Source organism: Peromyscus californicus, unplaced genomic scaffold (genome assembly GCF_007827085.1).
Source record: "Peromyscus californicus insignis strain IS unplaced genomic scaffold, ASM782708v3 Scaffold_5__1_contigs__length_169319896, whole genome shotgun sequence".
Classification (NCBI taxonomy): Eukaryota; Metazoa; Chordata; class Mammalia; order Rodentia; family Cricetidae; genus Peromyscus; species Peromyscus californicus.
Window position 1 is genome coordinate 103,873,121 of NW_026294573.1, and position 1,116,724 is coordinate 104,989,844.

Sequence of the window (1,116,724 nt, forward strand, 5' to 3'; positions counted from 1 at the left end):
CATTCTACACAATGGCACCCCCACCCCACCCTGACCCTGGCCATCATAACAATGTTTTAACCCAACAACACATCCTACAAGAAGTAATATTTGACTTTCTATTTCAGGCAAAGGTATATTTATAAGCTTTTTTTTTTTTTTTTTTTTTTTTTTGGCACTCCATATTCTAGATGGAGACTGTCCTGTGGAACAAATAGGAATTGCTTGTCATGAGGGATGAGTCCAAAACATATCGCCAAGCAAGACAGACAGATACACGGACTAGTAGTGTCTTCTGAAAACTTCCATGGGTTCTGCATGTGCATTCCTTTAAAAAAAAAAAAACATGTTTTGATACACTTGTATGTTTAGTTTTATATTTGTCCCTGAAAGTACTTCCTGTGGATCATTTTATTAGTGCAAGATCACCTTAATGGCCTAAAATGTGGAAAAACACCATAAAGAAGACTGCTTCTTAGGGGCTCATTGAGCGAACGTGATTGCCAACAACCCTGATAACGTGAGTGTGGTCCCTGGAATTCTGATGGTGGAAAGAGAACCAAACCCTGCAAGGTACCGTCCTCTGACTTTCACATGGGCATCTGACCCCCACACAATAAATAGACAATGAATATTTTTTAAAGAATATTTTAAATATTAATTATTTTTTTAAACGAATAGGTCCTTCAGGTTCCTTCTTCAGACCCCACCCACACAGAGTCCTTATTTCCTTGGTAAGTAGAATAAACTTGATTACATCATCTTTTACATACAAATTTGATTGGCTTTCTCATTGTTTCTTATACAGTTGTGTTCTCTTCTTTCAGTCACCATGGTTTTCTGCTTGTATCATTGAGATATCGTGGGTCAGAATAAAACATATAACTTTTCCCATTAAAATAAATGAGTTCGGGGCTGGTGACGCAGCTCAATTGGCAGAGTGGTTGCCTAGCATGCAGAAAACCATGAGTTCAGTTCCCCAACACTGCATAATAACCAAATGTGGTGGCATGTGCATGTAGCCTCAGCGCTAGAGGCATGAAGATCAGGAGTTCAAGGCTTCAACTACGGAGCAAGCTCTCACCCGGCCTGCATATAACATACTCTGGTTATTTCCCCAATACACACCCTCCCTTAAGTTCCCCCCACCTCTGCCAGCCCCTCTCCTTCCTTACAAACCTTTTCCTCTATTTACTAGTCTGTGTCTTGTTCGGTGTCTGCAGCATTTAACAAGGACTGCCTGTCTACAGGACGCCGCGTTTGAACTAGCCATCAGAACATGGTGGGCTCACAGTGGGTTTACAGCTGGATACTGTCTTCCCCTCTGTCCCACAGAACCTGGTAGCTGCCCACAGGTCAGTGCCAAGTAGCAGAATTGGTTGAGTCCCTTCCACCTCCGTAGCTGACTGGTAGGCGGCCCTGATGTGTGTGTTCCTGGTGCCCACAGGAACAGCTGCTGTGAGTTCATGACTGCCATGGCCTGTCATACTTACACACCTCTGAGCCAGGCAAGGTGGCACACACCTGCCTCTCAGTGCTGGGGAGGCTGAGGCAGGAGTCTCTAAAGCATGAGGCTAGCCTGGACTATACAATAAGATGCCTTTTCAAAAAGAGAAAAAGAGGATCTGGCGGGGTGAGGGGGAGTGTGTGGCTCCGTGGGAGAGGGTTGTTAGCATTCCCAAGGCTCTGGGGTCCATCCTCAGCACCACAAACTAAAATAAAAACCCTACTTACAGAAACTTCCTCAGCTACAATAGGAAAATAAGTCAATAAAGAAGATATTAAAGCTTTTATCTTCATATGCATTGATTTTCTCACAGTGTCCAGGACAATCTTACACAACTAACTCATGATAAAATGGCTGTCACAAGACTGAATTAACTATCCAGTTCAGACTCTCTGAATTATGAATTCCTTGACAAAGTGGGTGAGACATTCTTTGTTCTTAATTCTCATTCAGGTTCCGATAAAGTGGACATCATAATTATATTTTGGATGATGGGTACTAGTTGACTGTGTGCATCTAAAGGACACATTTGCATGTGGGATGGGCTTCATTGACTGTTTCCAGGTAACAAAACTGTCCTTCATCTTCTGAGACATGCTTCCAGAACGTGCAGAATAAAGCCTTCCCTTCAGCATCTCAGAGCAGAGACGCGCTTAGAAGTGATTTGATTCTCCTAGCAAACAGACTTCCTGAGAGCAAACTGCACCTCATACCTTCTTCGTCCCTTTTTGCAGGCTAGAGTCAAGAGCTCTAGTAGACACTGTCTTAGTCACTGTTCTACTGCTGTGAAGAGATTCCACAGCCAAGGCAATGCTTATAAAAGACAGCATTTAACTGGGGGCTTGCTTAGAGGTTCAGAGTCCATTGTCATTATGGAGGAGAGCATGGCAGCCTGCAGGCAGGCGTGGTGATGGAGAAGTAGTTGAAAGACATATCCTGATCTTCAGGCACAGAGAGAGAAAGAGAGAGAGAGAGAGAGAGAGATTGGGCCTGACTAAGCATTCAAATATACGAGCCTATGGAGACCATTCGGATTCAAACCACCACAGACATTTATGTTAGTGTTTCAGTTCAGGCCCAAAAGCTTCCCAGGAGCTCGTTCACTGGAGAAGGAAGATTGTCTTCAACAGTTCCTGGAGACAGACTCACCACAGACTGCCTGTGCTTGAGGCTTCTGCCCTGGACAGGGAGTGAGCCAACCTCCAGGACTCTACCCGAAGCTCCAGGGGAGTCGTTCCTGCCTCAGCCTCTGAGACTATGCACTTCTGCTGCAGACAAATATTGCCACAGTTTCTTCCAAGGCCTGCATTCCCATCAGCGACTGGCTGTTTTAGTTAGGGCTTCTATTGCTGCGAGGAAACACTATGAACAAAAAGCAAGTTGACAAGGAAAGGGTTTATTTGGCTCACACTTCCGGATCATAGTTCATCAATGGTGGAGGAAGTCAGAACAGGAACTCAAGCAGGGCTGGAACCTGAGGACAGGAGCTGATGCAGAGGCCATGGAGAGGTGCTGCTTACTGGCTTGCTTCCCCTGGTTGCTCAGCCTGATTTCTTTTTTTTTTTTTTGGTTTTTCGAGACAGGGTTTCTCTGTGTATCTTTGTGCCTCTCCTGGAACTCACTTGGTAGCCCAGGCTGGCCTCAAACTCACAGAGATCCGTCTGCCTCTGCCTCCCAAGTGCTGGGATTAAAGGCGTGCGCCACCACCGCCCGGCCTGATTTCTTATAGAACCCAAGATCTCCAGGTCAGAGAAGGCACTACCCACAATGGGCTGCCCTGCCTCCCTCCCCCATTGATCACTAATTGAGAAAAATGCCTTACAGCTTGATCTTATGGAGGCATTTCCTCAGCTGAGGCTCCTTCCTCTCTGATGACTCTAGCTTGTGTCGAGTTGACACTCAAAACCAGCCAGGACACCTGCAGACTTGATTCCGCAAAGGCTGCTCTCAGCTGGCACCCCAAAGCCCTTAAAGAACATTTGAGCTGTGGTACTCCTCAGAGCCGTGATGACTTCGGGCTTGCATCCTGCTGCTACTAAGTTCAAACCTGTTTCACTCAAATCTCAAGGGGCAGCCTGCTTTGAGTTGTTTTCATTTTTTTTATTTTAATTTTAAATACATTCTAGAAGGTTGTTTTTATTATGTGCATCTGAGTGTTTTATTCTACGCATATGTGACAGAACTGTGTGTTGCATGCGTCCCTGGTGCCCATGGAGGCCAGGGCCATCAGATCCCCCGAAGCTGGAGTCATGGATGCTGGGAGACACCTGATGTGAGCTCTCGGACCTTCCCAGAGTGTCTAAAAGCAGCAGGTGCCCAGGCTGCTGAGCCATCTCTTCAGCTTCCTGTTTGAAGTTTTGTTTTCTCCCCACTTAAGGTTGTACCCTCAAATACTGACATAACCAACCCATAAGCTTGAAAGTGTTCCTTTAACCTGTCTGAAAATTTGTCAGAAAATAACGTAACTTTCTCATTATGTATCTGGAACACTAGGAGTTGACCTTTTTTCATAAAAATAAATGCTGGGACTGTGGAGATGGCTCAGCAGCTGAAAGGATTGCCATTCTTCCATAGGAACTGGTTACTTTGGGAAGTAACTTTTTTTTAAAGATTTATTTATTATGTATACAGTCTGTATACAAGAAGAGGGTACCAGATCTCATTACAAATGGCTGTGAGGCACCATGTGGTTGCTGGGACTTGAACTCAGGACCTCTGGAAGAACAACTAGTGCTCTTAACCGCTGAGCCAACTCTCCAGCCTGGGAAGTAACTTTTGATAGACCAACTGTTGGAATTATTATACTTAGTTGTTCCTATCTCATGTGTCCGGGTGTTGTCTGTATGTCTGTGTATCACTTATGTGCCTGCCACTTGCTCTCAGAGGCAGACGAGGGTTTCAAGCTGGAGTAACTGATGGTTGTGAGCCTGCATGTGGGTGCTGGGAATCAAACCCCGGAAAGTCAGCCAGTGCTCATAACTGCTGAGCCGTCTTTCCAGTCCCTTGTTTTATTCACTGAAGTACTCAATTCTCTCATCCGTATCTCCTTGGACATTGTGTTCAGGGCCAATATTTACTCCATTTGAGTCTCAAACCATGCTCCACAGTGCCTCTAGGCATAACCAAAGAAGTCACTCTGACCCAAGTAAAACCCAGTCATTTGCCAATATTTTCACCAGTTAGGAATTAAAGGAATGTAGCCATAGGACTTGAAAATAAATTGAAGTCTCTTTTTAGCCATTTTTTGTTTTTAGTAGAGACCAAGATCCCATTCATTGCAAAGCGTTTTCCTAGGTATGAATGCCTGTGTTTGAGCCAGGAATCACAAATGATTGACTGTTACCCAGCAGTGGGTGGGTGGGGTGGGATTCCTGGCACTTTTTTTTTTTAAAAAGCAAAGGAAAAAACAACTGAGCAGAAGCTTGCACTTTCAATAGCTTTTTGTGGGAATGTAGATCAAAGAGGCCAGTTTTCAAAAATCCCCTTCTTGCAATGATTATAAATATGATTGTGCAAAGCCAAAAAAAAAAAAGTGTGTTCCAGGTCAATAGACAACTGACTTAGACTTTGCCTTTGGGGGCATTAACTAACAAGGCGGCTTTAGTTTAACTTTTTCATCTAATGGACTCTGGATCAAATGTTTACTTTTAAAATCTAAATATTTGCTTTTGCTAAAGCTAAACTGAAATGCTTGAGCGTGGAGCACAGGCCGTCAGTACTGAAAAGAAAAGTCTTGTTGGAGGTTGATGTGAAACCTACTGTGGGCCTTTAGGCAAATGTATTATAAATCATTACATTTTCCTGGATAATTTTACCATTATATAGAATACACTTTAAAATTTGAATTAAATAAAATATTTTTAAACTAATTTTAAGGTTATCTTATGAAGTACCGGGTTTCATTAGACATACAAATCAAGTGACCTACATAAATAAAAAGGCTTAACTATCTTCTGTGAGCAAAACTCCGGGGCCAGAAACCCTCAGTTTGACCTGTGGAATCCCGAGCATTGGATGTAGGGGTGCCAGCCGCATCAAATAAGAATAGATAATTAATCTGGTTTTGAGATAAAATACTGGGTATCCTATGGTTGTCTGGCACTCTGATTTAATAAAACAACAAGAGACAAAAGCTTTATCTTGGAGTGCCTCGAATCTTTTCTTTCATGTTGGTTTTCTAACCCTTTTCCCTTTATTTGAAAGATGTTTTTATTCCTGTGAGCTCACACATATGGGGTGGGGCAGGCAGAAGAGGAGCTGCCTCCCCTGGGGCTGGAGTTACAGGTGGTTGCGAGCTGCAGAACCCGAGGACTGGAAACTGAACTCGGCTCCTCTGGAAAAGCAGCATGCCCCCCTAAGCCTAAGCGCGGAGCCGTCTCTCCAGCCCCTGTCCACATCCCAGCCCCTGTCTTAGTGTCTGCCCTCCGGGATCTCTCATTCATTTAATTTTTCTTTCTGTTTTATTCATAAGCCGTTCCCTTTGCACTCCTGACTTTCTGATCCGTCTCAAAACTAAGCTACTACGTGTTCCTAGGGGAGGAAGAAGCGGAGCGGAGAACTGTGAGCACAAGCGAATCCTCGCACCGCCCGCCCGCAGCTGGGCTGCTCCGCAGTCATCTTCGCCAGCTCTGTTTTAATTCTCTCCGCAGCCTCCGGCAAGCAGGTAAACAAACAGCGTGGAACAGACTGCATGGCAAAGATTCTTTCACATCCAGGAAGTTTTTCTGATCCGCTCATCCCATGGCTTCTGGTTTAGAACCAGGTCCCTCCTACCACTACCAGATCTTTTGCGAGCTTAAAGTGGTCCGTTATAAATCTAAGAAAATACAATCGGACCAAACATGAAAAGTTATGTAGAAATTTGGGCACTGTTTTGAGAGTTGATTGTGCTAAGGAATCACAATTAAATGTTTTCGGGTGTGATAACGATATTTTAGTTATGTTTAAAATAATAATCTCGAAGCCAGGCGTGGTGGTGCCTTTAATCCCAGCTCTCGGGAGGCAGAGGCAGGCGGATCTCTGTGAGTTCGAGGCCAGCTTGGTCTACAGAGCAAGTTCCAGGACAGCCAGGGATACACAGGGAATCCCTGTCTCGAAAAAAGAAAAAAATAATAATAATAAATATATAATTTTTTAAATCCTTCTTTTAGATCTAATCAAACTGTTTGCAGGTCAATGGCATTTCTGGAATTAGCTTCATAATGTGTAGTGAGGCACATGGAAGAATCCATCAGATGACTGTGTTGGAAGTAGACAACGGGTTTACGTGAGTATATCATATTATTCTCTGTGGTTTTCAGAGTGGTTGAAATTTCCCCTATACGAATTTCAAGAGCCAGACTTAGAATCTCAGCAGCCAGGAAGCTGAGGCAGAAAGATCCCATGTTTGCAGCCAGCCTGGGTTAAAGCGTGAATTCTAGGCCAGCTTGGGCAACTTATCTAAACCCTATCTGAAAAAGCAGAAGAATTAAGTTAAATATTAAAAGTTACGTTGTGCCCACAAGCACACTGGACTGTAACCATTAAAAGAGAAAGTTCTCTGGTGCTTGCTACATCGTGGGTCAACCTTGAAGATGTCACATTAGGTGAAGGTAGAGGGTCACGGGAGGGCAGACACTGACCTGCTTACAGATGAAACCGAAGTATTTACATTCGTAGAGACAGGAAGGAGCATGGCTGTCTCAGCTGTAGGGAGAATTATTGCATAATCAGTGTAGCGTTTCTGTGGGAGGGACGGGCATAGTTATGGAGATGCTGGCGAGGGTTATGCAGCGTGGCAAATGCACTCAGTACCACCGAACTGCACACTTAAATGAGTGGAAATGTGAGACTGGGATGTAGCTCGCTGTAGAGCGCCGGGCCCTGCAGCTCCAAGGAGTGTTAGATTCCCCACTGTGGGGAGAGGGAGTTAAAATGATTAAGTGTTGTGTTGCACATGACTTACCACAATTTGTAAAAGACATAGGGACCAGAGAGATGGCTCGATGGTTAAGAAAATAAAAATAAAATAAATCTCAAAAAAAAAAAAAAGAAAAAATGTAGGGGGAACCGTACTTCTGGTTTCTCCAAACTGCACTGCTGTACACAATAGTGGCCTCTAGTGGCCACATCCATAAACTACAGCACTTAGAAGGCTGATAGATGGCCAGAGTGTGGTTTTGTCTCTGTTGTCAATGATTACCAGATTTCCAGATTCCGCAGCCAGAATTGGTGTTTTTTTTTTATATGACAATCTATATGATTTTTCCAAGATACCACCAACTACATAACAAAAAAAGACATTATATTATGCCCTCAGAGTAAAAGACATGCACTTTGCATTGGGAACATTTAGCATATCATATATAGTGTGTAAATACATACACACACACACACACACACACACACACACACACACACACACACACTTTGCTTTTACATCCCTTATTTGGAAACTAGACCTGGAACATCTTATGGACAGATATTACTCTGTAGACAGGCCTTTAGGTCTGCTGTCAGTTGAAGAACCCACTCTACACATGCTTTGCATAAATTCTCCCACAAGTACAGAGGCATTGTGAGGAAGTAGCTATAACTCCAGCTCTGTTACATGTAAGGCTCCTGCTGAATGTAGGATGACATTGGCAGTCTCACCCTTGGGCCCTGGTTTTTCCCCTGGGACCTTCCATGGAGTAATCTAAACTCTTCTGGAATTCCAATGTGTGAAGTCTCCTATCTCTCAGAATCCCATCTCTAGACTGACTCCTGACCACCTTTCTGCAGTCAGTACCTGTAGCACGAATTGTTAGAAGGTCTTATTAATAAAAACAAACCTGGAGCCAGGTGTTAGGGTGAACACTGGAAGATCAGAGAAGCAGAACAAGCCACAGCTATCTCACCTTGCCAATTCCTCAGCTGATCCTGTTTCCTCAGACTGGAGCTTCTGAGTCCTCATCCGAATGGATCTCAGCTGAACTGTGCTGCTAAAAGTTGAAAAGCTTAACCAGCTCTAAGTTCCTGGTCCTCACGCCTTATATACCTTTCTGCTTCCTGCCATCATTTCCTGAGATTAAAGGCGTGAGTCTCCATGCCTGGTTGTTTCCAGTGTGGCTTTGAACTCATAGAGATCCAGATAGATCTCTGCTTCTGGAATGCTAGGATTAAAGGCGTGTGCTACCACTGCCTAACCTCTATGTTTAATATTATGGCTGTTCTGTTCTCTGACCCCAGATAAATTTATTAGGGTGCATAATATTTTGGGGAACACAATATCACCACAGTACCAAGCCCTTAGCTGGTAGAATACAGTGTATTCTGTGCATTCCAGGGGTCTGCTTGCCATAAAGTGAAAGTCAAAAACATTTGTTGAAAGATTCTATGTAGAAAGCAAGTCTCAACAGATAAAAAAAAATTGAAATAACCCCCTGTATCTTATCAGACCACATGGATTAAAGCTGGATTTAAACAACAGCAAGCCTACAAACTCATGGAAACTAAACAGCTACCAGTGGGTCAAGGAAGAAATAGAGAAAGAAATCAAAGACTTCCTAGAATCCAATGAAAACAAATGCACAACATACCCAACTTATGGGACACAATGAGAGCGCTGCTAAGAGGAAAGTTCATAGCACCAAGTGCCTTCATAAAGAGTTTGGAGAAATCTCATACCAGCAACTTAACAACACACCTGAAAGCTCTAGAATAAAAAGAAATGAGCTCACCCAGGAGGAGTAGACAGGAAATAAACTAACTAGAAACAAAGAGAACAATACAAAGAATCCATGAAACAAAGAATTGGTTCTTTGAGAAAATCAACAAAATAAATAAACCCTTATCCAAAACAGCTAAAAGGCAGAGAGAGAATATCCAAATCAACAAACTTAGAAATGAAAAGGGGATGTAACAACAGACTCTGAAGAAATACAGAGAATCATTAGTCAAACTTCAAAAACCTGTACTCCACAAAATTGGAAAATCAAAAAGAAGTGGACAAATTTCTTGTTAGATACCACTTACCTAAGTTAAATCAAAATCAGATAAACAGTTTAAATAGACTGATAACCATAAGGAAATCCCAAGATGAAGGGATGGTTCAACATATGAAAATCTGTCAATGTAATCCACCACATCAACAAACTGAAAGAAAAAACCTTATGATCATCTATCTCATTAGATGCTGTAAAAGCCTTAGACAAAAATCCAACACCCCTTCATGATAAAAGTCTTGGAGAGATAATGGATACAAGGGACATAACGATAAATAGGTTGAGAAAGAAATCAGAGAATCAACACCCTTTACAATAGCCTCAAATAATAGAAAATATCTTGGTGTAACTCTAATCAAGCAAATGAAAGACCCATATGACAAGAACTTCAAGTCTTTGAATAAAGAAATTGAAGAAGATATCAGAAGATGGAAAGATCTCCCATGCTCATGGATCAGTAGGATTAATATAATAAAAATGGCAATCTTACCAAAAGCAATCTGCAGATTCAGTGCAATCCCCATCAAAATCCCAACACAATTCTTTACAGACCTTGAAAGAGCAACACTCAACTTCATATGGAAAAACAAAAAACTCAGAATAGCCAAAACAATCCTGTACAGTAAAGGAACTTCTGGAGGCATCACAGTCCCTCATTTCTAGCTCTACTGCAGAGCTGTCATAATAAAAACCAAATGGTATTGGCATAAAAACAGACATGTGGACCAATGGAATCAAATCAAAGACCCAGATATAAATACACACATCTATGGACACCTGATTTTCATCAAGGAAGCCAAAATTATACAATGGAAAAAAGAAAGCATCTTCAATAAATGGTATTGGTCTAACTGGATGTCAGCATGTAGAAGAATACAAATTGATCCATATTTATCACCCTGCATAAAACTCAAGTCCATGTGGGTCAAAGACCTCAACATAACTCCAGACACACTGAACCTGATAGAAGAGAAAGTAGGAAATAATCTTGAGCACATGGCATAGGAGACAACTTCCTAACAGAACATGGATAGCACAGGCACTGAGATCGACAAGTAACAAACGGGACCTCATGAAAGTGAGAAGCTTCTGTAGGGCAAAAGGCACCATCAATAGGACAAAATGGCAGCCTAGAGAATGAGAAAAATTCTTCACCAACCCCACATCTGACAGAGGGCTGATTTCCAAAATATATAAAGAACTCAAGAAACTAGATATCAACAAACCAAATAATCCAATTAAAAATGGGGTACAGATCCAAACAGGGAATTCTCAACAGAGGAATTTCAAGTGAATGAGAAACACTTAAAGAAATGTTCAACATCCTTAGCTATCAGGGAAATGCAAATCAAAATGACTCTAAGATTCCATCTTACACCTGTCAGAATGGTTAAGATCAAAAACACTGCTCAATTTTTAAAACATATCTAATATGACTACAACTTCTATTGTAATGTCTAACTACTAACTTTCATTTCTTTTTTTTTTTTTTTTATTAATTTATTTTGCAATACAATTCAGTTCTACATATCAGCCACGGATTCCCTTGTTCTCCCCCCTCCCGTCCCCCTCACCTTCCCCTCAACACCCCCCCCCCCATTCCCATCTCCTCCAGGGCAAAGCCTTCCCCACAGACTGAGGTCAACCTGGTAGACTCAGTCCAGGTAGGTCTAGTCCCCTCCTCCCAGGCCGAGCCAAACAATCCTGCATAGGCCCCAGGTTTCAAACAGCCAACTCATGCAATGAGCACAAGATCTGGTCCCACTGCCTGGGTGCCTCCCAAACAGATCAAGCCAATCAACTGTCTCATCCATTCAGAGGGCCTGATCCAGTGGGGACCCCTCAGCCATTGGTTCATAGTTCATGTGTTTCCATTCATTTGGCCATTTGTCCCTGTGCTTTATCCAACCTTGGTCTCAACAACTCTCGCTCATATAAACCCTCCTTATTCTCGCTAATTGGACTGAAGATGATGCCCCAACACTGTGGAGAAACCTCAGGTGACTGTCCAGGCAGCTGGCTGTTTCTGTCAACTCACAAATTTTTTGGAAGTTGCTTGCATGCACTTTCTGTTTTTATTTTTGTTAGCTAATATTATTTCCTTCTTGGGTCTCTGAGGGAGTTGAAGATTAGTTAGTTATAGTTGAAGGTTAGTTAGTTATAGTTGAAGATTAATTAGGATAGAAAGTGAATTAGATACATTTTGGACTTAACAAAATAGGATAGATAATGAAATTATTTTCTCTGAATTTGTCAAATACAAATGGACTAGACATTGTTTAGACATTTATTACTTGTATATATTGTATATAGTCATTGTACTTTTGTATATAGTTTTTCTTTTGTTAGTTATAACCTTTTTCTTTTTTTTCCTTTTTATTAAAATAGAAAAGGGGAAAAAAAAAAAAAAAAAAAAAAAAAAAAAAAAAAACACTGGAAGGCCGGGCGGTGGTGGCGCACGCCTTTAATCCCAGCACTCGGGAGGCAGAGCCAGGCGGATCTCTGTGAGTTCGAGGCCAGCCTGGTCTCCAAAGCGAGTTCCAGGAAAGGCGCAAAGCTACACAGAGAAACCCTGTCTTGAAAAACCAAAAAAAAAAAAAAAAAAAAAAAGGAAAAAAAAAAACACTGATGACAGCCTATGCTGGAGAGGATGTGGAGTAAGGGGAACACTCCTCCACTGCTGATGGGAATGCAAACTTGTGCAGCCACTTTGGACATCAGTGTAGCGGCTCCTCAGAATACTGAGAATCAATCATGACCCAGCGATACTGCTCCTGGGCATATACTCAAAGGATGCTCAATCATACCACAAGGACACTTGTGCAACTATGTTCACAGAAGCTTTATTTGTAATAGTCAGAACCTGGAAACAATCTAGATGTCCCTCAACCGAGGAATGAATGAAGAAAATGTGGTACATTTACACAATGTACTCAGGTAATTACTCAGCTGTTAAAAATAAGGACACCAGTAAATTTGCAAGCAAATGGATGGAACTAGAGAGAATCATCCTAAGTGAGGTAACCCAGACCGAGAAAGACAAACATGGTATGTACTCACTCATAAGTAGATATTAGCTACAAAATAAAGGGTAACTATGCTAACAATTGACAGACCTAGAGAGAATAGGTAACAAGGAGGGTTCACGGGGAGACACCCAGCTCTCCTTGGGAAGGGGAAATAGAAAAGATTTTGTGAGTGGACTGAGGGAGGGTGGAGATGTGAATATGAGCGATCAGGTTGGGGAGGGGGCATGAAGGGAAAGAATGCTGAGGGAGACTGCTGGGAGGTGGGGGGTACAATTTGGAGTAGGGTGGAAGCCTGCCACAGGGGAATCTCCCAAGAGTCAACAGAGAGGACCCCAACTTAGACCCCTAGAGATAGCCTATAAGTAGCCTGAACTGGCCATCTCCTGTGACCAGATTGGTGCCTGGCCCAATTGTCATGAGAGAGGCACCATCCAGCAATTGATGGAGGCAAAGGCAGAGACCCACAGCCAAACATTAGGCGGAGTTCAAGAATCCTGTGGAGGAGGAGGAGAAAGGAGTGTAGGAGCCCGAGGGGCCAAGGACACTTTGGGAAGACTCACACAATCAACCTGGACTCGTGGGAGCTTGTAGAGACTGAACTGACAACCAGGGAGCCTTGGTGGGACTGACTTAGACACTCGACAGATATGTTACAGTTGTGTAGCTTGGTCCTCCTGTGGGACTCCTAACAGGGGGAACAGGGGCTGTATCTGACTTTTTACTGGCTTTTGAGACCCTACTCATACTGGGTCACCTTGCCCAGCCTTAATACATGGGGAGGTGCTTAGTCTTACTCAACCTGATAGGCCATGTTTTATTGATACTCATGGGAGACCTGCTCTTTCCTGGATGGAGCAACAGGAAGAGGAGGTGGTTGAGAGGTGGGAATGGGGAGGAGGTACTGGGAGGGAAGGATGGGAGGAGGCTGCAGCCAGGATGTAAAAATAAATAGATGAATTAAAAAATAAAATAAAATAAAAAGATTCTAAGTAGAGGGCTGGAGAGATGGCTTGGTGGTTAACAGCACTGACTGATCTTCCAAAGGACCCAGGTTCAATCCCCAGCACCTACATGGCAGCTCACACCTGTGTGCAATTCTAGTTCCAGGAGATCCCATGCCCTCCTCTTACCTCTGAGGACAAACATGCAGGCAAAATACCCATACACAAAAATTTAAAATAAATTGATTTTTTAAAAGATTCTTGCCGAAGACACAGTTGCCATCCTTACTCCCCCGCTCCTCCCACATTCCTGCATCTAGACCTTACTAAGGTCCTTTACTGGTCACACGTCATCACTAAGCTCTTGAATACACCCTGTTGAGGCCATTTTTAAAACCAAGAACTAGCAAAAGACAATACTACAACAGGCTCTCTCTCTATCTCTGTCTCTCTCTCTCTCTGTCTCTCTCTCTGTCTCTGTCTCTCTCTCTGTCTCTCTCTGTCTCTCTCTCTCTCTGTCTCTGTCTCTCTCTCTCTCTCTCTCTCTCTGTCTCTCAATAGTGGGACCTGAACCCGGGACCTCTGCGCACCGGGGCGCTCTCTAGCATCAAGCTTTTAGCTCCAGCCATCTTTGTTTTTTATTTTGAGAAAAAAATTCACGAAACTGCTCATGCTGACTCTGACTCTGACTGTAGCCCAGGCAATCCTCCTGCCTCTGCCTCCTGAGTAGTTGGGATTACAGGCCAGAGTCGTGAGGGCCAGCTTCTAATTGACCTTTGTAATGCCAGGATCCAGAAACAATTCATTCTACACACTGGAGTAAGTGTTCCAGGGCTGAGCAGAGGAGATTGGCGTTGTAGATGGGGTTAAAGAAAACAGGTACAGGGGCTGGAGAGATGGCTCAGTGGTTAAGAGCCCTGGCTGTTCTTCCAGAGGTCCTGAGTTCAATTCCCAGCACCCACATGGTGGCTCACAACCATCTGCAATGAGATCTTCTACCCTCTTCTGACATAAATGCACACATGCAGGCAGAACACTGTATACATAATAAATAAATCCTTTTTTAAAGAAAGGCAGATACAGGAGTAAAGGTCAGAACCCCAGGCTTCCAGGCCTGTTCTTGTAGCCTGGTAGCTTTTAACTATGTCATTCCTAAGAATAAAGTTAATTTAGTAAGTTAACACACATAAGACACACACAGGCCCTTTGAAGGCTCTCAGAAAAATGAGCAAAATTTTGGAAGCTAAAAAAAAAAAAATTTACATCAGCCATTTCGACCATCAACAAGTGGTTGTGTTAAGCTTGTTGGTGAATTTGAACATTGACACTGTGTGGGGACTCCCCAACCATGATCACTGGCATTCCCCAGAGTCTGGATATGCACTATAGGCTGCAGATCTTTGAAAAGTTACAGATGAGACACACACAGGCTGTGACTGGTTTTAGAATACTCCCCCATGGGCCAGAACTTGCTCTAAAATCAGCACGAGTAAGAGTCATACTGATTTCAGAAGCAAAATCAAGACCAGGGTAAGCAGACAAAAATATTTTGATCATTTAAAAAGAAAACAAGGGCCAGTGAGATGATTCAGAAGGTTAGAGCATTTGCCGTCAATCCCGGCAACCTGTGTTCAAACCCGGGCGCCCACAGTAGAAGAGATCCAACTCCTGAAAGTTGTTCTCTGACCTCCACACATGTTCTGTGACACACATGTACACACACATACACACACCACACACAAGCACACACACCACACACAAGCACACACAAACACCACACAAGTACATGCACAAATGAACACATGACCACCCAGGAACACAGCACATACACATGTACTCATGTGTACACACATACATGCATGCTTGCACTCAAATACACACGCATACACTCACACACATACATACACCACACACAAGCACACACACACATATGCACATGCACCAATGAGCAAATGCCCACCCAGGAACACGACACACACACATATACACACATGCACACACACACATATACACAGTTAGTTTAAAGGAAACAAAAGCCAGGCATGATGGTGCAGGCATATAATCCTAGCACTCAGGAAGTCAAGACAAATAAGTCAGGAGGACCAGGAATTCCAGGCCAACCTGGGCTACATAGTGAAGTCCAGGCTAGCCCCAACTTCAGGGTGAGCCCCTATATCAAAGAAAACAAAACAATAACAACAACAAAAAAGCCAAGAAAACAACAACAGGAAATGAGCGTCTATAAAGCAGCGTGTGCCTGATATGATGCCTAATGTGAAGTCCGAGGCAACTCTCAAAAATGTAATGAACCTCAGAGAAAAGAGATTTCTACCTCAGTAATATTTGTCACAATTCACATACCAAGACCACCAGACAGGGCAATCGAAGTGCTGTGTGTTGAGGTTTACTTTTATTTTTAAAATGTTACCTTTTAAATGTTAAATGTTGTGAGATCCGTTGTGTATGTGTGTGTGTGTTGTTGTTGCTGTTGCTATTGTTGTTTTGAGACAGGGTCTCATTACACAGCCATGGCTGGCCTGGAACTCATAGAGATCCTCCTGCCTCTGCCTTCTGAGTACTGAGATTAAAGTTGTGCATCCACCACACTTGGCCGGTTTTGGTTTTTGAGACAGGGTCTCGCTTAACTCGGTCTGATCTTGAACTCCTGCCCTGCTGCCTTGGTCCCAAGTGTTGGGATTGCTGACTCGCCCCGCCACACCCAGCTCAGACTCTGGAAACATTCTCCTGACCACAGGTTTTCAAACTTCTACTTAAGTGACAGATCCGTCTCCAAAACAAAGGCCCCACCTTGGAAATCCGGTAGAAACAAGGGAAGCTGGAGTTTGGTTTTCTTAGGTTCCAATGCTGCTTTGAGACCCTGTATTTTCTGAGACCTTTCTTTAAGAGGCGAGGGTGACAGAAATGAGCCTCCATCTGAAAGACATAGAAAATGAAGAGATGTAATTCTGACCTCATTATGGGCACATCACTTCCTGTACTGTAGCCAGGATCTGACATGCGCTCCAAAGGCTCATGTGTTACAGGCTTGCTTACCAGCCCACGGTGCCAGAGGAAGGTAGGGACCTGAGGTGGGGGGGGGGGGGGGGGCTTCACCGCAGGGAGTGAGGTCATCGGGGTGTGTCTTTGAAGGCATGTCAGGACCTTGGCCCTTTTCCCCATGTTTTGTTTCCTGGCTTCCATGGAGAGAGCTATGTCTTCAGCCACGTTCTCTGGCGATGATACAATGTGAGTTCAAGGCCAGTCTGGTCTACATAGTGCATTCCAGGACTGCCAGGGACATGTAGGGAAACCCTCTCTTAAAATTAATTACTAGTTAATTAATTAAAAAATGGAGGCATATGATTAAAAAGTCACACATGCTCTTTCAAATCAGGTCAGACATTCAGAAGGACAACAGTGAAAGTAAGTTTCCTCATCCAAACCTGTCCCCTGAGGTCACCACACCCTTCTGAGCTTGTATTCCACAGCACACAAGCTCGTAGGTAATGTGTGAATTAGGAAGTTTCTAAAAATATTTACCTTGTGTGGAAAGTGTGTGTGCCTGAGTGTATGTGTATGCATCATGTATGTGCAGGGGCTGGAGGCGGTCAGAAGATTGCATGCATCCTGGAGTTACAGACATGGTGAGCTGACATTCGGGTGCTGGGAACCGAACTAGGGTCCTCTCAAGAGCTCAAGAGCAGTAAGTAAGCACTCTTAAACGCTGACCTATATTACCCTAGTCCTAAATTAGAAGGTTTTGTTTTTTACTTTTTATGGAGGAGGATTTTGTTTTGAAATCTCTTTTAATGGAGGAGGACTTTTGTTTTGAAATCTCTTTTTATGAAGGAGGACTTTTGTTTTGAAATTTCTTTTGTTGCTGTTGTTTGGCTTCTTGATTTGTTTTTGAGACTGGCCTCAAATTCACTGAAGCAGCCTGGCAATCTTGAATTCCTAATCTTCCTGCCTCAAGAGCTGGGATGACAGGCAGTGCTCCCACACCTGCCTGGTGTTCCCTCACCTGGTTGATGCTCCCACACCTGCCTGGTGCTCCCACACCTGCCTGATGCTCCCACACCTGCCTGATGCTCCCACACCTGCCTGGTGCTCCCACACCTGCCTGATGCTCCCACACCTGCCTGGCGCTCCCTCACCTGCCTGGTGCTCCCTCACCTGCCTGGTGTTCTTTTTGTCTTTTCTGAAGTCATTCTGTAACTTGCTATATTCCTCTTATTTATTGTGGCCAGCGGCTCATGTTTTTATTATTCCACTTTGTGGATATACCATAATTTGCTCATGTATTTCCCTACTGACAGACACTTGGATCTTTACAATATTTTGCAATTAAAATAATACTCCAAGAACACCTTGGATTGACATGTTTCCACTCGTGTACCCTGTTTCCATGGATACTGTTGGGGTGGTAAGTGTGCACACTACCCAGTGCCCAGGGCCCAACCCCCCTGCCGTTACTGCTCTTATCCTGCTTAGTGGGAGTGCATTCCTCTCTTCCTAGCTACCATCTACAACAGTGTAAAGTCCCTGTCCCCAAGCTCACAGCCCTCTTTAGTGCTCAGAACTATGTCCATCAAAAGCCACACCACCTGTTTCTTGGCGGCCAAGAAGAAGACTAACTTCAGGAGCTGATTCAAGGATGTCTTGATTTGTGCTGCTGATTGAGCACAGGATTCCGCCAATAGACACACATATGAATACATCCTGGCAATACATAAGGCGGGATAATAAGTGGTACTTTTCAACATCTTAAGCTTTGCTTAGACGGTACATGCCTATAATCTCAGCACCAGGAGGCTAAGACAGGAGGATTGTAGTGAGATCAAAGCCAGCCTGGGCTACATAGCAAGACTCTATCCCAAATTAATAAATATAAAATTAGTTCTAAAACAAATGTCATTTTTATTAAAACCTATCTTTCATGAGAAGAAAGGTCTATATTTGAAGCCATACAAACTACCAAATATTTTTTTTAGCGTTCCTACCACTTGAGTTATACCAAATGAGAGGAACACATTTGTACATGGCATTCCCTATTTTATCTATCTACAGCTTCTAGAAACTACCACACATTAACTGGCATCTGCTCACACCCTTCTCATGTCTCCGTGCTCTGACCCATCTCTTCCGCCTCCCTCTTCCATACTGGAGAATATATTTTTGTAGCAAGAATCTTAAAAGGTCTTATTTTTAAAAAAACAAACAAACAAACAAACAAAAAAACTCAGGGCCAGGTATTGGGGTGAACGCTGGAAGATCAGAGAAACAGAACAAGCCACAGCCACCTCACCTTGCCAGTTCCTCAGCTGATCCTGTTTCCTCAGACTGGAAACCTCTGTGTCCTCATCCAGAATGAATCTCAGCTGAACTGCTGCTCAAAAGCCTAAAAGCTTAACCAGCCTATTTCCTGGTCCTCACTGCTTTCTGCCATCACTTCCTGGGATTAAAGGCATGAGTCACCATGCCTGGCTGTTTCCAGTGTGGCCTTGAACTCACAGAGATCCGGATGGATTTCTGCCTCTGGAATGCTAGGATTAAAGGTGTAAGTGCCACCATTTTCTGGCCTCGATATCTAGTGGCTGTTCTGTTCTCTGACCCCAGATAAGTTTATTAGGGTGCACAATATTTTGGGGAACACAATATCACCACATATTTTTATTGTATTGGATCCTCCTCCCATACGGCCAAGATAACCTTGTTAAGGTCAGCTGATGGCCATCTGTCATCTGTGATCTGAATCCTCTTTGTGAATAAGTCACACCCATAGGTTCTAGGGAGTAAGCCCCTGTGGCCATCTCAGGAGACCGTTATTTACCAACTACAGACACCAGGAGTTAGAAGGTGGGGACAGAGGCCTCTACGAAGCTTCTGAGGAGTCCAAGTCTATATGAGGAACGTCCTTTGGCCCTGAGGCGTGGAAGGGAAGGAGGGCTGGCCAGCTCTTTGCAAGGACAATGATTGACAGGTGGGATAAGTTGACAGATGCTGAAATAGCTGGCCTTTATCTGCCAAGGTGCCTGGATCTCAGAAGGACAGGGGACCTCTGAAACACCACAGCCCTAGCTTCCTAGGTGGGGTCTACGGGCAGCTGGAAAGGCCTTGTGTGGACTCTGTTATGTCCTCCACAACCAGGGTACACAAGGAGCTACTCTGGCAGGTTCATCAGCCTTACATACACAACTGGAGACCTGAAATTGGGATTAATGCCCTGTCTCAGAAGGCCCGGGGCCCAGACAGGCACAGTCAAGGCCCTCCCACAGGCTAGTGAGGTCCGGTACTTGTACTCTCTGCAAGCTTCCCAAACTCCTCAGAGCTGGGTGTGTCATATGCCTGTAATCCTCAGGACTCGGGGGGCTGGGGCAAAGAATCAAGAGTTAAAGGTCCAGCCTGGGCCACAGAGTGAGTCCCAGTCTCCAAAAGAAGGCTCACAGGTTTGAAGAGTCTGGGCCTCTGAGAGTTGTCAACACGGTGGCCCTCAGGCCTCTGTGGTGTTGAGGCCTCATGTCACAGTGGAACAAAACTAGTCATCTCACTGTTGGGAGGTATAAGTGATGACGAAGAAAATCCCAGATCCCACTATGCCTTACAAAAACAGGTCCCCAGTGACCCAAGAGCCTCTTAGAGGCTTTGCCATCTCCCAATAGTACTGCCCTGAGGAGCAAGCTTTTACCACCTGGGCCTTTGAAGGCTGCTTAAGATGAAGCACAGTCTCACTCGCCCAGACAGTAGTTCACCAGGGCCTAGAGTTCTCCACATCTTCTATGAAAAGAAGTGTATTTCTACCAAAAGTCAAGTTTTATCACACAGCTGTACGGCCCTCCAAATCACTCTACCTCTCACTTGCTAGTACGTGATGAATGATCTCTTGTACAGAGTTTAAATTTACCTCATTGTTTTGAAGCCTGCCTAGTGTGGATCGTTATGGCCATGCCAGGATGTGCCAGTCAGCTTCTCCTGTTGGCATTTAAGGCACTTCTAACTGCAGATGTGCTGGATGGGGGCATCTGGGTGGGAGTGTGGAGAGGCGGCAGGCCTCTATGTCTCCAACTGTGCCTGCCTTTTCAAGTGTCATGACCTCAGGAATGGGGACCTGGCAAGACACAATGACCCTTTTCTATTCCTTGGAACAAGTGGTTTCCTCTAAGGAAGGTACTTTTCCGGAAAACATGTTATTTCAAGGCCTCTTGATTCCAGAATGCAGCAAGTCCCACAGAGAAACCCTGCCAGGTTTCAGAGCCAGGGACTGTGGAGAGAGGGCAATGGGCGTGTCCTTCCCCTGCCTCTTACAGCTGGGGGCTCAAACAAGCTAGGTGGGCCTCTCATCTCTGCACCCCAGCATACTGAGGCAGAGGCCCAGGATAGCACGCACTGGCTGGAGCCAGAATTCACACAGCTCATTCACCCTGCCCTTCACCTAGGGCTGGAGCTGACAAAGAAGCCCCGTGGCAGGAGGGCAAGTTAGACCTGTAGAGCAATCTGAGCAGGAGCTTCAACGCCCTCGTGGACTGCAGTCTGCTCTTCCAGGGTCCCAGCCCTTAGCGCAGGAGGAGGGAGGGGTGGGCGCCTCAGCTCAGGAGCTACCAGGAGAGATTGCAGGTGGTCCTGCAAAGGTCCCATCTCCAAAGCCGATGTGCAGCTAGGGATGGGTGTCAGTAAGTTTGGCTTAGGTAAGCCTGAGGAGCCAGGTCCCCCAGCGTCCATACCTCCTGAAGATGTGCATTGGAGCCTGCTGAGGTGACACAGACATGATGAGCACCCCAACCTTGCTCCTGCAGAGTTGCTATTGCCCCCAAAGCACTCACGAAGCAGCGGCAGCTCGGCGCCCCCATCTGAGCAATGGAGATCATGGGGCTGCTGTGGGCAGACAAGGTGATATACGGTGAGAACATAGTACCTTCTGCATTATAAGAATCTGTGAAAACTGCCAGCAGCGATGGAGCAAGTGGAAAAGGAGCTAGGTTTGGAACTGGGAGGGCTGGGTGCCAGAGTTCTGCCCCAGATCCTTAGGCTGGCCTGGAGCAACTGCTTCCCCCACCACCACCAGCTAAACATTGCCTGCTTTGCTGGTGTTCCGGTGCCATTCTGTCTTGTCCTGGTGTTCCGGTGCCATTCTGTCTTGTCCTTAAGCAGCTACCTTTCCCTCTGGCAACGGTGGGTGGAAGGGCAGCCTTTGGCAGTAAGGGGGCTCCCTGCTGGCTGCTGCTGGGCCTCTCCTTCTTCTGACACACCAGGCTGCAAAAGTGAGCACGGCACACCACATCCCTCATGTACCATACACGCACCACACACACCAGACACCCACGACACAGCACACAAACATACCACACCACCCACAGTCAAACCACACACACAGCACACACACGCCTACCACACACTCCACGTGCACACATCGCATACACCCTGCAAACATATACCACCCCTCAACACACACCTAACATGCCACACATCACACATCATGCACATACTACATGTGCAAGCCAATTTGATGTCAACTTGACACAAGCTAGAGTCATCTGAGAGGAGGGAACCTCAAGTGAGAAAATGCCTCCATAAGGCTGGGCTGTAGGCAAGCCTGTCGAGCATTTTTTAAATTAGTGATTGATGGAGGAGGGCCCAGCCCATTGTGGATGGAGCCATCCCTGGGCTGGTGGTCCTGGGTTCTATAAGAAAGCAGGCTGAGCAAGCCATGAGGAGCAAGCCAGTAAGCAGCACCCCTCCATGGCCTCTACAGCAGCCCCTGTCCTGACTTTCTTCGATGATGAGCTGTGATGTGGAATCACAGGCCAAATACACCCTTTCCCCCAAGTTGCTTTGGTCGTGGTGTTTTATCACAGCAATAGGAACCCTAACAAAGACACCACATACACTACACAGGCACTGTACACGTTGCCCATACCACATATCATGAACCATATCCAAACCACACATCAGATACATACAACACACCATATATACACATGCACATCCACAATCCATGTGCACATCACAGCCTAAAAAGTGGCTGTTCACTCTGCTCACCAATCCCATTGTCGACCCTTACGTTGCTCTCCTCTGTGCTCTCTTCTGACAGCCCCTGCCATCTTCAGCCGGTTCCTCAGCCTCTCAGACTCATCCTGTCCCCATAGAGTTACCAGATAAAATGCAGGATGCCCCGTAACACTTGGTCGGTCTTACAATGGACGTTTTGGTGTGCGTTCTAAACATTTCATGAAACACATTTTTACTAGAAATTACTTGACATCTACATGAATTCCCAGCTTATCTGGCAGTATTGTGTTTTTATTTGTTAAATATGGCAACCCCACTGCCTAGATGCTCTGTTCTGTGTTCTCCCCCACTTTCCTGCCCCGGCTCTAGCTGGACCTCTCAGCCCTGTCCTTTGTCAGCTTGCCCCGCCCAGGGAGGACAACCATAGCATCTCCCCGCCCTCACACCCACCTCCACAGTCCTCTGAGAGCCTGGGGTCCATGTCCTGCCTCAAGAGTCACCTCCCCACTGCAGCAGCAGGTGGCCCTGCCTTCATTTGTGCCTGGACCCTGCACCTGCCTAGTCCGGAAAAAACAAGGTGGCCTCGGTGGTCTGCTTAGCATGGACTGCCTGGAATCAGGCTTCCCTTAGGAGGTGACTGGTGTCCATACTCTTCTTCAGGCCAGGCCAAGCTGCTGCCTCTCTGCCCCACAGGTTCTCTACGCCAGCACCTTCCTGGATCTGCTCACTAGTTTCTTCTCCCCTCCAGTCCAGCTCAGGGGCCTCCTCCTCCCAAACTTCCCTGGGCTCCCCACCCCCGCCCCCCAGCACCCGAAGCATGTTGCTCCTGCTCTGTCAGTGCGGGGAGCACGTCTGCCTGACTCCCACCTTCTCTGAGCACACAGAGCTCTGTCCGCGCTCGCTGAATGGCGGACAGGTGAATGAGTAATGGAATGAATGGGTAAAACGCACGGGTACGTGAAGAAATAGGACCCAGTACGTGATTGGGTGAGTAGATGGATGTCGTAGTTAGGGTATCTATTGCTGTGATAAAATACCATGACCAAGGGCCACTTGGGAAGGGGACGCACACACACACACACACACACACACACACACACACACACACACACACTGTGGTCCTGGGCTCAAGTGCTTCATTGTATTTGGGGCTCACCCACCTCCAAGCAGTCTGGGTATCCCTGGGACTCTGCAGAGTTCCTGTGGACCTCCAAAGAAGGTCTTCAGAGCCTGCCTCGGGGCAGAGCTCCACCTAGGGTGAAGCCAGGCCCCTGGCCAGCAATCACTCAGAGGGAGCTAAGGTGAGAGTTGACTCAGTTTGACTTCTTCCTCTGCCCTGCTTCCACCTTTCCACCTCACAGGTGCTCCCCTCACAGCAGACGTCTCTCAGCCCGCAGCAAGGTCCTCCACTTAGTCCCCAGGAACCCCTGCCCTCCCTTCTGGCATCTCTATGCAAGTCCTAGTCGGGCACTTGGTGTCCGGGTGATGAGGACATGTTTCCAGGAGCTTCTATCATCTCCCCAGATTCGCTCTACCCCTACCCCATCTAGCAGCCGGACTCTCTTCCAGTACCTCTTCCCCGCCATCTCTACCTCCACATCTCTCCAAACCCAAGCCCATCTCTCTGGGTCCTTCCTATGGCAGCCACGTGTCTGACACCCTCACATCCCAGAGCCCCCTCGTTCAGTCTTGTCTCCTTCAACAGGCCAGTCCTGAGACAGTCACCTATCCAGGGCTAGATGCAGATATACGATCCCGGAGGCCCATGGTTCTCCACTCTTCAGATCACAGTCTTTAAATATGAGATGGCATCTATTCTGTGATCATAGAGAGGGCAGATTTTCTATTAATAAGAAACAAATGTCCCTTTATTTGTGGTAAAAACAACAACTTCTTCACATGCACTGAAATGTAACAACATTTAACTTTTTTGGAATTATCTCTCAGCTCACAATGTCTGTATCATTCCTAAGTGACGCAAATCCCTCACATCTGCTAAGAATAGACGCGGTCTGTCAGACTGTAGCAATAAAGCAAGTCTTGTTCAAAACGTGCTTAAAAGTCTTCTCGGTGGCCTTCCTGCTAATGAAACACCTTGTGCTTTCTGTGGCTCTTTTACTATCCTGCTTCCTTTTGTGGTTTTCCCAAGCAGATCTGGAAAGACCCATAAAAGGATATACGTTCGCAATTATAAAATAAGTCACTTGTTCCCAGAAAACAGCTTTTTGAAAGGTTTCAGAGTTTCAGGGCTGATTAAGGAGCAAGTCTCAGGGTTGGGCGAGGCATCCAAAAACACAAACAAATAAGAAGTAGTTCCTCAAAACGTCCACTTGAGGGCGCGGGCTCCTTGGGTGGCGCATCCACCTTTATCACAGGCATCCTGCTGACAGGGTGCTAACTTCTGGGGAGGTTCCACAGCTGGCTGGAGCTACCCCACCATAGAATGCCACACAGTGTCTGTCCACACCTCCTCAGCCCCGCTGTGAGTAGGGCCCAGCTGATTTCTCAGCTAAGAGGAAACTCACACATGATCCTAATACCTCAGGTCCCCCAGGATAGGGGGCAGAGCAAGGAGATAGGGGAGAAAAGGCAAGAAGTTTATGGAACATTTAAAGGCAGAGACAGAGGCCTGGGAAGAGCGAGATGCCAGACCATGGCTATTGAAGGGGTAGGCAGGCCTGACCCACTAGCAGAGCAAAGCTGAGGGACTGCCAGCCTCACACAACAGTCCAGAAGTTCTGGGCACTCGGCAGTGGCCGGGATTGGAGACCAGGCCCTGTGAAGAGCGATGCTTCCTGGTGAAATGTGGCCACGGTGAAGCTGTTCCTGGGGTCCCTGTCTGGGTCTCCGGTCTTCAAGTCATAGCTGAAGTAGCAGAGGATGCAGGTGATGGCCATGGTGACAATAAACAGCACTGCCACCATCCCGATCACCATGGTCTCCATGGCTTCTGATGGCACTTGTCACAGGAAGGGGGTCTCTGAGCCTTAGCGTCCCATCAGAAACGGCCTCTGTGCTGGATGGCCGTCTCTCCTCAGTCTTTTAAGACGCTGGTCTGCGGTCTTGGATTGTGGCATCCCGGGCCAGTAACCCTTCTGCGGGAATCAGATGATCCCTGGTCTAGTTTTTAACCTCAGGTCAGATGTCAAGAGATGTGGTCAACTGCACTAGCATCTTCTCGAAGCCCCATCAGGAAAGATGTAAGCACATGATTCCCTGGACATGGAGGAGGCAGGTGAAAGAGAAGCAGAAGATGTTGCTGAGAGAGATGCCAGGCTGGCCCATTAGCAACGCCTCAGGACTTCAAGGGTGACTGATGAAAAAAAAAAAAAAGCAACTATACACTCAGGAAGACAAAAGCCTCCCCGTTGGTGGACCCAGGAGGAGCCTGGCTCCTCTGGGGGAGGGACTCAGGGCCAGCCTTCCAATTGGCCTCTCTGCTGCCCTCCCAGCCCCTGGACCTGGGCTGGGAGGCAGGTGTGGAGAAAGACACATGCCAGCTCTGAGCATGGTGGGAGCGAACCGAGGCAGCACACACAGGTCGTTATGGATGCCGGGGGTCTCCAGGTGGAGGGGGGAGAGGGGAGAGAGGGTAGGTTGTACTTGGCCTCACCAAGTTCTGGGCAGGGTTGGAAAGTGTGGTTTAGACAGGGAAGGACCTCGTCCAGCCCCTTCAGTGATGCATCATAGGGCCCTTTCACTTCCCTACACACCCACATAGGGCCCCCCTTTTTGCTGCCCCCCGGGGCCCACTACTCACACTGGGTGCTATGAAGACTTACCCCCGGACCTCAAGCGTGCCAGCTCTGACTGTACCTGATGCCATACGCTCCTTGGCTGGTGACCACCCCAGGTGGCCACGACTCCCTTCCCTGAAGCCTGCTGTGAGTTTTGTTGGTGCTGCCTGGAACTTGGCTCGGAGATGTCTGAGCAGCTGTGAGTACTTCCTGAATCCCTTCCTCCAATTGTGATTGAAGGCCTGTGACCCACAGCCACCACCTCCTCAGCTCCAGCACTTAGCCCGCCCCGCACACTTGCAGGATCATTCCTTAACTGCCCCTTGAGAGGTATCAGGGGAGGGAGCTCCGTCCAAGCCCACTCATACCAGGCGCCTCCCGAGACTATACCACATTCAGAAAGAAATCTGTGTTATCAGCCTGCCCTTTACCATATTATGAAAAATGGAGTCTTCCGGGTACTGGACGTAGCCAGGCTCTGGTCCCACAGCCCTGGGCAATGACAGCGCCTCCATTTCACAGGTACAGTCACAGAGCAGATACGCCTGGCCAGGACTGTTGCCAGTTAGTCATGACAAGGACAACACCAAATGGCAGAGCAGGGATTCCCTTCCCTCTACTCCAATGCCCTCTTCACAGGAACCACACAGAGTGATCACCTGACTCTGCTGTTTGCCTGATCAGGATCCCAGGGCCCCCCAGGAGAGAGAGAGCTGGGCCCAAGGTCATGCAGCTGGGAACTTTTCCAGTCTCTCCAAGGCCCAAGAGAACTTCGGGAACAGTATGAGTAAACACTCCGGAGAAAGCGCAAACAATACGCTGGTCTATTCTAGCACATCCCCTTTTCGAAGACGTTCCCACAATCTGGGCTCGTCCTCCTCGTGGGTACAGGGAGTCAAGCACTTGGCAATATCTGTCTTAACTGGGGCAACCAGAAGTAGACAGATGCAAACAGGAAGCACACATCGGAGGTATCTGAATCCCCAGCATCGCCTGGTGGGGCTGGGAGATGAGCCTAGCATTTTCATCAGGAATACAGAACACTTGTCCAGCCCCGTTACCTTCTACCTCATGCAGTTTTCTACCTAAACTTTTCCCTCTCTCCCACCCTTGACTTATCTGTAAAGTCCCTGTGAAGCTACAGAAGTGGGCGGGTCTGCAGCAGGCCGAATTCGGGAGCTGTGAAGGGGCAGGGGCTGAGGGCTGAGGGCTGGGCTGAGCATGGAGATGAGGAAGGAGAGATGGGTGTGGCGGACACTCCAGAGAGAAATCAATCCACCAGACCTCTCGTCCATTTTCCCATCACAGAAACCCAATGTGGGTGTCATCGTCAGCGACCTCTCCCTTCCTCCCTGGCCACTCCTCCCCTGGGAAAGGGAAGGAAAAGGGACATTCTATTCCAGTGAGTCACCCTGACTGTCTGGCCAGTTCCCTCCCCCACTGAGCCTTGTCCTGATTCTCCCTTGTTCCCAGGCATAGCTGGGACAAGATTTCCTTTCCCCTTCGTGGATTAGACCATTTATGCATGACGTATTTGGGACCCTGCATGCCTGTTGACTTTGGTAGAAGTCTCTACTATCCATGTTATTCTTAAGGAAGGGGAAACTGAGGTCCAGGCCAGGCAAGCATCTCTAATGGCCACTCAGCACTCCAAGCAATTTAAATGACTCTGTTCCCTCCCTCTGATTTAATCTGCCCCTACAGTGAATCTGCAAACAGGCTGGCTGAGTGAGACTCAAGGTCTGGATGAGTATCCCTCCCAGTCCCCAAAGAAACACTGGACCAGTACAGCCAGAGGGTGGAGCCTGCCCTGGACCAGGTTCAGAGGAGCGCTGGAGGCAGAGTGCTCAGGAACCCAGTCTAGGTGATCTGGATGTCCAAAGCCCTGGATGTCCACGCTGAATGTTTCCTTGTAGCTTAGGCAGGGACCACCTGCTTCTCTTCATTCTACAGGGAGATCCAAAGGTCCAGCTTCTTCTCATCCCAGAAGAGTTCCCAGGGCTCTGTGACACAGCGCTGGTGGCACCCTCCTCCCATTTCACACACAAAAAATAAACACTTTCTGATGGCTTTTATTTCTTATAACCAAGCAACAATGAATGGTCGGGGCTGCCCCATACACATCATCACAGGGCCTCCCAGTCAGATGAGCACTTCATATCCACCGGGCACTGGGTCCATCGAACACTCTTGTAACTTCCGTGGTCACCAGGAATTGCAGTCACAAGGTAGGGTGTCCAGCCAGCCCTGCTCCAAGCCCAAGCCCTGCAGTGTTCCTGCAGTGTATAGGGCTACCCACGTGGTTCTCGCGTCTCGGTTGCACAGTGGGAGAAGGGCTCATAGACAAATGAAACTGAAGCAGGACTCAGGTCCCAAAACCCCCATCCACCCCAGAGACAAGTCCTTTTCTATGGGCACATCAGGGTCCACTCATTTGGTGCTGGATGGAGGGCAGGGCCAGGTAGATACCATCCATTGGCCTCAGCGGCGGGCTCCATGAGCATGGTGGTGGTGGTGGTGGTGGTGGTGGTGATGGTGGTGAGGAGAATGGTGATGGTGCTGGTGGTGGTGATGAAAACCTGCACTGGTTACCCCAGTCATGTGGCCACGATGATGGTGGTGATGGTGAAAGCCTCCCAGGAAACCCCGGCGCCGGCGCCGGCGTTGGAAGAGTCGAGGCCTGATTTGCAGGACTCCGTTTCTCTCCACGTCATGCTCCTCTGATCTGTGGAAAAGACAGATGGCCAGCAGCAGCAGCAACATCAGCATAGCCAGCACAATGCCTGTGATCCAGCTCACAAGGGTTGTATTCCCCAGAAGGCTTAACATCTGGAAGCCAGAGGGTCCCCCTTCACTCGGTGGTGGCTCCATGTAGCAGCCTCTGCTCGGCCCTCACAGTCCCTGAAGTTAAGGTTGTCTCGGCTCCTGCAGGCTGGAGAGCAGCCAGGGAATGTGGGAGAGGCCTGTTTGGACTAGCTTCTGAACCAAGAGCAAGGCCAGCAGACTGTGTGAGAGGAGGCCACGCAGGAAGAGTGGGTGGAGACAGCGGAACTGTGGGACTAACTTGCTTGAGGGGAGGGCCCTGAATATAGGGATAAGAGGTCAACATCCCATCTCTTCCTGCTTCCTGGCAGAGGGAGGGCCCTCCTCTGGGCTTCAGTTTCCAAGAAACCACTGTACAGAGATTAAAGGTGTACGGTTTGGACCCACACAACTCCCAAGCTCTGTGACTGCAACCTGCAATGTCCACAGCTCATGGTAAGAGTCTGTCCAATGAGTCAGCCCAAGTCCTGGGAACATCAGTGAGGAATGGCTGGAGCCTGATGAGGACCACAAGCAGTTCTCCATCCAAGAAGGCCCTTGCTTCTCCTGCCGGGTCTAGGAAGCCAGAGGACTAGGTGTCAGTCTCGGGTCAATGGGAAGCAGAAGAAAGCCACTTGAGGTCACACAGGCCAGCCCCTGGACTCCCAGATCAATGGTCTCAATGGCTGGCAGCCTCCTTGTTCTCTCATCCTCCCTGTCCCAAAGTTCAGGTCATTCCTACCTGCCTGGGGACTCGGACAGCGACCAGAATGTGCACAGTCTTCAACTCACTCATTACTGGTTCTGAATCTGCTACTCCTGGTCATTACAGATGAGGCTCATGGTCTCCCAAAGCATCCCTGTTGTCTGCAAGCTGACTGGAATCTTATATGCAGGGAGGGGGTGTTCCCCAAAGCCCCAGCTCTGTGTCCCGGACCCTCAGGGGTCCTTCAGCCCCTTCCTCCAAGCTCCTTCTGGTGAGTGCTCAGCTCACCGCCAACAGGAGTGTTTACCTAAGCCCCAGACTGGTTCCCAAGCTCTGCAGTAATTGTACCCTGTGAAGTTGGGCAAGGCTCTTCCCATTGTTTCTTCTGGGTGTGACCTCTAGAGAAACTTCTCTTACTCTAATCCCAGTCGGGGCTGCTTTCTCTGATGTCTCTAGTGAAGACCTGCAGCAGCTCAAAGGACTAGACTTCACCTTTGGCCAAGCAGGTCTCAGGAGTGGTAGGTCTCATGACTCCAGAGGCCTCTCTAGCCCTCTGGAGGAGTCACTTGAACTTTTAATGAGGCTTGAGTAAAGAACTCCTCCTGCAGACTTCTGGGACTCTGGACCCAGCTGTCTTCCCTAGAGGCACGTCGAAGAGGAAGCCTGCTGGGAGCTGGGCAAGTGGGGAGGAGGGAGAAGAAGAAGGGCTGAGGAAGAGAAGGTTAGACAGAGAACTTCTCCCCAGGGCTTCTCCAGGGAGACGCGCACTCCACACAAGCCAGGGACTGCTCTGCAATGTGCAGACCTAAAGACCCTCAGTCATTCCTAAGGGGTCCTGGGAATCATCCCAGTCCAGTTCACCTCAGGGAAACTGAGGCCAGAGAAGGGAAGAAACTTGCCCGTGTCTCACCTTTGTGGATTAGTGTCTACCACAAGCTATTAATAGTGCTTTAGGGGTGGTGGGAAAAGCTGTCCAGGGTTGAGGACACTCCCTGAGGCTGGGACCTCCAGAAACAACGGGAAATGGTGTGCAGTAATGGTGAGAGCCTGAGGGGCCAGGGATGGAGAGGCACCCAGATACACACAATACATATTTATTTTATGAGGTGCACAGTTTCTCTCCACTTAGATAAAAAGCTAGGACCTTGAAGTGGCCATCTTATTAGCTGCTTTGGGTATGTAGAGGCAGCAGGCTGCAGTCTCCAGGGCTTCAGAAGTGACTCCTCATGTCCACAGTGGGACAGTGTCCCACCTTTAATTCTGTGACTGCTTCACTGACAGTTTTGAACGGCCTGACCGGACACAGGGTTTGCTAGACGGATGACCTTAGAGGAACTGGCTATGATGATGCAGTCCCAGCCCGAGAAAGGCTGTCCCGTGCGCCTGTCATTACATTTCCCCCTGCAGCCGAGTCTTTCTTTTGACAGGGCACTCCACAGGCAGCTCTCTGAGGCAGGGCTTTCAGAGTACCGGCCGATGGACAAGCTTTGGAAGTTCTTGCTATCTCACTTAATCCCGTGCTTTCCAGAGTGCCTCAACTCAACAAATGTCTTCGTAGGCACAAATACACTTTAGAGCCAGGGTCAGCCTGTGGGGACTCACGAGCCCTTTCCTTGTATGTGCACGCATTCTTGCATGCATGCACTTCTTCATCCATGTTCCACATAAGGCTGTGGGTGGGTCTTCCTTGGCCAGCAACACCAACCACATTGTTTTCACTAATTGGTGGCACCACCTAGTGGTGACAGTGAATATAAATCACTTTTGTATTCTGACCCATCAAAAATTTCTATTATTCTGGGTTTTGTTTGTAGATCATAATTAACAGCGATGCATTGAACTAACTCACCATTCTGAATTGTCAATAACACGGCCAAAGAATTAAACATGGGAAAATGCTCTTCCACAGTAGAGGTCAGCAATCACATCCTTGGCCCTGGACCTTTATGGTAAATTTCTAGGACATTCCTGGGAAGAAGTTGAAGGTATGTCCAAAAGCTATGCAAGAGACATCCAGGGCGGAGAACAGCCCAGAGGTGGGCTGCGGCAGCAAACAGATAGTAACCTTGACAGTAGAGAGTGTCTGTCCCAGAGGATCCAGACAGGGCTCCACCCATCCTTTGGTTCGACAGACATGCAGGGACAGAGGCCAGCAGGTGCCTCACCTGGGCACTCAGGTCAGTTGGAGAAAGGACACACACTGCCAGCGCACTTAGGGCTGCCGGGGTGCACCTGGAAAACAAAACCACAGGTGAGCAGAGGGGAGGAGTCTCCAATGCCCCAAAACAATATGCCTGGAAATGTTCCTTATAAAAGTTTATAGATTCTAATCCCTAGCAAACCAAGACCAAAGTCCCTCCATTCCGTAAACAAATAAAGAAGAATCAATAGATAAGTTATTGTAGCCTCACCACTAGACTCCAAGAGGAAAGACAGTAAAAACTCCCTCATCTACCCTATACAACAACTGGATTTTTAAAATTTTTACATATTTGTTGTTGCTGCTGGGGTGTGTGTGTGTGTGTGTATGATGTGTGTGTGTGAATGTGTGTGTGTGTGTGTGTATGAATGTGTGTATGTGTGTATGAATGTGTGTGTGTGTGTGTGTGTGTGTGTGTGTGTGTGTGTGTGTGTGTTACAGGATAATTTGAAGGCATCAGTTTTCTCCTTCTACCATGTAGGTCCTGGCCCACATCAGACCTTCAGGCTTGGGAGTAAGCAACATTACCCAACTGAGTCATCTCGCCAGCCCAGGCTGTTTATTTTTAATTAGGAACTCAACCCAGAACATTCTTTATAACTCAAAAAAGGATGGCACCAAAAGACAACGAGAGAAAGGGAAGAAAGGTCTGGAAATCAAACATGCTTTTTTTCTTTGTGGTTATTTGAGACTTCCTTTTTCCATGAACCCCAGGCTGGCCTCGAACACACAACCTGGCCTAAGCTGGCTTCAGACGGCAATCCTCCTGCACCAGCCTTCCAAGTCCTGGATGACACACACCACCACGCCCAGAACTCAAATATATGTCTATAACAAATAGTGTAGAGAACAGAGCCTATGGAGAAATAAACATTAAAGAAACAGAAAACAGGGCCAGTGACACACCTTGGCGAATAAAGACATTTGCCACCAGATCTGGTGACCTGAGTTCAATTCCCAGAACTCACATGGTAGAGGAAGAGAGTTGATCTCTGGAAGTTACCTTCTCTGCTCCACACACATGTGCCACAGATGTAATAATATTATTAATATATATAATATGAAAATAAATAAAATGTAATAAAAAAAACTTAAAGAAAACCTCCTAACCTGAGGAAGAGAGTCTGCTAATCAAAAGATATGCCGAGTACTAGACCGGCTGTTTAAAGAGGCCAAGCCACATAGGAAGGACCAATGAGACCTTAATGTCACCAGAATAATAATAATAGTTTTCAAAGAACAAGGTATGACCACCAGAGGAAAACGTTGACGGTTTTATTTAAAACTAGACACAATCTACCAAACTATCCCACAATTTACTCAAATGAGTTGAGAATATGTCTGCCCCAATCCTGCATCGTATATCCTAGCAGCCTTCTTCATAACTGCCAAAAACCCAGAAGCGGTCAAGACACCCTTCAGTGGGTGAGCACACAAGCTCTGGGGCAGTGAGACAGTGCAGTGCTGTTCACTGTGGAAAAGAGATGAGCTGTCGACTCACAGGCCGACGTTCATGAAGTGCACGACTTTCGCTAAGTAAAAGAAGCCAATGTGAAAAGACTACATACCATGTGGACCCAACTCTCTGACCATGTCAAACTCCAGAGAGAACAAAACAAAGGATGAGTGTGGTCAGGAGGCAAGGGGACAGAAGGAAAGTGGGGCCCAGAGACACTTAAGGTAGGTGACGCTATAATGGTGACTACATGGCATCATATAGTTCTTAAAATCTGAAGCATATGCCACCAAGAGTGAGCCCTAATGTAGCCAGGACTTGGAGTGACAGCATATTGATGCAGGCTCATCCGTTAACAAACGTACCGCCATAGTGTGGGCTGTTGATGGCGGGGAAGGCTGAGCATATGAGGAGGGTAAGGGGACTCTCTGCTTCTTCCACTTCATTTTTCTGTAATCCACACACCACTTCAGTAAGGAAACACTGGCCTTAGTGGGAGAGGGATGAAGAATGCCACACAAGCAACAGGAAGCGCTAAATGGTTTAAACACAGAGAAAGAGGTATTCATGATTCATGGGTCTCTTGTTTTTCTATAGTCTTGGCTAGCCTCAAATTTGTGGCAATCCTCCTGCTTCAGGTTTCCAGGTGCTGGGGGTACAAGCCCGGAGCCACCATCCCATTTTTTTTAAACATATATTATTTACTTTCTGAATCCACCAAGCCCTGACCCGAGAGCTGACAGTACCACCACAAAGCACTGTAGACAAACCACACGGCCCTAACTATCAAATGTATTTTTATCCCTAGCAGAATACTGCCAGATGAATATCCACTAACAAGTAACGGGTATTCTAGGAAGGCGAGGGTGGTTTGATATATTTTTTTAAATCTACTGATATAATTAATTCTGTAAGTGGGATAAAAAAGTGAGACCACATCATCATTTCAACAGATGGCCCCAAAAAAGCATTTGGTAAAATTAGCTCTGCATTCCTGATAAGTATTACAAATGAACAAGCAAAGGAAGGCTACATTCTTAACACAATTAAAAGAAAAAATCTTAAGTCAAATAGCTCACATCATTATTCATAGTTTAAAAACATAAACATTCCTTTAAAAGCAATAACAAATTAATTGTTTACCCCACCATTTTTACTCATCTCAGAACTACTAAATTGAGAATATTAGAAAAGGCAGGGCTGTACCCGCACAGCTAAGAAACTTAGAAGACTTTTCTGAAAAGCTATTAATTTTAATACGAACTAAGGCTTCGCTCATTTATTTATTTATTTAGGGTCAGCATCTCTGTGTCCCATGCTGGCCTTGAACTCAATGTGTAGCTGAAGATGGCTTAGAAATTCTAACCCTCCTGTCTCCACTTCCTGAGTACTGGAATTACAGGCATGTGCCATCAATCATGGCTTATGTGCGGCTAGGGATCAAGCCCAGGGCCTCCTGCAAGGTGTGCAGACACTCTACCAATCAGGTTACTATAGCCCCAGCTCAGGATTAGATCATTTAAAATTAAACAATGTCAACATCAGTTATTTTCTTGCATAGCAGTAATAACTAATCCAAAAATATAGTAAAATGAAGACATCACTAACATTAGTGACCCAAAAAGGTAAAATTACTAATAAACTTAACAAGAAATGTGAAATGAGGCCAGTATGGAAGCAGACACCTGCAATTCCAGCGACCAGGAGGCAGAATTAGGGCATCCAGGAATTCAGGGTCAGTCTCAAGTTTACAGTGAATATGAGACCAGCCTGGGCTGCAAGAGACCTGGTGTCAATAAAACAAATAAGTAAATATGAAATTTAAAACCACAAAAGAGTGTGGCTGGGATCCAATACTTTGTCAAGAGCCGTGGAGGAAATGCTGGCAGCTGAAATGACCCAACTTGAGTTTCAATGGAAGAGCTCACGGCCTAAACCCAGGGTTCACTTCAGCACACACTGATCCTGTGAGACCAGCTGACAGCTGCAGGAACTGCTGCATGGACAGAGGCAATGGTTTGGACTTTTTGTTTTGTGTCTCTAGATACATGAGATTTCTCCCAGGTAGCCCAGGGCAGCCATCCTGAGAGAGATCTGAATTGTGCAGAATGTAGGAATTGGCCTTGACCTTCCAAACCTGCCTTCTAAGTCAAGTCACTGTCCCAAGGAGCGTCTACATTCTTGTGTCTCTCCGTTTCAGCACTTGGAATTAAGGAACCAAGCTGAGGCCCCACAACATGCCCCCATGATGTTGAAAGCCATCCCAAGGTAGATAGATGGAAGCTGTGATCTATTTCTAGCCCCGAGGGATGATGGGAAGAGAGAGAAGAAGGAAACAGAAAGTGTGTGCAGCATCTGCTCTGAACTCTAAAGACAAACAGGGAGCTGCGGGCAGATGGCATGGAGAGAATCAGTGGAGCACAGATGTACTTGGAGAGGGGATTTGGTTTACAAAATACACAAAACCTGGAAATCATGAAACTGTGACCTCATTTTTACATAAATGCTGCTCATTAGCTGGGAATGTTCAAGTTACAAATATAAACAGGCAGAGATAAACATTTAGAAAGCTACTCAAGCAATGTTAACAGTGATTTGTATATGCATGTTTGTGTGTGTGCCAGTGTGCGTGTGTGTGGATGCACAGTGTGCATGTGTGTGTGTGTGTACATGTGTGTATATGTGTGTGTGTATGTGTGTGTACACATGTATGCATGTGCATGTGAAAGACAGAGGACAACCTCTGATGTCACCCACCTTTTTTTTTTTTTTTTGAGATAGGGTCTCTGATTGCCCTGGAACTTGCCAAGTAGACTAGGCTGGCTGGCCAGCAAGCTCCAGGGTGGGTCCCCATGCCCCAGTCCCATGTTGGGGTAACAAGTCCTTGCCATCATGTCTTTTTTCTTTTCAGCATGGATTCTGGATTCTGGGGCTCACACTGAGGTCCTTAAGCTCACATGTAAAGCTCAGCTCTCTTCTCAGGCCTCCTCAGCTCAGGAGGTTTCTGTTGTTGTCACTGTTTGGCTTGGGTTTGGTTTTTTGAGACATTTCCATGTAGCCTAGAGCCTGGCCTCCGAAGTGCTGTGTAGCATGGGGGCCATGGAGCAAAGGCTGATATGGAGGGTCTTCCTCAATTGCTCTTCACTATTATTTATTTATCTTGGACTTCACGGAGTCTCCTACTCTGGCTGGTCAACAAGCCCCAGGAATCCTCTTGTCTCCAAGCTGGGATTGCAGGCACAGGCTCCCACAACCTGACTCTTGGTGTGGGTGCTGGGAATCCAAAGTCATGTCCCCATGCCTGCACACAGCATTTACCATCTCCCCAGGCCCCTCAGAAGTCTCCAAAAAAAAACAAAAAAACAAAAAAAAATATTGTGAACGGATGGATGTTGGATAAGCAGATTGATATGTGGTGAAACAGACTATTAAATGGCTAACAACTGTGAAATCTAGGTGTGGAGTGGATGGCCATTGAACATGAAATGTTCCCACAGGCTCGTGTGCCTGCTTCCCCAGATGGCGGTACCATGAGGGGGGTGTGTGGTGTCTTTACAGCCTAGTTGGAGGAAGTAGATCACTGGAGATGTGTCTTGGGAATTAGCCTTTCCTGTATTCCTTCCCTCTGCTTTCTGGCCACTATGTCGTAAAGAAGTTCCTCAGCCACTTGACCCAGCTGCTGTTGTGATTTTCTGCCCAAGGGCACAGGACTAAGCAAGTGTGGACAGATGTTCCCAGAAGGAAGCCATACCTGCACTGGGCCTCCCGCAAGGCTGATTAATGGACTCGACCTTCAGTGATGGTGGAGAGGTTGGGATGATGCAGGTCCAGAGCCTAATTACAGTTTACCTTGGACTACCTGTAGCCCCTTAATAGCCATTTGTCTTAGTGTTCTGTCTTGTGAAGAGACACCAGGACCATGGCAACTCTTATAAAAGAAAACATTTAATTGTGGCTCACTTACAGTTTCAGAGGTTCAGTCCATTATCATCATGGCAGGGAGCATGGTGGCATGCAGGCAGACATGGTGCTGGAGAAGGAGCTGAGAGTTCTATATCCAGATCTGCAGGCAGCAGGAAGAGAGAGAGAGAGAGAGAGAGAGAGAGAGAGAGAGAGAGAGAGAGAGAGAGAGAGAGAGAGAGAGACTGGGTCTGGCTTGGACTCTTAAACCTCAAGGCCCACCCCCAGTGACACACAAGGCCACGCCCCCTCCAACAAGGCCACACCTCCTAATCCCCCCTAGCAGTGTTATTCTCTGATGACCAAGTATTCTAATATATGAGCCTATGGAGAAATTCTCACTCAAACCACCACACCATTCTTTGCCCACCTTTGTGTCTGACTTCACACCCTTGTAATAACAGATAAAACCTTTTGGAATGTACTCGCTAACAAACCCTCATTTTCACCAACTCAAAGACCTACAGCAGAGGCCTCCACGCTTCGCTCTAACCCACATACCCAAAGTTTCACCAAAGTATTTTTAAATGCCTTGATGTATGTTCTTCTTTATTCTGTTTCCATAAAAACTTCATCAAACTGTTGACTTGCTGGAACACGGAATTCGGGGAAACCTGTACCTGGGCCACTGGTCATTGGTATTAGTCTCTAGAATAAACCATCTCTTGTCCTCTTCGTGGTGAGAGTTGTGTTTCTGCATTGACACGACTCTTGACTGGGCCCTCTGAAACTCTGCTCTCTTCTGTCCTTGAGTCGGTCTCGTAGGTATCTTTATCACAGATACTGGAAACTAACCAGTACAGCGATTTAGTGTAGGTTTATTTCAAGTTTTTTTATAGTTGAAATTATTCATACCTACACACGAAAGAGAGAGAGAGAGAGAGAGAGAGAGAGAGAGAGAGAGAGAGAGAGAGAGAGACGGAGGGAGGGAGGAAGGGAGGAAGAGAGGAAGGAAGGAAGGAAGGAAGGAAGGAAGGAAGGAAGGAAGGAAGGAAGGAAGGAAGGAAGGAAGGAAGAGTAGGCAAAAACTGAAAGAAACTGGGCAACTGTTGTGGGTTGGGTAGGTAAGCAGAACCTTCTGGTGTTACCCAGTATGGCAGCCACTAACTACCTGGTCAGTGAGGAGACAGGACTAGACTGAACTAAGATGCTGTGTGAGTCCTGTACACCCTCTGTACTCCAAAACTTAGTACACAAAGGAATGTAAATACATCGCCAATAACTATTCTGACATGTTCTCACACTTAAGTTTAGATAGATAGATAGATAGATAGATAGATTTTTTTTTCCTTCTCTCTGCCTCTCTGGTATGGCTGCCAAACAGCTTGAAATGGACATTTATTGCGCATCTACGTGACCCAGTTTGCCTTCTCTTGTTGATAAAACACCGTGTCCGGAACAGTTTGGGGAGGAAGGGGTTTATTTGGCCTGCATTTCCCTGTCACGACCCATCATTGAGGAAGTCAGGGAAGGAACTGAAGCAGAGACCATGGAGGAGTGCTGCTTGCTGACTTGTTCCTCATGGCTTGCTCTGCCTGCCCGGGTTGGGGGGTGGGGTGGGGCCACTGTCATAACCCACAGTGGCCTGGGTGCTCCCACATAAATCACTAACCAATAAAATGTCCTCTATAGGCCAAATCTGACAGAGGCATGTTCTCTTTTGAGATTCACTCTTCCCAGATGACCCTATCTTACATCACACAGACAAAAAGTTAAATGGCACACTACTGGAGCAGAACTACACCTCCCACAGCTGTGTCCTGTTCTGAGGGAAGCAAAGATGAATCCACACTGTCACTGAAGTCAGAGAGCTGAAAATCCAGGACCAAGTCAAGGTGAACCTGAGAACAGCAGGTGACTTTTGCTGCTGGGAATCTCGGTGACTGGCTTGCTGAGGACATCCTCTTGATGTCCCTCAGATCAGGCCTGGGCATAGCCACTTTCCTAGACAGCACTTGGAAACATAAAGTACATTTGAACTTGTCGGGATGATGGAATCCACACTTAGCATGCAAGAGCCAGAGATAGCTAAGTGTCCTCCAATGATGTGACCATACATACAGCAGAAGGTAGACCGGCCCTCTCCACAGTACCACTGCTGCACCTGCTGAGCAGCCCGAAGGGAGAGGAAAGCCAACACACTTTTTCCTCCTCCCGCTTAAGGGCTCTGAAGCCTGTTCTCCAAGCTGTACCGAGCAACCAGTTTTCATTATTTATGGTAAGAACAGGGAACACCCTGGGATCGAGCCACATAATTCTTTCTCCCTGAGGGTATAAGAAACACCCAGGGTGGTCAGAACACTGGAGAGCTTGGTTCCCAGCAGGACATCTGTGTGATTATGGAGATCACCAAAAGCAATGTTCAATTAGCCCTGTCTAATTGACCCTTTGGGAAGTTGTCCCTGGAGCTCAGCATGAAATGCCACAGACACTTCCAGGGACAGCACCCAGGGGAAATGACATGTCCTTCTGGATGAATCTCAGGGGCTGGAGCTGTGGAAGCTAGGGAGTATGAACAGATGACCCTTAGAACTCAGGTTTATGTACTTGGAGGTCCCCAAACTCATGAGGTCTTAGAAAGCCTTGGCTGAAGCACAGGTGAGGTCGTGAGCACTGAGGGATGCATGATGGATGCCAGCCTGCAGAAGGATCCGGAGTGTCTTCCCAGAACACAGGAAGAAGGACCTGGGAACTCACATCAAGGCACTCACAGGAAGAAGATGGAGGGATCTAAAGTCTATAGTGACATGGAATTAGCTGAATCATTTGATTTGGAAAACTGAGGAGGAGCCAACTGTAATGCCTGTATGTCTGTATGGACCTGCCATGGATTGTTCTACAACCACAAGGAAGAAGATTGGAGTAGAAACTAACGATAAAAAATAGAAAAATAATGGAGAAAAGCAACAAAGCCACAATATAATTCTCTTGAAATGAGTAAAGTAACCAAATTGCAATGTTTTAGGGGGAACAAAAAAGGACTCAAGTTGCTAGAATCAGAAGTGTTGAAGCCCACTAGGTTTCCTAGTGGCTGTACCCAACAGGACTGCACGGGAGGTTGATTGGACCACAGGCCTGGTACCAGGTAACTGTAACTAGCCGGGGGGGGAGGGGGTCTTTTGCTCCACCCCTTGGCATTGCTATAAACAGATCTTTGGAATAAAGTTCGGGGCTCGTTTGGATAAGGACCCAGGCCCACCCGAGTCTATCCTGTGTTTTCTCTCTGTTTTCTCTCCCCTCTTTATTTCTAACTAAGTCTCTTATCCCTCATACCTCAAGAGCTCCTGGGGTAAATAAATGTGGGGGCTGGTCCCCTACAGAAAAGAAAGGGGGAGAGATCACTACCAACTTTACAGATAATAAGGCTTATAAAGGAATACTGTAACAACTGTAGGCTTATAAAGGATGAAAGCCTGCAACTGGCAACAGTGTATTTGAGCCTAAAGATACCACGTTAAGTGAAATATGCCAGGCATGAAGAGACAAAGCTCACGTGAGTTCACTTATATGTTGTGTCTAAAGAGTTCCCCTAGAATTAGGGAGTATAATGGTTACCAGAAGCTTGGGAAAGGTTATTGGGAAGGTAGAGAGAAGGTGGCTAGAAGGAATACATTTTAAAAGAGCAAGATGACTAGAATTAATGTATCATGGGGAAATGTGGGGCTGGAGAGATGACTCCATGGTTCAGAGAACCGGCTGCTCTAGCAGGAGACCCAGGTTCAATTCCCAACACCCACACGGAAGCCCATCACTGTCTGTAATTCTGGTCTCAGGGAATCCAACACTCTCTTCTGGCCTCTAAAGGTACCAGGCACACACATGGTGCCCAGAAATATTTTTAGGCAAAACACCCATACACATAAAATAAATTAGTTAAAAAAGAAAAATGTAAAAAGAGTGACTATAATGAAGTATTACCCCAAATATGTGAAATAAGATGTTTGTTAATTAGCTTAATTTAACATCTTACAATATATATTTGTACATTGTATATATTTCATGCCATCACATCATGTAAGATTAAAACATGTTGCTATCTGTCAATTAAATAAGTTGTTTAAGTTGTATGCCAAAAAAGTTAGACAGCTTAGACAAACTGGACAGCTTTCTAAAAACAACAACAAAAATTCTCAAAGCTGGGCCTCATAGCACAAGCGTGTGATATAAGGGCTTTGGGAGGCAGGAGGATTCTAAGTTAAAGCCTGTCTGGGCTGCAGAGTGAGTTTAAGGCCAACTTGAGCAAACCAGTTAAAGCCTGTCTCAAAACCAGAAGTGTGAAGGGGGGCTGGCGTGTACATCAGTAGGCGAGCACTTGTCTCGTGAGGATGAGCCCTGGGCTTCAGTCCTCGCTCCAGGAAAGAAAAGGAGAAGGTCTGGGGGAGCTCGATGGGTAAAAAGCACTGCCAAGTAAACTGAGGTCTCTAAGTTGGAGTTCCCAAAATCCACAAACAAATGGGGGGCCTGAGTGCAGTTCTAATATCAGCAATGCCAGCATCCCTACCACAGGGAGACGGGGTGGACACAGGAGGATCCTGGGATCTGGTCAGCCCGCTGGCCTGGCCCATGAAGAAGAGCAACCAAGAAGACAGTCTCAAACAAGGTGGAAGGTAGAAACCAACATCCAGGTTGTCCTGACCTCCACATGTGTGATGATGCACACACATCAGCATTCAGCATTCACACATACACACACATACACTCACACATACACACACTCACACATACACACACTCACACATACACTCACACATACACACACATACACTCACACATACACACACTCACACATACACACACTCACACATACACTCACACATACACACACACATACACACACATACACTCACACATACACACACATACACACACTCACACATACACACACATACACTCACACATACACACATACACTCACACATACACACACATACACTCACACATACACACACACATACACTCACACATACACACACATACACACTCACACATGCACACACACACAGAGCACGCTCATGCACGTGCATGCATGTTGCACACACCCAAACTCACCCAAAAAGAAACAGAAATTCTGAGTAGACTTTTGTCTGTCAACTTGACACAAGCCAGAGTCGTCTGGGAGGAGGAACCTCGGTTGAGAAACGCCTCGGTCAGATTGACTGTCGACAAGTCTGTAGGGCATTTTCTTGACTGATGGTTGCTATATAGGAGGGCTGAGCCCGTGGTGGGTGGTCCCATCCCTGGTCCCTGGGTTCTGTAAGAAAGCAGGCTGCAGAAGCCCTGAGGAGCAAGCCAGTAAGCAGCACCCTCCATGGCCTCTGGCAGCTTTTGGTCATGGTGTTCCTCACAGCAGTGGAAAGCAGACCAGGCTAACTTATACTCAGTGAAGAGCTTGAACTGGTAATAAGAGAAAGCTGAAGCCCAGGGGCTCTTCTGGTCAGTTTACCAAACATTTAAAGAAACAATACCAATTCCTCATAAATTGGTCAAAATGTTAGGGAAAAGGGCGCTGAGGGACAGAGACACATTTTAAAGTGAAAAGACAACTCAAGGGTAGAGGAAGGTGTCTGCAAAGAACCCATCTGACACGGGACTCACACTTAGGACACGCAAAGAACTCACAGAGAGATAGGTCACACAACCTTAAAACAAAGTTTGAAGAACAGTTTCCTCAAAGGCAAAACTCATCCATAAGCACACGGAAAGATGTCCAGTGTCCTTACTTGGGGGGCGGAAATCAAATGCAGGAGATACCATTTCTTCCTCCACTTCATCCTCTATTTTAGCACAGCCACAGTAAACAACAACAACAACAACAACAACAACAATAACAACAAGGTCCGATAGTCCCGAGAAGAATTCCAGGGAACCGAAGCCTCATGCACAGCTGCTAAGGTGCAAAATTAGGCAGCTGCTTTGGAAAAGGGCCCAGTAGTTCCTCAACTCATGAACCAGAGTTACTATGTGATTCTGCAGGTCTCCTTCTAGACAGAAGCCCAAGAAACGAAGCCGTGTTTCCACACATTGAGCACAACGTTGATTGCAATGTTATTTATAAAGGCCTGAAGACAGGCACAGTACAAACTAATGAATAGTCAAACAGCAAACCCTGACATTCTTTCCTGGGATTTAGCCAAGCATAACATAGCAACACAGGTGTGGAGGTCAGAGTACAATCTCTGGGAGTCCGCTCTCTTTGTCCACCACGTGGGTCCCGGCAATGGAAATCAGCAAGTGCCTTACCAGCTGAGCAATCGCCTCTCTCTGTCTCTCCCCTCCTTCCTCCATCCCTCCATCACTCCATCACTCCACCTTTCTCATTGTTTTATGTGGCTAAGGTTCACCTCCCAAGTGCTGAGATTCCAGGCCTGGTCATTTGGGAGTATTCCTCAACTGCGCCTTCTGACTTGATTTTGGTTGTTTGTTTTGTCTTTATTTTAACAACCAACAAAATTGTTTTCTTCTTTTTTTTTTTTTTTTTTTTCGAGACTGGGTCTCTCTATGTAGACCTGGCTGTCCTAGAACTTGCTGTGTAGACCAGGCTGACCTCAAACTCAGAGATCCACCTGCCTGTACCTCCTAAAGGCGTGTGTGTGCCCACACCCTGGCTCAGATTCTTTCCCTGGCTTTTCTTTCATGCTGATTTATTAGTGTTCTGTGGATAAAAAAAAAAAATCTATTCTTATCCCTGCGATGTGTCAATCACACACGCTTCAAAGTCTTCGGTTTGTTTTGTCTCTCCTCAGATGCTAATTCTCTCTTGGGTCTGGTTTTCCTCCTCTGTGGTGCTGACTGTCCTGGGTGTGTCCTGAGTGTGTCCTGAGTGTGTTCCGCTTCTTGCTGGTAGGGTATCTTCCTGTGTCCTTGACTGTGATTTGCAATGTGTTGTCTCCAGAAATCATGTGGAGGGAGGGCTATCATCTGCTCTCTCCATTCCTCCAGAGATTCTCAAAAGCACTGGCCAGTTAGTTACCTGCTGCAGCTGAGGCCCTTCCTGTCCCTGCTGTCGGGGCTGAGAAGGCCCAGAACCACCCTCCTTGCCGCTGTGGCTTCGCCCAACATTCCCAGCTCATCTGGTTGCCATTTCCCAGGAATCCCTCAGTATTTCTAGCTGGCTGGTGACGCTTTCTCTTGTTTTTCAGTCTCGTTAGGAATCTCTCTTTGTTTAAGCATGTCCAAGATCTACCTTTTATAGCTTTTCAGGGAGGTTTCCAAACAGCCTGGGGCCAGCAGACCAGTGCTGGCAACACAGAACTTATTTTCTGAACCCAAAGTTGGGACATAGTTTTCTAATTTGTGAGTTTACTACTAGGAAAAGCCATCCTGGTTCATAAAAGTGAAATTATATCTGAGGGTTTATCTTATTGAAAATGACGTCGGTCACAGCTGGCTGTTTAACTCAGCGGTGGAGCACTTGCCTTGCATGCATGATGGCCTGAGTTCAAGCATCAGCTAAGGAAAAAGAGAAGGGTGTGAAATCCTAAAGCTTAGAGAGTGAATGGGCTGCTTGGCTTCGGGAAATCTGGACATTTTTGCCTTTCACTTGGTCTATGACAATTTCATACATGTTACAATGTATCTTGATCACACCCCCCTTCTCACCCTTTATGCCTGCTCTTTCTCTCTCCCTCCCTCCCTCCCTCCCCCCTCCCTTCTTCCCTCCCCACCACCCCCTCTGCTGAAATGCTGACTGATCTGGTTGGCTTGATCTTGCTCAGGTCTTGAGCAGGGAACAACCCAGAGAGTCCACGAGTGCAACAGCCTTGGCACTTCTAGAAGACAGCATTTTACATCCTCTAGCTCTTCCTGGAAGACTGGGTTCTTATTGCAGATGTCCTTCTTCAGGGTTTCCTAGTATTGAGAAACTAGAAGAGTCCCAGAGACAAAATAGACAGTCATCCAACAGGAATACCTAAATTTTATGTCTATCATATTCCTAGATCCATGATTCCTGCTGCCATAGTAATCTGTCTGGGACTGAGGGCCTGGAGTCCGGGATTTTTACAGGAATTCCAACCCCCATCGTCAAAGGTCTTGAGCGTTGGCTAGGTGGCCACCAGGGGGAGCCTGGGAGCTGGTCAGCTCGCCTCCCCTCCCTTCAAACTAACCCAGCACTCAGGACAAGAATGAACTACAACAGAAGGAAATAGAAAGAATTCAACATCACAGACATATATATTGATGTAAATCACTTTGTTGACCTATCAGAAGAAGAGTTATGTGATCAGAACAAAGCCAAAGGCAACGTTCTTGCTTGAGGGACCTTGATTTTGTAAAGATATCAAGGCCTGCCCCAAATCAGCCAATCAGCCACAGGCAAGGTCCCAGCAGACACTTCATGAAATATGACAAGCTGATTGCAAAATTTGTGTGGAAAAGAAATCTGCAAGAATAGCCAAAGAATTGTTGAAAAGGGCTGACGGGGCTTTGGTCTGATTCACTGCAGCTTAAAGCCGTTCGTTCACCTAAGGTGACCGACCACAGCAATTAAAACAGTATGACATGGGGACAGTAACAGGCATTTCCTTAGGACAGACCAGCAAGTCCAAAAAGATAAGGAAGCACCTATGAAACTAGTACATGGCAAAGGTATCTTTGCAAAAAAGCAAAACAAAACAAAAAGACACGCTCTTGCCTTATAGCTCAGAAGCAGCATTTAAAGGTCTGTGATACCACAGTCTTTACAATAAAATCGCTTCTGGGAAGTAAACGAGCTTACCTACTTTACTCAGTGCAGAGAAGATACATTCTAAATAAGAGTCAAAGGTAAAAACTAGTTGAAAAGCTGAGGAATGAAAAAGGCCATGAGTTTCAGGCTAGCCTGGGCTACAAAGTGAGACTTTGTTTCAAAAGAGCAACAAAAAAAATTTTTAAGTTATCAGGAAAAATACTTTTAAAACTTGGGAACATGATGAAACAAAAAATATAAAGAGGGAGGGAGAGAAAGAGAGAGAGAGAGAGAGAGAGAGAGAGAGAGAGAGAGAGAGAGAGAGAGAGAACTGTGTGCTCCAAATAATTGAGCATCCACATAATAAAATATAGCAGTAAAAAGTTGTTTTTTTTTTTTAAAAAAAAAATTGGACTGGAGAGACGGCTCAGTGATTAAGAGCATTGGCTGCTCTTCCATAGGACCCAGGTTAGATTCCCAGAACCCACACGATGGCTTTCACTGTCTAGTTCCAGGGGAATGGATGACTTCTTCTGGCCAATTTGAGCACCAGGCAGCACATTACACTCACATGCATGCAGGCAAACACCCACATACAACTGAAAAGAAAACGTTAAAAAGGTAGGTGACGTAAAATGTCTGTTCCAAAAGCCAGACATTGTGGTGCACGTCTGTAGTCTCAGCGTGTAGGAATTGGGGCAGGAATATCAGGAATTGACATTCAGTCTCAGCTTCATGGCAAGTTCGAGGCCAGGTGAGTTACAAAAGACCCTGTTCCAAAATGCAAAATTCGCCACAATGTAATAGATGAAAGAATACTTTAAAGAAGGAATAACAGACTGCTGTGGGATGGTCTGTATGTCAAATGTGTTGCTGATTGGTCAATGAATAAATCACTGATTGGCAGTGGCCAGGCAGGAAGTATAGGCGGGACTAACAGAGAGGAAAATTGAGAGAACAGGAAGCTGGAGAGGGAGACACTGCCAGCCGCCATCAGGACAAGGAAGATGTAAAGTACCGGTAAGCCACAAGCCACGTGGCAAGGTATAGATTAATAGAAATGGATTAATTTAAGCTGTAAGAACAGTTAGCAAGAAGCCTGCCACGGCCATACAGTTTGAAACCAATATAAGTGTCTGTGTTTGCTTGGTCGGGTCTGAGCGGCTTGGGACTGGCGGGTGAGAGAGATTTGTCCTGACTGTGGGCCAGGCAGGAAAACTCAAGCTACAACAGACAGGGGCTGGAGGGTAAGTATAACTTTCACACTATAGAATTGTATATTTTTTAAAATTTTTATTGGGTTTATTCACTCATTATTTACTTATTTTGCATTGCTAGAGATTGAACCTGGAGCCTCGGGCACAGTAGGCAAGAGTTCCACCATTGAGTTAAAACCCACCTTTTTCCCTTGATTATTTTGAGACAATATCTCATTAAATCACCCAGGCTGGCCTTTGATCTTCCTGAATAGCTGGGATTACTGCCCATGTCACCAGAGTCCTTAAAAATTTTACAAGAATGCTTTCTATGTTACTTTATACGTAAACTAGCAAAATTACTACTTTTTTTTTCTTTTTGAGACAAGGTCTCATGTAACCCAGGCTTACTTTAAACTCATTATGGAGCAGAGGATGGCCTTGGACTTCTGATCCCCCTGCCACTACCTCCAAAGTGCCAGGGGTGTGTGCCACCCTGCCCAATGTATATAGTGCTGGGGATGGAACCCAGGGCTTATGCATGGCTAGGCAAGCACTGCACTGAATGAGCAACGTGCCTAGCTCTTGCAGTTTTAAAATGCTTAAATAAAAATCCAACAACAAAAACACAAAACCTGGTTCCAAAATAAAATATACTATGACTTCTTTCTTTCTTTTTTTCTTTCTTTCTTTCTTTCTTTCTTTCTTTCTTTCTTTCTTTCTTTCTTTCTTTCTTTCTTTCCTTTCTTTCTTTCTTTCTTTCTTTTCTTCTTTCTTTCTTTCTTTTTTCTTTTTTTCTGAGGCTGGGAATCAAGCCCCAGACCCTGTGTAAACGAGAGGAGTGCTATACCTTGAACTACATCCTCCACCTTATGACGCTCTTCAAAGAGACCCTTAAGTCGTCAGGGGTATGGATTCTGGAAGGGACTTCAGTGAAGAAGCACCTCTTGCATGCTGTGAGTACAGGGAAGAGGGGCCAGGTGGAGGCAGAGAGGAGAGGGGTCATGAGCTACCTGGGCAGACCACGCAGTGACCGAGGAGACTTGAGTAGCCCGGGGGACCATGGCCAAGCTTCTGCCCCTCTGATGACACTGAGCTGACTCTGGACCTCTCACAGCATCTCTTGTCCACACAGTGGATCTTGGTCAAGACGGTCTTTAAGCACTGGCTTGTCAGATAACTTAGAATTCTTGTCTCTTTATCTGGTCCCTCTCCTGTTACACTCCAGATTTTGTAACTCTGTAAACTCCTGATGAGAACTGAGCCAAGACCCCTCACACTCCACCTGGAAGGCAGCAAGACCTCTGGCTTGTTTACTTGTCCTTTGTTTATTTGTAAACTGATTAAAAGTGCTGGTGTATTCATCCCATTAATTAAGCATCCATTCCTTCATTGATTTATTCATAAATGTTCCTGGACCGACTCTGGCTGGGGACGGAGCTGCGAGCATGGATCCCTGAGCCCTGAGTCACTTTCTCCAACTTTTCGACGCTAATTAAGCTCTCTAACTAAACTGTGTAATTGGGTCTTTGGGACATCCTCCCTGAAGCATCCCAAAGCGTGTAAGCTAGGTACATTTCCTTTCCCCACTCTAAGTTGCCTGGGGATTTGCAATCCCTTGGTATACGGGGCACTTTGAATGGTGCCGCCTCCATTTGGACCACCTGCTCCCTAGAAGGCTGTTGGTCAGGATGGCACTGAGATCTGCCCAGAATGAGGAGCCACTCCTGCCCACAGAAAACCACCGAGGATCCATTCAGTCTTGAGCCACCAAAATGTTCTAGTTCCGCCTACATCAGAGAATCCTGCTGAGTTCTGAGCCCTTAAGATAATTCTGCCAAATTCTAAATGTTCCACTTGATTTTATCAAGTTGAAAACTCTCCATGAATTCCACAAAAACCTAGGCATGTTTCCACGGTTTAGAGAGTCAAGCTGGAGTGAAGCTTCTGCCAGCGAGCCAGAGCACAAATCAGGAGACTGAAGGTAGGTGAGATGTGGAGTGTGTAGACAGAAGGAAGGGTGGGGAGCCCTGAGGAGTCACTGGGCTGTGGCTTCCCATTCTGATTCACTGTGCTGCTTCCCATCTCTGGGCCTCAGTTTCCCCAAGTGTAAGGATCCAGCCGATGTGTAAGCCCCTTCCAAGTTCTGCAAGAGTGTCTGCAAGCAGTCCAGAACTGGCCAGTTGCCCACTCCATTTTCCTTAGTCCTAGGGAGTTGCAGGAAGACAGCAAGAAGTTACTTAGAGCCGCACCTTGGCCTTAGAACCTAAGAGAGGAGAGGAAGGAGATGACATCGCCGTGGGCTGGCAGGGATGGCAGCTGGCAAGAAGTGAAGACATGGCTGTCACCCTGAGCTACAGCACAAGGGAACACATGGGACATGGAGGGGAAAACTCAGTCGGCTCCGGAGGTAAAGGGAGGCTGACTGTGAACCGGAATTTAGGGAGCAGCGGTCAGGAGGAAGTGGGAGACAGAAAGGACCCTGTGGTCTCTACAGACAAAGGCCCTGCCTGGGTCCCCTCCTGTATTCCTCAGCTGTAGGAGAAAAGTCAGAGCCAGAGAGACTCATCTTTGACACACAGGCTAGGAAGCAGACAGGACACACAGTCAGTTTTGTCAACTTGTCCCAGGCTCCTTTGTAAGCCCCACTCTCAGGGCTGCTCCGTCCTTATGACTCCCCTCAACCCTACCAAGCTGTAGTCTCCTGCCTAGCTCAGTAAAGCACTTTGGCCATAGGTCCAAGAGTCTTTCAGTCCTGATGTGCATGTGTGTATGTGTGCATGTGTGTGTGCGCGCGCGTGTGTGTGTGTGTGTGTGTGTGTGTGTGTGTGTGTGTGTGTGTGAGAGAGAGAGAGAGAGAGAGAGACATCTATGCAATACACTCAGGTGAATATGTGAATGGCCACATGTGCACAAATGAGCCTCACAGATGTATATGTACCAGTGTGTAAGACAGATATTTGTGTGCCCACCTGAATGTGTACACAGGAGGTGACCCCATGTGGGTATATGTGTATTCCTGCCCGGAGCCCATGGCCTCAGGTGCCCATGTTTCCTAGTGACTGAAGTGGTGAAGTGCTGTGTGTGCAACCATGCAAAAAGGAGGCCATGGCTTACTCCGGTCACCAGAGCTTCAAGGGAAAGACAGGACCACCTCCATGCCTTGTCCCAGTGCTTGTCTCCAATGATGTTCTGCTAGAAGAGATGGCCCCACCAAGCATCCCGCTTCAGAGAATCCCTACCGAGCTTTGGTGGGGAGCTCACTGCTCATACCCCTCCTGATACCATGGTGATGTGGACACAGTCAGGATGAGACCAGAGCTCGACCCGAGACCCTAGGACTAGATCAGAGGAGGTCTCCTTGCTGCAGAGTGGCCCTTGATTCCCAGAGGTGGGGTCAGTGTAGGACTAAGCACTGAGTTCTATGTTAGTACTGAATGGGAAGAAGGAATAGTCACTGGGGCCACCTAGCCTTGGCCGGAGGTGTGGCAGAGGCCCAGAGAGACCCTTCAAGTGCCCCATTATTACAAAGAAGTTTGTATGCCTCTTAGGGCATGCAGAGAGAGGAGGGGGAACCAGCATTGGAGCGTGGAGAACTCTGCCCGGGAGGGGTTTGGAGTCGGTGCCCAGCCTACGTCCTCACTTGTTCCCCTCATGCGCAGCACAGTGTTTGGTGTGGAGCGGGTCCCATGTCACTTCTTGATTTGGGAAAGAATAAATAAGGAGCCAGTGAAAGGAGGGGACAGTCGCCAGGAGGAGCGTCAGAGAGGAGGCGGATTTGGGCACCGTGTTATGGTGGCATCATTCCAGGTACTCTGAGACACCATGGAGGGCTGAAAATCTGCTTTTTTGCTAGGAAGAGGATTATGGGGAGGAAGCAGGAAGATGTCCAGCCAGGACAGCAGGTGTTTGGGGAGTGTTGGAGGCAAATGTCTGCTCCATATGGGGAGGTGTTTCAGAGCTAGGAAGACTCTCCTGGAGACTCACCTCCCTGGCGGCCATCGTGTGGGCTCGGTTTCCCCACCTGCTGTAAGAGAGCTCCCCGGTGAACTTGTCAGGGCACTTCCTGTGCTAGTAACCTTGGTGGTTATGAAGCCAAAACATCCTTTGTTCGGGCTGGGAGAAAATAAGGCTGGGAACTGGCTTTCAGTGTCCCTTGGCTTTTCTCCAGAGAGCTCACAAAGAGGCAACTTCTAAAGCTTCAGCCTATACCAAGCTGCTGACAGAGCGTCTCTGTGGGGGAGGGGCACTCATGGCTTAGAGGCCAGCAGCAGTCCGTGTCCCCCCCACCCCACCCCCCGTCCCCCAACATCCACCCAAGACACAGAGCATAGAGTGCATGGAGACCAGAGCTGGTCTGAGGAGACAAATCAGACTACCACAGCTGAAGGATAAATGAGGACATTCCAGATAGTAGGAAGAGTGTAAGCCATGCGTCAGAGGCTGCCGCAAAGCCAGGAGGACCTTCAGAGACATCCGTGCCTGGGCCAGCAGAGCAGCAGTGGCAGCACACAGATCCCCTAAGCCAGAAACTCTGGGAGGCAAACGAGCTGTGTCTTGACAGCCTTCTAAGAAAGTCCAGTGTGTGTTCAAGTTTGAGGACCTCTGACCTAGCCCATCAGCTCCCGAACTCAGTTCGTAGATCACTTGTCTGTGATAGGTTAAGGGGTGAAAGAGGATCTAGGGTCAGGTAAGTTTGGGAGCACATAATCTACATTGCTTTTGGAGAGCCACCAATAAACATCGGCCGTTTAAAGGCTTTGGCGAGTCCTATAGTAAAGGCTTTGATTTCTCACTCAGCATTGGCTCACAGTGATTCTTCAGACTGCCCCTTCACACCTCCATGAACACCCTCTTAGGGAAACGCTGTTCTAAGTCATCCTCACTTCTCACATGGATGCACTGAAGCCCGCAGAGGGTGAGGAGACGGCCCCAGAGTCCCAGAAAGTGTGTCCCAGCTGGAAAAGACCTTAGCAGCCTCTGTGGTCCCACTACCCTGCACGCTCTGTCCTTCCGCCCCACTGTGTGGAAGCCAGAACCCTGCAGTATGGAGACCAGCAACAGGACAACAGTCTCTGAGTTCATCTTGAAGGGGTTTTCTGGCTACCCCGCCCTGGAGCACCTACTCTTTCCTCTGTGCTCAGCCATGTACCTGGTGACCCTGCTGGGGAACACTGCCATTGTGGCCGTGAGCATCTTGGATGCCCGCCTACACACGCCCATGTACTTTTTTCTGGGCAACCTTTCCATTTTGGACATCTGCTACACATCTACTTTTGTGCCCCTGATGCTGGTCCACCTCCTATCATCCCGGAAGACCATCTCCTTTACTGGCTGTGCCATCCAGATGTGTTTGAGCCTTTCCACGGGCTCCACAGAGTGCCTGCTGCTTGCCATCATGGCCTATGACCGCTACCTGGCCATTTGCCAACCACTCAGGTACCCTGTGCTCATGAGCCACAAGCTCTGCTTGGTGCTGGCAGGGGCCTCCTGGGTACTCTGCCTCTTTAAGTCGGTGACGGAAACGGTCATTGCCATGAGGCTGCCTTTCTGTGGCCACCATGTGATCAGACACTTCACCTGCGAGATCCTGGCCGTGCTGAAGCTGGCCTGTGGGGACACCGCTGTCAGCGATGCCTTCCTGCTGGTGGGTGCCATCCTCCTCCTGCCTGTACCCCTGACCCTCATCTGCCTGTCCTACATGCTAATCCTGGCCACCATCCTGAGGGTGCCCTCAGCCACCGGACGCCGCAAAGCCTTCTCCACCTGCTCCGCACACCTGGCCGTGGTCCTGCTCTTCTATAGCACCATCATCTTCATGTACATGAAACCCAAGAGCAAGGAGGCCCGGATCTCTGACCAGGTCTTCACAGTCCTCTACGCTGTGGTCACACCCATGTTGAACCCCGTCATCTACAGCCTGAGGAACAAGGAGGTGAAGGAGGCTGCCAGGAAAGTGTGGGGCAGTAGATGGGCCTGTAGGTGAGGGAGGGCAGGGCTTGTCACCGGTAGGGGCTTGGCTTGTGTGGGTCCTCATATGCCAATACCAAGAGCGTAGAACTATGAGGCCCTCCACTCCAAAGACAGCACCAAGTCCCACTAATCCTGACACAGAACTACTCACCTTCTGCTCCTGCCCTGTCCTAGTACCCAGCGTCCGCCTCTGGACCTCCACAGTAGCCTCTGGGATGATCTCAAGACTTCAGCCTTGGCTAGGTGCCATGGCTCACACCTATAATACCAGCATTTGTGAGGCTGAGGCAGGAGGGTGGTAAATTTGATGTCAGCCTGTGCTACATAGTAAGACCCAGTCTCAAATAAATAAATAAATGGATATTAGTCATTAGACTTGACCTCTTGAGTCTCTCTTCAGTGAGGCATCGGGAGGGCCATTTTAAGAACCACTTAAGATTTCATCACTCTCCTGACTGACATCCATAAATGGCTCCTCACTGCTCCCAAGATGAAGCAGATGCTCTTCAGCCGGTTCTCACAGCTGCCTACCTGACTGCCTAGCTGCCAGCCCTCTCCTCACACTCTCCTGCCTCATAGCCCCCCACACCAGCCTCACCCTTCCCCACACTGCCACCCCCCACGCTCTTCTTGTGTTCTTCCTGTGAGGCAGCTCTTCCGGCACACACCCCATGTGTCCCTTGAGGCCCACACACATTTGCTCCTTCCTTTGTGTCCCTCCTGCGTCCTTGGTTTCCAATATTCTACCAAGAGCAGGGAACATCACATCTTACTTTGCCCCAACATCCACCCTGGCTCAGCTCCAGGCCCTGAACACCTTTCTGAAGTGCATACATGAACATGAAAATGTGGAGACACTCATGGTAGTATAGGGTCCTTCCCAAATCTGAACAGAGCTGCGATGAAGTCCACAGAGGTTAGGCAAGGCCTGGTCCTCTGGGAGACGACAGGAGAGGCAGAAGTTAGATCCAAAAGTACAAGATCCCAGATCTGTCTGGGCAGAGGACACCAACCACCTAGAGCAACCTTAAGCTGAGGTTCCTCTTCAACCCCACCCAACAGCAGCTGCAGCTTCCGGTATTCCTGCCTCATCTGGGGTACCCTCATCACCCCATCCCTGAGCCCTCCATCCCTGTCCCTGCTGGCTGCTCAGCCTCCCCAGTTTCCCTTTCTGAGAGCTTATGAGCACACGAAGGAGTCACACATCCACTCCCCCACTCACCCTGGCCTCAGTGACAGGCATCATCTAGACCATAGTGAGCTAGGCCTGACCTCCAAGCAGCGGTCAGGCCCTCCTGCTAGCTGGCTGCAGGCCACCACAGCCCCACACAAGCCCTCTATTCCTCTATTGGGCCTGCTTCCTTCCCCTGGGACTCTCAGTGAGCCAGGCTAGAAAGAGAAAGGAAATTAAGGAGCAGGGCAAGGGACAGAAGCCGCGCCCCTTGGGATCTAGTTTGCATGTCTGCCTGGCCAAGAGTCAAGAAACTTCAACATAACTGATAAAACCCAGCCTGCCTGCAGAGGCGGTACTCGTTTTCCTAAAGACGTCTCAAACAGGATGTTCAAAACGATCAAGAACTCAAGCTGGGCAGTGGTGGCGCACACCTTTAATTCCGGCACTTGGGAGGCAGAGCCAGGAGGCTCTCTGTGAGTTCAAGGCCAGCCTGGTCTACAAAGCAAGTTCCAGGATAGTCAAGAGAGAGAGGTTACACAGAGAAACCCTGTCTCAAAAAAAAAAAAAAAAAAAAAGAATAAGCTAACCACGGAACGATCAAGAACTCTACTTACTTAGGGCCAAAATGTCTGTGCCTTGAGTTTAACTATGTTAGCATTCCCATCTCATCCCTACTTCTAAATAGTAGACCTTACAATTCATTTACAAAGGAAATACTTGAGGATGAGAAATAAGAACTGGAAGGATGGCTCAGCAGTTAAGAGCATTTATTGTTCTTGCAGAGGACGCACAACCACATTGCGACTCACAACCATCTGTAACACCAGGTCCAGGGGATGCGATGCCCTCTTCTGGCCTCCATGGGTACTGTACACACATGGTGCACATACAGACAAGCAGGCAAACATTCATACACATAAAACAAAAATAAATTTTTTTTTAAATCATATACTTTTACTTTCAAATTTTGCTTAATCCTTAAGTTTTATAAATTACATTATTTGTTTTTATTCTTTTTTTTTTTTTTTTTTTAGACAAGGTCTCTTGGCCTGGAACTCACTATATAGATCAGACTGGCCTCAAATTCATAGTGATCTGCCTACTTCTGCCTCCTGGGTGCTGGGATTAAAGGCCCACAGCACTATGCCCAGCTGTAAATTACATCCTCTAAGCAATGTGACAAAAATTTATGTATCCATTGTAAAGACACCTAAGTACAGCTTCCCTCTCCAGTTAGCACCCCCTTCGTTGTACATCCTTTCCCCTCCATGTCTCTGACTTTTGCTGAATTTTTTTTCTGTGGTGTAGCCAACGATTCCATTTTACCCAAGTGGAGGTTCCTAAGCAGGGATCTCCTCAAACTACTGGTTGCAATGCTGGGCTTCATCTCCCCACCACATCTGATATGAGCAGAGGCCCAAGGGGAAGGTACCACTGCTCTTGGATACCTTCTGAGCATGCATGAGTGGGGCTGGCAGCAATCAGGCCAGGCTGCTTTCCGTCACTGCCAGGGTACCATCTTCCCTTTCACACCTAGTGAATCGGCTTCTCCTCATCTTGTGCCTACTGTTAAATAAGGAGCGGTAATAAGTCGGTATGAACTTCTTGTACAGTAAGTGGAAAGATGAACCAGGGACCTTAAAAACTTCCAGATCTTTTAACACTGTCATTTCTAGAAATCTACTTTAAGGGAATAAATGAAGAACAAATGCAGGGCATGGTGGTGCATGCCTGTGATCTTAGCACTTAGGAGACAGAGACAGAAAGATCAGAGGTTAAAGGCACTCCTCAACCGTATAGCAAGTTTGAGATCAGCCTGGGCTACGTGAGATGCCCTCACACACACACAGACACACACACACACACACACACACACACACACACACACACGCACGCACCCACACACACACAATAGGACACAGTTAAATATTTATATACAAGAATTCTAATTACAGCACAAAACACATTAATACATAGTACAAAAAATACTGCAATCTTGATGTCCAATTGGAAAAGAATGTTTAAATTAATCCGGGTGGAGTCCAATGGTGGGATGCAACACAGACACAGGAAACATTTTTGAGAAATACTGGATGACAGGAAATTATCACAATGTAATTAACAGGAGCGGGGGAAGGCAGACCAGGAAACATCGCGTTCAGTGCCTCCCTAATCTTACTGTTTAATTCTTTGTCTCATGGGTAATGACTAAGTCTGTAGAAAATTCCGGAAAACTGCAATGAGATGTTCATAACAGTTGCTTCCTCTCTAGGCAGTGGGGTTACAGGTAACTACTGTTCTCTTGGCTTTTTCAACATTGTTCAATATTTCTAAATAAATAGGACCTTGGACCTGAGAAATGACGGTATTCTTTTTAGGAAGTGGGAGGTCATCTTGCTCCAGAGTCGATGGGCTCCGGTGGGGCAGAAGGGAGGAGGCTGGTGATGCAGCCTCAGCCATGTGAGCCGAGAGAGGAGGGTGGAACAGAAACGCTGTTACCGACAGGCATGAGCAAGATGTCCGGGAGGAGGAGACGTGCGGGATAATAGATGTGATTTACCTGTACTCTTCGGCATCGCAGAAGTGGGTGAGGAAGAGGGAAGACCGTGGGCTTCAGGGGATTTCTCGGATGGGTAGAGACGCTACCACCGTCTGCTGTGGTACAGAAGACAAGAGCAGCAGGCAGGGCTGAGGAGACACCAATCCTGGTCTCAGACCTGTTGGGTTCAAGTGTCTCCCAGGCAGCAAACAGGCCTGCACCATTCCAGGGGCAGATAGAAAATCAGAACTAATCATTGCTTTGACTTGTATTCCTGATAAAAATCCCAGAAGATACATCATGGCATAGTATGAGAAATTATAAATTCTACTGTCTTTTTATAGCTGTATTTTAGTATCTAAATTGTAAATAGTATCTTTGTTGTAAAAGGCTGTGAAGGGAAGGGGAAAATCTATAAAAATTCACATGCCTGAGGTGAGCATTTAAAACACCCCTTACATGCATTTGGGGGTCTCATACCTCCCCCAGTAAATAGCCTTCCTCAAAGCTGGGTGGGTGGATGGATGGATGGATGGATGGATCTAAGAGCACACAGCAATCACGGAAGGAGATAAATCATTTTCCAATGCAGGTGCCCAGGCCTAGTAAAGGACTGCCCCACCCTAGAGCCTGTGGCATGCAAGAGGTAAGACTACAGAGAAGGTCCGACCTTCTCTGTCCACCTCACATCAGCAGGGACCTCTTGGAACAGGGCAAGGAACCTGGAGTCCCAGGAGCCCGAGTCCCTCAGCAGGCAAGGCTGAAAGTTTGTGAGCTTGTAGAGTTGAACTTTAAATTGGGCAGGGACCATGTGGTCCCTGGAAAGGGAGCAGGCGGGCTGTGTGGCAGGGGATCAGGACGCTGATCCTTGGGGCCCCTCAGCCTGACCCACCTTCGCACATTGCACCTGCTAGTTATGAACTCAGGACTACCCAACCAGTTCCCGCAAGCTTCAGGTCAGCCAGCATGACTCCAGACCCCCGCCTGTTCTTACGCCACTGCATCAGTCCGTCCATGGTAAGGAATTCATCTGCATGCTATTTACAGTAACCCTTCTTCAAGACCTTTAAAAGCTAAAGTACCTATTACATGACAATGATAATATCCACACTCACTGAATATTTACCACGAGCCAGGCTCGGAACTAACAGCTGTACTGCACCCCATGCACTCCGAAACTATCACCATTTGCAAGGAGGCACTACTGTCCCTCTGACAGGTAAGGAAACTGAGGCTCAAAAAACGGTTAGCAGACAGAACACGGTGGTGCACATTTGCAATCCCAGATTGGGAGACGGAGGCAGGAGGATGATTATGAACTTAAGGCTAACCTGGTCAATACAGCAAGTTCCAGGCCAGTTAATAGCCCTATCTCAAACAAATGAACACACACACACACACACACACACACACACACACACACACACACACACCAAAAAAACAATCAACCACCACAACAAAAACCTGTGGGGGCAGGAGGGGACATGCTCGCAATTGGCAAAGCTGGGTGTGGGGGGCCCAGGACAGCCTGATTCCAAGGCCCCTCTCACTACCCTCTCACATGGCGGCAGTGGAAATGGCGAAGCAGAAATCCCAAATCCAGACATTTTAAAGAACAGGCCTTTCTATTTATTGTGTCCCTTTATTCCTATGAAAATAATCTTTGAAGCCTGCATTTTTAAGAATGAAGTGGTTACCATTAGGTTCACCAGCACTGAAACTTATGGGATATTTGCCTTGCAAAGTAACACTGGCCTGCAGGCCACGGGGTTAGAAGTTTCTGGAACAATGTGAGGGACTGTTTGGGAGGTTACAGAGTACCAGAGATCACCTAGCTGAATGGCTCCATTTCTGAGTTGGAGGAACTTGGTTAAGGTCCCACAGCAGAATGGGAACAAAAGCCAGAAATCGAACCCAGGTCTCTTCCCTTCCATTCCAGGACCCAGCCAGGCTTTTTCTGCCTCCACACGTTGTTAGACAGTAGACTGGAAATAGACGCATGGTTCTCGGAGACACTCAGTGTCACATAGCTCTTTGAATATGGTGTTTTTCTGGGACATAATAGTGTGTGACATCTAGACAGATGATAGAATCATTCAAAAAAAAATCTGAGCTGGGTGGTGATGGCACTCGCCTTTAATCCCAGCACTCGGGAGGCAGAGCCAGGGGGATCTCTGTGAGTTCAAGGCCAGTCTGGTCTACAGAGCGAGATCCAGAACAGGCACCAAAGCTACACAGAGAAACCCTGTCTCTGAAAAAAACAAAAACAAAAACAATCTGGCCTGGTATTCTCCATGGAGCTCAAGCTGGCTTCAAACCTACAATTCTCATGCCTTGGTGTCCTTTGTGGTATTATAGGCATGTGCCACCATGCCCTATTTAGAATGGATTTGAATGTGCCATGAGATGCCAAGGTGCCCAGATGTAGTGCTGATGTGCAGTAACCTCTCTGGTTCTCTCCCTTCTGAGCACGTGTTGGGACTACACAGACCCAGTGGTTTGTGGGTAGATGTACATACAGTGTGTCATACTTCTTGGTCTGAGCATTTAACTGCTGGTGGAGATGTTCCAGTGTGTCCTACCCCAGCCGTTTATAACTGGTGATGTCCCGAGTGGCAGAGGTCCCCATGAGCCAGCCTCTGAAGAGAGTCCTCTGAAATCCACGTTGTATATGTATTAAGAAGACATGCCTGTCATGTTAAGCTAGCTAAAGTTATGAGGTTGTGTGTTACTGCAGCATAATCTGGCACCTCCTGACTGATGCTCCTGGTGTCCTATCATGTGCCCAGTTCTAGGTCAAAGCCACTGGTGGCCTGGCACCATGGTATTTTCTCCACTTAGATTGGGTTAGTTCTCATAGCCCTGATATGTCATGAGCAGACCCTAACGCTGTGATGAAGCCCACTATGCTCCTGATGTGGCCCCCCAAGAAAAAGTAGCTGTTCCCTAGGTAGGAGACTGCCACTCCCCAATGACTCCATCTTTGTGGTGGAGGCGGGGGGAGTGTTCATATCAGAAAACAGTATATAGGGCACAGTGACAGCAGCCATCTCAACACATAGCTCAGTTGGAATGGCAATCACTGGTCGTCTTGGGAACAGAACACTGGAGGGTGACAGTGACAAATTGGATATATCCCTTTCACTTCAATAGCTCACTATTCAATAGTCTAGTCAGAGGGGGAGAGTAAGGGAGGGGCACAATAACACAATTCATCTGAAATACATCTACTAACAGGCAGGTGAGCATCCTGTTATCGGGTGGCCAGAGTCATGTGAGGCAGCCACGCAGAGGTGTGCAAACTGAGGCTAGAAGAGTGGGTGAGAAATGCCGGTGCAGCCCAAGGACCTCTCACAGGAAGAGGGATGAGACTGGGTGGTGGAGACGTCATCTAATGATGGAAACACTCTAACCAGATGGAAGCATGCGGTTCGCATGAGGCAGGCGAGCAGAGCAGAGTGTGCTCACAAGAGCCTCAAATGCCTCTGCCACGGGAGTTGAGCTAAACAAGATCTTGTAACCACACATCCAGGACGACTAGGCTAGCAAGTCTCTTCAGAGTTCAGATTGATCTCTTTCTGTCTTAGACTCGGAGAAACTCTCAAGGCTCTTAAGCCCCAAGAGAGGAAGGGCTGTGTCCAAGGTCACTGAGAGCCAGAGGGCAAGTGGTTTTAAACTTCAGGGGAGCAGGAGCCACAGCAGCCTGCCGCTTCCGCAGCACTTAGCACAGGCGCACAGGCGCACAGACGCACAGGCTTGCAGAACCAGGTTAAACCCCGGGACCAGCAGCAGCTCTACTGAGGTGTGCATGCTCTTGCATTTCCCTTTGAAAATCAAGAGACTGTCCTGCAACTCCCTAGAGAGAGGTGACCAGCAACCAGACTTACACATCCTGGGAAGCCAAATATTCCATGCTAGGTGACAGCACCCGTCAAACACCTACCTTCCAGAGCTCATCTTGTCTCAGTCAAGGGAGCTGGGCAGTAACTATGACAGCTGTAAATTTTTTCCCTGATTCTTTTTCTTTCTGTTGTGAAACATGAAAGAAACAATACCTAGCACAGAGTAGGCACACAAAATAATACCCAGAGAGTGAATGCAGCGGAGATGCTCTGGGCATGATTGTTATAGGAAGTAATCTAAAACAGAGCTTCCTTTGAATGTTCAAGGACACTTGACAAGCTGGGTGTGGTGGCACTTGCCTGTGATACTAGCCCTCAGGAGGATGGAGGGTTGGAGGCCAGCCTGGGTACATAGGGAGACCCTATCTCAAAAAAAAAAAATCACTTTAGATTCCAAAAGAAGACATCAAACGTGAGTCTTCTGTCTCCTCTGAGCACCGTTTGTGGAGGACAGAGAGGAGTTTAGGGGACCAGAGTGTGTAGCGTGTGACTGAGAAGACCAGCTGCAGATCTAAAGTCCGACTCTCTCATTCTACAGATGATGCAGCTAAACCCCGGAGGGAGGCTGACCTGCTGCTGGTCCCATCTTGCTCATTTCCCAGCTAGCCAGAGCTGTGTGGTCCAGGCAGCAAAAAGAGGAACGAGATGGCTTGGGCAAACCACACAGCTGTGACAGGGTATGTCCTGCTGGGACTCCAGGAGCACCACAGCCTAGAGATAGTCCTGTTTGTGCTTTGTCTGGGCGTCTACTGCACCACTCTACTGGGAAACTCCCTGCTGGTGGAGCTGATTGTGCTGGACCCCCACCTGCACAACCCCATGTACTTCTTTCTCAGCAACCTCTCTCTCATAGATATCTGTGGTACCTCTTCCTTCATACCTCTGATGCTACTCAACTTCCTGGATGTCCAAAGGACCATCTCCTTCCCCAGCTGTGCCATGCATATGTACATGACCCTGGCACTAGGTGCTACAGAATGCCTGCTTCTGGCTGTGATGGCGTACGACCGGTATGTGACTATCTGTCAGCCACTTCGGTACTCAGAGCTCATGAGTGGGCAGCTATGCGTGCAGATGGCAGGAATAAGCTGGGGAACAGGCTTTGCCAACTCGCTGCTGCATTCCATCCTTGTCTGGCGCCTCCCCTTCTGTGGCCACAATGTCATCAACCATTTCTTCTGTGAGATCTTGGCAGTGCTGAAGCTGGCCTGCGGGGACATCTCCCTCAACGCACTGATATTAATGATGGCCACAGCTGTCCTGACGATGACTCCACTCCTGCTCATATGCCTCTCTTACGTTTTCATCCTGGCTGCCATCTTTAGGATCCCCTCTACTGCAGGCCGGGCCAAAGCCTTCTCCACCTGCTCTGCCCACCTCACAGTGGTGGTGATTTTCTATGGGACCATATCCTTCATGTACCTCAAGCCCAAAGCCAAAGACCCCAGTGTGGATAAGATCATCACACTGTTCTATGGGATTGTGGCACCCTCACTAAATCCCTTTATCTACAGTCTGAGGAACATGGAAGTGAAAGCCGCCGTCACAGCCCTGCTGTGAGGAGGTCTGCTCACCAGGAAAATGTCCCACTTTTAACTCATTCTCTATCTTTCTCAGGCAGCAGAGACTAAGTTCTATTGGGGAGATGGCTTCACGTTCTCAGCGGCTTTCAAATCACTAAGGTCTGTTTCTCACTCATGTCTCAGGTCTATTAGACCAGACCTATGCTTGGCTGGGGTTCTGCTCCGCATCACCCTTGTGGGACTCAGGGTCACAAAGCCGTTACAACCCATGCTCATGACCATGACCAAGGGAAGAGAGACGCAAACCAGCCTGCATGCGCTCTCACAGCGTCCACTCAGACGGGGCACAGGCCGACACATGGCCACATCTAATGTACAGGGGAGAAACCCAGCCTGGCACATGCTTGGAAGGAAAAAGAGGACTCAGAGATTTTTGAAAACCTAATGGCCAGCACCCAAAACTGAAGAGTCAGCCCAAGAGGAAGTAAGACTTGGTTTCCTCTGCCCTGGTCTCTCCTTCACAGACCCATACTGGGTTCATCACCCCAAAAAAAGTTCCAGTTAGCTTACTCACAGCAGCTTTATATCAGCACAGCCAAAGTAGGCTAGCAACATGCTTTCCGGAACGTTCTTTTTTCCATATGGGCTTGGTTAGAGTTGTCCATGGGACATATGTGTACAGAAACTCGGAAGCCAAAGTGAGCAACATCCATTCCTGCAGGAACACTCACATCACTAATATGCTGAATCCCATTGTTAATGGCCCATCTGGTTCTAGCCAGATCCCCTCCGAGCTGTTCTCAGACTGGGCCAAGTGCAGCTATGTGCCAAAAGGTGCCCGCTTCTCCTGCGGGCCATGTGATCATTAAGCTTGACGACAGTGAGAGCTGGACACAGTTCTCGTTTGTCTTCCCAGCTCTAATCCACCCTTACTTTCCTTCCCTCATGCCCCTGTCTTGACTGACCACCAGTCCAACAGCCTGTAAAAGCTTCAGGCCCAATGCCAAATGCAGAGATCCAGCTTGATGGGTCTCCTTAACTACTGCCATGATTGTGGAAGTCTGACCTTGTACTGATTTTATGAAAATATCTCGCGTCCCAAAGACTGAGCTTTTGGCAGGCCTCTAGTAAAGAAAGTAATACCCCTTGAGATTATTTAAGACTGTGTACTTAACCTGCTGTCCTACTGTGTACTCAGCTTGTTGAAGTTTAACCTGCCTTTAAGAGAACAATGTAAACCAGTCTTACTAGACCTTGGATTCCTCATGCACTCCACTTCTCAACCTAAGCTAATGCATAGCTTTACTCTTGTTATGTACTGGTCCATGCCCTTAACCCAGAATAATGTGTACGTTGTGGTAATCATTTTCTGCAAACAGCTAACAGGTTGGGAGCAACTTTAAAACAAATGCCCACCATAAATGTTGAAAGCAACATGTGGGTGTCAGTTGTTAACGTTTGTGTGGTTTTGTTTACTATCCTGGGTCAGCTGGGAACAGTAAAGTTACTTCCTTTTTAAAACTCTGTTCAAGATTTTGGTAAGAATTCCTCATTTTTGCCCTATGCCGTATTGTCTGTGCTGTTCTATAAAATATAGTTCAAAGCCAGTTTTTAGAGATAGACATAAGACAGGAACAGATCAGACAGACACAGAGACAGGCACACAATCAGACACAGGACAGATAGGAGACAAGGACATCACACACACACACACACACACACACACACACACACACACACACACACACACACACACAATACACAGACTAGATAGACCAGTAACTACAAACTATAGACGGAAGACAAGAGAAGATTTCAAAGATTGGCTCATTGTTGGTCAAATTAACCCAAGAGAGTAGAGTGTGGTGGTATATTCCTTTAATACCAGCACTGGGGAGGAAGAGGCAGGCAGATCTCCATGAGTTTGAGATCATCCTGGTCTACATAGTGAGTTCCAGGCCAGCCAGGGCACCACAGTGAGACCCTGTCTCAAAAAATATGAAAAAAATTTAAACCAAGAGAAAATGCTTGGTTTCCATTCCTTACTGCAACATTGATACATTTTAGCATTCTCTGGGGTTATGTTTAATGTATTAACGACCCATGATCCCAACAATAAACTCCTTGCATCCTTCCATGGCCTCCCACTATCACGGCATTAAGTCTAAAGTTCTTAGTCCTCCAGGCCCTTAGGAGTCCCGCCCACTCAGCAGGACTTGTTCTCCCCACATGGTCAGCCTCTCATTACATCATCTGGACTGGCCCCACCCTCAGGCTATTCATGAATCACACCAAGGCCAAGTTTTCAAGCCATTTTAGACACTATCTCCTTCACACGTTCTTTCTTGATGCATCTGGAGGTTGTCTTCTTCATATCCTACGACACTTTATTGGGACCCTTCATTGGGATCGATCCCATCCTTATCAACATGAGAGCTCCTTTGGGGCAAGGTGCCACCAACTCTGACTCATCCCCATGGCTCTAATGGGACCTTCCCTACAGGACTGTGGAACTGAACTGTCACCACCAGGCAACACTGAGCCCATGTTACTAGGCATGCTCCAAGCCGTGGTAGGCGGACAGGAAACTTGGTGTGGTTGCATTTACAGATACATGCAAGAAAACAGTAATAACTGCTGACCACAGCTGTGTGTCCGAGGCGGTCCAGGCTTGCTGGACCTTAGATTCTCCCGATGACCCAGGTCAGCCGACAGCTCAGGGTTCCAGGCCTGGCAGAGCTGCTCTGTGAGCTGCTCTGTAGTCCTGTCTTATTGTTGGCTCCTCCAGGACTCCAACAAACACCTCAAATCCAAAACGTCCCAAACTGTACTCATCATCCCCAATCACAACTGTGTCATCTTATCAGGGGATGGCACCATCAACCAAGTCAGAAAGACAGAGGTCATCCGGGCTTTCATAACCCACCACACCACACGCCACCAGGCCCTACACGCTCTGAAGCCTGCCTCTGGAGCTCCGAAAGCAGCCTCCTCCTTCCACTGGTACCATGGAAAGAAGCCGTCACCGTTTCCCTTTCAGTTAGTGTGGTAGTTCGGTCACTGCATCCTCCCCCCACACCCTTCACACCAGCCCTCAAAACTGTTTGTTCAGGCTACTCTCCTGCTCAGATGTTTCCAGGAGCTCCTCATTCCCATTTTCCTAGGGTAAAGACCACACTGTCTATCTGTCCTTTAAAGCATCATTAGCTGCTTTCCTTCATCACCCACACCCACACCCAGACACACACCCAGACACACACACACACACACACACACCTCACTCCAGGTCCACTTCACTCTTCACAGCTTCCTATGTCATTCCCCATCACTGTGACCCTTTCCAAACATGCTGTGACCTTTGTCTATCTTATGCAACAGGCTGGGCACTATATTAAGTGTCCTATGTGCTGTGGAATGTCGTTCTGTATGCTGTGAATGTGTGCTGCTCTGATTGGTTGATAAATAAAATGCTGACTGGCCAGTAGCCAGGTAGGAGTATAGGCGGGATAAGCAGACAAGGAGAATTCTGGGAAGAGGAAGGCTGAGTCAGGAGTCTCCAGCCAGGCGGGATAAGCAGACAAGGAGAATTCTGGGAAGAGGAAGGCTGAGTCAGGAGTCTCCAGCCAGACACAGAGGAAACAAGATGTGAAAGCAGAACTGAGAAAAGGTACCAAGCCATGTGGCTAAACATAGATAAGAATTATGGGTAATTTAAGTGTAAGAACTAGTCAGTAATGAGCCTGAGCTAATGGCGGAACAGTTACAATTAATATAAGCTTCTGAGTGATTATTCTATAAGTGGGCCACGGGACTGTGGCGGCTTGGTGGGACCTGAGAAACCTTCCGACTACACCTAAGTACTTTAGTGACTTGGGACCAGGTAGAATGAGTCTCGGGAAAGGAATAAAAGATGGGCACTCATAACCACAGAGAAGCTTTCCCAACATCTTGGCATTATGGCAACCCCATTCCCTGCCCTCTTCACTGCCTTTCATACTCTTGTGGAGCCAGTCGTGAGCTCTGGTTATTTGGGTCAACTGTCCTCATGGCCTGATTCTACCTATCCCAGGGTGAGAATGGCTTATCTCCCATCCAAGCACTAACCAGCCCAGCCCTGCTTAGCTTCTTTGATCATCCAAATTCAGGTGTGTTCAGGTACAGTCATAGATAAGGTAAGAAATAGTATCTCTTTCTTTTTTAAAAAATTTATTATTTTTAATCGAGTGTATGTGTTTTTGTATGTAGGAATGTGTACCACTTGTGTGGAGAGGTACCCATGAAATCCAGAGGTGGTGTAGTCCCTGGAGCTGTAGTTACAGGCATCTTATCCTCTAACTGAGTACAGGGAATTGAACTCCGGTCCTCGGAAGAGCAATGCATACTCTTAAGCACTGAGCCATTTCTCCAACCATTTATTTTAAGAGAGGGTCTGTGTAAACTTGGCTGGCTTGACCTTATGTCAATTCACGGGCTCCTACTCCTAGAATGCTGGGGTAGATTAAAGGCGTGCACCACCAACCCTGGTCCAAGAACAGCACTTCTGATACAGGAATGGACATCCAGCCCATACACCTTCCCTCCTTGCCACTCAGTCAGCCACTTTATTCTCTACTCAGTGCCTCGGGGAAGAGATCTGATAGCAGAGAGTAAAGTGGTGTTTTCTAGGCTTTGAGCCTCAAAGGCCTGGGCTGTGAAGAGAAGAGAAAGGACTTAAGGCACAGAGAAAAGATTTGGTAGAAAGGTGAGGTCATCTCCGTCTCCAGATTGACAGATGGGAGGGGTGAAGGAGGGAAGAAGTGTGAGCCTATCCAGATTCCCTTGAGAAGCCTCGGCTGAGCCCCTGGCTTCCTCTACAGGGTTTAAAAGCGAAGACAACTTATCTTTGCCCCATCAAGTAAAACCCAGCACAGTACCCCGGAAGAGCGCTGGCTTCGTGTTGTGTCTGGATAGCTCAGTACCTCAATACCTCAGGTGACACCGAACTCGGGGGCAGAAACTCGGGGCTACACAGACACAACAGAAAAGGGCTCAGCGTTTAGCAGCCGGTCTGACTGCTGACTGAGAACCAGCTGGGATGACAAAGCTCCCAGAAGACGGGTGACGTATGGACACCGGGGACTAGAGAGAATTCTTCTAGTATCTCAGCATAAGACAAGATCCTCAAAACTCAGCTATGAACCCAAAGGGAAAAAAGGAGTCCAGGTGCCAGGCAGGATGTCCATGTCTGTAATTCCAGGACCCAGAGGATCATGATCTCCAGGACAGACCAAACTATATACACAGTGAGACACACACACACACACACACACACACACACACACACACACACACAAGAAATCTCAATTCATACAAGATTATTTCTGGCATGCAAGAAAAAAATGGAAGCTTAAAATAGTAGTTCCTTTCTTACGATGCCTTGTGCATCTGAAATTTGTACCTGTTACTCCCGTTTCCTGGCACCTTAGCTTCCTTCTCAGTGGGTGTGGGCGTCATGGGGAAGCCTATCTTACTAACTCATCTCTGTATACACACATCAGGCACACGCACACACGCATGCACACACCCCTCTTCACTACCACAGACTAGGATCAATAGCAGTTGGGAAATGGACAGATGGTAGCTTCCAGCATCTTCTTCAGGAAGATCCTGTCACCTCACACTCTCCCCCGTGTCCCTGCCTCCATTTCCCCGCACCCTGGCCCCAGGAGGAAATGAAAGGCAGCACACAGTCGGTACATACTTCATTGGAGACAACCCAGACTCCACCTGCATCACATCGGGAGGGGCCCCAGCTGCCGAGCCCAGTCCCAGCTGTCTCTCTCTCTCCCAGCCCTCTGCCCAGCACAGCACAGCCCAGACGAGGCCAGTGCTGCTGAGCCTCTGAGAAAATCTGATGACGTGTTTCTCCAAGACAGACTCCTTTTCCCTCTGCACTGACGATTCATTCCTGATGAAAATCTGTCTCCTTAGGAAGTATCTCTTGTCTGTAGGAGGTCCCTATCCCTGGGAAGGGCTCCACACCCCAGGTACTCCTTGGTCCTGAGAGGCTCTGTGTCCTGCATAGCTCATCCTTAGAAAGGACTCCACAAGTACAGGAGGGCTCTAGGCTCTCAGGAAATTCTCCATGTCTTGGGAAAGCTTCCTGGTCCCTGAAAACAGTCATCCTTGAGAAAGATTGTGTGTCTTTAAGAAACACAACGGGTCCTTGTTTCTAGAAGGGCTCCGCAGCCCCAGGAGGAACCCCAGGCAGGGTTCAAACCCCTAGGAGCCTGGCCCGAAGCCCCTCTCAGCTGGCACAGATGCTGCTGACAGTAGGCCCTCCTGGGCCCACAAGGCCCAGCTCTTCCTGTTCATTGATGCACAGCTGGTAACCGCAGCCCCGGGCCCGAGCTCCAGGTGGGACCCGGCGGTCAGTCTTGGCACGAGGAGGCAGCAAGAAGCCCACGCTGCCAGCAATGAGCATATGCCAAATGCTGTGAATGTAGAAGTAGTTGTCCCGGGTCTCCACGAAAGCATACAGAAGGACGGCACTGCCCGCGATAAGGCTGCCCGGGCACAGGTAGAAGAGCCAACGGCGCCACGTGGGAGGGTAACAGTGCCGGCGCCGGACGCTGCGAACTGTCTGGGGGAAGCAGAGAGGTGGGGTTCAGCAATATGAGGCCCTAGAATCCAAGCCGGAGACAGTTCAGACTTCCCCTCAGCCCTAGGTGTGACCTAAAAGGCACCTGCCAAGACCTGAGTGGCCACTGTGAACAGCAGGTGAGGAGAACAGAATACAAGGCTACCTTAAATCGGGGACCAGGTAGCCAGCGCCCTGTGTCCACTCCGGCCCCCTCCTTTGCCCTTCACAGGCCTCTCCACTCTTACCCAGGCTGTGGCCAAGATCCCAAGCGCGAAGAGACTGGGTCCAAGCAGGTTCCAGAGTCCATGGCGGTCAAGCTGCAGAGCCATGGACAGCAGCATAGCCCCCAGCAAATACAACACCTACAGAGACAGGACTCCAGGGTTGGGCCAGGATGTGGGGGCGATGGGAAGAGCCCCAAGCATGAGTGGATTTTAAATAGAGGTTAGCTATGGCTGTCTCCCGGGACCCACTCCAGACTGACCTGCTTGATCACAGGCTGCAAACGAGCCATAGCAATGACGGTGACCCAAACCGACATTAGGGAACCCAGGAAGTCACAGAACTGAAGCACATCGTAGTCCATGATGCAGAAGACCACAATGCCAGGCTGGTCACAGGCATGATAGAACTGCAAAACCAACAGGTGTTAAAAGGCTCTGAGGCCACAAGTCCAGGGCTATGAAACCAAAGAAAGACCCTATGGGGGTTACTCCTCTGTCAGAGAAGCAGAGGTCAGAGGTCAGAGGTGAGCAATGCTAGGAAATGCCTGACTCCTTCATTCTTTCTTTTTTTTAAGATTTATTTTATGTGTATGGGTGTTTTGTCTTCATGTCTATCTGTGCTCCACATGCACACAGTGCCCATAAAGGCACAAGAAGAGGGCATAGAATCCACTGGAACTGGAGTTACAAACAGTTGTGAGCCACTATGTGGGTGCTGGGAATTGAACCTGGGTCCTCTATAAGAGCAGCCAGTATCTTAACCACTGAGCCGTCTCTCCAGCCCTGATTCACTCATTCTTGAGAAAAATATGGCAGCGAGGTCTAGTCTGCTTTACAGTCGGATGTATCCGGCAGCTCAGACACTGATCCTCACCATCCTCTCCCTGCTTCTGGGACATGCTATGAAGAGGACCCAGCCAGGGGCTCAGATATCTCAAGCTGAAGCCAGTCCCTACCCTGACCCTCTCATGCTTACTCAGTCTCCTCAGCAATCCCCACATCAAAGCCTGCATGGTATCTGGCTCTGCTCTCTCAGGCATCCTAGACCCCAAACCTACCCAAGCATCCCCGTTTCCTCAGCAGCTCAGGCTCTGAACTAGCTTCACTCTGCTAACTTACCTCAACTGACCCACTTTAACTGCCCCGTGCCAAGAGGGCAGGAAGCTCAGGAAGGAAAAACGCAGTACCTGTGGCCATGGAAAGCAGCATCGTATGGCCATGAAGAGCGCCATGGTATGGCCATGGAAAGCAGTATGGTATGGCCATGGAAAGCAATATGGTATGGCCATGGAAAGCAGCATGGTATGGAAAGCAGTATGGTATGGTCATGGAAAGCCGCATGGTATGGTCATGAAGAATGTCATGGTATGGCCATGAAGAGTGTCATGGTATGGTCATGGAAAGCAGCATGGTATGGTCATAAAGAGTGTCATGGTATGGCCATGAAGAGTGTCATGGTATGGTCATGGAAAGCAGCATGGTATGGCCATGAAGAGTGACACTATGGCCATGGAGAACAGCATGGCACTCACACTCGGATACCATATGGCAAAGGAACACGGCCCTCCTCTCCTAAACCATGAAGAATGAACATTCGAATATGGGTTCATTGGACACTGTTTCCTCCTACACCATGAAGAATTAACATTCGAATATGGGTTCATTGGACACTGTTTCCTCCTACACCATGAAGAATTAACATTCGAATATGGGTTCATTGGACACTGTTTCCTCCTAAACCATGAAGAATTAACATTCGAATATGGATTCATTGGACACTGTTTCCTCCTACACCATGAAGAATTAACATTCGAATATGGGTTCATTGGACACTGTTTCCTCCTACACCATGAAGAATTAACATTCGAATATGGGTTCATTGGACACTGTTTCCTCCTAAACCATGAAGAATTAACATTTGAATATGGGTTCATTGGACACTGTTTCCTCCTACACCATGAAGAATTAACATTCGAATATGGGTTCATTGGACACTGTTTCCTCCTAAACCATGAAGAATTAACATTCGAATATGGATTCATTGGACACTGTTTCCTCCTACACCATGAAGAATTAACATTCGAATATGGGTTCATTGGACACTGTTTCCTCCTAAACCATGAAGAATGAACATTCGAATATGGATTCATTGGACACTGTTTCCTCCTACACCATGAAGAATTAACATTCGAATATGGATTCATTGGACACTGTTTCCTCCTACACCATGAGAATTAACATTCGAATATGGGTTCATTGGACACTGTTTCCTCCTAAACCATGAAGAATGAACATTCGAATATGGATTCATTGGACACTGTTTCCTCCTAAACCATGAAGAATTAACATTCGAATATGGATTCATTGGACACTGTTTCCTCCTATACCATGAAGAACTAACATTCGAATATGGGTTCATTGGACACTGTTTCCTCCTAAACCATGAAGAATTAACATTCGAATATGGGTTCATTGGACACTGTTTCCTCCTAAACCATGAAGAATTAACATTCGAATATGGATTCATTGGACACTGTTTCCTCCTACACCATGAAGAATTAACATTCGAATATGGGTTCATTGGACACTGTTTCCTCCTAAACCATGAAGAATTAACATTTGAATATGGGTTCATTGGACACTTTCCCACATATCTCTTCCCAGACCCATCCTGGACAGGGTCTGACTGTTGCTCAGGCTGGCCTAGAACCTACATGCAGCCCAGGCTGACCTCATCCTGAGTGCTGGGATTACTGTGGCTATCTGGCTGTCCTCCTCTTTCAAAGTCAGATGCAAAAATACCAGCCACTAATAATCTAGCAGACATCCATTTCTGACCTGGGTTTACTTCTCAAGATTAATGTTATATTCCAGACTTAGTCAACATCTTGCACCTGCCTCTGAGTACACAAAAAGGAGGAGGGGCCTGTGATGAATCCTTCACCTCACACAAGGGAGACACAGATCAGCAGGACCAAAGCAGAGCTGGGTCACAAGATACTGAAGACATGTCTAAGGGGAGATACTGGTCTTTCTCCTAACAGCTTCTCTGCATGGGGGGTGGGGGGGATTAAAAGCACAACCTTGCTCTGCTAATATTCTAATCTGTACTTGTGGGAAACCAGCTCCCACTTTTTCCCCAGGGTACTCCTGAGGAGAGAGGGATAAGAGATTTAAATAGAAATATAGAGCGGGGAGTGACAGAAACACAAGATAGCCTCAGGAGGGCCTGGATCCTTATCTACCAGCCCTTTGTCTCTTCTAAAGGGCTTTTTATAGGAATGCCAAGGGGTGGAGCAAAGACCTCCCCCAGCACAGTCAAGTGCAAACCCTTCCAATCACCTGGTAACCATGCACATAGTCAAGCAATCCTCTAATGCAACCCTGCTGGGTAAAGCAAGTTCAGCTCTTACTAGGAAACCTTTGTGGGCTTCCACATGACCACTTCCTTACTTTGGATGCTATGCATAAGGTAATCTGGAAAAATTAACTAAATTGTAGAATTTTACCGTTTTACACTATAACTGTATAGTTTATCCAGTGCTTCAAAATAGGGTATTCAGGTATCCATCTAGAAATGCAAACATCTTTAATGCATGCAGACCAGGGTATATTGTACTCAGGATGTGATGAGATTTAGTGTTGCTCACCTACTTTTCTGTTTCCTAAATCAATTTTGTCCTAAGAACAGTCATGGGATTTTACCAAGAGCCGCTGAGAATCACTCATGATGGTCTGAGAAACGGGAGAGGTAACAAGAAAGTGACTTGAAGCCAGGGTGGCAGCAGTTACCAAGGAAGGCTGGACACAGCTCCAAGATGTGGGCTCTACCTGGGCTTCTGGGGATCTGACCACAGGACTTGAGGGGTGAAGGGTATGTGGCTTGGACTGCCCAGCTCAAGTACTGAAATGTTTGTTTGTTTATTAAATTGGTTAGACTGGCTTTTATCTCTTACGAGTTTCGAGAGGTTCAAGCTATGGCTCAGTGGTAGAGTGCAGATTCACTCTCGGAGGAAGAAAAGAAAGAGAGGTAAGAAGGAGGGAAGGAGGAAATAATAGGGACTGTTGGAAGAACCTGGCCAGAAGTGCTGCACCTAAGTCCTGTATTTCTCTACACTCTCCAGGAGTTCTGAGAAACTCAACTCAGGAGAAGTATATGAACACATGGTCAGTGCTGCGACATGGGAAGGGATGTAGGCAAGTGGGGCCAGGCTGAGTGAGAATCGAGGTTCTACCATGCACTTTCCCCTTGGGGCAATGCATTCAGCTTCATCTACAGAACACACAAATTAAACTGTCCACCTATTATTTTAGTGCAAGCACGAGAATTAATGAGCAATGTTACACAGCACATATGCCATGGCTGTCAGTCTCTGGTCTCATTCCCTGGAATGCTTGGCTACATATGGAATCAAGTGCCAGGTTTTAGGCCTGTTTTTCACGAACATATTTTATACCTATAAACTCCTGGATTATAGGCTTGCTGACTGCTCCTATACCCCAGATAAGCACCACCACGCCACTTCCAGGGGTGAACTGTCCTAGATGTTAAGACAAGGAAGAGGGCACTCGTCTACTACCCTTGTCCTTCAGCTACAAACTACTCAACAAGTCCTTAAACAGGTGTGTCTGTGAAATGAAATAAGTCTAAACTAAGAATGAGAAAGAACAGACAATAGGGACCCCCGGGCCCAGGACACTGGATGACACTAGTTCTGTGTTTTGACCACGTGGAAAAGAACAGAGTCAGAGCAGGACTTTCAGTCACAGCCCCAAAGCCAGCAGCTCGCTCTTGGTCCCACACTCACAGCCTTTTTTTTGGACAAGAGGGGGTTGGGGCTGGACAAAGAGTTTGGCAGTTAAGAGCACAGGCTGCTCTTGCAAAAGACCCCAGTTCAGTTCCCAGTAGCCACACTGTGGCTCAAAGCCTCCTGTAACTCCAGTTCTAGAAGATCCAATGCCCTCTCCTGGCCTCCGTGGGCACTGCATACATGGGGTGCACAAAATTCATGCGCATCAAGTAAAAAGAATAAACCTTTTAAAAGAAAGTGGGGGTTCTTCGTGGAGTGTGAGGGAGTGAGGCTCCTCCAGTTCCTACCTGGAGAAAGGTCTCTTTTCTCATTGACATACCACTGTAGCTAGATACTGAAGAGGCATCTGGCCTAGACTATTCCAGGACAAGATGCTTGTGTAAAGTGCAAGGAATGAATATGTTCTCTTACAGCTCCCGCTATATGAAGGGGTTCTTACTAATTCTGAGTCACTTTAGATCTCCATGAGGCCAAGAGTGGGCTGGAAGAACAGCTGCTGGGGAAGGGACTCTGTGAGCAGCAGTAGACAGGACACCTGGTGATAAGAAGGGACAGGATCTGATGTCAACATAGAAAGAGACTCCATCAGGCCAGGCCTGAAAGGCAGCCAGCTAAACTGGGGTGCACTGGTCCCATCTGGTAGCATGGCTACAGCCTCCTCTGTAACTGAGTACCCAGGAGGTCCCTACAACCCTCACTTGGACATATATACCCCCCACTTTCTCCTAGGCTACTAATATGATTTCTGTGATGTGGACCCAGGGAAGTCCATACTGACTTTTGTGATATTCAGCTTTTTAATTACATTTTATAGTGTGTGTGTGTGTGTGTGTGTGTGTGTGTGTGTGTGTGTGTGTGTTTGCACTTCCGTCACACATGTGCAGGTCAAAGGACAAGCTGAGGCATTCTCTCCTTCCTCTATGTAGGTAACGGGTTAGCTCGGACTGTCAGCCTTAGTGGATTGTCAGCCTTAGTGGCAAGTGCTTTCGCTTGCTGAGTTGTCCCACGGATGTGGTCTTGTGTGATATTCTTCTTGCCAGAACACATGGAGAATCAAAACCCATCTGAGACTTCTGCGGTGCTCACAGGTAGGCACTGCGTGTCACGGTCTGCCAAGAGCCTGCACATGAGCTGACAAATAGACAGACACCAGATCTCGGCAGGGAGCAAACCTACTTGGGAGCCTAGTCACGTGAGGAGATGCACTTTGACCTTTCCTGTCAGAGCCTGGCTTGTAATATGAACCTTCCTGGCTATAGAGAAGTTGGAAATCTTGAAGGACTGTGAAGACTTCATAATAGGAACAGGGAGACTTAAAAATTACAAATCTAGCTGGGTGTGGTGGTGTACACCTTTAATCTCAGCTCTTGGAGGCACAGGCAGGTGGATCTCTGTGAGTTTGAGGCCAGCCTGGTCTACACAGGAAGTTACAGGCTAGCCAGAGCTACATAGTGAGACCTTATTTCAAAACAAACAAAAGGCCTATACATCTACATCAGAATTCATTCCTTTGAGCTGGGATCTTATATCACATTGCCATTTCCTATGATGCCACAGGACAAAGTTTCTCAGGACTCCAAAACAGATTTTTGATAAGCTGCCCAATATAGATTCCCCTGCCTTCCAAAAGCTCTCATGGAAATTAAGACGGCCATGGTGATGGAATGGGGGGACATATTTTTATGTCATAAAAATGAACATGCTACAGACAGAAATCACGGAACATGTCTGTAATCCTAGCTCAGAAGGCTTTAGGCAGGAGTACAAAGAGTTCAATGCCAGCCTGGGCTACATGGAAAGTTTTAGGCCAACCTTGTCTATAGATTAGAACTCTATTTCAAAACAGGTGAGAGAGAGTGAGGCAGGTGGGAAGAGAACAGTGGAGACCACTGAGCAGAGGGGCCTCCCACAGTCAAAGTGAAGACTCCATGCACACACACACACACACACACACACACACACACACACACACACACACAACCATGGTGGTTTAGACTTTGTGCTGACTTACAGAGAAGAGGCAAGGGTGAAAACCCAATCTGCCCACATTTCACTCAGTGTGTTCCGTCAGTATCTCTTTTCCCTCCGTGTGGGCAGTGTGGGGATGTGAAGCCCCACACTGGTTAACTCGGAAGCAGACAAGCTGCCTGACGAAACAGTCCGTTATTAGCAGGGGACATTGCTCTAGAGGACACCGTGAAGGTGCAATCATCCTTCAATTGGGGGGTTGTGGCAGAAATGCAGACCCTCTCCCCACCCTGTGGTAAAATACATGGTGAAGCAGAGGTATCACTGCATACCGTGGAGAAGAACATGGTGAAGGTGTAGACTGCAGCTTCCAGCACATATCGGCTCCGAATGGCCAAGACCACCGGCGGCAAAAACATGAGGTTGCTCAGGCAGAGGAGGAGTGTGGACAGCAGCTGGAACCCATAGGTGAGGGCATCGGCGCTGTCTGTGCAGCCCCAGCCCCGCCACCCTGCGGGTGGGGAAGGTACAGGGTGCAGGAGGAGAGCAGAAGGCACCCGTGGGTCAACAGACAATTGTGCTCACCCCGGTCCCTGTACCCGGTTCCTGGGGCACCCCTGCTGGCCATCCCCACTGCCCAAGAAGCCGAGTTTGGCCTGCTCCCCACCCCAGCCCGCTCACCAGCCTTGCACTCGCAGGCCGCGTACAGGTAGTTGTGGGTGCGTAGCAGCTTGCACTGGCCGTAGGGCCCACAGTCATCCACACACGGGGACAGGAAGGTGCGCAGCCGCACTTCAGCCGTTGCATTGCGGCACCGCACAAACCTGTGGACCCACACTCCTGGTTATTTGAGGCCAGGGCCACCCCAACCCAGCTCCAACTATGCCCCATTTGTTCTTGCTCACCGAGGCCCCACCCCGCAAAGAGAGCGGAGGGTCAGAAACCAGGTCCCCGTCTGTGGGAACGGAATTCGAAGCCTGGCCACTCTGGACGTGACACTGACCGAGATGAGGAAACCTGCCAGGGACTCTAAAGGGGAAAGGAAGGGCCCAAGAGAGAAGTGGTCATCATGGAGTCAGAACCCACTTCTGGGAAGCCCTAGGGCTGACCCCCTGTCGTGAGGGCACCCAGTCTCCCTAGCCCCCCCTGTATTCCCCACTCCTCTCCCCACCTTTGGAACAGGTCACGGCAGCATCCCCCAGGCTCAAGGGCACCTCGTGAGTCAGGCATCCGAACACTGTTACATTTTCTTGGCGCAGAGAGCTCTGAGTAGGGGGAATATGCAAGTGAGGCTGTGAGACCCTTGGGGTGGACCGCCCCAGACCTGCCACTCCTCCCATTCCCTATGGCCCGACAGCCCCATTCTCTTCCAGGTCAGCCCACTCCTCCAGGGATCAATCCATCAAAGCTGTGCTCTTACTTAGTAGGAGTCTGAGATCCATCAGATCCTACAGCCAGACTCCCAGAGCCTAACGACAGAGCAAGCCCTGGCTCTGAATCTTCCCTTTGGAAGAGGAGGCACCTTGGTTCTTCCTATCTGGTGAATGGGAGGAACTGGGCACCCAATGCCAGATGGAGAAGCCAGCCATGGATAAAGGTAATTTAAGGTTCTCAGTCACCGAGCCCTGGGCCTGAAGAGGCTTGTTAAGAAAACACACTCCTCAGGTGAAATGACCCCAGGTACAAATGGAGGTACCTGAGGCCAGAGATTAAATGCACCAATCTGATTGGGGTTAAAAGAACGCAGAGACCCCAGGTCAGGACAAAGGGGCTGTCTGCGGAGGGAGAGACATGATGCCATAAACTCATCTCATCAAGATTGAGGCAGCTTGATACATTGAATCAGGATAAAAATAAATGCTTATGAGACCATTTTAAATTAGGATAGAGGAGTAAGTCTGTCCCTCGACTTGACCAAGGTGAAGAAGGGACCGTGGTGAGTTTCCTCATTTGTGACCACATCTCAGTTCACTAGAGCCTCCAGGGCAGCAGCATCCAGGGGGTGGACTTCAGCTGAATTCTTACTATTATTTTTGGTATTTCTGAGATAGCATTTCATGTAACCCAGGCTGGCCTGGCCTGAAATTCACTATGTAACCAAGGATGACCTTAAGGCTCTCTGATCCTGCCTCCTTGTGCTGGGATTATGTGTGTATACCATCATACACACCCTTCTTCAGCTGGATTCTCACCAAACAATGTTGTGTACGTGCACCCTGCCCTCAGCCACATGAGTGAGTCTCATATAGCTGGTTTATCACTTCCTCCAGTGGAAGGCCAGGAAGGGCAATATGCAGAAGTATTACTCAGTAAAAGTTATTGGAATAGCCAAAGACAGTCTCCAGGTAGACAGTCCTTGATCCAGGGGGACAAACAAAATATTTGGAAGAAAAGAAAAGGACCCAGGGTTCTTAGTCCACCACAATGGCCAGGTGAGCTCAGTGTCAGGCAACAACCTAAAGACGAACTTGTTCTCAAGATGGGTAACTCCAGGCATGGCTGGGTGTGGATGCACACCTTTAACCCGATGCTCAGGAGGCAGAAGCAGGCAGAGGCCAGCCAGCCTGCTCTACATAGCAAGTTCCAGGCCGCCAGGGCTACTTAGTGAGACTCTGCCTGAAAACTAAATAAATAAATGGATAAACAGCTTGCCTGCCACACTGGTCACACAGCTCAGATCAGCAATTTCAGAGACACGATGGCCAATCAAAGTAATCAAAATATAACCACAGGAATGAGTGTCAGGTGGAGGAAGTCTAAACACCAGGGCCCCCAGACACTGACGTGGTCTCAGCTGTTGGGAGAGCAATGGGAACTATTTGAAGGGCTGTTAAAATAGTATAGCGCCAGGCGGTGGTGGCTCACGCCTTTAATCCCAGCACTCGGGAGGCAGAGCCAGGCGGATCTCTGTGAGTTCGAGGCCAGCCTGGGCTACCAAGTGAGTTCCAGGAAAAGGCACAAAGCTACACAGAGAAACCCTGTCTCGAAAAACCAAAAAAAAAAAAAAAAAAAAAAAAAAAAAAATAGTATAACATTGTAACCAACGCACAGCATCAAGGTAATATGTAGCAATGAGGAGTGTCTGTACTGTGTGCGTGTGCATGTGTGTGGGTACATGTATGTGTATGGAGGCCAGAGGTCAATGTTACGTGTCATTCTTCAAATGCTATCCACCTTGTCTTTGAAACATGGCCTCTCATTTGGCCTGGAACCCACTAATTAGGCCAGGCTGGCCCAGGGACTACCCTGTCTCCATCTCCTCAGTGCTGAAATTACAAATGTGTGCCAAAGCCAGGTCCTTGTGCTTGGAGGGAAAACACTTTATCCACTGATCTAGCTTCCCAGACCCAAGCAGTTACCTACTGATCATTTTCTTCTATAAATCCTGAACTGCTCTAAAAGACTCTATTAAAAACAAGGAGACACATGGATTTGCTAGTTACAGCTTCTAGACAAAACAAAGATCAGTGGGGGGTGAAGTTCACGAAAGCGGCCCTGGTGGATGGACCACCAGGAACGCCACTAGCTAGAGGAGCTGTCTAAACACAGGCCTCTCACTACAGACACGAACTACCATTGCAATCAGCCCTCCAACAGGAGGCCAGCTGTAAACTAGAAACGCTGGGCCGCTCTGAGTCCTGGCTGACGCGGCCGGCTCTCACAGTGCAGTGAGTACCCAGAACAAGCCTGTGCTGAGAACTGGAGCAATGCATAACAGAACCTGGAAAGACTTCCTGAAGGGGACAAGGGCCCCTACACTCCCACAACTTTCCCCTTGAGACTCCCCAACAGGGAACCCCCCACCCCCATTCCCAGGAAGTACCACATTGAGCTGGAGCTCCAGACTAAGGACACCTCCACTGTCCAGCACTGGCAGCAGCCTCAGGGCAAACACAGCTGGGCGCTCAGGTGGAAGGACCACGCTGGGGCCAAAGAAGATGTAGAAGTGGACAGAGAAAGTATCTAGCTCATTGCGCAGAGTCGGACGCACTGGCCAGCAGTGCTCAGGTGGCAATATGGCTCCAGACCCTTCTCCGGGAGTCCCCAGGGATGGTGGCTCTGGGGGCAGTGGCTGGTTGCCCAGTGACTGGGGCATATTCATGGCAGCCCCAGGGACCAAGGCACGGGACAGGCTGGGTTGTGGACACTCTGTGAAACAGAAGAAAGTAAACATGAAACGTGGTCCGTACAGCCCCGCAGCCCCACCACAAACCAGAACGGAGCCCGATGGGAGTCAGCAAAGGGGAGGGAGGAATGTAAACTAAAACAGCATTGGCCAGGAGAAAGGAGGCATCTGAGATCAGAGCACAGGGGCCAGATGGTTCCCAATTGTCACAGCTATTCAACTGCCACGCTGTGGAGTATAAAGGTCATCTGTCCCTCCTCGGGGTCACAGTAGAAGGAAATGAGATCATATGTCCCTCCTCAAAATAGTAAAAACACTGTGCATATACTAATGTGACACATTGTCCTAATGACTTTCGAGTGTTGTGGCAAGGGCAGTTCCTGAAGTCCTTGCTGTCCCTGTCCACCCCAGGAACTGAAAATGAGATTAAGTCAGAGAGAGAGAGAGAGAGAGAGAGAGAGAGAGAGAGAGAGAGAGCGCCTTTAGTTGTCCCAAGTCAGGTACAAAGACACACTATGAAGGCAGCCCAATCCTGAAGGTCCAGGGAGATGGGCCCTCCGGAGTGTGAAGAAACCTGGGTGGGGTAGGGGAAACTGTAGGGATGTGGCTGAGGGTCTCAGAACACAGCCGTCCAGATTACCCCCAGCCACGGATTCCTGCAGAGATCGGGGAGTCGAGGCAGATGAAGGGGTTCTGACCTTGTAACCGTACACACAGCTGGAAGCGGATGATCCTGCCAGGGCCACGGGATGATGTCTCCACACGCACATAGACCCAGTGCCCCCAGGGGGGCAGGGCCAACTCCAGCTGGCATACTGGGGCACCTCCACAGACCACAGAGCTCGAGTTGTGTAGAGGCGGGGCCTTGGGACGCAGGCGGAGTGTCAGGGGGCAGACAGATGCCCCCCGGCCCCCTACACACACCAGCTGTGCGGAAACCCTGTAAGTAAAGCTGGGCACAAAGACCCTGGACAGAGCACAGGTGGAGGGCAAGAAAAAACAGAGAAGTAAGAGACACATGAGGAGGAAACGAGAGGAAGGAAGGAATGCATGGGGCAAGACACGGGAACGGGCGGCCTGGTCAGGTCTTCCTCTGTGCGAGGGGAGAGGAGACTGGGCACTCAGGGTTACTTCAGCAAGAGAGAAAGCAAGACCTCCCCTGTGTAAGACCAGAGCAGGAGGGGGCAGGGGCCAGGTTTGGAGTGTTTACTTACTTATACAAGGCTGAACGATTGTGGGGGGAGAGGGTTTGCTCTGAGGGACGGCCAGGAACCAGTACAGCCACGTCCAGCAAACGTCGGACGATCAGCTGCGGCTGAAGGAGGTACTGACACTCATCCTGGAGACCCTGAAACAAAAGGGGTAGCAGGAGAGACAGTGGGGATGCTACCAAGCCAAGGCTAACATAACCTGCTGGAGGGGTCTTGAAGAAACCCCTTTATCCTCTGGCTCCCAGGATTCCCACTCCGGTCTCTAAGCGCTGAACTTTTCCTACCTGAGTAATCATTTTATTAAGGACTGTGTTGTATTAAAACTATTTTAGAATAGGCTTAACTACAAGGGCTGCGGGGGGTGGGGGGGGGGGTGGGGGAGGGATGAAGGAAGACACACCCAAGTATGGACAGAGGCTCTTTAAGGGAGAATTGCCTTTTTATTTGTGTGTGTTCATGTGTCTGAGTGCTGCCACGTGCCAGAGGGGAACCTCGGGTGCCAGGCTCCGCCTTCCACTTTGCCTGAGGCAGGTCTCTTCTGGTTAGCGGCTGTCGGAGCCAGGCTAGCTGCCCACTAGCTTGGCCCAGGAGCTTCTGGAGAGTCTCCCGTCCCCACCACCATCTTGCCATAGAAGCACTGGGATTCCAGATGTGTGCTACTTGTCCAACTTTACGTGGGTTCTGGGGACCTGAACCCATGTCCTCGTGCTCGTAAAACAAGTGCTTCCCCCACTGAGCCATTCCCTCAGCTCTTGGGGCAGTCATTTCTGAACACCTTTGTCTTGTCTGGGTCTTCTGGGTCTCAACACGAAGCTCAGGGACTCCAGTTCAGACCCAACTGGTGATGTGGCTCTCTGTCTGTACCTTACCCCAACCCAACCCTCTGCTTGGGACATTCCTAGACAGGACATTCCCTCACACCACTGTAAAAGCAATCCATCCCATCCCACAACTGAGCACTGGCTCTGCTAGGGGGCTCGGGAAGCTCCTTCTAGGCCCCTAGCCCAGCCCTTCCATTACCACTGGTAGTCTGAACCTTCAAGTCTTCCTGTTCCCCATGGTGCCCTTCTGATGTGTGCCTGTCTGACCTCTGCTCCATCATGCCAGTGAAGACTACTTACTGACTCCCAAGCAACCTCCAGACTATTTGGAACTTGAGAAGAGGACTTGGCCCTCCCGACACAGGCCTAATGTGGTGTGTACAACTTGCCATGAATGTTTGCCAAACACATGAATCAGCCCAGCTGCAGACAGCACTGACCTTTATGAAGCCAAAACCTGTCCCCTCACAACTACTCTGACCTGACCTGTCTGTGCCTCAGACTGTTTCTTTGGACACTGAAGGTCAGCCACCATACTTCCCAAGGCTTCCTTGCACTGGACAAACTCCCAAGCCCCTCTCTCCTACTCTACTGACAGTCTACCACTGTCCCAACAACCCCACCACTTCACAGCTCTCTTTCCACAGCAGCTACATCTTCTACGCCCCACAAACCCATGCGTTAAGGGACGTGAGGGTCTCTGAATGAGGCTTCTCTAGCCTTCTAGATAAAGTCTTTTGTTGGCCTGATAAACTAGAGGCTATGGCTCGTGTTGGTGGTTACCCTGATAAGATGTGCCCCCAAAGCCTTGTTCCTGAGAAAGTTCCAGGCCCTGACATTCCACCATGTTTGATGCCACAGAACGAGTCGGCCAAGTCTGACTTTGGGCTAAGTCCACAGTGCTGTGGGGAGGCTGGACCTGCGTCAGGTCGGAGCAGCAGGTGCCCTGTGCTAGTGCCGTCTGTACCCCCTCACTGCTGTATCTCAGTGCTCAGCAGACCACCGGGCTCATCGGAGGTGCTGGAAACCAAACAGCAGTCAAGTTGAAGGATGGGTGTCAAAAGATAGTCCCTAAGTGACATAACAGTCCAGAATTTTCCATCTCTGACACCCAAAGCTGATGCCCCTCACTTCTGATGTAAAACCCTATGGATCAGAAATACTCTGGCAATACATTTCAGAGCCTGCCCCCCAGCAGAGGAATCCACGGCAATCTCATGCTCAGGATGCACCCCATTTCCCTGCCTCACAGTCTAGGGGAACAAACACTGCTCCCATTTTTGCTGTTGGTTTCGGGGAGGATCAGGACACATGGGTGCTCTGGCTGTGTTCCTTCAACATCCAGTCTCTTCCTCAACCTGAAGCAGAGACCAGGAAAGGCAGAGGCCTGGCAGAAAGACTGGACCATGGAAAACTCCTCCCATTTTGTGGAGCACAGGCAATGTCTTTGCTTTTATGTTCTTTAGAGAGGGTAGAGAAGGTATTCTCTCTATTATTCTGTCTATAGCCTAGGTTAGCCTCGAACTCACCTTGTAGTCCAGGCTGGCTACAACTCATGCCAATCCCCCTACCTCAGCCTCTCAGGTACAGAATTACAGATGTGAGTCACCATGCCCAATTGATAAAATGCCCCCACCCGACTGGCCTGTAGGCAAGTCTGTGGCACATTTTCCTGATTGATGATTAATGTGAGAGGGCCTAGTTCACTATGGGTGGGGCCACCCCTGGGCTGGAGATCTTGGGTTCTATAAGAAGGCAGGCTGAGCAAGCCAGGGGAAGCAAGCCAGTAAGCAGTGTTCCTCCATGGCCTCTGCAGCCGCTCCTGCACCTCCAGATTCCTTCCCTATTTGAGCTCCTGCCCTGGCTTCCCTCAGCAATGGAGTATGATCTGAGAGTTGTAGATGAAAGAAACCCTTCTCTCCCCACATGCTTTTGGTCACGGTGTTCTCTCACAGCAACAGAGATCCTAACCAAGACAGGCTTGCAAACTGAAGACACTCAAGGACACGTGGCTTCCCCTGTTCCCAGCACAGCTTTCTTGTCCTCGGTCAGTCAACACCAACCCATGTGGAAGTGAATGAGGGCAGGACAGACTGCAGGGGGCGGAAGAGGAGGCAGATCGACATTTAGGAGGTTGCTGTGGTGGCAGAGGTGAAGACTAGAGAAGATGTGCGGAGGGGACAGGCTTCTGTGGAGTGCATTAAAAGCTGAGGAACAAGACTTTATGAACTGGTCATGGGAAGTAAGAGAAAAGTAAGACTTGAGAGTGACCATACATTCGAGGTTTGAACGACTGGTGGGTAGCAGTACTGCTTACTGGGAAGAAGCTTAGCCTAGAAATGAGGTAGGAATAGAGTTTGGGACTTTGCTTTGTACACATTAAGCTTGAGAGTGTTCTTAGAAGCAGTTGAAGGTGTCAAGAAAGCTGGTCGATAGAAAGTGTGAGAGTCACGGAATACAGGACTGGCTACCCACTCTTAGGAGCACCAACTCACAGATGGTATTTAAAACAACTGTGCCAGAGACCCCCAAACAAGAGACTGAAAAAACAGAAAGACGTTCTCCTGGGACTAAGTCTCAGGTCACAACAGCACACACAGATCAAGCAGAAACGTCAGAAAAAAAAGTCTTGTGGAGTATTATTTTAATGAGGCAAAGATGTGTTACATTTGTTTATACTGCATTTGTTTAACGATGTAAGGATGAGTGTTTAATTATGTGAAGATGTGTTGCACTTGTTTCACCTTGCCTGACTAAGGCACCTGATTGGTCTAATAAAGAGTTGAACTGCCAATAGCTAGGCAGGAGAGGGATAGGCGGGGCTGGTGGGCAGAGAGAATCAATATGAGGACGAATCTAGAGAGAAAAAAGACAAGAGAAGAAGGAGGAGAGAAGAAGGGAGACACCCAAGGTGAGAAGCCAGGCAGCTGCCAGACAGACAGACATTGAGAAGCAGTAAAAGTAAAATATACAGAAGTAAGAGAGGTAATAAGCCCCGAGGCAAAAGTTAGAAAGGAGAAACAGGTTAACTTAAAAGAGCTAGCCAGAAACAAGCCTAAGCTAGGCCGAGCATTCAAAACTAATAAATCTCTGTGTCATGATTTGGGAGCTGGTTGGTGGCCCAAAAGAAAAAGGCTGGTACAAAACAGCAGGTGGACAGTGTCAGGAAAAGCAGGAGGATGGCAGAAGTCATAACTGCCAAGACGACAATGATCAAGAAGGAAATAATAGATGAAAGTAGTTGGAATCTGGATACTAGTTACCGACAGGGAGAGGAACTCAAAACTAACCGAAGGGAAGAAAGACTTACTTCTCACTGTGGGCATTTCGTGTCTTTCAAAGGCTGTACCAGGTCATATGTCACCTATTTGAAATATAAATAAATAACTTAGAGGGGAGAGAGCAGAGGAGGCTGATAACAGATCCCACCTCCTGTGGCTGAGACGTGGAGATGCTCGGTCCTCATGGGCGGACTGCCTTCTATCTGCTGCTGTGCCTCCCATCTAGTTTTCATTATTTGACCTGATTTTATTTACACACAAATCCTAGACTGGAAAGAGAAAGTCTTCAAGACCTATACCTCGCTACTTGGGAGAACTTTTGCGTTATGAGCTATTAGGTGCTATGGGTATCCACAACCCCAAAGCCATCCCAGACAGGCTGGTAAATGGGAGCCTTAAGATGAGCAGTTGTTAAGACATGGAAAACAAGATGAGCAGCTTGGACAAGGCAGACGAGGAGGCTGGCAGGAAGAAGCGGACACAGAGGAGTCATGAGATCAGCTTAGGACAGCAGGAGTTTGAGAAAGCGAAAGAAAGCATCAAAAGCTTGCCAGGCCCCACCACATGCCAGGTCAGTGCTGGAACACATGGTTCAGGAGGGTCTGGACTAGAGAAGGGCAGTCTTTCCAGGCTCCCTGTCACCCTCAGGGAACAGTTCAAACCTCTAGGCCCTCTTTGGTCTTCTGCCTACCCTTCTTCCACCTCCTTCAGTCCTCCCCGAGCTCTGGTGCCTGCTCCTCCCTCCAGCTGACATACTTCCCTGTCTCCTCCCACTGAGGCCTCACTGCCCAGTCTCTGAATACCACCTCCACCATATTACCAAACTGAGTGAGCCATCTCCTCTTTGTCTTTTTTAAGCATTTTCACATCTCACCAACACAAGTTATCTTTACCTCAGTGTCCCCAGCTCCCAACCCACGGCCTGGGGCAAGGCAGCTGAAGGACAAAGGGTCACAGAAAGATCTAAGCTCATCCCCCGAAGTCCAGGAGGACCCTAGAAACAGTACCACCTTATCTCCCTGGGATCCTTCCTGCCCCCACCAGGGTTCTCACTAAGCCATACCACATCCTGTGCTTGCCACACCTTACAGAAGAACCACGGTACAGGAGGATACAAGTTAGAAATGCAGAAAGTTCTAGACAGAAAGTCCATAGGTTTAAGTCTGGGAAACCAGCCAGGATCAGGGAGCTTAAGAATCCTTAGAGGCCCTTGTAAGATTCCAGAAGGTAATCAACACTGCAGAAGAACCATACCCAAGATCCTTGTCCATCCAACCTCTAGAACAGGCAAGTCCGAAGAGCTGCACTTCATAGTACTCAGACCTGCAGCCTCCAGTGGTTGAACGACGCCCTTTCTCCCTGGTCTCACCACACTGCTGGGAGCATGGCTGTCTAGGCCTCTGGTTATAGTACCAAGTCTCCCTGGGACTGAAACCTCTCTCTAGACAGAAACATGTATGCCAGGCTGGTTGTTTTCTCACTCACCAGCAGTCTACACTTTGAATTATGCATTAGGTTCTGAGGAGCCTTGCTCTGTACTGCTATCCCCAAGCACTCCTGGCCACTCCTGGCCAGATCTCAGCTCCATAGACCTATTAGGTCTAAGCTCCCCATGCTTCCTGCTTACTTAGAAAGGGAGATAACTAGAACAGGGCTAGACTCTAGCCCAAGAAGAAGCCTCTGCCCAGTGGTTCTCACCTGTGAGTTTTGACCCCCACAGGGGTCACATAACAAATATCCTGCATCTCAGATATTTATAACAGTAGCAGAATTATATTTATGAAGTAGCAATGAAATAATTTTATGGTTGGGGGTCACTACAACATGAGGAATCATGTTAAAGGGTCTCAGCAGTAGGAAGGTTGAGAACCACTGGGCTAGAGGATTCTTCCATCAGTTCTTACAAAGTGAGGCAAGATCATGGCTGGGTTAAGAGGCAGGCTCTTTAAGATTTGGCCAAAGATCAATGAAAACATTTTTCCTAGTAGAAAAATCCTTAGTTCAATATGAATCAAGAGCCCAGAGACTTTCCAGGTGAGCTCCCGCATCTAGAGGGCTCCCAGGCCGTCTTGGACTTCACAAAACTCAGCCTAGACACTTTGCCAGTTGAGAGGCAATTTTCACCTGGTTGGGAATTTCTGTCCCTCTTAATTCTCAATGGCCAAACACCACCAGCTTTCTTACTCTTACTCCATAATTCTCTATAAACCCTGGTCTGTTCATGCTCTGTCCTTCACTCTTACCAAAGCCCCACACACATGGCTACCAGACTGACAGAGGTCAGCTCATCCCAGCTTCCCTCTCTTGCAATGGGCAGAGTAGGAACCTATGTACTTCCTCACTCCCAGGAAGAATCCCAACTTGTCTAACATACCAGAGGGGCAGGAAAACACTGTGGTATTTTCTTTCACTCCAAACTAAAGAAGCATCCTGACCTTTGAACCTGCCCTTCAGACTGACAATCTCTGCTGTGTTAGAGTCAGTCCTGACACCAGAAGAAAGGAAGGTAGTAACAGTCAGGAAGGGTGTCAGCTATCCAAAAGCCTCTTTTATTAGGAAAACCTTCTCTTATGGCTTCTCAGAGGGCCAAGGAGAGACCTGGGATGCACTGCGATAGAGACAAGAATGTGGCCTGAGAGAAATTTCAAGGCTATTATCAACCAAAATAAAGAAAGAAAACCAGTGCTGGGCTTGTACAGCAGATTCCACTGGCCCAGACAGCTTGTGACTACTTTCACTAACCTTAGCGCCCTCTGATAGGAAAGGATACACTGCCCAGCTCCAGGGCTTTAATCCAGTCTCCGTAGTTTCTCTCCAACCTACCTGGAATCAGTTTCCTACATCAGGCCATCCCACAAGTTAACCTGCTGGCCTGTAACAGGGCCCCACCCCAGGCATTCTGGTGCTGCTGCTCTTTCTGCTAACAAGGCTATGATGCCAGTGAGCACCCAGCAGGGATGGAAGGGAAAGTATGACCCCTCCTGTCCCAGGCAGCGTCAACCCACCTTGACAGAGATGTGGCCATGGGCTTGGGGAAGGTGGGCAGCCAAGAACCAGTCCCCAGGTAAGGGGCTGCTGACGTTAAAGATGCCTGAGGTTCTGTTGGGCAGCGTCCAGCTGAGGGTGAGTGAGAAAACCCCAGGCACAGCTGTGTCTGATGGAAAGTGTGTATGCAGGGGATTGATGACAGGAGGTGCTCCAGAGCGGAAGTACCTGGGGGATGAGAATTAGGAAGAGAGAAAAGCAGGCAGTGGGGTAGCAATTAGGAAATGGGGGTTAAAAAAAGAACTGCTATTCATCACTAGTAAACAAATGGATTCCCTATACTGACATATACCACAAAATGGTTCCAGGTCAAGGGTCAAGTTCATAATGGGCAATAGGTCAGCTCAGGCACTCATAGTAGTTACAAGTGACCAGGTGACAGAGGTCATGGCTCCCAGTCACACTTCAACCTGGATAAGTGTCAGGGTCAGGTCAGGAGGCATGTTTAGACCTCAAAAAGTCATACTACAGTTTGGAAAGTAAGTAGGGCTGGAAATTGGGGTTACAGAAGGGTAGGTCAAACACTCACACAGTTACACTTTGATCTGGGCAGTGGTCCCCAAAAGTTCCTCCCTGCTCCTTGAAGATAATGAGGTTCCAAACAGCCAGGAACGTGTCCTCAGGAACATGGAAGTGGAAGAGCTCCGTGCTGGCAAAGGAGCGGAATGGGCTGAGCTTTCGGGGTGAGCAGGTGGAGTAATCCGTCAGGAAAAGGCCTCCTGGGAAGCAGAAGGAAGTCAGCAGAAGGCGGGGACAGAGGCATCTCCAGGAGGTAGCAGGCAAGCCCATTTTTCTCACTGACTGCATACCAAGTCAACAAGCGCTCCCCAGCAGCCAGGAGCTGGGGCTTGTGCTACCCTAGCCAGTATCCGGTTTATCCCCACAAAACCTTGTTCTTAAAAAAATTCCTATGGCAAAAACCGGAAAACTGAGAACTTAAACCCAGGACCCTTCATACAACTTCATGCTCACTCACTTAGGGGGTATTATTCTCCTCTCACCAAGCCTAACAAAACAGTGTGCGAGAGTGTGCGTGTGCGTGTGCGTGTGCGTGTGTGTGTGTGTGTGTGTGTGTGTGTGTGTGTGTTGGCATAGGCTCTTAAGCCACTGGGCAAGCTAGAACTCCACCTGTGAGGCTTGGGAGTCAGCACAGAACTGTGTAACGTGTTTGTTTTCTGCCCTTCTCTAGTCCCCAGCGGTTAGGAGCAGTAAAAATTCTCAGAAGCTTCACAAGAGCTGTCTGTACACTAGCTCAGGGCAGAGGAGGGGAGGGGAAGGTGTGGTGAGGCTGCCAGGGAGCTGCTTGGGTGGCAGAGTCAAGAACAGGAGCTGGCAGGCCACCACGACAGTGCCCAAGAGAGGAGAGCGATCAGAACCTCGAGGGCCAAAATTAGCAGCCAGGGTGTTCTCCCAGGAGGAGGTCCTGGAAGGCAGTCACTCGGTGACTCAGTGGCACCCTAAATCACTTGGGAATATTTGGACTAGACCAGGTTGTGGGGGGGGGGGGGGGGGACTCTAGCTGAAATGCTCAGATCCCTGATCACAGCTGTCAGGAGCAGAGCCAGGGTGAGCAGAAGTCACAGGCCCTAGCCAGACAAGCACAAAGGGTCAGGAGTGTCAGAGCAGTGAAGGTAATTAGGAGAAGGTGGCTCTAAAATGCAGGCCGTGTCCCCATATAAAGCTCTCATGGCCTGTTATCCCTCCCTCCTCCCTGCCTCTCTCTGGATTTCAAAACAGTTCCAAAGAAGCCCAGGAATACGTCCCTGGACAGGTGGAAAGCTGGGGAAACTCAAGCGTCTTCAAGACACAGTAGAGGTTGGAGGGAGGGTTCTGGAAACTTCAGCTACACAGGAAATACCCATAGGGCTTACCTAATCTGATGATCTCTGCCTCTGGAGATGGGAGTCATGACCCCCAAAAATGAGGTATTTAAAGTAGCAGAGACATGGGGCATCAGGAAAAAGGTGACTGCCCAAGGAGGGTAGGCTGGCCACACTAAAATGGGCACACTCAAGAGGTACCTTACACAAGTGGAAGCCACTGGCCAGAACGGCTCAAAGGCCATGACAGCTCCAAAGGATTAGACTCTGCTGTGCCAACCAGATGATCAATTTCAGTAAGGAAAACTGCCTACTTGCAAGCTGAGCACTGCCCGGCATCCTAGAGAGGCTCGGGACTGCACTCAGACAGTAGCGGGGGCGGGGGTGGGGGGTGGGGGTGGGTCTCCACGGCAGATGAAGTGCACTGGGACTAACCAATGGAGAAGACAGCTTCCTAGGAGCTCTGCCTCCAGGAGGCCCCAAACTCAACAGCCTTGAATCCTATTGTTACCGGAAAGAAGAGCTCTGGAGTGCCCTCTGCTGGGGTTAGGGAAGGGCCGCTCCTTCTAAAGCTAAGCACCAGGGGAGCACAAAGAGCTTGTTTGGCCTGGAGAATCATGCAACTGCCGAAGCCGACCCCAAGAAACAGTGGCTATGGGGGTGGTGGGGTGCCACAGGATGTGCCTGTAAGAAAAGGAGTAGTAGCAGCTTGGAGCTTTGGGAGGAACTCAGAAGGAGTTTGGAGGTGAGGTGGATCCTTGGGAAACAGCCCTATTCACCTCACTCTTTGATTTGGGATTTGAACAGGGCCTACCATGTCCCAGAGGAGGCATGAGCAAGGCCCCATCCAAGTCTAAACGAACTTGCCCTGACGCCCCTTCTGTGATAACATGTAGGAGCTTTTCCACCACCTAAATCATGAGTGTGTGCAAACTCCCCTCATCAAACCCAAAACCTGACTGCCAGCAGCTTCTGCAAGTGCCCAGCCTGAACTGCCGTCAACAGTGAAAGTCTATTCCCCCACCCACCCCACCCCACCCTTCCTCATTCCAGCCATTAAGAAGCTGGGCCACTCCTCCCAACCAAGTGACTTACTTCCTAGGCTACATGATGGATATGGGTTGACACCTCACAAGTGAGAAAGAGTTTATGAATCAAGCCTCCTTGCAGACAGGCTAGGGAGGAAAGAGACTATGCTTTGGGCCAATGGAGGAGTCCTTCAACCTGGAATGTAGTCAGAGGGAGGGAGGGGAGGGAGGGAGCTGACCAGATGTCACAGGAGTTAGGAAACCCTTCTCTAGCCCCACTACTGCTATTTATACACACTACAACTTTGAACAAATTACTCGCTCACTGAGCCTCAGTTTCCCCATCTGTGGAGTGCTGCTGAGGTTCAGCCATGCTCTAAAAGTATCAAGAATTATCTGTAGTCCAGTGACATTCACTTGGGGAAAGACCCAGCACAAGAAAGCTCATTATAACGGCAGCTAACCCACATCCATCTATGCGATGCAACATACTGTCTTCAACGCTGTTTTTAAAACCCTTTTTGAATGTGTGTTTGGTATCTCAAAAGTTTAGGCCACGGTCTGGGGGCTAGAATCGAAGCTTCTATTCTACAGGACTATGTCATCTCCACAAAACTTTGCAGAAGGGGGTAAAGCCCCCGAGACTTCCCATGGAAAGCCAGACCCAAGGGGACACCAAGAACTGAGATCTCCCAGAGCTTTTTGGGGACTGTTAGCCACCTGCTGAAATAGCTGAGCAACACCACTCTTGAAATCTGCCAATCCATCTCCGGTGTAAGCCCTTCTCTCTCCTATCCCCTCCACCCCCGCCCCCACTTCTTCCCCAGTGACCTAGCTCCCCAAGTCCCACCTCTCCTGACTCTTTCCCAGCCACCCCTCCCTGGAACCCCATCCCTGTCTTAATCTTTCCTGTTTCTGCACTCACCAGCCCCTGGACCAAGGACAGAAAACAGCAACAGCAGCAACAGGGCTGGCGGCAGCTGGAGCCCAGACCTGAGTCGAGGCTGGGAGAGGGGCAGAGTATGAGAGAGGCGGGGAGCCAGTGGAAGAGACTTGGGTAAACACAGAGATGGGGGCGGAGGCTGAGATACCGGGCTGCGCTGGACTGAGCACTGGGGCTCAAACAAGGGCAGAAGATGTGGTGGGAAGAGTGGGTGTGATGGGGACGGCAGCAAGGGCTGGGGCTGGGCCAGGGGCTTAAGCAAACGCTGGGGATGGGACAGGGTCAGATGCTGGGCTGGGAACTGTGACAAGGGGTGGAACGAGGGCCGAGGCGGGGATAGCGGCCAAGCCAGAGGCAGGGACTGGGGTTGGAGCGGGGACCTGGACCTGGGCATCCGCTGGGACATCGGCCGAGGCCGGGGCAGGTTTGGGAAGTGGGGCGAGGGCGTGGCCGGAGGCCAAGGCTGAGATTGGGATAGGATGAGGGGCCGGGACAAGGGCTGGGCCATGGCCCGGGGCGGGGGCGGGGCCGGCCAGGCCAGCACGGGACGCTCGCAGAGCTGACCCGCGGCTCCGCTCCCCACCCCCGGGGGGTGGCCTCCGGCGTCCTCGCGGGCCCGGGGTCGGGACCGGGACCTGGGGAGGACTTCAGGCCTGGGCGACTCCGGGCTGCGCTGAACCGGCGATAAGCAGGCCCCGCGGCGTCCTCGGCGTGACGCTAGCCTGGCGCTCCGCCCCGCGCCCCATTCCATTGGTCGCTCTCAGCAAAGCCCTCCCCTACCCAATTCTATTGGCCTCTAACTTCAGCCTGCTGGGCTACCTACCTGAGAGCCCGGGTCTCACCCTAACCCCTGAGCCCGGGTGACCTCTCAAGTCCTCGCAGCTTCCGAGGAGCGCCGGAATGGTACAGGAACCTTCCAGAAACTCACAAAACCAGGCTCCTCTCAGACCAGGTTCCTCCCACGCCTGTGTTTGCACAGCCTACACAGAGACTCGCACAGCTCCGGGTCCCAACCAGATCCAAAGCTGCCCCCTCAGGAAACCTCACCCACGCAGATGACCAGACTACTGTTGCCATGGAGACTCCTGGGCGTTCGGGTTGCCCCGGAGCTCGATGCCCGCTCCCCTCCCGGCCTGGGTTCCAGAGGCTTCAGTCAAGTACATCCTTCATCGGCCCTGGACCTCTCTTGTCCCTTCCCTTTACTACTCTTCCTCAAATCGGGCCAGGGTCCCTTTGCGAAGGTCTGCAGATGCCCAAGTCTCCCCAACACACAACGAGACCTCTCACTTAGCAACTACAACCTGGCTCATCTAAAGCAAAGCCATTCATTCCCTCGGTCAGGATCAATACTTCCCCCTCCAACCCAGGTAAAGATCCTGACCTAAGGACTTGTAACTACCAAGCCTAAGCCCAGAGGTATGTAGTTTCTCCACCGCCCTCCACGCCAACCCTTTACTCCATATTTTCCTCCTAATACCCACTCATTCTCTACTTTTCAGCATTATCCCACCTCTGCCTCTTCCCTTTAGAAAGACTGCAGTGAGCTTAATTACTTTGTTTTTTACCTTTAGTTTTGTTTTATGTATGTGGGTGTGTTGGCTTGCATGTATGTCTGTACACTACTGTGTACAGTGCCTGTGGAGGACAGGAGAGAGGGTCAGATCCCATGGGACTGGAATTACAGACAGTTGTGAGCTGCCATATGGGTGCTGGGAATTGAACCCAGGTCCTCTGCTGAGCCATCTCACTAATGAGCTGAAGGTGTAACATCTTAAGCTAGTTACTGTCTGACCCATGGGAAATCTAGGAAGCAGCGAGACACAAGAACCCTCAGGTAACACTTGCCGATGACGGCGGACTTACCGATGATGACAGAGTCTGTTTTGGGAGGTCAAGTGGTGGCACTGGCCTGTAATCCCAGTACTTGGGAAGCAGAGGCAGGAGAATTGCTGCCAGTTCAAAGCCAACTTGGTCTACACAGGAAATTCTAGGCCATCCAGGGCTATATAGTGAGACCCTGTCTGAAAAAACCAAGGGTTGAGGGTGTAGCTCAGTGATAGAGCACCTGCTAACATACAAAGGTCATCATTCAGTCCTCAGCACCCAAAGGAGGTCAGGCGTGATGGTAACAGACCTTGAATGTCAGGACCAAGAAACTTGAATGCAATCCTTTAGGCTCAGTCAGAATGTTTTGTGTGTTCAAAAGATCTTGCTGAAAGGGGAAAGAGAGCTTCCCTCTTGGATCTTTCTAGGGTAAATTAGGCATCCTCCCTTTTCACAGCATCCTGGAGATAGGCCATTCATATTGTCACTGTGTGTTACGTTGTCTCTGTCCCAAGCTCACCTGGTTTCAATGCTGAGCACAGTGCCTGAGTAAAGTGTGGGTTTTGGTTGTTTGTAAAATGTAAGTTTCATAAACGAAAGACTTGAGTGGAAAATACACCGGGGATGGTAGTGGAGAGGCAATGTTATTATACAATAGGAAGAAGATCATGAGAGCATGGACAAACTGGAGGGAATAGAGAGGAAGGATACTCTTGGGGAGCATTTGGAAGATTGAAAGTAGTTCTAGTTGCAGATGGGTGCTAGGGAAGAAGACTGGGGCGTTTTGTGTATTTCCAGAGTCAGTTCTGAAGCCTGTGGAACATCTGGGCGGAAATACCTTGCATGAAGCATCTGAAGCACAGGGCATGAAGAAATCTGAGTTAGAGATGTGGAGTTAGAAGTCAAAGGTAGCCAGGCATGGAGAGGCACCTTTATAATAGCATCCTCAAGAGTCTGAGGCAGGAGACCTGTGAGGAGTTCAGACCAACCTGGGCTACATAGAAAACTAGCCTGGCCTATATAGTAAGACTTTGTCTTGAGAGGGAAAAAAAGAGAAAGGAGAGAGAGAAGAGAGAGAGAGAGAGAGAGAGAGAGAGAGAGAGAGAGAGAGAGAGAGAGAGAGAGAGAGAGAGAGAGCATGTAGCTGGAAGTAGTTGAAGCCTTGAACATGAATGAGCCCAAGGAAGGAGGTGTGTGGTCCCTGGACAAAAGCAGAGGACAGACAGAGTCCTGCTATGCATGCTGCGACATTCTCCTGCACTCTTGGAGGCCAACCCCAACTCGGGCTTCATCTTCAGACTCTGGCGCTCCATGGCTATAATTCCAGGGTCCTAAGACATGCTCCAGACTCTACCCTTGAATTGGCCAAGTAGCTTGTTGGGGCTCCTCCTGGGGCATGATCCTCTGCTCTCAGCTACTGATGGGATTCTGACTGATCTGTCTTTCCTCCTCCTCCTCCTCCTCCTCCTTCTCCTCCTCCTTCTTTTCTTTTGTTTGTTTTTTGGTTTTGTTTTTTGTTTGAGACAGGGTTTTTCTGTGTTGTTTTGGTGCATGTCCTGGATCTTGCTCTGTAGACCAGACTGGCCTTGAATTCACGGAGATCCACCTGGCTCTGCCTCCCAAGTGCTGGGATTAAAGGCGTGCGCCACCACCGCCCGGCTCTGTCTTTCCATCTTTAAATTCCAGCTCCCTACCAACCTACAGTAGTGTGCTGTGGGAGGCACATGGGTGAGCCTCCTGGCACAGCACCCTGAAACCCAGAATTATTCTTTCTTCCCTCTGATGTCTTAGGTGCACTAATAATTTTGTCCTCATCCAGTGACGTCTGTGAACCCTGGGGCTCTGCCCTGACTTGCAGACCCTCCAACTTCAACCTAATGAAGCCTGTACCTTATTCTGCCACTAGATGGAAGCAAATGAGACCACAGAAGATCCTCAGGACACCACGGATGCAAAGGAACGCTCTTCTTTAAAGAACCCCTCTGCTGAAGATTTACGGGAGCCCACTAGCCTTAACAGTCCCTTGGAGCTTTCCAGCTCACAGACATCTTCACAGCCTCCTGCCGCCGACGTCCTTTTTCTGACATCTATTTCACCGAACCCCGAGACTGAGGCCTCTGAGGACCTCCAGGAGCCTTCTGTCTCTGGAAGTACTTTAAAGTCCCACAGCACCAGGCTTCCTTCCGAATCGCCCCAGGGTTCCTCTGAAAGCCTTTTAAATTCTCCCCAGTCTGTGACCTCTCTAGAAAAAGCCATCACCGAGATCCCGTTGGAGGACGCTACAGATGAGATTCATATCTCTAAGGTCCGAAACAACGCTCTTCAGCTCTCACAAAAGAAGGATGTCCCAGCGTCTTCCCGTAGGCTTTATTCTGATGCAGGTCCTCGGACCCAGGTCCCTGAATCTGAGCACTCTCCAAAGTACTCCTTTGCAGGACCTTCCACCCAGGACAACGTGGACACATCTGCAAAGTGGGAGGAAACAGAGAAAGATGAGCTGATAGTGGGTACTAGTGATGACACTGCTCATGCAGCCAAGCCTGAGCCTCATGCGAGCAAGAAGGAGAAAAGAATTGGTGGTAATTGTTCCTGCCTCCCCCCTGTCCCTGTGACTCTAGCACTGTCTGTGACTTATGGGGGGTGGGCTGGGTTACTCTTACCTATGGCTCCTCTTAGTCTTAAGGTCCTTTCTCTGGCCCCTGGTTACTCAGCCCCTGTCTTCCCAGGTTATACAAGCCGCCCAGCGATCCCTGCTAAGCGGGCAGAGCTGATGAATGTGGCTAAGCCAGTGAACAGAGAACAATTTGGTGCTCGGGTGAAAAATCTTTTCCAATGGGAAAAGGATTCAGCCCTGAAGGCCATCCAGACAGGTGAGCCCTGGTGGCCTTCCAGAGCCCTCTAACAGGCCCATGGACAGCTTCCGATCCAACAGATTTGGGAACCTGCCCCTTTAATGTGGAAATGGCCATGTCTCCTGTCTGGAATCTGGAAGGGGAGCAGGTGGGCTGGCCTGAAAAAAGTGGAGATTTCATATGAAGTCCAAGCAGCAATAGATAGATGTATTAAAGTAACTGACATTGTTATCAACAGAAGAATTGAGGGCCAGCCCCAGATCTAGCACCCGAACAGTCTATACCAGAACAATCCTAGAATCTTGGGCAGTCTCTAGCAGCCTTGTTCTATATGGATATGGCAAAAGATTTTGGTCCCTCGACTCCATTAAAGACTGTCACTTCTAAATGACCATCTGAGTATCCCAAACCCTTGAGGGTCCCCGCCAAAGAAGAAAGATAATCCTAAAACCCTGTTGAGTTCAAGTCACAGCTCATAATTAGTATCCCTCTTTTGAGACAAGGTCTCATGTAGCCTAGGCCATGAGCCTAGCCTCAAACTTCCGATATAGTTTATGATGGCCTTTAAGAATAACCTTGAGGCCGGGCGGTGGTGGCGCACGCCTTTAATCCCAGCACTCGGGAGGCAGAGCCAGGCGGACCTCTGTGAGTTCGAGGCCAGCCTGGTCTCCAAAGCAAGTTCCAGGAAAGGCGCAAAGCTACACAGAGAAACCCTGTCTCGAAAAAAAAAAAAAAAAAAAGAATAACCTTGAACTTCTGAACCTCCTGCTTCTACTTCCTGAGTACTAGAGTTACATGTGTGTGCCACCACAGCTGGTTTTACATGGTGCTGGGGTTTTGTGTAAGCTAGACAAGCACACTACCCACTGAGCTATACTCCTGGAATCATACTTCCTGTGAGTGGAAGCTGCACCTCTGTAATGGGTGTGCAGATGAGCTGTGTAAACACATGGCACACTGCACATAAGCATGTCTACCTGTGTTATTGGGTTTCACCATCTGTAAGCATTATTAATCTCAGTAGGAAGGCCACTCTGATCCTCTATGATTCTGAACTGTCTATTGAATTAAACAGAAAGTATTACATTTGCTCAAGCCTTTTGTACTTCTGTTCTGCTTATGATGGAACTACATCAATAGGACTAAGATATAAAGCCAATAGAAAATCCTATATTCTTCTCCTTTGTGTAATTTACTTACTCCACCTCCATGTAGGGAACCTCTCCCCTTCATCTCTATTTTTTTTAAGTCTTATTTGTTTCTAAGTTTCCACTGATAGTGAAATCTCTGTTTAGTTATGGTTTGGGTTTTGGTTTTGGATTTTTCAAGACAGGGTTTCTCTGTGTAACATTCCTGGCTGACCTGGAACATGCTTTGTAGACCAGGCTGGCCTTGAACTCACAAAGATTCACCTGCCTCTGCCTCCCAAGTGCTGGGACTAAAGGCGTGCACCACCACCACCCGGCTCTAGTTAACATCTAGTAACATCTAGTTAACATTTAGTAATAAATGTTAACATCTATTACTGTTGTTTTTTTCTTGCAAATGCAGGTTCTGTCCAGTCTCCTCTTTACTCTTTTAGATCCTCCTGCCCACTCCTTACTCTTCAAGACTTCTGTATTTCTTCTTGTTTTAAATGTCTGCATTTTCCTGCTTAAACAAGTGGTTTGTGTACTCAATCCTACACAAAAATATTTGGGGTCTGTCCCTTCCGATGTTGAAGATCTTGAGTCAAGACTCCCTAAGAATATATGTGATGTGCAGAGAAATTTGAAATGTGACATTTTCCTAAAATTCTTTTAACAAACAGTTATTATGCACCAACTATATGCCAAGCATTTTTTTAGTTGTGTAAGCAGTGGGGCAAGGAAGGTCTCAAGGATAAAGCTTGTCCTTCAGTTGCACAGGGAGACCGGCCTCAAAAAATAAATAACAAAGATCCCTCAGACAACATGCTCTCTGATAAGCAATGCCATTAAGTAAAATGGCCATTATAATTTAGGCAACAAATTGCTATGCCCAGAGTCGTGCAGAGACAGAGGAAAGAGGCACCCACTTGGGGGCACTAGACTAATAGTAAGCATTGGAAGGGAAGATTGCTGAAGCTACTTATCTGTAAGAGGGTGCGAAGAGATAGTCAAGCTGGGTGTGGAGCTGCACGCCCATGAGCCCAGCACTTGGAAGGCTGAGGTGGGAGGATCACAAGTTTGAGGCTATCACAGTCTGCATGGTGAGTTCCAGGCCAGCCTGGACTGCATAACAAAAAGAGCCCATCAAAATAAAATTCTAAGTAAAATAAAAGAGATATGACAAGACAAGGAATCTTAGGAAACTGTAGTGTTTTTTCTTGTGCGAGAATGTAAGTAGTATTTTTCTTGTGCAAGAATGTGCGCAGGTATTTTTGTGCCAATGTGGAGTCATAGTTCTATCCCAAGGGCACCTGAGAATCACCAAGATGATTTAAAATAGGACAGCAACCAACAGATTTGTGCTTTTACATGATCACTCTGGCAGTAGAGTAGAGGGAGAAGGCAAGATTGGACACAGGAAGACGCCACTGAAACACTGGTAATAATCAAGGAAGAAGTTGCTGGGTGATGGAGAGACAGATGGAGAGGTTCAGGAAACACTGACAAGGCAAAACTGACTATTGGATCACCGGGTGTGTAGGATAAGTTAAGAAGTGTTCAATACCTGGAGTGACACCTAGGTTCTTGGCTTGTCTGAATGAAGTGAGAGCAGGGTGTGGGGACATACAAACCTGGTAAACCGAGGACAGAGGTTGAGAGGTTTTGAGGTGAAAACTCTGTGAGTGTTTAATGGAACATGCTGGTGAGAATGTAATCGAAAGATGGCCCTGTGACTCTGAAGCCCAGGAGAGGTCTGAGATGGAGAGGCATCCTTCATGTAAAGACAGCTGTATGCAGTATGGAAACCTTCTAGAAATCAAGAGTTGATATGCAAGCATGGCTGTGCAGCTGTACCGAGTCAGAATGGCACCCAAGATAATGTCTTCCCTGCCTGCCTAGTCCACTTCTAACTGGAAGAGAGTTTGGAATCAGAAAGTGGAATCCAGAGCCAGATGCCAGTTTCACAACTTTAAGGGTACAGAATAGGCTATGCTAGGCTGGCTAGGCTAGAATAGAATAGAATAGAATAGAATAGAATAGAATAGAATAGAATAGAATAGAATAGAATAGAATAATAGAATCTGAGGTATTCTTTCCAGGCTCTATTCAAACCCTTCATCTGAATGCTACACACTGATTCCCAAGTCCATGCTCAGACTGGCCAAGCTTTGATCTCCAGGCAGACTCGGGTTCATATCTGCACATCACCTGCTCAGCCACTGTGTTCCGCTTTTGGAGAGTTCAGAATTCCTCTAGTGGAGCCCTGGCTCCCACACACCCATTGTGACTGTGCTTCTCCCTGTGCTCTCAACCAAACATTCCGGGTACAGCAGGGTCCTGGCACTGGAGGCATCCAAGCCAAAAGGCACACCTGTCAAGTTTTAGAACCTTAGGAACTATGGGTAAGATAAGGACACCTGGCCTGAGACACACAGTTGTGGATTATGCCACTAAAGGAACATGTTTGGTTTCAGTCAGGCAGTCTATCTTCTCTGGCATCTCTTTTATGGCAGGATTAGCGATATGGATGAGATTATAGACCCCTCTCTTGTGGGAGGCCAGGGACAACTTTTAGAATGGGGTGACATTTCTGTTGAGACCTCTAACAGGCATAAGAGTCCTACAGCTGCAGTCCCCTTGAACTCACAGATATCCATCTGCCTCTACCTCCCTAATGCTGCAATTAAAGGTGTATGCCACCACTGCCTGGCCTCTTTGGCTACCTAGTGACTGGCTTTGCCCTCTGATCTTCAGGCAAGCTTTATCTGTTAGACCATACACAAAATATTACTACAGTGCTGTCCAGTTCGCCTGTCACTTCTGCCTAGCCCTGCCCTTGACTTGTGATGGGACCGGCCATGAAACTGGATCCTTTCCGACCCCACCGCTAAAGCCAGGATCTTGTAGCCAGCTGCTAGTGCCTGCGTTTAACACTAGCCTCACCTTCCTTTCCATATTCCCTTTCCATTCCTTGACACATAGATTCCTTTGCTCTTCCAGCTATGACTTCTGGCCTGGCCCTCTCTCCTGATCTCTGGGGAGCCGTCAGCCATCAGCCACCCTTGTCAGGATCACAGAGGGTGTTAGTTACCCAACAGTAGGACACAGAAGGGTTGGCAGAGGTGTCAACCTGGAGAGTAAGGGGGCAAGCATCCTCCCAGCTCCTGGCACCAAGTCGGCCCAACTTCCACCTTTCCTCCAGGGTCCTTCACTAGTAATTCCCAACGGGAGCCAATTCCCATCACCTACTGTCCACCTGGTCACTTAGCTTCTCTTTTGCTTGCCATAAACACTTGAGAAAGGTTGGACTCTAGCATGGAGCTGGGAGGAGGTAAGACACTGCGACAGTCCCCAGAGCCTCGTGCTCATCCTCAGTGTCCTCTAGAGTCTCCCTGCTCTGAAACTGGAGACCACCTTCGGTTGTCTCAGTTAGGCTGACAGACATGGGGTGAATCCTGGGATAGGAAGGGAACTGACGACACTTTGGGATAACAAAACTTGAATGAAAAAAGTCTCAGGGCCAGAAGTGAGGGCTCCCTAGTAGAGACAGGTACAGCAGGCTATGGTGGTGAGTTCTCCACCCCCACTCCAGGGGATCCCTCAGAACACTTGTAGGGGGCTTAGAGGTTTTATTTTTCCTTTTCACTTTCCCCATTAATCCCTCCATATGTAGGTCTCTATATTGGCTGGCGCTGCCCCCATTACTTATGGGACTGTTTCCGGATTGGAGATGAGTCCAAATGCTTTTGTGGACATTTGTTGAAAGAACACCAGATCATCTCAGGTAGGAAAGAAGTTGCCATACTTGTCAGGTACGAAGGGGCTACTGTACTCTTTCCTGTCTTGGAGGGGGAGACAGAGATGAACACGGATGGGAGGCCAGGTCCTTCCAGGGGCTGGTCTAACCCTCCACCATCCCCACCCTCCCAGATCTGTCGGTGCCCTGCAGTGTGAGTCAATGTAGGTGCCTCATGTTTTGTTTCATCCCGTCACGCCCAGAGGAGGTAGGTGAGTTCTGGCTTAAGAGACGGGCCACCTTCGATCCCAAAGCCTGGAGAGCCCAATGTCGCTGTAAACATACTCACGAAGAACACGCAGCCACCGGAGCTCACCCCTGCAGGCACCGTGGTAACTTCTCGTGCAAAGGCGTGTTTGGGTGGGGAGAAGTGAATATAGGATGAAGACCAGGTGAGAGCGTGTCAGCTCACCGGGGGTGCCGTTAGTTCCTTATAGTCTCCTGGGTGCGCTTTTGCCCTAGGCTGTTGCTGCAGCTGTTTTGAGTCGAATTTCCTCTGTGCGGCCTGTGACCGGCGCTGGGAGGAACACGAGACTTTCTTTGAGAATGAAGAGACCAGGCGAAGAGGAGGGAGACCTTATGGTGAGAGGAGAACACGGGACGGGGGGCCGTGCTGGCGTCTGTAATCAGAAGGCCAGGCAGAAAGGCACTCCCACCCTTCGCCCCATCCTCTCCAGGTCCCCCGCCCTCAGCCCGCCCCACAGCCCACGCCTGTACTGCTTCCCACCCCCAGGAGCAGACTATGTGCCTTTTGCAGAGATGCCTGCCCTCCGAGATGCCATCCTCACCAACTCTGACCTTGAGGCCCTCCAGATGCAGGGTGTCTCTGGCCACCCCAGCTCTCACCCTAGATCCCTTGCACCCCCTGGTCCAAGTCACCTCCAGCCTGGCCCTAAATCTAACCCCCATCCCTGACCCTTTCACCTCTGCTCTTCCCTCCTCCAGGGACAAACACTGTCAACAACTGGCGCAGGCCTTTTTGAGCCTGGCCAAGATCAACAATAAAGTGGAAGCCAATAGAATCGGGCCTGGCTCTCTATGGGACAGGTAGCGTCCAGACTCAATTTAGAGTCAGCTCTAACTATAGGCAAGAGACAGCACCAAGCAGAGGGAAGGCTGGCTCCAACCATCTTCCTCTGTCATGGCCACATCCAAGCTGCCGGCCCTGACACTAGGAGAGTAGCTTCTAGAGAGCCAAGGAAGGAGAGTTTTCAAGAATAGAATAGGCAGGGATTTCAGATGTAGCTGGGGTTCCATAAGGCTATGTTCCATAACACTGCCATTAGTAAGTCATTGGAGGCTTTGGACGGCGTGGTTGCACATGGGCATGGTGGAGGTAAACACCAAATAGCCATGAATTTGAAGGAGTCTCTTCAAGGAGCTTGGGTAAGAAGTGGGAGAAAGAAATCAGACAGTACCCAGGCTGTAGATCAAGGAAGCAACTTTTTAAGAAGGCAAGGAGGAAGAGGCCCATATACAAAAAGATCCTGAAGGATGCAGAAGGGAGGAGAGATACTTGATGGGACAAGATCCCAGACATGGAGGAAGGAGGGAATGAGGTCAAGGCCGAGGTGAAGGTATTTGCTCTGATGAAGAGAAACTTCATTTCGTAAGACATTTCAAAGAAGGGAGTGTGAGCTGCAGGGAGTAGACCTCCCAGAAGTTCCCCTCTGGTGACATCTATATCCTCTGTGAAGCAAGAAAGGGATTAGTGGGGAGTAAGAGACTGGAAGAGACAGGTGAGTGTTGGGGAAGGCTTGTGGGGAATCAGAGAAAATCATGCGAGAGCAAAGTTTAGGACTTAGTGTGGTTGAAAGTGAGAATCCGCTTAGAGAAGCGAAGCGAGGCAAAACTATTTAGACTAATGGGATGGTGTCAGGATAGTGAGGAAAAGAAGGCAAAAGAAACAACCGGAAGAAGTGATGCCAGGGAACGAGTGCTATCAGAGGAATAAGAAATCTCTAGTGGGGCTCGGGAGCAGCTGTGCTGGCATGGACTGCAACTCAGGAGGCAGTGGTTGGGGTCTGCAAAGCATGCAGCGTTCAGGGAGTAGCTGCAGGTGAGGCAAGTGTTTGGAAGAAAGCGGCTGTAGTCAGAGTGAAACTGTGAATGCCAGGGGGTGACCAAACTCCCTCGGTGATTTTATGGCCATGGGACGGCCTGACACTGGCGGGCTTGTGATGCTGGGTTCCCTCTGGGGGCCTCAGTTGCTAGAGCTCTAAGATAGGAATAACCTGTGTTGCCTGCACTCTATGAAAACCCAAAGAAATGTCCAGCTTCAAAGCTTAGTGCTTCCTAGATTTCTACCCTCTTCTCATCCCAGCTCCGCTGATCTCTTGCCCTTCTCTGGAGCGTCTCACATCTGGGGCTCAGGGGCAAGGTGACCCCACATTTCCTGATATTTGGAAAGGCCATCTGCCTTCGCAAAGGGACCCCAGGGCAAAATCGTATGATCACATATCCACCCTGGGAAGAACTGAAAGGGCTTTCTAACAATATGTCTGTGTGAAAGAGAGTGTGCTAATTCCAGGAGTTCCTCAACATTGATTGTATGTGCTGTGATAATCATATAAAAACAGTTCAATTAATAGAAGAGTTACTGTGATCAGGTTCACTGGGGACACAGTATGTAGTCATTGCACAGTATGTAAACTATACTAATTTGAAAAATATAAGAGAATAATAAACATGCCACTTATTACAATATATAAGAAAGTGGGACAGTGAAACACCAAACGTTCAGCAGTTCTTGGGCATTTATATACCAGGCCTCGTGCAAAACCAAACCAGGCTCTAAAGATGTAAGGGGAACTTACACTGTTGTGCCAGGCTATAACTCACCAGGTGATGAGTATTGGGGGGATACTGATGTATTTTGAGACTGAGCCTTGCTATGTAGACCAGGCTGGCCTGGAACTCATGAGTGATTCTTCTGCCTCTGCCTCTCAAGTGGAATACCCTGTTTCTTATTTCACACTATAAAGAAATGAAGAGATGATTTAGTGCTTAAGAGTGTTTGCTGCTGTTATAGAGTACTGAAATTTGGTTCCCATCTGGTGGCTCACAAACACCTGTATGTAACTCCAGCTCTAAGGAATCTCTGACACCCTCTTGCACCCATGCAGGCTTGCACATACCCACACATGAACATAAATCTTTAGGTGCTGAAGAGATGGCTAAGCAGTTAAGGGCACATACTGCTCTTGGAGAGCACTGGGACTCAGCTACCAGCACCCACATCAGGTGGTTCCCAACAGCCTATCACTCCAGCTCCAGGTCATCCTATGCCTTCTTAGCACTCGTGCACACTTGCACTCACATGCACATAATCCACAGGCAGAAACACATATACAATAAAAAAAATTGTATGTATGCAAAGCAAACCTGCCTCACTGCCTCACAGAGCTAATGGCACTACACACTACTTATGAAGTGAAAAGGAAAGTAAAACTGTAATACATAGTATAGTATACACAGGATGCTCCTGTCCTCACCCGATTAAGGGAAAAAATGCCCTGAAAACTGATTGCATAATATTGATGTAAGTGGGAGCAAGAACATAAAACAAATTGACTGAAACTTTAAAAAATAACTTTCATACAATATGTTTTAAATCTTTAAAGTGGTCAAAGAGCTGAAATTGATAAGAAATAGTTAGGTTGGAGGGAGGAGAGGGGGAATCTGTGGTTGGTATGTAAAATAAATAGAAAAATATCTTAATAATAATAATAAAATAATAATAATAATAAATAATAATAATAAAAATAGGTACCTATCCTATAGATTAAAAAGCCCTGGTTCCAGTTCACTTTTAGCCCCGCCCATGTGGTTTCTGGAGCCAATAAGCGCCGAATGTCCTCAGAGCCCCGCCCTCCTGGCCAATGCGGAGCAGAGTCTGCGCTACATTTAGCCTTTTGTGCAGCACGTGGCGAGGCCCCGCCCTCTTCCCCCCACCAGTGCCAGAGCTAAAAGGGACAGGCCGAGAACGAGCAAGTCCCACCCACTCAGGAACCTCCACCAGAGCTCGGTCAAGGTGGTGAACCTGAGCCCATTAGGAAAAAAATCCCACCCCGGGATTTAGTTCTTCCAATGGAGTGGGAATGTATCTCAGAGCAAAACTAAGTAGGGATCCAATGGAAAAAGAATTTTCACGCTACTAGACAAAAACTGGCCCTGCTTTGGCAGAGGCAGCCAATGGGCTGCGCGGCGGGACCCGCCCCCAGCCGGACGCGGCCAATGGGGCTGCGCCTGCAAGGCGGCCGGCTCCGGGAAGATGGCTGCCGCCGTGCTGCTGGCCGTGGGTTTGCGCACCGCGCGCAGAACCCTGGCGGCCGTGGGGCCCCGGGGGGCGCAGGTGAGAAGCAGCCAGAGGGACGAGGGGGCTTGCAGGCACTGGCGCGTTCCGGGACCGGCACGCGCGTCGCGCATCCTTGCGGAGCCACTGCCTCTCCCGAGGGTCAGTTTCCGCGAGAGAAGCGATCTAGCGGCGACCGCTTCCCGGAACAGCCGGGGCATCCCGGTTGGGACCGAGCTGGTGGTGTCCCGGTTGGGACCGAGCTGGTGGTGCTGGCCGGGAGCGTGCTCCAGCCTGCCTCTGCCGTGCCCCCTCCAGGAAGTGAGCTCTCCCTCTGGGAGCTAGCTGGCTGTTCTCAGAGCTCTAGCCGCGAAATGCGCGCCAGCATTGCTCTTTCGTCTTCCACATTTTCCAACAGTGAATTAATGTATCCCACAGTTTCGCTTCAGTGTAAAGCACTGACTCTGGCCTTCTCTGGACCGGTGGGAAACTGGGGTAGTCCTACCTCCTCCCTGTCCCCTCCGGTAGAGCCGAGTTCACTTAGCTGAACTCTTACATAACTCCGCTGATTCAAGTTACTGGAATTAAAATCCAATGTAAGAAGCCGAGCATGGTGGCACATGCCTATAATCCCGGCTTTTGGGAGACTGAGGCAGCAGAATTACCAGGGCTTCAGCAGCCTGGCCTGCATAGCAACAACAGGAAAGCTGCACGATAAGAAATCAAATGTGACACCCAAACAAAAGAGCAGCCAATGTCAGATAGGACAAATGTATTAAAAACATAAATCAAGTAGCAAGGTTAAAAGAGCAGAAAACGCACAGTAGAAACAAATGGAAACACAGTAAAAAGCTTCAAGCTTTCAGGACAGGATTCAAACCATTCTTTGAAGCTCTCAGGGATGTATCTGATGTATTCAATGGTAGCATAAGAACTGAGACCTCAATGTTGTTTTGTTGGCTTTTGGGGATAGTGTCTTATGTCTCCCACACTAGCCTAGAGTTCCCTATGTGGCTAAGAATGACGAGTTATTGATCCTCCTGCCTCCCCATCCCAGCTGCTGGAGTTACAGATTTCTGGGTCCCTTTACCTGTACCATGCTAGATTTCTTTAATCACATTTGCAGGAATCAATTGCACTCCTAAATCCTACATAGTAATTACTGCGTTTTCTATAACCGGGCCCACCATCATCCGGCCCACCCTTTGCTGCTCGGGCTCTGAAATTCAGGGACTTGCCCTAGCGTGGAACCACTGATAGGTTCTTAGAAGAATGGAGTTGGAGACACTCTTGGAGCCCAGCTTCTGCCAGCCCCAGCTAAGTGCATGGGAAAATGACAGCCAGCTCTCTCCCTTGGGTTCACCCGACCCCACTTCAGGTCCGGGGCAATGCAGGTATGACTGACGGAAGTGAAGTGGCCAGGGCTCAGAAAGCTGCTCCTGGAGGGGCCGCGCCAACCATCTTCTCCCGGATTTTGGATCGCAGCCTCCCAGCTGACATTCTGTATGAGGATCAGCAGGTGAACATCCCCATGGGGCCCAAGCCTCTTGAGCATTTCATGGGTGCCGTTGGGTCTGATGAAGTAACAGTGTCTCTCACCTGTCACTGCTTCCAGTGTCTAGTGTTCCGTGATGTGGCCCCTCAGGCTCCTGTGCATTTTCTGGTCATTCCTAAGAAGCCCATTCCTCGAATTAGCCAGGCTGAAGAAGAAGACCAGCAGGTGGGGAGAAGAGGGCCGGGGGCCTGTCTGGGAGGGGCCTGGATTAAGCTGGAGGTTTGACTCCTATGAAGGGAGCTAGCTCTGTCCCTCTCCTCTCCCTGTAGCTTCTAGGACACTTACTCCTTGTGGCCAAGAAGACAGCAAAGGCTGAGGGTCTGAAAGATGGGTATCGACTTGGTGAGTGAATTTTGTCTTTTGGTCTCCTCACCTATGAATCCCCATTTCTCAATGTGCTCTTTAGCCCTTGACCTCTCCAGTGACCCCGACCCCTAACCTCAAGCTCATTTCAGTGGTCAATGATGGGAAGATGGGCGCACAGTCCGTGTATCACCTGCACATTCACGTACTTGGAGGCCGACAGCTGCAGTGGCCACCTGGCTAAACCTGCCAGCTGACCCAGGACCACAGACTTGGATGCGTGGGTGAAGAGAGAGAAAAGAAATCCTGTGGCATGAATAAACTTATTCTCCCTCAATTTTGCATTCCTGTCTTAAATATGTAACGGACTTACACCACAAAGGTGAAAGGAAATTGATTCGGGGCTATAAGCCCTCTTGACCACGGTCAGAATAAAAGATCCTACGACCCAGTCTGGTGGTTAAAGGGGTGCGTAGTGTAGATCTGCTGGTTTCTAATGGTCCAGTCTAGGTCAAGCCTCTAGAAAAAAGAAAGAAATTTGCAGTAGAAATTTGCTTGGATGACTATCTATTGTACCATATTCCCTTCCATTTTGCTGTTATCTCTATTTATGTGTGCTGAGGATGGAACCCAGGACCTTGGGCATACTGAACAAGGACTCCTACCACTGAGCTGCATTCTCTGGCCCTACTTCATATATTTTCATCCTTAAACTGTTAAAAAAAAAAACAAAAAAAAAAAACCGTTGCTCTCCCAACTTAGGGAATGAACCAAGCAAACAAGAGTTCGTATTGATGCCCATCTGTACTTGTCTCCGTGCATCCCCATAAGACACCTTAGTCACAACGAATCAACTTGGCCATGGAGGCAAGGGTTCAGCTAGTGAGACCTTAAAAGCCCAGGTGAGGCAGAATGGAGCTGAGGCTATTGGAGAGCACCTTGTCTAAGACTTCCGCCCCCTGGAGAGCGTTTGTTTATCTTCTGTCCTACCCGCCACTGCGGGTCCGCCCAGCTCTAGCTCTGCGCAGTCTCCTGGAGTTGTTGGCCGTCTCTATGGCAACCCGGTAGCTGGAGTTTGAAAAATGGAGACGACCGAGTCTACGGAGGAATCTCGGTCGCGGTAAGAGCCATGGATTTGAGAACAAGGAAGGTCAACGGACTAATTTCGCAGCGATTTTGACCATCTTGATGTATTTGTTTCTTTCAGATCTTTAGAAGTACACCCCAGCTCCGAAGGACTAGAGACCACTTCAGAACCTATTCCTTCTTCAGGGGCCAGTCCTTGGTCTGCCCTAGAGGCCAAAACTGTTCCAGCTGTATTGTGTAAAGAGGCTCATGGGCCGTATTCTGTGCTCACAGAGCCCTCTTCTGACAGTCTTCCGGAAGCTTCCTGCCCTAGATCCCATCAGATAGGCCATGGGAGTTTTGGCTATCAGCCCCTCTATATTTCTTATATACCTCGCAATCCCTGTGCCACAGACCCCAGCTCAAGCCCTGTTGCTGCCTCTTCTTATCTTGGCCATAGCTCTGGTCACAGCTCTTGTCCTGGCTCGGGCTCGGGCTCTGGTGTTGGCCAGAGCTCTGATACTGGCCAGGGCTCCAGAAGTCCTACCTCTGGACCTGGTCCTGCCACTGGACCTGCTCTTGCCCATGGGCCTGGTCTTGCCTCTGGACCTGGTCCTGCTGACTCTGGATCTGGTCATAAGTTCAACTCCAGTGTTCCTCAAGGGTTCAGAAACCCGCCACCAGACCCGATCCCTTATTCTAGCACATGGCAACAGTACTACTGCTGTGTGCCATGTCACCAAGGCTGGGAACCTCTGCAAGTCTCAGAACCCGGAGTCCGAGGGACATGGAAACCCCCAGAGGTTGAGAGGAAATCTGAGTTTCTCTGTAAAACACGGCCGCGTGGCCAGTGTCTCCTTTACAACTGGGATGAAGAGGTATAAAGGTTTGGCCTGCTCCCCTTTCCTGAAGGCCTTTCCTAGGGGAGCCAATAGTTTGTGATGAGGGTCAGTATGAGAAGGGAGCCCATAGTCACTTAACGTGGGGTCCACAGAGAGCCACCAACCACTTGGATCAAATCCCGAGATCGCAAGATGGCTCTGAGAGTTACTTCTTCCGACACGGACACCAGGGACTGCTCAGCGTGCAACCTCGGTCACCCATGCCTTCTAGCACCACCCAGACAGACTCGTACCAGCCCCCAAGAAACGTCTGTCAGCCACTTCGAGGTGTGAAGCATGAGAGACCAGTAGGCAGACAAAAAGAGACAGGACCTTCTGGTGGGATTGTGGATTGTTTGGTGGCCCCAAGGGCAAACCCCAAGATTCCCCTTCCTCTCAGCTCTGTTCCTGAAGCTGCTTCCTGACCAGACTCCTCCTCTGCCCTCCCACAGGGAAGCGTGAAGCTATGCTGGAGATGTTCCTGCACCACCAGATCTGGTGAGAGCCTGGGAATGGGGGAGGGGGAAGGAGGGGAAAACGTGGACTGGCCTTGACCTCTCCCAGGGCTCCATAGTGAAGAGGTACGGGCCGAACAAGAACCCCCAAGGAAGCTCTTTGAGGCTGAGTCAGTAACACACCATGACTACAGAGCGAAGCTGGTCCAAACAGGACCTCCCGCTCCTACAAAGGTGAGAACCCAGCCCACCTTACTTGAACAGCTGGGCTCTGCCCGGCAGTGGGAAAGCAGCAAACCCAGAAGCTGAGAGAGAGCGCCAAAGGCCAGGAGTTATTCAGTGCCTCTTCCCTCACAGCCTCATGATTACCGCCAAGAACAGCCGGAAACGTTCTGGATACAGAGAGCACCACTGCTGCCGGTGTGTGGGGGTGACTAGGCGTTGGGCGGGGGAGACAGGCTCTTCTGCTCTGGCTTGGGAAAGGGTGGCATCAGTCCTTGTCCTGACACTCCTCCAGGGTGTCAGTAGCATCAGGACACTGGACACACCATTCCGGAAGAACTGCAGCTTCTCAACACCAGTGCCCTTGTCTCTAGGGCAGCCTTTGCCTTACGAACTTGAGAGTTTCCCCCACCAAATGGGGGTGATGTCTTCCCTTTCCTGTCAGGGAGGGGGGCAGGGCTGTGGAGGGCCAAGGACAACTCCAGCCTAAAGGTTGAGGAGGAAAGTGGACCTGGAATTCGGAATTTATTTCCGTCTGTACTACAGAGGTAGGTGTGGGTGGAGTTAATTCTCTGTACTTGATGAGGGGGTTTCACATAAAGCACTCTCCTCCGGAAACTGCTATCTCCTTGAATCTGTGAGTAACCGTGTCCACACCCCGTATACTTCCCTTGAGATGGCCTGGACCCCAGACAATGACACCATGATTTGTTGTTATTGTTTTATACTTGGACAAAATATTCTGGTCTAGATACAGATATTTACAAGAAGCCAGGGAGGGCAGGTGTATGTACAAGGCGAGGCTACAGAGGACTGACTCCCATCTAAGGCAGGGTTGGTTTGGGTGCGTGTGTGTGCGTGTGTGTGTGTGTGTGTGTGTGTGCGTGTGTGTGTGTGTGTGTGTGTGTGTGTGTGTGCATGTTTTCCATCTCATATGTCACTGTCTGGCTTTTGTTGTGTGGAGAGACGGTGGTCATTGCCCATCAAAGTACCAGCAGCAGGAGATTGTCTGGCTTGGGGTTTACAGGAGTCCTGGAGGTCCTTTCCGCTCTCCTAAGAGCCAATAAGTTCGCATTTTTCCTTTTCCCTGGAGGCAGGGGAGCAAGCATAGTTCAGATTCTTCTGTATTAGTGCCTTCATCTCCCTCTCTTCCCCCACTTTTATCCTCCCGTGATCCACTCCCCCGGGGCCTGCCGTCACCTTCATCTCCACATCCCCACGGAGCTCTAGCTGGAAGCATCCTAGCTCATCCAGGGCATCCTTGGTGGTCGAGGAGACATGGATCTTTAGAGCTGGGGTAGTGTAGACCAGGAGCAGAGGGAGGAAGACAAGTCAAGGAAAAGGCAAGAGGACAAAATGACGCTGCCGGAGAGTGCTTTACCCCAGCAGCCACCCCTCAGGAAGCCCCCAACCCTCTCGATGCACATTTCTAAGAATCAATCTATGCCCAAGGACAGGGCACTTAAGAACTACCCAACTCAGAGACATGGAGGAACTCCAGAAAGAAGAAAAGAGCAAGACAGATCCAGGTCAAGGTTGGAGTTAAAGGCTGATGGCCTCACCTTGACCGTTAGACTCCATTCGAGAAGCAGTGTTTACTGTGTCTCCAAAAAGGCAGTATCGGGGCATCTTCAGACCAACAACGCCAGCACAGACTGGCCCTAGAAAACCAAGCTGGTTGGGAGAGACCCGGACAAGCAGACCCTAGGGCTGGGTGAGAATAGCCTTACCAGTATGGACGCCTATCCGTAACCTCAGCTGGTCATGGGGTCGATGGCGGATGCGGAAGGAAGAAACTGCATCTAATAACGCGAGGGCCATGCGAGCAATTTCCGGTGCATGGCGTTGACCATTTCGGCCTGGAAGGCCAGAGACCACCATGTAGGCATCCCCAATGGTTTCCACCTGATTGAAAGGGAAGATTAAGAGATCATCTGTGGGTTCAGGTAGTTAGGACACTGGCTGCTCTTCCAGAGGACCCGAGTTCAGTTCCCAGCACCCACATGGCAGCTCAAATCCCCGTAACTCCACTTGGCACTCTCTTCTGGCCTCCATGGGCAACTGCATGCATGTGGCATACATTCACAAAGATACATGAACATAAATAAAATAATAAAACTAGGGGTTGGGGATTTAGCTCAGTGGTAGAGCACTTGCCTAGCAAGCGCAAGGTCCTGGGTTCAGTCCTCAGCTCCCCCCCCAAAAAAAATAATAATAAAACTACTTTGAAGAGGTCATTTCTAGCTATATCAGTGGGAGTGAGAAAGGGAGACAAGATAGGCACTTCCAGGAGTCATCCTGACAGCCTGGGAGGCCATGATTGGCCAGATTGACTAGGAACTACATGCTATGGTCCTGAGCATTCGGATATGAGGAGGTCAGACAGGGAAGTGGTTAACTCCTCCTCCCTACCCCAGCATCTGGTGAACACTCCGTGGACAGGAGTGGGATCCTAATCAAAGAACCGAAAGGCTCAAAGAAGGTCAAGCAGGCTCACTAACATGGACCAGACAGCCTGGCTGTCAGAGCGAAGAAGCAACCTCTTGACTTTGATGATCGTACCAAACTATGATGCACAATGAAATGTGTAGGGGAGCGCACACTAAGTATTTAGGGATAAGGGGGGGGGGGGGGCTGTGTCTAAAACTTCCTCTCAGATGGTCCCAAAAATAATTACGTGAGCTTTTAGAAATAAAATAGAACCGGGATGTTGTCAGACAGCAGAACAGGTTAGCATGGGGAAAGCGTGCGCACACACACACACACACACACACACACACACACACACACACACAGTCAGAGGACAGCCTGTGGGAGTCGGCTCTCAGATAGATTCCAGGGATCGAACCCGAGTCATCAGGCTTGGTGCCTTTACCTGGTGAGCCATCTCACCAGCCCATAGGTTGTCGTATACCTACTCTATTACTGCAACAACTGAGGCTCAGAGAAACCCTGTTCCTTGTCTAAGGCCACACAATTATCTATAAAATCAGTATTTTTACTTCCAAGGACAATTAAGCCAACTCAACGACTTTAACAAAGAGCTTTATAACATGTAATCGCGTCTTGCCCCTCACCCCACAGTCAGTCTGTGCCCACATCCTCTGTGAGTCCTCTGGAAGGTGTCTATGTTAATACCCCAGAGAGAGAGGAGCTAAAGCCTGCAATGGCCCTGATTAGGGAGCCCTACGAATCACAGGTGTTGGACCAGAGTGTCCACGTTTGCTGGAATCACATCCAATAAAGAGCACTGGGATGCTGGAGAAACTTGGGGAGCACTGACTATGGAGTGGGTATGGTATGTGGGGGTTCAGAAAACCATGTTTCAAATGGGTCTAAGAAGGAGGGCGGCTCCAGCTCTCACCTTGTAGACATCAAAGTTGTCGATTATGGCATCAAAGCAGGTATAAAGGTCATTAAGAAGTGTCACCACCTAACAGGATGGGAAAGCAGAGGCTCTGAAATTCGTGCCCACGTTCCTAAAAATTCTCAAACCAAAAGGCAGAACTCTAGAGCGAACTAGTCCACTGAGGCTCCCAGGACCCAGTGCCAGCTGCACCTGCTCACACCTCTCACCTGCATGGGGGTGCTCTCCGCTGACAGCGCTGTGAAGCCCACGATGTCACTGAAGTAGATGGTGACACTGTCAAAGGCCTCTGCCTGGACAGTCTCTCCCCGTTTTAACTGCTCTGCCACAGAACTAGGAAGCAAGGGGACACCATCAGCCCAACTCCAGGGAAGGGGGTGGGGGCGGGCGTGAGGAGGACAGGGCGTGTGGCTGCAGCACAGCCAAGCTGTAACATGAAAGCTGGCTTTGGTGGAAGAAAAGGACAGTGGATGACAAGATGTCACCTAGTGCTCAGTGGGGTGCCCAAGTGGTGGGGAGCGGTGAGGGGGACCCATGTGGGGCTAAGCGGTTCCAGTTGGAATTGTTCTGCATACACTTGCCAGACAAAGGTGAGGAAGAACAGTGCCCTGAGAAGGAGGGCTGGGAAGCTGAAAGAAGGCTGCGCAGCTCACTTGAAGACACAGTGAGAGCATTTAGCCAGGAGGGCTCACTGTGGCAAGAAGTAGCACTGTAGGGTTCCCAGGGTTGCAAAAGAGTTCTCAGATGTTGGATGAGGCAGAACCCAAGGAAATTTTGGAAAAAGATGGACAGAGGTCTTACTGGGGTAGAATTTGGTAGAGCAGCGCCTCAGCTTTGCGTTTCTCCTCTAGGTAGGCCTGTGTGCGCTCCTCCACCAGCTTTTCCAGGTTATTGGCATACTGTTCCATGCGCAGCAAGAGGTTGTCCAATATGCTCGTACCACCCTCCCTGCAGGGAGGCCAGGATATGACACCTGCTCCAAGGTCCTCAAGACTAACAGGACTTCCTGTCCAACCCACCCTTGGGGTCCACCAGCCTCATCCACTAAGAATGATGAAGTTCTGTCCCTGGGAGCCTCGGGGCCTCAGTGCCTTCTCACTTGTTAAACCGGCGAATGAAGCCCTTGATTTGTCCAAAGTCTGGACGTTCTGCTGGGTCCTGGGCCCAACATCTCTCCATCAGCAAAACCAGCTCTTCATTCAGTTGTGTCCGGTCAATGCTCGGCCGGAAATATGGCCGCTGACCATTCCGAACCTTCTGGACAATCTCTGAGGGTGACAGAAAATTTGGATGAAGAACAAGGTTCCCCTAGCAGAAGAGGCTGTGAATAGCAACTGACTCTCACCTTTGGGACTGAGATCCAGGCCTTCCAAGTAGAAAGGGCCACTTCGGAGTGCTATTTCCTGTAGGATGATGGCAAAGCTGTAGACATCTGCCTTCTGCATGCCTGTGGTTGGCAAGGAGTTCCCACTAAGCAGTTCTGGGGCAGTCCACAGCTTCTCTGCAAAGAGTGAACAGGCTGGCTAGGTTGCCTAAACAGGGCATCCTGGGTTCCACCTGGGCTCATCCCATGTCACTGCTACTGGTCTAGCTCTTACAGCCTCCCTTGGGGGCCCCCAAGTCACTGCTACTGGTCTACCTCTCATATCCTCTCCGGGAGGGAATGATCAAGGCCCGAAGAGCAGTACAAAAGGTAGGTGGCAGGGGGAGGGAGGTTGGGGGAGTGACACAGGAAGTAGTCTCACTGGCATAGAGCGCATGGCTGTCATCGGGTTCCGCAGTTGATCGGAAGCTAGCCAGACCATAATCTGTTATTTTGAGCACAAAACGACTATCCACCACACAGTTGGAGGACTTGAGACTTCCGTGAGATGAAATAATGCTGTTGTGGAGAAAGGCCATACCCTGCAGGATACAGAGGAAGTGTCTGGATCATACGTGGCTTAGGCCACCCCAGACCACTCACCAAAAATCATTAGAAACTGAAGGATCTTGAGAGGGTAAAAACAAGCTGAGCTGAGATGGTGTCCCTGGTGGAGCTTCTACTCAAGGAAGCAGGCAGAATGGGAGAGCCACCCTTTCCTAGTACAGTGAATAGCATCTAGGTACCCAGGCACAGGGGATGGGGCAAACACTTATAAACGGGGGTAAGGAGAACTACCAATAATTGCCCTGGAAACGGCAGGCTTCTGAATAGCGAAGGGGACAGCCAAAACTAACATGGCTCCTGAAGTGGCTTCACATTCCTAGCAACAAATTAGGAAGACCTGGCTCAAGACTCTGGCCTGCCCTCCAGAAGCACCACAGTTGTGAAGTCTAGCGTGTAGGACTGTGTAGGAAGCAGGTTGTGGTGGGGGTGAATGTGGTCTATTAGAGGAATGCCAGACCAGACAGGAGTGAAGAATACGGTAAATTGGCAAAATGTGAAAAACAGAGGAGAGAAATAACCACCAAGTCAGCACAGAAACATGGCTTCCTGGAGGAGGCAGAGAAGGCAGAACTTTGCCTCCCAGGAATTTAAAGGCCGGTCCTGGGAGGACGAGGCTGTGCTTCCCCAAACAGAAACTCTGGAAGTCCACCCTAGTCAGAGCAGACAATTCAGAAAAAGGATAGAGGACTCTGCATGGTAAGTAACCAGAATCCACGGTGTAAACGGTATGCTCTGGCCTTGACCCACTCACGGTATCGAGAAACCTTCAGGAATGCCTAAGTTGATGAACTTACTGCTATGGAAACTGAAAACTCATATGTTTATCATCACATCTCCTGATGAGAAGTACATTGCCTTTACCTAGTATTTTTCTCTCTCACTTGATGGCAAAATTATATGCGTAAATTATTTTTAAAAACTTTCTAGAATTTAGCAGAAAATCAGAGCCAGAGTCAGGTACAGTTAGGTGATCTCATTAGTGGGCTTATTGGCTCTGAGACCTGCTTCTGGACACCTGTCTAACCATGCTTGATTCACCTGTATGTCCCCATCATTCGTGGGCCTCTGGGTCATTTGAAAATAACTGACCATGGGAATGGAAACAAAGAATTAGTACAATTTTCCTTCCATCTCTCTTAGTTTACACACACACACACACACACACACACACACACACACACACGTTTGGTTCTTTTTAATTTCAGTCTCTAACCAGGTGTGGTGGTACACACCTATAATTTAGCATTTGGGAGATGGAGACAGTAGAGTCAGGAGTTCAAAGCAATTTCTAGCTATATAGTAAGTTTACGGCCAGTCTGGATAACATGAAACCCTGTCTCAAAAAGAAGTCAAAAGCCAGGAGTGTCACACGCTATTAATCCCAGCACACAGGAGTCAGAGGCAGGCAGGTCTCTGGGTTCAAGGTCAGCCTGGTCTACAGATCGAGTTCCAGGTCAGCCAGAATTACAGAGTGACACCTAGTCTCCAAAAATCAGTTAAATTTCGATGTATTAGTTAAAGACTAGCATGTCTTCAGCAGCTCGTGAAAGAACAGACATGCCAAATACTGCTCAAAGTATCAAGTAAGAGGAAGTAAGTGTTTGGAGACCTCAATTGTCTTTTTGCTGCTCAAGGGATTTGGTTCTGTTTGTTTTGTTTTAAGACAGATTTGTACTATGATGCTCAGGCTGCTCCCAATCCTCCTGTCTCAGTAAGTGCTGGGATTAAGGTGTATGCTGCCAGCACCCAGCTAAGGCATGTCTTTTCATTGTTTTTGTTTGCTTAATATTCTTTTTCTGGATAGGATCTTATTCTGCGGTCCAAACTGGCCTGAAACTCACTATGGAGTGTTGGCTGGGCTCAAAATCATAGCATACCTCCTGCCTCAGTTTCCCATATGATGGCATGTCCAACTATAGCTAAGAGATTTTAATATCCTCCCCTCACCTCCCCTGCTTTGAGGTGAAAGAGACACTAGAGAAACATTTAAGATATCTGGGACAGGAAGACAAGAACCCTCTCTCTGAGTACAGGGCTGCTATGGTAGATCAAAGCTCCCCCAATGATAACCCAGAACCCCTGTTTACCCATTACCACCCAAGCACTGGAGCAGGGGCATAGAGAAAGCATGACTGGTTGAGGTCTAGGAGAGAAACTGTAGCAAAGACTGAACACCGGAGGCATTTTTAGTGGACGAAGCCAGGAGGGTTGGAGAAGACTCACCTTCACAAGATCATTAATGAGTGAATAGCGAAACATCCAGTCCAAATTGATGCTGTCATTTTCTAGAATGTCCTGGCAAGGGACGTGGAAGAGATCAGTATCCATCCTAAGTCTCATTGGCTATCACTTGGCACAGTATGGCTTTAGGACCTCCCCTGCCCCACCACACTCTCCTACACCTGTCCCTCACCTGTAAGCTCCCACGAGGACAATACTCAGTGACGATGCAGATGTTGGGAGGGTCTATGCAGGCTCCGATGAAGCGAGTCAGATGGTTGAACTGAACATCTCTCATCTAGCAGAAAAACAAGAGAACATGAGAATTGGCAGCGCTGAATTTTAGATACAGAAACACATCACTGTGAAAAATGACCCTTCTCCTACTTATGCCTGTGATGGGGGATCGGTGATAAATAAATAAGGCCCTTACCCTCTTAGCCAGTCGGCCATTCCATGGTCTCCTCATTTCTTCTTCCCTATCTACCCTCACCTCCCACTCACACCCACGTACGTACGTACGTGTTTGAGTTCAAACAGAACTTGCCGGGTCAGCTCAATGCGCTTCTTATTCACGTGTTTGATGGCGACGACATTTCCCTAAGGTGCAGGTGGAAAGAGAAAAAGAAATGGAGCATCAGAAGGCGCGTCGGAGAAATCCTGGAGAGCCGAGAGCATCCAGGAGCCTAGCTGGGTGCAGAGAGGGGACCATGAGGGGCAAGAGGTTCAGGGGCGGAGGTGGCAGATGGGCATGAGACACAATGAAATGGTTGGGAACCAGAACAAGCAGACGACTCTTCACCTTGAAGTGACCGGTGTTGGCAAAGATCTGGTATTTCCCATGGGCTGTCATGAGCGAGCCGTAACTGGATCCCCGCTGGGGCCAAGGGCAACATGGAGGCGGAAGGATGAGAGGAACATTAGATGGTAGTGGTAGTGCAAGGGGCGATCATTCCACGCCAGTGTGCTGGGAAAGGGCCAGGATGAGGAAGGACAGGGGACAGGAACTCGGGGGAAAGGGAGGACCCAGGACTCACCAGTGACAGTGTCAGGCGACTGCCCGCACCTTTGTGATAGCGATCCGAGCTGCCAAACTGCAGCTCCTCCCAGCGAATGCGCCACAGCATGCTAGCCAGCTCCTTCTCCAGCATCAGTTTTCTGTAAGGACCGCACAGCTCAGCAACTTGCCAACCCTTGTCCTGCCACACCCACTAAGCTGCCGGGGAGCTACAACCGTTGTTGTTACCGCAGAGTCAGGACTGGGACAGAAGGAAACATGGGCCACACTCTGGTGAGAGCCTGTGTGCACTCAGTGTTAGAGGCAAGGTGGTTTGGTTGAATTTTGAGAAAGGGTCCAGGTAGACCTCAAACTCGTGAAGATCGTCCTGCTTCAGCCTTCCAAATGCTGGGATTATAGATGTGTACCACCACACACACCTGTAGTTCTCTCTCTCTCTCTCTCTCTCTCTCTCTCTCTCTCTCTCTCTCTCTCTCTCTCTGTTCTCACCTCTCCTCTCCCATTTTGTCCCTTACCTCTCCTCTCTCTTCAGGAGAAAAATTTCCTTCCTCCAGGCTAGGAGTCAAACTATGGCTTTGAACATGCTAGGCAAGAGTTCTACCATTGAGCAGCTCCATCCCCAATCTATAGATAAACCGGGGCATCCTGTCTTCCACCATGTGAAGACACAATGAACACTACTTTCTGCACATCAGAAAGTGCACCCTCACTACACATAAAATTTATTGATGACTTGATCTTGGATTTCCCAAATATCCAGAACTGTGAAATTTTTTGTTGCATATTAGCGGGAGTGGGGTGGGAGAGGGGAGCCGGGGACAACCAGTGCATAGAAATTTACCTTTGACCCTAACTCTACTCAAAATCAGTACTCAAGGCATGGAGAGATGGCTCAGTGGTTAGGAGCACCTACTACTCTTCCAGACGACCCAAGTTCAATTCCAAGCACCCATCCTGAGTAGCTCATAACCACCTGTAACTCAGAGTCCTGGACTTCTGATGGCCTCTCTGGCCTCTACAGGCATCTACACCTGCATGTGGTATACATTCACATAGACACACAGGAGATACATAAATAAAAATAATTTTTAAAAATCAGTATTCAAAATCAGTAGTTGGGCGTGGTGGAGGATGTCTTTAATCCCAGCACTTGAAAGGCAAAAGTAGGCAAATCTCAGAGGATTTCAGGGCCAGCCTGGTCTACATAGCTAGTTCCAGACCAGTCAGAGCTCTACAATAAGACCCTATCTCAAACAAACAAACAAACAAACAAAAATCAGTAGTCAAACAAGGCACTGTGGCACACATCTGTAATCCCAGCACTCAGGAGGCTAAGGGCGAAGGATCTTATGTTCAAGGCCAGCCTGGGCTACAGAGAAAGACTTGGTCTCAAAACAAAAACAAAAACAAAATCACAAGTCTACCCAGGTTACAGACAAAAGCAAAATGAACATCTAGGATGCAGGGCAACCAAATTAAAAGGCTGGAAGGAAGGTGCTAGTCCGAGAGACTCACACCAGGTACACTTGTCACCCCCACCCCACGTAACAGGGACCCCTGGCCTCAGCCAGGGGCCACATGGCAAGAGGGAGGCAAGGAACAGGAACACTTAGGACTCACCGGAAAATTAGGAAACTGGAAACACCGAACATGATGAAGGTGATTCCTGTGCCCAGGGCCACAATCGCCAGAGTGGAAAGTGGGGCTGGAGAAGGAAAGAGAGAGACCCTGAGAAGGACTGGAGAGGGCTGAGGGGGGAGCAGACACAGGTGCCAGGGGTGTGCAGCTTTCTTGAGGGAGAGAAGTGAGGAGGAGAGAGCTGCAGACAAAGATGGAGGAAAGCTCGGAGCGGGAGCGGGTGTCAGAGGCAGAGCGCAGGGGCCGGGTGAAAGGGGGGGACTGCTCCCAGTCCCTGCACACACCCACTTTTATCACAGGATGGGTCGTCCAAGTCAAAGGCACAGGGGGGATTGTCCAAAGGTGGGACCCCCTTCACCCAGGGAATAGGCCGGCCTGTCCACCAGATCTGCTTCTCGGCTCCTGAGTAGTGGGCTGCGGGCTGTGAGGAAGCAGAGCACTGGGCCCACAGGCCTGCCCCCCAGCCTCCTCCCTGAGACTCCCACCATGACACAGGTCCAGCACCGGGAGCAAGCTCCTGTCCCAGGACCACTGATTCTGTCCCCACTGGACTCTAGGGCCACTCTCTCTTCCCTGTCCTCTCCCCGTCACCTGGAAATCCCCAGAATCCAAGTCTCCCATGGCCCACAGGACAAAATCAGTCTCGCGGTCATTGTTCTTGTCCATAACAACTAGTCCAGTTACACCTAAGAGTAAAAAAAAAAAGTGTCCCTCACTTTGAGAGCTTCCTTGGCCCCCCCCCCCCCTGTTGCCCTAATCTGGCTGAGTCTGTCCCCACTCTGCCTGTTCCTGACCCCCCCACCAACCGACTCTCCCTGCGGTCCTTGGAGTATCTCTTCTGCCCACTCCGCTCCCGAGCCTGCTGTCAGCCCTCAGGCCTCCATTCATCCCTCTCATTACCGTGGTATCTTCGCCCCTGCATCTTCTCCACGATTCGAAGTCCGTCTTCCCGGGTGCCTCCTTCCTGTATGGTCTCATTCAGGACTTGGGCGTAGAGCAGGATGCCATCATAGAAACAGCCAGCGATGAGGTTCATCTGGGGACAGCAACTTCAGCAGCACTCCCCAAATGTCCTGTGAGGCCCCTTCCCACCCCCACGGTATCCTTCTGCCTCTCCGCTTTCCCAGCTTCCTTCTCTCCTTCTCTTATCCCTATGATGCCACCTTCATTCACCTGGTCCCAGGGGTGAAAACATCCTGGATGGAAGTGACGCCCAAAGCGTGGCTTGCTCACAGCCTATTCTGGCTTTCTGAGATCTACTCACCAGGGATGGGGCCAGCTCCACACCAAAGTCTTCCCGGGCTCTGACCAGCAGGCGATTCTGGAATTCCTGATACTCAGGGTTTGGGGGTTCTCGGTAGGTGATCACCAGTACAGTCTGCATCATGGTACATGGGGAAGAGTGAACAGGATTCTAATTGAGCATGAGAGAAAGAAACCACTGTAGGAAAACTTGGTAAAACACACACAGTATAAAACATGCACGGGGGGAGGGGGGCTGGAGAGATGGCTCAGAGGTTAAGAGCACTGCTTGTTCTTCTAAAGGTCCTGAGTTCAATTCCCAGCAACCACATGGTGGCTCACAACCATCTGTAATGAGATCTGGTGCCCTCTTCTGGCCTGCAGGGATATCTGCAGGCAGAACACTGTATGCATAATTAATAAATAAATAAATAAATCTTTTAAAAAAAAAGCCTTTTTTAAAAAAAAAAAAAAAAACACGCACAGGGGAGTCTGACGGCTGAAATGTACTAAATCCCGAGGAGGAGAGCACGGGGTATTGAAGGGTGGTGGTGTCCCTGTATGAAAGACTGACAGGGCTGGAAAAGGACAGCAGGGAGAGATCAGCTCCATCTACGGACTCAACCCATCACCTTCCTTGCCTCCCGCCAGCCTACCACATTCATGGCAACTCCTCTGTCCCTACTTCCTGAGTACCCCTTCGATGCCAGTACTCAGGAGGCAGAGGTGGGCAGATTTCTGTAAGTTCCAGGCCAATCAGGGCTACAGTTCTGCCCATCTGTGTTAAATGCTAATAATGTTATCCACTGAACGTTGACTTTTTCACAGTGGGTCACTGGTACACAGTGACTTCTCTCAGTGAATTAGATTTCAATTCCTGTGAGAAATACTTTGAGACAGTGATTCCATCTGTGAAAACCATGATTTAATTTACTGTGCCTGTAGGAAACACCTACCATAAGCAGCATGCTCATTAAGAATCAGATGTGTGTCATTGAAGTCACATGCCCACACACATTGCACAGATAAGCAAATGATGCATGTGGCCTCAGCCAGGTGCACATTTTACTAACATGAATCAACACATCTCTGTCCCTCACCAAACTGATGCCTAGCTTTTCTGAGCCTTATATATCCCCCTTCTCTAGCTGCAGGACTGCTCAGCCTTGGACCACACAACTAAATGAGACTGCTCAGACAGGAAATTGGTCTCACAACAGAGAAAGATGTCGGTTCAGTATATTTTGTGAAATATGACCATGTGAAGTGATAGATTAAAATCTAGCCGTTTGAAGCTAGGTATGGTGGCTCACATCCGTAATCCCAGCACTCAAGAGGCTGAGGCAGGAAGAAAGCCGTAAGATCAAGGCCAGCCTTGTCTACATAGTGAGTTCCAGGCCAAGTGGGGCTACACAGTGAGACCCCATTTCATAAAACAACAACAAAATCAGAACAAAACTCTGGCCGTTTTCTACCAGTTTTGTTTATTCTCATCGCAGAAAGTACATGTGGACCCCACAGACATGCTGGATATGTCACATGTGATCTACAGTTACCAATTTGTTCCAGGTGGGAAATAATGAAGTCAGTTTCTAATACGCAGTCGTTATATTTAGACTAGCGTTTTCTTGCTGGGACTTTATATGCTGATTGTATAGTTTTAACATATTCCCTCTCAGGCAGGAGAGAGAGAAGGAAAGGATGAGGGAGAAAGAGGAGAAGGGAGGCTCCGGAGGGAAGGGGAGGACAGGAAGTGCTCCTCAGGGACAGGCTAGAGGGTTCCCTCACTGACACCTGTTCCAAAAATAGGGAGGTATGGAGCGCTAACAAATGACAATCAGAAAAAGAGTTGGAAAACATCGGAGTGGCACAATTTAGGCTTCAACAGAGGCTGGCGATAGGTTTCCAACACTTTCTGGACACTAACTCTCCAGGCTGAGATTGTCCCCTAAGCTGGCAGTAATCAAATTTTTTGCCATGGGTGGTAACACACCCCGATAATTCCAGCACTCTGGAGGTCAAGGCAGAAGAATGCAAAGTTTAAAGTCAATTTGGGTTACACAGCAGACCCTATCTTAAACAAAAACAAGAACTTTTTTAAATCTCTGAGTCCCTTTTCGTGTGTGTGTGTGTGTGTGTGTGTGTGTGTGTGTGTGTGTGTGTATGCACCCTCAGGGCATTGAATACTCCAGGAGCTGGAGTGGCAGGAGCTTATGAGCCACCGGACGTGGGAACTGAACCCCGGTCCTCCGGAGGAGCAGTGGATGCTCCTACCCGCTGAGCCACCTCTCCAGTCCTGGTCTTGTTCTCTTTGGCTCCTGTTTTGTTGTTGCCCTCAAACTCCGGATCCTCCCTCCTCAGGCCCAGAGCTGGGATTACAAGCCTGCTGCTGCTGCTAGTCCGTTCTCTTCTTAGAACTAATTGAGGACCCCAAAGGAACTTTATATCTATCAATAGTTACCAAATTAGAAGTTAAAACTAAAACTGAGCCTGACAATCGTGGAAACACAAGAACGCACGAGCGTGCCCTCCATGACTGTCAGAGAGGTGACGTCATCCCACATTGTGACACCTCCAGAAAATCCCACTGCGAAATCACAGGGAACAGTAACAACGGCGGATAACATCTTGACAGTATTTTTAAAAAAAATTTTTTCACTTCCCAGTCCCCCTAAAAGGATTTCTGGGGGCCCCAGGATCCCAAGGCCACACTTAGAAAATGGCTATTCAAGAATGTTTTGCTGTGGTCACTAACTAGCTACTAAAAAAAAAAAGAAAACAAACCCCAAACAAAAACAACTCCCAACACTTTCTGTGCTTACTCAGAGACTGAAGAGAAGGCAAGGGTAGCTAATTGAGTCCCACTAACTCATAGTGGCCCCCAAGTGGAAAACCTAACAAGCACCACTGCCAAAAATAAGGAGTTCAATGGGGGGCGAGCCAAGAGGGCACCACCCACCTTGAGTCCTGCTCTGGGCCCAGCAGAGCGCGATGCCAGCCATGGCTGAAGGAACCAGGAATAGTCTCCAGGAAGGGGGACTGCCTTCCCTGGCCTTGGCCTGCGTGCTTTCTCCCATTCTGGAAGTTGTTTTGTTGCTGTTTGTTTTGAGATAGGATCTCACCAGGTAGCCCAGGCTGGCCTCAAAAGCTCAGCAACCTCCCTGCCTTAATGTCAAGTGCTGAGATTGCCCATAAGGGCTGCCACACACAGCCCCTTTCCTCCACGGTGGGTCTGTATGGGTTAGGATTTCTAACCCTGTATCCTCAGTCTCTCGGTGCAAACCTGAATCCTCCCAGTCTGACCGCTGGCTTAGTAAGTTCTACTCTGTTGACTTTTCTTACCTGTCCCGGCTAATTATCTTGGTTTATGGTGCCTGGAAGGTCTACTTCTCTCTAAAATAACCCCCCTGACACACACACACACACACACACACACACACACACACACACACACACACACACACACACACATTAATCTAATCTATGTTTTAAATATCTACTACATGCTAGGCACAGGGAATGTAAAGATGAACACAACCCCTGCCCTGGGACTGCAATGACTGAATGGAAAAGAAGAATCCTATCAATATTCTTAAGCTCAGCTCTTTCCCTCCTCTCGGTGGCTGACACCCAGACTGCGCCGGGTGTTCCAGCAGCTTAGAAAGGCTCTGGACATCTACAGCCAAGGGCTCCTGCCTTATCAACCACCTTTTCAGGGTTGGCCTGGTCTGAGACCCAAGCGGACCAGCATCTCTGGAGGAAGGGCTCAGTGCTGTTTGTTCTTGGCCAGAGCTGACCACTGCCCTCCAGGCTGCCCTCCCCTCTGTCAGTCCTGGTAACGAAGCTTTTCCTGGAAACGCCTCACTCCCACCCACGTCCAGCCTTGATCTCCCCGCAGCTCATTCTTCACTGCCTGCTTTCTTTATCTTAGGTCAGAACAAAAATCATCCCTTTTCCCCCTCTGAACGAGGCCTACAGGGAGGGCAGGAAGCAAGAATGGGCTCCCTGATAGAGTGTTGGCTGACCCGACCTCTCCTCCCCCTACTCTAAGGACTGGGGTCTCTTGACTGTTGGTACTTCTCATACAAGGAAGAGGTTTTTCTTTCACACAAAGACTACAACCCAGGGACGAGGGTGTGGAGGGTGTTGGGCACTTTTCTAACACACACAAGGCCCTCGGTTGAACCCTGGAACCTAAAGAAAAAAACAAAACAAAAATTCCTACCCAGAGGACTGTAGAGTCCTATGGTCCAGGAAAGGTGTTGACCTGCCTTGTCTGAACTAGCCAAGGTCCAGTCCCCTTTCTTCTCACGCCACTCAATTGTTTTTCTTCTCCTTCTGGTAACCCTTATCACCAAAGAATAAGCTTGTTTCTTGTCTGTCTCGACTACTAACTGTAAACTCCAAAAAGACAGAGTGTTTCTAGTATGTTCTGTATTACATACCAGTACCGAGTAAGGTGACATTCCGTGAATACTAACAATGAGTTGGTCTCTACGGGACTCAAACATGAACTAAATAATGTGCTCTATAGTTGGCAGAGTAAGAGACTCAGCTCAACCTGGGCTTTAGGAATTGTTCCTTAGAAGGCAAAGTACTGCTGAGTCTGACAGAGCATGGAATCGTTACATAGACACAGGTGAGACGGTTGTTTTTGGGAAAAGTTACAGCATGAACAAAACCTGTCCTATCACTGCCCATGTTCACGGATGACAGTCACCGACTCATAGGCAAGCATGCAAACAGATATGTCATTCACAGCCAGACACGCTCACCAGTCACAACCAAATATATAATCACAGCCATGTAAGACCTTACTCACTGGAGAAGAATGGCCACCCAGGCCCAGCCCTTGTACACTCTCCTTAGAACCAAAGAATCTCAGAGTGGAAAGGATCCTAAGGTCATTCCATAAGCCACCTCAAATACCCTTTGAGGGCTATGGATAAATAAATAGGAAACTCTTATATACACAGATCAGTAAGAACTTGGGAGAAAATAGAGACTCATGGGTATGATCTCAGGAGGGAGTTTAGAACCGGGGGGGGGGGGGATGAAAAGTAACATGCAAACAAAAGGAGCCGAGTGCTCGGAGGCAGGCGGTCCGGGGGCCTGGGCTGGCAAGAGCTCAGTCAGCCGGACTTCTCGGCATGAGGGCGTCAAAATATGACTGGAACTGCAGGCAGAGAGCTAACTGCCTAGTCTTGACTGCCATGGGAAGGAGTTGGGATTTTATTCTGTAGGGAGCGGGCTGTGGAGGGTTTGGGGCAGAGGTGAGAAATGTACAGTAACACCGACTTTCTCTGCAAATTCTTTGGTAAATGTCTTTCTTTCTATTCTTCCCCGCATAGCCTTTGTCCAAGCCGTATTGCCGCATTCCTTGACAACCTACAGTCCGTCCCCTCTTCTAACGCAGCCTGAATTATGTTATACTGTACCGTCATACAGAAGCTCAAATCCCAGTCCTTAGCATTCCAAGTCCTTTTAATCTACGTCTTCGTCACTTGATTTCCTGGAGGTGCTTCAAGGGAATGCTGTTTAAAGCTCGTGCCTGTGATCCCAGTACTTGGAAGGCTCGGGCTACCAGTTCAAGGCATGAGTGGGACCCTGTCTCAAAAACCCTCTCTCTCTATTTTTAAAGTGAACCCTCCTTTCTTACCAGGCCAAACAAACCCTCCTATCTTTCCCTTGCAGGGGCTTCTGAATCCCTGCCCCGCCACTCTGTGAATGTGGCATCTGCATTGAAAATTACAACAGTCTGATTGCCTTTCCTCACCCCAGCCCATATCCACCCTTTGTCCCTTAAACACTGACTCTTGAGACCTGCTTCATGCGCAGATTCGTCTCCTCCCGTCACTTACTGTGTTATAATTTCACCTCGCCTCCCCCATAAGGATGGCAACCCTTTCTGGGGCAAGGCTCAGATCCTTTTCTTCCTGCCTTCTAGCTCACTGCTGGCACTCCAAAAAGCCCCCTAAGATCTGGCGGTGGCCAAAGTTGGGCTTGGCAAGCACACTAAGTAACAGTCACAAATCTGGGGAGGAAAAGTGACTCTCCGATCACTTCCATTCCGTCACTCACAAGTCCTGCCCTCTTCCTGGGCCTTCTGTGGGGTCTTGTGAGAAACAGACCCTCCAACCAGTGCCTCTCTTCGCATCTCTAGTTTGGTTCCAAAGATACCTGAAAGGCCTCTCTGAGGGCCTGGGCCTGCTCCTGGGTTCGATTGTCCTGCCATGGCCGGCCTGTTGCACGTGTCGGGCCTGCTCGGAGACTCTCCCCAAAGACATCAAGGTAAAAGAAGACATAGTCCCCATTGGTCAGGTTCTCTCTCTGGGCCTGAAGCAGGATCTCATGCAGCATCTCCAGAGGCCCGCAGATATACACAACTGGGAGTGCACACAACAGAAGGGCGCCCTGAGACAGCATCCAGGCCCCCAGCGGCCCCCTCTCTGAATCATCCCATCCCAATGAGTGCCCTACCTATCGACCACCCAACAGATGTTCCCATCCCCCACCTTGGAGCTCATGTCGTAAGTGCCCTTGGGCCACATGGACCATCTGGCAAAAGTCAGAGCCAGACTCCAGACCCCAGGGAAAGGAGTGATGGCTCCTTCCCCCAGAGCTGTGTTTGCTACACCTCCCAGCTCCCCTGTTCCTCTCCTACCTGCTCTCCCTAGGCTCACAGGCACTTATGCTCACAGTTTCTGTGCGAGCTTTACCTGCTTTCCCAACCACGTCTGCTGAGTCCCAAGCCCATAGACTCATCTCTGTGCTATGAGGAGACCCTGGTGATCCAGTCTAGGGAGTCTGTGCTCACAGGCAGGGGCACATTTCACAGTAGACATCACCCATACCCACTACTCAAGGCACCCACATTGCTCCCCCAAACTCTTCACTCCCGAGTCCCAGCCTTGCCCACCTGTGCCTATGGTACTAAGGCTCTGTCCTAACCTAGGTGCTCTGTTCTCATCAGCCCCTCCGTCCCAACCACTACACGTGACTTCTCCATGCCTGTCTCTCTCTACTTCTCCGTGCTGTGCTCCAGGGACACAGTGGCCCTCCTCCCCTGTTCCTAAGACAGCCCAGGGCCACACTTACTGCGCCCGTTGGCTCTGATGAAGTGGGTGGCTTGCTCAGGGCCACCTGGCTCTCGGGCATACACCTGGTGCTGGACACTGAGGTTGCTGCCCTGCAGGGCCTCAAAGACGCCCTCGATGGTGAAGTAGTGGGGCCGGTCATCTGTGCGAGCATCCAGATACAGCAAGGCAGCCCGAGCAGTCCAATTGAAGTGCCCGTGTAATGTCACTACGAACTCACCCCAGCTTGGGAGCAGAGGGGCCAGTACGAACCAGGGTACGATAATGCTCATTCTTAGCTGCAAAACCAGAGGCCACTGCACCCGCAGTCAGGAGGGGAAGGTGCCAGTGTGAGGCAAAGCGAGCCACAGAGGCAGCAGGGTACACACAACCGGGGCCCAAGAGAAGGTCGGGGTCATGGTACAGCTTGAGGTCCACAGCGCGCAGTGGTGCCAGGTACTCAGAGCAGGCGCCGTCTAGTTCGGAGCTGACAAACCGCAGGTCCACGGGCAGTGCCCGGCCCAGGGCCTCCACAGCCAGTGCCACAGCAGGACCCACCCGTGGCCAGGCCCAGGCATAGCTCAGGTTGTGTTCTGGCAACACCACCGCCAGCGTCAGGTTCCGCGCCCCCGGAGGACGCACCCCACCTGCCAGGGCTGCCACCAGCAGCAGCAGAGATGGCAGGGCCATGGGGATAGCGCAGCTGACCCACGGCCCCCCGAAGCAGGGGCCGCTCTGGCCTACTGGGCAGGCACAAGCACCACCCAGCCTGGAGCCTGGGGAAGAGGGCCAGGAAGAGAAGTGGGGGCAAGCTTAGTCGGCCCGGATACAGAAAGTACCGGGGACCACGCAAGAAGGGGATGGGGGGAAGCCTGGGTCGGGAAGGAGTGAGCTACCAGCCTACAGCAAGGACCAAGGACTGAGGATAGGGTGGCAGGAGGGAGGAAGGGACCAAGGGGGCCTGCGACCGGGATGAGGACAGTGAGGCGTGAAGTGGCCTGACAATCCCAAGCCGAGAAGGGGGGGATCTAAGCCTGGGATGGGGTGGGGACTTGGGGGAGGCTGGTACAAAGACACGGCCTGGGGGCACCTCACAGCTGACCGGGCCGGGAGGGCAAAGAGCTGCGAGAAGCCGGAGCCCCGGGCCGAGGTGGGAGGGCGCCCGCCGCGGAAGGACTGGGACATGGGCAGGCAGGGAGCGAAGCGAGGCCTGGGCCGGAGGGGAGGGCAAGGCAGGGGTGACTCTCCCAGGGACGGCTTCTCCCGAAGCTCCTGCCTGGACTACCGGGCCCGGGCGCTGGTCCCATCCGGAGCTGCGGCGGCCCCGCCCGTGTCCCCTGCTCCTCTCGGCTCCGCTTCTCCCGGGCCCGGCGGCCCGCGCTGCCCGCCGCTGCCTCCCGCCCCCCGCCTGGGCCCCCCGCGCGCGCCGCTCGTCCAGGTCAGGTCGCCTCGGCCCGGCGCGTCTCCGCTCGCTGCGCCCGCGCCGGTGGCCGAGTGTGACTTCCCCGGCAGGCCGCCCGACCCCGCCCCTCCCCCTCCCCTCCCCTCCCCTCCCCGCCCGGCCCCACCCTCCGGCTGCTGCTGCCTCCCCCCCCCACCCCTGCCCGGCGCCCAGGGACCTCCCAGTCCCCAAACCACCCGGCGAGCGCCCCCGGGGGGGGCTTCGCACCCGGGCCTCTAGGCCACCGAGGTTCCCGGGAGTCCCCACACTTCCAAGGGCCTTTCTCTGCTTCCCCCAAGTCCCTTGTCCACAGGGCTGTTTCCATCTCCCTCATGCCAGGGACCCCTGGGCCTGTCTTCTCCCTGCCCGGCTGGACACCCCGCTTTTCTTAGGGTCCATTTGCTCAATCCAATTTCCCCAGACGCTCCAGTCTCCAGGAAGCTGTCAGGAATCCCCAAACATTGGGCATCTATTTATCTATTCCTAGGTAGGGAAAATTCTACCCATCTCCTAAATGCTGGGGACCTCTTCCTGGAAGACAGGCCCTCGTGGTACCAAAGGACTCCATTCTTCTGGAGTCTTTATGAAGTCCACAGTCTCCCTCTTCCTAAGGACTCAACTCTCTGCTCCTTTTCTGTCTCCATGGCCGTTCTTATGCCTGTCGGATCCACGAGGCATCTGTTCCGGGGCCTTGCCCCTTTGTCTCCCCGAGCCACACTTGACGGGAGCGTATAGACTGACTAAACACAACAGGCCCCAACAATGAAAGTTCAGTGTACCCCACCTTGATTTCAACCCCATTCCTAAGATTCCTGACCAAACAGTTCATCCAGGTACCCCACATCTGGAGTGCTGACCTCATCTGGAGGACCAGCTGGTGAGGGATGACATCATTGCTGAGGGGACTGCTATGGGACCTTGGGGAGTTCTCAAATTGTCATAAAGGACATGCACATAAACACATTCTTCTCCGTGCTGACAGCCAGCTTCTCTCCCCCCTGAAGCTGCTTCTCCAGAATTCACAGTGCCAAGAAGCTAAAAGCTCCCCAGCAGAGAGGGAGTGAATGCAGACTGGGGATCGAGGGTCTTTCTCTGAGATGAAGGCGACACCTAGTGGCTTGGGTAGAAATTAAGGACAGGGTCATTTTATTCAAAGGCACGAGCTCTGAGGGATTTAGGTATCAACACGAAGGAAGCTAACTGTTTCATCCCTTGCCTCTGAGGGGCATACAACTGAAAACTCTGGTCCACAGAGTGAACACAGAGGCGATAGGCCAGCCCCAGTGACGAGTTCCCCTGCCTGGAGGTCAATACACAGAGAAGCCTACGGCAGCCCCTCCTTTAACATGGACCGGAGGGAACTCTCGGTCCAGGCTGCCAACGCTGTTGGTGAGAAGCAATTATGCTCTATCTGGGCAAGAAACAGAACAGCAGTCACAGGTGATGTGACAACAGGAAAAAGACATGGCTCTCGGGCCTGTCATCTCGGGACTGGGAGGACTGAGGCACAATGATCATGTAGCCTGGGCTACATACTGAGTTCAAGACAGCCTGAGCTAAAGAACAAGAGCATGACTCAAAGAAAATGGCTCTTAACTTTCTCTCTCTCTCTCTCTCTCTCTCTCTCTCTCTCTCTCTCTCTCTCTCTCTCTCTCTCTCTTTTGAGACAGGGTTTCTCTGTGTAGTTTGCGCCTTTCCTGGATCTCTCTCTGTAGACCAGGCTGACCTCGAACTCACAGAGATCCTCCTGCCTCTGCCTCCCGAGTGCTGGGATTAAAGGCATGCGCCACCACCGCCCAATAACTCTCTTATTTGTTTGTTTATTTGTTTGTGTGTTTGTTTGTTTTTATTTATAAACAGGGTCTCAATGCATAACTCAGGCTGCTCTCCAACTCATAATGCTCTTGCCTCAGTCTCCTAAATGCTGGAGTGGCATGTGTGTACCACAATGCCTACATTCTTTTAACTCCAGACCAGCCAACCAAATCGTTGTGCTCACGAGAGAAGGTTTAAAAATGACTTTGACAACTCCCAGAACGCCAGGGGTAGAACGGTTCCAATCTTCCTAGTTAGAAATAATCAAAAACAGTCTCCAAGAGACATGTCACAGAGCCGCCCTCCCCTCCCCTCTAATCCCAAATGGCCTCTCAGTAGTGGAACAGAAGCTAGAACCCTGCTTCCCTGCTCCCCAAGGTGAAGCTCTTTGCAGAAATTCTGCTGATTCATGGACTCACAGTGTCACGGCCACCAAGTCCCAGATAGTCTTTCTGCAAATCCTAGTGAGGAACAGCCACCACGGTTACCCAGAAAGTACAAGCATGGATGTGTCATTATTCCCAGGACTTAGGACAAGACAGCATCTTAAGGGTTAAACATTCAAGCATCATCTAGTCCCTCTTTCTTCCTTCCAATTAGTTGTGTATACTAGACAGTTAAAGGGGCCAGACACGAAAGTTAAATGATTCAATGGGATTTTAATTTTATTCATTTATTGTGTACACAATTGATGTGTTTTCACAGGTGTGTGCATGTATGTGTGCATACAAAAAAAAAAAAACACACAGAGGTCCATACCAGGTGTCCTCCTCTGTTGCTCTCCACTGAATATGGTGCTCATAAACTTGGCCAAACTAGCCGCCTAGCAACTGAAGCACTCCTGTTCCCCTCCTCAGAGCTAGGATGTCAGGCACACACTACTACACGCAGCAGCTTTTACCGGGGTGCTGGGATCCAAACTCGGGTCCTTCGGTTTGTACAGCAAGTTCTTCTCAACAGAGTTGTCTCCCAGCCCCGGCTTAAGGAGGTTTTTAACATTCGGTGAAAGGTTTTGTTTTGTTCTTTAATTTTGAAAGGAAGGTTAAAAGTATCATAAATGAGAATTTGCTTGTCTCTGTATTCCAATTTCCCAAGCTTCTGCTGTTCCTGTTGATGTAGACAGGAAGATCTGGGCTGTGTTGGGTGACTCTGCTGCATGCATGCAAAGGCCAGGAAACCCCAGAGTCTGCTGACCTAAGTGCTCCCCTCTGATGTTGTCATGGTTCCCCACTATTCCAGGGATAGTCTGTCCTATCGGGTTTGGGTCAGAACTAAGCCACAGACCATCAATCTGGCTAGCTGCTACAAGCTGAAATGGGTTCCAAGAAGCCATGTTCCCTAGCAAAAAGAAATCCCAGCTCCAGCCACACTCAGTCAAAGGAGCCTCGAGTCCCTAACAGATCACTGTGAGATTCACACTCACACTGATCTCCACTGTAGGTCCCGAAGAAGCTCCATGCTCCACCTGGAGGGTTAATCTACATTGTCAACTTGACTGGACTTAGAGTCACCTAGGAAGTGTGTGTGAGGGCTTCGCAGAGAGGAAGGAAGACCCATCGGAATGGATAGCCCATTTCTTAAGTGGGATCCTGAATCAAAGAAGCAAGCGTACTGAGCGGCCGCCTCATGCTCCTGTGCCACACCTTCCCCCACCATCATGGAGTCACCCTCAAACTGTGAGTCAAAATTAAACCCACACTCCCTTAAAGGGGGTTTTGTTGTTGTTTGTTGAGACCGGGCCTCTCCATGTAGCTTTGACTCTCCATGTAGCACTTTCTATGTAGACCATCCTGGTCTTGAACTCACGGAGATCCACCAGTCTCTGCCTCCCAAGCGCTGAGATTAAAGGCGTGTGCCACTATACTCAACTCCTTCAATTTCTTTTGTCAGACTGATCTTCAGGCAACAAGAAAGGTAAGTAAGACATTCACCTTCTCAATATACAAAGATTTAAAGGCGTGTGCCACTATACTCAACTCCTTCAATTTCTTTTGTCAGACTGATCTTCAGGCAACAAGAAAGGTAAGTAAGACATTCACCTTCTCAATATACAAAGATTTTGTTGTTTAGTTTTTCTAGACAGGGTTTCTCTGTGTAGCCCTGGATATCCTGGATCTCACTCTGTAGAGCAGGCTGGCCTCGAACTCACAGAGATCTGCCTGCCTCTGCCTCCCAAGTGCTGGGATTAAAGGCGTGTTCCACCACTGTCCAGTTACATTTATATTTGAACTCCAGGTGACCCATATTTCTCTGGACAAAGCATCCTTGTGATTGTCCAGGAATTTCCCAGTGGCCTCCATCGCTCCCCACACTTGGCTTATCTTCTCTCAGGTCCACGTACTGCCTACCTGGGTGATGCTCACCCTTGGGGAGCAGTTGACGGCAGCAAGTCTCACACAAAATGTTCTATTATAGTCTCTATTCCACACCATGGAAAAGTCCACTTTCTTCGGAAGAGCCTTTCCCTGAGAAGAAGTGGTAAGTGCCAAAAGGAAGGGTGTTTCCTCACATGGAACCCTGCTAGGTTTACAAACAGCACATAGAAAAAGAAGCAAAGGAAACAGTAGCTCCCAGAGAATAGAAACGTATTCGTTGTTGTTTTAACCTTCTGTTCTACTTAGAATTTTCTAGGGAAGTCAAAGGCTCAGGATAGGAAGAGAAATTGGAGAAGAATTAGACAAAACTACTCTCTTGCCCGTGCTGCGGTATTTCATGAAAAACCAGAGTCGCTAAGGGCGGCAATGGAGGATTGGTGGACGACAGAGCAAAGCAGGAAGGCCAGTTAAGAGATTCCAGGAAAGAACGACTAAGTGCCTGGTGTAGGATGAGGGTGGTACATGACACACGGAAGCCAGAGGGGCCCTTCAAGGGTCAGGCCAGCCTGGTCTGCACAGTGAGTCCCAGAGCAGCTACGGTAACATAGCAAGACCCGGTCACAGACAAACAAAACCAAAACTGATGTAGACAACAAGCTAGGAACAGCCAGAAACAAACTTAAAGAGAGAAACTACAGGTTTGGCAGCAGATTAAATTTGTAAGATGGAGAGATGGCTCAGAGGTTAAGAGCACTGGTTGCTCTTCCAGAGGTCCTGAGTTCAATTCCCAGCAACCACATGATGGCTCACAGCCATCTCTAATGAGATCTGGTGCCCTCTTCTGGCGCCCTCTTCTGGCGTACAGGCATACATGCAAGCATAACAGATAAATTTTTTTTTAAGACTTGTAAGATGAAAAGAAAGGAAACAAATGTAGCCCGGTAAACCTTTCCCTCCCACTGGTACCCGAATAAGCAGGCAGAGGCTTACTATTAATTACAAACTGTTTGGTCTGTGGCAAAGTATCATTAACTAGCTCTTTCATCTTATATTAACTCATTTCTATTAATCTATGTGTTGCCACGTGACCGTGGCATTACCAGTCTGCTGGCATGTTGCTCCTTGGGCGGTGGGCTGGCATCTGCCCTGACTCCACCTTTCTTCTCCCTGTATCTCTGCTTGGATTTCCTGCCTGGCTACACCCTGTCTTGCCATAGGCCAGAGCAGCTTCTTTATTAACCAGCGGTGGCAGCACATATTCACAGCGTACAGAAAGACCATCCCACGGCACTATAGGCTGTTCCAAAGCAAAGGCCCGTGGGTGGAGGGGAGTGGCCACAGGATTGCAATCCAAGAAGCTTTGCTCCATCCCAGTGCCTGCCACCACCGTTTCTGACAGGGTCTCCAGTTGTGACTTCCCTCCTGTGTAGCCTCCACAGTGTGGCCAAATGCCACAGCAATCTCCTATAACAAGGTCTCATGATGCAGCAGCCCTGGCTGGCCATGACTTACTAATGACCTTCTGCCTCTGCCTCCTGACTAGCCAGGATTACAGGCCAGCACTAGCACCCTGACCTCGAGGGGGTCTCTGAAATAAATGTGGCAAAAGAGAATATACCAGTGACACATTCTCTCCTAAGTCTAGAGCAGGGCAGGGCCACAGCTCAGGGGTACAGCACCTGGCTAGCATGCACAAAGCCCTGGGTTTGACCCGTGACCAAAAAGAAAAAGACAAAACAACAAAAACTAAAGCAGCTTTTGAGCCCTGGCATTTGCCTGAGGCTCAAAATAACACTTAGAGAACGATCCGAATATTCTGCCTGAGGCCAACCCAGGGCCCAGCTGCCAATCCTGCGAAACCCAACAACTTGGCAGTGTTGGTGAGATTGCCCTACTAAACAACTTGCTCAGCTGAGAGCCATTCAGGAGAGAATTCAGAATCCTACAGTCTGCAGTCTGAGGAAACAAGATCAGCTGAGGAGTTGACGAATGAGCAAAACGTGACCTGAGGACACAAAAGAAGGCGCCGCCCAGCCACCGAACCAGATCACCAGAATCATGAGCCTACCCTACACCGACTGGGAACAGGTAAGCCCCAATCTCTGGACCAGCAGATCAGGTCTCTAGCCCCTAGGCCCTACCGATCAGAGTCCCAGGGACCAGACAGCTAACTTTCCCTGCTCCTCCACCAAAACAACAAACAAACAAAAACAACAACAACCCCTATGAACCTAACAACCACTGGAACCATAAGCACACCCTGCACCAACTGGGAACAACTGCTCCCTGAGACAGAACCAACTAACACTGATAGGACTAAGCTGCTCCCGAAGAAACAGAGCCCAACAGCTCCGATTTGACCAAGAACTTCTAGTGGACCAAGACTAACAATTAGAACAAGAGAGGCACTTCAGACACAGACACCACCTACACCAAGTAGAGGAGGAGATGAGTAGACACCAGTGCAAAAATACAGGCAACAACATAAAGACCTATATGACAACATCAGAACCTAGCGATTCTACACCTGCAAGACCTGAACATACCAAGGCAGAAGAAGCAGAAGAAATCAATCCTAAAAATGACTTTAAGAAGATGATAGAGGCCCTTAAAGAGGAAATGAAAAACTCCCTTAAAGAGGAAATAAAAAATTCCCTTAAAGAAATGGAAGAAAAAAACAAACAAAAGATTGGAAGAAATCAAAGAAAACCAAGAAAAAGTAATTAAACAGATGAAGGAAACAGTTCAAGAATTGAAAATTGAAATTGAGACAATAAAGAAAACACAAACTGAGGGAATTGCTGGAAATAGAAATTCTGACTAAACAAACAGGAACTACAGGAGCAAACATAACCAACCAAATGCAAGAGATGGAACAGAGAATCTCTGACGTTGAAGACACAATAGAGAAAACAGATTTGTCAGTCAAAAGAAAACACTAAAGACAAAAAAGTCGTAACACAAAACCTCCAAGAAATTTAGGACACCATGGAAAGACCAAACCTAAGAATAATAGGGATAGAAGAAGGAGAAGAATACCAACTCAAAGGCACAGAAAATATATTCATATATTCATAAAATCATAGAAGAAAACTTTCCTAACCTAAAGAAAGAAATACCTATAAAGATACAAGAAGCTTACAGAACACCAAATAGGCAGGAGCAAAAAAAAAAAAAAAAAAGAAGTCCCCTCGCCATATAATAATCAAAACACTAAACACACAGAACAAAGAGAAAATATTAAGAGCCGCAAAGGAAAAAGGCCAAGTAACATATAAAGGCAGACCCATCAGAATAACACCAGACTTCTCAATAGAGACTATGAAAGCCAGAAGGTCCTGGACAAATGTTATGCAGACACTAAGAGACCACGGATGCCAACCCAGACTATTATACCCAGCAAAACCCTCAATCACCATAGACGGAGTAAACAAAATATTCCATGATAAAGCCAGATTTAAACAATACCTGTCCACAAATCCAGCCCTACAGAAAGCACTAGAAGGAAAAATCCAACCTAAAGAAGCTGAACACACCCATGAAAACTCAAGCAATAGACAATCCCACAACAACAAATACCAAAGAAGGAAAACGCAAGACTATCACAAAAAAATAACAGGAATTAACAATCACTGGTCATTAATATCCATCAATATCAATGGTCTCAACTCACCTATAAAAAGACACAGACTAACAGAATGGGTAAGAAAACAGGATCCATCCTTCTGCTGTATATAAGAAACACACCTTAACTTCAAAGACAAACACTACCTCAGAGTAAAGGGCTGGGAAAAGGCTTTCCAATCAAATGGACCTAAAAAAAAGCTGGTGTAGCTATCCTAATATCTAATAAAATAAACTTCAAACTAAAATCAGTTGAAAGAGATCAGGATGGACATTACATATTTATCACAGGAAAAATCCACCAAGGTGAAGACTCAATTCTGAACATTTATGCCCCAAATACAAAGGCACCCACATTCATAAAAGAAACATTCCTAAAGCTTAAAACGCACATCAAACCCCACACATTAGTAGTGGGAGATTTCAACACACCACTCTCACCAATGGACAGATCTATCAGACTGAAACTTAACAAAGAAATAAAGGACTTAACAGATGTTATGACTCAAATGGACTTAATAGATATCTACAGAACATTCCATCCTAACACAAAAGAATATACCTTCTTCTCAGCACCCCATGGAACCTTCTCAAAAATTGACCACATGCTTGGTCATAAAGCAAATCTCAACAGATATAAAAACATTGGAATAACCTCTTGTATCTTATCGGACCACCATGCCTTAACAGATACAAAAACGTTGGAATAACCTCTTGTATCTTTTCGGACCACCATGCCTTAAAATTAGATTTCAACAACAACAACAATTACAGAAAGCCTACAATCTCATGGAAACTGAATAATGCCCACCTGAAACACCAATGGGTCAAGGAAGAAATAAAGAAAGAAATTAAAGATTTCCTAGAATTCAATGAAAATGAAAGTACAACATACCCAAACTTACAGGACACTATGAAAGCAGTGCTAAGAGGAAAATTCATAGCTCTAAATGCACACATAAAGAAGATGGAGAAATCTCATACCAATGACTTAACAGCACAACTGAAAGCTCTAGAACAAAAAGAAACAAACTAACCTAGGAGAAATAGATGCCAGGAAATAATCAAATTGAGGACTGAAATCAATGAAATAGAAACCAAGAGAACAATACAAAGAATCAATGAAACAAAGAGTTGGTTCTTTGAAAAAATCAACAAGATAGACAAACCCCTAGCCAAATGAACCAAAAGGGAAAGAGAGAGCACCCAAATCTGTGGTGGTATTGTGTTCCCCAAAATATTGTGCACTCTAATAAACTTATCTGGGGTCAGAGACAGAACAGCCACTAGATACAAAGGCTAGAAAATGGTGGCACACATGCCTTTAATCCTAGCATTCCAGAGGTAGAAATCCCTCTGGATCTCTGTGAGTTCAAGGCCACATTGGAAACAGTCAGGCATGGTGACATACGCCTTTAATCCCAAGAAGTGAGCCTTTAATCCCAGGGAGTGATGGCAAAAACAGAAAGATATATAAGGCATGAAGACCAGAAACTAAGAAGCATTTGGCTGGTTAAGCTTTTAGGCTTTGGAGCAGCACAGTTCAGCTGAGAGGCATCCAGTCTGACGAAATAGGATCAGCTGAGAAACTAGTAAGGTGAGGAAGCTGTGGCTTGTTCTGCTTCTCTGATCCTCCAGCATTCACCCCAATAACTGGCCTCAGGTTTGATTTTATTAATAAGTACCTTGTAAGATTCCTGCTACATAAATCAACAAAATCAGAAATGAAAAGGGAGATATAACAACAGACAATGAGGAAATCCAGAGAATCATCAGGTCATACTTCAAAAGCCTGTACTCCACAAAATTGAAAAATCTGGAAGAAATGGACAATTTTCTGGATAGATACCAGATACCAAAGTTAAATCAAGACCAGATAAACTATATAAATAGACCAATAACCCCTAAAGAAATAGAAACAGTCATCAGAAGTCTCCCAACCAAAAAAAAAAAAAAAAAAAAAAGCCCAGGACCAGATGGTTTCAGTGCAGAATTCTACCAGATTTTCAAAGAAGAGCTAATACCAATACTCTTCAAATTGTTCCACACAATAGAAACAGAAGGAACACTACCAAACTCTTTTTATGAGGCTACAATTACCCTGATACCCAAACCACACAAAGATGCAACAAAGAAAGAGAATTACAGACCAATCTTCCTCATGAACATTGATGCAAAAAATACTCAACAAAATATTGGCAAACCGAATCCAAGAACACATCAACAAAATTATCTGCCAGGCGGTGGTGGCGTACGCCTTTAATCCTAGCACTCAGGAGGCAGAGCCAGGCAGATCTCTGTGAGTTCGAGGCCAGCCTGGGCTACCAAGTGAGTTCCAGGAAAGGCGCAAAGCTACACAGAGAAATCCTGTCTCGAAACACACACACACACACACACACACACACACACACACACACACACACACACAAAATTATCCACCATGACCAAGTAGGTTTCATCCCAGGGATGCAAGGATGTTCAACATACGAAAATCTGTCAATGTAATACACCATATAAACAAACGGAAAGAAAAAAAAAAAAAACATGATCATCTCATTAGATGCTGAAAAAGCCTTTGACAAAATCCAACACCCCTTCATGATAAAGATCTTAGAGAGATCAGGAATAAAAGGAACATGCTTAAACATGATAAAAGCAATTTACAGCAAGCCAACAGCCACCATCAAATTAAACAGAGAGAAACTCAAAGCAATTCCACTAAAATCAGGAACAAGACAAGGCTGTCCACTCTCTCCATATTTATTCAATATAGTACTAGAAGTTCTAGCTAGAGAAATAAGACAACAAAAGGAGATCAAAGGGATACAAACTGGAAAAGAAGAAGTCAAACTTTCACTATTTGCAGATGATATGATAGTATACATAAGTGACCCCAAAAACTCTACCAGGGAACTCCTATAGCTGATAAATTCCTTCAGTAAAGTGGCAGGATACAAGATCAACTCAAAAAAATCAGTAGCCCTCCTATACACAAACGATAAAAGGGATGAGAAAGAAATCAGAGAAACATCACCCTTTACAATAGCCACAAATAATATAAAATACCTTGGGGTAACACTAACTAAACAAGTGAAGGACCTGTTTGATAAGAACTTTAAATCTCTAAAGAAAGAAATTGAAGAAGATATCAGAAAATGGAAGGATCTCCCATGCTCATGGATAGGTAGGATTAACATAGTAAAATGGCAATCTTACCAAAAGCAATCTACAGATTCAATGCAATTCCCATCAAAATCCCAACACAATTCTTCACAGACTTGGAAAGAAAAATACTCAACTTCATATGGAAAAACAAAAGACCCAGGATAGCTAAAAGAATCCTGAATAATAAAGTAACCTCTGGAGGCATCACCATCCCTGACCTCAAGCTCTACTATAGAGCTATAGTAATAAAAACAGCTTGATACTGGCATAAAAACCGACATACAGACCAATGGAATCGAATTGAAGACCCTAACATTAATCACATATGAACACCTGATTTTTTACAAAGAAGCTAAAACTATACAATGGAAAAAAGAAAGTATCTTCAACAAATGGTGCTAGCATAACTGGATGTCAATATGTAAAAGATTACAAATAGATTCATATCTGTCACCATGCACAAAACTCAAGTCCAAGTAGATCAAAGACCTCAACATAAATCCAATAATAAATTAAATTACACTAAACTTAATAGAAAAGAAAGTAGGAAGTACTCTTGAACGCAGGAGTTCAAGTACTTTTGGCACAGGAGATCACTTCCTAAATATAACACCAGTAGCACAGACACTGAGAACAACAATTAATAAATGGGACCACTTGAAACTGAGAAGCTTTTGTAGGACAAAAGACACAGTCGATAAGACAAAAAAAAAAAAAAAAACAGCCTATAGAATGGGAAAAGACCTTCACCAACCCCATATCTGACAGAGGACTGATCTCCAAAGTATATAAAGAACTCAAGAAGCTAGACATCAAAATACTGAACAATCCAATTAAAAAATGGGCTAAAGAGCTAAACAGAGAATTCTCAAAAGAAGAATCTCAAATGGCTCAAAGACATTTAAAGAAATGCTCAATATCCTTAATCATCAGAGAAATGCAAATCAAAATGACTGTGAGATACCACCTTACACCTGTCAGAATGGCTAAGATCAAAAACACTGAAGACAACTTATGTTGGAGAGGATGTGGAGCAAGGGGAACACTCCTCCACTGCTGGTGGGAATGCAAACTTGCACAACCAGTGTGGAAATCAGTATGGTGGTTTCTCAGAAAATTGGGAATCGATCTACCTCAAGACCCAGTCATACCACTCTTGGGCATCTACCCAAGGAATTCTCAATCATACTACAAAGATACATGCTCAACTATGTTCATAGCAGCACTATTTGTAATAGCCAGAACATGGAAACAACCTAGATGCCCGTCAACTGAAGAATGGATTAAGAAAATGTGGTACATATATACAATGGAGTACTACTCAGCAGAGAAAAACAATGACAGCATGAAATTTGCAGACAAATGGATGAAACTAGAAAATATTATCCTGAGTGAGGTAACCCAAACCCTGAAGGACAAACATGGTATATACTCATTCATAAGTGGATACTGGATATAAAGCAAAGGACAATCAGACTGCAACCCACAGAACCAGGGAGGCTATATAGCAGGGGAAACCCTAGGATGACTGTGGCTTATAATAAGTTTTGGTTTTACTCAATAACTGGGCAAGCCTCAATGAAACATTTCACTATTAGGATAAGAATTTATACTGTATCAAGCTGATAATAGAAAAATAAATAAATAAATAAAAATGAAACAAAAACAAAAACAAAAAATAACACTTAAAAATCAGTGGTGAGCTGGGCGGTGGTGGTGGTGGTGGTGGTGGTGGTGGTGGTGGTGGTGCACACCTTTAATCCCAGCACTCAGGAGGCAGAGACAGGTGGATCTCTGTGAGTTTGAGGCCAGCCTGGTCTACAGAGCAAGATCCAGGACAGGCACGAAAACTACACAGAGAAACCCTGTCTCAAAAAACCAAAAAAAAAAAAAAAAATGGGGGAGAGTAATTTAAGTTGTAAGAACTAGTAAATCATAAGCTTGACCAAACAGTTTGTAATTATATTAAGCCTCTGAGTGATTATTTTAAAAGTGACTGCAGGATGGAGGAGGACAGAAAAGCCTCCATCTACATGTGGCACCCCACATGGGGCACCAGATAAAGTGAGACCCCACAGAAGTTGGTCAATAATTTGTAAAGGAATAAAATGGGAATTACACATTCACAAATACAGAATGAAATGGTGCCGCTGCCTCCTCGGCCACCAGGGAAGGATGGGGAAAGCTCCGTACCAGCTCACTGAACCGTGGCATCAGGAAACCTTCCATGTCCTACAGAGAGAGTGTAACCCTCCTCTTCAGTTCTTATCTGGTCACCTACATACGCAGACAAGACCACGCCCTAGGGCTAATCATCCCAATACCATTGGCTGAATGGGTCAAATCTCCACAACATGTAGTTGGAGAAGACTATTGTGGAAGACTTAAGGAAGAAGCATCAGATGGATGCTTCTAGGTGCTTCCACCTCAAGGAATGGATAAGATAGAATTTAAGAGAAATAACATCAAAAGCCATTCCCTAACAATTGACACTAGTGTTAGGATAATAGAAGGGACTTATTTCTAGATAAAGCCCTACATAACAGTTTGGTGGAGCATGCCAAGATTTTGCAAAACTCAGGACACCTAAATTGTGCAGAATTCAGAATTTTTTTAACATCTAAAATGTATCATAAGATCAACAAAATAAAATTTCTTCCTATGACACATTCATTTAAAAAAAAGATTTATTTATTTGTGTGCATGCACATGTGTCCCCTCAGAGGCAAGAAGAGGGCATCAGATTCCCTGGAAATGGACATTTCCTTGGACCAGCATTAGTACTGGGAACATAACATGGGTCCTCTGGAAAAGCAGAAAGTGCTCTTAACCCTTGAGCCATCTCTCCAGCCCCATGTGACACACTCTTACTTGGATTCTCCTTCAGAGTCTAGACACTCTGGTTCCCAGCTACCAAAATGCCTGTGGCACCCACTTACATTACAACAGCATCAGACAGAGTGGCTCAGGCCTGTCCTCCCAGCACCTGGGAGGCTAAGGCAAATGGGTACTTCTGCATCCCCTATCAAGTGCACATCAGTGGCCAGAAGAATCTGATTATGTTTATTTCATCTCTGTGGCTCAGCACTGGCAACACATTTTTAGATGTCAGATTACTGTTTCTTCATTGGATAAACAAGCGTGCAGATAAAGGGATTCACATTAAAGGGAAAAGAAATACCTCCCCTCAGACAGCAGGGCAATGTTAGCAGGGCAATATGGGACAATGGATTCAGGAATGGGTTAGTGATAAGTGAATTTATGTAGTGAGCATTAAACCCAGTCTTGTATAAATATAATCTCCCATACCATCACAGACTTCATCTACACCACAACAAAAGTCTGTAAATCACCTCCTCAAAGCCTTATGAACAGGTGCCATCACACACTGTGTCCTTTTGTGTCTACAAACTCAGCCCAATCAGAAGAGAAGCTCTATTCTCTGTTCAATGCAGAATTCACCTCCCAGGTTTTCGCACCAAGATAAGAGGCTTTCTGTACCCCAGTAAGCCAGAACAAACCGAATTAAAAACATAAAAGACTAAGCTGGTTTTGAGTAAAGCAACTCCTGGCTGAGTCCTCCAGCCCCCAGATATGGAGGTGGGAGAAGGGACAGAAGAAAGTCACATGGCCAAACTAAAGGAGGGAGCTTAAACACCTGTAGGCGAAGGGTGATGATGTGTCTTCCATAAGCTGGGTTTGTGACCAATTACAACGCTTTCAGAGGGAATTGGGGCACTGGCAACTTCAGGGGAAGAGCTGCCACAGCTGCTGCAGCCACCAAGAATGCCTGATGCAGGGAAGAGAGCACAGTCTCTCCCATCACTTCTCATCCTAGTCCTCTAGAAGATTCTATAGAAGATTCCAACTTTTAAGCAGTTGTAAATGTTAGGGTCCGCGAGAAGTCCCATAAAAGACCACCAATCATGTATGCAATCAACAAGAACTTTTGTTTTGTTTTGTTTGTTTGTTTGTTTGTTTGTTTTTGGTTTTTCGAGACAGGGTTTCTCTGTGTAGCTTTGCGCCTTTCCTGGATCTCACTCTGTAGACCAGGCTGGCCTCAAACTCACAGAGATCCGCCTGGCTCTGCCTCCCCGAGTCCTGGGATTAAAGGTGTGTGCCATCACCACTGCCCAAGCAAGAACTTTTAATAAAAAAATTCCAGCATGCTGGGGTCAAACCATCTGACAAAGTTTTCAGGCTCCTTTTTTTAAGCAGGATTAGGGGAATACCAACTGTTGTTAAGTTCAAATCACTTTGAAGTGATTTGGGTATAGGCTCTTACTGGTACAGAAATCATTTTATGATTGGCTCATGACATCTAGTCAGCAACTGTGGTTGTGTGTCAGGGGTCTGTTGGTTGTGCCAGGGGTCTGTTTGACTGAAAATAGCAAGAACAGTTCCTGCTTGTGGCTGGGTAAGAACCTGATTGGCTATCAGACTGGATGTACTTCCTGAGGATCTGGTTGAAGCCAGACGTGAGTCAACATAGGATGGTGGGGTAATATGGGGCAGAGGTCTCAGCCACTGGCCCCCAGAAACAAACAAACAAACAAACAAACAAACAAATAAAACCATGCCCTGTTAGGTTTAGTCCTGTTATATGAGAGGATGTCCTCTTCAGTAAACATCAAGGAGATGAAGTTGGGGGCAGTCACCTCCTCATGTAACTGAGGCCATGGCAAATCACAGCTTGCTGGGCATGATAGGCCACCCAGCTTGTCTGGCAGATGTCAAAACACTGGCTCTTTTAAGAGGCAATTGCAGCTTCTCCACTGGGTTGGTCCTAATATAAACAACTTTGATCCAGTTCTGTGTGTGTGTATGCAAGAGTGCAAGGGACTGAACCCAGGGCCTGCTGCACGCTAGGCAAGTACTCCTCTGCTGAACTACAGCCTACTCTACCCTACCCTTTTGTTTAGTTTTGTTTTTGAGACAGTCTCTCTATATAGCCTAAACTGGACTCCAACTAACTATGTAGTGCAGCTGACCTCAAACTCAGGGTAGTCTATGTAGCTCAACCTCCCAAATGCTGAGATTACAGACATAGTCACTTTTTTTTTTTTTGAGCCAGGATCTCAATTTAGCCCATGCTGGCTTAGACTCATCATGATCTTGTGCCTTTTGGTGATTTTTGTTTGTTTGTTTGTTTTTTGAGACAGGGTTTCTCTGTGTAGTTTTGGTGGCTGTCCTGGATCTCGCTCTGTAGACCAGGCTGATTTTGAATTCATAGAGATTCTGCCTAGCTCTGCCGCCCGGCTGATTGTTTTTTTAATTACCATTTTCAGCTGAGAGCTGTGGCATGGACCTTCAATTCCAGTGTTTATGAGGTAGAAGCAAGAGGATCTGGAGTTCAAGGCCAGCCTGGGCTACATGAAAACCCATCTACAGAGAGAGAGAGCAAAACAGAAAGTACATGCTGTGTATTTGGGAGAGCATGACATTGGAATCTGATCCTCAGAACACACATCAGGAGCTCGGGCATGGTAGCGCACCTCTGTAACCCCAGTTCTGGGAAGGGGAAAGGAAAATCTCCAGGGCTTGATAGGCAACCAGAATAACCTATGTGGGCAGCCCTAGGACAGTGAGAGACCCTACATAAAAAACAAACAACAACAACAACAAAAAACCTACAGCTTCCATGACAAGATTTTTCCTTTTTTTCTCTTAAATTTTATTTTATTTTATTTTGAGGGTGAGGTTGCAAGGCCAGAGGGTGGATACAAAGGGACAGGAAATGAATAGGCTCGAGATGCATGATGTAAAAGACACAAAGAGCTAGGCATGATGCACGCCTTTAATCCCAGCACTGGGGAGGCAGAGGGAGGCAGATCTCTGTGAGTTCGAGGCCAGCCTGGTCTATAGAGCAAGTTCCCTGGACTACACAGAGAAGCCCTACCTCAAACAACAACAACAACAACAAAGACACAAAGAATAAATTAAAAAAAAAAAAACAGCACCTGAGAAACTGCATGAGAAGTTGACCTCTGGTCTGCACACACACTTGGGCATATACATGTGCTTGTGCATGCATGTGTGCACCAAGTGATATGAACACACACACACACACACACACACATACACACACACACACACACACACATACACACACACACACACACACAAATCCAGGCCTGGTAGCACATATTTGAAATCCCAACACTTGGCAGCTTGAGGCAGAAGGAGAACCCTGAGTTCCAGGCCAGCCAGCCTGGACTAAAGAAATCATTAATTTTAATGTGGCACAGTAGTGTGTGCCTACAATCCCAGGCAGTAAGTCCAGGGCCCTGGGCTACAGAACAAGTTCCAGCCAGGCTTCTTTTCTTTTTCTTTTTTTACTTTTTATTTTTTCCTGTCTCAAACAAATAAAAATTAAAAAAAAAATTTTAAAAACCACTAATTTTAGAGATCACATAGTTTAACAATAACACCTCTGAAATGTGGATTTTGTTTTGGAGACACAGTCTTACCTCACACCTCAAGCTAGCCTCAAACTCACTGTGTAGCCCAGGCTACACCTGAACTCTGGATACTCTTGCTCCCATCTCCCAAGCACTGGGATCACAGGCAGAATTACCTTCCCTGGCTCCATATGTGGTCATGGTAACAGTCACTTGGGCTACTTTTGAGGGATCTGAAGGTCATTTGTGAGTGTGTGTGTGTGTGTGTGTGTGTATAAGCCACCACATTTAGGTAAACTCAGTGTTTAATGAAACCTTGGATATCAGAAGATCATAAACTCTATTTTTGTTTTATTTTAATTTTTTTTCTTGGTTTTTCGAGACAGAGTTTCTCTGTGAAACAGTCCTGGCTGTCCTGGAACTCACTTTGTAGACCAGGCTGGCCTCGAACTCACAGAGCCTGCCTCTGCCTCCAGAGTGCTGGGATTAAGGGCATGTCCCACCGCCGCCTGACTTATAAACTCTATTCTTTTTTTTTTTTTTTTTTTGGTTTTTCGAGACAGGGTTTCTCTGTGTAGCTTTGCGCCTTTCCTGGAACTCGCTTTGGAGACCAGGCTGGCCTCGAACTCACAGAGATCCGCCTGGCTCTGCCTCCCAAGTGCTGGGATTAAAGGCGTGCGCCACCACCGCCCGGCATAAACTCTATTCTTAAAGCATACTAAAAGCTTTATTTTCTGGACATGCATCTCGTGAAGAGCGTGGAAACTGCCTATGCGTGTATTTACCATTGTGATGTAACCTCCGGCACCTTTCTCCACGTTTGTGAACACTCGGCTTCTCTGTCCCACCGAGATCCAAACCTGTGGTCAGGGAGGTGGATCTGACACTCGTACGTCTGGCTCTTTGAGAACAACCCCTCATCTTTCGGTGTCTGGCATACTGTGTGGCACTCTGTGGTGGGCGAGATGGGCCTGGTTCAGAAGCAAAGCAGGACCAAGGAGATTAAACCCATCATAGGTTTGGAACGGTGATATCAAAACTAAAGGCCCTTTTCTGAAGACTGGTCGTTGGAGGCAAAAGATACTAATGAAACATTACAGAGAGTGTAATCTACGATCAGTAGATGGAAAGAATTGGGACTGAAATACTCTATATGAAATAGGTATCCCCAGAAGTCACCAAACATAGCTCACACAGTTTCATATGTAATGTCATAAAAACAAAACTACAGCCAGGTGTTGTGGTGCACGCCTTTAATTCCAGCACTTGAGAGGCAGAAGCAGATCTATCTCTGTGAGTTCGAGGCCAGCCTGCTCTACAGAGTGAGCTCCAGGACAGGCACCAAAACTACACAGAGAAACCCTGTCTCAAAATAAACCAAAAAAAAAAAAAAAAAAGAAAGAAAGAAATAAAAGAAAAACCAAAGTAATAATAAATAACTTAAAAAAAACTATCATAGATTTAGCCTGGAATACACTTACCACAATACTTTTTAAAATAATGAAAAACAGGAATAGAAGGGATAGCTTAGTGGTAGTGTTTGATTAGCTTGTACAAGGCCCCAGACACTCGAAAATAGTATATGGTGGCTAGGGGTAGAGTACTTCACTGGCATTCCAAAGCCCTGGCTGGGTTTGATCTCCAGCACCACATAAACTGGGTGTGAGGGCACATGTCTTCACTCCCAGAAGACAGAAGATAGAGGCAGGAAGATCATCAATATCAAACTGAAAATGTATAGACCAAGTCCATTCCCCTTATGAACATACACACTTGGGAGGCAGAGGCAGGTCAATCTCTGAGTTAGAGACCAGCCTGGTCTACAGAGTGAGTTCCAAGACAGCCAGGAAACCCTGTCTCAAAAAAAAAAAAAAAAACAAAAAAAAAAAACAAAAAAAATGAAAGAGAGAGAGAGAGAGAGAGAGAGAGAGAGAGAGAGAGAGAGAGAGGAGGAAGGGAGGGAGGGAGGGAGGAAGAGAGAGGTTGAAAATGTATAGACTAAGTCCATTCTCCTTATGAACATACACATATCCACAATAGAAACCCAAACAGCATAAACTAAATGTTGTTAGTATTGTAACAGAACCCCAAACTGACTCCATGATGGAAGTGTGATTCAAACTGTAAAACTCAGCACACAGACAGCACCACCTGCCAAAACTAAAACAAAGACCTGATCCATCAAAGTCCAAAGTTCTGGGAAAGTCTCCAAATGTACTAACCTTGTTTTTGGCTTCTGTAGTTCTGCTTCTGGCTAACTGTTCTTGTTAACTGAAGTATGTCAACCTAGAATATGGTTGTTGTGCTTAAAAGTTCCTCCTGAGAAAGGCTTGGGGCTACACTGGGACCTGGAGCACCCAGTGTAGCCACTGGCCAGCTAATAAAGACTTCCTACTGGTTTAAACCCATGCCCAAGCAGTTTTCTCTGGTGAACCCCTCACAACAGTATTAGGTATGATAACATGGGTGAGAGAGAGAGAGAGAGAGAGAGAGAGAGAGAGAGAGAGAGAGAGAGAGAGAGAGAGAGAGTGCTTCTGTAATGAGAAATTTTTGGAAAAAAAAGAAAGAAAAATTTGAGAACCAGGTGTCGAAATGCACACATTAAATCCCAACATTTGGAGGCAGAAACAGACAGAGCTCTGTGAGTTCGAATTCAGCCTGTCTACATAGCAAGTTCCAGTCTAGTCAGGGCTACATAAATACCACAGGGATAAAAGAGCACTTTTTTTTAAATCTCAGTACTGGAGAAGTAGCTTAGGCAGTAAGAGTACTGCTCTTTCTAAGAGAGTCCAGTCAGAGAGAGGGAAGAGGGATTCTATGAGCAAGGGGCGTCAAGACCATGATGGGGAAACCTACAGAGACAACCAAACCAAACTAGTGGGAACTTAAGAACTTTAAACCAACACCTGTGGAGCCTCCATGGGACCGGACTAGGCCCTCTGCATATGGAAGACAGTTGTGTAGCTTGATCTGCTTAAGGGGTCCCTTGGCAGTAGGATCAGGATCCATCCCTGGTGCATGAGCTGGCTTTTTGGAGCCCATTACCTATGATGGGACGCTTTGCACAGCCTTGATGCAGGGGGAGGGGCTTGGACCTGCTTCAGCTGAATGTACCCAGGCTCTGCTGACTCCCCATGGGAGGACTTATCTATTCGGAGGAGGGAATGGGGAGTCAGTTGGGAGGGAAGGATGGGGGGGTGGGGGAGAGAAGGGCATCTGTGGTTGGTATATAAAATGAATAAAAATATTCTTAATTTAAAAAAAAAAGTACTGCTCTTGGGCCTGGCAGTGGTGGCGTATGCCTTTAGTCCTAGCACTCGGGCGGCAGAGCCAGGTGAATCTCTGTGAGGTCGAGGCCAGCCTGGTCTACTGTGTGAGTTCAAGGACAGGCACCAAAGCTACACAGAGAAACCTTGTCTCAAAAAACCAAAAGAAAAACAAAAATAGAAACAAGAGAGTACTGTTCTTGGCCCTGCACCTGGCCTGGGTAGAACAATAGAGGCAATCCTATGGGCGGAGGTGTGGGTGAGCCAGCCCCAAAGTTGTGAGCATTGGAGAGCTGTCCCCATTACTCATCTATTATGAGGCAGCATGGACAGGGGAGAGATGGCCCCCATCCCCCGCCGCTGCTGCTGCCCATCAATACCTGAGGCAGGTGGGAGAGCTGGCCCTGAGGTTAGAGGGGCAGCATAGCTGCCCCTGCCTGCCACCAGCTGCAACACTCGGGAGAGCAGGCCCTGCACCTCCAGTGGGCAGCACAACAGAGCCAACCCCATTGGCAGAGGTATGGGTGAGCCAGCCCTGATATTGTGAGCATGGAAGAGCTGTCCCCACTACTGGTCTGTCATGTGGTGGCGTGGGCGGGAGACAACCCCACCACTGTTTGTATTCATCTCAATAGATACTTGCTGAGGGTGGGTGCAATGGTGCATGTCTATAATCCCAGCTACTCAGGTAGTTGAGGCAGGAGATCCTTAAGTTCAAAGTCAGTTCGGACTACAGGGAAAGTTTAGGGATAGCCTGAGCAACATAAAGTGATTCTGTCTCAAGATTTAAAAAAAAAAAATGTTTTGAAGGACCAGGCAAGGTGGCTCATACTTATAATTTCAGCACTTGGAAGCCTGAGGCAGGAAGATTACCCACAAGTTCAAGGCCAGCCTGAGCTACAGAGTAAGACCTTGTCTCATAAAATAAAAAGTAGATAAACAATTAAATACGTAACTAGGATTTGTTTGTCTAATGTAAATTTTTTACAAACGATCTAGAGCAGTGATTCTCAACCTTCCTAACGCTGCGACTCTTTAACACAGTTCCTCATGGTGTGGTGACCCCAAACATTAAATCATTTTTGTTGCTACTTCATAACTGTAATGTTGCTACTGTTATAAATCATAATGTAAATATCTCTGTTTTCATAGCTCTCTGAACAGATGAAGATAGGTTTCTTCTGTATCCCAGAATCTAATCAATATTTATATGTATAATTCAGCTATCATTTGGCTTAAAAGGGCTTATTGGGAAATGTTATCATTTGTACTATTTTCTACAGAGAAAATATTTTACTGTTTAAAATAACCCTGGACTTTTAAATTATAATTATGTTCAGGCTATCGGAGTATTATTTCTCTTGCAGTTGTACATAAAATGTTTTTACATTCAAAAAAGGGACAAGTACTATAGAATTGTATTACATGAAATATATAGAATATACAAATTCATAGAGACAGAAAGATTAGATGTTATCTCAAGACAGAGAAGAAAGGAATATAGAGCAATGATTTCCTAAGTACAGAATCTCTGTTTTGTGTGATGGAAAAACCCCATAAATGGACAGTACTATCAGCACATAATATCATGAATATAATAAATCAATACAATTAATGTAATTAATGAATGTCATAAATATAATTGTTGAATGAATACTGTGAATATAATCAATGAATACCACAAATGTAATTAATATCATGAGTGTAATTAATGAATATCATGAGTGTAATTAAAAAATAGAAATTTTTTTTTAAAAATCTGTTTTCTGATGGTCTTAGGCGACCCCTGTGAAAGGGTCAGTCATCCCCAAAGGGTTCGAGACCTACAGGATGAGAACCACTGACCTAGATGAAGTCTTCTATGCGTTGGGAGATGACCGTATGTCTAAGACACTGAAATCACATTTGATAGTGCTGGTAGTCACTTCTTTCCCGGGACTCTTATCATGACTTTTCCAATAGCTCATACCCCTAGTCACCTCTCCACCCAAAGTCCAAGTGACTTCTCACTGCAGAATTCCTCTTCCTCCCCCGAAGTGTGTGGGCTTTTCCCACAAGGCTTTTTTTGTCCTTGGATTTCTACATGCTTTTGGCAGGGCTTGCTTCCCAGGTGAGTTCACCCATGGTCATGGCATCACCTGTCACCTCACACATACCTTCTGCAATGACTTGCTTGTTGGGTGTGAACAGGGTGCTACACAGATAAGGTATTTGGGGATTGCTAAATACCAATGGCGTGATGTAGCTAGTTCCTCCTGGAGGGAAGAGGAAGCCTCCTAAGACTCAGAAAATCCAGGGAACTTCCAAGGCTTACAAAATGCCTACACTTCCAAGAGTCACCAGGTCCTTCCCTGAGCTCATCGTAACAATCACTGGGAGAGGGGACTCTCAGAATGGATGAGTTGCCAGCAAGTTGTGCCAGGAGCTAAAGAGATGCAGTTTTCATAAGTCATCAAGGTAGACTTTTTGGTGATGTGGCCGCCTTCAAGTCACCTGCATGCCTGCAACTAACCCCTCACCTAGATTCCTGTAAGTGACCCCAGGAAACTCAACTCACTGGCTTACGAAACTGCTCCTGTAGGGAATCCTTCTGTCTTCGGTACCGTATCTGGAGTGCAGAAATGTTTGCTCACATAGCCCTGAAAAAGCCACACGACAATGTGATTCCCCAAAGAAAAGACCGCCTGGAGGATGTGTGGAGAAAGTGACATCAGCAGCAATAAATTTATTTCCTCCCTCTCCATAAAGCAAACCTAGTAAAAATAATATGTAAATAAGAAAGGCAGCAGAGTGTGGTTTTAAAATTCTTGGGTTAAAAGGGCTGAGGATGTGTCATACTTTTGTTTGTGGAAGAAAAAAATAAATTCAATAATTAGCCGAAGGAAGCAATAAATTAGACTTCAGAATTTTAAAACTTTGGCTCTTCAAAAGATACCATTAAAAAATAAATAAATAATTTTTTGAAAGCTGAGCAAGGTGGCTTACACCTGTAATCCCAAAACGCAGAAGGCTGAAGCAGGAGGATGGTGAGTTCTGAAGCCAGCCTCATGGGAGACTGCCTCAAAAACCAAATGGGCAGAAGAAAAGGAAGAAGGTGAGCACCAGCTGGGGGGAAGTTTTTGTTTGTTTTGTTTTTGTTGTTTCCAGACAGGATTTCTGTCTGTAACCTGGTTGCCCTGGAACTCACTCTGTAGACCAGGCTGGCCTTGAACTCAGAGATCCGCCTGCCTCTGCCTCCTGAGTGCTGGGATCAAAGGCGTGCGCCACCATAACAAGTGACCTGACTTACATTTTTATAGAGTCGTTGACCTGCATGTAAATGGAGTCACAGAGATCTAACCAGGCAGAGGCAGGCGGATCTCTGTGAGATCGAGGCCAGCCTGGTCTACAAAGCCAGTTCCAGGACAGCCAGGGCTGTCACACGAAGAAACCCTATCTTGAAAAACAAACAAACAAAAAAAGTTGGTGTGAGTAGACGTCTGGGGAGGGGTGGAAAAGGATGGCTTTGAAGGATAGTACAGAGCTGGGCACCGTGGTACCCACCTGTAGTCCCAGATATGAGAAAGGTTGAGGCAGGAGGTTGCTTGAGTTTGGGCAACATATCAAGATTCTATCACACACAAAAAAGGGGAGGCTGACATGCATGTGAGCAGAACACCAATGCATATAAAATAAAAGTAAATAAATCATTTAAAAAAAACAAAAAAAAAGAAAAGAAAAAGGAGGGGGAGGCTGGTTAAGAACGTGTATTGTTCTTACAGGGTACCCAAGTTCAGTTCCAAACACCCATATTGGGCACCTTACACTGCCTGAACTGCAGCCCTAGAGAATCTAACACCTTCCTCAGGCCTCCACAACTATCTGCACTCACATGCTCATACCCCTCACAGGTGCACACATACTAAAAAAACGAATTTTTTCAAAAGAGAGAGAGGAGGAACAGAGACGTTCTGTGTCCTTACCGGGCACTAGATGATTACAGAGGCACAGAGGCATGTTCCTCTGTCAGCTTACCACATCATACGTTAAAGTGGGTGTACTACTGGGCATGGTGGCCCGTGCCTGTAATCCCAGCACAGGAGAGGCTAAGACAGGAGGATCGCTGAGTTTTAGACTAGCCTGAGATATACAGTGAGTTCTAGTCCAGCCTGGGTGACAGGGTGAGGTTTTCTCTCAAGCCTCCCACAATCTGCTGAGTGTAAATTGTATATTGATTGGTACAGTTTTTAAAAAACAATTATTCTGAAGCAGTTAAGGAGTTATCACTTTTAGTAGGCCCGAAGAAACCAAGGCAAATGTTTGTTAGGTATTTAGAATAGGGTTAGCCTTGTTCCTTTGGCTTTCTGAAAGAGAGGTTCTCTGTTCAGGGGAGACAATAGGTTAGATGAGTTGTATTCCCTCTCATGACTTAACCTTACTTACTTATGTATTATGTATAGGGTTTCACTCTGTAGTTCAGGCTTTCCTGGAACTTACTACATAGCCCAGGCTTGCTCTGAACTCAGATCCTCATGGTTCAGCTTCCAGAGTCTGGGACCACATACTTAAGCTGTCAAATCTGTTTTTTAAAGACCAGCCCCAAGCTCTGATAAGAGTTTCAGTAAGACCTCATTCAGAAGATTAATGCTCCCAAAGTAAACACTCTCCATTATGGCAAAGCAGGACACGTTGACTGCATAACGGACTGGCTCCTGAACCTTCCCAGGGAATCATCTGGTAGATGTTACGGCGGGAGATGGACAGACACGACTCTGTCACAATCGATACAACACACGGAAGAGTGGTTTCCAGCTGGACACGCAGGTTGTTAGGACAACTGGATGGATGTGGGTTTTCTTAACCAACTAGACTGTCAGTCTCCATGACACAGGGAAGGAGAGACAAAGGTTAAACCCACTGACTACCCTACCTCCTCCCTCTCACATGTCCCTTACCTCGCTGCTCTCAACCCTCAGCACGTGTTAAAACCACACCAGAGGGGCTTTGGCTCGACAAAAATGTAAAGCAGAAAAAGACTAGGATTGCCGGGCAGTGGTGGCGCACGCCTTTAATCCCAGCACTCGGGAGGCAGAAGCAGGCGGATCTCTGTGAGTTCAAGGCCAGCCTGGGCTACAGAGCAAGATCTAGGACAGGTGCCAAAGCTACACAGAGAAACCCTGTCTCAAAAAGCCAAAAAAAAAAAAAAAAAAAAAAAAAAGACAAGGATCAAGTTGTATAGATAAGAAAGGAGGGCTGATGGGATTCTTTCTGAGTCCTCTGATGTCCTTTCTCCCCCCTCTATGTATTGACCTTGTTGGAAGAATAAAATTCTTCACTCTCTCCCTCAACTGGAACATGAGGACTCCCTAGAGTTCTTCCTTCAGTCTTTGCTTTTTTCCTTCTTTTAAAAACATCCATTATTTTTTATGTGTGTGTGGGGTGGGGGCGGGGGTTGTGTATGTAGATGCCCTTGGGTGTCGGAAGAGGGTGTTGGATCCCTTAGAAGTGGAGGTCCAGACAAATGTGGGCTGCTGGTCAGAGCTGCCAGACGTGGGTGCTGGGAATTCGGTAACAGCACACATGCTCTTCACTACCAGAGAAGGATGGCACCTAACCAAATCATGCTGGCATCTCAGCTTGCTCGTTGCTAGAAGAATCAAGGCAAACGTCCACACTGGCAAGAGCCTGGAAGGCTGCTGAGTACTCCCTGCTGACAAGCCCTCTTTTGTTGGTTCAAAGCCTGGCTCCTTAGGTCCCCCTCCCTCCGTGACAAGTTTTAGAGTAGTGACATGAATACTTTAGTGTTGGGGACATGGCTTGATGGTGGAGTGCTTGCTTGTCATGAGCAAGGCACTGGGTTCAACTTGTAGTGCTGGAAAACAAGGGCCTGAGGGCCCTGAGAGATGCTCGGCAGGTAAAGACACTTGCCACCATGCAAGCCTGGCCAAGCTCCATCCCTGGAACCCACAGAAGGGTGGAAAGAGAGAACCAACTCCACAGGCACACTGTGGCATAAATGGCACACGCCACCTCACACACAGTAACAACAATGAAAGAAACACTTCAAATTCTCCCTTCTCCTTTCCTTGTCTCTGTGTCCCCCCCACCCCCGGCCCCGCCATCTTCCCTCTCGTCAGAACTAATGTCTGTGTCCAGTTTGATGATCTCGTCCAGAGAATTTTATGTCTCATTCTTGGTTTTTTAAAAATGTACCGTGTTTGATACAAGTAGGATTATATTCTCCATGCTGCTATCCAGCTTTTTATGAGCCGTGGCATTTATTTGTTTGGGTGGAGGTTGAGACAGGGTCTTGCTGTGCAGCTCTAGCTGGCCTCTGTACTTAGATCATGCTGTCCCTGCCTGCTGAGTTCTGGGATTATAGGCGTGTGCCGGCAGACCCGGCATATTTTCTCTCGTCTTACCACCTTTGAAGAAAAACTACACATTGAGTATATGGGGCTGGGGGTGGAGGTCAGAGGTCAAGCATCATCTGACATGCATGAGGTCTGAAATTCAACCCCTAGTTAATCTCACTACTATATAGCCCATTAATGAGTCACAGTAGGATGGGTTGGGTCACTCACACTCGGCAGACGAGGAGCACGCTCACGAGTATTATTTCTCTGTTGGCAGCCTAACAGTAAACGCTAATTGTGCTAGAATTCTTTTCAGCTAATGAGAGGCTTGAATGAGACCCCAGAGGGTCTCATTTCCCTTTTCATGTTCCGATAATTTCCCTTTCCGTCCTCACTATAGACGGATGGCTCTTTTTGTTAACCTCTGTTATTATTCCTATTATTATTCATTGTATGTGTGCGTGACAGGGACCCAGTGCATGGTGCGCATGTGGAGGAGGTTGTTAAGCAGAGGAATCTCAGGTGTGGCAATGTTTCAAGAGCTGCAAAAACAGTGGGGAATAAGGACCTGAAATCCAAGCACTGAGGGGCAGAGGCAGCAGGGTGGGGGGCAGAGGCAGCAGGGTGGGGGGCAGAGGCAGCAGGGTGGGGGGCAGAGGCAGCAGGGTGGGGGGCAGAGGCAGCAGGGTGAGGGGCAGAGGCAGCAGGGTGGGGGGCAGAGGCAGCAGGGTGGGGGGCAGAGGCAGCAGGGTGGGGGGCAGAGGCAGCAGGGTGGGGGGCAGAGGCAGCAGGGTGGGGGGCAGAGGCAGCAGGGTGGGGGGCAGAGACGGCAGCAGGGTGGGGAGGCCAACCACCCTAAGAAGCTACATAGTAAAGCTGCTTCAAAACACCCCAACTCCATATGCAAACAAAGACAGCAATGGTATAAGTAATAGAGAGTAAGAGGGAGATTGGACGGCAAGGAGACAGGGTAATAGTTAATACATAGTGAGACCCTGTTTCAATAAATAAACGACAGATCAGAAGCAATGCTGTTCTAGATTACAGTGGTGGCCAGCAATCTGGGCAGAAGGTCTTGGTGAATCATAAAGTAAATTAGTAAAATGAAAGAGGAAATCTCTAATTAGAAGAGTTGAAGACTCAAGGGATACAGTTTCATGGCAGAGTACCTGACTAGCTACCATACACACAGCCCCTACAATCCTCAGCACTACCAGGGAAAAAATAATGGTGAGATTTGAAGGCCACTTGTAAAATTTATTGGCTGTATGGCCTTTGGGATAGAGTTTCCCTGTTCCAGATCTCAGTTTCTTTGTCAATAAAATTATATTACAATATCAGAGGCTTTGACTTATATTTTAACAGTTCCCCTTTTTTCTGGAAAAAAAAAAAGTCTTGAAGGAAATCTAATTTGCAAAACAAATAAGATCAGTGAGACACTAGCTTGGTTACCCAGGTTTAATCCCCAGAACGCGAAGGCAGACGCAGAGAACCGACTATATAAAGTTGTTCTTTGACCTCCACATGTACACTGTGGCTCCCACACCCACACAGGAGGCATATCAACACACAATAAAAAATAAAATAAAAGCAAGATTGTTCTGGTTGGAGCAAGGGTAAAGGCCCCAGAGTTTTGTCTCACTCCTCTCTGCCACTTCCAGGGCACTCTTGAACCTCCAGGAGGCCGGAGGAAAAGCTTCAGGAACCTCTGAAGACCTTACCAGCTCTATTATTCCATGGCTCAAGGTGTAAAGTTGGCAGAGATACCTAGAAAGAAATTATTGAGTGCTGCTTGCACTTAAATGCTTGAAAATGCTGAACTGAAGCTGGGCATGGTGATGATGCCTTTAATCCTGGCAGAGGCAGAGGCAGGCACATCTCTGAGTTTGAGGCCAGGCTGGTCTACAGAGTGGATTCCAGATGAGCCGGGGCTACATGATAAGACCCTGTGCTGTGGGATGGTCTGTATGTCAAATGTGTTGCTGATTGGTCAATAAATAAATCACTGATTGGCAGTGGCCAGGCAGGAAGTATAGGCGGGACTAACAGAGAGGAGAATTGAGAGAACAGGAAGCTGAGTGAGAGAGACACTGCCAGCCGCCATCAGGACAAAAAAGATGTAAAGTACCGGTAAGCCACAAGCCACGTGACAAGGTATAGATTAATAGAAATGGATTAATTTAAGCTGTAAGAACAGTTAGCAAGAAGCCTGCCACGGCCATACAGTTTGTAATCAATATAAGTCTCTGTGTTTACTTGGTTGGATCTGACGGCTGTGGGACTGGCAGGTGAGAGAGATTTGTCTTGACTGTGGGCCAGGCAGGAAAACTCAAGCTACAACCCTGTCTTAGCAAATAAAAATAAATTTGAATAGTTGTCATGAAGTTGTCATATAATAGAAAAAATGAATTGAGTTTTGTTAAATTTGCCTGACTCTCCTTATAACAATTTAACACCCCAAACATCTGAACCTGTGCAAATGGTAACTTCTATATAAGCCATGATCTAACCTATATACACGGCCCAGATAATACATTCCCTAATCATTTTTACTTACTCTAACCTAGCATCCTTTTTATGTATTTATGTATTTATTTATTTGTTTGTTTGTTTGTTTGTTTTTCAAGGCAGAGTTTTGCTGTGGAATGGATGGTCTGTATGTCAAATGTGTTGTTCTGATTGGTCAATAAATAAAACACTGATTGGCCAGTAGCCAGGCAGGAAGTATAGGCGGGACTAACAGAGAGGAGAACTGAGGGAACAGGAAGGCAAAGGCAGACACTGCCAGCCGCCGTCATGACAAGCAGCATGTGAAGATGCCGGTAAGCCACGAGTCATGACATGGCAAGGTGTATATTTATAGAAATGGGTTAATTTAAGATGTAAGAACTAGATAGCTGGAAGCCTGAGCCATTAGGCCAAACAGTTTAAATAATATAGTCTGTGTGTTTATTTTGTAAGTGGGCTGTCGGACTGCCGAGGCTTGGCAGGATCCGGAGAGAAAACTCTCCAGCTACAGGGTTTCTCTGTGTAGCCCTGGCTGTCCTGGATCTCACTCTGTAGACCAGGCTGGTCTTGAACTCGCAGAGATCTTCCTGCCTCTGCCTCCTGAATGCTGGGTTTAAAGGAGTGCGCCACCGCCGACCGGCTAACCTAGCATCCTTATTCAGAAGGTCTTCCTTGTCAAGCCAAAATTCCTCTCCATCGCAGTCATTAAAAAAAAAAATGCTCTTGTTCTACCTTCTGGAGCTAAAGCAAGGGAATCCAATTCATCACAGGAAGAGAGCTCTCAAGTCTGCCTTACTACCTCTTCTCCCTTGCTCCTTTTTGCCACGAATAGTCCATGAAGATGACCTTCTGTTTCATTTCAGATCTTCCAACACACACACACACACACACACACACACCACACATACCACACACACACACATACACACACACACCCCACACACATACACATACACACACACACACATACACATACCATACATACACCACACCCCCACACCCCCACACCACACACCACACACACATACCACACACACACACACACATACCATACACACACCACACACACCACACACACACCCTACACCCCCCACACACATCACACACACACACACACACACACACACACACACACACACACACACGCATACACCAGGGTCTTATTCTAGTTCAGGCTGTACTGGAACTTGCTATCTAGCCCAGGCTGGTTTTGAATGCATAGTGATCCTTCTGCTCCAACCTCCTGAGTGCTGGGATCACATTCATGAGCTACCAAACCCGGCTTCAATTCAATATTTTCAAGTATTTAAGTGCAAGTAGATTTTCACTTACTCGTGCCTTTACAAGAGCGTATGCTAGATGTGTGCTCTTGCACAAACGGCTAGCTCCGATAATGACACGTACACAGAACCCACATTTTATTATTTGACAACTATTCTTTCCAGGCTAAACAGTAGCTGCTGCTCTCGGTGTATCAAAAGTAGATAGCTAAAACTTTTGGTCCCAAGGAAATTATGAAGACATCTAGTTGTGGGGAGGGATGAAAAAAACATTCAAGACTCGAGGCTCAATGAAATAGGAATCGGTAATGTAAATAGATAGAAGCATCCTGCCGTCCAAGCTTGTGATCTAACCAGACTTCAGGGAAATACGATTCTCACCACTACGCAATCTGATTGCTATCGAGGCAATATGAAATAGCAGTGTTGGAACAAAAGCTTCATTCACTGTCCCTCACCAGACCCAATAAATCCCACGACCTCAGGAAGTCAGGGTGTGGTGTGGGCTGGGGTACCTTCTAGCTTTGGGACTATGGGACAAAGCGTGTAAGAAGCATGACTTAGTCCCTAAGAAAAAAAGCAAGCAGCACAGCCATTGGCCATGATGCCTGTGGGGGTGCTGGACCTTTATGGTTTCCTGTGCTTTGGTTGCCCTGGTAACCTGAGGCCTCCCTATTTGCGTTGGCATCAGAGGCCGAGAGCGGAAGCAGAGCTGGAGCACCAGGAAGACGTGCGGGGGGAAAAATGTGGGCAAGGTAACAGTTATGGCACAGGAGGGTCAGGCCTAGGACAGAAGAGTTACTTGATTGCCGGTGGAAGGGAGTGTCATATAAAATTCAGATCTCTGGATTTCACATCTAGCATTTCCGACTTAGCAGATCATTGAAGAGTTCAGGAGCCTACAAGTTCATCAGGCTGTCTCCTACCAAGGATGTCAAAGACACTAGGTTTTGTTTTGTCTTGTTTTAGGCAGTGTCTTACTGTGTAACCCTGACTGACCCCATACTTATGTAGCCCAGGCTGGCCTTAAACTTGAGGCAAACCTCCTGCCTCAGCCTTCCAAGCGCTGGGGTTATAGACGTGCTACCACCACTGGCCTGGAGACTATTTGAGCATTCCTCTGAAGAAATCTCTAACGTTTTCCTCTTCACTCCAGATCCTAAAGCTGAGACACACCCCAAAGCTACTCTGGTAGACTCTAAAGACAGTTCCTTGGTCTGCTTTTTAAGTTTTGCATTTTTCTTAAAAAAAAAAAAAAGATTTCTTTTTATTTCATGTGTGTGTTTGCCTGCGTGTATGTTTGTTTGTTTTTTTTTTGGTTTTTCGAGACAGGGTTTCTCTGTGTAGCTTTGCGCCTTTTCCTGGAACTCACTTGGTAGCCCAGGCTGGCCTCGAACTCACAGAGATCCGCCTGGCTCTGCCTCCCGAGTGCTGGGATTAAAGGCGTGCGCCACCACCGCCCGGCCCTTTTTTTTGTTTGTTTGTTTTTTTTTTTTGGTTGCCTGCGTGTATGTATGTGCATCATCTATGTACAGTGCTCACGGATCTGGAGTCACAGATGGCTATGAGCTGCCACATGGGTGCTGAGAACCATGTCTGGGTCCTTTGCAAGAGCAGCCAGTGTTCTTGATTGCCGAGCCATTTCTCTGGCCCCTTATTTTGCATCCAATTCTGCTATCCAGAGGCTTATCATCCCTTTGCCAGGCTTCTAAGCATAAATATGCTCCGTCCACGAGGACGCAGCAGCCGTGTCCCTACGCGGTCACCTCATGCCCCTATGCTGTCGTCACCTGGTGTCCCATCCTCCTTTCGTTCTCTTTAGTTGCTGTCCTACTCACGTCCCTTTATTGTCTCTTGTCCCCATCTCCGTTCCTATCTCTTTAATGAAATTCACAAGCAGTAGTTTCTGGGGAGTTGGAAAGATGGCTTAGTGGCTAAGAGCACTGGCTGCTCGGCTGGAGGACCCAGGTTTGATTCCCAGCACTTACCTGGCAGCTCACTACCATCTCTGACCCCAGTCCCAGGGTATCCATGCCCTCTTCTGGCCTCTGTGGGCACCAGGCACAAATGTGGTGCACAGTCATAGGCAAACCACCTATACACATACAATAAAATTTAAAACCTAATTTTAAAAAGTAGTTCTGGACTGAGAAGACAGCTGGGTGAGTAAGGTGCTTGCCACACAAGCGTGGGGACCCACATTTAGCTCTCCGGCACCCTTGTAGAAGCCAGGTGTGATGGTGTACCCCTATAGTCCCAGAACTAAGGCGACAGGGACAGGTGAATACAGCCAGTCTAGCAGAGCAAATGGTTTAGTGAGACACTCTGTCTCAAAAAGTAAGATAACTTCCTGGCATTGTGGGAAAGCAGATACAGGTAGATCTCTGTGAGTTCAAGGCCAGTCTGGTCTACAGAGAAAGTTCCGGGTTAGCCAGAACTACATTGTGAGACTGTCCCAAAACAAAACAAAACACCACAAAAACAAAACACAAAGCAAAAACAATTACAGAAACCAAGTCATGTTGTAAAAATAATTGTCATGATCACTTCGGCAGCGCATATACTGAAATTGGAATGATACAGAAATTAGCATTGCCCCAAGCAAGGATAACATATAAATTCATGAACATTAAGCTGAGCAGTGGTGACACATGCCTTTAATCCCAGCACTTGGGAGCAGAGGCAGGCCAGCCTGGTCTACATAGTGAGTTCCAGGACAGCCAGAGCTACACAGAGAAAACAAAATAAATAAATAAATAGTCTCAAAAACAAAACAAATAGATAAAAAATAATAATAATTCTCCCAAATTATTTCCAAGAGAAGAACTAAGAGAAAAATGCAGAGATGAGCAAAAAAACAGACAAGTATCACAATTCTATAGTGACAAAATCTATGTAACAGTCCAGCCGGCAGCCTCTGCCTCAGCCTCTGCCTCAGCCGGCAGCAACCTGCTCCATTCAGTAGACAACCAGGCAAACTGTTGTCAGCAGTGAGTAGAAGTATCAATCAAACAAAAGACTGGAAGCCTTCTTAGTAATCTAGTTTTAAGTCTATTTTCAGAAATAGGGGGCCAGGCAGTGGTGGTGCACACCTTTAATCCCAGCACTCAGGAGGCAGAGGCAGCCTGGTCTACAGAGTGAGTTCCAGGACAGCCAGGGATATACAGAGAAACCCTGTCTCAAAAAAACAAAACAAAACACACACACACACACACACACACACACACACACACACACACAAATAGGGGTAGGGTAGACCTGGGAGGAGTTAGGAGAGGCAGGGTGGGGGTGGGGTGATCAAAATACATTGTATGTATGTGTGAAATACTCAAAGAACTAATAAAAGTATAAGTAATTTACAAATGTAAGACAGGCAAGAGCTACAAATGGAATTTTAAGTGACCATTATTACAATCAGGTAATGCAGCAAGGTAGAAAGAGAAAGCCCATAGATGAATAGGGATGTCAGCGAGGACTAACGGCGGTTAGCCGGAGATTATTGGTGGGAGGAACTACCACGAATGTAATAACTTACAAACAAAAAATAATGTAAACTATGAAAAGAATGGCCCCAATGGTTCAGCGACAGGGTGGGGAATTTCAACGTGAACTTTCATTTTGAGACAGGAGCTCACTCTATAGCTCAGGCTGGCCTCAGACTTACGGCAATCCTCCTGCCTTAGCCTACACCATACTCAGCCTCAGTGAGTTTGAACAGACAGATCGTAGTTGCAGTCAGGGCTACAGAAGGATCTTTCATAGTCTGTCAGAATATTGGGCTGTTTGGACACAGCAATCAGACACTCTTAGAAGTGTACACCCTCATCCATGTTCCTGCCATTCACCACAGCCTTACATCCTAATTCCTGAAACTCAGCCTCCTCAGCGAAGTTTCTTCAAGTGCATATGACTCCCCTCTCATCCTTCTCCAGGCTGAATATAGAATGCCAAAAGAGGTTGTCTGTTAAACTTGTAACTATAAATTCAGCCAACGTCATCTTCCATCCCAAAAATGTGTTTTGTTTGACTGTAAGGTGATATACTAAATATATATTTACATATATTTGCTTTGGGCTGTTATTTGTGTATATGCATATTATATTATTCATTCACTTAGATACATGATGCATCTTTGTTTGGGAAGCACTTAGGATCCAGTACCAGAATTATGGAACTCTTCACACAACACTGACCATCAAGGCCAATTTAAAGTACCTGTTTTACTATAATTCTGGACACATCATGTTGAGAGGAGAATTTACAGGAAATGTGAATCTGAAAATGCTTTTTTTTTCTTTCGAGACAAGCTCTTACTAGTCTAAGCTGGCCTTGAGCTACGTAGCTGAGGCTGAACTTGAACATCTGACCACTCGGCTTACACCTCCTGAGTGTTGGATTACAGGCATGCACCAAGCCCAGATGGTGCTGGAGGAGATTGAACCAGGGCTTATGCACGCTAATCAAGCTACATCTCTAGCCACTGAGAACTTTAATAAAATAGTAATAATAATAATAACAGAAACACAAACATCATTTACTGTATCTGGAGGAAGGATTTGCAAGGAAAAGGTAACAGCTGTGGTAAAAGTAGTTTAGAAATGATCTAGAATAAAAAAGAAAACCAGGAGATAGCAGAGGAAGGAAGGCAGAAATGGAGCATGCAGAGCAAACAACCAGAGCAGAGCTTTTTAGAGGCCCAAGGACACATCAAAGAAAAACAGAGCATTTCAACAAGGGTGTTAAACATGGGAAAGAGCCAAAGAGGGCCATGGGCTTTTAAAAAAGGGGGCACGAAGAAGTAGCGGTGTATGTTGGCAGAAAGAAATGAAGAGATGAGAGGAAGGAGAAAATTTATAGCAGAGGAAGTTGGTGTGGAGTTTTCCTCTCAAGATGTCCAGCAGAGCAAGAAGAAATAAAAGCCCGGACCACTGGGAAGGAGGCACGGCCGGGGCTGGAACACCATGAGACAGAGGAGCAGGGTCCAAAGCAGGACATTTTCTTCTTTTCATTAACTGACCCAGATTTTCTTGTTTAGGACCAAACACAACTGCAGAGTTTAATGCTCTTTAAATTACAAAGACCCTAACCCTTGCGATTGCCTTTGGGGCAAGATAGCACACATTATAACGATCAAGATAGACTGTGTCTGTTTCCGAGACAGCACAAACAAATCCATTTTAGAAGTCACCGTAAGTGGCTGTGCTGTAGACCCACGACTGTGAGTTAGACAGCTGTCTTCCTCTTGTGGGCCACACAGCAAACACAGCAACTTAGGGCTGCCTACCAGTCCACACTAGACAGTCAGTAACCCAGCACACGCGGCGGGACTGTGACCCGCTTTTCTTTGCCTACTGGAATCCGATGCCCATCCCAAGGAATCTTTTACTTAGGTCAGAATGCACAGGACAGGCTAAAGGGCTGTGGAGGAAAAGTTAAGGTTATAAATAAAGACAATTAACTAAAGGAAAGGGAAGCAGAAGTGTGTTGCTGATAAGAACCAAGACGGATATGCAGAATTCAGCGCAGTCCAAAAGCCCCGAGGAGCTCCAGATCAGAAAGAAAAACACTCAACATCATACAGCCCATCTCTCTCTCCCTCTCCCTCTCTCTCCCTCTCCCTCTCCCTCTCTCTCCCTCTCCCTCTCTCTCTGTTCTGGAATTTACCAGCTCAAGATGATCTTCCCACCCCAGCCTTCCCATCCCAAGAGCACAGGCAGGAGCTACCAGGTTCGGCCATATGATCAACTAATCTTTTAAAATGTTTTAAGGCTTACTCGTGTGTGTGTTTTCCATCCATGGGCATGCTGGGTGCCCAAAATCAGAAAAGGCTGTCAGATGCCCTGGTACTGGGATTATGAATGGTTGTGAACAACCATGTGAGTGCTGGGAATCAAACCCAGGTCTTCAAGTATAAATGCTCTTAAACCCCAAACCATCTCTCCAGCCCCCATAAAACTAATCTTAATGACTTAAGTTTTGGTATTAAGTCAAACACATAACATTGGTTTTCAACTTTTATCCAAGATTTTATTTTAAAATTCAGTAAGAGTAAATTGTTTTTTAAGGTAGGGTCTCACTCTGTAGCCCAAGTTGGCCTCGTGCTAGTGGCAACCCAGTTTTCTCGGCACAGGGCTGGTTATATGGAAACAACCCTAACGGTCTTGCTTTGGGGGCCTGGGATGGGTTACTGAACGGCAAGCTGGTTACTACAGTAGACAGATTACTTCGTTTTCACACCATCCACACCTTTGCTGTGCCGGCCTACATGGTGTTCCAGGGTACCTGAGAAATCCAAACATAATTTCTCCACCACGGAAAGCCTTTTCAGAGCCAGGAACTACTGCAAAGATCCAGATACTCGAACTCTCCATCTCCCTGAAGGCTCTCCTTCACACAGGCCTCTGGACACACACCTCTGGCCCATCACACCTTACCTGCTGGGATGGTGGATGCTTTGCTCTCAGAAGCCTAACCCAGCCTGAGCCTCACCATCTGCCTCCTGGTTTTTCTGGATCCTCCTCTCTCTAGGAAGACCTTTCCTCCGTCCCTCCCCCCAAGTTTCCCAGGGCCTCTACCTTGCCTGGCTGCCTCTATGCAGAAACAAACTGAATTTAGGGGCTTTGCATTTTGCACTGTGGTGCCAGCTGTGCAGAAAGCCCCTTCCGTGATTTCTTTGGGCTCCTTTAAGACCCTCCCTCCCCCGGGCTCCAGACCTCCAATCTCCCAGAGGCATCATCTTCAAAGGCCATGCTCTGTCCCATCTGGGCAAGGCGGGCAGCAGCGTGGGGTGACTCAGCCCCGGAATGTGCTCACTTCCCCACTCTGCACACCTGCCTGCACGGCTGGAACACAGCCCGGCCCCCTCCAGCCGATGTTTTCCTTTCCCTGCACAGGTGGCCGGTGCCAACCCCTATCCCGACTCCCGCCCTGCCCCTTGCCCCAAAAGCTGCTCTCCCGAGACTCAGTGGGCTGCGCTTTAACCACCGATACCCCTACATAGCCACAGCAGTGCCCAGGCCACCCCCTACACATCCACAGCAGTGCCCAGGCCACCCCCTACACATCCACAGCAGTGCCCAGGCCACCCCCTACACATCCACAGCAGTGCCCAGGCCACCCCCCTACACATCCACAGCAGTACCCAGGCCATCAACCAGTTCTACATTGCCCTGCAACGTCAGAAAGTAATCCTGCTCAGCCCCAGGCTCCTTCCAGAAGTTCCCAAGGCTACATGCCTGCTTCATCTGCATTCCAGGAGGCTAATTCTCACTTCAAAGTTTGCTGTGGGTCATACACCAGTGCCCACCAGGTCCCACTTCTGGACCCCCACCGCCTCCAGGATCTCTAGCTTCCCACTCCCTTCCGCTTCTAGACAGTAGTTACTGAGAAAACAGTCTGCATTAGCCTTCAGGTGGGTGCCCCACGAAGCAGTGGTAGAGCTACCTGATGACCAGACTTCTAAGCCCTATGTTTCATGCCTTTTAATCCCTTCTCCAACCAAGACAGCAGGGAGTCAAGGCCATGCCCCCTACACAGGAGCTAACCTGGCTACATCCTGCTAAGTTTTCCTTTGCTTTTGTCTTGACACCCCTCTGAAAGGGAATCTTGTTCTTTCACTCAATTTGGGGGGGTGGGGGTGCTTGGGGTGGAACCCAGGACATTGAGACGGTACAAGCACTCTATCAATGCACCACATCCCCAGCCAAAGCAAAGGGTATCTTGGAGGAAGACGGCTAAGGAATCAGAGGTGACAGTGACTGCTGAATAAGAAATGGCAGGCAGGGTGGCTTCTGAAAAAGCCCACCAGAAGTAAGTCCTATGTGCTGTATTAGGTGATGGAGTAAAGCTTGGAGTGAATGAGACTACAGACTTGAATGAAAACCAGAGCAAACGTCTGTGAGCAGGAGCAGGAGAGTTGGAACAACACTGGGCCTTTGAAATGTGGGAAAGTGAAGTAAAAGAAGTCCAGTTGGAGCAGGGCCTTAGTAACAAACTATTATCACAAGTGCTCCCAAAGGAGATTTGCGATCCACATGACGGGGGGAAAAAAGGGTCAGGATCAAATAAGAAAAAACAGAGTCCTAAAGCTAGTGGAAGGGAGGGAGGGTAAGACGAACCCTCTTCCCAAGGTACTGAGGTGGGGAAGGCAGCTTAATCAGCAGCATGACCTTTCATGTCCCTTCATCTGAGGGACGTCAGATGTCATGACTGAAACCATGTGGCTCCCAGGGCCACATTTGCTTTGGAAGGAGGCAGTAGGGTACCTGGGAGCTTAAATGTGGAAGGCAGACGTTGGCCTGGAGAGTGCAGTCCACAGTAGAGCTGCTTACTGGCTCACAGAGGAAAGAACACCAGCATTTTGCCTGAGCTTTAGCCTCAGTAAGTGGCTATTTTCTGAGGGCCATGGGCCAAAGACGGTGCTAAGGACATCGCACATGCCATCTCATGATGAGCCCACGAGCTGGCGTTTCCACTCTCAATGTACAGGTGAAGAAACGGGAGTACAGAGGTGAAGTGACTTGTGTGAGGCAGACGGCCAGTAAGAGTCGCCACCTGAATCCCACCAGTCCACCTACAGCCTTCCAGAGCCCGCAAAACTCAAAGAATGCCAAAGACTGAAGTCCACGAGGCCTTGTTCTGCCACCAGGAAAGAGGGGACACCTCTGTGGAAATGGGACGATTCCTATTACAGTACTCAGAAGAGATGCTGCTCTTTGAGGTAGGGCATTGCTAGGCATGGGGCAATCTGGCATCTGCTGCCCATTTGGGGTAAAAAACAATGGAAAGTTTATCTTTGGGGTGCCCACGGATGAACCCCTCTCCCACAATGCTGAGGGTGGCCATTTCTCAGATGCATCAGGGATACCCTGCCCCGGAACTGAAGGAAACATGCTCTCCACACAGATGCCCGCTGGCTCTCCTGGAGTCTCTGGCAGTTGCACCCTGCCGCAGCGCCTTGGTTTGGCTGGAGCACAGGATTAGCCATCCCCAGGAAATGCCTCCCTCCGGTCCAGGCAGGGATCCCAGCACACACACCCCTGGTGGTGGAGGGAGGGTTGATGGAATGCTTCCTCTCGGCAGGTCAAGATCTGGGGACCACCTGGGGCCTTCAACCCTCCCCCTCCTGGCTGGGGTAGTGCCCAGTCCAGTGCCCCTTCCATGGCCACCTCCCTCCTCCTAGCTGTGTGGGGGCATGAATCAGCTCTCACAGCTTGTTAAAAGCTGGACCTCTTGTTTTCATGCCCTCACCTCAGGAAACGGAGTTACAGCCTGTCCAGTTCTACTCAGCAGGGGGCCAGGGTCCTCACTTTATAAACATCACCAGCCTGTAAGAGCAGAGGGCACTGCCATGGTATGAGACAGGAGCCCAAGGAGAGAGAAACCCTAGAGTCAAGGAGCAAGGCAAGGAAAGCAAGGGGATCCGGCCAGAGGAATCTGAACACAAGCCAAGAAGGGTCTGAGAGCTGAGCTGCAGGAACGGCACTAAGGATGCTCTGGGCTGGACAGGGCAAGGGGATCCTGGGAGGCTGGAGGATCATCGGCTTGGTGGTGTCTCTGCTCCTGCAGCACCCGGGAGTTAACAGCAAGTGTTACTTCCAAGCTCAAGGTAAGGTGGACTGATGCTTAGGGGGAAGACGGGGGTGGTGAGCGCGGCTCAGAGGTGACCCTGTGTTCGAATATTCAGTCCTTCGATCTGTGAAACAGGAAGGGCTACAGAGAGGGCTAGTATGCATGGCTTCTCTCCTACCCCAGACCAGAAGGGACTGCGGCCAACACTCCCAGTTTTCACCTACTAACAGAACAATTCATTCTTCCCTAGCCCCCTGCCACTATGATGGGAAATATTTCACTCTGGGTGAATCCTGGCTCCGCAAGGACTGCTTCCATTGTACCTGTCTGCATCCTGTTGGTGTGGGCTGCTGTGACACGTAAGTGACCAAGAGTGGCCAGAGGGAATGCCACTGATGTGACTGAGGGATGGCCAGGGAGTAACTAGATTTCTGTGAGGCAAGAACAAACAGAAGAGCAGCATGCAACCGCAGATGTGAAGGCACTGACGAGAAAGGGAGTCGAGGTAGATCTGGAGGGACACACTCCTGCTTGGAAAACTACGAAGTCCTTCTATGGGACTAGAGAGCTAAGCGAGGGAGTCTGGGGGACACTAAAGGGGACTCTCAGAGGGTGGCTGAGAGGGAAGGGCATGCCATGAAGGTGGCTTTTCACTGTACTGACTCTCCTACTCTTTGGTTCCCTAGGTCTCAGCATCCCATTGACTTCCCCGCTGAGTGTGAAGTACGCCAGGAGGCAGGAACCTGTCAGTTCTCTCTGGTGCAAAAATCTGACCCTCGGCTGCCCTGCAAAGGGGGGGGACCCGACCTAGAATGGGGCTCAGCTAACACCCCTGTTCCTGGGGCTCCTGCTCCCCACTCCAGCTAAAGGATCACCCATCTGCTGACTGCTCACTGCTGCTGCCACTTCCAGGGAAACCACTAGCAGCTGCCAATTTACTCTGAATAAATAAATCAATGCCACAGCTGAAAGCCTGGTTCTCATCGCCTGTGCTGCGGGGCCCCGTGTGGGAAAAGCGGGCCCCACCCGAGTCCAGGTGTTGAGTTTCAGTATCGAGACGAAACTAGTGCCACGGTGGGCATGTGGGCCAGTTTCAGATAGTTATACTGCTGGTGCTGGGGCCTGGGGCAGCATATGAGACCAGGGTGGGGCTTGTAGGGAGCACTTTGATGGGAAGGTCCCAGCTGAAGGTGTCTACAGGCACCTGCTCAGGTCCTGTCCAGGTTGCAGGTTCAGGCTGCTCCAATGGGGGCAGAAGGACCAATCCTGGTTCTCGGGAAGTTACAAACTCGAAATGCAATCGCCACTTCAAAGACACTGTGAAAGGAAAAGACAGAGGGAGATACTCTAAAACCTCTGTTCTCAATCTATGGGTCTCAATCCCCTTATGGGTCAAAGGACCCTTTCACAGGGGTCGCCTAAGACCATCAGAAAAGAGAGATATTTATGCTATGATTCATAACAGTAGCAAAATCACAGTTATGAAGTAGCAATGAAAATAATTTTATGGTTGGGGGTCACCCCAACACGAGGAACTGTATGAAAGGGGTCACAGTGTTAGGAAGGTTGAGAAGCACTGGTCTAAAAGCAAGTAGGTCAGGTGTGGTGGCACACGCCTGTAATCCCAGTATTAGGTGAAGTCAATGGAACCACAAGTTCAAGCTCAGTTTGATGCCAGCTGGGGGGACTACATGAGACCCTAAATCAAAAAAGAAAAAAAAAGCAAGCAAGTGGTGGGTAGTAAAAGCCGATGCCAGGATGTGGTTAGTAAATGAAACAACAAACTCAGAACCACCAGGATGGCTCAGCAGGTTAAGGGGACTGGCCACCAAGCCTGGGAACCTGAATTTGATTCCCAGGACTCATATGGCAGAAAGAACCAGCTCCAGAAAGCTGTCCTCTGACCTGCACGCACATGCTGCGGGGCACCTGCCCAGATCCACACACAAAATACAATAAATAAATGCATTTAACATTCCCTGACTGGGTGTGATGGTCTCATCGCTCAGGAAGAGGAAGCAAGTGGATCTCTGTTTGAGGCCAACCTGGTTTACACAGTGAACTCCAGGCCAGCCACAACTACGGTGAAAACCCGTCTTTAAAAAAAAAAAAGCCATGCAGTGGTGGCAAAGCCTTTAATCCCAGCAGAGGCAGGTGGATCTCTGTGAGTTCGAGGCCAGCCTGGTCTACAGAGTGAGTTCTAGGACAGCCAGGACTACACAGAGAAACCCTGTCTCAAACGAACAAAACAAGGAAACACAGGGCAGGAGCCTCGATCAAACATTTCTTTTTAAGAAGTCTGGTGTGTTAACATGTTCACCAGAGATACCGTTAAGGATTGCAGCATCAACTCCTAGAAACACAAGGTCACCATAGTCAAAACTAGGTAGCTTGAAGTAAATGTGCTGAGTAGCCAGAGCTCAGCATCACGGGGCCAGGAACGGTACTTTAAAGCCAGTAAGAGTTCAGGGGTCAGCACATCTGACAGACGGGGAAAGAGGAAAGATGTGAGAAAATGCCAAGGCTTGGGTATGTATGTCTGGAGTTTTGGGACCAGGACCCATTACACCGGACCTAAGCGCGGCATTTACTTCCCCTACGCCCTTCTCCGAAACGGTGGGGTGCTCACCAATGGCAGTGCAGAAGCCAGGGGTAGAGCAGAGAGGGATGGGCAGAGAGAAGCTGGTTCTAGTTGTATGTAGGCAGGACTCCTGGTGCCGGGCATGAGTCACATGGGACACTGATGGGGCAACTCCTGTCCCACGGCGTCGCTGGTATTCAGGCTGTACGCGCTCTTCAGTCTGCAGGCTTACTGAAAACTGGGAGCAGAAAGAGAGACACATAGCAGCAGACATTCGGAAATATGGACTGTAGGTGAGTGGTGGCTCTGAGGAACCCCGACTTCCACTTCTACAAACCACCCCTCTTTATGCAGGCCCCTCTTCTGCCCTAGCCCTCCAGGCCGAGCACAATAAAAGCTGGTCCCTTCTCACCTGCAAACAAGCCACAGTTCCTTCCCCTAAGTTTAAGGTCCCCACCACGTCCTCGCCGAGTCTGTAGACAGATTTGAAGACACCAAAGGTCCCGACTTTCCCTCGGCCATCGCTGATATTGTATAGATCTGGGGAGGATAGATATCGTTTACACTGGGGAAAATCTAGACGGAGTCTCAGAGGCCAAAACATGAGACTTTATAATGGGGGCAAGGTATTAGGGACCATGAAGGGATGTGGTAGACAGGAGACTTTTTCAGACAAGAATACACTAAGGGAAGGGCTGGATCAGGGCAGTTATGAAAGGATTCTCACGGAGACTGCGGCAGGAGGTGGCAGCCATGAGGCGCTCCCCAGCCAGCTCAGCCAGCCATGAATCCTTCTTTCCACTCTCATCCTCCTCTAAGAACGGACTGGACGGAGCCACAGCCTCATCTTGGGGAAAGTGGACATCCTGAAGACCTAGAGAGAACGAGCAGAGGGAATGCTGGGAGGAATCAGAGATGTGACAGACAGTTGGTTTCAGAGTCCAGCCTGAGGAGGCTGAAGGGGAGCCATGCTTTAAGGTCTACGTCTCAGCTCGCTCCCCACCTCATCCCCAGCACTGTCCCTAAGGCCAGGAGTCCCCACAGGTCCCCTTGGCAAGCCTCTGCCCCAAGCCTTCCCTCTAGGAACCTGACTCACCAGTCAGCACAAGAACTCTCAAAGGGACTCTGAGTAAAGTGATGGGCGAGTTGACGCGCTGGCAGCCGATGGTCAGTTTGTAGACGTACTTGACCGACTGACCCCGAAAGGAAGGTGGACCCTCCGTGGGCAGCACTTCGCTGTAGGAGTCTGGTTGGGAAAATAGTAGTCAGGGCAGCTGGAGGCAGCAGGGTCCTCCCTCCAGGACACTTAGAAGGCAATGCCAGGCTGGGGGACAATCACTCACATGATTTGGACTCTCCAGGGTCAAGCCTCAAGTCACAAAACAGGATTTTTGGTGGAGTAGAAAGGATGCACTGACCCCTCTCACCTATGACAAATAAGAAAGACTGCAGCTAAATGACTCCACTGTCCATTACTGACCAGAGTCACACAGCAAGTGGAGGCAGGGGAAACCGCCAACTCTTTCTGTTGTAATATGGGAGCAGTCTTAGGGCCCCAAATCAACAGTTACCTCCCCCTACACCTGTGGTGTGTTGGCGACTACATCACGTAAGAACTTAACTTTACCCCTGGGTGACAATGACTTCCCCTCCCTCCAAGACAAATACTCTATCTCTAACCTCGGTGTGGCAGAAAGACAGTCTGGCTGTCAGGCTGGACATCTGGCTGGCTGGAGTCAGGGGGTGGCAGGGCTACTCGACTCTCGCTGGCATGGAACTGGCAGTGGATCTGGGCACTGGCCCAGGCCAGAGCCTCACTGTGGAAGAGGAAAAAGAAGGAATGAGCAGATAGTTCCTGACTTCACAAATGCTTTCCCTCCGATACTGTCTGACCAGACCACCAAGGTGAGATGACTGTCTAGTGACCAGGGAATCCAGAACCCCCAAAGTGAAACCATTACGCAATGCAAAGCGCATCAAGTTCAAAGAGGGAGGAGGAGGAGGAGAGGCGGGTAGGGGGCCATGGCATCCACATCTTTGTCGAAAAGCCCTTCCCTACAATGAGCAAGGAGGAGGAGACGGCAGTGCAGTTACAGGACAAGCAAAGCTCTGATTTAGAAGGAGTGAGCGATACCGGGCTTCCTCCCGGAAGGGTACCTTCAGTACCAGCATCCCCACCTGGATGCAGAAGTGGCGGTCGGGGGCAGGGGATTAGTGACAGTCACTAAACATTCCAGAGCCTCCCCCGCCAGAAACACAGGACCTCGACTCAGCTCAGCCACCACTTCAATCATGGCAGCTCCAGAACCAAATCTAGAAGGAAACACACACAGTGCCAGAAGTCAGTACCGGGGAAAGAAGGAAGAAGTGCTTGGGACCTAGGGTTATGTCTCGATCTGGGTCCCAAGTAGGGTTTTTCAAGTTTCGGTGCGGGTGGGAAGCGCTGGGACTTGGGGAGCTGGCAGGCGGATTGGATGGGCGACAGATACTGACTCTCTACTGCCTGCGTGAGGGCATCGCTCTTGCCCCAGACCTCTCTGAGTCCAGAGTCGGACTAGGCCCCCTGCGCCGCCACCCACAGGCTCCCAGGCCTGCCTCTGTCCCCGCTTCCCTCGAGGCTCCACATCCTAGGCCAAGACACCGCTGCGCGTCACGACTCTGGATACAAACGCGGACTCTTACGGATGGAGGTCCTCACCTGTCCGCCCCTCCGAGACCGGCTCGGAGATCGGTGGCGTCCGCGGTGCCAGCGGCGCGGCAGAGGCGGGACTTCCTATGTCACACTGCCGCGTTGAGGCACCCCTTCCGGTCCGACCTGTGGGGTGCTTCCGGCCGGAAGGGGCTCGGGTGGTCCCTGGGCTGCGGGTCACCCTCCCAGCGGTGGCACCTGAGCGCGGGCGCTGGGGATCCCGGCCGGAGGGATCCGGTACCCAGCCCTGGAGACCCTGGAGCGGCGGCCCGGGGCGGGGCCGAGGGTCGCCGGGAGCTCCGGGGCGGGTCCCAGGGGCGGTGCTTTGCGGGCAGGTACCGCGGCTCCGCCCCCGTCCGCCGAGCCGGTCGGCCTTGGGCCGGGCGAGCTAATCGCCGCGGCCCAATGACAACAAGGCCCAGCCCTTCCAGCCTAGGATCTAGAGACGCGACCCAAGAGAGCCCGCGGCTACTTTATTGCTGTGGCCACTGCCACCGCAGCCAGAGCTCTCAGACTTTACCCGGACACCAGCTTCCTACGGCTTCCCCCAGCGTCGGGCCCTCCGGGACCGTACCTAACCACAACTGGTGCCCGCGTTTCAAGACGTCAGAAACGTGTCAGCGGGACCCGAGGCCACCGGGGTCGTGAGGACCCAGGGATCCAGTGAACATGGTAACCTGCGTACCGGCCTCAGAGCAAATCAGCTGTGCCGATGGAGAGCCACAAGTTTATTGTCCTGAAGATACTGGGGACACCGAGGCTGTGCGGGTTACTGACTGCCGGAGCCCTGAGGACAGTGGACGCCAGAATGAGCCAGGCTCCTGCAATTCAGAGGACTCTGGGCAGCTGATGGCCTCCTACGAGGGTAAAGCTAGGGGCTACCAGGTGCCTCCTTTTGGCTGGCGGATCTGCTTGGCTCATGAGTTTGCAGAGAAGAGGAAACCCTTTCAGGCTAACAACGTCTCTCTAAGCAACTTGGTAAAGCATTTCGGTATGGGCTTGAGGTGAGTAGATCCCTTTGTTCCCATTCAAGACTCCTTGCATAAGTGGAAAAGGGTAATCAAGCCGCTGGGCCCCTGGTGCCAGTCAAGTGTGCCATATATCCCCTGCATTCTTTAACCCTGCAGTTTTTGAGGGTGAGACTGAAGAGGTTTTGCAACCCTTCTTTCCTAGCATCTTCCCCGGCTGCAAAGAGAAGGAGCATTTTGTCCGGCAGTCAATCTTTCCTATTTAGGCTGGCTCCTGAGCACTTCCTCTTTCCCAGACTTAACTTCAGGATTAGTTATACTCTGTGGCAAAGCAGAAGACCAGCCTCTGTTGTGTTGATACAGTGTTTTATTTGCAAGGAGGATGTTCTCCAGTCTATGTTACCTTGAGCAGCTGAAGCAGTCTGTGTACCTTATTTAAGCTTGTGCCGCTTCAGCCCCAGCATTCATCCGTTCCTTTCCTCAAGCTCGGACTCCTGGAATAGTTGAGTCTGGCTGTCGTCAACCCTAAAGAGAGGGTGAGAAGTTCACTCTATTCTGTGACAGAGGGCTTCTGATACACAAAAAGCAAAGACGGAATTGGGCAAAGTAGTGCACACATATAGTGCCACCTACTTGAGAGGCTGAGGCAGGGGATTGGTTTGAACCTAAGAGCTCAGAGCAAACCTAAACACCACAGTGAAAGCATCCCCAAGTAACAAATGGGGGAGAGCTGGGGAGAAAGCTCAGTAGTAGAGAGCATGCATGCCACCACTGGACAACTTCCCCAGACCCCTAAGGATGACTTCTAGCCAGATGTGCTTCAGCGTCCCCAGTGCTAGTAGCTAAGTCTTCCAGAGCCAGCCTTAGCTCTTCCTCCCATCCCAGAGGTTACAGACACTCCAGAGCAGGTACTATAGAACCCTTCTGAGTTCAAAGACTGATGATGAGCAGGCATGCCTATTAACAGGAGCAGAGGGATAGAAAGGCAGAGAGCATCATTCTGAGGTCATTCTGAGTCAGTGTACATATAAGCACAGTACTGCGGAGGGATGCATAAAAGTTGGGAAACTCAACCCCAGCAGCTTCTAAACTAGGGAGCCCTTCCTGCCCCAGTCAGTGCCGTGGGACTGGCAGGAAGTCCACTTACCTAACTAACCCCGGCTCCAGGCAATGAGAAGGGCCTTGTGCTGCCTGGATACTTGGCTCCCATGGGTGGCCTATCTCAGAGAACCATTCCTCTAGACCCTTTAGGAAACTGACTGTATTAGTTACTTTTCTTAGTGCTATGATCAAAACCGGACAAAAGTAACTTAAGGGTTTGTTTTGGCTTACAGTTTGGGGGTACATTCTGTCAGGCAGAGAAGTAATGGTGGCAGGAATGAAGGCAGCTGGTCACACGGTGTCACAGCCAGAAGCAGGGAACAGTGAAGGCTAGACCCCCACTTCCTTTCTCCTTTTTATTCAGTCCGGGACTCCAGCCCATGGGATGGTCACCCACAGTTAAGAAGTATCCTCCCACTTCAGTCAACCTAATATAGACAATCCTTCCTTCTAGGCATACCCACAGGCTTGTCTCTCCACCATCATACTGTTCCAGTCCGACTCTGGCCCAAAGCCTTTGTGTCCAAATGGGACCTAGGGTACTGAGACAGGCACAGAGGATTGCATGTGATCAGGATAAGGTCAAGAACAGGTGTACATTCATCCTGGCCTCTTAGCCACTCAGTGTGAGCTGAGTCACAGAGGCCTCAGGCTCTTGCTCAGCCCCTTGGACCTTGGCTTCCCATACTAGGATAGGGCGGGTATCATCGACACACAGCTTTTGGAATGGGACGGGTTGAGGATAAAGCAGAGGTGAGAATTCAGAATGATCATTTTTGAACTGGGATTGGTATTATAGGGAAAACTGAGTATGTCAGGAATGGCCAACTGCCAAACTAGATCAGGGAACCCCCTGGAGTGAGCTGAACTGAGGGGCACCCTGAACAGGAGTGCTGGCAGGCTAGTTATGGGAGTCTCAACTTAGAGTTCAGTTTTGACTGCTGTTCCCTTAGCCAGTGTTTACTACCCGACAGTCCTTTGCTCTGCCTGTCTTAGTATCTTCTAATTCTCCAATCCTCTGGCCTCTCACCGTGGTCCTCTCCTCTAAACTGGCCACCACCTATCCTTTGTCTTCCACGCCTTTTACCCTGTCTCTGGAGTACACCCTTCCATTATTCTTAATACATTCTTCCCCTCCCAACTCTCGCCCCAATCTGCCTTCCATTGCTCTTTCTATGTCAACTGTCTGTACATCCATTCACTTATGAATTCATCAAATATTTACGGGCTGCAGGCCCTGTGCCTTGTCCCGTGCTTCGAGCTGTGGCAGACATTCATCTAGTCTTGGTCATTGTTCCCGAACCCAAGGAACTTAAAAATGTCATGCTCACGTGAGGAACACAATGAAATAACAAGGCGGTGTCTAATTAGGAACTGAGATAGTGTGTGGCAATAATCATACCTGTCACCAATATTCTGCTTTATGACTTTCTTATCTGTTAGGCTATTTGATCTTTCGGTGATTACATGAGGTAGCTAGGGCAGAGTTATTCCCATTTTGTAGATGCAGAAACAAAAACTTGAGGGTTCACATATCTAATTACTTGTTTAGATGTGACTGAATGTTAGGTGTGAAGTGATTGGTCAAGAAGGAAAGTGGACATGGGAAAGACTGGCAGGGCAGGGCTTGTGACCTGAGGCTTAGTGACCCTCCTGAACGAGAATGTATAAGGAATAAGACTAGAAACAGGCGAGGCAGATGTCCTAGCCTTCAAAATAGAGCTGTCTACTTGTATGTGACAGTGTTGATGGTTTCCTGTTAGATACAAAACGAGGAGCAAGAACAGCGAAACACTGTGATTTTTGTTGTTGTTGTTGTTTTGTTTTGTTTTTCAAGACAGGGTTTCTCTGTGTAGCCCTGGCTGTCCTAGAACTTACTCTATAGACCAGGTTGTCCTCAAACTCACAGAGATCCGCCTGCCTCCTGAGTGCTGGGATTAAAGGTATGGGCCACCACCACCCAGCTAACGCTGTGATGTTTTAGAAAGCTTTACTATAGTGGGTATTTTGATTTTGTTTTATTTTGTTGAGACAGGTTCTCACTGATGCACAGGTTGTCCTGGGAATCATTATGTAGCCCAGGCTAACCTCAATTCCAAGTGCTGGTTTTACAGGCGTGAGCCATCATGCCCAGTTAATTTACTGGGTGTTTTTAAAGAGCAGAATCTGAAAACTTACAGTAAAACTGGAGGGGGATGGGGCTTATGGGGAAATGGTCCAGGACATAGAAACACCAGCTATCTGTAGCCTAGGTACTCAGTCTCCCTTTATAGTCTTTAATTGCCACCGTTCATAATCATAAATAAAGTCATTTTTAAAAGAGGAAGTCCTTTTGGCAGCTTCTGCTTGTTTGGAAATTAGGGGGATGTGTAGAGGATGTAGCTAGGGAAGGGCAGCTAGTCCTTTGAACACAGACTAAAGCTCCTGAGATTTAAGCGCACACAGTGGTGGTGGAGTCAGAACAATCAGAATAGAGAAACAAGGGTGTCCTGCATGAGGACTGGGGCAACTGGGAAGATAAGGGACCCTGAACTGGAGTAATCCAGAGGAAGACAGTTTGGAAGATATAGTGATGGGTCCTAGGTTATCGTTTGAGACAGAGTCTCACCATGTAGTCTGTGCTGGCCTCAAACTTGTGACCCTTCTGCCTCAGCCTTCAGAATGCTATGATTACAGGACTGTTTGTGGAGCGTGACATTCTTGGGACATTTAGGGGGAGATCACAGCGGAATATCAAGACAAATGCAGATAAGAAACAGCCCACTCACCCTCCTACTCACATTGACATTTGCTCCTCAGGTACTTGAAGTGGTGGTACCGGAAGACCCAGGTGGAAAAGAAGACCCCTTTCATTGACATGTTCAATTCTGTACCCCTGAGACAGATCTATGGTGAGTCTCAGCTCAGCTGCCCTTTTTAGAGATCTGATTTCTATGCTTCTGCGGAGGCAGGCAAAGAGGTTTCTAGTTCATGCATACTTCATAGCTTCATTCCTGGGTTTTTAGAGCCCAGACAGGAGATGTGGGCTTGCTTTCCTCTTCCAGTCCTCCACTGACCATCCTGATTTTTCTTTCCAGGTTGTCCCTTGGGTGGCATTGGAGGAGGCACTATCACCCGGGGCTGGAGAGGCCAGTTCTGTCGTTGGCAGCTTAATCCTGGGATGTACCAGCACCAGACAGTCATTGCAGACCAAGTAAGAATCAGGAAATGGGGGGCAGACAAAGCCGTGGCTCTTGACTAGCATAGAATGTGGCCGTTAGACATCCACATGGTCCAGTCCAATAAATGTTTTCCGGATGCTGTGGGCTCAGCCCAGTGCTGGGATGGACAGTATGTTAAGATGAACACAGAACCCATGTTCCTTGAAAGAGTAAACATGCCTGATAATTCTCATGTCCATGTCTCCTGCCTAGCTCACAGTTTTCTGGGCACTAGCTCAGCCAGTACCTTCCAAAGAGCAGAAAATTCCTGGATCATTTAAACTGGCTAAAAGAACAAGAATGGGATGGCATATCCCTATCCTAGTACTTGGGAGGTGGCTACAAAAAGATCAGGAGTTCAAGACTAGCCTCAGTTGCATAGTGAGGCTGAGACTAGCCTGGGCTACCTAAGACCCTCTCTCAAAATAGAGGAGGAGGGGGCGTGCAGGGAGATGACTCAATATGTAAAGCCGCCGGGTCTGACGGTCTGCATTCCACCCCAAACCCCGGCTCTTAGGCCGGGTGACAAGTGCCTTCACTGCTTGAGCCATCTGGGCTGGCCCCCCATTTTTTTTTTTAAAGGACATTTGAAAAGATCGGAAGGGGTAAAATAAAACCTAAAAAGTCATGGTGAAAACAGATGCACAGCAAGATCTCTCCTTACCTAGATTGTCAACCTTTAGGCAAAGGTCGGCTCCCCTGCTGCAAATCATCTCAGGGGTCTGCCCAGGACTCCCCAAACCCCCTCTCTTGAGCTGTCTTCATTTTTCTAAAGCTTCAGACTTCACTTCTGTTTCTAGATCCTCTCTGGGCCTTATCTTACAGTATATGACCTTCTTTTCATCATAGCTCTCAAACGGCCTCCCCTTCTGAGTTAGCAAGGTCCCTTTTCCTGGGGGAGCCTCCAGCTCTCAGCTTATCTTCAAAGGAGAGGTGACGGCAGATCTTAAACCTGCTGGTGACAGTGTCCTTCTCGATTCAAGTTTAGTGGCTGTGCTCAATAGCCATGCTCCACCCCCTGTCCATGCCTCATCTCTTCCATATTCCAAGGGGAATGCCTTTGGAAGCATGAGTCTGCAGTAATTATGGCCTGTATGCTGTGTCAATACACTGTGGTAGGCGTTGGGGATATTTATATTAACAATCCTACAAAGTACCATTATCATGATTATTTTACAGATGAGGAAACAGGATCCAGAGGGCATTAGTAACATGCTCAGGGCTGCATGGTAGGGAATCAGAACCAGTCTTCTCTCTGACAAAGAGCTGGTGGTCTCAACCATTTGTACTTTACTAGCAACATGAAAAAGTGTTTTATGGCTAGACCCATCTCTGTAATCCCAGCACCGAGGCAGGAGGATCACCAGTTCAAGGCCAGCCTAGGCTACATAGCAAAACCCTATCTCAAAAGAGGGAAGGGAAAGAAAAACTTTATATACAATAAAAATACCAAGCATAGTTTGGACCAAGAAAGAGATATTAAACCTCCAGCGTTCCTTCTCTCTGGAGCCTGAAGTTTTACTGGAGAAATAAGACTTGGAGCAAACAGACAGCCACCATGAGGGGCTGTGCAGTAGACACCTCTGCAGAGACTTTGCTTGTTCTCTGCTCACACACCAGCTCTGAGAGGTTCGCTTCAGTAAGCTAGAAATGGCCCCTGCCTTCAGAGTAAGCCGTGGGACAACTGGGGACACAGAATAGCAAATAAAAACATTGTGACATAATTCACCGAATACCAGGATAAAGAGGACTAGGACAGAGCAGAGTAGCCCCTGCTGGAAGGGGGAAGAGCTGTGACTTAGTCCTTGAAGGATGAGGGTCTCTAACTAGATGGAGATGAACATGGGCAGAGGCCTGAAGAGGAGTGGGAGAGTGCTCATAGACTGGAGAGTATTTGTGTGACCAGATTGCCAGGTTAGAGTTTAGCAATCAGCCGGAGTGCCCTAGGAGTCACTGAGTCATCCTAAGCAGGGATGGGCACATCTTGATTTCTGCTACCACTAGAGGCAGAGATAGTATAGGCCTGCTGCTTAAGGTTCTGAGATCAGGAAGGGAGGAGTGGTCCATGGTGGTGGCTCACTGAGCTGGGAGACGGCCTAAGGTGGTGGTGAGAGTCTGAAAAGGGAGGAAATGCTTTGGGGGAGGAGACCAGTGTGTGTGGCTGTGGGTTACTTATTCCAGCCTGTCTGCTCTCTTGATCCAGTTTACAGTATGCTTGCGTCGGGCTGGGCGGACTGTGTATCAGCAAGTTCTGTCCCTGGAGCGTCCAAGTGTCCTGCGCAGCTGGAACTGGGGCCTGTGTGGTCACTTTGCTTTCTACCATGCCCTTTACCCCCGAGCCTGGACAGTCTACCAGCTTCCTGGCCAGGGCGTCACTCTTACCTGCCGCCAGGTCACACCTATCTTGCCCCATGACTACCAGGTGAGGCTTTCTCCTGCTTCCTCCACCACCTCCCCTCCCCAGATCCAGCTCTGGAGAAGTTTGATGACCGACGAAAGGGAGAGGTTGGAGCTGTGAACATTACACTGGCTTCCCAGGCCCATTAATTCTAGCCTTCGAGAGCTTCTGGTAGGCCATTTTCCCGGGAAGATGGGAGGATAGCGAGGAATACTTGAAAAGGTTCTCTATGCCCATGACTGATTCTGAGGAGCGAAGCCAAGGATGGATACACCGAGACTGAGCCCAGCCTTTTATCCCCAGGACAGCTGCCTCCCTGTAGGAGTCTTTGTGTGGGATGTAGAAAACGAAGGAGATGAAGCTCTGGACGTGTCCATCATGTTCTCTATGCGGAATGGACTAGGGGGTGAAGAAGATGCGCCAGGAGGGTTGTGGAATGAGCCCTTCTGTCTGGACCGGGATGGGAAGACTGTGCGGGGGCTACTCCTGCATCACCCCAGCCCCCCGAACCCCTACACCATGGCTGTGGCTGCACGCTGCACGGTAATGGGAGAGGCTGCCCTGTACCTCTATACCTGCGCCCCTGCCCTCACAGCCCGACCCTGAACCTACTTCACCTCTCACTCTTTCATGTCGTCAACTCCCAAGTCCCATCCTCATCACAGCCCTCAGCCTCCGAACTTGGAGGTGGCAGTGTGTAAGAGGAGCAGAAGAGCTAGGCAGAAGAGCTGTGTACTTGCCTTCACAGAGTCTTTGACCCCTTAACAGGCAGACACCACGGTAACCCACATCACAGCCTTTGACCCTGACAGCACTGGGCAGCAGGTGTGGCAGGACCTACTTCAGGATGGACAGCTGGACTCCCCTGCTGGTGATGGGGGTTTGACTGGGAGGTGTTGGGAAGAAAGGCTGTGTCCTGTCTTAGGACCAGAGTGGAAGAACTAATAATGAACAGGTCTTGTCCCTAGTTGTGGGGCTCAAGGGAGTGCCTGTGCTGAATTCTTCTGTGCTTCTTAGGCCAAAGCACCCCCTCGCAGAAAGGAGAGGGTATTGCTGGGGCTGTCTGTATCTCCAGCAAGCTGCCACCACGGGGCCGGTGCTGCCTGGAGTTTTCACTGGCTTGGGACATGCCTAGGATCATGTTTGGAGCTCAGGGCCAAGTCCACTACAGGTAAACGTAGGGATCCTAAGGCACCGGGGCTCTGACCCAGCATCCGTTCTTATGCCTTTCTTTCCACCTCAGGCGCTACACACGGTTCTTTGGTTCAGATGGTGATGCGGCACCTGCCCTTAGCCACTACGCACTGTGCCAATATGCAGACTGGGAGAAGAGAATCTCAGCATGGCAGAGCCCAGTATTGGATGACAGGTGCCCATAGAGCCCTCCTCCTGTACTTTTTCCCAGGCACTTACTCCAAATAGGACTTGATCTGTTCCTACCCTCCAGTCAGCAGGGCTGTGTTGGGATTCACTTAGTGCCCCACTCCTCTGAACTCTAGAGTCCTCTCTATCCTGGGAGGCTCATAAAGATCCATTCCCTCCTCTTGGCTTCCCAGATCCCTGCCTGCCTGGTACAAATCTGCACTGTTCAATGAACTATACTTCCTGGCTGATGGAGGCACAGTATGGCTGGAAGTTCCTGAAGACTCTCTCCCAGAGGAGCTGGGAGGCAGCATGCATCAGCTCCGCCCCATCCTGCAGGACTATGGGCGATTTGGTTATCTTGAGGGTATGGGCGGCTGGTGGGTTGGGGTGTGTTGGGCTAGCTAGTGTCCTGCATAAAGCAAAATGATAGATTTTTGCCTGTCCCAAGATATTGATGGGGTAAGGGTATAAATGGTGACTATGGACAGATGCTTGTGCCCTCCTTCCAACTTTGAAGAGTGGAAGCTGGGATTCTTGCAACAGTGTCTCTCTCTGTCATCCCTCCAGGCCAGGAGTATCGCATGTACAACACATATGATGTCCACTTTTATGCTTCTTTTGCCCTTGTCATGTTGTGGCCCAAACTTGAGCTCAGTCTACAGTACGATATGGGTGAGGGTAACTTCTCTTAGCTTACTTTACCCTTGAACCTCTGTAGTCTCAAATGATGTGTCCTTCCCCTTGCCACGAGCATACCTACCTACCTCTTGCCTATCGGTTTTCCTCCGGGGTCACACACACAGCTCTATGACCACCCCAAGCCTGCCCAGTCCTTGCTTTCCCTCACCTACTTGCGGGTCTGCTCCCCCAGCTCTGGCCACTTTCAAGGAGGACCTGACACGGCGACGGTACCTGATGAGTGGAGTAGTGGCGCCTGTGAAAAGGAGGAACGTTATCCCTCATGATATCGGGGACCCAGGTAAGGGTCCGCCATCCCAAGGTCACCTTTCCTCTGCTTTTATACCCTCTGTCCTGTCCACTGATACAGATAAAGCACGTCCCCTCCCCTCCAACAGATGATGAGCCATGGCTCCGGGTCAATGCATATTTGATTCATGACACCGCTGACTGGAAGGACCTGAACCTCAAGTTTGTGTTGCAAGTTTACCGGGACTACTACCTGACTGGTGACCAAGGCTTCCTGAAGGACATGTGGCCTGTGTGTCTGGTAAGGCATGTGTATATAGTATCCAATACACCAGGGACATGAATGATGTCTCAGGAGAACCCAGATGGCTAGTACCTTTCTTTGAACCTCTGGCCTCAGTGTCTTGATCCCTCTCTAGGCTGTGATGGAGTCTGAAATGCAGTTTGATAAGGACCAGGATGGACTCATTGAGAATGGAGGCTATGCAGACCAGACCTATGACGGATGGGTTACCACAGGCCCCAGGTTGGGGGGGTAGGGATTTCCAGGTCTGAGGTGGGGAACTGGGCACGTAAGGATGGTAGCCCTCACGCATGGGAGGGGCTGAAACTGCCAATCTCACCCAGCCCCTGTCCCTGATCAGTGCTTACTGTGGAGGGCTGTGGCTGGCCGCCGTGGCTGTGATGGTTCAGATGGCTGTTCTGTGTGGGGCCCAGGATGTCCAGGATAAGTTTTCTTCCATTCTCTGCCGAGGCCGAGAAGCTTATGAGAGACTGCTCTGGAATGGTGAGTTAAAGCAACCTGGGGCATCTTAAAGCCTCCTCCATGGACACAAGCAGCTTTCCTTTGCCCTTCCTCTACTCCAGGCCGCTATTACAACTATGACAGCAGCTCCCAGCCTCAGTCCCGTAGTGTCATGTCTGACCAGTGTGCTGGGCAGTGGTTCCTGAGGGCCTGTGGCCTGGGAGAAGGGGACACTGAGGTGAGAGACGAGAGAAGCCAGCAGGATGGGTTTCCCTGCGTGGGAAGCAAGTCTAAGAGACTCTCTCTCCTCTACTCTCCCCGCTCTAGGTATTTCCTACCCTGCATGTGGTCCGTGCTCTCCAAACCATCTTTGAGCTCAATGTCCAGGCCTTTGCAGGGGGAGCCATGGGGGCTGTGAATGGGATGCAGCCTCATGGTGTTCCCGATAGATCCAGTGTGCAGTCGGATGAAGTGTGGGTGGGTGTGGTCTACGGGCTGGCAGCCACCATGATTCAAGAGGTAATGTCTTCCCTTTCCCATCCCTTCACCGTTTGTACTGTGGTCCACAAAACTTCCTCAACCACTAAATTTATTCCAGGAACACCCTAATGTCACCTTATCCGTCCAGAGCCCCTTTTCCCTAGCATGTGTTCCACCTCTTGCCTTTAGGTTCTAACCTGAGGGCAAAAGGCATACTATCTTCTCTGCTCAGCTAAGGTAACTGTGCCACGAGGCCAGTTATTATGTATGACTTCTCCCCGCAGGGTCTGACTTGGGAAGGTTTCCGGACAGCTGAAGGCTGTTACCGCACTGTATGGGAACGACTGGGACTGGCTTTCCAGACCCCAGAGGCATACTGCCAGCAGCGAGTGTTCCGCTCACTGGCCTACATGCGGCCGCTGAGCATCTGGGCCATGCAGCTGGCCCTGCAGCAGCAGCAGCAGCAGCAGCAGCATAAAAAGGGCGGCGGCCAGTCATCGTCATCGTCGTCGTCGTCGTCACACAGGGCACAGGACTAAGCACAGAACCTGAATGTGGACCAAAGCTAAGTCCGGAGCGATCCCTCTGCACTGTGGAAGCCCAGCCTCCACACTGGTCTTTCCTCCTTCCCATACTCCTGCAGCCCTGAGCCACCAGGACAATCGCGCCCCTTCCCTTCTTCCTCCCCAGCTGGGCCAGTAAAAAGGGGCTGAAGAACCACTTATTTATTTCTCCCCTACCCGTTCCTTCCATGGATGAAGTAGTCAAGGCCAGTAAACTTCTGTTCATGGAACAACAGATACACATGGGTATAAATAAAAGATCCCTTAAACTAGTGAGTGTGCTGTGTTTGAGCTCCCAGGCATCCTAATAGGGCACAAGAGCAAAGGCCAGCTTTTCTTTCCCCCTATTCCTTTTTATTTGAATACAGACACGAATCCTCAGGCTGAGGATATTCTCCCCTCTAGCCTGAATACCTGCCCTGCAAGACGACAGAAGGAGGGCTGTGGGGAGGCAGCCACCCCTGTTTCTTTGAAAGATTTGCCTGCAGGGGAGGGTTGGGGCCTGAGAAGGGGGTCTCTGAGGAACGATCAAGGAGTGGCCAGTGCTGGGGTGGCTCTTCCTGAGGCACGTGGTAGAGCAGGCAGGAAAAGTTGCCGGAGGCCTGGAGCCTATGTTCGGAGCTACCCAGCAGCTGGGTTGTGCTGTCCTTCGGAAACTTTGACTGCTGGGCAGGCAGCTTCGTCTGAGGGCGGTCATAGTCACTGGGGAGGGCACGAAGCTGACGGTGTAACACTGAAGAGACAAAGACCTGTCTGTCAGGAGACAGCACCGAAGAAGCCCTTTACCAGAGCCCAGGCATGCCTTAAAGGTGTCCTGAAGCCTCTTACCGACATACTCAGCGGGCACACTCCCCATTGTGTCCGAGGAGTACATGGCAGGAACAAGAAGAAGACAGAAAGAAAAGAGAAGGACCTGGAAAACAAGGAGAGAGGAGATGAAGGAAGGGCTCTGGCCACACACCCTGTCTCTGCCAGGAAAAGGATCTCCTGCCCCACCCTCTCACCAGAACACAAGTGCTGCCGCTGCTGGTTTTATTGGCTATCTCAATAACCAAGGCCTGAAGTCTCCTCAGTTGCTCTAGAAGGGACCTAAGGGAAGAGAGGAAACAGTGGTGAGCATGCCCTGGCCTAGCACCGAGTCACAACAAAACCCTCCGGTTTAGCCGTCCTCTCCACTGGTGCAGTGGATCCAATCTCTTAACTGCCTTGCCTTTTTTTCCCAAATGACTCCCAAATGTCCTCTTTGTGGACAAATGCCTGTAGTTCCTTACTGAAACAAAAAAATAAAAACTTCTCTGCCTTGACCTAAACTCCTTTGCAAATACCTTCCAAAATTCTCTTAACACCTGGTCAGCTATGCATGGAATCCTCACCAGGGACTGTGTTCTCTACTTTCTAGGTCAACACCCCAGTACTAGAGTTCCAGCCAAACACAAATATATTGTCTTCTCTCCGCCTAGAATGTTTTCCCACCCAGTCCCATCCCCATAATTGCAACTGCGCTGATGTTGACCACCTCCAGTCTTCTCCTATCTCCCCTTTCTCTGTCTTGGTACTTAATTTCCCCTTAACTACCTGTGAATTTATTTACCATTACTCTGAGCTTGAGACCTGATGATAAAGGCCAACCACCAGATGTTTGCATCTGGGAGCTATCCAGTTAGAAGTCAAATGTGGAATAGTGGAAAGAGTGAGGAAGCATTAAGAAATTAATGACGGGGCTGGAAAGATGGATCAGTGGTTAAGGCACTGACTGCTCTTCCAGAGGACCCAGGTTCAATTCCCAGCACCCACATGGCAGCTCACAACTGTAACTCCGGTTCTAGAGGACCTGACACCCTCATACAGACATATATGCGGGCAAAACACCAATGCACATAAAGTAAAAAGTCATTAGAAAAAGGAGTTTAAAAGATTAATGACTGTGAGTGGTTGCTTACAGATTCTGTTCCTCTAGAAGCTGTACTTTGTTCTGCAGCTCCTGATTCTGGGCTGTGTATTTCAAGACCCTGGAAGATAACATGGACATCAAAATATTGCCTGTGTCTTCCCTTCAAAAACGTACGGCTTCCAGCGTTTTCCCCACGTTCTTTCTTTCCTACCTGCTCTCCAAGCCTCCTACATACACCTTCTTCTTCTTGCGGCTTTCCTGAGCGGCTCTCTTGTTTCGAATCTTTCTCCGCACTCGTTTGAGAACCTGTTCCTCCATCTAAGAGAAGACGGGAAAAAGGTCACCCTAGGTGTGTTATTATAGACCTATATCGTATTATACAGGTGTGCTGGACAGCAGCTGAGGTCAACCCTCTTCCCAGTGAAAGACTCCCACGGCTTCTATGACCAGTAGGCATTCACCTTCTGTGTGAATGTCTCCAAGGACCAGGTGTTTAACGCACAAAAGCCAGACTATTTTTTGATATTTTTATGTGTATGGGTGTTTTGCCTGTGTGTATGTCTGTGTATAATGTGTCTGCCTGGTGCGCATATAGGCCAAAAGAGAGTTTCAGATCTCCTGGGACTAGAGTTACAGTTGTAAGTTGTTGTGTGGGTGCCGGGGCTCGAACCTGGAGCCCATGGAAGAGCAGAAAGTACTCTAAACCACTGAGCCATCCTTCCAGCCTTTAATTTAATTAATAAAAAAACAATTCCTCAGCTAGATGTGGTAGCACAGGCTTGTAATCTCAGCACTTGGGAGGGAGAAGGAGCAGATCAGGACTTCAAGACCATCCTTGGCTAGAGTAGTTTGATGCCAGACTGAGCTACATAAGACCATGCCTCAAAACTAACAACAATAACAAAAAAAAAAATCCATCCTTAACCTAAACCAATATCAATCTTCTTATAATTCCTATTCATTGTATTTACCTAGAATCTCCAAGACTATGTAGAATATATCCTTTTTTTAAGGCACTTAAACTTTTTTCAGAAATTAAAACTGAATAAAGTTGTTAACTCTTATAGTCTCTGATATAGCCTGTCAAACCTGGACACTAGCCAAGAGTGATGTCATTCACCTGTAATCTAGTCCCCAGGAGTCAGAAGCAGGAAGATCAGGAGTTCAAAGGCATTTCTTATGCACTACATAGTCTGAGGTCAGCCCGGCCAGGACTTACAAGACCCTGTCTCAACAAACAGGGCTGAAGGATGTAGCTCAGTGGAAGAGCACTTGACAAGCATGCATGAGGTGCCATATTCAAATCTCAGTGGATGGGGGATTAAGGTACGGTCTGGTCAGTGTAAAGGAGGACAAGACAGATATTGTCCTAGGGACAGAACCACTATTGATAATTTCCAAATTCTATTTTCTTTCCTATTAACTAATACAGTGCTCACTCATCTTGTAATGGTGGTGGAGGGATAGGAGACAGAGGTTCATGGAGCCCAGGCTTGCCTGAACTCAACATGAAGCTAAGTCTGGCCTTTAACGCTTGATTCTCCTGCCCTAAATAATTTAACGTCTATATAACAAAAGATACCATGAAAACATTAAAAAGGAAAATGACATAAAAGGGTTTGCCACAAAAGCTAGATGTAGTAGTGTATGCCTGTAATCCCAGCACTTGGGAAGTGGCTTTGATCTTAGGAGGGCCTTCTTGCCTCTGCTTCCAGAGTGCTGGGACTATAGAGGTGTGAGCCATCATGCCCAGCTTTGATAATTGTTTTTGTTAGACTGGTTCAGCCTCCCAAACATTTCTACCATTGAGTACCATGATCACAATGAAATCTATATTGGCCTGTTGTAGAATATTATTTTAAGGTATGCTTTTTTTATGTTGCATTTGTTTAACTCCTGTGAAGCTGTGTTACTGTGCCTGTCTAAAACACCTGATAGTCTAATAAAGAGCTGAACAGCCAATAGCAAGGCAGGAGAAAGGATAGGTGGGGCTGGCAGGCAGAAAGAATATACAGAAGGAGAAATCTGGGAAGAAAGGGTTGAAGGAGCCAGTGAAGGAGGAAGGCATCAGGGTCCAGCTACCCAGCTCAAGCCACGGAGTAAGAATAATATTTACAGAAGTAAGAGAATGGGAAAAGCCCAGAGGCAATAGGTAGACAGGATAAATTAAGGAAAGATGGCAAGTAACAAGCCAAGCTAAGGTCAGGCATTTATAAGTAAGAATAAGCCTCCGTGTGTGATTTATTTGGTAGCTGAGTGGTGGGCCCCCCAAAGAGTAAAAATAACCACCAACAAAGGCCCTTCATTTACAGTCCTTTTCAAGGCTCTATACTGTTAGTTGGCATTTAAAAAATTATTTTTTGTATGTGGGTGTGGGCTTATTTGGAGATCAGAAAACTTGTAGGAGTCAGTTCTCTCCTTCCATCATGTGGGTCCTGGGGATAGATATCAGGTCAGGCCTGGCAGCAAGGGCCTTTTCCTGCTAAGCCATACACTGGTAATTTTGAAAGGAACACCAAAATTTATATAAACCCTACAAGACCAGGAACTGCCCTTGCATCCTGCCCCTTATCTACCCACCTGCCCCAGCTTCCCACTAGCAGCAAGTTTGCTAAGATTCTGACCTCAGTCCTTTTTCAAGTTACTGATATGAAATAAACTTAAGTTGCCTTCTTGAGTCATACAATCCCCCTCCAGCTTTTGCTCCCCGAACAGAGAAACCTTACCTTAGTGAGGGGAAGAGCTGAGGGCAGGGTAAGCCCCTCCTTCTCCAAGAGCCTCTTCTCTTCCTCAGTCAGCATCAGCCTAGAAATCTCCTTAGGGTTGGAGGAAATAGTGGAGAGCAGAGTTGCATGGGGATGTCAGAGCAGAATAGGGGAATCTTGGCCCCAGTCCTGCAAGATGAGATAATCCTGAAAAATCAAGTCCAGTACCTGCTCTGCTGTTGTTTCCTCCACACGAAGTGGAGTCACGCGGTACCCCTCCTTTTCGAAGCTCCCAATATCTGCGAAAGCGAAAGTAGGGCTAGCTAGGCCAGTGAGCTCTTCCCTCCCCCATAACTTAACATCTCACACTCACCTAGATCTATGGAGACATGTTCCTGCGGGAGGGAATAGTTGTGATCATGGCGAATAGAAGAGCTGGAGGAGCTGAGACCATCCAGCGATGCCGAGGGACTGAGCAGAGAGCTCAGTAAGTCCTCTACCTCCCAGTCGCTCAGTTCTTGCACGGAGTTCTATCAAATTCACAGGCCTTGATTTAATCTCTGTACCCTTGGGTCTCACGGACGTCGCTTATCTTCCCCACTCAGAACCCCCACCCACCTCGGAAGGCGACAGCTCCAAGTCCAGCGGAGCCTCCACGTCCTGCTCGGTCGCAGCCCACAAATCTCCGCTTTGCTCTAGCAGGAAGCCCAGCAGGTCCTGATCACCAGGATCCAAAGCTAGCAGGTCCTGACCACCAGGATCCATTTGGGATACCTATGGATAGAAATTCCTGCACGCAGATCCAGTCGCCGAACCTTAGGTACGACCCCTCGGTCTAACTGTCAAATCGGCTTGACTTACCTTAGTCACTCTACTCCAGGATGCAGGGCCGAGGACCCAGCGGTCACTCTAAACAGCCACCTCCCAGTTTCTAGTCTCCTCAGCTTCCAACACAACGGAAGTGATGCACCGAGAGCCTCATGGCATCCTGGGACTTGGAGTTCCCCCCAACTCGGAAGTGGCTCTTGTGCGCCACGTCCCGGGGGCTATGCAAATTTAGGGACGTCCCTACAGCTTCCCACACCCCAGGGCGGGGATTTTGGAGATCCGGGTCCGCCTTCGCCGCGAGCTAGAAAAAAGAAGACTGAGTCTAAAAGGGAACTCCAGCCTAGTTTGGGCGTTCTCTCCAGCGCGCCGCACCCTCGCTTCCTGGCGGGGAGGGGTGGCCAGGCTTCGCGAGTGCCCGAGCATCGAGAGCTGCGGCTAGAGCAGCTTCCTGAAGTCTCCGCGACCATAGAGCGCGGGCCCAGGGCGCCGCCGGCGGGTGGGGGACGTTTCCAGGACGGAAGTGGACCAGAGTGTCGAAGGGAGGGCGAGGCCGGAGCCCCAGAGCAACCCAGAGAACGAGCGGGTAGCGGGCCGGCGGGCGGGGCGCAGAGCCGGGCAGCGCAGGTAGGCCAGGCGGGCCGCGCCGGAGCGTCTAGGTGGGGCTGCGGGGACAGGCCAGCCCGGGAAGCGGCGGGCGGGGCCCCGATCCTCCTGCATATCCTGTGTCCGGTCCTGTTGGGGAGGTCAGCGTCCAATGCGTTTCGTTTCGGGTTTGGAATTAAGCTAGCCGTGTTGCGAGAGGCAGGCCCCTTTCGTGGGAGCGGGCAGTTCTCTTGTCTCTGCTAGGTTTGGGGGAGGGTGAGGAATGGGGTGGCAGTGAGGCGCTGGGCGGGGATGGCCTTTGGTGTTAGCAGATAGTGAGTATGTGGTTAGGAAAGCTTTGGGTGAGTTTGGGATTAGGTCGGGTTTAGGAAGCAAGGTAGAAGTTATGAAGCTGGATTAAATTTTAAACATTAGCTGCATAAGTCAAGTCTGTTTGGTGTAGGTGACATTAAATTGAGGTCATTATTTTGTACTCTGGAATGACCAGCATAAATCAGAGTACAGAATCAGGTTAAGGATCAACAACAGGAATTGGCTTAGAAGCCCGTTTTAGGGATTAAAGGCCATTGTCATGGTTAATATTAAGTGAAAAGGTGAATTAGGAAGCAATTTAGAAATGAGCTTTAGGATTAGGGGTTAAAGTGGAGGGATGTAGGCTTAAAAATAAAAGCTAGATTAGTACGAGTGTCTGCTATGAAAGGGATGAGAGTGTCAAAGTATGGGGAATTAGGAAACTAATTAAAGTCAGGGTTAATGTTAGGAATTGGTGACAGCGTTAGGGGTCAAGGTTGCAGCTACCGTTGAACAGGTAAAAGCGTGAGAGGTTGGCGGCAAGCAGCTGCCTTTGTTTTGTGGTGAGGCCCCTTATTCCTGTGTAACCATAGAGGCTTCTTTTACCCAGAGCTGACAGGCTAACTTCAGGCCACAGTCCTGGGCTTCAGTTAGAACTACTGACGCCTGGGACTCCGCTTTCTTTATTCTGCTACCTAACCCCCAAGACTTCCTGAAGCCACCATCGCTGGAGGCAGGGATTTCTGGACTGTGCTGTTCACTAGGTGGGAGGTGGGAAGTGGAGAGAGACCCAGGAGTTGGACAAGGTCTAGTCCAAAGTGGGGAAGACTAGGAAAGAGGAGGCGGGTGGCTGAGGGGGAAACTGACCAAGGAAACACTGTTTCAACTGAGTTGTGACAGTTTAGCCATACAGCTTCATTCCCCTCTGTCAGTCTCTGGTCCCTGGCCCTACACTGCACACCCCCTATACTTCCTTATAGATCCTTTCCTGGCCTTGAGCTTTTCCTTGTTGTCCATCTTAGCTGTTCATTCCCATCCTCTTTCCCCATCTCTTCATCCACACATCCTGCTTTAGTTCCCATCACTCAAATCTGAGCTTTTCCATCATCATAAAGCACTTTCTCCTACCTGCACACCCCCTGGTCAGCCGCTGACACCCTCCCCCCAGATTTTGCTGTGTGTCCCCCTAGTTCCTGAGTCTCCTTTAACTTCTAGGTCCAGCTGTAGGTCCCCTTCCCCCACTCCCCAACGGAAAAGAGGAAGTGATACCCAAAGAGGAAACTGGGTCTTACTGATCCCACGCCCAGCCAGGCCACTGACCACACTCCCATGTCACTGCCAGCTTGACCCTGCCACTGACCACAGTGCTATCCCCTACCCAACCTGATTCAGCCACTGGCTCTACCCCATGCTGCCCTCCTCCCAACTCCAGCATTGCTTAGACACTGTCAGTGTCCCTTCACTACCCCAGCCCCAGCCTAATTTAGCCACTTACCACATCCCTAGCTCTTCTGAAACGCCTGACCTGGCCTCTGACCTCACTCTGTCATTCCCCAGCTTAGTCACCATCCATGGAATCATTCTCGTCCTTCCCCATCTGGTTCAGTCGCTCAGCACATGTCTCTTTCCTACCATCACCTCCCCCTGTCATCCCCAGTGGCAGTCTGATGTAGTCAGTAGCTCCACCCATCTGCCTCTACCTACACGTCCTATCACATCCCATCCCTCTTCCCCCCAGCTCATCCCACCTTCCCATCCTAATCGAATTCCATCCCTTCCCTAGTTGCATTACTTAATGAAGCTGTCTCGTTAACAAATGGCTACTGGTCATAGGAGGCTGACTTTGGGCTCAGGTTTCTGGGAGTTGAGGCTCATTGGTTCTACTGTCTGTCCTACTTTTCCCCTGAATGGCAGCTTCCTCTCCACACAGCTTTAACTCTGGCTTCATTAGCTCTTTTACTAATAACAGTCTCCTAACCTGGCCCCAAAGTTGCCCTAAAATCCAGTTCTGGGGATGTCCCCGCTCGGAGTTCCGTGACCTCCTGTTCCCCTCCGGGCAGTTCAGTTCCTCCTGCTCTTGGCTCAGCGTTTGCCTTCCCATCCTAACCCTGACTTCCCCACCCCTTGCAGGTACCCTGCGCTTCAGCCAGCTTGCCTACTCACTTTCCTGAATGTTCCTCCACGATTTCCTGCCTCTCCACCTTTGCTAATGCTATTCTCTCTGCCTGGATGCTACCTTTGCCTCATCTTCGACTGACCTAAAGGACAGAGCTTGGGCTTTGGAGTCAGAGAGACCTGGGTTCGAATCTTGGCTTCACAACTTACTATTTGGACAAGTACTTTGGGAAAGTATTTAACATTCTTGAGCCTCGGTTTCCTCATCTGTAAAAATGGAAGTGATGACACCTACCTTGCAGGGTTGTTGTAAGGACTGACTGAAATTATGTATGCAATGCAATTAACATATAGTCAATAAATGGCACATCGCTATTGCTTTTCATTATCTTCATGTTTTTAAAATCCTGACTGCAAATGATATCTTTCATGAATGCTTTTTGGTCCCACTTCCCTAACCTAAAGGGATCCCTTTTCTGAGCATACACATTCTGGCTCTATTTACATCCTGCCCTCTGTTGTAACTCTGTATTTAGCTTATCCACCCACCTGGAAGGCTGGTAACCTACGGAAAGCAAAGTCTAGGTCTTACTCATCTTGGTTCCCAGCCACTGAAAGTTTGGCCCCGGGCCTTCCCGCAACGGGCCCTCCACAGAATGCATAGCGGGGGAAATGTGTGCATATGGGAGGAGAGCTGCTGGGAACCTGGGCATGGGGGCCTGGTGCATGGGTGAAGAAGCTGTGTGGGTGGGTGGGTGGTACCTACAAGAAGATAGATCTTTTGTAGGGCTGTGAGGCTGAGATAAGGTCTGTGTACAGACAGCGTAAGTAGTTTTGTGGGAAAGAGTTGTGTGTGTAGGCTAAGGTCCCTTGCTGGAGAATGAGTATGCATGTATGGATAGGAAGACCCTATGTTGGAGGAAGTCAGGTCCAGCCCATCAGCTGCCCAGTCCAGCCTTAAATGAGCCTCCAGCAGCCTGAGGCCGGATATGTCAGTCTCACCCACAAACCCCTCCCCCTCCCAGCGGTTGAGGACTCAGAGGCCAAATTTGGTAACAGACTGAGTGTTATTCCCCCAACCCTCTTACATTCTGACTCTGTCTTCAGCTCTCTCTCTCCTTTTGTCCCCTTTTGTACCTCCCTATCTTTCTCTATTTGCCTCCTGTAGGTACCTACACTGATGATATTCTCCATGTACCCCCAAATTCCTTAGCCCTAGTATACTTGCATTCCATTCCTTGCTGGGTTTTGACCTCCTGTCCTCCACTCCCCCCTCCAATTGCCCAACGCCTCTGGAATGCATCTCAGGAATGTATTGAGGGAGGAGGAGTCTCTGGGAGGGGGACATGGAGGGGGTGTTGTCGCTGTTCATTAAACATGGTAAAAGGGGGCCAGGGTTCTCAGATCAGGACAGGAAGCAGATAGCTTCTACTCATACTTCCAGGGATCTTGTCTGCCACTAGTCCAAACTCAGTGTCCAGTTCCTTGACTTCCCTTCACTCTCAATTAATTGTGTGGATAACTACTTAGAACGGTCTGGAAGTTAGGGCAGGCATGACTCAACTCTCTTATCAGGGTCTTACCAGAGGAAGGAGTGGGTATCCATATGTCCGGAGGAAATGAGGCGGAGGGGCATGCATGCAGCTTCAGCTTAGGCTGAAGGGTCCTTTCAGTCCTGCTCCGGTTCCTCGGACTCCTGCTTCTCTGGCAGCCAGGTCTGTCCCACTCCTGGGAAAGGTTCCCTGGGAATAAGGAGAGGGCAGAGAGCTGGGACCGAGGGGCTGGGAGGGTCCTCTCATTTGGGTAAAGATGGAGAGCAAGCTATACCACTTTTCTTCTGCAATCCTGGACTGTGTGTGTAGTCAGAAACTTTCTCCTAGTCATTGTTCCAGGTATTTCCTACAGCTGTATCTGGTTTCTATCAAGTCTCCACTCTCCTGCTCCGTCTTTCCCAAACTCTTTATCCTCTACCCTTTCCTAACTTACCTGGTTCTCCAATGCCTTCTGTATCGTGATACCCACCTGTTTCCCGGTCTTTCCCTACTCCTGTTTACCCCCTTGGGCTAGCAGTTTGCCAGGTGGGGAATGGGTGGCTGCCTTCTGTCCCTTCCCTCTTAGTTAAGAGGCACTCAGTCACATACCACATTGGTTCACATCATCAGCTGCTGGGCAGGCCTGTCCTCCTTGGGCCTGTATGCAATCTGCTGCTCATAGTGGCTTCTTTAGCCCACTGACAAGTGGTGGCTGGAAGGTAGAGGAAAGGAGTTGGCTTTGCAAATGCTGGGCTGCACTGGAAGCGTTGTCTGGGTACCTGGGAAAGGTGGGGACAGTCTGAGAAGGATTGATGAAGGAGAGTGTAAGAGAGCTGCGGTAAGGCTGGAGTGTCAGCGTGGTCACTTAGAAGGGTCAACAACTGATTAATGGTCTGGGCACTTGGTCTGGCTTGCCTTGAAACTTTCTCCTCTTCAGGAAGTGTTGGCTGGGTCACTTCTGAGGTCGGTAGACAGAATCATAGTTCTACCTTGACTGCACAACTCATTGGGAGGCCCTGCATAGACCATTCGGGTTGGAAGAGAGCAGGGACAGAAGTAGGTCTCCCCAACAACGCTAGCTACAGACTGTTTGCAGGATTCGGGAGCCCCTGGGATTCTGCATTTTGCCAAGAAGAGGGCAAAAGCTGAGAGGGAAGGTCACATGATGGGTAGCGCTCTGAACATCCCAGGACAGAATGGGAGACAAAGAAAAGGAAAAGCTGACCCAGGAAGAGTTGAAAACAAGCAGAGGCAGCGTTGGGAAGAGAGGAGAGCCTGAGGCCCTGGGAGCCAGAGGCGCAAATCCCAGCGGTGCAGGCAGGACGGTGTCCTCAGGTGACACTGCAATTCAGGGAGCCATTGTACTCAGAGACCAGCCTCTCTGGGATGTCTCAAATGGTCAAGGCTGGGCCATCTGATAGCAGCGTCTTTCACCTTTGAAATTATTCAATAGAACAAACAATGTTATTATTTTCTCTTGTGGAGAGTCCCCTGAAAGTCCTCTCCCTGGGACTGTCTGGGGGACTCCAGTGAGAGTATACTCTAATGCTGTGACGCCACGGGCCAGGTACAGCCAGGCTGAAGAGCAGAAGCGTCACCATGGTTGCCCTTTCGCTGAAGATCAGCATTGGGAATGTGGTGAAGACGATGCAGTTTGAGCCGTCTACCATGGTGTATGATGCCTGCCGCATGATTCGTGAGCGGATCCCGGAGGCCGTGGCTGGCCCTCGTGAGTCTGACTACCCAAGTGGTGGGGGGCAGGAATCTTCCATCCTTTATTCTCGGCTCTTGGCCCCATTGTGTTCTAAGACTCCTCACCTCTCAGGCCTATGCTCCTGTGTTTCTTTTCCTGTTTAAGTCTAAGGTCATGGGAGAAAATAATATACAGAGACAATGGTATAACTGTTTGGCCACAGTGGTGTTTTTATAAGTCTAAGGTGATCTACCATCTCTTTTAGCCAGCGACTTTGGGCTATTTCTGTCAGATGATGACCCCAAAAAAGGTATATGGCTGGAGGCTGGGAAAGCTCTGGACTACTACATGCTCCGAAATGGGGTGAGTGTCTTCATCAGTGACCACTTGCGTCCTCTACCCCCTGTCTCACTAGTTTCCACACTATAATGGTCTCTGCCCCTCCTCTCTCTTCCTCCCTCATTACCAGTTTCTTCCCCAACCCCGGGCTTTGCACGCACCAGGCCAGCATACCCCCAGCGTGCCCATGTGGCTTTCAAATACAGGCAGTCAAACTCCTTTTGGATGAGCCCCATAGTCTTCCTTTCAGTAATCCACTTCCCTTCTCCTTGACTGTGTGAAGGGAACTAGTTTAAACAGGCCCTGACTACAATTCCCGGCTCCTATAGGACACCATGGAGTACAGGAAGAAACAGAGACCCCTGAAGATCCGGATGTTAGATGGAACTGTGAAGACGATCATGGTGGATGACTCCAAGACTGTCACTGACATGCTCATGACCATCTGTGCCCGAATTGGTAAGGGTCGTTGGGAGGGCAAAGGCCTGGGCCAGGAGGTTCCAACTCGGTCAAAAGGCTTTTCTGCTTGAGGAGTTAGCAAGCCATCCCCTTTCCCTAGGCATCACCAACCATGATGAATATTCACTGGTTCGAGAGCTGATGGAAGAGAAAAAGGACGAGGGGACCGGGACCCTAAGAAAAGACAAGACCCTGTTGCGAGATGAGAAGAAGATGGAGAAACTTAAGCAGAAATTGCACACAGATGATGAGTGTAAGCAGAACTAGAAGGGTCTTTGAGAAGGGAGGGGAAGGGAGGGTAGCCATTTATCCTGTGCTTGCCCTGAGTCATGGAACTTACATGTTGATGAGGGAAGCAGGCGTGAAGAAGTGAAAACCCAGGCACTAGGCGGCACGAGGACTGCGGGGTTGGTGCTGAGGGCGCTGTCTGTGTTCCAGTGAACTGGCTGGACCATGGGCGGACCCTGAGGGAACAGGGAGTAGAGGAGCACGAGACACTGTTGCTGCGGAGAAAGTTCTTCTACTCAGACCAGAATGTGGATTCCCGGGACCCTGTACAGCTGAACCTTCTCTATGTGCAGGTATGGAGTAGACCTGCATGGGGTGAGATGTGGGCAGGGCAGACATTAACAGAGCTGTCCCTGCACCCATACAACATTGGTTCCTTCTGTGTTCTCCAGGCACGAGATGACATCCTGAATGGCTCCCACCCCGTCTCCTTTGACAAGGCCTGTGAATTTGCAGGCTTCCAATGCCAGATACAGTTTGGACCTCACAATGAGCAGAAGCACAAAGCTGGTTTCCTTGAGTAAGTGACCCACGTCCCATACCCTGTCATGGTTTGGAACCCCCTGCCATTGTGACCCAGTGGACCGGTCTACATCCCAAGCCTTCCTCCCCTATTTCCTCTTCCAAGGTATGAGGATTTGACATCCACAGGTCATCATGCTTCAGCCACAATCATCCACTGTCTCCTCACTGGCCCCATCAGAGTGTGAATGCTGTTCAGTATCTCTGCCCTGTCCCCTGTAACTTGTTTTTGTTTGTTTTAGATTCTCTGAAGAGTTTGCTATATTAGCCAAAGTAAAATAGGACATTTCCTTGTGGGGAACATTAGATTAAAAGGTTCCCCAAATTTCATTCACTGTTATTTCTCAAGATGCAAAGACCTTAGTAAGGCCTTCTGAGTTTCCTAAGTGCATGGCCATCCTTCTAAGGAGTCTCCTCTCTCCTTGGCTCCCTCTTTCTTAGAAAACAAGGCCGCCCCTGCCCCTCCCCACCCCCCCAAGAAGGCACAGGTCACTCAGGAGCTCATGCTGAGTTCCCACTAACTAGTTCAGAAGCCAGTGCAGACCAGTTTCCTCAGTCTCTCAGAGATGGTACTGTCCTAGACATTTCCTCAAACCTCTAGGCCCACAGTTCATGGCCCCATGTCCCTGATGCTACCCACCACATGCTGACCCCCCCTTTTCTGGTGTAGCCTGAAGGACTTCCTACCCAAGGAGTATGTGAAGCAGAAGGGAGAGCGGAAGATCTTTCAGGTGAATGGGGTAGGGGAAAGTGTCTGGGTGGCCTGGGAGCTTGGCTGCGTGATTCTCCTGGCTGAGTGGCCCCCACCTCCTCTCCGTCTCTGCTCACCTTGCTTCTGCTCTCCAAGCTGTTCCTCCCCCCCCCCCCCATCTTATGCCAAGAAAGCAGAAGATTCGGATTTTAGTCCCAGTTCGTCCCCAGTTTTGCTATGGAATTTCCATTTTGGTTTTGCTTTTTGTTTGAGACAGGGTCTCACTTTGTAGCCCAGGCTGGCCTCAAACGCACAGTAGTCCTCTTATCTCAGCCTCCTGAGTATTGGGATTATGGGTTACCATGCCTGGCGCAATTCAGTATTGTCCTTGTGTTGTCTGTCTGGGATAATGGTGCCTGCATGGTGGAAGCCAGATAGGAGCATCCCTGGGCTATTGCACCTGAATGACTGTGTGATCTTTTTTCCCATTCTGAATACTTAGCCCCAAAGACCTTCTCTTTGTGAACTCTGACTGTCCTGGGTCCTCCTGCTTCTTTTTTTTTTTTTTTTTTTTTTTTTTTTTTGGTTTTTCGAGACAGGGTTTCTCTGTAGCTTTGCGCCTTTCCTGGAACTCACTTGGTAGTCCAGGCTGACCTCGAACTCACAGAGATCCGCCTGGCTCTGCCTCCCGAGTGCTGGGATTAAAGGCGTGCGCCACCACCGCCCGGCATCCTCCTGCTTCTTAACTCCCCAGCCCATCTCTAGAATGTCTGCAAGTTCCTTAGCTTTATTCCGTATGCTGCTCCTGCTCCTTAGCCAGCGCACTGCATCCCCTCGCCTCTTGCATTCCTGAATCTTTCTGTGTGCCCATAATACTCTGTCATTACAGCTAACGTCCTAGCTTGACTCCTCTGTTGCAATACTACTGTCCCCAGATTGCTAACTTTTCCCCGTTTCCTACTTGAAGGCACACAAGAACTGTGGGCAGATGAGTGAAATTGAGGCCAAGGTACGCTATGTGAAGCTGGCCCGTTCCCTCAAGACTTACGGCGTCTCCTTCTTCCTAGTCAAGGTGGGTTCTGGCCCCTTCTTAGGGTCTTCCTTCTTTCTAACTCTTACCCTTTCCTGTCTCTCCAGACTCCTCTGACTCTGTCCTCAGTCTTTCCTACCAGTTCCCAGGAATCTAATTCTTAATTGTGCTTTGACCATGTAAAACCCTGCCTCTTCTCAGTCCTCCATCACCTCCTCCTCCTCCTCCTCCTCCTCCTCCTCCTCCTCCTCCTCCTCTCCCCAGCAGATTCCTCTGTAGTAGAGCTTTGTCCTGGGCCTGCTCATGAGCACAGTAGTTTAGCCCTCCTGGCTCCTCAGCATCCCTTGTGGTCCAGAGCTGATCCGAGCATTTGCCTCCCATTTGACCTCTAACCTATGACACCAACTGCAACCTCTGTCTCACAGGAAAAGATGAAGGGGAAGAATAAACTAGTGCCCAGGCTGCTGGGCATCACTAAGGAGTGTGTGATGCGTGTGGATGAGAAGACGAAGGAGGTGATCCAGGAATGGAGCCTCACCAACATCAAACGCTGGGCTGCCTCTCCCAAGAGCTTTACTTTGGTGGGTGTTGGGATTCCAATGAGGAAGGGCTTTGGGATCATCCAAGAAGAGCTAGTACAAAGGTCTTTCCTCCCTCCTTTAGGACTCCAGAAAAAAAGAACTGTTGTGGGAAGTGGAGGTTAGAACAGATAGAGAAACTCAGGCAGTGGATGATGCATAATTGGAACAGGTGATGGATACACTCCTTAAATTCAGCAGAGGCTCGGAGAGTGTTCTTTACCTTCCTATTGTTGGGCTGAAATGCATTACAAAGGCAGCTTACAGAAGGAAGGTTTTATTTGGGCTTATGGTTCCAGCGGGGTAGGAGCCCACCATCATCGCTAGGAAATGCATAGAAGCAGTCACGGTGCCTGCTGCAGCAGTGAGCTGAGAGACCACATCTTAAACCACAAGCAGGAAGCAGGCCGCAAACCAGCAGTGGCTGAAGTCTTGAATTCTCCAAGCCTGCCCCCAGTGACATACTTTCTTTAGAAAGCCACACCTCCTAAGCCTCTCTAAACGGCGCAGCCAAGTGTTCAAATGCCTGAAACTGTGGGAGAGGGGCATCTCATTCAAACTACTACAGTGGGGCTGTAAGCTCAGTGATAAATGCTTGCCTAGCATTTGTCAAGACAGGAGTTCATGCCCAGTACCACACACACACACACACACACACACACACACACACACAGTTGGGCATGGTTATGTGTATAATCCCAGCACTTAGCACTCTGAGGCAAGGGGATTGCTATGAGTTTGAGGCTAGCCTGGACTAATTAGTGACTAGCAGACCATCCAGGGCTATATAGTATCAAAAAGAGAAGAGTAAAGTTGACAGAACATATACAGCCCAGCCAGCTGAGGATATGTGAATGTGAGGAAATGCTAATAGAAAGGCATGCCTCCCTTCTTTGAGCACCAGCTATTTATGGTAATTCTTTCCCTCTGGCTTTATAATTTTGAGGTTATGAATTGAATACTGATACTAACTTGATAGAGTGCCAGATAATGGGAATAGAAATGATAGATGCTATTTTTCCACTTTGGATCTTTTTGCCAACCTTCAAGTATGGTCATTTAATAAACATGCTGATGTCCTCCCAATTGTGTCCTCTGGGGAAGGGTAAAAGAGAATTTTTAAATGACTTGTATTTGAAACTGTGTAGCAGAAAGACCGCTGCTCAGAAGAAAGTCCCCTCGAGGGAGGGAGGTAAAGAAATCAGTGGTTGAAGAAAAGTGGGCTGGCTTCCTGGAGGGCTGTTTGCATGGGCATTCGCTTCATCAGGTGGACTTGGAGCCTTTCCTCCTCCATTTCCCCCGGGTAGGGTCTTGTCTCTTGCTCAGCCCGCTCCCCCGCCCCCCCACCTTGTCACCGTAGGACTTTGGAGACTATCAGGATGGTTACTACTCAGTACAGACGACTGAAGGAGAGCAGATCGCACAGCTCATTGCCGGCTACATCGATATCATCCTTAAGAAGGTGAGTGCTGCCACCCAGCCTGTGCACTCCTCGGCTCTGCTCCCCAGCTCCCCCCACCCCCCAGCCAGCCCTCTAGAAACAGGCCCAAGGTCTAGGCCTCATACTTAACTGCCTCAACTCTTCTTCCCTCTTCTTCTTACAGAAAAAAAGCAAGGACCACTTTGGGCTGGAAGGAGATGAAGAGTCTACTATGTTGGAGGACTCGGTGTCTCCCAAAAAGTAGGACGGGAGTTGGGCTGATACCATTCCATGAGTAGGGAGAGGAAGGCTTGAGTACAAGGAATCCCTGGGTGCTGGACATCCTTAGAATGGTCCTTTTCTCTTTCTTCTTTTTAAAAAAGATTTTTAATTGTGTGGGTGGGTTCAGGTACTCTCAGGCCAGAGCAGGGTGTTGGGTCCCCTGGAAGAGTGGTTGTGAGCTGTCTGACTTGGGTGCTGGGAACTGAACTCTGGTCCTTGCAAGAGCAGCAAGTGCTCTTAACTGCTAAGCCTTTTGTCCATCCCATAATTCTTTCACTAGGCTCAGGCTAGACCAGGGGTTCTCAACCTGTGGGTCACAGCTCCTTTGGGGTCTCATATCAGATATCCTGCATATCGGATATTTACATTACGATTCATAACAGTAGCAAAATTACAGTTATGACCAGGCAATCGTGGCGCACGCCTTTAATCCCAGCACTCAGGAGGCAGAGGCAGGTGGATCTCTGTGAATTTGAGGCTAGCCTGGGCTACAGTTCAAGTTCCAGGAGAGCCAGGGCTACACAGAGAAACCTTGTCTCAAAAAACAAAACAGAAAATTGCAGTTACAAAGTAGCAATGAAATAACTTTATGGTTGGGGGGTCACCACAGCATGAGAAACTGTGTTACAGGGTCTCAGCCTTAGGAAGGTTGAGAACCACTGATTTAGAACCTAGGGTTGCAGAGGTATTGTAATTGTTCATTCTCTCTCCAGGTCGACAGTCCTTCAGCAGCAGTATAACCGGGTAGGGAAAGTGGAGCATGGCTCTGTGGCTCTGCCAGCCATCATGCGCTCTGGAGCCTCTGGTCCTGAGAATTTCCAAGTGGGTAGCATGCCACCTGCCCAGCAGCAGATTACCAGTGGCCAGATGCACCGAGGACACATGCCGCCTTTGGTAAGAGTGCTCCTACCTCTGCTGTGGTGCCTGGGTCCCTCTCCCAAGTGTCATGCATGAGCAGTGTTTTATACTCCTCTCCCTAGCCTCTGACTTTCTCTTTTCCGTCTTCCAAACGTCCTGTTCCAGTCGCTGTTACTCTCTTCTTGTCTCTAGACGTCAGCCCAGCAGGCGCTCACTGGCACCATTAACTCCAGCATGCAGGCTGTACATGCTGCCCAGGCTGCTCTGGATGACTTCGACACACTGCCTCCTCTCGGCCAGGACGCTGTGAGTATGGGGCAGAGGAGAGGCTATGACTTGAAGCTGAGCTCTAAGGAAGAAGACGGGATGATTAAACCAGAGTAGACCCTAAGGTCTTTCCTTCCTCTCTCAGGCCTCCAAAGCTTGGCGTAAGAACAAGATGGACGAATCAAAGCATGAGATCCATTCCCAGGTAGATGCCATCACGGCTGGTACTGCCTCCGTGGTGAACCTGACAGCAGGTAGGTGGATGTCAGCCTGTGTGTGTGTGACGGGGATGGGGAGCCAGTGTGCACAAGCATTGTATGTGATCTCCGTGTGTGACTGTGCCTTGACTCACAGTGGTGAACCTGACGGCGGGTAGGTGGGTGTCAACCTGTGTGTGTGTGTGTGTGTCTGTGTGTGTGGTATGTGTGTGTATGTGTGTGTGTGTCTGTGTGTGTGTGTGGTGGGGATGGGGAGCCAGTGTGCACTTGCTTGTGACTCTGCCTTGACTCAGTGGAAGGTTGTGTGCGTACATCTCTCTCAGGACACATGCGACTAACTGGCGATGCTCCTTCCCCGGCCCGCCTCAGCTTCTTCCTCCCTTCTGTCTTCAGGAGACCCCGCAGAGACAGACTATACCGCGGTGGGCTGTGCAGTCACCACCATCTCCTCCAACCTGACGGAGATGTCCCGCGGGGTGAAGTTGTTGGCCGCCCTCTTGGAGGACGAAGGCGGCAATGGCCGGCCCCTTCTCCAAGCAGCCAAGGGCCTTGCAGGGGCAGTGTCAGAACTGCTCCGCAGTGCTCAGCCAGCCAGCGCTGAGGTTAGGGGCCACGGGGCTGGGGTGAGGGTGGACACAGGGCTCCACCCCAAAGAGGAAGGGCAGTCCAAGTTGGGGGTTGAAAATGTGACCCAGGAGCCTGTGAGCCCTGTGGGCACACGGCCAGGGACCAAGCGGCTTCTGACGGTGTTCATTCTCCACAGCCCCGTCAGAACCTGCTGCAAGCAGCTGGGAACGTGGGCCAGGCCAGTGGGGAGCTGTTGCAGCAAATTGGGGAAAGTGACACTGACCCCCACTTCCAGGTTGGTGATGTACCCAGCTCCTAGAACCCCAACTACCAGGAGGTAATCTCTGATCCAAAATTCAGATCTCAGTCCCTAGTTCTGTAAATTGGCCCATCCAGACCAGCCTGGTCCTCTGTTTCCAGGGATGAGACTGAGAACTTCTCGTCTCTTGGGGTGAGAATTGAGACCCCCTAAATACAAATATAATCTAGTTCTCTTTGGGCCTCGTTGGTGATGTTCTTAGCCCTGACTTCCTGTGCATAGCCATGGCCCCAGCTCTCAGCTTTCTCAGACACCCCGGCCACACTGAGGATGAGGCTGCCCCTCCCCTACCCTAGGCAAGTTGCCTCAGCTGACTTTTCATCCTGGATTTCCCATGCAGATGTGTGTACCCAGAGGGGCTGGGGCTCGATCTCCCCCCGATTCCCCTACGGTAACGGCCTCTGGCCTGGGCCTTCCCAGCTTGGTCCTCTCTGAGCCGCATACACTCGCTTCCACACCTCTTCCTCAGTCTCCTAGGGGAACAGACTTGATGGGAGATGGGGAGGCCTAGACTGGCAGGGTTGGAGAAGAGAGATCAGATAGAGCAGGACGGGCTCTTGCTCTTTCCACACTGAGATTGAGAGGCATGGAGACATGAAGCGCCCACCCCATTGTACTACCCAGCCCTCCCCCATCACTGTCCGAGTGTATCCGCCTCAAGCATCTCTCCCTTTGGTGTAGACTCTCTTTCTGTTGGTGAGGGTTTGTTCTCGGTGAGGGTCTGTCCTTCTGGGTGCTCAAGGTAGAGGGGCTTGGGATAGGTTCTGAAGGCTTCTGCATATGCTGTCCTCTGATTGGAATCGGTGGGGATAATGAAGCTGCTTAAGCCTGTGAGAGGTATCCGTGGCTCCTAAGCACAGGCTCAGATCTTCTGGCTGCTTTTCCCTCACAGGACGTCCTAATGCAACTAGCAAAGGCAGTGGCAAGTGCTGCAGCTGCCCTGGTCCTCAAGGCCAAGAGCGTGGCCCAGCGCACAGAGGACTCAGGGCTTCAGACCCAAGTCATTGCTGCAGCTACACAGTGTGCCCTGTCTACCTCCCAACTGGTGGCCTGTACGAAGGTGAGCCCAGGTTTGCTGTGTCCTGTGCCTGTGGCTAGTGTGAACACACACTCACACAAACCTCTTTTTATCTCTGACTCTTGAGGCCTCATCAGTCATCCCAGGGACTGCTGTGAAAAACCACAAACACCCCATCTCGTAGCCTCTTTCCCTGGCCTGCATGTCTGAAGCTCCATTTTCCCATAGGTGGTAGCCCCTACGATCAGCTCACCTGTCTGCCAAGAACAGCTGGTCGAGGCTGGACGACTGGTAGCCAAAGCTGTGGAGGGCTGTGTGTCTGCCTCCCAGGCAGCCACAGAAGATGGACAGCTGTTGCGAGGGGTAGGAGCCGCAGCCACAGCTGTCACCCAGGCCCTCAATGAGCTGCTGCAGCACGTGAAGGCCCATGCCACAGGAGCTGGGCCTGCTGGCCGATACGACCAGGCCACTGACACCATCCTCACCGTCACTGAAAACATCTTCAGCTCCATGGGTGATGCTGGTAAGAGTACTCACCCCCAGGAAGACAAAAGCCCCTGTGTGGACATTTCTCTTACAGACCCAGCTCTGCCACCTCTGAGGATCGGCACAGTGGCCTTCCTAACTGTGTAACTATAGGCTCATTCTTGAGTCTGGAGCCTCCACTTCCCCATCGGTAAAGCAGAAGGATAGGCCTTGTTCTGTTTCGTGGAGCATTTACAGAAGATAGCAAATTATCTTAATAGGTGGCCAACTGCATGGTCAAGAGCTAGCCCTGAAAATGAGAAGAGGGGGGATGTAGCCTCCTCCACTTTACCTTTTTACCCCAAATCATTCAGAGAGACTGTCTCTCTTCTCAAAAGACATTTTCTAGTAATACTAGCTGGAAACTGTCCTCCCATGGGAGCTCACTAGGAGGTCTGTTCTCCAAGATCTTAACCCAGAAAACTGGAACTCAGAGGAAATCACTCGAGAACTTTGCCAGTCTCATCTCTGTCCCTGAAAGCCCTTGTCTACGCTGTCTGGCCCACTCACCCTCCTCCCTCACCCTCTTTCAGTGTCTCTAGCTTTCTTACTTGATGATGCCCTGTGTTCTAGGGGAGATGGTACGACAGGCCCGCATCCTGGCCCAAGCCACCTCGGACCTGGTCAATGCCATCAAGGCCGATGCTGAGGGGGAGAGTGATCTGGAGAACTCTCGGAAGCTCCTGAGTGCTGCCAAGATCCTTGCTGATGCCACTGCCAAGATGGTGGAGGCTGCCAAGGTACAAAGTAGTTTTCTGTAGACCCGGAACTGGGCCCTTCCGAAGGGAAGGAGAGAGGTCCAGGTGGGGACCTTGTCTGATGGGAAGACCCAAGAAAAGCAGGAAGTAGAACAGATAAGGAAACCCCCAGGAAACTCCCAGTTCCCAGCCTGCAGTGGGCCACCAGCCAGGCTTCCAGAGACTGTGACTCCAGTGACTCTGGCTGGAAGCGTCCGCATCCTTTTCTTCTTTCCCGTTGAAAGTCTGCAGCTCCCACTTTCCTTCTGATGCCACCACGTCCCCTGAGCTTTGCAGCTGCTACAAATTGCTGTGACCCTTTCTCCAGAGAGCCTTCCTCTTCCCAGGCCACCCTACACTAATGTAGAATTCTGAGTATTCTGTAAAGAACAGCAAGAAAAAGACTCCTCTCCGCAAGGAGAGGAAGCAGGCACAATTCCACGAAGGGATTCACATCCCAGAGGAAATTAAGTACCTAGGACCCCCCCCCCCCCACACACACACACACACACACACACTTCCCTTCTGAAACAGTTCTCAACTCTGAGCAGTTATTACCCAAGTACAGGTAGTTAACAATTACTTTAGGAAAACAAGTGAGCTTTCAACTGGGTGTAGAGGAGTCAGAAGAGTGTGTTTCTGCTCATAGTGATGATGGATGATGACTATCTCCTCTCAGGGAGCAGCTGCCCACCCTGACAGTGAGGAACAGCAGCAGCGGCTGCGGGAAGCAGCTGAGGGGCTCCGCATGGCCACCAATGCAGCTGCACAGAATGCCATCAAGAAAAAGTTGGTGCAGCGCCTGGAGGTAAGGCTGGGCAGTCGGTGAGCGGCTGGGGGATAAATGCATGGGCAGGGATGGATGGGTAGTCAGTATTTCCTTAAGGTACCATGTGGGCCGGGCAGGCCAGGGCCTGGGAATGCCTGGTCTTCTGATTACTCTGTCCTCCCAGCATGCAGCCAAGCAAGCTGCAGCCTCTGCTACGCAGACCATCGCTGCAGCCCAGCATGCAGCCTCTGCCCCCAAGGCCTCTGCAGGCCCCCAGCCCCTGCTGGTACAGAGCTGCAAGGTAAGTCTCCGAGAGGCATGTGGGAGTAGGGAAGAGGGAGAAGGAGGGCAGTACTTTCCCTAAGTTCAGCATGGTACTCATGGCCCTTTGACCCACAGGCCGTGGCAGAGCAGATTCCATTGCTGGTACAGGGCGTCCGAGGAAGCCAAGCTCAACCTGACAGCCCCAGTGCTCAGCTCGCCCTCATTGCTGCCAGCCAGAGCTTCCTGCAGGCAAGACACTCCCCACTTCTAAGACCAGACTCTCCCTCCTTTCCAAGAACTTAGATCTCCCGCAGTCTGAATATCTGCTAGTAGCTAAGACCAAACCCGAGTGCTTACTACATCGGTACTACCAGTGTCCGTTGGAAGGCTAGAGAGGGGGTGTCGCACCTCATTTGCGTATTCTCCAACAGCCAGGTGGGAAGATGGTGGCGGCTGCCAAAGCCTCAGTGCCAACGATTCAGGACCAGGCTTCGGCAATGCAGCTGAGTCAGTGTGCAAAGAACCTGGGCACTGCTCTGGCAGAACTTCGCACTGCTGCCCAGAAGGTAGGCGCTCACGGGGGGTGAGGCTCTGCATGCGGACGCCTGGGGTGGGCAGCATTTGTCCAGTGTCACCTCTAAGAGGGATGACTAACCCAGGAATGTAGCCATATCCCCTGCTGCTCACTGTCACAGGCTCAGGAGGCATGTGGACCTTTGGAGATGGATTCTGCACTGAGTGTCGTACAGAATCTAGAGAAAGACCTGCAGGAAGTAAAGGCAGCAGCTCGAGATGGCAAGCTTAAACCCTTACCCGGGGAAACAGTGAGTAGTCTTAATAACATGCCCTCACTCAAACCCTGAAAGTCTGCTCAGCTGTGCTCTAGAACCTTCCTTTAATCTGCCAGCTGTCCCCAAGAACCTTCTCAGATGCCCTCTCACTTCCTCCTTCTAAGCCCTCACCCCCTTGTCTGCAGATGGAGAAGTGTGCCCAAGATCTTGGCAACAGCACCAAAGCAGTGAGCTCTGCCATCGCTAAGCTGCTGGGGGAGGTTGCCCAGGGCAATGAGAACTATGCAGGTATGTAGGCCCAAAGCTAGGAATGGAGCATATGATAGGGAAGTGGAGAAGGAGGAGCTTGTTGAGTAAAGAAACTGATGGAGGGGCTGGAGAGGTGGCTCAGCGATTAACAACTGCTCTTCCAGAGGTCCCGAGTTCAATTCCTAGCATGTGTATGGCGGCTCACAACCATCTATAGTAGGATCTGATGCCCTCTTCTGGCATGAAGTCGTACATGTAGATAGAGATACATTAAGTAAATACTCTTAAAAAAAAAAAAAAAAAAAAAAGCTAATGAAGCCAACCCCTCTTCTCTGTGTGTCCCCAGGGATTGCAGCTCGGGATGTGGCAGGTGGACTGCGGTCACTGGCCCAGGCTGCTCGAGGTGTAGCTGCCCTGACCTCAGATCCTTCAGTGCAGGCCATTGTGCTGGACACAGCCAGTGACGTCCTGGACAAGGCCAGCAGCCTCATTGAGGAGGCAAAAAAAGCAGCTGGCCATCCAGGGGACCCAGAGAGCCAGCAGAGACTTGCTCAGGTCAGGTGTTGGGAGGGGCTCCTGTCCACCCCTCCCTTAGATGTCTCCATAAGGCCCACCCTAACAGGACACACTCTTGATGCGTTCTCAGGTCTGCTCATGGCGTGCCTCTCTGAATCCCACCCTCTCTCTTGTCGTACAAGTATGTTAGACGTAGGCACAAAACTTGCAGAGCAGCTGGTTTGGGGATGCTTGGTGACTGTTGTCTGTGACCTTGACCTCAGCTTCTTCCAGTTTTAATGGCAGGGCAGCTGGTTATCGTCCACGTCCCAGTGTGGAAGGAGGGTCTCCCGGATTATTCCATCTCTGGCAACCCTGTTTCTTTCTCACTCCAGGTGGCGAAAGCTGTGACCCAGGCCCTGAACCGCTGTGTCAGCTGCCTGCCTGGCCAAAGAGATGTGGATAATGCCCTCAGAGCAGTTGGAGATGCCAGCAAGCGACTCCTGAGCGACTCGGTAGGAACAGGCTTGGCTAGCAGAGGAGAGCGTTCTGACGTGGGCTTCTCCTTTGACCCTGCCTTCCCAGAGCTGTCCCTTTTTGTTACTCCTAGGTCCTGGGCCCATCTCACTGGCCTGCTTTTCGAAAGCTCTATCTCACCTCTCATTCATCTTTCTGACTTTCCTCTGACCCTGCAGCTTCCTCCCAGCACCGGGACCTTTCAAGAAGCTCAGAGCCGACTGAACGAAGCTGCCGCTGGATTAAATCAGGCAGCCACAGAATTGGTGCAGGCCTCCCGAGGAACCCCTCAGGACCTGGCTCGGGCCTCGGGTCGATTTGGACAGGACTTCAGCACCTTCCTGGAAGCTGGGGTGGAAATGGCAGGGCAGGCACCGGTACGAAGGGGCAGAGAGGGTGCAGTTAAGGGTACGGTAGGAAACACGTGGGTATTCAGAGTCTAGGTCTGCTCCTGGTTCCCTCCTCTCCAGTGTCTAACAAAATGTGTGTTTGGGAAAGAAGATCCTTTTAGAAACAGCTATGACAGGATAATGTATGGCATCAACTTTAACAGAGCCAAGAGGACCGAGCCCAGGTGGTGTCCAACTTGAAGGGCATATCCATGTCTTCAAGCAAACTTCTTCTGGCTGCTAAGGCCCTGTCCACAGATCCTGCTGCTCCCAACCTCAAGAGTCAACTGGCTGCAGCTGCTAGGTAAGCAGGAACTGGAAAGCTCAGCTCTGGGGACCTATGAGAAGGCCAGAGAGGGGACATTCCATGAGACATCCCCAGGTTTGCCAATAGTAAAGCAAAAGAAAATATACACAGTCCCATGCACACAGGACTTAGGAAAGATCACTACTCACTCAGTTCCACACCCCTCCCCCAAATCAGGGCAGTGACTGACAGCATCAACCAGCTCATCACCATGTGCACCCAGCAAGCACCTGGACAGAAGGAGTGTGACAATGCCCTTCGGGAACTAGAGGTGAGCCTTTAGCATGGTAGTTGGAACTAAGGAGCTAGGGTCGAGGGAATGTCTTAAATTTCATGTCTCTCCCCTACACAGACAGTCCGAGAACTCCTGGAGAATCCAGTCCAACCAATCAACGACATGTCTTACTTTGGTTGCTTGGACAGTGTCATGGAGAACTCAAAGGTTAGTGGAACGGGGAGCTCCAGAGAGGCAGGGACAGGAAGGTGGGCTTAATACCGATACCTTGGTGCTCAGGACGAGATCTGACTCTTCTCATCCCCCCCTCTTCCTTAGGTCCTAGGTGAGGCCATGACTGGCATCTCCCAAAACGCCAAGAACGGAAATCTGCCGGAGTTTGGAGATGCCATTGCCACAGCCTCCAAGGCTCTCTGTGGCTTCACCGAGGCAGCTGCACAGGTTATTTCTCTCCGTGGACCCCTAGAGCAGCTCTTGCTTTCCATGCCCATGCTCCCTGTGCAAGGATATAAATCAAGAAGCTAGTGCAAATTCTGGGTGCCCTCCTGTGGGGGAGGGAGATGTCATCAGAAGTTGTTGAACACCAACAGTTCAAGTTGCTGTAACTCTTGGGTCTGCTTACATTGACCAGTTGTGAGGCTTTTTTTTTTTTAATGGTGCTCGAATTGAACTAAGCCTCGTGGCATGTTAGGCAAGCACTTACTACTGAGCTACACTCCCACCTAGGTGAAGCACTTTTATTAGAGTAGTTACAGGGAAAGGAGGTCAGATGTAGTAGTGTTTGCCTTTACTTCTAGCATTAGGCAGAGGCAGGTGGATCTCTGAGTTTGAGGTCAGCCTGGTGTACATAGTGAGTCCCAGGTGATCCTGTCTCAAAAAAATAAAAACCACCCTGAGAATTTCTTTCCAGCTATTTTTATTTATTTATTTTTCTATTATTAGCTTGATACAGTACAAATTCTTATCCTTATAGTGAAATGTTTCACTGAGGCTTGCCCAGTGATTGAGTAAAACTAAAACTTATTATAAACCACAGTCATCCTAGGGTCCCCCCTGCTATGTAGCCTCCCTGGTTCTGAGGGTTGCAGTCTGATTGTTCTTTGCTTTATATCTAGTATCCACTTATGAGTGAGTACATACCATGTTTGTCCTTCTGGGTTTGGGTTACCTCACTCAGGATGATATTTTCTAGTTCCATCCATTTGCCTGCAAATTTCATGCTGTCATTGTTTTTCTCTGCTGAGTAGTACTCCACTGTGTGTATGTACCACATTTTCTTAATCCATTCTTCAGTTGACGGGCATCTAGGTTGTTTCCAGGTTCTGGCTATTACAAATAATGCTGCTATGAACATAGTTGAGCATGTATCTTTGTGGTATGATTGAGCATTCCTTGGGTATATGCCCAAGAGTGGTATGACTGGGTCTTGAGGTAGATCGATTCCCAATTTCCTGAGAAACCGCCATACTGATTTCCACAGTGGTTATACAAGTTTGCATTCCCACCAACAGTGGAGGAGTGTTCCCTTTGCTCCACATCCTCTCCAACATTGACTATCATTAGTGTTTTTGATCATAGTCATTCTGACAGGTATAAGGTGGTATCTCAGTCAGAGTCATTTTGATTTGCATTTCTCTGATGACTAAGGATATTGAGCATTTCTTTAAATGTCTTTGAGCCATTTGTGATTCTTCTTTTGAGAATTCTCTGTTTAGCTCTTTAGCCCATTTTTTTAAAGATTTATTTATTTATTATATATACAGTATTCTGTCTGCACATATCCCTGCATGCCAGAAGAGGCCACCAGATCTCATTACAGATGGTTGTGAGCCACCATGTGGTTGCTGGGAATTGAACTCAGGACCTTTGGAAGAACAAGCAGTGCTCTTAACCTCTGAGCCAGCTCTCCAGCTCCTCTTTAGCCCATTTTTTAATTGGATTGTTAGTATTTTGATGTCTAGCTTCTTGAGTTCTTTATATACTTTGGAGATCAGTCCTCTGTCAGATGTGGGGTTGGTGAAGGTCTTTTCCCATTCTGTTGGCTGTCTTTTTGTCGTATTGACTGTGTCTTTTGCCCTACAAAAGCTTCTCAGTTTCAAGAGGTCCCATTTATTAATTGTTGTGCTCAGTGTCTGTGCTACTGGTGTTATATTTAGGAAGTGATCTCCTGTGCCAAAAGTACTTGAACTCCTGCGTTCAAGAGTACTTCCTACTTTCTCTTCTATCAAGTTCAGTGTAACTGGATTTATGTTGAGGTCTTTGATCCACTTGGACTTGAGTTTTGTGCATGGGGACAGATATGGATCTATTTGTAATCTTTTACATATTGACATCTAGTTATGCCAGCACCATTTGTTGAAGATACTTTCTTTTTTCCATTGTATAGTTTTGGCTTCTTTGTCAAAAATCGGGTGTTCATATGTGCATGAATTAATGTCAGGGTCTTCAGTTCGATTCCATTGGTCTGTATGTCGGTTTTTATGCCAGTACCAAGCTGTTTTTATTACCATAACTCTATGAGTGTTTTGCCTGCATGTATGACTGTGTACCATGTAAGAGCCTGGTACCTTCAGAGATGAGAAGAGGGTGTCAGATATCCTAGAAAAAGTATGGTTGTGAGTCATCATGCTGGGAATTGAACCCAGGTCTTTTTGTTTTGTTTTATTTTGTTTTGTTTCCGAGATAGGGTTTCTCTGTGTAGTTTTGGTTTCTGTCCTGGAACTCGCTCTGTAGACCAGGCTGGCCTTGGACTCACAGAGATCTGCTTGGCTCTGCCTCCTGAGTGCTGGGCTTAAAGGCGTGCGCCACCACCGCCCGGCTAACCCAGGTCTTTTGCAAGAGCAAGTACTCTTAATTACTAAGCTGTCTCTCCAGCCCCAGGCTTGACTTTTAAAAATCTTCCTAGTTTTGTTTCTTATTTTATTTTTGAGAAAACATACAGAAGAAAAAGCAAAACTATGCTGTGTTGATTGAAGTATGAATTAAACGTTATGATGATCTTCCCATTATAAGAATGGTAAACGCCGGGCAGTGGTGGCGCATGCCTTTAAGCCCAACACTCGGGAGGCAGAGGTAGGCAGATCTCTGCGAGTTCAAGGCCAGCCTGGTCTACAGAGCAAGTTCCAGGACAGGCTCCAAAACTACACAGAGAAACCCTGTCTCGAAAAACCAAAAAAAAAAAAAAAAAGAATGGCAAACGTAGCTAGGCATGGTGGTGCACTCGGCAGGCAGAGACAGGTGGATTTCTGTGAGGTGGAAGCCAGCCTGGTCTACAGAGTGAGTTCCCGGATAGCCAGGACTGTTACACAGAGAAATTCTGTCTTGAAAAACAAAACCAAAAAAGTGAGTGTTGTACCCATGTGTTGCCACTTCCCAGGCTCCAAGCTTGCCAGTGCTGCTGATGCTAACTGGCTTACGAGCCTTACAGTTCTAGAGTTGTATCTTCTGTTTCTCTTTTCCTTTTGACCAGTCCTTGGCTGGTCTCAGACTCACTATGTAGACTGGGCTAGCCTCAGACATTCATACACTTCTGCCTCTTTGTGTGCATGTGCCTTTCAAATATTTATACTCCTTCTTAACAGTGCGCTGTGCTTTGTACTTTTCCTTCTGTGATCCAGCACAGACACACATACTTCTGAACTGAAATGAAGTTCAATACAATCCTGTGTGTGTGTGTGTGTGTGTGTGTGTGTGTGTGTGTGTGTGTGTGTGTGTGTTCTGTTCTGAGATGGTACCTCACTCCTCCAGGCTGTCTTCACCCTCAGCACCTTTGTCTCCTGGAGTTGGGGTTACAGACAAGCACTGCCATACTAGCCTATCTACTTCTTTAATCTTCTGAAATGCTGGGATCACTTTAACAACACGAGCAGGGTAGCCATGGTTTGTTAGTACTGCTTCTGTGCACATAGAACTCAGAAAGACACAGCCTGTTCTCTGAATCGCCTTCTCCCCTCCACCATGTTCATTTCTCCTCAGGCAGCGTATCTGGTTGGTGTCTCTGACCCCAATAGCCAGGCTGGACAGCAAGGACTGGTGGAACCCACACAGTTTGCCCGGGCAAACCAGGCAATTCAGATGGCCTGCCAGAGTTTGGGGGAGCCCGGCTGTACCCAGGCCCAGGTAATGTAAGGGTTCAGGTACCATGGGCAAGGCTGAGAAAGGATGGGCACACCCCAAGAGGAAAAGGGGAGAGGAAGGACATGTGGGAGAAGACGGGGGTACACCACCACCTTCCACAGAACGCCTCTGACTGTCTTCTGCCACGTCTCTCCTTGTTCTTCCACATAGTGCTAAGGTCACAACCTCTCTAGACACCTCTGAGCTCATCCCCCAGTTGCCCCATTTTGATTTTTCTCCATTAATGTGTCTGTTGTCCGTCTTTCCCACCCCCATGTCCAGTTCATCTTTAAGCACCTTTTTCTCCTAGGTCTCCACTTTTCCAGAAACTCTCTTTCCTGTCAGACTTCCCAGGGTGTCGTCCTCCATCCTCCACTCTAAAATGGCTCCCCTTAGGTCTGCGTTCTTCCTTCCTGCTCTTGTCACAGCTGTTCCATCTGTGTGTCCTCAGGTGTTATCCGCAGCCACTATTGTGGCCAAACACACTTCTGCGCTGTGTAACAGCTGCCGCCTGGCTTCTGCTCGGACCGCCAATCCTACTGCCAAGCGCCAGTTTGTCCAGTCAGCCAAGGAGGTGGCCAACAGTACAGCCAATCTTGTCAAGACCATCAAGGTTTGCAGTGTTTGAATTTTCAAGTCCCCTGACCCATCCGTCTTCTCTTCCTGAGTCTAGGAATGACTAGGAAGTCACTCTCTGAGGTCTTTTGCTAGATTCCCCTGGCCTTGCCTATCCAGACTTACCAATTCCAGCTCGTCAATCCTCTGCGCCCTTGAGGGTGGCCTGGGTTTCACTTGTGTGCCTACTTACTGAGGCCTGAGGCTCCCTGTTCAATTCCAGGCACTAGATGGGGCCTTCACAGAAGAGAATCGTGCCCAGTGCCGAGCAGCTACAGCCCCTCTGCTGGAAGCTGTGGATAATCTGAGTGCCTTTGCATCCAACCCTGAGTTCTCCAGCATTCCTGCCCAGATCAGCCCTGAGGTGAGGCTCTGTGACAGAGAATTGATGAGCCACTTCATCTTTGTGGACACAAGTCATGAGGCTTGCCTCCCTGCCTCCTCTCTCCTCAGGGCCGAGCTGCCATGGAGCCTATAGTCATCTCTGCTAAGACGATGTTAGAGAGTGCTGGAGGGCTCATCCAGACAGCTCGGGCACTCGCGGTCAATCCCCGGGACCCCCCACGCTGGTCAGTGCTGGCTGGCCACTCTCGGACTGTCTCAGATTCCATCAAGAAACTTATTACCAGCATGAGGTACTGAGGGTTAGGAAGCGTGTGTGGCCGATGGCGGAGCTGGAATGAGATGGCCCACTATCGGTGGACACTATCCAGATTTGGGGGAGTTGAGGAAGATGGCCTTTAAGAGATGGTCTTTATGTGAAACCTGTGGTGTGTCTGCAGAGACAAAGCCCCAGGGCAGCTGGAGTGCGAGACAGCCATTGCAGCTCTGAACAGTTGCTTGCGGGACCTGGACCAGGCTTCTCTTGCTGCCGTGAGCCAACAGCTAGCTCCCCGGGAAGGAATCTCCCAAGAGGTGAGGAGAACGCATCCAAGAACGGAGACGTCAGGCTCAAAGATGGGGGTGGGGAGAAGGATTTCAGGGATATCTTCACAGACACATCCAAGGGCTGGGACCTGCTGGATCTGCTTAAGGTGTTAGATATGGAAGGACGCCTGGGAGCTGGGGTGTAGCTCAGTGGTAGAGTGTGTGCTAACACACAAAGCCCTGGGTTCCATCTCCAGTACCATGCCCATCCACAAACAGTTAGAAGGAAGAATGAGATTCTGTGCACCAGCGGACCCTGTTGCAGTCACATCAGGGCTGATGTCTGCTCTCTCCCCAGGCTCTGCACACGCAGATGCTCACCGCAGTGCAGGAAATTTCCCATCTCATCGAGCCGCTGGCCACCGCTGCCCGGGCCGAAGCCTCCCAGCTGGGACACAAGGTACCTAGGGGATCATGTGAGGAGTCCCAGGGGACAAGTTAAGAGAGTACCTGACCCTCACCCCAACTTTTGCTTCAGGTGTCCCAGATGGCCCAGTACTTTGAACCACTCACCCTGGCTGCGGTGGGCGCTGCTTCTAAGACACTGAGCCACCCGCAGCAGATGGCACTTCTGGACCAGACTAAAACGCTGGCAGAGTCTGCCTTGCAGTTGCTGTACACTGCCAAGGAGGCCGGTGGTAACCCCAAGGTAGGGAGGGGCCCAGGACGGGTAATTGCTAGTCAGAGCCAGACAAGCAGGAGCTACAGGCTGTCTTCGCCCGTTGTCCCCGTAGCAAGCGGCACACACCCAGGAAGCCCTGGAGGAAGCCGTGCAGATGATGACAGAGGCTGTGGAGGACCTAACGACAACCCTCAATGAAGCAGCCAGCGCTGCCGGGGTCGTCGGTGGCATGGTGGACTCCATCACCCAGGCCATCAACCAGGTTAGAGCCTTGGCCACCTGTGGACACAGGCTTCCCTGATCAGGGACTTGGGGTTCAGTAGCAGTGATCTGACAGTCTTTCCCTCTGCCCCGTCCTCTTCCCTCAGCTAGATGAAGGACCTATGGGTGAACCAGAAGGTTCGTTTGTAGATTACCAAACAACCATGGTGAGGACAGCCAAGGCCATTGCTGTCACTGTTCAGGAGATGGTAAGTTTGGGACATAAGAGGACTGCCCTGGAGAGCCGAGCTTGGGCAGAACTTCACTTCTTCCCTTACCACTAGGTGACCAAGTCCAATACCAGCCCTGAAGAACTGGGCCCTCTCGCCAACCAGCTGACCAGTGACTATGGCCGACTGGCCTCACAAGCCAAGCCTGCAGCTGTGGCCGCTGAAAATGAAGAGGTAAACATGGAGGCAGTTCTGCCTTTTCTCAGCAGAGACCAGGTTATGCCCCTTGTTCCTATGGCAGCTTCCAGAGCTGTCCTGAACTCCCTCTCTCTAGATAATGGGCAGCATACCTTCAAGGCCACTCCAGAAAGAGTGAGCAGGGCTGTGTGTAGACGTAAAGGGCCAAAGCCTTCAGTCGCAGGGACAAAGGGCAGCTCAGGACCCTGATGAGCCACTTCATCAGGTTCTGCTTCTCTTGCCTCTGCCAACCCCGTGAGGCCTATGGCATCTTCTCTGCTGGGCCGCGAGTCTCCTCCCTCCTCGGGACTTACTTGTTGCGTACTCAGGAAGCTCACCCTTGCCTGGGCTCTTGGCTTTTCTTTCCAAGAAAGTGAGTAAGTGGATCTTAGCAGGACACACCTAATCCCCAAACCCTCCATAGACCCAAACAGGCTGGCTCCTAATCCACGGCTCTGATTCAAATAACCAGGCATGGAGTCCTTCTCTCCCTCTCCCTCCTGCCTTGGTGCTAACACAATCCTCACACAGTGGCGCCTCCTCACTGTCATTTTCCATGTGTAGGAGGGGACTCCTGCTTGAATAAGAAATCCAGAAAGGCTGTGCTGGGAACCTTTTCTTACAACTCCCAGTCAGTGTACACGTTTCTTTGTAAAGTTTATTTGCTTACTACTAGTGTATGTGTGCGATGTGTGTGAGTGCAGGTGTGCATGTGTCACGGTGTACATGTGGAGCTGCACATGTGACAGCTTTCAAGAATCAGGGCTCTGCTTCCACCTCGAGTTCCAGGAGGCTCACTCAGGTGATCAGGCTCACACACAGGCGTTCCTACCCATCCAGCCATCCCGCTGTTCCAGTTTTTATGCATCCTCAGTGATTCCTCTAGGTGCGGTGGAGGTCCCCTGAGCACCCTTACAAAACCATCAATATTCCTTATCTCACCCACAGATAGGCGCCCATATCAAGCACCGAGTACAGGAGCTGGGCCATGGCTGTTCTGCTCTGGTCACGAAGGCAGGCGCCCTGCAGTGTAGCCCCAGTGATGTCTACACCAAGAAGGAGCTCATAGAGTGTGCCCGGAGAGTATCTGAGAAGGTGAGTACTGATCTCCTGGGGCTGCGTGTGTTCCCCCTCCCCAGCCAAGCGTGGGTGACCTTTCCCTCTGACTGTGCACTTTATAACTCTGCTGCAGGTCTCCCATGTGCTAGCTGCGCTCCAGGCTGGGAACCGTGGAACCCAGGCCTGCATCACAGCAGCCAGTGCTGTGTCTGGGATTATTGCCGACCTGGACACCACCATCATGTTCGCTACTGCTGGCACGCTCAACCGCGAGGGTGCCGAGACGTTCGCAGACCACCGGTGAGCAGGGAACTGGCCAGAGGGAGACAGGTTGGGGCCTGAGCCAGGGGAACACGGGGCTGGAGGCTTGGGGCTCCGAGGCAAGCTGACCAGGCTGGGACTTCCCCAGGGAGGGTATCTTAAAGACGGCAAAGGTTCTTGTGGAGGACACCAAAGTCCTAGTGCAGAATGCAGCTGGGAGCCAGGAGAAGTTAGCACAAGCTGCCCAGTCCTCAGTGGCCACTATTACCCGTCTCGCTGACGTAGTCAAGCTTGGTGCAGCCAGCCTGGGAGCTGAAGACCCAGAAACTCAGGTATTTGCCTAACATCGCTAATCCTGTCCAGAGCCTCACTTCCTGTTGCCCTTCTCCCTCTCACAAGCCAGTGACCTCTCCTACCCAGGTGGTGCTGATCAATGCAGTCAAGGATGTAGCCAAGGCCCTGGGAGACCTCATCAGTGCAACGAAGGCCGCAGCCGGCAAAGTTGGGGATGACCCTGCAGTGTGGCAGCTCAAGAACTCCGCCAAGGTTGGAGGCCGTGAGGAGCAGTAGCAGGAGGGGTGGTTAATGCTCTTCCTCCTGCTTCTTAAGATGATCTCCACCCCCATTCCACTGCTGCCCTCAGGTGATGGTGACCAATGTGACATCATTGCTCAAGACAGTGAAGGCTGTGGAAGATGAGGCCACCAAAGGCACACGGGCCCTCGAGGCAACCACAGAGCACATACGTCAGGAGCTGGCGGTGAGCACAGCCCGGGGCGTTGGGTGATAAGCTGACTGTGGACCTCACCTGCATTCCTCAACATTCTGCTTGCTTATTACCAAACTTCCCACCTGACCTCCTGTGATGAGGTCTCTGCTGAGCTGCGTCCCGGCCAAAAGGCACTGCTTAAATTCCAGACAGCCTCCCGGTCAGAGCCGTGGCCAACGTGGCTCTCTATTAGCTGTGATGCAGGCATATCTGCAAGGACTTGACCTACAGTAGCTATTCAAGAAAAGCTTTCTGAGCTGGGCGGTGGTGCCGCATGCCTTAGAGGCAGGGGCAGGAGGATGATAAGTTCAAGGATAGCTGGGACTACACAGAAAAACCCTGTCTCCATAAAAACAAACAAAAAGAAAAGAAAAGAAAAGAAAAGCTTTCTGAAGGAACACATGGATGTGTGGACTAAATCATGTGACTGTTTGTCTTCCAGTCTTAGACAGTATAAAATCTTCCATCTTTTTTCCCAACAGGTCTTCTGTTCCCCAGAACCACCTGCCAAGACCTCTACCCCCGAAGATTTCATCCGAATGACCAAGGGTATTACTATGGCAACAGCCAAAGCTGTTGCTGCTGGCAATTCCTGCCGACAGGAAGATGTCATTGCCACAGCCAATCTGAGCCGACGTGCTATTGCAGATATGCTTCGGGCTTGCAAGGTAGAAATGCTGGTAGTGAGGTGGGCACACTGCAGGGATTTGGGAGGCCTGAAGCTCTAACGCTAACCTGCTACTCCGGGGACAGGAAGCAGCTTTCCACCCAGAAGTGGCACCTGATGTGCGGCTTCGAGCCCTGCACTATGGCCGGGAATGTGCCAACGGCTACCTGGAGCTGCTGGACCACGTGCTGCTGGTAAGGAGGCATTGCCCCTCATGCCAGCCTTTTGCAAACACAGTTTCCTGAGCACGTCAGACCCAGACCCACCCTACCACCTGTTCCCAAATTCATTCTCATTTCCAAGTCTCCTTTCTCTGGGACCCCATTGTTCTTACGGTCGTTGTTCCTCCCATTCACCCCTTCTTCCTCTTCTTTTGTCTCCTTTTCCCCTCCTGACCTCCCCTTCTCTACCTTACCATCTCCTCTCATTTCATCATTCTTGCTTGTAGCCGGTGAGTGACAGCCCCCTTCACTGTGTGTATGTGGCATGATGCACTGTGTGTACTTGATTGAGTAGGACAGTGTTGGAGGCTGTGCTGTGGAGTGCTCTGCGGATTGGGGTCGGGAGCATGCTCTGCCTTGGTTCACAGGCCGAGGTGGAGCCTAGGGTCTGATGCTCTTTGTCGTGCGCTCTCCCTCCCCCAGACCCTTCAGAAGCCAAACCCAGAACTGAAGCAGCAGTTGACAGGACACTCCAAGCGGGTGGCTGGCTCAGTGACTGAGCTCATCCAGGCTGCTGAGGCCATGAAAGGTAAGGGGAATGAGAGATGGGAGGCAGGAGAAAGTCTTGTCATGGTGTGGTCTCTGCTTGCTGGTTGGATGGCTCTGAGCTGGCCCTGCTTCTAGTCCTCATGGGTGCCAGGGACTGTGATGCTAAACAAACTCCCCAGTGCTTCTACCTCCCTACCCTGCCTCAGCCTCCTCCTTGTGTCTCTTCCCACAGGAACAGAATGGGTGGACCCAGAGGACCCCACTGTTATTGCTGAGAACGAGCTCCTGGGAGCTGCAGCTGCCATTGAGGCTGCAGCCAAAAAGCTAGAGCAGCTGAAGCCCCGAGCCAAACCCAAGGTCAGGGCTGTCCCTTCCCTCCACCCTCACGGGGCAGGAGGGCTCCACCTTCGTCCCCTTTCTTAGAGCCTCCCCACGCCCTGCCCCTCTTTGACCTTCTCTTTGTAGGAGGCAGATGAGTCCTTGAACTTTGAGGAGCAGATCCTGGAAGCTGCCAAGTCCATTGCCGCAGCCACCAGCGCACTAGTAAAGGCCGCATCGGCAGCCCAGAGGGAACTGGTGGCCCAGGGAAAGGTCGGTACTTCAACCACATCCTTAGCCAGAGTGCCTCTGAAGGAAGGACAGCACAGGTCTAAGTGGGCTCGCTTCTTTCTTCTGCAGGTGGGCGCCATCCCAGCCAATGCACTGGATGATGGGCAGTGGTCCCAGGGCCTCATCTCCGCTGTGAGTGTACAACACCCACTGTGTCTTTCTGAACTGGGTAGACTTGAGGCTGGAATGGAGTGGGCCAGAGTGAGAGGTCTACTTTCATCTTAACTCTTTCTCTCCATTAGGCCCGTATGGTGGCTGCGGCCACCAATAATCTGTGTGAGGCAGCCAATGCAGCTGTCCAGGGCCATGCTAGTCAGGAGAAACTCATTTCCTCAGCCAAGCAGGTTGCTGCCTCCACAGCCCAGCTCCTGGTAGCTTGCAAGGTCAAAGCCGACCAAGACTCTGAGGCAATGAAACGACTTCAGGTGAGAAACCCTGACCCATCCGTCCCACTGTCGCTCTGCTGCACTGCTTTAAAGCGCCGGCTGATGATAAAGTACCCCAGCAAAGCAGTTCAGGGGGAAGTTCATCTGGCTCTCAGTTCTGGGTTACCGTCCATCACTGCTGGTAACTCAAGGCAGCAGGAACCTGAAGCAGCTAGTTACATTATATCCACAGTCAAGAGCAGAGAGCAGTGAGTTACTGTGTGCATGCTGGCGTTCAGCTTTTCCCACTCACACATCCAGAGTGCCCAAGGAGTAGTGCCTCCTCCCATCCTAATGAACTAGTCAAGACAGTTCCCCACAGATACACCACAGGCCCACCCAGTCCAGACGAGCCTTCCTGTTCACTCCCTCCTCAGGTGACCCCAGGCTGTGTAAAGTTAACACTTAACACCGTCACACCCGAGATAACTTTCTTTGTGGGAGTCCAGGAACTGTCCGCACTAGAACCTTGAGTTCTCAGGAGTTGCTGTTTGCTCCCTGTGCAGGCTGCAGGCAATGCAGTGAAGAGGGCCTCAGATAACTTGGTGAAGGCGGCCCAGAAGGCTGCAGCCTTTGAGGACCAGGAGAACGAGACGGTGGTGGTGAAGGAGAAAATGGTTGGGGGCATTGCCCAGGTGAGCCACTCCGGGGCCACTCAGGTGGGGACGTGGTCTTGTGGCCTGCACTGTCACCCGGCCTCCGCCCCTGGTGCACATCTGTTGAGCTCTCTTGGCCCTCCCTCCCTCCTCCCTCAGATTATCGCAGCCCAGGAAGAGATGCTTCGGAAGGAGCGAGAGTTGGAAGAGGCACGGAAGAAGCTCGCCCAGATCCGGCAGCAGCAGTACAAGTTTTTGCCTTCAGAGCTTCGAGATGAGCACTAGGGAAGCCGCTTCTATTTAATGCAGACCCAGCCCAGAGACTGTGCCTGCCACTACCAAAGCCTCCTGGGCTGCCGGGGCCCAGCCTGCCCAATCCCAGCACTTCCCCAAAGTGCCTGCCAAACCCGGGCCTGGCCCTGCCCAGTCCCCCCCCCCCCCCCCCCCCCCCCCCCCCCCCCCCGCAAGCCCTGTCCCCCTCCTGACTCCAAGTGCCTTCCTACCCTAGGGCCCCTAAGTGCCTGTTTCTCCCCAGAGTATTAACGCTCCAAGAGTATTATTAACGCTGCTGTACCTCAGTTTGAACCTGCCAGGGCCCCAGCTGCTCCACCCTCCAGCAGCTTCCAGCCAGTCCCCACGGCCGCATCTGCTCAACTCAGCCCTTTTTGATACTATATCCCCTACCCCAGCTACCTATGGAGCTTGAGGGTTGTAAACCCTAAAAAGGTCATGCTCCAATAAAGGTGATTCTACCTACAGCTGCAGCCTGGCTTCGTGAGGAGATGGAAGGTCTTCCCCAGGGGCACTGGGGAAGAGTAGGAGTGAGTTCTGTCCCCTGGCTCGATTGGTTCACGAGGGGAGCAGGAGGAGATTGGAGCTCCTCAGGCCCCTTTCTCCTACCTGCACCCAGCACTCACCCTCCTCCGGAAGCTGTGCCTGCAGAACCTTTCTCTATTCCCATCTCACTGGCCAAGCACTGAGCTTCTGGTGAGCCCCTGCTCAGTTAAGAGTATATAAAGAGACTTGGGTTTAGTCCCTGGCCAAATTCCAGTTTTCAGAAGCAGCCTTACTAAAAAATAAGAGTATAAGGCTGGAGGGATAGTGGTTGAACACTTGCTGCTCTTGCAGAAGATACGGGTTCAGTTCCCAGCACCCACATGGCAGCTCACAGCTGCCTGTAACTCCAGTTCCAGGGGGATTCGATGCCGGCTTCTGACCCTGTTCTCCTTCACATGAACTCACATAGGCACATACACATAAGTAAATGAAGACTGGAATATAAATGCCCTCTTCTGGCCTCCAAGGGACACGCACACAAATCCTTTTTTAAATATTTGTGTGTGGTTCTCAGGTGGCATTGTTGATTGATTTGGGGTATTCCTGTCAAAAACAGGAAGAGGAACTTGATCCACCTTTGAGACTATAGTCTTTTAGAGGGGCAGAGCGCCCCCTAGTGGCCAGCAAGAGTTGGTTACTGTCCAGGTTCCATGAAGGGAGCCAGTCAAGGAGGTACATACATAGGGTCTTCCACTTCCCTCTTCACCCTCCTGCCCACAGCATGACAGCCCTCTTGTGTCAGTGAGTGTTTTTATGTGTGACTTTTGTGGGTCTTTAGCCAATCCTGCTGCCCAGTGTAGTATTTCAGTACTTCACCCTCCAAGTAGAAAACAGCGCTCATTTGCTGCTACTCTGGGTACCTCGCGCCATCGGCTTCCTCCCCATTACAGTAAGTTTAAAGTGGATGGAAATGGTTTGCCCTCTCCAGGCCAGCCCACTGGGGTCGGTGCCAACTTCCTACCGTCACTCCTGTCACCTGTGATTCAGCCATTCAATATTTACTAAGCCATGCCTGTGCTAAGCACTGGAAAATCAAGCTGTATTATCACTTCTCTGACGCACAGACTGGGAACTCCACCACATACTGTGGTAGGCCCTGAACCCCAGATTCAATGTCACAGCACTGTGACTTGAGGGCCTGGGAGATCAAGTCTCTTCCCACAGCCTCCCACACGAATAGTAATCTAGACTGAGCGAGCCATGAGCCCAGGACAGCTGCTTCCTCCTGCTGCACTTCCTTATGGTGTCCTCAGGAACTGCAGCCGATCACGGCCACCTCTGTGGTAATAGCCTGGAAACCTGGGAAGCTGCTGTAGCAGCCTTTGGCTGTTCTTCAGATGGGGTCCCCCCCCTCTGGAGATTCTCCAAGACCCTTTTGGCTATCCAGAGGTCAAAATTAGCTTCACAATGAGGCACTGAAGAAAACCTTTTTCACGGCATCAACATTTCACAGTGTGGAAAAAAAATACTGTGGAGTAAAACTGTCTCAGCACAGATCAAGGCGGAGGCCCCAAATTACACTAATCATTATGTAGTCACTATACATTAGCATATAAGACATAAATGCAACTTCATAAGATTTGGGGGGGGGGGTCAGGCTTTCACTGTGTAGCTTGTAGCTTTGACTGGCCTCAGACTCATAGAGATCCACCTGCCTCTGTCTCCTGAGCGCTGGGATTAAAGGTGTGCACTACCACATCCTGCTTATTTAAGAATGTTCTTGAGTATCCTAGACATGTTGACACTTCCCTGTAATTCCAGTATGAGAGAGGCAGAGGCAGAAGATTCAAGAGTTCAAAAAAAAAAGTCTCAAATAAATTGTAAATGATTAATTGTATTGTCTTTGAGGTTTTTGGTGTGTGCACCTAATGTATATAAATGTGTGTGTGCGCATACGTGTTCACGTGCACTCATATACACAACTGTGCATGTGAGGAGGCCAGAGAAAAACATTGATGTCCTCAAGAGATTGGCTCTGTCACTGAGCCTAGGAGAGTGTAGCTGAAGTTTTCCTGGTCCTGACTGGCCCACGGTCAGGACAAATCTCTCTCACCAGCCAGTCCCGCAGCCCCTCGGACCCAAGCAAACATATAGAGACATTACTTATAAAGTGTATGGCTGTGGCAGGCTTTTTGTTATCTAGTTCTTATATCTTTTTTTTTTTTTTTTTTTTTGAGACAGGGTTTCTATGTGTAGCTTTGCGCCTTTCCTGGATCTCGCTCTGTAGACCAGGCTGGCCTCGAACTCACAAAGATCCACCTGCCTCTGCCTCCCAAGTGCTGGGATTAAAGGCATGCACCACCACCGCCCAGCTCTAGTTCTTATATCTTAAATTAACCCATTTCTATAAATCTGTACCTTGCCACATGGCTCATGGCTTATCGGTATCTTACATCATGTTTCTCATCGTGGTGGCTGGCAGCATCTCTCTGCCTCAGCCTTCCACTTCCCAGAATTCTCCTCTCTTGTCCTGCCTATACTTCCTGCCTGGCTACTGGCCAATCAGCACTTTATTTATCAATGAATCATCCACAGCAGGCGAGGCTGGTGGCTAACAAGCCCTAGCAATCCTGTCTTCGCCTCCCACAATGCTGGGGTTAAAGGTACATAAGGGCCACACCCAGATCTTTAAGTGAGTGCTGGGATATGAATGCTCATGCTGGATCAGTAAGTTCTTACCCACCTAGCCATCATGCCATTCCCCTCTTTAAAAGAAAAGGTCTCAGGACTGGGAAGATACCTCAAGCATGAAGACCTGAATTTGGGATGCCCAGCACCCACATAAAAGCTGGGTGTAGCTGGGCAGTGGTGGCTCATGCCTTTAATTCCAGCACTGAGAGGCAGAGGCAAGTGGATCTCTTTGAGTTTGAAGCCAGCCTGGTCTACAGAGTGAGTTCCAGGACAGCCAGGGCTACACAGAGAAAGCCTGTCTCAAACAAAACAAAACAAAATAAACAACAACAACAACAACAAAAACTGGGTGTGCCCATGCATATCTATAACCTAGTGCTAAGAGTCAGAGAAAGGCAGGTACCAGGGCCTCAGTGGCCAGCCAGTGTAGCCTAAATGGAAGCTCCACGTTCATTAAGAGATCCTGTCTCGGGGCTGGAGAGGTGGCTCAGCAGTTAAGAGCGCTGACTGCTCTTCCAGAGGCCCAAGTTCAATTCCCAGCACCCACATGGCAGCTAACAACTGTCTGTAACTCTAATTCCAGGTGATCCAACACCCTCTCACAGACATTCATGCAGGCAAAACACCAGTGCACTAAATAAATGAATAAATCTTTTTTTTTAAAAAAAAAGAGAGATCCTGTCTCTAAAACAAAATAAGTAATAAAAATAGGTAGAGAGCAATAGAAGAAAATGTCTGACATCAACATCTGGCCTCCTCACCTACATGCACAGACAAGCAAGCACACACACACACACACACACACACACACACACACACACACACACACACACACACACCCAACAGGATCAGGGTATCATGTAGCCCAGGCTGGCCTTGAACTCACCACATAGCCAAGGGTGACCTTGAACTCCTGATCCTCTTATCTCCACCTCTCAAGTGCTGGGATTATAAGTGTGTAGCACCATGCCCAGTTTATTTGGTTTTGGAGATTGAACTCAAGGCCTTGTACATGCTGGTGAAGCACTACCAAGTGAGCTACATCCTCAGCCCTGAATTGTGTGTGTGTGTGTGTGTGTGTGTGTGTGTGTGTGTGTTTTAAAGACGGGTCTCACTATGTAGCTCGGCTGGCCTGCAACTTGCTATGTAGACCAGGGGTGCTGAAGATTTATTTTTATTTTATGTGCATGTGTGTTCACCCATTCATGGTGCACCTGAATGTATGTATGTGCACCGCATGTGTAAAGTACCTGCTTTAGCCTGAAGAGGGTGCTATATCCTCTGGAACTGAAGTTACAGGCCATTGTGGGCTGGGTCCTCTGCAAGAACAGCAAGTGTTTTTAACTGTTGAGCCATCTCTCCAGCCCCTGGATCTTTTTTTTTTTTTTTTAAGATTTATTTATTTATTGTGTATACAGTATTCTGCTTGCCCATATGTCTGCAGGCCAGAAGAGGTCACCAGATCTCATTATAGATGGTTGTGAGTCACCATGTGGTTGTTGAGAATTGAACTCAGGACCTCTGGAAGAGCAGTCAGTGCTCTTAACCTCTGAGCCATCTCTCCAGCCCCCAGCCCCTGGATCTTAATTCTTAAGCAAAAACTTTTCTCTTTTCTTCCCTCTTCTCTCTGTGTGTGTTATTGTTGTTATCTTCGTTTGGGACAGGGTCTCATGTAGACCAGGACGGCCTCAAATTCACTATGTGGCCAAAACTGGCCTTGAACTCATCTTTCCGTCTCTACTTCCAAGGACTAGCATTATGACCATGCTGACTATGCCTGACGAAAGCCTTTTCAGTGACTCCTCCGATGAACTTTGAAGTACACAGGAAGCACTTCAGCACGCACAAGCGTGATGGCTTCCCTGAGGAAAGCAGGCCGTTTGTAAGTGTGAACCATTCGGCATGATTGCGTGTGAGCGTGTGTGTAATACCATGTTTACTTGAGAAGTGACCGAAAAACTCTGGCAGATCTGTTCTCACAAAGGAACAATGAATCAGTCACATCAGAGAAAAATCTGACAGTATTTGTTACCAATTATACAATTAAAAATTTCGGCCGGGCAGTGGTGGCACACACCTTTAATCCCAGCACTCGGGAGGCAGAGCCAGGTGGATCTCTGTGAGTTCGAGGCCAGCCTGGGCTACCAAGTGAGTTCCAGGACAGGCACCAAAGCTACACAGAGAAACCCTGTCTCAAAAAAAAAAAAAAATTTCAAGTGAAAATTCTAGTTTTAAGTAACTTTTCTCTGACACCAGGACTTCATAGCTTCCCCAGATTAAAACATAGTTGTAGACTCTCTGATGAAATGAATCAAGATATTAAAGAATGTGATATTTTGATATAGTAAATTTATTGAAATGTGTCAACATTTGGAACATCTGTGTGGGTCAGTGAATCAATATTTTCTAAATGACCAATGAATGATATAACAAAACTATATGTGAGTAAATGATTACCCCAATGAAGGATAAGAAGTTCAAGGTGGACATGGCGGCACACACCTTTGATCCTAGGCAGAGTAAGGTGACTGTTCCAGGCCAGTCCAGTCTACATAGCAAGTTCCAGATTAGTCAGGACAGGACTACATAGAGAGACTCTGTCTAAAAAAAAAAGTTCAAGGTCATCCCCAGCAATTCAAGACCAGCCAGCCCTGGGGTACATGAAACCCTGTCAATCCCCTCCCAGAAAAAAATTTAACAAATGCAATAATTGCTATGCTTCACTAATTTGAGGGAGGGGGGTATACTTTATTATTCAAAATGTTATTTATATTAACATGATGGTGTATAATAGGTGTGTGCGCATGTGTGTATATGTGTGTATGTATGTGTGTGTATGTTTGTGTGTATGTGTGTGTATATGTGCATATGTGTGTATGTGTGTGTATGTATGTGTGTATGTGTGTGTATGTGTGTATGTATGTGTGTATATGTGTGTATGTACGTGTGTATGTTTGTGTGTATGTGTGTATATGTGCATATGTGTGTATGTATGTGTGTGTGTGTGTGCGTGCATGCGTGTGTGCGGACGCGCACTCGCATGTGTGTTGTTTGAGACAAGGTCTAATGTAGTCAGGCTGGCCTTGAACTGGATATGTAGCAGAGGATGGCCTAGAACTTCTGCCCCTCCCTCACCACCTGAGTGCTGGGATTACTGGTGTGAGCCACACTGACCAGTTCATGCTGTGTTAGGGATGAACCCAGGGTTGGAGCATGCTAGGCAAACTACACCAGCTAAGCTCCATCTCCAGCCTTTACTTTTGTGGTTTTTAATGAACTCATAACTATTTTTTACATTATCTGGGCTTGCATCCTAATGCAGCAAGTGTTGATTCTGATAACACCTTCAACAAAAGCTATTGGGGGATCTTCAATGATTTCTAAGCTTATAGTTCTAACAGCAAAAACATTTGCGGCATTCTGCACCAGGCCGTTCATTTCTCTAAATCCACACCATATTAGCTGGTGTATTTGAGCGCCTGGAAGCTACGTAAAATCCGCACTGCGAATATTTACTACTTACTCCAAGCCTGGTACTGTTCGAGGGGCTGCGGACTCACTAAGGACAAGAGTCTTTGCTCTGGAGGACTCATGAGACAAACAGGCACAAGAATTTGTAGCAAACTAGGCTGAGAACCAAGCTTTACACTGGAAAACAAGGGCCTCCTAGATGGAAGGGGCCAGGAGGGGCAGCGGCCAGGGAAGGGCTTCCCAGAAGAGCTGACACCTGATCTGAGCCTTAAAGGCCACTGGCAATCAATTTAGGGAAGGGTGTTTTAGAGAGAGGGAACAGCATGCGTAAAATGTGGACGCTGTTAAGAAAGGTCTGGCTATTTCCAGCCCCTGTCCACGGCTCAACATGAATGTGAGGTGAAGCGCCAATCTGAGGGCTGGAATGAGGCTGGAAACTGAAGATGAGGCTAGCCAGGCAGGCAGAGGCCCAAAGAGCACTTCTACCATATTAAGAAATGTGAGTGGGTTTTGTTTTTTTCTTTTTCTTTTTAATACTGAAGGCGCAAAAGGAATAGGGAGGGGGCACTGGAGGATTTTTCTATTCCACTAACTTAAAAAAAAATATTTGGCAGCAAAAGCCAGGGGTAGTTAAATAAATGAAGGAACTAGAGAACCAGGAACAAGAAAGGCCACAACCGACCCAGAAAACACCAGGCACTGTTCAAGAAAGCAAGCTCAGAGCGAGAAGGAGCAAGAAGACTCTCCAGGATTCTGGGCGTATGAAGAGTGAAAGACAAGGACGGGAAGAAAGCTAAACCCTAGGGGTCTAGCATAGGCTTATCGGATGGACGGGAGATCTCTTTGTCTTTCACAGAATTTAGGGAACACACCGCAGTGGGCTGGAGTCAACGCCAAGGTCAGTCCTGTGTGCTCTAGCTGGTGTGAGTCTAGTTAGACAGCGAAGCAGATGAGGAAGGAGTCACTTTCCCGCCCCTTGCACACACCCCGCGCCAGCCCTCTGCCCAGGATTCCCACGGTGGTCCTCCGCCCGCCAGCAAATCCCAGGCCTCCGACCCCTCTGCACCCGCTGGTCCGGGCGAGGCGCTGCCCACTCCCTCCGGGGCGCCGGGGCGCTCGCTCCCCTCGCCCACCCCGGAGGGGGAGAACCCCGCCACGGTCGCCCAGCTCCGCCGAGGTCTGTAGGAGCCTCGGAGGAGGGGACGTCTCACCGCCCGCTCCCGACGCCGGGCGTTCCCTTCGGCTCTCGGTGGCCCGGCCCCGCCCCTCCACGGGGAAACATCCCAAAAAAGGTCAGAAAAGAAAAATTCGGAGTCAAGTTGGCCCATGGGGGAGGACCGCCGAGTCCGCTGGGAGAAGTGGGGAGGAGGGCGGGCGCCGGGGAAAGAGAGAGCGGCGAAAAGGGGGGGGGGAGAGCAGACAGAGCCCGAGGGGGCGGGAGCACCGGTCCCGGGTGGGAGTGGGGGTGGGGAGAGCGCCCTGGCCAGCCGGGCTGCAGCCTCGTGGAAAATATGCGGGGCACGTGGGGGGCGGGGCGGGCGGGAGCTGAGAACCTGGCTCTGGGCACTGAGCCTGGGAGAGGACACTAGGTTAATAGATGCCAGGCCCGCCCTTGGGGGCAGCAGGCCTCCTGCCTCAGTTTCCCCAAGCACTCCAAGAGACTTCGCCACCACCATCATGTCGGCAGCGCAGACCCGGAGTCTGAGACCCGGGGTAAACTGAGGCACTCGAGGCGTGCAGGGGATCCGCCTCCTAAGAGACATTTAATCTGGGGGGATTTACAGGAAACTTCTAAATTAAGGGCAGCGGCTGCTGCTAGCTGAGGGGGGGCACGCGGTCCCTGCGCCCGGGCAGCTGCCGTGAGCTCACGCCCTGAAATAGCCCCGCGGGCCCCAGCCCCAGCTGCCACTGGGCCCGGCTGTCACTCAGAGGAAGCGCTGAGCCCCCGGCCCAAGGGTCCTAGCCCCTCTGCTGACCAAGGTTTTTACAGCCCTTAATTTTCCTTCCGACGGCTGGCGGGGGAAGAGGGGAGGCGGGGCCAGGACCCGAGGGGGCGGACCGGAGGGGTGGGCGCAAAGAGCAGCCGCGCCCCGCGACCGGGCAGTGCTTCTGCCCCTACAAGGTTTGAGACTAGGTGGGGGAGGGTCCCGGCCCCCGGCTCCGCCCGGTCCCTCCCCGCCTTTTAGGCGCCCGCGCTCCTGGGACATCCCAGTTCCTCTCGGTCCTCCTGATCTGTACCCCCCCCAACCCTGTGCATCCAGTGCTCGCAGACAGCCGAGTCTACCCAAGTCTTCACAGCCCGCCCGTCGGCCCACCCCCCACTGCAGCCATGGACGCCATCAAGAAGAAGATGCAGATGCTGAAACTGGACAAGGAGAATGCCATCGACCGCGCGGAGCAGGCCGAAGCCGACAAGAAGCAAGCCGAGGACCGCTGCAAGCAGGTGGGGTCCAGCGTACCCTCCCCCTCTCTCCCCCAGCCTTGGGTCTGCTCTCCAAGGCCTTCCTATCACTGTGGGGGCTGGGCCTTCCCAGGACCTTCCAGAGCTCAGCCCTAACTGGAGCTTTCAGCCCACCCACCGTAGCCTGAGGAGTCCCCAGTCACCGCTCCTGTCATTCCAAAGCTGCAATGGGTCCTTGCCTCTTGAGGTTTATACTTTCTCCTCCCAGGGCCTCCTGCGGACTGGACTGTCTCTCCTTCACCCTCTTCTCCCCCAACAATCTCCAAGTATCTCCTAGAAAAACACACACACACACACACACACACACACACACACACACACACACACACACACACACACACACCCTTCCCAGGCCTGGCCTTCCTTGCCTCCAGGGCCTGACCCAGACCTGGCTGATCAAGTCTCCCTCTTCCACAGCTGGAGGAAGAGCAGCAGGCCCTCCAGAAGAAGCTGAAGGGGACAGAGGATGAGGTGGAAAAGTATTCCGAGTCTGTGAAGGATGCCCAGGAGAAACTGGAGCAGGCCGAGAAGAAGGCCACCGACGTGAGTGTGGGTTTGGGGAGGTTTAGCGGCCCTAGGACACTGGCGAGGAGCCCTAGGCACGAGCGCGAAGGCAGAAAGGGACCTAGGTCTCTAGCACCAGAACAGACATGGTTTCCTCCGTGTAACACCAGCCAGGGGCAGGTTTACACAAGTAACTCTGGGTAAATCAAAACCACCTACTACTTCCCCCCAGGACTCAGCCCTGTAATTCCCTTTGGGTCCAGCCCTTAGAATGCACAGTGATTGAATGGTGAGTCATTGTGAGGGGGGGAGGTGAGAATTTACCATCCCCCCCCTTGATTAATCCTCCTTCTGAGAACCAAGAGGAGGAGACTGCAGCCACATTTGGTGTGTGTGAGGGTCGGGGCTGAATGTGGGGAGCTAGCGGGCAGGAGAGGGAGAGTGTTCCAAAGACGGGGCTCTGATTTGAATTACAGCAGTAAGGGGCCCTTAGGAAGTCCCTGCCCCTGACCTTCTGGCACCAGCTGCTGCCCTGGAGCCTCAGCTCAGGTTCTGATGGCTCCTCATTTACCCTCATTAAGCTGTCAACCTCAGGCCCAGGCCAGGCCACAGGGCAGAGGCACAGGGCCACAACTGCCAAAGCAGCCACCTTGGCAGGCTCCGCTTACCCTGAGGTTTCCCTGCCTGTCCCCAACCAGACTTCTCTACTTCCTCCATTCCACACACACACACACACACACACACACACACACACGCACACACACGCACACGCACACGCACACGCACACATGGACACTCGCACGTCTTCAGTCAGGATGATCACAGGACTACAGAGGGCACTTTCACCGTTGTCTGCCTCAGTTTCTTGTTTTAAGTTTAGGATGAGTCTGTAAGCAGGGCCTGGGGGTAAGTAGCACAGCCCTGGTCTGAGCACCTGAGATGGGATTGGTGTTGCTCATTCTCCACTTCTCCAGCCCCCCAGAGCTGGGCTTCTTTGACCTCTACTCTCCAGTTTTGGTTGTCAACCAGCTCTGGCACTTGGGAGGGAACTGACCTGCAGCTGCTAGCAAAGTTGACCCTGGGCATCTGATACTCTATAAATAACCAAGGCTCAGTGCAGCTGGAGGCAAGACTGGAAACCCAAGGAGCTTGGTGGGGGGGTGTGGGGGGTGGGCAGGGACAGTTGGGGAAGCAGGCAGCCCTGCCAGTAATAAGTAGGAAATGTGGCCCGATTTTATAGCGCCCCCTTGAACACGGCAGTTAACTTACGTGGTGCCTCGATTTCTCTTCTCTTCTGTTTCCCATTTAGCCGATGGGGGCTATTGTAGTGACTATCCTGTAGTGGGAGAGCCCCGAGCATCCACAGCTTAGAAGAACAGACATGACAGATATCAGCCCTGGGTTGACCCCAGGACTTCTCAAACTTGGCAGCCACGTGTTGCCCTACCACCTCTCTGGAGTAAGCCCTCAGGGCCCCCCAGAGCCATTCTCCCATGTGCCCTGTCTCCAGAGTGTTTCCACACTGAGTCACTGGGCCCTGTGCCCATGATGGACTCTTGTTCTCGGTGGCCAAACTCCAGGTATGGAAGGCACCTGGAGGACAAGCTAGAGACCACGTTGTTCTATATATGGCGATGTTTCTCCTGCCCTGCAGCGTTGTCCAGGGCCTGCCTTCTGTGCCAGCCTCGCCCATCGGAGCGCTGCCCCCCAGCTCTTCCCCTCCACTAGTCTGGGCCTTTCTTCTTTTCGGTCAACAGGGGTCTCTGTTTTTGTCTTGGAGAATGAGAAGGGGCGAAGGGGCCCTCTGACCTTTAGGAAGGGAGGACTCTGAGCAGGCCATGTATTCAGAACGGTATCTATAGAGTGTCACTATTTCCCATAGTGACAATTAGAACCAACTGGGAACTTAGAAAAAAAAAAAAAAAGGTAAGGAGGAGCTGGAGAGATGGTTCAGTGGTTAAGAGCACTTGCTGCTCTTTCAGAGGACCTGGGTCCAGTTCCCGATGCCTCACAACCGTATGGGCACTAGGCACATATGCAGTGCACGTACATGCGGGCAAAACACCGATACATATAAAATAAAATAAAATAAAAACTTTTTTTTAAGGCACAAGACTCCCAAGCCCCTTGGAGGGCTCAGTTCAGTGACTCTAGCGTGGAGTTGAAAACCTGTTTAGTTTTATGAACCTCGCAGCTGGTCTAGTTGATTCATAGTGCATTATCTCAGAAGCGTCCAAAGAAGGAGCTGTGATTGTTAGCTCCGATTTATGAAGGAGGAAACTGAGGCCTAGAGAGGCCAAATGTGCTGCCCAAGGTCATGGAACAAGCGTGGAGTAGCTGAGCCATGGCTCCAAGATGACAGTCTGACTCGGCGCCAGCACACTAAACACCACACTGGTGTTATCATCTTCCTTTACAGGCCGGCTCGCCCCACCCTACCTCTCTTTTCTCAGGGTAGCCTGGGTTTCTGTGGATCTGCTCCAAAGCCTCTAAGGTTCTGCTTCCATATTCAGAGTCTGAGTAGCATCACTTGCACTCCCTCCTCCCACCCCACTGTCACCTTGGCAGGGAGCCCCTCCTGCTCCTTACAGGCCTGGCTTGTCTCTCTGGAGTCCTTGCTGAGAGTCTGCCTGGTGGCTGGTGACGTCACAGAACTTGATTCTGTGATTGGCTGCTTTTTAGCAGTGGCAAAGTCTGGTTGTACTGCGCCTTCTGGGCGCCCCCTTACCCGAGCCAGGCTATGCTTTGTAGGAACCACAGCTGCCTCAGACTTAGGTGTCAGCATTTGGTCTCCAGGGGATTTCAGGAACCGACCCCCTAATCGCTAACCATGCATAGGAAGAGGCAGCACCTCGGGAGAACGGAGCTTGAGGGGGGAGTGCAGGTTTTCACCTAAGCAGAGGATTGTTTAGATGGGGGCAAATACATTGAACACACAGAATCCAGAACGCTAAGATTCAGGAGAGGAATTGTGCTGTCCTTGGAGCTTAGCTGACCCTCACTAAGGTGTACAAAGCCTTTTGACCTCTGCCCTCTGACCCACAGGCTGAAGCAGATGTGGCCTCCCTGAACCGCCGCATTCAGCTGGTAGAGGAGGAGTTGGATCGGGCGCAGGAGCGCCTAGCTACAGCCTTGCAAAAGCTGGAGGAGGCTGAGAAAGCGGCTGATGAGAGCGAGAGGTGGGGACCGGGTCCTGGAGGGAGGCAGGTCAGGGGCTACAGGGGGAGGGCCTGTCTCTGCTGGCACTGACCCCACATGCGCTTCTCTCCCGCTTCTCAGAGGAATGAAGGTCATTGAGAACCGGGCCATGAAGGATGAGGAGAAGATGGAGCTGCAGGAGATGCAGCTGAAGGAGGCCAAGCACATCGCTGAGGACTCAGACCGCAAATACGAGGAGGTGATGGCCTTGCCCCACTTCACTCTCACCCACGGTCCCCCGAGTCCCAGTCGGTCACCGCTGACCCACTTCTCTCTCCCACTTCCCCTCAGGTGGCCCGGAAGCTGGTGATCCTGGAAGGAGAGCTGGAGCGCTCAGAAGAGAGAGCGGAGGTGGCTGAGAGGTAAGGCTACCCTGGGGGTGCGAAGGGAGCAGTGGAAGAGCCGAGGGCTCTGCTGTGGGGCACTGTGCACGCTGGTCAGGTAGCTCCCCAGGCCAGAGGCCACCTGGACAAGCCCTGTCCTCTGATCTGTGCCTGCTGCCCCCAGCCGAGCCAGGCAGCTGGAGGAGGAGCTTCGAACCATGGACCAGGCCCTCAAGTCGCTGATAGCCTCAGAGGAGGAGGTAGTAACCTCTCTGGGCCTTTCTAGGCAATGGCACCTTTTCCCACCTCCGTGTCTCTCCTCAGCTCAGCATCTCAGGCTGCTGTCTCTCTCCCGCAGCAGGAATTCGGGCCTGGGGGTGGGGTTGCGGCTTCCAGGCTCACTGCTCTCACTCTTACCACTCTGCTCTTCTCTTTTCTCCTCCACTCCTCCCCCACTGGGCCACCCCCACTGTCCCGCCTCACTGTGCCTTCACACTCCACCCTGGCACACACACCCCTGCAGTAAATGTGGGGACCTAGAGGAGGAGCTGAAAATTGTTACCAACAACTTGAAATCCCTGGAGGCCCAAGCGGACAAGGTAGAAGGGGCGGCGGGCGGCGGGGGGCTGTGAGGACGGGGTTGTGCAGGGCGGAGAAGAGGGCGTAGGGAGGGAGGGCTAGCTGGTTCGTGAAGATCAGCAGGAGCTGAAGGATTCAGGATGAAGGAAGCAGTTTTGCTGACAGCCTGTGTGTGTCTCTTAAAGTATTCCACCAAAGAGGACAAGTACGAAGAGGAGATCAAACTTCTGGAGGAGAAGCTGAAGGAGGTGAGATTGCCCGTGGCAGGAAACTGAGGGTTTGAGACCAGAAAAGAAGGGTGAGTGCGGGGAGGCTCTCTGGAAAGGCCTCTTTCTTGGCCATGCCTCCTATCCTTTCTTTTTTCCAGGCTGAGACCCGAGCAGAGTTTGCTGAAAGATCTGTGGCAAAGTTGGAGAAAACTATTGATGACCTGGAAGGTAAAAAGGATACCCCTCCACACCCGCCCCCATCAGCCTGTCCCTGATCTTACTGTTAAATGAGCTGGATTACCCGGGGCTCCGCAGACTCTGGTGGGCCATGTCCATAGTGCAAGGAATTAGGACAGTCCACCCCACTGCTTCTCTGAGTTTAGAATGAATGAAGAGTTATAAACAGATTGCTGGGGCTGGAGAGCTGGCTCAGTGGTTAAGAAAACTGGCTACTCTTCCAGAGGACCCGGGCTTGAGTCCCAGCATCTACATGGTGGCTCACGAGCTTCTGTAACTCCAGTTCTGGCCTCTCCTGGCCTCTGTTGGCACTATGCGTGCACATGGTACACAGACATGCAGGCAAAACACCCATACATGTGAAAAAAAATTTTTTTTGAGATAGGGTTTCTGTATGGAGCCCTGGCTGTCCTGAAACTCTGTAGACCAGGCTGGCCTCAAACTCAGAGATCCACCTGCCTCTGCCTCCTGAGTGCTGGGATTAAAGGCTTGCACCACTGCTGCCCAGCACATTTTTTAAATCTAAAAATAGAAAACATATTCCTGGGCTTGGAAAGTGGCTCAGTGAGTAAAGCACCGTCCCCCAACGTGAGGATGTGAATTCTGATACCCAGAACGCATGGAAAAGCTAGACATAGGGTCTGTAGCTCCAGCGCTCCTAACACTATATGATAGGAAAGGGGGCGTGGAGACAGGAGGATGGCTAGAGGCTCAACTGGCCTGGCATTTGAAGTGATAATAAGACTTGTCTCAAACAAGGTAGAAGATAAGGACCAACATCAAAGTTGACCTCTGACCTCCACACAGACACCATAGTATACACACACCCACACACCCACCCACCCACCTACACACACACACACACACACACACACACACACACACACACATCATTACATATCCACACCATTTTAAAAATTGGATTCCTGAGGGCTGGAGTGGCAGAGCACATGGGAGGCCTTGGTTTAATGGAAATAAATGAATGAATAAATAAATAAATGAGAAGAAAAAAGAAAAACAGATTCTAGATCCTACTCCAAATGATCCCTTTCCCTGGACAGGATCTTTTTCTTTTTCTTTTTTTTTTGAGACAGGGTTTCTCTGTGTAGTTTTGGTGCCTGTCCTGGAACTCACTCTGTAGCCCAGGCTGGCCTCAAACTCACAGAGATCTGCCTGCCTCTGCTTCCCGAGTGCTGGGATTAAAGGCATGGGCCACCACCGCCCGGCCCTGGATAGGATCTTACTCTGTAGACCAGGCTGGTGTTACAGGCTTGGGCCACCAGCTCCTTAATGCTGATGCCGTTATTGTCCAAGGACAAAAAAAAATCATCTTATTGCATTGTAAGGATACCCCACCCCCTTGTGCTGGGGATGGAACCTCCAGCCTTGTATGTTTTAGACTAGTGCTCTACCACAGACCTGCCTGCAGTCCCCAGATTTCTTTACTGAATCCAGAGCTATTTGATTGTTGGTTTTATTCAGTGCTAGGAATTGAACCTAGGACCTCATAAATGTTAGGCAAGTTCTTTGCCACTGAGCTATATCCCCAGCCACTATTTGATCAAATATCAGGATTTACACAATACTGTTAATGGAAGATACTACTTTGAGCTACACTTGGCAAAACCGGAAATCCAGGTATTGGCTGGTCTGTGGCTACTGCGCTTATCAGCGAAGGTCGCCTTTCTCTTTTATTCTGACAACCCTTTTACTCATTAGCCCCCATGCCTCCTTTTGCAGTCTTCTCAGGCAAGCAGGACCTTTTATCTCCACCTTTAGGACTTTAGACTTTCCTGGTCAGCACCCTTCCTTTCTCTCTTAAGCATGCATGCTTGCCTGCTCAGAGCACCGCCCACAGGCTCCTGGGAGATGCTGCAGCTGCAGCGGGGAGTGAGAAGTTGGGGTGCAGAGGACAAATAGAAGCAGGGGAGAGAAAGGGGAAGAGGAAGCCCTGACTGCCATCTGGCCTGTCCTCCGGCCGCTCTTCTGTCCATCTCTCTGATTCTGTTTTCCATTTCATCATCTTCTCTCCCTTCTCTCCTTCTGCCCTCTTGCCCTCCTCCATCTCCTCCTCCCCTCCGTCTCCTCCTCCCCTCCATCTCCTCCCTCTCCCATGCTCTCCCCTCCCTCCCAACCCCTCTTCGGACTCCCCAGATGAAGTCTACGCACAGAAGATGAAGTACAAGGCCATCAGCGAGGAGCTGGACAACGCACTCAATGACATCACCTCCCTCTGAGTCCACACCGCTGTGGCCTTCTCAGGCCCCCTTCTCTTCTCTCTTTTCATTCTCTCCCGGGGGGGGGGGGGGGGGGGGGGGGGGGGGGGCGGGGGGGGGGGCAGTCAGGAGGAGCACAACGGGCAACATTGCGTAGCCAGGCCCAGGGCAGCCAGCGGAGGGAGCGCCTGTCACTCCTGCCCCCCACTCTGGCACTGGCTCTATCTATCCTGCTCTGTCCACCATCCACTGACCTCCCACCTCCTCTACTGCTTAATAAACTCTGAACTTGGTCTCCACGCTGTTTTCCTGCCCCCTCCCCCGCTCAGAGCTCTTCATCACTGTCCAAGCACTGGTTTACTCCTGAGACCCTGGCTTTTACCCACGTCCTCAGTCTTGTGACACTCAGCCCTCCCACAGAACACTGTGGCCCACACAGATCCTTCTGCATGACACTCCCAGCCTGTCACTTTCTGATAATCAATGCATGTGACACATGGGGGTCTATCAAGCACCACCTCCCTTCTGGTCTGCCGCCCATCACTGACCTTGGAGCACTTAACTGGGATTCCAGAATCTGATGGAATGGCTGGAAGGGAAACGGGGCGGTGAGGCACAGGGGAGGGGCTGGAAGCTCAGAAAAGGTCTGGCGTGAAGTCGGAAAAGTATTGGATCTCAGCAAGAGGGGCTTTCACAGCAGCTGCAGGTCTGTTTTCTGTCCCAATTCTGTCTGTCTGACCCTCCCTTTCCTGGCTGCACCTTTGTCTTCCCTTCTGTTTTCAACTTTCCTAAACCTAAAGGAAGACGACCCCGTTTATGATACAAGCCTCCCCACGCCACGGATACTACCCCAGCCAAGGCCTGGCGTAGGATTTGTGTCTGTCAGTCTACCCATTTGCCCCGGCCTCAGGTCCACAAGTGTCTCCTAACATGTTTGTGTGTGTTGCCTCTCCCTGTCCCTGGCTCCCTCCCTCATGTTCCTTCCTCCCGCTTCCCCTCCCCCACCTCACCTGTTGCTTCCCCTCACAGAGACTTTGGCTAGTGCCAAGGAAGAGAACGTGGAGATTCACCAGACCTTGGACCAGACCCTTCTGGAACTCAACAACCTGTAAGGGCTGGCCCTGCCGCCTACCAGACTATATGGTTGCCTCCTCAGGCCAATAAACTGATGTTCCTGGCATGCCAGGGCCCTTCGAGCCTTCTTTTGGTTGTAGTGCTGGGAAGACCCCTGAATGAGCAGGGCCTGGCTCCTGTCCCTGCAGCGGGATCCCCTTTTTAATGGGAGCTCTGAACTGTGGGTGCTGGACTCAGCCAACAACTGTTTCCTAGTGGTTAGGAAACTGTCCTGGCCTCCAGGCCTCACAGGGCAAAGCCACCATCCATGGCACAACTCTGTTTCAGCCGTCACTGGGCAGACATTCTAGAGGCAAAACTGCAAGAAAGGAGTTTCCTCGACAGGGTGAAGGCGGAAAGGCTCACTCAGTGCGAACTGAAGTTTAGAGGGTGTGGCCAAGCCTGACTCCAACTGCTCTGTGCTCTTGCCCCGACAAGATCCATATTCTAATCCCGAGAAATGCCAAGCTAGTCAGAAAGAGGCACTGTGTGGCTGAGCAAAGAATTTGGGATGGAGGAGCTCATCATGGGTTAACGGGTCAGGCCCAATATCATCACAAGGGGCTCAGAGGGTTAGGAAAAAGCCGAGCATGATGGTGTGGGCCTGGAGTCCCAGCGCTTGAGAGACTGAGGCTAGGACTGAGTCCTGAGCCAGCCTGGGCGACAGAGTAAGACTGTCTAGAAGGGAAAAGAGGAAAGACAATTGTGGGGGTGGGAATAAGGTGAAAGGCAGCAGGTGAAGGTGTGACAGTGGGGCTGAGTCGGGGTACTGTGGGGAAGGGGCCGTGAGCAAGGAGTGCAGGGGGCAGCTCAAATCTGGAAATGGGCGTGTCCTCCTCGAGAAACTCAGGAAGAACACAGCCCACTCACACCTGGACTAGCACATAAAGTTCATCTTGGACATCCCTGCCTCGGGACCTGTAAGAGTGTCACCTCTGAGCTTGTGGGAGTTGGTTTTTTTCCCCTGGCAGCCATGGGAAATTAATAGAACATCCTTTTGATTCAAGGACAAAAGCAATTTATACATGTTTTACTAGAAATATTTATTTTAAAAATAATCGAGATGAGCCAGGCATGATGGTGCGTGCCTGTAATGCCAGCACTCAAGAGGCTGAGGCAGGAGGATAGAGAGTTCAGGGGACTAGATGCGTATTCAGTGGTACAGCACTTGCCTAGTTGGAACAAGATCCTGGGTTCAAACTCCATTACCACACACACACTCAGTTCCAGGCCAGCCTGGGCTATATAGTAAGATCAAGGGGTGTATAGCTCAGTGGTAGAGCATTTGACTGCAAAGTGAGAGCAAGAATATCATGTCAGGCAGTGGTGGCGCACGCCTTTGATCCCAGCACTCAGAGGCAGAGGCCTTCAGGTCTCTGTTCAAGGCCAGCCTGGCCTACAGAGTGAGTTCCAGGACAGCCAGAGCTACACAGAGAAACCCTGTCTCAAGAAGAAGAAAAAAAAGCAGGAATTGAGTCCCATTCTTGCCTTTTCACTATAAGATCCCGTTGCAGTACTTAAGTAAGGAAAAGAAGAAAAGTTAGGAAGATGAGAAAGATTCCTTGTTGGTTGGTTAAAAAGAAGCTGTATAACGGGCAGATGGGTGGGACAGGACAAGGTTCCCAGCATCCTCTAGCTGGCTTCTTCTTAGGCTCCAGTTTCTGTCATTTCTGCTGGGCTGTAGCTGGCTCCGTCTTTGGTCCCACTTCTGTGCCTGTAGAACAGGGAACTAGAATCAGAAACCCAGCCCTGAATGAGCTCATTTGCAGTCCTGGAATTCCGGCTGATACCAAAAAGGCTGTGCCAAGGGAGGGGCCGTGGATACCTGTGCTGCCTCCACAGCTGTATGAGGAGGGCCACGCAGGTGGCAGCAAAGAGGATGCCAAACACCAAGGCCAGGATGTCACCTAGGGGGAAAGGAGGGGCCGTCTCAGGGAGTGCCATGGGTTTCCCTCCAAGCTGGCTTCCTGTACTCCTGACCCCCCCCCCCCATGAGTGCTCAGGCAGCCCCCCAGCGCTTCAGTCTCCAGAACAGACCAGCTGGAGGATGGAGGGGGACAGCAAGAACCATGCAGATAAGCACCATTTTCCCCCTAGCATCGAGGGGAGAGGGATGTTGGGGGAGGGGCATCACAGAAGATTTCTGGAGCTTCATTCTGATAAACTAAACCAGAGATACAAGGAGGCTTGAGGTGGGGGCTGGGGAGAGGGTCCCCTACCTCACCTATCATATTGGTTTGGGGACATTTATTATCCTAGCTCCTGGGCTGAATGATTTACTAAAGGGTGTCCCCCAGCATCAAGAACAAGAGGGGCACTGACTCACCAGCAGCAAGGCAGGAGGAATTCATGTGGACTGAAGAGAAAAAGAGACAAGGGAGTCATGAGTACCTGTGACAAGCTGTGGCACAAATGAAGGCACAGGAAGAGGAGGGGCCCATGGCTAGGGGCTGTGGCAGCGTGGGCTATCCGAACACTGCTCACCTGGCTCCGGGCTGCTGTCCACTCCGGCAGGGAAAGAGGCCTCAATCACTCGCCCATTCAAAGGTTGTGCGGCTCGGAAATTCAGTTGTAGCCGAGAATCATGAGGTCCCCACAGGGAAACAAAGAGAGTATGGAGCTGGGGGAGGGGGGGTCAATAGGTAGTACAAGACAAAAAGAAGCAAGGGGTCCCCAACCCTCTATTCCCTTCACTACATGGCCCCTTGGCCCATCCTCTTCTCTTCCTGCATTCCCATTTTCCAACGTTCCGTGTCAGTACCCCACCCCACTCTCACCTGCTTAGCGCTCAGCTTCACTGTCTGGTTGAACACAGTCCAGATGACCCCCTGGCTGCAGGGAGGTGTGGTTAGAGAGCCTTCATATCTGTAGTAACGGCTGAGGTCCGAGGGCAGCAGTGCAGATACATCCAGACCTGGGATCTCAATCTTGGTGCCTGTGGATAGGGGTTGAGGTCTCTCGCCTAGATCCGGTCCCCGGAAGCTCCCAGCACAAGCATACTTTCACTGCTTCTCACTATGTGTGGTTAATCCAAAAGGCAGTAAAGGGCTTTGGGCAATTAGAGGCGGCCTTTGCACTGCTGAGCCCTCTCTCCAGTCCCAAGAAAAGAGTTCATGAGCCCTCCTTTGAAGCCTTTGTTCTCCTGAGTACACTACCGTATCGTGCAGGACTGCTGACTTAAGCCCAGATTGGAATAAAAGGAGGAAATGGAGTTGGGATGTAGTTCAATGGTAGAGGCCCTGTCTAGTGAGCACACGCCCACATGCACACACACATAGAATAACTTGTAAATACATTTAATATTTGTAACTATAAAAAACAGACACAAAAGCTCTGTGAGTTTCAGTTTACCAAAAACTTAAAAAGTCTAGTAAAGTGAAATTTAAAATAATTCAGTCACTGAGAAGGGAACTAGATTCCAGCTTACGTGGATTTTCAGTGCTGGACCTTTGGCCACACACATGCCCTCGATCTGCTGCCAAGCTATATCCCCAGCTTTTTTTTTTTTTTTTTTTTGGAGACGTGGTCTCATGTAGCACAGGCTGGCTTCCAACTTGGAATGCAGCCAAGCACTGGTACCATCAGCGTGCGCTACCATGCCCTGCTCCAAAACATTTTAAATAGAAAATATTGATGTTTATAAATGGTAGACAGTTCTCAAAAACAGTTTAGCTTTCCATACTCAATCATATGTTTTAAACATTTTTTTCTCTCTACTTTGATTTTATTTTGTTTGTTTTTGAGACAGGGTTTTACTATGTAGTTCTGATTGGCCTGGAACTCACTGTGTAGACCAGGTTGGCCTTGAACTAAAGGCCCATGCCACCATGGCCAGCCTCAACTTTGCTTTTTTGTTTAATTTTACTTCCTGTTTGGTTTTAATTTCTAATGGTGAAGCCTGCGGACAGTAGCTTCCTTATTCCCACTGTCTCTCAACAATTATTCCAAGCTCAGAGCCAGCTCACCCCAACTCCTCCCATACCCCATTCTCAGATGTGCAGGTCCTAAGGAAGCTCCAAACTGACCTTCTTCTGAAATTTCCTCCAAGTGGGACAGCAACTGTTCATAGGCACTGTTCTCTTCTGGGCTCTCCTGCAGGGGTGGGCGTGGGACACAATGCAAGGCAGACTGAGAGACCTGTTTCTAGGACTACAGGTGGAGGCCTGAACACGGGATAGGGTCCCGCAGTCTTTCCCCCACTCCCCGCCTCTAAGAATGCTGGGGGATATAAAAATCTTATTATTCAAATTCTATTACTCTTGCTTTACAAATGAATTAGCTTAGTGTGCTGGATTTCAATGGCAAACTGAAGGAGGAGGAGAAAATTTACTAGATGTTTGGCCCCTCGGTGATCTGGGCTATTTCCGAATACACTCCATAGTCTCCTGAAGAAAACCATAATACACATTGTACTGTGTTACCTCTGCATTCGCTCTGATAATTCATGAGTCTGACTCTGGGAGCGTAGTCCTGCATGCTACACCTGAGGCACTTGTCTGAACTTCGTGCTGGGAACCTCACACTAGTGAGTGACTTCCTGGCTTCCTCTTACCATGGCTAATGCATTCTTGATCACTACAGGTACAAAGAGGTCACTGAATACTGCATTTCATGACAGGGAGATGATGGATCACAGAAGTGGTAGAGAAGTGACTCCTCCCTAGGCCCAGTGTGGGATTCCCTGAATGGTCCACACTCTGTCTCTGCTCATCATGTTCTCTCTCTGTGTGGGACATTCTTCCTTTTTCCCACCAGTGAAGGATGTAAGTTTCACCTCCTCTGTGACCACCATTTTTAGTGTTCTTCACTTATGACTGTCAAGTCAGCCTTTGCTCTGTCTGTGGGCTCCTTAAAGGAAGCCTTCTTGTAACCTGTTCCCTGCTGCTGCTGCTGCTGCTGCATGAACAAAGGAGTGCATGGAGCTGACAGCTAATGGACCAGCTTGAGAGTGCTGGAATCAAGTCTCTGCTAACAAGATGCACTGAACCCATGGGATACAGTGTCAAGGGCGGTACCTGCAGAAAGGCAGCCAAAACAGCCAGGCCTCCCGGGCGACCCACGGCTTCATGAAACTCTGAGAAAGCAGTACTGAGGTGAACCACGTGGATCTAGAAGAGTGTATGGATCAGACTGAGGCCAGAGCTCCGAGCACACCCTCCTTGTCCCTCTTGGGACAGCCCGATGCCCACCTCAGCAGGGAAACGGTGGCCATTGACAGTGTGCTCTGAGCCGGGGCGATCTGAAGTCCCCCAATGTAGATGCAACTGCAGGGCCCGGTATTCCTGCCCAGGTCCCAGTGCCATCTTCAGCCCCGGTGGCAGAGTCAGCTGTACTGCGTGGGGGGTGGCAAGGGAGCAATGTCCACCCACCCGCGGGCACCAGCAGAACCCCCAGGCACAGCTTAATTGCCACACCCCTCCGTAGGTCCCGCCCCAGACACCTCACCCGTGTGGCCGTTGTTGAACAAGCTGAGTTCCGGGAGAGGCTGGAGCTCATAGCCCAGTAGTTCCAGGGGTTGCAGGGCGCGGCAGAATGAGGTGAGCTCCAGGCGGATATCTACAGGGGACTGAAATCGGCCGGCACAGGCTGGGGACACCTGGGGCCAGAGTAGGGTGCCTGGGATGAGAGGGAAAAAGTGCAGGAAATCTGATGATTAGGACAAGAACCGTTAGGATAAGTAGGGGGTGGAGTCAGGAAGCTCGGAGGCGGGAGTGAGGTGGGGGGAGATCAGAGACCAGACTAGAGCTAGTATTGGAGATGGGAGGGGGAGGGGGGACCCGGAGATCAATAGGGCTGGACTCCCAGATTAGGTCTGTGTAGGAGGCAGTGGCTTACCTCTATAGCTCCAAAGACCGTGGCCACTCCCTGCATAAATAAGAAGAATTAATAAGCCCACTCTTCCAGCCCAGTCACTTCCCAGTGTCCAAAATGAAAAAGATTCCCTCCGGCTCCGGTGGGGCCTCACAGCCCCAGATGTCTGACAAGAACGTGCGGGTAACAGAAGCAGGCTGGGTGCAAAGCATGGTGGCCTGCCACCAGCTGTGACTCGGACACTGGGCAAAGTTTGCAAAGGCCAGGGTCTGGAGAGTAGCTTCAGTCTGCAGGTCCAAATCAGTAGATCGTACGTCCTTTTCTCGGCTCATCTCACCTTCCCACTGTCTCTTTCCTGTCTCCAGCTTCTTCCCCAAAGTTCCTACCTTAGAGCCCAGTGTGGCCGTGCACACCTGAAATCCCAGAACTCAGAGGGAGAGACAGGGGGATGGCAGAAAATAGTTCAAGGCCAACCCGATCTATACAAGAAGACCCCGCCTCACCCCTTGCCCCTCCCCAAGCAAACCCAAGTTCCTCTACCTGTTGATTGCTTCTTCTTACACTGCAATTGAAAATGAGTGACAGCTGTATGCGCTCTGCAGGCCGTCTCGGACCCCCGTTCTCTCCTCGTCCGTCATTCTCTCTCTCTCTCTTTCTCTCTCTCTCTCTCTCTCTCTCTCTCTCTCTCTCTCTCTCTCTCTCTGTCCATTCCTCAGTCCTATTTCCACTCCCACTTCCCCCTTTCTCTTTTCTCATCTCTCCCAACTATTCTCTCCTTTAGGGGAAGGACTACCTAGTAGAGTACAGTTTTCTTCCTGCATGCTCTGCTAGGGTTGGGGTGTGCGGAGGGGAGGCCTGAAACGACCTGAGCCTCGATTTGGAAGCTGATGACCACTTACCTTTGCCGTCCTTGTGGGGACCGTGACTGTCCTCAGGAGGCTCAACAGTGGGTAGATCCTCTAACTTCAGGGAATCCTCCTTTGGGGCTTCAGAATTACCTCCAGGTGGATCCTCCCCACCAGGTGGATCCGCCTCTCCAGGTGCATCCTCTTCACTGGGCAGATGCTCCACGCCCAGGACATCCTCCCCAGATGAACTTTCTCCCAAGGAGGGCTCCCCCTGCATCCCAGACAGGCCCTGGGGATGAGCAGGCACTAGGAGCAGCAGCAACAGCAGCAGCGGTACAGTAGGGGCCGGGATTAGTAAAGGGGGCCAGGGGCTGGGGCCCAGGGCAGCCATGCGACTGACTGGGGTGTCCCAGGACACGGTGCGTACGGGCTGTACGTGCATCGGAAATAGGAGCTGGGTGGGGGAGGAGCAAGCCTTGAGGGGAGCAGGCTGACTCACAGAATGCCCTTCTGTAGAGATGGAGCCAAAGTCCCACAGGTCTGTCTGGCCCTGTGCCCCCTCCCCGAGATACCGAAGCCTGGACACAGGTCGGGTAAGAGGTAGGGTTGGGGTGATAGGCAAGTGTGTTCACAGGCAGAAGGTTATCAGGGTCACCAGCTCAGCTTGGAGCCCATGGCACCACCTGGCGCTGTATAGGTTCTCCGTGGCACCACCCAGCTTCTGCCCGCAGTCTCTGCTAGGCCTGGCCTGCTTCCCAGCCCTGGCAGGGAAGGGGAAAGAAGGGAGCTGGGCCCCCGTGTAGTTGGGTTGAGGAGACAAGAAACCCGTGTATAAATCCTGCCCCAGTCAGGTCTCAGGTAAAGGGCCAGGTAAAGACACTGGGGGAGCCTAGGGTTGAGTAGGTGGAGGGGCACGTGGGTAAGCAGGAGGCAAATTTGAGCATGAATGTTTGAGTATATATATGAGACTCTGATGGCTCCCCCATTGCCTGCCAAAGTATGACCATTTTCTTTTTCCGACTTCCAGGTCTACAAAACCTCACCCAAGAAACATTCAGTCTTGTCTCTTGCTTTTCCCCTTAATGTTCCTGTCAGATTATTTATATTTGTGTGTGTGTGTGTGTGTGTGTGTGTGTGTGTGTGTGTGTGTGCATGTGTGTGCACAATTTTTTGCCTCTCCCCCCCCCACTTTGTTCTTGTTTTTCAGTGCTAGAAACTACATCCAGGGACATGTGTACCACCAGGCAAGTGCTCTTCCACTGAGCCACACTCCCAGCCCTAAACTATTCATTTTTTTCCTTCAAACCGTTTATTGCCTTTTTGAATCTAAGTCTCAGTGCCCAGAAGGCCACTCCTGTTTGCGTTCTGTATTCATTTAATACCTGCAGCATGCTAGGCGGTGGCCTAGGGATACGGAAATGAAAATGAACAGTCCCTATCTGAGGAGTTCTCTCACTCCAGTGAGTGAGGACACATATTATCATAATTCTGCCTTGGGAAAGTATGGAAGTGGGCAAAATCTGATCCCACCTTTGAAGAGGAAGGAGCTCCATGGGGATGTGGGTGCTAATCACAGCAAGGAGAATCGTATTCTGCGCAAAGAAGAGGCATGGGATATTTTGAACAGAGGCTGGCCAGATGGCTCAGTGGGTAAAGGCACCAAGTCTGATGATCTGAGCTGGACCCCCAGAATTGACATGGTGGAAAGAGAGAACCATCTCCTACAAGTTGTCCTCTGTCCCTCATGGGTGCCATGGTACGTGTGTATGTGTGAATATACAATAATAAGAGATGTAAAAAGAGCCGGGCGGTGGTGGCACACACCTTTAATCCCAGCACTTGGGAGGCAGGCAGATCTCTGTGAGTTTGAGGCCAGCCTGGGCTACAGAGTGAGTTCCAGAAAAGGCGCAAAGCTACACAGAGAAACCCTGTCTCGAAAAACCAAAAAAAAAAAAAAAAAAAAAAAAATCCAGTTTTCATATTAGGCCGGGTTGGAGCCTACCATGAGCATGGATTGGACCGGGGGACTGGGTATACAGAAGTGGGACAGAATGAGAATGGACGTGAGGCTCCCAGTCTATCCATTTAATGAACATTTACTGAGCTCTTCCAATCTTCCAGATGCTGCTATTGTCCTTCAGCATGCTGCATAGAACAGAGGACAACTTTTAGTTCTGCAGCTCACATTCTCAGGAGATCCCCATGGCCTCAACAAATCACAAAAGAATAAGGCCATTTCATGCCCCTATCTAAGATTATACCATGAACATTCAGCAGAGTGGGTGCATAGGTTAATTGAATACCTTGAGGTAGTTTTAATCCTGTAGCATATTGCTGTATCCAATGGCTCCAGGTAATTCTGCTATCCAGATTCTCTTTGAGTACCTTCTAGATGATTCCTGATCTAAAGGGTAATACCTGGGACAGAAGGGTCCAAGGAACCTCATCTGAGGGACTCAGGTTTAACTTTAGTTATTAATGTTTGTAAACCACCATGGTGCTAAATGTTTTCATTATCTTACTTTTCTTAATCCCTTCTGTTCTGACTCAGATCCCAACAACTTTTCCAGGAAACTTTTCTTTTCTTTTTGGTTTTTTGAGACAGGATTTCTCTGTGTAGCCCTGACTGTCCTGGAACTCGCTCTGTAGACCAGGCTATCCTGGAACTCACAGAGATCTGCCTCCAGAGTGCTGGGATTAAAGGCATGCACCACCATGCTTTTAATTTTTAAGTGTGTGTGTGTGTGTGTGTGTGTGTGTGTGTGTGTGTGTGTGAGAGAGAGAGAGAGAGAGAGAGAGAGAGAAGATACCCACAGAAGCCAGAGATGTTGGATTCCTGTGTGCATGTGGGTGCAGGCTTGTGTGTATTTGGATCTGGAGGCCAGAGGGCAACTTTGTGGAGTCAGTTCTCTTTGACCTTTATGTGGATTCCAGGGGTCAAACTCAGATTGTCTGTGGCCACAGGTACGTAGAGGACCATACTGCAAGCTCGAGCTTGGGGGCTACATGGATACTTTCTTCCAACATCAGTCTCAGCTTTTATTCATTTTCCTTCTTTCTAAACATTCTGAACATTTCCGCCTTGTCAGGATTTCCGTGTACTTCCTGGCAGCTCCATGATCCACACCTCTAGGTATATCTCTGCCTCCATTTGTAGGCTTCCTCTCATGTTCAGGCTTGTAAGGCAAGTGCCTTTATCTGCTGAACCATCTTGCTAACCCAAGGAAGGAAACTTTTTTTTTAATTTTTTTTTTTCATTTTACATACAAAACCACTGTTCCCATCCCCCTTCTCCCATCCCCACCTCCCCCCCTCCATCCCACCCCCTCATTCACTCCTCATGGGGGTAAGGCCAAGGAAACCTTTCTTAACCAACCCTCTGCCTCCAATCTGGAAGAGTTCAATGGTGCCTCTGAACTACCATTGTACTGCGCTTGACCTCATTAATAATCTTGCTCACACTTTAATTCATATTGCAATGATTTATGACATTTTATCTGCTCTACTAACCTGTGTTCCAGGAGGGCAGGGTTCAAAATTTGAGTCAATTTTTTTATTCAACAACTATTATCAAGCATTTTCTCCTTGCAGAACACCTTGCCAGGTACTCTTATCTTAGGGGCTCAACTGTCTTCCCCCCCAAAAAAAACCCTCCTTCTGTTGTTGTTTGGGACATGGTCTCATTATATAGTCCAGGCTGGCTTGGAACTCTCTGTATCCTCAAACCCTATATATTCTTCTTGCCTCAGCCCCTTATGTACTGAGATTACAGGTATATATGACTGCGCCGGACATTAAATCAGTTTTATGATACTTCAAATTGTCTGCCTTGTCTGTCAGTCATATTGCACATCAAGATGTCTATGACTGAATAAAGCTGTCCTCCCCATGTCCGTAGAAAGTAGCCAAGGGTCCTAGGTTGCCTTTTGGATGGAGTTCAATGACAGAGTACTTGCCTACCATGCACAAGGCCCTGTTGGCCTTTCTGAAGCTAAATTCAGCACTATCCATGACATTTTGACCCATCATGTACTCTGGCTAGTTGGTTGTTTTCAGAACCTTGCTTGGACTCTGGCATGTGGGAGGACCGTGGTAATATCTGAATTGGATGGGCTTGTTGAAGGCAGACTGTGGTGATAACTAGTCTAGTCTGGGAGGGAGAGGCCACGGGAGCATGGATGACCATACTGCACATTGGAGCTGGGGGCTGCATGGCTCCTTCCTCTAACACCGAGCTCAGATTTTGTTCATTTTCCTTCTTTCTAAATATTCTGAACATTTCAGTCTTACTTCCTGGAAGCACCATGACCCCACATCTCTTCCTCCCCTTCGTAGGGCTTTGTGTCTGTGCTTCAGAGCACAGGTGTGCTTGTAGGTGCAGCATTCTGTTCTAGTCCACTAACTTTCCCAGTGTTCTTCTCTACAGCTCCATGTCCCTTAGTCTTACAGCTCTCCGTGTGTCCATTTCCTTGGTTCAGGTGGAGACATGGACTCTGATCCTGGATCACACCTTTATAATCAGGAATCTGCCAAACCCTAAAACAAGCTAGAGCTCTCAGAGTTCTTGGATCCTGAATCTAACCACCTGGGACACTCCCAGCCTGGCACAGGACACCTCCACAGTTGTTAAAGCCAAGTCTTTGGTCACTGGGATCTGTGTCTCCAAACCCTGACAAACACATTCCTAAAACAGGTTTCTGATTAGCCCTGGGCTACAGAAGAGGGAACTAGTCACTGGTAGAGCAGGAGAAAAGTCCCCTTCTCCCTACTCATAGATTGGAAGCCAAGAATAGAGCTGTTTTGAGGTCTTGAGGCTGTCCTGTAGTTCTGGCCCATCACACTGTTATTGCTAGGCCTATCATAAAAATTACCATAAACCCATAAACCAGGTGTCTTATGGCAATGTGATTTTTTTAAAATCTCAACGTTCTATAGGCCTTAAGTCTGAAGTTGTATTGGCAGGCCCAGGCTACCTCAGAGGCTCAGGGAAAGACTCTTTGGTTGCCACTCCTGGATTCTGGTGGTATGTACCTTGGAACCCATTACTTGGGAGGCAGAGGGAGGTAGATCTTTGTGAGTTTGAAGTCAGCCTGATCTACATAGGAAGTTATAGGCCAGCCAGAGTTACATGGTGAGACCCTGTCAATAATAATAATAATAATAATAATAATAATAATAATAATAATAGACAAACAAAAAACATGTGACAACAACAAAAATCTGAGTTATATTTGCAAAATCCCCTTTTCCAGATAAGGTTACACTTGCAGGTCTGGGGGTTGGCCATGGACATGTCTTTACATAGCCACCATTTAGTCCATCAGTGTAGTGGAACTGAGTGGATACATGTCAAGAAGTCCTTAGTGTGTCTTCTCAGCCTTGCCCTCTTCTAGCAATTAGATAATACTCCCAACCTGAGTTCATAGTGAGCCCCATTCCCAAACCCCTCTCCCACCCACCTAAAAAACACAAGCTAGTGACATACTCAAACATACCCAAGACCAGTTGGGCCCCAGGCACTGTATCACCACCGCCTCTTCCTCCTCCGCCTCCAATTCTTCCATTCTTCCTGTGTACATGTGTACCTGTGTGAGCACCACACGAGTGCAGAAGCCCTAGGAGGCCAGAAGAGGGTATCTGATCCTGGGAACTGAACCCAGGTCTTGCAAGAGCAGCCAGTGCTTTTAACCTCCGAGCCACATCTCCAGCCCCTGCACTCTCCTCTTACTGCTTAGGTTTACGTGATCCACATGGGATTGTCTGTGCTATTCTACATTTGAGCTCTATTTGCATGGACTGGCCTTCATTTGCTTTTCTTTTGTTTTGATTTTTTGAGACAGGGTCTCATTGTGTGGCCCAGGCTAGCCTCAAACTTTCAGCAATCCTCCTGCCTCAGCTTTCTACATGCTGGGATTATGGACGTAAGCCACCAGGCCAGGCTCTCTCCACTCACTTGAAATGGTGTCACTGGCCCTGGTGTCACCAGTTTTCTTGGAACCCAAACCAAAGAAACAGTCTGGTCCAAACCCCATTTCTCCAAGACTTTCAGTTCTCTGGTCTAAGCCTAGCATTTAACATTTTCAGGATTCTTAGAATATCTGAGCTGGAGGAGCTTAGAACCCTGGCAATCCCCTGCTTTTTGGCTTGGTGCCCAGATTCCTAAGAGTCCAAATGGAAGAAATGGGGTCTAATGTTTCTTACATTTAGTTTCCCAATACAAAATACATTTTATAATTACAAAATAGTGCATGCTCAATGCAGGAAACTTGGGAAAAATGAAGAGGAGTCTTAGGGAATTTAAAATATCTCCCTGCTTGTCCCGTTCTCACGTAGACCTTTAGCCTCAGAATTTCACTGCCTGGCGCAGGTAGACACTCATTTGTTCAATTATATTCAGTTTCATCACCCAGAGATTAGAAACCATAATTAGGTCTTGATTGCTAAGTCTTCCAGCCTTTCATGTCCTTTTTTATGCAGAGGGAATCACATTACATAAACAGCTCTGTAGCGCTCTCTCTCTCTCTCTCTCTCTCTCTCTCTCTCTCTCTCTCTCTTTTCTTTCTCTTTTTACTGCTATATTTTATTATGTGGATGCTCCATTATTTGGAGCACACACCTCTCTCTCTCTCTCTCTCTCTCCCTCCCTCCCTCCCTCCCTCCCTCCCCCCCCCCCCTCTCCCTCCCCCCCTTTATGGCACTGCTTTTTTTTTTTTTTAATCTCAATGTTCTGTAGGCCTTGTGTCTGAAGATATCTTTATATAGTTTGTTTTTGTTTTTTTGAGACAGGGTTTCTCTGTGTAGCTCTGGCTGTCCAGGAACTTGCTCTGTAGACCAGGCTGGCCTTGAACTCACAGAGATCTGCCTGCCTCTGCCTCCCAGGTGCTGGGATCAAAGGTGTGCGCCACCACACCTGGCTGAACTTTTTAATATTTAAAAATTATTATTTTATGTATGGGTGTTTTGCCTATGTCTGTGTACCACATGCATGCCTGATGCCTGAGAGGGTCACAAGAGTGGTCGGATCCCCTGTAACTGGACTTGTAGGTAGTTATGGGCCATCATGTGGGTAGTGGGAATTGAACCTGGGTACTCTGGAAGGTAGCCAGCACTCTTAACTAATAAATTTTCTCTCCAGCTCCCTACCCCTGTTTAAAAAAATATTTATTTTTATTATTTTAAAATTATTTGTGTATTTGTATGACAGATAGCTGGGGAGTTAAGAGTGCTCCCTGATTCTAGGAAGACCGGGATTTGATTCTCAGCACCCACATCAGGTGGCCACAATTGCTCATGACTCCAGCCCCTGGGAGAATCCCAGCACCCACACCAGGTGGCCACAACTGCTCATGACTCCAGCCCCTGGGAGAATCTCAGCACCCACACCAGGTGGCCACATCTGCTCATGAGTTCAGCTCCTAGGAGATGCCCAGCACCCACACCAGGTGGCCACATCTGCCCATAATTCCAGCTCCATGGACATCGTTTTCTGGACTCTGGGCACTGGCATTCACATATACACATACCCATTCCCATGTACACATACCCTCCTACGTGAACAAATGTTTTTTTTTTAAATGAAAATCTTTAAAAAGAGATTCCTGAAAGGCGCAAAGCTACACAGAGAAACCCTGTCTCGAAAAACCAAAAAAAAAAAAAAGATTCCTGATACATATAGACAACATGTCCCTGCAAATTTACCTCACAGGGGTATACCCAATTCCTCAAAGTCCTAAGGAAAATTTAGAGCACTCTCCTTTTGATAAGGTAATGCAGTTAACACCTTAAAGCTTTTGCCTTTGATCAGAATGGGGGAGAGGAGAGGTGTGGGCAACTGAGTGGAGTGCAGGGAGGGAAACTGCGGTTGGAATGTATGGTATGAGAGAAAAATTTAAAAAAATCCAGAAACCCAGTAGTTTACCACATTACTGACCCCTTCCTGGAAGCTAGTTTGTGATCAAGCTGAGATCAGCATGAAATGGAAAACAAAACAGGACTGGGGATGTAGCTATAGAGTGCTTGTCTAATACGCATGAGTGGGTTCCATCCCAGCACCTCATAAGCCGGGTATGATGGTACAAGACTAATTTCAGCATTTGGAAGCTCAAGGCAGAAGGATAAAATCAAGGTCATCCTCAAATGGAGTTCAAAGCCAACTTACATTATAGGACCCTATCTCAAAAACAACCAACCAACCAACCACAAAAACCAAAACAAAAATACAAAAAAAAAAAAGAAAAGAAAAGAAAAGAAATAGTAACTTAAAATTTGCGCACATCTGTCCAGATCTCAAGGTTCCTAATTAGTGAAAGCACTGGGAATGAATGACTGGCCAACCGCTTCACTGTCTGGCATGGAATCAGGACATAGTATGTGCCGTACTTATCCCCACATTCCCAACTCTGCAGTTAGTTACTGAGGCCCTGTCAACGTCTGCATTTTGGAGTCTCTTGTCTCCGTGTTCCGACTGCTGTGCCACCTTCGCGCCGGGTGCACACCGGCCACACCAGGCATTCGCGCGACCTCTCAGCGCTCCTATAGCGCCGCCCTGGCGGGCGGGCCGGACACAAGCAGAGGGGACCGGCCGGGCGAGCCGCCGCCCGCGCATGCTCTCTGCGGAGCGCTCCGCTCCGGGGCCACACCTCCGCGGCCCCGCCCCCCGAGCGGTTGGAATTTGAATCTGCGGCGCGACGCTGCGGGAATCCCGGAACCTTGGGCCAGCCATGGAGAGCCCGGGCTCCACCGCGCGCTGTCCGCTGCGAGAGCAGCGTGCTCGATGGGAACGGAAGCGTGTCTGCACCGCTCGGGAGCTGCTGGAGACCGAGCGGCGCTACCAGGAACAACTGGGGCTGGTGGCCACGGTGGGGCTCGGCCGGGCGGTGGGAGGGTCTCAGACCTTGTTTCCTCAGGGTCGGGAGTTCAGACTGACGTCTGTAGTTTCTGACTGCACCTTGACGTTGGCTTCCTCTTGGAAAACTGTATTCTTTCCCTTCACAGTACTTCCTGGGGATCCTGAAAGCCAAGGGAACGCTACGACCACCAGAGCGCCAGACCCTGTTTGGGACCTGGGAGAGCATCTATGCCGCTAGCCTGTGAGTGGAAGCGTTGCCTGGAGAGGGACCACAGAGCCGAGTCAGAAAGGCCAAGTTCATCTGCCAACTTTCTCACCTGTGGCCTTGGCCCAGTGCCTTAACCTACCTGTGCGCCAGCTGTAAAATGGGATAATAGCACTACCTCCGAGGCAGGGTTATGGGAAGTATATGAGGGGGTGCTTGAGTAGTTGTTGGCCTGTCCCTTTAATGTCCTTTGCCCACACAGAGAGCTGCTTCCCTACTTGGAAGAAGGACACTGGGGGCCGGGGCTAGAGGGCTTCTGCTCCCACCTGGAGCTCTACACTCAATTTGCTGCCAATGCAGAGAGTTCTCAGACTACCCTTCAGGTAACTGTCTCTTCCTGGCTTCCTCCTTTAGCTTTAATCAGAGACCTAAACTAAATAGTGTTTTGCATTTAGAGTCCAGCTCTTTGCTAACATCCCTGGGAGGACCAGGTTTCCCTCAGGAGTGCACAGCTTGCTGAAGGCTGCGAGTGCGTGCACAGATGCATGCAATATAAGGAGTGGCTTCCCTCCCTGATGCAAACACTCCCTCTCCTCCAGGAGCAGCTGAAGAAGAATAAACGTTTTCGGAGGTTTGTGCGGCTTCAGGAAGGCCGCCCTGAATTTGGGGGTCTTCAGCTCCAGGACCTGCTCCCTTTGCCTCTGCAGCGGCTCCAGCAGTGAGTAAACCCCTCTAGACTGGAATTATCTCCCAGGCTGCGTAACTGCTGCTTGCAGCTTTGTGGGGATGCCATCCCAGCTCTGCCTCTCTGGGCCCAAGGACTTCTAAGGAGCTTTTTTTTTTTTTTTTTTTTTGGTTTTTCGAGACAGGGTTTCTCTGTGTAGCTTTGCGCCTTTCCTGGTACTCGCTTTGGAGACCAGGCTGGCCTCGAACTCACAGAGATCCGCCTGGCTCTGCCTCCCGAGTGCTGGGATTAAAGGCGTGCGCCACCACCGCCCGGCTTCTAAGGAGCTTTTACCAGAGGAAATGTGAACCCTCGGGAGTACCCAGAGTCTGCAGCCTCAGACTGGGGCTGTGGGACTGTTTACTGAAGTACAGGGGTACCCAGGTCTGCAGCTGTGGGACTGGATACTGAAGTACAGGGGTACCCAGGTCTGCAGCTGTGGGACTGGATACTGAAGTACAGGGGTACCCAGGGTCTGCAGCTGTGGACTGTTTACTGAAGTCCAGGGGTACCCAGGGTCTGCAGCTGTGGGCTGTTACTGAAGTCCAGGGGTACCCAGGGTCTGCAGCTGTGGGACTGGATACTTAAGTACAGGGGTACCCAGGTCTGCAGCTGTGGGACTGGATACTGAAATACAGGGGTACCCAGGGTCTGCAGCTGTGGGACTGGATACTGAAGTACAGGGGTACCCAGGTCTGCGGCTGTGGGACTGGATACTGAAGTACAGGGGTACCCAGGGTCTGCAGCTGTGGGACTGGATACTGAAGTACAGGGGTACCCAGGGTCTGCAGCTGTGGGATGGGATACTGAAGTGGGGGGATCTGCACTAAGGCCTGAGACAGGCTATCTGGAAAAGCTCATTGGGATGAGGGGTTAGCCTAGTCTCGAAGTTCTATTCCAGGGCTCCTAGGTTGTCTGTGATAGCCTCCTTGGTTTGATTAACTTCCATATTCTGGCCCAGCCTTGTGAACTCTAGTCTGCCAGTGATTCTTCAGTGTGGGATGGAAGTGGCCTGTGTAGTGTGAGCCCAGATTCTAAGTTAAAGGGCATCGGAAGAGCCAGGCCTTTCCTGACCCTACAATTAAGGAATGAACGTCCGGGAGCTGATCTGCAGGTCCTATGAAACCAGGGCATTTTGCCTGCCTCTACTTCTTTTCCTTCACTACCAATTGTCTACTCCCAGGTATGAGAATCTCGTTGTGGCTTTGGCTGAAAACACAGTTCCCAACAGTCCTGACTACCAACAGCTCACACGTAGGTTCTTGTTCTTCTCCAAGCCAGGCAGAGGCTGCCTGTCCTACAGCCTTTCTGGGTCTGACCTCTAACAGCGTCTGGTGTGTCCCCATCTTCCATTACATGTACAGTGTCCCTACGTGCCCTCCCTGCCTTTCTTCAAGAAGCGAGACCCTGACCCCAGCCCCTCCAGGCTAGCCTACCTTTATCACCAGCAGACACTCAAGCCAAAGTTCTGTTGGAAGTGAGGTAGAGGGTGTTGTTCCAGGGGCTGCCCGCCTGGTGAGTGAGACGGCCCAGGGAGTCCACACCATTGGCCAGAGCCAGAAGAACGCCCAGCACCTCCGGCGTGTCCAGGCTCTACTCAGCGGACGCAAGGCCAAAGGGCTTACTTCAGGTAAACCGTGGACTCTGCCCTCAGTCCTCAGTGGACCCCTGCTTACCCACTCCTCTGCCACTACAAAGCCAGCATCTTGGGCTGGCAAGATGGCTGCTGCTCAGCAGGTGAGAGCATCTGCTGGATGAACTGAGTTAATCCCGGAACCCACATAAAGGTAGAAGGAAGAACTGACTCCACGGAGTTGTCCTGACCTCCATATATACACACAATAATTTAAAAAAACAAAGCCAGCAGATTACCTCCCCACCCCTGAACTTCCTCTGCCTTTTTGTGTTCCCATGGATTCTTGAGCTGTACAAAATAATGGCTCTCTCATTTTCTAGGGCGATGGTTCCTACGACAGGGCTGGCTTTTAGTGGTGCCTCCCACCGGGGAGCCTCGGCCCCGCATGTTCTTCCTCTTCTCGGATGTGCTCCTCATGGCCAAGCCTCGACCCCCGTTGCACCTGCTGAAGAGTGGCACCTTTGTCTGCAGAGCCCTGTACCCTATGTCCCAGTGTCAGCTCAACAGGGTCTTCGGCCACTCAGGAGGAACTTGTGGTGGTTTGCTCAGTGTAAGTTGTAGATGGGAAATCTGAGCCCCAAATAGACTTCAGGCACTCACAGACCCGCGTATCACTTGGCCTGGGTCCCTTTGCATGAGTAAGGGGATTGTTGGGGCTAAGCTTTCGTATTTCATCATCATATCCCTGAATTCACATTGTGGAACCAATGACAGCTGCAGCCTGACTTGTTCTGAACTAAAGTGGTTTCTCCCTAGCTGTCCTTCCCCGACGAGAAGCTACTGCTTATGTCCACTGACCACGAGGAGCTGTCACGGTGGTACCACAGCCTGACTGTGGCTATCAGGTAAGCTGTGAGCTGGACAGGAGTGCTTCTCTCACAGCAGGGCTCCCCCAGCCCCATAGGCAACTGTTTGTATAGAGCACTCATCCCAGCGCCTGAACTGTTTTCTTCCCACAGAAGCCAGAAGAGGCAGACTCACGGACGTGTCCAACCTTTTGACACTGCGACATGACATTGTCATCTACAAATGTGCTGGGCCACATTCATAGCTATCCTGGGATATATGTGGCAGTTGGGCATGCCTAAGAAGAATCTTAAAATTCCCGAACTCTGCATACTCAGGGAAGGGCAGAGCCAAGAACAAAAGGGAATCAAACTGCAGCTTTGGAACCACAGGGCCCTCCACAGGTTGACACGGGGCATTTAACTAGCTTATCAGAAAGCAAGCTGGCGGTGGTGGTACACGCCTTTAATCCTAGCGCTTGGGAGGCAGAGGCAGGCGGATCTCTGAATTCTAGGCCAGCCTGGTTGGTCTACAGAGCGAATTCTAGGACAGCCAGGGCTCCAAAGAGAAACCCTGTCTCGTTTTAAAAAACGAAAGCAGCAGCAGAAAGCAGGCCAAGCCAGCCGAGCCCCAGTTGATCCAGCTCCTTTAACACCATGCCACTGGGGGCTCAATGCTGACCAGGTTTGCAGCTTTGCAAAGGAGGCCACTTTTGTTAACTGTGGTTTCTTGTTTTACTTTTGAGACAGGGTCTTACTATGGGACCCAGGCTGACTGTGAACTTGAAATCCTCCTGCCTCAGCCTTTCAAGTGTTGGGTTTACAGGTGTGTGCTGCCACACCTGGCTACTGTATACAGTTCCTTTCTTTTCTTGAGACAAGGTTTCATATAGCCCAGGCTGGCCTCGAACTCTAGATCTTCCTGAACTACCTCCTATTGTGAAAGTTCTATAATTTATTTTCCTACTGGATTTTAATAAAGTGCTGTTTTATTGTGTTTTTGGAAAGACCTTTCTGTTTAAACCACAAGAAAAAGGCGTTTGAGCTTTGATGGCTGCTGTATCGGGAGCCTCAGGAATTCTGGAAGGCATTCTCTTTTCCTAATAAGGGAACCTTTTCTGGGAGGCCCAGTTGCCTTCAGCACCTCGTATTCCTGTGTCTGACCAGCTGGGAGCAGGAAAAGCACAGAGGAGCACCCAGGACGAGGTGACTTGGTTTACTAACCCTTCAGTGGCTGGCCCCCCTTCATTGCTGGGTCCTCTGTCACAGTCTTGGGCCATCTTCGCCTTAGCCCCTGCTGCACCTCCCAGGAAGGAGCTAGGTTCCATGAATCTGGGCTCCAGTTTATGGGCCCCTCCCAGGCCTGACTGTCTTCAGCTTCTTGTTGGTCCTCTTGCCCCACGTCCTCAGGAAACGGTACGCTGGCCTCTGTGAGGGAAAGACCAGCTGGCTCCAGTGTCACGGCTCTGTCTCCCAGCCACCACTTCCCGATTGATCGTTTACCTGGAACTGGCACACCCCTGCCAGGCTTGCAGTCTTGGAGGAGCTGGTGGACGGTCTTGAGCTTCATGTTTAGGAGTTCCCGCTGGGTTCCAACCAGAGTAGTCACCCTGCAGAAACACCCACTCAGGGGCTGCTCAATCTGTCTCCGTGGCTCCCCACTCACCCCACAAATTCTCACCGCTCAAAAAGGGGGTCCAGCTGGGTCATGAGATTGTTCAGGTGCTGTTCCGTCTGGGCCAGCTGCTGCGTCAACTGTACCAGCTGTTGTTCTGGGAGGAAGGTAGACAGAATGGTTACTCCTGCAGTCCCCTGACCATCCCCCTCACAAAATCCACTACTACGGCTCAACCCACCTGACTGCAAGGATTTCTTCTTGTTTTTTTCCTCTTGGAGAATGGCAGCCTCATCCGGGCCCTGTTGTGGAAGCAGGAAAGGGTAAAGTTGCTGCAGCAAGGCCCCAGCACCTTAGTCCTCAAGGCCAGTGAAGGCAGGAACCAGAGAAAGCTCTGGGCATTCACCTCAGAATCACAATAGTTTCTAGTCCAGCTGCTTACCCAGGACATGAAACAACATGTCGGTATGCCCACATATGGTCAGACTGCTAAAGCACTCTTTGGAATGTGAAACTCTACAGTAGGATTCCGAAGACTGCCCAGTCATATCCCTGCTTCCTTGTTTAGCATCCCTACCCTCCATGCTATTTGCTGTCTTTGAGATAGGGTCTTGCTAATGTCAGGACAGGCTTTGGACTTCTAATCCAATCCTCCTGCCTCCAAGTCCAACTCGCTCAGTTTCTGCTGGTATAAAATCCCCAATCTGTCAAGTCAGTTTTCAATTCTCATTACCCCCAGGTTGTTTTACTGAACATATAGTGTTCTTAAAGGTGGTGCCCTAAGGTTTATTTTTAGGAGACAATTCTCCCACTGTTCAGATGGGTGGACCCTTTAATTACAAAGTAGGTTATTATAACACTGGGAAGCTATCAGCTTGCTTTGTAGACCAGGCTGGCCTTGAACTCACAGAGATCCTCCTGCCTCTGCCTCCCTAGTGCTGGGGCTAAAGGCGTGTGCCACCACGCCTGGCTAGAATTTACTAATCTATCACTGAATTCCAATCCCCATTCTAGCCTGTCAAGTCTGCCTGGGCTCGTTACTAGCCATCTCATCTAGTTCAGTTTATGTCACTAGTTCAGTCTCTATTTCCTAATACAAGTAATTGATCAGGGCTGAAGATACAGCCCTGGGTGGTCAGAATGTACTGCTGTCAGTTCACATTTCAGGGCTCCCTTCCCAAGGAGAACATGAAAGCGGCTTGGTGTCTGGCACACTAACACTGTTGCTGCAGCGGTTAAGCCCTGGGGCCATGGCTGGAGGCTCAGCAGTAACTGCATTTTTTTCACATGCAGACGCCATTTAGCTGGTTTAAAATCCCACTCTCATCGGACACTAGGTGGATGATCTCGAGTAAGAAAATCGCTCTTCACGGGACTGTGGGAGGAGTAAACGTAACGGTCACTTCCCGGGCGCCTTACATCCATTACGTCTCTGGATCCTCGAACCCCCATAACGTGGGGGCAACCAAGGAACCGGTCTTTATTTCACAGGCAGTCGCGCAGCGGGGTCCTGTTCTTGGCACCGTAGCGCCCCCAGGAGACTGAGGCCCAGGACTCCCCACCCCCAACCCACGGCCACACCGCACCTGCAAACACTTGTACAGCACAAAAGCCACGACGGCCGCAGTGTACAGCGCCCCCAAAGGCAGCGCTCCGGCCCGGGCCCGCTCGCGCTGGTCCTTGGGTGGCGGCCGCCGCCTGGGTTCGGTGGCGCCGGGACCGACCTGGGAGCGGCGTTCTGCGGATTGAAGACACCCGTCAGCGGAGAGGACGCTTCTCCCAGGCAGTCCAAGCCTCCCTCCAGCAGCCCTCGCTGGTACCTGGGTGTGCCCCCAGATCGGGGCTGCGGCGCTCTCCGAGGGCCCCAAACAGAGCCGACACGAGCAGCAGCCCCAGCACACTCGACACCGGGCCCGCGCCCGCCATGCCTGGCTCACCGGGGAGGTGCGCCCCGTGCCCGCACGTTCCGGCGTTGGCTTCCCGCCGTAGTGCGCACGCGCAGGCGACTAGCGCCGCTCCGGCTCTGGGTCGCCTTGGGTGGCCACGCCCATCCCACGGGGCGGGCCAAATAATATTTGCATAATACCACGCCCATATGGCTTTCCTATATTAATTAATTTCCTATCTATTTATATGTTCCTTAAGTAAGAATGGCTCCAGAACCTTTCAGCCTAAAGTATCAATGCCTAAGACAGTGGCTGGTAGTTTTTAAGAGTAGAAACGACCAATTCCGTCACCATAACTGTAAAGTAAGCGCTGTGGTAGAGCTATAAAACGGCTGCTACGTGGCCCTGTGCAGCAGCTCGCTCTGAAGGCCTGTTTCCTAGGCTACGCACGAGGGACTCGTTCCTTATCCTTCCGCCTAGGGGAAAGTCCCCGGACCATGGGCAGAGAGTGCCGCGTGCACACGCGCGTAGACCCACCCCGCCCGTCACGGTTAGTCCGCCAAGAAGCGACCCCCCCCACCCCCGGGGGCGAGCCGAGCGGCGTGCGGCGGGGCGTCGGCCGTCAGCTCTCCTAGTGACGCAGGCAGTGCGACTGGCGCGCACCAACCACACGGGGCTCATTCTCAGCGCGGCTGCTCTTTTACCGCTGCTCAAGTCACCCCCGCCCTCGAGACGTGAGACGCTAGCGAGAAGAAGAAAGATAGACCACGATGTAAAACAAAACAAAAAAACCCACTGAACTTCTAATTTATTCTTTCTTTATTACCACTAGGCTGCTAGTGCCATGAGAGCATGGCCATGACTCTCTTCCTATTTTACTGTCCGATCCTAACAAAGCGCTTGTCACTAGCGGGCGCTTGAGGAATCGAGTGACATGAACGAACGAATGTTCACAACGACCCGAAAAGTAAAAATACAACTAGGTTCTTCTGGGTCTCGTGTAGCCGAGGCTGGCCTAGAACTGCTGACCCTCCTGCTTCCCCATCCCAAATGCCGGGGTTATAGCCGGGCGGCTCCACACAAGGTTAATAATGAGAACTGCCAGATGTGGTGCCGCACGCCTTTAATCCCAGCGCTGGGTGGCAACGGCAGGCGGGCCTATGAGTTCAAGGCGCAGCCTGGTCTGCGTAGGGAGACCCTGTCTCAGAAACTAAGACGCAACTAGGCCATGGTGTTACACCCTCCGCCCCGTGTTGGGTTACTTGTGTGAGACAGTCTCAGTAGCCCACACTGGCCTGAAGTCCAAGATCCTCCTGCTGCGGTCTTTGGAACACGGGGGTTACCAGGTTTGCAGCCGACACGCCCAACTTTCCCTGTTTCCTTTGAGCTGGGCAACACAGGGCCATCTTCTCAACGAGATGAATAGCTCTCTGAGGGAAGAAACATGTTCCATTTACATCTGTCTTCAGGACTTGGCAATCACCGGGCAAGAGGTGCACGTGTGTTAAATAAAGGAATAAAATATGGGAGTCTAGTCTTGTTTTTCCAGAAAGGGAGGCAGAAGGGCAGGGCAGGGCAATGGGAGTTGTCAAAGTCTGATTGCTCCAAGACGGCTGGGATGGGAGAGTAGGGTAATACAAACCTCGAGTCCATGCCAGTTGGCACAGTGCATGTAAATAAGTTCAGGCCCATCCTATGGGATACATCTCTCTCACCTGAAGGTGGCCTGTTGGTTTGTTTTTGGATTTTTGAGTCATGTAGTCCAGTCAGAACTCACTATGTATACAGCCAAGGATGGCCTTGAACTTCTGAACCTCCTGCTTTTCCGTCCAGTGCACTGGGACCATATGTGTGTGCCACCAAACCTGGTCTTCAGAATAAGGTCTCATTGTTTGATTTTAGTGGTACTGGGGTCTGGCCAGTGTCCTCACACATGGTAGGCAGGTACTCTACTACTGAGCTGTGACCCCAGCTACTGTCTTTGTTTTAGTTTTAGTTTGATACATGGTCTTGTTCTATAGTCCAGGCTAGATTCAAACTCATAATCCCTCAGACATGTGTCACAACACCTGGGCTCAGATTGCTACCTCAGAGAACTCTTGTCCACTATTGCCAGATCTTCCAACTTCTTTCTTCCAGAGAATCAGTCAATCAAGATTTTAAAGAATTGCCAGGCCATAGTGGCACACGCCTTTAATCTCAGCACTCAGGAGGCAGAAGCAGGAGGATCTCTGTGAGTTCAAGGCCAGGCTGGTCTACAGAGTGAGTTTCAGGACAGCCAGAGGTACCCAGTAAGACCCTCAAAAAAAAAAAAGATTTAAAAACTCTTATTTATTTCCAGGCAGTGATGGTGCACGCCTTTAATCCCAGCACTAGGGAGACAGAGGCAGGTGGATCTCTGTGAGTTGGAGGACAGCCTGGTCTACAGAGTGAGTTCCAGGACAGCCAAAGCTACAGAGAAACCCTGTCTCGAAAAGCAAACAAACAAGACAAAAACAACAAGAAATTTCCTATTTATTTATTTTTTAATTTATTCATTTCTCATACAGTACATCCTGACTACAGTTTCCTCTCTCTCCATCCCTCCCAACCCCCCCTCCCCCAAATACACTTTTCTTCCATTTCCACTCAGAAAAGAGCAGGATTCCCAGGGATATCAAAGGAACACAGGATAAGATACAAGACCAGGCACAAACCCTCATGTCAAGGCTGGTCGAGGAAGCCCAGTAAGAGGAAGGGGGTCCCAAGGCCAGGTGATAGAGTCAGAGACACCCCCACTTCTGCTGTTCTGAGTCCCACAAAAACCCCAAGCTAAACAACCGTAGCATAGGACCTAGCGCAGACCAGTGCAGGCTCCTTGGTCCTCGCTGCAGTCTCTGTGAGCCCCTGTGAGGCCTGCTTAGTTGATTCTGTCCACCGTGTTCTCATTGGTGTCCTCCACCCCTCTGCCTCCTACAATTCATCCTCCCCCCTCTTCCTCAGGGGTTCCCGAACTCCACAGGGAGGGACCCAAAGGGAATCCCCAATTTGGGCTCTCTCTCTGCCTCATGTTTTGCCCCGAGTCTCTGCATCTGCTCCCGTCAGCTGCCAGAGGAAGCCTCTCTGATGATGATTGGGCTAGGCACCGATCTACGATTATTTATTTATTTTATCAATGTTTTGCTTGCATGTATGTCTGTGCTGAAGAGTCAGATCCCCTGGAACTGGAGTTACAGACAGCTGTGAGCTGCCATGTGGGTGCTGGAAATTGAACCCAGGTCCTCTGGAAGAGCAGTCAGAACTCTCAACTGCTAAGCCATCTCCCCAGCCCAGGCACCGATCTATGAATACAGCAGAGTATCATTAGAAGTTATTTCATTGATTTTTTTTTTTTTAATCCTAGGTCTCTGGAATATCCAGCCTCTGATTTCTGCTCATCCAGGCAGTGTCGGGCATGGGCTTCCTCTCGTGGAGTGGGCCTCAATTTAGACCAGTCATTGGTCGGCCACTCCCACAAGTTCTGCACCTCCATTACCCCAGCACATCTTGTAGGCAGGATGGACTGTAGGTCGAAGGTTTTGTGGCTGGGTTGATGTCCCAGCCCCACCACTGGAAGCCTTACCTGGTTACAGAAGATGGCCCGTTCAGGCTCCATATCCTCTACGGAGGAGTCTTTGACAGGGTCACCCTCGTAGATTCCTGAGAGTTTCCACTACACTAGGTTTCCATATTGCTCCCCAAACGCCCTCCAATTCCAATCTCTCTCCATACTCTCTCCCTTCCCCCCACCCTCCACCGGATCCCTCCTGTTCCCATCCCCACTCACCCTAGTCCACCTGCAAAATCTATTCTATTTCCCCTTCCTGGGGAGATCCATGCATCTTCCTGAGAGTCCTGCTTGTTACTTAGCCTTTCTGGGTCTGTGGGTTGTAGCATGATTGTCCTTTACAGCCAATGTCCACTTATGAATGAGTACATAACATGCTTGTCTTTCTGGGTCTGGGTTACCTTGCTCAGAATGATTTTTTTTTTCTAGTTCCATTCATTTGCCTGCAAATTTCATGATTTTTTAAAAACAAGCTCATGCTATGTGGTCTAGGCTGAATTTGAACTCTTTACATAGCCCAGATTGGCCTCCAACTCATGCTCCTCCGATATCACCACCCAAGTGCTGGAAATCTTTCTGTTTTTAAATAGTGATAAGAAATCAATCCTACACTTAGTTTGGTACCCAAGTAGATTTTTTTTTAAATGTTTGAGTCAAGGGCCTGTGCAATCCAGGCTGGTCTTGAGCACGCTATATAGACAAGGATGGCCTTGAGCATCTGATCCTCTGGATCCTACTACCTCTGGAGTGCTGGGATTGTAGGTGTGCAATTTATTTAGTACTGGCTATCAAACCCAGGGCTGTGTGAATATTAGGTAACCATGCTATCAATAGAGCTACATCTCTAGCCCCAAGTAGGTATTTTATTTATTTATTATGTATACAGTGTTCTATCTGCACGTATGCCTGTACGCCATAAGAGGGCACCAGATCTCATTAGAGATGGTTGTGAGCCACCATGTGGTGGCTGGGAATTGAACTCAGGACCTCTGGAAGAGCAGCCAGTGCTCTTAACCTCCGAGCCATCTCTCCAGTCCCTCCAAGTAGATATTTTAAAAAATTATCGCCGGGTGGTGGTGGCGCACGCCTTTAATCCCAGCACTCGGGAGGCAGAGCCAGGCGGATCTCTGTGAGTTCGAGGCCAGCCTGGACTACCAAGTGAGTTCCAGGAAAGGCGCAAAGCTACACAGAGAAACCCTGTCTCGAAAAACCAAAAAAAAAAAAAAAATTCTCTAAATGTCAAAATTATTTTGAATAAAATAAAATAAAAAATAAATCAGGAAAGACACAGACAAGGAACATAATTTAAAAATTATTGAACTCTGTAGATATATAAGCGTGCTAGTATAGAAATGTATATAGTTAACAAATTTAAATTAATTACAGAACAAGAAACAGTAATATCTTAATTACTTTAATTTAATAATTACATTATTACATTTTAAAGAAGAAAGTACAGTGATTCTTCATGTTGATATGAGTGATGAACAGTATTTTAATTTTCCTTTTGTAGAGTTTATTATTTCTTTTTGTGGGTAGTGTAAATGGGTATGTGTACCCATGCACACATATGTGGAGAAGGGCGTTGTCTTGCTTCCATTTTGTCTTGTCTAGACTGGCTGGCCAAAGAACTCCAAGGATCTTCCTGCTCTCAACACTGGTGTGGGAGTTGGGGCTTCAAACCCAGGTCCGCATGCCTCCATAGCAAACAGTCTTACTGAGCCATCCACCCCACAGCCCTTAAATGTCATTTCAAAACATTTCTTTTAGGGTCTGGAGGGATGGCTCAGTGGTTCAGAGCTCTTGTTGCTCTTCCAGAGGACCAGGGTTCAAGTCACATCATGCAGGTCTAGTGGCTCGCAATTACCTACAACGCCGGTTTCAGGGGCTCTGACACCGTCTCTGGCCTCCAAAGACACCTGCACCTGTGCATCTCCCATACACATAATTTATAAAAAAGTTTCTGTCATATGAAGCAACAGATATACAACTAGAAAATGTACTAGTTATAAGGAAAAAATTAGCAAAGATTCACAACAGATTTCAGAAAACCTTAAATATAAATTAAAACTCCAAATGGTCTCCTTGAATGAAGGAATTGGGAATTAAAGTAACAGAGTTACTTTTCTCAACTTTATAATCATTCCATAATTTTTAGTTTTACTTATTTACTGACTCTGGGGATTGAATCCAGGTCCTGGTCCCTCTCCCTGTATGTTGCAACCAGTATTTTTTCCTGTTATTTTTGGAATAAATTGTTTTTAGTTTTTTTAGATTTATTTATTTTATTTAATGTGTAAGAATGTTTTTTTGGGCAGGGGGGTGGTGGTGCACATCTTTAATCCCAGCACTCGGGAGGCAGAGCCAGGTGGATCTCTGTGAGTTCCAGGCCAGCCTGGTCTACAGAGTGAGATCCAGGACAGGCACCAAAAACCAAAACCTACACGGAGAAACCCTGTCTCGAAACACACACACACACACACACACACACACACACACACACACACACACACACAAGAATTTATTTTTGTTTTTGTTTTTTTGAGATTTTAAAATTTTTATTTCACATATGGTATGGGTACATATCTGTCTGTGTACTACTTGCATGCCTGGTGCCAGAGTGGCCAGAAGGGAATGTCAGATTCCCCAGAATTGGATGGTTGTGAGCTATCCTATGGGTACTGGGAATCAAACTCTGACCCTCTAGAAGAGCAGCCAGCATTATTAATGACTGAGCCACTGGAACACTTTGTCTCATGTATGCTTGTGTGAGACATTTGTGCTTGGTGCCCTGGGTGGTCAGAAGAGAACGCTGGGTCTCCTGGAACTGGAGTTACAGATGGTTGTAGGCCTCCATATGGATGTTGGAAATCAAACCTGGGTCCTCTGCAAGAGCAGCAAGTGCTCTTAACCTCTGAGTCAGACCCTCCAGTACCTATTTTGTTTGTTTTAAATTTTGGGCCAGGGGCTGGTGTTGTTGATTGAACCCAGGGGCTTGCGTATACTTAGGACAAGTTCTACCAATGAGCTAGTATACCCTTAGTTCATCGTTATTTGTTTTATGTATGTATGTATGTATGTATGTATGTATGTATGCAGGGTCTCATTTTATAACCTGGTCTGGCCTTGAACCCTCTAATGTAGAACAGGCTGGCCTTGAACTCACAGAGATCTACCTGCCTCTGCCTTTTGAACGCTGGGTTTAAGATCTGCTTGTGTCAAGGGCCCCTTGCATGACTAAATGTTCTCTGAATTTTCTTCTATGGAAAGACAATGTCTTTAGTTTATTTACTTGTTTATAGCTCCATATACAGTCCAGCTGGCCTCTTATGCAGTGTTCCAAGATTATGGGTATGAGACACCACACCTGTTTATGATGTTTTTAAAAAGATAAGCAACAGCTGTGCTGCCTGAGTAAGCCTGTGATCTCAGCACTCAGCAGGTGGAGCAGCAGTTCAAGGCCAGTCTCCACTGTACAATGAGCTTGGGTTACATAAGACCCTGCCCCCACCCCAGTGCTAATTTGAAGCATACACATCATAGGAACTCATCAGTGTTCACAACAATTTAGAACTAAGATCTATAAAACTTTAAAAAAATATGTGGTGTGTGTGTGTGTGTGTGTGTGTGTGTGTGTGTGTGTGTGTGTGTGCGTGTGCATGCATGTATGTGAGTCCACATGTTCCCTGGAGTCCGGAAATCAACTTCTTGTGTCCTTCTTTGGTACACTCCACTTTATTCTTTGAGACAGGGTCTCTCACTGAACAGGGAGCTCACTGACTCAGCTGGACTGGCTGGCCCAAGAGCTCTAGTGATCCACCTGCTTCCCTGCCACCATGTAAAGCTGAGGTTCCAGATGTGTGCCACTGAGCCTGGCTTTTATGTGGGTGTTGGAGACCCAAACTCAGGCCCTCACAATTACTAGACAAGTACTTCCCCATTGAGCTATCTCCAAGACAGGGTTTCACCATGTAGCCCTGGAACTCCCTCTAGCAAGTGAATAACTGCAAAGACGGGCCCAATTTGCCTGAATTAGCCTGAGACAGAGAGTCCCTTATTGCAATTAATGGAGTGTCAGGTTCTTATAGACAGTTTGGATGAGTTAAGTTGTGAGGAAGGAATCTAGCCTCCTCTGTCTTCCTATCCTCGAGTATAATACTAGTAACAACAATAATATACAGATATTATCTCAGCCGGACATGGTGGTACATGCCCGTAATTCCAGAACTAGGTAGGTGGAGGAAGGAAGGGCAGAAGTTCGAGTTCATATTGAGTTTGAGGCAAGCCTGGGATCCATAAATAAATCTATCTATTTCCTGTCGTGGAACCATGAATTCTGAAACCATTCCATTTTAGAGCCTGCTCACTGAGGCATACATCTCCTTCACGGCAATGTGAGCCAGAGAGAAAAGGTGGACATCTCACGACAAGGGGCTCCTGTCTTTGTTAGTCCTGTCTCAGGTCACCTCCGCTCTTCAGAGTCTTTGTGGACTCACCCGCAATGGCACGGAGCACTCAGGCCTGTGACTCCTCTCTGGTGAAGGGGACTCAGGGCCGTGGGGATTTCAGAGAGTTGAGAGCTCCCGTGTTGCAGGTGCAGGCACAGGGCGGGGTCTTTTGTTCTTTTGCTCATCCCTCCTCTCTGCCTTCCTCCCCGGAAACCAACAACTTTGCCACCGTCAGTATTGGCGATGCTGAGCTGTGGAAGCCAGGTTTAAGAAGACATTGGGGTTGTGGGGGGCTGTGACAGCTGTCCGGCCATGACTAGGGCAGACCCTTGGCTCAGGACAGTGTGATTATGGACCCGACTCTCACCCCAGCAGCAGTCATGAGCGGAGATGTCAACTGCACAGGTCATCTGCTAGCATTGGGTGAGTTGGGCGGGGCAGGGGCTCCTGGGGGAGGGGTTATGTGGTTCCATGTCCTATCTGATGCTGGTTGGGGAAGGGGTTTGTACAGGTCAGTAACAGCCCCCTCCACTCACATCCGCAGGGATTCCCTCCATAACCTTCGCGTGGGGACTGTGGGCCCTCTTAGGGGCTGTGACGGTGCTGTTTCTTATTTCACTGGCTGCACTCTTGTCCCAGTGGGCCACTCATCGGAGCAGGAGCCAGGAGGGACAGGGACGGTGAGTAAAAGACAACTGGGGTGGGTTAACTGAGTACTCTCTCTCAACTAAAAAAGTCCCCATTCATCTTCCGAACTCTGTGCTGCAGCTCTGGAGAGTCCGTGGAAGAAATTCCCCTGTATGGGAACCTGCACTATTTACAGACAGGTAGGTACTGCAGGCGGAGGAACGGGGCACACGGGCTGGCCAGCTCTTGGTAGGCGGGATAGAGACGGAGAGATGCTAGGCGCAAGCAGGAGCTGACCGGATTCCTGTTCCCCTGCCGCAGGACGACTGTCTCAAGAGCCAAGGCCAGAACAGCAGGACCCATCCTCTGGAGGCCCTGCCAGGGTGAGTCAGCTGGCCGAAGAAAAGGGGAGGGAAGGAAACGGGGACCGTTCCCGAGGGTCCAGAGAACATCTAACAGCCTCGCCTCTCCAGGCTACAGAGGAAGGGATGTGCTACACTAGCCTGCAGCTGCGACCTGCTCAGGGTCGGATCCCCAGCTCTGGGACCCCCATAAAGTACTGTGAGGTGGTGCTGGACTCTGAGCCAAAGCCCCAGGCCCCGGGCCCTGAGCCGGAACTCTATGCCTCGGTGTGTGCCCAGACACGCCGAGCTCGGGCTTCCTTCCCAGATCAGGCCTATGCCAACAGCCAGCCTGCACCCAGCTGAGGAGGACCTGGAATGGTGGGCAACCAGGGCTCAGCTACTGGGTCAGGGACTCCTGCTGCCCTGGCTAGTTAGCGAATGCCTAGTTCCCGACTACCCCCAGGACATTGAGCCATTGCTTAGTGACAGGTGATGACCTATCCTGAACTTTACGTTTCAAGGCACACATCTCAGAGCATGAAGGTTCCTGGCTTCCCGAGGATGGAGTGCAAAGGCAGATTCCTCCCTGCCCCTCCCCCCACATTTATCTTTTCTATGTCCTCCTGTGAGGCCCCAAACTCCCTGCTTCACACTTTTTCCTCCTTCCGGAGTTTAACCGGGTGCCTCATCTCCCCTTCTCAGCTTATCAGATACCTCATTGTCTGCTCAGACACAGGAAGTGGGCAGGGAGGAGGAGGTAAGAGCCAGAGAGGATGTGGGTGGGTACCATGCATGGGAGCCCTCAGCTGAAGGCTCCTGGAGTCTCGAGCTTGGTTCCTGACCTGAAAACCTTGGACAGAGACTCTGCTGTCTGTGGTGTCCCCTGGCTTTCAAAGAAAACATCTCAAAACCTTTTTATTTTAACCAGAGGCTGCAGGCCTGTGACAGACTCCCAAAGGGTGGGCGTGTGAGCTTTGACATTGTGTAGAGCATTTCTGGGGTTGCCTAGCCGGGGAAGGATTGAAGAGGTAGATGCTGAGGGTGAAGGATTGGAGCCCAGCTACTCAGGTGCTATTCCTGGTTCTAGAACATTCACAAAACTTATTTTCAGAGCCATCCCATTGCCCCTGGGGTGAAAGCTCACCAGTCCTGGACTACGCTCTCCATGACTTCTGTAACTGTGACCCCCTACCTGCTGGCCCAGCTCCTTCATCAGTTTCCACATCCATTCTCCCACATCCCCTATGAGTGCTACCTATACCTCCCCTCCCTCCCCCGGAGCTGAGGACCGAACCCAGAGCCTTGCGCTTGCTAGGCAAGCGCTCTACCACTGAGCTAAATCCCCAACCCCTAGCCACCTATACCCTTATTGTGGCATCAGTTGCCCTGTCTTCGTTCTGTCTGCCAAGTACCTCTATTGGCTTCCTTGTCACCCTGTCACCATAGCACGGTCTATGTGACCATCTCAGTTGTCGCCTACAGTTCTGGCAACAAGCTCTGCTTGTCACTACGTATGTTTAAACCCCTATCCATTACGCTCTGCCTGCCACCCATCCCCTGCTTTATTCGTAACCTGCACCTCCTGCACTATATAGCATGCAGTGGTAATAGGCAGGTGAGCAACAAGGTTAGAACTGTGGGCTTGGGAGCCAGACTGCCTGAGTTCAAGTTCTACACCTTCCACTTATCGCCTGTGTGTTCTTAAGCAAATGGGCCTCCATTTCTGAACCTGTAGGATGGGGAAGATAATCTTGTCATTTACTATTGTTAATTTTGTGTGTATGCATGTGTTCACGAGGGAGGGTGCATATGTGATGTGTGTGTGTGTGTGTGTGTGTGTGTGTGCATGTGCATACATGTGGAGGCCAGAGGCTAATCCTGGATGTTCCTAGTCAGGCACGGCCTATCTTGTTAAATTTAAATTTTTAAAAACTCACATTTATGATGATTATTATTAGTGGTGGTGTTCGTGGGAGAGGGTAATGAGGGGACAGTGTGTGTAGAAGTTGATTCTCTCCTCTTCCTGTATCGTCGTACCCAGGGATTGAACTCAGATCGTCCGCAAATGCCTTTACTCCTCCTCCCCAAGCCTCGTTGCCCCAGACATTTTGTCAGCCCCTTGCTGTGGAACAATCTTTGTACACTGTAAATATGTGTTGCTCTCATTGTTAATAAAAAGCTGACTGGCCGATAGCTAGGCAGGATTTTCGGGACAGAGAGAATACTGGGAAGAAGGGCGGAGTCTCGTGAATCTCAAGAGACACAGAGAGAAGCAAGATGAATGGGTGGTGTTAAAAGAAGATACAGTCATGTGGCAGAGGGTAGATAAGAAATATAGGCTAATTTAAAATGTAAGAGTTAGCTAGTAACAAGCCTGAGCTATCGGCCAAGCATTTATAATTAATAATAAGTCTCTGAATGGTTATTTGGGAATGGCTGCTGGGATACAGAGAAACTCCACCTACAGCTCCTATCTGTGTTTTTGAGGCAGGGTCTCTTACTGGGCCCCAGGGCTAGTGGAATAGGCCAGCTGGCTGGCTATTGAGCTCCAGGGATCCACCTGTTCCTGAATCCATTCCAGGGTTACAAACACATGCTCCTGTGCCCTGCTTTTTTATGTGAGCTGGGATTCAACTCAGATCTCATGTGTGCAGAGCAAGCACTTTACCCTCTGATCCATCTGCCCAGCCCTTTTAAGAGTCTTAGTATTTCTATTAATTTTTATGTGTATGGGTGTCTTGCTTGCATGTATGTCTGTGCACCACTTCTGTGCCTGGAGTCTAGGGAGGTCAGAAGATGATGCTGGATCCCCTAAAACTGAAGTTACAGATGGTTGTGAACCACCACGTGGGTGCTGGGAACAAACCAGGGCCCTCTGCAAGAGTACCAAGTGCTCTTAACTGCTGAGCCATCTCTCCAGCTCCATAAAATTATTTTAAAAGTTTAACCTTTATTTTTATGTTTATGGGTGTTCTGCCTCCATGTATGTTTGTGCAGTGCTCATGGAGGCCAGGAGAGGGCGTTGGGTCTCCTGGGGCAGGAGTTACAGTCGGCTGCGAGGGACCACGTGGGTGCTGGGAACCAAACCCGGATCCTTGGCAAGAGCAACAAGTGCTCTTAACTGCTGAGCCATCTCTCCAGACTCCCTGTTCATTAAAAAAAAAAAAAAAAAGTTGTGTGGTTTAAATGAATTACCATGTATAAAGCACTGAGTGTGAGTACTCAACGACTCTAAGAATTATTAAAATCAGGAAAACACGGGGTCCTGCGGAGTAATTCACAGGTGAAGTGACTAAGCAGACATCACCGGTAACAAGGAAAATGGAAGAGCAGAAAACAGTCCAGCAGGGGGCACCACAAGGCCTAGGAGAAGAGGCTTCTAGAGCGTTACTGATCGGTCACGAGGTGATGGGGCCGTGAAAAGGGAAGGGCCAGGTGAGTCTGGTGGAGCGACGGAGGCCAGTCATGCTAAGGAGTTTGGGTTTTCTGCTTCTGGTGAGGTAGAACTGAGTGAAGCAAGGGATGAGCTCCAGTGGCCGCTGTGGGGACTGGAGGCCTGTAGATGGAGCTAGGCAGGCCCTTATGAAGACGTCAAAAATGTCAAAAAAAAAAAAAAAAAAAAAGTCGCAGTAGGGACGGAGAGGAGATAATGGGTAAGAAATGTTTAGGTTTTAAAACAAAGCGTCGCCGGGCGGTGGTGGCACACGCCTTTAATCCCAGCACTTGGGAGGCAGAGCCAGGCGGATCTCTGTGAGTTCGAGGCCAGCCTGGACTACTAGTGAGTTCCAGGACAGGCACCAAAACTACACAGAGAAAAAAAAAAAGAGAACAAAGTGTCATCCATCATATCATCCATCTTTGTAGTCTGAGCCCCGTCACAGAAATATAGCCCAGTTCCAAACTGCTTAAGCTTTCTCCCCAACTTCCTCGGTAGTAACACACTGCTCTAACCCTCGCACGCCATTGGCTGTTCTCCTCCAACTTCGTTGTAGCCCATCTACGATTCACCCGACTCAGGCAAAAAGCTGAACCTGGTGAGCTCCTTCTTAGCTCCAGCTTCCCACGGCAGAACCGGGGGAAAAGAAATCGCCTTCAGCCGGAGCTCCAGCCCCTTCTCTGCCAAGGGCCTCTGTCCAGCTCCACCGACCTTTTTGAGGTTCAAAGGACAGAAGAAATAGGAAGCAGAGGTTTTCATCCCACGCTTTTCTCCTTTCCATTTACAAAGTTCCAAAGATCAACCAGACAGCAGAGAACCTAGCTCTTGGTAGACACGGCGCGAACGTGAGAAGGGTGGTAGCGGAGGGCCCTCTGGTCTCTGCATCTCTGAGGATGCCAGCTTGGGTCTCCCTAGGAGACAGCTAGGTCGCAATCAAGGACAGGCAGTTGTGTGGGAGGAAGGGTGGTTTGGGGGGCGGGCACCGGATGAGGGGAACCACTGCACTGGGAAGTGGGCTTCTGAGGGCTGCTGTGCTTCTGAAGCTGGTTCAGAGTCTGCACCAGAAGGACGTGAGAGCTTAGTCTTGGAAGAGCAAGATCTGAATAGCTCACACGCACAAGTGGGAATCAGGGCTGAGGGCTCCGAGGCTCCAACACAGGAAGCTGATTTAGGTCTCCAGACTGAGTTTAGCATGGACTCTAAGCACCTGAAACTAAGTAAGCTCCAGAGCCCTCAAATGGCTTGAGGCGGCATCGCACTACTTCTGCGCAGGCGTGACGCGGCCTGGCCCACAGCATCCTGGGAATTGTAGTCCTCTGGTTTGGCGTTGCCCCAGAATCCAATCCAGGACTATATGTCTGGTTCAATGGGTTTGGAGCTAGGTAAACACCGCTTTTAAACTGAGTTTCTGTAAAGCAATAGTTTTATTGTTGTTTTATTTTATGCGTAGCTGAAGTGGAGTATGACTTGAACTTTGTTTTTCTCACAGTCCCTGAAGCCTGTGTTCTAAGCATTCTCTTCCCATCCCTCTCTAGCCTCTCCGTGCTCTGAATCAAACCCAGGGGCCTCATTCATGCGAGGCAGGTGATCTACAACTGAACCATGCTCCTAACCCCCCCTCCCTCTCTCCCTCTCTCCCTTTTCTCTTCTCTTCTCTTCTCTTCTCTTCTCTTCTCTCTTCTCTTTCCTCTCCTCTCCTCTTCCTCTTCCTCTATTCCCCTTACCTCTTCTCTTTTCTTCAAGACAGGGTTTCTCTGTGTAGCTCTGGCTGTCCTGGAAATCGCTTTGTGGATCAGGTTGGCCTTGAACTCAGCGATCTGCCTGCCTCTGCCCCCCAAATGTTAGGATTAAAGATGTGTGCCACTGTGTCTGGCTTCTTCTCCTTTTCTTGTGTTCTCTTGCTGTCTATAATTTTTTTAAGGAGATTATTTATTTATTTAGGTTTTTGAGAAAAGGTTTCTCTGTGTAACAACGCTGTCTGTCCTGGAACTCACAGAGATCTGCTGCCTGTGCCTCCCGAGTGCTGGGACTAAAGGTGCATGCCACCATGCCTTTAATGAAAGGCTATCATTAAGATTTGTGCTTTGGTCCCAGTCCTGAGCACTTGACAGGAAAACTGCCTAGCTGGTTCCTAAATCAAGGAACATACGCACACCTCTGGTTTGTCGCCCCACAATGCTCATCTCCAGCTCCAAGTTCCTTTCTTCGTGGAGTCCTTTGCCTTTTGGTGTATCTTTCAGCCAGGTGAATCCCAGGGGGCATATTTTTAAGGGAAGTCACTAGCGCCCTCTGGGGCCCCAGCTTTCCCTCTTGTTGAGATCCCATCTTTGATGATAGTTGTAAACTTAGGACCAGAAAGAGAAGAGTCTTTGGGACCAAGGGTCAACCACAGGAAGTTACCGGTGCTGAGGACTGCACATCATATCAGATGCTATCCACACTCGGCCTCCCTCTTCAGCCTCTCAGTCCATCAAGATGGGATTAAATTCCAGGATGGTTTTGCCTACCAGGAAGGAAGCCGAGCGGGGTGACTATGTGAGACCAGATCTTGGTGACTTCACTTAAAATCTTGGATCCAACTGTGGGCAGAACTAGATCTGCCTTCTGGGGTTTTTGGCCATGTAAACTAATAAATTCCCTGTTTTGTTTCGGTCAAGGTTAGGTTTTCCGTCCTGCAATCACATGAGCTCTGAATAATTCTCCTCAAAAGGTCAGCAGATAAAAGCTACCGATGTGGAACCACTGATATCTTCCCTCATTACTCAGTTCCTCCATGAACCACTCTGCTCGGGACAACACGCACTGTCATGTCATTTGGCCCTAAGGTATTTAAAACAAAACAAAAATCCCACAACTACATAAGGCGGTGGTGGCGCACGCCTTTAATCCCAGCACTTGGGAGACAGAGGCAGGTGGATCTCTGTGAGTTCCAGCACAGCCTGGCCTTTGTGTGTGTGTGTGTGTGTGTGTGTGTGTGTGTGTGTGTGTGTGTGCAAGCCATGGTGAACAAGTGGAGGTTAGAGGACAGCTTTGGGGAGTTGGTTATCTCTTGCACCATGTGTGTCCTGGGGGATGAATTAGGTCATCAGGCTTGGTGGCAAGTGCCTCCACTGGCTGATAAGATGTTGTGGGGTATAAGATATTGAAGGAGGTACCAGATAAATCATTTTGTTCCTTTCTGATTCTAATTTTGCCTTTCAACAGTTTTCCTCCTGAGTCTGTCCCTTCCTCTTCATGAGTCTCAAAGCTGACCTTAAACTTGGGCTCTTCTTGCCTTGGCCTCCTAAATTTCTGGGATTATGGGCCTGGACCATTAGGCATGATATCCTAGGCCACACTCTCTTGCAGACACCAGGAAGAAGAGGACTAACTGATAAACATCCTTATTACAAGGGGCTGACCTCCCCCACACCAAGTAACAGGACAGATGACCCCCTCCCTGAGTTCGGTCATCCACACTGTGAGGCTGCATCCTGGACAGACTGTGGTCCTCAAGTGAAGACATTAGCAGCTTCTTCAGAAGTCCATGGAGAACCATAACTGAGACAGTAATCAATCAGACCACCCCCACCCCAGTCAGAGATGCAAACTCTGGGTAACTTGCTTCCTTTAAAACTTCAAAGTTCCCATTAGTCCCTTGAAAATGAACTTGGGGTCACTGATCTTGTGGCAGGGTCCTGTGCTGTTGTTCCCTTTGTGGGGAGGGGGCCAAGTAGGCACAGAGTCAATGACACAGACATTGAGAGAATGTTGAAACAACAAGCTCAGTTTATTCAGGGAGAAGCAAGCCTTATATACCCTCTACCCCACCCCAGAGAGGGGGGGAAGGTCTTATGAATATGTATCTGCTGGTGTGACATGGCTGCCTCTCATTGGTCCAGGTCATCTCCAGATCATGTCTCAGCTGCTGTTGCTAAGGCCCTTAGGCAGACCCAGGTTGGCTCTCAGAAAGTATCTTTTTTATTGGTTTGGGCCAGTTGACCCTCAAGCTTATTAGGGATGAGTCATCCCACATGATCTCTTTATTTAGTCTCAGCATGGTCATGTTGATTAGAGCTTGTTTCTCTACTCTTTGTCCTTAGACTCTGGTAACATCATTTTAAAAGTTTTTATTTTATTTTTTTGTGTATGAGTGTTTCACTGGCATGTATGCATGTGTACCACTTGTACTGGAGGAGGCCAGAAGAGGATGTCAGATGCCCTGAGACTGGAATTACAGATGACTGTGAGCTGCCATGTGGATGCTGAGAATTGAACCTGGGTCCTCTGGAAGAGCAGTCAGTGCGCTTAACTTCTGAGCCATCTCTTCAGCTCCTGGTAATAATATTTTTTGTTTAATATGTTCGCTAACTTGTTCTCTAGCCTAGTTTATCAATTTCTAGAATTATGTAGTTAGAAAGAGGTTGGTTAGATCTAGTCTAAACTTATAGTGTTTATAGGAGTCACCTTCCAGGTCTCTCTGTGAGCATTTCCAGAGTTGGGGGACTTGGTTGCTTGATCAAGCACGCATTTCTATTATCTAATGTTCCTCCCCCAACTCCCCCCCCCCCCCCCCCGCCTGTTCCCAAATACCTGGCAGCCACTTCCCAAATTACCACACAGAGGCTTATTCCTTATACATGCTCTGCTGATAGCTTAGGCTTGTTACTAACTAGCTCTAACATTTTAAATTAACCCATATTCCTTATTTACTCTATGTCATGTGGTGGTACCTTTATTAGCATGGCACGTTCATCTCCTGCTCCCTCTGTGTCTACTGGCAACTCCTGACTCCACCCTTCTCTTTCCATCATCCTTAATTTGGTCACCCCACCCATACTTCCTGCCTGGCTACTGACCAATCAGCACTTTATTAAACCAATTCAAGTGGCAAATCTTTACAGTGTACAAGAGGAATATTCCACAGCACATTTCCAATCCTTGTAATCATAGAACTTTTAAGATTTTGAACCAAATCTGCCTCCTAGTTACTTTTCTTCTGCTCCTGCTGGCTGAGCTGCAACCATGCAGTCTTCTCCTCCTGTACTCAGCAACCTGGAGCAACCAAGGGGCCACTCCTAGGAAGAGAGTCACCTAAGTGGTGTTCTGTTTTGTTTTTAATTTTTTAAAAACTACATTCTAAGCTGGGAAGTGGTGGTGCATGCCTTTAATCCCAGCACTCAGGAGGCAAAAGCAGGCGAGGCCAGCCTGGTCTACAGAGAGAGTTCCAGGACAGCTAGGGCTATACAGAGAAACTGTGTATTGAAAAATCAAAAAACCTACATTCTATTTATTTGTGCTCGAGCACATGTGGAGCACATGTGGAGGTCAGAGGACAACTTGGGAGAGTCAATTCTCTTCTTCCACCCTGGGCAGATCCCAGGATCACTGTCGTGTGTGGTGGCAAGTGCTTCCACTGGATGGGAAGATGACCAGAAGCAACTTGAGAAGGAAAGGATTTGTTTGGCTTCCCTGTCCTGACCACTGCCAATGACTGAGTAAAGCCAAGGCAGGAACCCCAGCACAGCAGGAACTTGGAAGCAGGAAAGCAGATACCAGGAAGTCTGCTTACTGGCTTGCTCAGCCTGCTTTCTTATACAACCCAGGACCACCTGCCCAGGGGTGGCACTGCCCCCAGTGGGCAGGGCCCTCCCACATCAATCATTAATCAAGAAAATACCCTACAGACTTGCCTATAGGCCAATCTAATGCTACATTTCCTCAGTTGAGAACCTTCCTTCCCAGACTTGTCAAGCTGACAAAGTGGAACCAGCATAGCCATCTCGTGAGCCATTGATTGGAATCCTTCCTAAAGAGTGCTTCTCGACGAAAACTGATGTCCAACCGTGCTACAAAAATGCCTTAAATAACCGGGCGGTGGTGGCGCATGCCTTTAATACCAGCACTCAGGAGGCAGAGCCAGGTGGATCTCTGTGAGTTCGAGGCCAGCCTGGTCTACAGAGTTCCAGGATAGTCAAGGCTACACAGAGAAACCCTGACTAAAAACAAACAAACAAACAAACAAATAAACAAAAACAGTGCTTCTCAGAAGTGAATGGGGTTCCAGCACCACACTTGGATTAGGAACGAAGTCAAGAAATAAGAAGCCTCTGTAAGAACAGCCTCCATGAAGCCGGTTCACGCTGAAAGAACAATTGGGCAAATGGGAGGCCTCATAGTGTGGGAGCGTCCAAACTGTGGCTGTGGTACAGGGACCCACAGTGCAGCCTTGGGGACTGGAGAATGCAGGCCTCATGCTGCTGCTCCTCTTGAGAGGCTTTCTCCAGCTCTGATTCTTCCCACTTTGCAAACTTGCTTCCCCTGCCTTCACAGGGTGTCATCTGCCCTCACAACAGCTTCATATTTCTTCCTTTGCCTGTGGCTTCAGCTGAACATGTATTGCTAGAAACTGTGTGTACACACGCTTTTTAAAAGTTAAGATAGGGCCTGGCACAGTGGCATACACCTTCAATCCCAGCACTGGAGGCAGACGCAGGTGGAGCTCTGTGACAACAAAGTCCCTTCCACACCCCCATTGACAGCTTGCAACTATAAGCCAGGAGTTAACCCAGCTCAGCTGCTCTCCAGCAGAGAAAATCCCCTGCAGACAATTCTGGAGGACAGCCTCAGAGCCAAGGCCAAGGACTGTCCAGAAGGAAGCAGGTCCCAGAGGCAGCCTGCTTCCAATAAGAACCAGTACCTCCGCTGGGTCGCCATGACTTCCCCCAAAACTAATGCTAGGTTGAATTTCTCAGACTTTGTAATGAGGAGAATGCAAACACACCAGAGGGCAGAGGGATCTGCTGGCGGGTATGGGGAAATTCCTGGCAGAAAATATGTGAGTTTGGAAGCCCAAACACAAAATATTCCCTTGAACTACAGAACGTGACCTCAAAGCTTACAATTCCCATAGATAAAACAAAGGAGGGTCTTTGCTGAAATCCCTAAACAAATCTAAGAAATTAAAAAAAGAAATATCTCAAAGCATTCAACAAAAATATAGACATGCAAATTCTGTGGTGAACCATGGGATCACAGCAGAACCAGGAAATTCACCATGCAAAGGCTGTGGCTTCCCAGAGAAAATGGTCATAAGTAAATGATAGCTGACATTTCCTTGGGCCAAGGGAAGACTTACCCTCCAGACCAGGTTGATAGAAAAAAAACCCACACACTTCAGCCACACACAAGTGAAAAGAAAGTCTCAAAACTCAAAGTGATGTAGCAAATCTTCCACCCTTGCAGCCAGCCGGCAGGTTCCGTTATGTGCGGTTCTAGTTCACCAAAACTGAATGCAGGCTAATGAGGGGAACGGCCTGCAACATGGTTCCAGCCGAGGACGGACGGAAGATCTGTAAAGGCCGCAGAAGTCACGAAGTATCCCGTCTGAGAAGTGGTTTTGAGAAAACACCCTAAGCCAACAAGAGAGGAATCAGAACAGAGATGTTCAGGCGGGAGAAAATGGAGCGGAAAGAAAGCAGTGGGAGGCAACGAAACATGACCTGTTTATTTATATCTAAATCTATTTATAACGTGTAGTATACACGCTAAGTAAGAACCCAAGACAGGTGGGACACACTGTAAGGGAAACCCTAACAAGGACTAAATGATCTCCGTTAAACTCTGAAATCAAGGGGCAGGAATTACTGGAAGGCAAACATGCTCCAGATGTCTTAGAGAGGAGAGGGTAAAGAGACAGGGATGGCTGGCATGTCAACGTAATCTAGAGATCACATTATACTGGTGTAGGAAGAGAATGATAACATGTTGGAAATAGTTGTTACTGTATTTTTATATGTTAGAAGAGTCATGTGTGTCTGAGAGCACGGACCGGGATTGTAATTATCTGAATGTGTTTTGTTGTTGCTGTTTTTTGAGATAGTCTTGGTATGCAGCCCATGCTGGCCTCGAACTCCCAGTCTCTATGCCTCAGCCTTGTGAGTCCTGGAAATAGAATAAAACAAATGATATGGAGAATCGGCTACATCATACTGGAGAGTAAATACAAGTGAACTGAATTCTGCTTTTAAAAGACTAGTTGTTTCATAAATCAAATTCAGATGAATATTTACTTAAGAGAAACACACTTACAGCAAAGTGATAAAGTTTTGAAATAAAGATGTCGAAGAGAGATACCACAAGAAAATAAACAAAAGTAGATGTATGATTTCAAACATGCAGAATTCAATTTATAGCCCAGGCTTGGGGGGTCAGGGGACAATTGCCTTCAAAGAAACTAGATAGATTAGGAGGCAATAAGAATTCTCTTTTCAAGCTGGGCGGTGGTGGCACACGCCTTTAATCCTGTGGCCTCAGCCACACTCGGGAGGTAGAGGCAGGCGGGTCTCTGTGAGTTCGAGGCCAGCCTGGTCTTCAGAGTGAGTTCCAGGAAAGGCACAAAGCTACATAAAGAAACCCTGTCTCGAAAAACCAAAACCAAAAAAAAAAAAAAAAAAAAAGAATTCTCTTTTCTTTCTTTAATTTTTTTCATTTCTTGTTCTTTTTAGATTTACTTTATTTTTGTGTTGAATGTTTTCATGTGCACCCCATGTGTGCCTGATGCCTGCAGAGGTCAGAATAGTGTCGGATCCCCTGGAATTGGAGTTATGAATGATTGTGAGCCACCATGTGGGTTCTAGGCACTGAACCTCGGTCCTCTGCAAGAGCAACAAGTGCTCTTAACCACTGAGCCAACTAACCAGTCCCCTTTGCTTTTACATAATGTCTTACATTTTTATTTATTTTTGGAGGGAGCAAGTGTGCATGTGGAGCTCAGAAGACAGCTTTTAGGGCTTGGTTCCCTCCTTTTACCATGTAGATGGATCCTGGGGATTGAACTCAGATCCTCAGGCCTGGCAGTGAGTGCCTCTGCCTGCTGAGCCATCTCATCAGCTCGGACAATAAACAATTTAAAAAAGTCAGTTTTCCAAAATTGAAGTGCATAATTACTATAATTCCAACCAGTATTTTAAAGAATGGACAAGGAAATTTTTGAAAAATTGACCGAGAGAAGGCTGGGGAGCTGACTTGGTGGGTACAACACCTGCTGTGTAAGTATGAGGACCTGGATTTGAGTCCTCAGACTTCTTGCAGTGGCAGCAGGAGTCTACAATCTCAGTGCTCCTGCAGATAGATGGGCGGTAGTGGCCCATGCATTACTGAGGGAGAGCTAGGGATGTATTTCAGTGGTACGGTTGCTTGCCTAGCGTGTGGGAAACCCTGGACTCAATATCCAGCACCATAAAAAGATGGTGAGAAAAAGTTACCAAGCATCAGTTGTTGTGTGAACAACTTTTCTGGGATAACGTAAACAAATGTCCACTCCTTCCACGTAGGGCACCAATGACAAGCCAAAGTGCAGCTCTCCTGATACCCAAGTTGGGGAACTAGTGAGTTTATGGGGCTCACTTATAGAGCACAGGTGGGGGCTACTGACAGGAGAATGAGTGACCCCAAAGCAGCCACACCCCTGAAAAGACTCAACACATAGCCAGCATAGATGGCACCCCCACCTCAGTTAACATTGCCCACACTGTACAGACGCCATCACTTCCAGAGAGCAGCTTGTACACAATGACACACAGCTGGGACGGACGTGTAAGGCATGGCAGGAATCTTAGTTAGGGTCCACTGACCTGCTCCACCCTTCCTCCATGGGGGTGTCAGCAGGCTTGATCTTGAGGGTCTCTGCAAGTAGTCACAGCTGTTCTGAAGATGATAAGGGCCGCTGTGCTGGGAAGACATTTCACCCCTTCCTGCGTCTCTTACATTCCTTCTGCCTCCCTTTCTGCACTGGTCCCTGCGCCTTGGAAGGGGGAGAGAGAGAAGCCTGGTTATTTTCTCCATTTGTCACTGCACATTGGGCCACCATTCCACAGAAACACTCTCCAGGAGTTTTATTGAAGCTGGACAGTGGTGGCACATGCCTTTAATTCCAGCACTCGGGAGGCAGAGCCAGGCGGATCTCTGTGAGTTTGAGGCCAGCCTGGGTTACAGAGCAAGTTCCAGGACAGCCAGGGCCACACAGAGAAACCCTGTCTCAAAAAAACAAAACATGAGTTTTATTGAATATAAGTCTTTAAATTACATTTCGTGTGTGTGTGTGTGTGTGTGTGTGTGTGTGTGTGTGTGTGTGTGTGTGTGTGTGTACACGTCAGAGGATAATGTGAGAGAGTTGGTTCTCTCCTTCCACTGTGTAGACTCCGGGGATTGAACTCAGGTTCAGTGACAAGGACCTTTACCTGCTGGGCTGAGCCATCTTGCCAGCCCCAGAATGTAAATCTTTACAATAAATACTGCTCACTTGAAAAGCAAGCTTCCTTGGCCAATGCTGATAGCAGCAATAAACTATGGACTTAAAATAAATATTTAGAAGAAAATTCGACAGATTTATCATATCCAGTTAACCAAGTAGTTGCTGCCTCACTAGGGCCTGTGACCTCCTCAGCCACAGGTTTTTGTCCTGGTTTACGGTACCGAATGTAAATTCTGCCCTCTGGAGGATCCTCAAACCCAATCAGAAAGTTGGTGGGTGTACCGTTAGCTGTTTGTGCCACTCTTGCACTAGCTGGCACACTCAAGTAGCATTTTCCTAGTGTAGCTCCAGGGTGCAAACCTCAGCCCTTCGGGAACAATTCTCCTCCCCCAGCAATCTCCTCAGCCCCTTACAGCACCGTGTGAACTGGGCAGCAGGGAGGGCACTTCCAGCCACAGTCCACCTTGATTTCTTCAGATTCTACAAGCAAAGCATGCGGTATCTCCAGCAACGGAGTCGTAACGTCTAGTTCTGGTTGGCAGCTGTCCCTCTTAGTTTCGCTGTTATCTTGACACAGCCTAGATTCATCTGAGGGAGTCTCAAGGGAGAAATTTCCCAGATTGGATTGGTCTCTAGCCTCCATGTCTGTGAGAGACTGTCTTGACTGACAGCTGTGAGTGGGGCCAGCCCACCGTGGGCAGCACCATCCCTAGGCAGGTGGGCTTGGACTGTGTAAGAAATGCAGCTGAGCAGGAGCTAGTGAGTGAGCTGGCGAGCAGCGTTCCTCCACGGCTTCTGCTTGCTTCAGTTCCTACTTGACTGAGCTCCGGCCCTCTCTTCTGCTGCAGCTTCCTTATGACCCTCTTCCGTGCGTGCGTTCTGCTTCCAGAGGCGGGAAGATACTCACTCCCTGGTCCATCGGCCATTATCGGGATGTCTCTCCTCTGGCAAACAAAATTCACCAAGGAGGCATGCCACTCCATGACACACGGAGGAAGGTAGCCCCACTGGGACAGCCCTCACAGACTTTCACTAAGACTTTCCTTCGGGGAAGAAAATTCAGCCTCAGTTGCATTTCTTAGAGGGGCCCTGCATATGCTGCTACAGCAGGAGACAATGGCATTCCATAGCACACGAAGATGCCCCCTCAGGAGTCCCCTGAAGACGTCCCACCCTCAGACGGTTGAGCTTCAGTCGCACATCTCGTCACCTATGGCAGAGACAAAGTCACTGGTCCCCCCTTCCCCGCAAACTCATCCTAGGCTCTGCACCCCGTGCTTCTTGAGCATTTCCTGGGTAAATATAAATAAACGTGTACTCTCACCACATAGGGTACCAATGACAGGACAAAGTATGAGTCTGCTGATGTCCGACTTAGTGAAGCAATGAGCTTGTTTGGTTCACTTACAGAGCCTGGGTGAGGAGTTACTTACGAAAGCGTGGGCGACTTCGAAGCAGTCATGCCTCTGAAGAGTCTCACCCCAGCATGGACGCCCACTTCCCGGCAGCAGTACGGTGGAGTCCCCCTTCAGTTAGTGGTCTGACTGTGTGCGCTCTAGTATCTACCGGAGTTGCTGCAGCAGGCGAGGAATAACACACATCTGGGATGAAAGTGTAGGAAAGTGTGGCTGGAATCTCAGCTGAGGGGCTCATGGCCCCCTCCACCCTCTTCTATGAGGGAAAGTCAACAGGCCTGATCCTGAGAGCTTCTTGTAAGTGGTCACAGCTGCCCTGACAAGACGCTAGTGGCTAACACGCTGGGAGAGCAGCATTCTCCAACACAGTGCAGCCTTAAAGGCAAGGGAAAGGGCCAAGATTAACAGGATTAAAGGGCCAAGATGAAAGAGTGGGCAGGCATTTGTGCAAATCCATGACAATTCCAATGGGCGGATATGGACACGGTACTGGTGCAGCTTAGATCATTAGTAAGTGTTAATGGAGGGCTTGCATCCCAAGTTGAGAGTGGAGGATGCTGGGTAAAATCACAACTTTTTCTGCATCATCACAGCCTGAGAGGCTGATTCAGGCTCCAGTCTGCCCCCATGGGTCCTGGCTTATCTTTAATCTCCCCCATTCCCCGTCCCCACTGCCTTCTCTGCAGATTCGAAGCTTTAGCCTCAGAAGGAAAGGGGTGTGTGTGTGTGTGTGTGTGTGTGTGTGTGTGTGGTGTTATACAGAATCGTGTGCTATCTAATACATTTGACAGTTTTATTAGGCAATATTGTTTTTGTGTGACCACCATAGGCCATACTGAAACCCAGATGGCATTGGCTATACGATACTGTGAAGATCGGTGTGGCAGGGCATCCTGCAGTCTCAGAGCTTGGAAGATGAAGGCAGATGATCACTGTGGGTTCAAGGCTAGTCCACAAGTCAGCATGAGACCTTGTTTCGAAGTAAAATCAAATCAAGTCCCACAAACAAACAAAAATCCAAACCAACTCAGATTGTTTTACTGCCTGTAACCATATGCACATGTAAATGAACCCACGTATCTTAATGGCTGTATTTCCCTTATTGGGCCTGGACTGACTGACATACCAGACGAAAAGCACAGTGGTGTTCACTGTGTTATTCTTTCAACCTTCCTGTAGCCTTACATTCTTTCAAAGTAAAATTAGGGTAAAAGAATGTGTGCAAAGGATTTCGTTATAACTTCAACAGAGCAAATTCAACTTGCTAAGAGATATGAAAACATATACAAATCCACTAGGTGTCCAGATGCACAATTTAACCTAAAAATGGGGTCCACTTTATATCCAGGGTGGAAGCAGGCTGAAAATCACTGGGGAGCTCTGAGTTCATATACCAGTTTCTGTGCCCTGACAGTGTTTGCCACCTTCACACTTGGCTCACAAATTAAATTTATGCAGTCTCAAGTCAGTGTCTTTAAAAAGAAGGAGGAAGAGAAATAAACGTACAGTAAGAGCCCATGGAACATACAGTCTCCATTGTGTGGTTGGTTCTAAGGCTGAGCTCCTCATTTTCATCTACTGCCGTCTGTTCTGGACTCCCACCCCGCTCAAGCCTCGCTTAATGGACAAGACAGCTTGCCTGGTGTAATGTAGACTTCATCTCTGGGGGTTCTGAGCCCTTACTACTGGGCCTCTTTCCAGCTGGTGGTCAAAGTTGCCCCTTTGTGGATGTATTTTGGAGCACAGGGCACCAAGAACCACTGGAGCGTCCCTACTGTGTGCTCTAGTTCTGTCTCTGTCTGTCTCCAGATGATATTCAGGACAAGCATCCCTGACAGGCTCCTCACCCACCTCAATGTGGGAGTTGGGAGACCGGCACGGTCGCTGTAAGTGGCAGACTCTACTTGGTAGGTCAACAGAGATTATTCCGAAGCATGCGTCAACCAGCAGCTCTTGCTGAGTGATCATCTCCATGATTTCCACTTAACTTTCTGAGAATGACCATTGGATGAGCTCACACCACTGCCATTGGCTGAGGATGGACTGCTCGGTTCTCTACATGCTTCCTTCAACCAGCTGGAGCCGAGGGGTCACAATCCACGGTGTTAGGGTCCAGGACTGCCTCATCGGCAGAGTTTTGCTCCTTAGAAGAGTTGTTGAAGTGGCAACGAAAATAATTTTGTGGTTGGAGGTCACCACAATGTGAGGAACTGCATTAAAGGGTCGCAGCATGGGGTTGGGGATTTAGCTCAGTGGTAGAACACAAGGCCCTGGGTTTGGTCCTCAGCTCCAGAAAAAAAAAAAGGGGGAGGGGGTCGCAGCATTAGGAAGGTTGAGAACCATTGTTCTATGTAGTCCTGGCTGGTCTGGAGCTCACGATGTAGACAGACTATGCCACCCTTGAACTCACAACGATCCACATTCCCGAGCCTCCCAAGTCCTGGGATTAACGGCATGCATCGCCATGACCAGTTTCTTGAACTTTGGTACATAAATTAGTTAACCCCAAATTCCTTTCATCTTTGGGGCTGTACTTGAGTTCTGAGGCCCCAATTTCATTTTTCTTTAAATGTTTATTTCCTTCTTCCCTTATGTTTCCTTCTGACACCTCATTCTGGGTTTGAGCCATCATTTTGTACCACTGTAATGTCTGAGTTCCTTCTTCTTCTTCTTCTTCTTCTTCTTCTTCTTCTTCTTCTTCTTCTTCTTCTTCTTCTTCTTCTTCTTCTTCTTCTTCCTCTTCTTCCTCTCCTTCTTCTTCTTCTTCTTTTTGGTTTTTTGAGATAGGGTTTCTATGTAGCTTTGGAGCCTGTCCTGGACTAGCTCTGTAGACCAGGCTGGCCTTGAACTCACAGAGATCCACCTGCCTCTGCCTCTCGAGTGCTGGGATTACAGGCGTGCGCCACCACCACCACCACTGCCCAGCTCTCCTCCTTCTCCTCCTCCTCCTCCTCCTCCTTCTTTTTATTCTTTGTCTTCTTCCTCCCTACTCTCCTCTTCCCTGTCTTCTTCAGTTGGATCTTGCTGTGTGGTCTTGGCTGAACAGTGATTTGCTCTGTAATCCACACTGTCCTCAAATCCTCCTACCTGTACTTCCCAAGTGCTTGGATTACAGACACGTGCCGATGTTTGAATCTTGAGTTTGCATTTCCATGTACAGTGTTTGTTCTTCTTTTCAAATCGTCATCTGCTTGAATCAAGGTGTCTTGTGTGTCACTGTTCAAGGCAAGACCAAAGAAAAGCCAGAGGCAAAGTCGCCAGAGATCTACCAGGAGTCTGAAGGTTCAGAGATCAAACAGCCATAAGTCCCTTTCATGATACTATCAGAAGCCCACAGTTATTCTCCTGACTCTGACACTATTGTGGCAGTTTTTAGTTATATATTTATTTAAGAAAAGGTCTTGCCTGGAACCTAGCATAATTGTCATCAGAGAGACTCCATCCATCAACTGATGGGAGCAGATGCAGAGACCCACAGCCAAACATTAGGCGGACCTCAGGGAGTCCTGTGGAAGAGGGTGAGGAAGGATTGTAGGAGCCAGAGGGGTCAAGTACACCACAAGAAAATGGCCCACAGAATCAACTGACCTGGGTACATAGAAGCTTACAGAGGCTAAACCGACAATCAGGGAGCCTGTGTGGGTCTTAGCTAGGCCCTCGGTGTATATGACCTTCAATTGTTGTATTTGGAAGGCTAGAGAGACCGCTCAGAGGTTAAAAGCACTGGTTACTCTTTCAGAGGACCCAGATTCAATTCCCAGCATCCACAGGGTGACTCACCACCATCTATAATTCTAGTTCCAATGCCCTCTTCTGACTTTCTCAGGCACCAGGCATGCACCTGGTGCACACGTTTGCAGGCAAAACACTCATTCACATAAAAGAATATGTGTCTAAAAGTTTTCTTTAAAAGGTAGTTTTTTTTCATTTCTGAGCGTGTGTGTGTGTGTGTGTGTGTGTGTGTGTGTGTGTGTGTGTGCACCTAAGGAGGCCACAGAACATTGGTTGACCCTGGAGATTTCCTGCTGGAGTTACATGCAGTTCTGAGATGTCAGATGTGGGAACTGGACTCGGGTCAGCAAGAATACCACACAGTGCTCTTAACCAGCTGAGCCGTCTCTCCAGCCCCTATAAATGTATTGCCTTGTGGATCCAGAGGCCAGAATTCTGATGAAAGTGTCAGACTGAAGTTAAGGTGTTGGCAGGGCTGCCTAATTTGTGGGAGCTCAAGAGGAACTTGCTTCCTTGTTCCGTTGGTTCCTGGAAGCTGCCTGGACTCCCTGGCTCGTGGCCCCTTCTCTTCAAAACTCATCTCTCTGACCCTTCCTCCTCTGGAATGTCTTTCTTCTCCTAGCTGAGAAAAGACCTTCCTTTGAGGTCCCCTGCAATTAAACTAGGACTACCAGGCTAGAAAGGGTGATCACCCGTCTAAGGGCCTTCACCTAAGCACGTCTACATTTTGTCAGGTAAAGTCATATATTTATAGGCAGCTGGGACTAGTGTCTGAACATTTGGGGATTCCTTGGTCTGTTACCATCAGACTTTGCCGAGGCCAGTGCTTACAGTAATGTAGCACAGAGTCTTCCTGATGTCTACTGGGCTCGTATGACCAAAATGACCCAGATGAACCCCTTTCACACAGCAAATTCCCAACTGGCTCCCCTGCCCTTGTTAGATAACCCATTCTCTGTAGTAAGCAGAGGGGCGGTCAGGGCAAGGCAAGGCTGTGGTGTTTGGCCTCACAGTATCCGAGTTCAGACTGCGGTCCGGAAATGCAGCTTGGATCTCTCAGGTCTTAAAGGCCCTAGTGTTCTTGACTTCTGGACAGTACGGGTAGAACTGAGTCCCAGACTTTTGGATGTTCAGCTCTGAAAGTTAATGTGAACGCCAATATTACAAAGACTTTCATACACACCCAGGAAGGGCAAGAATTGCACTCCCCCAATCTTAAAGTACAAGAGCATTTAGAACTCGATCAAGGCGTTCGGACAGCAGCTCTCACGGGCATAATCAGCATCTGTCACGGTTCATCCTCCAGGGGGGCTTTGACGTAGACTCTACAAGCTGGCCTAAGACTGAAGGGGCTGCAGAATGTCATGAAGAGATAGTTCACCACCACCAAGAGGGCTAAAGAGGAGAGAAATCCAGACCACTCCTGATGAAGACTTCTAGGCGATGCGGGTGAGCTGGGCCACTCAGGCTGCTCCATCTCAGTGCCACACTCCTGTTTCCTGGAAACAGCATGAGGGTCCCTGACGCTGTTTCCAGTGCATATTAGAAGCTGGACTTGGGCATCTTATCTGGCATCCAGGTCCCGTTCACCTGTGTATTGGGTTCTGGAAACTGAGACATTGTCTACAGCCCGTGGAATTCCTGCTAGTGTCCTTATCGTCACTCAGCCTGCCCACCCCACACCTTGTGTACCACAGATGCAGCGCCCTCATTGTCCCCACCCATCCCTGACACCAGCTGCTCTGTACCCTCCCACTCACTCTCACATGCCCCACAGGCCCCCAGGGAGTCACCAGTCCACTGCCAGTATATGGGGGAGGCCCTGAGACAGTGCCCGGAGGAAGACACTGAGCTGTTGGAAACTTCAGTCAAGCAGGGACCGTTAACAGCTGTTGCAGAGAACCCTTAAGACATAAACGAATCTCAAAAAAGGAAATACTTGTAAAACCTGTTGTCTTGACCTATGATGACTTTTCTGAGAGGACAAAAGATGGCCGCTTTCACCGGCTGCCTCAGCCCACAGGACCCGCTGTGTTTCATTTTTCAGGGGTGCGTTGACACAGACACTCACCTCCCACAGATACCCCTAACAGGCCACAGTGTGTGTGCGCGCGTGTGTGCGTGTGTGGGGGGCTGTGCACAGGCAAACACATAACTTCCTCAGGTGACAGTGTGCTTGCTCTTCAGCCTCAGGGCCACTTTCTCTGGGGCAGGCAGGCTCCACTACGCTACTACAAGAAAGCTCTCCCAGCGTCACCTGGGCCTGCCATGTACCACCAGTCACATGAGTTGGTAGCACGAGGTGAGGAACTTTACCTTTCTTTCTTTCTTCCTCCCCACAGCTGCAGGACAGCTGGTGGGGGTGGGGGAGGGGTGGGAGTGGGGGTGGGGATAGGGGAGGGGTGGGAGTGGGGGTGGGGGTGGGGCGGATGTGGTCCAAAAGGGGGTGAGTTTTTCTTACCTCCATACCTCATCCGGTTCCAGCTCATTCCAACCTCCCGGTCGTGAAGACCTTTTGGGATTCCTTTAAAGAGGTTACACTGTGGTAAAAGAACATTAGCTATCCCCTTTGGATAATGCTGTTCTCAGTCCAGCCTTCCTACCTCTGTCAGTCAGGCCCTCTTCAGCTTCATCTACAATAACTTAGTAGGTTTGGCAGGCTCCTCTAGAAATGTCGTCTCGTCTCTCTGTGTGTCTCTGTTCCTTTGTGTGTCTCTCTCTGTCTCTGTCTCTGTCTCTCTCTCTCTCTCTGAGACAGAGTCTCACTTTATAACCCTGGCCAGCCTGGAACTCAGGGTGTAGACCAGGCCTGCCTCTGCCTCCTGATTTCTGAGATTAAAGATGTGTACCACCACACTTGGCCCAAGTGTCCATTTTCTCTGGGGATGAGCATGATGGAACAATGTTTGGACTGTGTACGTGTGCTGGGAAGTGAGCCCAGACCATCATACTCCCAGTGTACCACTGAGCTACGCCTCCAGCCCCCAGGACCTCCAAAAGAACTTATTTACAACAAGGGGACATTTCTTTGCCTCACTTCTGCCGAGGAAGCCACGGCCACCCCCTTCTTCTTTCCTGAGTTGTATTTTATTTTATTTTATGTGGATGAGTGCTTTGCCTGCATGTATGTCTGTGCCCAAATGTGCCGGCCGATGACTGAGGTGATCAAAGAGGACACCAGATCTCCTGGAACTGGAGTTACAGATGGTTGCGAATGGCCACGTGGGCGCTGGGAACTGAACCAGTGCTCTTAACCACTGAGCTACCGTCTCTTCAGCCCACCACATCCCTTCTTGAGCCCCACACTCATAGTTTCCTTTCCTCCTTCCCTAGGAGGTATGTGAGGACCACTGTTGCTCCAGGCTGGTCCTTCAGTGCAGCCCAGAGCTGCTCCTCAGGCCCTGCCGAGGGGACACTGATTCCTGATATGGCTCTGTTGGGGAACCCAGAGGATGGCACAGGATGTCCAGGGGAGGACTCATGGGGGAGGGAGACACCTGGTCACAGGTGTGATCAGGTACGCAGCAGAAAGAAAGCTGTAAAGTGGGCAGTCTGGGGTGCTCACAGAGGAAAACTAATTTGTTCCTGCTTCCCTTGCATCCTCAAAAAAGCTACCACATTGCCAGGAATGGTTTCTGGGTGACAGTTCAGCAAGCAGAAGGCCAGTTAGGTTCACCTCAGAAGGGCTCCACGCTAAACGGAGGGCATGAGCCTTATATCTAAGCTGCCAAATGAAGGACGCCCTCCTGGTAAGGCATGGGTCTACTGGAAACCCCAGAATGAGGAGGAGCTAAGGCTCCATGGTAGGAACCCCCAAACTGATGGTTGAGGATGAAGCTGCAACCTGGAGCAGTGATTGGGGAGCGCCCTGGGTCAGTTAAGAACAGAAGAGTCGGCCGGGCGGTGGTGGCGCCCGCCTTTAATCCCAGCACTCGGGAGGCAGAGCCAGGCGGATCTCTGTGAGTTCGAGGCCAGCCTGGTCTACAGCGTGAGATCCAGGAAAGGCACAAAGCTACACAGAGAAACCCTGTCTCAAAAAACCAAAAAACAAAAAAAAAAACAAAAGAACAGAAGAGTCGGTGGAGTGGGTCATGGAGCACGCCTTTAATCCTAGCACTCGGGAGGCTGAGGCAGGCAGATTTCTGAGTTTGAGGCCAGCCTGGGCTACAGAGCGAGTTCCAGGGCAGTTAGGACTGCTTCACAGAGAAACCCTGTTCCAAAAAACAAAACAAAAACAAACAAACAAAAAAAACCCAACCAAACAAACAAACAGAGTCCCAAGTATACATTGATAGATCTCAGTGAATGGCAGGCAGGAAGGGAGTGGCCAACCAGAGAACATACCAGGACTGTGGTGTGGGTCTTAAGTACTGAGGAGACCAAAGAGGGTAAGATACAGGGGAGGGCCACTGGCTGGGCACAGGTCCAGGCTGGCTTTGGCATCTGTATTTTGGACCTCAGGAGCCCTCCCTGGCCCTCTGGCTCCAACCCAGGGTACTTCTTCTGCTTCATTGAGTCCATCTGCCGGAGGCCTTCCTCTTTTGTGACTTGGGGTCACAGCGCTGAGCCTTACAGTCACAGAGAGCTCAATGCCTGAGGGAGGAGAGTGGCCAGGGAGGTGTGGGCCCGTGGGTTAGCTGGAAGACCTTGAGGCAGAGGTGCCCAAGGCCATGGCTGACGCCATCACCTACGCAGACCTGCGCTTTGTGAAAGTGCCCCTGAAGAACAGCATCTCTAATCATTTAGGACAGGGTAAGTCCTGCTTGCTACCCTCCTTATCCCACCTCCACTCCACAGACCTCATTCCCGACTCCTACTTCGGACCTTTCCTCTTCCAGACTGTGAGGCCTACGAGGATGGGGAACTCACCTACGAGAATGTGCAAGTGTCTCCAGTCCCAGGAGGGCCGTCAGGCTTGGCTTCCCCTGCGCTAGTGGACAAAGCAGGTGTGGAGGTCCAGGGATGTGTCTGGGGAGTATCTGGGGAGTGCAGAGCAGTCTTGGAGAAAGTAGCAGGGCCTTTCTTGAGAATAAGCTAGCTGAGAGCCAGGGGGAAGATGAACGGTCCCAGAAGGGTGACAGTCCTCACGGTTAGCTGGTTAGCAGGGGGCAGGATCAGGGCAGCCGGGGGCGAGATGAGTGGGGAACGAGAATGGAAAGAGGTGTTGAAGGATGAGGAGTCACAGACAACGAGACCCTGAGGAAATGATGAGACAAATGGAGACCCAGGAGAGAGGTGAGGGATGACGGGGAGTGTGGATAAGGCAACCCAAGAAAGGCTTCCGAGTGAGGACCTCCCTGCGTGGCAGTTCTGGGGGCAAGCAGGAGGTGAGCAGGGTCCATCCCCCAAACTCCAAAGGCGACAGGGACATGAGTCCCAGGGCAGCAGAGGAAGTCCCCCGAGAGTGACTGTCCCACAGCACTTAGCCCAGGACAGACTAAGGTCTTGGCTTGGTGTGGGGCTGGGGAGAAGGGAGGTTACCGGGACTTTCCACCCTTACCTCGGGCGCTCCCCTTCGGCAGGCATCAGGTCAGAGCAGCCAACTGCGTCCTGGAGCTCCGTGAAGCCGCCCACAGTAGGGCAGATTCCCCATTGTGCGTATCCCCCCCACCCCCACTCCCACCCCCGCAGCCCCAGCGCGCCACTCCCCAGCAGCCCACCCGCAGGGCAGGGCTGCCTGCCAGAGGGTGCGCATCCCGGAGGGGTGGGGCTGGGCTCTGCCCCGTGTTGCTCCTTCTGGGGGTGAGCCTTTGGGACTTCAATGACATCCCAGCCGCTCCACTCCCTACACTTAGAATCAATCCAGATCACAACTCCCCTGTTCCGATGGTCCCTAGTCACATGCCTCCAGGTCCCTTTCCCTGTATGAAATTTAGTTTCTTCTGGGTAATGTCCCCTCTGTCCTTTTCACCAGTCACAGTCCCCATCCCTCACTCCTGACTGACAAAGCCGGTTTAGGAATGTTTTCCTTTCTCTCCGGTCTCCATGTGCCTTCTTCCCTGGAACTGACTGCTCCTCATCATTGTCCCCTAAGGTCCCACAGTCGGCTTGCAATACTTCTTGCTGGGCCTTCTCCTGGCCTGTCTGATGTTAGGGGTGGCTGCCATCTGCCTGGGAGTTCGCTGTGAGTATGGGTACCCCCATTCCCCACTCATTCTAAACATCTCCTCTTCTTTGCCCCAACTGGTCTTTCATCAAGAAGGCTCAAAGCCACTGTCCCGACATCCTTGGCTTTGGGTTTGGTTTCCAGTCAGGTCTGTCCCAGAGTGTCCTGCCTTCCTAGTTATCCTTACCCAGTTTAGGGGTTCCTTAAACTCTGGGCAGCCAGATCTTCAATTCAGCACATTATACAAAAAGTTACAAGAAACAGAAGACGTTGACGCTGCAGTCTTAGCGCACCAGCTAGAGGAAGTGCCCTTAAGTGTCGTCAGTCTGTCCGTCGTCCCCCGACCCCCACACCCAAGGTTCTCCATATGCAGCCCAGGCTGGCCTTGAACTTCCTGTCTTCCTGTCTCAGTCTTCCCGAGGCAGGGATACAAGTGTGTTTTGCTAAACTCAACCTGTCTCTTCCATGGCCGAACAGATCTGCAGGTGTCTCGGCAGTTCCAGCAGGCAACCAGGATTTTCGAAGCCACCAACAGTAGCTTGCAGCAGCAGCTGAGGCAGAAGACAGCTCAGCTGAGGCAGAAGGAGGTGGATCTGCAGGAGTCTCGGGCAGAGCTGACCCTGAGTCAGGGCGCTTTACAGGAGAAGCAGAAGATCCATGAGGCCACTGAGCAGCAACTAGAGGCCTGCCAGTCTGAGGGACAGAGGACCAAGGAGAGCTTGGAAAGGGAGGAGCAGCAGAGGAGGGACTTGAACCAGAAGCTGATCAACATGCGGGACACACTGAAACGCTTCTTCACCTGTTCCTCAGGTATCTGCTCTGGGATCAGGGAGGTGGGGCAGACCTGTGAGGGATGGACTGAATCCAGGAATCTCTAGTGGCTGGGTCTGCCTAGCGTTCAGCAGCCAGTGAGTTCAAAAAAGGGGCAGTGAGCCAGAGCAGTGGCTGACCTGGGCTATGTGACTCGGTTATTGAGAAGGACCAAGCTGCACACTGGGTTTAGGGGGATGCACCCAGCTCTACAGCAGATCATGTCGGGGGAAGGAAGTAATCTCTAGCATCTCATTGTTCAATTCTTTCTGACCTAGAGGCATCTAGCTGCTTCCACCAAGTTTAAGATAGCAAGATTACAGGCACACACCCCCCCTTTAGCTCTCATTTCCTTATGCTCCTGTTCTCTGTGTGTGCGAGCGTGCGTGCATGCATTCGTGAGTATGTGCTCTCTCTCTCTCTCTTTCTTCCCCTTCCCTCACTCCCCCCCCCCCGTGTGTGTGTGTGTGTGTGTGTGTGTGCCATTGGAGAATAGTTTTTGAGATAGAATCTCTTCACTCAGCCTACAGCACGGCCATGCTCAGTTCTACTTTTTCTAGGGGTGCTGGGTATCTGAACTGAAGTCCTCGTGCTTTTGTGGCAAACCCATTAACTACTGAGCCATCTCGCAGGCCCTCTCCTTAACCTTCTTATTTCCCATGACTCTCAGACCCTCACCAGTGCCACCACCATATCTACACTTTAGACCTTGCCATCCCATGGTGTTCTTCTGTTCACAGCTTGGCTGTAGACATCTACTGCCTGTAGCTACCTAGTCCACAGGGTTCTCTACACACCTCCCGTCTTCCCGAGGCATCCAGCCCGTGGAGTCCCAGCTTGCTTTCTTCCCAACAGCTATCTCTTATCCTCGCCTCTCTCTCGACTCACCTTGGGTTCCAGGGTCTATTACTCACTCACCCACTCTCTTGTTCCCTGGTCCTGGTGCACTAGACTGATTAAAAACACAACCTGGATGACCCCAAACTGACAGCTTAGTCTAGGCCTGCATCAGGTGTGACAAACTGCAGTTGATCAGCTTGGTGCTGCTGAGACTCTGGTCTGCACAGGCAGCTTCCTTTCCGGAGTCGCTCCTTCCCCACCGCCTTTTCCATCCTGTCCAGCAGGTGCCGCCACTGTCAGCACAGCAGAAGGACCCCACCAAGTCTATCAGGACATGTGTGTTCTGCAGATCCCAGTCTTTTTAGGACAACTGCCACAGCTGGGTGGTGTTGGCGGATGTTTTCCTGTGTCCCGCCTGGTCCCGCAGCCATTCAGTACCAAGTAAACACACAGAGGCTTATATTAATTACAAACTGTTTGGCCAATGGCTCAAGCTTATCATTAACTAGCTCTTACAACGTAATTCAACCCATTTCTATCAATCTATGTTTTGTCACGTGGCTTCGTGGCATTACCTGTGTTCTAACCCATCTTGTTCCCCCGGCAGTCCTCAGCATCTCCTCTGACTGCCTTCTTCTCCTAGTCTCTCTGCTTGGATTCCCCACCTGGCTCTGTTCTGCTTTGCCATAGGCCATGGCAGCCTCTTTATTAACCAATGGGAGCAACACACATTCACAGTGTACAGAAAGACCATGCCACAGCAGGGTGTTTTTCTTAACTACTCTCCCCCCACCCAAATGGAGTCCATTATTCATAATGGTACCAGAAGAAGTCCTCCTTTTTTATATTCTTCCTTTTGTCCATTTTCGTGTGTGTGTGTGTGTGTGTGTGTGTGTGTGTGTGTGTGTGTGTGTGGTGTGTTATATGCATATGTACATATGTGTTTGTGTATGCACAGGTTGAGGCAGAGACTCATCCTTGATTACTCCTTTACTTTATTCATTGAAGCAGGGTCTCTCAATCAAACCCAGAGCTCATCAATATGGCTATAGTCTGCTTTCTGTGGGGATTCTATGACCTGCCTTCCAAGGTGTGACAGGATGGCTGCCACTCACTTGGTAGTCACTTCGTGTCTTAGTTACTTTTCTATTGCTGCGACAAAACACAAGACCAAGGAAGCTTATGAAAGAAAGTGTTTAATTGGGTTTGCGGTTTCAGAGGGTTAGAGTCCATGATGGTGGAGCAAAGGCATGGTGGCAGAAACAGCTGAGAGCTCACATCTTTTTTTTTTTAATTTATTTTTAACTTTATTTTATATGCATTGGTGTGAAGGTGTCAGATCCTGGAGATCTGAACTTACAGACAGTTGTGAGCTGCCATGTGGGTGCTGAGAATTGAACCCAGGTCCTCCGGAAGAGCAGCCAGTGCTCTTAACCATTGAGCCATCTCTCCAGCCCTGAGAGCTCACATCTTGATTCTCAAGTGGGAGACAGGGCACATGGGAGTAGTAGGAGTCTCTTGAAGCCTATCAAAGCCTGCCTCCACCAACACACCTCCTTCCACAAGGCCACACCTCCTAGTCCTTCCCAAACAGGTCCACCAACTGGAGGCCAAGCATTCAAATATGTGAGCCTATGAGGGCCATTCTCATTTCAAGTCGCCCCACTCAGGTTCTGGGGATCCTAAGTGACAAGTGCTTTAACCACTGGCCCAACCCTAGTTATGGGGAAATCCTTTAAAAAACACAAATCTGATCATGCTGTCCCAGTCTAGGTCACACCATTCTAATTAGTTATCTAAGCAGCAATGGGGTATAATACGTTCCAGTATGTGCCCAGACATGGGGTGTGGATAGAGAGCAAAACTCCTCTATGCAAAATCCAACATTATTTTTCTCTTCCATGTATATAATTAAAAAAAATCCTGAGCCAGACATGGTGGCACACACTTATAACTTCAACATTTAGAAAGCTAAGGCAGGAGGAGGAGGATTTGAGCCCCAGCCTAGGCTACATGATGAGAGCCTGTCTCAACACACACTCCCTCTCCCTCTCCCTCTCCCTCCCCCCCTCCCTCCCTCCCTCCCTCCCTCCCTCTCCCCTCTCCTTAACATGACTTTCAAGGCCCCTGCTTACCTTTCAGTAGGTTTCTTATTCTCTCACTCTCTTCAAGTCACACTAGTTTTAAAAAAATTCCTTTAAGTTGCCACAGGACAGATCAATGGGGGAAGCTTGATGGGGACATAAGAAAATGTCCGAGAGAGAGAGAGAGAGAGAGAGAGAGAGAGAGAGAGAGAGAGAGACAGAGAGACAGAGAGAGATTGAGATTGGGTGCACAGGGAATGCTTTCTGAGTGAGGAGCTAGGACCGATGGATCAAATGGAAAGAGAAAAGCTGTGACTGGGATTAAGAGCACAGCGGGGTGTGGGGCGTTAAAGAGGATGTTCATTTCTTAAAGGTAGCCTGGAAAACAACAGAGACATGTATCTTTAAGTGAAAATATGGAAATGGAGAGTGTTCATAATTTCATAAAGACAGGAACCAAGTCTGTCTGCTTATGGAGTTGTGGTGGAGAGAGATGTGGCCAGGGGCTGGAGGAATGAGGCAAAACTTCAAATGTGCAGTGGAGATGTGTTAGTGAGTAAATGGAATGAATGAATGAATGAATGAATGAATGAGAAGCCCATTGATCAATGTGAGAGCCCAGGCAAGGTTGGCCAGTGTTAGGGCAGATTTTAATCTTTCAGACACCAGGGACAGCAACACTAACTCCACTAAAACTATCTTCCCATATTGTTAGAAGTAAAATGTTTCCAGAAGAGGCAAAAGATTGCAAAGATCAAGGACTAAAGTTGATGAGGATGTTGGGGGGCGGGGGAGCTGAGGGACTAGTGTTAGCTGGTCACTTTATTCCAAGTGTTGTGGCTGTCATATTCTTTCTGCTTTGTAGACTCCTGCTGTCCAGTGGGATGGCTACAGGAACAGAAAAGATGCTTTTACATCTCATACACTCCCAGAAGTTTCGAGGAGAGCCAACAGTACTGCACATCTCTGTCCTCCAAACTGGCTGTAGCTGGAGAATCTGAGAAGTATTATTATTATTATTATGATGTGAGCATGCCCTTATCCATATTCTGAAGTGGGTGCCATTGGTCAAGGAGGTTATGTCATTGAGTCAGGAGTGGCAGCGCGGTCTGTGGTTTGCACCGCTTCCCCGTGACAGATAAGGACTGTCACACTATTCGCCAGTAGATGTGGCACTAGCTTCGGCATCTTCAGTCCTGATGCTTGAAGACGCCTCTAATGCTCGGCATTGGTGAGAGCGGGCACGTCTGAGCCAGCTCCACTTTAGCGTGTGTCTTGGCTTGCTGGCCTGCCCCTTGACTGTGTACTTGTTCACTGGCTCTCGTGCCTCTCAGCAGAGTGGTGCCGGACCCTGAGACCAGAAGTTCACACTGACTCCACTCCAAATTCTGACTCAGCTTGGGGGTGAAATGGAGGGTGGGCCTGTACCTGCCAGCACTGGAGGAATGCAGGAGCAATTAATTCATGTACTAAATGGGCATGGTCTCTGGTGACGCCAAACTCCCTGGCCTCCGAGGGTGTGCCCGTTTTATTCTGTATTCTCATTGCTTTCCACATGCTTCTCTGACTCCCTCCAGGTTACTCTGCCCGGCATCTTAAAGGAGTCGCTAAATGATTCAAAGTCATACTGGGTCCATCTGACAAGACATCCTGAAGGACACTTACCACAATATGGGAAGAATTTGGGGTATGTCACTCAACCTCTCATAAAAGCGTAATATTTCTCCCCTAAGCCCTGCTCCCAAAACTCTTCCACAAATCAGCATTGTGACTTCCTGTTTCTTCTGTTTAGAGACTGTTTAAGATATTAATTTAAAAAAAAATCGCGTGTTGAGGGAGGGGTGTCATGTGGCAGTCAGAGGACAGCTAGGCTTAGGGCCGTGACCTGCTAAGCCATCTCACTGACCTGAACTCTTACTCCACATCCCGTCCATAGTACCTGGAGCTCTCTAGCACGCACTTAAAATAAACATTACAATGGCATATTCCTATAATCCTAGCACTCAGGAGGCTGAGGGAGGATTGGGAGTTAAGGCCAACCTGGGCTACACAGCAAGACTCCCCATCTCAAAAAACAAAATAAAAAAGCAGTAATTAGGTTGAGGTCAGTTTCATCTATCAGCGGGAGCTGAGAATTTAGCTAGGGCTTTACAGCCAGAGAGAAGGCTGGCATTGAATTCCCTAAGCCTTGACAAGCCGCCCAAACTGTGGCTGTGCTTGCTTAGCCCATGCCAACTGGGCTGCTAGAACCGCACAGAGAGCAGGCAGCAGAGGAGCTGTGGTTTAGCTCAGGAACCCTGAAGTAGTGTGGTTACTTCATGTTCCATGGTTTTGAGATGGTTTCACTATATAGTGGCCTGCCTGTCTCCTGGGTGCTGGGATTAAAGGCGTGCACCAGCACACCCAGTTGCTTAGGTGGGGGGTTTCATCTTTGATGACTTTGGGGAGCTTTGAGCTGGAGTTCAGGAATCTGATTCTGAACCATGTGGCCTCAGCAGGAGACAGGTCTTGGACTGGGTTTTACAAAGAGCAAGGGGAAGGGAGGGTCCAGAGTGTACCCCAATTCTACTCACCACCCTTGCATCTTATTCTCACAGCTCACAATGCTGGAAGCTAAGAAAATGGCACAAAACATGGGATATAATTCAACCAAAGTGTACAGAGCTTAATCCCTGCATTTGTGAGCTGGAAGCTTTCGGGTTTCCTGATGGGGATCAACTGCACTGAAATGCGTAAGTATGGAGGTAGGTGGTACGGAGATAGGGCAGAGGTGTGAGCATGAGGACAGAGGTCCAGAAGACAGAGGGAAAATGTGTGACATCCACAACCTCCAGGGGCTCAGTCTGCTTATGTAGGGCCAGGCTAGGCAGGGAATGGGGACAGAAATGGCCTGGAACAGGGGAGCTGGAAGAAGACAGGGTGAACTGGATGGGGGTTAGTGACAGTCAGCTGGAGCTCACTGATGCTTTATTTTTCCAGACACACGAACAAGAGCTTGTGACCGACATCCTTAACCTGTGGCCTGCCAATACTTAGCAATGAGATCCCTCCAGCGTTCCCTCACTCTTGGGCATGCTCAGCTGAGGGCCTGATCCTGGCCTGGCAACCTGCTGCCTGCTTAAAAGCCGCCCCAGAAACTGGACTATTCCTGGGAAGAGAGTGAGGACTTTGGCCTTCCTTAAGAACTTCCCAGACTGGAGATGGGTCAGGGGAGGAGGGCGCACCGCTGAGTGGATGGATGGCCCGGAGCCAGCCAGGCAGTTTTATTGAAATATTTTTAAATAATTTGCACGTGTTAGTCTTGTGTGTCAGCAATGCTGTGTCTAGTTCAGTGATCCCCGTGGGAAAGCGAACCCAAGGGGTCGGATAGGAAGTGCTCTGTCCATTGAGACCATGCTGAGGCTCCCCTAGACGGGGAGAAGAGCCAGTCAGCCCATCTGGGGCTGGCATTGTCCAGCAAGTGCGCTCTGTCCTTACAGGCTATCCTGAAGGCCGAGGCTGGAAGCCTGAGATCGTAGGCCTTGCTGCTAAGAGCGTGCCCCAGGCAGCTGCAGGCTGGGTGTGGGTGGCTTGGCATGGTGCCCTCGGTGGCAGAGAAGACTGCCCGCCTCACAGTTCAGGTTGCGGTAGCGGGCAACAGCTGGGGTGGGGCGGGGGCACATGGATAGGAAGCCAAAGCTGAAGGGGCCGAGGCAGCAGCCGGGGCAGGGCAGGCCCTCCTCAGGCTCCCGGGGAGCTGATGGGGGAGGCGAGGGTTCTGTCCGCTCCAGGGCTGCTGCCCGGGGAAGGCTATGCTGTGCTCGGTTCCAGGGCTCCCCAGCCCATCCTTGTGGGGAATTGACCACCACGGCAGGGGGGTTATTATTGAGGGGAGGTCCTGATCGAGGAGACCAGGGTTGAGAGGCCGAGGAGCAAGTACTGATGAAGTTGTCGGTGGCCACAGCCAGAGGCAGCTGGGGAGCTGGCCCCGGGGGCTCTGGCTCAGGGCTGCTGCCCTCACACTCCATCTTCTCTTCAGCCGAGGGGCCCATGGGGGAAGGGCCGGGACCTGGCAGTGCTGTCTCCATCCTTCGGGGGAGCTCAGGGGATGAGGGTAGAGAGCGACAGCGGCGGGCAGGTGTCTCGGGCTGGACCAGGGTCTCTGGAGTGGTCACCAAGGGCAGCTGGGCAGAGGTCAGCGGTGACGGCGGTACCAGGGGCAGCGGGGTGGCCGGCTTGCAGGGTGTGTCCAGGAGTTTGATCTTGCCACCCCTGAGGTCTTCCCGCAGCGAGAAGGGGTTGACTCGTGTCAAAGTGTCCCCCCAACTGGGGGGCGACTCTGGTGAGGGTGGCAGGAAGAGGTCGGAGCGACTGCGGGAGAGCCGGGGGTCTGGCCTGGGAAGCGTGGCCGAGGGACCTCCTCTTGGGACAGACCCTGTACAAAGAGAGGCGGTGGCCACTGTTCTCAGCATCTGCTCAGAGTGAGGCCCTTATTCCCCAGGAAAGAGGTGGGGCACGAGCTTAGGAGAGGGAGTTCTAGGTGCTGTAGAAGGGAGGGCTGCTACTCCAGCCCCCTTTTTCCCTTAGGGGAAAACAAAAGGTAATCATGTGTCTGTGTGTACACCTGTGTGAACAATAGGACATTGGAGCTGTAGGTGGAGGTCAGAGGTCAGAAGAAACTTTCAGGACTTGGGTCCTTACAAGCACCTTTGACCTGATAAGCCTCTCACCAGCCCCTCCTCCAGCTACCTTTCCACCTTTCCTTTCCTACCTCTGCGTTCTTGGACTCTAAGACGCCTCTCCATCCCACCCAACGCCACCTGACCCCCAGCCCTTCCAACTAGGAGGTCCACTCAGCCTCCTCAGGATGACTGACTCTCGGGAGAGGTGGGACGACTTCTGTTGGGTCAAGGTCATGCCCACTTACCCTGACTGTATGTTAAGGGAGCCTTAGTGAGGGGCGTCTTGGAGAGGGGAGCAGGCTCAGGCAGCTGCTCCAGGATCTGCTCCAGGTGCTGGGTGATCTCAGAGAAAGGGGCACGGGTGCTGGGTTCCATCTGATGGGTACAGACAGGGCAGCTGACTCGGGGCTCAGGAGGAAGGTCAGTTTTCCTCCCATTATCCCGGGGACCTAGAAGACACCTCATGGATGGGGTCAGGGAGGGGAGTGATGCTTACGCTGCAGCAGTGGATGGCCAGAAGCAGGAAAGGCAGTGGGCAGTCATTTCCCACCAGTGTTCGAAAAGCAGGCACATCCAGACCAAAGTCCTGTGGGGACAGAGGAAGGGCTGCCAAGTTAGCCTTCCCTGGGTTCTGCTTGTGCCCACTGTGAGCGTCTCCACCTCCAGGGAGCCCTCCTTGGTTATGAGGCACTTATTGTGGAGGTTACTTCACCTCAGTACGGGGTAGGTAGTCAGGGTCCGCAGGTACTCGGGCAATGAGTTCACAGAGGACGATCCCAAAGGCGAAGACGTCGGCCTGGAGGCAGGAGACAGACCATGCCAAGGGGGAGGAGGTGGCAGTTATCTCGTGTTGGAAGGTGACAGTGAGGGGTATGGGAGAGGGCGGGGAGGGAGGGTTCCTGACTATTTGGTAGGGTTGTAGTTGGATGGGGCTCTGTCTCAGGGACTCTGGGGGGACTTGACGCTCTTACCTTCTCATCATACAGCTCTCCCCGCAACACCTCTGGAGCCATCCAGTATGGGGAGCCCACCACAGCCAAGGGCTCCTTCCTTGCCCCTTCCCTGCAGGAGAAGGGGGTCAGAACCCTCTATTCAGACATCTCCCCCAAGCAAAAGGGGATGGGGTGAGCCTTCTCCCCACCCACAGAAAATGTCACTGGGAGCTTCACACACGTATAGGGGATCCTTGGGAGGCTTGGGGTATGAAGGGCATTCACCTCACCTATACACAGGAATCTTTTCAGCCAGTCCGAAATCACCCACGACAGCTGTGAAGCCTCGGTCTTCCCTTCGGACCAGACAGTTCTGACACACACATATAGGCATCCTCACACACCCATACCTGCTCTCTGGTCTTCCAGTATATACCCAAAGCCCTGCATCACTACAGCCTCATCCCAACCTCCCCTCCCAGTTCTCCAATGCACCCCATTACTGCAACATCATTCAATACTCAGTGAGACACTTAGTTCCTCAGAGCACTCCTAGCCCTGTTCTTTAATAATTTCCAACACCTTGTCACCCCAACATCCTAATGCACTTACTACCCACGTGTCAACATCCACAGGCCAATCACAACTTAACAGCCACAGACCCTTTTTCATTTCCCCACCCACCTCGGCCAGCCTACCTTGGATGTGAGGTCTCGGTGAAATACACCTTTGGCGTGTAGGTACCGTAGGCCTTGGGCAATGTCCAGTGCTAGGTGGAGCCTGACTGGCCAGGATAGGGGTTCCGGGGAGCTGAGCAGCTGTTCCAGGGTGCCCCCATTCATATACTGGGACACAGGGGGAAAAAGAGGGGAGTGACTGTCAAGGCTTCAGTCTGTGTTCTATGTCTGCCATTCATAAGCCAGGTGACACTCAGGAGGATCACAAGGGTCCGAAGGGTGAGTCTGGGCTCCAGGGTTCCCATTTACATCCTAGGCTGCCCTATCCATCACAGCAGCACTGTGTAGCTAAGCTATATCAGCTACGAGATATAAACACAATCAGATACTCAGTTCTTCTGTCACACCAGCTCCTGCTTTAGTCTAGCTATGTGTGGCTGGTGGCTCCCGTGTTAGACACAGACACAAAATATCTCCATCACGGCAGAAAGGTCTATGGGTCACACTGTTCTCAGGAATGACTCTAGCTGAGGATTCTGGTGTGTGGTTTGCCCAAAGGAAGTTCAGGAAGCCTCCTGTTGTCCCGGGTGGCTCCTTTTTGATCTCCCTGTAGATCCACCAAGCCCGCTGACACTTCCACTGGGAGGTGTGGTGCCTTCCCTCTTTCCTGGCCTACGCTTAATGCTTACCTCCGTAAGAGCGTGCAGCTGCCCCTGGTGCACACAGACCCCCATGAACCTGAAAGACGATGGAGAGGACAGAAGGGTAGGCTGTAAGAGCCCGGGCTCCACCGCACCCCCCTCCTTTCCCGAGGGACCTTTCCATTCCCCTCCTGCCCAGCAAGAGGTTAGGCCGTTCACCTGAGGATGTTGGGGTGCCGGAGCCGGTTCATCAGCTGCACCTCTCTTAGCGTGTTGCTCCGGTTACTGGGAAGCTTGTTCATCTTCAGCACCATGACTTGCCCCGACTGTCGGTGCCGAACCTGGGGGCGGCAAGGATCGGTGCGTGCCCCGCAGGTTGGGTGGCTAGCTCAAGTACTGGATCTCCAACCCAGGCTGTGGGCCCCTAAGTTCCAGCCTCCCGTCCAAGGCTCGGTCCCGCCCCTCTACCCTCTCCTGTGGGTCCTACCTTGTAGACCTCAGAGAAGAACCCGGCCCCGATCTTCTCTGCGCAGTCGAAATCGTCCACACGCGCCAGGCTGGACACGGCGCTGCGGAGGGCCCGGTAGGACGAGGGCCGGCCCCTGCCCGGGCCTCCGCCTGCGCCCCCCGGCCCCTCCCCCGGCGCCTCTCCGGGCCCGGGGCCCCGCAGTGGGGGCCGTTCCCCGGCCATGGCCGGGCCCCCAGCCCGGGCCTGCTTCACATGGCCGGATCCCCGGGACCCGGGCAGGCCGCGCTCGCCATGGGCGCCGGCCCAGTCCGATCCCGGGTGCCGGGACTCCCGCTCTCGCCGGGAGGACCGAGGACCTGCCGAAGGTCCTGGACCCGCCCCCGCCGCCCCGGCGAGCTGGGCCCGGGGGGACGCCGCGGCTCTCCGCTCTGCGCGGGGCCTGGGCCTGGGCCTGGGCCGGGCGGCGGCGGCGGCGGCGGCGGCGGCGCTCCGGGGCGCCGGCGGGCGGGCTCCCCGCGGGCGGAGGCGGGCGGGCGGGCGGGCGGCTGCTGCTCCGCTTCGCCGCCGGGCTCAGGCTGCGCGGCCTGCCCGGGGCGGGGCTCGGCCCGGCCTGCGGTTAACTCCTTGGAGCCCGGGCGGCGGGCCGGCCACGCCCCCTCAGGTACGCACCCGCGCGTAGGCCGGGCCGTGAATAACCGGGGGACTTAAGGGTGGGCGGCGGGCGCCAAGCCGCCTGCGCCCTGGGCTCCACCGGTCGACCCCGCCGCTGCCTGCCTGGCCTGCGCCCCGCCCCGACTGCCCATTTCTAGGGTCTTCTGACTCGGACGCCCTAAATCTCCCGGCTCGCTAACACCTGTCTACTCGGGCGGTCGTGGTACCCGGGGCTGGAGGGAGCCTCTGGCCGCATCCCTGCCCTGCCCCGACCCCTCCTCACTCCATCCCGAGTCCCCTGAGTAAAGTTCGGACGCCGGGGCTCCGCCCGGGGACCACCCTCCCACTTCTTTGTCCTAATGACCCTCTTTTAAGAGCAGCCTCCACCTGCGGGGAAGCCACGCCCTCCGCCGGGGCCCACCCCCTGGGCCAGACCCCGCCCCCTTAAAGGCCGCCGCCCCTCGCAGCCCGCTCTCCTTCAGGGGGACCTTTCCTTGGGGTGACACCGCCACATCAGTGTGTGCCCGGAGCCCCTCAGTGCTGCACCCCCTGCTCTTTGTGTCCCTTTCACTGAGGGCGGCCTCCCAGAGTGACTCGGCCGGTCGTTGTGACCCCTCCTCTCAAGGTGACTCCTCCCCTCGCTCTCGCCTAGCCCCGCGGCGGTGTGACCCTTCCAGCAGGTTGCGCCCCGCGTCGCGTAGACGCGAGTCTGCCCCCGTCAGGCCAGAGGAGGAGGTGCTCAGGCCTGGGCAGCGGTTGGCACCCTCTGAGTGCGCACGCCCAGGCTCGGGACGTGGCTTTCGTTCCCCCCCCCGACGTTTCCGGCTCTGCCGCCGCCGACTCCTCCCCTCAAGGTCGTCGCGAAACAGCCAATCATCGCCAGGGTGGCGTGACGTCGCTGGATCCCCGGCGGACGGAGGGCCTCCGGGCATCCGTGAGCCTGCTGCCACCGCGCGGCGGAGTGGAGCGAGGCAGGAGCGGCTGGGAGGGTGCAAGGCGGTCTGGGAGGGAGTGCACCGTATAAGGGAAAGAATCGCGCAGGTTTGGAGAGGGAGGAAAAGAGTCATGGACAGTCGTGCCGGAGACGACGGAGTAGGCCAGTGCTTGTTCGTTTTTCCAGGGACTTTGGTCTCTTCACATTAAGTTAGAGTTAACTGAAGAACTATTTGCAATCTTTCGGGTAGAGATTGAAACAGGGTGGCTTTGAACTCATGAGACTCCTGTACTGGGATGACCAGTGTGTGTTACCATGCCTGGAGGGAATTTGTTTTCGATAGTTTGTGCAGGGTCTGGAGACACTCGGAATGTGCGCCTATAGAATAATTAACCTCTGCATAGTAAGCCTAACCGACACTGGATTCTGGCCCTTCATTCATTATTTGAGGATTAATGTCGGTGACGGTAATTTCAGGCTGAAGAGCCTGCTTTTAGGAAGAGCGCTGTGCCGGTTGTAGTGAGGGAGAATGCTTCGGAAGAAGGCCGGCCGTGTGGTGGTTCCTTCTGCTGGGGATGAAAGACTGAAGTAGGACTAATAAGAGAGAGGAGCGAATGGTAACTAGCTTGGGAGGTGCGGTAGGAAACCCCGTGGGGGAACTGCTGCAGCCGGTTCACCGCTAGGTCTCTAGTTTATGGGTGATGTCACCTGTCTTCAAAAGTTGATGAAGATGCGGGTGGGAGGTATGCACACACACACACACACACACACACACACACACACGCACATACTACCTTCTTTCTCACATGTGAACTACCTGCTTTCAGATACTTTCTGTGCCTGTGACTCTCCTGGGGCTAATTCATGGCCAGTCTTCTTTCATCCACAGGTCTGCCCCCTCTCTCCCAGTTATTTGGTATGTATCTATGGCATTATTTTATCAATAAATATTTCAGTATATTACCGATAAAAATAAGGGTGCTTCATTAAAACACAATCATAGTGTCATTGTCGTGTCTTTAAAAACTAATAATAGGGCAGGCAAGATGGCCCCGCAGGTAGTGCTTGCTTCAAAAGACTTGGAGACCCGAGCTTGATGCCTGGAATGCGCGCAAAGTGGAAGGAGAGACTCAACCGCACATGTGTCTCGACATGTGTGCCCTCTCGCATCATAATACACACAATAATAAAAAATAAATTAAAAGTCAGATGAACACCTATTATTCCAATTGTCAGGAGGTTGAGGCAGGAGGATCACGAGTTTGAGGCCAGTCTAGGCCACATAGCAAGACCTTATTTTAAACATCAAACCAAACAATAATTTCTTTTTTTTTTTTTTTATAAAGGATTTTTTTTTTAAGTTTTATTTATTCATTATGTATACAGCATATATGACCGCAGGCCAGAAGAGGGCACCAGATCTCATTACAGATGGTTGTGAGCCACCATGTGGTTGCTGGGAATTGAACTCTGGACCTCTGGAAAAGCTGTCAGTGCTCTTAACCTCTGAGCCATCTCTCCAGCCCCAAACAATAATTTCTTAATATCAAGTATCTAGTTCACTTGTTTCTTTATGTTGGATTTTCGAAGTTGTCTATTTTAATCAAAATCTAAATGACCTCCTCACTTTGCTCCTGAAATAGCTTTTAATCTTTTTAAATCTCTTGTCCGCTCTCCGTGTTTTCCCATGATCAGTTAACAATTTTTATGGGTTTATGTGTATGGGTGTTTTACCTGCATGCATATCAGTGCCCAGTGTACATGCCTGGTACCCAAGGAGGCCAGAAGAGGGCACTGGATTCCCTGGAACTGGGGCCACAGAGAGTTGTAAGCCTCCATGTGGGTGCTGGGAATCGAACCCTGGTCCTCTGGAAGAGCAGCCAGTACTTGTAACTGTTGAGCCATCTCTCCAGGCACTTATTGTTATTATTACTATTACTATTATTATTATCATTATTATTTTATTAAAAAGCCATAAGAATTGGAGCATAGTGGTGCACGTCTAGAATACCAGCACTCAGGACACAGAGGCAGGGGGATTTTGAGTTTGGGACTAACCTAGGCTGTATGTTGAGATACTGCCTCAAAAAAGGAAACTTTTCAAGCTGGATATATATGGCTGGGTAGCAGAGTTTGTGCCTGGCATGCTTGAAGCCCTGGGTTCCAATTTTCTGTACCAGGGGGTAGGGGAACACCCCTTTTCATTAATGATTAATTTTATCAGCTTGATTGAGTTGAGGAGCAGCTATGTTAGTGAAGCACTCCTCAGGGGGTGTCTGTGAGGGCATTTCCAGAGAGGATTATGGGGGAAAGACACACCTAGAATGTGAGCGGCGCCATTCACAGTCTGGGGTCTCAGTGGGATGGGGAAAGTTCACAGCATGGGTGTCCTCTCTCCTTCCTGGTGAGGCTGTTCCAGGAGATGCACAGTTGCACCTCCTCACCAGATTGACAGCAGCCACTGAAACCCCGAGCCAGAATAAATCCTAGAGATGGGGTTCCTTAGGGCCTGACACTGGGACAAAAAAACTAACAGTTTCCATGTTTACTATTTGTTACCCAGAGATCCAATTCATAGGAAAAGCTGGGTAAATGTTTCCTTCGACCAACTTTCGGATAGTGTTGCTGTCCTAGCCTCTTCCAAGGGAGCCAGTGAAGATTCTTGTGCGCAGCACCATCAGCTCATAATTGAACACATGCCATGAACTCAGGTGTTGGAAGCTGAAGTAAGTTTCGATGCTTGGATCATCTATTTTGTTTTGGTCACTGGGAACCTCCCCAGGTTGGAACCCAGGTTCTTTTTTTTTTTTTTTTTTTTTTTCCCTGAGACAGGGTTTTTCTGTGTAGCTTTGGAACCTGTCCTGGATCTTGCTCTGTAGACCAGGCTGGCCTCGAACTCACAGAGATCTGCCTGGCTCTGCCTCCTGAGTGCTGGGATTAAAGGCATGCACCATGGCCACCCGGCACCAGGTTCTTTTGACATGAGTCATGCCATGGTGTGGATGTCACCTTTGACACACATGTCAGATTTTAATTGCCACTTAAACTGCTATTGAGAGGAGGGACAGACACTTGGGAGATGATAGGGATGGCCAGCTCTTGGGGGTACAACCCTTGTGAACGTCCTGATGGTGTCATCTGAGGACTGGGTTCTCCGCAAAAGGACAGATCCATCCTGAGTTTCTCTGTCTCGTTTCCTGCATTCCCGCTTTCCGGCATGTTACAGTGCAGTGTGATGTCCCTTGCCTGATGCCAATACCATGTTCTTGGGATCCCTGTCCTTCATGAGCTAAATCAATGTCTCTTGTTGTTGATAAATTGTGTAGTCTTGTGGAGGCCCAAATTACTCAGGGTCAGAGAATCTGAGCTTGCTTTACCCGGCAGGGTGCATAAGGGGATGATTTGACCATGTGCGTGGTTACCAGGTGTTTGGAAGGGTCTACACTTGGCTGTATGGTGTGCTTTGATCTTGCAAGGGGGAGGTCTCTTGCCTCTCCCCTTGGCATGCTACAAAAAACCTTTGGAATAAACTTTTGAGGCTACTGGGTGTTGATCCAGGCCCTCCCAAAGCTATCCTGTGTTTCTGTCTTCTTGTCTTCCAAGTCTCTCTTTCTATCTAATATTTTCTTATCCCTCTCTCCTCCTCCTAAGAACCCCAGAAAAGGTGCAGCTGGCCTCCCCCAGTCTCCCAGATAGTCTTTTATAGTCTATGGCAGAAACAAGAGACTAAGATAACTCTCCATCTTTCTGTCTCCTTCCTACCTCTTCCCCCCTCTCCTTCTTCTCTTCCTCCCTCCCCCTCTCCCTACCTCATCCCTCCCTTCCTGTCCCTTCTCTCCTTTTTTAAATGACGTGGTCCCTTATAGCCCAGACTAGCTTTGAACTTGCTATGTCATTGAGGCTAGCCTTAAACTCTTATTTTTTTTTTATTCTTCCATCCTGACTGCAGTTTTCTGTCCTGTCCCCCACCCCCAGATCCAGTCCCCCTTCTGTCTCCCCTCAGAACAGGGCAGGCCTCCCAGGGACATCAACAAGATGCTGCATAACATGCTACAATAAGGCCAGGCACATACCACCACATCAAGGCTGGTTGAGGCAACCCAGTAGGAGGTAAAGGGTCGCCAAAGCAGGCAAAAGTCATAGACAGCCCCTACTCTCACTGCTGGGAATCCCACAAGAACACCAAGCTACTCAGCAGTAACATATGCAGAGGACCTAGGTCACACCCCTAGAGGCTCCCTGATCTCTGTGAGCCCCCAGAGCCTCAATCGGTTGATTCTGTGGGTTGTGTTCTCATGGTGTCCCTGATCCCTCTGGTTCCTCTGATCCTTCCTCCCCCTCCTCCACAGGACTCCCCGAGCTCCAGCTAATGTCTGGCTGTGGGACTGACTCTGCACCTGCTCGCATCAGTTACTGGATGAAAGTCTCTCTGATCTCTTTGATGTGGATTCTGCTAGGCTCCAGTCCCAGAACACTCTGCAGGCAGGACATACGGTAGGTTGAAGGTTTTGTGGCTGGGTTGGTATCCTAATCCCTCCTGGAGGCATTGCCTTGTTACAGAAGATGGCCAATTCAGGCTCGGTGTTCCCCAACCACCCCTAGTCCACCCTCAAAATCTACTCTATTTCCTCTTCCCAGGGAGAGCCTTGGGTCCCCCCTTAAGCCCTCATTACTTAGCCTCTCTGGGTCAGTGGATTGTAACATGACTATTTTTTACTTTACAGCTAATGTTTGCTTATAAGTGAGTACATACCATGTTTGTCTTTCTGGGTCTGGGTTACCTCACTGAGAATGATTTTTTTCTAGTTCCATCCATTACCCTGCAAGTTTCATGATGTTACTGTTTTTAACAGCTGAGTAATACTCCATTGTGTAGATGTACCACATTTTCTCTATCCATTCTTCGGTTGAGGGGCATCTAGGTTGTTTCCATTTTCTGGGTATTATGAATAAAGCCGCTATGAACAGGGTTGAGTAAGTGTCCTTGTGGCAGGATGTCCTTTGGGTATATGACCAAGAGTGATATAGCTGGGTCTTGAGGTAGATAATTTCTGAGAAACTGCCATATTGATTTCCAGAGTTAGCCTTGAACTCTTGCTCCTCCTGGCTACATCCTTTGTGCTGGAATTAAAGGTACACATCACCACTCCCAGCTTCTTGCTATTTTATAAGACATGTTTTATCTTAGAAAATGTTTATTTTGTACATATCTAGACGAGAACTGGGTCAGCTGTTTTCACAGTGATTTTTCCTTTGTTGAAAAGGGAATAGCACTTATACCCAAAGATGAGTACTAGGAATAGATGGTTATTTGACATTGGGAAGAACAGGCAACTGAATATACTCAATGGCTGCCCCTTTCAAAACAGCCTCTCGCCGGGCGGTGGTGGCGCATGCCTTTAATCCCAGCACTTGGGAGGCAGAGGCAGGCGGATCTTTGTGAGTTCGAGGCCAGCCTGGTCTAGAGAGCGAGATCCAGGAAAGGCGCAAAGCTGCACAGAGAAACCCTGTCTCGAAAAACCTAAAAAAAAAAAAAAAAAACAGCCTCTCCCAGCATCTTTATTATGACAATGTACATCGGACACCTGTGTATCCTTCACCTTGATCAATGGGCCTTAGCACTCTATCAGATCTGTCTGTAATATGATAGGAAAGCAGTGTTAGATAATATAGTTTAAAATCTTATTGTAGGGTGGGAGAAGGCTCAGTAGTTAAAGGGCCGGTCTCACAGGCATGTATATGGGAGTTTGGGTCCACAATCCATGTAAATGCCATGTGGGAATGATAACTGAGCGTGACCCATAGGGCAGCTGACTAGCAGGATTAGCCATGTTGGCCAGCTCTGGGTTTGATTGAGAGACCTTTCCTCAGTGAATAAAGTGGAAGAGGAATGATGGATGCTTCATATTAGCCTCAGGCCTCTACATGCATGTGCATCAACCCCCCCCCCCACAAGTGGGCTAACACACATGTAAAACATGCACACACACACACACACACACACACACACACACCTCACACATAAAAGTGGAAAAAAAATCTTATCATACCATTTGAAGATAAATTGCCCAAAATTAGGAAACTTGTTTAGCATTGTTCTGTGATGGTTGATGTTGACAGTCAACTTGGAGGGTCTGGAATTGTCTAGGATGCAGGTCTCTAGGCACACGTGTGAGGGATGGTCTTGATTAGGGCTGTTGAGGACGAAGAGCCACTTTAATGGAAAGTGGCATCATTCTCTGGGCTAGGGCCCTGGACTGCATAAGGAAGAGAAAGTCTGCACAGTCGTTCACGGCTCACGCCTTCCTGACTGCAGATGTGGCCAGCCGCTTTAAGCTCCTGCTGCCTTGAATTCCACATCATGATGGCCAGAATAACCCTTTTCTGTGTTAAGTTGCTTATGTCAGGGTATTTTATCATGGTAGCATAAAAAATAACTGACCACCCTATGTGGTTACATATTCTGCCGCATTGTGTCTTGACTCAGTTTCTTCATCGGTTCTTGACAGTTTTCATAAGTCATTGGCTTCTGTTTCTCTGTGTTCTTTGCTGGTTTTTCTTCAACTCCCTGTCCCTCCAACAGGAGTACCCCTCCTCTTCTCTGTATATGCACTGCGGGTCAAATCATGGTCCCAAAAGTTAAATACTATTCCTATGCTGAAGAACCCCAGTTTCTTTATCATGGCCCGATCTTGCCTCTGAACTTTTGACTCTTAAATCATATTGATCACTCATTCTCTTCACCTGAATATCTGTTTTTTAAAAGTGAATGGGTATAATCCCAACACTTGGACGGTGGAGGCAGGAGAATCAAAGTCGTTTTCAGCTACATAGAGAGTCTGAGGCCAGATTGGGTTATCTCAAGAAACGCAAACAAAACAAAACAAATCAGTGGGTAGAAAAAAACTCTCTCTCTCTTTTTCAGACAAGGTCTATGTTATCCTGGCTGTCTTAGAACTTGCTAGATAAACCATGCTGACCTAGCACTCAGAGATCTGCCTGTCTCTGCCTGTCAAGTGCTGGGACTAAAGACGCGCGCCACCATGCCAGGCACAAATGCTTTAGTCCCAACTGTCCTCTATGTGTCCCCACCTCCTAGATTCTTAAATGCTCAGTGGAAAAGCTGAGCTAGCCCGGCCCCCTGTCTTGTATCCAGCACACCAGCAAACACCATGAGACACCTCTGGAATGTGTCTGCAGCATGATGACCGCCACCTCTGACTCAGTGCCCATGGCAGGTCTCTTGAAGCAGCCCCCTCCTTTTTAGGTCTCCACGTTAACTGATGCCTTTGCCCTTCTGTAACTTATTCTCTACAGCAGTGGTTCTCAACCTTCCTAACGCTGGGACCCTTTACTACAACAATCCTCAAGTTGTGCTGACCCCCACCCATAAAATTATTTTCATCGCTACTTCATAACTGTAATTTTGCTACTCTTGTGAGTTGTAATGCAAATATCTGTTTTCCAATGGCCTTAAGCGACTCTGTGACATGGTCGTTCGGGCCCCCCAATGGGGTTGTGGCCCACAGGTTGAGAACCACTGCTCTACAAAGAGGGTTTTGTTTGTGTGTGTGTTTGTTTTCACTTCTGGGAATTCAACCAAGGGCCAGGCAAGCTCTCACCAGAACTACGCCTGCAACCCTAGAAAATCTTTTTAAAACATTAAGTCTGATTGTTTTACCTGTGTGTGCAAAACCTGCACTCAAAATCAAGTTAAAATATTCTCTAACAACATTTACACATTTGATTTCCAATTTCTTGTCTAAGATCTCCAATATAAAGTGTGAAATGGTGGTCGTAGATAGTAGACAGTCATACCTCGTCCCTAAGATCTCCAATATAAAGTGTGAAGTGGTTGTCGGAGACATAGACAGTCTTACCTTGTTCCTGACTTTTTTCTTTTTAAAGACGTCTCACTCTATAGCCCAGGCTGGTGTCAAACTCATGGCAAGCTTCCTGTGTTAGTTTCCTGGGGATGATGGGTTTAGATCCTTATTTTTTTCATTCATCTATCTATCTATCTATCTATCTATCTATCTATCTATCTATCTATCTATCTATCTATCTATCTATCCATCCATCCATCCATCCATCCATCCATCCATCCATCCATCCATCCATCCATCTATCTATCTTTTTCCCTCTTTTTTTTGTTTTTGTTTTTTGAGACAGGGTTTCTTTGTGTAGTTTTGGTGCCTGTTCTGAATCTTGCTCTGTAAACTAGGGTGGCCTCAAACTCGCAGAGATCCTCCTGGCTCTGCCTCCTGAGTGCTGGGATTAAAGGTATGCGCCACCCCCCCACCCCCCCGACTCTATCTATCTATCTATCTATCTATCTATCTATCTATCTATCTATCTAGACAGGGTCTGTCTATATAGCTCTGGCTGTCCTGGAACTCACTTTGTAGCCCAGGCTGGCCTTGAACTCACAGAGATCCGCCTGGCTCTGCCTCCCGAGTGCTGGGATTAAAGGCGTGTGCCACCACCGCCCGGCGAAGTACTTTTTTTTTGGTTTTTTGAGACAAGGTTTCTCTGTAGTTTTGCGCCTTTCCTGGTACTCACTTTGTAGACCAGGCTGGCCTCGAACTCACAGAGATCCTCCTGCCTCTGCCTCCCGAGTGCTGGGATTAAAGGCGTGCACCACCACCGCCCGGCGAAGGAACGCTTTTAACATTTAAGTGTAATGTTTACTATATGGGTGTTTTGGGTAGTAATTTATATCAGTTACCTATTACCACAAGAGTGCCATGTGACAGGCTATATCAAATCTCAGTGATTAGCCAGGCATAGTGGTACATATCTGTAACTATAATTACTTGGGAGGCAGAGGCAGGCAGATCAGGAGTTCAAGGCCAGCCTCAGCCACATAGTGAGCTGGAGGCCAGCTTGACTTATATGACACTCTGTTTCAAAAACTAAACCAGGGGGCTGGAGAGTTGGCTTAGTGATTAAGAGCACTTATTGTTCTTGCAAAGGACCTGGGTTCAATTCCTAGCAACCACATGGAGGTCAACCACCTCCTCAGGAACCAGGCATGCATGTGGTACACAGACAGACATGCATGCAGGCAATACACTCACTTAACGTTAAATAATAAACTAAACTACACTAAACTAAACTAAACTGAACTAAACAAAAAACTAAACTAATCAAAACAAAACAAAACAAAACAAAACACCCCCACCCCAAACAGTGCCACAGGACAACAGTTTCTCTCACAAGTCTGTGGTCCAGTGAGGTTGGCTTTCTAACGTCGCCAGAGGTAGAACTCTTTCCTCCTCCCTCCGTTTCCCTCCTCGACCAGCCTGGGCATGTTCTCATGGTGATGGAAGGGAAGGACAGGAACACAGGCATATCTGTAGGCGCTTTCTTGGTTGCCAACTTGAGTGCGTTTAAAAACACCTAGAGCTCACTAAAGTACACAGCTGGAAGTGTCGGCAAGCGTGTTTCCAGAGGTTAGATCCTGAGGGCTCCTCTCCAAACAGTGCTTTAGTCCACTGATGGATTCAAAAGTTGAGTTCACCACTGGGAGGTGGAGTGCAAGGTGGGGCCGGGTAGGAAACGGTAGCCAGCCTTGTTCTGGCCCCTCCTGTTAGCCGTTCTGCTCTGGCTGAACTGTCCACCTGATGTGGCTGCTCCTCCATACACTCCCTGCCATGATGGACTGAGCTCTGTGAAATCATGAACAAAAAAAATTCTTCCTCTGTTATGTTGTTTCTGCCAGATATTTGGGGCAAGAAAAGTCTGTGTGAGCTGCTTTTGGTTTCTCTGGTTCACATCATGCCTGCCCAAACGCCAGTGATCCAATTAAGTTCAAAATAGGGAGAGCATATTCTAAACAATGATATAGGAGGTGATATTCTAATGTTAAACCAAGCACTGTACTTACAGATAAGTATAGTACTATGCTATTTAGTAACTTCTTAGGGGATGTTCTAGGAATTACAATCATAGTCAAACTGTTGAAGTGTAAATACAGAACCTTGTAAGTAGTAAAATAACTCTGATGTATCTTGTATGCTGGATATGTCCATGGATGTCCAGGCTTGTGCTGGATAGTTTCATGTCAACTTGATACAAGCTAGAGTCATTTGAGAAGAGGGACCCTTAATTAAGAAAATGTCTCCAGGGGAAGGTGCTATGGGCAAGCCTGTAGAGCATTTTCTTCATTAGTAATTGATGGGGAGAACACAGCTCATTGTGCGTGGAGCCATCCCTGGGCCGGTGGTCCTCGGTTCTATAAGAAAGCAGGCTGAGCAAGCCAGTAAGCAGCACCCCTCCATGGCCTCTGCATCAGCTCTTGCTTCCAGGTTCCTGCTCTGTTTGAGTTCCTGCCTTGACTTCCCTCAGTGGACTGTGCTTCAGGAAATGTAAGCTAAATAAACCCTTCCCACCAACATTGCTTTGGTCATGGTGTTTCATCACAGCCATAGTAACCCTAACTAAGACAAGGCTAATGGTGGCTTCTCAGGACAGAGTCATGTATGCTTAAGTTTTTGAAAAGATGTTGAAGTTTTTTGACAATCGAAATCCAGGGCCTTGCTGGGTGGTGGTGTTGGCAGTAATGCTTTTAATCCCAGTAATCAGGAGGCAGAGGCAGGTGGATCTCTGAGTTCAAGGCCAACCTGGCCTACAGAGAGAGTTCTAGGACGGCCAAGGATACACAGAGAAACCCTGATAAATATCTGAAACAGTTGATAATTATCTGAGTTTCTGTGGATTTGATTCTATTTTTGTTTCTGGCCGTAATTCTGGATATGGAAGTCCTTCAATGTGTCCTCTAACTTTAATGCTGTATAAATAAGCCATGGGTATTTGAATATATATTTCATTGTAACAGTCAAACAAATAGCCAATGAATATTGATTATTGTGGATTTGGAGAATGTTATAAATGCAAAGCAGGCAGATATTGTATCATTATCTTTCCTCTGATATGTCCAGACATCACTGTTTCTGTTAATTTCTTCTTCTTCTTCTTTTTGGGTATGAACTTGGGGTTTTACACATGCCAGACAAGTGCTCTACTCCTGAGCTGTATCCCTAGGCCACGTTTTACATTTCATTTTGAGGCAGGGTCTCGTTATGTAGTCTAGGCTTGCCTTGAACTGACTGCATAGCCCAAGCTGGCCTGATTTTTTGACTTAGCCTCCCGAGTAGCTGGGATCACAAACCTGCAGCAATGATCCCGTTGATCCTGATAGTTTCTTCCACTTTGGACCACAGACAGAGTTGCATCATTATCATTTTTGGAGTATGACACACTCTCATCATTGGCTCGTGTTTTATTACAATGTATTTAATAAGCAATTATGGAAACACTCTTCCAAAGAAAAACTGGAATTTTGACAGCAGCATATCCATTTTGTCTCATGTCATCTGGGGTAAGCATCCGAATCTATGCTATCATTCTGTCTTTTCTTTTAAAACAGTTTTATTTTATCTATAGTAGTTTTTTCAAATAGTCCACCTAGGCTGACCTTGAACTTGCTGCATAGTTAAGGATGTTAGGAATGATCTTAAGCTCCTGATTCTCTTGTCTCTCTCTCTTTTTTTTTTTTTTTTGGTTTTTCGAGACAGGGTTTCCCTGTGTAGCTTTGCGCCTTTCCTGGGACTCACTTGGTAGCCCAGGCTGGCCTCGAACTCACAGAGATCCGCCTGGCTCTGCCTCCCGAGTGCTGGGATTAAAGGCGTGCGCCACCACCGCCCGGCCTTGTCTCTCTCTCTTAACTCCTGCAGTTATGCCCTGGTGTCTATAGTGCTTTGTTTTTTAACTAACAAATATTGTATGTATTCTTTTTGGGGTTTAATCTTTTCACTTCTTATTTTTTATTTTTATTTATTTATTTATTTATTTATTTATTTATTTATTTATTTTTGTTTGTTTTTCGAGATAGGGTTTCTCTGTGTAGCTTTGTGCCTTTCCTGGAACTCACTTGGTAGTCCAGGCTGGCCTCGAACTCACAGAGATCCGCCTGGCTCTGCCTCCCGAGTGCTGGGATTAAAGGCATGAGCCACCACCGCCCGGCATCTTTTCATTTCTTGTTGCAATTTTGGTAGAATTTTTTTAGAGGTCTTAATGCCTTTCTATTTTTACTGTTTTGTTTTTTTTTTTCTTTTTTGGTGGTGGGTAATGGTTTCACTCTGTAGCCCAGGCTGGCTCTGGACTCTTGGCAGTCCTTCCTTACTCTCCAGAGTGTTGGGGTTACAAGTGTGAGCCCCTGTACCCTGCTCATCCAGATAGAGATGGATGCTTGCCCAACGTTAACTTACCAAATGATTGACCTGGGAGCCATATGGATCTCAAGAGCGATTCCTGGACAGGGTCGAGGGGAGGACAGAAAGCTGACTGCAGTTCTGACCCAGGAGGCTGTGTGGAGTGGGCGAGCTGCTGTTGCTGCTTTCCTAACTGGACCTTCATTTTGTGGGTGGATGCCACACCCAACACTGATCGCTGGGTATGGCAGCTCCCTGGAGCTGTTGTTACTGTGGTGACACCCGGTGGAGGAGGGGAGGGGGAGGGGAGGGGGCAGAGGCAGGTTCCTCCTTAGCTAGTTCACCCTTTCCCCAGGTCAGCACACTCTTCAAGGGCTTAGGAATACTCTTTACACAGATGGAATAATAAGGCTGTCTCACGAACTGGAACACTCTCACATAAAGAACATAAATCTAAAGCAATTCTGCTGTTTTGTTTTTCATATAGCCCAGGCTCACTTTAAATTCCCTGTACAGTTCAGGATGACTTTGGCACCCCATCCTCTTTCTTCTGTCTCCCGGGTGCTGTGATTACGTGTGGGCGTGGCACCACACGTAGTTTATGTAACAGTGGGGACTAATTCAGGGCCTAAAGTGTATAGGCAGGCGCTCTACCAGCTGAGCTACGTCTCTAGCCCCTAACCTGTTCCTTGGTTTACGTGGTTTGTTTCTTCTTTTCAAAAAATTGTAGTGCTAGGGTTCTGACCCAGGGCCTTGGGCATACTAGATAAGTGACCTGCCACTGAGCCACATGGCTTAAGCGTGTGGTCTCACTTAACTCATGCTCTGATTCTAAGTGCTGCAGAATACAGAAAAATCGTATCCCTGGGCAGGTTTGTGGCCAAGCCTATACCCAGCCGTTCAAGGTCATTCTCAGCTACATAGTGAGTTGTAGGTTAGCCTAGGCTACATGGGCCTGTCTTCAGTCTCCCCACTCCCTGAGAAAATAACACCCTTGTTTTAATTCTCAGCTTCAAATTCTAACCTTTCCGGTTTTTAGTTTCAAACTTTCTCCTAAACCCTTACATCTGTGACTGTCCTTGACTCTTCTTGTCCCATTCCTCTCAAGTATTATGGGTTGCTGTTTAGTTAGCAACTTAGCAGAAAACAGACAGCGTGCTCTGTATGTATCATGCCATCCACTTGCTACTCTATGGAGTAGTAACATCTCTATTCCTGTGTTAGCTGAGAAAACCGAGGTGTAATGAATGTGGCCAAGGTTCATATCGAGTGAAGTTGAAATCCGAGTCAGTTGTTTGTTTTGAGACAGGGTCTTGCTATGTATTCCAGACAGGCAATCCTCCTGCCTCAGCTTCCCAAATGCTAGCGTTAGAGGAATGTGCCACCACAGTTAGCTTTGAGCCTGTTTATTGGTTTAAATATTAAGGCAACTCCACGTAGTTAAAAGGGAGGTTTATTTTGTGGGGTAACTTACAAGTGAAGGGATAGGTTACAGGGTCTGGGAAAGGTGAAGCGCAGTCCGGCGGTGTTCTCTGGAGAACTCTGCTCAGTCTACCTTCAGCGTCCAGGATCCAGGAACCAAGAGAGCTCGCCCATATGGATCTCAGGTCTTCAGGGGTCCTCTCTCGGCTCCACCTTGTAGGCGTGACAGTTACGGAAGCCTTAAAGGGGGTGGTATTTCCAGGTCAAAGCTGGACCAGCTACCCACTACACCTGTTTAGTTTTCAAAGTTTTTAGGTAATGATGCTTTTGGCTCTAAGTAAAAGAAAGTATAATAATGGAATAGAAAGGCTGGTCAGTTCAGCTGCTCAGTGTTACTATCAAAGACTTTCTGCTGGACTTCATCTGTTCCATCCCCATGCACGGAGGCTTTGTCCCCAGTAGCTTTCTTAAGGGTTTTGAGATGCTTGCTGAAGTGTTCCTACATCACACCAAGGACTGTTTAGAGGCAGAAAGCAATTTCACTTCCTCCTGTGTGTCTCTTTCTGACGAGCCAAGACTTTTCCCCCAGGACCTTTCCCAGCTGCCATAGCTCCTCTCCATCTTGTCCAGAGGGCCAGAGGCCCAGGCTTAGACTCTAGATTGGTTTTTTTAAAGCAAAGTTGACTTGTCTGCTGGTCTTACCCTTTATCCTCACATGAGTCTCCTTCTTCCCTGGACCCCTTGAGTGGGAGCATCCGCTGGGTTACCATTCACTGACCTTCCTTGTGTTGGAAGCTGAGGCATCGGGAGCCAATGAGAGGAAAGTCAGTCTCTTTTCTTGTGGGTTTTTTTTTTTTTTTTTTTTTTTTTTTTTTTTTTTTTTTTTTTTTTTTTTTTCTAGACAGGGTTTCTTTATATAACAGCTCTGGCTTTCCTGGAACTTTCCTGGACCAGGTTGGCCTCAAACTCACAGAGCTCCACCTGAGTGTTGGGATGAAGGTGTGCACCACCACCATAAAGTCAGTCACTGACCCTCAGAGCCTCAGTAAGCTCAGGGATTTTAACCTTCACACTGCAGTGTGGAGAATTGGGGTCCAAAGGACATTAAGGTACTTGCTCCAAGAGGTTGAGGCCCTCAGGATAGGAGTCAAAGCTTGCCTGGCCTCATGTCCCAGTTCTTGCCCATACGCCACAATTCTGGCGTTACACTCTTCTGAATTAAAAGATATCTGTGCCCTGGGGCACACACGTGAGCAGTAGAGGGCTTTCCTGGCGTGCGCTTGGCCTGCCCTGGAAAAATAAACATCTGTATGCATTCCTGTGGGCTTCAGAGCGGACAGGGTAAACAGTGCCCCCTGCAGTTGTGCATACAGTGGCTCAGTCCTGCCCAAAGGCCTGTGAACTCCCATTAGTGCGTTCTGCCATCCACAGGGTGCTGAGCCAAGCAGAGCATAGTGATGAAGTGGATGACTCATGTTATAGCGCATCCAGGAAATAATCCTTTATTAATGCAAATCATTTTAATGATACTGCCAGAAGCTCTAGGATCCCCCATGTCCACCCCCGCCCCCTCCCCAGTCCTCCCACCCTCACGCTCTCCCCTTTGGATGACTCAAGTTCTCCTTGAAGCCTTTTTCTACAGAAACCCCAGCTCTTTCCACAAGCCTCACAGGGCGCCCCAGCCACCTCTCTTCAGCCAGGAAGGGCCTTAAGCAGCAAGTCTTCTGACACAGAGCCAGATGGCCCTACGGGGCTTGTCCCCTCACCTCCACCTAGAGGCTTCCTTGGGATGGAGTGAGGCAGCATACGCCTCAGCCTTGCCCCACGTGACAGGTTGGCATTAGTCTGCTCCTCTCTAGCTCTGCCGGCTTTGCCCTAGCAATCTCCACTCCAGTGCCTTCCGTCTCCACCCTCGGCCCCGCCCCTTCCTCTGGCCCCGGAGCCCTGGACACAGTACACACAGCCCAGAGTTCCCACTGGACGGAAATAGAAGGAACTGTTGGGGTTCCCATGGCTGTGGTCAACACCTTCATCCCAGGGCTCAACCCTCAGAATCCTCATTATATTCCAGGGTAAGACTTCTGCCCACAACGCTCTCCTGCTTGCTTTGGGGAACAGGGGTCTGGGGATACAGGAGTTGGTTCACTTAGCCTGGGTCAGACTGACATCTTGGTTTGAGAGTGGGGGTACCTGTGGCGTTGTATGAAAAGGGGAAACGAGAGGCTAGAATAGCTGGGTCTAACAAAGCTTTGTGTTGTCTTCTCTATGGAAACGGGGTGAAACCCAGGTGGAGGGCTCCGACATGCTTGCTCCAGGGCTCGGGAAGTAGCAGTTTCAGTGGTTTAGTGCTTCCCTGGCGTGCACAAGGCTCTAGGTTCAGTCTCTAGTAGGTAAAACAAAGAAACAAAAATGACCTACAGACTAAAGCTGGGGGTGATGGGTGGTCGGTACCTGCCTGATCCCAGCCTGGGGTGGGGAGGGGGTACAAAGATCAAAAGAAACACACACAGAGGGAAATACACGATTTCTCCAAGTATACACCAAGAGCAGGGTCTGGCTGCCTGTGTCAGGATGGCGGTGGTGTGGGGGTCAGTCTTGGAGCTAAGGCTGAGTCCTGCGCTTCAGGTACACTGGACACTGTCCACTACTTCGGTTCAGCATGGGCCAGACCTATGGGCAGGTGACCGGTCAGCTACTTCGAGGCTCTCCTGGTCTAGCCTGGCCTCCTGCCCACCGTACACTTCTGCCTCCCATCCAGTCTCCACGCTCCCCTGTAATTTCCAGGGAGAGGCTACCTCCCAGGCGTGGGCATGAAAGACTCAGCTCCAGCATAATCCCTGGGTATACAGGTCTGTATGGAGTCCTGAACGGGTGTCCCCTTCCCAGAGAATGTGTCCCGAATACTAACACATCTTTCTCTCTGCTAGGTTTTATACCACAGGCACAGTTCATTTTTGCCAAGAATCGCAACCAGGTTTGGGCTGAAGCTATGGATGATTTTACGCAAAGGCATGGGCCGCAGGAGAGTCATGAATTGTCAGAGGAGGCCGAGGAAAGAAAGGAGGAGGAGGAAGGCCAAGGGCCGGAGGCAGAGGAGCCAGAGCTGAAGCAGGAGGTGGCCCAAGTGAGAAGGGGAAGGCGAGTGGTGGGATGGGAGTCTGTGCACAGGCCTGGGGTCACCATGGGGAATGTGGCCGTGCGTACAGGACACGGGGCTTGGCTGCCAGCTCTGTCTCCTGGGTGCCTGAACTTACAGTCCTAGCTTTCTTTCATTAACATGTCTCACAAGGCTTCCCCCTACTCCATGGATAACACAGATCCCCAGAAATTCTTCATGTCAGGTGAGAGGACGTGGGTAACGACCCAGGCCCAGGGGGGAGCTCCAGGATGTCTTGTCTCAGCATCTCCCCCACCCCCCAGGCTTCACTGGCTACGTGCCCCGTGCCCGCTTCCTCTTCGGCTCCAGCTTCCCCGTGCTCACCAACCAGGCACTGCAGGAATTTGGGCAGACATGCTCACGGGGCAGGGTGCAGAAGGATCCCAAACCTTCCTCCCCACTCCCCAGGTCCAACTTCCAGAACCTGGGTCTCCTCCCTCACTATGGAGGCTACGTGCCAGGTGAGAAGTGTCTAAGAGGCTTTGGGAACTGGGAGGTACGTGCAGGTGGGGTGGTTTGGGGAACTGGAATAAACAGATAAGGACGATGTCAGATTCTGTGATTTAGCTTTAGAGGAAGCCGAGGCAGCTGAGGGAGTTGGGAGCAGATTTCCGAGGGCGGTTTGGAGAGTCTATGCAATTGGCTGGGAATTAAGTGGATTTTTCATGCCTCTGGCCACACATGACAGGACTCTCTTCACCACACAGGGTATAAGTTCCAGTTTGGCGGGACATTTGGGCATCTCACCCATGAAGCTCTGGGTCTCGGCACCACTCAGAAACAGCTCTTGGCTTAAGTACCTGGACCTCAAGTTCTCCCTTTTCATCCTATCCCAGTGATCTTTCTGGAAGGAAGAGAGGCGGGGAGGGGGAGGGGCACAGAGAAAATGGTCTGGAGGCTGAGCACCTTTTTATTAATAGGTGTAATAAATAAATAAATAAATAAATACATAAACAGAAGCCTGGGCTCCTCCTCCTCTTCTGACCAGAAACTGGTCACTGCCTATTTACAGCCAGAGGGGCTTAGGACTCTGGCCCCAATACTGTCATCCATCCTCATTGTCACTCAGCCTAGTGAACCCACAAATGACCTCTGGGCCACCGCCCTCCAGAGACTGGTCTACACCCATGAAGTACTGGCCCAGATGGGCCAGGAAACGTCTTGGCAGCCCAGCACTGTGCCCTCCCGTCCTCTCCCGGGTGGAGGTCTGGACAGGGTCGCTGGGGCAGCTGAGGAGGAGTAAGTAATACTGAGCACAGGGAGCAGGTGCCGGCACAGGGACATGTGGCCCCCAGCTCTCGGTCTACGATTTGTTGCCAAGCCTAAGGGCTTGGGAAGGACTCTCAGGCTCTGAGTCTCGGGGAATATGAGGGTCCCTGAGGCCACCAGCATGCACTAGGCCTCAGTTTTGGCTGCTTCCAGGCGGTGAACTTGGAGTTGGGGTCAGTGTCACATAGGCCAGCGGTACCAAGCCAGTGTCAGGGCCTCGGCGACAGCGCAGCCAATCTCCTCCGGCCGCCCCCAGCACCCGCAGGATGTCTCCTTTGTGGAAGCTCAGTTGTCCAGGGCCTGTAGCCAGATGGTGGCACAGGGCCTGCACCTCGCTGGAGGGACAGCAGACGGAGGTCAGGGAGGGCCCCAGAACGCCAGGCAAGCTCCCCAGGACGTCACCCCCCCAGGCGTACCACGGCGGTTTGGAGGGCAGGGCTGCCGAGTGTGACTCTTGCAGGCTCTCTCTGGGCTCCGGCTCCCGACGGGCCCCCATCGTCTGTGCTACGAGCTGGAACACAGACCTGTCCAGACTCAGCCAGTCTGACGGCAGCCTAGGGGAGAGGAGAGGGCGTCCGCGCTGCCTGTCCACACTAGAGCAGCTCTGCCACACCACCGTCTACGCCAGCGTGGCTCTCACCTGTTTGTGGGCCGAGCTTCCCGGGGAGCTTTCCGAGAACCGAAGAGGTGTCCCCACTTGATGCCCCCGGGTGAGGGCTCTGCGGTCCCCTCTTCATTTTCTGCTGCTGGGGCCACAGGCCCTTCCCTCTCTCGACTACGCCTCAGCTCAGCTAGCACAGAGTCAGGGGGGCTCCCCATCCAGAAAGGCCAGCCCCTTTCTTGGCCAAGGGCTTCCTCAGGGGCCGGGCAGGCCTCAGCCCCCTCGACCACACCTTCCCGGGGCGGTGGAGCCTGGGAAGGCCCCGCACTGCCTCCCCCTTTCTTTTTCTCACTCCCACCGCTGCTACTGCGAGGGAATCTAGAGCCCTCGGGAGCGCCATCGATGTAGACCTGGGAGCTCTGCATGAGCTGGTACCACCAGCCAGCCTGACCCCCTCGGGTCCACCTGCCGTGCTCTGAGCTCCCCCCAACCACAGCCACCTCTGCCGTGTCTTCCTCGTCCTCTTCTCCACCTTCTGAGGCACCCACACCCTTCACACGCTCCCCGGGGGCCGCCCTGTCCATGTCTCCGGGGCCCTCCTGGCCTGGGGCCCTGGCCAGCTGCCACGTGGAGTGTGCAGACAGCAGCAGGTCCTGGGACACACGCAGCAGTTCCTTGTGCTGCCGCTGCTGCTGCCCACTCTGCAGCAGCCGGTGCTGGAACAGCAGGTCAAGGCTGAAGGGCAGCAGGGCTAAGGGCTGCAGCAGCAGCAGCAGCTCCTCGAAGAGGCCAGGGCACACTGTGTGGGCGGCACGCAGGAAGCCCCAGGGCTGGTAGTGGGTCTGGATGATATCTAGAGAGAGAGAGAGACAGATTCACACACAGAAGTGGAATCTGGCCTGAGAAGGACACGGAGAAGCAACCTGTGCCAGCATGCATGCCCCTGCCAGGCTGCATGCCCCTGCCAGGCTGCGCTCTGCTTCAGCTCACACGGAGCCTGCTGCAGTGGCCGGTGCATGCATCCTGTCACCTGATGTGGCAAGCGCTCATGGCCACCCTGACTCCGAGACTGCCTAAGTCTGCTGCTGCCCCAGGGTTCTAAGTCAAGTAGAAGCCCCAAACTCCGAGAATGAAAGTCCGGGTGGGCCTCCTCCCCGTCTCCTGCTCGGAGTTGGTAAGCCAGCGCAGGCTGTGGGCATTACCTTCATGGTTATACAGGTGATTAAACCAGAACTCCAGGGACCGGATGCTGTAGAAAGAGAGGTGGAAGGGTTACGTCTCGCATGGATCCAGCCAGATGATGAGGCACAAAGGATATGGGTGCAGAAGGCCAGGTACAGGGAAGAAATACGGATGGACACCGATGGCTGGGTGCTGCCTGGTTTACCTTGGAATGTAATTCTGGAAAGTCAATGGGATGTGGGGAGTGGGGTGACCATGGAATTCACAAGTCAGTCATTTCTTCTTGGAATGGCGGCAGTATACATACACCAGAGTGACGACTGCTCTCGGCCAAAGGTAATGACGGGCCGCTGCGTGGGAAATACTACTACTATGGCATGCGCTCTGAGGTGAGTTTAGGTCGGAGGCAGAATTTAGAAGCAGAGTTGGAGTTGAGAGGATCACAGTTTGGCAGACCCTGGACCCTGAGACACCTAACTTGTCTCTAGCCGTTGCTAAGTAGGCCAGGCCATGGGTCTGCAGGTGGACGAGACGGTTGGTAGGCAGTGTCCGGAGGGCGGGGGTGCAGAGCGAGAAGCCAGTGCCCGCTGAGAGGCTGCAGCTGGGTGGACTACAGGGACCCCAAGGCCCTGCATGAACACTGCAGACACCCCCGTCTCAGTCCAGTCAGCCCTTTGGAGGACTCAGAGCTATGGCGGCGCTGCCTGCTTAGATCCCGCCTTCCACACACTTACTTGAGCAGGCCGAGGATGAAGGCGTTGAAGCGCATCGTGTGACTGGTAAGTTCTGGGAACTGGCTGACTTTGTTGTAGAGACCATGCAAGACCTTGGTGGACGGGCCTGGAAGCAGACAGGGATGGAGATCACATCTCTGGAACCCTGAGCTCTGTATGGAGCCCAGTGTCGAAATCCAGCACCTACCTAGCTGTGTAGAAGCCTCAACCACACTCCAAGGCATGTTTTTACGTTGTCCAATGATCACATCTAGCACGAAGGCCTTGAGCCCATCCTCCAGCACAGCTTGGACTGCAGGGCACAGGTACTTCAGAACCAGGTGGCCGACGTTGGGGCTCACAGAACTGTTTCCCAGCTTCGCCTGCGGATGCACAGGGCGACATGAGAAGCCTGACCTTGTTCTCACTTAGCCAGCCCACCGGCTTCCCTCTGGCCATTTCCACCCCTGGGTTCCAGCTCTGGGCTCTGGATTCGAGAGAGCAAGGAAAGGTGACAACACACAGCTGAGTCTGCAGGACGTAGCTCAGCTCCTCACAGTGCAGCCTACCTTGACACCAGGGTCCCGGCTTGTGCCGAAATGGGCCACAATGAGGTCTACAGCGGTGTTGACAGCTTTCACCAGCCCTGGGAGGAAGAAGTCGACGTGACAGGTCCCTTTTCAAGACTCTAGCCACCCAGTGGAGGCATACCCCTTGGTGGGGAAGAGGAGGCTGTCCCACGCTCGCTCACCCGTCCCTCCCCACCGTCATCGTATCTCCTTGTCCTGCTCTCTCCACAGGGGCCTCTCCCCTCTCTGACCTTTACATCTCACTTGCTACACGGTACTCTAGCTTCTCCTTTGCCAAGCTCCTGCCCTTTTGCCCACACTTATGCTTAGTTATTTTACCAACATCTCCCTAAACTTACGCATAGGTCACTGGTCACTAATCTGCTAAACAGCATGTTCCTGTCAGTCTTCTCAAATGTCACCAACATATGCACTCAAGGGGCTAGACCTTCAGCACTTAGGGACTTTTTGTTTGTTTGGATAACATGGTCTCACTATGTTACCCTGTCTGGCCTGGGATTCACAGACATCCACCTGCCACCGCCTCCCACGTGCTAGTATTAAAGTTGTTTGCTACCATGCCAAGTTTTTTTTTGTTTTTCTTTTTTCTTTTTTTTTCAGAGCTGAGGACCAAACCCAGGGCCTTGCACTTGCTAGGTAAGCACTCTACCACTGAGCTAAATCCCCAAGCCCCCATGCCAAGTTTCTTGTATGTATGTATGTATCTATCTATCTATCTCTATCTATCTTGTGAGACAGATGTAGCCCTGGGTGTCCTGGAACTCAGAAATCCACCTGCCTCTACCTCCCATCACACCAGGCTCCTGTAAATTTTTTTAAAATTCTATAACAGTCTCTCTCATACTTAGTTGCTGAGGAGGGACTGAAGCCCGATTCTTGAGTTCCTGATACATGACCTTCATGCACTACATTACACAAGCTTCCACCTCTTGCCCTAATTCTCATGGACTTCTGATTGGTATTGGGGTTTCAAGACAGATGTTCTGGAGGGTTAGCTAAGGCACCGGGCACAGCAGGTAGTGAGGGCGGAGGCCCTGGACCAGGCTGGGTGTGGATACGTACCTTTTTTCTGAAGTACATCAATGGAAATGGCCTCTGAGTTGCCATCTGGAGACAGACAAAACTCAGCTGGAGGCTTCTCAGTTAAGGAGAAGGGGTCCTGGAGGTCAGGGCAGGTCAATGGTAACGGTTTTGCAACCTGACCTGGAAAGAACAGAAAAAACTTATCCTGAAGCTCTTCCCAAGAGTTCTTAGCTCAGCTGAGTGCCCTCCACCCTCTCAGACTAACTGACCCCTCCCCAGCCCTTCCCAGCTTGCCCCGGTTATACCAGGGACTGTGGCCACACACCATTCAGTCGGTAACTCAGATGGCTGGCAGTGCCCAAAGAACCGGGGAACTCAAAGATGGGGTTCCTGCGGGCCAGCCGAGCTTCCTGTGGCCTTCGGTCTAGGCTTCCTGACAAGCCAGGTGGCCCTAACGGGTTCTTCCTCCTGTACTCCCTCCACTTGAGGGCTTGAGGGGATAGGTGGTTGGCTGGGGGAGAACAGGGAGAGGAAGAGTTAGGAGACAGTATTTCACATCTACCCAGATGTGCCAGATGCTGTGGGTGTGACCCCTGCTGAGAGCTTAAGAACCCATTCAAAGGAGAGGTAGGATTGCTTGGGCTGAAGCTCATACCATTGTTGGGCCTGGAGGCCATGCTGCCCTCTCCACCTCCCCGAGCCAGGCTCTCTGCCCGGGTAAAGCCAGATCTCCAGGAGCCCAGAGGTGGCAAGCTTCCTGTGCCATGAAGCCGGTACTCAGCCAAGGTCGGAATCGTCTGGTCCTCCTTCAGTGGCTGCTGGGAGGCAGCAGGCCGCACATTAGGAGGACAAGCATGGCTCCATCGGGGGAGACTCTCTGCTGCTGTGGCCTGCTCTGGAGGAGGGGAGCAGGAGGTAGAAGTGGACGAGTCAGTGCTAGGCCCAAAGGGGCCGGCACTCCGGATAGGGGAGTAGCTTCCCAGGGGTGATGGTCTTGAGGTCTCCGGTTCAGGCCCAGCTTTTCTGGCACCCCTGCCAGTGGTCTGGGGTGTGAATGTCTGTGGCTCTCCTGAGGGGGCTGGGGCTGGGCCTTGCGCAGTGGAGATAACCAGTGGGGCAGGCTGCTGGGCACGGCCGCAGCCCGAGAGGCTGTAGAGCTGGGAGAGGCTGTGGAGGGCCCGGGCCTTGGCCAGCTGCTTGGGGAAGTGGTGCTGGAACACAAAGGGCTGGATGGGCAGTGTGGTGGGCCTCTGCTCCTTGCTGTAGCGAAGCACTGGTCGGCTCTCAGGGACACCCCCTGTAGCAGGGAAGGAGGAGGACAGAGGGAGACACTGAAACCACGTGACAGGGAAACCAAAGCAGAACCAGGAGATGACACCCAGTGGGAGGACAGGCCAGCCTGGCTGCAGGACGGGAACAGGGTGGGCATGACCCACACTGGTGGAGGAGAACACTGCTCCTCCTTGTAAAACCTTCCCCGTGTGTTATGATCGAGACTGTCTTCTGCCTCTCCACTTTCTCAACTCCAAAGGTGTTAAGGTGTGTCAGAAGGCTCAGTTCTTACCTCATGAACACTTTCTTGCAAAGGTAGCTGGATTTCAGACTTTCACACAGATGACTCCCAAGCCCCCAGCACTAAGTCACCTCTCCATGATCTTAGATCTCCCGCCATGGGTTTTGCTTTCATTTTAAACAAAAACAGCCTCACTAGAAAGACTGTTCCCAAGCCGTGTCCGGGGAGAGGCGCAGACTCTACCTCATCCACCTATCAGCTTTACCGTGTCCGGGGAGAGGCGCAGACTCTACCTCATCCACCTATCAGCTTTACCGTGTCCGGGGAGAGGCTCAGACTCTACCTCATCCACCTATCAGCTTTACCGTGTCCGGGGAGAGGCTCAGACTCTACCTCATCCACCTATCAGCTTTACCGTGTCCTGGGAGAGGCGCAGACTCTACCTCATCCACCTATCAGCTTTACCGTGTCCGGGGAGAGGTTCAGACTCTACCTCATCTACCTATCAGCTTTGCTCGTTTTTCTTGAAAATGGTAGAACCATTGACAGACTTGGAGAGTCACAGACTCAGTATGAAGATATTGCTGACTTCAAGCTCTCATCCACCCATCACCCTGTCTCCACTCACACACAGTTTGCTTACACACTCCGTTTTTGAGCAAACACAGGAGCAAGACACTTATTTACTTGCAGCTGAACCAGCCTTCCCATTATCCCTAAGTACCGACATTCCCACTTTCCTATGGTCCCCTAAGAACAGGAATGTGTTCCCCAACTCTGAGGGACTTTTCCAGCCAGTTTTAAGGTTAGTGTTCCTTAAAACACAGGTCTCAGAACTAACCTGAGGTCCACTGCATTTGTTAATGGTTGGCTCTCCTAATGACTCTGCACATGCTGCAGATATCTGAATGAACACAAGGTGGCGCCAAAACACGGTCCTAAAACCCTGGGCGTGGCTCAACAACTCTAAGAGGCAGGAATTCATCTCTCCACAGATCAAGAAACTTTTTTTTTTTTTTTTTTTTTTTAAAGATTTAGCTATTTATTATAAGCGCCAGAGATGGTTGAGAGCCTCCATGTGGTTGCTGGGAGTTGAACTCAGGACCTCTGGAAGAACAGTCAGTGCTCTTAACCACTGAGCCATCTCTCCAGCCCCAGATCAAGAAACTTATTTTTGTTTTTTGAGACAGGATCTCAAGTCGTTCAAGCTGATTTTGATCTTGCTTTGTAGCCAAGATTGGCCTTGTATTCCTGATCCTCCTGCCTCTACCTCCAAGTGTTGGCATTATAGGTATGAGCCACCCTGCCACACAGAGAGAGGAAATTTTACATTACGCCATCATCTCAGATTAAGATCATTCAACCAGGAAACAGCAGCGCCAGAGTTTTGTCCAAGCTAGAGTCTGGCTTTTGGGGCCAGTGTTCTCCACCACATCACATCACGTATGCAGTGACGTCAGGCTGGGTTTGCCACGCCATCTTATTTCCATCAATGAGTCATGAGGGATGGGAACACAGCCTCATCAGAGAAGCGTTTCAGAATCAGGCCCTGAGGAGACTGTCAAACTACTCCCTGCCAACCCTAGCGCTAAGGGGGCAGGCTGCTACTCTCCCTGCCACGTTCCAGTCAAACTTCGTTCAGTCCTTAATCACACCACACCACACTCACTGCCATCCTGCGGTCCCTTCCGCCTGAGACCTCCTCACCACACCTCCTGGTCAGAACCTGGCCATTCCCTTTGTAAAGCGTTGGGAAGTATTTTTCTCAATGTGTTTGCTGTCTGTTACTTTTCACAGGAGTTCCAGCAAAGTAAGGGCCGAATCCTATTGGTCGCTGCATCTCTAGGGTCCAGGAAATGAACAGTTTATTGAATGAATCTCTCTTTCTGATTCATCCAGTCTCCTCTATTTCAAATCACTTTATATAAACCGAGTTTCTTGAAAAATAAATTTATCTTATCTTCTGTGGTTAGTGCTCAAAGAATAAAGACAATGCTCCCAGGCATATCTACCATAAATCAGGTGGTTCTCTCCTCCAATTCTCATACATACTAGCCGTTCTCACTGCCCCTCCTCTCTCCCTCACTGGGGACAGAATCTACTCTCCGCTGTACACAAGGCAGGAGCTGTACCAAGCCTACCCCCTGTCCTCTTCCCTGCAGCCCCACGGCTAAGCACTCGGCTTTCCCCTTAGGTCCTTCCACTGAACCACACTTCCAGGCCGAACCCGGTCTTCTCAGCCATATTTATTACAACTAGAACTTTATCAGCGCCTATATAAAGTATATCTGGATTATCTATTTAGTCCTACTCTTTAAGAAAATACTGTCCTCTGCTGCACGTGCCTACCATCCCCAGCACTTGGGAGGCTGAGGCAGGGGGAGCTCAAATTTTAAGCTAGCCTGGGCTACATGGGGAGATTCTGCCTCCAAAAACAAAATCCTCCCTGCTCTTCCCAACATATGGTATGAGGCAGAAGAGTAAGATTAATTTAGAAGGGAGGCCACCTTGAGGAATGGTTGTTAGTTATATCCCCCAGGATAGCCAAAACAAGTTTTCTTACTTTCCTGTGAGAAGGATCTTAAGAAAATTCTAGGCAGAGATGACGCCATGTTGGGTACCTTCTGACAACACCCAGAGTTCCATGGGCAGTCAGTCAGAGCTCACTGCTTCCAGGAAGGGGGTGGGGCTATCAACGAACTCCTCTGGAATCATCCACGGCATCTGTCACTTCATCTGCGCAGGGCTTTTGAAACTGCCGGCTCACCGGTTTGCAACCAGTTACATGCCCGAAATCAACTCCAGAGGCTTTACAAACCAAACTCCACTTTGGCCTCTGCTTCATTAGTTTTGTTCTATCAAGCTTTGACAAGATCCTTTACTAAATGTGGACCCTGCTGCTCAGGTTCAGCTTCTTCCTATCATTCCCAAACTGGTTTTTCCTGGGCTATCCATAAATTCAATGACCCCTTTATTGATTTTAAAAAGGGTGTGTACAATCAAGAGAAAAGACCTGGGATATTTCCCTGGAGACTGACGGAAGAGCGCACTACCTTGATAGAGAAGTTGTCCTGGGGACTGGGGAGGGAGCTCAGCTGACAGAAGGCTTGCTCTAAGGCAGGAAGGCCTGGTCAGTCCTGAGGACTGGCTACATCTAGAGGTCCACTCCTCTGATTCCAGCAGAAGGGAGAGGCAGAAGGATCAGAAATTCAAGGTTGTCCTTGGCTACATAATTTGAGGCCAACCTGGGATGCACAACACCCTGCCTCAAAAAAGTTACCAAAAATATTTTTTAAAACCTTATTTTGTGTGTGTATACGGGAGGAGGCACGTGGACAACTTTTTCCTTCCACCACGTGGACTTCAGGATCAAATAACCTATTAGTAAATGCCTTTCCAAGCTGAACCATCTCACTGACCTAATAAAAATACTTAAATTAAAAAGTATTAAAAATTCCTTAAATTTTTTTAGTACAGTAAAAATACTTTAATGCCCCCTCCTTCTATCTCTCTTCCCTTTCCATTTTCTTGTTTATGTGGTGTGTGTATGTGTACACGTCTGCATATGTATGAGAACATGTAGAGGCCACAAGTTGACACTGGGGATCATTCTTGATCACCCATCTACCTTATTCACTGAGGCAGGATGACCCAATCAAACCCAGAGCTCCTGGATATGGCCAGTCTTGCTGGTTAGCTTGTTCTGGGTATGTCTCTCTGCTGTCTGAGGCTGGAACTACTTGCCACAATTCTGGCCTTTCTGGCATCTGCAGGTTTTAAGGGGGGAGCTGTGACCCCTGGCAGATGCTTCAGTCACCAAGTCTCCTCTCCAGACCCCCTTAAAGTAGTTAAACATTTGGAGACAAGGTAGGCCCCAGCTAGCCTGGAACTCACTGTGGAGAACAAGCTGCCACCAGATCCACCTCCTCTGCCCCTGAGTGCTGGGACTGCAGGTGTGTGGCACCAGGCCTGGCTAGAATATGTATTTTAATTATCACTGCGTGTGTGTGCACAAGTATGGGCAGCAGAGGGCCGCTCTGTGGAGTCCGTTCTTTCCTCTCACAGTTATCGAAGGTCCATGGATTGAACTCAGGTTGCTAAGCTCGGACTGTAAGTGCCTACAGCTGCCAGGCCATCTCACTGGCCCGGTCTCGAACTTCTGACTCTCCTGCCTTCACTTCCTGAATGCTAGGATTATAGGATGTGCCCCATCATGCCCAGTCTCATCCCTGTCAGTACGGGTTGCTCTGCTCCGCCCTTGAATCACAGTATGGCCAGGCTCTATCGTTTCCTTTGTAATTCCACACATCTTCCTGGATGATCAGTTTTAACTCCCCCTGCCCCCAGGGTCTCACTGTGTAGCCCTGGCTGGGCCACCACTAATACTTACAACTCACAGAGCTCCACTCTCACTCAGTCCAGTAACTTTTTAATCAACGCAGGAGTCTCTCCCGTCAGGAAGACACTTCACATCTCTATCTAGACTACCAAGGATCCTTCATTAAGCAAATGGAAAAGCAAACAGAGCAGTAACAACACAGCCACCCTCTGATGAAATCCTCCAGTGGCTCACCCCATCCTGGGGGCTATGCTGAGTCAGTCTACTGCTTTCCTGGAAAGCATCAGATTCTGAGCCTGTGTGGGTTTGTGCAGACTCTTCTGTGAGCCTAGAACCTTCTTGTAAGAGAGTCTACAAAATCTAACCCTCACCTTTCCTTCAGGCAGAGCTTAAATGTAAACTGTTCAGCCCTCCCCTGACACGCCAGTCTAATTGTGCTATTCTTGGTGACTCGAACCCTATACGGCCACCTTTGCATCCGAGTGACTGCTCTTTGTTTCTGTCCCTCGTTGGAACCCCTCGAGGACAGGTTATCTCACTAGCACTACCCCAGTACAGGCTGGGCAAAGTAAACAATGACTTGAACTGCAATAAATAATGAAGGACTGCCTTAGGGGCCTGAAAGGGCAGGGCAAGTTTCAGTTCTGAGGCTTTTGTTTTGTTTTCTTAAAGTGGGGTCTCACTTTGTTGCTCATGCTAGCAATTCTCCTGCCTCAGCCTCCAGAGGCACATGCCCTGTTAGGTTCTTAAGATTACCATCAAAGAACAAACTTCCCCTCTGCCCACTGTGCTCTCCTTGTCGGACATGTCCCTCAGTCGCCTCGAGCACTGTCAATCCCCGCATGTCTACAACGGACCACATGCCTTGTCTCTCTCAGTAATTCCACTTCCGGTCTAAGGGCCTATACTTCTGGCTTCAGGGTTTCCCAGGACACCAGTCTCCAAGTCCTCCTGACCTATTTGGTATTCTCTTCTCCCTGCCCCCACCCCGGGGAAAGAGAGGTCCAGGCTGGTAGGGAACAAACACACAGCCTGGTATTCTCCGAGTTCCTTACCGTCAGCTCTAGCTCTTGCATCCCTCTGGGTATGGCTGCTGGCTGGGCTCCCTGGCAGAGCAGGCCCTGGATCCATCAGCTGGGCCAAGGGGCCCTGCCCAGCAGCTCTGAGGCTAGGAAGTGGCATCTCGCTGGACTGGGAGCCCTGACAAAGCTGGGTGGACCAGGGTTCTGGGCCAAGGAGGTCCAGGCTTGGCCCCAGGGGCATGGATGGCAGACTATGGCTACATCGAGCGCCCTCGTCAACCGGGCCTGCCCTATCTTGCTGGGCTTCTTGGATGGGCGAGAACTCCTGGGAAGAGTCTCCAGCGCTCACCCGGAGTGGTGGGGAGCCAGAGCCCGCTGCAGCTTTCCTCCGGCCCTTGGCCAGCTCAGCAAAAGAGGTGACCCTCCTGGGCGGGGAGGCAGGCCCGGCCAAGGCAGCGGGGCCCTCGCTTAAGCGGACCGGGCAACTCAGCATGCGCTCCAGCGAGCCCAGGCGCACAGGGGGGCTGCGCTCCAGGCTGCGGTCATAGCTTCGAGAGCGCTGCCGGCCGGTGCTCGGGTTGGGGGGCGAAGTATTTGTGTACACCTGCCCTTCAAGGGCAGTGGGGTCCACGGCGGTGGCTGCTTCTGCGGAGGAAGCCACTGCTTCTTGTTCCTCTGGCTGCATGTCCGGCTTCTGGAAGAGGTAATACTCTGAGGGCTGACTGGGGTCTGGGTCTGGGTCCGAGCCAGAGCCTGGTGGAGGACTTATCTTGGTCTGTTCTTCAGAGCAACTGGTGATGGAAGAGCCAGCCGGGCTTGGGGAGGACTGCGAGGACAGGTCACAGGTGACAAGTTTATAGTAATTCTGTGTGGCCACCACAAGGCGGGCCTGGCTCTGGAAGCAGGCTGTGAGGTCGGCCACCGCTGGGCAGGGCTCACAGTGTGGGCGGTAGGAGTTGCAGTTGGCATCGAGCTCAGGAGATGAGGCATGGGGACAACCACAGCCCTCTTCCCCGTCCCCATTTTCAGGGTGGTGGGACTCACAAGACATTTTCGACTCGGCTGGGGAGGGCTGCAGGTCCAGGTAAAAGGCTCCGGGGTCTGAGCGGCTACAGAAGGAAGAGTCACTGCAGGACTGAGGGACGGAGTTGAGGTTGGCACGGGAGCTGCCGTGCATCTTATTGTAGAGGGCGCTGAACGTGACTAGCACACCATCGGAGCTGTCGCAGGAAGAGTCGCTGACATAGCCCATGGACTGGTCAGCTGCCTCCGACTGACTGGACGCGCTGCTGCAGTGGCAGTGCCGAGCGCCCGAGCCCGAGCGCCCGGGCTTCCTTGGGGACTCATCCGAGCTGAGCTTCCACTCTTGGTCAAAGGAGAAGGCGGAGGCGTCGCTGGCTCCCCCTCCACTGCCCCCAGGCCCCCCACCCTCGTCCAGATCCATGGTCTCAGCGTCCAGCTCTGGCCGGCAGCCGTGGCTAGCGCAGCCCTGCTGGCTACCCAAGGCTGCGGCCGGCTCCTGTTCCTGCCCCTCCACCACGCCGGGCCGACTGCGTGTGGCGCCCCATGGCCTGCCCAGGCCAGGGCCAGACGGTGGCAGCTGGAAAGAAGACAGATGGAAGGTGGGCTGGCTGGCGGTGTGCAGGTGGAAGGACTGCTGGGTGGCACTGTCCCCAGTGCCGTCCTCATACAGGTCGCCAAGTCCTGTCTCACCCACACTTTCCTGCACCAAGAAGGGGTTGTGCCGTTTGGGGGCTCCAGGGCCTCTGCCGTCCCGACTCCTACTCTTGATTCCGTCCGAGGACCGCGTCGACGCCCCGGGAGCGCGGTGCAGACTGCTGTAGAGCAGGGAATCGGCTTGTCCCAGGTCCTGGCCCGGCTGCTGCATGAGGCCCAGCTCGGGCGGGCAGAAGGGGTTGGGCCTCGCGCCCCCACCACCTCCGCTCGCCCCCCCACAGCACTGCCTGTCTGGGACCTGACAGTGCACCAAGGGGATGTGGTGGACGATGAGGGTCTCTCCAGTCAGCTTAGGGGGGCTATCCATTCTGGAAAGTTCCAGCAAGGGCATCAACAGCACCAGACACTGCCTGTGGAGCCCAGTGGGGCAGGACACATTTCATCAGGAGAGCTTGGCACCTGGAGAGAGGAAAAGAAAGGGAACCTAATGTCACCTCCCTGGAAATCAGGGGCAGGCCCTTCCCCACATTCTCTTCAGATGGACACACACACATAATCTCCCTTCTCTCTCTTCTGATTCCTAGTTTTTCTTTTCACCTACTCTGGCTCTAAATCCCTCATTCACTTTCTCTTATGTAATCGTTTAACTGAACCCCCGATACCACCGATTTCTTAGTCCAAGAGGAATAAAGGCCCTGGGTCCCGGTGGAGTCCTGACAGACACAGAGGGCGCTGCCCACTTTCTGCCTATAATTCTGTAAGAAATCGACTGTAGGACGCACTAAACCAGCTGACTGAACCTGCCAGCACTGACCTTGTTCTCCCTGAGAATTCCAGAACCTGACCCCTCTGACGACTGTGGGCTCCACACTCTTCCTGTCTCACTGTCGTGATGGAGCTTCATGAACACGGTGGAGAGGCAGAGCGTGACTGTGCGTTCTGACGCCAACCTCTCCTCCTACGGGGGGTGGTGGCCGCTCTTACCCCACCGCACCACTCTATCAGACTCTTACACAAGACCGGGCAAACGGGGCCTAAGGCAATCTCCACGGCGTCCGCCAGCGTTCAGAACGGCTAACGTGCCCCAGCTGGCTTTGCTTTAGCCTAGAACCTTCACCACTGGGATTCCCTGGACAGTCTCCTCTCTCCAAGTTTTACCTCTGATAAGCTAAAGTTCTCTCGGTTGTGAGGTCCTCGGGTCTCGTGGCCACCCTGTGGAGGTGGAGGGCGGGATGAGCCCTCAAACTCAGCTTCCTGAGCTGTCAGAGTCAAGCCTTCTGTCCTAAACTCTCCATGTCTAATTTCTTCTGATCCATTAATCAATCTCTCTTCTCTCCCTTCTGATTCCTATTTTTCCTTTCTACCTACTCTGGTTCTAAATCTCTCATTTAATTTCTCTTACTTAATCATTTAACTGAACCCGCGATACCACCCATTTCTTACATTTTAACTCATTTAGACCAAAGGGCTAAGCTCTCATGTGGAATAGAGTAAAGGGCCAGTGAGTTATATATGCTTAAGGTCATGCACAGGAAATAAATTAAAGGGAAAATGACCAACAACTTTATGTACGAGGGGCAAGTATAGAAAGTTATCATATGATTATATATTACAACTATGTGTGTTAAATCACATTAAAATGAAGACTTCTGAGAGGAAGTCTCCTATATTGGATTTGTAAGCCCCCTTGTGTTGAGTATGGTCATCAGCACGGATGTGGGAAGCAAAAACTGAGAAGTTAAACCAAGTCACAAGATTAAGAGTTATAGAAAAAATAAGAATAAAAAATCTTTTTTGAAGCTGGGCGGTGGTGGCGCATGCCTTTAATCCCAGCACTTGGGAGGCAGAGCCAGGCGGATCTCTGTGAGTTTGAGGCCAGCCTGGGCTACGGTGTGAGTTCCAGGACAGGCTCCAAAGCTACACAGAGAAACCCTGTCTTGAAAAACAGAAACAAAAACAAAACAAAAACCACCTTTTTTGAGGTAGGGTCTCATATATTATAGGCTGGCCTCCAAATCCATATCTAGCCAAGGAGGACCTTGAATTCCTGGTCTTCCTGCCTCCAATGACCATGTGCCAAGACTGCAGGCATGTTCTACCGTGCCCACGCCCGGTTTATATGGTGCTAAGGACTTAACCCAGGTCTTCAGGTACGCTAAGCAAGCAGTACCATAGAGCTGCATCCTCAACCCAGGAGGAAACTTGGTAAATCAAACCCAAGGTGATGGTTTCTAACCTAATGAAAGATGAGGGACTGTATGCTTCAAAGGATCCCACTAAAAAAGCGAGAAGTGAGCAGGGAGGTGGGTCAGTTAGTAGTGTTTGCCGTTTAAGCATGGAGACCCGAGTGTGATCCCCCAGAATCTGAATTAAAAAGCAGGGCACAGTGGCACACAGCTGTAAACCACTGGGGAGGCAAAGACAGGCAACTGCTTAGGACTCTCGGCCAGTCAGACTAGCCGACCTGGTGAACCCCAACCACTGAGAAGCCCTGTCTCAGAAAACAAGGTCCTGAGTAGTGACCCTGAAGGTGACTTCTGGCCTCTATGCGCTCACTCACACAAACCCACAAAAGGGAAGAGCCAACCTACAGAATGGGAGAAGCTTTTAAAACCATACTCTGACAGTGGGTTCTAGTCAAAATACACAAAGAACTCTTACAACTTCATGTATATATATATATATATATATACATATACATATACATATACATATATAATACATATATAAATGCATACACATATACAGGGGCCTTGGACTCACTGTGTAGACCAGGTTGTCTCTGAACTCACAGAGATCTACCTGCCTTTGCCTACAGAGAACTGGTATTAAAAGTGTGTTACTATGCCCAGCACTGAATACATATTTCTCTAAAGAAGACATATGTGTGGTTAGCAAGATGAAAAGATGGGCAATATCATAGTCATTAAGAAAACAAGAACTCCAATGAGATACCAATGCACTCCCAACAGGATGCCTAAACCAGAATATATAGGCAACAAGTACTAATGATGACATGGAGAAAACCCTCGTCCACCACTGAGGGCGTTGTGAAGTGGTACAGGCAGGCCCTTGGGAAGATTGTCATACAGTCCCTCAGAACGTTAAACACAGCCTTACCCATAGACCCAGCAGTCCCACAGGACTAAGACTGTACTCCAAGGGAAAGGGGAACTCGGCCACACAGAAGCTACTGTGAAAACGTTTACAGCAGCATCATTCATAGTAACCAAGAAAGTGGCCAGACTCCAAAATGTCAACTGATGAATAGATAAGTAGAACGTCTCTCCCATCATTTTATATACCAGCTAAAAATTAGTAAAAATGGGGTATACACACACACACACACACACACACACACACACACACACACACACACACACAGACGGACGATTATTTGGCAGCAAAAGGAGTGAATTACTTGTACATGCTACAATATGAATGAATTTTAAAAAGGTAATATTAAGAAAAAGAAGTTGTCACAAAAGGCTCCTTTGTATGGTGTGTGAGTTATATGAAATGTCTAAAACAGGGAAATCAGCGTAGTGGAAGTAGGTTAGTAATTTGTAAGGGCTGGCTGATGGAGAACAACGGCTTAATGGCTAAGGGCGGTCTTTGGGGTGATAAAAATATTTTGCTATTGGACATTGGTAATGGTTACAATTATATACTGGTGAATATACTGGTACGGTGGTTTGAAAGAAAATGGCCCCAAAGGGAGTGGCGCTATTAGGAAGTGTGGCCTTGTTGGAGTGGGTGTGGCCTTGTTGGAGGAAGTGTGTCACTGTGGGGTGGGCTTTGAGGTCTCATGTATGCTCAAGCCACACTCAGTGTCTCAGTTCACTTCCTGTTGCCTGCATATCAAGATGTAGACTCTTAGCTACCTCTCCAGCACCATGCCTGCATGCTGCCATGTCCCACCATGATGATGATGGACTAAACCTCTGAACTGTAAACTATCCAATTAAATGTTTTCCTTTATAAGAGTTGTTGTGGTCATGGTGTCTCTTCACAGCAATAGAAACCCTAACTAAGACAACTGGTATATGAATTGTATCTCAATAAGGGTATTCCAGGCTAGCCAAGGCTACATTGTGAGATCTTGTGTCAAAAAAACAAAAAACAAAGCCCACAAAAGATGAAGGTTCACAGGAAGAGGAGTGAGGAAGAAAGACTGCTGCAGGGGAGAGGCTGGGGGGTAGAGGGGACTCAGAGGGCTGGGGAGGGCTGGGGGGTAGAGGGGACTCAGAGGGCTGGGGAGGGCTGGGGGGTAGAGGGGACTCAGAGGGCTGGGGAGGGCTGGGGGGTAGAGGGGACTCAGAGGGCTGGGGAGGGCTGGGGGGTAGAGGGGACTCAGAGGGCTGGGGAGGGCTGGGGAGGGCTGGGGGGTAGAGGGGACTCAGAGGGCTGGGGAGGGCTGGGGAGGGCTGGGGGTAGAGGGGACTCAGAGGGCTGGGGAGGACTGGGGAGGACTGGGGGTAGAGGGGACTCGGAGGCTGGGGAGGGCTGGGGGTAGAGGGGACTCAGAGGGCTGGGGAGGGCTGGGGGGTAGAGGGGACTCAGAGGGCTGGGGAGGGCTGGGGGTAGAGGGGACTCAGAGGGCTGGGGAGGGCTGGGGGGTAGAGGGGACTCAGAGGGCTGGGGAGGGCTGGGGGTAGAGGGGACTCAGAGGGCTGGGGAGGGCTGGGGGTAGAGGGGACTCAGAGGGCTGGGGAGGGCTGGGTATTTGCAAAAACAGGTGAGAACAAGACAGGGAATGGGGAACAACTGCTTAGTGTCATTTTGGGGAGCAATGAAGAGGATTTTTTAGGATGCTTTGATATAAGAGACAAGACGGAGTTTCCCCTTTACTTCTTTCTTCCTACCTCCTCATACATATATACATACACACACACATATAAAAACATTTGGAGCATATATATTCATCCTATATGCTATAGGATAACAAAGATTAAAAGTTTGGATTACCCTAAAATTCCAATAACGGTCAATTAAAAATATATAGCCAGGTGTGGTGCATGCCTTTAATCAGGCCCCACCTACCTGCCCACCCCCAAATTGTGTGTGTGTGTGTGTGTGTGTGTGTGTGTGTGTGTGTGTGTGTGTCCTGTGCTATTAGCTGAGTATGGTGGTATCCTGTGGCCCTAGCTACGCAGAAGGCTGAAGCAAAGGAATTTCTCCAGGCCAGGATTTGGAGCCGGACTGGCCAACACAGTGAGACCATGGCTCCAGACCATCATGATACAGAAATATGAGTACTGACTTAAAGAGGAAGCAGGAGATGAACTGTATACACTATGATATTTTTCTAAGTTATTTTTATTTATCTTTATGTTTATATGCATGGAAAAAAATTTGAAACACACAACAAAATATTCACAGTGCTGATCTCTGTTGAGCAATTCTGGGTGATTTTCACTTTTTTCATCTGTATATTCTAGTTTGTGTACAGTAAATATACACCATGTACAGAAATAACAGTTTCTGTAAGTAGGAGGCTTCTCCTTGCATGTAATGTTAGATTTCCCTCTAGGATCCAGGCTATAATCCCGAGGCCGGACTAAGAAGTGCATAATTTCTTGGGTACATAGTAATAACTTTAAGGATGCCTCTGGGGTACAGTCATCACAGATCTTCAGGGGGAGCTCCTCCCCACCGCAAGGCACCATTTTCAAGAGACATTCACAAGTAAATACACAAGGAAGGAAGGAGGGAGGGAGGGAGGGAGGGAGGGAGGGAAGGTTGGTCAGGTGTGGTGGCGCACGCCTTTGATCCCAGCACTCGGGAGGCAGAGGCAGGTGGATCTCTGTGAGTTCCAGGCCAGCCTGGGCTACAGAGTGAGGCCCTGTCCAAAACAAACAAACAAACAAACAATTTATTGTTTGAGCCCCCTAAACTGTTCCGAGGACACACACACACTTATGTGGAAACACAAACTCTCAGACAGTCAAGGAAACAGACCCTCTGACCAGGACGACAAGCAAGGAGACTTGGGAGGTTTCAGAGGACCCTTGGGTGGACGGTGCAGACAGCCATGTTCACATCTCTCTCTCCCAGACTAGGATGCAGGTCAGAGGTCAGAGACCTAATCAAACCCGTGGCACTGGAGCTTAGAGCAAGCATGGTGCTTGGAACCTGGCAGTGACCATTTTACTCCTTACTGCTGAGCAGCAGGGTTTTAAATTTTTATTCTGCCAGATACAAGTCCTCTACCAGTTATCTGTCTTGCAATATTTCCTCTAAATCTATGGAACCCCCACCCCATCCCTGACCCCTATTCCATTCAGCCAGCAGAAAGCACAAGAACATTTTTGTTTTGGATGTGAAAGTGTTAAACCTGTCTTAAGGGTGGTGATGGGGTGTGTGTGTGTGTGTGTGTGTGTGTGTGTGTGTATTTGAATGTAGCTCAGGCTGGCCCTGCCTCTGCCTCCTCAGTGCTGGGATTAAAGGAGTATGTCACCACCCCGGCTCCCCTCTACATTTTCACAAAGCACTTTTCTTTGGTGGTGCTGGAGACTGAACCCAAGGCCTTAAGTAAGGCAGACCAGCGTCCCTGATCCATCCCTGGCTGTGCAGAGCACTTTTCAGTCAGGTACACTGCAGCGCACTGATCGTCACGAACATCGAAGAAGGCAAGCCCATCTTCATTTTAAAAAGTAAGGAAGCTGGGTCTAGTGGCGCAGATGCCGGGAGGGTTTCCAGTCAAGGCCTGCCTGGGTACCAACTGAGTTCAAGGCACGCTGCACAATGCACAATCTTGCAAAACTCTATTTCAAAATAAAAAGGAAAAATAAGGGGGGGGGTGACTTGGTGGTCAAATATACGCTCTTTGTTCTTGCAGAGGACCCAGGTTCAGGTCCCAGCACCTACGTGGTAGCTCACACCCATCCCAAACTCCAGTCCCAGGGGATCCAACTGTCTCCTCTGACCTCTGTGGGTACCAGGCATGTGGTACATATACATACATACATACATACATACATACATACATACATACATGCATACATGCAGGCAAAACACTCATCCACATAAATGCTTTTTTAAAGTAGAAAAAGAGAGGCCTGGAGATATTGCTCAGTGCCGGAGTGCTCTACAGATAAAAAACAAACAAACAACAACAGAATTAAGATGGGATCCAGGAACCCTAATTTCTGAACATTTAAAAAAATCAGTTAGGAATAAAACGAGACCTGGGAGTGGTGACACATACCTATAATCCCAACATTTGGGGGTAGGAAGGAAGGTTAGGAGTTCAAGGCCAGCCTCAGCTACAGTCGTTCAAACCAACCTGTGCTACAAGAGACTCTGATTCAACCAGGCAACCAAAAGAGGAATAATGTAATAAGATATTTAGCCAACACTGCAGGAAACATGAATGAGCACATCTGGGAGGGTCTTGAACAGGTGTCGAGTTTAACAAATTTAACACTGTGACCGTAGTAAAGAGAACACTGAGACGAACGAACTCACTTCATACTTTTGAGAGACCCGGGATTCAGAGGAGGAGGAGCACACTCTCAAAGAAGATGAGTCTTCCAGCTATACCCAGCTGGGGAGACAGAGCAGAGGCTTGGCCAGCATGAAGATATGAAGTATGGATCTCCAGACTCAGGGAAAGCTTCCTGTGGGCACCTTTTCTGGCTCATCCCTGGTGGGTGTCTCATGATCTAGCTTAGCAATGCTGTTTATGAGCATTACATGATAGGTGTGCATATATCATCTCCAATTCCATTCTAACACCCCAGATATGCATAATCATTCTCATTGTGAGGGGTTTTTGTTTTTGGTTTGTTTTTCAAGACAGGGTTTTTTTCTGTATAACCCTGGCTGTCCTGGAACTCGCTCTGTAGACCAGGCTGGTCTTGAACCCAGAGATTAGTCTGCCTCTGCCTCCCCGAGTGCTGGAATTAAAGGCATGTACCACCACTGCCTGGCAAGTTTTTGAGGCAGGGTCTCACTTTGTAGCTGACTGGCCTGGAACTTGTTACACAGGCCAGGCTGGCCTCAGATAGATCCTTATACAGATCCACCTTCCTCTAGCTCCTGAGTACTGAGATCAGAGGTGCATGTCATCATGCCCAACTAATCACACCTATTTAAGACATGAGAAAACCAAGGCCTCAGGGTAGAAGTAGTTTAGTCACAATTACATAGTTTAAATGGATTCAAACCCTGGCATTTCCAATTCTCAAGGACGTATACTACGACTCATTCTCAAGATGCTTGAGGTCACACCCTCTTCCTAAAGTCCTTTCATTTACCCACAACCTCTGCTTCCTACCTTTCCTGGATAGACACTCCCTCGGGCATCCACTCTTATAGGGTACATCAACTACCGTGAACCCATAGCCCTTTCATATTGACACCCCCATGTTCTCACAACACTGGTCAATCCTGTTTCCTGCCCTTCAGGTCCCACTTCCCAGGCTGCCTCAGCCTGCCCCATCCATGTTTCCCACGCCACTCTACCCTTGCTCTGTAGTTCACATTCCTCACACTTCCCGGGAACTAACACACTCTCACACTGGACTCCCAAACTGCTCATTTCCACGCTGTAGAAACCCCCATGCGCTTCAGTTCTCTCCCACGGTGGATGATGGGAACAGAATCTAAGGGACTCTCCACCTAGCCGGCAGCGGGACGACTGTGGACAAGCACTCCAGAAGAAAGGTTCCTGCCTGTGTTCATCTGCATCCTTCTGTTGGTCACCTCTGTTCCTGAGTTCCTTCAGAGGCAGCAGGGAGGGCAAAGGCACTCACAGCTCTTCCTCACAGCAATTCCTTAGTGATCTGACCTTGACCTGAGGTCCTGCTGAGAGCCGCTGTGGGACTGACAGCCTCCCAGACTGGGCCTTCTCTAGGGCAGGACCAAGGGAAGAGGGCAAGGACGGTGGATTTGAGAGTATTAGCTTAGCTTAGCTCAGGTCTCTTCCTGCTAGGAGGCAACACTGTGTAAGAGCCTGAGTATAACAGGCCAGGTGCCTTCAGCATCGCGATATCTCTCTCTCCCTACACTGTGAGGCATTTTGGTCAACATTCCTTCTTACGGCATCCTACAGTAACAGAAAGGTATATGTCTTTGTGCACACATGTGTGCATGTGTGTGGACGGAAAGCCACCCAGCCTTCTGGGGAAACGCGTGGATCCTCCATTGTTTTCAGCGTAAACTTACAATAGCTGTGGAGGTGTCTCCACCCATTCAGCCTTTGTGTCCAGATCTGACCCCTCTATTCTAACAATTGCAGCTACAGCAGCTTCATTAGAAATATCCGCAAAGGAAGAACAAGATCTTGTTTCTTGACCAAATAGCACAGATAGCATTAGCTCAAGCCTCTTCCTTTCACCAGCCCATGCATGCAGAGGTGAGTTTGTGGGCGCATGCTGCCACTCTCCTTTCAGAAAGACAGGCACCAGAGCCCAGATGCTAATGGTGAGCCTGCCTCTGCCTAGCTGCTCCCCCTCCCCCGCCAGAGCCATACCTCCGCAAGGAGCCTCGAGCCGGACCTGGTGGCTCCCGCCAAGCTCTACCTCGACAGTCTCAGCTGAATCACTGGTCCCCACGACCGCACAGGGGGATCGGGCTGATTTTCTAAGATCTGGTTTCTGCTAATACAATGGCATCCCAGCTAATGCAGGGAGGCTGCGCAATCTCAGCCTGTCTCCGGGCTGCTGCTGCTGCCACGGCTGCTGGGCTGCGGTGACGTTGCTACTGGGGGGGGAGGGAAGGGGAGGGGAAGGAGCAGGCAAGCCCACAGTACAGCCACTCAGCTTCCCGGTCCGTCCCTGCGGCCGACCGACCGGCCGGTCAGCCCGGGGGAGGGGGAATAGAGACAGCGAAGTCAGCCACAGAGGGCAGGAGGTGCTGGAAGATGGAGACTTTCCAGACAGCAGCAAAAAATCGGGAGAGCTGGACCCAGCTTCTCTCCGGGCTCAGCGTTGGGAGAAGTCTGGGCACAGCCTGGGAGCTTCCTTCCTTCCTTCCTTCCCCTCTCAGGCCGCTCCTCTTGGCCCCTCCCTCCTCTTTTCCTCTACTGTGAATGACTACTTGTTTTCCAGCTTTTTCTTTAGTAAGGCTTACTGGGTCAGGGTGGAAAGTAAGCCGAGGAGGGGATTTTGGAAGCCCCACCCAAAGGCTACAAGAAAACAGAACAAACCCAAACCCCCAACAGCCTTTGTCATCATCCCACCAACAAAACAGCAGGCACCTTTCCTGAAGCCCAGGAAATACCTGAAGCCCAGTCCTAGGCTGTACCTCCTCAGGCATCGGCAGCCTTCTCTAGCAGGATGGCCGTGATGCTCACAGCCAACGGCTGCACCCCAGCTCCCTAACACAGGGTTTGGCTGTCTTCAGAGGGTCTAACAGTTGACACAGAGGTGGGCTGGTCACATCGATTTTTGGTCCTCGATGACTGGGGTTCACCTGGGCTTGTAAAGAGAGAGAATCCCTTTAACCAGGTGGAGCGTCCGGGAAGCTCCTCCCAGAGAAAGGGAGGCAAAGGAAAGAGGCTGATTTCTCTCAGATCAAAGAAAAATTGCTGCTCTGCCTATAGACCCAGTGAAGTCTCCATCTTGTCCTTGCTCGGGTTGCGGACCAATCTGTGAGAATGAAGGAGCAGTAGTGGACTGCTGCTCCGCCATGCGGTGATGCGACCCTTCAGAACAGCAGCTTTCAGGCCAGGATTGGTGGCCCACGCCTTTAATCCCAGCACTTGGGGGAGGCAGAGGCAGGCAGATCTCTGTGAGTTCAAGGCCAGCCCGGTCTACATACCGAATTCCAGGGTGGCCAGAACAACACAGAGAGACCCCGTCTCAAAAGCCCCACACCAACCAACCAAGCAAACAGCCGCTCCCCTCTCAAGGTGGGCTTGGTGGTTCCCAAGCACCAGCCCTGCCCATCTGATCCACTCTGAACTGTCTTCCTTTCTCCTTTTCCCCTCTTCTAGAAGCGGGGGTTGAACTGAAGGCTTTATGTGTGCCAAGCAAGCCTCTATCCCTAAGCCACCTCCCTAGTCTCCTCCTGAGTATTTCTACTCCACAGTTGGCTGAATCTGTGGATGTGGAACCCATGGTATGCAGGGCTGACTACGCTGTCTCGACTCCATGGTGAAGACTTTCAATGTCGGGTCTTAAGAAGCCCTTGGAGGAAGCATGGGTCTGGGTCACAGACACTCCTTTTCCTTTCTTCTTGGTTTTTGGAGACAGGGTCTTGCTATGTGTAGCTCAGACAGATCTCCAACTTGCTTGATAGTCAAGGTTAGTCTCAAACTTGTGGCAATCCTCCTGCCTCACCCTCCTGAGTGCTGGGATTACAGGTGTGTGCTATTACACTCATCTCTTTCCCTTTCGGCTTCTTCCACGCCTCATGAGACCTGTGTATCCCTTGACCCCATACTGAACTGGGCTGAATTATAGACGGAGAGTGGCGAAAGACCCGTCTCCAACTTCGACCTGCTTGGGGGACAACAGTCCCTGGTCCTACAAAGCAGGAAACAGTGAAGAAGGGAAGGAAAGAGAAAGGGAGGGGTCCACACATTAAGCCATTACTAGTCCTCTCAGGATGGCTGGAAAGGTTTCGGCGTCCTTGCCTCTTCTGGAGCAGATATAGACCACTGAGGGGCTTTACTGTAGGTTCAGCAACGTCATCTGTGATCAAGTCCATGGAGTGCTAGGTGACCCGGTGAAAGCTCTCCCACACTCAGTGCTTCCTTTAACCCAGCACACCGCAGACCACAGTGTCACCACTTCCCAACCTCACTGCATGCCAGGCGCTGGTGAAGGCCAGAGCAGGCTGTTGGGTCTCCTAAAACTGCTGTGTGGATGGTGGGAACAGAACTCAGGTCCTCTGGAGGAGCAGCTGGAGCTTTTAACCCTGAGCCATCTCTCCAGCTCCTAATGCTTCCTTCTCAAATACAATCTAGAGCTAAAGACCACTAGACTTTTGGGGACAGCCCCTAACACAAAGAACAAGGAGCCAGGTGCAATGATCTTAGCATCTGTGAGCCTAGCATTTGGGAGGCTGAGGCAGGAGGACTGTTTATGTATTTATGGTCAGCCTGGATTATAGCAGGACCCTGTCTCAAGAGAGACAGAGCAAGAGGACTATGCAGTAATACCTTTGTCCCTGATCTTTCCCAACAATCACTCCAGTGACCTTTCACCTCAGGGAACTTATTTGGAAATAAGGGAGTACTTTTGTTTGTGTTGTTCTATTCAGGTATATTTGATATCACAAAAATCCATGTTTGGCCATGTTTTACCCCAAACTGTATGACGGAATCTAATAGCAAAGATAAGAAATGCTCAAAATAAATTATGATAAACTGTAGTCTTCTCATCTAGAAGCATCCTGAGGTCATTTTTTTCTTTTACATTTATTTATTTGTTTGTTTGTTTATTTTTGTGTGTGTGTGAGTATGTGAGTGTGTGTGCACACACATGCCACATACACATATGGAAGACAGAGGACAACTTTCAGGAGTCCGTCCTCCTTTACTCTCACATGGATTCCAGGAATTGAACTGAGGTTGGCAGGTTTGGTGGCAAGCACCTTTACCCCGGGAACCAACTCTTAAAATACAGGTGTGCATGCTGTTCACATGTGTGTGTGTGTGTGTGTGTGTGTACAGGGGTGTGTGGGTGCATGCTGTATGCATGCGCATTTGTATGCAGGGGGTGGTGGGTGCATGCTGTATGCATGTGCATTAGTGTGCAGGGGTTGGTGGGTGCATGCTGTATGCATGTGTGTGTGTGCAGGGGTGTGTGGGTGCATGCTGTATGCATGTGCATTAGTGTGCAGGGGTTGGTGGGTGCATGCTGTATGCATGTGTGTGTATGTGCAGGGGTTGGTGGGTGCATGCTGTATGCATGTGTGTGTGTGTGTGTGTGTGTGTGTGTGTGTGTGTGTGTGCAGGGGTTGGTGGGTGCATGCTGTATGCATGCGCATTAGTGTGCAGGGGTTGGTGGGTGCATGCTGTATGCATGTGTGTGTGTGCAGGGGTGTGTGGGTGCATGCTGTATGCATGTGCATTAGTGTGCAGGGGTTGGTGGGTGCATGCTGTATGCATGTGTGTGTATGTGCAGGGGTTGGTGGGTGCATGCTGTATGCATGTGTGTGTGTGTGTGTGTGTGTGTGTGTGTGTGTGTGTGTGTGTGTGCAGGGGTTGGTGGGTGCATGCTGTATGCATGCGCATTAGTGTGCAGGGGTTGGTGGGTGCATGCTGTATGCATGTGTGTGTATGTGCAGGGGTTGGTGGGTGCATGCTGTATGCATGTGTGTGTGTGCAGGGGTTGGTGGTGCATGCTGTATGCATGTGTGTGTGTGCAGGGGTTGGTGGTGCATGCTCACGTGTCACCAAGGTTAGCAAAACTAGGTAGTCAGCAAGTCCCAGGGATCTGCCTGCTTCTGCCTCCCTGCTGCTGGGATTACAGGTGTGTCACCGGGTCTGGCTTTTACACAGGTGCTAAGGATCCAAAGTCACGTCCTCATGTTTTCAGGGCCTTGCTGTTACAGGGTTACAGTACTTTACTGATGAAGCCATTTCCCTGCCTCCAGGATCACGCTATGAGCATCTATAGAGCTGCCGAGTACAGGGCACTGTGGGGTGTTTGGGAATGGCAGTCTAAGATAAGGGATTCACAGTTCCACTGAAATCACTGTAACCCGCCTCTGGGGTGGGCAGGGCAGCACTCCATTTAGGGACATGATACAACAGTCAGAGCATTTCAATTTTTTCCCCAGCCGTAATACACAAAACAGATTTGCTCTGGTTGAAGACGGGATACTAAAACCCCATGCTCCCCAACTCCCTTTCCCCATTGTGGGAACTCTGAATAGAATTCAAAGGGGTTCTACCACTTAAAGGGGAAAATTCCAGAAACCTCTGGGCACAGGCCAAGACAGGACTGAACATGGTTCGTGGCGACTTAAGAATATGAAGAGGCTAACTAGAAGTCATCTCTGGGGATTTGAGATGACTCAGGCAGTAAAGTGCTGGCCGTGCAGTCTGAGGGCCTGAGTTCAGACCCTAAAAGGCTGGGCATGATGGGAGTACACCTGTAATTCCTGAGCCAGGGAACCAGGAGGATCCCGAGGCTTGCAGGATAGTCTAGACACATAGGCGAGCTCCAGGATCAGTGGAAAACCCTGCTTCAAAACAGTAAGGTGAAGAAGTAATTGAGGAAGACACGTGACATGGATCTCTGGCCTCCCCATGCATGTATACACACAATAACAACAACAACAACAACAACAAACACACACACACACACACACACACACACACACACACACACACGCACCCACAAATGTTCACATACAAACATACACAAAAAATATTCAAAACAAGAAAACACCTCTTTCTGCACAGTTCCTAAATCAATTGTTAATAAAATAGCAGACTAAGCTTTCCAGAGCAGAAATAAGCTTTGTCCTGTACATGAATTTATGAGTGTTCTCTTGGAGAACCCCGTTCCCTGGCCGTGAGATTAGATGAAAGCGCGACTTCCCTATAGGAAAGTGCTTGTCTCTGAAATAGAGATGCTCAAAGAATTTGGAGATTTAAGAACCGGCGTTGATAGTGGGTATCAGTGGCTGAGTTACAAGAAGAATAAACAAGCTGCCAGATGTCTGAGCACACCTGGCCATGACCTCAGGAGTCTGCCTTTACAAATGGAATGACAGCCAACACCCACAAGGTCGTCTGACTGCCTCTGGGCAGTGCGGCTGCTCCTAGCTGACCAGGATACTGTTCCTAACTGGTTTCATGTTATTTTGGACTCCAAGCAAGGCAGGCCAGAATGCTGGGAGTGTTCTGGAAGGGCTGTCCCAGACACACCAGCTGCTTCCTTATTAGGCCTCCCTAATATAGTGTCCTCTTTCGAAGCACAGGACTTGTTCTGCTTTGGGCTTCTTGTGTATGCTCAGCGAAACATCTGCCTCTAAAAATCAAGCACAAGCACTCCGCACAAGGCCTGAGTCTGCAGCAGGACAGGATGACCTGATGTGGCTGCACAGTCTTTTCCCCAAGTCTCTCTGCTTCCTTGGGAACCGACAGTGTGCAGGCACCTTTAAAACATCACTGACCGAAACCGAGGCAGAACTCACACTGATTCGAAGCCTCTTAGTCTCGGCAGTGGCTAGAGCTCCCAAGGTCCCAATTCAATGAATGGGGACTGTAGCGCTGGGCAATTTCACCCAGGAAAAGAACAAGCCACCAGCCGCTGCTGACCAAAACCTATTTCACAAAAACCTGATAATGAATTTCGCCTTGCTCCAGGGTCTCTTTTTGCAGGGAAGGGATTATATCTAGAAAAGCATCTTTTCCACAGTTCTAACCAGTGTGTGCTGCTTTCCCACCAGGCCATCATCCTTCCTTAGCTCAGCTTCTAGCACCTGGTCACCCTGAAGACCTCTTATGGTTCCTTTCAGGTATAATTATAAAGTAAAGCAAATCCAAATCCTAACTCCAGGGAAGGTTCCTACGCAAGGTGTTAATGAACGGCCTCCTCCCCCTCCTCGCCTCTTCCCTCCAAAGTGACTGTGCAGGACACACACTCCTCACTTTCAGAGGCCGGCCTAGTTATGTCTCTAGAGATTGAGAACCTGCTGCAAATCCTCTCTCTTCTGAGGGTAGAGCAGGTTAGCGGGGAGAGGAGGGCATGAGGGAACGAGGCAAGGTTCAGGTCCTACCTTGACAGACAGCTCTTCAGAAGAATGGAGGGAGAACGCAGCCCTCACAAGGCCCACAGGACAGCCTCCCAGTGCCAGACGCAGGTGAAGGAAGGAATCGAGGAACACCAAGACTAGACAGGAGCAGGGCGCTGAAGCCCAGCGTGGCCTGCTTTGCTTGGACACAGTTCTTAAACACTGATTTGCAGGAGTAAGGCAGCTAGATCAAACAAGGCCCCTGAACTGCCGCTCAGCTGTCCAGTGTGGTCAACACCTTGCTTATCCTGGGCTCTGGGAAGCAAAGTCACACTGCTCCCCCTCCTCCCAGACAGTGGACTGAAGCGTGCAGGCTGCCAAACTGTTAGCCAATCAGTTTGTCCAGAGCTGTAAATAAAAGGGCACATATGCATAGAGAAGTGGCTATGAGAAGAATCTAGATTGAATTACACAAACCAGTTGTGGGGCCAGGGTGGGGGAGGTGGGGGAGAGCAGAGGGAAGCCTAGCTGCCTTTCAAGGAAACCTCCGAGCAGAGCCCTGCCTCAGCATGCCTGCCATGGCAGGCTCACTCCTCTGGGGAACCTGGTTCCAGGCCGGCCACATTCTCGGCAGTGGCGTCAGTGTCTCTGGGACCCCTCTGTCAGGGGGGAAGCCCTTCCTGGATGTGCCTTGTTTGCCAGTAGAGTTTAGGTGGCAGCTTCCAGAGTCCAGCTCTCCATGCTCGGGCACAGCACGGGGACGGCCTCTGGTATTTGCTTTAGTCACAAGACCAAAGTTCGAGTAAGTTTTGTTCACTTTGAACAATTTAAGAAGCAGGTGTGTGGCGTCTGGCTTTGTCCTGAGGATTCAAGAGGTTAGTTAGGTTCTGTAATGTACAGAGCAAGCAAGGACTTGGTGCTAAGACGGGCCTCGGTTCCAATCTGCGTCACAGCCTGCCAGCTATGGAATTCTGGGAAACTTCAGGCTGTAAACTGTTGTGATATTCCCTGAGAGGCTTGAGGTAGAATTCAAGAGTACATGTCATACCTAACATAAGTGCTCAGACATACGTCACTATTATCACTCTGCCTCTGGCAGATGACCAGTGTTCTTGTTTCTCTTCTCCTATCCCAGTTTCCAGAGAAATCTAAAGACTGTAGGTCTGAGGTATTTGTGGGCAAATTATCTAATCGTCAAAGGAATAAACTGGAATGCTGATACACACCTGTAATCCCAGCACTACAGAGAAGCAGGCCACCCACAGCTACAAAGCAAGTTTGAGGCCAGCCTAGACTGAAGGAGACACTGTCTCAAAAACCAAAAACAGTCAAAGGAAATGGAAGGACAGTCACGTCCCTGTCTTTTTCCTCCTGAACTAGGCCTGGTGATCCTGGGGCCATTAGATCTACGCTGGTAGCCTTCCTGGAGTCTTAGCCTACCTCCCAGAGCAGAGACGCCACTCTAGTACTAGGTGTTACCTGCCAGAAGACATGCTCCCAGACTGGAGGCCCTTCTCTGGGGGCCCAGCTCAGCTCCCAGCAGGTGAAGGGGAGGAAGAGTCTGGTCCCGAGATGGCAGGATAGGTCTGTCCAGGCTGTTGTGTGCCCAATCACAGCTGCTCGTTCAGTCTACAGACTAATAATAGCGACGCTGATGGCGATGGATTAAGACAGAACTGTACGAGGTGTTTATTTTTACACTCTGGCGTCAGTATCAAGTTCTACTGGTTACTGTCCAAATGTAGGGCAGCTTCCTGCTAGAGGAGTGGCCTAAGGCTTCTCCAGGTTGCTAAGTTGGGTCCTGAAGGAAGCAGCAAGCTTTGTGGAAAACAGTTCAGCGTTAATAGTCAGGGGAGTGGAGCAAGCAGATGTCAGGTGTCCAGGTGTCTAGTCCCAAATCACATGGACCGCAAGGTGAAGGCTGCTGCCCAGAGCGTTCTCCTCAGTTGGGTAGGCCTCTTCCAGAAAGAGTCTATGGTTGCTCCGGTCAGGCCATATATATATATACACACTTAGAAACTGGTTGTATGAAATGATCTGAACAGAGGCAAGGTAAGACTTCCACCCAACATCCCCAAGCTGGCCTTGTCACAAGTCACAGACTAGTGCGGTGTGTGCTCAGAAGAAAAAGAAAGGAATACTTGGGAGACTATTATAGGATGCCTGAGATAAAGAGCAGGCTGAGACCGTCCTCAACTGATTGGTAGTTTCCAGGAGCAACATCACATTTCCTGGAAACTTGTACCAGTACAGCTGTACTCCAACAGGACCCAACAGGCTAGAGCCACCTAGAAACCAGCTGTCTGGCCAGAAGCCAGCGTCCACGTCACCCCTTCCCAAAGGCCTGAGGAGTGGGGTCCTAGTAACCTTATATACGCTGACCACAGCACGCGGAGCCCCAAGGCTGTTGCCATCACCTCCCTGGAAGGCAGCTCTTGGCGGCCTTCTCCCTGCCCGATTGTTGTCGGGCAGACAGTGCTGTGAGGGAGCAGACAGCTGGGCAGCTGATGTAAATAGATGTAGCCAGACCTAATGAGGGGCCACTCATCACACAGCAGGCTGCTGGAGAATGACAAAAATGTACCACACATCAGGTAGGAATGCTGCAGTGCAAAAAACCCAGGCAAGCACATAGTAAGGACGACTCCTTCACCTCCCTGCTAAAGCTGACTCACAGCTACATCAGCGCACAGGGAGCCAGAGTGTGAACCCAGTCAATGCATTCTTTTTCTGTCATTCAAGGCTTATCTAGCTGGTCATCAGAACAACAATGCAGTCCCAGAGACAACCAGATTTGATCACCAGTGATAAGCCTTTGAGGCAGCTCCCTCTGGAAGCTAGCATGCCTAGGATCGTGGCAGGATGCCGGGGACAGGAACACTGCTTTCCTTCTTGGTGTTTTTCCTGATGTGCTGGGTCACACGGGGCAGGCTACCTGTCCTCACAAGCTCCAGGTCCGCCCCCTGAAGAGGGTCTACTTGTAGTTATCTTCTGGTGGTGAAGCAAGAACAAAATTTGAAAAATATAAAGAGCAGGAAATGTAAATGCTATGAGGTAAAGTACTGGAACTAAACATGTCAGACTCTAACTATCGACACAATCGGGTAGAGCACCTCGGCTACAGCGGCCATATTGGAAAGTGGGTTTGAGACACAGGTGAAGCAGTTAAGAGTCTGCTTAGCCACGCAGAAGGCAATGTTTTCCGCTAACGTGTAAGAGAGAAGGTAGGAACAAAAGAGCAGGGAACTCCTGCCCTCACCCCTGCTCTAGGTTGCCTGTGACGACCAGGACACTGGTTTGAGGCTGTGCTCCACCTGATGTACAGGCAGGAGCAGGATTTACTGGACTTAGTTTGCAGGGCCCCTGAGAGTGACACTGACGAAGGACTGAGCACCAGCGTACAGCCGGGACAGAGGCAGTACTGGACTCTAACCCCACACAAGCCGTTACTCTTTCCAGTCCTGCAACACCTCAGCAGGCCAGGTCTCTAGAACTCTCAGAGACGGAAAAGAGAAATCTGTTTTTCATTGATACCGATGCACCGTTAACTGCCTCTGCCTTCTCTGAGATTCCAAACAGACATCTGAACCTCTCCTGCCAGCTCTAGTGATGCCCACCTGCCTTAGAGAAGGGGCCTTAGGGACCAGCAAGCTCCATCTGTAAAGGGCCAGAAAGCAGATATTTGGGCTCTGTGGGTAATAGAGTTATGCAGTGTACTCCTGGGTTTTTCTTTTCTTAAAAAATTTTTGTATTGTAAATTGACCATTTATAGTTGTATACCTATAAGGTTCAAAGTGATGTTATGATTTATGAGTGCAATGTGGAATAAGTAAATCAAATGAATTAACATCACCTCAAGTACTTAATCATTGTCTGTGGTAAGAACATCTGAACTCACTGTAAGAAATTTTAAAATGTGTGCCGGGCGGTGGTGGCGCACGCCTTTAATCCCAGCACTCGGGAGGCAGAGGCAGGCGGATCTTTGTGAGTTCGAGGCCAGCCTGCAAGATCCAGGAAAGGCACAAAGCTACACAGAGAAACCCTGTCTCGAAAAAAAAAAGAAAAAAAAAAAAAAAAAAAAAAAAAAAAAAAAGAAATTTTAAAATGTGCAACCCTTTAAAAAAAGTAAAAATCAGCCGGGTGGTGGCACACACCTTTAATTCCAGCACTCAGGATGGATCTCTTTGAGTTCGAGGCCAGCCTGGTCTCAGTAAAGGAATAAATGGCTGACAGCTAAATACTTAATCCTTATAATATTACCCATTACTTATTAGATACGATGCTACCCACAGTGCTAGCTGTTGGTCATGAACACCTTTCTAATCTTTACAGTAGCTGTGCAGAGTAGATAGTCTAGCCCTGCTTTGCAGCTGAGGAACCCAAGGCGGTCTGGGATTACGTTTATCCAGGATCAGAGCGCTGGGCTCAGAACTCCGGTCTGACTCACTCCCAAGTCCTGCTATCATGACTCTAACACACTGCGAATATCCTCCGTAGAGAAGAACACTGAGTAAAAGCCTTCACTTGAGACTTGTTTAGGTTTTGTTCTAAAATAGCAAATTGTTGGTTCGCCCTTCTCAATAATACGACTGTTAACAAATGACAGGATACCACAAATTGCTGCACAAATTCTAAACGGTCTTAGATTTAAAAAACAAACAAACAAACAAACAAAAATAAAAAACCAGAGCCAGAGATATTGGGGTAAATGCTGAAAGATCAGAGAGACAAAGGAACAAGCCACTAGAGAAACTTCTCACCGCTACCGAGTCCTCAGGCCGAATGGAAGGTGAGATCCTAACTCCACGAATCCTCTGACGGAATGTCCCTGAGTCCTCAGCCGAAAGGCTTTCTAGTTCCTGTCTCCTCACGCCTTATCTGCCTTTCTCCGCTCAGCCATTTCACGTCCTGTCTCAACCTCCCTAGTGCTGGGATTAAAGGTGTGTGTGCCATCACTGCCTGGCTCTGTTTCTTTCCCAGACTGAATCAATCTCACATAGTCCAGGGTGGCTTCGAACTCACAGAGATCCAGACAGATTTCTGCCTCCTGAGTACTAGGATTTAAGGTATGTGCTACCACTGCCTGGCCTCTATGTTTAATCTAGTGGCTGGCTCTGTCCTCTGATCCTCAGGCAAGCTTTATTTGACACACAATATATCACCACAACAAATCATACGCATGGCAATTTCCTATGGACTGACATCAAATCAATACAGGTACAGTCACATTTAAACTTGCGGCTTATCTGAACTAATGTTTATTTACTCTTCACAAGCATAAAACAAGACGAAAATATGCTCATCTTTGCCTAGTGGCTAAAAAGTCTCTTCAAGTACTTGGTGTCACCTCTGTTATTCTGTAAACACTTTGGGCTGTGCTGAATTAGTTCTCGACCTTCCCAAACCCCAGACTGTTAGCTGCCAATCAAATATTCATTCTCACTCTTTCTCAGCTTTGGTAACTTGGCTGAAAACAAGGTTGTCCAAGTTGAATGCTGTATTCCCACTTCCCCTGCAGGAATGACCATGCTTGTAGAGGAAATGTGTAGGCTTTGGGGATTCTTCCTTCCTCTCTTCCCTGTCCTACTGCTAGTAGGGTAGGTGTGACAGCTACTACTTAGGGCCATAAAGATAGCCTGGGGGAAGCTGTCAGGGGACACACAGGGAAACAGCAAGCAGTTTTGGAACTCAGGGAACATGGCTGGGTGGTCAGCAAAGCCACACCCGAGTGAGCCTTGGACAGGCAGAGGCCCTCATGCTGCCATCGAGCACAGCTCTGTTATTGCCTTTGTGGTCACCACATCTCATCATCTATAAGTTGTACAAAAACTCTCAGGAGGTTTCTAGCCCGCACTGGGCAGTTACTAGTATTTACAGTAACAGTGACTGACTTCTTCCAAACATTGCTGCTGGAGCACATTACTGATTCAACCATCACCCTAGAAAGAATCTAGATGTGCAGACTGTTAGTAAGCTTAGGCTAAGATGCTTTTGGTAATGGCTTTGATGCAGAAAATCTTGGGGAACAATTTAAAGTTTAGAAAGGTACACTTTTAACAGTTGAGCAAGGGACTCCTTGAGGTCAAGGAACAATAGCCTGGTTATTGCTGGCTGACGTACCTTTCTTGCTAGGGTGGGTTGGTGATCAATGGCGATGATTAATTCCTTGTACCCATTTCTGCCCTCAGCTTCCTGACATGATTTAATAAAAAACTGTTGATGAGTGGGTATGCACTCTGAGGATTTAAAATAGAGCTGACTGGTTGTTCTTCATACATAAAAGTTTAGATTTGTGATTCTTTTAAGATTTTATAAGATTACTTTCTGAGAGAAATAATAGAAGGATTGATCCTTTCTTTGTAACCACAAAATGCAGCCTGCCAGTAAAAGGACTGGCCGAGCAAAGTACCTTGCTTGCTTACACTTTGTTAATCTATATAACAAGTTGCTTGGACATGAATATAGGTAGGTTCTTGGGGATAATTTTTTTTTCACCTGTAATACATAAAATGGTAAATCATGTAAGGGAAATGTGGGTCCTTGAAAATAATTTGTTTTTCACCTATAATACATAAAATGTTTAATAATGTAAGGGAAATGAGACACGTGTTTTTTACTTGTATTCATTGTAATCATTCACTTGAAAAATAGAACATAACCACATTGTAATTTTTATATTGCTTGAGAGATGTTGCTGGGGTATATAAGCTGTAAGGGAAAGGAAAATGAAGAAGAAGGGAATCAGGCCAGAAGAACAGAAGAGATACCAAGACTTTCCCTGACCTGTTGGAGTTTGCCCATTTGTCAACACCGAAGTGAGATCCTGACATGGTGGAGGTGAGTGTGGGTTTGAGTGTGAGAGTGTGTGAGTGTGTGTGTGTGTGTGTGTGTGTGTTTCCCTTTTTGTGAAACTCCCTCAGACAGAGTCAATTGAGTGATTAGTCTGCGGCTCTTCCCTCCAGCTCCCGAGCTGCTGAGGGCTGCTCCCTACAGAAGCAGGAGGAAGCACAGAAGACTGGAAGGGCCTGGACGGCAGAGGACTGTGGAATGCTGTACCAGCCCAGGGCTGGACTTCTGATGCTGTTGTGGAGAAATAAACTTCTCATCTTATCCAAGTCACCCATTCTGGGCTTCCAGCTTCTATTACATATATATGTGTGTGTGTGTGTGTGTGTGTGTGTGTGTGTGTGTGTGTGTGTGTGTGTGTGTGTGTGTGTATTCTACTTTAGATGTCCGTGTGTGTGTGTGTGTGTGTGTGTGTGTGTGTGTATTCTACTTTAGATGTCCGACCACATCTCAATAATCAAGTCTTACTGATCCTGTCCATCTTTCTCCATCCTTATCGCTGAAGACTAACCTATAATTATCACTTGTCTGAATCCTTACAACATCTAACTTGAGACCTTGAGTCACCCTTTTAAAATGAAGTCTATTACATTACTCTTGCCTAAAAACTCGTAACAGAATAACTGACTGAATATTTCAAAATGACTAGCAGAGAGGATTTTGAATATTTCTAACACAAGTGATAAGTGTTTAAGGTGAAGGATATGCCAATTACTCTGACTTGATTATTTTACATTATGTAAATACATAGAAATATCATGCTGTACCTTGTAAATTGTACTATTACGGGTCCATTAAAAAATCTTCAAAGATTTCTAAAGAATTCCAACTTCTCAAAGGTATCCTTGACCCTTCCCAATCTCTTCAGCTGCCTGCCCTGTGTTTTCTGTACAGTCTAGAAACTTCTCATTTGTCTAGATAATTCCTACACAGCCCTCAGATTTTCCTATAGTTTTGCTAATCCTGGATTAGCACAATAATTCACTGATGAATATAAGCCTGATGGTCAACCTTATAAAAGAAATACACCGTGAGCACGCACACGGCCCTACGGCTATAAATTTTAACTATCTCGTGCATTTCTTTCCTCTCTGGCTGCATGCTACAGCCAGTATCTGAGTTCTTCATCTTTGCAGCTACCTAACCTAGCCTAAAGCCGGACACACAGTAGATGCTTAAAATGTGTCCTGAACTTACACCTGTCAGCCAAGAACTCAGTCTCTGAGCTCATTCAGCAATGATCTTCATTAACTAAACTGCAAAGATGTCTTTCTCCAGACGGGACTGCAGCTATCACAAATGTGGACAGTTCATACGGGCTGACCCCAGTTCCCTTCGCCAGGGTGTGGGGACGCTGGAAAGGAAACCAGAAGTTCACTGGCTGGCTTCCGGGACATGCAGAGAAATACCCCAGGGACCACTTCCACCGCTGGGCCCGGGCCTCGGACTGAGACGCAGAACAGTGTGTTCTGACATTCCTTCCTCTTTCCACCTTTCTTCCAACCTCACCCTTAGCCTCACCAGTTCAATTTGGCCGTCAGCTATTCATGGGGGCCGCTGAGTAGCAAGGAAAGAATGCAGGATGTGTGGCAAAATGTCCAGCACTAGTCGAGGAACAATTTGGGTTTTTTTCCCTTAAAAGGGCAGGGGTGGGGGAAGAGGGCAGTCTGTGAAGTTATGTAAGGCCGGCTGGCCTCCCTGGGAGCTATTCCAACTCCATCTGGAAGACTCTTCAGGCTGTTTAGAATTTCAAGGAAGGGCTGGGCATGTCCTGCTTGGACAACCTAGCCTGGGGCCATCTCTAGAGGTGGGGAGGTCCTGGCAGGGGGAGGGTGACTCTTCACTCCCAGTGCCAACTGCAGCCCCACGGGTTCACGTGGGGACAGAACACCGCATAATCCACTTAGAGTCAAACCTCACAACAAGGACAAGCCCCTCTGCCAAAGCAAAGTCCGCCTGGCATGAGGCCTCTGGGGCCCCACTCCAAAAGAGGCAGGGTCTTGGGACTCCAACAACCCGACCCAACAGCACACCAACCAGGCTGTGGCAGGGTTTCCGTCCCTGCTTCAGGTAGACAGACAGCAACTCTGGTCCTAAGGACTCCAAGGTGCCACTCTTACCCCCAAACTAGATAATTCAGTGAGTAAGTTACAACTGAGTTCCTTCGAAGTGCCAGGCATGACACTATGGAGACAAACAGACCTGGAGGCTGTCTGCATGAAGCTTGTCGCTCACGGAGGGAGACCAAACCCCTGAGCACAGCGAGGCAGGCTGGGCTGGGAACGCAGCTGAGTGACAGCACACTTGCCTGACATGTAAAAGGCACCGTTTTATCCCCAACACAGTCCCCTACTGAAACATGAACATACAAACTATCAACTAGGCCTTGGGATGGCTGGAGCACAAGAAAACAGTTCAATTATAAAAATCACCGGGAATAAATTCAGACACAGTTCTTGCTTGACATGGATAAGTTTGGGGGTTCAGTTCTTAGTGATGAACACACACAGATATGATTCAAGTGGGCTGGAGAGGTAGTTCAATGGTGAGAGCACCGGCCGCTCTCACAGAGGATCCGGGTGTGCTCCCAGCCCGGACATGGCAGCTCACAACCCTGTGTAACTCCAGTTCCAGGGCATTATTTGATGCCCTCTTCTGGCTTCCATGGGCACCACCCATGCACACATGCACATACTTACATACATGCAACCAAGCACTCACAATTAACATAAGTAAATCTTTAAAAACATACCACAGAAGTCAGCTCCGGAGCTGTGGTGATGATTCAGTCCCTAAAGAGCCCGCTGGGCAAACCTAAGGATCTGAGTTTGATCAAACCCACATGAAAAGCCAGCCAACTGGTGTGCATTTGTAACCCTGTACTGGGGAGGTGGAGACAGACAGCGGAGCCTAACTGGCAAGTTCTAGGTCAGTGAGAGACCCTGTCTCAAAGAACAAGATGGACGGCACCTGAGGAGAAGCAGCACTCAACGTTGTTCTGTCTCACACACAGACATACACATATGTGTACCTGCACACGCTTGTGCACACATGTACACATGAACTCTCTCTCTGTTTTGTCCAGCAGCTAACTAGCTAGTGCTCCTAACCACTGAGCCACCTCTCCTAACCTAACACCTTCTTAATTAAAGCCTGCTTACACTGTACTAGTGACCAAAGTCGCTTGTGTGAAAACTGAAAAGGCTGGTTCCACACAGTGGCGAGGTGAGGTCAACAACCTGATCCCAGTTGAGGTCTCCTCCGACTCATGGATTTTGTTGGAGTTTAGCCCGTTTATATTTCATATTTATACTTAAGGCATAAGAACTCAAGTCAGCAACCCACCCACTGCCCATTACAACTTCAGGCCATTTATTTCTCTTTCTTTGTGGTCAATGTAGAGGGCTGTGAAAAAGTGGGTATATGATATAGGATTCTAGTTTCTCTCTCTCTCTCTCTCTCTCTCTCTCTCTCTCTCTCTCTCTCTCTCTCTCTCCCTCCCTCCCTCCCTCCCTCCCTCCCTCCCTCCCCTTTCTTTTGTTTTTGAGACAGAGTCTTACTATGTAGTTCTGGCTGTCCTGGAACTCACTCTGTAGACCAGGCTGGCCTCAAACTCACAGAGATCCACCTGCCTCTGCCTCCTGAGTGCTGGGATTAAAGGTGTGCACCATCACATCTGGCTGCTTTCACTTTTTCTTAAGATAGGTTGTTGCTCTATAGCCCAAGCTGGACAGACTGTGATCCTCTTGCCTCTGCCTCCTGAGCAGCTGCGATCACAGCCCTGTACTGTTATTTCTGGCTTTTGTAAAGGACTAAGCAAGTGATATGATCATCCTCAGTCTCAGATTCATTTACAATTTTTTTTTTTTTTTTTTCTGGAGCTGAGGACCGAACCCAGGGCCTTGTGCTTGCTAGGCAAGCGCTCTACCACTGAGCTAAATCCCCAACCCTCATTTACAATTTTTTGAGATTCATTTATTTTAAAAATTTTGGCCGGGCGGTGGTGGCGCACGCCTTTAATCCCAGCACTCAGGAGGCAGAGCCAGGCGGATCTCTGTGAGTTCGAGGCCAGCCTGGTCTACAGCGCAAGATCCAGGAAAGGCGCAAAGCTACACAGAGAAACCCTGTCTCGAAAAACCAAAAAAAAAAAAAAAAAAAAAAAAAAAAAAAAAACAACAAAATTTTGTATGGGCTGGGCAGCAGTGGCGCACGCCTTTAATCCCAGCACTCGGGAGGTAGAGCCAGGTGGATCTCTGTGAGTTCAAGGCCAGCCTGGGCTACAGAGTGAGATCCAGGACAGAAACCAAAACTATACAAAGAAACCCTGTCTTGAAAAACCAAAAAAAAAAAAAAAAAAAATTTACATGAATGGGTGTCTGTACCACATGAGTGCCTGGCACCACTGGAGGACAGAACAGGGCATCAGATTCCCTGGAACTGGAGTTACAATGACTGTGAGTCATCATGTGGGTGCTGGGAACCAAAACCAGGTCCTCTGTAAAAGCAGCAAGTGCTCTTAACCACTGAGCCACCTCTCCAGCCCTCAGAATCATTTTTATAATGAAGATAATAACAATACCTTTCTTACAGGTGAAAGGAAAGTTAGAGAAAAGACATGTGATGTCAAAGACAGTGACTGGTATTTACTGAGGTCTCAGGAAATACAAATATACTAAACATATCCCAGGAATCTCCTTTTCTTGAATCCAAATCCCTGTTCCTGCCTTTTTGATACTAATTTGCAGCAGGGAACCACGTCATTATTATGGCCACCGTTTCCTGTTCAACAGGTAACTGCAGCACATGCTTTATCTTTTCTCCACAGCTCTGTTCTTCGTTCCTCTGTCGCAGGAAATATCCCAGGAGAACACAGAGAAAGAAAGGTACGGTGAATTTGAAGCTATCTGCAAATCAAGAACTCCCCATCCAGTAAACATCACTAGGTACATGACTACCTGAACTGCCCACTGTCAACAGAACACCTGGGAGAGTCCTCCACATGAAAAAAAAAGTCTTATTTATCCTGTTTTCTAAATTCCTATAATCAATGCTCTAATTTGGGATTCCTTCAACACTCAACAATTCTTGCAAAGGATAAGAGTCTATAATTTTGTAGAGGAAGGCAGATGAAATCACACGATACAAATATGATCAAGGAATAAGCAAAAGACCTGGTCAGAAATGAGCAGGCTCCCGGGAAGCCCTGAGGCAGAGATGTTTAAGCTGGGGTCTGAAGGAACTTACACAGATGAGGGCTGAGAAGCAGGAGTCTAGGCAGAGGAGGAAGAAACCTGCTTGGCCCTTTAGAAAATGACACTGTAAAGGTATTTTCACAGTTCCGCCAAAGTATGCAGGGGAGAATCAGGAACAAATATATAGAAAATTAAGCAAATAAAAACAAAGTACTAACAGTTACACAAGGTACACAGTAATAAGTTTTCACAGACCAAGTCTCACAGTAAATACAAGACATTTAATTGGAGCTTGTAAAGAAAGCAGATTATTTATTGTTATTATTATTATTATTATTATTATTATTATTGTTTTTTTGAGACAGGGTTTCTTTCTGTAGCCCTGGATGTCCTGGAACTTGCTTTGTAGACCATGCTGGCCTTGAACTTACAGAGATTCACTTGCCTCTGCCTCCTGAGTGCTGGGAATAAAGGCGTGCGCAACCACTGCCCAGTGAAGAAGAAGGTAGGTTATTAATGCTGAGTTTTTGCTTTCTATGTTAGAAAAGTCACAAGCTATTTAAATAAAGGATAGCTGGGTTTGGGGGTACAGGTACAACACCAGCACTTGGAGCCAGCCACAGCAGTGGGCAGGAGCTCAAAAATCAGATGCACAGAACAGTGAGTTCTAAGGCAGTCTGGGCTACCGGCTCTGCTCAGGATCAGAAACACACACACACACACACCCCGGGTGGGATGGGGTGGGGATAGTGGCACATGTCCTTAATTCCAGCACTTGGGTGACAGAGGCAGGCAGATCTTGGGGTTCAAGGTCAGTCTGGACTACACAGTAAGTTCCTGGGGGCAGCCAGGGCTACATAATGAGACCTTGTCTTGAAAACCAAACCAAACACACAGGTATACAAGCACACAGGTACACGCCATACTGAGGCTATAACCCAGGCATGGTGGTCCGAGCCTGTAATCTCAGCACCTGGAAGGTGGAAGCAGAAAGACGGCTGTGACCTGGGCTATGTACTGAATCAATCAAAGAAGTGATGAATGAGTGTATCATTTAGAAACGTGGACGTAGCTAGTGGGACAGGGAAGAGACCTGAAAACAGTAGCTATTGTCCAGCATGGAGGCACATGACCTGGAGTCCACTGGTGGTACTCGAGAAACAGCCAGGGGATAGAAATAAAATTAGGTAAGAGTGGATGGAGGGTCTTGGGTGTTGTGGCACACGCCTGTGATGCCAGCACTCAGGATGCAGAGGCAGGATGGTCATGATTTTGAGAGAAGCTCGGTTTACATAACAAATTCAGGCCAGCCGGGGTTCCACAGCAAGGCCCTGCCAAAAAAAAGCAAAGCAAAGCAAAACAAACAAACAAACAGTGCTCACTGGAGAGCAGGCAGGTGTAACAAACACTGGCTGGGGACTGCTGTTGCTCATGAGAAGCCATATAGTGCCACTTGACTTTATAACAAGCTAGCTTTTCTATTGAAGTGACCCCTGACCCCAGATCATCACAGCACTGTCCCATTCCTGTTCTCTTAGCAGGTGGCCTCCATTGGCCACCCATGATGTTTCTGTTTACCTAATCTCCCAGCCAATACTTGCTCTCCCCTCCCCACTTCTTTAAGACAGATTCTGGTCCTAGAGCCAAGACTGGCCTCAGAGGTACTCTACAGTCCAGGCTGGTCTTGAACTCATGATCCTCCTGCCTCAGCCTCTTAGGTGCTGGTAATATATGCCACCCCCAGCCTTCCATTAACTCCTGAATTATCTACTGTCGAATTTCATTTCCTGTTACTGCTCTGATATTGTCTGGACCAGGATCATCAGTGAACTGCAGGTCAGCAGACCTGAGGTACACTTTCAGCCACACCCTGCAATCAGTTTTTCTAAAAGACCAATCATTTTCCTGCCTTGGGGACTTTTACATATGTTCCAAGCATTTTTTAATTAAAATAATGTGTTAATATAAATATTTAAAAACATTCTTCAATAACTATAATCCTGGCTTGAAACTCAATCATTTAAACATTTAAATTTTTTTTAAAATTTTCTGTGTTTTGTCTGCACGTATATCTGTGTACAGTTGGCCTGGCTGGTGTTCACAGTGGCCAGAAGAGGGTGTTGGATTCTGTGGAACTGGAGTTACAGACAGTTGGGAGCCACCATGTGGGTGCGTGCTGGAAGTTGACCCTGGGTCCTCTGCACGAGCAGCTGGTGCTCTTAACCACTGAGTCCCCTCTCCGGCCTCAATCACTTAAAATAAATTCAGGAGCTCAAACACTGGAAGAAGCTGAGTCCTTCCTAGGTCTTTGAGAGACCTTGGATGCAAACTCTTCCTGGCCTTATGGCCAGTATAAAACATCTTTAATCCTAGCACTTGGGAGGCACAAGCACACAGATCTCTGTGAGTTCTACATAGCAAGTTCCAGGCCACCTACATCTAAGTGGTGAGACTGTGTCTCAAAATTAAAAAAAACAAAACAAAACACGTGTATCAATATTTTCCCTGTATGTATGTATATGCACCATGTGTGTGCCTGGAGGCCAGGTAAGGGCATCAGATGTCTTGGAGCTGGAGTCACATGCGGTTGTGAGGTGCTCGGCAAGTGCTGGGAACTGAACCTAGGTTTCCAGCAAGAGCAGCCAGTGCTAGAAGCAGGTGGGCCATCTCCCCAGCTCCATACAGCTCATTTCTAGGGAAAAAACAAGCTGGATGTGGTGACACATGCCTCCGGGAGGCAGGGGAGGTGGATTTCTAGTTAAAGGTCGTCAGCCTGGTCTACTAGTGAGTTCCAGGTCAGCCAGGGTTACATAGTTAAGACCTTGTGTCCAAACAAAACAAAACAAAACAAATCAAAACAAAACAAAACAAAACAACAACAACCCAAACAACCAAGAAGAAAAGCTGTTCCGTTGGTCAGAGTCGAGATGTCGGAAGAGCAGAGCTTCTCAAAGTGTGGTCCATGAACCTACAGAATCTGCCCTACCTAGGGCCTTTTTTAAAACAAGATTAATTTTTATTTGTATGAGTGTTTTGTATGTTCATGCACCGTGTACATGCAACACTAGCAGAGATTAGCAGAGAGCTTCAGATCCCTTGGAAATGGAGTTACAAAGGGTTGTTAGCCACAACAGGGGTGTTGGGAACTAAACCCAGGTCCTCTGGAAGAGCAGCCAGTGCTCTTACCACTGAACCATCTCTCCACCCCCTTTCCTAGGGATGTTTTTGGGTAGTTAAGCACCTGGGCCTCATGCTAGGCTTCCCAACAAGAATTTCAGGGGCAACACAGGTAGATTCTTTTTTTTTTTTAATCTTAAATTTGAAAGCATATGTCTAGACTCCTCTAGAGGAGGAAGGCCACAGTACTCAAAGAGGAGGTGTAGAACCCTCTAGCTTTTAGTATGTACATGCATACATATATTTAAACTCTCTCCCTCCCTCCCTCTCTCTCTCTCTCTCTCTCTCTCTCTCTCTCTCTATATATATATATATATATATATATATATATATATATATACATACATATGACTAGGAAAGCATTTTCTAACTCCGGACTAAAACAAGCTGACAAATGAGCACAGGCCTTAAACTAAAAGGACGAAAGGCATCCAGTTCATCTGGCTCTGTGCAGCTCACTGACTTCAGCCAAGGGTTTCACAGGATTTGGGGACTGTATGTATGCAGAAGGATTTGGGTAATGTCTCTCTCAAATCACCGCCACCGAGCGACAGCTGAGCAGCTCATTGACAGGTTATAGGCTCCCAACCCAACCATGTCTCCAGTGGGGAATCACGACTCAGAGGGAGAAACTGAGCTTTCCAGAGCCTGCATATGCTGCAAACCCAGCAGTCTGGGAGGCTGAGGCAAGAGAACCCTGAGTTTGAGGCCGTGTCTCAAAGCTAATGACAAGAAACGTTCTTGGACCCTTGGAACACACCCAGCCAGCTAACTCACAAGATCTCAGCCGGAGTTGTTTGAGACAGGCTCCCGATGTAGCCCGGGCAGGTTCTGAACTCATAAACCTGCCTCAGTCTCCCAGTGCCATACTCGAGTCTCAGTGGTTGCTCTGGGATGATCTGTTACTTAGTGATAGAGACATGAGACAGTAAACCCTTTGGGAAGACACCAGAAAGGAAACCGTTAACATTAGCATCTTACAGAAAAATTTCCAGCTCTTCAGAACCATCAGAAAATTGTTTTTCTGTATAACAAAATCTGGCTGTATCTTAGGTCAACAGACTGGGTTAATATTCAAAGAAAACAGTAAGAAAACTTTGAAAGAGAAATAAGCCCAGGGTGAACAGGGCCAGCAGAAAGTCTTCAGTTCTCTCCAGGGTTCCCCTTTCCCCCAGGTTCATCTGGATCTGAGCTATGTCATCTTGAGAACTCTCTTTTCTTTTACCCATGCATGGATAAAACAACTTTCCAGTTTTGCTTAAGTGCACGAACTGTGAAGCTGAATTTTCTTTTTAAAAAGAACTGTACAGGAAATGAAAAGAAGCACCAAAGTAGAAAAATACATAAACAAATCAAAGGCAGATTTTTGGTTTAGTTACACAGCAGATAAGTTTAGCCTTTGGAGCCTAAGATAACTACATTATAGCAAGAAGTTAGATGGGTCTTATTCATTTTAATCATTTCATTGACCATTTCCCACATTTAGGCAATGCATACTGCTCATTCTTACCACTGCCCTCTCTCATCTCCCTGTCTGCAGCCCCAACCCTGGCTTCCCCACAGATCTTTCTCACATTCATGTCAATTTGTTTTGTTTTAAGACCCACAGAGTCTAACCAGGGCCATCTTTGTGGCCATGAGTTTGGAGCCTTCCGAGGGAGTCAGACACACAACTGAAGACCAGTTATCAACCCATGGTTCTTGTCCACAGGACCTTACATAAGAAGCTGAAACACACAGGCTTACTGTCTTACATTTTTGGAGAAGATAAGAGACTTTTTATTAAATGAAGAATTCCAAGCAACAGAGATTTTCTTTTTTAAGGATCAAATTACTTAGAGAGAGAGAGAAAAAAAAAACAACAAAAAAACAAAACCCAGCAGGAGTTGGTAAAGAGATGGCTCACTGGTTAAGAGCACTTGCTGAAGACTGGGGCTTGGTTCCCAACACCAACATGGCAATTTATAACTGTTTGTAAGGATAGTTCCAGGTGTCTCCGATGCCTTCTTTTGGCTTCCTAGGGCACCAGGCATACATGTGGTACACATATGTACATGTAGGCAAGACATTCATACATATAAAATAAAAACAAGTCATATATATATGTATATATATAAAATAAAACAAAAATCCTTAGCTGCGTTTGGTATAAATCCTTCTAAAATGTATTATATTCTTTTGCTTTATTTAGAGTACATAGGCTATAATGTAATCTTTACCTGACAATTCTGTTTTCTGTTTGTTTTGTTTTGTTTTTGTTTTTCGAGACAGGGTTTCTCTGTGTGTTTTGGTGCCTGTCCTGGATCTTGCTCTGTAGACTAGGCTGGCCTTGAACTTACAGAGATCTACCTGACTCTGCCTCCTGAGTGCTGGGATTAAAGGTGTGTGCCACCACCACCTGGCAACAATTCTGAGGTTTTTTTTTTTTCCGAGACAGGGTTTCTCTGTGTAGCTTTGCGCCTTTTCCTGGAACTCACTTGGTAGGCCAGGCTGGCCTCGAACTCACAGAGATCCGCCTGGCTCTGCCTCCCAAGTGCTGGGATTAAAGGCGTGCACCACCACCACCCGGCAATTCTGTTTTTTAAAGATTAATTTTTTTTACATGTCTGTAAGTGTGTCTGTGTGTATAGGTGTGTGTGTGTGTGTGTGTGTGTGTGTGTGTGTGTGTGTGTGTGTGTGTGTGTGTATGCAGGTGTTCACTGAGGCCAGAAAAGGGCATCAGGTCTTCTGGAGCTGGACTTATAGACAGTTGTGAGCTGATGGGTGCTGGGAACTGAACTCTGGTCCTCAGAAAGGGCAACAAATGCTCTTAACTAACTGCTGGGCCATCTCTCCGGACCCACAATTCTCAACTGTTGATTAATGGACCAGTTTTTTTCTAGGTGCCAACTGAGGGCTCAAACACCAAATCGTCAAATCCATAAGGATGTGTGTTAGGAGTAAATACATTTTACTTGGCCAGCTCTATTCAACAGATACCAAGAGCCCTGCCTAAGAAGTGAGGCCAATAAATGTGTTGTGTGATATTTTGTTTGTGTTCTGACAAATAAAGCTCGCTTGGCATCAGAGTTCAGAGCTAGCCACTAGTTAACCATAGAGGTTTGGAGGACTGTAGAGAGAGGGACAGGAAGTGGTAAGGCGGGGCTGAGACAGGATCTCGGCCCTTTTGGTCAGAGGAAAGGAAGAGGTAGGAAGTCACTGATGACTGCACCCTGCTTCTCTGATCTTTCAGATTCTTAACCCAGTATCTGGCTCCTGGTTTTTTACTGGTAAGATTAATTAGATTTCTGCATCATAAATAAATAAGTAGATGACATCCAAATTAAAAAAGATTAAGGAAAGTTATCTTTATCCCCATATGAAATGGTCCCACAATCAGGAACCCCTAAAAATTCCACAGAAAGCACTGGGACAAATTTTGTAAAATTGCAGGACACAAAATTAACACATAAAAATCAGTTGTGGCCGGGCGGTGGTGGCGCACACCTTTAATCCCAGCACTCGGGAGGCAGAGCCAGGCGGATCTCTGTGAGTTCGAGGCCAGCCTGGGCTACCAAGTGAGTTCCAGGAAAGGCGCAAAGCTACACAGAGAAACCCTGTCTCGAAAAACCAAAAAAAAAAAAAAAAAAAAATCAGTTGTGTTTCTACACACTAACCATGAATAAACCAAAATGGAAATTAAGAATAGTCCCATATATAGTAACATCAAAGAGAAAAAAATACTTAGGAATAAACTTAGTCAAAGAAATTAAAGACCTGTACACTGAGTTCAAAGCCAGCCTGGGCTAAATAGTGAGACCGTATCTAAAACAAACAAACAAACAAACAAACCATCAAGAGAGAAAAGCCAGTTCTCAGACTGGGAGAAAATATTCACAAAGCACTTCTCGGATGCAGGTTAATGCTTAAATACACAAAGGACATTTGACTCGGCAACAGAAAACGCCCCAGGACAAAACGGGGCTAGGACTTGAGCAGATATTTCTCCAAAGAAGAGCCACACGTGGCCAGTAAAGACACAAAAAGATGTGGGGTGCAAATCAAAACCACGGGGAGGGAGGGTGGCCTGAGAGGAAGGGAGACTGAACAACTTACAGAGGTGATGTATGAAAATGTTGTAAGAAGACAGCGCCAGCTGCCTGAGAAGCTGAGGGGCTTTGGATTTGGTCCCCGGCACTGTAAAACAGAACAGTGAAACAATCACAGACCTACAATGACACTGCTTTATACTTACGAGGATGGTCATCTAAAACCCACAGAATCACATGTGCTGGCAAGGATCTGGAAAACGACCCCTGTGTACTGGTGGGAGTGAGGAGCGGTACAGTATTTATGAGAACTTATGCTGCTTCTTATTAAAAAAACTTCATAATTCTATCATGTAAGCCAGCAACTCAGTTCTTGGTACAAATCACAAAAATTGAAAGAAGAAACTCAAACATATCTGTATGCTCATATTCATTCCAGCATTATTTGTAACAGCTAGAAGGCAAAAGCATCGCAAGTATCCATCAACAGAAATACAGAATGTGGCATGTACCCATTCTCCAATGCGCACACACACACACCAAGTATATTCAGCCTTAGATATGAGGGAAACTCTGATATAAGCTACAACATAGATAAAACCTGAAAAAATTCAGTTAGGTAAAAGAAACTATTTCAAACTATCATGAGTTCACTTATGTGGTGTCTATAGCAGCCAAGTTCAGAGGTAGACGTGAGATGTTGACTCCAGGAGATGGGAGGTTGGGGAAGCGGGGAGTTAGTCTTACTAGTACAAAGTTTCAGTTTAGAAGATGAAAAAAAAAGGAGTTAGAGACATGGCTTAGTGGTTAAGAGCACTGGCTGCTCTTCCAGAGGACCTGGGTTTGATTCTCAGCACCCACATGCTGGCTCACCACCCGCTGTAATTTCAGTTCCAAGGGATTAGACACCTTCTTCTGGCCTCCAAGGGCCCCCTGCATACATGTGGTGCACAGATATACATGCAGGCAAAAACCCACACACATAAAAATAAATAATTTAAAAGATGAAAGTTCTAAAAATGGATGGAGATGGTTGTACAACTGTATGAACATAAAGTTTTATCACAATGAAAAGGAGAGTAAATTTGGTACAACAGAGAACGTGCCATCGGTTAACACGCTGTTACTGTTCTAAGAACCCCACACCCACCATTCCACCCCAGTGCCCACGGCCAGCTGTCTTAGTGCAGTGTTAATACCTGTCCACCCAAAAGGTGCTCCCATGCAAAATGGACTCACGGGATAGAAAGAGCAAGATTCCAAACCACTGTTGGAGTGAGTATCTTCAGGGTAACCTAAACACTGACCTATCAGAGCACTTCACAGAGCCTGGCCTTACCCAAGCATGTACTGCATGACCTCTTGGTCAAGTGACTTTTAGCAGAGTGCACAGTCATTGTGTGTGAGTAACAGGAAGACAGGAAGAAAAGGGTGAGTTATTGTCCTAAATTTGCAAGCAAGCCCTGAGAGGAAAACAGAACACATAAGCCTCCTCGTGAACTACAGTTGCCAGATTTAGCAAGTAAAATTATAGGGCTCCATTGTTTATCAGAAATTCAAATTTAACTGGGCAACTATCTTATCTGGTAGTGCTCTGAAGTTTTGGGATTGAGGAGAAAATCAATAATCCAGGGGGTTCTGATCTAGGGTAATTGAGGTCTGCAAGGAGCCTATGCCAGAAAAAGTAGCAAAAATTCTAAATTCATTTAAAAAATATACAGATTACAAAAAAAGAAAAGTAAAAAAAAACATATTGCTTAATTTGGCTCAGGAGCCTCTCCCCACGCTGGGTTTCTGTGATCTAAAGTTTTACTATACAAAGACATGTCAGAGGGTGTGAGTAATCAAAGGCAGACACTGGCACGTGAAAAACATCCTCTGCATCTCTGAAGGCAGACTTCCGAAAGTGACCGTCAAGTTGCATGGGGTGGCCCACAGTTTTAGTTCCACCCCTCAGGAGGCAGAGGCAGGCAGATGTCTTTGAGTTCAAGGCATGCCAGGGCTACAAAGTGAGACCTTGTCTCAAAACAACAACAACAACAAAAAACAAAACAAAACAAAAAAACACCAAAGCAAAACAACAAAAAAGCGTCCTTTGACATCAATATAAAAATCAGTGGGACGCAGAAAGGAACAGCTGTGTAAGTGCCCAAGGCCAGGCAGCAGGAGGGGGTTCTGGGGTAGTGTTGAGGTGGCATCTTCCCATGAAGCCACACTACTGCATACATTCTACTGCATACGTCCTGTGCTATTTATTTATTATTGTTTGTTTGTTTGTTTCTGGGGATTGAAGCCATTGACTTTGTGACGCTAGGCAAGCACTCTGCCGGTGAGATAAACCCCAGCCCCCCTCAGCGACTATTTTCATTTGCTAATAACTCTGAGCCTGTGTTGGAATACTGCTATCAGGCCCTTCTTCCCAGCTTACAAACGGCTACCGTTTTCCTGCGTTTCATCATCCAGCAACACCGCCTACTTTCCTTAAAGCCTGGGCCAAAAACAAGTCCCTGAACCCTGAACCTAACTAACCAAGGTCCTTCCTTCAACCTGCCTGAAGCATGGCTCAACCAGCTACAGAGTCAGATTTAAGGGCCGGGGCTGGCTCTAGAGTTCTTCCCCAGGGGGAGCAGCTAGTCTCCAAGGAAGAGGAACGGTAACCCTGGCAAAGCTCTTCCAAGATTATCTGAGTAGCCTCTAAGGAACTAACCAATAAGAACCTCTGCAGCCCTTAGATGACCTTAAAAAACAAAACAAAACAAAAAAACCACAATGTAAACAGCAGGTACATAGAAGTCCTAATGGTAAACGAGACTGGAACAAGAATGGAAAGGTGATAAATTCTGTATATTCCTAGACCGAAAGATTGAACCAATCCCAACACCCTTTTCTTCTTTATGTAACGAGACACACCTTTCCTGCCCTGCACTCCCTGCATTGGACTCGTTTATTCTTTCATCTGCCCAGGAGGTATTTAATTTGTGCTACTATGTGCCAGGCACTGTCCTGGGGACTGGAGAAACAAAGATAAGCAGTGTGCGGCCCTCTCAGTGTCTGCAGGGCCACCTTGGCGAGCCACAGCTAGTCTATGACAATTGGATCACCTTGTCCTTCACGGCAGGTGTGTGCAGTAACGGGGCGAGAGGTAAAACTGGCCGGCGCTGGGCAAGGACCAACTTGGGAACCCGGAGCCAAAGGCACGGAGGGCGCAGAGGACCCGCTGCGGTCACTGCGGGAGATGACAGGCAGCTGTGCTCCCACCGGGAGGACACAGATGTGGGTTCAGCGATGGCTGGCACGAGCCGGTCCGGGCGTCTCGGGGAAGGGGGACAGTTTGAGGAGACGGTTGGAGGTGGACTTGGGTGGTGCCCAAAGGGCTGGCTGGTGCTGCGTTTCTGAGGGTCCCTTGGACCTCCGCAGCAGAGCCGGGGGACCAGAGGATGCAGACGGGAGGCGCGAGGGCGGGGCGGGCAGGCCGAGCGCCCGGCTGTGGCCAGGGTGGGTGGGCAGGCCGAGGCCCCCCGTCCCCAGGGACCCCTCGCAAGGTGGGGGACGGTGGGAGTCCAGGGTCCCGCTAGCCTGGGGAGAGGCGCGCCTACCTCGCTGCTCACCTGTCAGCCGCGTCCCCTCCGCGCGGGCGGCGGCTTCTGACGCCTCCCGGCGCCTCCAGGGGTCGCGTGGCAGCCCCCGCCGGCGCTCCCCTCCGCTCCCCTCGGCTCGGCGTTGGTCACGCCCGGCGCCCCCTGCAGGCGTGGTGCCGATGGTCCGCTCTGGGCAGCCGTGGCGCGGCCCCTCCGCGGAGCGCGTTGGTTCGGCCCGCCCAGGCCGCGGGCGCGCCCACCTCCCGGGCCGCGGCGCTGCGCCCAGCGCGAGTCACGCGCCCGGCCTTGTCGTCGCCAGCCGGCCGCCGGGGTGCGGCGCCGTCGCCCTGCGCCCGAGCCCCAGGAGCCCGGTGCGGGGCCGGCGGGCAGGTGCGCGTGGCCTCGGCAGCGAGCCCCGCCGTGGAGTCCGGGGGAGCATCGTGCGGCAATGTCCCAAACGGAACAAGGACCAAACGCGAAAGCCTGGCCTCCCTTGAGACCGGTGGACTCGGCCCCCGGGGTGGGGTGTGGGCAGGGCGGGCATTCGGGCTTCGGGATTTTCAAAAAGGACCCCAGGCACAGCCAGGGGCAGGACTCCCTGGTGAAACCTGGGACCCATGCTCCTGCTGCCGTGGGGCTGTTCTGGCGAAGAACGCCAGTGCCTCCATGCCGCTCCAGGCGGAGCGGGCTGTCGTTCAGTTTCTGGAAGCCCAGTAAGCAGCAGTCATTCTCTAAATGGCGAGTCTGAGACCCTGTCCTTTAGGCCAGCCAAGGAAGCAGATAAAGTCACAGTGCGTCAATGTATGCTAGCCTCACACTCACAGAAATGCTGGAGACCGAGTTGTAAAGAATGAGTGAGAGGAGAGTTGGTCGGGCTTGATGCATTTACTCCCACAGGGGCAGGCGGATCTCTGTGAGTTTGAGGTAAGCCTGGTCTATAGAGTGAGTTCCCGGACAGACGAGGACTACACACACAGTGAGATCTTGTCTCAAAAAGCAAGCAAACAACAGCCAAAACAGCGGTCGAGGGACTCGGGCATGTGTGAAAAGACAAAGGGGCAAACCAACTGATAGCATTGAGGGGTGAGAAGCGGTGGAGCGCTGCAGGAGACAGTTGGGCAGGCTTGGATGACGGAGACCTTATCATGACCTCGGGCTTGCCTGTAAATGATGGAGACACAGTAAAGTTCTTGCTTGCTTTTCTATCTTTTTGAAGCAGGGTATCTCTATATAGCTCTGGCTGTCCTGGAACTCTCTATGTAGTGCAGACCGGCCTCAGACGCACAGAGATCTGCCTGCCTCTGTCTCTTCAGTGCCGGGATTAAAAATAAAGTGCTTTAGGCAGAGGCAGGCAAGATTAAGTAAGAATTTTTGAAGTCAAGTTTGCATGAGGGAGAGGTGGAGAGAGTTGGTTGTTAGCTCTTCCAGCAGGGGGAGCCATGAGGAGGCACCTGGTGCCTGCAGAAGCCAGGAAAGGGCAGTAGATCCTTTGGAACTGGAGTTACAGGTGATTGTGAGCCACCAGGTGGATGCTAGGAATCCAACCCAAATCTTTCTGCATGCACGTAGTGCACAGACATACATGTCGGCAAAACACCCTTACACATAAACATTTTAAAATAATTTAAAAAATAAAAGTAAGAGGTCATGTAGTTTCAGAAATTGAGGCCTCCATTTTAAAGTGACCAGCATTTGTCAGAAGAAAAATCCCAAGTACGTAGTCTTCTGCATAGAGAATAAAGCAGATAACCAAAGAGAAACAGACAAGCACTGTTTCAGTCTAATAGAAAGCCTCAGGAGGGGCTTTCTGAGTTGGGTTCCATAAAGACAACACCTGATTTAGACCGAGAATGTTATCTTTCTGGGGGGATAGCCAGAACACACAGGCAGTTTCAGTTTACATGGGCTAGGCCCACACTTAACAGCCTCCCAGAAACCTGGAAAGGTCACAGGCCCAGCTCACCGCACTTTTTCCTTCATGACCTTATTTACCACTGCCGTAAGCCAATAAACAAGGAACACCTCCCTAGCCCCTGCGGTTCCAGCCTCAGATATTTTAAGATATTTACAAAGTGGTTTGGGGGATGTACTGGCTGGTTTTGTGTGTCAACTTGACACAAGCTAGAGTCATCAGAGAGGAGGGAGCCTCAGCTGAGGAAATGTCTCCATGAGATCCAGCTGTAAGGCATTTCCTCAATTAGTGATCAGTGGGGGAGGGCCCTGTCCATTGTGGGTGGTGCCATCCCTGGGCTGGTGGTCCTGGGTTCTGTAAGAAAGCAGGCTGAGCAAGCCAGTAAGCAGCACCCCTCCATGGCCTCTGCTTCAGCTCCTGCCTCCAGGTTCCTGCCCTGTGTGAGTTCCTGTCCTGACTTTCTTCAGTGGTGAACAGCAAGCGATGTGGAAGTGTAAGCTGAATACACCCTTTCCTCACCAATGTGCTTCTTGGTCATGGTGTTTCGTCACAGCAGTAGAAACCCTGACTAAGACAGGGGAAAATATAGCATTTAGGAACCTGGAAGTGATCCTAGACTATTTTCCCTTAACCTATCCCCAACTTAATCAGAAGTTCTGCAAGTTGGTACACCTCAAATTCAAATCAAACTGAGATCCTCTGGAAGAGGAGCCATTGCTCCAGCCTGTTACACGTTCTTTCATCTCATCTCCAGTTATATCACAGACTAAGTTTCTCAGAGCCCAAATCTAATGGCCAGCCACAGTGAGTGATGTATCCACCCTGGCTGGGTATAGGTAGTGGGGTCAGCTAGTACAAGTACCACCACCGAGGTCCACTCATTCATTGGGAACTGTGTGGGAAGGCTAGTCACCAACGGATTCAATGTTCTTGATTACTAGAGAGGCAGGTAATGAGCAAATCAGTGATCTTGGTAAATTGTTGCATATTTTACATAGCCAATCCTCAGAGGTCTTTGGCTCTCTCTTTAAAACCTCTCCCCCAGTTTATGGATCTGGAGAGATGGCTCACCTGTTAAGAGCACTGGCTGCTCTCCCTAAGGACCTGGGTTTGACTCCCAGCACCCACAAGGCAGCTCACCTCCCTCGGAAACTCCAGTTCCCTTTCCCCCAGGGATCCAGTGCCTTCTGCCTCCATGGGTACCACGCATGCACGTGGCCTACAGACATCCAGATAAAAAAAACTCATATACATAAAAATAAATGAAAATGATAAAAATTGAAAGATACCCTCTATTTATCCATTGATTCCCCACCACACACACACACACACACACACACACACACACACACACACACACACACACACACTGCTATGCCTTAGTTCTCACCATCACTGTACCGTACACGGGAAAATAAAATTGCCTCATAGTCTTCCTGACGTCACCTTTGTACCCCTAGTCTCTTATTTTGTGGCTATAAGCCTAGCCTTTAATGGCTGAGCCATCTCTCCAGCCTTGTACCCCTATTCTTCATTAGAGAAGCCTGGGCAAAATCTTTTCAAATGGGATTCAAAACTACTGTCCACTGTTCCAACCTTATCGATCTAACTCCCGGCCCTTGCTGTGTTCATACAGCAGACTTCTTTTTCTTACAAAGTCATTGCACTAACTATTTATTCTGCATGGGAAGCCTTTTCACAGATTTTTCTTTTGAAACGAAGTCTCACTGTGTAGACCTGGGTAGCCTGGGACTTGCTATGTCAGGCTGGCCTTGAGTTCACAGAAATCTGTCAGTCTCTGCCTTCCGAGTGCTGGTATTCAAAGCATGCACCACCACTCCAGCTCCTGTGCATAGATTTGAAAAATTGTTTATCTATTTGTGTGTATGCGTGTATGTATGTATATACGTGTGTTTTTATGTTTATTTCAAACCAAGCTTCTGTTAAACAATTGCAAACTTACCTAGTTCGTGGTATTATATTATCATCAGTAGAAAATGGACATTGGATAATCAAAAATCTTTTTTTTTTTTTTTTTTTTTTTTTTTTTTGCGCTGAGGACCAAACCCAGGGCCTTGTGCTTGCTAGGCAAGCACTCTACCACTGAGCTAAATCCCCAACCCTTGTTTTGTTTTTTTTTCCCCCTTACTGTATCTGCAGAATCTAGACCAGCACCCAAATCATGGAGCTCGGTAACTATTTACTGTATATGAGAATGAATATGATGGAATAGAGAGTGAAATTTCCGGAAGGCCCTGGAACACTCTGTGTACAAATGGTGCTTTGAGACATATGGGGCTAAGAGAGTAGCTCAAATGGAGCAAATTTATAGATCTCATTAGCAAACTTTAAGAGTGTGTCTGTTTAACGAGAGTCTTTAAAGAATGGAATTTGTGGAGTGAAGGGTAACAGTTAAACCATTTAAGGCTAAAGATTATGTTATATGCTTATAATTCCAGGCCTTGAGAAACTGAGGCAGGAGAATCACAAGTTCCAGGCAAGCCTGGACTATGCTGGTAGATTCCATCTCAAAAAAATTTAAAGCTACTTGCCTCTGACTGTCTCTTTGGCTCTGAATTCCACAAAATTCTTGGTTATTTGCAGGTAGCCCCTGATGCCTGTCACTTCAGCCTCCATTTAGTGATTAAGATGGCTTAATGAAACCGGGGTCTTCTGTTTGGTTTTTTGAGTCAGGGTCTCACTTACCTCTGGTTGGTCTTGAACTCATTATCTAGCTAAGAATGACCTTTCTGATTTTCTTGCCTTTGCCTCCCAAGGATTGATATTATGGGTGTACAACAGCCAGGATTAATTTTTATATTTATTTCTTTTATCATTTTCTATGCTTAAATGTTTTGTCTGTATGTATGTCTGTGCACTATGTGGGTACTGGGAATCGAACCCAGGTCTTTTGCAATAATTAGTAAAGTGCTTTTACTAATGAGCCAGCTCCTTGAATTAATTTTTAAAATTGAAAACTTTGCAGTGCTTGCTTTTCCTTGTCTCTTAGCTTTACTGGATTGCAGGTGGTCATGTTCACTGGGAAAACACAGTAGAGCTCAGGAGATGCTGATGTTGACCTACTCATCTCTCCTCCTAATTTTCTAGCCCTCATCTCTCCAGAGTTTGAGTAGGACGGTAGAGAGAAAAGGTAAAGAAAATTCCTACCTGATGTATGCTGTCACAAACTCGTTGTAGACCTTAGCAAATACCTACAGCTAGCTTTTCCTCGAGGGCTCCTTTGTTTTTCACAAATCCCCCCTTTCATAAAAAAAAAAACCATGTAGCTCTGGCTGTCCTGGAACTCACTATGCAGACCAGGCTGGCTTTGAACTTACAGAGATCTAGCTGCCTCTGCCTCCTGAGTGCTGGGATTAGAGGCGTGCACCACCTCATCTGGCAAGGTGAAGAAAATTTGCTCTCATTCTCCCCTCTTTTTATCTGATTCTGAATCCCCAGACATCTTCCTTCCCTGAGGCATTACAGTTCAGATAGTCTGTCTGATGAGATAAAGCCACTGTGTGTCCTTTGTGTGTGGCCTCCATGGTTCTGAGGTAATACTTTGCCCTGGAAATCCATGGGAGCACACAGCAGCCATCACTTCCTGCTCTGGCATGGGACACACAGTTAAACTTTTCTTGCTTTTTTAAAGACTTTCTAGTGAAAAGCAAGGGGGTCAATATTTTGTGTTCCCTAAACATAGTTATCAGTCATGTCAACAACCTGCTCAAATCTTTCCTCATATCCTCCTCAGCTTGGATTGAACCGAGGGTGTAACTCAAAGCCCACTAACACTTCTCCCCAAAGGTTATCTCTGACATCTAAATTTCTGACCCTTTTCTCAAAGTAGGTAGGCAATGCTGAGTCACAAACTTGTTTTGCACACACATTCCCAAATGTGGTACTTAACATTTGGCTCTTCTGTTTCTGTTTTTGTTTTTGTTTGTTTGGCTCTTCTTGAGAGACTAAGGCTTGAAGAGTCAAGCCAGGACACACGTGAAATATCAGGAGAGGGTGCCGACTGCTCAGGAGCTCTGAGGATAGTGTTGGTTCACACTCTACTTTTATAGATGCCTTAGGTAGGAGACCATGAGTAATGGTGTGCCATAAAGAGGGGTCCCAAGACCCCTAGAGAATAACTGGAAACTGCCCACAGAAGCATGAGCTACAGTTCTGAAAGAGAAGGTAAGATGCAAGTTTAGGAAAAAGTAAACAATGAAAAACATTAAGTGTTTGCCTTCTGTGGGATGGTGAGATTAAATACAGCACACCCCCCGCCACACCAACCAGTATGCAGTACTTTCTCCAGGGAGATCATTCATGACTTAGGTGAAAAGCTGGAGAAGCAAGCCGCCATTAAAATGGGCCTATAAGTGATCAAATGTTCAAGTTATGGGAAAGGTTTTCTAACATAAGGAAGAGGCACCCCCAAAGAGCAAGGAGATTGTATTGTCAGTGAAGGTAAAGCAAGTGACCCACACTGAGAGCAGATAAATATTAGCTAGACAAAGGAAGGATGTGGTCGTGGTGGTTTGAAGGAGAATGGCCCTTAAAGAATCATATATTTGAATCATTGTTCTCCAGTTGTGGAACTGTTTGGGAAGATTTAGGAGGCGTGGCCTTGTTGGAGGAGGTGTGTCACTGGGGGTGGGCTTTGAGGTTTCAAAAGCCCATGCCATTCCCACTTAGCGCTCTCTTTCTCTCTCTCTCTCTCTCTCTCTCTCTCTCTCTCTCTCTCTCTCTGCCTCATGTTTGTGATGTAAGCTCTCATCTACTGCTTCAATGCCATGCCTGCCAGCCAGCCGCCACACTCCACTCATGATGCTCATGGACTCTCACCCTCTGAAACTGTAAGCCCCACTCAACTCTTTCTTCTGTAAGTTGCCTTGGTCATGATGCCTCTTCAAAGCAACAGGAAAGTAAGAAGAGAGAAGAGAAAGAGCCAAGGCATAGAGGCTTCTGAAGATAATGGAACTGGAATAGTTTGGCATGTAAGAATGGAATTCTGTGCAACAGGAAGTGGTCACCAGGACTGGAAAGCAGGGCAATTGTCATGGGCAGTAAAGGACTCTCCTCAGTGCTGTAAAATGATGGATTGGAAGGAAGCTAAACAGGAGGCAGGAGGCCAGAGGGGTAGATGTTATTAGTGAGAGCCGTGAGATCCAGACAAAGAACCGGGTGGGGGTGGGGATTAAAGACATTGCTGACTCAGAAATGATGTAACAGTTGAATAGATCAGTTTAAAGAAATGTCAGGGCAGGGTCCAGTAAGACTTCGGGGAGTCTGGTTTGACACTATTTGTGGAAATAAACACAGGCAAAAAGCAAGACTGGTAGCTCAGGCCTGTGATCCCAGCACTTGGGAGGATGAGTATGAGGGTTTCTGTGAGTTCAAAGCTGGCCAGAGCTATAGATTAGGTTCCAGGTCTGCTTGGGCTAGAGTGAGATCCTACCTCAAACAGAGAAACAAACAAATAAAGAGAAATATAGGTCTGAGGAGGTAGCTTAGTTGGTAAAACGCTTGCTTGCAAACAGGAAGAGCTGAGTTCCAGCCATGATGGTAAGTGATGATATATGCTTGTAATGCCAGCCTCTGGGTGTAGTGGCACACACTTATCATGCTAGCACTTGGGAGGCAAGAAGATCATAAGTTTGAGGCCAGACTAGGTGAGTCAGTTCTAGGCCAACCTGCGAGTCCTATAGCGAGGTGAAGTCATACAATGTACAACTCAGTGGCGTTTAATAAATTAACAGATTATAACTGGTCCCATTGAGTCCAGGTTTTTAAGGATAAGTATTAAGTTCAGTAGATTAAAAAAAAGGGTGGAGAAAAGTATTTGAGGATATGAAAATGATGTTCACAATGCCATGAAGACCAATAGATAAAGGTAAATGGAGGAGTGGTTGAAGACAAGGCTTGAGAAGACTCGATAATAGTGTCTGAAGTTTAACTCTATGTAGAAAGCGAAGTTGGGGCTAGACATGAACATTTTCCTTTCAGGAAGATTAATCTGGAAATAGTAATGGGGATGCTGCAAATGGAGAAGACCCAGAGAAATAGTCGTGTGTGTGTGTGTGTGTGTGTGTGTGTGTGTGTGTGTGTGTGTGTGAAGAGGTGATAATATTCTGAGCAAAGGTAATAATATTAGAGTAACAGGAAGGAAGAGAAACCAAGAAATAAGAATAAAGAATTGTTATGACTTGATGGCTGACTGAATATGACTAAAAGAAAGAGCAAAACAGCCGGGCGGTGGTGGCGCACGCCTTTAATCCCAGCACTCGGGAGGCAGAGCCAGGCGGATCTCTGTGAGTTCAAGGCCAGCCTGGGCTACCAAGTGAGTTCCAGGAAAGGCGCAAAGCTACACAGAGAAACCCTGTCTCGAAAAACCAAAAAAAAAAAAAAAAAAAAAAAAAGAAAGAGCAAAGGGTGCCTCCGATCTGGTCACCCTGCCTTGGGTGACTGGGGTGATGGCGATGGTGTACTGTATGGATGTGGTCAGTATAAGTTGGGCACGCTGTATTTACATTTTGAGAGGTTCGACTAAGTGAAGGGTCCCAGATTCAGTTCACTATTTAGACCAAGATCTAAGAAGGGATGAGACTAGAGGGTTGAAAATTGTCTTTCTGTTGGTATGGGATGTCATGAGTTAGGATAAGATACACAGAAAACTTAAGCCTAGGACTGAACTCTTGGAACACATGCTGAAGGTATGTGAACAAGATAGAACTATGTAGTTAAAAATATGTGGTCAGGGCGGTGTTGGCGCAAACCTTTAATCCCAGCACTCGGGAGGCAGAGGCATGTGGAGCTCTGTGAGTTCGAGGTCAGCCTGGTCTACAGAGTGAGTTCTAGGACAGTCAAGTCTACACACAGAGAAACACTGTCTTGACACGCCAAAAAATCATTGTGTAAAAATGTGTGGTCAGAACAAGGCCAGCATAGACTTTGGGGGGGGGGGCAGAAAAGTATAGTGGAGTGAAAAAGGAGAGGGGCAGGGAATGTGGGTCCATAGGCCATGCGTGGATTGATAATGCTTCACAATGATATTGCTCAGATTATATTATTGTCACTAGGGCCCCAATAGACCAGACAAATCTCTTCACTCCAAAATAAGCAATTTATTTCTCCATTTATTTCTCCACAAACTTCTTAGAAACATCTTTTCTAGTACGTACAATTTCTTCTCAGAATCATTTTACAGAAGACAAATGCTCGGCAGCAATGACTTACATCCCATTAAGAAATTATTTTCTAAATCCTGTGTTGTTCCCCTCCAGGTTCTAATGCCTGAATAAACGTCAGTTCTTCGATCAAAGGGGTTAGAGAGGGAAAGGCAAAACTTTGAGCTGTCCTATCCAGGCAGGACCTGCCTCCATTTTCTTTCCTTTCTTCTTCTTTTTCTCTTTTTTTCTTCTTTTCTATTTGGTCCAGAAACTCTCCTTCAGTTTCTTCAGACCAAGTCTTCACGGCTCCCTCCTCCTCTGCTGCTCAGGGCCAGCCAAACACTCACCCTGGCACCCTGAATCTTCCAGATAAATCTGAAAATGGTGTCTGGGTGGGATATGTTCACGTGGGGTTCTGGGAAGGTTTACAGTTGCTCTGGGTATGAGAGGGACAGGCCCAAACTGAGATTCTTAGGCCCGTGTTCTTCTTCTTTATTGCCCCTCTTCATCTCTCCCACACCTGCTTGTCTGGATGACAGTGTGGAAGGAAGGATGGGAGGCGTGAACTTGCTTTTTCTTGAAATGCTGTAACTCTGGCTGATATCTGGGGCTGTTGTCTCTTCCCTTGCCTTTCAGGGTACAGCTTTCTGGGGGATGAGGAAGCTGAAGGCCTGGGGGTGGGTTGATGTGTTTCTCAAGACCCTCATCCCTTTTAACTAAGTTGCATAAATTAAAGGGGGGAAGAGCAATTATTGACTGATTGAGGGTTTTCCTAAGGGCCTCTGCTTTTTACAAGAACTTCTTGTTTGTTTTGAAGGCCTTGGACTTCAGTGTCTTGCCAGATGTGATGAGGTCCCCAAAGCCCTGTTTGTGGGAGAACGCATAGGCAGAACGTCGAAGGCCTGGGTGTTTTGCTTTGATCTTGACTGTGGGTGGCAGCGGATGTTTCAAGCAAAAATGAATCCTGTTCAAAACCTATATCCAGAGCATGGGGGACAAGGTTTTCAGAACGGAGGCAAAGGCAAAGGGGACCGTGAGTTCTGGCTGCACAGGCTCCCTCCTCCACTCACCTTGTCCACATTGACAGGACAGAGTAGTGGTTTCAGGAAGTTGTAGCCAATCACAGGAATCATACAAAGGACCGTGCTGAGGATCAGACACAGCCACATCTGTGGCTGGTTAAGGTTGTTCCTGGCCACACCTGCAGACAGTGAACCAGGAAAGGAGAGGCTTAAACAGCTTGGGGAGGGAGTTGGGGTGGGAGAAATCATCCAGGGCATAGATAGCTCCATTCTCCAGGCCCAAGAAGGAAGTTACTGATTTCCAGACAATCTAGTCCCCTGAGAAGTAATATAACTGTAAGCAAAGTCACTATGTATTTTTTACCTTCACAACTACTTAGCAGTAGTAGTGTCCCTTCCCGGAAAAGGCTGCTTTGGTGCCCGATATAATTCCCATGCCTTTGTCTCCCTCCAGAGGCTGGGCTGGACAGAGCGGGAGAGGGAGGGTGGGTTAGAAGAGCTCCCTCGTGCATTCACGCAAAAATGAATAGCAGGCATTGGGGCCAGCACGACAGTTCGGAGGTCAGCATGTCTCCAAGCCTGACACCTGAGTTCCGTCCCTGGGACCCACACAGTAGAAGGTGAGAACTAACTCCTTCAAGTTGTTATTTCTCTCTGTCTCTCACATGCCCAATAAATAATTATATAATAAATAAATGTGATACAAATTTTAAAAAATACAAAGCTTTGGAGAAGAAATATGAGTTAGTGGGCTGACAAGAGGCAGGAAGCAAGTCCATATGCATAGCACCTGAACGGCAGTGAGAAAGGGTCAGTGTAAGAGGCAGCAAGGCAGCAGCCTCAGCAGGAGTTTGCACTGGAATTTCAAGTCATTTGATTGAAAAAATAAACAAAGACACAAAAAAACAAGCCTGGAGGGATGGCTTAGCAGTTAAGGGGCACTGGCTGCTTTTCCAGAGGACCCAGGTTCAATTCCCAGCACCCACATGGCAGCTCACAGCTGTCTGTAACTCCAGTTCCAGGGGATTGGACACTCTTACATAGACATACATGCAGCAAAACACATACCAATGTGCATAAAATAAAAATCACAAATCGTAAAACAAGCAAAGTCCCCCAAATGATGCTAATAATTCTTGCCCTGTCACTTCAAGAGAGACTTGCAAAGATCAAATAATCTAAGATATTTGGAAAAAAAAAAAAGGAAATTCTAAAGTTAAATGTTTTCCTAGGAAGGTTCTGCACCCCTTTGGAGCAGAGACTATTTCTGGTCATATGCTATCTAAGCATCAAGTATGTAATCTATAGTTTCTCGGTAAACATTAGATTAGCACTGTATTAGTCCTCCCCCATGCCGAACACCCGCTGGCCAGGGTCTTACCTAAGAACTGGAAGGTGCTAGGGAACATCAGACACAAGCCATCACTATACAGGAAGAATAAGACACAGAAGTAGAGACCCAGGCTACCCCAGGTGAAGGCATGGCTTATCATCGTCCAGGTGTTTGTCCTCAGGGCGATCTGAAAAGCACCAGCTCATGTGTAAGCTGTATAACTTCTCAGCCCCTTCCATTCTCTAAGCCCGCGAAGGAAGGTGTTCCCTGCACCCTCCCTCTCTCCACCTCCCTTTCTTGACAGACAGGTTCCCAGCCCATCCCCTCACTCCCGCTACACACTCCCGCTATACAGGGGCCACACCTGCATCGTCATCACCCAGATCAAGGTGGTCTGCACTATCAAGGAGAAGGACTGGAAGTCAGAGATGTCTTTTCCATCACTGCGTTCTGAGTTGAAGATGGTCCCCATGGGGACAAAGAAGAGCACGAAGGAACTGTAGATGCCATGCACCAAACACTTCATAAATTCCTTCTTGTTGAAATACAGGTTGTGCTGTCCTGGCTCATACAGCTCTGGGTAACACAGACTCCATGTTTCATTCACATCCTGGTAATATCAGGGGGTTAGGAGAAGGTCAGGACCTCACTTAGTGTACTGCAGGCTACCCAGGATCTCCTCATGGAGTGCTTGAGAAGCAGGACCAGAGAACAGAGCAGTGATCACAGCCCTCTCTAGATGAGGCCCTGTAGCAGAAAGCCTGGAGGCAGGAGAGGATGTGGGGGTGACAAGGGAGCACTCTGACAGATGGGCAGCTGGAAGGGAGGGGAGGAGCTTGGGGGAGGAGGGACAGGGGCCTAAGTCCCCAGGTAGAAGTGTTTCTTTGGTTAAATATTCTTGTGTCAAAAGTCAGTGGGCAGAGGCAGGAAAACCAATTAGGATTAGCAAGTCCTTTGGAAGATGCTCCTCATCTACTGGAGACTTTTTCTAACTGGTGCCCAGAATGGAGACTGGAGTAGAAGTCAGGGAGACAGCTATCAGGACTCTTTTTTTTTTTTTTTTTTTAGTCCTTGCTGTCCTGGAACTCACTTTGTAGCCCAGGCTGGCCTCGAACTCAGAGATCCGCCTGCCTCTGCCTCCCGAGTGCTGGGATTAAAGGTGTGTGCCACCACTGCCTGGTCTCAGGACTCTTACTACGGAGGGAATCTCTAACAGGTAAAAGACACTGAGCCCTGGGCTGGTTCCCTGTGTCATGAGGAATTGTGCCCACGGCACATGCCTGACTTTTAGAATGCCACCGAGGCCTCCTGCGGCAGGTTGTCTCGTCCCTGTCCTTTGGCTTTGTTCCTCGCACTAAGTTTTGCCGGAGTCCTTCCTCACCCGCTGACACCGTCTAGGTGGTCAGCTCCTTTCCCTGCTCTAGAAATGATTTCCTTCCCACTGGATTTTGGAGAGCCCACTGTTGATTTCTTCCTCTCTCTTCGAGTCCAGGGTTTCAATCCTGTCTAAGAGACCTCCTCCTGGCTCTTACCTTTTCAAACAGACTCAAGCCGAGCACAGGGAGGGAAGTGTAGATCAGATTGTAGCAGGTGATAAACCAAGTATCGTACACTGTCTGGAAGAGAACCAAGGAGATTTTTTTTTAGATTTCTTTCTTCATAAAGCCCCAGCTCTATGCCCCGCCCCCCCCCAACCAGTCCAAAGTAACACTCTCCTGGTCCCCTACCTAGCATGATTGAATCTGGTGTAGAGTCCCAGTCTTTCTTTGATATTACTCTAGACCCCAGATTCCTAGACCAAGGGAGGCAAGGCCATGCTGAGCTTCCAAGATTGACCTGAAACAACCCTACTCTGCCCTGCACTGTCCCTCTGGGTATAGAGAGGACACAGATGGGCTTCCAGGGAAGGCTAGCCATAGTCCTGAACCTCTAGGCAAGTGAAGCTTGAGGTTCTTTATCTGCTTGGTGGCATTCAGTGGCTTCTGTGGCCCTGACCATTTACTAACAGGGTAAGGGACAAAGATGTAAGGACTCTTCTCCAGTTGGGTGTTCCATCCTGGAACCTAGTGAGGGCCACTTTCCTTACTGTCCACAGGAGCCAGACCACTCCCACAGACCAGAGAGGCCTGCCAAGGGCCGGGGGAGTCAGTCTGCTCTGCCTGCCGACTGGTGTAGGCATCTCACAGGATAACCAGTCCTCATGTTGTTTATCTTGGGAAATTCCCGAAAGACTTCTCACAGGACAAAGGGCTCTTCTTATAACATCAAAATCCACATTTCCTTACTGGGTTGTGATTTCATATTCAAATGTGAAATTAATTTATCAGAGAAACAATCTGTGCATGTTGGGGGCAGCCTGGGCAGCAGTAGTTCTAAGTACGGGTGAGTACCATGACAGCCTCTCTGTCAGGATCCAGGAAGCTCCTGGAGGCTTGCCCAGTCTTTAGTCTAAGCTACATGGATGATATATTTGGACTGTTGTCATTATTCACCTACAGACTTAGAATATAACCATTTTAAAGTACCTCAGAAGCATGTAGAATGGAACTATTACAGCTTTATGATTCTGATGATTTAAAAATAAATGTGGCTCTTCCATATTATAATCACAAAATTAAAACTAGTATTTAAAAGTGGAGAAGTCCAGTTCCCGAGGATCTGAAACAGTCTTTTGGTCTTTGAGGGCACCAGGCATGTGCCGCAAAGCACACATACATACATGCAGGCAAAACATTCATACATATGAAATAAAAAAAATCTAAAAGTAATAAAAGTGGAGAATTATTAAGATATCATGGGCAATAAAAACACTAAGATGACTTTGGATGCTAAGAGAACTTCCAGATCCTCCAGTTTTTCTTGATTATATATGTTGAGAACGCTAGTATCAGTGTAGTTCATGGAAGAGTTCTGAAGGCAGCAGTCAGTAACAGAATCCTATGATCTGCAAATGTAAGGTCAGTGCAGGTTGGGCAATGGGATTAATACAGGGCGAAGAGAGGGATGGCAACACTTCAGATACTGGCTTCTAGAGAAAGAAAACTGTCCGTGCCTGGCTAATAGGATGGAGAGTGCTGCCCACTCTCTTACCTGTGCAGAAAACCCGTTGAAGAAGGCATACCAGAAGTGCACCAGTGTAAAGGCGAAGTTTTTGTAAAAGAAGTAGCTGAGGAACTTGCACATGCGATTGTAAGACCAGCGGCCATGGACTATGAGGAGGCGCTGAAGATGGTAGAACTGGGCGAAGGAGAAGTCACTGTTGAGTATGGCCTGCATCCCTTCGTGGCCGCTGATGCCAACCCCAATATGGGCAGCTGCAATGAAACCCCAGACACTTCTAAGCCATGAAGACTGTTTGCTGGGTTCTCACCCTGGGAGTGTAAAGGGAATTGTATTTTACATTTGGAACTGTTAGGCCCAGGTAAAAATGGCATCTTCACAGTGGAATCTTTTCTTTTTGATTGACTGCCCTTGCCCCACGCCCTGGGAAGCCCCTTCTTCTGTATTTTGTTTTGGATGCTGTCATTCAAGTTTGCTTGGTACAGCCAGCACTAGAAGGTCACCCTCTTCCCCTCTGCGGGCCATCTGAACTCTTTCTAACTACTCAGATAATTGTGAGTTAAATCCCTTGTTATCCATAGAAGCTACTTAAATGGATTAAGAATACAGGGTGAATGCCAATCTAAGACAATATTTAATTACCCACATTTATCTAAGGGGCAAAATCCCACCTGTTCAGAGGGATATACAATGTACATACTTGGTTAGTGAGAAATAAACTCTTCCAGGGACTTAAAGTGATTTTTTTGCTGGATAAAGCAAGATTGTATTTCATAGAAGATAAGAAACTGGATTTCCTAAAAGGTTTAATTACTCTGACAACTCACTATTCTGGTTACGTTCACTGATTTTCTCATGTATACCTACATTATTAGGTTCATGTAACCCTACATTATTAGCTCAATAGGGTTAACTGAAATCTCTTTTTCCCCCATTTATTTGTTTGTTTGTTTATTTATTTATTTATTTATTTATTTATTTATTTATTTATTTATTCATTCCTGAGACAGGATTTCTCTGTGTAGCCTTAGCTATCCTGGAACTTGCTCTGTAGACCAGGCTGGTCCTGAACTCAGAGACCTACCTGCCCCTGCCTCCGGAGTGCTGGGATTAAAGGCATGCAGCACCATGCCCAGCTAGGATAACTGAAGTTTCTAAAGTCTCAAAGACTGGAGCAAGAACACTTTCTAGAACTGAAGTAGAGGCTGGACTGTCTGGTAATGTTTCCTGTGTAAGATTTTGTTCATACCTCACAGATCAACATGTTTCTGGACATGCACTTGAAATTTAAACCAGAAAATTTTTGCTATTTGCTTCTTCTGGTACAAATTTCTATAAATCACCCATTCCCCTCCACAGGGGAGCACAGCAAGTTCTCAGGAGCACGGCCTTGAGCCCACAGATGGAGAGCCTGACTCCTACAGAGGCTCTCTCTGTGGACCTGATGCCATCTCAGATAGATGGTGCAGTACTGCATGGCCTGCTGGGATGTAAGGGTGTGCGTGTGCTCATGTGGGGTTACCTTCATTGTACCCGTGAATGAATCTGAGTTTGTGCATGCCTATGGCTGCAGATTTAAGTGAGAGTTCCCGGATAAAGGAGTGTGAATGGGGTTGCAAACATTAAATGTACACTTCGTAAGTTAGGTGGGAGCATGGGTCAACAACACAATACCATTCAGATCAGTTTTGCCCACGGAGGAAGGGAGGGTAAACCATGGCTGGGGACTACTGCCCACCGCCCCTCACATGCCTTTGATCATGCCGATGTCATTGGCCCCATCCCCGATGGCCAGTGTCACCACCTTCTTGTACCTCTTCACCAGGTCTACCACTTGGGCCTTCTGAAGGGGGGTCATCCGGCAGCAGATTACCGCCTTGCACATGCATGCTGTTCGCAGTAGCTCCAACTCCATGTTCCCTTCTAGAGCATAGGCCTATAGCACCAAGACACACTTACTCATGTGTTACCCCAAAATCTTTCAGGGTTGGACCTTCCCTTTGTCTCTTCTGTCTTTTCTAGGGCTAGCCTAGCTCCTCACAAGGTGTTCTACCCCCGAAGGGGGCCACCTCTTGAATTAGTTCCTCGCATCTGGCCCAGCCTTCAGTGGGAAACCGTTTATGGCCTCTCACTGGGTCAAAACAGTCCATGGGTCATTAGGCCAAGTGACTTTTGAAGGGTCCTGTTCTACTTGTTTGCCCCTTTCCCCTAAGTAGCAAGCCATGTTAGTAGGAAAAACTTGAATAAAGAATAAAGAAAGACTTTTCTTTGGCTTCTTTCTCTTAATATACTCTTGTCTAGAGTAGCCTGGAGAAAGATGTCGTTTTCAGGGAAGAGTACCCCAGGGAAGGGGGGTAGGGTGACTCATAAAATAGAGAAGGGTTTAGTTTCCCTGAGATGGGTTGGACCTAGGGATAGAGTGACTTGGGATAAAGGAACAGAGTGGTAGCTCTGTGTTGCCCACCAGACTGTAGCCACTGATGACCAAGCCATAGTCGCCATTGGGTATCTCGTCAAGTACTCTTATAGGCATTTTGGGTTTCCTGGTAAGACAAATGTTTATGGGATCTGATTCCAGTAGAGACTCGGGTTTCATCTTGTTCCTTGCACTCCTGGAAACCAAAAAACCACGGTCAGAGTCTCATGTGAAGCCCTACAACGTAGGAAAAAAAAACATGTCCAAGGTCAATGTGGACAAGGAAGGTCCCAGGCCTCTCCAGAGCAGCAGGCAGCTTTAGACTCATTTGAGTGAGGCCTCTGCTGCCACATCCACAGTTCTCCACCCACACTAAGTCCTTTAGGCCTTTATAAAATTATCTCAACTATTTTGGGTGTTCTGTCTGTTTCCCTTTCCTCATTTCTTCTCTGTCCCTTCTGTGGACGGGACCACATTTGGAGAAAGGGGAGAGGAAAGCTTGGGTCTAGACTGAGGCTGTGTTCCTGTGTGTACCTGAGTTCTTGCAGAACACTTTCCCTGTCTGTGCCTTCCACCGTGAACACCCCATCCATTTCATCCTTGAATATCCTACAGGCGTAGGCGATGTTCACAGCAGTCTCTAGGGAAAAGGGAACACGGTCTCATTTTGACTGGCACTTACAGAGTCCTTACAGTGCACTCACTTGGACAGAGAGAGTAGGCTCAGAGCCCACTCATCCATGTTTGCCTTAGATACAGTTAAAATGACATGTGTTCTTCATGAATCAGGGGAGACTGTAGTCAAACATTCACAGGTGAATTTGTGAATTTATTTGTGAACAACCAGGACCATTCAGACTCAGTCTTCTCTAAAAGGTCTCTCCTTATTGGTGAGTGTGTGTACGTGTGCCACAGCACATGTGTGTGGGGGTCAGAGGGCACCTTGCAGGAGGCTATTCTCCTCTTCTACCATATGGACCCCAGGGAGTGATGTCAGGTGTCACAGTCTTAGTGGCAAGCCCTTCACGCTCAGAGCCATCTTGCTTGCCTGTGGGTATGTTTCTTTGAACAGCACCATTCCTATGTTTATGCTAAATTTTATGAGAACAGAGACATGCTCGAGTTGTATCATTTCTTTTATATTAAGAAACCTAGGATTTGGAATAAATTAATGCTAAAGAAAAATAAAAATAAAATTAATGCCCAAGTGCAATGAGAATGTATAAGAGAGATGCAATTTTTCCAGAAACTTCTCAATGGAAGTTCCTGAAGGAGTCATAGGACTGTGCAGGAGAAGCCAAGGTATTTTGAGTAGGAAAACAACCCAGACCCAGGAGTATGAAAATAATAGTCACAATAGGGGAGATAAGGATGTGTGAGTAGCAACAGACTGTCTAGGTCCTTGAAGGACAAAGAGATGTTTACATCATGAAGTCGCTGTAGGTCCCTGGGCAGCAGGATAATATACAATTAGTCTATGTGAGGGTGATACAGTTGACGGCGGTGTGTAGACTATGCTGAAATTCATAAGGGCAAGAGGCAGAGAGAGCAGACCGCAGGGACAAAGGCTGAACAAGGGGGGCAGCAGTCAGGATTCTCAGAAGAGAGGGTGGAATGTGGTAAGAGAACAGTCTTTGGGACAACAGACAAGGTACTATTAAAGACGACGTTATCAAGTTCTCATATGGCCCATTCCCTCCTGATGGGTCACATCTGATTTGTCTCTGTCACCAGTGACCACCACTACAGAGTAAGTAACAAACTCTATACGAAAGTGGCAAGGACTTGGTCACACAAAGAAGGAAAAGATAGTTAAACTGGGCAGGAAGGGGGTTGTCCAAGCTGGTAGTTTTCTTTACCTTGCTTATCGCCAGTTAGAACCCACACTTTGACTTTGGCTTTGTTCAGGGTGACAATTGTCTCAGGTACCCTGCTCTGAAGCTTGTCTTCTATGGCTGTGGCCCCTAGTAACTACAGAGAGGAGACACTGGTGAGTGAGGTCAAGGACGAGAGCTCCAGCACTAAGTGCGTATGCACCTCAGCACTTTGAGCTGACTCTCCTGGCAAGGGGGTCCCCGAGGGAAAAGTCAGCACAAAATGCTTCTGACACACAGCTGTTTTTTGTTTTTTGAGACAGGGTTTCTCTGTGTAGCCCTGGCTGTCCTGAACTCACTCTGTAGACCAGGTTGGCCTTGAACTCACAGAGATCCGCCTACCTCTGCAAGGAATTATAGGCATGTGCCACCATACCTGGCAACATGCAGTTTTTAACCACACTCTGAAATCAAAGTTAGAAACACAGCATTAGAAACTGGAGACAGAAGAGCCTCGCACAAGTCATACATGAAGCTATGTGCTCACACCAAACCTGAACTTCCTGTGTCACAGCACGTTTCCTGGCCGGTTTGAGGCCACTGAGCCCACCCGAGACTCTCACAACTCTCCGCCTCACTGGATTAGGAGAATATGGTCTGACACTAACCTTTTGTTTATAGTATTCCTACAGTGCTGGCATGAGGGTGGGCCCCACAACCAAACTGAGGAGCGGGGAGACTGACAGACTAAGGCAGAGTGGAAGAAGGCTGAGGTCTCTACCATGTTCTCTGGCTGTCAGTAATTTCTCTCCATAGTAAAGCCAGCCTGGTCAGTCGGGTAACCAACAAATACACACCTCTAGGGTCGTCTTAACTTCTCTTTTTCTTTCTTTTTTTTTTATTTTTATTTTTTCCTGAGACAGTGTTTCTCTGTGTAGCCCTGGCTGCCCTAGAACTAGCACTGTAGACCAGGCTGGTCTCGAACTCAAGAGATCTGCCTGCCTCCTGAGTACTGGGATTAAAGGTGTTGTTAAAGGCGTAGGCCACCACCGCTGGGCGACTTCTCTTCTTCTTATGTCTATAGTCAACCCATCTGCAAATTCTATTGACTCTAGAAGAACAGAGCGGGATGCTGCCCACATTGTAACTACCTTCTTGTCGGCGGCTGTCTGCAGAGTGGTGGCTGGAGAAGCTGTCACATCCCTCCTGTGGTCTCCGACCCTTCGGGGGCAGGTGCCACACTGGCCTGAGGACTCTCACCCATGTCTGCGGGCCTTTGTCCCGCCTCCTTCCTGGTCCTCTTCCAGCTGCTCTGCTCTTTAAGAGGTTAAGCCCGCCCTCGCTGGGTCTTTCCCATTGCCATCACCCATCCCGGGGTGTGAAGAGCTGGTTAGCACAGCTAGGGAGCGGCTTGGCTTGTCAGCTTCCTGAGGATTCCCTCAGATGTCTTCTCCACAGAGCAGACCAAATGCCTTGTAATACAACAGTGCCTCTGCCCCTTCAAACCTGAAGCGCATGCTGACTTTCTCTTCTGACATTATTTCATTTTTCCCCTGTAATATTTTCACCACCTAACATAATATAGATATATATTACCTTTGGCCTGTTTTCTCTACCGGTACACAGGACACAGTGGCTCATGGCAGCACTTGATATATATGTTGAATGAGTAAATTATTTTTGTCTTGATTATGACATTAATTCCTACTGAATCATCGAATCTGTATATTATTCAGATCCTTCCTTCTGGATTCATTCTCCTTCCTTCCCTTTCTTCCTTTATTTTGAGACAGAGTCTTCATCCCGCTATGTAGCTAAGGATGAGCCTAAAGTTCCAACCCCCTGCCTTCACCTCCCAAGTGCTGTAGCACAGGCTTGTATTCCCAGACCCAGCTTTGTGAGCACTTGGGATGGAGCTCAGAGCTTCGTGCATGCTAGACCAGTATCCCACCAACTGCGCTGCATTCCTAGCCCCAGACTATGTCGTGGGTTTTTTTGTTTTATTTTTGTTTGTTTGTTTGTTTGTTTTGAGCAGATTTTGAGGGATAAGAAGAAGGACTTTAAAAAAACTATAGCCAGAACAGTTTTTCAAAATGAATTTAGAAGATTCTGGGTACGTCCAATCAACATGAAGCCCTGTGCTTAGTTTCCCAGACACAAAATTTTGGGGCTTTCTTATTGAGCTTACCTATCTTCCTCCCAGAGAAAGGCTCATGTGTTGATCCTGTGGAGGTCACTCTTAGAACGCTTGCTCAGGCTACTAGCTGCCATCCCCACCATCTCTGCCCTCAGTCTGTCTCGAGTTCTTCATACTCACCATTAAGTCGCTTTCAACTTCTTCATAGACGAGAGTTAATTTTCTTTCTCGATCCTCTAAAGTCAGGTGGGCTTCATTGTGCTTTTTAATCCACGTCTGGAAAAATGCATTATCCAATTCTCGGTAAGCTACCATGAGGGTGCGAAGGCCTTCACTGGCAAAATCCTGGAAGATATATATGTGTGCCAAACCTGAGCTGGTAAGGCAGAGGTAAGGGACTGGCAGACTGACCACAGGGCCCATCTGCCTGTAAAACAGAGTTTCCTAGTTAGGGCCATGTGACTAGTCTTGTACTTTCTAAGGAAAATGTTCCAGGGAAGCCAAGTGAGGTGATAAGTGTATGTAATCACAGCACTTGAAGAGTGAGGTAGGAAGATGCTAAGGTCCAGGTCAGCCTAGGCTACATCTAGAGTTCTTTCTTCTAAGATCTGGATAATAATAATATACTCCTTACAGAGAGGATAATGATGATGATGGCATGAAAATGGAGAGAATAATAGACTAAGAGGGAGTTGTTATAAAATGATGTTACATAATAAGGTGTTATTACTCTTTGCAAATACACATTCAGTTTTTCCCTCATCCTTTCTCCATCAAGTACTCTATGAACAACTTAGACAGCACCGCTCACAGTCTGTCTGCATCTCATTGTTTAGCTGAGCTGCTATAGACAACTGTACTAATCTGGGGTGAGTTAGTATGTCCATTCCTTGGTCACAGATATATCCTAGTTAGCCATAGGTAGCCATGCTGCTGGAGTATAGCCTGGTCATAAGGAGGCCTGGGTGAGAATGTGAGTAGCCTCGAGCAGAACTCACCCATCTGAGGATGGGTTAGAAGCAGATTTTATGTATCAGACCTTCAAATCACCATGGTTCTACAGTCTTACCGCTAGAGTAAAGGGAGTGAGAATTCACTGGCATTACAAGATCAGAGAAAACACAAATTTGTTCTTTTTTTTAAGATTTTTTTATTATTTATGTATATGACTTCTTTATCTGCATGTACAACTTTATGCCAGAAGAGGGCATCAGATCCTACTAGAGATGGTTGTGAGCCACCATGTGGTTGCTGGGAGTTGAACTCAGGACCTCTGGAAGAGCAGGCAGTGCTCTTAACCACCGAGCCATCTCTCCAGCCCCACAAATTTGTTCTTATTCCTTGTTTAACTTCTCAGTTGACGTTAACTTCCAGGTATAAACAATGTAAGGCAATATCCCTAGGGAATGCCAAATCTTAAGTATTTGTCCTATAGGCAAGGAAGGTCTCAGGAGACTTAGGAAGGGTGTGATAATGGCAGAAGGTGATTCTGTATTGGATGTAGGCAAGAGGACAATACACTAACAGATCCATTAATCCATTTGACAAATCACTCTGCAGAATATGCTAATATCTCTCATCCCTACTGGTATATTTTTCTTTTCTCTTATCATGGGCAAACCATGGCCTGGTGCCCAAATCCTTCCTGTCACCTGTTTTTATGTGGCCTATTTGCTGATTCCTGTTTTGGTGGGCCTAGGCTGTGCTTGTGTGTGGGAGTTTGACTCTTACAGGTTTGTCTTCAGATGGTCAGTGTAGTTAAATCGCATTATAAGTGACTGTTAAAGTTGGCATCAGGAAACATGTCCAAAGGTTTGAAATGGTTTTATGACCATCCTTTGAAGGCAGGCTGGGGAAAAGCCATCTGTGAAGGTGCTCCATATAAGAGAGCAGGCCATGAGAAGACAGCGGGGCCTGAATGAGAATAAGATGGAAGGGCTGTTTTGGGTAGGACAAAACTCACTTCTTAAAACTTGAGATGTGGCTGGCAGGATGGCTTAGTGGGTAAAGGCACTTTCTGCCAAGGCTGACAACCCTCGTTAGATCCCTCGGGCTCACATGACAGGAGAGAACCAACTCCTACAAATGGTCCTCTGACCTCTACACTGGTGCCATGGTACTCATTCACCCACATACATACACAGATAAACACATTTTAAAAACTTGATATATAACTCACATACTGTAAGATTCACCATTTTAAAACACATGATTTAGTTTATAATTCATCACTTTGTAGAATGCTCACCATTATCTAATGCCAGCACCTCCATAAACCTCCAGAGAAACACGTGTCTATTAGCAGTCATCCTCCACTCCTTTTCTCCCTACCCCAGCAACTGCTAACTTACTTTTTTTGTTTTGCATTTAAAGACATTTATCTATCTATCTATCTATCTATCTATCTATCTATCTATCTATCTATCTATCATCTATCTATCTATTTATTGTGACACACACATATTCATTCTCTCTCTCTCCTTTCTCTCTCGCTCTCTCTCTCTGTCAATGGACAACTTGCAGAAGCTGGTTCTCTCTTTCCACACTGTGGATCCTGACTCAGCTTATCAGGCTTGATCTGCTGAGCCTGGCCAGAAGTTACTTTCTTTCTCTGTAGTTTTCTAAGGTGAATCAGGTAATGAGATCTTCTGCCTTTTTCATGTAGCATGTTTTCAAGGTTCATCTATGGCAGCGTGTAATTCATTCCCTTTTATTGCCAAAAATTGCTTTGTAGGAAAAAAAGCACATTTTATTTATTCCTTTATCTGTGGATGGACATTTGGGTTACTCCAGCCATTTTGCAGTCATAAATAATCTGCTATAAACATTCATCTATGTTTTTTCTGTGGATGTGTTTTCATTTCTCTGGAAACAGAACTAGGAATGGAATTTCTGAGTCACATGACAATACTATGCTTAATTTTTCTGAGGAAATGCAAGACTGTTTTCCTAAATGACCATGCCATTATACCTTTTTATCAGCAATGTATGAGGGTTATATTTTCCTACATCTAGAGGACATTTAGTATGGTCTGGTCACCAGGTTTAAACCACCCTGGTAGAGAGAAAAGCAGTATTTCATGTTTTTTTATTTGTATTTTTCTAATAACTGATGATGCCAGCATCTTTTCATGTGTTTATTTGTTCTCTGACTCTGTCCACGTGGTAAGGCATAATAAAATAGTATTTTCTAAATCTACTTTATGAAGCATTTTACTGATCGGCTCCTCCCTCTCCGTCTTGTCTTGTTCTTTCCTTATACTGCTGGCCTTTTACACATACAGGTAGAGCATTAGAAATCTCGGAGTGTATTGATCTGCTTTCCCTTTCTTGTGACAGCAAGCTGAGGTCACTCTCTTTTCTCTATGATATATTGCAAATGCTAGTAGGCAGAAGTAGAATAAGATAGGGAGTGGGAAGGTGCCCTCAAGGGTTTGATACCAAGCCTAGTGCTTGTGTTCTGCTCCTTACCCTAAAAGTAGCACGTCTGTGGAATAAGGCCTCCATGTTCTGAAGCAAATACCAGGTCTGTAGGACCTCAGGAGGCAAGAATCATAGAACTATTCTGATCACTATATGTGATCCTGCAGACATGATCCTCATTATGTCTCTAGGGTCTTGTCCCACATAATTCTTTAACACAGAAGTTTGGAAATGTGAGAATACAACAAAATAAAATAGTTTTAGTCTTTCTTTGGTCAACCCATAAATAAATAAATAATAAATAAATAAATAAACAAACAAAACTGATGCAACACATACTCATCTAGAAACACCCTAAAACAGGGACACGTTACTGGTCAAATCATGTGAGAAGTTGCAGAGAGAGAACCACCCACAGCTTCCATCTGCTTCCACCTCCACACTTACATCTAAGTGATCCATGGTCACATCACTAAGGGATGCACAGGAGGGATGAAGGAGCTCATAGATGATGGTGTCTGCTCCCTTGCAGAACAACATGACCCGATCTTCAGGTGTCCGAACTAAAGATGAACAAATTAAGCAAAATAACCACATAGGCCTACTGTTTAAAAATTTGTCTGGGTTCATTGAGGGATAAAAGGGGGCTGCTCCCCATAACATTTGTTTCTGCTACCTTTGGAGGCTAAGAACTCAATGGAGTAGTCACACAGGATAGATCATGTAGTAAGGGCCTGATAGTGACAGAGAAACTTTTCGAAACAATTCTTCTATGGGTTCAATGTCCCCCAGAAAGAGTCTGATGCAGACTATTATTTAGTTGTTTTTGTTTTCCTTCGTGAGGCAGGGTCTCACTATTATGTGAGGCTGGGGCTTGGAACTTGCCCCCAAAATATTTTAAGATATTTTTGATCTATAGTTGGCTGAATCTGTGACTCCATGGGCAAGGAGGGCCGACTATATTATTGGCTCCCATTTCTTATGCCATGTTCAGGCTTTAGGAGTTAATTTTATGTCCTCATCTGAGATTTGAACATACTGGCAAGTCACTAGCAGAAATACTAGAGAAAGGACTCAGCACTTGGTAGCAAGGCCCTATTTATATGTAAGAGACAATTTAAAGGAGACAAGAGAGAAAGTGTGTGTGTGTGTTTGAGGCAAAATATCTGAGGGAAGTCATGTGAGTGGGAGGAAGGATTTATGTGTAGATGAAACAAAAAGTCAATATGCAAATGTACGCAAAGGACAGAAGGGAGACTGACTTATAGTGAGCACCCACCACCAAGAGACTGACTTAGAGGGAGCACCCACCACCAAGAGACTGACTTAGAGGGAGCACCCACCAACCACAGACATCCTCTTGCGCTCATTGCTGAAGTCCAAGATAGCCAGCAGCTGGTAAACCCGTATTCTCCCCATTTCAATCACTGTGATTGTCTCAGGCGTGCGGGAACAGAACACAAAGCCAAAGTTCCTAGAAGCAGTGACCAGGGCACCTTCATCTGGTGACTGAGCCTGGTACACCAGCTCACCTGACAAGAGACAGAAAGGTGACAGAGCCTGCAGAGGTGAGTGACTTAGTTCACCCAGAAGTGAGACCACATTCCCAGTGGCTGACAAAGAGAGCCCAGAAGGGGATATAGTTCTTCAAAACTTCCTTACATGCCTGGCCCTAAAAGGTTAAGAACACTGGCTGCTCTTCAAGAGGACATGGTTCTATTCCCAACACTCACGTGGTGGCTCACAACCATCTGTAATTCTAGTTCCAGGGGATATGACACCCTCTACTGGCCACTTTGGGCACCAAGCATGCACATGGTACACAGACATACATACAGGAAAAATGCCTATACATATAAAAATAAATCTTAAGCCGGGCATGGTGGTGCAAACCTTTAATTCTAGCATCCAGGAGATGGGGGCAGGAGGATCTCTGTGAGTTTGAGGTCAGCCTGGTCTACATAGTGAATTCCAAGACAGCCAGGACTACATAGAAAAACCTTGGCTCAAAGAAAAGGACCCAGGTTCAATTTCCAACACCCTCATGGTGGCTCACAACCATCTACAACTCCAGTCCCAGGGGATCCAATGCCCTCGTCTGACCCCACAAGCACCAGGCACGTAAGTGGCACACAGACATACATGTAGGCAAAACATGCATACACTTAAAATAATAATAAAAAAAATTAAAAACATTATTTTAAGAAGAATGACTTAATAATGAATAAACAGTCATTTCTCATTCATTGTTTTAAAAAAAAGTTTGGGTAAATTAATGGATGACTTTGTCACACTAAAGAAGCTAAGACACATGGTGATGACTGAGACACACTGTAAGTGACAAGACAACAACTCAACTCACCTTCCAGGAAGTCTGCAAAGACAGTGGGACTGGTCAGATGGATGCTTCAGAACCCACAGAGCCTCAAGATCAAAACCTCTCTGGAGGGCACCAGTTCACCCCTATCCAGTGACTGACACTTTCCCTAAACCAGCTTGCTACTCCCCTTACCGTTCCACTGCTCGCCAGCACGCCCTTGTTAGGAATTCTTTCTTAGGTAGACTGTTCAGAGTGTATCACACCACCCTACTTCAAGCAGTCCCGACTTCGGAGCACAGTCTCAGTCCATGAGGCTCAGGCCCGCGCTCACCTTCCACCTTCTCTTCGGACATCACAGTGTGGCACAGTGAGAGGCAGAGGAAGAAGAGGTACACAAAGTGGTCTTCATTCCTCACAGCTTCCACCAAAGTGTTATCATAGAATGAGAACTTAGGGTCGGCCAGCGGGTTATAGGAGAAGTCAACCTTGTCATTCTGGAACATAAACACCAGAGCAGAGTTCTCAGGCACAGCTGCACATTTCCCAGAACGCCACATTGGGGTTGCTTCTGGGATGTGATGAGATCTCTCGGGAAATGAGAAGGGGAGATCAGGAGAGACGGCAAATGTTCCAGTGCAGGTTGGCCTGCTGACCTGGGCTGTCGCTGTGCTGGGAAGAACCTTCCCGCAGGACAGGCGTGGCTTGGTGGACCTCCTACCCCCTCGCACTCCTGCTATTCTACATGATCAATGGAGACCTTGAAACTTGACTTTTCCTGTTTCCAAACCCCTCTGATAATGAAGTGTGAGGGTATGAAGGACTAACTGCTCTCTGTTAGTAACTGGTGTCTAAGAAAATTCTTATTTCTGGTTTCATCTGTCTGATTTAGGCGGCTGAGGAAAGAACAGGTCCTGGGTACAGTAGTATCCTTGCAATGGATCCCACAGAGACAAAGTGGGCTGGAGAATAATACTGGAAATGCCACGCGACAAGTTTCAGTACATGCTTGTTTACATATTAATATTGCCTGACCTATAAGCATACCTGGCTCTTCCCGCCTCTCTCACAGTTTGATCTAGTTTCTTTCTATTTAGTCCTTGACTCAATTTGTGGATCCAAAATTCACTATTTGCCTAGTTATGACCTGGCCCTTCAGACACCGACTCTTATCTCCATTTAAGTCAGGCTACTCGCAGTCAACATGAACAAACGCTGGCCTGAAGACTGCAGTCTGTTAACATGTCTGCCTGGTCCATATCAGAATTTCCACAGATCTTTCTCCAGTTCTTCCTGATTGTTCTACTGCCTGTGCTGGGCCCCAGTATTCAAGCACACACACAGCTCAGTGCAACGTTGCAGGAAGGGAGGTTGAGGCAAGCAAACTAGCAAGAGTTTTGTCAGAGGAAGAAGTCTTTGGATCCAAGATCTAGACTTAGCCAGTCATAAAGACATGAGCTTTAGGGGCTCATGGGTTCAGAAGTTTAAGAGAACCCATCACACAACATTCCCTAAGGCTTTTCTAGAATTGGCTTCTTAAACTGGCACATTCTCTGAAGTAACAGGCTGGGAATAAGGTTGGAGAGGAAGGCAAGGACTAGCTCCTGCACTACCATATTATTTGCAATATAGCCTCACAGCAACTTTCCATCAGAAGTGAGTGACCAATCAAATCTGTCAGAAGGTCTTCTGGAATCTGGATAGAGAGTGTATTGAAAGTAGCGGGATAAAATGGGACCAGCTAAGAGACCATTCAGTGATTCACAAGAGAAATGATGAAGAATTAACAACAAATATTAAATCAAAGGTGAATTTGAAAACACAGGGAGCTGGAATTGGTATAACATGGGTCAGAAGAGAAAAAGATGGAAAGGGTTGAATAATTTTATATTTCCCAATTGAACCACTAGATAGAAAGTGCAACCCTTTACCAAGACAGACCATCCAGTGGGCAGAGGAAGTGTGTGACAGTCAAGCAGCTGGACTCACGGGTGGCAATGCAGGTGGTCATTTACACATAATTTTGAAGCTCGGGAAAGTGATCCAAGCAAGTTTTTTTTTTTTTTTAATCTTTCCTCCCAGATAAATAATATGTGATGATGGAAATCAAGCTGGCACTGACCTGGAAGCTTCCTCCCTACTTGATAGCTTTACAGCTAGCTGCAAGTTACTATGCACATTACAGGGAGAAAAGTATTCATTAGTCTTACCCAACTGCTAACCCTGCTAGCTATAATAACAAATTGTCCTGGCAAAATATGCTCATTCGTGCAATCATGGCACAACTGTGAAGGCAGTAACCAACCACTTTCTGACTGGATTTGAGGCCTGTTCCATAAGACAGAATTCAAGCCTGGCACTCTTAACAGGGTCAAGAACCTGAGGCGAGGTAGGTCACAGGCCATAGGGGAGAAACTACTAGTATTACTCTGCTAAATGGACATACCATTACACTAACTCCTAATGACTACTACTGACCCAAGGACTAGCGCATTCTTCAGTTCTCATCAGGGAAGCCTCTTTCTTCGGTAGGTGGTGATTAATACAGAGACTCACAACTGGAAGGCTTCTGCTTTGTGTGGGATGACTCATCCCTAACCGCTTTCTGAGAGCCAGTCTGGGTCTGCCTAAGGGCCTTAGCAACAGCAGCTGAGACATGATCTGGAGATGACCTGGACCAGTGAGAAGCGGCCATGTCACACCAGCAGATGCATATTCATCAGACTTCCCCCCAGGGTGGGGTAGAGGGTATATAAGGCTTGCCTCTTCCCAAATAAACTGAGCTTGTTGTTTCGACATTCTCCAGCAGTCTGTGTCATTGACTCTGTGGCTACTTGGCCCCCTCCCCGAAAGGGAACAATAGCACAGGACCCTGCTACAGTTTTGTTTTGTTTTGTTATAAAGTACAGACTGGTTTTCCATTTCCTACCTCAACTCTTTGGCTGGATGGGAACAAGGTGGACACTGGAAGTTAGAGTTTGCTGTTATGTAAGTGGCTAAGGGTTTAGCAGGCAGGGATAGTACAAGGGATACCTCGAAGGTGAGGATGGATATTCTAAGAAGAGGTGTTTAAAATTAAATCCCCAAATAAAAAGTGAGCTCCAGCCGGGCGGTGGTGGTGCACGCCTTTAATCCCAGCACTCGGGAGGCAGAGCCAGGCGGATCTCTGTGAGTTTGAGGCCAGCCTGGGCTCCAAAGCGAGTTCCAGGAAAGGCGCAAAGCTACACAGAGAAACCCTGTCTCGAAAAACAAAAAACAAAAAAACAAAACAAACAAAAAAAAAAGTGAGCTCCAATTGTTAGAAAAACAATAAAACAAACTAGCTAGAGATAGAAAGATAGTTCTGGCTGGAGAAATGACTCAGTGGTTAAGAGTACTGACTGTTCTTCCAGAGGACCCAGGTTCAATTCCAGCATCCACATTACAGCTCATACCTGTCTGTAACTCCAGTTCCAGGGGACCCAACATCCATGGCAAAACACCAATGGACATAAAATAAATACATTAAAAAAAAGAAAGATATAGTTCTATAATAGTGTGGACTAGGAGTACATAGTATGTCAACAAAGGGAAAAGGTCAATATAGTAAAAATAATTTCAAAACTCAATATGTTAAAACCATTAGATTTATTTATGTGTATGGGTGTTTTCCTTGCATGTATTTAAGCGGACCACGTGCATGCCTGGTGCCTGCAGAGGTCATAGAGTGTCAGAAACCCTGGGACTGGAGTTACAGATGAACCACCATGTGGGGTGCTAGAACTGAACCCAGGTCCTCTGAAAGAGCAGCAAGTGCTCTTAACTGCTGAGCCATCTCTTCAGTCCCCACTGTCAAAATATTTAAAGACACTAAACATTGAGCCAATGAGATGGTTCAGCAACTTGAATTTGATCCTAAGTCCCACATGGTAGAAGGAAAGAACCAATTCCTGGAAATTGTCCTCTGATCTCCACATGCACATTGTGACAAGCACTTTTCTCAAATAAATAAAAATGTAATTAAAACAATAAGAACCAAAAAACTTAAAATGAGAACAATAGTGGTGACAAATGCATCGGGGAAAGGAAGAATTATTTTTACTACATAAAGTCCACTTATAAATAAGAAAAGAGGGCAAAGAACATGAGCAGACCTAAAAAAATAAGTGGGGAGAAAGAGGAGTACACAATGATTCAGCATAATTGGTAATCACAGCTTGGTAAATTAAATAAAGAGATATTGGATGGGAGGTGTGGATACTAAGCCACAGGGGTCAGGTAAAGAGCACACTCCTAAGAGTGTGACTAGAGGGAACAAATTGTGCTATACATCTCAAAAAGATAGAAAAGGAAACTTCTGCATATATTAAACATGAAGAACGGTAGATGCTTGAGATATATTTACCCTGACTTGAACCTTACACAATGTATACATATATTAAGACATCATGCCAGGTGTGTAGTGCACGCCTTTAATCCCAGCACTCAGGAGACAGAAGCAGGCAGATCTCTGTGAGTTCAAGGCCAGCCTGTTCTACAGAGTGAGATCCAGGACAGCCAGGACTACACAGAGAAACCCTGTCTCAAAAACAAAACAAAAAGAATGGTGGTGCTGAGTACTGTCTTCTAGGATCAAAGTGCTGCTTTGGTCATGGAGTCTCTTCACAGCAATAGAACAGTGACTCACACAGCACGTATATTCTTTATGACCTAACTTGAGTTTTCCCTGCTGGGTTTTGGTCTTGTTTTACTTTGTGTATTAGTCAGGGTTCTATAGAGGAATAGAACTTATAGAAAAAATAATATATGTATATATAATTTACATATGCATATATATATATATATATATATATAGATAGATATACACATATATATCAACAGAGAGGGAAAGAGGGAGAGGAGGAGGGGAGAAGGAGAGAGAGAGGGACAATTTACTAGAATGTTCCTAGAATGGCTCACAGGTTGTGGCCAACTAGTCCAACAATGACTGTCTACAAACAGAAGATCCAAGAATCCAGTAGTTGGTCAGTCCATGAGGCTGGATGTCTCAGTTGGTCTGCACCAGAATCCCAAAGAAGCAGGCTCTAATGCTAGTGATGGGATCGAATTATACGCTTCCTTATTCTGTCTTTTCAGACGTTACCAGCAGAAGATGTAGGTCAGATCAAAGGTGGATCTTCCCATCTCAAAAGATCCAGATTAAAAGTGGGTCTTCCCACTTCAAATGATTTAAGAAAAAAAAAATCCCTCCCAGGGGCACCCAGTCACTTGGGTTTTAGTTAATTTCAGAAGCAGTCAAATTGACAACCAAGAACCCATCACAAGAATAGCCATCAGAAGTCCACCCCTTGTCAACATGACACACAATCATAGCTTCTTATGTTGTGACTAATTGCCAAATGACAACAATAATGAGGTCATTATTATGCCTAACATGATACAATTATCTATGTACAATTACAAACACATTATATATTTAATCAGGTCATAATTATACCTAGCATGATATAACTATGCCTTGTACAATTGTAAATGCATTATAAATTTTAGAAGATGTGGCAATGTTCCTTGAGGGATATTCTTTTAGTATATCAAACTTAAATATGATAACCACTGACATTCTCTTAATTGATGTTGCATTATATGATAAAGAAATCAAGAAAAGAAAACACAATTCTCTATACAAATATATTCTTAACAAAATATGACAGAAACACCCATGTCAATTAAGTCTTTGTTTCTGCAACTGGTCACGAGGCCTTAGCTGTTATTTATAGTTACCTTCCTGTACTACCCATTCTGTATTTCTTTCACTCTCAGCAAGACTCTCTTCCTGGAGTGACCCACACCTTCACTCCTGAAGGGTCTTTGTCGTCATGCCTGGAGAGGCTGTTGTAGCTCCCCATTGACTTTAGTCACAGGACATGGGAGCACCAAGAGACGCCCTAAAGCAGCCATTGTCAACCCATGGGTTGTGACCCCTTTGGGGGTTTGAACGACCCTTTCACAGGGGGTTGCATATCAGATATCCTGCATATCAGATGTTTACATTATGATTCATACCAGTAGCAAAATTACAGTTATGAAGTAGTAGTGAAACAATCTTATGGTTGGGGGTCACGACAACGTGAGGAACTATATTAAAGGGTCACAGCATTAGGAAGGTTGAGAACCAATGCCCTAAAGGATCTCTGCACTCTAGAGATAATCTTAGTTACCTCCACTGTGGAGAAGCAATCCAATTTCCTCTTGATAATCTGGGCCAATCACCCCTCCTAACACTGTTATTCCTTTATCTTAGCCTGTTGGTTTAAGGGCATTAGAAGTCCAAAGTGACCAGGGGGAAGTCTGAGCATCCAGTTCAGCAGAATGTTTGCTGTGTTGTTGTCCTAGCAAGAGTGCTCCCCTCTCTGGAACCAAAACTTCTAGGCCAGCAGAACTTAGGGTTGTGGGAACAGGAAGCAAAAACTTTCCTAGTGGGTCACTAGGGGTGATAATGAGTAGAACCATTCCCCTTTCCACCCCTTGATTCCTGGCTAAGGGAGAAACCTTACCACATATGGGACACTGATTCAAAGCATACACTGCCTTCTGGAGAGCCCTGCCCCAGCCCTCCACGCTGCCGCCACTGGTCATCCTGGGGAATGGTGCCCTATCTGGGGCTTTGTGTTGGTCTCTGCTGTTGGCAGATCTGGCACTCAGCAACAGTTGTAGGCAGGTCACCTGGAGAGTGGAAGTCCATGTTGTCGAGCCCATGCACAAGCTCCATCTCTGCTGCAGGCCGCAGGAATATATCATAAGAACTCAGCTGGTTATGGCAAAGTCACTACCTGGAGGGATCAGGGAATTCCTCCAGAGGAAGCCAAATCCCAAGGAATTTTTGGTGTTACTTGGCTTGTTATATATCAGCTGTCTTCTGTTATGAAAATCATGTGTGCCTTCATAGTTTTTCCAATTGACTTTCCCATAAGAAGGACTAACAGTGTGGACTGATCACTCTCTGGACATACACATTCCAGGTATTTGGAAAACAGCCTCTGGAAAGGCTTTCTCTGGAATCAGATTATCCTCAAGGACTACAGGAAACACCACCCAGGTGGGCGCCTAACTTCTGAGGACTAACAATGATAACAGCCCACCTGCAAGTCTCCTGACTTAAATTCCACAAGGAGACACCGCCCAGGTGGGCCCCAACTTCCGAGCCACATGCAAGTCTCCTGACTTACATTAAATTCCACAAGGAGACACCACCTAGGAGAGGTGGACGTTAAGTAATAGCTTTACACAATTTAGCTCGGACCCTCCCTTTATATACCGGGACTTCCAGGGCACAGCACGGAGAAGAGAAAAGAGAATGGAAGAACTAGATGGGTAAGAACTTGAGAGGAACAAACTGAGATGGGGAAGAACTAGATTGAAGGGCTAGAAGAGAGGACTAGAGGAATGAGATGGAAGATGAGGAAAAGCCAGATGGGGAAGAACAAGATGAGGAAGAGCCAGATGAGAGAGAAGGAGACGGGAGAGGAGCTGAGATGGGAAAGAACTAGATAGATGAGAACCTAGAAGGGACAGAACTAGATGAAGGAATTAAGATAGAACCTAGAGGGGACAGTAGATAAATATAGAGAAATCAGGCAAGAAAGGAGCTAGATAGACATGAGAGCAGAATAGAAGCTGTGCAGAGAGAGAACTATCACAGAATAATAAAGTGTATGAACTAAGGAGTTTCGTGTACATAGATTCATTTCTTTTCATCAAAGATTAATTATCAGCTGGTTGTAGATTCTTCCTGGACCCTGGGAGGGGACTATCGAGGGGCTGGACCCTCATAGTCCCCAATACATCTCTGCCACCATGGCCACGTTGTTCATGGGCCCACTGGGCAATGACAGGGATGGCTAGGGAAAGAGACTGACTGTCCACAGAATGGGTCATGCTATCTACCGATTATTAAACTCTTCCTCAGCTGAAGTCACCTTTGGTGAGAATTGATATGGGGCACAGTATCTTCACATCCTTTGCCCATTCAAAGAGATCCATCCATATACTTCTTCCCCAGATGTCTTTCTTACCAATTTCTAGTCATGTTCTTTCCAAGTCCCTGACCACCCAACTAACCCATTGACTACAGCCCATTAATCAGTGAACAATCACACATCTGGCCATTTCTCCTTCCAAGAAAAATATATAAACATGCGTACCACCCAAAGTTCTGCCCACTGTGAGGATTTCCCTTGGCCGGCATCTTTCAAGGTTGTCCCAGGAAGGGGCTGTAATGCTGCAGCTGTCCACTTCTGAGTGGTGCATGCATAGAATACAGAACCATCAGTAAACCAGGTCCAGTCTTCTCTTTCTCCATCAACCTATCATAGGGCACACCCCATGAGCCTGGGAGCAGAAGGCACCCCAACAGGAGTAGAAACCATAGGCTTTTGGGCAACGTCTCCGTGTAACTTGCTTGTGCCTTCAGGACCTTGTGCACAATCACATATATACTACTTCCATTTGGTAATGGATTGCTGCTGTGCACATCCTATTTTATGACGTGGTGGGTCAGATAACACCCAGCTCATGATGGGCAGCTCAGGTCACATGGTAACTCGGTGGCCCATTGTCAAATGTTCCAATTCCACTAAGGGCCAATAGCAGGCCAAGAGCTCTCTCTCAAAGGGAGAATAATTTTCTGAGGAGGAAAATCCTGAAAGTCTTTTCTGTGATTCACCCACAGGGGCCTGCTAAAGGCTCCAAGCAGCATCCCTATCTGCCACTGACACCTCAAGTACCATCAGGTCTGCTGGATCTTATGGTCCAAGTGGTAGAGCAGCCCGCACAGCAGCTGGGACCTGTTGAAGAGCCTTCTCCTCTTCCAGCCCGCACAGCAGCCGGGACCTGTTGAAGAGCCTTCTCCTCTTCCAGCCTGTACACAAACTAGCAGCTTTCCAACTCACTTGGTCTATGGGCTGGAAGTGAGGGGTGTGCTGTCTGCAGAATGCAAACCGGCCCACTAGACATTGGGCTGCTTTCTTGGTGGTGGGAGAGGCCAAGTGCGATAACTTATTCTTCACCTTAGCAGGAATCCCTGCATGCCCCACACCAGGACTCCTAAGAATTTCCCCGAGGTAGAAGGTCCTCATACTTTGGTTGATTTTTCCCCCATCCTCTGATGTGCATACATGTTACAAATCCAAAGTGGTTGCTACCTCCTGCTCACTTGGTCCATACAGCATAATGTTGTCAATACAGTGAACCAGTGTGATATTTTGTGGAAGAGGCAGACAATCCAGATCCTTCTAACTAAGATATGGCATGGGGCTAGAGAGTTAATATATCCTTGAGGTAAAATGCTAAAGGTATACTGCTGGCGTTGCCATCTGAAAGCAAATGGCTTCTTGTGGACTTTATGGACAGGTACCAAGAAAAAGGCTTTTGCTAGATCAATAGCTGCATACCATGTACCAGGAGATGTGTTCATCTGCTCAAGTAAGGACACCACGTCTGGTACAGCAGCCACAACTGGAGTCACTACTTGATTGAGTTTTGATAGTCAACTATCATTCTCCATGATCCATCTGTCTTCTGCACTGGCCAGATAGGAGCATTGTGGTAGGAACCACCACCCCACACTAATTTTTACAGTTCATCCAGGGATGCAATACTGGTTTTGATTCACTCTTTTCCCCGGTGGAGGCAACTCTAAAGGCTTCCATTTAGTCTTTCCAACCATAACAGCCCTCACTCCACAGGTCACAGGACCAATGTGGGAATTCTGCCAACGTACACATACATACATACATATATATATGTATGTATGTATACACACACACACACACACACACACACACACTGGGACTGTACCCACTGTAAGTCAGACGTCAGCCAAATCCCCATGAATCACCTGACATCCATAAGTCCCTAATTTAACTGGAGGGCCACAATGTTTCTTTGGGTCTCCCCGAATTAGTATCTATTTAGAACCAATATCCAATAGACTTGAAAAGCCTGATTGATTCCTTTCTCCCAGTTATCCTTGTAAAAGGCTGCAGGTCCCTCTGGGGAAGGATTGGGGAAAAGCTAATAACAAAACTCTTAGGTATTTTATCAAGTCCTCTGTCAGGGGAACTGGGCTGTCCGTTCACTCAAGGGATTCTGGGTCTACAAGCTGGCTCAAATCTGGAAATTGGTTCACAGGCTGAAATTCTCTTTTGCTAAGTCTAATTTAGTCTTTTTTTTTTTCATTTGTTTGAGACTTTTTCTGCTTATACAGGTCAAACAAAAATTCAGTGGGCTTCTTATCTATTTCATGCCTGGAAACACTGTCATTGTTAGCCAGTTCCAAAGGTCCACACAAGACACGCCCCCATGGAACCCACTTTGCCTGCACTTCATATTACAGTAGCAGTCACCACCATGCCTTGGGGATTCAGGGCTGCAGGCTGCCACCTGGCCCCTGCTACTTCCGGGCCCAGTTAATCTTATTGCATTTAATTCATGCTACTGAGCAGCAGGGTCTCCAACCCTAAGGTCTGGTACAAGAAAAAGGGTGACAAAAAAGCTCTTCAATGTGCTGGTGCCCTCTCTCTGTTCTGTGTCTTACAAGATTAGTGAGGGCATGTCTTCTGGGCCTCCCCATTGTAGAGGATTAGGTTTTACACAGCACACCTACCTTAGCATTGGAATCTCCTGGCGCCTTAAAATCCCTTCATCATATCCCTGATATGCCAAGGGATATCAGGCATCTCCAACTCCTTTTCAGTAGGCTATCTTTTGATAAATGCTTCAGTCAGCCATTTACACAAATTTTCGATACATTTTTTTCTGTGTGAGCTTCCATATTAAAGCTAGAATCTCCACTCAGAGGGTCCATATCAATAAACTCAGCTTGATCCAGTGCTGTGGGATGGTCTGTATGTGTGTTGCTGATTGGTCAATGAATAAATCACTGATTGGTCAGTGGCCAGGCAGGAAGTATAGGTGGGACTAACAGAGAGGAGAATTGAGAGAACAGGAAGCTGGGTGAGAGAGACACTGCCAGCCGCCATCAGGACAAGGAAGATGTAAAGTACCGGTAAGCCACAAGCCACGTGGCAAGGTATAGATTAATAAAAATGGATTAATTTAAGCTGTAAGAACAGTTAGCAAGAAGCCTGCCACGGCCATACAGTTTGTAACCAATATAAGTCTCTGTGTTTATTTGGTTGGGTCTGAATGGCTGTGGGACTGGCGGGTGTCAGAGATTTGTCCTGACTGTGGGCCAGGCAGGAAAACTCAACCTACAATCCAGTTTTATGTTCCTTCTACTATTATCCCACACCCTTAAAATCCATTCCACACACATTCCCCAGACTTCTGCTTGAATGCATTAGCAAACTCATTAAGCTCTTTCATAGTGTAGTGCACTTCCTTATGGACTATACTTTCTAGCTCCCCTCTAAGAGCCTGTTCAGCCTGTAGTCTGGTTCTAGGTACAGCAGCAGCTATTTGTGGACCCTGAGGGACATCAGTATGTCACACACACACACACACACACACACACACACACACACACACACACACACACACACAGAGAGAGAGAGGGAGGGGTGTAACATGAATTTTAAAAGTTCTCATTAAATAAAAAACAAACCAGGGAGCCAGATGTTGGGGTGAACGCTGAAAGATCAGAGAAACAGAACAAGCCACAGCCAACCTCACCTCACCAATTCCTCAGCTGGTCTTGTTTTCTCAGGCTGGAAGCCTCTGTGTCCTCATTGGAATGGATCTCAGCTGAACTGCTGCTAAAAACCTAAAAGCTTAAAAAGCCTCTAGTTCTTGGTCCTCACGCCTTATATACCTTTCTGCTTCCTGCAATCGCTTCCTGGGATTAAAGGCGTGTGTCACCTGGCTGTTTCCAGTGTGGCTTTGAACTCACAGAGATCCAGATGGATCTCTGTCTCTGGAATGCTAGGATTAGAGGTGTGTGCTACCACTGCCTAACCTCTATGTTTAATATAGTGGCTGTTCTGTTCTCTGACCCCCAGATAAGTTTATTGGGGTATACAATATTTTGGGTGACACAATATCATGAGAGAGAGAGAGAGAGAGAGAGAGAGAGAGAGAGAGAGAGAGAGAGAGAGAGAGAGAGAGACTATTAATGGAAGAATGGCTCCCAGGCTATTGTCCAACTAGTCCAACAATGGCTGTCTACCAATGAAGGTCCAAGAATCCAGTCCACAAGGCTGGATGTCTCAGCTGGTCTTCACTATATGTCAGAATCCCAAAGAAGTATGCTCTAACACGGTGGAGAGATGGACTTGCCAGAGAGACTGAGGGCAAGCAGGAAAAGAGGGCAAGTTTCCTTCTTCCATGTTCTCACATGTCCTGCCAGCAGATATGGGCCAGATTAAAGATGGTTCTTCCCACCTCAAAAGATCCAGATTATAAGAGGGTCTTCTCACTTCCAATTATCTAATTAACGGCCCCAGCCATGAGGCCAGGGCACTGGTGGTGGAAGAGACAGGCAGGTGACGCCCGGCCTTGTGGCCCTGGGCAGCAGCAGCAGCAGGCCACTACAAAGAACAGACATGTGATGGAGGGATGGGAAAGACAGAACAACGGAGCGGCATGTGTGCTATGAAGAGAGGCAGAAGTGGAGACCTGATGGCGGTGACAGGTGAGAGAGAAGGCTGAGATCTACTTGCTGGCATTGCCCAGGAGGGTCTGCTTACAACAGCGTGGAGTTTGTGCAGACACAGACTCAGCCCTGAACCTGCCCCCGGCTGCACCATTCCCTGGCTCTGGGGAGCAACAGAGGCCCGAGATGAGGAAAGGTTCACTTTTCGGATTGAACCTTCTCAAAAGACCACGATGTTACCGGAGGCCATGCTAGTCTCAGTAGTCTATGCTGCTGCCCCAGGCTGCAGTGAAACCTGAGATTCATGAGGACATGCAGTCTGTGTCAGTGACAGTGATTCAGGCAGTGGTGTGGGTTAGGAAAGCTGGCTGAGGCCACTGCATGGCTTTCCTCAGTTGATGGCTTGTGGCAGGATGCAGGCAGAGAAAGACTCAACCTCCCTCAGGAGGCTGGCCACTAGGAATCTAACCATGCTCCAGTGAATATTTGGAGCACACAAAATGGATGTTTTTCTATTGATGGGGTAGGTTACAGGGAGGGGCAGACATGGAAGACTAGGAGGTGAGCATGATCAGGCTGAATGATGTAAGATTCCCAAATATTGAATAAAAATAACTTAAAATTATTTAATTAAGAAAAAATCCCACAGGTGTGCCTAACCACTTGGATTTAGTTAATTCCAGATGTAGTCAAGTTGACAACCAAGAATAACCGTCACGCTTTGGTCTAGTATTTCCTCACCATGCCCCCTTTCCTCGCTTCTGCAATGGTAATGGGTATTCTGTGGCATTGTAAGTTGGAAGTATGTGATCTAATTTTTTTTTTTTTTTTTTTGGTTTTTCGAGACAGGGTTTCTCTGTGTAGCTTTTTGCCTTTCCTGGATCTCGCTCTATAGACCAGGTTGGCCTCAAACTCACAAAGATCTGCCTGCCTCTGCCTCCCGAGTGCTGGGATTAAAGGTGTGCGCCACCACTGCCCGGCTCTGATTTTTTATTTTACAGTAAAGAGATTGCCCGAATTCAGAAAAGACTTTGAACTTTGAAACTGTTGTGAGACTGTGAAAGACTATGGGGACCTTTGAAACTGGACTAAATGCATTATGATGTGGCTACAAGCCTATGGGGGCCAGGAAGTAGAATGTGGTGGTTTGAATGAGAATGTCCCCCATTGGCTCATTTATTTGCATGCTGGGTCCCCAGCTGATGAACTGTTTGGAAGGATTAGACCAATTAGGAGTTGTGGCCTTGTTGGAGTAGGTGTGGCCTTGTTGGAGTGGGTGTGGCCTTGTTGGAGTAGGTGTGGCCTTGTTGGAGTAGGTGTGGCCTTGTTGGAGTAGGTGTGGCCTTGTTGGAGTAGGTGTGGCCTTATTGGAGTAGGTGTGGCCTTGTTGAAGTAGGTGTGGCCTTGTTGGAGTAGGTGTGGCCTTGTTGGAGTAAGTGTGCTGCTGGGGTTGGGCTCTGACGTTTCAAAAGGCAACGTCTGGCCCAGAGTTTCTCCCTCTGCCCACTGCTTGTGGATCAGGATATAAAGCTTTCAGCTACTGTTCCAGTGACATGCCTGCCTGTTTCCTGCCTTAATGATCACAGACTAACCCTCGGAAACTGAGCAAGCCTCACTTAAATGCTTTCTTTTATAAGTGTTGCCTTGGATATGGCGTCTCTTCACAGCAATAGAACAGTGACTAAGGCAATGATCATGGATTGTTTTGAGAAACTGATCTACATGGATTCTGTTGAGAGAGAGAGAGATTGAGAGAGAGAGAGAGAGAGAGAGAGAGAGAGAGAGAGAGAGAGAGGAGGAGGAGGAGGAGGAGGAGGAGGTGTGAAGCAAAACACAGAAAGCCAATACCAACAAAACTATTTTTATAAAAATTTCTCAAAGATAGGCCATGTATATGCATTCTTTACATTTTAGGCCACTAAAAGCTTATTATCTCAGGAGTAGAGACTGAATTGTGTAAAAGATCCTCTCCTCACTTCCCACATGTATGCCACAAGAAGCTGTAATTACTCACCAGAGAGCCTGGCACACACTGTCCCTTGGCGTCATAGGAATAACCTATTGGCAAGTAAACAGAGCAGAGAGGTAGTGAAGGATTTAAAGGAGATTCTTAATCTTGTTGTGTGTGCTAGAAACCTGCCATTTAACTGTTGTGAAGTTAAAATTCAGCAGCATTAATTACATCCACAGTGTTAGCGATTTTCATTACCATATATCTGTAGTTTGTTTGGCAGGGCTAGGGCTCAAACACAGAGCCTCTTGCACGTTAGGTACTCACTCTACCACTCCATTTCCAGCCCTCAACACTGTGTAAGTACTTCAAATAAAAACGCCCCATTCCTCCTCATTTCTAGCCCCTAGTCCACCTCCTGCTTCTCACTTCTGTGGATTTTCCTGTTCTAGATCCTTCCCCTAAAGGGAACCAAGCAACATTTGTCCTTTTGTGTCTGGCTCATTTTCTTAGTGCCCTGTACTCGAGGTTTATAACATGGGTGGTACCAGGTACCCAACTCATGATTGTTTATGACTAAATCATATTTCATGAATTTATGGACTACTTTAAAATGTCTGTTCATCTGTTGATGAGTTATGGGCTATTTCTACCTTTGAGTAGTGATGCTGCAATGAATATTCATAAACACCTGTTCTAGTCTCCTTTCCACTTAGGAGGACATCTAGGAGGGGACTACTGGGTAATTTAAAAGAAGGCTTTATTTTACTATTTTTTTGTGCATGCATGCACGTGTACACTCGTGTGTGGAGGCCAGGGGATAGCCCGGCTGTCACTCCTTATGGCACGCTATTCATATTTTTCTTTTCTTCTTTCCTTCACTTAGTTTTTTTTTTTTTTTTTTCAGACAAGGTCTCTTATCAGCCTGGAGCTTTCAGCATACAAGACTGGTTGGATGGAACTAGAAAATATCATCCTGAGTGAGGTAACCCAGTCTCAGAAGGACAAACATGGTATGTACCCATTCATAAGTGGATACTAGATGTAAAGCAAAGGGTAATCAGGCAACAACCCACAACTCCAGAGAAGCTAACTAACAGGGAAGACCCAAAGAGGGATGCATAGACCGCCCTAGGAAGGGGAAATAGATGAGATCTCCATGAGTAAACTGGGGATGAGGGGTGGGCAATGGAGGGTAGGGGTTAGGGGATGAGAACGTACGGGAATGGGATGGTTGAGCTGGAACAGAGAGGGAGGGGGAATGCAATGAAAGAGATACCATGATAGAGAGAGACATCATGGGGATAGAGAAAAACCCAGTGCTAGGGAAGTTGCCAGGAATCCCCAAGGATGACCCCAGCCTGGGCTACTAGAGATAGTGGAGAAGGTGCCTGAACTGAACTGGCTTGCCCCAGAGATCAGATAGGTGAATACCGTAACTGTCATCACAGAACTTTTCTAGAATGACTGATGGAAGCAGATGCAGAGATCCACAGCCAATCACCATACAGAGCTCCAGGAGTCCAGTTAAAGAGAGAGAAGAGGGATTCTATGAGCAAGTGCATCAGGATCATGATGGGGAAACATGCAGAGACAACCAAACCAAACTAGAGGGAACTCATGAAAGTTGGATCAATGGCCGTGGATCCTACATGGGACAGAACTAGGCCCTCTGCATGGTGAGACAATTGTGTAGCTTGATCTGCTTAGGAGGCCCCCTGATGGTAGGATCAGAATCCATCTCTGGCGCATGAGTGGACTTTGTGGAGCCCACTACCTATGATGGGACACCTCGTGCAGCCTGAGGCAGGGGGAAGGGCGTGGACTTGCCTCTACTGAATGTGCCTCCCCATGGGAGGCCTGGCCTTCTTATGGGGGGGAGTGGGCAAGGGGTTGGGAGGGGAGGCTGGGCAAGCGGGAAGAGGGAAGAGGGGGATCTGTGATTGGTGTGTAAAATGAATGAAAAAATTTTCTTTAAAAAAGACATGGTTGTTAACTGTGGTTGGTTGATATACTATACAATAGACTCAAAAACGTACTCTTTCTCAACGAAAAATTTCTTCTCTTTTACTACTATCCATCTGATTTTATATTAAAATAGCTGCACATATTATTTTTCTTCAAGACATTGGGGACCCCTTGAGGTCAGGGACTAAATCTTGCAAATCTGGTCTTCTTAAAGCACAAAACAATGGATTGTATCTACAAGGTGCTAAATAAATGTGTTTCTGTTAGATTATAATCTAATCACATTATTTCTCCCTTCTCTTCCCCTCCAGCTATTCCTATATAACTTCCCTATTTTCCTTCAAATCTGTGGCCTCTTTTTTCACTAATTGCTATTATATGCATATATGTATTTGTATATACATATATATTCCTAAATGGAACCTGTTGAATTCATACAATGTTACTTGTATATATGTTTTTAATGCTCTTTGGCACTGGACAACCCACTGGTGGGCTCCTCCCTGGGGAAGAGCACCTTTCCCACCCCCAGCTTGGTTAGTAAAGGGTTGTGAGAATAGAAGGTAAATATCATTTCAGAGGCTTTGTGGATTGAGTTATATGTGAAAGCAGCCGGCCAGGCAGACTCTCTCAGACTCAGGGAGAGTGGGAAAGTGCACATACCGTAGGTCTTCCCATTGATAGAGCATTTATTGAAGATCATCACATTCTCAGTCAGAGTTCCTGTCTTGTCAGAGAACACGTATTTAACTTGGCCAAGTTCTTCATTGAGAGTGGTAGTGCGAGCCTGTGCTGGGGTGTTCTTTGGTGCATAATACATCCGTCGATCCCAGTTGATATAGTAACTGTTTCCCAGTCTTATTATTTCAACACTAAGGAGAAAGCAAGAAAAGAAGGGTCCTGGTCAGAGCAGGGCAAGCAAATATATTATTTTGGTTTCCTTCTTATAGGTCCATGATAGATGAGACTCTGCCTGTAAAAAGAGTATCTTCCCTGGGGACCTCCCTTCTGAAGGACTTTCCCACCCACACTAGCCAGCCCATTGTAACTCTGACCTGGACTACTAGTATGCAGTTTTCTCACCAGGACTCTGACACAGCTGATTAATTTGTCTGAGACACACTTTGCTTCCTCTCATCTTCTGCAATGTATCCAGAAAAAGTCAATTAAAAATACCTTTGGAGTAACAGTTAACTTACAAAAGGTTATGTGGGTGTAATTAAAAAGGTTATTACTGCTGGGCGGTGGTGGCGTACGCCTTTAATCCCAGCACTCAGGAGGCAGAGCCAGGAGGATCTCTGTGAATTTGAGGCCAGCCTGGTCTACAGAGCGAGATCCAGGACAGGCACAGTATTTATTAGAAAGATCTTGTTTGGGTCTTTACTGCTTAGGATAAAATCCAAACTCTTTTGCTTGTAATTTATGTTCTTTTGGCTCTAACACCTTGGTCCAATTTTGAGAAAACTTCCACACCTTGTACCTGTGGACAGCCCACTTACAGTATTCTTTGCTCACTTATTTTTCAAATAGAGTTGAGGATTACCTTTCCTGCAAACTGTCGTAAGCCTCCCTGGGCAGAACTAAAAACATTCCTTCTTAAAGTGTTTGTGATACTCATGCATATTTTGATTACAGAATTTGTGAATTGTACCATAATTATTTATTGGTTTCCACAACACAAGCAAGCTTCTCTAAAAAAGCGATGTCTTACTGCTCAGTTTTCTATCTCTAACACCTTGTAAAGGACTTGGCACATAATTGGTAGTCAGAAACATCATTGAATCAAGTAACTCAGTTATGGAGAATGCTTTCTGGGTTGGGATATCAAAGTTCACGTTTTAGGAGACTTGGAAAAGAGGACATGGACACACACACACACACACACACACAGAGCCAAAAATTAGTTCTTTGAAAAGATAAATAAAATTTATAAACACCTACCCACACTAATCAAAGGAAAAAGGAAAAAAAAACTCAAATTAATAAAATTAGAGATGAAACAGGGACTGTTACAGCACACTCCAATGAAAGCCAGAGAAACATACAGACTGCTGGCAATGGTCGAGATACAGCCCGAACTGACCTACTCTGGTGATGGGATGGCCAAACACCCTAATTGTCGTGCTAGAAACCCCATCCAACGACTGAGGGATCTGGATACAGAGATCCATGGCTAGGCCCCGGGTGGATCTCTGGGAGTCCAATTAGCGAGAATGAGGGTTTATATGAGCGAGAATTGTTGAGACCAAGGTTGGAAAAAGCACAGGGACAAATAGTCAAATGAATGGAAACACATGAACTATGAACCAATGGCTGAGGGGTCACCAACTGGATCAGGCCCTCCGAATGGGTGAGACAGTTGATTGGCTGATCTGTTTGGGAGGCATCCAGGCAGTGGGACCAGGTCCTGTGCTCATTGCATGAGTTGGCTGTTTGAAACCTGGGGCCTATGCAGGATTGCTTGGCTTGGCCTGGGAAGAGGGGACTGGACCTACCTGGACTGAGTCTACCAGGTTGATCTCAGTCCGCGGGGGAGGCTTTGCCCTGGAGGAGGTGGGAAAGGGGGGTGTGTTGGGGGGGAGATGAGGGGGGCAGGAGGGGGAGAACAAGGGAATCTGTGGCTGATATGTAGCACTGAATTGTATTGCAAAATAAAAAAAAAGTAAATGAAATAAAAAAAGTATATACTTATTGTCTTAGTAACTTTCTATTTTTTTGAAGAGACACTATGACCAAAGGCAACACTTATAAAAGAAAGCATTTAACTGGGGGCTTGCTTACAGTTTCAAAGGGTTAGTCCATTATCATCATAGCAAGAAGCATGGCAGCAGGCAGGCAGGCATGGCCCTGGAGCTGAGAGCTTTACATCCTGATCCACAGGCAGCAGGGACAGAAAGAGACACTGGGTCTGGCTTGGGCTTTCCTCTAACAAGGTCACCCCTACTCCAACAAGGCCACACCTCCTAATCCTACTAAGCATTCAAATTTATGAGCCTATGGGGGCCATTCTTATTTAAACTACCATGCCTATTTTCCAATCTCTCTCTCTCTCTCTTTTTAAATGGAAAAATGTATTCTGAGTTCTGCATAGCTGATATGAGAATGAATGTTTAGAAGCCACCTCATTGGTAAGGAAAGGCTGCTTGGTGTAGTTAGGCAATACCAAATTTGTGTGTCTGTTTACTAATTGTTTCATGTGTTTGCCTGTCACTTACAGGTTACAGGGCACAGGCTGTTATCCTTTTATATAAATCACATACTATCGAGCACAGTGCTCTAGACGCGAAAGACATTGATGCAGTTTTTAGATACTCCTCAGAGTGTTTTATACACCAAGACTGTGGAAAGAAAAGTGATTAAGAATACATAGTGGCCGGGCGGTGGTGGCGCACGCCTTTAATCCCAGCACTCGGGAGGCAGAGCCAGGCGGATCTCTGTGAGTTCGAGGCCAGCCTGGGCTACCAAGTGAGTTCCAGGAGAGGCGCAAAGCTACACAGAGAAACCCTGTCTCGAAAAACCAAAAAAAAAAAAAAAAAAAAAAAAAAAAAAAAAAAAAAGAATACATAGTGAGCTAGGAATGGTAGAGCATGCCCGAAATCCCAGTACTGAGGCTGAGGCAGGAGGATGTGAAGTTTGAAGTCAGCTGGGGCAGCATAGCAAGCTCTAGTCTTTAACAGAAGGAGGAGGAGGAGGAGGAGGAGGAGGAGGAGGAGGAGGAGGAGGAGAAGAAAGATAGTCCGTTCTTTCTGAAAGATCATACTCTAGTTGGTTATTGAAGCAGGAGTTTACAGTCATCCCTCCCCTGAACATGACAATCCAAGATGCCCACCTGACATAGAGGGAAATGGGAACCATGGTGTTGAGGACTATGAAGTAGGACCAGAAAACCAGGGCAGAACTTGTAGCTGATGAAGCAATGTAACGCTGCCATGGGAGAAATGCCTGGAAGAGGTAGCCTTTGTTGCTCTCCCAAATGCCATGTCCAATGGACAGCAGAAGGCACATTGCACCCAAAGCCAGGAAGATCTGTGGAGAAAACAATACAAAATGCAAAATATGAATTAAATGAACATCTAAGGACTGCGCTTCTTCATCCCACCTTCTGGAGTCTTAGCTCTACCGAAGTGCGTTTCCTTGGAGACAGGGAGACACTAGAGCAGTATAGGGCAGAGAAGGAAGCCCAGCAGGGGTCTTCCATGTGAGTTTGAAGGTAGGTGCTAACAACTAGAACACAGTAAGTACTGACTGATAGGAATCATGCCAACTCTTTTACATGTTGCTTAATATTGATGACAATGTCTGACAGACAAGGAACTTGATATTCAGAGTGGGAGAATGTTCTACCACAAGTCATTTAGATGCCGAATAGAAGAAACAGGTTCAAAACAGTGCCAGAGTCCAAGTTCTTAACTGCTCCAGTAGTGATGTGGGGGAGGGGGCTGTCACTTTAACACACTGAATTGTGTGGCTTTGGCAGCAGCTGGAGAGAGGATGGTGAGGAACCGAGAGAGTAAGGGAGATGGAGGTCATGTGAGCAGTTCAGAATCTGCTCAAGTGGGAAGGCGGACCTGGGTCCACTGAACCTACAGCCCCTCAAGGGCAGTGACTAGAAAGAATCAAAGTCTTGGTGTGCTGGCAACTGACACCGACTTGATTCCTTCAGGCTTACATTCAGGGGGGCTACAGCTGCGGCAGGTGGGAATCCCACTGGTAGTGTGTTGAGACCTCCATATTGCTCTTCACAACGGTTGTGCTAATTTATAGTCCACCTTATAGTAGAGCTTAAGGATTCCTTTTTCATGGTGTCCTCGCTACTTTTTGTTTGCATGATGATAACCACTCTGACTGAGGTGAAATGGGATCTCAGGGTAGCCTCCATCCCCTAATATAATTTGATTTACATTTCCATAATGGTCAAAGATAGATATAGATACTTCTTTACACTTCACTTTTTAATTTTTATTTTACACATGTTACAGATGTTCTGCCTCCACATATGTATGTGTACTATGTACATGTCTTGTTCAGCAGAAGCCAGAAGAGGTCATCAGACCCCCTTGGAGTGAAGTTATGGACAGTTGTGAGCTGCAGCGTGGGTGCTGGGAATTGAACCTAGGTCCTCTGGAAGAGCAGCCAGTACTCTTAGCCACTAAGCCAACTCTTTCAGCCTCCAAACTTTGCATTTATATTGCACTATTTATTTAGTTGTTGGATTAGAGACTGCAAGTAATTTCCGGACAGACTATGGTAGTCGTTGACATGATTCTGCTGCTGCTGCTGAGGAGGTCACATGCTGCTCTGAATCCTGACTCCTCTCCGAAAATTGAGAATCTTCTCCTTTTCCTGTTTCTCTTTCTCCTTTTCCTTCTTTCCTCTTCCATATTTCCCCTCCTCTTTTCCTATACCCCCTTCCTTTTGAGACATGGTCTTGCTATGCAGTTCTGCTGGCCTGGAATTCACTGTAAGCTCCAGGTGGTTCTCAACTCACAATCCCTGGCTACAACCTTTAATTTCTTCACATATGGTTGATATGCAACCACTTAATACTAAATTTATTTCTTTATACACGTTAAAATGTTCATGCATGTATACGCTGTATGTCAACATATTTCCCTCCCATTTCTGATGCCCGCCTTTCTCTCCTCTCTCTCCTTATTCCCTCACTGGCTTGGAGCTCACTAGTTAGGCCAGCCTGGTTGGCCAGCCAATCCCTGGGACCTTACTGTCTTTGCTTCCCAAATGCTGGGGTCACAAGTACATGGCATCACACCTGGTATTTTCTTCACACCTTGTATTTGTATGTGAGTTCTGGAGTTCAAAGTCAGGTCCCCTGTTTTCAAGGCAAGTACTTTATTGACTGAGCAATCTTCCTAGCCCCGATGTGACCACTGAATGAAACTTACAATAACTAGTGGGAGTTGATGTGATATGGATACCTCCCCTCAGTGGACTTACATGCTTCAGAACTGCAGTCATCTACATACTGACATACATGATTCTTACAGCATCTTACAGACACACTGGATTCTCGGTGTATTTGTCTCTCGTTGGGGAGATAAAACACACTTTGAAGAAGTACCTCAAGGAAGGATTTATTCTGATAGTTTAGGCATGCAGATCGTCACGGGTGGGGAAGGCTCCATGCTGGCTCCACGTCAGACTGCTCACATTCTGCCTCACAGACTGAGCAGCAGGGGCTGGAGCAGAAGTGGAGCCAGGCTGCAACCCTCCAGGCTGTCCCAGTGGTTCTTTCCTCCAAGCAGAGGAAGGTTCCATAGTGTCCCCAAACCGTAGGGGACAAAGCAGGGCACAAGGTGCTCAAATGAGCCTTTGGGGACATTTTACCCACAAACCGTAACATGCAATAACATGATCTCATGAGCCATAGACTTGTCTTTGCCATTTTTTTCCTGTGGAATTGTATAATATTTGCCAGTATTCTGTTACAATTAATGAATTTGATTTTTATTGCTTACACATATAGTAAAGCTGTAATTAATAATGTGAAAATACTCTAAAAGTTAAAAATCCCATTACAGACGCCAAGTACCAACTCCCTTCAGACGGAAGCAGGAACGGCTGAGTTTGTCTAGGCTGACAGGAGATGCCCTGCTCTGAAGATGACCTTGGATCAAGTGACCTAGCCTACTGGGTGACATCACATGCTCCTGATGTTGTTGAGAATATCACTTTCCGTAATTACTGACTGTGATAATCTACTTCATTAAAAAAATCAGGCTATGGAGCACAGCTTACTGCTAAGGCTCAGTACTCAGCAGCAGAAGACGACAGTGGATGCTTGTCCCTAATCTTAACGCTCAACAAGCCTTCCTAGTTTTTTAAAGCTGTACGTATCTAAAAGGACTTTGAAAAGGAACTGTAATTTTAAAACATTTCTTATTTCTAATTTTGTAGTGCTGGAGATTCCATCCAGAGCCTTAAACAGACGATGTGAGTACTTGACCACCGACCACCCTAAGATACTTCTCATAAAAAAAGAGAAAAGGCAGTTTAATTTAGATACCAATGAGAAGTATATAGAAAGCAAAGGCATTTAAGATGTTTTTAGATTCTAACAAAAGAATGAAAACAAAAACAAAAAGTAAGAAATTAAGTGTAGCTATCACCAGAACAGCTCAGCTATGCAAAGAAGTTATTTAAATAATAAAGTTAATTTCCATCCAACAGGAACTGGCTAGAAAGGACATAATTATTACTAGTCTTCAATGTAAGTTTCTATTATTAAAGTTGATCATTATATATTATAGTGCTTTAGATTTTTGTTGATTTTCTTTATTTCATGATATAAAATTTTAAATTAACATACAAAGTACTGCATTTCCCTGTGGCATGTTCATACGCATGCATCATTGTACTCTGTTCCAATCTGTCTCCCTCCACCTTCTCCCTCCCCATCCTGACTGGCTGGTTCCTTTCCCTCCCCATCAATGGCTCTGCCTTTAGCTTGCACATCACATGCAATCCTATCACCTCCTTTTCTCTCCATCTCTTAGGATGCCTTTCCCCAGGGCTGGAAAGATGCCTCAGTGGCTAAAAGAACTTGTTGCTCTTTTAGAGGACCCAGGTTTGATCCCCAGCACTCACACAATGACTTACATCATGGAGTAATCGTCCATTACTCCAGTTTCAGGGGATCTAATGCCCTCTTCTGAGCTCTGAGGGCACCAGGCATGCATATGGTGCACATGTATGTGGGCGAACACTCATACACATAAAATTAAAATTTAAAAAAGAGACTCCACCAGGAAACTTCTACAGCTGATAAACACTTTCAGCAAATTAGCAGAATACAAAATTAACACACAAAAACAACAGCCTTCCTAGTACAGATGACCAACATACTGAGAAATCAGGGAAATGGGACCTTTCACAATAGCCCAAAAAAATAATACCCTTGGGACAACTCTAACCAAGCAAGTGAAAGATTTGTATAATAAAAGACATTGAAGGAAGAAGCTGAAGACATCAAAAGATGGAAAGATCTCCCATGCTCATGGATCAGTAGACTTGGTAGAAACCTAGTGCGGTGGAAACTTCTGGAATCTATGCTAGTGGCTCTAGTGAGGACTCCTAGTAATGGAGGATATGGAATCTGAATGTCCATTTTTGTTTTTGTTTTTGTTTTTTGAGACAGGGTTTCTCTGTGTAGTTTTGCGCCTTTCCTGGAACTCACTTTGTAGACCAGGCTGGCCTTGAACTCACAGAGATCCGCCTGCCTCTGCCTCCCGAGTGCTGGGATTAAAGGCGTGCACCACCACTACCTGGAGGCCATTTTTTTTGTAGTCAGGCAAGGCTTCCAGTGGTGAGACTGGGTTACATTCGGTTGAATTGTTGGTCAAGGAGGTTCTGTGGAAATCCCTAAACAACCCAGGCTAGTACTAGGACAGAGGGTTACTCTCTGAAGAATGACAGCAGGCCCTGTTGCTGAGGACAACTTCCACACAGTTCACTGAACATAGAAAGGTCAAGTTGGTGCAAACTTGGAGCTTCAACCCTATAGTCTAGTGTCTTTGGCCCAAGAAGGTACTCTGCAGGCTATGGAAAGAGAAACTTAGATACTAACCCAGCCACAAAACCCTCCAACTACAATCTGTCCTGAGTGTAAGATGTGCTGAAGCAATGGTTAGGCAGAACTTGTGGGAGTGGCCAACCAATGTCTGGTTTGAGGCCCATGCCACAAGAGGGAGCCCATGCCCTACATTGCCTAGAGGGCCAGGAACTGGAAACTGGATAAACCAGAAACCTAGGGTGTGTGTGTGTGTGGGGGGGGATTATATATATATATATATCATTCATATAATATATATATGAAATGATTCCTAATGATATTCTGCTATACTCACAGATTGGTGCCTTATACAGTTGTCACCAGAGAGGCTTCCTCTGGCAGCAGATGGATGGGAGGGGTGCAGAGACCCATAGTCAGATGTTATGCAGAGAGAACATCAAGTCCCTCCCCTTGGGGATGGAGGAACCCCATAGACAATGGGGAGGAAAGACTGCAGGAGTAAGAGGGGATGGAAGACACCAGGAGAACATGGGCCACCAAACAACTAAGCAGGACTCACACAGGCTCACGGAGACTAAAAAGGCAAGCACAGGACCTGCACGGGTCCGCACCAGGTCCTCTGGGTGTATGTTACGGCTGTTAGCTTGGTGTTTTTGTGGGACTCCTAACAGTGGAAGTGGGTGTGTCTCTGACTCTTTTCCTGATCTTGGGGCCCTTTTCCTCCTAGTGGGTTGCCTTGCCCAGCCTCGCTAGGAGGGCTTTTGTCTTGTCTTCTTGTACCTTGTCTTGTCCCCATTGGCTCTTGGAGTCTGCTCTTTTCTGAGGAGGAAATGGAGCAGGAGTGGATCTGGGGGAGAGGGGAAGTCAGGAGAGGGAGGAAGAGTGGAGGGAGGGGAAACTGTGCTTGGGATGTAGTGTATGAAAGAAGAATATTTTCAATAAAAAAGAAAAAAAAGGCCGGGCGGTGGTGGCGCACGCCTTTAATCCCAGCACTCGGGAGGCAGAGCCAGGCGGATCTCTGTGAGTTCGAGGCCAGCCTGGGCTACCAAGTGAATCCCAGGAAAGGCGCAAAGCTGCACAGAGAAACCCTGTCTCGAAAAACCAAAAAAAAAAAAAAAAAGAAAAAAAGAAAAAAAGAGAAAGAAAATGGCTGTGGTAGTTTAAATGTAATTGGCTCCCATAAGGTCATAGGGAGTGGCACTATTAGGAGGTGTGGCTTTGTTACAGTAGGTGTGGTCTTGTTGGAAGAAGTGTGTCACCCTGGGGGCGGGCTTTGAGGTCTCTTGCTTAAGCTTCACTCAGTGTGACAGAGTCCACTTCCTGTCCACTTGCCTTCTGATCAAGATGTAGCCAGCACCATGTCTGCCTGTACACCATCATGATCCCCGCCATGATGATAATGGACCGAACCTCTGAACTCTAAGTTGCTACCTCAGTTAAATATTTTTCTTTATAAGAGTTGCCATGGAAACATTCGAGAAACAAATTTAGTTGAGCTGATTTACTTTGTGTAACGTTGTAGAGGGTTTCGTGTTATACTGAAGATACTTCATATGCTATCAGATGTCTTGAAGGGTTATAATCATCGCTCTAACTGGTGAAGCTGACTTTTATGTCACTGTACTGTCTACCAAGCAGCTTTTAAATCCTATCTTATGATGAATGCGATATCCTCCTGTTTCTTTATGAGGGGAATCAGACAGCTTCTTATGGTATGATTCAGCCTTTGCTAATAAATGGGAGTCATGTAAATTCTTTAAGAAGTCACATGAGCTTGTCCCTGATCAGGTCTGCAACTTCACCCTCATTTCTCCAGTCTTTCATTCCACTCAACGACTATCCTTTATGCTTCTTGTTGAAAGCATGTGCTCGCTTCAGTCTCGGCCTGGGAGTCTCCTTCCATATATCCGATACTGCCCATTGTGTAACTCCTTTCAGAACCCTGCTAGAAGGGCCCTCTCTCTCTTAAGCCAGTTCCATTATTTCTCCCCGCCACCCCACCATGAGTGTGTGTGTGTGTGTGTGTGTGTGTGTGTGTGTGTGTGTGTGTGTGTAACCTTCCATGCTTTAGATATATTGTTTATTTCCATGCTCCTCGAAATTGTGAAAAATGGTTGATATGTAACTAAGAATTATTGATAGATAAAAGGAAGCACTGACAATGAAATGTTGACTCCTCTATGTCATGAAATAATTCTTTGTAAAATTATGATAGTAGGTGAAGATTTAAGATAATAAATAAAAAAATTTTCTGTGTTAAAAAAAAAAGAGTTGCCATGGTCATGGTGTCTCTTCACATGACCATGATACCAAAAGTAATCTACAGATTCAATGCGATACTCATCAAAATTCCAATACAAGTCTTCATACAATTCTTCAGAGAAATGAAAAAAACCTTATTTATTTATTTTGTTTTGTTTTGTTTTTCAAGACAGGGTTTCTTTGTGTAGCCTTGGCTCTCCTTGAACTAGCTCTACAGACCAGGCTGGCCTTGAACTCACAGAAATCCACCTGCCTCTGCCTCCCAAGTGCTGGGACTAAAGGTATGTGCTACCACCACCAATCAAAAAGTAAAAAAAAAAACAAAAAAACAAAAAACAAAAAACCAAAAACATAACAAAACAAAACAATCTTTAAAGTCATCTGAAAATGCACAGAGACTAGCCAGGCAGTGGTGGTGCATGCCTTTAATCCCAGCACTTGGGAGGCAGAGTCAGGTGGATCTCTATGAGTTTGAGGCCAGCCTGATCTACAGAGTGAGTTCCAGGACAGCCAGGGCTGTTATATATAGAGAAACCCTGTCTTGGGGGAAAAAAAAGAAAAGAAAAAATATGCCATCATTTGAGCAAATTGGCAACCTAGAAAATGGGGTGTGTATGTGGGTGGATCTACTGATTATTCACCTAACAGAAGGTCAGTGTCAGAATACACACAGAATAAACAAACAAAAACAGAAAAACAAAAAACTGAACGCAAAGAAACAAACAACCTAGTTAAAGAACGGGATATGGAGCTAAACAGAGCTCTTGAAAGATGAAACACAAATAGCTGAGAACCACTTAAAAGAATGTTGAACACTCTTAGCCATCAGGGAAATGAAATTAAAACTACTTTGAGATTTCATCTTTCTCCAATCAGAATGGCCAAGATCAATAAAAAATCCAGACAAACAAACTGTAGCACATGCTGGCAGGGATTCAGGGAAGGGAAGCACCCTTTCACTGCTGGGAGGAGTGTAAACTGGTCCTGGCACTATGGAAGTCAGTGTGGAGGGTCCTCAAAATGCCAAAAACTGTCCTACCACAAGGTCTAGCTCTACCACTCTTGGGCATATACAAAAGGACTCTACATCTTAATATAGCGATACTTTTTCATACATGTTTATTGATGCTCTACTCACAAAATCCAAAAATTGGAAACATTCTAGATGTCCATCAACTGATGTGTGGATAATGAAAATGTGGTACATTCACACAATGGAGTGTCATTCAGCTATTAAGAAAAATGAAATTATGGTGTTTGCAGGTAAATGGATTAGAAAAAAATCATCCTGAGTAAAGTAACCCAGACCCTAATAAACAAATACTCTGTTTTTTTCTTATATATGGATGTTAACTTCGGATGTGTGTTTCAATCAGAAAATCTGCAGAGGTTAGGGAGCTAGTGAGGGAGCAGGGGGGAGGAGGGAGTCATCCAAAGAAGGGAAATTGAACATAGTATAATCAAGATTTAAAGGGTAAACCAGGATAGGAGCACTAAGTGGAGGGGAGGATGGAGAGCAGGGCGAGAGCAGGGAATATGGGAACTGACAACTAGCAGTAAAGGCCTTTTAGAAAGCCATATGTAAGCCTACTACATACAAGTTCCTAAAATAATCACAGATATGAATTTCAGTAGAGTTCCCATAGAACGAGGGAGACAATATTCCAACTGTGCATTTTATGCCAAGTAAAACCTCCAATGTGGAGAATGGGTTACATCTTGTTGAGTCATTGGCCAAAGGGGCCCATAGATGCCCCCTAACATCACAGGCTATTGCCAAGGCTATTGCCAAGGCTATTGCCAAGGCTATTGGTTACCCTCCACAACCTGATGGTAAGGCCTACTGCTGAGGACACCACTTACGTATGTCACCAAACATGGAGAAATGAAGCTGGTGCCCCACAAGAAGCTTCACCTCTACTGATTAGCATTCATGGTTCTGGAAGGTACTTTGCACGCTACCGGAGGAGAGAAGCAATCATCAATATTACCCAGCTACATGCCCTGCGGCCTACAACAGCACACGCCTGCAAGATGTACCAGTCAACAGTGGAACACTGTTGTGGGAGTGACCAGCCACTTTTAGAAAATGGACTTAAGGCCACTCCATGAGATGGAGCCCATATCTGAAACTACTAGAGCGGCAAGAACCCAGGACAAGCTAGGTCGTGGTCCCTGAAGACAAACCTACTACTACTATTCTGCTAAAGGAGCCCAGTAATAGAATGACTCCTAACCACATACTCTATTCCTACAGCTCAGTGCATCACTCATCCATCACAGAAGCTGCTTCTTTCGTTGATGAGGATTAATACAGAGACACACAACTGGAAAATACTCAGGAGATGAGACTTTGGAGCATTCAGCCCTAAATGGGATATCATGGTCAAACCAGTCAAGGCTTTGGATCTATGCAAAAGAGGAGGCAGAAGCTTGTAAGAGCCAGAAGTGGTGGAGGACTCCAAGGACACAACAGAGTTGACACATACACTTTAACTCACAGAGACCGTGACAGCATGCACAAGACCTGCAGAAGTTCAAACCAGACAAAACCCCAGCACAGAGAAGGGAAAGTAGACACAATGCCCCACCCATAACGGGAGCTATTTCCAGTTGATGCCTACTGGAAAAGGGTAAAACAGTTTTCTCCAGTGGAATGCCCTTGGGTACACCAACCATATGCCAGGGCAGGACCTATGCCCAGGGAGAGTTGGCCAACATAAAGTGGACCCCATGCTCTTTTTGTGTGTGCAGTTTTTGTTTTGTTTGGTATTTTTCTCTTATTAGTTTTTTGTTTGTTGTGATTTTTATTTTTTGCTTTATTTTTATTTTTGAGAGATGAGGAGGAGTGTGGTGGTATTGTGTTCCCCAAAATATTGTACCCTAATAAACTTATCTGGGGTCAGAGACAGAACAGCCACTAGATACAAAGGCTAGAAAATGGTGGCACTCACACCTTTAATCCTAGCACTCCAGAGGTAGAAATCCCTCTGGATCTCTGTGAGTTCAAGGCCACATTGGAAACGGCCAGGCATGGTAACACATGCCTTTAATCCCGGAAAGCGAGCCTTTAATCCCAGGGAGTGGTGGTAGAAAGCAGAAAGGTATATAAGGTGTGAGGACCAGAAACTAGAAGCATTTGGCTGGTTAAGCTTTCAGGCTTCTAGCAGCACAGTTCAGCTGAGACCCATTTAGATATGAGGACACAGAGGCTTCCAGTCTGAGGAAACAAGACCAGCTGAGAAGTTGGCCAGGTGAGGTTAGCTGTGGCTTGTTCTGTCTCTCTGACCTTCCAGTGTTCACCCCAATACTTGGCTCTGGGTTTGATTTTATTAATAAGAACTGTTAAGATTCACGCTACAGAGGAGCATGAAGTGGAGTGGGTAGAGAGGTGGAAGGATCTAGGAGGAGTTTAGGATGGTAAATAATATTTAAAAATTGTATGTACATTTTTAATTAAAACTTAAAATATCTTTTCCCTCTCTCATGATTCCCTTTATTAGTGATTTTCAGATTTTTTTTTTTTAGCAGAAGAGCCTCTATTTTTCCAATTGAAATATTATAGAACAGTATAATGAGAAGCTGCTCTACTTGGAAGCAGAAACTCAGACAAGGCCAGAGCAAACACTATCAGATCTTCTCCTGCCTCTGCAGCAGTCTTAAGACTCCTTTGAGGAATGCAGCTTTAAAACTACCAGTTTAAATAAGGTGTTCTGTTAAGTGTATATGACGGGCTATTAAAGGTAATAATCAAAACTGATATGAGAAAGTATCTTCATTTCTAAAGTAGGGCCCTTGATTAACTCTGGTCCCACTTATCCAAGGCAACAGTTTCGTAATTGTCATTACCTTGACTAGAAGGAGTAACCTAGACTCTCTCGTCATCAAGTCTGTTCTTTCCTGGCTCACACCTTAGCTTGTGGGGTCACGACATTGCTTGTGACTTTCAAACAACTATGTTCTGATTTGGAAGTGCCAGCCACTGCTGTGGACGTGCATCTATGCAAAGAAACCGGGGAAAGTGTTTAACTTACCCAGACCACAAGGACATTCATGAGATGGTCTATATGTGTCCGTTTGAAGGTGGACTTGCCACTGTTCTGCATTAATTTGGTGTCTGGCCCTGAGCAAAATGGAGAAATCCAGATTTTAGAGTCACTGAATATACTCAGAGCTTGAAATTGTGTCGATGTATGGCTTTATGTTCACTTATTCGAACCTCTTATGTAAATCCAATCAATGGTACACGGAAAGGAATGTGTTTGCTAAGTGTCCACACTGACTCCCCTCTTACCAGCGCCTCAGCCCGTCTCGATTCTACCGAGGTAGTCCGAACAGCGGTTACCTGAGTACCCTTGTCACCACCTGGTTTATTTAGCTTAGGAAAGGAATTTTCTGAGACATCTCTGCTTTCTTTTGAGGGAAGCCATTGCTGAGTCAGGCTATATTCAAAATTCTGAGAATGGAAGAAAGGAAGTGGGGATGACGGGGATTTTTTTCTGAGGTGGAAGCTGGGGAGTTGAGCCTTCTCTGTGGCTGAGAGACACAGATGCCACGTTCCTTTATACCCACAGATAGTGAGTAAAAGAGCGTTGAATAGCTATGGAACTGATTTGCAAACTATGAGTTAGAGATATTGCTAGCAGTGTGAGAGAAAATATTCATAAGGGGTTTAGGAAGAAACTGTAAGTAGCAATTTCTCTGGCCTTTATCATCTGACTTCCGTTTCTACATGTGTTCTAACGAAGGAGCGCCACTCATGTGCTCATGTGGGGTAGCTGGCTTTTCTGCTCTGTGAGCAAACACTGAGAATACACAGCATAAGTGGCAGCGTTCTAGCCTCTGAAGCATTCCTTCACAGGTTGGGGTTTTTGAGAAGTTCGAGGCGGAGTGTGGCACCTAAGGGATCATATTTTCCAGGGTCTGTAGAAAGACTGACCCTACTCTCCCTGGCTTTCAAGAGGGATGTAGAGATCATGGCAGAACTCCAGCACTGCACATCAGGAACAGCGAATCAAGTTTGCACTAAGTGTTTCAGGATGCTCTTTGTAATAGGAGACTCCTGTACAGAACTCCCCAAAGTTCACTGTTATCATTAACAAAGCAAGAGTCTGATGGGAACTAACCCATGCTGGCATTCCTATTGCTTTGGGGAAAACCTTCAGCTGAACAAATGAACTATCTTGGAGTGGTTTTCCTTTGTGTGGGTAACTGCTGACCTAGTGAAGAAAGTAAGTCTACTTTACATCATTTGAGTTGGAAACCAAACAGCTTAGAAGCTGCCATTCCACATCAAGAACCAATAAACAAGTTCTGCCAGGGTTTCCTTGGACTCTTAAGCTACTCCAGGGGGTATTTGTCTTATTTTCCATAGAAGGAGAACTAGGAGTCTCATGTTTAAGAGTGGATGCTCTAGAAAAGACCTCCAAAAACCCAATTTTAGTAATATTCTCTACAGTAAATCTTTCTCCATTCTTCCTACTGTGGTTATGGTTGTGTTAAAGCCTACATTTCAAGTATCTCCTAAAAGCTTATTTGTTGAAAGCTTGGTGTCCAGTAGATGGTGCTATTTGGGGTGGTAGAAACTTGAAGGTCTGGAACTTAGTTGGAAGAAAGCTATTAGGGGCATGTTCTTGAAGGTCCCCTCCTCTGGCTCTTCTGCGGCTCAGCTACCATGACATGAGCAGCTTTGACCCACCGTGTATTCCCACCACGATGTTTGGCCTTGCTACAGGTCCAACGCTAGGGTCAAGTAACCCTGTACTAACACCTCTGAAACTGAGTGAAAAGTAAGTCTTTCTTCCTTTAAAGTATTTGCTTAAGATATTTTATCACAGGGACAGAAAGGAACAAAGTTATCAATGTCTGTTGCCACTAAGGGTGCAGCGTGGAGCAGAGGCTCTTTCCCAAGCATGCCATGAACCAAGGAAACCTCTCACTACATATTGTGGGTTGTGATTCTAAATGACATCTCAAGATGGGCCACTAACATGGTGCTTTTCTCTTATATGAAGTCTCCATGTCATATTTTATATTCTTTTCCATAATGAGCACCATCCATATTCCCTTTTTACGAGAGTAATCTCTGTGCAATCTTCCATTCACATGCTAATTCTGTTGTACTTTATATGAACACCCTCTCCTGTGTCCACATATGGCTGGGAAGACTCATGAATGCCTTAGGGTGTTGAAACACAAAGCCGTCATCTAACAAAGGAGGAGCTGCTATGTTGGGAGCACACTGTCTGGAACACAGTCACTTTCCCCTCAGTTTCTTCTTCAATTTCTCCTCCAGCCACCTGTTAATCCAGCACTAAGTCACTGTTCTGATATATGCTTGAATATTATATCTGAATCCTTAGAACTAAATACCCACAACTGGGTGGTGAGTAGGTTCTAACAGGCTCGGTCTGGCTATGGCTGCAAGGACACGTACCAGTATAAATCACCAAACCGTAACACCAATCCGTGTTCCTGATGATGCAGCCCCGGAGCAGTAGCTTGTCATGGCCCAGGAAGTAGTCTTCCCCCAGATAGGTCAGGACTCCGGAAAACTTGTCCAACTTGTTATTGGGAGGCTCGCATCGAATTTCTCCTGCAGAGAAGTGAAGTAGGAAGAGTGCTAGCTCTGTGACCTTGGGAGAGCGCTCAGCAGAAAAGCGGGAACACCACATACAGTATATAATACAACAACATATGAAACAACGTGGTTTTTTCCTCTCTTTTCTCAGCTGCCCCCTTTCCTGCACTAAATTCCTTTAGAAAACACAAAAATATTTCAGGGCACCAAAATAAACAAAGCGATAATTCTGTATTGCCATGGATCATCAGAGAGACTGTCACAGGCACTGTATCAGCAGCAGTGAAGCTGAAGAAATGAAATTACTCTAGAGTGAACCTACTACTTTTTTCCAAAATAGAAATAGTTGACTTTTTCCTGATTAGTAAATATATCCTTTGTGAATATTTTTTAATTTTATTGGCTTTATTTACTTTGCATGTCAGAGGAGGTGGGAACATATGCAAATGGTGGATGTGGGGACCAGAGGGCAACATGTGGAAGTTGGTTCTCTCCTTCTAGCATGTGGCTCCCAGATATCAAACTCAGGCTTGGAATATTCTCTGAGCCATCTTGCTGAATCTCCTTTGTAAATATTTATAACATGCTAAAATAACCAAGAAATTTTTTTGAGACAGGGCCTTACTATGTATCCCTGGTTAGCCTGGAACTCACTATGTAGACGAGGCTGGCCCCAAGCTCAGAGAGTGCTGGGATTAAAGGCTTTTGAGAAACATTGTAATCTACTTATTGTCTAGAGAAAAGTGTTATTAGCCTTTGATTACATACTAGAAGCTTTTTATCCCATGCACGAATGCAAACATTTCCCCAAAACACGTTCACGTTACATGCATATGCTGGCTTTTGTAATCTATAATTTCCCTATTATGTTGTGTCTGTTTTTTCCATGTCCAAAATTATCAACGTGCATATTGTTTAAAGTGAACTGTAAAGAGTTCCTGTATGGATGTACCATACTTTATTTAGCTGATCCTCTGCTGATTAGCTAAACAAAGGTGTGGGCGGGCAGCCTACTTCCAGGCTCACCATCAAAGGCAGACAGCAGTTCCAGGTTATCCTCCATTTCACTGGTAACGGAGATGGCCTGCTTCACTTTCAGGTTGGTTTCCCTAGAGGAAAGGTCACAGGTTCATCAAATGTATGGGACAGAAACACAACCAGAGCACAGGACCAGCTGCTTGTGCTTCTCATTAGGTTTTAGAAAATAAATGTTGCCAGCAGAATATGGGCTAAGGGTTTGAGTTGTTGGAGTACCTCACACTAGTTACTCCTTGTTCTCATGGGCAGTATGGCGGAGAGATAACCGACTCCCTGTCACCCTCCCTCTCATACCCTGCAACAACATACCACCTCGACTTTAACCAACACAGAGTGGCTGTTAGGAAAGTTAGAGGGAAACCCGGAGGTGGCATGCATCTGCTTCCTTCAGGAACAAGGAGCAGGCTCTGGTGAGAAGCTGCTCATGCCTCTGAGGAAATATAGTTCTGAGTTCATAAATATTTACAAGGTCCATGGAAAGATCACAATTAACCATTTTTGGATACAAGAACACACAGAGATAGTAACAACTATAGATTTCAAGAAGCTTTTGGATGAGGTATTAGTCAGGGCTCTTTAGAGGAACAGAACTGAGAGAAAAATACACACACACACACACACACACTATACATACACACACACACACACACACACACACACACACACACACACACACACACACATATACGAAGCAGATTAATTAGAGTGGCCGACACACTATAGTCCAGCTAGTCCAACAATGGCTGTTTCCCAACGGAAAGTCCAAGGATCAAGTGCATGAGGCTGACTGTGTGGTCTTCAGTATACACTGGAATCCCAAAGAAGCAGGCTCCAATCCCAGAAAATTGGGAGTGAGGGCAAGCAGGCAAAGGGGAGCAATTCCTTCTTCCACGTCCTTTATACAGGCTGCCACCAGGTGTGGCTCAGATTGAAGGCTGACTTTCCTTCCTCAAATGATTTAATTAAGAAAAATCCCTCTTCCTCACAGGTGTACCCAGATGCTTGGGTTTTAGTTCATTCCAGATGTTGTTAAGTTGACAGCCAAGAATGGTTATCACAGGCACAAAGAGGAATGTAGGCTGATACAAAACTCCATGAGACAAGTCTCTGAAATGGCCTCCATATTCCCAAGTAAGACCTTAGCTTACTGTGAGTAAATAAAGGTCCACTTTAATTTCTTTTTAGGACATAATTCTTCTTTGTTTAAATTGCCTCCTAGAAATGTTGTAACTCCATTCTGAAATTTTGCAATCCTATGACTCTCTTTCATGCTAGTCAATATAGGTATCCCTCACTGACTTCAGGCAATTGGTTCAAGGACCCCACATGAACACCCTAATCCATCATTTGCTCAGCTATCTTTTATAAAATGGTCCAGCATTTGCATATAACCAATAAACACTCTCTTCATACAATGTAAGTGCTATGTAAATACCTGTTCTATCTTATTTTTAGGGAATACTGATAAGAAAAAAACAATCTGTGCATATTCAGTACAGAGGAACCTTTTTTTCAAATATTTTCAGTCTGCAATTCTTAAAGATAAGGCATGGAACTCATAGACGGGGGCGGGGGGGCAGACTGACCCCAGTTTAGAGATAGAGAATTTGGGGTTTATTTTTCCAATCCTGTGCCTGATGGATGCTCATTATTGCTGCCCAAGCTCAGACTTAGACCTGAGGGTTCCAATTTATTGTCTTTTCTCACTTGGATATCTTTAGTTTTCTGGCACATAAACTACTACTACCACCTGAATATAAAACTAGTCCACTGCATCATGCTTGCCCTCGAAGTGGCTAGATTGTCTTACTGCAGTACCAGGAGAAAACACTTACCCATCCAGGTCTGCTGTTTCAATGTATGTCAGACCGCAGGGCTCACTGCTAGAGAGTAACAGTATATCTGCCTGCAATCAGAAAAGCCAGAGAAGAGGAACCGAAGGCTGGCCCCTAGCCTTACAGTGTGATGGAGAGCAGCCCCTCCCTCTGGAACAGATGTCCACTCTAAGAACTTGGCAGACTCTTGGCTACTCTCATTATCTGTGACCCGTCACTGCTACCATGCTTGTCTCTCAAAGTTGCTTCATTTTACCTGAAGCTGTGACAGGAGATGGACAAGAACGAGCTTCCTGCCAGAGGAGCCGGTGACATCAGGGCAAAGTGAGGCCCCTGAAGGCTGTCAAGAGGGGTGGAGGCAAACATGCTGCAGGGCTCCTGCCCTCAACTCAAGGACAGAAAGGAAGGCACGGCCAGAGGAGATACTCACTGTGACAGGGTGATCGTTCTCTAGTTTTATGATGTCTCCCACTTGAACGTTCATCCATTTGTCCTCCTCGACCCTGTAAGAAAATGGCCCTGAATTTCTGCTCTCAGAGTTTCCCCAACATTCTGTTTTGACAACTAGACAAAACAAAGCAAAAAGAAATAGAAAAGGCCAAGATGAATGAAGACACATCTCAGGAGGGCCACATTTGTTTGGGCAGTCAAGAGCAAGCTCTGTTTCTTTTGACACATCTCTTTCCCCAGCAATTAGCTTTCCTCTTCAAAGGCAGCCATTATATTTTAAAAACTTTCCTAGAAGCCAGGTGGTGGTGGCACACATCTTTAATCCCAGCACTCAGGAGGCAGAGGCAGGCAGATCTCTGTGAGTTCGAGGCCAGCCTGGGCTACAAAGCAGGTTCGAGGCCAGCCAAGGCTACACACAGAAAAGCCCTGTCTTGAAAAACAAAAAACAAACAAACAGAAAAACAAAAACAAAACAACAACAACAACCTTTCCTAGAAAATATCAACTCATACAATCTTCTATAACACATATACTTCAAAGCTACACAGTAAGGTTTTTAATCCCAGTATCTGCGAGGCAGAGGCAGGAGAATTTGGGTGAGTTCAAGGCCAGCCTGTTCTACACAGTGAGTTCCAGGCCAGCCAGGGTTTACACAGTGAGACCTTGTCTCAAAAAATAAAGTTAAACAGCAGATACCTTACTTTCTTCATTTTTCATTTAATAACATAACTTGGAGGACATCTATAGATGTGGTTCATCCTTTTATTAAAAAGCTAAAATGTATTCCATCATGTGGCTTTACTAATTTTATTTTGTTCTCTCATTGGGTTATCTTTGACCCTTCAAATCCTCATTTCCTATAAAAGGAGCCTGGCAGTATGAGCCGATTCAACGACAATACTAGCTCTCTTCCCTTGTCCCCCTCTTTTGTACTCCAGTTTTCCAACAGTACTCATAAGTCACTTCCTCTCTGATAAAGGACATAGATATATGCATACATGCTCCCATGTGCGAATGCATTTGGAAACATGGCCAGCCTCTTTGAACAATTCTATTATGTCAAGTACCCAAAGAGCAGGGGAAGAGAGGGCATACCCACCCTCCATTTCATTTCCAATGCAGACTTGACACATACAGTACTTTACCAGATACACGAAGACATAACTTTTCCCAGAACACTTTCCAGAAAGACCACTTCTTTCCAGAAAATGCCATGTTTATTTTATTTAAAAATCATTTACTATAAATTTACTCTTTGTTTTAGGGATTTTTCTGGTAGAACTGAAGAGTAGAAAGAAGCTGTGGAAAAGACATCTGAAATTTTTTTTTTTAATTTGTAAAAATTTATCTTGGTTTGACATTTACTTTCAAGGGTTCTCTAGGCAGGATTTTCACCAAAGAGAAATGAAGAAAAAGCAGAGTTATAAGATTCTACCTTCTCCTGGAGACCTGAAAAGCTGTTATTTTATTGTATAAGGAGCTGTCAAACTATTACAAATGTATTCCTGGATATTATAGTAAAAATGGAGGCCAGATTAGGCAAAGAGGAAGACAGTCCCACTGAACGGTACCTCCCAGAGTTCATAAACATCCTGTCCTTTTCATACTGCAAATACTTAGAAACACTGGATAAGACAAAGCAAGACTGCCCTTGAAGTAAAAGAGCCAGGAAACAAAAGGGTGAAACCAGAGCAGTAAGCATGCTTTGACGTTGCTCTCGCTCTGGACAGGCGAGGGATTGTCCATTTTAATAACCCTTCCTCTGAGTTTCAGTTTCTCCCTCTATTGCGGCAAGAACAGACTTAGGATCTGGAGAGGCCTCAGAGCTTCTCCTAAAGCCAAGATCTTCAAAGGACAACACCATTCGTGAAAAGGCAGCCTAAATAACAAGCCGCTCACTGTTAAGTCAGTTCCTACAACTTGATCTGGAGGGCTAGGGGTTGCTGGGAGGTAGCAAAAGAGCAGGGTGTGGTGGCTGAGGCAGGAGGACTGCCATGGGTTGGAGCCTAGTTTGGGTTAGCGAGTGAATTCTAGAACAGCCTGACTATAGAGTGAAACCCTGTCTGAAAAACAAAAACAAAAAAATCTCCAAACCACCAAAACAAAAGTCGCAGCTTGCCAACAGCTGTTGTCTCTGGAGCCCCCCTGGCCACGAACTCACCTCTTCTAGCTTTCTTTCCAGTTGCTTTCTAGAAAGCAGCCATTTTGTGATGAGCTTCCCTATATGTATTAAATTAAGTTGACCATGACTGCTCACAAGGCTTAACCAGGGCCTCTGGATAACTCTTAAACTCGCTCTGTGACAAATTCCTCTCCAAAAGTCTTGTACAACCTAAGTACTTGAGCTATCCGAGGGAGTTCATCTGACTAAATGTATCTGGTCAGTTTCCAATACACCGAGTTTTGTCTTTTTAAAACTGCTATCCTTTCCCTTTCAACAGTAAACCACCGAATTGGTATCTCCAGAACTTCCGGCCATTTAAAATACTCGAGGAAGCAGTCCACTCTGGTTAAGAGTCAGCAACACAATAAACAGAGGGGTTAGATGTCCCAAAGCGTGGATAACTGGATGATCTGATAAAGACAGCAGGTATGTAGTATGGGCAAGGCCACTGTGACAGAGGCCGGGCTGTAGTCTTGACTCTGTCAGGTCTGCATTTTCCCTCATCATGTTTCCGCTCACACTGATCACTCTTCTTCCACACAATTCCAACTTCTTCAATCGTTCCCACTCTTTGAACCTCCCCGGAAGGTGTCCTTAATCGCTCTGTCAGATGTGGCTCAATTAGCTTGCCATACCTCTTAGAATAGCTTTCACATTTTGCCTTGTACAGGAACATGTCCGCCATAGCACAGCCGCAGAGTCAAGGCAAGCGCTATCTTTGGTCGTCAAACGGCACACTGGACAAAAGGCTACAGTAGACTAGCCAGTGAACCACATCAGAACCCTTCACGTCCTAAAAGCCAAAGTCTACAGGCTAAACACGCTGACCATAGTCACTGGCATATTAATTTCATGCTATAATGTGTCAATTGCTTGGATATATTATTTCATTTTTATTTTCTCAGGCATAGTCTAAGACAGAGAATATTATTTCCATTTTATAGGAAAGAAGTCCAGAGAGATCTCAGTTAATATGGTAAGTTCTGGGCATGCTAGAGAACATCTACAGGCAAATTCTTAGAACATTTTCCTAGCATACATGAGGTCTTGGATTTGATCCCCAGCACCCCAAAAAGAAAGATTTCAATTAAACAGAAACAGATTCTTTTAAAGTTTAACATGAGGCTCTTTTCACTGTCCTGAATTACCTTTTCAAAGTATCGACCTCATCAAATTTTAGGACTGTTCCTACCTAAACTGGCTTTCCTAAGAGAACATACCTGCCATTCACCAGCACCAAAACAGAGCGGTTGTTGACTTGCTTGTCACTTTGGTGTCTTTTCTAAAATCACACAGAAAATGTTCAGGAAATAGACACGTGGAAGACTGCATGTACAATTTAAAAGTTTAAAATAGTGCCCACTATGGTTCTTGTTTGTGATCCCCCTCTTCCATATCCCAAAGCCCCCCCCCCCATTAAAACCAGGTTAAGAGGTTAATGTTCAATGGGTGCTTGGAAGGAGGTATAAAGAGAACTCAGGGGAAAGAAAGAGACACAACCTTTGTGAGACATATATATATAATATATACTATATTATATATATATATATATATATATATATATAGCCTAGGAGCTTGAAGACAAATGACTCCATCCAGAGATAAGAGGACAGGGTGCAGGCCAGACAGCACTAGGGAGTTCTTTCTGTACAAAGAACCCGGAACACACAGAAGCATTTCAGCAGATGTGCAGAGTAAAGGGCCGATATTCAGAGGCAGCAAGAGAACACATACAGCACATGCCCCAGTGACAGGATTCACAAGAACCACCCCTTCAAGTGGGGTTCTTCCAGGACTGGGAAGGGGTGGGGCAGGCAGAATACTCAGTTTTTCATGCTTCAAGGTTCTCCCAACATTTAATCTAAAGAGACCGAGTTCTGTTCTTCTAGTTCTCACTAGAAGGAGACAGTACCAGGGAATGTATGCGGTTCTGAGCTAAAATGGGTTTATACAGCTCAGTTTGTTTATCTGGGTTGTGACTGAAATTTAAACCACTACATGTGCTAAGCCTATATTTTACAGAGTTAAAAAGAGTAGGAAATGTCATACTCTTCAACTCTGGTCCATAACGTGTCTTGACAAAATCAGGCCTCTTTGAAGACACTGCAGGACTGGCTTCCCAAACCCCACCTGCAGGTTTCAGATCCAGGCTGACCCCTTCCAGCCTGCAGGTTTCAGATCCAGGCTGACCCCTTCCATTTAGCACCGGCTGTGACAGGCCAGTTTCTCTTTCCAAGGCCAGGAAAAGAGTGGGTCTTTGATGGCGTCACAGGGCTCCTAGCTGTGCATGCCACACAGAAGTAGCATTTGGAAAGGGAAATATAAAGAACGCTGGAGAAGGGGAATGTGGAGGGAGAGAAGAAGGAACAGGAAAAGGAAGGAACAGGGGACAGAGGGGAAGGGGGAAGGGTATGAAGTGGGAGGAGGGCCAGATAAAGAAAGGTGCCAGCAAAGCCAGATAAAGCTAAGGGGTCAGGGCTGGGTTACTGAGAAGAGAGGGAAGGAAGTCTGGAGGAAGGGCTAACAGTGGTGGAGCAGAAAAAAAGCCCCTATCTGGCCAAGCAGGGACCAAGCAGAGTCATGGGCTTGTGGACATGATATAACCTCCAGGATAGATAAGGGAACAAATATGAGAAACATCTCTCTATTTAGCATTTCTTGGCACAAGGTAGCTCTGGAAGTTTTCTTGCCCACAGCCCAATTACTAGGTATAGTGTGGGAAGCCCCGGAAGCTACTTTACCACATCATCGATGGCATCTTTCACGCCTGTTATGGATAGCACCACGATCAGGGGTATCACAGTTGTGTACCATGCCAGGGAAGAGATCTGAGGAATCAACTTTGAGAAGGAAATAGAGAGATCTTAGGTCAGGAATCCTAAAGAATAACACACTTCCCCAAATTTCTTGCCCTCACCATCATTTTTACCTCTCTGGGTTTATTATTATAAACCAAAAGGTTATAGTTACTCTTCACTTGTTATAACCTCCCTGCATTGCTAAATTAAAGTAAACATTTCCCAAAAGATGAAGAAAAGGCTGTAAGTTGCCACTTACATGTTGTGAATGTCTCTACCTTAGTACTAATGGGAAAGAGTCATTTCTTCTCCAATAATGAAAGGTATTGGAAGGTAGAGTGTTTACAGTTTACATGGCAAGGATGGAGAGATGGCTCCATGGTCAAAAGCACTGGATGCTCTTCCAGAGGATTCAAGTTCAATTCCCAGCACCAACCATTTTAATTCCAATTCTAGGGGTTCTGATGGCCTCTTCTGTATGTACCAGACATGCACATGGTACATAAATGTGCATGTAGGCACACATACATAAAACTAAAATGATTTGAAAACAGTGGGCATGGGAAGACCATGTATTCTCCCACATTTTCAGTACAAGGGAGGGTGAGACAGTCTGTCCCCTTCTCTCAATATGAGGCTACCCTACATAGATCCCTACCCCTGTGCTGGCTTTCTTGTATTCTATACCATTCTCTTCCCTTGGTATGTGTCAACTCCTATCACAGAAGAATAGGCCTGTAGTTAGAGCTGGGGTGAAGAATCTGCTTTCTTATGGTCAAGCTGAACTGTGGCTATACAGTCACAACGAAGGAGCTCCCGCTCCATGGGATTCCTTCCTTTTGTCTCCTTCATACAGAGGCTTGCTTCACACGATAACCCTGACTTCTGCTGTGCTAGGGAACTGATCAAAGGCCCCAGCCATCCATCTGTCAATGTCAAATAAGAGTATATCTTGCAGTCTAGGTACTGATCACATGACCTGACCCCAGAGAAGATAAGAAAACACTGAAAATGCCTTAGGAGGCCATACCTGTAAGAACAGCAAAATAAGGAAATAAGCATTTGCAAGTCTCTGGAACTGTTCAAACAGGTTCATGGGCAGGAAGTTAAACAAATTATATTTTGAGGTCTTGATGGTATTGTCCTATAGGTAAAATACAAAAACAATAACAACAAAAAGCAAACACAAGTGGAAGAACCAGGAAGCTAGCTCAAAACTGGTTGGTCTGTTTGTTCCCTCAATACTCAGGATATAATTATTGAACGTAGCTATATATTAAACTTGTGGCAGGAACTATGAATACAGAGGTGAATGAGACAGGGTCACAGTTATGGAGAAAGAGAACTAACATCTGTATAACTGTATTGAAATTCATATCCATCATATAAGATGAATGTTACCATATCCATTTTATAGATGAATGAACTAAAGATCAGAGACATTAAACAACTGTATAATGCTTCAAGGTGAGTAAGGGGCACAGCGGTAATCACATTTAGGTCTGTATGATATCCAAAGCTAGTTTTCCTGTATCTCACTGCTTTGTTTTCTGTACAGAGAAAGGGAAAGGCTGCTCCCACTGCCACACTACACCATGGTTATTACCCAGAACCTCTAACTCAGAAGTCATAAATTAATATCCTGCAGGAACCACAAATACATACGGTTATGTAGTCTTCATATACTGAGAGTTACATGTACGCATGATCGTGTGTGTGTGTGTGTGTGTGCGTGTATGTGCGTGTGTGTGTGTGTGCGTGTGTGTGTGTGTGTGTGTGTGTGTGTGTGTGTGTGTGTGGCTATAGATGTAGGAAACAACATGTAAGACACTCTTTGAAGTGGTGTTACATGCCTGTAATTCTAGCACTTGGGGGGTCTGAGAGAGACGGATTCTGAGTTCAAGGCCAGCCTTCTTTCAGAAGCCAAGCCAAACCAAGGAAGGCAAAGCACTGTTTGTGACTGAGGCTGGAGATGACCCAAAGGGTCGTTTAAAGCTAGATACGAAGAGGAAATCCTAAATAACTGAAAAGAAAAAAGTAGAAAGCTATTATGAAATTAGGACTCTGAAAAATATTAAGATCCTGATAGTGTAAAAATATAGAAAAAAGAATATATGCTCATATTTCCTTATGGACACTCATATTTCCTTTTTTTTTTCTTTTTGGTTTTTCAAGATAGGGTTTCTCTGTGTAGTTTTGGTGCCTGCCCTGGATCTCGCTCTGTAGACCAGGCTGGCCTTGAACTCACAGAGATCCGCCTGGCTCTGCCTCCAGAGCACTGGGATTAAAGGCATGCGCCACCACCGCCCGGCCCATATTTCCTTTCTGTATGAAGGCACCAATGAGTATATGAGAAACTAACCTACAAGGGAGCAGATGTGAACAAAGATGGGAGCTGAAGCACGATTTTATAAAATGCTTGCTATGTTATGAATTACTTCATAAATAAATAAGTGAAAAATGAAAAATCAAACAGGAAATCGGGCAAATCATTAATAGGTAGTTTTAAAAAATTCAAAAGGCGCCGGGCGGTGGTGGCACACGCCTTTAATCCCAGCACTCGGGAGGCAGAGCCAGGCGGATCTCTGTGAGTTCGAGGCCAGCCTGGACTACCAAGTGAATTCCAGGAAAGGTGCAAAGCTACACAGAGAAACCCTGTCTCGAAAAACCAAAAAAAAAAAAAAAAAAAAAAAAAAATTCAAAAGGCTAATTAACAAAAAAGATGATTAATTTCACTAAAAAATTGGAAAGTATGGGTAAGAAATGTCGTTTTTCATCTAAGAGCTGGCAGAGATGGAAGGAACTGATAGTAAGTAGCTTAACCCAGGCCTAGAAACTGCAAGGCCGCAGCCCCAGGGTGCACTAGAAAGCTAGCCAATCTGAAGCCAGCTTGGGCTACCGAGAGACCCCTGCCTCAGAAAAAAAACTGAAAATCAAAATTGGTTTGGCAGAAATAAGAAATGAGTGGCTTCCTATGGTGGGTGAACATGTAAATGGATATAATCTTTTCAGAAGGCAAGCTGGAAAAATGTGTCACAGGTTTTTCGTTTTTTTAAATGTGTGTCCCTTTAGGCCTAGGCAATTCACTTCCAGAAAGCTCATAATATTTACACACAGACGTGCCCACTGATACACATAATGAAGTTCACCTAGCACCATTTACCACAGGAAAATACTGGAGACACTGTAAATGTTCACCCACAGAGGCCGGCTGCGTGAGCTAAGGTTCATCAGTAAAATGGGAAACAGCACTGCTATCAAGCAAACGGAGCCGACGTGCATGTGCTAATGTCTAAGCGACACAGGAGAACCGTGGGAGTATTTGTACGAAAGCCAGAAGACTTCTTTTCTGGGCGTTACACAGAATACAGAATCTGAGACATATTCTCCTGAGTGAAGGATTGTGTTAATTTTGCCTCTGGGCTTTCGTTGCACCTTGTATTACAGGGGGGCTTAAGTTGGCATTTAGGCTGTCATTTCTGCATCAATAACGAAATCTTCCTTCCCCTCAAAAGGAGAATGTTCAGAACACTAACCACTTCTGAAATAGTCAGTGGCAGGCACTTACCGGATAGTCAAAAAGAGAGTTGAATTCTCTATTGTTGGCCTGCAGAATTCTTTCTTCTGAAAGGAGGAGAGAAATGATGAGACACATGTCCCTCTAGGTTAGCCTGAGATGTTGCTGGCTAGTGAAGGCTTCGCTAGCTCCTCACACCTTCTGGCTGGGGATATCTGTTTGAAGACAACTTTTGGGTGCTGGGAATGCAGCTTGGTTAATAGAGTGTTTACCTAACAGGCAAGAAGCTCTATGTTTGAGCCCCATTTCTGCATCAACCAGGGATGGTGTAAGCCTGAATTCTAGCAGTTGAGAAATAGAGGCCAAAGGATCAGAATTCTATTCAAGGTCATCTTCACCTACATGTTGAGTTCAAAACTACCCTGGGTTACATGAGACCCTGTTTCAAAACAAAAAAGTAAACAAAAAATAAAAAATGGGACGTAATTAACAGGCAGTGATGAGGTGGTAGTGCATGCTGATAATCTTAGCTGAGGCAGGAGGATATTGGGTTGGAGGCAAGCCTGAGTTATATACCAAGGCCCTGATTCAAGACACCCCTCTCCCCAAAAAAGCCAGGGCTAGAGCTCAGTTATTTGCCTCATATGCATGAGGCACTGAATTCAGTCCCTAGCATCACATAACACTGGGTACGTGGCACACACGCAGGAAGTAGAGACGGGGGATTGGAAGTTCACAGTCATGCTCAGCTACATGATGAATCTGAGGCCAAACTGGGCTATATGAAATCCCAACTCCAAAAAAAAAAAAAAAAGATAGCAAGAAAAGTAGCTTTCTAGAGACAACCAAACATGCACCTCTAGAGGGATCCATACATTAATACTTCAAAAGTGCTGCTGAGACTATGTTCGACAAACATTACTGCTCATGGTAGGAATCTGGTCAGTTCCACACCTTGTCTTAGGGTGACTGAGGCTTTTCACCTATAGTTGCTCTAAGACTATAATGTGTTGGGGTCTGGGTTTTTACCTATGGCTCTTGGCTCCTAACTCCCTCCCTGAGACAGGCCACAGTCTTAGCATTTCTCCTTTCTAATACGGGTCATGAAACTCTAACCATCTCCTACCTTTTGATCTTAGTGTGGTCCATAAAGAAATTCCCTGACTCTCTTATCTGGTGGTAAGTAATAAGACCTTCTTTATTCTGGAGTGGTCCTTCCCCAGACACTGGAGGCAGGAATTCTGCACAGAGAGGCTGAGAAGTCTAGACAGGCCTTGGGTTCTCCATCCAGTTGATTAGTAATCATGCACATATAGTAAGTTTCCATAATATCCTATGGAACTGGACTCAGAGCTTGTGGAAGCTGTAGAGGCCAGAAGGGAGGTGAACAGGGCTCATCCATGGGTTAGGAAGGTGGTAAACCTCAACTCCTCGGGCTGGTGCTCCTGTTCTCATGGTCCTTCTAGATCTTTATCTTTCTATCTATCTATCTATCTATCTATCTATCTATCTATCTATCTATCTATCTATCTATCTATCTATCTCTATCTATCTCTATCTATCTATCTATCTATCTATCTATCTCTATCTATCTCTATCTATCTATCTATCTATCTATCTATCTATCTATCTATCTATCTATCTACCTATCTAAAGCCAGGCAGTGGTGAGGTGGTGCATGTGTGTGTATACACACACACACACACACACACACACACACACACATACATATATGTATATATGGCTTTATTTGTATACTCTTAAATATTCTTTATATTAAGCATTAAATGTAAGCATGATGTTTCCATGAGTTGTGATGTTCTAACTAAGTAATCAAATCTGTGTGTGTGTTGGGGGTGGTGCTCATTAAAAAACAAACGAACAAACAAAAACAATTTGTAAATCATCAGAAGTCCCAGAGGCCTGGACTCATGGTTGCCTTTAAGTGGGGACAGCCGAGCTGAGCCTTCAGTTGTGGGGCCCATGACTAAGAACTAAGTGCAGTTGCAGACTCTGAGCTGGTGTCTGCTGCTCTGCGATGGCCTCCCTGCTGCTGAGGTGAAAGCCCCACATCATTTAGCATCACAGAAATCTTCTGTGTTGACTGTGTTATGAGAGAAGAAGAAAAACAGAAGTTCTTTCCAACATAATTGTCCAGTCAGTTTAAATGAATGACCTCCACTGAGCCTCCATTGTTCAGAAGCTAGACTGCTCCAGCGGGGGTGGGGTAGGGGATGGGGATGGTGGGGGTGGGAAAGCTGAGTCAGACAGAGTCCCAGGCTTTAAAGGACTTTGTGTAAGAGTGAGTTTGCTAATTGCAGCACCTGGCAAAACCGTCATATGAAAACTGGATGTGTTACAAATTATAATAAATGATGGTGAATCTGTTAAGATGAATATATATACATATACATATATATATGTATATGTATACACACACACACACACACACACACACACACACACACACACACACACAGCTGTCCCTCTGTATTTGTGGGGTTTGGTTTCAGGTCTCCATGGATACTGAATTCATGAAAATCTTAGAGAACATAACATAGTGTTTTCATGTAATCCATGTAACCCTCCTTCAAATTTCACATCTTCTCTAAACTAAACATAATACTCAAATGAATTTAAATGCCATTTAAATACCCATTAAACTATAGTATTTAAGGAATCATGACAAGAAAAAAATTCCATAAATATTTAGTACAGATGCAATTTTTGTTTCAAATATTTTCAGTCATGGTTGAACCTACGGATTTGGAACCCATGTGTGTGAAGGGTATGTATAGCTATTGCTATCTACCCACTAGAGACTTATGTCCTAAGAAAGCATTCCTTCAGTCTTTAATTCTTCCTTGACTCAACAGCATTTGAATTTTTGGCAGGGGTAAGGAGGACCTCTTTATGTCTTAGTGTTGTCAGATGAAGCAAGTATCCTCCCTGGCCATCTTCAGACTCCTAATCCTAGTGAGAAAAACAAATATCCAAGTGCAGAGATACATGTAAGCATATAGGGTTCGGGGGTGTAAAGAATAGATGAAGTAGGATGCACAAGTATTACTGGAGGGAAAATGTCTGCAATTATCTGTCTGTCTATCTATCCATCCATCATCTATCTATCTATCTATCTATCTATCTATCTATCTATCTATCTATCTATCTATACTGTGTGTAGAGGGAACTTTTTCTAGACCTTGTAATCAAGATAATAATACATCTTTATATTATTTAAGACTATGTATTCAATCTGCTGTCCTACTGTGTATTCAGCTTAAGTTTAACCTCCTTTAGGAGAACAATGTAACAAACCTCACCTTGCCTTGGATTTCCAATGCAATCAGCTTTTCAACCTAAGCTAATGTATAACTTTAAACTATATATTTTCCATGACCCTAATCCGTGTGTGTGTGTGTGTGTGTGTGTGTGTGTGTGTGTGTGTGTGTGATCTTACCAAAGATGCCCAAGCAAGGCGGGGTGTATAGCCAGCTATACAGATTATAGTTTGTTCTAGGGGAGTTGCATATTTATTACATTCATTTTGTGATGACCATAATTATTGATTCCTAGGAGTATTACAAGCTGAATAAAGATGGAGAAGCTGTAGACTCACAGGAAGGGGGCTGAAATGATGTTTTCTCATACCTTGTTTTGACTGGCTAGTGGCTTATTTGCAAGAGCTTCTGCTAACCACTGTAGTCTAGGTTTTCCAAGGTGGTAGAACACGTATGACCCAGATAATGCAGTCACATCCAGGGTTCAGAGCTCCTTCAGTCATGGCCTGAGTCCTTCATGTTAGAACCTTCTTATGGGTTCTAACAGCTACCTGACTGAGGTAGAACACCAGGCAGTACTGCTAAGATTATCTACTCACTGCATAGGCTATGTCCATAGTTTATTTGGTAGTGGTGTCTAAAATCCATCTTTCCCATTACACTTGTCATTTATCCATCCAACCATATCCCACCTACCAGCATAGCCATTTATTTTTATTAACATTTTACATTTGATGAAGTTCTAATATTTTTGCTGAATTTCATATTTCTTATTAGATTTCATTTTACTCTTTTTTAACTTAGCAAAAGTTTGACAGGCTTTTTCAAGTACTCCTTTGGGGCCACGTGCATGCCTATAATCCCAACACTTGGCAGGTTGAGGCAAGGAGAATATAAGTTTGAGACCAGTCTGGGAGACCTATCCCAAACCCTCTCTCCTCCCAAAAGCAAATAAAGATTAATTCAAACTCCTCTAGAACTTATAAATAATATAAGAAAAACTAAAAGAACTAAGTGTTCCCTATTGTTAATTCAAAGATTACTACCATTTAGTTATTCCTACATGAAACAAGAATGACAGGATGTGGTCTATGCATGGGAGATTAGAATTAGAAAAGACTGGAAATCAGCTTAGGTAAGAAGAGTCTAGAAAATGTTCTAATGAAGAAGTTCTGCTGTACAAATAAAAGGGACAAACACAAAACTCAGGGCTGAAATCAATAAACTAGAAACAAAAACAATACAAAGAATCAATGAAACAAAGAATTGGTTTTATGAGAAAATCAGTAAGATTAAAAAACCTTTATCCAAATTAACTAAAAGGCAGAGAGAGAATATCAAATAAGAAAATTAGAATGAACAGGTAGACATAACAACCAACACTGAGGAAATCCAGAGAATTATAAAGGCACACTTTAAAAACCTGTACTCCACCACATCGGAAAATATAAAAGAAATGGATAATTTTCTTGATACATATCACTTACCAAAGTTAAATCAAGATCAGATAAGCAATTTAAACAGACCTATAAGCCTTGGTGAAATAGAAGTAGTCATTAAAAGTTTCCCAACTGAGTAAGCATAAGGAGCAAGCCAGTAAGCAGCACTCCTCCAAGGTCTTTGCTTCACTTTCTTTGGGTTCATGCTTCTGCTCCTGCCTTGACTTCCCTGTATGATGAACTATGACCCAGACTTGTCAGCCAAACAAACTCTTCCTCCCAAGCTGGTTTTCATCAGTGTTTTATCCCAGCAGCCGAGACCAAACCGAGACATGAACATTGACATAAGTATGAAGCATCTGTTGTCTAATGGGAGGGGGTGATCTAAAACAGTTATAGCAAGGGGAAGTGAGATGGCAAAGAGAAGAAAAATGGTCATTTGTGAATTAAATTACCTCTGGACAGCTGAGGTTCTGTCTCAGCAAGTACTCCAGGTGGCATCCAAAGAAAGTGAAGCAAAGACCTTGGAGGAGTGCTGCTTACTGGCTTGCTCCTTGTATTTACTCAGCTTGTGTTCTTCTACATCACAGGACTGGAGGCTCAGGTGTATCACCACGCAAAATGGGCTGTGCCTTCCTGTACCAATCATTCATCAAGAAAGCAAGTGCCCCACAAACATGCCTATAGCTCAATCTAAGAGAGGAATTTCCCAATTGAGATTTCCTTGCTGTGGGATGGTCTGTATGTCAAATGCTCTGATTGGTCAATAAATAAAACACTGATTGGCCAGTGGCCAGGCAGGAAGTATAGGCGGGACTAACAGAGAGGAGAACTGAGAGAACAGGAAGGTGGGAGGAGACACACCGCCATGACAAGCAGCATGTGAAGACACTGGTAAGCCACGAGCCACGTGGCAAGGTATAGATTTATGGAAATGGATTAATTTAAGATGTAAGAACTAGATAGCTAGAAGCCTGAGCCATTAGGCCAAACAGTTTAAATAATATAAGTGTCTGTGTGTTTATTTTATAAGTGGGCTGCGGGACTGCCAGGGCTTGGTGGGAGCTGGAGAGAAAACGCTCCAGCTACATTTCCTCTTTCCAGCTTGTGTCAGGCGGACAAAAAAACTAATGAATACAGTTTGAATCTAAAGAAAACCCAGCCTAGCAAACAGTTCTCTCTTTCCCACAGTTTCCTGATCCTCCCATGCAAAATGCAACCCCTGTTCTTATTCCTGAAGCCATTAATATATTGTACCTATATTTTTATTATTTCCCTGTCACACTGACTCTTAACGCCTGTAAGAATCATTCCCTTTGTTATTAGCATACAAGTCTGCAAAGGATTTCACAGTTTTCTAGTAGCGTCTAAATGAATCTTTGTACTGTTTTGCCTGCTTTCCCATAATGCATCACTTTCCCTTTACACACCAAGTTGAAAGCTCTGGTTCTGGTCTTAGACAAATTTAAGATTTCAATTCTACCTCCAACTAGCTGTATAATTTCATACTGTGTATCTCTGGGTATGTTGCCTTATGAGTGTAATAAAAAAGTAAGAAAATCTAAAAAAAAAAAAAAAAAATTCCCAACTGAAAAAGCCTAGGGTCAAATGGGCTTAGTGCAGAATTCTACTTAACTTTCAAAGAAGAGTTGAGGTCAATCAATATTCCTCAAATTATTCCACAAAATAGAAACAGAAGTAACATTGCCCAATTCATTTTTATGACGCCATAGTTACCCTGATACCCAAACCACATAGAACCCAACAGAGAGAATTGCAGACAAAAATTCCCTCATGAACATACATGCAAAAATGCTTACAAACTGAATCCAAGAACACATCAAAAAGATCAGCCACCATGATCAAGTAGGCTTCATCCCAGAGATGCAGGGATGGTCCAACATAGGTAAATCGATAAATGTAATCCACCATATAAACAAACTGAAAGACAAAAACCATATAATTGTCTCATTAGATACAGAAAACATCTTTGGCAAAATCCAATACCCCTTCATAATAAAAGTCCTGGAGAGATTAGGGATACTAAGGACATACCTCGACATAATAAAGGCAGTTTACAGCAAACCCAGAGACTACTTAAAAACAATGGAGAGAAACTCAAAGCAATGCCACTAAAATCAGGAATAAGACAAGGCTGTTCACTCTCTCTATACCTATTCAATATAGTACTTGAGTCTTAGCTAGAGCAATAAGACAACTAAAAGTTAAGATCGAGGGGATACAAATTGGAAAGGAGAAGCCAAAGTATCTTTATTTGCAGATGATATGGTAATATAAATAAGTGACCCTAAAATTTTCACTGGGAAACTCCTACAGTTGATAAACACTATCAGCAAAGCAGATGGATACAAAATTAATTCATAAAACAAATATTCAAATGACAAATGGACTGAGAAAGAAATCAGGGAAACAACACCTTTCACAACAGCCTCAAATAATACAAAATATTTTGGGGGTAACTGTAACCAAGCAAGTGAAAGACTTGTATGATAAAAACTTCAAGTCATTGAAGAAAGAAATTGAAGAGGATATCAGAAGATGGAAAGACCTACAGTGCTCATGGATTGGTGGGATTAATATAGTAAAAATGGCCATCCTACCAAAAGCACTCTACAGATTCAAAGAAATCCCCATCAAAATCCAACACAAGTCTTCACGGATCTTGAAAGAATAATTTTCAGCTTTGTATGAAAACACAAAAAAAAAACAGGATAGCTAAAACAATCTTAAATAATAATAATAATAATAGACTGTTGGAAGTATCACCATCTCTGGCCTCAAATTGTATTACAGAGCTATAACAATAAAAACAGCATGGTATTGGCACAAAAAAACCAGACACACTGATCATGGAATCGAATCGAAAACCCATACATAAATCTACACACCTAAGAACACCTAATTTTTGATAAAAGACAGCACCTTTAACAAATGTCAAACTGGATGGCTGCATGTGGAAGAATCCAAATAGATTCATACTTATCGCCCTTATACATATTTGTGCAGTTATGCTACACAAAACTCAACTCCAAATGGATCAAAGACCTCAACATAAAACTAGATACACTGAACCTGAAAGAAGAGAAAGTGGGGAATAGCCTTGAACGCACTGCCACAGGAAAAGACTTTTAGAAAAGAACATGGATAGTATAGGCACTAAGATCAATTAGTAAGTGGGACCTCATGAAACTGAGAAGCTTTGACATGGCAAAGGGTACCATCATTTGGACAGAATGGGAAAATACTTTTACCAACTACACAAATGACAGAGAGCTAATATCCGAATTTTATATAAAAAATCTCAAAAATTAGATATCAAGAAAACAATAACCTAATTTAAAAATGGAGTACAGATCTAAACAGTGAATTATCAAAAGAGAAAACTCAAATGGCTAAGAAGCATTTGAAGAGATGTTCAACAACCTTAGCCACTAGGGCAATAGGCCTTGCCTTGGAGGTGGTGGGAATGGGGGGTGGGTTGAGGGGAAGGCTGGGGGGCGGGAGGAGGGAGGACAGGGGAATCTGTGGTTGATATGTAAAATGAATAGAAAATCTCTTAATAAAAAATTATTAAAAAAACAAAACTACTTTGAGATTTCATCTTACACCCATCAAAATGGCTAAGATCAATAATATAAGTGACAGCTCATGCTGGTGAGGATACGGAGTAAAGGAATACCCATTCATTGCTGCTGAGAGTGCAAACCTGTACTACCACTATGGAAATCAGTGTGGTGGTTCCTCGGGAATATGAAAATTGATATACCCCAAGATCTAGCTATACCACTCGAGCATATACCCTACATGCTTCATCCTACCACAGAGACACTTGCTCAACTAGGTTCATTGTGACTTTATTCATAATAGCCAGAAATTAGAAACAACCTAGATGTCCCTCAGCAGAAGAATTACTCAGCCATTAAAATGACATTATAAAATTTGCAGGTAAATAGATGGAACTAGGAAAAAAGCATCCCAAGTGAGGTATCGCAGACTCAGAAAGCGAATTGTGGTATGTATTTGCTAATGTGTGAATATTAGCTGTTAAGTCAATGACAATTAAACTATAATCCCTAGAACCACAGAGGTTATGTATAGAGTAAGGGGCTGGGGGGACAGATAGATCTCGTTAGGAAAGGGAAATAGAATAGATGGTTATGGATGAATTGGGGAAGGGCTGGAATCAGAGGACCAAATGGGGAGGAAAAGGAGAGAGGAAGAGGAAGGAGGGAGTAAGGGGAGAGAGACCTAAAATAAGGCTCATCTGAAGAGTAGTATGGAAACCTAATAGTAGAACATTCTAATATATATACATGTACATATATATGAAAGTGATCTAAATGAAGTTGCCAAATAAGGGGGAGACAGAGTCCCAACTGGTCATCTCTTGCCACCAAATGAAGTTTCCAGTACCAAGACTGGGTTATAGCTAATTGAGTTGTCGGCCAAAGGGGTCCCATAGGACTCCCCCAAACAACCCAGGATGTTGCAAAGACTACAGGTTCCTCTTCACAAACTTACAGCAAGCCCCCCATTGCTGAAGACAACATCAACACAACTCATTGAACATGCAGAAGTCAAGCAGGTGCCTGCCTAGAGCCTTCATTCCTATGTTCTAGAGTCTTTGGTGCATTCTACCAAACTGTGTTTGAATGGAACTGGCCCCCATAAGCTCATAGAGAGTAGCACTATTAGAAGGTGTGGCTTTGTTGGAGTAGGTGTGGCCTTGTTGGAGTAAGTGTGCCACTGTGGGGATGGACTTTGATGTCTTATATATGCTCAAGATGTCACCCAGTGAGACATACCACTTCCTGTTGCCTGCAAGATGTAGGACTCTCAGCTCCTTCTCCAGCACCATGTCTGCCTGTGTGCCATCATGCTCCCTGCCATGACAACAATGGACTGAACCTCTGAACTAAAAGCCAGCACCTTAACTAAATATTTTCCTTTATAAGAGTTGCTGTGGTCATGGTGTCTCTTCACAGCCAGAGAAACCCTAACTAAGACACAAATATAAACACTAAGCCTGCCATAAACCCTTCGATCTACAATGGGTCCTGTCTACAAAATATGCTAGGACAATGGTGGCTCAAAGCCTGTGAGAGTCACCAATCAATATCTGATTTGACTTAAGGCCCACTCCAATCTATACCTGACACTGCTTGGGTGACCAAGAATCAGAGACTAGACCGCCCAGGAACCTAAGGTAAAGCCAAATATTGCTGGTCTAAAACAAACAAACAGCAATAAAGTGACTCCTCATGACATTCTGCTGTACTCACAGCTCGGTGCCTTGTTCAGTCATCATCAGAGAAGCTTCTTCCTGAAGCAGATGGGAACAAATACAGAGACCTGCAGCCAGACATTATGTAGAGAGTGAGAGACTGTTGGACATTCAGCCCTAAAGGAAATGTCTCCATCAAATCCCTCCCCTCAAGGCTATGGGAACCCATGGAAGAGGAAGCAGAAAGAATGTGAGTGCTGGAGGGGATGGAGACACCAGGAAAACAGGGCCCTCTGAATCAACAAGATCAAAGCTCACATGAACTTTGAGACTGAGGCAGCAAGCATAGGGCCGGCATGGGCCTGCATATAATATTATTGTTTCCAGTTTCCATTATTACATGCAGTTTTCCTGCATATAATATTATTGTTTCCAGTTTAGTGTGTGTTTTTTTAATGGGATTCCTGAGTGTGTGAATGAGTGGGGCTCTGATTCTTGGGCCTTCTCTTGGGTTCCTTTCCTTCTGTTTGTCTTGTACAACTCTGTGATAGTTTTTGTTTTACCTTATTACATTTTATTTTTATGTATTTTATTATTATCCCTTAGAAGCCTGTTCATTTTCTTTTTCTTTCTTCCTCTTTTTTCTTTTAATTTTATAATTAATTTAATTTTACATATCAGCCACGGATTCTCCTGTCCTCCCCCCACTCCCTAATCCACCCCCCATTCCCACCTCCTCCAAGGCAAGGACTCCCCTGGGGATTCAGCTCAGCCTGGTAGATTCAGGTTTTTGTTTTTGTTGGGTTTTTTTTTTGTTTTGTTTTTTGTTTTTTGTTTTTTGTTTTTCAAGACAGGGTTTCTCTGTGTAGCTTTGGAGCCTGTCGTGGAACTCACTCTATAGCCCAGACTGGCCTCGAACTCACAGAGCTCCTCCTGCCTCTGTTTCCCGAGTGCTGAGATTAAAGGTGTGCGCCACCACTGCCCAGCTGTTTGTTTTCTAATGAAAGACAGAAAGGGAGCAGATGTGGATGGGAGGGGAGGAGGGGAGGAACTTGGAGGAGTAGAGAGAGGGGAAATGGTAATCAGGATATATTATGTGAGAAAAACAATCTATTTTCAATAAAAGGGAAAAAGAACTAATAAATAATTAAAACTTAAAAACAGAAACAATCACGGGGGTTTCTTAAACTTGGGGAAAGGGACAAACATCTAGCTCTGGTGTGTGGTGAATGTGGAAAATATTTTCCATTGTAGCTGAAGGCTGGATTTGCAGCCTATCCAGCGATGACATGACTTCACAAGATCTGTGCTAAAAGCTGGCCTGAGCTAGTGAAATCATGGGACTAGAAGGCCACGTGGGGCTCCAGTAGCACTGAAAACTTTAAAGTACAGCAGGCTTCCAAAGTAGTTAAGAAAATGGACAAATGGATCAGGCTGCTAGGGTTCAAATCCCAATCCTCCACTCACCAGCTGTGGAGCCTTGAAGAAGTCCTTTAACCTCTTTGAGACTCATTTTCTTCATCTGTAAAATGGAAATGGCAGGAATACCTACTCATAAAGTTACTGTGAGGTTGCTGAGCTAAGGCATGTAATGCACTTGAAAGTAGCTCTCAGCTCAGAAAATACGCTCAGAAAACAGCAGCAATTGCAGCTGGAGCTTTGACTGGGCTGCGAGTGACTTAGGACAAGTCATTTCCCATCTCGGAGCTTCTTCAGCTCCTTCTCATGTGAGATGAGACAGCCCAGCCTGGTGAGAGGCTGCTGTAGGACAGAGAATTCAAGATTGGCCTGGGATACACGGGGAGGCTCCCTCAAAAAAACAAAACCCAAAACCACACAAAAAGTGGGACAGACAGCCAAACTAGCGAAACACATGAACTCTGAACCAGTGGCTGAGGAGCCCCCATGGAACTGGACCAGGCCCTCTGGATAAGTGAGACAGTTGATTAGCTTGAACTGTTTAGGAGGCCCCCAGGCAGTGGGACTGGGACCTGTCCTTGGTGCATGAGCTGGCTTTCTGGAACCTAGGGTCTATGATGAGACACTTTGCTCAGTCTTGATGTAGGGAGGAAGGGACTGGACCTGCCTCAACTGAATCTACCAGGCTGGCCTGACTCCCCAGGGGAGACTTTGCCTTGGAGGAGGTGGGAATGGAGGGTGAATTGGGGGGGAAGGCTGGGGAGTGGGAGGAGGGAGGACAGGAGAATCTGTGACTGATATGTAAAATTAAATTAATTATTGGTTGTGAGCCTAGCCTTTAACGGCTGAGTGGTGGTGGCGCATGCCTTTAATCCCAGCACTCAGGAGGCAGAGCCTGGCAGATCTCTGTGAGTCTGAGGCCAGCCTGGTCTCCAAAGTGAGTTCCAGGAAAGGCGCAAAGCTACACAGAGAAACTCTGTCTTGAAAAACAAAAAAAAAAAAAAAAAAAAAAAATTAAATTGATTATAAAATAAAAATACTTATTAAAAAAAGTGGGATAGCTAAAACCTACCTTACATGCTAATGTGAAGGTTAAATGTGAAGGTGTGTCTAAGGGCTGTTTCCAGACTGCTCAAAGTACACATTAAATGCTATGTTTCTTCGCGATATTATGATAAAGGGTATTTCATGAATACTGATATAGTTGTCCATACCTAGAGCAGATTTTATTTGTTTTTAAAATTATGTGTGTGTGTGTGTGTGTGTGTGTGTGTGTGTGTGTGTGTGTGTGTATGCAGGGGTATGGGGGTTGTGGATGTGTGAGTGCAGGTGCCCACAGAATCAAGAAGAGGGTGTCAGATTCCTACAGCTGGAGTTACAGGCAGTTGTGAACCACCCAACAGGGGTGATGGGAACAGAACTCGGGTCCTCTACAAGAATGACATACAGCCTTAACCACTGAGATATTTCTCCACTCTCTAAAGCAGGTTAAAAAATTGGGGGCTATAGAGATTGCTCAGTGGTTAGGAGCTCTTGCTGCTCCTGCAGAGGACCTGAGTTCAGTTCTAAGCACCCATATGGCTGCTTACAGCTGTTAGCAACTCTAGTTCCAGGGGATCCAGTGCCTTCCTCTGGCCTTTATGGGCTCCAGGTGTGCACATGGAGCACAGACATGCACATACACGGCAAACACTCACCCATAAAAATAGAAATAAATCTTAAAACCTCTGTGTGCACTGTGTCTGTGCACATGCATGTGTTCTTATGTATGAGTGTGGATGCATACCTGTCAGCACCTGCCTGTGCACCAACCTCCCACTTCATCTGAGAAGGACCTTTTGTTAACTGCCCCCGGTCAGACTAGTTGGCCCCAAGCTTCAGGAGTTTCTTGTCTCTGCCTCCTCCAGATATGATAGGAGAGCTCTGAACTCAGGTCCTCGTATACTTGAACAGCTAGCTTTTCACCTACTGAGCCCCTAAAGTAGGTTCTGAATCCTCAGTGATCTAAGGTGGCTGGGCTAGCCCCGTGTAGTGAGAAGAATTCTCACTTACTCTGCAGGAAAGTAGAGGCAATAATAGAAGTCTCTGTTTAAGGATATACTCGGTTTGCATTCAAATGACAAGGATGAAAAAGTCCAGTTCTTATACAATACTGATGTAATCCAATCTCAAATTTTAGGGTTAAAAATACAGAAGATTAGAAATTAATCCAGACAAGGTGGTCCTAGTCTCATGTCTGTTGCTGTGATAAAACCAAAAGCAGCTCAGAGGAGGAAAGTGCTTATTTGGCTCCTGTTCCCAGGCCATGGCCCATCACTGAGGGAGGTCAGGGTAAGAACTCAAGCGGAAACTTGAAGCCAGGAGTGCTTGCCTTTCCACACAACAGTACCCTGATTACAGAACTCCCTCACAGCAAAGGGAGTCAGCAAGGAGGCGTGAGGGGTGGTGCTTGCTGGCCTGCTGGCGGACCCAGCTAGCTTCCTTATACCGCCAGGGCCACAGTGGGCTGGGCCCTCTCATATCGGTTAACACCCAGTCCCTCACAAGCATGCCCACAGGCCAATCTATCTGGACAATGCTTCAGGTTGAGATTACCTTCTCAGATGATACTAGGCTGGTCAAACAGAGAGCAGAAATCTGACAAGGATAAAGGTGGGATCTAATATTGAAAACTGGGTTTGGAGAGATGGAGCTTGAAAAAGATGGTATGCTGGAAAGTGAGTAATGAAGAGGAAAAATGATCCAGAAGAGAGGAAAATGTGGTGGTTGGCTGGTTAGGCATCTGGCTCAGGAAATTATGAGTGAATATTTGCTTGCTCAAAATGGGAAATGAATACAAATGATATTTTCTAGGTAAAAATGAAGTGATGGTCAAGAGTGCAAGTCTCTGGCTAGATTAATCAAATCTTCCTCTCCTTCTAGCTCTCTACATTCAGCCCAGGTACTAGGAAGGGAAACTGAGGAAGAGCTTCTAGATGCAATGCTACATAAGTAGGGAGAGGTGATTTCAACTGTTATTTACACAGTCCCTGTAATGGAAATGTCCTTTTCTCTCTTGTCTAAATATAAGCTGCTAGGGGAAGGGTATCTACTTGTATTAGGAACACTGGAATTTCTTCGATTTCAAATAATTATGATTTATGGTAGTCAATTACAATATAAAAACAGGATCGTTAGGAGCTGATTTAGTTAGTAGCTATGTGACTTACAGTCTTGGGCACACGAGAACATTTATAATCTCTTCAAACTGTGAGACATATGGAGTACAGCCACCAGATGGTGTTCTACATATTTAATAATGGCAGTAGCCAAGTGGTACAGCAGAGTCATCGGAAGAAAGACCCGAATCTATGGCTCTAAAGAAGATGCAGTACATGAATTTGCTCTTTCATTACAATTTCATTCCATTACACAGCAGTTGTGTGTCCAGTGGGCTACAGCCACTCACCTATCAGACCGAAAACAGTCTTTCTTCACTAAACAGGTCCTTAAAATAAAGATAATAAGATCCAGAGTCTCACTGTGTAGCTCATGCTGGCCTCAAACATGAGATCCTCCTGCCTCGGCCTTTCAAGTGCTTTCCTGGTGCTGTGCCTCCACGGCCAGCCGAGATCCACTTTTCTTTTAGTTTGCATATATACCAATGATATCATGTAGTATTTAATTTTCTTTGCATGGCTTATTTCAGTTACATAATGTGCTTCAGGATCATACATGTTGTCATAAATTACAAGATTTCCTTTTTTTAAAATAGTTGAACAGTATTCTGGTTACTAAGTCTGAGGCAGCAATGGGGGAAGTTTTGGGAGGTGCCAGTTAAAGGGTACAAATTTTCAGGTATGAGGAATAAGTTCAAGAGAGCCATTGCTCAAATATGATGGCTGTAGTTGATAATACATTGCATCCTTAAAAAATGTTGAGAGTAGATTTTTAGTGCTCTCACAAAACAAACAAACAAACAAACATGACTATGCACGGTAATGCAGATTAATTAGCGTGACTTACTCATTCTAAAGTGCATGTATGTATTTTAGAGTATCGTGTACACATTAAATGTGCACAATTTCATACTTCTCCTTGTTTTAATTAGTTTTATTTTTTTTAGGCAGGGTGTCACTAGTCCAGACTGGCCTGCAACAGGCCATCCCCCTGCTCCAGCACCCTTGAGGATGGAACTGCAGTCCTGAACCACCGTGCTTGGGTACTTCCTTTTTTCTTTTCTTTAAATATTAGCATCCCGCTGCTTAGTTCAGCTCGAATGCCCTTGATTTAATGAAGATTTGTTTAATGAACAAACACACACATGAAAATCTGCTTACAAACATGTTCTGTCACACTGAGGTCAGATTTCCGTGCAGACTCTGAAGCGGAAGGTGATGACCTTCTCCCTGTGGGAGGATTTACATGGCCACAGAGCAGCTGGGCTGAGAAGACCCTCAGCTAACGCTGGAGCTTTGCTGACCTTGGGAAGCTAAAGTCAGTAAGCAGGTGGATGTCCCAGCCTGGCTGAGGAGGGTGTGTAGTTCTGCCCAGAAGAGCCTGCAGAGGAAGCTCACTGAAGTCTTTAGCAGCTGCAGTGCCATCCCTGAGCTCTCACAGTCCTCCTGGGCCTCTGTTCCCACATCCTCAGAGCTTCCCTGGTTCTTCTCTGTGGCCTCAGTGAAAGCCAGCGTAGACCCGTTAAAGGACTCGGGCCTGCTGGGAGCATGGTGGAGCAAGAGGCCCTAGGTTCAATTCCCAGAACAAGAAGTAAAAATTAAAAATAAAGAAGATAAAGAAGATCAAAATGACATAAGAGAAAAAAAATCCTATTTTATTAAGCATATTAAGTCACATAGAAACCTGGTTTAAAGTCCAGCATGGTGGCACACCTGCTCTCCCAACGCTTTGGAGGCTGAGGTAGGAAGCTCGGGAATTAAAGCCAGCCCGGGCGATATAATGAAAGTCTGTCTCAAAAACAAATCAATAAACAAACACAAACAAATCAACTGGTCTGGTGAGCGTAATTCAGGACTTGCTAGAAACAGAGGCCTACCCTCAAGTCCTGTGTCTCTTCCCTCTCCTCTCTGAGGCAGAAGTGGACAGACATTATTCATAGTGACTCCCACAGAAGACAAGGACACTTTGCTCACCGTCCCCGCTTCATTTGGAACGTAGGACCAGTGACATCTGATCAATGTGGTAAAGATAAAATCAGTCCCACTAGACTAAACTGCTGGACATCATTTTCATGGCTGTCCAGCCACAAAAATCTTCCCTGGAAATTTCTATTAAAGGCCATCCTTAGAAACGAAATACCTAGATTATGCCAACAAAGTGATTTCACTGTTAACAGAGTTAAAACTTAATCCCTTCTGTGTAGGGCTGCCAGATTTACCAATTAAAAAACAGAGATTACAAATAATCCTACAACCTACATGGGTACATTTAACACTAAAAGTTCTGCATTGTTTATCTGAAACTCAAACTTACTCAGGAACCTTTTCCAGCTACTGAGGTCAAGAAATTCCTAATGTCACTGTAGTTATCTGAAAGGATTTCACCTCTTTCTTTGCATTTTAATAGAATCCTCTGCTTTTTACCTAAGCACAACTGTAATGAAAGCCTTCCCTCATCAAGTACACCTCTCTATGACTTCCTAGAAAAATATTCCAAGACACCAGAACTCATATCTTTTTAAATTCCAAAGAAAAAGAAATAGTAATATAAGGAAAAGCAGAATCAAGTCTCAAAGAAACAATTACTTTAGTATGATCAGACCTATTTCTAAGAGGACCGATAAAGAAACAAAATTCCAGACACGAGCTCTAGCAGCTTCAGAAGACTGGGTAACACTACTACAGCACAAAATGCACAACTCAGTAGCTTTAATGTTCTCACAGAGCTGTGTAACCTAAATGTCCATCTGTGTGTGTGTGTTTATTTAAATGTCCATTCTGTGTGTGTGTGTTTGTTTAAATGTCCATTCTGTGTGTGTGTGTTTATTTAAATGTCCATTCTGTGTGTGTGTGTGTGTGTGTGTGTGTGTGTGTGTGTGTGTGTGTGTGTGTTTAAATGCACTACTGGATTGGATTCTAATTCTAAGGCTCTGTTTAACTCTTTTAAAAATTCCATTTTGTGTGTATAGGTGTCTGCCTACATGTATGTCTGTGCACCATGGGCACACCTGGTGCCCATGGAGGTCAGAGACAGTCCTGGATCCCCTGGGACTGGAGTTACAGGTGGCTGTGAGGTGCTCTGTGGATGCTGGGAATCAAATCCAGGTCCTCTGAAGAGCAACAGATGCTCTTACCCTCTGAGGTGTCTCCCGCCCTCTGATGAACTTTGTCCACATGCCATACTATCATGTCTTCCTCCTTCCACATAGCTTCCTTTCTCTCCCCTTTCTCTTCCTTTCTTATTGTATGTCCCTTTCAACTTATTTCCCTGTTTTTGTTTTTTAAAAAATTACTCAAAGTAACATGAAATACATCTTCCACTGTAGAAGATTCTAAAACAATATTAGATGGAAAAGATGTAAAGTTTCCTTCCTGTGTCCTCCACTCCTCCTCACTAAAAACAACTGTGACCTGTGAAGATCTATGACAGCTGAAATTATGTAGTCACATAAACATTTGTATACAAATATGTAGCATAACAGTTATTCATGATGGCCAAAAAAGTACAAGTTATAAAATGCCTCTAAACTGACCAACAGATAAACTGTGGTGCAGGTCTACAGTGGAGTATCACCTGACCACAGAAGCAGTAAAGACGATCAACTGGGAGAAGCCAGTGACAAGAGCACCCATACTATGACCCCATTTGTCCCTGTGTCTGTGACACTGCGTACTAAACCCAGGGCCGTGCACATCCTTGGCAAATGCTTTTTCCCTGAGGACAGAAAACGAAGAGATTTGTGCAAAAGGAAAGAGCAAACAGCAGAGCTGGGATTTAGGCTGGAGAGAAGGTACAGTGTGGCCTTTAATCAGCAAATTCATGTCATTTGCAAAAGGAATCCTAACTCTTGAAGGACATTCTGCCTTGCTTTTTCAAATCTTTCAAATTTCAAAATCTCATGTCAGAAGTTTTTATTTTACTTTTGACAAGTCAGGCAGCTCCATTCTGAAAGACAGCTGCCGTGCCCCTCCTGCGCCCATTACCACCCTGCTCTACACCAGGACTCCGTGATGAGACACTGGAGCCCTCCCTAGCACCAGCCAGATACATTTGTTTTGTTCACAGAAAGACTGCTGAGGGTATTAATTGGCTCAGCAATTTTTTTTTTTACACTGTCCTTCTCTTTTTAGCAAAAAGCAGTTATAAACATGGGAAGAGGGAAAGAAATTCAAGCTTTCCTGGTGAATTTCCAAATACTGGGAAAGTATAAAAATGAAAACTTTCAACTACTTAAATTAGAATTCTCAAATAGCAAAACTGGGGACCATGTGCTTAGAAGCATGATGTATTTTCTTCTGCAAAATGTATTTCCTTTCTTGGTCATTTTCTTAGTGGGCTGCTATTCTGGTTGGTAAGCTGGCTGAGTCTGTCATATATATTCATGTGCATGCACACACGGGAAAGCACACATGCACACACACACACACACACACACACACACACACACTTTCCTGAGGCAGCAGTAAGGATGTACAGACCTAATTCCGTTTTCTGAGTTCACCTACCGAGTTCATTTTGTCCATCTTCATTCTCCTTCTCAGACAGAGACATTGCAGAATAGCACCAACTACAACTCCATGGGCTCTCTGCAAGGAAAACGAAGAGGCTGGAATGAGGATTTTCCATGCTGACACTATCTCATCCTGACACATGTTTAAGAAACTTGGAACTCCATTTCTGAAACCCCTCCCCCCAAAAAAAATCTACCTCTTACACATATGACTAGGTTTTAGACCTCACTGCATTTACCTTCTTTATAAAGACAGTTTCAGAGCTCGGCTGAGTTCTAGGCCAGCCTGGGCAGCTTAGTAAAACCTCACGAAACTGAAGAATGGCGCTTACCTTTAATCCAGCCCTCGGGAAGCAGAGCTTCCTCTGAGCTGGAGGCCAGCCTGGTCTCACACCAGTCCCAGGACAACCAGAGCTACATAAACAGACAGTGGCAGGCCAGCACAGTGGACAGTGGACCTTGGGCGGGGACCAATTAATTGGTCAGACTTGTACCTTACCTTCAGGTACAGTTACAGGATAAAGAATGAAGACTGTAAAGTGTCTTGTTTCACAGGCCGAAGGAGAACTACATTTTCCTGAGCACTGAGGGCCCTGGGAGGAACGTCCTGAAGTTCAAGCCTCCAACGTGCTTCCGCCTGGACAACGCACAGCATGTAGCAAAGCTGGATGGCATTCTAACAGGTAAGCTTGGTAGAACCCCTATCTAGATAGCATGTATCACGCCCTGGGTTTGATCCTCAACACCACAAATATATAAGACCAGTAGCTAGAGCCTCCCAGCATGCACCAGGAAGCCTGTAACAAACCAAGCCAAAGTATCTTCTGCATCAGAAAGCTCAAAAGCATGGCTTTTATAACTATTACCTACACGCACTGACAAGTACCAATGTGGAATGCAGGACTGGACATGAGAATAACCTGTCTTTGAGCCAGGGGATGGGCAGGGTGGCAACCACCTGGGACCCCAGCACTTGGTAGGTGGAACAGGGGAGGTCACATTTAATATATTCCTCTCACTTCTGGCAAACAAACCTGTAGATGACTACAATCTGTCAGAAAAAAATCATCAGAAACTACGGGGTGATATTTTAGCACAGTTCTGGCTTACATCCTGGATTAGTTTTCTAATCTCCAGAGCAGAGGTTAACATGAGGATTTTTATCCAGTGGAGATACAAGTATTTTATACTGAGGTGAAAGATAACTCCAAAGGCTGTGGCATACTGTTCTTTAGCACATTACTCATTTTATATTTAGTTCAGAAATCTTAATTTTTTTTGAGCTAGTATCTTGTTATGTAGCCCAGGCTGGCCTTGAACTTTTAATCCTCTTGCCTCTGTCTTCTTAACATTTTTTTATTGAATAGTTTATACATATTTAGTTCCTAAATTTTCACTCTAGCTGATCTTAACATCTTACTGGTTCTCTCATTAGTTAAATAAAATTTCATCTTTTTCAACGTTGAGGAGTGAAACTAGGCTCTCATGCACGCTAGGCAAACTCTTCCACTGAGTTATATCACCAGACTTTATTACTTCTCTTTTTTCTTGCTAAGTTATCCAGGTTGACCTTGAACTCACACTGTAGCTCGGGTAGGGCTTGACCTTGTGGTCTTCTTCCTACCTCAACCTAAGTAGTAAGTGTGTCTTTTGACATTTGTTTTTTTACATTAATTAATTGTGTGTGTGTGTGTGTGTGTGTGTGTGTGAGAGAGAGAGAGAGAGAGAGAGAGAGAGAGAGAGAGAGAGAGAGAGAGAGTCACAATCGTGGAGGTTAGAGAACAACTTGCAGGAGCTGGTTCTCTCCTTCCACCATATATGTATGTGGGTTCTGGAGTTGAACTAAATTGTCGGCTCGGTGGAAAGCACCCCTACCCACTGAGCCATCTTGCTGGCTAGTTATCTGTCCTTTCACGTGAAAATCATGCTTGTTTTAACTTTTTGAAAATTGTAGTTTATCCACTTTTAAGCTTGTATGTTCTTCTTCGTCCCCCTTCCTCTCCCATCCGTGATGGTCTGACCACGTGCTGAATGTTTGTTCCCGTCCTAGCGGTGTGCTGTAAGAGTTCTAGAAACGTTAGAAGTGGGGCCTTGTAGGAAATCGGCCGCTGGGACCAGGTATGGGAGGGCTATACTGATCCCCAGACCTGCCTTGCTCTCTACTTCTTACCCACTGTGAGGAGCCCCCTCTATACACGCCTCTGGGGCATGATGCTCTGTCCAACACACAAGGCCAAGCAGCCATGGATTGAACACTCTGAACTATGAACTAAAATAAAACATTTTCTCTTAACATGTTTATTTCAGACACTCTCAGGGATGAGAAAGCTGATAGACTATTTTTTAACACAGCTGAGAAAATAACAATAAAATGTATTCTAACCAGTTTCTTTGAGGTCCCATGAGTCACCACATGTAGATGAGTTGAGACTAGAAAACTTCGGTGAAAACACATATAAAGTTAGCTGTAAAACCACAGGAAATGAAATGTTGAGCATTTTGACAAATTAGTGAGTGCAAGCTTCCTATAAGTGTCCAAATTTTTAATTTTCAAAATTTTATTTATTATGTGTCTGTGTACATGTGCACACATGTGTGCACACATGTGTATGTGAGCCATGGTATGTATGTGCAAGTCAGAGGACAATTACAAGGGTCAGTTCTCTCCCTCTACCATGTGGCCCCAGGGATGGAACTCAGGCTGCCAGGACTGACAGCAAGTTCCCCAACCTACTGGTCCGTCTTGCCAGCCCCAAGTATCAAGATTTTTAAAAAGAAAATTAAATGTTGTGCAAGTCAAAACTCTTGTGGAATACAGGTTTTGTTTGTTTGTTTGATTGGTTTTGGTTTGGTTTGGTTTTGGTTTTTCAAGACAGGGTTTGTCTGCCTGTATCCCTGGCTGTCTTAGAACTCACTCTGTTGACCATGCTGGCCTCGAACTCACAGAGATCTCTCTGCCTCTGCCTCCTGCGTGCTGGGATTAAAGGTGTGCACTACCACCACCACCCCCCCAGCAGACTACAAGTTTTTTTAGTCTAACCTCTAGAGTAAAGTTCTTAGCTCTGGCAGTGGAGTCTGTTTAATAATGGCAATTCTGAGACACGGTTCTCTAGGTACCGAGTCCACTCCCTGACTGCTCCACCTCCTGTGTAGGTTATGTTTCCATTGGTCTATTGGTCATGGTCTATGATAAGACACCACGACCAAGGCAATTGATTAAAGAATTTACTTGGGGCTTATGGTTTCCAAGGATTAGAATCCGTCATAACAATCATGAAAGGGAGCATACAGCAGGCATGGTGCTGGAGTAGCTGAGAGCTTACATCTTAGTCTGCAAGCAAGAGGCAGGACAGAGAGAGACATACTGGGAATGGCATGAGTCCTTTGAAACCTCAATGCCCACCCCCAGTGACACATTCCTCCAATAAGACCACACCTCCTAATCCTTACTAAGTAGTTACACCAACTGGGAACCAAGCATTCAAACATATAAGCCTATGGGGCCATTCTCAGTCAGGATGCTACACCTCCATGGTAGCCTTCCTGAAATGGAGAATAAAGAATAGGATAGTCTGGGCCAGTGAGACGGCTCAGCAGGTAAAGGTTCTTGCTGTGAAGTTTGAAAGACCTGAAAGAACCAGCTCCTGAACATCATTCTATGACTTCTACACACACGTGTACACACACACACACACACACACACACACACACACACACACACACACACACAGAGAGAGAGAGAGAGAGAGAGAATTAATAAGTAAATGTATTAAAAGGGATGAGGCTAGATGTTCAGCAGTTAAAAGCTTGCACTCTGGCACAGGACTGGAGTTTGGTTCCTAGCACCCATATCTGGTGATTCCCAATTGCCTACAACTCCAGCTCCAGGGATACAATGCCTTCTTCTGGCTCTGCAGGCACCCACCCACAGGCACACACACACATGATACATGCATACACATAACTAAAATTCTGTAACTAAATAACGGGACGGTCTGAAGTCTGCACAGCTGTGGAAATGTGGCAGCTTTGGCCCCACCGCAGCACAGGGTGGGTGGACTGTGAGGAGGTCATGAAGCATTAGCCTGCAGAGGCCTAAGTCCTGACCGTTCAGCTGGAACCAGGCACTCACCCAATCTGAGTGCACATCATACTACGCTGCGGCTAAGCGGGAAAGGTACTGAAGCTGCTAAATTTAGAAGAAAAGAGGGAGGATGTGATGGGGGGAAGGAAGACAGGATTCTGGGGGAAATGGGAAGAGATGGGACAAAATGTGGATCAGGAGCTAGAAACCGGGGTTTTATTATATAGTCTGATAGTAATTAATGACTGCTAGTAACCATTTCCTGCCTATTTTTTTGTATGTGAAAGGTTTTTAAAAATCAGGAAATAAATTTGATAGATGCAGAACAGAGAAAGCAATTTAGGAATAAGTTTGTCAGAGATGCTTAGTGATAATTAAAAACAAAATACATTACTGGTCTCCATTATGAGGCTGAGTTTGAACTGTAAGACAATGGAATTGTATGCCATAGTGCTTTGCACAAAGTATTTACTCAACCAATAACAACATTTAAAATTTTTAATTTACATGTACCATATTAGGAAAAATTACATCTGAAAATATTGTGTTAGGGAGAAAATGAAACTGTAACATAGCTATTGTTGGTAGTATTAGAAACTGAACCACCGTGCTAGATCTGACGGCACAGGCCTGTAGTTACAGCTACTTAGGAGTCTAACTAAAGCAAGAGGATTAGAAGTTCAAGGCCAGCCCAAGTGACCTACACAGTGGGCTCAAAGTCAATCTGAGCAACTTAGTGGGTCCCTGTCTCAAAATAAAAAAGTAAAAAGGGGACCGAGGGCACAGATCAGTGGTAGAGCAAGCACCTGCCTGGTGTGTGGCTTTCCTGTTGCTGTAATAAAAACAGCCCAAGGAGGAAGTCTGCTTGGCTCACAGTACCAGCACACAGTACACCATGCAAGTCATGGTGGCAGGAGCTGGAGACGGCTGGCATTGCAGCCACTGTCGGGAAGCAGAGAATGCCGCCATGTTTAGCTTGCTTCTCCTTGTTACTCAGTCCTGGGCCTAAACCTGGGGAGTAGTGCCCTTGACACTGAAGGTAGGTCTTACTGCCTCATTAACCTAACCTAGATATTCCCTCACAGGGATATCCAGACGTTATTTTAGACCCTAGTAAGTTGACAAAATTAACCATCACCTCTTTGTGCTTGACGTTCTAGACTCAATTCCGAAATTCAAAACAAAACAACAACAACAAAAATTTGACAACCACTCTGGAAAAATAATTCAGCCTTATTTTAAAAAGCTGATGAACCACTTACCCTATAACTCAGCAAGTCCATTTCTAGTCATACACTCTAGCAAAACTCTTACGTCACATTTAACAATGGATGAAATAGCTGCTCCTAACAACAAAACTGGAAGCCATCAGATGATTTTAAAGAGTAGAATCAAGAAATAACTTATGGCCAAGTATGTGGTGTGTAATTTACCCTAGCACTCAGAAAATAGGCAGGCAGATCTCTGAGTTTGAGAGTCCCAGGCCAGTCAGGGCTATACTATAGTGGGCCCTTATATTAGTTACTTTTCTACAGCTGTGATGAACACCGTGACCAAGGCAATTAACAGAAGGAGAGGTTTATTTGAGCTTTGGGTTCCAGAGGGATGAGAGCCCATCACAACCACAGCAGGGAAGTGTGTCAACAGGCAAGCATGGCAGCTGGAACAGGAAGCTGACGGCTTTCATCTTAAACCACAAGTAGGAAGCCGAGAGCAAACTGTGAATGGTGCAAGTCTTTAAATTCTCAAAATCCACCTACATTGACACACTTCTCCCAACAAGGCCATGCCTCCTAAACTTACACTGTGGTGGTATTGTGTTCCCCAAAATATTGTGCACTCTAATAAACTTATCTGGGGTCAGAGAACAGAACAGCCATTAGACAGACATAGAGGCCAAAAAATGGTGGCACACATGCCTTTAATCCTATCACTTGGGAGGGAGAAATCCATCTGGATCTCTGTGAGTTTAAAGCCATACTGGAAACAGCCAGGCATGGTGACTCATGCCTTTAATCCCAGGAAGTGAGCCTTTAATCCCAGAAAGTGATTTCTGCAGAAAGCAGAAAGGTATATAAGGTGTGAGGACCAAGAACTATAACTGGTTAAGCATTCCAGGCTTTCAAGAAGCAGTTCAGCTGAGATTCATTTGGATAAAGACTCAGAGGCTTCCAGTCTGAGGAAACAGGATCAGCTGAGGAACTGGCGAGGCGAGGTAGCTGTGGCTTGTTCTGCTTCTCTGATCTTCCAGCATTCACCCCAATAACTGGCCTCAGGTTTGATTGTATTAATAAGTACCTTTAAGATTCCTGCTACACTACACAAATAGTTCCACTAACTGGGGACCAAGTATTCAACATCTGAGCCTCTGGGGGACATTCTCATTCAACCACCACAGGCCCTGTCTCAAAAATAAAATAAAATAAAATGAGAAGAAAAAAAGTAACTTATGTTCATAAATATAGCATTAAAATGAGGAAACCACAGTTACATATATCAACTGATAAACTCATTGACTCTAGTTAGGAAGAAACAAGTTACAAAAGAATATATAAAATTATTATTTTACTTATCCAATTTAAATATCATGCAAAATATATTATTAGAGGTATGTGTCAAATATATCAAGATAAACACACAAGGAAAAGTATGGATATAAAAAGCAGGAAATCCAGGACCAAGTTCATGGAGGGGGCGGGGATAGGATGGAACACACAGAAGACTTCAATTACCTATGTTCAATGCCTGTGTTATTACTCTTTATAACTTACGTATTTGTCAACACTTTACATCAACTCAATATATAACAGAAAATGAAAAAACTGAAGTGCAGTAATTTTTAAGAAACTTTAAAACAAAGAATAGGTCCAATCTGAGTTGCTATGGTTTTTAAATTTTTATTGTGTGTGTATGCATGTGTGAGTATGCATGTGTGTGTATGCATGTGTGTGTATATGCATGTGTGTGTGCATGTGTGTATAAGCATGCCATTGTGCATTACATGGAGGTCAGAGGCCTCATACAGTTCAGCTCTCTCCCACCACGTGGGTTCCACGGACTGAACTCAGGCTGTCAGTCTTTATCTGCTGAGCCATCTTGCCAATCCAGTCACTATGTTTTTAAAAAGGTCTTATTTGAGATAACTTATGGAAGAATGGCAAAAACAGTACAGAGAATTTCCATCCATTCTTTATGTGCCTTGTGCTTATGTAAGAACCTTATGTAACCACAGAGCACTTAACAAAGTAAGAAATGAACCTTGGAAGGAAACTGTTAACTGGGGTTGCAGTGGACTTACATTTCGCCCGTTTCCCTATATTTCTGGTTCCAGGGCTAGTCTGGAATCTCACATGGTATTCACCCGGTGCATCTCTCCAGTCTTCTCTAACTTGTGAGTGTCACTCATGCTTTCCTTGTGTCGAACTTTGACACTTTTTCACATGTATAGAAGTGTGTGTGTGCCTGAGCGTACACCATGCCATGCATGTGGAGGTCGGAGAACATACTGTGGGAGTTGGTTTTCTCTTTCCCCCAAGTGGACGTCAGGGATTGAACTCAGGTGGTCAGGCTTGGCAGCAAGTGTCTTCACCCTTCAGTCACCGTGGCAGCCCGCTTTGTTGAATGTGCCTCTGATCTGTCTGATGTGCCCTTTCTAGTACACAGCAGAAGGCCGTGCATGCATCAGATACCTGCTGCTAGTGACATGAACCTAGACACTAGCTAAGACTTCACTGTAAACATTTTCCCTCTAATTACTAAATACAGATAGGGGGCAGTCATCACATAAAAATGTTTTGAGTAATCAAAAAAGGAACCATGCTCTCTCATTTAGACTTCAGAATCCAGAGGAAGAAATGAGTAACCAAGATCTACCTTGGATTCACAGGCCCCCAGCTGCCTAGCCCCTGCTCTGAAGGTCGTAAAATAGAAACGAAGATGGCCTGAAACTCAAGGATGGGAAGAAGACACCGAAGACTCATTGGCCTAGAGTCTTCCAACTGGGCCGCACTCCAGACCAGCTTCACCTCAGCCGCCCTGCAGCTCTGTGCCACCAGTGCTCCTCCATTTTCTTATTTACACACAAACAACTGAATAAGTTACTGAGTAGAAAAATGGGAGAGAGCCTTTAAGGACAGGTCTCCAAGCTTGCATTTATCTCGGTCTAAAGACTAGATAAAATATAAACACAATGGAGCACAGCAATGAGCTATTGTGTCCCCACACCACCAGTGACTCTTATCACAGAGTGAGCCATGAGTGTTGTGATAGACAGGCTCTCAGTGAGTGAGTCTGTCTAGGGGGAAGAGGCTCTTTCTTCATCACGAAAGCATCAGCAGAGGAGACTGCAAATGAGCACTCCTGGCAGGCTTGAGTGCTTTTAAGAATCTAAAGGGTTCTCACAGAAGCAGATGTGCCTGTCACTGGTTGACTGAAATAAGAGCTGTATTTTCCTAGAATTATTGTGTGAAACCATAAAGTCTCCCCAGCCTAGTTTCTCTGGTTTAACTATTACACCCTACCTATCTACGAAGCACCAGGTACCCCAGAAATCAAGGTTCCCATCCTAATCTCTCCAAGAATCTCAGCAAAAAATGCTTTACTTATTTCATGTAGCATAAGCACATATACCAAGAGCAACAACAAAAAGAAATCCACCAGCACTCTACATTTCTTTGTTACAGTTATCCGCTCTTATGTCAGTCAGAACTTCTAACAGCAAAGACCCCCTAAACTAAGGAACTTTAAAACTCATTGGTATAGTTGGAGTGCCATTTAGATGACATCTTAGTTAGAATTACTATTGCTGTGATGACCACAAGCAACTTGGGGAGGAGAGGGTTTATTCACTCACAGTTCCATGTAACAGTTCATCATCAAGAGCAGTGAGGACAGGAACCTGGAGGCAGGAGCTGATACAGAGGCCATGGAGGGGTGCTGCTTACTGGCTTGCTCAGCCTGCTTTCTTATGTTAAGGGCTGGAGAGACAGCACCCAGGACCACCAGCCCCAGGTAGCACCACTCACAATGGACTGGGACCTCTGGCATCAATCACTAATTAAGAAAGTGCCCTACAAGCTTGCTTATAGCCAGATCTTATGGGGACATTTTCTAAATTGAGGATCCCTTTCTGATGATTATAGTTAAGTTGACAAAAACTGCCAGTACAGATGACCAGATATGCTTCTAACTCTCTTTTCAAAATTTTCTCTGAGATAGGGTCTTGCTATATAAACCAGGCTGGCCTCCAACTCATGACCCTCCTATCTCAGCATTCCAGTGTGGAATTATACATGTGTGCTGTCTGGCACTTCAGTTCCCAATTTCTAATCCACTCCGGTTTGGGGACTTTCCATATTCTCTTGTGGAATTTTTTTATTTCTGTTTCCTGTACATAGGGGGAAATAAAGTGAGTCTCAAAATCTTCATTCACAACCTGTTTCCCCAAAGGTGGTTCATGGACTTTTAATAACTTCTCAGTAAACTTGGTTTGATTGCAAGGTTAAGGCCAAGGGCTGAAGGTGAACATGAAGCAGTCTTCTAACACAAACCGAGACAGAGGGGTTTGCAAGAAACTGCAGCTCCATTTTCGAGTTCAGTCTTCCACAACAGCCATTTGCTCCGTCTACAAGGCAGGCTTTGAGAAGCAGCTGTGGGCTACAAGGATTCCTTGTCTGCCTTTACAACAAAGAAAACGTTTTCCTCTTTTGATCTTTATTACTCCCCAGACTAGACAGAGCCACTTTATATTTGTTTTCCTCATCCAAGTTCTCCTTCTGTGGTGCTGGGGACCATCTCACAGTCTTGTACATCCCAGGCATGCTCCATCACTGACTGAGTGACAGCCCCAGCTTCTCACAGCTGGATCTCTCAAGCATAACCTTTTATAGAAATCTCCTTTTCAAGGGTTCCGGTGGTATAGCTCAGTAGGAGAGCACTTTATGGTGATATTTTATTTGTGCTGAAATGTGATTTTATTTGTATGTTAATAAAGTTGCCTGGGGATCAGAGCTAAGAGCAAGCCATTAAGCAGAAGTCTGGTAGTGGTAGCACACACCCTTAATCCAATCACATGTCAGGCAGAGTCTCAGTGTGTTCAAGGACACAGGACACAGCAAGCATGACTTTAATCTCAGTACCAACCATAGAGACCTGGAGGTCTGTATAGACAGGCAGTGACGAGGAAGTCATGTGGTTGGGTTTAGAACCAATGAGAAGGCAGAATAGAAAGGCAATAAAAAGACAGGACACAGGAAGAAGGTCTCTCTCTCAGGGGAAGGACAGTAGCGAGTGGTAAGATAAGGTGGTCTTAGCTCTTGGCTACTGCTCGATCTCAGGGCTTTTAACCCCTTATTTGGCTCTGTGTTTCTTACTTAATAAGACCGTTTAGAATTACATCTACAGCACTTGCCTAGTGTGAATGAGGCCCTGGGTCTGATACTCAGTTCCACAAAACAGGGAGCAAGGAAGCAAGAAACAAGGAAGGAAGGAAGTGAGGGAGGGAGGCAGGCAGGGAGGGAGGCAGGGAGGGAGGGAGAGAGGAAGAGAGGGAGGGAGGGAGAGAGGAAGGGAGGGAGGGAGGGAGGCAGGCAGGCAGGGAGGGAGGCAGGCAGGGAGGGAGGCAGGGAGGGAGGGAGAGAGGGAGAGAGGGAGGCAGGGAGGGAGGGAGGCAGGGAGGGAGGGAGGCAGGCAGGGAGGGAGGGAGGGAGGCAGGGAGAGAGGGAGGCAGGGAGGGAGGCAGGCAGGGAGGGAGGGAGGGAGGCAGGGAGAGAGGGAGGCAGGGAGGGAGGCAGGCAGGGAGGGAGAGAGGGAGGGAGGGAGGGAGAGAGGGAGGGAGGGAGACAGGGAGGGAGGGAGGCAGGGAGGGAGGCAGGCAGGGACGGGGGAGGGAGGGAGTCAGGGAAGGAGGGAGGGAGGGAGAGAAGGAGAGAGGGAGGCAGGCAGGCAGGGACGGGGGAGGCAGGCAGGGAGGGGGGAGGGAGGGACGGGGGAGGGAGGGAGTCAGGGAAGGAGGGAGGGAGGCAGGGAGGCAGGGAGGGAGGGAGGGAGGGAGGCAGGCAGGGAGGGGGGAGGGAGGGACGGGGGAGGGAGGGAGTCAGGGAAGGAGGGAGGGAGGCAGGGAGGGAGGGAGGGAGGGGGGAGGGAAGGAGGCAGGCAGGGAGGGGGGAGGGAGGCAGGCAGGGAGGGAGGGAGGGAGTTCCTTTGAAAAACACTCAGTGTTCCTGCTTTGTCTTTTCTCCTTTCTCCATTTGTCCTTGGATGACCTTGTGGTGATACAGTGTGCACCCCAATAAAGCTTGCCAGAGGATCAGAGGACAGAGCCAGCCACTAGTTAGACATAGAGGCCAGGCAGTGGTGGCACACACCCTTAATCCCCGTACTGAGAAGCACACATGCCTTTAACCCCAGGAAGTGACGGCAGGGCAGAGAAAGGTATATAAGGCCTGAGGAAACAGGAACTAAGGCAGTTCAGCTGAGACCCTTTCGGGTGAGGACGCAGAGGCTTTCAGTCTGAGGAAACAGGAACGGCTGAGGATTGGCGAGGTGAGGTGGCTGTGGCTTGCTTGCTCTGTTTCTACCCCAATATCTGGCTCTGGATTTTTATTAAAAGGCCATCTAAGACTTGAACAACATGAAATCAAGGGGGAACATAAAATCCCTTTGGAAAGGGCTAAAATTATTTCTCTCATCCTGCATAGGTCCCTTAATAGTTCAAGAAACCACCTGTACCACCCCACTTTATGACATACTATGGGAAGTCACTGAAGAGCTTTAACAGGTAACCATTAATATCCAAGAACTTGAAAATTCCAGAAAACTAGAGTTTCATAACAATGTGTTGAAGATCAGGAAAATTTCCAAGAAAAAGGAAGCAAGTGAAGGACCCTGCAAGCTTAGCATGCAGTGAAGCCTGTGCCCTCGCTCCTTGGAAGGCTGAGGCTGGAGAGTTAGGGTAACCTGGACTATCTAGTGAGCAAAATCAAGGTGAGTCTGAGCAACTTAGTGAGACTCTGACTCAAAGCAATACTTTAAAAAGGCCAGGGACATAGCTCATCTGTAAAGGGCTTACTTAGTATATATAAAACTCTAAGTTTAATTCCCAGTAATGCAAATTTTAAAAAAAGGATATTACTACAGTCAGAAAAGGATATTACTACAGTTGGTAACACAGTGAGCTCTCCATGTTAAGGATAGCAGTATGAGAGGAGGTAGAATTTACTTATACATTCATCCAACAAACGAACAGGCCAGGCTCCTTACTAGATTATCAGTAATACAAGGAGATCTAACAAAGTTTCTGCCAACAATGCAGCTGATGTTCGGGTGAAATTAATAACATTTATTAAGAAATGCTTTATGAGAATATATATATATGTATATACATACATACATACATACATATATAATGGGGCAGTGGTCCAGGGAACGAGCTGTGGTGACAAGGTGATCAGAGTTCTTCAAATGAGGCCTGAATGATGAGAAGGGCATAGCTTTTAGATCTGAAAGACCATTTCAAACTGAAAATCAGCAGCAACTGCAAAAACCCTGTTGAGAAAAAATACAACTTGATGTGACTGTGCAGAGAAAGAGGGCCAGCAACTCAAGAGCATCGAGAACAAGAGTCAGATTTGAGAAGTAAAGACCAGGTCACTCTGGGCACTGTAGATCAGTCAGGAGTTTGACTTCACTATGAGATTATGATGAGAGGCCAACACAATAAAATATCACTATAGAGAAGCAAGGACAAGAGTATTAAAAGCTGCTGGGCATAGTGGTGCACACCTTTAACCCCAGCACCTGGAGGCAGAGGCAGGAAGATCTCTGTGAGTTCAAGGCCAGCCTGGTCTACACAGTGAGTTCCAGGACAGCAAGACCTACGCAGTGAGACCCTGTCTTGAAAGGACAACAAAAATTAATGTTAAAGCTGATGGAAGTACTAAGGACACCATCTGGTTGCATCCTATAATAGGGACTAGGGGAGGGGATAAGGGAACAAAAGAGAAAGGAAACTGTAGTACTGGGGAGTTTGTGCAGGAGTCTAGGTGAGAAACGGCAGCAGATAACCTTAGGCTATGGAAATAAAGACAACGAGAACTGGTTGGTTATATAGGACACCTCTTCAAGTTAACTGAGTTGTCAATGGTTTGGATGGAAGCGCCATTAAATGAGATAAATAGGTCTATAGAGAGATGTTTGGGGGCAGGATGGTTCAAGGGTTCTCTTTACAGTTTGGTTGGTTTGCTATGACATTGAGGGGTACCACATTTTGCAACTGGATATGACTCTGAAGCACTGAAGGAAAATTATTCACTGTTCAATTGACAGATATTTCTCTCTTTTTTACTTATTTTCTCTTTATTTTTCTAAGTTTGTTTCTAGGAACAGATTTTCTCCTGGCTTTGGGTGTCATTTTCTGCTTCTTATATCTATATCTATCTGTATTATTATTGTTGTTATTATTATTCTCTCATACACTATATCCTGACCACAGCCTCCCATCCCTCCACTCCACCTAGTTCCCCCTGTTGCACAAATCCTAATTGGTCTTATAATAACAACCTGGAGTCAGGTATCAGGGTGAAAGCTGAAAGATCAGAGAAGCAGAGCATCCAGCTGCCAGAGTGCTTACCTCTACGAAATCCTCAGCCTGAAAAAGCCCGAGTTCCTGTCTCCTCTCGCCTTCTATTCCTTTATCCGCCCAGCCATATCACTTCCTGTCTCAGCCTCCCTAGTGCTGGGATTAAATGCATGTGTACTACCACTGCCTGGCTGTTTCTCTTTTAGACTGGATCAGTTTTGTGTTGCCCAAGGTTGCCTTGAACTCAGATAGCCATCTGCCTCTGCCTCCAGAATGCCTCCTTGAAATTCAGCTTTAAGGCATTTTCTCAATTACTGATAAATGAGGGAGGGCCCAGCCCATTGTGGATGCCACATCCCTGGGCTGGTGGTCCTGGGTTCTATAAGAAAGCAGGCTGAACAAGCCAGGGGAAGCAAGGCAGTAAACAGCACCCCTCCATGGCCTCTGCATCAGCTTCTGTCTATGGGATCCTGCCCTGTTTGAGTTACTGTCCTGACTTCCTTCAGTGATGAACCGCAATGCCCTCTAACCAGGCAACATTTCCAGTAGAGGGACTGGGACACCAACCCAGCCACATAACTTTTGACCAACAATTCCTCTTACCTACAAGATGTGCTGGGGTAAAGGTGGTGCAGAAATTGTGGGAGTGGCCAACCAATGACTGGTCCAGCCTGAGACCCATGCCATGAAAGGGAGCTAACCCTGACACTGCCTGGAGTGCCAAGACTGAGAGATTGGATAGCCCAGAGACCTAGGATAGAACCAAACGTGACTGGCATTAAAAAAATATCCTTGTAATGATGCCTAATGATACTCTGCTATACTCATAGATTGGTGTCTAGACCAACTGTCATCAGAGAGGCTTCATCCAGCAACTGATGGAAACAGAGGCAGAGACCATAGTGAAACACTGGGCTGAGCTGAGGAAATCCTGTGGAAGAGGGGAAGGAAGGATTGTAGGAGCCAGAGGAGTCAAGGACATCACAGGAAAATCCACAGAATCAACTAACCTGGGCTCATAGGAGCTCACAGAGACTGAACCGACAACCTGGGAGCCTGCAGGGGACTGACCCTAGGCCCTCTGCATGTATGTTGTAGTTGTGAAGCTTGGTCCTTTCGTGGGACTCCTAACAGTGAGAACAGGTTCTATCTTTGACTCTTTTGTGGGCTTTTGGGACCCTACACCTCCCTCATACTGGGTTGCCTTGTCCAGCCTTAATATGAGGGGCGGTGCATAGTCTTACTGCAACTTGATATGCCATGTTTTGTTGATATCCAAGGGAGGTCTACCCTTTTCTGAATAGAAAGGGAGGAGGAGTGGATGCGTTAGGGGGGTGAGGGGAGGTGTGGGGGAGGAACTGGGAGGAGAGGAGGGAGGGGAAAATTGCAGTCAGGATGTAAAAAAAATAATAATAAAATTATTTTTAAAACTTTAAAATTGGTGTGTGTGTGTGTGTGTGTGTGTGTGTGTGTGTGTGTGTGTTCACATGCCATGTGAGTGCAGTCTTCCAGAGGTCAGAGAGGGAACTGGATTCCCTAGATCTGGAGTTGTAGGAAGTCAAGGGTGCTGAGAGCTAAAGTCAAATCCAGGTTCTTTGGAAGAGCAACAAATACTCTTAACTATGTGTGACCCCTATTCACCTAAAAAAATTTTAGATGATCCTAATATGTAAGTGTATAAAATAGGTATACAAATCAAATATTTATGAGAATAAATCATAAAGAAGCTTATTTTTAAATAATCTTTGGTAAACATTTAATTGTATCATTTGTTAAAGATGACCACAAAATCACTGTGCTAATGGAGTAATATCCTTATTCTTCCATAAAGAATTAAATTTTGGCTGGACATATGATTCTGCAAGAACATCTTCAAGACTTTTCAGAGTCAGTCGACACTTTGCTAAGGCTGGGCATTTATAAGTAAGAATAAGCCTCCGTGTGTGATTTATTTGGGAGCTGGGTGGTGGGCCTCCCAAAAGAGCTAAAAAACCCCAACAACAGGTGGGTTTATTTAAAATACCAGTCAAAGGAAAACCTTCCTGAAACACAGTCATTACATGATGTCTCCTGCTGATAAATTCATCAAGACTATTGCTACAAAGAATACAAGCGTGTTATCTGCCCGATGCTGAAAATAAGCTCTGGGACCTGTGTGTCTCTCAGCTAAAAGCAATCCAAAGGCACATTATCCTTAGCTGCCCTACTTCATTAGGGACAAATGTGGTAGCCATAGAGTGAGGCACTCCTGTGACTAACTTAATCCAGCTTCCTACCCTGGGGGACTCTAGGCCTCACATAGTACTTCACAGTAAAAAGCAGCACATTTCTAATGGGTCTAAGACACTCCCATGTGAGGTTCCCAGTCTCCAAATGTCCACAAGGAAATCAAACTGAGCACGTCTAAATTAAAATAGGTCTCAGGTGTTTCCGCTATTTGCCCCTGTGTTTTTTCCAATCATGGTCTTGATATCTCTTGCTCATATAATCCCTCCTCTCTCTCACCGATTGGACTCCTGGAGCTCCACTTGGGGAGACCTTGCCTTGGAGGAAGTGGGAATGGGGTGGACTGGGGGGAAAGACTGGGGGGTGGGAGGAGGGAGGATAGGAGAATCCATGGTTGATATGTAAAATTAAATTAATTATAAAATAAAAATATTTATTAAAAATAGGTCACAGGTTTTAAAAAAAATTCAGAATTGCCTTCCAAATGGGCATGGCAATATACCCCTTTAATCCTTGTAGTCAGGAGACAGAGGCAGGATATTTCTGTGGGTTTGATATCGGCTTGGTCTATGCACAGAGTTTCAATAAAACACAGAATTGCCTTCTGTATCGACCAAGAATGCCTGGGCTAGGAGTCATTCTGGATCTCTGGCAACCTTCGAGGATCACTCTGACTCTGGACATTACAGAATTTCAGAATTAGAGGGGCACAAGGTGCTAGCTACTTCACCCTCCCACCCTGCGTAGTCTCCCTTTATGTCCAGCCTGTTGAAACGCTTCAGTGGAAAAAATCTCTCCAGACAACTTCGGTATTTTCAGCCAGCTCTGCTTATGAATTCCTTTATGCATACACCTTCTCCAGACTCTTACGAAACATGGAAGGCTAGAAAGGGCCAATAACAGGATTTGCCTAAATTGATCTTGAGTTCTTCCTGGCTGGCCAGAACTGAAACAAACAAGCTCCTATCTCTTGAACGTGGTACTTGATACAGTGTTCAGTCTGTCTTCTCCATGGTCATCTTCCAGCAGGAGATAGTGTGGCCACTGGTGTAAGAATTATGCTTCAGGGTTATGCTCCTGAGACCTAATATCCAGCCACTCCATCTACCGATTATGTGGACAGACAACCAAACAGCAAACCATGAGCACTTTACTTTTCTCTAGCACTAATCTTGAACATCCTAGCTTTCCTGTTTGCCCTAATTCTCAAATGCACTCAACTCCACGTTATCCATCGTCAAACTCTTTCAGGAATTTCTCTTCTCCAGCATGGTGTCACTCAGAGATTTCCAGTAACTTCTCTTATATTCTCCCCTCCTCTTTCAATTCAACAAAGGGCCAAATAGCTGGGCTTCTCCAGACACACACTGTCTAAGCAAGAGATGGTCCAGTGACCTCAATTATACATTTAACAATAGTCTGTTGGATTACTCCTGTCTCCCTTAAAGGCTCAAAGATTAGAAACAAACTCACCTTAAGCCTTGTGAAAGATCTTTCCACCAAGGTTATCATAGCATGGCTTTCTGTTTGCAAATCTTCAGAATCAAATTACTTATCCATCTGTTTCAACTCTTTAGTTAAAAAGTTGCTTTTACTGACCTCTAAAAATAACACTTAAACACTACTCTCATGTACAAACTCAATAATAACCTCAAGTTCAATTTTGCAATTTTTTCCCCTCTCGACTCTGTAGCAAAAGTAGTTTCAGGCAAGGTCAGAGGCAAATGAAGTTTGAATCCCAGCCAAGTTTCTTGAAGTTCTATTTTTGCAGTGCTTTTTTTTTTTTTTTTTTTTTTTTTTTTTTTTTTTTTTTAAGACAAGGTCTCCTGTAGCTGAAGCTGGTCTAGAACTCACTATGTACCCAGGCTGGTCTTGGATTCTTGATCATCCTTCCTCCATCTCCCAAGTTCTGGGTTTACAGCTGTGCCACCACACCCAGCAAGCTATATAATTTCCCCCCCATTCTGGTCACGTGGTGGTCGAACCCAGGGCATTGCGCATGCTGGACAGGCCTCCTGTCACTGAGCTGCTACATCTTCAGTCAATGCAGATCACAATTTGTAAGGTGCTTCTAGGAAGACATCCATTCAATGCTTTACAAATGTGGTGGTGGCCCACACCTTTAATCCCAGCACTCCGGAGGCAGAGGCAGAGAGATCTCTGTGAGTTCAAGGCCAGCCTGGTCTACAGAGCGAATTCCAGGACAGGCGCAAAGCTACAGAGAAACCGGTCTCAAAAAAAATGAAACAAACAAAAAACAAAAACAAATGTCCAGAAAGCACAAGTTGTGTGCGTGGAGCATGGTAGAGCGCAGGACCAGGTAAATTCCAGTAGTGCTTGATGAACTCTACCTCAACTGATGTGAGCAGAGTACTTACCTGAAATAAACACTGTTATGTATTTCATCTCAGAGAAACACCACCTAAGAATGAAACAAAAACTGCTTGTCATCAGTTCGCTGGCATCCTGATGCTATAACATCTACCATTCATCAAAAATTTAGTGTGATGGACACTTTACTCAGTGCTTTATGCAGTCATCTTGCTTTTTATTTTAAATTTATGTGCCTGTGTTTGTGTGGGAGTAAGTGTACTTGAATGCAGGTGGCTGTGGAGGCCAGAAGAGGGTATCAGATTTCCTGAAGCTGGAGTTACAGAAGATTGTGGTTGCTGGGAACTGGGCTTGGGTCCTCTGGAACAGCAGCAAGTGTACTTATCTGCTGAGCTGTCTCCCCAGCCCCTTTCATTTTGTTTTTGAGACTTGGTTTCATTATGCTGCACCATGGTCTTGAACTCACAATCTTCTGCCTCAGCCTGCTGAATAGCTAGAATTATAGGCACATGCAGTATCCAGTTCATGATGGAAAAAAAAAATCTCAAATTAAGCATGCAGCCAAGATTAATCAAATCAAAATAGTGGATTCAAAGCATCAGTATTATCCAATATCAAGTGATTCCAAAGTGTATTCAAAGCTGAGGACCATTAATACATACTTCCTCATAAGAGACAAAAGGAACCCAATAACTCAATAATTTAAAAGTGATCAAGGCTCACTGAATGAAAAACCAGTTGACTCCCTAGTGAATGATTGAAAACCCCTGATGTCAGAAGTTAAGGCTCCGGTAGAACTTTTCAATGATTTCTCAGCTTTCTCCCATTAAAAGCAGGTCATTATAATGTGCAACAGACCCCAGGGGATGTACTTTATCTTCCCCTTCAGTCAGTTCCTCTGCACTTTGAGACCTTGGCGAGAGAAGGAGCTATTTTGTCATGTAGGAAAGGACCTAATATAAAGTGGTCATCCGGGGTATCAGGGCTCCGTGCTGGGTACTTTTATATACATCACAGAATCTTCACAATCACTCTTCAACAAAGGCACCAGCATCCTCATATACAGATAAGGAGACAGAACCTTATAGAATTTTAACATAGGGAACACTACACTATTTGGTGATTTGTTCCTGGAGAAAATGTTGCTTGCTATTTCCTTTCCCATCCTCCAACTTATCTGTCTTGGTCTGGGAAGCTGAATTCTATGGACTATTTCCCCCATACTCTCTCAACTGTAGACTGCCATTTAGGTCTTACCAGTGAAAAGTACTAGCTGGCAACTGAACGGCATGGGAAACGTTAGGGCATTTATTCCTCTGCACCACTGCAGGAACTTGAGGGGATCTGACACTTCTGGCTTCAGTGGGCACTGGCACTCAAGTGCACAACCCACACACATAGCTAAAATTTTATAGTCTTTAAAAAAATAGGATAAAAAGATGAATGCTCTACTCCTTTGAACTTCCATCAATTTCCAGTACCTGCAAGAGTCTCCTCCCTTTTTTCTACTCCAAAGTCTCCATCCTTCCCAGCCTGCCTAGTCTTCCTTCCAGGAAGTCCCTCTGAGCCTCTACTACAGAACAGGGCAACTCTGTAACTATTGTTGCTGAATCTACTGTGACTTTAGTACCTGTCCTATGGCTCTCTGACTGACCAGCGTTTTCAACAGGGACATCCTAGGAAGACAACACATTCATTAAGTTAGGGAAGTTCAACTGAAAGAACATCTGAGGTCACCTTACCTCCTTAATTCACAGAGGAGGACATCCGGGTCGACACACAAGAGTCCTTTTCATAGTTATACAGCAGCAGAGTTAAGTCTAGAACTTAGATTCTTCCTGCTACTTCAATATGGTGTTGAGTCTGCACTGGATACTTAGTAGGTAATCAATGTGCTGATGACCACCCCTAAATGTATAGCGGTTACTTGTCTCTTATTCAGTGCTAGGGTCTGTGCCTAGATAATAGGAGACATATAGTAATTGTCCAACAAATATATTTTTCTTGGACCTGGGACTAAGCAAGACAAATTCCTTAAAAGTGAATTGATCATCAGACAGAGAAAATGTATAGTTTTCAGTGTGCTCTTACATACATGAGTCCATTTCACCCCTCTGAGTTAGATACGGAAGGAATTACCAGTCCAAATAACAGCTGTAGCAAACTGTTATGTAAAGGCCAGGGTCCTGAATAGCGTGCACCAGAGACCCATGCTTATGTCTTCTGATTCCTGCTTCTTTGCATTCTATGTTGCCTTTTCAACTCTGCCTTTCTGCTTCTGGGTCTGGGAAGATCACGTGGGAAATATTCAGTGAACAGGTACGTCACACGTGTATTCTGTCCTTTAAAACCCACTAGGTCAGATCTTCTAACCTGAAAGTTTTCCTATTTTTCTTTTGTTTAAAATTGTATCAAGGGGCTGGAGAGATGGCTCAGTGGTTAATAGCACTGGCCCAGTGGTGTTAGATCCCCAGCACCTACATGGCAGCTCTAACTCCAGTCCAGGGGATCTGATGCCCTCTTCTGTCTTCCAAGGGCACCCATATAATTGGTGCACAAACATGCAATCAAAATATCCATAGACATAAAAAAAATTAAAAAAAAACTTATCAACTCATCCTATTGAAGTATTGTTTAACATGTAAACTGTATTTCTATACATAGAATATGGTATAAATTCTTAACATATCCACTAGTGAAGGTGTGTTTTGTTCTGTGTGATTAGACTCAGCCTGAAGACCTTTATTTCCCAGACAAAGGGTTACCATTGTGTGTTCTTGAGTAAAAGGGTCAGCACTTTTGATCCTTAATTCTAGTTCCTTGCAGATGGTAGGTAAGTGATCTACCATTGTGCTACACCCCTTGCTTGGAGTCAGACTATTTGAGACTTTACTATAGGGATAGATTAGAGCCAGGTCCTTTTGTGACCAGGTATTTACAAGAGAGAAAAATAATACCTTATCTTTACCCTGCTCTATCAACGAGGAATTGTACATGGATGAGTCCAAACTGTTTTGGTGTGGATTTCACCCTTGGTTCTAACTCCCAGGATGTCCTCTGGTACAATCAGAGCACAGGAGCTGAAGTTAACTTTAACGCACATACCATTTGGATTTCAGCTTTCATTAGGAGCTTAAATATCAGCTAAGAAAATGACTCCAAGCTCTAAACCAAGAGTCATATACTCAAATGCCTCCTAGATGTACAGCCCAGGATAAGAAAACAAGAAGTGAAGTGTGTGGTGAAGTGTTAAGACTATTTTAATGATGTTTCTTACCTTTAACCACTTGCTTTATGGGAATGTGAGCTCAACTAACAAGTCTTTCAAATTTCAAGAACCTGCAAATGTATATTTTAAAACTTTAAAAAGTGTTGTTTTTACTTTTGAGAGGGCTCTCATGTAGCCCAGGCTGGTCTTGAACCTTTGATTCTCCTGCCTCAGTCTCAGAAGTAATAGCTGAAAAAAGTTTTAGTGACTGCTGGGTGTGGCAATTTATACATGTAATCCTAGCAGCCAGGAGGCAGAGGCAGGAGGATCACTACAAGTTCCAAGTCTGGTCTATACAGTGAGTTGCAAGCCATTTAGGGCTATCCAGCAAGACCCTGTCTCAAAGCAAACAATGTCTATGCTAGTAGTTCCTCAGAAAAATAAATAAATAGCTAGCTAGCTACTTATTAACATTAGAAAGCTTGTTCGTGGTAGATAGTTTGATTTTTCCTTCCGGGTAGAAATTAAAAGGAAGAGAATGACAGCAAATGTAGGAGAATCTTAACTGTCTTGGGAAAATGAACAAACTCCCATAGTTAACAGGAATATGGTATGCTGGGGGAGAGGGTTAACCTGCTTTATGGAATAAGTGGACAAATGTGTTCCCTTTGGGATTTATGGGACGGGAGGATAAAGACTTCTTTGGAAGTATCTGCACACAGCTCTGGGAGCGCTGGGTAAACTTGTATATTTGAGGGGTACTGACAGAGCGGTGATCTTGGCAAGTATTAACAAGAGTACTCAAGGAAGGAAGATGAATGACCACCGGGTCGTTAAAGTTAAGGCCTCCACGCAATGTTGTCAGGAAGAAAGCCTTAACTTCTCCTTGGGCGCCCCCTGCTTACCGTCTCCTCAAAGCCGTCTACTCCAGCAACCTCCATCTTAACGCATCTTTCTGCGCAGGTGCCACAGAGGCACAGCTTCCGCCCAGAGCAGGACCCCCACCCCCACCCCGCGCTGCCACGCGCCCATCTCCAGCCACGCCCATTTCTGCGGAACTCAGACCCTGCCCCTGACCCCGTGACTGTTTAAGCAGCCTGAAGATCAAATTCTGGAATTGAAGTGAAATGGCCAGAGATGAAATCCTTAGATCCTTCCAGGGGCGGACTACACACTGATCAGGGGAGACAGAGTAACAATGGAGAGTGCTGTCCTGAGGTGGTTGGGTCCCCACAGCTTCCCAGAGGTGACAGGATAAGTGCAGGGGAAAGGAATGCCTGACATTCCAACAAGGACACAAAATGTAAAAGGGCACTGAGGGGCACAAGCATGTCAGGGCAATAATTCAGACAGATAGCTGCAGGATTATGTGTGCAGGTATGTAGCTGGTGTGTCCTCTTGGAGGGTCTAAAGTTTCAGTTTAGAAGCCATGGGTGAGCACTGGCTCCCTGATACGCAAACAGATGAGGGGGGCCAATGACCACGTAATAAAGATGGTGAACTTCCAAGATGGCTGGCTGCTTCTTCACCCTCCTGATCTCAGACAAAAGGCTGCCAGCTTAAAAAAAAAAAGCTTTGCTGACTTTTTACCCTCCTGCCAAGGGGGCCCCTGCTGATGGAGTGGCCCAACAAGTTCAAGGCAGATCAGGACAGCCATCCGACACTGGAACTGGATGCCTTCTTCTGACCTCGGTGGGCACCAGGCCCCCAGGTGGTACACAAGCATACATACACGCAGGCAAACACATTCCTACACACAAAACAATAAAACTTCAAATACTTTTTAAAAAGAGAAGAGGGAGGGGCAGAGACAGGGTTCATCAGTGATCCAGAGGAGGGGAAATAGAAACCACTATGAGGGACTAGGAGTTGGGCAGAGTCCCTGATACGCAAACAGATGAGGGGGGCCAAGGACCACGTAATAAAGATGAACTTCCAAGATGGCTGGCTGCTTCTTCACCCTCCTGATCTCAGACAAAAGGCTGCCAGCTAAAAAAAAAAAAAAAAAAAAAAAAAGCTTTGCTGGCTTTTTACCCTCCTGCCAAGGGGGCCCCTGCTGATGGAGTGGCCCAACAAGTTCAAGGCAGATCAGGACAGGCTCATATAACAGCTGTGGGTGTATCAGCAGTCCTCCTGTCTTTCTTCCAACTCACTAACCCTAAATTAGGGAAGGGAGACCCCCACACTTCACAGTTTACAGGTTTCCAGCCCTCAAGAAGCTGGGCTTCTGCTTTGCAGAGGGTCTTTTCTCTGTGTGTACCTGCTGTATGGGAGTGTTTTCTCACTCCAAGTAAAAGGCCTTCTTTCGACTGCTCGATCCATCTGCTCCTGTTTGCTGTGTTTGCGATTTCTCAACAGCTACCTGTCACAGTCAATGTTTGTTCCCTGTCTTTTAATTCTTTAACTGGCAGAGAAAATGAACCCAATCAAGACCCTTAACAACTAGTGGTAGTGGGACTTAGATAGTAGACTCATGGAGGCATTTCATCTTCAGATATGGTCTAACTGTAGCCAAGGCTGGCCTGGAACTCTATACATAGATCAAATCTACCTATTGGAGATATATATATATATATATATATATATATATATATATATATATATATATATATACACCCTAATAAAGGATCAGAAGACAGAGCCAGCCACTAGATTAGACATAGAGGTCAGGCAGTGGTGGCACACACCTTTAATCCTAGCACTCAGGAGGCAGAGATCCGTCTGGATCTCTGTGAGTTCAAGGCCACACTGGGCTATATGAGATTGATCCAGTATAGGAGAGAAACAGAGCCAGGCAGAGGTGGCACACACCTTTAATCCCAGCATTTGAGATCTCACGCCTTTGCTTGGGAAACACACATGCCTTTAATCCCAGGAAGTAATATGGCAGGGCAGAGAAAGGTATAGAAGGTGTGAGGAACATCTTTAGACTGAACATTTCATAGAGGTAAGAACTAGAGGCTGGCTGTTCTAGTTCTCTGATCTTTCGGCTTTCACCCCAATATCTGGTACCGGGTTTTTTATTAAAAGACCATCTAAGATTCAAACAACAATCCAAAGGCCTCTATAGTCCAATTGTTGGGTTCAACGTGTGAGCTCCCCTGCCCAGCCCCTAGGGGCAGTTTTGATGCAGAAATGACAGAAGGTAGCAGCTTTAGGAGGGGGTGAGAAGAAGAAAGAAGCTTGAAAATGCCTTGGCAACTGAACAGAAAGGGCCTATTTATCAAGCAATGGAAATGGGTTAGTTTCTTGTCACAGGTGGTGACAGCAGTCTGAAGGAGTATGTGAGTATGTGAGGCCTACATTTCTTGTGTCATCTTTTCTGATTTCAGGAGGCCTCACTAATTTTGCTACCATAGCTTATCTTCCTTGAAAAGAGCTGAGAAGGCTAACCTGTGCTGTAGCCTCAGCACTATGCTACGTTCTGCATCTCTCAACAGACCTCTGCCTTGTTTCACAGCTGTGGTCTGTCCTACTGACTCTAGACAAGGAAGGAGGAAGCATGGGCTGCTTTCTACGGCACATGTCATCTCCTTCCCTTCTGGACCTTTTGCAGGAAGCTGATGTCCTAGGTCACAAGACTGTTATCAGACTGGTTGTCTCAGTCCAAACCAAAATGATTCAGCCTAATGACTGCTAAATCAGTGCTCATTCAGAACAACTTCAGGTCCCACCACTTGGCTATAAGGAGGTGGGGGTTATAGCCAGGGGCTGTGGATCCAAAAGCTATCATTAAATATGACACTTATTTTATGATTTTCCACATCTTTACAGAATTCCAGACCCCAAAAGCTGCTATAAGATATTTTATTACAGTCTAGCCTATAATTTCCTGTAACAATGGCACATATAATAGTTAAAAAAAGCAAAAATGCTTGGTTTGTTTCATGTGTTGGCTGTTGTACAATGTTGAGTCCTCAGCAATTTCAGGAGGCTACTAGCAGGAAATCCAAGGAACAAGTCACTTCTCTGAGCAAGGGTCCAGGAAACTCATCTGACCCTCTGAAAGTCTGTCCCTGACCTTCCAGCGAGTGCTGAGGTTACCCTCCATCCAGCTCATCCAGAGGAATGAGAGTCCAAGCTCCTCCTTTATGCTTGACCAATCCAAGGGGAACAGCAGCTGGCCTCAAAGAGAAGGAGGAAGGCCAAGGACTAGATGTTTTCTTCAAGGAGGACAGCCAGAAGGTTGTGACCATAGGTGAGGACAGCTCTTTCTAGGTAGTTTTCCATGATTTTTGGCTTTGTTCAGGGACTACTCAAGAAAATATCCTTGGATCCTTAGTTAGCCCTCAAGTCTATGATATAAGAATTGTGTGTGTGTTCTAGGTATCACTCCCTGCTGACAGGAGCAGGGGGCTGGGAGTGCTCTAGGCAGGTGAGACCCCTGGTGCCTGGATTCCAAAGAACTATTCTGCTCAGGGCTCCAAAGCACCATGTGAACCTTCTTTGACTCATGACAGATAGTCTGAACTAAGGAAATTAGTCAACTCCTTTACAGAATTTATCTTGTTCAGCTCCCAAGCCTTGTTCTCACTGGATCCACATAAACCAGTTCTGCTGCTCAAGTGACAGTCAATTCCAGTCTGTGCATTTCTGCTCTGGCTAATCTCTGATATGGACCTCGGAGCTCAGGAATATCAGTAGGTCAGCCAGGTACAAGTTCTAGGCCTTCTAAACATCTTCTAATGATAAGCATGTAAGCATCTAACTGGACAAAGTGTGGTTTAGAGACGGGTAGAAGTGGGAGATGGAATGGACAGTCGTCTACCAAGAATAGCTGACATTCTTGGAAATGTCTGTCCCTCTCTATTTATGGAAAAATCTCTCCAGGAAGTAGCTCCACAGCCCAGCTTCTAGCACCACAGACCTACTGGCTGGGGGTTCATGACTTTTCTCTGAAAAGTCACAGTCTTACTACCCCAAGATTCTCCTTAAACATCCTTAACTGGGAGAGTCAGCATTTAGACTACAGGGACTCTATGCTGGCTACACAGCTAACTCTCCCTGACTAATCTGTGCAGCTGGTGTTGTGTGGATGGCACATAAGCCAAAGCTGTTCAACTCCCTTCTTCTGTGGAGCGAGACTCTGATTTGAGCTTGACGAACTCTCGAGCGACCTCATCATTGCTCCTCTGAGACAGAATCCGGAGAATGGTCATGCCTGTCTCATCCATGTGGATCTTCCGGCCCAGTGGGCACCAGCAGGCACAGCTGCCCTTGGCTGCCACATCCCTCAGGGGCATCACTGCCAGTCCTATCACACGATCCTCCCGGGCAAAGCAGTAATCCTTCACACAGATCTGTAACTCATAGGCCTCTGGACCCTCTTCATTTCCCAGGAGGCTATGAGCACAGGGTAGAGGATAAAAAGCCAGAAATGAACATTTCTGCTGCATTCACCCAACTTTGACATCTAGCCCATCGGTCTATTCCGAGTCTCTCCACCCTTACCACCCAGCACTCCTTCATTCCAGAGCCTGTAGGTGTCCTGTTACTTACAAGTGGAATGTCTCATTGTACTTGGGAGTCCAGTTGTTGCTTTTAGATTTGGTTGTGAACTTCCTCTTCTTATCACTTTGGTGTGGGCCAACCATGGTCACTTCCACAAAAGGCCGGAACATACCCGCTGTCTGCCACTTGAGGTCATTGGCTGCTACCACTACCCAAACAAGGGAGATCTGTGAGGGACCCCACCAGTATTCCCAGCCCTTCAACCCTAGGGTATGTTCCCCTTGGGAAGAACTGAGCTGGAGCACTAGGATGAGCAGCCCCTGCTTTCAAGGGATGAGTGAGGCCATGGTCAAGAAAAAAGCAAACCGGTAAGTCAACAGCACTTACCTTTCACTGTGACCTTATGTTCCCCAGTGCCAGGGTGTGTAAATAAGTCCACCTGAATGGAGACTTCTCCCACAGGATCATCCACACCAGCCCCTGAGGACAGACAGATGATAGCCTACTAGAGAACTAGATTCCAGGTAAAATGAGGGTATGGAATGCTCCCACCTCACATCCTACCCTAAAGTGAGAAGAAATCACCCACAGTAGTCACAGGGAAGTAACAAATGGGAGAAGAAACAACAGGAGAGAAAGAATGAGGCTGTGCACTATAACACTAGATAAGCTCACAGAATCTTGGGAGAAACTTCCTGAAACACGCACTGGGAATCACCCCCCCACCCCACCCCCCTTCCCTCTGCTTTGTTCTCACTCTTACTCCTTATATAGTGCAGGCTGGACTTGAACTTGAGAGCCTCATGCTTCAGCCTCTTGACTTCTCAGATCACAGGCATGTGCTACTGTGCTCTGACTTATGGTATCTCTTTTTTTCTTTTTTCTTTTTTTTCCAAGACAAGGTTTCTCTGTGTACCTTTGGAGCCTGTCTTGGATCTCGCTCTGTAGACCAGGCTGGCCTCGAACTCACAGAGATCCACCTGCCTCTGCCTCCCAAGTGCTGGGATTATAGGCATGCACCACCACCGCCCAGCGACTTATGATATCTCTTAATGCTCTAATCAAGAGATGCAACCTTGTGCTTGTCCTCAGGATTTCTGGGTGTCCCCGCTTGCGAGGCCTTCTCTCAAATCCACAGAACAACTCTCTAGTCACAATCTCCGAATAGGGTCAGTCTATAGGTGTCTCTTAGCAGGGGCTTCATCTGATTTTGAGAACGCGTCACTATCCTGCGCCTCAAAGAAAACCCTTCTTTGTCCTGGGGTGTATTGGTGGGGAATCCGAGGACAAGACAGAGGTCAAGAACCGAAGTTCTTCCAGGGCTATATGGATATATCGCCGAGGTCAAAGATTTGGCATAGAGCTCCTGAACTTGGTTCAGCCATCCCTAGAACACATCTCACTGGAGTTCACAGGGTGAGTCAGTGTTTGATCATGTCTGCACAGTGTAAAAGAACATACCCTTTTCTGGCCGAACGTCCTCATTAGCAGTAAACCTAATACCTTTCCCATCATGCACTGAACGAGGAGGACAGGCAAGTCAAGAGGTGAGCGGCAGTAGGACAGAGAAAGAAGAGTTGTTAGAGGTCAAAGAATTACAGTCATTCACGAGAGTTCAAATACATTCCGAGGGAGCTCAGACTGGGGCAGGGCGCAGAAAGAAGTCCAAGAGCCAAGGTCAATGTCTAAGTGTTCCCCATTAGATGTCACAGTTTGGAGACCAACTACAGCATGGCAGAACAGTAGAAAACACAGAAAGTATCTAAGACCAGTGGGGCAAGGGAGAGGTGGCAGGTTCTGATCTCCTAGGCCCCTAAATGACAACAGATAAAGCCATGCACATGAGGTCTCCCTGTGGTGCAGCCCTGCTAGCACTTTATGCCTTTCTTCACCGTTACCCAGCTCTACCACAATGCTGACAAAAGCCTTTCTGAATTAACTCAGAACCGCCCTGATACTACAGGCCTTACACGTCCTCAGCTCTGCAAAAGCTCCCCCTGTCCTCTTCAGCCATACCCATCCCTGCTTCTCTTGCTTTTTCCTCCAGATCCTCCCTCGACTGAGAACAGCTGTAAGAAGTGGAGGAGCACTGCACAATCCCTCCATTTTCTCACCTTCAGTCACTTCCAGTCTTAACTGCTTACATTTCTATTTCTCCCTTCTGGGTCAAGTCTACACTTTACATCCACAGCTTGGTAAGACTCAAGCCTCCCGCGCTCGCTATGTCAAGTTCATACTCCTGGCAGCCCGCCCAAGTCTTCTTGGAGGATGCCATTTAAGTGTGCCTATAGGTGCCTCCTGGAGGACTCTGCTTCAGGATCAGGTCAGAGTTCCAGGATGAACCTGTCTTTGCAGATGTGCTTTAGTTTGGACAGGCCTAACCGGTGGCAGGAATTCCCAAGACAAAGATCGCCCCCACCCCCAAACAAACCAACCCAGCTCTCTGGTCCACAGTGCATAAGCATCATTCTTGAGCCTACAGCATCTGCTACGTACACCCTTCATTTGCCCATGATTTGCCTTAGTTTTCTTTTCATCCTGCTGTAGGACGGGGAGCACTTTGCTTCTTCTCTCCAGAACCTCAAGTAAAGCTATAAGGCTTCATGTGCATCCAAGCATTTCCTGTCAAGGCTTCCTCACAGATTTTTCTTACTTCTTCCCCATTACCAGATAGGGTATAGGCGAGCCCAATAAATGTGCACTGGGTAGGAAATGGCCAGGAAAAGGAATAAAGAAATACCAGACACATTTTCAAAGTCCCTGTGACTCTCAGTCTCCTGCCTGGTATGGGTATGTGCCTGGGTAAGTACTGAAGTTAAGTATAGAATGGTGAAATCCAAGCTTGAAGGGGCAATTGGATCCTCTCCAAGGGCTAAAGAACACTAATTCCCTACAGGCGCTGTATATACAGGGAGGGAGGTGGGAACACATAGTCCTTGGGCCTTTACCCTGGGCAGTCTGTGAGCGCACAAATGTCTTGATGAGAGTGTCCGTAGTCTGTGTGTACAGAGACAGGGCATAACGTAGAGACTGCAGGTCTGGGCTCTTCTCCAGGAATGTTTTCTTCAGTCCATTGCCTCCTGCATGGAAGTATTGCTGAAAGATAAATGATCACCTGCTTCATCCCCTCACAGAGAGGCAGCTCCCCAACTGTCCTCAGAGAAGCCAGAAGAGGACTGTAAGAACAGACTATTTGACAAATCAGAAGCACCTATTTGACAAATCAGCATCACTGGGGTGTTTGGCAGGAGCAGTAGGGGAGAGGCATCTTTCTGGAGGTGGTGTTTGAAGAAAGGGCCTATCTAGTTGGGCAGGTTTGAGATAGAAGCATTTTAGGTAGGGAGAAGAGACAAAAGTGATCTTTTACCTCTCTGAAACTTAGGAAACTTGATACCTCAGACATACTTTCCCCAAATGCCTCATCACAGTTCACATGCACCTGACTTATCATCTTACCAATCTTGTGTTTTGGACTTGGAAACATTTCTCTTTCTCTCTGTATCCCTGACACTGCCTAGGCCTTCTTCTCTGGATGTGGAATGCTAAGATACTGATAGCTAGTCTGGCAGAGTGGGATGTCAAGTCCAAATGTGCATGGGGAGACTGTCTGGAAAAGGGGAAAGTCTCCACCTTGATGGTGTCCAAAGCCAGGTCAAGGACGGCACACTGCTTTGGAGTGAGATTCCGTGTTTCCTCTCGTACCATGTGGTCCTGGAACCCCAGAGAAAACATATCAGGAAAGTCCAGGACAGTCATAAATACAGTGCCCCCACCAGCCAGTTCACAAATCGCCCCATAGTAATAGTTCTTTCCCCCACTTCAGGCCCCCAGGCACCCTCCCTGCAGCCTCAGGAGGACCCCAAATCCCAAGAACCTTGAGTTTGGAAAGCTGGCTCAGCTCCTTGGCAGCAGTTAAAATCAGCTGGGTGCCCTAGGCAGAGAGAGATCAGTCAAAAGCAGGACTGCAGCGGAAGTGGGGAGTGAGGAAAGGAGACAGCGGGAGGAACGGGGAGGGTGGTGGTCTTACTGTCTGGTCAGTGAGTGGGGGCAGGACGATCACTCTTTCCATGGTGTTCATCACCACCCGCCAGAGCTCCTTCAGGACTCGCTTCAAAACAGTCTTCTCACACACAGTGGCAAAGAGCGTGAGGCTACAGATTCAGGCAATAGGTGAGGCTAGGGGAAAATCTGGAATGCCTGCTCCCCCAGAGGCTCCTCAGCTTTACTTTTCCTCTCAGAGTGCTATACTCACTTGCCATCCAGGAAATCCATGAGAGGTCGCAGTACACTATCTGCATCCTGAGCCACTGAGGCCCTGGCGTTGGGGGATGCATTTCCCGTGCCCCGAACTTGGCCCAGGATGTCAGCCATTTGTCGAACGCACTCATCAATCCGCACCTGGAAGCTACACACATGTTCACAGTGCAGCCCTCCCTACCCCCACACCGACACTGGAGCAACACCAGCAATGTAGACTCATTTCTTTATGTTGCATCTCCATGAGGGACAATATGCAGGAATATAGGAAGAGCTGCAGCTGAATGAGTGTGGCTAGCAGCTCTAGGAATGGCCCAAAACTACATCTGGTTCTAAGGGCTGTGTATTTTGGGGGTCACTAACCTGTTTCCAAACACCATGCTGAGCTCATCCAGAACTGTATTCAGTTTCACCTGCAGCTCCTTCAGACTGTCTGAAGCTTCAGAGTCCAGCTACATGCATGGGGCAGCCAGGTCAGACTGCTGCCTTTCACTTTTTCACATACTGCCATCTCCCCTCTTAAAGCCATCCCCAACACCTGCTCTTCCCTCCTAGACCACATCTCAGTGCTTTCTCCTCTTTCCTAGGACTACACCTCAATGTCTGCTCTTCCCTCCTAGGGCCACGCCACACCCCACCCCCAAGCCCAATTCTCCTTCTTACCACAATGGCTAATTCTCCTTCCCAGGACCATATCCCAAATGTCTGGTTTTCCCTCCTAGGGCCCTACCTCTATGCTTGTTCCTCTGGGTTGGTACCATATCCCAGTGGCTACTTTTCCTTTCTAGAATTTTACAACAATGCCTATCTCAAATGAAGCCCCCTTAAATCTGAAGCTCAACACCCAGCCTACCCTTAATTGAGAGACGGTAGAGCTCTGTGCCCAGGCAACTCAACCTAGACAAAGTACAGTAACCACATACCCTAAGACTTACCTCTTTGCCTCCCATGGCCTCAAACATTTTCTCCAGCTGGACCCTCAGTTGCTGCATGTTGTTCATCAGGATGCAGGGCTGTGGGGACAGACGATCTCTTCAGTCTTAGCTCTTTTTAGCACAGCACCCATTAGTTTAGGGTCCCTTACACTTTTGCGCTATTCCAAGGCAACAGAGACTTCATATTGCATAGGTCTTGCCCTAAAGACTGAGATCTGGAGCCAATTCAGACAATTCTCTTTGAACAGAGACTAGTAGCAAATATTTTTGCCTAAATTTGGGTTAGGTGGTAGCTACACAGATGCTCATGGTATTTCTATTTATAACTCTGAATATCTGAAATTTTTTTCTGAAAATTTTAATTGAAAAAAAGACTAAGCAAATCTCCGTGGAGGAAAGAGCACAAAATGGAGGCTCAGAGGCACTCTTAGCTAACTTCTCACTGTCTTGTGGCATGAGTCTCTAGCAAAGCATGGAGGGAGCCAGAAGTCAAGTCAAGAGCAGCTGAGGAGCATTCAAGTGTCCTCCACACCTTTCCTCTCAGTGCCCCAGTGCCTGGCCTTACCAGTTTCTCCTTTGTGCAGTAAGCTGGGAAGTTCTTTGATAAGATGTCTGCATACTGCATCAGCACTTTCCCAATGGTCTGCGGAAAGAGAAGAAAAGGAAAGGGGAGAGAACCCTTAACGTTTTCACAAGGACCTTGCCTGAAGTTCCGTTTCTCATCCCAGAACAATAACATCAGGGAGTTAGCTGCTGTGGTGCATAAATAGAATCCCATCACTCTGGAGGCAGAGGCTAGGAGGACTGCTGTAGGTTCAAAGCCAGCCAGTGCTATAGAGAAGACCAGGTCTCAAATATATGAAACAAAACCCCAAAATATCAAGAGTGAAGAACTCTCATAGGAAGGAGCAAAGCTCCCTGTGAATTGCAGAACAGAACTGAGACAGACTATCTACTCTAGACACAGCAATGGGGAAGCAGGTAATATTAGGCTTTGCCTGGAAGAGGGTGGAACTCAGGCCTGTGACTGTGAGTGTGGTGATAGGAAGGGGCAGGAGTCTAGGAGGCCCATCGTTACCTTAGCAAACCTTCTCATGTAGTGGGCAAGGATGCTGGGGTCTGGGCATTCCAATTTCCGGATGATTTCAAAGCTCTGGTTGAGTTGCGTAAAGACATCCACCACGGAACAGGAAAAGAGTGCGTGCTCTGATGTCTGCTGGAACTAAAGAAGACCACACATGGAGTAACCATCCATAGCTTTAGGGTATGAAGAGCTCTTGCCTAGCAGAGGTGGCTCTGTGCTCTCCATAGCTTTCCTGCAGATTCTATAGGATGGGGCAGATCAGTCTAGCAGAAGCCAAAAATTTCAGGCCAATAGCTAAATGCTGAGACATGGACGGACCACTGTGTAGCCAAAGCCCCCAACTTACCCCATCCTTCTTATCTCGTTCCAGGGCCCCACGCAGGAATTCCAGGGACACATCTTCATTCTCATCTAGCCACTGTAGCACAAACTGCTCAAACCACCTGTCGTTAGAACAGGAAAACAAGGGACTGAAGCTAACTGGTATACAACATAATGTCTGATAGCTTTTTCCAGATGAATCTTCCGGGAGGGAGGGCATTAACACTCCTCGTTCTACAGCAATACCTGCAACAGGCAATCTGAGCCTGGCCTGCTGAACTTAATGTAGGCTACTACCCTTACTCATTTAGAAAGCCCAGTTCCCTCCTCTTTGCTGCCCCACACTCACGCTGGGTACTCAGGCACCTGTCCCTGGAGGGCAGGCAGATCCTGCACGTATTCATTGTGGAGCCACTTCACCTTGAAGTGCAGGTTCATGTAGTCAGCACTCTTGCACAGGCGGTCTTTCTCATGTTCTAGTGAAGGGGGAGAAGCTGGATCAAGTTTTAGCCATAGCCATGGTTCCTGGATTTCCTAAGGCAGTAGGTCTAGACAGGTGGCTCTGCCAGATAGCTTACAAGACAGGGAACTCAAGTCTTTCTAACATCCACCTTCCACCCCCACTAGTGCCCTACTCAGCCATTCTCCAAGAGCCTGGCCCAAATCTTCCTTTATAGAGGCTAAGTCAAGTAAAGTCTATAGTCTTCTTGCTCTAACTTCTAGAAGTGCAAAGGAAACTCTCTGGTCTCTGGTGAAGAAATGAAAGGATGTTAATGATAATTAGTGGGGACTGACAGGGAATAGGGGGGCTGAGGGGAAGGAAAGACAATGGTTTTCTAGTGTTTATTTGTTTTCAGTCTTAGTAACTGAGTTATTCTATCAAGTAGGCTTAAATGAAGAGATATTAAGTTGTACATGGCATGAATATGTTAATGGGAACTTCCAGAGACATAAAACCAAACAGAAAGACAGTGGAACAGCCATGTTATGACAGAACCCTGAGGTAAAGTGAAGGGCTCCCAGGAAGAGCTGAAACAAAGAAAATGAGCTCTCAGGGAACTATGCAAATAAGGATCATCAGTTTGGAAACTATGGAAACACAGATCAGGCCACTGTGCTATAGCAAATAGAACTATTACTATGGATATGATGGGTTAGGTAGCTGAACCTTAATCTAGGATGATGATCACTTATGGCTAACATAGAGTCTAGAGCACTCACATCCACACAGTATAATCATACCTACCCTTCACAGCTGGAGTATTATTTTGAATAATAAAAGTCCATGTGTGCCCATAAAAAGGTTATGAAGAAGGAAAAACTAAGCAAGAGAGAAGGAGCAGCTGGTATCCTTGGAGACATCCTTTTCAACGTTGAGCTAGCATAGGTATTGCTCCTCCAAGTCAAAGCAGAACATCTAGTCTGGGGACACTGGTTCTAGTGACTAGTGCAGGAGACACTCATCAGGGAGGCGAAGCCTGGGCCAGAGCCTGGAAAGGCTTCAGGTCCCTCGACTTTCATCTTCTGGTACGTTAGACCACCGTAATCCCAAACTGCATTTGCTATTTCTTCTAGGAAGCAGTGAGCAGAAGGAGGGGTATAAAACTAGAGGCAAGGGGACAACCAAAAGTGCTTACCACCAGCAAAGAAGACCTTTCGAATACGAATGATAGTAGTTGCTTGTGACAAAGCAGAGATGCCAATGAGCAACAAAGAGTAGGAAAATGAGGGAGCGCAAAGAGACCCTCTTTTCTACCCCGTTCCCTGATGGCCTTGAAACATAGAATGACAGCACCAGGTGCACCCTCCCGCTCATGCTTATTCGAAAACCCACTGGGAATAGGGGCAGGGATTTCTGAACATTTGTTTGTTTGTGTCAGGACCTTTGAGTTTCTGTATTTGCATATAACTCTTACATTCTCTGACAATCCAGTATGTGTCCTCTGATACCAGGCCCCAATTTCTATATCAAACATTAACTTAAGTACATAAACACTAAGTAGATGAGTGTTCAAACATTGGGTACATTTTATTTTAACAAGACCCAAAGAGTTAATGCTCCAGCAAGACTGCAAAGGGTACTGGGAGGATAGCTCAGTTGGTAAAGTGCTTGCCTCTTTAGCATGAGCACCTGAGTTCAGATCCCAGCACCTATATAAAAAGCTGCGCCTGGGGGCAAGATGGGAGGTGATGGCTGATGGGAGGTAGAAATAGGCAGACTCCTGAAAGCTCATGGGCTAGCCAGCCTGACCAGTTGGTAAAGTTCTAAGCCAATGAGAGACTCTATCTCAAACAAAAAGTGCCTTGGCACCTAAGGACTGAGTCTGGAGACTGTCTTCTAAGCACTGTACATGTGCATACAAATCCACATGTGCACCCATTGATACATGAACAAGTGCATGTATGTATGCAAATTTCATGAGATTGTTGTTACTTATGGTAGAATTGGGGTTAACCTATCAGAAGGGGCAATAATGTTCCCATAACCTGTCCTTGACTTGGGTGTTAAAATTTTTATTTATTTATTTGATTTTCTATTGCATATGTGTGTATGTCCACACGTGGAGGTCAGAGGACAACTTTCGGGAGTTGGTTCTTGCCTTCTGCCTTATTGAAATAGGGTTTCTCTGAGGTTTCTGTTGAGGTGCAGTAACTGCAGGCTAGCCAGCCAACTGCAACTGTCTGCTCCTCACCCCCCTTAACAAGGTCTCCCTATCTAGCCCTGGTTGGCTTGGAATTTGCTATGTAGACCTGGCTGGCCTCAAACTCAGAAAGATTCCCCTTGCCTCTGACTTCTAAATGCTGGGATTAAAGGTGTGTGGCACCATGTTTGGTCTGCATCCGCTTTCTACATGGGTTCTGAAGGAGAAGTGAAGTCATCAGAATTGTGTAGGTAGAGCTTTTACCCACTGAGCCATCTCCCCAGCCCTGTTTTCTTTCATCTACCCTTCATTCCAAGAGTTCTTTCAACCTTATAATCTCTCTAATTCTGGTAATGTCTATAAAGATTCTGATGGAATACTATGCCTAAGTTTAACTTATTTCTTTCCATCTCTTGCTGTCTTATTACCTCCAAATGAAATTGAACAGAATATGAGTTGGTTCATTTTTCAGAAGTATTTACTTTTTTCTGCTAAGTACACCATAGATGTTCTTCAAGAACTGACACCAAACTTCCCATCAGGCTTGGTGAGTGCTGTCTCACCAAGGCAAGGTCAGGTAAAACCTGTATAAACCTTTCAACCAATAAATGTGTGGATTACAGCCCAGAAAGATGAGTCCAAAGTAAGCAGGACTCAGCCACTGCTCTGGGGCTGGGTTACAAAATGTAAATTACACATGTGGTTTGCCTGTACCAACTGAGCACAGACCTTCAAAGTGTCTTTTAACCTCAAGAGTCACTGATTCTAAACTTCATAAATTTTAGAGTCTGAGAGTGATCTATGTCTCCACTTCACCCAAGCAAGAGATCCGAACTCTGCTTTGAGCTTGTCCCAGATGGCTCCTTTCCCTTCTATATCCACTTTCACAGACTGAGGAACTAGACTAACATCTACAAACAGAGAGGAAAGGCAGCTAAATTGGTGAGCACAGATGGGTACAGATGAGTTTGACATAGACAGAAAGTGATATTTTGCAAAGGTGAGAGATGGAAAAAAGAATAAGCAGAATGAACAAAGTAAATAATAACTTATCTGTGCCTCTGCATTATGAGAGTGAGGGAAGTAACTTTCTGAGCAGGTTTAAAAAAAAAAAAAGCCAGGCCAGTAAGTATAAGGAAATAATGATATTTCTATATGTTTAAGCTTCTCTTGTTCTTCAAAACTGTAAAGGTAAGTCTAAGAAGACCATTCTCTGGGAAGCAAGCCACCATTCTGGGAACATTCACCATGAGTGAAGCTGCTCTCTCGGCTAGAAAGGTCTTGGATAGGCATTTGTTATAAAGCTGGAAGGAGAAATCTGCACACCCATTTTCCTTATTTCTTTTGGCTACAGCTTTATTCATCCAATGCCTCCTATAGCTTACCTGCCCTCTAGTTTCTTACTACACTGTTTACCTAGAACTTGAAGTAGTCTGGGAAAGGAAAGAGACAGCTTATGAGGTGGGTGGAGTCTGGCAGACCCTTACCCTCCAATGCATATTTCATGTCTTGCGCAAAGAGATGCCACATCACTTCTGCACTGACTTTTCCTACATTCAGCTCCTGAGGAAACCTGAGAGGTGGAAAAACACAGTAAACATCAAGGCAAGAGCTATTTGATTTTATTTATCCCGAGGTAACTACTTCTTACAAGACATAATGAAGAGAGGAGAGTCCTAGGGAACAGGACTAGATTTAGTCTGGACAAAAGGGGCCCAGGGACCAATGGTAGGATAAATGAGGGCAAAGGGAACCCTATCAGCTAAGATGAGCCCAGGCGACAGAATGCCCAGAAGGTAAGACAAGACAAGGCATTAGATCCCTGAGGAGGGTTGAGGCTTGAGGGTAGGCCCAGGATAGGTAAGTGGAGGAGAAAGAGCAGGGAGCGGGCCTTAAGAAGGCCAGCTTTATTCATTATGGACAGGCACATGCACACATAGTCTCTGGATCCCCTCGGGCTCCCCTAACAGTCCCAGTCCCAGAAGCCTCTCTCTCCAGGAAGGCTATCCCATTCTGGATAGGCCCCCCCCCCCTTATGTTTCCACACCTGTCTCCAGAAACAGTTACTCAGACAGATACAAGGGACAGAGGGACAGATGGACGGACAGTTGGAAGAAGTGGCACTGCAAACATACAGAGAGATAGGAAAGAAAGAGGCTGTTAGACGGATGGACAGACCAATCATCAACCAGACAGAGCCAAGTAGAGTGATACTCACTGGTTCAGAACAGGTGTATAGGAATTCTTATCCTCTTCTATGATTGACACAATGAGTGTGATAAGTTTGGGCCAGAAATCCAGGTTCCGAATGCTGGGCCCTGGTTCCTCTAGTGGTTGCTCCTGCTTCTTGTTCCAGGGACAGAGGAGTGTAGGAGAAAGGGAGATAGTCACAGTAGAATTGAAAAGACTCTTCCTTTTTCTTTTCCCTTTACCATGTCTATTATTTTAAAGTCAGAGATACTTCCTTTTCTAGCACATGTCTGCCTATGTTCCAAAGAGGGATGACTACTGGAGATCCTTCAACCATTGAGAATTGCTATTCTCAGCTCTGGGGCACTTGGTCCGTCTAAGAAATATAAAGGCACCTGTGCTTCCTCTTTTAGTTACTATGGACAGGGGACTCTGGCTGAAATGAGTATCCTCTAGCCTCACTCAAGTAGGTCTGGTTCTGTAAGGTCCACCCACCTCCAAGCAACCCTCTTCCAGATGTCCCTATTCAGATCCACACTTCACATACCACACACAAACGTCCCATCTCTGAGAAGCTCCTTCAAGTTGAGCAGGAGCTACTCAACAGACAGACCCTGTGTGCAGTTTGACCTAACTTCCAGTGGACCAGGTCCCCTTTGGATCCTTTGAAGGCTATTATTAGCTGGAAGAAATGCACCTGGAAAGCTTTGCTGGAGAAGAAGAGAATTTGCTTAGAAGGAGACAAAGGAATATAACAATGGATCTCAGGAAAGGCAGAGCCACCCATAGTTGGAGCCCAGACAAGGACAAGTTGTGATCACTACAGATACTGGAATGGACAATCTCTCTCACAGGAACAAAGGCAAAGGTGGAGCTGCCCAGGACAGGGATGGAACTTTTATGAGTATACTACATGTCACTGCAGTCTCCAAAATCCCCTCGTGAGCCTGCGTCAACAACAAGTTAGTGGAAACCAGGACAGAATCTATACCCTATTGATTCCACCTCAAGTTCATTTACATGCATCTTTTTCTTTTAGTTTTTCTGCCACTATCCCAGCAAAGACTCATTCAAAGGACATCCTTGGCCTTTGAACTTCAGTCCACTATGTCCTCCAGTGAGCTGTCAAATGATTTCTCTATAAGGAAAATCTCCGAGTATGACCTCTGCGTAGAGCTCTCCCATGGCCTTCAATTAAGTTTGATGGACTCCTCCATCAGACACAAAGGTCCTTCGGAATGTTCCTTTCTTCTCTACTTCATGTCTTCCCAATTCTCTTGTGTTGTACTGCATCATGATCACCACTTACTGTGGTGCCTGGCAGGATGCTAAAAGCTTTGTACATACTATGTCATTTTATCTTCTTGATGACTCTTGGGCACAAGTTACTATCATCTCATTTTTGGAGGAGGAGACTGAAGGACAGCGAGGGTCTATGACTTGCCTACTGTCACAGAGCTAAATAGCAGAGCTAGGATTTGATCCCACAACAGAGTTTGAGGTTATAAACACCTGATTAAAAAAATGCTTATGTTTCCTTAAATTAACATACTCATGCACAATTCTGTACCATGAAATACGCTATTTCCCCCTTCTCTTCCCTTCAGCTCCTTTCTTGATATCATTTTTACCCCTTCCTCAAAATCCAGGTTGAACTTGACTTCTCTCAAGTTGTCTCTGATGCTCCTGGGCTCCAAGATGCCTCTCTCCTGGGCTCCCAGAACAGACTATGAATTTCTGGTACTAGTATACCAGATATCTAATACTATAATAAAATGTAATAAAAAAAGAGACTGATACAATGAATAATTTGCCCTAATTTCCACCAACAGTAATGTCTCCCAAGGCAGAAATGTGTTTCATTGGACTTTACATATATAATACTCCCTTTTTGTTAAGTGAGTGGGTGGATACCTGATCCTACAAGTAAAGATGAGTAGATGGAAATATTAAACCAAAATAAGAGTTTTACTCATGTATACATTGCCTCATGAAAATGAGATGAAGAGAAAGCCGAAGTAGAGAGTCAAATAAAAAGGCTAAAGCCAAGTCCTTGAAGAGTTTGTAGGCCTTCTTTAGAGTCTAGTTCATTATTATGCTGGGGCAGAGAGATCAAATGTTAAAACATCTGCATGGTTAGATCAAAGTTGAGAACAGTATCTTTCCCTAACCAAAGAGAATCCATAGATGAATGACAGAGGAGCCCAGTCTGTACCAAGCTAAACAAAGGCCCCAGGAAAACCTCTGACGGACATCAGAACCAGTAGAAAGCTTTATAAAGCCTTTAAAGAGAGAAGCCTTAAATATATGGATGGCATAAAAAGGACATTTAGAATGAGAAAAGGCAGCAGGAAAAAAAAAGGATCCTAGAACAGTGGTTCTCAACCTTCCTACTGCTGCGACCCTTTAATACATTTCCTCATGTTGTGTAACCTCCAATCATAAAATTATTTTTATTGCTACTTCATAACTGTAATTTTGCTACTGTTATGAATCATAATGTAAATATGTGTGCTTTCCAATTAGGTGACCCCGTGACAGGTTGTTCGCCCCATAAAGGGGTCTGCACCCACAGGTTGAGAACCATTGTCTTAGATCTTTACTAAGGTCCTCTGAGGAAGCATTACAGACTGGATACATTCACTAGAAGATGAATGTTCAATAGACTTCCATCATTTGGCTCTACTGCCTTTCAAAATCGATCTCCCTCTTTTGTGTCATTTTTCCCAGTGTCGAACCAAGACTAAATTCTTCCTCCTTGGAATCCCTTCACTCGATCCTTTCTCAAAACACTTCTTTTGTTTTTTGTTTTTGTTTTTCGAGACTGGGTTTCTCTGTGTAGCCCTGGCTATCCTGGTACTCGCTCTGTAAACCAGGCTGGCCTCGAACTCACAGAGATCTGCCTGTCTCTGCCTCCCAGGTGCTGGGACTAAAGGTGTGCACTACCATGACCTGGCTCTCAAAACATTTCTAACAGACCACATGGACTGAATATACAAGCACGCCCATGAGACTGGGGAGTTGTTTTTTTTTTTTTTTTTTTTTTTTTTGAGATTTGTTTATTTATTTTTTTTTTAATTTATTTTAATTTATTTTGCAATACAATTCAGTTCTACATATCAGTCACGGATTCCCTTGTTCTCCCCCCTCCCGTCCCCCTCACCTTCCCCCCAACGCCCCCCCCCCCCCATTCCCATCTCTTCCAGGGTAAAGCCTTCCCCACAGACTGAGGTCAACCTGGTAGACTCAGTCCAGGTAGGTCTAGTACCCTCCTCCCAGGCCAAGCCAAACAATCCTGCATAGGCCCCAGGTTTCAAACAGCCAACTCATGCAATGAGCACAAGATCTGGTCCCACTGCCTGGATGCCTCCCAAACAGATCAAGCCAATCAACTGTCTCACCCATTCGGAGGGCCTGATCCAGTGGGGACGACTGGGGAGTTTTTGAGAGTACTAAAGGCTGTTCTCAGACCTGGCCCGGAACATTTTACATAAATATACATGCATATATACAAATATATATACACACACATGCATATACACATAAGTATGTGTGCACTTTGTTGGACTGTGTGTGTTTATTGTACTGAAGGAGAGTAAATCTGCAAAAGCAAAATTAGCAAGACATGAACTATAATTGAGTTATTGTAACTAAAAAGAAGTCCTGGCTTTTAAATGGGTGGCAGAGGAGAGATATGGTTGGAAGTGTCTAGAAAGATGGGGCTGGAGAAGCGGCTCAGCAGGTTAAGGTATGGTACCTGTCACCAAGTCTGATGACCTGAATTTGGTTCCTGGGACTAATATGGTAGAAAGAGAGAAGCAATTCCTGTAAGCATCCCTCTGACTCCCATGTGTATATGTGCACACACATTCACATATACAAAATAAACAAATGTAGTAAGTTGTTTAGAAAAAAAGAAGCCGGGCGGTGGTGGCGCACGCCTTTAATCCCAGCACTCGGGAGGCAGAGCCAGGCGGATCTCTGTGAGTTCGAGGCCAGCCTGGTCTACAGAGCAAGATCCAGGAAAAGGCGCAAAGCTACACAGAGAAACCCTGTCTCAAAAAACCAAAAAAAAAAAAAAAAAAGAACTAAGTTTCCAAGCCCTGAGTTAGAATGCTAGCCTAAAACAGGTGAAGTGGGTAGGCCTCACAGGAGGTTAGGCTCAGCCTTGACAATCGTCGACGAATATAATCTCAGAAGGCCATGCCCTGCTGAATGAGTCGCTAAAGGGAAAAGTTCAAGTTTTGTGCCAGGAGCTCAGAGGCAGCTATAGTCTTAGAGGAGAGCAGTGCAGAACTTACATGGGTCCAAATACACCTGATCAAAATTAACCTTGAGATAGTAGAGGTCAAAGAAAGATGCTGGGATGGCCTGAGGAACTCGACCTAATTTGAGCTACCAAACTGCGCAAAGCAAAACTTATCACAGTCATCCCTGTTCAACTCGGACATGAGTATGTCACATTTTGTTTAAGGGTCCTTTGTCCATTACATCTATACTGAGACAAATGGTCCAAAGGCAACAACTTACTCATCCTTGAGGACATCAAGGACTTTGTTTTGAACTTCTTTCCACCATAAATTTCTAGTAAAGAAAAGCTGAGGTTTCCAAGTACTGTCAGCTGACGTCACTAACCCCCAAACCTCTTACCAGCTGGTACTGGCGACTGTAGAGGTCATGGCAGTTGTTGAAGATATATTCATATGTAGAGTTCAAGCAGGCTTTCACACAATCCTTTACCACCTGGCTGGCTCTTGGGGGGCTCTGCAGTTCTTGCACCTGCCAGTTAACAGAAGAAATACAAGCCCAGGATCCTGCCCACCCAGGTGGGATATCCTCCCATCATTCCTGCAAATGTACTGTAGACTCATTTCACCTTTTCCAGGTCTTCAAACCTTGCCCAGTGTTACGGTTTGAATGGAAAATATCCCCCATAGGCTCAGGTTTTGAGCACTTAATCCTCAGTTGGAGGTACTGTTTTGGGAGACTGTGAAACCTCTGGGACACAGTGTCTAGCTATCAGACACAGATCACTAGGAGCAGGCCTTTGAGGGTTACAGTGTGGCCCTGCTTCCAGTTCTGCTCTCTGCTTCCTGATCCACCAAGATGTGAGAAGCAGAAGCAGCAAGTTCCTACTGTCCTGGACTAAGCAGAGGTACCGTTCATACCTTCCCTACCACATGGACTGTTCCCTGAAACTGGGATCTAAAGTAAACCTCTCTGGCAGTGGTGAGAAAACCAGGGAACACACCCTATGGTGACTCAGTGGGGTAGCAGATGGGGAACCTCCAGGTCTTCCTCACTGGCCTACCCATTACACTCTCAGAAGTAACCCAGGGAACTGGCGTGTTTAAAAGTGGATGAATCCTGTAGCCTCAGACTGTCCAGTGACTCTTACTCTCTAGGTTTCCAAATCCTCAGCCCAGCACTGGCCAGCTCTGTCCACCCTTACCTTCATCCTGAAGAAAGTAATGCTGGTCAGCAAATCCACTGTAGACTTTAAATCCTGAAGCCGCTCAGGGCTCCCAGCAGGGAAGTTATTCTGTTACAAATCAAGCAAATGTTAAGAAAGGAAGAGAGAAACACAAAGCCTTCACTGCCCTAACTGCTGCCCGCTGGGATTTTCTGTAGTTGAGCTGGGCAACCTCCAGTACTGGACTCCTTTTTCTTCCCTACTGATGTAGACAGGGCCTTGCCTGGCGCCAAGATGAACACTTTACAGCTCCGAAAGCCACACTTTTCCCCCAAACCTGCTCCCATGATGTGTAAGCATCTGTTCAGATGAACGCAGATACAGTCTGCTCCACACCCAATGAGTACTTCAAAAGCTACAATCTAACTGTATATTATGAATACAAGTGAAGCCATACTACAGACCAAACTGAGATCCAGAACCTGTACTTTCAATCCACCCTGCTCGTCTAGTGTTCTGGCACCAGCAGATGGCGGAGTTCTGAGCAAAATCTTAAGTGAATTCTTTAGGACTTTCCTGTATGTCAGATTATTCTCTTTGACATGAATTATAGGAGGAAGCTGCCATGGAGAGCTAAAAGGAAAGACTCCACTCTGTTGGCTTTAAGTCTACAGAGGGCTACTAATGGCAAAGATAAGATACAATTATTTCCCCATTATTCATGCAAACGGAGAGTAAAGAAAGTACAGATAACCAAAAACTTCTTTTGTTAAGCTGGAAGTTGCTCTTGCACTTACTTTCCAAAGTGCATGTATTGCCTACTGTGGAAATTCCTAACACTTTAAGCAAGTGATAAAGCCATTGTAAAAAGATCTAACTTAAAAGGAGATGAGAAGTTGTCCGTTTTCTCATCCTGTGCCATCCTGGGCACTCACTCTCCTACATCTATTTCCTCGCATACCAGAAAAAGATAGAACACCTAATTACAGTGTCCTAGACAGGCTACTCTTTCTTCCCCTAGCCAAAGATTCATATGTTTCTTAGGAATTGAGATGAGCAAAAGAAAAAGAAAGGGAGGAAGGGAGGGAGGGAGGGAGGGAGGGAGGGAGGGGAGGGAGGAATATGGCTAAGTATCTAATATTTTAAGGGATGTTCTGGGAGAGAATATGTCATTAGAAAGTTGGATAGGATGATATGAATAGGATTGGAAAGCCATCTGTCCACTAAAAGCAGCCACATATGCTATTCATACACTGTAATGATCCTTAGAGTCCGAAGAACCAGGAGTATTAATGGCATTGGGCATCCAGGTGGGCACGATGACACAGATCAATTTCCCTGCCTCTCATCCTTATAACTAAGGCTTGCCCATGTATGGTGGTATTTTATTTGTACTGAAATGTGATTTTAATTGTATGTTAATAAATAAAGTTGCCTGGGGGTCAGAGCTATTAGAGCCATAGCAAAAGCTGGGCGTTGGTGATGCATGCCTTTAATCCCAGCACTTGGTAGGCAGAGCTAGGTAGATCTCTGTGTGTTCAAGGATACAGCCAGCATTGGAGACACATGCCTTTAATCTCAATACCAACCATAGAAGACCTGGAGGTCTATACAGACAGGCAGTGACGAGGCAGTCATGTGGTTGGTTTTACAACCAATGAGAAGGCAGAACAGAAAGTCTATATAAAGACAAACAGACAGGAAGTAGGTCTCTTTCAGAGAGGTCTCTTGGCTGAAGAGGCTAGCTGCAGCAGGCGGGTAAGGCTCTTAGCTCTGATCTCTTTGCTTTCGTCTTTGCATTGGCTCTGTGTTTCTTTATAATAAGACGGTTGGTTACATCTACATCCATGCCTTCCAGATTGGGTTTAATATTACTATTACTCTACCCACAGCATGTCTTCACTTACCCTGTATGTAGAGAGGTCTATCCTCAAGGAGTTGTGTAGTTGATCAAGCAGTTTTACAAATCTCTCTTTCTGAGGGTAAGAAAGAAAGAAAAAAAAGAGTGGGGAGGGGACATCTGATTGGCAACACATCTTTTCTGATCTCTGTCCATGGGAACAATCAATGTAAAGAAAAATAGACTAGGCGAACCCTGTTCCATTGTTTAGCAGCACTGCCTTAAACTAGGAAACGTTTTCACACTAACAAGGAGACATACATGTCCCTGGAAAGGAAAAATCTTTTTCTAAACACACGGATGTGACCAGTAAGTGTATCTCTGTCTCTTTGAGACCTTAATTCATTTAGTCAGACAAAGGAAATGAAAATACTTTCCTCAACTGGCTCCTGAGTCTGAGATCTCTGGACTCTGTTGGGGCATTTTTTTTTAAGCTTTAAATAAAGCATTTGTTGATGAGTAGAAGCACTGATTCTTCATTCCATATCTGGAAGAATGATCAAAGCCTCCAAGGCACTAGAGAGCATCGGAAGAAATTAGTGACAGGATCAAGAAGGGCTGAGGGACTGGTTATCCCTGAGTATCATCCACATCTGTGGGTCTAAGAACATGGGGAACAGGTCCACTGAACAAAGGACAGAGGGCTGGGAAGGGACCTCACCCTGGGGGCCTTGAAAAGGCAGTTTCTGCTTTGCTCTTCCAACCCTAGCAGCAGAGTCTGGGGGGGTGGGCTAAGGTGAGGGTCATCTAGCTGAGTCATCTTGGTTTGACCCACATGACACAAACTCAAAATGGCTCATAGGGACATTGGTAGAAAGGTATGGAATTGTTAGGGTTAGGTGATGTGGGACTCAGGCTGCAGAGGCCAAATATGGTCTTCAAGAGTATCTCAGGGGGGCTGGAGAGATGGCTCAATGGTTAAGAGTACTGGCTGCTCTTCCAGAGGTCCTGAGTTCAGTTCCCAGCACCCATATGGTGGCTCACAACCATCTATAATGAGATCTGGTGCCCTCTTCTGGCCTGCAGCCATATATGCAGACAGAACTCTGTATACATGATAAATTAATTAATTAATTAATTAATTAATTTTAAAAAAGAATATCTCAGAGTCATGGCCCTCAATGTCCCTCAGGAGCCCTTCCAGCTTCCTTGCAGGTAGTGAGTACCTTGGAAGAGCTGGGAAAAAACAGCCCATACTCGAGCCTTGCCAATGAGCAGCTATCAATCCAAAGTAGGGGTAAGGAGCCAGGCATACAGATAGACAAGAGCAGTGGGCACCCAAGACACTCTGCTTCTAGCTACCTTCACTTTGCCATCCTGGCCTCAATCAGACATCCCCAATCTCCCAGCTTCCCTCCCCTCAGGACACTTTTCCTGCACAGACTACCACATTCTGGATCTTTCTCATTCCATCACAGGCCCCTTGCCTCATTTCCCTGTAAGACCTCCAAGCCCTACCCTCCCACAACTGCAGCCAGCAAAGTGAGGCCACTGTCCACTCAGTCTGTCTAGCCTTGGGGCCTGCAGGGACAGATTAGGACAGAGACTAGGCCTCTACCTCTTCTTTGCCACTTTGGTGCCAAGGAGCCTCTTGGCACTGTTTTTTTTTTTTGGCAGGGGAGTGTTCAAGACAGGGTTTCTGTGTAGCCCTGACCATCTTTGAACTCAGAGATCTACCTACCTCCCTCTGCCTCCCAAGTGTTGGGATTAAAGGCGTGCACCACTACTACCCAGTTATCTTGGGGGCATTTTTAACAGCCAGAGTCTAGCAATGATGATGGAAGAGAAAATAGTGATGCATTTGAAAGATGGTCAGAAAGACATAAGAAGTCTCTCTTTTAACCAAGTTCCATGTAATTTTCCTTAGTGTATATTTTAATATTGAAATATATAATATATACTTTTTTTTTTTTTTTTTCGAGACAGGGTTTCTCTGTGTAGCTTTGCGCCTTTCCTGGAACTCGCTTTGGAGACCAGGCTGGCCTCGAACTCACAGAGATCCGCCTGGCTCTGCCTCCCGAGTAATATATACTATTTTAACAGTTGATTTTCATGGAAAAAGTATCATTAAATGTGGAATCACATGCCTGTAGACTGTTGGCACATTTCGAGAATTCATTATATTGATTACATCAATAGATACTGATTAAGTCAATATATAATGGAACCTGATCGGCTTAATCAATTAAATTAACTCATCTATAGAAAAACTCTATTAACAACAAAAACATCATAAATACCAAAAGTCAGGGATCACAGAATCAGTAGACTGTGGGAATATCAGTAATTTTATGCCTACAGAGAGAACATTCATGATAGGTCATTTAACCCTATTTATCCTGAATTTATGTCAGATGACATTCTGAGTAAAGACTATAAGACTAAACATTGTGATTCAACTAAAGTCCTGACTAGAGGGGTATTGCCTGGGCCCATACAGCAATGTCTTCTAGGGTGTCATCATTTCCTAGTAGAGTCTTAAGATAGTCTATTAATTATCTTATCTAGAAGGAAAAAAGGGTTGTTTTTCAAGCTAGCAACGATCTGAATATTAGGCACATCAGTCAATCTATAGAACTGGCCAGAACACAACAAATCATCAACTGATAGCATTTGGGTACACATATTTTATCATACTCACACCAAAATTGGAGGCCGAGAAACGATCCGATGCAGAGACATTAGTGGAGGCAGTTGTGTGAGCATAATAGGCATTGATGTTGGCCAGTAAGGTGCTCATCACTGCTGGCACTCCCGGACACATGTACTTGGATGATAAGCATGCAAAATGCCTAAAAAACAGAATCCGCATTCTCAAAGACTCTTCACGGTTTGCAGCAGAAGCCAAGTAAGAATCCAATTAAAGTTTGTGGAAGAAAAGCCAGGTCAATCACCTCCCTCTGCTTATGCAATATGGATTCCTATGTACATCTCTATGACAGTATCACCAATTGACGCTTCCCTCAATAAACAAGAATTTCTATTATGGGAGCACTGGTGGATTCCACAGAGAAATATTTTCCCTGCAGCTTAGAGCACTCTTTGTTGATTCAATCTAGGTCAGCTTGTTGGCTATGCACACACGTACATGGGCAAAAACATGCCATATTTGCTTAGACCTGTGATATCTGAGTCTGTGTCTTTGTATACCCACTCATGCCTTTTTCCTTTCCTAACCATGATCTTGGTGGGTAAACAGGCAAATTCCTGAGATGCTGGCAAATATACTCCCTTTCTCATGTATGCTTCTTTGCCTTGAGACACAGACACATTCCACCCAACTCAAAGAGGAAAGTATGGAATCACTACACCTTATGGCTACTAAACACCTGTCTGCTGTATCTTGTGCCTTCATTAGCTACCCAAAGCATTAACAGCTACTTCCCAGGACCCCAGGGGAGCCTCACGTCATGGCCTGATATATGGACTCGATGCCATAGCGCATGGCAAATTCATCCACAATTTCTTGGGCTGTCTCATCAAAGTACACCTTCCATGCATCATCACCCCGAGCCTCTGGGATCCAGACTCCTCCACTGCCCTGAATGTCTGTGAGGTAATGAAAAAGGTTCTGCAGGATACAGAGCAGAGAAAAGAAGGGTTACAAGCACATCATAACTGAAATTTCAGTAGAAATTTTTTCTTTATGTCATTGCTCAGTCCTTCCAGTGGTCATAGCAGGTAGTTCTCACAGTAAAAGCAAAGAACCATGAGTCTAGTCCCTCAGGGTATCCAAAATAGCAAAATGAGCCAATAATAAAAGAGCAACAACAAACAAAAATGGTCCTAGATCTCCAACCACTTGCAAACCTTACTTATGGTCAAAAGCCCACCCCTGCTTTCCTGCCCTCCACTTACAAAGTGCTGCTCACCTCATGGAGACATGTATATTGTACATGGTACGGGGCGACCTTCTCCTCTCCCTTGATCTCCACATTGATTTGTAGGCGGATAGCCCCTGAGACAGCTGACTTGTCTGTCCTCTTCTCTACAAGGGAAAGGAGACTTGGGAGTCATGGCAGTGCAATCACAGGTGGTACAGGTACAGGTAGCACCATCCGGGTTTAACTGAGGAGGGAAATGGCATCAACCCCAGTGGCCACACAGTCTATAAACAACCCTGCACTAGGTGGAAGAAGAGTGGCCGGAGACCTAAGGGGTTAGGAATTAGAATGGAGACTGAAAGCTCTGAAATGCGAGAAATGTACAAGCTGGAATGAGTTTTAGCCATTGCCATTCTGTTTTCCACCACTGCCAATGGGCAGCTCTCTAAAGGTAAGGCAGGCTCTGTACAGGGGTATGCTCTGGAGCTTTGGTGATTTGGTAGATTTCCTAGATCCCTCTGAATGGTCTCCAATTAGAGGAACATTTTATGGTTCAGTTTCCTCACCCAGATTGTACCAGACATCCATCTCTCCACTCAGTGTCCGAACCTCAATGATGGTTTGGCCAAGGAAATCATCAGACTCCCGCTTGAGCCGCTGTTTGACTCTGGATTTGATGTCATCATCCTCATCCCACACACGTACCTTAATGCGATCAGAAGAGTTGTGGCACTCACTGTGAAAGAAGCAGGTAGAGGATTCGGTTGGACAGACCCAGCAGCATCACTATCACTCCCAATTCCCACCTCCAAAGCTCCACCAACTACACTTGAAAGAGGAAGAGAAAAACACAGCAGACCATGGCACTCAAATTCCAAGTGAATCAGTCTATCCAAGCAAAAGGTTTTCAATCCTAAGGGATGGGAAGGAAATGAGTAGCTGTGGTCAATTCTGGCTTCTTATGCAGCTAACTCTATCAGCAATTCCAACAGAACACCACCACAGAGCTCCAGAAGCAACTGCTAGTTCCTTCCTCAGCGTCCAAGATATGAAGTACCACATGCTCTTGGTAGGGTCATCAGGTTATATCTGCTTAGCTTTCTAACTCCCCCATGTATCTAACTCTGTGCTATGAACTTCTTTACTATCCCCTTGAATGGCTATCTCTGCTGCGGTATTTTTGCTTTGGAGAAGGGAGATGCCTAGGTCTCCAATTTTGTTCTCCTCCCCAGAAGTTGTTTTCTGGATCTTGTTCCCTCATCCCAAACCAGCACTAAGCAGAATGTTTCACTCATTTCCCTCTAGTCTTATATCTTTCCACATCCAAGATAGTCCCATTAAAATATTAAAACATAGTAATGGGGCTGGAGAGATGGCTCAGTGGTTGAGAGCACTGGCTGCTCTTCCAGAGGACCCAGGTTCAATTCCCAGCACCCACATGGCAGCTCACAGCTGTCTCTAACTCCAGTTCCAGGGCATCTGGCACCCTCACACAGACATACATGCAGGCAAAACATGAATTCACGTAAAATAAAAATAAACAAATAAAAAAACACAGTAGTTACTTCTCTACTGACATTAATGGGTTAATCAACAATGCACATCTTGAAGACAAAACTGTGTCACTCCTTCTGAGGTGAGAGCATCAAGTAGAGCATCTTGCACAGAATAGGGACTGAATAAATTGTTCATCTATAATGAGTACAAGAGGACAACCGTGAACCAGTTCATTTAAAGTGGCCATGTGAGAGCGGTCAAGTGGGAAGTATTCAAATCTTCAGACAAACAGGCGCTTCCCTCAGTAACTGCTGCATGAGTGCTCAGGAGTCAGCAGAACCTGCTCTCTACATAGCCAGCCTGCTCAGCAGATTCAGACCCAAAGCCTGATCTTATACCTTGGGGAGTAGGGGTGCAAGACAAAGCCATCTGGTCACTCCAGACTTTCATCCAAGTTCTAGGATATAGTGAAATAGTCTATAAGAAAGAGAGGTAAGGGAAAAGAAATGGAGGAATATGCCGGGATAGGAAGAAAGACTTTCCTTAAGAAAGAGGGAAATGTCTCCAGACCCAAGATTGCCATCTTCAAGCATAATTACGCAGTTATAGGCCAAGACATTCTTTCCTCAATCCTCAGAAAAACTTAACACTTTCTAGGCAGGGCAAGGAAGTAGTCACAGGGTAGTAGGAAAATTTTTCTAATGCTAGAAAAAGCACCCATAAACTGACCTAGTTAACACAGGGTTTGGGTAAACTACCAAAGACTGTAAGAGAAACCCAAAAGTATGGCTGTTGCCCAGTGAAACATGTGAGAATCTCCACAATCTTTGTCCAGTCTTAGAGCTCAAGCAAGAAAAGTGGGTTATAATACCACTTCTAAAATATGCAGATTTCCAGGTAAACAGTCATGGGTGCCCACCCCTCTGTGACTTACAAATGGAACTTCTCTTCCCAAACAGGATTCAAATTTCCAAAAATGGTTTTGGTGCGCTTCTTGGTTTTCCCAACTTGCACAGTCACATAAGGGTCACTGGATCCTGTCTTATCTTTGGCTTGTAGGCCCTGGGCACAAACCACTGCAACCCAAGCACAAATCAGAAGGTCCAAAGTACATTCCAGAGTTAAGTCACAAGCTCCCCTAACACTACGCACATTCTCTCCAACTTAGAGAAGCCCCCCCCACCCCGTATGTGCATAGCAAGCCTAACCTTACTTCTCCATATCTATCCTTAGCCATGGGCTACCAGCCTCCCGCTCAAAGTTTAGTCCAAGAATCTCATCTATCTCCTCCCTCAGCACTTCCTGACCAACGGCCACCTCACTGGTCCTTAATTCGATAATGTCCACATATTCCAGCTCCACCCACCTTACTAGCAAACCACTGGTGAACTATTCTCTGGTCTCCTCCCACCCCCAGTTTTTATAGAATTCAACTGTTAACCGAGTGTACAATGTCAGAGTGTTAGGACATCCTTGTATTATGATTCCTATTGCTTGGTGCCTCTTCGAGCACCAGGGTCTAAATGGGGGAGGAGTGATGGATGATACGATTCTCTTTCTCTCGGTTATAGCTTCTTCTCCTCAACCCCTTCCTCCTCCTCCTCCTCCTCCTCCTCCTCCTCACACTTTCCCCATAGTCTCCCTAAGCCCTCAAACTTTAGCTTGCTTACCAGTGATGGTAATTTTGGCTGACCATTTGGAGGTGCCGTCCAGGACGCTCTGCTTTACTGTTTTCATCTGCTGCACGTGGGCAACTTTGCTCACTGTGAAGACATCTCGGATAACCTCAAAGATCTCTGGTTTATTCCGTTCTCGGATCTTCATCCGGTCCTTCATGGCCATGATAATGTTCTGTGTCCTGTCCTCGGCCCCATGTTTAGAGCTCTTTTCAGCAGCCCCTGAAGGATGGCCCAGAAAGCAGAACTAAGTAATAGACCACCTCCCAGACCAAGGTCAAGCCAGGAAGACGCGTCAGGAAGAGGCATGAAACAATGGGAGAAGCTCAAGGATACTGTGAATTCCCTTCGAAAAGGCAATCTCTATGCTGCTTCCTGCCTGGCCAGAGGAGTTTAAAATGCAATTGAAAGGTAGCAAAATCCTGACAACGATGACGGGAGTTCACTATACTATTCTGTTTAGATGAGTGTTGGAAGAATCTCTCTCCATCATGTCTCTAAGGTCAAAGGGTGTCTCAGATGTCATGGAGCTATGGTAGGTGGCCATGACAATACCGCCAATCTTACCTGTCAACTGGGTTGTGCTCTGTGGTTCTAGTGCTCTTAATTAATCTCAGCAAATAGTGTCGTATGATAAGAAGATAGGATCTTTGTTGTCAGACCTGGGTTTAAATCTTAGCTCCACCTCTCCTAGCTCTGTGAACCACTTTTTCCTCTGTGAGGAAACAGTGGTGCTCATCTCTTGGGATTTTTTTTTGTTTTGTTTTTCGAGACAGGGTTTCTCTGTGTAGCTTTGCGCCTTTCCTGGGACTCACTTGGTAGCCCAGGCTGGCCTCGAACTCACAGAGATCCGCCTAGCTCTGCCTCCCGAGTGCTGGGATTAAAGGCGTGCGCCACCACCGCCCGGCCCTTTTTTTTTTTTTTTTTTTTTTTTTGGTTTTTCGAGACAGGGTTTCTCTGTGTAGCTTTGCGCCTTTCCTGGAACTCACTTGGTAGCCCAGGCTGGCCTCGAACTCACAAAGATCCACCAGCCTCTGCCTCCCAAGTGCTGGGATTAAAGGCATGCGCCACCACCGCCCGGCGGGATTTTTTTTCTTTTACTTTTTTTTCTTTTATTGAGACAGGGTCTCAACTATGTCACTATGTAGCCTTAATTATCCTGGAACTCAGTAAAAGTTTGGGTAGACCGGCAGGAACTTGAAGTACTACCACCTCCCTGCTGGGAACTTGTTGCTTTTCCTGTCCCACGCTCCACCACCATCAGTGGCACACGTGACATATGTAGTTGGGTTGGAGAGCCTGGCACACTTTCCTTCTAGACTGTTGCTCCATCTACCTGAAACTTTTATTGTCTGGATGATCTACAAGGAGTAAATTCTGTCTCCTAAGATCTAGATAGACCTGCAGGAGGCTTCTCTGGGCGGCCTGGAAATTCATAGAACTCTCTTTTCTTGTACTCTCAGTCCTTTATTAAGCATGCTCTAGTTACATGAGCAATGGTGTATACTATTCAAGCTGAGCTGCTGGAACCAAATGAATCCTGCAAGAGATTTGAGCTCCCTCAGAAGGCTATAGAAAGTTCAAAGGATTTTCCCTAAAGGAAGTTAGGGGGAATTCTAAGGCCCATTGTTTGGAAAGGCAATATCTCTTGATTCAGCGCCTTACTTTTCTGAAAAGTAGAGGCCCTCAGAATAAAGCAGAATAGAGAAATAATAAGTCAGACATCACTGCTCTTTGCTGCAGACTGTTTTAGAAAGGCCTTGTTGCCCCTGTTCCCCAATCCTCATCCCATGGGACCACTCACGTTGTAGGCAATCGGCATTGAGCAGATCCTGGCACTTCTCATGGCACTTGACTCCACACTCACTGCAGCGCATGCCTTGCCGGGCAAGGCCCCAGAGCATACCTTCACACTCATAGCAGTAGGTAGGAGTAGTAGCTGACCAGACCTCAAAGTTGTGGGGTGTGGTACACGAGATGGGGTAGATTAAGGCCTGCAGAGTTTTCTTGTACACATGTGATTTCTGAAAGACACACGCCCCATCACATACCAACAACTGTATGACCATACTGGAAAGTGCCAGAGCTGAGACCATATGGACAGTCAGGTCCCTGGTTTCTTCTCTGGCAGTGGATAACACACCCTGGCCTGGACCAGCCCAGAGCCCAGCCTAGCACAGAGAAGGCCTCACTAAATGTACTTCTGGTCATCTAATGTGGGCCCATTGTTGAATCTGAACATTCATTCATTCTAGGGAAACAGAGGGTGAAAGGCTCATTATAAAACCCCAAGCTCGATGGTCATATGCTTTAATACACCAATCTGGACTCCAGTTTCTCCCAGTGTAGAAAATTAAGACCAAATACTATCTTGGCAACCAAATACACCCAGAATTTTAAAACTCATAGTTAGTATGGCTACAAAAGTGATCAATCCTGAGGCCAGTAGACTCACAAAAGTCCATGAGTCACTTACCAGTTCTTCATCCTTGAGAGAGGTACGTGTAGCCATTGCAGAAGTAATCCCCGCTTTCCGTGACTGAACCAGTGACTGCGAGAGAAGAGCTGCCTGTCAACCCTGGCTGCCACAAAAGACTGGCAGAGTCCTGGAGAGACAGCTTCAGTTTCTAAAGCCACTTGCTCTAACAGATACCATTCTATTTTCTGTCACCCAGAAACTATCCCTGGGTGACAGGTAATAGAGCCCCAGGTTAATAGGTAACCCCCAGGCCCTCAAGGACTGTTCTAGCAATGTTAGAACAGTCCTTCTTTCAGGGTATCCACCATCCAAAGGGCTTTCCTTTTTCACTATTCCTAGAGTGTCTTATCCCACAGAACCTCCTTGTCTATGAGAAGGCAAAGGAAAAATGAAAAGCTTAGAGTCATAGTTAAGAAACAGATCATAAACATGAGACACACACACAAATTGTCAGAGTCACACATAAGAACCATCCATGCTGACTCCTATGCCCAGGTACCTCCCCACACCCAGTCCACGGGGAAATAAAGGCCAGTAGCCCAAATAAACAGGATATTTGGCAAGTAAAAGGGGGCAGTGGAGGCCAAATGGGACAGAGAGTAAAGTTTAAGAACTGAGGCTGTCCTGCTAGCCAGGTTCTTAAGTAGAGGAACTCCATGTTTCTGCCAAGCCCAAGTCTTAAAGGCAGCCCCTGGAAGACACATGACTTCATTAAGGCAGTGGACACTGAGCAGGCAGAACTCATGAGCTGAGAGGGGCCCAAATAACTGGGAGTGTGGACATTTAAGAGGATGGAGAAGGGTTCTGGATGCACTCACCATGGCCTGTGTAGAGGAAAGCAAAGAAAGGAACAACACGATGTTAAAGTCCCTTGAGGGCATGAAAACTTCAGAGGCATCTAAGAGGTCCTTTCCTCCAGTTCCCACAGGGATATGCTCTAATCACTCTATCTACTAAAATCTGTCTCTGACCCAGAGAGCTGCCCAGGGCCCAGGCTGAGAGTGCCCACTCTAAGGGCAATTGTGTCTCAAAGTGAAAAACAGGCAAAGCGAAAAGACAGAGGAGGGAAAACAAACCATGCTCCAGTCCTGCTTGTGGAGGAGGGGGGTGGTGATAAAAGAGTAAGAAGAAAGAGAAGAAAGAAGTGAGGAGATAATAAAGGAAATTGTTATAAGGAAAATGTGACATCAGAATTCATCTTCTACCAGCTGGATGAAAAGCTGGTGGAAGATAAGGTATACTAAAAACTAAGAGACTGAGAAAGTACAGAAATGGTAGGAAATAAGTAAAAGAAACGGTGATGAAAAAAGGTAAATGATATTTCCATTTACCCAGGGAAGGAAAGAGAAACGGGTAGGAGGAAAAGAGAGCAGAGCATAGGAGAAGAAGAAAAGGAATGGACAGGAAAACTAGAATGGACCGAACAGGGAGAAATAAGAATAACAAGAGTAGAAAATAGGAAAAAGAAGAGGGTTCAAGTCTTACTGAACCCTCACACCTTATATCTGGCCTTAGAGCACAGAGCCTCTGGGAAAGCCTGGGTCCCACTCTATTCCTACCACTCACGGGCTAAAGAAAATTCCTCACATTGATCCTGCTTTAGAAAGTACGGCCTAGAATAGCAGACTTCAGTCATCCTGGAGGTTCCAAGAGCACCTTTAACTCCTAAGCCTAACGCAATTCAGTTCCACAAATATTTTACCATTTCTTCTCAGTGTCTTAGGTTAAGTAAGATACAGTCTATAGAACTTATGTTTTAGGAGGCTTTCATTTAACCTCTAGGAAGGATCAAGCTCCAGTTATTCCTATCACATAAGGTCAGTACTATAAATTAAGGGCTGGGGGTTGGGTCAGTTTCCATTTCAGCTTATCAAAGAAGTTTGCAAAGCTACCTAGAGGAATTAAGATGCCTGGTGTAAGATTTCTGAATTCAGTTTTTAAGGCATAAGCTACAAATGTTCCAGGTAGGAACTTGGCCCATTGAAGAACCCAGGGTCCTGACTTGGAGTAGTTTAGAACTAGGTCCCACTGAAACCACCATTAAATATCAGTAAATCTGAAATGACTGATTCTAATCCTTACAGCTTGCCAAGTCCCAGTGGGGTATAAACCCAAAGACTACCGCCTGAGCTAATGCCAGGGTCTTCACTCACCAGATCACTGACAAGGGGCAGTGGCTTCTTTCGTCGTAGATCTGGCATGCTGTCAATGCCATAGAGCCCTCCAGCTGGCCTATGGAGAGAAGGAAACATAAGAATCTTTAGTCCTAGCCTTGAGTTACTGTCAGGTCCTGTGTTCTATTATCCTTGCTCTCCCTCTGCTCAGAGGATGATGAACTAGCCTCCATGTACCTTTGAGATGGTTAAAGAAGACAGTAAGTGAGGAAGGAAATCCAAGAGATCAGCAATGGAATCTTCTTTTAGTTTCTCAGTGCTTCCTGCCATTTCAGCCAAGGTCTGAAAGCCCTTTTACCTCACTGGAACAGTTCAAGGCACTTTTGTTTATTTGAAGATGCTTGTACTTCAAAAGGCAAGTTGGGAATTGGTGACCAAGAGAGCTTCTGCTCTACACAGACCAGAGAACTTCCCCAAGAGAAGCCTTGTACAGCCCAGGCTACAACAGAGCCCACCAGGTGGCTCTACCAGAAAAGCCTGCTGCCTAGGTAAGCAAGACTATTAAACAATGACATGTTGAAGGAGACTTCCATCTACCAGTAAGAAATTCGTCTGTTCTGTCTACACAAGGCTTCTGACACAGAGGGTCTCCATGGAGAGATACCCCTGTAACTCAGAAGAGGCTGAAGTAGTGAGACAGGAGTGCTTACAAAGCCATAGGGATGGAGGTAGGAGGCAAACAGTCCTAAATATCTACCTAAATACCATCAACAGAGACCAGAGAAGAATTAAAAAAGCAAACATTACAGTAAAAGACCAGTAAAGCATTTACACTTTTGCTATACTTATTTTTTAATCATTGCCTAATTCTATTAACACACAGTTTAAAAAAGAACAAACAAACAAAACCAGTGCATGCCTCCAAAAGAGTATCAGTCTTCTATCACTATAGCCTGGACTCTGGCCGCAGTTTGGCCAGTTCCCTATGTCCTCTGCCAATATTCCTCTCCTCTTTGGGTTTTAGCGTCACTTCCATAAAATATGGTTTAATTAAAAAGGAGAAAAAAAAGCCGGGCGGTGGTGGTGCACACCTTTAATCCCAGCACTCAGGAGACAGAGCCAGGCAGAGTTCGAGGCCAGCCTGGTCTACAGAGCAAGATCCAGGACAGGCTCCAAAGCTACACAGAGAAACCCTGTCTCAAAAAGCCAAACAAACAAACCAATCAACGGCTCTGGCTCTTTCAATGCTGAAATTATGAGCTCTAAGGGAAACAAACTGTCCCCCAAAACAAACCTTATGTACTTGGCTTTGTTTAGAGACAGAGTCTCCTCACTGCTCTGTCTTGGCTGGCCTTGAATTCGCTATAGCTAAGGGTGGCCATAAACTCACAGGCCTCCTGCCTCAAGAGTCTTCAGCTTACAGATGCATACAAATATACTCAACTAATTACGCATTTGCTTCCAGTAACAACAATGAGCTAGAGATACTGGGTAGCTGGATTGTATACCATAATTGGTCTAAAGACAGAAGTTCCAGAAAAATAAGTAGATGTGCCCATGATATACGCAAAGAAGGAAGCCACAAATTGGGTTAAGACCAGGAGTTGGAACAGCCAACTCAACATACAGATATCTAGTGAACTAGCTCCCTCAGCACAGGTGGTGGACTTTGTTTTAGTGAGATTACCAGGCCTAAGAAACACAGAAAGGAAGACAAGAGGAAAGTATTTTGAAAACCCTTGCATTCCATTTTAAAACCAATTTGGATATGCACTATTGGCATGTATACACTTCATAATTATTAGAAGAAAGAGCCTAAAGTTCACTGAAGAAGCAACCAGTGACAGGAATTCACAGTGAATTCTAGCAACCACAATATGCTTTGGTTAAGTCAAGAGGTTTTTGCAACAAATTAACTTTTGAAAGAGATGGAAAGGGCTGGCTCTTTCAAACAAGTTGCCTTAACCAAAGAAGTAAAAGAGGATATATGTGTGTGTGTGTGTGTGTGTGTGTGTGTGTGTGTGTGTGTGTGTGTGTGTAAGTGTAGTAGCCAGCTTTGTGATCTGACCTTCGTAAAAGAGGATATGTGTGTGTGTGTGTGTGTGTGTGTGTGTGTGTGTGTGTGTGTGTGTGTGTAAGTGTAGTAGCCAGCTTTGTGATCTGACCTTCTTCCTTGGCTCAGAGTGGGAGGAGGCAGCTGAGAAGTCAGAGGCCTGTGTGGGGCAACAGGAAAGGGGAAGTAGGAGAACTAAACGGGCTGCCGGAGGGAGAGGCCCCGGGAGACACGTGAGCTCCTCTCGAGAACAGTCAGCCGGCTCTGGGCAGCAGCTGAGCTTTAAAATGACTCTTGTGCAATGACACGGGTCAGAAACAGAGCACAGACAGAAGACACAGAGCTCAGAAGAGATGCCACTTGTGTCTTGACTGCAGTGGGGTATTATAAGTGACTCACAACAGCTAAAGCAGGACTGAGCCCAGGGAGTAATCCAATCAGCTACACCAATAATAAAATAGCAAAAATTTTCAGATGAATGTATTTATTCTAATGCTTTTATTTTCTATATAAAAAGCACATCCACACTATAATATGATAGATAAGTAATTATAGCCTGGCAGTGGTGGCACGTGCCTTTAATCCCAGCACTCGGGAGGCAGAGGCAGGTAGATCTCTGTGAGTTTGAGGCCAGCTTGGTCTACAGAGTGAGATCCAGGACAGCCAGGACTATTTCACAGAGAAACCTGTTTCGAAAAACCAAAAAACAAACAAACAAACAAACAAAACAGAAAGAAATAAATTACACACTGTTACACACTGGCTGCTCTTCCAGAAGACTGGGGTTCAATTCCTAGCACCCACATAGTAGCTCACAACATCTGTAACTCCAGTTCTGGGGGACCCCATACCCTCACACATGCAGGCAGAAAAATCAATGCACATAATAAATGAATGAATGAATAAGAGAGAAAGAAAGAAAAATAAATTAGATAGGCAAGGATGTGAACGCTAAAGCGACCTCTCCTGGCCCAAGGACTGCTACACAAAGCTCCTGCTTCAGCCTTTAAGGACTCAGTCAGCAGCTCTCTCCTCTACCCCAGAGAGCCAGCCAACCCATGGTGAGACCTCTTCCTTTACCACAATCCAGCATATGGAGCTGTCTCACATATCCCCAGAGAAAAGCTAAAAGTAGACAAAGATGGAATCTACAGGAAGCTTGCAGAGAACCACTTACCCTTCTGGGAGCCACTGAGGCAAAGAGGAGTCACCATCATCTGAAATCTTTAAAAAGAGAAAGAAAAAAGTTAGCTCATGGCGGAAAATGAGAGAGTGCCTATAGGTTGGGCAGTGAGCAAAGTAGGTCACACGAACCGTTTTGTGACAGAGCCAGTCGGAAGTCTAAGTCAAGACCCTATTACCTTGGGCAGCAAATAGACTGGTGTAGTGAGCAGTACCTGACTTCCTTCTCCACAGTAAACAGAAAAGTCTCCTGGCTAAGATCTAGTGGGAACAGCTAGCTGCCGGAACTCTTACCTTATGTAAGCTATCGGGAGACAGGGCTTACTTGGGATCCCAGGCCTTACTGGACAACTTGGTGTAGCTTGGGGTCCTCAAACCTCAAGCTCACTAAGTATGTAAATACAAGAAAGAGTCTAGTCCCTACATTTTATAAACTATCTAGTAAGAGGTCAGAGGGCAGAGTAAATACTTGGGTTATGATTCCGGTGAATTTTACGGTAAGTAAAACTTCGGATGAGAAAGTCAAAAACTGAGGCACCAAACAATCAAGGAAAGAACAGTTACAAACAAAATAAAACAAAACTCACTTTTTAAAGGGCTCTACATAAAACAAGAGCACAAAACCAAACAAACAACAAGGAAGCTTTTTAAGCAGTGCACAGAAGAGAGAGTCCTAAAGTTAACAAGGGTCTCCAGGAAAGCCATCGTGCAGGCTTTTGAGGAACAAGAAATCAGTATCAGCACATCTGGGGCCTCCTGGCTTGCTTTGCTCCTTCCACCCCAACTACCTTGCTCCTTAACTCTCCTGGTGCAAATGAGCTCCAGAAGGGGGGCAAAAATAAGGTGGTTGGCTCTGGACAGGGGGACGGACAGAAGGAGGCAGACAGAACAGCATGGGGAGCTCAGACAGGGCTACCAGGTGATGGAAAGAAAGGCAACAGCTCAGGCGAACTTTGGGTTGAAGGTCCTTCGCAGTAACACCTGTCAGGCTGTCTGAGCTTTAACCCATCTGTCTACTCCATCCCTGTTCCACCTCGTTGGCCTCCTGTCCTAGTCCTGGAGTGGAGGGAGGACAGTGGTAAGGGGAGGGCTAGAAATGTGCCAACAGAAGAAACAAGGGTGGGTGAGGACCGTGGGAAACAAGTCTCCCAAGGATGCTGGGGGCAGAGGCAAAGGCTAGGATCTGTGCATTTCTAGACCCTTCCAACCAGGATGTAGCTTCCCTCTGGAAGCAGCTACTGTACTGAGTGGATTCTTACCTCTTATTTTAATTCTTGGAATTAACATTTGCCAGAAACTACTTGGCTTCAGAAAACAGATTTTAAAAAAAGTCTTTGGGAGCTAGGCCCAGATCATGAACACTTCCTGTGCTCAGAGAGGGCAACAGTTTGCAAAAGCACAGAGCATGCATTCACAGCACACTGAAGGAGGGAAGGAACAGGAAGAAGTCTAGCCAAATACTTATAGAAGGTATGCTCATAGACAGAGATGTACCTAAAGAAAAGACAAGGTGAACATGAATCCTGTGCTTATAGGTTCAGAACCTATGTACAAACTCATCTGAACAGGATTCAGTGTTTGCTAGGGCCCAAGTCACAAGCAACATAAATCCTCACTAAGTTCAAAAGCCATAACTAACAGGCACAGAGCATTAGTGCTTCACAAGGCTTGAGATGGCCACACACAGGTGTACAGAGGCTTATGCCCAGACAGCGGTCAGGCAGGCAGCTCAAAATCATGAGTGCACTTTCATACTTAGGGCCCCAGTCCCTAAACTATATCTGTGGTAGCTCCCAATCTCAATATAAAGTATGTGAACATGCTGGGCTCAGCCAGGGGTTGGTTACAACATATGCCAGAGTTGGCAACAACAAGTAGGAAATGGACACACACTGTGCAAACTAGGAGAAGAGGAGGGCAATCCAGTGTGTTGCAGTGTCAGACTGAATACAAGTGGAAGCACACACATGCTGTATTGAATGTGCATCCATGCCAGCACACACACATTCTCTCACTATGTTCCAGGGAAGGTGGCATGAGCACACACAGCATAAGCATGCATACAAACTTCTTTCTGGAAAAACAGACTGTCTAATGTGAACCATAGCTCAGAGGCACAGATCATGCACACATATACATACACACAGTACTTAGAGAGCAATAGAAAATAAACAACAAAATAGGCCCAAATGACCAGAGGCACAACCTGAAGAGCTTCTTGCTTTCCTTCTGTAGGAGAGAAAGAGTAGGAAAAAACAAAAAGGGCAGAAAGGTTAGTAGATTCAGATCTATCGCAGGAACCCAAAAGAATGGCAGCTAATCCTAAGGGACATGGAGGAGAGGGACTGAACACAGGAGGAGACCTAAGTAAGGGACACCAACTGGTCCCTAGAATCCTTACTTCCTGTGTTGGCTGGTCTGATGTTTAGTCTGAATATCCAGTGGGTATTTAATGCAAAGGACAAGGTCTGCCTGGGGATTCCACTTGTCCTTTTCCTCTTTCCAAAGTGGTCTGTGTTCAGAGTCAGGGCTGCCAAGGCCACAGAATCAGACTCCTCCTGCCAGCGGGCAGCACAAGCTGCAGAGCACACAGTACCTTCTTTCTTCAAAAGCCATGCGAGCTAAACTCATCTGCATAGAAGTCCTCAAACCCTAAGCTTGATGGCTGAGCCCTTTCCATTTCACAGTGCAGACTTGGTCAAGCACTTGCTCAGTAAGTAAGGCCTGTTTCTCCAGACTAAATTAAGCTGGGCTAAAGTAGGACCTAGAGTTACAGCCAGGATCAAGATGTTGAACATGTAAAGACCGTGGAGTGTCAACTGCTATAACAGAAATCACAGTGATCTGGATACTAAAACCATGAATTCAATCTCAGGGTTGATTATTACCTATTAATCTCAGAGCAATATTCCAAGGGAAGTGGGCACGTTCAGACTAGTCAAGCAAGCCACAGAAAGAGACAAAGTCTCCTTTTCTATTCACCAGAGACTACACTACTTTACAGGACCACATGTGGCCAGTCAGTATAGAGGGTCCCCAAAACAGCTTGACCACACAGCTGCCCTGACAGGCCTAGAGGCCCAGGCACAGCTTCTGTGACAGGCTTACTGGCAGGCAACACCCAGATCCAGGAAAAGCCATAAGCTGACACCACCCAGGGATCCACCCAGGGATGAGGAAATACCTGACATCCCAAACTTTCCAACCATTAGATAAGGTGGCCAGATGTCCTTGAGTATAGCACACACCTATTTTACAGATACCCCTAGACAATGTCAGCCAATCAGAGTCCTGAACCCTGGAAATCCCCTCACCCCAACCTCTGCTATGATAAAAACCTTACCCTGCTTCAGCTCAGGGCTCTCTGCTCTCACGCTGTGTCAGACAGAGAGACTAAGCCCAGGAGCTTGAAGGTAATAAAGGCTCTTTGCTTTTACATGTGGGATTCAGTCTCCGTGGTGGTCTTTTGGTGGTCCCTGCAATCTGGGCATAACAGCCAGGCCCACAGTCTTCCTATGAAATCATCCAACTAGGTCCTTCCACTTTCTTCTCTCAATTGAAAAGTCCATCACTATCATATTGCAAATAGAAGAAACTAATTCATAAGTTCTCAGCTATATTTCTGGTGGCCAAATGGATCATTTGTAAGGACTCAGTCCTTAATTACGTCATCAGCCTGCGATGGCGTCCCAGCCTAAAAAGCGGGTGGGCCCTCTGTGTGTCCCTCTTTCCTTTCTGCTCCTTCCTTCCATCTGTCCTCTCTCTCCCTCTCCCCCCCCCCCCCAATAAAGCTCTAAAAAGTAACCATGGCTCGTGACTCTCCTCCAGCACTCTCCTCTGTCGGCATGGCATGGCCACTGGGGGCGGCGGCCAGCCATGAGGAGCAGTGCCCGTTTAACCAACATCACTTGTCCAGACAGAAGAATGAACTCAGTAACAGCAGTCCTTCAAAACAGTGTGGCACCAGGAAGGTGAATGAGGATTGAAAGATAGATACTTCCTAGAGCAGGAACAGAGAGCTCTTTCACATCCACATCCCACCCTCCTGAGGATACTTTTTCTCTCTGAATAAGAAAATCAGGCAAGAAATACTTTGACCCTAAAGGCTCAAATTGGAAATGTTTCTTTCCTTCTCCACTTCTTAAACACAGTCTAGATCTCATACCACATTCTGATTACCCCCTCCCTGCCCTCAATTTCTCCAAATTTTATTCTCAAGAATAAAATATACAAATGGCTCAGTAAATAAAATGTTGTTGCACAAGCCTGAGAACTGAAATTCAAATGCCCCAGAACTCAAATAGATGCCCGATGGGCTAGGCGGTCCACCTTTAACTCTAGCTCTTGGAAGGCAGAGATGGGGGATCTTTGGAGCAACCTGGTTTGCTAGACTTGCTGTATTAGCAAGTTCTGGGTTCATTTGAAACCCTGTCTCAACTAACAACATGGAGAGTGAGAGGGCTGGGGAGCCAGATCAGGGCCATGACAGGCTCCTAGTAGTCCTGCCAAAGACCAGGCCTTAGTTTCAGTTTACTGGAGCTGGCTGGAGCTGAGCAGGCAGTTCTCGGGAAACCCACAACTCAGGGGCAACCAATCAGCAGGCGCCCCACAGCCTTCTGCTGGCTAAAGACAGCTTTCTCTACCCTGCTTCTGGAAAGTTCCTAAGCACTAGAGCCACCTACCATCCTATAACAACCCATAAAGTTTTTGTTTAAACCCACCAATCAACCCCCAGACTAATCTCTCCCCCCTGGAATTCTCCTAACCCCGCTTAAAAGGAACCTGCGAGCTTCTCTCCGGGTTGCCATTTGCCACTTTGTCAGATGGTTAGACTGCAACATACTGGTAATTTTTAATAAATGCCCTTGCTGCTTGCACATGTGATTGGTGGTCTTTTATGGGAATTCTCACAGACCTTAACAGAGTGCAATCAAGACTCCTGACATTAACCTTAGGCCCAAGAACGCACACACATGCAAACATACATAAATTTTTAAAATACATAATAAGCTGACAAAGCCATCAAGGCTCTTAAAGATTTGATCCCAAGCCCCGAATTTTACTCTCCCACCAACTTTCTTGGACTTATATATACTTTGTACAATCTCATTTTCTCACAGTCAAAAATCCACAGTTATTTACTCATTCCGTTCTACCAGCCTGACACAGTTTTTTTCTGATACCCACCCAGGTAGGAGTTAATTAATTCCTACTGAGGCATCTAAGGTCTGTTTATCTTTGTCCTCTTTTTAGTACTTACCATATCATGCCTTGACAAATTCCACCATCATACACATGAGAATATGACAAATAGATACAGATGTTGAATCTCAACTGGCTACTACCGTCATTTGACAGTCTATCATTACACTAGTCTCTTCCCTCCCTGGCTGCTGCCCTAACAGTAGTTATACCATACCTTCAAATCCCTACTTAGCCTAGCATACTATTATCTGACTCCTGCACAGCACCTGCATATCTCATGCTTAGTTTAAATTGAGGATGTTTTAAAACACACACACACACACACACACACCACCACCACCACCACAATAACAACAAAATGCCTCCTCTTACTTTCTCATATCCAAGGCCTGAGATAATCCTCCCCAATCCACAGCCAGACAGCTAGATTCCTCCTTCTTTTCCCTCAGTAAGTATGTGTGGTGGTTTGAAAGAAAATGGTCCCCAGAGTGGTGCTATTAGGAGTTATGGCTTTGTTGAAGTAGGTATGGCCTTGTAGGAGGAAATGTGTCAGTGTGGGGGTGGGTTTTGAGGACTCATACAGGGTCAAGCCATGCCCAGTATCTCAGATGACTTCCTGTTGCCTTCTGATCAAGATGTAGCCAGCACCATGTCTCTTCTGCACCACCATGTCCTGTCATGATGATAATGGACTAAACCTCTGAAAATGTAGGCCACTCCAATTAAATTTTCCTTTATAAAAGTTGTCATGGTCATGGTGTCTCTTCACAGCAATAGACCGTATGGGTTGATCATCCAATCCTCTGTAATCTACCTCCTAAATATCTTTGACATCTTTTTCTGATCTGAATTCTAGGTTGCCATTGGCCTAATCCATACCCTCACTGCCTCTCATCTGGACTACAACAAGAAATTCTATGATCACCTCCCCTGGCACTGGACATGGTCCTCTTTATGGTCCAATTTACACTTCATAGTCTTATTTCCAAATGTTCATCACAGTTTTCATTTGCCTGGCTGCACCAATGGCTCACCAGGCCTTATTACAACATATAAAGTACTTCAACATTTTAAATTTCAATACCATTGTAACTCACCCTTCTGCCTCTCCTCTGTATCTGTCCCATATGAAAAAGTCTTACTGAGCGTTACCCACTGAATGCCTGCACATCTCCCTCTCGTGCTCATGGAACAGATCAGGGCTTATTCTTTATGATTGAGCTCAAATATTAAAACTTCTGTGAAATTTCCTTATTTGACTTCCAAGGGCAGAATAAGTCATCTCTCCATCATGTGTCAAAAGTACCCTCTCTTCTGTGTGGACTCTTCTATGGCAGTATATTATCAATAGTATGTTTCATTGCAGTTGTCTGTATAAACATCTCCCTTTATACTTCTTAAGAACCGTGAGCCTGTGTGTATGTGTCTATAATCGTGCACACATGTATGTAGATGCCAAAGGTCAAGGTTAGTGTTTTCCTTAGTCACTCTATACCTTACTTTTTAAAAACATTTATTTGTGTGTGTGTGTGTGTGTGTGTGTGTGTGTGTGTGTGTGTGTGTGTGTGTAAAATGCATGAAAGTATTCACATGTACCATGGCATATATGTGGAAGTCAGAAAAAAAAATTGTAGAAGTCAGTTCTTTCTTTCCATCATGTGGGATCCAGAGACAAACTCAGGTTGTTAAATTGGTGGGACGTGCCTTTACCCACTGGGCTACCTTGCTGGCCTTTTACCTTACCTGTAGAGATAGGGTCTTTTGCTGAGCTCAGATATAAAAATTTGGCTAGACTGGCTGGCCAGCAAGCCCTAAAGAGCCTCCTCTCTCTGCTTCCATGGTGCTGGGATTACAGGGGTACGTGCCTCAGTGCCTGGTGTTTTATGTGAGCACTGAGGAACAAACTCAGATCCTAAAGTTTGTGAACAAGCATTTTACCAAGTGAGCTATCCTCCAGCCTAAGAACTGTGAATTTCTTAAGAATATCTTGTGATCAAGGAATCTATGACCTTCTTGAGAATAAGCACGATATATTTAATCTTACCTTTTTAGCCAGAAGGCTCAGTAAATCTATAACTTGTATTTAGGAAAAGGAATCTATAAATTTCAGGACTTAGAAAACAAAAGGCTTTTCTAAGAAAACCTCTCTTGTCCAGGACCAAAGAAAATATGCCAGAAGCCTGTACCATTTCCAGAGGGAGAAGCAGAAGAATCTGAAGTTCAAGGTTATCCTCATTTACACAGTGAACTGAATGCCAATGTAGTATATATGATGTAAGGATTATGTCCTTAATTATGTCACCAGCCTGTGACAGTGTCCCAGCCTAAAAAGTGGGCGTGCCCTCTCTGTGCCCTCTTTTTCCTCACTCTCTCCTTCCATATTCTCTCCCCTCTGCGCTCGCTCTCTCTCTCTCTCTCTCTCTCTCTCTCTCTCTCTCTCTCTCTCTCTCTCTCTCTCTCTCTCCCCCCCTTTCTTTCCCAATAAAGCTCTAGAAAGGTAACCATGGCTCATGATTCTTCCGCCATCGCAACATCCAGGGCTCTCTTCCGTTGGCATGGCCGCTGCAGGCGGCAGCCAACCATGAGAGCTGCCACTTAACCAACATATGAGGCTCTGTCTCAAAAAACAAACAAACAAACAAACAAACAAAAAACAAAAACCTAAAAAAACCTATTTTTAAATTAAAAGTTGGCAGGAAGGTCTCATCAATAATATGTTTAAGCAGAGATGTGGAGGAAAAGAATAAAAAGAACATTCAGAGTCCTTGAAGAAAAGTAGTTTAGGTCTAATTCACACAAGTGTGAAGCCTAAGATGAGAACATAATTGGTGTAGAAGAACAGGAAGTTTTCAATGAAGAGCCAGTTCGAGCCCCACAAAGAACTCTGACTTTCATTTGAATCAGAAGTGATGTGATCTTTTATAACAATTACTCTGATTGCTGTGAAAGAACAGACTATAGAGGGACAGGAATTTAAACAAGAACAGTTAGATTACTGAAATAATGTAGATGAAAGAAAATGGTGGCTTAAACAGAAATGGATGTGATGGAGGTAGAGGTCACTGCTTAAAATGTAGAGGATGTGTTAGCAAGACGGCTCAGCAGTAAAGGCACTGAGTTCAACCCCTGGAACACACATGCTAAAAACAAAGAACTGACTCTGGTAAGTTGTCCTCTGATGTGTACATATGTACACGTACAGAGAGAGAGAGAGAGAGAGAGAGAGAGAGAGAGAGAGAGAGAGAGAGAGAGAGAGAGAGAGAGGGAAGGAGGGAGGGAAGGAGGGAGAGAGAGAGTATAAATGAATGAATAAAGTTGAAAGTAGAGAAGGCATAATTTACTAATGGATTAAAGTCAGACATGACCACAATTTACTGGTAAGGAAAACTAGATAAAAAGCAGAGTTGTTGAGGAATTGAGGAGAAAGATCTAGAGTTTGGTTTGGGATGTGCTCTGTCTGAGACACCTGTTTACTTCCTAATAATGATACTGAGTAGATGTGGAGTGGTATTTGTGGAAGATGTCTGGACTTGAGCTGTAAGTCCCAGAATGATTATAAAATCCATGTAGATATGAACAGAGAGAAAGTGGCAAGGTTGAGCCTTAGGGTGTTACAAAGTTGTAGAGATAAAGAAAGATAGGCAAGCATAATTTGAAATCAATGACAAAAGAAAATTATAATGAGAAAGAGCCCAGAGAGTTTTTATGGAAGCCAAGTGAAGAGAATGTCTCAAAAAGAATAGAGGCATAAAGGCATCCAATCAAAGAGAAGTAATGAGAGTCTAGAAACAACGCCTACTCTCATGCCCAGTTCATGTCTGATAAATGTGCTAAGGCTGTTTTAGAGGAAACAAGTAGTTTAATACATTATGCTGGACAATGCATAAGAGTGAGGTTGAACTATTCCCTGTACCATCCACACACAACTACAAATGGATCACAGATCTAAATACACCAGCTATAAAACTATAAAACTCTCAAAAAAACAAAGGATTGGGGGCTGAGGAAATGGCTCAGTCAAGTGTCTGCTGTGCAAGCATGATGACCTGAGTTCAGATCCCCAGCATATATGAAAAAAGCAGGGCATGCTGGGGATCGGAATGCACGCCTTGATCCCAGCACTTGGAAGGCAGAGGCAGGCAGATCTCTGTGAATTAAAGGCCAGCCTGATCTATAGAAGAGCTAGTTCCAGGACAGCCAAGGCTACACAAAGAAACCCTATTTCAAAAAATAACAAACAACAAACAAACAAACAAACAAACAAACAAAGCAGGACATGGTAGCACATGTCTGTAACCTTAGTGTCGGTGGGATGGGGTGGAGACAGGCTGATCCTTAGAGTTCACTGGCCAGATAATCCAGCTAATCAATGAGCTCCAAGCTCAGAGAGACCCAGCCTCAAAACATAAGGTCGAAAGCAATAGAGCAGTATTCCTTAACCTTCCTACTGCTGTGACCCTTTAACACAGTTCCTCATGCTGTGGTGACCTTCAACCATAAAATTATTTTGTTGCTACTTCATAAGTGTAATTTTGCTACTGTTATGAATAGTAATGTAAATATCTGATATGCAGGATATCTGACATGCAACCTTCACAGGTTGAGAACTGCTGCAATAGAGGAAGATACCCGATCAACCTGTGGCCTCCTGTAAGCTCTGTAACAAGCACACAGAAGCACACAGTCACATATAACACACACACACACACACACACACACACACACATACACACAGAGAGAGAGAGTATTAAATCTTTGTAATTTTGTATTAAACCATAGTTTCTTAGTTATAATAAAAAATCATGATCAAAACAAAAAATGTTGATAAACTGAATTTTATCAAAATTCAAGACCTTTGTGTGCTACTTCACATCAATTATGATGGCTCTTATTAAATAAGAAAACAAGCATTAGAGATCCTGTGGAGAAACTAGAATCCCTATGCACTGTTGGTGGGGACACAAAATTGTGCACTTTACCAACTGCGCCATCTCTCCAACCCCTCATCCTTTGGGATATTTTTCTAAATATTTTATAGGTTTAGGCTCATATAGTTAGGTCAGTGGTGCATTTGGAGTTGTTTTTGCTTGTGTGTGTGTGTGTGTGTGTGTGTGTGTGTGTGTGTGTGTGTGTGTGTGTGTATGCATGTGGGCTTAGTTAAAAATAACTATTTAGAGTTGTTTTGTGCTAGTTAGGGTTCAACCTCACACTCTTGTGCATTATGCATATCAAGTTGTCCATCATAATTTATTTTACTCTTCTGTCCTTAAAAAACAGCCTTAGGGGACTGGATAGATGGTTCAGTGGTTAAGAGCACTGAGTGGTCTTCCAGCTGAACCAGGTTCAATTTCCAGCACACACATCAGGCAGCTCACAACCTCCTGTAAGTTAAGCTCCCAGGAATCTGGCCTTCTGGCCTACACCAGCACCAACATGTGGCATACACTCACACATATACATGATTTAAAAAACAAAACAACAACAACAACAACAAAACGGCCTTAGAACTTTTGTCAAAGCTGTGTTGGACATCTCATCTTCCACTATGAATCTCTACTTCACATTTTAGTTCTGGACTTGAGGAGAGACCCTGTCTCAAAAAATAAGGTAAAGCCAGGCAGTGGTGGAGCAGGTCTTTAATCTAGCACTTGGGAGACAGAGGCAGGCAGATCTTAGTTTGAGGACAGCCTAGTCTACATAATGAGTTCCAGGACGACCAAAAGAAACCCTGTCTTGAAAAACTAAATAAAATATAATAATAATAATAATAATAGTAATAATAATAATAAAATAACAATAATAATAATAATGTAGAGAGAGTCGTAGTGGAAGATGTCTGACACAGTAATCCCAACCTCAAAACATACACCCAAAAGAAATGAAGGCAGGAACTCAACACACACCCTTTATAACTATAACTCAGAGCAGCACTGTTCACAACAGCCAACAGGAAGATACTACCCACCTGTTCACAACAGGCAAATGGATGGGTGAAAAGATAACGTATACATACAATAGCATACTGCTTGGGAGAAAACGTTGACACATGGATGAACCTAGAGGACATGAGGCCAAACAAAAAATAAGCCAGCCGCAAAGGACAAACATCATTTGATTATACTTATATGAATTCACTAATTCATTCACTAAAGCAGTCAGTTCACAGAAACAGAAAGTTTCTAGACTATAGGAAGGGTGAATGAGCAGTTATTATCTGAAGGCTTCAGAGCTGGAAAAGGTACAATAGATGGTGGTGATGGTTGTACAATGTGAATATACACAATTTACAATTCAAAATGCTTAACATTTTTGTTACATATATTTTGCCATAGTAAAACTTTTAAAAGTAGTTAGTAATGAATGCACTTATATCCAGAACATTTAAATAGCCTGTGTCCAACTTAACAACAAACAAGCAAACCATTTTAAATGTGCCAAAAATTTAAATGGACATTACTCTAGCCATATAAAGGACCAATCAACACATGCAAAGATGTTTAATAAAATTAGACACTATGGAAATGCAAATCAAAACTACATTGAGAAACCACTTCACAACTCACAAGAGTGTCAAAAGGACAAATAATGTTGCCAATGCTAGTCTGAAATGAAAACCCTATGTTGCTGCTAGAGATATATAATAGTGTAACCACACTAGAAAAGTTTCATAATTCTCTAACTTGTCAAACACAGAATTTTCACAGGAAACAGCAATTCTACCTCTCAGTAAATATCTAAGAGAATAGAAAACATGTCCACTGTGGACATGAGGCAGTAAACCTATAATCCTAGCAGCCTGGGTACGGACTCAGAAAGAAGAGCAACAACAACAAACATATTCACACAAAACTGATGCACAACTCCAGTGTTCACAGCAGCATTATTCTTTCTTTCTTTCTTTCTTTCTTTCTTTCTTTCTTTCTTTCTTTCTTTCTTTCTTTCTTTCTTTCTTCCTTCCTTCCTTCCTTCCTTCCTTTCCTTCCTTCCTTCTTCTTTCTTTCTTTCTTTCTTTTTTTAAAGTATTTTGAGACAAGGTTTCTCTGTGTAACATCCTGGCTGAGATCGGCCTGCCTCTGCCTCCCAAGTGCTGGGAGTAAAGGTGTATGTCACCACTGCAGGCACATTACTCTTAAGAACAAGAAGTGTTAACAATTCTCCAAATGACCATCAATAGAATGTTCAGCCAATAAATATTATTCAGTCACAAAAAGAAATGAAGTACCAATGTGTGCAAAACCACTAGTGAGACCAAGAAACATGCTAAATAAAAGAAACCATACAAAAAGTGTCTGCTATTATACGAATTCATTTATGGAAACTATGCAGAACACACAAAGTAGATTAGTGGTTGTCAGAGGCTGAACGCAAAGGGGTGGGAGACTGATTGCTAATGGGGATTCTTAAGATGTTGGAAATGTTCTTAGATTAGATAATGGATGATTTTATAATTATATGAATATATAAACAAACAAAAATGCTAGACTACTTTTGAAGGGACGTAAGGGCAATTTTATGATATGTAAATTACCACATTAAAACTTTCATAATAAAAATAAGAAAATGACCTACCAGGTGTGTCGAGTTGCTGACAGACTCTTTAGGAGGAGGATGAAAGACAGACCAGCAGTTTAAGTACCCCAGGGCTTTTTTGACCAGCCAGCAGTTCTCCTTCAAGCTTTAAGGAGTTGTAAAGATGCACTGTTTTAACAACACAGTGTTTCTTTTGCTGCTGTAAAGAAGTAATTTCAGGATGTTCAAGGAAGGAAAAAAACTGGCTTCAGAGTAAAGAAGAAGAGAAACCCCTTCTAGAAGGGGAATTATGGAAGGTGCTTTGGGCTGGTGAGAATGAGTAAATGCGGGAGGCTGACATGGTGAGCGCGCGAGAGCCTCAGGTTAGAAGGAAGCATATATACGTGAGTGCACTGGAAACAGGAAAGCAAGACAAACTGCAGGACAGAAGTGCCCTTTGGGGAGGGGTACAGTAGAACAAGAGAAGATAAACCTGAAAACATAAACCAGAAACCAGCTGAAGGAATGTGGATTATTTTATACATATATAATTTATCAGGAACAGCTCCGGGGATATTTGAAAAGAGAGTGACACGATTTCCATTTTTTACTTTCTAAATTGAATTTTATGACTTGACATTACCATTCATATTATTTAAGTCCTTAAATATTGAAGAGATATACAGTATATTTAAAAATTAAAAAACACCTCCATCTTATTCCACTGGTTTTTCATCCAATAAACTTTCTCCCATGGAGAACCATATATGGCCACATGCTACATACCATTTGAGTGAACAACGGGCTACATATAAAAATGTTGTACATCACATGGTCTAGGTCTACTGTAGACTCTACTATCTAGGTTTATGCATACTTCAGTGCTAACACAATGAGGAAGTTAGCGGTGCCTTTCTCAGGCTGTATTTCTGCCAATTAACACATGACTACATCAGTTCCTCACGTATCTCTCCCTCAATATTATATACTACAGCAGGCTCTATGGGGGTGAACTTCCTTCCCTCTCTTTTTATAGAAATGGAAGCATCTCATACACACCATTCTGCACTATGCTTTTTTCCAGGTCGACAAAGCTTAGGTAGCTTTCCATTTGAATAAAGAGCTACTTCACTTTTTTTATAGCTACATGGTACTGCATCCCATTGTTTATGTGTGCCAAAATTTTATTTCATCATATATTTAAAGGGATTTAGGTTGTTTTCAATCCTTACTATTAAAAACAATACTTCAAAAATAGCCTTGTACATATGCCACTTCCACATGTAAAAATATGTCTACAGGATACATTCCTGGAAGTGAGACTGAGGGCTCAAAAGGTGTGCATATTTACAACATTGATACATTGTTCCGAACGCTTTCCTTAGAAGTTATATCATCCCGTCCCATCAGCATTGTATGAGTACCTGATCCCTTACACCTCTGCCAATAAGATATGTCTCTCCATTTTAGTTTTGTCTTGGGAAACCTAATCAGGTTATATGCAAAAGAGGATAACCCCATTTACATTTAAAATTGGATAAATATAGCATATGCTCTTTGGATAAATTTAATTTTGATTGGGAGAAGAAAATGTAAAACTACATATTTCCATGCTGCCTAGAAACAAGTTCTTTCATTTCCTGCTGTGAAAAAACACATTTCGTTTTAGTTCTCAGGTATTTGGGGAAAGCAAAAGGGGAATATGATCCCTGAAGGGCAGCTGGGCCCATGGGCAGGGTCAGTACAAGGAGGCAGCTCCTCGGTGCTCCAAGTCAGAAGCAAGGCTGTGTGGGCAAGGCCAGAACCATGATGGCAACAGGTAGAGTCAGAGGTGAGGAAATTTCCAGTGACCATGAAGAAGCACCATCAACTACTGGAGAAATGGGAATTTTTCAAAGTAGACCATGAAACAAGTATTTTAAAATACAACATGGGATTCTTTTTCTGCCCCTCTGGCACCCCGGAATAAATGTGCTTTATTTCCCCTTCTTGCTTCCCGCATCAACGACTGTAGCCTATTGAGGCCCAAATGTTCCTCTCTCTTTTGAAAGGTTACTTCCCCTAATAGACTGGAAATGTCCTAAGGACAGAGACTAGAACTTCCTTCCTATTACCTTATATTTTCTTCTATTTCTCATAGATTTGTTTTAGGTCTGTATTAAAATAATTTACACTAATTCAAGCCATAGACCAACCCCATCACTTTGTGAACTCGCCACCACTCAGACGCCATACTGGGCCAGCTGGAATCCCATTACACAGAAACTCAGAATACCTGAGGGGATGTCTTCTACTGAAAGATGGCTTGCTGTCTGTACTAGCTCTTGCAAAAGTTTTTTCTGCCTCAGTCTTTTCTCTCTTAGAACATTTTTAAAATTGTTGATGCACTTGTTGAGGTAAATGGTCTCTGCACACACTTGCTCTAAACTCAGCTTGCCTTGATCAGGAGAGGCAGGCCTGGAACAAGTCTCATTTCCCAGACATGGGGCTAGAGGGAAACTGAGCAATGAGTTTGCAAGAGGTGAGCTATTAGAAGCAAGAGAGAAGTTGCTTGGGTCTTGAGGCATCTGATCACCCTGTGTAGAGATGCCTACTCCACCAGAGACCACACTGAGAAAGCTCTCACTCCCCTGACTCCCAGGACTCTCCACTGAACAATCATGGGCACCGCCCGAACTCGCTGTCCTGAGAAGTCTGTCACTGTTCTCTGACTGGGAACCACTTTCGTTGCTTTCCAGGTCTTCAGGACTGACAGATCCATTGTTTTCCAGCTTCTGAAACACCCCCTGAAGAGCCAAACGAAAGTGGTGGATTGCTCGGCTCAGCTTAGTTGAGTAAAATTTAATTTCTACATCCTCATCCTCCTGGGAGCCACTCAGAACACAGGAGGACTTATCAAAGACATCCTTAAGGACCTGGGCAGCACAGTTCTCGTCTTCATTTAGGTCAATATGAACCATGTTACTGAAAGTCTCAGGCCCTATGATCATTTCCTCCACTGTGCTGTCAGAGCTCAGAGTGGTAAACCTTCTTGACTTGTCTGCCAAAAGGTCCTCTAGCTGCCTTGAGCTCAGAATATCAAGTCCAGCTTCACAGCCTAGAATCGTGTCCTCTGCATTTACCCTCTCTGCTTTCAGTGATCTGGACAATGAAAGGCAACTGCTGTCCTTACTGTTATTGCTGCAGTCAGTTTGTGGTCTTGTTACTTTACATGCTTCACGTTCTTGGCTGCCCTGTTTGAAAAGCTGTGATTTCCCACAATCTTCCTCTTTTGACATTAACACCGAGGAAGACTCCTCAAGTTGACAGAGGGGAGACAGCTCATCACAATGATCACTGATTACCCGGGATGCTTCTGATGTTCCTTCTACTTCATCCTGCAGCTTAGACACATCACTCTGTTTTGTTAAACCATCCTTTGGTAAGAAGCAAAGGTCTTGCTGCTCAGAACCCTGGGTTCCTCTATGTTGATTCTGAGTCCTCAGCTGGTATGGTCCCATCATGTATCTTCTGTTCCCTGTTTCCATCTGAAGAGCTGGTTTACCCTGATTTAAAGAGTTCCAACTACAGTCTTGAAGTTGTTGCAAGCATGATAGAGACTCCTTTGGGGGATTCTTACACCCTTGTGGCCATACTGGCTCTTCTCTGGTAGCAACCCTGACTCCCACACTCTGCAAGAGGATAGATTTCTGCAAGATGAGGTCCCTGTGCTCTAGATGAACAAGTTTCACCACAGTGGGCCGGGGGACAGGAGCTGTGCCTGCCCTGTATGCCTCTCTGATGTACCTGTTGCACTGCATACCATTAACACAGAGGTGCTTAGCTAGGAAGCTGTCCACTAGCTCCATGGTGTTTTCCCCATCATGTTCAGGAAGCCCATATAGATAAAGAATAGCTTCCTCTCTTTCTACATGGGGTTCCAGGGCCTTTTCTCCATCACACACCTTGGCCAGAGAGCTGCTACCCACATGCAAGCCTTCTATTTCACTCAATACTGAGTCTACACAGCTAGACACTTCATCCACAGAGCCCCGGACTTGGCTCAAGTGCTGTCGCAGCTCAGCAATCTCAGACTGAAGACGACTGATACCTTGCAGCTCTCTGATGATATATTCTACTACATCTCCCAAAGGTTCTCGCTGTTCATGGCTACAGCTTTGGCCAGGGCCTCTGGACAAAAAGGGCCCAGCTTGGTTTCTCTCTGAAGGCTCTGAACAACTGGCAGGTGAGAGTTCCCGAGAATTAGACCCTGAAACACAGGCAGCAGAGGCCAGAGGATTGTTGGCTTGCTGCTCAAAGCTGCAAAGTTGGGCCAGGTCCCCATCTCTCTCTCCAGTAGTGGTGGAGTCTGTTGACTCACAGCAAGGGGGCAGGAAGTTGTCTTCTGGTAAGGATCCAGTAGGACCTGCGGACTTGCTCTTGACACCACATATAGTCTCTGCCCTAACCTTATCTGGTGAGAGGCTGGATGAAGGTCCCAACGTGAGCATGATTTCTTCCTCAGACTCTCGCAACAATCGTTTCATTTTTCCCCTCAGGAGAAGTGTTGGTTCTTTGCTTCTTTCTCTTATTTCTCGTTGGGATGCTTAATAGAAATTGTCTTAGAAGAGCCTGTCCCGTTTTTCCTTTCTTTTCTTTCTTCCTTTTTTGGATTGGTTTTTAGCAATTATTGCTAGTTGAGGCCTTTGGCTTAGCTCAGAGTGATGCCTGGAATGACCTCATGTATGGGCCTCAAACCTGACACATGCCCCCGGTTCCTGGTTTGGCTCTTATCCTGTAGCTCATGGAAAAAAAAGGGAAAATGGTACACTCAGATCAGAAAGAAACAGGAAACTTAAATCAGACCAAGCTGTCAAGCAGGGATAAGAACAATGCCTTCAAAGACAGTAAGAATCTACCCTGATCAGCCTTCCACTGAGCCTTAAAGGTTGCAGGTATCCCTGCTATTCCCTTGACTTCCTTTAAAACACTGATTTAAAACCAAATCAAGTCTTTTCTGTTCTTAACAAGTACAAAGCCATCAGTATTGAGACAAGCTGCTGAGATATGGATAAGGTAAGATCAATTAGTGACTTACTTGAACCTTCACAAAACTCAGCACTCGACTCTGAACGAGGGATGAACACGTAGATGTTTAACTACCACACACACAATGAAAAGACAAACACAGAAGGTTTCTTTTTTATCCATTTTGTTTCAGATATTCAATAGTTCATCTTTGTTTCGTGATAGCAACCATTCACTTGAAAAAGAGACCATGGCAAGTATTTCCGATTTGAAGGAAGAAAAAGTATTACTACAGCTAATTCCAGAATAAGGTGGTAGAGTATAGGTGCAGCAATGTTCAGAACTCAAATGGCATTCAACATATTTAAATCTACTGGGACAGACAGCTTAAGGCCCACAAATAATAGACTCAATACAGACTCAGATGAAGGCTCAGGTGGGAGCAGCTGAATCACTATCCAGATTCAGCTTTTCTGGGACTCAAGGTACTCTATCTATGTGACTGTACTGCTCAGGTATCAGAGGGAAGCTAACTCTCCGACTGGCTGGGGGACAGCAATGCATGGGACAAGCAGGGAGTTGGTTATATTACACAGGGTATTTTGCCATTCTCCAAAAATTACAGCTAGACCTTCTACCATTCTTGCTTCTGGTACTTAACTCACTGGTAATTACTAAAGGACAGAGGTGGAGCTGATTATTAACTTATGGGGAGGGGCACACATTTCCTGTTTATTAGGAAGATATAAAATGTGGGGAGTAGAAGAGTGGAAAGTACAAAAGGGAAAACAGACTCGGGGATGCATGGAACTACCAATACTCTACGGTCCTGCTAGCAACCGAGCAAGGGACGAGATGAGCTAGTGGGAGACACACTGTCCTTCAATTATTTGACATGAGATAGTTTCTCTGATTTCGTTTTTAAATGTTGTCATGATTTATAAGTTTTCTAAATCCTTACTAGAAGGGGGAAACTGCCTTAAAGAATAAAGCTGACCGCTAGGTGGTGGTGGCACACGCCTCTAATCCCAGCACTCGGGAGGCAGAGCCAGGCGGATCTCTGTGAGTTCGAGGCCAGCCTGGCCCACAGAGCGAAAGGCGCAGGAAAGGCGCAGAGCTACACAGAAAAACCCTGTCTTGAAAAAACAAAAAACAAACAAACAAAACCCAAAAAGAATAAAGCAGACCTAATAGCAACTCATTTTCACGAAAAGTCACTGTCTACAATTAAGTCTATGGGCCTAAAATTTAAAAGCACTGTACCTCCCTGGATTGAGAAGCAGCAGAAGGACGAGTCATGGGACTTGGAATAAAGATGAGCTGGTGCTACAGGGGATAACTAGGTCAAGAACCAAGAGACAGAAACTAGATGAATTCCTATTTCCTATCTCCCTGTCTTCTCTACAGCTCCTATAAGAACTCTACTTTAACAAGGAGTTCCTCATCTAAGTAGATTACGTATTTTGTGAGGTCACAAACAAGTCCAGTCCACACATTACTGCTTTACCCTGAGCTTCAAGAAGCCAGGTTAATAGCAGCTTCTCCCTGCTCTAAACAAAGAGGCTTGTTTCCATATTAAACAAACAAATCAAACCCTCCAAACCTTCTTTCAATTGGTAGCCACTGCCTCTCCATGTACTGAACTTAACAATTACCTGCTGTTCATACATGTTCTGCAGGGGCACCAAACTCATTCGGTCATCCTGGTTTTTAGGTGCTGAAGCAGGGGATAAGCTCACTGTGTTACCTGAGGATTAACCAGTCACTCTGCTCAGAGCTCAGCAGACTATAAGGAAAGAGGCAACCTGAGGACCCAGGAGACTCAAGTCAGCCTTCTTCCTCAATCTCTCTTTGCTACTACTGAATGAAATGACAGGGGCTATGGAGAAGGACCATCTGATCTCCAAGTCAATTTGAATTAATAAATACATAAAGGAGATGCCAGGCATTAAGTTAAATGCCAGGAATATAAGAAACACTCTCTACTCTTTAATAGATTAGATTACATTATCTATGGATAATGGATGAGACTGGATGACAATATGAAGTGATATTAATTGTAATTAAAAAGTAAGTATTTATTATAGGAGTGAAAAATATGAAAGAAGTAATACACAAAACCAGGACAGGTAAGGCCACAGAGAATACCACCTTTGGTGAATTCTCTGCTTAAATCTAGGCCTCTAGTTGCCATCAAAGTGTTCATGCTATCATTCTGCCTGTCTTGTTGGCCTATCCACTGTGGTCAATTCTCTAATTTCATGCACTCACTTTGAAATAAGCATACATTTATTCCCCTTAAGGAATGCTCGATGTTGGAAAAAATAATATAAGGCTGTCCTTCAAGAACTAGCTGTATTTGAAAAGGAAACACAGGAAAAGAAAATGAAGTAACCAGAAAGCTAAAGATTTAATGATGGAAAACTAAGAATTAGGGCCAGAAGTAGATATTTAAATTACATTTCATCAGTACCAACCTACTAAAACCAAGTCAAAAGAAACACTCCTCAGTATTCTTAAAAGGCTGATTCACTTACTCTTCTCTCTGACTTATAAAATAAACATGATTAAGAATGTGACTAGTTCTTGTAAAAAATGCCTCTGACCCAAATCTTGGCTTAAAGGAAACCACCAGAGACCTCTGGGAAACAGGCAAGGATTCTATGAACATATATCAAGCAGCCTCTCAATTCTGTGAAACAATCCCAAAGAGCAGCAAGACAAAAACACCAAGACCCTCCCCCAATCAAGGCTGTATGATCCCTGGGCCATTTACCACTTACACTGTAAGGTGAATATGGTGAGAAGGTGGTTTCTAGGGCCAGCCACAGCAGGTAGGGGTACTCTCAGGATGTGAATCTTTGGGAAAGAATCAATTCCTAGACTATCATGTCAGAAGAAAGAGATCAGGGCCCAAATACAAAGAGCAAATTAGTACAAATGAGAATGTCCTAGACCAGGAGCTTAGTCTAGTCCCAGCCCTGCAGTTTCTGGGATGCGCCATTTCTCAACATTCTTGTGGTCTACCTATGCTAATGGACTAGTTTTGTTTGGCTATTATAGTATTTTTTTTTCTAAATTTTTAAACTGAAAGTATTTAGGTGGAATAAGTACTCTAGCTTCTCAAAAGCCCACTTACCTAAAATTATAACCCTTGATCTAGAAGGACATCCTTATTGTTACTAAATGGTAGGTTCTTGCTTAAGAGCCCACAATGGATATGAACCACATTACCAAGAAAATGTTCATTTATTTCCAAATTCCTAATGCCTGGTATAGGGCCTCACTATGAAAAGCACCGGGCCTAGCACACAGTGAGACCTTGGTGCCATGAGGAATTAATGGTAAAGCTGGATTAGAATTCCAGTCTCCTACTTTTTCTGATCCTCCTCCGTTTCCATGACAACATGAAAACTTCAAGGTCCAGGTTTCCTTCTAGATTAGTGACCAAAAACCTGTTTCAATTGTAAAACTAAGGTGGAAATCTCTTCCCAGTAACATTTATTCACAATTTCCTGAAACTTACTTAGGACAAAAATTACCAGGCCGTCAGCTATCTAATACCTGCCCAGTGTCTGAGGCTAGTGGAGAGAATCCTCAGTGCTGTTGTGATGGTCTCTCACTTGGCTCTTCCAGCAAGAAAAGCTGCCCTGATCCTTGTCTTAGTGATGAATAGAGCAGCACTCTCCCAACAGAAATATAATGTAATCCACATGGTATATTTTAAGTTCCCTAGCAAAAATATAAAAAGTAAAAGAAGCATGTAAAATTAATATGTGTTATTCAACCTCAAATCCAAAATATTATTACATGTAATCAACATAAAAATCATTCATTGTATATTTGCATTCTTTTTTTATACTAAATCCTTGAATCTCATATATCACATCTTATTTTCCAAAACATCTTAAAGCAGTCTAACTAGCTAGGCATGGTAGCACATGCCTATAATCCAAGAGTGTGGGTGTGTGTGGCTATGTACACATGCAGAGGTATACATGAGATATGGTACATGTGGGATTTGGTTCTCATTTTGTGGGATCTGGGAACAAGACTCAGGTCATTAGACCTAAATGTAAATGCCTCGACCCACAGAGCCAACTAACTGGTCCACTCCCAACACTTAGGAGGTAGAGATAGGGGAGCAAGATTTCAACGTCATCTTCGGCTATATAGACAGTTCAAGGACAATCTGAGCTACATGAGACTGTTTCAAAAAAAAAAAATCGAAGGCTAAACAGTCATGTGTGGCCAGTGGCTACCATACTGGACAACATGGATCTAGAATTCCGGGGTAGGGACTACTCTAGATAGGCTCTAAAACTCGTGAGTAGGTACCCAGTGTAGAGAAGAGTGTCATCACAGTGACAGTGAACTCTGTTACTTTCACTCATCTTTTTACCTGATTACTCTGATCCTAGTTGGAAGTAGCTCATTTCTGCTTATGGACAGGCTCACTCCTCCTTAAGGCTACAAAGAACCAATATCAAGCACTAACCACAAAAAAATGAGAACTTTTTTCCCTCTCCATCCTACCATTTGTCAATATCCTGTAGCTTTGTGTAGCTTCTTTCCAATATTCTGGGCAAACTACAGGACAAACATGGTTACTTCCTCAGAAGCTACCCATTCACATGGAGGGTTTGGAGACCTTGCATGAGCAAGAGTGTGATCTCAATGCAGCTAGGTGCAAAGTCTACAAGACGGGCAGATGATGATGGCAAAAGACTCACTGGTTTAGAATTTTCAGTTTACATGAGTCTCACTTATCATTACAACCCTGTAAGGCAAGAAGAATTATTATTTTGACTTCATAGAAGATAAAGCCAGAGCTTTAAGAGGGCGAATTAGACTTGACCAAGGTCACTGAGAAAGGCTAGGATTAAGTAAGTTTTCAATTTACAAAGTTAGGGCTCTTGCACTACACATATAAACAGACAAATTATACGCATGTATACACACACTCAAAGCTGGGAAAGCTCAGGATGGACATTTCTGTTTATATGGCATATGTATGCATGAGAGGCATGTACACACCACACTGGACAGTATAGCCCCTCTCCACACATTTACAGAAGAAAGATGAAAAGGTTTCTGAATATACCTAAGAACAGGAAGGTTACCTAAGTGCATGTATAAATGCATGGAGGAACAGATGATCTCTATATATGAATGTACACAGAGGTAGAGATAACTTATATGCATTCACATAAGATGAATAAAAGGTTGTCTATATGCAATGTATATACAGGAGAGGACCAGGTAGGTTATAAACACATATAGGCATGTCAAGACAGAAACTATGCAGACATCCAACAGGATGGATCAGTAGTTGTAGATATATAGCAGAGTACCCATGAAGAATGGATGGCCAGATTACCAGTACCCAAACACGTGCATGTGAAGATTCGACCCCAGTGCTGAGTATGCTATTTTCCCTCATTATAATGACTAGCAACTTGGCTCAAGCAGTTATGTAATTAACGTAGCTGCTCCATATTCCACCCACAAATGCTTTGCTTTTGCCGCTCCTGTCGTTCAGAGTCAATCATGTATTTAATATCACTTACCTTGCTGCTGCAACCAAAATAAGGTTAAGAAAATGAAAAAGGAAAAAAAAAATAAAGCCACAAATTCTCAAGTTTTAGAATGCAAGCGCTGCCTTTAAGAGGTAATCCATCAGAAGCACTCCTTAGACTGATAAAGAAGCCACAGGATGAACTTTCTGAGCCACAGCACAGCCGCCTGCCCAACCAACAAACAGCGCCAAGGAGCTATTATTCTCAGTTGCACCCTGCTGGCTGGCTCCTCTGTGCAAAGTTGAAGAGAGGAACAATGCCTAGCAGAGAAATCCCCTCAGTGAAGGCGGGGCAGGAGTCTGGTGGCTGCAAATCTAGGAATCCAATCTGGTCCACACCTCTCTGTTGAGGGGAGATTCTGAAGACCAGGCTGCTGAAGGCAACAGCAGCGAAACTTCAACTGGATGTGGAATTCTAACTCAATCCTTTCCAGGCTTTGAGACTGGGAGGAAAGCAGGGCAGCTCCGGCTCCCGCTTCTGCTCCTCCTCCTCTCCAGCTGCTTCCTGCCTGCCTGCACCCTCCCATAGGGCACCAGCCCTCCTCACACGTTGCTGGCACACACACCCCCTTCCCAGCACACTCACGCACACACAATCCTGCCAGCAAGCTCACTCACACACCCTTGGTGAGTGTCTCTCCCTCTTGCTAAATATAGATCTTACTCTCTCTCCCTTCCCCCATTTTCTTCCTTCTTTCCTCCCTATCCTTCTTCTCTCCTATCTTTACACCCCTCTCACATCTTTAGAATTTAAGAGCGATGTACCACAGAGCTCTATACTTTAAGGAGCTCCAAATCTCAGGGGGAACCCAGAATACAGCTAACACACAATACAAAGACAGTTTTCTGTTCTATTAAAACAAGCTCTGGGTTGGTTTACCATATGTAAGGTCTGTCATCAGCCTTTAGAGAAGCTGAAGGACAGGGACAGTGACCAAGTGCAGTTCACATCAAATCGTGCCATTTTCTCACAGTTTACATCCTCAAACAGTTTCTCTGAACAGCTACTGCAAAAGAATTCCCTTAGGCTATGCTGATACAGTGACTAGGGAGGAGGGGAAACTGAGTTAAACAAAATGGGTCTCAACTGCAGCAGTCAAGACCAAAGGCTGCTTTTGGAATCCAGAATTCAGAACTTGGCAACTCAAATGAATACAACATCAGTCCAAAGCTGTCTAAGATGCTGAGTTCTATTTTCATGATCCCCAATATCCCAGCTTGCCTTTCCCAATGGCAGCCCTATGTCTACAGAGATTTTTCTGGTCTAGTTGTTCTCACGTTTTCCTAATCCCAACAATTCCACAAGTCTCTGTAGGATGGACTACGAAATCAAGTATCTTTATCTTCAAAGAACACTCAAACTGTTCACTGTAACATATCTGAGTATAACGTAGCACCATTGATGCTCTGGAACATAAAGTGGCAGGTACATGAAACACGCTCCCTTGGTCCACTTTGCAGCCACGGATGGGAAAACACTGCTCGCTGTGCCTAGCCCTGAACTGCCAGTAACAACCCAGTCACGCTGCTTCTCTTCTGCCTTCCCTGAACCTGGCACAATGAGAAAAGGCATTCCTCTTCCTCAGGTCAAAAACGGGAGGCAAACTTGACTGATTCGGCATTTATCTCAAACATTCCTGTAGCAATCCACAGAAGACTCTTGCCCATCTAACCCAGAAATCAGGTGGTATGTCAAGGCAGGCAGTTCTATGTGACAGATAAAACAAAGCTTTGACTTATTTAATCTTGGCTTGTTTGAGGCAGAATCTCACTTTGTAGACCAGGCTAGTTTTGAACTTGCAGTGATCCTCCCGCTTCTGCCTCCCAATGCTAGGATTACATGTTCCTGAGCCATCATGTCTGGCTCCAAACAAGATTTTAAATCAATCATAATCTCCATATCTTATCCAAGATTCCAAGGAGAAAGGGTTGGTTTCAGAGCCAACATTTGCCTCCTTGCTGCCTTCTTCCAATAACATTGATTTCCCCTCAGTCAAGGCAGAAAAATTAGATTCCAAAAGATGCTAAATAACCCATTTCTTAACCATCCACCTCATTATGCAGCCAACACTGACAGCAGAACAAATACCTCCTAACCCAGTTGGGAGCTGGCTAGATGACAGAAGAGATAAGGGCTGACAGCACAACTATAACCACATCTAAATACAGAGGAAGAAAATAACTTGAAAACTGTCAAATTTCAGTGGAAGCCACAGCCAATTTACTGTGGAGTTTCCCAGGCTTGAGCCAGGAGAGGTACAGGGTTTAACACAAATAGAGGAAAGACTGATTAAATCAGAATTCCTTCCCCAGCTCTGCAGCCAAGCACAAAGAGTCAAGAACAGTAACTGTCCTTTATGAGGTCTGGGTGCAGGCATTCTAAAATGAGGGAAAACTAACACTGTCAAGAACAAGGAAGATTCCCCAGAGCCAGGGCATTGCCTAAGAAACCTAGTTCTTCATGCCCTGTCCACCGGTGGGGTTCCAGGGCTTGGTCGAGGACTCAAGCAGTATTACAAAGGCTAATGGATCCTGTCTTGTCCATCTGTCCAAATGTGCACATCCCATCTCCTAAGCAGCTCTGGCTTTCTAGAAAAACAATGGCTCAGAGAATGGAAGATATGTTCAAGACATCAGAAAGCACAAAATTCGCTATCTCCCATTAGAGCCTTCAAATTTCACATGAGTGTTCACATCTTTGACCACAAATTATTCTTGTGCTTACCACTGCTCCATGCTTAAGCAAGAGCAAGGAGGATGTGATGGTTAATCCTGTCAACTTGATAGGACTTAGGCATTTTTAGGTGGAAAGAGCTGCCCTGAATGTAAGTGTACTTACATTCTGTACTGGGGTCCCAGACTGAATAAAAAGGAAAAGGTAAACAAAGCACCAGTGTTCATCTCTCTCGGCCTACTAGCTGTCTACTCAATGCGAGCAGCCGTCTCACGGCCCTGCCACCGTGCCTTTCTCACTATGAGGGACTGCATCCTCCAACTATGAGCACAATAAATCAATCCTTCCTGAAGCTGAGTTTTTTCGTCAGGGATTTTGTCACGGCAATGAAATAAACAACTAATACAGAGGATAAAGGATGATAAAGAACAGTCATCATAAGCTCTGGTAATGAAGAGGAGGTTCCTTCAGCCACAATCCTACAGGGCTCAGTTTCAGACATCATATGACCACAAAATAATCAGCTCTCCTCAGGGATGGATAGTAGGCCATTTTTGTTTCCTTGGCTCTAAGAGCAACAATAGAGCCCCTTTGTCACGATGGATCTGGCCCTTGATAATCTCATGTAGGCTAAGAAGATGAGGTCCTTTTTTTAAGAAATAGCATAGTTCCCACCTCAGCTGGGAAATGTCCTCAAAGCTAGCCTGCTCTAGAGTCCGCTGGGCAGAACTGGGAAACAGATTGGGTTAAGAAGGGAAAGGCATTTATCCAGAAACTCTGAAATGCTTTCAACAGACATTCTCAAGGTCTGGTTCCCAATTTAAATCTTTGCAGGGATTTTCGCCTAGAGACAGATGAGTCAAGATGGAAATTCAAAATGAGACACTGACACTCACGCAGAGTTGTAGGAAGGTTCAGAGTGGCAGGTGCTCTAATGGGGAGCTGAATGGATGCGTTAGTCAGGAGACCACCTGGTGCATAAAATCCTCTTCAACTAAAGCAGTTATATAGGACCACAGGGTCACTGGGGAGGGCCTCAACAGTCATAATTCTCTCCCTCAAATAACCAGTCTAAATCTCCCTAAGATCAGATACAACTAGTCTGGAAGCAAAGAACACGCCTACTCCAAACCTGGCCTCCCTTTTCAGGTGTCACTGCCAGGGACTGGCCGGGTCAGGACCAGCAGGTGTCTAGCTTGTCTTCCCAAGACAGCAGTCATAAATATGGAGACAAAGGATGGGGAAACTCAGTTCAGTTTTACACAGGAGTCAGTTTGTGGCTATTTTCCTTCTCTACCACTAAGAAAACCCAGAAGCATCACGAAGAGGCTGACATGTGGCCACACAGCTGGGATTTCTTTTATGCGTGGGGAAAATGGTTTGTTCTGGTGGCTAAGAAAAGTCATTTTTTTTCCTCCATATAGAATTATGTTCTCCCCAAACTATTCAGCAACTATATACAAGCAGAGAATGATGGGCAATGGGAGGTGTTCCTCTTTCTTCCCCCAGGAACACGCTGCCCTAAGGGAATGATGAACCTGGCAGAGACATACTGAGTTTACTGATGTGCTAAGACAGAGCTGCCATGCAGCTCAAATGCAACTTGACAAGCTGCAAGGCAGGCCTTAGGAGTCACAAACTGCTGACAAGCCTCAGTTCTACAACCAGGTCAAGCACCATGCCCAATTAGAACCTTGAGTATAAAGAGGCAATAAACAAAATGCTCAGGACTGCCCATCTAAACAGGTCAAAGGCCATGGGCTATGTTCATTCCAGAACCAACGACTGAAAGGGTTTTGAAGAGTCCTTTATCTTTGTTTAAAAACTCTTAAAGTAGTATACATTCTTATGCTCTCACACAACTCTGATCAAAAGTCACAACATCCAGACTTGTCTTAGTTAAGGTTTTATTGCTGTGAAGAGACACCAGGACCATAGCAACTCTTATAAAGGAAAACATTTAATTGGGGCTAGCTTATAGTTCAGAGGTTTAGTTCATTATTGTCATGGTGAGAAGCATGGCAGTATGCAGACAGACATGGTGCTGGAGAAGTAGGATCAGCACACAGCAGGCTTCTGAAACCCCAAAGCCCACCTCCAGTGATACACTTTCTCCAACAAGCCCACACCTCATAATAGTGCCACTCCCAATGAGCTTATAGGGACCATTTTCATTCAAACCACCGCAAGACAAAAAAGAATATAGTTCCTGAACTATAGTCTCTGTGTCTTTGTCTCTGTCTCTCTCTCACTCTTTCTCTCTCTCATTCTCTCACTGTGTATGTATGTATATGTGTGTATGTGTGCATGTGTGTACACTGACCTTCCAGTGCTTTTACTTGAACTTCTCAGCTTTCAGAACTGAAAGACACTTACATTGTATATAAATTACATTGTTCGTGGTAAGTAGTTCTGAAAGGCTGGGGCTACAACAAATTGTGACACCCCCCCCACCTAATTTATACTTTGAAATCCTAACTCTTACTACCTCATAATATGATCTTATTTGGAGATATGGTCTTTAAAAAGGCCATCAAGGTCATCAAGGTTGGCTCTAATCTGACTGTATTCTTATAAAAATGGGAAATATAGGCTCAGTTGGTAAAGGATTTGCTCCTATGGCAGACTTAGTAAACTAAACAGAATCTTTCAGAACAATTGATTACACACACACACACACACACACACACACACACACACACACACAAAACGTGTGACAGTTAGCTTTAACTGTTACTTTGACACAATCTAGAATCATCTGGGAAGAGTCTCAATAAGAAATTGACTACCTGTGAACATGTTTGTTGGACAGTGTTTAATTCAGTGAATCGATGTGGGAAGACCCAGCCCACTTTAGCAGCACCACCACCAATGCAGGGGATACTGACCTGTGAAAGAGTGGAGCGATCCAACTGAGAACCACAAGTGAGCATAGATGTACTTGTTTCTCCCTGCTTTTGACTGTGTACGTGTGACCAGCTGTCTCAAGCTGCTGCAAATGTAATTTCCCTTCAATAACAGGCTGTAAAGTGGAACTATGAGGTAAAATAACCCTTTTCTCCCCTTAGTTGCTTTTTGCTAGGGTTTTTTTTTTAACCACAGTAACAGAATTGAAATAAATAAGAACAAAATATAATAACAGCTAGATACCAATCAAGTGCCTAGGTATTAAACAAGGCATGGTGAAAAGGTGTCATGACTTTTGGTCTAAGGCAGTTCCCTGAATGAGATGTTCTAACAAGGTAATAACTATATCCATATCTTCCATATCTTATTGTGCTTGGGTGACTGGTCGTGTCAGTTACTGAGAAAACAATTAGAGAAGAGGAGGTGACAGAGAAAGAAACAATGAGTACAGATCGAATATGTATTAGGTGCCTCTGAACATACAGGTGACAACATCCATAGGCAATTGGAGACAGAAATCTGGAGCTCATGAAAAATAACTCGTGAGACTTCCTTAGTCCCAGGTAAGTATGTAAATTAGATTATCCAGAGAAGAGCAAGATGGAGAAACAGAGTCTGGGAATCATTGAGTTTTAAGAGACAAGCAGAAGATAGCAAATAGTGTGAAGGAAACAAAGATGGAGCTGTCAAAAATAAGAAACAACTTGAAGGAAACACAGCCCAGATGCCAGGAAGGAGGAGTGCCTTTGGGGGAAATCAATGCACAGTTGTTATTTCACCTGTCAAAAACTGCTTCGGGATATTGGTTCTCTGGAACACTCTTCCCAACTTGTCATCTTTACCTATTTATGTCCAAGTGTCCTTAGGTGTGTACTGAATAAGTACATTTCCTTATCATACTTGAAGATGACATCCAACCACAGGATGTGGAAGCTGAAGAAACTGAGCAACACGCCTTTTTCCTCTGACTTCAAGAAGTGTTTTTTTTTCCTTCCAGATTAAATGTATGAGTGTTCTGCCTGCATGTATGTATATGTATCACATGCTTGCCTGGAGCCCACAGAGGCCAGAAGAGGGTGTTTGATCCCCTGGAACTGGAGTTATGGATGGTTGCAAGTCACCATGTGGGTACTGGAAACCAAACCTAGGTCCTCTGCAAGAGCAATACGAGCTCTTAACCATGGATCCATCTCTCCATCCCCTAGCTGCATGTGGTGGCTCACAACTATGATCCCAGCACTTGGGAGGCTGAGGCGGGAGGGTTGCTGCAAGTTTGAGGTTGGCCTAGGCTACTCAGTGAGTTCCCAGACAGTCTGGGCTACAGAATGAGAACTTGATTGAAAAGGAAGAAGAAAGGAATAAGAAGGGTAAAGAGGAGGGGGTAGAGGTAATGAGGAGGAGGAGGAAAAGGGAAGAGAGACAGAAAAGGCTGGGGATATAACTCAGTGGCAGAGCATTTGCTTAGCATGTGAGAGGTCCTAGGTTTAATCCCCAGCACTGCAAAAAGTAGTAGCAGTAGCAGCAGCAGCAATAGTAATAGCAACCGTTATCTTATTGTATATACTAAAGCTGAACTTTAGGATGTATCTTTTTTTTTGAGACCAGGTTTCTCTGTGTAGCTGTCCTGGAACTTTCTCTGTAGACCAAGCTGGCCTCGAACTCACAGATCCACCTATCTCTGCCTCCCAATGCTAGATTAAAGACATGTGCCACCACCACCCCAGAAGATGTATCCAGGTATTTTTTAAAACTAATAGTGCCACTTGTAAGGAGCTGTAGATCTCCTTTCTGACGAATGTACAAACAAAATGCAGGTTAACCCTTGATTTCATTTTCCTAAGCTCATCTTACTTTTTTAAAATTTTCTGATACTTAAAAAATAACTGCTAACTTAGTATTATCTAGGAGTTCCTCTGATAAGACTTTTCTAGCCACCTAACTCGACAGGCTTGCTCTCTACTCTATAGTCCACGGCTAACTATTCTCACACGTGTGACTTTTGCAATAAATCACTTAAGGTCCTGAACGACATCTTAACCTTGATAAGCCAGAAGACTTGTGTCTATTAATAGATGAATAAAAATGTAGTGTTTATAAGCACATGTATAAGCATACATACAAACACACATGATGGAATAAACAAAATTTAAGACATGAATACACTTCTCTCTGGAAACAGAGATCATTAAAGAAAATCACAACCAATCAAATACAGAGTTGTAGAGCCCAGTTCCAACTAATACAACTACAGTACAACTCACACACCTAAAGATTAGGGATCATAGAAGAGGGGGTAGAAAGATTGTAAAAGCCAGAGGAACAGGGAGTTTGCTGTGAGACTGTCTCTCCAAGAACAGCAGAAGCTAGACCCATAAACTTCCACCAACATGACTGCCTGAACAGGAGCTGAACAAGGACGATGACGATAAGCATGCTACCTTTAAGGGGGCTGGGGGAAAGCCCAGGAGGCTCCAACCCTACCCAAAGAACTATAGGACACTAAGGAATGCTGAGAGCAGGGGAAACAGTCTTCTCAGGGAAAAGTACACCACTTGCTTATCCAACCCAAATGGTCAGTCCTGAAAACATATACACATAATTAACAGTACATAGACTGAGCAGATTGTGTTTAAGTATTTAGGAACACACACAGACACACACAATAACTAATAATTAATGAAAAAAAAAGACCGTGAATTTGAAAGAGAGCAAGGAGGGATATACAGGAGGGTCTGGAGGGAAGAAGGGAAGAGAAAATGATATATCTCAAAAAATAATTTAAAAATATACCTGAACACAAAGTAAAACAGAAGAGACAGCTAAGAGAAATATATAGCAACATATAAAAAGAGATGGGAGAAATCGTGATGGGGTAGAAAAAATGAAGAAATGGAGGCCAAAGGCTATAAACTGATAGGGCTGATGAAGCCACTCAGTGGGTAAGGACACTTGCTGCCAAGCCTACTAACCTGAATTTGACCTTCAAGACCTACATGACAAGGCAGAACCTATGAAATGTAATGAAAAAATATTTTGAGGAAAAATTTTACTCACCCATCTACTGATATCTGTTAGTTTGATGTCTACATCAGAATATAAAAATAGGCAGTCTCTATTTTGTATCTCAATGCTATTTTTCACTTAGCTTTTTTTGTTCTGTTTTGTTTTTTCGAGACAGGGTTTCTCTGTGTAACAGCCCTGGCTGTCCTGAATCTCACTTTGTAGACTAGGATGGCCTCAGAAATCCACCTTTCTCTGCTTCCCCAGTGCTGGGACTAAAGGTGTGTGCCACCCACCTGGCTGGGAAAACACTTTTTATACTCTGATACTGCAAGATTTTCTCTGATCATGGCTGCCCATCTTAGCTTCCATTATCTCAACTATTTGCTCTCATGAAGATCATTTGTGTGTGTGTGTGTGTGTGTGTGTGTTTAAATTGTTTGGCCAAAGTGACTTGGGAAAGTATGATTACGATCTTTTTTTAATGACTTCTTTAGTTAGGAAAAACTTTACTCTTCATAATTCAACTGCCCAGAGTTTAGGAAAACTATCCTTCCTACTCCATATTTTTTTTATTAACTACATCAAACGCATTTATACAGTCCCTACTGGGGAAAATTTTCAATTAGCAATAGTCACACCTCAGATAAAAATCATTGCCTATGATACTGCTGCTGCATAAAGCTTATACAGCCCCTCTCTGGTGTACAAGGCATTTTGTACAAGGCTGCTGTGTCCTCTTGTTTTAGAAATAAGTGAAATTCCTGCATAGGAAGAATGGCTTTGCTTCCTCTTACTTATCAAGAACCTAGGCTCATCTTATGGGTTCAGAATTGATTTGAGGAACACAGGAATCAAAAATAACATGTAGGTTGTTGAGTAAGAAGTGACATCTCCATTAGGAGGTGCTGAATCTAGGGTGCTGATATGACAAGTACTGTCCGAGAAGTAGCTGGAAATGACCTGGAATTCAGGAGATAGATTTGGGCTATAGATACATGAAAGCAAGAACGTATATGTGGTAGTTGGCATAATGAATGGGGTTTCATAGGAAGAATGCATACTGTTATAGGGAAAAAAATTGAGTAAAGAGTCCCAGAAAGACTAGCATTTCAGATGTGAAAAAGAGAAGCCAGACAAGGGAAACTACAGTGAGGTCAGAGAAGAAAGTTGGAGATAGTTCTAAGAAGTCAAAGAGGAGCGTACACTCAGAGAATCAAATACAGCAGGCAAAGTCCAGTCAGATCAAGACAGGAAAGCATTTGCTATTGTGTGTAGCTGGGAGCTCACTGATAACCTTGACAGGTGTAATTCTAAATTTTCCTTGAAAAATAAGTCCAATTCAACACTTCTGAAAAACAAGGTTTTTCATTACCAAGTATGTGAGCCAAATTGCTATACATTATGAGATTCTCTTTTTAAAGAGTCAGAGGACTAAGTGTATCCAAATCCCAAAAAGTCTGGGTTCAATACTGCCTCCCAAGAACATTCGGTTGGTGTTACATTCTAATGAACTCAGTGTTTCTCAAATTTCTTTGACCACAGAATCCGTGTCACCTGATAGCTATTAACAACTCTAAACGTCAATCATATGGAGCACACTTTGGAAAATGATGTTTAAAAAACAGGCAGGCTTCCAAGTTAAAGCGGATTTGGGCTAAAATCTCAGGTCTATGCTTACTAGCCAGGTGACACTGGTGCTACCTCACAAAACACTGAGTTCCTAGACTTGAGACATGGCTCAGTAGACAAAGTACTTGCAGCACAAGCATAAGACAGGAGTTAGGATCCCCAACACCCACATAAAAGCCAAGTGTGGATGTGTACACCTGTAACTTCAGTGTTGTGGGGCAGAGATAATTGGCTCTTTGGGGTTCCCTGGACAGTCAGTCTAGCAAAAGTGATGGAACTCTAGATTCAGTGAGCAACATGGTCTCAAAAACTAAGGTTGGGAGGAGCCAGTATGATGGATCAGCTAAAAAAAGTGCTTGCCACCAGACCTGAGTTTAATCTCCAAAACCCACATGATGGAAGGAAAGAATTGGCTCCCACAGTGTTCTATTATCTCTATATGTATGCCACACACTGTTCATGCACACGCGCACAAACACACACACACACATGCATGAGCACACACATGCAAATACACACACACATGCACATTTGCGTGTGCACACACATGCAAATACACACACACATTGTTTTTTAATAAGATGGAGCAGTGTATGGTGGCACATGCCCTTAATGCCAGCACTTGGGAGACAGACATAGGTGGATCTCTATATGAGTTCAAGACCAGCCTAGTCTACATAGCAAGTTCTAGGACAGCTAGAGTTACACAGTGAGGACCTGTCTCAAAAGTAAATAAATAATAAATATAAGGTAGAGAAAGATAAAGACATCCAGTGTCAACCTCTGGACCCCATATGTACATGCACATAAACACCCCCCATGCACACACACACACACACACAAAGTCGATTAGGCATTCAGTTCAATGGGGCTAATAGCATAAGCCTAAATAAATTATAGAATTATTGTGAGGCAATCACTGAGTAATAGATGTAAAACAAGTAGCAATGCCTGAGACATAGTATTCAATGTGGTTACTATGGTAATTATTATGGCAGTAACTGAGAGTAAAATGCAAACTATAAATATAGGTATTAGAATTTTCAATAAACAAACAAAGGATTGTGAAAAAGCTGCAATCTAATTGCAATTAGGAAGGTAGGAGTAGGGCATGCTGACGGAAGTGGCAGAAGGAGCCAACAAGAACCAAGCTTCACTCCTGATCTAGAAACATGGGACAAACATAAAGGCATGATCTCCACTAAAGAGGATTTGAGAGAATAGCTAGGTTTCAGTCAAGGTTAGAAGCTAGAAAAAATTAGGTTTGGTCTCTCCTATCAGGTAAGGACAACTCAATTTGTCAAAGGGCAGGAGGGGCCTGTTGGGAGCAAGGGCAGTCTCACAGTATTCAGAGAAGCAGCAAAAGCTCTTGTCTATGGGAATTTTCCCTGGTTTATGAAGTAGTAGAGGCCTGTTCTGGATAAGAGCTTATGAGGAACAGAGATTGAAACCTGTGGTTAAAAGAGGTCTTCAAGTATTTAGGCTCATTGTCAGAACTTGCATTATTAGAATTAGAAACAACTCAAAGATCCATCTATAGGAGACAAAGGATGCAAATTATAATACATTCACAAAAGAAATACCTACATAGTTATTTTAAAAGTCAGTAACTCTGTGCTAGTGAAAAAAAAAAAAAACACTTTTAATAGCCTTGGTAGAGCAGTAGCTTTATGTATACTAATAAGGAAAAATACACAAATATATAGCAGTAACCACAGAAAAGCAAATGAGAATATGCAATACACATACAAGCATGATCTGTAAAAGTTCACATTATCTCTGGAGACTCATAAAACAGTGTAACAATGTAATGGGGGAAGGAGCAGGAGACATGGGAGTTGGAAGTAAGAGAGAACCTTTACATTCTATACATCCTTTTGATTAGTTTTATCCTTTTATTTTTTAAGTTTTTAAAGACTTTTTTACTATTTTATGGATACGGTTGTTTTGTCTGCATGTATGTATGTGCACCATGTGTGTGCCTAGAGCCCAGCAGAGGCCACAGCGGGCATCAGTCTCCTGGAACTGGAGTTGCAGATGGTTGTGAGATGCTGTGTGGGTGCTAGAAGTTGAACCTGGGTACTCTAGAAGAGCAGTCAGTGCTCTGAAACCCCGGAGCCAGATCTTCAGCCTCATATCCTGTCATATTTACTAGTTACTTAAAACAATTGTTAACAATTTTTAATTTTTATTTTACGTGTATGGATGTTTTGACTGTGTGTATATATGAGTACTATGTAAATGCAGTGCCCCAGAATTGCAAGCTGCCATATGGGTACTAGGAATCCAATTCGGTTCCTTTGGAAGACCAGTCAGTGCTCTCAACCACTGAACTATCTCTCTATCCCCTGGTTAACAATTTTCAACAATAACAGCATTTACTGGTCAGAGGAAGGCTTAAACATGTGACCTTCAGTGATCTGAAATAGAAAAACTGGTGATCATCAAAGGGCAGAAATGGAGATAGCGGAAGCCGAGATCAGAGAAAACCCTGGCGTCTCAGGTTATAAAAGTGTTTTCCTAGTGCGACTTAGTCTAAGAGAAGGGTCCGCAAAGGCCCACTTCTCTTTGAGGCTCACCATTGTCTCCCCAAGGACCACCTTTTTAGAGTTTCATTATGAGACAAAGAAGCTTCTTTGCTTGGAGAAAGTCACAAGTGGGACCAGAACTTTGCAGTAGTCAACCAATTTGGTGTTTTCTTTTAGGGACTGCCCTGAGAAATTGCTGCTCCATCTCCTAGGCTGCCCTGCCACAACTGTGTCTCCTGGGACAGCTCCACTCGAATGTGGGCCTTCTGATCTCTCTGTTCACTTCTGTGCCCGCTTTCAACAGTCTAAGAGCTCCTGTCAAGCCTTCCTGACGGCCGGCTGCCTCCATGCCTTCTCCTTTACTGTCCCTTCCACCTGGAACACCCACCCACCTGCTGCCACCGCAGTCTCTGTTTCTAGAGCTCAAAGTCTCACCTCCTCCCTCAGATTCTTCTGCAACTAAACCAAATAAGGTACAGACTCATACCCATCCGCCCACACTACCAACATCACTGCCTTGTCAGCACCAGCCATGTCCCAAACAGTTATTAAGTTCAGATGTGCAGATACTCAGAGGACACAAGTATGGCCCCTGAATGATCAATCCCTTTAGTCTCTGACAATTTTATAGGAATGTCTTAAGTGTGCTTTCTGTGGTAGTGCTCCAAAATCTGTTTAATGAAATAACAACTCAGTATAAATGACTCTAAACTTATGGGAATACTCAAGTCATAAACAACAATGTAAATTTTAAAAGTCAGTCACCATTCTTTGGCCAAACTGACAAAAATGTTAATACTCAAAGTCAGTCCAGCACATTCAGACTCTCAAAGCACGAACTAGAAAATATTTTCTGAAATAAAGTTAGGAATTCATCAATTCCTCAAAAAAAAAAATATTCCTTAGCTGACCACTTACTTGAATATTTTAAGACAAGTTAAAGAAATAAACAGAAAAGAAAATATATTTCTAAGCTAGTATTTACTAAAACCTTATTCATGACAACGTAGAAAGAACTGTTAAGGAACACTCATATCATACGGTATGATTAATCTATCAATCGAGGTTTTCAAAAACATTTGCTAACCCAGAATAAAGCTTACAAAAACTAAGAAAACAAAGAACTACTCAAACTATAATCCTATATATAATACTATAATAAGTCAGTAAACTTGTGTTTAACTAAGTTGCTGTGGGATAACTCGTTTGTATGCTGTGAATATGTTTTATTCCCATTGATTAATAAAATAGCTGATTTGGCCTATAGCAAGGCAGGAAAGAACCAGGTAAGAAACCCAAGCAGAGATACAGGAAGAAAAAGGGTGGAGTCAGGGGCAGATGCCAGCACACACCGAAGGAGCAAAATGTCAGAGCACCAGTAAGCCATGGGCCATGTGGCAATACAAAAATTAATAGAAATGGGTTAACTGAAATGTAAGAGCTAGTTAGTAGTAAGCCTGAGCCATCAACCAAATATTTGGATTATTTGGAAAATGGCTATGGGATGGGGTAGGACAGAGAAAAGCCTCTGTTTACAATACGTATCACAAAAGAAAGAACACTTGATATGAGTAGTTAGTATTTTGCTGTTACTGACTTTAGGGGCTGGACCTTGGGAAACAGGATGAATTAGAAGATAAGGAAGCACATTTCAGTGGTTTGAATGAGATTTGTCCCCATAGGCCCATATTTACACACTAAGTCCCCAGGTGGTGGTGCTGTTTGGGGGAGGTTATAGGACTTTTAGGAGGGGAACCTTGCTGAGGAAGTACATCACTGGGTTGGGCTTTTTGAGTTTACAGCCTTGCCCCACTTTGAGTGCCCTGTTTCCTGTGTGTGGTTGTGATATGACTTTCAGCTTCCTGCTCCAGCCACCATGCCTTCCTCAACATTTGTCTAGACCTTTGGAAGCAAACCACAGCCCAAATACTCTCCCTCAAATTGCCTTTGGTTATAGTACTTTATCACAACAGAAAAGTAACTTATATATGGAGGCATTTGGGGAAATGATGGGCATTTTCAGCTAGTTAAATAACTACAAATGATTTGCTAGACATTCCTTGCCTTATTCTATATCAGGCAATATCACACAAAAAAAGTATATCCCTAACGTTCCAGGAACTTACACAAGTTTGTTTTTAAAAAGGGAAGGCATACCAGCAAATAACAACCCCATTATCTCACAAGGAATGCCAATTCTTAAATAGGTTTTCACAGTCTGGAAACTTTCTCCAAACACTTCACATCTGGCTAGGTCTTAAAAGACATGGATGACAAGCTAGCAAAACGAATTAAGAAAAAATTCCAGGCACAAGAAACAGCAAGTGCAAAGTCTCTGAGGATTTGGGGAAAATAAATCACTCCACGTTTTACAAGTATCGACTAATGCATTCCAAAGTACTTTTTGTTAAGGATCTGGTTTTTCATTCCCAATGTCCTGGTCCGATACTTTTAGTTCATACCCTGTTCGATGAGACAGGACCTTTATGTACCTGATGTCCTGGCAATTCAAATTGCCTCTGAAGGTGCACTTTCAATTTCAGTACTTATTTCATCAAAGACTAACATCAAACAGCTCCCAGACTGTGTTGGTCCATGACTCACACTTTGAACTGTGTAGAGCTAGACCAGAAGGAATTTGTTGCATCATGGAGATGATGTGGAGCCATGAAGTATGAACATTTTTTTCTTTCCTGATATTCTTTTCTAAAGTCATGGCTTTCCTGGATAATTTACAATGCTTAGAGGAAGATACTATGTTCTCTTTATTTTCTGGATTAGAAAAACATGATTCTTTAAAACTTTTTACATTTCCTCACAATGATACACTGAGAAAAGACTGGCAACTCATGTAATAAAGAGTTAAGTTCCCTAAACCACAAAAAGCCTATAAGATTTAATAAGAAAACAAACAAAACACTCAATAAAAACAGAGAAAGAATATACTAGTCACACAAAATAATTTCTAATTAGCCTTTCTATGTAAGAAAAATGCTCAACTTTACTGGCAAGAAACATAAATTTAAACTACTAAGATACTACAACCTAAAAGAATACCAAAACCCCAAAACTTTGACAAGTCACCCTTTTGGTGGGTTAGGAAAGAACACCTCCTGGCATGACTGGTAGGGACTAATTTGCCAGTATGCCCTACGGAAGGCACAGGCCTTTTGGGGTGATCATTAAAGCCTTTCACAAATGTCCACAGACTTCTGGCATGGCCAGTGTGAGCAAGAGAGACACGTGTAATCTGTGTGAAGCAGACCTGCAGAGTTATTTGCCACGTTCTCATTTAATTCCCATCTTTACTTCCCCTTTACAGTTGTAACTGGTCATGTTCCCAATGCTGGCCACTCCATCAGCCCAGATTACAGAAGACAATTTAAAGCAGATCTCTGGCATTCATGTAAGTTATTGAAGAACAAGTAACAGTGTGGTAATGTATATTGAAATGACAGGTGCACACACACGTGGAATGACCAACATAAAAGGTTTCTCACTTCCAGCATGGTTTGTTGCTCAAAAGGAACAGCAACAGAGGACTGATAATTGCAGTGCAGTCACATAGTGGAATAGTATGCATCTGTTACAAAGGAAAAGTTCTCTTAGAGTTGATAAATAAAAAGATCTTCTAGTGAAGAAGCAAAAGGTGCTCTCATGTGTATACTATACTGTTGGAACACAGTCCAAGAATGGAGTCAGTTGTGCAAAGGGAATTCTGAGTGCTTACAAGAAAACGTCAAGAAAACAAGAGTCTTAGCCGGGCAGTGGTGGTGAACACCTTTAATCTTTGCACTCAGGAGGCAGAGCCAGGCAGATCTCTATGAGTTTGAAGCCAGCCTGGTCTACAGAGCGAGATCCAGGACAGGCACCAAAGCTACACAGAGAAACCCTGTCTCGAAAAACCAAACCAAACCAAAACAAAACAAATCAAGACAATAAAACAAACAAAAAAACCAAGAGTCTTGTGACCTCTATTTCTTCAAAAACATGTAATTGCTCTTGGAATGTGCTTTCATGCCCCTCCCAGGTGTATCAGATAGGAGTGAATTCACTTAGATTGTTCATTACAACTGGATATTGTTATTTGTTCACATGCCTCTATGGAAAAACATGTTTTTGCCACGTGTAGCTCGACCTTGTGACTGTCTACAGCTTGAACTCATGAGAACTTTACTCATGCGATTCTTCTTAACCTTTGCAGTATAAACTCATGTTCTGAATAAAGTTGGCTATTGCCTCAGACGCTAGTTCCCCTCATTTTCAGGCCCTCACTCTCCCAGGTGCACACCATGATCTTTAGAGCAGTAAACACTAGATCATGGCCTTTTATATGAAAGGGAAAGTGAAATTTGATATTTGATTTTATGCTTACATAAAGAGACTACCATGATAAATAACAAACTAACAAAAATTAGTGTCTTCAGCACAGGGTATAGGGTGGCATAGTTGAACTTTGATAATTCAGGAGAAAAAATTCTTGGTGCTGTGTTCATTCTGCCTTACAATATCATCCACTCTGTCAACAAAGCTCATCTGAAGCATAAGTGGAACACATTTTAGGCTCTAGCTTTTCTTTCCCCCTTTGGCCACTACTAACCAATGGCCAGGTATCTCTGTGTTAAGAACCGTCACTCAGTTACATAGTGATTGCTCTTAATTCAGGATAAACAGACAATTACAAGCTTCACTTTTTGGGTGGTTTTTAATTTGTTTGATTTTGTTTTTGTTTTATATTTTCAAATATTGTCTCTTTAATGTCATAACCAATTGAACTCATATCTTATTCTCATTCCGAGTTTTCATTCACATAGGGAAGATGATTTTACTTCATAGTAAGAATTTCAAGGCTTTTACTTTAATAACATTCAAAATAAAAACAACATTATGACATTGACTCTACAAATGTCAGTTAAAAATATTTGTTTTTCTCACATCAGTCAGTCCAGATCGACAGACTCCCAGTATTTTAGGTTTTTTCCTCCCAAGACAGGGTTTCTCTGTGTAACTTTGGAGCCTGTCCTGGATCTCGCTCTGTAGACCAGGCTGGCCTTGAACTCACAGAGATCTGCCTGGCTCTGCCTCCCAAGTGCTAGGATTAAAGACATGCGCCACCACTGCCCAGCCTCCCAGTGTTTTATTATCTAGACACATTATTTACTTAAAATTATATCTACATACAATTATATTAACATATGACATCAAGGAAATTAAAATGTAAAAAGCCTAACAAATTAATAGCTGACATCTAAGAATATTTATTAGTGATAAAAAAAAAACATTTTTAAGACAGGCATGGTAGTACACACTTGTAATCCCAACACACTGATGATGGAGAAGAGCATAAATTCATGGCCAGCCTGGCCTGTGTAACAAGACCTTGATTCAAAGAACCAAAATCATTAAATTAAAACGTTTAAAAATTTAAATGTTATGTTTTTCAGGCTGAATATAATAGCACATCATACAATCCCAGTATTTTCCAGAGGTTTAAGCAGAAAGATTGAGAGTTTGAGACAAGCCAAGAATACACAGGGAACTTCAAGCTAGCCTAGGGTAGAGAGAGACTTTGCCTTAAAAACAATCCACAAAACCATGTGTGCATGTGCATATGTGTGCGTACGTCAGTGGACAACTTGTGGAAGCTGGTTCTCTCTTTCCATGCTGTGGATCCTGACTCAGCTTATCAGGGTTTATCTGCTGAGCCTGGCCAGAATTTACTTTCTTTCTCTGTAGTTTTCCAAGGTGAATCATGAAATGCTATCTTTAGGGAACTCCAAGCTAGCCTAGGCTATATATTGAGACCCTGACTTAAAAACAATCCACAAAATCACGTGTATGTATGTGCATGTGTATATAGAATGGTGTATAAAGGGTAACTAGAATAATTTATCAAAACAAATGATAATAATATATTTCAATTGGTGCACTAAGTAACATATGAGTCTTACTGAATTAAATCAATAGGTGAACAGGAAATTTTTCTTCTATTCCTCACTGTAGAAAGGATGGTAGAAACTAAGTTAGCACCTGCAACCCCCACTAGTGGTAGCTCCAGACGTGTGTCATCCTAGAAGATACAGATCTGATGAGGAACAAGAAATAGCACCACAGTCTCAGAGGCTCTCACCATAAAGGGAAAGAGCTGAGAGTGGAGGGACGTGACTGATACAAACTTAACCAGATATTAAGGCTAATGTCAGATATGGCAGGACAGGTTCACATTAGATACTTCTTCTGTAATTTCTATCAAGAAAGCATGGCCTGAGCCTAACATGAGGAAACACAGAGTGGACCCATGCTACAAAATGAAAGCCTTCATTATTTAAAACTGTGGAGGATAACAAAGACTGAGAACTGTCGCAAGCTGAAGGAGACAAGAGACACCATTAAATGCAGTGGCCATTGGATTCTGGCTCAGAAAGGAAAGGGAGACCTTCTAGGGGGCAGCAAATGTGCATGGCATCCTGATGCCAGTGTTTTCTTGAGAGTGCAAGTTTCCTCTTGATAGTGCAAGTGTGGTTATTCAGGAGAGTGGCCTTCTTTTTAGGGGAGGATATGAATATTTAGGAGTGGCATAATCTCTTGTCTACAACTTTCTCTCAAGTTACTGAGAGAAAGATGGGTCATAATAGAGGGGAAACAATGAAGCAAATGTCAAATGGTGGCAGCTGCAGCCTGGGATGAAAGGATACAAAATTATATGGCTCTTTCTCAACTTTACTTAGGTTTCAAATTAGTCTTTAAAGGGTATGTGTACACATGTAAGCACGCTTGAATTTTTAATATCTGCCAAGTTTTACACTAGTGACTGCTATCATTTAAACACAACACTTCTACCTGTCTTCTGATGCACAGATAAGAACATGTTTTGCTAAGAGGAAATTTTAATGCTAAAAGTGAAAAACTCCATCTTTTGTCCTGGTGAATTTTATGTCAACTCAATTAAAACAGAGCTAACTGGAGGAGGACTCTCAATTGAGAAAATATCTCCATCAGTTGGCTCTGTAGGGTATTTTCTCGGCGAATGATTGCCACAGGAAGATCTGGCTCACTAGGAGTGGAGCCACCCCTGGCAAGCGGTCCTGGGCTGTATAAGAAAGGTAGCTGAGCAAGGCACGGGGAGCAGGCAGTAAGCAGTGTTTCTCCATGGCTTCTGCTTCAGTTCCTACCTCGGGTTCTTACCCTGTCTTTATTTCATGAAGTACTCTAAACTGTAAGGTAAAATAAACTCTTTCCTCCCCAAGTTGCTTGTGGTCATGGTATTTATCACAGCAATAGAACCTATCTAGACCATCTACTCTTGCTTTTCTCCTCTTTCTACCTCCTTTTCTCCCCTCTCTCCATCTCCTTCGCGCCCTCCAGACTCCAACGTGTGTTTTTGTGTGTGGTCAAATGTGTACAGGTGCATGGAGGCCAAAGGAAGTAAGGTGTCCTGCTCTACCAATCTCTGCCTTATTCTAAGACAGGGTCTCTCACAGGATCTGGAAATAGGATGGGGACCAGCAAGCCCCCAACATCCTCCCCTTACGACCTCCCTTCACAGTGTTGGGGTTCCAGATGCATGCAGCCATGCCCAGCTATTTACATGGGTGCAGAGAACCAAACCCAGATCTCCATGCTTGCACAGATGACCCAGTGAGCCATCTCTCCAGGAACCTCATTGCAGATCTAAATGTGTCCATGTTTTGGGCCTTATATTAGGGCCCAAATTTTCCCATAAAAATGTCTGTACCCTATTTCCAACCCTGTATAAAAATCAGTCAGTGGTACTTGAACTGGCCAATAAAGAATACAACAAATTACTGAAGAGGTCTTGTTCCTTATGAGAACATTAACCCGAAAAGAAGATAGTAGAGAAAATGGGCATTTAACCCTACCTTCAAGTTCCCACCTGCTAGGCCTATTTGATTTTCATTAGGCAACCTAGAAAAAGCCCAGGCCACCTCCCTTCCTCTTAAGGCCTAACTTAATTGCCATGCATTTGCAGAAGCACACTGTAAGATGACTAATCACTGACAGCTTCTCCAGCACCATATGTCTCCCAAACTTTTCAAAGGAAAAAACTGTCCCAACCGTTACTGGAACAAATTTCCTACCTCCTGCAGCTGGAGTCGGACCTTGGTAACTGCTCGGATCCAGTGTGCTCTGGCTTGGGTAAACGGTGAAGATGCATTCTCCTCGGGAAGACTTGTAACAAGGAAAAGAATATTTCTTGCAAATAGCAGAGGCAACAAGGTGACACTATTCAAGGCAAAACTGCCAAATATCTAAAATAAAACATTTTTGTACTCATGCCTACACTCGGCTAGTGATTGAGGCCATAAAACAGCATAGTTCTGAACACCTAGTTTGAAAACAATTCCTCTCTAAAATGACAATCCTTTTCATCCCTCTTTCCTTCCCCTTTATTCATGCAGCCAAATGAAACAGCTCATAGACACTGAGAGGCGATGAAACAAGAAGCAAGGGCAAGGGCCTCTACCAAGAGCTCAGCCCTGACAACAGTAACATCAGGTTCAAGGTCCATGAAGAACCAACCTTTTGGTGGGTCATCAACCCAGGAGGACCAGGTCCAGACCTTTGTCTCCTGGGCCTCTTCACTATCAACTGAACCATAACAGATGACTGAAAACTAAGAACGGAGCTAGGCAATGTAGTATATGCCTATATCTCAGCAATCAGGAGGCAGAAGCAGGAGATTGAGTTAGAAGTCTGTAGCCAGCCTGGGCTACAACATAAGACCTTATTTTATAAAAAGAAAGAAAAACAAGCAAAAAATAGGGGAAGAGAGAAAGGAGCTTTATAACAATCTTCAGGAAGATATATGATTCATCCAGCCACCTGGCATTCATTTTTCTGGTCTCTTAGATCTGTGATGAGATCTAGAAGTCTGAAAATCTAAGCCAGACTCTTATCATTCTATCCTAGTGGTTTTCAAATGGGTGCAGGGGCAAGATTTTGTCCTTGGGAGAATATCTGACAGTGTCTAGAGAGGTTTGGTTGTCACCTGGGCACTGCTATTAGTATCTACTGTGTAGAGGCCAGATAATCAAACAAGTGACTAAAATGAATACAATCGTTTCCCGTAATAATTATTTTCCAATAAAATGTCAACAATACTAAAACTGACTTACTATGCCCAAACCTCTCAACTATTCTAAACAGGATAGCTCAAGGTATAGAAAAAACACTCAAACTCGACACTAAACTTTATTATATGACTCTTAAAAAGGCTGCTTTTAGTTACTATTGACATCTTCAGCCCCTGACTCTGTACTTCAGCCTCCAGAGTATTAAGTTACACAGTACACACTGCACTTGACCAAAAGACAGATTATACCATTTTCTTCTTATGGATACCAAAATGCCAAACCATGTACAGTGGCTTTTTAATTACAGGAAGGTGTATTAAATCTGTCAGTTCTTTCTTAATTCTTTTCTGGTTTTCCTCAAACAGGGTAAAACAAAACTAAATATCAATGTTCACAAAAGGAATTAAAATATGAATAGAGGTGGATACAGCCAAGGAACCCTAAGCAATGGGAACTATTAAAAGATCTGTGGGGCTCAGGCCCAGTTTCAGACTCAGAGACCATCTGTTGGGTCAAGACTTCACGCTCAAGAAGTCTTGGTGCACCTGTACCTCAGTAACACAAGTCCTTCAAGTATCTTGGGAATTCTATCAAAAATCAAAGGAAGATGTACCAACTTGACTATGCTTGCCGTGGCCCACACCTACCTAGCTGCAAGAAACAAGTGAAAAGTGTTTGTATTCAATAAGAGATACAACAGACAGTATGTGAGTTAGCCATCGCCTACCTCTGCTGGGGTCCTAGGACGTGATCCTTGTGTAGCACCAGATCTGGAGGAGGGTGGGTTGTGACATCTTTTCTCACATCCTTGGATTCACTTGTTTTCTCCTTTTCCGATTCATATGTCATGTCCAAGGCTTTCTCTTGTTCTCCCAAAACAACCTGGCCTTCTTTGGAGAGGCTGCCATAGCTATGACTAGAATGAATGGAGTCCCTCTCCCGACGATCATCATCTTGCTCATGATACTGGTCTAGTTCACTCAGCAGAGAGCTTCCTTGACTCACATTACAGGAGGAGCCATACCTACTACTGCTGGTAGGGCTGTGAGAATGAAAAGAAAACAGATTAGTAAATAAATGCAAACCAAGGACCAGACCACAAATACAGATACATCTGGGAACTAATACTTGCATGAAGCAAAAAAAAAAAAGGAGGTTCCTAGGAAGCAAGGGCAAACATTTCAATCTAGAAAAATTGTTCTAGCCATTCAGCACAACCACAAAAAGAGAGAAGACAATGCTAAGCTCTCTGACACCACTTACACTATGACTCCAGCCTGACTTCACAGAATATTTTACCTAACTGTCAGTAGAATGAAGAAATAGTAAGATGGCCTGTTGCTTATGAAACTCTTTACTAAGTCTCCTAAAGAAACTTTTCCAGTGGCTGTGATTAAAGTTTTCCAAATTCCACATAGTAAAGTGCAGTACATGGGCTCCACTCCCCTTCTATTATTTAATAAAAGGAAGTCCTTGATGCTTCCTCTATAATTACAATGTGTGTGCCTGTCCTTGGCAAAGCAGACAGACATGTTCCTTCAGTCTGCAGAATAAAGTGTGCAAGCCACTAGGAGATAAAGACCAGGATTAAGAAACTCTTCAGGGGAATTCCACAGGTCTCACCAACACAAATGCAATAGTGATACCCTTAGTGGCATGGGAAATATCCCTAAGATAAATCCATCCATCTATCTGTAGCTGAGTCTCTCTCGGGTCAAGGCTCAGTTATGCATAAAGTGAACTAAGTCCGACTCCTCTAGACCAGGACTATACTAAAGTTATCTGTCTGTGAAGTGAGGCCAGTTCAGTCCTCTCTCGGTCACCTCAGTTCTCATGCATGGAAATAAGTGTTCCCTGCAATGAGGGCCAGCCACTGTAGCTGAGAGTAACTGCCATGGTAGCAAGAACGGCAGACTAGTGAGAAGAACAGTATCAAGACACCCCTGGAACCCTGAAGCTCATCTTCCAAGGGATTCAGTCTTAATGAAGACAGATGGACTTGGAGATGAGTGAGACAAGGCCAGTCCAGTTGTACATTTCAATCACAAGTCAAGAGTTCTTGTTTTCTTAATAATAGGTATCCTGCTAGAAAGCTTTTATGCAAAGAGAATTGGTTTCATTTTGTTTTTTCCCAGAGTCAAGTCTTTAACTTAAGGTCTAATATCTACCCCTGGTCAGATTAAAAGAAAGCACTGCTGTTTTCCAAAGAGATTTTCCCTATGGGTACTCTCAATTACCTGCTATTTTCAGGCTGATTTCTGATTCTTCAGTACATATTAGCAGAGCATGTGTCAGATAAGTGTTCTAAGTAGATCAATGTGCTCTCTCTCTCTCTCTCTCTCTCTCTCTCTCTCTCTCTCTCTCTCCCCACCCCCACCCCCACTGTTCTAAGTAATCCTAATGCTTTGGATATGTTTGGGCCAGATGTCAAAGTAGCATTCCTAAACTAAACTTGCAGTGCTTATGCTCAGAGGCAATGGTAGCAATCTCTACAGGTGGACCTTGTTCAGCACTCCAAATGAAAGAACAGCAGCAAAAGAACGACAGCTTTAAGTGGCATATCATGGCAACCCAGGGTTATCCTTTGTTGTAGTCATTCAGTCCAGAGCACTGTGATGGTCTATATCAGAGATCCTAGAGGAAGTTTTATAAATCCATGTGGAATAGGATATGGAATACATATGATCCTAAGTCACCCTTTGCACTTTGTATTTTACTTTATACCCTCACAGCCACTGGGGAGACATCTTAGAAGACTTAGCAAACCAAAGCAAACCACAACTATTCTCATCTACTGTAATATAAGTGTCTAAGACCCAAGAAAGCGTCCTATCTGATTATACACTTATAATAGATACCCCTTAAATCCTCGCTGCCTCTTCCTGTCCTCCCTTCTCCATTCCACTTGTCTTTTTTTTTTTTTTTTTTTTTTTTTCCAGAGCTGAGGACCGAATCCAGGGCCTTGCGCTTGCTAGGCAAGCGCTCTACCACTGAGCTAAATCCCCAACCCCTCCATTCCACTTGTAAAAGGCAAAACAAACTGGACTGTGCAAATATTCTTTCCTTTATGCTAGTTGTTCCTTGCTCACTAAATAAATTCTATTTGGCACTAGAAAATTTAGAGTAGGAAAATATCACACATTAGTTTTTGTCACTTAACCCCTAATTAACATGAAGCTTAGGTGCTAGGAAAGACACAAGATGGACCAAAAGTAAACTATAATAATCTACCACATGTCATCTGCATCATAAATGGTCAATTCCTTAAAACCATTTATGATGCCTAAGTTGAGAACAGGCCTTTTGTTGGTCACTGGGTCCTTGACATCCTCCAGAATGACTAGCTGCCCCACATTCAAAACAGAACCAGTGTTAGCAGACATCTCCTCTTCTTGCTTTTCTGTCTGAAGTAGCCCAGAGATAGTGCAATGCTCTTCCTTGTGTTTCTCTGAAGGACAGGCAGATCCAGAGAGATCGCTGTTTGTACCCCAGTGTTCTCCAGGTGCTGGAATTTCCAGCTGCCTTTCCACTTCACCAGATCTTGAAAGCCCATGAGCATAGTCACTTGGCTTGGCCTCCAACTGTTCAGTGGTCTCAGAGGGCTGAGTATAGATGTCAGCTGACTCAGGACTAGCACTAGGCATTTGAGAAGACTCCAAAACTTTGTTTACCTTGCTGAGGATAAGGTCCTGATCCCTGTTAACAACCAAAACTGGAGGAGAAGAGTCTGTAGGCATTTTCTCAGAGTCTCTTTTATTTTCTTTTGACCATGGAAATGAAAGATCCAGTTTCTTTCCAAACACTAGTTTTGGATCATTTCCCAGAATACCTCCTTTCCCCTCACTCGCTCCTTCAAACAGACTGGACAACTTCTTAAAACCTGACATTAACCCAGTTTCTGCTGCCATGCCACCAGATGAGCAAGAGGGATTAAAAATGGAACTCAGTGTCTTCCCATGGTCAGAAGGAGTGGATGGCAAGTGAAACTTTGGCCAACTGGCCATGTTTGGGATCTCAAAATGAGGCCTTGCCTGCTCTGTTTCCTGAGGGGCTTCAGGCAGATCTTTTTGGGCATGAAGTATATCAGAACATTCTTTGGCACAAAGCACAGATTCCTCTTGCAAAGGACAAGAAAGATCCTCTTGTGTTTCCAGTGTGGTATTCCCACTGACTGCTGCTTCATCAAACAGTGAAGTTTCTAGCGAAGTGCTTGCAAGCCCCAAGAACTCTTGGTTTGTGCCAGTTGTCTGGATCTCTGGCTCTGGCTCTGGCTCTGGCTCTGGTTCTGGTTCAAGAAGTGGTTGGCTTGAAGGGGGAATCTCTTCAGCAATACAGGCAGGATCTGGCTGTAGCTGTGTTGAAGGAAGACTATGCTCTGCTTCCAATGATGCCTCTGTGTCTGTGCCCTGCAACATCCCCATGTCTCCTTCATCACTCAAAGATAACATTCCTTGCCCCGTATCATCCTCTGAGACAGAAGATGTAGCAAGTGCTTCAAAACCTGGGGGTTCTGAAGTATTTTCAGGAATGTTATTTTTCTCCATTTCAGGTGTTAGTTTAGGGTTATCTGTCAAGGTATCTGATTCTGTCTTTGCACCAACCACAGTCATGCTACAGCTGCTGAGAACAGATTCTGAATTCAGTCCTGTAGAGGAAGCTTGTCTATGCAAGCTTTCTGGAGGTACTGATCCTACAGTGTCTCTGGAAGAACCACTTTGAAGGCATGAAGTAGGTACAGATGGTTCTTGTTTACATGTCTCTGGTTTGGGACTTCTAAAAATTCCAAACAACTCACTTTTGAGGGGCTGAGATGGTGCATTGGAGGAAAAAGAAAAAAGAGAATTTTTCTTTGCAGATTTAGGAGTAGAAAAAAGTCCAGAAAAAGTCTTCGGCTGTTCAATTAAGCACCCAGAAAAAGATTTTACTTTGGTCACAAACCCTGAAAGCATTTCTACTTTGGAGCCCAATACTGTAGATCTGTCTTCTACTTTATCTGTATCTGGGTTCTGGAGGAGCCCTGCATGCCCTGGCTCTAGAGAAGCAGAAGGTGAATCCAGGATTTGTGCTGAGAAACTGTCAGAGGCATTTCCCAGTGGCAAGTTCAATGGGTCAGTGGTAAATCTTTCATTTTGGTGTTCATTACAAACATCTAAATCATTGAGTTTTTCAATCAAACCATTATCATGGGGAAAAGGCTTAGCCTCTAAGCCCTTGGGGAAAGTTTCCTGGTGGGAAGCCTCTTCTTCATGAGGAGCTACCTCCAGGGCTTGTTCCTGAGATTCTGGTAAAGGAGGAACAATGTTGTCTGGCAACTGATTCACTTGAAAATCAGAAGCGGTTGCTCCTTCTGCTCCTTCCTGACTGGAACTCACTTTTCCCTGGGTTTTCTCTACGAGCTCATCTGCAAGGGAGGTAGGAAGCTTAGTGGTGCTGTTAACGGATAAACAAGGAGCCATTCGCTCTTCATGAGCTACTTTCTGGCCTATGCTTTCTTTACGACTATTAGAACCTTCCTTCACTGTATCTCTAGTGTCCACAGAAACAACTGGCTGCTTACAGGGCTGGGCAGTCACTGGAGCAACAGCTGAAAGGCTTTGCTTCTCCTCAGAGGTCTGCTGCTTCTCATCCAAAAACGACAAGTTAAATAAACTGAAAGCAGAGCTGTTTCGAGAGATATCCTTCTTGATGCTTAAGTTAGTGGTGGAGAAAAGGAAGGAAGTGTGACTAGCCCTTCTGCTTGAGATTTGGCCCTTGGGAGAGCTGCAGGGGCTTTGTTCTCAGACTTTTCAGATCCAGTTAAGAAAGAAAATATAGTCTTCCTAGTTGGAAGCTCTTGTTGGGGTGGAGATGTAGCAGTTGAAAATTTCAATTCTTTGTTAGGTAAATGATCCTGTTCGTTTGTATTTCTTCTGCTCAGAGCATCAAAAGACTTTTTATTATTCCTTGGAACTTCTGTTCCTACAGATATGGCACCAGATCCTTTTGAATAGCCTCTGGGAGACTCTACAGGACTACCTGTTGAGACAGGTGGGCTTGCTGACTGCTGTACCGGATGGTCTCTGAAAGGTACCTCTTCTTCATTCAGACCATTGCCCTGCATCTCCCTGGTTGATGACTCACTTAGCCCACTGTCATCAATAGTAGTCTGTTTGTTCAGACTTCTAATCCTAACCTTCTTCTTTGAGGAAACTGATATAGGAAGAGAATTTCCAGTATCCTGATGCAATAGATGCACGGTGTTAGGACTTGACCTGTCATCGTGCTCACCAGTCACTGAAGAGACAGGCCGATTTTCAGTTGTCTGTATGGGAGAAACATTGGTTTTAAAGAAATCCCCAAGGGTACCAAAAAACTTTGAAACGCCAGAAGATTCTTTCTTTTCCTGAGATGCAATCTTTCCACCACCTTTATCACCATTCTTTTCCAAGTTTGATGATTCTTCCTTATTCACTTGGGTTTTAAAAAGGTTCAAACTTCCAGGTGCCTGTTTTTCATTTGTCACTGCACTTACTGAAGATGGTTCTTCCCAACGAAAGAGTTTCAATGCACTCTTAAGCAAAGTTCTCTCAGACTCTTTGGAAGACTGGTCCTGCAGAAATTCACAAGTCTTATGTTCATCCTTATTAAGCTGTGGTGCAAGAGGATCTGAAACAGACTTTGCTGTAATAATTTTAACATCACCTACAACTGTTTTATCTTTAAGAGTTGTTTGGCTTACTTGAAAATCAGACTTTAATAAACTTTCTTTTTCCGTATGACCATTTTTATGGAAAGAGAATTCTTGCCTTATGTTGTCAGTAAACTCTGGTTGCTGAACACTGGGTACCATCAGCTTCTCCAAACCCTCAGGATGACTTTCTTCCTCCTTTGGGGAGTTACACGATAATTGCTTACTCAAGATTAATGGCTGAGGACCATCACATACAGACTCAGCTAACTCTGACTGCTGATCTATTTTCTGTATAACCAAAGCTTCTACAGATTCATTCTTGTCAAAATTCAAAGTACTTCTAATTAAGGCACCCAAAACAGAAAATACAGGTGTCAATTTGTTCACTGATGATGTTTCTTCTTTTTGTGAACTCTTAGTAATACTTTCAGGATGAATTAAAGAGGAAGTTTCTTCAGAAGATGGCTGAAGCAAATGGAACCTGGAAAGGTGAGCTGATGACTTTTTAGCTAAAGGCCAGTTCATATCTCTCTCTATAATTTGGCCTCTATTTAAGACATGATTGCTCATAGTTCCAGGTTTGTTTCTGAGATCCAATATACACTCAAAGTCTTCCAAACCATGGGATCTCTCTATGAAAGATCTAAAATCTCTTTTAAATTTTTGAGAATTATAGCCTGAAAAATCTAATGGTTTATCCCTTTGGTCAAAACTTGATTCAAGTACTTGAGAAAAGGTTTCTAGATTTACATACAATGACCTCTCACTTCTTGGCAAAGTTACAGATAAATCAAGAGGATCTTCAAATGGTTCTTCTTCAACATACCATACTATATCATCTTCCTTGTCAAGAACTTTAAAACTATAGGCAGAAATAATGCTGTCATCTAACACAATACTTGGAAGATCATCTGTTTCTAAATTATAATTCAAATATTCATGATAATAATAATCAGGTATAAATAAATATACATACTGCCCAGTAGAATCAGTGAGGAGAGAGTATATATACTGACCATCATGAAACATATAATATCCATAATTTCCATCCTCTGAAGGACACCAAACTGCATTTTCAAGACATGATAACCACTCCTGATACTCATAACCAAAACTTGAAAAGATGTAGTTTTCATCAATTCTTAATGATTCTTGCTCCAGTAGAGAGTACATAATTTTCTCATAATCTGAAGAGTAACTTAAATCAATGGGCAATTCTTCTAGTGAATTCTTGGTCTCATTAATTGGAAGATAACCAGAGTTTCCATATAATGAGTTGGCTGCCCACATATCACCTCTTAATAAGTAACCTTCATTAAATGCTAACTGGTCGGATGATTCATATGGTAAGTCACATGAAATGACACTGTTTGGATTTGTGCCCCACTCAAAGATATTTGCATTTTGATCTTTTTGGCACAAATTTATTACTGGATTTTCTGAGTCAGGCCACAAGAAAGCATCTGCTGGTGGAAACATATTTTGATTCAACAAATGATAAACTGGTTGAAGTCCTCTGGAGTTTTTGGAGAAGTCTTTTATATCAGGATCCCACTGAAAACAGTCCTCATCAAAACCTTGATAATGGTTTGACTTATTTAAAACGTTAGTATTTAGTACTGGTGAACTTAACTTGTTTGACCTTTCATGAAGTTTTACTTCAAGAATATGATTTGATGTTGGCCTGTTAGCCAAAGATTTCTCTAAGAGACCCTGTTCAGTACAATGGAGTATGTTCTCAGAAGAAGAGCAATGTTTTTTCACTATCCTGATTTTTCCATGTAGGAGGGTACAGATGATTATCAACCCAACCATCAGATGATGGGATGATTTCTTTCAATAATGATAAAGAACTTTTTATGAAGCTAGAAGTTTCATTGTTTTCAACCTGGCTACTCTGGTTCTCAGAAGTCACACATGAATCAACAGGGATTTCATTTGTGGATAAGTGCTTACTTCCATCCAAATTTTTTGTCTCATCTAAAGACTTGAGCTTCACTTCATTTGGATTATAACTGTTTGCACTGCTGTTTGATATCAAATTAAGTATTCCAGAGAGTAATGGGCTTGAGGTACTATTCTTGTGATGGGAACAGTCATTTTTCCGATTGAATTCCTGTTGACTAGGCATGTTTTCTAGAGAAGTAAACCTGTTTAAAAGGCCAGAAAGGAAGCCTCTTTGGGTTTCTTTTTTAGAAGTTTTATCTTCGACTTTGTCTTCATTAATGTCATTAACTAATGTGGATTTTGAAACGGCAGAAGTAAGCTCCAGTGAAGAGTCTGGCATCAAGGGAAATGCCACTTGTGCAAGATTCTCAAGTTCTTCTGAGAGCTCTAAAGTTACGTGTTCTTTAGGCACAACTTCAGGGTCAGCTCTTTCATGGTGCTCTACTGCCACATGGCTACTTGGGTTCAATTCCTCTAAACTCCTAAATTCCCCAAAATCACTATTAATATTAGAGGGTGAGTCAGACCTCATTGTATGATGTTTTTCATCTTCAGAACAATGTAATCTGGTCACTCTTATTAAATTCCTCTATGCTGTTAAATTTCTCTGGGTCATTATGAACATTTGAAAATGAACTAGATTTTAATGAATTAAGTTCAACATCTTCAGGACAATTTATTTGGTCATCCTTATTGAATTCCTCGGTATTACCCAATTTTACTAGATCATTATGAATATCTGGAAATGGACTAGGTTTTACTGAACTAAGTCTGGTGTCCATGTGGCTATTTCGTAGGATACCTTTAGCAGTGGTTGATACTGAGCTCTGAAAACTCTGGTTATTAGCAGTGTCATGACTGTCAGTAAGAGGAAATTTAAACAAAGAAAAACACTTTCTTTCTCTTTTACATCCTCATGCTTTTCAGAATGGCTAAGGACATTGAAAAATGGAATACGCAGTCTTCCACTAAATGAAAATGAATGTCCATCTTTCTTAGCACCCCTTTTCTGTCCATCTTCCTCCGGCTTAAGAATTTTGACAGATTCTGACAAAGTTTCCTTTTGACAGGTCTCAGGAGAAGTAAACAGAAACTGACTAAATGATCTTCTGAGTGGCTCAAGGAAATCATCATCACTGGTAAACTTTGTCTTCCTCTAATGGCTTTGCAGCAAGCTCTTGATTTGCAGGGGTACGACCAGATACACCAAGATGCTCCCAAGTATCCTTGGCACTTAGTTTTGGTTGGTCTTGTAACTGAGAAAGATCTACACAAGGTTTTCCTTCCAATGGATTCTCAACATCACCTTTCTCACTTGTACTACTAGCTATGTTTGAAGATTCATGAGCCACTTGTAAGGACAGCAGATCTTCCCTTACTGGCTTTTGGAGATCTGTAGTTTCTCTTCTACTTCTACTTACAGCAACAAGACTACTACTCTGGTTGCCCTCCTTTTGATTTGACTCTGAACCACATCCAACAAAGTTTTCCCTACTCAGTGCTTTGGTACAGCCTTCATTTTTGGTTTCCTCTTTCTCAGAAAATATCTTTAACGGATTCAGCATGCTGAAAACAGACTTCACAATTGAACTCTGACTCTGTGGAGCTGAGTCCTTTCTCACAGTTTCTGTGGTGTCCTGGAAGCCTACTCCTTTAGTCTTCTCACCCAGGTGCTCATCTCAGAGGGTTTGCAGTGTCTGTCAGCATCCTTATCATCCGTTGTTTGGGGGGATAATAAAGACTGTGCAGAAAGATCCGTCTTGAATACTGAGTTGGTATGCAGGCTAGTTCCCAAATTAACTGCCTCTGTTTGATTAAGAGTTTCTGTTTTCTCTGGAACTAAATGAACCAGTTTTTTCCACAGAGGTTGTAAGATGCTTTGTGCCTGAACCTACCTTCTCTGTTAGTGAACTGAATAAAGAACCAACAGCACATTTTACTCCATTCAGCTCAGGGAAAGATACTACAGCCTTGGCCTTGGCATTCTGGGTCACAGCTAAAGGTGATGTTTGATTCTCGGGTGTTTTCCGTTCTGCATTATCAACAGCAATGTTGTGTTCATGTGGTTTTCTAGTTTTTGAAAGGGAACCAAATCTATTAATCTCTTCTTCCTTCTCTGCTAAATATTCTGACACTGTTTCTACCAAACACTGAAGCTCATCCATAGTGTCAACATAATTCTCTTTGGGTCCCTCAATAGAGGAAGGGGCCATATCTTCCGTGGAACATTTGGACAAATCTCCAACGCCATTTGCATCAGAGTTCACCGTTTGTAATGGCAATGCTGAACGTGCCACATAATATTCTTCAGAAAAGTCTCCCATATGGTGGACATTGGATGGATGCCATGTTGGTGACATAGTTTCCTGCTCATCAGAAATGGGGGAATCTAGAAGTTCTTCAGAAGTACTGCTGGTAGAATCTTCAAGAATATCTAATAGAGCAAAATCAGTGACAGAGTGGTTAGAGCCAGAGTTTCCATGGTTCCTTAAGCAAAAGGGCAGACCACAATCATGGCTTTCCAAGTTCGTGTTCCAGGTGCTGCTTTTCACAAATCCATTTTTGTAAGGGCATAAAACTGGATAGTTTAGTTTCTTCTTTTCAACGTGACAATGGCCAGAATTCTCAGTATCAGGATATGCACATCTGTAATTAATCTTGGTATTATATACCATCTTTCATTATCTTCAGAATGACTGTATAAGAATTTCTTCTCCGCCTATCTATTGTGTTATATTTCTGAGGATATCTGGAAAATGCAGGCGTTTCACACTTATAGTCAAAATTAAGGGCAGCAGAGGATTCTGTGTGCTTGCTCTTGAGAGATATCCTTCTCCAATTGTACTCTGGCTGTTTTTGTTGGTTATGGTTCTCGTCAGTTTTGAAAAGGTTCTCATTTCTTTTACCCCTACTTGTTTCAAATTTATATCACTGTTTTCTATAAAGTCTTGTGATGTTTTCCCATTCATCTCCTCATATTTATTTTCTTGCTCTTCATAATTAACATTAGAAAAAGCTGAAATAATCCTAATTTTGTCATTCTTAGCCTGCCAGTCTTGTCTGATGTAAGAGGGGTAAAATTGGAAGAATAAGAGAAATGAAAAGGAGAGACAGAGAAAAGGAAGAAATAAAGTAATAAGACTAATATCAGTTCAATGAGTTTACAATACTAAACTGCCGATATGATTTTTTAAAAAAATCAAACTGAAAAACCATGAAAAGGATATACACATGTCAACCAGTCTTGCGTCAGTACAGAGCTTTTGTACATCAGAAAAACAACAGCTTTAAAAACAGTTTTTAAGCTTCACTGTTACCATTTATCATTGCTATTGTTTCAGTTTCTTTTATTTTCTGAGAAACTAACAAAATTTATGTTTTATCAATATCCACACTGAACACACAATGCCCAAGTTTAGAACTGTTAAATACACCAAAAAAAAGTATTAAAAGAGCTCAAGAAGGCCGGGCGGTGGTGGCGCACGCCTTTAATCCCAGCACTCGGGAGGCAGAGCCAGGCGGATCTCTGTGAGTTCGAGGCCAGCCTGGGCTACCAAGTGAGTTCCAGGAAAAGCGCAAAGCTACACAGAGAAACCCTGTCTTGAAAAACCAAAAAAAAAAGAGCTCAAGAAACCTACATTTGTTGTTGCATTTGAGTCTAAAAAGAAACCTAAATGAAATGTTAACTTGCTCAATGTTATATTTTGAGGTTGTATATACAAGATTATAGCCAAATGTGTATCTTTTAAGAAAACAAAAATATACATTCCAAAAATAATTTTCAGCTATCAGAGGTATAACACCAAATGAGCAAATTATTTAAAGCACTGTAATTTTTTGTTTGTGAAATCCAAATGCTATAGCATTTGAAGAGATAAAGGACTATCCTTCCCCTTCCTGAAAATTCCAGATCCAGTTTAAATTATTAAGTACAGAAGCCAGCTGACCCTTCATTCACCTGGATTGGAGACCACCTGCTTAATTTCTACACAGAAAGGGCCTGCAGATTAGTAGTTTTTCAGCTTAGTATATTCTTTTATATATCTGACACTTAAGAAATAGGAATGCAGTCAAGCTTGGTGGTGCATGCCTTTAATCCCAGCAGTAGGGAGGCAGAGGCCTACGCAGATAGATCTTTATTATGAGTTTGAAGCCAGCCTGGTCTACAAGTTCCAGGACAGTCAAAGTTATATAGTGAAACCTTATCTTAAAACACTAAACAAACAAACAAACAAAAACAAAAGAAAGTAATAGGAATGAAGCACAAAGTGGTCATTAGCCATTAAAGTCTTCCTTGGTTGAGAACAATAGTCTTTTAGCTCCTTTGAACACTAAAAATGCCTTGGCTAAATGACAGTGAACACAGGACTCAGTTGTTCAAACATCAAATTATATAAAAATCCCTGTTATTCTAGATTCCCAAAGTAAAATGGTTAAGTAAAGAAATCAAACACCCTAACCCCTCCCCCTTTTGTTTTTTTTAAGTCAGGGTCTCACTATGTAGCCCTAGTTGTCTTGAACTTGTTATGTAGAACAGGCTGGCCTCAAAACAGAGCTCCACAGGCCTCTGACTCTTGGGTGCTGGGATTAAAGGTGTGTACTATCATGCCCAGTTTAAACAACACATTTTCAAAACACAGTTTCATTACTCTCCAGTGTTCTCCCAAAACAATCCAAACATAACTCTAACATGGAAGGAATCTTTATTGTTCCAAAATAAATCAACAGACAACCATAGTTATAGTAAATGTAATTATTTTATGCTTCTATTTTTCCTGCAAAACACATTTCTTCCTTGGAGGATTTGAAATTTGTTTTACTAAAAGACTGTGTCAACTAAGGATTTGAGACTATTTCTATGAACTGTGTTTATAATTAATGCTAGTAATATCTCTTCTAAATGTCATTTGTGTATGATGTATGTATACGTGTCCCTGTGTGTGAATGTGGGTGCACAGGTATCACAGAACACATGTGCAGGTCAAAGGACAATCTCAGGTGTTCGTCTTTGCTTTCCACCTTGCTGGAAACAGAATCTCCTACTGTTCACTGCTGCGCTTGCCAGGTTTGCTGGCCCTGTGAGTTTCTGGTTCTCCTGTCCTATGCCTCTCATCCCCTGGTGGGGATAAACACTGGGATTACTACCATTGTGCCACGAATCCAGTTTTTACTTAAGCTCTGAGGATCTTACCTCAGGTTGTTATGACTGTGTGGCAAGTGCTTTACCCAGCGAAATATCTCCCCAGCCACTCTTCCAAACTTTCTAAAGGAGAAATCATTTCAAAATGTTAGATTTTTTTAAATATCTATAATAGCCAGGCATGGGGGCACATGCCTAAATAATCCCAGTGCTCTGAGGCTAGCCTGATTTTCAAAACAAGCTCTAGGCCAGGCCAGTCAAGGCTACACAATGAGACCCTGCCTCAAAAAAAAAAAAAAAAAAAAAAGTTACCTAAAATAAAAATTGTTATTTAAAAATCCTTTACCTTTTCCTATGTTGGAAATGATAGGTAGTTACTTTTAGATCTCATTTCATATAATGATACAAGTAAATTTTAATATGAGGGACAATTACAGAAAAATTTTAGAGAAATAACTTTTAACTTAAAATATATCATTAATGCTCTTCTAAGTGCTATTTATTATAGCAACATCCAGGGAAATGAGCAAGACAATGTAATGATTAGGTATATTAATTTGTCCAAATGCAAGAATATGCAGTTATTTAGGTTGGTGCTGGCCTGTGCATCAAATGCTTGCACACACAAAGAGAAGGGCAAAAAATAAAACAAATTCTGGATACTGTCTACCTTACAATAGGCCAGTAATAAACTAATGTCAATGAATAAAACAAGTAAGCATTCACAATGCCACAATGGCAACTATCTGTTAGTCACAGCTACTCAAGAGGCTGAAGCAGGAGGCTCACTTGAACTAAAGAGTTCCAGGCTTGCCTAGGCAGTATATCAAGAACCTGCAGCCTAAAATAAATAAAATAAAATAAAAAGCAACACTGGTAAGTTGTCAAAACTCCTCTAAATAACCTCTCACCCATGTTCATGCAAGCAACTTTAATTAAATGCACTAGATCACAAAAAATTAAACAGTGCAAAGTGTGTTGGGAGATAGCTCAGCAGCAGAGTACTTGACCTAGCATGCACAAGGCACAAATATCAATCCTTGGCACTGCCAGAACCAACCAACCAAAGTGCGCAATGGAAAAAAGAAAGCATCTTCAACAAATGGTGCTGGCAAAACTGGATATCAACATGTAGAAGGCTGCAAATAGATCCATATCTATCACCGTGCACAAAACTTAAGTCCAAGTGGATCAAGGACCTCAACATAAATCCAGCTACTCTGAACCTGCTAGAAGAGAAAGTAGGAAGTAGTCTTGAACGCATTGGCATTGGAGACTACTTCCTAAATAGAACACCAGTAGCACAGACTCTGAGAGAAAACAATCAATCAATGGGACCTTTTGAAACTGAGAAGCTTTTGTAGAGCAAAGGATACGGTCAACAAGGCAAAGCGACAGCCTACAGAATGGGAAAAGATCTTCACCAACCCCACATCTGACAGAGGACTGATATCCAGAATATATAAGGAACTCAAGAAATTAGACATCAAAATGCCCAACAGTCCAATTAAGAAATGGGCTATAGAACCAACCAAACAAAATAAATGCAATTCATTCAATAAACCATTAAGAAGTAGTTTCCAACTTATGTATGATTCTTAACATATTTCATTTTAGATTCAGAATATGAAGATTGAAAACTCCATGTTATGGTTGGTATATAAGAAAACTTCATTGAAAATATTTTTAATAATGACAGTGTATTTAGGACATGATATTGCCTAGCAGGTAAATGACCTTTTAAAGCTCCAGATAAAAACTCATCAACGTACAATTTGGTGAAATGGGGGCAGGGTGAGATCATCTCTACAATCTGGTGAATTTTAAAAGTCAAAATTAGTGAATTAGGAATGATTTTTTAAAATAACTAACCTTCCACCAATAAAATAAATGACTCTTGCAAGAACCAATAGATGTTAAAAATCACTAGTAAAAGTTGTTAGGGAGCCGGGCGGTGGTGGCGCACGCCTTTAATCCCAGCACTCGGGAGGCAGAGCCAGGCGGATCTCTGTGAGTTCGAGGCCAGCCTGGTCTCCAAGCGAGTTCCAGGAAAGGCGCAAAGCTACACAGAGAAACCCTGTCTCGAAAAAAAACCAAAGTTGTTAGGGAAATGCACCACAGACGTAATCCTAGATATTAATTCAATATAAATGAGAAAGAGTATAATTATTCTGGGGAGCAATACAGTATATACTAAATGCCTTTACCAAGATATCAAATGAAGTGTCCCTAAAATAAGGCCAAGTATGTACTTCCTGGTGAACTATGAAGAAAATATCACCCTATCTAGTATTTCTGCCAAAAATGTTTAAGCTGATTCTAAACACAAAGAAGCAATCAAATAAGACCAAATTAAATTACATTCTCAAAACTGATGACCTTGATTCCTCAAAAAAATGTATCTTACACAGCTAGAGGAAAAATACAACACAGAAATTTTGCTAAATTAAAGGAGACTAAAGAAACAGGAAAACCAAATACGTTTCATGATTCTTGACTAGACTGATCACACATCAAAAAGAAAAAATAGGGGCTGAAGAGACAACTCAGTGGTTAAGAGGACCTTGGTTCAATTTCCAGCACCCACATGACAAATGTGTGTTTTTCTTTTATAATCACAATATATGACAATAGTCTACAGAAGGGTACATAGAACGTAGCAACAGGAAGGAACTGGGAGACAGGAAGCAGATGGGATGGAGAAAGACCATGAGTGTGCTTGGGAGATTCTTCACTGAATACCATATTGTACCTTAATTTATTTAAACATAAATATTGTGTACTTAAATTAATAAAATGAATTAAATTAAAATTCCAGCAAAAATACAAGATCTGCTATAATAAGATTAAATTGGTCTTCTTAGGAAGCTTCTAGAAAAATATTCAAACAGGAAAGACTACTCAAACACTTATATTGGTCATTTTCTTTGTTTTAATCTTATAAAATGGTTTGTCAAAATTACTGATCCAGAAAGGAGATGGGGTAAGAGGAATAGTTTTTTGTTTTTTGGTTTTTTCTCTTCTTTTCTTTTTGGTTTTTACTGGCTTTACCTATGTAGTGCTGGCTGTCCTGGAACTTACTCTGTAGACCAGGCTGGCTTCAAACGCAGAAATCTCCCTGCCTCTTTTCAACCAGCCACCCAAGGTGGGCATGTCCTCACTGATAGGACCACAAAGACAAACATTCCTACTAGAAATGTTTAAATATAAGTGTGTGGGAAAGGGACCAAGAACCTACCTAAAATGCTTCTAGTTTGACCTGTCATATTGCTACACTTCCACTATCATGTCCATCAAAACACCAGGAGCCTGCCTGTCAGTTGTCATCATGAGACCTGGATCAATACCGACCTGAGGGCCCGACGCTCTGGATAATCAAAGTCATAACTCTGCATAGAATCATTGCAAGAGTCCCGGGAACTGCCTTGAAGAAACAGCTGTTGTGGTAATCGCACTGGTACAGGGAACTGGTGCACAGAAGCATTAGGCTGGGTAGTTGTATGGTAAGGAGGTGGGATGCTATTGCTGGTCTCACTGCGATAGTCACTGTCACGGTCATCAACGGCACTATCAGGGTCTTCAAAGGCTGTAGAAAAAAAAACAGACCAACCACCCAAGTTTTACATAATGCTTCAGAACATTTCCTGCTTCTAACTTAGGTAGCCATACACCGGAAACTTAAGAATAAGAGTAAAAATTGAGCTGCAGAGAAGTCCAGTGACATCAAAAACACATGCAAAATAGTCTCTCTCCTTATGAAATAAGAAATGGCAGTTTCATTTTATTGTTGAGTCTTAGAAGAACACCTAAATTGCATTTTCCCAATGCAAAATTCTCTGGAATTCTGCTTTCAGTTTTCTAGTTATCATAACCTAATTAAGCTCTGCTGTGAAATGTCTCACATAGATTCTGGGTCTCTGTGATTATCAAAGGGGAAAGAGCAAAGGAAGGAAATGCCTTTTCCATGTCTTAGAAGAAAAAAAAAAAAATAATTTAAAGCTGGTCAGGAGTTTTCAGCCTTTAAAATGCATGGGCTGAGCCAAATAAGCACATCAGAAGCTGGTCCTAGAAATCAGGACAACCAAGGCCATGGCTTTTGGGTCTAGTCAAAGGCTCTAAATGCAGTTTAAGAACAGCAGAACTGTCTTGCTGATACCAAGTTTTCCTAACAATTCCAATCAAGAGTGGACACCCTGTGCTCAGAATTCCCATCCTGAGCATAGGCTAAAAGAAAACTATCCACACTTCCATTGACAACACATCCACATTTACTTAGCAGTAGTAAAATTAGTTTTGCTATTCAAATAGCAACTGATAAGCTAGTTTTTCTTAATGATAACTAAAACAACTACCATCACAAATAAAAACTGTATTTGGGAAGGAATGAACCTAACAGTATGTAAACTACATTATAGAGAAGCCATATCTGATACTATACATGTGTCTATGATTAACAAGGTCCCACATGTCCTTTTTTGCCAAGTTCCTATTTGGCTTTCCATTAAGAAAAGGTACATTTGCCATTCTCAAATGGAAATACGTTCAGCATATGATGGGCAACTCATATTAGTAATTTTGAAAGATAACAATATTGGTAGCAGTGTAGGCTACAGAAATCTCCCAAAAACTATATGATCAAACTTTTACTAGAGCAGGAATTCTGGACTTGTGTCCATACAGCAGAAATGGCAAAGACCCAATGAACTCAAATACACAAACAAAAATCCAGATAGAACTGATTAAACAACCAGCTGTAACTCCAGAACTTGCAAGGTAGTGGCAGAAGGATTAGAAATTCTAAGCCATCCTCAGCTAGATAACAAGTTCAAGACCAGCCTGGGCTATGTGAGTTCTGTCTCAAAAAAAAGAAAGAATTACAAGTATTGCCCAGATTAATTTAATTTTAGGTTTGGGCCAGGATATACAACGAGATGTAATATTTAAATAATAGTTGTAATTAAAAAGAAAAAAAACTTGAGGAAAAACAAACAGTGATAAGGAGAGAGTTCCTGGGCTTCAAGGTTAGTCTACAGATAATAATTCCACTAAAACAAATGGGAGCAAGAAAGAAATACATTTGAGCACTGACGTCCAAATGACATTGTGGGTATAGTTGGTGCACAGGGGTAAGATGATCTTATGAGTCTTTTCTATTTGAATTTAGGGTAAAAAAGTGAAGCTGCTGGGGGACACCAAGGACTTCTTAGGAAAAAACTGCACTGAGTTTATGGTAACATATGGACACTTAAAAAAGGCGTGGTGGTGCGCACCTTTAATCCAGCCCTCCAGAGGCAGAGGCAGTGGGTGTCGGTTTGAGGCTAGTCCAGCCTGGTCTACAAAGTGAGTTTCAGGACAGCCAGGGCTACACAGAGTGACCCTGTCTCAAGAGAGAGAGAGAGAGAGAGAGAGAGAGAGAGAGAGAGAATGTCATCAATCTACAGCAAGATATCAGAATGGGAATGAGACTAGACTTCAAATGATCAGCAACAATTATTACTAACACAAAACAGTTAAAAGAAGTCCTTTGAAACTCTGTGTGGTGGCACACATTTTAATCCCAGCACTTGGGAAGGATAAGCAGGCAGATCTCTTATGACTTCAAGGCCAGCCTGGTCCACAGAGTGAACCAGCGCTACAGAGTGAGACTTTGTCTTGGAAAAAACATAGCAAAACAAAGGTGCTAAAGGCTGGAAAGTGGGAGGGGCAAAGCATCCGACTCCAAAGCACTCTGAAGACACATTAGGAAGACTTGGAGGCCCTGGGTTCAGCCCTTCATGTTCTTTCTAAAGGCTGGAAAGTGGGAGGGTCAAAGCATCCGACTCCAAAGCACTCTGAAGACACATTAGGAAGACTTGGAGGCCCTGGGTTCAGCCCTCCATGTTCTTTCTAAAGGCTGGAAAGTGGGAGGGGCAAAGCACCCGACTCCAAAGCACTCTGAAGACACATTAGGAAAAGACTTGGAGGCCCTGGGTTCAGCCCTTCATGTTCTTTCTGTTCCGAAGACTAGAAAGAAAGGATCAAGGCTCAAAACTAATATGCCACTCAGACTCAGTTCTTTCTGAACTCACAGAAGTAAGTCTGAGGAAGCCACTACTGGGCTACTCATGCCTACAGATGAGGGGGCAGAGGTCAAGTCTCCCTGAACCCTGCCTGACAAAAGGAGGAAGGGTATTAGTATGTAAGGTAGAAAATGTTGAGTTTTCAGATTCCACAACAGATAATCCTACTGACTCTGAGGCAAGAGGAGGAGCTTAGCCAGAGTTAAGAGCTCAAGTGTCAAAGCTGGAAATACTTACATAGCCTTTCTTTCCTTTCTTTTGGTCGAATCTGACCAGGTACTCCTAAATGCTCTGTTGTGTTTTGTTTTGTTTTTTCACTAGGCCAAGGCGGGGACAATGTTTCACATCTTTGGGGAAAGACTAGCAGCATTTCATTTATTTATGTTTTTGTTTTTTGTTTTTGTTTTTGTTTTGAGATAGGGTCTCTCTATGTAGTCCTGGCTGTTCTAGAACATGAAATGTAGACCAGACTGGCCTTGAACTCACAGAGATCCTCCTGCTTCTGCCTTCCAAGAGCTACGATTAAAGAGCACACCATCACACTCGGCCTGGCTAGCAACATTTCTATACTTAAGGAAATAAAAGGCAAATGAATATTAAAAAGCTAAGGCCTCATGGGAGAAAGAAGGTTGAGGAGAGAGTATGGTAAGCAGGAAGGTCAGGAGAAAGAGAACACAAAGTGAGGTGAGACCAAGAGAAACAGGAAAAGGGAAAAGACAGACCTTTCTCTCCTACACCACTCTCAATCTCCTGGCACAACCAAAGCTAATTAGAAACTAAAAAGGGGCCGGGCGGTGGTGCACACCTTCAATCTCAGCACTCAGAACCCAGTGAGTTCGAGGCCAGCCTGGTCTACAAAGTGAGTTCTAGGATAGCCAGGGCTACACAGAGAAACCCTGTCTTGAAAAACAAAATAACAAAAAAAAAAAAAAGAAAAGAAAAGAAAAGAAAAGAAACTAAAAAGGGAAATTAAGGAAAAGGTAAGCCCTTCAGCTTAAATAAAAAGTTGTGTTTAAGTGCGTCAGGCACAGCCTCTGCAATTTACCCCACAGTACCCTGTGATCTAGAGGGAAAAGGGGCTTTATGGAAAAAGAACAGCTGCTGAGTGCAAGTTTGGTTACTCAGCCAAAGGGACTTAGGAGCTAGTTTAAGGGCAAAAGTTAGAAAGGCAGCCAGGTGTGGGACACATGCCCAAGTTTGAGGCCTGGTCTACACAGAGTTCTAATCCAGCCAGGGCTACGTAGTAAGGCCATGTTTCAAAAAGGAATAAATAAAGGAAAATGCATACTTTTTTTAATTTAATGAAAAATCTCATGATAAAGTTTATTTGAAGATGACAAATTAAAAGGCTGGGAATAGTTGCTCATTCAAATACTGGATGCCTACACATGGAAGTCTAAACAACACAGAAGATTAAGAATATATATTAGCTTAATGGGAGAATGGAAATATGGCAAATACTGAATTTTTATTCAAGGAAGGTACGACATGAGAATACCATAAGTCAGACACTATATGATTCGAAAGGAATGGAAGTTCACTTCATGATATGGAAGGAAGGAAAGCTTTATGGAGATGTAGGTAGGTAAGACTGGAGGGGGGAAGGGAATGCCTGCTCGAGTCCAGATAAGAAAGATGGCATGAAAGGATATATATATGTATATATATATATATAGAGAGAGAGATGTATCTGATATGTATATATGAGATACATATGTGTATGCTTGTGTGTATACATATATATTAAAAAATGGTAATTCAATTGGCAAGTACATGAAAGGCAATAATAAAAAATAAATGCAGTCTAGGAAAGATAATTTAACCTGTAGCAAAGATGGTCTTCCAACCACACAGAAAACACTCAAGAAAACTGAATGAAATACTGAATGCTGCAGCTTTCCAGTATGTAGTACTCCTGGATTTGGTCACTGTCTTTAAGTCCTGAATACCACTAGAACTTTACTGGTCAGAGAAGAAACAAAAGAGAACTGATACATATTCTTCATGGCTTACTTTTTTCCACTTGAGAAACTTAACATTTCTGATCTTTCTCAGGCTGTTTTGAACAGTTCTCTAGTACTTAGACATTCCAATGACAATGACCATTTAAGTCTGACTGTGTATCTGCTGGATACCTAATCACTGAGACTAGTTCTTACCCTGCCTGTGGACAAAATCAGTCTAGAACTGCCATTACGCTGGAAAGAACTGGCTGCCTGCTCTCCAAGCTTAAGATAAAAGGTAGATTCCAGTCTCTGTGGGCTGCTTCAGGAAAAGTCAAACCATAGCCTCTGCCTCTCATTTCCTAAAAAGACACAAGGCTAGACTAATAAACCAGAAACATCAGTCAGGTCTGTAGATCTTCCCAGCTTTATCGTCACACAGCCACACTAAGATGCACAACAATAACCCTGTCTCTAGTTCAGCTCAGAGTGAACCTTCTTCTGGCCACAGCTCTCCTACGTCAGGAGACCAATAGCGCCAACACCAAAGGCTGGTGGCACCATTTGTGTCTAGGGAATAAAGTTCAGTAGTCCTATTAGAGTTATAACTGCAACTTTGGTGTTTAAATCTCACTCAGAATCAGTCTCTTCTCTTTCCTTCTCTCTTTTCTCCCTCTCCCTACCCCACCCTCTGCTGCCATATTTAAATTTCAATGTAAAGGGAAGGAAAAGAGAACTGCATCACATATGCATGGTAAGCATGAATATCCAGCTTCAGCTTCATGGCTGAGAGGGAAAATATTAAAGGGGAAAAAATCAAGAAAAATGGGCTGGCAAGATAGCTCAGCAGGTAAAGGAACCTAATGACCTGAGTTCAATCCTCAAGATCCACATGGTGGAAGAAGAGAACCAACTCCTACAAGTTGTCCTTTGACCTCTACACTCCCACTGTGACATGCACATTTATGTGCCACACCCACCTGCACCCAGATATAGTTACACACACACACACACACACACACACACACACACACACACACACACACACACACAAGAAAAACGTCTAGAAAATGGTAAGGAATTGAAATGCTTACGTACTCTGATGCTCTCCCCAGCCCAAATAGGTCCAGTGACCTAAGGAAACCACAAAGAAGAAGCAAAAGAAGTATGACAGATAATTTTAGTAGCAATTCAAAGATCACTCCTCCCCCCACCAATTCTTATATGCCTTATAATACTCCTGCCTACTATATTTGTGGGGCAAGAACTTTACATTACAGATTATCTACCTTTTAAAAGGCATGAAGCAAACTTAAACAATATTCTTGTTCTTTGCAGTTGACTATAAAACAAAATTGCTGATTTGGTACTGTTAAACTTCCTTCTAGGTCTCTCAAATATCATCATTTAGGAGCTCATATGTCTTTGCTTAGTCAAAATAAAACCTTGATCTCCTGTCTCAAAGAAGCACTTCCTTGTCCCCAAGTTCTCTAAGCTTGGGGACTGCCACAGTATGTCCATAAGAAGCTCAGCTGCCATAACACGTACAAAGGAGTGATCAACCCTCTGAGATCCAATCTTGCTACTCTCTACAGAAGACATTTAAAAGTGGGGAAGAGAAATGTCTATCTCTTAAAAACTTACCCTATAATTTTCTGATATGTAATAAAAATATCCTAGCATATTGGCTCCTCAGAGGAAGCTACTTTTTTTCTGAATTATATATAACATTTTAATTAAGACTATTAAAATACACACTTGAAGGATAAAAGAAAAATAAAAGCATTTTCTATCTACTTTTCAAAGTAAAAAGTCAAAAATTAGTTAAATTTAAATTCTTTCCTATACCCAAACTGAATTTGGAACAAAAAATTGGATAAAGATCAGCAGTTATTCCTAGGAAAATGGAAATAATTTAGCTTCCTGATTAGGAACATAAGCTTAAAAGTCAAAGCACAATTCTCCTAGTCTATTACCTATGAAGAATGTGACCTTGAAAACATCATTGCGGATCCTTCCCGTCTGTAATATGAGAATAACAGCAGAAGCCCTGTGTCACTCTAAGAGTCTGAAGAGGAAACGCACATCAAGGGCTCGGTCCCCGAATGTGGTCCGCAGCCCTCAGCTGACGGTTTGTCAGTTGCCAGGGTTTTGCTTGTCTCAGAGGTTCCTAATAAACAGGGGCGGGAAGGAGACGACTCCTTGGCCTGTGCTCTCCGACAGTCCTACAGTCCACAAGGAATACTCAGGGTCTGGTCCATAAGACCCTCAGAACTTTGAGAGTGTGGTCTGACAGTCCTACAGTCCACAAGGAATACTCAGGGTCTGGTCCATAAGACCCTCAGAACTTTGAGAGTGTGGTCTGACAGTCCTACAGTCCACAAGGAATACTCAGGGTCTGGTCCATAAGACCCTCAGAACTTTGAGAGTGTGGCTGTCTTGAAATTTTACAGTAAGACCCACAATTCTGGGGGCATCAGCTGATGGCAAGCCCAGCTGGTTGCATTCACCTGATGCCCTATTAGTCTACTACTAGTCTGCTGGGCAGACTGTTTAGCTCATCACTGATAACAGCGTTATTCCTGGGTGCTCACCTTCTTCCTACCATATATGTCTCCTCTTAATACTCCTCAGAGATGGTACATTGGTTTGGTGTGCCATTTAAATTTTTTTATAATTGGGTTAATTGTCTACCCATGGGTAGGGGATAAAAAGAAAATTCTCCCAGGCTATAGTACTGTTGCCATAGCAACTGCTAGAGGGTAATTTTTTTTTTTTTTAAGAAAATGGGGGAAAATATATCACATAGAATCTTAGCATACATTGCTCCAGGCAAATGACAAGGTTGTTTCGCAAACTCTGAGCCCAAAGGCAACTCTCCCTGCAGACATTGCTTCTTCCTTGAGCACTCCACAACAGAGCATAGCTTATTCTACTTAATTAAATATCTATCTATTACATAAAGAAATTGAACGCATAATCTGACCCCATCTACTGGCACCATCCTAAACCTGGGCTCAGGGAGAGGACAGGACAAAACCCACATCTCAGGCTCTCTAATAAGCTAGTCTCTATTCTCACTACTTCAGCCCAGTAACACTGTTAACAGAAATAATACTAGTTTAATCCAGCAAGTTTCCTTCCCCACCCCAAGAATGCATTAATACATCTCACTAGTTTATAGGACAATAATTAAGAATAGTTTTACTGAGCCGGGCAGTGGTGGCGCACATCTTTAATCCCAGCACTCGGGAGGTAGAGGCAGGCGGATCTCTGTGAGTTCGAGGCCAGTCTGGTCTACACAGCAAGTTCCAGGACAGGCTACAAAGCTACACAGAGAAACCCTGTCTCAAAAAACCAAGAAAAAAAAAAAGAACAGTTTTACTATGAAAGTGCCCAATCACAGGGCATCTTCAGTAGTGGAATTATCTGGAAGGCAATATATAGCTACTACATCTTTTAAGAGGAAGGAGATAGGATCCAACTTTTCTATTTCATAAAGAGAACAGTGGTGCAGTGTAGCCAATGGTCTACTGGTATAGTGGGGCTGGTAAGGAAGCTGTTGTATACATTTGTCAATAGCCTGAATTATATATGTGACAGAGAGGGTGGGAAGACAAGGACAGATCCATGAGACATTCTGGAGGTAAAAATCAATCAGGTTTGATGAGTAACTGAATAGTAATCGTTTTAGCTGTGCTAGTAGATGAATATAACAATCACTGAGAAAAGGTACATCAATAGGGGGTCAGGATGAAGGACAGGATCAAGTGAAAATTAGGCATGTTAACTTTGGGGTATCTATTGGATATATTAAATGAGTTTTGTTCAACACACAGCTGGGTGTCTGAATACAGTACTCAGAAAAGAGTAGAGATTTTGAAGTTTTCAGAATATAAATTCCAATGAAGAAATGGCTTTTTCTGTTTTGTTCTTTTGTTGTATTGTGTCTAAATAACATTAAATGGAAAGTAGAAGCTCAGGTAAGATGGCCCAGTGGGTCCAAGCATTTGCTTTGCAAGCCTGAAGACTTAAGTTTTAACCCTAGAAGCCATACAAAAGTCAGATGTTCTGGCTGGTATCGGCAACCCCAGTACTCCTATGGTAAAATGAAATGTAGAGACAGAAGAATCAGCTTGAAGCTGGTGTGTGCAGCACAGGAGGAGATATCCTGCCTAAAAAAACAGATGAGAGGAGAGAATCAACTCCTAAAAAGCTATCCACATGCATACCATAGTAAGCACACAGTCTCTTTCTCTCACACACAATAATAATTATAACAATAATAGTTATTATTTTTAAAGCAGAAGTCCAAGCAAATAATTATAAATGGATCAATAAAATAAACATGTAGGTGTATAAGAACACTGGGGAAGATTGCAAATTAAGACAAAAAAAAACTGTGGCTATAGCTCAGAAGTAGAGCACTTTATTAGCACGTGCTCAACTTTCAGACAAAAAAAAAAAACAAAACAGAAAGAACAAATGAACAAATTAACTGCTAGTCATGCTGGTACACACCTGTAATTTCAGCACTGAGAAGGCTGAAGGCGAAGGGCCACGAATTCAAGGCCAGCCTGGGCTATGAAGCAAGACTGTTGTCAAGAAACCAAAGAGACAATGTGGGGGAGGGGTTACAAAGAGAACAATAATAACAATCACCTTTTAAACAGGAAGGAAGAGAAGGGAGAGGCCAACTTCAACAACTGATAGGACAGTGTCCTCATGGAGACACTGAAACTCTTATTCTAGTAAGAATGCAAAGTGCAGACCATTCTAGAGAATGCTCTTGGCATTTCTTGTAAGGTTATGCACACATTATACAATCCACTTATATCCTTGCTTGATTTTTATCCAAAAGAAACAAAAACATGCTCACACAAAACCTGTACAGGAATATATGCAGTTGCTTGTTTCAGTTTTTAGAGTCACAAATACTGGAAATAGAAATGTCCTTCAATTGACAAATTGGTAAACAAACTGGCACATTCAGAGTAGTCAGGAATAACAAGGGATGAACCACTGCCACATGTAGGTGTATCTCAAACACACTGTAAGTGAAAGAAGACAGACTCAAAAGCTATGTGCTAAGTGATTCCATTTATATGCTTTTCTGGAAAAGGAAACACATAGATATAGAGATTAGTTGTTGCTATGGGCTAAGAGTGAAAAAGGCAGCCGGGCGGTGGTGGCGCACGCCTTTAATCCCAGCACTTGGGAGGCAGAGCCAGGCGGATCTCTGTGAGTTTGAGGCCAGCCTGGGCTACAGAGCGAGATCCAGGAAAGGTGCAAAGCTACACAGAGAAACCCTGTCTCGAAAAACCAAAAAAAAAAAAAAAAAAAAAAAGAGTGAAAAAGGCCTACTATAAAGAGGTACAAGGGAATTTTAGGCATGAGAAAGTGGCTATATATCTCAACTATGGGGGAAGTTACAAACTATGATTCTCTAAAAATTCCTAACTATATGCTAAAAGGCAATTTTTATTGTATATAAATTACACATTGATAAACAAGTCTTTTGATACAAGCAGAAGAGTTTACAGGACTCTGCAAAGAAGTCATATAGACAGGACACAGGTGGACAGCAGAATGATCAAAATTGAAAAGGCCTGCTGGATTAGAAATAAAGAGATTAACAGTAACTTCAAAGAAATTTCAATGAATGTAAGCTACAATACATGAGAGAAGGATTTTTAAAAAGAACAAAAAAGAAAGCTACAATATAAACTTATCAGATGTTTATGCAATGGAAGGAGGAGACATCAAAAGTTTTCTCAATTGATCCAGTAAAATGCCAAATATGAGCAAAGAAGAAAAGTTATTACCTATCATAGGATGTCACAGAGGAAACAAGCAACAAAAAGACAATAACCAAATATACTACAGAAAAGAATTGGTAAACAGTATCCTAAGAGCTTAAACCAGCAACATTCTCAAACTGGACATTCACAGATGCCAAGTGAATCCAAAGATGACTACTTTACTGTCTCTAATAAATGTGTAATTACAGAATCAGCCTTTTCAGAACTTAAGGCAGATACCCATTGAAATCCAGAGTATGTATCAGTAGTATGATGACTATATTTTGATTGCAGGGGGCATTTTGAGGTTAGAGAAAAACCTGGCACCAGGGACACCCCTGGAATCCACAAAGATAACCCCAGCTAAGACTCCTAGTAATAGTGGAGAGGGTACCTGAACTGGCCATTTACTGTAATCAGATTGGTGATTACCCTAATTGTCATCAGAGATTCTTCAGGCAAATTTATTAGGGTACATAATATATCACCACAGATACTCTATACAATAACTGATGGAAGCAGATGCAGAGACCAATCTGGGCTGAGCTCTGGGAGTCTTGCTGAAGAAAGGGAGAAGGAATTGTATGAACCAGGGGGGTCATGAGAGGGGAACCGACAGAGACAGCTGACCTGAGCTCATGGGAGCTCATGGAATCTGGACCAACAGTTAAGGAGCCTTCGTGGGACCAACCTAGGCCCTCTGTATGTGTGACAGTTGGGTAGCTTGGTCTCTTTGTAAGGGTTCTAGCAGTGAGATCAGGACCTGTACCTGGCACTTAGCTGGCTTTTTGGAACCTGTTTCCTCTGCTGGATTACCTTGCCCAGCCTTCATGCAAGGGGAGGAGCTGGGTCCTGCCTCAACTTGATGTGCCATGCTTTGTTCAAGCCTGCCCCTTTCTGAATGGAACAGAGGAAGAGTGGAAGGGGAAAGGGGGAGATGGGAAGCCCAGGAAAGGGGGGCTTGGAGGAGAGGAGGAAGGGGAAACTGCAGTCATTATATAAAATAAATGAAAAGCATGGTATTTAAATAAAGTAAAAAAAAATGACTACTTTAATGAGCATACTAATGTTTCCACTTAAGAGCCTCAAACCTCTTCTGCTCACATGTTTAACAGAGGAATAGTCAATCCTTCCCTAGCTCAGTGGCACCTGTTAGGAAGAATCTAGAAAGCTAGCTAGCACTCTCTAGGAGATTGGAAAATTCACACCATTTTTGCTACTTTCACACTCAATACAACACTGAACATTTCTTGAACTAAAGGAATGATTCCTGAAAGCATAGTTATAACATGTAACATTTCTCTAGCTAAAATGTAGGATTTCTTTTTTCACATGCCAAACAAATCTCTAGCAGATACCAACTGCTGTCCTATAATTTGATTCAAATTTGACACAATCCACTTGGAGATAACATCAGATTCCCCAGGTAAAACCAACCCTCAAAACTTCTCACCCACCTCAGATATAAATCACAAATCCCAGGTACATGCTTCTGACAAATCAGCTACAAACTGGGACTGTCGTGATCCCTGGTTTAGGTCTGACTATTTGCTAAGATGATTCAAAGAAATCAAGGCAGACTTTACTTATTCCATCAATTTTTAATAAAGAATATTACAAGGTCTGAAGAGGGCCTGAATATAGGAGCTGTTGCCCTCCCAACACGTGAATGTTTGTACTAATGCAGAGGTTTTCCAAATCCATATTTGGGATTTTTATAAAGGTATATAGAGCCAGGCAGCGGTGGCACATGCCTTTAATCCCAGCACTCGGGAGGCAGAGCCAGGCGGATCTCTGTGAGTTGGAGGCCAGCCTGGTCTACAGAGCGAGATCCAGGACAGGCACCAAAACTACACAGAGAAACCCTGTCTTGAAAAAACAAACAAACAAACAAACAAAGGTATATAGATATAGGTATAACCAATAAGTCCAATTTCTAGTCCCTTTCCTAAAGCATGCTGGGGAAAAACTTTCCAAGCTCCTTGACATAGCTTTGTCTTTTGGATGATCAGTCCTCCATCCAGGAGCCTACCAGGAAGCAACTCCTTAGAATAAAACATGCTTAATTCCCAGGACATTCTCAGGCACTGAGAGTTCTTTGTCAGGAACAAAGAAATAAATACATTTTTTCTTGTGATAAATCACAATACTGCAAGTCCCCACTGATAAAGACAATGTGTTTACAATGTTAAAAGCTCTCTGATACAGAAGCATTAGCAAGTATACCTTAAAATCTAAAACTACTAGCACGGGGGAGTCAGAGGCATGCAGATCTCTGTGAGTTTGAGGCCAGACTGGGCTACAGAGTGAGTTCCAGGAAAGGTGCCAAAGCTACACAGAGAAACTATGTCTCGAAAAAAAACAAACAAACAAACAAACAAAAATCTAAAACTACTTAACTCTCAACAATGCAAAACCAGAAGCCTATTCCTAAAACTCCTTTTTACTTCATCTCTCAATAAAATCTGTCAGTAAGCTTGAGAAATGTGGCTGAAAGTCTCCTTCCTCTTAACCTTCCTCGGATGTCTGGATGTCCCTATGAAGACACTTAAGACTTAAACCTGGCTTACTACAGACTTTTTGCTAGACCTCCAGGCTTCTCATCACTGTCCCACTCAATCTACCTAGCATTCAATCAGATTTAGAAAAAAAATTAGTCTCACTTCTAGCCACATATTGCCCTTTTTAATAATTTATTACAGGTTATTCAGTATTTCTCTCTATGGCCTTCAAATCAAACAAACATCAAATCTCAGTGGTGACCAGTCTCTCAAAATCATGCTTTAATTCCTCAGAGATGGGTGTCTCAGTCCTCACAGTTGCCATACTCAGGAGGTGGAGCCAGCAACAGTCTGGTTTCCTCTACCTTCCTCTTCTGAAATGGAAGCATACTCTGCTCTTTGCACAAAGCAAAGCATTCTAGTTTTGCAGCCAGACAAACCTGGGTTCAGTGCTATCACTTACTAGCTATGACACCTTAGATTGATATTGTCTCTCTACGTGTTTTCTCATTCATTAAAAGTAATAGTTAATGTTACTTTTTCCTCATGGTTGTATAAATATTGAAATAGCATGTATGTAGCTCCCATGGGAAATAACAGGTATTCCCTAATATTCCTTTAATAATTGGTATTCCCAAACTCCAGTTAATTCTTCTTACACAGTGCTCAGTAACTCTAGTCCAGTATCTCTTTATCAAAATAAAAACTGACAATTCCTTTACAAGTTATAAAGGAATTTTATAACACCTTTATCTACTACCCCTGTGATTCAGCCATTCTACTTCCAGGTTTTTTAACCAAAAACAAATACACAAAACACACACACACACACACACACACACACACACACACACACACACACACTCAGGCAAAACATCATGCACACAAAATAAAAATAAATTTTTAAATAAATTTTTTTTAAAAAAATCAAATGACTCCTAATGATATTCTGCTATACTCAGGTCGGTGCCTTGTCCAGCCATCATCAGAGAGGCTTCCTCCAGCAGTAGATAGGAGCGAGTACAGAGACTCACAGCCAGACATTATGAAGAGAGAGTCTAAATTGGAGGTCTCCATCAAGTCCCTTCCTTGGAAATGGGGGAACCCCATGGAAGAGGGGGAAGAAAGACTATAGGAGTTAGAGGGGATGGAGGACACCAGGAGAACATGGGCCACCGAATCAACTAAGCAGGGCTCACATGGGCTCACAGAGATGCAAGGGTCTACACCAGGTCCTCTGGGTGTATGTTATTTATGGCTGTTAGCTTGGCGTGGGAGTGGGTGTGTCTTTGACTCTTTTGCCTGTTTTGGGGACGCCTTTCCCCCTATTGGGTTGCCTTGTCCAGCCTTGATATGAGGGCTTTTGTCTTGTCTTCTTGTACCTTGTTTTGGCCTATCTAATTGTAGTCTCCTGGAGGTCTGCTCTTTTCTGAGGGGAAATAGAAGGGAAGTGGATCTAGGAGAGAAGGGAGGTAGGGAGGAACTAGGAGGAATGGAGGAAGGGGAAACTGTGGTGGGATGTATTGTATGAGAGAAGAATCTACTTTCAATATTTAAAAAGTTTAAAAAACAAAACAAAAACAAAAACAAACTAAAATTCTAGGAAGCCAAATTTAATATATAGTGACAGAAAGCCCATCGGATGTTGTCAGGAGATGGGGGTAATGAGATGAACAAATGGCAAGAGCATGAAGAGATGGAGATGGAAAGGTTTTGTATTTTCATTGAGGTATGTCACTATGGTATATATATGTCAAAATTAAACTAATCAAATGTGATTTTTCTACAGTAGGACAACATACTAATCTTAACAAAAATTAAAAGACTCTGGCCTCACTGACAGTGACAGGGGGCATAGGAAGGGATAAGGTACTGCTGAGCCTTCTCATACTTTATAATAGGGATATTCATTACTGTAGCTTTTTTTTTTTTTTTTTTTTTTTTGGTTTTTTCAAGACAGGATTTCTCTGTGTAGTTTTGATGCCTGCCCTCGATCTCACACTGTAGACCAGGCTGGCCTCCAACTCACAGAGATCCACCTGGCTCTGCCTCCCAAGTGCTGGGATTAAAGGTGTGCGCCACCACGGCCCAGCTTATTCATTACTGTAGCTTTTAACAAAACAATCTAGCAACAAATTACATTTGGGGCATCATGCATTCCATGCATGTGTTCAACCACTGAGTAAAGCTGTAGGCCCTTAAATTAATCAAACTATATTATTAAAAGGAATTCACCTTTCATCTATCTCAGAATACTTGTTTTTCTTTAATGTTTATCTTAAAATTTTATTATTTCATTGTTGATCTAGCCTATCCTATGTATACCTTACACACTGCAAATTCCCAGAACATCAGAGAAAAGTGTCTGTCTATCTGCTTGTTTGTTTTATGCTAGAGTCTCAGGTAACCCAGGCTGGCCTCAAACTCAACTGTGCACTGGAGGATGACCTAAAACCCCTAATTGGCCTGACGCAATCTCCCAAATGCTAGGTTTACAGGCATGCACAACCAAGAATGACTCAAAGCTAAGTCTTACAGGCTATGTCTTTGGGCTTCTCCCATGTTGGGCACAGAAATCCTATGCTGAAGGACAAATCAGATAAATAAAGTAGATTCTTTTTTTTCTTTTTCTTTTATTAAGAGATTTTCTAAAGTAGATTCTTCTAAAGCTCAAGAACATTAGTTTTTAAAAAGAATTAGTCAAGGTTCTTGTTTAAAATCCAGGTTTGGGGACTAGAGAGATAGCTCAGCAACTATGAGCATGTACTGCTTTTACAGAGGTCCTGAGTTCAGTTCCCAGCACAAAAAGGGACAGCTTACAACTGCCTATGACTATAGCTCCAGGGGATCTGACACCCTATTCTGAACTCCATGGGCAACTACACTCACATATGCACAAACCTACACACATGCAAACACAAAATTAAAAATTAAACATATTTTATTTTTGGTTTTTCCGAGATAGGGTTTCTCTGTATAGTCCTGCATGTCCTGGAACTCGCTCTCTAAACTAGGCTGGTCTTGAACTCAGAAATCCAATCTGCCTCTCTCCTGAGTATAGGAATTAAAAGCATGTGCCACTACCACCTGGCTCAGAAAAAATAATTTTTTTTTTTAAAGTACAGATTCCTAGATCCTGCTCTCAAAGATCCTGAGGCAAAGGGCTGGGAAAGGATTGGGAATCTGCATTTGTTGTTGTTGCCATGTATCTTTCTGTAATGAACACTTGGATGATTCTTGTGCCAATCATCAATCATTTTTTAATTACGTTGGGGAAAATAAGCAACAGAATTTCTTCCATGAAAAAAAAACATAGTCTCTCACATAAAGCATAGTGCTCCTGTGCTAATGGACGGAAGATGGTGGCTAGACCCACACTATGCGACTAAGCTGAAGACTCCTTCACTGTGATTACACAGTATGTTAACAAATTACAGCCACTGAGCCAACAACCAGCTCAGCAGCTCAGGTAAGGGAGCCTGCCATCAAGGATAAAGACCCGAGTTTGATCCTAGATGGTGGAGACAGTGAACCAACTCCCCCAGTTGTCCCCCCACCTCCACGTGTCCCCTTCTGTGTGTCCCTCTCTCTGTCCCTCTGCCCCACATTCTCTCTCTCTCAATGTAATATAACAAATTTCAGCCACTCTAGAACCCAATTCAATACAGATACTCTTCTTTTTCAGGTAAACCTTTGGCATTTATCCCCAGGCTGGCTGACTGGGCTACGTCAACATACATTCCTCTAATTCTGTATATTTTATCTTTTACACTTTTATCCATTTTAAGTTATTTATTTATTGTAGGACTCAATTCTCTCCTTCTACCATGTGGATCCCAGCGATCAAACTCAGTTTGGCAAGCTTTGAGGTACATGCCTTTATGGACTGAGCCATCTCTCTGGCAAGGTAGTTATTTTGTTTCTAGTGGCAATATAAAAAAAAAAAATCAGCCGGGCGGTGGTGGCGCACGCCTTTAATCCCAGCACTCGGGAGGCAGAGCCAGGCGGATCTCTGTGAGTTCGAGGCCAGCCTGGACTACCAAGTGAGTTCCAGGAAAGGCGCAAAACTACACAGAGAAACCCTGTCTTGAAAAACCAAAAAAAAAAAAAAAAATCAGCCGGGCGGTGGTGGCGCACGCCTTTAATCCCAGCACTCGGGAGGCAGAGCCAGGCGGATCTCTGTGAGTTTGAGGCCAGCCTGGGCTACCAAGTGAGTTCCAGGAAAGGCGCAAAGCTACACAGAGAAACCCTGTCTCGAAAAACCAAAAAAAACAACAACAACAACAAAAAAAACAGAAATAGTCACAATAAAAAATAATTACCAAGTAGAATATCCCCAGGCAACATCACCAATTAACAGTCCAGTGCTAATTGGCTTTTTTCTGTGACTCTGCAACACCAGAATACTTGAGACCCTGACTCCAAGTGAATGCAATGACAAGAATCACCTATAAATTACTAAACTGTAGTAATTATCAGAAAGGACATAAAATCAAGCAGTAGAAATTATTCCTTTCCCTTTTACTAGACAGTGGATTAAACAAGTACCACAGAACTTCTTTCTATGGAAAACAATAGGAAAGAACCTATAATTAAGAAAAGTGCGGGCTGGAAAGACGGCTCAGAGGTTAAGAGCACTGGCTGTTCTTCCAGAGGTCCTGAGTTCAATTCCCAGCAACCACATGGTGGCTCACAACCATCTAGAATGAGATCTGGTGCCCTCTTCTGGCCTGCAGACATACATACATACAGGCAGAACATTGTATACATAATAAATAAATAAATCTTTAAAAAGAAAAAAAAAGAAAGTGCTTCAGCCAGGCGGTGGTGGCGCACGCCTTTAATCCCAGCACTCGGGAGGCAGAGGCAGGCGGATCTCTGTGAGTTCAAGGTCAGCCTGATCTACAGAGCGAGCGAGATCCAGGAAAGGTGCAAAGCTACACAGAGAAACCCTGTCTCGAAAAAAACAAACAAAAAGAAAAAGAGAAGAAAAATGCTTCAAACCTAGCATAGGAGAATAGCTAAAGAAAACAAAGTACTGACCAATCTTACTTGTGAATATAGATATGAAGAACTCAAAAGTGAAATATAAGCCAATAAATTCTAGCATTAAATATGCAAAAAGTGATTTACCATAATCAAGCAGGGTATATTACAAGAAGGTGATGAAGAACTCAAAAGTGAAATATAAGCCAATAAATTCTAGCATTAAATATGTAAAAAGTGATTTACCATAATCAAGCAGGGTATATTACAAGAAGGTGATGATGATTTTCAATAGAAACTGACTAATGTATTCATCATATTAATAAATCAAAAAATGCCAGGCGGTGGTGGTTCACACCTTTAATCCCAGAACTGGGAGGCAGAGGCAGGTGGATCTGAGTGAGTTCTAGGACAGACTCCAAAGCTACACAGAGAAACCCTGTCTCGAAAAACCAAAAATAAACGAATGAATGAATGAATGAAAAGAGAAAATGCTGATGAAAAACTGAGTTAGCTGGGCTGGAGAGATGGCTCAGTGGGTTACAAGCACTAGCTGCTCTTTCAGAGGACCTGGGTTCAATTCCCAGCATGCACATGGTGGTTCACAATTGTCTGTAACTCCAGTCCAGAGGATCTGACACCTTCACACAGATATTCATGCAGGCAAAACAACAATAAACAGAAAATAAATCATTTTTTTTTTAAAAAAACTGAGTTAGTACTAAAGCATTACAAAATGTCCAATATCCACTTCTATCCTAGTATTTTGTTTTTGTTTTTGTTTTTTGTTTTTTGTTTCTTGTTTTTTGTTTTTTTACAAGTTGACACAAACTAGAGTTATCTGGTAAAAGGAACTTCAACTGACAAAATGCGTCCATCAGATTGTCCTGTCTGTAGGTAAATCTGTAGGGCTTTTTCTTCATTAATGATTGATGTAGGAGGGCCCAGCTCACTGTGCCAACCCTGGGCAGGAGTCCTGGGTGGTACAAAACAAAACACCCTGAGCAATCCAGTAAGCAGAGTCTCTCCAGGACTTTTGCTTCAGTTCCTGTCTCTAGGTTCCTGCCTTGACTTCCTGCCCTGAATTCCCTTCATGATGGACTACAACTGTAAACTGGAATAAATCTTTTCTTTCCTAAGTTGATTTTGGTTGTGGTCTTTATCATAGCAATAGAAAGCAAACTAAGACAATTTCTTAATTTAAATATAAAATTTCTCCTGAAATATAAGGCACAGGAAAGTGCATGATGATGATGATTGTACTGTTGAATAAAACTGTGAGCACACTCATATAATAAACATAAAAATCAAGAACAAACATTCCCCAAACCTAGCCAATCTCCTTCTACTACCCTGTGCTGTCAACAATCACCTTCAAGCAGCTGTTTCCTGAATCACATTTTCTATGGAGAGCCAATGCTAGTTCTTCTGCTTCCTTAAAGTCTTTGTTCAAATGTCGTCTCTTCAAAGTGCCCTATATTCTCATCACGTTACTCAACAGCACCATTCATCTCCAAATTCTAACATTACCCACGATGCTTTTCCCCATCTATTCTTTCACTAGTCTGCTATCTAACACGTTGTATGACTTCCTTAATCATTGTGGTCATTGCCTATACTCCTGCTACCCAGAAAGTTTGTGTTTATCCTGCTCCCTGATATACCCCAAGTACATAGAACAGAACCTAGAATGTACCTCAAAATGTGCATAAATAAGGCATGGTGGCTCACACCTGTAATCTGGCACTGGGGAAGCTGAGGTTGGAAGATTTCTATGTGTTCAAGGCCAACTACAGAATGAGACACTGTCTCAAAAACTGAAAAATGTGTACAAGGCGCATGAGTGTGGCTCTGCAATAGAGCCTGTTTAGCAACTTTAGGGCCTAAATTCAGTCCTAAGGCCCACAAGATAAAAATAAAAACATAATACAAAACAAATGTAGATAAAAGGAAAGAACTGAAAAGGAGGGGTTCAGCCAAGTAGAGGAGTCAGTGTGGCTAGATATGAAAAATCAACAGGAACATAAAATATATTTTTTTAAATTCAAGTATAATTGATAGTACCTAACAAAATTAATTCTATGTGTAACTATGCACTTATTCAGTGAATATTTACTGAGTATAGTTCCTCTAGATATATAAACATTTCCCTACTCATGAAAATTATGACCTAGAGAAGAAAACAAGTATTAATCTAATAATCACACATACTAACTATGAGCAATAAAACAAAGGTACAAGAACACAGGATAGGAGAGCTGGGGTGATAGCCTGCTGATAATGTGCTTGCGATACAAGCTTGAGGATATAAATTTGATCCCCCAGCACCCACTTTAAAGAAAAACTCCGGAGGCTGGGGTGATGGTTCGGAGGGTAAAGTACCTGCCATGCAAATGTGAGGCCCTGCATTCGGATCACCAGAACCCATGTAAAGCCAGGCACAGTAACAGACATCTGCAATCCCAGCACTCCTACAATGGAGACAGAAAAGAGAAACTCACAGGCCAGCTAGCCTGCCATATGCAGTGGTAACATAACAAGAAACTCTGTCTCAAAACAAGGTGGAAGGCAAGGACCAACACTCGAGGTTGTCATCTGTCCTCTACTGTGCCTGTGACTTACACATGCCACACAAACATGCACACATCAGGCACACCAAAAAAAGAGCTTCAGTTTTCTTTTCTTAAGCTAGGTTAGTGGGATACACCTATAATGCCAGCACTACAGAGGCAGAGATCAGAGATAGGAGATCCCTGGATCTTTCTAGCCAGTCAGTCTAGCCAAATTAATGAGCTCCATTGTAAATGAGAAATTTTATCTTAAAAAATAAGATGGAAAAAGAAAAGAACAAAAAGTTGAATGGAATGGGAAGAGTGTGTGGATCAGGAGTGAACTGGGGGAAAGAGAGAGAATATGATCAAAGTACACTGTATGAAATTCCCAAAGAGCTAATAAAAATAGATATTAAAAATTAAGGTGGTGGGTAATTGAGAAAGACATCTGATGTCAATCTCTATTTTCTATACATGCACACACAAAGAATACATAATAGGAGAAGAAAGACCCAGTGCATATTCTAACAAAAATATATTTGCATTACACTTCTCATAATTACATATCTCATAATTACATATTTTTTGGTAACAAAAATGTAGGAGCAAATCCAATGTCTACCAATAGGTACAGAGTTTTAAAAAATTAAAATATAGTTCAACTATAGAATACAACATACTTAAATGATCAACCTTCTAGTCCCAACTACCAGTTTACAAGAAACACAGGACAGTAGAATAGGTTGGAACATAATGAGCAAAATCTAGAATGTAGGAAACTTTCTGTCAAACAAATTTCTGTATAAATAGCATGATATCCTCAACAATCAAAATTCAAGGGAAAAAATGAAAGGTGAAAGAGAAATCCCTAGACTAAAAAAGAATTATAAAAGGCTGGGGGTGAGAGCACATGCACTTGTAACCCCGGCTCTCAGAAGACTGTGGTAGGAGAGTCTCAAGTTCCAGGACAGTCTGGGCTATGCAGCAAAACTCTGTGTCAAAAACATTTTTATGATTTTATAATGAACTAAAAAGAATAGTAAACAGGATAAAGTAAATGCTAATGTTTAGAGATGTACACTTGAGTAATCACACACAAAGAAAAGCAAGGAAGTCATCATAAAAGCCAAAATAGTAGTAACTTTTAGGAAGGACTGGGTTATAACTGTGAAGTGGGCACCAGTGAGCTCTCTGGAATGGTTCATAAAAATTCACTTGTTTTCTACTTTATACTAATTCATTAAACCAAACATTTGTTTTGTGACATTGTCTACATATGTGTGCAATGCTCTATGACCAAAAATAGTTTCAAAGGCACAAACTGCTCATATTACTATCACCAGTGACATCTGATTATTTCGTTTCTCGGCACGAGGTCCTTGAAGGCTCCTTGTTGTCTTCAAGATAAAATAAAACTGTCTTGTTATTCAAAGGCTTCGTGATACAAGCTCTCTGAGTCCCCTGGCCTCCTCTCTGACCCTTGTACTCTTATTTCTCTAACCTCAAGCCACTCAGAAACTTCAACTTGTAAAAAACTCAGCATGTCTGATTATTATACTTTTAACTCCTCTACTTAGCCTTTAAGACTCAACTTATACCAGGGCCTGATAGGAGGAAGGGGTAAATAGTAGACCAAAGGAGATTTGGGGAGCATGAAAACATATGTATAATACTATATTCACAGATTATGTGTCATTGTACATGTATCAGAACACATAGAACATACAACTACAAGAGCAAACTATAATAAAGCTGTAGGCTTCAGGGGAGATATTATTTTCTTTGGAAAGCTTTTCTTAACAATACCCAATCTGAATTTTCTTCCTCTAGCCTCATTCAATACCAACAATTTACCTTTATCGTCCATTTGTCACATGGTACTGCTTGCATGTTCCTTCCTCTCTGTACTTAAGCTCCCTTTCCATGCCTCTTGGCAGGAGAAGAAACATCCAGTAACTGCTTCTGTAATGAGCAATTCTGCCAATTGTTTATATTTACAATTATTGTGCTAATTGCATTCTATCAAATTCACTTCACTTATCACTCTATACTAAAGAAACCTATAAAGCCGTCAGATAACATTTATGGAAATAATTACACTTAATGTACTTACAACACATACTGAGCCCAGTAAAAGACACTGACCTATTGTCATCAAGTCAAATCGATACATTAAAATGACATTTTTAACAAGCATAACTGCATGGCATTATAATAGAACATAATAAGTTAATGTAATGACTGCAATTATCCACCTCAAATTTCGTTCTGGGAGAAGACAGGATAGAAATAAATAAATGAGTCAGAAGACTACAATTAACATTATTTTTATCAGCCAAACCATATTGTTACAGTTTCTCCCTTTTCTTTGTTTGCCAGCACCTATAATCAGCATCAATATTAACCGCTTCCACTGCTACCATATGTACAGTGTGAAACTCGTCACCCACTCTTACTGACAGAAGTCCCTGGACAGACTGCAATGCACTGCCACTAAAATAATATCACTGGTGCATTCCAAAGAGCTTATAACTACGACATTTTCTACTTCTGGGAGTACTAGTCCTCTCCTGGGGACACAAGAAGCTACTGAGTGGCTGATACTTTACTTCCCACTACCCTTTCCAGTTGTCAGTAGTCCAAGAGACTCCCAAAATAATATAGGCTGTTTCTGTTGTCCTTAGTTACGTCTCAGAGGCACTGGCGCTGGAAACCTGCCTAACTTTCCAGAGCGAGTAGGTCATGGATCTTAGAGAACCTTCTGCTACCACTTGACTAAGCCAGCACAATTCCTAACTGCATTCTAGCTATGAATCCTTGTACTCACAGGTCAGTGCAGCTCAACCCTCATCAAAGAAGATTCTCTTTGCAGCAGACAGAGACCATCACAGACAATCACAACTGATCAAAATGTAGAGAATAATTGACTGTGGAGTGCCCAAACCCAATGAATACATTTACAACACAATTCCTAAGGTCAGGGAACACTGCAGAAGAGGCGAAGGAAAGATTGTAAGAGACAAAAGCCCAGCAAGTCTACTATGAGAATGTGTCTCCTCGAAATGACAGGGCAGCTACACCCATGGGACCTCAACAACATGGCTGCCTAAAAAGGAAGCGAACACTGACATCAACAGACGTGCTCTCTCGGAGAAGATCCCACTTCTAGACAAAGAACTATAGGCAACCAAGGACTGCTGAGAAGAGGAGAAACAATCCTCCCCAGGGATGAATCCTTAATAAGTTATTCAGTTCCAAATGGTCAGCCCTGAAATTACATACATACAAGCAACACTAAACAGACTCAGAGGGTTATATTTATATGTTTATACATATATATATATATATATATATATATATATATATATATATATATATATATCAATAATAATTAAAGGAAGAGAGGCCATGAATTGAGAAGGAGTGGGAAGTAGGTACATGAAAGGGTGCTGCATAAAGAAAAGGAAGGGGGTAAATTATGTAATTGTATCTTAATTTTAAAATATATTAAATATTAAAAAATAAATATTTAAAAGAAAATATATTTTTTTAAAGAAAATATTTTTAATGGGGTCAGACATGGTAGTGACTACCTTTAACCTTAGTACTCAGAATGTAGGTAGAGTTTTCCTGCCTGGCCCACAGTCAGGGCAAATCTCTCTCACCTGCCAGTCCCACAGCCGTCAGACCCGACCAAGTAAACACAGAGACTTGTATTGGTTTCAAACTGTATGGCCATGGCAGGCTTCTTGATAACTGTTCTTTCAGCTTAAATTAATCCATTTTTATAAATCTATACCTTGCCACATGGCTCGTGGCTTACCGGCATCTTCACATGCTGTTTCTCATCGTGGCGGCTGGCAGTGTCTCTCTGACTCAGCCTTCCACTTCCCAGCTTTATTCTCCTCCTTGTCCCGCCTACACTTCCTGCCTAGCCAATGGCCAATCAGTGTTTTATTTAATGACTAATCAGCAACACATTTGCCATACAGAACATCCCACAGCACTCAGAAGGCAGATTTAAGTGGATTTCTGTGGGTTCAAGGCCAATTAGATTTACATACCAAGTTACAGACCAGTCAATGCTGCAGGGTAAAAAGAAAATAAAATAGGGTTGGGGATTTAGCTCAGTGGTAGAGCGCTTGCCTAGCAAGCACAAGGCCCTGGGTTCAATCCTCAGCTCCAAAATAAAATAAAATAGGGGGAAACAGAGTGCTTGGTAAGCAAGAATCAGCCCCCTAAACAACACCTGAATGGCCAGGATGCGCCTGGTACAAGTACAGAATAGTAGATGCAGAGGTGTGGGATCCAGGTGTATAACCACAGGTGAGCCCATCAAGCTCTGATGGTTAGTCCCAAACTCATCACACAGACAGCTATAAGCAAACGTGGTGGAACACTAAACCAACCTAAAGTAACAAATGGGGGGAAAGATTAGAGGAGGAATGGCTGGTAGTGGTGGGAAGAAAAATGGAGAGGCTGAAGGAAAGGGGACCAAAATACATAGTTTACATGTATGACATTGTAAAATAACAAAATTTATTAATAAAAAGCAAAAAGAAATGGGGGAGGGGGACTGGTGAGGTAGAAGAATTTGCAAGCTTCAGACCAGTTGGCCACCTAATTCCATTTCCTGGGATGGTGTGTGGTCCAAGGCAGATCAATCATCAGTGACACAAGGCTCACTCTCCTGCTTCCAGTATCACAGAAAAAGGTCTCCATCACAACGATCATATTCTACCCACCAAAATTTAAGTGGCAAAAACTTTCAATCCTACCACAGATTTAAAAGGAGAAAAGGATATTAAGTGGTTTTTTTTTTTGGGGGGGGGGGGGGTCTGTTTGTTTTAGACAAGGTCACATATAGCCTCTCTATGTGTGTGAGGACAACCCTGAACTACTGATTCTCCTGCTTCTACTTCCCAAGTTCTGGGATTACAAGTGGGTACCACCACATCATTTACACAGCTGCTGAAGAGTCGAACCCAGGGCTTTGTGTATGCTAGGCAAGCCCTCTACCAACTGAGCTATATTCCGAGCCTGATACTAAGTGTCTTAAGTAAAGAGTCTCCTAAAAGGGTGATTCTGCCAAACGAGGGCAATCATGAATTTTAGTCCACTGAAGGACTCATTGTCCTCAGCAGACTTGTAGCACAGCTACACCACCACTCTACCCCTCTGACAGTATGTCCTGAAATAGTTTGACTCTTTCTCTACTTTTCATGTTATGCTAATAGAAAAAAAATCTTTCCATTCAATCAACACATTTCAACTAGTTCTTTCAAAAGTCATTTCTATACCTACGATATGAAGGTAGGAGGGAGAACACTGGAATAAAGGTTTAAGCAGGGACTAGGGTAAGGAGAGAGGAAGAGATGAGGATGGGTCAATTAAAACAAAGGCTATATGAAAACCCCTATGGAAACCTATGACTTTGTAAGCTAATTAAAAACATAATTTGAAAAATAGGAGTTTGAACATAAATATCCCCTACAAGGGTGAACACTGATTCCCCCAGAAGACATGAATTACTAAATAAAAATCTTAGTACTAGGCATGGGATGCCTCCCTACAAAATATTGGTCAGGAAGGCCCCAGAGACCTAGAGAACAACACAAGCTAGTGTCATTACTCTTGATAACCCACTAGAACTAGATAGTTAAGACCGTATTTGCTAAACACAGCACACTTTAGTTGCTGGACATACAAAAATCAGTTGAAATTGACCTGAAAACTTCCTTCCTTTTGACTAGCTTTCATAATTCAAGAGGCAGGCTGCCAGGGTAGAAAGACATCAAAGGTATTCCTCCAACCAATCCTGAAAGCTACAATACCCACCAGCCAGACAAGATGTGATCGCTGGCACAATAGTGGCACAAAGATTATGAGGGTATAACCAACTGCTTTGGATTGGATTTGAGGCCTCTTCACCAGAACTAACTGATGCCTGGTGCTGTAAACCTGGGCAAAAGCCTATGGCTTAGGATGTCACAAGCCCTAGGGAGGAACCTGTATTGTTTTGCTAAACAACATGTTATCAAATTGCCCTCTGAATACGAATGCTTATATCCATAGATTAGAAACTTCTCTCTTTGGTGATCAGCAGTTAATGCAGAAACACATTAATTGTTCAAATTACTGAGAATAAGTGTCTATTAAGTGCTCAGCCCTAACTGGGATATTTGTATCAATATTCCCACCACAAGGCTCAGGGAATATCTCAGAAGGGAGGCTGAAAGAATTTAAGAACCAGAGAATGGGGAAGAGTGCTCTCAAATGCTTTCTTTGGGACATGATATGGCCCACTGTACACATGAACTCACGCAGCTCTAATTACCTACCCAAGATCAAGTCAAAATCAATCATAATTTCAACAGGCCACACTGACCGAACTTATTGGGTTATTAAAATTTTTAAAGAAGAGGATGTGAATGGGGAGGAGGATGTGTCAGAGTTTCCTTGAGGATGGAGATTCCTGGAAGGAGTAGAAGATGAGAGTTGAGGTTTCCTGGGATGGTGGAAAAAGGGAGCTGGGGGTGCATATGATCAAGATGTGTTGTTTATATGTATGAAATTGTCAAAAAATTAATTAGAAGATACTCTATTTTCAAGTAATTTCTAGGCAGGTATGAAGATACATTCTGTTGCATGATTTCTAAATGGTATTTAAAAAAAAACAAAACCGGAGCCAGATATTAGAGTAAATGCTGAAAGATCAGACACAAAGGAACAAACCACTAGAGAAACTTCTTACCACTACCAAATCCTCAGACCAAATGGAAGGCGAGATCCTATCTCCACAAATCCTCAGCCAAAAGGGCTCTAGTTCCTGTCTCCTCATGCTTTATATACCTTTTTCCGCCCAGCCATTTTTTTTTTTTTTTTTTTTTTGGGTTTTTCGAGACAGGGTTTCTCTGTGTAGCTTTGTGCCTTTTCCTGGAACTCACTTGGTAGCCCAGGCTGGCCTCAAACTCACAGAGATCCGCCTGGCTCTGCCTCCCGAGTGCTGGGATTAAAGGCGTGCGCCACCACCGCCCGGCTCCGCCCAGCCATTTTACTTCCTTCCTCGTGCTGGGATTAAAGGCGTGTGTGCTTCCCAAATACTGGGATTTAAGGTATGTGCTACCACTGCCTGGCCTCTAAGTTTAATCAAGTGGCTGGCTCTGTCTTCTGATCCTCAGGCAAGCTTTATTTGATACACAATATATCACCACAACATTCCTATAATCTCAGCTCAGCACTGGGAGATAGAAGCAGGAATTCAAGTTCATCTTTGACTACATAGTGAATTAAAGGCAAGTCTAGGTTACATAAAATCCTGTCTAATAAAATAAAAAATTCTAAGCTGGGGATGTAGCTCAGTGGTAGAGTACTTGCTCAGCATGTGCAAAACTGTAGGCTCTACCTCCAGCACTGCAAATAATAATAATAATAATAATAATAATAATAATAATAATAATAATAATAATAATTTAAAGGAGAAAGTATGCAAGAGGAAAGGAATGAGTTGTTTCTAAACTCCACTCTAGAAAGCTTTCAGGTTTTTCTTTTTCACTATTTTTAGACAGAATCGAATCTCATGTCGCCCAGGCTGGCCTTGAACACCCAAGGCTATTGCTTTTACCTCCCAAGTGCTAGTATTACAAGCATGTGCCACCACTCCAAGCTTTGGAAAAGTTTCTAGAACAAACTTCACACCATTCTTACAGTTTACTCCTGAGCCCTCAGGACTAGCCTCTCCGCACTCGGGTGTTATGCAGCTGCTGAGGATGACCTTAACCAGCAAAGTCAAGCAGCTGTGGCTGTGTCCTTTTGACCATCCATTATCATAAAGGTCTTCTGATTCCATCAGCATCCTCTCATTAATTCCTTCTTACCTCCCACAAACAAGTTCTTCATCTACTCAGTAGAAGCCTTCAAAGAGGAAAAGGCCAAAAGATTTGAGAGTGGACCCTTTGAACTCATGCACAGGCTTTGGGTTTCTTTCTGTAATGCTAGCCTGTGAATTCAGGGCTTCCCAAGAGAAACAAAGAAAAATGTGACAGTTGTTATGTTGTCAAGTGATGTGAGAAAGTCATGAGAAGTCCAATGCTTCGAAGTTACCTCACAATATAGGTGACAAAGCTCACTTACTGTCAACCTCAGGTCTCAGTTGCCCAAATAGGAGTTTAGCTGTCTTAATTATGGAGGCATCCTAGGAATCCACAATTTCTGAAGAAAATAAATTTCTAATCCAAGTTACCTTTTTTTCAAATTTTAGTTTTATCTGTATGAGTACTTTGCCTACATGTATGTGTGTGCCTTGTGTCAACAGAAGCCAGAAGAAGACATCAGCTACTTTAGGACTAGAGTTACAGACAGCTATGAGCTGCCTTGTAGGCGCTGGGAATCAAACCTGGGTCCTCTGGAAGAACAATCAGTGCTCTTAACCACTGAGCCATCTCTCCAGCCCCTCCAAGCCACCTTTCAACAAGTACTCAAATTATGCTTTATTTCCCCCTCTCCTCAGAAAGGCCAGCTAGTCTTTTCTTAAACCCATGAGGGATGAGTTCCTGTAGGAGCAAACCACCAAGTTTCATTTCTCAGCACCTAAAATATCAGACAGTAAGACTAGGAAATCAAAGACTATGCCTTTAGGCTTGGGTGAGAGAAACACCCTGTCACTCAGGAAACAAGTAAAAAAGAATGGGATTTTTTTTTAAGTTCTTGTTTTTTGGGTTTTTTGTTTTGTTTTGTTTTTTAGTTAATGTTTACAGTACAACGGTGACGTGAGTGGAATTCTGAGGGAGAGGGGTGATGCCTGTATTAAAGATTCTACAAGTGATCCAAACTTCATGATTGCATAAGACTGCAGAGTGACAGACCCACAGCCGGTTTACCCTGGGCTTAGCCCTATCCTGGTCAGTTCTTAGAGTCAACTGGACACAACCTAGAGTCACTAGGAAGCGAGACTCTCAATGGAAGAACAGCCTTCAGATTTGCCTGGGGCATGTCTGTGGAGCATCACCTTGACTACAGATTGATATAGGAGGACCCAGCCTATTGTGAGTGGTACCAGCCCTAGGCAGGAAGTTCTGGCCTGTATAAGAAAGCAAGCTGAGGGGCTGGAGAGATGGCTCAGTGGTTAAGAGCACTGACTGCTCTTCCAGAGGACCCAGGTTCAACTCCCAGCACCCACATGGCAGCTCACACCTGCCTATAATTCCAGTTCCAGGCGACCTGACACCCACAGCAAAACACCAATGCACATAAAATAAAAATAAATTAAAAAAAAAAAAAAAAGAAAGCAAGCTGAGCACAAGCCAGGGAATAAGTCAGCAAGCACAATTCCTCCACTGGTTCTGCGTTGAGTTCCTATCCTGAATTCCCTGAATGACGGACCGTGTGGTGGCTTGCAAGAAAATGGCCAAAAAGGGAGTGGCACTATTAGGAAGTACTGCTTTGCTGGAGTAGGTGTGGCCTTGTAAGAGGCAATGTGTCACTGTGGGGGTGGGCTTTGAGATCTCCTTTGCTCAAGTTATGCTCAGTGTGGCACACAGTCCACTTCCTGTTGCCTAGGGATCAAGATGTAGAACTCTCAGCTCCTTCTACAGCACCATGTCTGTCTACATGCCACCATGTCCTACCATGATAATGGACTAAACCTCTGAACTGTAAACCACCCCAATTAAATGTTCTCCTTTATAGAAGTTGCTGTGCTTGGAGGAGGTGGGAATGAGGGGTGGGTTGTAGGGGAGGACTGGGGAGTGGGAGGAGAGAAGACAGGACAATCTGTCGTTGGTATGTAAAATGAATAGAAAATCTCTTAATAAAAAATTTTTTGTTAAAAAAAAAAAAAAAGAAGTTGCTGTGGTCATGGTGTCTCTTCACAGCAACAGAAACCCTGTGACAGACTGTGACCTACAAGTGTAAGGTAAGGTAAACCCTTTCCTTCCCCAGGTGGCATCTGGCCTGTGTTTTATCATAGCAAGAGAGTGAAACTGGGACAAGCCCCTTAACAACCACTCAGGCCCCCCTATGGCAGACTCAGAACTACCGGGCTAACCTTTTTTTGGAATGTATTAACAGACAACTAGCTTCCACAAACCCAAAAGCTAAAATGTCACCAAACATCATCTGAAATCTATACAGAGACTTCCCTGCTTTACTATGATCCACCCACCTCATGTTTCCACCAATGTATTTGAAAAGATTTATGACTTGCTTTTGTTCTGTAAGTACAAAAAAACTTCATGATGCCAAGAGATGGTTCAGTGGGTAAAGGCCGGCCAAGGCCCACATATTAGGAGAGAACTGACTCCCACAAGCTGTACTCTGATCTCCAAATGTGCAACCTGGTACACACACAACTTAAATAAATGAAATTTTAAAACTTCATGAAACTATATCCATAATGGAATGCTACTTGGGGTAACCTGCATCTTCCTTGTATTATTTTTTTTTGAACAGTGATAGAGTGCTTGTCTAATACTTGCAAAGCACTGTGTTATATCCCCAGCAGAAAGAAAAGAGAAAAGGGAGGGAACTGTAACAAGTTGGGAGAATATATACCAAACCATAAAGAGTTGTCATCTCAGAGTAGAGAATGGATATTTATAATTTTTTGCTCTCTATTATAGATTTCTGAGTCATTTAAAGATTTTATAGTAAAACATGTTCTATTTTAAAATCTTGTTTTTGCCAGGCAGTGGTGGCACATGCCTTCAATCCCAGCACTTGAGAGGCAGAGAGGTAGGCAGATCTCTTGAGTTCGAGGCCAGCCTGGTGTACAGAGAGAGTTCCAGAACAGCCAGGGCTACACACAGAAATCTTGTCTTGAAGGAAAAAAAAAAACAAAAAACTTGATTTCAAAAACCACAACATGGACTGATGGCTCAGTGGGTAAAGGCACCTGCCACCTAGTCTGATGATCAGAATTCATATGTGTGAGGAGAATGAACTCCTGCAAACTGTCTTCTGAACACACAGACACACACAGACACACGCGCACACACACACACACACACACACACACACACACACACACACACACACGGGTGAGGGGCAGAAAGACAGATAGGGACACAGGCAAACAGACTAAATGTGAATAAAAACTAAACTGAAAAGAGGCAGGGATTAGGCCTGCCCTTTTCTAAACAGAAAGGGAGGAGGAGTGGATGAGGGGAGGGGGGGCAGAGAAGGGGTGGGGCAAGGAGAAGACGAGGGAGGCAAAACTGTAGCTGGATATTAAATTTACTTATTAAAAAATGATCAACAAAGGAAAAAAAGAGGCAGGGATTAGTATGTTTGAGGGGTGAGGGGAAGCAACCCTTTTCACAACTCTAAGCAAGAGACCGTCAAGTGTTCAAAATTAGTGAGGAAACTGGCACATTCTAGGATATAAACTGTTAAAAATTCTCAGTTCATAGCAAATGTGCCAAAGTCAGTGTAGGAAAACAGGCGAAGCATTCCCACTGTATTCTGGGACAGAAGTCCAGAAACAGATCGCAATTGTGAAGCAGCTGGAAATAAACAATCTATTTCCTAGGGCTTCAATAAATTCTTTAAAACAGGCTAAGAATCCAAGGGGACACTCACTATTCTAGTTTGCTTTCCTGTTGCTATGGTAAACTACCATGACTAAAAGCAACATAGAGGAAAGAGTGGATCACAACAAAGCACGTTCGTCTCTGTGTAGGTTTCAGATGGTGCTTGATCACATTTTAGCTTTTGGGTTTGTGGAAGCTGGTGATCTGTTAATACATCCCAAAAAGAGTTGTCTGATATGCTAGGTAAAACCCAGAAGTGCACAAGGAATCTTTCTTATATAGCCCAGGTCTAGGTACGGTACTGCCCACCATGGACTGGTCCTTCCAGTGTCAATTAACAATCAAGAAAATGCCCCATAGACAACATACCCACAGGCTAATAGGATAGAAACATTTCTTTAGTTGAGGTTCCCTCTTCCTAGGTAATGCTAGATTTGTGTCAAGCTGACAGCTGAAGTTAACTATGACACTAATCAGGAAGCATTCCAGTATCAAACATAAGATGGCTCTGGACACTTCACTACAGTATAAGGTATTCTAAAGCCAACTCAAAAGATGGGGAGAAAACAATGCATGCATATATATTTGAACAAGTATAAAATCCTGAATGACTGCAATGATGATTGTCTGGGGCAAGGAGGTACAAAGGGCAGAGGAGTAAAAATATGGAAGAGAAACCTTTTACTACATTCCCTACAGTACTTAAAATTTTTTTCTACTAAATATACGTACTTTTTCAACTAATATTTTTAATTAAAATATAATTATATTATTTCCCCCTTTTTTGAATGTATTCTTCTCTCATATATTACATCCTGACCACCATTTCCCCTCCCTCTTTTCCTCCCAGTCCCTCCCCCTGTCACCTCCCCTCTACCCCAGATCCACTCCTCCTCTATTTCCCTTCAGAAAAGGGTAGGCCTTCCAGGGATACCAACCAAACATGGCATATCAAGTTGCAATAAGACTAGATGCCTCCCTTCATATTAAGGCTGGACCAGGCAACGCAGTGGGAGGAAAGGGGCCCCAAAAGCAGGCAAAAGAGTCAGAGACAGAACCTGCTCCCACTGTTAGGAGTCCAAGAAGACCAAGCTACACAACTGTAACATATAATCAGAGGGCCTAGATCAGGCCTATGCAGGCTCTCTATCAGTTCAGTCTCTGTGAGCCCCTATGAGCCCAGAATAGTTGATGCGGAGGGTTTTCTTGTGTCCTTGACCCCTCTGGCTCCTACAATCCTTCTTCTCCCTCTTCCTGCAAGAGTACCTGAGCTCCGTCTAATATTTGGCTATAGGACTGAATCTGTTTCCATCAGTTTCTGGATGAAGCCTCTCTGATGACCATTATGCTAGGCTCTGGTCTATCAGTATAGCAGGGTAAATAAACACACTTTTTAATAAATTGTTTTTGAAATACAGAAAAGGGAAACAGATGTGGAGACTACTGCTAATAAGCCTATCAACTTTTCTGAGTTCTAACTCAAAAGCATATCTTTTCCTTTTCCCTTTATAACACCTCTTTAGACACTGACCAAAACCTAATCATGCTTTTCTGATACTCAGGGCTTCCTCACTCTTTTCTCTAAAGACACTCTATCCCCCTCTCTACAGCTACTTGCAGACCTCCATTGCTGACCCTAACTCAAAAAGCATCACATTCTACCTCTTTTTCAACTCCCTTCTCCTCCAGCAGTTGCTAGGTTTTACAGCTTGCCTGTCCTGTGTGTGGTTTTCCTCACAAAGGCTAATAAAATGGGGGGTGGGGTGGGGAGGAGAAGGACAGAAAGAAAGGGAAGGAGATAAGGAGGGAAGGGAAAAAGAGAAAATAAGAGATTAAAAAGAGGCAAAAGACAAGTAAGAAAAGCATGTTCCTGCATAAACGATACCCTATGAAATTTCTGCCAGTGGGGTGGTTCACTGGACAGAACATGGACCTGAGAGTTAAACAGACATAGGTTTTGATTCTAGTTGAGTAACTTCTTAGAAATAAGTGATGAAGAAAAAGACAATGTTTGGGAAATCTGGGGTAGGAATTGGGGGGCACAGGCACTTCATAATACCATGCAAAGGAGCCACCAAGAACTCATAACTGGGCAGTTCTGCTCAGATGGGGACTAGCCAGCCACAAGCCAGCTGGGGTCCTCAAGGATGAACAAAGAGGTGTTGGAGAGGCAGTAAAGGAGAAGAAAAGGGGTCTTTCGTTTTTGTGTTGTTTTTGTTCGTTTGCTTGCTTGCTTTGTTTTGCTTTCTTTTGGAGGGGTGAGGGGAGGATATGGAGGGGTCAAGAGGTGAGCAGAATTGGGATGCATGATATGAAATTCTCAAAGAATCAATAAAGAAGTTAAATTTAAAAAAAAAAAAGATTCATAACTGACAGGCTGGGTGAGGTGGCACACACCTTTAATCCCAGAACTTGGGAGGCAGCAGTAGGTGGATCTCTGTGAGTTCGAGGCCAGCCTGGTCTACAGAATGAGTTCCAGGACAGCCAGGGCTAGACAGAGAAACCCTGTCTTGAAAAAAAACAAACAAAAAGGAATTTATAACTGACAAGACCATAAATATATTCTGTAACTTTAAACCACAAGTGATGTGAAATCTCCAACCTATGCTATCTGCTGAAAACCTGAGTGCAAGAGCTAGAAAAATGACTCAGTGCATAAAACAGCAGAGGACCTGAGTTCAGATCTCTCACACCCAGGTAAAAGCCAGGTGTGGCAGTCCACATCCCTGTAATCCCAGTGCTGGGAAGTGGAGACAGGAGGACCCCGAGGGGCTTGCTGGCCAGATAATCTAGCCAATTGGGGGCTCAGTTTCAGTGAGAGCTCCTGCCTCAAGAAGTAAGATGGAAAGCAACTGAGAAGGACATCTGATGTCAACCTCTAGCTTCCTTTCTTCCACAGAGGCACACGCAGTGGCCTGCAGGTGCATACACAGGCAAAAACACACACAAAATATTAAAAAGCACAAAATAAGTAAACAGGCAAAAGAGATGTTTTAGTAGGTAAAGGTGGACAGTTTCCTTCCTTCCCCATGGTCCACTGGCCACCAGACCACAAAGGCAAAGTGGGCAGAAGCAGAAGACAGGGCTTTGCCCAGTCTGTGAGCCTGACAGAAATAACCTTCTCTGAGACTTCAGTGAGGCAGCTCAACTTTATTCCAGAGTATAGGAGACATATTGGATTGGGGACGATAGCTGGGGGATCACCTAATTTGAATTAAGTGGCATGATCTTATCATATAGCTAGATAAATAGCAGCATGGCCCTATCAAAATAGCTAGAGCACGCCACCTAATTACCTTATGGGCAGCAGAGGAAGAGCATTTACAGGGAACTATGTCAAGGGTCAACTAGAGATAAGTCAGCATCCGGGCCTAGAAACATTCTCCAAATAAGGTCAGGTAGAGAACAGGAAGTCCTCCACTGGGGCGGGGAGGGGGGCGTCATCCATGTCGGCAAACTCGAAGAGAGCTGCCAGGCCATGGTAGACTGCAACCTCTGACCAGCAGGGCCTCTCAACAAAGGTGCTTGCTGCCACCAAGCCTGACAACCTGAGTTTAATCCCTGGAACCCACAAAGTAGAAGGGGAAACAAAAAAAAATCAATTCCCATAAGTTGTCCACTGATCACCATACATGCCCTGTAGCTCACATACATATACACACGAACACACACACACACACACACACACACACACACACACACACACACAACCAAAGCATGACCAAAAAAATTTAGGGAAATTATGGAATAGGACATTTCTTTCATGAGGGGGCCAGCTGGTGATAGAGATAAACAGCCTGCCAGCAGGGGCCCAATTACAAATGCATACCTCACTGGGAAAGCAAGGCCCTCTTTGAGAGGTACCCAGCATATTTCATAAGCTGAAAGCTAATCTCATTGGTGTTAAACAGAAACAGACTAAGATCAGCATTGTCAACTGGCATTCTGTGTTTTAATGAAACCATTATCCATTAGAACAGACAGTATCCTATTCTTCCACATGGGGATGGATAGCTGGACACAGAATGGTCCATTTCTCTGCCTCTTGCTAGGGTAAATATTAGAAATTACACAGGTCATATAGCAGCAGTGAACAGCTTTACGCAGAAACAGGGTAACAGGAGGATTAAGAGGAATATTTGAATGTGATGTGGACCAGAGATGTGGCACATTGGATAACACACACTTGTAGATGTAACCAACGGTCTTATCAAATAAGAAACACAGAGCCAATTCAGAGAAGAAAACCAAGAGGTCAGAGCTAAGAGCCTCACCCTTCCTGATTCAGGGATCCTCTCCAGCCAAGAGAGCTCTCCGAAGAGAGCCTACTTCCTGTGTGAATGTCTTTTTAAAGTCTTCCTGTTCTGCCTTCTCATTGGTTGTAAACCCAAACATGTGACTGCCTCGTCACTGCCTGAATGTACCGCCCTCCAGGTCCTTAAAGGCATGCGCCACCGCCGCCACGCACTTGCTATGGCTCTGATAGCTCTGACCCCCAGGCAACTTGATTTATTAACATACAATTAAAATCACATTTCAGTACAAGTAAAATACCACCACACACACTGATGGTTGAAAAGTAGTGGAAAGTATTAACTAACTTCTGTTTCCTAAGAACCAAAAAATACCAGCATGAAATAAAGAAGATAAAGTACTTTACATAAACATGTCTCTTTTGGATACAATGATAAAATAAAGCCTTTACAAGGTAACTAAAGCGTTATAACTTGGCAAAATCACAGTGCATTACTGACAGTGCTTCTGAATGTCTGATTGCTGTTATTTGAGATGCAATTCATACCCTCTTCAAGAAATATTTTAAACTTTTCTTTATTCATTTATTATGTATACATTGTTCTGCTGCATGTATGCCCCCACACCAGAAGAGGGCGCTAGATCTCATTATAGATGGTTGTGAGCCACCATGTGGTAGCTGGGAACTGAACTCAGGACCTCTGGAAGCGTAGCCAGTGCTCTTAACCTCTGAACTACCTCTCCAGCCCTAAATATTTTAAACTTATATGTAAAATTATACCTTTCTTTTCCTATTCAAAAGACTGGTTCAATTTTGAGGTAATTTAGATATATAAATATACATATACACACATGCATACATAAATGTATCATATCCCTATAATTGGCGGGGGTTTTTTTTACAGACGCTCACTACTTAGTTCCCAGCTGGTGGGACTGTTTGGGCAGGATTAGGAAATGTGGCCTTGTTGGACGAGGTGTGTCACTTGGGGGCAGGCTTGAGGTTTCAAAAGTCTCCTGACATTCTCAGCGTCCTCTCTGCCTCCTCCTTGTGGATCAAGATGTGAGCTCTGAGCTGCTACTCAACTGTCCACCTCCATGCCCTTGCCCCACCATTATGAACAATAACCCTCTGGAATTGTAGGCCCAATCAAACTCTTTTATAAACTGCCTTGGTCATGGTGTTTTATCACAGCAATAAAAAACTAAGACAGTGGGTAAGGGTGGTTGCCACCAAGGTTGAAACCCAAAGTTCAGTCCCTGGGACCCACCCACATTAGAAGAGAATCTCCTAAGACTTGTCATCTGATTTCCATGTGCTGTGGCAAGTATGTACCTATACACTATGGTGATATTTTATTTGTGCTGAAATGTGATTTTATTTGTATGTTAATAAATAAAGTTGCCTGGGGGGTCAGGGCTAATAGCAAGCCATTTAGCAGAAGTCTGGCAGTGGTAGCACAAGCCCTTAATCCGATCACATAGCAGGCAGAGTCTGTGTGTTCAAGGACAGAGCCAGCTTGGTGGCACGCGCCTTTAATCCAAGTACCAACCACAGAGACCTGGAGGTCTGTATAGACAGGCAGTGACAAAGAAGTCATGTGGTTGGATTTAGAACCAATGAGAAGGCAGGACAGAAAGTCAATAAAAAATACAGACACACAGGAAGTAGGTCTCTTTTCTCAGGGGAAGGACAGCAGCGGCTGATAAGCTAAAGGCTATTCGCTAGTGCTCTGACCTCTTGGGCTTTTAACTCTTTATTTGGCTCTGTGTTTCTTATTTAATAAGACTATTTAGAATTACATCTACATACACACATTTAACAAATTTTTTAAAAATTAAAAAATAATTTCAAAGCTCTTAACTATAGTTGGGATCACACTGCCAACAGAACTACATAGACTCCAAAAACATTTTATTACATCCAAAAGAAACTAGGGAAAACTCTAGGAGTATTATCAAAAAAGGAACACTTACTTCAGAGCCTCCTTAGAATGTATAATCAAGGAATCACTGGTACTATTGATGTTAACTGTATCAAGCTCAACAGTCAATTCTGATCTAACTAAATCTCAACTCCAAACTAAAAAAGTGAGTTTAAAGCAATCTGCCTTCATATTGTCAGGTCTTTAAAAGTATTCCATTGGGTTTTGTCTGTTTTTGCAGTGCTGGGGATGGAACCTAGGTTCTTGTTCTACTGAGCTACATGCCCAGCCTAGAAATACAAATTCTTTGAAAAAAATCAGCACTGTACAGTAAAGTAAATATTAAAAAGTAGCTGGGCCGTGCTGGCGCACTCCTTTAATCCCAGCACTCAGGAGGCAGAAGCAGGTGGAACTCTGTGGGTTTGAGGCCAGCCTGGTCTATAGAGCCAGGACTGTTACACAGAGAAATTCTGTCATGAAAAACATAGATAGCTACTACCAAAACCACATTGAATATCATCTGTTTATGGGTATCAATTTTTCCTAGATAACTATAATCATATTAATATTTTTAGGATCCTACTTTAAATTTTTTCACATAAATATTCCTGTGTCTCAAAAAAAATTTACTTAAAAGCTACACATTCTTCCCCTGAACATCTAGTTTCCTTGAACACTTCCTATAGATTAGGGACAAAGTACCAGAATGTATGAGTACTCATCTCATCAAATCCTTGCAGAGGCTGAATCATTTTTGATTCATTTCTAAATTATAGCTGGCAATACTGTCATTAATACAGTGGGTAGGCAAAGCAGATATGTACAAAAACTGAGAACATCAGACTGCTGCTGAGCTTATTCACAGTGAGTCTATTAAGTGTGGCACCATGGTGTGTTACTGCATGCTTGGACACGCATAGACATACATAGAAATACCTTTATCGAAGAGTCCCAGTTAAATACTGTGAAGATCTAGGCACATTTATAAGAGAAATTATTCTACATAAACTTCTGATGTTTAGTCCCGTGGCTATAGTTCACAATTTTACTGTTTGTTGCCAAGCAGATTTGTACAAAATATGCAGATCAGACTACCATTTCAATATCTCCCATTTGAGAAACAAAAGGGATTCTAGTATGAAAAAAAACTCATATGTGGATAAGCCCTATAAAATAAGCTTGATGCTCTGAGGTTAAAGTATACAAAAAGCAAGTGGTAGTGGCGGCGCACGCCTTTAATCCCAGCACTCAGGAGGCAAGAGCCAGGTGGATCTCTGTGAGTTTGAGGCCAGCCTAGTGTACAGAGCAAGATCCAGGACAAGCACCAAAACTTCACAGAGAAACCATCTCAAAAAAACAAAAAACAAACAAACAAAAAAAAGTATACAAAAAGCAGCATGCTACCAACTCCAAATTGATGCCATATATGAGGAATATGTCTTAAGAAAGTATATTGAATCTCTAAAGTAAATATATAAAACCCAATCTGATAAATAGCCCAGGAAAGAAAGTAGTGTGATATTGTAGTGGTAACTGAGAATAATTTTTTAGAAATGTATTTTTTAAATGTATGTGTTTATATGCTCATACACACACACATGCACACATATGAGTACAGGTGCCCACAGAGGCTAGAGTGATTGGATCCTCTAGAGCTGCAGTTAATAGTTGTGATCTGTCCAACATGGGTGCTGGGACCTGACCTCTGGTCCTCTAGAAGATCAGCTAGCAGTCTTAACCAATGAGCCATCTCTCCGGCCCCAAAATAATTGCAACAAAAATACAAAGTCAATTTAATGGGAAAAACGGCCTTTTAAACAAATGATGTTGGGCTAATAGGCAATACATATACAAAAAGATCATCTTCAACTTTATTGTAGGCTAGGGATGTAACTCATTGATGCAGCACTTGCCTAACACACACAGGCCCTAGGTTTGGTCTCCAGCACTGAATAAAATAAAACAAACAAAAATGAGTTATCCCACTCTACATAAAAATGCAACCCATGCATCCTGACTCAATCATATAGGGAGACAAAAGGGGAAAAAATTTAGGAAGTCGGGGGAATTGAAATAGGACAGATACCATTGTAACATGAAATTTTGTTAAGTTATTAGGCATAACAGTGATTTTGGAATCCTATTTTAAGTTCTTTCCTAAGGCCAAAAACAAACAAACAAACAACAACAAAAAAAAACCTTTTAAGAATCTTAAACTTTACTGAGTAAGCTTGTTATTAATGATAACATGTCCTGAAATCTATTTGTATACATCATAGGACACAGCAAATGAATGGGTAATTTATGTTCTTAAGAACAGAGCTTCTCAGCAGGGTGTGGTGGTACATGCCTTTAATTCCAGCACTGGCAGATCTCTGAGTCCAACCTGGTTTACAGAGAGAGTTCCAGGACAGCCAGGGCTACATGGAGAAACCTATCTCGAAAAACAAACAAACAAACAAAAAAGAACAGACCTTCTCTCTGAGAGAGAAGTAAGATACATACATGAATAAAGATCAGAAAAAACAAGGATGTTAACTGGTGATACCAGATGAACATGGTGCGTGCCTGCGTTTGTGCGTGCTTGTGTGTGCGTGTGCACGTGTGTGCTTCCTAGCTCTACTCATTCCAAGAGTCAAGAAACAACAGCACTCCTGGCAATGACCTAGAACTAGTTCTAGAATCTAAATACCATTCCTCAATAAAAACAAGCAAAGCTTCACAGGAGAGATGGCCTCTTCTAAAACTAAGACAGGAAAAAGAAGAAGATCCTAGAACATTTATTTGTGTAGCAGACAAGAAAGTGATCAAGAATGACAGGACTACGAATCCAGAAGGGCAAACGGACCTAGGACACATTTTAAAGGAACACCCATGAGCTCAGAGAAGGAAGTACCCTGTGCAAGGTCACACTGCAAATGGTCGTGGTAGCTAGTGACCAGGTTAGGCTTCCTTGAGATACAAGCACACATGCCTCTGCTAAGGTTCTGGGTCAGCCATTGGTAGAAAAGAGATGAAGACTGCCAGGGGCCCCTAACGCCCAAAGGTCTGGAACCCCTGAATACAGTAATAGAAGACATCCGGTGAGATGCACTGAAGTTCCAGACCGACCCTGAACCTCATCAGGCCTTTGAACTTGTGGTGCCTTCTGACTGGAACACACTCTCTACAAAAAATTATTAGCCTGTGTTGGCCTCTGCTCAAAGGCCATCTTATCAGAAGGTCCACAGTTATATATATATATATATATATATATATATATATATATATATATATATATATATATATATATATATATATATATATATATATATATATATATATATATATATATATATATAAAACAATAAAGATTGCTCAATGAACTGTTTAAGCAACATTTCTTTAAGATTAAGATTTTTTTCAAATAACGACACATGAAGAAGCAGGCAGGATACAGGAACAGGGCTTCACAGCAAAATAAAACTATCACCATAATGAAAACCATGATTATTTATCACTTTTTATTTCCTCCTACCCATGTGGCATTGCTCTCTATTTCAACTGCACTTCATCAAATGAGTTCAGGAAGAAGGGATTTAAACATGTAATCATCTCATTTGTTTCTGACTAGCAATCCTGAAAAAGGGTTTGAGACCAAAAAAAAAAGTCAAAATTAACTCATTGCTATGAGTTTTGGGAAAGACTTCTAGATTCTAGCTTACAGCCTGATCTTTTATTCAGACTCTTCCAGCTTTCTATGACCCTAAATATTTGATCCTAAATAGGAACAACAGCAGACGGTCACAACAAACCACATTAAAAATTGGTTTTCTTACCTGCACCGGTCTTAGTTTTATCAAGAAAGAGTATCACAGCATGTACAAACTATGAATGGAGGTTTTTCTCTGACTATAAGAAGGAAGCGGTGTAACACAGTGACTCCAGATAGGAGCTATGGACTAAGACTGTCTCAGTTTGAGTATTTGCTTCCCCGTTTATAATCTATGGGATTCACAGCAGATTATTTAATCTCTTTGTACGTCAGTTTCCTCATCTAGGCTATGGGAACAGTAGAGTCTATGTTTTAAGGTTATTGTGAAGAGTAAATAAGTTTCATAGAACAAGTAATAGTTAAGCTCTTAGAAGAATATCTGTGTATTGTAACTTTCCATATGTTACTTCTACATTTTTACTTTATTGTTCGACTCTTGGTTGGTTGGCTGACCGACCTGTGTCCCTATGGTTCTTCTTCTTCTTATTATTATTATTATGACAACTGCTACCACAGTCAATTTCAATCTGCAGGTGATGCAATTTGGCATTTGATTCAGGAAAATGAGAGCAAAGCAAATCATAACATATATACACACCACTACCACCACCACCACCCCGAGGGTGAAAAACTAAAACTCTACAGTAGTCCTTCAGTATCTCTCAACCAGTTTTGTAAGAACGTGAAGAAAAGTTAGCAACAGACTAATAATTCATGACTCATTCCCAGAAAGAACCTATGACCTGGACAAATTAATCTCAGAAGAAATGACATGTTCTCTTCCTTAGTTAATCATTTATTTTATTTTTTTTTTTTTAAAGATTTATTTATTTAGTACACAGCATGTATGACTGCTGGCCAGAAGAGGGCACTAGATCTCATTACAGATGGTTGGGAGCCACCATGTGGTTGCTGGGAATTGAACTCAGGACCTCTGAAAGAGCAGTCAGGGCTCTTAACCTCTGAGCCATCTCTCCAGCCCCCTAGTTAATCATTTATACAACTTTATTCAAGTTTACTATGAACTAAAAATTAAGCTAGACATGAGAAAAAGTTAGACATGGAATAATGTCTATGTCTTTTAAAACTTTGTGGGGTTTCTAATGACCTTTTTGCTTCTCTTTTCTTTTTCAGCACTGGGGATTAAACCAGGGCCTTGTGCCCATAAGGCAAACCCTCTACCACTGAGATCCATTCTAAGCCCCACAAAATGTCTGTATCAATAAAGTAGACACGAGTTCTATCAGTGCACACACATGGTACTCGGAAACAAAGACGAAACGTGAAGAAGACTACTGTGAAACAGTAAAGAGCAGGAGGGTTCACAGAGGTCAAACTGAGCCCTAAAAAAGACTAGCAGGTAAACAAGGTTAGATGGGGTAAAATCACACCCCACAGAATAAGAGTTAGCCAATGCAGGGCAGATACCACTGTCCTACTCCAGTACACAACCAAAAGACCCCTTCTGCAACTCATGGGTGGACAGAGAACTTCGGAACAGCTCTGTTTACCCAGCTCAGCTCCCCTAAACTCAGCACATGCCTCATTTGTGGAGACAGGACAGGAAGCTGCAAATAAGACTGATTCAGAGACAAATTTCTCACTTACAACACTGGGCGGCAGCAGTGGGCAACGGCTTCCTCTGGCTTTCTTCTTGACTAGAATACTAGAAGCAGAAAGGGGAAGAAAAAAATATATAGTAAGAGTTCCAAGTACAGAAAGGGGGAATCACTGCTACTTATAAAAATATTCAGTGTTTGACTTGGGTCAATTTTTTTACTGAACATAAACATCCTCCCTGAGGGCTCCTGGCCTAGGCTAGATCTTCAGTTATTATTATATTGGTGCTGCCTCAAAGCAGAACAGCAGAGGGACCATTCTGACCAAGAGCATGCCAGGAAGCTACAAAAGGCCTGGCCTTAGAGTGTTTCAAAGGGTTCTGTGCATGCCTGTGGTCAACATCTAGATTTCACAAACCAAATGCTAAAACTGAAAACCTCTATCAGGCTGTCTGCATATCTTTGAGTAACAGTGCTACTTCCCTTGCAAATGCTTATGGATATTGAAACTGCATATCTGAGAGTATACAGCTGGACTTCAGATATATCTGGTAGTTCCCTCCCACTCTAGCCTCTCCAGGGCCACCTACTACCACCACAACAATAACAAATGTACAAGGTAATGAAAATTATTTTCATTGCTACTTCATAACTGTAATTTTGCTATTGTTATGAATCATAGTGTAAATATCTGATATGCCGACAGTCTTAGGCAACCCCTGTGAAAAGGTCATTAGACCTCAAAGGGGTCATGACCCACAGGTTGAGAACTGCTGCTCTAGATCCTTTTGTGTCTACCTACAAAGTACTGGGATTACAGGCCTGTACTACCACGCCCAGGTAAGATATCTGAAGCATACACAAGGATGTGTAAGTCGTATGTAAATATTTCAACTACCAATATATGTTTTCCTTCCTTCTCCTCCTCCATCCCTCCTTCTTTTCTTCTTGGATATACGATATCTAACTTTTTGACACTGACATGCTGCTGTCATCTACAAATGTTAGACCACATTCAAAGCTATACTAGCACACATGTGCTTGTGGGCTGCAGGTTAGACATGCCTTCTTTAGGATAACATATCTATCTCTCAAAAAATTATGAGTAATAAATTTCCTTAGAGTAAAAATAGTCAAGCTTTATTTCTTCAGTGTACTATAAAATATATAATAATAAGGTCCTTAGGTAATAATAATATACTAATATGCGTTCACTAATTGTAACATGTATACCACACTAATGAAAGATGTTAAAAATAGAAAAAACTACAGGGTGGGGGTGGGAGAGAAGGGATAACTGAACCATCTGCTCAGTTTTCTGTAAATCATAGCTGTTTAAAAAAAAAGTCTGCTAAATTATTGTAACTGTAATTACTGCTTGATAGCTGTCTTGTTATATGTAATTTTACTATGTTAAAATGAAAACCTTCCCTTTTGATTAGACAGAAAAGGGGAAGTGCTGTGAGATGGTCTTTCTGTATGCTGTGAATATGTGTTGCTACCATTGATTAATAAGAAGCTGCTATGGCCTATGGCAAGACAAGACAGAGTGAGGTGAGTAATCCAAGAGAGATACAGAAAGAGGAAAGGCAGGGTGGGAGGAGACACCAGCCCACCACCCAAGGAACAACATGCCAACAGACTGGTAACAACACGGCCACATGGCAAAACAAAGATTAATAGAAATGGGTTAATTTAAGATGAAAGAGCTAGCTAGAAAGAAGCCTGAGCCATACACCAAACAGTCTGTAATTAATATTAAGCCTCTGAGTGATTATTTTATAAGCTGCTGTGGGCCAGGCGGGACATAGGAAAACTTCCGACTACACTAAATAAAAATATATGCATAAAATTCAAATGTACAAAGATTTAAAGTTTAGAAATAGAATAAAATTGTATTTAAAGATACAAAACCTTTACTATTTTCTACAGAGAAAATATTTTCCAGTTTCAAATAACCCTGGACTTTTGAATTATAACCTGTTTTTATGTTCAAAAAAAAGTCTGTATGATATAAAAAAAAAGAAAGAAAAAGAAAAACAAACAAACAAATAAATAAATAAATAAAAATAAAGATGCAAAACCTAGCCAGGAATGGTGGATGGTGGCACACACCTTTAATCCCAATAAAGGCAAAGGCAGGCAGATCTCTAAGTTTGAGGCCAGCCTGGTTTACATAGTGAGTTCCAGGATAGTCAGAGCTACAATAGTGAGATGCTGTCTTTAAAAAAAAAAGGATGCAAAATCTAGCTAAGAATCATTAAACTATGAGAATGATATTTGTTGAGTAGGATAAATACTTTAAAAATAAAGAACAAAGTACTCACTAACAATAATGATGACCTATTATAAAATTTATTTTAAAAAATATATTATTCATCAGGAGTGGAGAGATGAATCAGTGGTTTACAGCACTTATTGCTCTTCTGGAGGACCCAGGTTTGACTTCCAGCATCCCACACGGTGGCTCACAACCATCTGTAATCTCATTTCCAGGACATCCAATGCCCTCTTCTGGACTCCACATACACCAGGCACACACAGTATACAGCCCTACATGCAGGCAAAATATTCATACACATAAATAATATTTGTATTTATGGTTTAAATTTTAATTTTTTTAATATTTTTATTTTTATTTATTTTATTTTATTTTATTTTATTTTATTTTTTGGTTTTTCAAGACAGAGTTTCTCTGTGTAGCTTTGCGCCTTTCCTGGATCTCGCTCTCTAGACCAGGCTGGCCTCGAACTCACAAAGATCCACCTGTCTCTGTCTCCTGAGTGCTGGGATTAAAGGTGTGCGCCACCACTGCCCCGCAATATTTTTAAATTTTAAACAAGGAATTGTTTAAAAACCTATTATTGATTATTGGGGGAGGGGGGATCAAACAAAATAAATTTAAAATCAACATTTAAAAAAAAACAGTTTTCTCTCTGCTATGGTTTGAAGTTTGTGTACCCACAAAATTTACTTGCTGAAACCTAATCAACAATGTGACGGTATCAGAAGTGGGGCTTTCAGACATACGTAGATCATGAGGGTAAGGCCTCTTAGGAATGGCACTATCACCCTTATAATGGAGAGGTAGGACCTTGCTGGATGCAGAATGTCACAGGGGATGGACTTCAGGAGTGCACAGTCTCACCCTACTTCCAGTTCTCTGTTTGTACTTGTGTCTGAGATGTGATCGCTCGGCTTCCTGCTCCTGCTGTCACGCCTCCCCACCATGGTGATGCTGCTTTCTCTGGATCTCTAAGTTCAAATAAACTCTTCCTTCTCTAAGGTGCCTCTGGTCAAGACATTTCATCACAGCAACAGAAAGCAAGCTAGGACAGGAGTGAAGTGCTGCTGTGCTGTGAACAGCCTGACCATGCTAAATTAAATTAAACTAAGAAGGCAACTGAATTCTGTAAGCAGAGAATACTGAGCCATCCTAGTAGGTTCCTGGAAGGCAATGGTGCTGAAAACAAAGTGGACTGTATAAGTCTAGCTCAAGAGGATTCAGACAGATCAAGGTTTTTAACAGCAACTGGATAAAGAATCTAGCTGCCTTCTGCCCTTCAAGTGAAGTCGAAAGAAATACAAAATGTACAGTTTGGAGAGAAAGGCACTAAGTTTAATGTTACAGCCAAGGGCACTGGAAGAGAGGTGTGGTGGTTTGAATAGGTATGGTCCCCATAGACTCAGCTGTTTGAATGCTTGGCCCATAGGGAGTGGCACTATTAGGAAGTGTGGCCTTTTTGGAGTATGTGTGGCCTTGGAGAAAGTATGTCACTATAGATGGGGGTTTTGAGTTCTTATACACTCAAGTTATGCCCAATGTGGCACACAGTCTCCTGCTGCCTGTGGATCAAAATGTAGAACTCTCAGCTCCTTCTCCAGCACTATGTCTGCCTGCACACTGCCATGTCCCACCATGATGATAATGGAATAAACCTCTGGGACTGTAAGCCAGCCCCAATTAAATGTTTTCCTTTATAAGAGTTGCCATGGTCATGGTGTCTCTTCACAGCCGTCGAAACCCTAACCAAGACAAGATGTTGCAACTGTTACGAGATTACCACCCTTAAGAAGAGACCTGCTCTGCACTGGAACAAAGGGAAGGGTTCACCCAGGTCAAAACTTCACCCAGCTAAATCCCACCTTGTTAAAAAGAAAAGCCCTAGGGAATTCTCTGCTCCTACAAAACAACTGCAAAGAAAAACTGCTGCTAATGTGGTTCAAGGAGGACAAGGTCCATCCCAGATGGCAGCAAAATTTAGGAATATCATCCACATGTTGCTGGCTTTAAAGGCATGAAGGATGCAAGAGTGAAGGAGTTGTAGACTCTTCCTCTGTGGTTTCAGAGAGCCACTAAGGCCAGACAATGAGTAGCAAATGAGTCCTTGCATGAAGGCCAGGAGCGAGCAGGAGGTCCTGGGGAGCCATTACACACAGCTGTAAAAGTGAAGCCTGGATTGGAAGCCCCCAGATGTTGTAGCTGCCAGAGATATAGGATATCTTCCAAGAAAATTCAATACAGAGAGTATATTCAGCCCAAGAGAAAGATGTACATTGCAAGCAGCAAAGCTAGAGGGGCAGCGACCTTTTAAGATCTTGAGATGGAACATGAAACTACAGGATTTAGTTTGCTTTAGAGGGTTCCAATCTTAATTTGGTCCAGGGTTTCCTCACTATGCCTCCATTCTTCTCTTTTGAAATGGTAATGTATATTATATACCATTAAATGTTGGAAATATGTGAAATGCCCAGAAAAGGTTATAGAAAAACAGAATGTAGTGATTGTCAGTGGCTGAGGGAGAGGAAGAATCAAAGAGACATGGTTAAGGGCACAAGACTTTGGTATATGGTAATGAAAATGTTCAAAATTGATTGTAGTGCTATATACACAGACAACTCAGCAAATATTCTAAAAGCCACTGAATTATGACTCAATAAAGGTGTTAAAAACAAGGCAGCAGAACAGAAAATAAAGGTGTAGATGTAGTCCTTCTGCTCCCTAGAAAGTGAACAGGAAGCAAAAATTTCACAGGGACGGACAAGCATGGTGGTACAGACATGAAACTATAATACCAAGAGGCTGAGGCAGGAGGTCCACCGTGAAGTCAAGGCCGCCTGGGGGGCTATGTGATGAGCTCAATACCTTTCTGGTCAATACAAACAGATTCTGTCACAAAAAAGAAAAATCTCAGAGGAAGCTGGAAACTACAGACCAAGGACCATTATTACTATAACTTGTAAAATTTTGCAATATTTGTCATTTTTACCATTTAGTCCTTTTAACTGATTCTGCATAGTGACACAAAGTGAAGCCTATTAAGTAAAATGTGCAGGGTACACCCTTACCAGGAAAGCAAAGGTGGCAGAAGGCTGAAAGGCTATATAAACTAGTCCACAGCCAGGCTTGATGAGAACAAAGACTGACGCTTCCATAGAGAAGGAAAGTTAGGGTGTGGACCTAAATGGTTCAGGTGTGGACCTGAACATCCGAAGTACTTATGCAGCATAGTAACAGAAATGTAATGAAAAGCTGAGGATAGTGGTACATGCCAGCAATCTCGGGGCTTGGGAAGCTGAGGCAGGAGGATGGAGAGTTCCAGGTCAGCATGGGCAACTTGTAAGACCCTCTCTTCAAACAGTAATCAAAAATCCTGAAAAGAATAGTCTCACATATCCCAAATTCCATTTCATCTTTCAATAAATTAATTCAAGGTGGGTTGAATTATTTCCTCCAAAACTATACACTGAAGTTCTAACCTTAAGTAACTGTAAACATGAAGTCCAAGGCTGCATTTCAGACTCATTTTCTTCAACCATGTAATATTATCAAGTATTTGTACCTCAGATCTTTGCTTTCCCCTTTGTTCCATGGACCTTTCTACTTTCTTTTAGGCAGTGCTTTCCCAATTTCTTTTATTTCCCAGAATTCTATCATTCATGTGTCCCAAAGTTATGTCCGTATTCTTCCGACTTTCTCTATGCACCCTCCTGAGTAAGGTTTTCCTTTGCTGTGACTTCAACTGCTACTAATGTTGATGAATCCAGACTCTAGACCTTAGCTCCTCACCTGGTTTGACCCTGAACTTCAGATTTTCCTCATAGGTTGCTTCTTACACATTTCTCCTAAAATAGTATATATAAAATAGCACTCAAATGTTATTTAACAATTTGTTCCTTTTGTTTGTTATCTTTTTTTAAGAGATTTTCTATTCATTTTACATACCAACCACATATTCCCGTCCTCCCTCCTCCTGCCAACCCACCCCCCATTCCCACCTCCTCCGAGGCAAGGGGAGTCAGCAGAGCCTGGTACATTCTGTTGAGGCAGGTTGAAGCCCCTCCTCCCTGCACCAAGGCTGTGCAAAGTGTCTCACCATAGGCTCACACTAGGCTCCAGAAAGCCGGCTGATGCACTAGGGACAGGTCCCCATCCCACTGCCTGGGGGTCCACTAAACAGTTCAAGCTAAACAACTATCTCACTTATCCAGAGGACCTAGTCCAATATCATGGGGGCTTCTCAGCTACTGATCCACAGTTCATGTGTTTCCATTAGTTTGGCTAGTTGTCTCTGTACTTTTTCCAACCATGGTCTCGATATCTCTTGCTCATAATATCCCTCCTCTCTCTCATCAACTGGACTCCTGGAGCTCTGCCTGGGACCCGGCCATGGATCTCTGCATCTGCTTCCATCAGTCACTGGATGAGGGTTCTATGGTGACAGGGTTTTCAGCCCTCCAATCACCAGAGTAGGCCAACTCAGGCACCCTTCTTGACTATGGCCAGTAGTGGTGAAATCATCCTTGTAGATTCCTGGGAACTTCCCTAGCACTCTGCTTCTCCCTATTCCCATGGTGTCTTCATTTATCATGGTATCTCTTTCCTTGCTCTCCCACTCTGTTCCCATTCCAGTTCAAACCTCCCGCTCCCCTAAGCTCTCATCCCCCATCCCTTGTCCTCCATTAAACCCCCTTACCCCCAGTTTGCTCATGTAGATCTCATTCATTTCTCCATGGCTGGGAAATCCATGTGTCCTTCCTAGGGTCCTCCTTACTAGCTAGCCTCCCTGGAGCTGTGGGTTGCAGTCTGGTTATCCTTTGTTTTACATCTAGTATCCACTTATCAATGGGTACATACCATGTTTGTCCTTCTGAGTCTGCGTTAACTCACTCAGGATGATATTTTCTAGTTCCATCCATTTGCCTACAAACCTCATGATGTCATCGTTTTTTTTCTGCTGAGTAGTACTCCTAGTACTATATACTAGTAATATGTATATGTACCACATTTTCTTTATCCATTCTTCAGTTGAGGGGCATCTAGGTTGTTTCCAGGTTCTTGCTGTTACAAATAATGCTGCTATGAACATAGCTAAGCATGTGTCCTTGTGGTATGATTGAGCATTCTTTGGGTATATGCCCAAGAGTGGTACAGCTGGGTCTTGAGGAAGGTTGATTCCCAACGTTCTGAGAAACCGCCATACTGATTTCCAAAGTGGCTGTACAAGTTTGCACTCCCACCAACAGTGGAGGAGTGTTCCCCTTGCTCCACATCCTCTCCAACATAAGCTGTCTTCAGTGTTTTTGATCTTAGCCATTCTGACAGGTGTAAGATGGTATCACAGAGTTGTTTTGATTTGCATTTCCCTGATGACTAAGGATGTTGAGCAATTCCTTAAATATCTTTCAGCCATTTGAGATTCTTCTGTTGAGAAATCTGTTTAGCTCTGTACCCCATTTTTCAATTGGACTATTAGGTATTTTGATGTCTAGTTTCTTGAGTTCTTTATATATTCTAGAGATCAGCCCCCTGTCAGATGTGGGGTTTGTGAAGATATTTTTTTTTTTTTTTTTTTGGTTTTTCGAGACAGGGTTTCTCTGTGTAGCTTTGCGCCTCTCCTGGAACTCACTTGGTAGCCCAGGCTGGCCTCGAACTCACAGAGATCCGCCTGGCTCTGCCTCCCGAGTGCTGGGATTAAAGGCGTGCGCCACCACCGCTTTTGTGAAGATATTTTCCCATTCTGTAGGCTGTCTTTTTGTCTTACTGACCATGTCCTTTGCCCTACAAAAGCTTCTCAGTTTCAAGAGGTCCCATTTATTAATTGTTGCTCTCAGTGTCTGTGCTACTGGTGTTATATTTAGGAAGTGATCTCCGGTGCCAATGCGTTCAAGACTACTTCCTACAAAGGCTTCTCTATTTAACAGTCCTGGCTGTCCTGGAGCTTGCTTTGTAAACCAGGTTGGCCTGGTACTCACAGAGATCTGCCTGTCTCTGCCTAAATGTGTGCCATACCTGGCAATTTGGGTTTCTAATAGCCAACATATCTCAAAGTAAATCTCTTTACACTGCCAATAACAAAAGCACTCTCCACATTTCTGATGCCCCAGATGGAGGTGACTGTCTTCTTTCTCTTTACACATACAGCTGGAGATAAGTCATGACAGCAGGGCCAAGCAAAACAACAGTCCTAAAAAGTGCACACAACTGCCGGGCGGCAATGGCACATGCCTTTAATCCCAGAACTCAGGAGGCAGAGGCAGATGGATCTCTGTGAGTTCAAGGCCAGCCTGGTCTACAGAGTGAGTTCCAGGACAGGCACCAAAGCTACACAGAGAATCCCTGTCTTGAAAAAATCAAAAAAAAAAAAAAGTGCACACAATTAAGGATAATATCCAAATATCTGAGCAGAAACAGAAGAAATACCTTCTGCTCATCTGTGTAACAAAAGAGGGGCTGCTATTAGCTCCTTCCTCACCAGCCCAGATTCAGACTAACACTACCATGTGAGCAGCAGTGAGAGAAAGAGGAAGAATGGGAGACGGAGCTTTCCAATGGGATTTCAGGAAATCGTCTCCCTGCCCTTGTCCATTACAGCTGGGCACAGTGTGCATGCCAGTACAAAGCCCTCAGGAAGCTGTGTCAGTAGGATATCAAGTTCAAGACCAGTCAAAGCCACATAGCAAGACTTTGTCTCGAAAAGAAAATAAAAATAGTAATAATAATGGCATCATTATTACAGACTGGGGGTGTAGCTCATTGGTAAAGTACATGTCTAAGAAATGTAAAGCCATGGATTAGATTTAGATTCTCTTACCACAATTTTAATGCCTCAGATAATGTGTTCTTGGCACCCTCCCTGGAAAACCTATAACGGATTATAATGGATTATCCCCCCCATCTCTCATTATTGCAAAAAAAAGTAGTTCCTACCTCATTATCATCTGCCAAGGCATTGATTTGCTCCAATTTGTAGGTCCAGTATCTGGCTTCCTCCTCTGGGATGTCTAAGATAAAAAAGAACAAATGATATTAGCTGGTAATAGGTCAGTCATCAGCAAATAATACTTTATTTAGAAAAATGAATATAATTAGAAATGTGGTAGTGACGGATGAATTTTAACAGTGACTCAATTGATGTCATAAACATCTATTTTGGAAAGACAATATAATAAACTACTATTCCTGATTCTATTTTTGAAGATGATGAAACTAAAGCTCTGAGAGGATATATATTCTATCTATGATTGAGTTCCTCCACAGATAAACCATGATTCAAACTGATGTTGGTATAATGCCAAAATTACGGTTTATGTAACCACGCTACCTTTCACTCAGCAAGACCAAAACACTCCAAAGGATTAGAAGAAAAGCTATATCTTGGGATATAAAGATGCTTAAAACTTATATTTTGCCTTCAAAAAATTAAAAATATAGCCAAGCATAGTGGTCTGTACGTGCAATTCCAATATTCAGGAAGCTAAGGAGATAAGATTACAAGTTCAAGGCCAGTCTGGACTATATATGGAGTTCCAGGTCAACATAGTGAAAATCTTGTCTCAAACAAACAAAAATATATACACACAAATATACACATATGTATAATTGCCATGTAGGAATATAGTCAAAAGGACTAAAGGAATCTCAAAGGAATATTTGTACATCAAAGCTGAGAACATCATTTATTCACACTGGCTAAGAGTTAAAGTAACTTAAGTGTCCATAAACAGATGAAAAATAAACAAAATTACTTAGCTATACACAATGGAACATTATTCATCCTTTAAAAGGAAAGAATTCCAAGCTGGTTCTTAGCTCAATGGCAAACAAAGGATAGGGAAGGGCCAGAAGGCTGAGACAGGAGAATCACACCAAGTTTGAAGCCTGCTGGAAATACATAGTAAGTTCAAAGCCAGCCTGACTACAAAAGAGGCTCTGTCTCAAAACACAAAACAAAGCTTCAAGACATACAATTTGTGTTTTAAGAGTGTGAGGCCAAGATTACAGCACACACCTATAACACCAATACCTAGAACACTTACAAGCTGAGGCCAATTTGTGCTACACTGTTAAGTTCTGAACCAACCTGAGCTACATTAGCCAGACATGTCTCAAAAAAACTATTAAAATTAAAAATAAAAGAGTTGGATAGGACATATATATGCTTATAGACTGAGAAGGCAGCACTGGAAATATACTTAAGGAAGTATTAATACAGCTGACTGAAGGAGTATACTCTTACATAGCCTACAAGGATGTGGAGACTTAATTTTCACTGGTCAACTTTTTAAAGTATTACACCGTTATGTGCCACATAACACATCAGTCAAGAACAAACTGCAAGCCAGGCCATAGTGATGGCACACGCCTTCAATCCCAGCACTTGGGAGGCAGAGGCAGGTGGATTTCTGTGAGTTCTAGGACAGTCAGGGCTACACAAAGAAATCCTGACTCAGGGAAGAAAAAACAAAAAGAAAAACCCTGCAAACTGCAAAGCTAGGCATGGTAGCATGCATCTGCAATTCCAGTCCTTGGAGGCAGAGGTAGGAAGATAATTCTCAGTCATCTTGGGGTACATGGTAAGATCCTATCTCAAAAACCAGAAAAAGAAAGAAAAGCAGGCTGCATGCATGATGTTGGGCTCCTAAGATTACTATGGAGTTACAAAATGCATTTCACCTCATGTAATACAATAGGGAAAGTTCTATAAGTAAGCCTGCTATACTGTAAAAAGGCATAGCAAATACAATTATGTACAATACTTGGGGTACAACAGATTGATACCACAAATAACAATGTTTCTCACACACACACACACACACACACACACACACACACACACACACACACACACACTTGTAAAACTATACATTTTATCAATATGTAAGTATACTCCTTCAGCCCATTCCATTATGTCAGTCCTCCAACACCAGCAGACATTCCCTGGGAACCCACAGGCCACTCTAGCCAAGGAAGTAGGTAGACTAACTGCAAATCTTCACCTCACCCTCCTTTCCTCCAAGTCAATTCCCTAGTCTCACCCCCAGTTCTACAGCAGACCACTGGCTGAAGCATCCCCTCCCTCCCTGCCCTCTTCTCCAGGGGATCACATAGATCTTTTCCTCCAACCTTCCTTCCCCCCACTCTTCTATCCCATTATTCCAGCCCCCAACAGCAGCAGGCATTCCCTGAGAACCTACTGGCCAAGCCTGCCAGAGAAGCAGGTAGGCCAGCAAGGCAGGTTGGCGAGCTTCAGACCTTCACTCTCCCTCCTCTCCTCCATATTCAATCCCCAGTCTCATCCCCAGCTCTGTAGACTATCTGCTGTGGTCTCTTCACACCCTCTGCACTCATTCCTGGTGGAACACCTTGCTTTCTTCCTTCCTGGGGACCCCCAGCCCACACCATTCCTAAGTGTCAGATTCCAATACCTAGAAACACCTTTTTTTGTTTGTTTGTTTATCAAGACAGGGTTTCTCTGTGTGTAGTCCTGGAACTCATTCTATAGACCTCTAGCCTCAAACTCAGAGATCCACCTGCCTCTGCCTCCTTGTACCACCACCCGGTCCCAAAAACACATTTTATCTGGAATTTCCAGTGGCTATATATCATTGTTTTATAGGGGGTTGGTTACAAGTTGTTATTGGTAAAGGTCAGAAAAAAAGCTGAATAAAGAAGTTTAGATTCAGGGTTCTTGTTTTGAAAAGAAAAAAGGAGGCTGTAGAAATGACAGGATAAAGGGTAGATTATTGAATCTACTCTGAAAAGAAAAAAGGGGGATATAGAGACAGGATAAAGGGGCAGATAATTGAATCTACTTTTAAAAAGCAACTACTTGTTTTAAATATTTTACATTGATGTGAATCTTTGTATATTGATACAAAGTTGAGACAGACTATTTTTTAGAAAATACTGTACTTGAACTAATCTTGTTCAAGGTATTGTACCTATACATGTCATTTAACAATGTAATGCAATTTTCTAGTCCTTGAAAGTTATTATTACAAACTATTTAGGATAATAAGGAAACACAGGTTAGTAATTAGTTACCTATTATAACTGAACTTGTAGTAATATTAGGTATATTATTAAGGTCAAACAGAGATATATTTTAGATAGACAGGTCAGCTTCAAACACTTCAGAGATTTACAGAATATGGCATTTAAGATGTTTTAATAACATAGGTTCTCTTTTTATGACAATGAGACATGTCTTCTGTTGGCAGCACCAATCTACTTCAGAGAAGATGATGGGCATCAAAGAAACTCCATATGGAGTTTACTTTCTTTGTAGCAAAAGTTAGGCACTGGGCAAGAAAATGCCCTTGCCGCGACTGCTGACAGTATGCTGTCCAAATGGGATAAACAGGACACAAAAGAAAGGACTGCCAAACCTTACCAAGACAAGGTAGGAATGCCCTTCAGAAAATCCTGCTTCACAGAAAAGTCTGTCAGATATGCTAGGCCTGTAGGCCAAAGATGGATGCCCCAACATTGCAGAGGAACCTTGGGTAACTGTCCAGGCATTTCTCACATTTTTTGGAAGTCACTTGCTTGCACTTTTTGCTTATTCAGGTAATATTTCCTTCTTGGGTCTCTGATGGAGTTGAAGACTTTATAGTTATAGTTTTCCTTATTACCAGATTCAGAAAAGAAATACACTAAAGCAGTGTAAAGTGTATAGGGTTGAGAGAGATTAAAAGATAGTTTTGGTAATGCAAGTTAGAATAGAAAGTGATTTAGGTACAAGACTTTGGACTCACCAAGATAGGATAGTTAACAGAGTATTTTCTATAAATTTGTCAAATGCAAATGGACTAGACATTGTTGATGTATTTATTGCCTGTGTATATTGTATATAGTTATTGTACATATTGAATATAGTTTTTCTTATATTAGTTATAACCTTTTTTTATTTTAGACAAAAAAGGAGAAATGTGGTGACATTTTGTTTGTGATCTAACAAATAAAGCTTGCCTGAAGATCAGAGTGTGGAGCTAAGCCACTAGTTAGCCATAGAGGCCAGAGTGGTGGCATACACCTTTAATCCCTGCACTTGGGATCTCACGCCTTTAATCCCAGCATTAGGGAGGTGGAGACAGGAAGTGATATGGCTAGGTAGAGAAAGGAATATAAGGCAGGAGGAAACAGGAGCTCAACTCCCTTTCAGCTTAGGATTTCATAAAGGTAAGAACTAGTGGCTGGTTCTATCTGCTTCTCTGATCTTTCAGATTTCACACTGATATCTGACTCTGGGTTTTTATTAATAAGATGACTTAGGATTTGTGCTACAGCTACACCCATCCGAGAAGAACTCCCTACCACCTCAGTTTCCTAAGAAGCAGAGAGGGCAACAGAAACCAAGGAATAAAATACCCACCCAACAAAGACAAAACCAAATATCAATACCCAGATTTATAATCATCCCAAACCCAGATGCCAGACATCAGTGTAAAAACACAACCAATAACAGTCAGGACAATATGTCTCCACTAGAGCCCAGCAACCCTACTACAGCAGGCATTAAGAATTGCAACATGCTGAAGCACAAAATGAAGACCTTAAAATGACCTTTATGAACATGAAATTATGAAGAGCCACAATAATAGTAATGTGGACACCATTATGCAAATGATAAATATTTAAAGAATATTAAAATAATTCAAGTAACATTTCTAGTCACAACCAAGCTGTAGCCTATGTCCCTGGACAGCTATGAATGCAGCCCAAATCATCTGCAGATGGCAATGGTAGGTAATAATGGTGAAGTTGGACACCCTGACTTAAACCAATTACAAAGGTCAAAAATTGGGAAATACAAAATATTGGCAAAGATGTACAGAGGTAAGAATCCTCAGACAATGAGAGTATAAACTATACAACCTTTCTACCAAATAACTCTGTAATAGCTATGAAAAATAATAATGTCTAAGCCTTTGAACCTGCAATTCTACTTTAAGGCATTTATCCTAGACTCATAAGGATCACAAATACACAACATTGTTAGTTACAGTAATATATGACAGCAAAAAAAAAAAAAGACAAGAAAAAAAAACCCTCTATGCCAACTAATAAAGGATTACTGAATAAATTACACTTAAAGTGAATGTTCCAGTCAGCATGACAGACACTAAATTTCACCATGGAGATACACACCACTGGGAGGCTGAGGCAGGAAGGTCGCTCTGAATTCAAGGTTAGCCTGGAACTTAGAGTGGGCTCACAAAACCAAGAACTAAAAATTAGTTAAGTATATTCTATCTGCAGTGCTCTTCAGTCTTAAATTAACAACTTGTAGAGTGTATATCCACTTCAAGACAATGTTGTTTTTAAAAGAATAAATCTAAAAATTAGAAATCTCATGTCATTTAGTAAACAGGAACAGAAAACTATAACACCTTGAAGAGTAGACTTTTTTAGTGTTTAGTGTTTTCTTCTGTGTTTATTTGTTTGTTTTTCAAGACAGAGTTTCACTGTGTAGATCTGGCTGTCCTGAGACTCACTCTCTAGATCATAGATCAGGCTGGCCTCCAACTGTCGAAGATCTGCCTGCCTCTGCTGGGATTAAGGCTTGTGTTCCACCATTTCACTATGTCAGTGTTTTCTCATTTGTTGGTAGGATCTCACTTGTGGCCCTATCCAGGGCTTGCTGTGTAGACTAGGTTGGCCTTATATTTATTTTATGTTTTATTTATTTATTTATTTTATAATGGTGCTCTATCTGCATTGTACACGTTTATGTCAGGAAGAAGGCATCAGATCTTACTACAGATGGTTGTGAGCTACCCTGTAGTTGCTGGGAATTGAACTCAGGACCTCTGGAAGAGCAAGCAGTCAGTGCTCTTAACTGCTTAACCATCTCTCTAGCCGCCCTGGCCTTGTACTTCTGAGGAGCCTCCTGACTCCACTTACAGAGTGCTGGGTTTTTAGGCATGAGCCACAAAGCCCATATAATGTGCAATCTTTAATGAAGACCAACATACTTCATCTTGGGCTAAATGTCATAGGGCAAAGAGTGAATGAATACATATGCCTCCAGAGAAAATAGCGAAGAAGACAATAATAGACATTGACAAAACAACTATCAGACAATCTCAAACAATATTGTAAAAAGGATTAAATCATTTTTAAAATCTCATCAAAACAGACTCACCAAAAGGCAATTCAAATCTTGTATCAAGCAAAATTTTATGAGGAGTTGGGTTTTTAGTTCCACAGATCTCATCATCTTTCATTAATGTCTCTGCCTCCAGTGTAGACCACTCCCCAGGTCCTTCCTAGGAAACAAAGGTCTGAAGATTAAACTTTCTTGGCTCCCTTTGTGGTTCAAGAGCCAGGTGTTTTCCTCTGAACTCCCTTCTTCAAGAGCTTCAGAGGACCACTGACATCCCGATAATGGGGGAAAAACATTATTAACACCTGTTTTGTGGTTCTGTTCTCCTCTTTGCTGAGATGGAGACTCCGGGGGTCAGCTTTCACTGTGTTCAGCTATGAAGTCCTGGTGAGGATGGACTTTCCAGAGTATCAAACTTTAAAAGTAACCATCCATATGAACGGATACTCAGTCTTGTGATTTTTTTTTTTTTTTTTTTTTTTTTTTTTTTTTTTGGTTTTTCGAGACAGGGTTTCTCTGTGTAGCTTTGCACCTTTCCTGGGACTCACTTGGTAGCCCAGGCTGGCCTCGAACTCACAGAGATCCGCCTGGCTCTGCCTCCCGAGTGCTGGGATTAAAGGCGTACGCCACCACCGCCCGGCTTATTTTTTTTTTAAAGGCTTTTTCAAGACAGGGTTTCTCTGTGTAGTTTTGGTGCCTGTCCTGGATCTCACTCTGTAGACCAGACTGGCCTCGAACTCACAGAGATCCGCCTGGCTCTGCCTCCTGAGTGCTGGGATTAAAGGTGTGCACCACCACCACCCGGCTCAGTCTTGTGATTCTTAATGACTGTGTCACTGGGTAATTGTCACTGGTAGACTTGAATAGAGCTGCTATGAAAATGAGCTACTCCTCTGCCTAGAGGAGTAGAGACTTAGTCAGAACTCAAAAAGAAATATAGACAATGAAGTCAATGCCTTCAACTTCCCTACTTCCAGCAAAAGTCTGTAGTGCATAGTCAAGCTAACAGGAATAGAGTAGCTTCTGTGTAAGTACAAACTCTATACAGTTTGTATTTACAGTGATATCTAAGTCATATCTGGGAAAGTGGACTAAGAGTTTAACCTGAAAATAAATAAAAACAATATAAATACCTACCAACACATCTGGTAATTCCTTAAATTCCAATAGTATTATACACAGAAGTTGGAAACCTTCTGGGGAGTAGCTTAAAGAGAAAAAAACCAAAAATAGTATCCAGCCAGTTGGCTAAGGAGGTTTAATGGCATTCTTCCCAGGACAGTGTCTACGATGAGGATTTGAGACCACATACACGTTACTCAGACAAGACTATCTATCTGATAGGATTAAGAGGTGCTCAGGCATCTCCAAGACGAGTCACAGGACATAGGGAAGAGCAGCTTAAAGACGGTTCCCTAGCCCTCTGGTGAGGTTAGAAATGGGGAGAGCGTATGCGCTCTAATTAGAAAAGGAACAGGTATGCGTGGATAAATACCAGCTGAAGTGAAGCTAAGGTGAAGGAAGGCAAAGGCTGCAGCCCTACTGCACACAGGTAATGCACTAACTCACCTCATCCGACTGACGAATAGACCTCAGTGCAATCCACACGGTCCCCACCATTGTGTCCCATATCAGTCCTTTGTTCCATACCTCCACACTTAGGCCCAGGTCCAGACGACTGATCTCACTAATGGGAAAAAGAAAAACATTTGAGGAGAGCCAGATAACATGAAAGAAAATACTATTATTCCCTGTTTTGCTATCCTTGAACACTTTTTACTACTATCCTATTTTAGGGAAAATGTAAGTATCCCTGAATGTTGCAAGCACACTTTAGGTTTCTAGAAACCTCTAACAGGTACCCATAGAATAATACTATTATGGCTGGACACAGTGGTATATGCCCATAATTCCAGAACTCAGGAGGCTGAGACCAGAGAACTACAAGTTCAAAGCCAGCCAGTGCTACATAGACTCTAGAAGGGACTGGGGGGCAGATAAAGAAGGGGAAGAGAGGAAAGGAGAAAATGAATTTGTTTTTATATTATATTGCTATTATTTAAGACAGGGTTTCCAAAAATGCATGACTCAAGTTAAGTTCTAGAAACCTGCTATACAACATAGTACCTACTATTACACAAAGTTATTGTGAACTTAAGTGCATATATATGTTCAATCTCCCCATGCTGTATATATGTAATAGGTCTAGTTTTATACACTGATATACCTCAGCAAAATAAGAAAAGGAAAGAAGAGAAGGAGATAAGAGAGAAGGAAGGGGCCGGGTGGTGGTGGCACACACCTTTAATTCCAGCACTCAGAAGGCAGAAGCAGGAGGATCTCTGTGAGTTTGAGGACAGATTGGTCTATAGAGTGAGTTCCAGGACAGTCAAGGCTATACACAGAGAAACCCTGTCTCAGAAACAACCAAAAAAAAAAATGAAAAATAAAAAAATAAACAAGGAAGGAAGGGAGAGAATGGCGTAGGGCGAAGGTACTCAAGGAGAGAGGAAAAGAAGGAGCTCTGCACATCCTCTGCCCTCTGGAGAGACAATCATGGTCAGGCCAATGCAGCAGCACATAAACATGAGGTCAAGTGATTCCAGTGTGCTGCATTCCTGCTGAGCCACTCTTGGCCTGGCTCCAGAGAGTAGCACCTAGCCCTAATCCATCCCTTGTTTAACCGACAACTTTTGTTTCTCTTATACCTTTTGTTTTCTTATTGCCCTATGTGAATCTTGTCTGAGAGTCTCCCAAGGATCAAAGGCCCATGCAAAACTTGGTTCAGGAAACCCAGAAAACCGTGGTACCTGAGAAATCAAGGAATTTGCACTTGGCATTTTATCTTTGGGAGCTCCTTTCAAGTTGCTTTGAAGATACAGAAAATAACTGGCTAAACTGTAAATAGAGAGAAAATTAAAATGTCCTGGGCAAAGGGAAGGTGCTTCAGTCCTTCGAGGCTGGACCCCCCTGCAGCCATGAAAGGCTAGATTCTATGGTGATATTTTATTTGTACTGAAATGTGATTTTATTTGTATATTAATAAATAAAGTTGCCTGGGGGTCAGAGCTAATAGCAAGCCATAGCAGAGCTGGGCGTTCGTGGCGCACGCCTTTAATCCCAGCACTTGGTAGGCAGAGCTAGGTAGATCTCTGTGTGTTCAAGGATACAACCAGCATTGGAGACACACGCTCCAATGTATGTCTGGAGGTCTGTACAGACAGGCAGTGACGAGGTGGTCACATGGTTGGGTTTATAACCAATGAGAAGGCAGAACAGAAAGTCTATATAAAGACAAACAGACAGAAAGTAGGTCTCTTTCGGAGAGGTCTCTTGGCTGAAGAGGACAGCTGCAGCAGGTGGGTAAGGCTCTTAGCTCTGACCTCTTGGCTTTCGTCTTTGTATTGGTTCTGTGTTTCTTATTTAATAAGACAGTCGGTTACATCTACAAGATTCATTTTTTTTTTTTTTTTTTTTTGGTTTTTTTTGTTCCAAGACAGGGTTTCTCTGTGTTGTTTTGGTGCCTGTCCTGGATCTCGCTCTGTAGACCAGGCTGGCCTCAAACTCACAGAGATCCCCCTGGCTCTGCCTCCCGATTGCTAGGAATAAAGGCATGCACCACCACTGCCCGGCTAGATTCATTCTCTAGATTCATTCTCAAGATGCCTCTGAGTCTTCTTTCCACGGATCCGCATGAACACACACACCCATGCCGTGACAAACCGCGACATTCCGGCATTACTTTCAGGTCTGCCTGTATTTCTACCCCTGTGCAGCAACTTTAAATGTTTTACTGTTAACACTACCACAGCCCTAACTTAAGTCTATGGAATGGATACAGGGAACTTTCAGGAAGAAAAGAGTTCTTCATGAGATTTATGAAACAGTATCCAGGAAGCAGAAACGGGTCCTGAAAACGTGAATCTGAGTGGGGGTGCTGGGCGACAGAGTGCTTGTCTAATGTATGAGGCCCTGTGTTCCATCTCCAGCAGTGAAAAAGCATAAATAAAAGCAGCGTCACATATGGTAGAACACTGGCTTGTAAGGGAAGGGCTATCACAAGCACAACCATGATGTTAGGGTAGAACAAAAAACACAATGTTAGTGTTCAGAACATTCTCGAGAAAGCTTTTGTTGAAACACAAAGTGATTTGAAGAGAAAGGCAAGAAAGATGAGAAACAGTTATTACCAATATAAAAAACAGAAAGACTATCCAGAAAACCATGAGCTACTCATCACAGGAAGTATAAAGTGTGTGCTTTAGAGAAAGCTTGGCCTCTCTGTTGTCCTATAAAAAGTTTGGAGTGTGGACTTATAGCCACAGAAATCATGACAACTAGGTTGCAAAGAAAATGTATTTCTTTTACAAATACACTAAAGCACAGAGTATAATGGTGAGCTCATTCACTTTATCAATTAATATTTTCCAAGCACTTATATATAATTAATTGGTACTTTGGGGGAAAACACTTAACATCAAACTCAGTTCTCATCTCCAAAAATCTTCCAAAGTATCTGGAGAAGTGTCCAAAGCCACAGACTAGGTAATTACCCAGCCACTAACTCAGGCTGTTCCCAGTGGGGAAACTGAGCTTTTGTTCGGCCTAATGAAAATACATGCAGCATCTGTAAATCTACATAACGTGTCTTTCATTTGAATCTAAAAAGGTAACATTTCTTGATGATGCATAAATGATAGTCCCAATGCAACTCCTAAAATGCACTTCAAGCTACCAGATAAAAGAAGCAGCCCAAAAGTCTTTAACAGCTAGACACGGTCATATAAACAAGAAAATGTTCTTCACAGATTTCTCTTCTATGAGGAAACTCTCCTCTCATGTATATATGCTCAGAACATACAACCAAGAAGTCAGAACTCTATGTTTATTCCCAGAGTACGGAGAAAATTCCTTTTCCTTGTTACTTAACTCAAACCAAGGATATACGGGCGCATGTGTATACAAGATTCTGAGCCAGGAACACTCACACCAGTAAGTGAAGATGCCCTCTTTAAACAATAATCATTCTGAGGGCTGGAGCATATAGCTCAGTGATGGTGTGCTTACCTAGCATACACAAGGCCCTGGGTTTGATCCTCAAATAATAATAAAAACGAATAATTACATGAAGTGAGCAATCTAGTGCTGCAAATAAGACATAGAAATATTAAATACAAATAACATGAGCTGGATATGGTGAGGCATGCTTGTTATTCTAGCACTTGGTGACTGAGGCAGGAGGATTTCTGCAACTTAGAAGCCATTCTCCTTGTATTGAGTTCCAGGTAACCCTAAGGTACAATGTCTCCAAATACACACACACACACACACACACACACACACACACACACACACTGCACACAAAGCCCATCATGGGGCCTCACAAAGACTAGAAGTTCAAGGCCATGTTTAGCAATGTAGTAAATGCAAGGCTAACCTGGGCTACATCAGCCCTTGTTGCAAAAACACAAATTAAATAAATAAAATAATAATATAATAAAATAATATTGTGAGAAATATCAAAATCTAAACCAGCTAGAGGAAGAGGCAAAAAAAAAAGGAAGGCAGATGAACAATGGAGCTGCTAGCAACAAAAGGACAGAGTAGAAGGGATAAGGGATGAGAGAAAGAAAGAAAATAGCTAACAAAGCCTGTGTGTAAAAGTGGAAAAAAAAGCAAAATTCACACAAGGTCTCAATACAGGAAACAGACGAAAATTCACACAAATCACACAAAGGTTGAAAGAAAATGCTCTAGGCGATTGAAAAATAAACACACACAAATAAAGCTAGCTATACTGAGGGAGACTGAAGAAAATCTGAATTTTTCACACAGTGGGAAGAGTACCAATGGAGGGATTGTTACAGGACTCAAGTCAAGAGAGAACAGGAAGGCTAGACTGACATACCATACTATGTATGGTACAACCACTAAGGGAAGAGGCTTATATAAGCTATAATAGTTGACTATGCGCATTACTTATGTAAAAAGGGAAACAGGTAATCATATCCTTGTCGGTACCACCCTCAGAGGGAATACATGAGGCTTATCACCTTGCTCATTAAAACAGAAGAATTATAGGAGAGAATCTTCATCTTCTAAAGGCCTGTGCCTGCTTAGACCCTGGGCTGCCACACCACATGGTGGCCACATAAGTGAACTGAGAGGTCACAGAAAATGCAGATACAGTAAAAAGGTCCTAAAGACTAACTCGAAATCCAAAGTGCAATGCAATGAATCCAACATGGTTCCAGCAGTGCTGGCCTGTGATGCACCACTTGATTTCACAGCAGCTTTGTACCGTGCACGCCACTGTACCACACAATGCCAAAGGATGTGGCCTCAAACATCTGGCCTCACACTCAGGACTACTGTTTGCTATGAATTGTACTCCTTTATTATATTATACATACAAAGATTTTCTCTCTTACAGAATCGTAACGTTTAATTATGTCATCCCTTGGCATAGAAACATGAAAGGTTTAGCTTTGCACTGTATCAAGCAAAGATGTTTTATCTTGAGGATTTTCTTATGAAGAGTTTCATAAAAAGTAAACAGGCACATCCGTCTCATTTGTATACAGCCTGCCTTCATCTTTAACTACAAAGAATTTTTTAAAAGTAAACTTTTAGGGTTGGGGATTTAGCTCAGTGGTAGAGTGCCTGCCTAGCAAGTGCAAGGCCCTAGGTTCGATCCTCAGCTGGGGGGGGGGGGGGGGGGGGGGGGGGGGGAGAAAAAAAAGTAAACTTTTATTTTATTTTAAAATATTTTAATTTTTTTTTTCAGTTCTGAGAACTGTACCTAGGGATTACCACTGAGCTACATCCCTAGTCCAAAAGAAAACACTTCTTGCGGGGAGATGGAATCGTAGGGAATGGAACCCATGGTCTCCAACATGCCAAGCAAGTACTTTACCAACTGAGCCATATTCCCAGCCCTAAAAAGTTAAATGTATTCATTATTGCAAATGTTTAATCTATATGCCTATTTTATATACCTATATACCTACAGTCAAATTAAAAATTTTTCAAGGTAAAATACGTCAAAAGAGGAAGAGATCTGAGAAGCCGTGCTCTAAAGAAATGATTTAGAAGCTGGGCGGTGGTGGCACACACCTTTAATTCCAGCACTCAGGAGGCAGAGGCAGGCAGATCTCTGTGAGTTCAAGGACAGCCTGGTCTACAGAATGAGTTCCCGGACAGCCAGAGCTGTTATATAGAGAAACCCTGTCTCGAAAAACCAAAAGAAAAAGGGAAATAAAAAGAAATGATCGAGGTGTACACACAGTTCGAACACACAGACTTCATTGCCTTAGAGCACCTCTGAGCATTAAAACCCAAGTGACATTTGACATTACACTAGTGTACTGTACAGCATCTGAATTGTGACCAGTAAAAAAATCTGAGCAGGCAGTATTCACAACTCACTAAGTTACTCATATTCATCATTCATCTCCAAGAATAAATTACAAATCAATGAGAGAAAACAAACTGCAATGTAGCTCACCTACCCCTACTACCACAAGCCTCACTTGCTCCTGCAACACTACAAATTAAAAAAAAAAATACATAGCACTACTGGCACACACAGACTCATTAACTGTTTCATCTGATATCACTGACTTACGGAATGTACAGACAAACACTTAGGCATAGTACTTACAACATGAAATCTTGTTCCCAGGAAGGCTGATCACCACGAACTGCTACAGTTGTGCTCTTCACATTCTGGACTTTCAGGGTCACGTATGTGTTAAATTTATCTTTGAAAAAATGCAAAACAGAGATGTTAATAGTATTCAGAGTACTACCCAATTTCACAAAGCCCTTAAATTAAGTAATATCAGAGGCTGGAGAGATAGCTCAATATTCAAGAGCATTAGCATACTCTTCGAAAGGAAGGGTTCCAAGGGATCTGACATCCTCTTCTTACTGTACACATGTGGTGCACAGACACAGGCAAAATATCCATACACATAAAATTTTTAAAAGAGAGACAGAATTGAGTATTATCAAATTAAAGTATCAAATGTGCAATTAAAACTGAAGCTGTGTGTTGTACAATTCAAGGCACAGCAGAACTACAAAAACTAATAAAACTATACACTTAATTTCAAGTATATAACCTACTTCAAATTTTAAGACATATATTTGGTGGGCAGATAAAGTGGTGAACATCCATAATCCCAGGACCAAGAGGATGCAGAGGTGAATCAGGAGTTTAAGACAGCCTCAGCTACATAGCAAGTTCAAGGCCAGCCTGACTATATGATAATCTGTGTGTGTGTGTGGGGGGGGGGGAATCCAACAACAAAAATGTATGTAATCACAAAATACAGAAACAGGTAAGAGCTCCAGAGCCCTTGATGAGGGACACATATTGAAGGGGAAAACGTCATGAAAGAACTGGATTTCAAGCTTGATCTATAGTTTACATGACAAGAAACATTGTCCTAAAGTTGAGGGAAGGAGAGTCTCTGAGAGGATAAACTGAGTACAAAACAAAGGGACTAACCTAAAACTCAAACCTCAGCAGTCTGAACCCTGCACATGGGTACTAAGCCAACTATGCAGTTCAGGCTGTCTTAAAAGTCACTATGCTGACTTTGAACTCAAGATTTTCCGGCCTCGCCAGACGGCAGTAGCGCACACCTTTGATCCCAGCACTCGGGAGGCAGAGTCAGGCAGATCTCTGAGATTTGGAAGCCAGCCTGGTCTACAGAGTGAGATCCAGGACAGGCACCAAAACTACAGAGAAACCCTGTCTCGAAAAGGAAAAAAAAAAAAAAAAAAGATTCTCCTGCCTCAGCTGGTGTGTAGTGTGCACAACCACAAGTGGCATGAGAGTTTGCTTTTTTATAAGACGATCATTTCTTTAAAGCAAAAAAAAAAATAATAAAGCTACCATATTAACTCGTCAAATTGCCAAATGCTGCTTATGTTAGATAATGTGAGAAAATGGGTACTGGTGCACACTGTCTATCAGAAGATAAACTGTCCAAGTACCCTTTAAAAGGTATGTGGTTTTTAGCCAGACAAGGAGACTAGACAGGAAGAGCTCACATTTCAGGCCAGCCTAGGCTACAAAGCAAGACTGTCTCAAAAGCAGAAACAAAAATAACCGGGGAGATGGCTCAGTGGGTCAAATGCTTATTGCACAAGCATGAGGCCCTGAGCTCAGATCCCTAGCACCCTTGGGAAAGGAGCAGCAGGTAACATGTCTATAACCTAGCTCTAGAGTGATAGAGACAGGTGGATCTTGAGGGCTTGCTAGCCAGATAGTCTAGCCAAAACAGCTAGATACAGATACAGTTAGAGACCCTGTCTCAAAAAATATGGCAGAGGACTGAGAGAGATACCCAGTGTCGACCTCTGGCCTGGACACATGCAAGCACAAGGGCATGCACTTACACACATGCACATACATACAAAATAATGTGGCATTATAGCAAGATGGTAAGTTTATAATTGTACTAAAGATACGTGATGATAAAACCCATCACTTATAATGGGACCCTCACCCATGTCCAGAAGTAGGAATGGATGCAGCAGACCACAGAGCTGTGATTTAGGGTTTGTTTTTTATTTATTTTCTTGTTTGAGATCAAAACGAGGGTCTCACACATGCTAGCCAGGATCTTGAGCACCCAGCTATGCTTCTAAACCTGAACTACATTTACTATCATAAGATCTTAAACTTGAGCTGGAGAAGGGGTTAAGTGGTAGAGCATCTTCATAGCATGTGAGATCCCAAGGTTTAATCCTCAGTACTAGAAAACACAATTTACATCTTTTTCCAGGTTGGGTGGTACACACCTATAATCCTAGCAGTTGGAAGCTAGAGACAGGAGGACCCAAGGGCTTGCTGACCATCCAATCTAACTAACTGGGGAGCTCCAGCTTTTTCCACTCAAAAACTGCAGTGGAAAGCAATTAAGCAAGAGAGCCAAGATCACAGCTGCACACACATTGACATATATGAATGCTACTAATAATCTTTTACTTTATTTTAGAAACAGGATCTCTCTATGGAGTCCTAGCTATCCTGGAACTAAATATGTAGACCATGCTGGCCTTGAACTCAGATTCTCCTGCCTCTGCCTAGGAGTACTGGGATTAAAGGTGTGTGCTACCACACCTGGCCAATTAATTTTTTAAAGCTCATATAATTTTTGATACCAGTAAAATATTCCAGCCAAGGATGGTGGCTCATGTTTGCACTTGCAGTACTTAGGAGGCTGAGACAGAATTATTGAAAAATAGGCCGGGGCGGGGTGGTGGCGCACGCCTTTAATCCCAGCACTCGGGAGGTAGAGGCAGGCGGATCTCTGTGAGTTCGAGGCCAGCCTGGGCTACCAAGTGAGTTCCAGGAAAGGCGCAAAGCTACACAGAGAAACCCTGTCTTGAAAAACCAAAAAAAAAAAAAAAAAAAAAAAAAAGAATTATTGAAAAATAAAATCCATCCTAGGCCACATAGTAACTTTCAGATCAGCTTAGGATACAGAGTGGCACTCTGTTTTAAAAAAATAAATAAATAAAGGAGGATTGACAAAGTACTTGCCTAAGATGCATAAGCCTCTGGGTTTGATTTCCCAGCACCACATACTTGGAATGGTGGTACACACCTATAATCCCAGCATTGGGGAGGGGGAGACAAGGTGATCAGAAGTTCAAAGTCATTCTTAGCTACATAGCAATGTCAAGGCCACCCTGGGTTACATGAGATCTATCTCAAAAGAATTTTTAAAATTAAAAGTAAATTTAAAGGTCAGCAAGAAGTCTTGGTAGTCAAGCATGCCTGCTACCAAGACTAGCAACCTCAATTCTGAATCTGATTCCTAGAACCCACATAGAGGAAGGTCAGAAATGACTTCCGAAAGTTACCCTCTAACCTCCACACACATGCTGCAGCATGAGCATGCACGGGCATACACATAGAAAAGTAAAATTAAACTAATACAAATTAAAGTTTTTGCCGGGCCATGGTGGTGCACACCTTTAATCCCAGCACTCGGGAGGTAGAGGCAGGCGGATCTCTGTGAGTCCGAGGCCAGCCTGGACTACCAAGTGAGTTCCAGGAAAAGCTCCAAAGCTACACAAAGAAACCCTGTCTAAAAAATAGAAAGAAAGAAAGAAAGAAAGAAAGAAAGAAAGAAAGAAAGAAAGGAAAGGAAGGAAGGAAGGAAGGAAGGAAGGAAGGAAGGAAGGAAGGAAGGAAAGGAAAGGAAAGGAAGGAAAGGAAGGAAGGAAGCAAGGAAGCAAGGAAGCAAGGAAGGAAAGGAAGGAAGAAAAATTTTAAGCTTCCAGGGCTGGGGGTATAGCTCTGTAGTAGAGGGTGTGTTTAACACAAATAAAATACAGGAAAACAATTGCCAACACCAAAACATCATTTTTCCTTTACAACTTTTTTAATTAAGAACCATATTTAGGGGCTGGAGAGAAGGCTCAATGCTTAAGAGCACTGGCTATTCTTCCAGAAGTCCTGAGTTCAATTCCCAGCAACCACATGGTGGTTCACAACCATCTACAGTGGGATCTGATGCTCTCTTCTGGCATAAAGTTGATGGAGGACTCATATACATAAACCTTTTTTTTTTAAAAAAAAAGAACCATTTTCAGCAATAATAAACATTTTAAAAGTACATAGCTATGACCCAGTGACTGTATTTTTAGACTCTAGCATAAAGATGTATTTACAAAACTGGGCAATCATAAATACACAATAACATTCATTGTTTATAACAGCAAGACACTGAAAAGTAACAAATATTTATCCATGGGGACCTTGAGTACAAATCTACAAGAGAATCTACACAGCACTTTAAAAGAAAATGCCTGATATATACAAATGCAAAAGGATTTTTTTTTTTTTTTTTTTTTTTTTTTTGGTTTTTCGAGACAGGGTTTCTCTGTGTAGCTTTGCGCCTTTCCTGGAACTCACTTGGTAGCCCAGGCTGGCCTCGAACTCACAGAGATCCGCCTGGCTCTGCCTCCCGAGTGCTGGGATTAAAGGCGTGCGCCACCACCGCCCGGCCAAAAAAAGGATTTTTATGATGTATCACTGAGGTAATTAAGCATGCTTCACACAGAGGTGTGTGTGATCTATTTATGTTTATAAGAATACATATAAAAAAGATATGGAGGGGCTGGAGGGATGGCTCAGTGATTAAGAGCACTGAGGACCTGGGTTCAATTCCCAGCACTCACACACAGCAGCTCACAGCTGTCTGTAACTCATTTCAGGGGACCTGACACCCATGGCAAAACACCAATACACATAAAAATAAAAAATAAATATAAAAAAATTAGAAAAAAGAAGATCTAAAAAGGTATACAAAAAAGCTTCTAAATAATTGCTTTAGAGAGGTATAATTGGGTTGGTAAGAGAGAAAATGATAGACCAGGTAGTGGTGGTGCACACCTTTAATCCCAGCACTTGGGAGGCAGAGCCAGGCGGATCTCTGTGAGTTCAAGGCCAGCCTGGTCTACAGAGAGAGATCCAGAACAGGCACCAAAACTACACAGAGAAACCCTGTCTCAAAAAAAACAAAAAGAGGGGGGGGGGGGAGGGAGAGAGGGAGGGAAGGAGAGAGAGAGAGAGAGAGGAAGAGGGAAAAGGGGAGAAGGGGAGAGGGTAAGAGAGGGAGAGAGAGAAACTTTTTATTGACAAATACAGATAAAAATACAGGTAAACAAAGTTAAATGTTTTATAGCAGTGGATTAATAATTTCACGAATTAACTGAGTGAATTAAGCCAATGAATTTAAGTAGTAAACTAAATGAAATCATTGTTGTTGTTGTTCTTTTCTGAGACAGGGTCTCTTTATGTAGCCCAGGCTGACCTGGACATGCAATCCTCCTGCACCAGCCTCTCAAGTACTAAGATTATAGAAATGTATCACCATGCCCAGCTTATAATTAATGAGTCTTTTTTTAAGATTGCTTTTGAGGGGCCAGTGAGATGGTTCAGCAGGCAGAGGTGACTGAAGCCTGAACAACCTGAGTTCATTCTCTGAAAACCAAATGGTAGAACCAGAGAATGGAATCTCCCAAGAACTCAGGTCATCAGCACAGCAAGTGCTTTATCCCTGAGCCATCCTTCTGGCCTATGATTTTTGTTTTTGATTTTTAAGATTGCTCTAAGGGAGACACATGGTTCAGTGGTTAAGAGCACTTGCTGCTCTTACAGAGGACCAGGGTTCAATTCCAATGCCAATACGGCAGCTTACAGCTGTCTGTAACTCTAGTTCCAGGGGATATGAGGTCCTGCATGCACCACACACACACACACACACACAGAGAGAGAGAGAGAGAGAGAGAGAGAGAGAGAGAGAGAGAGTTTTTTAAAGACTGCTTTAAATCACAGCAAGCATGAAAGGTAACCATAATGGAGGGCTAGACTTACCTGGTGAACCCTGGAATTTGGCTCTTTTGACTGCAAAAAAACAAAAGAGGTAAAATTAGGAAGTTAAGTCTCATTATTGGGAAAAGAGTCTGAACATTTGATCAAAGACCCTCTCAAAGGTATTTAACCTAATCTCATACCCAGTGGAAAAAAATCTCCATGTCCACCTCCTGACAAGGAGGTAGAGAAAGCCAAAAGGCATGGGATCAGTTTTACGTTAGACGACTTTCTGAAATTTAAGTTTAGGGCTGGAGAGATGGCCCAGTAGTTAAGAACACTAGCTGCTCTTCCAGAGGTCCTGAGTTTAATTCCCAGCAACCACATGTGGCTAACAACCATCTACAGTGGGATCTGATGCCCTCTTCTGGCATAAGGTCAGTAGATCACTCATATACATAAAATAAATACATCCTTTTTTATTTAATGTTAAAAAAGTTTAAGTTACAGATGTTCCTTATTTAAAAGCAATCATCACGCTGGAAGGTAAGCACTTACCTTGCATGTATGAGGCCCTGAATTCTATCCTTAGCCAAACAAAAAAGGTAAGAAATAAACTTTTAAAAAGGAAAATCCCTCCAGTTCATTCTCACCAAAACAAGAGTTTTGGGAAAATACAGAAGATAGCTTTTCAACCAAGAGTGAGACATGACTTCTGAGAAGAAGCAGATATCAAGAGGGGCTCCTGTCCATAGTCACACAGAACTGCTTCTAAAGAGTCCTACAGCCAGAACTGCACATGCAGCTCCTGGGGAAGCCTAGGAAACTGCTAGAGCTGGACTCATGGCTCAAGTCTGGAGTCCTAGCACTGGGGAGCCTGGGGCAGGAGAGCTGCTGCAAGTTCAGGGGCAGCCTGGGCTACAGAGTGAGAAAGCAGCAAAATCACGCCATAAAGATTAAAGACAAGTGCTGGGGGTGAGGGTGGAGTGAGGGAGGTGGTGGTGTAGCAAAGTGCCTAGAAAGTATACACAAGGATTTGATTTGCCTTTCTCTATGGTCTACATTACAAATAAAAGCTTCCCTTAATTGACATCTACCTCACTGAGTACTTCCAAGATAAGTCACTTAGTACTTTCCACAAGGCCATCAAATCTCCATTTCAGTCAGTACTTATTATTATTAAAGTCTATTTCTTCTTTTTTTTTTAACCCAAAGTATGTCTTTTGTAGTCTCACATAAAGTCAGATCCTCTTCCCAAATATTCTTTTTCATAAATGTAGAGAAAGTAGAGCAGGTCAAGTGGAGCGTGCCTTTAATCCCAGCACTTGAGAGACAGAGACTAGTGGACGAGTTTAAAGCCAACTTGGTCTACATAATGAGTTCCGGAGCTACATAGTGAAACCCTGTCTTTAAAAATTTCAAGAGAGAGGGGGAGGGAAGGAGCTAAGGAACACATTTCAGCTGGGGTTGGTAGTGCTTGTTTGTAATCCTAGCACTTAAAAAGTAGAGGCAGGAAGAACAGGAGTTCAAAGTTAGCCTCAGCTATATGAAACTCTTTCATAAAACCCAAACAGGACCCATGAGACAGCTAAGTGAATAGGAAATTGTTTCCATGTCTAACCATTTGAGTTTGATTCCCAGGACCCATATGGTAAAAGAGAAAACCAACTTCCCAAAACTGTCCCCTAATCTCCACACGCACACTTTTGCATGCACATACACACATCAAATAAATAAAAATGTAGTTTTAAAAATGTTTAATAAAAGCAAGACAGTAGTGGCACATACCTTTAATCCCAGCACTGGGGAGGCAAAGGCAAGTAGATCTTTGTAATCTAGGCTAGCCTGGTCTATAGAGTGAGTTTCAGAACAGCCAGGGCTATACAGAGAAACTTTGTCTCAAAAAAACAATAAACTGTTTAATAAAATTAAACTATTTTAAATAATCACCATTGCCCTATCAATACCTATAAAAATTAAAATAAGCATAAATGAAAATTAACCAACAAAATTTTAAATATAGTTAAAATTTTTAAAAATTAGCTGATTGGACTGATCAATGCCTATAGTCCTATCGCTTGGTAGGCAGAGGCAGGAGGATCTACACAAACTGGAGGTCATATAATGACTTCTAAGTATTAGGCCAGTCAGAGCTACATAGTAAGATCCTGTCTCCAAAATGGGGCTAAAGAGATGGCTTATGAGATGACAGCACTGTCTGCTACTGCAGAGGACCTGGGTTCAGTTCCCAGCACCCACACAGTGGCTCACAACCATCTATAACTCTGTTCCAGGAGCCCACATCCTCTCCTGGCCTCCTTGGACACCAGAGACACACATGGTGCACACACATACATTTAAGCAGAACACTCATATACATAAAATTAAAAAATAAAAAATCCTTTCTCAAAAAAAAAGGGAGGGAATTAAAATAACATTACATGGAATGGAAATTATTTTACTATAATTAATAAATAGGTATGATAGATTAATTATTATGTCTAATAATCCATCCTGAAATCCACTAACACTACAGCTTTTAAGGCAGGAAACAGAGAAGAGAGAGAGATCAGAAAAGAGGGGAAATGGACCCAACAGTGTGCGTGCTATAATCCTGGCACTTGGGAGGATAACACAGGAGGCCCACGATGTCAAACCCTACATGATGTAAGACCTTGTCTCATGAAGCTAAAAAAAATGCTGGCTCAGTGGTGCACACCTTTGATCCCAGCACTGGAGAGGTAGAGGCAAGCACATATCTGAGTTCACTCGGATGTGAGACTATCACAATTTTAGTTTTTTTGGGTTGTTGGTTTTGGTTTTGGTTTTTTGTTTTGATTTGTTTGTTTGTTTGTTTGTTTGTTTTTCAAGACAGGGTCTCACTATGTAGCCCTGACTGTCCTAGAACTCAATATGTAGACCAGGCTGGCTTTGAATTCAGAGATCCACCTGCCTCTGCCTCCTGAGAGCTGGGATTAAAGGAATGTACCACTCCACCTGACTTATAGTTTTAGTTTTTCAGTCCTAACATTAGATCTAAATGGGACAGCGCTTGCTTTAATTCCAGCATTTGAGAGATGGGAGCAGTAAGAGCAAGAGTTCAAAGACAGTCTTTGAGTTAAATACTGAATTTTAGGTCAACCTACACTATATGACCTATACTATTTTGTTTTCAAAAAACAAAATCTTTATGCTGTTCACGTGTAAAAATAGGTCCATGTTACTTTCAGCATGAGATTTTTGTTGTTTGTCTTGGGGTATTTTGGTTGTTTGTCTGTTTTGTTGTTGTTTTGGGGGGAGTGGCATTAAGATAGATCTCACTATGTAGCCCTGGTTGGTCTAGAACTCACTCTGTAGACCCGGCTGGCCTTGATTTCATAGAAATCTGCCTACCTCTGCCTCCCAAATGCTGGGATTAAAGTTGTGCACCACCAGGACTGGCTTCAACATTTTTTTTTTTAAGATTTTATTTATTGTGTATTGTTGTTTTGCCTGTGTGAGGGGTGTTTGTTGGGTCCCCTGGAACTGTAGCTACAGACAGTCCTGAGCAGTCATGTGGGTGCTGGGAATTGAACTCGGGTCCTCTGGAAGAGCATCAGTACTCTTAACGGCTGAGCCATCTCTCCAGCCCCCCCCCCCCCCGTTTGTTTGTTTGTTTATTATGTATATAGTGTTTCATCTGCATGTTTGCCTGCACGTCAGAAGAGATCTCATTATAGATGGTTGTGAGCCACCATGTGGTTGTTGGGAACTGAACTCAGCACCTCTGGAAGAACAGCCAGCGTTCTTAACCTCTGAGCCATCTCTCCAGGATCTGGCTTCAACATTTTTAAAATAACAAATAAAATGGGCATGGTGGTGCCTGGCTCTAATCCCAGTACTTGGGAGATGGATGCAATAAGATCAGAAGTTCAAGGTCACCCTCAACTACATAACAAATGTGAGGCCAGCCTTGGCTAAATGAGACTCTGTCTCAAAAACAAAGAAACAAACAAAATCCATTAAATACATTATAGTTAAATAAGAAAACAGCCAGAGCCAAACATGCTGGCACATACCTGTAATCCCAACAGCTGAGAGGTAGAGGCAGGATGGTCAAGAGTTCAAGGCCAGTCTCAGCTACTTCCCAAGTTCAAGGCTAGCCTGGGTTACCATAAGACCTTGCTTCATAAATAAACAAACAAACAAACAAAGCAGAAATAGTATGTCTCAACCTCAATGCTGTCAAAACAAAATATTGAATAACAAATTTATTAAATGACTATGAAGCCAATTTAAATTGTTTTCAGAATCAAAGCTACTAAGGACTCTAGCACAAAATCCCTCCTCATCCACACTACTGTTTATAAAAAAAAAAAAAAAACACGCAGAAAAGATGGGAAAACAACAGTCATTACATAACACTGAGGCTCATGAAGACTACAGCCAATATAAAAACCTTGAAGTCAGCTGAAGAAAGAAGACCCAGGCAGGGCCCATTTCCCCAGGTTCCTCATAAATAAAGGCAAAGGTAAGAGAATATGTACCTATACCTCAGAGCAAATCAAGTCTACCTTTAGCACCTGTGTCTCTCTGACCTTCCTATAGGAGCAAATCTACTACAGGCACTCTCAAGATTACAGGAGATAATCCTATTCACACAGACTCACAAGCAGTGACCTGCTTCTCTAGGCACATGGAATAGCTAACCTGCCTGGTCAAGCCTGACCTCTCACGAGACAGTTTCCAAAGCCATATGGTATTTGTTCTCTTGTTTGTTATCCTTCTGCTTCAGAACCTAGCATAAAGGCTATCACTTAAATGCAGTAACTACCATTTCCTTTTTATTTGAAAGGTAACATCTTTTAAAACAGAAAATAGAAATTACATGTATTCCTACTGCCTTGTTTTCAATCTCTGGTCAACATCAAACACTGTTATAATTATCAATTTGCATAGTATGTTTTATTGACTTTCACATCTGTCAAATATTTGAATATTAAGATTCACTACCACACTTGTCAACCAGCTGACCACAGGGACTGACAAAACCATGAAGACTGGTTGGCAAGATGTCCTTTTTCTCACCTCTCCATTATTAACTATTACAACTGAATACTTAGGGCTGAAAAGATGGTTCAGTCAGTAAACTGCTTGCCATGCAAGCATGGGTACCTGAATTTGATCCCCAGCATCTGTGTGTGTGTGTGTGTGTGTGTGTGTGTGTGTGTGTGTGTGTGTGAGAGAGAGAGAGAGAGAGAGAGAGAAAGAGAGAGAGAGAGAAAGGGAAGGAGGGAGGGAGGGAGGGAGGGAGGGAGGGAGGGAGGGAAGAGAGGAGAGGAGAGGAGAGGGAAGGGGAGGGGAGGGGAGGGGAAGAGAGGAGAAGGGAGAGAAAGGGGAGGGGAGGGGAGGGGAGGGGAGGGGAGGGAAGGGGAGGGGAGGGGAGGGGAGGGGAGGGGAGAGAGCTGGAGTGCCGGCTTAGAAGTTAAGAGATCATACTACTCTTACAGAGTAAGGGGATCTTACAGGATCTGAGTTCAGCCCCCAGCACCCATGGTCAGGAGACTTCCAGGAAATTTGGTGACCTTTCCTTGGCCTACACAGGCACTCACACATAGACAAACAAATACAAATACACATAATTAAAATAAATAAACAGCCGGGCGGTGGTGGCTCACGCCTTTAATCCCAGCACTCGGGAGGCAGAGGCAGGCAGATCTCTGTGAGTTCGAGGCCAGCCTGGACTACACAGTGAGTTCCAGGAAAGGCGCAACACTACACAGAGAAACCCTGTCTCGAAAACCAAAAAAATAAAATAAAATAAAATAAATAAACAAATCTAAACCAAAACAGTCAGACAATCCTGCTGTGAGATGGTCTGTATGTCAAATGTGTTGCTGATTGGTCAATGAATAAATCACTGATTGACAGTGGCCAGGCAGGAAGTATAGGCGGGACTAACAGAGAGGAGAATGGGGAGAACAGGAAGCTGGGTGGGGGAGACACTGCCAGCCGCCGTCAGGACAAGGAAGATGTAAAGTACCAGTAAGCCACAAGCCACGTGGCACGGTATAGATTAATAAAAATGGATTAATTTAAGCTGTAAGAACAGTTAACAAGAAGCCTGCCATGGCCATACAGTTTGTAAGCAATATAAGTCTGTGTGTTTACTTGGTCAGGTCTGAGTGACTGTGAGACTGGCAGGTGAGAGAGTTTGTCCTGACTGTGGGCCAGGCAGGACAACTCTAGCTACACAATCCCAGCCCTGAGAAGGCAGAGACAGGCAGATCACTGGGATTCACTGGCCAGAAAACCTAGCCAAATCGACCAGTCCCAGGTCCCAGGGAATCTAGGTAATGGCAAAAATAAGAGAACATGTGCTGTCATAAAAATCAAGGTAGAAAGTTCTCAGGAAAAAGACTAGAGCAAGAGTGATGGCGCATGCCTTTAATCCCAGCACTCTGGGAGGCTGAAGCAGGTGGATCTCTGTGAGTTCAAGGCCAGCCTGGTCTACAGAGTTGAGTTCCAGGACAGGCACCAAAACTACATGGAGAAACCCTGTCTCGAGAAAAAAAAAAAAAAAAAAAAGAAAGAAAAAAAATGGTGGGGAAGGGGACATACATCCATTGATAGAGTACTGTCTAGTATGCTCAAAGCCCTGGGTTTGGTTCTCAGCACCAAATAAACCAGGTGTAGTAGTCCATACCTATAATCACAGCACTTAGGAAGTGGAGGTAGGAAAATTAAGGTCATCCTTGGCTATATAGTGAGTTTGAGGACAAACTGGGCTACAGGAAACCCTATCAAAAAGGAAGAAAGAAAAGAAATTGGTAATATGGCTAAGTGTGGTAGCATGTACTTACAATCCCAACACTTAGGAGACAAGAGGACCCCACATTCAAGAACAGCCTGAGCTACATAGTGAGTTCAAGGTCAGCTTAGGCACTGTGAGACCTTATCTGAGAGAGACAGAGAGAAAACATTGATGATTTAGCCAAGTGTGGTAGAACATGCCTGTAACCTAACACTTAGAAAACTGAGTGAGGCAAGACCTCAAGTTCAACACCAGTCTGGACTACATGAGACCCTGCCTCAAAAAGAAAAAACTGGGGGCTGGAGAGATGGCTCAGAGGTTCAGAGTATTGGCTGCTCTTCCAGAGGTCCTGAGTTCAATTCCCAGCAACCTTTACATGGTGGCTCACAATCATCTATAATGAGATCTGATGCCCTCTTCTGGCCTACAGGCATACATGCAGGCAGAATATTGTATATATAATAAATAAGTAAATCTTTAAAAAAAAAAAACTATTTTCAGGATAATGACCATTAGAAAAATACTAAAAGAGGAAACGAAGACCTTATGAACACTGTCTAGATTGTAAGAGAGAAAAAAACTGCGAAGAGTTCTTTTAACAGCTACCAACTAGAAGGACTTAAAAGCTGAGGCAGGGCTGGAAGAGCATCTCACTGATGATACAACCCTCCCTGGAAAGTCTAGGGCATGTGGGTTGGTGGCACAAGGGGCAAGTCACATTAAAATGCGGCTGCAATGACGGACAGCGCTATTCTATCTAGCACAGGGCAGCCGCAGCCTCACCAGATCTGAACTGAACACAGCAATGCTGCCAAGTACACTCGAATACAGGCTACACAAAGAGAAGGTTCCCTGAAAATCATGGTTTGCTGCCAGATTCCCTTCTCACTGTCATGAGGCTGCTACACTGCTTCACTGGCAATCAGGGACCTTTGTTAAAATCTAAGTGGAAACCAGCAGTGGTGAGCACACCTTTAATCCCAGCACTGGGGAGGCAGAGGCAGGTGGTTCTCTGAGTTCAAGACCAACCTGGTCTACAAAATGAGTTCCAGGACAGCCAGGGCTGCACAGGGAAACTCTGTCCCAAAAAGAAAAAAAAAAATCTAAGTGGAAATTTTAACCTTCAGAGATTTCTAACAGCAAATAAAATCTGAGACCAACAAAGAATACTCTTTCATCCTGTGGAGGGTAGAGGGAATACCACATATGAATCTACCTCATTTTTCTCTTCTTATTTTTTTTATTTTGAGTTAGGGTCTTACCATGTATGTATCCTCAGCTGACCTGGAGCTTGATATGTAGACCAGGCTGGCCTTGAATTCACAGAGATCTGCCTGCCTCTGCCTCCTAAGTGCTGATATTAAAGGCATGCACCACATCTGTCTTTACCTTACTTCTCATTAAGAAAAAAAAAATGCACTGTTTTGAAGACTATAAAATGATCCTTAAAATGATGTAAGATATAAAATGGCACTCAACATCAAAAAAGCACTTAAAATAATGTGCACACAGGGCCTCACTGTGAAGCTCTGACTGGCCTGGTACTTGCTGTGTAGACCAGGCTGGCCTCCAGCTCACAAAGATCTGCTTGCCTCTGCCTCCTGGTTCCTCCCAAGTGCTTGGCTTAAAGGTGTGCACTACCATGCCTGCTATTTTCTTTAAGGCAGTATTCACTCTACAACTTTTAACCCAGTGCCTTCACATAGTAGATGAGTGCTATATCTCCAGCCCAAGATCTATGAAACCCAGAAATGTTAAGCCAGATTGGGAAACACAGCAAGACATCACATAAAAAATAAATTGTAATGGGAATGTATAAAGCTAACGTAGCATGCACAATGCCCTGTGTTCGATCCTGGGTGCTACAAAATCTGGCATGGAGGTAAACACCTGTAATTTCAGAACTTGTAAGATAGAGACAAAAAGATCACAAGTTCATGGTCATCTTCAGCTTCATAGTAAGTTTGAGGCCAAAATTAAATATAAATAATGAATAAACAAACACGTGAATACCAAAGCAGAAAAGGGTGCCACAGAAGCAAAGGATGAAAGGCCAAACAAAGACTAAAATAATAAAGATGCCTACTAAAAGACAGGGAAGAATTGAAACTTGAAGAGGGACTAGCAAGATTGCTCAGTGGGCAGTGTACAAGCCTGACAACCTGAGTTTAACCCTTCCATCAGGGGAAGGAGAGAATGACTGCTAAAAGTTCTTATCTGATCCCCACATTTGTGACACACAACACATGGACCAGGCACACACACACACACACACACACACACACACACAGAGAGAGAGAGAGAGAGAGAGAGAGAGAGAGAGAGAGAGAGAGAGAGAGAGAGACGTTTTAAAAGCATTTAAAGAGGCAGAGGTATGAAAGGGGTGGGAAGGTAGCAAAGTAGTTCAGCACTTGCCTAGCATGTTTGAGGCCTTGAGTTTGAATCTCAACACAAAATAAACAAAGACTAAATAAAAAACTCAGTAAGATAAGAATATTAACAACCGTCTTCCGCATCCAGAGGGCCTAGCCCAGTCCCATGGGGGCTCCACAGTCACTAGTCTACAGTTCATGGGCTTCCACTAGTGTGGCCAGTCATCTCTGCACATCTTCCCATCATGATCTCGACGTCCCCTGTCTGCAGAATCCCTCCTCTCTCTCATTGATTGGATTCCTGGAGCTCAGCCTGGTGCCTGGCCATGGATCTCTGCATCTGCCTGCATCAGTCACTGGACAAAGGCTCTATGATGACAGGGTATTCACTGGACCTGTCACCAGAGTAGACCAGTCCAGACACCCTCTGGACCACTGCCAGCAGTCCAAGGTGGGGTCATCCTTGTGGATTCCTGAGAGCCTCCCCAGCACCCTGCCTCTTCCTATTCCCATGATGTCCTCATCTATCATGGTATCTTCCTCCCTGCCCTCCCACTCTGTCCCTGTTCCAGCTCGACCCTCCCATTCCCTATGTTCTCATCCCCCACTCCTCGCCCTCTGCCACCACCACCACCCCCACACACACCCAGTCTGCTCATGTAGATCTCATCCACTTCTCCTTCGCTGGGTCATCCATGTGTCCCTCCTAAGGTCTTTCCCTGTTAGCTAGCCTCTCTGGAGCTGTGGGTTGACTAGGCCCTCTGGATACAGAAGACGGTTCTCGAACTGTTTGGGGGACACCCAGGCAGGGGTATCCAGATCCGTCCCTGGTGCATGGGTATGCTTTTGGGAATACGGTGCCTATGGTGTGACACCTTGCTCAGCCTTGTGCAGTGGGAAGGGGCTTGGACCTGCCTAGGCTCAGTGTGCCGGGCTCTGCTGACTCCCCATGAGAGACCTTGATTTGGGAGATGTGGGAATGTAGGGTGGCTTGGGAGAGAGGGCTGGGGGGTGAGAGGGGGGAGGAGGGGGGATCTGTGGGTGGTATGTAGAGTGAGTAGAAAATTTCTTAATAAAGAAAATGGAAAAAAATGATAAGAATATTAAGCAAAATAGGAGAAAATATAAAAATCTATGTAGCTGAGGCTGGCCTTGAACTCCTGATCTTCCCATTTCCACCTCCCATGTACTGTGATCATATGCATGAACCACCATGCCTGTCTATTTGTTCCTTGTCAACTTCAGGAGCTCCAGTTATCCTTGTATTAGGGCTCTAATTACATTCTGATTTGGGTTTTGTTTTTTGTTTGTTTTGCTTTTTGTTTTTTGTTTCTAGACAGGACCTAGAATCCATTTCATGCTGGTCTTGAACTTGCAGGACTACAGGCATGTGCTACCACTCTTGGCTTTTGCTTACATGCTGTATCTGATTTCTCTCCTTTAAAATTTATTTATTTTTTTAAAGATTGATTGATTGATTGATTGATTGATTGATTGATTGATTGATTTACTATGTATACAGAAGAGGGCACCAGATCTCATTACAGATGGTTGTGAGTCACCATGTGGGTGCTGGGAATTGAACTCAGGACCTCTAGAAGAGCAGTCAGTCGGTGCTCTTAACCTCTGAGCCATCTCTCCAGCCCCCTTTAAAATTTATATTGCTCTCTTTACTCTTAAGGAGTTTCTTACATTTTTCCTCTACATTATCACTTCAGTTTTCTTCTAAGTTAACTTTTTATTACTGCTTTTGTTGTTGTAGAGACAGTGTCTCCTGTATCCCAGACTGACCTCACACTCCCTATGGCGCCAAGAATGATCTGAACTCCTGCCTCTACTTCCTGACTTCTGGGAGTTGGGATTATGCATTCTGCCAACTCAGCTATACCCTATCTCCTATGCCCCCACTTTCTTTTTGTTTTGAAACTGGGTCTTACTACCTGCCTCTGCCTCCCGAGTACTGGGATCAAGGGCATGCGCCACAACCGCCCAGCTAACTCAAGCATGTTATGTATAAGAATACTAGACAATAATTTAATATAAATTTCAAAACATGTCATCTCTTAAGTGTCTTTAAAAAAAAAACAAGTTTAGACTGATGGTCTAAGTTCCATCTCCTGAAGCCACAGGTGGACAGAGAGAACCTGAACGACTCCCTTGTCCTCTGACGTCCACACACTCAGGGCGGCAGCACAAGCACGATCACTCCCCTAAATAAAACAAAGTTACAACATACATGCTACAACAGAGAAAACTATGACATTCCTGAGCAACAGTGCTCTTACAGAGCCATGAGAAAAGTAACTTAATCTCTTAAATGTTCTAATCCCTACAGAAACTTTGAGATAAATCATACTAGTACTTCCATGCTACCGATAAGGACCTGGGTCTTAAGAGATTTAAATGCTCCAGGTTACAGACCAAGTAACATAGCTGGGACTCCAGCACTGGTCCTCTGACTGCAAGGTCTGTTTTCAGGAGGATCCCCATGACTCTAGTCTGAGTGATAAGAACATCTTTCTAGTAGCTGTCTTTGTTAGCTCCATAGTGAGTGGGGCTTGAATATCTCTTTAATCCCACCAGATGTTAGAGGATTTTCCTAAGAAACTGGAGGAGAGGATTGCAAAGGTACACAACTTCCATGTGAGTGTTCAATCTAGACAGGGTTAGTCAGTTGCTGTCTGGGCCTCTCCAATGCTGGGATTACCCAACCTATACCACCATACTAGCTCTGGATGTAGACTCCTGTAGTAGTTTGAATGTAATTGGCCCCCATAAGCCTATAGGGAGTGGCACTATTAGTAGGTGTGTCTTTATTAGACGAAGTGTGTCACTGTGGAGGTAGGCTTTGAGGTCTCATATATGCTCAAGCCATGCCCGGTATCTCAGACCACTTCCTGTTGCCTGTGGGAGTCAAGATGTAGGACTCTTCAGCTCCTGCTCCAGCACCATGACTGCCTGCATGTCACCATGTCACGCCATGATGATAATGGACTAAACCTCTGAAAATGTAAGCCAGCCCCAATTAAATGTTTTTCCTTTATAAGAGTTGCCGTGGTCACAGTGTCTCTTCACAGCAATAGAAACCCTAACTAAGACAACCCCTAAATTCTAGTGTGTCTTTTGAAGCCTTTCTGTCTGCTGTTAATAAATTATTTTTCCAGGCATATTTTATTTCTGTGTGTGTTTTGGTTGGGGAGAGGGGAGGAGTGGAAATACTTCTTAATAGACTCCATCAGTGTCAGAATGTCAGATCTCCAAACTCAGGAATGGAATAGATTCTAAAAACTAGAGATAAAGCTGAGCATGGTAGTACAGGACTCAGGAGACAGAGGCAGGAAGATCACAGGTTCAAGGCCAGTCTGAGCTACATAGCAAGACACTGTCTCCAGTTAGTTGCTCTTCCAGAGGACCCAAGTTCTGTTCCCAGCACCCATGTTAGGCAGCTAGCTCATTATCATAAATTCAATTAGATCCCTCCAAGGGATCTAATGCCTTTGGCTTCCACCTGCATTCACATGTACAAACCCACACCTAGACATACATACACCTACACAAAATTAAAATTAGTAAAAATAAATCTTTTTAAAAGCCAGTTAATAGGCCAGGTAGTGGTGGCACATGCCTTTAATCCCAGCACTCAGGAGGCAGAGGTAAGTCTGGTCTACAGAGCTATACAAAGAAACACTGTTTTGAAAAAAAAAAAAAGCCAATAACAGAAATAATAAACAAATAAAAATGAGAGAGATATACTGGGAAGCCACTGGATTTGATTTGCATTTTTAGAAGATATCTCTGTCTACTTGTCTACTGTTTTGAAAATGCACTTACAAGGACACAAATTATTTTTTAAAAAAAGATACACTGAAAACCTACTGAAGTAGTCTAGATAAAGGATGATGGTGGCTTGTAACAATATACTAGAAGTGTAGACAGTTTTAAAAAGGGGGGGTGTCTGAGAAAATAAAGTATGTGAATGATTAAGGATTAATTTATGAATCCTAGCACTAGAGAATCAAGGCAAGCAGATCTTTTTAAGTTCAAAGCCAGTCTCATCTACAAAGCAAGTTCAAGGACAGCCAGGATTAGAGACTCTGTCTCAAAAAAAAAAAAAAATAGAGAGAGAAAGAAGGAAAGAGAAGGAGAAAGAGAGAGAGAGAGATTAGTTTGTGAAGCCAAGCCAGAACTGTTAGACATTAGCAGTCTCTAATACAAAGATGTTCTGTGTTTTGCATACACTACTTCAGTATTTAGACTGTCCACTGTCAAGCACTGCATCACACAACACAAGGAGAGAATCAAGACACTGGGATGGCTGAGCAGGTAAAGGCATTTACTTAAGCCTGTTGACCTCAGCTCAAGCCCCAGAACCCATGTAAAGGTGAAAAGAGAAAACTGACGCTTGAAAGTCATCCTCTGACCTAGACACACACACACACACACACACACACACACACACACACACACACTTAAAACAATTTTAAAGATATTTTCTGCCCTCCTGAGTCTCATACTCTAAACAAAAGGAACAGCTGTACCAGACAATACCTGGACTATCTGACTCTAACCATCAGAGCAAAACTCTCTCTTGCAAAAACAGTCAAAACCAATACAGGACCTGATATCAACTCAATCTGTTTGACTAGATCCATCTTAAAGTCAACTTTCCAGCCAATCATGGTGGCTCATGACTATAATTCCAGCACGTGGGAGGCTAAGGGAGGAGGAATGCCATGAATTCAAAGCTAACCTGAACTACAGAGTAAGCTCTGTTTCAAAAAAAAATTTAAAAATAGCCCTTCCTCCCCAATAATTACATGTGTACACATGAGTGTGTTACTGGGGCTGCAACCTGGGGCCTCAGGAATGCTAGACAAGTGCTCTATCCTCAGCTACATCCCCAGCTCCTAGCTCACTTTCTTTATTTTGAGACAGGGTCTTTAAATGTGATCTGTAGCACAGACAGGATTTGAATTTGTGTCCTCCTCCCTCAGCCTCTTCAGGAGCTAGGATTACACGCCTACACTAATACTACCTTCAGAGATTCAATACATTTCTGTAATTTAATAATTAGTACTGCTTCTTTAAGTCTGAATAGACAGACTGAAGGAATCATACATTATGAGACCTGGAAATGATAGTTCATCTCTGTACTCCTTTTTTCTTAATTTTTTTCATTTCCTTTTTTGTTTGTATATTTTTGTTATTGTTCGTTTGTTGCCTTGGCTATTCTAGAACTCACAGAATCCACTTCCTTCTACCTCCTGAGTGATGGGAATAAAGGCATGTGCCACCACGCTCAGATATCTGCATATTTTTGTTGTTGCTGCTATTGTGGTTTTGTCTGAAACAAGACATCATTATGTAGATAATATGGCCGGTAACTATATAATCCATGCCAGTGTCAAACTCCTAAGTGTTAAGATTACAGGTATATGCTGCCACAGCTAGCTTCTCTGAACTCTTGCCAAGATAGAACCAATAATGTTTTCTACTTAGAAACTCCCTGTGACCTAATGAATAAAAAGTATGGGTAACTATTTAGGCCTGGACTTACTCTAAAACTGAAAGAAAAACAAGGGTGCTTAAGCCAGGCATGATGGCACATACCTATGATCTCAGCACTTGAGAGGTAGAGGCAAGAGGATCAGTCATATTCACCTACAAAGGAACTTTGAGGCCATCTTGAGTTATATGAGACCCTATCTTTAAAAAGGGAGGGGGAAGGAATGGAATAGATCATACTTTGATCTCTAGAAAAGAAAAGCAGATAAAGGATCAGACCAGAAGCCTTATCTTAGAATGAGGAGTGTATATTAACCTGAATAAACTACTGGATATATCACCACGGAACCCCAAGCACGGAAAAGGGTATCGAGAGAGAGAGAGAGAGAGAGAGAGAGAGAGAGAGAGAGAGAGAGAGAGAGAGAGAGAGACAGAGACAGAGAGAGACAGAGAGAGACAGAGAGACAGAGAGAACAGAGAGAGACAGAGAGACAGAGAGAACAGAAGTGTTAAAGGCAAAAGACTAAAAAGAAAGAAAAGGGTAAGATGGGAAGAACTTAAAATAGCCTCATTATGGGGCTGGAGAGATGGAGAGTGATTAAGAGCACTGGCTGTCCTTCCAGAGGCTTTGAGTTTGAATCCTATCACCCATTTCAGTCCCAGGAGATCCAACACCTTCTTTTGGCCTAGGGAGGCTAGCAAGCAAGGAGGACGCTAGGAGGGACGCATGGATTGCCCAGCAAAGGAGAAATAGATGAGATCTCCATGAGCAAACTGGGCTAAGGGGGGAGGGGTAATGGAGAGCAAGGAATAGAAGATAAGAACATAGAGAAATGGGAGTTTCAAGTTGGAACAGGGACAGAGTGGGGGAGCAAGGAAAGAGATGCCATGATAAATGAAGACATCATGGGAATAGGGAGAAACTGAGTGCTAGGGAAGTTCCCAGGAATCCACAAGGATAACCCCACCTTAGACTATTGGCAATAGTTGAGAGGGTGCCTGAACTGGCCTACTCTGGTGACCAGATGGGTGAATACCCTACTGTCATCACAGAGCCTTCACCCAGTGATGAAGCAGATCCACTGATGGAAGCAGATGCAGAGATCCACGGCCAGGCACCAGGCTAAGCTCTAAGAGTCCAATCGATGAGAGAAAGGAAGGCTTCTATGACCAAGGGACATCGAGATCATGATAGGAAAACATATAGAGATGGCCAGCCAAACTAGTGGAAACGCATGAACTGTGGACCAACAGCTGTGGAGACCCCATGACACTGAACTAGGCCCTCTGGATAGGCGAGACAGTTGTTTAGCTTGAACTGTATAGGGGGCCCCCCAGGCAGTGGGATCGGAATCCATCCATGGTACATGAACCAGTTTTTTGGAGCCCAGTGCCCATAGTGAAACACCTTGCGTAGCCTTGGTGCAGGGAGGAGGGGCTTGGACCTGCCTCAACTGAATGTACCAGGCTCTGCTGACTCCCCATGGGAGACCTTGCCTTAGAGGAAGTGGGAATGGGAGGTGGGTTGGGGCAGAAGGCTGGGGGGGCAGAGGAGGGAGGAGAGGGGGATCTGTGGTTGGTATGTAAAATGAATAGAAAATTTAATAAAATAAATTAAAATTAAAATTGACCTGCGTGTGGTAGCACATATCTTTTATCTCAGTACTCAGGAGGCAGGTGGATCTCTGTAAGTTCAACACAGTGAGTTCCCAGACAGTCTCAATTTTTTTTTTAATTTTTTCTCTTTATGGGGCTGGGGTGTATCGCTCAGTGGTAAAGTATTTGCCTAGCACGTGCATGGCCATGAGTTCAATTCTCAACATCACATACAGACACTAAATAAATATATACCTATAAATCTACATTAGAAAGTTTTTAGCTGGGCAGTGGTGGCTCACGACTTTAATCTCAGCACTCGGGAAGCAGAGGCAGTCAGATCTTTGTGAGTTTAAGACCAGCCTTGTCTACAGAGCTAGCTCCAGGACAGCCAGGGCTACTCAGAGAAACCTTGCCTTAACAACTAAGAAAAAGAAAAAGGAAAAAAAAAGTTTTATATCCTGATCAACAGGCAGCAGGGACAGAAAGAGAGACAGACTGGGCCTGGCATGGGCTTCTGAAACCTCAAAGACCACCCTTAGTGACACACTACCTCCAACAAGGCCACATCTCCTAACCCTTCTAATCCTTCTCAAATAGTGCCACTCCCTAATATCTAAGCATTCAAATATATGGGCCTATGGGGGCCATTCTTATTCAAACTACCACACTCTAAATGTATGTAGCTGAATTTCTATCTCAAAAACAAGAAAGTAGAAAAGAACTGAAATTATAAGTCATGTACTTAAGAGCTAGGCTGATCACTTACCAGGGCTATAGTAAGACTCTACCCCCCCCAAAAAAAATAAAAGAAAGAAAAGAAAAACCCACCATACAACATACAATTTCCTCTTTAAAGATTAATTAAAACACAGTCAACTGTCCAAGGCCTCACACTTAATTAAACAGTGCACTCTGAAATTCAAGCCCAGATTTGAAAGCCTACACTTCGGGCAGCCCACAGCTTTCTCACTACAGCACTAATATCAGATCCACACCAACTGAAATAGCTAATGCTATAATTTATGCCAACATAAACCAAGTCAAAGAAAAACAAAATTAATTTTGTGAAAATATGGTAGTGTGGCCAGCTACAGTAGCACATGCCTGTAACCCCAGTGCTAAGGAGACTGAGGTGGAATCTAGAGTTCCAAGGGATTAAAAGAGGGCTCAGTCAATAAGGTATTTGCTATGAAAGCATGAGGGCCTGAGTTCATATCCCAAGCACTTATAAAAAAAATTAATAAATAAACAGCATGGCAGTGAGTGACTGTAATTTCAGCACTGGACGGGGATGGTAATCAGACACCTCAGGAGCTCACCAGCCAAATAGCCTAGCTAAATCAGTGAGCTCCAGGTTCAGTGAGAGACCTTAACCCAGTAAGGTAGAGAGCAACTGACGAAGACATTTGACATCGATTGACCTCTGGCTTACACACACACACACACACACACACACACACGAAAAAGAGAGACAGAGACAGAGAGACAGAGACAGACAAAGAGAGAGTGTTAGTTCCAGACCAGCCTGTAATATATACTTTTCTTGACTAGCCTAGGCAAGACAGTAAGACTATCTAAAACAAGTCAGGGAGGCAGCAAGATGTCACAGTGAGTAAATGCACTTGCCAGGCAAGCCTGGCAGCCTGAGTTCAATCCCTGAATTCCACATAAAAGTGGAAGGTATCATGGATAGTGTATAGCATAGATAGTGTAAACAAAACTAAATAATGTGTATAAGATTTCTTGCATTCCTATAGAGTTCTTAAAGTTATTTTCCTTTTACATTAATACTAAGGATTGAACTCAGGGCTACTCATATGCTGTCGAGCACTCTCCACCACTAAGTTACAAGCCCAGCCCATCTGAAAAGTCTTAAATATCACTGGAAAATTTCCACTACACTTTATAGATTTGTGTCATAACTTGAAGAGACTAAAAATGAGGAATGTACAAATATGATGCCTTGTACTTTAAAAACACAATTTATCCAAGAGCCAAAAAAATTTACTAACTATAAGGTCCTTTTCAAACCAAAAGACAAATAAGTACTTACGTCAAACCTCAACTAACAAAGCCGATGACTAATTCTAAAGTAAACACAATCCAGGTTATAACTGAATACATACAAGTGCTCGTGTATCTTTTAAAATGTTTTATAAATAAATAAGCCTCAGTTGTGTTTACATTAATACACTATCAGATTTCTATAGTTACTATTTATCAGAAACAATTCAAGTTTGCTTACACATGTACAGGACAAGGTCAATTCAGCCATCTACCTAACTACTTTCTAAATCAAGTGATTATTACAATTCTAGTGAAGTGTGAAGAAAAAATAAGGCATTTTCAAATTCAGTCAACTTAATGTTTAACTTAATAACAATGATATTTTAAGATCTCTTACAAAGCTGGGTGTGGTGGTACACACCTTTAATCCCAGCACTCAGGAAGCAGGGGCAGGGGAAACATTGCAAGTTCGAGATCAGCCTAGTCTACATAGTAAGTTCCAGGACAGATAGAGCTACATAGTGAGATCCTGAGGGAGAGAGACAGAGACAGAGAGACAGAAACAGAAAGAGAGAGCAAGCAAGCTCTTACAAGGCTTGGTGGTACAAACCTGTAATTTCAGCTACTTGAGAGGCTGAGACAAGATTCCAAGTTCAAGGCCAGCCTGGGTTAACTTGGTAAGGCCCTGTCTCAAAAAATAAAACATGGATAAAAGGTGTAACTAAAGAATAGATTACTTGCCTAGCATTCATTGAGTCCCAGTGCCAAAAGTCTCTTATCTAGCACATAAATCATAACTGCTATTTTATTATTTTGTAGATAGGTTTCACTATGTTGCCCAAACTGGCCCCATACTTCTAGGCTCAAGAAATTCTCCTACCTCAGTCTCCCCAGCAGCTGGAACTATAGCTGTAGACCACTGTAGCAGACTCAGTTATTGGTATTTATTAAAATTCATTAACTAGGTCTGGGGATGTAGTTCAGCTGGTAGAGTGCTTACCTAGAATGCATGAGATACTAGAACCACATAAAGTGGGTGGGATGGCACATGTCTACAATCCCAGCATTCAGGAGGTGGAGGAAAGAGAATCAAGAATTCAAGGTCATCCTCCTCTGCATCTGCTGCCAATCTGTAGTCACAGCACTCTGCGTGCACCTGATCTATTTTGATCTTAGAAGTTAAGCAGGGTCAGGCCTGGTTAGTGCTTGGATGGAAGAGTTTAAGTCTAGTCTGTGCTATATGAGACACTGTCTGAAAATACCAAATAAATAGCCAGGCATAGTGGCACATGAGGCAGAGACAGGCGGATCTCTTGAGTTCAAGGCCAGCCTGGGCTTAGTGAGACACTGTCTCAAAAACAAAACAGCCGGGCGGTGGTGGCGCGCGCCTTTAATCCCAGCACTCGGGAGGCAGAGGCAGGCGGATCTCTGTGAGTTCGAGGCCAGCCTGGGCTACCAAGTGAGTTCCAGGAAAGGCGCAAAGCTACACAGAGAAACCCTGTCTTGAAAAACCAAAAAAAAAAAAAAAAAAAAAAAAAAACCAAATTACATTTAATTCATTAAAGATCCTACAGGGTAGTCAGAACTTATTAAGTTACTAACACACTGAACCAAATCAAATGTTTATTTAGCATTATCTATTATGTAAGACAGAGCCTGTAAGGTAAAGCGACAAGTAAGAATTCAAGTCATTAAGGTGCATGTGCTCAGAAGTATGTTAATGGCTTACCTTACCTCTTCTCTCTAGTTAGAACAAGTCACGGAACTAGATCTCAAGGAAATCAGAAAGCAACAGCAGATGTCATAGAAACCAAGAAACACCTACCATCATCTGACTAGGGAGCAGAGGTTATGACCTCCTGACTGGCTTCTACTAGAAACAGCTGGACTATTCTCCTAAGCAAGCAATACTGACACCACAAAAGCATGCTGCCAGACCAATGTCCTTAAATGTCAATTATTGGTACCTTATTTTACTTCAGTAATTTATTGTGATTTCATTAGTGCGCTCTTTTAATAGTGAGCAGATTAGAATTACTCTTCCAAAGGATCCAGCACTCACATGGTGGCTCACAACTGCCTGTAACTCCAGTTCCAGGGGATCCAATGTCCTCTTCTGGAATCCACAGGCACTAGAGACTAAAGTACATAGACACACATTCAGGCAAAACACCCATACACATAAAAGAAAAATAAAGGAGAAGAAATCAGGACATATAAAGTGTAGTGGAATTTTACACAAGATAAAAAGGAAATAGATAAAAGAAAAAAAGGGTTAGATTAACTTTTTTCTCTTGTGGGTATATTTCCCAATTTTTTTTCTTATTTCTTAACTTTCTTTTTTTTTTTTTTCTTTTTTTTTTTGGAGCTGAGGATCGAACTCGGGGCCTTGTGCTTCACTTTCTTATCTTTATTTTAGCTTTTGTGTTTTGAGACAGGGTCTCATGTATCCCAGAGCAGTCTTGAACTAGATATGTAGTCAAGGGTGATCGTGTATTCCTGATCCTTTGGTCTTCACCTCCCAAAATTTGAGATTACAAGTATGAGGTACCACTACTGGTTCTGTCTTTGTTGCTGTTGATTGGTTGGTTTGGTTTGGTTTTGGTTGTTTCTTTCTTGTTTTGTTTTAGGGTTTGGGGGCTGGGTTGGTTGTTTGATTCGTTTTTGGTTTTTTGGGGGATTGAGGTTTTTTTTTTTTCAAATATTTATTTTTATTTTATTTGCATTGGCGTTTTGCCTGCATGTATGTCTGTGAGGGTGTCAGATCTTGGAGTTACAGACAGTTGTGAGCTGCTATGTGGGTGATGGGAATTGAACCAGGGTCCTCTAGAAGAGCAGGCAGTGCTCTTAACCACTGAGCCATTCCTCCAGCCCTGGGAGGTTGAGTTTTTTGGAGTTTTGTTTTTGTTTTGAGACAAGGTCTTCCATATAACCTTAGCTAGCTAGACCTAGAACTGGCAGAGATCTGCCTGCCTCTGCCTCCCAAGTGCTGGGATTAAAGGAATGAATCATGATGCCCAGCTAGATTTTTGTACTTTTGAGACAGGATCTATACAGGCTAGACTATCTTTGTTTTCTATGAAAAAGCCTCAAATTCAATATTGCTCTTGCCTCAGACTTCCAAATGCTCAGATTACAAGTGTGCCATCATGCCCAGTTTTTACTATTCTTTGTGTATGTGTGTGTTCACGTTAAGTGCATGCATATGTACAGGTGCACATGTGTGTATGCAGAGACTGTTGAATTTTTACCACACTTTTTTTTTATTCACTGTGGAACTCACTAGGACAGAAACAGAGACTCTCATGCTTCCTTTTCCTTTGATCTATGAACTTGTCCTACACGTCCAGTAGATAGATGCTGTTCTGGTTAGATTTTCTGTTGCTGTAATAATCCATTCTGACCAAAAGCAACTTAGGAAGGAAAGAGTTTATTTCATCTCAAACTTTCAGGTCACAGTACATCATTGAGAAAAGTCAGGAAATACTGAAGCAGAGACCACAAAGGTAGGCTACTCATAGCTTGCTCTCCAGTGTCTGCTCGGCTAAATTTCCCATTACAGTGGCTAGTGCACAGTGGGCTGGGCCTTCTTACATCAGTTGTCAATCAAAAAATGCAGCACACTGGGGCTGGAGAGATGGCTCAGTGGTTAAGAACTCTGGTTGTTCTTCCAGAGGACCGGGGTTCAATTCCCACCATCCACATGGCAGCTCACAACTGTCTGTAACTCCAGTTCCAGTGGCTCCAACACCCTCACACAGATATATATGCAGACAAAACACCAATGCACATAAAATAAATAAATCATTAAAAAATGCAGCACAGACTTGCACACAGCCTAATTTGATTAAGGCAATCCCTCAATCAAGACTTCCTCAGATAACCCTGGCCTATGTCAAGTCCACAGCTGAAGCTAACTAGGAGAGCTGCTTTTGGGTTTGAGAAAGAATATTGCATTGTCACTAAATAATAAATTAAAGGTTGTTATTAAGTCAAACATAAATGTTAACATGAGGCTAGGGATGTAGCTCAGTTGTTAAAGTACTTATCTAACATGCATACAGTTTAGCGTTCGATCCCGAATGCTACATAACCAGCAAGATGGCCAGCACATGACTGTAATAACACCACTCAGGAGGTTAAGGCAGGAGACCAGAAATTCAAGGTCATCCTTAGCTGCACAATGAAGACTAACCTGTGGCACATGAGATACTATCTCAAGGAAAAAGAAATGTACCCTGTGACTAATTTTATTCCATTCCCCAGGAACCACAGAGAGGATCACAACCAAGCAGTGAATGCAAAGCTGACTACGAAGCCTTCCTCATGAGCTAGACTAGACTGCATGTACAAAGGGAAATCACAAAGCTGGGCGCGGTGGCTCACACCTGTAATCTCAGTACTTAAGGAGCTAAGACAGGGGGATTACAGCGAATTTGAGTTCCAGAAGAGCTCAGGCTACACAGTGATACCATTTTTAAAAGGCACAAGGAAGCGGGGAGGGATCCTGGAAATATGGCCCAGTGGTAGAGCTGTTTTTTGTTTTGTTTTGTTTTGTTTGCTTTTTCCAAGACAGGGTTTCTCTGTGTAGCCCTGGCTGCCCTGGAACTCAGTCTGCAGACCAGGCTGGCCTTGAACTCACAGAGATCCTCCTGCCTCTGCCTCCCAAGTGCTAGAATTAAAGGCCGGTGCACCACTACCACCACTTGGCCAGTGAAAGAACTCTTACATAGCATGTGCAAGGCATAATCTCCAGCATCACAATAAATAAATTTAAAATGCTATTTAAAAAGTAAGCTGGGAGCCGGGCGGTGGTGGCGCATGCCTTTAATCCCAGCACTCGGGAGGCAGAGGCAGGTGGATCTTTGTGAGTTCGAGGCCAGCCTGGTTTACAGAGCAAGATCCAGGAAAAGGCGCAAAGCTACACAGGGAAACCCTGTCTCAAAAAAAAAAAAAAAAAGTAAGCTGGGGGCCTGGAGAGATGATTCAGCATTTAAGAGTGCTTGCTGCTCTTGCAAAGGACTAGAGCCATCAGTAACTCCAGCTCCAGGGTATCTGACACCCTCTTCTGGTTTCCATGGGCAACTGTATGCACTTGCACTGACAAGTCCACACATACATAAATAAAAATAATAAACTTTTAAGAACAAACAAAGAAAGAAAGCCTGTTTATAAAGTGTTCTGTTGGAACCTCCAGCTGCCCCTGCGTGATTCGGAAAGCCCCATTCCTATCTCTCTCCAAACCCCGCCTGCTCAGAGAGTCTCTGAAAAAGTAAAGGGCCAAAAGGCCCAGTTCTGAATTCTTGGTGGCTACTGCAGCTGCAGCTTCCTCCCCTGAAGTTACCAGCAGCCCAAGTCCTCACCTAAAGCACTCAGCTTTTGCCCATACAAACCCAGCTGGTGGCAGACACCTCATCACCCCTTGCCTACACCCTAGAAAGTCTCCCTGCTTTGTTTTCTGGGGCTGGAGAACCTGCCCAGAATAAACCTGTTATACTTTTTCAATTCAGCTTGATCCGGCTTACTGTATTGGCACAGAAACCTATTGTTGGGGGGGGGGGTAACAGAAAACCTATCATAAGCACTTGCCACGTAAGTATAGGGACTTGAGTTCCATCTCCAGCACCCATATAAAAAAGCCAGGCATGATGGCATGCATCCCAGTACTAGGGAGGCAGAGACAGGAGAATCCGCTTGCTGGCCAGGCAAGCAAGTCTAATAAGTGAACCCCAGATACCAGCAATTGACTCAGAAAATAAGGTGGACATCCTCCTGATAAATATCACCAGGAGAATTACCTCTAGCCTCCAAACACAGGCACACATACCCACACTCATATGCATGTACACATATACACACACACACCAAATTAATTTTAAAAAATATAAGTCAAAATTATGGGGTTGGGGGGGCTGGAGAGATGGCTCAGAGGTTAAGAGCACCGACTGTTCTTCCAGAGGTCCTGAGCAACCACATGGTGGCTCACAACCATCTGTAATGAAATCTGGCGCCCTCTTCTGGCCTGCAGGCATACATGCAGACACAACATTGTATGCATAATAAATAAATCAAAAAAAAAATTATGGGGTTGGGGATTTAGCTCAGTGGTAGAGCGCTTGCCTAGCAAGCACAAGGCCCTAGGTATGGTCCTCAGCGGGGAGGGGGGGGGAGGGACGATGACATAAGTCAGGGTTGTGCATGGTGGTATATGCCTTTAATCTCAGCACTTGAGCAGGAGGATGTCTGTGAGTTCAAGGCCGGCCTAGTCTACTAAGCCAGGGCTACACAGTAAGAGCCTGTTTTTAAAACTACATAAATAGGGACTGGAGAGATTGCTCAGTGGTTAAGAGCACTGACTGCTCTTCAAGAGAATCTGTGTTTTATTGCCAGCACCCACATGGTGGCTCACAGTCTGTAACTGTAGTCCTATGAGATCAGATGCCCTCTTCTGGTGTGCAGATATACATGCAGACACCCATATAAATTAAATAAATAAATAAACCTTAAAAAAAGGGGATGGGCTGCCGGGCGGTGGTGGCGCACGCCTTTTAGTCCCAGCACTCGGGAGGCAGAACCAGGCGGATCTCTGTGAGTTCGAGGCCAGCCTGGTCTACAGCGTGAGTTCCAGGAAAGGCGCAAAGCTACACAGAGAAACCCTGTCTCGAAAAACCAAAAAAAAAAAAGGGGGGGGGGGATGGGGGGCAGGAATGGAGCATGCCTGTAATTGCACCACTGAGGAGGAAGAGGAGACAGAAAGATCAGTTCAAAGCCATTCTCAGCTACTTACTGAGTTCAAGGCCAGCCTAGATGACATGAGACTAAGTGGGAGGTAGGAGATAAAAGATGGGAGTGACATATTTCACAGTTTTTCTATGGTAGTTCAAATCTCATCAGGAAACATTATACCGCCAGACCTAGAGTAACAGGGCTGTAATCTAGCGATTCAAGAGACTGAGGCAGGAGGATGTGGAGTTCAAAGTCCATCTGGGTTACACAGTGAGACCTTGTTTCAAATAAATAAATGTAATCCCAATTATGTAAGAAGTTGAGGTAGGAGGATCACAAGTTTAAGGCCAACCTGGACAATTTAGTAAGACCCAGTCTCAAAGAATGTTTTTTAAGTTAAAAAAGGGCCTGTCAAATTGCCTTCTAAATAACTCTATTTATGCCTATATATTCATGATGCTGTCAACTCTGGCCATACAAACTTCTTTCTGCAGAAGTTATCAGTGATTGAAGAAATTCATAAGTGATCAGAGGAGGAATAAATGACTTGAATCCATGAATGGGATATCTATTTCACTTCCTTAAAAGGCTCAGGGAATATCACAGAAGAAGGGGCCAAAGAACATGAAAGCCAAAAGTTGGGGAGCGGTGTGAAACACTCGACTTCCATGCATAACAAGCTACCAAACTCTTGAACATAAACAGCAGCTGTGATTATCTGCTCGAGATCTGCCTGTCAACATCCTGTCATAGAAGGAGGAGAGGCTCATGGGACCCAGCCCCTCCTTCAGTTTTAAATTTTGCAATTGATGGGGGCAGAGTGTTTTCTTCAATGGTATAGTCACTGGTAGGGTTTATGGGCTCCCGTAAACAATCCTGATGATCCTCATTGGATAACAACAACAAAAACATCAAAGTAGAAAGAAGGCTACAGGGATTAGCTAGAATGAGAGAAGAACAAGAGAGCATGATGGGGGCTCCATATGATGAAAAACATGAAACCTGTTATTCTGTATACTCAACATATGCTAATAAAAACATTTCTTTTAAGAAAAAAAGCTAAGGGTCAACAAAATGGCGAAGCGGGTAAAGTGCTTTCCATGAAAGTCTGAAAATCTGAGCTCAAGCTCAGGATTCCCTGGAAGGAGGGAGCCAACTCCTGAAAGTTGTCCTCTGACCTCCACACATGCGCCATGGCACAAGCATGTACACTCACACACGTAAGATACATTTCTTAAGTTTAGAACGGGGTGAGGTGTAACTGTGATAAATCACGTAGCTACCATGTGTGAGGCCCTGGGTTCAATGTGCAGTATAGTAAAAAAGAAAACAAAACCCATGTGTATGCTGACACTCAGCTGTAATTCCAGCACTCCTGAAGCTGAAGCAGACGACTGAAAGCCCTGGACCACACTGGCCAACACAGTGAGCGCGGGAAGAGACTTTATAGTCTCCTGCTTTACCTTAACGACCTCACTCACTTGCCCACTTCACCCAATCTGCACTGTCACCAGGCTCGTAAGTGAACCACAGTATATCCACACAGTGAGATGCGGCATAGTGCACTGCCGCTGGAAGTGGAAGCATCTGGCTAACACCTCCCAGGAGGGGTTGTGTATGTGTATAATCTTAGCACTCCAAATGCCAGCCTGGGAAATAAAGCCAGACCCTGTCTCAAAAACAAAAACAAACAAAAAATTAGAAAAAGAGGGCTGGAGATGGAGCTCAGTGATAGAGCACTTGCCTAGCAAGTGTGAGGACCTGAGTCCAATCTTCAGCACTGAAAACAGAACAAAACAAGCTTTTAAAAGACAAGTTATTTCCCTAGTATAGGAAAAAAATTACATTGTTTTACTATTCTAGCTCAGATTTAATAGTCCTAAGTATAGTCTTTGGATTTATACAGGTATCTTCATCTTTCTTTTTTTAATGTTTATTTTACTTTTATTTTATTTATTTATCATTGGTGTGTGTGTGTGTGTGTGTGTGTGTGTGTGTGTGTACAGCATACACATGGAGGTAAGAGGACAACTTTTGGGACTCAGTTCTCTTTCTACCATAGGTTCCAGGAATCAAATTCAGAGCCATGGTCATCAGGCTTGCAGAGCAAGCACTTTTACCTTCTGAGCCATTTCAGAGGCCCCTGGTTTTGTTTTGAGATGGTATCTATGTAGCTTAGGCAGTCCTTGGTCTTCCTGCCTTTATCTATTGGCATTCACGACCACACTCAGCTAGGGACATATTTTTAAAACCCAGGTAGAAGCTGGGTGGTGGTGGTGGTGGTGGTGCTGGCGGCGGCGGCGGCGGCGGCGGCGCCACACACCTTTAATCTCAGCACTTGGGAGGCAGAGCCAGGCGGATCTCTGTGAGTTCGAGGCCAGCCTGGTCTACATACCAAGATCCAGGACAAGCACCAAAACTACACAGAAAAACCCTGTCTTGAAAAACCAAAAAAAAAGGGGGGGGGGGGCAGGTAGAATCTATGGCCTCTTATCTAATATCTAATATAAATTTCTATCATAAGCAAGCACAGAGATAGTACTCAACAAATATTTACAAATGATACACAGCCCAAACTTTAAACAAACTCATAGCAAAGTAAGTCTGAAACACAACATAGGCAAATAGGATTTAAGAATTCAGCTAAAGCATGATTCTTTAGGTTTGGAAGACATTTTATACATATCTTTAGCATATTTGCCTAAAGAGCCCAAATCTTAGAGAAACCATACTTTTATAAACAAAGAAATGAAGCCAAAGCAGTGGCACACACCTAGAATCCCAATATTTGGAAACTGGAGGCAGAAGGATCAGGACTCTAGGACTAGCCTTAAGAACATGAGACTATCACAAAACAAGCAAACAAACCTAAGACATCAGAGAATGTACTGCTTACACAGTTTATGACAGGAGCCATATTAGAGGAAGCAGGTCCTCTCCTCCGCTGCTGCCTGGTGCCTGGAAAGGACAAGGCACAATCAACTTCCTGGTGCCTTAGTCAGGTAAAAGGAATCCCTTAACTACTGGCTTGTAAAGACGGGGATTACCAGAATTCTAATGTGATGGAAACACATAAGAAATTAAATGAAGTAGATGACAACACTGTCAAGGGAAAATAAGAGAAATGTTTTATCAATCTCCTTATGCCTGGAAACATTAAAATCATCCCTACTTGCCCGAGTGGCTAGAAACCAAAATTTATTCTGAGTAGAATGGACACATATTGATCATGAATGTCCTATAAATATTTGAGCCATCAAAGTTAACCTATGAGTTTCCTATCAGTATCCTTTAGGTTAATTGGAAGACTAATTAGTGACAATAAATCATAAGCTCTTTAAGGGCAAGTTGCAACATAAATCAACTCTGCTCACTTAACATTACTAAAAACACTGTTTTACTTTAAAAATGGAAGTAATACATGTGCAATATGGGGGAAATTGTGGTGCAAGAAGGACTCCAGGGCCCTCAGCAAACAGGTAGGAACTCTGTCACTGAACTACAACCAAGCCAAAATGTTTAAAAGTACTTATTTTGTGTGTTTGAGACAGAAGTGACACAGACGTTCCACAGTGTACATGCTGCCCAGTTTAAATATATATATAATATATATATATATATATATTATATATATATATATATTTAAAGAACAGAGCCTGGAGAAATGGCTCAGTGGTGCTTAATGCACAGGACTGGGATTTGCCTCCCAGCATTACATAGTGGCTCACAACCACCTACAACTCCAGTTCCAGGGATCTGATGCTCTCTTCGTCTCCTTGGGCTCCTGCACATAAACTTATGTAGGCACAGACACATACACATCAAAATAATAAATAAATAATTTTAAAACAGAAAAGAACAGGTAAATCACAAGTCAAACTTAGAAGAACAGGCGTTTTTTAATTTCATTGTATTTATGTATTTGTTTCCATGTAGGAGGTACACATGCCACAGGCACATATGGTGGCCAGAGTTCAACTTGCAGGAGTCTGTTCTCACCTTCCACCAGGCTTGGTGGCGTGTGCTTTTACCTACTGAGCCATCTTGCCAGTCCTCTTCGATCCTTTTGATAGGCACGAAGTACTACCTGCTGATGGAGGACCTGTCGCTAGTAAAAGATGCTCATCTAAGAGACACTGAGCCATTTGTTTCCTAATGGATCCACCTGAGCATAATTATTATGCCAAGGAAAACAGCACCCAGCAAACCACACAGGAGATTCAGGTAAAAACCTGATTGTAAAGTTAAACACCTAACAAAAAATGCCAATAAGCTGCAGTGTGGTAGTATTATGTTCCCCAAAATAGTGTGCACCCTAATAAACTTATCTGGGGTCAGAGACAGAAAAGCCACTAGATACAAAGGCTAGAAAATGATGGCACTCACATCTTTAATCCTAGCATTCCAGAGGCAGAAATCCATGTGTTCAAGGATACAGCCAAGCATGGTGACTCACGCCTTTAATCCCAGAAAGCAAGCCTTTAATCCCAGGGAGTGGTGGTAGAAAGCAGAAAGGTATATAAGGTGTGAGGACCAGAAACTAGAAGCATTTGGCTGGTTAAGCTTTTAGGCTTCTAGCAGCACGGTTCAGCTGAGAGCCATTTGGATATGAGGACACAGAGGCTTCCAGTCTGAGGAAACAAGACCAGCTGAGAAGTTGGCCAGGTGAGCTTAGCTGTGGCTTGTTCTGTCTCTCTGACCATCCAGCATTTCACCCCAATAACTGGCCCCGGGTTTGATTTTATTAATAAGACTCTCTAAGATTCATGCTACACTGCAGCACTATGATAAGAAATTTTTAAAATTCTAAATATCCACCAATACTAAACTGTTTAAAGTAAGGACATGTATAGTGGAATGCTCTCCCACTACTAAGAAGAATCAGGTATTAGATGTAGTAGCATATGTATATAATTCTAGCAATCAGAAGGATCCCTACAAGTTCAAGGCCAGCCTAGTCTACATAGGAGAGTTCCAGGCCAGCAAGGACTACATAGTGACCTGTCTCAAAATACGCGTGTGTGTGTGTGTGTGTGTGTGTGTGTGTGTGTGTGTGTGTGTGTGTGTGTGTGTAGTCATGAGTTATATAATCCAAAAAGAAAACATGAAATTAACTTTTTTTTTTTTTCTCCAGATAGGGTTTCTCTGTGTAGCTTTGAGCCTTTCCTGGATCTCGCTCTGTAGACTAGGCTGGCCTCGAACTCACAGAGATCCGCCTGGTTCTGCCTCCCGAGTGCTGGGACTAAAAGCGTGCGCCACCACCGCCCGGCTGAAATTAACTTTTTATGATTTATTTGTATTTTATGTGCACTGGTGTTTTGCCTGCATATATGTCTGTGTGAGGGTGTTGGGTCCCCTAGAACTGAAGTTACAGATAGTTTTAAGCTGCCATGTGGGTGCTGGAAATTGAACCTGGGTCCTCTGGAAGAGCACTCAGTACTCTTAACTACTGAACAATCTCTCTAGCCCCATGAAATTAACTTTAAAAAAAATAAGAAGGCCGGGCGGTGGTGGCGCACGCCTTTAATCCCAGCACTCGGGAGGCAGAGCCAGGCGGATCTCTGTGAGTTCGAGGCCAGCCTGGGCTACCAAGTGAGTTCCAGGAAAAGGCGCAAAGCTACACAGAGAAACCCTGTCTCGAAAAACCAAAAAAAAAAAAAAGAAATAAGCTGTGCAGTGGTGGTGCACACCTTTAATCCCAGCATTGGGGGGCAGGGTTGGGGGAGGGGGGGTGCAGAGGCAGGTAGAGCTCTCTCAGTTCAGGGCCAGTCTGGGCTACAGAGTGAGTTCCAGGACAGCCAGGGCTACACAGAGAAACCCTGTCTCAAAAACATAAATTAAATAAATAAATAAATAAAACAAAACAAAACAAAATAAAAATGAGAAATAATATTGGCTAGAGATATAGTTTACTGGTAGAAACTACCATGCCTAAAGGCCTAGGTTCAAATGTGGAATATTATGTACATTAAATTATATAACCTATATACTCATATGGAGCCTGGCATGGTGACATGGTAATATCATCACTTGAGGCAGGAGGATCAAGAGTTCAAGGTCACTCTCAGCTAGAAGGCAAGTTTGTGGCCTGCCTGGGCTGTATAACACCATCTATAGATGCCTGTATGTTGAAAGAATTCACGTTATGAAAATTTATAATATACACAAAACAGTAAATAGTAATTACTAGTAAGAAGTGAGAAATAAAGAATGGTTACAGGGAAACATTTTCCTTTCACTTCACATTCAACTGTCTGAATACTCTACCACGCATAGCAATTACCTTATAATAAAAACCAGCCGGGCGGTGGTGGTGCACGCCTTTAATCCCAGCACTCGGGAGGCAGAGCCAGGCGGATCTCTGTGAGTTCGAGGCCAGCCTGGGCTACCAAGTGAGTCCCAGGAAAGGCTCAAAGCTACACAGAGAAACCCTGTCTCGAAAAACCGGAAAAAAAAAAAAAAAAAAAAAAAACAAGTTTTAGGTGTAGCTCAGTGGTACAGCACTTGCTCAGCAGGCACCGGGCCTAGGGTTCAGCTCCCAACACACACATAAAGGTTGTGAATTTTTTAAAGAATGGCTTCGGGTGGTGGTGGGGAAACCATGAAGAATTTTATTTTCCTTTTTACACTTTTCTGCATAGTCTCAAATTTTGAGATATATTATTATCATCTATTACTTTCAGGGACTGCTTGTTGCCGTGCTGAGGACTGAATTCAGGGTCTCCTTATGGTAGGCCAACACTCTACCACTGAATTACATACACAGTGAATATATTGCTTTTTAAATTTTCGAGGCTCTTTTCTAAAGGGTCCCACTCTGAAGTGCAAGCTAGCCTTGAACTCATGGTGATCCTCCTGCCACAGCTCCAGCATATTGGGATTACAGGTATGCACCACTACTAACAGCCCAAAAACTATTTTCTTCTTCTTTTTGAAACAAGTTCTCATATAGACCAGGTTGGCCTTGAATTGATCCTCTGAAGTCCACCCCCTAAATGCTAGGACTACAGATGTATGCCACCACACCCAATGCCAAACTACTTTTCCACAAATGAAACGAACACTTATGGAAGAAATTGGGATCAGGATCCATAGTTCAATTATTTGAATTACAAAGAAATATAAAAGGCCCAATTCTCGCCGGGCGGTGGTGGCGCACGCCTTTAATCCCAGCACTCGGGAGGCAGAGCCAGGCGGATCTCTGTGAGTTCGAGGCCAGCCTGGTCTCCAAAGCGAGTTCCAGGAAAGGCGCAAAGCTACACAGAGAAACCCTGTCTCGAAAAACCAAAAAAAAAAAAAAAACCAAAAAAAAAAAGGCCCAATTCTCAAAATGCGTATATTAAAGTTAGTCATGCATACCAAGAGAATGAAAGCTAAAAAGTCCTTATTTAGTTTACTGTGGTTGCTCTTATATTAAACTGACTACAACAGAAACAAAATAGTATCATTATTCTGAGTAAACTTGTACTAAAACATATTGAAGAAATATATAGTTTGTTTTTTGAGACAGGGTCTCTCTACATATCCCAGAGCTCTAGAACTCATTATATAGACCAGGCTGGCCTTGAACTCACAGAGATCTGCCTGCCTCTGCCTGGGATTAAGGGCATGTACCAAGACCAGCCAATATGTTTTGTTATATTTTAACAAATGTTTAAAGAAAATCAAAGTGAAATCCATAACATAATGATTCTCCTTTTTTTGAGACAAAATTTCTCTGCATAGCCCTGGCTGCCCCCGGAACTCACTTTGAAGAATGGGCTGGCCTTGAACTTAGAGATCCACCTGACTCTACCTCCCAGTCTGGGGATTAAAGGTGCACCACCACCACCTGGCAACATAATGGTTTCTTAAAAATTAAAAAAAAAAAAAAAAAAGGAAGGAAGGAAGGAAGGAAGGAAGGAAGGAAGGAAGGAAAAAGAAAGACAGACAAACCTTCTACCTAAAGGAAGACATCCCTCCAACTCCTTCACTCACTGCTTACAATGTAAAGTAGTTCTCATAAGTAGTCTATTACATTTCTTTCTTAAGAAAAACCGTAACTGGCAACGTTCTTTGTTTGGGTTTTGTTCATTTTTGTGGTGTTAGGGATCAAACACAGGGACTGGACCTGTGAGGCAGCTCTACCACTCAGCCATAACCCCAGCCCTTAACATAAAGGTCTTCTTTCTGTTAAGCTAAAATTAAGTTTCCAATAATTTTATTAGTTATTTAGTTATTTGTTTATATTTGGTCTTTCAGGAAAGGCTCTCAACAGAACCTAGCCTGATCTTTCTGTCTCTGCTTCTCAAGTGCTAGGATTACAGAAAAGAGCCACCACCTGACAAAACTCTATAATTTAAACCACTGACCCATTTATCTTGGTTCTATCCTTTTATTGACAAGGTGATCTAGAAAAACTTTTAAACTATTTTCATCTGTTATTATGACCCTTTCCATCTTAAATCTACTCAGAATTAAACTTCTATCTTATTCAAAGGGCTTCTACACTTATTAGTCTAACCAATCTCCTCTTCAATAATAACAACAATTCCTCAATCTAGTTTTTCATTGTGCCCCTTACAAGGGACTATTTCAGCTCAAGACAATTGCAGTTTGATCCGACCAATGCTGTCTCCTTTGTCCAGGTCACCTTAAGTGTAACAATACAAAACCAATGCCAGTGTAAATGATTCACTGCCAAATTAGAGCCACTGTCCAGACCACAAGTTCGCTAAGGTTTAAAGGAGAAAAAGGTCACTGAGGACTAAGGAAGTTTTCAACAGAGGTAGGTATACTTTAAACTGTGAAAAGGATATATTTTAGATAAATAGAAGATATAAGTCTCTTAGAGGATACAAGCACAGACCAAAGCACATGCAGAATGAACGAAGTTAGTGCTAAAGAACGAAGTACTGCCGGGCGGTGGCACATGCCTTTAATCCCAGCACTCGGGAGGCACAGCCAGGCAGATCTCTGTGAGTTCAAGGCCAGTCTGGGCTACAGAACGAGATCCAGGACAGGCACCAAAACTACACAGAGAAACCCTGTCTCGAAAAACCAAAAGAAAAATAAATAAAAAAGAGCAAAGTACTGGTAAAAGTGTCATCGCTCGAGAGATGCTGTGGCAGTTAAGAGCACATACTGTAGCTCTTGCAGAGGACCTGAGTTTAGTTCCCAGCACCCACACAGGGGTGTCTCACCCTCCTGTAACTCAAGCTCCAGCATCCAATTGTCACTTCTGGACTCTGGGGACATCTGTGTCTACAGGTGGACATACCCCCACACAGATATACATAGATACACATAATTTAAAATAAATCCTTTAGAAGAAGAACATACGTACCAAAAAGGAGAGCTAAGGCTAGCCAGGTGACTTAGTAGGCAAAGGCACTTGCTGCCAAGCCTAACAACCAGACTTCCATCTCCAGACCTCACATGGTAGAAGGAAAGAACTGGCTCCAGCTAGTTGTCATCCGACCTCCACAAAAGGCATGAACCTCCATACATACACACACTAAATAAATAAGTTTCAGGGACTGAGGAGATAGCTCATCAATTAAGAGCATTAGCTACTATTCTAACGGACAAGGATTTGATTCCCAGTACCCACATGGTCATTTACAGCCATCTATAACACTAGTTCCATGGGATCCAAGGCCTCTTCTGATCTCCCAGAGCATCAGGCAGGTATGTGGTACACCAACATACATGCAGGCAAAACATCCATACACATACAGATATAATAAAATTTTAAAGATAAGCAAGAATCATATGAGAGAGCATATGGGAGTCAAGATACTGAGAGCCTTTAACCTGTGGGAAATAAGGCATGATTGAAGAGTTAGACCATGGAAATAAGTTCCTGGAGATGTTTGGGGATGGTTATATCAAAACCAATTTGGCCAGCACTCAGCAGGAAGAAGCTGGAGGACCAGGAATTCAAGGGTATGTGAGACTGTCTCAAATAAATAATAAAGTTAAAGGCAAAACAATAAAAACAAAAAAAAACACAATTTACCAAGTTTACTACATGAAAAAGTTTCCTTTTTCTTCTTTTTTTTTCTTAGAGACAGGGTTTCTCTGTGTAGCCGGCTATCCTGAAACTTGCTTTGTAGACCAGGGTGGCTTCAAACTCAGAGACCCAATTGCCTCAGCCTTCCAATTAAAGGCATGTGCCACCACGCCAACCTGAAAAGTTTCTAATCCAATTCCACTCACTCCAAGGTGAATTGAAATTGAGTTGTTAAATAGTATCACTAGATAGTCTGCTTTCAGACAATAAATAGCATCCATCCCTCCTACCAGTGAGGGGTAGTGGTGGCCGCAAATATCTACAATCCCAGCACTTGTGTGTAGAGTTGTTTTGGTTTTATTTGCTTATTTTTGAGACAAGGTCTCACTAATGTAGTCATGGCTGGCAGGGAATTCATTATGTAGACCAGGCTGGCCTAAAATTCAGAGACCTGCCTGCCTCTGCTTCCCAAATTTTGGAATTAAATGTATGTATGACCAGGTACAACAATCCCAGTACTTAGAAGACTAAGGCAGGAGGATCACTACCAGTCACCACCAGTTCAAGACCAGCCTGGGTTACATAATGAGTTATGGGCTACAAAAGGAAATATTATCTCAAAAACAAAACAAACAAACAAAAAAAAAACAGCAACAAAACAACAAATTCCAGCTGTCAAAATATAATGCAAGGGCCGGGCGGTGGTGGCGCACGCCTTTAATCCCAGCACTCGGGAGGCAGAGGCAGGCGGATCTTTGTGAGTTCGAGGCCAGCCTGGTCTACAGAGCGAGATCCAGGTACAGCGCAAAGCTACACAGAGAAACCCTGTCTCGAAAAACAAAAAAAACAAAAAAAAAATATATAATGCAAGGAACGCCACTGTATAAGATTTAGTTTTCCCAGGTGTAATAGCTCACACCAGCAATCCAGAAACTCAGAAGGCCAAGGCCAGCCTGGGCTACAAAGTGAGATTCTGCTCTGCCCACTCCCCACAAAGAAGCAAAGAGGAGTAAGTATCTAGATCAGTGATTAAGTGTGCTTAATGTGCCAGGGAAACTAAGTTCAAACCCCAGCAAACAAGCAAGAAGCAAACCAGGCATGGTAGCACAAACCTGTAATCCCAGAAATCGGGAGGTAGGAGGATTGACTCTAGATTAAGGATGGGGAGGGAGAGGGAGAGAGAGGGAGGGAGAGGGAGGGAGAGGGAGGACAGACAGAGACAGTGACAGACTAAATAACAGAATTTCCAGACAATGAAAGCTGACTGATATTAAAGCAAATAAGAACAGCAACAGCTTTTCTACTTATTTAAATTCAGACAAATAACTTCTGATTTAAAAATGCTCCTGCCTAGGGAGTCTTTCCCAAGGTCTAGCTCTGTATGGTGTGGCAGCAGAGAATTAATAAACTGTCCAAGAGGCATTTCCAAACCCAACCTCTCCCAAATCCTGCTACTCGGCAGCAGGGATCTAAAGGAATAAATAGACTCCCAGCTGCTGAGGGGGAAATGCCTCCCCTAAAACCAAAGCAAAATTCTCATTAATGAAAAATCAACCACTAAAGAAGAAAAACTGTATCTCCCATAATCCCCGGAAATAACCAAATCCTATTTGAGGTTAGTGCAGATTTAATGAGACAGTGGACGAGAGCAACCCAAAGCAGTTCCATTTGCCAGCAGCTGGGGGAAACACTGTCATCAGAGAGATCACAAACAACAATGCTTCTAATCTGTGCAGCCAAAAGAAACATGAACTCGTAGCTACCCAGTAAAAAGCGACAGGAAAGGACTCTGGGAAGGCCGTGGTGGTAAGTGTGCTCTCACAATCAAGCCACTTTATTGTACCATTGTGTTCAACAGATAGGACTGGCTTCTAACTTGAATTTCCCAAGATCTAATTCAGCTATCCAAACCCTAATTTTTCTGACCAGATAATCTCTCTAAAACCACGGTTCTTGCATTCATTCAAAATTTCTACGGAGTGTGGCTCTTGGAATACTGCAAAAACCAGCAACAAAGAGTCACTACTCACATAGAGCTAAGTCCAGGGCACGGTATCTCACTAAGACTAAAAAACTCCAAAGCTCTCTCCATCTAGTTTTATAAAAGCTTCCTGTAATCCCAGGAGGTGAAGCTGTTAGATCACGACTTCCAAACCAGCCTGGGCTACATAACAAGACTGTTTTGTTACCAACCAAAAACAAAAACATACACAAACACACATGCCTTCCTGGATGGATCAAGTGTCCTCAGAGAAAGGGAGAGATGCTAACGTAAAATAAACCGTATCTACATGTTCTGCTTCCAAAGGAGAGAGGCCAGCATGTTCTTCGTCAAAGTGTTATTATGAGAGAATAACTTTAGCCTAGACACAGGCTGAGAGGTCCAGGGGAGGAGCCAGACAACAGAAAGATGCAAATCAAGAAACAAACTAAAGGATGTGACAGCTGTACCACTAACACGGTCAGAGTGATAAAAAAGAAGCTGCCTCCAAGCCGACTACTTTCACAGCGCACGGAGAAGAATAGAGATTGCGGGCTACGGACAGGCACCGACCACAGGCGGTCCCCTAAGTAATCCACTCTCGTCAGACCCCTTGCAACATCGTCGTCACACGGCTGCCAGAACGAAGAGGTGACAGTCCACTGCCGAAGGGGGGGGGACAGAAAAGAGCGGGGGGGCGGGGGGTGGGGGTCGTCGAATGTTTACAAGTGACTGTGAACACATCCGCGCCCCCTCCCCGGGAACGCACGAGGACTGAAGTTCGGGAGAGGCGGTGCCGGGACGCTCCTAGAAGCGTGTGGCCAGGCAGGCGTGGGAGCCTCGGGTCCCGCCGGCCGCGCACTCACCGCGCACGCACAGCAGCGACATGGCCGAGGCGCGGACCAGCCTCCGCCGCACCTCAGCGCCGGGCCGCTCCCTCTTTTCTCTCAGCAGGTGCCGCGCCGCCTCGGGCTGTCCGCCTCCCGGGTCCGGCCGCTACTCATGGTGCCCGTCGCCGGCCGCGTTCCCCGCTCCCTCGGAACCGCCCGGGTCCTCACGGTCGGACTGAGCCGAGGAAAGAGCTCAGGCTCCACCGGCAAACTGGGGACTGGGCGCGGCCCCGAGGCGCCATAGCTGCGAAGCGGGAGCCACCGGAGCTCCCTCCCGTCACTCGGGCTGGGAGCCGTGCGAGAGAGCCTGGGCGGAGCCAAGCCTCGGGGCCACGCCCCCGGCCAATCCGCTGGCGCCCAGTCTGCCGACCCCGCCCCTCAGGAGCACGTAGACAACGAGGTCCCCTTCATTTTCCTAATATGCGAGATTGACAGCAGCTCCGCCCGCTGAAAGGACTTTAAAACAAGGGTGGGCGGAACTAACCCTCACCTGTGAGCGGCGGGAATTGAAACATTTTGCTCCTCCCACGTGTGTGCGTTTTTTTCACACACACACAAAAAAACCAGATTCTTTTAATTGAAGACTTTGCGATGGATTTCCTTTAATGAGGCAAACCTTACAACCGAAGAGGTACTTCTCATAGTAATTACACAAGGTTGCGCTGAGGCTGTGAAGGCAAAATTCCAGCTCTTCAGGAAATGGAGGCTGGGGAATTCAAGGCCATCCTTGGCTACACGACTAATCTGAGGCCAGCCTGAAGATTTGGAGCAGGATAATTAGGCACCTTAGTCAAGAGATCTCAAAGACAGTGGGCATTTTTTAGGTTACTCGTGGTAGGAGTACTTAGCTATTTATCACAGTTTTTGTAGAGCGATCAAGGAGCTGAAAAAGGAGTTGAAAATGTGCGGCGCGGTGGCGCAGCACTCAGGAAGCAGGTAGATCTCTGAGAGTCCAGTCTGGTCTACAAAGTAAGTTCTAGGACAACTAGGGATGTTACACAGAAAACCCTGTCTCAAAACAAACAAACAAACAAACAGAAAGGGAGTTGAACTTCTGAATTGTAGTGCTGAATTTAGACAGAACAGAACTGTTAGAAATCAAGGATCCTTCTAGAGAATGCAGAGGGCAGCCAATGAGAGACCGGTAATCACTTTGCACCTGGAAATAACAGAGTAGTGGGAAACAGTCTAATAAAATTGTGAGGAGCACACTTTTAAGATCTAAGCAGATTTAGCCCGTGTATTCTCTATTGGCGCTCAATAAATAACCCCTGAACTTAGTAATCTAAACAACACTGGTTATCTCAAAGTTTTTATTCAAGAATCTAGGCACAGCTTAACTGGGTCCTCCAGTTCAGGGTTTCTCAGAAACTTGGACGTGCCAGGTTGACTGGAGTATCTCGGGTCCAAGCTCTTTCCTGTGATTGTTGGCAGACCCCAATTCCTCCAGGGCTTGGAATAACCGCCTCAGCTCCTTGTCATGGAGGCCTGGCCAACATGGCTGCTTGCTTTACCAAAGCATGCAAGCTGAAGCCAAGCATGACATCAGATACCTGTAAGTTCAGCACTTGGGAAGTGGAGGCAGCAGTATCAGGAATTTAAGGCAATCCTTGGCTACACAGTTTGTTCAGTGCGATCCTGAACTACATGGGACCCTGTCTAAAAATCAAATAGAAAAAGAGCAAGGGGTTGGAGAGATGGCTCAGCAGTTAAAAGCGTTTGCTGCTCTTGCAGAGGTTCCCAGCATCCACATTACACAACTGTGTGTAATTCCAGTTACAGGGGATCTGATACCTTTTTTTTTTTGAGTCTACCTGCATTAGACATGCACATGGTACACATGCATACATGCAGGCATATATCCATACACATGAAATAAAAATAATATTAAAAATAATAAAACAAAAAAGAATGGAAGCTGAAGCGTGGAACTGAGAAAGCAATACAGTCTCCTGAAAAATAAGTCATAATCTTTGCTATCCCAATTATAAGAGTGGCAACACCTCATTTTTTAAAGATTTATTAATTCTTTGGGAATTTCACATCATGCACCCCAATTCCACTCATTTCTGAGTCCCTCCATATCCACCCTTCACCCTTGCAGCACCCCACACAAAAGAAAATTTTAAAAAGTATTAATTTAAAAACAAAAAAAAAAACCACTTGGCTCCTCTGTCTTTCCTGCCTCTCCATCACCTCTTCGTTGGTTTTATTGGCATTAGGAGATATAGTGTGTCACTCAGTATACCCCCGTCCAAATAGCTTCACTTGCAAATGTTCACCGCAATGAGATGTTGGTCAAGGCCTCTGGCTTCTGGTACACCATCAATAATGGACCCTCACTGAAACTCCTCTCCGTCATCCTGCTGTTGCCCCAAGTCACGGAGATCCTGCAGCTCTGATTCCACAGGACCAGTCCCTTTGAGCACTCTAGCAGGTCATAGATGGAGTAGATGTTGGTGTGGGCGAACTCAGAGCACTGGATGTGGGCCTGGATGGTAGCTGAGTTGATCAATCTGGGCCTCTGCTGGGACTGCCCCCAAGGGTAAAGCCAACACTCTTTCATCCACACCATGGGGGGGGGGGGGGACAGCTCTTATGTAAACATGGTGAGGGGTGGTGCCATCTCTCCCAGGGCTGGGGTCATGGGGTCAGCACTCCCGTGTGGGTCAGGGCCTGCTCTCCCACTGCAGCAGCCAGAAAGAGGCAGGGCCAGATCTCCCAGGGCCAACAAAGGGTGAGGCCACCTCAACACGGCCCTCAGATTTCAATGCACATGGTTTGCATGGCCCCAGGTGGTAACATGGGCCATTGACACCAATACAGACACCAGCTGCGAAAGGACCATGGACCCAGACACGGCACTTGTCAGCACCTTGGGCCAGATATCACCATTGTCCTGGGGAACAGCAAAGGTCACTCATATCTGCATGGCCCCAGTGGAGGTACAGCCCTCAGACATCGACACGGCTCTAAGTGGCAGCCCAGACCCAGGCATCCATGTGGCCTTTGGTGGCAACACAGGCCACAGACATCAACACAGAACCCAGCTGTGGCAAGACTATGGACCCAGACATGGCCCTGGGCAGCTAAATGTCACCATGGCCCTGGACGGCAGCGCAGGCCACTCAGATCAGCATGGCACGGTGGCAGCCTGGCTCTCAGACATCAACAGAGCAACATGTGGCGGCCCAGACCCCGGGGAATCTGCAGGGTCTTCAGTGGTAACAAGAGCCACGGACATTCACACAGACCCTGGCTGCTGTAGGGCCACGGACCCAGACATGACCCCTGGCATCAGCCCTGGCTGGACATCACCAAGGGCCCAGGTGGCAGCACAGACCACCCACGTCAGCCTCTTCCTCACTGCCTTCGCTTGTTCAGTTCTGTCTCTCTCCACAGCACATGAACCACCCAGCTTCTCTTTCCCATTTCTCCACCATACAGTTGCTCATTGTAATGGCACCCATCCAGCCCCTTGAGATGCCCGGTGGGCCTATGAGTGTCTTCCACCTACCCAGGCTGAACAGGGCCTGGCAGGTCAATTTACTTCATTTTTAATTACATATATGTGTATGTGTGCAAGTGCCCTCAGAAGCCAAAGGATCAATGCCCCTCAAGCTGGAGTTACAGACAGCTGTGCGTCACCCAACATGGATGCAGGGAGCCAAACTTGAGTCCTCTGCAAGAACAGTACATGCTCTTAAGTGCTGAGCCATCCATTTCTCTAGCCCCCAGCCCTCCTTTTTAATATGTTCTGTTTATCAAAAGTGACTAAACAGGGCTGGCAAGATGGCTCAGTGGGTAAAGGTGCTTGCTACCAATGCTAATAACCAGTTTGATCCCTGGGACCCACAAGGTGGAATGAGAAAACTGTCTCCCACTGACCTCCACTTACACGCATGCACGCACGCACGCACGCACGCACGCATGCATTCACACACACTAATAATAAAATGTTGCGCCAGGCGGTGGTGGCGCATGCCTTTAATACCAGCACTCGGGAGGCAGAGGCAGACGGATCTCTGGGAGTTCGAGGCCAGCCTGGTCTCCAAAGCGAGTTCCAGGAAAAGGTGCAAAGCTACACAGAGAAACCCTGTCTCGAAAAACCAAAAAAAAAAAAAAAAATGTTGCCAGGTAGTGGTGGTACACCCGTTTAATCCCAGCACTTGGGAGGCGGAGGCAGGAGGATCTCTGAGTTTGATGCCAGCCTGGTCTATAGAGTGAGTTCCAGGACAGCCGGGGCTACACGGAGAAACCTTGTCTCACAAACAAACAAAAAAGTTAAAAAGAGTTACACAAATACATGAATGTTGTCAGGAGACCAAGTCATTGAAGGGGCAGCTTACATATCTGCCTAATATGCTGGGCATGGTGGATGGTATATGCCTGTGATCCCAATATTTAGGAAATGAAAACAAGAGAATAAAAGTTTGAGCCCAGACCCTGAACTCTATATCAAGGGGAATGGGGGCCAAAAAGGGAAGAAAGGGGGTGGGAGGGAGAGAGGAAGGGAGGGAGGAGGGAGGGAGGCAGATATTGAGATTGCAAGCCCTCCACTGGCTCAAGATGATTTATTATTGCATATGCATTTCACTTGGCCACAACTGAGAATAGACACAGTCCCCAATGCCACATTTTTGGGACAAAAGACTAACAGCAACTATTTGGGTTACGAACAAGCTAAGGCTCTCAGAGGTGGCCTTGGTGAACTGATGATGATGAACAGTAGCCTGCAGCCCAACAACTTGCACCAGCCTCTCAAGCCTTCAGCATCTGTCCTCTGCTCCCGCAGTCTCCGTGGGTACCCAAGCTAGCTTACTTGGACTTTTGCTGCGTCTTTCTTCCTCCTTACTTTTTCTTTCTTTCTTTTTCTTTAGTTTGTTTGTTTGGTTGGTTTTGAGACAGGGTTTCTTTGTGTAACCCTGGCTGGCCCGGAACTAGGCTCTAGACCAGGCTGGTCTTGAAGCATCTTCAGACATTTCTGTAGGGAAGATGGCCTAGTTCAGTGGTTCCCAGCCTTCCTAAAGCTGCAACCCTTTAATGCAGTTCCTCATGTTGTGGTGACCCCCAACCATAAAATTATTTTATTTCTACTTCATTTCTGTAATTTTGCTACTGTTATGAATCATAATGTAAGTATCTGATATGCAGGATATCCGATATGCGACCTCCAAATGGGTCAAAACCCACAGGTTGAGAACCAGTGCTCAGGGGCCAAGCTCTAACCCTTTTGGCTACAAGGAAGCCCTTTCTTGAGTTTCAGTCAACTAGCTGCAGGAGGTCAAACTCCATTGTGATGCTCTTACCACAGGAAGGCACTTAGAGTCCCTCATATTCTGCCTGGACCTGCCCATACCTCATCATGTCAAAACCTCCTGTTGTCAGTCAGTTGGCTGCAGATACTCTCCCTGGGTGAAAATCGTAAGTGAAGTTCTCCAGCACTGGTTTTCGGCAGCTTGTGTCCCTTGGCTTTTGTCAGAGAGCAGTAGCACAGGAGGGAACAGCAGCAGATGGCAGGTACCAGTGTGACAGCTCCTTGTGGAGGCCTGAGGTACCAGGACCCTTAGGCCTACAGTGACAAATGCTACTACTCTTTTTGTAGGCCTGGGGTATAAGGGACCTCTAACAAAATTGTTAGCGCACTTGTGTCGACCTGGGGTGTCAGAATTCATCCCTTCATGCTAGCGAGCAGCTTCCAGGCCTAGGGCACTGGGGAGTCGCTAGTCCTCAGCAGCCGTTCACATTATAGCTCCCAGGTCCAGGGTCCTAAGATTTGTCTACTCCCGAGAGCACTCGGTGGCACTGGCTCCCAAGCCGGGGTGTCTGAGACCCTGTCTCTGGAAGTTACTGTTTCTGCCACTGTCGTTGCTTACGTACTGATGACTGGCACTTGGGGGACTTCACCATGGCCACTGCTCGGGTGGCTCTGCCTCTGCCTCTGGAAAGGCTGCACAGTTCCTCAGCCCTGGAGCCAATCTTATGGCACCATTGCTTCTGTGGATGTCAGAACTGGCTGCTCTACTGTCATGTCTGCAGATGCCACTCTGCTGCAACAGCTTGTGTGTGTGTGTGTGTGTGTGTGTGTGTGTGTGTGTGTGTGTGTGTGTGTGTCCCTAGCTGGCCTGGAACTCATTAGGTAGATCAGGCTAGTCTGGAACTCTAAGAGATCTGCTTGCCTCTGCCTCCCCAGCCCTGGGTTTAAGACTACACCCCATGGTCAATTCCTTTAGTAGCTTCTTTCTTCACATTACCTGCTCAGCCTGCTCCTGAAAGCAGGGAAGGTGGGGCTGGAGAGATGGCTCAGTGGTTAAGAGCACTGGCTGTTCTTCCTGAGGACCCAGGTTCAGTTCCCAGCACCTACATGGCAGTTCATAACTATAACTCCTGTTCCAGGGGATGCTCCTACAAACATATATGCAGGCAAAACACCAATTTACATAAAATACAAATGAATAAGTTATTTTTTAAAAAAGAAAAAAGTAGGGAAGATGGGGGAGCATGAAAAAACATTTGAGGGTTTTCCATTGCAATATCAAGGAGGAAGAACAGGAAGATGCTACCAAGTGACTTACTTTCTTATTTAGCCAGTAAATAAAAACAAAAACAAGGGTTAGTGAGATGGCTCAGCCTTACAACTTGGCTTGCTAACAAGCCTGATGACCTGAGAGCAATCCCTAGAACTCATACACTGAATAGAGAGGACTAATTCCCACAAATTGCCCTCTGATCACACACAATTAATTAATTAAATGTAATTTTAATTTTAAAAATTAATTAAATGAATTTAAAATTTTTGGGTTTTTTTTTTTTTTCAAAACAAAGTTTCTCTGCAACCCTGTAACCCTGACTATCATGGAACTCATTCTGTAGACCAGGTTCCTCAAACTCAGAGATCCACCTGCCTCTGCCTCCCAAGTGCTGGGATTAAAGGCCTGCACCACCACTCCTGGCTAAATTAAAAAAAAAAAACAAAAAAACAACTAACAAAATAAGGCCAGGCATGCTCTATGAGACTGAGGCCAGCCTGGTCTACATAGTGAGTTCTAGGACAGCCAAGACTATAGAGACCTTGTCCAAAAAACAAAAGTATTTGCACTAATCACACCAAACAAAACCTTTGTGCCAAATTGTTTACACTCTTGGCATTGTTCCTTTTCACTAGTTTCAAGAGTCCATCTGCTGGGGTGTGTAGACCAGGCTGGCCTCAGTCTCATAGAGCATGCATCACCATGCATGGCCTTATATTGTTAGGGTTTTTTTTTGTTTTTTTTGTTTTTGCCTGAGTGGAAACTGTTGTATGGGTCCTAAGACTTGTGATAGTAAAAGGTCTGATGCAAACTGTTTGAGACAGTCGTGGCTGGGGCTACACCACAGGAGCCAGGGTAAGCAGCCACAGGTCTTTGGCAGCTTCTTCAAGGTGTCTGTGGAGTGTGTGGAATGCAGGACTAACATAAGGGCATTTTGGGGGGAAAGAGACCAGAGGGTCACTGGGTCTCGCAGGCCAGCCAGCCAAACTGAAAAATGTCAGTGTCTGCTTCGGTAAGAGACACCATCTCAGGGGAATAAGAAGAGAATGACAGAGCAGGACACCTGATGTCTTAGCTTTGTTTCCAGTTGGTGTGATAAAATACAGTGACGAAAGCCATTGAAGGACAGAAGGTTTATTTTAGATCACAGTTCCAAGTAACGGTCCATCATAGCAGGGTAGTCACAGTGGCAGAGGCTTGAGGGAGCTGGTTACGTCCACAACCGAGAACAGGAAACGGAGGATGTGTGTGGGAGGAGTCTGCCCACTTTCTCCATTCTTCTGCAGTTCAGGGCCCCAAGCACAAGGAATTCTGTCACCTACATTCAAGGTGGATCTTCTCGTAATGTAATTAAGAAAACTCCAAAGTAGCTGGACGGCTCGGTGGGTAAAAGGGCTTGCTGCCAATCCTGATGGCTTGGCCAAATCTGGGACTCCCATAGGAGGAAGAGCCAAGTCCTACAAGTCGTCTTCCTAAAAATAATAGAAGCTACCTCTAGGTGGAGCTGTGCTCCTGTCTCCTCCCGGCTCCACCGGAGCGGGAGCCAGACTTGGCTATGAAGGCGAGTTCACCTTAACACAATGTGTTTTCCTTCCCGGCATTCCCTCCTCTAGCACAGCCCCTAAGATCCACCAAAAGGTTCTTCTGGCTCTGCCCACCTTTCTGAGGCCTGACCTAGAAAGGTGTACCCATTTCTTTTTCTTCTCTTCTGTCTTTTTCCGTCAGACACTGGCCGGCCCCTAAGGATGCTTTAAACTCTCTAACTAGTGCTTCGTGCTGCCTTACTTTTTCTTAAGCTCTCCTCTGGTGGGGCTGCCTGCCACCCGGGTTTAAGTGCGCGCTTATCTTCTCCACCCTCCTCTGCGAGGATGCTGCAACCTTTACAGTTTGCCTACCCTGGGACTTTCGTTTTAAACTCTAATAAATTGTGCTTGAGCTTCCATTTGAGTCCATTTTACATTATTTTATTAACGAAACAAAGAACCCTGAGAGAGGAACCCAGTTTTTCTGATATTACTTGATGGCTCTGCTAGGATCCCCCCCAAGATTTTCAGTACTTCTTTCCTGCATTTTATTTGTTATTTATTTATTTATTTATTTATTTATTTATTTATTTATTTATTTAGTTAGTTAGTTAGTTAGTTAGTTAGTTAGTTAGTTAGTTATTGACACAGGGTTTCTTTGTGTAGCCCTGGCTGTCCTGTAACTCACTCTGTAGACCATGCTAGCCTTGAACTCACAGCACCACCACTGCTGGACCTTTCCGGCATTTTAATTGGCAGAGAAAATAATTCTGTTTCTGTATCCCTATTCAGCATCATTGTGCTCAGACTGCCACACAAACACTGGGATTATAGGCAGGCACCACTATGCCTGGCTGTATTCTAATCTTAATTATCTATCCTTGTCTTTTAAAAAAAAGTATATATATTTTATATGTGTATGGGTGTTTTCCATGAATGTATGTCTATGAACTACTTTCATGCAGTGTCCACAGAAGCCAGAAGAGGGTATTGGATCCCTTGAAACTGGAATTGCAGTTTCGCGCTGCCATGTAGGTGCTAACAATCGAACCCAGGTCCTCTGAAAGAACAACCAGTGATCTTATCTGCTGAGCCATCTCTCCAGCCCCTATCTGTCCTTTTCACAGGATGTTGTCTGGAAAGCCTCTTCCTCTCATGTTCATAGAAACTGGTTTATCTAAAAAGAAAACACACACGCTGCTATAGGAGGTTAAGGTGTAGACCAGCTTCAAGAAAAGATAGCGAGCTGGGCGGTGGTGGCGCATGCCTTTAGTCCCAGCACTCAGGAGGCAGAAGCAGGCGGATCTCTGTGAGTTCAAGGCCAGCCTGGGCTACAGAGCGAGATTCAGGACAGGCTCCAAAACTATGCAAAGAAACCCTGTCTCGAAAAAACAAACGAAGAAGAAGAAGAAGAAGAAGAAGAAGAAGAAGAAGAAGAAGAAGAAGAAGAGGGGGAGAGGCTGGAAAGGTCATACTCCTTTGGAGGACCCAAGTTTGGTTTACAGCACTCGTGGGGTGGCTCACAACTCCCTGTAACTCCAGCTCCAGGGATCTGACACTCTCTTCTGGACTCCTCAAGCACCTGGGCTCACGTGCACATACCTACACATATACACATAAAATAAAAATAAATCTTTTTTTTTTTTAAGGAGGAAGAAACAGCTCTGAAGAGAAAGACCCCATTCAGCCGGGAGATTTCCCACCGATTGTTCTATTTTTTTGTGCCCCTATAAAAGCCACTTGCACTTCCTGAGCCCTTGAAGACAAATTCGCACTGGAAATGTCTCCTCCGTTTTCCTCAGGGCCACCTTGCCTAGGCCTCCTTCCCTTCCACTCATTCTTTTCTTGCTGATATTTTGAAACAGAGGCTTGCTATGTATCCCTGGACGACCAAGTACTATGTGCTCCAGACTTGCCTTGAACTTGTGGCAATCTGTGGTGATATATTGTGTACCCCAGTAAAGCTTGCCTGGGGATCAGAGGAGAAAGCCAGCCACTATATTAAACATAGAGGTCAGGCCGGGGTAGCACACGCTTTTAATCCTTTCACTCGGGAGGCAGAGATTCGTCTGGATCTCTGTGAGTTCAAGGCCACACTGGGAACAGAGCCAGGCTTGGTGGCACACACCTTTTATCCCAGCACTTGAGATCTCATGCCTTCGCTACCAAGTATTTGGGAAGCACACACGCCTTTAATCCCAGGAAGTAATATGGCAGGACACAGGTGTGTAAGGTGTGAGGAAACAGGAATTCTCTCTAGAGGCTGAGGATGTCATAGAGGTAAGAACGTAGCTGGCTTGTTCTATTTCTCTGATCTTTCAGCTTTTACCCCAATATCTGGCTCTGTTTTTTTGTTTTTGTTTTTAATTAATAAGACCTTTTTGGGGGGTGGGGTTTGAGACAAGGTTTCTCTGTGTAGTTTTGGTGCTTGTCCTGGATCTCACTCTGTAGCCCAGGCTAGCCTCAAACTCACAGAGATCCTCCTGGCTCTGTCTCCCAAGTGCTGGGATTAAAGGTGTGCACCACCACAGCCTGGCGTAACACGAATCTTAAAAGATATTATTAATGCCCGGCGTTGCTGGCACATGACTTTAACCCCAGCACTCGGGAGGCAGAGCCAGGAGGATCTCTGTGAGTTTGAGGCTAGCCTGATCTACAGAGCGAGTTCCAAGACAGGCACCAAAGCTACACTGAGAAACCCTGTCTCAAGAACAAACAAACAAACAACAACAAAAAAGATTCGGGTTACAACAATCCTCCTACTTCAGCTTCCCAAGTACTGGATTACAGGTGTATGTTACCCTACTCTGCTCCTTTCCCCAGTATCTGACTTCTGGGTTTTTCAGCAGAAGAGAGCAGACCTTATTTTTATAGTTGTTGGATGTTGCTCTGTAGACCAGGCTAGCCTTGAACTCGCAGAGATCTGCCTGGCTCTGCCTCCCTAGTGCTAGGATTAAAGGTGTGCACCACTACTGCCAGGCAGCTTTTCTTAACTTAAATTTTCCCATCCCATCTACCTTTTGCCTCTGGGCTTTACCTTTCTCCATTTCTATATACCTTTCTTTACTTCTTTCTCCGTGGCTTGCTGTGCAGCTGGGTGGCTGGTCCCTGAAGTCCTTCTCCTTATCCTGCTCCTCGATCTTCCTTCTCTCTGCCTGCCAGCCCCACCTGTCCTTTCTCCTGGCCTGCTATTGGCCATTTAGCTTTTTATTAGACCAACTAGGCGTTTTAGACAGGCAAAGTAACATAGTTTCACAGAGTTAAACAAATGCAACACAAAAGAATGCAACACATTTTGCATCATTAAGCAAATATTCCACAGCATAAACAAATGTAACACATCTTTAACTAATATTCTACAACATGATTCCAGTAACAATTTGATGTCATTGTAGTTGAGAACTTAAGTTCATTGAAGATGCCATTAAAGGGATTGAGGTTATAGCTCGATGGTGGAGCATGTGGCTAGAATGGCCAAGGCCCTGGGCGCCATCCATATCCAGAGGAAGAGAGAGGAAAAGAGAGAGAAAGACCTAATTAAACCTCGATTCCTTTTTTTTTTTTTTTTTTTTTTTTTTTTTTTTTTTTTTTTTTTTTTTTTTTTGCTTTTTTGAGACAGGGTTTCTCTGTAAACAGTTTTGGCTGTCCTGGAAATCACTCTGTAGACCGGGTTAGCCTCCCAAATCAGAGATATCTGCCTGCCTCTGTCTCTCAAGTGCTGGGATTTAAGGCGTGTGCCACCATCATGCCCGGTTCACAGGGAACTCTTATCTCCAAAAAGAGGAAAGGGAAGGCCAGAGATTAGGAAAAGATATTTGTAATAGTTTCCTTTGGCAAAAAAAAAAATCATACTTGGAATATATAAAAAGTTTCCTATACGGAACTGCGGAGTTGGCTCATCAGTGGGCTGCTCTTCCCAGATGACCTGAGTTTGATTCCCAGAACTCACAAAGCAACTCACTAATGTCTCTAACTTCAGTTCCAGGGAATCAAACGCCCTCTTCTGGCCTCCAAGGGCATCGTTCACGTGTGGTACACAGACAACCCTGCAAGTGAAACACCCAAACACAGAAAATAAAAACAAATCTTTAAAAATACTTAAGTACCCTGTAGGCGATAGGAAAATTGCATCTCAACTAGGTCAAAAACTGATTGGGCAAAGCATGAAAGAAAACCAATTAAAAAAAAAAAAACAACAGTTGACATTCCCAACAGTCATTGACTTCACTAGAAATCAAGGAAAGAGAATTAAAGCCTTGATGAGCTCCTCCCACATGGACACTAGAAGTAAATTAAAAATATTGCCATCAGGCCGGGCGGTGGTGGTGCACGCCTTTAATCCCAGCACTCGGGAGGCAGTGGCAGGCGTATCCCTGTGAGTTCAAGGCCAGCCTGATCTACAGAGTGAGTTCCAGGAAAGGCGCAAAGCTACACAGAGAAACCCTGTCTCAAACAAACAAACAAACAAACAAACAAACAAACAAACATTGGCATCAAGCCCTGGCACAGGGAAAGGATGGCAAGAATGCAAAGAAACTACATCTCTCATATGTTGCTTTAGGAACTAGAACTGCTACATTTTCTTCAAGAAAATATGTTGGCTGGGGCTGGAGAGATGCCAGGGCAGTTCAGGTGGCTGCTCTTCCAGAGGACCCAGGTTCGATTCCAGCACCCACATGGCTTTTCATGACACTCTGTAATTCCAGTTCCTGGGAATCTAGAAGAAGTTCTGGCCTCTACGAGTACCAGGCACACACATGGTACACAGACATACATACAGGCAAAACACCCATGCACATAAATTGCCAGTACTGCTAATAATACTAATAAAACGTTTTTATTATTTATTTACTTTCAGGTTTTGTTTTTTGTTTTTGTTTGTTTTTGTTTTTGTTTTTTTGAGACAAGGTCTCACCATATAGTCCTGGCTGGCTAGGAACTCACTATGTAGACCAGGCTATGCTTGAACTCATAGAAATCTGCCTGCCTCTGCCTCCCAAGTGCTGGGATTAAAGGCGTGCACCACCAAACATTTTTTAAAAAAAGAAAACATGGCCAGGCTGTGGTGGTACACATCTTTAATCCCAGTACTCGGGAGGCAGAGCCAGGAGGATCTCTGTGAGTTTGAGGCCAGCCTGGGCTACAGAGCAAGATCCAGGACAGGCACCAAAACTACACAGAGAAACCCTGTCTCAGAAAAGAAGAAGAGAAGAATAGGAAGAAGAAGAAGAAGAAGAAGAAGAAGAAGAAGAAGAAGAAGAAGAAGAAGAAGAAGAAGAAGAAGAAGAAGAAAACATGTTGGCAATATCTATGGAGGTTGTGCACACATGCTTTGTGACTCAGCTACTCTGCCCCAAGATATATGTCCAATAGAAATGAATATAGATCAAACAATAACTTTTTTTAGTTGGTTTATCCAGACAGGGGTTCTCTGTGTAACAGCTCTGGCTGTTCTGCAACTAGCTCTACAGACCAGGCTGGCCTCTCAAACTCACAGAGATATGCCTGCCTCTGCCTCCCAAGTGCTGAGATTAAAGGCTTGTTTGTTTGTTTGTTTGTTTGTTTGTTGTTTGAACAGTGAGGATTTTTAAAAATAGTTTTTCTAGTTTTCCTGGGAAGCAGGTATCTGAGATCTTTACATTGCCGTATCAGTACCCTCTGCCTAACTATGTTACAGACTGTATTAGTCCCTTATTGCCGCTATAACAAATCATCACGGTGCCTATGGGACCGCTCAGTGGGTGAAAGTGCTTACTACCTCGCCTGACGACCTGAGTTCAAGCCTTGCGACCTGCATGGTTGAAGGAGAGCACTAACTCCTGCTGTTTGTCCTCTGACTTCTACAGGACAGCCATGGCATGTGTCCCCACACGCATAAACACACACCACAAATAAAATAAATGAAATATTTCAAAAATAATTAAGAACCTTATGCCTAGGGGCTGGAGAGATGTCTCCATGGCTAAAAGCACTGACTGCTCTTCCAGAGGACCTGGGCTCAATTCTCAGCACCCACATGGTACTCACAACTGTCTGTAACTCCAGTTCTAGGGGATCTGACACCCTCACACAGACATACGCTCAGGCAAAACACCAATGCACATAAAATAAAAATAAATTTTTAGAAGAACCGTATGCCTAAACATTACACATTCACCATTTCACAGTTATTCCATTCAGAAATCTGAAAATGGGTCTTATATAGAAAAATCACTATGTTGGCAGATCCATCATGCATGCCTGGCATGTATACGAGTGCTAGGTATTTACACTCTGGTCCCCATGTTTACACAGCAAACACTTGACCCACTGAGCCACTCTGGGGCAGGGTCTTATATAAGCCAGGTTTGTATCAGTTGGTCTAAGCAGCAGAGGCTAGCCTTGAACTCTTTTACCCTCCTGCCTCTGCCTCTATACAGCATTGAGATGACAGGTTTCCAGTACACATTCAGCTCCAAACCGACTAAAGGAGAATCTTAGAATCCAGAAGTGCTGGGCACATATGTAATTCCTGCTCTTGGGAGTCTGAAGCAGAATACAAATTGAGATTCTGTTAAAGGTCATCAATAATCAAGCAAATTTGAAAAGTTGTCACAGCCAAACAGAAGCCTAAGGATACTTCATACAATGTGCAATCCTGGAAGGAATCCTAAGACAGGAAAAAAGAAACTAAGAAAAGCTGTATAAACATCAATGTCAATCAATGATACTGTATCAATATTGGTTCTTTAATCATAGCAAATGACCTATACACTTCATGATATTAATAATAAATAGAGATAGTAGTCAGAGGTAGATTGCTTGCCTGGGATGTACAGTGCCCTAAATTTAACTCCCAGAACTGAAATACTATTAATGAAAATGGGGTTTGAGTATGTCTGGAAACTACCCCATCTTCACAAGATTTCTGTAAATCTAAAAAGAAAGTTGTTCTAGGGCTGGTGAGATGCTCAATGGATAAAGGCCCTTTACTGTCAAGTCTGACAACTTGAGTTTAATCCCTAGACTCTACGTGATAGAAGTTGAGGACAGACTCCAGAAAATTTATCCTCTGATATTCACACATGCCCTGGGGTATGAGCATGTGTGCAGGCTTGTACACACACACACACACACACACACACACACACACACACACACACACACCACAGTCTGTTGGCACCATCCTTTTTTTTTTTAAACAAAGTCTCTAGTCCTACTATGTAGACTAAGCTGGCCTAAAACTCATGGTGATCTGCCTGTCTCTGCCTTCCAGAGGCTGGGATTAAAGGCTTGTGCCACCATCCCCAACTTTGGCACAATCCTTTAACCTTACACACTCAAAATTATGAGCCTGAAGCCAATCTGGGATTTATAGGGAACTCTATTTACAAACAAAATGTAGTTTATCTAAATCCATAGTTAATAAAAATCTAAAATTCAGAGGGCGTATCTTCAACCCTGTGCTCTTCTTCACTGCATAAAACCCTTCCAATTTTAAATTATATAGTTTTTTTGTTTGTTTGTTTGTGTTTTTTGTTTGTTTGTTTGGTTTTTGGTTTTTCAAGACGGTTTCTCTGTGTAGCTTTGGAGCCTGTCCTGGAACTCACTTTGTAGACCAGGCCGGCCTCGAACTCACAGAGATCCACCTGTCTCTGCCTCCTGAGTGCTGAGGTCAAAGGCGTGCACTACCACCTCCTGGCTTACAAAGGTATTTGTATACTACCTAAATAAATTTCTTTTTTTAAGATTCATTTTAGCCTGGCAGTGGTGGTGTACACCTTTAATCCCAGCACTTAGGAGGCAGAGGCAGGTAGATCTCTGTGAGTTCGAGGCCAGCCTGACCTACTGAGCGAGTTCTAGGACAGTCAGGGCCACACAGAGAAACCCTGTCTCGTAAAAACAAAACAAAGGAAAAAGACTTATTTTAATTACGCAGATGCACCTGTAGGTGCTGGCAAAAGCCAATAGCCAGCATCAGATCCCCTAGAGCTGGAGTTACAGACAGTTCTGAGCCCCAGTCATGGCAAATTCTCCAGACCTCATGAGTGAATTTCTTAAAGGTGGAGGGATTTTTTTCCTTTTCCTTTCGTGTGCAGCTATGTAGCACACCTTTGGCATTGAACTGACCAGTTTGTGTTACTCACTGTCCCCTCCCTCATCCTACTTCACAAGCATCTGAGACAAAAGGATCTCTGCACATTCAAAGCCAGCTTGGGCTACATTGTGAGTTCTAGGCGGGTACCACTAGAGCAAGAAAGACCTTGTCTCAAAACAAAAACAATACAAATGAATAAACACACACACACACACACACACACACACACACACACACACACACACACACACACACACGTTAACTAAAGTCACAGAGCCTAAAGAATCAGAGCCTTCAGAACTTTTTTCTCTATTTGTCAGAACCAACCCTATCAAAGTATCCTGGAGGCCCCAAACTAGCTCTGTGGCCAGCCTGAGTTCCACAGGTGTCTCTGTGCTGCCACCTACCGGTATCTAGGGTCCATCTTTCTAGCCTCCTGTACCTCCTATGGTGGACTTGAGACCTCCACATTGCAAAGCATTGACTTTCACACAGTTCACTCAGTACCTTTACAAGGCAAAATACTTTTCTTCGTCAATTTCAGGCTCCCATAGCCCCACTTCAATTCTTTTATATCTCAGGTAACAATATCATGTATTTTCATTTGTATTTTTCTACTTTAAGAGAAGTCTCCGTTTATTACTGATAGTCTTCTTTTGCTAGAGAAATCTGCTAAAACTTTTCCTCACTCTGCGACTTGCCTCCCCACTTTCGAAGCAAGGTCACACATTTCCCTGAGCCACCTTAACAGAAACAGATGTGACTCCTACTGCCCATTCCTGGACCCGGACCCGACCACATAATTTAGCTAACCCCGTAACTCCACTGTTCAGAGTCTCCTACTTTTCATAGACCCCTGAGATTCCTTTATACTATGTTGCAGACCTCTCGGATTTTCATTAGTAAATACACATTACTAACTCAGTAGTTCTTACAGAGGCACAAGTTCCTCAAGTAGCTCGCTCACACCAGCAAAACCCCAGGAACTCAAGCACTTGCGCGGGGAGGGGGCAGAAGAATAGTGAGTTAGCGGCCAGTTTACAGTAAAAAGGGACCCTTAAAGGAAAAAAGAGCGGAGACAAGGGAGAGAGAGGGGAGGGGAGGGGAGGGGAACCTAGAAAGAGAGTGTTTATTGAGTTTTGGCCGGAGCTCTGGCTCCCCACCCGCCGCCGGATCTGGTCATTTTGGGGTTGTAGCTGGTCAGGCAAAGCCCCGCCCTCCTGGACCTGTCATCACAGAAGCCGCACGTGGCCGGGGTGGGACCTCAGACGACCTGCAGCCATCACTTTGTCTCCTCCGTCATCTGTTGGGGCCGCCGCCGCCAATCACAGCCAGCCGACCCGGGCCAAGGAGCGTGTGCGCCCTGGTGAGGCAGGCGGGAGAAGGGGCGGGGGATAAAAGTCACTGCAGTCAGAGGGGACAGTGTTCCTGTGAAAGGGACCTGGAAGGAGTTCCACCAGGCTGTAATCCGAGGGGGTGGGTCCTGATGAAAGGCGGAGAGACCCAAAGGGAGGCGGGGATCAGGGGGTGGTGCCTCAGGAAAGCAGAGGATCCTGGGGTAATGCAAAGAAGACGAAAGGGGCGGGGTCACGGAGGGGGCGTGGTTCGGGCTGCAGAGGCGGAGTCTGAGGGATTAAAGAACCGGGGCAAGGGGGACCAGCCTGGGGAAGGTGGGAGCTGGGACAAGGGAGAGGGTGGGCCGGGGCGTTGCGGGGGCGGGGCTCGGACCCAAGGGGAGAGGTTTACAGGCCCAGGCTGCAGCTAGGGCTGCTCAGTCACTGCCCCCATCTACTACCTTCTCAAGTGCAACAGGACCCACGGAACTACAGGTGTGGGGCGGGGTGCGCGTGAAAAAGGAGACAAGGCCGAGGGTGGGCTTGGGCAGACCTGCAGTAGGGACCACCGTTAGCGAACCAAAGAATTTGGAGATTGATGCTGTGGAGTGGGTGACGCGGAATTGGGGGAGCGGTTAGGGGCTCAATGTGTGAGCAAGGAGACGCACTCTGTAGGGACTGTTGTGGGGGAAGGGCGGGAGTACTTTGTGGAAGTGGGAGGTGATACTTGAGCGATTTGGAGGAACTTCGGGAGAATGGGGGTCTATGTGATGGAAAATGCCTGGTGGGCCAGCGTATGGGAGAGTCGGTGGGCTTGTGTAGAGAGAGGGGATGGGCTGTGGGGTACTATATGAAGGGCTGGAGTTGTGGGCCCCCTGCTGGGGAGAATCCCAGTACTTCTAGAAAGTAGCATTCTGCTGCATTGTAGGGACTCCAGAAAGACATTCGAGGTCTACGTTCTAGGAGTGAGGGTGCTGGACTTAATTGAACGGGTAGCCAGCCTAGTGCTACTGGATGCTAGCTCCTAACCGTACCTTCTGTCGTGGGGACACAGAGAACAGGCAGGCCCTGCTTGCTACAAGGGGTTGTGTGACTGTGTCTTGATCCTACTTTGAATCTGTCTAGCTGGGGCTAGGATACCTTCCCCAACTAGTGTCTCCGGGGACCCTTCTGTCACCGGGTTCCTGTCAATCCCCAACCTAGTTCCTGTTCCTCCAGAAGCCTGCTTTGGTCTCTGCCCACCCCACCCCACCCCCTGCCCTGCCCTTATGCTCTGGGTGTGCTCATTTCCCACTTCCTTCCTCACACTGGGGCCTGGCCTGGTTCTTGCCAGTCTAGGATCTATGACCTGCTCCAGACTTTGTTCTTAGTGGTCAGAGACCCTGGTAACCAACATGGAGGCTCAGATCCCACCTCACTACCACCACCAACATCTGGGAAATCCCAAGTGACTCGCGGCCACATTTTACCTCTTGCCAAAAATTGATTTCTCTGCTTTTGTCCTTCCCTGGGTGGGGAATCAGAGGATCCTCAGAAATTCTAGGGGTTCTCTAGGAAAAATGCTGAGAAGTAGTGAAGGTCCATTATGCTTGGAAAGGTGGGCTACTATGGTAAGCCTGACCTGGGAAGGGATAGGTTCTAGCCCAGCTAGGGCATGAAGACAGAATGGCTCTCTACACTCTGGGTCTGGAAGTAGACTGTCAGAACAGAAAGAGACTCGATGTGGTGCCACTGTTCTTTTTGCCTCTAGGTTGGCTTGGGGAGGGTGGGAAAGGGCTGCCTGCCACACCGTGACTGAATGAGTGTGACAGTGTCGCTGAAGGGGGCCCCAAGTCAGCCTTCTCACACAGCCACCCAGTCGCTGAGAGCCTGGCTGAGGAAGGGAGGGGTGCTCAGGACAGACAAAGCCATGGGGTAGGGTGGGGTAAAGAAGGGCAGGCCGAAGCCTTTTGAGGAGGCACTGATTTCTATGGCAACACTGCTTCCCAGACGCTCTTTATCAGAGAGGGGCGGGCCTAGGGCCGAGGCATTCAAGCTTCCTCTGGGCCTGGGCATTTTGTGTGAGTGGGTGGGGCATAAAGAGAAAAGCCACCAGTTTGCTATGCTGAGTATATAGCCTTTCTGCTTTAGTTCCAGCAGCAGGGAATTCAGTTGCTTGAGCCCATCCTCTGTGATGGACATGAGTGCACATCAGCCATCAGAATTATAAGGCCAAGGTTGTAGATGTCCTCAACGGTCGTTGTTTAATGGAATCCTTATTTTAGTTCTTTGTCTGTTTATTTATTTATTTATTTATTTATTTATTTATTTATTTATTTTGTTTTGGGCTTGGGGGTAGGGTGTCAAGTAACCAAGGCTGTCTTCAAACTCACTGTATACCTGATCATGAATTTGAACTCCTAATCTTTCTGTGTCCACCTCCCGAATGTTGATTATAGACACACAGCACCAAACCCAGAAGCTCCCATTTTAAATTTGCAAATTTGTGGTCAAAGAAACTGGTTCCTAAGGCTGCATAGTGAAAGAGCAGGAGTTAAGATCCAAGTTTTCAAATTGCTGTTCAGTATCTAGGCCCATTGTTTTCTTCACTACATTTTATTGAAAATCTATTATGTGCCAGGCTCTGAGAATGTTAGCACAAAGAACAGAGTTGCTGTTCTCAGGGAGCTTCCAATAAGAAGGAAAAGAAAGACAAATAAAACAAAAAACAAACCCATGTGTATGCTTGTGAGAAATTAAATTGAGGTGCATGCCTTTAATCCCAACACTCAGGAGGCAAAGGCAGGTGGATGGATCTCTGTTAGTTCGAGGCCAGCCTGGTTTCCAGAGCGAGTTCCAGGACAGCCAGGGATACACAGAGAAACCTTGTCTCAAAAAAAGCAACAAAACCCAACACCCCCCCCCCAAAAAAAAAGAAGTAAGCTAGGGGTAGCTGCAATTTATTTAAAAAGAGGGGTGGGCAGTAAGCTGAGTCCGCTTGTAAAAGCACTTGCTGTACAAGCCTGATGACCTGATTTCTATCCTTGACCTCATGGTGAAAGGAGAGAACAGAATCCCCCAAGCTGTCCTCTAATCTGCCCTCACACGTCATACACACACACTAATAACAACAACAACAATAATAATAATGAGGAAGGAGGAAATATTAAGAGAGGGTCTTACTATGTAGCCTTGGCTAGCCTGGAACTCCATATTCAGATCAGGCTGGCCTGAAACTCACAGAGATCAGCCTGCCTTTGCCTCCCTAGTGCTGGGATTAAACGCATGTGCAACCATTCCCAGCAGTGAATAATTTTGTTTGTTTGTTTCTTTGAGACAGAGTCTCTCTGTGTAACCCTGGATGTCCTGGAACTTGTTGTGTAGACCAGGCTGGCCTCAAACTCACCAGGCTGACCTCAAAGTCATTAAAGGTAAGCAGATCTCTGTGAGTTTGAGGCCAGCCTGGTCTACAGAGCTACACACACACACACACACACACAAACCTAAGAACCAAAACCAATAATAATTATAATAATAAATTTTAAATAATTTATTTTTATTTAAATGTATTTTATGTGCATTGGTGTGAAGGTGTCAGATCCACTGGAAATGGAGTTACAGACAGTTGTGAGCTGCCATGTGGGTGCTGGGAATTGAACTCATGACCTCTGGAAGAGCAGCCAGTGCTCTTAACTACTGAGTCATCTCTCTAGCCCCATAATAATTTTTTTTAAGTCAGGCTGTGTCTAGTGGCACACACCTGTAAACCTAGCACTCCAGAGGCAAAGGCAAGAGATTACCAGAGTTAAATCCAGTCTCACAGCTACTAGGTGCCCTGTCACAAAGAAACAAAGCAAAGACAACAAACAAAACACCCAGTCCTGTAACCCTAACCTTCTAGAAGCTAAGGCAGGAGGATCATGAATTCAAGGTCAGCCTAGGTCACACAGCAAGATCTTGGCTCTAAAAATCAAAACAACAGAAATGCAAGCTAAGAGTTTAGCACAGCTAGTTATGACCTCATGCATGATTGAACCATGCTACTGTCCCCAGGGCATACTGAGGCCTGGAATATTTTTGATCTTGACTCCTTTAGTATTACCCCCTGATTTTTGTACAAAACTGAGGATTGAAAGTATGGTATAGTAAGACAGAACAAGGTAGAGTTGCTAAGGTTTTCCTAAGATGGTCTGTGTCTCTTTCTGTCTTCCTAGTGAGCTTTACTAAGGCAGATAGGTTCTCACATTGATATTCTGCAGTTTTGTTAGAGCTTTGACAATTTTTTAAAAAATCCTGCTGCTTTCAGGGAAGTCAATCTTAAGGAGCTGGGTTCTTTTCTGGGGTGCTTTCCTACTCATCAGAGGTAAAGAGAAAGAATCCTAGAAAACTGTTGTTTGCTGTATCTAATTGTAGAACACAGAGAGGGAGTAGGTGAAGAGAGGGTGTCTCTTTTTACAGTCCAGTCACAAATGATGTTCCTGGGGGACGCATAGCATAGGCAAGGCAAAAAAGGGCCTTGTGCCTTATTAAGTCTTTAAATTATGAAGGAATGAACTCTGCTTCTTTTGGTTCTGGTGTTTGTTTCCTGTTTCTGTGACTGTGTGGGAGGAAAGGTCTGATTTGGTGACAACCTGTCTAACTCACTGTTAAGTTCAGAGAACAAGGTAGACAAGGCTATCCATTTTCCTAGGTTATCTCTGGAGCAGTCCCTCTAAAAACGTGTCTGTGAATGCCCAGACCTTGCAAAGATTCCACCCTGGTTATTTACGGAGCCAAAGGACAAAGGTTAGGGATGCTGATTCTGCTGCCACTTAATTTGGCTGGATCTGGGCTGGGCCTGTGGCCCAGTGACTCAGGGGGAGGTTGGTGAGTTTCGAGGGAGCTGTGAGTCATGAAGATGAGCTTGATGTCAGGAGTGACTGGACAGAAGCCCTTCTAGCTCATTTCTTAGGATGCTGAGCTTCCTCAAGCAGAGCAGAGGCCTCTCAGCAAGAAGTGCTTCCAAGCCCAATTTGAGAAGAGTTTCCAGACACAAAGAATGAGGCCTGAGTCCCTGAAATTTAAATGTATTCCTGTCTCAGGAGCCCCCTGGGGTCTCTAACAAAGACCAAAAAACAAACAAACAAAAACTAAGGAGACCATCTTTCAGTCTGGATGGAGATAAAGTCCGACGTCAGGTCTTTTTCTTCCTCTTTGACCCATAGGAAGCTTAATGGATAGCAACAACCCTCTCACTTGGAGCTCTGTTTAGGAATGCTGGGAGAGGTGAACAGGGTTGGGTTTGGTATGAGAAAAATAGGCTGAGGTGGAGATTGTTGAGCTGTATCTGTAAAAGCCCTGGAGCTTCCTATTAATGTACCTCAGAACAGGAAGGGTGGAGGAGAAGCGTTTGTTGAGATGTCTGGAGGGGTTAAATGGCAGGGCAGAGAATTACTTGGGACTTGGACAGAAAAAGGGTTAAGAAGGTGGGCGGGGCAAGATTGGGTAGGCCTGCCCTGATGTGGACCAATAGACGTGCGCCCCTTGGAGAGGGCGTGACTCACTCTTGAGGTTGCCGAGAGGTTGGCCTCCACTTGGCCAATGAGCATAGTTGTTGCCCAGGGAGGGTGTGGTCTGAGGGGGGCGTGGCAGCCGTGGTCGCAGTGGCGGGGGTGGCCGGGCGCTGGGCGGGGCGGGCGGCCCCATCAGCTGGTAGGAAATGGCCTGTGAGTCAGAGGGGCAGCCGAGTCTGCGGCGCGGAGCCGGGGCGGCCCCGGGGAGGGACCGTCGCGGGGAGGGGTGCAACAGCGGCTAGAGGGGCTTCGGACGCCAGGGCCCGCTAGTGTTGCACACGAAGCTGATCAAAGAAGAGCCAAGCAAAAGCAAAGCTCTCAGCCTAAGCCACCCTTTGTCTGGGTTGGGGGCCCGTAGCAGGGGCGGGGGGGAACTGGTTATCCGAGGGGAGGGACCGAGACGGGACGGGACGGAAGGGCCCGGAGCAGCGGCCACCGCAGCGGAGCCAATTTAGGAGCGGGGTGAGTGTGTACTAGGTGGAAGGTGCAGATCTCCAAAGCCTCTGCAGGGTATGGGGCCTGTCCCAGGTTGTGAAGAGGAAGGGAGTGAGAACCGACCTGGGAGGCTAAACAGGGGGTGGGGGATCGTCCAGAACAAGGAGTCCAGGAGCCAAGGTGAGTCTACCCGTTTGAGTTTGGAGGGGTTGCTGAGGTCTGCTCCCTCTCTATTAAGGGTGAAGGGCTCTAGGCCAGAAGCCAGAGGGAGGGTGAAAGCAGAGATTGACCTTCCTACTCACAGTGGTGGTCTTAGGAACAGTTACCTTAGCGTGTGTAGACATGTGTGAGGACAAAATGTACAGCAGTGAGCAGCAGTACTCTGCATAGGGTAAGAGTGGAAAACACATGGATAGAAATTCTTCCCATAACACTCCTTAGTCAGGGTGGAATGGGTGTCTTGAACACTGAAGGGAAGGAGAGAATGAGCCTTAGGTGTCCTTCCTATACCAGAACCTCTCCCACCTCCTGGGCCTAACAAGTATCTGAGGGTACAGACCCCTTGGTATTCTGGGACTTGTTGTTTTTGCTGGCCTTGTTCTCGGCATGTTGGGAGCTGTAGTCCTTGGCAGCCACAGTCTGGCACAGCTGTTTAATGCCAGCTGCTGCCCATGGAGGGTGAGGTTTGGCTTATCCTGGCCTGTCCCCCTCCCTGCAGTCCTGCCCCATGAGTCAGCTGGAAGCCATGGTCTAAAGCCAGACTGGCTGGGTGGCAGAGGAGTGAGTCTTAGAGCGTCTCTTGACAGGGAAGGAACTAATAGGCTCTGGGTTAATGAGCAGATGCCAGGCATGCTGGGGTCACGTAGAGCATCATGTCGTCACCTGGCTTCCTCGAGGCAAGGGCCCAGGAGGCTAACTGAGATGACCTGGAAATTGGGGTGCTAAGGAAAATGCCCTTCTTGAACTTTAAGACCTGGGTGGAGAATAGGCGGGGAAGAAATGAGAACAGGTTGTACCCTCTCACCACACTGCCATTATTAGTGCCCTCCCCTTTCCAGCCATCTCACCCACCATAAAGGACCAGAATAGTCTTAGGATCTCAGTTCTCAAGAGGGCCTGGTGACATGGGAAGGATCGGCCTGCGGTGATGGGAAGGATTGACGTAGGGGAGCGTTTCAGTCCCCAAGTGTAAATGTCTCCTTCCTCTCTGCCTCCTACCACCACATCTGCTGTTGTGATTCTCCCCTGTACAATTCATCTCTCTGCTTCTCATTCGGGGAGACTTTCTCTGCATTGTCAGAACGGCTGCCCAGATCACCAGGGCTGGCATTTAGGCTTTTTTGAGTCTTATGTTGTGTGTTTCTCCTGAGCTTAAAATTGGGCCTGTCCTCAGGTTTGACATGATCAGAAGTGAACAGAAGTATTATTGGGTTATAGAAGATAGTGACTATCATATGGAAGTCTCAGAGGAGAGATGCCTTTTGGAGGGGATGGACTTTGAGCTATCCAAGGAAGAGGAGTGGGAAAGAGTATTTTTTTGTTTGTTGGATTTTGTTTGTTTGTGTTCTTGTTTTTGCTTGCTTGTTTGTTTGTTTTGAGACTAGGTTTTTTTTGTGTGTGTGTAACCCTGACTGTCCTGGAACTCCCCCTGTAGACCAGGCTGGCCTGGAACTCAGAGATCCACCTGTCTCTGCCTCCTGAGTGCTGGGATTAAAAGTATGCGCCACCACCACCCAACTTGCTTGGTTTTTTTGTTTGTTTTGTTTTGTTTTTTTGTTCTGTTTTGTTTTTATTTTATTTGAGATAGGATCTCTTGTAGCCTCAGCCGAACTTGAACTCTCTGGTGTAATGGAGGCTGGCTGTAACCTGGTTTTTGTCGTTTCTTTTTTGTTGGTTTGGTTTTGAGGAAGAATCTCAAAATGTAGCTAGACTGGTCTCAAATTCCAGATCCTCCTGCCTCAGCCTCTAGCATTATGCTAAAGGGCGTTGTGGCTGGTAGGACTCACAGGCTGCCAACCAAATAAGGATGACAGTGAGGACAGCTGGCCTTCAACTTGACAGCCTCATCGCTGTGATACTGGTTTCCGGTCCGTGAAGACCGTTTTTGTGCCTTGGCAGCCAAGAAATGGTTCAGGTGTTGTGAGTGTTGGTTGTGCACTGGGGGAAGGGCACGGAGAGATTCTCCTGCTGTTCCCAGTCCACTTCATGCTGCTTTCTTATCTCTAGTTTGCAGGGCCCAGGGGGAGGGGCGAGAACTAGAAAGTACCTCTGACCATGTTCTCTCCTCCTGCCACTTGTTTTTGGTTGGATTTCTTTTCTCTGGTTGAGAAGATAGATTGCAGGGGGCAGTTGGCATTTCAGATATGAAGGGCTGGCTTGGAGCTGACTTGAGGTTTGTAGTTGTGTGACGGGGTGTGACTATCTGCATGACCTCTGCCCTTAGCACTCTCGGGTGGCACTTGCCCCTTTGGATAGACATATGGAGATGAGTTGTGTAACTGGGTGGCCTTGAATAAGAGGTAAATTATTGCCCTGTCCACCTAGCTGACATGGTATCTCTCTGATCTTTGGGGCATCTCATACTACTACTCAGGGCCCGTTTCCAATATAGTGACCCTGACAAATGGTTCCTCTTGCCTCTCCTTATTTCTCACATCCTTAATACAGTCAGGCAAGACTGGCTTCTCAGTTCACTCCTCACGTAGCCTGTCTCTTCTGTTTCTGAAGAGCCTGTCACAAAGGGCGAGGATGTTTTGATGTGTGTGCTAATACAATAGCCCATATTAGTGGAGGGAATTTTACCATTGGCTTCAGGGATCCCGGCTTATATTTTCTCTTCTCTTTCAGGGTCCAGCTGAGCCCAGGAGCTGCACGGAATGGTGGCAGTCACCTTGCCAGTGCAGTGGGCATGGACCAGACTGAAAGCTAGAGGAACCAGACATCAGACAGGAAGAGGGGACACACACCTGGGCTTGAGGCTTCTTCATCGGGGTAATTGCCAGGAAGAAGGAGGGACTCAGGAACTAAACATTCCACCTCTCTGGAATTCTGAGAGTAGCCTCTGAATTCCATTAATCTGTCCCAGCAGTGGACAACTTTACCCCACGAACTGCTCAAGGTCACCTGCTGAGGATGATGGGGGGTGGGGGGGAGAAGAGTCTGAAACTCAGCTGGAAGAAAGAAAGCTCCTTGATTTCCCTGACCGCTTTTCTTCTTTGTTACAGATGTCCCCAGGCCCCCCAGCCCAGGCCCAGCATAAAGGCCGTGTGGGGGGGCCCCCCTGACCCAAGGGGGGCTTCATGCGCCACGTGCAGGCGGAGCCGTCTCCATCCTCAGAGCCAGAGGCTGGCCCTTCACAGCCTCCAGTCAGACAGGGGACCCTCCAGGGTGGCCTGCTCATGGGCTACAGCCCAGCAGGGGGGGCGACATCCCCCGGGGTCTACCAGGTATCCATCTTTTCCCCTCCAGCTGGTGCCTCTGAGCCTCCTAGGGCTCTGAAGCGGCCGGCCCCTCCCACTGAGGGTCCCCGGGAGCTGAAGAGAGGCCCTGGGCTGGGGGCCAGAGAGGGACTACCCCCTGAAGAACCATCTACTGTGGGACTATTGGGCCCAGAGGGACTGGGTCTGGGACTGGGTGTGGCCAGCCAGCATTTCTCCCATCATGGCCTCTGTGTTGTGGAACAGGGAGGTAGTGCCACCTCACCTTGGACTTCAGGGACCGGGAGTACCCCTTGGCCCTCATCAAATGCTTCCTGCAATACTTTGCACGCCAGAGACTGGGCTTTCCCAGATCAAGGGGGACAGGGGTCCTTGGGGGAGTCTCCAGGGCCAGCCCCTTCAGGCCAGCTGCACACACTTGACACTGATTTGCACAATCTTGCACAAATAGGGAGTAAGAGCCCAGTGGCTAGGGTGGGCAACGGGAGCAGCCCCTGGCCTAGGGAGTCCCCTGGAACTGCCAATGGGCACAGTCCCGAGCACACACCCCCTGGCCCTGGACCTCCAGGCCCCTGCCCCACCAAGCGAAGGCTGCTGCCTGCTGGAGAAACCCTGGATGTCTGCTCTGAGGAAGAGGGGCCAGCCCCTCGGAGGCGCCGGGGAACCCTGGGCTGCCCTCTTGCTGCCAATAGTTCTGATGCCAAAGCCACACCCTTCTGGAGCCACCTGCTGCCTGGGCCCAAGGAGCCTGTTTTGGTAAGCCAGTGGATGAGTTCATCTATTCTTTTATTTATTTATTTATTTTTCTTTCTTTGGAGACAGGGTCTTTTGTATTCCAGGCAAGCCTAGGTTGCCAAAGATGACCTTGAACTTCTCCACCTCCCAAGTGCAGTGTTGGGATTATACAAGGCATATGCTACCCCCACCATAGTTTATGTGGTGGTGTAGATTGAACCCAGGGCTGTGTGCATACTATACAAACATCCTATCAACTGAGCTATATCCCCAGTCTCCTGGTTTTTTTTTTTTTTTTTTTTTTGGTTTTTCGAGACAGGGTTTCTCTGTGTAGCTTTGCGCCTTTCCTGGAACTCACTTGGTAGTCCAGGCTGGCCTCGAACTCACAGAGATCCGCCTGGCTCTGCCTCCCGAGTGCTGGGATTAAAGGCGTGCGCCACCACCGCCCGGCCTGGTTTTGTTTTTTGATACAAGGGCTCAAATAGCCTAGGCTGACTTCAAACTCCCTATGTGGCCAAGGATGAGTTCTTCATCCTCCTGCCTCTACTTCCTAAGTGCCAAGATTATAGGCATATATTACCACATCCAGCGTACTCTCATCTACTCTTGTGGGCGTTTGTGTAGGGGAAGGCGGAGGAGACCTAGAGAGATGTTCTTCTGAGAGCTTGTAGTAAGTCCTTGTCCCAGATGATGTCTGGTCTTCATGCAGTCTCTTTTCTCCATGTTTCACCATAGGACCCAACAGACTGCAGTCCCATGGGGCGGAGGCTGAAAGGTGCCCGTCGCCTGAAGCTGTAAGTGACGGGATTCTCCCTCCACCCCGGCCATGAAAGCAAAGGCCCAGTGCTATCTATAGCAGGGAGCCCTGGGGAGTAGCAAAGAGTGGGGTCCAGGAATTGAAAATAGGACTACCAGAATGCTCAAATCGACCCGCTGTGCACCCCTTCTCTCACCAGAAGCTCCCTCCGAAGCCTCCGGAAGGGGCCAGGCCTGCTGAGCCCTCCCAGTGCCTCCCTCTTCCCCTCCCCTGCCGTCAGCCGTACCCTGCTGGGCAACTTTGAGGTAACAACTCCTTTTGGGCTTTGTGATTAGGAGCTCCTGGGAGGAATTCAGTGGTGGGATGTGGCTCAAATAGACGAAGGAAAGAATTGGTATCGCTCTCCGACTGTGTCTACTCCCCACCAATACCAGGAATCATTGCTTCGAGGACGCTTTGCGCCATCTGGCCACATTGAGGGCTTTACTGCGGAGATTGGAGCCAGTGGGTCTTACTGTCCCCAGCATGTCACGCTGCCTGTCACTGTCACCTTTTTTGATGTTTCTGAGCAAAATGCCCCGGCTCCCTTCTTGGTATGATATAGTACTTGACCCCAAAGTTACCTCAGAGGGGTTGGGGGGGGGTGCTAGGAGGAGTGGCAAAAGATAGTCCTTACCTGTTCTTCTTCTGCGAGTTAGTCAGGGTCAGGTGGGCAAAACTCTAGTATGGGGTGGAGCCGTGTCCAAGGGGAGATATTATAGAGCAATCAGTATTTCGTGCTCACGGCTCTCTAGTTCCTACCCTGGATGATGGTTTATGATCTTCCTAGGGTGTCGTGGACCTGAATCCTCTGGGGAGGAAGGGTTACAGTGTGCCCAAGGTGGGCACCATCCAAGTGGTGAGTGAGGGAGCGGTACCCGGAGGGAGCTGATGTGGGAAGAGAGGGAAATCCCCCCATAGACCCTACCGACCTGGACTGTCCTGTCCCCAGACCTTATTTAACCCCAACCAGACCGTGGTGAAGATGTTCCTTGTGACCTTTGACTTCTCGGACATGCCTGCTGCCCACATGACCTTCCTGCGCCATCGCCTCTTCTTGGTGCCTGTGGGTGAGGAGGGGAATGCGAGCCCCGCCCACCGCCTCCTCTGCTACCTGCTGCACCTCAGGTGAGCACAGGGCCCTGGGAGTGCTGGGAGGTTTGGGTTTCTATCCCTGCCCTCAGACAGGATCCCTCTCTTCTTCCCAGTCATCTGGATACTGACGCGGTTCACAATGTCTTCCTCCAGGTTCCGGAGCTCCCGCTCAGGCCGCTTAAGCCTGCATGGAGATATCCGCCTGCTTTTTTCCCGCCGGAGCCTGGAGCTGGACACGGGGCTCCCCTATGAACTGCAGGCTGTGACTGAGGCCCCCCATAATCCACGTTATTCACCTTTGCCCTAATTGCCATCGTCCTGAAGGGAGGTGGGCCCAAAGCCTGCCTATCCAGCTCCATCCTGGACAGGGTAAACTGTGGAGAAATGGCGAGAGCCCCTTCAGGCTTGAATTAAAGCCCTCACCACGCTCACACCCAAATTGATTATTTGGGTGTTTAAAGCTTCTGATCCTTCCACACCCTGTCTACTCTGGGTACTCCATGTGCCTGTCCCCTCCCTTGGGTTTCCCAGGCCAGCTTAGGTAGTAGGGAGGAACCAGAGCTACCCTGAGATTGTCCCAAGTTCCTAGGCAAGTAATGCCAGTGTTGCCTCCCTGTCCTGGGCAGGGGCCACTTATTATTTTATTTATTTTTAATTTATAATTTATTCAAATTGGATTGCCTTGGTGACCTCCCAAACCTGATCATTGGCATCACCCCACTCTGACATTGCTCCAACCTCAGGACTTGAAGAAGCCGATGTCGGGGCGAGGGAAGAACTGCTCTCCCTTGGCTAAGGGCAGAGGGTTTATTCCAGAGGAACTGAGTCACTAGCCAAAGACTCAGCTTCCCTTGTTCTTCTCTATTCCTTTTCCCTTCCCTACCCATCTTTCAAAGCTAATGTGTGTGTGTGTGTGTGTGTGTGTGTGTGTGTGTGTGTGTGTGTGCACATGCAAGTGTTTGTGTGGGGTGCGTGTGTGAGAGAATGTGCATGTATGTGTAACACAGGGGTTTAACCACCCCTTACCTAGGGCTTCGGACTCAGTTGTCCCTCTCCTCCTACCTGTGTTTCCTTGCTTTGGGCTCCTGACTGAGGAAGGTGTCCAGGGACAGAGTCGGGCCTAAGGACTGGGGAACCTCCTCTCACCTGACCGGACTCTGACCCACCTACCTCAGCTGGCATGAGGGGGTGCCCCTCGTATTCAGTCATATGGTTCCCAGTTACCCCATTCCCCACTCAAGACTCTGACCCAGCCTCAACTCTTAACTCTTGGGGCTTGGCTGAGGGGAACAAGCATTTGCTGAAACTTGAAAACAAAACAAAAACAGGAAAAATTGTACCTGGTACATTTTTTTTTAGAAAAAAAAAATAAATTCTTGTTTGGAAACTTGAAGTAAGCTCTACTTTTTTTCTGTCTTCAGAGGATGTGGGTGGAGATGTGGGGCCTAATCGGACCTGGAACTCTTCTCTCTTCTAAAGAGGAAGCTACAGGCTGCTAAAAACCCATGGGATCTTAGGCTAGGTCGGGCTGATTCTTGGGGCATAGTCTTATTCCTTTTCATGTAATAAGGTGCTAGGGGCTGGGAGGGTAAAGTGCAGCTACAGAAGCTACACTTTGAGGACCTGGTTCTTACACTAATTCCCTAAGTTACTTTAGCCCTTCAGATCCTCAGTGTCTTTATATGTAAAACAAGGATGATGACGAAGACACAGGGTGTCAGAGACCTGAGCAAGGTGACATGCTCCAGACAAAATGAAAGACTGAGCCTTTTTGCTGGCCTCTGTATGTAAGGGAATCACGCCTGACAGTATCTGGCTCAGAAAATATGGGAAAAGCTGTTGATGCCTTGGGAAAAGAGGGAAGAGGGAAAAATCTCCGCCCAGTCGTCAAGCAAAGTTAGGCCTCCTAGTTACCGTGGCAACGGGAATGGGGTCAGTCCCCAGTGGGAGGGCTGAGCACAACAGCATGACTACCCAAGAATGTCACTATGGCAACCACGGCAAGTAGTCAGCGCCAAACCATTGATCGTTATGGCAACAGGTTAAGGCAGTTTCTACGAGCTGGAGAGTAAACTGAGTCACAGCTTTGGGTACAGAACTTGGTGGGAGGTGTTTCTGTACCACTTGCAGACAGAATATTGCCTCAGTTTCGACTACAATACCCAGGAACTTCTTGGTTCTTGAGAACCAGAACAAACTTGCAGGCCCGGGCTCTCTCTTCAAACTCTACGTTTCCCAGGGAACGTTTTGACGTACGCTCTGCTAAGTACGCCGATGGTTGGGGGGGAAGGGGGCGGAACGGACCAGGGCAAACTGTGGAATGAGACGCCGGAAGTACGTCGGGCGGAGTGGAACTTCAGGAGGAAGGGCTCGGGTTTAGGCTTCAGGAGCGGCCGCTCTGCTCCACCTCTCGTTGGTTCCGGAGGTCACTGAGGCTGTGGGAAATGCTGGCGCGCGCGGCGCGGGGCACTGGAGCCCTTTTGCTGAGGGTGAGAACGAAGCAACCTTCTTCGGAGGCCCGGGACAGAGATCACCTGGGTCTTCAGCTGGGAAGGAGCGGGATCCCAACTTTGGGGAAGCACTGGGGTCAGAGGTCATGGTCCCCACGTGAGTCCTTCTCCGGGGATCGTGATTTAGGGAGATGCCTTCCGAATAGAGATGGGGTTCCGTGCCGCGTCCTCAGTCGACTCTCCTCTTCCTTCAGGGCTCTGTGCAGGCTTCTGGCCGAGCTCCGCGCCGCGCCTCCTCTGGACTGCCCCGGAACACCGTGTTACTGTTTGTGCCTCAGCAGGAGGCCTGGGTAGTGGAGCGAATGGGCCGATTCCACCGGATCCTGGAACCTGTGAGAACCTCTTTTGTCCACCTCCCGCCAGCCAAGTGATCGGATCTCTTACTCATGTGGGAGTGGGGCTTCCCTGGGGCCTGTCTGCACTTTTGCCCCTTGACTACTGGGACCATCCCTAGCGGGGACCCGTTCTGGCAGAGCCCAGTCTCCTGACCATCCCATGCGTGTTTCGCTGCTTTCCTTATTACCCTAGTATTCCACAGGCTGCATTCTTAGAACCACCCATCCTCTCTGCTCCACCTGTCTGCCTAAAGATGGCTATTCTTGCTGGCTCCCATTCTGTGGACATTCAGAGGCCTAGTCTTTCATTCTCGTGCTCTTAGGTTTCCCTATCAGTGACACCTCAGCCCTTGAGGACATGTCTTGGTAGGAGCTATCACTTTCCTGGGTATATCCCATACATGACTTCCTGCCCGCTCCAGACTTAGCTAGAATTCAAGCTTATTACTCCCACTTTTCTCAGAATCCATGACTTCTTTTCCCAGGGCTTGAATGTCCTCATCCCTGTGTTAGACCGAATCCGATATGTGCAGAGTCTCAAGGAAATTGTCATCAATGTGCCTGAGCAGTCGGCTGTGACCCTTGGTGAGAGACACAGGTGACAGGGATGCGCTCAGCGCATTAGGATGTGGTTGCTATAGATCCAGAGCTTACGGAAAAAAGAGCTTGTTAGGACGTAGAGGCCTGACCACCTTCCTTTTCTCTTTCTTTTGCTTCTACAGACAATGTAACTCTGCAAATAGATGGAGTCCTTTACCTGCGTATTATGGATCCTTACAAGGTATCTGCCCCTGGCTTTATCCAGCCTTCCGAATAGCCCCTCATTAAAATCTTCACTTCTTACCCTGTACCTGCCTCTTTCAGGCAAGTTATGGTGTGGAAGACCCTGAGTATGCTGTCACCCAGTTAGCACAGACGACTATGAGATCAGAGCTTGGCAAACTCTCTCTGGACAAAGTTTTTCGAGTAAGCAGATCTGGGCCTTAGGGCTTGGGGGCACATTCCTTGCCCTGTCGAATCTTTTCTGGAGATCAAGATTAACCCCGGGACCTTCTCAGTTTAGGCTCTTGGTAGATACATTGACTTGTGCTGCTCACATTTATCTTTCTCTAGGAGCGGGAGTCCCTGAATGCCAACATTGTGGATGCCATCAACCAGGCTGCTGACTACTGGGGTATCCGCTGCCTGCGTTATGAGATCAAAGATATCCATGTGCCACCCCGAGTGAAGGAGTCGATGCAGATGCAGGTGGGGAACTGGATTTGGGTACTCGAATCCCAATGGGACTAGAACCCCCTATTGCGGTAGATACAGTTGTAAGTCCTGGTTAGAGTTTCCCCTGGCTGCTTCTTGATGGGGGTCGTTGGGGCTTCCAGGTAGAGGCAGAGCGGCGGAAACGGGCCACAGTTCTAGAGTCTGAAGGGACACGAGAGTCAGCTATCAATGTGGCAGAGGGGAAGAAACAGGCCCAGATTCTGGCCTCCGAAGCAGAAAAGGCTGAACAGATAAATCAGGCAGCAGGTGAGCAGTGAGTGGCATAGAGGCTGAGGGAGGAACACAGCATGGGTCTTTAAAGGTAAGTGCCGGAGCAGGAGCTTTGGGGCACTCGGATTTCATGGGTCAAATGGTCTTTTTTTTTTTTTTTCCCTTCCAGGAGAAGCCAGTGCCGTTCTGGCCAAGGCCAAGGCTAAAGCTGAAGCGATTCGAATCCTGGCTTCGGCTTTGACTCAACATGTGAGAGGCTGGTGGGTGGGAGTGAGGGATAGGAACGGACGATGGAAGGGCTGCGCTCATCTACCCCTGTGGGGAGTTCCCGACATTGTGGGCTCCATTAAGCCAGTTGACATGAGCTTTGTATTGTGATTTATAGACCCCTTTTCCAGGAACGTGACCTTTCTCTTCTCTTCCCAAACCTGTGGCCTTTGATTTTATCCCCGTGCCCATAGAATGGAGATGCGGCAGCTTCCCTGACAGTGGCTGAGCAATATGTCAACGCGTTCTCCAAGCTTGCCAAGGATTCCAACACAGTCCTCCTGCCCTCCAACCCGAGCGACGTCACGAGTATGGTGGCTCAGGTTAGAGGTCTCTGAGGACAAGCGTACAATAACCGTGTCGGGCTTAGCTAAGGGTGAAGAGTTTCCACTCGCTCCTGTGGATACCTGTGTCAGTGTCCTGGGTCACCCTGTTGTGATGGTCTGTAGGGGTCTCGTCATGGAGTGCAAAGCTTAGAATACCTGAAGGAACAAGAACAACCAAGGGGCTGGGTATGATGGTGCATGCCTGCAGTATCAGCACTCAGGAGGAGATGCAGGAAGTTCCCAAGTTAGAGGCCTGTCTAGGCTCCATAATGCAACTTTGTCTCAGAAAGAAAGAGGGGAAGATCAGGATGAAGAAGACAAGGGAAAATGAAAGAAACAGAAGAGTTGAGTAGTCCCTTTGAGTAGTTTGGGACAGAGCTTCTGCAGTGTCCTTATGGTGCTCTCTCTCTCTCTCTCTCTCCCCCTGCAGGCCATGGGTGTATATGGGGCTCTCACCAAAGCCCCAGTGCCAGGAGCCCAGAACTCCAGCGAAAACAGCAGAGAGGTCCAGGGTACAGATCCAAGTCTTGAAGAACTGGGTAGAGTCAAGCTCAGTTAAGGAGATGGCTTGGCCAGGGAGTCTGGGGGCAGGGAACAGTACTCTCAGATTCTGGCTCCAGCCTCCCTGCCAAAATTTTAGTTTTTATTTTTTTATTTGAACTTAATAATCATGTAATAAACTTATCAGTGGCAAATTGGAAACTGTCCTCTTTGATTGGGGAATGAAGTTAGAAAAATCACTGTTTTCTTTGGATGTCCACTCCCACCTTTCAGTCCAGGTAGGCCTGGAGAACTGATTCTCCATGACAAGAATGAACTTCATGTGACATGAAATCATCCTGTCTTCAAGGGAAACCCATACTAAAGAGGTATAAAGCATGTGTCTACTGAACTGGCAGCTGGAGAGCATTGTTTGCCCGCTGCGCGCGTGTATATACACACACACACACACACACACACACACACACACACACACACACACACACACACACTAAGTGGTGCAGGTGTTTGGGGAAACACGGGAAAAGAGGACTACCTTTGCAGAATGGTACTTTGGAGATCTAGAAGGGCTGAGGGTGTATCTCGTTCATTTAATATCTACTGTGTATCAAGTAGAATGTTAGGATACCAACCTGGGTTTACAAGTGAAGGGATGGCCATGGTGATACATAGCTAAAATCCCAGCACTTGGTAGGCTGAAGCAGCAAGACTGTGAGTTCAAGGCCAGCTTGAAGTACTTAGTGAGACCCTGTCTCAAAGCAGCAGCAACCAAATTGAACCCCGGTGGCGTCTGCTTTCACGGACTACAAAGTCAGGTAGGGAACACAAGGAAGCAGACAGTGATAGGAAGTCATAACGGGGCTGATAAGGAGGCTCAGTGGGTACCCCCTCATGCTGTGCAAGCCAAACGACCTGAGTTAGATCCTGGAACCATGTAAAGGGTGGAAGGACAGAACCATTTCACAGAGTTCTTCTCTAACTTCCACGTGCACACCATGGTGCGCACACACGCACACACGCGCACACACACACACACACACACACACACACACAGTAACGTTTGTTTGTTTTTTGTTTTTTCGAGACAAGGTTTCTCTGTGTAGTGCCTGTCCTGGAACTCACTCTGTAGCCCAGGCTGGCCTCGAACTCAGAGATCCGCCTGCCTCTGCCTCCCGAGTGCTGGGATTAAAGGCGTGCGCCACCACCGCCCGGCACAATAACATTATTTTTAAGTCATAGTGCTCTGGTGAAAGACCTAACATAAGTTAGCTTGAGTTCCAGGAAACTTTGATGAAAATTATACCAGAGCTTGGATATGAAGGGAGGAAAAGAGATTCGTTTGGTGATCTGGAAATGAAGGTGTCAGGAGTTTGTAAATGCTGAGAGGCAGGGCATATCTGGCTTATAAACACAAGAGCAAAGGAACTGCTGTGGCTGGGATAGTTAACAGAAGCAAGGAAATAGCAACTCGATGTATTTAAGGGGAAAGGAAGAACTTCGTAAATTTGTAAGACTCGTGTAGATAGGCGCCCCGTATTTACTAAGGAACCAAAAGCAAGTTGAGTGCTTTTCTTACTGAGATCCAACTCACATACTATACAAATTACCTATTTTATTGTTTCTGGAGATAGGCTCTCTGTAGCCCAGGCTGGTCTTGTACTTGTGGTATACCTGCTTTCACCTTCCAAGTGCTAATATAGGTATGTGCCGCCATCCTCAGCCAACTTACCCATTTTATGTGGGCTATGTTTCCAGTTAGTTAGCTACTTAGTGATTTTGAGAAAGTGTTTTATGTATCCCAGGCTGGCCCCAACTAGCTAGGATGACCTTGAACGTCTGTTCCTCCTGCTTCTGTCTCTTAGGGCTAATACTGCAGATCCATGCAGCTATGCCAGGTTCTGTGGAGTGCTGGAGATCTAACCCAGGGCTTTACACAGGCTAGGCAAGCGCTCTGTCAACTGGGCTGCACCTCCATCACCCAACTTTCTCATTTTATTTGTTTGTTTTTGAGACAGGGTTTCTCTGTGTAGCCCTGGCTGTCCCAGGAACTTGCTCTGTAGACCAGGCTGGCCTCAAACTCACAGAGATCCGCCTGCCTCTGCCTCCCGAGTGCTGGGCTTAAAGGCATGCACCACCACTGCCCGGCTTAACTTTCTCATTTTAAATGTAAAATTTAAATAATAAATCCCACCTTTAATCCCATCTCTCCGGAGGCAAGGACAGGTGGATCTCTGTGAGTTCGAGACCAGCCTGCTCTACAGAGTGAGATCCAGGACAGGCTCCAAAGCTACACAGAGAAACCCTGTCTCGAAAAACCAATAATAATAATAATTCCAGTAAATTTTAACATATTTACAGACTATGTGTAAGCACAAATTTAGAACATTTTTTCCCTCCCTACGCACACTATTGCATGCAAACACCACGTTTTGTTTATCCATTCACTAATAGAAATTTTGAGTTTTTATCTTTTGGTAATTCCAGATGTTACTTTGGATGTTTACAAATAGGTTTTGTTTGGATTTTTGGTTTTTGGAGACAGTTTCTCTGTGTAGCCCTGGCTGTCCTGGAACTCGCTCTGTAGACTAGCCTGGCCTCAAACTCAGAAAGCCACCTGCCTCAGCCTCCCTAGTGCTGGGATTAAGGGTGTTCCCCACCACCACCTGGCACATATAGATTTTTATTTAGATGTATTTTTTTAAAATGTATTTATTTATATACAATGCTCTGCCTGCATGTATGTCTGCAGGCCAGAAGAAGGCATCAGATCTCATTACAGATGATTGCGAGCCACCATGTAGGTGCTAGGAAATTAAACTCAGGACCTCTGGAAGAACAGCCTGTGCTCTTAACTGTTGAGCCATCTCTCCAGCCTCTTTAGATGTATTTTTAAAGACATGTTTTAATTTATCTTGGTGTGTTAGTTTCTCTTTTTGTTACTGTGATAAAATGCTCTGGCAAAAACATCTAAAGGAGAAAGTTTATTTAGCAGACAGTTTCAAGTTATAGTCTATCCTGGTAGGGAAGTCACAGCAGTAAGAACTGGAGAGATGACTTAGTGGTTAAGAGCACTGGCTGCTCTTCCAAAGGACCTGGGTTCAATTCCCAGCACCCACACGGCAGCTCACAACTGTCTGTAACTCCAGTTCCAGGGGATCTGACACCCTCACACCAATGCACATAAAATTAAATTAAAGAGAGAGAGAGAGAGAGAGAGAGAGAGAGAGAGAGAGAGAGTAAAGAGCATGTACTGCTCTTGGAGAAGACCAGAGTTCATTTCCCAGCATCTACATCAGGGAAACTGCAACCTTATATAACTCCAGCTCCATCAGAATCCAACACTCCAACCTCTATAATGCACCTGCACTCACATGCACATACTCACACACAAACACACATAACTAAAAATAAACTTTTAGAAAAACTTGAAACAGCTGGCCACATTACATCTGTAATCAGAAGAGAACAGTGAATGCTTACTCTCACTCAGCTCACTCAATTACTTCAATGAATGCTTACTCTCACTCAGCTCACTCTTTTATTCCGTTCAGGTCTCCTGCCTAAGGAATGGTGCCATCCACAATGGACATGTCTTACCACCTCAGCTAACATAACCAAGATAACCCCTACAGTAGGCATGTCCAGAAGCCCATCTCCCAGGTGATTTTAGAGTCTGTCAAGTTGAAAGTTAACATTATGCACCACACCTGGGTATCTATGTAGGTGTAGCTGGAGTTTTCCTGTGTCTACCCGGCTCCTGCAGTCACTCAGATCCAAGTAAACACACAGAGACTTATATTATTTATAAACTGTATGGCCGTGGCAGGTTTCTTGCTATCTAGTTCTTATATCTTAAATTAACCCATGTCTATTAACCTATAAGTTGCCACATGGCTTGTGGTTTACTGGTACTTTACATCTTACTTCTCATGGCGGCTGCTGGCAGCGTCTCCTGACTCAGGCTTCCACTTCCCAGAATCCTTCTCTCTGCTTAACCCGCCTATTCTATACTTCCTGCTTGGCTACTGGCCAATCAGAGCAACACATTCACAGCATACAGAAAGACATCCCCAGCATGTAGGCGTGGAATTTCTGGGCAATAGAGCAGCTAAACCTTTTGAGAAGCTGCTTTCCAAAAATTGCTGTGTCATCTTACAGTCCCCACCTGTGTGGAAGTTCCAGCTACTGCACATCCTTGCTAATACTTGTTTTTTTGTTTTTTGTTTGTTTTTTTGGTTTTTCGAGGCAGGGTTTCTCTGTGTAGCTTTGCGCCTCTCCTGGAACTCACTTGGTAGCCCAGGCTGGCCTCGAACTCACAGAGATCCGCCTGCCTCTGCCTCCCAAGTGCTGGGATTAAAGGCGTGCGCCACCACCGCCCGGCTCCTTGCTAATACTTGTAATATCTTTCTTCCTCCTTGTTGTGGGTCTCTGTGTTGGCACCGGCTGGCCTCGAGCTTGTGGCAATCCTTAGTCCTGGGATTGTAAGCGTGAGCTACCATTCCAGCTGTTGTTTTCTTTGGTGTGCTAGGGATTGAGCCCAGAGATGCCAGTCAAGGACTGTACTGCTGAGCTACACCCACAGTCCACACTAATACATTTAAAGTGCTAATTCAGGGCTGGAGAGATGGCTCAGAGGTTAAGAGCACTGCTTGTTCTTCCAGAGGTTCTGAGTTAAATTCCCAGCAACCACATGGTGGCTCACAACCATCTGTAATGAGATCTGGTGTCCTCTTCTGGCCTTGCAGGGATACACGCAAACAGAATACTGTATAAATAATAAATAAATCTTTAAAACAAAACAAAAAACAAAAATAAATTGCTAATTCTAGCACCTCCCAGATAGCTAATGATGTTGAGAATCTTCCATGTGTTTATTGGCTATGTGTATCCTTTTTAGAGAAATGTCTAGAGGCCCATTGTTCATCTTTAAATTGCATTACTTAATTTTTATTAAATTTTCTTATGTGATGAGTGTTTTTGTTCACATGTATGTATAGTACCATACATGTGCCTGGAGCCTTTGAAAATCAGAAGAGGGCTTTGGGTCTTTGGAACTGGAGTTGTGTATGGTTTTGAGCCTTCATGTGGGTGCTGGAAATTGAACCCAGGTCCTCTGCAAAAACAAGTGATCTTAACCACTGAGCCCATCTTTCCAGCCCCTATTAATGTATATTTAAGATTCAGTTAACAGTTTTGAGAGCAATGATGAATGCTATCAACTGGAATCAGCTAAACACAGAGGAGAAAAAGTTTTTTCCTTTTCCATGTCTCATGTGTGTGTATCTGTGTGTGTGTGTGTGTGTGTGTGTGTGTGTGTGTGTGTGTGTGATGCCAAGAATAATCCTCCATCTTTTTTCCACCTTACTCATTGAAGTAGGATCTGGTAATCAAACTCAGAGCTTGACGATATGAATAGTCTAGCTAGCCACAATCTGGCAATACCCTGTTGGGACTGGATTACTGGGCCACATGCTCACCCAGCCTTTAAGTGGGTTTCTGGGAATTCAAACTAGTCTTTATGATTATGTGGCAAGCACTTTAATTACTGAGCCATCTCCTCAGCTCAGTGTTATTTTACGGATGACCATGCCCAGTGATGAACTGCTGACAGAGCAAAGGCCCTAGTCAAATTTGACTCCAGAAGCCATGCTTTAGTTCTAATAAAAAACGGACAGTGAAGGCCAGGTGTGGTGGCCCACGCCTTTAGTCCCAGCACTCAGGAGACAGAGGCAGGTGGATCTCTGTAAGTTTGAGGCCGGATTGGTCTACATAGCAAGTTCCAGGACAGCTAGAGCTACATAATAGACCTCATGTAAAAAAAAAAAAATGGACAGTGAATCTGGAAAGATGGCTTAGTGGTGAAGAGCAATTGCAGCACTAAATACATTTGCTACACAAATACACTCAGGTACACAAAACACACAAACACATAAATGCATATTTAAAAAAAAACAGACAGTGATCCCTGAACTTTTTTTCTTTCATGTGTATGTACACACCCGGTTGTCCTCCCAACTCTTAGATTAGTGCCTTGCCTCCATTTATGAGTTGCTGAATCTCCCAGCAAACTTGCCAGCCCTACGTTCCTTGTCGAACTTCCACCCTGGTGCCGGCAGGTGGCGACGAATCTCCTGGTAGGGCGCTCTGTCAGACGTGCACACACCTCTGTGGTGTCAGGCTGCAGGCACCGCCGCCGCACTTCCGGGCGCGGATCCAGGTGAGCCAAGGTCTCCCGAGAGCCCTCTATTACCGTCACCCCTAGCACAGGTGCCTCAGCTTGCTGCCGGGGTGCCCAGCACCGGAGGGAGCATGCCCGCGTGTTGGTCGGGTTCCCACCGGAGGAGACAGAGCCGCCGGGACTCCTGGATCCCACCTTAGCTCAACGGGATCTATACGGGGTTCCTGGGGACGCCGTTCCTCTGGTTTTCTGTTGATCCTGGTCGCCCGGAAGCGGAGCGTGACTCCTCCCCCTCGTCTCCTCGGTCCCCGCCAGGCGGCGCCGTTTACTCTCTCCGATTTTCCGTGTGGCTCTTAACCTATTGTCACCCTAGGAATGTTGAGATAGTCATTGAACTGACAGAGAACCAACTACCTACCATTTGGAATAGTCATCCTTCGAGACTGTGGTTTGACAGCAAGCTTGTATATGCACAGGTTGCTGTGCTCACGTCCAGAGCCTGAATCAGTAGGTGTAGCGTAGGCTCCAGGTTGAGATCCAGAGTTTCAGCATCTCTCCCTCAGATGGTATAATTTGTAGAAACAGCTGGAATGAGTTGGCTATGAGTTGTTTACGTCCTGAAGTTTTATAGCAGTAAGTGGTTGTTATTGGGCATTGTTTTGAGGCCCAAAATGTCCAATCTTTTTTTTTGCACCACAGCGAAAATTTTCCTCTTCTCTACCAGGATGCAGAAGGTCCCCGTGCTCCTCTTCTTAGCCTGGGTCTGCTTTCTTTTCTACGCCGGCATTGCACTCTTCACCAGTGGCTTCCTTCTCACCCGTTTGGAGCTCACCAATCAAAGCAGCTGCCAAGAGCCCCCAGGCCCTGGTTCCCTGCCATGGGGGAGCCAAGGAAAACCTGGGGCCTGCTGGATGCCTTCTCGGTTCTCCAGGCTTGTGTTGGTGCTGATAGATGCTCTGAGATTTGACTTTGCCCAGCCCCAGCGCTCACATGTACCTGGGGAACCTCTTGTCTCCGTGCCTTTTCTGGGAAAATTAGGCTCTTTGCAGAGGATCCTAGAGATTCAACCCCACCATGCCCGGCTATACCGATCTCAGGTGGATCCCCCCACGACCACCATGCAGCGTCTCAAGGCTCTCACCACTGGCTCACTGCCTACCTTTATTGATGCTGGCAGTAACTTTGCCAGCCATGCTATAGTGGAAGATAATCTCATTAAGCAGCTCACCAGTGCAGGTCAGTATGGACTCCTTTGGAAGCCCGGTGTACCTGGGCTTTCAGAAGTTACGGGGCCAGGACTTAGGGTACCCAGCTCTGTGTTTGACTATGGTGTAGGGAAACTGGGGAGTAGAAATAGATGGGACCTTGCTTGTGGAAAGCTCAAGAGATTTTTGTCCTTGATGAAGCTTCTAATGTGCACAAAATGTTTAACTCTTGGGAGCTCCAATTAAGGAAGAAATGAAGGCAGGTGTCTTGGCTTGCAAGTGTGGAGAAAAGAGTTGAAGTTTCTGGGTTGTGTTCACTGACTGCTTATGAAAAAGTAGGCCAAGGGCAGAGCATGGTGCACGCCTTTAATTCCAGCACTCAGGAGGCAGAGGCAGGTGGATCTCTGAGTCCCAGATTAGCCTGGTCTATATAGTGAGACCTGTCTCAAAACAAACAAACATACATGCCAGCAGATACCCTAGGGACCAAGGAGTTGCGGGTCATTTTGTAGAAATGGAAGTGACAGGTCTAGAGGGGATGTGGTTATCAGAGAAAGCTTGATGGGAAATTTTAGGTGATGCTGAATGAATTCCTATACTTGGGGATGTGTGGTTGAGATTCCTATTGGATATGTGTGTACACACACACACGCAGAGTGTAAATGTGCGAGTGCACATGCCGTGGCACACGTGTGGAAGTAAGAGGGCAACTTTAGAAGTTGATTTGCTCCTTTTCCACTGGGTGGGTTCTGAGTATTGAACTCAAGTTGTCAGACTCGGTGGCAAGCGCTTTGCCCATAGAGATGTCTCGCCTGCTCTTTGTTGGTTTTTTTTAGAGACTTCTGTCATAATATCCCCTGCTCTGGTTCTCACATGAACAAGATTTGCTCTGATTCCCCTCTTGTCTCTACAGGTCGGCGTATAGTTTTCATGGGCGATGATACCTGGAAAGACCTTTTCCCTGGAGCTTTTTCCCAAGCTTTCTTCTTCTCGTCCTTCAATGTCAGAGACCTCCACACAGTGGACAATGGCATCCTGGAACATCTCTACCCTACCAGTGAGCGTGGGGAAAGAGCACCCTGGGAGTCGGGGAGGGTGTGTACAGATTGTGGGTGTGGCAGAGCCTGTGGTTGGATCCCTGGGCATAGAGGAATGTCGAGGTCTGGCTTGGGGTGAGGAATAGGCTCTGCTGCCCTGTGCTCAGTGTTCTCCCCTCCACAGTGGACAGTGGTGCGTGGGACGTGCTGATTGCCCACTTCCTGGGTGTGGATCATTGTGGTCACAAGCATGGGCCTCACCACCCTGAAATGGCCAAGAAACTTAGCCAGATGGACCAGGTGATCCAGTGAGTGTGGGATACTGGCTGGGGGAATGGGTTTATGTTTGAGAATCTCAGGACATAGGATTCTATGAGAAAAAAACAAAAACAAAAAAACAACCCTTATTTGGAGCCTCTTTTCTGCTTGAAATCTACGTACGTACGTACATATGTATATGTATATATGTATGTATTATGTATGTACATATGTATATATGTATGTATGTATGTATTTTGAAAGTGTTTCATTATGTAGCTATGTAGCTCTGGCTGACCTGGAACTTGCAATATAAACCAGACTAGGCTGGACTCAAACTCACAGAGATCCACCTGCGTCTGGCTGCTTCCAAGTCCTGGGATTAAAGGCATGCACTTCCATGCCCTGGCTCTGAATTATTTTATACGGGCCTTTTCCCCAAAACCTAGGGGCACCATCCATTTTGAATAACTTGATGTGTCGCTCTGGGCTGCAGGGTTATGACTGAAGAGGTATCTTTTTGACAGAGGTTTGGGCCCTGTTAATGGAAGTCTGTGGTGGGGGTGAATGGGCCCCTGAGAAGAATCTTTCTCTCTCTCTACCCTCTGACAAATTTGTTGACCCTCAGGGGACTCATGGAACGTCTGGAGAATGACACACTGCTAGTGGTAGCTGGTGACCATGGGATGACCGTGAATGGGGACCATGGAGGGGACAGTGAACTGGAGGTCTCTGCTGCACTGTTCCTGTATAGCCGCACAGCCCTCTTCCCTAGTGCCCCACCAGAGGTGAGGCCTGGCTTGTACCTCTCCCGGTCTCCCTACATTGTGATCCCTTTATTTTAGGCTACCCAAAACGTGATCTGGCTCCACTCTCACTTAGTGTGTGTGTGTGTGTGTGTGTGTGTGTGCGCGCACGACGGATGTATGTGGTATATGTGCACTGTGTGTGCTGGTATGCACACTCATGTGTGCAAGGAGGCCAGAGGACATTGGGAGTTCTGCTCTATGACTCTCCACCTTATCCTACTGAAAGAGGGTCTCTCACTGAACTTGGGACTATCCTGGTGGCCAGAAATCCTGTCTCAGCCCACCATGGCACTAGGTTACAGGCATGTGGTCATGCCCGGCTTTCTACATGGATTCTGTGATCCAAACTCAGGTCCTTATGTTTATGCAGCAAATGCTCTCACCCACTGAACCATCTCTCCGGACACTCTCTCCCCCATTCTTACCTAGGCCTGGTGAATACACGGGTAACTGTTCTTCCCGTCCTTCTAGGAGCCAGAGGTTATTCCTCAAGTCAGCCTTGTGCCCACACTGGCACTGCTGCTAGGTCTGCCCATCCCATTTGGGAACATCGGGGAAGTGATGGCTGAGCTATTCTCAGGTGGCAGTGACTCCCATCCTCAGGCCTCTGCTCTAGCCCAGGTCTCAGCTCTCCATATCAATGCCCAGCAGGTAGGTAAAAGGACTAGACCTGTGTGTGATTAAGCACAAGGACCACCCCATTGGACAATCTTCACTTCCCCGCCATAGCATGGCCACGCCCTCCTTCCATTATCCTCCCTTCTCCCATCCTGGACAGAATTTGAGCCCTAGTTTCCAGGTACCTCTTTGTATAACATCTGTCCTTACCTCTGCCCCAGTTTCTCCCTCTGACCTGTTTCTGTTTGTCTGACCTTTCCGGCCAGGTGTCGCGATTTCTTCATACTTACTCAGCTGCTACTCAGGATCTGCAAGTTAAAGAGCTTCATCAGCTGCAGAAGCTCTTCTCCAAGGCCTCTGCTAGCTACCAGCAGCTCCTGCAGCAGCCCCCAGAGGATGAGGCATCACTGAAGACTTTGATTGCTGAGTTGCAGCAGTTCCTGCGGGGAGCTCGGGCCCTGTGCATCGAGTCTTGGGCCCGTTTCTCTCTGGTCCGAATGGCAGGGGGTGCTGCTCTCTTGGCTGCTGCCTGCTTTCTCTGCCTGCTTGCATCCCAGTTGGCAGCATCCCCCGGCTTTCTCTTCCGCCCGCTACTGCTAATACCTGTAGCCTGGGGCCTAACTTGGGCCATACTGTATGCTGGACTCTTGGTAACTACAGGGTCAAAGGTGGATTCGGTGGTTCTAGGAGCTGTAGCTGCAGCAGGTTCTCTCCTCCCTTTTCTGTGGAAAGTTTGGGTTAGCTGGGGGTCCAACAGGCCCCTGGTACCCCTGCTTCCTGTCCCTACACCTGTCCTGTTACTCCTGCTCCTCCGCTTGGCCACCTTCTTCTCGGATAGTTTTGTTGTTGCTGAGGCCAGGGCCGCTCCCTTCCTTTTGGGCTCTCTCACCCTATTCCTGGTTGCCCATCTTCACTGGGAGGGTCAGCTACTACCACCTAAACTGCTTACATTCTCCCGCCTTGGCTCTTCTGCCCCAACAGGCCCCCCACGGCACAGTGGCACCTATGCCCTGAGGCTTGGGATTGGGTTGCTTTTATGTACAAGGCTAGCGGGGCTTTTTCACCGCTGCCCTGAAGAGACGCCTGCTTGCCACTCCTCTCCCTGGCTGAGTCCTTTGGCATCTATGGTGGGCGGTCGAGCCAAGAATTTGTGGTACGGAGCTTGTGTGGGGGCGCTGGTGGCTCTGTTGGTGGTTGTGCGCCTGTGGCTCCGCCGCTATGGTAATCTCAAGAGTCCCGAGCCTCCTGTGCTCTTTGTGCGCTGGGGGTTGCCTCTCATGGCACTAGGCACGGCCGCCTTCTGGGCATTGGCATCGGGGGCAGATGAAGCGCCACCACGTCTCCGGGCCCTGGTTGCCGGGGCGTCAGCTGTGCTGCCTCGGGCTGTGGTGGGGCTGGCTGCCTCGGGGCTCATGCTTCTGTTGTGGAGACCCGTGACAGTGCTGGTGAAGGCTGGGGCTGGTGCCTCAAGGACCAGGACTATCCTCACTCCCTTCTCAGGTCCCCCTACCTCTCAGGCTGACCTAGATTATGTGGTCCCACAAATCTACCGCCACATGCAGGAAGAGTTCCAGGGCCGGCTAGAGAGGACCAGAGCCCAGGGTCCTGTGACGGTGGCTGCATATCAGTTGGGAAGTGTCTACTCAGCTGCTATGGTCACAGCCCTCATCCTCTTGGCCTTCCCGCTTCTACTGTTGCACGTAGAGCGAGTCAGCCTTGTGTTCCTGCTCCTGTTCCTACAGAGCTTCCTTCTCCTGCATCTGCTTGCTGCTGGGACCTCGGTCACCACCACTGGTAAACACGGACCTTAGCCCTGATGCATCTTGTCTTGAGGCCGGTGTTTCTCACTTTGACATACAGTCTCTTGTCCCTGCCGTTGGGAAAGTCTTCCTGATGTCCTCCCTTATCTGCCATCACCATATTAGTCCCCTCCCCCCCTCCGCCCCAGCCCTTGGAGATGAGAGATAGGGACTTCAGGCTTCGCTTCTTAGAGAAACACTGTCTCCCCGTGAGCACATTCCCTGATTTTTCAGTTACAGAAGTGCTACAGTATGAAGATATTATGGCATAGTGAGCTCTTTGTGAGAAAGAAAGAAAGAAAAATTGAACACTGTGGTCTCGTGTTGTAACTTGTAGCACCGAGGCAATTAGAAAAGCAGTATTGACTGTAAAGAAGGTTGGGGTCGCATACGACTGTGTGCAAAAATTTGCTCAAGTACTAGGAGCAGATGGTCCCAGAAGAGAAGGCTGTAGGTTGGGGAACGAGATGCCATTGTAAAGAAGTATATCTTTTCTTCTAGGTCCCTTTACTGTGCTGTGGCAGGCAGTCTCAGCGTGGGCCCTTTTGGCCACCCAGACCTTCTACTCCACTGGCCACCAGCCTGTCTTTTCAGCCATCCATTGGCATGCAGCCTTCGTGGGATTCCCAGAAGGTCATGGCTCTTCTACTTGGGTGCCTGCTTTGCTAGTGGGAGCTAACACCTTTGCCTCCCACATCCTCTTTGCAGGTACCTCTTGGCTTTACCTCCTAACTTCTGTTGATGCAGCTTTGTGAAAAGAAAGGAAAACTTTGGATCTGGAAGGGAAGATGCAGTTTTGTTGGCTCTTAACAATCCCTTGGCCCTAAGCTCTTTGCGGCCTGAGCCAACTAGGGTGGTTGGGGACCAGGTTGGACTGTTCCCAGGGTCCTCCCTTGATGACAGCCCTGTCCTTCCGGAGGCAGTAGGTTGCCCACTGCTCCTGCTCTGGCCCTTCCTGTGTGAGAGTCAAGGGCCGAGGAAGAGGCAGCAGTTTCCAGGGAGTGAAGCTGAGGCCAGAGTCAGGCCTGAGGAGGAGAAAGAGGAGCCACTGATGGAGATGCGCCTCCGAGATGCTCCGCATCACTTCAATGCAGCCCTGTTGCAGCTGGGCCTCAAGTACCTCTTTGTCCTTGGAGTTCAGGTGGGTGCAGGGAGACATGGTAGAGCTGATGACCTTTCCCTCCTTTTTTTAATTACACTTATTTTATTACACTTTTTTTTAGTTTCAGATACCTTGGGAAATATCCTTGATGGAGGTTCATATAAGTGAAGTGATTGCACAAATTCAGATCTCCAGTGGCAGATTTGAGACCTGGGCTGGGTTTTCTTATTCCAATCCTGGATCCTTTCTTCTCTGCTGTGTAGATCTGGGCCCTACATTTCAGACACACTGGAAATGCTGTGGTTATGGCCAGGATTCTTTTCCATCAGAGGCAGAGATGGGTTGCTGATGTCTCCCTCTGATGGAAGGCAAAGCGTGAATGTCAGCATTACAGATGGATAGTGACTTCCCCAAGTTCACATGAGTCAGTGGTTGAACCAGGACAAGAACTGGGTTTCTTAACTCCCAGCCCAGGGTGTCTTCCAGTGGTATGTACTGCTTTCCTCCTCTTGCTTCCTCCAAAGTAACTGCCCGCCTCTCTTCCCTTAGATTCTAGCCTGTGCCTTGGCCGCGTCCATCCTCCGAAGGCATCTCATGGTCTGGAAGGTGTTTGCCCCCAAGTAAGTGGGTTTGCTTGAGAAGAGGTGATGTGGAGGGAGAGACTTTGAGGAAACTATGGCTATCCTAGATCAGGTCGACAAGGTTTGGCCTCTTTAGGGAAAGGCCTTAGACTTTTCACCTGTGTCCTGAAATACTCTGTCTTTCTTCACAGGTTCATTTTTGAAGCCGTAGGTTTCATTGTGAGCAGTGTGGGACTTCTCCTGGGCATAGCTTTGGTGATGCGAGTGGATGGTGCCGTGAGTTCCTGGTTCCGAAGACTAGTTTTGGCTCAGCAGAGGTAGCCCAGGCTCTGCATGTTGGCACCTGGCCATGGAGAGAGCTGGAGAATCATCTGGCCTGACCTATACTAGTGCTGGATATTCTGCAAGAGACTCAGACACACCTCTTACCACTGTGTCACCGGAGGCTGCTTACAGGACTTCATCGTTTTATAATTCAGAATCACCGTGGAGCCTGAGCCCAACTCCTTATTTGGATGCATCTGATGGGCTACAGGGGCGGTCACCAAAGTGGAATAAAATAGCAATGTAAATGTGTGTATCTAAGATGTGGAGGAGCTGGCCAAGTCAGTCTCTCTTCTCACCAAGCACGATTAGATATGTGATCTTAGGCGGGGCTTGCTGGACCTGAGAGCTCCTTGGCAAGAAGCTGTCTGGGTTCTCTGACTTCTTCCCGAATGTCATGGTTATCCCCTTGGTCCTGCCTTCCTCCTTGGGTGTTTGGTTTGGGTCATTCTGTGCTGTAACTGATAGCAGAGAAGACAAGCGCAGAATCAGGAAGCACAGACTTCTGTGCTTGCAGCCTTAAACAGCACTGTTCCTTCCTCTGGTACCCTTTCCCCTTCACAACTGTAGAAGCCTCTCTCTAGTTTTTCAGCCCGTGCTACCTTTATCTCATCTACTTGCCTACTGATTATTTCCAAGTTAGAGCCAAAATGGAATGAATGTAATGCTTCTTTTTTCTTTTTTAAAAACAATCTCACTATGTAGCTCTAGCCGGCTTGTAACTCAATATGTAGACTAGGCTGGCCTCGAACTCACAGAGACTCACCTGCCTCTGCCTGCCAGTGTTGAGAATAAAGGTATGTGTCACCACGCCTGGCTAATGATTTTCTTTTATGTCCATCCTGTGCCTCTGCTTATTCCACCACTCATATGTCAAGTTTAAAGTGTGAGATTGTCCTGAAAATGTCCATTTGTGGACTTGAGAAGAGGCTCTGGAGAGAAGGACTGGGACTGCATTTGAGTGTTCCCATCAGGAGGAGATGGACTGTTGTGTGGCAGATGGACAGATGTTAAAACTGGGACAGCTAGGTATAGTGGCTGCCATGGTTTGAAAAAAAAAATGGCCCCTAAAGGGAGTGGCACTGTTAGGAGGTGTGGCCTTGTTGGAGGAAGTCTTTTGAGGTCTCTTTTGCTCAAGCTTCCCTCAATGTGACAGTCAGTTGGCTTCCTATTGTCTGCAAGATATAGCACTCTCAGCTCCAGCATCATGATCACCTGCATGCCGCCATGCTCCCCATCATGATGATAATGGACTGAACCTCTGAAACTGTGAGCCACCCCATTAAATGTTTTCTTTATAAGAGTTGCCATGGGCTGGGCAGTGGTGGCGCACGCCTTTAATCCCAGCACTCGGGAGGCAGAGGCAGGTGAACCTCTGTGAGTTTGAGGCCAGCCTGTGCTACCAAGTGAGTTCCAGGAAAGGAGCAAAACTACGCAGAGAAACCCTGTCTCAAAAAACCAAAAAAAAAAAAAAAAAAAAAAAAAAAGAGTTGCCATGGGCTGGAGAGATGGCTCAGAGGTTAGAAGCACTGACTGTTCTTCCAGAGGTCCTAAGTTCAAATCCCAGCAACCACATGGTGGCTCACAACCATCTGTAATGAGATCTTGTGCCCTCTTCTGGTCTGCAGGGATACATGCAGGCAGAACACTGTATATGTAATAAATTAAAAAAAAAAAAAAAAGTAAATACTAGATATAAAGCAAAGAACAATCAGACTGAATCCCACAGAACCAGGGAGGCTACATAGCAGGGGGGACCCTAGGATGACTGTGGTTTATAATAAGTTTTGGTTTTACTCAATCACTGGACAAGCCTCAGTGAAACATTTCACTATTAGGATAAGAATTTGTACTGTATCAAGCTAATAATAGAAAAAAATAAAAATGAAAAAAAAAAAAAAAGAAGAGTTGCTGTGACTGGCAGTGGTGGTGCACACCTTTAATCCCAGCACTTGGGAGGCAGAGGCAGGAGGATCTCTGTGAGTTTGAGGCCAGCCTGGTCTACAGTGTGAGTTCCAGAACAACCACAGCTACACAGAGAAACCCTGTCTCAAAAAAACAAAACAAAAAGTTTGAATTAAAAAGAAAAAATCAACAATAGGACATCCAGGGCCTTAGTGAGTAGGAGAAAAGTTAAATAATAGTTATGAGATAAAAGCATTCACAGAAAAGAAAAGAAAAAAAAGGAAAAATAAAAAAGCCTTCACTACTGTGGTAGACAGCCAAAAAATGTTCAAATTGTTAATGGCCATCAAACCCTAGTTTAGATCAGATGAAAAAAGTATATATTACTTGAGGCAAATAAATTGATCTTTGGTTACACTGACAGAAACAGGCTTGATAATGCAAAGGGGAAGTCCCTAACTAGCTTGTAAGGTGGATTAGAAATAAGAAACCGAAACTTGGCTTGGAAAATGTGTGACTCCAGCATTTGGGAGACAGTAACAGGAAGATCTCAAAAAGTTTGAGACCACTTACTATACGTGGTGAGTTCAGACCAGCCAAGTTGAATCACAATTTTAAGAAAAAATCTGTTAGGAGTATAAAATTCAGTGGTTTTTTTTAATATATTCACAGAGTTGAGTAATTTCCCTACAATTTGTCCAACTCAGAAGAAAATTGTACCTTGCACTTTCTCCAGCTTCTCGAGGGTCCTGCCTAGCTAAAGCTGGCTTTGAACTCTGGATCCTCCTGTCTCTGTCTCTTCCTCCTAGGTGCTGGAACTGCAGCCATGTGCCACCACACCCCCCTTCGCTAACCCGCTTTCCGTCTATATCTGCCTGCTGTGGGCATTTCGACATTGCCTAGGAATGAACTCCTCCAACACTTGATCCTTTGTGACCAAAGTCTCTCAGCATAGTGTTTATTCATTCTTTTTAAAAGCTGAGATAAAGCCAGGTGTGGTGACACACACCTTTAATCCTAGCACCCAGGAGACAGGCAAGAGTGTCTCTCTGAGTTCCAGGCTAGCCTGGGGCTACAAGGTGAGTTTCAGGCCAACCAAGGCTATCTGGTGAGACCCTGTCACCAAACAAACAAATTAAGACAGTAAAAATAACTTTTAAAAAAATAATAATAAAGTCTCATTATATAACCCATGATGGCCTGGAACTCCTGATTCCCCTACTTCACCACCCTGAGTGCTAGCATTATAGGCATGTATTATCATGACTACAAAACTCACCATTTGGAAGTATGTATTTTTTTAAGGTGTGTGTGGGGGTGGGGGTGGTGGAGAGGTGGTTTAACAGGTAAAGACTGAGTTTGATCCCTGGTACTGACAAGTTGTCCTCTGACCTCCACACATGAACAGTCCCCGTGACCGAATCAATAAGTAGAACAAAACCTCCAGGAAAATTAAAATGTCAAGAAAATAAAATTTCAGGCTGGAGAGATGGCTCAGTGGTTAAGAGTACTGACTGTACTTCTTCCAAAGGTCCTAAGTTCACTTCCCAAGGACCACATGGCAGTTCACAACCATTTCTATAATGGGATCTAATGCCCTCTTCTGGCAGGTAGACAGTACATAAGACACATAAATACATTAAATAAATAAGTCTAAAAAAAAAGTATATAATCCCAGCACACAGGAGGCAGAAGCAGGATAGCTGCCACACGTTAAAGGCCGCTGGGTTGTCAGAGCAAGTTGTAGGCCACCCAGGGCTACAGAGTGAGATGACTCTCAAAAGACCAAAAACAGTGTAGCGTTCAATGGTCATAAGTATATAATCAGCAACGATGACAACTATCAATTCCAGAACAGTTCATCCCCTCAAACAAACTCTGTGCCCAATAAGCACTCTCCTCCTAACCATGGCAGTCTAGCCAAACAGCCAAATTCTGGATCAGAAACTATCCAGATGAGTGGTTCTTAACCTCCATAATGCTGTAACCATTTAATATAGTTCCTCATGTTGTGGTGAAACCCCCCCCCATAAAATTATTTCTTTGCTACTTCATAACTGTAGTTTTGCTACTGTTATGAATCGTAATGTAAATAAATATCTGTTTTCTGATGGTGCTCCCTGTGAATGAGTCATCCCACCTGTCGAGATCCACAGGTTGAGAAACCACTGGCCTAAAGGAATAAGGCAGAGTGTTGAGGGATATTTGATCACACTGTGAACCCAAAGATTGCATTTATTAAATAAAATCAACCTTGGGCCAAGAGGCGAAGCCAGCGACTAGTTGACAGGAAGTAGCCATAGAGACTGAGAGGGAGCCCAGAAAATGGGTAGAGAAATGCACAGGAAGTAGTGAGGTGGGACTTTGAGTCTGGCAGCTTCTTTGAATTTGGTAATCCCAGCCCTTGAGAGACTGAGGCAGGAGGACTACCACTAGTTGGTGGTTGCAAAGCCAGCACCAGGCCAGCTAGGATTACATAGTGAGATTCTCTCAAAAATAACATTGGGCTGGACAGAAGGCTCCGGGTTAAGAGTACATTGTGCTCTTGCAGGCTTGTGTTCGAGTTCATTCCCAGTACACATGGCAGGCGGCTCAGGCCTTAAACTCAGGTACAAGGCATTGGACACCTCTGGCCACCTCACCTACCTACCCACACAGACACACATTAAAAAACAAAAACAAATCTTCAAAAATAACAATAACGAAGCAAAACCAAAACTTGTTAAACCCATGAAGGTGTTTTCTTGTTTTCTAAGCTTTATATTTGGAGCTTTTGTATTTCTTCTGTGAATCGTTTTGAATTGATGTTCACATACACTGAGCCAAGTACTTTTCTTTCTTTCTGCGTAGGGATGTCCGATTCCCCTGGCTTTTTGCTCAAAAAGAAAGGATGGGAAGATTACTAAGGGCTTCAGTCCCCTGTCCCTAGCTTTTAGGAGACATTTTCCTTTTGCAGGGGGATGGGGGAGTGAGTGGAGGCGGGGGTGGGAAAATCCTTTCTGGGGCGCTCTCCACAGTACTACAACCCCCAGCAGGCACCGCGCGGGCCAGCCTGCCACGGAGGGGAAAACCCGGGCTGCCGTTGGTTCTAAGGCAGAGCGGAGCCAGAGACTCTGGTGCCAACACCCGCTCCCGCTAACCTAGTCTCACTACTGGCCCCCGCGAAGGCCAGCAGTCTGTCCCTGGCCTGTGGCTGGCCTGTCTTCCCACCTCCTTGTTCCGGGTCTCTTTCCAGTTTCCCGCGGGAACCGACTCTTGAAGAGAACCAACCGTGGCCGAGAGTTTTGCAGCCTGGCCAACCAGAGCCGCGGTGGGCGGCGGCGGGAAGAGCGTGTTGAGCTTCTGGCCACCGAGGGCCGGCCGGCTGGGACGCCGAAGCGGGCATCCTCCTCGCGGCTAGGGTGAAGGCGTCGGCGGGACCAGCATCACCCATCAGAAGACCTCTTCGGGTAACGGGGCTCAGCCTCGGCGACAATGTGCAGCCAGATATTCCCAGCCCTCCCCCAAACATCTTCTAGTAGCCTGGACCTGTGGAGGGAAAAGAATGACTGGCTCGTTGGACAGACTAGGGTAAGATGGTTCTGGGACCCTCGCCTTGTATCCTCAAGATCCCAGAAAGCGGGTTTGCAATGATTTCACCCGAAGCCTGGGGGAAGGGGCAGAGCTTGATCTCTGTCCAAAGAACCAGAAGTGACTGGAAAATGTGTCCCACCCTTGTCTCGGCTACGAGGGAGAAGGACTGACCCTCAGCGGCCCCTCCTAATTTCAGCAGCTGACTGGGGATTCTCGTCCGTCTTTGAGGCGACAGCAGTTGGCTCAAGAAACACTGGAAGGGTTTAGGGAGCTCCTCCTCACTTTGCAAGGTAAGACAGAGCTCCCAGGAGGCTCATTTCCTCTCCTCAGCAGCGGTTCTGGGATTGAGGTGATTATTCCGAGGGTTTAGGAGTCCTGTTTTGTCGGGTGTTCTGTATTGTGCGGACGATCAAAGAAAGAAGGGCATTCCAAGATAAATTTTAGGCTCTTTGCCGCAGGGAGGTCCAGCCTCTGGTGGACTGAACCTCGAACAGCTATGCAAAGGCGTATCAGTTGACTGTTACACAAAAGATGCTTTTTGGGTAAAACAAGTTCCTCATACCAAAGCCCCTGATCTAATCTGCGTGTTCTTCTGAAGGAAAGCATCTCTTTAGCTCTTATTGTGTACTGTTTGCAGTACCCAATAATTCTAGATTCTCCAGGTGTGCCGGGACTGTATTGTGACCAAAGTCATGCAAAGGCTGTAAAGCTCCTTCAGAAAGACAGCGCTCTAGATAACAGAAAACAATCACTGTTTTCCACAATGATTTCTTAAAGTCTAAGTACTTATGGAAAATAACTATGCATTCTGATGTTTACCCTAGATACAACGATTCTATTAATCTTTTCTCTACACTGTTTAAAGCACTAAGAGACCGGTGGAATTGTCTTTCAATAGGTGAATTCCCCCTCACCTTACACACACACACACACACACACACACACACACACACACACACACTGCAACATTTGAAGAAGTGATTTTTTCAGGAGATTTCAAGAACTTGTTCTTTCCAAGTTTCTGAACAAAAGATGAATTCCTTATTGAAGGCATCTTGGTTGGAGTGGGGTTGATCTCTGGATTGGAAACCGTTTGGGCCGTATTTCACGGGACAGCCTGTGAGACCAGCATCTGTCGCTCCAGGACTCCCTGCTGCTCTTCCTGCTCTCCCCTTGGAGCTGACGGTCATCTGTAACTATATAATCCTGAGGGCTAGCCTGGCCCAGGGTTTCACTGAAGACCTTATCAAGGATGTTCAAAGGGGCCTAGAGAGAGGTAAGGCCTCCCATGCCCCTGGCAGTTCCAGTCTGGATTTAGGGGTGAGGCTTGAGGGGTGTGTGTGGGTGGGGGATGGGGTAGGGGGGTGAGAGGCACAAAACCTGTCATCTCCACTGAGACGGATGCCCTTTTCTCGTCCTCTGTATGTTCTTCAGACCAGGTGTATTGTAATCTTTGGGAGTTTTTTTTTTTTTTTTTTTTTAATTTTTTTTTTAAAGATTTATTTATTTATTATGTATACAGTGTTCTGCCTGCATGTATGCATACAGGCCAGAAGAGGGCGCCAGATCTCATTACAGATGGTTGTGAGCCACCATGTGGTTGCTGGGAATTGAACTCAGGACCTTTGGAAGAACAAGCAGTGCTCTTAACCTCTGAGCCATCTCTCCAGCCCCATCTTTGGGAGTTTTAAGAAAGGAAAAACCAGAGGGTGTGGGGGAGATGAGAGATAGATGTATGTGTGTGTGTGTGTGTGTGTGTGTGTGTGTGTGTGTGTGTGTGTGTTCTACAGTGATGGAGACCCAGAATCAGCTGGAGCCAAAGTCACAGCAGGGACTCCAGGAGCTGTGGCACTCTGTGCTTTCTGCTTCCTCCCTTCTGCCGGAGCTGCTACCTACCTTACACTGCCTGGCCAGCCTTCAAGCTATCCTCTGGATGAGGACTGACCACCCGGGGGACCTGGCCTTGCTCTTGCAAGCCCTCAATGGCAGCCAGGTAACCAGGAAAATGAAGATGAAAGTGCTTACTCTCCGCTCTTCCCCGTAGCTGCACTATTTACCTAGGGCTTCAGACATCCTAGGCAGGCACTCTACCACTGAGATACTTTTTCCATCCTTCTCTCCTACCCACTTGTGAAGAAAATTTATTTCTGTGTTTATGAGTGTTTGACCTACATACATATATGTGTACTATGTTCATGTCTGGTACCCATGGAGAGGTCAGAAGAGGGTGTAGGATCCCCTGTAACTGGAGTTACAGATAGTTGTGAGCCACCATGTGGATGCTGGGAACCAAACTTGGTTACTCTGTAAGAACGGGTGCTCTTAACCTCTAAGCCATCTCTGCAGTCCACCTCTCCCACTCCCCAACCCACACACACACACACACACACACACACACACACACACACACTTTTTTTGGAGACAGGGTCTCACTATGTAGCCTTAGCTCTCAACATAGACGAGGCTGGTTGTGGTTTCAAATTCACAAAGATCTACCTGCCTCTGCCTCCTCTAAGTGCTGGGATTAGAGGAGTGCACCACCGTGACAGGTCTCCCTCTTTGTTTTTGAGACAGGCCCTTACTGTGTACCCAGGCTGCAAACTTATTGCAGTGCTCCTTGCCTCAGCCTCTCCGATGCTGAGATTGACAGCTGTGAACCACCACACCCAGCTCTCAACTCTCATTACTTTTTAATTGGAGGTAGAACCTTAATAAGTTGTCAAGTCTAGCCTTGAACTTACTTGTCGCCAAGGCTACTCTATAGCCTGGATTCAAGATCTTGAACCTGGGCTGGAGAGATGGCTCAGGGGTTAAGAGCACTGGCTGCTCTTCCAAAAAAGGTCCTGAGTTCAATTCCCAGCAACCACATGGTGGCTCACAACCATCTGTAATGAGATCTGGCGCCCTCTTCTGGCCTGCAGGGATGTGTGCAGTCAGAACACTGTATACACAATAAATAAATAAATCTTAAAAAAATAAAAAAAAAGATCTTGAACCTGTGATCCTTTTTGCCTTAGCTTCTAGAGCAGTGGTTCTCAACCTGGGAGTGGATCATGACCCCTTTGAGGGTCGAATGACCGTTTCGCAGGGATCACCTAAGACCATCAGAAACATAGATATTTACATTGCGATTCATCACAGTAGCAAAATTACAGTTGCGAAGAAGCAACGAAATAATTGTATGGTTGGGGGGTCCACAGCACGAGGAATTGTATTACAGGGTCAGAGCATTAGGAACTTGAGAACCCCTGTCCTGGAGTCTGAGTCCCTCGGATAGCAGGCCTACACCACTGTTCTCAGCCTACACCATCCCATGCTGGGAAGGCTGTTATGATGGTTGTCAAAAGGAGCAAAAACAAACAAACAAGCAAAAAACCAAACCAGTTTTTTTGAGACCTTGCTCTGTAGCTCCTCATTGGGGGTTTTCTTGGGGGCAGTTTAAAAAATTGCTTCATAAATCCAAGTCAGGATAAGGCTCCATGAGTGCTAAAGCTGCCTCCCAGGCTCAGTCCTCTCATAGTAACCCAGACACATTCCTTGTCCCATGTCCACCTGGGCATATGAGTGACAGGGAACTTCAGTCAGCACTTTCTAGGACTTTCCTTCCTGCCCACACCATTGCCCCACAGTTATCTTTCTCTTATAATGGGGGAACAGTAATCAGAAGGACTCTTGGGCTCAAAGACTGGGTGGGACAGACTGACAGGAGAAGACGGGGTGCTTGCAGATGAGAGCCTCTGACTGTCCTTCTCTCTCCAGACTGAGACCTCTGAGGATCTGCTACTACTGCTAAAATCCTGGAGCCCTCCGGCTGAGAAGTCAGATGCCCCATTGATTCTGCAGGATGCTCAGGGTTTGCGGGATGTCCTTTTGACAGCACTTGCCTGCCGCCAAGGTCTAGCAACCTGATCTATCCCTTCTTTCCCTAAAGGGTCCTCTGGGCTTCTGCTCTCTGTATTTCCGTGGAGTTCCTCTAAGTTGTTGTTCCCATAATGCTTCCTACCTTACGAGCTTTTCTAAGCCTGTACCGTGATTGCCTCCAGGCCTCCAGGAGCTTATCACAGGGAGCCTACCCCGTGCACTGAACAGCTTGCATGAAGCAGCCTCAGGCCTGTGTCCACCATCTGTGTTAGTCCAGGTGTACACAGCGCTGGGGACCTGTCTCCGTAAGATGGTAAAGATAAAGCCTTAGGGATTGGGGGAAACCATGGACATCATGCTTTGTCAGGGTAGCTAAGGCTTGTATCTTTCCCCTCATATAGGGAAATCCACAGAGAGCGCTGTTGTACTTGACTGCTGCCCTGAAGGTGGGAACAACCTGTGCCTTTCCTCTTCTGGAGGCTTCCAGAATATATCGACAACTAGGAGACACAGCAGCTGAGCTGGAGAGTCTGGAGCTGCTGGTTGAGGTGAGGAGCTTCCAGGTGGAGACACCTTGTAGAGGACTGCTCAGGCGCTTGTGTTGGGATGACTCATCAAGACAGAAGTACTCAGATGTGTGGTTCTCAAAGATATAAATTCTTTCTGTTCTTTTTAGGCCTTGAGTGCCACTCATAGTCCTGAAATGCTCAAACTTCTCATTGAGGTAGAATTGCTACTTCCACAACCTGACCCAGCCTCTCCTCTTCACTGTGGCACACAGAGCCAGGCCAAGCACCTGCTAGCAAGCCGATGTCTACAGACAGGGAGGTGAGTCTTCCCACTGCTCATCAGAATCCCTCTTCCCACTTCTGATGCTTTTGCTGGGCATGCGATTCTCTCTCTCTCTCTCTCTCTCTAAAATTTTATTTATTTTTGGTATGTGTGGTATACCTGTGCATGCGTCAGGGAGAGCTTCCACTTGCCTGTTCTGGGGTGTGTGAAAGCTAGAGATTGACATTAGATGTCTTCTATTGTTATCTACTATATTTCTTTTCTTTTCTTTTTTTTTTTTTTTTTTTCCGAGACAGGGTTTTTCTGTGTAGTTTTGGTGCCTGTCCTAGATCTCACTCTGTAGACCAGGCTGGCCTCGAACTCACAGAGGTCCGCCTGGCTCTGCCTCCCAGTGCTGGGATTAAAGGCGTGCGCCACTACTGCCCAGCTATCTACTATATTTCTTGAGACAGGATCTCTCAGTGAACCTGGAGCTCACTAGTTTTGGCTAGACTGGCAGGCCAGTGAAACCTTGTGACTTGCCTGTCTCTGACTCCTCCCTCACCCCAGTGCTGTGGTTAAAAATGTATTTTGTAGCCTGGTGGTGTTGGTGGTGGCTGGGGAGGTGGTGGTGCATGCCCTTAGTCCCAGCACTCCGGAGGCAGAGGCAGGTGGATCTCTGTGAGTTCAAGGCCAGCTTGGTCTACAGAGGGAATTCCAGGACAGCTGGTGCTACAAAGAGAAACCAAAAAAGAAGTGTATTGCTGTGTGGGTTTTTACAGGAGTACCGGAGCTCTAACTCGTCATATGTGCATAGCAAGCACTTCATCCACTGAACCGTGTTCCCCAGACCCCATGCTTCTCTTGTGAGATTGCTTATTCCTGTGCTAAAGCTTGGGCAAGACATAGCTTCCTGCCTTAAAGCGGGGCTTTAACGGAGAAGTCCCCATCCAGACGGTAATGTCTTCTGTTTGAAATGCTGATGTAGCCTACCCCATCCATCCTGAAATGGGATGGATCTATACTGAGCCAGGGTTGGAGCTCCCAAGCCCTGCTCCCCACTTTACACCTCAGGGCCCAAGGCATCCCTCATTAGCCAAGAGAGTATTCTCACTGGAACCTTTATGGGGTGCCAGGGTCCTTGGTGAAACTCACGGGCTGACTGACTCTCCAGGGCAGAAGATGCTGCAGAGCATTACTTGGACCTGCTGGCCATGTTGCTGGGTGGCTCAGAGCCGAGGGTAGGTGTGTTTTAGGTTCTTTGCGGTTAGGTGGGTGGGTTGGGACCCCTCTCCCCGCACTTCATTGGTCTCCCTGAGGGATCAGTTCTCTCTGCGTGGTACTGGAGCCTGGTGAAGAGCTCAGGAGTGGTGGCTCATGCCACTTCATGACACTGCCCCTCTCCCTGCAGTTCTCCCCGCCCGCCTCCTCTCCAGGGCCTTGTATACCAGAGTTGTGTCTGGAGGCGGCGGCAGCGTTGATCCAGGCAGGCCGAGCCCCAGATGCTTTGACTGTATGTGGGGAGCTGCTCCGCCGAACTTCATCTCTGCTTCCCAAGATGTCCTTGTGGGAAAATGCCAGAAAAAGAACCAAAGAACTGCCATACTGCCCAATCTGGGTCTCTGCTACCCACCTGCTTCAGGGCCAGGCCTGGTCACAACTAAAGGCTCAAAAAGAGGCACTTAGTGAGTTTAGCGAGTGAGTCTGGGAAGACAGAGTAGGGGATGGTGGAAGGATGGCTTTCTGCTTGGGACCTTGATTGGTGGACTTTATTCTTAGTAGTTACCTTAATTTCGGAGGTCAGCTCTTTATTCCTGCTATTTATATCCCACTTCAGGTGCCTTGAGCTGCTCTTTCGGGCCCTGCCTGAGGACAAAGAACAAGGTGATTTAATTTTTTTTCCCTCGACACAGGGTTTCTCTGTGTAGTTTTGGTTCCTATCCTGGATCTCACTCTGTAGACCAGGCTGGCCTTGAACTCACGGAGATCCACTTGGCTCTGCCTCCCAAGTGCTGGGATTAAAGGCGTGCACCACCACCGCCTGGCTGATTTTTTTTTTTTAATTTTTCTCTTTTCCTTTCTCTTCTTTTTTATAAAACAGGTTCTCGTATCGACTAGGCTGGCCTCAAGTTTACCATTTTAGTCAAGGGTGCCCTTGGACTCCTGTTCCTCTTGCCTCTGCCTCCCAAGTGTTGACAATATAGATGTTTGAACTGTGCCTGACTCTAATTTAGATGTCAGTTTTTCTTAGCTCCTGAAAGTGGTGTGTGGGTTTTCTTCCCATTGTACTCCAGTCCACCAGACTGGGAGACTTAGGGGGACATGCCAGGCATGGTAGCACATACCTTTAATCCTAGCACTCCACCCGGTAGATCTCTGAGTTTGGGGCCATCCTGATTTACATAGTAAGTTCTGAGTCAGCCAGGACTATGTGGTGAGACCTTGTCTCCAAAAAAAAAAGTTGGGGAGGATAGGAGGAGAAGGGGACTTGGAGGTTTGGTGAGTGTTTATCTGGGATGACGGGAAGATACTTGTTGACTTTGGTGGTGGTCTCTAGGTGCAGGCTCCAGCTGTGAGCAGAAGTGTAGGCCTGATGTGGTACTGAAACAACTTCAAGTAGCTGCTCTGCTTAGTCGTGGGCTAGAATGGGCAGCAAGTGGCCAGGATACCAGAGCCTTAAGTGACTTCCTCCTTAGTGTACAGATATGCCCAGGTAAGTACATTTGCATGACGTTGGCCTTGTACAGGAGGAGTGGTACTTGGACCACCATGTAAGAATGATATGCCCAGATAGGAAGACTGGATAGGGTTATACTGTATTATCAGAAGGTAACCATGTGTGCATATACAAACAAACAAGTATGCAAGGCTCCGAAGAGTTCCCTGGTCTCTCTGTTGTCCTCAGACACAAAGATCTGGCCTGTGTGGGGATGGCTTTATAGGAACAGGGTCAGTTGAACATTTTGTACTGGGCAGGCAGTGGCTTCTGGGAGAGTATGGTTATGAATAATCTAGTTTTGGTTTCATGTATTGTGTAGTCAAGATGCTACTTCTCTCTAGGTCTAAGGCTATATCAGGTTCTAAGTCTTGGTGTTTTGCGGGGGCTATAGGCAATAGAGATGGTTCCTTTTACCTGCTTCAGACTCTGAAAAGATTGAAACGGAAGAATGAGGCCACTGCTTTCTGGCAGGAGGCCCAAACTCAAGCACCACGGGAAGAAGCTACCTGGTAAGGCTGAGTCTTCCTGGCTTGGGGCTGGGGAGGAGTTGGAATGCTGTCGTGGAGGTGCTGAGGAACAGAAGGAAGGAAGGATGTCAAACCTATGTCTGTCTTGCACTCTTAGGCACCACCATTCTTGCTTTTCAGGTCTCTTCCACTGTATTTAGAAACCTGTTTGAGCTGGATCCATCCCCCTAACTGTGAAGCTCTCCTTGAGGAGTTTGGAACATCTCTGCTGGAGTCTCATGACCCGTAGCTTCCTTGTTTCCTGGAGCTTGAGCTGGGCCCCTGTGGACCATCTCCATGGGGAGGGTTTTTTCCTCCCTTATCCTCTTTGGATAATATGGCTGGGACTGATTGTTCCTAAGTCACTTCTCCACTGCTGAGGTTGCCGGTCTTGTGAGCTTGTCTCCTTGCTGCCAGTCTAGTTCCAGAACAGGTCCATGAACAAATCATTGACTTCAGTCATGACACTTGTTTCCTGTTTCTTTTCTTTTCTTTTTTTTTTTTTTTGGGTATATGTGTTGAGTAAAATCTCGTATTTACCTATTATCTGCTTATTACACATGGTTGAATGAGAAGAGTCATGGCAGACTAGTTGGGTGTTGGTTATTTAAGATGCTGTCTTCCCAACATCTAACTTTCGTCTACCTTCCCTGCCTCCCAGGTCCCCTCTTCCCTCCCACTTTCTTTTTGGAAGGTCGGATTCTGGGGACTGAACTCCAGTTCCTCACATATAAGTCCCCAGTCCCTCCCTATCCCTCACCCAACCCCCACTATCTATCTTAAGAGCTCAAGGTATGAGCATGAGGAAAAGGCTACGTTAATCCTTGTGAGGAAGCAGTGACATAGTCCTTTCAAAATTATTAAAAATTTTAATTACTTGTTTTAAATATTGTGTGTGTATGCCATCTATACGTGTGTGGGTGCCATTGGAGGCCAGAGGCGTTGGGTCCCTCAGAGTTATAGTTACAGGAGGTTGTGAACCACCTGACATGGGTGCTGGGAATCCAACCTGTGTTCTCTGGAAGAGCAGTTACACTCTCTTAACCACTGAGCCATCTCTCCAGCTTTGTTATCTGAAAGCCCAGGAATCTGTGGTAGGTGACAGAGTGAATGAAGTTGGTCTGAAGAATGATCTTGACAGGCCTCTTAGGGAAGCGTGGGTACATGATACTTAAGAAGTGGTATGCCACTTTAATCCCATCACTCGGGAGGCGGGGGCAGGTGGAATCTGAGGCCAGCCTGTTCTACATAGTGAGTTCCAGGACAGCCAGGGCTGTCTCAAAAATCACAAGAAAAATGAGATATTCCTCAGAGTAGTTCCATATCTAGAAACAAACTGTCTCAGGTCAGTCTGTGTGGGTAGGAGGTGAAGGGTGAATTGAATCAGGATGCCACTGGGAGCTAACAGTCTGTTGACTACAATGAGAGCCAATTAATTGTCTTTTGGGGCCCAAGGACCTTAAGTCAGAGCCTGTGGTTGGTTTTCTTGCCCTTAGGCACTGCTGAATTTGCTATGTGTTCTGCAAATGCCCTTGATCTCTTTGAACCCGAGTGTTCTTCCTCCCCAGATAATATTTAATACACTATAGCAGGGAGTGTGTACTCCCAAACCTGGAGAAATTGTAAAACTTGAGGGATTAGTTAGGAGAGTGCAATGTCAACAGAGTGGATTAAGCTGGGGTGCTGCTGATTCAGAACTAGGGTCCAGAGAAGGGTGGCTAGAGCTAGTGTTTTTTGGTAGACCTAGTCTAGCTATGTAGCACCAGCTGGCTTCGAACTCTCAACCCTCCTGCTTTTAAAGCCTGTGGTGTACTGGGATCTAGGGTAAACAGCACCATACCCAGCTGATTTTGCTTTTTTTAAAAATTATATTTACTTAGTTTTGAAACAAGGTCTCACTATGTAGCCCTGGCTGGCTGCAACTCTTTTTTATAGACCAGGCTGATGTAAAACTCATAGAACAGAGATCCGTCTGCCTTTGCCTCCCAAGTGTTGAGATTAAAAACGTGCCACCACACTGCTTTAAAATTTTATTTTTGAGATACTGTTTTGACGCTAGGATTATAGATCTACGCCACTACGCCCGACCGGGTTTTGTTTTTCAGAAAAGATCCGGTATCCTGAGTTTATATCCAACTAATAATTCTCCAGCCTCTGCTTCCCAACTGCTAGGATTACAGACCTAGCCCGTCCACCACGCCCTTCGTTGGAGTCAGTGTTTTAAAGGAGCACGGAGGGTTAGTGCAGTGGAGTAAGAGGATCCCCAGGATTGGCGAGGAATGGACTACGTGGGTTATCATTACAACCCGACTAAAGTAATCAGGGTTCAGGCCATTGTGCCAGGTTCTTCCAGCAGCTTATAAACTAAGGAACCAATCAACTGGAGCCAAGTAGGAGAGGCCTCCCCCGGGGGGGGGGGCGGGGGGGGGAGTAAAGGCTCTTTTACCAGACGATCTGGCCGATTCCTTTTGCTGATTGGTCAAGGACCCCAATCCGTCGAGGAAGCGTAGTGCTGCGGCCAATTGACGTGGCGTTACTAGGCGTGTTGCAGCCTTGAGGCGGGGTCAGGCCACAGACGAATTTTCTGATTGGTTGTGGTCTGCGGGTTGCTGGGGAGAGGCACGGAGAGGCGGGCACGAGTCCCAAGGCAGGCGCTGATTGGTTGAGATGAGAGCAGCTTTCCTTCCGATGATTCGGCTCTTCTCGGCTCAGTCTCAGTGAAGCGTTTGCAGCCGTCGTTTGATTAGTCGCTGCCGCTGCCCCCCTCGCGGATCAGGAGCTAGCGTCTCCCGCCCGCCTGCCGCCCCGGTGCCGCTGGGAGGAAGCGAGAGGGAGGCTGCCTGAGGGTCTGTCACTGCTGTTGATCCACCGCCTGAGTGAGTCCAACCCGGGCCTAGCCGGTCGCCTGCCATTCTCGTAGCCGTTACCCTCAGGCCGCCACAGCCGCCGACCGGGACAGGCGCGCGCCATGGCCTCTGGAGCCGAGTGAGTATATGCGCGCGCACGGCCGCCCGCCCGCCCGCCCGCCGGCCGCGGCGGCGCGCTCCGTGGGATCCGCCGCGCTGGCTAGGCCCGGCAGGGCCGCGTCTGAGAGGCTAGGCCGGGAGGAGAGAGACGGAAGGGGAGGAAAGGGGCGAGTGAGGGCCTCGGGCCGGGCTGTGCACCCGCGCGCCCCCTAGGTCGGGCCCGCGCTGGGCCCGGGTCGGAGCCTGGGCAAGATGGTGCTGTGTCATGCAGGCCCCGGCCGGCCTGACTGGCTCCCTCGGCACGGCGGTCCCGGCCTACTCAGGCCTTAGGGTCCGCACTGCCGGCGCGGGGCTCTCTGGGGCTGGGACGCGCCGTTCGGCCACTTCGCCGACCGTACGCGGAAGACCCTGAGCCCGCGAAGAGAAAACACTGCGCGCCGCAGGCCCGGACCGGGCCCAGTGGGCGTGGACTTTGGGCCACGTGAAGGCCTCAGGGGCCCTGAGACTCCGGGGAAGCCCGGGTCAGCCTCGGTGGAGCCCGACGGCCTTGCCCGAGGTGGGCATCTTTTGCACCCTGGGTAGTGAGGGCCTGTTAGGGAGAGGGCAGGTCGTGCTGCTCTCAAATGGCCATTTTTTTCCACCACGTTAGGCCTGCTGTAAATACTAGGAAGCTTTACCTAGTACTAGTATTTTTTGCTGTGTCCAGAAAAGTGTTTTTCTATTTTAAGGTGCTGGAGTTAGAATCTGAGTTGGTTTTGTTTTGCTTTTGCTTTATTTAGGTTTCAGAGATGGCAGGTTAGAGTTGTCTTAACTCTTAAATAATTTTTAAAAACACATCTCTTCCCCCAAGCAGCTACTATCAGAGATTGTCCGCCCCTTTGGATTTTATGGCCCCAACTTTATCTTTCAGGAAAGCATCAAATAAAACCTAGTCACTTCAGCCCATTCAGTTTAGAAACTAGAGCTTCCCATACAAAAAACAAGCAAAAATCAGCAAGCCTAGGAAACTATTTTATACAAGTCTTCTCGTTGTTTTGAGGCGATTAAGTGTTTTAAGTTTCATTTCCTTGGGATAAAGAATTCACTCAGTTGCTTAGTTAAAAGGACTATTAATACTTTAAATAGCCAGGGTGGGTGGGGTGGTGTACACCTTTAATTCCATCACTTGAAAGAAAGTTCTAGGCTAGCCTGGTCTACATTGGGAGTTTCTGGGCTACATAGACCTTTCCTCAAAAAACAACAAAACATACTTTTTAAATATTCTGTAGTATTTTACCTTTTTTTTTTTTTCCCCCCGAGACAGGGTTTCTCTGTGTACTTTTGGTGCCTGTCCTGGATCTTGCTCAGTAGACCAGGCTGGCCTCAACTCACAGAGATCCGCCTGGTTTTGCCTCCCCAGTACTGGGATTAAAGGCGTGCACCACCACCACCACCCGGCTCCTTTTTTTTTTTTCTTTTAAATTATTACAATTTTGGTTTGTTTTTCGATACAGGGTTTCTCTGTAGCCCTGGCTGTCCTGTAACTCAATCTGTAGACTAGGCTGACCTCGAACTTGATCATCTGCTTCTGCTGGGATTAAAGACTTGCTCAATCACTGCCCAGTGTAGACCAGACTGGCCTCAAATTCAGCCATGTAGTCAAGGCTGTTTTTGAATTCCTGGTCTTGCTGACCCCCTCATCCCCCAAATAATGGGGTCATAAGAAAGTCACAGTATTCCCCACTTACATCCAGATATTTTTTAAATTAAAATTCCTGAAATCTGGCACATAGGCAGTTTCTACCTCTAAGTTGATGGTTCTTACCTGAACTACTTCCAAGTTCCCTTGTGTGGTCTTTGAGTTCTGGAAAGGACCTGAGTCCTGTAGATTGTAGGCGATTTCCCTAAAGAACATTTAGAGCTGCAGTTGCTCTCAGCTCTTAGAGGTTACCAGCTCTGCTCTCTATGGGTAGTTGAATTACAGGTCTTTAAGGGCATCCCACTATCTTTAGAGCCAGGGTCTGGACTGATAGTCAGATTGGAGGTTGACCTGAAATGCAGTTTTCTTTCTTTTCTTTTTTTTTTTCCTTTTGTTCTTTCTTGACAGGGTCTCTCAGTGTGACAGCCTGATTGTCCTGGTACTCGCTTAGTAGACTAGGCTGGCCAGTTCAAGTGCTACCATGCCCCGCTTCTGAAATGCAGTTTTGAGATTAAAATACAAAGTGATAACTTGAGGTATTATCTTCAATCCAGTCCTGTAAATAAAATAAGATGGGCAGCCTCTAGGGGAAGACATCTTGATAGATATGGGAAAGTAGAAAATTTGGTGGATTTACACTTTTATTTTTGTAATCTCAGCAGCATTGTGGCCAAAGTGACACACCCTTTGAACTGAGGAGGCAAGTTAGAGCTAAAGAAACTACTCTGGGAAACTAGTTTATCTAAAGTAATGGTTAAAGATGTAACATAGCTGAGTGGTGTGATGCATGCCTCTGATTTCAGTCAGGAGGCAGAGACTGGAGGATCACTGCAAGTTCAAGGTCAGCTTGGATTACATAGCCAGTCAGGGCTATATATAGCAAGACCCTTTATTAGAATAATAAAAACTCAACAAAATAGTCTGTGAGGGTAAGATGTTTTCAGTGTCAGTGCTTTTTTGTTTGATTTTTGCTGTCTCAGCTCCTAGAAAAATGTGATGCTTTGTAGATACCCATTTATGATTACTACTGTTATTGAAATAATCTTGCCATGCTACTCAGACTGGTCTGGAGTCTCCTGGCAGTTGCTAAGATACAGGCATGAAGCACTATGCCTGGCTTTTATTAATTTGTTGAAGAAATAGTTTTTTCTCCCCTTGATTTGCTTTTTCCATTGTTTGATCTCTATTTTAGTTAATACTCATGTTTCTCAAAGCTTGGAAGAAAAGTGTTTTGGGGTTTTGTTTGTTTCACTATATAGCCCTGGCCTGAAACTCTGTAGACCAAACTGGCTTCAAATGCATAATCTACCTGCCTCTTCCTCCCAAGTGCTAGGATTGAAGGCTTGTGCCACTGTTCCTGGCCAGAGGTAACTTTTCAAGGGAGAGAGTCCACTGAGTCTAGTAAGTGAAGGCTAGAAATGAACTAGTTATGACATTTGGTACCAGTGTAATGGGTTAGTAGGTAAAGGCACATGCTGCCAGACCTGACAACCTAGGTTCAATCCATTAAACCCACATGGTAGGAAGACAAAGCAACTACCATAACATATATATGGTCAGACAGATAAACATAAATAAATGTAGAAAGAAAGGAATTAGTATCACTGTCCAGTGACTAACACTAGCTTCTAGGAAAGTGATGGAAAATTAGTTGCTTGGGAGGAGCCCATAAGGTCTCACCAGTCCCTCAGTAGTTACTGGCAGCTAATGGTTTGCATGGGTAAAGGGACACATTTCCTAAAGTAGTGTAGCCACCGACAAGTTGCTCCTGTAAATAACCAACTCCTCATCGTGTGAGCTCTTAATGTACCTGATTGGTTCACATACACAAAGAATCACTAAAGAAAGAAGGGCAGCTGTTAGGAAGAGGAAGGGGATCGTGGGAGAGGGACAAAAGAGGGCTGTAGGGGCTAATATAAAAATACATGCATGTATGAAAATGTCAGTGAAACCCATCATGTATAATTAATACATGTGGTAATAAACATTAAAAAGGAACGTTTCTTTTCCTTTTTTTCTTTTTCCTCTTCAAGACGGGGTCTTTCTGTGCAACTCTGGCTGTCCTAGAACTCACTCTGTAGATGAGGCCGGCCTCAAACTCAGAGATCTGCCTCCCTTGAGTACTAGGATTAAAGGCTACACTGCCCAGCAGAGACTTAGCAGGGACTTAGGTTCTTCTTTCTTGTTTTTCGAGTCAGGGTTTCTCTGTGTAGCTTTGTCGAATTTCCTGGAACTCACTCTGTAGCCCAGGCTGGCCTTGAACTCACAGAGATCCGCCTGCCTCTGTCTCCCAGTGCTGGGATTAAAGGCGTGCGCCACCACCGCCCGGATTTGAGGATTTGAATTTTCCCATGTTTTAAAATTTCTTGATTTTGCCTGGCCTTTAATCCCAGCACTTGGGAGGCAGAGCCAGGCGGATTTCTGTGAGTTCAAGGCCAGCCTGGGCTACAGAGTGAGTTCCAGGAAAGGTGCAAAGCTACACAGAGAAACCCTGTCTCGAAAACAGCCCCCCCCCAAAAAAATTTTCTTGATTTTATTTCTGGATTAACCAAAGTCATGTGCTTCTACAGAAAGGCCAAGAAATTCCTTTTGAGTTAGATCCTCTTTCTGAAGGCTCTAGATGTGTTTTTGTCCTGTTGTATATTACTTTTTGTTGTGTGGGGGTTTTTTTTGGGGGGGGGGGGGCGTGTTCAAGACAGGGTTTCAGTCCTGGCTGTCCTGGAAATACTAGACCAGGCTGGCCTTGAACTCATAATAGAGATCTGCCTGCCTCTGCCTCCTGAGTACTAGGATTAAAGTGCACCACCACCCCTGGCTTTGTTGTATGTTGTTTTGTGCTTGGTGTTCTTGTGGTACTAGGAATCACTCTTGGATTCATCATATCTTGGTTTATTTTTTGAGGAGGGTAATGTTAAAAATTGTGTTGTTGTTGTACTGAGGTTTACTTGATGGAACATGGCCTTCCTAAACCTTCTCTGGCTCACTTCATTCCCTTGAAAGACAAGCAGTAAGAAAACTTTTTCAAAGCTCTGGAATTAATCATGGTGACCATGTGCCAGGCATTGTGAAAGCATTTACTTTTTTTTAATCTTATTTAAAAGAATGAACCTTGCCGGGCGGTGGTGTCGCACACCTTTAATCCCAGCACTCGGGAGGCAGAGCCAGGCGGATCTCTGTGAGTTCCAGGCCAGCCTGGGCTACCAAGTGAGTCCCAGGAAAGGCGCAAAGCTACACAGAGAAACCCTGTCTCGAAAAACCAAAAAAAAAAAAAAAAAAAAAGAATGAACCTTGCTGGGCGTGGTAGCACACGCCTTGTAAGGCAGAGGCAGGTGGATCTCTGAGTTCAAGGCCAGTCTGGTCCACAGAGTGAGTTTCAGGATAGTCTTCAAAGCTACACAGAGAAACTCTGTCTCGAAAAACAACAAAAAGAATGAACCTTAAGTAGGTTATAATCTTCATTTTACAGATGAGGCAGTCCAGAGAAGTTAACTAGTATGATCTCGATCACAACTAAGCATAGCCAGAGTTTAAATTTACACCTAATAGGTCTGGCTGTAGAGCCCCTGTTCTGTATAGTCTTTTTTTTGGGGGGGGAGGGATTTCGAGACAGGGTTTCTCTGTGTAGCTTTGCGCTTTTCCTGGAACTTGCTTTGGAGACCAGGCTGGCCTCGAACTCACAGAGATCCACCTGCCTCTGCCTCCAAGTGCTGGGATTAAAGGTGTACGCCACCACCACCCCCCACCCCCCCCACCCCCACCTGTATAGTCTTAAGAGTCTAATTTTTCTCTGATTGCTGTTGAGCCTTTATTTCTGTTATGCCTTTTAATATTTGGCCAGTTTCCTGACCTTGGGATAGGATCCCAGGGGCCTAGCAGAATGGAACAGCACTCAAAATATTAAGATACTGGAATGGGAATGAGATAAATGCTGACTATGTTCCTCATGAGCTTGGCTGGATTTCTTTTATCCGAGCTTTTAAGCTTCATCTATTCATTCTTTCTTGCCTAAGTGAATCTTAGATTGGTGGGGCTCAGTATCTGTTAGGCCTGATCTCAGTTTTTTTTTGTTTGTTTGTTTTGTTTTTCCTTCTAGTTCAAAAGGCGATGATTTATCAACAGCCATTCTCAAACAAAAGAACCGTCCCAATCGGTTAATTGTTGATGAAGCCATCAATGAAGATAATAGTGTGGTGTCCTTGTCCCAGGTAAGTTGAGTGTACAGTCCAGTCTTTACTTCACTTAAATAGAGAGATTTCCCCAGCTTTCTATTGTCATTTTTCTTGCAGTGACAGATAAAGTTGGGTTTATAGGGAATTCTAGCCTAGAGGGGTTCTGACAGATAAAGTGGGGTTTATAGGGAATTCTAGCCTAGAGGGGTTCTGCCTACCTAAAGGTCAGTGACCCAAAGTCCTTAACCATGTTTTTTCCTTAGCCCAAGATGGATGAACTGCAGTTATTCCGTGGTGACACAGTGTTGCTAAAAGGAAAGAAGAGACGGGAAGCTGTGTGCATTGTACTTTCTGATGACACATGTTCTGATGAGAAGATTCGAATGAATAGAGTTGTTCGGAATAACCTCCGTGTTCGCCTAGGGGATGTCATCAGGTGTGTTGGCGTGGGGGATGGATTCTTGACCTCGTAGGGATGTGAGGCCAGATTCTATACCTTGCATTATAAACATCATCCCCCCCCCTCTATTACAACCAGGATGGAATGCTTGGCAGCTGCATATGTAGGAAGTCACCTGGTCATGAGGAAGACTCATGTTTCCAGGGTTTTCTGTAGGTGGCATTACCTTTCTAGACTTAAGAATCTACCTCTACATGGTCCTTAGGATAAATCGGCATTTCCATGGCTTTCTTGATGCCTCTGGTTTTTTTTGTTTTTGTTTTTGTTTTTTGTTTTTCTTTTATTATAAAGAAAACTTTTAATTGAGGCGGCTCACTTACAGTTTCAGAGGTTTAGTCCATTATCATCATGGTGGGGAGCGTGGTGGCATGCAGGCAGACATGGTGCTGGAGTAGCTGGCCTCTGTTGTTTTTTTCCCCCTCAACTGGGGAAGTATAATCCCTCTACTTATAACTGGATTTGGTGGTGGGTGCATACCTTAAATCCCAGCACTTGGGCCACAGAGACAGGTGGGTCTATGATGGTCTACATAGTAAGACCCTGTCTCCAAAAAGGAAAAGGAAAGCAAAAAAGAGAAACCTGGGGGAGCGGAGTATAGTTACAGTTAGAACTAGGATTGCTTTAGTATGAATGATTTTGGTTGTTTTACCCAGCTAGGCATGAGGCTTCCACAGTCTCCAGTTACCTGGCCAGGACCATTGAAGTTTCTGAAGTTTTTAATTTAAGTACCTTCTTGAGACTGCTTGGTCACTTTCTCAAGGTGTTTTGATCTTGTGATTGAGAATTTTTTTCATTTCTTTCACTTAACATCAAAAGTTTTCACTTGTCAAACCTTGCCTCACTTGTCAAACCTTGCCATCCCCTTTCCCCCTTGTAAAACTGGGTTATCAATATTAGTTAGAAGGCCAGACAGGGTGGCACGTGCCTATATTTCCAGTAACCTCGGCACTTGGGAGAGACAGGAAATTGTCAGTATTAACTAGAAAGGATTATCCTTGAATATCACATATTAAAGATCCCAGTAGTAGAGCTGTGCATATGTGGGGCTTCAGATATTTTTAAGTTTGCCTTAGTGGTGAGTGGACTTCTATTATCTCATGTGGATGTGACTTGTCTTGGTTCTGCTTGGCTGTTCCTTTGCCTCCTCTTCCCACCCTGCTTTCCTTCTTCTCTCCACCTAAGGCCATCCCTGCCTTTTCTCTCTCGCTTGCCATCAGCTGTCTGTGCCAGGCCCTTTCGGACACCCAGTGCTTGGGGCTGCAGTGTGGTTGGTAATATGGAGTCTGCTTGTCATCCTCAGCATCCAGCCATGCCCTGATGTAAAGTATGGCAAACGTATCCATGTGCTACCCATCGATGACACGGTGGAAGGCATCACTGGCAATCTCTTTGAGGTATACCTTAAGCCGTACTTCCTGGAAGCTTATCGACCCATCCGGAAAGGTGAGAGAAACTGAGTTTAAGAATGGTTGTTACTTGAGTAAACTTTGGAACAATTCCATGTTTTCATATGTATGAGCATGCATATATGTATCCTGTACACATACTTAATTGTCTGCCCTCTTAGATCCTTCTGTGCTCCAGGATAGTAAGTAGTTCTCAAGTATCTCTGAAGGATGATCTGCTTTTACTGGCTGTCAAGTTGAAACTGTACAGCTCTACCATTGTTGGTTGTAGTGAAAGCTTAGGCTGTCTATACCATAATAGTTAAAAGGGACTTTTGTCATATCTTTTCTGTATACTAGTCTGGCGTAGCAGAAGAATGCAGTATAGATTGGAGTTTTACTATTGCCTGTTATTGGGAAGGAGGGTATATGAGTAGTATCTACTGAGTGAGCTTTGTATTTTAGATCATGGGGTCTAGTGAAGAATTTCACTACGTCTTGTACTTGACACCTCTAATTTCACTTTATATTGCTTTGCATTATAGGAGATATTTTCCTTGTCCGGGGTGGCATGCGTGCTGTGGAGTTCAAAGTAGTAGAGACAGATCCCAGTCCTTACTGTATTGTTGCTCCAGACACAGTGATCCACTGTGAAGGGGAGCCAATCAAGCGAGAGGTGAGTTATTCCCTGATCCTATTTCCTAACAAGATGTAAATGATTGGCACTGAGTATGGTGGTACATGCCAGTAATCCTAATGCTTAGGAGGTGGAAATAGGATTGCTGTAAGTTTTGAGTCCAGCATGAAGGTCTGTGAAGTGAGATCCTGTCTCAAAAATATAAATGGGTTGGAGAGATGGCTTGGTGATTAAGAGCATTGACTGTTCTTCCAGAGGACCTAGGTTCAATTCCCAGCACCCACATGACTGTATTTGATCATATTATCCCTCTCATTATTACTTCTTTCACCCCCCACCGATTTATTTATTTATTTATTTATTTATTTATTTATTTATTTATTCATTCATTCATTCATTCATTCATTCATTCATTCATTCATTTATTTATTGAGACAGGGTTCTTTGTGTAACAGTCCTGAATGTCCTGGAACTTGCTTTGGAGACCAGGCTGGCCTCAAACTCACAGAGATCCCACCTGGCTCTGCCTCCCAAGTTCTGGGATTAAAGATGTACTCTGCCACTGCCCAGCTTGTTTGTTTTTGAGACAGGGTCTCACTATGTCACTTAGACTCAGATATCTGCCTGCCTCTGCCTCCCAAGCTGGGATTAAAGGCATGTGCCACTATGCCTAATTCCATTGATTTCCACCTTGGTTCTGCTTTCATGTCTCTGTTTTCCTTTTTTTTTTAATTTTTTTCATTTTATTTATTTATTTATGGTGGCCTACTGAATTTATTTGGAATTGATCATTGCTATGTGGGGGAAGGTTATTGAACAGCTACAGCTTACCAGTGGCTGTACCACTAAGGAATATGATTCCATCTCCCAGCAGTCATCATTAACTGCCTGTAACTCCTCAGGGTGGGGTGGTACCTTATGAACACCCCCCCCCTTCCTTTCAAAATGGGTGTTGATGGGCCCAATCATGTATAGATCAGCTTTAGTTTTTTTTTAGGCATCCTTTATCAATAAGACTAAGGACTATGAGAGAGGAGGGTTTTTTGTTGTTGTTTTGGTTTGGTTTCTTTTCCTTGATAGAGTATTGCTTTATAGGCTGTCTGGAACTCACTTTGTAGCCTGAGCTTGCCTCAGATTTGGTCTCTCTGCCTTTGCCTTCCAAGTGCTGAGATTACAGGCATGTGCCATTATACCTGGCTTAAGATGAGATCAGTGTAGAAGAGAACCTTCTTATACAGCATGTTTTTCCCACACCAATAGTGGGAGGATTTAGAGAAATTGTATATTTGCTAACAATACTGTTCCTGTTTTTGTTCTTTCTTTCTATTCTTCCATATTCAGGATGAGGAAGAGTCCTTGAATGAAGTAGGCTATGATGACATTGGTGGCTGCAGGAAGCAGCTAGCTCAGATAAAGGAGATGGTGGAACTGCCACTGAGACATCCTGCACTCTTTAAGGCAATTGGTGTAAAGGTGAGCATCCTGAGCTCTGAGGATTCTAGGAGGGTGCTTAATAACTCAAGTGTCTAATCAGTGGTGTGACTGATTCCAAAGAGATAATATATTCTTTGGGTTTATAGAAGGTTCTAAATTCACAGAGGCCAGAAGAATGTATCATATCTACCAGAACTGGAGTTGCAGGTGGTTATCAGAACCAAACTTGAGTCCTATGGAAGGAGCAGCCAGTGCTCTTAAATGCTCTCAAGCCTCTAGAGGCTTAAATGGTATCAGGGTAGAGCCCTGGTTCTCAGCCCTCACTAAAGCCGTTGTCAAGCTAGTTTATTAGGATGGATGGAGTTGGGGGAAGGTAAGCTCCTGACCCTAACCAATCTGTACTGTCCTCAGCCTCCTCGGGGAATCTTGCTATATGGACCTCCTGGGACAGGGAAAACCCTGATTGCCCGAGCTGTGGCAAATGAAACTGGAGCCTTCTTCTTCCTGATCAATGGTAAGAAACTTGCTCCATCTAGTATCTGTCTAGACCCATTTCTGAGTTGGACAGCTCACAGACATATCCATTTGCACCCATACCCTTCAGCACATTTTAAAAAATTGTTTTATTTTGACAAGTTTGTTCTGTTTTGTTTGCATTTACGTCTGTATACCATATGAGTGCAGTGCCTGTGGAGGCCAGAAAAGAGCATCAGATCCTCTAGAACTGGAGTTAAAGCTGAATGTGAACTACCATATAGGTGCTGGGAACTGAACTGGTACCTCTAGCAGAGTAGCCAGTGTTCTTAACTGCTGAGGCATCTCTCCAGCCTAGCTTTTAGCCCTTTTTGTGTGTTTGTGTATGTGTTCTTGTGTAGGGGTATGCATACACAGGTTCAGAGGATAATCTCATGTTCTTCAGATGCATTCTACCTTTTTAGAGACAAAGTCTCAAACCTGGAACTGTTCAAGTATATTAGGTTGACTAACCAGCTAGCCCTAAGAATCCACCTACCTCTCCAGTGCTGGGTTTACAAATGTATGTCACCCACCATACCTGTTTTTCTCTAACTTGGGTATTTATGCTTCTAAAGTGGGCTCTTTAGCACCTGAGCTATCTCTATAGCCTCACTTAAGCATTTTCTGATGAATGAGTATGTTTTCAGGGTGAGGGATGAAGGGTGGGGTGAGATAGAGGTTGAGACATGGCCCTGGCTAATTTGCTTTGTAGTACAGGCTGACCTTAAACTCACAGAAAACCACCTGCCTCTGCCTCCCAAGTGCTGGGGTTCTCTGTCTTTTTTTTTTTTCCCTTGAGAAAGATTGTGGATGATAACCTGAAGCATGTCTTTTTTTTTTTTTTTTTTTTTTTTTAATATATTTTGTTTGTGTTTTGTTTTGTTTTTGAGGCAGAATTTCTCTTAATGTAGTTCTGGCTATCCTGGAACTCAGATCCACCTGCCTCTGCCTCCTGAGTCCTGGGGTTAAAGTCATGCACCACCACCACCACCACCACAATAAATCTGTATCCCCCGCCCCTCCCCAGGGTTTCTCTGTAGCTTTGTGCCTGTCCTGGAACTCACTCTGTAGCCCAGGCGGGCCTCGAACTCACAGAGATTCACCTGCTTCTGCCTCCTGAGTGCTGGGATTAAAGGCGTGCGCCTCCACTGCCCGGCTGAGAGGAGGGATTTTTCTCGCCTTTAAAAAAGTTATTTTATTAATTTATTGTGTTTGTATGATCATGCACACATGGAAGTCAGTGGACAATTTGAGGGTATTATTAGTTTCTTCTTTTTACCACGTGGGGTCTAGGATTAAACTTTGGTTATCAGGCTTTGTTACAAGCACCTTGACCCCATAAGCTACCTCATTGGCCCTGTCATTGTCTATTCTATATCTTTTCAGGTCCTGAGATCATGAGCAAATTGGCTGGCGAGTCAGAGAGCAACCTTCGAAAAGCCTTTGAGGAAGCTGAAAAGAATGCTCCTGCTATCATCTTCATTGATGAGCTTGATGCCATTGCGCCCAAAAGAGAGAAAGTAGGAACTTTCCTAAGGGAATGGTGGGGACTTGAAAGGCCCTGACTTAGCTTCTAACCAGACATACTGTCTTCACAGACTCATGGGGAAGTGGAACGTCGTATCGTGTCTCAGTTGTTGACCCTTATGGATGGCCTAAAGCAGAGAGCACATGTGATAGTTATGGCAGCAACCAATAGACCCAATAGCATTGACCCGGCCCTACGGCGATTTGGTAAAGATCTCAAATTCTTTCCAACTTGTTCTTTTTGTTTGTTTAGTTTTTCAAGACAGGGTTTCTCTGTGTGTATCCCTGGCTTCCATGGAACTCTCTGTAGACCAAGCTGGCCTTGAACTCAGAGATCTACCTGCCTCTGCCTCTTGACTGATGGGATTAAAGGTGTATACCACCACTGCCCAACCCAACTTGTTCTTACTCATTGGTATATTATAGTTCTGGTTTGATTTCCTTATCTCACCTCTGTCTTTGATCGAGTTACTTAATCCTCAGAATTTCTTTTAAGTTCTTTGCCATGGCAGGGCCTAAGGTCTTTTTCCGTTCTGTATTCCCTCTATAACAGTGGTTCTTAACCTTCCTGATGCTGCCACCTTTTAACGCAGTTCCTCATTTGTGGTGAGCCCCCCAAGCATAAAATTACTTCATTGCTACTTTCATGACTATAATTTTGCTACTGTTATGAATCATAATGTAAATATCTGATATGGGACCCTTGTGAAAGGGCCCTTTGACCCAAAAGGGGTTGGTGACCCACAGGTTAAGAACCACTGATCTAGAGTAACCACCTATCTCGGTTTGCCTAAACCTGAAGGATTCCAGGTTGTGAGGTGTTAATGTTAACTCTAAATAAGAGTTCTGGAGTGACTTCTGTAGACCAGAAATTACCACTGTTTTACATTCCTGCATTGTCCCACAGGTCGCTTTGACAGAGAGGTAGATATTGGAATTCCTGATGCTACGGGACGCTTGGAAATTCTTCAGATCCATACCAAGAACATGAAACTGGCAGATGATGTGGACTTGGAACAGGTGGAGTGGTGATGATGGCTGGTCAAAACTTAGGGTAGCTCTGTTTTAAGGAAGTTGCAAGGGACTACAAACATAGCCTAAGATGAGAAGATTTCAGTCAGTAATTCCAGAACTTTGGGAGAGTGAGGCAGAAGGATCTTGAGTTTAAGGCCAGTGTGGACTACATGGCAAGATCCTGTCTTTTCATTTTTTTAGATCTGGATGGAGATTATTTTGATTTCAGGGCAGGAATATGCTTCTTAGTTGTGTTAGAGTAAGTATGAGTTGTTGGAGCAGCTTTATTTCTAGCTCCCAAATCCAGACTTGGGTATTTAACCCCTTTGCCAGTAAAAGGTCTGCTAAAGTATATTTCTTCAAGAAAATAGGAATCAGATAGGAATCATGGGATGGAGTCAAGATTCTGTTTTTGATCTTCTCTCTGAAGGTAGCCAATGAGACTCATGGCCATGTGGGTGCTGATTTGGCAGCTCTGTGTTCAGAGGCTGCTCTTCAGGCCATCCGGAAAAAAATGGACCTCATTGACCTTGAGGATGAGACCATTGATGCTGAGGTCATGAATTCCTTGGCAGTTACTATGGATGACTTCCGGGTAAGGACCATATCCCCAAATTCGGGACACAAATATGTATTTTGTTGTGTGCAAACCCCCCCCCCCCCCCCCCCCCATCCTCACTTTCTCAAACATCCTTTTTAGTGGGCCTTGAGTCAAAGCAATCCATCAGCACTTCGGGAAACTGTGGTCGAGGTGCCGCAAGTAACCTGGGAAGACATTGGAGGCCTGGAGGATGTCAAACGGGAGCTTCAGGAGCTGGTTCAGGTAGAATAATTTGCTCTAGGGTGGTGGTGGGTCATAGCCTCAGTATGTAGTAATTGGCTTTTTGGTCTCAGACTCAAATTTATTTAGAATTGTGAGTACAACTCAGAAGCCTACTGTTAACCAGTTTTAGATAGTAAGGAGCCTATCTTTAAAAAACTTGCACCATAGACCATAGGATATACCATAAAGTAGATGATATGCTTCTGATTGTTAATGATTTTATTTCAAATATGGAGGTTGCCCTTAAATCATCTTTGTTTTTCTTCTAGTATCCTGTGGAGCATCCAGACAAATTCCTCAAATTTGGCATGACTCCTTCCAAAGGTGTTCTTTTCTATGGACCTCCTGGTTGTGGGAAGACCTTGCTGGCCAAAGCCATTGCTAATGAATGCCAAGCTAACTTTATCTCCATCAAGGGCCCTGAGCTGCTCACCATGTGGTTTGGGGAATCTGAGGCCAATGTCAGAGAAATATTTGACAAGGTGAGCTATCAGAGGCTGGCTGATGTTCATATGTTTGGGGGCATGGTAGTGTAAGAGGTTTTTTCTCCAGAGTCAAAACCTTTTTATTACAGGAAGCTCAGTTGGGGCTTGGTGATAATCTAGTTGTGTTAATATTTGAGTTGATCTCTTTCTCTCTCACAGGCACGGCAAGCTGCCCCTTGCGTACTCTTCTTTGATGAGTTAGATTCAATTGCCAAGGCTCGTGGTGGTAATATTGGAGATGGTGGTGGAGCTGCTGACCGAGTCATCAATCAGATCCTGACAGAAATGGATGGCATGTCCACAAAAAAGAATGTGTTTATCATTGGAGCTACCAACCGGCCTGATATCATTGATCCTGCTATCCTAAGACCTGGCCGTCTTGATCAGCTCATCTATATCCCACTTCCTGATGAGAAGTCCCGTGTTGCCATCCTAAAAGCTAACCTGCGCAAGTCCCCAGTTGCCAAGGTGGGTGCACAGTTATCAGTCATAGGGACTTTTTTTTCCTAGGAAGCTAATGTAGAATGTTCTTAGATTGCTGGATAGGATACCATTGGGGATTATTTCTGGGTTAGCTAAAGGGAACATGAAAGATTTGTGAATTTTAGGATAATTTAAGAAATACAGAATAAAATGGGGTGGCAGAGGCAGGAGCAAGTGTATGTAGAGTGGATAGCCCAAAGATCTGTATGCCCCATGGGAGGAAGGCACAATGCTAATGTAGCTCTTTTGCTTCCTTTAGGATGTGGATTTGGAGTTCCTGGCTAAGATGACCAATGGCTTTTCTGGAGCTGATCTGACAGAGATTTGCCAGCGTGCTTGTAAACTGGCCATTCGTGAATCTATCGAGAGTGAGATTAGGCGAGAACGAGAGAGGCAGACAAATCCGTCAGCTATGGTGAGTCAGTACACTATCCAAATATGCCAGTCTGGGGACCATTGTCCATGATCCAGAGTTGAGAGTGGAACGTATTAGAAAGGTCCCTTGACTGAGAAGACATTAAGCAGGGTATCTAAGAAAATGAATACTAAACAGCTAAGCTGGGGGTGGTGCATACTTATTCCAGCTCTCAGTGGTGAAAGCAGGAAGATTGAGAAGTACAGGACCAACCTGGACTACATGAGATTGTCTCAGAAAAAAGGATGTAAACCCATGTAGGAGAGATGGGTTGGCAATGTTCTCAGTTTAAACTTGATGCCTTGAGGGATCTGACACCCTCATACAGACATACATGCAGGCAAAACCCCAATGTACATTAAATAGATAAATGAATCTTAAGAAAAGAATTGAAAAAATCAGAATGTTTGAAGACAGAATTTCCAGGCCAGTCTAGGCCTGGTCTCAAAAATAAAAAGCAACTGCAAAGTATATGTTACTGGAAGTAAAGTTTCTAGGTGGAACAGTGTACAATACAGTATGTAATGAGCATTGAAGAGCTGTTGACACTCTGATTCTAAAGTTGAGATTTATTAAGGTACAGTAGTCTATCAGCTACACACCCTTTCTAGGAACCAATTTCTGTTTCTCACACATCTAAGTTTGTTAACTGCTACAGCAGGAGCAAAATGTTCTCTTAGGAAACTTTAATCAATATCTCTTTCTTTTCTTAAGTCCCTGGCAACCAGTGATAAGAATTCTATCTGTATAGTTTTCCCATTTCCAGGATGCACTGGCACATTTTTAAACAGAGCAGTGGTCTACTTTTAGGAAGTTTGGCCTGGAATCTGATTAAGGTTGGATTGGAGATGGAGAGTCAAAGATCAATAAACTGCTGCAATAATGGGAGTGTAAGGAGGCCAGGGATAGACTGCAAGCTAGGTCCTAACTAGCATAGTGGTCTGTGCTTATCAACTTTACAGGAAGTAGAAGAGGATGATCCAGTGCCTGAGATCCGCAGAGATCACTTTGAAGAAGCCATGCGCTTTGCCCGTCGTTCTGTCAGTGATAATGACATTCGGAAGTATGAAATGTTCGCCCAGACACTTCAGCAAAGTCGAGGTTTTGGCAGCTTCAGGTAATCTTGTTGGTGGCAATGGGCAGTTGCTAAGTTGCTTGGGGGACTTGTAGAAACAGTGGTGGGAGTCATAGGGAGGCTAGAGTAGTAGTTGTGAAACCTTGCACTGGCCCTATCCATATCCTCTTTTTTTGGCTTTCTTTTGTATATACAGATTCCCTTCAGGGAACCAGGGTGGAGCTGGCCCCAGCCAGGGCAGTGGAGGTGGCACAGGTGGCAGTGTGTACACAGAAGACAATGACGATGACCTGTATGGCTAAGTGATGTGCCAGCATGCAGCGAGCTGGCCTGGCTGGACCTTGTTCCCTGGGGGTGGGAGCGCTTACCCAAGAGGGACCAGGGGTGTACCCATGGCCTGTTCCATTCCTCAGTCTGAACAGTTCAGCTCCAGTCAGACTCTGGACAGGGGTTTTCTGTTGCAAAAAAATTACAAAAGCGATAAAATAAAAGTGATTTTCATTTGGGAGGTGAAGAGTGAATTACCAGCAAGGAATTGGGCCTTGGGCCTACTACACCATTTCTGTTGTAGTTTGGGGTGGTGCAGGCAACCTGTGGGGTGTGAACCAAGGCACCCTCACCATCACCACACACAGTAAAGTATCTGTACTTCTCTCAATGCTGCCCAAGCCCTCCCTTCCCCTAGCCAACCTGGGTAGGTGGACGAGGGGTCACAGTTTGCTGGGTGTTTATATAGAAAGTAGGTTGATTTTATTTTACATGCTTTTAAGTTACTGTTGGAAGACTAATCATAAGCAGTTTCTAAACCAAAAAAATTAAAAATTAAAAAAAAATGACATGTTGTAAAAGGACAATAAATGTTGGGTCAAAATGGAGCCTGAGTCCTGGCCACTGTGCCTCTTCTTTTTCTGGCTATTGAGTATACGCAGGGGCCCAAACAAAAGTTCACACTTGAAAAAATACCTGATTTTGTGTAAGTGTGGTTGGCATGCAAGTAGTTTAGAGGACAATGTTGGGTGTCAGTCCTCTCACCTTCACCTTTTTTGATACTAGGTCTCTTTGCTGTTTCTTACACCTGGCTTGCGAGTCTTTTTGGGTTCTCTCTCTCTCTCTTTCTCTCTCTTTTTCCTTGAGACAGGGTTTCTCTGTCTGTGTAAGAGCCTTGGTTGTCTTGGAACTCACTCTGTAGACCAGGCTGGCCTCAAACTCACAGAGATCCACCTGCCTCTGCCTCCTAAGTGCTGGGATTAAAGGTATGCACCACCACCACCTGGCAGGGATTCTTTTTTCTCTCCTTCCCATCATGATGCCTTGGGAGCACTAGAATTAACATACTGTTGCATCTGGCTTTGCGTGTCCTGAGATTCAAACTCAGGTCCTCACGCTTTATGTGGCAAGTGTTTTGTTCACTAATCTATCTATCTCCCCAGCTTTCTTTCATACCCTTGATCCATAATTAAGGGTGGGAATGTGTTTATGCCTTATCTCCTTATCACCAGGGGAAAACCCACCAGGAACAGGATAATGCCAGGATACCTCTGGGGGAAACTGGCCACTGACTGTATCTTGTCAGTGGGAAGACTTTAAATTAGAAATTTCTAAAAAGTATTTTGTAACTCCTACACTCCTAAAGACCCCAATAAAATCCCTTCTCTCTTTTCTGATGGGAAATCCAGGATTTCCTAAAAGCAGTGTCACCCCTTGTATTTAACACATTTTAATTGAAACTTTATTGAGCACGGTCGTTGGGGATGGTGTTTGTATTTTCTTGGACTATGTATTCAACATCAGTGGATAGGACTGTAGTGAGGGGGAGCTGCATGTGTGGTGAATGTGTTCCCCTTCCTATATTTGATATAGAAAAACCAGGTCTCTCCAGCCCTTTATCCTGAAGGATTAAGTTGGGGTACTCTTAATAGATTTTCAAAAAGTTTTGGAGAGTTGGGTATGGTGGTTCACACCTTCAATTCCGGCACTCAGGAGGCAGAGGCAGGCAGATCTCTGAGTTTGAGGTTAGCCTGGTCTAAATAATTCTAGGACAGTCAGGGATACATAGATTCTATCTTAAAAAAGTAAAAAGGAAAAAAAAAGGTCTTGGGCAGGAAAGATGACTCAACCATTAAAAGCTCATACTCTTTGCAGAGGACTCCAGTAATGTGCCATCCCTTCATTACTTGCATATAGCCACACAGAGACATACCTATCTTAAAATCTTGGAGGCTTGTGCATCCCAGCCAAGCATTGTCCACTGAGGTATACTCCCCAGCTCTGTATAATTTGGTCATTCAAGAATATGCCATAGTTATGACTGCTGTTTTTAAGTCAGTACCATGATAACCTTGCCCCAAGGGGGTGATACAGTGAAAATAGTTATCAATCCACCGAGCAGAATTGGTCATCCCAAAACCTACACTTAAAAAAAAGGTTCTAGTCTGTATGGGCAAACTGCAAGACATAAGATACTTAGATTGGCTTATTACAGACTGGAACATCTCTGGACTTGTTCAATAAAATAGATATTTTTATATTGTTAGGATATGAGTCAATTTTCCCATCACTTAGCTTTCAGTCCTCTTGCCATGTGGGCATTCCCAGTTATGTGGTTTACAGTCTTTCTATCCACTTGGTACTTTACTGTCATCCTTGTAGGTTGGCAACCTGACCTCATTAAGGGCCAGAGATGAGCCCACTTGGAGAAAGACTTGGGACTCCTTCATCAAGCTATAAGTGTAACAAAAGACATGGATCGGGCTGGAGAGATGGCTCAGAGGCTAAGAGCACTGGCTGCTCTTCCAGAGGTCCTGAGTTCAATTCCCAGAAACCACATGGTGGCTCACAACCATCTATCATGAGATCTGGTGCCCTCTTCTGGCCTGCAGGCATACACATCAGCAGGATACTGTATGCATAATAAATAAATAAATCTTTAAAAAAAGGAATTAAATGTGTATATATATATATATATATATATATATATATATATATATATATATATATATATATATATATATTAAAAAACACAAATTAAAAGACATTGATCTTTTCCCCCCAAGACAGAAGATATAGGTTAAGTTACTGAAAGGTGCATTAGGATGGTTTTTACTTGTTATACAAGGATTGACAGTTGGACCTCTTAAACAACTTTCTTAGCTAAAATGTTTGAAAATGCTCTCTGCGCTATAAGGTAGTTCTATAAGAAGGATGTGCTGGGGCTGGAGAGATGGCTCAGAGGTTAAGAGCAACTGCTCTTCCAGAGGTCCTGAGTTCAATTCCCAGCACCCACATGGTGGCTCACAACCATCTGTAATGATCTGGCTCCTTCTGGCCTGCAGGGATGCATGCAAACAGAACACTATACATAATAAATCTTTAAAAAGAAGGATGTGCTGTGATTATGTAACAGCAGAAAAAGGGGCCATGAGTTTGAAAGCAAAGAAAGGGCGTATGGAAAAGTTTAGAGTGAGGAAAGGGAAGGAGGAAATGATGTAATTACGATCTCAAAAAAAAAAAAAAAAAAAAAAACAAAGTACATTATAGAGAGCCAACATAGCAAAGGCGGAGATAGAGTATAAATAACTTCCTAAGACATTTGGGCCCAAGATACTCTCAGAATTTCCCTTGAGAAAGTTCAGAGGATGTACAATGCCAAACTTATCATGTCAAGTGAAATTGTTTGAGACAGGATATCATTGTAGCCCTGACTGTCTTGGAACTCATTAGGTAGATCAGACTATCCTTGAACTTGGAGAGACCTGCCTGTCTTCCCAAATGCTTGGATTGAAGGCTTGCATTACCTCTCCTAGCTAATGACTAATTTTGTTGTAGTGATGGTTAGGGATTTAACCTAGAGCCTTGTGCATCCTAGGTAAATAAGCACTCTATCACCTCCAACCTATTTCTCAGTTATGTGAGTGCGTTTAAGCATTGTGTGCTACCTCAGAAGGCCAGAAGAGTGTAGGATTTCCTGGAGCAGGAGTCACAGGTGGTTTGTGAAGTTCTGGGCCTGAATTTGGGTCCTCTGGAAGAGCAGGAAGCTCTTAACCTCCAAGCCCTGAAATTTGGACTTTCGGAGAAATGTGTTGTCAACAAAGGCACAGAGACTTGAAAACAAGGGGGAAACCATACCAAAATAAGAATCCCAGAGAATATGTAGAAGTGGAGGCTAATATTTGGGTCACAGGGCATGCTTGAGCAGTGTAAGGTTAGGCATGTAAAGAAATGTATCTGAGTTAGTTTGGAGAGGTCAGGAACCACCTAAAGCACTTCATATCCCCAAAGTGCATTTTGTGCTAAAAATGTGGGAAATTAAGGTGGTATGGAAGTAATATTGCCAGATTTAATATTAACTCATTTTTGAGGTGGGGGTGTAGATTGCCTAACCTATGCATGACCTTGATTCGATCCTCAGTACCACACAAAAAAAGCTAATTCACCTTTTTCCCATTTTTCCTTATTTATTTTTTGCATTTTAAATTTATTTTTAAAAATTACTTGTGTAAATAAGTGTTCTGTCTGCAGTTCTATCTGCAACACACATGTGTGCCTAATACCCTCAGAACAGAAGAGTGTGTCACATCCCCTAGAACTAGAACCACAGGTGCTTGTGAGCTGCCAGGTGGGTGCTGAGAAACAGGTTCTCTAGAAGAGCAGCCAGTGCTCTCACCACTGAGTCATTTGCCTCCTGAGAGAGAGAGAGAGACAGATAGTAAGAAGTGCAAGTGGAGGTCAGATAATTTCAGGAGTCAATTCTCTCATCCATGGAATCCTGGGAATCACACTGGTTGTCAGTCTTGACGGCAAACAAACACCTTAATCCACTGGGCCATTTCCCCAATTTCTCTCTTCTCCTGCCTTTTTGTTTGAGACAGTCTCACTATGTGGTCCTGGCTGGCCTGGAACTCCCTGTAGATCGCATTGGTCTTGAACTCTCAGAGATCTGCCTGCCTCTGCCTCCTTAGTCCTGGGATTAAAGATATGTGCCATCATATCCAACCCTTTACCTTTAAGAAAAACCCAATCATCCATCTTCTATGAATATAGTACAGTGTTATCATTTATATACACATTGTTGTGCTCATAATTTATATTTACCCTTGGGTGTTGGGGTATTTGAGGCAGTCTGTTGAGGCCAAGTTGGCCTCAACCTTGATTTTCCTTTTTGTCATCCTTTCAAGTGCTGGGCTTAGAGATGTGCACAACAACACACAGCTTTATAATTTACTTTAAAAATAACCTTTATAGGAGTGGTAATGTGAGCCAGGTGTGGTAGCACATACCTTTGATCCCAACAGGGAGGGAGAAGCAGGTGGATCCCTATGAGTAAGAGGCCAGACTGGTCTACAGAGCAAGTTCCACTGCTGTTACACAGAGAAACCCTGTCTTAAAAACAAAAAACAAACCAAAATTTAAAAAAAAAAGGTAATGTGTATTATAGAAATTTAGAAAAATAAAAGCAAAAAGTTATTTTTGAGGTAAGGCCTCACTCAAACTCAGGTGGACTTCCAATTTGGGATGATCCTTTTGCTTCAGCTGTTCAGGTGCTAGGATTACAGCTGTATACTAGCATGCCTAGCAAAAAATATTTCCAGTGGCCAGAAATCACCTTTCTATAGGTAGGTATGTAAATGTGTCTATTCATGTATTTATTTTTTCTTTACCATATTGAGAATTATGCATGCAAAATGAATGTCCCATCACTAAGCAATACCATAGCCCTACATGTATTTTAATTAATTTCCTTTTAGTAACTAGTTTATTGAGGCAGTGTCCCATTTCATAGCCCAGGCTGACCTTGAACTTGTCCTCCTTGACTTTGCCTCTATAGTGCTGGGGGGGTTATAGGTATGTGCTAATCTTCTACCCTACATGTGGCATTAAAAAAACTTTTTTTTAGTTACTACTTTTTTGGCTTTTTCTTTTTTGGGTGGGGGACAGGGTCTCACTATTCAGTACTGGCTGTCCTGGAACTTACTGATAGACCAGGTTGATCTTGAACTTAAGAGATCTGCCTGCCTCTGCTGGAGTGCTGGGATTAAAGGCTTATACCACTATGCCTAGATTTTTTTTTGTTGTTTTGTTTTTTTTGTTTTGGCTTTTCAAGAGAGGGTTTCTCTGTAGTTTTGGTGCCTGTCCTGGATCTCGCTCTGTAGTCCAGGCTGGCCTTGAACTCACAGAGATCCACCTGGTTCTGCCTCCCAGTGCTGGGATTAAAGGTGTGCACCACCCCCACCCCTGGATTTTTTAAGACAAGGTTTTGCTGTGTGTCCCAGGCTAGCCTTGAATTCACACTGGCTTCTTTTTTTGTTTGTTTGTTTGTTTTGTTTTTCGAGACAGAGTTTCTCTGTGTAGCTTTGCGCCTTTCCTGGATCTCGCTCTGTAGACCAGCTGACCTCGAACTCACAAAGATCCGCCTGCCTCTGCCTCCTGAGTGCTGGGATTAAAGGCGTGTGCCACCACTGCCCGCCAAACTGGCTTCTTGCCTAAGCCTCCTGACTGTTGAGATTACAGGTGTGTGCCAGCATGCCTGGCTTCCTATTACTTCATAATTGTTTTATATTTATGTGTAGGCTTGTATGTATGTGTTTTGTGGGTATGTCTGTGGGTGACGAGTATAGAGGTCAGAAGATAGCTTGCAGGAATTTTGTGTGGGTTTAGGGGATTGAATTCAGGCTGTCAGGTCTGGCAGTAAATGGGGTGTGTGTGTGTCAAGAACCAGTCCGATAGCCACACCATGTTCAGACTTTGCCTAGTGAACCAAATGTTATTTATAACTATTTTGATCAGACCAGTGTAACAAATTACATCAATGTGTCCCTTTGCTCAGTTTTTTTGTTTTGATTTTTTCCAGACAAGGTTACTCTGTGTAGCCTAGAACTCACTCAGTAGACCAGGTTGACCTCAAATTCTTGAGAATTTGGACTGCTGAGACTACCTAGGTGCCCCTACCACCTGACTTTGTTTTTGTTTTTTTTGAGGCAGGTTGTTACTCTATAGTCAAGGTTGACTTGGAACTCACTATAGAGCCCCGGCTGGCCTCAAACTTGCAGCAATCCTCCTGCTTCCTCATATCTGCGTCTCAGTTGCTGGGATTACAGTTCTAAGCCACCATGTGTACATATCATTTAAAGGTCTTAGTCTCTCTCTGTCTCTGTCTCTGTCTCTCTCTCTTCCCCTTTTGGAAGACTGAGGCAAGAGGATTGTAAATTTAAGGCCTTCCTGGGCTACATAGTGAGTCTTCAGCCCTTGTCTCAAAAAGACAAAAGACAAATTGGTTGTGAAGGGAGATTTGCTTTCTTTTCCTTTGCAATGCTTGGGGTTGAATTCACGGTCCTGTGCATGCTAGGTGAGCATTGTTCCTTTTACTCAACTTCATGGTACACACTTGAGATTGTGTTGATGTCTAGAGAACTGCAGTAGTGGAAAATAGATGGGAAGGAGTAGGCAGCCAGTGTGGTGAGAAGGGACTGGACTACAAAAGTGATAGTGGAGATGGACAGTATGTTAGGGCTTGATTGATAGATTAAATCAGATGAGTATAAGAAGAATTAAGAATGATGGGCTTGGGGCTGGAGAGACTTCGTGTTCTTCCAGAGGTCCTGAGTAAGTTTGCAGCAACCACATGGTGGCTCACAACCATCTGAGATCTGATGCCTCCTTCTTGTGTACAGGCATGCATGCATGCATGCAGATAGAACACTGTATACATAATAAATAAATCTTAAAAAAAAATGATGGGCTTAAGGCAGTTGTGGTGGTGCATGCACATAGAATTTGCTGAAGGAGGCAGAGGTAGGGGGATCATGAGTTCAAGGCCAGCCTGGGCTACACATTTTGCTGGGCAGTGGTGGTGTACCCCTTTAATCTCAACACTTGGGAGGCAGAGGCAGTCAGATCTCTGTAAATTCAAGGTCAGCCTGGTCTACAATTTGAGTTCCAGAATAGCCAGGGCTGCACAAAAACCTTATGAAAAACAAAACAAACAAAAAAAAAAGGGAAAATTAAGTTTCTCATAAAGTGAGGATAAAATGAGGTCATATGGATCGGGTCTAGAGCTACTTGAAAATGTCCCATATTTTGCACTATGGCCTATTTAGTGTAGTGGATTCAAGAATATGGTATTGGTGAAATTGGACATTATTTTGGGGGAATTAGATTCTCACTAAATTCCATAAATGTTTACCAACCTAAATATACAAACTATAAATGTTCCATAAATTAGAAGTCATTGTCATAAAGATATCAGGGGTGGTACATGCCTGTAATCCTAGCATAGCAAGTTTATGGCCAGCCTATTCTATATGAGATCCCACCTCAAAAAAAAAAAAAAGAAAAAAAAGAAAAAGAAAAATTATAAAGAAGAATGTTGATAAATTTAAAACTACAGCAAAAGTCACTATAAACAAAACTGGAAGGAAATGTTTGCAGTTAGCATAAGAAATTGAGTTCGGACTGGAGAGATGGCTCAGTGGTTAACAACACTGACTGCTCTTCCAGAGGACCCAGGTTCAACTCCAGCACCCAGGTGGCAGCCCTCAACTGTAACTCCAAGATCTGACAGCCTCACACAGACATACATGCAAGCAAAACACCAATGTACGTAAAATAAAAATAAATTATTAAAAAAAAAATTGAGTTCGTACCTTTTTTTTTCTCTTAATGTTTTAAAGTTAACATGCAAAGTAATTTGTTTCATTATGGAATTGAATTGAATTGATACATTTTGTATGTAGGATAATGGCCTTCTAAGATGTCTACATCTTCTTGTTTTGAGACAGGGTCTCACTATGTAGCTTAAACTGGCCTGGAACTCAGATCTGCCTGCCACTGCCTCTGGAATGCTTAGATTAAAGGTATGTACCACACCACCATGCCTGGCAATTTGTCTACATCCTTAATCTTTGTAACCTGTGTATGTATTACTATACATACAAAGAATTAAGGATGAAAGAGGAAATAAGGTCATCTATCATTGGATTTTTTTGCCGTTGTTTGTTTTTCTGAGACAGGGTTTCTCTGTGTAACCCTGGCTGTCCTGGAATTCACTTTGTAGACCAGCCTGGCCTTCAGCTCATAAAGATCTTCCTGCCTCTGCCTCTGGAGTGCTGGGATTAAAGGTGTGTGTCACCGCCGGGCAGTGGTGGCGCACGCCTTTAATCCCAGCACTCGGGAGGCAGAGCCAGGCGGATCTCTGTGAGTTCGAGGCCAGCCTGGGCTACCAAGTGAGTTCCAGGAGAGGCGCAAAGCTACACAGAGAAACCCTGTCTTGAAAAAACCAAAAAAAAAAAAAAAAAAGGTGTGTGTCACCATGCCTGGCTCCATCATCTGATTTTTAAGACAGATGTGGAGCCTGGGCCTATAACTTAGAGTGCTTGCCTATCCTCGGCTAAAGCCCTGGGTTTGGTAAACCAGGCAATGCCTAGGATTGTACAGGTAGGTTCACATAATTACAAGGATCCTTAAAGTGGAAGAAGAAGGGCTAGGGAGATAGCTCAGTGGTAAAGCATTTTCCTTGAATTTTGAAGATCCTGCCTGGGTTCAATCCCCAGTCCTCCTCCCCCAAAAGGAAGAGAGAGACAAGAGAGGCTAGAGAGATGGAATATGAGAAAGACCTGTCTTGCCTTTGATAGCTTTGGAAATGGGGAAAGGGAGCTAGTAGCCAAGGTTCGTGAGGATTCTCCAGAAGCTGGGAAAAGACAAGGCCGAAAGGAACAGCATCTCTGTCAATCCCTTGTTTTTAGCTGTATGAGATGTGTTGGACTTTGGGCAAACGTGTTTTGTCTGAATTGTTTTATCCACCAGAGAAAGTAGTACATACCCAACAAACAGTGCACCAGAAAACGGGTAAAACCTGTAAATCAGCAATTATTGAACATGTGAAAATGGATTGGGGGTTTAGCCAAGTGGTAGAGCACTTGCTGAGCACTGCAAGGCCCTAGATTTAATCTCCAGTAAACAAATAGTAAACAAAAACAGACAAGTCACAAGTCTCAATACAGGTCCAAAATGTGAAGACACTTGTTTTTGTGGCCTTGGGGGCAAATTAGCTGATTCAAGGAGAGAGAAGAGCAGGATTGAGATGTAAAGCTGAAAAGAAATGATTAGAAAGATACAGAAGCTAAACATGGTGGCACACACCTGGAGTCTGTGAGCTTGGGAAGTTGAGGTGGGAGGATAATAAGCTGGGAGACTAGTCTGGGTTATAGCAAGACCCTGTCCTCAAAACAACAGAATTTATAAATCAAATAGATGAAAAGACGGACTATGTGTAATACAAACTACAGTTGTTTATATCATTGGTACTTAGGTGAATGGATGCATTTTTCTTTCACTTGGTATAAAGTGTTTGTCTCTTAAGAACAGCACCAGACTGTTCGTCTGCAGCTTTACCCTAGAGAATATAGACCTGTGGACTCCTAAAAGTCTGAAAAAGAAAAAACTGCAGAGTGCTTCATTCTTTCTCTAGAACAGTGGTTCTCAATCTTCCCAATGCTGTGGCCCTTTAATACAGTTCCTCATGTTCTGCTACTCCCTAACCATAATTGCTGCTGTTAGGAACTATAGTGTTTTTCCAATAGTCTTAGGCAGCCCATGTGAAAGGGCTGCTCAACCTCTCCGGTTGAGAACCAGTGCTCTAGAACCTAGTCAGTAGAGGATATGGCTCTAGAAGAATAGGGAGCTGACATCTTTAGTAACCTAGACTTTAAAGAAGACATAACTGGGATTTGTCTAGTTGAACTACTTTATTAGTTTTTTCTCTATTTGTCTCTATATCCATACCCACACCTGGTTTGGTTTGGGCTGTGGGATACTGGGTACCAGGACTATCATACTTTACTGACTGGATTTAGGCAGCAGGGGTCTAGGGACACCTAGAAATTTAGCTAACAATCTTTGAAAACCTCTGGTAGGGGGAGCCTGGGGTGTGGAGGATGGGAGCTGCTTCTCCATGGGGGCCCAAGGACAATGCTTACAATAGTGAGGATTCTGGGTATCACCAGCTATTAGGCCTGCTCTTTGTTGATCCTGGAGACCAGCAGCATTTGGGAGAAGCTGCTGAGCAATAACAGTGTGTTGAGAATGCTGAGTTCTTTACTGAGACTTTTTAGAAAGTCTGTGTATAGGGGCTTCTGTTGGTCTGCAGGCCTGGGCAAGGTTGTTTTTCCCTGTGGCAGTGGATGATTCCAATCTTGCAGTCCCTCCTCCACATTTCTCTGCTTTGGATTTTCTGGGACTCCATTTCTTTGGGGCTGAAAGTAGTACTAAAGTCTTATCTTGTCTCCTGTTAGAGACTAGAACCCCTGTATCTGAGTAGTTTTCAGTAGCCTTTGTATGAACGTGCCCTGGGGGTGGGATCTGGACTGCTACCTTCCGTTTCATCCTCTTGTTTTTTGGAGACTCTTGCTCTGCTCTGCTGGAAGATGAGCATTGAGGGGCCTGGGCAGGCTGAGGTTCTGCCCTTTGAACTTTTGGGGGGTCAGCACTTGAAGAACAGGGGTCCAGATTGAGAGGATGAGTCTGATGTGGGGGACAGGAGGAAAGTCCCCAAGATTCTGGAGTTGGGGAATTAAGAGCTGGGCAGCTGCGAAGTGAGCGATGTGGGCCTGGGGATTTGGAAGTGGTGCTCTGCTGGAGTTTCTTTAGTCTGAGCTCTAGTTCTCTACTCCATTGCCAGGGATGGTTCACAGGGTGGTCACACACCCCTGAGACAGCCCCACCCTGGGGAGATGGAGCCTTTGCCTTGGCTTCTGAGACCATCTTTTCCTTCTGTAGGCCAGTCTGGGTAGGCTCAGACTTCTGAGTTCTAGCTTGAATGGGAGGCCAGGATGTTGGTTGCAGAGGAATCACTACTTGAGGACTGGGGGCCTGGGAGGCCTCTATTTCTTGTATACTTCTACATACAAACTCAGTGTTGGAGTGTGGCTCATGTGTTGGAGTAGAGAGAAAGCTGGGGACTGGTAGCTCAGTGGCCCAGGAGTCCTTTCTCTGTTCTACTGCAGATTCCATAGGTTTACAGTTGCACTGATCTCCAGAAGGCTCACTTATGTGAGACTTGGAAACAGAATTTGGAGGTGGGCTAGATTCCCAAACTGAGGATACAGAAACAAAACAGTTTTCATTCTGCTTCATGTATCCTCCAGCAGGCTTAGATAGGACTCCTGAGGATCTGGCTCTAAGCAGGTGTTGGAATGAGCTTTGAGTTGGACACTCAGAAGCCAAGAAGTTATTTTTTCTTTGAATGTCCCCATACCAAACTTTAGATTTAAGTGGGTTTTCTATGGAGCTAACTCTGAGGGGCGACTGTACAAGAGTTGGGGATGGGTTGAGATTCAGCAATGGAGGCTCAGAAGACAAACATTTTCTTGTATGCTCAGTATCCTTCCATGTAGCTTCTGATCTAGGGAAGTCATGCACAGTATTGATTCTTTGTGGTTTTATAAAGGGGGCTAGAGGTGGTGTATGGGCAGGACATGGGGAATCAAACACCCAGAGATTCCTTCTCTGCTCCTTTGTTTCCCACACAGCTTTGGACTCTAAAAAGACTCTTTGGGGGCCCATTGCAAAGTCTGGAAGAGAGGCAGAGGGAAGGTTAGGAGATGAAACTAGGTCTGCATAGACACAAAGATTTTCTGTACTAGATCTACCCTTCAATGGAGTCTCCGATCCCAATGGGACACATGCAGGGGTGGTTTCATAGAACCCCATGTTGAAGTTCAGGGTTGGGGTTTCAGAGGCCCAGAGATTGCCTGAGTTTTCCCTTTGTGTTCCAAGATTCCCTGAGTGTTGCCGTTGAGGCTCGTATCCACACAGATCCTCCAGGGGACTCTCTTTCTGGTGTTCTGACAGGGTGTCTAGAGGAAGGCAGGGGGCTGGCACTGGACACTTAGAAACAGATGGTTTCTCTTTATCTCCCATGTTTCCCCAGAAGTCCTTGGGTGTAGAAAGTCTTCCTTTGGGGTTAATATTGTTTACTTCTGACAGAGAACCTGATGGTTGGCAGGAGGCTGACATTGGGGGATCAGAAGCTTGGGGACTGTCTTTATGTTGTATGATTCCCCACTGAGCTTCATATCCACGGGGAGTTCCTGGAGGGCCAGTTCCTTGAGGGTCTGTCATGGGTACTATGAATTGGCAAGGAGCCGAGATTGGAAGCTCATAGATCTGAGGGTTCTCTTTTTGCACTGTGGTTTCCCAGAGAGTTTTCAATTCAGACAGGTCTCCTATAGGGTTCGCTGTCTGGTATTCTGTCAAGGAAATTGGGGGTGGGCTTGTAGTTGGCATTGCAGATTCAGAAACTTTTGGGTGCTCATGTTGTTTCATGGTTATCTGTGGGGCCTCAAACCTAGTTAGGACTTCCTGAGGATTAGAAGGATACAACAGAGAGGCAGAAGGTGATTCTGGATTGTGTTGGTGGAGGCTGGGATCCCCTGGCATCTCCCTCCAAGCCTCAGATGAATAGAAGAGTGTGGAAGGTCTGGTTTTTTGGAGTTCAGGCTGTGAGTGCAGGGCTTGATTCTTAGAGACACAAGGAACCTCTTTCTGTGGGGTAAACCACTGTGTTTGTGTCTCAGTGTCAGATACAATTCCCTTGCAACCCATAGGCAAAGGTTTAAGATTGGAGGATACTGATGGGATAAGAGGGGAAGGTGGAGATTGAACTAGTTGAGAACCAGGTACCATTCCTTCCAGATTTCTCATAGTGTGGGCTTCAGGGGTAGGATAGTAAGTTGGGGAGTGATAATAGAGAAGCAGCAAGTTGTACACAGGCACGAAGGCAACCTTGTTGAAGAAGACAGAGGGACAAATAGACAACTTTAGTGGAGAAGGGCTATCTGAGCTCAGGAAAATAACCTCCAGGGACTCACTGTGTAGCGAGGGAACACCCCAGAAGAGCTGGCTTTTTCTCTGCTGCAGGGAATTCCCTGAAGCTATCTTGTTCCTCACAGGTAGGTTGGTCAGGATCTGGAAAGTAGGGAAGGATCTGGAAGGGCTTGAAGGTTGTGTGGGGACTTGTTCTCGTATCTCTGTGGCCTTTAGGAGGCCCTCAGAACTACATGATGGCTGGCGTGGGGCTGCAGTGAATTCATTTCCAGTGGGAGCGTCTTTGGAAGGAGAATATGGTTTTAGTGGGTCCAGAGATAATGATTCTTCTTCCTTCTCTTCCCCATATTCCTCTTCCTCCTCTGACTTTTGCTTCCACAGGCAATCAAGGAAGGCCAAATGGTGCAGAAGTTGTAGTCCCTAGGGAATAGAGCATAATACTATTAGGTATGATGGCTTCTCAGAGACGTGATGTGTCATACATTCATTAGTCTCTGTTCTATGGCTCACCTACCCCACAGCTCTGGTCAGTGGTCACTTACCCTGCTCTTCACCCATTGTTAATGTCAGAACCCAGTTCTTACTTAAAGATCAGCATTTCCTCATGTACCCTAGGGTCAGTGATTAGTCACTTGCTCTCAAATCATGTCACTGAGCATTCAACTAGTCACTAATCTATGGCTTATAGTCACATATCTGGGGCCACATCTATATCAATGACCCTCCATTTGACCTCACATGTCATCCAATAGTTATTTATCCAGATCTACATCCAAGGGCAGTGGTCACCTGTAGCTGGAGTTTTCTCTAGTCCTGTCCAGCCCCATGGACCCCACAACTGCTTATAAAATAATCACTCAGAAGCTCATATTAATTAAATGGCTCAGCTATTAGTTAAGGCCTACCATTGTCTAGCTCTTACACTTATACTCAGCCCATTTCTGTTAATCTATATGTTGCCAGTGTTCCATGGCTTTACCTGCTGCCTTTACATGCTGCTCCCTGAGTGGCAGGCTGGCATCTCCACCTCTGCCTTCCTGTTCCCCCAGTTCTCCTCTCTGCTAGTCCCACCTATACTTCCTGCCTGGCTACTGGCCAATTAGCATTTTATTTATCAGTCAATCATAGCAACATATTTTTACAGCATACAGGACATCCCACAGCACTTCCCCTTTTCTGTTTTTTTTAAAAGGAAGCTTTTAACTTTAACATAGTAAAATTACATATAACAAAACAATTATCAAGTAAGAATTACAGTTACAATGTTAAAGATATCCTGTCTATCCTTTATTTGTGAGTCTAAGGTTTCATATCTAACTTATCTTTTATCATAACTGAGGAAATTATAACTATCTAGTCTTCAACTACATCAAAGACCTCAGAAGGATATAATATTACCTGAGAAATGGGAGAACGACACAAGCAACTTTCAGGAGTCTTGCGAGAGTAGACAGAGACAGCTGGCAGTCTGGACAGTCATCTAAAGTTTCTCTGTAAAGTTAGGGCATCTGTCTTCAGCCCACAGGCCTAGAGTCTCTCAGTCACTTTTCTCTGTGTCCTATAGAATGTCTGGCAGTTTCCTCTGCGAAGTAGGAACCTGAAGGACCATTTTGCCAAGCAAAGTTCAGTGGTCACCTTCCTATGGGTCCTGCATGTCCAATTGATCAAGCAGTCCAGGCAAGAACAGTTTCTTAGCCAAATGGCTGTTTTTGCCAAGGTGAAGATAAACTCTATATAGAGTGTCTTCGATACCCTTCCTCCTCTCTGAAGTAAATTTGGTGCTACTAGGAGCAGACATGTCTCACTGTCCAGAAAGTCTAAATTTTTTTTTTTTTTTTTTTTTTTTTTTGGTTTTTTCGAGACAGGGTTTCTCTGTGTAGCTTTGCGCCTTTCCTGGAACTCACTTGGTATCCCAGGCTGGCCTCGAACTCACAGAGATCCGCCTGGCTCTGCCTCCCGAGTGCTGGGATTAAAGGCGTGCGCCACCACCGCCCGGCGAAAGTCTAAATTTTTAAAACATTTTAAATGCCATATTCTGTAGGTCTTTGAAGTGTTTGAAGATTACCTATCTATCTGAAATATATCTGTGTATACCTAGACAACTTAACTAACATGGCTACAAGAATGATTATCATAAATGACTAATTATTAATCTATTTCTTAATTATCCATTACAATTTTAAATGAGCTGTACAAATATAATACCTTAAACAAAGTAGAAATATACACACAGTATAACAAATTTAATTTTAAATTTGTATCAGTAAACTAAAATCTGTACCAATGTAAAACATTTCAAACAAGTTGTTGCTCTTTAAAAGTAGGTTGATTAATCTACCCTTTCATCCTATCATATCTATATCATATGCCCTTTTCTTCTTTAGAAAGAGATTGCATTTATAATCAACCTGTTTTAAATAAAAATATTGGTTTTTCTCTGTCCCACACCAGAGGGCTTTTCTGATATGGGACGCAAGAATCTCTTAACCTTTTATTTTAGTAATATGCTTGGGTTTAGAGCCAATTCCATCTCCAAAGCCAGCTTGGTATATTTGGGAATTTGGGCGTAGCTTCTCTTACTACTTCCTGCTGAATGGGGGCGCTGTATCTTATGGGGACACAAAGAAATTTTTAGGCTTATGGGGTAGTCCGTGAGGCTGTATTGTCTCAGCCAGTTGCCTTGAAACCTTTCTGGATGTTGGATCATCTGGGCCATGGTGTCATCAGAGACCTTTGAGGGAGTCTTGGCTGGTCAAACTTGATGTATCTTAATCTGGAACAAATCCATAGCCTCTGGCTTTCTGTGGAAACAAAAGCAGAGCCTCCTTTCCAAAGCAACATATCCTTAGATCCAAATTTTGAAGTCAAGATACCTTTAAAATATACGTATTGGCTTAACTCAACAGCTTTTACAATCAAATGTTTTTCTGCAGTTAAGAATCCCAAAGACACAATCCAGATTCTCTGTGCAATATCCATCTTTATGTGGCTTATTTTTTATACTACCTTTACTGTCTCTTTAAAGACTTTATTTTTAAAAACTATCACTTTATATAACTGCATTTATTCCTTTTTTTTCTGTCTCTTTCAAGCCTACATTTTTACACAGATTATAAACCATTTAAAGTCTTGTTTCATCTGAATCTGACTTATTGTGTAACTATTGCTTTAAACTGCAGCGGTTAGTACTAAAGCATAAGTCTTGGCTGTTAGCTGCATCCAATTTAGTTTTTCAACATAGTGGAGATAATTTACCACTGGGAGCCATAGTGGGTCTATGCTTCTATACAAGCAGCATGTAGCCCAGAAACTTTTTTTTTTTTTTTTTTTTTTTTTTTTTTTTTTTTTTTTTTTTTTTTTTTTACTCGCAAAGGCTAAATCCACCACACAGTAGCAGCGTAATGTGCAGCTTGGAGGTGCCTCCTTCCCGCCATACTGCAGGTCAAGCTTGCACGCCATGAACCCGCCATAGCAGCTCAAACCCGCAGGCTGCTGCTAACTTGAGAGAGATTAATAGGAAGCTGTTTTAAGCTCCATTTTTACAATCTTGTTTCTCAGGTTTTAGGTGGAAACTCTTGCCAACCCGTTGGGCACCATTTGTAGCTGGAGTTTTCTTTAGTCCTGTCCAGTCCCACGGACCCCACAACTGCTTATAAAATAATCACTCAGAAGCTCATATTAATTAAACTGCTCGGCCATTAGCTCAGGCCTACCATTGTCTAGCTCTTACACTTATACTCAGCCCATTTCTGTTAATCTATATGTCGCCATGTGTTCCATGGCTTTACCTGCTGCCTTTATATGCTGCTCCCTGAGTGGCAGGCTGGCATCTCCTTCTCTGCCTTCCTGTTCCCCCAATTCTCCTCTCTACTAGTCCCACCTATACTTCCTGCCTGGCTACTGGCCAATTAGCATTTTATTTATCAGTCAATCATAGCAACATATTTTTACAGCATACAGGACATCCCACAGCAGCCACCTACCTTGCCTTGCATCATTATGTCTCCAGAGCACCAGGACTGAAACTTTTGCCATTTCCCAAGCTGCCACCATCTTCGGATCTGCCAAACCATGAACAAGAATAGTATCACCAGATTCCCTGGACTTTGGAGACAGATGCTGCTGCTGCAGTGTCTGCAGGCCAGAGCATGAGTCAGCTGGCCTTGGAGAAGCCCCATATCTCCCTTAGCCTTGAACAGGTCTTCCAGCAGCCATTCCATTTTCTTCAGTTTAGTGGCAGTTTTTTGAGGTCATCACTACATCATAGAACACAGAACTCCCAACCCCCAACATGGATCCTAGAGCCGCCTACTGGAGCTTAGGGCCAAAATGTTGCCTGTGTCAGACAACTCATACAGTGGAATCTCAGTGCTGCCCTTATGTCTTCATTGCCAGGATCAGAGCTGTGCATGCTTTAGGATATGCATTTTAACATTGAACTATGGCATCCAAACTCCAGTTTTCACTTCCTGTCTGTGAAACCTCAATCAAATAACTTAGTACCTCAGGTTTTTTGTTTTATTTATTTAGTTAGTTTTATACTGAGACAGAGCCTCTCTTCATAGCCCTGCCTGTTCTGGAACTCACTATGTAGACCAGGCTGGCCTCTAACTCAGAGATCCACCTGCCTCTGCCTCCGAAGTGCTGAGATTAAAGGTGTGCACCGCCGCCGCCAGGCTGTCCTCACACTGTTGAACTAAAGCAGTCCTCCTCCCTCAGCCTCTTGAGTAGCCGAGACTGTAGCTCAAAGAAGAATAAATGTGTAGAAGTTTAACATCTTCAAGATTTGAATTTCAGAGAAAAACCACAAATTCATTAATTAAATTAGCAAACTACATTATCCATACATAGTAAGTGTTTATAGTTTACCTAAACAGAAGAGAATGAGAATTGGCACCAAGCTTTTCTTTTGTTTCTTTTTGTGCTGCTTTTTACCATAAAGTTTAATTATTGTTCAGAAAAAAATGATGGATAATTTTCTTTGAAAAACTCTATTGGTTTTGTGTGAATTGTGGTTATTTGGGAGTGATGAGACCACTGGTAAGTTAAGTCATCCTACTTTCTACTTTGAAAATGACAGAAAGTCTTGTTTCACTCTGTAAAGATACATGTGCCTTCAACTGGCAGACAATAAATACAAAACAAAAAGCTATAAATCTAAGGGCATGCACAGAGGAAAAAAATCTAAGAAGTGCCCAAAGTGGCAACATGATTGGCTGGAGTATGAGGGTCTTTTAGTTGCCTTAGTCCTTTGCCCCGTGGGTCAGGCTGTGTATGAATGCAGTCATTGGAATCCCCATTTTGTCAATACGTGCTTCCATGTCCCATTGATCCAGTTTGCTCATCTGTAATTGATGGTGTTTGTCATCAGCTCAGGTAATCTTTCTGAATGGTGCAAATTCTCCTTCTTCCTCTGTACCAGGCTTTTTCTTTTGGGCCATCAACCAGTTCCCAAATCATGACACAGAGACTTATTGTTAGTTTGGAATGATTGGCCTTAGCTCTTTTCTGGCTAGCTCTTTTAACTTAAATTAACCTGTTTCTCTTTATCTGCCTTATGCCTCCGGGCTTTTTACTTTCTTTCTGTATATCTTACTTTCACTGCTTCTCGTGTCTGCTGACTGGCCCCGGGTGTTTCCTCCTTTCTCTCCTCCTCCTCCTCCTCCTCCTCCTCCTATCACTTTTTTTTTTTCAAGACAGGGTTTCTCTGTGTAGCCCTAGCTGTCCTGGAACTTGCTTTGTAGATCAGGCTGGCCTCGAACTTGCAGAAATCTGCCTGCCTCTGCCTCCTGAGTGCTGGGATTAAAGGTGTGTGCCACCACCACCCGGCGCCATTTAACTTTTCAACAAACATGCTGAGAAAAATGGTGAATCAGTGGAGCTATATAGCTTCATCTATCACAGCATTCAGTATTTATCAGCTGAGTTTTTCCCAGTGAGGCCAGAATATCATGTTACTCTTCTGTCAATGAAACCATCTGTTTTGGTCATGATGAAGGCCCATTTGAATCCCTAAATCTATAACTGTTCGCATATGGTAGACATATCTGATGTTGTCCTCTGAGAGGCTTCTTGGTCATCTTGGTCTTGGCCCTCTCGATCGACATGGTAGTTTTATCCCTGCACAACTGTGAGAGTCATCGTGCCTTGGCTAAACGAACTCTTGCTGTCATGGTCTCTCATTTCTTGTCCTTCAGCATCAGTGTAAAGGGGAGAACACACACCAAATAGGTATTTATCACTAAATTTCTACTTGCTCTCAGAGCTCTCAAGGGTTAACCAAATTCCCTTTTCAGATCCCACAGTCTTTGAGACTACGTGTTGCCAGAGCTCATTTCTGTCAGCAAAACACTTTACAGTGAGGAAACTAAAGGAAGAAACCACCATCCGGAATACCAGCTTCTGGTTCTTCTTAGGCCTGGAAATGGAAGATCTGTACAGCTGACGAATGCCCACCAGGTGGCAGTGTGACACAGTAGAACAAAGGTCCCAAGACCCGCTTTCAGAGTCTTGATTTTGGACCAATTATTTAACCTCCCCGAGGCTCAGATTCCTCCTTGAGATCCTCTTGGCCTGTATCCCTCACAGCATGCTTATACAGAGCATATGGGACAATGACAAGAAAGTACTTTAAAGTGTACGGTGTTATTGTGTGACTGAGCTCATGAGTTGTCATTGGCCGCTCAGGTCCCCAGAACCTGCCACAAAGGACTGGTTTAGTCAGCTTCTGTACTGCTTTTGCTTCCTCTCCATCACATGGGACCAAGCCTTGGAGAGCTTACCAGAAAACAGCCCATGAGACCCAGGACTCGCCTGCTCTTGTGGTGGGTAGGGGTGGGGATGGGGGGTAGTATTCATTAATCTCTTCTGTATGTTTTTTTCCTGGCATGACTCATGCCAATTTAGAGCCCTAGTGCGGCCTGCATTGAGACCAGGGTTGGAGGGTGAGTAACTCTGAGAACTTATGAAAGAATAAAAGAAGGGTCATAAATTAGTGATAGGAGAATGTGATGGACTCCTCAGGCTTTTGAGGCCTTCCTGTCCTCATTCTGCCCCTGTCTGCAGCAGGTACTTCTGGGCTTTTCAGCCATCTGGAAAAGACTCCAGGTGAAGGCAGCTTGCATCAAGTTCCCTGATGTAGCCAAGGTAGAAATGGACGTTATCTTTGGGGAGGTTAGGAAAGATGCTGCCCTTGCAGTGTCCCCGGGCCCCACAGTTCTCTGTCTGCCCCTGCAGTGTTCCCGGGCTCCCACAGTTCTCTGTCTGCTCCTACAGTGTTCCCGGGCCCCCACAGTTCTCTGTCTGTCCCTGCAGTGTCCCCGGGCCCCCCCAATTCTCTGCCCCTGCAGTGTCCCCGCCCCCCCCCCCCAATTCTCTGCCCCTGCAGTGTTCCCGGGCTCCCACAGTTCTCTGCCTGAGTTTTCCTGACTTCTTTGGCTTCCACCCTTCCCCCACCCTCCTGAAAACCAATTGACAGTTTCTTTGTGTGATCCTGTTCAACACTAGCCTATGTATGAACCTGTCAGTTACACACAATAGAAACCACATATATGCACTAGCTATAGATGCCTGGGATTCTAAGAGACCCAGCTTCCCATGCCATACTCTACCTCAGGCTGGTAATTTTGCCCAACTTGTTGGCTTCCCTCCCCATGTCTTCATTTACTGTAAGAACAGTAGCCTCTGCCTCTCTGTCACAAAGGCTACTCGGCCTTTGTCCATGTATTGCCACTAACCTCCTTTACTCAGCTATCTGCCTTGGAAATTGGTGACACCTAGTTCCATGTATTTATTTACTTGAGTATGTGTGTGGGCACAAATGCCATGGCACACGTGTGGAGGTAAGAGCACGGTCTGCAGGAATTGATGCTCTCTTTCCGCCATGAGGATCCCAGGTATTGAATTCCGGTTGTCAGGTTTGGCAGCCAGCACCTTTACCCATGAGCCTTCTGGCTTGTTGTCTCTCTCCTTTAGAGCTCACCTAGAGACCTCATGGGTCTTTCTTGTTCTTCAGTTAACCACTCCAGCTCTGCTAACAGGCGCTGCTCTTGGCATACTTTTTTCCGAACTTGTATTTGGTAGTTTTCTTCCTGCCAGTTCTGCTGCCTGTTGGATCTGCAGTCTAGCCCCACTATACCACAGCTGTGGTGCTCTGGGTGCCTTGAACTGAGCTCAGAAAAACACGTCCTTAGGCAGTTGTTTTCTAGCAAAGAACCTCTTAGTTCAGGGTCTCTCCTTCCAAATGAATTTTGTTTTCATAAGATGGGGTCCTGCCCTCAGGGCACCTTTCTCATTATCTCCATGCAGAACATAGGTTTCTCTCTCATTTTTTATATTTATTCATCTTAATTTTTATTATTCTGTTTTCACGTGTGTGTATGCCTGTTTTTTGCATGTGTGTGGGTCCATGTGTATGTGTGTGTGTGCACATACACATGCCCTTTTGAACATAAAATATTTTTGCGATGTATAGCCATTAACTCATATTTATAAATACCGATTTATGCAGGAATCTTTTTTCTAATTTCCTTTGGATTGAATGTGTTGTGTAGTGGTTTGCCTGCGTGTATGTTGGTGCACCATGTGTGTGCAATGCCCAAGAGCGCTGAGGAGGGTGTTGGTTCTCCTGGAACTGGAGTTGCAGATGTTGTGATCTATCATGTGGGGGTAAGATAAGAAAAATACAAATAAAAATCTTTGTACATACTTTTATTTTTAATCTGTGTAATTTCTTTTTACTAGTTCTCTTTATTTCATGTAGATCTGAGGTACTCCTTAGTTTCCTTCATATCAACCTGAAGGAACCTTGAGGAGTTTTAGGACATATTTTCTGGTGATGAATTTTCTTAGTCTTTACCTAGGGATGTCTTGATTTCTCCTTCAGTGTTTTGTTTGAGACAGAGTCTCACTGTTTAGCCCCAGCTGTCCTGGAACTCACTAAGTAGACCAGGCTGGCTTTGGACATCCAACTATCTACCTGCCCTTTCCTCCTGAGTGCTGGGATCAAAGATGCGAGCCACCTTTATTTTGTTGGTGTCTGGCTTTAGCGGTACCATCCTTCAGGTTTCCCTCAGACTTGCTGTCTAATCCAAGCTGGACTCTGATTTCGTGGTCTTCCTGCCTTCGTCTCTTCATTGTGGGGATTACGGCAGTGCACCCTCTGTCTCCTTCATTTCTGACAGGTAGTTTTTCTGGGTATAGGATTTCCCTCCAACATTTGCACTGTATCACCAGTGCCTTCTGGTTTGCATGGCTTCTGATAATAGTTGGCTCTAAGCCTGACTGAAGGTGGATGCAATCTGTCCAGCTGTGGGTCTCTTCATTGTCCCACACACCCACCTGGGATTACTCTTTTCTTGTGCTGGGATTGAACAAGGCCTTTCACATGCTAGGCAAGCACTCACCAATGATCTCCATCACTGAACTTTTTGGGTATACATATTAATAAGTTCTTTCATCAAATTTGGGGGAGTTTTCAGTCATTTCTTCTTCCTCTTTCTCCTCCTCTTCTTCCCCTTCCTTCTAATGCTAGGGTGTCTGACCCAGGACTTTGCATATTTCTTACCCTTTTTCTCCTCTGTTTCTAGAACTTCCATTATTTGTTTGCTTGGTGGTGTTTCACAGGTCTTAAAGGCTTTCTTCCTCTTTCTTTATTCTTTTTTCTCTCCATTCTTCAAAGTGAATAATTTCACTGACCTAGCTTTAAGTTTACGGATTTTTGTCTGTATTCCTAATATGTTAATATTCTTACCAAAATTTTCATTTCAGATATTGTATTTTTCAACTCCAAAATTTCAATTTGTTGACTTAAAAACTTGTCTCTCTGTATTTTACTTTTTTCTCCTCCTCCTCATTTTCTTCTTGTCCTCTCTTTTGTCTTCTTTTTTTCCTTGGTTTTTTGAGACAAGGTTTCTCTGTGTAGCCCTGGCTGTGTATTTTACTTTCTTTTTTTTTTTTTAAAGATTTATTTATTATGTATACAGTGTTCTGCCTGCATGTATGCTCTTACACCAGAAGAGGGCACCAGATCTCATTACAGATGGTTGTGAGCCACCATGTGGTTGCTGGGAATTGAACTCTGGACCTTTGGAAGAGCAGTCAGTGCTCTTAACCTCTGAGCCGTCTCTCCAGCCCCTGTATTTTACTTTCTTACATGCATGCATGTTTTGCTTGAATGTGTGACTGTGTGCCGCGTTCATGCAGTGCCTAAGGAAGCCAGAAGAGGGCACACGATCACCCATAGCTGAAGCTACAGACAGTAGTGAGCCAGTTGTGAGAGAGGGCACTAACAGACACCAGCTGTGGAGGGCAGCGCTCAGGAGCAAACAACTGGAGGGCTGCACGTGTGCATCACAGAGAGGGGCGGCTTTTCCGTTCCCTCCTGAGGAGGATATTGGAGATTTGGAAATTCGTTCATAGTCCAAAGAGGCCAAAGAGAAGGGAGGTGCAAGAAGGTTCAAGTCACAGTCAGATGTCCTGACAGCCAGAGAGCTGAGAGGTGTCCTGAAACTAAATGTGATTCCAATGACTAAAACGGTACGATCCAGGGTAGCCAATTCTAAAGACATACTGTCATACAAAATGGACAAATGATTGCCATAGTTGTCATTACAGAATCACACACACACACACACACACACTGAAAAAATTGGCCAAGTGAGAAAATCCAATAAAGATCCATCCAGGAAACACTCCCTAGTTTCTTGACTTTCATAAGGTTCTTCCTTCCACTCTCCTCTTTTCCTTTTTCCTCTCTCTCCTCTATTGTGTGTGCGTGCCCGTGTGTGTGTGTGTGTGTGTGTGTGTGTGTATGTGTGTGCATTTTAACAAAAGCTTATCTTACCTCAGATAGCCTGGTTTCTAGGATCACAGGGTCCCATGCTCCCAGCAGAGTGTGTTCAGTGGAAACATGAAGACAGGACAATTTCCTAGGTCCTATGTGTTCACAGAGGGGCCAGAAGGAGAATTCTGGTCCAGGACATCCAGATCCTGAAGTTTTAGGTCTCAGGGAAGACACAAGATAATATTTAGCCCCAAGTGAATGAGACCAGGAGAGAATGGAGTAGGATTACTCAGGGTGGGGTCTACCCCACCCAAGCAGACATCTTTGTGATCCAGACCCCCTGGTTTGGGGAGCAGGAGGAAGAGCCTCCCACAGGAAGTGCTTCATGTCAGAGGATGGGAGCCTTTGTCAGTGTTTCTGCACAGGATGAAGAGTCAGGAAGGTCCAGAGACGCCTAGGGTCCACTTGTGGGGGGCCAAGCCCAGCAGAAGGCAGCCATCCTTGTGGTATTGGGAACAGTGGTCTCAAGGCTGTTTTGGGCCTCTCTCCAGCCAGCAGTGTGGCTGGCATACTTGAAGGTGGCCATTCCTATAACCACAGAGTTCCTTCTACCAGACCCAAGGGGAAAAGGCAGTGGCCTTTATGCAGTATTGACCAGGCCCTGAGAAGTCAGAGTTGTCTAGCAGGGACAGGCAGGTCAGGACATCCTCAGAAAACGTGTGATTCAAGGAGCAACAATGTGTTTAGTGCCCTTCAGGGAACCCAGATCCCCAGCCAGGCCCTGCCAGCATACTCTAGTTACATTCTCTGTGCCCAAACTTAAGAAAAAATTAATTTTATTATTTTTAAATAAGTGTGTGTGCATGTGTGCACATGAGTGCAGGTTCCTGCAGAGGCCAGGACTGTCAGGTTCCCCTGAGCAGCTGTGAGCTGCCCAGTATTTGTCCTGAGAACTGAATTTGGCTCCTCTGTAAGAACAGGAAGTGCTTGCTCTTAGCTGCTGAGCCATCTCTCCAGCCCACTTGGTGGCCAAACTGTCTTTGGGAGTGTGCCTGTTCTCATCAGTCAGAAAGTCCTCCATTCCCTCCAAGGAATAAAATGTCTCTAATTCAAAGAGAACGTTTAGACAAGTCTGTTCGTGCTCATGTTGATAGCGCTTCTGAAGAGGACAGGCTCTGTTTCTCACAGCCAAGGGTGTCTTCTTCTAGACAGCAGGCTTGTGGCTTCTAGCTTTGTTGTCTAGGGTGTATGTTCTGGAATTCCAAAAAGTCAGCTTACAGGAAGAAGGGTCAGCTTCGGCTTATATGAGGTCGCTTGGCTTTTTTGGGTGTGATCAGGGCTCTGGAAGGAGGCCGACAGTGCCACTGCATTCCTGCCTGCACCCCAGGGGCCCTGCTCCTGCTCAGAGGCCATATTTTTAAAATACTTTATTTTTTTCATAATACTGTCATTACAAAAAAATACAAAAAACTACTATAAAAACATTCAGGGGCTTGTCAAAGTGAGAAAACCTAAAGACCCCACCCCAGGAGCAGCTGAAGCAGTCTCCTCCCAGCTCTTCACGGTTTGACTTTTATACAACTGTGGGAGTGGGGTGGGGGTCACACAGGCAGAGAGGGGCTGGAAATCTCTGACACAGCCTCCAAGAAAGGTAAGAAATAAGTAGCTTCACATATCACAAAAGTGGGGTTTGGAAGTTTGGGGTGGCCTGGCCCTGAGTTCAGAGATGTGGGGAGAACCTGTGATCCTGAATCTCTTGGTGGGGAGTAGCTGCCACCTGACCCCTAAGCCCTTTCCTTCCTGATGATGGCCGGGAGGTGGGTCCTGCCCCACCTCTTAGCTGTAATGCCTCAGCCTCTCTTTTCCCCACCCGTAAACACTCCTTAGAGCAGCTGGGGGGACAGACCCTCCAACTCTGTGGGGCATAGGCAGAGCAGCTGTTGGGGAGGCTCCTGAGTGTTGGTTCACCTCCCTGTCCCCAAATGAAGTGTCTCGTGCTCAATGGATGGCCTTATTCACAGGTAACGGACCTTCCCTTCCTATGTCCGCTCCTCTCGTCTCCCAGAGAGACACAGACCACTTTAGGCGAGTGCTCCATGTGCATGAATACTTGTGGGATAGCCTTGGACACTACAGACCTGAGGGAGGGGTGTCCTTTCTGTCCTCTTTCTCCAGAAACAGGAGGAAGCCAAAGGGAAGGGAGAGGAAAGGTGTACAAGGCTGAGAGGGAGGAGGACATGCTATTTACAGGCATGGACAAGGACTCTCTATCTTCAAGTAGCACTCAAGTCACTCTCCAGCCACTGGAGTGGGAACTGGATTCAAAGCTAGTGACAGAAAGTTGACCCCTGGCCTGGGCTAGCTCTCCCACCTCCCTCCCATTCCCCCAAAGCAGCCCAGCTCTGAAAGGGGTTGGGGACAGGAACAGTTTCCTGAAAATCAGTGGCTTTTTTTTTTTTTTTTTTTTTTTTTGCATTTTAGAAAGGTGCCAGTGTCCGGTGGGCATCCAACTGGGTCCACATGAGATGGGGTGAGTGTGGGGTATTGCTGTGGCGGGCTCCAGACTGGCCAGGGCGGAGCCTAGGAGCAGGGGAGGTGCTGCTTAAGGATCTGCCGTGTCTGCGGTGGTAATCTGTCAGGGAACCGAACTTTGAACTCAACAATGAGGTCTCCCCGCTGAGTGGGCACCTTGGGGAAGGGGAGGCCCTCCCCGCGGAGTCTCTTCACGGTGCCTGGCTTGATAACATCGTTGCAGGGCAGAGGGATCACTCGGCCATCAATGGTGGGAATGTTCACGGTGCAGCCACACAGCGCCTGGGGAAGATAAGGCAGAGTGAGGAGAAGCGAGGCACAGAGAGTGGAGAGAAAGGACAAAGATGTACGCGGGGGTGGGGGTGGGGGTGGGGGGTGGGAATGTGTGTCAGAAAGGAAAGGAAAGAGGTGCTTCCTCTAGACACACACACACACACACACACACACACACACACACACACACACACACACGCCCCACCTCCTTGAGGCTGATGAGCGCACTGTAGAGCACATTGGTGCCATCTCGGCGGAAGTGTGCATGAGGCTTATCTTTGAGCACGAAGACAATGTCGGCTGGGATGTTGTCAGGTGTGGCATCGCCCTCTTTGGGGAAGGTGATCTTGGTCCCTTCCTTCCAGCCGCGCTTGATGACGATGTGCAGGATTTTGTCCTCGGTGCGCACAGTTCGCCCATCAGGGTTGAGACGCCGTCTTGTAATCTTCATGCGCTTAGTGGAGCCATGGTAGATCTCCTCCAGGGATACCCGAAGCTCATGCACCACAGGGGGGTCCTGCACCTTGCGCCGGGGGTACAGTGGTTCTGGGGCTCGCCTTGGACCCCTACTCAACCCATTGAAGCCAAAGCGGCCAAAGGCACCAAATGGGTCCTCATCTTCATCCACATCCATGTCATCTGGGTCAAAGCCACTGAAGGGCCGAGTGGAGCGGCTGCTGGCAAAGAAGATATCGAAGGGGTTGGAGCCACCAAAGAAGGAAGCAAAGGTGGCATGAGGGTCCCCATGAAAGGTGTAGTGAAAGGAGCCACTGGAGCCACCTGAAGTACCACCGCCGGTCTTGAGGCCTAAAGGGAGGAGAAGTTAGGGGCAGTGTGGTCCATCCTGGCCCCACCCCAGTCTCTTTCCTCTACCGCTAAGCTGCCAGTTCCTGGGCCTAGATAAAGAAGCAACCTTTAACTCTCACAGAGAGGGCTAGACCAACAGAGTGAGAAAAGCTTTGGACAGACTAATATCCACTCAATTAACTCCATACTTAGGAGTAAATATCTGAGTATGGCGGTGCACGCCTGTAATCTCAGTACTCAAAAAACTGGGCAGGAGGACAGAGTTTCAGGCTAGTCTGGACTGTGTAGTGAGACCTTGTCCCCAAAAACAAACCCAAACAATCTGCACCTTGAGATTCCCTCGAGCTAGTTAGCCAATAAGTGTAAAAGCGAGGACTAGGGGACTTAGGAGATGGCTTCTGTTATGTAATCATTCCCACTTACTCAGTCCAAACATGCCTCATAAAAGCTTGGGCAGCTGGCCTCGTATCACATGACAGGCTATACCTGACTCCCAAATCTCTGTTGACTTCCCAAGATACCCAGGGCTAGAGACAAACAGACAGGGTTTGACCACAGAGGGGCTAGTATGAAGTGTGGACACAATCTAGGAGGAACCTTGCTTTGATTCTGCTCCAACAGGAAATCAAGAGGTCTCCAAAAACAAGGAAGCTCACTGACATGGAAACGAGGAACTATTTTTCTATGAAACAATTCAATTACTTTATTTCCATACTCTGAGCACAGCTTCAGGGACTGCCATGCACGTATTGTACAGACGAGGCTACTCTGGACCAGCTTCCCCAGGGTTACATCACACCAGCCCTGCATTCCACATCTAATGTGGAGCAACCACCACACATCAATGGGCTGGGACCATGCAAGCGGCGACCCCAGATGCTCTCTCTGGAGTCGGGTCTTGTCTATGGGACTCAGATTGCTGGATGGTACTTTCAGGGTAGGTGTGTGATAGAGTAGTGGGAAGTATGGCAGAGGGGATTAACACAGACTGATCCAAATTATATAGATTCAGGGATGGGGCCCAGGCGAGGGGAAGGGCCCCTCTCATTGAGACTTATTTCTGGGGAGGAACCCAGGGCTTTGTGCACTTTAGGCAAGTGCCCTAGCACTAGGCTGTATTCTTAGCCCTCTCTGAGGCCTTTTGTCTAAAATTTCATTTGGTCTTGGGAATCTGGGCCTAAATTACCCTCTTATTTCATGGGACTACAAGGACAGGTTTGGGTTTCCTTAGAGAGGGCAAGTAAGTAGCAGGCATTTGGGGGCTTGTGGCAGCTGCCTCGTAACCCTCCCCCAAGACTTGGGTCTGTTCTTTCTTCCTGTTGAAGCAAGTTCCCAAAGCTAGGCAGAGCTCCTGAGAGAGCAGGAGGCTAAACTGATGACAAGAGGGGCATTCTCACCACGGGCACCCCTGCTCTACCACCCCACCTCACTTCAGGCAGAGAACAACTTGTCCTAAGCCAGAGCTGCGCACGGACTCTGTGCACAATTATTCTGGCCGGCTGTTGAGGAAGAGGGAGGGCAGACAGAAATAGAACTGACTTTCCAAGGCTGTTTCTTCCTCCTCCAACCCAGAGGTCTTCCCTGGGCCACAGTGCCCATGATCTACACCAGAACTCAGGCGCTTCTAGGGTCCGGGTCTGGGTGTTGCCTTCACTTGGGCTTGGTCGTGTATGAGCTGGGGGAGGAAGTTTCTGGGTAGCTTCTGCAGCTCCTTTCCTAAAGGGTTAGGCTAAGTGCAGGATTGGATGCAATTCTGAGACAGGCCACATGGAGGCATGGTGCCTGCATGGCCTTCCTTCTTTCCCTGCTCCCATCCTCCCTCCTGAGCTGGGAGAATGCTGGGGATTGGAGCAGGTGCCGGGGCTCTCTGAGAACTGGCAAGTCTAGGAATGATCAGGGAAAAATGGAATGAGCTCACAGCCTAGAGACTAAAAAGAGGGAGCTGGGAAGATGAGGCACGGGGGGGGGGGGGAGCGGCAGAGATGAACAGAACACAAAATGAAGAGGGGACGGAAGGAATGTGCTCTTCAGCCCCTGCTTTTAATCAGGCATACTACATGCCGTTAGCCCGGTTCATTCTGAGCACACTCTGGGGAAGGTGAAGAGGAGGACAGTGTGAAGAACGGTGGATGTCGCTAGGAGGAAGGGCAGGTCTTCCCAGGAAGGAGAGTCCTCAGCTGTGACAATGTCTCTTAATATAGCCTGACAGGTGCCTGTGGCTGGCGGGTGGCAGGCGGGCCCCGAGGGGCAGGCCCAGAATTAGCAGCTACATCATGCCCGTGGGATGTGCTGGGCGGAGCCACGCTCTCGGAGGCTTTATTTGGGCCTTTCCTGCTGCCCACCCTGTCCGTGTCCACCAACTGCCCCAGGGAAGGGTAAGATGCCCACAACATCTCCCCTGCCACTCCTGGATCCCTGCCACTTCCTCTGGGAGGCAAATCTCTGTTCTGTTGGCCTGGAGTGGCCAGGGATTGGGGGATGGTGGCAACAACCATTTCCACTGAGAACTCTAGTGGTTAATTCCCTGGCTGTTCAAGGGCCAGACTTTTATGCTGATGAATGTAAATGCCGTGCTCAGAGAGTCACAGGCTCACTCTCCCCAACCTTTCAGACAGCCAATGAAGCTTCAGGGACTTCAGGCAGGACTAATAAGGCTGGGAAGGAAGGAAGGTGGGGAGGGGGGGGGAAGAGAAGGCCTCTGGCTCAGACTCCAGCCTCTCTAGGGCCAGAAAGGGCCAAGGGAGGGGGAAGAGAGATGAGGAAGACAGTGAGCTGTGACCAGGTAGTGAACGATTGGGCTGCTCTAGAGAAATTTGCCTCCTCCAACCCCACCATGAGAACTGGCTTGCCCAGGGCTCCAGAGAAACTCGGGGGTCCAGGTTTGGGCCGCTGTACACCTTCTTACCTTCCTCCCCATACTGGTCATACAGGCTCCGTTTCTTAGGGTCACTCAGCACGTCATAGGCCTCAGCAATCTCCTTAAACTTCTCCTCAGCGTTGGGTTCCTTGTTCTTGTCTGGGTGGTATTTCAAGGCCATCTTCCGATAGGCTTTTTTGATCTCATCCTCATTGGCCCCTGACGGGATCCCGAGAATCTTGTAATAATCTTTTCCCATCACAGCCACTGGACCGGTGCTAGGCTCCTTGTTTCTGAAAGAACCCAGGTCCAATCTTTGGTGCCCTGTTCTCTACAGCCCAGCCCCACTCCTGCTGATCCTGCAATCCTTAAATGATTCCCTGTATGACCTTCAATAGGTCATGCCTATTCTCTGGGCCTCTGTCTCCCCATCTGTAAAATGAAAGTTTTGGCTAGATGCTGTCTTCCAGTTCTGACATGCTAGGATTCCGTGATTCCTTTCTCAGCTTCTGGCTGAAGATTGTGGCCCACTTCTCAGGTCTAGGCTGAGGCCCAGGCCCTTGGGCCAGCCTGAGGACCCCTGAGAGGCCCTTCTGAGTGAGATGGCACTGTGGACTGACAGACTCACACACAGAAGCTGGCGAAGGTCAGTGTACTGAGTGAGGTCACCTGAGCTTCGTAGTCTCTCCTACGCCACACCTCAGGCATGGTGCCCGGACTGAGGACAGCTGGGGCAGTAGCCCAGGACCGGGAACAGGCTCTAGTCTTCAGCCAGCTGAATCAGGGTATGGGAGTTTGGAGTCTAGATCCCTCTGCCCTTGCCCCCCCCCCCCCCAGGCTATGCTAAGCTTCACGTGTGACTCAGATCACAGAGTGACTCACAGCCTTTGGAAACTGCTGCTCCTAACACCTTCATTAGCAAGGGGGGACACTGTCTGTCCCCCAACCAGGGTGACAGTTGCCTCTACTCGTTTCCAAGGATCTACACACTGAGGTGTGAATACATGTCTATGCTGCCCAAGCACCAATGGTAGTGAACAAAAGCACCAGAGATGAGGCTTTCTCAAAGGCTAGGTGTCAGGAGACAAAAAGACACTAACCACTGTGTCCTAAATACCTGTGCTGCAAGCCCCTCCTCTATCTGCCCCTATAGTTTAGGATCTGACTCCGCACTAGGCTTATACTCCTCTGATAACCCCTTCTAAGTGGGGTTCAAGGACATCACCATGGCGCTCCGATCCTTCCACTCTAACCTGCTCTCATCAATGGATATGTGGATGATATGAAGGGAGGGGACTCGAGGGAGTGGCCAGACGCCATTCTTTAGCCTTTTGGAGGTGTAGCCAACCCTTGTCAAAACAGGGAGAACCAGAGTCTTTCTAGCAATGTTCTGGCAGCCACAGCTGAGGCTTGCTTTTCTGCCCCTGACTACTTCACAGTAGTGAGATGTACGAGGTGTCCTGGCAGGGCTGTGACAGTTAGGGGGGAAGCCTCTGGGGCCCCAGGGAGGCAGGGAGAATGACCTTAGCTCCTGCCCCTACCGGGCTTGCTGCAGGTGGCTGGGTTGACTCATGGTTCTGGGAGTCACCTCACTCTGACAAAGAGAAGGCACCATAAAGGCGGGTACTCCCCCATTTCCCCACACCAGCATGTCACGCCTGTGGGGGAGACTGGAGTTGGGGGAGGCAGAGAAGAAAGAGCATCTGGGGGAGAGCTGCCATTTTCGGAAGCGGCGGCATTAAGAGCAGTCTGAGAGGGAGATGGGGTGGTCTGCCATCTTTGTCTCAGCCCACACTTTTCTTTACCCCAGGAGTGAAAGAAACCTAGGACAGCAACAGGGTGCCAGAGAACTCCAGCAGCTTCTAGGCAGAGGGCAAGTGGCATAGCTTACCAGCCCACCCGCCTTTTTGTGGTCCCCCCATTACCTCTCCACCACTGCCAGCTTCCTCTCTGGTACCCGCCTGCCAGCTGTTCTCCACCCCAAATTCTCTGGCCTCCACAGACACAGGGCAGACTCTGAGGACCGGCCTCCTTTCCCACCTTTCCACCCTCCTCCCGTCTCCCTCCCCACCAGCCACGTGGCAGGATGACAAAGGAGCCCCATGGCATGGCTCGGCCTTTGATGAAGAATGAGGACTATGTTAAGGGCGAGCTAGGAATGACAACAATGAGGATAAACGGCAAAAGGGGCTGGGAGGAGAGAGGGCCCTGATGGGAGATGAGAGACCACGGGAGGAAACGGGTGAAGTGGAAGACAGGCGACTGAGAGGGAGAACTGAAGAACTGAGATATTGGAGATGAGTGTGGAAACAGAGTTTGAGGGAGATGGATGATACGGGTACAGTTCATTCAAGCGTGCAGGTGAGGTCAAAGGATGTCACAGGATGGGATGAGGATGCCAGGGAGGGAGGGGGGGGAGGAGACAGTGCAGGGGATGGCTGATGTGGAGAATCTGACTCCGCACGGGTGTGAGTGCCCTTCTCAGGAGGGACTTACCGAAACTTTACAAACCCATTCAGCGTCCACGCTCGAAGTTTTAAGGGCTCCAGCTGAATTTTAAACATCAAGCTGGCTAAGAAGTCTTCTCCCCAGAAGTGTGGGAAGCTCCGGAAAGCTCCTCCAGGCTGTAGTGGGGGTGCTGCTGGGGGTGGGCAGGAGAGCACTGTGCGCTTAAACATGCCCAGCCAAGCCCCTCACCTCTGATCGCTCCACCGGAGCCTGCCTGGGACGCTGTAGCTCTGGAAGCCACCTCCTCAGATTCTCAGAGGCCCTTGCCCAGCAAGGCCTGTGTCGTGCCGCAGGAGCCGGACCTGATCCCCAGGTGCGGAGCGGAGGGAGAGGGTCCAGCGGCCGGCCACCTGCCCCGCAGGGACAGCAGTGTCTGGCTGAATGTGAGTGGCGGTATGGCTGGGTGACAGTGAGGCCGGAAGGGACAGCGTGTGCTTGCTGAGTGGCAGCGTGTGTACCTGTGACAGGTGTGACGGCGAGGGCCTGAGAGGCAGTGAGCTCCTGTCGCCTCTCTGGGGAGGACCCAAGCCCAATCCCCGAGAACCTACTCAATGAAGTCACTGACGGGGAGTCTCCTCCCCCGCAGATGGGCGGGGAGGGGCGGGGCAGAGCCGAGCCTGGCCCGGACAAAAGGCGCGGCGGGGAGAGGAAGGAAGGGGGTTCGCGCGGGGGAGGAGGGGGTCGGTGATGTCACCTCAGCTGGCTGGCGGGCCTGCTCGGAAACGCCTCCGCCCGGCGCAACCCAACCCGACCCGACCCAACCCGACCCTCGTCGCAGACACCCGGCACCTGGCAGACCCCGGGCTCCCAGGACCCGCACCCCTAGAGCAGAGCAGGCTATGGACCCTCGGTGTCCCAACCCCCCCCAGCCCCGGACCTGTCTTCGCGACGCCCCACCCCCGGGACCCCCCCGAGTCCTCGCTCGGCGCCCTCACCGGTGAGGAGCTGCGGGCGTCGCCGCGGTCCTTCTGTCAGCCGCTGCCCCCTCCCCCGGCTCCGGCTCGGCTCCGCCGCCTCCACTCGGGACAGGAGTCGCCTGCCCGCCGGCCGCAGACAGCGGGACCGGGAGCCCGCCCCCACGGCTCCGCCTCCGCGCTTCCCATTGTACCGTCTGCCCGTCACTCAGCCCAGACTCCGCTGTGATTGGACACCTTTCAACGAGCGTCCGGGTGATAGCCACCCCTTCTCCGCCCCTGTCACCCGGCCACACGCGCACACATTCCGGGCAGTGATTGGTGTGGGTGTGATTGGTGCCCTCCGGGATCAATCAACCACACCTCTTCTCCATCTCGTCGTGTCATTGGTGAAAAGGACAGAGGGCGGCAACTTCAGGCGCCCTTTGATTTTATTGGCTTGTCCCTGTGACTTCGACCCAAGCCAGTGGGGCAACTATATTAGTCCAATCTCCAGTGTGAGGTGAGACGTGCTGGCCACCGCTTGAGAGTCCAGGGAGAACCCTCTGGAATGAGTGCAGCCTCAAAGACAACCTAGCAGGAAAACTGCGCTCACCAGTTGGCGGTGACACCAGGCGTTCTTTCCTTTCTTCATTTAGGAGAGTCGAAAGAGAGAAAGAATAGTGCACTGGGGGCGGTGTAGCCTCTGGACCAGTGCCAAAATGTCATCTCTTCTCACCTGTCTTTTAACAAATTGTGAGCCAACCCGACTCGGCCTGGTTTAGCTTTACCTTGTCTAGATCTGGGGCTGACCTGACATGGCTTAACTGTAACACAAAGCAGACCAGCATAGACTCGAGAGTCTAAGTGCCCTTGCGACCTCCCCTCTGCACTAGTAACTGGTAACTCCAGCGGAGACATCTTCATGATTCTCTGTCCAGCTCCTTTCCATCTTCCCTTTCACGCTGGCGGCTGGCTCGCTAAGGAGCAGCCGCTTCTCAGCCCCTGGGAGTCCGCAGTGCCCAGTTCAGAGCCCTTATAACCAACCTTTCATCTTTGTAAGTCCTTTTTCATATCCCCTGCGATATCTGGCCTTCCCTCACCCCAATATTCTGTCTTGCTCTGTATCTTTCTTACTTTTTTCTCCTTTTGTCTTATTCTTAATTCATCTCCCTATTTCTGTGGTCTGCAATATCATAGCACATAGCTCCCCCTTTAACCCTTTACCTCAGCTTCCCATGGTCCTCTTTCTTAACAACCTCATACACTGTCACCTCTGCCCCCCAAACCCCCAGTAAATCATTAAATCTCAGCCCCAGTGTCCCCGATACTCGGAGCAGGCGGGGCTGCGGAGGCGGTCGCCAGCGGAAGCCGCCGCTCCAGCAGACACTGAGCTTGGCGCCCACGTTACTGTCTCCCAGGCCCATCTGTGCTGGAGGGAGCGGGGGTGGGAGGGGGTAATCTGGGGGTGAAGAGGGGGAGGGGGTTCTTGGGAGATTTGGTGACAAAGAAAAGGCCTGAGAAAATGCTCATTCTTTGTCAGTTTCAAGAGGCAGATTTAGACACCTACGGGGCCATGCAAGCTGGGTAGAACTGTAAACTGAGGCTTGGAGTACCTAGGCCCAGATAAGAGCAGGAGAGGGGTCTGGGGATTTGGAGGCAAGGTCTACATATTCTTAACTACCTGCCTCTTCCCAATGTTCCACATGCGACTCTCGGAGTGTAAAGGAATTTGAGTTTAGCGTGAGAAAAGAAGTTAGGGTGGAAAGAGGAAGTGGGGTAGAGGAGAGCAGAAGGGGGAGATGGCGTGATCAGTACGGGGAGCTAACAGGTATCTGGCTGAAGGAGGTGGGGTGGGAACTGGAAAGGGGCCAGAAGACAGGGTGGGAGGCAAAGAGGAAATGAGGGGGTGAGATGGGCCGGGGCGGAGACTGTAGGAGTACTGAAACGGGACAGAGACCAGAGGAGGAACGGATGAGACAGTGATGAGGGAGTGGGGCAGTGTGGCACGGAGTTGGGTGGCGTGGGAAGAGGGGGACCGGAAGTAGTACTGGCTTCTACGATTTGGGGGCTCTCACTATTCTTCCTCCTGTCTTGAGGGGCCCCGACTGTCAGCGCCTATGTTACTTTCTAAGTCTGCCTCTTGCATTCCCAGCCTTGTCCACGCCAGCACAGAGGTCAAGTTTAGTCACAAGCCTTTACCTGGCTCTGCTAAGCTGTGGGCGTGGCCTCCAGGGACTCTAGCTTTGTGTCCTTAGAAGTGGGGCCCAAACTCCATTGTTTGCCGGGATCACTACTGTTGCCTTCTGGCCTACTGTCCTGGGCATCTGAACCTGAGGATGCAGTGCAGCATAGACCGTAAGAAGGTGAGTGCTGGAGTCAGTCAGCGGGGTGACCTTGTGAGGCCACTTGCCACCTCTGTGCCTCATTTGTTCTCGGCAAATGGACCAAGCAACCGTGGAAGCTCACAGGGCTCTTTTGAGGGTCAATTAAGGTGACACATGTAATGGTCTTAGTTCTGAGCTTGGCATGCGATTAATGTTCAATCCAATCAACACTTACTGTGTGCTCAGGGCTATATGGGTGTGAGTGCAACCCCACATTCGTGTGTCTGATTAGGAGTTATTTGCCGTGGTAGTCATGATTCCGTTTGTAAGCGTGTATCTGCACAATTATTTTTGTGTGTAGTGTGCCTGATTCTGTACTTGGTATAGGTATGTGGTTTTCTATCAGCACACATGTATGGTTAAATAAATGGCTGTGTAGGCATGTGACTACATGATAAAGAGTGAGGGGAGCATGTGGCTATTGACACCATTTCTGCCAGTGTATGTACGCATCTGTGATCGTGTTGGTTCCAAACACCCCCGCCTGTCCTCCCTCCTCATGGAGACGTCATAACCCTAGGTGTCCCTCATTTTCTCACCCTGAGGGAACCGGAACCTGTGGGCAAGGGGATGGGGGTGGGTGCCAGTGAGGGGGTGTTTAAGCAGGAGCTCATGTTCCCTCCCAGACTGTGTATGGGAGGGGAGCCCCTATCTTGCACTTCCCAAATCCTCCTGAGGAAGTGCTTCCCCCCTTGGCCTGTTCCTAGTTCTCTGTCTTGTCACCATGGCAGCAGTTGCCAGGGGCTCCCATGGTTGCTAAGATCTGGAGGTGGGAGGATACCAGGCCCTGTTGCTAGTAGAAACAGAATCCTGGAGGCAAGGAAGACTACCCCCACAGCTGCCAGCTCTATGCAGTGACAGCATGGGCTCTTGGGCTGCCCCTTTCCCCAAATTGAACCTATGATTTGTATGTGCAGTGTGATGTGTGAGGAGGCTTTAATATGAAGCTGGGACTGAGGAGAAAGGGGGAGCTGCATCACCACTTTTAAAGCCAGCAACTCCTGAGAAACTAGAGGCTGCCTTATTTAGTTTCTCATCTCCCCTGCTGGTCCCCTGGGTGGCATTCATGGCCGAGTTCTCCAGTGACTGGCTACTTGTCACGTGATGTTTCACCTAGGCATACTAATGCTGCTTTGAATGCAGACTGACTCCTTCCTATGGTCAGATTCTTAGCATCTCTTTTGACATATGCTTCGTGCTGACATATGAACAAAGGATTGGTCCCACACTGAGTCCAAACTTTGGCATTTGCTTGAGACACTGACTCTAGTTTTAATCTTGGCCAAAGGAATCCCTTGAATCCAGCCAGCCTCAGCCTCAGCTTACTTCCTAGACACAGTTAAGTCTTAATTTTAACGCTAGACACGTGAACTCACTGTGATTTTCACTTGTCTTTTTCACTGACAAAGCACTGACCAGTGATTTAACTCCCTGGTACTTGCGGGCATCTTCTTGAGCTTCTAAGCGGAAAGTAATCAGTACCCTTGGGATTTGAAAGAGTAATTTCTCACTTTAGGATGAGATGGCAGTTCTAGGGATGGCCAGCAGAGGGCGAGTAGCATGAGATTCTCAAGGCAAGCTTCCAAGAGCCTACCAGTGAACTAAGGAAATTTTTGTTTTTTGATACCTAAACTTTAAAGTCATGTGACTGCTTGAGCTTCCATATCTATCTTCAGATCATCTAGGATAAGGGCTGGGAAGGTACAAGAAGGTGCTTAATGTGGACTGGCCCCTCAGGTGTCAAGAGGATTCAGTACCTTATCAGGTATCACACTCTGAGACTCAGCACTTTGTCGCATGTGTTGGTGGCTTCACTGCCCTCCCTGGTGTTCAGTCATCCTTTGGTTCTGTTGAGAAGAAATGTATTTTCTCAACGTTCACCTGTCATCTAGGCTCTGTCCTTGAGTCACCTCCAGCTTTATAGGTCCCATTGCCAAGTATCAACCATCTGCACTGCTTATGTTCACCCTCTCCAGGATTCAGGCCTTCCCGGGCTTTTCGTCTGCCTTGTTTGATTCCAGCCATTCAAGGCTTTCAGTCTGTGCTTGTTTCAGGAGTGCTGGACATGAACAAGGCTTGAACAAGATGGCTTGCCTCCCTTCCCTGACTAGACTTCTTTCCATGTAGCCTTAGGTTGCATTGATTTTTTTTTCCTTTTTTGGTAGTTAACTCATGTAGATCACTCATACCAAGTTAAAACCATAAGCTCTTTTTTGCCCCTGAGCTGCTGATTCATCTCTGGTCTATTATGATTTTGAAAAAAAAAACTTGAAATAAGTTAAATAAAAACATTTTGATGATACTTTCTGAATTTGAGGGCAATCTTTGAACCTGGAAATCTCTGCATTTGATGTTTACTTAAAGTGAGGACAAAGGACGGACAGTCTCCAGCTGGCTGCGACTTCAGCACTGTGGACAGAGACCACTGGCGGTACCTACAGCTGTGCCTGGGACTGCAGGGGGTGGAAGAAGACATGGGCCTCAGAGGGAACACGGGGCCTCAGAGGAAACACGGGCCTCAGAGGGAACCAGCATCCAGCTGCTCGCTCAGCGCCTCTCCCCACCAACCTCATTCTGCTTTTTCTATCAGCTCAGAAGACAGACGTGACAGGGACTGTTCTTTAGCTTTTTTACAGACGGGGAAATAGGTTTGCCACATCAGACCCAAGGAACCCCTGGAAAAAGTGGAGTTGGGGAGAACACTGGGTTTAACTTGATGTCTAGAGAATTGAGTAGCACTGTTTCTCTTTGGGAAATGACCTACTCGGGAGACAGAGGGAACGTACAGAGCAGGAGAGGTGGAAGTTTGTGTGGAGGTGGGGTTCCAGCAAGCCCTGGGAGCAAGTGGTAGCTGGTGAGTCATGGTTCTAGCAGGGATTAAACCTCCAGCACGGACTGCTGAATGGAGGGAAGGGAAACTTGGTTGTTCACAGAGATACAGAATTTTAATATTTAAAAATTGCTTATTTTGTGTGTGCATGCATGCCTTGACATGTGGAGGTCAGAGGGCAGCTTCCGAGAGTTGGTTCTCTCCATTGGCTATGGGGATTGAACTCAGGTCCTCAGGCTGGTCAGCAGTGCCTTCGTTCTCTGAAGCAATCTTACCAGCCAAAGATCTAGTTTTTATGCCTTTTGCTACCCTGATGCTCAGCTTCCCTGAGTCTGGAGATTAGAAGGAACTCCTGTGATGTCATCATCAAACTTCCAGAGTAGGGCAGACACTCCCTGCCCTATGGGAACACCCTGGAGGGGAGAGGTATGGAAGCAGGATGAGTGGACGAGTTGTGCAGGTGGTGAAACTTCTGCCATGTGGCTGCAAGCTCTGTTCCCTGTTCGGGTCTGTTCTGAGGAGTGGAGATGGGAGGCGCTAGATTACACTGCAACAGGTCCCTTGAAGTGCTTTGACAGGCAACGGGCACGCACGCATGCACGCACGCTGCCAAGAATACGGCCACTGAAGGAAGGCTACAGTGTCCCGTTTTATACTCAGGCCAGGAATTGGTCAGTGATGGGAAATGACAGAGAAATGGGAGGATCCCAAACAACAGGAAGCAAGCAGCAGAAGCATCATCACAATCTCTTTATTATGGTTTCTGCAGTGCCCAGCCTGTGGGAGCTCCTGCCTGGAGTACTGTGAAGGCCGAGTCACAGCAAGGAGCATGCAGCTGTAGATAGGAAGACAGGGCTTGGGGTTGGTCCCTTCTGGTTACTGTCAAGTTACCTTCAGCAGAGAAGTACATGAGGAACCAGAGGACCTTGGATCCTCAGTTACTTAAGGGCTCTCAGAGCCTCCCTCCCAGCCTGTTTGGCTGGAAACAGACCACGATATCCCTTAAGGGTCGGAGGCTAAATTTGAAGGCCTTTGCTGATTATAGATGTGGAGAGGACTGGAATTAGGCTTCTTAATCATTGGTCTAGGTAAGACCTGACCCTCTTCTCCATGCTCTGGGCTATTGGGGCATGCAGTCCAAAGGGGAACAGCTTTTCTTTAGTGTTGGTCTAGTGGGAATCCTGTAACCTATCGTTTCCTTTTCAAGATTGCCAAAAATAGTGGCAAAAAGCAAGCAACACCAGGAGAAACGCTCGGCTCCACCATATTCCAGGGCTGAGCTGTGGGAACAGGCCACACACTGATCACGCCCACTTAAGATCTCCATTGTCTGGGCTGTAGCCAGGACCAAGGGAGACACAGTGAACAAAGTAAACCCAAGTGGCAAGGAGAAGGTGGTGATTTGACTCCACTGGAAATGGCAGGTTAAAGGGGGCCATGGTTACAGGTGCTGCTAGGGTGTTCTGCAATTCTGGCATCAAGGCTGTTTGGCCTTTTAGTGCCAAGTACAGAATGGTCATGTGCCACAGTGACATTTCAACCAACAACAGATGGCATGTACAATGGTGGTCCCATAAGTTATACTGCCTAGTAATGTGGTACCTGTCTTGGTTTGTGTAAGTGTGTAAGAGCACTCTTTGATGCTTGCACTGAGAAGTTGCCTAATGACCCCGTTCTCAGAATGGATTTCCAGAATGGAATCGGGCTTCTTAAGTACTGGTCCAGACAAGAGCTGACCCTATCCTCCATTCTCTGGGTCACGAATAACCCTATATACTCGTGTTCTCTCTATGCACATGTGCAGTGCATGACTGCATCTGTCTTTATTCTGCTGGTCAGAAGGAGACATGGAATACCAATACCAGAGCCTGTTGCCAGTTCAAGTTTTGTGCCTCAAGGTTGCTTCCTTTTGGCTCTTGGGTAGTCATGGCTGGATGGCCCCTGCTAGACAGTTTCTGCGGAGCCTTTCTCGTAGTCTGAGTGCTTTCCGCACGGCTGGGAGCTGTGATGCATGCAGTAAGTGTTGTGCTTTGGGCTAAGGCATGGGACAGCCTTGGTATTCACTTCCCTGTCAAGTGCCCTCTTTCCAGGCAGTTGAATTCTGTGCTTTCTGTTTTGGTGATAGAAATGGGGGGAACTCCAAGACTTGGCCACTTAAACAAGGTCCAGGTGACCTCCCGTAGGGAGCACTACGGCCAGAAAGGCAAGTGTCTACCCTGCCAGCCCACTGCTTAGGCTGGGGGTAGAAAGAGGCAATGTATTCATGGCTTCTGCTGCAGCTGTCCTCAAAGGAAGAGCACTTGAGCTGGGTCAGTACCTGGGAATGAGGAAACGGCTCCATCCCTGGGATACCATAGGGGCCACTGTCCAAATGTTTTTCGGGGGAAGGGTGGCCTCAGGTGAGGAGGCCAAGGAACGGACCTGGAGAGGTTGTGCAGAGCTAAGCCACTCTCAGGAACCCTGACCCTGCAGTCTGCTGTGTCGTTGCGATCCCCTTCACTTAGTTCTGAATATAAGGAGGAGAACGGCTGGAGGAAAACCAAGCTTGGGGCAGGCGGTCTTCAGAGAAGCATATGTGTAACCCGAGCCTCCCTTGGTTGGAGCTCAGGATGGGTGGTGTTTGGGAAAAGCATTGATCTTAATTGTTGGCAGCCAAGACAGAAAAGACAGAAACATTTTCTCATACCCTCGTCAGAGCCAGACATTAATTTTTGCACTTGGCAGAATTTCAGACAGTCACAGTGATAGAAAGGCTTGAAAAGGGTTGAGTCTTGCTAGGTGATGAGAGTGTACCTCTGTACATACTGCAGGGGCTCCAGGGAGGCCATTCAGAGAGGGACTATGGACAGTGGGGTTGGGGAGGGCTTCTGTAACAACTGTCTAGGGAGCCATGGACCCTCCCTTTGGTACAACACTACATGCTTATGGGGAAGAGGCCGGCTGTCCTGTCTGTTTTTCTGCTTCTCATCAATGTTGTGGATTGGGACCTCCATTCTTTGCTGGGGGGAGAGTCCCTTGGGCCCTCTGCATCAGGCCCCCACCATGGAAAACCACTGTCCTGGATAGGGAGGTGATCTCAAACAGGCCTGGTTCTACTGTGGATGAGCTGTGGGGCTGACTCTGCAAGTCTTGGGACCCAACCAGTCTGATGTGGCCTGTGGTCTTCTGCCATTCAACTGCAGGAGCAAGAAACTCAAAACAAACGAACAACAAACCCCCTTGCAGCTTCAAAGTGGCAAGGATCATCTTGATCTGCAAAGGACCATGGAGCAAGAGGGACCCCCAGTACCCACGGCTGGAGAGTGGCAGGAAAGCGCTGTTCAATTCCCAAAGCCCAGAGATTATCTCTGTTCAAAACGGCTTGTGAGGTTCAGCAGTTCACAGTCACAGGGGTAGATGGTGACTCACCAGGAGAGTGAGCAAGAGACCTTGTATTTAATATGCTTTAATCTTCTCAATGGAAAACCCCAGGCCTGGCTGCTACAGACACAGTCCTTGAGCCTAGGAGCTTTGTGCTTTTTTCTTTTTTCTTTTTGATTAGATCAAATAATGGGTCCTCTTACTGATCAGTCTTGGGAACGTGGCTGAGTAGTTTTCATTGTTGTTTCTGAGACCAACTCTCACTTGTGTAGCTTACTATTTAGAACAAACTGGCCTTCAACTCAGAGATCCACCTGCCTCTGTCCCCTGAGTGCTGGGATTAAGGGTGTGTACTACTATGCCCAGTCTTAAGTAGTAGTTTTTAAAAGCTGTGGGTTTCAAAATGAACCCACATGTATCTCCTATCTGTGTCATCTCAGTCCTAGATAACCTGTCTCCAGCAGTTCACCACCCTGCTTCTAGGTCAGGCACTTCCTACAAAAAGAGGCCGCCCAGGGCTCTAGGCAAAAGGCCCTGGCTGCAGACCTCACTTCATCTGAGCATCTCAACACTGAGTGATATGCCTCTTCTTCTTCTGTGATCATTCACTTCAGTACAAGTGCTTTGAGCAGTGGAGATAATGCAAGCTTCTGCATGACTTGACTCAACTGTCTCTTGAAGAAGCCCTCGTTGTCCGAACTGGCCATACCTAAGTCATCCGGTTGAAAATAGAAATCCAGAACCTGGACCCCTAGGTCTAAGGGCTGACCCATACCATTGATTTGAGAGCTTCAGAACTGTTAGGTAATGGGGTTTGGCAAAGCTTGCGGGCCACATTTGGTGCATTCATGGCACTCTGCTTGTCCACAAAGCCTCTCAGGCTAGCTCCAGCTCCTAGCACGGAGGGGAAGACATGAACAAGCAGCAGGGAGAAGCAGCCACTGAGGCTACATCTCCGTTTTGGGGAGAAGGACAAGCTTTCCCCCTTAGGACGCCGACTAGGACTTGAGATACAGATCTTCTGAGTCTTGGTTGTGTCTCCTTTTCTGTCTCAGCAAGACTGCTGAGGGGTTCTGAGGATCTCCTTCAGGCTACGTACGAGGCTGGCTTGCCCTCTGTATAAAGCCACATTTCTATGGCTGTGGTGGAGCTGGGCTGGGAAGCAGGAAAAGCCTACTTTTCTCTTCTCTCCCATGAGATGGTGTCCTCACCGACCTCCGTAGCGGCCAGGCTGAAGCATCTCCCACAGAGGGTCGTCATTCCTGCCAGTGTATCCATTCCACTCGGGCCCCTAGAGCTTCGGACCACGCGATACCATTCAACAAACAGGGCCACGAGTCTCACCTTGACTTTCCTGGTCTGCTAAGGGCTTGTGAAGTTGGAGGACCTGGTTGAAAGAGAATTCTGGGTCTCTGGGAGAGGCTGTCTCCACTTTTTTCCAGTCAGAAATCCACAAGCTAGTTTCCTTTTCTGTCACGAGGATTAGAATTTAAACACAAACTTCAGCGATGATTTTTAACGGTTCTCCCGCCACGACACACCTGAGGGACACACAGACACTTACGAGCAGCAGCGGCTCATCACGGAAGGGGGTTTCAATGTGGGCAGGGGGCCTCTCGGCATCTCCTGGAGGGGAAGCGAGGCTGATCTGCCCCTTTCTTTCTACTGGAAATCAGAACTGGCCAATAGAAAGAGTGAGAAGAGACCATCTCATCTACACCAGGGGTTTCACAAAGGGATTTTGGTCCTTTTTCATCGAAAAAAGAACCCGGAGTCTGAAGGCATGGATATCTAGGCATGTATGTGGCTGTATGTGCATGTGCACACATGTATGCATGAGGTGGCAGGTAGTTTTATGATGTGAGGGCAGGAGGCGGTCCAGGAGCAGGTGACGGACGCCACAGCTCTCAGGGCTTCTCGGTGTGGCAATACACACACTGCCTCTGTAGTGAGGGGAACGGTGGCTTCGGTGCCGTAAAACTTAATGACAAATTAAGATGTTGGCAGTGCCCCATTCCTGTGAGTCTCAGCGCCAGAGGTGAGTGGAAGGAAAGAGAAAGGAGAGGAGGAGAGGATGCCACCGTCCCAGAACTGAGCTGCTCCGCCCCATACTATCCTGGGGGTTTCAGGTGAATCGCTCCACTGTTGGGACGAGCAGCCAAGATGTAGATGACGTTCTCTCTTAGGAAGGTGGGCCAGTCCACAGATCTGCAGAGGGAGAGAACAGGTTTGCCAGGCTGGGTACAGAGCCTGAAGACCCCCTAACACCCAATCCCGGTGGCAGGCTGCCCTGGGCTGGATGAAACTCAGGGAAGCTTGCCTCATGACTAACAAGGTTAGGGTGGGCTATGGGACAAAGCTAACAGATCAGCCGTCTGGCCTTAAGAGACCTGGGGTCAAATGTGTCCTCTGGGGCCTGGTTTTCAGGATGGGCTCTTGCTCTTCCGGGGTGGAGGTGGCAATGCCTTCTTTTATTTATAAAGGGTGTTGTGGCAGTGGGGGCTTTCTACAGCAGAGGAGGGTCAGCTCACCTGGACTCCTGCTCTCCAGGCAGCGGGGCCTTATGTTCACTCTTGCTACTGCTGCCAGCCGGGCTGCTGTCTGCTATGGGACCCACGTGGCTGATGCTGCCAGACGCAGGAACATACGGTTAGGAGCGGGACAACAGAAGGCTCTGACCCTTCCCTCCCAAACTCCGGTGAACCCTAGACATGGACCCAGACACGCCTGTCCAGGCTTTTCGGCACGGGGGCAGCACAGGGTTCAGGACAGAGGCTGCCTCACAGGCTGCCAGCAGGACCGCTGTCCCCTACCTAGTTCACAGGGGGATCTCCTGCCCATAGGAGGAGAAAGAAGGGCATGCCACAGCAAGTCCTCCGGGTGGAAAAAGGAAGAGGGGCTCAGAGGGCAGGACTGGGGAGGAGCGGACCTGACGCTGCAGGAAGCAGCCTCTGCAAGGCGTTTACAGAACCAAGAGTGCCGGGCGTGGTGGCACTCTGCCTCACTGATGGCGCTCCCACTGCCCCGTGCCAGGAAGGTGGCTCGGGCTCGTTCCCTCTCCTTGACGGTAAGAAGCCTCAGTAGAGAGTTCTGGGGAAGAAGAGATCCTGTTAGGGCCTCGAAGGTGACAACATCTTGCAGACTACACCTTGCAGACTACAGAGAGCCACGCTTCCATGGCCTAACCTTTGCTGCCCCTCTTCACGCTCCCAGAGTCTTTTTGACAGCCTGACATTTTTCGGGGCGTCCAGTGAAAGCCGATCTTCTCCAGCAGTCTCCTCAGCCCTGGTCACTGGCCATCTCTCACTGGATGGACCCGGAACCCTTTCCTGATCCACGCTCTCGTTTGGACAGTTGCCAATGCTCCCCCCTAACGTGCCCAGCATGCATCCGAGACCTCTGTCAGCCGTGGACATTCATTACCGCTACTCCTCACCTGGGGACGCAGCTGCTGCAGCAGCAGGAGAGATTCGTGGGACAAGAAGTCGGACCACTCTACGTGGCCTCGATGTTCGGGGTCCAAGGCCTCAAACTGGCGGGCTGCTTGCTCCTCCTGCTCATCACTCAGGGCCCTGCTGCTCTCCCCTCGCTTCGCTGCCTGGTGGCGGTAGCGCACGAAGTCCTCCAGCGTCAGGGAGCAATCTGTGGAGGCACCCTTGCTGGCTATGCCCACCCTTCCTCCACCCTTCCTCAGCCTTGGACGCCTTCACTCTCCTCTAAGGCACCCTCGGTGCCCCCACGGTCCCAGTTCTTGTCCAGTTATGCCTCCCATAGCCAGGAGAGCTCAGGGGGGCTGTGGTGGAAGTGGGTGCCTCTGACGGCCACAACTCGGGAACAAGGACTCATTCACCCCTACTCCCCAAACCCCCCAATCCTCTTCTCACCCTCTGTTCATCCCAGAAAGGAGGAAAGGGAGTGTTTCTGGCCCCTCCTTCTCGGCAGCACCTGCCGGCCTTACCAGGGATGACTTTACACCGTTGGAAGGTCTCTGTGAGGCTGTACATCTCCTCCTCAGTCAGCAGCAGGTTAAGGTTGTCCTGAGATAAAGGAAAAGCGGGGGTGACCACACGGGCCAGTGACACATGGAAGCCAAGGGTCAAGAAGGATGGAAATGCCTCCACCCAGAGAGATGGCAGAATCACCTGGTCCCATCCCCCACTCACAGTCAAGGAGACTAAGGCCCCAGAAGGAGGAAGATTTGCTCTGGGCTGTCTGAATTTGCGGAAGAATCCTCCCTGGAATCCAGATATCCTGACCCTGACTGAGTCCCTTTAGTAAAATACTGGCTTTCAGTCACCCCACGAGCAAATGGAGGGATGTCACAGAAGCATCTCATGCAGCTGCTGCAGGGCGTAAAGAGACCACGAATGCTCCGTGCTGTTGGTCCTAGCCCCGCCATCACACGCTCAGCATGTATTTATTTTATAAGCACTTGCTGTGCTTAAAGCACATTTTAGTTAAAAAAACAATTAGCCCTGCTTCTAGTGGGTTGTGCAGCTTTAAATGGTTCTAGAATGGTTTTGAAACGTTCCTGAACAAAATGAATTTTTATGATGTCATAGAAGTTTTAATTACTAGGAAGCACTGAGATCTTATTGTGTTAGCATTACTATGCAGTCTTTTTTTTTTTTTGGTTTTTTTTTATGGTTTTTGAGACAGGGTTTCTCTGTGTAGCTTTGCGCCTTTCCTGGAACTCGCTTTGGAGACCAGGCTGGCCTCGAACTCACAGAGATCCGCCTGGCTCTGCCTCCTGAGTGCTGGGATTAAAGGTGTGCGCCACCACCGCCCGGCTGTGGTTTTGTTTTTTGAGACAGGGTTTCTCTGTGTAGCTTTGGAGCCTGTCCTGGAACTTGCTCTGTAGACCAGGCTGACTTCGAACTCACAGAGATCATCTGCCTCTGCCTCCCGATTGCTGGATGGGATTAAAGGTGTGGGCCACCATTGCCCAGCTTATTATGCAGTCTTTAAACTACTGAAAAGTTCTTTGTAGGGTGGTTGTGGCATAATCCTTTAATCCCAGCACTTGGGAGGCAGAAGCAGGCAGGTCTCCCTGAGTTTGAGGCCAGCCTGGCCTACAGAGTTTTCAGGACAGCCAGGGCTACACAGAGGAATGTTGTCTTGAAAAACCAAATAAATAAGTAATAAGTAAATAAAAATTAAAAGAATTAGAGAATGAAAGTTCATTTTAATAGTTGGCTAAGTTTCCTCCTAAAATTCTAGCCAGGAGCGGATGCAGATATCTCCTGAGTATTCATCTGTAAGTTTCACAAAATCCAACGGTCCTTTCAGCACACACCTACTGAGCATCTGGTGTGTGCTGGGCATAGTGCTATAACACTGATATCCAGTGTGGCTGCTGTGCGTGAATGCGAAGGGGTTCAAGGAGAAATAAACACAGGTAAGGAACTGTGAAGCTCCTCAGATGGCCTTCACTGAGTCCCTTAGCTTGGGCCTTCGTTCTAAGGACAACAGGGAGGCACAGAGGTGGCTGTCATCCATCTCTGACTGCTGTAGGGAAGTCGTACAGAGAGCGGGTAGGTGGTTGTTGCAAAGGTACAGGTAAGAAAAATGAGTGTGTAAACCCGGACATGAGAACAGGGACGGGGAAGGGGCTGGGGGACGTCAGCAGTCCAGTCAACAGAAGCTGGTGACTTACCCGCTGGGAGGGATGAGGGCCAGGGAAGAGCTGGAATGGGAAACTGTGAATGATATTACTACTCACAGAGATAAGGGATGGAGGAAGAGCAGGTTCAGGCAGAAAGATGAGTTCATTTGGGGCATTCTGAGCATGAACTGCTGGTGAGACATCAAGATGGGGAAGCCCCTGAGACAGGAAATTTAAGTCTGGACACAGATATGGGAATCACGAATGTGTAGATAGTGGGTTATAGGATGAAGTCACTCAAAGACAGCAAATACGTGAGAAAAACGACGGAATCCTGAGGAACACAGCACCTAGGCTGGAAATAAACCAAGGGTATTGAGAAAGAATGGTCAAAGAAGGCTGGAAGAGACCGGGAGTACTGGATACCAAGCAAAGACGGCGCTGTGCCGTAAGAGGTGAATTAACAGTGGTAATATACATGTGGCGGGATTTTTATTATTTGTGAATCTCTAGTTTCCACATACTGTATAAATTCTAAAAAATAAATGCTAAGGAAAGAGAAGGGAATAAGGCAGGGCTCAACACTTCACTCAGAAAGGCTGAGTGAGAAGGCGCCAGAGAACAGATCATTGGACTTGACAATTAGGAGATTATTGATGACCTCAGTACAAGCCAGTTCAGCAAGGTGCTGAATGCAGAGGTCAGGCTGGAGGGGTGGAGGAGTCAGGAGGCAGGGAAGCGCTCTTAAGAAGTGTGATTGTGAATGGAAGGAAAAGAAAGGGAGGAACTGGGAGGAAGTCTTTGTAAAAAGCTGGTAGAGGTGATGTTGGTAATGGCAGGACCCCAGCAGCGCTGGGAAGGAAGCAGAGCATTCTGGGAGACCGCAAAGAGACACATATTGACCCAGGCCCATGCTGGCAGCACACTGGCAAGCAGGGTTGCTGTAAGTGAAAGGCTGGTGGTGGTGGCAATATAGTGTATGTAAGGGTCGGGGGAGAGAGAGAGAGAGGGAGGCGGGGGGTAGAGAGGCCATAGAGTAGGGTCTTCTGTGGTGTATTCTAGAGGGGAGGTATTTAGCAGCTGGAAATAGCTTCCAGACTTGATTTTGTGGATCAGCCATGGGTGGAGAGTCAGAAAGTAGCGCATGTCTGCTTTCTGCAGGCAGAGGAGGAGGACAGTCGCCAGCTGCTCCTTACACTGAATCAGAGGGTAGTGAAGAGTCTGCAGGATAGCACAGCAGGAAGGAAAGGCCGGGATTCTGCTCCCGGATGGTGATAAATGGCTGTGAATCCAGCTTTCAATGGAAACCTTAGATTCCTTCTGCCATTAGGAGTTGGAAGGCATTTATATATAGTTGCAGAGTTACGAATCAATACAGCTTTGCTATTTAATTCACATAATGATCACTTCAGAGATGAGGAACAAAAGCTCCTAACAGGCAGTAGGTCAGGTGAGGACATCAAGACAGTGTTTTCCTGCGACAGGATCTACCTCTGCTGGATGCACGCTCTTCAGGATGCAGGCTGGGGTTCAGGTATAAGGAATGACAGCTGTAGACTTTTAGAGAACCTAGCACTTCCCTATGCAGAACTACTTTCCATCAGTTAGGCCTATTCTTCGTATGATGCTTAGCTGAGGGTGGTTTTGCTCCCCCTGGAACACACTTGGCAAAGGTCTGGTGTGTTACAACTGGGCCCAGGTGCTCCTAGCATATTATTTTTTAAGTGCCATACAATGCACCTCCCAGCAAAGAACTGATTGTCTAGCTCGAGGACCCTTGCGTGCACTATTGGAAAACCCCTTAAATCACTGCTTAGAAACAGTCATTTTTAAGACTGGGCCTCTGGAAAGAATGCCAAGTCTTCCTACCGTCCCGCAGTCCAGACTCACACAGTAGTAGCAGCTCCAGCCTATTTCTGTATGGGCCATCTCCGTCACCTCCGCTGCACTGTCTCCTTGGAGGTAGCCCATGCGGCGCAGGCAACCGTCGTGGAAAACCCTGGTGCAGACTCTGCATGGGAAGAGGCTCTCAGCGGTCCAGACTTCACAGATATCACACATCTCATCGTTGACAACCTGGCAGGAAGGAACAGGATTTGAAGGTACAGATAGCGAGATCCTGCAGCTGCTGCATGGGGCTGGGTCTCTCTGGAGCCGCGGTTAAGGTTGTAAGAGTGTTCTTCCTGGTGGATGAAAACCAGGAAGCTCTTCTGGCTGCTTAGGGCTCTGCTACTATGCTTCGGAACAGGGATACAATTAGCACTTCATAGCAAATAATCTGTGTGAGTGATTGTCCCAAGCATTATACGACATTTAACATCCCCAGCTGTCTTGATACTTTATGACAGCAGAAGCCCCCAACCATTGTATCTTACCCCAGTTCCCCCTTCTCAGTTTCCCAAATGTCCCCTGCAGGGGTTAGTACCCTGTGTGGTTGAGAATCCACAGATGATAGGGTTAGGGCAAGATCTGTCATGCCGCCATTCCGTCCCACTCAAAAGTCCAAGTCTTTCACTATGACTAATTCAAGATATACCCAGTATTTCATTCACATGGAATACCGTTTCCCTTTGTGGTACTGGGGATAGAACACAGGGACTTGAACATGCAAGGCAAGCACTCTCTACCGAGACACATTTAAACCTGTCTTGTGGGAAAAGGACTGTTCAGAACCCAACTCCATCTTCTGGTTCCAAGTCTCACCTCAGCCACACCTAGCTTTCCCTGTCCTGTTCTTTGATCCTTATAAAGGCTAAGACAGGAGAATCCTGCCTTAACAGAACACTCACAGCCTCCCGGGGATCCAAGCAGATATCTGGAGGTTTGTCGTCATCCAGCTTCCGGGTGGGTCGGATGAAGGCAGGGGGTGTGAATCGACTGGTTCTGTCAAACTCCTCAGGCTCAATTCCACGCCCATCTCGGAGCCGCTCCCAGGCTGCACGGTTGATACTGCTCTCTTCCTGGACCACGGGGCCACTTGTCTCTGCTTCCTTTTCTTCCTGTACTTCCTGAACAGAGCCCTCCACAGTGCCGCGGCGGGACCCTGGCAGCTCACCCCCACGTCTAATGGAAGGCCTGTCCCGTAGCCCATCCTTGAAGGCTGACACAGCCAGGCTCACCTTCTGCACCTGCTCCACCGTCTGCCGCTTGGACATCAACACCCCCATGGCTCTGCGGACAAAATCAGTTTTAGCCATTCGCGGAAAAGGCAGGTACTATTAAATAGTGTAGCAAGAGCACACGCTGAGAAGTCAGAAGACGTTGCGTGGTTCTGCTTCCGGCTGGCTGTGGTTTTGGTTTTCCCATCGGTGGACTGAGGGCTATCTGTTCAGCACTCTTCACAGTGCTGCCATGAGGACAACATAAGAGAATGAACTTGGGCGGGGGATACAGCTCCACAGTAGAGAGCTTTGTGCTGCATGCTTGAGGCCCTGGGTTTGACCTCAGCAAAACATGTACGTCTGTGTGTGCGTGTGCGCGCACACACACACCATATACAAGAAAGAAGAAAAATAGTGCTTAATTAAGCAGAGAGTACTATACATATGCGGTAACTGTCTTCCATGTTACTGGAGAGCTGGTCCAGCCCAGGGGCATCAGGTCTCTGCTACTTTGAGGTGGTTGCGACTCCAGATCTCAAATTTTTCCTCTTCCCTAGAAGGAGACCTAACACATTTCAGGTTTTCTGATTGAAAGAAAGCACCTCCAGTAAGTACTGTGCACAGTCCACCCAGGGTCTATCCTGACCGAGTGCTGGCTAATTTTCAAGCCAGAGTGAATGAATTTCTATTTTCTAAGTCTCCTGAATGAGGCAGTCGGGAAACTTTGTCACCTCCATGTATGTGGTCAAAGTCACTAACATCCCCCGGTCCCCTCTTGTAGGTCTCTCACTCACAGACAATGGGCCTATTCAAGGTAGGTACCTGCTGCTCTTCTAAGACTTTATGAATGTTACACTCACATTTTCACCTTCGCTTTTATACTCTTCAATAAGAGCCATAACTTCTCACAAGTTAAAAGGAATATTACCCCCATCCTCTGCATGACCACAGTACAGTGGGGGAAGGCAAGGATATGACCCAGCACATCGCAAAGCTGGTCTACTCGTTCCTACTCTTAGGAGCCTCACTGGAAGACGGCCGAGGAATGCTTGTTCTAAGCAGAGCAACAGTCCATCTTACCTCACCCTCAGCACACTCTAATCAAGGCTGACTGAACAGTACCAAGTTCAAGGCACTATGCACTCATCATAGGAAATGGAGATGGAACAGCACCACACCACCCAAGCTTCTAAACATCAGATTCCAAAGAAGCAATCAGACCTGGATAAACAGACGTCCCCTATCCATACAATGGGATAGCCTTCTCTCACAAAAAAGTGTTGGCATACACTAAACATGGATGTGCCTTGAAAGGAGATATTTATGGGAAAGCAGAGGTTCTGTGATTCCGTTTATGTGAAATGTCCTGTGAATTTAGGGAAATAAAATAGGTTGGTCCTTCCCTAAGTCTGCACAGAAGTTGTGGGTGGGTGTGGCTGCTAATGGGCATGGCCTTATTTGGGGGGCAACAAAAACATTCTAATGTTAGAGTGTGGTGATGATTGTGTAGCTGTGCGTATGCTAAAAATAATTCAGTGCCATACTTTAAATGAGTAAATTTTATGGTACAAACTATATAGCCATCTGGCTATTTTTAAGGTTCAAAAATGTGTGAGACCACACTATCAGGTCACAGGGGACCTTAGGGAATGTGTGAGAAGCTATCTTCAGTTTATTTGGGGGAAAGGTGGCCATGGGTAAAAGGCAAGGCAGAGACAGCTAAAGATTACTATACTAGCCTGGGTAGAGGCGGAGGGCTTGAACTGAAGTAAGAGCAGGTATGACACTGAGTGCATTTGTTGCCATGGAAACAGAATTAGGGAATTTTAGGGATAAACTGGTAACTAAGTGGCTGAAGGACAAAATGGTAGATGGCAGTTTTAAAAAGACTAGAAGACTAGAAGTCCCGCCAGAGAGCTGGGAATACGTTATAGGAATCACTGGATTCTGATGCTGGGTTAAGGGATCCCGGGACACTTGGGAACATCTGGAACAGCACAGATGTTTTCAGGGGCTTTCTACAGCTGTCAGGATCGAATCACTCAAATCTGTGCTTTTTGCTATGGCGTATGAGGCACCATACATTTGGGCTTCCCTTCTCTTCTCTGTGTTCCAAGCTCTACTAGGCCTGCTGCAGCCTTTATTTGACATGCTTTTATTTGACATTACTGCCCCCTCTTCCCGGCTTTTTTCAAGTACCATTTCTTTGGGGAAGTCACCGCAGACTCCAGACTGGAGTGCTCCCAGAACCATGCTCTTCGTTCTGGAGCACTTGCTCTCCTCATCACATGTTCAATGGGGTGATCATCTGATCGACACCGGCTTCCTCTATTTCACCGTGCGCAACGCCTACCTCCACCCTCGTGAGCTATCTAGACCAAAACAGATGTTAAGAAACATTTTCAAAGCCAGGCACAGTGGCTCAGGCCTGTGATCCTGGTACTCTGGGGGCTGAAGCAAGATGACTGCTGAGTTCAGGGCCAGCCTGGGCTATGGAGGAAAACACTGTCTCAAACAAAACCAAGCCAAAGGCTGGGGAGGCGGCTCGTCTGTAACGTGCTTGCTGTGCACACACAGGACCAGAGCTGGATTCCCAGAAACACAGAAAAAGGCAGGTGCGATGGTGTGCATGTGACCTCAGCACGGGACACTGGAGACGATCTGACGGCAGCAGATCTAGCCTAGTCCACAAGTCCCGGTCCAAGTGAGAGACACTGTCTCAAAACACAAGGTGGATGGCTCCTAAGGATAACACTCAAAGTTGGCCTCTGGCCTCCACATGCACACACACACACATACACACACCTCTATACATGCAAACACACACACACCCCTCATACATGCATGCGCGTGCACACACACACATATACACACACACCTCTGCACACACACACACACACACACATACACAAACACACACACACACCCCTCTATACATGCATACACACACATACACACATACATACACACACCTCTATACACGCACACACACACAAAACAAAAACAAAAACAAAAAACCCAAGCCAAATCTTTTCAGTTAATTGTCAAGAAGCCTTATTTTTTGGGGGGTTGGGGACGGTTTGAGACAGGGTTTTTGAGTGTGGTTTTGGTGCCTGTCCTGGATCTCACTCTGTAGCCCAGGCTGGCCTTGAACTCACAGAGATCCACCTGGCTCTGCCTCTCGAGTGCTGGGATCAAAGGTGTGTGCCACCACCGCCCGGCTGAAGTCTTACTTTTCTAAATAAAACCTTACTATGTACCATGTCTTGTGACAGCCACATAATCTTTCCAGAAATATTTATCGCTTGTATGCACCACAGTGGTACAAATTTCTACCCTGCAACTTACTGTTAGCAAGCAAACTCATGGTTTTGATTTGTTTTTTGTTTGTTTGTTTGTTTGTTTGTTTGTTTTGTTTTTGAGATGGGGTCTCACTATGTAGCCATGGCTGTCCTGGAACTCACTTGTAGACCAGGATGGCCTTAAACTCACAGAGCTGCCTCCTGAGTGCTGGGATTCAAGGTGTACGCCACCAGAAACCTATATTCTTGAACTGATAAACTGAGAAGACCTGCCTCTTCCATGTTAGTTAGTTACAAAATTTAAAATAAAACTCAAAAGGATAAAAAGCCCTGACATATAAAATTAAAGAATGTTTACTGTGAATGAATCTTACAGGATGGTAGCAAAAGTTTATTGAAAAGATCTAGGACAATGGTTCTCAACCTGTGGGTCATGACCCCTTGGGATCAAACGACCCTTTCACAGGGTAGCATAACAGATATTTACATTACAACTTATAACAGTAACAAAATTATAGTTATGAATTAGCAATGAAATAATTTTATGGTTGGGGGTCACCACAACAGGAGGAACAGTATTAAAAGGTGGCAGCATTAGGAAGGTTAAGAACCACTGATCTAGGAAGTCATGTCTCAGTGGACAATCAAAGTAGATTCCTTTTTAAAAATAATTTTATTTTTATGAGTGTTTTGATCATATGTATATCTCATGTCACCTGTATGCCTAGTGTCCTCAGAAGCCAGAAGAGGGCATCGGATTCCCTAAAAAATGCAGTTACAAACAGTTGTGAACCATTATGTAGGTGCTTAGGATTCAGCTCAGGTCCTCTGGAAGAGCAGCAAGTCTTCTTAACCACTGAGCCGTCTCTTCTGACCCTCAAAGTAAATTCTGATTAAAAAATACTTTCCTCCTTCCTTTTTCAAAATAAATATCAAGGGCTGGAGAGACATTTCAGCAGCTAAACCTCATGTTGCTCCCCTTTAAAGGATCCAGCTCCGTTCTCAGCACCCATGTGTGGCAGTTCACAAATGCCTCTAACTTCATCTCTAGGGGATGGGATTCCCTCTAGCCTCCACAGGCACCTGCACTTATAAGCAATACTGCTCTCCACGTACAAATAACTAAAAATCTAAATTTAAAAACAGATGTGTTGTTCGTAACATAAAAAGAAAAATTGATAGCACAGGACAGGGAAGACCCAAGGGTGTGAAAAACATTAAGGTGCAAGCGTGTCACTGTGGAAAGATGTTCAAAATATGCAAGTCTACTGATAATGGGCACACCACAAAGTGCTGACAGGATCTGTGGTCTCTGAATGAGAATGGCCCCCACAGGCCCATATGTCTGAGGACCTGGTTCCCAGTTGGTGGGACTGTTTGGGAAGCCTTAGGAGATGTGGGCTTGATGGAGGAGGTGTGCCACTGGGGGTGGACTTTGAGGTTTCCAAAGACTTGCCATTCCCAGCTAGCTCTCTCTGCCTTCTGCTTGTGGATCAAGAGGTGAGCTCTCAGGTGCTTCTCCAACCACCTGGCGCCACGCCTTCACCCTGCCATCACAGAGTCTAAGCCTCTGGGATCATAAGCCCAATTAAACTCGCTCTTTCACAAGAGTTTCCTTGGTCATGATATAGACCAAGGAAACAGCAATAGACAAGAAACTAAAGCAGGATCTAAGCTTTAAAGAAAGAATTACGTAGTTTTCACATTTTCTACTCTGTATTTTCCAGTTTCTCTCCTACCCCGTTTCCCTGAGTTGGCAGCTAACTCCAGTTTGAGATATCTAGTTTGGACTGTCTGTTAAAGCCTGTGTCTGGAGCATATATTCTTCGTCATTAGAACGTTCATGTTCTTTCACAAGCCCAGATGGCCTAATGAGGGTTGTCAGAGTTAAGGAGTGTAGAGGAGCGTGTATGTTAAAGTTAGACCACAGGGTTCTAGGTGGGGCTATGACACCAACACCGCCCAGATGCCTCATGGGCGATAGCTATGCTCTATGTTAGGTAGGAAGGCAAGTCCCAAAGATACACCAAGAGGAGGAATGCTAAATTGACACACAACCCTTCCCTGCTATTTTTCTTTTTAAAAAAGATTTATTTCTTTTTATTTTATGTGTAGGGGTGTTGTGTCTGCATGCATGTCTGTGTACTGTATATGCATTGCCCACAGAGACCAGGAGAGGGTGTCAGATCCCCTGGAACTGGAGTTATAATCAGTTGTCAGTCACCACGTGAGTGCTAGAAGTCAAACCTGGGTCCTCTGAAAGAGAAGCCAGTGTTCTTAACCACTGAGCCACCTCTCCAGTCCCCTTACTGCTATTTTCAATACAAGCAATTTTAAATTCCAGCTCCACTGCTTTCCTGCAATACTTTAAGTGGGATGTTTTTTAATTTAAAAAAATTGATCAGTATTTGTCTGTTTATTTATTTTTATTTTGCAGTGCTGGAGATGGAACACATGGCCTCAGGAAGGCAATGTAAGTGTTCTACCACCAAGCTGTCCATACACCCAATCCTATTTTTAAGTTTTTTTAAATTTCAACTTGGAATAAGAAGTACATTTTATAAGGAAATACTGGGTACGCTTATGTGTTTATGAACCTGTAACTGAACCCAAAGTTTAAGAATTACCTTTTTTAAACTATATGTTATGGTTTCTGATAATTCTCATCTTATTTAATTAAAACTATGTGCTATGTAGCGGTGGCACATGCCTTTAATCCCAGCACTTGGGAGGCAGAGGCAGACGGATCTCTGAGTTCAAGGACAACCTGGTCTACAGAGCAAGTTGCAGGACAGCCAAACCAACAACCAAAACCTCAAAAGTACTCTGATAATGATTCTCTATTGTGATTTAGAATCATCAAAAAATTTGTGTCTATTAACTATACAAAAAAATAGATTCAATTATGCTTTTTCATACATGGAATAGAATGTACTTTGAACATGTTCACTCTCTATTGCCCTTTCCCATCCCTTCTCCCATCGGTAACCTCCTCTTTATAAATAATGCCCCTTCTACTTTCACATCTTTTATAAAAGTCTACATTCTGCATGTGAGAGAAAGTGTGAAGTATTGTCTAATACTGTCTTATTTTTTTTAACTTGACAGTCTCTAGTTCTACTTACCTTCCTGTAAATATTTCACTCTGTCTGATGGCTGAATAAAATTCCATTGTGTATAAATGCCACATTTCACTCCCCACTCATCTGTGGATGGGCATCCAATAACTTGACTACTGTGAAGAGTGCCACAATAAACATGGGTGTGGCTGGGCATGGGAGTGCACACTTTTAATCCCAGCATTCAGGAGGCAGAGCTTGCTGATCTCTGTGAGTTAGAGGCCAGCCTGGTCTACACAGTAGCTCCAGACCAGTCAAGTCTAATAGTGAGACTCTGCCTCCAAACAAAATAACAAAAGGAGTGCACAGATATAACTACTTTTTTGTTTGTTTGGTTTGAGATAGAGTCTCTGTGTAGCCTAGGCTGGTATGAAACTCACTGTATATATCTCCAAGGCTGGCCTGGATGTTGGGGTTCTCCAAGGCTGGCCTGGATGTTGGGGTCCTCCAAGGCTGGCCTGGATGTTGGGGTTCTCCAAGGCTGGCCAGGATGTTGGGGTCCTCCAAGGCTGGCCTGGATGTTGGGGTCCCCCAAGGCTGGCCTGAATGTTGGGGTCCTCCAAGGCTGGCCTGGATGTTGGGGTCCTCCTACTATAGCTTCCTGAGTGCTGGGATCACAGGCACATTTCACTATGCTTGGCTTAGTTATCTCTGGTGTATTCTGATTTTAGGTTCCTTCAGGTACATGACCTGGAAGTGGACAATATGACAGCCTTTTTTTAGTCTTTTTTTTTTGGAACCTCTGTGCTGTTTCCATAGGGACTGGACTAACAACCCAGTATCCATGCCAGCATCTGTTGTTTGTTTTCATGGTGACAGCTGTTCTGACCGGGGTGAGGTGAATCTCAGTGCAGTTCAGATTTGTATTTTTCTTGTGACAAAGCATGGTGAACAGTTCTTTTATGTGTTTATTTTTCATATAAATGTCTTTGAGACATTTCATTCAATTCATTCATTCTTTCTTTCTTTATTTGATACAGGGTTTCTCTGTGTAATAACTTTGGCTATCTTGGAACTCATTTTGTAAACCTGGCTGGCCTCGAATTCAGGGATCCGCCTGCCTCTGCCTCTTGAGTGCTGGGATGAAAGGTGTGCGCCACCACCGCCCGGCATGATTTTTTCTTTTTAACTGAAGAATTCTACTTCTTTTTCTTTGGCAGTGTTGGGATTGAGGCCAGGGCTTTGCGCAGGTTACTCAGACACTCTTATCACACTCTTCCTTTTGATTTAGAGATGACCACGTACAAACACAAGGATATAAGGAAAACACTGCTGTTGACAGCGGTGACTTCTGACAGTGTGTGGATGGGAGGTCTACCAGTGACAGACTGGCCAAAGAACGCCCACTCCGTGGTGGGACACGGGAAAGATGTGAGAGGGCAAGAAAACAGGTGCACCCTTGGAGCCTCCAGAGAGCTATGCATCCTGTGGATGGATACCTTACTGTTAGTCTAGTGAGACTGTGGATTACTGGCTCCAAGAACTGTAAAGAGACTGGATTTGTATTTTTAAAGGGGAAATGATGATGGGAGAAATGGGGAAAAGGAAGAAGAGGATGAAGTAAGAGAGAATGGAAGAAAACCCTACTCTATACAACAGTCTGATTTTTTTTTTTTTTTTGGTTTTTCGAGACAGGGTTTCTCTGTGTAACTTTGCACCTCTCCTGGAACTCACTTGGTAGCCCAGGCTGGCCTCGAACTCACAGAGATCCGCCTGGCTCTGCCTCCCGAGTGCTGGGATTAAAGGCGTGCGCCGCCACCACCGCCCGGCCAGTCTGATTCTTTTAAAACTGTGGGCCCTTGTAAAACAACATTTACTTATGCCCCTCCTTTTTTTTTTGGAGACAAGGTTTCTCTTTGTAGCCCTGGCTGACCTGGGACTCCAGGCTGGCCTTAACTTAGACAATATCCACCTGACTCGGCCTCCTAAATCAGAATAAAGGTGTATACCACCGTGCTCTTCCAGCTTACTAAAGCATTTAAAAATCAGTGAAGGGAGCCGGGCGGTGGTGAGGCACGCCTTTAATCCCAGCACTCGGGAGGCAGAGCCAGGCGGATCTCTGTGAGTTCGAGGCCAGCCTGGGCTACCAAGTGAGTCCCAGGAAAGGCGCAAAGCTACACAGAGAAACCCTGTCTCAAAAAACCAAAAAAAAAACAACAAAAAAAAAAAAAACAAACAAAAAATCAGTGAAGGGAGAAATAATTTCAATAGGAAACTATAAAATGACTTATAGTTTGTCTATAAAAGTGATAAAAAATTGATTTAATTTTTTGAAACACAAAGATAAGAGCAATGGTTCCCAAACGGTGAATTAGCTGCATTCTGGGGGTAGGGAAAGTCTCTGTCAAAAACTCCAGGCAATAAATGGGTGGGTTGAGACACACAGCAAGTATAATATACACTTGGATTTGTAACCAATAGCAGAAGCCATCCCTTTGCTTTTTTAATCAGTGTAACAGATTGCAAACACCGGAGTGTGGCAGTATCGACGCGGCTCCTGGGGCTATAGGGAATGTACTAGCTCTACAAACAGATGGGCGGAGCCTCTTTCTTATAAGTTATGGCAGAAGATTTAGAGAACAGTAATGAGACTTTTATGTTTATTATAAGATATGGGCTGAAACATAGTTGGAAATACACCAAAATCACGTTCCAGGACTGACTGGGAGTGTGCATTTGGCTTTTTGGCTTTTTGTGATGACATAATAAGGGTACTAAACAAGCTCTGACAGTTGGGAGCACCATTCTACAGGTGAGTGACTGACTCATCAACAGTGTATTAGCGCCTGGACCACAGAAACCTCCCAACACTGCAGCTCTGCCTCTACCCACTGCTCGATGTCAGGAAACCACTTTCTCTCTGGAAGATATCAAGATAGCTCAACTGGTCATGAAGTCACTGCAATAGTTACAGGAGTTTATTTTGGGGCAAACTTTTATGAAGCCAGAGGCTTATATACACAATGAAAATAACCAAATACAAAAAGTAAAATGACATAATACTCTTTGCCATAGTTTCTTTGAACATACTTTCTTTTTGCTTCAGCTGGTTCATTTTCTAGACCACTTTATGTCTCTAAGGCAAAACACGGGAAGTAGAACCATTAACAGGAAGCCATTAAGATCCAACTTCAAGCCATTTTTTTGTTTGTTCATTTTTTTTCATCATTTTGAAATGACAAGGCTATGACTTGATTATAAACTGCGAGGACACAACAGAATTAAGCCTTAAGATTAAGGCTGAATCTCTTAATGTTTAATGAAGAGGACTACAAAAGACACCTTGATTAAAAGCGAGTGTGCCAGAATAGCCGAGACAGGCACCTGTGGCGTTTGAGAAATTAACACAATCAGCTCTAATTCCTGGAGAAACAAGTGGAGCTGATTAGTGACGGGTAAAACGAACACCCGGTGAGAAAGCCTGATCTCTCCTGTGCTAGGAGGAAGTCCTAGGGAGACTTAAAAGGAAGTGAAAGATCCCACAAATTATCCTTAATGACTACTTCTCTGGCTGGTGGGTGGAGTCTTTTTTTTTTTTTTCTCTTCTCCAACAAGAAGGAAAAGGAGATAGGAAGATGTCGTCTCAGGTATCAAGGTTTTGTGGTATATAAGAAAATAAATCCCTCAGGGGTAGGAGCAGGCGGTGGAAGATAACAGTGTGGGTGAGGATGGCCATCTGACTGTGTGAGCGGGAGGAAGGGAAAATGCCAGAGATCGTAATCTTCCTTTCAGCAAGAGAAGGCTGTTTAGATGTATTTGTCAGGCAGAACGAATATGTGGGCAGCTCAGAAGGTGTGTGCGAGACACACCCATTCTTTGCAGAGCACCTACTTAGAATGCAATGGGATTATTTATAAGGGCAAAGAAGTGGGAGTGGAGAGGTTTTGCTCCACAGCAGGAGCTGGTAAAGAAACACTGAAGGGGAAGGCAGCAAGGGAACCTCTCTTCCCAGGCACTCTCTATAAAGATTTGTGCCTGTGGAGAGATTGAAGGACAGCCCTCCCAACAGGCAGGAGTTTCCTCATTCAGCATGGTACCGTAAAGTACATTTACTCACTTGAGCCTGATCCTTTGTATAGGCGTGAACACTGTTTGGAAGGCCCAAGAGCAATTAAAAGGGATTTTCTGGAGGCTATGAGGGCTTTCCTAGGCAGGAACGCGTAATGAAAACCCCTAAGTGCGAAGAAGCAGGCGGAGGGATGTTTGAAAGTTGGGTGTAGTGGCACACACCTGTAATCCCAGCATTTGAGAGGCTGAGGCAGGAGGGCCATTGTGAGCTTGAGGACAGCCTGGTCTACAGAGGGGGAGAAGGAAGAGAAGGAAGGAGATGGATGGATGGATGGATGGATGGATGGATGGATGATATATAGATGAGAGATAGATGAGAGGGGTGTTGAGCTTGAGTAAAAAGGAATGAAAACAAAGGGTAGAAAAATCTAGATGGTTTCCACTGTCTTTCACAGAACATGAATGTTGCAGAGATGACTGGGCAAAATAAATTTATTTCAGACATGGTGTTAGTATCCTTTCTCCCTTCCTTCCTTTTTCCCCCTCTCTAAGACAGGGTTTGTGTAACAGCCCTGGAACTCCTTTTGTAGCCCAGGCTGGCCTCGAACTCACAGGGACCCTCCTGCCTCTGTCTCCCGAGTGCTGAGATGAAAGGTGTGAGCCAGCACCACCCGGCTCCAGTATCCTTTCTTCTCACCAATGTTGGCCGGAAGCTGAGCTGGCTTATGCAGGCCTGTAATCCCAGCTGCTCAGGATTCTGAGGCAGGGCAATCACAAGTTCAAAGCCAATTCAAGGCTAGCCTGGGTAACTTAGCAAAACTCAGGCTCAAAAACTGAAAAGAAGGCTGGGGATGCGGCTCAGTGGTAGAGAACTGGTCTAACAGGCTCCTAGATTTCATTCCCAGAACTAAAAACTGAAGAAAACAAAGGCAAATCTGGCCAAAACTCTGATCGGAACAAGTCTCTGGAACTCGGTCCTAGGAACTCTAGTCAGTGCAGCACACCACATCAGCGCTGCCCCCTCAGAGGCGGAACCCGAGAGGTGAGTCAGAGCTCTTCGGTGAGAACACCTACCATACAGCAACTCTGCGTGATTTTCTGGCCACAGAGGGCAGTACCTGCTACCGTCTGTCTACAAATGAGAGGGATGAAATTTTGGAATTTAGCCAGCTTCCATAACCACAATGATAACACAGGAGAAACCACCGTTTCCAAGTCTAGGGTACTTATTCTGTGCCCCGTTGACTATAGTTTGACCCACAGCAGGGGAGCTTGCTAAGCACGTAAGAAGGAAGCTTGAAAATGCATCTCCTTGGTCCTGGGTTTGAGCCCGAAACTCGAGCAGGAGCAGCCTCTGTGCATGCGAGTGTAGCATCTTAACCGGCTGATTCGTTCCTGGAAGCACGTATCTGAGGGACTGACCAAGAACCACATAACACACAAGGTGAAGTTACAAAAGTATAGAAACCAACAGAACTGGGCTCTGCAAAGGTCAACTTAGAGCCGTGGTCCTCAACCTTCCCAGCGCTGTGACCCTTTAATACAGTTCCTCAGGCTGTGGTGACCCCCCCCCCCCCATAAAACTGTTTCATCGCGACTTCATAACTGTAATTTTGTGACTGTCAGGAATCATAATGTACACATCTGATACGCAGGCTATCTGATATGTGACCCCCGTGAAAGGGTCCTTCAACCTCCAAAGAGGTCTTGGCCCCCAGTTTGAGAACTGCTGACTTGAGAGTACAGCACAGACGCTGAGCTCACCACACATATCAGCACTAACCTGAAGAACTTCCACAAAAGCGATCACGCAGAGTCCCTTACCCTCTGTAGGTCTCTGGGGCAACCCAAGCGCACGCGGTCCAGCTGTTCTCCGGTCTCTCAATCCAGTGTCCTCGGGGCCATTTCTAGCTGTCAGCCGCCTCCCAGTAACCTACAGACTGGTTTCAGTCTTCACGTCTGCAGACCTTGAAGGTCTCCCTCCCCATCTCCTTCCATCCACTTCGGCCTGTTTGGGGAGACACAGTCACCCAAACTGTAGGGAGGTTTTCAGGACTGTCTAAGGAGCCGACAGGCTGAAGACCGAGTGAACCTGTCTTCCTGGCCTCGGCTCGAGGCTACGAGGCAGGAGGGACATCCTGCTGCTGCAGCTTCATATTTACTGAGAGCTCACGAAGCTTTAATATACGCGAGAACAAAATGATGGCATGATCTTTAGCCTCTGGGGGATTGGGCTGTCTTCATTAAAAGCTACAGCTCCGACTTCCCCCAGAAGCAGAGCAACAGTTAAGGAACATCACACTGGCAGTGATTGGCTGGTGTGACTGCACTCAGCAAGTGAATTTTCCCAGCAAGATGGAGAGGCACTCCCTGTTTTAGATCCCCAAAGCCCAGATGCAGCGCCACTTACACAGTTATTATACTTTATTACCATTCACTGGCTTGCTGAGTCCATAAACGTGTGTGTGTGTGTGTGTGTGTGTGTGTGTGTGTGTGTGTGTGTGTGTGTGCAGCCTACTATGTGTTAGGCACAAATCAAGTGCTGATCGCTGTTGGTAGGATGAACAAATGGAATCTCAGCCTGTGAGGACGCACAGAGTACGTGTGTGTGTAGGGGGCATACGTGTAGGATTTAAAAAAAAAAGGTGTTGCTGGAGCTAAATTTTGAAGATGAGTGGGAGTTAACCCAGTGGATGAGAAAAAAAAAGCATTCCAGGAAGAGGTAAAAACACACACCAAGCATGGAGCTATATGGGGACTCCATCATGACTTAGAGCTATGCAGCCAGCTTGGGTGCTGGATAGAAATAGGCAAGGAAATCAGCATTCACATAGGAATTAGCATCAGCTCAAAGAACTGGTTTGAGGTAGCATGCTTAAAATATTTGTTTAAAGGAGAATATTCATTTGAATTCAGGGAAGAGGGGAGAGTAAGGGAGGGGAGCTTGGCCAGGATGATGAGAGACCGTCCTGATAAACCCCAGGGCTGAGCTGTGAGTGCAATGGCTTTCCAACATGCAACTCTTTCCCTCAACCTGAGATCTGGCAGGTAGTAATTGCAGGAATCACCGGGGCTTTGTCTACAAGGAGGCATAAGCTTAAGAAACAAACACAAACACGATAAAGAGGGTGCGCCAGTCATCTCACTGAATGTTTCAGTGAGAGGACCACAGGAACGGGAGATGTGTTCAAAATCAGAGGTCATAATACGTAAAGGGCCTTGTCACCTGTAACGTACTATCCAAGTATATGACTAGCGGAGGAAGGCAAGAGTGTGTGTGACCAGTTCGCTCAAAACACATGGGCAAAAGTAACTTTGGCAGGGGGGTTGGAATGTGGCTGCTTGTAGAAACACATCTTAGCAGTTAGTTGTCGGTGACACCTGGGAAAATGGCACACTCTCTACTGACTGCCAGATAATAGCCTGTAAAGCTGTATTTTCCCTAATACTTTCCCTGCACTTTATATTAATAGTGAACAAGTGAGGAAATGCAGACCGATTCTATGCAAACTCCTCAAGGACAAGAACTTTCCTACTTATATGGCATAGCGCTGGCCAGTTGGCAGCACTTAGGATGTGTGCAGACCTCTGAGGGGATTGCTGGAAGGTGGGTGGAGAGTGGAGAGATGCTATAATGGAACCAATAATCATGTCTCCAGATGGACACTGACAGTTCAAGCTTCTTGGTCCAAAGCTGGTAGAGCAATTCCAGTCAGAGCTCAGTCATTAAGGTTGAATGATCGAGTAGATAATGATCTTCCCATCAGATATGAATAAGTAAATCTGGGGGATAAAGAAGCATTGCCAGAGAGGCGTGTGGGACCGATAGACAATGGATACTTTAGCTGAAGAGATGGGAGACTATTAGCATAGATATGAACCACTCAGGACCAGGTGTACTGGGAGAAAACAGGAACATGGGAAAGGACCTGGGGAGGTTTATTATCCATGGTCCAAGAAAAGGAAGCACTTAGAAAATACATGGTTAATGCTGGAAGAGAAAAGTGGATAGAATGTGCTCAGAGAACCTATGAAGAGCCAAGGCTGAGAAACCCACACCCATTTGTGCTTACTCAGGTGGGAAGGGGTGTTCTCCTTTATTTTCCTTTGGAACGAAGCATTTTTGAGGAGATTGGGCCGCCTGGTAACACCGTCACACACATTCTACTGGTGCTGTGCTTAGGCACTATTCTGACAAGTTTTGAGATGTAATGTCGACTCAATATTAGACCTCAGGAGATGGTAATGAGAATCCAAGATCTGGGCAGCACTTGGATCAAGCAAGTGATTTTCCCCAAGGTTACCAGGGAGTGTGATACTCAGAGCCCTTGATGAAAAGATCAGTTTAGTAACAACAACAATAATACAACAATAACACTCCAACAAGAACTATCTGAGAGCCTTTAGTCCCAGCACTCAGGAGAGAGAGGCAGGCAGATCTCTGAGTTTGAGGCCAGCCTGGTCTACAGAACAAGTTCCAGGACTACACAGAGAAACCCTGTCTTGAAAAGAACAAACAAAAAACAAACAAACAAACGAACAAGGAAGTATCGGAATTAGGACAAACTCCACCATATGTGCAGGCGTGGTCTCAGTTTTCTCTTAAAACAATATATGTGTTTACTTTGGTCAGATGAAGTAACGAGAGGGTTTAAGCTGAGAGGGGATTAAACAAGTGTATAACAGAGAGGTGCCACCCAATATGAACCTGTCAGAATTTGCTTGTTGAGCTATGCATGAGGCACCACAACCATTACATCCTTAAAGGAGCCAAGTCGTTAAGGAAAAGAAAGCCCAGCTAACAACTGGTAAGAGTATTCAGTTTCCTCAACAGCATGGTCTCTCTTCTCACTGTGTCATCTCAGAAGCCCGAAGGAGCAGTGTTTTTTCTTTTTATCTTTTGTTTTTGAGACAGGGCCTAGAACTTGCTATGTAGCCCAAGCTGGCCTTGAACTTGCAATTTGCCTGCCTCCACCTCCCAAGTGTCAGGATGATAGACACAGGTTACCACAGCCAGCGCAGAAAAACAGGGTTTTCTTGTTTATTTGGTTTTGGTTTTCTGAGACAGTTTTCCTTGTAGCCCAGGCTGGCAATCCCCCTGCCTCAGTCTCAAAGTAGGTATATACGTTTTCAAAGAAACCTAGGACCGAGCCTGACTATATGATGGACCTCTGCTCTGATGTGGCCACTTCTCGCTGGAGCCCAGCTCCAGGAGGCTAATTTTATCAAAGGAGGATGCTACTCGGTTTGGCTGTGCAGGAGGAGTACAAAGATGAACAGGGACACTCCAGAATGGCTCTGTGGTAAATTCCATGGCTTGGCCCCTTCACCACTCCACTTTTGGATAAGAAGCCAGAATCTATCTTTGGGCCCAAAGTTAAACCCTTAGGATTCAGCTGAAATGAAAGTGTTGAGGGGGCGAGACAGGGGACAGACTCAGGCTTTCTCTCCCAGACAACAGATTACCAATAAGCCTTTCTTGGCTCGCATCTTTCCCATGCTCCTGCTTCTCTCGCACAGAGGAACTGTTGGGCAAAGTGTCTTGAGTGGTATTTATGGATTAGTGTCCACTGGTGCACATAGAGGGCCCCAAGGGAAGTGTGGATGACTCTTAGAAGTGACAGTGTCTTCCTCAAGATCCTGCAGCGGGGAAGGTAGCCCCAGGAGACTCCACTGTGGGTCCCTCTAGTTCTCCCAAGCAAGTCCTGACAATCTGGGGATTAAGTGGACAACTGCTCCCATGGTCCCATGTTCAGTTAATCCGTCCTCGTCGGGGTAAGCTATGCTATTGCAAAGCCCCACGCTTGGCACTCCAACATGACTTATTAACAGCCATCCACCCTTGCTTCTGCCCCTCTTTGATACTTTTCTCTGAGTTAAATTAGAAGAACAGACTTCATCATGCTAACGTGTGTGACCTAACGTTAGCAAAGTGCTAAGCCTGCATCACAAATACCGAATGTTTAAATGGGGCAATTTTATGAAGCTGTTGTTAAGTATTACGTAAGATGTTTAAACATCTAGCACCGTGCCCGGCACAGGGGTGCTCAAAAATCCTCTCCTCTCTCTTATTCCTCCCCCCAGAAACTTGGTCTCACTGCTTTGGGTAGTCAAACTCAAGAGCTCAGATCTCCTGTCTTTGATCTGGAGGCCTCACTGGTCCTGGCACCCCCCTTGGGCCCTGTGCTCTTAGGAGCAGTTTCCATCTCCCCTGAAGTCCAGCTCGAAGCCAACCGGGCTATCATACAGAAGGGAGATTCTAATGGGGACAGGGTGGGAACTGGAATGCACAAAGGCCACAGCCCCACAGGCCCCACTCCTTTCCACTATGTTGAGGGGGTACAAGCGAGGGCATACTGAGCCCGATAGGAGGTCAGTGCCAAAGTCCTTGGAGCTACGATGTCACAAATGGACCCAATTTTTCCAGGCACAGGTTCCTTTTGGGCATCTCTGGAGCACAGGCTAAGATCGCCTGGGGTTCACCAACACCACCGGGAAGGTCCCTGGGGTCCCCAGATGGTCTCCCGTGGAGCCAAGTCCAGAGACTACCTTGATGCTACTCCACTTACACAGAAGGCCTCCCTGGGGCCCTGGGGAGGATGCCCTCCACACTGGGGCTGGACCAGGCAAAAAGTGCAGGGCGCCCTGGGCGTCTCCCTTCACGTCGCCCCACGGACTCCCTCAGGGGTAGAGGCGGCGGTCCCTGGGGTGCATCCGTTTGCACAGGGCCCCCCCCCGGGGGCGGCTCCCACACCAGCATCCAAGTCCGGGAGGACCGTCCGGGGAGCGCAGACCCGCCCCTCAGGGGGACAGGCCGGGTCCCCCCGCCCCCGCCCTCGCTTACCGGGACAGTCCGCGTGCGGGACGCGGGTCCGAGGCCGGCTGACTCTTACTGCCGCGCGGGCCCGCGCTGCCCACGGCCGCTCCGGAGCCGACGTGCCGGGCCGAGCTCCGGGAGCGGGCGGCGCGGGCGGCGCGACAGGCTGAGGCGGCGGCGCGCGCGCCCGGAGCACGCCCACCCGCGGCGCGTGCACCCGCGCCCGGCGCCCTCGGCCGGCCCGTGGGCGCGCGCCGCCCCACCCTCCGGAGCCCCAGGCGCGGCCCGCGCGGCTCGGCTGGCCGCGGGCGTGGCGCGCGGTGGGGAGCACGGCCGCGCGGTGGGGAGCACGGGCGCGCGGCGGCGGCGGCCGAGGAGCGGGGCGGTCCCGGTGCCAGGGGGCGCCCGCACGAGCAGCCGGCACTGCGGCGCGGGGACTGCGCCAGCCCGGCCGCCCGCGGCAAGGTCAGCGCGCCCCGGAGCTGGCCCGGGTCTGCGCTGCAGGGGCTGCGGCGACGCTCCCACCCGCCCGCACCCAGGCAAAGCGGGGGTACGGCTGGATGCTGCCACCAGCACCTGCTCGGGCTGGGAAGACCCCAGCCATCCGACTCTGGCAGCGCACACCACCCGGGTCTCCAGGCTCACCATGGGGTACTTACCCTCAGGTACCCACTGGGCTCGGGAGTGGCCAGAGGAACCTTCACAAAGACCTTGGCTGCTCCATCTCGCCCCGTGTGCCTTGTCGGAGGCTATTGGTCCTCCATCTCCAGCAGCGGGGCTGTGCTGCCGTGTAACCCACTTTTCGTTGCAGCAACCTCAGCCCTCAGACTAGCCTAACAGCCGGCTTGTCAGACCGCCAGCGTTCCCGAGGAACTGTAAGGCGCATTGCAACAAACTCCACGCTTTGAAGAGGGCAAGAAAAAGACCAAGTCACAGAGCATCTAGCAACTAATTATAGGAAAACAACAGAAGATGTGTACATATCCCCAGACCCCTCTTGTCTAAATTACGTTTTAAAGACACTTTCATTTTCTTGTCCATTCACTTTGTGTCTATCAAACACAATTCACGTTATCTTTTGAGCATCTAGTATCACCCCTCCCCCCATTTTCCAGGTGTGGGGATACTTTGTCCTTAACATAGAATTTACGTAAATATAGTACTATATGTTATCACCCAACTGATAATAATAATAATAAAAAAGCCAAGAGCAAAGGTACTATTTTAAATACCTTAAATGTCATTCACGGCGTAGTTCGGGCTGTAACTGACTACATAGCTCGGGTTGTCCTCAAACTCAGGCAGTCCGGCAGCCCTCCTGCCTTGGCCTCCCAGAGTGCTGGGGTTACAGGCGTGAGCTGCCACGCTGAGTTAAGACACTAGGCTTGGAGGAATTGTGCTGCCGCATGGAGGATAAACAACTTGCTAAAGTAGCAGTTACTACGTGATGGAGATGAGATTGACATCCAGGGGTTGTGCTATTGAGCACCGATCCAGAGGCTGCCTGGCATCACTACCCAGAGCGACAGAATTAGTGTTCACAAGAACCCCTTTCTTTTTTCCTTGTGAAACTAACACTGAAGAGCAGACTGTGCTTTCCATGTGGTCTGGGTCACTAACCTTTAGAATCACATCAGACCAACAGTTTCAGACAGGGACCACAGAACTAGGCTATCTGATGGGCCCATATGGAAGAGAAGGCTGTTACATAATGTGCCCTTAGAAGTGTCTGTTGGCTAATTCCTTTTTTCATTCAAAGATATGTATTGAGCTTCTGCAAATATGCCATTCATTGAACAAACAAGAAACAAAAAGGCACAGTACTCCTGTCAAGGGGCTGTAACATCATCCATGAGGGGTTCACCCTAATACCCCATGCAATCATAATCCCTTCCCTAAGGTCCCCCCCCCCCCCCCGCCCGTGGTAGTTTGAATGCAATTGGCCCCCATAAGCTCATAGGGAGTGGCACTATTAGGAGGTGTGGCTCAGTTGGAGTGGGTGTGGCCTTGTTGGAGGATGAGGATCACTGTGGGGACAGACTTTAAGGTTTCCTATGCTCAAGCTACCGTCCAGTGTCACAGTCCACTTCCTGTTGCCTTCTGATCAAGATGTAGCCAGCACCATGTCTGCCTGCATGCCACCATGTTCTCCCATGACAACAATGGACTTGAACCTCTGAACTATAAGCCACCACCTCAATTGGATGTTTTCCTTTGTAAGAGTTGTCGTGGTCATGGTGTCTCTTCACAGCAATAGAAACCCTGACTAAGACAGTCCCCATCTCCAAACCCTGAGGTCAGCTTCAGTTTCTCCTTTTCATACCTCAGCGTAGTGATTCAATATCTGACACCTTGGGTTTCGTCTGGGTGTGGTGAGCATGCTTGTAATCCCAGCACTGGGGAGGTCCAGCAGGAGGATCTGGACTTAGTCGTTCTAAGATACTGGTGAATTTGAGCCCAGTCTGAGCTGCATGAGTCTGTTTCAACCCCCCCAAGTGGGTTTCATTCTGGCATTTTCACAGTATATATAATTTGGTTTGATTATTTCACCCCATCTCTCTCTGCTGACACCCTTCCTCTTCCCAAGTACCCACTCTTCTATTTTCAGGGTTTTGCTTTTCTGACAGAATCTAGATTCTATATGTGAGAGAAAACATAACACTTGTTTTTCTGAGTCTGGTTACTTCACTCAACACAATGATATCTAGTTCTACTCCCATCTACCTGAAAATGACACAGTTTAGTTTTTTTTTTTTTTTTTTTTACTAAATAAAGCCCTATTATGTATACAAACTATATTTCCTTTTCCACTCCTCTGTTCTGTTGATGGGCACTGTGCCTGCTAGTCTTATGTCAACTTGATACAAGCTAGAGTCATCTGAAAGGAGGGAACTTGAATTGAGAAAATGCCTCCATAAGATACAGCTGTAAGGCATTTTCTTCATTAGTGATTGATGGGGCAGGGCCCAGTCCATGGTGGGTAGAGCCATCCCTGGGTTGGTGGTCCTGGGTTCTATAAGAAAGTAGGTTGAGTAAGCCATGGGGAGCAAGCCAGGAAACAGTACTACTCCATGATCTCTGCATCAGCTCGTGCCTCCAGGTTCCTGCCCTGTTTGAGTTCCTGTCCTGGCTTCCTTCAACAATGGACTGTCACCTGGAAGTGTAAGCCAAATAAACCCTTTCCTCCCTAGCTTGGTTTTGGTCTCAGTGTTTCATCACAGCAATAGGCACCAAGGCTGATTCCATATCTTGGTTTCTGTGAACAGTACCACAATAAACATGTATGTGCAGGAATAGGAGTCTGTACAATCTCTTTACACCCATTTGCCAAATAACCAGTGGGCTATTAGGACTGGTGTGGTCGTTTGAATGTAATTGGGCCCCCAATCTCATAGGGAGTGGTATTGTTAGGAGGTTTGGCCTTGTTGAAGTAGGTGTAGCTTTGTTTCAGGAAGTGTCACTGTGGGGGCAGGCTTTGATGCTCAAGATACCGCCCAGTGCTACAGACACTTCCTGTTGCCTTCTGATCAAGATGTAGACATGGTTGCCTGCCTGCATGCTGCCATGCTCCCTGCCATGATGATAATGGACTGAATCTCTGAACTGTAAGCTGTCACCTCAATTAAATATTTTCTTTATCAAAGTTGCCGTGGTCATGATGTCTTTTCATATCAATAGAAACTCTAACTAAGACAACTGGCATTTGAAAACCCTCATCTGAGACTGCTATGGTAAAAAAAAGAAAGAACCGGAGTTTTCACGACAGAGCTCACGATTTTCAATTTGGAAATCTTTATCCTAAGCTTTAAAGGTAAAAGAAATCATCCCTATTTACTTACCCTCTTTTCCTTTCCCATACTTTCAGAATGAGAGAAGCTTCCTTCCGCAGACTGTCAACTTACCCACCTGTGCCTTTGATCATGTTTCCCTTTGTTCCTTCTTTTGCTTGATCTGCTGTCATTCTGAACCCCAACTTTCTGCCTTCTTGGATCTCCACCTTCAGGCTGAAAACAGGATCAGGTTTAAGAAGCTTTCCTACTGACTCATTGTCTTATTCCAACTACTGCCCATTACCGGTTGAGATTTATGTATTGAAAATTTAATCCTCAATGCAAACAGTGTTGGGAAGTGAGACCTAAGTGATTAGTCAGGAAGGCGCTGCCTTTGGGATGGGTTAATGCTGTTTAGAGTGGACCGTCCACAGAAGCACGTTCAGGCCCCTCCCCCTGCTCTTACCCTTTGCCTTTCATCATGAGATGATGCGGTACAAAGACCACACTCAGGCAACCTAGCCTCCAGAAGCATGAGCCAAATGAAGTTCTGTTTGTAAGCCATCCAGTCTGTGGTATTGTGTGAAATGGACAAGATATTACCTTGTTAAATGTATATAGTTCCTTTTTAAAATATATCAATTATGATTCAATAAAGCTGTTAAAAATCATTTGCCCATTTTGGGGTGGGCCTTTTCCTGGGATATGGATGTGAGAGTGTGCATGTGTGTGTGCATTCACTAAGCACTGAACATAACAGACAAAGCGCTCTACCACTGAGCTACCATCCACAGTCCTATATTTCTGTTTTTAACCACAGTTACTGGCTTATAACTCCTGTCCAGGTGCAGGTTACAGAAACCCTAATCTCGGGCTAGAGGATGGCTCAGAGGTTAAGAGCACTGGCTGTTCTTCCAGAGGACCTGAGTTCAAGTCTCAGCAACCACATGGTGGCTTACAACTATCTATAGTGGGATCTGATGACCTCTTCTGGCATAAAGTTGTAGATTCAGATAGAGCACTCATACACATAAAATAAATAAATCTTTTAAAAAAAGATTCCTCTAAAAAACAAAACAAAACTTTAATCTCCCCTTGCCTTTAGGTGGCGATATAGAAATACCTACCTAGTAAATCATAAATTCTCCCTCATTCTAGAAGGATCCTGCCCCATACACTGGAAGAGGAATGCTGTATAGACAGACCAAGAAGAGTTTGAACAGACAGGCCATTCTTGGGGTCCCCTGCCCAGTTTACTAGAACTCACGCCTATTCAGTAAAGCCTACACGAACACCCCAAAGGACAAAATTCGGAAAGCTTTTTGAAGTTGAACACCAGAGACTTGCAGGAAGATAACCATAGACTGTTTTGCATGCTGAGAGGGGTAGGGACTCGCGTGTTTGAGATCCTTTCAGGCCGAAGACCCATGTATCTCTTTGTCTGGGTGATTAGCTATATTCTTTAAGATCTCCTTTATGGCTACATGTAAGGATTATGTTTCTCTGAGTTCTCTGAGTCACCCTGGTGAACTAATCAAGTCTGAAGAGGACATCATGAGAAGTCCAATTTGTAGCTAGTTGGTCAGAAGTTCTGGAATCCTAGACCCACAACTAGGTCTGAATGGGGCAGTCTTGGGGTCTAAGCCACCAATCTCTGAGACACAATACTACTTCAAGGCTGTGTCAGCAAAATGGGTAAACCTTCCTTCCTCCCTCCCCCTTTTTCCTTCCCTCTGTCTCTCCATTCCTCCCTCTATCTTTCCTCCTTCTTCATTGTGTGCCAGGGGCTGAACCCAGGGCCTTGCAAATGCACCGAGCTGTCTTGGGTGACAGTGTCAGAGTGGACAGGATTGGAGGATGTCCAGGGGATGCAGGATCACTTGCTAGCGTGAAGAATTCCCACACATCTGAGGTCACAGAAGACTTTTGTTTAAGTGGCAGTGTGAGAAGAGAGGAAGGAGAGACATCCTGTTTTCCCTGGCACCTGGACTCGATTCCATTTTACCGCTTAGTGTCTGTTCACTCGTGGTACACTGTCATCTTTATAAGGATGATTTACATTGTTTTAATGCTTAGGTAGTATGAATCCTCTTTGTTCTTTTAAAGATGTTTTTGGGTCTTCTAATTCTTTTATCTTTCCATGCCAATTCTAGGAGAAGCTTATTTATTGTGTAAGAAATTCTGTTAGTATTTTAATTGGAATTATGTTAAATCTTTAGATTGACCTGGGGAAAATTTTCATTCCAAGATTGAACCTTTCAACCCTTAAAAAGGACATCTTTTTTTGCTTACTTAGGCCTGCTCTAATGTCTGCCGTTATTTTAAAGTTTTAAAGTCTTCAATATATAGGTCTTCCATATGTGTTGTATTTACAGCTAAGCACTTCATATCTTTTGTTTGTTTTTCATTTTCTGTTTTTGTTTTTTGTTTTTTCAAGACAGGGTTTCTCTGTGTAGTTTTGGTGCCTGTCCTGGATCTCGCTCTGTAGACCAGGCTGGCCTCAAGCTCACAGAGATCTACCTGGCTCTGCCTCCCGAGTGTTGGGATGAAAGGCATGTGCTACCACTGCCTGGCCTTGTTTTTGTTTTTTTTGAGACAGGGTTCCACTGTGTAGCCCTGGCTGTCCTGGACCTCGCTCTGTAGACTAGGCTGACCTCAAACTCACAGAGATCTGCCTTCCTCTGCCTCCCAAGTGCTGTGATGAGAGGTGTGCACCACTATACCTGGGCCATATTTCATATCTCATGTAGTTTTTATGATTTCAATTCCCAGGTGCTTGTTGAATGGAGTATAAATATGACTGACTTTATTTGCTCCAGAGATTGAGCCCAAGGTCTTGTGCATGCCAAGCATACGCTTAATACTGAGTTATATATGCAGTCCATAACATTGATATTGTACTGCCCTTGTAGTCTGTGACTTTGTTGCCCTGGATACTGAGCCCAAGGCCTTGTGCATGCCAAGCATATGCTTTATACTGAGTTACAGCTACAGTCCATAAGACTGATAATTGCACTGCCCTTGTGTTCTGTGACTTTGTAAACTCCCATGCTGGTTATGAGATCTTATCATAGATTCTTCGGGAAAGAAAGCTAGCCAGCAGGGAGAAAGCTTTCAGATCAGCTCTAGCTTGATTTCTGTATATCCTGAACTCCATATGAGTGCTACGGCATGTGTAAATCTTCACACACACACACACACACACACACACACACACACACACACCAAAAAAAAAAAAAAAAAACAAAAAAAAAAACAAAAAAAAACCATCCATACAGATCTCCCCAACCTATATTGGAAAAGAATGATCCCAAGTCAATAACATAAGATTTAAAATTAAGAAATCAGGGCAACATGAGCAAATAATGCAAAGCAAGTAGAAGAAAATAACAAAGAACTGAGCAGGAATCGCTGATAAGTGCATAACATATATACGACACTGAAAGTGTAAAATTTAACATGAAGTTTCACGATTTCTATTTGGAATGACATTTAATAGAAGTCCATTAAATTATATTGACTTTGGGTCTGGTTAATTTTGTTGTGTGATCGTTTTAGTTATTTGCAAGCTTTTAATAATAAAGTTTACAAAATTAAGAAAGAAATCATTGAAATTCAATACAGAAAATAATCAAGGCAGTAAGACCCAAAATTATGTTTTTAAAGATAACAAATTTGACAAACCTTTGGCTTGATTCACCAAGAAACAAAGCAAAAAGACAAAAATTAGTGAACTAGGGTCTGGGAAGATGGCTCAATGGATAAGCTGTTTGCCAATCAAGTATGAGGACCAGAGTTTAGATTCCTAGAACTCAGATGTGTGCTGGGTGGGTGTGGAGGCACACCTCTAATACCAGCTCTCGGAATACAAAGAGCAAGGATCCCAGCATATATGGATGAGCTCTGGATTCAACTGAGAGACTCTGCCACAAAGAAGAAAGTGGAGAGTGATCGAGGAAGGCTCCTGATGTCAGTCTTGGATATCCACACATACATACACATACACGCAAGACAAACACACACATGTGCTAAACTTTAAAAGTTACAAAACTAGAAACAGAAGGGAAGAACTGACTGCCAACAATAGAGAAATGAGAGGATTGTAAGATGTTCCAGGTATATTTGAGGCTGAGTCCAAAGGCCATCTTGAGCCCAGGAGTTCTCAAGCCTCCTGGACAGCATAGCAAGACCCTGTCTAGGGTAGTCCAGTTTTTAACAACAGAGTCTCTCTAAAACATGACCCCTAGCTATCATGCACCTGTCATACAGTGGGACTGAATGGGATTTTTCTCTGCGGCTTGCTGTTTGCTGGAGAAATCACTGTCTCACTTAAACCCAAAGTGGATGTGAGGCTGCTGTGGGCGTGTCTTGAGGGTAGGGTTGCCCAGCTTTCACGGAGCTTGCTTCTTGAGGCGGCCTCTGTTGCCCTTCCTGGCCAGGGATCTGTGGACGGGGCAGCTTTCCACCTTCCTTCTCAGGGTCAGGGACCTTTTGTCTCACTCTTCTCCAGGATCTTTTATTTCCTTCATGTGTTTCCAAAGCTTTCTCTAGTTCTCGACTTTAAGGTAAAGTCTTAAGTTTTCTTCTTCAGACTCTTTTATCATTTTTTTTAAAAAGAGAAAGGAGTAGACAGAGAGAACGGTGGAAAGGAGGGAAGGATTTGAAGAATGCACAGACAGAACACTTTATTTTTTAATAATTTATTTATTTTTATTTTATGTACATTGGTGTTTTGCCTACGAGTATGTCTGTGTGAGAATGCCAGATCCCCTGGAACCAGAGTTATAGACAGTTGTGAGCCACCAGGTAGGTTCTGGGAATTGAACCCAGGTCCTTTGGAAGAGCAGCCAGTGTTTCTAACAACTGAGCCATCTCTCCAGCCCCCTTGTTCTTTGTTTTTTTTTTAAGACAGAGTCTTGCTATTCTGTCCAGGATGCTCTAGAACTCCTTGACTCAAGATGTCCTTCAGACTCAGCTTGTCCTCAGACTTAAAAGAACCTGGAAGCTCTTAGAATCCTTTTAATTTCTCTCGAGTTGGCAGTTAAATTTCCCTTTTATTTCTTTGCAGTGACTTTTAAAAAAGTGTATCTATGTGTGTTGTGTGCTGCATGGGTGTGCATCTTTGCACATGGGTGGGTATAAGTGTTTGTGTGGGTGCATGTGTACACATGCAGGTGGAGGCCCAAGGTTGGCATCCAGATTTTTCGTGGTCTCTTCCCTTTATTCTTTGAGGCAGAATCTCTCAGCTGAACCCAGCACTTGCTGATGACTAGGCTAGCTAGCCAGTTGCCCTGGGGGACCCTCTGTCTCTGCCTTCTGAGAGCTGGAATTACAGATGGGCCTCTACACCTGCACAGCTTCTGTGTGGGTTCTGGGGGTCCAAACTCTGTTTCTTATGATTTTGTGGCAACAGCCTATCCATTGATTCATTTTTCCAGCCCTTAGTTCAATAACTTTTGTTTTTTTCCCCCTTTGTTTCTTGGTGAGTCTAGCCAAAGGGTTGTCAGTTTTGTTGTTTTTTAAAAATAACTTTGGCTTTTATTACTTTGACTAGTTATTTTCTGTATTGTATCCCAATGATCTTACTCAGCTCTTTATTTTCTTCTGCTTTCTTTGCACTTGCTCATATTTTCCTAAATTAGGAAGCTTAGGTTATTGACTTGGGATCCTTCTTTTCCAACATAGGCCATTTGCCTATATGCAGTTTGGGGAAGTTTGTTTATTTGGGTGTATTTATTTTATTTTAAACGATTTTATTTATTTATTTATTTATTTATTTATTTATTTATTTATTTAGCGTGTGCATGTGTTTTGCCTACGCGTATACATGTGCCCTGGGTATGTGCCTGTTGCCTGCAGAGGCCATAAGAGGACACCAGAGCTCTTGTAACTATAGTTACAAATTGTCCCATGGGCGTTCAGAACCCAACCCTGGTCCTCTGCAAGAGCTGCAGATGCTCTTAACTGCTGAGCCATCTCTCCAGCCCATTTGTTTATCCCCCCCCCATGTGTGTGTGTGTGTGTGTGTGTGTGTGTATGTGTGTGTGTGTGTAAGTGTGCACAGAACATGGCACAAGTGTGAAGGTCAGAGGAGAACTTTCTTTCTACCATGGGTTCCAGAGATCAAATTCAGCCCACCAAACTTGAGCAGCAAGTGTTTCTGCTGCTCATTTTGCTGGTCATTTTGCAACATCATGTATTGTTGCTTCAGGCTGGTGGGCTAGACTCTAAGAGCAGGAACCATGTTTTCTTTCCAGTGCCTGAGATGCACTGGGAACGAAAAGATACGAACACAGATATTTTGTGGATGCTATCTTTTATGCTCTTAAATTCTTTATTTGCCTCAAAACAACGATTTTCAGTGTGAGACTTGACAATCATGTAGGTGTTCCCAGGACCTAAGTCCTTGGCTGTTCCTTTGAGCTCAGTTGCTCATTTTCTAGTTAATGAAATTTAGCTGATTCCAGAATATGTTGCCTTGCTTTAATATATTAAAAGGCAAGAAAGAGATATTAAAAAGGCAGTTTTCTCTGACTCTGTACACCGCATTTAGAAGAGTTAATAATGATGCTGCTTTGTCTGGAATCATTTCTCTGACAGACCATGTGACTTGTTCATGGGATTGGCTTAAACTCAGAGACTCACAGCTGAGAGGTGAAGGAAGGATCATAACATAGGTAAGAAAAATGTGCTATGACAAGACCTAGACCTTCCCAATCTCTCTGAGAATAAGATTATGCACTACCCTTCTTCAAAGCCTCACAACCCGCCTCTCATAACAGACACATCAAAGGTCGGGATAGCTCTTCTTACTCTAAAGTGATCCTTTGATTCTGGACAGCTTAGGAAATAGATGAATATAACATGTACTCCCAGAGAAGCCAGACCAAATGATCTTAGACCAAGAAAACTACAGATTTAGTTAGCACGAGAGGCTTATGTAGACTTAGGGAGGAAGCCAGAGAGAATTTTTATAAGTCTAGATTCTATGTAGAATTGTCCAAATTGTACTTAACTTTGAATTTCCTTGGTAAGTACAGAACACTCTTAAACATGTTCTTAATCAGCTTTAATGGGCCCTGTGCCTTATGGGAATAGACTGAGAACAACTGAAGTGTCCTGGAACCAGTGGGTAGTTCTCTGAAAAATTTTATTATTATTACTAATATTATTATTATTGTTGTTGTTGTGTGTGTACATGTTTGCAGAGGCAAGAAGAGGGTGTCAGGTCCCCTGGAGCTGGAGTTATAGGCAACTGTGAGCCACATGATGTGGGTGCTTGGAACCAAACTTAGGTTCTCTGCAAGAGCAGAAAGTGCTCTTAACTGCCAAGTCATCTTGCCAGCCCCAGATTCCTACTTCTAATAAAAGCTGCAAGAATTGGAAGGAAGTGTTAGGATGAGTGATCCTCTAGGTCACAAGCAAGCTGCAGGGCATTGTTACCCTAGAAAAGAAATGCAGATGAACTCCTGGGCAACGTTCTGGTCCTGTAGTGATCTTTGTGGTCAAGTGTAAACAGAGATCCCAGACCTGGGAAGAAGGACTCTGAGCTGGCATGGAGTACAGCTGGAGTGGGAGTTCATAGTTTAGTGGGAGGTGCAGGTACACATGGGGGGGTTACATGAAGTGACTTGTACGGGCTCTTTCCAAGGTGCCGAGACAGGCTTAGAAAAATTACAATATTTTTCCTAAAGGAAGCCTCACTTCTCACATGCATAACCAAATTGCATGAACTTCAGTGCTCATAAATCCTAGACTAACGTGACTAACAGGTACAAACGACAATTATAACATGTTGTGATAAAGAATCATGAAGGAGTCTCTACAGTTCTACAGAAGAAACACTGAACAAAGGGCTCCTGCTCAGGGCAGCCTGTGAGGATGATGAAAACCTTCTCCAGAAGGGCAGGAGGGTATGAACATTGTGTATATCCTCATCTTGGTGTTCTGGGGCTGTTTTCCCTGACCTACATCGAGTAGCCCTTAAACATTTTGTTGAACAAATAAGAACATATGTATGAAAGAACTAGTGACATGATGGAGTCACTATGGTGGATGGTGTGGCTAGAGAGCAGACGGGCAGGCAGCAAAGCCCCCCGTGGGTGCTACACGGTACTCAGGCTTTGAACTGCCCTGGAGGCTCTAGCTTATCCATTGGAACCTTTCAGTCAGGAGCACTGTAACCTAATTTGGCTTTAGAAATATCATCCTAGAAACGGCATGACGTTTGAGTTAGGGAAGTAGTGCAGCAGCCAGGAAATGATTTGGAGTCGCTTGGAGCAGAGCAGACGAGGCATGACAAGCGTTCCTGGCACTGGGCCCAGCTAAAGATCTAGGAATTCATTTGTTCGCTCCTTGAGGGCCTAGCATGTGTCAGGATTTGTGTTAGCTAGGGTTAGAACAGGGAGTAGCAAGCACTCACTGCTCTTGCAGAGGACCTAGATTCAGTTCTCAGCTCCCAGGCCCATCAGGCAGCTCACAACTGCCTGGAACTCTAGTTCCAAGGAACCCCACGTCCTTTGGCCTCCACAGGCACCTCACATAGGTCTACAGACATACACATAAATAGAAACAATAAGTATTAAAATAAATATGTAAAGCTCCTGCTTGAAGCCTATGGAAGGCACAGACAAGGAAGCTGGAAATGGCAACCTGTATTGTGCTAAATGGTGTGAGAGAAGAAATTTAAGGTTTTATAGGGATGCATAAGAGAGGATGTGTAAAGTTGAAATGAGATGACTAAAAGCTAGACCAGTGACGTACTGGTGTGGCAGGGGAGGGGAGGGAAGAGTTCTGGCTGTTCAAGGTTAAGGACCAGAGGCTGTGAACCATACAGTCATTATTGGAGCCATGCCTGAGAGAGAAGGCCCAGGTACTCGTGGGAGATAATGTTTGGTCTGAAAAGCCAACTGGACACCTGGATGGAGATGAAAGGTGTGTGGACAGGGAGTTCACTAGAGAGGCCAAGGCCGAAGACACAAATTTGGGAGCATCAGGGTAGTTCTTGGGGCCATGGCTACCCTTGAGGTCACTCAGGCAGTGTAGGTAGAAAGAGCATGGAGGGAGATCAATGACACATTCTTCTAAGGAGCCAGGGGAAGATGTAAAGTCTCGGCAAGAGACTGAAGAGTGATGGTCTGGGAAGAGGGAAGAACTAGAAGAACACGAAGCCAGAAAACGACCAGGAAGAGGAACCAGGCAGAGGGAGGCAGAAACAGCAAGGGTCAACCAGGTTGAGCTCTTTCTGAGTGTCAGCAACAGCCTTACTTTGGGGAGTGGGTGGGAGTGGATGGGTAGGGGCTATGCTGGGGACGGAAGCCAGTTACACTTGCTTCAAGTGTTCTACCGTAGAGCTACATAGTGACCCACCCCCACCCCCTTTCTGTGGTTTTCTGAGACAAACGTGCTAAGTAGCCTAGGCTGGCTTAAACTTAATCATGTGGTCTTTTGATCCACCAGTCTGTGCCTCCGGAGCACCATGCTTACAGGCATATGCCACCAGGCTCAGAGTCAATTTAAAAAGTTTTAATGACAGATTTCAGTGGTGTGTATTAGGCACACTCATTGCATTAAACAACGTGGGTGTTACTGGAGATGTCTCAAAAGCAATTTCAGAGAAGAGCTTGATGGCAGGAACCAGACTGGACAGGTTATGGGAGATAATGGGGAATTCTAAGATGTAGCTTGCCAATGTCTCCATCGTGATAAATGTCCACATTAGAGGGGTTTGGTGAGCTATCACCCTTCACAAGGTTTTCCGAGTACCTAATGGACTTTTGTGTGGGAAATGTCCCTCGCTGGGGTCATAAATGATCGCGAAGACTTATACTAAGTGTGTTGGATAGACGGAGAAGTGCTGTAGTCTCTCTACTGAGGATTTATTTTCTTATGTCCCTGGGTCTTCCTTTTACATCCTGGGCAAAGGACCATGAAGAGCAGAAAAGGGGGAACTTGGAACTCTCCAGGCCTCCTGTGGGGATTCTATGAGTGAAGGAAGGACAATTCTAGACGTTTGTGTTTCTTGTGGCTCTATATAAGATTTACTGTTCACATCAAGCCAGCCTGTTCGGTCTTTGTAAAGTATTAGAGTTAAGAGAGAGTTCAAGTTCCCTGTTGTAGCTCTCAAAGGCATAGAATGAAACCAGCAGTTTTCAGTGTCTGAAAAACAAATACTGTTCAATAGTTTTAAAGAACTCTAGTGAGCAGAGGACTTATGAATGTTAGAAAATGACATCTGTGGATTTTGAAAGCATTTTAGCTTCACATAATAGATACAAATTGACCACAAGAGAGGCTGTGCACTGTGGTGGTGAAGAGCCCGGTTCTGGAGTGAGAGATCTGTACTCAGATTGCAAAACCACGATTAGTAGACGCGTGTCTTTGGGGATGAGTTCTTAATAGTCCTGATTCTGTCTCCTTAAGTGTGAAATCATGAAAGTAACGCATATAAAGTTCTTTGCATCACGACTGACATCAAGTCTGTGTAAATGTCGGTTATTACATTGTACAAGATGACAAAGCTGTTCAGTGCTGGCATCCACACTCTGTAAACAACACTACGTCCTTTACACAGCACTCTCTCCAAGTGTATAGTCACAGGAATAGTAAGATGCTGCATAGTTTTCTGTATTATTTAAGATCACTGGCTAGTCTGCACATATATACTCCTCTGTCTTGCTATTGGCTCCTTTTAACATTCCCAATCCTTTCTATTTATCCATCACATCAGTTCACTCTTGAGGTGTCTGAGCTCCACTTTCAAATGAAAGAAATCCAGTTCAAGCAAATCCGAGTAAGGACGATATGTTGAAGGAAAGGTTACGTAATCGGGATCATAAAGGCTGGAGAGGTGGCCCAACAGTTGAGAGTTTGGGGAGTCAGGGGAGACCTGACCTTTCCTAAACAGAAACGGAGGAGGAGTTAACTGGGGGTGAGATCAGAGTGGGTGGGGGAGGGGAGGAGGGAGGGGAAACTGTAAAATAGATCAATTCATTTTAAAACAAGAGTGTATACTGTTCCTGCAGAGGACCTCAGCGCCTAAGTTGCATAGCTCCAGCTCCAGGGGACTCCAATGCCTTTGGCCTGTGTGAGCACACACATGCACATACCCACACACAGACACACGTAACTAAAAAACATCTTTTTAAGGTGGAGTTGAGTGTTGATTCTCAAGAAATATTATTCCTTTGGTCTGTTTTTTTTTTCTCTCTAAATTTAATTCCTAAACACTTTTATCTGTGTAGGTCTTTGAGGGGGGTTGCCGTTAGAAGAAGAGAAAGTGATTGATGGGCGTATTAAAACAAACCAAGCTGCGGGGCAGTGGTGGTGCACGCTTTTAATCTCAGCACTCGGGAAGCAGAGGCAGGCGGATCTCTGTGAGTTCGTAGGCCAGCCTGGTCTACAGAGCGAGATCCAGGACAGGCACCAAAACTACACAGAGAAACCCTGTCTCGGAAAACAACAACAACAACAAACCACCCCCCCCCAAAACCCAAACCCAAGCCAAAGCAGACCCAGCTCCTGACTTTCTATACTCCCAGTTGGTCCATTTTCTTTCTTAGGACCTGGGAGTTTATTTTATTTTTTTAATTTCTTTTTCTTACCCACTAGAGAAAATGAATGACTAACTTTGATGATGATGTTTTCCTTCTGGAAGTTTCTAGATCTCTTCGTTTCCATTACAAATGCTGTCTTAGCTCTAGTGCAGCTCCTCATGGCCTCACACCTGCTGTGGCAATAAGTTCAATGCAGCGGCAGCCTCCTCACTTGGCCCCCGAGGCAACAATCTTCAGGAATTCTGTATGTAAATACAATTGCTTTTTTTTTTTTTGGCTGCCTTGGCTGTCTTGGAACTCACTATAGACCAGGCTGGCCTCGAACTCACAGAGATCCTCCTCCCTCTGCCTCCTGAGTGCTGGGATTAAAGGCATGTACTACTATTGCCTGGTGCACAATTGCCTTTTAAGACAGGGTTTCATAATTTAGCTTAGACAAGCTTGGAAGTTACGATGGAGCCCAGGCTGGCCTCAATGCTCCTATCTCAGCCCCTCAAATACTGAGGATACAACCTAAGTCACCACACCTGGCTCTCTAAAGCAACGTCTTAAGCCACCGACTGTGTTACCGTTATTGTAAAGTGATACTGTCAGCATTTATTGAAGCCTGATATGCTTGTTAAGGTGCTTTCACACATTGTCAGAGGTACTCCACTTAGAAGGGTAAGTTTGGTATATAGTATACTGGCTTTTGTTAGATTTATATGAAATTTCCCCCATAAACCTGTAAAACAGCAAATGCATATCTTTGAATGAGTATGGAAATTAGGTTATAAAATCTTACTAGATAGTGTCATTTAAAAAGTAAGCTAGCCGGGCGGTGGTGGCGCACGCCTTTAATCCCAGCACTCGGGAGGCAGAGCCAGGCGGATCTCTGTGAGTTCGAGGCCAGCCTGGTCTCCAAAGCGAGTTCCAGGAAAGGCGCAAAGCTACACAGAGAAACCCTGTCTCGAAAAACCAAAAAAAAAAAAAAAAACAAAAAAAACCCAAAAAAGTAAGCCAGCAGGGCATGACGGTGCATGCCTTTAATCCCTGCACCCAGGAGGCAGAAGCAAGCAGATATATGTAAGTTCGAAACCAGCCTGGTCTACATAGTAAGTTCCAGGCTAGCCAGATCTACAAAGTGAGACACTATCTTAAAAAAAAAAACCAAAACCAACAACAAACCAAAACAAGAGAGAGAGAGACAGAGAGGGAGAGAGAGAGACAGAGAGACAGAGAGACAGAGAGAGAGCACCAAAAGTTAAAATTCTTGATGGACAACGTAGAGATAAAGGTGTTGGGATATTATGGTGTAACATCTAAATGGTTGGGACCATGAAATAATGCCTTCTCAATGGAACAGTCACTGCCTATTAATAAAAATTATAATTCCACCAACCAACAAAATTCTTGTGATTGCTACATGCTAGATAAAAACTAAGCATTCTGTATACGTTATTTAATATTTACAATAATTCTGTGAGGTATTGTGGTTGCCATGAGAAGGAACACATCATATTGCATAGTGTGATGGATTGACAACTCGAGCTTGACACACTCTGAATTCACTGTATTTACACAGAGGCCAACTCTCTATGGGCCATTCTCCACAGCAGGGCTTCCAGCGGGGACTCTAGGTCAGGACTATTCTCTAGACACATATTTGACAGCCACTTTGGTGTGAGGATTTCCCGTGGCTTTGTTGGAATTTTCGTTGAACTGCATGCAGTCTAATATTTATCTTTTCTTTCTCTGTGTGTCTCTCTCTGTGTCTCTGTGTCTGTCTGTCTGTCTCTCTCTCTCTCTGAGGTCTCCCTCTCTCTATGTGTCTTCTTACATTTTGATATCTACTTGGTCCACAAGGTCCAAGAAAATATATTCTATGAACTAATTCTGGGTACGGTTTACCTATTGCCCGATGGGCAGAGATTGCTCCCTCTTGGGTGGCTAGCCACTGGCACATAGTGTCAGTGCTGTTTCTGAAAGTGATCTGGGAAAGCTTCATGGTTAAAGGATTGCCTTTGCCAGTGCAGTGATTCATTTGGGACACATGGTGTGGTGAGGGCGATGCATACGCATACAAAGGCAGCAGAGCTTGTTAGTTCCCGCTGAACCGACTGATGCTGTGCAGAGGGCTAGTGAGAATCAGAAGGCCGTTAGCAAAGAACTAGAACCCAAGCAGGGAGCCCTTCTATGTTGCAGTCAAGAGAGGACACAGATAAGCAGCCCACGTGACCTGGGAGGTAGAGTGGCGGTGCTCCAGAGACTGAGTCGTCAAAGCAAATCTGTTGTGCTAAGTTCAGGGTCCTGCTTGGAGACACCTTGGACCCTGACATATGGGAACAGACATCTGGATGAATGCTCTTGGGGATGCTACCTCTGAAGCCTGCCTGGATGCCAAGACTGCAGGCATGGCCTGCTCCTCTTTAGTGAGCCCTGGCACTTGACATTTTAATAGATGTTTCAGAGTCTGCCCTTTTCCCTATGGGGCAGCGGGCATTCCCCCCAAGAGCCCTACCTCCTCTACTACCAGGCCAATAATTCAGGGCTAAGCATCAGCACAACCTAGAAGAGGAGGCTGTACCTGGTAAGGGAGAAAAGATATTGTATATGCTAGGATCTGAAAACTTAACTGTCACACATTGACAGAAGCAAGATGGGGTATCCAAGATTGTGTTTTGAGGATGCTTCCCTTTCAGATGTATTTTATTTTATCCTATTTTATGTGTATGAGTGTGTTTGCTAGCATGTACATGTGCACCACATGCATGCCTGATGCTAGCAGAGGTCAGCAGAGGTCAGAAGAAGGCATTAGATCTCTTGAAACAGGAGTTACAGAACACTGTGAGCTGCCATGTGAGTGCTAGAAACTGAACCTGGATCCTCCAAGAGAGCAACCAAATGAGGGGCAGGAGCCAAGCCCCCATTAAGACCTTCTAGGGCTCAGGCTCTGACTCCAACAACTCTGGTAACATTCTCACCTAGAAAAAAAAATAGGTCTTCACTTTAGGGACAGGACATTCTGCAAATCTCCTGCCTGTATCATGAACTATTCCTGTTTTTAATTATCCACTCAGGGTGAAACCTTCCCTCTCTCTGTGTCTACATCCTGTCAGGAGTTGTCAAACTACTTCTGTAAAGGACCAGAGAATAGATGTTTTAATTTTCAGGCCATATGATTTCTATTGCAACCATTCAAGAAGCTGTAGACACAACATACATGAATGTTGAATGTTGAAATGATTGTTGTTAGGACTGCTACATTTATTCAGTGCTTTACATTGTTAAAGAAATAGTAATCTGTCAGCCCAGTGTTTCACTGTAGTTACCAGAGGCCAGCTTCCTGTCACTGTGACAAAATGTCTGAGAGAATCTTAAAAGAAAGAAAGGTTTATTTTGGCTTATGGTTTTGAGAGGTTTCAGTAGATGGTCACATGACTTTGTCGATTTGGGTCTGTGGCATTCCATTGGAGGAAAAGGTGGAGGTTCACCTCATGATGTCCAGGAAGCAAAGAAAGAAACAGGAAAAGGCAAGGGTCCCAGTAGCCCCTTCCACACAGTATTCCTCCAATGACCTCACTTTTCTCCCACTAACTCCCTCCTCCTGTGAAAGATTCCACCACTATCCCGTAGCGCAGCCGACCAAACGCCAAGCCGTTGACACATGTGCCTGTGGGGGACATTCAAGATCCATACTGTAAGCCGGGCACGGTGGTGCACACCTTTAAGCCCAGGCAGAGACAGGTAGATCTCTATGTGTTCAAGCCAGCCTGGTCTACATAGTGAGCTCCAGGCCAGCCAGGGTACATAGTAAGACTCTGACAAAACAAACAACAGCAACAACAACAACAAAAATCAAAACTAAATCTTCCATGATCATGATTAGAGCTTTGCAAGAGGAAAGTTTTCCTTTCCTGTGTAACGAGGGCAGCGGGTGGCAGTTTGAAAGGTCTGTATGCATCGCCAGGCCTCACGCTCACTTCTGTTTGAAAGTGAGGGATTTGAGAGACTCAGGCAGACCTCCAAATAAATACTAGTACTTAGCCTTTGCTGACCATCTGGGAGAAGGAAAGGGGAACACAGAGGCGGACAGCCAGTGAGGGGTAGAAGGAGACAAGGACAGCTTGTCAGTCAGGTCTGGGAGAGAGGGAGGTGACTTTATTGATCGGGATGATTAAATTCTCCAAGTGGGTTGTGAGAGGCAGCTGCACACAGAATAGAGGCAGCAATTAGAACTAATTACTGTTGTTGTCGATGGTTTGCATCTCTATGGTACCCTGTATTTACAAAGAATTTTGTAATCACTCATTAATGCTCCCTCTCCATAGCCTTGTGACATGGGCAACATGACTACAGCTTGTATTTGTCATCTGGGAAGAATCTGGGCTGCTGTGGTGCATACCAGACTGAGGAATCCAAACCCTCATAGCAGGCCTTCTACTCACTGAGTATTTTGAGAATCCAGATAGCAAGAACTCCAGCACTGTCCTTTGTGATTTAGGGCACGAAGAACAACTCAAAGAAGTTGACTCAGGCTTCACTAAACTAAAAGTGACCTCATGTATGGCTAGCTCACAACAGGGCTCACCTCTCTGAGCTTCTGTTTCTCCCAGGTTTTTAGAAATCAAGCTAACCATAGGGTCCATATCACAAAGTTTTTTTTTTTTTTTTAAAGATTTTATTTATTTATTATGTGTACAGTGTTCTGCCTGCAGGCCAGAAGAGGGCACCAAATCTCATTACAGATGGTTGTGAGCCACCATGTGGTTGCTGGGAATTGAACTCAGGACCTTTGGAAGAATAGCCAGTGCTCTTAACCACTGAGCCATCTCTCCAGCCTGTCACAAAGTTTTTATAAGTCAAGTGCTTCATATAGACCCCAACATATCTACTTAATGAATGTTTGTCATAAATTCTGCAAGAAGGCTGGAGAGATGGCTCAGCAGTTGAGAGCACTGACTGATCTTCCAGAGGCCGCAAGTTCGAGTCCCAGCACTCATATGGCAGTTTACAACCACCTGTTACCCCAGTCCCAGAGGATTCAATACCATCTTCTGGCCTCTGTAGGCACCAGCCATTAATGTGGTACCCGGGAATACATGTAGACAGAACACTCATACACATAAAATAAATACATTTTAAAAAGATTCCTCGAGAAAGTATGTGTAATAAATTTATTTTCCTTGCCTCCACTTAACTGCATTAGTATACCGGACTTTGGATAAAGAGTAGGGCTGGAGAGATGGCTCAGTGGTTAAGAGCTGATCTTGCAGAGGACCTGGGCTCGATTCTCTGAACCCACTTTGGGTGGCTTATACAACTACCTGTAAACACAACTGCCTGTAACTCCAGCTCTAGGGGATCCAACTTGGCCTCCATGGTTACTAGTACACTCATATGTACATACCTATACAGAAACTCACACAATAAATATAAATTACAAATACTAAAAAAGTTATACAGATTTTCATTCATTAATCCTGAGATATTTAGTGAGTGACTCACATTTACCAGTCATTGTTCTTGGAGCTAGGATACAGTCATGGAGGCTCCAGGAACTCCTGTTCTCATGAAGCTTGTCTTCTGGGGTGGGAGTGGGGGCTCATGTTATCATGGTGGAGGGGCTCACATTTTAGAGTGATCTAGGCTAGGACAGAGAGCAGGGAAGCAATGATGAGTGCATATTTAGAAAATGTGCAGAGAAATTTTTTTGGAGTATATAGAATAGCATTCATTATGTTATAGAGGTAGTCTAGTATAGACAAGCTGTTTATACTTAAAATGAAAATTTTACCTATATTTACATATTTGACTTTAAAATATTGTGGTGGTTTGAATTATAATGGCCCCTACGCATAGAATCATATGTTTGCATAGTTGGTCCCCAGTTGTGGAACTGTTTGGGAAGGATTAGAAGCCATGGTCTTATTGGAGGAGGTGTGTCACTGGGGGTGGGCTTTGAGGTTTCAAAAGCCCATGCCATTCCCAGTTAGCGCTCTCTGCCTCCTACTTACAGATGAGGATGTGAGGTCTCAGCCACTGCTCCAGCCTCTTGCTTGCCTACCTGCTTCCATGTTCCCTGCCATGATGGTCATGGACTCTAACTGTGGGCCCCAAATCAAATATTTTCTTTTATAAATTGCCTTGGTCATGATGTTTTGTCATGCGATAGAAAAGTAACTAAGACAAATATATTCATTAATACAAAAAATTTGAAGGAAACATTTAATTTATTATTATATCAGTATTATTGACGTTCCTCTACCACTGCTTGGACCTGGAATTTCCCGGAAGGTCCCAGCGTTAAACACTTACTTGGTCTCATCTGGGCACCATTTGAAGGCACTGGAAACTTTTAAGATGTGGACCAAAGCAGATGGTCTTTAAGTCGTTGGGGACACACCTTTTATGGGGACTGTAGGACCCTGGTCTCTTCTTGTTTTCTCTTTGGTTTTTCCAGTGATGATGAGTGGTTTTGTTCTGCCTTGCCGCCCTCCTCAACCATGATGTGCTGCCTTGACCAGGACTCAGAAGCCACGTGGCTAATTGAGTGTAGACTGTCCTGTGAAGCTGTGACACAAAGTAAACCTTCCCTCTCTGTAAGTTGATAGTCTCAGCTTTGTGTTATAGTAACAGAAAACTGAGTAATGCGACCACTGTAGTGAAATTTGTAAACCTAGAAAAATCACCCAGAATTTCATTGCTATTATTAATCTCTTAAATTGTTTGTTTAGTTTATTTGGCACTTACTTATCAAGCATCTTTTTGTGCCTGTGTGCCAAGTCTCTGGTCTATGTGAAATTAAACAGTGGTTAGGTTAGGATACAGAAAAAAAGGATAAGATTAGCTAAAGAATTAGGATAATCATTTTCCTGTTACTGCAGAAAACTACAGCTACTGGAAGTCTGCCCATTTGCCCTCTACAGATCCTCAGGGCTGGAAGAAATCGAAGCCCGACCCATTCTCCATGTTTGAACTTCTAACATCTATGGAGCTCTTGCTGCTCTAGTGTGGGGAAATTTGGGTTCATTTCCTGGTTGGGAAGGGCTTGGACAACAGACATCTCTGAAGGATGAGAATAATAGGAGACAGGGTCACATAAACACACCCCGACCTTCCTTAGGCCAGGGTTTGGTTTGGAGCCTTGAGATAGAGAGGGGCGGGAGGCATAGTGGCCACACAGAACAAAGCGGGTACGGATGTGGAGACTGAAGCTGGACTCAACCCTTGAGACATGCCAGGTGCCTGAAGATCAGAGAGAAGGTTCCAGAGGCAGAGAGGAGCACTGGAGGGTTCCACTGTCGTCTTCTGACCTCAGGCACTTCCTAGGGACTTGGCTGCCTGTATGCGACAGCAGAAAAGCTTACATTGTGTCCCTTGAGTATTGACCTATGGGACTGGATGACGGTTCGAGTCTCTCCAGTGCTATCCTAAAGACATGCCAGCCTTGAGTTTGATGGTTCAGTTTCGTGCTCTCTTTCGGCTTCCCTCAGCTCTTTCTGGCTGGGTTCTCGCCTAGATATGTTTCCAGGTGGAATCCAGTCTCTCAATTTAATCTCACCCTTGACACTAACGTACATTTAGAGCCATTTTAAAAAACATTAACTGTAGAGTTACTAGCTTGAAAAATATGTCAAAAAGGCCTTCTACATCAGTTCTCGGTGTCCCTTCACTGCCTCAAAACTTCATTAGTTTTTCTGTACAGCTTAAATGATCAGTTCCTAATGGTCAGATCTGCAAAAATGACAGTAATATATGACTCTGAATCTTCATAAATACCATGAGTAAACTGTTCCTGATTTTCATGGACCTGCATCCTGGCTCTTTTGTTTCCTTTTAATATCTTTTCTGACATATCCTCTGATTTGCTCTGGGTGGGAACTAGTCACAAGATCCCCAGCACTCTTTATTTTGGTCACTAGGCCTGTAGGATTCAGGGTATGACTTTTAATAAGGAAAGTCTTGTGCCTGCCCTTTGAACAAGAGCCGTTAAACATTTTGAGTGACAACCCCAGTGGTTCCTTCTATTCTAGCAGAGGACAAGTTGGCTGGATCAGCCTCTGACAAGAAACCCCAGGTATACACCCTCACTGAGAAGCCTCTGCAAGCAGGTGGCCCCTTCCTGATGCAGGAGACTTCAACTCCAGGCTTGGCTAAGTCCCCGAGATTTTAGGGAGACAACCAACATTTTTTTCTCACTCATTTTACATGGAAATGGTAATTACACATATGAAGTGATGTTCGGTAATAGCACTCTTTATTCTTACAACATAGAAATGCAGGGATACTGGGTTTGTAATGTTACAGACAAGCTATGCAGGGAATGAAGTTATCTATATCAGAACTGAGAGTCTCAGAGATGGTTACGAGATGCCAGGTCATTGGATTGACTAAAGAGCCCTAATTTTGGAGGGGGGAGGGGCAAGATGGCTTGGCTAAGAGGATGGAGGGAAGAGGCAGGCTGGCTGTCTTAGGTTGGTGATGTCTGTTCAGCTCTACTCAGGAGGCTAGTTTATGGACTTGAATATTCATAGTAGTGAATACTCCTACTGCACAACATGCAGTTGAGATCCAATTTAATAGCTCTTACTTAGGGTGGGGATGATGCAGGCTGCTGCTTCCGCTGATGACAATAGCCTGAAGACACTTAACCACCTGCAAATCCCATCACTTTAAGCCTTTGCTTAGAGTCGCAGCACCAGTAAAATCAACATCATTCCCCGATTTTCAGTTTTCTCTGTCATTCCTTCATTCTTTGTGGAAATATCTGTTGGTTACAGGCCTTATGCTGTATATAGAAGATACAGCAGCAAAGAGACCAGACAAGGGAGTAGCATCCACCCGAGACTCCTATCTCGTAGTGGAGATAACAATAAACAAGGGACTTAAATGGGACGAATATGATGGGAACCAATGAGGATGTTTTGATAACAGCCTAATCCAAATCTTATGTTGATACTCCAATCCTACCGATAGCATTTCCACAAACCCAGTCCCCACTTTTAACAGGGCAAAAGAGAAGCTCCTTCCAGAGGAGAGGTGAATGGGAAGAAGCCGGTGCCACTGAGGTAGGAGTATGAAGAAAGAAAGCAAAGAAACATTAAGACAGGGGAACCGGTGGCAGAGTGCCAGCCTGGCAGAAGCTTCCTGACATACAAAGGTGTGGACATAGTTAGGACTCCCACATCATCTGGGTTCCCAGTGATGCACAGCTGGAATGCAGAGCCTCACAGGTTCCTGGGTGGCCCCAGAGTACTGAGAGGATGGCAAGATCAGCAGGTGTCTGTGCCACTGGACGCTGGCAGAAGGCAAGTTGTTGCCCCAGAGTTCTGGTGGTGGCATTTTACATCCCCAAGGGGGATGAAGGACAGATGCCATTGACAGGGATGAAGTAGGAACGAGCAGGATGAGGCCACGCCCCTGAGTCAGCAGAAGGACAGCTCAGGTCTCCTCCTATTCGCCTATCTTTTTGTTTGGTTGCTTTCTTTTTAAAAAAATATACTTTAGCCAGGCGGTGGTGGCGGCGGCGCACGCCTTTAATCCCAGCACTCGGGAGGCAGAGGCAGGTGGATCTCTGGGAGTTTGAGGCCAACCTGGTCTGCAGAGGGAGATCCAGGACAACCAAGGCTACATAGAGAAACCCTGTCTTGGAACACTAATGTATTTATTTTGTTGTGTGGTATGTGTGGGTGGGTGTGCCACGTGCGGAAGTAAGAGGGCAACTTCTGTGGAACTGGTTCTCTCTTCCCATCTTTACGTGGTTGTTTTCGGTTTTGCCTAGTCTTGGTTTGGGTTGTTGCTCAGAACAGGACATTTTTAATTTCACTCAGTGGTGGAAATAAAGGTTCCATCATGGACCTTTGACAATCCATATTCTCGGGAGACCTGAAGACTTGGGAAGGCACAGCACTGAAATGCTGCAGACGTTACTGATCACTTCTGCTGGTGTTTTTGATAAAACACAGGTGGTAACAAATAAACATGATTCCAAAAGGCCAGAAACTCCAGAGTCACGGGGACAAAGCTGGAAAGGTGTTAGGTGAGAGAGAATATTGCGATAAAACAAGCATCACATAGTAAGGTCAGCTGGAATTGCAAAAACGAGACTCCTGGGGCTGAGAGACGGCTCAATGGTTAGGGACAGTGCTGCTGCAGAGGATGGGGGTCCCGTTCACAGCACTCACATGGTGGCTCACAACCGTCCGTAACTCCAGTCCCGGGGGACCCAACACTCTTCTGACTTCCAGGGGCACCCGGCATGCACATGGTGCACAGAAATATTTGAAGGCAAAACATATATGTGCATAAAATAATAAATTGAAGAAAGAGATTCCCAACATGTGAACTGAACTTTTGAGCTGCTTTTCGGTCATAAAACCAAAAACTCCAGGGCAGATGTGAAGAGCAAGGCACAGGGGCAAAGGTGGAAATCAGAGGCTTGTCCTGGGGGTGGGAGCAGAAGGAACAATTCCAGGTGCAAGAGAAGAAAACTCTCCTGAGCGGAAAGGAGAGCCCGGACTGTGCCCAAAGGCCTCACTGTTTCCTGCTAACAGAGTGGTACTTACCTACATCCCAGGGAGACTCGGGTTTGTAGTCAAATTTTAGTCACATTCATTTACATCTAATCCTTCCCCACTATCAACATACACACACACAGACATAGACACACACACACACACACACACACACACACACACACACATACACACACAGACATAGACACACACACACAGACACATACACACAGAGAGACACACAGACACCCACCCACCCACACAGATACACAGACACACAGACAGAGACACACACAAACAGAGATACACAGACACCCACCCACCTATCCACCCACACACATAGAGATACACAGACACCCACCCACCCACCACTAACTCCCCCACCGCCCCCACAGAGAGAGAGACACACACACACATAGAGACACACAGACACCTACCCCCACCCTCCACACACAGACACACACACATAGTCACACACAGATACACACACATACACAAACAGCCAACCCCCACCCTCCACACACTGAGACACACACACATAGAGACACACAGATACACACACATACACAGAGACACACACAGGGGTACTAGAAGGAATAAACTCATAATCTAGGAAAATAAAGGAAGAAATGGAGCAGATGGATAAAAGAGTGGGATGAAAGCTGATACAGACTTTCAAAATTTGAGAGCTGAAAACCAGATGGACTGGTGGTGACTGACTTGGGAGCCCAGAGAAAGGGACAACTAACCGCCATGGAGTTGGGTAAAGAAGAAGACAAGCTCTGGAAGGGCCCAGGATTCGTGCAGCAGCTATCCCAGAAAGGGAGTGTCTGTGTGAAGGGTGGTATGTTGAACATATGAAGACAGACCCCCAAATCTCCTCTCCCACGCCTCACACACTTGCAATATCCCCTCTCCCAAAAGTGGCAGCATTGAAAGGTTTGCTCCAGAGAAACTGAGAAGAAAGCCTGGGTCCCCAAACACAGGAGCAGGCGAGGGCAGCCCACTGAGAGCTCAGGGCAGCTCCTTACTCACCTTGCCCACAGTGCCGTCTGGGAAGGAGACTGGAGGAGGGTTTCCCAGCACGGGATTTGCAAAGCCTAAATAATTTACGGTCTGGCCCCTTCTTAGAGAACTATCCACAAAGCCTACATTATTTATTATCTGGTTCCTCACAGAAAAAACTCACTGGCCACTGCATTAGGCCCTAAAATCCAAGCATTTCTGAAATCTAAACTACGCAAAGTTTAGTTTTACGATTCCATTAATATTCCTAACATTTCCTAGATAATGAAGATGATAGAATTATGGGGAGAATTTTACAGAATTCTTTTCTTCTTTTAGTTTTTTTTTTTGTTTGTTTGTTTTTTTTTTTTTTTTTTCGAGACAGGGTTTCTCTGTGTAGCTTTGCACCTTTCCTGGAACTCACTTGGTAGCCCAGGCTGGCCTCGAACTCACAGAGATCCGCCTGGCTCTGCCTCCCGAGTGCTGGGATTAAAGGCGTGCGCCACCACCGCCCGGCTTCTTTTAGTTTTTGTTTTATGTGTTTGAATGTTTTCCTTGCGTGTACGTCTGTGCACCACATGCGTGCCTAGTTCCTGAAGAGGCCAGTGGATCTCCTGGAACTGGAGTTACAGATGGCTGTGAACTGCCATGTGGGTGCTGGGAGCCAAACCAGGGTCCTCTGGAAGAGCAGCCATAGCTCTGGCCCTTTTACAGTATTCTTTAAGAGTGAATTATAAGACATATTTCTCTATCACAAGAATTGAGTTTTTCAGGTTAGGAAAATAAATCCATCACACACCCCCCCCCCCCCAATGATTAAGACATGGTTTTCCTGCATTTTCCTCCCTCCATCGTCCCTTATGCCTTGTGGTCCTAGGGATTGAACCTGGGCCTTATCATACAAGGTAAGTCATTGGGCTATATTCCTCGCATGCTCTTCCCTTAAAAAAATGGTATTTTGAGACAGGGCCTTGTTAGGTTGCCCAAACTGGCCTTTACTGTTTGCAGCCCAGGCAGGCTTTGGGACTGTGATCATTTTGCCTCAGCCGCTCCTGGGATGCTGGGACGACACTCTTACATCAATGGGCACGGACTTCTTTCATTGGCTGAGAACCGCCAAGCTTTCTGAATCTGAAAATCTATAACTTACAGTCTCTGTGCCTGTCTGGTTTAGTCCCTACGGTCCTCTGACACTAGCTCAGCTCTTCTGACACTCTTCCAAAGGTCTCTGGGGTAGTAGTGATAATTTTAGATATTTCCCTTTTTCTCATACATATATATTATTTACTGCTTTAGTTGGCAGCGTGAACCTGGGAGGGCAGGGCCTAAAAATGAGGCGGTCTGAAGTCTTATGCAGTAGCCAACTTTATTCAGAGCATCAGACAGTTTGTACTCTGGGGGTTAAGAAGAGTCACCTGAGTAAAGTGTCCAATCACAAGGACAAGCCGCGGGTGGCAAAAGCATGTGTTTCCATGGAAGCATGTGAATAACAACAGCCAGTTGTAACGAATAATCTAAAGTGGACCCACTCCTATCGGATGCACCTGGGAGGGCCATGGACGTACACTCCAAGAACAACCTGTGTTATGGAGAAGCAGAGATTACAGGCCTCCTGTCTGGGCTCCTTGGAGTTTTCTCACAAGCACTCAGAATTCCCCTCACACAACTCCATTCTTGAACGTGTTCTGACAATATATCATTATATTGTGTTATCTGTCACCTCATGGCCCCCACCTCCCTTTTAAATCCTTCTTGTTGCTTTTCCTAGTACCCCAAATAGTCCCTCCCCCTGTTTTTATGTTACATATTCCAACAGTTGATGCACATATATTTATAATTGTTAAATCTTCTTGTGAATTGTTCCCTTTATTACTATGTGGTGACCTTTTTAATCCTTATTTTTTCAAAGATTGATTTATTTATTTTATGTGCATGAGTGCTCTATCTGCATGGATGCCTTTATACTAGAAGAGGGCATCAGACCCCACTACAGATGGTTGTGAGCCACCATGTGGTTGCTGGGAATTGAACCTGGGACCTCTGGAAGAGCAGTCTGTGCTCTTAACTGCTGAACCATCTCTCCAGCCCCTCCTTAAAGAATTTAAATTTAAATTTTATTTTATGTGTGTTGGTGTTTTGCTGCATATACATTTGTGTCTGTGAACCACTTGCATGACTGAAGAAGCCAGAAGAGGTCACTGGACCCCCTGTAAGTGGAGTCACAGATGGTTATTGGCTTTCATATGGGCACTGGGAATCGAACCTGGGTCCTCTGGAAGAGCAGCCGACCAAGCCCTCTCTCCATCCCCGCCTGCTGACCTGTATTCTTTCTGACCAGCTTTGGTTACTCTACCAGCCATCACAGCAGCTACACCAGCTCGCTTTCTGTTTCTGTTCACTTGTTAGAGCATTTCCTCTCCTTTCACTCTCACTCTGCTGGCATCTTTGCCCGTGAGGTGTGTTTCTTGAGCACACGGATCTGGTTTATCAATCCGGCCAGCCAGTCTACATTTCTTAATTTATGATTTGAGGTTATTATTGGGGGATTTTTACTAATTACTGTTCATTTTTTTAGTTGCTTTTCTGGTTGGATCATTGTTTATTCTTTTCTCTCTCCCCTGTTGGTACCCAGGTTTTAATTGATTACTGTTAGACATGATGCGGTCCCTCTGAGCTCTCCTTTGCTCATCTATTCTCCCTCATAAAAATCAATATTTTTTTCTGTGCTCTTCTTTTTCTATATTTAACATTCCTCTATATATCCTGTCTGGTGCTGGCTTAGCTTTTGGGTTGGGTTAGCTATCTGGGGATCAAACTGCCTTCTCCCCACAACTGCTTCTTCGAGCCTTCTCTCACCTAGAGGCTAGGGCAGGCCAAATTGAGGCTCCCTCTCTGTGGATGTTCCCTGATCTCAGGCTCCCAGAGTAGTTTGTTTGTTTTTTTTTTTTTTTTTTTTTTTTTTTTTGGTTTTTCGAGACAGGGTTTCTCTGTGTAGCTTTGCGCCTTTTCCTGGAACTCACTTGGTAGCCCAGGCTGGCCTTGAACCCACAAAGATCCGCCTGCCTCTGCCTCCCGAGTGCTGGGATTAAAGGCGTGTGCCACCACCGCCCGGCGTAGTTTGGTTTTTAACAATAGATTTTGGTTTTGGTTTTTTGAGACAGACTGTCTTTATTATATAGCTCTAGCTGTCCTGGAAGTCACTATGTTGACCAGACTGGTCTCGAGCTCACGGAGAGCCACCTGGCACTTCCTCCCAAGTGCTAGGATTAAAGGCATGCACCACCATGCCCAGCCCAACAATAGATTTTTAAGATGGTGCCCAGTTGCTTCCTTCTAAGTCAAACAATGTGGCACATTGGAATTTGTCGCTGCTGTCTTAACTATGGGAGGAATCACTGTGACAGCAAACCCTAAGTGCATTTGCGGTTTGAAAGGCTGTGGGCTTGTCCTGTGGGTAGGACTGCCTAACTTTCCTGTTACCTGGGGATGTGGCCTCTGTTCCACCCCCTTGCCAGGGCACTAAACTATTTGAGGCTGTGTGAAGCCTGATTTCTGTGTTGTACATTCTCTCCTCCCTCCCCGGCTCTTTTCCAGGATCTTTTCACTTTTGTGGATTTCCATGTTCTTCTATTTCACTCTTTGGGACAATGTTGTAGAATATTATTTTAAGGTGTGTTACTTTTGTTTATGTTGCATTTGTTTAACTCTGTGAAGCTGTGGTACTGTGCCTGTCTAAAACACCTGATGGTCTAATAAAGAGCTGAGCGGCCAATAGTGAGGCAGGAGAAAGGATAGTTGGGGCTGGCAGGCAGAGAGCAGATATAGAAGGAGAAATCTGAGAGAGAAAAAGGAAGAGCAAGAGAGCAAGGAGAGGAGGCTAGGGGCCAGCCACCCAGCCACACAGCCACACAGCCACACAGCTACACAGCCAGCCATGGAGTAAGAGTGAAAGTAAGATTACAGAAGCAAGAAAAGGAAAAAGCCCAGAGGCAAAAGGTAGAGGGGATAATTTAAGTTAAGGAAAGCTGGCAAGAAACAAGCCAAGCTAAGGTTGGGCATTTATAATTAAGAATAAGCCTCTGTGTATGATTTATTTGGGAGCTGGGTGGTGGGCCCCCCAAAGACTAAAAACAAACAACAACAGGACGAAGTCCACTTTTTCTTATTCTGACCTTCTCTCCTGTCGGTGTTCTGAGTTATGCAGGCAGACAACGAAAGAGAGACACTGTGGAATGAATTTAGGCTCAGCAAAAGCAGCAGGAGGAATCAGTCTCGATGGACTGACCGACCAGGAGCTCTACAGAAGCTCTTTTTATTGATACACAAAAGGCCTTTTAGCAAGTCAATTCCTGAATACCAAAATCTTTTATCTGAGCTACGAGTTGTCTTAAGGAACCATTACCTAAGCAAACACAGTCATTATAAGAATTCCAGGTTTGCCAGGAACCTCTTATGACAGGGTTATGCTAAGGTTTTGAAATCCCCAAGAAAGAGCAACCCCATAAATCTCAGATAACAGTCACTGATATTTACAATAGATAATTTCAAGGCCTAAGTGACCATCACTCCATGGTAAATGCCAGGTGCATGGCCCTGTTAATATTTCACTACACTCTCCTCCACTTAATCACACAGGGACAGCATTAGAGACACACCTCACTTTACCCAGGAGCTCCTGTTTTTCAAACTGAAAATTTTTATTATTCTTAACTTCAAGTCCATTGATTCTTTGCTCTTAATATCTCACAATGTGGATTAAACTACAGCATGAAAGGATATTTTTGCATGAGAGAAGGTGGTAAATCATAGCAACTATCATTTTAATTCCATTTTTCTCTATGGTATATTATATGTATCATCTTATATAGTCAATCAATTATATGATCATCTTTAACTAAAATAAGCAACTTTTCTTTTTTTCTAGAGAGGACAACGAGAAATGAGAAGACAGAAAACCACAAGCTATTTAGCTAGTTTGTTTCATGAGCATCCTCTACATACCATGCCAACAAATTTGAGATAGCAGATAATCCTCTAATACATTTACACATGTACAGATAGCTATTCTAAGAAAAAAAGGTGTAAATCAAAACTATATTTAGTGAGCAGTGTTTTGGTGTTTCTTGGAAGATTTCATGTATCCAAAACTTATCTATAATTTATTTAAACTCTTAAGGTTAGTTAAGGATCTGAAAATGATAGGCTGGTTTTGGTTTAGTTTTCTTGCACTGCTGTGGAGCAAACCCAGAGTCTTGTGCATGCTAGGCAAGCATTCTACCGGTGACCTGTAACCCAGTATGAAAGTCACAATTATTTTAAAACACATGCTTATGACTTTTACAATTACAGCAATTTCATAAAATTATTCCCCCTCAAAAAGACACCCATGATTATCAATGCATTTAGACATACATATGCATACATTTTTAAATTTAGAGGAAGTTTTGGTAGAAGGGATAATTCACCTAACTCAGAAAACTAGGTTAGAAAAAATTAGGGACTTTGGGTCACGGGAAATTATTCACTTATCTTTTAAAAGCAAAATCTTGTGTGTTGGTGTCTTTGTGAGGTAAGCTAAATTTTAGAGACCCAGAATTGTGCCCAAACTTCTTACACTGGGTTTGAACTAAATCTGTTTCTTGTCAGCACATAGCTGTAGTATAGAGACCACTATGCAACTGAGTGCTTAGTGTTCACAAGAAGAACCATGAACTGTCTGATAATTATTTCTTTTCCTTTAGACTTCAAACATATTTATTTATTTGGATTGACAATATATTTATTATGTAAACATGTTTTAAAACAAGTGAAAACTAAAGACTAGCTAATGAAAGCTAATTATGTATTTATTTGGTGAGAACACTGTGGGCTCATATGGTGATATTTTATTTGTACTGAAATGTGATTTTATTTGTATGTTAATAAATAAAGTTGCCTGTGGGTCAGAGCTAATAGCAAGCCATAGCAGAAGCTGGGCAGTGGTGGTGCATGCCTTTAATCCCAGCACTTGGGAGGCAGAGCTAGGCAGATCTCTGTGTGTTCAAGGATACAGCCAGCATGGAGACACACACTTTTAATCTCAATACCAACCATAGAAGACCTGGAGGTCTGTATAGATGGGCAGTGACAAGGAGGTCATGTGGTTGGGTTTACAACCAATGAGAAGGCAGAATAGAAATTCAATAAAAAGGACAAACACACAGAATGTAGGTCTCTTGCAGAGGAGGACAGCAGTGGCAGTGAAGGGTAAGGTTTTTAGCTCTTAGCTTTTGCTCTGACCTCTCGGGCTTTTTAACTTTGCAATTGGCTCTGTGTTTCTTATTTAACAAGATGGTTACATCTACAGGTTCATGTTCATGGTGTGGGTGCACATGTATGTTCATATATGTGACAGACAGAGGACAAGCAGGTTCCTCACTCAGGTGCTCTCCACAGTTTTTAAATTTTAATTAAAAAAAATTATTTTTTTTTTACTTGAGACCACGTCTCTCACTGGCCTAGAACTTGCCAACTGGGTTAGGCTGGCCGGCCAGTGAGTTGCAGGAATCTGCCCATCTCCACCTCCCCAGCTCTTGGGTTTCAAGCACATGTCACTGTGGTAGACTCTTTTTCGGTTATTGATTACATGAAGTGTAATGTGTGAAGCCCCAAGGCTTCTGAGCAGGGGCCCCCTCAACAAACCTCAGTCCCTTCTTTCTTTCTACATGCCTCTATTCCCCTTTCTCTTTTCTTCTCATCCTCTTAGGACTGCATGTGCACACACCCACAAAGACCAAAAATTCTGTGGAGAAATGCTCCCACACAGATGTCTATACCTAGAAACACATATGGTCAGGTTCAGAAGACCCATCTCCACAGTTTCTGCTCATGTGATGCAGAAAAAATATACCCACAGGGAGACATCCACAAACCCAGTTTCCACACAGAGACAAAATGAAATCCCAAATTCACTGAGTTCAGATTATCTTTATATAAAATAAAACGCTCTCAAAGCTATGGAATCCTCCTGTTAGCCCCACATAGCATTGCAGAGATTTCAGCAGGTTACGTATGCTGATTCCCACATTCAAATCACTCACAGGAAAAAAAAAAAAAAACCTCTCTTCTCCAAGCACTGGCTTAAATACCCTCGTCTACAGGGAGCTTTCCCAGACTGCTTCAGCCCAAAACAATCCCTCTCTTCTTTATTGGAGATCTATATAGCAGCTCATCTTCCAGGCACACCTCAGATACTTTGATTACTATGGTATGGATGGATACCTAGTACTTCCTACTATTCAGAAAACGTGTAACTCTGTGTGGGGGTACACACGTCCTGGTACCCATGCACATGTGTGTCCATGCACATAGAGGTTAGAGGACAACATCAAGTATCATTCCCAGTGCATCATTCATTAAACAAGTCTCTGCCCTGGAACTTGCCAAGTGGGCTGGGCTGGCTAGCTAGTGAGCTCCAGGGATCCTTCCGTCTCTGTCTTCCCGGTACTGGGACTTCCGGAGTACACCACTACACCTGATTTTTTTTTTAAAACATAGGTTCTGAAGAGCTATGGGTACTGACTGAGCTATCTCAACAGCTTCAAAACATATGATTTTTGATTTATATTTTTGACACAAGGTCTCACTGTGTAGCCTTGTTTGGCCTGGAACAAGGTAGGGTCAGGCTGACCTTGAACACTCAAGTGCTAGGATTGAGATGTGTGCTACCATGGCTCACATGTAATACTTAAGTTAGCAAGACAGATTTAATTTATATCCTCCACAATGCTATAGTCAAAAAGCTTTAGTGGGTAATGCTTTCATCTCAGAGGGAGAACACTGAGAAGAGATCAGCTTAGAGGAGAAATAGTGGCATTCACGTTCTTTTGTTAGAAGGTTGGGGGTTGTGGTCATCGCAGCCCTGACTCTCAGAATTGTCTCCCTGCCTCTGCATCTGGCCAGCAGGGTGAGAAGTGGGAAGCACAGTTGGTGGGGAGGACCAGGCGTCAGCGTTCCTCTGCTTTGTTGATGAGTTTTGAGCCAAGTGGTTTCTTTGGGATGGAGCCATTGAAATTAAACTGCAATGAGCTGGAAGGATACATGAGAATGCTAATATCCTAGTTTACAGTGGGAAACCTCGTCCACCTCCAGGGACCTGGCATGCTGCCACGCTGGTGGTCACGGCACTCTCTTCTTGTAGGTCTAGTTACAGAAGGTGATTGATGAACTCACAATCAAGTCAGAAGCATGGATGTGTCAGTTCTACGATCATTGGGCTGTTAATACCTGAGGCGTGCACTTAGTTTGAAGACCAGGTATGCACCCGTAGGATACTGTAGGTTTTTGGGTCCAGCCTTCCTCTTTGGTTTCCTATTTCAGACTCTATTAAGATGGTTCTTTTTTCTCTCTCTCTCAAAGCAACAACAACAATAACAACACACTAATATCCTGAGGGTGTAGTAGTGGCATGCATACCTTGGCAGTAACCAGCAGCTCTTTAATTGGACTTAAGATCTGCTCTAGTTGAGCTTACAACCATCTCAACAAGAGAGAATCCATGCCTGGTACTGGAAGTCTTTGAGAAGAATCTACAGCCATCTCTATACTAAACCAGTGTGATGACCCAAAAAACACCTTCTCCATTTTATGTTAGGCATCCATCTTGATACTCACTAGCCATTTGTCTCTGGCTCTGGTCCCCTGGAGGATAAGTTCCCAGTAACCTGAGGACTCAGTGACCTCTCCCCCAGAAATGTACAACCGTGACCATCTATTTGTTATGTTATGACAAACTGCTTTTGGCTTCTGTAACCTGCTTATGCAGACATTCAGATCACCTTGACTACCTAATCTTGGCAGAGCAAACTGATTCTTGGCTTGCTTGTATAGATATTCAAAGTCTTCTTGTGGATTTTGCCTTTAAAAATCCTTCCCTTGCTGGGTGTAGTGGCACATACTTTTAGTCTTAGCACTTGGGAGGCAGAGAGGCAGGCAAATCTCTGAGTTCAAGGCCAGCCTGGTCTACAGAGTTGAGTTCCAGGACAGCCAGGGCTACACAGAGAAAACCTGTCTTGAAAAAACCTAAATAAATAAGTAAATAAAACAAACCCTTCCCTTGCTCCTCTTTTTCATGACAATCTCAAGTTTGACTCAGAGATTGTTGTCCTGCTTGCAATCAATGCATCATTTAATTATAATTGGATTGAGTCTAGGGTCTTTTACTAAGGATCGGGAACTTCTTCACACCAGTATAATTCTTAACTTACGTTATAAATATTTATCCTTATACTTACAGATAAGTGTAGATCTCACCCCTCAACAAAGAAATGTCTTCTTGCAATAGACAGAGACCACTACAGAAAACCACAACTGATCAGGATGCAGAGAACAAGAGACCATGTGGTACCCAGCCCCAGCTCGTCCATCTACATCACAACTCCTGAACCTAACTGGGGATCATAGAAGGAGAGGGGGCAGAGTGTAAGAGACAGAGGGACAGGAAGTTTGATGTGAGATTGTGTCTCCTAGAAGTGTCAGAGAAGCCACACCCAATGAAGACTCCTCATCACAGCCGCCTGAACAAGGATGTCACAAATAGACATGCTAAAATGGAAGGGGGAAATTTCCCAGAGCCTCCACTCTAGCCAAAGAGCTACAGGCAACTAAGGAGTGACGAGAGAGGCAGAAGTAGTCTTTCCTCCCAGGGAAGGGTACCAAACTGGTATCCAATACCAAGTAGTCAGCCCTGAGATCTTAAACATACAAGTAACATTATACAGACAGAGCAGGTTGTACTTATATATTTAAGAACACACACCCACTCACCCCCCCCCCCACCACCACCACCAACAACAACAACAATTAAAGAAATAGAGGCCATGGATTTGAGAGAGAGCAAGGCGGGGGTACATAGGGAGGTTTGGAGGGCTGAAAGGGAGGGGAAAATGATATAATTATATTTTCTTTTCAAATACTATATATATATATATATATATATATATATATATTTAAAAATCTGCTGTGTAGCTAGACATCACAACTCATGTCATATCACAACTTTGAGAATAGCTTAATCTACATAGGGAGTTCCAGGCCAGCAGCCAGGGTTTCATAGGGAGGCCCCTGACTCAAAGGAACAGTGAGTAAATCCACTGGGCATGTGAATATTCTGTACTATCAGATAGTTAGAGGCCAAAGGTTAATGAGTTGAAAACTGCCCTTTTTATCGTCACCATATTTCTGTGTTCCTGTGGGCTGGTGACTTTATTTCTTGGTGGTTCAGTTTCTTCATGTGTCACGTGACTAGCGGTATTCTATGTTTCTAGATTCTTCAACCTCTGTTTATAGTTCATGGTCCAGAACTGATCATTGTCAGAGACAGTCTCTCACACACACCTTCCACAGAAGGGCTTTTATGGATCCCATCCACAGGGCTGCTTTAACTTCTGTGGAGCTTTCCCACCAATCCTTACTCAGCCCCTTCACAGAAAAGCTCTTTTGCTTTTAACTGAAATCTTTCACAAGTAGTAATCAAATTTCAAAATGTGTAGAAGCATTTGTTTCAATGGGAGGGTATGTAGACCCTGAAATGTAAAAATCATGAATCAAATATCATTTTCAAAATTTATTTGAGATGTAGTAGTAGTCAGGGCAGATGGAAATGTATTTTCTATGGTTGAATGGGCAACTCAGTAGTATTTAATACAAATAACATGCTTTATATAAGAATGATACTTAGAATTTTTGTAATCATAGTAACGTGTAGAGGGCAAAAAGGCCTTGTGTACACAGATGAGCACCGGAGAAGCCAGGAAAGTTACAGCACACGGCTCACCTCTTCAGTGGAATGAAGTGCTTAGCTGCTCTTCCTGGATCGCCAGGGATGATGGAATTTAACAACCTGGAGATCCTTCACTGTCTAATAGGACAAGTGCTGTCCCTATCTCCCAGAATTTACTTATCTCAGACCCTTTCCTCTAAATCTTGAGCATTTAGGCCATAAAACCCGTCCTTATGAGAGATATCATTTGTGCCTTACAACAGCCCAATTGACTTTTATGTTATTTTAGGGCCAGGCCAATTCTGACACCACCGGCATTAAGTTTATCTCGGTCAATCTCCCCAGATCCTTGAGCATTGTTTCTAAGTCAACAAGAATCCATCTAGATGGAGCTGTGTGGACTTTGCAAAGAGCTTCAATGTACACATGTCTTAAGCTTTGTTGTACTCAGAGGGCTGAGTTAATTGTTATCTGAATACTTTCCCCCAAAATTGTTCTGTGCTTAAATATGGTCAAATGATCTGGGCCAGACTCTAGGAGTCCTGGTCCTGCACCAGTTACAGTAAAATTGGGCTGAGTCGAGTTCCATTCTTACCTCACTCTGGTCATTTTTCCCTGACTGCAGGGAGTCACCACAGCGATGTGTTTCTAAGACAGAAATAAGGCTGCTTTTTTTCTTTTGAAATTGGGTCTTGCTATGTAGCCCAGGCTGGCCTTGAACTCATGATCCTCCTGCATCAGCCTTTCTGTTGCTGGGATAAACGTGCTACAGTTCTTAACAGGATAACATACCTTTACATGCCTGTCTCCTAACTTCAATGCTCAACCCTTCTGTCAAATCCTTTGTCTTTTATACTCCCACTCAAGTAATTTAAGGCAAATCCTATCAGCTATAACAGCAAATATTTCAGTGTAGATCAGAAGTCATACTTTTTTTTTTTTTAAATGAGGTCTCACTATATAGCCTTGAGTGACCTGGAACTCACTATGTAGAACAGGCTGGCCTTGCACACATAGATATCTGCCTGCCTGTGCCTTCCAAGTACCAAGTTTAAAAGCATTTATCACTCTGCCTGGTTGGGAAACATGCACCTAAAGTGACTAAGCTGCCATGGTTAAACCTGGGAGGTTTCAGTCTCTCTCTTTTTTGAGACAGGCTCTCATGTGGCCCAGGGTGGATTCGGATTTACTATATAGCCGAGGATGCCTTCGAATGTCTGATTTTCCAGTTTCCACCTCCCAAGTACTAGGATTCCAGGAGTATAACACCATGCTTGGCTTATAATAATTTCTTAATATTAAATGTCCAATGTTCATTGACTTATTTATTCTTTCACAATCGTGTGTGTACATATATACATACGTTTAATGTACTTTGATCATATTCCATTCCCCGTTATCCTCTCTTATTTCTGTCCCTCTTCCATCAGACCCTTTCTTTCTACCCATGTGTCCCTCTCCTCTTCTCATGCTTTGGTGCATGTGTGGCATTTCATTAGGGTTGTCTGCATGAGCATGGGTGGCAGATTATTTCTTCGGGCAAAGGCAAGTTATTGATGGCTAAACCACGGAGGAATACAGCTCTTCCATTCCATTAACTGCCTGGGGCTTCTCAGGGAGGGGTGGGTCCTCACGAGCCCCTCCCTCATCTATGATGCGATGGTCTTGGGACGATCTTGGGACGGTCTTGTGCAGGTAGCCACTGCTGTTGTGACTTCATGGCGTGCCCAGCCATGACACGTCCAGAAGACAGTGTGTCACATCACTGCTTCCAGTCATCTGGATTTTATTTTCTTTTTGCTTACTCAGTGTCCTGTCATCTAGTTCTGGTGGGCAACCAGGAGCAATGACAATACCCTGTATTTTTTTTTTCTTGCGGGGGGGGGGGCTTCTGAGTCTTCTTTGACCAGCAATTCAAAAGGAGGTGCCACATCTGACACTGGGGATTTTGTTTAATAACCTATGGCTTCTGAGCGCTGTTATCCAACCATGCAAGTACCTCCCTTCAAACTCTTTTTCCAAAAAAGTATGTTTTAAAATTAGCTTAGAAAACAGGCTTCCATATGGCTCTTTCATGCATTCTTCATTTCGGTTAATCCTCCACCCGCCCCTGTAAATACCTATTAATACATAGGTTCTGCTCAATTGATCTCATTTCCCCCTTAATCTTAAAGAAACTAGGTCATTTGACTACGGTCTTGGTTTTACTAATTGCATCCCTGTGGTTTGGGCATGTCTGTTTTCCCTCTACTTTTCCTCCCCCAAAATGGTAGTTAGATCCAAGGACTTGAAGAGATTTAAGTTAAATTCCTTTTAGCAATAATACTTTATAAGTGGTATTAAATACTTTCTTCAGAATATGCTATTACCTGAATATATATATGTACATATATATATACATACACACACACACATATATATAACATTAGTGATATTTGACTTTTAATGGCTATATCCATTAATTCATTATAATGTTCAAAGTCTGATGTTGAAGTTTTTAGTGTTTTTTTTTCTCTTTAGTTCAATAGCTAGTTTTATGTCAACTTGACACAAGCTAGAGTCGTCTACAAAGGAGGGAACCTCAACTGAGGAAATTCCTCCATAAGATCTAGATGTAGTGCATTTTCTTAATTAGTGATTGATGTAGGAGGGCCCAGCCCACTGTGGGTGGTGCCATCCGTGGGCTGGTGGTCCTGGATTCTGTAAGAAAGCAGGCTGAGCAAACCAGTAAGCAGCACATGGAAATAGCCTCTGCACCAGCTCCTGCTTCAAGGTTCCTGCCCTGTTTGAGTTCCTTCAATGATGGACTATAACGTGGAAGTGTAAGCCAAATAAACTCTTTGCTCCCTAACTTGCTTTTGGTCTAGTGTTTTATTATAACAACAGAAACCCTAAGCAGGTCATTCAGGTGAGCTTAGAAGACACTATGTATTCCAAGCTGGCTCTTGAACTCATGGTTTATTTACCTCAACCTGGTAGTACAGATGCCCATCACCACACCTGATCAGATTATAGTTCTGAAGAAACAAAACTTGTTAATTTGTCATTCTATGGATCATACTTTTGGTGTAAAATATGAAAAAAATTTGCATAATCCAAGATCACAAAGGTTTTCTCCTGAAAATTTTCATTTTAGGTTATATATTCAGTTCCTTAATTCTTAAAATTTTTGTCCATTTATTAGGAGCACTGAACCTAACAGAATCCTTTTATACTGACAAATGTTGATTTTTTCTAATCTATTAGTAATACAAAATCTTGATATAAATATAGATGACATTAAATGAATAATTCCACAAGAGATTGAGACTACATGTCTTACTCTTAAATGGCATTTGTAAAGACTTCTCTATTTAAATATTTAATGCTGGTTTAAAAAAAGGGGAAATATCCTATATGTCCTAAGAATAAACTATGTAGACACAAAAAAACAACAAGAATATTTGTGAAGAACTGTAAATACTGACTTTTTCTGCTATATTATGTAACCGTAAGAACACCCACAAATATGTTCCTCCCACATCAAATGTCTACCAAATTTTTTATTATGATAAAATAGGTATTATATAAAATTCACTATTTTAATCATTTTAACTGTATAGTGCAATAGCATTAAGTACATTTATATCATTGTATTCTTGGTTCATTCTTTTGCCATATTTTTATATAGTGAGAGAAATCAATTGAAACAAATTGCTTTTACATACTGATATCAATCACTCCAAAGTCATTTATTGAAAAGATTCTCCTTTGCCACTGAATTGCTTTGGCATTATTGTCAAGAATCATTTGTCTGTTATGTGTGGCTCCATCTATGGATTCCCTGTTTTGTTCTGTTTGCACGTGGCTGACTGGGGTCCCTTTTGCTTTACTCAGATAAAAATCATGAGCATTCAAGGACTAGCTCTTCAAGTGTTGTCTGGCTTAGGCCCTTGAGTGCCAAAGGCTTCTGGACTGGGCTGGCTCGCTCAGACTTACAGTATTAACCCCTGAGAACTAGGGGATTTCAGATCCAGGTTCTAGAGGCCAAAGACTTATGGATGTAGGTGCTCGGCTTATGTCTGTGGGCTTTGATTGCCCAGGGCTTGGCACTTGGCAGCTAACTTAATCCTCTTAGCGCAGTTAACAGTAGCAACAGTCAGCACTGGTGTGCTCTCAGCTACAGTTAGGGTCACACTTCTTGAGTTTTAGCACTTACAGTCAGTGGTATTGTACTTCTTAGAACTTAGGCGTCTAGACCTTTGACCCCAAGGATTTGTAGCTCCCTGGAACTCTTCCAGTGACAGGCCCTCTTGGGCTAATCACAACTTTCTCCAATACTTCCACCATTGATTGTAGTCTGTGCCCCAAGGAACTCTCTGGAACTCTTCCTGCACCTTCTTGTCACTGCTGTCACAAGCGTGAGTTTGAGACTGTATACAGACTCTTGTGTCCTAGGGCCCATGGGTTGAAACAGAAACAGAGGCAGTTTGTTAAGAAAGGGAAAGAATGCGCGAGAATCGGAGTTGGCTAGTGAGCTGAGGGATGAGCATGTTTTCCCAAAGTGCTGGGTTGTGAATTGCACGACCCTTTATAGGCCATCCACATACACCCATCTCTCCCACAGGTGTATACTGCAAGTTCTTCCTTAGCATGCTCCATGTGTTGTGTGAAACCCAGTTGGGGAAGAGCTTCTGGTCTTGATACTGCTGTTCTTTTCATTCTCCACACGCCTTGCACACTGCTGCCGCTGTGGCTGCCGCCGTCCCCATGTCCCCAACTCAGCCTGCCCTACCCACAATGAAGACTGAAACAGGCAAGAGAAGACTTGGTGGAGAAACTTTGGGGGGCCTAATGTTGCGACACCATGGGTAGCACAAGTTGGTGTCTACAAGCCGATTGAATAAGTGCGTGGGACCACCTGTTTATGTATCCAGGCGGGGCAGGTGGTATGGATGTGACCTATAGACAAAGGATTGTATTTGTGATAATCACAGCACAGACTCCAGTTCTACCAACCAGAAAACCCTGGGTAGGGACCACACAGGCCCTGCATAAGAATCAATTATAAGTCCCGAATCACACTGTTGTGTGACAGACTTTTCTGAGAAGATGCAACACACACACACACACACACACACACACACACACACACACACACACACACACACACACACACACACTGAATGCCTACTCACCCTATATAGGGAGCCTATGACAGACAAAAGCATGGATCCCACCAAAGTCTAACTTGGTGAACCAATGAGTTTTATTGGGGTGACTTACAGGAATGCGGGTGAGGGGTTTATAGGAGTAGAAACGACTCAAAGACAACTGCATCACCAAAGCCCACACTAATACAGGCGGCAGCTCACAAAAGCTGGGAGACCTGGAACATGCTGCACAGCCTGCAGGTAGCTCAACCAGTTAGAGTGTCCCTTCCCGGTGCCTCAGGTGGTCTGAGCCTCTTCCAGGCAGCTCAGTCGGTCTCTGCTTCTTCTAGGTGGCTGGGCTTGTCTGAGAGTGACTTTAGGAAGTCTTTACTGCTTATAAGTATATATATATATTCTTGGAGAGGACGATCCTTGTGACTCTGGTCAGTTTCAGGAACTTCCTGAAGCTATTTTGAGCTGCTCATTTCCTGTCTTAAGGAGCTTCCCTGCGTATTTCACCTCCTCTTGAGAGGTTTAACCTCAGTGGAAACTGCTACACAATACAAACTCATCACTGGCTTCTTGCTGGGTTACTGGGGGAGTACCTTTTCTCCCACTTTGATGGGACTAGTTCGAGAGGCGTCTGAGATCCGTCAAGTCTTGTCTTATTTGGAACATTGCATGTCAAGGCCCGATGCCAGCAGTCTACAACAGCTGTGACTGAAGCGAGGTCTTCTGTATCAGAACTTGCAGCTTCAGGTGCAGTGGTCTTTGCAGCCAGGTACCAGAAAGTGCCCAGAACAGCTGGGCAGCCATGCGGCTGTTCTCCAGAGAATGGCCTGCTTACTGCCCATTCCCTATTCCAGGCTGCTGGACTGGGGAAAAATTCTTTCTGCTGTCATTTAAAAGCCAGAATGATCCTCTCCCAGGAGCTTCACTCATTCACAGAGAAAACATTGTAGGGTGCTTACAGTGCTTATGAGATCTCTACACAAAACAAGCCTTCACAACCGCATTCAACAGTACTTAACGGTATTTAGCAATGCTTAACCTGCCTGCCATCTAGGGAGTTAGGCCATTTTGTCTCAGTTCCACAGATCTGTGGTCAGTTTTCATGTCAGTACCACAGAGTTTTGTTTCAGTCTTGAAACCAGACTCGAACTTCAGTCTTTTTCACAGTAGATTTTACTGTTTTAGGGTCTTGGTATTACCCTGAATTTTAGAGTCAGGTGATCAATTCATGCAAAAGGGACTGCTGGGATTTTGTTGGGGATTTCCTGGAGTCTAGATAATTTGAGGAACTATGTTAGGTCTTGTGACCCATGAACAATGTGAGTTTATCTTTTTGTGGATGTCTTTAAACTCTTCAAGAATGATTTTGTAGCTTTCATTGTGAAAGTCTTTTACAGTTTTTGTTAGATTTAACTCTGTCTTAATTTTGGTGCAAATGTAAATGACATTTAATTTTTTTTTCAATTTCTGCCAGGCATGATGGCACATGTCTTTAATCCCAGCACTCAGGAGTTAGAGGCGGGCAGATCTCTGTGAGTTTGAGGCCAGCCTGGTCTATACAGCGAGTTCTAGGGCAGCCAGGGCTAAATAGAGAGACCCTATTTCAAAAAAAACAAAAAACAAAATTCAATTTCTAATTATTTCAAGTACATGAAAATACAGTTGATTTTTGTACAGTGATCTTGTATCCTTCAACTTTTTAAAATTCATTTGCTCCTGGTAGCTTAAAAAGAGAGAGAGAGAGAGAGAGAGAGAGAGAGAGAGAGAGAGAGAGAGAGCGCGAGCGAGCATGTATGTTGTCTATACATGCTATTTGCAAATTAGGTCAGTTTTGTGTCTTTCTTTCTGATGCTTGCCTTCTGCTTCTTTCTTGCCTGGTCGAACTGGTCAGAACTTCGGGGGCAGCACTGAAAAGAACTGTTGACAAGCTAGCCTTAGGTCTGCATAGGATCCTGCTGTCCCACACCTGGAATATGCCCCAAACCGCCAAGTCCTATCCCAGAGATGTTCGCACATCTCTCTTTGCTGCTGCATTTTCAGCAATAGCTAAACAATGGAACTAGTGTAGATGCCCATCAACAGACATGTGGCCAAAGAAAATTTGTTCCATTTTCATCCATAAATAAAATAAAATTCCAATGAAATAGAAGTAGAAATCATGTTAAAAGGAATACGCCAGACCCAGAAAGATAAATGCTGCGTGTTTTCTCTCATATATGAAATCTATATTTAGATTTGTATCTCTCTGTATGTGTTTGGAAAGAATTTGTATAGAACTCATGTTATTTCTTTTTTTTTAATTATTTATTTATTATGTATACAGAAGAGGGTGCCAGATCTCACTACAGATGGTTGTGAGCCACCATGTGGGTGCAGGGAATTGAACTCAGGACCTCTGGACGAGCAGTCAGTGCTCTTAACCGCTGAGCCATCTCTCCGGCCCTCTTGCTATTTCTTCCTTAAATATTTGGTAGGATTCACCAGTGAACAAATACGTGCCTGAAACCTTCTTTACAGCAGTAAGTTTTTGGCCATGAGATTTTAAGCAAAAATGTGATTTCTTTACCTAGATAGAAGACTGTTCAAGTTATCTATTTCTGTTTGATCCTCTGTATTTAAAAAATAAGTTGTTAATCTCTTAACCCACTTTTGTGCTCCTAAAACAGAAAGCCACAAACTGGTGAAATTATAAAGAATAGAAATGTTGTAAGCTGGGGGGTCCACGCTGAAAACACAAGGCTCTGATGGAAAATTTCTTACTGGGTCCTCACACGGCAGAAATCAGGAGGGCAAAAGAGTAGAGTCTGTGTCCCGGCTGTGAGGGCAAAGGAGTAGAGCCTGTGTCCCCAGGGGGCAGAAGAGCAGGAGAGAGAGGGTGTGCTTCTGCAATCGCTTTGAAAGCGGCTTATCTTCCTAACACTATTGCCTTGTCGGTTAACTTTCTGATATTTGTATTTTGAGGGAATGTATTCAAGCCATAATAGTCCATTTAATTGAAGCCGTCAATTTATAGACATTAAAATGTTTTACAAATTTATTACCCTTTTAGTATCTTTGGAATTTGGGATTCGTCACCTCTTTCATTCTCAACATTGGTAGTTTGTACCTTCTCCCCACCCCTCACCCCCCATTTTCCTATAACTTCCTAGACTGTGAAGGATTCTGCCCTTAATGAGGATCCCACAGCCTACCTCTGCTCCCTGGCCTGGTGTGCATCATACTGAAGTTTCTTAACCAAGTTTCTAGGGTTTCCTAGGATGTCCACAATAAGTCCATGTCCCGATATTAAATAAAAAATTGAGTTTGAAGATAAGGACATAAGCTGGGTGAGATGGTCTGGACCTTTAATCCCAGCACTGGGGAGACAGAATCAGGCAGATCTCTCTGAGTTTGAGACCAGCCTGGTCTACAGAGTGAGTTCCAGAACCACCAGGGGCACATAGAAAACTTGTCACAAAACAAACAAACAAAAGAAAGAAAGGAAGTAAAAAAAAAAAAAAACCAACCAAAGATAGGACATAATTTCATCCGAGTCTAGAAATTTCCCCCTTTTGGAGATCAGTTCATATCAGATATGTATAAATAAAATCTATTGCATAAGATTTTAATTTTATTTTTATTTGTAATATTTTTATATTTTACATACCAACCACAGATCCCCCTCTCATCCCTCCTTCCGCTCCCCCTCAGTCTCCCCCTACTCTGACCCAACCCTCAACCCCTCCTCAAAAAGGGTAAGTCCTCCCATGGGGAGTCAGCAAAGCCTGGTACATTCAGTTGAGGCAGGACCAAGGCCCTCCCCCCTGCATCAAGACTGAGCAAGGTGTCCAACCATAGGTAATGGGATCCGGAAAGCCAGCTCCTGCACCAGGGATAGATCCTGATCCCGCTGCCAGGGGCCCTCAAACAGACCTAGCTACACAACTGACTCCTGTACGCAGAGGGCCTCGGAAGCAGATGCAAAGATCCGCAACCAAGCACCAGGCCGAGCTCGGGAGTGCAGTCGAAGAGAGGGAAGAGGGATTCTATGAGCAAGGGGGATCAAGATCATGATGGGGCCACCGCCTTTAATCCCAGCACTCGGGAGGCAGAGCCAGGAGGATCTCTGTGAGTTCGAGGCCAGCCTGGGCTACCAAGTGAGTTCCAGGAAAGGCGCAAAGCTACACAGAGAAACCCTGTCTCGAAAAACCAAAAAAAAAAAAAAAAAAAAAAGAAAAAAAAAGAAAAAAAAGAAAAAAGATCATGATGGGGAAACCTACGGAGACAACTGAACCAAGCTCAAAGGAACTCACGAACTTTAGACCAATAGCTGTGGAGCCTGCATGCATACCGGAGATTTTAATTTTAATATTGACTTAATATGATAAGTTGCTCGGTGCTCACCCTAGAGATTCCGATTCATTTTGTCTGAGGTAAGACCTGAATAAAAATATTTTTACAGCCTCCCTGAGATCTGACATAAGATGAAGATTGAAGCTACTGGAGTGGATGACCTTGTAAGGGCTCTTCAGTGCGGCCCCTGCCCGGGACTGGGACTATTAGGTGGGCTTGTGCTGCCCTCTAGTGCCTTTGCAGAGGTTCTCTCGTTTTAAGGTGACTTACGATTTCAATGGGTACTGGATTGTGTGCAATGCATTAGCAAAGATGTTCGTGTGAGAAAGTGGTCATGGATCTCTGTCCCCAGAACCTTAGACCATCTCAGGTGTCACCACTGTTTCCTGAATGTGAGAAGCAGTCAGATCTTTCCAAAGGCTTTCTTGGGAGGCAACACTGGCACCCAATGTGTATGTCTGCTCAGTTTTCTTTACAAGGCTATGTGACCCACAGCACCTCTGAGCTTACAGCCACGAACAGCTTCCTGGAGAAATCTGATGACGATAATTGTGGCACTGCCCCCCCCGACAATGGAAACAGTCTGACTTCCGCACGTTTCCTAGAAACAAGTGAGTAAGGGTCCTTTACTGTGCTGTGGACACCCAGAGTCCACAGAGCCGTGTCATAGGCTTCAGCTACCTTGTTTCCTGTTCAGATATGAGACAGGACAGACGTGATGATGTATACACTCATGACTGAAAATGGCCTAGAGTGTCCACCGCTTGATGGCGCCTTTGTTCAGGAACTCTGATCCCACTGTGCTCTCCAGCCGACAAGCACCAAATTAGAAAAGAAATCTATGCTGGAGGGTACTCTGCAAACACACATTTTTCCCTGGCACGGGGTACCGGCTCCTCCGCCCTGAGAGAGAGAGGAGCAGCGCCCTGGGAGTCAGTGGAGAGGAGTGTGCGGCGGGAAGTCCTGGTGGCGTGGTGAGCTCACAGCAACTGTGGGTCAGCCGTGCAGTAGATGGTGCCCTGGTGGGAGCAGGTGCAAGGGTTACAGAATTTGCTGATTTTTACCTGGGTAAGAAGTCGGGAAGTAAAGCCCAAGACCTGCCATTGTAGCCTAGAGGGCAGCAGACACCCTGTCAACGGAATGTGTTAAAACACCGTGGGATGTGCTGGAGGAGAGTGTCTGCAGTCCTGGAATTTAGGAGCTTGAGGAGGATCTCTTGAACCCAGGAGTTCAAGACTGGCTTGGGTGACATATTAAGACCCTGTCTCAAAAAAAAAAAAAAGTTATACAGATTGACTATCTGAAGGGTTTGAGATCAGAAGTATTTTGGATTTTTAGATATATTTGCACATACATAAGTCTACCATGAAGTCACTTAAGTTTCATCAAAACCTCATAGATGTAGATTCAAGGCTGTTTAATGCACCTGTCACGTGAGATTAGATATGGAATTTTCCATGTGTGGTATCATGTAGAATTTTTAGAAAGTCAGATTTTGGAACCTCTTGAGTTTCAGAGTAGGGATTCTCAACAGTAAAAGAAATCTGCTACTTTTAGGCACGTGGACCTGCTGCTAAAGCATTGACATGCTGATCATATGAAGTGTGTGTCACTGGGGCCAAAACACCTGACAGACAAGAGGGTGAGATTTATCTTGGCTTATTTACAGTTTCCATTTTCGTAGTGGGAAGCATGGCAGAGTGGCTTAGCCTGTGGCGGTGGGAACCCGAGGCAGTGGCTGTTCCCATGGTGGTGGGCCAAGAAGTAGAGAAGGGGAACTGACCAAGATCTCTAACCTGCAAAGGCCTGCCCTGGGGGAGCACTTCTGCCAGCTAGACCCCTCTTGAGGGCTCCAGAGCCTTCCAGAGTCAAAATATGAGCCTGTGGGGTTATTCCAGTCTCAAACCTTCATATCGCTTTTCACTTGGCTTTTGCTAACCTGACATTTAGTACTCTTGGTTTGAAGAGATTCTATCATTCCTATCTCATTTTGAGATCTGCAAATTCATAAAAGATGTTGAAATGGCTCAATCCCATCTCATATTCACATGGAAACCTTCCCTAAATAATCTTCCATTTAAAACTTGATTTTGTTTTGCAGATAAGAGACATTTAAGGAAAACTTTCACTGATCCATTGATCAAATAATTTCCAGAATATTCTTCCTTGTAACTAGTTTAAAAAAAAGTCCTCATAACCACAATTTTTAAAATTTTCTTATGATATACTTAGCATAAAATAAACACCATTTTAACAACTTTTCTTGGTATTTATTTACTTATTATATTATTTGGTGCTGGGGATCAAGCCAAAGCTTTACACCTACTGGACAAAGAGTCTTGCACTGAGCTTTGTGCCCATCCCTTACTCATTTCTAAGAGGATCGTTCAGAAGCATGACAGGCATTCCAATGTAAGTGTCATCAACACTGTTAATTTCCAGAACAAGAGTGTCCCTGGTAAACACTGTTTCATACTTTCTCAGTGCGTGGAAAGGATGACTCTTGCTTCAAATGAGTTAGTCTTGCCTTTGAAACTAGTCTTTTTAAATGTCCTGTGAACAAGCAAGCAATGCAATTATTATCTACCTATCTACCTTTTGGTACTCAGGGTGATCACATATCAAATACTTACCATGTCTGATTGATGGAGGGCTAGATGCTGAAGTAAGGACCAAAAAGCCTTTTCAGACGCTTTGAACCAAGACCACTCTTAATCCAACAAGGAAGTTGTTGGAGACATACTGTCCTGTCACTAAGGGCCATGAAGTTGACATTAATGTGTCAATCAGTGGGCATAGGAAGGGTAAGTATTGGGGTTGAACAGGGGATATCTTGCTATGCCTAAGGGTGTTCAGATTTTTCATAAACACTGTTTCATTCAATATTGTAATCATGGTGGTTTCAACCAAAGATTCCCAAGTTTGTAGCCCTTGATAAAAGTCTTTCCAGTAAGCTATCTAAAGGGATAAGCCAGGTGCTGCAAGATCTGCAGAGACAACTGTAAAGAATCGAGCCTTGGATGGAGCTTTCAAAGTTGTCTTATTCACGTGCTTCCATGAAAGGTGCTGCTTATATCATCCACCCATTTCAAGATAGACTACACAGCCTAGCATAAGTCCTTTAATTTTCAGAACTATGTAGAAGGACAGCAGCCAGATAGGTTTTTATTGTTTTGTTTTGTTTTTTCCTGACCTATTTTACATGATCTTCTTCCGAAACCTTTCAATACTATGTCATTGCCTGTGACATTAAAATGATGATTTTAAGATTTAACAGTATAATTCCTGCCCAACCCTGTTGTATGATTTTTAGTTATCTCTCCAGTACAGACAGTGTTGTTCATGGATTCCTCTGACTTAGCCTGTCTTGTTTAAAATGTATGTAGTGTGCATAAAGACTCAGTTATCTGGAGACAATTGCCAGACTGTGGAATTAACAAAGAACTGAGCTGTCACAGTACAGGGAGCAGGGAAGCATGAAGGAGTATGTGCCCCCTGTGACTGGGACATCTTTTGTCACAGGCTCTGCAGCCTATATAGACAACCAACACCGTTATCTCAATGATGAGTCACCACATGACTTTATCCAAGATAGATGAAGGTTTGCAGTTCTGTGGCCGCTTTGTGGAACAGGAGGGCTTTGTGAGGTAGTTTGGTGGCCTAGGTTTATCTTCTGTGAGGCAAAGAGTTGGACTCTAGAATTCAGAGGCATTGAATTCTAACACTCTGGAAGCCTGGGAGAGGGATGACTAAGGAAGTCCAATGATGTCGAGCCCTACCTTTATTCTGTGGGATGTGGGATACCCATTATATACTTATGGATCTCTATTCATTATTGCATTATTTATTTGGCATATTAAAAGGAACCATCAAGGATTAAGGTTGGGAGCTAACAAGAGCTGTTACAAGGTAGGGAAATACTATGACCAGGCCTGAATATGTTGTTTACCAGAAGTTTATTCCCTCACCATCTCTTGGTTATCTTACCCCTTGATGTTTTTAAAATGAGGATTTCTTCACTGGAGCCCAGATCAGTTCTGATTTGAGTGATTACCTTGGTTGGTGGACATTTAGGACCTTTGATAGCTGAAGCCCTTTGGTTACTCGTCTTGCCCATCATTTACTCTGTCCCACCTTTCTTCTTGCCTCATGGACCACAGAACTTGTCCATGAAATGGGATGGAAGGTATAGCATATGGAAGACCCTCAAATTGAATCAGGAGTAAGAAGAGAAGGACAAGGGTGCTGAGCTGGGAAGGGAAGGTAGGGGAGTGTAAAGATGGAATACAGAAAAAGATTAGGGGACAATTCTGGATTTTGTTTCACTTTAGACATGAAAAAATTTGGTATCTCCACTTCATATTTTAATGTTTTTCTCTTTCAAGTGTTACAGAAGAGTCAAACAAAGGCCTAGAGACAGAACACCAAGAGGTAAATCCCAGTTTCTTTGACTCCCTACCTCTGTGGGTGAGGTTTCCACAGATCCCGACCCTCCGTCATGACTGGCACAAGAAGCCAGGTGTTTCCAACCCTTGAAGACTGGGCTATATTAATCAGTGACAACTAAAGACTTATGTAGGCAGGAAAGAGACAAGGCATACTCCATCTTCTGTCTGGCCTTCCCGAGATAAAGTACAAGGATGTGGAGCCAATGTCCTTAATTCTGTCATTTGTGAGTTTTAAAGCCCTGTGGAAGCCATGTTACCTCCATGTTTGTTCTCTACAAAATGGGCACTAATGGCATGGCTGTGAAGAGCAAATGAAATTGGGTGCAGGGCAGTACAGCAAATCGTTGTACATAGAGCATTTACTCTTGGGGTTATGGGTCACCCGTCCTTCAAAAGCCTTCAGCTTCTTCTTCTTGTTTCTCAAGACAGGGTTTCACTGTGTTGTGTAGTCCTGGCTGTCCTGAATCTCACTCTGTAGAGCAGGCTGGCCTTGAACTCAGAGTTCCACCTGCCTCTGCCTCCTGAGTGCTGGGGTTAAAGGTGTGCACTACCACCAGCAGCTGCCTTTAGCTTGTAGGTTACCCCCTCAACCTTCCATTCTGTCTAACCCTGTGTCCTCCTCCTTCAGTTAAGAGAACGTCCAAGGAAGAAGCCGAGAAGCTGCAGAAGCTGCTCTCTATCATGAAAAGGTAATTCTTGTCTCTGTGGTCTTCCAACTCCCAGCCTGGCTTGACTGGGCAAAAGATGAGAATGGGGGTGTTGATGAGAGAGAGAGAGAGAGACAGACAGACAGACAGACAGACAGACAGACAGACACCATGGAGCGTATCAGTCCAAGTTGAGAAGCCCACCAGGGCAGAGAGGGTTCATACGTGTCTCAAGAGGGAAGAGCCACCCATTTTACTCCAGGGTCCTAGTGGTTCTGCATTTCAGGGTTAACTCATGCTGGCATTGCTCTGTCATGAGGCAAGTGGTTCACTCAAGAGAATAGGTTTGGCATAAAGAAGCCATTACTGTCCCATCTCTTTCCAGCTACATCCTTTCTAGGGTAGAGGAGCTCTGGGTCTGGCTGAATTCTGCTGACACACATATCTCCTCTGAAGGCTTCTTTTCATAAGGCCAGTTTCTGGGATACCCTCGGCCAATCATCTATACTCTCCCTTAGGACTTCTATAGAATGGGATTGATTCCTAATAGATACTGGGGGCAGCAGCAGGGACATCCACAGTTCTTAGAATGAGGACCTCATTCCTCACCGTTTGGATATACTGTTTACCAGGCACCAAGTTTCTCAGCCCCTACCCGCCCCTATAACTGATTCAGGCTTTACGTGGTGGTGTCGTTGGTGGTGCCTGTCAGCTAATCACTTGGTACCTCTTATCTGCCTGGTTCTTTTCTTCTAGTTCAGCTTCTCGATAAGGCTGGCAGAAAACCGACCCAAGTTTCCAGTCCTCTCTGAGGGCTGTACCTCTGAGAGGTTGTCTGAGACCTTTCCCCAGACTCTCAGCTCAACCCCAGACCTTCCCAACTGAAGTTTTCCCAGGAAGAAAAGCAGAGCGATAGACATCAGGAGGTATAGGCCCAGGACTTGTAGGGCGAAGGAAGAAAAGCAATCTTCACCCACTTCTGAGGAGGCAGGTGCCATGCTGTCTTTAACAGTTGCCATTTTCCTTCCCAGACAGGGCTGGCTTCCTCAGGAAGGAAGTGTCCGGCGGCTCCTGTGCTCAGAGCCTTCCTGCTCAATTTGCAATGCTATGGCCATGGAAATCCAGCAGTTGCTGGGGATAGAAAACAAAATGGCCTCTCCTGTCTCACTGAGAGCCTCACAGAGCTTTCCTAGCCTGGAGGCCCTGCCTCCCTCGAAAGCGGAGCTTGACAAGAGCCCAGAGCTCTGTTCCCAACACTCCAGAGATGTTTCACAGGCATCCAGCCTCACGCCATCACAATCAACAGACCAGAAATCTTCCACTCAGTCAGCTGCCCCATCAACTGGTGATTCCAACATGCAATATTACTGTCCGGATCCTCCGCAAAAGCAGGAACCTCAAGGGTCAAGCGTGTCCCGGGATGCAGGCTCTCTGTCTTCTTCAAGTGTAGAAGAACCCGGGGTTCCTGCAAACCAGCAAAAGAGGAGAAAGAGAACCAAGAAGTTTGTCCTGAAGGACCAAGGTCAGCAGCCCTTGAGTACGACATTTCTTCTTTTTTCCCAGGACCCAGAGCTTCCTGAACCTGAAATAATACCCTATGACCTCATATTCCCATCACCGGCTGTTCCTATGTCCCAAAGGCCCCAAGGTGCCTGTGAGTCTAGGGAAATATGCATTTTCACACTGAGGTTTTCCTTGATCTGTGGAGGAGTTCCTGGGGGCGTTTTGTAGCACACACCACTTCGCCACTTCCTTTTTTTTTTTTTTTTTTTTTCCAAGACAGGGTTTCTCCATGTAGTTTTGGTGCCTGTCCTAGATCTCACTTTGCAGACCAGGCTGGCCTCGAACTCACAGAGATCTGCCTGGCTCTGCCTCCTGAGTGCTGGGATTAAAGGCGTGCACTACCACCTCCTGGCCATTTCCCATATATGTATATTTAGATTTATTTATTTATTATGTACACATTGTTCTGCCTGCATGCCAGAAGAGGGCGCCAGATCTCATTACAGATGGTTGTGAGCCACCATGCAGTTGCTTGGAATTGAACTCAGGCCCTCTAGAAGAACAGTCAGTGCTCTTAACCGCTGAGCCATCTCTCCAGCCCCCCATTTCCCATATTTTCAAAGCCCAGAAACCCAACAACTGACAACCACTGAAGGATGGGCTACCATCCTCTTGACTCTAGCACCCATAGAAGGCCACTACAGAGTAGATTCCAACTCTATTCCATGCCTGGGTTCTACTCTTTCCTTCTTTTAGCTTTTATTTCAATAGCCTTTATACATGGCCTTGAAGGAGTTTGGGGGGTGTGGTCACACTGAAACACCAGTGGCCTTCTCTAGGTCTCTTTCTGTAGTTTATCTTCTGCACAATGGGTTTTGAGTCTGCCTTTAGAGATCTTTCCACAATAGGACGATTATGGCCCTTTCTTATTCAGTTACTCCTTTATTTCTGTATTGCCTAAAATTTTCTACACTTCAGTTATTACCAGCTTCTTCCCCACATTCTCAAACTTGGGTATTTCCATTGACAAACCCAGAAGGTCCCAGTTCTGGCCAAGTGTGAAGTCTTATGACACCCATGAATATGGCAGTGGTGGCCTCAGGGGGGCTTGCCACTCATCCAGAGAGCTCTGTAGATGCAGAGAGTCACATAATGTATAAACCCTGAGATGTGTTAGAACCTGTCTCATCAGATCCAGGGATCTCCCTGATGAAGGCCTTTTCTGACCTTAAGAGGGGAGCAGCCTTGTCCTGGAGTGTGCCTGCTGGAGCTCTACCTCCAGCAGAGGTTGAAACAGCAGGCTGACTTGTTGTTGCTGGAACTGGTCCCTAAAGATCCAGCAGTCTATCCGGCTGCTTCTAGCCCCTGCTGAGCAGCAGCCCCTGCCCTAAGCAGCACAAACCCAATCTTTGGCGAGTTTTTTTCAGCCAGAACTCTAGCAGCCTTTTAGAATGATGACCTATACTGACCTATTGCAGCAATAGGGCCAATCAGTAGTTGGCTGATTAGACCAAAACATTGTGGCAGAGCCCACAGATTACACGTAGGAAGATCTGCAAGGGCACCATCCCCGCCTCCATAATTTCTGAGACTGAAAAGCACTGTCTACAGTATTCCAGGAGCTCCAACAGGGACTTGGTTCTGCTCTTCCCTGGAAAACAAGTCTGAGACACATAGATAGTAGTCAGCGCCCTACTTAGATCAGACTGCTGAACACTGACAGGTCTTGACCAGCAGCAGGAGACTCCGCCAGATGTTGTTACTGCTGGCTCTAGGCTGCCCAAGCTTGCTTTCCTGCCAGGGCTGCCTGCTGTTTTGTGGCTCTCTCTGGGCTATTACCATGGCAATCCTAGCCAATACACAATCACAGAGATGAGGCCTGAGCCCATTAGAATCTTTGATTCAGTCTTACCTTAATAGTGGCATACTAAATCCCGGTCATGTGTTCAAAGTGCCAGTACACCATATGCAGAGATGTATTCCAGGCTAAAGTATAACTGAGGACACGTTCCTGTTAAGCAAAGCACTTATCATTCCCAAACTAAATTTCTACCTCAAAAAGAAATTCCTAGTAATAAATTTGGAAAAGTCCCATTCAGACGGGAGGACAGGGAGCACTTTTTGGCCAAAGAGTATCTCCACACAGGAGACCTTTGGGAATCTAAACAAGCAAAGGAAAACACCGATCCAAGACTCCTATCCCACCAGGATCCCCACGTCCCTAGAGTGGGTCTGCTTGAAAGAAGAATTTTGAGCTGAACTAAAGGCAGTAGAGCAGAGCCAAGGGCACCCTGGACTGAGCAGATGCCCTAGGTCCTGCCCACTGAGCCGCTGACATCTCAGAGTCCAGTTGGGACACACTGGAGACCCAGGTTCTTTGTGTATAGCTGGGGGCCACAGTGAATAATCCAACCCGAAGGTCCCCTGGACCCCTTAGACCAGAGTGAAGCCCAGTCCTTACCTAAGCAGGGAAAACAGAGGACCCAGTAGAATCCAAATCTGCCAAGAATCACAGAGCACAAATAGACACTTTGCTGAGGCTCATGGGCCAGTAGAGGATTTCTAAGAACCACCCCAGGGCTGCTTGGCTTCTGGTTGCCCCTTTAGGACCTTTCTCAAGTAGAATTTTAGTTTAAGCAAGTTGCCTTCAGTGAGGAGGGACTGGTAAGACTATGAGGGGAGAGCTAGCATCTCTATCCACTAGGCTTTCAGTTCCATGCTGACCCTTTCACCAGTTCCTTCACTGGCTCCCAGAGCATCCTTCAGGATTCCCTGGGGCAGATTGAAATGATCCGCATAGCTCTTAGGGCAAACCAAATTATCTCACCCAAAGGTTCTTGGGAATGCTCAGCCTAGGGTACCCAGCTCTTACAAGGCCAGACCTTAAAATGCCAACTTATTGGGCCAACATCTGATGGCCCAGTATTTTCGAGTCCAATATTCAAAGGGGCTTCATTTTTTAAATAGAAAAATTTCAAGGTGGAATTCTTTCAGGCCATGTTGCAGGGGTGAAACTTGGTAGGGCTGAGAGTTGGAGGGTCTGATGGGGGAGACGATACTCACTGGAGTTCCACCTTTCCAGCACCCCCAGAAGCTGATGCGGAAAATAAGATGACGTTCTTTTCACACTGGGTCAACCCTGAGGTGAAATGCAACAGGCTGGAGGAACCCTTTGTCCTGTCTAAGACTGAAACAGAGGCCAAACCCAAGATTAAGGAGCCAGAGAAGAGTCAAACTCCCGTCAGAGCCAACGCAGAGAAGACTGCAAAAGACCCAAAAGCCAAGCCTCTCGGTGCCAAGAAGAACATTTGACTTTCCTCGATTCCTACAGTGCCTGCACAGCTCCAGCGAAACCCACGTCAGCCCAACCAACCCTGGGCCTCATGGTTACTTCCACAGCTGCTTCAAAAATTGTCCACCATTGATTTGTATCACCCAGCTAGGAAACCACCGTCAGATCTCCTCTCACCTCAGCAGAAGGCACTGGTTAGCACAGACAGGACAACCATTTCAAGCCACCAGAATTTGTAGATTCCCAACGCTCTGCACCTTCCCCAGCTAAGGCTGTCAGCCATCATTTCCACCGCCGTGCAAGTGAGGCATGGTGTTCTCCAAATATACTCTGTACCTATGAGCCGAGTGCCGCTTGTCTTTTCTTTTGTTTTCCTTGCTGAATGTGATAAAGTAGGAAATGCTCTTCCTATGGTCTAGGTGCTCAAGTCTGCCTTTCATTTTGATGGGATAGCTTTCTACAGAACTCCTGTGGGTAGAGGGACCTGTGCCGAGAAGGAAGGGCTCTTGTTTAAGGTACACTAAAAGTATAGATCAGGCTTGAATTCCCGTAAGAAATGAGCGACCTAGCTTTTCCTTTAAAAATGTTCAGTTTATCTCTGTGTTGACCGATCCACGGAAGCACAGTTGAAGAGGTGTGGGGTCCATGAAGGCGGCTTTGCTTTGTTTTGTGTTTACTGAGTTCAGTGCAAGGGGCGGTGAGGTAGGGTCAACTGCCTCCTGGGTTGGTCTTTGTGTGTTTTTAGAGATAGAAAACAGTTGTGCTGGGCAGTGGTGGTGCAGGCCTTTAATCCCAGTACATGGGAGGCAGAGGCAGGTGGATCTCTGTGAGTTAGAGACCAGCCTGGTCTACAGAGTGAGTTCTAGGACAGCCAAGGCTACACAGAAAAACCCTGTCTCAAAAAGCCAAAAGAAAACAAAACAAAACAAACAAACAAAAAAACACCATAAAACAAAAAGAAACCTACAACCAAACAGTTCATTGGCAGTTGATGGCAAAGATAGTCAAGAGAGATAAACTGATTATTTGAGAAGCAAGTGAAGAACTTCTAGAAGGAGCAAGAATAAGCACCCATACTGAAGAATAGCTAACATGACATTTTACTGGTGGTGTTATTAATGAAGTTTACAAGTGAGTGTGGGTAAAGAGGATGAGGGAGGAGGGAGTGAGCTGAGAAAGAGCCTTGGCTTTAAGGGGGGTGATTGGCGAGCCAGAGGTGACGGTTTTTGGAGGTTACTGTTTGGAGAAACTGTCTGTCTGTAACTAAGTAGTTGGAGGCCGTGAGACCCCAGATGGGTAGGAAAGATGGTTGGAGCTGCTGATCACAGGTGTGAAGCAGGTGCTCTGAAACTGGGAGCAGCAAGAGCGATCTCAGAGAAAGCCCCTAATTCGTGGAGCGGGATCCAGGAGGAGCAGGGACTCCAGACAGAGACACAGGGCGGGGACATTCTACGCTCAGCATGGATCAATGAGGACTTGGAAGTGGACCAGGGGATGAAAACGGGGAGGCAGAGAGGAAAAGAGGCCACTCTTAAATACATGGGATGGATCCCTGTGGGCCACTGTGTTCCTCAGAAGGCAGCATGTCTGATGCGTGCAGCTAACTTACCTCGGAGGAGAGCTGAAGCAAAGGCAGGAAGCACTAGGCTTCCATGTAGTGTGGTATGAGGCAGGGGTAGGGGACCTTGGTTCATAAGGAAACCCAGGACCTGTCACCACCTCATCAGGCCAAGAGGAAGTGGTAATGGGAGCTGCTTCCTCTCCTAGGACCCCAGTGTTTAGCACAATGTGTTCACTGCTAGCAGGATGCAGAGAATGCAGGTGGGAAAAAAGTGTGGATGTGTGTGTCATCCCTTCTCTCAATGATGATTCTGTGCCTAAAGGAAGGAAGATCAGCCCTTAGTTGATCCTCAAAGCGGAGAAACACAAGGCCCAGGCTCCATGAGCCAACACTCGCCAGGTGTTTTCCTGAAGCATCCCCAAAGATCAGGGGGCCTTCCCACAGGCATCCTCTCTGCCCGCTGGAAGCTAAGCAGAAATCCACAGAGCGGGAGTGGGGTGGAGTGGAGGGGTTGGGGGTGGCTTGAGGGAGGCCTTCACGAAGGGAGCTGACGGGCTCAGGTGGGAACCCGAGTTAATACGCGCTTACAGTGGAGTGGGTTCTTCCCATGCCCTCCTCCACACTGTTAACTGGTTCCTGTTTCATGGCCAAATCAGGCAACTGATCCCCAACAGTTCTTATTTTATTTTATTTCTTTTTCATAGAAATATTTTGATCACACTCTTTCCCCTCCCCCAACTTCTTCCAGATCCTCACTACCCACATGTTGCTACCCATAAATTTATGATACCCGTAAATCAGGGCATCCCTCAACCCTCTGCCATGGTACTTAACAAAGAGACCCACAGCTGCATAATATGGAGGGAGTGCGAGCCTTTGCAGCACTCACGCTTAAATGGGATATTTTTTATTAAAACCCCTCCCTCAAGACTCAGGGATCTGTGTAGAAGAGGAAGTGGAAAGGACTGTAAGAGCCAGAGGTGCTGGGTAACTTCAAAGAAACATTGTCTTCCCCACAAACTCTTAACCTTTTCACCAGCCCCACCTGACTCCATCCCAGAAGGGAGGTCCTAAGACATGCGGAGTCCAGGAGTGAATGTGTGACGTTTCATGTCCTAGCTTTGCTCAGCCTTATGGTGACAGCCTCTAGCCAGCCAGCAGCTGGGATGCCCTGAGCAGAGGCAGAAATGCCTGCCCCTGCCCTGTTCAACATCTCAGCTTGTGGGGAATCTGACTCTAGGGCCCCTAATCCGCTTATCCCCTCAAACTGTCCACGTGCTTTGTGTACAGCAGCTGGCTCCCAAGTTTTCCTCTGAGTCTCACCTTTCAACAACCTCCCCCTTTGACATACCTCTCCATTGCACCTCAGCTCACCTCCGCCTCACCAAGCCGAGTCCCAGGAAAGATGTTAATGGATGATCATAGCTCGCAAAAATATTCATATTATGGTGCCTTAACTTTTAAAAAGCTGTTTAAGATTTCCAGGAAAACTGATGGGAAAATAGGAAGTTCCCATCAACCCTTTCCTGCCCCTGGAAGTGTCCTTTATTATTACATCGTGTGTTAGTGTGGTATCTTTCTTTCTTACAGCTAAGGAACCAATATTGATGAATTACTAATGTCCACCTTGTACATGACAGTTCATTTTTGTTTTTTAAGCTCACTGACTATTGATTTAAACATCTTTACAAAGACAGTGATTATTTCAGCAAAACAGGGAGCAAATAGCACCAAATAGACCAAAGGTGCAGGTGCAGGCGGTGGGAAGGGAAGGGGCAGGAATCCACTTAGGAAATCTGGTAACCTTGGAACTGGCAGAGGAGGGGAAGGGGGCTGCTTGCCTGAGTGAGAATTCCCAAGCGGTTGAAATGGTGAAAGGGGCGCTCCAGGAGACCTTGGAGTGGTTGGTGAGTGGGACACCAGCAAGCCTTTCCTTTGTAGAGGACTGGGAGGAGCCCCACTTGGCTGCAGACTCAGGAGCCCCACAGCTGGATGTGAGGGATGGAGATATCCCCACTATAAAGCATCAAACATCACAGAAAACACACACACAGCAATGTCTTTATACATTCTCTGGAGAAGTCTCCATGTATTTTTAACCCCAGACCAAGGACCACACAGGCCGTGTTGAAGCCCCTTTATCTAGCTTTTGCCCAGGATGTCACCATGGTGGCCAAGCGCTCTTGTGACTTTTATGCTGCAGGCTTGGCTATGAAGTCATGGTGTCACCTTGACTTTTTTGGTTTTGTCTTGTTTTAAGAAAAAGTCTTGGTACGTAGGCTGATCTCTAATTCACGGTGGCCCTGATAATCCCCTGCCTGCTGGGGTCACAGTGTACGCCACTATGCCTGACTGTGATGCTGTCATCCTGATTAGGCTGAGTGGAAGCTGTGGCTCATGTATTAATACCATTTACCTTGGGTCACTCCCACTGAGCAGAGGTTTTTATTTGCATTATACATGCTATGGTTTCCTTTCTTTCTTTCTTTCTTTCTTTCTTTCTTTCTTTCTTTCTTTCTTTCTTTCTTTCTTTCTTTCTTTCTTTCTTTCTTTCCTTCCTTCTTCTTTCTAATCTCTAAGTTTTTTATTATAATTTTGTTCATTCTTGAGAATTTCACACAATGAAATATCATATTCACCTTTGTCTTAGGGGTTCTATTGCTGTGAAGAGACACCATGACCACAGCAACTCTTTGTTTTTTTGTTTTTGTTTTTTTTTTTTTTTTTCGAGACAGGGTTTCTCTATGTATCTTTGTGCCTTTCCTGGGACTCACTTGGTAGCCCAGGCTGGCCTCGAACTCACAGAGATCCGCCTGGCTCTGCCTCCCAAGTGCTGGGATTAAAGGCATGCGCCACCACCGCCCAGCAGACCACAGCAACTCTTACAAAGGAAAACATTTAATTGGGATGGCTTACAGTTTCAGAGGTTTAGCCCATTATCATCATGGTGGGACATGGCAGTGTGCAGGCAGACATGGTGCTGGGGAAGGAGCTGAGAGTTCTACATCTTGATCCACCAGCGGCAGAAGGAGAGTGTGTGACACACTGGGTGTAGCTTGAGCACAGGAGACCTCAAACTCCACCCCCACAGCGACACACTTCCTCCAACAAGGCCATACCTCCTAATAGTGCCACTCCCTATGAGCTTATGGGGGACAATTACATTGAAACTACCACAGCCCTCATTTTGCCCCTCTAGCTCTCACTTATACCCCTAATATATCCCCTCTCAACTTCATATCTTTTTTTTTTAATTTGGTAACCCACTAAGTCCCATTAATGTTGCCTGTATGTGCATGGGTGTGGGGCCATCCAGCAGAGCACGGGAAACCTAACAATGGCCACAGCCTCAAAAAATAATGATTCCCCTTCCCCAGCAGCTAGTGACCACCAATAGCTCCTCAGTAAGGGGTGGGGGCTGGAGATCATCACCCCCATCTCCACCAGGATTTTGGCTGGCTTGATCTTGAGCAGGTGGCCACAGCTGCAGTGAACTCATGATGTGAGCCACGCCTGGTCTAGAGGGCAGCACTCCACAGCACTCTTCCCCATTCTCTGCCTTCCATCCACTCCGTCTCCTCTTCTGCAATGTTTCTGAGCCTTGGTGCCTGTGGAGTGAATACAGATGTCCCGTTTAGGGATGAGCACTCAGTCTCTTATTTCCAGCACGTGGACCAGTTGTGAGTCTCTGCTTTGACTGAGGTCCACCGCAAAAGCAGCTCCTTTGTTCAAGGTCAATAGCAGCCAGGCCCTGTGGGTACAAACATCAATATTCAGAGTGCAATTTGACAACATGACGGTATTAGTTATTATTATTGGTTATTATTATATTTGATGTATATTTACTTTTCTGTTGCTGTGATAAAATACCCCAACAAAAGGCAACGTAGGGAAGAAATGGTTTATTTGGGCTTATATTTCCGGGAGGATGCAGTCCATCACAACAGGAAAGGCGCGGCAGCAGGAGCGTGAAGCAGGTCTGGTTGTCAGGAGTCTGACTGGTCACAGTTCATTCACACATGTGAAACCCAGAGAGAGAACCGGAAGCAGGGCCAGGTTATAAAACGGCAAAGACCACCCCCCGGTGACCTACATCCTCCAGCAAGGCTCTCACTCCTGAAGGTTCCATAGTGTTCTCAAACAGTCCACCAGTTGGGGACCAAGTGTTCAAATACACAGACCTATGGGGAGCATCTCAAGTCACAACAGTGACCCCTTCACAAAATGATGGCAGACTCCACCCAGTGCCCATGGCCTCCCTAGCTGTGGGCTTTTTTAACTTCATTTATTTTAATGTGTATGCATGTTTGGCTTCATGTGTGTCTGTGTACCATGTATGTGTCTGGTGCGCAGAGGCCAGAAGAGGGTGTTGGATGCCCTGATTCTGAAGTTACAGATGGTGGGTGCTGGGAATTGAACCCAACTCCTTTGGAAGAGCAGCCAATGCTCTTAATTGCTGAACCATCTCTCTACCCCCCACCCGAGCCATGGACTTTTGACCAGGACTATAGTTCCATGAATGAAATTGCCTCTTGTGAAGCAGGCTTCCAATCCAACCTGAAAGTGGCCACTCCACCATAGTCATGGCCCTCCCCGGCCAGTGGGCACATCTTGACTATCAGGTTGCTATCGTCATGTCACGGATTGTGACTAATGTATAATAAAGAATGAGAGTGTCAGTGTCGTGCAGAATAATTTCATTGCTCTGTTCCATTTATTCATCCCTCTGTCCTTTCCCACAAACCCCTGGCAATCACTGGTCCTTTATGTTAAACTGAGGTCAGACATAAAATAGGTGCTAGAGTGGCTCAAAGTTTAAGGTCACTAGCTGCTCTTTTAAAGACCCAGCGTCTATTCTCATCACTTGCTTGGCTTCCAGAGGACTCAGGTTCAATTCCCAGCACTTGCAATGGCAGTTAACAACCATCTGTAACTCCAGTCCTGGGGATCTGACCCCATTATTCTTCTGGCTTTCTCAGGCACTGCAAATACACAGTACATAGACATACATGCAAGCAAGATACCCATACACTTAAAAAAGGCACATAAAATATAAATTATACCATTTTGTCATTTTTTTCAAAAAATTTAACCTTTTATTCTTTGTAGATTTCACATCATGAATCCTGATCTCACTCATCTCCCATCCCTTCCCATCTACCCTCTATGCTTGCAACACCCCCCCACCTGGATACAAGAAGATAAAATTTTAAAGAAAAGAGAAAAAACCATATTTTTGTGGAAGCTGTAGTGCGACACAGTGAGTCACGCAGTCCTTTAGTTTGTATATTGTGACTATTGTCACTTTAACACTGATACGTAAGTATCTTTTCAAACCCGTATGTTTCTTTTGGACATAAACCTTGGAGCAAAACTGCCGAGCCATTGTGATAATTCTGTCTTTGACTTTCTAAAAAAATTATTTTTTTTTGCAAAGAGAATCTCTTTTTTAAGGTTTATTTTTATTTTGTGGGTATGAGTGTTTTGCCTGTCTGTGTATATGTCTGTGTGTATGTGTACTGTGTGCATGACTGATGGCCTCAGAGGCCAGAAGAGGGAGTCAAGTCCTTTGGAACTGGAGTTATAGACAGTTGTGAGCCACTATGTGGGTGCTGGGAATTGAACCTGGGTCCTCTGGAAGAGCAGTCAGTGCTCTTAACTGCTGGGCCATCTCTTTAGCTACTATCCTTAATTTTTAAAGAATTGCTAAAGTGTTTTCCACAGCAGTCGTACCATTTTACAGTCACATCAGTGATGTATCAGGGTTGCATTTCATCATCTTTGTTAATACATTTTGTAACGGTCATTCTGAAGTACAGGAAGTAGCATCTCACTATGGTTTTGATTTGCATTGCTCTCATAACCAATAATGTTGCACATCTTTTTGTGTGCTTATTGGGCATTTGTATATCTTTTAAGAGAGATATTTATGCAAGTCCATTGCTTATATTTGAATTGGGCTTTTTGTGTTGCTGTTTTAATTACTGAACTTTCAATTGCTGAACATTACTGAGAACTTTAGAGAAACTGTCTCCAAAGTTCTGCCTTTTTGAGGATGCTGCATGTTGAAGTCATATAGTATGTTCCCTTTACAGAATGGCCCTTCACTTAGTAATACGTGTTTAAGATCCCTCCATGTCTCTTTCCAGCTTGCCATCCATCCATGCTGGGCATCACACCAAGGACCACATATGTGCAAATACATAGAGTACCGAACTACTACCCAACCCCCCCCATTTCTTTTTCTCCCTCTCTTTTACTTTCCTTTCTTTGTTTCTTGAGGCAGGGTCTCACTATGTAGCTCAGGCTGGCCTTGAACGCATTATCCTTCCGTCTCAGACTTTCAAGTGCTGGGGTTACAAGCATGTACCACCATTCCCAGTTTAACAGTATCCTTAGAAAAACAGATTTTTTTAAGTTATAATATTTTAAATGACTTCTTTGAGAATTCCATGCATTTATACAATGTATTTTGAGTGTATTAACCTGCCACAGGAGGGAATTTCAAGCCTGATACTGTAATCCTAGTCAAGAGCCTGGGTCTAGGGAGGCCCTAGGCCCTAGGGTAGAACCAGCTATTGTTATTTTACTAAATGTTCATGCCGTCCAGTTGTCTTCTAAATATTTATGCTTATCCCGGTAGGTGTGGCCTGTTCTTAACTTGGGCAGAGAAGCTTCTTTTTTTGCAGTGGGAATAAGTCAAAGCTGAGATGTTTCACTGGTGAAAGTGCTAGGAGCGAGACCGAGTGCTCCAACTACGAGTTCCCCACAGCCACCACCGTCAAGGCTCAGGGATGGAAAGGATAGAAAATGGGAAGGAGAGCCGTGAGACGCCATCTTCTGAGCACGGCGTGCCTACCCCACTCATGAACTCACAGCAGCCATGGCTGCCTGCACAAGACCTGTAAAAGAGCAAACCAGCCTACATCCTGGTGTAGATGGGGTAGAGGGTCTCCAGGCCCCTCCCTTTGCTGAGGAGTTGTTAGCATTGATAGCTGCTGGGCAGAGAGAATCATTCCGAGGATGTGGTCACTCGTTGGCGTCCCATGCTCCACTGGATGCCCCCCACCCCAATACAGGCAACACTAACTGGATGCAGTGGGTTATTTAAAAGAAAAACAGCCATGAAGTTAGGAGAGGCACTTGTTGGAGGAGGTAAAAGGGGTTAGTATGATCATATTTGTGTGTATGTATGAAATTCTCAAAAATAAAAACATGATATCGAAGAGGTAGAGTCAGGTAGATTCCGGGGACTCTCTAGTCCACCCTCAGCCTCCTTTAACTGGCAGACTCCAAGCTGACAACAAGATGCTGTCTCAAGAAAAATGACATCTGAGGTTGATGTCTGGGCTCCACATGCATTGGCACACACCTGGTGTACTCACCCAAGAAATTTATAGCACTAACTATCCATATTAGAAAAGATTCCAAAACAATAATCCCTATCACTAAAATTAGAAAAAAAATAAACTCTACACAAAGCAAGCCGATAAAATGAGGTAATAAAGAGCAAAACCAACTGAAAGTAGAAAAAAAAAAAACAACAGAAAAACGTCATTGAAAAATCTGGTTCCTTGAAACAATAAAACTCTAATCATAATCCTGAGGGGGTGAAATTTGCCCACATGAGGAACAGAAGAGAAGATGTTGCTGTAGATGCCGTAGGAATTAAGGAACAGAAGGAGTGCTGCAGAGTTGTGACTGGCAGTGGAGAGCTTGCCTGGAGCAGACAGTCTGCAGGCTGTAGTGTAGTACAGTTCAGTCTCTTCCTGATAACCCGAATGCTCTCTGTTGGTTAAAGAAATTAAAGCTGATGTCAGTAGCCTTTTCATGAACACACTAGCCCAGATGCCACAGCTCAATGATGGATTCTACCTAGAACCGTGGGAAACACTACTAACACACACACACTTTTCTAGAAAACAGAAGATACAGGAAAACTTCCCCGCTAATTTTTTGAAAGCAGGCAGGCATGGGATAGGGTCTCATGTATCCAAAACTCTTCAATTTGTTCTCTGGCAGATTTTTAGGACAAAGGCAAAAAGCGGCCCCATTCTTTGCCCAAAATATCACAAGAACTGTCTCTAGGCAACTTACTAATAGTCCTCCCTTTGAAAACGCGTGAACTGGACCCTCACAATTTACATCGCCCTCAGCAGCACTGTCTTCCAGGCTCCTGCTAGGATGGCTCATTAAACCCCTCTTACAGCTTCAACTACTTTTCTAGTCCAAAGTCCCAAAGTCCACATTCCACCAACGAGCAGCATGGTCAGGCCTGTCACAGGAGTACCCGGCTCCAGGTACCAACTTCTGTCTTAGTTGTGTTCCATTGCTGTGAAGAGACACCATGACCAAGACAACTCTTACAAAAGGAAGCGTTTAATTGGGGGCTTGATTACAGTTTCCGAGGTTTAGTGCATCGTCATTGTAGGGAGCATGGTGGTAGGCATGGCAGGCATGGGGCTGGGGAGTAGTTGCGAGCTACATCCAGATCCAGAGAGAGAGAGAGAGAGAGAGAGAGAGACAGAGAGAGAGAGACAGAGAGAGACAGAGAGACTGACTGACTGACTGGGCCTGGCATGGACTTCTGAAATGACACCTGCCCACCGCCCCCAGTGATACATTTCCTCCAACAAGGTCACACCTCCTAATCTTTCTAATCCTTTCAAACAGTCCCACTCCCTGGTGACTAAGCATTCAACTATATGAGCCTCTGGGGGCCATTCTCATTCAAACCACCACACTGTGTATCCCATGTCGTCCTTGAGGTTGGACTTCCCTCTTGGTCTCAGTCTTCTAAGCACTAGGAGATGCTCACCACCATTCCCAGCTCCACTTCGTCTTCTGAGGTCAGACTTACTCTGATAGTCAAACACAAACAAATAGATAAAATACACATTATTGTCACTCATAAATGCAGAAACCAAAAATCCTCAACAAAATATTAGTAAGTCCAACTTTTAAATATATAAAATAAGACCAAAATGGAATTATTCCAGGAGCTTAATGCTAAATCAAAATTTTGAAAAATCAGTGTAGATTACCATAACAGTATAAAGAAGAAAAATTACATGATCATAACAATAAAGAAAAGATATCTGATAAAATTCAAAATCTACTCAAGATTTTTTTTAAAAAGTAACTTAAAAAATAACCTCTCATTAAAGAAGACATAGAAGGACACATCAGCAACCTGACAAAGGACATTTATGAGAAGCCTACTAATATAATGCCTTTACAAACTGTATAATCAGGCTTCATAAGTTAATCCACACACAGAATTCAGAAAAAGACAACAGAGCAATGAAGTAGAATGAAGAGATTATAAGGGAAAACACAAATAGCTGCTACAAATTAAAAATAGAATTCACTGGAGACAGAATCTTTTCTCCTCAAAGTGTACTGGGATAGCTGGAAATACAGAAGAAGCTAACAACAACAACAACAAAATGAAAGTGTGAGATGAGATGTCCTACAGAAGGATGTCCTACAGAAGGATGTCCTACAGAAGGATGTCCTACAGAAGGATGTCCTACACAAGAATGTCCTACAGAAGGATGGCCTACAGAAGAAGGATGTCCTACAGAAGGATGGCCTACAGAAGGATGGCCTACAGAAGAAGGATGGCCTACAGAAGGATGGCCTACAGAAGGATGGCCTACAGAAGGATGGCCTACAGAAGGATGGCCTACAGAAGAAGGATGGCCTACAGAAGGATGGCCTACAGAAGGATGGCCTACAGAAGGATGGCCTACAGAAGAAGGATGGCCTACAGAAGGATGGCCTACAGAAGGATGGCCTACAGAAGGATGGCCTACAGAAGAAGGATGGCCTACAGAAGGATGGCCTACAGAAGGATGTCCTACAGAAGGATGGCCTACAGAAGAAGGATAGCCTACTGAAGGATGGCCTACAGAAGGATGGCCTACAGAAGGATGGCCTACAGAAGGATGGCCTACAGAAGGATGGCCTACAGAAGGATGCCCTACAGAAGAAGGATGGCCTTCAGAAGAATGGCCTACAGAAGGATGGCCTACAGAAGAAGGATGGCGTACAGAAGAATGGCCTTCAGAAGAAGGATGGCCTACAGAAAGATGTTCTACAGAAGGATGGCCTACAGAAGGATGGCCTACAGAAGGATGGCCTACAGAAAGATGTTCTACAGAAGGATGGCCTACAGAAGGATGGCCTACAGAAGGATGGCCTACAGAAGGATGTCCTACAGAAGGATGTCCTACAGAAGGATGGCCTACAGAAGGATGGCGTACAGAAGGATGGCCTACAGAAGGATGGCCTACAGAAGGATGTCCTACAGAAGGATGGCCTACAGAAGAAGGATGGCCTACAGAAGGATGTCCTACAGAAGGATGGCCTACAGAAGGATGTCCTACAGAAGGATGTCCTACAGAAGGATGTCCTACAGAAGAAGGATGTCCTACAGAAGAAGGATGGCCTACAGAAGGATGGCCTACAGAAGGATGGCCTACAGAAGAAGGATGGCCTTCAGAAGAAGGATGGCCTACAGAAGGATGGCCTTCAGAAGAAGGATGGCCTACAGAAGAAGGATGGCCTACAGAAGGATGTCCTACAGAAGGATGGCCTACAGAAGGATGTCCTACAGAAGGATGTCCTACAGAAGGATGTCCTACAGAAGAAGGATGTCCTACAGAAGAAGGATGGCCTACAGAAGGATGGCCTACAGAAGGATGGCCTACAGAAGAAGGATGGCCTTCAGAAGAAGGATGGCCTACAGAAGGATGGCCTTCAGAAGAAGGATGGCCTACAGAAGAAGGATGGCCTACAGAAGGATGGCCTACAGAAGAAGGATGGCCTACAGAAGGATGGCCTACAGAAGAAGGATGGCCTACAGAAGGATGGCCTACAGAAGAAGGATGGCCTACAGAAGGATGGCCTACAGAAGAAGGATGGCCTACAGAAGGATGGCCTACAGAAGAAGGATGGCCTACAGAAGGATGGCCTACAGAAGGATGTCCTACAGAAGGATGGCCTACAGAAGAATGGCCTGCAGAAAGATGGCCTACAGAAGGATGACCTACAGAAGGATGTCCTACAGAAGGATGGCCTACAGAAGGATGTCCTACAGAAGGATGGCCTACAGAAGAAAGATGGCCTACAGAAGAAGGATGGCCTATAGAAGGATGGCCTACAGAAGAAGGATGGCCTACAGAAGGATGGCCTACAGAAGAAGGATGGCCTACAGAAGGATGGCCTACAGAAGAAGGATGGCCTACAGAAGGATGGCCTACAGAAGAAGGATGGCCTACAGAAGGATGGCCTACAGAAGAAGGATGGCCTACAGAAGGATGGCCTACAGAAGGATGGCCTACAGAAGAATGATGGCCTACAGAAGGATGGCCTACAGAAGGATAGCCTATAGAAGGATGTCCTACAGAAGAAGGATGGCCTACAGAAGAAGGATGTCCTACAGAAGGATGGCCTACAGAAGGATGGCCTACAGAAGGATGGCCTACAGAAGGATGGCCTACAGAAGAAGGATGGCCTACAGAAGAATGGCCTATAGAAGGATGTCCTACAGAAGGATGGCCTACAGAAGGATGGCCTACAGAAGGATGGCCTACAGAAGGATGGCCTTCAGAAGAAGGATGGCCTACAGAAGGATGGCCTACAGAAGAATGGCCTACAGAAGAATGGCCTACAGAAGAAGGATGGCCTTCAGAAGAAGGATGTCCTACAGAAGGATGGCCTACAGAAGGATGGCCTACAGAAGAAGGATGGCCTACAGAAGGATAGCCTACAGAAGAATGGCCTACAGAAGAAGGATGGCCTTCAGAAGAATGGCCTACAGAAGGATGGCCTACAGAAGGATGGCCTACAGAAGAAGGATGGCCTACAGAAGGATGGCCTACAGAAGGATGGCCTACAGAAGGATGGCCTACAGAAGGATGGCCTACAGAAGGATGGCCTACAGAAGGATGGCCTACAGAAGGATGGCCTACAGAAGGATGGCCTACAGAAGGATGGCCTACAGAAGGATGGCCTACAGAAGGATGGCGTACAGAAGGATGGCCTACAGAAGGATGGCCTACAGAAGAAGGATGTCCTACAGAAGAAGGATGGCCTACAGAAGGATGGCCTACAGAAGGATGGCCTACAGAAGAAGGATGGCCTACAGAAGGATGGCCTTCAGAAGAAGGATGGCCTACAGAAGGATGGCCTTCAGAAGAAGGATGGCCTACAGAAGGATGGCCTACAGAATTATGGCCTTCAGAAGAAGGATGGCCTACAGAAGGATGGCCTACAGAAGGATGGCCTACAGAAGAATGATGGCCTACAGAAGGATGGCCTACAGAAGGATAGCCTATAGAAGGATGTCCTACAGAAGAAGGATGGCCTACAGAAGAAGGATGTCCTACAGAAGGATGGCCTACAGAAGGATGGCCTACAGAAGGATGGCCTACAGAAGGATGGCCTACAGAAGAAGGATGGCCTACAGAAGAATGGCCTATAGAAGGATGTCCTACAGAAGGATGGCCTACAGAAGGATGGCCTACAGAAGGATGGCCTACAGAAGGATGGCCTTCAGAAGAAGGATGGCCTACAGAAGGATGGCCTACAGAAGAATGGCCTACAGAAGAATGGCCTACAGAAGAAGGATGGCCTTCAGAAGAAGGATGTCCTACAGAAGGATGGCCTACAGAAGGATGGCCTACAGAAGAAGGATGGCCTACAGAAGGATAGCCTACAGAAGAATGGCCTACAGAAGAAGGATGGCCTTCAGAAGAATGGCCTACAGAAGGATGGCCTACAGAAGGATGGCCTACAGAAGAAGGATGGCCTACAGAAGGATGGCCTACAGAAGGATGGCCTACAGAAGGATGGCCTACAGAAGGATGGCCTACAGAAGGATGGCCTACAGAAGGATGGCCTACAGAAGGATGGCCTACAGAAGGATGGCCTACAGAAGGATGGCCTACAGAAGGATGGCGTACAGAAGGATGGCCTACAGAAGGATGGCCTACAGAAGAAGGATGTCCTACAGAAGAAGGATGGCCTACAGAAGGATGGCCTACAGAAGGATGGCCTACAGAAGAAGGATGGCCTACAGAAGGATGGCCTTCAGAAGAAGGATGGCCTACAGAAGGATGGCCTTCAGAAGAAGGATGGCCTACAGAAGGATGGCCTACAGAAGGATGGCCTTCAGAAGAAGGATGGCCTACAGAATAATGGCCTACAGAAGGATGTCCTACAGAAGGATGTCCTACAGAAGAAGGATGGCCTACAGAAGGATGTCCTACAGAAGAAGGATGTCCTACAGAAGAAGGATGGCCTACAGAAGGATGGCCTACAGAAGAAGGATGTCCTACAGAAGAAGGATGGCCTACAGAAGGATGGCCTACAGAAGAATGGCCTTCAGAAGAAGGATGTCCTACAGAAGAAGGATGGCCTACAGAAGGATGTCCTACAGAAGGATGGCCTACAGAAGAAGGATGGCCTACAGAAGATGGATGGCCTACAGAAGAAGGATGGCCTACAGAAGAAGGATGGCCTACAGAAGATGGATGGCCTACAGAAGAAGGATGGCCTACAGAAGGATGGCCTACAGAAGGATGGCCTACAGAAGAATGGCCTACAGAAGAAGGATGGCCTACAGAAGGATGGCCTACAGAAGGATGGCCTACAGAAGGATGGCCTACAGAAGGATGGCCTACAGAAGGATGGCCTACAGAAGGATGGCGTACAGAAGGATGGCCTACAGAAGGATGGCCTACAGAAGAAGGATGTCCTACAGAAGAAGGATGGCCTACAGAAGGATGGCCTACAGAAGGATGGCCTACAGAAGAAGGATGGCCTTCAGAAGAAGGATGGCCTACAGAAGGATGGCCTTCAGAAGAAGGATGGCCTACAGAAGGATGGCCTACAGAAGGATGGCCTTCAGAAGAAGGATGGCCTACAGAATAATGGCCTACAGAAGGATGGCCTACAGAAGGATGGCCTTCAGAAGAAGGATGGCCTACAGAAGGATGGCCTACAGAAGGATGTCCTACAGAAGAAGGATGTCCTACAGAAGAAGGATGTCCTACAGAAGAAGGATGGCCTACAGAAGGATGGCCTACAGAAGAAGGATGTCCTACAGAAGAAGGATGGCCTACAGAAGGATGGCCTACAGAAGAAGGATGGCCTACAGAAGATGGATGGCCTACAGAAGAAGGATGGCCTACAGAAGAAGGATGGCCTACAGAAGATGGATGGCCTACAGAAGAAGGATGGCCTACAGAAGGATGGCCTACAGAAGGATGGCCTACAGAATAATGGCCTACAGAAGGATGGCCTACAGAAGGATGGCCTACAGAAGGATGTCCTACAGAAGGATGTCCTACAGAAGGATGTCCTACAGAAGGATGTCCTAGAGAAGGATGTCCTACAGAAGGATGTCCTACAGAAGGATGGCGTACAGAAGGATGGCCTACAGAAGGATGGCCTACAGAAGGATGGCGTACAGAAGGATGGCCTACAGAAGATGGATGGCCTACAGAAGAAGGATGGCCTACAGAAGGATGGCCTACAGAAGGATGGCCTACAGAAGGATGGCCTACAGAAGGATGGCCTACAGAAGATGGATGGCCTACAGAAGAAGGATGGCCTTCAGAAGGATGGCCTACAGAAGAATGGCCTACAGAAGGATGGCCTACAGAAGGATGGCCTACAGAAGGATGTCCTACAGAAGGATGGCCTACAGAAGGATGGCCTACAGAAGGATGGCCTACAGAAGGATGTCCTACAGAAGGATGTCCTACAGAAGGATGGCCTACAGAAGGATGCCCTACAGAAGAATGGCCTACAGAAGAAGGATGGCCTACAGAAGGATGGCCTACAGAAGGATGGCCTACAGAAGGATGTCCTACAGAAGGATGGCCTACAGAAGGATGTCCTACAGAAGAAGGATGCCCTACAGAAGAAGGATGGCCTACAGAAGGATGGCCTACAGAAGAAGGATGCCCTACAGAAGAAGGATGGCCTACAGAAGGATGGCCTACAGAAGGATGGCCTACAGAATAATGGCCTACAGAAGAAGGATAGCCTACTGAAGGATGGCCTACAGAAGGATGGCCTACAGAATAATGGCCTACAGAAGAAGGATAGCCTACTGAAGGATGGCCTACAGAAGGATGGCCTACAGAAGGATGACCTACAGAAGGATGGCCTACAGAAGGATGGCCTACAGAAGGATGGCCTACAGAAGGATGACCTACAGAAGGATGACCTACAGAAGGATGGCCTACAGAAGGATGGCCTACAGAAGGATGACCTACAGAAGGATGACCTACAGAAGGATGGCCTACAGAAGGATGGCCTACAGAAGGATGGCCTACAGAAGAAGGATGTCCTACAGAAGGATGTCCTACAGAAGGATGGCCTACAGAAGAAGGATGTCCTACAGAAGGATGGCCTACAGAAGGATGGCCCACAGAAGGATGGCCTTCAGAGCCAATTTCATCTTCCTTGCCATTTGCATTTTTGTACTATGGACATGTACGCCGACTTTTCTCTTTAATATAAAAATCAACATTAGACTGGACACCATTAGTTAGGCACACACCGTTAATCCCAGCACTTCAGAGGCAGAGGCAGGCAGATCTCTGTGACTTCAAAGCTAACCTGATCTACCTGGTGAGTTTCAGGCCAGCCAGGACTGTAGAGTGAGGCCCTGTCTCACCGGTGCTAGTGACTGACATAAAGAAAATGCAAGACCCTCCAGCCAGGGGCTCTATTGCTCCTCTGTTACCCTTTCTCCACATCTGCATACCTACTACCACCATATCCTCTGTTACAGAGAACCAGCATTTCTCACCACCAAGTAAACTCTGGGGCCTGTTCCTCACTGTCCTGGATTTGTTAGAGTTTTCTTTCCCATTTGGAACAGTTCTCATTTTTAAAACCTGTAGTTTTAGACTAAACTCCAATTTGCTATCCCAGGAGTCTTGTCTGATCCTGCTGATCCCATTGGAACATTCTCTGAAGTTTTTTATTTTTGTTTGTTTGGTTGGTTTTTTTGGAGATGGTGGTGGGTATGTGTGTGTAGCCTTGAACTCATTGGCACAGGAAAAGACTTTCTGAACAGAACACTGTGTAATAGGATGGTCCTTCTGTACACTGTGATATATGTTGCTCTCATTGGTTAATAAAAAGCTAACAGATGGGTAGCTGGGCAGGAAGGCCAAACTGAGAATGTGGGAAGAGGAAGGGTGGAGTCAGAAGTTGCCAGCCAGACACAGAGGAAGCAATATGAGGCTGTTATACTAAGAAAAGGTACCAAGCCACATGGCTAAACATAGATAAGAATTATGGGTTAATTTAGGTGTAAGAGCTAGTTAGTAATAAGCCTGAGCTACCAGCCAAGCATTTATAATTTATATTAAGCTTCCGAGTGATTATTTGAGAGCAGTTGTAGGACACAGGAAAACTTCAGATTGCAACACTGTTAGCATAGGCACCTAAATCGACAATAAATGAGACCTCATGAAACTGAGAAGCTTCTGCATGGCAAAGGACAACATCATTTGTACAAAGCAACAATGGGAAAAGATTTTTTTTTTACCACCTACACATCCAATAGAGAGTGAATATCCAAAATACATAAAGAGCTAAAAACAAAACAAGATAAGACAAAACAAAACAAAAAAAACCTATATATCAAGAAAACAAACAATACAATTATAAAAATGAGGTACAGATCTAAACAGAATTCTCAATAGAGAAAACACAAATGGCTGAGAAACACTTTAAGAAACATTCAACATCCTTACCCATCAGGGAAAGGCAAATCAAAAGGACTTTGAGATTCCATCTTACACCTGTCAGAACAGTTTAGATGGTGAGGATGTGGAGCAAGGGGAACAGCCACACATTGCTGGTGAGAGTGCCAACTTGTATAGCCACCCTGGAAATCAGTGTGGGGGTTCCTCAGAAACTTGGGAATTGATCTTCCACAAGATCCCCCTACACCACTCTTGAGCATACACCCAAGGATGCTCCATCCTCCCACAGAGACACTTGCTCAACCGTGTTCATTGCTGCTCTATTCATAATAGCCAGAGAAAGCAACCTACACATCCCTCAACAGAAGAATGGATAAAGAAACTGTGGAACATTTACATAATGGAGCATTACTCATCCATCAAAAAAATGACATCATCTGGTGGCCGGTGTTGCCACCAAAGACCACACAGATGCTCAGGTTCTAGGCCACAACAGGAAACCACATTGGTATCCGAGGGCTGTGCCACTGCAGGGGCCATGCCGGTTTGAGTGACCAGTACTGTCACCTGGGGCCATGGTGTCATTTGGACCAGGACTGCTGCTGAGGGCCATGTCTAGGTCCATGACCTTACTGGGTCCATGACCCTATTGCAGCCAGGGTCTGTGTTGATGTCTGTAGCTCCTGATACCATGAAGGCCATGCCAATGTCAGGGGTCCACATTGGTGCACCACATTGGTGTCCAAGGGCCATGCTACCACCATAGCCATGTACTGAGTGGCCTGCACTGTCACCTGGGGCCATGGAGACATCAGGCCTGGGCTGTTGCCTAGGGCCATGTCTGGTTCCATGATCCTGCTGCAGCTGAGGTCTGTGTTGATGTCCATGGCCCAAGCTACCACAGCGGATCATAGGAACATACGTGTTGAAGTCTGAGGCCTGTGTTGAGCTGTCCTCACTCTTCATTGGCCCTGGGATAGCTGCCCCTGCCCCTGAATACTGAATGCTGCATCAGGGGAGCTGGTCCCACCCCTCAGGGGAGAGCTGAACCCCTGCACTCGGGAAAGATGGCCCGACCCCTCACCACAGGTGTGCACCTCACCTGCGCAGCACACTAGAGCTGTTGAAGCAGATGCAGATGAGCCAGCCCTGAGGGCATGAGAGCAGGAGAGGCGACCCTGGACCCCCCCTTTGTCTGCCATGTGGTGGCATGGGTGAAGGAAAGATGCCCCAGCCCCTCCCCTGGCTGCCTGTGGCAGGTGAGATAACTGGCCCTGGGGTCACAAGTGTGGGAGAACTCGTCCTGCCCCTCACCAGGCACAGCACACCAGAGAGGGAGCCCCGCCCCCCATCTGGGTAGCACACTAGAGCTGCCCCTGAGGATGTGAGAGCAGGAGAGCTGATCCTGCCCCACACCTCATATGCCCCCTAGCGCCATCGGGAGAACGGCCCCTGCACCTTGCCTGGGCACACAGTGGAGCTGGCTCTGGTGGTGTGTGGGGGTGAGCGGAACCCGAGGACCTAGAGCGGGATAACTGGCCCTGGTCCTTGCTGCAGGCAAACAGTCCAGGATGTTGCCAAGACTATGGGTTGCCATCCACAAACTGACAGCAAAGCCCCATTGCTGAAGACAACACCTGCACAGCTCACTGAAGATGCAGATGTCGGGCTGGTGCCTCCATAGAGCCCTCACCCCTGTGTTCCAGCATCTTTGTGCTCTGAATGCTGTCAAAAGAGAAATGCAAACACCAAGTCAGCCACAAACCCTCTGTCTACACTGGGGTACTACCTGCAAGATATGCTGGTGCAGTGATGGCATAAAGTTTGTGGGAGTATCCGCCCAATAGCCGATTTGACTTAAGGCCTATTCCAGGAGATGGAATCCATACGCAACACTGCATGGATGACCAGGAACCTGAAACTAGTTAGCCCAGGGACCTAAGGTAAAACCAAATAATACTGATCTAAAAAACAGAGAAAAAAGTGCAATGATGAAATGACTCTTAATGACATTTTGCTATACTCACAGATCAGTGCCTTGCTCAGCCATCATAAGAGAAGCTTCCTCCTGCAGCAGAAGGAAACAAACATGGAAACCCATAGCCAGACATTATGTAGAGGGTAAGAGACCTTGGAACACTCAGCTCTAAATGGTAGGTCTCCATCAAATCCCTCCCCTCGGGGATCAGGGACTCCCTCAGAAGAGGATGTGGAAAGAGTGTAAGAGCCAGAGGGACAGAGGACACCAAGGAAGCAAGGCCCTCTACATCAACCTGAGCAAGACTCATATGAACTCACAGACACAGACAGAGTGCACAGGGCCTGCACAGGTCTGCACCAGGTCCTCTCTGCATGTATTATGGCCTCCAGTCTAGTGTTTTATGGAATTCCTGAGTATGTGAACAAGTAGGTCTCTGACTCTTGTGCCCTCTCTCGGATTCTTTTCCTTCTGTTGGTTTGTCTTGTCCAACGTCGATGTGATATTTATTACATATATTATATATCTCATTACATTTAACTTTGTGGGGGTTTTTTGGTTGTTGTTGTTGTTGTTTTTCCAAGACAGGGTTTCTCTGTGTAGCTTTGGAGCCTGTCCTGGAACTCACTCTGTAGCCCAGGCTGTCCTTGAACTCACAGAGATCCGCCTGCCTGTGCCTCCCGTGTGCTGGGATTAAAGGTGTGTGCCGCCGCCGCCACCACCGCTGCCGCCGCCACTGCCGCCTGGCCAACTTCGTTATATTTTTTAAAAATGAATGAATGAATGAATAAAAGAAAACGTAGCCACCAGGGTAAAGGTTAACAACTGAACCATCAACTTACACCTGCTGGGAGAGGGAAAACCAGTTTTCTCCTATGGAGTGGCACTGGGTATATCAGCCACTCCAGGACAGGCCTCATGTTCGGGAGTAGTTGATCAATATACAATGGAGTCCACAGTCTTTTTGTGTGTGCTCTTTTATTTGGTTACAGTTTGGTGAGGTTTTTTGTTGTTTTGTGTGTGTGTGTGTGTGTGTTGTTTCCTTGGTTTGGGGGGGTTTATTGCATTACTTTTTGTTTGTTGAGAAAGAACTTAAAGTTGGGAGGGTAGGGAGGAGGAGAGGATTGGAAGGACTGGGGGACAACAATATGATCAAGATATATTTAAAGTTAAAATTGTTTTAAATAATAAAAATATAATAAAAAGATTTATTTTTATTCAGTGTATGTATATGTACACATAGACCATGGCAAACATGTAGAAGTCAGAGGACAGCTTTTCTGGAATTTATTCTATTCACCTTGTTTGAAAGACATTTTTAAAACCGTGTGCGTTTTACCTGCATGTAAGTGCACCATGTGCATGCCTGGTGCCCAAGGAGGCCGGAGGAGAGTCCAAATCCCCAGAACTGTTAGAAATAGCTGTGAGCGTCAGGGCAGTGGTGGCGCAGGCCTTTAATCCCAACACTTGGGAGGCAGAGGCAGGAGGATCTCTGTGAGTTTGAGGCCAGCCTGGTCTACAGAGTGAGTTCCAGGACAGCCAAGACAGCCAAGGATACACAGAGAAAGCCTATCTGGAGAAAAAGAAAGAAAGAAAGAAAGAAAGAAAGAAAGAAAGAAAGAAAGAAAGAAAGAAAGAAAGAAAGAAAGAAAGAAAGAAAGAGAGAGAGAGAGAAAGAAAGAAAGAGAGAAAAAGAAAAGAAAAGAAATGGCTGTGGGCTGCCACATAGGTGCTGGGAATTGAATTCGGGTTTCTGTAAGGGCAGCAAGTGCCCTCAACCGCTGGACTCCTCCACCTTGCTTTTAAGGCAGCCTCTTTCCTGTTCTTTCTGCCACTGAGCTGTGAACCCGGGCTTCCCATGCACCGCTGGTCCTCCTGGCTCATCCTCCCACCTTGCCTCAGGAGTGATGGGGCTGGCATTACAGATGCAGCTTCTGTTTGTGGGTCCCAGAGTCAAATCCAGGCTTTCAGGGCTGTACAGCGAGTGCTTTACCTGTGGGGTCATCTTGCCCACCCTTTAAAAGTTATTTTTGAGTCCTGGAACTTTCAGTGTGAACAGATAAAATGATTTGAAATAAACCACTGACTTGTAAATGAGTCTTGTCTTTAAAACTAGGTTGTCAATCGTCTGGAGAGCAGGAAGGTAGTATTTCTCAAAAGTATTTATACACTTATGTCATGGTTTGGACCTGAAAAGCAATCTTCAGAGGCAGGCTTTGGGGAAGTGACTGAATCATGAGGGCTCTGACTTGTCAATGGATTATCCCATTAATAGGTTCATTGTTTAATGGGGTATTGAGAAGTAGTAGAAACTTAGGAAGTAAAGGTGGGTGGGAGGGGTCAGGGGATAAAGGCATTTGCCACTAAGCCTAATGACCTATGTTCCATCCCTGGAACCCACATGGTGGAAGGAGAGGCCCAATTCTTGAAAGTTGTCCTCTGACCTCCACATACGTGCTATGACACATGTGTGCCTACACGTGCGCGCGCGCGCACACACACACACACACACACACACACACACACACACACTAAATAAATGTGTAAAGATTGTTTAACTTAGAAGATGGAATCTAGTTAAAGAAGTGGGTCCTTGGGATGAATTTTGGGGGATATAGCTTGTCTTTCTGCTCCCTCATTCTTTACTTTCTGGCTTTCATGAGTGGAGCTCTTCTTGCTACCTGCTTCCATTCCCATAGACCCAGAATGATGGGGCCAAGTGACCGTGTACTGAAACCATGGGTCTAAATAAATCTTTCCTCCCCTGGGCCCACGGAGAATCTAGTAATCTAGCCTTGGGGGGGGGGTCTTTTCAGATCCAAACCATAACACAAGTGAGAAACACATTTGAGAAATACTATCTTCCTGCTCTCCAGATGACTGACAATCTAGAATTTTGTCATAAAGATGGGAAGATACCTAACACACCCTGGAACTACTCAACTTGGAAATAAGTGTTCATCACACCAGTAAGGAGGAAGACTGGATGCTGGGGGAAATATGAAATAGACTCTTCACAGATTTGGTATATAAAGATTTTTATAAGGCCATTCTTGCTGGATTTTCAGAAATCCTGAGTGTTACAGAAATGTCACAATATCCATGGGGATCAAGCAGGTAATGCAAATGCATAAACTAATGGCAGAATACAAGAGTTATTGGCCCTAGAAATGACCTGCAAAACACTTGCCCTGTTTCTTAGATTTTTCTATTTTTTTAGACTTATTTATTTATTTATTTATTTATTACTCATTATTTATTCATTATGTATACAGTGTTCTGCCTGCATGTATGCCTGCATGCCAGAAGAAGGCACCAGATCTCATTACAGATGGTTGTGAGCTACCATGTGGTTGCTGGGAATTGAACTCAGGACCTCTGGAAGAGCAGACAGTGTTCTTAATTACTGAGCCATCTCTCCAGCTGTTTCTTAGATTTTTTTTAAACTCACATATAATAAGCAAAATTCCTATAAGAATATACAACAACAGAGCCGGGTAGTGGAGGTGCACGCCTTTATTCCCAGCACTTGGGAGGCAGAGGTAGATCGATCTCTGTGAGTCTGAGGCCAGCCTGGTCTACAGAGTGAGATCCAGGACAGGCACCAAAACTGCACAGAGAAATCTTGTCTCGAAAAAAAAAAAAAAAAGAAAAGAATATACAGCAACAACTAGCAGCTCTTTTATTATTCAGGCTGGTGGTGGCCAACTAGCTTCTCTGTGCAGGCACTATTTGCCCTGAGCAGGCAGGATGTGACATGGATAGAAAGACCTCCATATACTCAAAGCCTTGGACAGAGCTCCACAAGAAAGCTGCGTCAGTGAGCCTCCATGGAGAGCAGTGTTTACATCTCTTTCCGCTCCAATGGGAAGCTTTTCCTCCTTGCTCTCACAGTGAGTACCGTTTAAAGATAGTGCTGCCTTTGTGAGGGGATCACCGCCTGGGCCTTTAGTTTAAATATGCTATTTATCAAATCGGAGTGCAGCACCTAAGGACTGACTTATTTGAGGACCCCGTACTTACACTGGATGTGAACAGTGACCTAGTAGCTCTAGTGACATATTATTGGCTTGAAGTCTGATTCTCGTTCCCTTCCCTCAAGCAGAATTAAGAATTCTGATGTTGAAAACTTGCACAGATTTGTGTGGAACAAAGCCTAGGGAGAAACAAATGAAAACTGTAGATTGGGTAGATCTCAGTGTGTTTGGGGGGCGTGGATTTGGTGTCATAATTTCCTTTAGTTGGTGTTGTGCTTCAAATGCATTTCAGTACTACAATGCAAGTTTCAATAAAAGTTTGCTTAATTTTAAAAAAAAGAGGTGTGGCCACCTTAGCGTTCCCGCCACACCAGCCCTTCTTGAATCTCTGATATCTGATTATCCCTTCAGTGAAATATCAAAGATCTTCGTTTCTGACCCTTAACTAGGTTCTCTCCCTGAGCCCCTGTGTGCTTCTCAGACACATTTCCAGGTAAGGAAGGAGAGTTCAGAAGTTCCTCTGTCCCAGCCACTCTTCCTGCGACATGCCTGGTGTGCCAAAATACTCAGGTTTTTGAGGAGGACTAACTTATAAGTAGACAAGCCTAAGAATAGTTTAGCAAGTGGGGCAGTGATGGTGCATGCCTTTGATCCCAGCACTCAGGAGGCAGAGACGGGCAGATTTTTGTGAGTTCGAGGCCAGCCTGGGCTACAGAGTGAGTTCCAGGACAGCCAGGACTACACAGAGAAACCTTGTCTCATTAAAAAAAAGAAAAAAAAAGCAAAAAAAAAAAAAAAAAAAAAAAAGAACAGCTTAGCAGCCTAGGACTCCACTAGGCTTGGACTATGTACACATCCCTCTAATAGTGCGTCTGGACTATGCACACTGATATGGCTTGAATTAATCTGGGGTGCACGTGTGACAAGGTGAAAGTACGTACTCTGAGTGAACTTTTAGGGAGCATCCCCCATTCACCATCTTATGCCTGTGCACAAGGACTATGTCTGCACATAATGATTGAGTCCAAATATGGTTAAGATCAAATGCAGTATGGGAAAGGGCATGCACAGTAGCACAGAGGTTATATAACTGTCAATCAAGACAAGAGTCACCCTGCAATCAATCTCTTCCTTCTCTTAAATTCCATAAAAGGAAGTGCCAAACAGTAGCTGGGGACCTTGTGGCCCTTTCCTCGTGTGCCCACTGTCACTATTCCAATGGCATTCTTTCTTTCTGATCTATACCATCACTTGGCTTTGAATAAAATTCCTACTTTGCAAGTCTGTGTGTGCTCATCTCAATGAATAATATGTCAAGAACCTGGCAGTGCCAAGCCCAGACTCTGGCCACCGGTAGCAACCACACAGTTGTGAAGAAAGGAGCCAAGCCAGCAGGCTGGTGTGTCAGTGGTGAGTGCAAAGTGACAATGAGGACCAGGCACACTTTGTGAATGTGACATATTCAGATCCAGGGTACACAACGTATAAGATGACTGCATACCCTCTTCTACAGACCAAATGACCACATACATGAGCTTCTCCTATGGAACTGAGGGCTTTGTGATGCAGTCTGGTGGCCCGGTTCCATCCTCTGTGAGGTAGACATGACAAGGCTCAGCCCTGGGAGATATTAGGCGCTAGGACTCTGAATGTCCTAGGAATAGGGATGGCTGGTCTCCTCGTGCTGATGAGGTTTGGACCATGTTGAGCTCTAGCTACTTTCTGTGGGATACTGAATACTCCTTATATGCCTATTTCTACATTTTCATCATTATCCTAATTATCTGGCAAGTGCAACAGAATTACCACAGATTGAAGTGCGAACATACAAGGAGCTGTTGTCGGGTAGGGAAACCCTGACCACGACTGAGATAGCTGAGAAGTTCCAGTGTCTGCCCACCTTCTACTTAGGACCTCGCTACCCCTATCTGACAGTTGGGATGTGATACTTTCAAGAGTATAATACCTTTCTTCTGTGAGGCTGGAAGCCTTCCCTTACCAAGACTTTCATGAGTGATGAGCCCAAAATCTTTCTATTGGTTTAAATAGAAGACTATCATTATTTCAAATCTCCCAGTACAGGAGAATTTCCCAGTCCAATTTGTTATGTCATTTATACGTAGAAGGTCTTTTATGTAAGAACACATCCTGTAATGGGTCTATTGTTTTATCCACGGTTCCCAGTAGAACTTCACTCAGTAGTTGGTTAGGAAATAGAGTTCAGATCAGTTTCCATGAGAACCAGAAGGATGCAGAGACGGGAGGTCAGGGTGAAGCGGGGTAAGGACAGCAAGGGGCACCATAGGAGAGTGCCAAAAGGGCACATGGGTAATTGAAAGGAAAAATGAAACGTGTGTAATCCTTGTCATGTTACAGACATGGAAAAGGAAACAGTTTCAGCTTCACACTGTAATATTTTTTCTTTTTAAGCGTCACCGAAAAGTCAGGCAGAGAGCTAGAGATGCGGCATCAAGAGGTAAAGTCCCAGTGTCCCCCGACTCCCCGCCCCCGGGAGAACTCCCACGTTCCTCTTCTCTATGACCCTGCCCAGTGCCAAGTGCTCTAACTTCTGAGGCTCCAGAGCCACTAACCGGTGACATTTTCAAAGGACTGCTCTGGATGGGAAATCAGAAAGTAAGAATGTTTAAAAAAATTTCTCTGTCTTACTCTCCTGACAACAGAGAACTGAAGAATTAAGATGTCCTTAACAGTCATTTACTAGAATTCATTTCACCTATAGGTCTATCAATAAAATAAGCATAGCATTAACTGCCCCTCCGGGGACAGTGCACTGGAAATGGGAATGCTGTATCCAAACACGCCGTAGAGCGCTAGCTCTAGGGCCTCAGATTCCTCTTGCTGAGCTAAAGACATGCTATTCAGATTCCTATGAGACACCCTTGAAATGCTCATTCGCCACATAACACTGTGTCCTGATTCCACAGCCAGGAGACTTTCCCGGGAAGAAGCTGAGAAGCCCTGGGAGCTGCTGACTATCATGAAAAGGTGACCTCTTGAAATTTGTGTCTCTAAGCTGTAATGATTTTTTGGCCTAGTCTGGGCTAGAGGTGAAAAAAGGGGTAACTGTTCCCATTCCCACCTACCCCCAGTCTGTCCACAGAAATCTATCGTATTTCCCTCCCCAGGGAGATCCATGCATCCCATCTTGAGCCCTTCTTGTTACTTAGCCTCTCTGGGTCTGTGGGTTGTAGCACAATACTTAACAGCCAATGTCCACTTATGAGTGAGTACATACCATGTGTGTCTTTCTGGGTCTGGGTTACCTCACTCAGGATGATTTTTTTCTAGTTCCATCCATTTGTCTGCAAATTTCATGCTCTTTTCTGAAGGGAAACAGAGGAGGAATGGATCTGGGGGAGAAGGGAGGTGAGAATGGGGAGGGATGGAGGGAGGGGAACTTCTGTTAGGATGTAATATATATGAAAGAAGGAGAAAGAGGGTGTGGGGGCTAACAGACGGGAGGGGAAATGCTGTGGAGGCAAGTTCACCAGCTGAGAGGGTTGTCAGGGCAGAGGCGGTTCACACCTCAGGAGGGAAGAACCACCCGATACCCAGTTCTGTCTGTTAGGATCTCTGCAGTTCAGAACTGACTAGTGCATACTCTGTAAAGGACATTGCTGGAGTTGCACCTAGACACCACATTGACAAGAAAGTGGCTTTAGCATGAAGAAGTCACCATGTCATACCTGTTCCAGCTCCTCCCTTTCAAGGGCCAAGCAAGCCCTGGGTCTGGCTGGACCCCGCTGACATCACCTCCTGTCTGTCTGGGGGGTGGGGCAGTTGCTGGGACACCTTCAGCCTATCATCTTATCCTCTACTTAATTTCTAGAGAGTGTGAATGATCTCATTGATTCCCTGGGTACAGCAGCAGGAACATCCCATACTTTGAATGGTTCCCACAAGGACCTCATTTGTCACAGTGTAGGCTTGGAACTGTGGGACCGGAGGATAGAGCACAGCAATCCCCAGACATGTTCCTCCAAGGGGGCAGACATCATTCCATCATTAATGGCGACCATTTTTCTCTTCCTAGCCAAAGCTGGCTCCCCAAGGAGGAGCATGTGCGGCAGCTCCTGTGTGTTGATCCCTGCTGCCACATCTGTGATGCTGCATCTCTAGAGATCCAGCAGCTGCTGCAGAGTGAGAGAACCCAGACCTCCCCTGCTTTGTCGGGACTGCCCCCGGGCTCTTCTTGCCTGGAGATGTTGCCCATATCCAGAGTATCTTTTGAGCAGAACATGGAGCTTCATCCCAGGCACTCCAGACGTCTTCCACTAGCTTCTGGGACTCCAATACTAGCACACCTGACAGAACACTTAACACAGTCGACCAGTGCAGTTGGTTTTCGACAATGCTATGCTGATCTCCTTCAAGTAGGAGAGGAATTTCATCGGACAGACATGCCCATGGTCTCTGAGACGGTGGCTTCTTCAGGGCTTAGGGAGCCTGTGGTTTTAATGACCGCAGGGGGGACAATGCACAACAATTTAAACTACATCCAGCAGAACCAAGACCACCAGTCTTTCAACTCACAGATCTCTTTTCAAACCCTGAACCCAGAGAGTACTCGCGCCATGCATCCTATGACCCTGTCTCTTGTTACCACGGTCTCCCAGCCGTTCCTCAGTCCTGATGTGCTAAGGCTTCTTGAGCTACATGTGAAAAAGTTGGTGCATTTCCAAAGATGGGGACTCCCCAGACGTGTAGAGGAGTCCCTAAGGCAACTTATACCAAACCCACCAATGTATTTCCAGCCTGAAAATAACCAGCCAGTTTCTTTTATCCTGAATACTACTTCTCGAAACTATGTTGACAGGTTTGGGAATATTTCCCACCAGACCTGGTGCTCATGTACAGACAGCCAACCTACCCAGACCTTTTGGGTTTCTGAGTGGTCTAATGTGGACCTGGAACAAAAAACACACTGTGAAGAAATCCCAAGCCCTGTGGGAAAGCCCTTATTCACTCCTGACCACAGTGTTCTACGTGGCATCTGTCTACTGCCTGAGGGACAAGCTAAGGACTCCAGGAACAATCTTCAGAAGAAATGCACTCAGTTATTCTGCGGCCTCCCTTCTATGCACAGTGAGTCCTTGGTTACTTCCTTCTTAGGCACTCAAGATCTCTCCAAGGACACACCCCAATCCTCCTACAAAGATCCAGATCTCTTGAAGGAGTCCCCACCCTTCCCCTTGCTGCCCCACACTCTACCGAAGGTAGCCCCTCCCTCTTCCTCAACTTCAAACGAGCCTTTGTATGAACATCAAGACGCTCAGCTCAGTGTGCCTTTTCTGACTCTGGCTGAGTGTAAAACCTTGGAATGGCACCTTCTACAAAGACAGCTTCAGATTCGGTGGGGTCTGCCAGGTGTCACCCCCAGATCTCCCTATGTGCAAAGCCACATACAATATAAGCCATGCAATAAAACAAAGCCACACGAGACTTTAAAAGCCTCCTGTCCAGGGAAGTCCTTCTCAGTCCTCACCAGAGACCTTTTCTTCATCCCAGATCATACACGCAGGCTGCTGGAATTCCACCTCCAGAAGCACCTGATTCACCTTCGCTGGGGCCTGCCCCAGAGGATCCAGCGCTCCATTCACTCGCTGCTCTCCTCTACCGACCAACAGTCCCGGTCCCGCAGCAGCAGGGCGCTACCCAATGTGAGCATCCCACCGCCAGGCCACCCAGAGGCTGATGGGTCTGGTGACATGTTTGCACTTGCAATGGACAGATTGTCAGTCCCCATGCCTCACTTCTTTGTCCAGGCAAAGGCAATGTTGAAGAGCCATGTTGATTCCAAATGTGATCAGATCCACCAGGGCAAGGTCCCTGCTTGTGTCCAAAGTTCCTGGGAATGCAGAACTCCCAGGATCTTAGCAGTAGGGACTCCCTTCTCCAAAATTTCACCAGGTCAGCCCCTGGAGCTACAGGCAGAAAATGACTCTGACTTACATCACAAAGTTGTTCCTCTGGAACCAGGGACCTTCGACCAGGAGAAGCAGGCTTCATCAGGTACTCTCATTGAACACTGTAGGCGGCCCCAAGCCCTGCCTGAGGAAACCATTAAGAAACTGGAGACAACTTTACGACATAAGTATCTGGCCTTCCTGTCAGGCCTGCCTGCCCTTTACTGTGTGACCCCCTCTAGAGCAGCATCCCCAGCGATTGTTAGCCACTCTGCGACCACAGAGATGCCGCCTGGACCTGTCAAAATCCCGCAGGAACAACCCCTAACTCAGATGATCCCACTTGAAGACCTATGTCGGAGCGGGCTTGAACCTTGTACTCGGGATGACAAAGCAGCTTCTGTGAACACTACAGGAAAGGTCCAGCCTGAAGGACAGGTGAAAAGAAGGACAGAGAAAGTGTCTCTAGACAGCCAGAGAGAGATCTTGGGGGAAACTGAATTTCCACCTGAAAAAAAAGGTCCTAGAGATAAAGTTGGGAATTCCTGTAACAGCTGATGACCTCAAAGAGTTAAATGCAGCAGGCCCAGAGAGTAAATCCATGCAGGAGCCTGTCAGGAGTCTAGGTATCCCAGAAGGCACCGAGCTCCAGAAACTGCCCGGCTCAGGTGACTCTCCTCCAGCCCCAGATACAAACAAGGTCCACCTTAAAAAACAGCCAGCCACTGCAGGGCAGCCTGTGTGCCACAAGCCAAGCCAACCTAGTTCCAGAACAGTGCCCCATGGTTCTGCCCAGTGGGGCTCCAAGGCCTCAAAACTCAGGAATAAGATGGAGTCCCAAGTGTACTGTATTCAGATGGAGACCAGTGGGGACGAGCCCAGCCTAGAGAAACCCTTTAGCACTGAGCCTCAAGGCAAGAGCAAGTCCTCAGCCCACGTCACCACGCTGACAGAAAAGAGTGAAGAGCCAGGGAAACCCAAGGCAGTGGGGGACCTTGGAGAGAGGGATGCAGATCTTGGGCTTTCCCCGACCAGGGAAAAAACACACCATGATGGAGATCAGGAGCCAGAAAAAGGGCCTCTGCACAGGACACCCCAAGGCTCCTCACAGCAGAGGCAGAGTTTTCATCTTGAGGATCCCTGTCTGCCCAGCCCCCAGGAGGCCCCTGACCTTGAGTTCCCAGAGCCACCTCCAAAAGTCTTCGTGGAGAGAGAGCCTGAACATGATATGCAAGACAGTCAAGCCAAGGTAAATGTCAGCCCAAAGCCTGCAAAGGTTGCTAAAGTCCCCCAGCCTGTGGCCTCCCAGGCTTCCCGGGGCCTTCCTTTCCCTCACCCACCAACTCAGGGAAAGCCTTTTGGGGGCCAAACTTGGCAAGACCACATTTCACGGGGGCAGGTGATACCAACTTCTCCTCATGCTAGCCCCAGCCTTCCAGAGGCTGGCTTGAAAACTAAGATGAAATCCTTTTTTCACGCTATTAACCCCAAGATAAAAGGCAAAACACATGTGGAACCCATAGTCTCAACACCTGGAAAAGCGGCCAAAACCAGTAAAGAAAATGTTGACAAGGGTCTGCCTCAAGCCAAAAGCCCCACCAAGAAAATTAAGACGGAGAATGTCAGAGGGCCCAAGGCCCAGTCTGTGTCCTCTGAGAAGTCAGTGATCACATGCTTCTTAACTGCTCCCCACATTTCAGACAGTAAGCTCCGGCCAGGCCTGCGACAGCTCCGCTCTGTCTCAGCACCAGGCCGGCCCCGACATTGTCCTCGGCACTGTCCTCTACTGGCTTATGCCATTCAATACAGAAACCCACCCTAGGTCCCCAGGTCCCCTCGGAAATGTTGTTCTGCCAATGGAGACCACTGCGCGTGACGGCAGCCTCTAGGCTCCCCCTCCTCTGTGTCCTTTAAAGAGCACAAGCATTGTCATTTTCTTTAGTGAACAGGTGGGGAGTGCACCCCCCAAAATATATTCTGTATCTGTGAACAGTCTGTCTTTCCTTGTCTCTGCTGTATATAATTAAGGGAAAGTATGAAGGAAGTGATGACATCCCCTCCACCGCCCCATCCAGGAGAGGAGAGTTAGCCCCAAATTCTCATGCTTGTTTTAGAGAAGAACCATTAGTGCACCTTTCTTCAAGGGATGCTTTTGAGTTTACCAAGGGCAAGTAGCTAAAAAGAAAACACACATAAGCATGTACGACAAATATCACAACTGAGTCACGGAATCTCCTTGTTCACCCCATTGGTGTTGGGAATGTCTTCGAGAACCCATCTAGAAGCTTGCTTCAGCCCCTTTTTCCTGGTTCTCATGCTTCGGCTGTGTGGCCTAGGTGCCTGGATCCAGGGAAGGCGGTGGGGTGGTGGTGGTGGTTGAGGGTGTGATGGGGGTGGTTGGGGGTGGAGGTGGGTGTGGGTGGTGGTGGTGGTGTGGGGGTGGTGGGGGAGTGGGGTAGGGATTATGGGGGGATGGTGGTGTGGGTGTGTGGGGGGTTCACGGGGGTGGGGGTGAGAGGGTGTGGGGGAGGGTGTGCACATAGAGGGAGCTCTTATACTTGGGACAAGGCCCCTGTGTTCCTGATTGGCACATAAGGAGCAAAAGGTCATTTTTCTTAGCACTAAAATAAGCCTAAGTAGGAGGCTAGCCCAAGGCCTAACTGTGGGCGACAGGAGTGAGGCCACTGTAAGCTGCTTGTGTGATAAAGGAGTGAATGGAGCTTTAAAGTTTCTCGGCAAAGATCCACAGCACTAGAAATTATGTAAACATATTTGAGACCATTAAGGCTGACAGCTTGAACCGAGCCATACTCCCACGTTCTGTTTATACCACACGCACCTCAGTCTTAGCCCACCCTCTCTTCTGCTACCCTTACTCTCCCAGTATACTTTCATTTTATTTTTATTTTATGTGTATAGGTGTTTTTTCTGCATGTGTGTCTCTGCATTACCTGCATGCATGGGCCCAAACGGGCATCAGATCCTGCAGAAGGCACAGCTGATAGATTCTGCAGTGGTCAGGAATCAGGATGTCCACCTGAGATTTGTCTTTCAAGTATGCTCAGATTGTTCACACAATCATTGCTTACAATGTCATGCTACTGTAAAGGTTAGACAGACATCTCCCTGAGTGGGAACAGCTGGGCAGACAACACGGCTCTGGGTTCCACCCGGGGATCTTCTCCAGTTAGGATGCTCGTGTTTGGTTTGGTTCTGGTTTTTTTTGTTGTTGTTGTTGTTTGGTTTTTATTGGAGTTTTGTTTTTCTCTGTGTAGCCCTGGCTGTCCCAGAACTCGATCTGTAGCCCAGGCTGGCCTCAAACTCACAGAGATCTGCTTGCCTCTGCCTCCCGAGTAATGGGATTAAAGGTGTGCGCCGCCGCCGCCGCCGCCGCCGCCGCCGCCGCCGCCGCTGCCGCCGCCGCCGCCACCGCCGCCACCACCACCTGGCTTCCAGTTTAGGATGCTTTGGGAGCTTGGTGGCTCAACCCATGCCCACCATGAAGTCCTTCAGCTGTGGCAGGCCAGGAAGATGGCACTTGTGGAAGTTCCAGAAGGTCCTTGAGAGCTTTCAGCTAGATATTTGTGCCTGTTAGCATACCAAAGCACATGCTGGCCTCCAAGCTCCCTGAGTATCACAAGTACCTGCTGTACACTTCAGAGTGTAGCTAACATCTTAGCTCTCCTCACCTCCCCGATTCTTCCCTAAACTTCCCCAGCTCATGGTCTTCCTTCCCCTCAGCTACTCATTCTTATACCTCGCTCTTCTAGTCTGTGGGCCGTGTTCAGTCTACTGCTTTCTCTCTCTGCTCTGGACTTTTCTTGATGCCTCTAGCTGTTCTCTCTCTCTCTCTCTCTCTCTCTCTCTCTCTCTCTCTCTCTCTCTCTCTCTCTCTCTCTCTCTCATATCTACAATAAAAAAAACCCTTCCCCTTAACCAAACCATGGAGCGGTCATGCCATCAGTTTATACATGGATCAAACTTCTGGCCCCTTTGCTGTTTTTGCTGGTATTGTTCATTACTTGGCTGTTTGGGGGACATCTGTTTATTACAAATGAAAATATTAGGTTTGTTTTTCTGTAATCCTTCTAAGGAAATGGAGAAAATAAAGAGGCTGAAAGGCAAGCTGAGAGAGACTGTAAGCAGAATCTGAAATGTAAGCTCCAAACTACGCCTTATCTACGTTCCCCCTTACAGACTAAATGAAGTCTCTCCTAGAGGCCTGAGGGCTTCTCAAAGAGCTTGCTCTACTGAGACATTTCTAGAAGGCTTTCCTGTTACTTGTTTAGCTCAACCAGCTTGTATTCCATGCTCATCTCTATTGAGGGGTATCCACCAGAGAAGACTTCTTAGACATGGGTGTAAGCCAATAGAGGTCTTTATTAGCTGGCCAGTGACTAGACCGGGTGTTCAGGATCCCAGTGCAGTCCCAAGCCTTCCTCAGGGTGAGTTTTCAAGCGCCCAATATATCCTGGGTTGACATACTTCAGTTAACAAGAACAGTTAGCCAGAAGCAGGGCTACAGAAGCCAAAAAAACAAGGTTAGTACGTTCAGAGACTTTCCCGGAACTTTGGACTGTGAGGGATCAGTACTTTGTTTTAGTTTTGGCAGGTGGAGCTGTCCATGTGCCGTGTTTTACGGCCTGAACGGCACCTCCATGGTGGTGTTGCTTATGCTAAGGTCTGGGGGGCCCATTACAATCCCATCCCTGTCAACGAGTGGGTGATTGACCACCAAAGGCAGCCTCGGTGGCCCTGGACACAAAAACCCTCTTCACGTTATCCTCGAATTCCCCAAACCTATGAGGAAGGAAGGTTGTTTTCCTCTAATTACTCAGACTGGGCCAAGGATTGGTCTCCCTGGGAGAAGACTGGAAACTCGAACTTGTTGAGAAAGCCTGGGCACAACAGTGTAGCTCACGGCTGTGCTTGCGTCATAAAATCAAAGATTTGAATTGGAAAGAAACTTTGAAGTGGCCAGAGAATAACTTTAAGATGACAAATATGAACGTGAGTGTGTGTGTGTGTGTGTGTGTGTGTGTGTGTGTGTGTGTGTGTGCAACACAGGAAGACGTTCCAAAAGTCTTAGTGTTTTTATTCGTTTGTTTGTTTGTTTGTTTTTTTGAGAATTCTGACGTCAGATGTCTGACCCCTGGGGGAAAGATTCAGATTAAGGTCAAAGCGACGAGAACGGAATGTGGGAAACAATCCTCAGCTCTGACCAGTTAACATTACTAAGCCCCAGTGTCTCTGTGGGTGGGGAAGGAGAACTAGGCACGTATATCCAAAGCCTCAACTGTTGTTAACATAATAAATCATTAAAATATTAATAAAGATGATTCTCAAAGCCATTTCTCTGGCCTGGTATTTCATATGAGCTTTAAATCATACAGATGGATTAACAAAACAAAACAAAACAGCCACAACTCTATCTTCCTCCAGAGATAATGTGTATTGATTAAAAGTTTTCCAAACACCCTCTTCCTTATTAGACAGCGGGACGGTCACTGGACTCCAATCCCGGTCATTCTCACATCCCCCCTCTGACTGTCCTTGAAGTTCATTTTCTGTCCTTCACTTGCCTTGGAAACTTATTAATGTCTTGAGTACCTAGAACACAGTGGCTAGTATCAGTAATAGATGAATCTAGGGTCTGCGCTGCCAGGCTGACAAGCACTGTGTCCGTCTATCCATCTGATGAGCCCTATGGGGAGTGCAGTCAGGACACAGAAGGAAGTACTCAACTGATGACGAGAACTCCAGATCATCGGATCAGCTTTCATTTGATAACGATTTGAATATGTTACGATGTGTCCGCCACTACGACAAATACCCAGACCTGCTACAGTGTACTTAGTTCCTGATTTCATGCTGCCCAGGCTTGCTCTCTAGTGCTGTGATGAAGCCCACGATCAAAAGCAACCTGGGGAGGGAAGTTCTTGGTTTAGTTTTCCTTACATATCCCGATCACCGTCAGTCACTGAGGGAAGCCAAGGCAGAAGGGTGCAGGTAGGAACTCAAGCATTGACCATGAAGGGATGCTGCTTACTGGCTTTGTCCTCGTGGCTTGCTGCGACTGATGCTCACACGTTGAGCGATCATCAATCAAGAAAATGCTCCCCACCCCCAGACTTGCCTACCAGCCAATCTGATGAAGGTTTTTTCTCACTTGAGGTTCCCTCTTCCCAGATGACTCCAGCTTGTGTCAAGTTGACAAAAGCCAACCACCACGCAGGTGATAGACACACATCCAAATTGTCTAATCAATGTATACACTTAAAAGACTGATAGCTCAAACTGTGCAAAAATAAAATTCTGGACCCTTGACCCAAACCTATACACGAATACCATATCTGCTCCAAAATCGAGTAGTATTTTATCAGCTAATGGTAGCTCCATCTTTCCAGTTATTTAGACCGTGAACAGTGGTGCCCTCTTTCACTTTTCCCCTCTAACAGAGCACATCCAATCTGTCAGTAAATCCTGTTGTACTTTCCCTCAGAATTCTATCCCGACTATGGCTAGATGTCATGACCTCTACTGCTTTCATTACTGTGGTACTATCGTAACTAGTCTCTGATTTACCCTGACACTGTCACCAACAGCCTGATTTAACACAGAATCAGTTCTGACTACCTGAAATAGACAGCCTTGGTACCAGATGTGGTGGTTTGAAAGATGGCCCCCATAGGCCCATAGAGAGTGGCACTATTAAGAGGTGTGGCCATGGGGTTGGAGAGATGGCTCAGAGGTTAAGAGCACTGGCTGCTCTTCCAGAGGTCCTGAGTTCAATTCCCAGCAACCACATGGTGCCTCACAACCATCTTGTAATGAGATCTGGTGCCCTCTTCTGGCCTGCAGGCTGAACACTCACTGTATACATGACAAATAAATAAATTTAAAAAAAAAAAAAAAAGAGGTGTGGCCTTGTTGGAATAGGTGTGGCCTTGTTGGAATAGGTGTGGCCTTGTTGGAGGACATGTGTCACTGAGGGTAGGTTTCTAGGTTTCAGAAGCTCAAGCCAGGCCTAGTGGCTCACTGTCTCTTCCTGCTGCCTTGGATCCAGATGTAGAACTCCCAGCTTCCTCTCCAGCACTGTGTTCACTTGTGTGCCGCCATGCTCCCTGCCATGATGAGAATGGACTGAACCTCTGAACTGTAAGCCAGCCCCAATTGAATGTTTTTCTTTATAAGAGTTGCCGAGATCACGGTGTCTCTTCACAGCAATAGAAACCCTAAGACACCAGGTAAGGTCATCAAGGGTGAGTATAAATAAAGGAGAAATCTAAGGACTGGAACTAGGCATAACTCTAAGAAACTGAAAAACACGGGAAGGAGGGAATGAAAAGGCAGAAGAAAGGAAAATGTAGAGGGATATGGTTAAGAAAAAAATTAGAAAAGGAACAGCCCATAAGCAGGGAAAGCAGGAGCCACTGAGGGGCAGGGAAACCGGAAGAGTGGTGGTGTGATAGAAGACAAGAGAACATCTCAAGGAAAAAGTAATTAACCGCATGAAAAGGTGCCAACTGACTAAGGAAGATGGAATCTGCTGGATTTACCGACAGAGAGAAAATTCATGGTCGTCAGAAGGGACTCAGGGAGAAGGGGGAGTAAAAGTGTGACTGCCTTGCCAGTGAGAGAAACCACTCTTCACACCTGAGATTAGTAAAGGAAAGGCCCTTTAATAACAGCACGCATCTGGCTCTGGCTAATGCTTAAAGAGGGGCTGGCCTCAAATAGAAGATTTTATTAACTTATATATACTGTGGGCTTATGCACTCCACATATGTTGTCATATTAAATCTCTTTTAGATCCTGGCCCCAGGTTTAACTTAAACAGAGACAGGGGACTGCAAGTCTGGCCACTTGGGCAGACATGAGAGTTGTATAGTCTTATTGGAGTCAACACCCCTTTGGTTAGATCCTACATAACTTGATATCTCCTAAGGAAGTTATTAGTAAATCCTTTATAACATCAATGTTACTGCTTCAAGTTTCTCCTGAATCAACTGAGGTGGGCTGATTTGCGAACAGAGGGAAGTGACAGGTAACTGCAATTGTAATCACTTTCAAGAGGTTTATTCCATAGTGGTATAGAAAAGTCATAGGGAGAAATGGAGAAGTCCGCGGAGGGTGGGTTTGTTTGTTTGTTGTTTGAGAATCTGGGAATCAAATCCAGGGCCTCGAGTACGCTGGGCAAGTGCTGAAGAGGCTGCACTCCATCCCCAGCACCCAGGTTTTCTTAAGAAGAGACACAGCATGTTGAATACAGGTGGGAAAGCTCTGTTCAAGAGGCATAAATTGATAATGCAAGAAAAGCCAGGGGGAAAGAACCGCCAGATCAGGTGCTGCTTCGGAAGCTGCTGTAGTTGGGTCTGAAATGCACTCAAAGGGACCACACGCTGCAAGCATGGTTGCCAGGCAGAAGTGCTGAGATGAGTGACCTTGAGTTTGGTGGCATTTAGAATTGCTGTGAAAACAAATCTCTGAGCCTGTCTGTGAAGGATCATTCAGATTTGGTTAACTAAGGCAGGAAGAGCCACCCTAAATGTGGGTGGTACTGTTTCACGGCCTGGGGTCCCAGACTCAATACGCTGGAGAAAAGAAGCTGAGCACTCACATTCGCAGCTGCTGGCTTTCCGACTGCAGACACAATGTGACCGACCGGCTGCCTCAAGCTCCGGCCGCCATGACTTCCCTACAATGATGGGTTATTCTTTCTAACTGTGAGCTGAGATTAACCCTTCCTCTTTTAGCTGTTTTCATCAGGCTTCTTGGCACAGCAAAGGGACAAGTAACGAGTGCAATCATCAGGGAGGTGCTGCTGGGGTGGGCTTGGTGAAGGAGACTGGGTCAACGGATGCATGCATGAGAAGGGGGTACCAGACACTGGCTTCTTATTTCATCTCTCCGATTTTTCCTGGCCATTTTGAGATGAGCAGTTTTTCTCTGAAACCTACAGTCAAAAGACAGCCTTCCTCTTTTCTAGTTACCATGGGCATTTTCTCTTTCAGAGTAACACAAGCTAGCAGTGACGGAGTGTCCAACTCAAGAGCCTGGTCTTATCTGAAAGCACAGACATCTTGCTGGCAGTAGAAAAATGGTAACATTAGAGAAGAGAGTTTCTCTCAGAACTAGGCAGCTGCCAGCAAAGACACAGAAGGATTGAGAGCGGGGAAGGGACCATGAAATTGGAAAACTGGAGGTACACAGAGCTCCTGGAAGTTAACAGGTGTGATGGCTAATCTTGGTTGCCAACTTGACTTGAAGGGACTCACATACTGCTGGGTGTTCCCCTCTGGACCCCGGATCAGGCACAGAGCACACCCAAACACCAATTTCTAAGCACAAACCAAACACAAAGAGATCCTTTATTAAGCAAGGCAAAGAGAGGTGGCTGAATCTGAATTGGGCAGAAACAACAGCAAATAACTTTGCAAGCATTAGTTTTTAGAGGGGGAAAGGGGAGGTCTGTGTTGGAATGAGCTAGGGCATGTTGGTAAGTTCTGATTGGGTATTTTAGTTAGGTTACTCAAAATAATGAATGTTAGCCAGGCAGCGGTGGCGCACACCTTTAATCCCAGCACTTGGGAGGCAGAGCCAGGCAGATCTCTGTGAGTTCGAGGCTAGCATGGTCTACAAAGTGAGTTCCAGGAAAGGCACCAAAACTACACAGAGAAACCCTGTCTCAAAAAACCGAAAAGAAAAGAAAAAATGGATGTTGATTACAGGACCTTGATGTTTTGATAGTTGGACCTTGGTGATCAGTCTCAGGAATGAGTCAGTGGCCAAATAAGGGAATGGGCTTTGGGGGCTAGCTTTAGGAGTGGAATCTATGGTTTAGCAGCGGGAGAAGGGTAAAAGGCAAAGCTTGTTGGCGCCATGTTTGCGGTGCTCCGGCCTCTGTTTGCCGTGCTCCGGCCTCAGTTTGCCATGGTCCTGCCTGCTAGAGCCTTTCATTGACTACATCTGGAATCAACTGAAACCCACGCAGCTGGGCACAGCTGTGAGGGATTTTTCTTAATTGGATCATTTGCAGTGGAAAGACCCACCCTAAGTCCAGATCATTTGAGGTCAGAAGCCCCTCCTTAAATCTGGGCCACACCTTCTGTGGCAGCCCACATACAAGGACATGGAAGAGGGAAGCTTTTGCTTTTTGTCTGCTAGCCTCATTCTCACTGGCAAGTTCATGTATCCTACTATGGAGGCATCCCTTCATTGGGATTAGAACCTACTTATTTGGAATTCCAACGTAGACTGAAGACCAGCCAAGGAATCCAGCCTCATGGACTGAATAACTACTGGATTCTTGGTCTTTACGTCAGGAGACAGCCATTATTGGACTAGCCAGAACACAGCCTGTAAGCCACTACAATAAATTATATATATATATAAAATTTCTATCAGTTTTGCTCCTCTAGAGAACCCTAATACAGCAGACAGGACTTAGGAAGTTGGTAGCAGCATTAGAGTACAGGTGGGCATGAAAATGTGGTAGAAGTCACTGATTATGCATGTGAAGCAGATGTTCTTGGAACACAGGACCACATCCCAGAGAAAGCTCTGAATGTGTGGAGCCTGAGGGACAGTGTGGGTGTCAACCTGATATTCTGAAAGGGATGAGGATAGACAGGGAGTGTCTTATGGCTTGAATACAGGTTGTCCACACAGGCTTGTATTTCAATGCTCCATCTCAGCTTCTGGCTGGAGCCATTAGTTGAGGCTGGCTGGAAGAAGGAGGTCCCTAAAGCAGAATGTGTAAGGTAATGGTCACTTCGCTTGTGGCCTGAGCTCCCTGCTTCCAAGTGTGGATTGACCTCCACAAGCTCCTCCCACCATGTCCTCCATGCTGTGGTGGACTGAAACTCCCTGGAAATGTGAGCCAACACAGATGCCCTCCCTGGAGCCTCCCAGGTGTTCTGTCATGACGAGAAAGGCAACTGACAGAGAATAGATGAGAATACATCACTAGGAATCAGGAAGACAAGGGACTCCTGAGCAGTCATGGACCTCTATCTGGATACCGTACACCTCTCAGAAGGTGACACTTCAGTGTCCTCCTTCCGGTCTGTCAGAGCACAGGAAGGGCCGAAGTAGGAGTGCTTGAATTCCTTTACAATGTGCCGTAAGAAACATGACTACTCCGGGTATCTGAGAAAACAGTAACCAATTTGGTCAAACTAAGAAGAGGTAGTGGAGGACTTGCTAATATGTACAGCACTGCCAGCAGAGAGCCCAGAGCGGAGTTGGTCCTGGAGCTCCAAGGCCCAGGCCTGCTGAGCCAATTCCCACTCCAGGTGTTTTCCTGGAGCATCCCAAAGATGAAAAGGAGGTCTTGTGACAGGCGCGTCCTCTCTGCCTGGTGGGAGCCGGGCAGAGAGCCACAGAGCATTAAGACCAGAAGAGGCCGTGATGAAGGGAACTGACCAGAAGGGTCGTGGTGGCCTAAGGTAGGAAGGCGGGTTACTGTGCACACATCCTGGTTTAGGGTGGAGCAGGTCCTTCCGATGGCACCCCACAGGTCCTGTCTGTCATAATCCATCGTGGGCTCATGCTGCTGACCAGCCTCCCACAACAAAGGGATGGAGAGATGAACCACAGCAGAGACTTTCGGGATCCTGAGTTCTCGGCAGAGTAGAGAACTAGGAACCAGGGCGAGGGCCTATGGTTCAAGCAGGATGCTGACGGAGGATGAAGCTGCCCGTCCCTTCCCACCAGCTGAGCACAATCCCTCCTGTCACCTTCCCTTAGACTTAAAAGAAGGAAAATCTGAAGAAGGAGAAGCCTCACGAAGGCACACATTCAAGAATTTGCTATCCTAAGACAGGGGAGATGGCTCAGTCACAGGATTCGGTGTGCAAGGATGAGAGCCTAAGCTTGAATCCCCAGAACTCACATAAAGCCAGGTGCACATCTGCAATCTCAGTGTGAGGGCCTGAGCTTGAATCCCCAGAACTCACATAAAGCCGGTGTGCATCTGAAATTCCAGCGCTCCTGCAGTAAGGTGGGAGCCTCAGGCAGCTAGCTTCGAACATGCTGTGGAGAGCAAAAGAAAGTACCTCAAACTAGGTGGAAGGTGAGGGCCTAAGCCTCGGGTGGTCCTCTGATCTCCACAGCAACACAGACACACACACACACACACACACACACACACACACACACACACACACACAGAGAGAGAGAGAGAGAGAGAGAGAGAGAGACAGAGACAGAGAGAGACAGAGACAGACAGAGGTTTTCAAGAATAATTCACTAGCCCACTGACCTGTAGTTCACTCCTAGCATGATATGCCACTGTGAACGGCCCAGACCTTTTAGAAGTTCCTCCTTTGGGCCCTCCAGAAGAGCACTTCAAAATCGTTTGGAAGAAATTTCTGGCAACTGAACATAGGTAGAAGGAGGAAAACAACCTCTGTACGTCACTCCTGTTCAATGCTGGCTTGCAGAGGATTGGGCCTATAGCTGCCTCACATCTGCGCCTGCTCCCTGCAAGCCTGCTGGGGAGGGCAGAAGCCACAGGATGTGCAGAGCCGTAAGTCACATGGGAGCACGCTGCATCATGGGGCAGTGGTTGAGTCCCTGCTGTTGACCAGCCTACCAAGGCCCAAGGCCCTGACTGGAATAGTCAGCCCATGGCCTGGGCCAGGAGGGTCACAGAAGGAAGGACAAGGACGGCGTCTTTGTCCACTGCAAAGGAGAAAGAAGTAAGTGGTGAGCCTGGTGGCGGATATCTGGAATCCCAGCGTGCAAGGGGCCGAGGCAAGAGAACTGTGAGCAGAAGGCCACATCTGGGAAGAAGGAACCCTACTGAGGAATTGCCTCCATCAGGTGGGCCTGTGGGCACATCTGTGGGCGTTTTATGGATTGGCTAACTGATGTAGGAGGCCCAGCCCACTGTGGGTGATGCCATCCCTAGGCAGACGGGCCAGTGCTGTCTGAGGAAGGGAGCTCAGCAAGCCAGAAGTGCACACGAGCATTCATTCATCCATTTGTTTCTGCTTCACGCTCTTGTCTTGAGTTCGGCCTCAGTTTTCCTCAATGATGGGCTACAAACTGCAAGCTAAAATAGACCTTTCCTTACCCAAGTTGCTTTTAGTCATGGTCTGCTGCCTTTATTCTCAGCAACAGGAAGCACACGAGAATGAGGAGAAAGCGTAAGTAGAGGAGAGAAAGAAAGGGAGGAGCGTGTGGAGAGCACTTTGGGAAAAAGAGGACAGCTGGGGATTCAGTGGGCGCATAAGATTTGAACAATGCAGGCACCGGGGACGTGACCACCGCAGGTCTGATTGGACTGCGGAAATCTGCCCGCTCCCATGCCTGGAGATGACGAGAACAGAACTCTCACCGCATGTTGGGAAGAGAGCCTGGGGCAGTGAAGGGGACCTGGGAAGGACTCGGGAGAGATCTTGTTTCCAGAAGGGCTGGGTGCTGCACAGCAGCTTTTCCCACTTTGCCTCTCTGCATAACTTCTCTCGGCCCTCCGATAAGAAGAACCACACTGGGGATTTCCAGTGTGTAGCACTCCCAAGGTCAGGCCTGCTCAGAGGTCACAGGGCCAGGGACCTGGGCAGGCAGCCTGACACATGGGAATCCAGACAGCGGGAAGGGAAGCCATTATTTGCGGTAAATAGTGCTGGCAGCTGGGATGCGTCAGGTGGAAAGTGGGGGCAAAAGGAGGGGCTGAAGCCAACCCACAGGGAAACAGACGCCCAGTCACACAAGTATGTCAAAGGTAGTCATGCCAGTCAGAAACAAGAACAGGGAGCACAAAATCTTATCTAGGAATCGTATCTATACAGACCATGAGCACTCCATGTTAGGCACACCGGAGCAGACACAGACAAGACACTCAGGCAGACACAGACACTCATTTGTACACATAGTGCCACGGCAAAGACCCACGGACACAATTGCACTGTAAATGCATCCTTCAAGCCCCTCTCCACCACTAAACCTCTAGACCTCTTCTGAGCTGGCCTCTCTCCCTCTGCTAAACTTGGTTCATATTTTTTTTTTTTTTTTTTTGGTTTTTCGAGACAGGGTTTCTCCATGTAGCTTTGGTGCCTGTCCTGGATCTCGCTCTGTAGACCAGGCTGGCCTTGAACTCACAGAGATCAGCCTGGCTCTGCCTCCCTAGTGCTGGGATTAAGGGCATGCACCACCGCCGCCAGGCTGGTTTGTCATTTTTCTCCTGTTGCTTGTTCCTTAACAGGATAATCTTGCATTCGCGTGCACAGCCTGGACTCAGCAGCTTGGCTGAGAATCTCTGATCAGGCAGTCACTCCAAGACCCTCTTCCTCATCCTTCAGTTATAAACCCCTCACCATGAGAGCCCCAGGGTACTGCATGCTGGTGTCAACCAAGTCTGTTTGTGTGGTCAAGTCAGTTTGACAGACAGCTGTGACATCCACCCTCTCCTTGGCAGCTGATTGGCTACCTGTCCTTTCTGGATAACTACAGGCACACTCATAGCCATCAATCACAGAGGGCCCAGGAAACAGCCAAGAAGTTCCCACATAAATCAGAAAAAACCTGCACAGAGTACACAAGCTTGGGTCTGTCCCAGGCCCAGTCCTCACCACACCCTTCCTGGCTCTTGTCTGCCAGACAGACTATCTTTGAAGTTAAAGGGGGCCTAGCGAGATGGTTGGCAGTTAAGAGCATTTGCTGCTCTTCCAGAGGGCCTGAGTGTGAGTCCCAACACTCATAACTGCCTGTAGTTCTAGCTCCAGGGGATCCAATGCCCTCTTCTGGCTTCCAAGGACACCCACACACAGGTGGCATACATGAGCACACAGATACGCATATATAAAAAACAAACAAACAAAACCTTAAAAAGATTCTTTTCAATTAAAAAATTGTAAGAAGTTAAAAACTAACCTTTCACACAGAGAGATTGTATTCTTGGCTATTTCAATCCTAATGCTAAATGCAAGTAGTCCTCTATTCCATTCCTAACAAAATCTTAATATAAAATACACTAGGGGCTGGAGAGATGGCTCAGTGGTTGGGAGCACTGGCTGTTCTTCCAGAGGACCCAGGTTCAATTCCCAGCAACCACATGGCAGCTCACAACTGTCTCTAACTCCAGTTTCAGGGGATCTGACACCTTTGTACCAACACACATAAAATAAAGTTAAAATATACCAGTTCTTTACAAATTTTTATTACGTTTTTAAAACTTTATCTTTCAATATGTGCATGTGTGAGTACATGCATGAGTGCGTATGTGTGTGTATGCGTGTGTGCAAACACCACAATGCAGGTGTGGAGGTTCAGGGACAACTTTTGGGGGTGAGTTTTCTTCTTCACCGTGTAGGACCCAGGAATGACTATCAGGTTAGTGGCAAGTACCTTCACCTGCATCAAATACCGTAGATCTTCCCCATACGAACCACAAATTCAATTCCAAACCCCACTTTAACATCGACAGGTTCACTTTGACCTTTCCATTGCCCAACTCCGGTCTGTGACTACATCAGTGCTGGTCTAAGCTACGGCATGACTCTGAGCCTACAGAAGCTACGCCTTGGATAACACGTGCCTCTACATTGGGCACAAGAATTTCTCACGCACATGAAGAGTTGTATCATTTACACCCTCAAGGGAACATAGACTTCTTCAGGAGCAGCTGTCCTGGGAGCATTGTGTTGCTGGAGGGTTCAACAAATTGCCAGTGAACCTAAGAGAATCAAACCGCCTCTGACCCTTGTTGGACATTCAGGCCTAGGGCAGCTGGCCCACCCTAAAGCCTCTTCCGGGACCAGCCCAGCCCCTGAGCTCATATTCCCGTTATAGACCTTCAGGCTTTCTCATTCCTGCCAAACAGGGAGCACTTGCTGCCCTGGAACACCACAGCAGGCTGAGGGTGAGCCTAGGGCTGAAAGGGAATGTATAAACATGCCTTTCTTGGACACAAGGAGCTATAGTTGATGACTGCTATAGCTTGGATCTGAAATGCCATCTCACACACCCACCCACCCAAAGACCCGTGGGTTAAGGGCTAGGTCCCCAGCAAGGCTTGTGTAAAGAGATAGTGAATGCTTTAAGAAGTAGAGCCTAATGGGAGGCTTTTGCAGGGCTGAAGACTGGACCTAGGGCCTTGTGCTTGCCAAACAAGGGTCTACCACTGAATTACAACATAGTCCTAGTGGGTAGCTTTATTCGATTGGAACCTGGTCCTTAAGGACATAGTGGAGCCCTGTGTACATCTCTCTTCTGTTTCTTGGCTATCACGAGGTGGATGATTAATGGGCTTAGGTTAGCAAACACTCCCAGCCATTCTGTGGGGCCTTCCTTGCCACAGGAACCAAAGCAAGAAGCCAACCAAACATGGACGGAAACCCCTCACAATAAGTCCACACAGACTCTCCCTCTCCTGCCTCATTTTCTGTTTTATGTGTGTGGGCGTTGTGTCTGCATGCACGCCTGTGCACCCTGTGTGTGCCGGATCCCTGAGGAAGCCAGAAGAAGAAACTGGAGTTACAGACAGTTGTGAGGTGTCATGTGGGTGTCTGGAAATGAACTCAGGTCCTCTGCAAGAGCAACAAGTGCTCTTAAAGGCTGGGTGGTCTCTCCAGCCCCACTTTTCCTCTTTTTAAGTTAATTGTATCAGGTATCTTGTTACAGTAACAGAGATCCAGTGGCACAATTGTTACTCGGCACAGGGTCTGTTCTCCAGGAAGTCCTTCAACAGATTTTATTTTTTGTACCCTCTAAGCCTGGGATAGGCGGTGTCTGGCCAATTCTTAAGATGCCCTCAAGACATTTTTCTTATTGTACTAAAGTAGTTTATTTCATTTTAATGACACTAATATCTTTTATAGCCAGATTCTTCTTGTCCAAAACTTTAAAAAACACTCCAAATTTCTAGCCAAATTGCATAATTTTCAAAACTTTCCACTTGTCCCAAATTCTCACTGTATAAACCTGCCCCAAAGCATTCTGCACTAACCATACAAACAGCCTGAATCCTACTGTGCTGTTTTGAAATTTCCGCCAAGCTAATTAGTCCATTACCTATAATTTAGCCTCACTCAAAGTCTCAGGACACAAAATGTAGATGATTTCTTTTCTAGGTTATACATAAATAGCCACAGTCTAATTCCTAAGATTATCTCCTCCAAGAGAAACCTCAGGAGCCTCGTGGCCTTCACTGTCCACATTCTTGTTGCTATTCTGACCTCCTGTGCACCCACTGTATAAACTGACGACATGGCTGCTCCATGGTATGGTTAAGGGGAAGGTTTTTAGTGTAGATATGAGAGAGAGAGAGAGAGAGAGAGAGAGAGAGAGAGAGAGAGAGAGAGAGGGAGAGAGAGAGAGAGAACAGCCAGAGGCATCTGGAAGAGTCCAAAGCAGAGAGAGAAAGAAGTAGACCGAACATGGTCAGCAGACTGGACATGACCATGAGAGAAGCAGGAAGGCAGCAGAGAAGGGATGGGGACAGTGAGACAGAAGACAGAGGAAGAGCCAAGAGAGGAAAGAGAGCACACAGCTGAAATAACCGGGCTATAAAGGAGAAGCTGGTGGGGAGGGAAGCCCATGAGCTGGAGAAGTTTGGGGTGGGGGAGGTGAGAAGAGCCAGGATGCTGCATGGACTCTGAAGTGTGTAACAGGTCCTTGTGATGCTGAGGGAGCCTGGAGGCCAGCATGCACTTTTGTATGCTAATAGGCACCACAGACAGCCATTTGTCCCTTCTGCCAGTGACAAGGACATGGCTCCCTTGGTAGAGGGGAACTGGCTTCACAAGTTCCTGAGGATGCTGGCTTTTGTCTAAGGGCCAGAATTCGGGGGGGGGGGGGGGGGGGGGGGACGGAGTTTCCAGTTTTTCCTTCTCTACACCCACCACAATCATCCATTAAACCTCGCCTACAGCATTTCAGGATTTCTCTAACCTGCATTTCCAAATTCTCCCCATAAACCTTTCCAAAGGCTTCTCAACCACACGGTCAGGTCCTAAGTGGTCTTAATAAAAAATGCAGAGCCAGATATCAGGGTAAAAGCTGAAAGATCAGAGAAGCAGAGCAAGCCACAGCCACCACCTCTCACCTCACCAACTCCTCAGCTTGAAGGAGTGTGAGTTCCTGTCTCCTCCTGCCTTATATTCCTCTCTCTGCCCAGCCATATCACTTCCTGTCTCAACCTTCCTAGTGCTGGGATTAAAGGTGTGTGATCCCAAGTGCTGGAATTAAAGGTGTGTGCCACCACTGCCTGGCTCTGTTTCTCTTTTAGACGGGATTAATCTCGTGTAGCCCAGTGTGGCCTTGAACTCACAGAAATCCAGATGGATCTCTGTCTCTGCCTCCCGAGTGCTAGGATTAAAGGTGTGTGCCACCACTGCCTGCCCTCTGTGGCTAACTCTGAGGCTGGTCCTGTCCTCTGACATACAAGCTTTATTACTTAGATTATAAACAGTACATCACCACACCCCACTTCTCTGGTGTTGATTCTCTTTACTAGTTGCTTTTCTACTTGCTGTTACAAACACTTGACTGAATCTAAGAGAATAAATATTTACTCTGGTTTATGGTTTCAGCGACCTCAGTCCTTAGTCTTTGGCTGCACTGGTTCTGAACCTGTGGTGAACATCATGACAGTGTGATCAGAGAGTGAAGAAGGAACTGGAGACCAGGTCTAGCCTTCAAGCCATGCCCCAAGTGACCTACTGCCTTCAACTAGGTCCTATCTACAAAAAGTTTCTAGAATCTCCCAAAATAGTGCCAATGGCTGAGAACTATACAATCAACACATGAGTCTATGGAGAACATTTCATATATAAATAATACCAGATATTTGCATAAATAAGAGTTTGAGCATATGTATGTGTGTATTTATGTGTGTGTGTATGTGTGCATGTATTTATGTGTATGTGTGTGTATCTGGATTTGTTGCAGATCTACAACCTAATGGGAAGGGTGAGTGCTCATTAAACAGTCCTATGTGGTGGCTGTCTTTGTCTCCAGTGCCAGAGACTGTAGCCTATGAGACAGAGAGATGGGGAAAATGATGAATGTGAAGTGAGAGCTTGTAAGAATAAGCTGAAAGCCCCAAGTGTAAGCTAGGTCACAAGGATCAGCTGAAATCTATGTCTGTTCTGGTCTACTGATCTTGGCTATAAGAGTGTACTACTGAGGTCAAGGCTCTTCCTCGTGGAGTTGAACATATACATTTAGCTCAGAACCAGAGAGATTGGGATTGGTGGGGATCCAGGGAAAGGTGAATCTCTTGAAGACCTACTTACTGCCTTCCTACCAACAAACCAACCCAGGAAATACGAGACATGTATACAGCAATAATACATTCCAAGATGGCCAGTGGATGACTGAAATCATGAATCGTACCAAACCCTGTATATGATATTTTTCCTATTTGTATATATTAATGATAAGTCAAATACCAAGATGGCTCAGTTATAATAATTACATTAAATATAATTGTCTTAAGCATCCCAATAAGACACAGAGATTATTGAGTTTGGTTTTAAGAACCAGTAAGGCACAATGAAATCCTGCCTCAACAAGCCTAATCTGAATGTAAAGTCATAAGTAGGTTAAAACCAAAAGGTTGGGGAAATATGTACCATGATAATATTAGGCAAGAGAAAGCTACAACAGGCATGTATTATTAACTAAAATGTATTACAAAGCAAAAATTACTACTGGGATAAAGATAATTTCAGAATGGTAACAGGTTCAATTCATCAAAAGGACATAAGAATGTTAAATGTTTAATCATCTAATAACACAGCTTCAAAATACACAAAAACAGAATCTGGTAAGATAAATAGATACATTTATCATTTAAACAAGATTTTTTAAAAAGTATCTTTCACAATGATTAAGAAGAAAAAAGTTCTGTAGACAAATGGACTGTGGATTTGAACACAAGTGCCAAGCAATCAATATAATTGCTACTTACAAATGACTTTTTCCAAAACAGCAAGGTCTGCATTGTTTCTGTAGGTACCTCAAACACTCAGCATGCTAGACCACATGCTGACCCACAAAAGAGCTCAGAAGAGTTTAGGAATCATAGACAGTGCACTTACAAAGCATAGCATAACTGTCAGAATGCTGTGGTAGGGAGACATCTGGCTTGCCCTCAAATATACAGAAACTAAATATGAGATCTACAGCCCCTGAACTATGAAGCCAAAAGTATGATCCGTAAAAAAACAGTGATGTTTGACTTCATCAGAATAAGAATTTCTATTCTTTAATTTAATTTTATTTTTTGGTTTTTTGAGACAGGGTTTCTCTGTGTAGCTTTGCGCCTTTCCTGGGACTCACTTGGTAGCCCAGGATGGCCTTGAACTCACAGAGATCCACCTGGCTCTGCCTCCCGAGTGCTGGGATTAAAGGCGTGCGGCCACCACCGCCCGGCGAATTTCTATTCTTTAAAAGACAATTTTTGAGAGACTAAAAAGACCAAACACTGGAAGAAATATTTGCAAACCATGTATTAGATAAATGACTTAAATTCATAATATACACAAATCTGTGACTAGGATGATGGCCCCGGGGGCAAGAGCACTTGCTGTGAATGCAAGAGGTGAGTGCAAGTCCTCAGCCCATTAAAAGCTGGGCATGGCCACACTGCTTGCCACCCTGGCACTGGAGGCCGGAGACGGGTGGATCTCAGGAGCTTACAAGCCAGCCACGCTACCCAAAGCAGTGTGTGTCAGGTTCAATGAGATACCTTGTCTCGGAAAAGGAAGGTGTTGAGCCAGCAAGATGACTCAGCAGGTAAAAGCACTTGACTCCAAGTCTGATGACCTGATTCGATCCCCCAGAACCCAAACGGTAGAAGGAGAGAAGTGACCTTCACATGTTGTCCTCTGACCTCTACATGTATGCATCTACACACTCATATACACACAGACAGACAAATAAATAAATAAATGGTAAAATAAACCAAGACCTCAACATTATTAGTCATCAAGGAAATGCACTCGGGAGGCAGAGCCAGGCGGATCTCTGTGAGTTCGAGGCCAGCCTGGACTACCAAGTGAGTTCCAGGAAAGGCGCAAAGCTACACAGAGAAACCCTGTCTCGAAAAACCAAAAAAAAAAAAAAAAAAAAAAAATCATAATAAGGTATCACTTAACACCTATTGAAATGGCTCAAGTTGAAAAAGTGACAGTGGGGCTGGAGAGATGGCTCAGGGGGTTAAGGGTATGGGCTGCTCTTCCAGAGGACCCAGGCTCAATTGCCTGCACCCACAAGAAGGCTTACAACTATTTATTTCTCAGATTTCAGGAGATCCAACGCTCTATTTTAGCCTCTGCAGGCACTAGGCACACTAAGTGGTACACAGACATACATGCAGGCAAAACACCCACACACAGAAAATAAAATGATAATAAAAAGGGTTTTATAAAAAGAAGAAGAGAAAAAGAAAAAAGTGTCTTATTTAGGTTTTTTATTTCTGTGAAGAGACACCATGACCACTCTTATAAGGAAACTCTTATAAGGAAAACATCTAATTGGGGTGGCTCACTTACAGTTTTGGGGCTTCTGTCCATTAGCATCATGGCATGGAGCATGGCGGCGAGCAGGCAGATGTGGTACTGGAGGAATAGCTGAGAGTCCTACATCTTGCAGGCAACAGGAAGTTGACTGTCACACTGAGGGAAGCTTGAGCAAAAGAGACCTTGAAGCCCGCTCCCACAGTGACATACTTCCTCTAACAAGGCCACACCTCCAAATAGTGCCACTCCCTTTGGGGGCCATTTTCTTTCAAACCATCACAGAGAGAGACAGAGACAGAGAGATGGAGGGAGGGAAAGGGGAGAAGGGATGAAGGGAGGGAAGAAGGGAAAATAGAGTGGCTGGAATTCTTGTATTTCCATTGAGGACGTGAAAGGGTGCAGTCACATTGGAAAACAGTCTTGATGTTTATGGTAAAGTTAATAAAATATTTATTATATACCCCTCAATCCCAATTTACTCAAGAGAAATGGATGCACTGTTCATGTCAACATTTGTATGTGAATTCTTGTAAAAGTCATGATTTATTATAACTGAAACCCTGAGACATCTTAAGTACCCCTATAAATGAACAATCAGTGGCACATTCCCAAACAAGTATAATTCAGAAAAACTAAAACAAAACAATCAGAACTAATCCTTAGAGAAGAAAAAGAAAACAGGCAGACAGCCTAGAAACTTCTCCAAGTTTGGTCTGCAAGAATGTTACCCAGAACATGTGTGTGATTTTGCTGCCCTGGGACCCAGGTCAACAGTTGAGGCCAGTCTGGACTACACAGTGAGTTCCAGGACAACTATGACTACGTAGAGAGAGCCTGTCTCAAAAACAAAACAAAACAAATAAAAAATGGATAGTCTTCTCTAGGAGACAAGGGTGACATGTGAAGTATAAACTATGCCCTTGACTGCAGTGGTCCAAGAACAGATTATTACTGATGCTGTTTTTCCAAGAGTCTTTGCAGATGGAAGGTTAAGCAGAGATGGACAGCTGCTGTATGTCTTTGACTGAAGAAAGCTCTGTGTTGTAGTTTGTAGCCGTCATTCAGTGGGACTTGCCTGTACCAGGCTCCAGGTTCAATCTGTAGCTTGAGAAGGAAGAAGAAGATGAAGAGGAGGGGGAAATTATTTATATCCATGTCCTCCCAAAATTCATGTTGACATCTCCAATGTGATGGATTAGCAGGTAGATTTTATGTAGATTCTGAGGCAGGATAGAAAAACAGAAAATGGTTAAGGGCACCTGAGAAAGGGGAGAGAGAGAGAGAGAGAGAGAGAGAGAGAGAGAGAGAGAGAGAGAGAGAGAGAGAGAGAGAGAGAGAGAGAGGGAGACAGAGAGACAGAGAGACAGAGTGACAGAGATGTACAGACAGACAACCTCACCCTCTGAATCTGGTTTTTGCCACTTGCTGACAGAGTCAAGAATTTTTTTTTCAAGACAGTGTTTCTCCATGTAGTTTGGTGCCTGTCCTGGATCTTGCGCTATAGATCAGACTGGCCTCGAACTCACAGAGATCCACCTGGCTCTGTCTCCCGAGTGCTGAGATTAAAGGTGTGGGCCACCGCCGCCTGGCCAAAGTCAAGAATTTTGACACAATTGACTGGAGATGGCCTGTGTAAAAAAAAAAAACTAGACTTCCTTTCTAAGATTACTACAAATATGACTCTTAGAACAGCTAATGACTAATGCGTAAGATCATAAATCTCAACCCCCTTGCATGACTTACGTTTAACACATCACTTTGATTCTTATGCTCTGCCTTGTTTTTAGACAGGGTCTTTCTGTGCTTCCCTCACTGGCCTGGAACTCACCACCACCTAGACCAAACTGGCTTCAGATTCACGGCAGGTAATTCCCCCTTTAAGTTGCTTCTTATCGGGCATTTGGTCACAGCAGTGAGAAAAAAGAAATGTAGTCTTTTCTGTGGGTGGTGGAAGGGGGTCAATGTCTGAGTGTTTCCAGAGAGGCGAGGATCCACCCTGAGCGTGGGTACACACCATCCAATCAGCAGCACAGAACTAGGAAAAAACTAAAACAAACAAGAGCATCAACACCCAGGAAGAGAGCAAAAATGTGTGCTCAGCAGCAGGAGCTGATGAACAGCGTTCCTCACTTGGACGATGGAATCCCATGTTCTCCTGGCTTTGAGCTCCCATGATTAATATCAGTTGGCTCTAAGTTTCCGTGGCCTTTGGCCTCAGAGTGGGGTTTGCATCGCCAGCCTCCCTGGCTCTGAGGCCTTCAGAGTAGACTGTGCTGTGCTTCTAGGGTCTAATGTTCTGAGGTCTACAGCTTATAAACATGATATGGGGGCTTCTCAGCCTCCATGGTCACACGGACAGACTCTTTGTCTCTTTTCATATATTTATATATCCTTTTGGTTCTCTCTCTCTCTGGAGAATATTAATACACCAATTCGTTTTTAAATCGACACACTTAGTTCTGAGAGTAAACTATGAGGATTCAACCAACTACGAGAAAGGTTTTGGGTTTTGTTTGTTTGTTTGTTTTTTAAGATAAGTTCTCACTGTGTAGCCCTGGCTGTCCTGGAGCTCATTACGTAGACTGGGCTGGCCTCCAACTCATAGAGATCCACCTGCCTCTGTCTCTTAGAGTGCTGGGATTAAAGTTGTGTGGCACCACATTGTTGTATGATATTTTGATCACATTCTGACAATAAAGCTTGCTTTGAATCAGAGGGCAGAGCTAGACACTAGCTGACCAAAATTAACCATAGAGGTTTTGGAGGACTGAGGACAGATATAGAGACAGGAAATAGTAAGGCAGGGTTTAGGGAGAATCTCAGCCCTTTTGGATGGAGGAAGAGAAGAGATAGGAGGTCACTGGTGGCTTCTCCGTTGCTTCCCTAATCATACAGGTTCTTATCCTGATGTTTGACTCCCAACTTTTTTTTTTTTTTTTTTTTTGGTTTTTCGAGACAGGGTTTCTCTGTGTAGCTTTGCGCCTCTCCTGGAACTCACTTGGCAGCCCAGGCTGGCCTCGAACTCACAGAGATCTGCCTGGCTCTGCCTCCCAAGTGCTGGGATTAAAGGCATGCGCCACCACCACCCAGCCAATTTTTTATTGATAAAGAATAATTAGATAAACACATCACCACACCTGGCCCATAATTTAAAGCTTTTGATGCTTAACTGAGATATACATTAATCTTATTCACGAAAACCATTCTGATTAAAGATGTCTAATTACCCAGGATGTGCTCCTGGGGGACTTGAGAAATGAACAAAATCAGTTTTACCATCTAGAAATACACACAACACAGTTCTTGACAATCGCTAACTATTCAGAGTCTGAGGTTTTCTTTTTAAGTTAACAAGCTGTCCACCTCACGTTTCATGGATGCTGGCAGAAACATCAAGACTGTCTCCCAAGTGAGAGGTAAGGAGCTTGACCACTCACGGACAGCCATGGCAAGAGCTTCAGCAATGTTTTTTGTTCCAGTTCCCCCACGTTCCACATGGGTGGTAAGGGCCTATGGCAGATGCCTGTCCATGCAGTGTGCTGTAGTGTAGTAGAACACAGAGCATTACTGATTAGTTGCTTTTACAGTAAGACCAAGCAAGCCTGCTCTTCACCTAAGAGTAGACGTTACCTTAACCCTCAAGGCTGCTTATTGCAAACAATAGTGAGAAATGTCCCAGGTTAAAGAGAAAGAAATGAAGTGTGCTGGCTAGGTTTGTTTTTCTTTCTTAGCAGCATGACCCAAGCTAGAGTCATATGAAAAGAGGGAGGGAGCCTCAATTGAGAAGTTGCCCCCAGGGGCTGGACAAATGGCTCAGTCGTTAAGAGCATACACTGAGAACCCAAGTTCAAGTTCCAGCACCCACATCAGGTGGATTACAACCACCTGGAACTCGAGCTCCAGGGGTATCCGACACCTCTAGCTTCAGTGGGTACCTATGTACACACACACACACACACACACACACACACACACACACACACACCACTTTAAAATAAAATAAAGAAGTTACCCTGTGGCAGGCTTTTTCTTTGGGCCGCCAGCTCACAAATAATGACACAGAGACTAATTATTAATTTTGGAAACTCGGCCTTAGCTTAGACTTGTTCTTAACTAGTTCTTATAAGTTAAATTAACCCATATTTTAAAATCTATGTTCTTTTACGTAGCTCGGTTACCTTACTCTGTACTGCCTGTCCTGTTTCTTCCGTGTCTGACTGGTGACTCTGCTTTCTTCCTCTCTGAGTCCTCTCTGTCCCCAGAAGTCCTAACCTCTTCCTGCCTAGCTAATGGTCATTCAGCTCTTTATTAAACCAATCACAGTGACACATCTTCACACAGTGTAAAGGAATATTCCACACAACATTGCCCCCATCAGCTGGCCTATAGACAAGCCCTGTGGGTGTTTTCTTAACTGATGATTGATAAAGGAGGGCCTGGCTCCCTGGGGGCAGTGCTATCCCTGGGAAGGTGGTTCTGGGTTGTATAGAAAGTAATATAAGAAAATAAACTTGGGAAGGAAGGTTTATTTCAGCAATAAAATGGTGGTATTTTATGACAGCAATAGAAAGTAACTAAGAAAGAAAGGATGAAAGAAATTAATGTATCCTTCTTGACGCACCCAATAAGAACATTCAGGAGTTCTAAAGGTCCCAGGCAAGATGCCTATCCTAATATTGATATCTGATGGACAAAAACAAATGGTTCTTAAGACGGGGCTAAGGGAACAATTAACTAAACTTCCTTGCACTGGAGAATTCCTAGAAGAGTCATTTGGTTTAAAAATAAAATCAATTAACTAAAACTCAGCTCTTGATTACCAATTACTTTCTTTAGGTTTCTTTAGGCAGGTAGAACTGGAGGCTCCCTGTGTCACTTAGGGAAGAGGCCATCAGACTCGGTATGGGGTCATGCCTGTAGTCCCAGCACTTGGGAGGTTGGGCAGGAGGATTGCCACAAGTTTGAGGCCAATTTGAACTACATAGTAAGGTCCAGGCCGTCCTGGGAGGAGGGGATAGAATAAATTGTAAATGTTGAAGAATTTGTGGTTTGAGAAAAGCCTCAGGGAGGAGGGGCGTGTGATGGCCCAGTCACAAACACCCACCACCACAACCCACCCCAGTGTCTTAGTCACTGTTCCATTGCTGTGAAGAGACACCAGGATCGAGGCAACTCTTATAAAAGAAAGCATTTAACTGGAGGCTGGCTCACAGTTTTAGAGGGTTAGTCCATTATCATCATGGTAGGAAGCAGACAGGCATGGCTCTGGAGTAATAACTAGGAGTTTTGCATCCTGTTTCACAGGCAGCAGGCAGAGAGAGAGAGAGAGAGAGAGAGAGAGAGAGAGAGAGAGAGAGAGACAGACAGACAGACAGACAGACAGACAGGACTTGCCCTGGGCTTTTTAAACCTCAAAGCCACACCCTGTGACACATCTCCTCCAACAAGGTCACATCTCCTAATCTTTCCCAAGTAGTTCCATTAACTTAGACCAAGCATTCAAACATATGCAACTATGGGGTATCTTAGTCACTGTTCTATTGCTACGAAGAGACACATGACCACTGCAACTCTTAAAACATTTAATTGGGGGCTAGCTTACAGTTTCAGAGATTCAGTCCATTATCACCATGGGGGGAGCTCCGGGGGCACACAGGTAAGCACTGGGGCAGTAGTTAAGAGCTTCATATTCTGATCCATAGGCAGGCATAGGAAGGAGGGAGGGATAGAGAGAGAGAGAGAGAGAGAGAGAGAGAGAGAGAGAGAGAGAGAGAGAGAGAGAGAGAGAGCTGGGTCTGGCATGGGCTTTTGAAGCCTCAAAACCAACTTCCAGTGACACTCTTCCTCCAACAAGGCCACAACTCCTAAGCCTTCTAATCCTTTCAAATACTTCCACTCCCTGGTGACTAAGCATTCAACTATATGAGCCTATGGGGGCCATTCCTATTCAAACCACCACACCCCTTAAGGAAACCAGCCCCAGGACAACCTAGCCTCTGCCCAGAAAAGGAATTATGGTTTACTGTCTAGAGGTTCAATGTTCTCTTCCCTAGCACACTGTACGGAGGGGGTGTATAGGTATCGTGGTGCCTTTGAAGTTGGTTGGAGTAAAGGTGTGCAGGTGGCCTGTGACAGACCTGATGAAGCTCATTTGTAGAGAGCCGTGCACAACCGCGCCTCAAAGATGGCGCCAGGCGTCCGGCTTCCGCCTTCCCGATGGCAGGTGTTCTCTGGGATAAACAACTCCTTATTTGGCTTGGGCGTGGAATCTGGCTTGCTTGCGTATGTCTGACCCTATCGGCATTGTCCACGTGGCACTACGGGGTTGGTTGCCCAGTGGCTATAAAGGGCGTGGGCTGGCTTTCCCGGGAGTCAGAAGATGGCTTTCCCCAGGGTCAGAAGATTGTTCAAAGTTCCTGAATAAACTGCTTGGAGAAGAGCCTGGTGTTGCGTCTTCCTTGCTGGTCGAGGCAGACGCGACACTCATTGTGGTGCTGCAGCCACCCAAGTCTTGAGTCTGCACCTTTCCAACCTTGATCACCTTTTTCTGTATCATGCTGGAATGATACTCAAGACTGAGATGTCTCAGCATGTTGGGAGCTGATGGCAGCATACCATGGCATTGGCTCCTTTCCTGCTACCACCTGGGAAAATGGATGCCAGGCCCTCATCTCAAAGACTGCATACTCTCACTAAGGACCACACCAGTTCCTCTAACAAAACTGGCAGCCAAATTGTCAATAATGTTCCCATAAAGATTGGGCATCATGAGCTCATCAAACTGGAAAGGATTCTACACCAGCTGCATGCAGCAATTGTCGGTGATCATTATCTCAAACTTGATTCAGGTGTTGTATTAGTCAGAGTTCTCTAGAGGAACATAACTCATAGGATGAATATATATAATATTTTGTATAAATGAATATTTATGATTTATCATATAAATGAATATATTTACATATATATGATTTATTAGATTGGCTTACAGGCTGTGGTTAAGCTAGTCCAACAGTGGCAGTCTGCCAATGGATGGTCCAAGAATCCAGTAAGTTGTTCAGTCTACAAGGCTGGATGTCTTAGCTAGGGTTTCTATCGTTGTGAAGAGACACCATGCTCATGGCAATTCATACAAAGGAAAACATTTATTTGGGGTGGCTCACTTACAGTTCAGAGGTTCAGGCAGGGAGCCTGGTGGTGTGCAGGCTGAAATGGTGCTGGCAACATCTTGATCAGGAAGCAGCAGGAAGTGGACTGTCACATTGAGTGAAGCTTGAGCAAAAGAGACCTCAAAGCCTGCTCCCATAGTGACACACTTCCTCCAGTAAGGCCACATCGACTTCAAAAAGGCCACACCTCCTAATAGTAACACACTCTATGAGCTTATGGAAGCTAATCATATTCAAACTACCACATTCCACTCCCTGGTCCCCATAAGCTTGTAACAATATCATAATGCAAAATGCACTTAGTCTAAAGTCCTCATAGTCTATCACAGTCCCAAACTTATTTAAAAGTTTAAAGTTTAAAGTTTCTTTGGAGATCCATGCAATCTCTTAACTGTAATTGTGGAGGGACCCCAAAATAGCTTGACCACACATCTGCCATGACAGCTTAGGGGCCCAGACACAGCTTCTGTGACAGGCTTACTGACAGGCAACACCCAGATCCAGGAAAAGCCATAAGCTGACCCCACCCAGGGAGGGCCTACATCTAACTGAAGTACCTAACATCTCAAACATTCCAACCATTAGATAAGGTAGCCAGATGTCCCTGAGTCTAGCACATGCCTATTTTTGTTTTACAGATACCCCTAGATAATTGTCAGCCAATCAGGGTCCTGAACCCTGGAAATCCCCTCACCCCAACCTCTGCTATGATAAAAACCCTACACCACCCGAGCTCAGGGCTCTCTGCTTTCACCGCTGTGTCGGACAGACAGAGGGACCAAGCTCAGAGCTTGAAAATAAAAGCTCGTTGCTTTCACATGTGGAATTTTGTCATAGTCAGAAAAGAAACACTAAGATGATAGATAATAAAGAGTTATCTTTTAAGGTGATGAATATGTACTAAAATTGTAGTGATGGTTTGTTACCTCTGAGTATACCAAAAACATTGAGCACTGTATCATAAATTGATCAATTCGATATGTATTAAAGTATGTTAATTATATCTCACTTTTTTTTCGAGGCAAGAAAGATTTCTCTGTGTAGTTTTGGTGCCTGTTCTGGATCTCGTTCTGTAGCCCAGGCTGGCCTTGAACTCACAGAGATCTATGTGCCTCTGCCTCCCAAGTGCTGGGATTAAAGGGGTGTACCACCACCACCCGGCTTATATCTCACTTTTTTATGATAGAGTTTCACTATGTAGCCCAGGCTGTCCTTGTCCTTATGATCCCCCTGCTTCAGTCTCCCAAGTGCTGGGATGACAGCAGATGCCACTGCACCTAACTTAGTAAATATATTTTTAAAATAAAAAGCAAGTATGTGTTCTAACATCAGAGAAATTTACGTATGGAGCCCATGTTAGTCAACTGTCTATCACTGTAACAAAATACCTCAGACAACTCCATGAGAAAAGGTTTACAGAGCTCGATGGCTGTAGAGTTTAAAGCTGATGGGCGTTATTTCAGTCCTCTGTGGGGTTTACCAGTTGGCAATGGTAGGGAGCCCACACATGGTAGAGCAAACACATTTACCTCACCAGCCAGGGAGCAAAGGGCAAGAAAACAGCAAGGTCTCACGATGTCCTTTGACAGGCACATCCCCAGTGATCTAACAGCTTCCTCTAATGCCCCATCTCCTAAAGGCCCCAGAGCTTCCAAATGGCACCATCTTGGGGGCCAAACCCTCAATACACCGACCTTTGGAGCACATTCAATTTCGTCAGTTCTCCAAATTTCCTTGGCAATTTAAAGAATGCATACATCTGAGTCTCAATCTTCTTGTCTTTGAAATGATGATCTGTTAAAAACAAAACATACTAAGGAGTATAATGCCTGGAATCAAGTAAACACTTAGTAAATGTCAGCTATGTTCCAAAACAACAAAATTTTTAGAGCTGAATTCTAATTTCACAGACAGCACCATTTGCTTTGTATTGTACTCTAAGCCAGTGGCCCCGAGACATAGAACTTGTCGTATAAGAAGTTTAGATAGGATGAGTTACAGCTCAGCATCAAGAGCGTTCACTGTGCAGTCATGAGCCAGTGCTCACATAACAAGCCAAGTACTGCAGTTCCAAGGGATCCAGTGCCCTCTCCTGCCTCGGAGCACACAGGAATGTGCACCTATGAGCATGTACACACACACACACACACACACACACACACACACACACACACACACACACACACACAAATAAGATTTTTTTTTTTTTTAAGTTTAGTCATTGCATTTGTCGGCTTGGAAATATTGACTTTCTTGTTCTGACATTGACCCTTGTTTTTTACTCCTATCACCTCAGATTTATTCGTCAATTCTCTATTCAGCTTTCTGAGCTCCTTTTCATTTGCAAGTGGCAGAAATACAACTTAAACAAACCTGAAATGATAAGGAATTCACTGGTTTTCATGATAGGAAGTTGAGCATCCAGAGACAGAGCCACCACCCTGTAACAAATTCTCTTCAATCTTGAGTCTCTCTGTGGCCTTCACTCTCCTACTGAGCTTGGGTTTTGCCAGGCTGGGAAAGTAAGAGTGTAACTGGAGGTAACCTCAAGATTATGTCATTTCAATTTAGCCGTCCTAGGAGAAAGTGAGTCTCCTCCCTCCCTTCCTCCCTCTGTCTCTCCCTCTTCTCTCTCTCTCTCTCTCTCTCTCTCTCTCTCTCTCTCTCTCTCTCTCTCTCTCGGAGGGAAGCATTTCCAGTGTCTTTGGAGGAGGTCACAGCACCTTGTCCTTACAAATGTTCTACAGATCTAAGAGTGAGGTCTGATGTGTAATGAAGGCTACTGTCTGTTTCTGTCTTTAAAGAGTAAAACAGGAAGAAGATAGGTCTGGTAACTAGCGGAGAGTGTGCACTGGCTGTTAATCCTCGAGGCCTTCAGCCCTGGACCCTGGTCCTCTTTGTTCCTAACACAGGAGAACACTGTGGCTGCTTGTAGTCTGACCTGGTGCCGACCCTTGTCTCCAGGCTGAGAGTTGTGTGAATCGTAGGTGTCCAGACTCCTATTGAGTCCTCCAAGTTTTCAACACAGGATGCTGAGGTGTTTGGAGGCCTTGGGTTTACTCAGCATTCTCTCTGTCTTAGAATCTGTCTTTAAATCTAAGGAGGGGTTGGCAAGATGGCTCAGCTTAAAGGTAGTTGCCACCAAGTCTGAGTTCTATCTCCAGGCACCACATGGTGGGAAAAGAGCACTGGTTCCTGCAGGTTGTTCTCAGACTTCCACACGGGGCTATAGCTCCTGCACACACACACACACACCACACACACACACACACACACACACACACACACACCACACACACACACACATACACACACACACCACACACACACACACACACACACCACACACACACACACACACCACACACACACACACCACACACACACACACACACCACACACACACACACACACCACACACACACACCACACACACACCACACACACCACACATACACACCACACATACACACACACACACACCACACACACACACACACCACACACACACACACACACCACACACACACACACCACACACACACACACCACACACACACATCACACACACACACACACACCACACACACACACACACACCACACACACACACCACACACACCACACATACACACACACACACACACCACACACACACACACACCACACCACACACACACACACACACACATACACCACACACATACATCACACACACCACACCACACACACACACACACATACACCACACACATACATCACACACACACCACACACACATACATCACACACACACACACCACACACACACACACACACACACCACACACACCACACACACACATACACCACACACATACATCACATACACACACCACACACACATACATCACACACACACCACACACATACATCACACACACACCACACACACACACCACACACACACACACACACAACACACACACACACAACACACCACACACACCACACACACACATACATCACACACATACATCACACACACCACACCACACACACACACACACATACACCACACACATACATCACACACACACACACCACACACACATACATCACACACACACACCATACACACACACACACACACACCACACACACCACACACACACATACATCACACACACACACCACACACACATACATCACACACACACCACACACATACATCACACACACACACACCACACAGACATACATCACACACACACCACACACACACACACACCACACACATACATCACACACACACCCCCCACACACATACCCCACACACACATACATCACACACACACCACACACATACATCACACACACACACACACCACACACACACATACATCACACACACCACACACACATCACACACACACACACCACACACACACACCACACAACAAATACATACACACTCATTGTAATTTTTTAAAGTTAAGATTCGTTGATTTTTATTCTATGTGTAAGGATGTTTTGCCTGCATCTGTCTGGTGCCACATGAATGTATTGTCTGTGGGTGTTGGATCCACTGGAACTGGAATTACAGATGGTTGTGAGCTGCTGTGTGGGTTCTGGGAACCAAACCCATGTCCTCTGGGAGAGTTCCAATGCTCTTACCCGCTGAGCCAGTCCCACAGAAACAAAACAAAACAATAACAAAACCAACTTTTTAAAATCTAAGAGATTTTTTCCAGAAGGTATGTGAATTATGTATTTTCTAAATGTAAGAGAGTTTTGGCAAGATTTTAGTACTCTGTCCTCTAGACATGGTCAGGCCATTGCTGTCTTAAAATAAAAAGCAGCCACGGTGCCCACAGCACTACAAGGGTCACTTCCCTTGTAGAAGGAGGAAGGGAGCGTGAAGTGGGATGGGGACCCATTACCAATTGTTGGGGGTCAGCCTGGCATGGTGGTGGTGCACACCCGTGATCCCAGCACTTAGGTGGCAGAGGCAGGAGGGTCTCTGTAAATCTGAGGCCAACCTGGCCTACATCAAGTTCCAGGACAGCCAGGACTACCTAGAGAGACCCTGTCTATACACACACACACACACACACACACACAGAGAGAGAGAGAGAGAGAGAGAGAGAGAGAGAGAGAGAGAGAGAGAGAGAGAGAGAGAGTGAGAGAGACAGACAGACAGACAGACAGACAATTGCTGGGGGAGGAGACTCTTCTTTCTTGGTGTAGCCATCCATGCTCCTATAAGTAACCCCCAATTAAACTCACCACTTCAATGAGCTAGACTTGGGTGAACTGTTTCTCTAGGCCATTCTCAGTGCTATATCTGGAGTGAATGGATGTGTGTTCACATCGTCCTGGATATCATATAACAATGATGCATACTAACATGGATATCATTGCTTTAGACTGTTACATAACGCTCTATCCAGCTCTCAAATGTGAATCTTGTTTTAGGACTTAAAGGGTCGACTACACAAAGCTAGTTGTTACTGAGCCAAGAATGTGACTATTTCATCTGGGAATGGCATTCTGGTCACCTCCCATCCCAAAGCATTTCTTCAAGACTCTAACAGTGTTGGATCATTTGAGGATGTTACTAGCTTTGTTCCATACACCTAGGAGTAGCCATCTGCATATTGGAGAGGCTGAGAACCAGAGGTTCCTTGGGGCTGGATGCCTCCGTGGTTCCAACCTGGCACTGAGAGGATCCTGGAGTGCTGCTGGTATTTAGTCTACACTGGAGAGCTGGAGAGACTAGGTTTCGGTGTCGGTAGAGGATGGTAGCCAGGGCATCAGAGTAGATCCTCGGCCAGGAACAAAGGCAGGTAGGCTAAGCGCCACTCCCTTTCCATCAGACCGCTTTGTACCTGGGCAGGAAGGTTCTGCACACTCTGTAAAGAGCTCTTTACTGGAAATCCCCAACACAGAACACACCCAGAGGCATAGCTCTGGATTCCAGATCCCAAAAAGTTACCAACAAAGATCAATGATCCCAAGATGTTTGTTTTGTTTGTTTTTTGAACCAAATCTCACTGTGTTGCTCAGGCTGACCTCGAGCTCTCTCAGACTCAAACATCCTCCTGCTTCAGCCTTCCTGGCCTTCTAACTGAACCAGAGTACACTGACATTCTGCAATGTCAGTGAGCTGCTACCTTTTTCCCTGTTGTTTTGTTTTTTAAGAATTCAGGAAAATTGGGGGCTGGAGAGCTGGCTCAGAGGTTAAGAGTACTGGCTGTTCTTGCAGAGGTCCTGAGTTCAATTCCCAGCAGCCACATGGTGGCTCACAACCAGCTGTAATGAGATCTGGCGCCCTCTTCTGGCCTGCAGGCAGAACACTGTTAAATGTTCTGTTATAGATAATAAACGAATCTTTAAAAAAAAAAAAAAGAATTCAGAAAAATTAATGACCTCCCACAAAAGAAGCTTGATTAGAGACTTCCAGATATACTAAAAAGATACTCATCTGGAGTGTTCCGAATATTTCAAAGGTTGCTCTTTACTCCAGTTTCCCCAGGGTAGGAAGTCTTTAAATGGCATCCACCGGAATGATGCTAATAGTTGTCACCACCTGGAATATAGTTCTTGATTGACAAGCTGAACTTGCACCAGAATTCCCCAGGGGCCTTTCTTGTAGCCTGGAAATTCATCTGTGCCTTCTTCCATGACTTATAGTCAAAAATAGAAAATATTTTTAGATGTCTCAGTGCTAGAGCATGAGACACACATATCCCCTGAGGTGTGGTTTGAAGAGAGCGCATTGAGAATGAGATTCGGTGTCTGTGTGGGTGCGTGTGGGGCAGGGGGATTTGCTTTTCCTTGCTGAACCAAAGCCTATTACAGTTCTAATCAGAGGAGATTTGCAGCCGGGCTATTTCTAGTCTGACTCAGTAAAGCTAGCAGACCTCATCCACATCCAGGCACTATGCTTTGAGGTTTTGTATTGGGTAGCCAGATCAAGTGGGCCAGAGGGTCAGCCTTGTCAGCATTTAAGATGTACCACAGACAGATGGAGAAATCCTGTCCATTAGAGGGAGTGTCTTCTTAACTCCTTGAGCAGTTTTATAGATTTTAAATCAGATTTACCTAATTGTGTAACCTGCAATTAAGTCAGACTTTTTTTTTTAAATTTATGTATATATGTGTTTGTTTTCTTGTCTGTATGTGCACCATGTACATACAGTTGCCCACAGAGGCCAGAAGAGGGTTTTGGGTCCCCTGGAACTAGAGTTACAAATGGTTGTGAGCTGCCATGTGGATACTGGCAACTGAACCTGGGTCCTCTCCAAGAGCAAAAAATGCTCTTAACCTCTAGCCACCTTTCCAGTCCCAAGTCAGACAGTTTTAATCCAGAGCTTGCAGGGCTGAAAACATCATTTTGCTCTTCAGGCTAGAGTGCACAGAAAGAATGGTCAGCATTTGCAACTAGTACTTGGAACACTTGCTCTCTAATTTGATCTTTCCAAATGGATATTGTACATCTTTTCATGTGCTTAACTGGCATCCATACACACTCTGGTCAAGTGCCTTTTCAGTCTGGCTATTTTTGTAGACAGAGCACCCATACACATAAAATTTAAACAATCTGACTGTTTTTAATTGAATTATTTATTTTCTCCCTGTTGCATTTTAACCATTAAAAAAAATCTGTGCTATCATGTTTATAATACCAAGGAATCGGAAATCACCTTAGGTGTCCATCAAGAGATGGACAGATGGATGAGGACAATGTGGTACAGATGCATGACGGAACTTCACTCAGCTGTGAAGAAAGATGGAATTTGCAGGAAAATGGATGGTCTGGGAAGTATAGTACTAAGTGCAGTGACCCAAACTCAGAAAAACGAACACCACATGGTCTTTCATATATGTGGATCCTGTCTGTAACGCGTGTTTAAAGGGTATAAATGTGGGTCAAACCTAAGACAAGCTAGAAAGAAGAACAAGGAAGAGAAAAATGGATGCTGAGGAAGGTCGTCGAGGGGTGGACCAGCGGGCCCCTGACCTGAAAAAGGGAAAGAGACAGGGGTGGGGATGGGTGCGGCAGGGGGATGAGCACAGAGGAAGGGGAGGGTGGAGGAGAGCCCACAGCACGCTTTGGTGTCTAAGACTTTGTATACCAATTTTAAATTTTTAAATAAACAAAATATATTCTGGATATAAATCCTCTGTCCAACGTTTGATTTACAAGTATTTCCTGCCAACTATAGCTTATCTTTCCATGGATTTTTATTGTTTTTAATTATGTGTAGGTGTGTGTGTCTACATGTGGATGTGTGGTCATGAGTGCAGGTTCCAGAGGACATCAGCATGCTGTGTGTGTGTGTGTGTGTGTGTGTGTGTGTGTGTGTGTGTGTGTGTGTGTGTGTGTGCTACAGACAGTCGTGGGCCACCTGACATGGTTCTAGGAATTGAACCCAGGTCCTCTGGAAGAGCAGCAAGCGCTCTTAACTGCTGTGCTTTTAGTCCCCCCCCCCTTTCTTTTTTTTTAAAATAGCATCTTTTGCAGAATTTTTAAAAATGAAATCCAGGGGCTGGAGGGATGGCTCAGAGGTTAAGAGCACTGGCTGCTCTTCCAGAGGTCTTGAGTTCAATTCCCAGCAACCACATGGTGGCTCACAACCATCTATAGTGAGACTGGTGCCCTCTTCTGGTGTGTAGGGATACATGCAGACAGAACACTGTATACATAAGTAAATAAATCTTAAAAAAAAAAAAAAATGAAATCCAGTAGTTTTTATGCACCATTTATTATTTCAGTATCATATCTAAGAATTCTATCCTAATTCACAGTAGCAAAGACTTTCTTTCAAAAGCTTTATAATCGTACATGTCACATTTCAATTATGACCCATTTTGAGTTTTTAGGAGTTTGGTTTTGCTTTGCTGTTGGTTTTAGGAGTCTAACCAAGGCCTCCAGCATTTCAGACAAGCCCGGTACCACCAGGATACACTATAAATTAACTTTTATATGAGGTGTGAGGTTTAGGATGTGGTTGGCTTTTTTGCATATGGATGTTACAATCAATGCTACTTGATGAAAAAAGATCTTTGTCCAATGTCTGTTATATACAAATTTAAATATTGGCCATGTCTACTGTATAGACCTCTAGAATCACTGGCTACTTCTCTTATGGTTATGCCTTTCTCTGTACTACCTGTGTAGAGTACTGTATGTTATGGGATATTTGATCACACTGTGAAACCTGAGACTATGTTAATAAAATCAACCTTGGATCAGGGGGCGGAGCCAGCAACTAGTTGACAGGAATTAGCCATAGAGAGTAAGTACAAAGAAGCCAGGAGGACAGAGAGATGCACAGGAAGTAGAGAGGGACTTGGAGTTTCACATCTTTTTGGTTTGGGACAGCTGGAGAGATGCTCTCTCTTGCTGGGTTTCCAGGCAAAGAGGAAGGTCAGCTGGTTGCTTCTCAGCCTCTCTGATCTAGCAGGTTTTCACCCCAACATCTGACTCCTGAGTCTTTGTAGGTTAAATAGGACAATAGATACTTAGTTAAAAACTGTTTTTGATGGCAGTGGCAGAGCTGGTACTGGTGAGGCGCTGATGGAGAGGCATGGGACCACAGATGGTAGTTAAAACATCAGTAGATGCAGGAGCAGCCACTAAACTGACCAAAAAACAGCAACTGTATTTATAGGAAGTCTTACAGTTAGGTGATATGGTTCCCCCCAACACCGTTTCTCTTTTTAAAGTTATTCTTCCTTTTAGGAAAATCACCTTACTACCATATGGTTTGGTATATCTCCCCTTTTATGCTGCTGTCTGATATATTACACCCACTGGAAACCTCATCTCAGACTGGAGCTGTAGCTCGGTGGAGGACACTTTTCTAGCATGTGTGAGGCCCTGGGTTCAATCCCCAGCTGTATGAAGCAAAGTGCTAGACAACTGAGATGAGTAGTCTTCATCATCAAGTCGATTGGATTGAGAATCACGTTGGAAACACCTCTGGTGTGTCTACAAGGGTATCTCCAAGAAGCTTTAACCAAAGAGGGAAAACGCGTCCTGAGTGTGGACAACACCACTGCCAGACTAAATAAAAAGGACAACGTGACCTGAGCACCAGCGTCCATCTCCCTCTGCTTCCCGAGTGCACGCCTGACCCGCTGCTTCATGTTCCTGCCACCCTGCTTTCCTTGCCGTGGTAGACTGAACCCTCCCACTGTGAGCCAGAGTGCCCCTTCCTTCTCTATGGGGCCTTTATCTGGTGTTTGATCACAGCCGTGGGGAAAGAAGCTGATACCAGGTCACCATTTCTGCTTTCAGTGGCCAAGCTTTTCAGGTGCAGAGGAAAGACAATTAGGATATTTACACAGAGATTAGTGTTTCTGTTCCTTCACTCCTGATGCTCTGAGTTCCTTCTGTTAGTGTTTCTCTCAAGCAATAATCGCAGACGGGGTCTTCCAGGAGCGGATTCTTCATTTTCCTTCATTTTTCTCCGGTGTCTTCCTTTTGTCTTCGTTCTGAAGAATATTTCAGTAGCTATAGAATTCTATCCTGGCAATTATTTCCTTTCAGCATTTGAAAAGTATCGTTCCATTTTCTTCTGGTCGTCATGGTTTCTCGTGAGAATCTATGCTCACTGAAATTTCATTCCTCTTCATGAATATGTTGCTTTTTTTTTCTGGTTGCTTTCAAGATTGCTTCTGTGTCTCTGTTTTTCATCGCTTTGATTATTATGTGTCTGAGCATAAAGTCCCTTGTATTTATTCCTATTCCAGGTATTTTTAGGCTTTTAAAATTGATGTGTTTGTATTTTTCTCCAAATTAGGAAGTTTTCAGAAAAAAAAAATTTTTGAGGCAAGGTCTCACGATGCAGCCCTGGCTGTTCCAGAATTCACTCTGTAGACCATACTGGCCTCAGACTCACAGAGATCCACCTGCCTCTGCCTCCCCAGTGCTGGAATTAAAGGTGTATGACTCTATACCCAGCTAAAACTATTTCTTTATAGGAATTTTCTAATTTTCCTTTTGTTTCATTTACTTTAACTTTCTATTATATTACTTCAATATTTGGCCAATCCTGGCCTTGTTATCACGTATATTTTTTCCACCAGAGATTTTTCTAGCTTTTCATGTGCTGAATAACTGCATTGGTCCTAGACATCTCGGATGTTACTTTATGGAACTTCAAGTGTTTCTTAAACCCTACAGATGATGTTTGAACTTTAGCAGACAATGGATCCAGCTGGACTCAGACTCTAAGTGGCCTTCTGTGAGCTGCGCTTGAATGTCAGCTCAGTTTTCACAGTCTTTGCAGCACTATTCTAGTCCTTCCCACAGGTTCACCACCTGCGTGTCCAGTGTGGGATTTGAACAGCGCTCCTACATGTCCAATGTGGGATTTGAACAGCACTCTTTCCATAGAAAGGCTCCCAGAGACCCTGTACACAGTTGAGGGTTGAAAGCCATGGTTTTGTTTATCCCACTCAACCACGTCCCACAAATGTATTCGGACCAAACAGCAGGAGAGGTTCACCCCATCCTCTGGGGACCTCAGCTGCTCCTTATTAGTGCCATTGCTAAAGTGATGAGAGAGAGGCACTATCAGAAATTGGAGGAAGGGAGGGAGGGAGAGAGAGAGACAGAGACAGAGACAGAGACAGAGAGAGAGACAGAGAGACAGAGACAGAGAGAGAGACAGAGAGACAAAGACAGAGAGACAGGGACAGAGAGACAGAGACACACAGATATATAAATAGAAATCTGGATGGGTATTAGATGACCTCTTTAAACCAGAATTATTACAGGGCTTCTATTAAATCCTCACTGCCCATGATAGTGTATAGGTTTCAGACTGGGTTAAACTTAAGTTAGGAAAAAAATCATAAAACCAACACTGGTATTTTAATACTTTGGGCTCTGGCCTTTCCCTCTTATCCCATTGGTATTATTAGTTTTTTCCAGCTTCAGTGAGTGGAGGAGACTGGCTGGGATGTGCTTAATGTATTTTACTCAGAACTGAAACCTCTCCTAATAATCCTGTTTCTGCTCTTCAAAGACACAGATGGTTTCTGGGTCTGTTGAAAGCAGGTCCCTAGAGTTGGTAGCGGTTCTTGATGTAAGAGAGCCCCAAAGGCTAGGAGGACCCCAGTGGACAAGCTTACCTCTTCTGGAGAGGTAAATCTTGAAAGTTTTGAGTTCCATTTTGCAAGAGAGATATTGTGTTAGTGCACATCTGATCTTAGGATAACTGTAGTAAAATATTTAATGACTTTAGAGCTATAGATTTTATGGTTTTAGAATTATAACAAAAGATATGATTGTACAAGGATGTTATGCTCTTCTTGGTTCTTTTTTTTTTTTTTTTTTTTTTTTTTGGTTTTTCGAGACAGGGTTTCTCTGTGTAGCTTTGCGCCTTTCCTGGAACTCACTCTGTAGCCCAGGCTAGCCTTGAACTCATAGAGATCCACCTGGTTCTGCCTCCCGAGTGCTGGGATTAAAGGGGTGCACCACCACCACCCGGCTGCTCTTCTTAATTAAATAAAATACAAAGTGTGGGGGAACCTGCCACCACTTTTCCCCCAGTGTACTCTTGAGGAGAGAAGGGTAAGAGATATTAGGTAGAAAAATAGAGAGGATAGAAACAGATCGAAACTCAGCATAGCCTCAGAAGTGCCTGGATCGACATCCACCAGGCTCTCCTACATCTTCTAAAGGACATTTTATAGGAACGCCAAGGGATGGAGTAAAAACCTCCCCCCAGCACAGCCAAGTGCAGACCCTTCCAATCACCTGGTAACTACATACATGGTCAAGCAATCTTCTAATGCAGCCCTGCTGGGTAAAGCAAGCTCAGATCTCATTAGCAAACCTTTGTGGGCCTCCACAACTCCCCCTTCTTGATATAATAAGTGGTCCCCCAGGCCCCTCAGATGGACTGCGCCTGTCTTGATTTGTCCTTCTCGAATAATCTTCCTTACCCGTCATGGAGATACACTTTCCATCGAGCACACTCTGGCTTAGGTTGAAAACTATCCAGAAGAAAGTTGCCCGTCTTTGGCTACCAGCCTCTGGCAGGAGCGGGTACAGAGCTTAACTCAGCTCTGACCCAGGTCCCTACTAAGAGCTTGCAAACATCCACAGCGGTCTCCATAGCTGCCACACCTCCCAGTAAAGGAGCAGAGGATAATAAAGATAGAATATCCTTTTTTGGAATGGGTCTAATGGAGACTACAGCAGTCTTAGCTGCACCAAGCCTTTTTCTAAATCAAAACTGTCTCCTAACAGATGTTCAATAAAAATTTCAAGAGACTATTTTGATTCCCAGGAGAAAACAGTCATTTCAAAATACTTCAAAGTATTCACTCAAGTAAACAAAAACCCATGCTAATTATAAAGACACTTTTAGCTGTTTAAGTAGCTTATATGTACATGTTTTCCTTCTACAGCACTAGAATTTCTGTACAAGCTAACTCGATTGTGGGAGGCCTGCCCCTTTATGGGAGGCCTATCCCTTTATGGGAGGCCTACCCCTTTATGGGAGGCCTACCCCTTTATGGGAGGCCTACCCCTTTCTAAACAGAAACAGAGGAGGAGTGGTAACTTTTAGGAAGAAGACAGAAAAGCTTCCCTAATTATGACTATGAAAACTTTGCTTAAGTATTCCAGGGGCCACTGAGACCATAAAATTTTATTTTAAGCTATCATAAAGTGTTCAAATATATATGAAGGTGAAGAGTAATAAAAAACAATTCTAGTATGAACATCACTATACACTTTTTACAAACTTACATTCAACATTTACATTTTTTATAAATTTACATTCAACATTTACACCTTTTATATTTAACGTTTACACTTTTTACAAACTTACATTCAACATATTTACAAGTAGCATGAATATCATTATACATATTTACACTTTTTACAAACTTAGATTCAAGTGGAAACTCTATAGAACTATTTTACAAACTTTAGCACCATCTAGAAGAGATTTCTTAAAAGAACTATTTATATTATTTTTCCAACAAGTCAGAGAGTAATTTCTTTGGACTTCATTTGAAAAGTAGAAATAAAAATACTTCTCTTATGGTACTATTTATGAAATTAAAGGTCTAGATCAAATATATAGCATAATATGTAAAACATTGCTCATAAAGCATTTTTCAGTAGATCATTAATCTCAATCATCTATAATTGATAGTCTTTAGATTTTTCTGATAAAGCAAGAAAAATGTTAGTTTCATACCAAACTCAGGCAGCCAACAAGCTTTATTTAGTGACTAAGGATACAATTTCCCCCCTTCTTAATTTTTTGAAGCTGCTTTTTTAGACTTCCATGAGCTCTTCCAATGATGCCTTGTCTGATAGATTTTTACTAGCCCAATGTTTCTGACAGGTTATTTGTTCACAGAAACTGCTACTATTCAAAGGAGTCAAGAACATAGATGTGTTATTTTATTTACCATGAATCATATCATTCATTAGCTCATTCACTTCATTCACTAGCCTCTCAAGCCCTGATGCCATTTTACTAGTTGCTGTGATCCACTCTGATCATGAGTCATTCAGCTCAGACTGTAGTTGTAATTTTTCAACCTTCAGTACTTGGCACATTTTTCCTATTCTCACAAACATCAGTGCATTCATTAAGCAAGCATTCTAATTAAGCATTGTTTTCTTGTAGGGAACTTTCAAATAAAGTGACTCTATTTTGTAAGATAGCTGGATTTTCTGGAGTTTGGTCCACATCTACAAAGCAGTCACTCCTTTCTGAATATATGCTTCCTTGTTCCCCCATTAGATTTGCAAAGGAATCACTCACTGCATGCTGCTGTTCAAAAGGCAAAGAACTCTGATTATCCTCATTTGTCCCCTTTAGTATCTCATAGCATGACCCAAGTTTTTTATTTGCCCCTAAGTTTTTTCATACCCAAAGCAATTTCCCAATGTATGGACCACTTTCCCTTGCTTTCTTAAGGGTTTCAAAATGACTTGAGAATCATCATTAGCATCTTAATTGCCTCCTGACAGGCATCACCTGTTTCTTGTTTTCAGGAAGTAAAGCTAAGCTTTCCAGCAGCACTTGGGAAAAAGCGATGTTTTGAGCTGAAAAAGCAGAGTTTTGGGGGCAGCACAGTACTGGCAGTATTTCCCTCAGGATTTTTGTTGCTCTGTTATGGGGAACATTTGAAAGGTTATTTTTTGTTGTTGTTGTTTTGTTTTGTTTTGTTTTTTCTGTTTGCATTTTCTTCTGGGCTTGTCTATACCACCATGCTGTTACAAACTACATTTTCCAAACTGCCTTTCTCTGTACTATCACACTGTTATGAACTACATTTCCCAAGCTGGCTTTTGGGTCCAGGAGCAAACCTAGCTATGGCCAGTGGTGGCCACCTCATTCTTGTTTCCGTTTACATGGTCAAGGGTTTTTTTTTTGTTTTTTTTGTTTTGTTTTGTTTTGCTTTTGCCATGGGAGGTTTTTGAGTCAAGATTAAGCTTTTCACCTGGCACTATCCCCAGAGTGGGCTATGCCCGCCCGCATGTGCTTATGGATCAGCACTTGGTGCCAAAAGCAAAATACCTTTCAAAGCTTTGCTCTCCCACCTTACTGGGTCAGTGAAAGAAGATGAAAGTACTTGAAATAAAAGCTTTTTTTTTTTCAGAAAGATTTTTTTCCCCCCAGATAGATCCTCTTTGTCCTGGCTTGTCTTCTCTCCCCAGATGCAGAGTCCCTGCCACCACCACACTGCTCAGGCTCTGCTAACTGCTTTCTCCATGCCAGTAGCTTTTCCCCAGGTCTTGCACTGCCTCTGCTATGGCTCCACCCTGGGGGGAAGCTGCCCCTGCTGGGCTTTCCACCTGCATCTCCCACTAGGCACTAGCTTCGGGGGACTCTGATGAGGGTCCAAAGTGTCTTCTGTTTTTCTAATACTGGCTTGAAGGGGAGACAGGACTAGCACATAGGGTTTGTCATGTTCCAAGAGGTGTCCTTTATAGGGCAATTAAAGGTGGCTTCCCCATACTGATAGCTGTTCCTTCCAGGTGAATCTAATTTCGCCTTTACAGAAAGAAAAGAAATCTAAGAAGGAAAGACCTGAAAAGCTTTCAGTTTTTTAGAGAGAAATTACTAAGTTTTTCCCAAGATTTTCCTTCCTTATTCTTGGCTTCATGGCCAAGAGGAAACTAATTCTGATGGTATAATGTTTTTTGTCTTACCTACATCTGTGTCAGGGAAAATTTTTTTTCCCTGCCACTCAAGGGCTTGGATCTAAGCTGTCCACAGGCCAAAAGCTTCCACAGGAAGCAAATTGAATGAAAATGTTTGTTCTATTAAGTCACGTGCATGCTTTTAAAACTAGAACTCAGGAGGCAGAGGCAAGTGGATATCTGTGAGTTCAAGGCCAGCCTGGTCTACATAGTGAGTGCCAGGACAGCCAAGGCTATGCAGAGAAACCCTGTCTCAAGAAGAAAAAGAAAAAAGAGGAGAAAGGAAGAAAAATATAAACACTAGAAAGGAGAAGCAGAGGCTGCCTGGATTTTGTGCCTAGTTACTGTTTTTATGGCAATGATTTGCCTTCCCTGGCCACGGTTTCTGACTTGTGGGGAAACTACTTTCCCTTATGGTTGACTCTCACAGGGACTGCAGACTTTTGTGAGGCCCTCCCTTGTACAACTGAGATAACATTAGAATACCAAGATGAGACATCAGTAAACAACAGACGAGGGCCTGGAGAGGTGCTCTGCAGTGAAGAGCACCGGATGTTCTTGGAGAGGACCTGGGTTGAGTTCCCAGCACCCACATGGTGGCTCTCATACACTTGTAACTCCAGTTTCAAGGAATCTGATGCCTTCTGACTCCCTCGGGCACCAAGCACGTCTGTGGTGCATATATAGGCATATTGGCAAAACACTCATACACATGAAATAAAATAAATACATTTTTAAAAATAACAAATGTGAAATAAGGCAGAAAGCAAGTTGAATGAAAACATTTGTTCTATTAGGTCAAAGACTGTATTTAAGATGCAGGATTCTAGCCGGGTGGTGGTGGCGCACGCCTTTAATCCCAGCATTCAGGAGGCAGAGGCAGGTGGATCTCTGTGAGTTCGAGGCCAGTCTAGTCTACAGAGTAAGATCCAGGACAGGCACCAAAACTACACAGAGAAACCCTGTCTCGAAAATCAAAAAAAAAAAAAAAGATGCAGGATTCTGCTGGGCATGGTGGTGGTGCACGCCTTTAATCCCAGCACTCGGGAGGCAGAGCCAGGTGGATCTCTGTGAGTTTGAGGCCAGCCTGGGCTACAGAGTGAGTTCCAGGGCTACACAGAGAAACCCTGTCTCGAAAACAAACAAACAAATAAAAATAGATGCGGGATTCTTTGGTGCTCTGGTGTATTTAAGATGCAGGATTCTTTGGCACTCCAGGCATCTTGTGCTTGTCTTAGCATTCACTTGGCTTCCATAAGGTACAACCATCTGAACACAGCTATGGGGTTTGAATGAGGCTGTTTCCTTAAGGCTCAAGGCTCTAAACACTTGGTCCCAAGTGGGTGGTGCTGTTTGGGGAGGTCATGGAGCCTTTCCTAGGTAGAGCCTGACTGCAGGATGCAGATGTGGGCAGCCAGCTTCCTGCTTCTGCTGCTGTGCTTTCCCTGGTCCTTTGCTTTCCCCACTATGATGGAGGGTTCTGTCCTTCTGGAACTATCAGCTGGAAACTCTCTTCCCTTTTTGTTGTTTGGTTTTTTGTTTTGTTTTGAGACAGGATTTCTCTGGGTAGCCCTGGCTGTCCTGGAATTTGGTATGTAGACTAGACTGGCCTCGAACTCATAGAGATCTGTCTGCCTTTTTTTCAAGATATTTTATCAAAGCAACAGGAAAGTCACTGACATAACAAGTACTTACATCAAGCAAGTCCATATAATTTCCTGAGTCTCCGTAAAGTTTCTATTTTGAGGACATCTGTGTTCCTAGACATTTCACACAGGGAATTACTTCTTGCCCGGCTGATAGCAATGTGGCTTCAACAATGAGTCAGTATGATTTTTTTGACTGAAAATATTCATTATCCTAATGGAGTGTGAATCATTCCAGTTCTTCCTAAGCACTTAAACCTGCTATAAAATGCCTTCTTAACAATAGAAAGTGTATACACTGAGCCTACAAAGGCTATTCACAAGAGAGGCAGCATTAGGTGTGACAGGGAACATTTTGAAACAGGAGAAAAGTTCTTAGGAAGAAGCGATGGTTGGTGCTGGGTAGGTTGGACCACAAGCAAAATACCTAAGGGGTAATGATAGTATTTGAGTTTGGACTTTAATATACATTCGAGATTGTAAAATAGTCTGTGTCCTTTTGGTCCGTAGATTATGACTATTATCCTCCTCCTTTCACTCTGCTTCCCTTTTACAATTAAGCTAGGACACTGCAGAAAGGTTTCCTTATGATTCATATACTATTTTACTGCAACTACTGAGCTTCCCAGCGCTCACAGGAAGGAAAAATCCCTTCCTCTGTGGGAGGGCCGGGACTTGTTTTAAAACATCTGCATATCTCTCTGGGCTTGTGCTCAGTTTCTGTCTGTAGGTTGGATTTGCAAGGCTCGAGGCTCACGCAGATCTCTTTTGTCCTGCTATTATCAATATGATCACCAAGCCTGGTGGCGCACACCTTTAATCCCAGTGCCCTGAAGGCAGAGTCAGGAGGGTCTCTATGAGTTTGAAGCCAGTCTGGTCTACAAGAGTTCCAGGACAGCCAGGGCTATATATAGTCTCAAAAAAATATGTTGCCAACATAAACCATTTTGCTTTAATAAAATACCAAAATACCTGATTATCAACAAAATATGAGTGACCTTGACCTGGGAACATGGATGCAAGTTACACTGGATGGCATGTTCCCCTAGGAAGGAAGTTATATGAGCCTTTTTTATTTTTTGAGGCAGGGTCTCACTGTGTAAACCCTAGCTCACCTGGAAATTGCTAAAAAGATCAGGCCAGCCTTGAACTCATAAAGATCCACCTGCCTCCACTTCCCAAATGCTGGGATTAGAGGCGTACTCGACCACACCCACCAATATGAACTTCCATTGTGACAGAAGAAAGAAAATTCACAGGTGGGGTCTTTGGATAGTGGAGATTTCTTTTGCAGGATTTAGATGTTTATTCTTTCATTAAATTTATTTTATTTTATGAATTTGAGTGCTTTGCCTGCATGTACATCTGTGCACCCGCCATGTGTGCCTGGTGCCCATGGAGGCTGGGAATTGAACCTGGATCCTCTAGAAGAGCAGCCAGTGCTTGTAACTGCTGAACCATCTCTCCAGCCCTGGTATGTTATCATAGTCTTGTGTTATCAGTCATTTCTATCTGGATCAGGTGTTTCTGGATTCTTGGCACCATATTCCAGGAATTGAAATAAGCACACAGAGACTGCAAAGTAGCCAGGAAGCTATTCAAAATCAAGATGATAGAACAGACCAGAACTATGCTAACAAGAGTGACAATGGGCCACGGGAGTGAGAGAACACTCAGGGTCCCAAGTTCATGCCTGGGGCTTCTTTTATGGGGTCTAAAGAAAGAAGGAGCTGTTTACTACATGATGCAATTGGATGGTTCTATATTTTGATTGACAGATTTGAATTATATAACCTTTTCTTCTACTATACATGTCTCTTCCCACAATGCATCTGATTTTAATCATATGCACACCCAAACATGCATAGACATAAGATGGTAAATAGGAGATTCTCCTCTATCCTTTCAGAGGATGCAGTTTGCCCTATCACACATGTACCTAAAACTAGTTCAGGCTGCATTGGTCCTCCTACCTTTGTGCCCAGTATAACTGGAGCACATTTGAATAGAAACTGTCTATGTTGGGTGGCTGTTAAAGGAAGGAGAAATTATTCCATTGTTTGGAGAGAAGTTTGTGCATGCAGCTTGATGCAGGTGGGGAGGGTCTTGGCTGCTAACATGTTGCCAATTACTTGGGGGTATGCACAGTACATGCAGGTGCTGTTCCTAGGCTGCTGAGCATGTTCTTAGAAGACAGGTCTGTGTATCGCCCAAACCAAGTGGAGACTCAGTTTACTGAACTGTTTCCTATGCTTCCCTGCCTCTCTTTGTGTGTGTGTGTGTGTATGTGTGTGTGTGTGTGTGTGTGTGTGTGTGAGAGAGAGAGAGAGAGAGAGAGAGAGAGAGAGAGAGAGAGAGAGAGAGAGAGAACATACATGCACATGTGTGTAAATGCATATGGTACCAATGGTCAGTCCTCCTCAGTCACTCTTCACCTTATTTTTTTTTTGAGACACGGTCTCTGACTGAACTTGGACCTTGCTGATTCAGCTAGACTTGCTGTTCAATGAGCTCCAGAGACCCCCCTGTGTCCACCTCCCAGCACCACACCTGGTATGGTAGTCTGAATGAAAATGGCCCCCACAGGCTCATAGGGAATGGCACTATTAGGAGGTGTGGCCTTGTTGGAGGAAATGTGTCATTGTGGGTGGGCTTTGAGGTTTCAACAGCTCAAAGCAAGCCTAGTGGCTCACTCTCTGTTCCTGCTGCCCGCCAATCCAGATGTAGGACCCTCAGCTCCTTCTCCAGCACCATGTCTGCCTGCATGCCACAATGCTTCCCCCCATGGCAATGATGGACTAAACCTCTGAAACTATAAGCCAGTCCCAATGAAATGTTTTCCTTTATAAGAGTTGCCGTGGTCATGGTGTCTCTTCACAGCAATAGAAACCCTGACTGAGACACCAGGCTTTCTTACATGGCTCTGGAGATCATCTCAGGTCCTCACACTTAGGTGCCGAACACCACCAGCTGAGCCATCTCCTCAGCTCTTAGTGTCACATTCTTAGCTTACAGGGTAGTAGAGGCTAGAGTTGTGTCAATACACTACAAGAATTTTATCTAGAGGTTGGGAAGCTATTAGGTTAGACACAGAGGTTGCTATAAGTAGTTACTGAGGAGACTAAAGGTAACATTGGCTCCCTTGCTTATCAGCATGTATTCATTGTACAGAGCCATGGGTCTCATGACGACGTTTCTGTTCAAGTGCTTTGGCCAGATCCGTTCCCCATTCTCCTCTCCCTTCTCTCCTACTTCTTCCTCGTAGTTCCTTTCTTCTTCTAAAATAGTCTTACTTCTATTGTCTCGCCGTGTGTGTGTGTGTGTGTGTGTGTGTGTGTGTGTGTGTGTGTGTGTGCAGGTTCCACTTATGAAAGAAAACTTTTAGTATTTGTCTTTCTGGGTCGGGCTCACATGGTCTCCAATTCCATCCATTCTCCTGCCGATGGCATTTCATTCTCCTTCATGGCTGGATAAGGCTTCATGGTGTGTATGCACCACATTTCTTTATCTTTCCCTCTGCTAAGGAACACCTAAGATGAGTCCACAACTTGGCTATTGTGAACAGTACTATTGGGTAACTAACTGGAAATTAGCAGGCCTGAAGGTCATTGAGGGCGGAACCCAGCATCATGATCAGCTTCAAGCCCCTCCTCTGTTTCCTTGGTAACACCATAATTTTAAGGAAGGGGAAGAGTGGTACAATTTTCCCTCTTTAAAATCTGTAGTTTACATTTTATTTACTTACTGGGGGAGCAGGCCCACACATCCCACAGTGTACCAGTGGAAGCCAGAGGACGGTCTGCAGAAGTGGCTTCTCTCCCCCTGCCATGTGGGTCCTAGAGATCAAACTCAGGCCATCAGAATTAGAGGCAAACTCCTTTACCAGCTGAAACACCATAAGAAAGGGCAGAAGATGGAGGTAGCAAGGCTACTTCCTCCTGCTAGAGCACGATTACTCTTATATATTTGTTTAAATGTTTTTATTTTTTTAGACAGTCTTTACATATATCCCTGGTTTTCCAGAACTCACTCTGTAGACCAGGCTGACCTCAAACTCACAGAGAACCACCTGCCTTTGCCTCCTGAGTGCTGGGATTTGTTATGCACCACTATACTCAGCTATCTATTTATTTATTTATTTATTTATTTATTTATTTTTTTTTTTTTTTTTTTTTTTCGAGACAGGGTTTCTCTGTGTAGCTTTGCGCCTTTCCTGGAACTCACTTGGTAGTCCAGGCTGGCCTCGAACTCACAGAGATCCGCCTGGCTCTGCCTCCCGAGTGCTGGGATTAAAGGCGAGCGCCACCACCGCCGGCTTTATTTTTTTTTTTTTAAATCACCCTATTAGATGATTTTTAGACAAGAGAATAGGATCTGAGTGGGGTTTTATGTGGAAGACCCACAAAAAATGAACTAATAGGAAGAGTGGGGCCGGGTGGTGGTGGAGTACGCCTTTAATCCCAGCACCTCGGGAGGCAGAGGCAGGTGGATCTCTGTGAGTTCGAGGCCAGCCTGGTCTACAAAGCAAGTTCCAGGAAAGGCGCAAAGCTACACAGAGAAACCCTGTCTCGAAAAACCAAAAAAAGAAAAAAGAAAGAGTGGGGGCAAAACACCCCAGACTGGAAGACACTGGGAAGAGAAGCAGGCAGCAATACTATAATGATTTGACAACAAGCTTGGTATTAAAATGCAGTAAAAGCACTTGGCACTTCAGTTATGTCCCCCATAAAGACAGGAATCAAAGGAGTTAGGACACTGAAGGGAACAGAAGGCACATGGGCCGCTTTATATTTATAGCACTGATATGGGTCCAAGTGACTGACATTGGACAGCCGGGGGTCTGAGTCGGCACAAAATGGTGGACACTGGGTGATCCAGGAACCCCAACATAAACAGTGATATAATTTGTATTTACTTTGGGCAGAATGCCACTTTTTTTTTTTGACCACTACACAGGTATGCTAGTATTTTATTAATCCAAAGCACTTTACAAGAAAATGTAAGTATGGCTTCCAATAGGAATGTTATACTTGGACTTGAGTCCAAGCTCACAGATCTGAGTGTGCAAGGAAAAACAGGCTTTCAAGTGAAACAACAATTTATAACCAAAACTTTAATCCCAAGGATTCTCACAAACATATTACGAATGACAGCATGGAAAAGATATCTTGCACAGTAACTCAAAAGTTCAGCTCTACAATGTACCTTAAACTGATAGAACACTTTACAAACAGCTTTCTGTCCATCTATAGTGATTGGTGAGGAACCTCTCTGCGAGCCTTCGGAGTGCAGTTCCCACCCTTTACCTGCTGGCTTGTGTCCACAGCAGCGTTTAAAGACTGCTTATCATTCCCATAGCTCCACACGTATCCCAGCTACTGGGGAAACTACAGCTTTTCCATTTCTGCCAGCTCTTTCTATATCATTATCACATCACACTTTAACTGGGCAGGATCTAGGTTTATTTCAGTCTAAACTAAAGTTCAAAGCAAATTCAATCTTGGTTAAGGGACCATTGTAAAGTAACACTTCTTGATATTACCTGCCTCCTAGGATCCACTTGGAACCATAGAGAATTACATCGTTGTATGTCACCGTTCCAAGAGACAAAACAAATTTGAACAGCTAAAACATCTTAAAAATGCACCAAGCTTATGAAGTCTCAAACAAACTTGAATTTCCTGTACATACTCCTGTCAAATGAAGTTCTTTCCTGTACATCACTTCTTTTGCAAACTGGTCTTCTACTTCCTTTCATTTGACCTAGATCGGCTACGAGACCTAGAGAAGGATCGAGACGGCTTGTGATTTCTCTCGCGAGACAGAGACCTTTCTCTTCTCCTATCTCTAGAAAGTGACCTGCTCCGGCTTCGAGGGAAGCTTCTCCTTCTTGGAGATCTTCGCCGAGGTGGAGGACGACGACCCCAGGAGGGAGGTGGGCCACGATTCCGACCTCTCTTTTCACCATTCGAAAGTTCCACTCTCACACGGCAGCCACACAGTGTTCTTCCATCTAGCTCTCGGACAGCATCAGCGGCATCTCGGGGATCCTCAAATTCAACGAACGCAAAGCCAGGAGGATTTCGAGCAACCCACACACTTCGGAGTGGTCCATAATAGCCAAAAGCCCATTCTAATTCAGTCTTGTTTCCATTGTTTCCAAGATTACCTACATACACCTTACAATCTAATGGACAGCAATCACCATGCATTTCGAGATCCTGGGTTCAAACAGCCGAAGCTCAAATCCCAACACTCGGACAGGCCCACCCGCGCCCTTCGGGATCTGCTTCCGCAGATGCTCTCCGTTCCCTGGCGTCCACGAAATGGCGGGCAGGATGCCACTTTTATGTGGGTTTTATATGTGAATATGGCATTGAGATCAAGGGCATTTGTCTGAGCCTTCACCAGCCTGCCTGTGTGTCCACCTGTAGGCCTGTGTGTCCATCTGTAGGCCTGTGTGTCTACATCCATGCACCTTGGTTCTGGTCTACATGTGCATTTGCCTCCCTGTGTGCAGCCCATGTGTGCCAGCATGTGCCTCGTGGTCTGTGGCAGCCTTCACCTGAGTAAATAAAGAACGTCTCATCTGTCTACAGGCCCTTGCATAGCGTTCAGCCTTCCGCCCTCCCACGACCCTCCTCCTTTCCCATTATTTGGACCTCACGAATAATGTTAGTTTAAAGATTATTAAAGCTGTGGGAAACTATAATTAAGAAGTAAAAAGAGAGCAGATGTGGTGGTTCATTGCCTTTAATTTCAATACTGAGGAGACAGAGGTGATTTCTGTGAGTTCAAGGACAGCTTAGCCAGTATCGGGCTAATCAGGTATACACAGTGAGACATTGTTCTCCACCCAAAAAAAAAAAGGCAGTAAAAAGAAGAGGGATTGGAAAGAGCGAAAGGAAGTAATGTAGGGATGAGAGGACAACCATTAGCTGTGGATAAGGAAAGAACACAAGAAGGAAACAGGCACAAAGGAAGACAGGACAACCATACCTGAGTTGTTTTCAGTACTGAGTTTCAGTCCTGAAATCAGTACTGAAAACAATCAAGAATTAATACAGAAGTGAGGATAAAAATAAAATAAAATGAAAACAAGATATTACAACATCAGTCACTCTTCTTGCCGAGATGCTTATGGCAAGAACAGCTGCTTGTGTCTCTGGAGCTGGAGCAGGTTAGACCAGAATGAGCTGGATGCACGCTGTCTGTGTCTGTCATGTCTTCTTCACTGAGTTGAACTACTGCATTCTGGAGTCAGCGTCTACGTGCCCTGCCCACCCACACCACGAGTTTCCCAGCCCTTTATGTGCAGGGCTCCTCAAGCCAGGATCCACCCTGACGGCTACTGTCTCCCACCTGCACAGGATGTTTGTACTTTTCCCACGTGAGTTTCCGTGTTTGAGGTTCTGGGGGGACTTACATTTGCAGCTGGACATTCTCATCCTATCTAGGTTTGGGCTACCTCTCTACCATCCTACAGCCTTTGTCTGAGTAGACTGGTGTCCGGTCAGCTCCTGTGGGGTGTTCGACGAATCTGGGAGTCATTGTCGCCACCTACCCTGGGACCCTTCCCCCACATCCACATCACATAGCCTGCAAATCTGCTGTCTAAAAGTTTGTTATTGCTCTGTTTGCTTCTGCTGAGTCTCTTTTCTGCTTCTTTTTGAGGACCCAGAGTGTTGGGGGGAGGGCATTTTCCCTTTCCCCAACCACTTTGCTCAGGACTCTAAGTCTGGGTCTGTAGTTTCCTTTGTGAATCCGATAGTCACTATTTTTATTGTATCTAGTTTCTCATTGATGCTGTTTACTACTACAGCCCTTACTTGCCTTTCCATGTTTCTCATCTCTTTCTGAAATTACATACCAGATTCATCCTTAGGAGAGTTCTGTGTCTATACCAGCATCTTGAGAAGCCAACATTAGCTCCTGATCTGTAACATTCCCTCTCTCCATAATCATAGTGTTCTATCAGCCAAGGTCAGTCTGAGGGACCTTCAATGTGGATTTTACTTCTTTGAAGAACTTCAAGTCACAGGATTCGGTCTTGTCTGACCATCTGGGAATAGAAAGGAAGTGGGGGTGGTTCAGCAGCTGAAATTAATGAAGGAAAAGAAAAGAAAAGGGGGTTCTGCATCTAGAATTAGTGAGGGATGTGAAAAAAGGAGAAGAAGGGTCATTAAACTCCTGAAATGAATTTTGGGAAAGAGTTCCACACAGATAGTAGAGATGGTGATTAGAAAAACTAATTACTGAGTGTGGATCCTCTCCTGAGGGGGCCTTCTATCCAGTTATGGAGTAGTTGGTTACCCCCTGACAGTTGTGCCACTGTCTCAGCAATGGGCACATCTTGCCTGGCAGATGCATTATAGTTTGTAGAGTTCATAGAGGCTAAGACCACTAGTGCCTTTGTCCCCCAGTGGCCTGCCCAGCATCATCTGGCACTATGAAAGCCAGCCAGCCAGTGGGAGACTTACAGCTCAGCTTCAGCTTGACTTTTCTACATCTTGCAGTCAAGGATGTGGTGTCTTCAGTCATGGAATCTTATTCTGGTGGGAAGACAAGAGAAATGACAAGTGCCTGAATTATTGGGGGGGCTTTGAGTCCCCCTTGACCAACAACTGCTATGGAGGCATCCCATATCTGTCACTGCTTTTTTTATTTTTTTGGGGGGGCGGTTTGGTGGCCTTTACTTCTAGGACTGGCATTATCTACCCTCGCATGATAACTGCCTTCAAATCCTCTTTAATTTTTTTAATTGGGTTGCCCGACAGTGGACTTGAGTGTGGTTTGTCATATTCCCTTTTCTTTTGATTAACCTTCTCCTACCCACTCCCATCCCTCATCCTTCTCCCTGTATGAGCCTTCCTGCGCCCAGTATTCTCTGTCTCTCACCTATTCTAGTTGGTGTTTTCTTTGGGCCACCAACCAGCTCCCAAATAAAGACACAGAGATTTATTATTAATTATGAATGCTTGGCCTTAGCTTAGGCATGTCCCACTAGCTCTTTTAATTTAGTTTAATCTGTTTCTATTCATCTACATTTTGCCTCAGGGCTTATTACCTTTTGCTGTGGGATGGTCTGTATGTCAAATGTGTTGCTGATTGGTCAATGAATAAATCACTGATTGGCAGTGGCCAGGCAGGAAGTATAGGCGGGACTAACAGAGAGGAAAATTGAGAGAACAGGAAGCTGGGAGGGGAGACACTGCGAGCCGCCATCAGGACAAGGAAGATGTAAAGTACCGGTAAGCCACAAGCCACATGGCAAGGTATAGATTTATAGAAATGGATTAATTTAAGCTGTAAGAACAGTTAGCAAGAAGCCTGCCACGGCCATACAGTTTGTAACCAATATAAGTCTCTGTGTTTACTTGATCGGGTTTGAGCGGCTTGGGACTGGCGGGTGAGAGAGATTTGTCCTGACTGTGGGCCAGGCAGGAAAACTCTAGCAACAACCTTTTTTTTTTTTTTTTTTTTTTGCATTCTGTATGTCCTACTTTCCTGCTTCCTCCCTGTCTGCCTGTCTGGTTCCTGGCATCTCCCTGGCATCTCCTTTTCTTTCTCCCCTTAGCTTAAATTCCTCCTCCTACTTATTCCCCCTGCCGTCAAGTTCCACCTTTGCTATTGGCTATTCAGCTTTTTATTAGACCAATAAGTTGCCTTAGGCAGGCAAGGTAACACATATTTACATAACTAAACAAATGCAACACATCTTTGCATAGTCAACTATTCAGCAACAACCTATCACTTTACCTATGTAACACATCTTTGCATAGTCAACTATTCAGCAACAACCTATCACTTTACCTATGTGCTACCGTCACCTCCACTCCAAAACCCAACTCCTTTCTAGTTTCTTGGCTTCCTGGGGTACTCCAAATTAGACACATGAAACTAAAGAGTCACAGCGAGGATCTGCATGTGAGGGAGACATGCCACATTTGTCAGTGGGGGCTACATAGAGAGACCTTGTCTTAAAAAAAAAAAAAGAAAGGTGGTTAAGAGCCACGTGAGAAAGCTTGGGGTGAATTCATGGCAAAACCTTACCCAACACCAAATATGCTGGCATGTTAACCTTGGATGGGCTCAGTCTCCAGAAATGTAAGCAATAGACTTTTATTGTTTTTAAGTTCTCTAGTCTAAGACACCAAGACAATTTGAATAGACCAAGAAGGGGAATGTTGGCAGTGCTGAGAAAAAGCAAATCAAGATGAGCAGACTAGAAGGAATTACAGGCCTGAAATATACCAGGCATCTGCAGACTAGACAGAAGATTCTGGAACTTGGAAGGAGCCCTGGATTTCTACTTGCAAGTGATTTCTGCAAAAAATAGCTGCTGTTACCCCAATAACCCCTATATTTTCCTGTCATTTGGGGTTTAGCCTATGTGTAGAGAGCAAAGCCAAGGTCCCTTCAAGACAATCTTGAAATGCACTGATTTGGAATCGTTTAGGCAGAGAGTATGTCTTCTTCCAACAATGTTAACTCTGGCTGGGTTCTTCCCTAAATTCATCTCTCCAATGAAGATGAAGTTTCACAATTTCACTCTCTCCTTACAGACATTGACACAAGCTTATGAATCTTTTTTTAAGGCTATCATTGGGGTTATAAAATTGAGGAGAAAAATGTCAAGTTCAAGTTCGCCTAGGCTAGTTCTCCATGTCCCTGACTCTCTCTGAGATGTGTTCATTAGTTTCTTTGGCTTGCTTACAGTGTCAGCTTTCTGGTGGTAAGAGTTCATATAATAGTCTACGGTTACTAGAATCTTCATACGTGATGTCAGGAAGTGACCCTGGTCTTTAGAGAAGCGGACATTGGGCTGTATTGCTTCATGATGCCCCGGGGGGATCTGCACATATCCTTTCCACTCTGAGGCGAGCACGAGCTACAAAGACCCTCTCTCTCTCTCCCCCTTTCTCTCGCCTCCCCCGCTCCCTGTCTCTGTCCCTCTCCCAGCTGTCTTTAGCCTCTATCTTAGGCCTGCAGGACTCTGCACACACTCTTTAGTGAGGCACCTTCCTGCTGCCAGAAATCTCGTATGAGTAGTTAGAGTAATCAATGGTAAACATTTCAGAGAACGACTCCCAAACTGTGTCTTGTCTCAAGCTCCTTCAGTTTCAGTGAAAGAAATGTCAACGGCCGGGAGAGCACCTAAGTCCTGAGGACAACTCTGAACCCACACAGGATGTGGCTCCTTCCAGACACTGAGTCCTTAAGCCTCAGCCTTGTAGCAAGCCCCTAAACCATTTCGGGAGATGACCAGCAATTTCTTTTCTCTATTTATATATGGAAATGCTCATTTCACTTGCAAAAGAGAAGACAAAAATGTCATTTTTGTGATTATGATGTTATAACAGAAATGTAGGAGTGTGAAATTTATAATGTTATAGACAAATTTAGTATGAAATGCAAATACCACAGTAAAGCAGGCTGAGTATCCAACTCTCAGCCAAAACTGTGACAGGGTCTCTACCTAGCTAGTTCGGCTGACTAAAGGGCCCAGTGTTAAGGAGGAAAGTGGAAAAGAGGGTGATAATTCCAGGGCGTCAGGGGTACTAGGTGCCTCATAAATCTTTCTCAGCTGCTCTCAGGAGACTTGTAGATTTTAATATTTACCATAGTGAGTTCTCCCTATGCTATGTCACGTGGCAGTTCACAGTTAGTACTTGGGATAATACAGGCTGCTTGCTACTCACAGTGATTGTGACAGCTTGAAAACACTTGATCCATACCTGATCACTTCAGTCCTCTGCTCCAAGTCCTGCAAAGGACCCCAGTGCCAAGAGAGCAAACTGCTCAGCACACAGTGTTCTTCTCCACTGTTTACCCCATTGGTTTTCCATGAGTGTTGACCGCGTAGCAGGCCCTGGGCTCGATGCTGGCAATAAAACAGTAGCAGATGAAGAGACCTCGGAATTCTTAGAGTCCACGTATGTGGCAGAGACAGAAAATAAGTTAATAATTTTAATATATATGTACATATATGTGTGTGTGTGTGTTGTTGTTGTTGTTTGTAGCATGAATCTTAAAAGATCTTATTAATAAAATCAAACCTGAGGCCAGTTATTGGGGTGAATGCTGGAAGATCAGAGAAGCAGAACAAACCACAGCTACCTCACCTTGCCAATTCCTCAGCTGATCCTGTTTCCTCAGACTGGAAGCCTCTGAGTCCTCATCCAGAATGAATCTCAGCTGAGCTGCTGCTCAAAAGCCTAAAAGTTTAACCAGGCTATAGTTCCTTGTCCTCACGCCTTAAATACCTTTCTGCTTCCTGCCATTATTTCCTGGGATTAAAGGCATGAGTCACCATGCTTGGCTGTATCCTTGAACACATGGATTTCTGCCTCTGGAATGCTAAGATTAAAGGTATGTGCTACCACTGCCTAACCTCTATGTTTAATATTGTGGCTGTTCTGTTCTCTGACCCCAGATAAGTTTATTAGAGTGCACAATATTTGGGGGAACACAATACCACCACATTTCCCCTTTTTTGTCTAAAATTAAAAAAAGCTTATAACTAATACAAGAAAAACTATATCCAATAAGTATATATAATATATACAGTCAAGAATTACATTAAGGATGTCTAGTCCATTAACACTCGATAAACTCAGACAAAAAAATTTCATTACTTATCTTATTTAAAACAAGTAGTTCCTTTTTAAAAGTAGATTCAATAATCTCCCTTTTTATCTTATTATATCCAATTTCTCTCTTTTTTCTTTTCATAATAGATTCAATAATCTACCTTTTGTCATTTTTAGATCTTCCCCTTTTTCTTTTTAGAGTAGATTCAATGATCTACCCATTTATTCTATTATTTCTTTATCTTTTTTCTCAGAGTAGATTCAATGATCTACCTCATATCTATACTCTCTTTTTTTAAAAACAAAACTCTGAATCTAATCTCCTTACTCAGCTTTTTTCCTGACCATTAACAATTAACAACTTGTAATCAACCATCATAAAAAAATGACAATTATCCATAAGTCATTCATCGACCAAAGAATACCCACCCCACCTCTTGGGAATGTGGGCGTCATTTTCTTAAAATTACTTCCTGCTTTCTGGGGGTGAAGACATCTTTAGGGGATCCTGAAAAGAAAATTTTGGGGTTAATTGTCAAGTCTTGTATCATTTGTTCAGTCTCTGCATAATGTGAAAGTGCAGGGCTTGTCTCAAGTCCTTGTTCCAGTAGTCTGTCAGGCTGGATCATCTCAGCTAGTCATCTTGAAATTGTCCTGTGCAGCTCATAGTCCAAAACCGAACATTGAATGGTGTTAATCAGCTTAATGGTATTATCGTAGTCCATGTGGAATTGTTAGTCCCTGTTGGGTCCCATCATCCTTTTGTAGATTTCAAAGTTGCTGTTAGGCATGGTCATGATTCCCGGCAGATTTTTTTTTTTTTTTTTTTTTTTTTTTTGTGCCTCCTCTGTGGTTTGGAGCAATCACAGTCTGATAAATGTCTATCTCTCAGAACCATGAATGTTCTTCCCTAGAAGAGAATATCTTCACAGCAATTTCTTCCCACCATTTGTCTTCCAAACTTTTCCAAACTGACCTTTGCTGATGCTTTCTTGTAACACGATGGTCCTGGCAATTCTTCTCTGAACAAGCAGCAGTAAACCTTTCATCCCTGGTAACAGCATCACTGCCACCATCAAGATGGGAAGCAGCTGGCAACTCGGAGCAACAGCCATCACCTCCACGGTCCTGCTGCCGCCGCCGCCGCTACCACCGCCGCCACTGTTTTTAGCTCAGTCCCGGCCGCAGCTTCTCCTCAACAAGCCTCCTAGGACTCTAACTTGGGATCCTCCTGCCTCTGCCTCCTTCAGTAAATCCAATCGGTATGCACCACCACAACCGGCTGATTATAGCTGGGGCCTGAGCTGGGGCCCGCAAGGCCACAGGCAAACAGCTCTTTTGTGAAGTTGTACCACAAACGTTGGGCGCCAGATGTAGATGTAACAGTCTTATTAAGTAAGAAACACAGAGCCGAATGCAGAGTTAAAAGCCCAAGAGGTCAGAGCAGTAGCTAAGATCTGAAACTAAAACCTCCTTCTTACCCCTCACTGCCGAAAGTTAAAACCTTCCTTTTTGAAAAAAAAAAAGAAAAGGGGAAGTGCTGTGGATATTGGTCTGTATAAATAAAATGCTGATTGGCCAGTAGCCAGGCAGGAAGTATAGGCAGGACAAGCAGAGAAGAGAATTCTGGGAACAGGAAGGCTGAGTCAGGAGATGATGCCAGCAGCCGCCATGACAAGCAACGTGTAAAGATACTGGTAAGCCACAAGCCATGTGGCAACTTATAGATTAATAGAAATGGGTTGATTTACGATAGAAGAACTAGATAGCAAGAAGCCTGCCACAGTCATACAGTTTGTAAGCAATGTAAGTCTCTGTGTGTTTACTCGGTTGGGTCTGAGCGGCTGTGGGACCAGAGAGTGAGAGAGATTTGTCCTGACTGTGGGTCAGGCAGGACTGGAGAAAACTTCAGCTACAGTTGTTGTTTGCTTTTTACTCTTTGGGGGGCCCACCACCCAGCTCCCAAATAAATCACACATGGAGGCTTAGTGTTAATTATGAATGCCTGGCCTTTACCTTGACTTAGTTTCTAGCCAGCTTTTCTTGACTTAAATTATCCCATCTACCTTTTGCCTCTGAGCTTTTCCCGTTCTCTTACTTCTATAAATCTTACTCTTACTACATGACTTGCTGTATAGCTGGGTGGCTGGCCCTGATGTCCTCCTCCTTCTCTCTTGTTCCTAGATCTCTCTTCCCAGATCTCTCCTTCTATAGATTCTCTTTGCCTGCCAGCCCTACCTATCCTTTCTCCTGCCTTGCTATTGGCCGTTCAGATCTTTATTAGACCATCAGGTGTTTTAGACAGGCAAAGTAACACAGTTTCACAGAGTTAAGCAAATGCAACATAAACAAAAGCCACACGCCTTAAAATAATATTCTACTACATATATAGGTAGGTAGGTAGGTAGGTAGGTAGATAGATAGATAGATAGATAGATAGATAGATAGATAGATAGATAGATACTTATTTTGTTTTGCTGTTTGAGACAGGGTTTCTCTGTGTATCCATGGCTGTCCTGGAACTTGCTCTGTAGACCAGGCTGGCCTTAAACTCAGAGATCCACCTGCCTCTGCCTTCAAAGTGCTGGGTTTAAAAGCATGAGTCACCACCACCCAGCCTAATTTTAATATTTTGATAGTGAATTAAGTTACATTTTCCCTTGGCATCCCTTTCATAATCATTTGTCCATATCAAACCATGTTCTCCTCCAGCCATTCCTCCAATATAGTCCCAGGGAAGGGGAAAGATGAGTATCTGTTAAAGGAACAGATGATAAAAGGGGAACTCTTGGTACACATGAAGAACTTTTCATTAAAGGCAGAAATACACAGGACATGACTTAGTTGGTGTGGTAGTTTGAAAGAAAATGGCCCCCAAAGGGAGTGGCACTCTTAGGAGGTGTGGCCTTGTTGGAGTGGGTGTGGCCTTGTTGGAGGAAGTATGTCACTGTGGAGGTGGGCTCTGAGGTCTCAGCCCAAGCCACACCCAGTGCTCAGTTAACTTCCTGTTGCCTTCAGATCAAGATGTCAAGACGCTCAGCTCCTACTCCAGCACCATGTCTGCCTGCATGCCACAGTGTCACACCATGATGATAATGGACTAAACCTCTGAAAATGTAAGCCACCCCAATTAAATGTTTTTCCTTTAGAAGAGTTGCTGTGGTCATGGTGACTCTTCACAGTAAGAGAAACCCCTAAGACAGTTGGCAAATCCTTGCCATGTACAAATGAGGACCTGAATTTATATCCTTAGCACCCACATAAAGGCCCACACCTGCAATTCCAGTGATGAGAGGTAGGTTTCTGGAACCCATCAGCCAGCCTAGAAGAATTGATGAGCTTGAATTTCACTGAGAGAGACCCTGTCTGGAAAAATGAGAGAAGACCGTCTAGAGAAATAAGGGAAAAGCAATTGAGCAAAATACCTGATGTGAACCTCTGGCCTACACACACACACTCTCTCTCTCTCTCTCTCTCTGTCTCTCTCTCTCTCTCTCTCTCTCTCTCTCTCTCTCTCTCTCTCTCTGTCTCTCTCTCTCTCTCTCTCTCTCTCTCTCACACACACACACACACACACACACACACGCGCACACACACACACACACACACACACACACATGCACACACACACAGAGTCACACACACACACTTTGGTAGATTGTAATAGAAATCTTTGACTAGAGAGGATGGTGACCTGAGACCCTTAGTTTGCTCTCTGTTGCTGTAATAAAACACTTACAACACCAACCTGGAGAGAAGGATCCATCTTAAACTTCCAGGTAACAGTCCATCTCACCAAGGGAAGCCCTGACAGGAGTCCAAGGCAGGAACCTGGAGGCAGGAACTGAGGCAGAGGCCACAGAGAAAGACCACTTCCTGGCTTGCCCTGTGGTTTGCTCTGCCTTCCTCCTTATGTAGCTGGGGAATACCTGCTCAGGGGTGTGCTGGGTCCTTCCTCATCAATCATTAATCAAGAAAATGCCCTACAGACATGACCATGGGCCAATCTAATGAAAGTAGTTCTTCAGTTGAGGTTCCCTCTTCTCAAGCGACTCCAGTTTATGTCAAGTTGACAAAAGGAAGCAGCACATCCACAAAGCTCACAGGCACACGTGAAAACAAGACTGACTTTGTTTTTTAATGTATGTCCTGGGGATCCAAATTCAGGTCCTCAGCTTCACAGTAAGCACCTCACCCGCTGAGTCCAGCTCTCGGTACCTCATAGTTAAGGTCTGTTTATTTGATGTGTATGGTGCTTTGCCTGCATGTATCTGTGTATACCACGTGCATGCCTGGTGTCCTTGGAGGCCAGAAGAGGCCATCAGGTCTCCTGAAAGTGGAGTTACAGACCATTGTGAGCTGTAATGCTGGGAGTCAGACCTGGGTCCTCTGCAAGAGCAGTAAATGCTCCTCACCGCTGAGCCATCAGGCCCTCATCTGTGATCTGAGGTATCAATCTGCCTTCTAGCTGCATTATTTAGCGCATATTCTCCAATGCTGTTTTTATGGTTAAATTTAAGGCTCACAGTTTGCTTTTCCTTGCTGTTCCTCTTTGATGCCTTGTTTTGCATTTAGTGAATAATCCTACTGTGATTTCAATTTCTTTCATGTTGTTTCTCTTACAGTTACTTTCTTAGTGGCTGCTCTTACAATATATCTCTTATCAGAATCACCATCAGATCTGGTCTAACCTAATTCTGGTATTACATAGGGAATTTTTCTCCTGTATATGTTTCTTTCCCATTTTCAGTGGCTCCTTGGAGTATGAGTCTTTTCCCTTCTTTCGCCTCCTCCGCGCGCCCTCTCTTCCCTTCTCCTGCTTCTCCTTCTCCTCTTCCTACCCGCCTCCTTAGAATTGAACCCAAGGCCTTGCACGCATGCTCAGCAGGTGTTCTGCTGCTGAGAAATACCCCCATCCACCCCTGGACTATTGTCCATAGCTTTAGCAGGACTCAGGTTTAAGCTACTTAACAAGGCTATATGAGGGGACTCCTGAGTGGCTTTGGGGTTGCCATTTGAAATGTTGCAAACTTGTGTGTGGCGTATAATTTGAACTTTGAACTTGTCATCTGTTAGGGCTGCCCCGTGGTATAACTGAGGATTGGCACAGGTACAGGAAACCCATGCAGTGTTTATCTGTCACTGACATGTAGCATTGCAATGCCCAGGAGCTCAGAATTCTGGTGAACCCGTGGGTGAGACCTGAAGTGAGTATAAGTGTGTTGGTGAGGCCACTGACTTCCACAGGGCAGTGGAGATGCCCACGGATCAAGATGAAAAATAAAAATGATGATGCTATGAGTATTTCCATGGTTCTGCTAAGAAGAAGAACATCCATCTGTATCAGTAAACTATGATATGTATGAATTATGGACTGTCAGTAAATACATAAAATTCTCTGATACTTATGCTTAAAACTGACAGCATACAGGATAAACATGAACAATTAAGATTCATGCATATTGTGTAACCTTGAGATTTAGAACATGAGAGAGAGAAGAAGGGTAAAGTTCAGCCATGAGTGGTGGTGAATGCCTTTAATCACAGAACTCCTGAGGCAGAGGTAGGTGGATCTCTGTGAGTTCAAGGCCAACCTGGTCTACAAAGCGAGTTCCAGGTCATCCAGGACTGTTACACAGAAACCCCATTGAGGGGGGTATAAATTTTTCTAATTATTACCTTTAATATTTCCTACTTTTAAAACAAGGGGCCTGTCTTAGTCAGGGTTTCTATTACTGTGAGAAACACCATCACCAAAAGCAAGTTGAGGAGGAAAGGGTTTATATAGCTTACGCTTCCACATTGTAGTCCATCTTTAGAGGAAGTCAGGACAGGAACTCAAATCAGGGTAGGATCCTAGAGGAAGGAGCTGATGCAGAGGCCATGGAGGGGTGCTGCTTGCTGGCTTGCTCCTCACGGCTTGCTCAGCCTGCTTTCTCATAGAACCCTGGACCACGAGCCCAGGGGTGGCTCCACCCTCACCAATCACTAATTAGGGAAATGCCCTACATTCTTGCCTGCAGCCCAATCTTATGGAGGCATTTCCTCAACTGAGGTTCCCATCTCTCAAATGACTCTAGCCTGTGCCAAGCTGGCACAGAATCAGCCAGCACAGGGCCTTACCCTTTCATTTTCACCTGGGTCCTGCAAATAATACAGCCAGCCGCCTTGTTTTTAACAAGCCGTTGATGAATTCGACGAAAAGCCAGGCTTGAGATTCACGAGCAACTGACCTCAAAGATTCCAGCTAATGCAGAGCCTGCCCCTGCCTGGGCATGTAGGATGTGTGGGTGCCGTCCTCTAGCGCTCCCTGGCTCCTGTCTGGTGATTGCCCTGCACCAGTGCATAGAGTACTAATCCACCTGAAGCTTAGGCAGTCTCATGTTTGACACAACGTTGAGCTTTCCTGTCAAACTTGCTAAAAACTTTGGCTTTGGGCATTAACAAAGATGCTCATGTATTTAAAAAAAAAAAAGCATTCCTTTCCTCAGAACCTTGATGCATCTTAGGTGTCCATTAGTATTTTATGAGCAGAAGACACAGCAGAGCTCCTGTAAATGCTTCTGTGAGGGGCTGTCACAGGCACATCTGCTCAGTTTTCTTTACAAGGCTATGTGACCCACAACACCTCTGAGCTTACAGCCACGAACAGCTTCCTGGAGAAATCTGATGACGATAATTGTGGCACTGCCCCCCGACAATGGAAACAGTCTGACTTCTGCATGTTTCCTAGAAACAAGTGAGTAAGGGTCCTTTACTGTGCTGTGGACACCCAGAGTCCACAGAGGCGTGACATAGGCGTCTCATAGCCTAGGGATGACACCACCCACAATGGGCTGAGCCCTCTCGTATCAATCAATAATTAAGAAAATGCACCCACAGGCTTGCCTGCAGCCAGATCTTATGGATGCATTTTCTCAATTGAGGTTCCCTTCTCTGATGACTCTTAACTGTCATCAAGTTGACATAAACTAACCAGGACAGAGGCCTTCTTCCAAGAAACACGTTGGGGTCCTTTGCCCACATGTCTGTTTAGTTCTCTGTCTGTACTGGATAGTCTTATGTCAACTTGACACAAGAGAGTCCATGAAGAAGGGCCATGCTTGTCCCCTGCACAGGACCATCCTACCATCCAACACCGCTAGTGTGCTTCTGGGTGGACTTGGAAGCTACTCAAAATCTTTTGTTCACAAAAGCAATGGATAGGGCCAGACCCTAAGTTGGCCATGAGAGTTTTGAGAACAGAGTAAAGAAGAACTTGATGGAGTAGAAAGCACACAGGGGTCAGCCTGAGGTCTGAGATTGCATGCTGGCCCTGAGGTCTGGCAGGGCTTGGAAATAACCTTTCTCCAGGCTAACTCCAGAGGCACAGAAGATTGAAAGGAGTCCCTGTCTTAAAGGGAAGCCTTGTCAAGGCCATCTGGCCATAAATACTGCAGAGGAGAGCCAAGGATGGTAGAGCAGTCTATAAGGTCCTTGCCTTGCAAGTATGAGGACCTGAGTTTGAGCCCCAGAACCACATCCTAAACATCAGGCCATGATGGCAAATACTCGAAATCTCAGTGCTAGAGAGGCAAAGACATCGGGCTCACTAGCCAGCCAGCCTAGTCAGTGAGCTCAAGACCAATGATAGACCCTGTCTCAAAACACAAGGTGAACAGCATCTTTAAAATGACAGTTAAAGTTGTCCTCTGGCTGCCATATACACACACACACATGTGCATTTGCACACACATGCACCTGTATACACACGTGTGTGTACTTGCACACACATGCACCTGTATACACATACATGTGTGTATTTGCACACACATGCACCTGTATACACACGTGTATGTACTTGCACACACATGCACCTGTATACACACACACTTCAGAGAGGTCCTGAAAGACTGAAGGAGATCTCTGGCAGAGATTTAAGGTTTGAGAGATTGTGAACATTTCCATCCTGTAATAATAGATCTGTAACATATATCAAAGTCTGACTTCCTGGAGTCATCACACCAGAGAAATAGGGTACAGGAGTGAAAAAACTCAAACTTGTTGGAGAAAATGGAGCCTACCTATAGGCATTCCTGCCAGCCATATCTAGGACCTCAATGGGGCATACCTCAAAATGTGTATGTCGGCCGGTTTAACCTCTTAAGCTTGTGTTCCAGAACCTTGAACTAAGCGTGGCCAAAATGTGTCAGGCACTCTTCTTTCTTGAACTGTCCTGGTCCGGTTTTGTTTTGTTTTGTTTTTATCTACTTGATACAAGCCAAAATTATCTGAGAAAGGAAACTACAGCTGAGAAGATGCCTCCATGGATTGGCTTATAGGCAACCCTGTGGGCCATTTTCTTAGTTACTGATGTGGGCAGGCCCAGCCCCTTGTGGGTGGGGCCATCCCTGACCTGGTGGTCCTGGCTTCTATAAGAAAACAGGCTGAGCAAGCCAGTAAGCAGCACCCCTCCATGGCCTCTGCATCAGCTCCTGCCTCTAGGTCCCTGCCCTGTTTGAGTTCTTGGCCTGATTTCCGTCAGTGATGGACGATTACCTGGAAGTGTAATATAAATTCCCAACTTGCTCTGGTTGGGTCTTTATCTCAACAGTAGAAATCCTAACAAAGACAATGGCCTTAAACTGTAACAGCACAGGAACATGCTCCTTAACTGAGCAAACTCAGGAATATGCCCATTCTAATGTGCTTTCTTATATGGCTGTAGATAACCTCCCCCCCCAATAAAAATCCTCATGCTTCCTTTGTTTGTGGGGGCCACTGCTTTGGAAATTACTCTAGTGCTTTTTCTTCCTTGCTGCAAGTAATAAATCTTTTCCCAGCTGTCTTAGTCGGTGTTCTACTGCTGTGACCATGGCCATAGTCAAGAGACACCATGACCACAGCAACTCTTATAAAAGAAAGCATTTAACTGGAGCTGGCTTACAGTTTCAGAGGTTTAGTCCATGTCATGGCAGGGAGCATGGCGGCACACAGGCAGATATGGTGCTGGAGAAGTAACTGAGAGATCCACATCTGGATCTGCAGGAAGCAAGAAGAGAAAGACACTATGCCTGGCTTTTGAAACCTCAAAGCCCACCCCCAGGGACCCACTTCCTCCAACAAGGCCACACCTCTTAATCCTTCTCAATAGTGCCACTCCCTGACCACTAAGCATTCAAACTATGAGTCTGTGGGGCAATTCTTATTCAAACCACCATACTACTCTTTAAAAAAAATATAGTCCAATGTATCCATCTTCCTTTAAGATTAGTGCTTATTATGATTCTTAAAGGAATTTTGTCTACCCTAAAGAATTTCCCAGTGAAAGGGCTGGAGATGTGACTCGGTGGAAGACTGTTTGCCTGGTACTCACAGACCCTTGGCTGGATCTGCAGCACTATTTTTAAAAAGTCCTAACGAAGACATTCTATGTTGTATTCTAGAAGCTTTATGATTTGTTGTGACCTCCCTAAAACCATGGGATAGTCCATTTTCTGTTGCTGTAACAGAATGCCACAGGTGGCATAACTTATGAAGAAAACTTTATAAAGAAAACATCTATCTCCTCAAAGTTCTGGAGCAAGGCAGTAACACCCACCTGGCACCTGTGGAAGCCATGGTGACACAGAGCAAGCTAAACACAAAGAGCGTAACTTTATAACGAAACATTCAAGCAACAACTTTTTAATTCACTGACATATTAATCCATGAGGGGATTAATACATTCACAAGGACAGAGCCCTCATAATCACCTCTTTTATTTATCTTGAGACTAATTACAACATTATATAGATATGTATATGTGTGTATATATATACATATACATACAATTACAACCTTTCTCCCTTCCCTGCTCTCTCTCCAAACCTGCCCTCCTTGCTCTTCTTCAAATTCATGGCCCCTTTTTTCATCGTTATTGCAGATACACACACACACACACACACACACACACACACACATATATATATATTCCTAAATATAACCTGCTCATCAATGGATATGCCAAAGTGAATGGAAAAAGTCCACAGGGCCTCAACTCTACACAAAGAAAAATAGGCAATTGAGAAAAGCCGGGGGAGGCAGTCTTCCCCCAGGAACTATCCCACTGATTGGCTGTCCAGTTCCAAATGGTCACCTCTTAATACCTCACCTCTTAATACCTCGTGCGCTTCTCTCGCTCCCCCTCCTCCTCTTCCTTCTTTTTCCTTTTTATTTTGTGATCGCATCTCTTAATAGAACCCATCTCATGATAGGAACTATATTTCAACACGCATTTTGGTGGAATTATTCAAACCATAGGAGAGCCCCACCAAAATGAGTCAAAACACACACAAGCAACTCTGGTTCAGTATGAGGTATTTCCTTCTGTTCTTTTTATCAAGGTCACATTTTTACATGGTTAGACTTGTGGTACTCAATTAATTTCCCTCCATAACCTTATTCTAATTAGCATTTTTACCTAGCATCTTAAACAGGGTCTCTGTTGCTGTGGTAAAACACCATGACCAAGAGAACTTGGAGAAAGAAAAGATTTATTTTATTTTGTAGCTTGCAGTCTATCATCCAAGGAAGCTGTGACAAGAACTCAAGGCAGGAACCTGGAAGCAGGAACTTGCCCAGAGGTGGCCCCACCTATGATGGGTTGGACGTACCAACATCAATCATTAATTAAGAACATGCACTACATACTTCCTACAGGCAATTCTCATAGAGGTGTTTTCTCAATTGAGAGCTCTTCCCAAATGACTTCAGCTTGTGTTGACAATAAACTAGGCATGACACCTAGCTACACCTTACTGTAAACACCATTTCCCCCCAAAGCTATGAAATTCTTCTTGTGTTTTCTTCCAAGAGATTTGCAGCTACTTTGAACACTCCAGTGAACTCATTACCCATGCAGTGAAGGTGACAGATGAGAGGAAGATAGAGTTGTCCTCTCTACTGCTCTTAGTGTGGCTCACAGTTTTGGCCAATGAAGCTTTCCATACAAGAAACCCGGTATGGAAGAGCAGAAGGTGGATGCAGGGCCATTTCAACTCCTTCCTGACCTCTCCTGGGTCACAGGGCTAGTCTACCAGTTAGCTACTCTTACTCTACTCCCTCCTCCATCTCTATGTGTTCAATACACCCCTGTATTCTGTTAGCATCCATGTCAGCAATGATGCCAGCCTCTGCCCTCGGCTGATGGTTAGGAGGCGACTCTATCTCTTTGCTCAGTGCCAATATATTCCTGTCAAGTTGTAACTAACCCGAGATTCCTGCTGAACACCTGTCTGGCTAGTGCAGTAAGTGATTCATGAGTTTATCATGGATCCAGATAAAAACAAACCTTCCAAAGGCATGACAGATATCCCTCCTCTGCCTACTGGGAGCGTCCCTAGGCCAAAGATGACCTAATCTTGGCAAGATCTGTTCTTTTTTTCATTTATTAATTGTGTGTGTGTGTGTGTGTGTGTGAGAGAGAGAGAGAGAGAGAGAGAGAGAGAGAGAGAGAGAGAGAGAGAGAGAGAGAGAGAGGAGAGAGAGAGAAAGAGCTTTCAAGAGTGGGTTCTTTCCTATCACAGGGGTCCTGACAGCCAGGTTTGTCAGGCTTGGTGGTAACTGCCTTACCCTCCTGTCTCATCCAGCCCTAAATCTGCTCTCCCTCTTTTCAATATGTATTGGCTACCAAGAACTGGAGCTACAGATGTCTGTGAGCCACCTTGTGGGTGCTGGGAGTCAAACCTGCATCTTCTAGAAGAGCAGCAAGTGTTCTGCATAGCTGAGCAATTCCTTCAGCTCCTAAATCTGTTCCGCAGAGCGGTAGCTCTCAACCTCTTTTTCCTTCATTCATTTGACAGCTGATTTTCAAAAACTGTTGTACCAGTGCCTAATTTCCCACATATTTTCTATAACTCAGACTTTCCTCTCCAACACAGAAAATCATGTGCAATGTAGAAATATCACACTGTAAGCTTAGCTCACCTTTCACTTCCATCATGTAAATCATTTGAAGATTTGGGTTATTAAATAATAACGCTATTTAGTAGTATCACAAAAAAATCGTGGAGCTTCTTGATTTTTAATTGATTTCTCATTAATTTTGGAAATTTATTGGCTATTTCTTCTAATACTTAACTTTGTTCCCCCCCCCCCGCCCCTGTGTGTGTGTGTGTGTGTGTGTGTGTGTGTGTGTGTGTGTGTGTGTGTGTGTGTGTGTCTGTTTCTAGGATGTCTTGCACGTTTAATGGTGTTATATATGTGTCACAACTACTGGATGCTTGGTCTTGGTTTTTTGTTTGTTTTGTTTTGTTTTTCACTTATATTTCACCTTGGATAACTTCTATTGAATTACCTTTATGCGCACTGATTTTTTTTTTCTTCAGTGTCACTGATAAACTTGCCAAAAGTAACCTCTGTTAGAGATAGGATCAACTGGAAATTCTGGAAACAGAAAATACGGCATGTTGAAATTACCCATTAAATCAGAAAGATGACCTCATAATAATACTTTTTTCAAAGATGTGTTTATACTGGACGGTTTTGTGTGTCAACTTGACACAAACTAGAGTCATCAGAGAGGAGGAGCCTCAGCTGAGGAAATGCCTCCATGACATCCAGCTGTAAGGCATTTTCTCAATTAGTGATCAATGGAGGAGGGCCCTGTCCATGGTAGGTGGTGCCATCCCTGGGCTAGTGCTCCTGGCTCAGGAAAGAAGCCGACTGAGAAGGCCATGGAAAGCAAGCCAGTCAGCAGCACTCCTCCATGGCCTCTGCATCAGCTCCTGCCTCCAGGTTCCAGCCCTGCTTGAGTTCCTGTCCTGACTTCCTCCAATAATGGGCTATGATCTGAAAGTGTAAGCCAAATAAACACTTTCCTCCCCAACTTGCTTTTTGGTCATGGTGTTTCGTCTCAGCAATAGAAGCCCTAACTAAGACACTGTTTAAATGAGAATGTCCCCCAGAGGCTTAAGTATTTGAAGACTTGGCACCCAGTTGATGACCCTGTTTGGGGAAGTAATGGGATCTTTAGGAGATGAAGCTTTACTGGAGGAAGTACGTCACTGGGAGTGGAGTTCGAGAATGTACAGCCTTTCCCCACTTCCTGTTCTCCCCTTCTGCTTCCTGTGTACATATGAAATGTGATCAGCCACCTTCCTCCTCCTGCAACCAAGCCATGCTTTCCCTACCATTATGGACTCCCCCTCTGGAATTGAAAGCCAAGTAACCTCTTTCTTCCATAAGTGGCTTTTGGTCATGGTATTTTATCATGGAAACAGATGGACATATATTATAAAGCATTAAAGACTGAGTTAAATCGGGGCATAGTGACACTTGCCCATAATCTCATCACTCAGAAGACAGAGTTAAAAGTTCAAATCCAGCCTGAGCTAGATAGCAAGTTCAAGGCCAGATGACAAGCCAAGGGCTGCAAATGTAGCTCAGTGTGGAGAACTTGCCTGGTATGCTTAAGGCCCTGTCCTGGTTAGCTTTGTACTGCTGTGATAAAGACCATGACCAAATGCAACATCCCAATCACAGTCCATCATTGAGGGAAGCCAGGGCAGGAACCTGGAGGCAAGAATCTGGAGGCAGAAACTGAAGCAGAGGTGATGGAGGAACACTCCCTACCAGCTTGCTCTCCATGGCTCCTCAGCCTGCTTTCTTACACAGCCCAAGACCGCCTGCCCAGAGGGAGCATACTCAGAGTGAACTGGGCCATCCCACATCTATCGTTAATCAAGAAAATGTCCCTCAGACATGCCAACAGATCAATATAATACGGGTATTTTCTTAACCAAAGTTTACTCTTCTCAGATTATCCAAGCATGTGTCAAGCTGATAACAAAACAAAACAAACAGTGAATCCCTGAGTTTAGTCTTCAGAACTAGGGGGGTGGGAGATAGAAATGTAGTTAAGTGGTTTTTATTTCTCTAGTTTGGGAGACTCTTGCCTTTGGTTTAGGACTTCTCTACAAAAACCTTTAAGAATGGACACTTTGCTTTGATGGGACTAAAAGCTCTTTCCTCAGAACCCAGCTGTGCTATCAGTGTTGTTAGTAGCTTCTGTAATATGTCCCTCACCTGAGGGACAATTTACCTCAGTGCCTCTGTCTGACATCTACTCTCTCCTCAAATAACCTAACAATCACGGTAGGAAGAGAGGCATCTCTTCCTTACACAGTGTCTTGGTTACTGCTTTCCTCTGTGACTCACAGAAACAGCTCAAGGAAGAATTTGATGCAGGGTGTAGCCGGAGTTCTCCTGCCTGGCCCATGGTCAGGACAAAGCTCTCTCACCCACCAGTCCTGCAGCCGCTCAGACCCAACCAAGTAAACACACAGAGACTTACATTGCTTACAAACTGTATGGCCATGGCAGGCTTCTTGCTAACTGTTCTTATATCTTAAATTAACCCATTTCTATTAATCTATAAGTTGCCACGTGGTTCGTGGCTTACCAATATCTTAACATCTTCTCATGGTGGCAGCTGGCAGTTGTCTTTCTGCCTCAGCCTTCCACTTCCCAGAATTCTCCTCTCTGTTAGTCCCACCTATACTTCCTGCCTGGCTACTGGCCAATCAGTATTTTATTTATTAACCAATCAGAGCAACACATTTAACACACAGAACATCCCACAGCAGAAGGGGATGTGCAGGGAAGCCATGGCAGAATGCCTCTGTTACAATTTCCTCAAAATTCTACATCCAGAACACCTTCAAAGCTGCTAGCTGAGATGGCCCAGCCTCACAGACTAATCCAGCCAGGACTTCAGATAAGCTCTGAACTTTCCCACCACAAAGACCAAACAACAAATGACACAGCTTGCTCTCCCAGGACTTGACCATTACCCTAGTTTTCTCAGGGTCCCCTAGAGATGATGTTGCCTCAAGACAGCAGGAAGTAATTTTAAGAACATGATACCCATATTCCTGAAAGGTGGGGTGGATGGTGTTTGGTCATTCAGTGGATTATGGATGTTTGTCATTGTTTAGGGGGGGTTAGTTGCAAATTGTTATTGGTCATGGTCAGAGATGAAACTAAACAGAGGAGGTTGGATTAAGGGATTTCTTTCTTTCTTTTTCTTTTCTCTACCCTTCTTTCTCTCCTATCTAGTGAAAATAAGGGGAATATAGGAATGATAGGATAGAAGGGTAGATTATTGGATCTACTAAAAAGCAACTACTAGTCTCAAATATTTTACATTGGTATAGATTTTTTTATATTGATACAAATTTAAGATTATTTTTGTTATAACATACTGTATATATGTTTCTATTCTTGTCTAAGGTATTATACCTATGCAGCTCATTTTAAAATGTATTGTGAAGTTCTAGTCCTTGACAGATATTACTATAAACTGTTTAGGATAATTAAGAAATGCAAGTTAGTAGTTAGTTATCTGTAACAATCAAACTTATAGTAATGTTAGGTTATGTTTTCAAGGTCAAACATATATTTTTAGATAGGTAGGTAGTCTTCAAACACTTTACAGATCTACAGAATATGGCATTTAAGATGTTTTAATAAACTAAGGCTTTTCATGATAGTGAGATACATCTGCTCCTGACAGCACCAATTTACTTCAAAAAAGGATTATGGGCATAAAAGAACCTCCATATGGAGTTTGCTTTCAATGTGGCAAAGCTAGCCATTGGGCAAGAAACTGCCCTTGCCTCAACTGCTGACAGCATGCTGTCCAAATTGGACAAGCAGGACACAAAGGAAGTCGACTTCTGAACCTTGCCAAGACAAGATAGTCCAGCCCTTTAAAACTTCTACTTCACAGAAAAGTCTTTCAGATATTCAAGGCCTTTAGGTCAAAGATGGATTCCCCAACAGAAGAACCTTGGGTGATTGTCCTGGCAGCCAGCTGTCTCTGTCATTTCATTTGAAAGTTGTTTGCTTTGCACTTCCTGTTTACCCAGGTAATATTTTATCCTTCTGGGATCTCTGATGAGAGTGAAGACTAAATTAGTTATAGTATTACAGTTTTCCTTGTTACTAAATTCAGAAAAGAAACTCACAAAAGAGATGCAAAGTTTATAAAGATTGAGAGACATAAAAATTTAAGTTGTTTATCTAAGAAAATATTTTAAGGTCTAAAGAGATATTTAGGCTGGCAATACAGGTTATAATAGAAAATGGTTTATGTGTTAAACTTTGGAAGCACCAAGATAATAGAATACTTTCTCCAAATTTGCCAAATACAAATGGACTGGACATTGTAAATCTTACTTAATAATTGTTCTTGTTGTATATATAATATACTGTGTTAGAGTGAAAACATTTCCTTTTCATTTAAACAAAAGGGGGAAAATGTTGTGGGATAATCTTTTTGTACACTGTGAAGGTGTGTTTCTATTTAACCTCCCCCACATAAAGCCATTCTGATTGGCTTAATAAAGATCTGAATGGCCAGTAGCTAGGCAGGAGAGGATAGGCAGGACTTTCAGAGAGAGAGAGATAGAAACTCTGGAATATAAAGCATGGGGAATTCGCCAGCGAGATATGGAGGAAGAATACAGACATACACTATATTGAGGAAAGATAATGAGCCATGTGACAGAATGTAGATTAATATAAATGGGTTAATTTAAGTTATAAGAGCTAGTTGGGAACAAACCTAAGCTAAGGCCAAGATTTTATACTTAATAAGAAGTCTTACAGTTTTAGAGGGTTAGACTATGATCATTAAGAAAGGGAGCAAACAGGTATGGTGCTGTAACCATAGCTGAAGGCATTACATCCTGATTTGGAGATAGCAGGCAGAGAGAGAGAGAGAGAGAGAGAGAGAGAGAGAGAGAGAGAGAGAGAAAGCAAGACTGGGAGACTGGCCTGGTGTGAATTTCTGAAACCTCAAAGCCCACCCCCACTAACGAACTTCCTCTAGCAAGAGCACACCTACTTCAACTAAGCCACACATCCTAATCCTTCTAATCCTTCTCAAACAATAGATCTGCTCCATGGTGACTAAGCACCAAATACAAGAGCCTATGGGGGCCATTCTCATTCAAACTACCACAACTGGGTTCACCCTCCTCTTCTGACCAAACTGCACATTTGTCTTATCTTTCTGCTTTCTCTCATCATGGTTCTGGCTAAGAGTAAGCAATTTCATGACATAACCTGGGTGCTATGCTGTCTTCAAATTTCCTCTGTCAAACAAATTAGTCCATTATTTTTAAGTTCAGCCTCACTTAAACTTTCAGGACATAGGTTTAATATAGCCATATGCTTTGCCAGAATGTAAATGAATGACATCTGGTCCGGTTCCCAATAAAGTCTTTGTTCTCTGCAGCATGGTCTTTGCTGCCCATGTTCCTATCAGCATCTGGTCTTTTGTTCTCCCTCTGCAATGGCCCATTAAGCTGTATGTACATCATTATAAAGCTTCTCTAATCTGTGGCTCCAAACTCTTCCACATTCTTTCCACAAACCAACTTCAAAGACTTAAAAACCATATAACCAGGTTTATTATTTATGCTTCCTATGTGTCTTGCTCACTGTTCTATTGCTGTGATGAAACACCATGATCAAGGCAACTTGTAGAAGGAAGCATTTAACTGGGGGCTTGCTTACAGTTTCAGAGGGTAAGTCTATGATTACCAGGATAGGAAGCATGGCAACAGACAGTCAGACATGGTGCTAGAGAAGTAGTTGAGAGCTCACATCTAACATGCAAGTTGTAGGGAGAGAAGGGTGGGAGACTGAGCCTGGCATAGACTTCTAAAACCTAAAAGCCCACCCCCAGTGACACACCTACTCCAACAAGGCCACACCTCCTAATCCTTCCCAAACAGTTCCAATAACTGAGGATCAAACATTCAAAAACATGAGGCTATGGGGCCATTCTCATTCAAACCACCATACTAACATTATGTTAGCATAATTTTGAAAGATACATGAATAAGAAAATTAAGTGTAAGGAGATAAAGATGGGAAAGAAATGTGCCTTCTGCCTTTCCTATGTTACATATGTATGGTGTGTGTGTGTGTGTGTGTGTGTGTGTGTGTGTGTGTGTGTGTGTGTGTATAAAAGTGTGTGTGTGTGTTCCTATTTTATACCATATGTGTGTGTTCCTATTTTGTACTGTATATACCTACATTAAGAAAAAAATCAGTGCTAGTGACTCAAATAGAAATGTCAGTCTTCCCTCGGTAGGTCTCAACCCTGCTCAAATCTTCCCACTCTTGCCTTTCCACCTATTCATTCAGCTGCACCTCTTCAAGAGCAGACCTGCATTTCCTACTGCCAGATGAACTTTGTGGCCCATTCCTTAGTTCGTATAGTTGTTAGAAAGTTCTCGTTCTATTAGAAACAGTCCTGAAGCAGAGCCAGCAGTTTTAAGCAAATTCTAAGTACCCAGGAGTCCAGGAGCCCACTCTGACAACCAGGACCCTTATTATGGTTCCTCTTCTGAGAAATAGGGGTGATGGTTGCAAGTCTAAGATGAACATAAAATTCTATTTATCCTGTTGTTAACTCTTACTTTATTTGAATTAATCTTTGCAACTAGATTTGTTTGTTTGTTTGTTTCTTGAGATTGAGACTACACACAGACACCCTAAATGTCTCTATACTCCTGACATTGCAGTTTAGGGGTGAGCACATTGTGTGTCCACCACCAGCAGGGTGGAAGACTGGGTGCTGGCAGGACAAACGTCTCTTCGTAGAGTGAGTCCTTTGCCTGCAAACACTGTCACTGGAATAAGCTTCTCAAAGGTGTTCGGAACTTCTAGGGAGTCAGAGACCTCTTACAGTAGCCACAAAGGAATATTCAGTTAGGATGGAGGAGTGATGATGGGTCATGAACTGAAAAATGCTGCCTTGACTGACATTTTTCTAAATCCAGATTTGAGAGAGAAAAAAATCTCCAGACAAAAGCCATGCATCCAACCATAAGCAACAAGGCATTGGTAGCCACAGACAGAAATGGCCACTAAGCCCGCTCTTTGGAGCATTCATCACCCTAAGCATGCAGGAAGAGGCTTTCACGTGGATGGAAGCTCAAGTCTTGGGTAGAGTTTCACGAGTGTGCTACATTTGTGTACCTTGGAGGAGGACAGTGTTTACAGTTGCTCTCCAGCCGCACACTGTAGATGTCTTTCTTTCCTGGATGGTGTCATTTAAAGATACTGCCACCTTGGCTTTATTGCATCAGCCATAACCAGCCCCTCTTGTAGTTCTGATCTCTGGTGACCCCTTGTTCGAAACATCAAAGCTCTCCACTTCTAAGCCATAACCATACTGTACCCTGTAAACTCCTGTGTGTCTCCAGGTCATGTATGGAGTTAATGGAGTTCTCTCTTCCAGCCAGTCTTTCTCATAAGGTTCCCAGTGTGCCAAAGAGCTCAAGATTCTGAGGATAAGTGACTGTACAGTTGTGGATAAGGAAGCTGAACAAAGAAATTGGTATGGGAAACAGAGGAAGTAGAGGAAAGGAGATAGATCTCTATCTATCTATCTCATCTATGTACAGATATAGTGAGCATGGCACCTATGGACTCAGATTCCATAACCTTTACAGATGACCACACACACACACAGAGAGAGAATGAAATTCCACTGGAACACCCTCTGTGGAACAGAGGGCTTTGTGATGCGTTCTGGTGTCCTAACTCTCTCCTCTGTGAGGCAGCCATGACAGTGCCCAGTGAGCCACTGGGCACTTAGGCCCCTGAATGCCTAGATGCAGAGATGACTGGTCCCCTCGTGCTAAGGAGATTTAGGTCATGTTGAGCTCTGCATGTTCTCTGTGGGACATCGGCTATCCTTTATGTACCTATAGCTCCATCTTTATAATTTTTCTAATTGCCTGGCAAATAAGACGGAGTTACCAGGGATTGAGTTTGGAACCTAAAAAGAGCTGCTGCCGGGTAGGAAAACACTGATTAAACTTGAACTACTTTAAGCCTAGATAAGTAACTTTTAAATTCTGAGCGCTTCTCTAGATTGCCCCCATTTTGTGCCAGGGACTAAGAAAGGAAAGGAAGTGATTACAAAGACCTATAAATAACTCCTTACATTCCAGGCCCTCCCTGCAATGTACTCCGATTGAAAAGCCAACAGGCTCCCTGTTTGTCTTGAGTTGAGAGTTAGATAATAGAAAAACGACCACACTGGATCTCGGAAGACCTCCCGAGTGGGGAGTTTCTCCATTTGGAGGACTTAGTGAGCAGCCAACCCTCGGGCTGGCAGAAATATCTTTGAGTCTGTTCACCCTCTCTACAGAAGGAGAGACATGGGGAAGGAGGACAGAGAGCCTTAAGTGAAGGAGAAATAAGCAGAGAAGGGAAAGGTTCAGGTGGAAAGAAAGGGCGGGGTCTAGGCAAGGCAATGTAAGGGGGCATACAACGTAGAGGGACACGTACGTGATCTCTCAGTTTGGACATGAAGAAGCGAATGGAGTCCCAGCTTCACACTGTAATGTTTTTCTCTTGAAGCGTCACCGAAAAGTCAGGCAGAGGGCTAGAGATGTGGCATCAAGAGGTAAAGGCCCAGCGTCTCCCGACTCCTCGCCCCTGGCAGAGCTCCCGCCGCCTCTACCCAACTTCAAGTTCCACTGCCAAGAGCCAGGTGTTGTAACTTCTGAAACTCGAGTTCCACAACTTGTGATTTACCCAGAAGATGGCTGTGGGTGGGAGCTGAGAACATGGGAGTGTTCCAAAAAGGTTCTGCCTAATTTCCTTGAGCATAAACAATTAAGGAAGTGATACAGATCACTGTGCAGCGGAGATAACTTAGGGTTTTCTGCTCCCCCTTCTCGTCATGATGACGACCCACCTAGCAGAACTTAGGAGGAACGGCTTATTCTGCTCACAGCTTCGGAGATGGTCAGTCCATCAGAGCAGGGAAGGCGTAGTGCCTGGGTGGCTTGTCTCATGGCAGCATGAGCTTGCAGCATGACTTGTTCACATCAGGGTACATCTGAAGCCAGGTTCAGGCAGAACGGAAGGTGGGCCCTAATTCTCGAAGGTCCACTCCCATGGCCCTGCCGCTTGCTACACATGTAGGCCCTCTCTCGGCCTGGCTATGCTCGGTACCGACAGCACTCCTTGTCCAACTTTGCATGTCTACCAGTCTAGGGCCTCCATTATAACTTGGACTTCCCTTGCACAATTTCGCGAACAGGCCCTCTAGTCACCAAACCTTTCCTGCCCCAGTGGAACTCAGTGCCACAGTAAACTCTTCCTTAAGTTACTAATATCAGGTGTTCTGTCACAGGAAAGAGAACATCTGATCGAGAACTAGTTTTATGACCCTGCAAAATTCAACTTACTCAGTCATCCACAAAATAGGCATGATACTGATGATATCCTCACGTGGTTGTAAACATCAAATGAAATTAGGCAAGGACAGTCAATTTTAAGTAGTAATGCTAGATAGAAACACATGCCTTAGAGCACCAAGTCTAGATCTTCAGATTCCTCTTGCTGAGCTAAAGGCCTTCCTATAGAATGCTCCTAAAAATGCTCATTCGCCACATAACACTGTGTCCTGATTCCTCAGCCAGGAGGACTTTCCCAAGAAGAAGCTGAGAAGCCGTGGGAGCTGCTTACTATCATGAAAAGGTGACCTCTTGACCTTTGCGGTCTAAACTGTGATGATTTCTTGGCCTGGTTCTGTTGCCAGGGGTGAGGGAAGGGCTAACGGACGGGAGGGGAAATGCCGTGGAGGCAAGTTCACCAGCTGAGAGGGTTTGTCAGGGCAGGGACGGTTCACACCTCAGGAGGGAAGAACCACCCGATACCCAGTTCTGTCTGTTAGGATCTCTGCAGTTCAGAACTGACTAGTGCGTACTCTGTAAAGGACATTGCTGGAGTTGCACCTAGACACCACATTGACAAGAAAGTGGCTTTAGCATGAAGAAGTCACCATGTCATACCTGTTCCAGCTCCTCCCTTTCAAGGGCCAAGCAAGCCCTGGGTCTGGCTGGACCCCGTTGACATCACCTCCTGTCTGTCTGGGGGTGTGGGGCAGTTGCTGGGACACCTTCAGCCTATCATCTTATCCTCTACTTAATTTCTAGAGAGTGTGAATGATCTCATTGATTCCCTGGGTACAGCAGCAGGAACATCCCATACTTTGAATGGTTCCCACAAGGACCTCATTTGTCACAGTGTAGGCTTGGAACTGTGGGGACCGGAGGATAGAGCACAGGCAGTCCCCCAGACATGTTCCTCCAAGGGGGCAGACATCATTCCATCATTAACGGCGGCCATTTTTCTCTTCCTAGCCAAAGCTGGCTCCCCAAGGAGGAGCATGTGCGGCAGCTCCTGTGTGTCGATCCCTGCTGCCACATCTGTGATGCTGCATCTCTAGAGATCCAGCAGCTGCTGCAGAGTGAGAGAACCCAGACCTCCCCTGCTTTGTCGGGACTGCCCCCGGGCTCTTCTTGCCTGGAGATGTTGCCCATATCCAGAGTATCTTTTGAGCAGAACGTGGAGCTTCGTCCCAGGGCACTCCAGACGTCTTCCACTAGCATCTGGGACTCCAATACTAGCACACCTGACAGAACACTTAACACAGTCGACCAGTGCAGTCGGTGTCCGACAATGCTGGCCTGATCACCTCCAGCTAGACCAGAAATTTCCTCTGGCAGACATGCCCATGATTTCAGAGACTATGACTTCTTCAAGGCTCAAGGAGCCTGTGGTTTTAATGATTGAGGAAAAACTAACACAAAACAAATCAAAGTTTGACCAGGAGAGCCAAGACCGCCATCACTTGAAGTCCTCTGTGTCTTTACTACCCCTGAACCCAAAGACCACTAACTTGACACATTCCATGTCCTTGCATATGAACTCAGTACTGCCTTCCCAGGTGCCATTACTCAGCCCTAAAGTCCAAAGGATTCTTGAACTACATGTAAAAAAATGGATACATTTCCAGAAGTGGGGCCTCCCAAGACGTGTGGAGGAGTCCCTGAGGCAGCTTATGCCAGACCGGACATTATTTTGTCAATCTAGAAAAAATATGCTCTCTTCCATTCTGAGCAGTGGTTCTGAGATCACTATGGACAGAACTGGGACCATTTCCTGCCAGACCAATAGATTGTATTTGACAGACCAGCCCACCCAGACCTGCTGGGTTTCTGAATGGTCTTTTATAAACCTGAAACAAAGAAAGCCCTGGCACCAAATCTGCACCTACTTGTCCTCTCATGAACTTGAACACGTAAGTGGCTTCTATCCATCCCGCAAGGCACAAGCTAATGACGCGGAGAGCAATCTTCAGAGTGACTATCATGGCCAATTATTCTGTGGCCTTCCATCTCTTCACAGTGAGTCCCTAGATGTTACTTCCTTGAGCTCTCAAGGTGTCTCCAAGAACATATCCAAGTCCTCTTCCACGGATCGTCAGCCCACAAGGGAGCTTTCACTCCCTTTCTTGCCCCAAACTCCGTGTAAGTCAGTCCCTTCGTCTTCCCCAGCCTCTCCAAATGCCAAGACTCCCCATGAGCATGAAAGAGTACAGATCAGTGTCCCGTTTCTGACTCTGGCTGAGTGTGAGGCATTGGAATGCCACCTCCTAGAGAGGCAGGTCAAGCTTCAGTGGGGCCTGCCAGCTGTCTTCCTGAGAAAACAGTACACCTGGAGCCACACGCTGTGTGAACCACACAGTAAAGCTAAAACTATAAAAACTTACTGGCCAAGGAAGCCCTTCTCATATCCCACCAGGGAATTCTCCTTCCCAGAGCATGTGCGCAGGCTGCTGGAATTCCACCTCCAGAAGCAGCTGATTCACCTTCGCTGGGGCCTGCCCCGGAGGATCCAGCGCTCCATTCACTCGCTGCTCTCCTCTACCGACCAACAGTCCCGGTCCCGCAGCAGCAGGGCGCTACCCAATGTGAGCATCCCACCGCCAGGCCACCCAGAGGCTGATGGGTCTGGTGACATGTTTGCACTTGCAGTGGACAAAGGGTCAATTTCCACGCCACGTTTGTTTTCCCAGACAAAGGCAATGTTGAAGAACCATATTGATTCCAAATGTGGACAGATTCAGCAGGGCAAGGTCCCGGCCCAAGTCTGGAGCTCTTGGGAACGCAAAATTCCTGGAACCCTGGCAGCAGTGCCTCCCTTCTCTTCGATTCCACAAGGCCAACACCTGGAACTACAAGCAGAAAGTAAAAGCAACCCTGACCTACATCACAAAGTTGTTCCTCTGGAACCAGGGGCCTTCGACCAGGAGAAGCAGGCTTCATCAGGTACTCTCGTTGAACACTGTAAGCGGCCCCACGCTCTGTCTAAGGAAATGATTAAGAAGCTGGAGACAACTTTACAGCATAAGTATCTGGCCTTCCTGTCAGGCCTGCCTGCCCTTTACTGTGTGGCTCTCTCGAGGCCCATATCTCCAACAGTCACTAGCCAACCTAGAATGACAGAGATGATGTCCAGGCCTGTCAAAAGCTCACCAGATCCTCGGACTCAACTGACCTCACTTGAAAGTCCATTTGAGCCTTGTACTCGAGATGACAAAGAGGCATCTGCGGACACTACAGGAGAGGTCCAGCCTGACGTGCAGATGGAAGGAAGGACAGAGAAGGTGCCTCTAGACAGCCGGACTCATGACAGTGCCCGCTCGTTAAACTCACATATCTTGGCGAAACTGAATTTCCACCTGAAAAAAAAGGTCCTAGCAATGCAATTTGGAATTTCTGAAAAGGAAAGGGAGTACAAAGAGCTAGCTCTAGCCAGCCCAGAGAGTGAATCCATACAGGAGTTTCTCAGGAGTCTAGGTATCCCAGAAGGCACCGAGCTCCAGAAACTGCCAGGCTCAGGTGACTCTCCTCCAGCCCCAGATGCAAACAGGGTCCACCTTAAAAAACAGTCAGCCACTGCAGGGCAGCCTGTGTGCCACAAGCCAAGCCAACCTAGTTCCAGAACAGTGCCCCATGGTTCTGCCCAGTGGGGCTCCAAGGCCTCAAAACTCAGGAATAAGATGGAGTCCCAAGTGTACTGTATTCAGATGGAGACCAGTGGGGATGAGCCCAGCCTAGAGAAACCCTTTAGCACTGAGCCTCAAGGCAAGAGCAAGTCCTCAGCCCACGTCACCACGCTGACAGAAAAGAGTGAAGAGCCAGGGAAACCCAAGGCAGTGGGGGACCTTGGAGAGAGGGATGCAGATCTTGGGCTTTCCCCGACCAGGGAAAAAACACACCATGATGGAGATCAGGAGCCAGAAAAAGGGCCTCTGCACAGGACACCCCAAGGCTCCTCACAGCAGAGGCAGAGTTTTCATCTTGAGGATCCCTGTCTGCCCAGCCCCCAGGAGGCCCCTGACCTTGAGTTCCCAGAGCCACCTCCAAAAGTCTTCATGGAGAGAGAGCCTGAACATGATATGCAAGACAGTCAAGCCAAGGTAAATGTCAGCCCAAAGCCTGCAAAGGTTGCTAAAGTCCCCCAGCCTGTGGCCTCCCAGGCTTCCCGGGGCCTTCCTTTCCCTCACCCACCAACTCAGGGAAAGCCTTTTGGGGGCCAAACTTGGCAAGACCACATTTCACGGGGGCAGGTGATACCAACTTCTCCTCATGCTAGCCCCAGCCTTCCAGAGGCTGGCTTGAAAACTAAGATGAAATCCTTTTTTCACGCTATTAACCCCAAGATAAAAGGCAAAACACATGTGGAACCCATAGTCTCAACACCTGGAAAAGCGGCCAAAACCAGTAAAGAAAATGTTGACAAGGGTCTGCCTCAAGCCAAAAGCCCCACCAAGAAAACTAAGACGGAGAATGTCAGAGGGCCCAAGGCCCAGTCTGTGTCCTCTGAGAAGTCAGTGATCGCATCCTTCTTAACTGCTCCCCACATTTCAGACAGTAAGCTCCGGCCAGGCCCGCGACAGCTCTGCTCTGTCTCAGCACCAGGCCGACCCCGACATTGTCCTCGGCACTGTCCTCAATTGGCTTATGCCATTCAATACAGAAACCCACCCTAGGTCCCCAGGTCCCCTCGGAAATGTCGTTCTGCTAATGGAGACCACTGCGGGTGACGGCAGCCTCTAGGCCCCCCTCCTCTGTGTCCTTTAAAGAGCACTAGCATTGCCATTTTCTTTAGTGAACAGGTGGGGAGTGCACCCCCCAAAATATATTCTGTCTGTCTAGATGAGCTGTCGGTCTTCCTTGTCTCTGCTGTGCATTATTAAGGGAAGGGATGGAGGAAAGTGGAGTGTCTGCCCTCATCTCAGGAAGGAAATTTCAATTCACATTTCAGACAAGTCAGTTGTCCCCACCCTAGAACAAAGTCAAAGACTTGATCAGAAGGGAAGTGTCTGGTGTAACACACATTAAAGATATGTATATTTATATATATATATGTATATATATACCAAACTCTTTGCCTGCCTCATATCTCCAGCCAAAGATAAGGAGGTAAAGGAAAAATTCTGAGATGTTCTTGATTTAATTAAAAAGACCAAAGGCAGGGCTGGAGAGATGGCTCAGAGGTTAAGAGCACTGACTGCTCTTCCAAAGGTCCTGAGTTCAATTCCCAGCAACCACATGGTGGCTCACAACCATCTGTAATCGGATCTGGCGCCCTCTTCTGTATACACAATAAATAAATATATCTTTTAAAAAAAAAAAAAAAAAAAAAAAAAAGACCAAAGGCTGGAATGAAAAAGAAATAGGGAAATCAACTGGTTAGCAACTGCAGAGAAGCAACACAAAAGAATTTTCAGGTTTATGAACCTTTACTTAAATCCCATCACCACCAGTGTTACTGAGCCCTATTTATGCAAGAACAGTCCAAATGGTTAGCTCCAATCAACCCAGAAGAAACTAGTTGCCCAGTATAGTAGCACATGCCTTTAATCCCAGCACTTGGAAGGCAGAGACGGAAGGCGGATCTCTGTGAGTTTGAGGCCAGCCTGGTCTACACAGTGAGACCTGTCTCAAACAACACATTCACAGAGACGATCCTCCTTTCCCAAAACATTGTCTTTGTCCACGGTCTTCCCCTCTCATCTACAGACATCACAGGGCACAATTCTTTCCTCAAAGTTTATAAAAATGTCCTTAGCTCTGACAATGACTATGTCCCAACTGTCACCTACCCTAGCTGCCACTGAAAGCTATGAAAACTTGTCCCAGTAATCATGTCCTTCTAGCTAGTATCTAACGGCTCCATGAAATCTTCTGTTTCAGATATTCAGATTTCTAGTTTTGGATGAAATGATGCATTCATGATAGTTGCATCCATAGTCTAAATACAGCACCACGTTAGTGTCATTGATGCGTTAGAGTTCGGGGTTCTGACACAGGAGGAAGTACTCAGATGAAGAAGAGGTCTCCAGAAGTGTGACTTTGAGAAAGATCTTGTACTCAACAAATGTGTTAGCTCTGGGCCAGGTGCTTGCCTCTGTGTCGGGGGTCACACTAAACACAACAGTACGACACAGGCTGTGTCACAAGAGTCCCAGAACCCATGCAGTCGTCTTTTTACATATCCGAATTGCCTACTCAGCATCTCCACCTGGAATCCCATTGTTCACCCCCCCAACTCTGCGGGAATGAACTCACAAATCCAGGCCCCATCACTCCTCTAACGACTGCTCCTGTCAGTGTTTCTCATAGAAGTTTGATGGCAGCCCCATCTTTCCAGTAGTTCGGCCATAAACAATGGTGCCATCCTTGACTGTTTTCACCTAAGAGTCCACATCCGGCTCACCAGTCGATCCTGTGGTCTCTAACCATCGAAAATGCAGACTCGGGTCTATTGCCCTGTCGTCTGCTGCCATCATCAACACAGGAGTGTGCACAGAGATGATCATAGTACGATCAGGAGCATAAACCCAGAAAAGCTACTAACATAGTTTTAGTTTGGAGGCCATCAGCTTGGTATGTCCCTAAACTTAGCATTTTAGGAGGCTTGGGGCCATAAATACATTCTACATAAAAAGAATCTACTAACCATAAATACATTCTAAATAAAAGGAATCTAGTAACCAGTTGCATTGCAGATCAACAGGTCTCCAATAAACTAAGTTTTTACCTTTAACATGGAATTTAAAATCCCTGGCACAGCAGAATCTATAATTAGGTGATTTTTGTCTCTGATGGGTCTACATAGATCAGTTTTAAATACTGATCAGATTAGGAAAGAATAGTAATGATCATAGTAGATTTATTTGGTACACAGGTTCATCTCATACACACTGTGGCAAACAAGATGGTTAAAGGAAGCAGATAAGGACCGAGTTTCAGGGCTGGAGAGATGGCTCAGTGGTTAGGAGCACTGACTATAATTCCAGAGGACCCAGGTTCAAGTCCCAGCACCCATGTGGTGGCTAACCACCATCTGTAACTCCAGTTCTGGGGGATCTGATGCCCTTTTCTGACCTCCAGGAGCACCAGACATGCACATGGTGCACAGCCATACACACAGACAAAACATGCATACACATAAAATAATAGCTCTCAAAAAAAATTAAAAAGAAATCTCTTCTAATCCTCTAAGAAAAAAAGGGGGGGGGACGGCCAGATTTTAACCAGATAAAGCAAGATTTCGCAAATAATGTGTCTTTTTTCTGAATGGTACCAAAACAAACAGCAGTAATGCCAGGAGTTTTGATGATGGTTTTGTGTTTAAGCTCTAGACACCATGCACAGCACACATGAGACAGCACTCACTGATTTCCTTGCACGGTCCAACCTTATAACAGACTTTCATATGACATTTGGATGAAGCTCAGAACATCGCCTGTTAACCCTGCAGATGTATGTATATAACTAGATACTAGATAAGGGACATCAAATATAGTATAATAACCTAAAATAATAGGTGTTTATTTAACCGGAGCTGGAAAGTGATCATTTGAAACAAACATTCTTTTGAGACTTAATAAATAAAACAAGCATCATCTTTAGTGGCTCAGCAACTGAGATGGAGACACATTAATTTTAAAGACATCTTTATTTTTTTATCTTACCAGTAAGTTTTAATTAACATAATGTCAAAGATTTACCTAAATCATGTGAACCAAAAGGCATTTAAGGCTGATTTTTTTTAACTTAAAAAAAGTTTTTATGTGTATTTGTGTTTGCCTGCATATATGTATATGTACCATATGAGTGCCTGGTTCCCACAGAGGCTATAAGAGGATCCCCTGGAACTGGAGTCATAGACAGTTGTAAGCTGGGTGCTGGGGACTGAACCCAGGTCCTCTGGAAGAACAGCCAGTGCTCTAACCACTGAGCCGTCTCTCCAGCCCCCATTTAGGGCTTATTTAATTGTCTTAACTTACATGAACACTCACCAATCTATAACACAATCAGTACAACACAAATATACAAATACAGGCGCATATGTAGACATAACATACAAACACGCGTGTATACAGTCATTCATAAAATAGCTGACAAAAAGCCACAGGCTGGATCGCTTTCACTTAGATGCATCATTTTGTCCATGTTTCTTTCTATTTTTCTTCTTCCCTTCTCTCTCTCTCTCTCTCTCTCTCTCTCTCTCTCTCTCTCTCTCTCTCTCTTTCTCTCTCTCTCTGAGACAAGGGTTCACTGTGCAGCTCTGACTGTCTGTCCTGGAACTCACTGTGTAGATTAGGTTGGCCTCAAAATCAGAGTCTCCTGACTCTGTCTCCCAAGTGCTGGGATTAAAAGCATTAAACCACCACACCCAGCGGTTAAATCGGCACCTCTAAATGTATTAAGACTTAGTAGAAATCTACTCAGAGATAACTGAGCTTAATCTAAACATCATTAAGAAAGCCTTGGATAAAAACTCAGTGGAAAACAAAGGTCAGGGAAGTGTTGTATGACTTTGAATGGGAACTGTTCCCTGCTCTAAGAGCTAATAAGCTGGCAACGCCCTCTCAAATGGAAATATCCTTTACTGTGAATTTTTAAATGGCTACATACTTTAGAGACTTGTCCTGATAAATGTAAATGCTTGATGTAACTCATTTTCTTTTTTAAAATTTATTATTTTTATTTTATGAGCTCTGATTGGCATTTGGCCTGCGTGTATGTCTGTGTGAGGGTGTCATAGCCCCCTGTAACTGGAGTTACAGACAAGTGTGAGCTGCCATGTGGTGCTGGGAGTTGAACCCAGGTCCTCTGGAAGAGCAACCAATGTTCTTAACCCCTTGAGCCATCTCTCCAGCCCCATAACTCATTTTCTATCAGATTCATCCCTTCAAGGAGGAGGCCAAGAGACCTTCCATGCTTATCCTACTCAAGAATGCTTCCTTGAGTGTCCTGCAGCCTTCCTACCTGTTCTATCAGGTCAGAGCCAGGAGGAAATCCTACGGAATATGACAGCCTAGAAGGTCAGGTGTGGCAAATCGAAGTGACTTTCTCCAAAAAAGCATTTCTCCAGCCCAAGTATCAGCTGTGGGCCTGTACCTCACAGAGGCCCATGCATCAACACTCTTCTGTCCCCTTATTTCAGAGTGGGGCTAATGCGCCCTGGAATCCACGAACTGGTCCTCCTCAGTGCAAGAGGAAAAACAGGAAAGAAAACTCTCAGGTGAAAGAAAACACTAAGCTTAAGACAGGCTGTGTGGATAAACATGCTAACAGGATGTATAGACAGGCTGTGTGGATAAACATGCTAACAGGATGTATAGACAGGCTGTGTGGATAAACATGCTAACAGGATGTATAGACAGGCTGTGTGGATAAACATGCTAACAGGATGTATAGACAGGCTGTGTGGATAAACATGCTAACAGGATGTATAGGTTACCAACTCCTGGTTCTGGTGCCAGAAACAATCCAGGAGGGGCCTCATCTGATGCCAGAAAGATTCCAGAAAGGTCCTAGAGGAACACCAGTTCTCCACCAGAAGCCTCAGGTTTACAACTTAGGTTTCCTGCAACCTGCCTGGGGTGACCTCACAACAAAGGTATCTCTCAGCCTCCTGAAAGCAAGTCCCTACCATCGGGCAGACCCAACAGTCCACATTCTTCTCAGTGAATACCAGAAACAACAAAAGGCAACCCGAACGTTCTTTCAGTTGGTAGCTTTCTAGTCACAAGAAGTCACCCTCCAAGGGGAAAGGCAGTTATGTCCTACCCTGTTCCTCAAAGACAAGATTAGGTAAGGCGGCGTGAGGTACTCTCAGTGATTGAAACTGTGCTGCTAGGTAAGGCCACCCAGGGAGTGAGTGAAAATGGAGACATATTACAAGGACTGGGCCTCAGAACGCTCTTCCTCTAAGAAATTGAAGGGTTGGGGATTCAGTGCCACAGCGGAGTACTTGCCTAAGCTGCGAGAGGCCTTGTGTGTGGTCCCTAGAAGTGGGGTGGAACTACAAATCTGAGCACAGGGGAGAAACTCATAAGCAGAAGAGACTGAACCCTAGTGACCCATGACATAACGAAGCCAGACTGCGGCACACTGGAAGTGAAAAGACCAAGGGTTTTCAAGAACAGGGTGATGAAGTGTGTGAGAAGTGCCAATCTGCCACTTAAGATGCAGACATCCGCTTTAGCTGCCAAGAGATTATTTATGACCTTGAGAACAGCCTTGGGTGAGCGCAGCATGCAGACCAGATGGAATGGTTTGGGGGAGGGGAAGCGGAAGCCAGGTATGAAGGTTTATGCCTAAAGAGTCCAGTAAAAGTCCTGGGAAAGAAAGATGGTAAGTTCAGGAGAACATCCACTACACAGTGCATTCCAGGACAGCCTGATATAATAGCAAGAGCCTTCCTGAAAAGAGGAGAGGGCAGAAAGTGAAGGGATGGGAAGAGAGAGAAAAAAGAGAGAGAACAGACTTCCCTCCCATGAACTCCCTAGAACTCCCTTCGCCCCCATAAATAGAAAATAGAATTAATGGGAGTCCTTAGTGGATCAAAAGAAGAAAAGTTTCTCAATCAATTAGTGTATGGACAAAGACTCTGGGGGTGAAGGGGAATCTAGGAAGGGGCCATAGCTTCACAGGAAGGCCCATGGAAGTGTCTATCGGGTGCAAAATTCGGTCAGCATAAGAGCCCAGATGCACTCAAGAAGGAGTCCAAGTTGCTGCTCATGCATCTGAAGCAGGTGCTGGTGGACTAGAGGAGCTGCAGGAGAGTCCACAGAGAGAGCAGAATGCCCAACGCCTGAGGAGAGCACCCAAGTGCTCAGCAGAGGATCAGGGAGAAGAGACCCAGGAAGCAGGGAGAGGAGGCTGTCCCTCTCCAGATTCTCATTCACCCCTCGGGGTCATCGACTGTACTCTAATTAATTAAGGGAGAGACTTTTTGTTTTTGGATCCACAAAATATTCTCATTAATGCTTACTGGCCAGCAAAGGGCCCTCAGAATGTACTTCTGCATCCTTCCAACGAGACACAGCGAAGCCAAGAACTGTAATGAAGGCAGGAAATTCAGGAAATGATGTGTTATTAGGGGTAAGAGGAGGCCCTTGGTCTTAAGGAAATATATCGTCAGTAACCAACCCGTCTAACCAGTAAGAAGTAGAGGCAAGGCTTACTTAATCCAGCAGAACATGATTGTTTGGCATCATGTGTCCACAGCTGAAAGTCCAGACAGCAAAAACATGGACATGTCCCTACTCTGAATGATGGATGATCTGTACCTAAAGGAAGGAAGCCCAGACCCTCATTGGTCCAGAGGGCAGAGACACAAGACCAGGCCTGCTGAGCCAACATTCTCCCAGGTGTTTTCCTGAAGCATCCCAAAGATGGAAAGGAGGTCTTGTGACAGACGCATCCTGTCTGCCTGGTGGGAGCTGGGCAGAGAGCCACAGAGCTGGAAGACTGGGGGAGGGGGGTTGTAGCAATGAAGGGAACTGACCAGAAGGGTCGTGGTGGCCTAAGGTAGGAAGGCGGGTTACTGTGCACACATCCTGGTTTAGGGTGGAGCAGGTCCTTCCGATGGCACCTCACAGGTCCTGTCTGTCATAATCCATCGTGGGCTCATGCTGCTGACCAGCCTCCCACAACAAAGGGATGGAGAGATGAACCACAGCAGAGACTTTCGGGATCCTGAGTTCTCGGCAGAGTAGAGAACTAGGAACCAGGGCGAGGGCCTATGGTTCAAGCAGGATGCTGACGGAGGATGAAGCTGCCCGTCCCTTCCCACCAGCTGAGCACAATCCCTCCTGTCACCTTCCCTTAGACTTAAAAGAAGGAAAATCTGAAGAAGGAGAAGCCTCACGAAGGCACACATTCAAGAATTTACAGCCTTAGCCTTAGGGGTCGATGCTAGGAGTGTATCGGAGCCTGGTCAGAAACGTGACGGCCACTCTAGCACACCCTGTCATGGCGAATGGCACTGACCTTCTAGAGCATTTCCTTTTGGCTCTCAAGAAGAGCATTTCAAAATAGCCTGAAAGACATGAGCCCCCTTCTGAGCTGAGGAGTTATTGACAGTTGATGGCTTCTAGGAGGGTGAGAATCAGTTTTATTAAAGGGTATGGCCTAAACTCCAGTGGACAGCTCTGTAATCCTTAGTTTATGGGCAGCACAGATTGGACCCAGTGGGCTATAAAAAATAAATTTAAGAGAGGACTGAAGTCGGAAGGGGGGAGGGGTACAGACCTTGGCTGAGTTTTGGAGGAGTGAGGGAACCGTGAGAAGTGACCACAATCAAAATACATTGTATGTGTGACTTTCTCCAAGAATTAATTTCAAAAAGAATTTTTTTCCAAGATAGGGTTTCTCTGTGTAGTTCTGGCTATCTTGGAACTCACTCTGTAAGTCAGGCTGGCCTTCAGCTCAGAGATCCACCTGCTTCTGCCTTCCAAGCGCTGGAATTAAAGGCGTGTGCCACCACCGCCCAGCTAAATTTAAAATATAAAAATTTAATACAAGGTGTGCTGGCTAGTTTTATGTCAACCAGACACACACTGAAGTCACCCAAGAGGAAGAAACCTCAGTTGAGAAAAATGCCTCCATAAGATAGGGCTGTAGGTGAGCCTCTACGGTATTTTCTTAATTAGTGATTGATGGGGGAGGGCTCAGACCATTGTGGGTGGTGCCATCCCTGGGCTAATGGCCCTGGGTTCTGAAAGAAAGCAGGCTGAGTAAGTCATGAGGAGCAAGCCAGTAAGCAGCACCCTGCCATGGCCTCTGCATCAGCTCCTGCCTCCAGGTTCCAGCCCTGCTTAAGTTCCTGTCCTGACTTCCTCCAGTGATGGGCTATGATGTGGAAGTGTAAATCAAATAAACCCTTTTCCTCCTCAGCTTGCTGTTGGTCATGCTGTTTAATCACAACAGCAGTAACCCTAACCGAGACACAAGGTCTCACGATGGAGTTCTAGATGGCCTTGAACTCACAGAGGTTTGACTGTTTCTGCCTCCTGAGTGCTGGGACCAAGGGCATGTGCTACTATAGTTAGCAAAACTACATTTTATAAAATTACCTTGGGAGAGCTGTATCTTATTGGGAGAGAACATATCTTCATGGTCAAGTGCTTGCCTAGCAAGGAAGGCCCTGGAGAAGCTCCTTCTGCAGCATCAGCACTTCTGTGAAGCAGTGAGTCACGGTGTGTGTGTGTGTGTGTGTGTGTGTGTGTGTCTGTGTGTGCTTGTGTGTCTGTGTGTCAGTGTGTGTGAGAGAGTGTATGTGTGCTTGTGTATTTGTGTGTCCGTGTAAGAGTGTATGTGTGTGTGCTGTGTGCGTGTCTGTGTGTGAGTCTGTGTGTGTGAGAGTGTGTCTGTGCGTGCTTGTGTGTCTGTGTGTAAAAGTGTGTGTGTGCTTGTGTATCTGTGTGTGTGGAGAGTGTGTGTCTGTGTGTGTGCTTGTGTGTCTATATGTGTCTGTGTGTGAGTGTGTGTGTGAGAGAAAGAGTATGTGTGTTTGTGTGTCTGTGTGTGAGTGTGTGCATCTGTGTGAGTGTGAGAGAGTGTGTGTGTACATGTCTGTGTGTGTAACGGTGTATGTGTGAGACTATGTATATGTCTGTCTGATACTGTGTATGGAAGGTGCATGTGTCTGTGTGTGTGCTTTTGTGTCTATATGTGTCTGTGTATGAGTGTGTGTGTATGAGAGAGTGTGTGTGTGTGTGTGTGTGACAGTGTATGTGTGAGACTATGTATATGTCTGTCTGATACTGTGTATGGGAGGTATGTGTGTCTGTGTGGGGGGGTGTGTGTATATGTTTGTCTGACCGTGTGAGACTGTGTGTCTATGTGTGTGGATGTGTGTGGATGTGTGTAGACATGCTTCCTTTCTGTGCCTCTTTCCTGCAAGCTACCCAGGATGACAAAGAGCACAGATGAATACAGATAAACAAGATGGAGATGCTGCTGCTGCTGCACCGTGGGTGCTGTGGTTGGGTCCCTGATTCTATGCCAACCCACCCGTGTCTGATCTCCAGCTGGACTCTGGAGCCAGGCCTGCCATGCAAAGAATAAAAATTCTTCCTTTGTCCACTGCAAAGAGAGAAAAGAAGGGAAGACAACTTTGAGCTGGGTGTGGACATGAGGCAGACTCCGGCGACACAGAACATATCTACACCTGATAGGACTGGGCTTGCAGAGGACTGCCTCTTCTCATACCCAGAGACTGAGGTCAGGGCACTGAACACATGGTTGCAAAGAGAGCATGCAGGGAAGAAAGAGGCCTGGGAAAGAATCAGGCAAAGATCTTGTTTCCAGGAGGGTGGGTGCTGCCAATTACTGCCTTCCTTGTCTTCCCCTCTCCACATATCTTCGCTCAGCCCCTACCCAGGCAAGGAGCGTTGGGGATTTCCAGTGTGTAGCACTCCCAAGGTCAGGCCTGCTTCAGAGGCCACAGGGCCAGGGACCTGGGCAGGCAGCCTTACCCCTGGGAATCCAGACAGCGGGAAGGGAAGCCATTATTTGCAGTAAATAGTGCTGGCAGCTGCGGTGTGTCAGGGGGCGTTGGGGGGGGGGGGGGCGGGAGCGGTCCAAAAGATTGGCTGAAGCAGATACCCAAGGGAACAGATATCCAGTCACACAGGTTCATATGACAGTCAACCACACCACTCAAAAACTCAATCAGATCGTGCAAAATCTTGTCTACAAAATGTACCTACACAGACTCCTAAACACCTCAAGTCAGACATGCTGGAGCAGACACAGGCAAGACAGTCGTGCAGACACAAAGGCAGGCTTACATGCATAACCATATACCCCGTCTCACACAGATCCACAGACGCAAAGGCTGTCCAAATCCATCCTTTAAGCCCCTTCCCCCAGTAAGCTTCTAAGTCTCCTCTAACTGGCCTCCTTCCTCTCTCTCCTGGGAGCAGGTCTCACTCCTGGCTGACCTGGAACTCACTCTGCAGACCAGATCAACCTCCAATTCATGGAGATCCACCTGCCTCTGCCTTCAGAGTGCTGGGATTAAAGGTGTGCCACCATGCTGGCCCTTCTCCCCGCTTCCACCCTACTGCCTGTCCTTAAAAGGATAGCCTTGGATTCATGTGTACATCCTGGTCTCAACAACTTGACTGTTAGATCTTCAAGAATCACCAAAGGAGGGTCTAGCCCAGTGGCAGAGTGCTCGCCTCACATATACAAGGTCCTGGGTTCAATCTCACTGGGGAAGGGGGGGGAATATTCAGAACGACAACACCCCCCACACACACACTTGAAAGTGGTAAACAGTTCATGGCGACAAAGCTAGGTGAAGCACTAGAAACTGTTCACATTGAAAAGATTCTCTTTTAAGAATTACCGAAGTCTGGACATGAGTTCACAACCCTCTTTAGAAGCCCATCTACCACTCATATACTCATCACTGCGACGATGCCGCCGTTTGCTCAGGGCTCCATGCCTTCAACTGACTGCCCAGACCCTGGCACAGCATGCACGAGGCAGACATGACCAACCAGGCTGCCCTCTGGGAACCATCCAAGTCCCAGGTGCCCAAGAAGGAGCCCCTGACACAAAGCGTGATCCCTTCTATCTCTGTGTCAAACTTTAATGTTAGATACAATCCCAGCCTTACAACCCTACTCCTAAACCCAGCTCCAACCTCGTTCCCAGGAAGAGACAAGTGTTCCAGAGTAAGGTGATGCTGGTGAATGTCAACAAGAAGTCTGTACGGCTTGGTGAGCCTGACGTAGAAGGCTGTCCCTTCTGGGACTGGATGGCTACCTGCCCTACTTGGATGGCTACAGAGAGACTTATAACCTCACACAGAGAGTACAGAAAACAGCCAACAAGCCCCCTCCCCATATCAGAGCAGAACTTCACATGGCACATAACTGTATATCTCTCCCTAGACTGTCTCAGAGGTTGAGAACCAACCTCCAACATACAATGTAACTCCTTAGCCAACCTTAACGTCAAACCTAAATTCAGTGATCTACTCCATTCTCTCTCCAAAAGACAAATCCAAGATATACCAGCCTTTATCAGTAAGAATCACAACCCAATTCCAAACCCCACGTTAACATCACCAGGATCCTTCCCTGTGTCGACCCTTGCCCTAAACTGTAACCACAATGTCAATACCTTTCTAAGCATCCATTTAATTCTAGCCCTGCGCCGAACAGTTACACACTGAATAATGTACACCTCTAGTCCGGGCATACAACTTTCACATATTCAGGGACTCAATGGCTCCTGCTGGCATAGCTACCATCTTTTTTTGTTCACAAGGCATCTTATTCCTGGATGGCCCAGTGCTCTGCTGGGAACCCAGGAGCACCAAAGTGCCCATGCCTTTTGACCCAGGTTGAATATGCAGGCTCATGGTTCCTGGCCCACCCCAAAGCCTCTTCCAGGATTAGCCCAACCCTTGAGCTGAAATTCCCGCCATACCCTCCCCTTGGCTCTTGTCTGCCAAGCTTGGAGGGAGCATCTGCTGCCCTGGAGCCCCCAAGAAGACAAGAACATGCAGGCCCAGAGCTGAAGGGAATGTGGCTATTCCAATATGGGGATTTCCAGACTCTTGCAACATGTAAGACGCCTACCCCAGAATAGCGCAAGGTACCTGTCCCAGACAGGTAGTGGACCTGCTGAAATGGAGGCTGAGGGAGACAGAAGTACACACAGATCTTCTCCTACTCCCCAGGGGCTCAGTCTGGTGATCGGGTTGGTTCTGCTCTCATCGTGAGTTTTGGCATCAACCACTGCACCTGCCCCACTCTTTACCCCTAGATGCCAGTGTAGGCATCCTCTGCTCCTGGGCCTCCACGGGCTGTCACAGTAGCCGGGCTTCCCGAGGGGTCAAAGCCTTCAAGACTAGAACACTTAAGTGGACACTCATATCTCAGGTGGACAGCATCAGTCTTTGCGACCTTTCCCCAACTGTTTATGTGTGGTCTGGCTTAAGGACCCAAAGAGGTTCTAGGATGTAAACTCCAGACCTCTGTGCCTATGTTGGGGTTCAAGTGGGACTGTGGGCTGGGATGGGCTAGGCCGTCAGCTAAGGGCAGAGGACTGTCTGAGCATGGGTCCTTGGAGTCCTGGGGAAAGGTAACTGTGCCCTCCTCATCTTGGCCTCTCTGATGGCCTTACTCATCTCCAGGCCGCCTCCGGGGTCCTGTCACCAGTCCAGACCAGGTAGGGCAGGAACTTATCATCCCCTTTGTTTTCCAGGCAGAAGTTTCCTCCTCTGGCTTTTGTCCAGCAAGGTTCCCATCCCCACAAACCTCCATTTTCCCTCAAGTCCCCTCATTTAGACTCTAAGCCCAGGATCAAGCAGGACGACCTCTACCCCAGAGGGGAACAACTCTTTCGGCCTCTGCAGACTCAAGTTCGATGGGAGATGTCCCTGGTCTATGACAGGAAAAGCTTAGGAACGTGGGCAGCGATGGGACCTGAGGGGAAACATGTACCACAAATAAGAGCATAAATAAAGGCAAGGGCGTAACAGGATCTCCGGTGAGAGAGAAGGGCTGAGAGGTTTTAGGAGTGGGAGCCACACAGTCCCATTTCTAGTCTTCATCATCCCTTTTGTTTTGTGTAGGCTGGAAGGTAACCTCCCTCAGGAGAGGGGGGGGAGCATCATTTTTCCCAGACCACCTTTGTTTCCTCCCACAAGCTCTTGGCCCATCTGCAGTGTGGGTTGGGAGCAGAACTGTCCCAGCTGGCTCCTTCAGTCTCACCCATCATATGCTTGGAATTACCTGGACAACCTGGTGAAAATACAGCTTATTTGGCTCTGTTCTGAGATTCTATTTAAGGTGGTCTGGCATAGTGACTGATTCTTTATTTTTAACAAGCCCTCCAGGTGATTCTGAAGTGCATCCAGTTTGGGAAAGAGTCTAATATAAGATGACTGTCACGTCTTGCTCTAGGTCCATGCTGTCTTCCCTTTTAGAAAGTTCAGGAACAGACAATATATCAGGGTTCTCTAGGGGAACCAAACGGATAGAAAGAATCCATATTTAAAAGGCTATTTATTAGATTGTCTTATACAGTCCTGTCTGGGTGGTCCAACAATGGCTGTCTTCAGACTGAAGAGGCTAAGAGTCTGGTGGCTGCTGTCCACACGGCTGGATGGATACCTCAGCATCCCAGTCTAGCACTGATGGCTCAGAGGAGTCTAAGAGAGTCCAGGTTGGAAGGCAGAAGAGTCTGGATTCTGATATCAGCAAAGACATCAGTGGCAGCAACAGCAGCAGCAACAGAGGAGATGAACTTACAAACAGGCTAGATGAACTTGCCGCAAGACTCACAGCAAGCAGGCAAAATGTCAAACTTTTCTGTCTTTCTAACCTTATTATAGCTGGATGGTCACTGGAAGGAGCCAATCATCTCTATGGTGTGTGTGTGTGTCTACCCTGAGCTACCCACCTCTGTGGTGTGTGTGTCTACCCACTCAGTTAATGCAGTTAGGAAAATCCTGGGGCCAGAGAAATGGCTGGAAGAGTAAAAACACTTGTCTCAAAAGCCTGGTGGCAGTGGCGGTGGTGGTGCACGCCTTTAATCCCAGCACTCGGGAGGCAGAGACAAGTGGATCTCTGTGAGTTCGAGGCCAGCCTGGTCTACAAAATGAGTTCCAGGACAGCCAGGGCTACACAGTGAAACCCTGTCTCAAAAAACAGACAGGAAAAGAAAGAAAGAAAGAAAGAAAGAAAGAAAGAAAGAAAGAAAGAAAGGAAGGAAGGAAGGAAGGAAGGAAGGAAGGAAGGAAGGAAGGAAGGAAGGAAGGAAGGAGGGGAGAGAGAGAGAGAGAAGAGAGAAAGAAAGAAAGAAAGAAAGAAAGAAAGAAAGAAAGAAAGAAAGAAGAAAGAAAAGCAAGCCTGGTGGCCTGAATTCAGTTCTAGAACCCGTGAGAAAGAGGTAGGTGCAGCTGCATACATTTATAGATCTATAATCACACACACATGCTGAGTTAATAAAAAAGAAAGAAAGAAAAATCTTCATAGGATACGCTCACAGGCCAACCTTAATCTAGATATCCCCTCACAAGTGTGACCTGGAGACTTCTCTCTTAATTCCAGATTCAGTCAAATTGAAAACTAAGATTAACCATCAGAGAGGCTAGAGAGAGCTCAGCATGAGGGTTCCCTGCTGCCCTAGAGGACCAGAACTCAGTTCCTGGCACCCACTCTAGGTGGCTACAACTGCCTATGACTCCAGCTCTGGAACATATGACACCCACTTCTGGCCACCTTGATACCTACATGCACACACACATGCATATACATAAAAAATAAATAAAATAAGCCGGGCGGTGGTGGCGCACGCCTTTAATCCCAGCACTCGGGAGGCAGAGCCAGACGGATCTCTGTGAGTTCGAGGCCAGCCTGGGCTACCAAGTGAGTTCCAGGAAAGGCGCAAAGCTACACAGAGAAACCCTGTCTCGAAAAAACCAAAATAAATAAATAAATAAATAAATCTAAAAACAAAATACAACCCTAGTGTGGTGGTATACACCTTTAATCCTAGAATTCAGGAGGCAGAGGCAGGTGGATCTCTATGAGTTTGAGGCCAGCCTGGGCTACAGAGTGAGTCCCAGACCAGGCTGAGCTACACAGTGAGATACTAGCTCAAAAAGAAGAGGAGGAGGGGGCAAGAAAGATAGTGGAGGGAGGAGGGAGGAAGGAGAGAGAGAGAGAGAGAGAGAGAGAGAGAGAGAACCACAGCTACTCACTATTTTGTCACCTCCAGAGAGGAGATAGGTGAAAATTAAAATTTTTCTGGTGCCAAGATCTAGGTAAAAGACCCAAGACATCTTACCTCCTAGTTCCCCCTGACCCCCCCCCCCCCCCCCCGCCACCGCCATCTTCCAGAAATGCCACCTTCTCACTAGCAAGGACACTCCATGTCCTGCATAAGGTCTCAGCCTACTGAAAAACCAGGTTCAAGGGCTGTTATTCTCCCAGCTCTCCTAGGCAGTCCTTCTTCTCTGTAAACTGTTCTACTCCAACAGTATCCCCGTCTCAAACCCTCTCATCTTCTCCTTTCCCAAAAGTAGCTCCCAAATATTACCCTATACAACAAAGGCAACATGCCTTGCGAAATTACTTCAGAAAAGTCACAAATGGATGACACAGTCCTTAGCAAGGGTTGTCAGCCAGGCGTGGCGGCACACTCCTTTAGATCAGAGGCCGGTAGATACCTGAGCTTGAGGCAGCAGATGTCGTCCACCTCTGAGAATCGTAAGTAAGAATTGATGTCCAAAGATCCCACAACAGTGATCTGAGTCTCCAGTAGTCACCAAAAATTACAAAAGATTCAAAGAAACGGAAAAGTATAGCTCACTCACAGGGAAAAAACAAAAAACACTGAAAAAGAAACCAACACTGAGAAAGCCCAGACATTGGGCACACTAGAAGAGAAGTTTACATTATTGTTACTTAACTGCCTTCAGATAGCTGAAAGCAACTGGACAGAAAAGTAAAGGAAATCTGGAAACCCGTACAAACTTGGGAATAGGAAGTTCAGAAAAAACCGTTGAGAACAGCCGGAAATAGCACTTCACACCCTTCATCCACCTTAATTTAGGAGGCAGAAGAGGAAGATCCGTGTTCAAGGCTGGTCTGGACTACAGAACGAGATCAAGGCCGACCTGAGCTCTGCAGTATAAGATGCCAACTTGAGGACCGGAGGCGTAAGGATGGAACTCAGCGGCCTGTCTTAGATGCCAACTTTTTTAAAAGATGAAAGAAGTGAGGCAAACTCAATCCAAATCTGTACAAAAAAATGAAATGATACATATAAAGGCAGAGATCAATGAAATAAAGAATAGAAAGAAAAATAAAAGGCAGGTGTGGTGGCCCTTTAATCCCAGCACTCAGAAGGCAGAGGTAGGCAGATCTCTGTGAGTTCAAAACCAGCCTGGTCTACAAATTTAGTTCCAGGGACAGCCAGGGATATATAAAATGCCCTGTCTCAAAGATAGATAGATAGATAGATAGATAGATAGATAGATAGATAGATAGATAGATAGATAGATAAAAAGATAAGAGCACTGGCTGCTCTTCCAGAGAACCAGCCTTAATTATCAAAACACAATGGTGGCACACAACCATCTGTAACTCCAGTTCCAGGGGATCTGACATCCTCTTCTGGCTTCCATGGGCACTGCACACACATGTGCACAGACACATATAGGCAAAAACACCCATACACATGAAATAAAATAATTTTAAAAAGTCTAAAAGACCAAGTCATAAAAGTCAGAAAAGAAAGTAGGGACATCACCATAATTTGACATAAATAAAAATCCCAGAAGGAAATTAAAAAGACAATTACATCTGTAACAGCATCAAATAGATACTTATAAATAAGCTTAATAAGTAGGTATAAGACTTTCACTTTGAAAATTATGAAATATTGTTAATTAAAGCAGGTCTGAATAAATAAAAAGATGTCCCTCATTCATGGATTGAAAGATTTAATATTACTAAGACCACAGTATCAACAAAGACAGTCCACAGATCCTGGCAATCTGTATCAGAATCCCAAGGGAGGAATGGGAAGGAGAAACCGCGTAATCATAATCACAAAAAGCGAAAGAAATAATCGAAACAAGAACAAAACAAAACATAAGGGAGGCGCCGGAGAGATGGCTCAGGACTTAAGAACAGGTACTGATCTTGCCGAGGACTTGGGTTCAATTCCCTGCACCCTCACCCACCACTTCCACTCACAGACACACATACATACACAATTTAAACGTATAAATAAAAACAGAACAGACAGAAAACAGAGGAAACTTTCTCTGGGTTAGATCTGGTAATGCTTTTTTAAATGTGATATTATGACACCAGCATCCCGGATCGTAGGGAAGAGGGGGGAGCTGGATTCCACAGAACTTTTCAATTTTGTGCACTACCAACAGGATACCGGTACAACGAGAGGACACATTCGCACATCGTGTATCTACATTAAGGCCTATTATCAGGGATAAATAAGGAACTCTTAATTACTAACTGGACGGTTAGTTGCTGGAAGGAGAAGAAATGTGTGGAGCCTGCAGGGCTGTGAGGAAGGACCAGGAAGAGACCAGGAGACAGGCAGTAAGGGGCCGCCCTATGCTAGAGCTCACACTGATGCCTGCCGCCAGATCCGACTCGCAGGAAAAGGAGGGGGAGTGAGGGAAACCCAAGTGTCTGTCAGACTGCATAAATAGGCAGCAAGCCAGTCGCAGCCCACACCCAGACCCCAACTTGCGGCTGTCCATCTCACAGCTCTGGTCTCATCCTCAACTCAACCACAACCATGGCTCAGACGCTGCCTCTGAGCCTCCTGAGCCTGGTCCTGGCTCTCTGCATCCCCTGGACCCAAGGTACTAAGGAGGGAGAGGCTTTGTGTGGGAGAAGGGAGCTAAAGAGACACCTTCTGAGCCTCCTCCGGTTCTGTGCCCCTACCTTGCAGGCAGTGATGGTGGAGGTCAGGATTGCTGCCTCAAGTACAGCCAGAGGAAGATTCCCTACAGTATTGTCCGAGGCTACAGAAAGCAAGAACCAAGCTTAGGCTGCCCCATCCCAGCAATCCTGTGAGTGCACCAAAGGGGTGGGTACAGGCCGATGGTTGAGTAGGGCGGTGTGCTGTGCCAGACTAAGAAAGCTTACTACCCTCCACCTCGCAGGTTTTCCCCCCGGAAGCGCCATCAGCCTGAGCTATGTGCAAACCCTGAACAAAACTGGGTTCAGAAGCTGATGCGACGTCTGGACCAGCCTCCCGCCCCGGGGCAGCAAAGTTCGGGCTGCAGGAAGAACAGAGGAACCCACAAGTCTGGAAAGAAAGGAAAGGGTTCCAAAGGCTGCAAGGGGTGAGGATGCTGAATGGATGGGAAGGGGGGCAAAGAGAAGCCTCCCCACCTGCCTCTCACACCCCTCTTCTGCCCTCCCAGGACTGAGCCAACACAGAACCCAAGAGGGCCATAGCCGGGTGACCATCCTGAACTCCAGGAGAGTCTCCATGGACTTCATCTTGGCTTCATGCCCCAACCAATGGGCAAAGGGGGGGGGGCAGAAAACAGAAAGGACTCAGGAGCCCTGGAGCAGCCACCTCGTGCTGACCCTGTCACACCCCCATCCTGCTTCAACCATCCCATCTGCATGGCCATCCCTTTCTTTCATGGCTGAGCTGCCTTCCCTGGGCCAGACACGGAGAGTCAGAAGAAAGAGAGTCTCCCAAGGAATGAGGAAGGAGACAGCCGGCCTGTCCCCTCAAGGAGGTCACTCGGGTCCCAAGACCTGACCTTGCTCTCCCTGGCACCCTACCCTTTTCCTGGCAAATATGATTTATGCATAACTGAATAAAAAGCTGTTCCAGCCTCAACCCAAATACCTGTTCCTGGGTGCTTGTGTTCGCAGGGAGTCAGTGAAGTCATATGTTCTGGGTCCCAGCAGAGAGCTGGGAACCGTGAACCCTGGATTCCTACCTACCCCAATAGTTTCTTTGTCTCCAAGGTGCCCAGACCCTTGATAGGGAAAGAGAGGCTAATAGCCAGAGTGGGCCAAGGTCTCTGAGGAAACTGTCAGTGGGAAGATCCAGAGCATGAGTGGGAACACACACACACACACACACACAAACTCACACTCACACATTCCATGGCTCTGCAGGCCTTTGAAGCCTCCCTCCCCTGATTCTGTTCAGCACACTTACTCCAGGAGTGAAAAGCCTGTTTCTTGGAATCCCACAACCCTGATCCCCTTCAAAGACCCGGAGGGCTCCCTTTCAACTGCTTAAGGCAGCTCCCATTTCAGCCTCTTCTTTTGTTTCATGGAGCTGGTGAGCTTTCTTCCCATCCTGATCTGGGTCCCTTGCATCCCTTAGCTTGCTTCCAACTAGGAAAGCCTCCTCCCTTCTTTTCCTCTCTCTCCTGTGGCTAGGACCTAGAGTCCTCAGGCTCCTCTAATCTCTTTTACTGTTGTTCTGTGTGTGTGTGTGTGTGTGTGTGTGTGTGTGTGTGTGTGTGTGTGTGTGCATGCACATGTGTTATGCATTTGCATTTTCGAGAGGACATGAAGAAGCCAGAGCAGAACATCAAGCATCTTCCTCTCTAGTGCTCAATCTGATTTTTTAAAGACATTCTCTCGTTTGAACCTGGAGTTCACATTTTGACAAGCTGCTAGGACCCATCTGTCTTCACCTTGTAATCCCAGGCTTTTAAATGTGTGCTTGGAGTTTTGAACTCAGGTCCTTTAGATTTCACAGCAAGCGCTCTTACCAGTGAGTCATTTCCTCAACTGTCTCCTCTAGTTTCTTGAAGTCAAGGAACAAGCCTCCTGGGACAGGTCTGGGGAAGCCCAGGATTCAAACATAAATCCATCTTCCCTTCCAGAAGGCTACAGCTAGGTTTCCCTCTACCTCAGAGCACAGACCCTCTAATCCCCAGGCAAGGGCAAAGAAAACCACTGATGAGATGTGAGGAAGCAGGGACAGCTCCTGGAGGAAGGAGGGGAAAGGCAGAGACCTAGGCAGTGAATGACAGCTGCAGCAACACCCTTTCCACAGAGCCGGAGCTGGCCACAACACTTACAAAACTGTCAAAGTGTCTGCATCCGGCCCTCGCTCCTCTTGGAGTTGGTGAAGACAAGGCATTCTACTAATCTTTGTGTAATCAGGGGTGATCTTAGCCTACAAACTCAGATGTGCACAGCATGGACATCTCATTGGAGAATGTCTATTTCATTAATATCATTCTACTCCAAGCCCCTACACAGAAATGCTAACAAAAAACTTGACATCAGATTCTCGCTCACAGGGAATCCCATCTCTCAAAGGCTATGTAGAGTTCCTAGAACACTGAGCCCCGGTGAGGCCTCTTGCCTGCACCCACCAACCCCCACAAACACACCATCTTGGGACATTGCCAAGGAAAACTGACTCTTGTGGTCCCCTCAGGTTATACCTCTTCAGATCTATGCCAAATGTGAGACATGGAAATTCTGACACTAGAGCGTCTGAACTTTGACCTGAATGCCTCACCACACCCCTGAAGCCATCTGCCTGTCACTTCCCTAGCTTCCAGGAATTGAAGCTCAGTGTCCACAGTGGCTGGACCTACAGGACAGTCTCCTCCACCGTCTAAAGAAGCCTGTCCAAGCCCTCCCAAGCTCTCCAGAGTTTAACCTTCCAGGTTTACATTAGAGTCAGATTTTTACAAAAGGCAAAAGGGACTTTAACATCTAGAAGCTTCTAATCTCAGGCTGCCCAAACTCATATCTGCTATAAAGTGAGAGGAAAGTCAGGCAGAAGCCAAGCCTAGGCAGGCCTGTTGGTACAGGACTGTAATCCCAGCTACTTAAGAGGCTGAAACAGGGTCATCACACTCTAACAGCCTACCTGCTATAAAACAATTTCAAGGTTAGCCTAGGAAACACTGTCTCAACTTTTTTTTAAAGAAATTCTTTTAAGTAAAAACTGTGGCTGGGAATATAGCTGAGTGGTAGAATGCTTGTTTAGAATGTGAGAGACCCTGTGTTCGATATCCAGTACCAAAGAAAGAAGGAAAGAGAAGAGAAATGCAAAGATAAGATTTCACAGTTTACTAAATAATTTGGCATACCTATGTGACTGGTGTTTGCCTCGAGCCCTGCTCTCAATAAACATGCAATCAATTGTTTTTTCATCAGAGAATGAGGGGCCACTTTCCTTGTCTATTCTGTTCTTTAAAGTGTTGTCCTGTTCTTCCTTATTCCCATATAATATTTTTTAAATCATGTAAACATTTTTTCCTACAAGAAAGTACCAGAATCTTGCTCTGAACAATACCATTCCCCACAACTTTTAACTCTTAAGATATTTCTTCTGGGAGTCTGCTCCACGTGTCCAAATCCTTGAAACTATTTCTTGATTCACGCCGAGTGTTGTCTTACTATAAAAAGTGGAGATTTAGCTCTCTTACCAATCCTCCTGTCCCTCCACCTTCTGCATGGAATTACCATGATCCCTGTATTTACATCATGATCTATTTATACTATTATGGTTATGCAAATATTCATACACTGAAGAACAAGGAGTGACGTGTACACACTTCTTCCTTTATCACTCAATTTTCCCTTTGTCTTTATTTCTTTTTATTGAAGACTGAACCCAGGACCTTGTGCATGCTAGGTAAGTGCTCTATTGCAACCCTGTACCAGCCCCAGCTCTAGCCTTTTGGTTTTCATTTATTCAAGATTTATTTTTTCAATTATGTATATGCGTTGGTGCACATGCATACAGAACCCAAGAAGTCCAAAAAAGGGCATCTGATCCCCTGAAGTTACAGGCCATTGTAAGCTTCTTCTAGCCCTCTGTGGCCTCTATGGGTCACGTGCACATGCAGGACATAACTCACACAGATGCACACAGAGACACACAGACACAGGGACACACAGACATAGGGACACACAGACACAGATGCATACATTAAAAAATAAATCTTCTTTTAAAAGTACCATTTAAAAAAAAAACTCCTGGTTGGAAAAGTAAACACTTCAGCAAAGACGAGCACAAACCATAAAAGGAAACTATAAATCTGAAGGTTTCTCACATCATCTTCCTGCACACACCAACAGTATTTAGTTCACTGTGCCAACGGGCAGCAGAAAACAATTCATAGATTCCACAGTAAACATAAACGGAAAAACAGCCATTAAATTTTCTCCAAAATTTACAGAGCTGTGCTGTAAACATGAGACCACTGTAATCTCTGGGATCTTGTGCTTTCTTTTAGCTCTGAAGTACCAAAGTGCCTTATTTGATGGCTTATTTATTTGGTGTGGGGGGAGTGGGGGTGCGCACGCGTGTGCACATGCACTTGGATATGCATGCCACAGCATGTCTGCAAAGGACGGAGGACACCTTGCAAGAATGTTCTCTCTTTCTGCCACACGGGTTGCACATGTCAAACCCAAGTCATCAAGCTTGACAGCAGGAACCTTTATATAATGATCCATCCGACTGGCCCGTTTGTTGTTATTTTTAGACAGGGTTTTCCTGTGCAGCCCAGGCCGGGCTTGAACTCACCATGAATCCTCAGTGGGCCTTGAGTTCAGTACCATCCACTGCCACAGTGTTCTGAGTGAGAGTTTCAGGTATGAGTCATCATACTTAAGGAAACATCTAACGCTTTTTGTACATTTTTTTTTAGTGTGTGTGTGTGTGTGTGTGTGTGTGCAGGTGCATGAGCCTTGGCACACACACTAAGACCAGAACAGGACGTCAAGTGTCCTTTTTTTTTTTTTTTTTAAATCAGTCTCCACCTATTCCTTTGAGGTAAGGTGTTTTCTTGGGGCTCGTGTTTTCTTGGCCAGGATAGAAGCCAGCCCCAGCAATTTCCCGTCTCCCTCTCTATTAGAGCTGGGGTTACAGGCATGCATGAGCTACCCAGCTTACCACATGGGCACTGAGATCTGAACTCCAGTCCTCAAGATTGCGTAGAAAGCACTCTCAACTGCCAAGTCATTGCTTTTTTACCCGAGTCGTCACTACCTTCTAACAATAAATTATGCTCAGAGCCATTCAGGAAGCTACCAATATCAGATATTTATATTATTTCATCACTCTCTCTTCTATGAAAGGAACGCGCACGCGCTCCCCCCCCCCCCCACACACACACACACACACTCACACACACACACACTTAGGGAGTTGCTACAGAATCCGACGCTTCTTGCGTTCCTTGGTCCGCTTCGACCTTGTGAAGACTTTAACCTCCGGTCTTCACAAGGTCGATTATATACCTGAAAGATATATCTGTGTGAAGGTGTCAGATACCTGAAAGATATATCTGTGTGAAGGTGTCAGATACCTGAAAGATATATCTGTGTGAGGGTGTCAGATGCCCTGGAACTGGAGTTACAGACAGCTGTGAGCTGCCATGTGGGTTCTGGGAATTGAACCCGGGTCCTCTGGTAGAGGAGCCAGCGCCCTTAACTGCTGAGCCACCTCTCCAGCCCCAGAAGCCAGGTTTCTTAACCACCCCCAGTCGTGATACCTAGCTAGCCACAATTCCATACTTCTATAGTATGTATGTTTTATTTGTTTATTTTGTGAGTGTGGCATGTGCCTTCAGAAGCCAGAAGAAGGGGCGGGATCTCACGAAGCTGGAGTTACAGGTGGTTGTAATCCCGCCCTTCACCATCATGGGGATCCGGGAAAGCCAGCTCCGGTCTTTTGCTGGAGCAGCAAGAGCTTTTGATCGCTAAGACGTCCCTCCAGGGTACAGAGATTGTTCGTTAAACATTTCACTGTCTTCAAGATTACTGTTTCTCCCTTGGTGGCAAACTAGAACACCCCAGAACAACTCTGTTGATACTGTTAATTTTTGCTTTAGATACATTGATTGTGATAATAGCGTAATATCAGATTTCGACCCAGTATTAAGAGACTAAGTGGACACATCTCTGTGTACGGCGGTCTGTTTCTGTTCTGGACATTGCCTGCTGAGGGTTAGGGGAGGGACACATCGCTGGCTCAGCCACCAGGGGGCAGCAGCATCGCCGCTGTCTGGTAACGTCAAAACAGCCCTGGATTGCACGCTTCACCCCTGCTTCGTCCAAATTTAAAAGTATTTTTTAAATTTGTTTTTATTATTTGATGGTTATCGTGTTAAACCAGAGGCTTATTATTTATCTATGTCCATTTAAGAATAGGACAAATTTCTTTCCCGTTCGTCGGGTTCAAGCCTTTCATTAGGCATGGAAGCAACATTTGGTCTCTCAAGAAACCTCTGGGGAATAAAGAAACCTTTTGCTTAGAGCGGGCTCTGCTGCTAAGTAATTTAGGAACTTAAGACGAGAAGGAAAGCGCTGGGGGTGATGTGAACTTCCTTCAGCCTTTAAGTCAAACATCAGTTATTCGTGTCTTCAACATTTGGTGCCACAGATTCGGGTACATTGGGGTGTTTGGATGGGGATCCTGGAGGTGAACGTCTTCTATTCAGAACTTGGGGGACAGGAGTCCACGCTGCCCTGGATCGCAGGAATGCGGTTCCCATCCCCTGTCCCACCCTCACCCTGTCCCCGGAGTTCAGTGCCCCTTGGCGAGGAGCTAGGAGGGACGAAAGATACTCTGCTAACGCCTGCGCATCCTCAGAGCTAAACGCCAGGACCGAGTCTTGCTTTCCAGGCTCGGGGCGCCCCCTGCAGGCCTGGGAGTAGAGACACTCCGGGCACATCAGCAGACACATCTGGCCTGCACCACAGGCTCACGCTAATTGTACACGACAGTGACACAACTCCAGGACACACACTCGTTCGAACATCCAGCCTGGGTCCTCTCCCATTCACCCCCTTGCCTCCCTACTTCCACAACAAACTTGATTGACTTCCCAGGCTCGAGGTTGAGGTGGAGAGTCCCTTATCCCAATGGCAAAGGTCCCTATGTCCAGTCCTCCTCTCTCTGGTACAAGGATTTGGTCAGAATAAGGTGCCTGAAGACGACGCAGGTTCCTTGGTGGAGTATGAAGCCCAGCTGAGCTAAGCCCACCTGAGGTGTCCTAATCTGGGACAACTTTCCCAGGCCTCAGGCTGAACTAGGAGCCTCACAAAGGCAACTTGACTTAGTAGAGACTGAACTGAGCCAGGCAGAAGCAGGGCAGGCTCCCTGCAGACAGTCAGAAACAATTTCACACCTTCCTGCGTGATCTGCAGGCCTCCATACCCTCCCCCACCCCCCCCCCCCCCGCTCTCAACAAAATCCAAACCAGTGGCTGGGTGTGGGTGACTGAACGCCACTAATATTTATTAGAAGGGGATCAGTAGACCAGCTTGCGCAGGATCATCTGGTTAGTTCAATGATGCTGTCTTCACACTGGAAAGACTGAGAGCCAGGCAACTGCTCGGTCGACGAGGTCCGATGCATCTGCAGTCCCGGTCTGGCCTGCAGGATTCCTAGAGAGCTGCTGGTCTTCGGGCCATCCAGGACTGAAGAAGCTGAGTTCTCTGGGGGCAACAAAATACGGCGGGAGCAGCAACGAGATGGATGAACTTCGTGCATGCTTAGGCAAGGTGAAAACAGCAGAACTTTTTCCAGGGCCACCAACAGAAGCAGCTGCCCCGCAGACATTTGGCCTTCTCAGTTCAAGAAATCTAACCAAGGCAGTCCCTCACAGGTATGTAGAGACTCTTGTCTCAAAGTTGATTCCACATCCAGTCAAGATTAACCATCACAATGCCTATGTCCTTTCCCTCTCTGCCATATTAATAGGCACTTTCCTAACACCCCCATTTTCCCTTCCTTCCCTGATTCCTCTTCACCATTCCAATTGTGTGCATGCATTTGCACATGTCATTTGAATGTGTGTGCACTTGTACATGTGTGCGTGGAAGCCAGAAGCCAATATTGACTATTTTCTGCAGTCACTCTCTACCATATATTATTTTACAACTGTGTGCATGCACACATGCATGAGTGTAAGTACCCAAGGAAGCTAGAAGATGTCAGCTACCCTAGATCTGGAGTTGCAGGAGGCTGTGAGCCCCACCCACTATGAGTGCAGGGAACTGAATCCCAGTTCTCTAAAACAGCAGCAAACGTTCATACCCACTAGGCCACCTCTCCAGCCCTTCGCCTTATTTTTTGAAACATGGTCTCCCACTAACCCTGAAATTCACTGACTGGCCTAGACTGGCTGGCCAGAAAGTTCAAAGGCAGACCTGCCTCTGCCTTTCCAATGCGGGACTACAGACATGCACCACTGTACCTGGCTTTCGTGTGGGTGCTGGGATCCAAACACAGGTCTTCAGGCTCACACAGCAAGCGCTTTACCAACTGAACCGTCTCTCAGCTTTTCCCACCCCTGTTTTTTAATGTTGGCAAGCCTCAGGACTTGGAACTTGGGACCTCTTCTACCTACACTCCCTCTCTTGGTGATCACATTGTCTTAAGGCCTTAAATACCACCCATATGCTTCTAAATGCGTGTCTTCAGCTAGCATCTTCCCCCTGAACTCCAGGCTCATGCCAACTACCTACTTAACATTTCCATTTATGCATCCAATGTGCATCTTCAACTTAACGAGTCAGACTCAAGCTCCTGGTCTCCCACGAACCCTCTTCTCTGCAGTCATCCGCAGCTTGATAACTATGCCATCCATCTTCTCCAAGCTTGTGGTATTCTTGCCTCCGCTTTCTCCCATATCCTCTGCTGAGCACCAGCCCACTGGTTCTACATTCCTTCCAGAATCTGAGCACTTCGCACCAACTACAAACACCACCTTCTGTCCCTTGGGTTATTGCAATAGCCTTCGGCCCCAAGTCCCTGCTTCCACCCCACCACTGTGGTCTAGTCTGCGTTTAACAGCTACAGGGAATCTTTGAAACAATAAGTCTCTGATGTCCCCTTGAGTCACCCAGTGAAGTAGAAACCTACCATGCTGACAGGCGTGCACTCTCGTCCCTTATTGCCTGCCTCCTACTGCGCCATGCTTTGGGCCTCTAGGCTGTTCCTCACACTCTTGCTTCATGGCTGTTGAATCTGTTGTCTTCTCTACCAAGAATGTTTTCCCCAGATCTCTGTGTGGCTCTTTCTTTCTCTCTTCATGTCAGCTCTCTGCTTTTATATCATTAAAGCTTCCTCTGATTGTCTGATTTTTTTTTTTTTTTTTTTTTTTTTTTTTTTGGTTTTTCGAGACAGGGTTTCTCTGTGTAGCTTTGCACCTTTTCCTGGAACTCACTTGGTAGCCCAGGCTGGCCTCGAACTCACAGAGATCCGCCTGGCTCTGCCTCCCGAGTGCTGCGAGTGCTGGGATTAAAGGCGTGCGCCACCAACGCCTGGCTGATTGTCTGATTTAAAATAACACGTGCCCGTGTATTCCCTACAGCTTTTGCCTTTCTTCTGTCTTTCTCTTTTTTTAAACAGAGTCTCATCATGTAGCCCTGGCTGCCCTGGAACTAGATCCACCTGCCTCTTACTGGGATTAAAATACTGGGACTAAAGGCATGTGCCACCATGCCTAGCCTCTTGCCTCCTTTATGATTTTTACTTTTATTTGTATGTCTGCATATGTGTATGTGCACACATGTGAAGCTGCCTAGGGAAGCCAGGAGAGGGTGTCGGATCCCCTGGAGCTGGAGTTACAGGCAGCTGTGAGCCACCTGATGTGGATGTTGGAGGCTGAACTCGGGTCCTCTGGAAGAGCATCAAGTGCTCCTGACGCTGAGCCTTCCCGCCAGCCCCCACTCTCACCGCCTCTGCTTCCCCTCCCGCCAGCCCCCGCTCTCACCGCCTCTGCTTCCCCTCCCGCCAGCCCCCGCTCTCACCGCCTCTGCTTCCCCTCCCGCCAGCCCCCGCTCTCACCGCCTCTGCTTCCCCTCGGCCGTGGTTGTCACCTGACTATAGATTTTTGTTGTCTCCTTGTCGTTTGTCTCCTTCATTGGAGCAAAAACTCTGCGGCAGCAGGGACATTTCTGCTTTGTTTGGGGCTGGGGACAGCCTGCCACAGAGGAGGACTCAACACAGACCCACCGAGTGATTGTGGTACAGATGCTCTGTAGACTGTTATTCCATTATTGCAAGTGTTTCCTGTTGACTCGGGACCATTCCTGACAGGCACTCGAGGCAAATGGTAATGAAACAACTGAAACTCCACCCCAGCTTTGCACCATACTGTTCTGTGGCTTAGGACCTTAGCAGGAGGCAAATGCATACTCAAAAAGGCTTAGTAAGAAGGGATTTATGATTGGACCGTTTACAGGGGTGAGGGCAGGCAGCCACTGCACATACATTAGCATAGCTTCAAACTTTGGGCCTTCTCTGCAAGACAAAGTGAACACTAGATGTACTGCCTGAAATTCTGCCCATGGAAAGGATTTCACTTTTCGTCATCTTGCAGGCCACCCCTAGAGCTGTGAGCAGCTATTTGCCTCATGCCAGTAAATCTTAGAGATCCATCTGAAAATCAAGAGCATTCATTTTTCTCCATGCATCAACTCTAGAGAATGTCTCCATGAAGCTGTGTAATCAGAAAAAAAAGCAAAAACTAACAAGCTCAGCCCCCTTCCCATGCTTTCCCTTGACTTCTAAAACATCTAAGGTCTGTTCTCTTACATGCAGTGCCCATTCAATAGTGCATATGGTGTGCACATCCAGCTAGGTGCTGTGCTGTAGTATAGACAACACCCTTAAGCACATTGTCACTGGGAAACTACAGTCTGAGTTTCATGCCAGGGCCCTGGGGCAAAGAACTCTTCTGTTCAGCTTGATTTTATTTGTTTGATTGGTTTTTGGGTTTTGTTAAGTAAGTGTGTGTGTGTGTGTGTGTGTGTGTGTGTGTGTGTGTGTGTGTGTGTTGTGTGTGCAGGTGTCTTCAGAGGCCACAAGAGGGCATCAGTTCCCCTGGAGCTTAGGTTACAGGTGGTTGTGAGCCTCCCATTATGAGTACAGGGAACCAAACGCAGGTCCTTTGTGACAGCAGCATGCACTCTTAACCAATGAGCCATCTCACCAGACCCAGTTTCTGGGTGCTTTTGAGATGAGTCTCATTCTGCAGCCTGGCTGGTCTGGAATTCACTATGTAGTCCAGGCTGGCCTCACATTCATGAGTGATTCTTTTGGTGGTTAATATTCTTGTCGACTTGACTGCATCTACAATCAACAAAAATCCAAGCTTCTGGGCACTCGTGTGAAGGACTTTCTTGATCAGATTATTTGAGGCAGGAAGACCCACCCCAAGTCTACACAGCACCTTCTGGTGGCAGCCCAGACAGAACATGGAAGAAGGAAACTTTGCAATTTTGCCTGCTTGCCCTCATTCTTAATGGCGAGGTCATCTGTCCTGTTGCTGTGCCATTCCTTCCCCAGCATTAGAACCTACTTCTTCAGGATTTCAATATAAATTAAAGATCCGCAGCTCTCCAGGAAGTGGGGAGGGGGCAGGGAAAGGAAGGGTAAGGGGGGAAGGAGGGGAGATTAAGGAACACATAAAATAAAGATTTGGGGCTGGAAAGATGGCTCAGTGATTAAGAGCACTGTCTGCTTTTCTAGAGGTCCAGAGTTCAATCTCCAGCACTCACACAATGTCTCACAACCATCTGTAACTTTAGTTCCTGGGTATCTGACACTGTGTTCTGACCCCCTCGGGCACCAGGCATGCACATAGTGCACAGATGTACATGCAGGAAGAAAAAATACACATAAAATAAACAGCTTAAAAAAATAAAAAATAGCCAGGCGGTGGTGGCGCACACCTTTAATCCCAGCACTCAGGAGGCAGAGCCAGGCGGCTCTCTGTGAGTTCGAGGCCAGCCTGGACTACCAAGTGAGTTCCAGGAAAGGCGCAAAGCTACGCAGAGAAACCCTGTCTTGAAAAGCCGAAAATAAACAAATAAATAAATAAAATAAAATAAAATAAAAATTCCTGCTGGGCTTGGTGACTCAATACTATGCCTGTAATCCCAGCACTAGGAGACTGAGACAAGAGCATTGTCATGAGTTCAAAGCCAGCCTGAGCTACAGAGAGAGACTGCATCAAAGAAAGAAAGAAAGAAAGAAAGAAAGAAAGAAAGAAAGAAAGAAAGAAAGAAAGAAAAAGGGAGGAAGGAGAAAAGGAAAGGAAAAAAGCACTTTATGCTCTTAACCTGGTCCTTTTGATTTTTTAATCATCATTTTGCCAGCACAGTCAGAAAGAAGCCGCCCACCTAAAGATATATGCCGCCAACACTTGCTATCATCATTTGTAGTCACATCATTGCGTACCTCAGGGACTGTATCTCCTGATGTCTTATCTTCTAACATTGTGTTGGGTACCTAGTTAGATGTTAGCAGGCTTGGCGGACATAAGGACTGGACCCTTCCTTCATAGGCGACAGTCTGAAAAACCAAGGAGGACTTTAAGTATCAGTCAAAAGAATTAGACCTAAATCACGTCTCTGGTCCTGTGAGGTGAGGAGATATGACATCCTGAACTGATTAAAAGATCATCAATGGAAAAATTATCTAAGCCAGGCTCTAGAAACCCTAAATCTTATAAGAAAGGGGCTATGTGGAAAGAGGCTTTCTGATAAAGAACAAGCAGGTCTTTCAGTCACACAGATAGGACAAAGTCCCTTAGGAAAGCTAGCTTGCTATAGAGACTTTAGAAAACAGTGTAAGACCTGCCCAGAATGTAGATAGGAGCAACCGTTTCTTTGGCCACTGTCGGCTTTCCCCATTGAGTGTGTACTCAGCTTTACCCGGAAATAACCTCTGCCTATCCACCATATTCTGTGTCTCCTGGGACTTCCTTCAAGAGGGGGTGCAAAGACTGGGAGAAGAGGAGGCTCAAACTGAGATCCTGACAAGTCCCATCCTGTGTTCTCGTGGTGATATTCTAAGTGCTTGTGACACTCTTGCATCCTCCTGATTTCATGGGTCCTCTCTCTCTATGCAAAGAGATTATCCATGTACTTCATATATACAAGCAACCCAATTCCAGGATTCCATTCTGGGGATCTACTTCCTGGGGTCTCTTCTGGTAAAGTTTACAGTATCCTTGGAGATTCTGACAGAAAATAAGTGGCTCACTGTAAGGACATAGGAAGATCAAATACTTCCTACTCTCTACTTACTACTCAGTACTTGAGTGACCTCTGATTACTACAGATGGAGACTCTTCCTACCCCGGGCAGTTGGTGGCAGTACTGGGTCAGTCTTGCAGCTGTGAACTGATAAAGGATCATGGGAATGCACATGTAGATCACTGGTCAGAAGCACAAGCCACAACCCGTGCTTGTCACCGGCACCTGAATCTAGACGTAATCTCCTGGGACTAAGCCTTACGGCTGTTGGAACGATGCCATCTTCAGTTGAGCAGTGTCAGAACTGAAGAGAATTAGAGGGCAGATGATGCTATCGGTGGCAGCAGGAGGCCACAGCTCAACGCAGCCACTTGTGGCCTGAAGAGTTCCCTTACCCACAGGGACCTCCACTCAGGCAAAGCCAATGTTTGAAAGTACTTCAAGGAATTTCAGGATGGCTGAGTGGTGCAAAATCAGAGCTTATTAAGAATTTTGGACAAAGGACTGAAATGGAAAAAAGCAGGGATTCTTTGCATGTGGTGAAGGCTTTCTCAACTAGGGTTAACAGAATTCAAGGGACTACAGACCCTGTCCATCAATCAATAGCCACCAAAGCATCTGGATCCTTTGTCTCAAGAACTAGAAGATGGATTTCACAAAAAACAAATGATAAGTTGTTTCTAGAAAGGACAGAGCCTAAGAGGAAGGAAACTGGCAGAGCTCCCATGCAGCAGGAGGATCCTGAGGAAGGGTCAACACCAAGGGTCTTTGTCTAAGGGTTAACAAGACTTTACTGACTAGAGGCACAGGGAGGGGAGTTGGTTGGTCCAGCTGGTCTACCTGGACTGATGGTTGATGATCATGCACCTCTGCATCCTTGTGGCTGGACTGGAGTTTTGGAGACAGCTTCAAAGCCAATGAAGTCTCTGATTGTGAATAGAATCCAGGCAGTTATATCCATTAGGTTGCTATGTCAAAGGAAAAGAAGGCTAACAAGAAGCCAGTAGCCCTAAACATTTCTGTCATTTATGGCCCTTGGCCAAAACAGAACTTCCGACAGAACTAAGGTCATTTCTGGCTTCTGGCCAAGACAGAACTGGTTGTGGAGAAATGAAGGAGAAGTATTCATTTCTCAGGCCCCCCCTGCCCAGCTGCCTGACAAGCTCCTTGCTCCTATTATCATCAGAGTTATATAGAGAAGAACAGAACACACCCAAAGGGATACTGGCTTTCGAAAGTCACTCTTAGGTGTGAAAGTCACTCTTAGGTGTATCTCCAGTGTGTGCCTGCCTCTGCCTCCCAAGTGCTGGGATTAAAGGGGAGCACCACCACCGCCCAGCTCTTTAGTTACATTCTTTAAAAGATGTAATTTACAACAATGTTCAAATATTAAGCAAAGCTTAAAATTTAAGCAAAATAAAATAAGCAAAAGTGTGTGTGTGCAGATTTATTTTCTTAAAGAACTGTCTTGTGTAAATGCAAATGTGAGGTAGTTCTATAAGGTGTAACATTTAGATGTTTAGACGGGGGTTGGAGAAGGGTACTAATATTAGAAGTCAGGGTTACAAACATTCCAACCGTGTGTAAGCAGAGTCCGTTTGTTGTTTTTGACCCCCTCTTTTAAGACATCATTAGGAAAATACACTATGTCTGAGACGATTGTGCCTTTTCTAAACTTTATCTAAAGTTTCTTGACTCAGACAGCAGAACAGGCAATCTAGATTCTGGGGTAAAGGGCTCCTTTTCCTGCTTTCATCCTTTGGTTTTCTCTAGCTTTCCATCCTGCCTCACCTTTAGCTTGATTAATTTGCTAAAACAGCTCACAGAACTTGGAGAAACACATATACTGTTTGTGATAAAGGATATTACAAAGAGGTCCAGGTCATTGTTCTATTGTTGTGAAGGGACATCATGACCAAGGCAACTCTTATAAAAGAAGGCATTTAATCAGGGGCTTGCTTACAGTTCCAGAGGTTTAATCCATAGTCATCATGGTGGGGAGCGTGGAGGCATCGAGGCAGGTGCTGGAGCTGTTGCTGAGAGCCTACTGCTCTCATAGGCAGAGAGAGAGAAACTGTGACACCAGGCCTGGCTTGGGCTTTTGAAACCTCAAAGCCCAACCCCAGTGACACACTTTCTCCAACAAGGCCATGCCTCCTAATCCTTCTCAAGTAGTGCCACTCCCTGATGATAAAGTGTCTTAGATAGGGTTTTCATTGCTGTGAAGAGACACCATGACAACGGTAGCTCTTTAAATCAAAACATTTAATTGGGGTGGCTTGCTTGCAGTTTCAGAGGCTCAGTCCATTATAATCATGGCAGGGAGCATGGCAGCATGCAGGCAGACGTGGTGCTGGAGATGTATCTAAGAGTCCTACATCTTGCAGGCAACAGGAAGTCGACTGAGACACTGGGTGGTATCTTGAGTGTAGGAAACCCCAAAGCCCGCCCCCATGGTGACACACATCCTCCAACAAGGCCATACCTACTCTAACAAGGCCACACCTCCTGATCATGCCGCTCACTATGAGATTATAGAGGCCAATTACATTCAAACTACCACACTAAGCATTCAAATATGAGCCTATGGGTGCTGGGGGATCTCTTTCTGTATGATGTGAATATGTGTTGTTTCCATTGGTTAATAAATGGACTGCTTTGGCCTATGGGAAGGCAGCTTAGAGGCAGGCGGGAAATCCAGGTCAGAGATAGTGAAAGGAGAGGCACAGGCAGAGAGGAGACGCCAGCTGTTGCCAGGAGAAGCAAGATGTGAAAGTACTGGTAAGCCATGACCACGTGGCAACTTATAGATGAATAGAAATGGGTTAAGTTACAGAAGCTAGCTAGTGAGAAGCCTGAGCCTTTAGGCCATACAGTTCGTAAGTAATGTAAGTCTCTGTGTGTTTACTTGTCCGAGCAGCTGTGGGACAGGTGGGACACAGGAAAACTTCTGACTACATATGGGGGTCGTTCTAACTCAAACAACCACAAAAGGCTATAGGGAAGCCATGAAAGAGATGTTCACAGATGTGTGAGAGGAGCGCAGAGCTTCTGCACCCTTTCCAGGAGCCCCCACTTCCTCAGCTACTCAGAAACCTCTCTAACTTAGTCCTTTTGAAGTTTCATTATGTAGCCGTAGTTGATGATATTATTGGCTATAGATTTATCAACCTAACCTGACCCTGGTCTCTCAGGTGAATGAGGCTGAAATTTCCAACCCTTTTATCTCATCGCATCAACGTATATAAGACTCTCATTACTACACAGAGTTCAAGCATTTTAGTAGCTATTTGCCAGGGAAGGGGTGGGGAGACCAGAAAGAATAATTTTTAAAACTATTTTGTCGTTATTTACTTGTGTGTATGTCTGATGAGGTCAGAGGGGTCAGATCTGGAGCTGGAGTTACAGGTCGTTGTGATGTGGGTGCTGGGAATCAAATCCAGATCCTCTTCAAAAACAATACATGCTCTTCACCACTGAGCCATCTCTCCAGTCCTAAGTTTCTACTTCAAAAGACAGTTTACAAAGATGAATGTGGTTGTGTGCACCAAGTTCAAGTCCAGTCGGGTCTACATAGATTTCCAGGATATCAAGGACCACGTAGAGACTCTCTCTCTCTCTCTCTCTCTCTCTCTCTCTCTCTCTCTCTCTCTCACACACACACACACACACACACACACACACACACACACACACACACACACACTAATAATAATAATAACAATAATAACAAAAAGGATTTTAATAAAATATCCATTTGAGAGGTGGAGTGGGGGATTAAAGAGCTTTGGGAGAATAATGTGGCACCATTGGATCTGACTGTGGTGGGGTTCATTACCATCCAAAAGTCTGAAGGGGAGGAAAAAAAGGAGGGTCTGTGACTAGAGATGGGCAGAGTGACCTTGCCTATAATCCTAACACTCCAGAGGCTACAACTGGAGAATTGCTGTAAGTCTAAGAACACTTTGAACTACATAAGAACACTAGTCTAGAGGCCGGGCGGTGGTGGGCAGTGGTGGCACACATGCCTTTAATCCCAGCATGCGGGAGGCCAGCCCCACTTCAGTACAAAGGCATCAGGAAACGAACACCCCAATGTTCCTTTCCTGTCCACCTCGCTCCGGCTGCTGCCTCTCTGGCCAAACAGAAGGGGCAGGGCGGGGGGGGGGGGGGGATCCTGGATAATACAGTATGCAGAGGTCAGCCTTCCAGGGAACACAGCAGGACAAGAAGAGCAGAGAACAAACAAAGGTGGGAAGGCAGAGCAGCCACCGCTGTGGAACGGACAGACAGATGCCTGTGTGGAAAGAGGGCATGAGAATGAAGGCTAGCGAGTGCTCACAGTGTGCCAGCCTCTGGGCTAAAATGCCTTTTACTGAGTAAAACAAGGAAAGCCCATTTAATCCGAAAAAGCAAATGTACTGCTGTCCTCCTTCTGTAGGTAAGGACCCTGGACACAGAGAGGACTAACTGTTGGCCACACAGCCGGTGGGGGTGCTGGCTTACTACCACCTCTGCACACTGTGTGCTCCAGACTGCGTGCTGTGCCCAGCAGACGGTTGGCACAGACAAGGTTGGGGGTGTGGTACTATTGGTGTGATTGTTTTCTGTATGTGCAAAACAAGGATTACAATCCGGGGTAATAAGCACATGCCTTAGTATGCCTGGGAGAGTTACACACGGTACTGCCGGCAGAGTGATTGAACCAGAGCCCAGAGGACAGTCAGAAATGCTGTTGTTATTATTACTAATGAATGAAAACAAAGATAAATGTGAGAAATCTAGAGCCAGCTTAGGTGGTAAGGGCACTTGTTATCAAGCCGAATGACCTGAGTTTGATCCCTGGCATCTCCACAGCGTTAGGAGAGAATCAACTTCCTCAGAGTTGTCCTCTGACCTCCACTCATGTGCTGGGACATACGGCCCTCCCTAGCACACAAAAAAGAAGTGTAATTTTAAAATAGTTTTAAGTCAGAGATGTAAGAAAACATTGCTCCCCGTCCCCGGTTAAAAAAAGAGGATCCAAGGGCTGGAGAGATGGCTAAGCCAGTAAGGTGTTTGCTGTGTGAGCCTGAGTCCCTGGGCTTGGATCCCCAGAACCCACCTGAAAAGCTGGGCACGGTGGCACACACCTGTACTCTCTGTGCTTGGGGAAGCAGAGACAAAAGGGATGCCGTGAGCTCACTGACCAGCTGGAATTGCCAAGCCAGTGAGTCCTGGCTTCAGTGAGAGACCCCCGTCTCCAAATCTAAGGTGTAGAGTCATGGAAGAAGACGCCAGATATCAACCTCTGGCTCCACATGGGCATGCACACAAACATATCTGTTTCTATACAACACACACCTACAGAGGACCCAGAACTTGGGTGCAGAGGGTTGGATGGGTATCCCATGTTAGCTGTTCTTTTGAGGTCCTCGCTTCTAATCTTTCTCACAAGGATGGGGAAATCACTAATTCCTCCCCCATCTGTCAATTCCTTGAAATTTAGGGATTTGTCTCAGAAGGGGCTGGCCAGCCCCTCTCCTTAGAAATCCCCTCTTCGTTCCCAGGATGGAGGGAAGGGAAAGATGGAGGGGGCTGTTCTAGCCCAGGCTCTCTCCTCCAGCTGTTCCTCTGACCTAGGCACTGGATTTGAGAAATGGGCAATGCCTTGTAGATGCAGGTGGTTGAGTCGCAGGGGCCCAAGAGGTAGGACAAGGGTCCTGGGCCCTGTCCTTAGGAACCTTCCCTTCCAGCCCTGCTTGTCAACTCCACTCCTAACTCTCTCCCACCCTCACCAGCACTTCTAAGGCCCGGGCCTGCGGCTGACGGTGCCAATGGTACTAACAAGAGACAGCACACACCCTCTCCCTGGAAATGACAGGACACAGCGTTTCTATTTTTTTATTTTTTTGGCCAGACTGTGGAAGTTCTCAGAGCTAAAGCCAAAGAAAGCAGAGGGAAAGCCACTGAGTGAGGGGAAGAAGGAAGCCAAGGTCATGTTTTGCCAAAAGAAAAAAAAAAGGGGTAGAGGGGGGTAAACGGGAAGACCCAAATGGGCCATGGCGGGGAATTTTGGGACAGAAAGTGAAAGCTTGGGGCATAAATTGGAGCCAGTGGCAGCCTCACACAGGCTCACACGGGCTCACACAGGCTCACATCCTCTTGCCTCTGGACCCCATCACACCACTCTAGGACACCCATCACTCTCTGTACACCCCGCAGAGCCTGAGCCTCTCACAGATTCCTGCACACACCCAGGAACTCTCAGGCCTGCACATTCTCTGTGGCCCTGCCTCAGATCACCTGCCATGGCACCCGGTGCGGCCCCACTACTGGCCTTCAGCCTGCTGGTTCTCGGGACCTTCCTAGGTAAGGCTGAGGAGATAACAAGGTGGGGGTGACAATGGCTTGTGGGTAATGTCTGGATCTCAGACTGTCACAATGGTCATGACAGACCCTGCAAATTCAGAGCCACAGGCTCCCTATGCCTTCTGTGTGTGCCTGTCAGTACGGATGTGCCACTAACCCCGAATTCCAATGTGGCTCAACTCTTGGCATCTCCTGGGGCCCTATAGCCGCCCCTCTCCCTGCAGGTGTCATGTCCTGATACCTCAGTTTCCAAGTAGCAGAAGGAAGGAACAGTATTTCTTGCTTCAGGGACCTAAGGATGTAACTGAGTTGGAGCGTTTGTCTCGTGTCTGAAACCCTGGACTCAGTGCCACCACTGGGGTTGGGGGTCAGCGCTTTGTTGTGTATCTGCTTCAGTTTGAGGGAATGAGAAACAATGGAGCAGGCCGGCTTAACAGCTTGGCCCCTTTCTGTTATTCCTGTTTAGGGGGCTTCTGTGTTGGCTTGGTTCAGTTTTTGAGATAGGGTCTCTCGATGTTACCCAGTCTGGCTTCACAGTCCTGGGCTTGGCTGATTCTTTTATCTCAGTTTCCCCAGGAGCCGGGACTCTGGGTGCAGCAGCCATCTGCTGGCTATGTAGCAATTCATAGGACTGAAGAAGTCCTTGGCCAAGGCACACCTCCTGCCCCTGCACTGTGACACCATCCACTCTCTATTTGCTGAAACATGGTGAAAATTGAGAAAATCTGGGAGAGGGTGTGTGACCAGGGCAGCAAGAAGGCATTTGTGGGACATATGGAAATGGTTATTTATTAAATGGCTTACAAGACTACGATGTGCTCAGCAGCTGATAGGGCCATGGTGGCACACAGTGGCTGCATCCCAGGTCCAGCTCTCTCTCACACAGAGATGCTGTGTGAGAGAGAGCTGACCCACAACCCCAGTGGTGGCTCTCCTTCCTCATGGCCTCCATGTCTTCTCCCCTTCTTTCTCCTGTCTCAGCCCCAGCTCTTGGGGGTGCTAACGATGCGGAAGATTGCTGCCTGTCTGTGACCCAGCGCCCCATCCCTGGGAACATCGTGAAAGCCTTCCGCTACCTTCTTCTCAAGGATGGTTGCAGGGTTCCTGCTGTTGTGTGAGTTGTGGGGAGACTGTCTAGCCCCATCTCCCTGTCAGTCCTTGGCGACACCACCGCTGCCTTATCCCTGAACTCATGGCCCAGTCCACCTTTCAATAAAGCCCCGAAACAGGTCCCCACACACAATATCCAAGCCTCTGCTCCTCATTCTGGGGCCTTCTAGGAAACCAGGCTCCAGATCCTCATTTCTCTCTGACCTCTGACTGCAGGTTCACCACACTAAGGGGCTACCAGCTCTGCGCACCCCCAGACCAGCCTTGGGTGGAACGCCTCATCCGAAGACTGAAGAAGTCCGCTGCCAAGGCAAGCCTGACCCTCCCCAGCCCCTCCTCCATCCTCCAAACCCCTGTCCAAGATTCCAGCCCATGACCCTGCTTCTCCTTCCTCCCCTTTAGAGCAAGCACAACAGCGGTTAACCATGACAGCACCAAAGGAGCCCTGTGTCTTGAGAAAAGGGATATGAATCGCCCTGGCCCTAGGAACCAAGGACCAGAAGAGAAGACCAGGCCTCCTGATCCTCTGCTCCAGACCTAACCCAGGCGGGGCTGTGCCTAGAGAATCAATGTGAATGTGGGTGTGAACAAGAGTTTGTGTGCCGAGAGAGAGCACAGTCTCTCCAAGGCTAGACTGCAGTGCTTCCAATAAAGCTGTTTGGTACCCGTGGATCTGTCTGTTCACTCTCCCCAGGAGAACAGGAATAGGATGGGAGGAGGTGGAATGGCAGGCTATATTTTGCACCCTGAGTTCTAAGCAATCTGTTCACCGGCCTCCACCTAACACCCTGACGCTCCCAGAACCAGCCCCACAATTAAGGACCTAGCTCATGTTTCCCCAGCCCATTATACTGCATTCAGCTACACAAAACTTGCATCAGCTCTCGGAACAAAGTCCCCAAGAAGCCTCAGATCTTTCAGGCTTTGGCATCCAGGGGTTTGATCATCCAGGTGTCTCAGGGATGAGGAGTAAGGAGCTTCGATGGGGATGAGAGGGTGTGCCTCTGCTGTCTAGACCTGCTCAGCCACCGAGTTGTTCCCTCTTCTCCCTCCTCTGCCCTACTGGCTTCCTTCTGGGTCTGGATGTTTCCTCCTCCAGGAAATCATCCCTGACTCAGACTGGGTTAGCTTTGCTTCCTCCCAAATCTCCATGGCTCTGCACCTTGTTCTCCCCTACACAACACCCACCTACACACACACACACACACACACACACACACACACACACACACACACAGAAACTCATTACAGTAACCTGTTTTGCTAGCTCGCCCTTCTCCCTGGACAAAGGTCATATCTGTGTTGGTTTCCAACAGATAGGGAGTCAATAACATTTGCTTAGAGAATGAACAAATATGAGAGAACGGGATCAACAACCGTGGAGGATAGCCCCATCTTCTATTCCATCCATTCTAAATCTGACCTCCAGACCAGATGTCCCGAGCAGGGTCCTGTCCCATCAGAGCAATCCTGGGGCCAGATATCAAAGACACTGACTGGGAGCCAGGGATTGGGGAAGGAAGACAGGCCCATGGGGTGGAAGAAAGAGCAGCCAGGGACACTTGCAAGATCCAGCATGGAAGAGCCTGGTGGCCATCACCTCTGTGCACACAGGCAACACTGGGTCTTAGGGAAAGAGTCTTGTCTGCAGGACAAAGGCCCTGTGGCTCTTGGAACAGTCCACAGCAATGCTCTGTGCCTGGGAGGCTTCCTATGGAAGCTTCCAGAGGGTGACCTCCTCCAAGGGCCTGTCCAGTGGGAGTGGCAAGTCTGAGTTGCTAGGATCAGACAGATTCTCTTCGCCTTGCCTGGGAAGAGAAGCCATCATTATATCAGATATACATCAGCCAGTAACCAAGTCAGGCCTGGCTGGACAGGCCTTTAAAGCGAAGTTGTAGTGAGGGGATCGTGCTCCCCCACCCCTCTCCAGCTCTCAGGCATCCCTGTCTTTGCTGTCCAGACAGGTGTTGAATCATCCAGGTGTCTGAGAGATCAAGTGTCAGTGAGAGAGGTGGCAGGAGAGAGGGGTGAAGAGGAGGGGCAGAAGTCTAGAGTGACTGGAGGTGTGGCAGCCTCTTCCTCATCTTCCACAGACAGGTGTTCAAAACCTCAAGTATCTCAGGTCTCAGAGTCACAAAGGGCTAGAAAATTGTTTCTACTGCCTGAGGTAAATTACCCACTCATTCATGCATCCAGCCTGCAGCTGCCATCCATCCATTCACCACCCCCATACCCATTTCCCGTGTACCAATCCATTAATCTGTAGAGTCACCCAGCCATGGAGCACTCTGCCTCCCACAGACAAAAGATAAACACAGATGGGGCGGGAGATGTTGCCTCAGATCTTGTTCAGGTCCCGAGAAGTCAGCTTGCCTTGAAAGCAGACATAAATCCTCACTCTGGTGCCTCTGGCCTCAAGAGGAATATGAAGAACAGAAGAAGCAAGTATGAAGCCCTGCCCAAGGTGCTACCAGGACAGAAGCCCTTGGACATTATCTCCGTGGCAGTGATGGGGGGGAAGTTGAAGAGCAAATCCTGATCCCAGTGTCTGGGTCCATCTCCACCTTATCACTGAGTGACACTGGGCAAGTTCCCTCCACATTCTCCAGCCCAGGGCTCCAGTGCCCGGTGTCCAGTAGCAGGGAAGGGCCTGACCAGGACTCCAGTGCCTGGTGTCCAGTAGCAGGGAAGGGCCTGACCAGGGTTCCAGTGCCCTGAGTCCAGTAGCAGGGAAGGGCCTGACCAGGGCTCCAGTGCCCTGAGTCCAGTAGCAGGGAAGGGCCTGACCAGGGCTCCAGTGCCCGGTGTCCAGTAGCAGGGAAGGGCCTGACCAGGGCTCCAGTGCCCGGTGTCCAGTAGCAGGGAAGGGCCTGACCAGGGCTCCAGTGCCCGGTGTCCAGTAGCAGGGAAGGGCCTGATTGTTGAGTCTTTCGAAAGACTTGACTTCTGGATCTTCAGAGCTCACACTAAACCTTCAACTTGGTACAGGCTTCCCCAACAGCCGGCACACCTAGAAACGTTCCCACTTCTTAGGACCCCAGGGCTATCTTCTGGAGGCTAAGGGGGGATAACCTAGGGGCTAGCGGCATGCCTTGTATCAGGTAGTCTCCTGCTTGACTAGGAAAGCCTGGGAAATTCAGAATTTAGGGCGTGAACACCCCGTAAGAGACAGGTATATAACCTTCCCCACTCCTCCAGCCACTACCTGCCATCTTAGCTTCCTCTGCCTCCCACACCCAAGCCGTAATGACCCCACCCCACCCCCGCCTTAGCACTGGGTCTTATTCTCTTATCTCTCTAGAAATCGGGGGCTTGCCTCGTCCTGCCCAAACATTCTCAGCACCGTGGCCCCATTTGTCTCCAGTCTATCTAGAATTCACTAGTGAGGACTGCCTGCCCACCTGTCCCTGACAATGGCAAAGATACCAGCTCTCTGACGGGAAGCGTGGACTCCTAGCTCCCTAAGCAGGATACGGAGGCTTGCTATACAACTCTGCATAGACACCTTCCTCCCTGGGGCACACAGAACCTACCACAGGCTCAAGGCCTGAAGTGGATTGATATCTTCTGCCATAAAGGCTCGTGGTCCCCGAAGGCCCAGGGTCCCTGAAGCTACTCAGTCCCTAAAGTACCTAACATCCTTGCTCAGGGAGCTCCCAGCCTTTTTAGATAAAGTTTCCTGCCATTAACGTCTGCTGAGAATTCCCCAGGGAAGAGATTGAGCCTTGTCCATCTCCATTGCCAGCACTGCTTTGCATGGCTAAACAGAATAAGCCCCAACACATACTTGATTAACGAGAAAATTAAATCAAGCATAGTCTTTCCTAATACACACACACACACACACACACACACACACACACACACACACACACACACAGAACACGCAGCACACAGCACACATCCAGTTCCCAAGGCAGTCGGAGCTGCATCTGTTGTGGGATTGAGTGTTTGGCCAGAACCACCTCCATACGGTTTTGATAATCTCGTGTTCAACTTCTCGGCAAGCCCCCACCCCATGTCACCCCCTTCTACCCTCCGGGAAATTCAGAATTTCAGCAGAAAGTCTTGGAAATAGTCTTACAAAGCAGCAAGATTTCCAACTGGGGAGTTTCCTCCAAGAACGGGCATTTCTCTATACACCAAACTTCCTAGATGCCCTCTCCCCCAGACTTTGTCCACATGGATGAACATTCACGCCTGGAGCTTTCTGGGTGCTAGGCACTGGTGTAGGGAATAAGACCAATCTCATGCTGCAGGTGAAAGAAAAAAAAAAAAAGAGGACTAGAAAGGAGGTAACTTGCCCAAGCTAGACAGCTAGAAAGGGGCGGAGCTGGGGTTCCAGCAGGGCAGTTTGGTTCCAGAAGGCTGCTACGCATACCATCTTTCCGAACTGGTCCACCCCCTAGACGAAAATGGAGAACAGTACGATGGGGCCAGATCTAAAGGTTTAACCACTTATGTCCACATGGTGGCCATGCACCAGTCTCCAAGCCCAGGCCTTTGTCTGCATTACATATCATTGTCTCCTCAAATAGCCTATGAGGTAGGTATCATTACTGCTGTCGTATATATGAGGAAATTGTGGTACAGAGAAGTAAAATGACCACTCAAGTCCACAAAAGCAGTAAGCAGCAAAGCTGGGACAGAAGGCCAAGTCTGCCTGAGGGCCAGAGTGCTGTGCAGTCTAGATGGGGCTTGCTAGGAAGGATCAAGTGGGAAAAACAAGCACAAGTGAAGCCGGAAGACCCAGGCAGTGCTTGAACTCAGAAATAGAAATGGCCCCTGGGGAGCAGCCATCCTCTTGACACTCTCCAGCAGAAGGGCAGTGAGATTCTCCAGGGCTTCAAAGAGGAAATCTGCTCGGGCATCAGCTTTCCTGACCTCTAACGTCAGCACAATGGAATGCGGGACCAGGCTGCAGTACCCGCCCACCCGCCCGCCGGCTCCTTATTCCCAAGGAATGAGAGGAGTGAGAGACCAGGGCCTGGGGGTGCTAAAGGAGAGGAAAATGGAAGGGCAGGGTTTGTGTGTGGGATTTCTAGAAAGGGCCAGGGCCAGCCCTCTGATGGGCCAGGGGACTGAGGGTCTCTGCGCTAACCTGCCAAGGCCCAGTCTGAACAACAAAGTATTCGGTGACAGCAGTGAAGTGACAGTCTCGGGAAAGACACATTTGAAAGGACTACTTCTATTTCCTGAAGGGTTTTAAGCAGGCAGGCAGGGGACAGGATGCAGGAGGAGCCTCTGAGGATCAGAGAGATCTTTGTGTTTCTGTGCCTAGAACTTCCGGCTCTTTCCTTTGGCTCCGTGAGAAGAAAACATGAGCTATCCTGGTCTCCCACCTGGTAGAGATGGGAAGCCTTTTTTGGTTTTTTTTTGGTTTTTGTTGTTGTTTTGTTTTGTTTTGTTTTGTTTGAGACAGGGTTTATCTGTGTGGCTTTGGAGCCTTTCCTAGAACTCACTCTGTAGCCCAGGCTATCCTCGAACTCACAGAGATCTGCCTGCCTCTGCTTTCCGAGTGCTGGGATTAAAGGCATGTGTCACCACCGCCTGGCGAGGTGAGAAACCTTTAATACCAGCTGGAGGGACACTGGAGTTCTAGGTCAGTTGGATCCCCCAGAGCTTTGGATCTCAGACTCTCCATCCCTGAAGTCTGAGCCTATTTCCATCAACACCTCAGTCACTGCAATCGCATGCTCATCAGACAATTATTTCAAGGATCCTCCCCAAAAGAAAGCCAGCCTTTCTTGTCAGGATTTGAGAACACCCAACCTTAACAAGAAGTCCCAGGACCTATTGTATCCTCATCAATGACAGGGCCACCATTAACGTCAAGTTCTCCCCATCATCACCAGGCCACCAGTTCACTCAGAAATCTTATCACCATCAGAAACACACAAGCCTGACAGGGAAGGACAGAAACGCTGTTCAATTCCAGGGCCACCACTTTCTCTATAGCCTACGTACACGACACCTCCCAGTGTGGCAGCGTTGAGGGTCAGAGTATGACTCTTCATGTTAAGTAGGGCCTCCAGTAGTCTCAAAGCTGTCATCATACAGGGTCCTACCAAACCTCTTTTCATTTAAAGTACTGCTTTGCCACTGGCTGCAGCCCAAAGTATTTACTCATACCAAACACTGTCCTGGTTGCTAATAACCCAATAATGAGCTAAATGAATATGGTCTCGGGCTTCATGGAGTGCCTCCTGCTTATAAATTAATGCATCACTAAGAGTTGTACTTGCAAGCCACTGACGCCCACTGGCAGATTTAAACAAAAGTGGGGGTGGGGAGGCCCTGGGAAGATGCAGAAGATCACAAGGATGGGGGATCCAGGAAGACCACTCTCCAGTCATGCGCTACAGTTAGGACAAGTCAAGGCAGCTCTCTGAAACGGTGTGGTGCCTTGACCTTCCTCTAGTCATATTTCTAAACAAAGATAAAGAGTCTCCAAGGTCAACAGCATGCCTACTCAGATCCCATGTTTCTCTTTCTTAATCAACATTTCAAGGACTTAAAAAACAGGGAATTCTCTGCCCCCTGGAAGCAGCTTCTTCTGTCCCGTCCTAGAATGGACCACGTCACTGGTGTACAACACTAGTCCAGAGGGTGGCCAAGAAGCAGCTATGTGTGAGGAATATGGAGCTTGCACTGGAGTATGGGGCTGGGATGTTTGCCCTCGGGATTATGAGACCCTTAAACAGAGTAAGATAGGAATCCAAGTAGGAAGAGAAAAGGAACAAGTCGAGAGTGAGAACTGGCCCTTCCCTTCTCACTCTCAATGGCTTGGGTATGGTTTCCTATGAAACTCATGTAGAAATTTAATTCTCATTGACCGGTGAGAAGACAGAGACAATAAAACGGTGAGGCCTGAAGCGGGAAATCCACAGGAGTCTGCTTAAGGAGTACTGGGGAATTTATGAGGGTATAAATTGAGGAAATACACTCACGAATACAGAACCGAGTAAACAGCTGAAGTCGTCCTCTGTTCTGAGGGAGCGAAGCCACCTGGCAGTCTGCTCACACCAGGAAGCAGGAACCAGGGAGAAGGGGCCTGGTGACCCCTCTCCCTTTCCTTTTAAGAGGTCACGTACAACGGCAAGAAGCACCACTACAGAGGCCCTTGTGAGGTGATTCAGGGTTGAATAAGGTCAGCAAGGTTAAGCCCAATGACTGAACTGTAGTGGCTTTGTAAGAAATAGAGATTGTTATGTGACACCGTGGTGCCACCACAGGACTCTCACAGTAAGAAAGCCATCACCAGATATGGACCTTCAACCTCAGACTAGAACTATAAACCAAAACAAACCTCCTTTCTTCATAACTTAACCAGTGTGTGGTTGTGTGTTATCAGCAACACAAGGTGAGCTGAAACTCATTTCATCATGGAACTTCCAAGATCCAAGGATTCCAAACCCAAATTTGGCCTTCAAGTTGTTGTGAAAGCAAATTTTTTTTTTTTTTTTTTTGGTTTTTCGAGATAGGGTTTCTCTGTGTAGCTTTGCGCCTTTCCTGGAACTCACTCTGTAGACCAGGCTGGCCTCGAACTCACAGAGATCCGCCTGGCTCTGCCTCCCGAGTGCTGGGATTAAAGGCGTGCGCCACCACCGCCCGGCGAAAGCAAATTTTTTTAAGATAGGAAGACAGACACTTTTCATTCATCATTCTGTTAGTTTGGTGTGATGTTTTTAAATAGATGGACCAGGGGAATAGTTCAGTGGTAGCACATATACTTAACTTATCCCAGAGATAGATAGATAACAGAGATAAATAGATAGACAGATGACAGGTAGGTAGGTAGATGGATGGATGGATGGGTGGGTGGGTGAGTGGGTGGATGGACAGACGGATGGACAGATCCTCCACTTGTGAGATGAACAGCCTACTGGCTGTCACATCTCTGTAATAATAGCTTCAGTTGCCCCTGTAAGATGGACATTATTTCTATCACCACTCCTACCACCTCCAGAATAGATTCTCTGATAACCCTGCTCCTTTTCATCAGGTCTAGCTGTCTATTCACGGCCCTTGAAAGGTTTTTCTGATTAGCAAAGCCTGTGCTATGTGTCTGCATCTCAACTGCAAAGGGAGCTGAGTGCGTTGCTCTTGGATTCTACAGTACTTGCAAGCTGCAGCAGTAACCAAGGCGAACAGAGCAGGCGAGTCCGCAGACGTCAAAAAGGTGAAGTCTGTGGGCAGTGAGAAAGGAAAATGTCCTAACCGTCTTCCCGACGGCTACCCAACATTTGTACACATCTTACTTCCCTGTCCCTGGAGTTAAAAGCTTAACGTAGTACACCTTCACTTGCACAACCAAAAACTGCATTCCCAAAGACACACAACTCAGAACCTTAGTAACTAACATGTCTGTCCTGGTCAGCTCAGGTTATCATTAAAACACACACACACACACACACACCATAGACATGGCAGCTTAAACAATAGAAATTTATTTTCTCACAATGTTAGAGACTGAAAATCCAATATCACGGTACCAATATGGTTTCTGATGAGGGCTCTTTTCCTAACCACTTTGGAACCTTCTCATTCCTCTCTCTCTCTCTCTCTCTCTCTCTCTCTCTCTCTCTCTCTCTCTCTCTCTCTCCCTCTCTCTCTCTCTCTCTGTGTGTGTGTGTGTGTGTGTGTGTGTGAAAGAGAGAGAGAGAGAGAGAGAGAGAGAGAGAGAGAGAAAGAGAATTTTCTTATAGGCTCACACTTCCATTGGATTGGTGTTCCCATCTTTATGACTTCATTTAACTCTGTTTTTTTGTCTGTCTGTCTGTTTGTTTGTCTTGGAGACAGGGTCTCATTTGCCTAGGCTCACCCCAAACTCACCATATAGTTGAGGATGGCCTAAGATCTTAGGTGACATTCATTCTTCCTCCAGCTTTCTTGAGATCACCTCTCTATTCTGTAAGCACCAAACTGCCTCTGATTGGCAGGATAGATTGAGTTACGCTGTGCTACCAGGCGACACCCAAATCTAAGCACTTTAACACAACAAAACTCTATTCCTATACAAACATTGAGCCACTCTGGGCTCAGGCAAGCACTTAGCACAGCTGTGCTCCATGTGGTAGCATCACATTCCAAGCTGCTTTGATCTTTCTGCACGCCCCCTTCATCTCAACACATGTTCCCATGATCCGTTGAGAAGGGTGGCACGGGAGAACACTTTCTTAAACGTTTTTGATCACAAGTGACACATGCCACTTTTGCTCACATTTTTTTTTCTAGCAGAAGTGAGTCACATGACCATGCTTAACATCAAGAGAACAACTCCCAAGGAAAGCACTGAATTAGATAGAGTCTTGGTGAGAGTAACAATGCCACCATAAAAAGCCACATTCAAGAATGGAGCAAAGGATGATGGGAGAAAAGGGGAATCAAGCAAGTGCAAGCCCCGGGGGAGAAGAAAAAACTGAGTTAAAAAGCTACAGTCAGATGGGATGTGTGGCGCACGCTTCTAATCCCAGCACTCAGGAGGAAGAGTGCTGATATCAGGCAGAGAGATATCTGTGAGTTCAAGGACAGCCTGATCTACACAGTGAGTTCCAGATCAGCCAGAACTACATAGTGAGACCCTGTCGTTTAAAAAAAGAAAAGCTGCCGGGCGGTGGTGGCGCACGCCTTTAATCCCAGCACTTGGGAGGCAGAGCCAGGTGGATCTTTGTGAGTTCGAGGCCAGCCTGGGCTACCAAGCGAGTCCCAGGAAAGGCGCAAAGCTACACAGAGAAACCCTGTCTCGAAAAAAAAAAAAAAAAAAAAAACGGAAAAAAAGAAAAGCTATCTATAGTTATGAGTTCTGAAACCATCCTAGAGCTTAGTGGGTGTTTGTTACTTTCTTCTAATATTAATCTTTTTTTTTTTTTTTTTTTTGGTTTTTCGAGACAGGGTTTCTCTGTGTAGCTTTGCGCCTTTCCTGGAACTCGCTTTGGAGACCAGGCTGGCCTCGAACTCACAGAGATCCGCCTGGCTCTGCCTCCCGAGTGCTGGGATTAAAGGCGTGCGCCACCACCGCCTGGCATATTAATCTTTTATTGCACGGCAATTGGCCGCAGATACTTCACACACTGCTGAGTTCAAGGGCGAAGACACTGCCACCAGTTCCACTGTTACCATTAGAATAGAATGCCCAGGGGACACTCTTGAGGAGTTTTTTAAGCTAATGTCAAAAACAAAAGCCAGTCACGAAAGAGAAGTGACTGCTGTGGCCGGGGTCTAACAGACAAGGAAGGGAGGAGGTGAAATGAGTTGGGACTAGGAGGCCAGAGTCACGCGACCCGTGACTTTGCAGGTTACAGCAGGAAGGAATGAAGATCTGATACTAAGTGCTGTGAAAGATTGCAGCCAAGGAGCAGCATGACCGTGTTTAAAGTTTTAAGAGATCCCCTTGGTGGCCTGGAAAATGGATAATAGAAAAGAGGGAGGAAGGCAGAGTCGCAGCCTGGAAGGAACTGGCACTGGTCTAACCCAGGAGGGAGCAAGTGGAAAAGACGTACATATGAGATGGAGCCACAGACTAGCGCAGAGCTTCTATTTATGAAGGATAAAGGAAACAGAAAACCCAGGATAGCAGAAGTCTTCAGGCCTGAGCGACCGACCGGCAGGATGGCGGTGACATTCTCAGAGCCGGGTGACTGGGGGAGGAGACAAGCTGGGAGGGAAGTGCTGAGAATCTAGATGTTGGTTTTGGAATTAGACATCTGTCAGAATGCCAAGAAGAAAACCCAAATAGGCAGTTGGCTCCACAGCCTGGAAGCCAGACGGGGATCTATGTTTCCCGGCTCAGCCATCTGTTTCTTCCTCTGCAGTGGGCTCAAGTCATGGGTCTCTTACTCTAATTTGTCTCCGGAGTCTGTGCAGCGTCTTCGGTCCCCTGAACTAAGCCCATCCCTGACTCCAGCCTCTCCCCCTTTCAGGGCAGTTGCAGTACTGAACCCACTGCTCTCTTAAAAGCCTAATAGTCCTGGCACTTGCTTTCCAGCCCAGCCTCAGGACCGTGCACTGGAGTTGGGTTAGCCATCCTCTGGCTCCACCCCCAGGAATCTGACCAGAAATAGCTCTCTCAGCCCCCAGCTCCGGCAGTCTTTCTCACCACCGCGGCTGGCTCCGGCTCCTTACCTACCTTGGGAGAAGCACAATCCCTTTGTCTCTCCTCTGAGTCTGTATGTGCTCATCCTCTCTAGTCCACCTTCCCAGTGGACTCATTGTCAAAGTTCCCGCCATCACTCACCTCCCCTGCCTCTCTCTCTAGTCCAGAACTCTGCATCTCTAGCTGAACGATTCACTTCTGCTTTGTTCCAGGGGCCCAGTTTCCTGAATTTCTCCCAAGCAAGCTCAGTCCAAACCCAAGTACCCCGGGGCTCAGAGTGGCTTAGATAACAAGCTCTGACGGAGGAAGGTATTAAAAAACTAACTCCAGCCATGACATAACTCAAGTTCCAGAGGGTAGGAGACAGGGAAGGGGGGTTGAGCTGTTGCTCAAGACTTCCCCTCTCCTTGTGTCCCAGCTCCCCTGGAACTCTAGCAATGTTCCACCCACTCAGGGCCTACAGGGCCAAGCTCTGCCCCTGGGTCTGAGCCACGACCCTCTGGACATGATCAGATTTGGGGAAGCATGGGAAGGAAAATGGACCCCTCCCCGTGGTCAGGGAATTTCAGAAGCTGAGTCATTTGGTCTCCTGCTCATTTGCAATCCTTTCTGGAATATTACATCCTCATATTTTCGGCCAGAGCCATGGTTCCCCAGGCTAGGAAGTTAGCCTATTCACCAGACTCCCTCTGCAGGCCTCAAAGTTGAGATCTCAAGCCAGCCCTATGTCCTCCTTTTCCTGGGCATGTAACGTCCCCTGCAGGCCCTGAGGAGCTGAGCCCCACAGAGAGATAAATTGAAAAAGCATCCTCAGATTCTTATGTCAAGAGACACAAGCCGGGCACAGAAAAACCAACATCACTTGTTCTCATTCAGTTAGGAAAACTGTAGGTCAATCTTGAAGAAGTACAGAATGGGCACAGATCATCTATAAGACCAGCACTTAGAAGTTGAGGCAAGGAACTGGAGGGATGGCTCAGCCTGACTCTATTATGTTACTTTGAGTCATAGCAAATTAAAAATAGAAAAGAGCAGCTCAGTGAGGTGGTGCACATCTGTAATCTCCATACTCAGGAGAGTGAGGCAGGAAGCTTTTAACTCAAGAGTGTTGACACCTCCAAAGGACCCTACATATGTTCCATACACATATGTAGGTACATATTCACAATGTGACTACATATTGTAGAAATATTCACAATATATACATACTAATATGTACATGCTATATAATATACATACTATACACATATATATACTATACACATAATGTACATAATATATACATGCTATGTATATACATATAGATATACATATATACACAGTATATATTTACAATACATGCATGCTATATATGTATATGTTTATATATATAAAATATATACATATTTACACACATAGTATGTAGTCACAATATATACATGCTCTATATGTAGTGTGTATGTATATATACACATATACACAGTATATATTCACCATATATATACTATATATACACATATATACACACAGTATATATTAACAATATATACATATATGTATATGTGTATATATATACATATATATATATAAATATTCACATCAAGAGAATGCCAGAAAAGTATTAAGTGTATCACAATACAGACATAAACAGACATGTACACAACTGCATACACAATCATACAAAGACAATTCTTTTTTCCTAAGAGGAATATTTGGAGAAATACCTTGAGAGCCACTTGGAGAGCACATACTGACTTAATAAAAGGACGTGATCTAATGGAGCCTATCAGCTGGGAAGTTTTGCTCAGTTCTACATTTATTGTCTTGCTCCTTACTAGAATAGCTTTAGGTTTGGAACAGTGCAGAAAAGAATTGAAATAGGGGCTGGAGAGATGGCTCAGCAGTTAAGAGCATTGCCTGTTCTTCCAGAGGACCTATAGCTCAATCCCCAGCACCCACATGGCAGCTCACAACCATCTATAACTGTAGTCCCAAGGGATTCAATACCCTCTTCTGATGTGCCTATGTATATGCAGACAAAACACCCCTCTGCATAAATTACATAAATAAGTGAATCTTTAAATAGAGAGGCTGAAGAGATGGCTTGGGAGATAAAAGCACTTCTCCTCATACAAAAGACCCTGGTTTGTGTCCCAGCATCTATATGGTGGCTCACAGCCATCTGTAACTCCAGTTCTGGGGGTTCTGATGCTCTTTTCTGGCCTCCATGGGCTCTGTACATATGGTGTACATATACACATGAAGCAAAACACTCATACACATAAAATAAGTCCTTCCTAAAGAAGAAGTGGGGTAGAGGATTTTTTGTCTGGTTATTGTTGTTTGTCTTCATTGTTTGTTTGGCCTTTGAGACAGGGTCTCATGTGGACCAGCCTGACCTGAAACTCACTGTGTAGTGGAGGATGGACTTGAACTCCTGATCTTCCTGCTTCTCCAGATCCCAAGCATGGTACTACAAGCTACCATGCCCAGTTTTTGTGGTGGAAGAGATCAAAACTAGGGCTTCATGCATGCTAGGCAAGCACTGGGATAGTAATATTTCAAAAGACGAACTTGAGTCAAGAGCACAGTGATGTGCAGTTCCAAGCCCTCAGGAAACAGAGACAGGAGGACTAAAAAAAAGTTAAGCTTGTCACGTCACAGAACTAGATCTGTTAGAGGAGTATCTTCAGGACTGGAGAGATGGCTGTGGTTAAGAGCACGTACTGCTCTTGCAGAAGATCTGAGTTCAGTCTCAGCACCAAGGTCAGGTGACTCACAATCTCCTGTAACTACAGCTCCAGGGGCTCTGATATACTCTCTGGGTTCCACAGGCACACACACACACACACACACACACACACACACACACACAGAGACAGAGACAGAGACAGAGAGACACAGAGAGAGAGACACAGAGAGAGACAGAGAATTTTAAAAAATAAATAAATCTTAGGCCTGGGGTGGGGGAAGGCGGGGGGTAGGGTGAGAGATGGCCTTTAGCCCAGATGGGATCCAGGTGAAACAGGCATGCACAGGAAATAATTTAGTAACCTAGGACTTCATTTGGGTTATGTAACACCCCTCCCCCTTGTAATAATGTGCTTGGTAGCTTAGCTCCTTTACATGCATGTACTATACACGTACACCCCTCTCCAATGTACCGAGCTACTCCAGAATACCCTCAGAGCTTCACCTGTACACCTCCCTCTCTGAACAATAGAGTTCTCAGGTCCTGGTAACAATCAAATTTAGACGTTTCTATTCATTCAACTGTATCCCCAGTGTACCTGGTTTGAAGATAGAAAGGCTGATCCAGTCTGAATTAGTTTGAGTAGCATGTGAAATAAGTCAAAATGTTGTCTTCAAGTAAACTCAGGGAGAATACCCTATTTACTCTCTTCCTCCTAAGTAAAATTGAATATGCATATGATTAAAGTCAGGGCATTATGGAAACGGTCATGCGCAGTAGGAAAATAATTACATGACATAATCTACCAGTAACAAAAGAAAAGCACCCTCACTGTGCCCCTTGTGACCAAACTCCTCTTTTGTTTTTGTTTTTGTTTTTTCAAGACAGGGCTTCTCTGTGTAGTTTTGGAGCCTATCCTGGATCTCGCTCTGTAGATAAGGCTGGCCTCGAACTCACAGAGATCCGCCTAGCTCTGCCTCCCGAGTGCTGGGATTAAAGGCATGGTCCACTGCTGCCCGACCCAAACTCCTCTTTAACCCCAGAAAAAGAAGTCCCAAATAAGAATTGGGGCCCTTAGGCTGGGGAGATGGCTCAGTGGTTAAGAGCACTGGGTTCAATTCCCAGCACCCACATGGCAATTTATAAAACTGTCTGTAACTCCACTTACAGGGGGTCCAACACCTTCATTAAGACATACATGCAGGCAAGAACATCAATGCACACGAAATAAAAATAAATTTGAAAAAAAGAATTGGGGCCTTTGAGGACCTTCACTCAAGTGGCTGGCTGCTCTCTTACGCGGTACTCTGATCTTTTCTACTGTTTTGTCTGAATAATTTCCTTGCTGCTTGTCAAAGGTGGGCGAGCTCCTATTTTCAACTCTTTGGATAAGAAGTCAAGGATATGGAAAGACCCTGACCACCAGTCATACAAGGATTGGAGTGTTCTCACCTCCACATCTTACCTCAATTCCTCTCTTCACTCTTTCTGTGTGGGGTCTTATTCTTACCGTAGGAGAGTGTCATTTTCTGTTCTTCTAGAAGCAGCAAACATGGCCACTAGACACCTTAGGTCTAAGGGGTTATTTTAGACCTAGTGTTATTATCTTTTTACTTGTGTATACAGGGGGTTATGACACATGTGTTTGGATGTCCTCGGAGGTCAGAGGTGATGGATCCCCTGGAGCTGGAGCTGCATGCAGTTGTGAGCCATCAGGCATGGATACTGGAACCAAACTCAGGTCCTCGGCAGTCTCTCTAGCTCCCTGATTTTTTAAAAAAATTCTTTTTATTCTTGAGAATTCCATACAGGTGTACAACAAAATATAATCATATCTACCCTCACTTCCTTCCTCCAGCTCCTCCATAGCCCTCCAACATACCTGCCTCCCAACTTTTTTTTTTTTTTTTTGATAACCCACCAGGTCCAGTTAGTGCTGCTAATGTGGGTGTGGGTGTGGGGGGCCATCCAGGAGAGCACGGGAAACCTGCCAGTGGTCACATCCTTCAAAAACAGAGACTCCCCCTCCCCTGGCAGCTACCAACCGCCAACAGCTCCTCAGTAGGGGGCGATGGGGGCTGGGGATCATCTACCCCATCTGGGACAGAATTTTGGCTAGAATCTTTTGAAGGTCTTACGCGGGTAACCACTGCTTCTGCGCGTTCATGAGTGGGCTAGCCACGTCATTCACGGTCAGAAAATTGCGCTGCACAGTCTTCCTCCCCATCCTCCAGCTCTGATGCTCTTTCCACTTCTCTTCTACTGTGGTCCCCAAGCCATAGCTGGGGAGAGAGGGTTGATACAGATGGCTGTTTAGATCTGAACACTCAGCCTCTTTAGCCTCAGTGCTTTGTCAGGTCTAAGTTTTCATAGAGACCGAACCGAAACACTGGCCCTCCTGCATCCAAACTTCAAATATCATGCAAAGCTCTGGTTAGTTAGTCGTGCTTGTGTTAAATGCTCAGGTCTTTATCACAGTGTTCAGAGATTGGCATACTGGCATCACAGCACTGTGGTCGATAGCTCCCACCACCACCACTACCATATAAACGGCAAACTCCTATAACCCTAGCACAGGAGAGACTGAGGCATAGAGACTGCCATGAGTTCAAAGCCTGTCTGGAACACATAGCAAAACCTTGTCTCAAAAACAATAAGTCAGAACCAGATGCAGTGTTGCAGACCTTTAATTCCAGCACTTGGGAGGTAAAGGCAGGCAAATCTCTGTGAGTTCAAAGCCAGCCTGGTCTACATAAGGAGTTCCAGGACAGCCAGAGCTACACAGTCAGAACCCTGTCAATAATAATAATAATAATAATAAATATGATAATGAAAAGAAAGAGAAAAAGAAGTGGCCTGTATGAACAAAACAGCCCTCAAGCAATCTATTTCACGAGCTGTCATGAGACAATTTGAAGTATTTAGTATGGCAACTGTCATTTAAGGATCAACAAATGTTAATGTCATAACTGATCAGTGGACATGGAGATGAAGGTATTTTAAAAGGTGAAAAGAATAATGGAAGAGGAAAGAATGGGTCAAGATTGGTGAATATATAGACATGAGTAGACAGACAGAGGGAAGAAAGACCAGAAAAATGCAGACCACAGTTAAATCCATCACACTATATATTCCAAGGCTGAGAAAATAGAAAAGAGCCTAGCATCCCACAACAGTGTTCCTCAGAGCCTTTCCCCTCCAATCTTTCTTAAGTCTTGTAGGACAGTTCTCCAAGTGCTCTTGGACACTCACCCATTTCTAACTTGTTCTCAAGAATAGCCACAGAATATGCTAGGAATGAGATATCTTGAGACAAGCAGACTGGAACAGCCATCTTCAGAAACGGGAAATATTTCAACACTATAGCACGGCAAATCACATCACCTCAGATGTGGCTTCCTTTCGAGAGTCCTCCAGTGGCTGCATAAGTGCAGTATAGGACAAGACACCATGTGTCCTGGGCAAATACAGCCTTGGAGGCCTGACTCACAATGAACCCAGGCTTCCATTGTCCCTTTCTACCTATTTGTGAGTCCTCTTATGTAATTTTTATGCACTTTTCTCAGTGAACTCAGACAGGTTGGTAACCAATGCCTCCTGGGCCTGTTTTCCAGGTCTCTTTCACCCCTACTTCCCTTGCTTCTCTGTGGGTCCACCAACCTCTCTCCTCAAAACTCCCTCAGTCGCCAAGATAGGGAGGGCATGGTAGAAAGGGGGCTATTTTCATCTCTTGATTCCCGGCGGCTACGGAACATAGAAAATGGGTCAAAAGAAGAGAGGGGCAGGAACAGCCAGGTCAGGGGGGTAAAATCTTGGCAACCAGAAATGCAAAAATCAGATTGGATCTGATTTTAAAGAATTTTCTTTTGGCATTGCTTACCCCCAGGAGGAGTGGAGTTAGATGATGGCTATGTGGGTCTGGGCAGACCTTGGGGAATCTGAGAGGTGTATTTCTCCAGACTTGCCCTGCTCCTGTGAGTGTGCTCCCAGAAAGTGAGAGACTGTCTTGTCGTCCCTACTCCTCCAACCCTCACATAGCTCAGAACTACAGGGAAGAGGTGGGGTGTCTTGGGTTCTTTTCTGTTGCTCTCATAAAATACTCTGACAGTCGGGCGGTGGTGGCACAGGCCTTTAATCCCAGCACTCGAGAGGCAGAGCCAGGTGGATCTGAGTTCGAGGCCAGCCTGGTCTACAGAGCGAGATCCAGGACAGGCACCAAAACTACACAGAGAAACCCTGTCTCTAAATAAATTAATTAAATAAAATAAAATACTCTGACAAAAGTAACTTAAGGGAGAAAGGGTTTATTTTAGCTCACAGTTCAAGGTTACAGTCTGTCCATCATGGCAGGAGAGTGAAGGTAAGGAGTGCTCTTTACTCTAACCCTGTGCCAAATCCTGACTCCCACCCTTGAGAATGACAGTTTAAATACCTCAGAGATCAGTACTGCAAACTTTCCCTAAGGATAACAATGCGCGCGCGCGCACGCGCGCACACACACACACACACACACACACACACACACATGCACACACACACATGCACACACACAACTTTTTGTTTTAAAGAGTTGTTTTATTTTTAATTTGATTTTATGTGCATTGGTTGGGATTTATTTTATTTTTAATTATGAGGGAGCATATGCAGAGGAGGGCTGGTGTCCTTGGAGGTCAGAGGTATCAGCTCCCCCTGGAGCTGGAGTTACAGGTGGTTGTGAGCCACCCAATGTGGGTGCTGGGATCCAAACTCCAGCCGTCTGCAAGATGTTATGCCGTACTTCCCACCATACGCCTTGTTCAAACTCCTGACTGCTGGCACTGTCAGAACAGAAACCAAGGAGCAGGAAACTAACGCACCTACTAAGAAGTTTAAAAGGGACCCCTCCCCAAAAGCTTCCACAAACAGGAAGACAGCGCGGAATCCACGCAATGAGAAAGTATTGTTACCAACTCCAACTGCATTCAGTTCCAACAGTTAACACCGCAAAGCATCAGGCTCCACAGACCTAAGGGGAAGGAAGGTCTTCAACAACGGTTCCACTCTAGATGCCCGTTACAAGAAGAGTTCCCAAGACGCTCATCAACAAGCTAAAAATCTAATATAAGTAAGATGGGCACACCATTTCCTAGACATTCAATAGCATTTGACTAAATGACGGAAAAAATAAAAATCACTGTCTCAGCTCGAGAGGAGCGACGACCCTCTGACCATTAGACGATTTGACTACGAAATACTTCCCTACCCTAGCTAGTCTAGGCTGTGTTCTCTCTGGGGGTCTATTCCTTCTGTCCTGAGGTCATTCAAGAACCACTGGGCAAGCAAGAAAAGCAATTGACAGGGTCAAAGTCAGGAAAGTGGGGGTGCGGGGCGGGGAGGTGGGGGACAGACCCTGTGAGGAGAGCCCCAAAGCACTTTTTACTGCGGCCTCGTGCCAAGGCCACAGTCTACCAACGTGTGGAACTCTAAAATCTGACTCCGTCCCTAGGAAAGAGGGTCCTGCGTATCCAGCATCTTAATAAACTCCTGACTACGCCCCTTCAGTGACAAAACACAGGGCCACGACTCAGCGCAACATTTTGAACCCGCCTCCTCCTCCGACGAAGAACTGGCTCCTCCCCTTCCGGGTGGTACGCAAGCCCCACCCCTCGAGTGCGAAGGTATCCCTGTGATGTAATTGTTAACGGTCCGTTTCCGGGGCGGAGCCAGGGAGGGCGGGGAGTTTAGGCTGTGCCGACCCCTGAGCCCCCCTTCAGGTGACTCCAGCCCCTGAAAAATCTTCATCCAGGGCCCTAAATGACCCAGCCCCACTGCTGCCAGACCGCTCTCCTGGACGACTCCACGCCCGGGTCCCTAGATAGCCGTCCTTCTAACGCCTTAACTTCCAGTGACTACCATATCATCATCCCATCCTGCCCCGATGTGGCAATTGGCTTGCGGGGGGCCACCTGCCTCAGAGTACCTGAGGACGATTCAGACTCGTCCTAGGAAGGATGGAGAAGGGGACTTGCGGCTGGGAATAAGTGTTCGTATCATGCTGCTCCCCAGGAACCGTTCGGAGCCCGGGACATGTCGCGATTGAGGAGATACGAGGTGGCGCTGGAAGCGGAGGAGGAGTGAGTGGAGGCGGGTGGTGCGGGGGAGGGATATTAGGCCGGGGGTGGGGGAAGGTGCGCGTCCTGGGGCGGGCGGAGCGGGCCCTCGTGGGGCGTGGGCTGCGGATGTCCAGCCCCCGGGGGCGGGGCTTGCTGGCGGGCTAGGTTCCAGGGGTGGGGTCTGTGGGTCAGCCCCGCCCCTCCCGGTCCGGCTCTGCCTTCTCTTTGCAGGATCTACTGGGGCTGCTTCTACTTTTTTCCTTGGCTGCGAATGTGGCGCAGGGAGCGGAGGTGAGGGGGCTGCGATCTCGCGGGGGCCGTGAACGAGGTTCAGTGTCGGAGGACGGATGTGGGGGAGTTCAGGAGCCCCTGCCCCGCCTCATGTCCTTGTCGGGTCGCCCTACAGCTCGGCGCACCCCCGGGAGCAGAAGCTGGAGCCTCTGCGGGGCCTAATGAGCTGTTTGTCGAGCGGCCTGAGGCCTGCTCCCCAGCGCTCAGGTCGTGGTCTCCTCTGTCGCACCCCCACCGCCGCTGCACAGACAGCCGGTGCATTAAAGATTTAAAGTCACGCCCACTGCCTTCCTGACTTTACCGCCGCAGCCGCCATTGGTGCTGGGAATCCCACTCCACACCTGCTGTTTTCTTACTCGCAGGGCGTCCCTCCCTGGTAGGATGCCCTTGCATGCCAAGGCCTCCGTTGCTCCTAAGGGCCCCCAATTATCGTCAGGCTTCCAATTACTATCAGTGACTGGCTCCCTGCCACCCCGACACACCCTCCCCAATAGCACCTACACAGTAGGCCACATATTTCTGCCACTTATCAGTGTTCCCACAACTCCAGCTGTTACTGCCTTCCTCTAGCCGGAACTTTGCCAAGTGCCTGAAGAATCTTCTCTTCCTGGGAGTGGATCTAAAACATTTTAGCCAAAGTCAGCTGTCAGCGAGAGGAAAGACCTATTCCTAGAAGCTGCCTCTAGCGGTCTACCTCAGGGGAGTGACAAGGGTTAAGGGTCCAAGGCCTTTCCCTACAGCTGAAACCCCTAACCGTCTCCTCCAGTCCGAGCCCAGTTTTTTTGTTGTTTTTTTTTTAAATTACGAGTGTGTGTGTGTGTGTGTCCACCACAGTGCATGTGCATGCAGAGGTCAAAGGACAGCGTGTGAGAGTCCGTTCTCTTTTTCTACCATATGGGTTCCAGGGGTCTAACTCGGGTCCTCAGGCTTGGCACCATGGCCATCTTGCCAGCCCCTGATCCCAGATTTAAAGATACCTGGCATCCCCAGAAGAGTTCTGCCGCCCCTTTTTATCCAACCCAAATCACTCTGGAACCAACTCTTATAGTGGCCAGAGTCAGGCTGCTCCCCTTACCTCCTCATAGACGCCAACTCCAGCACCAGAAAAGACACCTGATGATTAAGTTATGGAGACAGCCTGGACTCTGGCTGAGCCCAAAGCTCACTTTTGGCCTGGCACTGCCCTTGTCATAGCAGATTTTGCTGGGAAAGAAGACTTGGCCTTCCTATCTTGGGAGAAGCCAAAAAAGGAGAGATGGGTACACAGCCAGGAAAATGTTTCTGCCTTCCAAAGATCTCTGGATTGACAAGACAGGAGAGCTCACAAATGGCAGGCAACTAGTTAACAAAACATATAAGGCAAGATGATACAACTTGGGGGATTTCCTCAGAATCTATCTATCTATCTCTCTGTCTCTCTCTCCTCTCTGTCAGTCTGTCTCTGTCTCTCTCTCTCTCTCTCTTTGATGCTACACCCAAGCCTTGGGACAAATGTCTAGACAGGGAGTAAGAGAGATACACTGAAGCCTTGGGTACCAAAAATTCCAGATGAGTGACCCCTGGGTTGTGGTTACTTTCAAATACTAAAAGTGTACGAACTTTTAGCCATTTCCTCAGTGTCTACATCAAATGCTTTGTCTAGCCCTGGGTCCACATCCTCCCAGACAGTCAGAAGACTTCTGAGACAATGTCCAGAAGGGTCTTTGGGTCTCAACCTTGTCAGGAGGGAGCAAGGTTTAGAGTCTCACCTAGCTATAGCAGAGCAAGCTGCTCAGAGCCAGTGGCAGCCCTATCCCAAGAGCTTATCTACAGAGAATGACTGGCCTCTTAGCAGAAAATACAACATAGAGATAAGAGATGGGTTCTTAGGGTTGTGGCTCAGTTTATATTTCAAATCCAGAACAGGACTTGAAAATTGACATTCCCGGATTAGGAGTCTGAGCCATTAACCCAACAAGCATGCCCCACCCCCAGCATTTCACAGCTTTACAGAAAGAGTTGACTCAAGATGAGCAGGAATTTTGCACGGAAGAGAAAGAAGGGAAAAGTAGATGGGGTGCTCAGAGTTTGGGAAAATGGGGATTTCTGAACCTGGGTTGGGAGAGGTATATTCCTTCAAGCCCAGAGTGTAAAGAGGATGGAATTTGAATCAAAAGAGACCTAACTTAGCTCTTGAGTCTGATGTCTCCAACAAGCCAGAGACTATGTCTGGAAACCCCCGGGCTCCCACTGACAAGCTGGCATCCGTGGAACAAGACTAAGGAGAAGCAAGAAGGTGAGATTTGGGAGAGGGCCTTTATCGTCTTCTGGGATGTTGGTTTGTTTGTTGAGACAGGGTCTCACTGTGTAGCCCAGCTGGCCTGGAACTCACTATGTACACCAGGCTAGCCTCAAACTCAGAGAGACTGATCTGCTTCTGCCTCCCAAGTGCTGGGAATAAAGACATGTGCCACGATACCCCACCCCCTTTCACCTGTTTTAACATCAGCAATCGGGCATCAAAGAGCTTGGGGTTCTCCTCCTTATCCATCGCGCTTCCCCCCTTAGCCAAGAAGAGTCTGTTTTAGGGACCCAGTCCCATCAATTTCTCCTGATAACATAGGCAGGCCAGGGCAGGGAGTAGGGAGAAAATGAAGACAGGTTAGTGCTAGCTTCTGTTCCTCCCCCATAAACTCTTCCGTCAGAATATGTCTGTAGTATATGGTAGTACAGAGGAATGATTGTGGAAATGCAAGTGTATGGCAGTGGGGCTTTTGTGTATCACTGGAGCTGTATGGTTTTGTCTATGATTGTACAGTCATGGGTGTGACTTTATGGGGTTACGTGACCAACGTATGACTTAGGAATGTGTGGCTATGGGATGAGTATAAATGCCCATTAGTAGGTGCCCAGTGAATCGTGGCTGTCCTTAGCCACTGTAACGTCAGCCCCTACACCATTCACTACCTCTCTTCAGTGTTCTCTGTCCAGGGCTTGGGAGCCCATGGGAAATGGCAGTCTTGGAAGGGATGGGGTCAGTGACAGCAGGCCAAGAGTTAGAACTGAGTATCACAAGATAAGCAAGGTATTGCCACCTGTCTCTGACTCACCTAGTGCCCCAGGCAAAACGCAACTAGATAAAAGGTAGGGTGAGGAGGAGAAAGAAAGAAGTATCTAGGCTGAGCGGCATGGAGGGGCTCTCACCCACCAGCAGCCTCCTGGTGATATTGTTGCTTCTGAGCCTGGACCCTGGAGCAGGTAAGTTCTTGGAGGGTACAGAACGATGAGTGGATGGACTAGAAGGGACGGGGCCCAGAAAGTTCCACTTCCAGCTATCTAATAGAGCAGCCATGGGTCTAGACCTTTCTGAAGACATGACCTTATTGTTCTACAGCCTTGCCACTGCCCTCCAGCACTACCTGCTGTACTCAGCTCTACAGACAACCACTCCCGAACAAGCTACTGAGGAAGATCATCCATGTGGAACTGCAGGAGGCTGATGGGGACTGTCACCTTCAGGCTATTGTGTGAGCTCTGCCCCCAACCTTGATACCTCTAACTGCCTCAGTCAGAACACCTCATACTAATCCCAATCCCAGCCCCAATGCTAATTCTGATACCTACTCAAGTTTTCGTCTGATTCTTGCCCCCAACCCCTGAACCCTACCTAAGCTCATGCCCTAAATCCGGGCATAGCTTTGGATTTTTCCCTTCCCAGGCTTCACCTGGCTCGGCGCAGTGTTTGTGTTCATCCTCAGAACCGTAGCCTGGCTCGGTGGTTTGAGCGCCATGGAAAAAGGGTCCAGAGGACTACCCAACTTAAATCTGGAACTACAAATGAAAATGTACTCGAGCCCCCAACAACAAAACTAATAAAACAACATTAGACAGTAAACTCCAAAAACTTCTTCGGTCTCTTTATTTCAACTCTTCACAGTCCCCACAAGGGCCAAGGCCAAGGTCTGCACACACTCTCCAAGCATCTATATACACACATACAGAGAATGTATGTCCCTTATCTCACATACACACAGTCACAGATGGACACAGACACACACATCTACACACATTCCTCAAGTGGACTTCCACCTCAAGGATAACATCAGAGGTTCAGACAGCATTGAGCTGGCAGTACGTTTGGAATATCGGGTCTCAAAAGGGCTTCAAACTTCCGAGACCTCCATCCATGGGGATCCACTGCCCTGCCTCTCTCTGCCTGCCCATTTAAGCACCCTAGCCTGACAGGGTTACAGGTGGAATCAGCTGAAGTTCTCCTGGGTCCTCTGCAGGTTTGGGATTCCTAGAAGAGCAGGGAGCAAGTCATGCAACAGCAGGACTGAGTCCAGACATCCTTTGAGAATAAAAGGGGAGCATTCCTAAACCGAACACTCTGAGGAGGAACCGGGGCGGGGGTACTTTTGAGGGAGCCCTAGCACCCTAAAGATAAGGAAGTAGAAATAGTTCTGGGCCTAGGGGGTGGGGAGCAAGATGCTCAGTGGGTAAAGCATGTGCCAAGCAAGCCTGATGCCTTGAGTTCAATCCCTGGAACCCACGTGAAGGTGGAAAGAATTCCACAAGGTCCTCTGACCTCCAAACATGTGCCATGGCACATATGTGCCTGCACACACATATCATACACACATAACACAGTAATAATACAATTTAATTTTTTCAAATCAGGGAGAGGAGCAAGCATTTATCCAAGACATTTAAGGGGGAGGGGGCGAGATCCAGTTCTAACACCTTGAAAATGAAGGGAGCTACCTGGAATTCCCAATACTCTGAGAGGGAAGAGACCCATTTCTGGGACCAGGTACTCAAGAGTGAAAGGTCTACCCCTTCCCCTCGTCTAGATATAAAAACGAGGAGCCCCAACTCCCATGATCCCGGTACATAAAATCACTAGGGCATCAGGTTCTTAAGCCAGACACTCAAGTGGGGGCCTACATTACTAAGTGCTACTCACCTGGAAGCTTGTCCACCGGAATCATTGGTTCCAAGAACCCAGGTTTTTGAGGTCCATCTTTCCCACCCCGTCTCAGCCTCAGCCTGAAGACAAAAGGACAGCTGTTCCCCCAGTCCCACATCTCCTCCAAGCGGATATATATTAGCAAGGGGTGAGGGGTTAGTGAAAATCAGGAGGGAGAGCACAGTCAGGTGGCGGAAGGGGTTCCGAAACCAGGCAGGTTCAGCTGGCAGTAAACAGGAGGAGGTCCTGCGGGTGGGAATGGATGTGGTCTCTGGGCATCAAAGCAGCTGTTGGGGGTTACAGCTAAGGAACCAGTGGCACTCACTTACCAGAGCCCCAGAGCCAGGGCTCCAACAGCAAGGCCAAGGAAAGAGAAGATTCCCAAAGATGCTAACACAGCCACTTGCTCCAAGGGGTCCTTGTGATCTGAGGGAGAAGGTCGTGAGTCACTGGGAGAGCAATGTTAGCCACCATGCTTGGTGATGTCGTCTCTCTAGGACTTCCATCTTCCACAGACCTTCACCAATCGGCCCAAACTTACCAAGTGGCCTTGGGTCTGACTGTGAGGAAGGTCTTGGAGGGGTGGGGCCGTCCTCTTGGGCGACTACTGCCTCTTGCTGCTGTTTGTGTACCTGGCTCCCATCAGGTATCTCATTCTGTAGGGGACCTGAAGGAAGATGAAACCTGAGAAGTATACAGAGAAGCTTCTGCCTTCCTAAGGCAGGGGCAGGACTAGAACCTAGGTTCGAGATGGGGGCCTAAGAGGCAGTTTCAAAGGGTGTGGCCAGTTTCTGGGATCTGCCTTGTAGACTTGCAGACATATAGTCTCTAAGTGCAGAAGTAGACTCGGGGCTAAGGTTAGGGTAGGGCTGCAGGCATCAGGGCTATAGTGTAGGACAGTAATAGCAGTGTCGAAAGACCGTAACAAGGGTGTGTGTAAAACTGTCTGGTTGACAGTTGCTTTGGGGTAAGGGCTCTGCCCTTTTCTTTGTCCTTGTCTCTCACCAGTGCTCGGAGTTCCCCAGGCCTCTGGGCTCCAGGCACTCCAGGTCCCAGCATCCAGGAAGTCCCTGGCACTGACTCGTACCGCATGGGGCAGCCCAGCCACGGCATCTGTTATCACCTCCTCCAAGCCGATGGGCTCAACCTGGAGGTAAAAATGGTTTCTCAGGGTGTGGTCTAAGTTGTAAGTAGAGAACCTGCCCAGCCCCAGCCAGAAAAGACACCTGGGAACACTATATAGGGGGGAAATTGGGTCTTCTGAGACCAGTCAACGCCTGGAAGCGATGCAGAACATTCAAGATCTCAAAGCCAGAGACAGAACCCGAAGATCAAGATTGAGACACACTGCAGACCTCACCGTGGACCAGGCTGGATGCTGCGCTGGACGGTATTGTAACCGGAACTTGAGCAGGAAGTGGGGTTGGCGGCGCCAGGAGGCAGGGTATGTCCAGCTGGCGTGCAGGCGTCTCGGGTAACCAGGTACTGATTCCACCCGCAGTCCCTGGGGTGGGTCAGGGCGCACTAAGCACAGCCAGACACAAAGTCCAGGGTAAGTGACGGGTACTCCTCCCTTCCTCACCACTGCCCACAGTGTGGGCAGTGTGTGCAGTGTGGGCAGTGTGGGCAGTGTGTGCAGTATGGGCAGTGTGTGCGGTGTGGGCAGTGTGTGCGGTGTGGGCAGTGTGTGCGGTGTGGGCAGTGTGTGCGGTGTGTGCAGTGTGTGCGGTGTGGGCAGTGTGTGCGGTGTGGGCAGTGTGTGCGGTGTGGGCAGGTGTGTGCGGTGTGGGCAGTGTGGGCAGTGTGTGCGGTGTGGGCAGTGTGTGCGGTGTGGGCAGTGTGTGCGGTGTGTGCAGTGTGTGCGGTGTGGGCAGTGTGGGCGGTGTGTGCAGTGTGGGCGGTGTGTGCAGTGTGGGCAGTGTGGGCAGTGTGTGCGGTGTGGGCAGTGTGTGCGGTGTGGGCAGTGTGTGCGGTGTGGGCAGTGTGTGCGGTGTGGGCAGTGTGTGCGGTGTGTGCAGTGTGGGCGGTGTGTGCAGTGTGGGCAGTGTGTGCAGTGTGGGCAGTGTGGGCAGTGTGTGCGGTGTGGGCAGTGTGTGCGGTGTGGGCAGTGTGTGCGGTGTGGGCAGTGTGGGCGGTGTGTGTGGTGTGGGCAGTGTGTGCAGTGTGGGCAGTGTGGGCAGTGTGTGTGGTGTGGCAGCATGTGCAGTGTGGGCAGTGTGGCAGCGTGTGCAGTGTGGGCAGTGTGGCAGTGTGTGCAGTGTGTGCGTAAAGGTGCTTTAGTCAGACACCTCCCAGCGGGAGGGGAAATGTCAAATTCCATCACTCAGCCTCAGGATCTGTCTGTCATCCTTGTTATAAAATAAGCAGCAATCCAATAGCAGGATTTTGATAAGTTTGAGTGATATGAAACTTATCATCCACAGAAGATTCACTGACCCAAATTCCAACCTAAGTGTTACTGCCTTCTCCCCTCCCACACTCAGATCAAGAAGGAAAGGGACCAGCCAGCCTTTCCCCTGGACAGGCAGAGCATGAGACTGGGCTGCCTTCAGCATGGGGCCTAGAAGCAGGAGTCAGCTAGGCAGCCAAGGACTTGTGGGCAGTGGCAGCAGCCACTTGACAGTGGTTCTCAACCTTCCTAATGCTGTGATCCTTTAATACAGTTCCTCATGTTGTGAAGAACCCTCTTGCCCCCATCAAATTATTTTCATTACTACTTCATACCCATAATTTTGCTACTGCTATGAGTCATAATGTAAATCTCTGATACTCAGGATATCTGATATGTGGCCCCCACAGGTTGAGAACCGCTGCTCTGGAGTGTGTACAGAACCCATCTCTTTACTACTTGGTCTTTATGTATGAAAAGGAGAGGACTAGTTGGAAGTTGGGGCAAGGGGGGGTGTGAGTCTGTCTGGAGTCTCTGTGATGGGAATCTGGAAGGAGACCAGGGGTTGGGGTACTCACAGATGCTCTGTAACCTCACATCCAGAAGGCACGTGCTGGCACCCAGTGGGTTCACCTCAGTCACGTTGATCCGGTACTCGCTCCAGAACTCTGCCCCATGGACCACACATCGGAAAGCCTCTAGAGGGTCCTGTGGGCATGGCCAAGGCCCTGTGGATGAACTTTCCCTAGGAGGGAGGATATGGTCTTGGGTTTTGCAAATAAGTCACAAGTTACAGTCCCCAGTGTCTCTCTCTCGTGTCTTACCTCTGACTCTCAGCTCCTGGCAGGGTCTTCTTCCTGACAGAAAGGGTGTCATCTGAGGTCAGGAGGAAAAGAGGGCCCCCTGCCTTCTCTGATAATTTGTCAGAACTTCCCTCCCTGTCTGCCACACCCATATCACGCCAGCATCCCCAGTTGCACAGGCACACATACCTGTAGGAAGTAAGATAACGGGTGGGCAGACCGCTGACCTGGCCAGGACTCCACGTACAGGAGAAGTTTTCATAGTCTACTGCTTGGCAGGAAACCTCGGGACGAGCTGGGGGAACTGGAGACAGAGGGTACAGCTGAAGACTGAGGCGTCCCTAGCTCCTCCCTATCCCAGAGGGCATGCTCAGGTCCCAGGTTCCCTTGGGAATCCGATGGCTCCGCACGGCCACCTTCCCTAACTCACAGCCCAGCTTCAGGGTCACCATGCCCCCAGATACACCATCCAGGGTCTGGCAGATGTAAGTGCCCTCGTCAGTGCTGTCCACGTGGGCCAAGACCAGTCTGTGTCCTAGTCCAGAGTCAGGTCCCTGAAGCAGCCTCGACTCCCCATCCCGAAACCAGGACACTGGGGTCCTGAAGGCGAGATGAAGTGATGAAAGGGAGAGACTAAGTCAGGCCATGCAACTGTTCTCCGAGAGCTTCTGAGCACACTTGCAATAAACCGCAGTCCCATGCCTGGTGTGGTGGTGCGTGCCTAACATCTCAGGAGGCTGGAGGAGGAGGCTCAGGAGTTTAAGGCCAGTCTGGGCTACACAGCAAGCTCCAGACCACTCCCAGGTATCAAAATAAATAGATAAAGTAATAAAATAAAAACGAAAAGGAAGAGACTAAACCCCAATTCCCTTCCCTTTAGAAAGGCCCTTGTGGTCTAGCTCTTGCCTTCTTTTCCTTCATCACCTCACCCTTCCTTCCCCACAGGCCACATTCTTTTCTCTCTGCTCCTCCTGACTGAGGCCATTCCCACCTCAGGGCATTTTCGCAAGCTGTTCCCTCTGTCAGGAGTGCGTCTACTCTAACCTGTACATGTGTGGCTGCTGCTTTTTGACCCAGCAAGATTCTTGAGTGCTTACTGTCTTCCCTACTAGGGTGAAAGTTCTTGAGGACGTGCATCTTGCTGTTACCTCAGAGCCGACAACAGACCAGGCACTTAGCAGGAACTCAAACATACTGGCTAGTTAACTAATTGATGATTTTTTGATACTGGGTATCAAACCCAAGGCCTTATACATGCCAGTCAAGCCCTCTAAGCGACATCCCCAACACTGGCTGAATTTTCTACTGAGTAAGAACAGTCGGAGGGTTAGGACAGAGAGGCAAGGATCGTGGCCAGAAGCAGCAAGAACAGGAGGGAACATGAGGTCTGGACAGGGTCAAGAAAGAATCATGAGTATGAGATTAGCAGGTAGGTGAACACTTACCCAGCATTCACTCCAGGACAACAGAGCATCACGGACCTGCCAGGCTGCCCATACTGGACCCCTGTGAAGGGCATTCCTGAGGTGAAGCCCTTCTTTTGTACCCACCTCCCATTCATGAGACTGGTAGGGTGAGGGGCAAGCTGCTAAGCCCTGGGTGTGGGGGAGGGGGTCGCTGGGTCAAAGCATGATGGGGATCAGGGGACAAGATAGAGAAGGGACCCAGGCTGTCAGAAATGGGGGGGGGGGGGGATTGGGCCACAGGAATGGGCCAGAGTGAGAAGAGCAAGTCTCCTGAGGGGGGTCCCAGAGTGGCATTTTCTTACCTGGAGGACCCCAGGCCTGGGGGCAGGGGGAGGAGGAAGACACCAGGGCTGCAGCCACAGCCACCAGGACCCTGCTCAGCCCTGAGCAGCTGCTGCTCATCTGTGGGGGGAAAGGAGGCTTAAGAGTTGCCCATCGAGGGGCTGGAGAGATGGCTCAGAGGTTAAGAGCACCGACTGCTCTTCCAGAGGTTCTGAGTTCAATTCCCAGCAACCACATGGTGGCTCACAACCATCTGTAATGAGATCTGGTGCCCTCTTCTGGCCTGCAGGGATGTGTGTGGGCAGAACATTGTATACATAATAAATAAATAAATAAATCTTTAAAAAAAAAAAAAAAAAAAAAAAAAAAAAAAAAAAAAAAAAAAAAAAAAAAAAAAAAAAAAAAAAAAAAAAAAGAGTTGCCCATCGATGAGCTAGGAGCCTGGCTCATCCTCTCCAAAGCTGGAGCTTCCTTACGGAAAACTGAAGCATCAGGAGAAATGAAGCTATTGGAAATGACTGAGGACTCTAACCTGAAGTCCCCTTTCCACCATATACCCAGTGCAATATATATTTGTCCTTGTGTGTGTTTGTGCGCACACACGGAAGCACACACACACACACACACACACACACACACACACACACACACACACACAGAGTTCATCTCAGTCCTGGGCTTAGGGCCCAGAACAAAAGCCAGAGGCAAAAGACTATGCCAGCATCCCCCCCCACACACACATACACACACATACACATCACCTTTGGCACCCACCCCTGGCACCAAGGACTGGCACTGGCTCAGCCACTCCCGTTAACCCATACAATCCAGCTGCTGGGAATTCTGGCACTCGCCACCAGCCTGACCAAAGCTAATTACTGCCTCTGGCCAACATACAGCAAATAATGAGATGAGACCTCATCACCCTAAGATAGGGAGCCGGCATGATGGGTCCAAATGCGCCCTATAATCGCAACATGAGGCCTAGCCTGCTCTGGAGGCCAAGCCTCTGGCCTGGGCCTGGCTTCTTACTCTAGTACTTGGGCCACTCAGATGGGCCTGGCTTGAAATCTTGTTGGTCTCAAGCCTGTGAGGCTGGATAGAGCTAGGGTGCAGGCTGGGGCTGCAGAATTAAGCGGATCCAGATGCCCTGGCTGCTGCCAGAGGCTGAGAGCAGGCGAGGAGCCAGCAGATGGAGATGGAGACAGGGTGGCGGAGAAGGGAGGGGAGCTGGGAGCCTGCAGGAGCAGGCGCCTGGTGTGGGGGCCACAGCAGCAAGTGGGGGGGGGAGTGTTCAGGACCAAAGGCGATGGCAGTGGGGGCCAGTGTGCAAGAGGTCTGGATTGGGAGCAGCAGGAACTCAAGTCTGAGAAATGTGCATGCAGGGATGCAGGGAAGGAGCGGGGTGCTGAGAGAAAGGACTCTGGGTTGGAGACCCAGCAGCAGATTGAAGGGAGCAAGGAAGGGGCAGAGGGCAAGGCCTTAGTCAGAGTGCCAGAAGACCCCTCCAGAGTAAAACAGAATGAGGCCTTCACACATCTGTGTCACCCTGAATGTCTTGTTGGCCCACCCCCAGGGTCCCCAGCCCCATTCACCCTGTTCAGCCTCGCCCTACCTCGATAATCACAGTGGCTGAGTGTCCATGGCCTCCAAGACTTCCTTCTACAGGCTACAGCACTGTCTCCACTCAGTCCTGGGACCCCAGAACCACCCCCTCCTTCCCATTCTCTGCCCCGCCCCCTCTGGGCCTTGAGCTTAGCCACCCCTAGCCAGGCCCCCTCCTCCCACCCCTTCTTCCCTCCTCTCTCCTTCCCTCCCACCCCAGGGCCTGGGAAGGGAAGAGGCCGCCCCCCTCAAGCTGGAAAAGGAAGCCAGAGACACAGCCAGGACCAGCAAGAGGGAGAGAAGGGTTGCTTCTGCCTCTATCCCTGTCACCAGAAGAACCACCAAAACCATGTCTACTCAGGGACTCGCTGGATACAGTTAACTAACACAAGGATATTCACTTGAACACATGTGGGCACAATAAAAAAATTAACACACACACACTCATTCCTATTCTTTCCATTCTCCAACAAATGTTCCCTACGCGCACAGCTGGGCTGGCTGTGTTTTCAGGGGAAAACAGGCCTCACACTGGAGAATATAAGGAAAGGCCAGAGTCCAGTTCCCCCCTTCCCTGGAAGTTCCAGCCATTTATTTCTATTCTCCCCTCCACCCGTTGGGCCTCAGCACCAGGAAATGCCTTTGATCCCTTGGTGCCAGATATACTGGAGTCACGGCTACCCTCAGACTCATATTCTTAGATACAGTCACTCACAGTCGTCAGTCACCCTGATACACTCAGACCCAGACACATTTACACATCTCAGTCTACTAGTGGTCCCACTGACACAAAGGCATACACGCTATGTGGGGGGGAGGGGTGCAGGGGGCTCGCAGTGCTCCCTTCAAAGCGACTCCTCGCCATAAGGAGCTCACAGGAGCTCTAAGTGACAGATCAGCATTGGGTCAAGGTTACAAGCCCTTGTATGGCCAGAAACAAGAGTAAACAGGGAAATCAAGCATAGGGAAACTGAGAGACAGCTTGCCGTCAGAACTAGAAAAGCAGAGACACGGAGACACCTGGGAGAAAAAGCTGTGAGAGAGATAAAATCTCTCCAGGAAGATAATCATGGGGACAGCGGAAGAAATGTAAAGAAACGGAGTCAGGCACGAAAACAGAAACACCACTAGACCAGGGGGCCTAGGAATGGAGCTCAGTTGGCAGAGCTTGCCTAACATGCACAAAACCCGAGGTTTGATGCCCAGCACTTATAAAAACAGATGTGCCGCACCTGTAATCCCAGCAATCCAGAGGCTTAGGATACGCGTGGCCCTGTCTCAAATAAGAGCAGTGGACCAGCGACGGGACTTACTCTTTCAGCACTGGAGACGGAACCCAGGCCCTGGCTCACACTGGACAGGCACTCTCTAACTGAGCTGCATTCTCAGCCCCTCACAAATCTTGAGCAGAGGAAGAAGGACAGCCATGTGCAATGGAGGTGGATCTGTCTATGCTGCAGGCTGGGTAGAAGTCAGTCTCCCCCAACAACTGAAGTTTCCCCGAATATAAGAACACAGCTTCACTCGCACACCGCCTAGGCTAGGGTATAGCACACACCACGGTCACAAGGCTCGCTCTTGCTCTTCCTACCTCTGAAGTCACTCATTATCACACAAAAACCCGGCCACCCACTCTCACACTGGCAGATGAAATCTAAGACCCCCCACGGAGCTTCTTCCCAAGACACACTCCCTGGTGAGGTCCCTGCCCCTCTTACAAACACACACACAACAACTGCCCACTGACAGCCGCATTCCCACAGTCGCTGTGCCGCAAGCAGACCCAGCTACAATCACACTCTCAAACGCAGTCACGTTCACTGACAGATACGCCAGATGACACCAGTTCCAGAGCCTCACACCCTGACATCGTCACACACAGACGCTGCCTCGAACTCACACAGACACACTCCTAGTCCATCAGTCACTCCCTGCCTTTCAGATCACACACCACCCGGCCCCGCCCCCTCTTGGCAGGACCTGGGAGTCAACACCCGGGTCCCAGCAGGCCTCACCTTCCGCGGCTGCCGCCGCCAGCGCCCTCCACCCTCGCCCTCTGCCCCGGCCTCTACTCCCTCCTTCCCTGGACTCCCGCAGTCGGGGCGGCTCCTCCAGGCGCCAATAGAACGAGAGAGGTGAACAGGGGGGGCTCTCGGCCCATTGGAGCCTCCAACTGCCAATCACTTCCACCTCCTCCGGACACTTCCTGTCCCGTCTGGAACTTAGGAGGAGGGTGCCAGAGTAGGATTCCTAGGACAAAACCTGAGGCCACATTCCTCATACCTCTCCTGAAGGCCTGTCCTCCCGGGCACAGCGGGCCTCAAAGTGCTCAGGCTCGTCCCTTCCCAGCTGTCCACACAGCCTCAGGTTCCCTACTGAACCACTGGGCAGCTGACTGCATTCGGTGAAGGTGCCCCTGACTCCAGATAAGATAGGAAAACGGAGGGTTGGTGTAGTTCTCAAACTTTGGAGTACTGAACTTTTTAAACAGAAAGGCCCCATCCCATGCCGGTTAAATCACAATCCCTGGCCATTGCATCTAGACCCCAGTACTGTTTCTAAAACCCCTCAGGCGATTCCAAATACAGGCAAGGTTAGATGTGTGTGTGTGTTTATGTATGCCCTAAAATTAGCCACCTACTCAGGGAGCCTCAAGGGAGATGCCTACTTCGTCTGAATTTCTAGACCCTGCAATATTCCCAATCCCAGGCACCCCCCTCATCCCTCCAAGGTCTCAGGAGGAATGGCCCTAGGTAGGAAGGCAGGAAGAGGAAGCTTGGGTTCTTTTAGGTCAGGCCCAGTCACATGGTCAGGTACAGTCCATGCTGAGACCTGTACAATGACCGGAGCATAGGCACAGGCCTGAGGCTGCATATACCCTCAGCGAAGCTGGAGGAAGCCAAGAACACCAAGCCACATGCACACTCCCAACCCACCCTTTTAGCCCCTGTGGTCTGGAGCAGAGTCTAGCTGTGGCCACTCACAAAACCAGGCTTCTGGCCAGCAGCCCAGCTCTGGACTGACCTTTGGGACTAGGATTCTCCTTACCCTCTCCCCACCAAGCTTTGAGGCCCAGGCTTGGTGAACTGACAATAATAAACCCAGTGATACAAAAGGCACTGGCCTTTCCAAAGACTCTGCCAAGCTAAGAACATAAGATTTTTAAAATAGTCTCCAAAATTAGAATGATGTTTATATCACAAGTTAAGAAGATCAGATACAATACTGAATATTGTTCAGAGATTGGAGGTAGAATTTTTTTTCCCAAACTAAGAGTTGAACACAGGGAATCACACATATCAGAGAAATACTCTGTCACTGAGCTATTTCTCAAGACGGTTTCTCTAAGCTATTCAGGCTTGCCTTGAATTTACAATCCTCCTGCCTCAGCCTCCTAAGTAGCCAGGATACAGGCCTACACCGCTAGGCCCAAGTTGGCATTGGTTTCAGAGGCTAGCTCTTGCTAGGTAACCCAAGCTGGCTCAAATTCACAATCCTACTTCAGCCTCCAATGTGGTAGAATTACAGGTCTGCACCATCGTGTCTCGCTTGGGAAGGAATTCTTGCATCAAATCTTTCTTGCCTACATCTTGAACATTTGTAGGCAAGAAAGAGTGTTTGGAGTCACACTTAGCCTTTCCCCAAGACTCCAGAATGTAAGAGTTCACATTTCTCTGGTGTCACAAAAACATGGTTAGCATTTGAGATGCAGTTTTATTGATGTCACATCTGCCCAAACTCCAGGTCCCAGGTCTCTCAGACGAAAAGACTCAAGGCTCTGCTGTCATCATGGTCAAGCGATGGCCGCGGCTTCCTTGTCTTCCTTCGCCAGGCAATAATGTACCTCAGGAAGTGCCCTTAATCTTTCTGCAGCCTAGAAGGGGACAAGGACCTAGAATGGTATGGCGTTCTGGGACCAGGAAATACTGAGGAGGGCTTATGGGACTGGAAGACTGGTGACAAAGACAGCTGAAGCCACCGGAGGACAGACCTGTGCAGCAACCGAGTTCTTAGGAGTACTTATATATTTTTTAATGAGGATCCTCAGGGTCATGACGGTTGGGATCCCTTGAGACAATGAGGTGAAGGGGACTATGAAGACCCAGGGTGCTCTGAGCCCTGACCTGTTCAGGAGTGAGGTCCCGCTGAGCCTGGGCAAGCATTTCATAGCCAACCATGAATTTCCGGACAGTAGCGGAGCGCAGGAGTGGGGGGTAGTAATGAGCATGCAGCTGCCAGTGGTCACAGGTAGCTCCAGTCTTTAATCCCGTGGGAGCCCCTGACAAGAAATAGACAGAAATGATCAGGAAGGCCCCTTTTCAGGTCTTCAGCCTGGCCCCTCCCCTGAACTAGACCAGGTACCTAAATACTATAGTTCCCAGTATTCCACCAGGGAGCTGGTCCTCAGTGACAGTTTCACCAAATTACTCCACCCTCAGTCCCAGCACCCCTGCTCTGGACACTTGTTTTAAGGCCACCAGATGGTTTAAGGCCTGGTAGGGATTGCAGTTTTCTAAGGCAGGACCTAGAAGCCCAGAAATAGTGTTGGGGCAACTCCACCACCAAAAGCCTTACCGTGCCAGCCCATGGAGTAGGGGAAAGATGTCTCAAATAGGTTGTCATACTTGGTCAAGAGCTTCTTCATGATGGAGGCTAGATCTGGAATCAGGGCCCGACTGTCAGCCTGGGAACAGGTGCTGGTCATTCTACCCAGCGCCCAATCCCAGGGTCCTACCTGCGATCCTTACCATCACGTTCAGCAGGGGTCAGCTCAGGTAGCCGCCGCACATGCCGCCGGGGCAGCAGTAGTGTCTGGAAAGGCCACACTGCCCAGAAGGGGACCAGGACTAGCCAGTGCTCACTGGATAGGACCAGACGTTCCTGGACACACAGCATGGAAACGAGGTGTGAATGTGAGAGGGGAAAGGGGCAAGCATCAGGAAAGCGAAAGAGAGGAATCCGACTGAGTCTCTCTGCTTCTGCTACCAGCCTAGTCTAAGCTACCTTCCTTTAGATGACTGCTACCAGCCCACCTCCCTTTCATGCACTTTGAGGGTAAAAGGGCTAGAGACTCCTTGGGGACACAGGGCCTGGTGCTCTCCCACCTTCCTGAGGAACTCTTGGCGGCCATATTCCAACAACAGAGGCTCTCCATGCTGGCTGTGATAGCTCTGCTGAGACCGTTCTTCACGCTGGACAATATCGGGCAGGAAACTGCTGGCCCAAACCTGTCAAGGGGCGAGAACAGAGAAGAGCAAGCGAGTCCGTTATCTCTAAGCCTCCACATTACTAATGCATCTCTTTTGTTCCATTCCTTAATCCAGTTCTGTCCTCAATGTTGGCATGGACCCAGCCAAGAAAGCCATTACCATCCCTGACACACTTACCTGGCAGTGGGGGTGGGGGTTAGAACAGCCCATCATGGCTCCTTTGTTTTCAAAGATCTAGTGGGTGTGAGTAGAGAGATTTAATAGTCAAAGAGACATCAAGCCAACCCTCTCCTGACCACACCCTGTGGAAGCAGTAATGCTACTCCCCAAACCAACGTTATTACACCTCCCCCCCAACAGACCTGCACCCAAGGGTACTGGGCACCCAGCTCCTCTGTGACTGAGGCCCAGGCATCGATGACAGCTCGGATCTCAGGGACTGACATGAGTGGCAGCGTCACATCCGACCAGGGGTGGAAGCACATGACCTTACTAGGTGGTGAGAGAAGAAGATAAGACAGAGAGATAGTCCGGGTCTTAGTTCTTCAACCCTGGGCTGGAGGTTGTAAGAGGGGAAACCCATAGTTACCAAACTCCTCTGGCGGCCTCTGCTCGGAAAAGAGGATGGTCACTGGGTCCTGAGATAAAGGAGCATTACCCTCTGCAGCACAGGGTCCCCCGACAGATCCAGTCTCCCTTCTCCCCAACACGGGTTAGATTGGAGGGTACCTGGATCCGGAGCATCGGGCTGCAGAGCTGGGAAGTCATTGTCGAACAGGAAGGTGCCTTCATAGTGCGGATTCACCTACTGACAAGAACAGGCTAGAAACACTACCACCTGATGGGCTTCCAGGCCTGCACAAGGGGCAAGCGGGCAAGGAAGGCACACTCCAGGGATCAAAGTTGCTTGCCGGAGATGACCCAAAAAGAGGCGCACCGCTCCCTCTTGTGGGTGAAGGGCAGCAATACGGGAGAACTATTTCCTCCTGTCTCCCTGGGTGGCTGTGTGTAGGTATTCGGGCTTACCTCCCCATTGGCTCGAGTGGCCCCGGGACACAGAGGGTTGAGTGGGTCATGGCGGGGCACTGTCTTCAGAGGCTGGGGCTCCACTTGTCCTTGCCAGGGTCGCTTCATGCGATGGGCCGACACTAACACCCACTCATCCTGGAGCGGATTGTAGCGGATATGCTGGTGTTCTGGGGACAGTCAGTCAAGATCAATCATAAACCGCCCTGTCCCCCTCTTCTTCCCTGGATGGCTCTAATGCCCTAGCAGGCCCAAGCTCGGGGGCGCTCAGTCGGAGAACTGTTTCTAGAAGCTAAAGGCTGACGGCGGGGAGGTAAAGGGTTAAACTCTCGCAGTGCCACATGGCCGCAAGCCCTTCCTTCCCTCGGCCCGCCACCCTGGCTGGCTTCGGGTGGGAGTGCCGACCTTGACGCTGGGACCAGAACTTCCTACGGAAAAGGAAGGCTCGGCTCCGCGCCGCAGCGGGTCCGGGCCGCCCTGCAATTACCGCTCGCCCGGAAGGTCACTGCCATGGCGTCCGCCTCTGACGCCTGCTGGCGCTGCTCAGGATCAGCTCCGTTTTGCGACATGAGGCCCCCCGAACTGATCTGAGTTCAGTCAGCAATGTCCTCTGGACCAGGCTCACCCTTTTTTTTTTTTTTTTTTTTTTTTTGGTCTGCCCCGCCCTCCCTGGACGATTGGCTAGCCGCCAACACGTGACGGGGGTCCGCCTGCCACTTAGGGGCGGGGCTCAGGGCCGCCACCCATCTCCCCAGGTGCTTTTGATGCGACCCCTTCTCACCGGGTTGGAGCCACTTCCCCGGAGAGCTTCTGTGAAAACTGGTTGCTGTCCCCATTCGTCTGGCCACGAATTCAACAAATATTTACTGAGGGGGAAGGGAAATTTTCGCACACGTATGTAATGACTTTTGGTCACCCGCTGACACCTTTCTTCCCAGTCAGCCTCCCCTACTTCCATGTCTTTTTTTTTTTTTTTTTTTTTCTTACCCACTGAGATTAGTTTAGGGTTGCTTGCCTGAGCATAGGGGAGGGTATTTATTGGAACATGGGCAACGTTTCAACTACACCACTAAAAAACACTCCTCCCTCCAGCAACCTTTACCTGCCAAGAGTCCCTCTGGGAGGGTGGAGCCTCCTGAGGAGGACCCGTCTGAAATATTGATGGGTCAGGTTTTGTGCAGGTCACCACAGCAGCAGTGAGTCCGTGGGTGCAATGGCCCTGTCGTGTCCAGAAGACATTTTTTACCAAACATCTTAGCTATGTGCCCGACACCTCGATCCTATGTGGAGCACAGAGATGCCCCCCGTGCACAGGACGGTAACATCCTGGCCTCACAATGACCTGGATCACCTGCTGGGTAACTGTGGTGAAGAAGTAAGCTTGTTTGATGGGGAGGTGAGGGGGGCACCTCTTACTATAGATGAAGCCTGGACCTTCAGTACTGCCTGGAGGTGTGAGTACTTCACTGTAACGATACCTCCGTCCTCATCAGCAGGAACAGGCTTGGAAGAAGAAGAGTTAAGTAATGGAGGGTGGGGTAGTGGTGGTGTACACCTCTAATTCCAGCACTCCGGAGACACAAACAATAAACTTACACGTTGGAGTTCAGCCTGCACAGTTCTATGTAGCAAGACCCAATCTATAAATAAATAAAGTAAATGAAAAGAAAGTGAAACATACACATTTGCCTATAGTTTCGGTTACTCTAGAATCTAGTCAGAAGATCATCTCAGCCACGAGTTCTAGACTATCCTGACCAATATAGTGAAGCCAGTCTCAAAAACAAACAACAGGCCAGACAAGGTGGTGCACACCAGGGTCTGGAAGACAGAGACAGGTGGATCTCTGTGAGTAGCCTGCTCTACAAAGAGAGTTCTAGGTAGCCAAAACTACTTAAAAGAGACCCTGTCTCAAATAAACAATCAGACAAAGGGGGAAATAAATACATACAAAAATCTGGGGATCTCTAGACCTTCAGGTAGTTTCAGCTTCTACCTGGAAGGCATCGTATGTATTTTCTCTTCTTATGATTTTTTTTTTATTTTATGTGTGTGAGTGTTTTGCTAACATTTATGTCTGTGCATCCTGGAACTGAAGTTACAGATGGTTGTGAGACACCATGTTGGTGCTGGGAATTGAACCTGGATCCTCTGCAAGAGCAACAAATGCTCTTAACCACTGAGCCATCTCTCCGGGGGCCCCCAGAGGTATTTTCTTAAGGGAGTTGGATTTTGTTTGAAGGAAGCTTTTTTTGGAGTTGTTTTCCCTTTTTTTGTGAGACAGGGTCTTATGTCTCCCAGACTGACCTTGAACTATGTGGAAATCATGAGTTTGAACCCCTAATCTCCCTGCTTCCACCTCCTGACTACTGGTATTATAGTTATGTATCACCATTCCATTTCTGCAGGCTACGCAGAGCCAGGCACACTGGCAGCTGAGCTGCAAAAATTAGGTCATTGGTCATTGATCTCTGCCCTAGAACCCTGTCTGGAATCTGAAGAGGCCATTAGGTAGAGGGCAGAGAGCAGGGACTGAAATACAAGTTTTACCAGTCCAGTGGCTGCTCCAAGTACAGCAGAGAATGAGGGCAGGGAAAGGGAACGTACTTTCTACCCCTTCAGCTGTCTTTCCGTGACTAGACTGTGGCACCGCGTTTACTGAGGAACGCCAGTGCTTCACTGTCACTCCCAAGATCATGCCAGCTAACTCTTGGCACCCTTCAGGAACATCTTCATGCCTCTCCTTTCTCTTTCCAGATCCCTTTTGTGGGGGAAGAGGAGAATGGTCCAGATAGGGCCTATCTGGTCCTCTCCCTCCCAGATCCAGGATTTCGGCTGTGACATTAGAAGATGGTTGTCAGCCGGGCGGTGGTGGCGCACGCCTTTATTCCCAGCACTCGGGAGGCAGAGGCAGGCGGATCTCTGTGAGTTCGAGGCCAGCCTGGGCTACAGAGTGAGTTCCAGGACAGGCTCCAAAGCTACACAGGGAAACCCTGTCTTGGGAAACCAAAAAAAAAAAAAAAAAAAAAAAAAAAAAAGGAAGAAGAAGAAAAAAAAGAAGAAGAAGAAGAAGAAGATAGTTGTCATTCTCATCCCCTTAGTCCCCTCCTGGTGTCACTCAAAGGCATAGGATTTTCTCTTTTTTCAGAGACAGGGTTTCTCTGTGTAGTTTTGGTGCCTATCCTGGATCTCGCTCAATAGATCAGGCTGGCCTCGAACTCACAAGAGATCCGTCTGCCTCTGCCTCCCGAGTGCTGGGATTAAAGGCATGCGCCACCACCGCCCAGCTGTTTTTTAAGTTTATGTGTATTGGTGTTTTACCTGCATGTATATCAGTGCACCGTGTGTGCAGTTCCCACAGAGGCCAGGAGTCAGCTCCACTGGAACTGAAGTTACAGACAGTTGTGAGCCACCATGTACCTGCTAGGAATCACACCCAGGTCATCTGGAACAGTCCTCTTAAGCACCAAGGCATCTCTCCAGTCCCAAGATTTCACATGTTTTTAGAAAGTAGATTGGAAATGTTATACAGCATTTCTGCTTCCACTTGTCCAGAATAAAACCACATGGCCCTATCTGACTACAGTGGGGATTGTGGGATGTACTCTGATCACCCAGGAGCAAAAGGAAATGTCCCTGACGCGTGCTCCTACTGAGAAATCTGGTGGCCATTCCCCATGTGTTTTCCGAATCCCTCAGTTATGACTGTGGCGACCCTTCATTCCGTCACTTCTGTGTATAAGGCTAGTTTCTCCTGGTTCGTCATGGTTTTCGTTGCTGTTCTTGTTGTTGCTTTCGACATGGTCTCCTGTGGCCTCTGCTGACTCTGTAGCTAAGGGTGACCTTGAACTACTGATCCTTTTGCCTTTCCTTCCCAAGTTCTAGGATTACAGGTGTGTACCACCACTCTCAGCCTTGTTGTCTTTTTCTAATTAACATATATAATCCTAACCATGTGCTAAACCAGGCACTGGTTACTTTAAAATAACAATCCACTTAATACCCATCATAATAAAGGTATGAACTGTGAAGCAGATACTTCTTATTTATTTATTTATTCTATGTTACAGGAAAAGCTGTCAGTATATGCTCTTAAACGCTGAGACATCTGGGCAGTGCCCAGAGGTAGTCCATTTGTTTTCTGAAACAAGATCACACTAGGTAGCACTGACATAGGCGGGCTCTCTTCCTTGGACCCAAGGCCAATTTGGCTCCCCTCCAAATGTAGCCAGTACCATTCTGTGGCAATACCCAATCCCATAGCTCTCCTGTGGTGCAAATCCTAACTGGTCTTAATAATAAAAACCCAGAGCCGGATATCGGGTAAATGCTGAAAGATCAGAGAGACAAAGGAGCAAGCCACAGCCACCTCTCACCTCAGCCTGAAAAAGGGGTGAGCTCCTGTCTCCTCCCGCCTTATATTCCTCTCTCCACCTAGCCATATCACTTCCTATTTCCTCCTCCCTAGTGCTGGAATTAAAGGAGTGTGCCTCCCAAGTACTGGGATCAAAGGCATGAGATCCCAAGTGCTGGGATTAAAGGTGTGTGCCACCATAGCCTGACTTCTATGGCTAACTAGTGGCTAGCTCCACACTCTGATCTCCAGGCAAGCTTTATTTGTTAGAACACAAACAAAATATCACCACACTCCCCAGTGGCTAAATCTATTGGTTTACAAGGCCTTTCGCATTTTTTGTGCCTCAGGACACAGAATAAACTGTAGGCTCAGAGTAAACAAGCATGGTGGTGCATGCCTTTAATCCCAGCACTAGAAAGGCAGAGGCAGGAGGTTCTCAGTGAGTTCAAGGTCAGCCTAGTTTACATAGCAAGTTTCAGGCCAGCTAAGGCTACATAGTGAGACTCTCTCTCTATAGGCAGACAGACAGACAGACAGAGACAGATATCGCCCCTTCCCTCTTTGACTCTTGCAATGATTCCCATCAGCTGCAATGCCCTTCTCTCTCACAGGACACTGAAGATGTCACCACACCTCTGGAAGGCTTTTCCCAGAGGCACTATCTCCTCATATCTCCTCGCTTCTGCACTAGCAATCACGACTTCTAGAAAGCTCTACTTCTGGGATCGCCAGCCCAGGTGGGTCAGTCCATTCTGGGTCTTCCTTCAGCTCTTCTCCACAGGGCGTGGGGCTAGGGAACACCAGGGCTGAACACTCTAGGGCGGCAGCCCGGAGGGTCGGCCCCGCCCCCTCACCTCTGGTATGGACCGTGCCACCCAGCCTAAGCGCTCCCCGTTATAAAATGGTTCAATCCAGAGGGCGGTGCTAGGTACCCGGGACGTTCCGATTGGCCCGGGCGAGCCGTACCATGGTGGCGGGGGCGACGGTAGGCAGCGGTTTTTGAGTCTGTATGTGCATAACCTGAGATCCTAGCTGTGTCCTGCGCTGGTGGTGCCAGGCTGCCCGGCGGGATGCAGTGGGCCGTGGGCCGGCGGTGGGCATGGATCGCCCTATTTCTGGCTGTTGCCGCGGTGCTGACCCAGGCGGTCTGGCTGTGGCTGGGTACGCAGAGCTTCGTCTTCCAGCGAGAAGAGATAGCGCAGCTCGCTCGGCAGTACTCTGGTGAGCGGGTGAGAGCGGGGAGCGGGGTGGGCCGGGTGAGCCGAGCTGCGTTTCCCGAGGGCGCCTTCCCCGCCGAGCCCCGATCGGGGCTGGTCTCACCCACGCCACTCCTCTTTGCATCAGGACTGGACCATGAGCTGGCCTTCTCTCGGCTGATCGTGGAGCTGCGGAGGCTGCGCCCAGGCCACGTGCTGCCGGATGAGGAGCTGCAGTGGGTGTTTGTGAACGCGGGCGGCTGGATGGGCGCCATGTGTCTTCTGCACGCCTCGCTGTCTGAGTATGTGCTGCTCTTCGGCACCGCCCTGGGCTCCCGTGGCCATTCGGGTCAGTGCTGGCGGTGGGCCGGATTGGGAGGCTGGGGCTGTTCGAGGGTCAGTGCCCTCTATTCTGAGGTTTGGCTGGGCCGTGTGTTGACAAGGAAACCCTGATGGGCCGCGTCTATTTTATTGTCACTCAGGACGATACTGGGCTGAGATTTCTGACACCATCATCTCTGGCACCTTCCACCAGTGGAGAGAGGGCACCACGAAAAGTGAGGTCTTCTACCCAGGTGAGTTAGGAAGTTCTGCCCGAGGGGGCGCCCTCTAGGTAGGAAAAGGCCTAAGGCGTGGAAAGGGCGTGTTGAGAAGGCCTAGCCAGTGATTTTCTTTCCTTCACTCTGGGAAGCCACAGGTGTCTGGTTGGGGTAGGGCTGAGGAACCCTGTCGCTTTCATTTGTTAAAAGGAAACAAAACAAGGCAGTTTCCGGTCATAGGGGGGCTGATTTTTCCCCCCCTCGAAACAGGGTTTCTCTGTGTAGCTTTGTGCCTTTCCTGGAACTCACTCTGTAGACCAGGTTGGCCTCGAACTCACTGAGATCCGCCTGCCTCTGCCTCCCGAGTACGAGTGCGCCACCACTGCCCGGAGGGGGCTGATTTTTATCAGTCTGTTTTACGGGGCCATTATTCCAGCCATTGTTTGGGAGGTACTACTCATGCCTGAAAGTTAAGGCAGACATTCCGTTTCCCGTCCTTGTTTTTAAATCGGTGAGACGGTTTGGGGGTTTTGTTTTTCACATTTTTTTTTTTGGTTTTTCACATTTTTATTGACTTTTATGCGTATGGGTGTTTTGCCGACTTGTACGTCTGTGCACCGCTTCAGTGCCTGGTGCCTTCCAAGGCCAGAAGAGGGCATGTGATCCCTGAGACTGGAGTTACAAACTGAGAACCATCATGTGTCTGCTGGGTCCTCTGGAAGAGCAGCCAAGTGCTCTTAACCACTGAGACATCTCTCCAGCCCCTGTTGTTTTTTTAAACGGACCTCTGCAGCCATTTAAAAGGGAAGAAAAGGTTTGAACTTGCGGGTGTAAGGCTAATGATTAAACTTTGTGATTGAACAGCTGTGTTTCTCAGAGAAGCCTGGCAAGCCTTGTAGCCACACCCCCTGTCAAATTAGCCCAGCTCAGGAGTTAGCAACAGTCCACTTGATAGGCGTGAGGCTTGGAAATACAGATGCCTATGGCGTCTGTATATTAGCCTGTAGCTGGGTGGGGTAGCCCTCCAGAGTCTCCCCAAAGAGAGGACATGGGCCAGGTAATGCCATAGATATTTAGGAGTGGGAGTGTTTTGGTGTCTCTTTCCCCTCTGATTGGACAGCCAGGCCAATGGAGTAGAGTTTTCCCCTTTCTTATAACTGTCTTTTTATTCCCCCCTCTACACAGATAGTGCATAGGCCAGGGAAATGCATTGGTAGAAGGCCAGGGCAGAGCTGGGCTCCTCATGAGAATATTTCCTGTCTGTCCCCCAGGAGAAACAGTTGTGCATGGACCTGGGGAGGCAACAGCTGTGGAGTGGGGACCAAACACATGGATGGTGGAGTATGGCCGAGGTGTCATTCCGTCTACCTTGGCCTTTGCACTGGCTGACACTGTCTTCAGCACCCAGGACTTCCTGACCCTCTTCTATACCCTTCGCTCCTATGCCCGGTGCCTCCGGCTTGAACTCACCACCTACCTCTTTGGCCAAGACCCCTGACCAGCCAGGACTGAGGAAGACCTGTGGATGGACAGGAGCGAGCGGGACCACATTCATCTACTTGCTGGAACTCATGTGCACAGACAGCAGCATACACCATGCAGATATTAAGTTCCTGCTGTATGAGGAAGGACATACATAGTTATACATCCAGACACAGCTCTTTGGGAGCAAATGAGACACATAGAGATGCTAAGATTTGTATGTACTGTAAGACTATACACACATCCATCCAGAGAGGGTCCTTACATATATACCAAGGGGGCCAGTCATGTTTGAACACCTATCACAAGCTTGACTCACTGACTCAGGCTTTCTCAGAGCTTCCTGCTGGCATTCAGGGCTCTGGGATTAAGGATTGGGGTGGATGTTACAGTCTGCCTCACTCTGATGCCTCAATCCAATAGTATTCTCAGGTGAAGGGAAAATGGAGCTGCCCTTGGGAGGTCCCCTTCACCTGCAGCCATGATGTCCTTCCGTTCATCTCTCTTTTCCTCACCATATGCCTTATCTCCATTCCGCTCCCCTGCTCTGCAAGTGCCCTGTGGCTTGTCCTCCATGCCAACTCAGCTGGGCAAGCAGGGGCATGTACAGAATGCTGAAGGGAGGTCCTCCATCTCAGAGACCCCTCTGGGGGTTAGAATGAGAACGTTGACTTAAACCCCGGGCCTGCCCCCAAGGAGAGGGCCTGGAGATGTAATCCTGGTCCCAGGAGCCACCCGAGTCCAAAAGAAGCCTTTAGTGTATGTGCATACCCCTCAGTTTCCAGCCATTTCTGTTGCATTCTCCGTCTACCTGTCTATCTCTGTTAATAAAAACTTGTTAAACAGTTCCATTTCCTTGTATATGTGAACAGCAGGAAAGGCCACTGCCTCCTGGGGCACTTCAAGAAGGCCTCCTGTACAAGCCAGTCTGTAAGACTAGTTTTGGACAGAAGGGACTATATGTTTGAGTGTGTTTAAGAATTACTTATGGGTCAGCTTTTTTAGGGGTGGGTGGTATTGGAGCAAGGTCTCATTATACAGCCTTGGCTGTCCTGAAACTCAAGAGATCTGCCTGCCATTGCCTTCTGAGTGCTGGAACTAAAGGTGAGCACCACCACATCCAGCTCTTTTTTTTTTTTTTTTTAATCTAAGTCTGGTATTGTATTTACTATATGAAGCGAAAATCAAACTTCTTTTCCTCCTGCCTCCACTTCCTAAGGCTGAGGATTAGGGCTAGCGCTTTGTGCATGCTAGGCAAGTGCTGTACTAACCACGACCCTAGAAGGCTCCTGGGTCTCCAGTTGACTGGATTGCACCTATAGAGAGGAGTTCTTGAAAATGAGGAATTGAGACCAGTTCAGTCCTGAGGATGGTCCTGAGAATTTAACCACTCATGGCCATGGGGTGGCACTATAATCCCACATTTGAGCTGCAACATTCTCAGCTGGCCTTTTGGGGCTCCCAGAGTGTGCAGTGCAAATCTATGTGGAGCAAGAGTTCCTCTGCTCTAGTTTGCCTTTTACCCAGCACTTAGGGGAGTTTTCGCATTGACTGGGAACCAGACACGATGCACAGGCAGCCAGGGCCAAAAGACATTCATTCCTAAGGACCTTGCCCATGGCTTCTTTTGCCCCCTCGTCACCAAGCTTTCATCTCCTTCATCTGCTCCAACTCAGGTTGAATAGGGTCCAGACCACTGCCATTTCTTGGACTTGATAAATTAATATTGGAAGGAACAAGGTTATATAGTTAAGCACTCTAGACAACACAAATCCAAAAGGCTACATGCATAACCTTATTTGATAATAACATCAAAAGTCTAGCCAGGCATAGTGGCTCATGCCCATAATCTCAGCATTTGTGAGACAGACACAAGAGGATCTCCGCAAGTTCCATGCCAGCCAGGTGTACATAGTAAGTTCAGACCAGCCTGGACTGTAGAATGAGACCCTGTCTCAACAATAAAAGCATCAACAATTTAGATGTGTGGATCTGAATAAACATGAAATCAGGTGAACTGGCCATCTTGATACCTCCCCCAGCCCTCACTAATACCATGTTGGGGTGACAAGCCCTGGCTGAAGCCTCTCTCTTGATCTTTAGGGGACTTGCCCCACATGATATCCAGCCCTGCCTCTAGTCTAGGAGCACATGTATCTCAGCAATGTCCAAATATCCCATCACTCATCTTATAAAGGACTATCCTCCCAGCCACCCCCATCCCTGTTGTTAAAGCCAGTGGTCATTTCATAGTTCTTAACTTTTTTTTTTTTTTTTTTTTTTTTTTTTTTGGTCTTTCGAGACAGGGTTTCTCTGTGTAGTTTTGCACCTTTCCTGGAACTCACTTGGTAGCCCAGGCTGGCCTCGAACTCACAGAGACCCGCCTGCCTCTGCCTCCCCAGTGCTGGGATTAAAGGCGTGCACCACCATTGCCCAGCAGTTCTTAACTTTTGCTGTTGATACTAGGCTCAAATCCAAGGTCTTGTACACATGTTCTACCACTGAGCTAGTCTTCTAGCCCTCAACTCCTGTTTTGAAATTCCTAAAACAAATTTGGCTTCAAGGACACTTTTTTTTTCTTTATTGATAGATTTTTTTTCTTTATTTACAGGTCTTTATCTCTTTGTAACTTTAAATGCCATCTACAGGGCTGAAGAGATGTCTCAGCAAGTAAAAGTGCATGCTACGAAAGCATGAGGACCTGAATTCAGATCCTAGCACCCATGTAAAAAGCGGGGTATAGCCACCCATGTGCCTGTCACCCCAGTGATGTGAGCGGTGTAGACAGGGGCATTGCTGGAGTTTGCCGGTCCATAGCCTACTTCCAGGTCCAGTGAGGCACCCTGTCTCAAGAGGAAAAGGCGGAAAGTGGGCAGGACCCCCTGTGACATCCTCTGGTTTCAGCACAGATGTGCACAACATATACTCCAAATAAGTAACATCTACACATTTTTTAAATTTTCTGTTTTCTTTTCATTCTTTTCTCACACAGTACACCGGACCCCAGTTTCCCCTCCCTCCAATCCTCCCAGTCCCCACCCCACCCCCAACCTTTCCTCTCCCCCAGATCCACTCCTTCCCCACTTCCCTTCAGAACAGAGCAGGCCTCCCAGGGATATCAACGAAACACGGCATAACAAATTACAGTAAGACTGGGCACAAACCCTCATATCAAGGCTGGGCGAGGTGACCCAGTAGAAGAAAAAGGGTCCCAAGAGCAAGCAAAAGAGTCAGAGACACCTGCCACTCCCACTGTTAGGAGACTCAAGAACACCAAGCTAGACAACCACAATGTATATGCAGAGGACCTAGCTCTGACAGGGTCCCTGATTGTCACTTCAGTCTGTGAGCCCCTAGGAGCTCTGCTTAGTTGATTCTGTGGGCCATGTTCTGGTGGTGTCCTCCATCCCTCTGGCTCCTATAAGCCTTCCTTCCCTTTTGAGGGGTTCCCTGAGCTACAGCTGCGTATCTTGACTCCTGCATCTGTGTTAGCCTAAACCTCTTCCCCGAGCTTCAGCCTTGGATGTCTTACTCTCTTTACTCAGCGTCTTCACTCGGTTGTTTAATAGGTGTCTCAAATTCACAATGTCCGAAGCAAACTGATTTATCTCCTGATCCCATGTGACCCCACCACCATGCAGTCTTTACTGTCTTGGACAAAACACTTGGAAATCCTAATGGTCTCACAACCCCCATCCACCAATCTTGTTTTATCTTGAAAACATATCCAGATTTCACTGGGCATGGTGGCACATGGTGGACTTGCAGAAGCCTGTGGTCCCAGCACACAAAAGCAGGAGAATTCTGAGTTCAGGCCCTACCTGGCCTACTTAGTGAATTCCGGGCCTTCTGGGATACATAGGAAGAACTGTCTTGAAGCAACAATGAAACCACACCCAGATTCTAACCGTTTCTGCCACCTCCATTGTTACCAGTCTGGTTCAGAACCCCATCATCCATTGATCATGCTTGCCTCTTTAGTGGAGGTGCCTCACAAAACCCAGAAGCCAATATTCATTTCGAAATGTTTTCACTGACTTTCCATATCATTTGGTGCTCCCCTCCCTTTTCCTTTTCCGATGAATCTACCCCAAGGCCCAAGTGACCTGTGACCAAATAGCCAACTCCTCACCCCCGTGGCCTCTGATTTTCTTTTATTTATTTATTTATTTATTTATTTATTTATTTATTTATTTATTTATTTATTTTGGTTTTTTCGAGACAGGGTTTCTCTGTGTAGCTTTGTGCCTTTCCTGGAACTCACTTGGTAGCCCAGGCTGGCCTCGAACTCACAGAGATCCGCCAGCCTCTGCCTCCCGAGTGCTGGGATTAAAGGCGTGCGCCACCACCGCCCGGCTATTTTTTATTTTTTTAAAGATTTATTTATTTATTATGTATAAGGAAGAGGGCACCAGATCTCATTACAGATGGTTGTCAGCCACCATGTGGGTGCTGGGAATTGAACTCAGGACCTCTGGAAGAGCAGTCAGTGCTCTTAACCTCTGAGCCATCTCTCTAGCCCCTGATTTTCTTTTAATACATCAAACAACCTTCCACTTCAGGATATCTGCATTGGATATTCTTTTGTTGTTGTTATTGTTGTTTTGGTTTGGTTTTTGGAGACAGGGTTTCTCTGTGTAGTTTTGGTGCCTATTCTGGATCTCGTTCTGTAGCCCAGACTGGCCTCAAACACACAGAGATCTGCCTGCCTCTGCCTCCCTAGCACTGGGATTAAAGGCGTGCGCCACCACCGCCCAGCTGCATTGGCTATTCTAATGTCAAAGCTCTTGGATGCCCATATAACTTTCCTCCCCTCAGTTTCTTAGTGAGTCTTTCTTTTAACACATAGCAACATGTAATATCCTTTCTGGGGTGGGTTCCAAATACTTCCACATGTGTGTGTGTGTGTGTGTGTGTGTGTGTGTGTGTGTGTGTGTGTGTGTGTGTGTGTGCAAGCGTGCGTGCATGTGTATGTGTGTGTAGGCCAG

General features: G+C 46.4%; 45 protein-coding genes and 3 long non-coding RNA genes across 122 annotated transcripts; 27 read left to right on the top strand and 21 right to left on the bottom strand.

The window, feature by feature from the left end:
* The first annotated feature begins 4,870 nt into the window (after positions 1-4,870).
* Positions 4,871-10,865, top strand: LOC128097133 (uncharacterized). The gene is made up of 3 exons (XR_008213786.1): positions 4,871-6,149; positions 6,658-6,752; positions 8,904-10,865. It is a non-coding gene; the product is annotated as an uncharacterized LOC128097133 (long non-coding RNA).
* A 7,807-nt stretch (positions 10,866-18,672) lies between these two features.
* Positions 18,673-28,092, bottom strand: Spaar (small regulatory polypeptide of amino acid response). The gene is made up of 3 exons (XM_052717374.1): positions 26,206-28,092; positions 23,584-25,736; positions 18,673-22,631 (listed from the first exon to the last, which is right to left on the bottom strand). Exon 2 carries the CDS (start codon positions 25,366-25,368, stop codon positions 25,141-25,143), a length of 228 nt encoding a protein of 75 aa, XP_052573334.1. The 5' UTR covers positions 25,369-25,736; positions 26,206-28,092; the 3' UTR covers positions 18,673-22,631; positions 23,584-25,140.
* Positions 28,093-28,216: 124 nt separating this feature from the next.
* Hrct1 (histidine rich carboxyl terminus 1) lies at positions 28,217-29,207 on the bottom strand. Its single transcript, XM_052717373.1, has one exon. The coding sequence runs from the start codon at positions 29,029-29,031 to the stop codon at positions 28,642-28,644; it is 390 nt and encodes a 129-aa protein (XP_052573333.1). The 5' UTR covers positions 29,032-29,207; the 3' UTR covers positions 28,217-28,641.
* Positions 29,208-52,192: 22,985 nt separating this feature from the next.
* On the top strand, positions 52,193-53,265 carry LOC128097769 (olfactory receptor 13J1). Its single transcript, XM_052718482.1, has one exon. It carries the CDS (start codon positions 52,193-52,195, stop codon positions 53,129-53,131), a length of 939 nt encoding a protein of 312 aa, XP_052574442.1. The 3' UTR covers positions 53,132-53,265.
* An 8,021-nt stretch (positions 53,266-61,286) lies between these two features.
* Positions 61,287-63,103, top strand: LOC128097662 (olfactory receptor 13C2-like). The gene has a single exon (XM_052718326.1). The coding sequence runs from the start codon at positions 61,379-61,381 to the stop codon at positions 62,291-62,293; it is 915 nt and encodes a 304-aa protein (XP_052574286.1). The 5' UTR covers positions 61,287-61,378; the 3' UTR covers positions 62,294-63,103.
* A 4,877-nt stretch (positions 63,104-67,980) lies between these two features.
* Tmem8b (transmembrane protein 8B) lies at positions 67,981-92,871 on the bottom strand. Of its 2 annotated transcripts, none has more exons than XM_052715496.1 (13): positions 92,139-92,871; positions 88,895-89,084; positions 88,326-88,533; positions 81,222-81,355; positions 80,706-80,974; positions 79,705-80,030; positions 77,053-77,146; positions 76,787-76,910; positions 76,563-76,705; positions 76,214-76,392; positions 69,363-69,509; positions 69,124-69,240; positions 67,981-68,874 (listed from the first exon to the last, which is right to left on the bottom strand). In XM_052715496.1, exons 1-13 carry the CDS (start codon positions 92,662-92,664, stop codon positions 68,518-68,520), a joined length of 2,814 nt encoding a protein of 937 aa, XP_052571456.1. In that variant the 5' UTR covers positions 92,665-92,871; the 3' UTR covers positions 67,981-68,517. The 2 variants fall into 2 exon arrangements, with proteins under 2 accessions (XP_052571456.1, XP_052571457.1); XM_052715497.1 differs by having other exon boundaries at positions 67,981-68,878.
* A 44-nt stretch (positions 92,872-92,915) lies between these two features.
* Positions 92,916-104,692, top strand: Fam221b (family with sequence similarity 221 member B). 4 transcript variants are annotated; one of them, XM_052715500.1, is made up of 7 exons: positions 92,916-93,572; positions 95,887-96,559; positions 96,707-96,850; positions 101,636-101,746; positions 101,893-102,090; positions 102,221-102,340; positions 102,492-104,692. In XM_052715500.1, the coding sequence occupies exons 2-7, from the start codon at positions 95,887-95,889 to the stop codon at positions 102,671-102,673; spliced, it is 1,428 nt and encodes a 475-aa protein (XP_052571460.1). In that variant the 5' UTR covers positions 92,916-93,572; the 3' UTR covers positions 102,674-104,692. The 4 variants fall into 4 exon arrangements, with proteins under 4 accessions (XP_052571460.1, XP_052571461.1, XP_052571459.1 ...); XM_052715501.1 differs by lacking the exon at positions 96,707-96,850; XM_052715499.1 differs by having other exon boundaries at positions 95,800-96,850; positions 102,492-104,690.
* Positions 104,693-105,979: 1,287 nt separating this feature from the next.
* On the top strand, positions 105,980-108,247 carry Hint2 (histidine triad nucleotide binding protein 2). Its single transcript, XM_052716705.1, has 5 exons — positions 105,980-106,112; positions 107,431-107,571; positions 107,668-107,772; positions 107,877-107,949; positions 108,063-108,247. Exons 1-5 carry the CDS (start codon positions 106,032-106,034, stop codon positions 108,152-108,154), a joined length of 492 nt encoding a protein of 163 aa, XP_052572665.1. The 5' UTR covers positions 105,980-106,031; the 3' UTR covers positions 108,155-108,247.
* A 118-nt stretch (positions 108,248-108,365) lies between these two features.
* Spag8 (sperm associated antigen 8) lies at positions 108,366-111,151 on the top strand. The gene is made up of 7 exons (XM_052716704.1): positions 108,366-109,030; positions 109,118-109,853; positions 109,970-110,144; positions 110,309-110,354; positions 110,431-110,545; positions 110,669-110,731; positions 110,829-111,151. Exons 1-7 carry the CDS (start codon positions 108,993-108,995, stop codon positions 111,021-111,023), a joined length of 1,368 nt encoding a protein of 455 aa, XP_052572664.1. The 5' UTR covers positions 108,366-108,992; the 3' UTR covers positions 111,024-111,151.
* Positions 111,152-111,240: 89 nt separating this feature from the next.
* On the bottom strand, positions 111,241-130,432 carry Npr2 (natriuretic peptide receptor 2). Its single transcript, XM_052716703.1, is given in 23 exon segments — positions 111,241-111,620; positions 111,734-111,825; positions 112,096-112,194; positions 112,264-112,438; positions 113,898-113,966; positions 114,110-114,233; positions 114,702-114,848; positions 115,000-115,168; positions 115,246-115,401; positions 115,646-115,805; positions 118,054-118,125; positions 118,244-118,348; positions 118,573-118,650; positions 118,853-118,927; positions 119,088-119,208; positions 120,689-120,773; positions 120,995-121,127; positions 121,298-121,392; positions 121,607-121,742; positions 121,971-122,084; positions 128,129-128,334; positions 129,047-129,266; positions 129,268-130,432. Coding segments are annotated over 23 exon segments (3,144 nt in total). The 5' UTR covers positions 129,715-130,432; the 3' UTR covers positions 111,241-111,554.
* Positions 130,433-169,622: 39,190 nt separating this feature from the next.
* Positions 169,623-171,611, top strand: Msmp (microseminoprotein, prostate associated). Its single transcript, XM_052717226.1, has 4 exons — positions 169,623-169,683; positions 170,644-170,781; positions 170,995-171,103; positions 171,431-171,611. The coding sequence occupies exons 1-4, from the start codon at positions 169,623-169,625 to the stop codon at positions 171,609-171,611; spliced, it is 489 nt and encodes a 162-aa protein (XP_052573186.1).
* Positions 171,612-171,710: 99 nt separating this feature from the next.
* On the bottom strand, positions 171,711-176,137 carry Rgp1 (RGP1 homolog, RAB6A GEF complex partner 1). 3 transcript variants are annotated; one of them, XM_052718664.1, is made up of 9 exons: positions 176,024-176,137; positions 175,504-175,638; positions 175,006-175,142; positions 174,669-174,752; positions 174,422-174,571; positions 174,053-174,199; positions 173,738-173,865; positions 173,374-173,563; positions 171,711-172,061 (listed from the first exon to the last, which is right to left on the bottom strand). In XM_052718664.1, exons 2-9 carry the CDS (start codon positions 175,617-175,619, stop codon positions 171,838-171,840), a joined length of 1,176 nt encoding a protein of 391 aa, XP_052574624.1. In that variant the 5' UTR covers positions 175,620-175,638; positions 176,024-176,137; the 3' UTR covers positions 171,711-171,837. The 3 variants fall into 3 exon arrangements, with proteins under 3 accessions (XP_052574624.1, XP_052574625.1, XP_052574626.1); XM_052718665.1 differs by lacking the exon at positions 176,024-176,137 and having other exon boundaries at positions 174,669-174,771; positions 175,504-175,617; XM_052718666.1 differs by lacking the exon at positions 176,024-176,137 and having other exon boundaries at positions 174,669-174,771; positions 175,483-175,596.
* Positions 176,138-176,218: 81 nt separating this feature from the next.
* Positions 176,219-188,033, top strand: Gba2 (glucosylceramidase beta 2). Of its 3 annotated transcripts, none has more exons than XM_052718661.1 (17): positions 176,219-177,018; positions 180,883-180,974; positions 181,161-181,276; positions 183,487-183,705; positions 183,985-184,224; positions 184,450-184,552; positions 184,699-184,852; positions 184,925-185,050; positions 185,238-185,410; positions 185,614-185,718; positions 185,918-186,025; positions 186,123-186,274; positions 186,393-186,499; positions 186,618-186,760; positions 186,814-186,956; positions 187,046-187,237; positions 187,483-188,033. In XM_052718661.1, the coding sequence occupies exons 1-17, from the start codon at positions 176,684-176,686 to the stop codon at positions 187,735-187,737; spliced, it is 2,763 nt and encodes a 920-aa protein (XP_052574621.1). In that variant the 5' UTR covers positions 176,219-176,683; the 3' UTR covers positions 187,738-188,033. The 3 variants fall into 3 exon arrangements, with proteins under 3 accessions (XP_052574621.1, XP_052574622.1, XP_052574623.1); XM_052718662.1 differs by having other exon boundaries at positions 176,222-177,018; positions 186,841-186,956; XM_052718663.1 differs by having other exon boundaries at positions 176,998-177,018; positions 183,990-184,224.
* On the bottom strand, positions 187,909-193,340 carry Creb3 (cAMP responsive element binding protein 3). Its single transcript, XM_052718667.1, has 10 exons — positions 193,219-193,340; positions 192,976-193,131; positions 192,731-192,887; positions 192,586-192,656; positions 192,379-192,468; positions 189,864-189,970; positions 189,702-189,770; positions 188,766-188,850; positions 188,590-188,674; positions 187,909-188,494 (listed from the first exon to the last, which is right to left on the bottom strand). Exons 2-10 carry the CDS (start codon positions 193,120-193,122, stop codon positions 188,163-188,165), a joined length of 1,143 nt encoding a protein of 380 aa, XP_052574627.1. The 5' UTR covers positions 193,123-193,131; positions 193,219-193,340; the 3' UTR covers positions 187,909-188,162.
* A 147-nt stretch (positions 193,341-193,487) lies between these two features.
* Positions 193,488-226,053, top strand: Tln1 (talin 1). Of its 2 annotated transcripts, none has more exons than XM_052718660.1 (57): positions 193,488-193,809; positions 199,294-199,455; positions 199,685-199,782; positions 200,088-200,217; positions 200,318-200,470; positions 200,656-200,798; positions 200,898-201,025; positions 201,698-201,758; positions 202,686-202,790; positions 203,174-203,329; positions 204,687-204,788; positions 204,931-205,007; positions 205,742-205,922; positions 206,079-206,192; positions 206,299-206,407; positions 206,765-206,973; positions 207,135-207,233; positions 208,150-208,317; positions 208,504-208,798; positions 209,374-209,540; positions 210,217-210,345; positions 210,491-210,607; positions 210,706-210,819; positions 211,002-211,136; positions 211,266-211,394; positions 211,547-211,649; positions 211,957-212,165; positions 212,501-212,620; positions 212,801-212,998; positions 213,175-213,314; positions 213,495-213,588; positions 213,670-213,759; positions 213,871-213,993; positions 217,528-217,671; positions 218,120-218,281; positions 218,507-218,647; positions 218,737-218,918; positions 219,066-219,198; positions 219,509-219,610; positions 219,689-219,859; positions 219,945-220,094; positions 220,201-220,302; positions 220,378-220,497; positions 221,449-221,595; positions 221,693-221,859; positions 221,969-222,152; positions 222,241-222,366; positions 222,464-222,580; positions 223,072-223,257; positions 223,343-223,450; positions 223,901-224,006; positions 224,199-224,323; positions 224,432-224,557; positions 224,645-224,707; positions 224,818-225,000; positions 225,507-225,635; positions 225,756-226,053. In XM_052718660.1, the coding sequence occupies exons 2-57, from the start codon at positions 199,326-199,328 to the stop codon at positions 225,879-225,881; spliced, it is 7,626 nt and encodes a 2,541-aa protein (XP_052574620.1). In that variant the 5' UTR covers positions 193,488-193,809; positions 199,294-199,325; the 3' UTR covers positions 225,882-226,053. The 2 variants fall into 2 exon arrangements, with proteins under 2 accessions (XP_052574620.1, XP_052574619.1); XM_052718659.1 differs by lacking the exon at positions 193,488-193,809 and adding an exon at positions 197,639-197,909.
* An 8,694-nt stretch (positions 226,054-234,747) lies between these two features.
* Tpm2 (tropomyosin 2) lies at positions 234,748-243,442 on the top strand. Of its 4 annotated transcripts, none has more exons than XM_052717863.1 (9): positions 234,748-234,978; positions 235,414-235,539; positions 238,546-238,679; positions 238,780-238,897; positions 238,990-239,060; positions 239,545-239,620; positions 239,786-239,848; positions 239,968-240,037; positions 242,201-242,555. In XM_052717863.1, the coding sequence occupies exons 1-9, from the start codon at positions 234,865-234,867 to the stop codon at positions 242,281-242,283; spliced, it is 855 nt and encodes a 284-aa protein (XP_052573823.1). In that variant the 5' UTR covers positions 234,748-234,864; the 3' UTR covers positions 242,284-242,555. The 4 variants fall into 4 exon arrangements, with proteins under 4 accessions (XP_052573823.1, XP_052573822.1, XP_052573820.1 ...); XM_052717862.1 differs by lacking the exons at positions 239,545-239,620; positions 242,201-242,555 and adding exons at positions 239,206-239,281; positions 243,292-243,442 and having other exon boundaries at positions 234,797-234,978; XM_052717860.1 differs by lacking the exon at positions 242,201-242,555 and adding an exon at positions 243,292-243,442 and having other exon boundaries at positions 234,797-234,978.
* Positions 243,443-244,453: 1,011 nt separating this feature from the next.
* Ca9 (carbonic anhydrase 9) lies at positions 244,454-250,440 on the bottom strand. The gene is made up of 11 exons (XM_052717648.1): positions 250,086-250,440; positions 249,211-249,240; positions 248,821-248,991; positions 248,565-248,707; positions 248,391-248,483; positions 247,401-247,467; positions 246,153-246,310; positions 245,860-245,995; positions 245,702-245,731; positions 245,201-245,282; positions 244,454-245,089 (listed from the first exon to the last, which is right to left on the bottom strand). The coding sequence occupies exons 1-11, from the start codon at positions 250,423-250,425 to the stop codon at positions 245,023-245,025; spliced, it is 1,317 nt and encodes a 438-aa protein (XP_052573608.1). The 5' UTR covers positions 250,426-250,440; the 3' UTR covers positions 244,454-245,022.
* Positions 250,441-257,808: 7,368 nt separating this feature from the next.
* Arhgef39 (Rho guanine nucleotide exchange factor 39) lies at positions 257,809-263,229 on the top strand. The gene is made up of 9 exons (XM_052717935.1): positions 257,809-258,892; positions 259,029-259,123; positions 259,350-259,470; positions 259,687-259,805; positions 260,995-261,065; positions 261,313-261,441; positions 261,768-261,997; positions 262,204-262,292; positions 262,407-263,229. The coding sequence occupies exons 1-9, from the start codon at positions 258,755-258,757 to the stop codon at positions 262,459-262,461; spliced, it is 1,047 nt and encodes a 348-aa protein (XP_052573895.1). The 5' UTR covers positions 257,809-258,754; the 3' UTR covers positions 262,462-263,229.
* Positions 263,230-263,432: 203 nt separating this feature from the next.
* Positions 263,433-265,846, bottom strand: Ccdc107 (coiled-coil domain containing 107). The gene is made up of 6 exons (XM_052717936.1): positions 265,668-265,846; positions 265,434-265,585; positions 264,089-264,149; positions 263,914-264,004; positions 263,736-263,842; positions 263,433-263,660 (listed from the first exon to the last, which is right to left on the bottom strand). Exons 1-6 carry the CDS (start codon positions 265,771-265,773, stop codon positions 263,452-263,454), a joined length of 726 nt encoding a protein of 241 aa, XP_052573896.1. The 5' UTR covers positions 265,774-265,846; the 3' UTR covers positions 263,433-263,451.
* Positions 265,847-274,117: 8,271 nt separating this feature from the next.
* On the top strand, positions 274,118-277,122 carry Sit1 (signaling threshold regulating transmembrane adaptor 1). Its single transcript, XM_052717227.1, has 4 exons — positions 274,118-274,190; positions 274,312-274,447; positions 274,536-274,594; positions 274,716-277,122. Exons 1-4 carry the CDS (start codon positions 274,118-274,120, stop codon positions 275,099-275,101), a joined length of 654 nt encoding a protein of 217 aa, XP_052573187.1. The 3' UTR covers positions 275,102-277,122.
* Positions 277,123-298,179: 21,057 nt separating this feature from the next.
* On the top strand, positions 298,180-306,503 carry Cd72 (CD72 molecule). The gene is made up of 9 exons (XM_052717733.1): positions 298,180-298,307; positions 298,394-298,501; positions 299,078-299,149; positions 299,590-299,679; positions 300,139-300,471; positions 304,261-304,421; positions 304,973-305,082; positions 305,993-306,127; positions 306,375-306,503. The coding sequence occupies exons 1-8, from the start codon at positions 298,226-298,228 to the stop codon at positions 306,120-306,122; spliced, it is 1,086 nt and encodes a 361-aa protein (XP_052573693.1). The 5' UTR covers positions 298,180-298,225; the 3' UTR covers positions 306,123-306,127; positions 306,375-306,503.
* Positions 306,504-306,622: 119 nt separating this feature from the next.
* Tesk1 (testis associated actin remodelling kinase 1) lies at positions 306,623-311,236 on the bottom strand. Its single transcript, XM_052717732.1, has 10 exons — positions 310,794-311,236; positions 310,526-310,647; positions 310,355-310,403; positions 309,687-309,833; positions 309,279-309,361; positions 309,028-309,118; positions 308,769-308,852; positions 308,553-308,642; positions 308,302-308,431; positions 306,623-307,809 (listed from the first exon to the last, which is right to left on the bottom strand). The coding sequence occupies exons 1-10, from the start codon at positions 310,995-310,997 to the stop codon at positions 306,923-306,925; spliced, it is 1,887 nt and encodes a 628-aa protein (XP_052573692.1). The 5' UTR covers positions 310,998-311,236; the 3' UTR covers positions 306,623-306,922.
* A 72-nt stretch (positions 311,237-311,308) lies between these two features.
* Fam166b (family with sequence similarity 166 member B) lies at positions 311,309-330,113 on the top strand. Of its 8 annotated transcripts, none has more exons than XM_052715666.1 (9): positions 311,309-312,977; positions 313,188-313,276; positions 314,924-315,086; positions 316,227-316,854; positions 328,623-328,846; positions 328,925-329,121; positions 329,260-329,338; positions 329,418-329,615; positions 329,862-330,113. In XM_052715666.1, the coding sequence occupies exons 4-9, from the start codon at positions 316,730-316,732 to the stop codon at positions 329,948-329,950; spliced, it is 912 nt and encodes a 303-aa protein (XP_052571626.1). In that variant the 5' UTR covers positions 311,309-312,977; positions 313,188-313,276; positions 314,924-315,086; positions 316,227-316,729; the 3' UTR covers positions 329,951-330,113. The 8 variants fall into 8 exon arrangements, with proteins under 8 accessions (XP_052571626.1, XP_052571625.1, XP_052571630.1 ...); XM_052715665.1 differs by having other exon boundaries at positions 316,710-316,854; XM_052715670.1 differs by having other exon boundaries at positions 316,710-316,854; positions 329,287-329,338.
* Rusc2 (RUN and SH3 domain containing 2) lies at positions 330,047-381,707 on the bottom strand. Of its 4 annotated transcripts, XM_052715662.1 has the most exons (13): positions 381,577-381,707; positions 378,036-378,116; positions 341,440-343,542; positions 335,188-335,829; positions 334,858-335,043; positions 334,572-334,712; positions 333,489-333,565; positions 333,128-333,302; positions 332,941-333,046; positions 332,227-332,273; positions 331,064-331,877; positions 330,840-330,977; positions 330,047-330,758 (listed from the first exon to the last, which is right to left on the bottom strand). In XM_052715662.1, exons 3-13 carry the CDS (start codon positions 343,472-343,474, stop codon positions 330,557-330,559), a joined length of 4,563 nt encoding a protein of 1,520 aa, XP_052571622.1. In that variant the 5' UTR covers positions 343,475-343,542; positions 378,036-378,116; positions 381,577-381,707; the 3' UTR covers positions 330,047-330,556. The 4 variants fall into 4 exon arrangements, with proteins under 4 accessions (XP_052571622.1, XP_052571621.1, XP_052571624.1 ...); XM_052715661.1 differs by lacking the exon at positions 378,036-378,116; XM_052715664.1 differs by lacking the exon at positions 378,036-378,116 and having other exon boundaries at positions 381,565-381,699.
* Positions 379,720-544,428, top strand: LOC128096287 (uncharacterized). 4 transcript variants are annotated; one of them, XR_008213589.1, is made up of 8 exons: positions 379,720-381,086; positions 423,591-423,696; positions 424,135-424,362; positions 447,788-447,936; positions 469,315-469,410; positions 473,434-473,561; positions 480,294-480,353; positions 480,849-483,313. It is a non-coding gene; the product is annotated as an uncharacterized LOC128096287 (long non-coding RNA). The 4 variants fall into 4 exon arrangements; XR_008213591.1 differs by lacking the exons at positions 480,294-480,353; positions 480,849-483,313 and adding an exon at positions 540,684-544,428; XR_008213588.1 differs by lacking the exon at positions 480,294-480,353 and having other exon boundaries at positions 379,722-381,086.
* LOC128096286 (phospholipid-transporting ATPase FetA) lies at positions 390,540-473,391 on the bottom strand. The gene is made up of 27 exons (XM_052715676.1): positions 472,874-473,391; positions 453,877-453,932; positions 451,339-451,452; positions 450,252-450,350; positions 448,731-448,792; positions 445,327-445,399; positions 444,897-444,967; positions 443,050-443,132; positions 441,880-442,038; positions 439,478-439,566; positions 428,481-428,677; positions 425,315-425,523; positions 422,747-422,790; positions 408,478-408,640; positions 407,170-407,358; positions 406,274-406,389; positions 402,584-402,748; positions 400,312-400,423; positions 398,987-399,092; positions 398,501-398,648; positions 397,789-397,972; positions 396,067-396,290; positions 394,509-394,592; positions 393,341-393,586; positions 393,025-393,163; positions 391,692-391,822; positions 390,540-391,596 (listed from the first exon to the last, which is right to left on the bottom strand). Exons 1-27 carry the CDS (start codon positions 472,992-472,994, stop codon positions 391,411-391,413), a joined length of 3,570 nt encoding a protein of 1,189 aa, XP_052571636.1. The 5' UTR covers positions 472,995-473,391; the 3' UTR covers positions 390,540-391,410.
* LOC128096280 (protein unc-13 homolog B) lies at positions 498,098-705,959 on the bottom strand. 13 transcript variants are annotated; one of them, XM_052715652.1, is made up of 41 exons: positions 705,654-705,959; positions 667,874-667,903; positions 662,132-662,231; positions 656,038-656,155; positions 654,508-654,631; positions 648,288-648,361; positions 639,126-639,183; positions 601,315-601,350; positions 595,566-595,800; positions 579,185-579,499; positions 577,462-577,552; positions 533,318-533,364; positions 530,127-530,205; positions 527,971-528,045; positions 527,299-527,518; positions 525,489-525,716; positions 524,753-524,894; positions 522,888-523,057; positions 522,370-522,485; positions 521,905-522,068; positions 521,139-521,289; positions 518,505-518,573; positions 516,637-516,726; positions 515,835-515,963; positions 511,213-511,340; positions 510,482-510,567; positions 506,702-506,828; positions 506,378-506,474; positions 506,026-506,169; positions 505,513-505,590; positions 504,948-505,025; positions 504,376-504,464; positions 504,008-504,160; positions 503,783-503,906; positions 503,630-503,686; positions 503,386-503,466; positions 502,704-502,851; positions 501,217-501,273; positions 500,143-500,235; positions 499,804-499,963; positions 498,098-499,647 (listed from the first exon to the last, which is right to left on the bottom strand). In XM_052715652.1, exons 1-41 carry the CDS (start codon positions 705,673-705,675, stop codon positions 499,362-499,364), a joined length of 4,869 nt encoding a protein of 1,622 aa, XP_052571612.1. In that variant the 5' UTR covers positions 705,676-705,959; the 3' UTR covers positions 498,098-499,361. The 13 variants fall into 13 exon arrangements, 12 of the variants coding, with proteins under 12 accessions (XP_052571612.1, XP_052571619.1, XP_052571613.1 ...); XM_052715659.1 differs by having other exon boundaries at positions 511,213-511,337; positions 705,654-705,958; XM_052715653.1 differs by lacking the exon at positions 601,315-601,350.
* On the bottom strand, positions 586,766-587,746 carry LOC128096285 (uncharacterized). Its single transcript, XM_052715675.1, has one exon. The coding sequence runs from the start codon at positions 587,604-587,606 to the stop codon at positions 586,866-586,868; it is 741 nt and encodes a 246-aa protein (XP_052571635.1). The 5' UTR covers positions 587,607-587,746; the 3' UTR covers positions 586,766-586,865.
* Positions 588,647-589,781, bottom strand: LOC128096284 (uncharacterized). The gene has a single exon (XM_052715674.1). It carries the CDS (start codon positions 589,747-589,749, stop codon positions 588,889-588,891), a length of 861 nt encoding a protein of 286 aa, XP_052571634.1. The 5' UTR covers positions 589,750-589,781; the 3' UTR covers positions 588,647-588,888.
* A 17,095-nt stretch (positions 705,960-723,054) lies between the features above and the next one.
* Atosb (atos homolog B) lies at positions 723,055-736,563 on the top strand. 4 transcript variants are annotated; one of them, XM_052717155.1, is made up of 9 exons: positions 723,055-723,173; positions 731,955-732,098; positions 732,332-733,300; positions 734,015-734,073; positions 734,236-734,341; positions 734,471-734,629; positions 734,866-734,934; positions 735,028-735,203; positions 735,324-736,563. In XM_052717155.1, exons 3-9 carry the CDS (start codon positions 732,407-732,409, stop codon positions 735,475-735,477), a joined length of 1,617 nt encoding a protein of 538 aa, XP_052573115.1. In that variant the 5' UTR covers positions 723,055-723,173; positions 731,955-732,098; positions 732,332-732,406; the 3' UTR covers positions 735,478-736,563. The 4 variants fall into 4 exon arrangements, with proteins under 4 accessions (XP_052573115.1, XP_052573114.1, XP_052573113.1 ...); XM_052717154.1 differs by lacking the exon at positions 723,055-723,173 and adding an exon at positions 723,524-723,636; XM_052717153.1 differs by lacking the exon at positions 723,055-723,173 and adding an exon at positions 728,833-729,134.
* A 964-nt stretch (positions 736,564-737,527) lies between these two features.
* Stoml2 (stomatin like 2) lies at positions 737,528-740,795 on the top strand. Of its 2 annotated transcripts, none has more exons than XM_052717157.1 (10): positions 737,528-737,659; positions 737,875-738,012; positions 738,501-738,600; positions 738,738-738,796; positions 738,880-738,981; positions 739,129-739,263; positions 739,392-739,536; positions 739,670-739,749; positions 739,962-740,090; positions 740,524-740,795. In XM_052717157.1, exons 1-10 carry the CDS (start codon positions 737,615-737,617, stop codon positions 740,650-740,652), a joined length of 1,062 nt encoding a protein of 353 aa, XP_052573117.1. In that variant the 5' UTR covers positions 737,528-737,614; the 3' UTR covers positions 740,653-740,795. The 2 variants fall into 2 exon arrangements, with proteins under 2 accessions (XP_052573117.1, XP_052573118.1); XM_052717158.1 differs by lacking the exon at positions 737,528-737,659 and adding an exon at positions 737,667-737,777.
* Positions 740,796-745,969: 5,174 nt separating this feature from the next.
* Positions 745,970-755,315, top strand: Pigo (phosphatidylinositol glycan anchor biosynthesis class O). Of its 4 annotated transcripts, none has more exons than XM_052717311.1 (11): positions 745,970-746,811; positions 747,497-748,008; positions 748,891-749,034; positions 749,199-749,322; positions 749,901-750,060; positions 750,553-750,732; positions 750,966-752,493; positions 753,000-753,206; positions 753,422-753,639; positions 754,150-754,220; positions 754,373-755,315. In XM_052717311.1, the coding sequence occupies exons 2-11, from the start codon at positions 747,498-747,500 to the stop codon at positions 754,500-754,502; spliced, it is 3,273 nt and encodes a 1,090-aa protein (XP_052573271.1). In that variant the 5' UTR covers positions 745,970-746,811; position 747,497; the 3' UTR covers positions 754,503-755,315. The 4 variants fall into 4 exon arrangements, with proteins under 4 accessions (XP_052573271.1, XP_052573270.1, XP_052573268.1 ...); XM_052717310.1 differs by lacking the exon at positions 745,970-746,811 and adding an exon at positions 746,818-747,405; XM_052717308.1 differs by lacking the exon at positions 745,970-746,811 and having other exon boundaries at positions 746,818-748,008.
* Positions 755,316-759,400: 4,085 nt separating this feature from the next.
* Fancg (FA complementation group G) lies at positions 759,401-768,146 on the top strand. Of its 4 annotated transcripts, none has more exons than XR_008213901.1 (14): positions 759,401-759,980; positions 760,180-760,273; positions 761,128-761,259; positions 761,774-761,976; positions 763,743-763,878; positions 764,027-764,157; positions 764,246-764,392; positions 764,521-764,672; positions 765,790-765,856; positions 766,027-766,313; positions 766,453-766,499; positions 767,173-767,328; positions 767,758-767,843; positions 767,982-768,146. XR_008213901.1 is itself a non-coding variant. In XM_052718164.1 (14 exons), exons 1-14 carry the CDS (start codon positions 759,885-759,887, stop codon positions 768,088-768,090), a joined length of 1,872 nt encoding a protein of 623 aa, XP_052574124.1. In that variant the 5' UTR covers positions 759,402-759,884; the 3' UTR covers positions 768,091-768,146. The 4 variants fall into 4 exon arrangements, 3 of the variants coding, with proteins under 3 accessions (XP_052574125.1, XP_052574124.1, XP_052574123.1); XM_052718164.1 differs by having other exon boundaries at positions 759,402-759,980; positions 760,183-760,273; positions 767,726-767,843; XM_052718163.1 differs by having other exon boundaries at positions 759,403-759,980; positions 767,726-767,843.
* A 2,407-nt stretch (positions 768,147-770,553) lies between these two features.
* Vcp (valosin containing protein) lies at positions 770,554-787,782 on the top strand. Its single transcript, XM_052717489.1, has 17 exons — positions 770,554-770,825; positions 776,578-776,689; positions 776,917-777,089; positions 778,414-778,556; positions 779,044-779,174; positions 780,477-780,608; positions 780,981-781,083; positions 782,472-782,605; positions 782,684-782,819; positions 783,520-783,632; positions 784,057-784,221; positions 784,327-784,449; positions 784,719-784,931; positions 785,094-785,402; positions 785,677-785,832; positions 786,795-786,949; positions 787,104-787,782. Exons 1-17 carry the CDS (start codon positions 770,809-770,811, stop codon positions 787,207-787,209), a joined length of 2,421 nt encoding a protein of 806 aa, XP_052573449.1. The 5' UTR covers positions 770,554-770,808; the 3' UTR covers positions 787,210-787,782.
* Positions 787,783-796,220: 8,438 nt separating this feature from the next.
* On the bottom strand, positions 796,221-806,262 carry CUNH9orf131 (chromosome unknown C9orf131 homolog). The gene is made up of 2 exons (XM_052716646.1): positions 804,709-806,262; positions 796,221-801,145 (listed from the first exon to the last, which is right to left on the bottom strand). The coding sequence occupies exons 1-2, from the start codon at positions 804,943-804,945 to the stop codon at positions 797,996-797,998; spliced, it is 3,387 nt and encodes a 1,128-aa protein (XP_052572606.1). The 5' UTR covers positions 804,946-806,262; the 3' UTR covers positions 796,221-797,995.
* A 6,065-nt stretch (positions 806,263-812,327) lies between these two features.
* Positions 812,328-821,575, bottom strand: Dnajb5 (DnaJ heat shock protein family (Hsp40) member B5). 6 transcript variants are annotated; one of them, XM_052716648.1, is made up of 5 exons: positions 821,421-821,575; positions 820,474-820,787; positions 818,026-818,270; positions 814,519-815,120; positions 812,328-814,322 (listed from the first exon to the last, which is right to left on the bottom strand). In XM_052716648.1, exons 2-5 carry the CDS (start codon positions 820,653-820,655, stop codon positions 814,089-814,091), a joined length of 1,263 nt encoding a protein of 420 aa, XP_052572608.1. In that variant the 5' UTR covers positions 820,656-820,787; positions 821,421-821,575; the 3' UTR covers positions 812,328-814,088. The 6 variants fall into 6 exon arrangements, with proteins under 6 accessions (XP_052572608.1, XP_052572607.1, XP_052572609.1 ...); XM_052716647.1 differs by having other exon boundaries at positions 820,474-820,835; XM_052716649.1 differs by having other exon boundaries at positions 820,474-820,615; positions 821,421-821,573.
* A 5,755-nt stretch (positions 821,576-827,330) lies between these two features.
* Phf24 (PHD finger protein 24) lies at positions 827,331-857,268 on the bottom strand. 11 transcript variants are annotated; one of them, XM_052715276.1, is made up of 10 exons: positions 857,140-857,267; positions 856,567-856,809; positions 838,680-838,731; positions 838,350-838,568; positions 837,451-837,636; positions 833,914-833,992; positions 833,392-833,597; positions 832,885-833,045; positions 832,487-832,582; positions 827,331-832,163 (listed from the first exon to the last, which is right to left on the bottom strand). In XM_052715276.1, the coding sequence occupies exons 3-10, from the start codon at positions 838,725-838,727 to the stop codon at positions 832,067-832,069; spliced, it is 1,092 nt and encodes a 363-aa protein (XP_052571236.1). In that variant the 5' UTR covers positions 838,728-838,731; positions 856,567-856,809; positions 857,140-857,267; the 3' UTR covers positions 827,331-832,066. The 11 variants fall into 11 exon arrangements, with proteins under 11 accessions (XP_052571236.1, XP_052571230.1, XP_052571235.1 ...); XM_052715270.1 differs by having other exon boundaries at positions 838,350-838,731; positions 857,140-857,268; XM_052715275.1 differs by lacking the exons at positions 856,567-856,809; positions 857,140-857,267 and adding an exon at positions 855,935-856,076.
* Positions 857,269-890,917: 33,649 nt separating this feature from the next.
* Positions 890,918-913,200, top strand: Spata31f3 (SPATA31 subfamily F member 3). 3 transcript variants are annotated; one of them, XM_052716946.1, is made up of 6 exons: positions 904,525-904,610; positions 905,578-905,772; positions 907,354-907,399; positions 908,045-908,105; positions 909,095-909,585; positions 912,649-913,200. In XM_052716946.1, the coding sequence occupies exons 2-6, from the start codon at positions 905,731-905,733 to the stop codon at positions 912,876-912,878; spliced, it is 870 nt and encodes a 289-aa protein (XP_052572906.1). In that variant the 5' UTR covers positions 904,525-904,610; positions 905,578-905,730; the 3' UTR covers positions 912,879-913,200. The 3 variants fall into 3 exon arrangements, with proteins under 3 accessions (XP_052572907.1, XP_052572906.1, XP_052572905.1); XM_052716947.1 differs by lacking the exons at positions 904,525-904,610; positions 905,578-905,772 and adding an exon at positions 890,918-891,027; XM_052716945.1 differs by lacking the exons at positions 904,525-904,610; positions 905,578-905,772 and adding an exon at positions 906,734-906,877 and having other exon boundaries at positions 907,354-907,409; positions 908,052-908,105.
* A 25,614-nt stretch (positions 913,201-938,814) lies between these two features.
* Positions 938,815-944,862, top strand: LOC128096863 (protein FAM205A-2-like). Its single transcript, XM_052716944.1, is given in 5 exon segments — positions 938,815-938,958; positions 939,544-939,589; positions 940,059-940,119; positions 941,168-943,529; positions 943,531-944,862. Coding segments are annotated over 5 exon segments (3,945 nt in total).
* Positions 944,863-994,935: 50,073 nt separating this feature from the next.
* LOC128096823 (serine/arginine-rich splicing factor 3-like) lies at positions 994,936-995,809 on the bottom strand. The gene has a single exon (XM_052716847.1). It carries the CDS (start codon positions 995,709-995,711, stop codon positions 995,244-995,246), a length of 468 nt encoding a protein of 155 aa, XP_052572807.1. The 5' UTR covers positions 995,712-995,809; the 3' UTR covers positions 994,936-995,243.
* Positions 995,810-996,160: 351 nt separating this feature from the next.
* Positions 996,161-1,001,373, bottom strand: LOC128097346 (uncharacterized). The gene is made up of 3 exons (XR_008213843.1): positions 1,001,238-1,001,373; positions 997,980-998,051; positions 996,161-997,561 (listed from the first exon to the last, which is right to left on the bottom strand). It is a non-coding gene; the product is annotated as an uncharacterized LOC128097346 (long non-coding RNA).
* A 23,700-nt stretch (positions 1,001,374-1,025,073) lies between these two features.
* On the top strand, positions 1,025,074-1,027,992 carry LOC128097033 (protein FAM205A-2-like). The gene has a single exon (XM_052717230.1). It carries the CDS (start codon positions 1,025,074-1,025,076, stop codon positions 1,027,990-1,027,992), a length of 2,919 nt encoding a protein of 972 aa, XP_052573190.1.
* Positions 1,027,993-1,045,551: 17,559 nt separating this feature from the next.
* On the top strand, positions 1,045,552-1,046,646 carry Ccl21 (C-C motif chemokine ligand 21). Its single transcript, XM_052718334.1, has 4 exons — positions 1,045,552-1,045,676; positions 1,045,766-1,045,886; positions 1,045,980-1,046,162; positions 1,046,244-1,046,646. Exons 1-4 carry the CDS (start codon positions 1,045,610-1,045,612, stop codon positions 1,046,275-1,046,277), a joined length of 405 nt encoding a protein of 134 aa, XP_052574294.1. The 5' UTR covers positions 1,045,552-1,045,609; the 3' UTR covers positions 1,046,278-1,046,646.
* Positions 1,046,647-1,063,048: 16,402 nt separating this feature from the next.
* On the top strand, positions 1,063,049-1,069,455 carry Ccl19 (C-C motif chemokine ligand 19). The gene is made up of 4 exons (XM_052718490.1): positions 1,063,049-1,065,174; positions 1,066,156-1,066,288; positions 1,066,501-1,066,594; positions 1,066,687-1,069,455. The coding sequence occupies exons 1-4, from the start codon at positions 1,064,865-1,064,867 to the stop codon at positions 1,066,705-1,066,707; spliced, it is 558 nt and encodes a 185-aa protein (XP_052574450.1). The 5' UTR covers positions 1,063,049-1,064,864; the 3' UTR covers positions 1,066,708-1,069,455.
* A 16,246-nt stretch (positions 1,069,456-1,085,701) lies between these two features.
* Positions 1,085,702-1,090,307, top strand: Ccl27 (C-C motif chemokine ligand 27). Its single transcript, XM_052716212.1, is given in 7 exon segments — positions 1,085,702-1,085,803; positions 1,086,096-1,086,163; positions 1,086,374-1,086,433; positions 1,088,629-1,088,708; positions 1,089,807-1,089,939; positions 1,090,131-1,090,223; positions 1,090,225-1,090,307. Coding segments are annotated over 6 exon segments (474 nt in total). The 5' UTR covers positions 1,085,702-1,085,803; positions 1,086,096-1,086,116; the 3' UTR covers positions 1,090,286-1,090,307.
* Position 1,090,308: 1 nt separating this feature from the next.
* Positions 1,090,309-1,101,494, bottom strand: Il11ra (interleukin 11 receptor subunit alpha). Of its 4 annotated transcripts, none has more exons than XM_052716200.1 (13): positions 1,100,210-1,101,494; positions 1,096,342-1,096,441; positions 1,096,019-1,096,079; positions 1,095,004-1,095,173; positions 1,094,763-1,094,877; positions 1,094,595-1,094,627; positions 1,094,349-1,094,515; positions 1,092,737-1,092,885; positions 1,092,387-1,092,528; positions 1,091,923-1,092,048; positions 1,091,711-1,091,807; positions 1,091,379-1,091,461; positions 1,090,309-1,090,712 (listed from the first exon to the last, which is right to left on the bottom strand). In XM_052716200.1, exons 1-13 carry the CDS (start codon positions 1,100,426-1,100,428, stop codon positions 1,090,672-1,090,674), a joined length of 1,503 nt encoding a protein of 500 aa, XP_052572160.1. In that variant the 5' UTR covers positions 1,100,429-1,101,494; the 3' UTR covers positions 1,090,309-1,090,671. The 4 variants fall into 4 exon arrangements, with proteins under 4 accessions (XP_052572160.1, XP_052572161.1, XP_052572162.1 ...); XM_052716201.1 differs by lacking the exon at positions 1,100,210-1,101,494 and adding an exon at positions 1,099,942-1,100,194 and having other exon boundaries at positions 1,092,742-1,092,905; XM_052716202.1 differs by lacking the exon at positions 1,100,210-1,101,494 and adding an exon at positions 1,097,937-1,098,002 and having other exon boundaries at positions 1,092,742-1,092,905.
* A 126-nt stretch (positions 1,101,495-1,101,620) lies between these two features.
* Positions 1,101,621-1,105,013, bottom strand: Galt (galactose-1-phosphate uridylyltransferase). Of its 7 annotated transcripts, none has more exons than XM_052716205.1 (11): positions 1,104,944-1,105,013; positions 1,104,163-1,104,332; positions 1,103,866-1,103,941; positions 1,103,726-1,103,774; positions 1,103,499-1,103,628; positions 1,103,314-1,103,370; positions 1,103,032-1,103,154; positions 1,102,675-1,102,807; positions 1,102,502-1,102,585; positions 1,102,051-1,102,205; positions 1,101,621-1,101,800 (listed from the first exon to the last, which is right to left on the bottom strand). In XM_052716205.1, exons 1-11 carry the CDS (start codon positions 1,104,996-1,104,998, stop codon positions 1,101,720-1,101,722), a joined length of 1,113 nt encoding a protein of 370 aa, XP_052572165.1. In that variant the 5' UTR covers positions 1,104,999-1,105,013; the 3' UTR covers positions 1,101,621-1,101,719. The 7 variants fall into 7 exon arrangements, with proteins under 7 accessions (XP_052572165.1, XP_052572164.1, XP_052572167.1 ...); XM_052716204.1 differs by lacking the exon at positions 1,104,944-1,105,013 and adding an exon at positions 1,104,650-1,104,783; XM_052716207.1 differs by lacking the exon at positions 1,104,944-1,105,013 and adding an exon at positions 1,104,650-1,104,763 and having other exon boundaries at positions 1,104,163-1,104,300.
* Positions 1,105,014-1,109,460: 4,447 nt separating this feature from the next.
* Sigmar1 (sigma non-opioid intracellular receptor 1) lies at positions 1,109,461-1,112,585 on the top strand. Of its 2 annotated transcripts, none has more exons than XR_008213861.1 (4): positions 1,109,461-1,109,740; positions 1,109,864-1,110,017; positions 1,110,198-1,110,290; positions 1,111,526-1,111,636. XR_008213861.1 is itself a non-coding variant. In XM_052717948.1 (4 exons), exons 1-4 carry the CDS (start codon positions 1,109,590-1,109,592, stop codon positions 1,111,750-1,111,752), a joined length of 672 nt encoding a protein of 223 aa, XP_052573908.1. In that variant the 5' UTR covers positions 1,109,482-1,109,589; the 3' UTR covers positions 1,111,753-1,112,585. The 2 variants fall into 2 exon arrangements, 1 of the variants encoding a protein (XP_052573908.1); XM_052717948.1 differs by having other exon boundaries at positions 1,109,482-1,109,740; positions 1,109,864-1,110,064; positions 1,111,526-1,112,585.
* Positions 1,112,586-1,116,724: the final 4,139 nt, after the last annotated feature.

Bases quoted from the DNA above. Each gene is read 5' to 3' on its own strand.
- Spaar (XM_052717374.1), bottom strand. From the start codon at position 25,368: ATGGAGACCATGGTGATCGGGATGGTGGCAGTGCTGTTTATTGTCACC.
- Hrct1 (XM_052717373.1), bottom strand. From the start codon at position 29,031: ATGGAGCCACCACCGAGTGAAGGGGGACCCTCTGGCTTCCAGATGTTA.
- LOC128097769 (XM_052718482.1), top strand. From the start codon at position 52,193: ATGGAGACCAGCAACAGGACAACAGTCTCTGAGTTCATCTTGAAGGGG.
- LOC128097662 (XM_052718326.1), top strand. From the start codon at position 61,379: ATGGCTTGGGCAAACCACACAGCTGTGACAGGGTATGTCCTGCTGGGA.
- Tmem8b (XM_052715496.1), bottom strand. From the start codon at position 92,664: ATGGCCCAGCCCTTGTCCCGGCCCCTCATCCTATCCCAATCTCAGCCT. The intron at 76,393-76,562 runs GTGAGCGGGCTG...CCCCACCCGCAG, and splicing joins GGCCTGCGAGTGCAAGGCTG to GGTGGCGGGGCTGGGGCTGC. The intron at 69,510-76,213 runs GTATGCAGTGAT...TTGGTTTTGCAG, and splicing joins TCACCATGTTCTTCTCCACG to TTCTATCATGCCTGTGACCA.
- Fam221b (XM_052715499.1), top strand. From the start codon at position 95,887: ATGGAAGCAAATGAGACCACAGAAGATCCTCAGGACACCACGGATGCA. The intron at 102,091-102,220 runs GTAACTTCTCGT...CTTTTGCCCTAG, and splicing joins TCACCCCTGCAGGCACCGTG to GCTGTTGCTGCAGCTGTTTT. The intron at 102,341-102,491 runs GTGAGAGGAGAA...TCCCACCCCCAG, and splicing joins AAGAGGAGGGAGACCTTATG to GAGCAGACTATGTGCCTTTT.
- Hint2 (XM_052716705.1), top strand. From the start codon at position 106,032: ATGGCTGCCGCCGTGCTGCTGGCCGTGGGTTTGCGCACCGCGCGCAGA. The intron at 106,113-107,430 runs GTGAGAAGCAGC...ACCCCACTTCAG, and splicing joins TGGGGCCCCGGGGGGCGCAG to GTCCGGGGCAATGCAGGTAT. The intron at 107,773-107,876 runs GTGGGGAGAAGA...CTCTCCCTGTAG, and splicing joins CTGAAGAAGAAGACCAGCAG to CTTCTAGGACACTTACTCCT.
- Spag8 (XM_052716704.1), top strand. From the start codon at position 108,993: ATGGAGACGACCGAGTCTACGGAGGAATCTCGGTCGCG. The intron at 109,854-109,969 runs GTATAAAGGTTT...TGGGGTCCACAG, and splicing joins TTTACAACTGGGATGAAGAG to AGAGCCACCAACCACTTGGA. The intron at 110,546-110,668 runs GTGAGAACCCAG...CTTCCCTCACAG, and splicing joins GACCTCCCGCTCCTACAAAG to CCTCATGATTACCGCCAAGA.
- Msmp (XM_052717226.1), top strand. From the start codon at position 169,623: ATGAGCCCACGAGCTGGCGTTTCCACTCTCAATGTACAGGTGAAGAAA. The intron at 170,782-170,994 runs GTAAGGTGGACT...ATTCTTCCCTAG, and splicing joins GTGTTACTTCCAAGCTCAAG to CCCCCTGCCACTATGATGGG. The intron at 171,104-171,430 runs GTAAGTGACCAA...TTGGTTCCCTAG, and splicing joins GGTGTGGGCTGCTGTGACAC to GTCTCAGCATCCCATTGACT.
- Rgp1 (XM_052718664.1), bottom strand. From the start codon at position 175,619: ATGATTGAAGTGGTGGCTGAGCTGAGTCGAGGTCCTGTGTTTCTGGCG. The intron at 175,143-175,503 runs GTGGGGATGCTG...CCTCTTCCACAG, and splicing joins ACCGCCACTTCTGCATCCAG to TGAGGCTCTGGCCTGGGCCA. The intron at 172,062-173,373 runs GTGAGCACCCCA...TTCCTTTCACAG, and splicing joins TGGCTTCTGCACTGCCATTG to TGTCTTTGAAGTGGCGATTG.
- Gba2 (XM_052718661.1), top strand. From the start codon at position 176,684: ATGGTAACCTGCGTACCGGCCTCAGAGCAAATCAGCTGTGCCGATGGA. The intron at 185,411-185,613 runs GTATGGGCGGCT...TCATCCCTCCAG, and splicing joins GCGATTTGGTTATCTTGAGG to GCCAGGAGTATCGCATGTAC. The intron at 186,275-186,392 runs GTAAGGCATGTG...ATCCCTCTCTAG, and splicing joins ACATGTGGCCTGTGTGTCTG to GCTGTGATGGAGTCTGAAAT.
- Creb3 (XM_052718667.1), bottom strand. From the start codon at position 193,122: ATGGATCCTGGTGGTCAGGACCTGCTAGCTTTGGATCCTGGTGATCAG. The intron at 192,657-192,730 runs GTGAGTGTGAGA...TCGCTTTCGCAG, and splicing joins ACATGTCTCCATAGATCTAG to ATATTGGGAGCTTCGAAAAG. The intron at 188,675-188,765 runs GTGAGAGGGTGG...CTTGTTTTCCAG, and splicing joins GCGGCAGCACTTGTGTTCTG to GTCCTTCTCTTTTCTTTCTG.
- Tln1 (XM_052718660.1), top strand. From the start codon at position 199,326: ATGGTTGCCCTTTCGCTGAAGATCAGCATTGGGAATGTGGTGAAGACG. The intron at 204,789-204,930 runs GTGAGTGCTGCC...TTCTTCTTACAG, and splicing joins TCGATATCATCCTTAAGAAG to AAAAAAAGCAAGGACCACTT. The intron at 221,860-221,968 runs GTGAGCAGGGAA...GGACTTCCCCAG, and splicing joins GAGACGTTCGCAGACCACCG to GGAGGGTATCTTAAAGACGG.
- Tpm2 (XM_052717863.1), top strand. From the start codon at position 234,865: ATGGACGCCATCAAGAAGAAGATGCAGATGCTGAAACTGGACAAGGAG. The intron at 239,061-239,544 runs GTAAGGCTACCC...ACACCCCTGCAG, and splicing joins AGAGCGGAGGTGGCTGAGAG to TAAATGTGGGGACCTAGAGG. The intron at 240,038-242,200 runs GTAAAAAGGATA...CGGACTCCCCAG, and splicing joins AACTATTGATGACCTGGAAG to ATGAAGTCTACGCACAGAAG.
- Ca9 (XM_052717648.1), bottom strand. From the start codon at position 250,425: ATGGCTGCCCTGGGCCCCAGCCCCTGGCCCCCTTTACTAATCCCGGCC. The intron at 247,468-248,390 runs GTACCGCCCTTG...CCACCCCTGCAG, and splicing joins TTTTGGCTGCCTTTCTGCAG to GAGAGCCCAGAAGAGAACAG. The intron at 245,996-246,152 runs GTGAGAGTGGGG...CCCCTCCCCCAG, and splicing joins TGAAGCTGAGCGCTAAGCAG to CTCCATACTCTCTTTGTTTC.
- Arhgef39 (XM_052717935.1), top strand. From the start codon at position 258,755: ATGGAGAGCCCGGGCTCCACCGCGCGCTGTCCGCTGCGAGAGCAGCGT. The intron at 259,124-259,349 runs GTGAGTGGAAGC...TTGCCCACACAG, and splicing joins AGCATCTATGCCGCTAGCCT to AGAGCTGCTTCCCTACTTGG. The intron at 262,293-262,406 runs GTAAGCTGTGAG...TTCTTCCCACAG, and splicing joins AGCCTGACTGTGGCTATCAG to AAGCCAGAAGAGGCAGACTC.
- Ccdc107 (XM_052717936.1), bottom strand. From the start codon at position 265,773: ATGGCGGGCGCGGGCCCGGTGTCGAGTGTGCTGGGGCTGCTGCTCGTG. The intron at 265,586-265,667 runs GTACCAGCGAGG...TTCAATCCGCAG, and splicing joins CGATCTGGGGGCACACCCAG to AACGCCGCTCCCAGGTCGGT. The intron at 263,843-263,913 runs GTGAGAATTTGT...GTGTTTCTGCAG, and splicing joins CTGGACCCCCTTTTTGAGCG to GGTGACTACTCTGGTTGGAA.
- Sit1 (XM_052717227.1), top strand. From the start codon at position 274,118: ATGGACCCGACTCTCACCCCAGCAGCAGTCATGAGCGGAGATGTCAAC. The intron at 274,191-274,311 runs GTGAGTTGGGCG...TCACATCCGCAG, and splicing joins AGGTCATCTGCTAGCATTGG to GGATTCCCTCCATAACCTTC. The intron at 274,448-274,535 runs GTGAGTAAAAGA...TCTGTGCTGCAG, and splicing joins AGCCAGGAGGGACAGGGACG to CTCTGGAGAGTCCGTGGAAG.
- Cd72 (XM_052717733.1), top strand. From the start codon at position 298,226: ATGGCTGACGCCATCACCTACGCAGACCTGCGCTTTGTGAAAGTGCCC. The intron at 298,502-299,077 runs GTGTGGAGGTCC...CCCCTTCGGCAG, and splicing joins TGCGCTAGTGGACAAAGCAG to GCATCAGGTCAGAGCAGCCA. The intron at 299,680-300,138 runs GTGAGTATGGGT...ATGGCCGAACAG, and splicing joins CATCTGCCTGGGAGTTCGCT to ATCTGCAGGTGTCTCGGCAG.
- Tesk1 (XM_052717732.1), bottom strand. From the start codon at position 310,997: ATGGCCGGGGAACGGCCCCCACTGCGGGGCCCCGGGCCCGGAGAGGCG. The intron at 310,648-310,793 runs GTAGGACCCACA...TGCCGCCCCCAG, and splicing joins TCTTCTCTGAGGTCTACAAG to GTTCGGCACCGACAGTCGGG. The intron at 308,853-309,027 runs GTAAGAGCGTCA...TCCTGCCTCCAG, and splicing joins GAGAGCTGTATGATGAGAAG to GCCGACGTCTTCGCCTTTGG.
- Fam166b (XM_052715666.1), top strand. From the start codon at position 316,730: ATGTCTGGCTGTGGGACTGACTCTGCACCTGCTCGCATCAGTTACTGG. The intron at 329,339-329,417 runs GTGAGAGGACGT...CCCACCCCCCAG, and splicing joins CCAGAAATTCTTCATGTCAG to GCTTCACTGGCTACGTGCCC. The intron at 329,616-329,861 runs GTGAGAAGTGTC...TTCACCACACAG, and splicing joins CTATGGAGGCTACGTGCCAG to GGTATAAGTTCCAGTTTGGC.
- Rusc2 (XM_052715661.1), bottom strand. From the start codon at position 343,474: ATGCCCTTGCTGGAACTTTCCAGAATGGATAGCCCCCCTAAGCTGACT. The intron at 333,566-334,571 runs GTACGTATCCAC...TCTTCCTCCCAG, and splicing joins TGATGTACTTCAGAAAAAAG to GGCTGGTGAAAGCTGTCAAC. The intron at 333,303-333,488 runs GTAGGCTGCACT...GTGCATCCGCAG, and splicing joins GCCGGGACCCTGGTGTCAAG to GCGAAGCTGGGAAACAGTTC.
- LOC128096286 (XM_052715676.1), bottom strand. From the start codon at position 472,994: ATGGAAAATCCTCATTCCAGCCTCTTCGTTTTCCTTGCAGAGAGCCCA. The intron at 393,587-394,508 runs GTAAGAGCCAGG...TGATATTACCAG, and splicing joins GCTTGAGTCTGTTTGAAAAG to GATGTGAATGAAACATGGAG. The intron at 391,597-391,691 runs GTGAGTGGAGGA...CTCTGGATATAG, and splicing joins GTCCTGTCAATGTGGACAAG to GTTTTGAACAGGATTCATTT.
- LOC128096280 (XM_052715647.1), bottom strand. From the start codon at position 583,913: ATGGCTCCTTGTTTATCCGTTAACAGCACCACTAAGCTTCCTACCTCC. The intron at 527,519-527,970 runs GTAAGTGACTCA...TGTGTCTTTCAG, and splicing joins CTCTCAAGGATGAAGAACTG to AAATCACATGTGTACAAGAA. The intron at 525,717-527,298 runs GTGAGTGGTCCC...GCCATCCTTCAG, and splicing joins CAATGCCGATTGCCTACAAC to GGGCTGCTGAAAAGAGCTCT.
- LOC128096285 (XM_052715675.1), bottom strand. From the start codon at position 587,606: ATGAGGTCTGACTCACCCTCTAATATTAATAGTGATTTTGGGGAATTT.
- LOC128096284 (XM_052715674.1), bottom strand. From the start codon at position 589,749: ATGGTATATAATACCAAGATTAATTACAGATGTGCATATCCTGATACT.
- Atosb (XM_052717155.1), top strand. From the start codon at position 732,407: ATGCGCCACGTGCAGGCGGAGCCGTCTCCATCCTCAGAGCCAGAGGCT. The intron at 733,301-734,014 runs GTAAGCCAGTGG...GTTTCACCATAG, and splicing joins GGCCCAAGGAGCCTGTTTTG to GACCCAACAGACTGCAGTCC. The intron at 734,935-735,027 runs GTGAGTGAGGGA...TCCTGTCCCCAG, and splicing joins AGGTGGGCACCATCCAAGTG to ACCTTATTTAACCCCAACCA.
- Stoml2 (XM_052717157.1), top strand. From the start codon at position 737,615: ATGCTGGCGCGCGCGGCGCGGGGCACTGGAGCCCTTTTGCTGAGG. The intron at 738,797-738,879 runs GTATCTGCCCCT...TGCCTCTTTCAG, and splicing joins GTATTATGGATCCTTACAAG to GCAAGTTATGGTGTGGAAGA. The intron at 740,091-740,523 runs GTTAGAGGTCTC...CTCCCCCTGCAG, and splicing joins TCACGAGTATGGTGGCTCAG to GCCATGGGTGTATATGGGGC.
- Pigo (XM_052717308.1), top strand. From the start codon at position 747,444: ATGTCCAATCTTTTTTTTTGCACCACAGCGAAAATTTTCCTCTTCTCT. The intron at 749,323-749,900 runs GTGAGTGTGGGA...GTTGACCCTCAG, and splicing joins CAGATGGACCAGGTGATCCA to GGGACTCATGGAACGTCTGG. The intron at 753,640-754,149 runs GTGGGTGCAGGG...CTCTTCCCTTAG, and splicing joins TCTTTGTCCTTGGAGTTCAG to ATTCTAGCCTGTGCCTTGGC.
- Fancg (XM_052718163.1), top strand. From the start codon at position 759,885: ATGTGCAGCCAGATATTCCCAGCCCTCCCCCAAACATCTTCTAGTAGC. The intron at 759,981-760,179 runs GTAAGATGGTTC...TCCTAATTTCAG, and splicing joins GGCTCGTTGGACAGACTAGG to CAGCTGACTGGGGATTCTCG. The intron at 764,393-764,520 runs GTGAGGAGCTTC...TGTTCTTTTTAG, and splicing joins GTCTGGAGCTGCTGGTTGAG to GCCTTGAGTGCCACTCATAG.
- Vcp (XM_052717489.1), top strand. The intron at 784,450-784,718 runs GTAGAATAATTT...TTTTTCTTCTAG, and splicing joins AGCTTCAGGAGCTGGTTCAG to TATCCTGTGGAGCATCCAGA. The intron at 784,932-785,093 runs GTGAGCTATCAG...TCTCTCTCACAG, and splicing joins TCAGAGAAATATTTGACAAG to GCACGGCAAGCTGCCCCTTG.
- CUNH9orf131 (XM_052716646.1), bottom strand. From the start codon at position 804,945: ATGGAATGGCTGCTGGAAGACCTGTTCAAGGCTAAGGGAGATATGGGG. The intron at 801,146-804,708 runs GTAGGTGGCTGC...TCTATTCCCTAG, and splicing joins ACATAATGATGCAAGGCAAG to GGACTACAACTTCTGCACCA.
- Dnajb5 (XM_052716648.1), bottom strand. From the start codon at position 820,655: ATGTTTAAGCGCACAGTGCTCTCCTGCCCACCCCCAGCAGCACCCCCA. The intron at 815,121-818,025 runs GTAAGAAGGTGT...TCCTCCCTTTAG, and splicing joins TGACCAGTATGGGGAGGAAG to GCCTCAAGACCGGCGGTGGT. The intron at 814,323-814,518 runs GTGGGGCGTGTG...TATCTTCCCCAG, and splicing joins CGCTCATCAGCCTCAAGGAG to GCGCTGTGTGGCTGCACCGT.
- Phf24 (XM_052715270.1), bottom strand. From the start codon at position 838,727: ATGGGGGTGTTGATGTCCAAGCGGCAGACGGTGGAGCAGGTGCAGAAG. The intron at 837,637-838,349 runs GTGAGTGTTCTG...CCTTCCTGCCAG, and splicing joins GCTTGGATCCCCGGGAGGCT to GTTGTCAACGATGAGATGTG. The intron at 832,164-832,486 runs GTGAGCTGACCC...CTCCCTCTGCAG, and splicing joins CCTGGAGAGCAGGAGTCCAG to ATCTGTGGACTGGCCCACCT.
- Spata31f3 (XM_052716945.1), top strand. From the start codon at position 906,734: ATGTCGAGCCCTACCTTTATTCTGTGGGATGTGGGATACCCATTATAT. The intron at 907,410-908,051 runs GTTTCTTTGACT...TTCAGTTAAGAG, and splicing joins ACACCAAGAGGTAAATCCCA to AACGTCCAAGGAAGAAGCCG. The intron at 909,586-912,648 runs GTCAGCAGCCCT...CCACCTTTCCAG, and splicing joins GTTTGTCCTGAAGGACCAAG to CACCCCCAGAAGCTGATGCG.
- LOC128096823 (XM_052716847.1), bottom strand. From the start codon at position 995,711: ATGCATGGTGATTGCTGTCCATTAGATTGTAAGGTGTATGTAGGTAAT.
- LOC128097033 (XM_052717230.1), top strand. From the start codon at position 1,025,074: ATGGACAGAACTGGGACCATTTCCTGCCAGACCAATAGATTGTATTTG.
- Ccl21 (XM_052718334.1), top strand. From the start codon at position 1,045,610: ATGGCTCAGACGCTGCCTCTGAGCCTCCTGAGCCTGGTCCTGGCTCTC. The intron at 1,045,887-1,045,979 runs GTGAGTGCACCA...TCCACCTCGCAG, and splicing joins TGCCCCATCCCAGCAATCCT to GTTTTCCCCCCGGAAGCGCC. The intron at 1,046,163-1,046,243 runs GTGAGGATGCTG...CTGCCCTCCCAG, and splicing joins GGTTCCAAAGGCTGCAAGGG to GACTGAGCCAACACAGAACC.
- Ccl19 (XM_052718490.1), top strand. From the start codon at position 1,064,865: ATGGCGGGGAATTTTGGGACAGAAAGTGAAAGCTTGGGGCATAAATTG. The intron at 1,065,175-1,066,155 runs GTAAGGCTGAGG...CTCCTGTCTCAG, and splicing joins GGTTCTCGGGACCTTCCTAG to CCCCAGCTCTTGGGGGTGCT. The intron at 1,066,595-1,066,686 runs GCAAGCCTGACC...CCTCCCCTTTAG, and splicing joins TGAAGAAGTCCGCTGCCAAG to AGCAAGCACAACAGCGGTTA.
- Il11ra (XM_052716200.1), bottom strand. From the start codon at position 1,100,428: ATGGGGCCTTTCTGTTTAAAAAGTTCAGTACTCCAAAGTTTGAGAACT. The intron at 1,091,462-1,091,710 runs GTAAGTGAGTGC...TTTTGTCTTCAG, and splicing joins GCCCTGGCTCTGGGGCTCTG to GCTGAGGCTGAGACGGGGTG. The intron at 1,090,713-1,091,378 runs GTGAGTAGCACT...CTGCTCTTCTAG, and splicing joins TCCGGTGGACAAGCTTCCAG to GAATCCCAAACCTGCAGAGG.
- Galt (XM_052716204.1), bottom strand. From the start codon at position 1,104,731: ATGTCGCAAAACGGAGCTGATCCTGAGCAGCGCCAGCAGGCGTCAGAG. The intron at 1,103,155-1,103,313 runs GTAAGTGTGTCA...GCCCCTTGACAG, and splicing joins ACCCCCACCCCCACTGCCAG to GTTTGGGCCAGCAGTTTCCT. The intron at 1,102,586-1,102,674 runs GTAAGGATCGCA...CCCTGATTCCAG, and splicing joins GACCCCTGCTGAACGTGATG to ATCTAGCCTCCATCATGAAG.
- Sigmar1 (XM_052717948.1), top strand. From the start codon at position 1,109,590: ATGCAGTGGGCCGTGGGCCGGCGGTGGGCATGGATCGCCCTATTTCTG. The intron at 1,110,065-1,110,197 runs GTCAGTGCTGGC...ATTGTCACTCAG, and splicing joins GGGCTCCCGTGGCCATTCGG to GACGATACTGGGCTGAGATT. The intron at 1,110,291-1,111,525 runs GTGAGTTAGGAA...TCTGTCCCCCAG, and splicing joins AAGTGAGGTCTTCTACCCAG to GAGAAACAGTTGTGCATGGA.